This window comes from Epinephelus fuscoguttatus, linkage group LG19 (assembly GCF_011397635.1).
Source record: "Epinephelus fuscoguttatus linkage group LG19, E.fuscoguttatus.final_Chr_v1".
NCBI lineage: Eukaryota > Metazoa > Chordata > Actinopteri > Perciformes > Serranidae > Epinephelus > Epinephelus fuscoguttatus.
Genome location: NC_064770.1, coordinates 32,524,828 through 33,649,712, shown reverse-complemented (window position 1 = coordinate 33,649,712; position 1,124,885 = coordinate 32,524,828). Strand labels below are relative to the sequence as shown.

Genomic DNA, 1,124,885 nt, shown 5'->3' with positions numbered 1-1,124,885 from the left:
GCAGTGATATACTGACATTTGAACATCCATTGGATGCACATGAGTCTGTTTTGATTGATCAAAGTCTGCAGTGGTGCTATAAAAATCACTTAAGTCATCATCGTCTGTGTCAACAGTGTCAAACTCTACAACAGGCTTTGAATGGGTCACCTCATCACTATCCTGTCTTACAGGAATATATCTGGCTCTGTAGTCTAACATCATCAACCTCTGAAGAAAAGTATGAGCGAGTTCTTTCTCAGATGTTTCATGGTCCTGTTTCACAGGTGGACCTACTTTAAGAAAATGTGCTGGTGACAACTTCTGTTGATGTTTATCTTGAAGGTGAAGTCTGCCAAGCAGTGTTTCGGTTTCTCTTTGATATTGTTCCTTCCTGTTGATCTCTTCAGAACTCTTCAGTGACTGCTGTAAATAAGTAAATAAATATGTCCTGTATTTAGAAAATTGTAATGCCATATGAGATATAAATTAGATTGTCCTGAACATGTAAAGAATTAAATATGGACTTTTTTTTTTTTTTTTTTTTTTTACCTTATTCTTGTTTCCACTCATATCCATATCTAAGGGACCTGCAGAAGAATAATTACATGAAGGTCAGCATTATACTTTTATACCGATGCGCGCGCGCGCACACACGCACAAACACACACACACACACACATATATATAAAAATATAAAATGCTAATTGTAATCTGTATTGAATATTAAAATTTAATGAGCTGTATTTCTGACCTTTGCATGTCATTATAGAATTCATGAAAATGTTACCTTTCTCAGTGGTTACAGGCTTGATTTCACATTCTCCTACTGATGTGTGGTCATGATTCTTTGAGTGTTTATCATCACCAAGTTCTTTCATTGGATCACACTAAGGAAACAAGTGATTTTATTAAACATCAGTTAACCAAATGAAAACCACTGAAAATAAGAACAAGCACAGCTAAACTCAAGCAGGTTTATATTTTAGTGAGAAGAAAGTAAACTTTTCTGCAAGCATTTCAACTCATCTATGTGTCCAAACAGGAGGTTCATGGATTCAAACTCTTATCTAAACGTAAAAGGTCTCCAGCTTAAACTTAACCTAGGTAGTATTAAAAGAGTAACACTGGTTTGTAGCAATTACTACTGAGGACCAAAAAAAATCTCACCTTTACCTCTGTTTTAGCTGCACTCTCCTCCTGCTCCACTACTGCAGAGTAATGTGACAACAAGCAGATTGTATGATCAAACAAAAGAAATTGTTTCGGTCGTTTGACCATTCCAGGTTAATAAGATTTATTTGCAAAGTTTGTTTGCATCTTTGAAAAGTGCATTCTTAAAATGATGTATGTCCTCTACACCAAATATACATATTGTTATTTGATCATAATTAAGCAGATTTTGTAAAAATGAAATAAAAAAAAAGGAAGAAAATTCAGTAAGTCCTACCTTCTTTGGTCTCTGCTGAAACAGTCTGAGATGATGGACTTGTGTCCTTCACTGCATCACTCTCCTTCATAGAATGCTCAGTCATGTTACTGCTGCTTTCATTGGTGACCTCTTTAACTTCATCAGTCTCTCCTGTTGAAGGGTCGAAGCCAAAAAATATTACAAATTAATAAGTTCCCTACTTTATTTATACCAATAAAATTGAAATATCATTTTACAGTTGAAATCTATGTTGCCATACAATGAAAGTTTTCTTTAAAATGCACCTTTCTTGTTGTCTGCAGATGATATTACAGGAGTGGTTTCAGATTCTCCTCCCACTCTTGTGCTGTCATCGTCCTTGTCTGAGTGTTTAGCACCACTCACTGAATCACACTAAGAAAATAGGTGATTTTAGAAAACCTTTAGCTTATCTGGTCATGAACCATTGAGATGAAGAATGTGAAGGTCAACCACACACTGTGGTAGTCCAATTCAGAGTACAACAAAACAAAAAAAAGTAAGGGTAGATAATATACACAACTAGATGCAAACATGTTTGTGTTTTAGTGAGTAGATATTAAACTTCTCTGCAAAAGTGTTACCAATTCATCCAAGTGTCCAACCAGGAGGTTCAAATCAAATCAAAAATCAAATCAAGTTTATTTATATAGCACATTTATAAACAACTACAGTTGACCAAAGTGCTGTACAAAATAAAAGAATGACACACAAATACATAGCAATATAAAATGCACACAAAGATGCAACAGAATAAAACTGGTAACAACAATTACAAATGTGAAACAACCAAAGGCCATTGACAACATGTATGTTTTCAGATTTGTCTGAAAAGTGTCAATGGAGGGGGAGCATTTGATTGAGAGTGGAAGGCTATTTCAGAGCTTTGCAAAGGCACGATCTACCTTACCCACCAGCCTCGATGGCAGGACAGTTATAGAGACAATGTTCGGAGGACCACATGAGAATGGGTGTAATTCGGGACCGGGGGGGTGCTTGACTGTCATGACATGTCAGCTTCATTAAAAGCATAGCTGCAAATTAAAGCAACAATAGATGTAAAAGCACAGAGACAATACATCTGTGATCAGTTCCCAAATTTAATTTTAACAATTTTTTCAATCTTTTCCTTCTCCAATTTCTCATTTTATTTTATGGAAGTGATCAGTGTGAGTGCACTTGTCCTTTAAACTCAATAAAAAATAAGTTTGTAGAACAGTTTTGAACAGTTACAACAAGAGGCTGCACTGCAACGTGCAAATCACTCCAAGTGGTTGCCTGCGCTTTCCCTGTCCTCGCGGCTGCAGCTTGCGCTCTCTTCATCTACTTCATCGCCACTGCTGTATACAATTTAAAAACTACAACACCCATAATTCATGTAGGAACTGCTGCAGCCAATGTGCAGTCGGTGGGAGCTGCAGGACGACTCAACCATCATGATCAGTTTTTAATGTTTTATCAGGCAATAACTACTCCAGACTCTGCTCCAGTGTCATTTTTGGGACAATTAGGGCAGATTAGGGATTCAGGACAACTGCTTAGATTTCGGGACTGTTCTGAATTTTTTGGGACGTCTGGTCAGCCTATTTGCACCTAATATAAGCCAATAAATTGACCAAACACAGAGGAAAAGGATTGGATTTAGGAGGCAGAGTGGTATGAGTACATGGAATTAAACTCTGTTCCAAGTCTGAACTAAAAAGGCCAAAAGCTCTAATCTTACGCTGAAGGTTCAGGTGTTAGTGCTGAACTCTGACTTACCTTAAGAAAAAAAACATAGTTAGCATTGAAATAAGAAATTCTTCTGCATGACCATGACAACTGAGGGCCAAAGAATCTCACCTTCATCTCTGATTTAGTTGTACTCTCCTCCTGCTGCAATACTGCAAGATAATGAAACAACAAGCAGATTGCATGATCAAACATAAAAGAAATTGTTTCGGTCATTTGACCATTCCAGGTAATAAGATTTATTTGCAAAGGTTGTTTGAATATTTAAAAAGTGTATTGTTTAACATGATGTATGTCCTCTACACTAAATATGCATATGTTTTATTTTAATCATAATTAAACAGATTTTGCTAAAATGAAATAAAAGAAAGAAAATTCAGTAATTCTTACCTTCTTTGGTCTCTGCTGAAACAGTCTGAGATGATGGACTTGTGTCCTTCACTGCATCACTCTCCTCCATAGAACGTTCAGTCATGTTACTGCTGCTTTCATTGTTGACCTCTTTAACTTCATCAGTCTCTCCTGTTGAAGGGTCAAAGCCAACAAATAATATAAATTAATAAGTTCCCTACTTTATTTATACCAATAAAATTGAAATATCATTTTACATTTTGAAATCTATGTTGCCGTACAATGAAAGTTTTCTTTAAAATGCACCTTTCTTGTTGTTTGCAGATGATATTACAGGAGTGGTTTCAGAGTCTCCTCCCACTCTTGTGCTGTCATCGTCCTTGTCTGAGTGTTTAGCACCACTCACTGGATCACACTAAGAAAACAGGTGATTATAGAAAACCTTTAGCTTATCTGGTTATGACCATTGAGATGAAGAATGTGAAGATCAATAACGCATAGTGGTATACCAATTACCAATTCACAGTACCCCCCCCCCCCCCCCCCCCCCCTTCCCTTCATGCACAAAGTAAATGCAAGAGCTTTGTATTTTTGTGTTTATTTTTGTGTGTTGTCAACTTATTCATTTTCAAACCAGGAGCTTAATTGGATCAAACTCACTAAAAAGGCATAAAGCTCTGATCTTCAGCTAAAGGTTCGGGTGTTAGTGCTGAAAAGTTGACATAATTTCAGAAACTATAGGTAGCATTTAACAAAGATGTGCTTGTATTTCTCAATAACCACTAAGGTTCAAAGATCTCACCTTTATCTCTGTGTTAGCTGCAGTCTCCTCCTCGTCTGTAGCAGCATAATGTGACAACAAGCAGATTGCACATTCAACAAAAAAGAAAGAGTTTTGGTGAGTTTACCATTCCAGGTAACCGTTCCAGACAAAAGTTCATTACTACATCACTCTTCTCCGTGGACTGCTCACTCATGTTACTGCTGCTTTCATTGTTGACTTCTCTAACTTCATCAGATTGAAATACTCAAGTAGAGTACAAGTACCTCAAAATTTTACTCAAGAACAGTACTTGAGCAAATAAACTTTCCACCACTTACTGGCTGATTGTAAGTTTTTGAGGATACATTTTGACTAAGTTAAAGGCTACAGCTACAGCTTTGACTTATCAGTTATTTAGACCTGCAATAATTGATTTATTTGGCCACTTGGGGGCAGTGGAAACAAGTTGTGAATACAATACTGACTTATATAGCTATATTTTGGTCTCTGCCAGCTCCAGGGGGAAATATTTGACTCTACAACTGCTAAATGCTCCATGAAGTGTACCAGCTAGTCACTAAATATGTCTCTCTGCTGTTTGGTGATGAATAGGTGGTATACAGTGGGTTCTTAGAACTCTTTTGCTGAACAAGCAGGGAAACAGAACAAAACTAAATTTACAGACCAGACAGCTAAACTATGACCTGAAACTCACCATAAAGCTTCGTAAATAATTTCTCTAACCGTGATAATTCTTTGTAGGTTCACCACTACGAGAAACCCCTGTTTACACTGCAAAATTGTTTTTACATTGACGTTACATTGTTATTGCAAAATACTGATTCTAAGTGCTTCAACTTTTGTCCACTTTATGAAGCACTGAATGCCAACATTAAAATGTCACCTATTTGATTTTGCTGAAACACGGAGGTGTTGATCCTTCCTTCTGTTTGGGATTTGTGGTCCAGGGGTTCGTTCTGCTCTTTATCTTCATCACACAGACCACTGTAGCAGTGGTACTCATTTTCAGAGACCATGATGTCTATTTTTTTCAGCAGAGCTATTATCTCTTTTACATCTGTCATACTTCTTGTACATGTGTGGTATCTTTTTTCAACAAAACTGCTGTTGGCTTTCAGATCTTTCAATGCACGTTCACATTTTTCGTCTGACTCGTGAGTCACAACTGTGATTAAATAAGCAAGTGATCGTTTCCCGAAAGCCTTTTCTAACCACTGCACTCCTGAACTGTAATGGCTTGTATGCAGACCATTTGGTAACAGTAAGAGAAAGGCGTGAATTCCCTGATTTAATGGGAATTTGTCAATGTTTTGTTGCCCAAGCATGTTAATGACAGAAATGTGCCGACCACACAGATCATACAGTTTGTGTGAAAACAGACTTGTATGCCAGTCATGGTCAAGCAAGATGTTTTTTGATCCAATCTCAGTGGAGTTTGTATCACCAATTAACACCAGTGTGAGTTCAGGTATCACTGAAACAAAGATAAACAGAGAATAACATCATTATGCAACAATGCAGTAATCACTGAACCAGCATTGTCAAAGTTTTACAGTGTTGGCAGAGATGTGATGAGGAATCAAGGTTATAAACTAATTCTTACATTCACACGATTAGTTGGATTTTAACAATTTGTCATTGTCTTCTGAACTCACCTGAAATAAAATCTACAACGTTAATAAATGAACAGCACAATCAATGCCTGTTTAAAATATTACCTTTCTCATCAAAAAATTGAACAGACTTGATTTCAGACTGTCTTCCTGTGCTTTCATCGTTCTTCTCTGAGTGTTGAGCTTCACCAGGTTCATTCACTGGATCACACTGAGAAAATATGTGATTTTATTCAACAATTGCTTCTCCAAGTTAGAATCACTGAGATTATGATGCTTTCTTTTTAACTGGGAACCCAAAATCAAGAAAAAAGAATCAAGATAAATATGACAGTCTAATATGAATAAAATACAGTGTTACAATAGTACTATAACATATAAATTAAGAGTGAATCAAAATATACACTAGCAAATGCAAGTCAGAATTGTGTTAAAGTGAAAAGGGAAAAAACACTCTAAAAGGGTTCTCAGCTTAGTCATTTAATATCAAACCTGGAGGGTCATGAATGTGAATGTGTGTTTTACCATCGATTTCGAATTGTATAAAGAAATTCACAACTTAATGCCAAAACTGTGACACAACTTCAGAAAAAAGGGTAATGTTAAAAATAAATAAAAGCAGCTGTAAATGTACCTGGGCTTTGGCTGCACCCTCATCCGTCTCATAGACTGCAGGGGCATGGAGGAAAAAGCAGAATGCATGGAATCAGCATAAAAAATTGTGTTTGGTTTTGGACCTATAATTATTGTTGCAGAGTACAGTAACTACTTACATCTAATAGCGTCTTTATATATTATTAGTAGAAAGCTAATATCATTAATTCTGTTGCTTTTCATCTTTTTGCTGTGTAGGAATGCCTTCTTTTGGCCTATGTTTGGGCGACAACGGTCATCAAAGATGTCGGGACAAATTTCAGTGCAACTATGCACTTGACTTTACTAACTTTAAAACATTTCTTAGAAAAGTTATCAAATTTTGTAAGTTACATTACTTTAATGAAGCAATTATAAAAATAGCTACATTACTTATTACATTTTAAACAGGGTAACGAGAAATTTGACACCTAATACATTTCAAAAGTATCCATCCCAACGCTGCCTATAGTGCTATTTATCAATCTAGATTGTTTCGGTGTGAGTTACTGAGTGTTGGAGATATCGGCTGTCGAGTTGTCTGTCCTCTCTCCAATACAATGGAACAAGATGGCACTTAGCTTGAGTGGGAAAAAAAAGAAAAACAGCAATGCCTTTTCCAGAAATCATGACCCAGGTAGTCAAGATAATCCATAGTTTCATGTGGGAACTATTTTCTTTGGCCCAAACTCCACCCGCCAACAGTATCACCGCACAGATGAAAGCAAAAGAGGCTCGCGTTGATGACAGCGCGAGATGTTAACATTATTGGCAGCTGAGCTGTTACATTAGCTAGCTCAGTGGAGCTGAGTGAGCTAGCAGTAGATGCACGCTTCCCTCCGCACAGTGATTCAGTTTGCAGACCAGGTCCTGGCTGCTGGAAAGAGACATTGCTGTTGAGTTTGCCATCGAGTTCCATTATGTTGGAGAGAAGCTGATACAGCTGATATCTCTGCAACTCACACCACAACAATTTTTATTTATAGCACTACAGGTAAGAACAACAATATGTATTTATAATAGGGGGTGACCTGTCCCTTTAAAAATTCTTAAGTGTTTGAACCTCAACTGACATATAAATGTAATATTATAATAGAATCATTTCTTGTGTAAATATATTACCTTTCTCATTGGCTGCAGATGGTACAGACTTGGTTTCAAGCTCTCCTCCTCCTCCAGCTGTTGTGTTATCATCGTTGTCTTCCTCCATCGTATCTGCTCTTCGTCTTTTCGGAGTCAAACCGTATGACAAAGCTATTCACAAATACAGCAATAAATGATCACTGCAAAAAAGCATTACCTCTCAAGCTGATAATGCAAATTATATGATAAAATAAACAAAAGCACTACATCTTACACATAAAACAATTTGGGGAACATCCTCATGATTTTACCGAAGGTGAAATGTTGCAGACATTGCAATTTTACTGTGTTATTCAGGATGAACCAAGCAAAATCATACTTCCATCTGAAACATGCACAGTACATTTGGTTTTTTGTTGTTGCATAAAATACAAGAGAAGATTATATAAATTCGTGTTTTTATGTAATTTTATGATGTGCAAACATGGAAAATGTTTAAAATGGCCCTTAGTGGTAATGGTTAGGGTTAGGTGCTAGAGAATGCACCAGGTCAATGAGGGTCCTCATAAGCATACAAAGAAAGGTGTGTGTGTGTGTGTGTGTGTGTGTGTGTGTGTGTGTGTGTGTGTGTGTGTGTGTCAAAAGAAAAATTGTCTGCCCCTCAAGTCAGAGCAGGAAAAACTTATAGAGAAAATTCACAACATCAAAGTGAAGTTCAAGTTCTATTATAAAACTAAACATACTCAGATCTGAAAGCTTGTACACAAAAATGGTGTAAAATTAAAACTCACCACTTGTTCTGCGTCTCTTTAGCTCTGCCTGGTCTGAGTACATATGGCTGCCTTGTCAGAAATCCTTTTTGTCCCCACCCCACATGGAGAGATCAGACGCCTGGAGCTTTTTAAGTCTGCCCCTCACAAACCCCTCCCACCTGCTCTTAACAAATCTGATGTGATGTGACAGGTTTAAGGAGCTGAGAAGCTCTGCAGGCACATTACTTGTAAATCAGTAATGACAAAAGTGAAAGTGAAGGGACGACAGCTAAATCAGTAATAACAGAACTAAAAGTGAAAGGAAGAGAGCTCTTTTTCCCAGAAATCTCATGATCTAGAGGATTAAATAATGATGAGGCTAAAAGGTCATGATACTCAAACACTGCCAAGTACATACTGCTGTCAACACTGAACATTTGTTACTTGCAAAGCAACAGCTGCTACAAGAGGTCATGTTTATTTACGAAGCAGTATCTATGAGGAGATCCACTAATATTGAACACATCTAAGAAGAGGTTAGTCCAAAGGAGATAGGCCTTCATGATATCAAGTCACTAACTTATTACTTTCAAATGAAGACAACTTGTAATATGTAATGCATTACATTTTGAAAGTAATTGCCCAACACTGATCCTGGCAAGTACAGAAAGACAAATGTGTCTGTGTATGAGAGTGAGCACAAGTCAGAGCAGCAAAGACATGAATGAGACAAGACTTCAGTACTGAAACAAAGCTTAGCAGCGGAAGTCCTAATTTCATGCTTCCTCTATTTATTTACATTCTTTCTCAATCTTCCCTTTCCTGCTTCCAAATCAATGAGTTAACTGAGGGCGTTCACTCGTTCACTTGAACCAATCAGATTTTGCCACAACCTCTGTGAGCCATCTGGTTGCTGTCAAACCTTAAAACTGTTTATTTCCCTGCTGCTGTGAGCTGTTGTTTCCTTGTCAGATCGATGCAACCCTCCTCCACCCCTTTCACCTCCAGGTTTCATCACAACCAGCACCCATGGGTCCTTCCACTGAACTCATCAGAGGTCTTGCTCCACATCACATCAGTCCTTATCTTTAGCCATCACTCTTCACCCCACCAGCACCACCATTACCACTGTCTCCACACTTCACCTCTGCCCCTCACAAACCCCTCCCACCTGCTCTTAATAAATCTGATATGGTGTGATAGGTTTAAGCAGCTGAGAAACTCTGCTTGTGTACTCGTAAATCAGTGATGACAAACGAGAAAGGGAGATAAGACAGCTAAATCAGTAATATCAACTGAAAGTGAAAGTAAGAGAGCTCTACTTCCCAGAAACCTTGTGACTTAGCGGAAAACAAGGACGAGGCTAAAAGGTCACACTACTCAAACACTGCCAAGCACATACTGCTGTCGTGTAACTCTGGTAGCTACAGCCACTACAATAGTCCATATTTAGAAAGCATTAAGTAGACACTGATCCATAACACATATAAGAAGAGGTTAGTCCGAAAAACAACAGAGGCATTGATTCAGTCTCATGCTTTCAGTTTTAATTCAAACTGCTCCTGATGATAGTTTTTAATTAAAACCAAAAGCTTGAGACTGGATCAATTTGTCCTTTTTGGAGTGACCTTACTGTTAAATAACCAAGTGCTCTGATAGTGCAGTACCAAGTAGTGTAAGGGTGATGATTCAGGGCCTCTAAACCTTTCCCCAAATATTTCTGTTATTTGCGTTGCTGCTGCAGATTGGATTTCAGACTCTCCTCCTCCTGCTGCTGTGTTGTCATAGCTGTCTGGGACATTTAAAGGAGTGGAGGGGCAAAGAAAAGCTCTGACAAATCATGCAATGCCAATGACAGACAATGGTATTCTGTATGTATGCTTATGTAGGAATACTTTATGTTGAGTAGCATAGGCATTTCTAGCTGAAGCACCCCTAAATAGAATCCCAGCACCCCTAAAATTTGAGAGATTTTTTTAAAAAAAATTTTTTTACTGTATGTCCTTTTTTAACAAGCTAGAAAAGTGTCAAAACCATACAGTACTTGGTTGAAACGTAATATTTTAACAATAAAAATACAGCCACCACCCCCATACTAGACTCTATAATGATTTTTTTTTCTTTCTTTGTTTACAGAGGACAGCTCTATCTCTTGATATTCTGCATAAATGTTTTAAATTAGCAACAACAAAATTAAAAGTGAAAATAATAGAGCTCTTTTTCCTTTTTTCCTTATCCGCTGTAAGGGTCCAAAGGACAGAGGGATGCCGTATGCTGTAAAGCCCTCTGAGGCAAATTGTTATTTGTGATATTGGGCTTTATAAATAAAATTGATTGATTGATTTTCCCCCTTGCTTGCTTATAAAACCGGCAAGTATGTTACAGGAGATCCACTGATATTTAACACATACAAGAATTTATTAGTCCAAAACAGCCTCCCAAAGCCTACAGAGGCAATTGCAAGCACTGCAGTGCAGACTAAAAATGGGCAATTTGCAATCATAACTATTTCATGAATGTTCCTCATCTGTTCTAAATGATGAGTGAAAGTACAGCTGATTCATTTATAGAGTTTAAACAATTCATCACACGTAAATGTGTGACACATCATTGGTAGATCTGCCTTACCTGTTACAAATGATCTGCATATGTTTACAAGTCATTTCCAAAGCTTTCTACAACCCCATAATTTAAAGTGTGGACTGTTCATTATGTACCACTGTCTCTCATGGCATTTGTAATGGGCCTTACCTGTTATGAGGGGAATTTAAATGCATACTCTTTTACTAATCATGTGCAAAGCTCTAGAACTGTTAATACAAGTTATGAAACCATTTTCTGTAGCTGGTTTTGTGAAAAAGATGTTAAAAGCTGTGGTAGTGATAACTAAAAGCAAAACACATTTTGTACTTTCTCCATTTTCTTTTGTCACTCTTAAAGCTCCTCTTATATATCAGTATACCATCTGAACTTTATAATATGTGAGTGTTGTTGATACAGTCTGATATCTGCTGCCCCCCAAGTGGCCAAAGAGTCAGTTCTTTAAGGTTTCAAACCTGCTGAGTCTACAACCTTTTAGTATACTCAAAGGCCTTCGCAGTCTGAACATCGTTTGAATTGAGATGGTTACATACTATCTGAGAGAATGGCAGCTTATTATACTAAAAGAGCCTTTCATTTGTCAACATGCTCACCACAGGGCTCACTGCGCAAAAAGTGACACAACAACCACATTTCATCAAGACCTTTTTTTATTGTCCAGTAGACACTCTGCTGAGTAAATAACACAGTGTCAGCCTGTGATTGGCTATCAACAGTCATGCAGTAAACCACAAACAAGTTTATTTGGAAACAATCCACACATATTTTTGTAGGCTTTTATTTTCTTCTTCAATGCTTCTTTTTCCCTGTCCCTCTAAACGCTTTCCACCTAAGTACCCTTCAAAGTAAAAGCCTTCAATACCTTTGAGGCAGATTTTGTACTGGGCTGAATAAAGGTTAATTCTTACCAACACTGTCATCCAAAATATGTTGTAGAAGTTTTGAAGTTCTTTATTTGATTGATAAAAATCTTCAGCCATAATGCATAATGGTACTTAATTTGACCATCTGTGCATTTTCTTCACACCAGTGAGTTGATCCGTACACATGCCGAGTTGATATAGTCAGATCATTTGCATCAAGCAAATCTTCAAAGCTCATTTTCTGGATGATTCAAATCAATTATATGATGTCAGCAAGATTTTTATTCAGTTCAATTTATGTTTCATGTAAGCAGCCAGACCACACACACTGTTTACAGTAAAGGCAGTATTGACACAGCATGTAAATATAGCCAGATTAAACAAACTGAATGCAACAACTTCATAATTTTATTTAAAAAAAAAAAAAAGACATACTTGACCCCTCCCTTAGTAAACCACACCAACCAATGATTTCTTTCTCTCTTTTTGTGTGTTTGTTTAAACCTGCTGTATTATTATTTCTTTTTTCATTTCTGTCTTATTGTCTAATAGTTATTTGAACAATAACCTGCATATTCCCTTTAAAGAGGAACTATACCCATTTACAAAATTCATACATGTCATTCATAAGATCTGAAACAGTCCAAAAGATTTAAGTACAAGAACAACTCTCTCACAAATTCAAATACTACAATGCTAAAACTCAAATTCATGATGTCATAGTGTTTAAAGTCTGGAGCTGCTCCATAGACAATGCATAGGGAAAGATGTTATGACACTAAGCACCCAGGGGAATGTTCTGAGTACATGGGTACATTTTCTGTTTCAGAACTGAGGACGCTACTATAGAGTAAAGCTCATTAGGATATAAAAATAAAAACAATCATTCTGTGTGTCCACAAAATCAGGCTCATATTTATTGTGTATGGAGCAGCTCTAGACTTTATACTGATGACATCACAGGTTTGAGACTAACTTCTCTGGTTTCTGGTCTTAAGATTGAAGATTGAACTGTCTTAGGCCATGGAAATAACATATTGGAATTATCTATCTAGGTGTTGTTCCTCTTTATTTTACAGTAATACACCAAGCTGTTTTCTTTTCGCGTTGTTTTTCATTTTGCTCACAGTATGTTGTAGAATAATGTGATTATGTTGATTTATATCAATAGTTTTGACCACAACACCATTTGCTGATCTTTACATTTACTTTACAAAGAGAGAATTGGAGAATAATAAAATAACATATTCAACCTTTCTAAACCTGTTGTAGTACATTTAGATGTTCTTTTCTTTTTTACAATAGATGTTCAGTAGATTGAGCGATTCGACATTTAAAAAGTTGAAGTTCTTCCTTTTCTTTTGTTTTAAATTTCCTCTTTTTTTGTGTTGCAAAATTGGGTGACACCCATGTTAGCTGAGGTTCTGCAGGTTTTTGGCAGATGTTCAGTATACAATAGGCTATTAAAAATGACCAGTGTGCTAGGGCACATACACTAATGCAGAAAACAGTTTCAACATACACATGAAGGATCTATGGACAGAGGGGTATGTATGCTGTACAGATAATCTTAAAAACTTTAAAGGTAATTACATTAAAGAAAATTGTGACAAAAATGCATATGGAGGTTAAGAAAACTCAGTAGCCCATGGGCGGATCTACTGGGGTGGCATAGGGTGGCAAATGCCACCCTAAAAGAAAGCTATGCCACCCCTGCTGCCACCCCAGTTGGCTGCAAAGAATTCAAAGAAAAGTTAAGGCAAATTTGACATTTACGAGCGCAAATTTCCAATGTCCAACTGCTGTGAATGCAGCACGAGATAACTCCACAGCGGCAAGAGACTGCTTTGTTTGGAAAACTGAGTGGAGCCAGAGGGCTAGCCTATTCCAGAAAGCGGGTTTAGTGAAAGTGTTAGTGTTAACCCTGAAATGAGGGAAACTCTGGGTTTTCAGTTCCAGAAAGAGAGGTAAATCAAACTCTGAGTCAATCACCATGGCAACTGAGTCTGTGAACCTAACCTGCTCGCTGGTTAGGTTTTTCTCTGTCTCCTCCCTCTTACACGCTGTTTCATTTCCTCATTCATTCAGTCCGTGTCAAAGCTTGTATCGAAGCGCATTCATTAGCGGAGATTTACCATCTGTCACAGTCTAAATCCTGCTGGATATTAGTTTGTTACTCAGGACTGTCTGAAGTTACTGAATTTATGCACATCAATCATTTCTTTGGACCTCAGTTTTTGTCTTTACATTCAAATGTTACACAGCGAGAATTCACCCTCAGCTCAGAATCAAACCTCTGTCCTTTTTATATATATATATATATTTTTTTATAACCCTGTGCACAAGGATCAGACTGTCAGACTGTTAGAGCAGCTCCCAAATGTTTATTGCACATAATGTGTAGGTCTAATTATTTAAATTTTAAAAATGGGTATGAAGCTTTAGACACGTAGTATCAATGACTAATGATCTCTATCACTGATGTCACTGGTCGCACTGATGGAACATAATTCCTATAGCCTAATATTGGGGATTATATGTTCATATTTCTGAGTGAACAATGGTGCAGCACTTCAGTGTCTTTAAATTTACTACATTTGTAGCTGAAATAAAGTCACTGAATGCTGTTGAGTCAAGATACAAATAGATGTGCAACATTTTAAAATCTACTGTATTTTAACCTCAACGTCTTTTCAAGTGCAAATCACCAAACATATTATTACTGGGTCAGACTGTGAGTTTACAGTCATGTGTTTATGTCTTTGATCTATAGCCTAGCCTATATGTTTTAAATCTTCCTATTTTTCAGTTGCTGCCTCCTGTGTTTTTCCCCATCACATTAAATCTGAACAAATGTATTATTATATATTATTAATATAATGTAATGTATCGACAGCCTGATACACAGTCAGATTCCACCACTTTATCTTCATTAAGGAAATTTAAGTCTGATAAATGATGAATAAATGGATAACACTGAATAAAACTTTTTTTGATTAACTTTATGGTTAACTTATTGACACTTTCCTCGCTCTGAGTCAGGCTGTTCTTTTAAAGATAAACGTGCACCGTCTGCTACACATGCATTAATATCTCTACATCCACTGGATTAAAATGGAGGCGCAGTCTTTTATTTACCTGTTGCCATGGTGAATTTTGGAGTCGGAGCTCCATTGATGATGGCTTTTTATTGTCGGCTTAACTCAGAGTGAACATACTCAGAGTTGACTGAACTTACTGAAATCAGCTGTCCTGGAACCGGTAACTCAGAGTTTCCCATCTCAGGGTAATCAACTCAGAGTTTGTTGTACCTCCTTCAACACTTACTCCTAATATGAACTGTTTCACATGAAACCTCAAATGCAAGACATTGATTGCATGAGATTAAGTTTGTCTGTATGAGTTTGTAAATGTCAGCTTGTGCCCTTATGTAGTGTGAACATACTATTTCTCATCAAACTGTGATAACTGTGATTAAATTCAGTATATATACGTCAGCCATATGTTGCCACCCCTCAAAAATTCCTGCCCCCTTCTTGCCACCCCATAAATATTTTTCTAGATCCGCCCCTGTCAGTAGCCTCACTAAACTGGAAGATCTCTTTTTTAAGAAAAGTTTGTTTACTTTGGAGTGTTAGTGATGTATATCCGTACTGAAGCATGGACAATATTTAATATACACACATTTGAAGTCAGGTATTATCGACATTGTTGCTCCATATTTTCTGGACAGTAGCTAGCTGCCTTTTTAGCTTTGTGTTATGTGCAAAAACATTTTAAATATATTCTTTAAGAAGTTATGATAGGTAGCATACAGACTATGATAACACTTATGAATATAACTTTTTGTAACGCAATCAGGCACAATATTATCACTAAGGCCTGAAAATGATAGATCTGGTCGTTGTTGTTGACTTTTAGAATAAGTGGTGTCTGTTGCCAAGTCATCCTATGGCCTGCTGAGTCATGTTTGCTCAACGATAAATATGCAAATCATAACACGTTTAGATTAATAGCATCAGACCAGACACCGTCTCTGCAAAGCTGCATCCTTAAGCATGTAGTCTGTCATTTAGTCTTCTTCTTTTAGCCTGAAATGAGAAGTTTGATTAAAATGCTCACTCTTGGTCTTTACTAAAACTACAGTTTTAAATGCTAGATGTAAAACAATTTTGCCAATAAATCTTTTGATTACTTAAATGTCAAGTCTTTTTATTGACTTAAACTACACTAAAAATGTTCATTCTTTGATAAAGATGAGATTAAAATGTCAAAAATCAAAACTAAATCTAAAAGTATTTGACAACTTTGATACCATTTGGGGTTATTAAAATGGAATGTACTTGAGTTAATATGTGGCAGGTCCAAGGCATATTTTAAAACTGTGTCAAAATTAATCGGGCCATCATGAAGCTAATTATTAATTAGCTTTTTGAAAAGACCAGGTTCAACAGACCAGATATTAACAAAAGAGGCTTGAACTCAAATGATTGTGTGAATGGTCTATTTATTACAGAAAAAAAAAACATTCCAATTTTGTTTTCACAAAGGATGATCTCTATTAGTAATTATGGATATCAATATCAATGACAGGAGCCACATTAAACAAACAACAAAAGTAAATATAAAAAATAAACAAAAATAACAACAAAAAAAAGAAAGATAAATCAAAAGTGTAGAACTGTGTACTCCGAATACTTGAAAAAGCACAAAGCATCATTTATCAGATTCTTTAAAAAACAAACAAACATATGACTTAAAGGAAAAGTACAAAATTAAAAATATATGAAGATGAAAATGTTTGTGTAAAGATTATTTTCAGATGGGCAACAGATAGAGAAAGGTAAACAAAATAATGTAAAAATAGTTCTTTTTCTTTTGCACAATATGTCAACTTCTAAAAAGTGTTTCCTTTTTTTCCGTTTTGACAAGTCTTAAATACATGTTTCATGCCTTTTTCATAATCAACAGCACTTCATTACTATAGCTATAGCTTACTATAGCTTTAAAATAAGCAACATGTTAAATGCATCTTAATCATCATTAAAAATAAGAAGAAAAAACATTTTTGATGGAAAAAAACCTATGACTAATTCTGATCTGTCTCATACTTTTTACAATCATCATTTAATTGTAAATAAACATACAGTACAGGCCAAAAGTTTGGACACACCTTCTCATTGAATGCGTTTTCTTTATTTTCATGACTATTTACATTGTAGATTCTCACTGAAGGCATCAAAACTATGAATGAACACATGTGGAGTTATGTACTTAACAAAAAAAGGTGAAATAACTGAAAACATGTTTTATATTCTAGTTTCTTCAAAATAGCCACCCTTTGCTCTGATTACTGCTTTGCACACTCTTGGCATTCTCTCCATGAGCTTCAAGAGGTAGTCACCTGAAATGGTTTTCCAACAGTCTTGAAGGAGTTCCCAGAGGTGTTTAGCACTTGTTGGCCCCTTTGCCTTCACTCTGCGGTCCAGCTCACCCCAAACCATCTCGATTGGGTTCAGGTCCGGTGACTGTGGAGGCCAGGTCATCTGCCGCAGCACTCCATCACTCTCCTTCTTGGTCAAATAGCCCTTACACAGCCTGGAGGTGTGTTTGGGGTCATTGTCCTGTTGAAAAATAAATGATCGTCCAACTAAACGCAAACCGGATGGGATGGCATGTCGCTGCAGGATGCTGTGGTAGCCATGCTGGTTCAGTGTGCCTTCAATTTTGAATAAATCCCCAACAGTGTCACCAGCAAAACACCCCCACACCATCACACCTCCTCCTCCATGCTTCACAGTGGGAACCAGGCATGTGGAATCCATCCGTTCACCTTTTCTGCGTCTCACAAAGACACGGCGGTTGGAACCAAAGATCTCAAATTTGGACTCATCAGACCAAAGCACAGATTTCCACTGGTCTAATGTCCATTCCTTGTGTTTCTTGGCCCAAACAAATCTCTTCTGCTTGTTGCCTCTCCTTAGCAGTGGTTTCCTAGCAGCTATTTGACCATGAAGGCCTGATTCGCGCAGTCTCCTCTTAACAGTTGTTCTAGAGATGGGTCTGCTGCTAGAACTCTGTGTGGCATTCATCTGGTCTCTGATCTGAGCTGCTGTTAACTTGCGATTTCTGAGGCTGGTGACTCGGATGAACTTATCCTCAGAAGCAGAGGTGACTCTTGGTCTTCCTTTCCTGGGTCGGTCCTCATGTGTGCCAGTTTCGTTGTAGCGCTTGATGGTTTTTGCGACTCCACTTGGGGACACATTTAGTTTTTGCAATTTTCCGGACTGACTGACCTTCATTTCTTAAAGTAATGATGGCCACTCGTTTTTCTTTAGTTAGCTGATTGGTTCTTGCCATAATATGAATTTTAACAGTTGTCCAATAGGGCTGTCGGCTGTGTATTAACCTGACTTCTGCACAACACAACTGATGGTCCCAACCCCATTGATAAAGCAAGAAATTCCACTAATTAACCCTGATAAGGCACACCTGTGAAGTGGAAACCATTTCAGGTGACTACCTCTTGAAGCTCATGGAGAGAATGCCAAGAGTGTGCAAAGCAGTAATCAGAGCAAAGGGTGGCTATTTTGAAGAAACTAGAATATAAAACATGTTTTCAGTTATTTCACCTTTTTTGTTAAGTACATAACTCCACATGTGTTCATTCATAGTTTTGATGCCTTCAGTGAGAATCTACAATGTAAATAGTCATGAAAATAAAGAAAACGCATTCAATGAGAAGGTGTGTCCAAACTTTTGGCCTGTACTGTACATTGTGTTCTCATTTGCTTCAAGATATTTTCAGGCATCCTTTCAACTGTTCTACATTAAAAAGCATGAAGATACATATTGATCAGATCATGAACATGTGCTGTTTTGATCCTTTTGGAAAAGACTTCATTGTCATTATTGCAATTGTTGTCACTCCTTTAATGAAAATAAAAGCTCCTATTTCTGTTGAAAAGTTAAAGACACTGTGGCCTTCTGTTATTCTGAGCAGAGTTTGGTTGTTTGTGGCTCAGTCACAGATTGTACATGTCATCCAGACTTTCAATAGCTTCTTGTTTACTGTGGTCTCTCCACTCAGGAGGAATTTCTCCCCTGCCCTGGAATTTTAAGTTATAGTGGTCTTCCAGTTGCTGTTGAAATCGACATACAAACCATTTCCAGTATGTCATCTTAGACCCATCAGGAGTAATTTGCCATGTTGCATACTTCTTCCCAGCACGCTGATACTGTTTGTAAGGAATACTCTCATCTGAATCAGAATGGCGGTAGAAGCATTTGTCACTTGCAACTAATGTTGTGCAGAAATCAATGACCAGATCTACTTTGCCTCGAGTATGCCATCCTTCAATCCCAGAGGGCCGATGAAAAGGCACACTATGTTTGTCAGGACTGTGATTTTCTAGCGTGTTGGTACAAACAGCTGCACAGAATGGACACTTTGCCCAGCAGCAGTTACACAGCTGATCGATGAGGATTTGATCAGGCTTCATCCTGAATTCCTCCATCTTATCCAGTGAAATGCTGCTCGCTTCCTTCATGACAGATTCAAGACCTTTCTCTATCTCTTCTTTAAGGAAGTCAAAATTGTTAATGTCACTTAAGTTTTGACAACAAAAGGTGTTGAATGTCAGCTCATCTTTTAGCAAACTGGAAAACTCCTTTACCCACATGTCTGAGTCTCCTCTCTGAGTTTTGACTTTATCTGTTGCAGTAAATAAAGCTTGACTCACAAGCTTATTGATGTCTGCAACATTTTTCTTGAGTATATTTCGTGCTTTATCTTTGTTGTCTGTGAAGATGTATTTCTGTACTTGCTCTCTTATGAAAGTCTCTGCTTGGTTCCTTGGGTGTTGGATGTAGGTGATAAAACCACCAAAGTCCTCTTTCTCAGCCAGTGACTTCAGCAAGTGTTTCTCCAAGTTCAACCTGTTCCCACTGAATGCTGGGAAACTGCACTTCATCTCTCCAGCAAGATCAATAGCAGTCTTGTTACAGACGGCCTCAACAGTGGAACTCTTCAGTTTCTCACAGATCAGTTCACCCAACACAACAGCAGATGAGCTTCCTCTGCAGAAGCTGCTGAAAATGTTGTAATATTGCTCTTTCTTGCTTTCTACATAAGTGACTGCATCGTTGTTCATTTTGAATTTCTTATGTGACTCTGAAAGCCTCCTTCTTCACAGCATATTTACTTTTTGATTCAAACTCTTTCACCTTTTCTTTGACATTTTTGGCAACTTCTTGCAAGTAAATTGATCTGTAGCCTCTGGTAGCGACAGGTTTGCTCTTGATTGCATCAAGGGACTGTTTTTCAGTATTGTCAATGAAGGATCTGATCAGTTTCTGTTCTTCACATACGAAAGAACTTCTTGATGTAAGAACTCCTTGAAGTTCTCCTTGATGTTCTTCATTTTGTTCTGTTGACCCCCAAAGTGTGAATATTTTTTTAAATGATGCCCACATTGTTGAAAGTCTTCCTTGTCCTTCAGTGCTTTTGTTTTCCCTTTCATCTTGGGATTGTTGGCCTGTGTTGCACTGATCTCGGTCCTTGGTGAGACACACGTGTGTAATCACCCACCTCTGATATTTTCTTGTATCTGCCACTGCTTTCAGATTCAGTTATAAGAGACCATTCAAAACCAAGCTCCTGAAGGATAGTTGCCTGATCCTTTTTATAGTTGATGTCCTCAATAGGTTTTGTACCTGCAGTTAGTTCACTAACCCAGCCACTCCAAACAGAGTTGAACTGTTTTTTAAGTTCCTCTTCATCTTTAGCCTTGTCCTTTAACTGATGAGCGAGTTCTTTGCTCTTTTGTAGCAGCTTGTTCTCAAACTCTGTCTTCTTATCATCAAGCTTTTTACAAGCATTTTTCTGCTCAATCACTTCATCCAGTTTTCTTTTGACTCATCTCACTTGGTCATCATGAAACTCCTTGATTTTGCTTTCAAATCGTCCTTGCCACTGAACCAGTATTTCTTTGTCCCTGTCATCTTCAAAGTATGTTGTCATTGCTTTTTTGATTTCTCCATATGTTGTGTTCATTTCCTTATTAAGATAGCTGAGCTCAACCTTGTCAAGTTTTCCATTTTCAATTCTGGTGTGAAGCCCATTCTCAATGTTTAACATGTTACTCCTCAGGGCCCAGGTCCAAGTCCCATACTGGACCTCAAGTTTTCTGTACACTGCAATTTCAAGTGTGTTTTTGAAACTAAAAACAAAGTTTTCATTCATCAGGGCATTCCAAAGGTCCTGAATTTTGCTTTTGAACTGTGAGAGAGTAATTCCAGCTGACTGTGAAGCGTTGGAGAGGATGAACTTCTTCAGCTCTTGGACACTCTCACTGTAACCTGGATTTGGAGGAGCCATAGGTGGACTTCCCTCCCATAGTTGGGCAAAGTATTTCACGTCTTTCTGCACATCAAATGCAATGACATCACGAAAGCACTCAGCATTACAAACCTCCTCTTTGGCTGCTAGTTGAGCCATCTTGTCCAGTTTTTCTTGCAGCTGTCTTTTTCCATGCATGTTTTTCTCTGCAGCTGCAATATCTGTAACATTCTGGTGAACAAACACAACAATTACCATTATGTATTTTCCCTTTTTTTTCTCAAAAGCACCACATTCCCTATCAGCAGTGAGACATATGAGAGGCTTTGGTGACTTGAAAAGGTCTGAGATAACTGCAGAACTTTTGTCACCTTTTCCCAGAGTTGGTACAAGAACCACATTGATTGAAGATTTTTCAGTCAGTATGTCACGCTGTTTTTCAATTGACAGAGCATCACCATGAAGATTACAGAAGGCAATGCAGTCAGTAAAGGCATCATTGGGTTTTCCAGCAGGGCAGTACCAGGCAATCTCTGCCACACCATCCATCAGATGGCGAGACTTGGTGCTACCTGGGCAGTTTCTGTGGAAGAAGGTGCTGTGACGGTCGTTGATCAAAGTGTTAATCAGCTGTGACTTAGACAGAGATAGTGAACCCAGGCGGAGAAATGACACCATGGGTGTCTCAGCTTTGCAGATGGGCATGCTCTTCATGGTGACAGTGTTTGAATTATCTTTGATTTCAGTTACCTTCCATGTTTTACTTATTTGTCTGAAAGTCCACAGAGGACATTCAATGTCCATTGTGACTGGGTCAGGAACAAGCAAAGGTAAGGCATACTGACATTGTGATAGCTTTGTAATCATGTTCTGCTTCAAAAAGCTGTCTGAGCAGTGAAATACTGCCATTTGAACATCCATTGGATGCACATGAGTCTAGAAAAGTATGTGCGAGTTCCTTCTCAGATGTTTCATGGTCCTGTTTCACAGGTGGACCTACTTTAAGAAAATCTGCTGGTGACAACTTCTGTTGATGTTTATCTTGAAGGTGAAGTCTGCCAAGCAGTGTTTCGGTTTCTCTTTGATATTGTTCCTTCCTGTTGATCTCTTCAGAACTCTTCACTGACTGCTGTAAATAAGTAAATAAATATGTACTGTATGTATAACATTGTAACACCATATGAGATATAAATTAGATTGTCCTGAACATCTAATAAAATAAATATGGACTTTTTTTCATTTTTTTTTTTACCTTATTCTTGTTTCCACTCATATCCATATCTAAGGGACCTGCAGAAGAATAATGAACATATTACATGGAGGTCAGAGCAATATACTTTTATACCGATACACACACACACACACACACACACACACATATATATATGTATATATCATGCTAATTTTAATCTGTATTGAATATTAAAACTCAATGAGCTGTATTTCTGACCTTTGCATGTCATTATAGAATTCATGAAAATGTTATCTTTCTCAGTGGTTGCCGATCGTACAGGCTTGATTTCACATTCTCCTACTAATGCGTGGTCATGATTCTTTGAGTGTTTATTATCGTCAGGTTCATTCTCTGGATCACACTAAGAAAATAAGTTATTTTATTTTACATCAGTCGACCAAAATATATATTATATTTTAGTGAGAAGAAATGACTATTTTCTGCAAGCTTTTTCAACTCATCTATGTGTCCAAACAGGAGGTTCATGGATTCAAACTCTTATCTAAACGTAAAAGGTCACCAGCTAAAACCTTGACCCAGAAAAAAGGTAACATTAAAAAAAGAGACACTGGTGTACGGCAATTACTACTGAGGACTGAAAAGATCTCACCTTTACTTCTGATTTAGCTGTACTCTCCTCCTGCTGGTCTGCTGCAGGGTAATGTGACAACAATCAGATTGCATGATCAAACATAAAAGAAATTGTTTTGGTCATTTGACCATTCCAGGTTAATAAGATTTATTTGCAAAGGTTGTTTGAATATTTAAAAAGTGTATCGTTTAACATGATGTATCTCCTCCACACTAAATATACATATGTTTTATTTTAATCGTAATTAAACAGATTTTGCAAAAATGAAATAAGAAAAGAAAGAAAATTCTATAAGTCCTACCTTCTTTGGTCTCTGCTGAAACAGTCTGAGATGATGCACTTGTGTCCTTCACTGCATCACTCTCCTTCATAGAACGCTCAGTCGTGTTACTGCTGCTTTCATTGGTGACCTCATTAACTTCATCAGTCTCTCCTGTTGAAGGGTCAAAGCCAAAAATATTACAAATTAATAATTTCCCTACTTTATTTATGCCAATGAAATTGAAATATCATTTTACAGTTGAAATCTATGTTGCCATACAATGAAAGTTTTCTTTACAATGCACCTTTCTCGTTGTTTGCAGATGGTATTACAGACGTGATTTCAGAGTCTCCTCCCACTCTTGTGCTGTCATCGTCCTTGTCTGAGTGTTTAGCACCACTCAGTGGATCACACTAAGAAAACAGGTGATTTTAGAAAACCTTTAGCTTATCTGGTGATGAACCATTGAGATCAAGAATGTGAAGGTCAACCACACACTGTGGTAGTCCAATTCAGAGTACAATAAAACCAAAAAAAAAGTAAGGGTAGATAATATACACAACTAGATGCAAACATGTTTGTGTTTTAGTGAGTAGATATTAAACTTCTCTGCAAAAGTGTTACCAATTCATCCAAGTGTCCAACCAGGAGGTTCAAATCAAATCAAAAATCAAATCAAGTTTATTTATATAGCACATTTATAAACAACTACAGTTGACCAAAGTGCTGTACAAAATAAAAGAATGACACACAAATACATAGCAATATAAAATGCACACAAAGATGCAACAGAATAAAACTGGTAAGAACAATTACAAATGTGAAAGATTATAAAATATTAAAATCACTACAGACAACCAAAGGCCATTGACAACATGTATGTTTTCAGATTTGTCTGAAAAGTGTCAATGGAGGGGGAGCATTTGATTGAGAGTGGAAGGCTATTTCAGAGCTTTGCAAAGGCACGATCTACCTTACCCACCAGCCTCGATGGCAGGACAGTTATAGAGACAATGTTCGGAGGACCACATGAGAATGGGTGTAATTCGGGACCGGGGGGGTGCTTGACTGTCATGACATGTCAGCTTCATTAAAAGCATAGCTGCAAATTAAAGCAACAATAGATGTAAAAGCACAGAGACAATACATCTGTGATCAGTTCCCAAATTTAATTTTAACAATTTTTTCAATCTTTTCCTTTTCCAATTTCTCGTTTTATTTTATGGAAGTGATCAATGTGAGTGCACTTGTCCTTTAAACTCAATAAAAAATAAAAGTTTGTAGAACAGTTTTGAACAGTTACAACAAGAGGCTGCACTGCAACGTGCAAATCACTCCGTCAAGTGGCTGCCTGAGCTTTCCCTGTCCTCGCAGCTGCAGCTTGCGCTCTCTTCATCTACTTCATCGCCACTGCTGTATACAATTTAAAAACTACAACACCCATAATTCATGTAGGAACTGCTGCAGCCAATGTGCAGCCGGTGGGAGCTGCAGGACGACTCAACCATCATGATCAGTTTTTAATGTTTTATCATCAGGCAATAACTACTCCAGACTCTGCTCTAGTGTCATTTTTGGGACAATTAGGGCAGGATTCAGGATTCGGGACAGCTGCTTGGATTTCGGGGCTGTTCTGAATTTTTCGGGACATCTGGTCAGCCTACTTGCACCTAATATAAGCCAATAAATTGACCAAACACAAACAAAAAAAGGATTGGATTTAGGAGGCGGAGTGGTATGAGTACATGGAATTAAACTCTGTTCCAAGTCTGAACTAAAAAGGCCAAAAGCTCTAATCTTAAGATGAAGGTTCAGGTGTTAGTGCTGAACTCTGACTTACCTTAAGAAAAAAAATAGTTAGCACTGAAATAAGAAATTCTTCTGCATGACCATGACAACTGAGGGCCAAAGAATCTCACCTTCATCTCTGATTTAGTTGTACTCTCCTCCTGCTGCACCACTGCAAGATAATGAAACAACAAGCAGATTGCATGATCAAACATAAAAGAAATTGTTTTGGTCATTTGACCATTCCAGGTTAATAAGATTTATTTGCAAAGGTTGTTTGAATATTTAAAAAGTGTATTGTTTAACATGATGTATGTCCTCTACACTAAATATACATATGTTTTATTTGAATCATAATTAAACAGATTTTACTAAAATGAAATTAAAAAGAAAGAAAATTCAGTAATTCTTACCTTCTTTGGTCTCTGCTGAAACAGTCTGAGATGATGGACTTGTGTCCTTCACTGCATCACTCTCCTTCATAGAACGCTCAGTCGTGTTACTGCTGCTTTCATGGTTGACCTCTTTAACTTCATCAGTCTCTCCTGTTGAAGGGTCAAAGCCAACAAATAATATAAATGAATAATTTCCCTACTTTATTTATACCAATAAAATTGAAATAGAATTTTACATTTGAAATCTATGTTGCCATACAATGAAAGTTTTCATTAAAATGCACCTTTCTTGTTGTTTGTAGATGATATTACAGGAGTGGTTTCAGATTCTCCTCCCACTCTTGTGCTGTCATCGTCCTTGTCTGAGTGTTTAGCACCACTCACTGGATCACACTAAGAAAATAGGTGATTTTAGAAAACCTTTAGCTTATCTGGTCATAACCATTGATGATATGGTATACCAATACAGAGTAGCTATATTTTGGTCTCTGCCAGCTCCAGGGGGAAATATTTGGCTCTACAACTACTAAATGCTCCATGAAGTGTACCAGCTAGTTACTAAATATGTCTGTCTGCTGTTTGGTGATGAATAGGTGGTATACAGTGGGTTTTTAGAACTCTTTTGCTGAACAAGCAGGGAAACCAGAACAAAACCGTAAATTTACAGACCAGACAGCTAAACTATGACCTGAAACTCACCATAAAGCTCTGTAAATAATTCCTCTAACCGTGATAATTCTTTGTAGGTTCACCACTACGAGAGACCCCTGTTTACACTGCAAAATTGTTTTTACGTTGACGTTACATTGTTATTGCAAAATACTGATTCTAAGTGCTTCAACTTTTGTCCACTTTATGAAGCACTGAATGCCAACATTAAAATCTCACCTATTTGATTTTGCTGAAACACGGAGGTGTTGATCCTTCCTTCTGTTTGGGATTTGTGGTCCATGGGTTCGTTCTGCTCTTTATCTTCATCACACAGACCACTGTAGCAGTGGTACTCATTTTCAGAGACCATGATGTCTATTTTTTCCAGCAAAGCTATTATCTCTTTTACATCTGTCATACTTCTTGTACATGTGTGGTATCTTTTTTCAACAAAACTGCTGTTGGCTTTCAGATCTTTCAATGCACGTTCACATTTTTCGTCTGACTCGTGAGTCACAACTGTGATTAAATAAGCAAGTGATCGTTTCCCGAAAGCCTTTTCTAACCACTGCACTCCTGAACTGTAATGGCTTGTATGCAGACCATTTGGTAACAGTAAGAGAAAGGCGTGAATTTCCTGACTTAATGGGAAGCACCAAAAAAAATAATACATTTGTATAACTCAACAGCACTGTCTCTTTCTAGGAATCATGACCTGGTTACTCAAGATACTTAGTCTCGCTCACCAGACCTTTCTCAAGAAAAGAAAGGTCTGGCTGCGCAGATTCTCACTTTAAGATTGGAAAAAAAAATGCCCCGGCTGCTTGTATTCCTTTCAACCAATCACAATCGTTCTTGGCGGTGCCACAGCAACAGTGCGCTTGCAAAAATATTGCCGGGGGGAAACAGGTTTTGGTGTAACACGGCCACAAAAATATCGCCTACAGGACGCGAACCATGGCAGAAATGGCTACATCCCCACAAGGTCAAACACCGCAAAAATTAGTAAAGGACGTGTTGAAAACTGCAACCAGAGGTGGTAGGGCGGGACTTCAGCGGGTGGCTCGTTCCACCCAATGAGAGGCTGATCTCTGCAGCGAACTTCCACCCACTCAGACTACAAGATAATTAACAGACCTTGTTGTGAGAAGTTTCATGTAGGAACTATTTTCTTGACTTACTACTTCTTGGATGAGAGGCTTGTGCACTTGACAGTGTGAGATGTCAACATTGATGCTGTCCTCGGCTGAGCTGTAACGTTAGCTAGCTCAGTGGAGCTAGGTGAGCTAGCAGTAGATGCACGCTTCCCCCTGCACAGTGATACAGTTGACAGATGTAGTTTGGTAGAAAGAAAATAATTCCGACATGAAACTGCTCACAACAAGGTCTGTGGATTATCTTGAGTAACCAGGTCCTGATTTCTGGAAAGAGACATTGCTGTATTTTTTTGGTGCTTTGAGCACCACATGCCCAGAGCCATCTAGTCCCATGATGCTGAAGAGAAGGCATAGTAGCTAAATGTGGCAAAATGTTGATGTTATTTTCAGCATATTAGTTAAATATTTAGTTTCACCAAGAACATTTAGATTTAACATTTATATTTATATTTAGCATTTAGATTTAACATTTAGATTTAGATTTAACATTTAGATTTAGATTTAGATTTAGCATTTAGATTTAACATTTAGGTGCCACATTTAATATTTAGATTTAACTATTTAATATATTTTTAAGTTAACAAATATTGCTGTAAATGTGGTAAAAGGTGACGTTAAAAAATTCACAATACTTTTTTAAACATTGTTTGAAGCTAAATGTGGCAAAATGTTGATGTTATTTTCAGCGTGAGACACTTTACAAATGGCACCCCATAATAATGAAGGAGATCAGGTCACACAATAAGGTACACAAAATCAGAGTAGTTACTGAGGAACTAATGAGGAACTAATGAGTAGTTACTGAGGAACTAAGGTACACAAAATTAGAGTAGCTACTGAGGAACGAATGAGTAGTTACTGAGGAACTAAGCTACACAAAATTAGATTAGTTATGGAGGAACTATTCTCGGAACCCATTGGCTGTATTCGGCGTCTGACTTCCGGCAGACTGCGATACAGCCTCTGGGGGCAGACACCCGATTTTTTGGCATTCCGGTTTGATTTGGGCGGAGGAGGCGAATTTACGTTTCTGACTTCCATTTATATATAAGTAAATAGGCTGAACCATTGCGACGGATTCAGAGTTTGCAGTGACGCCAATTACGTTCCGCCTCATTAGTTCACCTTACGGACAGTTTAACCTGGCAACAACTGCAGCCGGCTCAAACGTCATTGGTCAATATCACGTGGATTTCAAACAGCCTACAACCGGAAACCAGGGCTCTTCCGCTCTTCTTCCAGAGGCAAGATCTCTGGGGTTTGCCTACACACTCTATATTCACTGAATGTAGAGTCTGTATATAGAGACTACGGAGGAACTAATGAGGAACTAATGAGAAACGAATGAGGAACTAACGAGTAGTTAGAAAGATTATAAAATTTATAAAAAAGTAGAGTAGTACTCTAAACTCACATTTGTTCAGTGCCTCATTAGCTCCGGCTGGTCTGTGTCAATATGGCTGCTTTGACAGAAATTCTTCTAGTCCCCTCCCTATTAAGATAGAGATCAGACGCCTGTGTAATTCTCAGTCCACCCCTTACAGACCCCTCCTGCTCCTCGCAAATCTGATGTGGTGCAATATTAAAAAAAGTGACAGTAAGAAAGCTCTACTTCCCAGAAACCATGTGACTTAGTCAAAAACAACAATGAGGCTAAAAGGTCACACTACTCACTGCCATGCACATACTGCTGTCAACACTGCAGTGTAGCTCTGGTAGCTCTAGCTGCAACAATAGTTCATGTTTAAAAAGACATGAAGCATCATACCAGGAGATCCACTGATACTTGACACATGTAAGAGCACTGATTCAGTCTCACGCTTTCATTTTTAACTAAAACTGCTTCTGACTTTCCTCAGTCAATCTACCATCATGGACTGAAATTGAGGACCACAATGGAAATAAGCCTTTGGCTTTCTTGTATACTTAATCCTCGACAATTTCTAAAAATCGTATATGGAGTCTGTCTTATTGATCAGTCTATCATGTATATTTTACATTTTTGTCAAATAAATATCTATCTATGATCATTTTAAAGTAAAACCAAAAGCTTAAGACTGGATCTCTTCCTTTGTCCTTTTTTGGAGTAACCTTACTGTGAAATCACGGTGCCAGATTCAGTGCAGTAGAAGCACTTGTGAGGCTGATGATTCAGACCTTTTAAGCCTTTCCTCAAATATTTCTTTTATGTTGTTGATGGTACTGGTTAAAGAAAGAGTTTTACCTGAGTAAACAGTAAATGGGCCGTTTACTGTTTCAGGTCATTTTGGAGACACATTGTAACATAAAGTTATGCAACGTGAGGTTTTTAAAATAAATTAAAACGGCACCTACCACTACTATGAAGAGAAACAAAGCCTAGGGCTGCTTCATATTATAGATCATACCCACCCCAAACTCACACACACACACACACACACACACACACACACACACACAAACAGAGGGGCGGAGAGAGTTTAGAGACCCACTGTTGTTTTTGACAGTTTGTTAAGACACTCACACACATTATGGGTTTTGATGAGCTTCGCAGGCTTTTGTGCCTGATGCCAGATGGTCACTCCAGCCCTGGATGTGGTGGATGAGTGGGTCAAGCACAAGACTTTGACTCAGGAGACTGGGGTTTGAATCCTGTGTGAGTCCATCCATTTTCTAACTGATTATCCTCTTGAGGGTCGCAGGGGGGCTGGAGCCTATCCCAGCTGACATCAGGTGAGAGGCAGAGTATACCCTGGACAGGTCACCTGCTTACGGGCAATTTAGAGTCACCGATTAATCTGCATGTCTTTGGATTGTGGGAGGAAGATGGAGCACCCAGAGAAAACCCACGCTGACACAGGGAGGACATGCAAACTCTGCAGGAACCCTCTTGCTGTGAGGCGACAGTGCTAACCACCATACCACTGTGCCGCCCTCCTGTGTGAGTCAACAGTGGGATATTATTTTAGACATAGTTGACATATTGTCTTAAGTTTTTAGGACGTATAAAGCTGCTGTATGCACACTTGGTACAGAAACTTTAGCAAAATAGCTGAATAGACCCGTTCTTATTAATGTCATATTTTAACGATGCCAGGACGCCCAGTTTTTTGTTTAACCTCATTAAAGCCTTTTTAATGCGTTTTTTTTTTTTGAAAACAAAACGTAACTTTTCTTTAAACACTTATTTCTGTTTGTCTAGACCTCCAGTATAATTTTATTGTTACACCCCTCATCCCTTAGTGTAATCAGGGAATGTAACAACAAAAGCTATTTGATCCTTCCCTTAGTCCACACCAACCTGTTTTTCTGTTTTATCATACTGTGTAGCAGGAAGGAAAAAGGAAGTGATGTCACAGCCTTGTCCACCTGAGCAGGAGAGGAAGGAGGAGGGGAAGGTGATAAATTAAGGGACACCTGTGAGCTGAACAGAGAGAGGGAAAATCTAACAAAGGAGACTTGAAGGAGGATGGAAAGGAGAAGTGAGAAAGGGGAAAAAAGAGGAAATAAGTGAAAGGATGAACCCAGCACTGGATTAAATGAAAAGACAACAGTGAATTAAACCTAGTGACAAAGTGTTACAAGGACTGGCTGGAAATGAACGGTGAGGAAACAACGACCTCAAAAGAAAAGCTGATCTCTGGAGCAAGTGGAAACAGACTGGGTCTGCTGTGCTTTACCTGCTTGGATTCAGTGGCTGAGCTGAGGTGGATGACTCACTACCAGCAGATGAGTTTGTTCTTTCCCCACAATCTCCTGGCTTCTCCAAACTCAAGCTTCAAGCTAACCTGGGTCCTTCCCTCCCCCCTCACTCACACTCCCCACACACTCTTCCACCTGAACTGATTTGAACTGAATTACATTCATATATCCATCTGAACTGAACTGGCCTGAATTTTATTCATACATTTTGGCAGATTGCTGTGATGTATTATTTGTGAAAAATGACCATACAACACACACTACATTTGGATATAGTAGATACATTTAGAGTGCTAGATATATATCTATACTAAAGCATGGACAGTATAAAAGCTATACACATTTGACAGTCAGGTATTATTATCATAGTTGCTCCATATATTAGACAGAAGCTAGCTGTCTAGTATTTAACTTGTGCTGTATGCAAAATGTCACAATTGTGTTCTTTTAAAAGTTATGATAGGTAGTGTACAATCTACTATAAACACATGAATATACCAGTTTGTAACTGGGCCTAAGGGCTAAAAAAAGGACAGCAATGTCTTTTGCTGTTGTTGTTGTTTACTGTCTTCATAATAATTCATAATCATGTCTGTACAAAGATAAATATGTAAATCACAACAACATCAGCCCAGACACCCCCTCTGCAAAGCTGCAGTCTTAATCATACAGCCTGTCATTTTATGGCTAATTTTTCTTTAGCCTTAAATGAATCGGATGAAATCATATTTAAAGGCAGTTTTTTAAGTTTGGTTAAGATGTTCACTCTTGGTCTTCACTTAAACTAGACTAAAATGTTGCATGTAAAACAATCATCTGTCCAGTCTTTCAGTGACTAAAATGTCATGTGTTTTTACCGACTTACATAAAGATTAAACATACTTGAATTAGTATGTGGCAGGACTTAGCCATATTTTTGAGAGTGTGGCAAAAGAAAATCAGGTCTTCTTCAAATGCTTATCAATAACAAAGGAGACGGACACTCCAATGACTGTATGAAGGGCTTATTTATTGCACTAAAATGAAACATTCATTTTTTTCACAAGACTGACATTTCTTTTTCAAAAGTGTAAAATTGTTGAATACTCCAAATTCTTGAGAAAGACAAACCATCATTCACCATTTTCATAAAAAAACAGACTTTGAGAAAACATCCTAAAATAAAAACTGTTTACCTGTATTTTGATCTTGATTTTAAAATCCTGTTACTTGTATACAAAGCTCTAAATGGTCCTGCGCTTCAGTACATGAGGTCATCCAACCATTGCTCGTACTAATTCTAAAGCAGGAGAGGCTGTCTTTTGCATATATGTCCCAGCAGATGAAACACCCAGCCTGTGGACCTGTGAGAGGCACACACTGAATACTTTTAAAAGCAAGTCAAAAACACTTCTCTTCATAACAGTCTATGGCTGACTTCTTCAGTGTGTGTGTGTGTGTGTGTGTGTGTGTCTTTTATGTTTTGGCACTGATTCTTTCTCTTCTTGTCATTTGCACTTGTTTTATTATTATATGTCATTTCGAAGTGGTAGCACATTGTGTTGCATTTTCTTGTGTATAAAATGCACCATATAAATAAAGATGACTTTACTTGAATAAAAACAAAACATATTTTTAATTAAACAACTTGGTTTGTCATCTTGTAGTTGTATGAACATGTCAGTTTGCAGTTACAGTTTATACCCACGTCTGTCCAAAGTCATTTGTAGCCCTGACAGCTGACAATGCTTCTAATGTTGCTGCAAAGAAGGTGCATATTCTAAAACATGGATGCTTCACACACATCTTAAACTCAGCAGCACAGAATATCTATACAATCAGCACAGAAAATCTACTATATATAATCAGCACAGTTTCAAGATGGGCACCCAAGATTAGTGTCACCAGTTCAGTATCTGACCAGATACTGATCAAACCTTTTGTTTCTGACTAATGATGTTGAATAATGGCCAGAAAAGTGTTTCAGCAGAAAATTATGTCACAGTGAAGCTGACCTTTGACCTTTTTGATATGAAATTTCATCACTTCATCATCTTGTTCTGTTAGAGATTTGTGTAGATTTGGTCATAGTTATCATATGAATTCTTAAGTGATTGTCAAAAACTTGTTTTGTGAGTGAGGTCACATGGATCTTGAACTTTGACCACAAAATTTTAATCAGCTCATCCTTGCATCCAAGTTGATGTTTGTGCCAAATTTGAAGTTGTTGTTGTTGTTGTTGTTTTACCCTTTAACTTTCAGCTAAACTTTTCGGTAGAGCACATTTTGAGTCACTATATCGGAATAAAAAATGTTCACCCAACCTCATTAACCTATCTTTACCATTTGGTTAAAGTATGTCATGCAAAACAAGTCCATTAGATGTCACTGTGTCTTTAAATATTCTGCCTTTTTAGTTCACCTGCTACAGGAAGTCAGTAACAAAAGACTCATTGCAGACATTGGGGCTCTGTGTGGTAGGATTGTCAAAGGTGGACATGTGGTTTTTTGACGTTCTAGTTTCAGAGGTCTTACTGAACAGATTTATGTAACTTTATACAAGAAATAAAGGTCTAATAATAATAATAATAATAATATTCTTTTTTAAACATGCTCTACCAAACAGTTCATTTGTCCTTTCAGAGTAAAGGGAGTGATGCCAAGCTAATGTAATTGAAATTAAGTAATTACTACAAAATAAAAGTACTTCATTGTTGTTAAACAATTTATGCAGAATAACTGTAAGTCTGATTTTTTTTTTTTTTTTTTTTGCATTCTAAAGCCATGCTAAACCAAACAGTTAAATTGTCCATTCATGGTAAAGGTAGGGATGCTAAGATAATACATTTACAATTTTTACCCCCCCCCAACAAAAAAAGGTTAAATTTTCACTGTTTAGATAACATATATTTAATGTTATTTGACTGTATAGAAATTATATCAGTATGATTTTTCACCATTTATCAGATGTTTTGAAAATACTACAATGTTAAATATCTGGAATAAATACATGGAAATAATACTAGTACTAGTGAGAAATTGATATATGCTGGTATACTAACCTGGCGGCACAGTGTTTGTTTATGCCAAATTTAAAGAAATTCCCTACCATCAAAGTGTACGTTTGTGCCAGATTTGAGGAAATTCCCCTAAGACCTTCTTAAGATACCGCATACACGAGAATGATTCAGACGCAAGGTAATTTTGACCTGAACTGTTGACCACCAAAATCTAGTCAGTTCATTGTTACGTCCAAGTGGACATTTGAAGCAAATTTGAAGAAATTCCCTCAAGGTGTTCTTGAGATATCTCATTCACAATAATGGGACAAAGGGATGGACAGACGGACAACCTGAAAACATAATCCCTCCAGCTACAGCTTTTGCCCATGCGGAGGCATAAAAACCTATGACTGATTCTGATCTGTCTCGTTTTACAATCATCCTGTAATGGCTAACAAACATGCCATTTATAATTACACATTTGTTGTGTTTGCCTTTGCTTCATGGCATTTTCAGGAATCCTGACTAAATAATGTTATCCTGCAAAACAAATTGAGATACATATTGATCACATTATAAATAGGTGCTGTTTCTTTCAGTCATCTTGGGGAAGGCCTCATCCTGAATATTGCTACTGTCGTGCTCCTTCAATCAAATCAAAAACTCCTATTTCTTTTCAACAGTTAAAGACAGTTTCTGTTATACTGAGTAGAGATTGGTTGTTTCTGGCTCAGTCACAGATTGTACATTTCATCCAGACTTTCAACAGCTTCTTGTTTACTGTGGTCTCTCCACTCAGGAGGAATTTCTCCCCTGCCCTGGAATTTTAAGTCATAGTGATCTTCCAGTTGCTGTTGAAATCGACATACAAACCATTTCCAGTATGTCAGCTTAGACTCATCAGGAGTAATTTGCCATGTGGCATACTCCTCCCCAGCACGTTGATACTGTTTGTAAGGAATACTCTCATCTGAATCGGGATGGGGGTAGAAACGTTGATTACTTGCAACTAATGTTGTGCAGAAGTTGATGTCCAGTTCCACTGTGTTTTTAAAATGCCATCCTTTAATCCCAGAGGGCCGATGAAAAGGCACACTGTGTTTGTCAGGACTGTGATTTTCTAGCGTGTTGGTACAAACAGCTGCACAGAATGGACACTTTGCCCAGCAGCAGTTACACAGCTGATCGATGAGGATTTGATCAGGCTTCATCCTGAATTCCTCCATCTTATCCAGTGAGAGGCTGCTCACATCCTTCATAACTGATCCAAGACCTTTCTCTATCTCTTCTGTAAGAAAGTCAAAATTGTTAATGTCACTGAAGTTTTGACAACAAAAGGTGTTGAATGTCAGCTCATCTTTTAGCAAACTGGAAAACTCCTTTACCCACATGTCTGAGTCTCCTCTCTGGGTTTTGACTTTCTCTGTTGCAGTAAATAAAGCTTGACTCACAAGCTTATTGATGTCTTCAACATTTTTCTTGAGTATATTCCGTGCTTTATCTTTGTTGTCTGTGAGGATGTATTTCTGTACTTGCTCTTCTATAAAAGTCTCTGCTTGGCTCCTTGGGTGGCAGATGTAGGTGATAAAACCACCAAAGTCCTCTTTCTCAGCCAGTGACTTCAGCAAGTGTTTCTCCAAGTTCAACCTGTTCCCACTGAATGCTGGGAAACTGCACTTCATCTCTCCAGCAAGATCAATAGCAGTCTTGTTACAGACGGCCTCAACAGTGGAACTCTTCAGTTTCTCACAGATCAGTTCTCCAAACACAACAGCAGATGAGCTTCCTCTGCAGAAGCTGCTGAAAATGTTGTAATATTGCTTTTTCTTGCTTTCTACACAAGTGACTGCATCATTGTTCATTTTGTATTTTTTATGGGACTCTGAAAGCCATCTCTCTGCTTTGTCAAACACATACAGTAAAATATTAACTGTGAACTCCTTCTTCACGGCGTATCTGCTGTTTGATTCAAACTCTTTCACCTTTTCTTTGACATTCTTGGCCACTTCTTGCAAGTAAATTGATCTGTAGCCTCTTCTAGCAACAGGTTTGCCCTTGATTGCATCAAGGGACTGCTTTTCAATGCTGTCAATGAAGGATCTGATAAGTTGCTGTTCTTCAAATGCTAAAGATCTCCTTGATGTATGTTCTTTGTTTTGTTCTGCTGTTGATTGTATGAATGTTTTTTCTAAATTCTTAATTCTTCCTTGCCCCTCCTCATCTTGGGATTGTTGGCCTGTGTTACACAGGTCTCGGTCCTTGCAGAGAGCTACATAGCAACTGTAATCACCAACCTCTGACATTTTTTTGTAGCTGCCACTGCTTTCACATTCAGCTATAAGAGACCATTCAAAACCAAGCTCCTGAAGGATAGTTGCCTGATCTTCTTCATAGTTAAAGTCCTCAATAGGTTTTGTACCTGCAGTTAGTTCACTAACCCAGCCACTCCAAACAGAGTTGAACTGTTTTTTAAGTTCCTCTTCATCTTTAGCCTTGTCCTTTAACTGATGAGCGAGCTCTTTGCTCTTTTGTAGCAGCTTGTTCTCAAACTCTGTCTTCTTATCATCAAGCTTTTTACAAGCATTTTTCTGCTCAATCACTTCATCCAGTTTTCTTTTGACTCCTCTCACTTGGTCGTCATGAAACTCCTTGATTTTGCTTTCAAATCGTCCTCGCCACTGAACCAGTATTTCTTTGTCCCTGTCATCATCAAAGTATTTTGTCATTGCTTTTTTGATTTCTTCATATGTTTTATTCATTTCCTCATTAAGATAGCTGAGCTCAACCTTGTCAAGTTTTCCATTTTCAATTCTGGTATGTAACCTGTTCTCAATGTTTAACATGTTACTCCTCAGGGCCCAGGTCCAGTTCATATACTGCTCCTCAAGTTTTCTGTACACTGCAATTTCAAGTGTGTTTTTGAAACTGAAAACAAAGTTTTCATTCAACAGGGCATTCCAAAGGTCCTGAGTTTTGCTTTTGAACTGTGAGAGAAAAAATTCAGCTGACTGTGAAGCTTTGGAGAGGATGAACTTCATCAGCTCTTGGACACTCTCACTGTAACCTGGATTTGGAGGAGCCATAGGTGGATTTCCCTCCCATAGTTGGGCAAAGTATTTCACATCTTTCTGCACATCAAATGCAATGATGTCACTGAAGCACTCAGCATTACAAACCTCCTCTTTGGCTGCTAGTTGGGCCATCTTGTCCAGTTTTTCTTGCAGCCATCTCTTTCCGTCCATGTTTTTCTCTGCAGCTGTAATATCTGTAACATTCTGGTGAACAAACAAAAAACTTGGAGAAAGTTGAACTTTCTTCATCCTCATGAAAGCCTGAACAACAATCTGCAGAACATCTTGCATCTCAGCTGGATTTTCTCCAAAGATGTTGATTAGTGTCATGTTTCCCAGACCAACAACAAATGTTGCCAATTCATTGTCGTGGAGAAGAGTGGCGTTACCCTCTAATTCAAGAGCGCGCAGTCCTTCAGTGTCCACCACTAGAATGTAGTCAAACTCAAAGTCTTTCTTGATCTCATCTGAAACTTTGACCAGCTGCATGAAGGCACCCTTGGTGCACCTGCCAGCACTCACTGCAAACTGTAACCCAAACATAGCATTCAGCATTGTTGATTTTCCACTGCTTTGTACACCCAGCACTGACAAAACAAAAACTCTCTTGTCGCCCAGTTTCTTGATGACCTCATCTAAAAGACTAGAGATCCACATTAAAGGCACATGACCTGCATCACCATCCATCAGCTCCATTGGGTGTCCTGATATCATCAGCTCTGCAGCCAGCTCAGGGTATTTAGACCAGTCAGTTTGTCCCCTCGTTGTTTGTTTCTGCAGAGATGCATGGGCTTCATAGATCTGTCCCATTTCTCTAAAGATGTGCTCCAAACCGAAAGTGGCAGACTGTAGTTTTGTTGATATTTGTTCAAGCTCAGTTTGCTTGCTTTTTAACTGATCAGATTTGTCGCGTTTCTTTTTCAAAGCCAAGACCTCAGACCACTTTTCACCATAGCTCTGTATAATTAAAGACAGATCATCTGTGGAGAGGGCATCAATCAAAATCTGAGTCCACTTCAGGAAATACTCTCTATCTGTTGATGGCAACGACGAGAGGGTTTCAGTGAACAACTTCATTACTTCACTACAGGAAGCAGTGCGTTGAGCTTGTCGTATTCGCATCAGTTCCTTTTGCTTTTTACATTTCTCCTTCTCAATGTGTCCTTTGAGGTGATACAGTTCTTTGTTTATTCTGCACCACTTGTGCCACAGTTGGCCTTGACAAGGGAGAAATGTATCTTTGATCTTTGAAACATCCATCCCCTGAAGCAATTTCACAATTTTAATTGCAGCAGATTTTCCTTTTTGGCAAACTTCATCATCTTCATCCACACTGATTCCAGAGACCTCAGCCATGGTTTCAAGCTGGAAGGATGCATGTGGTCCTGACAAAATTCTTCCAATGATTCTTTTCAGTTCCTCAGAAACATCGGACTGATTTCTGTCTCGAAGACCCATTATGTATTTTCCCTTTTTTTTCTCAAAAGCACCACATTCCCTATCAGCAGTGAGACATATGAGAGGCTTTGGAGACTTGAGAAGGGCTGAGATAACTGTGGTACTTCTGTCCCCTTTTCCCAGAGTTGGTACAAGAACCACATTTACTGAAGATTTCTCAGTCAGTATGTCACGCTGTTTTTCAATTGACAGAGCATCACCATGAAGATTACAGAAGGCAATGCAGTCAGTGAAGGCATCATTGGGTTTTCCTGCAGGGCAGTACCAGGCAATCTCTGCCACACCATCCATCAGATGGCGAGACTTGGTGCTACCTGGGCAGTTTCTGTGGAAGAAGGTGCTGTGACGGTCATTGATCAAAGTGTTAATCAGCTGTGACTTAGACAGAGATAGTGAACCCAGGCGGAGAAATGACACCATGGGTGTCTCAGCTTTGCAGATGGGCATGCTCTTCATGGTGACAATGTTTGAATTATCTTTGATTTCAGTTACCTTCCATGTTTTTCTTATTTGTCTGAATGTCCACAGAGGACATTCAATATCCATTGTGACTGGGTCAGGAACAAGCAAAGGTAAGGCATACTGACATTGTGATAGCTTTGTTGTCATGTTCTGCTTCAAAAAGCTGTCTGAGCAGTGAAATACTGCCATTTGAACATCCATTGGATGCACATGAGTCTGTTTTGATTGATCAAAGTCTGCAGTGGTGCTATAAAAATCACTTAAGTCATCATCGTCTGTGTCAACAGTGTCAAACTCTACAACAGGCTTTGAATGGGTCACCTCATCACTATCCTGTCTTACAGGAATATATCTGGCTCTGTAGTCTAACATCATCAACCTCTGAAGAAAAGTATGAGCGAGTTCTTTCTCAGATGTTTCATGGTCCTGTTTCACAGGTGGACCTACTTTAAGAAAATCTGCTGGTGACAACTTCTGTTGATGTTTGTCTTGAAGGTGAAGTCTGCCAAGCAGTGTTTTGGTTTCTCTTTGATATTGTTCCTTCCTGTTGATCTCTTCAGAACTCTTCACTGACTGCTGTAAATAAGTAAATAAATATGTCCTGTATGTAAAGCATTGTAACACCATACAATGAGGTATAAAGTAAATCATCCTTAACATTTAATGAATTAAATATGGAGTTTCTTACCTTATCCTTGTTTCCACTCTTATCCATATTTAAGGTACCTGCAATAGAATAAGTGTATTATATGAGGGATGGAGCAATGTACTTTGAAAGTGATATCTTGTTTTTCTATTTAAAATGACAACTGTAATCTATTTTGAACATTAAAGGCACTATGTGTAACAATTTCAGTTGTTCTTTGAGACAAACAAATTTTGCAGTCAAAAGTGTGTCCTAGCACATGTGTATTTGCCTCCATCAGCATATCTAAGTATGTCCGTAAGCTCCGAAATTCTCATTTACATATACATTGTGACCGGTATCTCATCATGTACATGCACCATCTTGAAAATACAGGTACGTACAAGGACACACTTGAGAAATACGGAATCGCCTTTTGCGTTTTCACTTGCGTTTCCGGTTTCCGTCTGCAGGTAGAGTGATGAAAAGCAGCAGCAAGCAGGCTAGTCACAAGTGCCGGTGAAAAAAGGCAAAAAGGCAAAGTGACCGGCGATTGAAAAAAAACCGAGGTTCAACATTGGGGTAGCCTTTCCCAGGTGGAGAGAGCTGCTGAAGGAAAATCACAGCTAACAGTGCTAACAGCTGTTAGCGCTGTTAGTGCTGTTAGCGATGCAGTGTTTCGAGGAGAGAGATGAGGTATGTGAGGTTGAGCCACTTGTCAGTTGTCAAAAGACAAGACGTGATTGGTTTGTTTTCGATTTACACCCGCCCCAACAGTCCTACATTGTAAACACAGCCAGCATGGTGAGGAGGGGGTTTGTCAACTTGCGTCGCGTGCGTCTGTGTAGCAGCCTGAATGAATACTCCATGAAATATCGGATGACATGGTTTCATCAATGTTATCATAGCTTTTTGGTACACAGCAGCTACCGTTGTTGCAATACGCGCTTGAAACAGTGAGGCGTTAGAGTGCGCTATCCGTTTGAATGCAATAAACGATCTCAACACTAGGTGGGAGAAATTCCTACACAGTGCCCGTATAAAAGCTTCATTAGCTCTATTCTTGACTTTTTCATATTATTGCAGTATTCATGAAAATTTCACCTGTCCCAGGGTCTGCCGATCGTACAGGCTTGATTACAGATTCTCCTCCTTTTGTTGTAATGTCTTCATTCTTTGTGTGTTCAGCATCACTGGGTTCATTCACTGGATTACACTAAGAAAACATTATTTTATTTAACATACGTTAACCAGGTTATAACTTTTGACATTAGGTACATGTTCGACTAAATGCAACCAGGTTTATATTTTAGTGAGACAAAAGGAAGCTCTTCTGCAAGTGTTGTTTCAGTTCATCCATGCGTTCAACCAGGAAGTTGAAGGACTCAAACTCACTGTAAACTAACAAGGCAAAAGGCTCCAATCTTCAGCTGAAGGTTCAGGTATTAGTGCTGAACTTTGACATAACTTCAGAAAAATAGCATTTAAAAAAGAAATGCTTCTGTATGAACAATGACAACTGAGGACCATAAGATGTCATCCTTACCTCTGTTTTAGCTGCTCTCTTCTCCTCGTCTACAGCAGGGTGATGTAACAACAAGCAGATTGCACGATCAGACATAAAAGAATTTGTTTCAGTTAGTTAAACATTCCAGGTTAATAAGATTTACACATATAGTTTGAATTATTTGAAAAAAATATCCACATTCAAAAACCCCAACATAGCTGACATGTGTGCGCTTGCGCGAGACTGTGAGACATGGGCACCGCCTTCATGTGTGTTGACATGCTTTTGCTGGTCTCGCGCGCAAGTGCGCACACGTGAGCACAGTCCACAGAGAGGCCGTTAGAGCTACAGGTTACACTGAGGCTAAAAACAGAGTTCAAATGACGTTTTTCCAAACAACTTTTTATGTCGGGGCCTCAGGACACTTGAATCAATACGGACGAGCAGTATGGAGATATTTTATGGTTTCAATTCTGTGTTCTTGGACGTATTAATCTGGGTCGCCGTCAGCCATTAGGTGAGCAGTTGTGCTGCTACCCACTTCTCCCTCTGATCTCCGTAAGTGATGTGAGGACTCTAAAACTTCACCAGAGCCTCCCTCGGCATATGGGTGAGTAGATAATGGCTGAATTTTCATTTTTGGTGCACTATCCCTTTAAGGGGGTGTTACAAACTTTACATGACTTTCTGTGTATGCCGTCATAAATATAATTCATGATGAGCAAACATGACAAACAATTGAAAAAAGCTAATAGAGGGAAAACACGGGACTATCTTTACCAACCAGCACTGAAACCCATTTAGCCATCCCATTTAGACAATCAGAACTCAAAAAGCATCACTTATATTTCTTTAGTTTTGGGTTAAACTCCAGCTGGAAGGGAAAGTTCATTTGACCCAAATAAGAGTCCAGTTCAGAAAGTGACTCCTCATCATCCTTCCCAAGTAACTCATATTGTGAGGACATTTTGACCATCCCTCAATGCTTAAAAAAATGAGTTTGAAGGTTAAAACTTGGCATTAAAATTAAGGTTAGAATTAGGTTTAGGTTAGGATTCTGGTTAGGGCTGGGGTTAGACAGTTAGTTGGGATGGTTATGATTAGGGTAAGGGGCCAGGGCATGCTTTATGTTAATGACAATGTTCACAAGAATAGAAAGACAAACTGTATTGGTCTGTATTTGTGCCAACGCTCTGAAAAAATGTCAAGTCAGATCACAATATAAAATTAAAGTTGTTTGAAAAGTTCAGTGTCTGTTGTAAAAAAAAACGCGTATGCTAAGATTGAAGTGTTCAACAAAACAGTATGTAATTTAAACTCACAGTTCTGTGTCTCCTTCCCTCTGCCTGGTCAGTGGGGATATGGCTGCTGTATCCTCCAGCCCCACTCTATATATAGATAGATCAGAGGCCTGTGTCCTGTGTGACGCTACGTCTGCCCCTCACAAATCCCTCCCACCTGCCCCTGTCAAATCTGATGTGGTGTTATTATAGGTGGAAGGAGCTGGGAAATTCTGCAGGCACATTACTTGAAAATCAGTGATGACAAAAGGACACGTGAAAGTCGCACAGCTAAGTCAGTAATAACAAAACTAAAAGTGAAAGTAAGGGAGCTCCATTTCCTGGAAACCTTGTGACTTAGTTATAGGCTAAAAGGTCACACTACTCAAACACTGCCAAGCACATACTGCTGTCAACACTGAATATCTGTGACTTGCAGAGCCACAGCTGCTACAAGAGTTCATGTTTGTTTAGAAAGACATTAATTATGAGACCAGGAGATCCACTGATATTTAACACATACAAGAAGAGGTTAGTCCTAAAACAGGACAGAGGCACTGATTCAGTCTCAAGCTTTCAGTTTTAATTAAAACTGCTCCAGATGATAGTTTTAAAGTAAAACTGAAAGCTTAGATCAAATCCCATTTCCTTTTATGGGTGAGCGACTTTACTCTTAAAGCCTCTCTCTCCAGTGTGTTTTGGTATTTTTATGATATTTAATATTTTTCTGAGTCATGTCCTGACAGTGTCATTGAGCCACACTGTTCGCCTAATTTTTTTTATTTTTTTTTATTTTTACAAATGACTTAATTTCATGCTCAAAGTTTAAAATAAGAAGGTGGTTGCTAATATGGAAAGGTGACATGTTGTTGTAGTTGTGTCCTCCACCTAAGTTTAGTGTGTTGATTATTTTCATAATGGCATTTATAATCTTACTATATAATGACGAAAACTCTGTCTGTCTGTGTGTCTGTCCACGTTTTTCTCCTCACTGACTTGGTCAATCCATGTGAAATTTGGCACAGTGGTAGAGGGTCATGGGAGGATGCCAATGAAGCAATATTACATCAATTGGCCAAAGGGGGGCGCTATAGCAACCGATTGAAATGGCAAACTTTGAATGGGCATATCTCATGCCCCATGTGTCATAGAGACATGAAACTTTGCACAGAGATGCCTCTCCTCATGAGGAACACATTTGCCTCAAGAACCCATAACTTCCACTTATATAGATTTTCCGCCATTTTGAATTTTTTGAAAAACACTTCAAATGGATCTCTTCCTAGGAAGTTTGAGCGATCTGCATGAAACTGGGTGAACATAATCTAGGGACCAATATCTAAAGTTCCCTCTTGGCAAAAGTTGGAAAACTTCCTAAAACTGAGCTTCTATAAGGCAATGAATATTGCGGAGGGCGTGGCTCATCACATAAAGGTGTAGAACATCTCAAGGGTTTCACCCATCACCACGCAACTTTGTAGGCATATGACCACACATAATCTGAGGGGACCCCTCCATTATTGACCCCATCAAACAAAATGGGGGCGCTAGAGAGCTCATTTCTTATCTAGGCCTAACCGCCATATGGATTTTTACTAAACTTGGTAGATATGTAGAACAGGACGCCTCAAGGTGACTGGAGAAATTTAACTCTAATTGGCAACTGGGTGGCGCTATAACAACAGAAAAATGCTTAAAAATGCCTAAAATGCAACCAATCGCTGTGGCTCCCCCTGTGGACCAATGTTTTGTTTTGTTTTCTAATTTTTGGTAGGAGGATTGGCATAGGTAGAAGGTGACAAAGCTACCAATGGTTATGGACTAGTAGTGATAATTATAATAACATGGACACAAATGAATGAATTAATGACTTAATTTCAAACCCAAAATGAAAAACAAACAAGACAAAGATAACAGTGTACGCAAAGGAGTAGGTAGATGTAAAACCTTTATGTCCTACTCCCTACCCCTTTCTTACATTTCTTTTTTTAACTTGTATATTATTTCAACAAATTCCCAAATTGATTTACAACTAATATACAACTATCCCCAGTCTATTTACCACCCAATTAAATCAATGAGTAATAAACCCAGTCTACTTACAGTCCAAGTACCAACCAGTGTTACAAAATAAATATGCACTCCCCTAACAAAACCTTTCCTCATCTATATATCTGCCAAAAATATCTTTTTGAATAGTTTTTTAAATTGATTTATATTTGGGCTTTGTTTCAGCTCATCACGTTGCCCATTCACAAGTCCACCCCAAACACTGAAATACACAGACTCTTCTTAGTTGTATGAATACATTGTTTTTTGAAATTAAATTCTCCTAAATTTTAACCCTCCTATTATACATTATTGCAGTCAAAAAATTTCAATGGATGTGACTTTAAAACAGTGTGTTGGTGTGTTCCCTGTACCCCACACTGTGAGCTGTCCTGATTGCTCTCTTTTGAAAGATGTATAATGGTTGTAAGTTACTTTTGTAAGTGTTGCCCCAAACTTCTACACAGTAAGTCAAATAGTACAAGTGATGAACACAGAAAGTGCAGTGATTTATGGTCCAGTACGTGTTTTGTTTTCCCCAGAACTGCAATACTCTTTGCCAACTTTGTTCTTACAATTTCTGTAAACGTTGAAACATAAAACAGACAATTCAATATACAAGGACATTAAAAAACTGTTTAAAATGAGGATTAACCATAAATCTTAAAATCATGAAAAATGAAAAAAGTCATAAGATGAAATAGATTATAAAGTCATAAAATCATGACATCATAAAATCATAGAATTTTAAAAGTTAAGGCTAGTTACAGGCTAAAGTGAACAGATTTAAAAGTGAATTTGAAAATATTTAGCGAGGTAGCTTCCCTGATATCTGTAGGTAGTGTGTTCCATAGCTTTGGGGCGTAACTGACAAAGGATGCATCCCTGATCTTCTAATGACTGTTGCTGGGAACCTCCAATGTTCCTGGAGGCAAAAGAGTTTGCAATGTAGCTCGGTCCAAGCCCATGTAGGGCTTTGAAAACAAGGAGGAGGAGCTTAAAATCAATTGTAAATGTAACAGGAAGTCAGTGTAGAGCAGCTCAGACTGGCCTGATGTGCTCTCTCCTCTTGGTTCTGGTTCATAGCCGAGCTGCAGAGTTTTGAACGAGCTGAAGTCTTTCAGTGGTGTTTTTTGGGAGGCCAGTAAAAAGTGTGTCACTGTAGTCGAGTCGGCTTGAAATAAAGGCATGAATCAATTTCTCTGTATCTTTTTTATTTATAGCCTATGTGTGGTGAACGGCTGCCGTTAACACACTGAATTACACAAAATCCCACTGGCAAACATAGCTCAACACACTGACACACTCAACACACTCTCTCTCGTTGGCTCTCTATCATCTCTTGTGACAGAGTCGGTGTGCTCTGCAAATTATCTCATTACTGCTCTGATGAACAGTAAATTAATCAATGCAAATGCCATATTGCTGTTTTCCAATACTGTAACTGCAATATTAAGCATTAACCATTTGAACAGAAAGTAAAACTGGCTGGAGGGGGGCTTTAAATAACCAGGTGCTACAGCAATGCAGTGTAAGCACCAAGTGCCATTCTCAGGCTGATGATTCAGAGCTTTTAAGCCTCCCCCCAAGTATTGCTTTTATTTTCATTTTCATTAAGACCCCTTTAGGCTATCAACAGTGTGCTGCAAGACTCTTATGTCATACAGTTAACTATGTAAAGCAATCCTTATTTTTAATTTGCTGTACTTCTATAAGTATTACACTCAATCATCACAAATAACTTAAAATGCTGTTTGCTTCTTTTATGACTTTTGTTTTCAGGAATACTCCCCACTCTTCCAGAAGCTTTGATAAGGCCTCCTCTCCAAACAGCAGCTGGAAGTCTTATAGGACCAATCCCTTTGTGTCAAGGAATCTTGGGAAGACTGTGAGCACTGTGCTGGATTTCTCGGGATCATGAATCACTTCTGTCTGTACTGAAAGGTTTGTCTCGTTTTTATGAAAATCTGTTCAGTGTCTGTGCTGTGCCTCTGTAGAGATATGGCCTCCCTACACTGATCTCCTCCTCCTTTTTCTGAACAGTTAATGCAACAGTATTACACAGCATTTCTGGTGGTGGTGTGTTCTATATTAGCAGAGTTCAAATAGACAATGTGTGCCTTGTTTGGGGAGAAATATTCAAGGGTGGGTGGTGCTGGTTACAAATCGTTTGTTGTAATCTGATAAAGTAGTTACTGGGTCACCCCTCTTTAAGTTTTTATGGCTATTCATTCATTCATATGAATTCATATTTACTCAAATTACTCACTGCAAGAGAAACAATCCCGTCATGGACTGACAACATTAAGGTCATTGGGTCAGAAAGTAACAAATTCAAACGTTGGATCAAGGAGGCCATAGAAATCAGGAAGCGGGCCAGGGACACCATCAACCGGGATGAGGGGGCCTTTATGATGTTGCACACCTGGAACTCTCTCTTTCAGAGACCACGGCGGGGGGTGTGACCTGCCTGGCAGATCGGTCACGTCTTCAAGGAAACACCAGCTGATAAAGACACGTCACGACGCACGTCAGATGACGCTTCTGAAGAGGACACAAACCTAACCAATTCTGTCTCATCTCAAACAAGCCTTATGCCAGCAGTTTGCCTCTGTATGCAGGGGAACATAGTGGGGCTCCTGACTGACTGCTTCTCAGACAGCCATTCAATCTGAGTCTACTGAGTTTGTCTTTCTTCACAGTCTTCCCAGAAGTCATACTGGGTATGCATGGCTGGCAAGGGCATTAGTCTCTCCCACACAGATCTCTCTGTCTTGATGGCTGTTGGTTTCAAGTGGTTTCATGCCATTTTTGATGTGGAGAGTTTTTTTAGGGAATAGTTACCAAGGTCAGACCTCAGTGACCTCATAGCTGGCTACAGCCATGGTTATACAGAGTAATTACTATAAAACCCCCATTTTTTATTAGTTATGGTTCTTAAACTGATTGTGTTCAAGATTCTTGGCACCTTGGTTCTATCTAGTGAACCAGTCCATATTTTCACCAGTCTAGAAATGTTCAAGGATGTGTCCTTAACGGAAGCCATTGCACAATGCACAACAGAAGTAAACAGTAGTAATACAATCATGGATTACACTGAGTACCTGCAAACTTTTGTTCTGTTATTACAGATATTTGTTTTTACCCCAAAAAACAGCATGGACCAACTATTCATGAGACCACTGACCGCACGCTGTTTTATTCTGACTATTTCTCACTTGACTTCTCCATCCTCTCTTTCCAACCTGTAGAATATGACAGTGATGTCATCACAATTCGCACTTCAGGTCAAGACAAACCTGCTATTTTTTGGTTCCAGTTGAGAACAAACTTTTCAGGTTCTTGTGTAAGTTCTTTTTTGGTTGAAGTGCTCTAAATGCTTCAAAATTAGGTGCAGGAACCAGAATGGAACCGGGTATCAGTGTACCCAATCTTTACCTCATGAGCATTACTTACCTCGTGCCCCCTCAAGTGGTACATGGTGCCACAGCTGTTGAGGGAATTAGATGTAAGTTCACAATGTTTAAAAAAGAGAGCAGACATTTTGAATCAAGCATTTATTACATCAGCCATATCATTTTAGAAAAACGTAAACTAATACTGATAAAAGCTTGATAAACAATCCTATATAGATGTTACAGGTGCAGTCATCTCATAGACACTGGGGGGAATATCAGCTGTAATTGTACAACTAACTGAGTTTTAACACCATTATTCCTGATAACAGTTAATTTATTCACAATATACAGAGGTTTTATCACAGTTGTTATAAAACTCTGTTCCTCAGATTCAGCTTGACGCCTCAGACCTTTGACCCTGAACAACCTTATTTATGTAAAGACATTGAACATCATGATTATGGAGTAAGTGATTATGTATACTGTGAATAAAAAATAGAAAAAGTCCATTCAAAATGTATGGGGCTCCACTGTAGTCTCCAGTCACAAGTATAGTTAATGCAGGTTTTAATCTTTGTTACTAATAAAACTAAAAGTCATTATTACATTATCAAGAGTTTGTCCTGACAGGAATCCATTTTGTGATGTCAGAGTCATTCAGTGACTTATATGTTTAGATTAGTTTAGATAGTAGTGCACAGAAAGGGGAAGGTCCAGAGTCAAGATCATCATCAAACATCCATCCAGGATATTTCTATGGACAAGTTCAGCCTCTGTGACCAGAAATGAATCCAGAACTCAGGTGAAGCACATGAAGTTTTTGTTTATTTGTTTTATTTCATCGATGCAGTCCTTACTCGTTTTCCAAGTTTCAACATCTAGACTTTGATCTCTTCCTCCTCTTCAGAAAAGGCATATGGTGTTTTGCGGCTCTGGGAAAAAGCAGGAGAGGTGGTGTTGATGCTCGTCCTAGATCCCCTTGTGAAGGATCCTCCACCATAATGACGAGACAGCACGTCAGCCGCCCTCTGAAACCTCTCTGCCTCCATGGCAGGCTCCGCTCTCTGAGGAGACCCAGCACATGCGTCTGGTGTCCTCTGTGACCTCCTCTCCTCCTCTTGCTCTGTCCAGTTAGAGCTACAAGAGTGCCCCCTGTTGTTCATGTTACTGCTGAATGACCCGCTTCCCATGGAAGGGTTGGGAGAAGTCATCAAAGGGCTCTGCACAGGCGTCTCTGCCAGAGAGCCGTCGTCCTCTTCTTCCTCTTCCTCATCTGCTGCCTGGCTGTCAATGGACATCTGAAGGCAGCTGGGGTTGTCAATCAAGCTCAGTACCTCAGTCATAAGGGAAGGGCCGAGGTCTACAGTGAACGAGGTGAGGGAGTCTGAGCGTGTCAGTGTGATGCCTCCACTGTCGGTTAAAGACCCTTTCCGGACGTCTCCATCTTGAAACTGTCTGTCAAGGCGAGAGAAGCGGGGCAGAGTGACAAATCCAGACTGCAGACCTGCAAACAGACAGAAGAAGGAAACACACTGCATTCACTGAAATGATCTGAACCTATGACATAACATAATGTGAACATACAAGGCAAAAAACAGCCTGGAGCAGCCTTTAACTGTGCAAACAAACTAACATTTAAACACCACTGTGTTGTCATCAGAATCAAAATGGACAAAGACAAAAGGCAAATATATGTAGTCACAACCCAATTATCTGAAGGCATTGTTTGTTTCTGTAAACCCCAGATACATTTGTACATTATTTTGATGTGAAGCAGTGATTAGGTTTACAGACAAAACCACTTGGTTATGGTTAAGAAACGATAATTTTCTGTGACATATAGCACAGAAGCTGCTGGAAAGGCAGGGACAGGTGAAACGCCCAGAATTGCTGTCACAAACACCTTTGGGAAACACTACAATGTGCTGCTTTTAACACCCAGGTTTGCTGCAGAACACCCACCACTTGGTTATGATAAGGAAAAGATCATGTTTTGGCTTAACACCCACATTCAGTGACACAAAATCCACTTGAAAAGCAGGGACAGGTCGTTGATAAACACCCAGTGGCTCAAATGCCTCCATATGTGAGAGAAAATGCTCAGCTTTGCTCGCTGAAACGCCTCTGGGAAATGACACAATGTGTCAGTGAAAAACACCCGGGTTTGGTGCCACAAACGCCACTGGGAAAACTGTGATGCTGCAACAAGATGCTGTGATGTGTCAGTAAAAAAGACCCAGGTTTGGTGCCACATATGTGGCTGGGAATCACAATGATGCGCTGTTAAAAACACCCTGAATTTAGTGCAACAAACCCCGATGGGAAATGCTATTAAGCACTGCTAAAAACACTTTGATTCATTGCAACAAACACTGATAGGAAACTCTGTAATGTGCAGCTAAAAACACCCAAGTTTGGTGCCTCAAACACCGATGAAAATGCTGCAAAGGGCTGCCAAGTGCTTTGTTGGTCTTGAACAGTGGTCTGCAGCTTGGCAGCTGTCTCTCCTAGATGTCATGCCATCATCCATCCCCTCCACCTCCAAAAGTCAAAATGAACTCATACTAACATACTATGTCTGCTTAGAAACGTCGACATACTACATTTTCTTCTGGCTGCTGGGCTGGTAGTCAACCTGCAACACTGAATAAAACGTCAAGCAGGATTTACAACTCTATTACATAGTGGATCCAAGGGTGGGAATTGCCATTGTCAGTGTCCAAGTGCAACAGGCGATGCAATACCATCACATCTGAGTTGTAAAAAAGTGCAAGTAGTGCATCCATCACATGTAACAAATTTAAATAAATATGAAAAATTGGTTCTTCATTCAGGCCAAAGGGCTCAATTGTGTTAATGCAATAAGTTGATAACGTCACATCTAGGAGACGTTGAAATATTCTCCAGAACTTAAACGATGCTGCAGATATGTGACTCTTAAAGGTACCTCTGGGTTGTCCAACAAATTTGAAACCACAGGGACATGTAGGTTGATTAGACAGCCAGGGGACAGTGTTAGGTTTGTCGTGTTGTGTGTGTATGTTACGACTAATGTTTAATGGGTTTATGCTGTTGGATTTAAAGTGAGGTTTTTACTACATTTTTAGCTGGAAGCCGCTTTGCAAAGTACAAACTTCTGAAGGGAACTCCAACCTAAACAGAACTGACATTGTGCTTTTTTAGGGATGTTGACAGTAAAGTAGACACTGAAGACTGTAAGCATTCATAAAGTTTCTCTTTGAGATATGAGCTACATGCAAAATAATTTTATTTGATGTCCCCATATCCCAGTAAACTTTCTTTATTGTCTCTGATTAATTCTTCAATTCTTTACTGTTACACAGAGATACTTGAAAGTTATTCATTGACCTGGACAGCATCACTGAAACCAATTATGTTGACTGAATTGACTTGAGAGTCCTCAAAATGTAAATCTACAACCTTTGCTCATGTTTGGAGCTGCATATTCTGAAGCTTTGACTGTAAATATCACACGATTCAAAATAGGGATTTTGACAGCATGTTAACTGAATCAGATTGTTTCAGCCAGAGACATTATTATCAACTGATTAAGAGGCCTTCAGTACAAACTGAGCTACTGTAAGTCTAGCATTTAAATTCCTTCACCACAGGATGGCAGTATCTCACAGTGAGTAACCCACAGCTGTCTCTGTCTCATGAACAAACTTAATGTTCCAGCTGACAGACAGTAGGAATCAGAGGGAGATGTAGCGTGGTCTGATGTCACTGAGAGGGGATAGAAATGGTGAATAACACGCCAGATGACAAACAAATGTGAAGTGACTGGAAACTATAAATCGCAATGGTATCTCATGCGCCCAGTAAAGACTCAAGCTGAATGTGTTGGTCTGATAACACTGTTTTACCTCTTGAATTGCAGGTTAAATTGTGACGACTAAGACCTGAATAGGACGCTGTGAGATATTACATGTTTTTTAAATTTGTTTTTCTATGCAGTATGATTTATTTTGTTTTTTAGTTTTGGCGATATGACAAGATTATCATTCAACACAATATTGATTGGCCACAATAATGGTCCTGACATGTCCCAGACAACAGAACGATATTCAGTTATGCAACGCCTGAATTTTGCACTATATCTCTTTCTCTTGCTTTCTCTACACTTCATCCCATTGTTGAAGCATATCAAAAAAATAAGTAACAACATGCTAGTATATGTCTGACACTGTACATAATTACCCATGTACTGTGTTCACATTGCCAGTGACACTAGCTCCTTTTACACTGCCTGTTGAAGGCAGGATTATCGCACTGCTATGCTGCCTGGATGTTCTGTATATATGATGCGATCACGGAATGGCAGGAACAGTGGTAGTACCAGCGCCTAACAATGTCTGTATAAATGGGACAGCCAGCTAGACGGGATCATGGGCGGCACGAGTGTGAAGTTTTGACGACGAGATCAGTAGCCATGTAACAGAGACAGTAAATGATTGTTATTGGCAGGTAATGGACGTAGCTACTGTGACATCACCTATTGGTTTGTGGGCTCCTGTTCTGAAGCCTCAAGTTCAGCATTTCGGCCGTCGCCATCTTGTTTTTTTGGAGCCAGCAGTGATTATATCTAAGTGAGAGGCTGGCGCCATGAGGACACAAGGGGTAGAACTAACTCAAAGCGGCTCACCCTGCATAACTTTCAGTCTTAATAAAATTTAAAGGGGTTGAATTATATAACAATTCACCCCCAATGCAGTTGTCATGGAGGGGGAAATAAGCTATAGCGATATAGCAGTGTACGGAGACTGACTAGCTTCTGGGGCCAGCCTCAACAAGATCTGCCGTTTTTGGCACTTCCGTGTTGGCCTTATTTTACAGCCGCATAAACCATTTGAAAAAGGAGAGCCAGAGAATGTGACTGAAGTGATCTGTAAGATGTGCAATAAACAAGTCAGGGCCAAAGATGGAAACACCACAAATCTCTGCTCCCACCACCATCCAACAGTATACGTCTGCCACAGACTCCTTTGACAGTGATCAACCCTCAATCATCGCGATTTCATAAAGGCAGTAGACATATATCACTGTTTTCCTCGTTCCATACATTAGTGTTGATAAATGTGTTATTGGATACCTCACCAGCTGATTGATCTGATCTCTCTGGAAAATAGCGCTTACTGCCTATACATTATGGCCTTTTTGTGGACAATTCACTTTCTATGTGCATCTCTCTCTTTAGCTTTTTTTTTTGGAGAGGGATGATAATTTCGTATACCATTGTTTTTGTTAAAGCAGTATCGTCAGCAGGGGAATTTTAATATTGCCCAACCCTCCACTATAATAATCTCAATTGTAAGCATTGCAAAAAAGTTGTAAAGCAGTGGATGATGACAACATTTTAAACAGAATAATGTAAATGAGAGCTGAGAGAATATGAAAAGATGGATGGAAATAATGACATGAACTAACAGAGAAACCCACTGATGACAAAAAGCCCCAATCATCCTTCAGATCACTAACTCTCTATGCCGGCTCCACATCACTCAGTTTGGGCAAATTCCTTCTGAATTGGGTAAGGAATCTGGAGAAGGAGAGGGGATTTCCAGTCCAGGCTCTGCACACTGCTGCCTGATAAGCTCTGATTGGTTAGCAGATATAATGAATGGTGTGTGTATGCTGTGCACTCAGGCAGTGACACATGCACATAGAGATGACAGGAAAATGTCTGTTTCTCTATTTCTCCCAAACCAGCTGTGTGTGTGTGTGTTTGTGTTTATGGACCTAATTGTGTACAGGTGTTGCCTAGGTGATTCCAGATGACTCAGAAGAAGTCAGTCTTTTTTGCCGGAGGAATGTGAGAGTGATGTTGAAAAGAGGGCAACCTCACCCTCTCTGTTTGTGTGTTCACTGACATTTATCGTGCTGTTTGCACCCAGTCAGCTCAGCAGCTCTTTATGCTGTTTGGTCTGCTGGAGAGTGAATAGTGAGAACTGTAACTGTAATAATATATCCTAGTGCACTGCCAGTTTGGGGATTTTTTTTCCTAATTTAGGGTGACTAATGCAGTGCTCATCTACCACTATCCCACTATCATTATGTATATTGCCTCCAAGTTTCCTGTAACCTAAAGACAACAGAAAATAAAATATTCTGACCATGTGCCTTCACCAGGATCTTGACATTTCACATTAGACACAGATGCAGAGACACCTTTTGCAACAAAATGATACGCAACGGGCAGCAGCTATTTCTGACACCATCGTCAACAACCAAACTCCTCAACGGGTGTCTACCGATATAACCAAATTAAATTTAAGACTTTTTAAGACCTTTTTAATACCACCTTATACGAAGTTTAAAAACCAAATCTGCAATGGAAATACACACGTGTAAGTACACTTTCCAAGTTCACTTATGTCAGTTCAAAGTGAACAGTGAGAAAAAATTACAATACACAATAAACAATTGGGAGAGTTTAAGTTTGATGTGTTTAATGTAAAAAGAAAACAAAATCTCATGGCTGTCATAAATGCTATTTATTATTACAATTCTTCATCATTGGGTCTGTCAGGCTGGAGAAATATTCACAGTAATGTGACCGAAAATATTTAAGACTCATCGAATCTGAATTTAAGACAATTTAAGACTTTTTAAGGCTTTATGAATCCGCTTTTACATCTGGAGCCACCCATCTACGACGGGATTGAGACGCGCCCTCGTTGAGGACTTGGCTCAGATTAATCTGATCCCGTTTGATTCGGCGGTAGGAATCGCTTGCGAACACATGCCTTTGCTGACATCGACCCCAGTGGGATTCGAACCCTGGACCTTCCGACTTTTTAAGGCTTATATTAAGAAAAATTAATTCAACTGACCTGTAGACACCCTGGTTAAATACCGCTGCTTTGTGAGTGGATGTTGGCGTCAGACTCCGACTCACAGAGACACCCAGAGACACTCTTTGCAGTGGTATGATACGCACCAGGCAGTGGCTATTTCGCACGCCACTGGCAACTACCGTAGTATTAAAAGCAAGAAAGTCTGGGGTGGGCAAAAGGTGGATGAGTGTTTTACTAATCCTAACCATGTACTTTGTTGTCTAAACCTAAGGAAAAAAATTAAATACGTGTTTTAGCCATTTGTTTGCAACCACAAACAAATGTCATAGAACAAAACATGAAAGTCTCTTTAGCTTGTGTTAACCACAGATCTTATTTTAGGCATCTAATCAAAAAACATTCAAAAAAACCCACTGACTTTGAGACGAGGGAAACGGAAGTCTAAAAATGATAACTAATTCTGGGGGGTTTTAGGACTCATTCTTGCAGCAGTCTATCATCCACTCAATAGACATTACTTTCCGAGACCATAATCGTCCAGTTTAGATGAGTTATGTAAACCATGTCCCATGCAGTAATTATCTGTGTTATCTCACCATATGAGCAGAGGGAGTCATCTGTCGTGCTGATGGAGCTGGAGAACAGCACCCTCTGTAGGCACCCATTGGGGGAGTCTATGTTCAGCTGGGGAAGGGAGATAGCGTTCTTGATGATGGGTGAAATGTCAGGTGGCGGGGATGACAGGTCACGGGAGCCCCCTCGCGGTCGAGGCCCAGAGTTCTTCCGCACATGCCGAAAGGTGCGGGTGAAGAACCCGGTTGTCTTGGAGCTGTTTGACGAGTCCGGACTTCCTGGCTCCCTGATGCCCCCATAGTTGCTAAGGAAGGAAGTATCACCAAACACGTCTCCGCCACGGCCCACATGCATAGTATGTCTGAAGTCACCCAGCGGCGGGCTGATCATGTCCACAGAGAGTTCACTCTTGAAACGACGTTTCCCTTGAGAGCCCGATACAAGGCCCTTAATCCCTGGCAGTTTTCCCAGACTCATGGCGGCAGAAAAGTTGTATAATTTCCCTTTAATGTGAATGACAGCGTGTGAGCTCTGATTACATGTCAGTCAAGTTTAAATCCCAGTTCAGGGTCCACTGTAAAAAAACAGAGAGAGAAAAAAACACTTAAATACCAAGACAGTGAGAACAGGAAACACAAATATGTGGTTGTTCAGTCAGCAGAGAATGTGTGTATAATCCATTCTCCACACGGTCAGAGCCAACTATTCATCTACCGTCGGCCTACGGTTTCCCTACACTGAGAGATGCCAGTATGGATATTGAGTCAATTTCTCTTCTCTCTCTCTCCTCGTCTCATACACAGTATGCAGTAGTGATCCTTGACTCCCGCCCTCCTCATCGGCCCACACCCTTTAGGCTCATAAAAACGCATTCTGATCACATAAAATGACCAGAAATTAAAGAAAGGTTTTTTGAATTCTAAATCTGGACTTTAATTTAAATTTCCGCCGTTGCCTTTTTGTGACCCATCCACCACCCCAACCTGCCTCCTTACAAAACTGTTCAGGACTGCTTCCTTGTTTACTCCCGTCATAGCGTTGGTTATGTGATCGTAGCCTTTCAAAATATGGGGATATGTACAAATCTGGGTGCATTACTTTTCATCTGAAAATGTGCAAACAGTTTCTGACTTCTGCGCCTGTGACAGAGTCACACTGTGACAGGGACAACTGTATAATGTTGCTCATTCATGGGTTTAATGACAGAGTCAAGCTGTTTCGGCATCAGCGTTGACGCTGGAATTGCACTGGATGCGTGTCTGTTGCGGAATGGCAGCGCTGGTTATCTGCTGAGTGCTCCACCGTCTGTCAACACCCACCGGCTGCGTTTGCTGTGCGGAGCGGTGCAGCTCTGCCGGACAGGGGGAGTCACGAGGACCCGCGAGATCTCGCAAATTCACGCATAATCGCGTGATATAACAAGATGTAGTTTCTATAAACAGAACCACAAAACCAGAGGAGTAGTAGGAAGACATCTCGGTGCACCTCCATGATTAACATCTCCTCGTCCATGGTGTCAACGGGGTGAAATGACATCTGAAAACCTCTGACCTATTGACTTCAGGCCTGCCTCCGCCCATTATGATTTTTCAAGGTGTAGTGCAGGGAAATATGATCCATCGTGAACACTGTGTATTTTATTTTGAAAATTAACCGGATGTTTTATTTTGTTTCTGTGCACAACTTCCTGCCCCGCACAATTTGCTCTGTGCTGAATTGCAGCGTTGTCCTCCGGCGTCCGGCAAATATAGAAGTCCTGTGTATCTGTTGCGGAGTGCCGCCGCTGTGACGGAACCGGAACGCAGCACAGCCACAGCATCAAAACATTGTTTTCTAGTTGGAGCCGCGCCTCGTTTTCAAACTGTATGGTTTGACTAAAATGAACAATGACAGCAATATAGTCCACGATGAGCAGCGCTAAAATCAACCTGCGTAGTTGTCCCTCCATTGTGACATTAGAAAGTGTCACATTTATCTTGCAAGTGTACTCTTCTTCAACGTTTGCTTTACTTCCTGGATTTTTCCCACATGGAAATTCTGACCAATCAAGAGCAGCTTTCTCACACAAGGCATTTGATCTGGTCTGCTTGTAAATGCTCGCCCTAACTCAGAAGAGACTCAGCAGCCAGGTATTTCTCCATTTGTCTTGTCTTGGGTCACCTTCATAGTCTCTGCTACAGTCACCACAGCCTCACTGTCATGTCACCAGGGGTTTATAGATGTCACTGAAAATGTACCAATAAGAGTGGTCATCTGGGACCCCTTTATCCCAATTTTTTTGGAGGGGGCCACAAACATTTGCCTGGTTCACCTCCCCTGCCCTGCTTGTACTGCACATGACCAAACACTCAGCTCACTACTCCTGCACAACAACAGCTTTCAGTTATGACAAAATAACAAAGACGATGAATTACAAGGCCGCACTTTGTTTCCTCTGCTTACCACAGCTTATGTGGTCGGAGAGTTTGGACTCTTGTTCAGATCTGGTTCAGCGAATGACAGTTAAGAAAAACAAGGTCCGGCCGCAACTGCAAATATACAGAGACGTGATTTCAGCCAAACAACTCAGCTGGTTTGTGTGAGAAAAGTAAAGAAATAGACTGATGTTTACTTCATTTTAAATCTTTTTAGATTTGGAGAACTGTCCTGTAGTCAGTCTAAACATACATTTTGCCCGCAACACTAAGAGGATCACCTCACCAGGAATTCGCTGTAAAACCAAAGTATTCTAAATGTGTCTTTTACTTGGTGAACCTAGTAAAATAAGTTTTTAAGAAGCAGATGGAAATTTCAAAAACAAAACTAAACTGGACTGTATGTTACACCGACACACAAATTTATAAATAACTCTTAATAGGCCAGACTGTGTCTTCACTTCTCACCATTATTAAGGTTTCAGGTTAGCCTTCAAGGATTAGTCCCTGGGTTTACGTATTTACTGCAGCATCCCACCCAAGCAGTGAATAAAACCCAAGCACATTAATTGGAAAATTAACTGATTAGTGATAATGATCTACATCCTCCCGCCCTCTTTTTTTACCCACAGAAACCTTCAGTCATTTTCTGTAATCTTGCACTTTTAAAGAAAAAAACACAGCAGTATTTCCAATCTGAATCTTACAGGCAGCGACTCCTTTTTCCATCTTCAGTAGAGCTCAACTTTTCAGAAGACCTTGTGCGTCTCATGCAGTTGTCTTCGTCAAAGTCAAAGCAGAGAGACTGGCGGGGGGGTCCACTGCCATGCACCGTCTCCCACTAAAGAGGTTTATCCATGTGTAGCACCACGCTGTCCATGGGACATCCTGTCGCCCCGCTGCTTTGTCCTCTGTCCTCCTGGCCCCTCTGCACCCAAGATGTCAGACCTTTGAGCAGCACAATCAGAGCTGAGGCAAAAAAGAGGCTTTCTCAAAAGGGGCAATAAAGTAAAGTGCCGTAATCCAGCGACTGTTTTGTTTGCATCATCCTGGAAGAAAAAATACGGCTCATCCAGGATTGTCCATGCGCTGGATTAGCTGCTAATCCCTTCTGTCTCCCCTCCCTCTCTGACTCCCTCACTCGCTCTCTGCCTTCTTCAATCCACTTAGTTCCCCGGTGGTTTCCAGGTGGGGGGGCTTCTGTGTTTTCATTCAGTTCACTTTAGGCCAGCTAGGAGAACGGACAGAGAGAAAAAGGAGAGAGATGTGAGTTACACACTAGACCAAAGACTGGAGACGGAGCATTCAAGTGCACATAAATGTGTCAGGAAAATAAAACTTTGGATTGAGGGATGCTGCGAATGTTATTCTCTCCCTGTCTCTCTCGTTGCCTGAGGAGTCAGCAAGTCCTCAAGAATTTCTTCAGGGGCTGAACTTGATAAATAAAACCTGAGTACAACGGGAGCTTTGAAGAGTCTTTAGTGTGTTTTCTAAGGCTGACTCATATGATTATTTATTTTAAGGTCCCGTGTGGAAAATTTAGGGGGATATACTGGCAGAAATGGAATATAATATAATATTTTCTTCAGTGTATAATCACCTGAAAATAAGAATTGTGTTTTCATTACCTTAGAATAAGCCATTCATATCTATATAGGGAGCTCTTTATGTTAAAGAGTAAGATCCTGTTTGTTTGACCCTGAAATCGCCACCACAAAACCCATAAGACTCCATTTAAATAGACAGTAATTTAATTATGTATAGAGTCAGAATATTTTCACATCTAACTTAGTGTGTTAAGGGTTTATTTAAACCAAACCAAAGTCAGTGATTGTTGAAAGACTGGAAAGACATTCCAAGATCCAAGATGGCTTTTGTAAGATTTTTTTAGTTTTTGTCGACTTTAAATTAAGTGTGTTTTATGATGATAAAATTGCTGTTTATTTAAATGGAGTCTGCTGGGTTTGGTGTTGACGATGTTGGGCCTGTTTCTGGTTAAACAAAAAGGATCTTACCCTTTAACAAAAAGGTCTACCTCTGTAGGGATCATTTCCATAATGTTGTCAGACACTTATAATAACAATCTGAGCCTGTCACAACAACAAGCACTTCTAGTGGACGTACATTGATGATGCACAGTTGCCCCAACTGGTTACATTGCAGCCTGTTTCACTACTGCCAGCTGCAGCAGTCTCGCTCAATATTGGACCAATTTCAAAAACTGTTGTAGCCATCAGTCACTTAGACACAAAAACATGAAAAAAAAGGGGTCCAGGTTGAAAAATACCAAAGTAGCCCTTTAAGTTATAAGTGAAAAAAATGTGCACAGATTAGCAGGTGCTAGGCTAGAAGACCATCTGTGACAGTGTAAGAGAAATGTTGATTTGTAATGTGAAACTGCTTTATTCAGTGGTTTTACCATCTTAAATCACCTGGTCTGTTTGTTTTGGAGAGAAAGAGACCTCTGTGGATAATTCGGCTCCTGGTAAAAACCTTCTAAACAATGAACACTGAAGGAACTCTAACTGGGAGAAGTCTCAGCTGGTTGCAGTCTGCAGTCTTTAAATCCCCCTAAAATCTTTGACACTGCTCCTTTAACTACAGGCACTTCCATGATTATCTCCTGAGCAAAAAAGATTTTTCTACAGTTATACAGTTTACAATTATTAATATTTTAGTACTACAGTGATTAAGAGATTAGTCGGTCTTCAGAAAATCTGTATTTTTTAAATCAATTTCAGTAAAATTTATGGAGCACAAATGCCAAACTTTTTCGAATTTTTACAGCCTCTTACGTTCTGAAAGGTGATATTTTTCAGTTTGTGTGCAGCACAAGATAATAATTTGTATCTTATTTTAGGACTTTAGGGGCTCCGTAACTTTTCTCTGATTTTTATCATCTGGTTTTGGACCACTGGTTTGACAGAAAATATTATTTGAAGACGTCACCTTGTAATAACAAACATTTATTCAGTGTTTTTTGACATTTTATAGACTATATATTCTAATCAATTAATTGAAAGAATGATTCACAGACATTTATTTGCAGTATATTTTAAAGTATGGTTGGGTAGATGTTCCAAATGTGTTATTTTCGTTAGAGGTAATCCTTGCAATTTTTTTACGTTCAATTTTTAAATTCATTGTGACATAAAAACAAGTGCCCCTGTCTGCACATGTTAAACCACACTAAGCTGCAGAGAAGCCAGGTCTATCTAACAGATTTACACACAACATTTATACCATAAGTCAACTTCTCCAGAGATAGAAAAGTTTCCTCTAAAGGCCCTGTGTGTCTGTTTTTCCTGGATACACCCCGAGAGCCTGATTCCTGTCTACTGAAGGCATGACTCCAGGGCAAAGTGAGCACCGGTAAGCTCCAAACACGTGACCTCGCCAGTGCTGGATTAGTGTCGCAGGAGTTACTCTCCGAGGCTCCTGCCAGGCCAATCTGGACCTGTGACATAAGAACTTGAGCCAGGTGATGGTGCCACTCTTACTGGGCACTGGCCGGGGCTCAGATTACCATCCTTAAATCTTTAACTAATCCCGGTTTTTCGACAGGACAAGTGTTCAGGGGTGGCCATCACAGGGAGCATGAACTGTCTGTAACCTAGAAATAAGTAAGGATGGAGGATATGATCAAACCGTGGGTGTGACAGAAACAATAATTTAATTTAGTGGGCAATCATAAAGAGGAGGAAGGGGAGGTAGGATGGATTTTAGCTGCTGCCTGACCGCTTCTGATCCTTCAGCTCAGTAACATTCATCTTAAGGGAGTGATTAGGGTGTGTGGGGCACGAGAAGGTGAGAGACAGATAAACATTAGCAAGAGAGACAAATCCACTCTCAGCGTCAACACCATAAAAAAATCAAATCATATCATATCAGAAATAATAGTTCACAGACTGATGAATGCCTTTGTATGCAGTTTCCACCCCTAAATCCCCAAGGAGACTCTTTTTTCCTTCTGTCCTTTTTGCATTTCTGTCATCTGATGCTTAAAGATCCCATATTTGTATTTGTGATTTCTACTAGACCATGACATGCCTCTCTCATACTGTGGGCCTGAATATACCTGTGTTCACCCTCTGCCTGAAGCACTCCATTGTACTGCCTGTTTCTTTAAGCCCCCCTCCCACAAAAGCCAAGTCTCCTCTGGCCCCTTTTAAGGCCCACACCGCAAACCAACTTCAGAGAACTAGGAGCGACAAAAGCAATCTGCTGCGTCACCTCACACCGCTGTGTCTTGGCCAGAAAAGTTGCACATGAACACTCTGCAAAGACTTCATCCAACGGCCAACCAGTATGTACGTTCTGCACGTTCTTGTTTTGTCTGTATGAAAAAGCAAAGGCGGCGTAATGACGGGACTTTGTAACAGCCCTATTGCGCGATCTTGTGTGTGTGAAAAGGGCTTCTGATTGGTCAGTGTTTCCGAGTCCTCCACATCCACGCTCCTGGCTTCTCTGCACCATATTTGCAGCCGGAAAAAGCCCGTAAAGACACTGAAGTGGCAGTTTCTGTCTTTAAATAGCACTGTTGTGACATCACAACTTCACTGAAATCCTGACAGCTCATTTAAAGGCACAGTTTCTGAATACAGACTGTGTACATTGAGCGTTTTGTTACTTTCACAATATTTATATAGCATCTACGCTGGCTTCTTAATAAAAAAAAGACATATAATCGGACTTTTTACAATATGGTACCTTTAATTAGCAGCTTTACGTGATGTAATTAACATGTTCTCTCCTGCTTTTATAGCTGCCAATTTCTTGTAGCCTCATATCAGCATTGTATATGGTTTTCCTCCTCCTTTATGACTTTGTGAGCAATAAATGCAGCTCAGCTAAGATCTCTTCATGTAAAGTGTTACACCAGCACAGAAATTCACTTTGGGAACTTTATTCAGGAACTTGGCCTCATTAGAAACACACAGAAAGCGATTTAGATCTGCTAAACATGTTATTTGTCTGCAAACTGTACCTGCAGACGTCCATAAACAAGCCTGTTTTTTGCGTAAGCCGCCTGACTGATTGCAGAGACAGACGAAGGGGTTGGTAACTGCAACGGGAACAGCTTGCAATGGGGAGAGCAGACCGGACGCCATCTATTACGGCCATCAAATAAAGGATCCGAGGAAGCTGATGAGAAACACATTTTTACCTCATGTCTTTATATGATTTTTTTTTTTTTTTTACCAGACTTCTATTTTCAGCTCTTCCTTCAATCCATCTTGCTGTCTTTTATCTCTCTGTTTTTCACACACACACACACACACACACACACACATGCTCTGTCAAACATGTCTCTGACACTCTCCTCATTGCAAGCAGATTTAATGTGTTCGTCAAACATCTGGTACCACAGAGCCACAAATTGCAGAACTGGGCTCTGATGACATTTAAGGGAGCGTTCAATCATAGTGGCTCAGAGAGAAATACATCTGTGTGATTGTACATGGACTCACACTCACTCACACACACACACACACACACACACGGGGCTATGTCGCAGTGGGTCAGCTCTGAGGTTACTTCCTCCACTGGACCGGAGGCCATGGTCCTTTTACAGCACTGAACCAGCAAACTGTGGTTGAGGTCAGAACAGCCTGACCATTACGCATGGCTCAAAAATACAACATGCACTCAGTTTACAAGGATCTACTGCTGCAACGTGGCAATACACTCCCAAAACTGCCAAGTCCTTATTGTGTGTGTGTGTGTGTGTGTGTGTGTGTGTGTGTGTGTGTGTGTGTGTGTGTGTCTATGCACAGCAGTCAAGTTTCTTTCTCTGTATGTTATCTGACTGCACAGTCGCCAGAAGAAAATGTTGTCATTGTACGTTTCTGCAAACCATGGATACATTACATTTGTATGTTTCATACATATTATATCCATGTTTGTAAAGTGATGTAGTTCAGATTACATTTATATGAGATGAGTTCCCCATCATGATGGGGATGGGATGGTGGATGGCGTGAGACCTAGGCAAGTTCTTAAACCACTTTTTAAGACCAGCCATTTTGTTTAGTAACGTGACATTTCCAGTTGTGTCTGTGATGACACACGCAAGTATTTTTGACAACACGTCATGACATTTCCAGCAGTGTTTGTGGCAATATAAGCGGATATTTTTTAATGACACATTATCACATTTCCAATGGTGTTTGTGGCGACAGAATTAAGTTTATTTTTAGCAATGCATCATGACATTTCCAGCAGTGTAGGTGGCGACAAAGTGGCTATGATTTAATAACACACTGTGACATTTCCAGCAGTGTTTGTGATGTCAGAAGTTGGTATTTTAGGCCAAAACATGATCATAACCAAGTGGTTTTTGTGCCTAAACCTAACCACACGTTAACCACAACAATGTCACAACACAAGATTGAAAATTAAAACCTAAGAAACATCAAGTTTCAACATATCCACTACATGTGAAATGTACAAATGTGACATATCAATGGTTTGCAGGAACGTACCATGCCAATATTTTTTCTGGCGTCTGGGCTGGACTGCAATAATGATTCCTGATTGAGATGCATGATATCTGGATGTGATGACATGGGTTCATGACGTTGTCTGGTGACTAAACACGGATACTGTGACTTATACATGAACTTCCTGTTCACTCCCTCTCACACTGTCCTTAATGCACTACTGAGAAAACAAAATAATTCACATTATGAAGCATTTGATAAAGAATTCATGCACATTTGACCTCTCCAGCTAGTTTTATGACTTCTTTTACAGCGCACAGAAAACATACAAAACAACAGTAGGCTAAGCAACCAAATCAGTCTTCATGGTCAAATCTAACCCTTGCCATCATTCACTAGTTTCGTGAATTCTTGTTTTTATGTATGGGGCTTTTGTCAACAGAACACAGGGGAAATTAGGCCAAACGACAGTGAAGTGCAAACACATCTCGTTGCATTTCAATAGCCATGCTGAACAAAGTGTATAAGGAAATGTTGCCTCTCCAAACTTCCACCTAGCAAACATAAACAGAGAGGTGCAGCTAAAGTGGCTGTTTACAGGAATGCTCAATCTAAGTCTTGTTTTAAAAGTCTGTGTAAGTGACGCGCAGCAGGGTGGACTCCATGGCAACCAAATAAATGAATAATTACTTTTGTACATTATAATATAACAGATACTTTGGAATTTTCCATTTTATACATTTTAACAAAAAGGTGTGGTGAGGTTTAAACACAAAGACACTTGGTTATAATTAGGAAAATATCACGTTTCAGCTTTCAATACCTGCTTTTGTGGCACAATCCTGGCAGGAAACACAGCCTTGTCTCTGTAAAGAACAACCCCGCAGGAAACGCAGCAATGTCTCTTTTAAAAACAATTGCTTTTTTTTTGCCACTATTCCAGCAGAAAACGCAGTGATGTCTCCATAAAAAACAACCACTTTTCGTGGCACTATTCCGGCAGCAAATAGCGATGTCTCCCTAAAAAACAACCACTTTTCACTGCGTTTTTCTGGCAGGTAGCGCAGTGATATCTCTGTTGAAACAACCACTTTTTGTGGCACTATTCCAGCAGGAAATGTAGCAATGTCTACATAAAAAACAAAAACTTTCCATGGCACTGTCCTTGTTGGAAACACTCTATCGGCTAACTAAAACAGCAACCAATTTTGTTATTTGTTTGTCTGCAGTGGTCTGCAACTTTGCAGGTGTCTCGCTTAGGTGTCACACCTTTCACCATCCCCTCCACATCCCAATGACAAAGACAGCTCATATACTGTGTCACTTAAGAGATGCTGAGATGGTTTATATGTGCAAACGTAGCCGTGGTTTGCAGAAATGTACAAAGCCAACATTTCTCCTGGCACTTGGGTTGACTGACCCAACGCTGCTGCAGGGACAGACAGAGGGAGTGTCCAGATGTTTGGATGGTTGAATGTCTCTCTAACCATGACGCCACCTCCCTGACAGGCTGCCAGTGCACTGATCTGAGATCTGGCACAACCCTGAGACAGTTGCTCTGTGGTTCCACTAGTGGAGCCGTGACCAATTGATTCTGATTGTTTTCATCAAACACAGTCTCGCCACCTTCATCAGAGCCAAGCCACAGGTCATGTTACTGACAGTTTGAAGGCATTTGACATATAATACAGGGCGTACAGTTCATATTATTAAAATATGAAAACAAATTGCCACTGAACTAATGGGAAGTAATGCTGCAAAAGAGGATGTACAGAGGGTAGAGTGTGACATAGTGTAAGCACTCATGAAAGTAACTTGTCTCATGATTGCAAACACTGACACAAGGGTGGATTGTATTGAATGCCACATGGCAGCATTTGGGAAAATTAATTGTATTGTTTGTTTCCTATATACTGTTTTTAATGAGCATTTTTACATTTTTACTGAATAATGATGCACTGCAATCTACACATAGGTTATTTGGCCCCTCTGGAGCTCTGATAGCTGTCTGTAGTTATTTTAAATTGACAAGTGCTGCTAACTTGCACTCAGGCAAGTTTTTCAGTGATTATAGTTGTGATGACGTCCTTCCTTGCGTTGATTATTTTGTCTGAATCATTAAAATGCCCAAGAGAAACATGATCTCGCTTGTTAACCAACTAACTGCACTGTGATGTGCCCACGTGGGGATAAGTGTGCAAACGTTTATAGTGTCTTTTTATGAGAGATCTAAGGTGAAGTAACATTTGCGCCCGTGGCTGCTCCCACTGCGCTTTTCTTTTACGCACAGAAAATGCGCTCGAGAGTTATTTTATAGAAAGCCAAGGAGACTGGGTTAAATGCTGGCAGTGTAGTAATTTACTATAAATAGATCCTGGTGTTTATTTCACATGCCCATTCGCTGTTACAAGTACACGTTGCGCGATATACGTCAAAGTGATTTACAAACTCATCTTTTCAGAAAACTCTTACCTTTAAATAAAGTTAGAGCGCAGTCCCTTCACAATGACACGACTTCACCACGTCTTTTCTCTGTCATCCTCCTCGGTTTGCGGTCTGCACCGTATGTTTCCGCTTGGACGTGAACTTTGCATCAGTGCAGCGCAGCGGTGCAGCGGCTCTGTGCTGCTGCTGTCAAGTGGAGTGGAAAGAGATGGAGAAGAGGAGGAGGTAGAGGAGGAGGTGGGTGGGCTCCAGAAAGACTGAATAATAACGGATGCTGAATGAAGCCCTAACCCAATCACTCAAAGAGAATGGGTGAAGAGGCTGCCTTCAGTGTGTAGGCTACTGTATGTGTGGCGCATCTTTTACTGGACAGAACTGACTGTCGACTGAAGTTAAAGCTGCAGTAGGCAATTTCATTTTGGCGTCACTCGGCAAAAACACCATTGAATGTATTGTAATTCAAGTGGACTGATAAAAATGCACATCCCTTTATGAAAGCCTGATTCAGTGGCAGATAATCCTGCAGAGAGAGTTACTATTTCAGCATTGACAGCAACAGAGCAACCCAAAAAAGCAAGACAGACTTATCAGAAAGAGATTCTAAGGGTGCTTTCAGACCTAGAGTTGTCTTGCTTTGGTCTGAATCAGGGACTCATTTTTTCACAGAGTTGTATAATTGCCTAGAGTTGGTTTGTGTTCTAATGACAGCATTTACAAGTGGACCAGATCAAATGCCTTGTGTGAGAAAGCTGCTCTTGATTGGTCAGAATTTCCATGTGGGAAAAATCCAGGAAGTAAAGCAAACGTTGAAGAAGAGTACACTTGCAAGATAAATGTGACACCTTCTAATGTCACAATGGAGGGACAACTACACAGGTTGATTTTAGCGCTGCTCATCGTGGACTATATTGCTGTCATTGTTAATTTTAGTCAAACCATACAGTTTGAAAACGAGGCGCGGCTCCAACTAGAAAACAATGTTTTGATGCATTGGATGTGCTGAATGTGCATATTAAGGCAGTACAGGAGGAGGTGCACATTAATAATCCTCCAGGACTGGAACATGCTCATGTTTAACCCAAACAATGTGTCATGTGACTGCAGTTGCATCTTCTCACCACAAACCAACTGCACCAGAGTTTGTTTGTGACCGGAGACCACCTCTTCAAGAGGGTCTCAGTCTGGTTGTTTTGGTGCGCACCCGAGTGCAATTGCTGTGTTCACACCTGCCCAAACGAACTGCATTTAGGGGGCGAGTGAACTTGAGTTCAGTTGAACCATACCGAACAGGGCAGATGTGAAAGCACCCTAAAAGAGAGTAGTTTCAGTATCAGCAAAGCATTTTAGAGATAGAGAGACAATATTGCCTTCTGCTGACTGGAGCTAAAGGCTCACAGCTGTAGCTTAAAGTTCATGTTTATGTAGCTAACGTTAGCCAGAGCTTCGAATCACAGTGTATCCCCAAACTCACTCCCCACCGTGACAGCTCCCTCGTTGAGAGGAGAGCAGGCAGCAGCTCTGGCAACTAATCCCCAGCTCCAGGAGACCGGACAGCCCTGACTCCCCGCCAGATCAAAAAACTTTCTGTTGCTGCCATTACACAGGTTTGACCCAGTTTGCCTCTGGTTACCAGCCCACTGTGACACCAGGCACTGGGGGGTTTGTGCTGGCCAAATTTGAGCCGCTTCAGCCACTGACCAAAGGCCTGTCTCCCGAGCTGCTGCCCGCTCTCCTCCTGGGGAAGCGGTGGGGAGTGAGGCGGAGGGACCGTGGTGTGGCTAGCAGCTAATTCTTGTCTCATTTGTAGTCTGATGAATTCAGATTTCTGCTAACCCTAGCTCTAGTTTGTGCAACATACGGGGCTATAACTCTTAAAAGGCATATAGCAGATCATATAAACTTTCAGTTTGAGCCAAACTATGCAAAATACACTAATTTAAAAAGCACAAGAGAAAAAAGAACAACAAAAGTACAACATGTTAGTTTGGGGCCATCAAAGGAGCCAATGTGATGAGGAAAGACACTGAGCACATTCTCATCGTAGGCTGAAGGCTGCAATAATAAACCACTGTGACTCTTCCCACACTGCTCTGTCAGTGTGTGCTTGTGCTGCGGGCTAAATATGGATATACGTGCATGATTTTTCAACATCTTCAACTTGTTTGTGGTGTGTGTGTGTGTGTGTGTGTGTGTGTGTGTGTGTGAATGTGTGAAGAGCCTCCCGATGCTTGAACTCATCAGGTCTTAACCTCAGATCCTCTCTGTCTGTCACTGCCCGAGATAAATGCTTGACATGAGAACCTACTTTAATTTAACTTGGGCTCATTGACTTGGATATTTAATCAAAAACACGAGCACCAAAAACAATGAAACACAATGAAACACACATACACACACACACACACACACACACACACACATCTCATCCTTGACCTTTACTCAGCTCTGTAAACATGATCTCTTAAGAGTTCCCATGGGTGTCATCAACCTTTCTTCTCTCTGTGACCCCTCTTCACCTCACTCTTAACAAAAATAGACTCATCACCAACTTTCAGTTGGGCATGCAACAATAGTGTGCATGTGTGTACAACAGCATAACTCTAGCAGTTTCTTCAAAGGGTATTTTCAAACATTCGAGGTCATTTTCAGAGGCATTTTCACAGTTTGACATGCACAGTGTCAGCGTATACCTCTGCCTCAATGTATACTTAAAGCACAGTCAGGCTGGTGAGTGTGTGCCATCTGTGCATCACCACATATATTCAGTACATTTATCAGGACATCAGACAAGACTTGTAACACCATAAAACCTAGATAATGTAGTGACTTGTCCAAACTGTAATAAAAACATCCTCAGTCGAGTGAAAAGTCAAAATGAAATCATAATGAACATGCAGCACTTCTGTTTATCTTGAACTTCATGGCATTTTATGTTCTAATAATTTCATCATGGCTTTGCAGTTTGATTCCTCTGGAAAAAAACAGAAACACAAATGTCCAAGCTGAGGGGCGATGATGCAGATTTGACAAACAGAAATCAATTTGCTTCCTAAAACTGAAAATCTTATGGCAGGATGGAGACAGGAGAGAAGGCCGCAGAGAAGGCAGAAGAGAAAAGACTGTCAGCTCTGAGCAAGGAGACAGAAGAGGTGAGTGAAGAGAAGGAGATGTGAAGGGAGGTGGGCCGTGTGAACAGACATGAGAAATGGAGGGATCATCATCGCTGTGAATATGGGAGGGCGAGCAGCTCTTGTTGACAACATCTGCAAAGTATCAGACCCTCTGTCAGTGAATGTGAGGGCGAGGAAAAGAAAACCAGAAGACAGAGACAGAAATCTGACACCATAAACTTATAAAATCATGTTGAAAAATGTCTCTGTCAAGAATTTAGTGATGGGCAAAAATGAAGGAACAAATCTTTTTGAACAACTCTTTTTAGTGTACGATATGTACCTGGTCAGACGATCAAACATCTGAGTGCTAATGAAGCCCCGTCTCGATTTGAGACCTCCGCCAGCCAAGGCCAGTGATGCATTTAAGTGCCCCTTGGTTGGTCATTCCTCCAACCTGGGTTTATTCATGAGCTTTAAGTTGTAATGTGGAAATAATATGGATGCTACAATAACCTGGTCTCACTCCGAAGTCATTGAAATCCGGCGCTTAGGCAGTGACTTGCGGCATCAGACTGACAAAAAATCTGTCTTTTGACATCGGCACAATATGCAGCCGGTCGCCATTATACTTTAATGGCACTTGGTGTCATCGGGGGAAATATGGCTTGACACCAACGAAAAACAAGACATCGAAAGTCTGAGTTGGGTGGGCAGGAGTTGTGGTGCATGTGTCCAACAAACACTGACCTTCACCCTGGAGAGCGGCATTCGAGTCCCATAAGTTTGGAAAGCCAAACCCTGTTCTTTTTTCCTAAACCCAACCATGTGCGTTAGTTGTTGAAGGTGAAAAAACATCAATTCACTGTGTTTTACTAACATAGTGCATTTATTTTGTAAGAAACAGTATGCAAAGCGTACATTTCCAGTGAAAATGGAAGTGTATTTTGAAAGAAGACAATGCATGTAACAGGCAGAACATGGCACGGTGTCCCAGAACGTCATAAACCAACGCACCCAGGGTACCTTTCATGTTGTATCTGTATCTGTGGAAAGTCCATGACCAAATGTCAATATATGACGAGATCGGAGGGAGAATGTGTTAGATACAAAGATGTGTTGTATTTTATTGCTCAGAGCATTTAAACAATGCTTTGCTAACGAAGAGCAAAGGAAACGAACCAGGTGAACCTTGAAACATTATCAGGAACTATTTTTCAGATTATTCCAACACATAATTGCAGCACAAGACTGTGGAGGTAACTGGGGCATCTTCTGCTTGCCCCTAAAAGAATGAAGATTGTTGGTTGGTGACATTTTGTAGCATCATATTGAGCTTACATGGCCCACAGACATACATCTGCAACACGTTCTCATCCCCTGTCATCACTTATCGCCACTTTATCAATGGACTTTTACGTCTACACATTATGTGCGGGGTATCGTCCTGCTTCTGGTGGTGACATTCCAGGACACCACTACCAACGCTTGGACGTCAACCAAAAGCATGTGGTTAGGTTGAGAAAAAAAACATCACAGTTTGGCTCTTCATCCAGACGGAAAGCGAACACTGGCCTCCTGATGAAATTCAGGGGTGTGTTGGACCCATCCACCACCCCTTCCACCTGCCCCTCAGGGCCTTTCTAGCTCCTCATATTATGTCATTATCGGAAGTGTTTCAAACTGATGCTGTACTGTGGCATATTATACCCCTGTGACAAATGCCATCTGGCCAACTGGCAGCGTATCATGACACTGCGAAAGGTGGCTTTTGGCGTTGGTGTCTGAAGCCGTAATCACTGACAGTGTGGTGGTATTTGATGTCTTTGGAATGAGAACAGTCTGGCATGTATTGTGTTTGAGTGTCACAGAGAAACTGATACCATATTTTGCAAAAGGCATCAAAACTTGAAAGGTTTGATACATTTACATGTACCAACGCGAAGGACTCAATACTGTGGAAAGAATCATACCACCCATCACTACAGGAAATGAGACTGGTGACTGTATTTTAATCATAATGGTACTTTTATATAATGATGTGACTGCAGAGACACAGAAACAGAGATCCAACATGGCTTAAAGAGGCCAAAACATGAAGCTCATGGTATGAAAGGAGGAAAGAGGAGGTGGAGAGGAAGGAGTGCTATTAAAACAGGATGAGAAGCTTCTGAGACAGAAAAAGTTTTTCTTCACAGGAAATGGCTTTCTCACAAATCAGAGACACTGCCAAGAAGCTTCAACTCTTTGCAGACACTGAAACTATTTTAGTATTCAGCAGCTCACCATCATTACTGTCACTCAGACCAAATAGGTTCATCCAGTAAAAACACATATGAACATATCAGGTATGAATGAGTGTAAAGGTGATTCCATTTCACCAGCATTATTGTTCGTTGTGGGTGTTTTACAAACTGATCCAGACTACAATCCCACTCTCATGAAAGCCAGATGTGGTTTTAGAGAACATTGTTCGGGAAGAGGGACAGTTCAGCCGGAGTGGGGGGAGAGTGTTGTGTGAAGAGGCTGATATATGGAGGGTTGGTCAAAGGCGTACATGAAAGAAGTCGACCTCCTGTGTGTCTCTGTTTGGACTGTGCTCCTGTTTCCGTGGATTCTGACCAGCCAGGAAGCTGAGTGTTGGCCCAGAGACAATAGAGCATTGTAATGTCAGTCCTCAGTGCTTTCTAGGCTACAATAATAAAAACTGGCATGAACACACAGACACATGCTGAAACATTTAATTGTGACTGGTCACTGAACATTAACTGTTCACCTTTGTTGTTAGAAACCTGGTCCAAATTTAGGAGTCAGATGTTTTCAGAAAAGATCCAGAGAAGAACACACAACTCAACAGCCCTGCACAGTGTTTTATTTACTACCTCTGTAGGGAAATTAAATGAAGAACATGCCAACAAAAATCAAATACTCACCATCTGTATCCAGGTAACCTTGCCACAGAACACATGTCAAACCAGCCTTGCAGCATAATCCGCTTCTCAGCTATTTATGTTAAGTAAATGTTAACATTTTTAGGCCCTGTATATACGACAACGGTTTCTCTAAAAACGGAAAAGTCTGTCCTTTGCGTTTTAAAAAACTTCTGCGTTTATATGACTACGTTATTGAAACGATCCCCGTTCACACAGAGCCGCAAAATCTACTGGAAACACTGTAGTATGCATGCCAGGCCAATGGGTGGCAGTGTAAATTTGCAAAGCAACACCACGGCATGACGCCACGCGCCTGCGCTGAAGCGCCTTCCTCTACAACGCGGTGATTACAAACCAAAACAAAGAAGACACAATGGCGAAAGCATGCACAGATAACTTTGTCTGGATGGACGACAAGGTGGAGTTGCTACAGTAACAGATCTGCACTTCACTTCAAATCAACAGGGTGAGCAGCACAAACAGAGCTCGGCATTGTTGTTGTGACGGTCGGCGTGCCTATGGCGCATGTGCGACAAGTCTCTGTTTTCAGAGGAATTGGATATTGCAAGTTTACATGACAACGGAGACGCTGCTGTTTCCAAAAAGTTGCACTCTGGAACCCGTTTTCAAAACATTGCGTTTTCAGGCACCCAAAACGCCGCTGTCGTGTAAACGATCGGCCAAAACGCAACTAAAGTTTACCGTTTTCAGTTGAAATTGTTGTCGTATAAACGGGGCCTCAGTGGCATGAAAAGGTTTGGGTACCCCTGGTCAAAAGTTGGTTTACTGTGAACAGCTAAGCAAGTAAAAGATGCACATTTCTTTTATATTTTAAGCAAGATTCCTTGTTTTATTTCAATTAAAAAGACCTGAAGCAAAAGTTTGGGCACCCCCCTTTGACAAGTATCACAGCTTTTTGTAACCAGCTGTCAGTTCTTGATTCAGGAATTATTGCCCATTCTTCCTGCAAAAGGCTTCTATCTCTGACATTCTTGGGCCATCTTCATGCACTGCTCTCTGAGGTCTATCCACAGATTTTCAATGATGATTAGGTTGGGGGACTGTGAGGGCCATGGCTAAACCTTCAGCTTGCACCTCTTGAGGTAGACAATTGTGGATTTCAAGGTGTGTTTAGGATCATTGTCCTGTTGTAGAAGCCATCCTCTCTTCATCTTCAGCTTTTCTACAGATGCTGTGATGTTTGCTTCCAGAATTTGCTGGAATTTAACTGAATCCATTCTTCCCTCTACCTGTGAAATGTTCCCCATGCCACTGGCTGCATCATAAGCCCAAAGCATGATCGATCCAGCCATTCATTGCGACCAAAAAGTTCTATTTTACCTTCATCAGTCCACAGGACTTGTTTCCGAAAACCATCAGGCTTGTTCAGATGTTCCTTTGCAAACGCCTGACGCTGAATTTTGTGGTGAGGACACGGGACAGGTTTTCTTCTGATGACTCTTCCATGAAGGTCATATTTGTACAGGTGCAGCTGCACAGTAGAACAGTGCACCACCACTCCAGAGTCTGATAAATCTTCCTGCAGGTCTTTTGCAGTCAAACAGGGGTTTTGATTTGCCTTTGATTTTTGATTTTTCTAACAATCCTACGAGGAGCTCTCTCGGAAAGTTTTCTTGGTCTTCCAGACTTCAACTTGACCTCCACAGTTCCTGTTAACTGCCATTTCTTAATGACATGACAGCAACCTGAAACAGCTACCTGAAAACACCTTGCTATCTTCTTATAGTCTTCTCCTGCTTTGAGTGCAGCTGTTTAGAGGAGCCCATGGCTGCTGATAGTTGGGACAAGGTTTCAAGAGGTATTCATAAATCTCTGAAATTTGCATTTTCTGGCCTAAAACTGTACAAAACAAAAAATAATACTGTAATCTTGCTTAAAAAGCTTAAAAGCGTATTTAATCTGTAACTTCAGGCCTTTTGAAGGTCAGTTCTTCTTCTACTTAATTATCTATTCACCATAAAAGTTTGACAAGGGGTATCTAAACTTTTGAATGCCACTGTATGTGGTAATATTGTTCATTGACATGCCAGCAGAGTCCTTTGCAGTGATCATGTATGATTTCTTTAAAAGCAGACCACAGTGATTATGAAGCAGCAAACTGAGAAGCAGGGAGACTTAGCAAGGGTTAATCTGTTGTTCCTGTATGTCTGCCTGATGGGGAGACACATGATAATGTCTGGGAGAGCTGGTGAGCATTGAAACCCGCCATTGTACCTCAGTCCATGGTACAATGGCAGGTTTCATGGTTAGAGCATGCACGCAGACCAAATATTGTCAAGGGTTTATTAGGAAACTAAGCAGCTTCCTGTAAATCACATCTCCAAGTTCCTGTAATATAAACTACTATTGTTAGCATCTTTGTCTCTTGGATGACCCTGAAAATATTCTGTTTGTGAGATTACAGGCACCAATATTATTGTGCAGAGCTTTAAATATAGTCCTACCGCACTGCCACTCTTTTACTTTATTGTTATCATTCCCAAGACGAATGGTTTTCCTCCTGGTGTTTGTTTTGTTGATGCCAGTTGAGACGGGAAGTCAGGGAAATGTGTGGCAAACATGCAATCCCTGCCTAAAAACAGTGATCCCTGGACATCACATCCAAGTTTGTCCATTTAGACATTATGCAAAAGTGCAAACAGAGGCAGCAGCATTACATCCACAGTGCATGGACTGAAATATACACACACAAATACTCAGACAGACGTGGACTGTTGATGCCAAACATCTTGTGCTCATTGTGACTGCTCTATTACTATATGTAACCCTGCTCCTGTTCTGAGGCAGCTTTTAGCATGTGGTTAGCACTCATTGCATTTTTAAAACTGTTTGTGTATGTGGAAATTGATGTGCAGTGGTTGGTAAAGCTGTCTATGTCTGCAGTTCAAATGTGTGGTGGAGCTCAGATTTAGACAGCTATGTAACACCCTGTAATTCAAACGTCGACTCAAACCTCACCGTTCTGGAAGGAGAGTGACAGGAAGGGGAGCAGGCCAGGGCGTCAGTTTTCACTGGCACCACAAAGTCATGTATGTGGGCACACTCGTCTGCGAGTATTTAGAAAAAGACGCATAAAAAGTTGATCAACAGGCCATTCGGACTTCATGCTCTGGGTGTCATAGTGTAGCCAAACAGGTAATTATTTTCCAGCTTCTGTTTATGGTGTGTATTTTTATTTCACTCTCAAAGGAGCAGTGTTAGAGCTATTTCTAGCAAGCCCTTCTAATTTCCTATCATTTTTGAGTCACTTTAATGCACCACCGGACCTGGCATCTCAGGAACCTTTTAATTCAAGGCAGGTGTGCTGAAGTGAGTGAGAAGCATGGAGGACACCACAGGGTTAACCACAATTTGTTTGGTTAATGTTAGTTTACTGCTTGATGGAATCGTTTGATACCCCATTGATTTGAACTTTGTGTTGTTTGGGGATTTTCAGTTTTCATTTTAACACGACAGTCAAGACAATCAGTTTTTAGCATCACCCTGCAAACCAGTCAACTCTTAAACCAACAGAAGCACCCTGGATCATCAAACAGTGAGTACTACTAAATCAAAGACAGTGAGTTGATCATATATCACGTTATGGTGTCTGTGCACGGCTATTTTTTAACTTAACTTTAACTTAATTTTGGAGGCCACAATAAGCAGTGTGTAAGATTTAGGGTGATTTAGTGACATCTAGTGGTGAGGACTGCAGCTTGCAACCAGCTGAAACCTCAGGAAGTTTTTACTGGGAGCTAACTTATCCTCAGAGGTCTCTTCATCTCCAAAACAAATGAATCAGGTGATTTAAACTGGTTAAAACACTGAATAAAGCAGTTTCACGTTACAAATCAGTGCTGTTCGGCAAGAAAAAAAGTGTTTTTATGCTCTCATTGCTTAGGGACTGCCAGCTACAGTGGCCGACATGGAAACACAAAAATGCAAATGGTCCTGTCCACAACCTGTGTTTGATTTGTCTGCTTTAGGCTACTGTAGGAATATGATAGTGCAACATGGTGATCTCTATAGAATCCTCCTCTCACTCCTTTCTCTTAGCCTCGGTAAGGGTTTGGGTGCAGTATTTGTACTGTACTTGTATTGGAATATTTAACAGTGTGATATCAGTACTTTTACTTTAGTAAAGGATCAGGCAAATCTCCACCATATGAGGTTTCTTTGTGAGGGAAAACAAAAACTCTTCCTGCATGGCTTCGAAAAATATTTTGCAAAGTCTTAGGACTGCTGTGAAACTACTTGAGGCAACAAAGACGTTTCAGTACAAAAGACAAACAAGAGAGGATGACAGAGGAGATGCCCGCACACCAATGTGACTGGGCTAGAAAGCCACAAAAAAGTCCACAGGCTGAGATCAATGCAAAAAATAGTCCATTTATTTAGGACATCTGTGCACAAACAAAAGATGCTCAAAGAGCAAAGAAATGATGTAGATTGAGTACAAACAGCAGCAAATGTTAAATTTATTTAGTTTAATTTAATTTGGTTTGATTTAGTTTAGTTTAGTTTAGTTTAGTATACTTTAGCTTAACTAAGCTTATCTTAGCTTAGTTTAGTTCAGTTTAATTTAGTGTAGTTTAGCTTAGTTGTTTGGTTTATTCAGTTTAGATGTTTAGTTTAGCTTAGCTTAGCTTAGTTTAGTTTAGTTATTTAGTTTAATTTAGATGTTTAGTTTAGCTTAGCTTAGTTTAGTTTAGTTATTTAGTTTAATTTAGATGTTTAGTTTAGCTTAGCTTAGTTTAGTTTAGTTAAGTTTAGTGTGGTTATTTAGTTTGGCTTAGCTTAGTTTAGCTTAGCTTAGTTGTTTAGTTTTAATTCGGTTTAATTTGGTTTAGTTTAGTTTAGTCAATTTGCAACTTATAAAACTCAAATATACTCTTAGATAGATCTGTGGACCTTTTTGTGGCTTTCTAGCCCGGTTGCATTGGTGTGCGGGTATCTACTCTGCCGCTCTTCAGAAAAATATTTCACACAGCAGATCATGAAAATGAAGTTAATTAGATGATAAATAAAAGTGGCCTCTGGTTTAAATGTTGTCATATTTTCGTCCCACTCATTGTTTGTCCAAGCGTCTTGTTTGCTTCGATAAGAATTCTTTCCTTCACTCTGACCCTCTGGTGTTATTGATGTTGATTCCTTGTTAAACAGGAAATTGCATGGAATTACTCTGGGATATTTACAAGATCTCATTAAGCTGCTGCTGCCATATATGACATATAGTTGCAGAGCGGAGAATGAGGGGACATATCAGCACAGCACCCTTAGAAATATGTCTTCCTCTGTACAAGTAAACATCTCTTCCATAATTGATATTAATTTCTCAGTTATGGTCTCCACTATGTCATAAAGCATCCAGGGTATCTTGAGTTCCAGCAGCCTGATCAATAGTGAAAGCTGCTGTCATAGTATCCTGCCTACAAAGGAGGCATAAATCACATGGCAAGATTTAAATCTGTCTCAATTACTCATGCTCCCATCCCTCTCTTTCTCTGCCTCTGTTTTCCAAAATAGAGCCAGAAAAGACACATTCTTCACCGACACAAAGGGGCGATTCTGTGCAGCCGCCAGGCTTGAGTCATAGATGGAGCTACGGGGGGTCAGCTGCTGGCTGAAGAGCCGGGCCTGTTGTGTGCCGGGCAGAACCAGAGTGGAACAAACATAGAAATAAAACCCACAGACGCTGGTGCTGTTAAAGCTGTACATTGTTGAATAGTTACATATGAAGGCGTATTTAAATTAATTCTGATTGTGTGCTGATAACTCTTGCATTTGGGGAAGCCTTCAAAACTTTTTTTCCAGCACTGTCGAACATGCACACAACTAATCACACGGATATGAAAAGAAAATGCAACTTGCTTATTCCACAAGGTACAGCAGTGATGGTTATCAGTCCCACTAAGTTCCTGTTGCCTTGAAGCTGCAAGTCAAACAAATAAACTGCTGAATCCAAACTGTCCTCTAGTGTCGCTAAAGACAAATCATTCTACACACAAGCTACAGCTTGTGGCCACGGTGGTCAACTGGTTTGAGAAGCTGTCTTTTACAACAGCCTTGTCTCGTCTTTTCAAAAAGACACTGAACAGCTGCTCACTCACTTGTTGTCTGGAGAAAAAAATATCAACTTTAAGAGCTACAAATTAAAGTGTTCAGGGCTCTTAAAGGGACAGTTCACTGCAAAGTGAAAAATACACATTTTTACTCTTACCTGTAGTTCTATTAATCAGTCTAGATTGTTTCGGTGTGAGTTGCCGAGTGTTGGAGATATCTGCCATAGCGATGTCTTCTTTCTCTAAATATAATGTAACTGGATGACACTAGTTGTGGTGCTCAATACGCTGACAAAACTCAGCAGCAGCAATGTCTCTTTCCAGAAGTCATGACCCGGTTACTCAAGATAATCCACAGACCTTGTTGTGAGCAGTTTCATGTCGGATCTATTTTCTTCCTACCAAAATACACACGCCAACCGTTTAACTGTGCAGAAGGAAGCACGCATCTACTGCTAGCTCACCTAGCACCACTGAGTTAGCTAACAGCTCAGCCGAGGAGGACGCTGTTAATGTTTCCATTTTGCGATGTCACGAGCCTCTCATCCATGAGTCGATGTGTGCTTCCTTTTGCAAAGTGATGCAGTTGGTGGTTATAGTTAGGTAGAAGGAAAATAGTATACACAGCGGCAACTTCAAGGACTGAAAAACGAAGCCAACAAAAAATACTGGTAGAGCCCCTATGTGAAAGTGGATATAAACACATTTAAAGCTGGTGCAAACAGTTTTGGTCTCTATAGCTAATTTCCCCGTTCATGACAACTATACAAGGAGTGAATTTTTTAACTAAGCCGTTTACATTTTATCATGACCTAAAGTTACGCCTAATAGACCTCTTTCATGTGAGACATGTCAAAGTAGGAAAATCATAGGTGTATGTATTAACAGTAATGATGGCTGTATTCCATTTAGGTTAGGTCCAGGTATTGTGCATGCTGACTCACTGGAATAGCTCACTGGCACACTTAATGGAGCTGAGCCATCGTTCATGTTATTAGTTTCACCTGAGCTTTTCCTACTATGACAAGGCAAACTGTCTGTTGTGAAAAAGGTCCATTAAGGGCGGGCTGCTTTGAGTGACAGACTGTCTGCCAATAATGTCCTTGGCTTCTTAGGGGCCGTACACATGCCACGTCTTTAACCATCTGGAAAACGTAAGGTCAGGCTCCGGGTGCTACTCTTTTGCCTTGTCCTTTCAAGAGCACGGCAGCAGGTTGAGTCTGAGGTTGCTAAGCAGATCCACCCCTCGCTCCTCCACGACTCCAGACTATCAACCAAATATGGACACCTCTGGCTCCAAAAACAAGATGGCGATGACTGAAATGCCGAACTTGAGGCTTTAAAATGGGAGTCCACAAACCAATGGGTGAGGTCATGATAGCTATTTGTACAGTCTATAGTTCCTACATGAAGATCTGTGGATTAACTTGATAAGCGGGCATTTTTTTGGGCCATCTAGTTTCATTATACTGGAGAGAAGGCAGACATCTCTACGGTCGATATCTCCAACACTCAGTAACTCACACCAAAACAATCTAGACTGATTAATAGCTCTACAGGTAAGAGGAAATATATGTGTGTTTGATTTGGGCTGAACTGTCCCTTTAAGGAATTCTGCACTGTCTGTTTCTGTGTGACCGAACCGTCACGATATCACACATTCCAGCATGAGCAAACTGTGGGGGTCCAGTGCTGCTGTCAATGGCTCCTCTGTGCCGCCGTCACCTCAGAAACAACAGGAATGCTCATCCACTGCAGACCTCCCTCCCTACCCACAACAAGGCCTGGACTGGGCTGCTGGAGGATGGACTGGGTAAAGAGCGAAAGAGGGAATGAAAGACGAACAAAGAGGGAGCAATAAAAGAGGTGCAGAGAGAAAGACAGAGAGGAGGTGTGAATTTGTGAGTCATATCCAGAGATGGAGCCAAAAGGGAGGCAATCATTGATGACACAGCATGAGATAAGATCAGAACACAGAGAGGAAATAGTCATTATAACCTGCTCTATTTCCTGTCTGTTTACACTCTCATATTTAAAATCAATTACCAGATTAACAGATAAAAGTTCATAACTAACTTTGTAGGTCCCTGTGATATGTATACATCTACAGTATAAAATGTCCTCAGTGCAGCTTACCAACCACACACAAAGTGTAGCCAACGCCTGATGCAAATTCTGTCTTTATTTCTGCACTAGCATCTACCCACTGTAGCCAGTTTATTCAGAGGACATCCTCACCTAACCACACTTCCTGTAGATATGAGTGCTTCATCTTCATCTACATTAACCCATGCTATGTCTAAGCAGCTGTACTAAGACCCCAAACAGGAGGCCTGTTTATTCAGGGGAGGCCCAGAGACGGAGGGCAGTCTGACATTTCCTGTCCACATGCCAAGAAAAAGACACATTCTTCTGCCAGACACCCTGTATTTCCTGTCTGCCGTTATACTGTGACTGCAAGACACATTTCACACAACATACTCCATCCACCATCTTAAAGTCAAGAGTTAAATGACTCAGAAGAGGAGGAGGAGAAATTAATCTCTGAAATGAGGAAAGGATTTATTTTATTTAGGGTTTGGTTTTTACAAAAGGATGGTTGTCACAGCATCACTTTCTGGGCAGATTACGAGACAGTTGGCAGGGTACAGACACAAAAGACTTCACCACCTCTCCTACATAGAAGCAAGACACAATAGATCACACTATAAGGCCGCTATGAGGTCCCTTCTTGATATCAGCTTTGCATTTTTACACAGAACCAAATGATGGTGGCATCAGGCCGCTCCAGTGTGTGATTTTAGACACCATTTTGATAAGCAAAAGAGGCATGACAGGCGTCAACAACAGCGTCAGCCTCCAGGGCAACATATAACATACGAGTCAGCACTTTATAGACTAACAACAGCATCATCAATCATTTACCGTCTCTGTTATAGGGTGGCTGATTTCGTCCTCTGTTCGGAGGATAAGGAGCTCCTTAACTTCATTGTTTTCCTAGTTAGCGAAGATTTTCGGCTGCTGTTCTTCTTCTTTGAGTTAGCCGCTAGCTGCTACAAGCTATTTTTTAAATTTCTCGCAGTGGGTTGCTCACACAACACATCGTCAACACATCACACCCATGCTGCCCAAGAGCCGTCCCACCGGCTGTCCTGTTTATACAGACATCATTTTGGCCCTGTTACTACCTCAATTTCCATCTCAGAGGCGAGTCTTTTACACAGCACTTGCACAAAACACACCGGCGGTGAACGCAACGCATCACAAAATACGCTTCTATTATTTTTCTCTGCTCCTATGGCAGCTCGACTCCTCTCCTCACCGCTGATGTATAAAGAGAATGCCAAGCCTGAATCTGGCGCTTGGGCAGTGACTTGCAGCGTCAGAAACCAATGAAAAAAAGTCATCCTTTAACGTCAGCATGATACATGGCCGGTTGCCGTTATAATTTAACGGTGTCCAGCGGCATAAGGGGGAAATGCAGTGGGAAAGAACAAAAGTTAAGGCGGCGAATGCATGCAAGGAGTGAATAAAAACATACACAAAAATTCAGCGAGTTGTAAGTGCTAGGACAAAAAGTGTTGGAGCCAAACTCGATCTCCCCTACCTCTTAACTGTACATAACTCAAATTGTGACACAAACACAAAGGCACTTTTTCCTTCTCATTTAATCCTCATTTTAAGTCTGTTACCTGCTGTTAAATGACTCTGACCTATGACCTACATTCATCACACTAATCTGCATAATGTTTCTTTGGCAAGATGCACTTGCCTCTACTTGTCAAAACCTTTACATCACTTCCTGGTTTAATTTCCAAGCTAAACCTATGATTAAATACTGCCGAGTTATGTGGTAGTAACCTAGATCAAACATTGTGACTCAGCTGTTCCATGTACTTAACACTGCATTAGTGACAGTCATTCTGTGTGGCACAACCACAGGTCTGCAAGCATTAAAACAACAGTGAGGATGAAACTCTTTTTTTTCTTTTATCAACATATTGACAATATAAAAAACATCAGGTAAATAATAGCAGCGTATAAGTCAAATATGTATGACACAAATTTATTTGAAGAATATAAAATTAGAATATTGAAATACATTTACATTAAAATAACAAGGGTACATAGGCTGTATACGGAGATATAGAGATGGAGATATTTTCTTTTTTTTTAAGGTTTTTGGTCTTTGGTTTAAGGTCCAGTTAGTAGACTTATATTGACAGAAATTTGAATATTGGAATATAATATTGATCACTATGTTTTCATTAGTGTATAATCACCTAAAACTAAGAACCATTGTGTTTTCACTTCAGAGTGAGCAATTTATATCTACTTACGGAACGGGTCCTCTTCCACATAGTCTGCTATGTAGGGGTAGACAATATGGCCCTAAAATAATGTCACGATATTTGTGAGTATTTTTGCGATGAAGATATTCTTGACCATATGACAGATTAGTAAAAAATAATATTCTATTATTATTTTTAGTTAACCATGGTTAAATGTGATAAGACGAAAGGACTGGACAGAGCAGATCATCAAAAATGCTCACATGTGCAGCGCACACTTCATATCAGGTTAGGGAAAAAGTACTTCCTGTTGTAGGGATGAGTAACATTATGTGTATTAAGGGTAATTGTGTCCACCTCATCAGAAACTGGGGAGGTATTAAGAGGAATATTGGATGCTATTTTTTTTAGGTTTTTTTTTTTTTTTTTAGTATGGTGGTCAAGGACCCCGGTCTCACTCCGAAGTCGTCAAAATCCGGTGCTTGGGCAGTGACTTGCAGTGTCAGAAACCAACAAAAAAAGGTGTCCTTTAAAATCAGCATGATACACAGCCAGTTGTTATAGTTTAACAGCACCCAGCAGCGTCAGTGGGATAAAACGAAAGTTAAGGTGGCAAAAGTCTGACTGGGGCAAGTGGGAGTGGTGGTGGATGGGTCCAACAAACAACGACTTTCACCCGAGAGAGCGGTGTTCATGTCCCGTAAGATTCTAAAGCCAAACCCTGGTCTTTTTTCCTAAACTTAACCACATGTTTTTGTTGCCTAAACCCAACTACATGTTTGTTGTTGAAGGAGAACGTGAATCTGCGGTGTTGTACCTATGTAAATGGCGTTCAGCAAGTTAGATTAATCCAACTGGAATAGCATGAGTTAAGTATTTTACTTCTCTTCAAGTAGTGCCTGTCACCAAATGAATCCAAAGGATTAAGAAAATGATTTGCATATCTTTGGACCTTTAAGGAGGATGAAACTCTGTGTCATTGTGTTTTGGTTTATCAGATCATCCAGGTTTCCCTTGGCAGCGCCGGTGACTAACCTGCTCTCCTCCAGGGCACCAAGTCCTCCAACACAAAGCTGTCTCTGCTGTTACAGGGTGAGGAGCTATTCTTTGCTCCTCACTGCAGTGGAGCACCTGTGACTACTGAGTGACTCACACTGTTAATGACTCACCCTCTCTTGAAGTCTCAAAGATATTTCTGTGACAAGTCCTCATGGCAAAACTCACAATTCAAAAAGCAGTGCTGAGAATAACATATATATATTATATATATATTAACAGTAATATTGGTGAAGTTTAATGTGTTTATAGGCAGCTATAGTGCAGCTTTAAATGGACAATCATTGGTTGAAAGCGCCATCTAGTGTTGAAGGAGTCAACCACACAGACATGATCACTTTCTGTCCAAACTTTCCGAACCAGTAAAAAGTGTTGATAGAGGAAATCCGCTGTGATGTGCTGATCAGAGAGACTTTTTCTCCCCGGTCCTCTTGGCTGCTGATTGGCTGGTTGTGGTTGACCGTGGGTGGAGGAGCTGAAGGTGTGCGTAAAGGAGGACCTGCAGTCAAGTGGCGCCTCCACACTCTGACCTCACCGCTCAGTTTCACTCCTGACTCGGCTCTGGAGCTGGTTGACATGTGGAGGACCTGATTACACTGAGATTTTCTCATCTTTAAAACAGAGTCGAGGAGGTTAAAGACATGAGCGGTGAGTAACATTTCAGATTTCAGCTGTTAGCGCGCTGTGTGCTGCTTTTCTTTATGTTTATAATCGATATGCGCCTCTGGGAAATGATTGACAGACTCTCAGCTGCTCTGGTGGTCAGTCAGTGGTTGAAATAAGGCGTTAAATGGCAGCAAGGCTGTGTCATAGCTTGCATATTATCAGTGATAAGGTTCTCAGGTCCGGTTTGGCCTTGGTTTGTGTCAACAAAATTAAATAGACCTTTTTCCCTGTAGCAACTGCCCCACAATGGGAGCAGTGTGAGAGACCTGCACATGTCTGAGGGTTGGACATTATATGGTAGACTGTTGTTTGAAATGTGGGGATTTAAAATGCAGTTTTATGCGTGTGCTTCAAAGAGTGTCTCATCATGTAATAATTTAAATTTAATAAAAGCTCATATACATGTTTGTTTGAACATAACAGATTTGTGCATAGTGTTATAAGTTGAAAATAATATAATAAATAAATTAAATAAATAGAATTATTACATTACAAATTAAGCGAAGAAAATGGTTAATTAATGTAATAAAAAGTGGGGTCCTTAATTTGAAGCAGCTGGATTTTGCCCAGGCTTCATTATTTGACAATAATGTCCTGAATTGTGTCACACATCCAAGCGGCTTCATCAGTTTGGAAAATGTCTTCTGGACCAAACAGGCAAAGACCAGTTGCTTTAAATTAAGGACTCCACTTGTGTCATGGAAAAAGGATTTCTATGCTTTCAGAAAACAAGGAGAGTGAATTATTATTATTACACTATGCACTGAATTTTGCTTAGTTTATAATGCAATAATCAGATATGTGCTTATACCTGTGCCTGAGGGAGTGTAGCTAATAATAATATTAATAATAACAACAACAACAATAACAGCTAGTAATTACTATGCAAGGTGTATTTCAATATAAAAAAACCTCATGACATCATAATCGGAACAAAATCTAACTGAAATTATAAGAGAGCTACCAGAGGTGAGGCCAAGTCATTGTTTAGCAAGTTTCAAGACTTTGCACTCAAGTCCCAAGTCAGATCCCAAGTCCTAAACTTTGAGTTTTGAGTCCCAAACAAGTCTCTTTACCAAATGTAGTACAATTTCAACAAGAGAGTAATATATTTAATTTAAACAAATCATGAATATTTTTAGAAAAATGTATTTATTTGTTAAAACTTTTTTTTTTTTAAAGCTACTTAGCTGTTAAGCTAGCGTGGGCTATATTAGCTATGTTAGCCTCGACACGTTTCCTTCTAATTATTTACTTAAACATTTTGCATCAAGCAATTTTATTTGTTTGGTTTTCCTCCTTTTTTTGGTTATTTTTAGTCTCTTCTCGGTAAATGTCTCTTTGAGTGATATTTTGCTATTGACCACTCGATTTTTGTGTCTCTTAAAAAGCTTCTTTTTTGCAGAACTAACAGCATATTTTACAAAAAAAAAACTTTACAAAAACAAAATTAATAAGGCCCAGTCCCATTTCTACCCCTTGAGTCTTCCACTTGGTTTTCAGTCCCCTCGTTTGCGAGATAACCCTTGATGAGGGAAGTGAGAAATATCAGGGTAGAGATCTTTCCCTAAGAAATGGGGCACCACTTCATGCAAGTTGGCGTGGCCACGTGCAGGCTTACATCATGTGTAGTAGCGTTCTCTAGTTCTGATCGATTTTGTTCGGGTAAGTTGATTTGTTTAAATATTTTGACGCTATGTACAACCAAGTTGCTGATAAGTTTATGCTAGTCCAACCATCCGTTGTTTGTATGGCCTACATTCCAATAGTACAGTGACAAATTGTTTTCCAAAACTTGCCGAAGTTGCTGACTTCGCAAGGTGTTCTGGGAAATTTCGTCTTCCACTACGTTGAAAGTGTGGGTCGGGGATCTCTTGGAATCTAGAGTGGGTTGTAAGTGTTGGAAACCACTTCCACTACCTCAATTCTGTTTTGGAACACCACTAGCCTAAACGTGAATGTGCACAACCGAGTGCAAGTGGGTGTTTCTAGGGGAAGTGTGGGTATTGGGACAGGCCCTTTAAGACTCAGCCTCGTAGAGATTTTTTAAAGACAAAAAAATCTGACACTGAAAAATGACAGATGATTGTATTTCTAAATGTTTAACAAGGATGATGGGTGTAATTACATAAAAATCAATTGCAGACCATGTGATGACGGTTTTATCATTTGTCCTGTTGTTGGAATATATCTGAATATATCAGCTGATAACACTCGTGTAGTTTTGGGTCATTATTTGTTTTTAATAATTGGAAAGCAAGTCTTTATTTTGCAGTACAGATTAATTATAGCTTACAGGTTAAACTGGGATGTATCAGTTATTTTTGCTAATAGAAGATGATGGTAGATCCAGGATAGTACGTCCAATTTGTTTTCTACTACTTTGAGTGTGAGGAGGAGGCGTTCAGTGGTAATCACATGAGAACAATGTCTCGGCAGACGTGTTTGTGGGTAATGACCGAGATTCCAGAGCATCCAGACCTGCCTCGACCTGCCTGTTGGCTCACATGATCAGCTGCACAGAGCAGCAGATGCCTCGCTCTCATCAGTGGTAAATAACACTGGGGGTAAATACCTTTACAGCAGGTCATGATTGATGAATCTGTAGGTTGTTTCCACAGTTTAATTTGTGCAACAAAAGCCCATCACAGGTTATCAGAGAATAGAAGGACGTCTTTACATTTCTTTCTTGACCTGCAGCCAGGAAACCCCAAACCATAGCACAGACTGGATTTCAGTGAGCTGAGAAGGAAACCTGTGAGCTGGTCCTCTCGCTGATTATCACCATGTTCATTAAACCAACAGTCGTGAGGCTCTGGGTTCGGCCTGTAGAATCAACACAGCTTTGAGAGGCCTGTGTTTTTATAGTGCGCCTTATTCAGCAGTTTCTCACCGGACTGGAGGGCTGGTAAAGGTTTTCCCCTCTTGCATCACTGACATGGGCGCATTATGAGACAATGGGCCCCTGGGTGCAGATAGGTAAAAGGCCCCACCATCTCTCTGACACAGGGGCAAGGCACACAGACTTCATGGTGGTTTTGCTCCTTTGTTGTTGTTGTTGTTGTTGTTGTTGTTGTTGTACTGTGTCAATTTGTAGTTAGTGGTGTCTCCTTGAGGTCATTTTGTGTTTCTTTGTAGTGATTTTGTCTTTTTTCAGTTGTTTTGTGTCTCTCTTAGGTAATGTTATGTGTTTTTGGATGTTTTGTTGCTCTTTGTTGTGGTTTTATGTCTCTTTGGAGTCATTTTGTGTCTATTTTGGTCTTTTTTTTGTAGTCGTTTTGTGTGTCCTTGAGGTCATTTTGTCTTCCTTTGATTGCTTTGTGCATCTTTGAGGTCACTTTGTCTGTTTTCTGGTCAATTTATAGTCATTTTGTGTCTCTTTGGGGTAATTTTGTGAGTTTTATGGTCATTTTGTTTCTGTTTGTAGCTGTTTTGTGTGTCTTTGAGGTAATTCTATGTTTCTTTGAGGTAATTTTGTCTTCTTTTGGTTGTTTTGTGTCTCTGTGGGCATTTTCTTTCTTTCTTGGTCAATTTTTGTGTCGTATAGTCATTTTGTGTCTCTTTGAGGTAACTTTGTGTCTATTTTGGTCTTTTTGGAGATGTTTTGTGTCTCTTTGAGGTAACTTTGTGTCTATTTTGGTCTTTTTGGAGATGTTTTGTGTCTCTTTGAGGTGTATATGTGTCATTTTTGGTTAGTTTTTTTGTTTCTTTGAGGCGAGTTTATCTTTTTTTTGGACGTTTTGTTTCTCTTTGTAGTAATTTTCTGTCTCTTTGAAGTCATTTTGTGTTTCTGAGGTAATTTTGTCTTCTTTCGGTTGCTTTTTGTGTCTTTGAGGATTTTGTTTCTTTTTTTGCTCATTTTGTTTCTATTTGGAGTTGTTTTGTGTCTCTTTGAGGTCATTTTGTCTTTTTTGTCATTTTGTGTCTCTCTAAGGTAATTCTGTGTGTTTTGGGAATGTTTTTTGCTCTTTTTAGTTTTTTCTTTATGTTTCCTGGTTGTTTGGTTTGGTTTGGTTTTTCCCCTTTTTTGTTATTATTTTGAGTCTCCTCTCGGTCAGTAAAATGTCTCTTTGAGTGACATTTTGCAGGTGAAGGCTGAGGGGCCCTGACACTTTGGGCAGTCAGTGTGAGAAGTCGTTTTGTAGTGTAGTGGCAGAGTTATTCACTTTCTCTCATTGTCTCCTCCACAGTGTAAAGTGAATGGAACTGAGACAGCTTTTGTCTGCAGACCCCTGGTGTGTTTTTAGGTGTGCAATATGAGTCATGCCAGTATTTTCATTCCAGCGCTCTGAGACACAGACCCACAGACCCACAGAGTGTCCTCCCCGCTATAGTTTATGACCCTCGTAACAGCAGACTCTTTGCTCTACAGAAATTAAACTGCTGCTGACATATTAACTCCCACCAGGTGTAAAATAAAAGTTCATCTTCATTCATACAGACACTTATAGGCTTTCGGCTGGTCAATGTGTCCTCGTTATGTGAGATTTAACACCATATCTGCTCTCCAAAGGGCAAATGGTATTTTGTAGGGAGTAAATCCCCCCGCTGCATTCCTTGGAAGATTTCCAGTAAGGGGCTCCACCTCATTCCTTCACGCATCCTTAAGTACCATATGACTTCGATTAAATAGCCCGTCAGTGTTGGACAAAGATTGTCATGTTACAAATTTTACTTTAGTGGTTTTTAAAAGATGTCACAAAGTGCCTCATTTGCTCCTGGTGTCTTATCTTAGCGTCAAGAAGCAGACAGGTTGTGATTGTTTAGAGACCATAGTAGCAACATGCTGAAGCGAAACACTGTTGATAAGCCTTGTTAGACAAAACCAAATTCCAGTGGAATTCACCTCCTATTTAGTCTCCTTCTGGACATCAGATACATGTATCTGTAAATCTGAGCAGTGAAGTAAAGTAGCAAAACAAAGAAGCAAAACATTTCCGGAGTCACTTTGCTATTGCAACATTTTTTCTCTCTCTTCTTACTCGTGCCAGTGCACAGTCCTTTTTACTGTACTACAACCTCCTGACCTGCTTGTAAATGTCCGGTCTCTTGTAGGTGTCACAGTTTGGGCAGAGGACGGGGACATCGCTCAGGAGGAGGCGCGATCTTCTCCCCCCTGGTCAGAGGAGCGCTGTGAGGAGCTCTGGGATCGGGTGGAGGGGGTACGGCACAAGCTCACACGCATCCTCAACCCGGCCAAAATCACCCCCTATCTGCGGCAGTGCAAGGTCATCGACGAGCAGGATGAGGACGAGGTGCTCAACTCCACACAGTACCCACTGCGCATCAGCAAGGCCGGTGAGAGGAGGATAAAGTCGTTTGAAAACATCAATTTATGTATTTGTTCCCTTATGTCCCTCATTGTAAATTGTTACCAAGCAGCCATCAGGTTTAACCATTTTTATTTGACATGACATAAAAGACCATGCAGTCGGTTGTGCATATGTTACCCATCGGCTACAAAACTAATATGCTTTTTTCAACAGTTCCAGATCATAAAACTACAGTTTGAGAATCAACTTTAAGAGATTTGGAATTTGCTAGTAATACATACTCCATGACAGTGGGGGGAAATATACTCTGAGGTATGACATGAAAGGGACAGGTCAACAGGAAGTTGATTATTGTAGTTTTACCCGTTGATTTGGCTCCTTCCAGGATTTCCCACACATTAATGTATTTGTGTTTTGTGCCATTTCCTGGTAATGGCCGTTTAAGACATCCCATGTGTTAGGTATTGCATGTCCCAATATTTGAATCCCTTTCTTCAACTGCAAATTGTGTCCCCAACGGAAAACCTTGTCCTTTGTTTGATCTAATAAGGTTTCAGTCTGTTTGTCTAATGTCAGCCATTTTTATTGCAGCAAAATGTATCTAGTGGGCTGAAAAAGCAGCTCATTTTGTTATTGTAGTGCTCTGCCACATTAGTCATAATCTTAATATATAATGACGAAAACTCTGTCTGTCTGTGTGTCTGTTCCATGTTTTCCTCCTCACTGACTTGGTCAATCCATGTGAAATTTGGCACAGTGGTAGAGGGTCATGGGAGGATGTGCATGAAGCAATATTACATCAATTGGCCAAAGGGAGGCGCTATAGCAACCGATTGAAATGGCAAACTTTGAATGGGCATATCTCATGCCCCGTATGTCGTAGAGACATGAAACTTTGCACAGAGATGCCTCTCCTCATGAGGAACACATTTGCCTCAAGAACCCATAACTTCCGCTTATATAGATTTCGATCTCTTCCTAGGAAGTTTGAGCGATCTGCATGAAACTGGGTGAACATAATCTAGGGACCAATATCTAAAGTTCCCTCTTGGCAAAAGTTGGAAAACTTCCTAAAACTGAGCTTCTATAAGGCAATGAATATTGCGGAGGGCGTGGCTCATCACATAAAGGTGTATAACATCTCAAGGGTTTCACCCATCACCATGCAACTTTGTAGGCATATGACCACACATAATCTGAGGGGACCCCTCCATTATTGACCCCATCAAACAAAATGGGGGCGCTAGAGAGCTCATTTCTTATCTAGGCCTAACCGCCATATGGATTTTTACTAAACTTGGTAGATATGTAGAACAGGACGCCTCAAGGTGACTGGAGAAATTTAACTCTAATTGGCAACTGGGTGGCGCTATAACAACAGAAAAATGCTTCAAAATGGCTAAAATGCGACCGATCGCTGTGGCTCCCCCTGTGGACCAATGTTGGTGTTTTCTAATTTTTGGTATGACTAAGTCATGGTATGGTATGCTGTACATAATCACGGAAACTCTCAGTGTGTCATTCTGTCAGTCAGTCATTCTGTCTGTCCCACGTTTTTCTACTCACTGACGTGGTCAATCTATGTGAAACTGCACATAGGCATTGAGGATTGGCATAGGTAGAAGGTGACAAAGCTACCAATGGGTATGGACTGGTATTAATAAAAGAATCGATACTTGGCTTTCTTGTATTGGTACAATATTGCCACACAAAATATCGACACTAGAATATCAAATTGAGAAGACAAAAAATGAACAAACGTGGGCACTATCATGATGAAGAATAAGGTGGATTTCTTGCATGACACACTTAATGAGATAAAATGTTTGAAAACAAGGGAAGACAGACAGTGGGACAACATGCAATATGGGCTTTACAGAGATACACTGATACAAATGGCTGCCTGGATGACAAGAAACTGATCTACAGTTGTATGAGATGCTTTGAAAATGGGGAGCAGTGCCGTAAAACTCCCGAAGAAGAAACATTCAGTGTGTGATTGTGCAGCATGTTGTCAGAGAAGAGCAGGTGGATGAAGATAAATGTTGCAGTGAGAGAAACAGGCAAGAACTGAGGGGAGAGTAACATGAAAGACGTGGCTAAGTAAAGGGGAGTGTATGGGGAGTGAAAGAAGATAAAAGATGAAGGGGGGATGTTGCAAGTAAAGACGGGATGAAGACAAACACCTGTGCTCAGTGCTCGTATCACTGCTGTTTCGTTGCCAGTGAGTTAGCTCATGCTAGAGCTGCTCATTCATCATGCTCACGTTTGACATACTTGTGTAACTACGGTGTAAATGACACTCACATCAAAGAGGGAGGATTTTTGTGGTTAGACAGTTTCAGCTTTGATGGTTTACTGCACCAAAATGCTGACACAAGTTTACATTAGTTTGATTTCATACACTTTCTTTAACCCGTTTTCATTGAACAGGTCGTCTGCTGGACATTCTACGTGGTCAGGGGCCGCGAGGGCTTCAAGCCTTCATGGAGTCACTGGAGTTTTACCACCCAGACCAGTACACACAGTTGACCGGAGAGAAGCCCACACAGCGGTGCTCCCTCATACTGGGTAAGCAGGGCTATCTAGTTTGACTCGGTCTTTAAACGTAAACTTCTTTATTTTTCAACCTGGACCCTATTTTCCCATGTTTTTACATCTAAGGGACTAATGGAGAAAAAAACTTTCAAAATCGGTCAGGATTGAGAGAGACCGCCGTCGCCACAGTGGCGAAATCAGCTGCAATATAATCCCCAACGGCAATTGTGCACCGTCAGTGTACGTCTGCTATAAGAGCAGACTTACTGTAGGGGTGTGCCGTATTATCTTATTCACGATAATACCACAATACCAGTATAATTTTTTGATATATAAAATTCATGCCATTTGCATTATTTCAACTTGTTGACATTTTGACATCATACTGTTACCCAGGGCAACAACAAGCATGGCTGAAAGCAAATTTATTACAGACTCCATGGTGGTTCCAAAAAGAGGAGCAGCTTCAGTAGTGTGGAATAAACTGTGGCGTCCTGAATGTTTTATGAACAGCCCCGGACTTCTCAGACTCTTTTAGTGACTTACCGCTCAGAGTGAACTCATTCAGCGGCTCCTCTGGCAGCAGCACAGCGTCTCTCCCTCTCCTCTCTCACCGTGCGCACATAGCAGGCAGCAGCTCTGCAGCAGTGGCAGAGCATAAAGGTCCAGGTGGAAAAAAAACAACAACTCAGTCATTTAGGATTTTACTAAAAGAAGGAAATCACCTGTTGATTTATATATATATAGATCCCAGGGGATATTTTTTGTATTTGGGAGCTGTTTAAATGTGTAATTTGTGGTAGATTTTGTTTTGTTGTATTTGTATTGTAACAGAATCTGAATCTCACTCTGAGTTACTGCTGTTATTCATAAACTAAAGAAATGAGAGATCATTTTAGTTTAGTTTTTACTGAATATTTGAAAATAAACTGTAAAAGAATATTTGTTGCAATTCTGCATTCTTGAATTAATAATAATTTTTTACTAATTTTTCATCTCGTCATATTTTAGAGTCATATCGCCCACCCCTACTTTGCTGGTCTGTTTGTTACCGAGGCCAAGTCTCGCTCAAGGAGACGTCTCACTCTTGAAATATTGTGAGAGGAGACTTGTTGCAAGAAAACAACAAGGACAAGCATAGCTTAGTGTTATCTAAAAGGTTTTAAGTGTGGCATGGCTGAATATTAAGCTGATTTCGACAATGTGGAAAAGTCTGCAAGATTTTAGAACAAGACTTCTCCTTGAGTGAAACTTGGTTACACACACTAATAAACAGAGCAGATTAGTGAAAGGTAAGGGAGAACGTTTCAGCTCTCTATAGCCTGTTTTGCCACTGCAGCTGCAGCAGTCTTTCTCAATACTGGACCAGTTTCAAAAATTGTTGTCTCCATTATTCAGTTAGCCATAAAAACATGGGGAAAAGGGGTCCAGCTTCAAAAACACATAAGTTTTCCTTTAAACTGACTTCAGGCTTAAAAAAGCAAATCAACAAAATACTTACATGGCATGTGAAAATGTCCTGGGAATAAAGCCTGTTAAACTGTTGGCCCACTGGAAGTACAGTTGCATAGTTTTAATGTGCTTTTGAGTAAATAACCTAAAATTTTTGGCAGGGATTCTTTGGAGTTCTTGATAATATGTGCTAACAGGGATACAAAGAGAAGTGAAGGAGATATCTTGCTGTGGTGTGAGAATTTGCATGGGTTTCTCTTGGAAACAGACTATATAAAACAAACTATAACTTATCAGCGGTTTCATTTTTTAGACACTTAATTGAATTTGTGAATACTTATGTTTAAAACACAAAGTTAAGAACTTCAGACTTTCGAAAAAGGCCTCAGCCCCGTTCCTGTTGGTGCAGGAGGTTGTGTAGTAATGTTTGCTGCTGGCACATAGCAAACACACAAAGAGCTGAGATATTTACACTGAAAAGAGCTCACTGAGGTTTAGATTTGATTGTTTCGTGGCCAGCAAACAGATACAAGCACTTAAAAAGTGGTTAACAACTCACTTTTAGAGCCAGAAACTCAGTGTTCAATGTTATCTAAGTTCTGTCCGCAAAGCTGAGCGCACTGTTCTTTGTTACTACGATGCTCGAGAGTATTGAAAGGATGAAGGGCACGTTAAACAAACAGAATATAGTGAAAGGCTTTCAACAACAATGGTAGAGCCAGTCTGGGAACTTGAAGGAATATGCTATGACAAAAGGTCTCTTGGTAGATTTCACAAAGTATACACAAGATTTCAGAGCAAAACAAGCCCCTCTTACTGTCTCCATGCAGTACATTAAGCATCTATAACCTCCACCTGTCTTTACTCCCCAGATGAAGAAGGTCCAGAGGGTCTGACCCAGTTTCTGCTCCTGGAGGTGCGTAAACTGAGGGAGCAGCTTCGAAACAGCCGCATGTGTGAGCGGCGCCTGTCTCAGCGCTGCCGCATGGCTGAGGAGGAACGCAGCCGCGCCGAACGTAAAGCTCAGGATTTACGTCAGGACAAACTGCAGCTTGAGAGGTTCGTCTCACTTTTGTAATTCCTTCTTTCTTTTTCCTCGTTTGCATCCTGCTGTTATCAGGCGATGAAACTCTTGTCCCAGAATGATATTCACTAATTCATGATAAGAGATGAGACGACTCTCGTTGATGGTATCAGGAGGGCAGTGAGAGGTCGCTTTGTGTCTATAGAGGGCTTATCAGCTGGTCTTTGAGATTTAATATTTTCAGCTCTTCACTTTCTTTGGGCAAAGATCTCCTGCAAGTCAGAGAAGTTAAGTATGATGTTAAGGTGCACAACTGATGATGTGTCAGGGGGTGGCATCTATGCTCTGGCACGAAGCGTGCTGAAACTCCAGGGATAGTAACGCCAAGTCCTAACTGATGAATCTGTGATCTCAAGGCTGCGTCAGGATTGGGAGTCTGCCAGTCGAGAGCTGGGAAAGCTGAAGGACAGGCACCTGGAGCAGGCTGTGAAGTACTCCCGGGCCCTGGAGGAACAGGGCATGGCCTCCACCCGTGAGAGAGAGCTGCTGAGGCAGGTGGGTCGGCTGGGAGCAGCACATGTAAAAAATTCCATCATGTTTTTATATCATGCTTGAACTTAATTCACCTTAGACAGGTTTCGTTCACCACAGCCATGTTTTAAAATCACTGAGCTCACTGGTCTAACACAACAAGTCCTTCACTGGGAAAAGGCCCCTTTAGAGGATGAGTCATTCCCTCTCTACCACCACATTCCTCAGCCTGTCCTGACTCTAAAAACAGCTGTATACCTGCTGCAGAAAAGGTGAATTTGCTGATAATAGTGTTCCTCTCATTACAGCTACTTGTTTTCCCCTGTTTCTCTAAACTTGAAGGTGCTGTTTAAGGTGTATTGTGTGGCCCAGGAAGTTCCCTTTGTTGCAAAACCATGTCTATTAATAATAATAAGTTTTTGGAGATGGGTATGAAAATAATACATGTTTTCTTTGATGGCACGATAAGGCAGCAGAAAATAGCACCCAAGGCAGTCAAAGTTAAAGTGCTGAAGCTGGCACGCAGCTGAAACTGAAGAGCTGAAGTGAGCAATTCAAAACAACTGTAGATATTATCAGCCTGCCCCTTACTTAGCTTGTGTGCTGTCACAACTTGTCCACCATACCGCTGAGGTGTCAATCACTTTGCTGTGAATACCCGGAAATATTTGTGGCTATTTTTCCCTTAAGCGATGGTGATACTGCATTATGTTCACTATGGCCTTGTTTTGTACAGTTGGCCTGCAAATATAGGAATGTAGTGGGTATAATAAACACATTGGTTTCCCTTTTATTTACCCTTATCTTCCTGACTCCTGGGATAGAGGGTTGGAAAGGAGACATGTGTTTGTACCACGTCTTTTGGAATAGTCCTGCACTGACAGCTTAACGTTTGCTATAGTGTATGAGCCAATATAATTGCATCCTGAAGGGACAGTTCAACCCAAAATCAGAAGTACATGTCTTTACTGTCCCTTTAAATGTGGTACCGTCGCTGCTACGAACCATCCGGCCCAAAGTGAGAGCTGCATCCGCATACTCAGCGTAAAGTCAAACACGTTCTCAGTGGGTGTTGGCCTCCACCAGGTTTGCCCCTTGTCACCGATCCTGTTTGTGATATTCGTGGACAGGATCTCGAGGCGCAGCTGGGTGGAGGAAGGGGTCCAGTTTGGTGACCTCAGAATTGCATCTCTGCTTTTTGCAGATGATGTGGTTCTGTTGGCTTCATGACGCCGTGACTTCCAGCATGCACTGGGGCGGTTTGCAGCTGAGTGTGAAGCGGTTGGGATGAGTCAGCACCTCCAAATCTGAGGCCGTGGTTCTCTGCCGGAAACTGGTGGTTTGCCCCCTCCGGGTTGGGAGAGAGTTACTGCCCCAAGCAAAGGAGGTCTTGATCATGAGTTAGGGTAGAATGGAGCGTCAGATGCTGCCCCCACGACCCTGCTTTGGATAAGCAGATGAAAATGGATGGATGGATGGATGTCCCTTTAAACATGCTTAACAACAGCATAATAAATACCTAGGGTGGAAAATTAAAAGGCTACATGTTAAAATATTATGTCGCCTTGCTTTTTCTCCATACAGGTAGAGGAGCTGAAGTCCAGGTTGGCAGAGGCGGAGAACAAAGAAGTCGTTACACAGGGGAATTCAACGCCAGCAAAATGCAACAGTTTGCTCTCCAATGGCGTACATGGTTCTCCACCTCCTTTACCGGAAAAGCCGCTGCACCGCATTGATATTCAGAAAGCTGAGAATACAACAGCTCAGATGAGGGGCTCAGGTCCTGCCTCTGGAGCCATAGTATGTTTTTATCATCTACAATGTTTATCACTGAGAAGCACAAGTTCACTCATTTTGTGTCTGAATCGGCCATCAGTCTTTTCCTCATGGTTTGTCCCTCAGAACAATGATGACGTCTCTAAAGGTGCAGTGTTTTATGCTCTTGAAACGTGGTTTCTGTTGTTTACCCTCAGGCTCTGTTGGATATCCTGCAGCAGGACCGCAGGGAGGCCGCAGAGCAGAGGCAGGAACTCTGTGATATCATTACCAGACTACAGGGGGAGCTACAGAGCACAGAGGAGCACTGGGAGAAGGTGAACAGCTGTCACCAATAAGCTTTACATTTCTAACCTGTTGTTTAAATGGTTTGATTTACAGCCAAAGCCAGTGTTTTTTATTGGGATGGAGGTTGTGATGGTGAACTGTATTTGCAGCTGGAGTCGCAGTGCGAGCAGCTGCAGCTGAAGGTGAGAACTCTCCAGCTGGACTGGGAGACTGAGCAGAAGAGGAGTGTGTCCTATTTCAACCAGATCATGGAACTGGAAAAGGAGCGAGACCAGGTCAGTGTGAGCAGAGGCCCAACTAGGTGAATCCAATTACGTTATTTGGCAAGGCACAAATAATGCTAATGGAAACTGATATTTTACCCAAAATAGGACTTTAGTTTCACAGTTGATTAATTTCCTAAATCATTTAAAAAAGTGTTTGTTGTATTCTGATCGCCTCCATCAAGAGGAGGAGGAGGCATCACGTGCAGGAGCAGCGAGACAAAGCCTGGTGTGGCAGCTGGATTTCTTTCAGATTGTCATGATCCTGGGTTTTTGTTTATATTCTGTTATCCTTTGGAGTTTTCTGTTTGTGTTCTTCGTTGTTTCATGTTATTCGTTCATGTGTAATCAGCTTCCTGTTTTATTTTGTACAGTCTCTCCTCATGTGTCATGTCTAGTTTTACTTCCTGTCTTTGTGTGTTTTCCCGCCTATTTTTTTTTTGTCACACCTGCCTCGTTAGTCGTTCCCTGTTCCCAGAGTCTTCCCTTCACTCCTGTTCTGTATTAGTCTTGTTTGCTCCACCCTAGTGTTCCCCTCCACACCCTTGTTGTTAGCCAATCCCCATTTCCGTGCTTTTGCCTGTGTCCACCTACTCATTCTTGTGATTAGTTTTCTGTGTATATATACCTGTCTGTTCCTTATCAGTTCGTCTGCGTTCAATCCTTGCTCCAGTTCCTGCCTGATGTCTTGTGTTCTGTTTGGAATCATTACCTGAGTTCATCGTACTGTCCCGGTTGGTTTTCTGTTAGTTTTAATTCCTCTGTCATTTTGACTTTCTGTTACCTGCCTGTTCTGGATGTTTTTCCATCACTTTAATTAAAGTTCATTTTTTGTTTAACCTCAAACCTGCCTGCTGCTCTGCATTTGGGTCCTTCCTGACACAGATCCTGCAAACTGCACATCAAAATGAAACTGGTAACCTGTAGGTTTAAATTCCTCCATTTAAGAAAAACATATTTTACCTTGTATCCATGTAAGATGTATGCTGTAGGTATCAGCCAAGGGTTTCATAGACTTTGGATTTATCGTCCACTCACACCCTACCAAAAACTTCAGGATTATTTTTCAAAAAAAAAAAAAAAAGGAAATAAAAGGAGCCAGGAAATAAATGTGGCAATTGGAAATAAAAGTCCCCTGAAATACAATAAAGTAGTCCCTCGAAAAAAAATTTTTTCCAATAAACCTATTTTTTATTGACTCATCTATATTTATATTTACATTTATTTATAAATTTATTTCATATTTTTACATATTTATTTCAAAGGCATTAATTATATGTCATTATTAAATCAATTTGATGCTTTGAAGCCACAACAATTGCATTGCCAATGAATAATAGGTTAGAAAATACAGTCGTTGTATTCTTATTTATTGCAACTCTCTGTATAAACCATGCCCACTTCTGGTCTTATATCCAAATACAGAGCTGAGTAATGACGTCTCTGTACACCTTTAGGCCCAACACAGTCTCCAATCAACACAAAGAGTGCATCAAGGCGCCATGGATGGGTGGATTACTAAACAGGCACTCAAATTATCCCGTACAGACTAGAAAGGGACTCAAAATGTCCACAAAGAGACACAAAGCAACCACAAAGAAATACAAAATGAGCACAGAGAGACAGAACCACAAAAGGATGACGTAAAACCAACAAATCTGTGTGTCTTGCTTCTGCATATTAAAGGTGGTGGGGCCTTTTGCCGAGGGGCCCACTGTCTCATAATCCACCCATGCAAAGCACACGTGTAGTTAGTTTCGTTGCAGTTTAATCCCCCCCATATTAGCATCCCTGACTAACAGTTTCTACACCAAGCAAACTTCTCCTCTCCGTCTGTCTCCATCTTCTCACCAGGCTCTGCGCAGTCGAGACAGCCTGCAGCTGGAGTACACCGACTGCCTGCTGGATAAGAACCGTCTGCGTAAGCGCATCGCGGAGCTGCAGGCCAACCTGGAGCAGCAGGAGAGGGAGCTGGAGAGAGAAAGGGAGAGGAGCCGGGAGCAAATCGAGCAGAACAGCCCCTGTCCACACTGTGTGAGTTAACACAAGCAAGTTATCAGTACAGCGCTGTCTTTCCCTCTGCAACCACAGAACGGTTTATATGAATCCCTGCGTCTGCTCCCCAGTCCCACCTGTCCCTGTGCAGCGAGGACCAGTGCTACGGCCCCTGCTGTTCCCTCGGCCTGGCCAATGGCACCCGCCCGCTGCTACGAAAGGTCAGAGCTGGCTACCACAGCCATTATTTCACATATCACCACCACCCCAGTCATGATTTAAATCACAATTAGTAAAAGAGGGTGTTGTTTAGGTAATGTAATAACTGCTTTCTGCACTGTAAGGGATCATTTCCATGGGAAACAACTGTTACGGACATGTTTTCTCATGTAGTTATTATGGTATGCAAGGGATGTAGCTTTTGGACCGCTAAGAACATTTCTACAGCTAGGCTAGGATCTTATTATTGATTCAAGCCTGAGACATTGTAGTAGATTCTTATGCAACTCTTAGCGTGTTAGTACATGCACAATACCTCTCACTAGGTCACACTGCATTTACTCATCTTCTCTGTGCCACAGACGCCCTCTAGTGGCCCAGCCAATGAAAACTCAGGGGGTAAGTTAAGTTCGGCACAGAATACTCATACTTGAGTACCTTATTTACTTCTTATGCCGCAGATATACTTTATTCATTCAAATATTCTTTTTGCGTCTTCACAGATTCCCACTCCAACTCAGAGGAGAATCTCCTATTGTCAGTGAGTATCACAGGACTGACAGAACAAATGGCAGAAAGAATAAAAGAGTCAGAGTCAGTGTTTTTATTTACCTCTCTACCAACAGACAGAAGACAATGAAAAAGAAATAAATCGTCTCTCCACATTCCCCTTTCCTCCGTGTATGAACTCCATCAACCGACGGTGCAACACAGAGTGAGTTCATCAGCCCCACATGTCAACACACGTCTTCAGCCTGTTCTAGTTTCTTCACCTTTATTTCATTCTTATTTACATCCCTCTTTTATGCTTTGAACAGGTTTGACTTGGAATCCTGGGGCAGTGATGAGAACGATAACATTACAGGTATATTTGGGTCTTCACATTCTTATTTGCAAACAAAATAAGGGCCTGCCCAAGTCAAGATAATTCACTACTGGTAGTTGAGTCGTGTACAAAAAAATGAAATTAACATCTTAAAGCTGCAGTTGTTAGCTTTTAATGAAAATAACTTTGTCATATTTGCTGAAACTGTCACTACATCCACAAAATATCATCCTATAAATACATCCTCCTCCTAGTCTCTATTGGCATTTGCTAGAATCTACTGCAACACACTGAAAACAACCAATCAGAGCTGAGGAGTCTGTAAGGCAGCTGTCAGTCATGTCAGGCACTGCTCAAATGGTACGCTTTCTTCCATCTCCACTGTGAAAAGTTGTGGATGGTACCAATGGAACTGTTCTGTACCGTCCCCATGTTTGGTCCCCCCTCTGTTGGGGTACCTAGCACACAGATCTGGTACTAAAAGGTGGAGCTGTGAACACTGCAGTCTGATTGGTCAGTAGAGGACGGTCACTCTGCTCAGGGCTGAGTTGTGTCTGGTTTTGAGGCTCATTAGTAAACTGCAACTATAAAATGAAAGGATGTTTTGCTGCCTCTCACAGCAGCTGTAGACTGAGAAAAAAATAACTTCATTCACTGGGCCGACTGCCGGCAACTTTTAAGGTGGAATGTTAACTTGTAATGTTACTTAATGCATGAGGGGACTGTGTGAATCCATCAACACACCTTAAATTTCACTGTGACAACTTTGACCATTAGTTTAGTTTTTATACACTTTTAGTAATGAGTGGATCTTCAAGCGTTATGTGAGCTGCATATATCCCAAGCCTCACTCGGAATAAAAGGCGTTACAGCGTGTTGTTCCTGTGAGCTACAGCAACACTAAACCCCTGAGCTTGCCTGAGAAGGACTAAATGCACAAAGCTGCTATTTTTAAATATCCCATGGAGAGAGACTCTCACTGCAGCCTGATCTGCTTTGTTCTGAAAATGTGGGCGTGCAGTCTCGTTCTGTGGACGATAAACGAGGTGCAGACTGATAAAGGAGGAAATACAGTGAGTGCTGGACGGAGCAGTGAGTGACAACAACCCCGCCCACATTTAAGAGCACTGTTTGCAATGGAAACACTAGGGTCTACGACCATGTCTGAAGGGTTACTTTTGGTTCCAAAGGTACCATACTGAAAGTGTTTGGAAACGGAGCTAAACAACCCGGTCTCACTCTGTAGTCGTCGAAATCCAGCACTTGGGCAGTGACTTGTGGCATCAGACACTAACGAAAAAGCGGTCCTGATATGTGGCCGGTCGCTGTTTAACGGTGCTCTGAGGCACCAAGGGGAAACGCCTGCTGCCTCGACCTAACCACGTGTCAATTTGCATTGTTGTACAAACGAAGTGCGTTTATTTTGAAAGAGACTGTATGTTAACGTTAAATTTTCTGTGTGTATTTTGAAAGAAGACAATGCATATAACAGGCCGAACTTGACACGGTGTCCCAGAACGTCAACAGCCAACACACCCAGGGTACCTTTCATGTCGTACTTCAACATGAAAGGTCCATGACCAAACGTCGATATGTGACAAGGTTGGAGTGAGAATGTGTTGGGCTAAACTGTCAAACTAGGCAGCACTGATGAAATGTGAATCAAGATTCTGTTACTGCATTGCCTTTTTTCACCTCAAATGTTTTCAGAAACATATTTTAGTGTACTGTTTGGCTGTAAAATGAGAGAGTTTGTGACCCAGCAGCCATGTAAGATACGGTCAAACAAAGGACTGCTGTGTGGATATAGTGACACTTTCAGCAAATAGTTCGCTTTATAAAAGTTACCAACTGCAGCTTTAATGACTGCCTGTGATTTCATTTGGCATCAGCGTACAATAAAACAAACCAGAGAAGGTCCTGGCTCCCGCTCTGGGTGTGCTTCCCTTTAAATGAAGTGTATGGTGAGCTTAAGTTATGAGGCTCTCTTGTGTTTTCAGGTGAGCAGAGTGAACTTTCTTTGTGGGATTCCTGGAACTCTTTACACTCTCATCTCTTCCCTCCTGACCTGGTCAACCTGCCCGCAGTCTCCTCACACCAGCCCAGGCCTCGAGTTCCCAGGTACGAGCATCAACGAAAACCTCTAAAAAATACTGTCATTTGTGATAGCTAACCATGTCACTGATACACTGCTCACAGCAACATCTAACTTTCATAGATAGTTTGCCCTTTGTATGTACATGTCCTACATCCTTAACTATTCCTGCCCTCTCTCAGGATACCCTCCCGCTCCCCGTCCTCAAGTCCGCCCATCTCACCAAAGCACGGGAGAGCCAGTCTGGCTGACGACATCACGATAGTCGGAGGAAATCAAACAGGGATCTTTGTCAGCCATGTGAGAGCCGGTTCTCCAGCTGAACAGTGTGGACTGAAGGAGGGCAGCGAGCTGTTGGAGGTGTGTGTCAGTGTGGTGAATAAATCATGTGTGAGAATTCTGTGTACGTACATGAGTCATAGAGAGAATGAGTGCTTCAGCTAATGCTAACAGATGTGATTTTTGGACTAGCGCACATCACAGTTCTGCCTACAGATGTGTGAATTTTGAATCTCCATTACAAAAAAGTGAAAATGATTAAGATCATAAGGCAGGAACATAACATGCCCTCCTCTCTTTATGTTGCTCAGCTGGAGGGCGTTCTGTTCGGAGGGGGCAGTGTGCTGCTGGGCCAGTGTACTGCTGAGGTGGCCCACTTTTCTCTGCAGTGGTGGGCCGAGCCTTCCGCACTCAAACACCGGAGCAACCCAGAGGGTGAGGCTGTTCTCTCACTGTTCTAAAACATTAATACAAAACAATGTATTCTTGAAAAATCTCCCCATGATGCACATAAAGTTATATTCATATCTCAGAGCGGTGAGACTAAGCCGTCCTCTCCTCTGCTCCCTGTCCTCAGCATACGCCAAGCTGTGCTCCCAGCTCTCCTCGCCTTCTTTCATGGGTGCTGACTCCTTCTACGTGCGCGTCAACCTCAACATGGAGCCTCACGGTGACCCGCCGTCTCTGGCTGTGTCTTGTGACGACATTGTAAATGTGACAGACACACGGTACAATGGAAAATACCACTGGCACTGTTCCCTGGTGGATCCACTCACAGCCAAGCCCCAGCAGAGAGGAACCATGCCCAACTACAACAGGTACGCCCGTCACACCTCGACTTTACTGCTATATTATTTTAGGGTCACATTCTGATTCTGTCTATCAGGGATTTTGTCATATGGTAAAGGGGGGTCAGTTAGTGGAGACACCACAGATGACTAGGGTAACATTTTTAACTAATAGATATCACCATAAAACTTCTCGAGTTGATTACTTAATTTAAGTAATTAATTTTTTGTGTTACAATTTTCCAAAAGTGTAATGGCTAAATATGCAAATAAGTCATTATCTAAGCACAAGGAGAGGGTTTTATACATTTCATTTTATCATACCATCAGAAAATACCGTCAACAGCCATAAAAATTGAATAAATAAATAAAAATGTTGCCATGTTTTTGGGATTATTTAAAATGTTTTACAAATCCGGCTATGAAAAATACAAGGACAAAAAATAAGAAATAAAAAAACTGATTAAAAAAAAAAAAAAGAAATGTTTGGTGTATGTAAGCGTTACTGTCGTGGGGGTTTCTTGCTCAGAGTACGAGAGGAAAACTCATTTTGAGAAAACAGCCTTTAAAGATATATGTTTTGTATAATTTCATACATTTTAAGATTAAAAAAATACACAACAGGGTAAAAACTGTAACTGATATTATCATGAAACCCCATCTGATTATTGACATGAAGTTTTTTTTGTGTGTGACAAGTTTTCTGAAATTTTAAGCCTAAAATTTGAAAACTGACCAGGGCTGACTTGTAGTGTCTCACCTTAATAATGCAGAATTAGGAGTGTAAATAACAAATAAATATTTTCCATCTCAGGGCACAGCAGATGCTGCTTGTAAGGCTACGAAAAATGGCCCTGGAGCAAAAGGACTTCAAGAAGAAGGTGAGTCTGGTATGTTAAAATGAACGGCAGGCTCAGTTTGTGCTTAAAACTACAACAGAACTTGTGACACAACGAATGTAAGATGTTTATTTTTCTCCATTTTCCTACATGAAGTTCTTGAAGAAAGCGTCCGGACGTGTGCGACTGGTCAAAGCAGTGGACCCCAGCTGCCGTGGGATTGGTTCCACACATCAGGTCCTTTACACACTCAGCAAACGTAAGATTCCCGTTATAGTGCTCCCAGAGTGCAACACATAAATCATGTTTTAGTTATCTTTGACAGTCACGAGTGCACTTTGTATTGAAGTGACATTCATGTGTCCCCTTAGGTCATGAGGAGCACCTGATCCCGTACAGTTTAGTGCAGCCGGTGCAGGTTCAGACTAAGCGGCCGGTCATCTTCGCCCCCTCTCTTCTCTCCCGGGGTCTCATAGAGAGGCTGCTGCAGCCAGCAGAGTCCGGTTTGAAGTTTGACACCTGCCCAGCAGGTACACACTTATTCACACACGATGCCCCAGACACTGATGAACTCAGTGAACAAAGACTTTAATGATTTATTTTACCGTCATCATGACACACCTCTTCTCTTTGTTTCCTGTGGCTTGCAGAGCCAATCCAGGCCTCGGAGAGACGAGACAAGAGAGTGTTCCTGTTGGATTCCTGCAGTCCAGAGCAGGCTCTGGGGATACGGCTGCAGTCAATACAGGATGTCATCAGCCAGGTGAGGCAAAACACATCATGAATTAAATCATCTCAAGGCAAAAGCATCCAACGTCTCCTTCAAGGAAAAGTGAGAGGATGTTTGTTGGTGAATTATTACCTGTATCACCTATTCATGTTATGGAAAAAGAATATTGTGATAATAATGAATGCACATTGTCACACATTATCCAAATCTCACTCTTTGTGTCTGTCTCAGGACAAACATTGTCTGCTGGAGCTGGGGCTGCACAGTGTAGAGGGCTTACTGAGACAGGGGATTTACCCTATCGTCATCTATATCCGCCCAAAGAACAAAAAGCACAAGAAGCTGAGGCAAGTGTGTGTTCGTTTAGTGCCAAAATAAACTCCGTAGCAAGGAGGAAAACTCTCTAAGATTTCAATTAATAGGATCTCTCACAGACACTTTAAAATGAAAATTGTTGCATCACTTAATTTTTGTTTTAACCTCCAGCTTTTGTTTGGTGTTCATTTTTAATTTCTCTGAGCTATTTGGGATCAGTAGAACCTGGTAAGTATAAAAAACTAAGCATCGTCTTTGAACAGGAAGTAGTTTTTTGTAAAAAAAAAAAACAAAACAAAACAAAACCCATGTCCTCCTATGGGGAGGATGGGTTTATTTTTAATAGTCACAAGCATGTAATAAATTACATAAGTGTTTATTTCAATACCTGAACACTGTTACAAACAATGCAACAATTGTTTAATATGTTGTAGCTGTGCGGGTTAGAGGTCACTGTTCAAGTCGAAAACTGTTCAAAACTGTTCATTTCAATGCCCGGACATGGATGTGCAAAAACAAAATTGCAAATAATGCAACATATCGAAAAGCCTTGTAATTTGCCATATCAAACTACGGACATTATGTAGCACGTATAAACAAGTTTCAACCATATGATTTGATCAGGTTTTGTACCTTGTGCACTTTGTGACGTGATCAGCTGCAGACTGAGCATAAAAGCGTCCACGAACGAGGACAGAACAGGTCCAAGTTAAGCAGAATAAAGTGTAAGGTGCCCTCATATGAGGACGCAGGGTGTCAGGACGATATAAAAGGACATCTAAAAACAGTTTAACTGCCTGAGACCCTGTGCTTTCATACAAGAACATCACATTTTGGGTTTACTTGACCTTATGCTTCATTCTGCTGAACGCAGACCTGTTGTCCTCGTTCCTGGACACTTTTTGTGCCATCTAGTGGCAGTAAGAGCACAATACACTAATCCAAAAAAAACCAAGATGGCAGCCATCTCTGCCAAGTCAGTCTGCAGCCGACCCAAACACAAAAGTGGACAAGGTCCAAAACCTGATCACATTTTATGGTTGAAACTTGTTTATTTATGGTTAATAATGTTTGTTGTTTGATATGGAAACAAGTTTGACCAGTTTTAGCAGCAGGAACAAGACAAGACGTTATTCATTAGGAAATATTCATTTGAAGACACAACACATTTTTCATCAGCTTGTTGAAGGACGCTGGGACGTTATCTTTGACAGTGTTTAGTTTTTTTATACTCATCAGGTCTTACTGATCCCAGATAGCTAGGAGAAATGAAAAATGCGAAACAAACAAAAGTTCAGGTCTCAGGAGAATACCTGCAATGCTTGAGTAAGATACAGATGATTTGTCCAAATATCAGTCTTAAATTTTATCTAAAATTATCTTGTGAAGGTCTTAAAAAGCATTAAATTTAGGTGTCTGATGGTACTTCATTCAGCTTCACCATACACTTAACACCACTCACACTGTATGCCAAATAAGCATTTTACTGCACTTTTACCTCTAATTTGCTGCGTATGACCCTCAAATACCTGAAACAGGAAGTTTTTTCCACGGTGTGGAGAGGACAGCGTGATGGAGGAGGTGTGCCAGGCCGAGGAGCTGCAGCTGGAGACTCTGCCCCTGCTCTACTACACCCTGGAGCCCAGCACCTGGAGCTGCACTGATGAGCTGCTGGCAGCCATAAGCAGCACCATCCACAGCCAGCAGAGGGCGGTAGCATGGATCGAACTGGACAGGCTGCAGTAGAAGAGCTATATACAGAGTGTGTACGTTCACAATGCAAACTATATTCTGCTGTGTTTGAATAAAGATCTACAAAGGATTAATATTTAAGGTTAGATCATCCTACTGTTCTAAGTGAGAGGACTGGGATCAAACTTAGATTTATGTGTAATCTCTCTGTGTATGTGCATGAAAAGAGGAATTTCATAACTCTCATCTATAGCCAAGCTGGACTGGCGACAATGAGAGAAGAGTGAAAGCATTTTAAAACTAAAGCAGATGTGACCCACACGAGAAAGGTCAGTGTATGTCAGCACAGAGTTGCATTTAGTTAGCTGTTTTATCAACAAGATTTATATTCTTGTACTACTTTTTATCATATAACTGTACTTTAAAGATATCTGTCAAGGGATCACACATGTTTAAGGCATCTGGGTCAATGGTCATGGTTGTGAGAACACAGAGATTAAAGGTACAGGTGAAGGGGATCACAGGATGTTGTAAGCAAGTTGTAGCAGAGGGCACAAATCTGTTCATCCGCAGTTTGTATTTGCTGTAAAGACTGCGTCCTTTGTGGGCTGACATAATCTTTAAGATGTAAACCAAATACACATCATACCTAAAGTATCAAACTGATGTAACTGTAGTTAAATGAACACAGCTTTTTTTCAGACACAAACTACATTATTAGATATTATTTGAGGTGAGCTGTGTATGACTGAAAGTCAGCAAGTGCTGCGTTTGTATTTACACTACACTGGACAACAGCATGGAGGACAAAATATGATTTAAGTATCAATAAATACACAAATAGATGCAGGAATAAATAAGTGAATATGGAGATAAATACATTTATAAAAATACAGGGATAAAGAAATAAATAGGCCTACAAAAAAATGAATAAATAGATGTATGAATAAATACAGGAATAAATAAATAGACACTGAAAAAAAGAATAGTTGATGATTAAACAGGACAAATTATTTCTACATTTTTTTTACAGCTACATTTTTCATTTATATAATTCTTTACTTGTATGTTACTAAGGTAGGAGGTCCTAACCTCTGTGTTTATTTATTTATGCATTTATTTATTATTTCCGTGTTTATTCTGGCATTAATTTCTTCTATCTTGTATGTATTTATTTATTTATCTCTATATTTGCTACATTTATTTACTGATTGATACTGAAGTAATTTTTTGTCCTCCATACAACAGAAGCTGTCACCACTATGACAAAATGATCTTGTTTTTTACTGCAATTTCTTTACTTTCATAACCTGTTTAAAAAATAAATGTATACAACAGACTTGATCTAATTGTTGATAATTTTATGTATTGAAATACTACATCAGTTTACATTTAGACATCAATGAGGAAACTATCGAAGTAATCTGAAGCACAAATGTAATATAGACAAAGTGATGGAAAACAAGACAGTAATTTTAAATTTATTCGGCAGACCCACTGTATATTTTTTATTAATTCCCACTATAACAAGTACATGTGACAAAAATGCTTTGTTTCTCGAGGGCAAATTACCCAATCTGCCTGGAAGTGTTGACATCATTCCTGTTCACAGGAAGAGGAAGAAAATTCAGCATCTTGATCAATCAAATCTTGTAATAATTCACTGAATGAAGTCTTTAAAAACTCTTAAAAACCTGGTTTGGGGAGAAAATTTATGTTTAACTGCTCACATCACAGTACAAAAAATCGAAATGAATACATTGTGTAGTTACTATAATTTTTCAGATATTAAAAGACCAGCTAAAACATGTAAAAAGAGTGATCAATATGCAGCATTAAAATTGCAGCTCAGGGAAGCAATCAGTTACAGACAGGTAATGCCTCAGAGCATAGAAATGGAATGCATAGAAAGTGTTGGGGGGGTTGGTGCCTTGCTCAGGGGCACTTCAGCACCTCTTCAGCTACCAGTCCAGAATCCATATTTGGTGCAGACAGGGACTTGAACTGGCAACCCTCTGGCTCCCAACACAAGTCCCTATGAACTGAAAGGTCTCATAGTTTAATAAAAGGCCACTACTATCAAATACATCAGTAACAGAAGATATGTGACGTCAAATATAACACCACAACACAACAATACATGAAAGCTGAAAACATGAGTTGCAATGAAAGATAAGTGCCATTCTACAAGAGCAGATCGCACTTTTCATACAAACAGAATGCAGCACTGTACACATGAAGTAAAGACTGTAATGGCTAAGAGTAACTGAGGAACTGATTACAACGCTATCATGAGTGAGGAAACACCAGAGGCAGGATAAAATATAGAAGTAGAAAACAATTTTATATCATGAATAAATAAGTAAGTAAATAAGTTTAAATAAAAAAATAAAAAATAGAAGAATATGCCAGCAAGAAAATAAAAAGATAAATACACAATACACAAGTTGAATTAAAAGCCAGGCTAAAAGGCATGTCTTGAGTTTGTATTTAAAAACATAATATCAATACACATACGTTTAGAATTCTTATAATAAATAAAGTTAGAACAGGCAACAACAACAGAACAAACAAACAAAAACACAAACATTTTATTTCACATCAGGGCGGTTTCATTGATTTTTTTTTTTTGTAATATTCTAAAAACCTGTTACCTTTTTTTGTTGATCTAAAGAGCGTGAGAGTTCAACATTGAGTAAAATTTAAACAAGACAAGATGGAAAGGGGATAATCAATGTACAAAAATTCGATATGATAAATACTTAACATAGATATTTCTAAAAAAAAAAAAAAAAAAAAAAAAAAAGACAAGAAATACCCAACACTACATTATACAATATAATAAATAAATATATAGAATTGAGAATGAACCCAATAAAATAAAGAAACTAACAACTTGTGTCAGCACAGTAACAGATTATATATCTTTAAGATTAAATGAATGAGTGACATTGGTGGTGTATGTGATCATTTGTTTACTTATTTGCGCCCCCGCGTGTATGACGTCATGTTTCCAGTGCTGAGACGCCCCCTGGTGGACGGTGCCGGCACGCGCCCCGCTCCTCCTCCCCTCTCTGATCAACAACCAGCCCTGGTGATATCATATGCTGGCTAAAGCTCCACACAGAAGCAAAATGGCCGACAGTAAACTAACCGATCATACAGCGTCTGACAGTCATCAAGGGGTTATGCATGTTTTGTTTACAGCTTGAGAACTACAGTCGCTCACAAAGGACACTCGCCTTTCCTCGTTTTTTTCTACGATTAACATTTCGCCTTTCGGTGATGTCATTTCTTATTCAATTTAGCCTTGAAAGCCTCGAAGAACTAGCTCGCTAGGCTAGCTGCCTTGCTAGCCTGCTAGCGGTGGGTCTGCAAGAATTTTTGCACAGAAGCACTTTATGTCCTATGTGATTCCCGAGGTGAGTATTCAACCTTAACGCTGTTAGCTTCGTTAGCCTTCATGGTGTGTGTGAATGTCGGTAACGTTGGTTATTTCCGCCTTTACACAGCAAACATTTGGGTTTCTTAGTTTTAAGTAGAGCTTCGCTTGTTACGCGTTGCAATGCCGAAGAAACGTCACTGAAGTTCGTCGTTTAATTTGGCCCTGTCGACCGTTAGTACTGATGAACCAGCTTGTTAGCACTGTGTTCATTGACTCGTCGCTGTGGGGGGGTTTATACCGACTGTAAAGTTGCGTATAATAACCGTAAAGCGTGTAAATTATGTGCTAAGAGCGTATCGTTAGCTAACACGACGTCCCTGTTGTCTGCAGCTAACTGCGTAGAGGTTAGAGTCGTCGCGCGGAGCGGCAGAGGCATCTAGCGCTGGGACAGACAACCGCCGTTAGCCCCCGGTTCTCCGGGTCACGGCACGGTGCTCACCAGCTGCTTCAAAGTCTATTAGCATTAGCTAGCTGCTCACCCGAGTCAAGCTGGAGTGGTCTCCTGTAGCTGCACTGCTATCCCTCAGTGGCCTGTTATTTACATGGAGTCCAGACTGTTTGCTCCCTGTGCGGCTACACACACTTGCTTTGTTGGGGTCATAATACACTGCATAAACATATAGCCAATGATCCCGTCAGCTGGTGCATTTATACAGAATACACTGAAGGGTTAAAGCCACAAGTTGTCCAGTTAGCTTCCATTAGCGATGTGTGTCATGATGCTAATTACGAGCAGCTTAGCTAACAGAAACACAGGGCCCAGCCGTATTTACAGCTCACTGATATGTGAGATCTCCTTACATTTACACTTTGAAACATTTCGTTTCTTCATCTCTCTGTGCCATATGTTGCTCTCCACATAGATAGGCTCACATGACCTGGATATGAATTGCATATTGCATAGGTTTACTGTCAGGATGCAGGTGTGAAGTCTGTGTCTTTCAACACATTGGACAGACCATGTCATGTACTCCACGTAAAGCTGGTGTCCTGTGAATCATGCTGCCATTGCTGTCTCTAGTGTAAAGCAGATGAGCTCCAGAGATGTTGGAGAGTTTGGAGTCAGTTGTTTGTTTGGCTGCTGCCTGTGTTGTCTGCTGGTTGGAATTGCAATCGTTTGCTGGATAATGAATTATGCAATGAGACGCTAGGCTACCGAGGGCTGTTGTCAAGCTGTCTGCCCCTGGTTAACATTACAGTCCTTATAACACTGACTGTGTAGGAGCACATTTGGCAGCGATCTGAGTGAAGTACATGTTATTCATTTTGAGTCAAAGTCTGCATACTTGTGTGAAAGGGTATGCTTCTGTAAGCATTGAATTACTTACTGTGTGCCATGAGGTGCAACATAAATAATTGAATGTGTACATTTCTCTTTGCAGACAGGAGAATCAGGAAAGGGAACAGTAGTTCATGGAAGACAAGAAAAAGAAGAAAGAAGATAAAAAGAAAAGGGAAACCTCTCAGAAGGTAGTATATTTTGCAGATAATCTGTGTGCTATTTCAGCTTCTAGGATTGACTTTGTAAAACTGGAATACTTTATTAGGTAACTGACATTTAAAGGCTTAGACCTTATATTTGTAAAATGATCCAGTGTCATAGTTAATGTTTTCTTTAGTAGTGCCTTGTTAGTTTATTTCTCAGTTGCAGAATCAAGACCAAAGCCTCTTAAGGTAGTAGTAAATCATTTTCTGCCTAATATCTGACTCACGTATTCTCTCTGTTTTAGGTGCCAGAACAGAAAATCAAAGGTATGTTTATTTCCTTTCGTTTTTCTCATCATCAACTCATCTGCCTTCCTTTTATCGCTTACGTTCTATATGATCATGTCAGTGGTATGACCTGTCTGTCTTGCTGTTATATGTGCTTTAATCAGCAGTACCGTGTTTTCTAATAACTTAATGTATTGTGATGAGCATGGTGATTATTGTGTAGACGTACATGCTCACATTTTAGACACATTTTCTTGAACTTTTCTTAAGGGAAGGCACAACAAACCGATGTCAAAGAACTAGTGGTAATGAAGTCAGACTGCTGCATCGCCTCACATTGCTTGTGTCTTGGCCGAAAAGTTGCACCTGAACACAATGCAAAGACTACAGCCAGCGGCAAACTAGCGCACATGTTCTGTGCCCGCATAAGAGGAACTAAGTCCTTAGCAGCAGGCGGCAGTAGTCTGTATTCGTCATTCAAATTGGAAAACTGGAAAACCAACAGGACGGATTTAAGATACTAATTAGCCAGTTAGCACATTAAGAACACAACCCAATGTTGAAAGGACAAAGGTTACTTATGGTGGGCTAGTGAACAATAACACAAACAATCATGAACTGCTCAGTGGCTAAAAATATAATCTTACTTAGTATAATATGTTTGCTTTGATCTCATGCCATCTTGACTCTAGTCATTTATTTGCTTTCCGCACTTCCGTTTCTCTTCTCGTGAACTGATCTTAAGTGCCAGTCGGAGTGACTTCATTCACTGACAGGCTCCACCGTCTCTGGCGACAATTCAGCATGCTTAGTCAACCAACAAAAAGCCGATAAGGGCTTGCAAGTGCTAATGAAGCCCACGTCAGATGTTTACAGACAGCTCAACATTGACAGGCAGCCGTCCATTGGCTTGGTGTGTCAGGGCCCTTATACCGTCAGCTGTTGACTAGCTTACCCTGCTTGCAGCTCAGTAACCTTTTCTGGCTTTATCTTGTTACCATATCTTAGTCTCACGGTGGTTCACATATTTCCCATTTGTGTATTTCAGTGCCAGAATCAGCCAAGCCCTCCTGTTCCCAGCCACTCGCCACCCCAGGCTCAGTGTCCCCCAGCCCTGGCCCTGTCGCCCCCTCATCCCCCAGTCCTGGTGCAGCCGGGGTTTCTGCACAAGTTCCTCCTGGTGGTGGGAACAATGCAAAGCAGCGGACTGCTGTGGCCAACGGACAGCCCTCCACCTCCTCTTCCCCCTCTGGAAGCCAGGCCTCCCAGCAGCAGCGATACATGTCCAGAGAGGTTCCACCGAGATTTCGCTGCCAGCAGGACCATAAAGTGCTACTAAAGAGGGGCCAGCCACCGCTGTCCTCCATGCTGCTGGGGGGAGGCGGAGGGGAAGGGGGTGCAGGAGGGGTTGGAGGAGGCAGTGGCTGGGCAGCCGCCCCATCTCTTTCCTCACAGGGAGCAGATAGCCCCAATGCAAACACAGCTGGAGGCACAGGTGGGTTGATGTCTCAAAGCGAAGAAAGGTCATCAAGTTTGATATGTAGTCTACTCAGTATCACATTTTACCATGTTTAGAAACAGCACTGCATTTAGCAGTTTATCCAACGTCCATGAAAACACACTCTGCAAGTTATTAGTTAGTAATGTTAATGCTTGAATTGTCAATTAAATGAATGCTTTCCTTTTTTTCCATATAGATTCCAACCTGGGTTCATCCTCCGCTTCACCCCCCAACTCCTCTTCATCCTCATTATGTGTCGCTGCTCTGTCGTCTTCTTCTACTACTACTACTTCAACTTATGCAAATTCCACATGGGGGGCAGGCTCTGGCAGCCAGTCCTCTTCTCAGGGCTGCGGGAAGGTGATTGTGGATGGGACTGACCTGGGGGATTGGCCTAGCATCCTAGGAGGGGCCAAATTGAGCTCTGAAGGGGCTGGAGGAGGAGGAACACAGGAGCAAGACTGCCCTGGTAACAACAACAGTAGTGCCTCATGGAGTGAGAGAAACATCCAGCAGAAAGGAGGAGCAGTAGGAGGAGGAACAGGGAACATGGACAATCCTTCCTCACCTCGTTCTTCTCCTCTTTCCTCCTCTTCCTCGCTTAATGAATGTGTTCAGTCAAGTGGCGGTGTGTGGGGCTCTTCCACCTCCTCTCAGGTGGAGGCTGGGCTAGGATCAGCAGCATTTTACAATTCCAAAGTCTCCCATCTTCTTCCTGGGCCTCAGGAGAGCCCTGTGGGTGGCAGCAGCAGTAGTGTCTCTGGTGCCAACTTCAACCCCAACGTGAACCCCTCCGCGTGGCCTGCCCTGGTGCAGGGTGGGACGTCAACTTCGGCCAGCGACGGCCTTCCACTACACTCGTCCATCACTTCAGCTTCCTCGTTCCCTGCCAGCACCACCCTCGTCACCACTCACTCTCTTTCATCTGTGAATCAAACTGGTCTCCATCAGCAGCACACTGAGACAGCTGTGGGAGAACAGCAGCAGCACTTAGGAAACCTAGGGCCAGAGTTGGGTTCAGGTGGGGCAGCAAGAGGAGCAGGACCAAATCAAGAAGGCGGCGATGAGAGGGACTGTGGGGTTGCTAGTGTCGAAGGAGAAGGGAGTGGCAATCTATCTGGCTCATCGTCTTCCTCCTCTGCCGCCTCTTCTTGGAGATCCATGCCTCCAGTGTCCTCCGACCTGTGTGCAGGTGCCTCACAGGCAGATGGGTGGGGTGGGGGGGAGACTGGAGCTCAGGGGCAGGAAGGGAATGTGTGGGGCTTTGGAAGCCAGGGTGACAAGGCTGGGTGGGGTAGGGGAAATGATGGTAGCTCAAATACCCCAGTGGTATCTCAGGGAGCGTGGGAAGGAGGCAGTACAGAAGCAGAGTGGGGTGGCACAGCGGGAGGTGTAAGTTCGAGTAACTTAGCAATAGGAAGTGGAAGAGGAGGAGACGAGAGCAGCAACAGCAGCAGTAGTGGAGGCAGTGGAGGTGTTGGTGGCAGCGTTTTGCAGGACTCTGCCTCACCAAAGTTTGCAACTATGACAAAAGCATGGGACAATCAGAAAGGGATGGAAAGTGGAGATGGGGCAGTTGGGGAGTGGGGTGGAGGAGGAGGAGGGCAGGGTGGAGGCACTGGAGGTGGAGCTCCTTCATTCTCTAGCGGAGGAGGATCCATAGCTGGAAGTGGCGAGGGAGGGAGTGATAGTGGACAGAAGTCGAAGCGAGCATTGTCTTTACAACAACGTTCCAACCAGACCTCCAATGCTGATGTGGCCTTACTCAGCATGCTCAGTCGATCCGACCTGGACCCCAGGGTTCTGTCTAACACAGGCTGGGGGCAGACCCAGATTCGACAGAACGTGGCCTGGGATCTGGACACAACAGGAGTAAGAAACAGAAATGAAAGAAGCACTTCATCTTCCTCTGCATTCTCATCAGCAACCATGAACACTACCACTAGTCGTGGCCCTGGGTACCCGTCTAACACCAGTTCAATAAGTAATGATCCATCTGCTGGCAGTCACACGACCAGCCTGAACTCTGGCCCTGTTACAGCGAGGGATGGCTGGGATGGTGGTGCTACAAAGTCCACCTGTGGCCCTCACATGCCTGGAAGCACTGTAAGGAAGCCAGGAACGCCAGAAGAAGATATGGAGGGTAACCAGGGGAAGGCAGCTGGAGGCTGGGGTGATCTCCCACCTGAAAACCAGGGCAAAGGATGGGGGAGTGAAGAAAAAAAATGGGGTGATCACAGAGGAGGAGGGAACTGGAGAAACTTTGGAGAACAGGGTAGTGGATGGACTGATGGTCCAGATGATAAAGGGACAGGGGGATGGAAGGGGACTGGAAGAGGGGAGGCAGGAGGTTGGGGCGGAGACTGGGGGCAGAGGGACTCTATACCTGGAGATGGGCGAGGCAGAGGTGGAGGCAACTCTGATGAGAAGGGATCTTCCTGGGGTAATTTGGATGAAGGGGGATCTCAGCGAGGAGGGTGGGGAGGGGGAGATGTGGGTGGTGGCAAATCCCACCAGGACTGGGGGAGTTCCAAGCCCCACACAGCAGCAGCACAGATACCAAACAGCCAAGTGGCACCAATGAAAGCCCCAAATCAACAGCAGCACCAATCACAGGGCCAGCAGCCACAAGGAGGTCCCATTCAAGGAGGGTGGAACAGCCGGTCCAACGTTGGAGGTGGAGGTCCACCATCCAAGAATCAGAACCAAAGTTCGGGCTGGACCTCCGGCCCGATCCCCCAAATCTCGGGGGTTGGGGGTGACTCCCTGGAGCCCAGTGGCTGGGAGGAACCCTCCCCTCAGTCCATTAGTCGCAAAATGGAAATCGATGATGGCACATCAGCGTGGGGAGACCCGACCCGCCACAAAAGCAAGAATGTGAATTTGTGGGACAAAAACAGTGTTACGCCTGGCCAAAGCCACGGTCAGCAGGCCCCACCAACATCTATCCAACAGCCGCCCAGAAGGCAGCAGGGGATGCAACACAGCAGGGACACAAACCCTGGCAATGCTGCCGTGGGTAAGGAGGAGTTGTAGCATTACAACGTGTGCATTTGGCAGTCCACAACCAAGAGTAGATAGTGTTGCTAAAAGTATTTCAGATTTTCTTTACTCTGCCAACAGTTTATGAGTAGAAGCAATGTCTGCCTCGTTTAACAACTCTTTTCATCAGAATCACACATTTAAAATGCCATTTTTCTTTTGCACTTTCTAACTGTGTGTTCATTTTCATCAATCTCCAGGTCCAGGCATGTGGGGAGGAGGCGCACAATCTGTGGATAATGGTACAGCTGCTTGGGGCCAGTCGCAAGATGCAGCAACAGGTTGGGGTGATCAAGATGAACCCGGCAAAGCTTCTGGCTGGGGGAACCCTTCACCTAACCCTGGTAAAACTGGTAAGAAGAGAAAAATGTGTGTCATTCAAAATGTTATGATATCTGAGTTCAGATTTCTGCTCATTATTATTTTGAGACATGATGCTCACTGTTTGAAAGGGCTTCAGCATTTTCACGTCCAGAGCCCACATCGCTATAACCATCCTCCTTTGTTTTGCTGCAGGCACTAAGTCAATGGAGAGCTGGGGCGGAAAGGGAGAGGGCTCTGTCGCAGCCTCTCGCCACCCCAGCTGGGACGAGGAAGATGATGGTGGCGGAGGAGTGTGGAACAGTACTGGCTCCCAGGGAAGCAGCTCATCCTTCAACTCTGGAGGCTGGGGTCAGACTCATGGAGGAAAGAGAGGCAACATCAAGGTGAGGAAAGACGTTTACGTGGCCTCTCTTGGTTCGTTGTATTAAGACAAAGCAGCTTTTTTATTTGTCCTTTTTGACTGAGCGTAATCTTTGAATTTCTTTCCTGAAGAGTGGAGGAGGGGACAGCTGGATGAACCCAGTGTCACGCCAGTTTTCAAACATGGGTCTCCTGGTAAGATATTAATTCACTAAAACCATAATCTTGATATTTCTAGCTATTGCACACAGCAACTGTAACATGTTATGGATGTTTTACTTTAACTTCTCATCTGTCATGTTGCTGCTTTTTTCATGACTTTGTTGTTCCTTAGGGTGATGACCCAAGTCTTGACAAAAAGATGGAAGGAGACAAGAGAGGAATAACTGACTATAACGGAGAGATGCGGAGGGGAGGAAGAGGTGGAGGAGGTTACCGTATGCCTAGTTCCAAAGACATGGGTCCTGTTGACATGGGGCCCTACGGTGAAAAGGTACGAGTCTGTTTGTAGTTTACAGACCTTCCATTTTCACAGTCGGCTACCATTTTATATTATTTAAACTGTAATATCAACAATACCTGCTACATCAGTGAGTTGTGCTAACTTGACGACTTAAGTGAAGACCTTACAATAGTATGAGAAATGTTATTACTAGTAATATTTGATAAACATTGGTGTTTTTGTCTGGTTTCCATGGTACTCCAGATGGGTGGCCATGGGGTGTTTGTTGGAAGCGGCGGAGGGATGCCTCAGCCTCGAGGGATGCACCAACCTGGCATGCATCCAATGAACCCCTCCCAGGGGTTACGTGCTCAAGTGCCTCATCAGTTCCTGTCTGCTCAGGTCTGTTGTTTTCTGTCTCTGATGTCAGTAGTTATGATGAATGTTGCATTTAGGAGAGACAGAGGGTCTCCTGAATCCTGTCACTGTTGACTTCATAAAACAAATGTTTGGATTGGTTGCATGAGGTGAGACAGTAGCTTTTAAGCAGCCATTAACACAGTGTTTAGACATTTTGAAGTAATTTTATTTATTGCACGTTCAAGTTTAAACTTAAGTGTTTTATTTCCCAGCATTCCTCAGTTTTATTTTTATCAGACATGCTGTTGCCAAACAGGAGATGACACATTAGTCGTCTAATTCATCCGGCCTTAGACAGTAATGCAGCTTTCACCAAGCAAAGCTTATATAGACACACAGCACCATACATACAGTATATAGGCTGTAAGCTCTCACTTGGGATAAGGCTGCCAATAAGAGGAAACCGGCAACACTTTCTGGTATGAATGCAAATGAAGGTCAGTGAGCTCTGTGGATATAAAAACAAACACGATACTGAGCTCCGTCACTTGTAAACACGCATAGTGAATTCACCAATATCATAGAAAGTAGGTTCACATCACCATGAGGCCGTCAAGGGGCATTAGATAGGAATCAGTCCCATATTAGGCTCTGATCAGACAAAGCGCTTTTTGCAGGTTGCAGCATCTTTTTTTAAATTGTTGCTAAGCAACCACCGAATCACCCACCCTTAGCTTTACAGCAATTTTGCTGTGAAGTAAACTCACAGATCCGTACCTTTTTAAAATTTGCATAAAAATGGACAGGCGGAGGGCACTTGGTCTAATTCTGATTGATGGTGAGAGGCTGTTCCCAAGTAGTATGTTGGTCACAAGGAAACGGAGATCAGTGGGCTTATATAAAACCCTCAGAAAGAGGAGAAATCACAGGAAGTAGTACCAGCTGGTCCATGAGTTTTGCCTGGATGATGGTCATAGGGACAGTTTGGCAATCTGCTGTCAACTACCAGGCCTAATTACAGTTGGTAAATATAAAGTACCTGAAGCGACAGTTTGTCCAAATACGTTTGTCTTGCAGCTTGCCTTGGGTGCGCTAACGTTAGCTTTACACAAACTATGTACACTACTTGCTGTCATTGCCTCAACAGAAGGCCCGCCTTTCAGTTCATCTCATTGGACAATGGGAAAATGCCAATGACGTTCGCTGCTTTTTTCCCACTCTGAGTGGAATTTTTTTCAACTTGAGCAACAATGTGAGGCACTCAGCAACACAAAAGCAGTAGCAAAACACTTAACTCTCATTGAAAACCATTACAAAAAGCCGCCCAGACTGCTAAAGCATGCTCTGGTTAATCAGGGCCTTAAATGATAGTAGAAAGACTATATGTTTGTAACAACAGCAACTTAAATGTAAGAACTCTTGTTTCAACTAAGACTGGACAGTGTGCGGGATTTTTTCTTCTTCACCTTACGACCTTATGAGTGCAAGAACATTTTTAAATTGTCAACTGAATTTTAACCTGTTAAGTTATTCATGTATTTGGACTGAATGTACATGCAGGTGCCGGGTCCTATGCTGAAGCAGATGCCCTCTCCTGGTGGCAGCGTGGGTGGAGTGGTCGGAGGAGTAGGAGGTGTTGGTGGCGTTGGAAGTGTGGGAGGGGTCGGTGGTGTTGGCGGAGGAGTGTTCCCACCTCAGATTTCCCCACAGCAGCTTGCCATGCTCAGCAACATTTACCCCCACATGCAGCAGTTCCATCTGGTGCGTGACTAAATGTTGGATTTGTGGATCGATAGATTGATTCATCACACTGAAATAAATCATTCATTTTCTGTTTTGTACAACCCTCTGCCTTTGTTAATCTCTTTGCTGGATTAGATTAAAATACATGGTGACCTGTAATAAACCCCTAATGACATACTGAGTGTCTGTATGTGAGCACAAGCCTGTGTGTTCTTTGTTTACCTCCATCTCTGACCCTTTGTGCTCACCATCCCACAGGCTTGTCAGCTCCTGCTCCAACAGCAGCAACAGCAGCAGCAACAACAGCAGCTCCTGCAGAACCAGAGGAAGTTTCCTCAGCCTCAGCCTCTCAGACAGCAGCCAGACCCACAGCAGGTGAGCATGATCATATTCTGTAACATACCGTGGACTGTCAGCAGGACTTCAACCATCACTGTTGTATTTCTCTGCAGCAAACACTATACTTTGCAGTTATTCTGATAGTGAGTCATTCTTTTGAATCTTTTCCTTCTCAGCTGGCAAGGATTATGGCTATTCTGCAGCAGCAGAGACAGCATCAGCAGGGTGGAATTGGAGGAGCAGCAGCAGGAGGAGGGAGCTCCAAACTGTCCCCCTCTCACCTGGGAGGAGGCCTGTCCAAACAGCCTATGGTAGACCCCCTTCCACATCCTGGAATGGGGGGGCCCTTATCAGACCTTCATGCCAAAACCCAAGGGATGTACTCTGGTGAGTCCAACAGGCAAATTGTTTTTGGGTTAGACTCTACTGGTTAGATGTGGTGCATTCAGCTGCATAGATCACTATTAATAAAACCAGTATGAGGTTTGAAGTTTCATGTTTTTCCGTGGTGTTTGTTAGGCTGACAGATGAGGCAGACACATGAGGTCGGCAAATCAACAGAGTAGATTAATATCCTACAACCCTGCCCACCTGCATGGGAGTTATACTTATGCGTCAGCTCCATGCAGAGCCCACGCACGTCGCCTACGCCATTGTGAGCATTTATACTTGTGCGGTGGTGTCTGTGTCACGCTGCAGTTACACCTCCAAAACACTAGTTGGCAACAGGATGTCTGAAGTGCTGTAATGTTTAGTTGTTTCAAAACACATGTTAAACACACATTACACATGGCTTAATAGAGACAATTTCAAACGCAAGTACACAAATCAGCTTCACTATAACTCGCAGCATTCACAAACACTTGTCTTTATCTGGACACATTTTCCCCACAAATACAACATGTTAATGTTTTAGCACAAACCTATGGCATTTTACATTGTATAAATTAGCCTAGTGGCTAGTGATCTTTTCCTCCTCTCATATAAAGCCAGGGACAACAGCAACATTTAACAAATGTAAAGTTACAAATTTTGGCTCCATTACAACTCACAAGGTTCACTGACAAAACAACTGTCTTATACTAAACACGTTTTCCAAACAAGTATAACATGCTAACCTTATTAGCACAAGCCTATGTCATTTTACATTGTATAAATTAGCCTAGCAATGAGCAGAGATTTCCTCTGCTCATATGAAGCAAGGATGAATCCTGAAGTATGAATCCCTGAAGGATAAATCACACAAGACTTAAAATGTTATTTTTGTGGAGGCATTGTCTTCACAATTTATTGTTTCTTAGCTTTGAAATTAAAGTAAGTAAAAGTATAGATCCCACATTGGAGTGCCAGTAGTAGGTAGGACAACAATAACCTTCCACTTATATCTATTAGTGCTGCATGACCAATTGTATTTTCATTGTCATGGTATGAACATTCAGGACCTGCCGGAAATGCGATAAATATCCCCACTCTCTCTCCCCACTTTCCTGTCACTCTCCAGCTGCTCTGTCATGAAGGCAATAAAAAAAGCCCCCCAAAAAATAACAAAATAGTTTCACGTACATTTAATGTCAGCATTCAAAATGAACAGCCACCAAGTGCAAAATGTGGCAGATTTTGGCAGTTTGGCAAGTTAATCTCAACGGACAGAGTCTGATACTCGCATAGCAACAGGTGCTTCAGGGTGCACCTCGTGAACTCTACATTGCTTTGAATGGCAAAGCGTTGGGCGCTGACAGGGACTTACAAAGGTTGTTAAAAACTGGAAAGGTTGTATTTTTTTCTTATTTTCCTTTGTTGAAATACATAGGCCTGCCACTGTCATTATTTTCTTGTTCCTTCACCACAGGTTTTTTAATAATTAGATGCTGAAATCATGACAATATACCATTCATCTCTCAGATTTTAAAAATACTGTTTAAAAAATCTAATCAAATTGTTATCGATCACTCCACAATATTTTTGTACAACAGGTCCCAAAGTCCCTCTGTGATCATTTTCAACTTGTTAACCCCAGCATTTTTTAATATGCACACATTTTGGGAAGTAAAAATATGCATGCTAGAAATCTATTATTTTGTTTATTTAATTAGTGGATATAGGCTATTCAATGTTTGGGGGCTGTGTTAGCAGTTTTGGACAAGAGTATTTCAAATTGCAGATTTTCCTCCTTTGGTGTAGGCCCTTACCTTTTTTATCATTGTTGCTTTAACAATGATCCTCCATTTTAAACACCCCCAGTCTTTAGGACTCGCTGTAATCCCAGTGATACCGAACACAAACTTAAACCAGCTCAGCCACATGCTGTAATGAACTGAACATTAGCTGGATGTAATGTGCTCATGAGCATTTATGTTCTTCTGCTTTCCAGGGCTCGCTCCTGGTGGTAACCTGTCAGGACTAGAGCTCAGTCCCATGATGGGAGGGATGAAGGACACAGGAGGACAGCAATCCCGCTTCAAATGGATGATGGAGGGACACTCCCCAGCTCCTTCTCCCCCTGACACAACCCTTCACAAGAATGGTAGGTCAACAGATGGTTCGTGACATTATTTTTGCACAGGCAAAATTCCCACTTGGGAAAGCACACCTCCCAATCTGTTGTCAATCAGGTCTGTTAATCACCTTTGTTCACACTGTATCTGAATGAACCACTGTGAATAAAAGTGATCAGAGACATATTCACCCCAATCTGTTTGACCTTATTTCTCTCTTGTGTACTCTTCCTAAGGCCCTTTACCCAGTGCTATAAAGGTAAGAGGAGGATCCCCTTACTCCCAGTATGAAATGCTGGGCAGTGATGGTTTGGGCATTCCCCCTCAAGGCTCTGCAGACAACTGGCACCGGACCCCTGGAAGTAAAATGGGGAACAAACCTGCCACATCCAGCTGGCCTCCAGGTGAGTTTGTCTTTCTCTGCTGCATGTTACCAACGGACAGTGAATTAGGAGACTGTAGAAAATGTAATGTCAAGTCAGACTCAAATATGCAGGAAGCTGTTTATAAAACAGGTGTCAACCTGTCTAGTGTTTGTGTGTGTGTGTGCGTTAGGCATGTCAGGACACCAGGATTTTAGTAGCTGATACCAATGGCAGTAAAATTCCAAGATTCTGAATAACAAAATAAAATAATAATACACAAAGCATAGATCACAACGTGACATGACGATATGGTCTCACAAAGAAAAACAAAACAAAGAGTTAGTTTTTAAATAGAAATATTTTGCCCAACAGAATAATTGTATTTATTATCTGGAGACAGTTTTCATCCAGCACCCCCATTAAAATAAAGGTGTTAGTTCAAAGAAAATGTTGAGAGGCTCCAGCCAACCTTGGATATCAATCCAGAAACCTGCAACATAAGGGCAGTAGAAGGACAAATGCAGCTGCTATTCGTCTTCCTCATTGCACAATCTCTGTTAGGTTAAAGATAAGTGAAGTCAAACTGTCCCTAAATAAACAGACACAACCAAAGGATTTTGGTGATGTTACTGCAAAGTAAAGCATATCCTTTCAATCTCTAATGACAGAGTTCCAGCCCGGTGTGCCCTGGAAGGGAATCCAGAGCAGTGGAGACCCAGAGTCTGACCCCTACATGACCCCTGGTAGTGTTCTTGGCTCCCCAGGACCCCCGAGCCTCAGCGACTCTGACCACCAGTTACTGCGAGACAACATAGGTATTTGACTGAATGTGCCACATAGTTTGATGAGCGTATCTGTTGGTTTTACATGAAAACATGCTCCAGTGCCAGATGTTGACAGAAAGTCTGAGGGCAAAGGTTCGACAGTACCCCTCACAGGCTGTATCTGCAGTCCAGCTGCACTGAGGTCGCCTTGTCTTGTTTATCATGGGATGTGTTACCTTTGATGACTTTGTTATATTTTGTAGGGCCAAACCCCTCCCTCAACACCTCGCTGCCTTCACCTGGTGCCTGGCCCTACAGTGCCTCAGACAGCCCCCTCAGCAATGCACACAGCACAGGTATACGTTTTCATTTGATTGTTAAAAAGTTTTTATTTCCTTTTGACTTTTAAACCTCCTTCATCTCAGCAGCTCACTTGTTATTTGCTTTTCAATTTCTTTGTTTATGCTGCTATAATTGTGTTTGCTCTGTCTTCTGCTGCTGTGCAAATTCTGCCTGCTCCACTAAGATGCCAGAGGAGTTAGCTGTACCGCGTTCTCCCCACTCCCTTTTCTGCGGTCTGTTTGTCAAAACTAATTTTCCCCCCTCATTCTCCCACCTCCCCATTTCCTCTTCAGGAAAGTACTCGGAGTACAAGCCCAGCTGGCCCCCAGAGCCCATCGGACAAAACAAGTTGTGGAAGACCAATCGCAACAGCTCACAGCTGCCGCGCCCCCCTCCTGGCTTAACCAATCAGAAGCAGGCCTCGCCCTCCCCTTGGGGTAGCGGAGGCCCACGGTTGGCTCGGAGCTGGGGAGGGGGCGGGATTAATCAAGAGTCAAGATTTGGGCCAGGTACTGTTTAAAGGGAAAATATGTGGATCATTTCACAACCATTTGACAACATATGACCTAACATAAAGCATACTGATGAAGCTCTTCTCGACAGTGACTCAGGTGTTACTACAGTATCATGAAGCCTAGCATAAAATTAGTCTTTTCTAATTAAGATAATCTTTATTGTTTTAGTCAGCTATGACTTCAATAATTATTTTGTCCTTGTTTTCTCTTCTTTTCTTTTTATATAGGCTCAGCTTGGAGCGATGGCGTTGCCTCTAGAGGCAGCTGCTGGCTGCTGCTGAGCAACCTGACCCCTCAGGTAAGGAGCTGGGAGAGCCTGAAAGACATAGCAATCCCTCTAAGTAAATTATAAACTAAATTGACTGGGGTTTTTTTTAGGGTCACAAAAGTGACTAATTTAAAATATTAACCGTGTCAGAATCTATAAACTGAGATAGTGTAGATGAGGGAAAGATGTAGCAGGAGGGTGCTGTGCAAGCAGTCTAGGATTAAAACTTTCTTACAACCCTTCAACACAGCAGAATTGATTATGGCTGTAAAGTAAGAAACAGCTACCCAGACAGATCGGTCAGGGTTTGAATTCAAAACCATGAAATCGCTGCTCTCATTCATCTGCATTCCCCTTCAGTCTGTCTTATGCAAATTAGGCAGAATGATGCGTGACCCAGCTGTAATTGGATTGTGAAGTTGGATGAGCCATTTAATCAATTAGGGCTTACACAAATGACACTTGCATGACACAGCTCAGGGAAAAGTACAGAAATGAGAATGTTAAAGTCTAGACAGTTTTTCTTTCAGTTGTATAGATTTTTTCCCCCTAATTCGTGTCCACAGGGTTGCACAACTTGTTTATCTCACTGTAAGTGTGACAGAATTACAGAGGGATAAAGCCACAGTGTACAGTCTCACTTCATCATTTATTAATACACAGTTCTTCATGGACATAACCAGTGTTGTGCAACCTCCTGGTTCCCTGACCTTTCTCTGTCCCTGTGATTGACGACTCAGGACAGTTACTGTAGCGTTTTCACATCTAGTGGTTTTTTCTTTTTTCCCTTCTAGATTGACGGCTCCACGCTGAGGACTATCTGCATGCAGCATGGACCCCTGCTGACCTTCCACCTTGGCCTGACCCAGGGCAGCGCTCTGATTCGCTACAGCAGCCGGCAGGAAGCAGCCAAGGCCCAGGGTGCACTGCACATGTAGGTTAACCTGTAAACTCACTAATATGCAAACAACGATTGGCCAAAACATTAAAATAACTTTGATCATCTTGTTACAAAGCAATGTTCTGCTGGTAAACCTTGGGTCCTGACATTCATGTGGATGGCATTTGACAGGATAATGTGCCATACGACACTGCAAAAACTGCTCAGGAATAACCCGAGGAACATGACAAAGAGATCAAGGCGTCAACCTGGCCTCTAAATTCCCCAGATTCCAAACCGCTAGAGCATCTGTGGGACGTGCCAGTAACCTACCTGTCAACCTACAGGGCTTAAATAATCTGCTGGCAACGCCCTGGTGCCAGAGACTGTAGCACACTCCCAGAGGTCCTGTGTCCATGCCTCAACAGGTCAAAGCCTAGTCCGATCCACTGTGGGGTTGTTGGTCTGTTGAGGCGCGAACACAGGACTTCTGGGGTACTGCTACATCACATGGATGCTCAATCGGATTGGCATCTGGGAAATTTGGAGGCCAGGTTGACGCCTTGACCTCTTTGCCATGTTCCTCAGTTCATACCTGAGCAGTTTCTATGGCGTGGCATGGTGCATTGTCCTAGTGGGGGGACCACTGCCATTGGTGATTACCATTGCCATTGGGTACTTCATGAGCAAGGGTGTTTGGGTGAATGATGTGTGTCAAGTGGCCTCCACACGAATGCCAGGACCCAAGATTTCCCTCCATTGTGACAGGATGATCAATAATTATTCACTTCGGCTGTCAGTGGCAGTGTCAGTTCAAGTCTTTTGGCCGATGGGTATGTACTGAACATTAAACATGCTCCTGTTGATCTAATGTGTCTTTTAAATTCCTCTCAGGTGTGTTCTGGGCAACACCACAATCCTGGCGGAGTTTGTGAGTGAGGACGAAGTTGCTCGCTATTTTGCACATTCCCAGGCCGGAGGAGCAGAGGGGGCCAGCTCAGGAGGGTCAGCAGCCGGTGGGACGCAGGGTTCATCTGGAACAGGCACAGCTGTGGCCAGCAGTGGAGGTAGCTCCCCGGGGAATGAGCGGGCAGCGGCGGGCACAACTTCAGGTGGAAACGGAAATGGCGGCAGCGGTGCAGGAGGGGAAGGTGGATCAGCGGTCCTAGGTAGTGTGAGGTCCTCCGGCTCTGCCTGGCAGAGCCTCGATGGTACAGGCAGTTCTTCAGAAACGTCTACAGCCCAAGGACCCGGGCTGGGGATGTTTTCCCAGTGGAGCACCAACGGGGCAGGAGAGGGAGCAGGTGTCGGTGGAGTGGACTCTGGGAGGTCGGGGCTCTGGGGGGGCATGACTGCGGGATACCCCAGCAGCAGCCTGTGGGGAGCACCGCAAGTGGAGGAAAGGCACCAAATGGACAGCCCTGCCGCGTTGTTGCCTGGCGACCTGCTGGGGGGAGGCGCTGATTCCATCTGATGAGCCCCCTCCATTTGTACGTGTAGATTTGGACACACTGATACAAAATACACTGGGATACATATGTACTTACTATAGCACACACACACACACACACACACACACACACACACACACACACAAACACAAACACATTTACATGGTATGCATATTAATGTAATACACATATACAACACATGTGCATACATGGCATATTAATGTGCACACACATCAAGCAGAAATGTGAGACATGCTTACACACATTCTTGTGGCCAGACTTAAGCTATTATATAAACAAATGCAGGGACTGTTAGATGTGTATACAGCCTTTTTCCACAGATGAAGATTTCAACTGCTTAGACTTGAAACCTGAAAAAGAATGAAAAGTCAGTTGGTCTCAAAGACTTGACTGGATTGCAATGTGCTTAGTAAATAGGGGACTTTTCAACAGATTTACATACACATGCACACACCAAATACAGACAAGCCTTCAGACAGATGGGCACTGTAAACAGCATTACCTTCATCGTATAAGAGAACTTAAAACTACTACATGATGTGAGGTTAAAGTGCAGTTTGTATTCACGTCCCCTTAAAAAACGGAGACCGAATCCAAACACATGCAAACAGCTCTGATTGAAAACAGAACTGTATCTTACTGTGTATGTTAAGTTTGTTTGTTTTTTTTTCTGTTTGTTTGTATGTATGGTTTTAATTTTTTGAACAGTGAAAATATTGAAAATTGTCATTGTTCTGTTTTCAAAATGCTGACCTCCTACTGTTGTATCTCACGCACTCTTTCTCTGTTATTCTCTCTTGAACATGTTTGTTACTGTTGCAGTGATAAATGTTAAATTGCTGGCAGTTTGAGGCTATGTTGCATTTCTCCATGTGTCGACACTGCGCACGGTGTCACACACACTATATGGACATGAGTATGAGTGAGACTGAGACCAAGTAAGTGGATTAAACCACCACCGTTGTTGTGCGTGTGTGTGAGTGTGAGGATAATGTGTGTGTGTGCATGTTACTGCCTGTCATAATGTGGGCAAGGCTGCTTACTATACAGAAGGTCTATACAAAAATGTTTTGAGTGCATTCGGTATACTGCTGACTGTGTGTTAAGAAATATTGGCACTAATGCTTTTTTCTCTCATTTGAAGTTGTTTTTTTTTTTTTAGCAGACTTGTCTTTTTTATTGTCCGACCTGCAATAATAAAAAAAAACATTTTAATGACACAAAGAGCTGAAGGCATATGCGTTGAGAAAATGGACATGCCAAATCTTATCAAACTGTGTGGAGCGGGAGGGAGGGGTGGGATGGGTTGTTTACAGATGCAGAGTAAGAGTTACCGTACGTTTTTAATGTTCTGTTGTTGTGTATTCGTTTTAAATTAAGACAGGCTTTAACACTCCTGTTCAGTGTTTTCGTTATGAGATTTTACAAAGGAAAAATTTATTTAAACAAATGAGAACAAGATTAATAAAGATGAAAGTATTGGCTTCTAAAATTGTCCTTGTGGTCATTTTTGTGTGTGAAGTTAAAATATGGAGATTTGTGGTATTTATTTGTATGAGCAGTTTGATCATCCGTGTGTAAATGTGTAATGTGTAAATATGAAGCAACGTCCACTAATACAAAAAATAATTGTAAACTCACAAAAATGAAACAGATCATCTAATACACAAATTTCTAAAATTAAAAAGAAAAATAATGCACAAGCATAGAATTGAGATTTTTTTTTTAAATTGCAACTATACAATACCAGCATTTACAATTCTAGAAATTGGGGGAAAAAAATTACAAATCTTTTTAATTTATATAAAATGTATTGATATAATTGTTTCAGTATTATTTATGTGAGCAGTTTGACAATCTGTGTGTAAATTTGTAAGATGTAAATATTAAACAACTTCCACAAATACAAAAATAATTGTAAACTCAAAAATATTTTTGAAAAAATAGAAAAATATCATCTAATACAAAAAAATTATTTTTTTTTTAAATCCACAAGCATAAAGTAAAATAAGAAAATAAATTTAAAAAATTAATTGCAAAAATGCTATTCACAATTCTATAAATTGTAAATATTGGAAAAGATATTAGAATTTTTTTTTGGTAAAACACAAACACATTTTTAAAAAGTGCGAAAAATGCAAATTCACAAGTGTATAATTGACATTCACAAGAAAGGATTATTTAAAAATATATATTTGAAATTTGGAAAATGTGTGTAAGATATTCACAAATGTTTTTAATCTATTTAAAATATGGAAATATACATGTTTCAATATTATTTAGATGAGGAGTTTGACAATCCCTGTGTAAATGTGTAATCTGTAAATATATATAAAAAATATAAACTAAAAATCACAAAAATAATTTGCAAATATAAAACGTGCTAATACAAAAATTCCAAAAATTAAAAAAAACCTTGGTGTTTGTAAATTGCAAATCTGCAAGAGTAGAATAAAGTTTCAAAAATAAAAACTGGATTCACTTTATTTCATTTATTTGTAAATTAATTAAATGTATTCACAGATATTTTTTTTTATTTATGGAATTTATTTATTTGCAGCTGTGTTTTATATTTGCACAAATCTTTTTTTTTTTTTTTTGTATTTGTGGAAGGTGTTTTATATGTACAGATTACACATTAACACACGGATTGTCTATCTGTTCACACACATAATATTGACACAAATCTATCTCCATACAAAAAGAAGTAGTATTTTGTGTTAAGCACCTTCTATGTTAAACTAATCCCAGTTTGAAACTCCCTTTTATCTGTTCTTCTGTTGAAGTCTCTGCTGATTCAACAGCTGCAACACTCTGCTATAATGTATATGTGGACACTAAGCACTGCTCAGTATGTTGACAGTGCATAATAATGCTTTGTGCATGTCACAGTTATAAGTAAGACTTTACATGAAGGGAAAGGCGTCAGCGCCGTTCATAGGCAGGGCCACAGGACAACAAGCCAGTGTGTCCATCTGTCACCCTCTCATTACATCTGCACACCAATCCTATTTAACACCCACGTCATCCTACAGTAAGCCACTGCGTGCTGTATGAAATCATTTACCTTCTCTGATGCAGGGTTTTGTTGTGTCCAGTGGACAAACCGTTACCAACAAAACATCTATTATAGACCACATGTTTGTTCCATAGATCCAAGCCCAAGTTTAAAGGATTTCCTAACATATGACAGGTCCATTCTCACGTGTGAGCAGATAACCAGGCTGAGCTCTTTCAACATAACCACAATTTGTTGGACACATGAAGCCCCCAGATGTCTTTGGCTTCAGAGGACGTAGGTGTGTACATCCAGCCATATGAGTGATACCGAGTGAGATTTCAGGCTTACCAAGACTTCAGTTGGGAGATGGCTGGTATGTGCCAACTGATAAATAATCTTTCTTGATCACAGGCAGTGGTGCCCCCAGAAATCTTTCATAGGGGTGGCCAGATGGGGGTAATCTTGGGGTAGCACACCAAAACCAAAAGCCATAACATGAGAGTTCAGAATGTGCAGATATATATATTTTTTCTCTTTGTACAGTATATGTTACGACTTATCCGTTGCACACAGGCCAATACCAGTGCAGATAATGGTTTTACAACAACTCTATTTAAAGGAGCAGTGTGTAAGATTTAGGGGGATTTAGTGGCATCTAGTGGTGAGGATTGCAGATTGCAACCAGCTGAAACTTCTCCCGGTTAGAATTCCTTTAGTGTTAATTGTTCAGGAGGTTTTTATCGGGAGCTGAATTATCCACAGAGGCGTCCTCCTCTCCGAAACAAACGAACCATGGCGGTGCAATTGACCCTTAGCTAAGTTCTGCCCCCGGCCACAGCCTTACGAATCATAACGTAGCATTGGGCCCGCTATACGTTTCTTCCCTGTTCCAGAACCAAAATCAAACCCTGAAAAGTGTAGGGTTAGCTAGTTAGCTACTGAAGATGTAGCCTACTGGATGTATACACATGCTGCTTTTGCTTGTTAATGATTATAACAGTGAAACAAAGACCGACCCTGCTGTACAGGAACCAGTGAAGGGAAGCAGGGAAACGCTGATCTGTGATCTGTAGCCTATAGTTCGGTTTTAGCTTCGAAACTATCTTTGTCTTTTTATGTTTTTTTGCATATACATGTGTTAAGTGATTCAAATAGGATTGTTTTTATTTCCTTAAAATGACAAAAATGCTTTAATTCAAGGGTTGATTGTAAAGAATAAGACATTTACCAGGCCTCTTATTATTTTCAGTTATTTTCAAGGGGGGGTAAACAACTGTATCAGGGTGGCTGTGGCCCCCTCTGGCCACCCCTGGGCAGTGTCACTGATCACAGGAAAAATATATTTCCGTTAACATAAGGTAATTGTGATATTGCTAGCATAATAAACACAAAAAGTGTGATTCAATTTTATTTTTTTTTTATTCTTTACTTGTTTATTTGAAAGTAGATACAATACATACAGGTTTCTAGCCATGGCTAATGTTTAACCGTCGTCCCTGGTTGGGCTTTTTTGAATTAAAATGGAGCATGGAGCGATTCCATACAATAATACATGTGGAATTTACAGAAATATGTTAATCTTTGGGTCCAACTCTCTGTACATTGTATTTTTCCTCTTTATTCTCAATACTGCAAGGCTTTCTACCTCCCCAGGAATATATTTTGCACATTCCTGCCTCACTCCAAAAACACCAATATGAACACTGTATTTTAAACGGTATTTTTTAATATATATATTTTTTTGTTCTGTGTATTAGTATTTATTTTCTGTGCACCAAAAACCTTTTATGTGGAAACCTACTTGGCATAAACAGGATTGCAAACTGTATCATGACTCAAAATGAGTAACGGGAAAAAAGCGGGATAATCATTGAATGATCAGTTTTCTAGAGGAAGCAGCGGATCTGTGTGACGTTCTCCTTTAATGACTGTGCCCTGACATCCAGAGGATGACATCATCGACGCCGTGAACGGGCGCGTTGTTAAGTAACGAGAGGGGGAGACAGACTCGAGTGGAGAACGGCCGCCCGTGCTGCTGGAGCTTCTCAGGGACTATCAACAGGGAGTGCAACCGACGACAGAGCTACGAGCTGGGGGTATGAGAGCCGCCAGAATCCGCTCCCATCCTCCTCTGCCCAGGCCCCTGTCCGACTGACAACCATCGGATCAGAACCTCCACGGAACCAGCTCTCCGACGAACCCAATATCGGGTGAGTAGTGGGTCCAGGAACCGGAGAAACCGAGGGGGAAAAGGGGCTCGATTCGGCCGAATCAGAGTCTCGTATTCACGGCTTACAGGCGAAGGGGGGAGGGGGCGCGTAGTAGGGAAGGCTATCTTACACAGGCTAGTCTACAGCATAAATGGGTGCGGTTTTAACTATAACACAAATATGGAGAAGTGTGATAACGCTTTAACGTACACATTTACAGCTTTATTTAATTTGGAAAATAACTGGTGCAGTAACGTACGTATCACGGCTCGGTTAACGTATCTCTACTAGCTTACTCTAAGCTAACAGGGAACTAACGTAAATGCCTTCGGCTGGTGTTTCAGCTAACGTTAGCTAACGTCTTTTTAAACACAATAGCTTTTACAGCATTTTATCAAACGTAGCAAATATTAGCTGTAGCAAATATTGTAACGTGAAATCGTATCTGACTCACTGGAATTAAATTAAAACCAGGAAAGAGCAACGTAGTTAGATGTCTGCCGTTGCCGTGAAAGACAATATTGAAGTGTAAGTTAATTTTGTGAGTTAGGTTTGTGTGAATGCGTGAATTTAACGTCGAGTTTGTAACACACGGGCTGGTTGCAGAGTGACAGCTGCCTGAGTGTGAGAGGCGTAGCACTGTTTTTCATGTGATTGTGAAATCCTCTGGTTTTGGGTCTTTGACACTTGTTTTCTTGTAAAGAGGACTTATTTTGACACTTCCCATGTTTTGCACTTCCTGAACAAATGGGTCTGATTACATACAATGAAATATAACACAGAAAGAAATACTGAATTACGTCTCATTTGGGAATTTAGTTGATTGTATTAATGAAGAGGTGTTACACCACCTCCTTGGGACATCCTCCTCCAAGCCTCCCCCTTAACCAGCACATATGGACTATAGCATGTTAACCACTGGTCTGTGGACCTTACTATCATAATGGCACACAATGTTACTCTAGGTGCAACGTGCTTATTCGACATATTCGACTTGCTTCACATCACTCATGCTATCTTCTAGAAATCAAATGCATTCCTCACATTGCTGCTAAGTTTTCCCCATACATGTCTGTGCAATTCACCCTCGCTAAGCTCTTTAGTATGACCACATGAGGGTGCATGCAAATGGAAACCACATGGACACACTGTTAAATATGCAGCGAAATACTGTGCGGGTTTAAAATTGTGTGTCACCGTTCCCGTACCGAGCAATTAATCAATGGCACTTAACGGTGTAGCCTTGTGATTAATGTTGCTCCCTGAATCGGGTCCCCTGGCTGCAGCACATGAGACACCCTCCTGGTGTAATGAAACCTAACCCTTTGTTAACCCAAATCCATCTGCCTCCATCACGTCCGCCGTGGCAGGTTGTCCTCATCAGGGCAGGGGCAGGAATACTCGGCTTGCTTTGTCTGGGGGGCACTCTTGCAAAATGACAGGAGGCTAGGGGCCAGTTGATAAGCAAACATTAATAATATATAGCAGTATATAATAAAGAAATTGCCTGTTTTAAACCATAGGAAATTTGCTGTTACACAGGGATGTTCCTAGTATTCGAGGACATTCAGGGCTTAGCCCAAACCTCTGTTGGGGAGTCTTGAAAATCCTCCCTTGGCCCTTTTATATTCACATAATCAAGCTTTATTTTGATGTTTTTGTCTTGCACAAGTACAGAAAAAATCCAATTATGAATCAATCTGTTTTCATTATGAATTTAAAACTAGTCAATGAGCCACCAGGCACTGTATCGCAAGCTATACTAAGAGAGTATCCCTACTCTAGGGACTACTTTTTACAATATTTTCATTCAGCTGGTGTTTTTATTGTAAATTAGGGCCATGCAATGCAAGTTGTTCTGAGTTTGAAGGTTTTAACGAGGCTCCTGTGGTCTGAAATGATAGTATGTGAGCCATCCTCACTGTTTGAGTAGTTTCAAAACAGAGCTGGTGTCTGTCTGCAGCTCTTTATTTAATCCCAACTGCATACAATCAAGCAAAGTAACCTCTGGGATAATTTATGTTTAATTCTGGATGAAAGTGGACTGAATGCAGAGGACTGGTTCTGCAGAATCAGTGACTCTTCTGCAAGCTTGAATTAGCATGTCAACAAAAGTGAGGTTTCTGAGAATGTGTTGTTTTGCAATTTCTGAGTTGTCATGAGACTTTCTATAGAGGGTGGGGATTGAGGCAGCAGTCAGTAACAATGATACGGTCTATTTCATATATCGCCTTGTTGATATGTCAATAGGTCACATGACTGGGAGTGTTATTTGAAAATGCAGCAGTGCTATATTTCGATGATGCTATAAAGAGCACACTGTTTACACGGTGTTCCCAGATTGGTTGCGAGGAAGCAAATCTCGTTGATAAATGATGCTCTGCATTGATTCGTTCTCTGCAGCACTTTCTTGTCTGAAGTTCATCGCACACAACTGTCTCAGGGCCTTGACACAGATAAAACTAGCCAGCGCTCCACGGCCGCTCATGCTTTCCCTCCCCTGGCAGCGCTCGTACAGAACAGCGGAGAGCTTAGTCTTGCTTTTGCAGTGGCTGCACAATGTGGCGTGGCAGAGAGAGTACTAAATAAATGATGATCCTGCTCCAGCATCACGTGCAGTTCAGCTCAGATGATGCACTGTGCCAAGTCTTAGTACTCATGCAGCAGTTGTGATTCTGTTCCTCTCGTGCTCCAAGTGGCTACTGGCATTTCTGTGCAGCCCTTATTTTGCTGTATTTCTCTTTCCTCCCTTCCCTGCTTTTGCTGATCTCACTGCAACCACCTTCCCCTCCCAGCTACCCTACAGATCTAATCGTGTGTTTCTGGAGGCCAGACAGCTGTTTGCAGATCAGCGAGCCCTGCTCAGGCTACATTCTCACACAAACACGTGGTTACTTTAGTGCGTCTGGGATTGACGGATCATCATGTGAGCAGCTGACTGACTCTTGATGATGCCTTCTCTCATTCCACTGCTCTGGGAAAGTCGAGGAAATAATCCTATGTTATATTGAGTTGAGTTGTACAGGAGCTCAACCTATAATGTTTCTGAGTATGTGGTGAGAGAGGCACAGCCCACATGAGCTAGCCTGGTGTCATGTGTTCTTTGCCTTGTTATAATCATCTCTGTTTGTCTGTTGGTGACAGTGACAACTCGCAAACATGGAGCTGAGAGTGGGGAACAAGTACCGGCTCGGGCGAAAGATAGGGAGTGGTTCCTTTGGCGACATTTATCTTGGTAAGTGTTAACAGACACTGTTCTTTTTTTGTTTGTTTTTGCATGACTTACACAACTTTCCACGTGTCTCCTCTATTAAGGGTCTTTCCACAAAAGTTTCTGGACAGTCTCTCTTTTCATACTGTACCATTATTTTTTTTTCCCCCTATGCCTGGGCACCAAGCGTGATTTTCCTTTATACCCGTCTGCCATTTGCTGTGGCTCTTTACAGCTTTTGTTATACCTCTGTGTGTCTCCTCAGGTGCCAACATTGCCACTGGTGAGGAGGTAGCCATCAAGCTGGAATGTGTGAAGACCAAACACCCACAGTTGCACATTGAAAGCAAGTTCTACAAGATGATGCAAGGAGGAGGTAAGGAGCGGATGTTGCTTTGACAGGCTTGGCGAGATTTTTTTAAGCATTACTTATCATATTTTATGTCCCTGGCAGTATTGCAGATGCGTATACCCTACTAAGCCTGCTGGAAAGATGTAGAATAAATTATGTTAATAAGATTTGACAGAGCGACAGTCATCTTTTCTACATAGTTGTGATGTAAATCCATTCTAGGTGAACATATAGATGAATAAAGGCATTTTCAAGAAATCGATTATCTTGTGTAAAATGTACAAGGTTAAAAAAAATGGATTTGTGTTTGTTGCAAAATTTGTTACACGGCAAATAATATAAACAAGAGTGTCTGTTTGTGCCTAGGTAAGGATAGTCACGTTGCAGCTGTTCAGCTATTTACACAAATCTCTAGAACAAGTTATCATAGATCGGGGTGTCAAACATTTTGACACCCCTGTTATAAATCTCACTGCATGCTTTGATTGACTAGTACTCATCATTTTTGACTCATCAACGTCAGAAGAGGTTAGGATTAGGGCATATAGGTCATGGTTAGGGCTAGTACTAGCCAGTGTTAGGTATTCTCTGATATTAAAGTGGTAAATTTATAAGAAAGTAATCACAAATGTATCACCAGAAAGTCAGGTGACGTGGCATAAAGTGTGACACAGTCTATAGAGGTAGTAAGACGTGATGGGTGAAAAGGTAAAGCACAGGACTGTGACACAGGAGTCTGGGGTTCGACCCTGAGTGAGTCAGTATTTAGACTTAGCTGACTTCTTATTTTCAGTTTTTAGGATGTATAAAGCTGCTGTAAACTTAAGTAGAATAGCTGAATAGACCCATTTATGTTAATGTAATGTTTCAGCATTGCAAGGATGCCGAGGAATATACACCCAGGGTGTAAATAGCCACATTGGCTGTTTACACCCTGGGTGTAAATAGCATTGTTGGCTATGGACACCTGGGTGCTTGCATCTGCCAAAATGCCGTATACACCAGGGTTTAAATAGCCACACTGGCTATTTCACCCCAGGTGCACATAGCATTGTTGGCTATAGACACCCTGGTGCAAATTGCATCTGCCTGGTATGAATTGTAGGTGCCAGTAATAACTTGAACAAACTGTATCCTGACTGTGTGTGTGTGTGTGTGTGTGTGTGTGTGTATGTGTGTATTCTAGTGGGTATTCCATCGATAAAGTGGTGTGGTGCAGAGGGAGACTACAACGTAATGGTCATGGAGCTGCTCGGTCCCAGTCTGGAGGACCTTTTCAACTTTTGCTCCCGGAAGTTCAGCCTAAAGACTGTCCTGCTTTTGGCAGACCAGATGGTATGATACAAACCCTCGTGTAAAGTCACGTGCAGTAGAATTAGGACAGAGCCACAATCCCCTCAGTTAAGATCCTATTTTGAAAAACAGTTCTGTTTACAAGTAGACGTAATATTTATGATCCCATTCGGTCATGTGCGTGACCTACTTGATTATCATTTATTTGTGCATGCTCTCGATATATATATATAAACATTGCATATGATTCCCTTCAGGCTTCTTAAAAGATTGTAGATGTTTTAGTCTCCTCTGCTCTCGTGCATCCAGTGCACTTTATAATTCTGGCCTCCTCTCAGACTGTGCTGGCCTGGATATTTCATGCATAGCTCTCTGAAGCACAACTTATCTCACCTTTTTGTTCTAACTGCAGCCAAGTTGCTGTGTCAGTCCTCTATACGGGCGTCTGACTCTCCACTTATAGCCTGGGGGTCATCACCTTCCCTTGTCCTGTCTTCATATATCCTGCTGTCCTCCCTTGCCCTCCTCTGTGCCTTAGTTTACTCAAGATATTGATGTATTGAGTGCACCTACTGCTGCCCAGTGACTGAAACTTTATTAGAAAACACAAGGACAGTGCTGCTTTGACAGCTTATAAAATGTGATAATGTGACTTTGTGGTCACCATGACATTCCCCAATGTATCCCTCCTGTGTACCCAAGTATTTTATGTTGGGTCCTGCAGAAACTGACAGTTTCAACACCCTTTGTCTCAACTTTCTTCTTTTAGATCAGTCGCATTGAGTACATCCACTCCAAGAATTTCATCCATCGGGATGTTAAGCCTGACAACTTCCTGATGGGGCTTGGCAAGAAGGGCAACCTGGTGTACATCATCGACTTTGGCCTGGCCAAAAAGTACCGCGACGCCCGCACACACCAGCACATCCCTTACAGGGAGAACAAGAACCTGACTGGCACAGCGCGCTACGCCTCCATCAACACACATCTTGGAATCGGTAAGATACACTTCAAGCATATACACAAACTTTATTTACTTTAGGGTTGGGTTGATGTAATATTTTCATACTGGTTTGATATTAAGTCAAACCCTGGACTGGTAAACTGAATTTTACCTCCAGGTTTCGCATTTGACTCAGCAGCCGCTCCCTCATAAAACAGTGACATTGTGTCCCAAGAGCAAACGGGTGTTTGACTATTACATCACATTGTGTAACTTTGAAGCTCTCTGTCAACATAACATATACACCGCTGTTACACCATTTAAACAAACCAGGCACCTATCAGCTGTGCCCTCGAGATCCAACAGGAGACATAACCACTTAAACTCTGTGTTTGAGTACGTGCTATCTTCCTGTGTTTGTAGTTTTCAAACAGAAAACTCACAACAGCACAAAGGTTACTAATAGCAATGGTTATTTACCAGAAACTTTGAGCTATCTGATCTCACTCCGGCCAGCTGCCACTTTATTTATTTATTCATTCATTTATTGTGGTGAAATAAGGTATCATATAGATCAGCTATCATTAACTGGCCACATCCAGTCCCACCAAAGCTTTCCACCTGGCCTGCAGCCTATTAGATTATTTGGAAAATGTGAGGAGGAAAAGAATTGCATCACAATATTTTGGACATCTAGTATTTTTTTCCTTACGTATTTAAACAACCCTCAAAACAATTGAGATGGAAATAATCTTATTAGGAATTATTTACCAACCCCAAATTATGTCCGTTTGACCCGCTGATACTAAAGACATTATAAATCCATCTGTTAGCTCATTATTGGCAGCAGTGATGCAGTGGCTTCAGGAAGGCCTACTTGAAAAACATCAAAATATCAAATGTCCAAAAGTGAAAAAGCATTAACCTGAGTGAGAGATTAAAAACTGACATACATATTGTTTGCAGAAAAGATTCCCTTCTTTTATAAATAAGACGCTGCTGGGGCCATATCATGCTGGGGACAAACTCAACTCCTATTTAACATATTGTTTTATTTCCTCACATTTATATAATTTAACATTTATATCATAAAAATAATTTTATAATCGTTGACCAAGTATTAATTAAATTATTAAACAATGATTGGCTTAGGCCTCTCTGTCTCTATTCAGGTATACATACACACACTTTGAAAAGTCCTTCCCCCACAGTGTCTGCTGAGAAAAGTTCTGGCCCTTGGATAGGTCGAGTTGATGACCCACAGTATAGATAATTCCTCATTTAAGATTCATGAATCAGCGATTCGTCATCCACTGCAGCACTTTGAAAGCAAGCAACAGGAATAAGAAGAAACAGCAGCGACACCCCTTTTGTCGGCTTTAAATTTAAAATGTTGTCATATTGGCAGAGTTTTCTTGAGAGACTAACTCTACCTATGTCTCTCTGTCTCCTCTCTTCACCCCAAAAACCACATGCAGTAACTTGTTTACGGCCTGTCAGATACTTATGGCTCCAGTTATTAGCAAACACAATATTATGTTAATCACGTTGTCATATTGCTGATTGCTAATGCAATGCAAGTTGGATTTAGCGCCATGAGGCCGTTGTCGCAGGTTGCAAATGTAGGTTACTTCTTTATTTGTGTCGTAATAACAAATGCAGGTTCAGTGAGTTTACATTAACTCCACCAGACCGAACCGGCAAAACCTGAAATCAACCCAACTTTAATTTGCTCACTTTGTTTTGCTGAAAGCTAGTGTGTGTGTGTGTGTGTGTGTGTGTGTGTGTGTTGGGTATCAAGAACTGGTGCTACATTAGTTACTTGTTATGCACAACATTGAATTAGACCCTCAGAAAACAGTACTGCTGTTGGTTCTTCACCTCCTGGCCCTGTTATTCACACACATCATGTCAGGCAGTTCTGTTGTTAACCCATGTGATGAAGCTCTCTGAGATATCCCCTGATAGAGTTGATGTGATTCATGCTTGTTTACACTCTGTGTACTGCTAGAATGGCGGAGAGGTTCAAGTGTTAAGAAGTATAGATAATCCTGACTAGAGCAAAGACAAATACAGCAAGATACAGCGTCAGTCAAAATGGAAAGTACATATGAATTTTGTGCTGCTCCATCAGGGTCACACCCTCACTCCCCTTTGAGAATCGCTTCTGAACACCATGTTAAATGTGATTAATTGGAGCGGTCTTATGATATCTCCCTTTACACGACTTTCATCCCAAGTCTGGAGGTGTAATGCACTTTACTGCAGGCCTGATTTTTTCCATTGTCTAAGTCAGTTTTCCTTTTTCAACATACTTTAGTGTCTGTGTCAGAACATAATATTGGTCTCTGAACATTTTAGTGGTTTTTAAATCTGGTCTTTAAATCTTATGACTGCTTAACTTTTTTGTACCATTTCTAGCTCTACATTCCTTAAACGGTTGCTCCTCATTGACACCCCCACCTCCCCTCTCCTCCTCCCACTGTTTCATTTTGGACTTGCTTCATCTCTGCATCGTCTTTGTTTGTACACACCCTGTCAGGTCATACAGAGGATGTGAGGGAAGAAGGGCTCAAGAGAGAGCACAAGAAGGAAATGCCAGTGGGAAAATGTCTCTGCTGTGGTGTTGTCATCACAGTGTAGTGCTCTCTGAGACATTCTGCAGAGCACTTTTATTTGGCTAACTATTTAAACACATCGACGATCACACTGAAGTGTTTTAGCAAGCCCCTCCAGTTAATGCAAATTTAGACTTTGCATGTTTTTTAACAGGATTACACAATGCTTAATAGCAACAGGTATCAAACTTACAGCACATATATGACGGGAACAAGGCATGAAACCCTATCACAATCCTCCCCATTCCACTAACCCCTAACAGCCAAAATAATATCAATAGAACGGTCCTCCATCTCCTGAATAGTACAAAAAATGACAGATGAAGTAAAAGTCAGGCTCAATATTTAAAGAGAGGGGGAACAACTTTGCAATTTTGTCCAATCACTGCAACTTTACTGCAAATTTGACTACTTAAAATGGGTCAAATCTGATTTCATTGTAGAGTTGTGTGCAGCATATTGTTTTGCTCAACCCCCCTTCCACCTCTCTGTCTCTCTCTGTCATAACCTAACGTTTATTAGCAGGTTTCATGTCAAAGGCAAGCAGTTTCAGTGTCAGTGTAAGGTCGGTGCAGTTTAAAGGCTCAGTGTCAGATGTTAGCCGCTACTGCTGTGTTAGCTTGTGCTAACCGGGCAGAGAGAGCAGGAGAAGAGCGGCTTACAGAGACGATCCATCAGTGCTGCGTCGAACGGCAGCAACAGCTGATCACCGACGATCAGCTGTTGCTGCCCTTTGACCCAACCCTTCACTCCATCGCCACAAATAGATTCTAATTCTGTGGTTAACACTGAATGCTCATAATAATGGGCTCCAAATCTGGGACACCATGGCAGCCATTTTTGCGAAAAAACACTTAGAAACACAGCGACATACACTGCATTTTTTTCTGTTTTAGAAAAGCTGCTGTGCAATCAGGCATTTTAAGGCAGCAACAATCCCAAAAACTGCCTGTGAAATCCTGAAGGGACTGGTGAGCTCAACAGTTGCAGCCCCAGCAAGTTTATATCTGTTTTTGGTTAGATATTGACTTTGTGCTAGATATCTACTGGATGGACGAACATGTTAGTGAGAGTGTGCGTGATATTTCTGTCATAGCAAATCACCTTACTTGTGCCTTGAAGGAGGAATTGTAGTTTTAACTGTTGTTAAATGCGGTAGGCAAGTGCTGTGGTGTCCATACCTTGCTTCTGCCTTTAAAAAGTATATATAAACATACAGTTAAGGAAGGGATTCTGTTGACTATTAGTAAACATAAGAACTGCACTGTCGAGTGTTGTCCGACTAAAAGGCTGCACATATTTCTCAGTAAGAGGTGCCACATGACTGTCAGGGAAATCAGCAATCTATGACTATTATTTGTGTCGATTACAGGCCACTCTAAGCTGAGACTTGTTTCTTAAAGATCAGAGATGATTAAGGAAGATGGTAGTTAATTTGAAAACTGTAAAAAGGACCTTAGTAAATAATCCTTTGTCGTAGCACTTAGCAGCCATTCCTCAGTTTCTCACTCTTGTACGCACTCTTGTGTTTTCTGTTCACAGAGCAGTCCAGACGTGACGACCTGGAGTCCCTCGGCTACGTCCTCATGTACTTCAACCTGGGCTCCCTCCCCTGGCAGGGCCTCAAGGCCGCTACCAAGAGACAGAAGTACGAACGAATCAGTGAGAAGAAAATGTCCACACCCATTGAGGTTCTGTGCAAAGGATACCCTTGTAAGTGATGTTTCTGTGGGGCCTCTGTGTGTTTGGGCAGCAGGCTTACCTGTAGCTCTGCAATTATCTACAGCTGCAGTATTGGGTTTTCTCAGTATTGAATCGAACACTAAAAATGCAAATGTTATCTAATCACTGTCGTCAAAGCTCAGCACTAACTCAGTGATTTTGTGTTTGGCTTGCTGTTTTCGTTGTCTGCATTCTTGAGTGTCTCCTCACTGCTGTTTTGCTTGTTATTCTTCTGCAGCTGAGTTCTCCACATACCTGAATTTCTGCCGTTCACTTCGTTTTGACGACAAGCCAGACTACTCTTACCTACGACAGCTCTTCAGGAATCTGTTCCACCGCCAGGGTTTCTCCTATGATTATGTCTTCGACTGGAACATGCTCAAATTTGTAAGTTAAAGTGTTTTTAACTGAAGTATTGCAATTCTAAATAACTTACACAATATAATACAGCTAATTCAAAGATATATTTTATTAATGAGAATGCTTTAATATGGCTGATCTCATTTAACAGGGTGCCAGCCGAACAGCTGAGGATGGGGATCGGGAGAGGAGGACGGGGGATGAGAGGGATGAGCGGATTGGAGGAGCCCCCAGGGGGTCTGCATCGCGGGGCCTCCCCCCAGGTCCCAACCCAGCAGCTGCCAACAGAGTCAGGAACGGTCCAGAGCAGGCCATCTCTAACCCTGCCTCACGGGTCCAGCAGTCCGGTGAGTATTCTGCTCAGAGGTCTCAAACTGCTGCCACTCGTCTCAACAGAATAATGTTACACTGACACGTTTTTATACATCATTTCAGGGAACACGTCGCCTCGTGCAATTTCTCGTGCAGAGAGGGAGAGGAAGGTGAGCATGCGGCTTCACCGCGGAGCTCCTGCCAATGTATCGTCCTCTGACCTCACAGCCCGTCATGACCAATCCAGAATTTCCACATCACAGGTGAGAGAACACTCTCAGCTCCTTCAGTCAGCCGTGTGACGCACACTGCATTAGCAGACAAAAAATATTTTATGAGAAAGCCTTGTGTGTTCAAGTGGACAGTGAAAAGAATGACTCACCAGTGTAACATTTTATAAACAGCACGACATCCAGAAGTAAATCACAGCTCCTCAAGCCCATAGCAAGCTAGACTCCACCTAGGCATGGTTAGTATGGACTGAATTAACACTCTGACAGCTATCACAGCGCTGCCTTTTTCAATTTATCCCAATATTCAGTAAAATATTTGATTTGAAGTAGACCTAATTATGTATGGGACAATATATGATTGGATTGGACAAAGATCACACAATAAGTTGATCGTGGTGAATTTCCATCATCAGGATAATCCTGAATATTGTTTCAAGTAACAACTAGAGAGACTGCTAGAAAACCAACAAAAAGAGACTCTGCAAAACCAGTCTGTGTACACACCAACCTCACAAAAGGCAAAAAAGTTTAATCAAGCATCAGTATATTTCATATAGAATGATATTATGCCATTTCAAGTAGTTGTAAAGCCTGATTTCTTGGAAAATTATTTGATCCTTTTTCACTAAAGAAAAATGTTGACTAACAAGACGTGTCCTCCCTCAAGTCTCCACATTCTGTGTTCGTTCCACATCCTCCTCTTCATCTTCATCCACCTGAATATCACTATCTGACCTATTGAAAGTGAGCTGTCTGACTTATGAAATGATTCTGTTCGCTTCATTCCTCTGTCTTGTCATGGCTGTGTCCCGTCGCCACATTTTCTTCACTTCTTGGTCAAACATCTCTACAGGCTCTGATGGATGCGAAAAACACAGAAAACGAACCTGTTCTGAAAATGTTAATGATGGACAAAAGTTTGGGACTCGCTGTGCAAACATAATTGTCACAATGTGAATTCCTATTTATTTTAAGATGCACAACAATTTCAGACGAGAAAAACAGACTCGTGTGCAAAGGCCTTAAGGCCTCAAAATTACCCTAGGTTTAGGTCAGCACTTCTTTGACATGGTTTCAAAAAGTGTGTAATACACGCTTAACAAATGTAGTGTTTGTTGCAGGCTTTTAGACTGTTCGTACAGTTTTTTTTAAGAAACAAATTGTTGTTTCCTCCAATTAATGGCTTTTGAAACCAGAATCAACTTTGCAGGTTTAATGGACAACCTTAAACTTGGATAACACTGTTTTCAATCCATGTAGTAGTTACAGTTATGTACTAAAGCGGCCTTATGAAATCAATTAGCACAGCTGTCTGAACAGTTTTGTTGTTATTATCCTCTGAGTCTTTATTCTGTGTCGTCTGCAGGTCAGCGTGCCATTCGAGCACATGGGGAAGTAGAAGTCTTTGGCTCTGCATGCACATGACTCTGACAGGTGAGGTGTTAATTTCACTCCTTTTTTCACATGCTGACTGCAGAAATACACCACCTACCAATATATCGCCCTCTCTAATAACTGTCCCTCCACTTGTTGTTGCAGGGCTGCAAGGTTCATTCATCGCTCCGATTTATTTTCCTTTATTTTTACCTTGTCTTATGAAAAGATGATTGCCAATGGACACATGGATCTTTGGAAAAGGACAATAAACTTTTTAAAGGATCCAGGGGAAGAACATGACAGTATCCAACATGCACTCTTTCATGAACCCTTTGGGTTTGTTTTTTTTTTGCTGAACCGTGGACCACCACAAATACGAAAAGCAAATGAATGACGGTCCTACACCATTTTCACTCCGTGGTTGCTCAAACCTGCTCCACTCCTCAGAACATTTCCCTCAGTACCTTCTGTCTGACAAATGTGAAGAACTGATGGCGTCACAGAAGCAAAAAGGTATCAGGGACATGCGCATGTTTCTCGTCAGAGGTCAACTTAGTGACTGATGTAGGCTTAGTAAAGATTTATCTTCTTTGAGTTCAACACCGCAAACACAACTCTTCAGTGTCATCTTTTGTCTTTCATGAGGATATCCTAAATTGGAGCTTGTCATGAGTTTCCTTTCTTTTGCTTTTTTGAGAGTAATAACAGCTAAAAGATGAGATGAGGAGAGGTAGGTGAGAGGGTAGTGGACACATAGAAAGGTAACTTTAAAAAGGAAAAGTAAGTGATGTTTTAGCTGTTGTAGAGTAAATGTTTTTTCCTGGTGAAGTAGCAATTGGTGCTTGCTTGCCCTCCATCCATGTCGTGATGATTTACTGTCCCTCAAAACTCAGCCACCAAAACCTCCACACCAACCCCTTATTTTGCCTGTTTTCAACCGGCGTGTTTTTCTTTTGGTTTTAATGTGAGCGGGTAAGGTGAGGAACGACCATAGATATTGCAAAGACACACTCCAAGTCTTGAGGGAAGCTCCTCAGGAAACTCTATTTGACCAGAGACCATCGCTGCCCATTTTGGCTAACAAATAGTGGCTGCAATTTTTATGATACTTCTAAATGTTACCTTTCTTTTTAAAATTCATTTTGTTATTGGAGGTCATATGGGAGTGGGCAGGCTCTGTTAGGGATGACTTTTATGGGGACGGGACATCCAATGATTTTTTTTTTAATGTTTACTTCACTGTAAATATTTTTTATTTCGATGTAAAGCCAAAATGTGGTTATTTGTTTTAAGGCGTAAAGTAGAAAAATGCATACTAATGACATAATTGGGGCTGGGTTCAGAATTTTAGTATTTAAAGTACTAAATTGTGGGATGGGCTGCTGTTACATTGCCAGCTGGGTCATTCAACATTTTGTGTGTGTGTGTGTGTGTGTATGTGTATGAGAGGGAAAGTGTGATACAGTGAATCCCTGCTAAGAATACAATATTCATTTTGTCTCTGTATGCAGTTTGTTTTTAATCTTCTTTCTCTGCTATTTATGTTAAACTATTTTTATGTCTGAAATAATTAGTGTCCTTGTTCTCTTAAACGTGTTTCATTTCATTTCATTCTCCTGTAACTTATTAGAAGTAGCTTGTTTGTTCAGGTTTTTCGTTGCCTGTCTCTTCTGTTCTTTACATGCTTCAAAGGTTGTCCACCTCACATGATACATAGGGCTTTTTAATATTCCTTCTGCAAAAACGATATGCGAATAGTTTGATGTCACCTTTTTGGATTTTAACCTCCAGCAACCTTGATGATGTCATTCAAAAAGAAAACATAACTGATGCAATTGCAGGGATGTGTAAATAGCAGTGTACTGTGTGTGTAATTACCTTTGTACAGGCCACAGCGACCCAGTGGCATCGTAACTGTCGGGTTGGGAGTGGCGTAGAAGAGGTTGAGGTGACGGGGATTTCACTTTATGTATTGTGTACTGATATCTTGTACAGTTCTTTAACACACTTTATTTACAACAGTATTTGTGTATATTTTATGAAGTAATAAAAATGAATAACGTTGCTCACAAGTTTTCGCAGATCTTTTCTTGCTCTTCTTATGCTCACTGCAGCTTATATAAGTTTTTAAAGTGGTGTGTTTGCACATGCAGTGCAGTCCACCTTGTGCAAAGTTACATCATGGTCAATGGCAGAGACCCAAGGAAATGTCATGATGTCGGTGACAGCGATCGAATTTTGGATTGTTGCCAGAATGTGGTGCCACTTCTAATGGCAGAGCACACTTTAACCCATCATATTATGTACTTTTTTATATCAAATCTGTATTGCCGATACATAACATATACAAACTAGGAGTCATTAATACAGACGAAACAACATCAGAGCCACAGAAATCAAGAAAACAAGAACACTTTAACAGTTTTATGCAGCTTTTTTATTCTTTGAGTCAAAAATGGTGTTTATGTGCTGTTTAGTTTTATTTTCAAAAGCTAAAAATGGAAGTTAAGTGGCTAAATTTGGATTTAAGAATATGATACTTTGCTAGATTGATTATCAAAGTGATTATGTGTAATTCTTTGAATATATATACCTCTTGAATATATATATATATAAATATATATATATATATATATATATATATATATATATTACAGTACAGGCCAAAAGTTTGGACACACCTTCTCATTCAATGCATTTTCTTTATTTTCATGACTATTTACATTGTAGATTCTCACTGAAGGCATCAAAACTATGAATGAACACGTGGAGTTATGTACTTAACAAAAAAAGGTGAAATAACTGAAAACATGTTTTATATTCTAGTTTCTTCAAAATAGCCACCCTTTGCTCTGATTACTGCTTTGCACACTCTTGGCATTCTCTCCATGAGCTTCAAGAGGTAGTCACCTGAAATGGTTTTCCAACAGTCTTGAAGGAGTTCCCAGAGGTGTTTAGCACTTGTTGGCCCCTTTGCCTTCACTCTGCGGTCCAGTTCACCCCAAACCATCTCGATTGGGTTCAGGTCCGGTGACTGTGGAGGCCAGGTCATCTGCCGCAGCACTCCATCACTCTCCTTCTTGGTCAAATAGCCCTTACACAGCCTGGAGGTGTGTTTGGGGTCATTGTCCTGTTGAAAAATAAATGATGGTCCAACTAAACGCAAACCGGATGGGATGGCATGTCGCTGCAGGATGCTGTGGTAGCCATGCTGGTTCAGTGTGCCTTCAATTTTGAATAAATCCCCAACAGTGTCACCAGCAAAACACCCCCACACCATCACACCTCCTCCTCCATGCTTCACAGTGGGAACCAGGCATGTGGAATCCATCCGTTCACCTTTTCTGTGTCTCACAAAGACACGGCGGTTGGAACCCAAGATCTCAAATTTGGACTCATCAGACCAAAGCACAGAGTTCCACTGGTCTAATGTCCATTCCTTGTGTTTCTTGGCCCAAACAAATCTCTTCTGCTTGTTGCCTCTCCTTAGCAGTGGTTTCCTAGCAGCTATTTGACCATGAAGGCCTGATTCGCGCAGTCTCCTCTTAACAGTTGTTCTAGAGATGGGTCTGCTGCTAGAACTCTGTGTGGCATTCATCTGCTCTCTGATCTGAGCTGCTGTTAACTTGCGATTTCTGAGGCTGGTGACTCGGATGAACTTATCCTCAGAAGCAGAGGTGACTCTTGGTCTTCCTTTCCTGGGTCGGTCCTCATGTGTGCCAGTTTGGTTGTAGCGCTTGATGGTTTTTGCGACTCCACTTGGGGACACATTTCAAGTTTTTGCAATTTTCCAGACTGACTGACCTTCATTTCTTAAAGTAATGATGGCCACTCGTTTTTCTTTAGATAGCTGATTGGTTCTTGCCATAATATGAATTTTAACAGTTGTCCAATAGGGCTGTCGGCTGTGTATTAACCTGACTTCTGCACAACACAACTGATGGTCCCAACCCCATTGATAAAGCAAGAAATTCCACTAATTAACCCTGATAAGGCACACCTGTGAAGTGGAAACCATTTCAGGTGACTACCTCTTGAAGCTCATGGAGAGAATGCCAAGAGTGTGCAAAGCAGTAATCAGAGCAAAGGGTGGCTATTTTGAAGAAACTAGAATATAAAACATGTTTTCAGTTATTTCACCTTTTTTTGTTAAGTACATAACTCCACATGTGTTCATTCATAGTTTTGATGCCTTCAGTGAGAATCTACAATGTAAATAGTCATGAAAATAAAGAAAACGCATTGAATGAGAAGGTGTGTCCAAACTTTTGGCCTGTACTGTATATATTCAACATAGAATGCACATATGTTTATTGTTATTTGATTGATTGATTGATTGATTGATTGATTATTTTTATTTACATGTCATGCACAAAGTGCCCAACCCTCATGGGTTTATAAGACACCAAAAAAAAAGTACAGTTGCAGTGTACATTATTATTATTATTATTATTATTATTATTATTATTATTATTTTTCATTTCATACATAATTACAGCCCCTTTTACGGCTCAGACTTTAAACAGAATATTCTGCCTTCTCTCCCAAGCTTTACAAATAAAATCTGCAACAAAAAAGATTCCCTTTCTAAAACACAACTCAAGTTTCTCATACTCGTCCAGCCAAAAGAAATCAGCATAAATAGAGGACATTTTAATAAAAAGTACATCCCTCAAGTCCTCATAAACAAGACAGTAAAACAGAAAATGGACCTCACTCTCAATTTTACCGAGCTCACACACCTGACAAAGTCTGTCCTCCTCTGGAATGGCATTAAACCTGCCGGTCTCTAAAGCCAAGGGTAATGTTCCTGAACGTAACTGTGCACATAATGATCTTTGTCTTTTGTTTTAATTATACTTCACATACATTTCAACATCATAACAGTTTTTTATGAGACAGTAAGTTCGTAATTTGGGTTTATACCATATGTCGACATACATTCTTGTCATTATTCTACTGATATTGTAGTAACAATTATAGCCATTATATATATTTTTTTTTACGTAAGTCTTGTTTTTCCATATAAAGTTGCACTTGGTGTGATGTAAATGTGTGTGTTTGATTCCTTGGTATTGGTCTTCACAGTTTCCTTGGAAGACGCTTGGAAAAACAGAAGTCGTGACTGCGCATGCGCCAACAGCAGCAGAGTTTTCACAGGCAGCTGCTGTTGGTACAGTGAACTGCTGATGGTGATGTGGACGGAATAACGGTGCTAGGCTCATCAGCGCTGGGTGGGAAGTGGCAACATAAAACCGGCTGTTTTTTTTTTTATCATTTTAATAGCGTAATTTAATATTTCGCTTCTTAAAGGCGTGTTATATCTCTTTGCTGTGTTTTGACTCTACGACGAGCAGCGACAACAAGCTAGCGCCGGGCTAAAGGCTAGCTAACGTTAGCTAGCAGCGCTCGCGGATTGATAACGCTCAGCTGCCGACACTTGCCAGCTTTATAAAAAGAGGCAAGTTTCCTGGGCGTCAGACAATAATGCAGCGGTTAGATTAGAGGCTGGGTTTCGTCTGAATGTTAGCGCCTGGCCTGTTAACTTTGTCTACTCCGAAGGGTTTGCAGTCGACTTGAGATGATGAGCTAAATTGATGCTTTGATTCAGAGCAGCGCAGATCAAACAACTGCAGAGGAGGTGAGTGAAGCAGGAGGATGGAGTCATTACTGAACATCAGCTGCCATTTTATTCAGTTTAGCGTGTTTTCTTAACTCACAGACTGTTTCTGTGTAATTAAAATAAACAGAGCTGGAGTCAATATTGTCCCTGGTGGGTTTTTCATAAACTATGATGTCACCCTTTTCTAAAATGCAGCACTGAAGGCTGAAAGCTGGGAAACCTGCCCCCTCATTGTTTGTGGGGTTTGTTCTCGCTTCACTCAATTGAAATGAGTTGTGGTCACTGTTAAGTAGCCCTGTGGTCTCTACTGACCCTGATTGAACACAGCCTCAACGGCCGGATGCTTTGCAGTATGTGTCAGGCAGCTGTCCTCGCCTTTGCCTCAGGACATACAGTATGTTGGTGTGTCACAAAGGCTGCTGATTCGATTCAGGTCAAAGTACAATGCATGTTTTGAAACCGACCCACGGGTGCAGTCAGCAGGACTGATGAGTTCCCTCTGTGGCCCACTGGGAAGCACCCAGCTTTGTTGTTGTAAGATGCGAGCTGGTGCTTGTATGAGCTCAGACCTGACCCTGAATTCTGATTTTCTTTGGATGATATGTACATGGATATATGTTTTTAATAAGACAACCTGCTCTGTTTGTTTACATGATTCCAGCTATGGGTGGTAAACAAGTAGAATCCATTTTCAGGCTCTAATCTCATCCATCAGGATAGGCAATAAGACCAAAAATATAGTATGATAAATGGTAAGACCTTCCCCAAATAAAAGTATATTGTACAGTACATCTGTTTGGACACAGCTGCCAAATAGTCTGCTTGATATTAATCACATTAAAATGGATTATTATTATTATTATTAGTATTACAGTGAGTCAAACTGGAGCTGTTTGCTATATCAGAAATCATTGTGCGAGAAATTTCAAATTTATATAATTATACATTTTTATAATTTATTGATTAATGTGTTTTATAATTTTTTTGTATATTTTTATTATTTAATGTATATATATATATATATATATATATATATAATACCCCTTTTTTCTCTTTTTTTTCTCTGCACTGTGTTCTGTGTATTTCTTCGTTTTTATTGGATTATTTTTCACTGACTGATCAGTGAACATTCTGCTGTCATTTATCTTTTGTTGATTTTTTTCTGTATAATGTTAGTTTAATCCTTTTGTCTACTTTTTACCTATTTTTTTTGTAATTCTCTGTTTTTCTCAAGTTGAGGGAAGGTCTGTGTATAAGCCTGTTGACTCTTGACCTCTCCTGACACATTTCTCTTTTTTTTTTTTTTTTTTTTTACTATTTGGATTTTATACGGTTTAATGTGTGTAATGTGCTTTCAATTTAAAAAAAAAAAAAAGATAAAATATTAAATGATTTTACATTGATACACTGCCCAGCCCTAATTACGCCAATTTAAAAGATACTGAAACACAGTAAATTCATAATCTGGCAGATATTTCTCTCATAAAACAATCCAGGTATACAGAAAAACATGTTGTTGAAGTTCCTTTGCCGAAGTACTTAAACATACTCTGATGATGTGTTCCTGGTTACTGCATTGCCACAAGCTGATTGAAGCTTTGGCAGGCAGCGTGAGTCATCCATAACCACATTGAGCGCCATCCTATATTTAGCTGGTACACAGGGGGGTTTGAAAGTCATTGTGAAATAAGTTTTCACTGTGAATGATTAGATTATCGCCTTCCTGGAATCCACACCAAGACACTGGGTTAGTCGGAGAGATGACAGATCTGCTATGATTTGATCATGCAGGTGGTGGTGGTGGCACATGGAGCGTCTTTTTGGATGCTTTGATGTTGCAAGATCCAGTTTGGCCAGTCTTGTTCTTGTAAGTCTACATAGGTACTGACTAATTATGTGGTTCACATCACTTGTTTTATTTTCACTTCCTATAAATCATTTTTTGGATATTTTCCAGTTGAAGTGGAAGTATCAACACTAATGTGCAATGCGACATTAGTGTTGATACAGTGCAAGTGGTGTAGTGGTAGTTGATGAGGTGGGTGTTGATGAGGAGGAAGTGGGTATGTTCTATATATATACCTATGGCTTTTTGGCTGATAAAGTAAACGCACAGAAAAAGAGGTATATCTGCATGTACCCTCCACTACACCACTAGTTACAAACCCAATATAGACAGTTCAGCTGGTTTTGGACTGTGCAGTGCTGCACAGTTGCCTTAGTTGTATGAATGTTGAACAACTGAAGCACAAATATGATACTTTAAGCCACTCAACACTGGAAAAAGTTATCAGACGGATTGTCCCGTCTTTACCAGCTACAGCTCAGGGGCCGTATTCACAAACATTCTGAGAAAACTCTTAATATCCCCTTTCCACCAACACAAAATGGGTTCTCGTTCCCGTTCACAAACCTAATTTGGAATCTTTCGGAGCATTTCGTCTTAAAGTAAATTGGTCTGGAACCCGAAAACTTGGTTTCAAGCTGGAACCAAAAAACAGCAGGTGTCTCTTGACCTGAAGTTCAAACTGTGAATACATTAGTGGGTGTGTCATATTCAACAGGTTGGAAAGAGAGGATGCACGTAATAGTCTTGCAAGTCTTATTATCACACATAACATAGATGTAGAACCGAAAGGTAGCTCAAGTTCTGGCACAGCTTGTATTAATGCGACCATTGTTCATTAAATTCATCCATTCTCAACTGTAATCTTTCTGTGGTCTTAAGAACAGTATCCTTAGTAAATTAAATCCTCCCCTGTCTGTCATATTTCCTGGAGCGATACCTTGTATGAACAGTTCTGGGTCTAAGATGAAGTCAGTACCCAAAATCTTTCTGATCTCTCTTTGAGTCATCTTCCAGAAGTCTAGGATCTTCAGATAATCCCAAAAATATGTGTGTAAAATCCCCTACCAGTCCACAGCCCCTCCAACATAGCTCAGACATGCTACTGTACTTTGAAGTGACTAATGGAGTTTTAAAATATGGCATTTTCACCTTCCAGTCAAATTCCCTCCTTACAGGACTATTCTATCTGTTATGATAATGTTCATCACCAACTCCCATTTTTTTTTTGACATCCGAGTTATTATCAATACCTTCATGCTGTTGTGCTTTATAAATTTTTGTTAAAATCCCTTGTGTTTGCCCCCGTGTCTGTAGACAACAATAGCAGCTCCTTTTAGTTTGGTTGGTATCTTACAAATATTCTCTCACTCTTTATGTTTCTGACGATTATGTCTAAGCTGTAGATGCTTATGAAAATCATGTGAAGATAGATTGAACTCCTTTTTATGTCCATGCTTTTTTTTGTGGATAGAAACATATATTTGGGACTAATTTTGGTCACTGTAGTTAAGCGCTGTAGTTGTCTGTGTGATCACTCTGCTGATGTAAGGTTGAGACAGACCCAAGTCATCACGGCTGCACTTAGTCATTTTCCCAGTTGCAAATATCTTAGTGTTGCGATCACTTCATTTCTGGTGTTGTAGTTTATTGCTTTGGGCAGGGAAAATGTGCACATCTCTAATGAGATCGACCACAGACATTATCCCTGCATAATCTAATCTGTGGCATTTCATTAACTCACTGCCATTCAGCTTTTAGAGAATATTTCTTATGCCTCTTTGTCTTTCCACCATTTTCTCTGTAAAGTCCTCCTCTCTACTCCTAATAGTCTTTCACCTCAGGAGCTCCCTTAAGATGCTTTGTGAATTTTTTTTTTATCTTTACCAGGATTTAGTCTGAACTATGAGGGGAATTCTTAGAAAACATCATAGGAGCTTTGTACTTGGAAGCTTTGCGAATACAGCCCTGGTTTAATCACTCCTCCCTTTTCATAAAACAGATTTGTGGAGTAGAAAAGAAACTGGTAAGAGCAAGTTTATCCATTTTAGAGAGTGTGCATTTGGATGAGGTTACATAATCTTTTTACAGTTGTTTTACTCTTTCAGTTTTTGTCAATAACCTGTCGTATTGCAGCGTCGACCTCGGGCCACACTCCTAGGTCTCTGGAGCCTGAACTTTGGTGCTGATTTGTGTAAAGGTGTTTCATTATTCTGAAGAAAAATGTCCATGTTTAGTGCCATTTTTTAGGCTACATTACACTTCCTACTTCCACAGCAAAGCACAGAGAAAAAGAAGGGGAGAAATTGGGTCAGCAGCCCTCAGCTCATTGCTGTCACACTGATTTGCTGTGTTTGAGTGATCCCCCGCCCCCCCATGTGTTGGTGTGTGAGCTTTTTTACGCTTTTTTATCAGCCTCTCCTCACCCACCTACGTTATGCCTCCTCACTCCTTCTGTTTTGATCTCGCTTCATTTGTCTATCCACACATTCTCTTTTGCACCGTGATCTGTGCAGCGTCCTACTTTGCTCTGTATCTTTTTTTGTTTTCTCATTCTAACATGAGCCGATGTTGGCTGGAGATTTAGGTCTTAGACTGTGCAGGCCTGTCGAGATGCATTTACACATCGCAGTGATTCATTCAGGCTGTATATCCCCGAGCATCAGGTTGTGCAGCAGCTTGATATTGATCACAGGCTGATCACAGGATAAATTAGTTTGCATAACCTAAGGGGCATCGTCTTTGATTAAGTCTCATGTTTTACCCTTTTGTCATACAGATGGGTCAGCTTTGGCGGAGAGACATCGCCCTCTCAGAGAGGCTGGGGAATGACTCTCCTGTCGGCTTCGCCCCCGGGCCTCCAGCCACGGTGGCCCCACAACAAGCCAACTCCTCCTGGGTACCAGAAACCCCAGTGGCCACACCAGAAGAGCCATTTTTCCTCATGACCTCCACTGCCCAAACTATATCGGGCTTTTTCGTTTGGACAGCTCTTCTGATCACATGTCACCAGGTAAGGACAACATGACAGTTTGATGATGTAGTGGTCACTAAACTTAACTTACAACTTTAAGATTTCAGTTTCTGTCTCCGCAACTATTTATTCTGTCCAACAACAGCTGTGTGTACTGTTTAAGTGCCTATGAGAAGGTGAAATATGATCTTGGAAGTCAAGTTAGAATAATAGATTTGTGAGTTTAAAAGATTTTCGGCTGCACTATTACCCGTCTGAACACAGTCTACTTATCGTAAAGCAAGAAACTAAAGCCCTATCTCATCATGTGTCCTTCTGAATAAGAGTAGCAGCTCAATAGAAAGTATGAATAACTGGTTGCATCAGTTTTCTTGCCTTTGCTCACAGCCTTTAGGCAAAGGGTTACAGGAACACAGGAATAAAACCTGAATCTTGCTCATGAGCCTTTGGGTTGATCCACTGTTCTCCCTCTTTTTCTTAAACCCTCATGTACTGAAGGTGGGTTTGTTGAGTGCAAGTAGTTCCTTTTCAGCAAAAGAAAAAGAAAAACAGTGGACATATTCACACCCAGGAGCATTTTTCCACGAGCCCCTGTTCATCTAAGTCTCTCTCTATGTGTGTTCACACACTAAACACATGCGTGCACTCACACAGTTTCACATCCTGTTGGAAGAAGGCTTCTTTTTCCGTGTTGCTGGTCCACACTATTTGTTGCATACTGGCTTAAAGCTGAGCCCAGGATTTTATGCTTCATACATATTTAGTGTTTGTATCAATGGGATGAAAAAAATGTTTTTATCAACCAAATTCTTATGAATGACAAAAGCTGGATTAACTAGACTGTTTTGGGGAAGTGTACCATCAGAATCAGTAGTTCCTCTTATGCCTGGTTTCCACATAGCTCTGTGTACATAAGCGAGTCAACTGGAAGGCTGTTCATTCCTGTGGAAACCTTTTGTGATCTCTAGTTTGCCAAATTCCTTCTACATTTTTTTTATTTAAAATTTGCCCTGAAATTTGAACCTCTGAGGCAGATTTCAGACAGACTGTGTGCACTGTGTGCCACAGGAAGTCAGCATAAAAACATATCAGCTTACAGGCTGTTCAGTTTAGTTCAGTTGGTTTTGACTATGTGTAAGTGTAAAGTTTAACAGCATATTTAGCTGACATTTGTGGCATGTTAGTTGTGTAACATATAGAGTGCATGCATAGTGGTTGATACCGCTTTTAACAAAATATTTCACGAACTGGCTACAAACGTGGCAGGCCAACCTCCTCACCTATTTGTCACTATGCATTATTGGTCCTGTTTTTGTCTTAATAAAATGCCTCATGCACATATTCCACAAGATTTGATGATGAAAAGAAAGACAAAATCAACTTTCCCCCGTCTTCTGTGGTGGTGTTTTTATCCATCTGTAAAGAGATGCATGTTTTGTGTCGAACACTAGGGTGCCTACTCCTTGTACTATACGGAAATATGGACACAAAACAAAACTTCGTAGAAACAAGTTGTTAAGCATTAAAGGGACAGTTCACTCCAGAATCCCAAGTACATATTTTTGCTGTTACTTGTAGTTCTGTTTATCAGTCTAGATAGTTTTGGTGTGAGCTGTCGAGCATTGGAGATATCGGCTGTAGAGATGTCTGCCTTCTCTCCAATATAATGGAACGAGTTGGCACACAGCTTGTGGTGCTCATGATTTCAACTGGGAAATCATGACCTGGTTACTCAAGATAATCAACAGACCTTGTTGTGAGCAGCTTCATGTAGGAACTGTTTTCTTTCCACTGAGCTACCTACATTTGCCAACTGAATCATTGCACAGAAGGAAATGTACATCTACTGCTAGTTTACCTAGCACCAATGAGCTAGCTAACGTTACAGCTCAGCCAAGGAAGAGGGCAAGTAGATGAGCACTTCCTTTCTGTGGTGATACTGTGTCTGTGGATTATCTTGAGTAAGCGGGTCATGATTTCTGGAAAGAGGCATTGCTGCTTTTAAAATGTATTTATTGGCGCTTTAAGCACCACAACCCGAGAGCCATCTAGTTCCATTACAATGGAGAGAAGGCAGACATCTCTACAGCTGATATCCCCAACACTTACCCCAACTCACACCAAAACTATCTAGACTGATAAACAGCACTGAAGATAAGAGGAAATATATTTATTTGGGATTTTATAGTGAACTGTCTCCTTAAGCATTTGACACAAATGATAGGACTGCCTCTCAAACTATGTGTCTAGTTTTTTGTTTGTTTTCGAGAGTCACGAGTATGTCACTACTTGATTGCCAGCAGTAGAGAGATGGCAAGAAATGGGGGGAGAGAAAGATAAGGAATAACATGTTACAAAATGTCCCTGGCTGGATCAAACCAGAGATGTTGCAGTTCCCAGTGACACCAGTGGGCCACCACATGCCAAGATTGATCACCTGAGGTTGAATATGCCCCCGAAACACACCCAGTATGCGCCAAATACCTCAGGTAGCCTATGGCAAGACTCCAGAAAATCAACTCGGCATGGAAAAAAAATGAAGTTGTATAGGGACATAATTTATTCTCCTGTGATTTGATGGTTCAGAATAGTGTTATAAACCTCTGGAGAATGGAGATGTTAAGTGGTAGTGGTGCAGATAAGTGCAGTATAGTGCATAAGTGCCGTTTGCCTTGTTTGGATCAGTTTATCCGCCCTCATGTTACAGTAAAGCATTTAGTAAGCATCCCTTTTATTTAAGGCGGATCTCTTGTACCCCGAGGCTTAGGTAATTGATTTGTCCTCCATTGTTCATCACATACCAGCTTAAAGACGAGCCCTCTGTCACTCTGGCAACAGGTGCTCCTGGCTTGACTTCAACATAAAAGAGCAGAGGATGTGTGTGTGTGTATGTGTGTGTGTGCCGAGGAGGGAGGAGGGTCACCTAGCAACAAGCCCTGTGAGCGGAGTGCACCGTCTCGCTTGGTGTATTGTCAGCCACTGTTTGTTATTTTACCAAAGGTGTGTGTCTGTTTACAGACCAGGAAAGGTGATAGGTGGGGACATTGTGTAAGTGGAAAGGAGCCGGATGGAGCAGACAGAGGTGCTGGTGACAAAGGCCCACCCCGTTCCTCCTGCTGTCTGCTGCTCTCAATAGGAGTGATAAAAAGCCTAGTATCAATTACCCACAACAACCCTATGTGTCGGTGCACGCACACAACACACCTTTCCGACACACAGGACTCCAATATCCAAATGCATACTCACTGTACTCTGACCTGTACAGACAGATGAGACCCTGATGAGAGTACATATACAGGTTTAATGGGGCAGCAATTAGCATCGGCTAATCCACTCTGAGCCATGTTTGGAGCTGCGGTTTCACAGGGAGGAAGCTGACTAATATTTCCATCACAGTATCTTTTTTCTATTGTTTTTTAATGTGGCACGAATGTGTTTCAAATATTTTAAAAAACATCTGCAGCACAACAGGTTTGTGTGCACAAGGCTTGAGTTTTGAGGATATTTTGCTCATTTCAATTGTTCTGCTTTGCAACCTGCCAATCTGCTGCTCTTTAGTCCGACTCACCTGATGTAGACTTTAGCTTTAGGCCGGCACCCCCACTCCATTATGTTTGTGTAATTGTTCTCAGAACAACAAACAACAATGACCTCCAAGCTAACAACCTACATGCTTAAATAACCAGTTTTGACAAAGATTTGGATTGTGCAATAAAGCATGCCTGCTTTGTTCTTTCTGTGAATTGTAAAGATCTATAACAAATGAAAAAGCTTGTGAATCAGAAAAACCCAGACTCCGTCTCGCAGGACTCACATGCCTGATGTTGATCCATTTTCTGCTATGGCCAGTTGGAGTTCATTTGCCAAATCTTTTTACCCTGCTAGCGACATGCACCAGTGACAATGACTACACCAATGTTCTAGGGGTATGCCATATCATCTTGTTCACGATAATACAGGTATAATCTTTAATTTAACTGTGGCATCCTGAATGTTTTATGAACAGCCCGGACTTCTCAGACTTTTTTAGTGACTTAGTGCTCAGAGGGAACTCATTCAGGAGCTCCTCTGGCAGCAGCACAGTGTCTCTCCCTCTCCTCCCTTGCCGTGCGCACGCGGGAGTCGGTGTCGTCATGTGATTTTGTCATAAACCTTTGGTAATGTAAGCCTACGTGATGCTCACAACTCAAAAAAAACTCCATATATGTGAATGTGTGATAGTTGTGGTATCATAACAGCCTGTCACAGGTTACAGCGTGATGATTAGAGGAGAAATGGCAGAGCATAAAGGTCCAGGTGGAAAAATAAAAACAACTCAATCATTTAGGATTTTAATAAAAGAGGAAATCACCTGTTGATTTATATATATATATAGATCCCAGGGTACTATTTTGTTGCAATTCTGTGTTGGTAAATTAATACGTTTTTTTAAAACTACTTTGTCATATTGTCAGGAATATCTTTTTGTCAGGAATTTAATGAAACACGTTTCCTCCTTTACACATATAACCCACATAGAGTATAATAACTGGATGATTTATGTTTGTTTGTGTATATACATATGTTCACATGTGCATGTTTATATGAACATTATGTCTTTGTTCCAGTGTGTGTCCTTCTTTATCTAATTTCACTTTTAGCTTATACGGTATTTCTAGAGTGAGGAGCTCTGTTGCAAAGTCAAGTGATTCAATATGATGTCATCAAGAAAAAAACATTCCAGCTGCTCCCATAGAAACTTGTGAAAGATTGATGTCCTAGACAAGTTAAAAAGGGTTCACACGGGTCCTTGAAATCCTTAAAAGGTTGTGAATTTGAGGGGGACAGAACCAAGGCCTTGAAAGTTTCTGAAAATAGACATAAAGTACTTGAATTTATATATTTTTTATGCAATAATAGAAATTAAAGTTCTTCTGATATATTTTTTTTATTTACGATTAGTAGATGGTGTCTCAAACTATGTTGGGGCCTTGAATTTGAATGAATTGGGGCTGGAAGGTCCTTGAATCTAATGTTTAATAGGGTATGGGGATGCTGGTTAAAAGTAAAAACCTGCTGGTTTTGTCACACTGACCCAAAAAAATATGGTCTTGCTCCCAACGACCCTGCTGCATTCAGTCACGTTCCACACATTATTACTAACTGGGGCAGAGTGTGATGTCTGATGACATCAGATGTCAGATTCACTTCAGTTTCAGGCTCTGGGAGTGACTCAACTGTGCACCAAATTTGTGACAGAATCATAAAATATTAACATCACATAGATATTTGCTATTCACTTGCTGAAGCGCCTAAGTTCCAGTTACTTGTGTTTTTTACTCATTGCATATTCCTTATTAAATAACAGCGTCTTTCAGTGCAGCATTATTCAAAGATCTCTAACCTTTTTTCAACCTCTTATCTTTCTCTTAGATCTACATGCACCTACGTTACTACAGCTCTCCAAATGAGCAGAGGCACATAGTCAGGATCCTCTTCATAGTCCCCATCTATGCCTTCGACTCCTGGCTCAGCCTTCTTTTCTTCACCAATGAGGAGTATTACGTGTACTTTGACACAGTCCGAGACTGCTACGAAGGTGAGCAATGAGCCAAAACATCAGCGTTTTGTGTTGTAGGCTGGAGTATACGCTGCCATATTTGGCATGCAAACAGCAGCATATTCACCACAGCACTGGGAGCGAGTGTTATGTGTTCCAGTGTGTCTTTTGACTCCCAGTAGAAATAAAGGGTGTGAGAATTTATGTGCCGTGATACCCCAGTGGCAGATGGCCTTTGTAGTGTCTTCGTTTCCAAAGGTTGCCATCTTTGTCCTCATGTCTCCGTGGCCTCTTGGGATTGCAGGGGAGGGGAAACCTGTTTCCTAGCAACTGTATGAAAACGAACAAATCCTTGAGAAGACTTTTAAAAGGCATCTCACATGTGAGCAGATAAATCGTAAGCTTGTTCTCTCTATCACCAGACTGTAAGGCATCTACTATCACTGGAATTTCTCAGTATTAATACAGATTTTGAGAATAATTAAGAATGAATAAAGCATTTCTATAACATCCTGTGATTATGATTATGGCAATTTCCTGTTTTATTAGGGTAATTGCCTGAACAGGCTTGTAGTGCTGAAACTATTAGTTACTCTGCAGGAAGATCCCAAACATCAGCTGGTTCTCATTATGAGGATTTGCTTGAACTTCTGGTTAGATAATCCCTTTGAAGGCCTCAGATTTAGAGCTTGTAGGGGGCTTTTGACACTATTTTCTGACATCTTATGGGCTAAACAATAAAGTAATTCAATAAGAACATACTTGACAGATTGATTAAAAAACAAAAACAGTGTTTAGTTGCTCCCCTGCATGCATTAATAATATCAAGGTATGGGCAAAGCTGCTGTGAGCAGTGGAAGCTAATGGTTTTGTCAGTCTGCTGTATTCTGTAGTGTACACCTGCCTTGTAGAAGGTGTACAATGGCTGAGAGATGGCATGGTACAGCAGCGCCTGTGGCCTTGATGTATTGTTAAATGTAGAGACAAACACATTTAATACTGCTGCTGTTCATATAGACAACAATTAGTGCCATCTGCTGCAAGTAAGGCTGCTTTCAGACCTAGAGTTGTCTTACTTTGGTCTGAATCAGGGACTGATTTTGTTACAAAGTTGTATAATTGCCTAGAGTTGGTTCATGTTCTCACAGCAGCATTTACAAGCGGACCAGATCAAATGCCTTGTGTGAGAAAGCTGCTCTTGATTGGTCAGAATTTCCATGTGGGAAAAATCCAAGAACTAAAGCAAACGTTGAAGAAGAGTACACTTGCAAGATAAATGTGACACTTTCTAATGTCACAATGGAGGGACAACTACGCAGGTTGATTTTAGCGCTGCTCATCGTGGACTATATTGCTGTCATTGTTCATTTTAGTCAAACCATACAGTTTGAAAACGAGGCGCGGCTCCAACTAGAAAACAATGTTTTGATGCATTGGATGTGCTGAATGTGCATATTAAGGCAGTACAGGAGGAGGTGCACATTAATAATCCTCCAGGACTGTAACATGCTCATGTTTAACCCAAACAATGTGTCATGTGACTGCAGTTGCTTCAGATCCAGGTCGGAACACCTTCTCACCACAAACGAACCACACCAGAGTTCCTTTGTAACCGGACCGAGACCACCTCTTCAAGAAGGTCCTGGTCTGGTTGTTTTGGTGCACACCCGAGTGTGATTGCGATGCTCACACCTGCCCAAATGAACTGCAGGGGGCAAATTAACTTGAGTTCAATTGAACCGAACCAAACAGGGCAGGTGTGAAAGCACCCTTAAAGGTAGTCAAGGTTCCCACAGTCCTGAAATTCCTGGAAAAGTTATGAAATTAGACACACTGTTTTCCAGGCCTGGAAACAGTTTGGAATTCACAAAATGTTTTGGAAATGTTTAGAGCGTAATTGTTCCGGCCCTTGTTTAAAATGTGTTTATAAAAATACGTTCCTTGTATCAGTATTTAAAATCTAGTGCTGCTCTGTGTGACCGTTGAAACATCGCTAGTATCATGTGAAACACAGAGATCAGACCCCTCACAATCCTCCCCTCACCTCACAATTTAGTCCATATTATAGAATAACTAAATGGTAGAATAGCATATGGAAGTAGAGGTTAGTGTGTATGCCGATAGATATGATCGAAGTGACAGACAACTAGCTTTATTAAGACACAGAATTGACATGGTAAAGATCTAGATTAATGACTAAGACATTTATATGTTGTTGCTCTTATTAGTAACACCTTATATTTATGCTCTCAAAATGCTTGTCTAAATTATTTTCATCTGCTAGCGCTGCTCAAGCTAAAAGCAGTGAAAGCACACTTAACAGTAAAAAAAATTACTGTATGTGTAGTTATGCAACATTAACAAAGCCGGCACTGTGCTGCTGACTGTGTTCTGGCAGGGGTTGTCAGTGTGCTACAATCACAGGCTCACTTTTAAACCCAGCCACTCTAAACAGCAAAGAGAGCCGAGGCAGTGGGGAGCTGGTATCTGTGGGTTACCCTTAAATTAGCCTGAGAACACCTGGGGTAGCAGATGCAAAAACATTCTGCTCTCTCAGGGACACCAATTACTGGGATCAGTATGGAGTCCAGTCAGGTTTATTTAAATCATATGTTACTTCTTATTAGTGTGTGCAGAATAGCCAATAAATTATTGACAACCACACAGGATATGACATCCTGTACACATTTTTGAGAATACCTATCTAAATGTATAAGAAGGACAGATTTTAAAGGTAAGAGCAGGTTGTCAGTGTCAAAACATGAAAGAGGACCTATTATGCTCATTTCCAGGTTCATACTAATATATTGGGTTTCTCTTAGAACATGTTTACATGCTTTAATAGTCAACAACAACGACACCTCCTACCATGTAAAGTAACCAATAAATGCTTCCAAACACAACCGGGCATGTTCTAGCAGGAATATAATCGGGAATAAGGGTGAAATTAACAACAACAACGGCAAACGTTAGCATGCTGCTACAGTAGCGGTAAGCTTGCTGCCGGAGAATAACTGTGTATAGCAGCACTTTCCTATAAAAGAATCACAATTACAAGCTTCTTAACACAATCAGACGTGTTCCAGCAGGAATCTGATCCAAAACTGGGGAGAAATTAACGACATATGCAACCAAAGCCTCTTTTACACTCCCTGTTCAAGGCGGGATTGTCGCGCCATTATTGCACCTAGCCCCTCTGCATAACAGGTACGTTCGCAGAATGGGGGGAGGCAGAATTGTCTCGCGACTGAGCTGGTACGGAGGTAGTAACAGCCGAAATTATGTCTGTATAAATGGGACAGCCAGCAGGATGGGATCATGGGTGGCACAGGTGTGATGTTTTGATGATGTGTTTAGCGTGTGACCCACTGCGGGAGATTTAAAACGTAGCTGATTGCAGTTAGTGGCTAACTCAAAAAAGAACAGCAGCCAAAAATGTCTGCCAATTGGGAAAACAGTGAGGTCCAGAAGTTCCTTACCATTTGAGCAGAGGACTGTTTTTAAACGATGGCTATTACCATGTTAATGCCATTGTTGTTTAGAGAGAGCTGCCGACACGTGTGCTATGTGTCATACTAGAGGTGGACGCTGTTGTGTTTCATGTCAAACAGGTCAAGCCTCTTTTGAATCCGCAATGCCAGCATGCTGTCTATTGTCATGCGGAATGATGCTGCTGTGTTTGATTCTGTGTAAAATGCAAAGGCGCCACAAAGAAGGGACTTTATAGTGGCCCTATTGCGTGTTTCCTGGACATTAGCATGTAGCAACATGTACATCAGCAGTGTATTTGCAGCCAGGGTAGAGCTGCACTTTCTCCCATTAGAAATTACCAATAAAAAATTCTAAACCCAACCAGAATTATGATCTGAAATCAGGAAGAAATTAACATTAGCAACAGAGATTACATTTCCCTGACATTAGCATGTAGCTACATGTAGCATTGTAGGCTACATTATGTAACTACTTGTAGTAACTTGGCTTGAGCAGATGACCATACAAAGAAAGCTTGTAGCCAAATGAAAAACCCTTGAAAACAGAGAATTGGGAACAGTCTGAAGCCGGAGGTTTATGCTCACAGGGATTACTTTTACTTATATTTACCTCATTTGACAATGTGGCAATGTTTAATATAAACACCCAACATTATAACGTTACATATGCAACAGAAAAAGCATAATAGGTCCCCTTAAATGAGCACCATCCATGACAGTTGTGTCAGTGTAGCTGTCTGCATTGATTACATGTCAGGTGTGACCAGTGGATAGAACATCAGTGCTTAGACACAGATCTGGTGTAGCTGATGCTGTGGAAGGATAACATAAAGAATCCCATGCTAGAGTGTGATTTTTATCTTTATTAGCAGTAGTTATGTAACACATTACATGAGTGAATATCAGCCTTGAAGATGTGCCACTCACTTGTGTAAGATCTCCATTGTTTATCTGAACAGTTTGTATTGTCACATTGCTGTGTGGCAGTGTCACATGAACATGGCCTTTCTTAAGCGTTCTGCTTTCTTCAGCAGTGTTTCCACAGACGTCCCATTATCACACCACTTCACTTCTGCTCCCAGCACTACAGAACTATACTTTACAATTATGCCTAAGCTTATAGCTCACTCACAACATTACCCAATCATTTCTGAGCCTGTTGATGGGGGTGAATCACCTCTCGGGGCTTGAAATGGCAGGCTCAGCAGCTCTGGAACAAAATCAACAGAACAAAACTGTAATTATGACAGTTACATCAATTGTTGACAACACTGTAAAACTAACCGACTGCCACTTTAACTATCACGCATCAGTATATTTTTTGGAGAATAGAAATATCCAGTCTTTCCAAACCCACATCAGCAATGTTGACATGATATTTTAGTAAAAACCTTAGTATAAATGCAGTTAGGTTTTGGGGCTCTGCTCAGGTTAGAATTATCTTCAGATTTTCACCAGCTAGAAAATAAGAAGAAGAAGAAGAGAAAGAAGAAGAAAAACTTGAGTGTTAAACACCTACAAGTCGTGCAGCTCAAAGTGCTTTAAAATAAGGAACAGAAGCAAGATAATAAAAACAAGATTAGCACAAGGGCAAATACTGTGAGATAAAACCAAGCAATCACATGTATAACAAACAAAAGACGCAGCACATAGCAAGAACAGGTGTGTCGGACATAAAATCAAAAACAAAGAAGACATATAATTGACAAAACATGTATAGCCTTGGGAGCCTTAGCCTTTGGTGCTTAGTTTAAAAAGGCTAAGCTGGCGATTTTCTTACTCGTGTCAGAGTTTGTGTTTTTTTTTAAATCACAACAGAGGACCTAAGAGTCAGTAAAAGATTACAAGAAGACAAGGAATTAATAATATACAGGGTTCCCACAGTTATGGAAAAATTGGAAAGGATATGGAATGTCACAATCACATTTTCCAGGCCTGGAAAAGTCATGGAATTATGTTGTATGTAGTGGAACTGTTGCAGTAATCTTACATGGATAACCCTCCTTTTTAGGAGCAGAATATGCCTGAAGGAAAAACAGTTTTTGACCGCTGGAGGAGCTTGTTGCTGTGGGAGTTAGACATGCGCATGTTTTTGAGTTATGGTTGGAAACATGTTCGAGTTAAATGGACACCGACAAGTTTGTAATGGAAAATAAATGAACGGAGCCTTCGACTGGCAAGTTTGACTTTGATTCATCAGACACAGAAACAATCAGAGCATCAATTAAGTCATCCTGGTGCAGCATCTCAGTGGCTTAAAGTGTTGGCGTAGCCTCTACATCCTTGTAACGGCAAATTTATTTTCTGTAGCGACATAAAGTAAGTCTAATATGCATTGATGTGTGCCAGTGTTTTTTTCTTCCCGTGTTCCCTCTCTCTGTTCATATATGCCAGCTAGCTGAAGTTATGTTTGTGTATGATATGTTTGAAAAACACCAAGCAAGTGGGACAGGAAAAAAATATTATGGTTTCTTAAGAAGTCATGGAAAAGTGAAATTTTGTCAATGAAAATGTGTGGAAACCCTGAATATAAGTCATCCTCAAACCATTAACAGCCTTGTAAACAGGTAAAAGAACTATACAAGTCTTAAAAGACATTGGGAGCCATTTTAATTCTGGGTGAAGCCTGGCAGCAGAGTTCTGAATTAGTTGTAGTGTATCAATGGATTGTTTTGGAAGACTATGAAAGAGAGCTTTACAGTTGTCTAATCTACTGGAAATAAATGCATAGACAAGTTTTTCAGCATCTTGTTGGGATAGGGACGGCTGTACCTTTGCAGTATTCCTTAAACGAAAGAAAGCTGTTTCGGTCACCTTCTCCATAGAGCTTCTTTATATACATGATAAGGCCAAGATATGTCATTTTGTGATAGGGTGGTGCTTAGGGATGCACGATGATATCGGCACATCATCAGTATCAACGTGCTTTTTCTTAAAGGGGCAGTAAGCGAAATTCATCATTTCTAGACTGAAGGAATTAAAAAATTGCTATGTGAAGAACTAGAGGTGTAATTTCATCTGGAGTATAGCATGACATCACACACCCTCTCTCTGTGTTCATCTCCAGCCCATTGTGTACAAGCCGGTCCGGCTGCGCGTTCATGTACGTTCATGTGAATCGCCCCCCTCCCGGAGCCCTTGGCCCTCCCTCCCCATAAAAGCCTACAGCCAGTGAGCAATGGCAGCCATATTTTCGAAGTGAAATGGCAGAGTCAAATGTCTGCTTTAATTAGTGTTCCGGTGACGTTAGGCACATGTCGCTATGTCGATTCAGTTAAACTTAATTTTACAATCGTAGCATGGGTTAATGTGCGGAGCTTGAGTTATTAGCGGCTCTGTCCCAGCAATGGGTCAGGCGTTATGGTTGTGTTAGGTGTGTAGCCCGGCAGCCCAGTGAACATTTGCAATTAGCATTGTAAAATGTAGCCCGGCGGGCCACCTGGTGGGCTGTGTTTAGCTATTCCCCTGCCTACTTCAATGATGATGGTACCTGTAATAAATGCAATATATTTACTGAGATGGAGGCGAGGCTCAGTGACTAGAAGAGCTGGTAGAAGCGCTCCATAGTTGTAAGTTATTCCAGTAGCCGTAGTAGCTCTAGTGCTAGGGTGGAGAGCAGAGGTAGAGGGAGGTGTGGCTCATGACACACTTTGTTTTGGTCTACAGGCAGTGCACAACAGCAAACCTAGTGGTGAAACGATTTCGCTTTTTGCCCCTTTAATATGCACAATGAATGAAGATTACATACATTGAAAAGTATTGTATTTCATGTCTCCATCTGCTGGTGGGCTGTCATAATAACAATATACATGCATAATATGATGTTAATTCCACGACAGAAGAGACCTGATGATTACTAAAATTTGGTGGGGAAAAAGTGGAGATATTGATATCAGTATCGGTTATTTGGTCAAATGAGTTGTTACGTATCGGCATATCGGATATGGGCAAAAAAAACAATATCATGCCTCCCTTGTGGTGCCATTTTCTTTCTATTTTCCTGACGAATTGGACATTCTAATCTAATGCATCAAGCCTCTTACTCCAGTCACAACATGTACATTTAGTGATTTTACAGACACTAACGGTCACCCCAAAAAAACAATAACCTTTATTTTTTCTGTGTGACAGCCTTTGTCATCTACAACTTCCTGAGTCTGTGTTATGAGTATCTGGGAGGAGAGAGCGCCATCATGGCTGAGATCAGAGGGAAACCTATCGAGTAAGTCTTGATTGTGCTTTCTTTTTGGCTTAAACGTTCATGTTAATAACAGCCCGCCTTTCAGACAGTTTCAACCTGTATGAACCTGTGCTTTGTTTTAGGTCAAGCTGTGTGTATGGGACCTGCTGTCTGTGGGGAAAGACGTACTCCATTGGTTTCCTCAGGTTTTGCAAACAGGTACCAATCACCATCTTAGCTCATATACGGTACATTGTTTGGTATTACTCAAATGGTGTAACAGTGCTGCTTTTTACTGACGTGGTACTTCTCCTGACATAGTTGTTCCCCCCTTTTACTTCCTCTCACTCTCGCTGTCTCACTCTTGCTTCCTCAGGCAACTCTGCAGTTCTGTGTGGTGAAACCTCTGATGGCAGTGATCACTGTCATTCTTCAGGCCTTCGGGAAATACAGAGATGGAGACTTTAAGTATGTTTCCACAGCAACTTACCCACTGTCACTCACCGCAGGAACGTCTCCCTGAGCAGAGATTTGCGGTGTTCTGACTTCTTGTCATCACAGATGTGACTTCACCCAAACATGTTTTGTCAGACCAGTGTTAGTTGAACCTGCCTTCTGAATGCAGAGAATCTGTGATGAGTTAACATTTTGAAAATATATCAGATCTCTAGTTGTCTCTCTGTTTTGCATCTCTCATGTTATTACGCTACAATCCCTAATGAGGGCGGAGTGCATCCAAATCTCCACTTCTTTATGAACTTCATGACTTAAAGCTGCATATTTATGTAAAGTTATGCTCATCACAATTTGCCCAAATGAAAAATTACCATCATGAACTTGCCTTGTGTGGGTTCAAGCTGATTGTAAATCAGGTTTAAATGATTCTAGTTTCTTTGTTTCCTCACTGAGACATTGCTGTGTCATTGCTAAAGCACATTGTTTTTTCTGCATCCCTCTCCTCCAGCGTGGCAAGCGGCTATCTGTATGTGACCATTATCTACAACATCTCCGTCAGCCTGTCGCTCTACGCTCTCTTCCTCTTCTACTTCGCCACTCGTGAGCTGCTTGTCCCGTACAACCCTGTGCTCAAGTTCTTCATGGTCAAGTCAGTCATCTTCCTCTCCTTCTGGCAAGGTAAGAAGACCTTCTGAAATTGATAACACATAAACGTGCGCAGCAGCACCCTTTTTTGTGAACAGAAGAACATTTTTCCAAGAGGTTAACAAAAGAAAATGGAGACCCCTGATTGTTTCCAACAAAATTATGCAATACAATTACTGTTATTAAAAGAGAGCTTTGTGTCAGCTTTGTGAATTCTAGAGATGTAATCACAAGATTGGAATCAGGTCCTTTCACCAGTTTAAATGTGCCTCCATCAACCTGTTGTGGCTCATATCTGTTTATATCCGAACACTTTGACTGTTTGTAACAAGTGATTGTTCAGTTTTTATGTCTCCAGTCATGTTGTCTCATGCACAGATTTAGATTATTGTGCCTTTTTCCTCTGTTTATGATTTCTGTTTTCTCACCCTGTGTCTCTGCGTGCGATTCAGGGATGCTGCTGGCCATCCTGGAGAAGTGCGGAGCCATCCCTGAGATCAGCTCGGCTGACTTCTCTGTGGGCGAGGGAACGGTTGCCGCTGGTTACCAGAACTTCATCATCTGCATTGAGATGTTCTTTGCTGCTGTTGCTTTGCGTCATGCCTTCACTTACAAGGTCTACATGGACAAAAGACTGGACTCATATGGTGAGGGGAGTGTGTGTGTGTGTGTGGATAATGAGACAGAAAGCATGTATGTTATAGTGTGCATTATAACCTGGTTCTCCATACAGACTGATCTCTGCAGTCTGATCTTACGCTTTGTGTCCGAACCTTTGTACTTTGATTCCTATCTTTGACACACTCTGTTAGGGTTGTACCAAACACCTCGAAGCGTCATTCATAATACTGATATTTGAATTCTAAATCAACACTCGAATGTTGTGCATGTTTTTTTGCATGTCTGTTAATTCTGCTTAAACCTAATATTTCTGCATAGTTGCAGATCAAGATTAGGCTACACTAATATTATTAGTATAATACTATTTGTAGAATTAGATTCCAGTGGTGGTTGTGTGGAATAGTTTCCAACAAACACATGACAAACATTTCCCATAACTCCAGAGCGTTGTAAAATCCAAAAGTCAACATTCATTGGAAAAAAAGCACACACATTTATTGCAATGAATCACTGTATTCAAATTGAGAATTTTGTTTTTAGGATTTTATTTATTTCATTACAATATATGACAACATCCATTTAAACTTTCATTTTAATACCTTAGAAGCCTAAAACAAAAAACGATTCCGTACAGCCCATTTCTTCTGCTTTTCCTTCATTTTCACCCTGACTTTCTCCTTCTTCTTCCTTGTCTCTCTTTGTCTCCCCTTTCTCCTTTTTCTCTCTTCTTTACTGTGCTGCACTGAAAGGCTCGTTTCCTATCTACGGACAGTACGGTAGGTCTGATGTTGGCTGTGTTTTGCCCGTATCTATCTCAGTTCTGTATGTCTGCCCCCATTACAGTGCTTCGTGTTTGCTTTTTTTGTGTGTTTGGTCATTGTTGAATTTAAATTACTTTTTCATTGTTTTCACTTCGGCATAAATTCAGTTGATTCATGTAAAATTGTGGGTGTGTGACTGTCTGGTTTTGTTTCATGTTCACTTTTTGCAGTCAGTGAATTCAGGCTTTGAACATTTCGCTTTTTCATTTCTCCTGGTTCACAATTTGGTTTTGGCTGCTTTCAGACCTATAGTTGTCTTGCTTTGGTCTGAATCAGGGACTAATTTTGTCACAAAGTTGTATAATTGCCTAGAGTTGGTTCATGTTCTCACAGCAGCATTTACAAGCAGACCAGATCACATGCCTTGTGTGAGAAAGCTGCTCTTGATTGGTCAGAATTTCCATGTGGGAAAAATCCAGGAAGTAAAGCAAACGTTGAAGAAGAGTACACTTGCAAGATAAATGTGACACTTTCTAATGTCACAATGGAGGGACAACTACGCAGGTTGATTTTAGCGCTGCTCATCGTGGACTATATTGCTGTCATTGTTCATTTTAGTCAAACCATCAGTTTGAAAACGAGGCGCGGCTCCAACTAGAAAACAATGTTTTGATGCATTGGATGTGCTGAATGTGCATATTAAGGCAGTACAGGAGGAGGTGCACATTAATAATCCTCCAGGACTGGAACATGCTCATGTTTAACCCAAACAATGTGTCATGTGACTGCAGTTGGTTCAGATACAGGTCGGAACACCTTCTCACCACAAACCAGCCGCACCAGAGTTTGTTTGTAACCGGATCAAGACCACCTCTTCAAGAAGGTCTCAGTCTGGTTGTTTTGGTGTGCACCTGATTGTGATTGCTGTGTTCACACCTGCCCAAATGAACCGCACTTAGGGGGCAAATGAACTTGAGTTCGATTGAACCGAACCAGTCTACGTTGCTACCCTTCTCACGGCCAAAATACATGGGACACAGTGGTCCAAGAACACAATGTGGGATGTTGTTCCAGGAACATGTCCTACTTGGTAAAATCACATTGTGCCTTCTAATACTCCCCCCTGTTGCTTTATTATGTATGTATGTAATATGCATGTCTACGACATTCAGGGAACAGATTGTTTATTTCATCCTGATGAATGAACTTTGCTAAATTTTCATTTTTTGTCAACATTTCAAAGATTTATTTGGAAAATTCACTTGTCAGTCGGATAGTTTCTGTATTTTTCTCACTCATCTGTCACTTTCATACGTCCCTCCCTGTCCATCCAGTTCTGTGTCTCTTTACTGACAACATCTCGACCCTTCCTCCAGGTCGCTGTGCCCCAATGAAGAGCATCTCCAGCAGCCTGAAGGAGACCATGAACCCAGGAGACATGGTCCAGGATGCCATCCATAACTTCTCCCCAGCTTATCAGCAGTACACCCAGCAGTCCACGCTGGAGCGGAGCGGGGGGCCACCTCTCTCCCGCAGCCACAGTAACCTCAGCACCCGCGGGGACAACGAAAAGACCCTGCTGCTCAGCTCTGACGACGAGTTCTGAGGCTCAGACACACGCTCACTTTACTCCTGTAGCCCATATTGAATTTGTATCAGCTGTGTGTGAGACAAATCAGATCTTTTGTTGCTACTTTAACATGGAAGATCAGGTTCTGTTTTCGTTTTTTGTTTTTACATTTAGACAACAATGGAAAGATCAGATTCATGTCAGACTTATGAAACTGTGAGAAGAGTGTTTTTACAAGGACAGAGAGGTAATAATTGGTAGAGTAGGAACAGAGGTGAAGACGATGGAGACGTTGTCACACGTGTAGTTTGGGAGAGGAGAAGTCAAGATGTTTAGACGTTAGGTTTGTTAACCGGTCAAGTTGTCATTTGTGTTGATGTCATAGAGGCTGTTACTGACAGAACTACCATATCACATGGATACAAATAACTGTGCCTGCATATAGAGTCCTTATGCTGCACTTTAAACACTACAGCAAAAAAGTATAAGACAGATATAAGATGTATGCTAGAGCAAATAAGTGCCATCTTCACCTGCAACACATGGCCTCCGTCATCTTTTAGTTTTTATACTGATTCTCAGTCCAAACTCCACCTCACCCCTCTGCCAATTCTGCCTCTTGCCGAAACATTGCCAAATAGAGGGAGTACCCTGTGCTCCTGTTGATGAGACACACTGTCTTAAGATTTAGAATCGATTTATAGTCAAGCAAAACTGCGGAGCCTTTGAATTGCCAGGCTTCATTTTAATATATAAGACTTTAATCTTTTTTATTTAAATGTCGTATGACCTTGAAGGTATAACTCAGTTAAAGAGTAGTTTGTTGGAAAATTGTTATTCCAGAAATGTTATAAATATTCTGTTTTCATTTTGTTGTGATGAAGAAGTGACTCAGAAGTGTAATCGTACGACTCCAGCTGCTGGCCTGACTCGGGCTCCTCGCGTTTTGTTTGTGGAGCAGTGAGGGAACAGCTGTGGGAGGGATTTTAGCGTGGGCAGGGGGAGACTGACGGAAGGACAACACCCACACAGATTACAGATTACTGAAGAAGCAACACTTCCCTGCAGAGCCGGCCCAGCTGTGATGTGCTGCAGATTGTAATCCCATAATTAAAGGCATTACATGTACCACAGATCAGGCCTGCCTCTGCTGGTGGTGTTTATAATGGCATCACTGCTGTAGTAGTGGTGAGTTAGTCACGATGTTGCAGATATATATGGCCGAGCAAAGATGTGTCAGTGCAAACAAGGCTTTAAGGGTCCCATATTCTGCTTATTTTCAGGGCCATACTTTCATTTGTGGTTTTTACTAAATGTTTACATGTTTAAATGTTCAAACACAAATCTGTGTTTATCCTCTGTCTGAAACGCACGCTTTTAGCGTCTGTCTCTTATAGCTACCCCTCTTGAAAAAGCCCAGTCTGCTCTGATTGGTCAGCGTTTCCGGGTCTTCCACATGAGCACCAAGTCCCTAGAAACAGTGCCAGGCTTTTTAGACAATTTTACATAGTGGAAAAAAACATGGATGTATAAAGAGATTCAGATACAGTGTTTGAGGCAGCCCCCCATTTATTTCTAATAAAGCTGCTCAGCGCTCTGTTTCTGTGGTATGAAATTACCCGGAAGCGCACTGGAGACTTTAGGTAGCCAAGCACAGCTGAGCTATCTAGAATGGAGATGAAAATGATTTTGAGATGTTTTTGGACCAAATGGATGAAATCCCAATAGTGAAACGAGCCATTATGCGGGGGTTGTGATGCTCAAAAGCATTTATCCTCTAAATTACAGATGGCTCTTTCCCAATGTAAGTCTGTGAGAAAACTTCTTTTTGGGCACAATGGCATCACGTGACAGACCCAGACGGTGTAGTTTCACTTTTGACCGCTATGTAGAATTGGCTCCAAAGCACAGCACTGTTCCTCTGGGCTTGGACCATATGTGGAGTTACGACTTCTAGGTCCATCGTGTGATGCTGCTGGACCCAAAAAGACTTCTTCCATAAACTTACATTGGGAAAAAGACATCTGTAAATCCACTGATACATTTTTTGGGGTGTCACAGCCCCGTGAAATGACTTGTTTCACTATCAGGATTTGATCCATTCAGTTTGATAACATTTCAAAAAACATACAAGAGCCACACAGTTACGTCATTTTTACCCCCATTTAAGTAAGTAGAGGGCTAAACCGGAAGTTAGCTGCTCAACCTTTGAGACTGAGCAACTTAAATAGGAATGAACGAGTGCCTGCCTTCAACGCTGTATCCAGTTCTCTTTATACTATCATGATATGTGCTCTCGGCCTTTCTGCAGTGTAAGTGCAGCTAGGGAATGACTGTTAATGACACTGTGGCCCAAGCGTCAGCAAAATTTACTACTTGAAGAGCCATTTTTGGTCCAAAAAAATGAGTTAGATCTGTCTTGAGCTGCAAAATATATATTTGAGCCTTTTAAGAAAAGGTGACACAGCCTTATTTAGTCTAAATTAGCTTATCAACATTACTAATAGGTCTTATTATTAAAATAATGTACCATTTGGTGGCTACTCTACACGAGAGATATTTATGAAAGTAAACAAGTCTGTCTATGCACTATTAAATTCAATATTTTCCTCCAAGACTTTTACTTTCTGGAACTGGAATCCACGTCTAGCTTTGCTAAGTAGACAAAAGACAAGCCGCCGCTCTTGATGTCGGGCAAAATTTATAAAAGGCCATAGCCTTGACGGATCATTTAAAGGCTCAGTGAAAACAGACTGTGCATTTCTCTGTGGCTTGAGCGCTTTGATACTTTCACAGTATTTGTATAGCACCTATACTTGCTTTATTATAAAAACTGACACGTAAATCTGACCTTTCACAATATGGGACCTTTAAGTCAAACTGGACTCACATCTGGAAAAGAATACACAGGCATTAAAAGCTGGTATGCAAGATTCAGGGACACACTGTAGCAGTGATGCACGGTAGAAGAAAATCCTCAAGTGAGTCAGAACCTTCAGGCCTGCCTGTCATCCTGTTTACGAGAGTTAATCGTTCATACGTTATCAACTGATGTTCAATATGTGTTTTAGCAGGGGCCAGTATAGAAGCTGCTTGTGGTCGTGATCGTAAATGTTTGATGGCAGAGCACAGCGACATAAAAGCTGAGTAGGTCCTTTTGACAGGTGACATTAGGCCCGATGCTGCCTCTAAATGTGCGATCATTGTTTTTTCTTATGATGAGTCCAAACAGAGTACGGACTGCAGCAAAGCAAGTCCTTGTGAGTAATGAATGTAGGCCGGGTGAAAAATTGACAGCCAAATTAATGTGAATCTTAAGAGGACAACTTCAACATTCAACGGATTATTAAAAGTGTTGAAAAGTTGGTTTCCTGCTGTGACTGCTGATCCCTACTGATCAGCTCCTGCACTCAAATATTAACGCATCATCTTTGTATCCGACGTTCCACTGAACCTGTAGAGCTTCAGTTAAAGGGAAGGCTGAGTGAATTTGTTCTGTTATCACTGCCTTTTACTCTGCCCCAAGTTAACAACATATCAGACTCAAGCATCTTGATTCTAAACACGATCAAGTGATAGTTTTGATACTGCGTGATTGACGAGCTGGACGTTAATCACGAAGCTGAATATATTAAAGAAGGAAATATTCTCCCAGAGAGGAAGGAATGCTGTAAATAAAGTTAAACTGAGCACTGCGAAACATCCATGATGAAGACTGTAATGGCATTGCTTGGTATAGTGCTTTAGTTTACAATGTTTTAATTTTCATACATTCTCTTGTTTTATTTCTGTTGTACACCTTTTAATTTGTATATTGGTAATATTATCTTGCTTTGATGCTATATTGGTTCCTGTTGGTGTTGAAAAGGAAATTAAATACAAGTGCAAGCAAAATGTTCCTGCCAGGTTTTTGTTCACACTAACGTGTCGGCACAGTCACTATCAATGCAACAACATTTAATATTTTGTGACATTTTCACAACGATTCTACTCATAAAATAAACTCTAGAAATACAGTGAGGAGCCTCTGCGGAACATATACTTCATGGTATCTTACAGGGCGCCTTTAGGTCCTTAAAAAGTCTTGAATTCAGTTTATAAATATGAGGCCTCAGAAGTCTTTAAATGGACGTTTTTGAAACATTAGACATTTTGACTTGTCCTTGTAGGAAAGGCACAGGGGAAAATAACCCATTAACGATGGCTGAGCTCCAGTAAATGTCCGATGTTATAATTCTTTAAAGCTACGACTGAACTTGCTCTCACCTGATGGCAAAATGTAGATAACATAACTCACTGCAATAACCATAAACCTACATTAAATTAAAAAAAACTTAATTTATCTCAAAGGACATTTTTGTGCCAGAGAAATGCTTCAATTACAGTAACACAAAATACAGCAACAACAATTAACATTAAAAAAAAAAAAATCTAATGTTTCATTCAATTGTTCATGTTGTTTGTGTTTTTTTTATTATTTTATTTTTTTTATCGAATGTTAATTACCATTACTGTAATTCTGTAATTGAAGCATTCTCTGGCCCGAGACTTTCCTTCAGAATAAATAAGGTTTCATTGAATTTAATTTAAGGCATGGTTATGACAGTGAGTTATATCAGTCTTAATTTTGCCACCAGGTACGTGCAAGTATAAAGTGGTAGTATTAGGAGTATTAGGAGAAGTATTAGGTCCAGGTTTAAAGATTTGTATCATTAGAAATGTGGACTTTCACCACAGACTGTTTAAAAAACAAAAACTTTCACACAGAAGAGCTTGACTCATTTTGTCAAAATAAAAAGTAAAAGATGGATAAATTATATCAAATGTTTGAGGCATATAAGACCTCACATTTAAATTTTGCCGTGTCATAATCAAAAGCGCGTGTTTTCTGCATGTGCATGTTTTTTTTTTGTTTGTTTGTTTTTGCATGGTACCTCAAAAATTTTATTAACCCGCAGTAGTTTAACAAGAAAACGATCATTGTGGTTAATTTTTAAAAAAAAAACTTTTTAAAAATTTAAAAAGGTCTTAAAATGATTAAATGTAAGTATCTCATACTTGTTGACAACCTGTACTCAAAGAATACAGAACTAGAGGGTGCCATCTTGAAACAAAAAAATACAAAATATTTATTTCTTTCCTTTCTTTTCTATTGAACAGATATTCAGTCTGTGCTAAAGCGGACAATAAATAAATAAATAAATAAATAAATAAATAAATAAATATTAAAGAAAAAGCACTGACAACATGAGGATGTCAATCATACTTGAGGGGGCGGGGCCTCCAAAACAGCCAGCCAATCAGATTAGCTTCTGCTCGCCACTCGTGCGCTCGCTGCGCTATGCTAACAACAACATAGCTTACTGCACCTTTTTCGTGTCAGTTGAGCTTAACTTAAGGTTAAACTTACACTCTAACGCATTATTTGGTATGATATTTCACTTTTCAACAAGCCTTGGAGAAAGCGTTTAAAAATAACGTCAACGTTAGCATTAGTTAGCTAACAATCCGGTGGTTTGTTTTCGAGCTAGGCCTGAGTCGGTACCGTTAGCGAACCTGTCCGTAAAAAGGCTTTACTGACCGAAAGGCAACATTAAGTAACTGCTTCACCTGTCAGAAAAAAGAGTGTCTTCAAAATGAGAGGTTCATACGGAGACAGAGATCGAGACCGTGGCCGTGACAGAGGGTAAGTAACTAGGTAATCAACACAGTCGAGTAAGCTAACAGTTAGCATGCGAGCTAGCGCAAATAGGTAGATGTCATTACATAAGGCTTTCGTTCCATGGCTGGGGTTAACAGTGATACTGACAATATTATACACCTTTAATGTGTCGTAAAGTTGGCTAACGTTACACAACATGTGTCTGTCCATGTTGCAGAAGCCCTCGTTTCGGGTCCAGCAGAGGCGGCCCCCCACCGGGTAGAAAGTTTGGAAACCCCGGGGATCGTTTACGAAAGAAGAGATGGGATCTGGATGAGCTTCCCAAGTTTGAGAAGAACTTTTATAATGAACACCTGGAAGTGCAGCGAATGAGCCAGGTATTCCCAAAATATCTCAGCCTGATCTTTGATGCACGTACATTATGTAAGACACGAGCAGAGTGACAGTAGATTAAGCCAGAGAGCTGTTCAGTTGGTTCTAAACACTTGTTGTTGTCTTGTGCTTTCAGTATGATGTTGAGGAGTATTGCAGGAAGAAAGAAATCACTGTTCGAGGTTCAGGCTGCCCAAAGCCTATCACCAACTTCCACCAGGCACAGTTTCCCCGTAAGCACATGCAGACATGGATTCCTACACATGCACAGCAGCTACATCTGTTGCTATAGAAACAAGTAGAATAACTCCTGATCTGCCTCTTCATCTAGAATATGTAATGGACGTCCTGATGCAGCAGAATTTCAAGGAGCCCACAGCCATCCAGGCTCAAGGTTTCCCTCTGGCCCTGAGTGGGAGAGACCTTGTGGGCATTGCTCAGACTGGCTCTGGGAAGACCTTATCGGTGAGACACACGTCTTCCTGTGACTGCACTTGCAAAGACTAATACACAACATAACACAGCAGCATAACCCACCAATCTCTTTTACAGTACCTCCTGCCTGCCATTGTGCATATCAATCATCAGCCCTACTTGGAGCGTGGAGATGGACCCATTGTACGTAAAGAGAAAAGAATCGCACACATTTTAGAGTTCACATGAATGATTTTTAAAGCCGTGATAGCATTATAAAAAATATCTAATACACTAAATAGTGGCTTGTTAAAGTGTTATATGTGTGCTCTGCAGTGCTTGGTTCTGGCCCCCACAAGAGAACTGGCGCAGCAGGTCCAGCAGGTGGCATACGACTACGGAAAATCCTCTCGCATCAAAAGCACTTGTGTGTATGGAGGTGCTCCCAAGGGACCTCAGATCAGAGACTTGGAGAGAGGTTAGTGTATTTACTGTTAGGATTTGTGTCCCATTTGATTTTTCTTTTCATTTTAATTGTCTGAGTCAGCTGAAACAGTTTATTTTCCATTGAAATCCACATTTAGTTAGTCTGTAACATATTGAGTTTGTCTCCTAGGTGTTGAGATCTGCATCGCTACTCCGGGCCGTCTGATTGATTTCCTTGAGGCTGGAAAGACCAACCTGCGACGCTGCACATACTTGGTTCTGGATGAAGCTGACCGCATGCTGGACATGGGTTTTGAGCCACAGATTCGCAAGATTGTGGACCAAATCAGGGTATCCTTTTTCTAGAATATTAGTGTTTGTGTTTTTACCAACAAAGACACAGCTTATGTATTGAAAGATGCAGCAGTCATTTTAGTATCTTTGTGTCATCGCTTGTTTTTGTGTATGTAATGTGTGCTCTTTGCTCTCAGCCCGACAGACAGACCCTGATGTGGAGCGCCACCTGGCCGAAAGAGGTTCGCCAGCTGGCCGAGGACTTTTTAAAAGACTATGTCCAAATCAATGTCGGAGCACTGGAACTCAGCGCCAACCACAACATCCTTCAGATAGTTGATGTCTGTATGGAGAGTGAAAAGGACCACAAGTAAGTGCTTTGGTTTATTCGGGGCCGTACACATGCTGCATTTTTGTGGCTCAAATTCATTGTTTCCGCCGCGGCGTGCAGATGTTCCTGAGCGCCCATTTGTCAGGGCACAACAGCTGTGCTTTGAGATAAACCAAGTTAAACTTTTGAAACGTAGCAACGCACACAGCATGTCATGTGACGAGGAACAACCAATCACAACTGATAGATATCCTTTCCTTCTTCCGTAAATATCAGTCGGTACCCAGAGCTTTACATCTGTCCCACGGACGCTACACGGTGCTTAGTGACACAAAAAAGGCAGAAGAGTAGCGCCCAGCACCCGAACCTCGTGTTTTCCAGGTGTCTAAAGGCACGGCATGTGTACGATCCCTTGCAGTTTGTTTGGGGTTTACTCTCTTTCCTGTTGAATGTATGTCTTTCCTGTCATTTTTAATTCTTAATTTAATGATCGTGGTGTCTGTTTTTAAGCACGATATATACATGCACAACTTCTAAATGTTATGATAATGTTTTTTTTCTTTCCTCAGGTTGATCCAACTGATGGAGGAAATCATGGCTGAGAAGGAGAACAAGACCATTATCTTTGTGGAGACCAAGAAACGATGTGACGATCTCACACGCAGAATGAGACGTGATGGGTGAGTGATGATGGGATTCTATACAGTTTGAACGTGGTCATCATGTGCTGCATCCGACCCAAAAGTTTGTGGCAACAGGAAGGAATGCGGTTCCTTTCAGGGATTAAGAACGGATCATTTAAAATAATATAATATCATAGTGATAATAACTGGTTAAATCTACATTTATGTGACAGCTTGCTTGTCTCTCTTCCAGGTGGCCAGCGATGTGCATTCATGGTGACAAGAGCCAACCAGAGAGAGACTGGGTGTTAACGGGTACAATGCACTGGCACTTGTACAAGTCTGTGTTCTGTCTTTCAAGATAATGTTCAGCTGCTGATCTTCTTTTCTTTGTCTGGTGTTGCAGAGTTCCGTAGCGGCAAAGCTCCCATCCTCATCGCTACTGACGTGGCCTCACGTGGTCTGGGTATGTCCTGTGTGCTCAAGTGCAGTGCAAATGATTTCCTCAGTATAACCACACACTGATAGGGTACACATACAAGATATTTGACCTCTTAATATTTATAATAATAATGATGGTCTCATTATATAATGATCAGAAGCCTCACTGCATGTTTATTTAGAGTAGATTTATGATCAGAAGTCAACTACAAACACATACATTTCTTCCAAAGAACATATGATGCTTCTCAGATAAACTGTGTATCTCAGAAGTTTATCATATTTGAAGGTTTCCTGTGAAGATTTAAGCCACTTTGTTCTATTGAATAACACAGAAAAACACTGAACATAGGAATGATGTTGAATAAAGTGTGAAGATGTAAGGGGTGAGGCTAGTGCAGCAGCCCCTTACAGGATGGCAATCAAACTTTAACCTAATTCTATGTTCATTTGTTTTCTTTTCATTTTGTTTTTCTTTGTTTTGTTTTGTTTTTTTGTTTCCAAGTCTCTCCTCCGGCAACTAGAAGCACACAGGCCCTCGGGAGCCTGCAGCCGGACCTAGGCATGACAAATCGAAAGCTGACTTGGGGAGAGAGACGGCCTGATTAATCAGTCCCAGACACAGCCATCTCCGCTGAAAACCTAGAACAGAGCCCACAAACAAAACTCTCCCCCCTTCCAGGACACTGGCTGCCTGGGCGACGAAGGGGGGGGTTGGCGAGCGAGCGCGGGGTGCTGCTGGGCTTCCAAATTTGATCCTAGGGTCGGGGGCGGCTGTCAGGTGAGAGGGCGAAGAGGGGGGTATGGAGGAGGGTGGGCTCCCTTCAGCCATGCCATCATCACAGTGACGCACCCCAACATTTGCTGATTAAATTAACTCAAGAGACTTTTTAACAAAGTTTTAAATATCCTTGTATTCACCCTGAGGGGATATGGATTAAGAAAACTTTTTGCACAGCCCTTGAGGAGATTTCCATTCCCAGTTACAAACTTTGGACAGCAAAATTTCCATCTAAATTGGTCCCACAGATATCTATCAGATATAGTCTGATAGATGATATTAAAGTTTTTGAAGCTGAGATACAGTGGTGCGTCACAAGAAGACAGAGACAACTGCCAGGAAGTGAGGGCGGAAAGCAGCCAAAGCCGAGGCATGGACGGCTATGCTGGAGGCTCCCCTCTGAACTGCCCCCTGATGCCAGCCCCTGACACCCCCCACCACTGGCTGTGCCGGCCGGCCTCTCCCTCTGCGGACGTCATGTCTGGTCCTGGCTGGCAGGAGTCCTGGCCTGGAGGAGCCACCTCTCTATAATCGATTTCCCTCCCTTTCGCTCCTCTTCCTCCCTTTCTCTCTGTCCTTTCTGTCTCTCAGCCTCTCACACATCATCTTTCCTTTTCCTGCTGTCGTTCTCTGTCATCTCTCTTTTGCTAATTTCCTAAATGTTTCCATCTTTCTCTCTTTCATCTCTTCTCTCTACCTCTTTGTACCACCTTTACCCTTTAACCCCCTCTCTCGGTCCTCTGTTATCTTCTTGTTGTTTTCTTTGAACCATTGCTGACCCCTGTCCTTTTTGTCCCCCTACCCCCTTTCCCCAAATCTACTGTGCGTCCTTCTTTCAGCCCCCCTTTTGTCTCTAACACTTAGGACATTTTTTCTTTGTACACATCATACCAGACCACCAGTCCAGTGTGTAAATAACTTACGAGCTCTTCATGACTCACTAAATTCCTCCATGAGGACTAGCACAAACTGTCAGGACTCCCTGGCAGAGCCCACTCTCAGGTCCCTCTTAGAGAAAACCACACACGGCTTCTCCTTAGTGTCTGTTTCTTGTTACTGAACTTGAAAAGGTGGGCTCGTTGATATCACTGCCATTGGAAGTGAACCTGGAAGGCATTTGGAACAATCAGCACCAATCAAAGACCAACAAAGCCCTTAAGAAAACCTCCCACAGCTCTACATCACAATAAGAAGTTATTTGTCACTGCCAGAATAAGTCGTTTATACAAGGGCTTTAAGGAGAACTCCGGTGTTTTTCAACCTGGGTACTTTTTTAGTGACTCAAAAGCAGTTTTAACTTTTCAAATCGGTCCAGTAGTGACAGAAAAAGGTTGCATCCAGGAGGAGCAAAACAGGCTGCAATGTAAACACTTCAGGCATGTTCGCCCCGTCAATTCACGTCCGCTATAAGTGTTCATTTTTGCCACAAACAGGCTCAGATTGTTGCCGTGAGTGTCTGACAGCGTTACAGAAAAGACCCCACAGAGAAATGAAATGTTTTTCTGTACTTTGTGCTTATTTTGGTGTCTCGCTGAAGCAGAATTCTCATTTAGCAGGAAGAAACAGTGAAAACGAAAGAACGGGGACATGGAACACAACAGCGTCGGCCTCGAATGGGACATAGAGCATATGCCTCAGCAGAGTCTCTGTTATATTGCGGTTAAACTTGTCCACTGCTCAGAGGGTAAAGAGTTCCTGGACCTCTTTGTTTTAGCAATTTGCACACGTTTTCGGTCGCTGTTCTTCTCCTTAGGGTGCTACTAACTCCTTTTTAAATCTCCTTGTGGTGGGTCGCACACGTAGTAAGTCGTCAAATCGTCTCACTTGTCCCATCCTGCCGGCTGTCCTTTTTATGCAGATGTTGATTTGGCTTAAATGCATTTAATTGTCCTTCTTGAGGCGGAATAACAGCATGACATTACCACCTTGAACAGGCTGTGTAAAGGGGGCTTTTCACAAAAACATGAGAAAATAATGTCCGAGTTGAAAATACCTCCGTTCTCCTTTAAGGTCCTTAAACGTTACATGAAAGAGTCCAGTAAAGACTTGTCCGCACATGTAGAAGCAGCATAAACTCGGCAGTAATAACACCAGATCAAAGAGGCTGGATGACCTGATGAGGCACATGTAAGACCAATAGCATAGGACTGCACCCCAGCACAGTCCAGCTGGAGCTGTGGCCCAGACAGTTTCCAGCCTTGGGAGTGTTGTGGAGGAGTGGCAAGGCGGGAGAAGGGACTGCTTTTGTCCTGTGCGCTCTCCTCCTACCCCTGCAGACCTCCCAGGACTGGTGATGGGTAGGGGGACAGAGAGGTAACTTTGTAAGCCATCACTAAATCTCTGATTCAGGGTAAGTACTGTACCTCGGCCCCCCCTTCCCTGTTTTCTCCTCTGCCAGCCTTCATCATTATGCTTCCAAAACAAGGCTTGTTTTTCCTCTAATCAGCAGTGTTTTTGGAGCCTTTGTCAATCGTAATGAGAAACAGACCTCTAATTTGTTTGGAGATTTGAAAGATTTTATTCTTAAACCATTAATCAGCAACCCCCCTTTAGCCCACTGAATCTGTCTCTTACACAAGGGTCACCAATTTCAGGGTCAGTTGCCTCTTAAAATTTGCTTTTCGCTTACTATTGACCAAATTCTTTGGCAAACCACTGCAATTTCTCTCATCACTTATGTCAGTTGATCTTATTTGCATGTATGCAAGTACTTTATTACTAAATAACTGAGCCCTGTTGTGTAATTGGCATGGTAAGTAAATACATTTTCTAATTCTGTATTGCACAAATAGTTGGTCATGACCAGGTAAGTGAGGATGGTGGGTGCCCTGCAGGTATTGTCTGTCTAAATGTTCCCAGTTCCTAAAGCACTAAAATTGAAATTCATCAATGGAGTAAATTAATTGATTTATTAACCAGTGTTATTTTTATTCTGACTTTTGTTTTTGTCTTTTCCACCCCTGTAACTGATCCTATCACACCACTTCTTCTCTACTACAAGATGTGGAGGATGTCAAGTTTGTCATCAATTATGACTATCCCAACTCATCGGAGGACTACATCCATCGCATCGGCCGCACGGCCCGCAGCACCAACAAAGGCACAGCTTACACCTTCTTCACTCCGGGGAACCTCCGCCAGGCCCGCGAGCTGATCCGGGTGCTGGAGGAGGCCCGACAGGCCATCAATCCCAAACTGCTGCAGCTGGTTGACACTGGACGTGGAGGAGGGGGAGGAGGTGAGGCACACTTCCTGCTGGTTTACTGAATAATGTAGCTGCTGAGCAAACCTGAAACTCTATTAGGAGCTGCACCTTGTCAAAATAAATCCAAACCTATATGACTGGACCATGTGGGAATTTAATTTGAAAGGACAGACACAGGAAGTGTCCACGCTCAGCAGTCAGACAGCAGTCAGGTTCATTTCCAGGGCTGGTACCTGTGGTTATTCCACAGGCTAGTTAATAACATGTCGGGCAGGAAATCCAAAGTGTGGGATCATTTTGAGAAGGTGAAGGACGAACCCAAGGTGATATGTAAACTCATCTTCATTGGTCGACTACAAACATGACGTATCATCTGAAACATGGAAGTAGCTACATGCCCATTAGCCCACAGCGTCATTAACAGGCGGCTCGCTCAGTGTGTGACGTGCACTTGGAGATAAAATATAGGCCTATATTAATGAAGGTTCATTAGTACGGTTTTGTATTTCTCTGTAATGTAGCACAGTGTTAACAATGTTACTGATACTATTCTTTCTCACACCTTCAACTCAAACCACCAAAATATATCATTTAATCATTACATTAATATCGTAAACATGCAGGCGACAAATGGCCCTAAATGAAGAGTATTTGTCGACTAGGAAAATTCTTAATTGGGGACAGCCTGACCAAAATCACACAATAACACAAACTAACTAACTAATGAAGGCAGCAGTCGACCAAATTCTTTCTTGTTAAGTGAGCTAAAATCTAAATGTAATGTATCTGGTGTACATTTGAACCAATATTGATTCTAATGGTGGCTAAAATATGTTTTGCTGCTGCCCTGCCCACAGCAGTGTATTGCTTTGCCTCTGTGGTGACAGTCCTGCATGCTTCCCCAAACGGGGGGCATGCTGACAGCTATCTACTGTAGGTATAACCTGAATATGGAAAAGCACCTCACACAACCCTTCAAAAGATCCGGACTATCTCTTGAATCTAATATAAAATACAGCTGATGATGTTTGAGAAACATTAGTGCCTCATCCCTTAAACCAATATTGACGGCCTCTGTTTGTCTTCCCTCTCTTATCTCATCCTTTTCTGCCTCCAGGTGGCCGTCCCCGTTTCCGTGGCAACTCCAATTCTAACAACCCCAACCTCATGTACCAGGACGAGTGTGACAGGCGGATGCGCTCTGTGGGTGGGGGTGGCAGCTCCAAGGACAGCCGCGGCAGCAGCAGCTATGGCCGCGACAGCCGAGACAGCCGCGGAGGAAGCAGCCGGGATGGGGACCGCTCCTCCTCCTCGTCCTCCTCATCTTACAGAGATCGCAGCAGCAGGGATGGAGGACGCAGCTACGGCTCCAGCTCCAACTCATACGACCAGTACCAGAATAACAACAGCAGCAGCAGCCAGTACAGCAGCTCCAGGGGCAGCTCTGGGTCGGGGGGTGGAGGAGTGGGGCAGGCCCCGCCTTCTTCATCGGGTCCTCAGCCTTTAATGGCTCAGCAGTTCAACCCACCCCAGCCCATGATGGGCCTGATGGGGCACTCGCCGTTCCAGTTTGCTCCTCCACCGCCACCGCCTTCAGCAGGCAGAAAGTGATGTGAGCAGTGCGTCAGTCACACACAACACAAACACTACACCCACTCCCACAGACGGTCTCAAAATCAGTGATGTATGAGTCTTGATTTTGATTTTGGCTTTAACCCTCGGCACTTGACCACTGTAACAACATTTCAGTTATGAGCTTTGTTCTTTTTAGAAATTCTTCATCTCTTAAACATCAGATGATCTAGCCTGGTTCAGTTAGTTTATTAAGTGGTTGTCGCCTTTTGACTTTTTCTTCAAAGTCACATTAATCATTAATTATTTAGTTTGACAGAAGCTTGTCTGTGTTGTTTGACTAAGTTTGATGTTCTTGAAAAAAGATCTTTTGTACAAACATGTTTTGTATCGTGAGCTGCTACATAGGATTTGTAGAGTAACTTTTTTTCTCCCCTTTAGGTTTATCACAGGTAGATGCTGAAGTAAGTTATCGTATATCGGCTTGTTTCTGTTTGAGGTTTATTATCTTTGTGTTTAAAGTCTGTGAACCACAACATCAGTTTGACTTGATCTGCAGCAAAACTAGGGTTAAAAACATTTTTCCATGATGAGATTTTCCTTCATTTTTTGATATTATTTAGGCTGTATAAGGGTAACTGTGCAGAGGCTTTGTGTGGCCATAGCAGCAGTTAAAGTCACATGCATATAAATAAGCTTTTCTTTCACATGTCCAAGTTTGTGTGGATTGAAATTTCCTGCGACCCGCCACAGATTACTTTACTCAGTTATTTACCAGTGTGGGCAAGACTGTGCAGCAGTGACAGTTGAAATTTTCCTAGAAAATAGTTCCTTTTTACAGTTTAATAAAGTTCTTCAGTGTATCACTGTGTGGTCTGTGAATTATTGATGCTAAAACCCTGCAGGCTGGCAGCAGCTTTAGGTATTGTGTGGTGGAGTTTTAGGCTGAATCCAAATGTCCGGACTTAATCGCACTTGCAAAGTGCTGTCCAAATCTATAAGGTGAAATTTATACTTCTGCACTGAATTGACACCGTACCCAACGCCGTAGCCTGACCTGCCTCCCCAGAAATGAAACTACATGTTGCAGTGACGCAGACCTCCTGTCTATATCTGTAAGCTGACACCATTTCCCTCAGTGGAAACAAAGCTTTTACTTACTTTAATTTCACAGATAAGAAACAGTAAATTGTGAAGACAATAAAGCCTCCACAAAAATAGCATTTTAAGCCTTGTGTGTGATTTATCCTGGCTTCATATGAGCAGAGGAAATCTCCGCTTGTCGCTAGGCTAATTTATACAATGTAAAATGCCATAGGCTTGTGTGTGCTTGTGTTTGAAATTGTCTCTATTAAGTCATGTTTTGTTTGTTTTGAATCAACTAAACTTTACAGCACTTAGCAGAAACCTCTGCCGCCAACTAGTGTTTTGGAGGTGTAACTGCAGATTGACACAGACAGCAATGCACAAGCATAAGCGCTCACGACGACATAGGGTCTGCGGCACAAGTCCAGAGAGTCTGCTTGGGGTGCAGACTTCACTGATTTAATAATCCACAGTACGTACACGAAGTCTGCAAGGGTGGACATTTGGATTCAGCCATAATGTGTTGAGAGGAGAAACACAAATAAACAGGCCTTAATCTCACCAAGAAAAAAACTTTATTACCCAGTTGGAATATTTTACCAGTGTTATGCTCTTGCACATTGCACAACTCAAATGTACATATCAGGACTGCCGTCATTGGTATTTACAAAGCAGTCGTATTGGAGATTAGTGCAGCGGAATGTGATTGAGAGCCTGTGGGGAGGAGGAGGTGTTCAGCGTGGCTGACATGCATCGCAGACTGTAGAAACAAGTTGAACATGTTTGAGACGAACACTGTGCTCAGAGCACTCGGGGGTCATCTCAGTTTGCATGTGCTCAAGTTTTTGATACTCAGTTTTTCCCCAATAAACGCTGAAATATTAACTTAAATCACAAGCTAAAGAAAAGATTAGTCAAAATTCAACTCATATTCTACTGAAAATGCTTTGAATATATTAAGAATTTAAGGTTATAATGTAGCTGATCTGTATCTCAGACAAACTGCAGACCTAGTGTGTAACAGATGAGAAAAACAAATCCATTCAAACACGCTCAAAATTAAATGTCAGAACTGCAAAATAGGCACATATGGCAGATGATACACAACTCTGATGTTACAGTATTTTTTTTTACACAAGATGGAGAAAAGACAGGAAAACAGTACAATCAAAAAAATCATTCTGTGCAAATCAAAAAGTGGAATCTTGTCGTTCCAAAAGAAATCATGAGCAATATTCACCCGTCACAAAATACACACCACACAACGTTGATTAAGTATAGGTTTGTTTTGCAAACTAAGATGAGCTGAGTCTGTGTGATGCCTACGTCCTTTCTCTCGTGGCGTGCAGGATTTTGCAAACATTGTGTCCCATGTTGGAAGTGCATGCAGAGGTGAGGGTAAACGCAACAGATAATTGATCCTAACTGACACCAGGCGCACCAAATGAGCAAGTACACACACATTTGGTGTTTAACTGTCTGTTAAAAACAATGTGACAAGTCTGCAACAGCTCTGAGGGAAGCAGTCACAGGTTTGTGTCGAAGCAGCCACACACAGCAGACTAGACCTAGACGCACATTTAGAGCAAAGCATACACACGTGACACTGACCGAGCATGAGCGTAATCCGAGGAAAGTAATCGATACCAATCAAAGAAAGTACAATGTGTTTACCAAGGAAAAACGGGCGTATGCAGAGTGTTGAGTTTGACAGTTGGTGAAGGAAGTCTGAAAGCAGAGAGTCCGTCAGGTTGTGGTTATATTTAAATGCTATAGGTTCCCCCACGTCTCTGGAGGAGGAAACTGTTCTAGACTGCCGCTCTCGCTGTGCTCCTGCTCGCCCATGGTGAAGGTTAATCTGTACTGCAGCTGCACTTTCTCCTGAAGCACACACACACACACACACACGGGATGAGAGAGGTGGATTGAATTATAGTTAAACATCCAGAGAGCCTCTGTGCTAATCTCAATGTTATGAGTCAGAAGAACTACGCAGAGATACAGCAAGGATAACTGACGAGTCATCACACCCATTACAGCCCGTGTGCCTTTCACAGTTCACTTTACTAGTAGCATTAACAATTTAAGTGTCATTTTGTCCGTCCCCCAGTCATTTCAACATTAAAGTTGAATGTTATTTGAGTTCTTTTACTTGTTTTTGTCACTTTAATAGAATGCAACTTACTGTGAAATGTAGTTGTAGCTTATAACACTGTCACAACTGGTGAAGAAGGCAGTTTAGTCAGGGTAGGATGTTTTTCAAGGAGTTACTTTCATTCAGAGATTTTCTATTTTTTGCTGTGGATGTCAGCTGAGTGTCACGTTAGGCCCCGATCACACAGAAAGCCTTAAAGCAGCTGGAGGCAGCCTTTTGTAATTGTTTTATATGAGAATTAAGCTTTTTCCTCGCTGTTCTTGCGTTGCAATGCACCTTGTGTTTCTGCCAGAGTGCTCTGAATTCCTCGAATTAAAAAAACCCCTCAAACTTAGAGCAGAAAAGAGCCCTACATCATCTCTTTTTTTCCCCATTGTTCAATCAGATGATTTGAGAGGCAGGCCTTCTGTGGTGGTCACGACAACAAGTTTAGAGTTGTTAACGATGGAGGAGAAACTAGTGCCCCTGAGTCATCCTAAAATATGCCTGGAAACAGCCATCATGGAGGAGAAGCTCCTGAACCAGCTGGTGGTTCTCCCTCTTTTTTAGGGTCTCATGTACCCACACAGATGTGTTTATCTGCTGACAGACTCTCATCCTCAACCAGAGCTACAGACAGCACCCTCTGCCTCAACATGTCAGGAACTAGATGCTAATTACTGTGAAAAAAGGACAGATTGAGCACGTTTTTTTTTTTTTTTTTTTTTTACTAGTGGCATTCAATTTAGGAAAAAAAAAAAAAAAAGCAGTGTGGTGCGCCTTGCGTTTTGCAACCTGCAAAATGCTTTGTGTGATCGGTGCCTAATGCTGCACTGGTGCTAATATACTGATCTAACAGTGAGAGAGAAGTTTCAACTGACACTTAACAAAACCAGAGAAAGACTTTGTGGTTACTATCATGGACTGTCCTGTCCATTTAAATCGAGTGGAGGTGATTTTCATACAGTTGCTCACATTGTTGAGGTAGGAAAGGTACTTATATCTGTCTGTGCAGCCATGGGGTGTGTAAATGTGAAAATGAAGTGTGGTCAGGCCAACACAATAGACCAACAAAAACCTGATCTAATGTCACAATGGCGCAGTATTTCCCTGCATTATTAGACTGTAAGATGCGCCCACATAGGCAGGTTCACAATGAGTTTTGGGTGGGTGAAATAATCCATCATCAATGAGGAAAATATTAACTACAATGTGTAAAATGTGAACACAGAGAGCAGAGCTATTGTCCTCTGCGGAGACACTGTGTGCATTTACACACAAGCAGCAGTGTAACATTATTGATTATTTTAGAAGCTAAATGTTTAGTTCTGTTTCCTCTGTCAAGTTGGTAACTATGGTATTTAGTTTTGGAGCTTTAATGCCCCACAATATCTGCTGCAGTGACATTACTGCTCTTCCTGCATTACTCTCTGTATTAAACCACTCGCTCCTCCAATTTGCCAAATCCACCATGTAAATAGCAGGTGCACCTGGCTTTCAAAGGGAATAGCAGATGACACAGACTGAAGGGACTAAATACAACCCCTTTGCCCCTTGTGCTTTACTTTGTGCCCATATTATGTGCCGTTTAACTAGCCAAGTGGTTGGACACGCCTTAAATGCACTTTGTGGTGTCTGGATAAAAATCTTACCTTGTTTGGGTTTGCCAGCAGCAGGATCTGTGTGACAGCAGCAGGAGGAAGGATGGGGTTGAATGCTGGGAGCTCTGTTCCTGATGGCGGCTGCAGCTTCACTGCCATAGACTACAATTGATAGAAAACAAACATTCTGTCTTTACTAAGACAATAAAAACTGCTGCAGTGGTTTAGTGACGATGTATTTACAAGGTGAGCAATCTAGCCGACTGGATCTAACGGGAGACAACGGCCTTGAACTTTTATTACTGCTGACCTTTGGAGCCGTGGTCTGGAAGTCTATGTCTTTGACGGGGACAGGGGCGGACGACAGCATGGAGATGATCACCACCAGCACATCAGGACGAGACGGAGGCGAGTCGCGAGCAAAGTGAAACAGAACTCGCAGACTGTGTCCATCAAACACAGTGACAGGTAACAGACTACCTGGAGAGAGTGAGACAGGAGGAGGAGAGCGTGTAATAAATCTGCACTTCCAGGTGCGCAGAAGCGTAAAGCCATTAAGTTCACTTACTGGGCTTAATGGATTCTAGCGGTACAAAAACATCAGTCAGGGTGACTTCTGCAGGCGGAGTCTCAGTGTGAGTTGGGGACATATCCAGCAACGTCGCTGCAAGGCTGGGCTGAGAGTTGAGAGGTGCAGGCTGTTCAGCAGCAAAGGCTGGGATGGGGTTTGGGGTGATGCTGGCCCCAGACTTGCTCTGGAGGTCTCTCAGAGTTGGTTTGCACTGCTGCTTGTCCCTGAAAAGAGATAATTAAAGAATGCATCTGTTGAGTGGTTAAATTTAAGGATACACCAGTTTTAAAAATCCCAATGTAGTAACTCCAGGGAGAACTGAGGAACATTTTTGAGCCAGCCACAATAAAAAAGTGAAGCGTAAGAGGTCGTAAAGTGGGGCGGGGTCTGGGGTGACAACTGTAACTCACCAATTATACATTCTAGTAAGGCCTAAAGTTGTACATAATTAAGGGGCCTTAAAGATGACGCATTTTTTGTGGCATCAAATTCAACACGCAGCGAGCACATATGATATACTCATACACACATATGATACATATGATCACATCTGGCTCCAAAAAAACAAGATGGCGACAGCTGAAAGGCTTTGAAAAGGGAGTCTTCACACTAATGGGTGGCATCATGGAAGCTACGTCCATTATTTTTATAGTCTATGATGCAGAGTCAACACATGTCAGCATGATTTATTCTTCTGTCCTCTTTTGTGTCTTCTGTCTGGTGCCACCTCTTTGAATGTGGCACCTATTCATGTCAATTTGATTCAATATTTAACCCATATCTGACACATAACCATGTTCAGAACTCTCTCTGGATGACAACAGTTAAGGAAAGCAGCATAAAAGAGGAGTCGACTGTAACAATTCCTTGGCCGTAGTGAGTTAGCCAGCTTAGGACAGCTGGGTCTTTCATATCACTAAACAATCAACACGTTTAAATTGATACCGGCATCATAACGTTATGATCACAGAAGGCATAGCACCTGGGACAACACAGCCTCAGGCTCTATCCTCTGACTGAGCCCGCTGCGCTGTTTCTTCAGCCAAAATGCGCTGCAGAGATCATATCACTGCATGTAGAGGAGGAGAGAACAAGCCGAAAAAACACCAGCATAAACTACTTCTTGTCCAGTGGGAACATGAGGAAGTTAACCCTTATAAATCCGATGGAAACTGATTTGATTTTGTAGTAGAGAGGAGCAAAACAAGGAAAAAGGACAGAACAGCCCTTTCCACTCCTGACAGGAGAGGAAGGTGGAGACAGAGAGCAGATGAATTAGGTACACCTGTGAGGTGGGGGAAATCAATCAACAAGCTGCGGACGGAGAACAAAAAGGACTGAGAGTGGTTCAAGGAGAAAAAAATCAAAGTTTACTTCAGTTATGGGCATTCTCTGCTCAAAAACCTTAAAGGGAGAAACAAGGTTAAAAGTAAAGTGAGCAGTAGTTAAAACAAGGATCGTCTGGACAGCGTAAATTGTCGTCGTCGTCGTCGTCGTCGTCGTCATCCTCCGCTTATCCGGGTCCGGGTCGCGGGACAGCGTAAATGTTGAAGATAACTCCTGGAAGAAGTGTGCTGATCCCTGGAGCAGGTGGGATGAAAGCACTCTTCACTGAATTCTGCAACCTGTTCGGATGCACCGGTGGACTTCTTTGCAGTGGCCTTCAAGTAAGTTCTCTTACACTGCCCTCGCCTAACTTATCCTTCAACACAGTAGTCCTCCTCAGCCATACCTCACACACTCACACACTCCCCACATGCTGAACTGAACTGCAGTAGGGCTGGGTGATAGAACGACTATGTACGATATATCAATATACTTTAAGGCAAGATATAAATGTAGACAACACCGTTAATATCGATATAGGGTCAACTTGCGTTACATGACGCGCATCAGTATGCATCTCTCCTCTCACACTCTCCTCACAGCTCCGCCCCACTCACTCATTCACAAGTTCTCCAGCAACACTGTTTTGAGCTTTAGCCTGACGTGCACCTCCCCAAAAATCTAACGACACGTCTGTCTTTGTAAGTTGAAACCATTTCCCTCAGTGGAAACGAAGCTTTTATTTACTTTAATTTCACAGATAAGAAACAATAAATTGTGAAGACAATAAAGCCTCCACAAAAATAACATTTTAAGGCTTGTGTGTGATTTATCCTGGCTTCATATGAGCAGAGGAAATCTCCGCTCGTTGCTAGGCTAATTTATACAATGTAAAATGCCATAGGCTTGTGCTAATAACGTTAGCATGTTATATTTGTTTGGAAAACATGTTTAGTATAAGACAGTTGTTTTGTCGGTGAATCTTGTGAGTTGTAATGGAACCGAACTTTGCAACGTTATCTTTGTTACATGTTGCTGTTGTCCCTGGTTTTATATAAATTGAGGAAAAGTCTGCTAGCCGCTAGGCTAATTTATACAATGTAAAATGCCATAGGCTTGTGCTAATAACATTACCATGTTGTATTTGTGGGGAAAATGTGACCAGATAAAGACAAGTGTTTATCTGCGACTGCTGCGAGTTATAGTGAAGCTGATTTGTGTACTTGTGTTTGTAATTGTCTCTATTAAGCCATGTTTAATGTGTGTTTAATGTGTGTTTTGAATCAACTAAACTTTACAGCACTTCACAGAAAGCCTGGCGCCAACGAGTATTTTATAATTGTTATGCAGCTGCATGTTTTCAAACAGGGGAATAAAATCTGTCTTTGCATTTTCTCTTGATCACAGCGGCAAATATATGCATTGTATTGTTTAATTAGGGATAAATCAACACTACAATTTAAAGGCATACACAGTATATGAAATTGGTGGGGACGATTTTAGGAAATTAGAAAAGTGACAGTGGTTATTTTCTAGGAGTGTCTGATGTTTGAAAACTAGACCGAAATCCTACCAACAGTGGCTGCTACTGCACTAATCTACTTACTACAGATCTACAGTACAGGCCAAAAGTTTGGACACACCTTCTCATTCAATGCGTTTTCTTTATTTTCATGACTATTTACATTGTAGATTCTCACTGAAGGCATCAAAACTATGAATGAACACATGTGGAGTTATGTACTTAACAAAAAAAGGTGAAATAACTGAAAACATGTTTTATATTCTAGTTTCTTCAAAATAGCCACCCTTTGCTCTGATTACTGCTTTGCACACTCTTGGCATTCTCTCCATGAGCTTCAAGAGGTAGTCACCTGAAATGGTTTTCCAACAGTCTTGAAGGAGTTCCCAGAGGTGTTTAGCACTTGTTGGCCCCTTTGCCTTCACTCTGCGGTCCAGCTCACCCCAAACCATCTCGATTGGGTTCAGGTCCGGTGACTGTGGAGGCCAGGTCATCTGCCGCAGCACTCCATCACTCTCCTTCTTGGTCAAATAGCCCTTACACAGCCTGGAGGTGTGTTTGGGGTCATTGTCCTGTTGAAAAATAAATGATGGTCCAACTAAACGCAAACCGGATGGGATGGCATGTCGCTGCAGGATGCTGTGGTAGCCATGCTGGTTCAGTGTGCCTTCAATTTTGAATAAATCCCCAACAGTGTCACCAGCAAAACACCCCCACACCATCACACCTCCTCCTCCATGCTTCACAGTGGGAACCAGGCATGTGGAATCCATCCGTTCACCTTTTCTGCGTCTCATAAAGACACGGCGGTTGGAACCAAAGATCTCAAATTTGGACTCATCAGACCAAAGCACAGATTTCCACTGGTCTAATGTCCATTCCTTGTGTTTCTTGGCCCAAACAAATCTCTCCTGCTTGTTGCCTCTCCTTAGCAGTGGTTTCCTAGCAGCCATTTGACCATGAAGGCCTGATTCGCGCAGTCTCCTCTTAACAGTTGTTCTAGAGATGGGTCTGCTGCTAGAACTCTGTGTGGCATTCATCTGCTCTCTGATCTGAGCTGCTGTTAACTTGCAATTTCTGAGGCTGGTGACTCGGATGAACTTATCCTCAGAAGCAGAGTTGACTCTTGGTCTTCCTTTCCTGGGTCGGTCCTCATGTGTGCCAGTTTCGTTGTAGCGCTTGATGGTTTTTGCGACTCCACTTGGGGACACATTTAAAGTTTTTGCAATTTTCCGGACTGACTGACCTTCATTTCTTAAAGTAATGATGGCCACTCGTTTTTCTTTAGTTAGCTGATTGGTTCTTGCCATAATATGAATTTTAACAGTTGTCCAATAGGGCTGTCGGCTGTGTATTAACCTGACTTCTGCACAACACAACTGATGGTCCCAACCCCATTGATAAAGCAAGAAATTGCACTAATTAACCCTGATAAGGCACACCTGTGAAGTGGAAACCATTTCAGGTGACTACCTCTTGAAGCTCATGGAGAGGATGCCAAGAGTGTGCAAAGCAGTAATCAGAGCAAAGGGTGGCTATTTTGAAGAAACTAGAATATAAAACATGTTTTCAGTTATTTCACCTTTTTTTGTTAAGTACATAACTCCACATGTGTTCATTCATAGTTTTGATGCCTTCAGTGAGAATCTACAATGTAAATAGTCATGAAAATAAAGAAAACGCATTGAATGAGAAGGTGTGTCCAAACTTTTGGCCTGTACTGTATACCAAGTAGACAACCGTACCTGGCTTAATCTTACAAAATATTTGAGCTTACGTAAGGCAGATTCCCACAGTGATGTGACGGTGTTAATAGTGTTATAAATACCATTTGACTTGCAGGCCCTCTGGAGGCAGGGACTGCTGCATCAGCGTCTTCCCCAGCAGGTCCAGCTCGTCCAGGGCAGAGTTTCCAGGGGTGGAGCCAGACGAGAGGGGCTGAGAGCTGGAGGCTGGGTCTGGACTCAGGAGGAGGCTGGGTGCTGCTGGGACGTCTGCGTCTATGCTGTCAGAGGACTGGAAGTAGAAAGTGAATGAGAAAATTAACGGCACAGATGTCTGGTCGATTATAGTGGAGCTGTTTTAAGAGTGACGAATTTTTAAGAAGAAGCAATTTTAGACAAATGACGTCAGTAACAGTAATAATCCCTCCCCTCACCTGGAAGGAGTCCCAGGCTGTGGAGTCTTCAGGCTGTGACGGAGGGTTTGAAGTGTGTGTTCCTTCACTTAAACCTGCCGGTACACAAAGCGGTGGCACTATTTAGGACTGTGTTTCAACTAGAGAGCTCCACACCATCACAATCGATATCCTGCAAACATCTTTTATGTAGTGACACACTGTTACCGAGTGACATGAGCTCGTCGTCAAGGAGACTGATCCCCATCTCTTGCGAGGGGGCGTTGAGGCTGTCTGTTGGAGTGGGGAACTCTGGGAATGACGGAGGCGACTGTGGTGATGTGTCAAGTCCTGTCAGATCTAGCAGCGCCGTCCCTCCTCCTGTTCATATCAAACAGACGAAAACAAAAAACAGGAACATCTGACTCTATAAACGTTTCTGCATTAAACATTTTTATAGATCGACTCTAAAAAAAAATCTACTGAGCACTCTGTTTGTATGTCTGTGCTCAGAGCTTCACCCACCTGTTTGTTTCTGTGTGTTTAATGTGTTGTTGCCGTTTACGATCTCCCCCTTCACCTGCTGTTTGTACTGGTTGATGACCTGAGTCAGGCTGTCGTTGGCCTGCAGGATCTCAGCTGTGGAAAGACGTGCGAAACATTACGACAACATTCATAAGTGATGCCTCTCCTTCTGGGCAGCAGTGTGGACGAGAGCCTAAAAAGACTGTTTATAAACTGGTGGATCAGAGCACGTATCTATTTATCTATCTATCTAGACACTTAATGTGTTTGTAAGAGCAGTGTGTTGTGTGGTAATAATACGTTCACACTGACTGGCATCAGCTTTCAACGATCAGCTCCTATTATTCTATATTTGTATTGCGGGCGTGTCTCTGGTGCTCTTATCAGGCACAACTTTGGGAGAACAAGGAAGCCTGACTTCAGTGTCCTGTTGGAGGCCTCTCAGATAGAAAACACCAAGGGCCATGCAGAAACTGTGCATGCACAAAAAAACATGTGTACGCCTTTTCCCCACACATAAACCGGTTTTTATAAAGGAAGAATGTCCGGTAAGGACATGTGCACCTGTCGCATTCTTCAGACCAGGCACAGATAATTCTACCTGAGATAGCTGTGGGTGATTTGATATGGATGAGATTAAATACAAGTTGACAGATGGATAATATTGTTTTTAGGTTGCCTGCCAAGTTCACTAATTGTGTTATTTTTACAAGCTACACAGTGCTCTGTAAAATGTAAATCAAAGCTACATTTATGAAGTTAATATTAAATTATTCATGAGTGATGACTGCCATCACATCATAACATTTATCTTCCTGTAAGTGATCGTTTAATTTTATCATGTGAAGCACTTTGTGAAGTCATTTTCAACATGAGCGCGATGAATGACTCATTGATCACCTTCGCGACGTTTAACAGTAATGATGACTGAGATTTTCTTGCGATGATGGTTTGCAGAAATGATGAATGAGTTGCTCAGATGCTACAAATTGCCACAGCCGTGCATATGATAGCTGCTCTGACACTGTTGCGATGCAGTTGGTAAAACTGCACCTTTTTTTTTTTTTTTTTTACCATATTCCTTATTGACAGGATTATTAAGTGATGAAGGGGAACAAGTATTGTAATGCAAATGTACGTTTAATGGCATTTCTACTCAGGCTGCCCCCTAATAGCTGACCAAATGTTAATCAAGCTGAAAGGTTATTAGTCAGCAAGATTTCATTGGTTGCTTCGTTGCAGAAATAAACACAACACGTGAAAACTTGAAACTCTATTCGGAGCTGCACCTTGTCAAAATATATCAAAACCTTAATTTGAAAGGACAGACACAGGAAGTGGCCATACTCAGCAGTCAGACAGGAGTCAGGTTACAAACCAATCACAGCCGACAGATATCTTTCCCTTCTTCTGTAAATATTCAGTCTGATAAATACGGATCATCTTAGTGCAGGGCTACCCAGAGCTTGTCCCACAGACAGTAAATAGGCTATATGGTGCTTGTTAAGGTTGTTTAGCAACTTCAGACACAACCTGCCACCATGGTCTTGAAAGCTAGCACAAAAAAGGCACAAGACGAGCGGCCAGTTTCCAGTAGTGATGTTACGCTCGAGCCAGTTTGCTCGACACAGTGTCGATCTATTGAAGCGCAAGTGTTCCGAGGCAGTGTTTCGATCCCTGCTTCGGCACGCCCACAATCACGTGACTACCGGGAGCGAGGCCTCGTTACAGGCAGTCCCAATGGTCTTTCACTTAGATGCAGTTCTGACACACAGCCAGCAGATGTCACTCTTCTGACTGTATGAAATGCTTCGAAGCAGTGTGTCATTCTTGAAGCAGGTGTGTCAAAGTGGTTCAATGCTTCATGAAGCTTCGATTTCACCATCACTAGTTTCCAGGTGGTTAAAGATGCAGGATGTACACGGCCCCTAAAAAAAATGAACCTGAAACTCTAGTAGTAGCTGCGCCTTGTCAAAATAAATCCAAACCTATATGACTGGACCATGTGTGACTTTAATTTGAAAGGACAGACACAGGAAGTGTCCACGCTCAGCAGTCAGACAGGAGTCAGGTTCATTTCCAGGGCTGGTACCTGCGGTTATTCCACAGGCTAGTTAATAACATGTCGGGCAGGAAATCCAAAGTGTGGGATCATTTTGAGAAGGTGAAGGACAAACCCAAGGTGATATGTAAACTCATCTTCATTGGTCGACTACAAACATGACGTATCATCTGAAACATGGAAGTAGCTACATGCCCATTAGCCCACAGCGTCATTAACAGGCGGCTCGCTCAGTGTGTGACGTGCACTTGTAGATAAAATATAGGCCTATATTAATGAAGGTTCATTAGTACGGTTTTGTATTTCTCTGTAATGTAGCACAGTGTTAACAATGTTACTGATACTATTCTTTCTCACACCTTCAACTCAAACCACCAAAATATATCATTAAATAATTACAGTAATATCGTAAACATGCAGGCAAATGGTCGGCCCTAAATGACGACTATTGGTCGACTGCGAACATTCTTAGTCAGGGGCAGCCATAGTTTCTACATTTATTTATGGCGAACTCTGGGTGTGGAAATAAGACTCATGCACATGCACTCAGCTCCACAATGATCAAGATTTATAGAACAGAATCAAGTGTGCACATGGCTTTATAAATCTGAAGAAAAGAATGCATACGCATATTTCTATGTACACATTTGTAGTCACAAATCTTCTGGCTCCTAGACAGTTGAATGATGCAACACATTAACCTTGTGAGATTGTCTTTTGCTCTGCCTGGCGAGGACTAATAGAGCTAAAAACATTTCTGCAGCAAATAAACAAGGAGAGATCATTCCTTTTATTGTGATATTTAACGGCAGATGAAGGAACAATACTACTCACCCAGAGCTTCGTCATTGTCCTCCGTATCACTTGCCAGTCTGAACAGTGTAGGTCTCATTTTCTCACAGCGCTGGTACAGGTCCTGACAGCACAAAACACACATTATACTAAATATCTGATATCAAGTTTCCTTTCCACTACAGTTACCATTGTGTATACACTGAACACTTTCCCTGTGATTAAAAGCATCTCTCGGCTCACCTGAATGAGCTCAGCATTGCTCTGATTGTTGGTGCTGCTGTCATAGTCCTGCAGGAGCTGAGTCAGCAGACTGACGCTCTCCTTCACCTCCTGAATGGCGTTCACACGCTTCGACACCTTCTCTGCTCGCTTTTGATCCTGCAACATGAATGGTGTGGCCATAAACACGTGCACATGTAAGTTAATGATGTTACATGAAGCAAGCTGCAGGTACAAATAATGGAAATACAAAAATATAGCATGAATGGGGAAGTACAGCAAGGTCAGGCAGAGGCCATTATAAAAGTCTGGGGAGAGCAAAGAGCAGTTCCTATAACCCCTGAAATCAGGACAATTTTACTCTGCACTCCTGCTGAATCACTCTGCCAGTGACACACAAACCCCCCGAGGGCAACCAACCCATTTCCTCATTCAGTTAATGTTTCTTTCAGGAGTGCAGCACTCTGGTATTTTACTCCTTTCCTTACAAATCTCACACAAGACCATATATCTGCAGCGCTAAAAAGTGGAGGTGCAGTTAATGTATAACAGGAAAGTGTGATTTATAAAAGGAGCAGGAAGGAGAAGGAAACAGGTTTACCTCTTGGACCATTTCCTTGATGAGTTTGTTCGCAGCTTTCAGGTCCTCAGGGTGCGAGCTATTCAACAGGCGAGACAACATCTGACAAAGCAGAGTTCACATGGCGAGGCATGAGTGAACAGGTTTCACAAATCCCAAACGGGAGACGAGAATAATGATGATCAAAAGACAGCATGCACAGTGACTCAGGTCATATTTGTCCTTACTTTTGACTTCTCCTCATCCTCAAAAATGGCATTCTTGGGTCTGGGTGGGGGAAGGTTCAGTAGTTTGTCAGGTGGCAGCTCTGGGTCTTGTTTAATAATACCTGATTTAAAAATGCAGAATATCAACAAGATGGCATTTGTTAATATGTAAAGAATTTTATCCAATTTAATCTTAAAAACAGACTTAAGCTGCAACCCTAAGAAGTTATAATATTACAATTAATCAAATGGCCTCTTGCCTTGTTTCTTCAGCATCTGATAGGCATCTGAGATCTTGGCTTCATCAGGTAACCCCAGCGTCCAGCTATATATCAACTCCAAAACCTTCTTTTTTACTGGCTCTGGTGAGCGTGAGCCTAGGTACTGAGTGGGGGAATGAGAGCAACAAATAAGTGATTCACATACAACAGAAAAAAAGCAGTCTGTAAAACACAGATGCACTCAGACAATCTTACCTTTGGAGAAACTACTTTGATGAGTTCATTGAGAAAACGGAACTTGCCCACTTCGCTGTGAAACCTTTTTCCACAGCTTTTCATACACGTCTCCAGGACCTAGAGAATAAATACAAGTAAAAATGAAACAGAAACTGAACACCATGCTCTAAAAAGTATGCTTCTTCTAACTATATATTACATATTTAGACAAACAGTCGAGGTAAATTTAGGTCAGTTTCTGTTGCGTTACTATATATTCTTGAGAACATAAGTGGGAACACAGATTCATTTAAAAATCTAACATCCTCTACTGCAGTGGTTCCCAACTGGTCTAGCCACAGTGTCCAGATTTATTCTTAGTCATTAGTTCCAAGTCCAAACACTTTAATCTATTCAGTGTCACACTTGCATTTGGCCATGCTGGCGAGCTAGTTTGCTGTCTCTGTTGAGTAGCTGTCCGAAAGTCACAAAGTCTACAGCAGGAAATGGCACTCCAAAAAAAAGAAAGCTCTGTGCTGGGAATTCACTGTACTCCAAAGTAAAATTTGTTTTTTACAAACTTGACACATTCTTGAGTCACTTGCGGCTCATCCAAAATGGACCCGGGGCCCACTTTTGGACCACGACCCACCACTTGGGAACCAATGCTCTACTACATTTGTCTGATTAAGGGTTTGATGTGTATGGATTTCTGGGAGCCCCTAGAAAATGTGTGGATGAAATCTGCCAAAAGTTATCTTTAGTCTCTTGTGATTTTCTACCTCACTTTTTAGATAGAGTCTGAGGGTGCTTTCACACCTGTCCTGTTTGATTCACTTCAATCGAACGCAAGTTTGTTTGCCCCCTCAGTGTGGTTCGTTTGGGCAGGTGTGAACACAGCAATCACACTCAGGTGCGCACCAAAACAACCAGAGTTTGTCGGACAGTTCTATAGAGTAAATCCAAATATTTACAAGTTTCAAAAGTTAATGTCGTCTCAAAAAGTAAAGGTTTTGTCAAATTTGTTGAAACTTTTAAAGAAAATCCTGAGTAGTTTCTCGATTTGTTTTTCTTCTCTTCAAAGACTTGTATGTATGTTCACTAATTCTGTTATTTATTTTGTTGTACATTGGTTGCCGCCTGCTTTGATTTGTTATTGCTATTTTTGTTTGTCCCTTATACCCCGGGGAGGGGTCAAAAGGAAATAAATAAATGAATAAATGAAGACCCAGACCTTCTTGACGAGGTGGTCTCGGTCCGGTTACAAACGACAAACGTGCTGTTCGCTTGTGGTGAAAACGTGTTCCGACCTGGATCTGAACCAACTGCAGTCACATGACACATTGTTTGGGTTAAACATGAGCATGTTGCATAGAACTTACTGAGGATATATGGGACTCCACATTAGATAGGATACACTCATCTTCAATTTGCTTAAGACATAAGGTAGTACAGTTCAAGACTGTACATAGGTTACATTGGTCTAAAGCGAGATTGGCAAAGATAACACCAAATACTGACCCTAACTGTGACCGCTGTGGAACAGCAACAGCTACTTTATCACACATGTTCTGGTTCTGCCCAAAATTAACAGAGTTTTGGCAAACTACATTCAAATTCTTTTCTGACCTGCTTGGAATACCCATATAATCTCTTGCCATAATAGCAATATTTGGTGAAGCACCGCAGGATTTCTGCCCCACTCGACATGGCAAAAACATGATGGCCTTTGCTATGCTACTGGCTAGAAGACTCATTGCTTAAATTGAAAGACAAATCTCCTCCAACCTTCAATCAATAGATCAGGGATCTTCTGCACCATCTAACTTTAGAAAAAATCCACTATGCCACAAGAGGCTGTGCCCTCAACTTCTATGCTATATGGCAACCAGTGCTAGATCATGTTGAAAAGATAGATGCCTCAGACATTTTAAATGTATTGATATAACCCCTTCTTCTCTTTCCTTTACTTTTATTTTTATTTGTGTATATTTTTGTTTGTTTTGTTAACTTAATTTGCGGATTTTTGTGTGTATGTGTTGTTGTTTTTTTTAAAATCACATACATTTATTATTGAACCTGTGCTTTAATGTGGACTCGTGGTGGTGCAGTGGGGTGGGACTGTATTGAAATGTATATCAAACTGTATCTTTTATAACTAAAAAAAACTAATAAAAAGATTTTGGGAAAAAAAAAACAAACCATGAGCATGTTACAGTCCTGGAGGATTATTAATGTGCACCTCCTCCTGTACTGCCTTAATATGCACATTCAGCACATCCAATGCATCAAAACATTGTTTTCTAGTTGGAGCCGCGCCTCGTTTTCAAACTGTATGGTTTGACTAAAATGAACAATCACAGCAATATAGTCCACGATGAGCAGCGCTAAAATCAACCTGCGTAGTTGTCCCTCCATTGTGACATTAGAAAGTGTCACATTTATCTTGCAAGTGTACTCTTCTTCAACGTTTGCTTTACTTCCTGGATTTTTCCCACATGGAAATTCTGACCAATCAAGAGCAGCTTTCTCACACAAGGCATTTGATCTGGTCCTCTTGTAAATGCTGCCGTGAGAACACGAACCAACTCTAGGCAATTATACAACTTTGTAACCAAATTATTCCCTGTGGACCAAAGGAGACGACTCTAGGTCTGAAAGCTCCCTAAGAATAGAAAAACTGAGACACGAAAGAATGCTTTAAAACCCAGTGTAACAGTTACTACTGAGGAGGGTAATTATGACGGATCTTGGCTCAGATCTAAACTCACCAGCAGGGCCTGCATGGCCTCCCACTCCTGTGGAGACTGGATCTTATGAGCCAGGAGTCTGGTGGCCAGCTGAGGTCTGCAACACAAGTCATAAACAATACTCAATGTCCAGAGCTGTGCCCACAGCAAGTGAGCAAGTGCAAGTGTTGTAAAGTGTGCTGCAATTAGTGCTGAGCAAGATATCCATTCCTATTTTTTTCCCTTATTACTGTAATTATATTGTGGGATTTTTAAAAGTGTTTTCAGTGTTTAAATGTTAACGTTAACACTGATATCAACCACATAATAATTTTTAAAACAATTGAGAGTGGCTGCTGAAAATCCCAACATGATAAACACCAAACAGGCAACTTGTAATGTAATTTTCCCCACCTACAAAGAAACTGTGGCTTTGGTGTGTGTGTTTTTTATAATTATTATCTTTACAGGTAGCATGGTGGTGCAGTGGTTAGCATTGTATAACCACAGCAAGAGAGTTCCTGTTTCGAACCCCTCTGTGTGGAGTTTGCATGTTCTCCCTGTGTCAGCGTGGGTTTTCTCCAGGTACTCCAGCTTCCTCCCACAGTCCAAAGACAAGCAGGTAACTGGTGACTCTAAATTGTCCGTAGGTGTGAATGTGAGTGTGAATGGTTGTCTGTCTCTATGTGTCAGCCCTGTGATAGTCTGGTGACCTGTCCAGGGTGAACCCTGCCTCCCTTACAGGATAAGCAGTTAAAAAGAATGAATGAATTGTCTTTACATGCCTAGTGTGCAGAGTTAAGTAAGACCTGTAGTAGCCCTAAAGGTCTACTGTTTTAACATGCAGGTTGCAAATTAAATACATGTTAATTTGCATCAAAGTTCAGCTAAGTTAACAAAGATGAAAGATTTGAATGATTTTAATTTCAACTGAGAAAACTTAGAAAACATGTCCAATATCACAGCTGGGGTCTCCAGGATTTATACCCTTGGATCTGCATTAACCAGACCATAATTAAGGTATGAAGCATGGCCTCCTCTTACCCCTCCAAATCATTGTTGAGCTGGTCACAGAAGGCATGGATGCTGCTCCAGTCTGTGTCTCTGTTGAGTGGGTTTGTGGCTCTGTCTGAAATGTCAGTAAACGAGATGTCAGACAACAGCGGTGAAAGATGTTACTCCAGCCTGACTGCGTTACATCACTATTGTTGTTCTGAGATTAGATTACAGCTGACTGAGGTTTTCATCACAGTAACTGTTGTGATATTAAATAACACACTGTCCCAGTGGTAAAGATTGAATTACCATGAAAGCATTTATCTTTCTGGACTGAACTTTTTCTCCTGTGTGAAATTAATAGTGTTCAGTTTCTACACCCAGCTGCCACTTTATTAGGCACACCTATCTTATGCAGCCTTTTCTGAATCATTGAGGGTAACAAAATATTTGAAACACTTCACTACAGTGCAACAGAATCACAGCAAAAACATAACAAATAAGTAGACGCACGGCACACAAGGGCTGCTTCTTAATTTAATCTATGAAACTATAACACATTTCCCTGCTGCCTCTCTGAAATTTACTAGTATAAAGATGATTCCTCCTAACCCAAGGCGAGGAAACCTGGTCCAAAAGTTGCTGCAAAGGAAAGCATATTGGATTTTGGACAGCCTCAACGAGACACTGGATTTAAGCTCTTTCTGGTCATAATTGCAGATCTGCATGTTTTTGCTGACTTCAGGTGATTGTACCTGAGTGAGGGAGAGAAACGGCAGGACGCTCCCTCCTTATTTCCCCTCCTCTCCCTCTGTATGTAGGGATTTTGTGCTCTTGGATTCTATTTAAGTGAACTGATGGTTGTTCTTGTGAACTTGTTTGACAATATATCTTTATCTTGACAGGTATTTTGTAAAGTGGTGTTGTGTCGGGTGCCGTGAAACGAGTGTTATAACACATCATTAATATGTTACTGGCAGCCTAATTTGTATACAAGTAATAATCATACTGGTTCAAATAAACAGTTTGATCCTATTTCCCATCTTGCTGAACTTCTCTGCCCCTACTCCAACTCCCGACTTCTTAGATCCTCAGAACAATGCCCTTTTACCACCCCACGATCAAGGCTGGTGGGTAAAGGAGATCATTGCGGTAGCTGCTCCAAAGCTCTGGAACAGCCTTTCACTCTCAATCAAATGTTCCCCTCCAGTGACACTTAAGACAAATCTTAAGACATACAGGTTTTCAACGGCCTTTGGTTGTTCGTAGTGGTTTCAATATTTTAGTATTTTATCATCTTTTTATGTGTGTAATTGCTCTTACCAGTGTTATCCTGTTTTATATTTGTGTACATGTTCTGAGACCTGAACTTTTGTTTGGTACGCATTTTTAATTAATGTGTGATTGGTAGAACCCAATAAGTATAAAAAACTAAAACATTGTCAACGATAATAAAGTCCCAATGTCTTCAAATGAGTACTTGTTCCTGTTGCTAAAATCGGTCAAGTGTGTTGCCATATCAAACTACAAACATTATTAATCATAAATAAACAAGTTTCAACCATAAAACGTGATCAGGTTTTGGACCTTGTCCACTTTGTTTCAGGATCAGCTGCAGACTGACTTGGCAGACATGGCTGCCACCTTGTTTTTACATGGATTACTGTATTGAGCTCTTACTGCCACTAGATGACACAAAAAAGTGTCCACAAATGAGGACAACAGGTCTAAGTTATAGAATCGAGTGTAAGGTCGAGTAAACCCAATATGTGATGTCCTCATGAGGACACAGGGTCTCAGGAGGATATATTCGTGTGTCACTCTTTCAATTTCTAGTGCACTTTGGTCAACTGTAGCTGTTTATATAAACTTGATTTGATTTTTGCTGAGCAACAGTGTTATGTGAAAGGAATCAAAGGCCTGTCTCAAATATAAGCCTGTCGAGTTCAGTGATTTAACCAAATAATAGCAGTGTGTCATGAGCTATGTCTAACTGTTTATATGACAATATTCTCAAATGATACGCATGTAGATGTGACCATATATGAAGTCTACTCAGCCAATTATTACCTTGCTGCTGATGTGATTCAGTGCAGCTGCAGCCATGTTAAAAACACCTGTGTATTTTGTTGTATAAAGCCATGGGTGAAGTGCAGTATTTGCAGCATTTCAAATGAAGATCAAATTAAAAGAAGACGCAATTCAGCCCTTTGTGTGCAGTGCATTTACTTGTTTACTATCAGTCTAGTGTTTCCTGCCATCACCTGCACCATGCTATGAGGACTGACAGTGCTGTGCACGGGGCATGTGCTTTTGAATAAAAACATAACCATCATGAAGGTAGGGTCAGGGTTTACTACATTTGTGTACTATATTTTGTATTATAGTCTGTGTTACGTCAGCTAGCAGTGGCTAAACTGGCAACTCAGAATATGTTAACGTCTGTCTTCAATGAATGAGAGCATCAACATTCATACCCAGAATATCTTCACCTTGTACAGATGTTACATCAAATGTTTAAGCTTTTAACATGCATAAAAACTTTAGCTGACCACCCAAGAAGGCCTCCAGGCTGCCCGAGTGCCTCCATGATTTAAAATTCATTAAGTCTCTGCCACATAACCCCAGCATGCCACCGTGCACAGGGATACACAGGGCAGGTGCTAACACAGTGTCACGTTAGCTAGCTAGCTGTCGGTAGTCGCACTGTCACACTGCTTCGTCTAGAACTTTCCTCCGAGGCCATAGCTTTGCCGTAATCACACTGTAGCCTCTATGACTATAAACGGGGTCCCTACGGTCTTGTCAGCCGCCTCCTAGCTGAGCTATGGAGCCGCAAAGCTAACGCTACGCCTGGCTGTGTTGTGTGTTGACAGCTGGCAGCAGCAGCAGCTCCGGAGCTAGGTTAGCATCCTGGATGTGGCGGCAGGGTCCGAGTCCCCTCTGCTGGGGCACGAGCGGCTGTGGTGAGCTGTCATCTCATCCACAACAGCTCACAGGTGATAATTAGAAGGTGTCAGGGTCTCTAGGCAACACCTGCTCGGTTAAATAAGTTTAAAATACTCACTGATACGAGACTCCAAACTCTCCGTGTCGGGCGGTGCAGCCATCACTGCGAGATTTATGTGGGGCTTCGGTCTCGCGAGGGACGCACGGACACGTAGAAGCAGGAGAGACATAGAACTAGAGCGCATAGAAGAGTCCGGTATGTAACAGCAACCTGGAATAAGCTGTCTCTTCCTAGTAGATATCTACTTGTTAACAAAGTTAAAGAGATTTCTTTTAAGCTGGCCAAGTTTTATATCCATAAATATAAGGTATTAAAAACCAAACCCTCTTTCTGTGCTTTTGAAAATGAAGCAGAATCCTACATCAGGACTTTATATGCCTCAACCAATACAAAAGCTGTGAAAACCCCTAATTTGTGGACCAAGTTTACAATTCTGTTATAATGTTATTATAATTTAATTGCATGTCTTTCATTTATCTGCATCAGAATTTGTTTGTAACCCCAGGCATTGTCTGTCTGTCTCTTTGTTGTTCCCTTGTGTTCCCTCGTACTATTGTCTCTATGCTCACAAGGAAATGTGAAATAAAGAATATTTTTTAAACAAGAAGAGTGAATAGAAGAGACATCTGAAAATGAAAAACATTAATCTATATTATATCAAGCTACAGTATGTAAACAGTTCCCTGTAATTGTTTCTAACATGCACATGTTAATTGAAGCTAAGAACAATTTTGCTGTGCATTAACTGATATTATTATTATTAATGTAATAAAAAAAGTTGTCTTTTAAACTAAAATCTTCCACAGAGTTGTCATATTTACCCTAATACTTTTGTGTATCATATGCCAAATCAAAGCCAATGTCCATGACCAAATAGCTACAGATAATTATAAATGATAAACGGACCTGCACGCACTCATTCACGTACACAAAGATGCACAAAGACACACATACTCAAATGTACATACATATTTCATACACATCTCATATTGTTGTTGTTGTGACATATATTTGTTTTTATTTTTCTTATTCATTTGAATCCCAGTTAGTCACTGCCAAGGTAGCAACCACTATTTCTAGGGTCCACTCAAGCAAAAATTATTTCACGGAGTATAACAAATATGTGATTAAAAATCCAAGGCAAAAAGAAACAAAATACAACCAAAAAACAGGAAACTACAAAACAAAAATTAAATACAAACAACTAATAGATTAACCAATAGATAACATTTATGTTGTCATAACATTTTCTGTATGTTAATTTTTGTGTTCTTTATAGCCTTAGAAAATGTTAACTTTTTTTTTAGGTGGAGGCACTCAGTTTGCTGCCTCTGAAGCAGGGGCTTCATCACTGAATACAATTTGCTATTTTGTCATTTTGTGTATGTTCAAAAATAAAATTAAATTAAATTAAATAAAAACTTAAATGGGAATAACCATTCTAGCAACTTAATATCTATTATCATAGAGCTGCGTCAAGCGAGAAACCAGAAACATACCGGAGTAAAACTCCTTTCAAAATAAAAGCAGTCCATTTGGTTTGTGCGGCCACCAACACTTATCTATTAATAAAATTAAATGTGAAACAAGGCACGTTTACTTTATTTTTATTCTTAAACTTGTTAAGATCCGTCGCTTAGGTTTTTTTGTTTTAAGAATGGAAAAGTTGATGCTGCTGTAGTTTTATTTAAATTATTTTACCGGAAGTTACCGGAAGTACTGTTTTAAACTTTACGACTGACAAAATCTTCATGAAATGACAAGCGGCTGTGTTGTCCAAACATCACAAAACACCATTGCAGTCTAAAACCTTAATATGCTCACAGAAAGCAATATTTGTACGTGAGAAAATCTGACCTAACAGTTTAAACTGTTTAACCGGAAGTACTGTTTTAAACTTTATGACCGACAAAATCTTCCTGAAATGACAAGTGGATGTTTTCTAGAAATAAACAAAACAAAATAACATTGTAGACTTAAAGCGTAATATGCTCACAAAAACATCTTTTTTTTTTTTTAAATTAAATTTTTTTTTTTTTTTTTTAAAAAGGCAAAAACTGAGAGGAAGCATGCGGAAATGGCCTGTAATGCACCTAAGTTTTGATTATTAAATAAAATCCATATATTATCTCTAGCTGTCATACAGTTAAGAGACAAAAGAGGAAAAATTCACTTGTAACCAAAACATCTCCTTAATTATAGAGGAGCAGCAGCTCTGTGTCGCCCTCCAGTGGCAGCTATTGTGCACTTCGCTGAATATGGAGCACAACCACCACAACATGGACTACACAGCAAGTAACGGGATTTGATTTAAAGTTTACACCCATTATATTAAATCGACCAGGAGCCATCGGATCTCTGCAGATGTCTGTGTTTGACGACACGTCGCCTCATTCAGAAGCTCTCTTGTGCACTTCACTGAATATGGAGCACAACCACCACAACATGGACTACACAGCAAGTAACGGGATTTGATTTAAAGTTTACACCCATTATATTAAATCGACCAGGAGCCATCGGATCTCTGCAGATGTCTGTGTTTGACGACACGTCGCCTCATTCAGAAGCTCTCTGCTGGTTTGTGCTGGGAAGTGTCATTGTGTAGTGAGTGAGGGAAACCATTGACACTTATGTTGTGGCTGGGAACACTGGAGCAATGTGAAGTCGCTTTACACGCGCGGGCACCTTGGTTATTATTTGGTAGAGCAACCTCACAGGGAGAAATACAACTTCCTTCCTGCTGTTTCACCCAATCGACAATGCACGAGTCTGGCCGCAGGTTTCTGAGAAAAAAAGTAGTTGCATGGGTGGTAGGTGCTCGTTTCCTGTTTCCTCCTCAAAGCAAAACCTGCCCAGCTTTATTTGATCTCCTTTACTCAAAGTGAATTAAGTGCCATGTTCAGCCAGTCTATATCTCAAATCTCACACAAGATATGGCATCTCCGAAGACTGTGCTGGAGTGGTGCCGCGTCACATGCGCCAATTACCCCAACGTGGAGATAAAGAACATGTCAACCTCCTTCAGGGATGGACTTGCATTCTGTGCCATCATCCACAAACACCGACCTGACCTGATGTAAGTAGACCAGTGGTTTCATAGAGCTTTACTGGATGTGCAAACTCGTGCTCAGTGAGGTGGATAAATACAGTGAGGTGCATTATTTCCTGCAGGTCTTCTGCATGAATAGGACTCATTGTAAACACATTGTTTGTCCTTGTCTGTCTCTCCAGTCCTGTCCTGATTTATTTGTCTTCCTACTGGGGCTGCACCAGATTGACTAATGTGCTGTCTAATCTGGAGCAGAGCAGGACCTGCACACTGTGCCCAGGACTAATCTGCTCTCCTCTGCTTAATCTCTCTCTGTCTCTTTGCTAAACCTTTTCTTGTCCAGTTTAATGGGATTAGTTGGTTTGTTTTGCCTTTTACAAACAATGATTGAACTAGAGTGATCTAATTTAATCTGATCTTGGTGTGCATTTTATGTCTGTGGAGTCTGGAACTATCATTCACCAATAGTCAACAGTTTTGTTTGTTGCTGATTAGGGTTGCAACGGTATGCCGGTTTCATACCGTGATACTGAAACTTTATATCTCAACTTTATTCTAGTTATTTATAAAAAGAGGGTACTCTTTTTTTTACACATACTTTAATTACAAATGGTTTCTTTTTCAAATATCCTCCTGAGACCCTGTGTCCTCATATGAGGACAAAACATTTTGGATTTACTCGACTTTATACTTCATTCTACTCAATTTAGACCAGTTGTCCTCGTTCATGGACACTTTTGTGCCATCTAGTGGCAGTAAGAGCACAGTACACTAATCCATGTAAAAACAAGATGGCAGCCATCTCTGCCAAGTCAGTCTGCAGCTGATCCCAACACAAAAGTGGACAAGGTCCAAAACCTGATCACATTTATGGTTGAAACTTGTTTATTTATGATTAATAATGTTTGTCATTTGATATGGCAACAAATTTGACCAATTTTAGCAACAGGAACAAGACAAGATGCTGATAATTAGGGAGTACTTGTTTGAAGACATTGGGGCTTTAGTATCGTCTCATTTGAGGACCCTAGGACTTTATAGTTGTCTCATTTGAGGACACTGGGACTCAATTATCTCTTTTAAGGACAATGGGACTTTATTATCATCTCGTTTGAGGACATTAGGACTTTCTGATAGTCTCATTTGAGGATATTGGGACTTTAGACCTGTTTGAGGACATTTAGACTTTATTGTTGTCCCATTTGCGGACATTGGGACTTTATTATTGTCTTGTTTGAGGACAGTAGGACTTTTGGTTGTCTCATTTGAGGACATTGGGAACTGTTAACTTAACTGTTGTCCCATTTGAGGATATTAGGACTTTATTATCGTTTCATCTGAGGACACTGGGACTTAACTGTTGTCCTGTTTAAGGACATGAAGACTTTATTATTGTCTCGTTTGAGGACATTGGGCCTTTATTGTTGTCCCGTTTTAGGATACTGGGACTTAAGTCTTGTTTGAGGACACTGGGACTTTATTATCACCTCGTTTGAGGACACTGGGACTTAATTATCATCTCGCTTGAGGACATTGGGACTTTATGGTAGTCTCATTTGAGGATATTGGGACTTTAGACCTGTTTGGGGACATTTAGACTTTATTGTCTCATTTGAGGATATTGGGACTTTAGACCTGTTTGGGGACATTTAGACTTTATTGTCTCATTTGAGGATATTGGGACTTTATTATCGTCTCATCTGAGGACACTGGGACTTAACTGTTGTCCTGTTTAAGGACATGAAGACTTTATTATTGTCTCGTTTGAGGACATTGAGACTTATTATTGTCTCATTTGAGGACACTAGGACTTTGTGGTCATCTCATTTGAGGACATTGGGACTTTATTATTGTCTCGTTTGAGGACATTAGAACTTTATTATCATTGACAATGCTTAGTGTTTTATACTTATTGGGTCCTACTGATCCCAAATTAAATTAAAAATGCATGCCAAACAATAGTTCAGGTCTCAGGAGGAAATAGTAATAAAACATTTGTTTAACCAAAAATAACCTTTCCATTTTAATTCCTGTGAGGGTCGTTCTGACTGATGAAACCACAATATTTTCAGAGACGGTTATTGTACTGCAAAAATCTCATACCGTTGCAACCCTATTTGTGATTTAGTCTTTTCATCATCACTTAATCCCAATCTCTCTGTTTCCTCACCTTGATCCAGAGATTTCAGCTCCTTGTCCAAAGATAATGTTTATCAGAATAACAAACTGGTGAGTCGTTTCCATCGAGCATGTTTCTCTCAACTCTGTGTTTGGTGTTACTGACCATTACTAACGCTGTAAAACAGAAATAAAAAATTGTGGTAATTTTTATTCATGTAAGTACCTTCCTACAATCATCAACATTCTCTGTTTATCTTTCCTGGTTTCCTGAAGGCATTTGATACAGCAGCGAGGGAGCTGGGCATCCCCCCGCTGCTGGACCCAAAGGACATGGTGTCCGCCAAGGTGCCTGATTGCTTGAGCGTCATCACCTACCTTTCCCAGTACTACTACTACTTCAACAGGAAGTCTTATGGTGTACTAGGTAAAGCCTTTTCTGTTTTTGTAGCAAGTGGGGGTTCATTGTCTTTACCAAGCACTTTACCAAGGCACATGATTATTTAAGGATACTAACAGGTTCTTAGGAATTTATCTGTGATGTTTGGGCTCCCTAAGGTACACACATTCATGCCCCTCGATGAATTAGCTCTTAAAGGGAGAGCTCACCCCAGAATCAAAAGTATGTTTTTCCTAGAGTGCCCTCTAGTTACATTATATTGGAGAGAAGGCAGACATCTCTACGGCTGATATCTGCAACTCACACCTAAACAATGTACACTGAGAAATAGCAGAGGTAAGAGGAAAAGCATGTATTTTTGATTTTGGGGTGAAGTTTTTGGGTGAAGTAGTGACTGCTTTATTACCAGTCTTTTACTCCTCATCGACTCACATCATGGGAATATCACATTCAGACAGCCGACACCCCTCCAGTTCTCAAAACAACTAAGCACATGTTCATCTTCATCTTATTGTTTACCAAACTTTGCTCCTTTTGCATGTTTTTTCTTGACTTTGCAGCCGGTCTCGCCAGTTTGAAGTCATCACATGTCGCTTTTCTAAACAACCTCACAAAGACTAAAAGTCCGGATAGTCTCAAACCCCTGAAGGTAATTTTAACGTACATATAATCCCAGTGTTTTCTCATGCTCCTGTCATCTCTGCTGCAGGGTTATCAGTCTTAGTCACTGGTTTCTCTTCCCTGTTCAGAGTCTGACTCATCTGGAAACCAGTAGAGAAGATCGTTTGTCCAACGCGAGGCCACGGACGGTGTGTAGTTTGTGTTTTAGGCCTGTTCACCTGATCCAGAGACATCTGATTGACGGGAAGGTCTACCATCGCAGCTGTTTCAGGTAACAGCACAGTTCACAAGGTAACAGCAGCTTTTTTATTGCTTTGTCAGTGTTTAGATTCAGGTTCATCTAGACTGTGTACGTCTTGAGACAAGCTACAGTTCACACATAAGAATGTGTTTCAAATGTGTTTCAAGTGACCACTGTGATCACCATTACTCACGACGATAGCTGAAGCAGCAGGAGAGGAGAGCTGGGTTTGTTTGTTTCAAATTGTTAAAGGATTTCCTTCAATGCATTTGGTTTATAACACGTGTGAGTTATTTAGACATCAGTGCAGGTAAATTATAGGATTAACTTTTTTTCTGTTAATGTCTTAAGGATGCTTTCACAGCAACACATTTCATCTTTGTTTTATAGGTGCAAAGTATGCTGCAGCACTCTGCTACCAGGCTCTTACACACAGGGAAGTGATGCTGGCTCCTTGATCTGCACTCACCACTTAACAGACAGTGAAAGTACCCGCGTTGACCTCAGTCAGCCAGTCAGATCTGCTGAGAGTCGACCCAAACGTGATTATCAGTCAGGTTATTTTTCTCTGGGTGGATCGGCTATTAGCAGCGTCCCTCATTACACTAAGAAAACAGAGTCACAGGATAGACTGGTTTGTAAAACAATAGAGACCGAGGGGAAAGAGAGGCAGGAGAGGATCAAAGAGGTGAAAGAGGAAGGAAACAGAGACTCACCTGTTGGACCGAAGAAGCCAGCGCGTCCTCGTCTTCCTGGAAAAGCTGGATCGGCACCCATTCCGACAGATAGCGAGTCACAACAGGAAGGGGCAAAGACTCAAGAGACATCTGAGCTCTCTTCACAGTGTGAACGAGCGACAGAAGGAAGGAGTCGGCCGGTTCCAGCGCCCAGGCGACTGTTGGACTCTTCTGTAGCCCCTGTTCCTACACCCAGGAACAAAACGGCCCAGCCCATGTACAGCTCCCGCTCTGCAGGTAAATAGACACTATAGGAGTTTACTTAGTATGTTTATGTGCTGCTCTGTTTCATGACTGAGTGGGGAAAAATGAAACAATTTTTTCTCTGTGCAGGTTGGCCACCCAGCCAAGATGGATGTTCACCCGTCTCATCTCGTGTGTGAGTGAACATAAAGAGTCTGTATCCCTCTTGATCGTGTTATATTTTTAAACATCTCAGTGTACCTTTGGAATTTACAGCTACAAATTGATTAAAGGAACACTTCAAACCCCTAATGAGCATTTATATATCAGTTACTCACCCTGTTTTTCTCACATTCCTCCACGATGAATGAAAAATCCAGTAACGCAGAAAATTCTTGATGATTTGAAGTCATAGGTGTTGACGTACAACAATAGCAGTTTACAAACTCTCACACAACTAGTGCAGTATAATCAAAGTCTCATTTATCGATTCGTACTCTCAGTACTTATCTATGCTCTGTTCAAAGCCAGACTCCATTGAAAAAAACAGTAATTTTACCTCACTGAACACAGGAGCTGCTGGTCTACCACTTTCTCCATCAGTTAGTTTTTGGTGTGTTATTGTGTGACTTCTGTGTTTCAAAGAGTTGGCTCATATTTACCAATGTCACACAATAACACAAACAAACTAACTGATCGAGGCAGTGGTGGATCAGCAGCTCCCATGTTCAGTGAGGTAAAATTACTGTTTTTGTCAGTGGAGTCTGGCTCTGAAGAGAGCATAGAAGTTTGACTTTCCGTTCAGTTTTAAATACTGAACTTTTAGGAAAAAAATGCTTAGTTAGGAATGCTTAGTTAGGAAGTACTGAGCATACGTCTGGATAAATGAGACTTGGATTATACTGCACAAGTTGTGAGAGTTTCTAAACAGATGTTTTGATACAGTTTTGTTGTTAAACTTGAACTCTCAGTATCTTGATTCTTCATTCACCGCAGAGGTGTGTGAGAAAACCAAAGTTTTCTTCACAAATTCAAGGCAACACGGATGATTATCGATAAACAAATGGTAATTTGGAGGGTGAACTATTGCTTTAAGTACTGCCAATAATTAGCGCAGTTATATTAAGATTTTAATCTTGTAAAAGGGAAAACAAATTATGAGAAAAAATTTAAAGATAAAGTTGTGGCAACATAAAATCTAAATCTTCGTAAAATCTTAAGCATCACATAAAAGGAGTTTTTGTATTTACCATAATGATAATAAGCACTGATTTCCCCAGAAGTTCTTCCTCACTTGTGGAGTCATGTCTTAAAACACGTCTTGTCTTTCCTCTTGCAGCACCAGCCCGACCAGGGATAGCCCCAGGGTGCAAACCAACCATCCTTGGTTATCCATCGTCCATCCTGGACCCTGGACACAACTGCCTCCAATTGAATCTCCTCTACTCATTCCTCGATACAAATCTATCCCTAAGCAGCGAAGCTCATGCCCTCGACCCAGAGTTCGTCCTCCCAATCCATTTGCAGAGGTGGTGAATGAGGAGGCTCTGGAGAAGATCACTGAACCTGAACCTGAACCTGAACCTGCAGCTGTCAGTGAAGGGATTGGGGACACAGTTGCTGTAGTTTGTGCTGGATATGCTGCCATTGAATGTACACCTGAAGAGACTGTTGGAGCTTCAAGTGAACCAGCGAAAGAAACTTGTGTTGTATCAGATTTGGATAAAACTGAAAACAAAGCAGGTTCACTCCCAGATGTGACAGACACAGCAGCAGCAGCAGCAGCAGGGCTGCATGCCAATTTAGATACAGAGGAGGCAGCACGGCTGTGTGCCACTTCAGGTACAGAAGCAGCAGCAGGGCTGTGTGCCACTTTAGGTACAGAAGAAGCAGCAGGGCTGCATGCCACTTTAGATACAGAGGAGGCAGCACGGCTGTGTGCCACTTCAGGTACAGAGGAAGCAGCGGCAATTCTGTGTGCCACTGTATATACAGAAGAGGCAGCAGGGCTGTGTGCCATTTCAGATAGAGAAGAAGCAGCAGCAGGGCCGTGTGCCACTTCAGGTACAGAGGAAGCAGCAGCAATTCTGTGTGCCACTGTAGATACAGAAGCAGCAGCAGCAGCAGCAGCAGCGGCAGGGCTGTGTGCCATTTCAAATACAGAAGAAGCAGCAGCAGGGCTGTGTGCCATTTCAGATAGAGAAGAAGCAGCAGCAGGGCCGTGTGCCACTTTAGGTACAGAAGAAGCAGCAGGGCTGCATGCCACTTTAGATACAGAGGAGGCAGCACGGCTGTGTGCCACTTCAGGTACAGAGGAAGCAGCGGCAATTCTGTGTGCCACTGTATATACAGAAGAGGCAGCAGGGCTGTGTGCCATTTCAGATAGAGAAGAAGCAGCAGCAGGGCCGTGTGCCACTTCAGGTACAGAGGAAGCAGCAGCAATTCTGTGTGCCACTGTAGATACAGAAGCAGCAGCAGCAGCAGCAGCAGCGGCAGGGCTGTGTGCCATTTCAAATACAGAAGAAGCAGCAGCAGGGCTGTGTGCCATTTCACATACAGAGAGAGAGCCACAGAGCCACATTTTACCCAGGAGTGTTTCTGTGCCTGCTATCACATCTGCTCCCTTGACGGAGGCAAATGAATATGGTCAGTTCACTTCATCTCTAAGTAAGGTATGAAGAGAGGTATTGATGACTATCAAATCTAATGTGAACATTTTCTCCTGCAAGAGGATCATATTTGGTTTTAACTGCCCCACAATTCTTCATTTTCTCTCCATGTCTAGCTGGCCTGCAGAGAGAATCCCTTTGATCGGAAACCTGCGATGCTCAAATCAAAGAGCTGTCAGGTCCTCCCATCGACACGGGGCCCTGCCCCCGGACATGGCTTTCCACTCATCAAGAGGAAGGTACAATGTCTGGATTTAGAGCTCAAGAAAATTACTCACCCTGGTTAGACTGAATTCGTAAAGAAAACTTTGCTTTTCTCACATGCCTCCACGGTGAACATGAATCTGAAAACAGACAAAATTCTTGATGAACTGAAGACATAGGGGTCGGCATTTGACACGGCAAAACACACAACTCATGCAGTATAATCAAAGTCTCATTTAACCAGTTGTATGTTCAGTACTTCCCAAGCAGACAGCCCTTTCTGACAGGGGACTGAACAGGAAGTGAAACTTACCTATTCTCTCTTCAAAGTCAGACTCCATTGACAAAAACAGTCATTTAACTTTACTGAACACAGGAGCTGCTGGTCTACCACTGCCTCCATCAGTTAGTTTGTTTGAGTTGTTGTGTAAGTTTTGTGTTTTAAAGGGTTACTTTAGAGTCACCAAAGTCACACGGTAACACAAACAAACAACAGATCGAGGCAGCAGTAGATCAGCAGCTCCTGTGTTCAGCAAGGTAAAATTACGCTTTTTGTCAATGGTGTCTGGCTTTGAAGAGAGCATAGGATAGTTTAACTTCCTGTTCAGCTTCCCGTCAGAAAGGGCTGTCTGTCTGGGAATTAATCAGCAGACGACTGGATAAATGAGACTTATATACTGATTAGATTATACTGCAGGAGTTGTGTGGGAGTTTGTGAAAGGATGTTGATATAGTTTTGCTGTCGCCTATGACTTTGTTCGTTTTGGATTCTTCATTCACAGTCGAGGCATGCAAAGAAAATGGTTTTCTTGAATTCAACGTAACATGGGATAGGTAACTGATATATAAATGGTAATTTTCAGGGGGTGAAGTATTCTTTTAAGCTGATCCTTTAAAACACACGTAGTGTTTGTTTATCCCTCATCACAAGATTCAGTCATGAGGGATTACATAAATAACTCTGGTGTAAACTAACACTTGGTTTGCAGAAAGTTTTAGCCTTATGTGTCGCTCGACAGGTGCAGACAGACCAGAATGTGTCCACAGAAGACCTGCAGGTAGAGATCAGAGAGCTGGATAAACATCTGGAGGCACTGGAACAAAGGGGAGTCGAATTGGAGGGGAATCTAAGAGACACCAAGAATGGTTCAGCAAAGTGTTCCTTTTTATTCAAGACAACATTATTTACTGGCACAAAACCACTGTTTATGTGAATGCAGTGTGCGTAAATACTGTGTAATAATGATGTTTATATAATGACTTGTCCTTTTAATTTTAGGTAAAGAGGAGGAACAGATGCTGATGGAGTGGTTCTCTCTCATCCATGAGAAACATGTTATGATGCGCAAAGAAACAGAGCTGGTTTACCTGTAAGTAGGCCGGGACACCTACAGTTTTCTCTGCATCCAAAAGATTCCTGTGAGAGTTGCGATGGAGGGTTTTGAATCTTACAGACATTTTGTGTTTGTGTCTTTTGTCAGGAAAAAGCAGCAGCAGTTAGAGGAGAGACAGGCGGATGTGGAGTATGAGCTCAGATGTCTCCTCAATAAACCAGGTCAGTGTGTTACTGTGTGTGTCACGTGTCACTTTTTCTAGCAAGCATATCTGACAATACTATCAGTTATTTATCACAATAAGGTTTCAGAGCTCACCACGGTACTGAGGCCACACTGGCTCGTCTCTCAGGATTGGTCCTAAGGTGGTTCAGATCGTACCTGACGTGATTGTACTTTTTTTTGCTTGTGTTTATTTGTTTTTTTAATGCTATTTATTTAAAATATTTTATTGCTTTTTATTGTAATGTCTATCCATTCACTTGTTACTTTTCTGTGCTGTTTTTCTCCTGCTCTGTGACGCACTTTGGGCTGCATGATTGTATGAAAGGTGCGATATAAATGAAGTTCGATTTGATAAGCAGGGGAATCGATTTAGAGATCAATAACCCTTAAACGAGGGGCCCGTATAATCAAAAGACCCAATATTTTTTCTTTCACTCCTCACCATACCACTTTTCTGATGCTTGCTGGCCCTTAAATGGTCACTTTGGTGTATTTACAAACCAAACTCTATTCTCCTGTATATTTGTGTGCAAGTGACAAATGGGAACAACATGTTTTGGCCTAGTAATGAGCAGGAACAGCGGCAGAACCGGTTGTAGTGTAATCCCTGTCGGCAATAGAGCACCTTCAATGTATATCCACTAAACAAGCACTTTTATTGGACGTAAATATATGGTGCTCACTTGTCCACAGGGATTAAATTGCAGATTATTGCAGCCTTTCATTGCTGCCGGCTGCAGCAGTCTCTCTCAATATTGCACCCATTTAGGAAACGGTCCAGGTTGGAAAAAACAGAAGTTACCCTTTAACAGACAGATGGATACAAATAACCATATTTCTAACTGTCTTTGTGTCAGGAGGAGTAACACATAAATGCACAACCTCACGTAATGTGGTGAATGTGATTCGGTGTTAAGTTTTGTGAAATGTTAAACGCCGTCGTCTTCACATTCAGAGACTGACTGGAGTCAGGAGGATCGAGTTCGGGAGCAGCAGCTGATGAATGAGCTGGTCGCCATCATCGAACAGAGGAACGAGATCGTCAGCAGCTTGGATCAGGACAGGCAGAGGTGCGCAGAAAAACAAACAGTACATGGTGCTCTCACATCAAAGTATTTTTTATGTTAAAGTATAACGCAGCTTTGTTTGTCTGATCAGGGAAAGAGAAGAAGATGATCTTATGGAGGCTATGATGAAAAACAAAGGTGAGGAAAAAAAATATAGAAATAAGTCCCCCTTAAAAACTGCTATGTTTATACTGTTGTGCATTTTCATGTTTTCCATCCCTTACCCTCCTCTCTGCTTGTGAAGAATACAGATCCAATGTATCCTTGGATTCTCTAAAACACATTCACGCTCTATAAAACACTCATGCACACTTATGAAAACTTTAGAAAATGATGACCCGTGTCTTCCTGCACTTAACTGCAATATCTCTGCACAGAGTTCCAGAAAGAGGGACTAAAAGAGCTAAAGAAGTCAAAAGGAAAGTTCAAGGCCACAAAAATGTTTAAGCTGCTGAACCAGAGAGCAGAGAGCACCAAAGACTCTGTGGACCAGAAGAGCTGAAGCACTGTCAAGACTGCCGAAACACATACTTTGAAATGATGAAGATGATAGAAGCAAAAAAGTGGAATATGATCACAACATGTAATAGTTTATAAATGTTATGTTGAAGAGCTGTATAGACAAAAGGAAATATCATTCTCAGTGCAAATGTTTTATTGTTTTCTCTTCCATGTTTCTTTACTTTCCCTATCTCCTACATATCAATATTTATGCTTTTATTTTATTCCATTATATACTTTTATCAGTGAAAGTATGCAATATTGTATTTGGAAGTTTTTTGTCTTGTTTGTGTCAAAGAATTGTATATTTAATGATTAAACAGGTCTCATCTCAAACTGTTTTCTGAGATCCTAATTATCCCGTGCTGAAAAAGTGCATTTGAATTCAGTCAGAACTGTCAGGCAAAAGCCAGCTAGTCTTGAGATTCATGAATAAGACATAACACTGTAGAACGGAGGTTTGAGCTTGAAAAAAAGGGATGCAGCTTTGTGATGCAGTAACTTTATCCTCCCTCCCGAGTCTCATCTTGTGCTCAGAGTTAGTTCAATGCACAATTACTGCAGGATTTTCTGAGAAGAAAGTAATTTTAGGGTCAATTGATCAATTTTCTGTGAAACCCTGACAAGCTCTGCGGGAGTCTTTTGACTAATATGTCACCAAAAGATGAATAATTAAGGCCAGGAGTGTCAAACATTCAGCATGTGGGCCAAAACTGATCCGCCAAACCACTGAATGACTTTGCACATGTCATATTGATGCACTCATGAAGTCTAAAATGTGTCAGGTTTCAGGAGCAGGTTAAAAGGTGAGTAACCTGCTTCATGTTAAATGCTCCTAAAGAGGCTTTTTCACCCAGACCACAATACAGCGCTTTAAAAAACAATGAATCCTTATTGTTGGTTATATTTTAAGATATTATACATGTGCAAAATATTAATTAGCAGCTTCTGTATCAGATTTCTATCTTAAAACAGTATTGGTGGAACCCTCTCACTAAGGCACTGTCAAAACTTATTGGAAATAGTTTGTAAGGCAGGGGATAACTTCACCTGATTCCTCAACAGCTTCCACTTTAGTTTGGTGTGGTGATGCCAGCATTATTACACAGGAGTGAAATATATAGAAATATGCACATGTAAGACAGTGAGTAGTAGACTGAATGTGGAAACACTGAGACACACTGTTGAAATTGCACTTATTTTTCCCAAGACATCTCAGGCTTAGGTACTTCATTACACTAAAAGAAAGGGAACATTTGGAAGTGTTTTTACTGGTGAGATCAAGTTGGGCTGTACAGTATGTGGCCCATGAACCAAAATGAGTTTGACACCCCTGGTCTAGGCAAACCAAACACATTAAAAGCATCAGCTATACTGCTCTCAAGGGCTGAATTCTTACGTGAACTTCTTCATCAGTATATTTAACAACAATAAAGAAGCTGTGTCCTTATTTTGTAAGTGTGTAAGACACATATAAGATCCCTCTCCAACCTACCCAAACATAGTAACCCCAGTGTCTAGACAAGGTTAAATAAACAGGTCACAATAAAGTCTTCCAATCCTGCAAACCTGATTCACATTTCCTGTAGACCTGTTTTAACCCTGCACAGACTGTTACAGTAAATATGGCGAGTTTTAGCCAACCAAGGTGGTGGCCTTGTTACTGTCTTCAAGAGACATTACAAATGTTCAAATTTCCCCCATTACTCTGCCAGAGCTCCCAGAAATCATGTCAGGTAAGAAAGTTTCCACCACCCCTTTTTATTTTAGGAGTTTATTTGCAAACTGCCTTTTATTTCAAATACTCTATAAGAATTTTTCTCAAAGCATCATTATTATGCAGTCTTAGTGATTTAATTTCCATTTGTTATCTTGATTTTAGTGTTTGCCTTCTTTATTGTAGCTATCTTTTACTTTGGTGACATTTTATGACATGTTATTTGTTTTATTCTCCTTGTGTTTTAAATGTGTTTAGTTCTATAGTACAGCACTTTGTAACTATGTTTTAAAAGATACTATATAAATACAGTTTGTTATTATTATTATTATTATTATTATTATTATTATTGAAAGTAAAACAAATTCTAGACGTAAGTTTTTCTTAACACTCTTTTATTAAACGGCAGAACGAGCGGAACGATAAACAAACGTTCCTCCGGGGCATCCGGAAGACTTCCCAACGGACCAGGCTACCGGAAGTTGAAAGCTGTTTGCGTTCATGTGGGTTCATGTTGACAACAGAAACTGTCGCTGAACATTTATAATTTAAGGATTTACATAGACAAGCTTCAAATTAAAACATGTCCGACAACGAAGATAAGTAAGTAACGACACACGGCGTCAACATTCTGTGTTTAAATGCGTATTTATTTTAATACAACACAACGTGGGCTAACGTCGTAGCTAACTAACCTTTAGCCTGCTAGCTAGCTGAAGTATTCATAGTGAATTTATTATGAAGCTGTGGTCTTTGTGATAACTGCTTTGATGTTAAATTGTAGCTTCGACGACGGAGATTTTGATGATGCCGAAGAGGATGAAGGATTAGATGACCTGGAAAACGTGGAAGATGTAAGTTCGCCGTTGTCTTCTCAAACCCTCATTTAGTATCTAACATTTACTCTAAGGATAAGCTATCAAGCCATTTGCTTCCTAATGTATTTTTTCTTCGCCGCTCCTCTGTTATAATAAAAGTTGGTCCCTATTTGCTGAGTCCAACTTTTATGTTTTGGATACCCTAAAGGTTTTGCTCTTATGTGCAGGAGGACCAGGAGAACGTGCAGATCCTGCCCGCAGGAGAGGGCCAGCAGGCCAACCAGAAGAGGATCACAACACCTTACATGACTAAATATGAGAGAGCCAGAGTGCTTGGGACACGAGCTCTCCAGATAGCGTGAGTGTTTTTTTATGTGTTGACCTACATGACTTATGTCCATGTGGTATGACTACTGTGTCCTGGGTTCAGATCTTGCTTTTGACCTCACACTCACACACACTTTGGGGCTTTCTAAAACGAGTGGAGTGTAACTCTGATTGTAATCACCTTCACAGCTGACTGAAGGTTCCTACGTCAAGGTGTAGGGTACAGACACAGTGGCAAGCTTTGGGACAAACTTCCCTCTCTGCAGCGGAAAGAGAAACTGTCGTAACTTTCCAGAACCATTTTCTTTTGGCTTTGAACTCTGACATTTTTAAGTTGCTTGGTTCGTAAATATACATCACTACAATCAAATGAGCACAACTGTTTTTTTAGAGACTTGAAAATAATATATTTTATCCAAAATACAATGAAACCTTTAAGATGTTAGCGTCTGTGTGAAAGTTGGCCCATAAATGTATATCTTAGCATGAACAGTTTATATTTGTAAGGGTAGTTGCAGAGCTTTGTTTGTACGGAGCATCTTTCATGTCGAACTCAATACGGTGTCACACGTGGTCAGTTAGTCGGCATCGATACAGACTTGCTTTTGGAGGGTTTTGTATCTCACCTCCACTCCTCAGTAGTTGGTTTTAGACGGCACTTAATGTGGCTGACCCTCCAAGTGAATGTGGAAATGAAGTGAATGTGGGAGGGTGTAGGGGTTGGTTTAGGAAAGGCAATTTTACACTCTTGTCCTCTACTCTTCTTATTTCTCAGTTTGTACATCCTGGATTTCCCTTCCTCGCCTTTTTTCCTGGCGTCTTATTCCCTCCCACCTCAAATGTTATTTAAATATGACGTGTGACTCAGCTGAATCATCAGCTATGTGTCACACCTCTTTTACACATCACGCTTGCCAAAAAGACTTCCTGAAAGAACACGCCAGTGCATCCTTGCTCATAGCTCCTTCAGCAAGCCTCCTCTCTCCTCGAGATGCATTGAAGGAATTGAGACATCCTTCGAGATGGTGCACTGAGATCAATTTCTGTGTCACAGGCAGGAGGACAGAGGAGAAAGGAGACAAGGAGGCTCAAAATTAGAAGAGCTCTTTCCGTGGTTGTTCTGTTTTGCCATATATTAAGGAGGTTAATGTGCTCATTGTCAGGACAGAAGCCGGTCAATCGCAACGCTTTTTCCTCTGCCTGCATTTTTGCATGCTACTGTTTGGAATTGTCAGTCTACCTGAAGTACACCTGAAAGAAATGATTTATTTATTTCCCCCCGGTTAGTCTTCTTATTCACATACTATTATTGTTTCTCTAACATGTCTTGTGTATATAGATGTATATTGATGCTGAGATATTCAAACTAAACAGAAAGGAAAGAATAGACTTCAAAACTGTGACAAAGGTAACGAAAAGGAAACAATGAGGTTTCCCTCTGTTAGATGACCAGTAAGAGCAGAAACAATGGATTTAAATAAAACTCTTTATTAATCTAGCTTTATTTGTATAGCAGCACATTGACAGCCAGTTTTGTAATTTGTAGGAGCTAGGTGATTTGTCTGGGTTCACTGGTCAATACCTTTTAAATGTAACAAGTACAAGCCCTAAATGTATTACGGGAGAGTTTGGATTTTGGCAGGCAATTTGATTATTTAGATGCCAATTTTGTAGTGATTGTACCATCTGCTGACTTGTTTCCCATAGGATGTGCGCTCCAGTCATGGTGGAGCTGGAAGGAGAAACAGACCCCTTGCAAATAGCTATGAAAGAGCTCAAGTAAGTGATAATTGTATGGTTTAAGTTATCAGTAATATTTTAAAAGATTAAATCATGACTGCAAAGAGGTCAGTATTCTGTGATGCAGAGCTTCTCTGTACTGCCCAATGTCTTACTGTGAATTTTGTTTAATCCCCTCCAACAGGAGCAGAAAGATCCCCATCATCATCCGCAGGTACCTTCCTGATGGGAGTTATGAGGACTGGGGCTGTGACGAGCTCATCATAACTGATTAAACAATTCATCCACTGATAAAACAATATATGCTGGGTCACACCCTCCATCGTATCAGGTCAGTCAGCAACACAAACCCAGAAGATTCCTAACGCTGGTGCAAGAATCACCCACCTGTTCATGATGCAATGTGATCCACAAACATCCATCACATCGCGTGACTCTGTGAGCGGGTGGAATATGAATCCATGAAATCTGCCGAACAGACATGAGGACTTATTGAAATGAAAGAGTGTGTTGCCTGCAGGTGTATGAACCTGTGATCCGACTACACTCCAGTTAAATTCAAAGTCAGAATCTACAGTTGCATTATAACTCAGAGCCACAAGGGGGAGATGTAACTTAAGTGAAACATTTACTTTGTTTTACAAAATACTCCTGTGTTGTAATTATTCCATTAGTTGTTTTGAAGGAGAGAGGTGCTTAGTGTGAAAGAACTGTTTTTTATTGTTATTAATAAACTCTTTTGTATAAATGACCACGTGTCATTCCTCCATGCATCCTTTATCTTCCGCTTATTCAGGGTTGGGTCGTGGGGCTTGTAGGCTAAGCAAGGCATTCCAAATGCCCCTCTCCCCAGCAACGCTTTCCAGCTCCTCCTGGGGGATCCCGAGGCGTTCCCAGGCCACATGAGTGTGTGACCCAGTGTTCTGGGTCTGCCCCAGGGCCTTCTACTAGCTGGATGTGCCTGGAAAATAGGAAGCATCCTGATCACATGCCTGAACCACCTCAGTTGGCCCCTTTCAGCTGCTCTACTCCAAGCTCCCTCCAGATGTCAGAGCTCCTCAGCTTATCTCTAAGGCTGAGCCCAGACACCCTACAGAGGAAACTCATTTCTGCAGCTTGTATTTGCGACTTTGTTCTTTCAGTCGCTACCCAAAGCTGATGACCGAAGGTGAGGGTTGGAACGTAGATGAACAGGCTCAGCTGCCTCTTCACCACGCGGACCAGCCCAACACCTGCCTCACTGCTGACAACGCACTGATCTGCCTGTCCATCTCATGCTTTATCTTACCCTTGCTCATGAACAACATCCTGAGACACTTGAACTCCTTCACTTGGGGGCAGCAACTCTCTCCCAACCCAGAGAGAGCAATCCACTTTTTTCTGGCTGAGAACCATGGCCTCAGACTTGACTCCTATCCTGACTGCTTCATCCTCAGCTGCAAACTGTCTCAGTGTGTGCTGGAACTCCGATGAAGCCATGTTGATAGTATTTCAGGCTTAAAAGTAATAAGGCAAGAAAAAGTAACAACCAAAAAGATACCAGAAACAGTCAGACAGACATTCAGACAAACAACTGAACAAACACATTAACAGAAAAGGAGATGGGGGAGTATAGAGTATGACAGAGATTCAATTATACAGTCTGTTTAAGTTTTCTCAAAACAGGATCAAATAAAGTTCCAGGGGCTGTCAAGTTCATCAGGCATAGCATCATCTTGAAGAGTTAAAGCAGCCTGTTCCATTGATAACAGATCCGGGAAGTCCTTACGCCAGTTCTCCACACTGAAACAGTTCGGTTTGCGTTGTTTCCAGGTCATTAATATTATCCGCTTGGCTGATAGGAAGGCCAGTCTCATGATGGTATGTACAGTTTTTGATTGTTCAATTGGCATTTTCACACCTAATATACAGGTTACTGAGCAAGGTTTGATATCTTTATTAAGAAGGTATGACAAATTGATAGTAACATCCAACCAGAACTGCTTGACAAGAGGACAGTACCACAACAAGTACATCAGCGTACCCTCTACTTCACAACCATGCCAACACAATTTGGATAATGACTTTTGCTTTTTTGAATTTGGAAGCAGTAGCGAGCCTTACTAAGGAGACTCAAGACTAGCCGTCGCGATTGAGATTTGTTAAATTTTAGTGAAAGGTGCCAGGTTGTTGACGTGCATCACACACAGTTCATGAGATTTTAAACTTTTTTTTTTTTTTTTTTTTTAATTCAGTGTATAGGCTACACATTTATACAAGTGGAAAATGAAAGCATTGCTTTAGGGCTTCAACAATGATAATTGAAAATGTTAAAAATAACTTTCCATACATTTTTTGTCAGAGCCACAGGGAGCCACTGGAGAAAGGCTGAGGAGCTGCATGTGGCTCCTGAACTGCAGGTTGTCTACCCCAGAGTTAGCATGTTAGCATGTTTCTGCTCAAAATCAACTTTTATTTACATTTCTTGAAAAATATGGCAGATTTCTCTTACATTCATCACACCAAACACTGCTTTAAAAGTATCATTTAAGCTAAATACTCAATTCTGAAAGTGTCAATAAAAGCTTTGTCAAACACGTGTAACATGTTATTTCTTAATCCTGTCGTTTATAACTGGAACATGGAAGCCTGACAGGTTCTGGCTCGATGTTGAGGAGCTGTGTCACAGAGATGAGGCAGGTTTACTCCTGCAGCTGATGGAGAAGTGCTGTAACCGCCATGATGCTCTCTGTGTCTTCCCCTGCCTCTTCCCCCCATACAAACACACGCACAAATCAGCCAAACAGTCACTGTATTGTTTAGTGAAAATGGGTTGTTGCCCAGGCTGAAAGAGGGCCACTGCATGCAAGATTGAGGGGCTGAAAGTTTGTCAGAATGAGAGGATTAACAGCTTTGTTGTAGAAGAAGCTGTGTGATGAAGATACTCCAGCCTCTGGTAGATAGGCATATGAGTGGATGATATATCCAGCATGTGTGTGTTTATACAAAATGCATTACATGAATTTAAGGATCAAAACGCAGCTGGGGAACAAAATAGCCGAGCTGATGAAGTAGCGTGTCATCCCGTGGTGAAAGCAAAGCCAAGAGGCATGTGTCATCTTCATCAGGGAGAAACCAGTTTGGACTGGTATTTATAATTGAATGTAGCCGCAGTCATGCTGTTAATTTTTAAAAATGTGCTTTAATCTGTGAGTCTTTTGATTGGTGGAGACGGCGCCTCGGGGTGACGACGCACTCCTTCCATGGGGCGGAGGGGGTAGCCCATGTGACACTCAGCAGCACCAACCACAATGAGGCCACCGTCAGGTCGTCCTCAATCCAGTTTAGGTAACAGCTATCTGCTTTTGCACATTACTCCCTGTACCTTCCACTTTATTTGCTTGACATTATGTCTTTATTTCTCTTTTCTGTTCCGTACATTATGTCTTTTTTGTGGTTCTCTTATAACTAACTCTTTAACTACATCACTTGTTCCTGCTCCTGGACTAAATAGGTATATCATTCCCAGCATTTGTTTACTGGATTTGTAGACTGGATTATTGGATTAGGGGGTCAGATAGTGTCTTACTTGAATTCTTCAGGTCTTGTCTGTTATTTTTACAAGTCCTCTTTCCAAATAGCGACACATCTTTGTGGCTACTCTGCTTTACATTTAAAGTCAAAAATACATATTTTTCCTCTCAGCTGTAGTGCTGTTTATCAGTCTAGATTGTTTTGGTGTGAGTTGCCGAGTGCTGGAGATATGATGGCACTGGGCTTGTGGTGCTCAATTCGCCAAAAAAATACCATATCATGACCCCGAGGTCCGTACTACAAAGCCAGCTCAACTAACCCAGGATATGTTTTGGTCATCCAGCTTCACTAACTGTAACACTGGTCATCTGGATAACCAGCATCACAAAGCTGATTATAAATTCACTCAGTCAACTCTGTTTTTTTTTTATCCAGCCATGAGCGCATTCATGTGAAAGAGGCAGGTTTGTTGATTACGAGCGACATCATCAGAACCATCAGTCAAGTACATCACATGATACAAGATGAGATGGTGATGATGGGGGGCGGCAGTAGCTCAGTCCATAGGGACGTGGGTTGGGAACTGGAGGGTCGCCGGTTCAAGTCCCCGTCCAGACCAAATGCGGAGCGTGGACTGGTGGCTGGAGAGGTGCCAGTTCACCTCCTGGGCACTCCCGGGGTGCCCTTGAGCAAGGCATTGAACTCCCCCACTGCTCAGGGTGCCTGGTAAATAAAGTTTAAAATATAAAAGAGAAATATACAGGAATGAAATAAAAATATAAAAATTGCAGGAGTAAAGAAAGTGAGGTAGAGGTTGTAGAAAATGTGGGGTGCTCAGGGTTATCCATGATGGATAAGTTGATAAGTTTATTCAGTCCGATGCTGCTCCCCCAAAAGACTACAGCAAAGTAAAGTGCACTGGCTACAACAGACTGGTAGAAGATCTCCAACTTCTTGCTGCACACATTGAAAGATCTCCTTCTTGTACACAGCGTCAGTGTTGGCCTTCCAGTTCAGTCTGTTGTCTATGTGGATGCCGAGGTACATGTAGTCCTCGACCATGCTGATGTCCTCCCCCTGTATGCTCAGGGGTTGAGAAGCTGTTCTCATCCTTCTGAAGTCAATCACCATCTCCCTGGTCTTGGCCACGTTCAGTATCAGGTGATTTCTCCCAACCCACTCCACAAAATCATTCACCAGTGCTTTGTAGTCCTGCTGTCCATCACTTATACACCCAACCACTGCAGAGCCGTCAGAGAACTTCTACAGCTGGCATGACCCAGAGTCACACTGAAGGTCTGTGGTGTATAAGGTGAAAAGGAAAGGAGACAGAAACGGCCGCTGTGGAGCTCCTGTGCTTCTAAGCACCATGTCAGACAGGACACTGCCCAATCACCTGCAGCTTCTCCCTCAGTAGCAGTGGCTGGATGGTGCTGAGTGCACTGGAGAGATCAAAGAATGTGATTCTCACAGCACGGCAGGATCCATCCAGGTGTGAGTGAGTGAGCTGAAGCAGGTAGATGATGGCGTCATCCACTCCCAGATGAGGCTGGTAGGCAAACTGCAGAGGGTCGAGGGACGATTTCACCTGCGGTCTCTGTGGTCTCAGGTGGGCCAAGACCAGCCTCTCCAGCACCATCGTTGAGGCCAGATGGATGATGAAACTACTCTGAGTATTCCAAATAAAAATAATTAAAAGTAATGCCAGACTGCTTCTGCAAAGAGTGGAAAACTAATGACTGTTGACGTCTATCTGACCAAAATGTAGCATTTATAATCACAGGAGCTGATTAACAGTGTGTGGATTGTTCTCTGTCTTTTTATTCCAAAAGTTGTCACATAGGCGTGTCATATTATTCTGAGTGACAGTGATGGAGTTAGTGTAAAATCTGCCACACTGTCAGCTATCACTCCGGGCACAAAATAAACTTTGTACAATTAAAATGCTGCTTAAATCATCATCATGTGTTTAGTGTTGGAAACAATCTCTCTGTTTGTTAGAGGCTCTGTTTTAAAAACCAGAGTGGAAATACAGAGCCTGACATGGAATTATTCTGCTCACCTATAAATAGACTGTATATAATCTTTTTACCTGTAACTCTGGATTTTTGTCTTTGGATACTTTTTTTTCCAGTGCTCTGATTGGTCAGAGGTCAGGATGTTGACAGGTTGTGATCTGATACTCTGAAGTAACCTGCTCTGCAGCAGGTTAGTTGTTCAGCATAAGTTACCACAGTGATTTATCTTGGTAAAAAGTGAACTAGCTTCATAGCTAACCTTAAAGTTACCCCACTAACCCCAAATCCTGCTTCGTAGTACAGGCCTCTGGTCACTCAGGATAAGGCCCGTTTCCACTGAAGAAGTTCCTGGTACTATTTGGGGGGCAGGAACTACTACAGGAATGTCCTCTCGCTCGGCCCTCTCAACCGCCGTGTCTCCACTGAGAGAGCGGAGTAGGAGTAAGGTTCCTGTAAAGTTACCGGGCTCTGTATGTGACATAATCGTTTCGCGACCATTTTGACCGGGGCGACATAGGGGCGTAGGGACACTGTTAGCCGTTAGCGGTATCTGTAATAACTCTGGTCATGGTCCGTGAAAAAAATATTTTTTCCAGCGGATGTCTTAGTTACAACATGATTGAGCTAACTGGAGTAGTTTCATGTTGTATCCGACAATGGGAGGCTTTTAAGAGATGACGTCCTGATGTTAGCTTTGCTGCTGCTGTTAGCTGTCCCTGTCAGCTGATGCTTTCTAGACATCGTGACTTCCCGTAACTGAATAAATACCACACATAGCAACACAAAACTGCTTTGCTAGCTCAATCATGTTGTAACTAAGATATCCGCTGGAAAAATATTTTTTTCACGGACCGTGACCAGAGTTATTACAGACACCACTAACAGCTAACGGTTAGCCTAGCTAAACTACGATAACCATGTTGTTAATTACAAAACGTCACATCCCGCCTTGAGTATATCCAATCAGCACCAAGTAATCCCCAAGCCCCAGCCAGAAGTTTCTCGGGACTGTTCTGAGTACCTACTCCGAGGCAGGGACTTGTTTAGCCCCTGTAAAAGTCCTGGAACTCTGTCCTTTGGGGGTGGTTCCTGCGGTGGAGACACGCACCAACGGCCCAGGCCCCGTAAATTTACCCCGAAGTTCCTGCGGTGGAAACGGGCCTATAATCCACAAACCTTATTGTGAGCAGATTCATGTAGGAACTATTTTCTCTCTACCGAACTACACTCGCCAACTGCACTCTGCAGAAGGAAGTGTGCATCTACTCATGGACGAGAGGCTCGTGCTCGTGACAGCGCAAGATGTAAACATTAATGGCGTCCTCCTTGGCTGAGCTGTAACATTTGTTAGCTCAGTGATGCTAGCTGAGGTAACAGATGCACCCTTCCTTCAGTGTAATGACACAGTTGGTGGGTGTAGTTCAGTGGAGCGAAAGTAGTTCCTACATAAAACTGCACACAACATGGTCTGTGGATTATCTTGAATAACTGGGTCATGATTTTTAGAAAAAGACATGCTGTTGAGGTTTTTTTTAAATTTTTTTTTTTTAAATGTTTTTAGTGCCATCTTGTTCCATAATATTGGACAGAAGGCAGACATCTTTACAGCCGAAATAGGGTGAACTGTCCCTTTTAGATCAGACCCAACTAATGTGGCCAGCTTTAGCTTTTTTCTCTTCATGCTTTCATATTTTAAGATTGTTGTCCATACCCACGCTATATACTTCATGTGATTACTTAGTGTCTCATCATGAAGGTGAATGAGAACCTTAAATCAGCTCTGCAATACTTGAGTTACATTTTACCAAAACTTCAATGTGTCTCTATGACTTGGAGAAACCCTTCTACTTAACGAACTATGCTTTTGATCCATTCTTCCTCTGCACCGTATGGTGGTGGGGTGACCTCATGGCTCCATCGACCGTCTGTTCCCAGTCCTTCTGCTCCTGAACGACACCTGCTTTGACAGTTTGCTGCTCAAAATTCACGTAATGAAATATCTCTACCTACATCTTCCTTCTGGTTAACTCTCTTAACTTTTGGAATGTTTTAATCCCATTACAACCTGAAACAAGAGGGGGTTTTTTAGTGGATGGGGTGAGTGTGGGGGATGAGAGGAGGAGGTTGGGTAGTGGGTAGTGGGGGTTGCAGGGTCTATGTGCAGAGCAAGTATGAGAGTCCCTTTGTATCCCGGTGAAGCTACAGGCCAGGCAGTTATGGGTAAGGCTCCCTCAATGCCCCTGTTTCCCTCCTCCCCTAGCTCCCCTTCAATGGCCCTCTTTGTCTTTCCAAAGTATCACACAGCCGATTAAAGAGAGGGAATTAGGAGTCAGGCTTAACCCGCGACACAGAGAAACACACACACATACATGCACACTGAAATATGCATATAGGCACGCATAACCAATCTTACCCTCATCTGGGGCTGGATTAGTTCAAGTTCAGTCTGAGGAAACTTGCAGTTACAGTAGACGGCTACATGAATGTACATCTGATGCGTGCTGCTTTTGAAACATACCGTCCCCACTCATACACCACCTGCATCATCACTCATATTCACCTCACCTTTGCGAACGGTTGTAGATTGCTGTAGCTGTGAGTCCCAACCAGGGAAAGTGAATTATCCTTTAGTTATGCAGAGACACTAGATGCCATAAAGACATGTTTTTGTTGATGAGTTTTTATCAGCCTCATAAAACAGGAGCATTTTGTTGATGACTGAGATGAGCTGTTTATTAGTTTCATCATTTGTTTCCTCATAAAAATATTCCAAGAGCCGGACTTGTATCAAAGCAGAAATAATAGAGCTTTATTTCAAGTGAGCGCAAAAGGTCATTAGTCATCATCACATGTTTAGGCTTTCGCTCCTGCTGTTATTAAGAAGTCGTGTTGCCGTGCTGTGCTGGCAACAGTTATACAAGAAAGAAAAACAAAAAATGAAATACTAAAATGGCAGTAACAGTCAACAGTTGTCCTCATAATGGAGAGAAACAATTCAACAGCGCACACAAACATGAAACAAATATAAATAGGAGATGTAAAATTCATAGCAACGTTACACATAATTCACACATAGCAACAAAGATGTAACGTGGCCTCTTGTGCTCGAGGTCAATGGTTAAATACAAACAGACATTAAGCTTCCATGGACTGTGAATTAAAACAAGCAGTGATGCATGCATATTGTCTGGATCTGTGTCCAGTAGTGATAAAGAATATTTGAGTGATACACACATATATATATATATATATATATATATATATATATATATAAAAACAAAGCATGTGGAGAATAAGATATTCAAAATACAGTTCTGTTTTGGAGACGAGGAAACGCAGTAGACTACGGATACCAAACAGAGATAAACATAATGTGTAAAACAGTTTAACTAATAGTCCACAACGCTGGGAAAGGCACAAACATAACAGATAAAATGCTTCTCTGTTTCATGCATGAATAGCAGGTATTGTTAAGGACCAGGCACATTTTGAGTTTAATATAAGGCTGTGTTAAAACATATTATCTCCAGGAAGCTTTGCTCGCTCAATCTCTGGCAACTGTTTCTCAGTATTGGCATCTCCCACATTAAAACTGTCCCCAAAATGCTTCTTTTTTAAAAGTTACACAACTACAATCAAAAGATCTGACATTTCACGTTGAATACTGTTCTATATACACATTTTGAATGATATTAAAAAGGAAAAGAAAAGGCAGTGGTGCAGATTTTTAGTGGAGAAAGTAACGGCAAAAAGCATTAATACAGTCAATGGTTAAAACAATGAAAAAGCTTCTATATGTATTCTATGACATGTTGCAACCATGGAAAGCAAAAATGGATTATGCAAGTACGCTGAGCAAAAATATAAACCCAACACTTTTGTTTTTGATCCCATTTTTCGAGTTTCTATTTCTTTTCCCATGCACACAAAAGGCTAAGGCTTTCTTAAATTTTGCTCACAAATTCTGTGTCAGTGAGCAGTTTGCCAACAAAGTCCATCCACCTGACAGGTGTGGCATATTAACATACTGATTAAACAGCATCATTAGCACACAGGTGTGCCTTGTGAGGCTCACAATAACACTCTAAACACTCTAGAACGTGTACATTTATCACATAACACAATGCCACAGATGTTGCAAGTTTTGAGGGAGAGTGCTGTTGGCATGCCGACTGCAGGAACGTCCACCACAGCTGTTGCCTGCGAGTTGAATGTTAATTTTACCACCATAAACCGTCTTCATTGTCATGTGCGAGAATTTGGCAGTACATCCAATCAGCCTCACAACTGCAGATCATGTGTAACCCAACCCGGCAACACATTGTCACCCCGACCTCGTAACATATCTGCTTGGTTGTGGACTTTTCTTTTCAGATATGGGTGTATCTGTTGTTGATGTTGTGGGACGCCGTGTCAACTTTAGCCTGTTATATGCATTGTGTCTTTTCAAAATACACTTCCATTTTCGCAGGAAATATTCCATTTGCATACAGTCTCTTTCAAAATAAATGTACTATGTCAGTGCAGCATTGAGATTTAACGTTTTTTTTTTTTTTTTTTTTTTCCTTTCAAATTTCACGTGGTTATATTTTGCCAACACACATACACATGGTTAGGTTTAGAAAAAATATAACAGGGATTGGCTTTACATTCATACGGGAAGCAAACTCTGGGCAACCAGGTGAAAGTCAGTGACTGTTGGACCCATCCACCACCCCTTCCGCCTGCCCTGTTCGAACTTTTCTTCCCCTTAACTTTAATTGTCGTCCCACTGCATTTCCTCCTGATGCCATCAGGTGCCATTACACACTGATGGTACTCAGTGGCATGTCATGCCGACATGACAGGACGGCTTTTTCTATTGGTATCTGATGCAGAAGTCACTACCCAAATGCCAGTATTCGACAATTGCTACAAATTGCTACACAAACCGTCAGAAGCTGTCTCAGGGAAGCTCATCTCAGTGGCTGTGCTGAAATGATCTTGATGTGAAGGTCCTGGACTGGCTCACTGGGCCGGTTGGATGTACTGCCAAATTCTTGGAAACAACATTGGAGACTGCTTATGTTCGGCTTATTGTTTCATCCGTGCAGTCAGCGTGTGATCAAACTGCACATTTTAGAGTGGCTTTTTATTGTGAGCAGCTCAAGACAACAGCTGTGTAATAACCATCCTGTTTAATCAGCACTTTGATATGCCACGCTTGTCTCGTGGGTGGATTAAGTTGGCGAAATGCTCACTAAAATAGATTTAAGGAGAGCCTTTTAGAGAACTAAACCTTTTGTGTGTGTAGCAAAAAGTATAAGATTTTTTATTGTAACTCGTGAAAAATGGAAGCAAAAACAAAAGTGCTGCATTTATATTTGTTCAGCATTGTCTTTTGTCATGAATGTTCTTCATGAATGCGTCAGATATTAATGAAACTCATCACACTCATCAGTGCCATTGTGGAAAAAAATAAGGCGAAAGTAGCTTTTGACACCAGTATGTTTCAGTCACATTGGAAAAATGTTGACAGCTAAGAGAAAACTATTTAGCTACAAAATGTAAGGTAGTTTTGAGTGTCACGTTGGGAGAAACATCAGTTTCTGTTCTGCAAGTTTTGGTCTCAAAACTTTGGTCATTTTACAAATCTTCATCAATAAATGTACATTTGTAATTTCAAGTACATCGTTCAAACTATCCTGATAATAGTCAGTCATCATGAAAATAATATTTTTTTTTGACTTAATATACAATTAACAAAACTTCAGCAGAGTTTTATGGCATTTTTCTTCCATGCACGTTAATTGTGTGTACAAAAGGCATGTTAAATGAACACAGCATAATCATTTGAATAGGGTCAAATGTACCAACAGAATGACATCAGTAATTGTTGCATTGATTTCCAAAAGCAATACAAAACTAACATCTGTTTGATAAAAGGTCAATCTTGCCTGAGAAGTGAATGGGCCACAGCCAAATAGTTTGGCACTCCGTTCTTCTATTACAGTACTCCCCATTTCATATATAATGAATTTGGCTCCGTCTCAGTCACACCCTTCACAATACAGATCAAAGTCTTGCTAATTATCAGTGTGTACCATGTTCTCTGGTGCCACTGACCCCTTGTGGATTCTTGGGGAGGACTGTGGACTACAAGGTGTCTCCTCTGATATACATGGAGTCACCAAACTGACAGGGATATGATCCTTTTCCACTTATGAACACTGCCAATTATGCTGTTTAGAGCGCCAGAGGCTTGGCTGCTGTGAATCTAACCTGAACTCTGTGATGGTGGGTGCAATGTAATACATTCTCTCACTACTACACTGAGTGCCCCAAATAATCAACCACGCTTCAAAAGCACCACGCTCCAAGCTCATCCTTGGGCTGTGACAGCGCTTCTGCATCTGGGCGAGAGCAGTACGGGGTTTCTCCCCTCCTGTCTCCCCTGCCGACTCTCCCAGTGCCTGCCCAATCCCCCCAGCCCAGACCACTTTCACCACTGATACCACCAACACTGCTGTTGTAGCTGCTGCTCCTCGGGTCTGACATGGGGGCTGAACCTGCACCAGTGCCCTCTGGTCTCGTTGTCTGTCATGGCCGCGACAGTGTCGTGTAGATGGGTTGTTCCCAGTGTGTGGGGCTGTGTGACTGCGGTACGCTGGCTGGGTCAGTGATGGCAGTGTACAGGGGCCTCTGGGAGGGCCCCATGTAAGAGAAGGCAGAGTACAGCCCCGAGGCCTGACTGGAGTGGGCGTAGTATGACCCTGAGGCCTGGTGGTCAGCATATTCAGCAAACTGAGCCCTGGAGGCTAGTGAGGGGAAGGCAGAGCTGTAGTGAGGGAGGCTGAGGGGAGCGTAGGTGACATGGGAACCTACTGAGGCTCCCTCTGTGAAGTGACCCCCAGCACCTCCAGCCTCACTCTTGATCTGGGCCTTGGAAGGGTCTGAGCCCAGAGGGGGGCCGTGATGTTGCAGCGGCTGCTGCTGCTTAGAGAGCCAGGCTGCGGAGTGTCCACTGGCTGCTGCCAGAGCTGAGGATATGCCGTAGGTGTACGGAGAGACAGGCGAAGTCGTTGCAGCTGCTCCTGCCCCAGCACTCTGCCCAACCCCTGGGTGTCCATTAGGTGGAAGGTACTGGTCAAACTCATTGACATCAAAAGACTCCATGTTTGCCATCACCTCGTGGCTCATCTCACCAATGTCCACATTACCAAAGTCGATGTGAGGTTTGCCAGATCCCGGAGCACCTGAGCTCCCCTCTGCTCCCATTGCACCACGGGAGCCCCCATTCCCAACACCCTCTCGCTTTCCATCCCCTGCCTTCCCAGACTGAGGCTCGGTCTTGGGAGTGGTAGGAGGTGTAGGAGGACTGTGACTCTGACCTGTAAAGACACAAGAAAACATGTGGTTACAGTAATTTTCTTGGCACACTCAAGCAATTCTCTGTGTGCCACACTGTCTAGTTTTATCTACACTGGTCTAACAGTGCGACAGGGATGCTATCAGTAACGTCGTGGCAGGGAGCCTGCAGCCCACCTGCAGCAAGAGGGTGGTGCCCATCTGCCAGAGGTGACCCGGCTCCCCCACTCAGGGCCACATCCAGCTGGAGGCCCTTGTAGTGAGGTTGGCTGTGGGTGACCTCACCCTCCGAATGGCCATCGGCCTCACTTCCTGATCCAGAACCCGGCTTTCCACTCTTGCGGCGTCTTGGCTGGTATTTGTAGTCAGGGTAGTCCTTCTTGTGCTGCTTCCGCAGCCTCTCTGCCTCCTCGATGAAGGGTCGCTTGTCACTCTCATTAAGAAGCCTTAGATAAAAAGGGAAGATGGAAGGTAGATTGGGTTGTTTAAAGTATGAAGAAGAGAAGTCCCAGCACTCAATAAGAATTAAGCCACAATGTTGGCTTTTAGCTGCGATATATATTCTACAAGGTCATCCAAAAGTGAGGAAATGTTGGGAACTTTTCTTTTGGTGTAGGGAATCTGAAAACATTTAAAGTATATGTAAATGGTAACATGAAATGCACCTTAAGACGATTTCTTTAAGAGTTCTGGAGGAAGTGAAGGATCTGGAATAACAGGCTTTAAAGAATATCAACATACAGTATATGGGTCAAAATTATTTTCACAGATATGCTTGGCAACACGTTTTCCACAAATAAGTTTAGTCCATTTTAGCGCATATTGATACATAGTGCTTTATTTTGTGTATGTGCATTCATTGTAATGCCTGCCAGGGGCATTTGACTGCTGCTAGACAGTAATGAAATAAAACAGGCCAAAGATGCATCCTGTCTGCAAACATGAAACCGAGCTCCTTATTACTACTGCTGGCAGGAATGGCATGAGAAACCCCTGACCTTCCTCAACCTCCCTGTTCTTCATGTTTCTGGGCCAATTAACCAATCATGCCTGAGCCCAGGGTCAAGTCTTTATCTAATAAATGCTCAGTCCACACAACGTTAATGAATTTAACTTTTCTGACCTTCTTTTCAGCAAGTAGCGAGTGTTTTGTGTGAGAACACGGACACTGGATGTGTAGTCTGGCAGAACTATGACCGTAAAGAACTGCAGGTGATCGTGAGGCAGCGGTGTTGACGCTCGAGCACTCAGACACAGTTAAAAAGAATCTTGCAAAGCCATACGTTTAAAGGTTAAAAACCTGCATTTCAAACGTGAGCCGAAAGCTTGTGAAAACACCCTCCGTTTCCCTCAGGAGCCATTTACTCCAGGTACATGGCCAGTCTATAAAATTAGCCTGGATTCAGGAACATGTGATCGTGACAAGCTCACAGTAAACACATATATACACTTCTCAGCTGGTGAGCTGTGCGGAAAAATGTCTACTGAGGTACTGTGGCAGTGTCTTAGGGCAACGATGTCTACTAAAAATCATGTTCATATACAGTAAAACTCAATTACAGCAAATAGTTTTAGCAGAAAATATAATACCACACATCAGCTCAGGTGGGGGCATGTTGTCTTGCTTTATTTTCTCAACTGTGCCTTTTGTTCATAAGAAAATAAAGCACATGACTTAAACTAAATGGTCCAGAGAAAAGGGGCAAAGGCTTGTTGCATAATTATCCTAATTTTATAATAAGAAAAAATATCATTGATTAAAAAGAATAATAAAGAAGTAGTGTTTACACAATAACCTACAGTGAGCTTTCACAGTTTTATCTGTAAAAGTACGCAGCATCTTACACCACTTGTCTATCGGCAGCTACGTGAGTGTGCTTGTTCAAGTTGGCCTGAAGCAAGGGCGTAGGTTTTGTGTCAACACTTGGAAGGAAGGTACATTTGAAACGGGGGTTTGCAGTCCTCCCCCAGGATATTTTGAACATCAAACTCTTAATTTCCTGCATTTGGGGAAAATTTTCCTGCATAATTTTTTGCCTTGCATCGATTTATGGTGGAAGTGTCTTTAATTCAAATAAAAATCTTCTGCTACTTGTATGTTTTTATTAGCAGGGACAAATGCACATGTTCTAAATATTGAGAAGGACTTGTCCCCCATGTCCTCCCCAAAATCTACTCCTATTGCCTTAGGTAAAAGATTGATGGTGCACAAAAATGTAAAATTAATAGAAGATTACAGGAGATTGAAATTGAAATTGAGATTGCTTTACCCAGTTGCATTTATTCTTGAAACCCTCAGGCTTGACCATGACACTGACCTTTGCCCTGTGCTAATCTGGAGCTATTTCCCCAAACCCCCACCCTGAAAACAAACCCTGTCCCTTATCTGCAGATTTAGCCTCAACCTTTTTATTTAGTAAAAACAAAGAGCAGTAGGTAGTTACTTCTTTTACTGTCTACACATTTTTGTGTTAGCATGATGACAGTGATCTGACAGCGCTGAACTATCCACATGAAATGGCCTCCTCACCTCCAGAGCTTCCCCAGGGTCTTGCTGAGCTCCGCGTTGTGCAGGTGCGGGTGTTGGTCGGCCAGTTTCCTCCGCGCCGCCTGCGCCCACACCATGAAGGCGTTCATGGGCCTCTTCACGTGCGGCTTGTTCTTGTTTCCGGTGTTCACGCGCACGGGCATGGGCACGAGGGTCCAGTCGTAGCAGTTGAGCACCTGGCTGACTGCATCACGGATTCCTGCCGGGAAGCGGTCGTCCTCATCGTCGGATTTGATGGACGAGCAGCCCGCCGTCGAGTCGTCCAGACTCGTCAGCTGCGGCAGCTGCGGCTGCTGCTGCCCGTGGAGAGGCGAGTCCCCCCCGCCAGTCGCACCGGAGGAATGACCCGGCGACAGAGAGCGACTGTCGTCCGACATCCCCGGGCTGAGCTCAACCTCCGACAAGCTCTGCTCCTCTCTGGACATCCTCCTCCTACACACACACAAGCCACTAGGTGCGCAGAAGATGCAAGGTCTGTTCCTAAACGCTCAGCTCTACCTGTCGGGTCCTTGATGCTGTTAATCCCTACAGTGATGCACGGAGTGTCGGCTGTCTGATCTGTCCCTCTGGGCTCCTTCAAGTTATAATATGAACTGCCAGTCTGTCTCTACTCTCAGCCTCCGTTGCAAAACTCTGTGAGGGTTCCACATTAAAGTTCTTTCCATCCGTGTTGTTGGTATCATAGGCGGCTCAGCGCGCACCTTGGACCCCAGTTTACCTGCTAATGCACAGCTGTCAGCACCAAACTCACCCAGTCTCACTTCCCTCCTGACTTCCCCTTCACTCTCTCCTCCGTTTGTCCCGCGGTTGATATCCAACAGACACGACCTGGAACAGCAGAATGATCAGGAGCGTCAGATCAGCAATGCCTAATCAGGCAACAGATACTTCACCAACACCTGTAGGTGTATTCACTCTATGTCTCAGGTGGAGGAGCTGTTGTCTGTGAGTGTTTTCAATACATGAGGCGAAGTAAAGACCTCACTGTGTGGATCATTCGGGCTTGATTTTGCACAGTGATTTTCTCTCCATCACAGTTATAAAGGCTAAAAGACTGGCCCTGAAGCGATTGTCCCACCCCAGTTTTTCTCAATAAAGTAGTCCCTTTGTGGGGCCATGTCCTCACATTGCCTCCACCTTTAACTACACTATAGCAACCCGTATAAAGATATAAAAAAAGAGAGTCTCCTGTGATTGCTTCAATCTCCAGGAGGGACACATATAAAAATATCACAACGGGAATCCCGTTATGATATTATCACGATACTTAAGTCATGATAAAATATTATTGCGATTTTAAATATATTGCGATGTATTACTTTTTTTCAACTGTAAATTATGTCCCCAAAGGAGAACATCTATTTCATCAAATAAGATAAGTAAGAGGAGTTTTCAGCTCACTTCAGCTATTTTATTTTTTTGCCGCAAAATGTATAGTGGGCTGGAAAAGCATTTGATTTTATTATTCTAGGCTACCTAAAGTTTAATTTGTATTTGTAATATTAATAATTTATATAATTAAAAAATTGATACTTGGCACTGTGTGATGATACGATATTGCCACACACAACAAAGGAATACTAAACACATTTATTTCCAAACAGGTGCGTATAAGAAGGAGGAGAAGAACAAAACTTGTGGAAAAGACTCCTGCACACTCTCTAACTTGCAAAAATAATGACTTTAATTCAACTGCAATGTTCCGGTGACTAGACCTTCATCAGGCAAAAACCTGTTAGACAAAAGTTACAGTGTGCACAGACGAGTATGAGTACGACGAGAAGTTTCATTTCGTGCGTTCATGTGAATTTATTTCTGCGAATTTGTGCGCAAGTTTGCATCAAATTTATGGTGTAAATGTCTCAAATTTCGCCAGAATAAAAATCCTCTGCTTCTTTTATCTGAAATCTACATTTATGTTGAAACTTCACGTGAGTATTGGAGACATTTTCATGTAGGACAACATATAAAGGACTTAATATTCGCTGAAAACTATGTGAGAAACAAAGGTGCATGGGCTAAAATAGTCTCACATGTGTTCATTGCTTCTATTCAATTTTTATTTTCACATACCTGGAACATTAAATCAGTTTTATCAAATGGGTCAAGACTGGGTATAACAGTTCGGATTTTTTTTTCAGAATTAAAATTCACAGAGGTTTCTTTTATTCCTAAAGTGTATAAAGTTCAGTCTTAAAATAAGTCTAGGCTATACATGTTTGCAGAGGTCCAGCTCCATAGCGCCGCGCCTCTGCAGGCCTGCACCCCCACCCCTCCACCCCTTTCCTACTGTTAAAGGTTTAGCAGTTATTCCAAGCTCCCCGGAGAGAGAGTGTTGGAATGATACGAGGCCGCAGCAGCACAGACGTTGGATTTATACCCCGCACTTCTTGGATAAACACGGCCTGGCGCTGGAAATATAAACCTCGTGTGTGCGTGCGCGTCGGTACGGTCCGCGTGTGTGAATTAGACACAGTCTGTTTGTCAAACAGGGGCAGGTCTATCGGCGGGAGCAAAATGTGTCCTTGTTTTGTCTATTAAATCAACACGCCCGCCTCGAACTTTACGTCCGAAATCAGCGAACTTCCTGTGAACCAGCAACGCACAGCGCGTTGGTTTGTTTTCTGCCCCGGTGTCGTGTTGCAGGAAAATTAGCGATCTCGCTCACGTCCAGTGACATTATGAAACAGCATGTCAGTTTTACAGTCTGTGTGTTCATGTGTGGGTTAAGTAGGGGGGGATATACCCACTTAACACTCAGGTTACCTCACCTTTATATTTGGGGAAAATGTTCCGCGCTGTTTTAACGTTTAGCCTAGAAACAAACTATGCATATAGGCTGCTGTAAGTGAGTTTATATAATGATTCTGACAATATATAGGCCTACCAGAGGTAAATTACACATGGTGTCGTGTGACTCTTAATAAACGTTTGACGTATTCTGACAATGTTTAATTAACGTCAGACTGAATGTCAAGAATCGGATCCAGTTCCAGCAGAGGTGCGTAAAGCTTCACCATCTGTCCGAGGCGCATTGATAATGATATTCGCCTGCCACCTGGTCTGCAAGGCCACTTCACAGACTGTCTCCACAGTGTCCCTGCTGCACAGACACAATGCGTAAACATCGTGCGTAAAGACACCAGACGCGCCATTGCGCACACGTTGCCAATGTTTGCTTATCATGTCGATCTTATCAAAGAAAGACAAGAGCAATGATCTTAAAGTGCTTTTAATTCCCTTTAGTCACTGACCACACTGATTATAAAGTATGTTATTTATTTAACAGATTGCACCTCAAATTAGGAACAAACAAGCGAATCACGGACTCAACAGAGAGTCGTCTATCCGCTGGGCACGCTCATCAGTTGTCATTTGATTTTATTATCTGATAATATGTTACATATAAATTGTTTTTGAAACACCCCTCAAATCACGCTTGTTGTTAATTTACATCACTGAGCACATTTACTGTGCGTAATGAATTCCGGCTATGTGAGCTCATTATCGCCGCTTGAGTTGCCAGAGAGTTGGCCTTAATTTGCTTGTTTCTGCGATTAGATTAACAATAGCTCATATATCTGGTAGCATCCAGTCCGCACAGCCCCCAAGAACAACAGTAAATATAGAACAAACCAGCCAAAGATGCACAAAATATGTAAATAAATAGTCCAGACACTGCTTTTTTTTCCATCTGAACCAAAGTCCGTGTCGAGGATAAGGCTTATTTGTTTCTCAGTCTCTTACAACTTCTCAAAACTTTCCCCTTCTTTAAAAAAATGTTTGAGCATTATGCTTTTCTTAGTGCGAAAAGGGTTGTTAATGTCTCCAAGTTAAAAAGAAAAAGCTTGACTTTTAAAATTCTTGTCAAGAAAAACTGTCCAAACAAATGATGGATAACTGAAAACAGGAGCACTTGTAACACTGACACAGTAACAAGGCTATCATTACAAGAATTATCACGATATGGAAAATTATTTTTTATGATAATCATCGCCAAAAAATGTCGGACATTGTGCGTAAAATATGAAAAAACATCTTTTAACGACACGTTTCTCGTGTGGTTCTACAGAAGGACCCGAGTGACTGAAATAACTTGCTAAATTATTAAAGAACGAACAAGTCATCAGTCATTTTGGATCAGTCTGAAACCAACGCCAGAGCTCGCAAACAGTTGTTAATAATCATCAATGCAATGTTAAGATTATTTGATTCTAAAATCACATCTGTAATTCAGAGTCTGGGGTTCTCCTCTCCGATTCCGACTAGAAGAAACAATCAAACCGCAGAGTCAGAGCAGCCCCCAGCAGCAGCAGCAGAGAGGAAAAGAGTTGGAAATGCTAAGCGCCTTACTTCAGTAATGAGAAAAGGAGGTCGCCGGTTTAGCACGAGAATCCGTGAGTTTCCAAAGTGACGCTCGCTCCCGAGCCCCCTCGCTCGCGCTGCCCGAGTATGAATGCCTGCTCTGTGTGTCGGTGCCGGGGCTTAAAGAGCTCCTTGTATGAGGCAGATAGAAAAAAAAGATGCTGGGGAGGACGAGTCTTAAAGGAGCAGTGCGGACGCTGGAGAAGAGAGCTCTGATTGGTTGAAGCAATAATTCTTTCTTTGCAGCGCTCTCGCTCTTTCTTAATATCAAAATGAGAGGAAATTTTAAGTTTGGTGTCCTTAAAATAAGTGGAAGTTAATATATAAGCGTGCGTAATTGTGCGCACCAAATTTTACGCACAGCAAAGTACAAAAGCGTTTCATTTTGTACATGATCTGTTCTGACGATTTCATGTGAAGATGACCATCATTCATACGTAATTGCACACCTGAGAAATTATGCAGGTCTTGTTTTGGTGTTAACTTGAAGTCCAGTTAATTAAAAGGACCATTTCTCTTACGGGTGCCAACATTTACATTTCAAACACGCTTACTTAAATCGAAGCTACACGAATCTAAAACATATATGGACTCAATTAAATTAAGTGTTTCGCCTGCAGGAGTTTCGAGGACAATCCATCGGCTGAGAAACTGGTGTTCTCACGTGTCGAAGATGACGCAGTTTAATTTTAGATTTCAGAACACGCTCGGAGGCAATTTCATATATCCACAGATTTAAATTAAAGCTTTATCAGAGGCCTGATCGCTTCTTGCGTTAAACTGAGACAAACAGAGGCTGGAGTTCATCAAACATGTTCAGTGCTGTTCAAGTCTAAGATGCAGCCAGTGGAGAGTGTTGCATTTTGACAACAAAGATTTTACGCACCTTTGCGCACATAAACACGATCAAATAGACAGTTTGTTTTGACTGAATATTTATTAAGGTCAGTGTTACTGGATGTGCATCGTGTGATGGAAATTTTTCTACTTTTCTAGGAAGAAATTTGGGCCACAGAATGATTGCATTTCACGATGTTGCGAAGCGGGTGTAAGATTTAAAGTGGTAAAATGTGTCTGATTTAATTTTAGTGAGGAATTTAAAAGCACAACGACTCCAAGGAGCATCATGGCACAAAAAATGTCAGAGGATATCAGAGGCCTGAACCGTTTTTGAGGAAGATGGGGACAAACAGACAGAGGGTGGAGTTCATCAAACATGTTTACTGCTGTTCAAGTCTTAAATAAGATGCAGAGGAGAGAGTGTTACATTTTGCCAGCATAAGTGCTCAGATTTTACGCACCTTTGCGCACATAAACACGATCAGATAGTTTGTTTTGACTGAATATTTATAATGTTCATTGTGCAACATAATGTTCAATATTTATATTGCACATCGTAATGTCGCGAAGCCAATGTAAGATTTAAAGTGGTAAAATGTGTCTGATTTGGTTATTGTGAGGAATTTAAAAGCACAACAGCAGAGAATGTTGCATTTTGACAACACAGGTGCTCAGATTTTACGCACCGTTGCGCACATAAACACGATCACATAGACAGTTTGTTTTGACTGAACATTTATAAAGGTCTGTCAATGGATTTGCATCAGAAATGGCTCGTGTGAAGGAGGTTTCCACCATTTCTAGGCAGAAACAAACATTTGAGCCACAGAATGATTGCACATCATGATACTGCGAAGCCGATGCTGGATTTAGAGTGGTAAAATGTGTCTGATTTGATTTTTTTTATTAGGAATTTAAAAGCACACCGTCTCAAAGGTGTGGCGAGACACAAACATCCCAGAGGAAAGCACTTTAAAAACACATATTTCCAAAGTGATCCCGAGATAAAAGCATACATTCTGAGGGTGTAATTGAGACTGATATGAATGTTTATCCATTTGCACTCAGCGCCACATCGCAGGTGTAGATAACATTCAAAGGCCCTTAAAAAGATTACGTGGTGGCATCCGACAGTGCGCCCCTTTATGTCCACGCGTGACTGTTATAATTGCATCAGCGCCTCTGTCTGAGCGCAACAGAGCGCGCGTTAGAGACCAAACAGTCTAACGCAGAAAGGAGAGAGGAGAGGGGACATCATGGGCCGCACGGATACAAACACCAGCGCTGTTCTTCCCCAACAATGACCCCTTGTATCCCCGCCATGCGACACACTGGCACCCAATCCAAAAATCACCACTTTTTTTTTTTTTTTTAAATGTTGACCGTGATAAGGGAATCCTAACCATGAGAGCATCTCTCTGTCTGATTCTCTGCCTCTCTCCCTCCTTTCTTTGCGTCCTTTGTTTTATCTCAGGTGAATTGGAATCATGTGATCAAAAACGAGCACCCCCTTCTCCCTTTAATGAAAAAAAGCGGGGGGAACAAAAAGCAGTTCTGTGCATATGAAAAAAGAAAAGAAAAGAAGGAAAAAGCTTGTGTCTTCCCCTCCACCGCCACTCTTTGTCCGCCTCTCAACAAACTCTCACATATAAAGAGTAAAATGCTCCAGGAGCGCGGCGACTCCGGCCCCCGGGAGGCTGCGGTGGGACCGTCCGGCTCCTGGAGCTTTAAACCCGGGGATCTTCACAGAGACACTCCGGGGATTTCTCTCCCGCTGTGCAGCGGAGGATTTGCGGCCCGGCCTCGGTTTGACGTGAGTGCTTGTTTTGGCGTGTGTGTGTTTGTGCGCAAATAACGGAGGTGAGGGGAAGTGAACAGGCCCAACAAATACATCGCTCCATGAGTGAGTGACATTTAGGTGAGACCGAAAAATGCAGATTAATCTTACACGGTTCTGTGGCCACAAGATGTTGTGGAGTAATGTGCTGGTTGCTCAAATAATGATTTGAGTTTTATGTTTTAGTAAACTTTTTATTTATTTTAAGTATCAGTGAGAAAGCTTCCAAATTATCTGCCTGGAGAAAAGCGACATCATTTATTCTTGTTTAATAAAATACTAACCTAGAGACCTCTGTCCGAAAACGTTGCCCTCGGGATGATGATGGATGACCTCTGTAGTCTGCAGACTAGAAATTTAATTATGCCAAAAATAGATAGATGAAACGTTCGGAAAAATAACTGCGTAATGTAGGCTTTATGTATATAGCCTAAGATAATTCTGCTGCTTTAATACCTCATCGCTGCAAATATTGACAGTTTTTATCTATATATAAAAAAATAATTTATGAGCCAAAACATTATAAATGCACCTGTTATTTAAGATCGGATTATTTTTTTCCAGCCTACATTTTTTTCTATTAGGCCTATAAATAATATAAATAATACATTTATTCCAGGGAAATAAAGAATTGAAAAGTCTTGTCTTGCTTATTATAAAATGTATAATTGTGCCTCAATAATTACAGTTGTTTTTTTCTTGAGTAGCTTTACAGTTTTTAAAAGAAAAAAACATAATTTTCCAATTATATATAAAACATTAAATGATATGGTTTTAGTGAAATGATGCGGGACTTCCAGCCTTTTGGTAGATTTGAGAAATAATAATCAATACAAGTTTACAATTTTTATTAATTCATCTTAATTACTTTATTAAATTATTTTTATGCTGATTAAAAAAACATTTGCCCATTCAAATCTGTGCAAAAATCTAAATTATTTGATTAGATTATTTGCATGGATAAACTTTGATTGAAATAGTTACTTGTGATGTCATGAGAAATTTACAGTGAATATAAAAGTAATAAAATCACTTGAAAAAGGAAAACTCCTAGCAATAATGGATCTGCTTTGATTCTTACTGAATTGGTGATTTGACTTCACTGTCTAAACACAATGTGTGCAACCTTTGAGGCTCAGTCTGCAAATTAAAACTGTTTTAGTTCCAGTAAATACATTGCAGCACTGACAAAATTCAAAGATTATAAAGGACTGAGGTTTTAAACCTAGAGAAGAAACACACACAGATGGCACTAAAAAACTTGTCCTGTCATGGCTGAGATGATGTAGTTTGTTGTGAAGCACACACACATGCAGGGGTGACAGTTAAAGGTCAGCGGGCTCTGGGTCGACAGCATCAAAATAGAAGCCACACAGTCCTGTGACTGTTAGGCCCATCATCATCGCCCTCTCTTAACCTGACATTTCTACTAAATATGAGGCACTCCTATGTTTCTCAGGATGTGGTTTCCAAGTGCCTGTCGTGTCATTATACTCACATGATAACGCAGTTTTTGAGAGGATTAAACAAAAATAAAGCAATAAATATGGAGCTTTGGATTTAAACAAAATCTGTGTAAAAGCTGGTATTGGCTGATCTTTGGTGCCAGATGATGTCACTCTCTGTAAACACATTTGTACAAACTTGTAATAATTTAACAGAAATTGTAGGGCACACTGGATTCAGAGAATATAATACCAGCCAGACAGAAACACATTTGGTTCATGTGCTGCAATTTATTAACATTAAAATGTAAGCTTGACCCCAACTAATTTCAAAACCATGTTTAAAGAGCCTTAATTTTACATGTACGTTACTTGGTGCATGTGTCCTGTAAACTACATGAAGTTGTTGTGTATATTGTATCTAGTTACGTGGCTGATGGTGTGATTTAAGTTTAAGTAGGAGGAAAAAGTATCTCCACTGCAGGGAATCTAGAATCCATATTTAAGTGTTTTACATTGTGTGTTATGGAGCAAGAGATGAGCATTCTTCTGCAAAGTAGCAAAGATGCAAAAATTGATCGTTTTGTTTCAGCAGTCCAGTTGTCAGAGGAAAATGTTGTAATATGTTCCATACATATCAAATCAACATTTCTCCAGTGACATATTTGAGCTGACTTTGTCATCAGTGGGTGGAAGGAATGATGAATGGCATGACACATTCGCAAGACGCCTGTGTTTCTTGGGACTCATCGCTGTGTTTCCACCAGCTTTATAGTCCCCAAACGTGGGTGTTTTTAGTGGCTCATTGCTGTTTTTCCACCAGCTTTATAGTCCCCAAACGTGGGTGTTTTTTGTGACTCATTGCTGTTTTTCCACCAGCTTTATAGTCCCCAAACGTGGATGTTTTTAGTGGCTCATTGCTGTTTTTCCACCAGCTTTATAGTCCCCAAACGTGGGTGTTTTTTGTGACTCATTGCTGTTTTTCCACCAGCTTTATAGTCCCCAAACGTGGGTGTTTTTTGTGACTCATTGCTGTTTTTCCACCAGCTTTATAGTCCCCAAACGTGGATGTTTTTAGTGACTCATTGCTGTTTTTCCACCAGCTTTATAGTCCCCAAACGTGGGTGTTTTTAGTGACTCATTGCTGTTTTTCCACCAGCTTTATAGTCCCCAAACGTGGATGTTTTTAGTGACTCATTGCTGTTTTTCCACCAGCTTTATAGTCCCCAAACGTGGGTGTTTTTTGTGACTCATTGCTGTTTTTCCACCAGCTTTATAGTCCCCAAACGTGGATGTTTTTAGTGACTCATTGCTGTTTTTCCACCAGCTTTATAGTCCCCAAACGTGGGTGTTTTTTGTGACTCATCGCTGTTTTTCCACCAGCTTTATAGTCCCCAAACGTGGGTGTTTTTAGTGGCTCATTGCTGTTTTTCCACCAGCTTTATAGTCCCCAAACGTGGGTTTTTTGTGACTCATCACTGTTTTTCCACCAGCTTTATAGTCCCCAAACGTGGGTGTTTTTTGTGACTCATTGCTGTTTTTCCACCAGCTTTATAGTCCCCAAACGTGGGTGTTTTTTGTGACTCATTGCTGTTTTTCCACCAGCTTTATAGTCCCCAAACGTGGGTGTTTTTTAGGAATCCATCCCTGTGTTAGCTGCAGCTTTTCGGTCTTAAATGTGGGTGTTTTTAGTGCCACGTCACTGTTTTTTCCACCAACTTTATAGCCCCCAGATGTGGGTGTTTTTTAAGGAATTCATCGCTGTGTTACCTGCAGCTTTTTAGCCCCCAAACGTGGGTGTTTTTTGTGACTCATCGCTGTTTTTCCACCAGCTTTATAGCCCCCAAACGTGGGTGTTTTTTGTGACTCATTGCTGTTTTTCCACCAGCTTTATAGTCCCCAAACGTGGATGTTTTTAGTGACTCATTGCTGTTTTTCCACCAGCTTTATAGTCCCCAAACGTGGGTGTTTTTTGTGACTCATTGCTGTTTTTCCACCAGCTTTATAGCCCCCAAACGTAGGTGTTTTTTGTGACTCATTGCTGTTTTTCCACCAGCTTTATAGCCCCCAAACGTAGGTGTTTTTTGTGACTCATTGCTGTTTTTCCACCAGCTTTATAGTCCCAAAACGTGGGTTTTTTGTGACTCATTGCTGTTTTTCCACCAGCTTTATAGCCCCCAAACGTGGGTGTTTTTTGTGACTCATTGCTGTTTTTCCACCAGCTTTATAGTCCCCAAACGTGGATGTTTTTAGTGACTCATTGCTGTTTTTCCACCAGCTTTATAGTCCCCAAACGTGGATGTTTTTAGTGACTCATTGCTGTTTTTCCACCAGCTTTATAGTCCCCAAACGTGGGTGTTTTTTGTGACTCATTGCTGTTTTTCCACCAGCTTTATAGCCCCCAAACGTAGGTGTTTTTTGTGACTCATCACTGTTTTTCCACCAGCTTTATAGCCCCCAAACGTAGGTGTTTTTTGTGACTCATCACTGTTTTTCCACCAGCTTTATAGCCCCCAAACGTAGGTGTTTTTTGTGACTCATCACTGTTTTTCCACCAGCTTTATAGCCCCCAAACGTAGGTGTTTTTTGTGACTCATCACTGTTTTTCCACCAGCTTTATAGTCCCCAAACGTGGATGTTTTTAGTGACTCATTGCTGTTTTTCCACCAGCTTTATAGTCCCCAAACGTGGATGTTTTTAGTGACTCATTGCTGTTTTTCCACCAGCTTTATAGTCCCCAAACGTGGGTGTTTTTAGTGGCTCATCGCTGTTTTTCCACCAGCTTTATAGTCCCAAAACGTGGGTGTTTTTAGTGGCTCATTGCTGTTTTTCCACCAGCTTTATAGTCCCCAAATGTGGGTGTTTTTTAGGAATCCATCCCTGTGTTACCTGCAGCTTTTCGGTCTTAAATTTGGGTGTTTTTAGTGGCACGTCACTGTTATTCCACCAGCTTTATAGTCCCCAAACATGGAGGTTTTTTGTGAATTCACCGCTGTGTTACCTGCAACTTTTTAGCCCCCAAATTAGGATGTTTTTTGTGACCCAACGCTGTGCTACCTGCAGCTTTTTAGCCCCCAAACGTGGGTATTTTTTGTGACTCATTGCTGTTTTTCCACCAGCTTTATAGTCCCCAAACGTGGGTGTTTTTTGTGACTGATCGCTGTTTTTCCACCAGCTTTATAGTCCCCAAACATGGGTGTTTTTTGTGACCCAACGCTGTGTTACCTGCAGCTTTATAGTCCCCAAACGTGGGTGTTTTTTGTGACTGATTGCTGTTTTTCCACCAGCTTTATAGTCCCCAAACGTGGGTGTTTTGTGATCCATCCCTGCTGTTTTTCCACCAGCTTTATAGTCCCCAAAACGTGGGTTTTTTGTGACTCATTGCTGTTTTTCCACCAGCTTTATAGCCCCCAAACGTGGGTGTTTTTTGTGACTCATTGCTGTTTTTCCACCAGCTTTATAGTCCCCAAACGTGGGTGTTTTTTAGGAATCCATCCCTGTGTTAGCTGCAGCTTTTCGGTCTTAAATGTGGGTGTTTTTAGTGCCACGTCACTGTTTTTCCACCAGCTTTATAGCCCCCAAACGTGGGTGTTTTTTGTGACTCATTGCTGTTTTTCCACCAGCTTTATAGTCCCAAAACGTGGGTGTTTTTTGTGACTCATCGCTGTTTTTCCACCAGCTTTATAGCCCCCAAACGTGGGTGTTTTTTGTGACTCATTGCTGTTTTTCCACCAGCTTTATAGTCCCCAAACGTGGGTGTTTTTTAGGAATCCATCCCTGTTTTCCACCAGCTTTATAGTCTTAAATGTGGGTGTTTTTAGTGCCACGTCACTGTTTTTTCCACCAACTTTATAGCCCCCAGATGTGGGTGTTTTTTAAGGAATTCATCGCTGTTTTTCCACCAGCTTTTTAGCCCCCAAACGTGGGTGTTTTTAGTGGCTCATTGCTGTTTTTCCACCAGCTTTATAGTCCCCAAACGTGGGTGTTTTTAGTGGCTCATTGCTGTTTTTCCACCAGCTTTATAGTCCCCAAACGTGGGTGTTTTTTGTGACTCATTGCTGTTTTTCCACCAGCTTTATAGTCCCCAAACGTGGGTGTTTTTTGTGACTCATTGCTGTTTTTCCACCAGCTTTATAGTCCCCAAACGTGGGTGTTTTTTGTGACTCATTGCTGTTTTTCCACCAGCTTTATAGCCCCCAAACGTGGGTGTTTTTTGTGACTCATCACTGTTTTTACACCAGCTTTCTAGCCCCCAAACGTGGATGTTTTTAGTGGCTCATCGCTGTTTTTCCACCAGCTTTATAGCCCCCAAACGTGGGTGTTTTTAGTGGCTCATTGCTGTTTTTCCACCAGCTTTATAGTCCCCAAACGTGGGTTTTTTGTGACTCATCACTGTTTTTCCACCAGCTTTATAGCCCCCAAACGTGGGTTTTTTTTATGACTCATCGCTGTTTTTCCACCAGCTTTATAGCCCCCAAACGTGGGTGTTTTTTGTGACTCATCACTGTTTTTCCACCAGCTTTATAGTCCCCAAACGTGGGTGTTTTTTGTGACTCATTGCTGTTTTTCCACCAGCTTTATAGTCCCAAAACGTGGGTGTTTTTAGTGGCTCATTGCTGTTTTTCCACCAGCTTTATAGTCCCAAAACGTGGGTGTTTTTTGTGACTCATTCCTGTTTTTCCACCAGCTTTTTAGCCCCCAAATGTGGGTGTTTTTTCTGACTCATTGCTGTTTTTCCACCAGCTTTATAGTCCCCAAACGTGGGTGTTTTTTGTGAGCCATCGCTGTTTTTCCACCCCCTTTATAGTCCCCAAACGTGGGTGTTTTTTAGGATTCCATCCCTGTCTTATCTGTAGCGTGTCAGCCTTAAACATAGGTGATTTTAGTGGCACGTCACTGTTTTTCCACCAGCTTTATAGTCCCCAAACGTGGGTGTTTTTTGTGACTCATTGCTGTTTTTCCACCAGCTTTATAGTCCCAAAACGTGGGTTTTTTGTGACTCATTGCTGTTTTTCCACCAGCTTTATAGCCCCCAAACGTAGGTGTTTTTTGTGACTCATTGCTGTTTTTCCACCAGCTTTATAGTCCCAAAACGTGGGTTTTTTGTGACTCATTGCTGTTTTTCCACCAGCTTTATAGCCCCCAAACGTAGGTGTTTTTTGTGACTCATTGCTGTTTTTCCACCAGCTTTATAGTCCCCAAACGTAGGTGTTTTTTGTGACTCATTGCTGTTTTTCCACCAGCTTTATAGCCCCCAAACGTAGGTGTTTTTTGTGACTCATTGCTGTTTTTCCACCAGCTTTATAGTCCCAAAACGTGGGTTTTTTGTGACTCATTGCTGTTTTTCCACCAGCTTTATAGTCCCCAAACGTGGGTGTTTTTTGTGACTCATTGCTGTTTTTCCACCAGCTTTATAGTCCCAAAACGTGGGTTTTTTGTGACTCATCACTGTTTTTCCACCAGCTTTATAGTCCCCAAACGTGGGTGTTTTTTGTGACTCATCACTGTTTTTCCACCAGCTTTATAGCCCCCAAACGTGGGTGTTTTTTGTGACTCATCGCTGTTTTTCCACCAGCTTTATAGCCCCCAAACGTGGGTGTTTTTTGTGACTCATTGCTGTTTTTCCACCAGCTTTATAGTCCCAAACGTGGGTTTTTTGTGACCCATTCCTGTTTTTCCACCAGCTTTATAGCCCCCAAACGTGGGTGTTTTTAGTGGCTCATTGCTGTTTTTCCACCAGCTATTTGCCCCCAAACATGGGTGTTTTTTGTGACTCATTGCTGTTTTTCCACCAGCTTTATAGTCCCAAAACGTGGGTTTTTTGTGACTCATTGCTGTTTTTCCACCAGCTTTATAGTCCCCAAACGTGGGTTTTTTGTGACTCATTGCTGTTTTTCCACCAGCTTTATAGTCCCAAAACGTGGGTGTTTTTTGTGACTCATCGCTGTTTTTCCACCAGCTTTATAGTCCCCAAACGTGGGTGTTTTTTGTGACTCATCGCTGTTTTTCCACCAGCTTTATAGTCCCCAAACGTGGGTGTTTTTTGTGACTCATCGCTGTTTTTCCACCAGCTTTATAGTCCCCAAACGTGGGTGTTTTTTGTGACTCATTGCCGTTTTTCCACCAGCTTTATAGTCCCCAAACGTGGGTTTTTTTTATGACTCATCACTGTTTTTCCACCAGCTTTATAGCCCCCAAACATGGGGTTTTTTTATGACTCATCGCTGTTTTTCCACCAGCTTTATAGCCCCCAAACGTGGGTGTTTTTTGTGACTCATCGCTGTTTTTCCACCAGCTTTATAGCCCCCAAACGTGGGTGTTTTTTGTGACTCATCGCTGTTTTTCCACCAGCTTTATAGTCCCCAAACGTGGGTGTTTTTAGTGGCTCATTGCTGTTTTTCCACCAGCTTTATAGTCCCCAAACGTGGGTGTTTTTTGTGACTCATCGCTGTTTTTCCACCAGCTTTATAGTCCCCAAACGTGGGTGTTTTTTGTGACTCATTGCTGTTTTTCCACCAGCTTTATAGCCCCCAAACGTGGGTGTTTTTTGTGACTCATCGCTGTTTTTCCACCAGCTTTATAGTCCCCAAACGTGGGTGTTTTTTGTGACTCATCGCTGTTTTTCCACCAGCTTTATAGTCCCCAAACGTGGGTGTTTTTTGTGACTCATTGCTGTTTTTCCACCAGCTTTATAGTCCCCAAACGTGGGTGTTTTTTGTGACTCATCGCTGTTTTTCCACCAGCTTTATAGTCCCCAAACGTGGGTGTTTTTTGTGACTCATCGCTGTTTTTCCACCAGTTTTATAGTCCCCAAACGTGGGTGTTTTTTGTGACTCATTGCTGTTTTTCCACCAGCTTTATAGTCCCCAAACGTGGGTTTTTTGTGACTCATCACTGTTTTTCCACCAGCTTTGTAGTCCCCAAACGTGGGTGTTTTTTGTGACTCATTGCTGTTTTTCCACCAGCTTTATAGCCCCCAAACATGTGTGTTTTTAGTGGCTCATTGCTGTTTTTCCACCAGCTTTATAGTCCCAAAACGTGGGTGTTTTTTGTGACTCATTCCTGTTTTTCCACCAGCTTTTTAGCCCCCAAATGTGGGTGTTTTTTCTGACTCATTGCTGTTTTTCCACCAGCTTTATAGTCCCCAAACGTGGGTGTTTTTTAGGATTCCATCCCTGTCTTATCTGTAGCGTGTCAGCCTTAAACATAGGTGATTTTAGTGGCACGTCACTGTTTTTCCACCAGCTTTATAGTCCCCAAACGTGGGTGTTTTTTGTGACTCATTGCTGTTTTTCCACCAGCTTTATAGTCCCAAAACGTGGGTTTTTTGTGACTCATCACTGTTTTTCCACCAGCTTTATAGCCCCCAAACGTGGGTGTTTTTAGTGGCTCATTGCTGTTTTTCCACCAGCTATTTGCCCCCAAACATGGGTGTTTTTTGTGACCCATTCCTGTTTTTCCACCAGCTTTATAGTCCCAAAACGTGGGTTTTTTGTGACCCATTCCTGTTTTTCCACCAGCTTTATAGTCCCAAAACGTGGGTGTTTTTTGTGACTCATTGCTGTTTTTCCACCAGCTTTTTAGCCCCCAAACGTTGATGTTTTTTGTGACCCATCGCTGTGTTACCTGCAGCTTTTTAGCCCCCAAACGTGGGTGTTTTTTAGTGACCCATTGCTGTGTTAGCTGCAGCTTTTTAGCCCCCAAACATGGATGTTTTTTAGTGACACATCGCTGTGTTACCTGATGCTTTTTAGCCCCCAAATGTGGGTTTTTCTTAGTGACCCTTCACTGTGTTTCCAGCAGGAATGGTGGTGCAAAAAGTTTTGTTTTTTTAATTGAGACATTGCTGCTTTTTCTGTCTGGATTATGCCTTCCAAAAAACTGGTATTTTCAGCCAAAAATTCTCTTTTTTTAACCATAACCAAATGATTTTTGTGCCCTAACCTTCCCACACATTAACCAAAGTTTTAATCTACCTGCTATATGATAACTTGATTTGCAGAAACAATGCTAACATTTTTCCTGGAGATGCATTTGTTTTTTAGACAAACATATTTCTGCTGACTCTGATAGGTAAGAATCTCAAAAGTCTGAATCGTTTGAAAGCAGTTTACATCCCTCTCTTACTCACAAACTCGCTCTGCCCTCTGTGTGTCTCTGCGTGCACCTGTGCAGGACAGAGCTGCAGGTGTGTCAGTATTTGCCCGTTGAAGTGGATCAGTCAGCCTTGAAGAGGGATCCGGTGGGCCACAGTTATTAAGTTATTATAAACGTAATCAACTCTGTCTTATAATAATGAGATACTGATGGATTCCCATTTATTTTCCTACCCTACAGCGAGGTCAAAGGTCAGCCATAGACTCACACAACTAGAACTGCTAAGGATTCGTGCTGAAGAACACCATCAAACCACCCCGCCAATTTAAAAGCAGCCTAACGTAATGAAAGGCAATAATAACTGTATGTAAGTGAGCTTCTATTATTTATAGGTTATCCCCTAATAATGATAAATGTGAGTTACATCCCCAATTAAAATGTCAAGGAATCTTTAAAGTGGACACTCCTGATCTTTTCGCTCTGTCCGTCTGACTTAATAAATTCATGCAGCTGTGTTACATTTAAATAGGTCCCCCATTTGAACGTCTGTGAATCCTGCCTTTGTGCTCATACCACCGAAGTTCCTATCCTTTTGTGTTTGTCGCCTTGTCTCTGAGTTACTGGTCAGGGAGGAGGGGTGTGTGTGTGTGTGTGTGTGTGTGTGTGTGTGTGAGGGGTTGGCAAGAACTTGGAAGGGCTTTCACTGCAGCTGGGCAGTGAGTTGGGATGTGTGTGTCTATTATATTGTGTGTGTGTGTGTGTGTGTGTGTGTGTGTGTGTGCGTGTGTGCACAGTCTGTGTTGTATGCCTGCATGTATGTTACAGAAGGACATGGTTGATAAATACATGTGTCATGGATGGTGCTGTTGTTGGTTGAATGGGGATGAATGGGGGTGAGACGTGTGTGTGTGTGTGTGTGTGTGTGTGTGTGTGTGTGTGTGTGTGTGTGTTGCTACCTTAATGAATAGCCCATTGTGCATCCTGCTCCATATCTCCACCGGCCAGCCAAAGGAAAGAATCTAGTTACTTCAATTGTGTGAGGGGGAACATCTAAAGGAAATTGATACATGGGGGTTGAGGTGGGGTGTGTGGGGAAAGGTGGAGGTGGTGGTAGTTGGAGGGAGCAGGGGTACTGGGGTAAGGGTCCCAGGTGAAACAGAGAGAGAGTTTAGTTACCTGTGGCTGATCGCGGCTGGTATTCCATAATCATCCTTCTCCTTCTTGGAAGAGCTTTGCTCATATTTCCTGTTTTCAGTTGAGTCAGTTGATTGTTCATCATACTGTGTTCAGAGTTACAGTGTTGCATGTTTGTGTTACTTCAGTAAGTTTATGGAAAGTTACATTTTTTTTTCTTGGCTTAAAACACATTATTGCAACTTGGTTAAATGTAAGAGCCTGTTTATACCTGGTATTAACGTGCATCTTGGGTCATTCTTGTCCACAAGTGGACAGCACTAAATACAAGTGTACATCCATCAAGACGTAGAGCCCAAGCTCTACTTTTCTGGTCAGAAGGCTTATCCTGGAAGGACTCTTCACCTCCAACATGTGGATATTTGATTAAGAATGTTATGTGTTATTTACAGTTGAAGAAGATCTGTTGTTTTATTAAAGAATCAACTGCACGCTTCTTTGCCACCTGGCAACTGTTTATAACTTGTGGCAAATATGGAAGCTGAAAAATTTTAATGAAACGCGCTATATTCCCCTACTTATGTCACACAAGTAAGTGCATTGCTGCATTTCAGGCAGCTTTTTAGGCACTGAATCATGTTCTTTAGGCACCAGTGGCTATATTTCCTTCGGCTTTTAAGCCCTCAAACAAAGGTGTTTTTTAGCAAACGCTGGCTTTCTTTCCAGCAGCTTTTCACCTCCCCGAATGAGGGTGTTTTTTAGTGACCCATAGCTGTTTTTCCAGCAGGGATAGTGCTATGAAAATTGGTTGTTTTCAGTCATTACTGTTTTTCCTGTTGGGATGGTAGCTGGGATAGTGGCATGAAAAGCGCTTGTTTGTTACAGAGCTGTTGCTGTGTTTCCTGTTGGGATAGTGGCATGAAAAGCGGTTGTTCTTTAGCGTGCAGTTGTTGAGTTTCCTGCTGGGATAGTGGCATGAAAAGCGGTTGTTTGTTACAGAGCCATTGCTGTGTTTCCTGCTGGGATAGTGGCATGAAAAGCGGTTGTTTTTTATAACAACATTGCTGTTTTTTTCAGCAGGGATTATGCCCCCAAAGTAGGGTATTTTAAGCCAAAACATGCTCTTTTCCTAACCGTAACAAATTATTTTTTGTGCCTAAACCTCACCTAACATTAACCACAGTGTTGTTGAAACATAACGTTTCAACGTATTCGCGACATAATAACATTTTAATGGAACATACAGTATTCAGGGTTTGCAGAAACGTACAATGCCAACATTTTATCTGGCAACTGGGTTGGCTACAGAAGCACTGAGCAGCCAATAGCAAACTGATAAGCAACACACACATTTGCATCAACCAAGCCCTAAAAGCTGTGGGTTGCTGAGCCCTGCTGCAGCTGTGACTGCAACAAGAGGCAAAAGGGGGAAAAAGGGACGATTCAGGAAGAATAAGAGAAAGAGAATCCTCAATGCTGCCTTGTATCCTTCTCAACTGTCTCCTGTCTCCCTCGCAGAGCAAAATCAGTCACATTATTCTTTTATATCCACTTCTTTTCATCTACCGTGCAGTTTGAATGTGTGTATAGTATGTGTGTGTTTTTTGACTGTGAAACCCGTCACACATCCATCCATACACATATATGCAGATTTCATGGCAAGATTTGGAAACTCCCCAAACAGTGTGTCTCTGTGGGTCGAGGGGACATGCTTGAAAAATGATAATTGGGCGGAATGAGAAGCGAGGGACGTGGAGATTGAGTCATTTGCAGGAAAATGCAGAAAATGATGTTCAAGAATTCAGCTGGGAACAAGAGGGTCCTTTGTTAGGATGTTTCTGCTGCATGTCTGGCTGGCTGCTGTTTGGGACATCATCACATAGCACTGATGCGCCTCTCTAAAAATGTTCAGTTTTAATGATTGTCTCAGACTGTTTTTGCCCCCTAGACACAAAAACAAAATTCTTATCAAATGTCTAATTTAGCGTGACATCCTGGGAGCTGAGAGCAACAACTGGCATTTCAGATACTTGCAAACAGTGTAACTAAGTACATTTACTCAAGTTCTTTGAGTTTTCTGCTTCAGGTGAGTATTTGCATTCCATACATTTAATGGGGCTTCATGCTAAATTCAAAGCATATGAGTTGTCTGCACATGGTTCCAAACATAGAGGTGGCTGAGCTAATGGCTAGCAGCTAACAGTGGTAACTCCATAAATAACACTGAACAAGGGCAACAGTACTGACAGAGCTAACAATGTTTAGCAAAGGGTAACTGGGTGATACGTTTTCGCAACACTGTGATACGCAGGCGTGGCTGGACTGGCTTACTACAACATCGAACAGAGAAGCTCGGAACACAAAATGCACATAAGCAGCATGGCTTCATTCTCTGCTTAGGACGCCATAACCCCACTATATCTTTACGTAGCAAATAGGTGTTTACTGCTATATTAATGTTCTGAATGTCGCATAGAAGACAACCAAGCAAAGACGTCTCTTTTTCTCCAAACATGCAAGACATCATCTACTGTACGTCCCAACCCTCACATATGGTCATGAGCTCTGGGTAGTGCCTGAAAGAATGAGATTGTGGATACAAGCGGCTGAAATGAGTTATTGTGGGGTGGCTGGGCTCAGCCTTAGAGATAGGGTAAGGACCTCGGACATCTGGAGGGAGTTTGGGGTAGAGCCGCTGCTCCTTTGTGTCGAAAGGGGTCAGTTGAGGTGGTTCGGGCATCTGATCAGGATCCTCCTGGATGCCTCCTGTTAGAGGTGTTCCGGGCACGTCTCACTGGTAGGAGGCCCCGGGGCAGACCCAGAACACAGTGGAGGGATTACGTATCTCATCTGGCCTGGGAACACCTTGGGGTCCCTCAGGAGGAACTGGAAAATGTTGCTGGGGAGGGGGACGTCTGGGGTGCTTTGCTTGGTCTACTGCCCCCGTGACCCGGCCCTGGATAAACAAATGAAAATGGATGGATGGATGTCACATACAGAATCTTTAAGAAGAAAATATTGTGGTTTAAACTCCACTTTTTATTTGACAGTTGTCCCTCCATCCTCATAAATAAATGCATTAGTAATAATAACCCATGTAATATCACCCAGCGCTCACTGGGGCTTTTTTTTTTTTTGCTTAAAACTGAATACCTCTTCAATATAAAATATGAGGCATTCCTGTAAATTAACTGATTGTAATTAGAAGTGGCTTGAAAGTGACCCAGGTTATGTGCTGCTTGCACCATGCATCATGCATCAGTGATAATAAACCAGCAATACGACAGTAAGAAAACATTCTGAAAGGTGACTACTTTTACTTTTGATTTTATACAATATTTATGTAAAATCTTGAATGCAAGTCTTTATTTTCACAAAGTTGACTTATCTGATTATGCAAATTCAGATACAGGGAATGGTGAACTTGTGCTGTATTCATCATGCAATGTACTTCCGGATCTCCCACTCTCCAAAGAAAAAGAATAGGATTCATCATTGTCACAAAAGTCAGTAGATGCAGTGTATCGTCACCATTAGCTTTCAAACTACTTGCTTAGGATTAGGAAAACATTGTGGCTGACATTAGGCACTCAGTCGAGTCATGCGAGTAATGACTAATGTCACAAAATCACTAAAATTTGACTTTTAGTTTCACAAGGGACACAAACGCCAGTTTCCTGGGTCAAAGTTATGTGCAGTCGCTACAGAAAGTAATTCTCTAGGGTGCATTGTATGTCCATATCTGACACCGTGGGCTACTGACCAAGCTGGGAGTGAGACAGGGACTTGGACAGCATTGTAACTTTGTCTACATATTACTGAAGTTCATTGTACTGATGTAATCATTGTTTTAAGACAGCCAATCTGATGAGTCATGCAAGTGGATTAGAAACATCCTATTGAGATAGTTTGGTTGGGCATATCTCGTTGGCATCGTTATTTACAGTTGAAGAGAAATTAATTCACTTCAAGTTAATTTTGCACTAAAGGACATGAAGACGGTAATTTGTGTTGCTCAATTAAGTCGTGCACATAAAAAGCTGATCTGAGTCATTCACATCTTTGTCGCTCAATGGATAGATGAGTTGACCCTCAATTTATGAAAGACTGCTTTAATTTCTTGTGTTAGTATGAGTGAATGTTGGTCCTTCAAGAGATGAAAGTTGCATTCAAATTACTACAGAAAGCATTGTTACATCATATTAATGCCAGTAGTGTAATGTTCTGGCATCTGTCACTGTGCAGTCGACCTCTGAGAGTGAATCGAACTGCGTTCTACTTCCTCTGTGTTCACAGGACTGAAGCTATTTTGATGTGAGAGGGGAAAAACAGAGTCAGGGAGAACAGGAAGAAGGGTGATGCTTCTCAGGAGGAGATATGGAAAAGGAGGAGGATAAAAAAAGTCACTTTCCAATCATGAGTTTTTCTCGGAACATTGAATTAAGCAGCGTGAACGGGTGGGGGCCTCGAGGGTCTGGGGGCGGCTGGCCGCAAAGATGCCTGAATCAAAGAGTTTGTTGTTCGATGCTGGGAGAGGGAGATGAAAGGGGAGAGGGAGATGGCAAGTTTGTCAGACATCAGTTCCCTCTCCCATCGCTTTCTCACCCTGCGGCCCTCCCTCGCTCTGCCCATGTGAGCGAGAGTTCAAACACAGGGCCCACAGCTGCTCATGTAGACTCACACACACACATACAGAGGTACATACATGGATGAAAACATTGGTGTCTACATGCAAACACACACACTTAACTAAAATATACAGACAGAAATGCAAACTACTTGCAGAGATACATCTGCATTTATGTTCTCCATACTCAGCTGTATACAGGTAAACAAGCACACACACACACACACACACACATGCACGCACACACACAGTTACACAAACAAACAGAGTCACATGCACTTGCAGTGCCTTTAAGGTGTGTGTGATCAACTGATCAACATCAGTTGATCACACACAAAGAGATCATGCATATTGTGAATAACAAATTGAGACACAAGGCTCAAGGATTCAGAAAGATTTATCGCCCAGTAAACCTGTCAATGATGAACATCAGTCTCTGGTAGACAGTTGTGGTCAAGACCACCTAAGCTGAGACCGAGTGAAGGCCAGACAAGTGCCGATCCCACACTGTTTGACAAAGTGCCAACCTCCGGGGCTAAAAAATGAAGCCAATACAGAAGTTACTGCAGTTTCTTGAACAGCCACTTGAGGCTGACTCTAGAAGCAAGTCGATCCAAGTACAGGAAGTGTGCCGGGCTTTGTAGCCAACTTTCGTAGTGGCCAAACAGTGGAATTACAACTTTGAGGTCCGTCACGTAATGCCATTGAGCCCAAAAAGACTTCCCATAGATATACATTGTGAAAGAGACATATGTAAATCAGTAGTTTGTTTGTTTGTTTTTTTGAGCATGCAACCCCTGTGAAATGTCTCGATTCACTATTGAGATTTGATCCATTCAGTCCGATAACATTTCAAAAGTGTAGAAAAGCTGCATGATTAAATCATTTTGTCACCATTCAGCTTAGTGGAGAGCTAAACCAGAAGTTAGCTGCTCACTTGTTTAAATTTTATAGGGCTTAAAGTTATGCATATTTAAGGGCAGAACCGCTTTGACTCACTGTCTGCCAGGTGTCACCACAGTCTACGAGTCAGATCCACCCCTGTCATCCAAATATACTCACTGCTGGCTCAAAACATCCAAGATGGCGATGGCTAAAATGCTTAACTTGAGGCTTCAGAATGTAAGTCCATAAACCAATGGTTGAAGTCACCGTGAATATGTCGAACATGCAAACCATATGCACTCTTCAAACTGATCCGAAAGATTCACAATTCAATAAAAAACACCTACAGAAAACAACTGAGGATTCCTCTTCATTTACCTCTTTTACTGTATATCTACACACAACCACAGCACTGCTGCAGGGAGTATATTTAAGGACAACAAAAACAGACTAACAAACTCCTAGAGTTTAAGAAAAATGCATAGTGTGTTAATCAGTTCAATGAAAATACTCGTAATAAACATGACAAATCATCTTGTACCCATTACCACAAGATGATTACAGCGATCAAATTCAAAAGCCATTAATTTCATAAAGCATGATTAGACAAGTCCGCTGCGGTTAAGCTGTGGAAAGTTACCATGTTGACAAATCTTCAGATCTTTTTAGTTAAAGGGAAATTTCGGTTTATTTCAACCTGTCTCCTATCGTCCTAAATTTGTTTCAAGTGACTAGTGACATAAAAATAATAGTTAGCATGTTAGCCGTTAGCCTAGATACAGCCGGGGCGCATAGTAGCGTCAGACCTGTTGAAACGTAAGTGAACGGGCAACCTTCAAGTGCAAAGTTAGTCCACTAAACAAGCTTTTTTTCCACAAAGACCGCCTCATATCGTTAGGATAAATGTCAGAGAACATATAGAAAACGACATGTAAACGTGTTGTCTTACCTTACTGGTGTGGTGCCATGTTTGTTTACCATTTAGCTCTGCTTTCCAAAGCACGGCCGAAATATCGCAAGAACAAGCAGCGATCTCATACTGTGCCTGAAATCTTGAAGGTTGCCCGTTCACTTACGTTTTAACAGGTCTGACACCGCCCTCCACAGCTGAGGACATGGGCTGGCAGTTCCCACACAAGCACCTATCATACAAAAAATTGTCAGGAAATCTTCGTATCTCTCTCTCTCTCTCTCTCCCTCTCTCCCCTGCGGACGTCAATACACTATAATGCAGAGTTATAACACACATAGCAAGATACGGCTGATACAAGCTGATATTTGCGCATTAGTTTCTATTATGGGTAAGTAGCATTAGTTATCTAATAGTACTGGCAGAACTACTGGTAGCTTTGTTATAACCTAATATGTGATGGCAAACTTAATGTTGTGATGTGAACACAGCGTTGGACATCGTTAGCTGTTGTTAGCTAACGCTGGTCGCTCACCAAGACACCTGCCCAGTTCTCCACTGGTTCTCCTCACACCACAGCTCTATTTCTCTCCTGTGGCCGTTATTTCTCCTAACCCTGATCTGCTCCTGGTCTCTTGGACGCCTAGCAGGCTCATAATTATAAGCCTGTGGGCCATCATATGCATATGAATGTACATTTTCAACCTCTTCAGTCTCAAAACTAGTACTGGGATCCATGTTTATTAATGTTACACTCAGTCAAACTCAGCCAGACTCCCTGACGCTACATCACTTCCGGTTAGTGGGTTTTTAGATGCGGAAGCAAAATCCTCTCACAAAAACGACCCCAAAAGTCACTGTAGTGTGTATATGTTTTTGTTTTTTGTTTTAATCGAGTTTCCACATCATTTTCCTACACATTTATTCACCATGGTCTCCAACCTGCAAGTTGCACTCCAAGGGCATATTTTGATGCCCTTGGAGTGCAACCAGGCTGGTTTTAGCAGCAGGTACAGAGAGGGTAGACAGAGACCCCTTCCACTGTTTCTTCTGGTTTAACAGCAAAATGTTTGACAGGTTTTTAGGTTGTTGTGTCGTCCTCTTTAAAAGCAGGTTGCCAGCTCCATTTCTTTCCCTTTCCCTTTCAGGATGATTCTCTTTGGACAGAAAGTATTTTTGGAATCCGTAACTGTACACCCCTAATACAGCAACAGGTGACATCGAAGCACAGGCTCAAGATGGCTGAAAAGTTTTCCGGGGGAGTTGTCACTTATGAAAGGGGGGCATGTCTGAAATGTTTTTTTTTTCCACCGCTAAATGTGAGGATAATGTCCTGCACTGACTGTGAGAAAGAGGCTTAATGTTTAAACATCAGAGTGAGAGCGAAACGGATCCGAGCATGGCAGAATCAGAAGCAGCTGATTAATTTAAAAGAATAAAAAACACACATTGGGATCACACAGAATTTGAAATGAAGACAGAAGTGATGGTATCAAAGGGAAGAACTTTGAAAAGGGGCAGCAACAGAGATCAGTGGTGCATTATTGCCTCGGGGATAGATAGTAAAGAGGTGACATGGGAAGAAGAATTGGAGGAGTGTAAATCCCAGGAGAGAGATAGAGGAATGGAAAGGTCGAGAGGATGATGGACACACACACAGACACACACACATCCCATAATTAGCATGCTAACAACCATTTAAATGTCCCACACAAAGGCTCACTGTTGAGCCTCGGTTGTTCACTTCTGGTACAATGCACAATAGGAGTCAGTGGGAGCCCCCAAATCACCCTAATAAGCGACATGGCCCAGCATGGCTTCTCCGATTTTACCATTCCACCGATCACACTCATTCACTCACTCACTCACTGACTAATGAAAAGCTGATAGCCTCCAGGCCTGCGGTCACCGAGCAGCTTGCCCCTTCCTCCTCATTTCCCTCTTTTCATCTTTTCCTCCACCGGCAGAAATGCCTCTGCAGTTCTCCTGAGGTTCAGAGGTCCGATGTGTGGGCTGTTTTTTGGCTGTCTGGGGTTTCTTGTGCCTGGGAACAGCGACAGGCTGACAGACAGAGATGGAGGATATGTAATTAAAGGAAGATCAAGACTTTGGAGGCTGAAAGGGGAAGTTTCTTATTAGCCTGACACCGGATGATTTTTAACTTGATTAAAATCTGGACAGAAATGATTTGATTATGGGACAGGAGCTAATAATGACCGAACACTGGAGATACTTTACATATTGATGTAAGGGAAGTTCCCCCCAGAAACACAGCTGTAACTTTACAACATTTGTGCTTCTTTACAGAACTTCTAAGAGGTTTTTGGAAATACCTCTGAGCATTAGCAGGAAGTGCATAGCAGTGACGTGGAAGTCTGGTTCCCATCTTCACATAGCCAGGTGGCTTTTGGAAATGCTGCATTCCACTTGAAAAGATCTCATATCAGGGAGGGGGATTTGAAGCCAGGTTTATGTGTGTGTTCTGTACGTTTTGAAATATTAAAATAAAATATTCAAAAAAACAACACATACCCACTCCCAGCTCATCAAGTAGCGATGCTTGGTCAGTGGCCTGTCACTTCAAAATGTGAAAGGCTCAGTACCCCTCCTGCACCACTTTCGGATGTTCAGGGAAGGCATGTTGATTTGCTCTGATAACATGCATCATCTCATTTTAAAGATACATTTCTGCTTTCACAGGAAATGATCTGTTTCTGCTTGTTAAATACATACAGCCTTTTTCATAATAAACTTACAACATACATTAAAAATGTTTTTAGGTTTACTTCCTTAGTTTTAGAGAACAAAAACACATGGCTCAGGTTAGAAAAAAAAATCACAGTTTGGCTTAAAATAAGTATGCTTGTTTCTAATGTAATGTATTTCACGTGACATACGTAGCACATTATGTCATTATTAAAACAACTCAGTGCTGAGGTCCAACATTGTGTTTTTATGACAATTTATTAAACAAACAACTGAACAGCTAAAGCAAAATGAGATGAAATATTATGTCTTCTGATTACGTGATTGCGGTAACGTTATGTGATAACGGTCAACAGAAAATATTGGAGCTAACACTCACCCTCTTTGTCTAAAAGGCCACCACACTAGTGAATAAATATAGTGAATAGTAACAGCTAAAATAATGTGAAACCACATCCACAGCTGTGCCAAGTGCTACTGGAAGTGAAAGTGACCAAGAGAACGTGTGCAGTATGAACAAATAATAAACAATAAGGGTTAAATACACATTCTGGCACCTATAGTACATTCAGAATGGATCCGCAACCTATTTTTGAACTGCGACCCACCAGTTGGGAACCACTGTGTTTGACCTATGCAGAGACATGTCTTATGAGTGGCCAGCAGGGGGCACTGGCCTCCACTGCATGACTAGTTTGCTACATTCAGGCCTTGGTGCCCACTTCATCATGAAGTCATCAGATCTGGACAGTTTGGAACCCTTAAGACAAGAGCCCAAAATAATATGTGTTGTACACCCCTGGCATGGACACTTCCTATCTGTCTTGACCACCGGTACCATGTAAGCACTTGTTAAAGAACAGAGTTAAACAAGTAAAGGTGTCAGTCTGAACTTGGCCACCTGAGCAATTTGTGCATGTGTGCAACTGTGGCTGTGTTGCATACAATCAGCCAGAAGTGCTCTGTTAAATTAGTTTGAATAGAGAAGTGATGTGACAAGTGACTTCTTCCAGGATAGGGGTTCTTATAAAAACCTTAAATACCATAAAATGGGGAACGCAGCACCTCACCAGAATCAAAGGTATATCTAAAACCAAGCTTAATGTGTTTTCACCTGATGTGTTTGTCAAAAGCTTGCGTAGTACGCACCTGCTCTACCTATACATGATTATTAGCTGATCGGCTAATTGGCACCAGGTGTGTTTTTTTTCTCATTAAAACCTTGATTTTAGATTCGAGATTTTCTCAGTAGCATTACAATTTGTGAAATCTCCCTTTATGGTTATGGTAGGAGTGTCAAACATACGGCCCTGGGGCCAGAACCTGCTCACCAAAAGGATCTCCTTGCACACCTGATAGTGATGCACTTGTGAAGGCTGAGCAACTTAAAAAGTGAGTAGCTTTCTTGATGTAAAATGCTGCTTCAGAGGCTTTTCTACCCTGACCAGAATACAGTTCTTGTCTTTCACTTTAGTTCTGTGTGGTGATGTCAGGTTTACAACACAGGAGTGGAAATGTATAGAAAAATGCACATGTAATGACAGCAAGTAGTCGACTGACTGAATGTGGAAACACTGAGAAATATTGTTGAAATTGCATTTGTTCTTCTGATGACATCACAGGCTGTTTGTCATCTGTTTTGTTAATGGATACGCGTTTTTAAAATGTACTTTTTCAAACCAAAAAAAAAAGAGAAATATTTGGAGGTGTTTGTTATTTATAGGATATTATGCAGTGGTTTTACCTGCGATCAAATCGGACTGTATGTGGCCCCTGAACTAAAATGAGTTTGATGCCCCTGCTTTATGGCCATAAAATGTAAACCACACACCACTGGCATTTTTAGGTCATATAGCCTATAGCAACCATTTTGAATTTAATGTGAGCTCCTCTTTGATCACAGGTGTAGTTTGAGGTGGCAATCTGAGTCATCTGCAAGGGCCCCCAGTCCACTGGCCTCAGTGCAACCACACTGCCTACACTGTGTATATTTATGCCCCTGCACTGCACTGCCCCCCAGTGTAAGAGCTCGGCCCTTTGGCTGTCCTACCCACACTCACAACTAGTATGGATGCACACTAATTAGATTTTTGTTCTGTGGGGTATTAATTGTCATCTAATTGTCTTTTTCTCCAAACATTCTTGCACTTAAGAGTTTATGGTTTGAACTTCTCTGCTGTTTCACCACTAGAGGGAACACACGGTTCAGTGTTTTGTGCTGAAGCTGTCTGTGGTAGAAATGGCTGCAGAGGCATCTAGTGGCTCCAAAGCTTTATAGCTGAATTAGAAGAGACTCAAAGGTCCAGTCTGTGAACTGGCATCTTTTAACCAGGTTTCCAAAAAGAGAAACAACCAGAATTATATAAATATTTATTTGCAACATCAAAATTTATACAAGGAAGAATAAAGTGCTTTGAGATTTTTTTTCCTTCTCATCTTATTTCAATTAGGACAATAGTTTGCTTAGTGCATGTTTATCGTTATACAAAGCAGGAAACAAAATACTATGTCTGTTACACAAAATGGTATTTACAGTGGGTGTTTTACTGCACTCAAGTTGGCTCCCCTTCTATGCTTCTGTGCTTGAAATATGAATAACTCATGTGATCCAAAAGCAACCTGACAGAAAGGCTTTTATACACTGCCAGTCAAAACATGTCCAACATTGTAGTTTTTCACCATTTGGATTGATGTTAAACAGTTTATTAGTGATCCCATCATGATCCCAAATCATTAATCACCAGAAAAATGACTGCCCTGTAGACTTGTGACTTGTAATAGTAACACAGTCTACATGTTTAAACACCTGCATCTGATAAAGCACTAACTGGGATCTGAAAGCCCACCCACAGGTCCTTGTCACAGCAGAAAATGCACATTGTAGGAAAAGTCAGAGGTGGAACTGATGACCTTAACCATGGCTCACTTCCATTTAGGTGTCTCAGTAAAACATTTACCAGCACACACAAAGCCAGGGTTCAGGGCATGCAGACATTTCAAGAAAAGTTTCAGGACTCTAAAAATAAACATTAAAGTGTATCAAGCTATCAAGACACTCAGCGCAAAGACGTGTCTGAGAAACCTTAATCATCTTTGAAAAGATCTGAAAACTGGATAGAGCTGTGCTTGAAAATGTTCTGGCAGTCCAGCAGTGTTGTTAAATCAAAATCTAAAACAAATGTATTGTGTTGTACAAGCTCAGTCACTGGAATAAAATGTTAGCATTGTAGGTCTTTGCAACATGGATATGTTACATTTGTTTGTTCCATACGTATTATATCAATATTTCTAAAGTGATGCGGTGCAGATTACATGTATGTGCCATGCAGCAGACCACTGAGACCAACAAACAAAAACGTAGTATTTTTAGCCGACATGTCAGGACATTTCTAATCATGTTTGTTGCAACAAAACCAGGTATTTTTTAATGACATGTCAAGACATTTCCAGCTGTGTTTGTTCTGAAAAATCAGGTATTTAACGACATGATCAGACATTTCCAACCACATAAGCTGTGACTAAACTGGATAATTTTTATTTACACATCAGGACATTTCTAGCCATGTTTGTTGTGACACAACCAAGAATATTTTAATGAAATGTCGAGACATTTCTAGCCATACTTTTGGCAACAAAACCTGTGTTTGTTGTGAAAAATCAGGTATTTTAAACAACATGTTAGGACATTTCCAACCACGTTTGCCTCGACTAAACCGGATAATTTTTAATTACACGTCGGGACATTTCCAGCCATGTTTGTTGTGACAAAACTGGGTGCTTTTTAACAACATGTTGGGACATTTCTAGCAACATTTGCTTGCTTGTGGCAATAAAACCAAGTATTTGTTGGTGTCATGTTCAGACATTTCCAGCCATGTTTGTTGCAACAAAACCAGGTACTTCTAAATGACATGTCAGGACATTTTAAGCCATGTTTGTTGTGACACAACCGAGAATATTTTAACGACATGTCAGAACATTTCTAGTCATGTTTGTTGCAACAAACATGATGTAAAACGGGTATCATTTAATGACATGTAGGGACGTTTCTAGCAACATTTCTTACATAAAATAGAGTATTTTTTAACGGCATGTCGGGACATTTCTAGCCATGCTTGTGGCAATAAAACCAAGTATTTGTTAGTGTCATGTTGGGACAGTTCCAGCCATGTTTGTTGCGACAAAACCAGGTATTTTTTAATCACGTGTCATGACATTTCTAGCCAAGTGTGTTGCGACATAACAGGGTGTTTGTAATGACACAATTTCGTCTGTGTTTGTTGCAACAAAACCAGGTAATTTTTAACAAAACATTTCAATCTGTGTTTTAACCCAAACTGGGTATTTCACGCATGATCTATTTCTAACCCTAACCAAGTATTTTTTGTGCTTAAACTTAAACACATGTCAACAACAATGTTAGCACAACTTTAAACTGAAACGTAAACTTTTAACCCTATATGGAATGTACAAATTTACCAAATGAAACATGCAAATTTCACATATCCATGGTTTGCAAAAATGTACAATGCCAACCTTTATTCTAGCGATTAGTTTAGTCATACAGTACAATACAGCTGTCTGTCACAGTGGCCTAACAGAGTCAATTAGGTTACTAACAGGTAATATGTACCTATACTTATAGCAGTTATTTCTAACACATTTATGAATGCATAGCTTTAGAGCAAACTTTAAATGAAGTATAATATTTTTCTTTTGGCTGGCAGTGTATGCTTGTCAATAAAACTAACACTTAATTCCTGCAGACCATCTCTCACAGCCATTTTGATAGAAAAACACACACCTGCTCAAGCAATATAACCAGCAGTAAAAATAAAATAAAATAAAAGTCAAGAATAAGAGTTGCAGTATTATCAGGAACAGCGGGTAGACCGTTCTAACAGCTTTGTAACTACCTAAAGGTGACAGGGAGAAATACATTCACATCCTAATGGTTGCTGGCCACATCACGGCCAAATGGTATTTTAACAGTTGTTGGTTTCAGTTCGCTTGAAACAACAGATGGGAGAAAGGTGCCACATTTGATAATCTGGTCAGTAAAGTGAAGTCTGATAACAGAAATTCTGTAATCAGTAAGATGAATTTTCTCAAAAAATGATTGTTTTAATTTGTATCATGTATTCTCCAGGTGTTCTGAACCTGCTGTTTTGCAGCCCCTGCAAAGAGGAGGTCAGCTGTTTTTTTTGTCATGTGTTTTACAACCATCATAACAACTGTAATTTACCTGACGTACAGTTACACTTGACTTTATCCTCACTGTCCCAGTCCAGTGACTTATTGCACATTTCCAGATACTGTACTCCTCAGCCTTCATCCCTTTGTTTCCTGCTGTGCTTTAAAGTAGCTTCACATCTCTCTGCTATCACAGACAATGAGTACACTTAGGCTGCATGCACCCTAGTTTCCATTTCATACATCTGAGGTGCTCTGCGTTTTACTTTCCATCTCCAGAACCTTTGGCGAACAATAACAGCACAAATATAATTTAAAGCCACCTCTCAGTATTGTTTCTGTTATCACTGGCTGCAGCCTCCGCGAGAAACAAACTAAGAAAAATGTCTTAAATTAATCTATAAAGTAAAAAAAAAAAAAAGACTATTTTGCTTTATACTGATAAATTAATGTCAGACTTTCTTTAGTGTCTAATTTAATGGCTCCTACAAAGGTAATTATTCTATTGTTTTCAATATTCTTTTAAAATGCAACTTAGTTTTCTGACCAAAAAATTGTTTTAACATAAGATTTATAACGCTGTCTTCCTAAATTGCTATAAATCAAGACATTTGTCTGAAGTTATTGAACTAAGGATCCTTTCACAAATTCAGAAAAATTCTTGATTGCACTTGGAATGATCCTAGGAGTGTGCTGCACAGCAAGACGAGCAACAGTAGTTGCTCATCACTAAAGTAAAATAAAAGAGGGTTTTTAATGATTTACAGGAAAAGACTTAAAGGTCCAGTGTGAAGGATTTAGGGGGATATACTGGCAGAAATGAAATCAAATAAATGTATTTTCTTTAGTGTAGTGCAGTGTATCGATGTGTTTTCGTAACCTTAGAATGAGCCATTTATATCCACCATGTCTGCCATGTTGAACCGCCATGGACAAACTAAACACTGGCTCTGGATAGGGCCATTCGCCTTTTCACGTCGGCCATCATAGTTAGCAGCCCCTCCATGATTTGCTGTATTCAGTATTTTTACCAGTTTAAATCATCGGGTTCGTTTGTTTTAGAGAGGAGGAGATGGCTGCAGATAATTTGGCTCCCAGATAAAAACCTCCTGAACATCTGGGGCCCATTGCACAAAATACCTTTAGTTAAGATTAGTCCAGGTTGAGGCTTTCTTGAAATAAAATTAGTTGCACAAAATATGTCATATCCTTCAGGTTTTCTTGAAAATTTCACTTATTTAAAGTTTTCTCCTTATCTTGGTCTCATACTTAAGAAATCCCTCTAAGATAGTTAGACCATTGCACAGAAGACTTTGAGAAGCTTTGAGCGCAAGCAAACAAATCATGGAAACTCTTGGAAACTCATGGAAATCTCTTTAACTGCAGTAAATGCTTTAACATTTTTTTCTTAACTAAGGAAACTTTTCTAAGGGATTCTGTGCAACACCCTTAAGTAAGTCCCATAGCTAAGGAAAAATAAAGTCTTAAGTGTCATACTTTTAAGGTGTTTTGTGCAACAGGGTCCTGGATCTTAAGTTATCGGAGAAAAAAGGTGAGCTCACATTAGCATGTGGTGGGCAAGTAGCCCAACTCTGACAAGCCAAAGAGCGACACACTGATTTGTAATATAAATCTGCTTTTTTATACTGGATCTTACTGGAGAGTAAAAAACCTCTACAGATAATTCGACTCCTGGTAAAAACCTCCTAAGCAATTAACGCTGAAGGAATTTTAAGCAGGAGAAGTTTTAGCTGGTTGCACTCTGCAATCCTCACCACTAGATGCCACCAAATCCCCCTAAATTTTACATTCTGGACCTTTAACAAAACAGGTAGTCTCACAAAAGTGCAAATAGAAGAATTTGGGAACTAATACAGGCAAGATGCCCACTGAAACCAATGAACAACATGGAGATAATCAAGCATAAACTGACTGCTTTTTGAAAACAGTGCATCTTAAAAATTGACCATTTAACTCTTGAGCTCAGTCCTCTTCAAGAAGGAAGAGAATTACATCGTAATGGCTATTGCTTTCATAAAATCTCTTGTTTAAATTCACAGAAAAAAAAATACCTATACAAATTGTCCATACAGTCTAAAACATGACTCAAGTATGTCCTTTTACTGCCACTGTGCTTTCCTTTGGTTGTCATAATAAAAGCCCATCAGGTTTTGTCTTTGTCCTCCTGCAAAATCAGTCAGGTTGATCGTTATGGCTCTTCAAACAGTGCAGTTGCATGTCCCAGAAGTTATTCAGGAATGTGCAATCTGTTTTGTGATTTCTAATCCCCATGAGAAGAAATAACAAACAAATATAAATGTAAAACAACACCGGCAAGGCAAAAGGGGTTTACATTTCTGTACATGCAATCCAAAGTCAAACACAAGCAATCTGTCTTCAGGTCCAGCTCACTGTAGATAAAGTTGAAAGGATTTATAGGTAAAAAACAGACAATCTTTAGCTCTCTTGCTCGCTCTTATAGGTCACTGGATCGAGAGGGATGGCAGTCTGTAGGATGTCAAACTCCATCTGGTTATTGTCCATGTCCAGAACACACATGACGTTGTGATTGCCTGACGATATGGTCGCACTGTCCTGGAACATATTTTGGAAGTCTACAGACACCGAAGTCCTCCTCTCCTCTGCCTTCTCCTTCTTTACAGTCTGGGAGTCAAAAATGTCATCCTCTTCCTCCCCACAACTCAACGCCACCTCGTTCTCATAGCAAAAGGCGCTCAGTGACCTGGGGATCAAATCTTGTGTGGTCCTACATGCAGAGACAGGTGAAGCAACAGAAGATGCCTGGCTCGCGGCCTCGTCCAGCTCTTTGGCGCTGAGGTGGGGAGTCGATGGCACCTCGTAGGTCTTGTGGAAGCGAGCGTAGTCGACCTTGTAGCAGTCCCGATCCTCATAGATCACAGGCTCAAACCTGTGACCCCAGAAGACCTCTCTGGCAAGGTAGGAGCTACGGAACTGGGTGGTCATGGCCGTGGCCTCCACCATTCCCTCCAAGATTACGACGATCTCGAAGTCATCTGCCTCCAGATCAGCTCGGCTTAAAGTATACAAGGGACTATCTTTGTCTATCTCGTGGATTATAACCAGAGGGGATACCAGAAACAGCCGGTCTGTGCCCTCGTCATAGCCCACATTCAAGTCCATCTGCTCCAAGGGGATGAACTCGCCCTCAGCTGTGACGTATGAACGTATGAGCTGGGCACGGACATGAGCCTCCACGATGTGACTCTTCCGCAGGTTGCCCACTCGCCACATGAGGCACAGCTTTCCGTCACGCAGGGCGATGACAGCATTTTTCGAGAATATGAGGGTCTGGTTCCTCTTCTTTGGCCGAGCCATCTTGGCCATGATGGTGCCAATCATGAAAGAGTCAATGATGCAGCCGACAATGGACTGGATGACAACTGTTAATACAGCGACAGGGCACTCCTCGGTAACGCAGCGCCAGCCATAACCAATGGTGGTCTGGGTCTCCATGGAGAACAGGAGTGCCCCAACAAAGCCGCGAACGTGAAGTATGCAGGGCATCCTCTGTGTCTGCCCTCCATATGTGTGTCCAGAGGTGGGTCCATGCAGTCCAGGTGCCGCCATCCCATCACCTTTAACTGCCGGCTGCTCCTCAAAATCCCCATGAGCCAGGGAGACACTGTAAAAGATAATGCCAAAGAAAAGCCAAGAGACCATGAAGCTGGTGCAGAATATAAGCAGCAGGTATCTCCAGCGGATGTCCACGCAGGTGGTGAAAATGTCAGCTAGGTAGCGCTGCCTCTTGTCATCCATGTTGGTGAACAGAACATTACATTGTCCATTTTTCTTCACAAACCGGCTCCGTACTTGGTTGGAGCCCCTTGTCAGAACCTTCCCGTTGTAGTTGTTCATACCTCCTTGTTCACTTGTGCCAGGCACGGCAGCAGAGGCTCCCGACCTCCTCCTACTATCTTCTGCGTCACAGGTCGAGTGCAGACGGAGGTTGGGGGAACTGTGGCCGTTGTAGAGTCCTAAGCTAGAGATCTTCTGGCGTGTCTCCTCCGGTAAAATGTCTGACACAAAGCCGTACCTGTCAGGCCAACAGAGAGGGGGAGATTAGGATTCAGAAAGTGACATTAAATTGACAGAATTACAATCAGGTAACAGCATGAGATTTAAAACTTTAAAAGTTGAGAAATTAATCGTGTTATGAAAATGTGGACCAGTTTCAAGCTGATTTAGTACAGCAATATTGGCCTTTTCTTAGACATGTGCGGCCCATTCGCCAGAAGAAAATATTCAGATTATACGTTTTTGCAATCCACCACGAATATGTTATATTTACACATAACATATCATATCAACCCTCCTAAAGCAACGTAATATATAAGGTGACTTTTGTCATCAGACGGTGGAGGGGATGGATGGTCAAACCTAGATGCTTTCAGCAGTACATGTACCATTTCCCAGCAGCATTAGAGCCACTGAAACTGGATGCTTGCAGTGTTTCCCAGTGTGTGAGTCATTGAATCTGGGTGTGTGTTTTAAGCCAAGACATGATCTTTTCTCAACCCTAACCAAATGATTTTTGTGCCCAAATCTATCCTCACGTTCATCAAAGCCTTATTGAGAAAAGTTTCAATGTATCCACTACAAAGTAATGTACATATGTAACATATCTGTGGTTTACAGAAAGTACAAAACTATTTTTCTAGTTATTGGGTTGACATTTGCGAGCTTTGAGATTCCCGTCTGGCTTCAGAACATACAAACTGGTGATCAATATAGTGTTGGAAACCAATGCCTCATTTTAGGGGAGAAATCTGTCAGTGTCCCATCAAAATGTTTTTTAGTTAATGATAGTCCAAGTGCTGATTTGAGGGCTCCCATCCTCCCATTACTTAAGGTTTTGGGAAATCCTTAATATTAATGAGTAAAAAGTGTGTAATAGACAGGTGCTGGATCCATTTCATTCAAACTGCAGTGTGCACAATATGGGAAAGAGGAACAAAGAGCAGGAAGACAGCTTACAGAGCCGGTAATCTTATTGATCCTCATGTACTTTCCAGTGTACCATTTAGAGCACACTGTGCTCCCTCTCATAGACAGCGACAGGAAGATGATACCTGAATCATTAGTGATACAAAGGATGCAAGCAAATAGGATCAAATAGGAAACGGACAGCCACACAGTTTAAGGGGAACTTGCCTGTGAATAAAAAAAAAAAGATTAATTTAATTCCCAAACATCTACTCAAATTGACCAAAGTCCCAGACACCTGAGTGTATCGATCTGCCTCACCTGTCTCTCTCCTTTACCTGGAGGATTAGCAGCTGGGAAGGTGAGTTCAGTTTAGCTATGTGAGAAGGATTGCTGTCATCACACATTATAGGATTATATCTGAGTCAGTGTCAGTCAGACAACCCATTTTGAGGCTGGTCGGTATAGATATATAGATGGATGTTATCGCTGCCTTTTAATAAATGTTTGAGAGTATAATTATGCTCCTTTAACAACAAATCAATGTTATTTCATTTGTGGGGGAGGGGAGATTTTGTTTTACTACAGCCAGTGCCCAAGTTTTGTGCATGAAGTCAACTTTTACTGTGGCATAAAATGAGTTTTATGTGGGCTTGAAAACAGCACACTAAGAAAGAAGATAATAAGACAGTTGGTACACATGTACAAAACTGTAAGACAAATGGAAACTCATATAAACTATGAGACATTATCCCCTAACAAGAAGAGATGGTATGAAATAAAATACTGTATCAACATGCGTACAGAGCAGCTATTCCATCTTCAGCGTCTTGATGCCTGTTAATACAGTCAGTCAGCATTCAGTCTTCATATTTTCATACTGTAGCAGGTGATCTGTTGCAGCTGCCTGGAGGCAAGAGCTCTTCATGTACTGCTGTTCAGGACAGTGTAGGATGGCCTTGGCCTTTCTAAGGATGTGCTTGCTGTAAATATCTCTGAGCCGGTCCTGACTCACCCTGACCAGTTATTAACAAGCCCATTCTTACCGGCCGTGTTAAGACTTCCGGACAAGACTATGTTACAAAAAGATTAAATTATTTCTGTAAAGTCAGAGTCTTCATAAAGCTTTTGTGGTGCACTTTTGTAACTCAGTACAAAACACATGCATGTAACAAAATAAGGATTTCAAAGGCTACACACAACCATTGTTTAAGACAATCACAGTTTCCAGGATATGTCTTATAAATCAAATGTGAGTAGTAACACCAAAATGTAGGGAGTTGCATCAGGTGTGCCAGCCCCGAAATTTCTCAAAAGCTCCCTGTGTGTGCTTAAAGAAATCTCATACAATTGAGTAAATGTTCTCCAGTTGGCCTCATATTTATTTCAGAGTATTAAAGAGCACATTTACTTGGCATTGTTGCATCCCTGATTTGCAGTTAGAGCAACCCATATTAATATTAAATGTATATAAATGTAGGAAATTGGTCAGAAAAACACTTAAAATGTGAACGGTACTCTGCCACTTGCTGCATTTACACCAAACACTTCAGGTATACTACACTATGGGTGCTTTCAGACCTAGAGTTGTCTTGCTTTGGTCTGAATCAAGGACTAATTTTGTCACAAAGTTGTATAATTGCCTAGAGTTGGTTGGTGTTCTCACGGCAGCATTTACAAGCGGACCAGATCAAATGCCTTGTGTGAGAAAGCTGCTCTTGATTGGTCAGAATTTCCATGTGGGAAAAATCCAGGAAGTAAAGCAAACGTTGAAGAAGAGTACACTTGCAAGATAAATGTGACACTTTCTAATGTCACAATGGAGGGACAACTACGCAGGTTGATTTTAGCTCTGCTCATCGTGGACTATATTGCTGTGATTGTTCATTTTAGTCAAACCATACAGTTTGAAAACGAGGCGCGGCTCCAACTAGAAAACAATGTTTTGATGCATTGGATGTGCTGAATGTGCATATTAAGGCCACAAACCAACCTCACCAGAGTTCATTTGTAACCGGACCAAGACCACCGCTGCAAGAAGGTCTGAAGGTTGTTTTGGTGTGCACCCATTTTCTGGATAAAAAAGAACAACCTGGAGTGTTTACAATCTATTTCACAATCGCGGCGGGACGTAATGGAACGGTTATTTCGGTACCATCCTCAACTTTTTACAATGGAAACGCAAAAATAACAGTGTTGGAACCAGACTGCTTGGTGGAAACAAAGCTATAGTATAACAGTTCTCAAGATTAGTAATGCTGTTTATCTCAAAATGTATGTCACTTAAAAATACAGTAGTAACACCAGTACATTTTTGTCTCTTCATAGGTGGAAGGAGTGAAATTGAGTAATCCGCAACTCTTGTTGTTGCTGCGTTTTCAGCATGATGAAGACAGCTGGAGAACAATTAGACTGTGAGCTCGACAGTAACTCTCATATTTTTCCCAAATGATGATTTTCTCGCAAAATCACACCAAGCAGCGGCCATTTGATTCTGTGGTTGGTGCAGCCAAACTAAAAGTTGAGGATAGTTTACTTAAAGCAACAAACTGCAGCCAGAGAATACCCACAGCCAGTCAGTAAACAGAGTCACCTGACTCCTATGATATGTTAACCCATGTTATAAAGAATTTCTCCCTGCCTGTAACAGGTGAAAACACCTCTCAGATGCAGCAAAATTTAATTATTGCAGTGAACCGCGCTACCGCTACTTGGTGTGTTTTCAGCTTTAGGCATTCTCTTACCTGAAATGGCTTGAAAATTGTGCATATAGCTGCAAACCTACATGGTTTCAGCTGAGCCCTCAACACTTGGCACCACCCTTGAACATATGGTACGGTGAGGATGGCAAAATCATGGTGTGAAGTGGCACTTTGACACCTTTATTTCTCATTTCTTTACCTAGCACAAAATTATTTAGGTGGCAAAGGAACAGTCCAATAACAGAGACGCTGAAATTCAATTCAGACCTTAATAAAAACTCAAAATGACAAGGTAATTGCATGATTACAATCCAAGTATAATTCTAGACAGGCAGCTGATGATTAAGTCCCTCACCTGTTGGCCCGACTTGTTCCCATGGCACCAAGGATCTTGGGTATGGGGGCCTGGGTGGGAGGCCAGACTCTGCCACCATGGAGGTGGTGCTTGGGTCACTGAGAAGACCGCTGCAGGAGAAACAGAGAATTAATAAGAAAAAATTAATAATGAACTGTATCAGTTCATGTAAAATCCCCATCAAATTCAGTAAGTGCACCAAAGCTTCTGGATTGAGAGCCGTTGATTTGGGGTAGGTACACTTTAAAAAAAATCCCATTTCATCTCTTCATATGTATAAACATTATAACCTGGGCCTGTGTTTCTAGTGTGTTTTAGTGTACTAAAGATATGGACTGAGACTTGATCTTGATTTGATTCTGCAGACTGTCTTGAGGAACAGCGACCCTGTCTCACCCTGCTCTTTAGAACAGAGTTGTAATGTTGCATGTGGGAGTAAGTGGCGGTTGTACATTTCATCTACATGATGGAGACATCTTGTACGCGTAATTATAGACAAAGCAATGCAGTGTTTGCTTGGTTATACAACGTGTTTTAAATCAGCCCGTCTATTATGTTTCAACCTAAAGCTTAAGCATAGTGGTGTGCGCCCAACTCCTCACCTCTCAAACACTCACACCGTAAACAGTATACTCCACTATAGCAGGATTTATTTAAATCTAGGTTTTAAAATATGGAAATATGTTCAAATATAATTTGCTCGATGTCTGGCAACAATGTCCCACTGTACACCAGCACTAATCTGCTTTTCTGTGAAAAAAAAAGTCAACATTTCTGTCTCCAGGAGGATCTCCAGGAAGTCTTAAATGACATCAGCGCAGCTTCAGGGGTTTTTCTCCTGATTACGTAAAACTGTCCTGAAATACAAAGAAAATCCTGTCATATAATCTTTCCTTCATAATACTTGTGCTACAGAGCAGAGGGCTGCAGAAGTCCCTGTTTGTTTGTTTGTTTTTGTTTTTACAATTCTGTACACTATAAGCCTGGTCACAAGGAGAAATGTTGGTGTGGAGCCACGATGGCGTGTCACCTAAACTACAGACTAATGTTCCAGACCAACAAACAACAAACCATTTTGTGATTTAGGCAGTCATCCCTGATTTTCCAGAGGCTTTTCTTGGCACAAAACTTGCTATTTTTTGCTGTTTTGCAGTTTTTTCCAGAGACATTGCTGCCTTTGCTCCAGGGATCATGCCCCCAAAAGTGGGTACTGCAGGCGAAAACATGATATTTTCCTACTATAACCAAGTAGGTTTTGTGCCTAAACCTAACCACATCAGCTACATAATAACGTGCAAATGTAATGGATGGCGGTACAGAGATGCCGTGGTTGGCGTTGTCACCTCACAGCAAGAGCAACCACTGGATGGGGGAGCCCCTCTGTGTAGAGTCTGCATGTTCTCCCTGTGTCAGCGTGGGTTTCCTCCAGGTGCTCCAGCTTCCTCCCACAGTCCAAAGACATGCAGGTTAATTGGTGACTCTAAATTGTCCGTAGGTGTGAATGTGAGTGTGAATGGCTGTCTGTCTCTATGTGTCAGCCCTGTGATAGTCTGGTGACCTGTCCAGGGTGTACCCCACCTCTTGCCCAATGGCAGCTGGGATAGGCTCCGGCCCCCCTGCGATCCCCAACAGGATAAGCGGTGACGGCAAAAGAATGAATAAATGTCATGGAGCCCTCAACCCGTTTTCATTCCAATGTCATTTGGTCGGCGATTTCTGCATCAGACACCAACGAGAAAAGCCATCCTTTTGCAGCGGAATGATACAAGCTCCGTACTTGAGCCAACCATGACATTTTTCACCTAACCATGTGCCTTTGTTGCCTAAACCAGATGATACGTGTCTGTTGCACAAGGAAATAAACGTAGATACAAGGTGTTTAAGCAATGTAAGTTTATTTTAAAAGGACTGTATGCATCTAACGAGCAGAAACTGTACATTTCCTGCGCAGACAGAAGTGTATATTGAAAAGACACATAGCATGTAATAAGCGTAAACTGACATGGCATCCCAGCACATCAACAATTGATGCACCCAGGATACCTAGTGCGTCATATATAGACGCTAAAAATTCACTGAACAAGCCTCAATATGTGACCAGTTGGGAGTGAGAATACGTTGGATCTGTGGTTTGCAGAAACACACACCCAGCATTTTATCTGATGATTAGGTTGGTACAAGAAATGCACATTAAGGAAATTAAGGCACTCAGCTGTTTCACTGTAGTGACACTCACACAGGCATATCTCTGTATCTACGTGAGGATTGTATTTTCATGTTTCTATGTGGTCTGTCTCCACACAGGTGTCTCTGGCTTCCAACCAACATCGCAGCTGTGAAATAAGTTCTTCTACCTCTGAGCTGTATCTATAAAAAGAAGATGCAACCAGCTAACAATCCATCATCAATGGCGTCTCCCTTTCAGTGCGAAGATTTGATAAACTGTAATGAACAAGAGGCCAGGAGAAGCAGGGCGCAGGTACCATGAGAGAGATGAAACACACACAATACAAACCAGCTAATGGTCACCAGGTAAAACTGGCAACTTTCACTGAAGCCAGTTTCCATAGGAACGTGTCTCCTGTGGCATTTGGGGGATGGAGCGAAGTGGAGAGAGTCACCGGAGACATGGTGATGAAGGGGGGCTGGTATACTCTATTAAGTGCTCTTATAATATGAGTCAGAGGGGTAGGGAGAGATGGGAGGAGAGGCAGGGCGTGAGGGCGGCAGTGCGACATCTACATTTGATTTTAAGTAAATAAGGTGGGAGAGGTGACTCTTAGTGGAGACTTTTCTGAGCCGTGTTACTGACTGGGGACGTAAGTGAGGACAAGAGAAGTCTGTAGTCTAAGACTTGGGTCAAAAAGCATTTTCAAAAAGCTTTTATGTTTTGCTTTATCTTACTTATCCTCCTGATGGTTTGCCCTAATGACACTCTAAGGGCAGTAAGAGGAGTCCATTAATTCCAGGAACTCATTTAAGTGATCACAGATTATTACACATGCAGGTAATTCTTTTTTTACAATCTTTATTTTTGGTTTTTATCTCGTATAGATTTTATTTACTTTTATTATTTTTGTTTTGGATTGTGGATAAAAGCAGAAGTAGAAAATAATAGTAGAAGAGCACATTGAGGCTGCAAATATTTACGCATTATTAGTCAGTTGATCCACAGTATTAGATGATTAACAAAAACATTCACCAAAAACTGTTTTGAGAGTAAACTAATCATTTAAAGGAACAGTGTGGAAGATTTAGTAAGATTTAGTGACATCTAGTGGTGAGGATTGCAGATTGCGATCAGCTGAAACTTCTCCCAGTTAGAATTCCTTTAGTGTTCATTGTTTAGGAGGTTTTTACCGGGAGTGGAATTATCCACAGAGGTGTCTTCCTCTCCAAAACAAACGGACCAAGTGATTAAAACCAGGAAAAACACTGAATAAAGCTGCTTCATGTGACAAATCATTGTTTCTCTGGTGCAGTTCAGCTCATCAGGGACCGGCCACCATCCAAGCACCTGCTAATGTCCGCTCACCTTTTTTTTCTTATAACTTAAGATCCTCCAAAACAAACAGACAAGGAGTCTAATTTTTAAACAGTGTGTAGGATCCATACTTAAACTGTACATACGGACAAAAGCCGAAAATGGCATGCACTGATAAAACATTTGACAATATCTACAATAAGGCTTCCACCTCACCATCTGCGTCGACAATTTTCTGTCTCCCGAATGTTCGTAATCATGGGTCAAAGTTTCTCCCATTTAGTCTGTATTTATAGATCACAACTGTTGCATCGGACGTGGCGAACGACTCTTTCAGGCCTCGCTTTGTGCATATGCAATGTTAATAAATGAGACCCTTGGTGATTAACACTGGTAAAAACACTGAATAAAGCAGTTTCACGTTAAAAAAATAGGTGTTTTTCCGACATTGCTCATCACAGGGGGGCTGCAAACTATGGTGGCTGACATGGAAATTCAAAATACAAATTGCCCTGTCTATAGCTGTTATTTGGTTTGTCTGTTCTGGGCTACTGTAGGAGCACCGCAGTGCAACATGGTGATCTCCACAGACGAGGACCTGCTCCCTATGTAGATATAAACAGCTCATTCTAAGGTAACGGAAACACACCACTCTTAGTTTTAGGTGATTATCACTAAGACAGCTAGGTTGGGAGTCACCAGAGGCACCACGATAAGATATTAACGTGATTCTTAAGTCACAATACAATATTATTGCGATCTTAAATGCGTTGTGAAACATATGTTGTGATATATTGTGATTCATTACCTTTTTTCAACCACAAATTATGTATTCAAAGGAAAATTTTGTCAGCATCAGTTTTATCTTATAAGACAAAAAATTTCAGTCTATTTGTCTCACTTTAATCATTTTTACTGTAGCAAAATTCATGTAGCGGACTGAAAAAGCAATTGATTTTTATCATTGTCGTAAGCTACCAAAAGTATAATTTGTATATTGATAATTTATATAATAAAATAATTGATACTTGTTAATATTTATATGATATTGTCCTGTAAAAATACTGTGATACTATGCTGTATCGATTTTTCCCTCCCTACACACTGGACCTTTTCAGTGACTGTTGGTTTAATAAAACACATTTTACAGACAAATCAATGTTTCAGTGTTTTTACTGATTAATTATTTCTGTGTCTGCGTATAAATTTAATGTGCGCATACCATATGTGCTCATGTCCTGTATTTATATACACTGGAGGGCACACTTGTGTGAGACTTTGCAGTGTCGTGGTCGTCTCATACCGTATCTCTGCATCACTAACTCCTCCTTAATCTCACAAATGCACAGATTAATAGTCTGTCATAATCTGACGCACTGAAATAAGCAAGGTAGAGTCACTTCCTGGAGATTTCATGACTGTTAATCCCAAACAAGGCGTAGAGAGAAAGACGGAGACGAGCAGGTTGGGTGGGGGGGGATTAAGATGCAGTGTCTACTTTCCCTAAAGCCTTCAGTAATCACTCCTCATGGGAAACACGATTATATCTGCCATAAAAGGAAACGATACATCCAGTGAATACCAGAACTTTCTGCCCTGTCAGGTTTGGCAGCTTGTGAAGCATTTATGCAAAGTGGTCCGAGTCATTTTCCATGATTCCATGACTAAATTATAGCTTTACGGTTTATGAAAGGTCTGTATGAAATTACCAAATGCACTCAGAGGTAAATTATGTTGCCTTAACATGTTTTTTCTGAATCTGATTGTTAAGATTGTTTAAAACTGGCAAAATAACCTTGTTACATAAATTCAGCCTATTAATGGCAGCACGTTTGCGAAATATCTGTGATGTAATTCACCCAAGTGAAGTGCCTGCTGCTGACTGAGTGTCTCTTTGAAGCGATTCATGCTTTGGGCCTTTGTGTTGGGATCCTGGGACTGTGGTGGGTGACTGTTTGGACTCAGTCAGTCGGGACTTTTGAGTCAGCCATTGCACTGAGCAGGTTTGCTTCACTTCCGTCTTGTTTTCCTTTGTGATACCAGCTCGTACAATGTAAAAACAAATCAATACGTGCCCCCGGCTTTACCTCTGCTCGTCACGAGCCAACCCACAGAGAAGCCAGAGCAAAGAACGATTCCCACGCTGCCATCGCATCCCAGACAACCTCCGTGTTGGCCTCATTTCAGACTTCTTTTTCCATGCTGTCCAAGTTGAATCTTTGCAAAACATATTATTGTTCCCAGTTCAGGCGATAGATCAACTGTAAATGATCCACTGATGGTTTTTAAAGGTCCAGTGTGTCGGATTTAGGGAGATATATATTGGCAGAAATAGAATGTTTTATAATAAGTATATTTTCTTTAGTATATAATCACCTGAAAATAAAAAATGTTGTGTTTTCATTACCTTTAGAATGGGCTGTTTATATCTACATAGGGGTCCTTGTCCACAGAGTCCATCATGATTTACCGCCATGTTTCTATAGCAGCCCAGAATGGACAAACCAAGCACAGGCTCCACACAGGTGGTTTTGAGCCGGCCACTGTAGTTAGCAGTAACAGCATGAGAAAATCAACCTGATCCCACGCCGAAGTTGGCAAAGTTGGCAGTGACTTGCTGCGTCAGACACTGACAAAAAAAAGACGTCCTTTAATGTCGACATGATACGCTGCCAGTCGCTGTTTTACTTTAACAGCACTCAATGGCATCAGGGGAAAACACAGCGGGACAAGAATGAAAGTTCAGGCAAAGAAAGTCTGAGCAGAGTGGGTAGTAGGGATGGTGGATAAGTCCAACAAACACTGACTTTCACCGGGGCAAGCAGTGTTCATCGTACTCACGTAGTGCTTTTATTTTGAAAGAGACTGTATGTAAACGTTAAATTTCCTGTGAAAATGTAAGTGAAATTCAAAAGAAGACAATGCATGTAACAGGCAGGACTGTCTCAGAACGTCAACAGCCAACACACCCAGGGTACCTTACACGTCATATCTGCACGTGGAAAGTCCATGACCAAACGTTGATATGTGAAACTGCTTTATTGAGTGTTCACCTCCTTAACGTCTTGATCTTAAGTTATCAGAGAAAACAGGTGAGCACACATTTGCAGGTGATGGGCTAGTGGCCCATCTCCGACATGCCAAAAAGTGTTCGAGAAACACTGATTTGTAACATGACACTGCTTTTTCAGTGTTTTTACCATTGTAAATCACTGGTCCATTTGTTTTGGAGAGGATGGGACCTCTTTCTTTGGCTCTCGGTAAAAACCTCTTGGACAATAAATACTTAAGGAATTCTAACAAGGAGAAATTTCAGCTGGTTAGAATCTGCAGTCCTGCTAGAAGTTTAAAAATGTAAACAGGGTACGTTTGCACATTGGGAAAGATTATATTTTAAATGAAAATATTGAGTAACATTTTCGTGCAGAAGACTTTTCTGAGAGGTTCTTTTTTTATCATTTTATTTTAAATGAAAGTAGGTTGGATTTAACCCTCACCCTACCCCTTACCCTAATTCTCCCTTTAATCATACACACTGCTCCTGTAAGCTAAATTTATGAACATCAACATTCATTTACATTTTAAGGTGAAAGACTTCAGCTACTTTCCTCCTCAGTAATTTCAGTGTCTGTTTATGTCTGCAGACCTAAATGATCTGACTGTGACCCAGACAGAGAGCTTGTCACTACCATTGGTCAGCTAATACCATGTCTATAGCACATAGGTATGCAGTATACCTAATGGGTTTTTAGCGTTTGGGGTAAAATGTCTTAGTGTAAGTATTTATCTTAACAGCCCTGGTTGCTGCTGGTCCAGAAAAGGACATTATGGCAGTTTGAATAAAAGACAAGATCAGGTCTGAGTGACATAAACAAGGCAACATAGATAAATGACGTTGTTCTCAAAAACAGAAAATTGTACCTTCAAACTTCTTTTTTTTTTTTTTTCCAAACTAAACTTAACAGTCAAGCTCCCCTCTGGTAGACTTATGGGTGACACTTTCTATGACATATTAAGCACACTTATAATATGGTATAACTTCAATATAGCACTGTATAATTATCATAAATATTCCTTATTATTTCAAGTAATAATCATAACCCATTGTAAAGCACTTAGTAATGACTTTTAAGGTCAAGTATCATATGAGGCCTACTTCATTACTGCTGGTCACTCACTGACATTTTTTGCGGGTATCATAGTGTATTATAATTCTCATAGTTGTAATATATTATAATGCATTATAATCACTGTCATAATGCATTATAGTGTGGTGATATAAGGTATTCTAAGTGGTCATTGGCTGCTTTAAGTTAAGTGGAAGCTGAACACTACATTAAAAGTTTTATTAAGGTTTTCATTGTGAAAACTTTTTCATTTTTTTGTTGATCTAAGCCTCAAGCTCATAACTTATATAATTTGTGTTCCTTCTCTCCCTGTACTCCTCCAAGGCATCAGGTATCATGAGACCTTTCCTCTCTCTTCTAAAGGCAGAAGCAGACTCTGCTTTCTGATTTGATTTTAAGATGCACAAAAAAAACTTACAAAATAGTTTAAAAGTTGAAAATGAAGAGGAGATTTGTAGGCATTTCACAGCATTTGTTTGAAGTTGCTCAACAGGTGCACAACAGCATTATCTCCTCAAGGTATGTTTAATACCTGCTGATATGTTTCCAGGTGATGCCTTTGAGCCTCACCAGTGCCGTAGAGATTTACACTTTATGACGGAGAAGTGTGACTGTTCACTTGATCGTACACGACACAGCAGTTTCCATGATGCCTGAGCTTTAGTCTGTCTGACGCAGTGCTTATTGTGCTTAGCTGTGAAGGAGCTGCAAAGTTGTGTAATGAACAAATTAAAAGCTGTATCTATCAAGTTGAATAGTGTACATCTCCTGATATTAAAATGCTGTTTGAACATAAATCATACTCACCCTGCAAGTGTACCTCGGTTGTAATTTGAGTTCCTCTAACTTCACTTCTCAAAATCCCACTTTTACTGTCCAGGGTAAAAGTCCCACATCCTTGGATTCATGTGGTCCCTTGTGTCACTCTTCCTCTTGTTGAGTTTCTTCTTTTAGTTTCTTCTTCATCGCTTATTCATTCTTGTATCCCTGTTGTTTCTGTCTTTTAATCCGTTATTGTCCTCCGCTGCCTCCTTGGCTGACTATAATCCCGTCTGTGCCGCGCTCTCCTGTGCGTACTCATTCACCTCAGGCTGAAAATGCTGTGTCAATCTCCCCTCTGCAAAGCATGGGTTCGCAAGGGGGGGAGGGAGGAATGGGAGAGGAGAGAAGAGGAGAGGAGAGGAGAGAGGAGAGACAAAAAGGGAGGTGATAAAAGACAGGCAAAGAGAAGACATGAGACTACAGTAGGGCTGCCAGTGTGTCTGTGCACTCTAAGCATGTGTAGGTGTTGAATAATGTTTGATGTGTTCATGTAAGCAAGCGAGAGCTTGTTTGAGTCATGGTTTCTAGGCTAACTCTCTTCGAGGAACAACAGAGATGATACTGCAACAGGTGGGAGACAAAGAAAGTATGGGGGCTCGGGAATAAAAGTGGTTGAGTTGCCGTCATAGTTAAAAACTGTGAATCACCACCGTGATTACAATGGCACGCAGGCCTGTTACTCTAAAAGAGCCTGTGAACATAATCTCTGTTACATTCACTCCAACGCAGTCAAAACTCCACAGCTCTGTTAACACATGTTAAATGCCACATCAACACAGAGTTACGCAGCAGTTATTCTGCCCTGCGTCGTACTGTGGTGAATTGCACTTCAACTGCCAGCACTGGAGTCTTGATCAAATTTCCCCTAGGAGACAATGAAGTGTATAGCATCGCATCGCATTGTATCGTATCGCATCATATCCTAACTTGAAGTGCTATGGTGTTGTTGGGCGACCTTTCATTAAATTACATTACAATTTTAATACAACTTAATGATGGAGGACTGAGCCTGTAGACTAGAACTGTATTAGCTGTTGCGATGAATACTTGTTGAGCAGAGAGATGACAGGAAGTAGAAGGAGACGGAGATGGAAGTGACAGGCAACAAGAGGTCATACGCAAGCCAGGGCCATAGAGTGCCGAAGTCACGCCCCTTCCGGTAGAGCTCATGGGACCTTAGATCGGAAAAAATATGAATGGCAGTGAATGAGGAGAGCAATATTATCTTTTGGTCCCGTTTGAGTTGCGACATGAAATCTAAATATGTTGTTAATGAATTTAAAACATACATTTTAAGGTCAAGAAAGTCATACTTTGTGGTAAAACTGTTGAGATATAAGCTTTTTAATTAGAAAGACTCAAAAGTACACAGGAGAAGGTCGCGTATGTGACGTCATAGCTTTCGCTCGCTTCCTGCAGCTTGGCCTCCCCGCTGAAATTCCACTGTTTTATGATTAATCAAGTTATGATTGAAGATGTCTGTGTGTTTTGTGCCAGGTTGCAGTCACTCCAAGCTGCAGGAAGCGAGCGAAAGCTATGACGTCACATACGCGACCGCCTCCTGTGTAGTTTTTCTAATTATGTTCTTTTCAAAAGCTTATATCTCAACAGTTTTACCACAAAGTATGACTTTCTTGATTCATTAACAACATATTTGGATTTCATGTCACAACTCAAACGGGACCAAAAGATAATATTTCTCTCCTCATTCACTGCCATTCATATTTTTTCCGATATAAGGTCCCATGAGTTTCACCGGAAGGGGTGTGACTTTGGCACTCTATTGTGGTTAAGGGTCAACACCTTAACCTCCTATAGGCCACCTGGGCATCTCATCATCTCTAAATTCTGCCCAGTTGCCAGAAAAAAAATGTTGGCATTGTATGTTTCTGCAAACCATGAATATGTGACATTTGTATGTATCATGGGCTACATTGTTTATATGACAGCTCAGATTATATGTCCATGTGCTGACTTTCTCATCAGGAAGAGGGGACAGTGGATAGCGTGACACCTAGGAGAGATGGCTGCCAAACAGCAAACGGCAGCAGACCGCTCTTAGGGATCAAAGAAAGGTGGGTATTTTTAACAAGAGCTGGGGACATTTCCAGCCGTGAATGTACGAAGTGAGCAGTTTTTGTTAACAAGAGGTTGGGATATTTCAAGCAGGATCTGCACCTACAAAAGCAGGTATTTTTAAGGAGAAGTTGGGACATTTCTCGCTGTGTTTGTAGCGACAAAAATGGGTATTTCTTTAAACAAGAGGTCAGGACATTTTGAGCCATTTGTAGCATCAAAAACAGCTTTTATTGACTAAAGATTAGGGCGTTTCTAGCCAGTACTGTAACTAAAAAAGCAGGTAGTTTTAACAAGAGTTTGGGGCATATTCAGACGATTTTGTAGCAACTAAAGTGGTTATTTCATTTGACAAGAGGTCGTGACAGTTCCAGCCATTTGTAGCATCAAAAGGTGGTATTATTAATATGAGGTTGGGATATTTCCGGCCATTTTTGTAACCAAAACATGAAGTATTTTTAATGAGAGTTTGGAGCATTTCCAGCCATGTTTTAAGTGGCAAAAGCAGATATTTTTAACAAAGGTTTGGGGCATTTTTTAGCCATGTCTGTAGCAACAAAAAGCAGGATATTCTTAACTAGATTTTGGGATTTTTCCAGCTGTATTTGTGGCAACAAAAGAAGGTATTTTCGGACATTTCCAGCTGCAGTTCTAGTGACCAAACTGCATATTTTTCAACAAAACATGATGTTTTCCTAACCCTGACCAAGTGGTTTTTGTGCTTAACCTAACCACACTTTATCCACAGCGTTGTCACAACAGAAACAAAACATTTCAACATAACTGCTACGTACAATGCCAAAATTTATTCTGGCTATTGGGTTGCAGTAAATGAACCTTAAAATGTTTGTCATTCACAGCCATATCATTAATACTAGGTGGGAGGATTATTGGCATTATTCTGCTGGTTGTAAAAGACAAAGTCCCATTCAATAATATTAGATGTCAAATCACAGGCAGTAAAATGAAGCAAATGAAAGTATAAAAATGAAAAAGTATGACTGCATTTTTTTTAATAAATGCCTCTGTTGGAGTGTTTGAATGTAATGCTGCGCCAGGTGCCTATAAGTCTATTTTGTTGTACATCCTTTTTTTGTAGTTGCAATATTACTCTGCAAAAGGAATTACAGCAAAATGGAGAAATAGTACCTCAAGACTGTACTTAAGCTACAGAGAGGGAGTAAATGTACTTTGCACTTGTCTTTATTTCAAAGCTCATACAGTTCCCCTGTTCTTTATGCACGCAGCTGCACCAGGTTCATAACATCAGTTGGAGTATTGGCTTTAAAACTAAAATGTATGAATTCTTAATCATCTGTTTGCATATAGTATCTGAAAAACAGCAGACCTCAGTAATCTGAGCTTTAGTTATGGTGCTGTTACAGTCATTCTGCTGCCTAATGAAGATTGACACAGTCTCATTATGCTCAATAGAACAAAAAAACAAGAGACATTTTCTAGTTTAATTTAGGATTCCTTCATCCAGACTTCACATGGCTATAGGAAATATGAATTGAGCCAAACAGTTTCTATGGAAACGGCCCTCCCTCCCCTCCTGCCCTCACCCACAGCTCCCCTTTAGCCCCCTCATGGTTCCCTCCCTCTTCCTACCTCTAGCTCTCCCTCCTTCCCTCTCCTTCTCTAAATTACAGAGCGGAGGGTTACCTCTTTTCAAAATCTCTCTCTCTGAATAGGAATGTGGGTGTGCATCTGCCCATATGACAAATACACAGAGGAGGAACGAGGGGGCGGATGGAGACACAGCAATGAAAGTAGCGGCAACAGTGAGGCAAACAGAAACTTCGAGGACAGACGGGGGGAACTTCCGGGGGGTAACATGTACACAATGAAGGGAATGACACTTGTGAATGAAGTCTGTTTGAGTTCTGCTGCCGTGGATGGCATGATGAGAACTGTTCAAGGGTCAATTAAACATGACAAGGACTGTGTGGTAGAAAATACTGGAGCCTAGTTTAGTACAGTTTTAGTAATACAAAAGCTTCAAAAGAGAGTATGAAGCAAGAGTTACACTCAAGGACTGCACCTACACATCAGCAGTGGCACCCTCGGAATTTTTTTATAGGGGATGGCAAAACTATGTCAGTATGAGAGTGAAGGAATCACATACCGACATACTTTAGTTTATTATTTTACAGTTAATATGACTATTGGTACATTTTGAGTTCCACAACAATCCTGTTTTAACGTGTTATGTATCTGTACATGTACATTAGGCAATTCATTGTTCTTCAGATAGACTGGTTGTCATTTTCCTTAAAAAGACAAATATACAGCTTTAATTTAAAGGAATATATTGATAGTAGGGAACGAAACATCTACGGGGAATAACACAGAAGAAAGGAAAATTCCAAAGTCAGTATGTCATTAGTATGAGAGATTTGAAGAATGATTTTGACAATTTTCTCAAATTTCTTAGATTCAGCTCCTGAGAAATAGCCTTCCTCTTGTCCCAGCCCAACTAGGTATCACCCCGAAGCCGTCGAAATCCCGTGCTTGGGCAGTGACTTGCCGTCTGACGAAAGTAGCTGTCCTTTAACATCGGCATGATACATGGCCAGTCGCCATTATAGTTTAACTACGTTTGGTGGCGGGACATGAGCATAAGTTTAAGGCAGTGAAGTTTGTGCAGGGTAGGAGGGAGGGATGGTGATCCAACAAACACTGACTTTCATCTGGAGAGTGGTGTTTGCATTCTGTAAGGTTATAAAGCCAAACCTAACCACGTGTTTGTATTGCCAAAACCCGACCATGTGCGTTAGTTGTTGGAGGAAACAAAACGTCAGTTTGCATTGTCGTGCTGACGTAGTAGCCTGGAAATCCAGACTCAAATCTAGAAAGAGTCTGGCCCTCAGCGATACACCCTTCCTACCCAAGGGGCGGCACTAACTGAGGCATTTCACATGCCGCCGCACGCAATTGAATAGCACGATGGCCAATCAGAGCAAAAAACAAGGTGACGTGTCATTGCACGTATGCATCGGTTTGCCGACCAGTGGGGCTAGCTGATATATTATGCTTTTGCTGTATCCCGCTGGCAAAACAGCAAAAACATCCTTCCTGGAAACGAAGGCTTCTAGGGCAGTCTTCTGTTCCTCTCTCAAGGAAAAAGATAAGTGTAGTTGGCTTAGCGTTTCTTCCAAAGCTAAATTGAATGGACGCGGTCCTTCGGCAGCTGCCATCTTGGCTGTTTACTTTTCGAGTCCTACAGCGCAGCGCTGTCCTCATCATGTTACGCCCGCCCAGAGCATGTTAACAGTAAATTTCCTGTGAAAATGGAAGCGTATTTTGAAAGAAGACAATGCATGTAACAGGCAGAACTTGACACAGCGTCTCAGAACGTCAACAACCAACACACCCAGGGTACCTTGCACGTCGTATGTGGACGTGGAAAGTCTATGACCAAACGTCAATATGTGACGAGGTCGGAGTGAGAATGTGTTGGCAGGTTAAAGGTCCACCAATCCTAACTGTAAATCCAGAACAGAGAAATACATTGATGTTTATAAGCATTTCTCTGAATTATTTCTTAAATTATTGAACATGTAGAGTTGGGAAAACAGAGGCAATGCTATGTTAGGAGCTTTTCTTTACCCTGACTTTGAAAACTGGATTGGAGGAGACTCTTAAACTATGTTAAAGTCGAACAAAGATGTTTTAAAGTCTTAAATATGACTTAAATCGTAGAGAGTATATTGGCTTAGAAAACTGTGATAATGCGCAAGCTTTAAAAAAAACCCTCCAGGTGGTTAATTTAAACTCTGCATGACTATACCTTAAGTCTCATTTTAACAGTAATCACAGCCTTTACCAGCTGTAGTGTCAGCTCTCACAGCTGAGTGGAGCCTTTGCCACGCAGCGTTGGTGGTTTTCAGACACTAAATGACTGGGTGCTATAACAGTTAAAAAAGATGGGCTGTGTGTGATGGGAGAAAAGGTGGAGAGGGAGGGCGGGTTGCAGACAGACAGATCAGTCTAGCATCTGAGGAGGAGATGACAAGGCAGACAAGACGGACTCCTCGGGGCAGACCGTACTGTGTGTATGTATAAATAGCTGCTAATCAGGCCTGGGTGTCAGATTAGTTCCCATAACCTTGTGTTCAGCACACACCCACTGTGGTAGCCGATGTATGGGTCAGCTCTGTCTAGAAGATGTCCTCTATAGTGCATTTGTCTGGAATAAATCACCCATAGTAGGATAGAGAAGCATAATTGACTGCATGTTTTGTATATAACTGTTTGTTTCTTCTTCTTGCCTCCATCTTCATTGCTCATTCATCACTCTTACTGTCTGCTGTATCAGATTTGACACAATATAAACACTTTTGCTTGAGAATAACACTCAACTTGAACAACCCGGTGACATAAATAAGAGTCCAGGCTCTGTGCTGGATGTTTCAGGGGTGTATAAAGAAGCTGTGTACTCCTCATCGGTGTGCGGCGCCTCCTCACTTCTCTGCACCACCACGGATGCAGTCTAAGTAGGCTGAAAGCATTTCCTCTGTAATCTCAGGTGCCCTGTGCTGATTTTACTGCATCAAACATAAGAGTAGGATGCCGGGGAGCAGAACGTGTGTGATGCCAGAATTCAGATGCAATTTGTGGATTAAGAGGGAGGACGGAGGAGGAGGTGGAGACGGTGGGATTGGGGGGGGTGAGAAATGTAGGGCGAGTGGACTGTGATTCAGATATAGGAGGGAAGGGAGGCAGGTGGAGCTGACGTGCCAGAAGACGGTGAAGACAGAGAGGGTGGAGAGTATTTTGAAACACTGAGAACTATGAATACATACAGTACAAGCCTTTGGGTGGATAAAAAAAAGATTTGGGTGAGATTATTTTAGCATCACAAATTCAAGTTTGGATGCTGTCTGACTGTGGCATTTACCTTAAGAGATAGTCCTCCATTTGCACACATCAAAAAAAAATTATATTCATTCTGACTCATCTCAGTCTCATTTAAATGAGAATAACACAAATAGAAACAGTTCATCAGACAGCCGGAGGAGACTAAAATCATCTTTGCCTGTGTGGGATGAGATATTTTCAAATTACAATCTGTCACAGATAATTATTCATCGTCTGCTGTGAAACACGATTGCTAATGAAATCCACTAATATAATCCGTTCGAATCATTTCAATATGATCTGATAAGTACATTTTTTTCATCTAATTACATTTAATTAAACTTATTAACGTCTCAGCCTGAAGACAGGTACATATTGGTGTGTGATTCATGCAGACCATCTGCCAAAGATGATAAAGGAGGAAGGTAAGATAAGGCAATTTATTTGTAAAGCACTTTTCACAGACAAAGGAAATTCAAAGTGTTCGACGTGATGTATTAAAGCCATTGAACAGGAAATACAAATTTAAATACAAATGAAGGATAAGAATAAATAAAAGATGGCTTAATAAATGCAATATGGATAATCATGAATGTTTAAGGTTAAGATATTGGCAGAGGGGAATATTGATATTTTTAATCAGGATTTAATAGATATTGATTGATCTTTCTGAAAAGATAGATCACACCCTTTGGCTCTGGGGATAAGATGCTGACTATGGACTGCAGTGTCCACAGTTTAAAACTGGCTCAGGACCTTTGTTGCACTTCTCCCTCCCTTGTTTCTGTTATCGCTCCACTATAAAGGAATAAATGTCCCCTAGGATTATAATAGGTCTAATAAATTTGACTACTTTTAGACCAACTAAATGCGTAACCAAAAAAGTTATTCTGCATTTCCCCCATTGGGGAAGATCGTGCATTGGGTACTGTGTACCTCTATGTATTTTTATCATCCGGTATTGCCGGTATTGATTACTTTTTTTTTTTTTTTTTTAATGAACATATTTATTGGTATTTTCTTCACATTTTAATGTAATTCATCATGGCGACTAATGTAAAATTGTCCTTTAGGGGATTAATAAAGTTGTCTTGAGTCTTGAGTCTTGAGAAGTCTGAAGCTCCTTTTACACTGCCTCTTCAAGGCATGCCGTTATGCTGCCTTGGCATTCTTTATAAAAGGTACAATTGTGTAATGGGTTGACAGAGTTGTCTTATCTGTCAGCTGGTAGTGGAGGTAGTAACAACGCCTAAACCATGTCTATGGAAAAGGGACAGCCAGCAGGACAGCATCATGCGTGGCACATGTGTGATGTTATGAAAACGTGTTTTGCGTGCAACCCAGGGAGATTTGAAAAGCAGCTACTAGCAGTTAGCAGCTAACTTAAAGAAGAAGAACAGCAGCTTAAAATGTCCACAAATTGGAAACAAAGAGGTCTGGGAGCTCTTTATCCTTTGAGCAGAGAATGAGCTCAGCTCCCATGAACTAGGGACGGTAAATGATTGTTATTGCCATTTTAACGCCATTGTTATTGTGTATAAAGCACTGCCGACGAGTATGTTATATGTCACACCAGTGGTAGACGCTGTTGAGTTACAAATCACGCTTGTCACCCCTCTTTTGCCTCTGCGATGCCGGCATGCTGTGTTACATCTTACACTGGAGCCGCATTAGCACAACTTCTAATATGGCGGATAGCGAACTCCAACCCACAGAGATTCAGTGAGAAGTTATAAAAGTGCTGAGAGCTGAACACACACAGACTTTTAAAAACACCTTTCTCTTTGGTCTCCTGCAGACAAAGGTAAGTAGAGTCTCGCCACATGCACGGCTTGTTTAGGAGGGAGAAGGGGGGTTTGCTGCAGTTGGCGAGACGATACTGCTACCTTCTTGACGGTGGGCGGCCTGGCTTTTGGACCTACTCCTGAGAAGGTCTATCTCCGGCCTGGCTTGGCATGGCACGGTGCTTTTAAACTGACAATGGAAACACAAATCAGAGCAGCATGGCTTTAGAAGTTTACGTGGGTAAGACTGACAATGGAAAAAGGGTACAACTGTTCCTTGGTACATAGGTCACAGTCTTGCAGTAGTAGTCTCATGATAAACAGAGAGAGTGACAGCAGGGCAAGGAGTGGCTGAGCAAAGCAATACACGCCACGCTGCTCTACAATTAAATGAGATTTTGCCCATTTCAAATAGTGAAAAAATATATAAGTCATGTTCATGCTGAGCGAATACTGACATCCCTACAGTTACTTGAGTGCTTGAATACTCATGCCCATTCCTAGTTCCTACCTATACTGACAGATACCAATGACACAACAGTGAACCCTACAGGACTAATTAGCATCCCACATACATTTTACACCAGGAATAGCTCCTACAGGCATGATACCACTGTTGTTTGGTTCTGTGTTAAAATGCAAAAAGAAAGAAGAAGCATGATCTCTGTGCATGATCTCTGTGTATGAAGGGTTTGTGTGTCTTGCTTCCATAAGAGAGGTGCTGGGGCCTTTTGCAAATTTGTGCCCAGGGACCCATTGTTTTGTAATCCGCCCATGGATCAAGTGACAGTGATCTTAAACTGGAAAACAGAGACACAATTCTCAGTTTTTCTCAGAAGAATGGAAATCCAATAAAAATCTATTTTAATTATTTCCTCATATTGAACAAAATGATAATTCATTATTGCCTGCAGTCTGTCGCCATCTTCTGTTTAATCAGGGCTTTGCTTCTTGATGGCCCACAAACAGCCTTACAGCCAGTTAAACCATTAGCATCAAGTTAGCCAGAGACAGTCAGGCTACACCGGAAATATAGAGTTTTGCTTTCAAAATAAAAGAATGTAATCTTTTAAAGTAACACATTGCCCGGAAATATTTATCAGAGTTGAATAATTGATAAATATAACCACAAAATGCGTAGTTTTCATAATATTTTCGTGGTTTATTGGTGGTTTACTGTCAACAGAAGGCCGAGTGTTGCCTAATGAGACTTTTACTCTGAAATAAGTGAACCGGAAAAGGATACATTTGTTTGACGCAGGCTAGCTTGACGCTAGTTGCCGTTGTCCGAGCTGTCAGCCACGTCACCTCCTCTTCAACAACTTTCCTCCCGGACCTCTGCGGACACAGTTGAGTTTATGAGTGGACTCAGTGGTCATTTTAATTGTTTTACTACATGTGTGTCGATAACGCGCCGACAAGCTACCGCACAGACTCGGAATTCGCTGTGTAGCTGTTAGCTTTTTAGCTTTTTATCCGCTCGTCATTTGTTTGCAGTCGCAGAGCTTATTGTGGCTGTGACCAGTGTCCAGAGGACGTGTAAGGCCTGTCAGGAGTTTTACAGAGGTTTTGCTAACTAAGCGGAACACAATGAACATCTTTCGTCTGGCCGGTGACGTGTCACATTTGGTGGCTATCCTTATCCTGTTACTGAAGATATGGAAGTCCAGATCCTGTGCTGGTACGTTGACTCTGACATCACTGCACTTTAACCTACAGCTATGCAGCCTCACGGCAGCAGTATGCATGCAGCTATACAGTATATATAGTAGAGGTACAGCAGAAGTGTTATTGTAGATGTCAGTTAAGTTCATTATGGAGGGTGTGTGCATCATACTGGGGGTTCTGCTGGAGTGGAAGCGACGTGGCAATGTTAACAAAGCAATCAGCTGCCTGCTCCACCTATAATACAGCAGCCCCAATCTTTATGACAAGTCACATCTGCAGTATAGTTGTCTTCTTTTGTTGTTTAAGCATACAATTAGATGAATCATGACATTTACTTCTTGTATCTGTGAGCTGGCCTGCACCTGAGTGTGGTCATCTGCTTTTAATTGCACATTAGACAGTGGTTAAACTCGTTTTCTCTCTCTGTCTCTCTCTGTAGGCATCTCTGGGAAGTCTCAGGTGCTGTTTGCGCTTGTGTTCACCACCAGGTACCTTGACTTGTTCACTGTCTTCATCTCTGCGTACAACTCGGTCATGAAGGTAAGTGTAGATCACACACAGTTTCAACTTTGACCCCAGTTAAAACACTCTTTTTACTCAAGACCTGCTGGGACACTGATCTAGTTTGAAATCCAGAGTTCGTGTCCAAATGCTGCGGATATGACACACAGGTAGAGGCACACCAGCTCAATCCAGGTTCACCCACACACTGTATGTAGTAACTGCAAAACAAGTAGTACTCAGTCTGTCTCACTCACTAACAGTGCAACACAGTGTTTACACAGACTTTCATTGCCGATGTATAATTAATATTCTACTGTGCTCTCAGGTGGTGTTCCTGTCTCTCTCCTATGCCACTGTGTACCTGATCTACATGCGCTTCAGGAACACGTACGACTCTGAAAATGACACCTTCCGTGTGGAGTTCCTGTTGGTACCAGTTGTCGGGCTGTCCTTCCTGGAAAACTATGCTTTCACCCCAATGGAGGTAAACAAGCACTCAGACAGCATCGTCAATAAGTTTGGGTCCTGGTAGAAAAGTTTGAATACTATGAGATCACACGGGGCTTATAAACACGCAGTTTGGGGGATTTATGTTCAGTTTAAAGGAGCAGTGTGTAAGAGTCGGGGGGATTTTGTGGCATCTCAGTGAAAACTTCTCCTGCTTAGAATTTTATTAGTGTTCATTGCCCAGGAGGTTTCTACTGTAAGCTGAATTATCCACAAAGGCCTCTTCCTCTCCAAAACAAATAGCTCAGGTAAATAAAACTGGTAAAGCAGACTAAAGCAGTTTCACATCACCAATGTGTGTTTCTCTGACACTTTGGCTCATCGCAGATTGGCCGTCAGCCCAGCACCTGCTAATTCGTGCTTGCCTTTTTTCTTTGATGACTTAAGATCCAGATGCTCTGGAGGTTTTTAACATGAGCCAATTGATCCACAGAGGTCTATTCCTCTGCAAAACAAATGGACCTGGTGATTTAAAGTGGTGAAAGCAGTTTAAATTTAAAAAAAAATCTGCATGACAAGTTCTCTCTTCTGGAGAGAATTTAGTTGGAAGAACATGTCTTGATTCTTCTCTACTCCAACGCAAAAGACTGGCTATTCCAATCAGACAGCTTGCTGGAGATCATGTGGCAATGTAGTAGCTAACCACTTTCATATTTTCTGGAATTGCCCCTCTGTGGCTCCATTTTGGAGAGCTGTCCACGGTGTGCCAGAAGCAGCCTTTAAGAAGAAGGTCAAACTCAATTTCAAAACCATGTACCTTGGTGATCTAGAAGAGCTTCGCTGGGCAAAGCCAGATAACTATCTGATTTGAGTGTTATTGGTTGCTTGTAAAAAAGCCTTGACTAAAAAGTGGCTGAAAACGGAAATTCATTTTAATTCCATTTTGCTGTTCCTCTCCTCTCTCTCTCTCTCTCTCTCTCTCTCTCTCTCTCCTGAATGTAGACTTGAGAATGTAAAATGTAATTCTAAGAAACAAAAGATATAAGTGCACACGACTGTTCAAGTACGATGCCAGATATACAAAACACAGATCCTCCAGATCCTCCCCAGGATGTCTGTTTTCTCCCCCTCCTTGTTAGGGTGTGTCTCTTTTCATTTGTATGATTACCTTAAATGAAAACTCAATAAAAAGTAAATGACCAAAAAAAAAAAAAAATCTTTGCTTGTTGCTGCTCGTTATGGAGGGTCTTAACTACGGCAACCGACACGAAAGCGCGAATGCCCATGTCTAGTACCAGTGTTTGGTCTGTTTACTCTGGGCTACTGTAGAAACATGCTGGTGTAACATGGCAGACTCCAAGGATGAGGACCTGCTCCTTATGTGTCTCATTGTAAAGTAACAAAGCACAGTGATTCTTATTCTCAGGTGATTATACATTAAAAAAACATATTTATTTTATTATATTCCATTTCTGCCAGTATAGCCCCCTAAATCCTACACACTGGACCTTTAAGTTCAGGTTCTGGGTTAGGTGTTAGGTGTTGTATATACCTCCCAAACAATACAGCGTCAGCAGAAGTCATGTATCTCCCTTTCACTGATTCCATCCAGATCCTGTGGACCTTCTCCATCTTCCTGGAGGCGGTGGCCATAATGCCGCAGCTCTTCATGATCACCAAGACCGGCGAGGCAGAGTCCATCACCACACACTACCTGTTCTTCCTCGGCCTCTACCGAGCCCTCTACATAGCCAACTGGGTGTGGCGTTACCACACCGAGGGCTTCTTCGACCAAATCGCCGTGGTGTCCGGCGTCGTGCAGACCATCTTCTACTGCGATTTCTTCTACCTTTACTTCACAAGGGGTGAGTAAAGACTAATGCAAAGGGGATGATTTATTGTGGAGACCTGTGTCTGATTTCAGCTCTGTTGTCTTAAAAACAGGGGGATAGTCCTATTCCACAGAGCCCCAGCTTTTATTTTGACTTATCTTGAGTAGTCAATCAGTCACCTCATTTATGAAATAACAAAAATAATGACAGAAGCTCATCATAATTTAAGTTGTCAAAGCCCAAGATACACAAAATAGCATTTTCTTCTGACATAAAACAGAGCAAATATGCATTAATTAGACAACTAGGCTGTGTGTTGTGCTGTGTTATTAATTTTTATTTCAGCTTCACCACTTGAAGATGATGACTATCCTTCTTTGCAGCTGTTAAAGCAAAAATCTGGTTAAGAGACTGGGAATAGTGTTTGTTGTTAGCTCACCTGGTGAAAAGAGGAGTGGGAAAAGTTTAATTTTGGAGGTTTCAAAAGCAAACTCTCGTCTCATGCCTCCTTTGTTCTCCATCTTGGTCCTCTGCCTGTCCGCAGTGCTGAAAGGAAGAGGAAACATGAGCCTGCCGATGCCCATTTAAAACCGACGTCTGTGTCGTTCATCCACCCGCCTGTGCCTGCTACAGCTCAGCGTCTGAACACAGACCTCGCCCTACAACTGTACATGTATTTAGCAAAGGGACTAATGGTCTGACACCATTCTGTAGACCAAACTGTGTGCACCTCTAGAGATTGACTTTCTGTGTGATTGGTACTTTGTGTGTGTGTGTGTGTATGTGTACGCGTGCATACATACACTGTTGTTGTAAGAAGTTTGCAATGTATGTTTGAGTATTTTTTTCTTCATAAGATGCAAATGTGACACTGGAAAGGTGTCCCCTGATGATGTGCATGTGGAACTTAAATCCAGGCAAGTGAGTAACACTATGGAAACTGTGTATTTGTCTTTACTTTCCCTTTGAGACTTTGGAGACTGTTAGAATGTTGAATCCACAAAATTGTAAAACATTTAGATTGTATGGAGTTTTAGATCCAGTCTCTCTTGAGTTTAAGGAATACTTATTTTCCTATGTTTTTGTGTCTAAGTGACTAATGGGAATGTTTTTTAAATTGATCCAGTATTGAGAGACAGCGATGCAGTCAGCAGCTACAAAACAGGCTGCAAATGACCACTTGAGGCATTTGTGCACCCTAACTTTACGTCCAGTGTTTGTTTTGGCCACTGACAGGCTCAGATTGTTTTTATAGGTGTCTGACAACATTATGGAAAGGATCCCTACAGAGACAGACAGATTTTTGAAGAGTAAGATCCTTTTTGTTTAGCCAGAAACAGGCGCGCAATTGGCATCGCCACACCAACCAAACTCCATTTAAATACACAGCGATTTTAGCTAGTAGAGAGCCAGCATAACTTCACATCTGACTGGGTGAATTAAGGGTTTATTTTAACCAGACCAGAGCTGGTGATTGTTTGAACGGTGGATTGAACAACCAAGACGGCTTTTTAAGTCAGATTTTGTTTCTGTCAACTTTGAATAAAGTGTGTTTTAAGATGATAAAATCACTGTTTTTTTAAATGGAGTCTGGTTGGTTTGGTGATAGGGATTTGGGGCTGTTTCCAGTCAAACAAAAAGGATGTTACTCCTCATCAAAAAAGTCTATCTCTGTAGGATCCCTTCCATAATGCTGTCAAACACTTGGAATAATAATCTGAGCCTGCTGGTGGCAAAAAAGGACTTGTGAATTAAAGATGTGCAATTGCCTAGTAACGTTACATTGCATCCTGTTTCGCCACTGCTTGCTGCAGCAGTGTTGCTCAATACTGGGAGTTTCAAAAATTGTTGTCTCCATTTGTCACTTCATCACAAAAACATATGTAAATAGGATCCAGGTTGAAACGTCCCAATGTTGCCCTTAAAAGCTGAAAAGTGCCCAGAGTTTCATGTCAAAGCCTCCCACACGTTATCCAAGTTTGACAAACTCAGTCTTGCCTCATGATTTACAGCAATGACAAATATTGTAGTTTCTATTTTTAAATCGTACACTGCACTCTTCCAGTCAAGTCAGTTTTATTTATATAACCCAACATCATAAATTTGCCTCAAGGGGCTTTAAAGCTGAACAGCTTCCACAAAGTGTCTTCTTCTTTGGATCTGTAATGTAAAGACACTCCCTGAATAGCTTACTGTATATGCAAATGATAAGTCCTTTCATGATTTGCCAGGTATGTTACTTTTTATCTTTTTATATTTCTTCTTAATTGTTGTCTTTTTATATTTCAGTGTATTTCTTTAAGGGAGAAAAAAGGGCTAAACATGTTGTCACGTGTTAAATGAAGCCAAAGATGGAACAGATAACTGCTGCAATGTTTTAGTCAGACAAATGTTTTTGTTCTTTCTGGGTTGGTACTGCGACCAAACTGTCTTCTTGTACTGCGGATAAAAATGGAAAAATGGCCGGAGAGCGTGATGAATTTCTGTAAAAGATGACACAAATGTTTTAGTTGCAGTAAGTTGAATTGGACACCATTTTTATGACATTACATTTATTATAACGTGAATTCTCTCAGCTGAAAGGTGTTGCTGTGGTTTTTGTGAACAATCCACATGGAGAGCAACGCACCAGGATGTTTGCCTTTCTGTGGAGTGCACACACATGCACACACACGCACATGCAGTCTTATTTTACAGGATGTTTTTAAAGTAGCAGTGCATCGTGTTGACGGTAAACAAAGCTTGTTAGCATTAGATGCACAATGAAAACAAAGCTCTGACTTTTTCTTTCACACATCATCAACTCTGTGTTGATCTTAGGCGTCATGGCGGTGAGGGATACTTGACCTCGTTCAGTGAGGTGTTTTCAGGAAAGTTTTTCTGTGCTTATATAACACCTTGCCTCCTTCCCTCACAGCTCCTCCCACCGCTTTCGCAGCTGAAGTGATGGAGAGTGGCGACGCCGCCAGAGCTGCCGCCCTCTCTACCACCTTCACCTTCTTCACAGCCTTCCCTTTCCCTTCGTCCTTGTCCATGATCCCCGCCCCCTCTGCTGCACCTTTCCCCACTGCAGTCAACAGCTCGCACCAGAAAAGCCTCTCCGCTCTTTTCCTGGCCTCTTCTTCCTCCTTCCTCTTCTCCTCCTCCTCCCTCCTCCTCTCTAACTCTGGTCCCTGCTCCTCTTTGCCTGTAGCCACCTTGATCGGAGACTCCATCCTTAGTCCTCTTTGTCCCCGAACCCTCTCTTGCGCCTCCTTGATGACCCTCTCGGCCTCCGTGAACATGTCGTTGCTATAGCAACCGCCTCCATTGTTCTCCACAGCCTTGTTTATCTTCTCCAGAAGCTGTGCAACCTGCTGTGAGCGCGCTGTCTTGTCATGTTCATGATTATTAAAGACGTGATACCCCCCGTGGCAGCTGCTGACGAATTCTGACAGCTCCTCGCTCTCTCCCAGGAAGTCCTTGATGCTCTTGCCCTGCAGCTGGTCCCCACAGGTGAACAACACCATGGTAAACTTGGTGGCTCCGGGCCCAAATGTAGCCTTGATCCACTCTAAGGCGTCCTTCTCCTCCTGGGTGAATCTGCCAAGTTGCAGGGTCACTAAGAAAGCGTGGGGTCCCGGAGAGGACAGGGCGACGCACCGTCCCACCTCTGCTATGACCTCCTCAGTGGACAGGTGTGTGTGGAAGAAGCCTGGAGTGTCAATCACAGAGATACTGCGCCCGTCCACTGTCCCAGTCTGTCTCGTGCTCTGCGTGGTGACAGAACAGGGGGAGACGGTGACCCAGAAAGCCGGCCTGCCCAGGATTGTGTTGCCTGAGGAGCTTCTGCCTGTTCCTGTCCTCCCCAACAGGACGACCCTCAGGGGTTCAGCCTCTGATGGAGCGAGTGATGCTTCACAGGCTGTAGCAAGATTCAAGCATAGTACATGTATATAATTATCACTTTATAATATTAGTATTATCCAGCACAGTGGTCCCCGACTGGCAATGGTCCAGTGTATAGGATTTGGGGGCATCTTTTGGCAGAACTGGTGTATGTTTTACTCCTCATGCCTAGGGCTGAATCCAAATATCCCCCTTCTGGACTTGTGGACTGAGTCCTTGAGGACTTCACTTGTACATAGTGTGACGCATTTACTGTCATCACGTAAAGTCAGTGAAGGCAGAGACTGCAAGCAGCTGACAGACAGCCCTCAAGACTGTTTTACTTGTTGCCGTGGAAACATTCAACTATCACTGCTGTCATATTCATATATATGTCATATAAGTTGATGAATAGTGCTGAACTCATCTGTTCCTGCAGATAACAAGATAGGCTATTAATACATCTCTATATAACAGGATACTAAATAAGGACAGGACTGTAACTCGTTAAATTGGGTATTACTGACATTAGAAGACCTTTTTTTGCTGTTTTCTGGACAATTTATGTATTTATTTTAAGCCTATTTCACTGTGCTGCCTGATAGGCTTCAATGATAACATGCATTTTCAGTCCCTCTACAGCCTGTATTTCTACATATTTCTGTATCAGGATGTGGCTGAATATTATTTCTGGCCTATACAATTCAAGTAGCATTTAATAGGCCTAAATATCAATAATTATTTTACACATTCATAGGGTTTTTGTGGCAGTTGATAAAACTACAACGTCACGTCCGTAGGGCAATGAATTGTGAGTTATTAAATCAGTGAGGTCTGCTGAAGTCTGCGTCCCAAGCGGACTCTCGGCAGACGTCCAGAGAGTGCACTTGGGGCGCAGACTTCAGCAGACCTCACTGATTTAATAACCCACATGTCTGCACCCGAAGGAGACTCTCTGGAAGTCTGCAGAGAGTCCACCTTAGGCCCCTTGTGGACTGGATGAATTGTAGACTTGGACAGTCCTCAGCACTCCCAGATTTCCCAAGAAGGTGCCCGCAAGGTCTGCCAGTCCGCAAGTGCGATGAAGTCCAGACATTCAGCCAAAGGCAAGCGGTCCACTTCCACTGAGTCAGCCTTGTTGTTTCTACAATTTAAACACCGGCTCTAGATAGGGCCTTTCACATTTTCACATCAGCCATCATAGCTCTCCTACATGCCTGGCACACAAGAGTTTAAGTTCTGCAACCTCACCGCCAGATGCCACTAAATCCTTTACACAGGACCTTTAAAACAGATTTATGTATATATGAAAAAATAATTATATACAATTTAAGATCATATTTGGGCTGATTTATAAAGCATGGATAGATTGTTTGATTTTAAATATGTTAAAAATGTTTTAAATGACTTCTATTAGTTAGATAAAGGAGATTAAGGGGGAAGATTAGCATGGGACGTTATTGTTCCTAGACTGCCTTATTCAAAGTCACATTTCTTTATTATCATTGTACAAACACAGCGAAATTCAGGTGCACTTAAAGACTGGTCTAATTTATAAAAATAACTGATAAATAGAAATAAAATAGCAATAAAAATAAATAAATAAATGCCTCCATTCCACTCACATTCTACACATTTGCAGATACACTCACTCTTTGCCAACGTATGCAGTTAAAGTGGGATTTAAAAAAGGGCTCATGCATATTATTGCACATTAAATGAGTTATTGCACTTTAGAAAAAGAACTGTAATTCACATTGATGTGAAGTTAATATTCCTAGACTGGTTTATCAGAGTTGTATTCCTATTCTTAGATTAGATTTATATTATGTTCTCTTTAATTTGATACACACATTTATTTTATCTCTGTCAATTTAAATTTAATTTAATCATTTATTTATTTTATTTTAAAAAGTTCCTTTCTCTTTTCATTATTTTTGACGCTGTTCCAATCTTAAAACACAAGCCAACATCTCATGTACTATGTTTTACATCTGAATTTGCACAAATTTAATTATATGATTCTTAAATATTTATGGAGATAAGAAATATGTATAATCTCTGGCTCAATACAAATAGTTATAATAAATGATTTTTTTTTTGTTTGGATATCCTGCCCTGATCACCAACCTGGTTTGATAACAGTTATCGACATACCTTTATGTGACTCAGCATTTTCGGATGACGACATCCTCCCAGAGAGACAACAGCAAAGCCTGGGGCCTGTCGGTGGGCCTAAAATACAGGTAACCGAAAATACAGGAGACGGATTCCGTAGGTTTCCTCTGCGTCTGAGATTCTTTCTGGCTGTTAAACTGTCATTTAATCAGCATCAGGAGCATCAGAGCAGCTGCAGTCCGAGGAAGAGCACAGATGCTCCACACTGCCACCACCACGCTGTAAACCCCTGAAATGATGTCAGCATGCAGTGAAGACCACCACATCAGACCACTGTTATTTAATATAAATAACTCATAAAACGATCAAGAACACTGATGTTAGTGTTGTTACTCAGGATAATCACACAATTAATGAGTTAAAGTCGATATTATAACGATTCAGTGTTGTAGTTCCTCATTGTGGCCACTGGAGGGCAGTGAAATCTCACAAATAGTCTCAGGTCAACATTTACTACTCACTTCACATAAATACAGTATATTTAAAATAAAACAAATAAAAGAGACAGCTGTGTTCTTAACATCAGCTACACAGAGGCAAATTGCAATTTTACAGGTTACAGATCACCAGTTACCCAGTTAAAAATGTAGTAAAATTCAGTCCATCGTGCACAATGCATTTATAAATCTCCAAATTGTATTAAATGCTGACAAAACAAAATATATGCTGTTCTCCAGAACCCAAAACATTAACCACAGGACTCTCCAAATGTGCACTCTACATGGTACAATCATTAAACATACTTAGCCGTCTGGATTGATGATGAATTCACCTACAAACCACATGTTGATGCACTAACAAGGAAACTATGAATTACGCTTTATACAGAAACTGTCCTGTTTTATTTTATCATGTAGAAAGAAGACTGCGGAAGCAAAATTTCTGCCAGTGTTAGACTATGGTGATGTAATTTATTGCCATGCAGCAGCCTCCACTGTTATGCCCCTATATGCTGTTGTCTACAATTCAGCCCTTAGATTTATAACCGGACACAGCTATGGCACTCATCACTGTTTGCTTTATCAACAAGTGGGTTGGCCTTCTCTTTCTATTAGAAGGGACCAGCATTTGTTTTTATTTATTTATGAGGGACTTCCTCAAAAATTGCCCTCATATTTGATGTCACTTATTGGCTGGAGAGCTGACTGGTTAGTGCTGCAGGTTCCTAGAACTAATGCTGATTTAGGAAAGATTGCTTTTAGATTCTTTGCACCACACACCTGGAAGGAATTGCAGTGTACTTTGAAGCTTGATACTCTGATTCCCATCGGTCCATTCAGAAATCCCAGTCAGAAACCTGACTAATATATATATACTAGTCCATACCCATTGGTAGCTTTGTCACCTTCTACCTATGCCAATCCTCAGTGCCTATGTGCAGTTTCACATAGATTGACCACGTCAGTGAGTAGAAAAACGTGGGACAGACAGAATGACTGACTGACAGAATGACACACTGACAGTTTCCATGATTATGTACAGCATACCATACCATGACTTAGTCATACCAAAAATTAGAAAAACAAAACAAAACATTGGGCCACAGGGGGAGCCACAGCGATCGGTCACATTTTAGCCATTTGTAAGCATTTTTCTGTTGTTATAGCGCCACCCAGTTGCCAATTAGAGTTAAATTTCTCCAGTCACCTTGAGGCGTCCTGTTCTACATATCTACCAAGTTTAGTAAAAATCCATATGGCGGTTAGGCCTAGATAAGAAATGAGCTCTCTAGCGCCCCCATTTTGTTTGATGGGGTCAATAATGGAGGGGTCCCCTCAGATTATGTGTGCTCATATGCCTACAAAGTTGCATGGTGATGGGTGAAACCCTTGAGATGTTATACACCTTTATGTGATGAGCCACGCCCTCCACAATATTCATTGCCTTATAGAAGCTCAGTTTTAGGAAGTTTTCCAACTTTTGCCAAGAGGGAACTTTAGATATTGGTCCCTAGATTATGTTCACCCAGTTTCATGCAGATCGCTCAAACTTCATAGGAAGAGATTGATTTTAAGTGTTTTTCAGAAAATTCAAGTTATGGGTTCTTGAGGCAAATGTGTTCCTCATGAGGAGAGGCATCTCTGTGCAAAGTTTCATGTCTCTACGACATACGGGGCATGAGATATGCCCATTCAAAGTTTGCAATTTCAATCGGTTGCCATAGCGCCCCCCTTTGGCCAATTGATCAGCGTGGTTCGGAAATATACCAAAAGAAGGAATTCCTACACAGCATAAGGACATAATGATTGTTATATTCTGCATATAAGCTTTACACTGAAAAAAATACATTTGGATTTATCCCTTTGTATTCACCAACATATTGATTAATAACTGTACTTCTGATTTTTTTCTCAATACCTGTTGTAAAGACTTCCTTTCCTCTCCTCTCCTCCTGACTGGTTCCTTTCCCCCTTTGTTCACTCATTAACCTGACTGACTTCACCTGAGTGCACCATTGCACTCATTCTTTCGTCACCACATGGTGTGGCATTGCTGGTGAGCAGCTTCCTTCTCTTTAGTTTATCCAGTGTGTGATCATTTATCCTTATTAAGATGGACATTTGTTTAATTTGACTAAAGTTCTAATTTTGTGTTTGTGTCTTTCAGATTCGAACCCAAGCGTGTTTGCTCCCCCTTTATGTTAAACTGCAATTTGAGTTTGGAAATAAATGTTTGTGTGCAAAAGGAAAGTTTCAGTGGCTAATGCATTCTAACAGATGTCCATGATAGTAGACCTCTCCCTCTGAACGATTACAGTTACATTTAGTTTGTAATTTAAAGGTCCAGTGTGTAGGATTTAGTGCCATCTAGTGGTGAGGTTCCAGAACTGAAACGACTCCTATGTGCTTGGTGTGTAGGAGAACCGCAGCCAGTTTGTCCATTCTGGGATACTGTACTACAACATGGCTGACTCCCCAGAAGAGGACCTGCTCCGTATATGGATAGAAACTGCTCATTCTCAGGTAATAAAAACAATGTTTCTTATTTTCAGGTAATTATAAACGAATTAAAGCAGTTATGAATATATTCTGCCAGAAGATGCCCCTAAACTTCATGTAGTAAGTTCCCAGCCCTGCCAGTACTTACGGGGAAACTGAAACTGTGGCTGTTAAGTTCAGGAAGAAAAAACTGATGACGCTCTGCTTTGATTTCCTAATTGGTGACTATTTGATGTTGGGAAGAGTTGGCACTAAGTTAATTAGAAATTTAATATTTAATATATCACTTTGTAGCTGCCCCCTTATCATATAAATGTCATTACAAAGTACATCTACTCAGTTTAGGCTACTAATTGCTCACACAGCAGGGAAGAAAACCCTCCACAGATTATTCAACTAGATTTTTTTTAATACCTCATATTCTCCAAAAATGGTTTCCAAGCAGCAATAAGAATATAAGACATTCAAGTTGTCTGGCATTAATGAGTGCAACTGGGGAGTGAGAGGACGTCAATCTCATTGTGTGCAGCCCACACAGTCCTGAGAAGAGGTCTAATTAGGCAGAATAAGTGAAAGCACCTGTGGAAGTGAACCGTGTGCCTGCAGGGCCTTAAAATGTTGAGCTGCAGACATTTACTTTGTTCCTCTTTTTACAGATTTCTTTTTTTAGAAATGGTAGAAAATGAGGAAAAACAGATCACCTCATAAATGAAAAATGGAATGCTGAAGTAGTTTGTGAAAGCAGACAGTGTTTAATAGGATTTTAACAACAACATGTTGGGCAGTTTCAACCTCTTAACAGTTTAATACATAACCTTATGAAAATGTGATTAACATGTGCATTATGTTTAAATGTATGAATCATTTAACTATTTATAATATTCCTACTAAAGATAATAGCTCATAATAAAAAAAGAGAGTCCTGGTGCAAATAGCCATATATATGGACTTTTATTGAAAGGCACTAAGCTGCAAGGAAAAGCTGTTTCATTCAACTGTATTCTGTTCTTGTATTTTCAGTATGCCTCCAATACAGTGCTTTATTTCTCCGCTCTGTTGGAAAGAAACAACAGCAGAGGTTCAGCTGGAAAACCCACCTCACTCTGCTGCTTTTTACACATGCCTAAAATTTCAGTCTGCAATATTAATGTGGTAATGGTCCTTTTTAAAGGGACAGTTCACCCATAAAAATTAAAAATACACATTGTTCCTCTTATCTGTAGCACAATTTATCAGTCTAGATTGTTTCGGTGTGAGCTACTGAGTGTTGGAGATATGTACTGTAGAGATGTCTGCCTTCTCTCCAGTGTATATATATGGGCTGTCAAAATAACACTTTTATTTTGATTAATTAATAACAGAAAAAATAACAGGTTTAAAAAAAATAACGCTGATCATTCGTGCTCTGTGGTGCACTTTGACCTGGTGCGTTATTGAAGGCCACAGTGGCTTTGTCACATGATGGACCTTTTCACTGCAATTTCTGCAGTAAGGAATTTTTGTACCATCGGAGAACTTAAATCCTGAACGCAAAGCGTCATAGAATGTATAAAAATATGGACGTAGTCACCGTGACGTCACCCACTGGTTTCTGAGGAGCGGGTTTGAAGCTCAAAGTAGCCGGCTCTGGCCGTTGCCATCTTGGCAGTGCCTGACTCCGCCCAACTCCCGGCCAATCAAAAATGGTCAAAGAGGCAGGCCAAATTAAGCCTGGTTGCTTAAACACGCCCACCTCGCTCGACGCTGCTAAGTTAGCTAAGGTTAACAAGCTAGGCTAAAAAACTACGCTACTTTGGTTAGCCCTGTGGTGTTGGCTGCTCCCGCTTGGTGCCAGCTCCTTCACGAAACTTATTAATTTAATTTTGGTACATTCATTTGCAACACTTGATTTTGTCGAGACTTGCAGTAATTTGGCCAGGGTTACAGTGAATCATCGTAACGTTTATTTAATACATATATAACGAATAATTTGAAGCAAATCAATTGACCTGAATTTAGATTTTCACGTTACTTTAGTAACGAGTTGTTTATTTGGATGTCACTTGATTATACTTTGAATAAGATAATGTTAATAAGCTAAGTCACATGGGTTCAGATGCAACTGAGTAAGTCTTCCTGTGACCGACTAACTCCCTTGCAAAATGGACTGCAGACCAGTGTGAGTGGTAGAGGACAGGGGAACAACTGTCTGCAAAATCCAGCAGCTTTACTACGACACATCTGCCAAAATTAATTTGAATTGAAATTCTTTAAATACTTTCACAACAAAGGTTGATGTATGCGATTAATTTAGATGAATTTATCACGGAGCATGTAATTACTTTCATTAATTTTTTTTAATCGCTCGACAGCCCTTGTGTATATATAGAACCAGATGGCACTCAGCTTGTGGTGCTCAAAGCCCCCCAAAAAATGACATCAAAAAACTCAACAGCAGTGTCTCTCTCCAGAAATCTTTTTCTTTTATCTTTTATTTTTTTTAACCAAACTACACCCACCAACTGTATCAACGTGCAGAAGGAAGCGTGCATCTACTCATGGATGAGACTCTCATGACACCACAAGACGTGAACATTAATGGCGTCCTCCCTGGCTAAGCTTTAATGTTAGCAAGCTCAGTGGTGCTAGGTGAAATGGCAGTACATGCATGCTTCCTTTTGCTCTATGATGCAGTTCCCCTGGGTCATGATTTCTGGAAAGAGACATTGCTTTGAGCACCACAAGCTGAGTGCCATCTAGTTCTATTATACTCGGGAGAAGGCAGACATCTCTATGGCTGATATCTCCAACACTCTGCAGCTCACACCAAAACAATCTAGACTGATAAATAGCACTACAGGTAAGAGGAAAAATATGTAAATGATTTTGGGATGAACTGTCAGCACAATTCTCTCCCTCTCTGGATACTCCCAAAACATTTAACATTTCAAGTTTCCTTGGCTGTAGTTATACCTCTAGTTGACTGGATGCTAAGCAGAATGAGATAAAGAAAGCAAATACAGATGCAACGAGGCCAAATCTCCTTCAAAGCAAACAAAGAACTGACATGACTGGCTTGCATGTTCCTTAACATATTGAGACCTACAAAACATTTGTTGTTTTGTGTTATGTACATGCTACATAGTAGACAAATGCAAGCAAATAACGGAAACTTTAAAGATGTGATTTTTGAATATGTCTTTGTAGTGAAGGACTGAAGAAACTGAAAAAGAAATCATCCTCTACATCCTTCTCACAACCTAAAATTGACATCTTAGGTTTGGGTTTCTTGCAGCACCCACATTTTGTCTTTAGACTTTCCTTGTCTGAATTTTCATTCCTTTATTAGATATCAAAGTTTCAGCCAAAGCAAAACTTGGATATCGATATTGTTAATGAAGGTACACACAGGTAAACCAAAAAGAAACAATTCAATTACACATACAGTATAACAGCTTTTTATGGACTGCAAAGCAAACACTTCCATTTTATTGAGTTGTATGCATTTCATGAGTTTGATTACTAGCTCCATCAAGCAGCAATGCTGCTTTGTGCTGTAGTGAGTGATGAAGGCATAAGTGATAAAAAACTGCTACAGTAGCTTAGGGTTTTTCACACAACAAGCTGTAATGGACTGAACATTAAAAAAGAAACTACAGGCACAGAAATGTGCAAATGACATAAATCATGTGTTAGATGAAGTTGTAGATGTCACTTGAATTTTCCCTCACAGCAGTTAAAGAGATACTTCACCCACCAAATGATCTTTTGTATATCAATTACTCTGTGTTGCGTTAAAATGGTGGTGAACGGGGTGCTGGTGGCTTAGTGGTAGAGCAGGTGCCCCATGTACAAGGCTGTTGCCGCAGCGGCCCGGGTTCGACTCCAGCCTGTGGCCCTTTGCTGCATGTCACTCCCTCTTTCTCCCCCTTTCACGCTTGTCTGTCCTATACATTAAAAGCTAAAAAGCCCCAAAAAAATATCTTAAAAAAAAAAAAAATGGTGGGGAACACTTTTCCCCCCTGTCTCTTTGGCAATCAAAGAATCCCAATATTTCTTCCAGAAAATTATTAATGAATTGAGGTAAAAAGGGTCCACGTTTAATAACAGAAAAACAATATCAAGATGTCTGTTTACAAACTCTCACACAACTTGCACAGTATAATCTCTAGTCTCGTATATCCAGTCATGTGATCAGTATTTCCTAATGACATGCATTTAAAACTGAACTGAGAGTGAAACTTATCTGCGCTCTCAACCTCACAAAAAACGCAATTTTACCTCTCTGAACACAGGAGCAGCTGGTCTACTACTGCCCCTATGAGTTAGCTTGTTTGTGGTGAACTAACCCTTTAAAACCCAAAACTGAGCATAGTGTTAGTCCAGGCAGGACATGATGTGAAGCCCAGCTCACATCCCAGCTACATCAGCTGATCTCAGTCCAATCAACTGATGGAGCAGCTGATTGATGGAAGGGAGTCAGCTGATAGATCACGATTCCTCATCTCATTCAGGGCGCCCTATTTAAACTGCTCTGGCCTGCCTACTGTTGCTGCTTCCTCTGCAAGTCACTTTGCAACCCGCCTCCACCCCAGCTCCTCCTTTTCATGCTGTGTCTGGCTTATCAGTGTCATTTCTGTTTGTCATTGATGCTGCTCTGTTCTTTTCCTGGGGGGTCTTTGCTGCTGCTCTCCCTGCCTTAGGCTTTCCATGTAGGCACATGGAAGGGCAGGGAGGTGTGCTATCTCTGCCTCAGGCTTTCCACGTAGGCATGCAGAAGGGTGGAGAGGTGTGCAGTTTCCACCTTAAGCTTTCCAAATATGTGTGTGAGGCAGAGAGGCCTCAGAACAGAGTCATACCGCCAAATATAATTCTGCAAACGGAAATAAAGATTTATTTGACTCAAGTGTTCCTTTGTCAATAGACTCTGGCCTTGAAGGGGCATAGATATGTTTTACTTTCTGTTTAGTTTTAAACATTAAGGTTTAAGCAAAATGCATCTGACTAGGAAGTACATTTATTGAATGGATAAATGAGTGACAGTTTTCAAAAAGAAGTTTTGATAAAGTTTTGCTGTTAAACAGGGACTTTTCCTCCAAATCATCAAGAATTTTCTCCGTTTTTGGATTCTTCGTTCACTGGGGGCGTGTGAGAAAAATAAAGGTTTCTTCATGAATTCAAGTTAACACAGTGAGTAGTTGATATACAAATGGTAATGGGGGGGGGGGTGAAGTACTACTTTAATAATAATATTAACATTAATATATTAATGTTGGGCAGTTTGACACTGGAAAAATAGTCATTTCCAAACCCAAAAAGTCTAACTAGGATTTTCTGTCTGTGCTGAAACCCTATAATTTGGTTTTAAAGTGATACAAGTTCAAAAGTAGGCTGGCGTTTGAGTCGATATCAGGATGAACCGTTAGCTGGTTTGTCCCACTCCACCTGGTTTCTCAGTGGAAGACACGCTCCCTTGATGGGAACCTGCAGAGTCTCTGTAATCTCTGGAGGAAAATCCCAGCTGATAACGGGCACGTCACCAGCTGTGGCATTCAACGCTGCATGAGAGGCCGATGTGTCTGTAATTTCACACTGTGTCTCCCTCACACTGCTGCTGCGGCTATAGTGCAGGTTGGGCTGTGACAGAGACTCCGCCCCGTTGATCAAGTTTGAATGCTCTAAATCAAAGAAGGTGTTGCTTTCACCAATCCCCAGTCCGAAGCTCTCCAGCATATCCATTACTGATGGTGTGGACGGGCCACTGGGGGTCTCCTCCTCGATAAGACTCAGCGTGGGCAAGATGTCCACCAACTCTGCCATCTCCATCGGCTGGATTACCTCAGTGATGCTGGAAGGAAAGTCCTGCTCACTGCTGTAGGACTCCTGTGTGTCCAAACCTGTGTACCCTCCTTCAAGCTGTGCGACAGCCCCAGGCTCCAATCCAGCTTCGATTAAAGCGCTTGCACATCCTAATTCTGACTGGCCAAGGCTTGTCAAGTCAAGAGTTGATTGGGCGGTGATGTCTACAGGGTATCCTCCCTTCGCGACACCCTCCAATAACAGTGTGGCCTCTTCAGGGACAGCCATGATTCCTGACGGAGCAGAGATCTCGGCAGAGATGACATCTGGTGGATTTGCGGTGACTAAACACTCTGAAAGGGAAACAGGAAGAAATTAAAATCTTAATCCTCAAATTCAGCGACACCCCCAGAAAATTTTCATACGGGAAGCCAGATGGGGCCAATGAAAATGTAGGGGTGGGACCCCAAAACCAAAAGCCGTAATTTACTTTCAGGAATTCGATTATTGTGTTAAAATACAGAGGTGAGTAGTAACCTATGCCAATATGAGACATAATGAATCGCAAACTGATATTCTTTGGTTTTTATTTTACAGTTAATGTTACTAATTATGTGATATGCTTAGACTAATACAATACTAACATTGTGAGGCCCACAACAGCCCTGTTTAAATGTTCATAGTTCTTCAAATAGGCTTGTCGTACTTTTCCGTAAAAAGACATGTATACAGCTTTAATGAAGGACTACTTAAGGTAAGGAACAAAACATTTCCTGGGACCAAGCCCTCTCAAGTTTCGGGAAGACTTGTGGATACCTATAGAACCCATTTTCCTTCAAATATCTTGAGATGAGAGTTCAGTGATAGTTGACTATGTTGAAACATGGTAACTGAGCACACACACTGTATGTATAATTTAACTACAATGACAGCCTTCACTGTCTCAGTCCTGAAAATGGTACTGGAATATAGTCCAATACATGCGTATCTGCACCCACATCATTGTACCTGCAATTGCTCTCTGTGCCTGTATCCGATGGGGCCACGTCAGTCTGGCGGTCAAACTACTCTCCTCCTCCTCGCCATCGGGACGTGGCGGCGGGTCTCCTCCCATCACCAGGCCTAGAGGCACAGCCCCAACCCACTGCTTGGACCGAACGCACTGCAGACAGTCCATGATCCAGCGGGCATCCCTCCACACCACATCCAGACGCTGAAGAGACAGGAAAATAATGAGCAAGACAGAAACTGAAGCAGCCGAATTAATTTCAGTCTGGCAGAAGTCATTTAATCATGCCTTTTTCGAGTCACAGATAATGTCATAAAGTCGACAAACATCTGCCTAGGGACTGGTCTGTCAGTGAAATGGTCAAAATACAAAATATCTGTGCTGCTATTCTTAATCAGATACACTGATGTGTCCTTCATTTCCCTCATTAAACCCAAATTAATCACAGAAGAAAAGATGTATAAAAAGAAAAGCAGACAAAAACAGTCCTGTACTGCATGATTTACAAGTAGTTCTTTAAAGTATTGAGCTGTCTTACGTTTCTGCTTTCATGATCTTACCTGGGAAAGCTCTGTGATGTGGTTCAGGCGCTCTCGGGCCTCCTGCACCTCCTTGGTGTCCAGAGCCTCCCGCAGAGCCTGCTGGGCCAGATGAGTGTCCAGCTCCAGCCTCACCCAGGCCTGGCAGTACTGGGACAGGAAGTCCCGTTCATACGTCCAGAAGTGAACTGGTGATGAGGCAGAGTCAAAGAGGAAAAAGGAAATCACTACATCTAAGCCAAAATCAGTAACTTTAATAAAAATAATTCTTGGTCATGTTTGCTGAAATATTAATCCTCCTTTTCATCCACGCCTCTGGGTTTGTTTTGACTCTAATTTAATACCATTTTTCCTTTTGACAGTTCTTGGATATTTCCACGCTAAAGGTTTGATGAAGTGCAGTAATGAGTTCTGAGGCTTCCTCTCTCAGGTTTAAAGCTAGTGTTGGTAACTTTTATGTAAAAAATGACTTTGAAACTGTCACTATATGTCACACAGTGGTGCATGAGATGGATAATCTGTGGAAAAAAAAAATCTGTGCCTGATGGCATTTTCAAGAATCCATCACGCTTTAACAAAAACAACCAGGCAGAGCTGAGGAGTCTCTAAGGCAGCTGTCAATCATGTCAATCACTGCTGGTGTACGGTCAAACTTGGTGGCGCTAATTAAATATGAATCAACATTCGGTTACTGCGTTGCCTGTTTCTCACCTCAAATGTTTCAAAAACAAAAAAGGCGGCATGGTGTTGCCATGGTTAGCATTACTGCCTCATAGCAAGAGGGTTCTCGGTTTGAACCCGGGGTGGGGGAGCCCTTTGCAAGTTTGCATATTCCGTGTGTCAGCGTCGGTTTTCTCTGGGTGCTCCAGCTTCCTCCCACAGTCCAAAGACACGCAGTTTAGATTAACAGGTGACTCTAAATCAGCCGTAGGTGTAAATGTGAGCGTGAATGGTTGTCTGCGAGCTGTCCAGGGTGTAGCCCGCCTCTTGCTCAATTGCAGCTGGGATAGGCTGAGATAGGCAGGATAAGCTGTTACGGAATGAATGACTAAATGTTTTCGAAACATATTTTAGTGTATGGAGAGTTTGTGACCCAGCTGCCATGTTGAAAACAGTTGAGCCAAAACAAAACACAGCAAACGGAGCAAACTTTCTCATTTTGCAGCTAAGCAGGACACTAAAATATGTTTCTGAAAACATCTGAGGTGAGAAATAAAAATGTCATCAGCGCTGCCTAGTTTGACCGTTTGACCGCAAGTCATGTGCAGTGATTGACAGATGCATTTGAGGCTGATTAGTTGTTTTCATTCAGGCGCAGTGGATTCTTGAAAATGCCTTTAGAAGCACTAAGAGGACAGAGACATGATCTTTTTTCCACACTTTATCTGTCTTATGCACAACTGTCACGATGTAGTAACAATTTCAGCAAATATGACATTGTTATTTTCTCTTAAAATTACCACCCGTAGCTTTAAAGCCGAGAGAAAAAGCCTCAGAACTCATTAGTGCAGTTTACCAAACCTTTAGCGTGGGAATTTTCAAGAAGGGTCAAAAGGAAAGATGGATTTAAATTAGAGTCAAAACAAACTCTAAAGAGTGCATGGACAGGAGGATCAAAGGACTAATTAGAGAAGGAAAAACAATGAAAGTGACTCATCTTCAAAAGACCCAAACTGTACCTCAGTGTGCTTTATACTTTTCAACCTAACTGCAATTGTTGAAATGCATTTCATGGGTTATTTTTGGGGGGTTATTTTAAATTCTGTACTTGAGTCCCTTTGAAGATGAGACACATTTATTGATCTTAGTCAGATGAAATGAAATGACTTCTGTCATTTTGTTCTTATGTGATGCAGCTATTTTTCTTCACTTAAAAGAGCCGCGGGACATCATGCTGTTATTACCAAAAGCAAACCAGGCATTTTAGTGTATCCTCGAGGGCAAAAGGTGGTCTCAGTTAGATGAATCTTTTTCTTTTTCACTCTTATTGTGGGCCCTTTCTATCAGCCTGCTTGAAAAACACTGATGTGAGACAGATCCCATATCTGTGGACTATAGTTCTCCACCTACCCAGCTCAAAGATCTGCAGGGGCATGGTGAGCCCAGGCTCCTTGGTCCCCACCAGAGGCCAGTAGCTGGAGCTAAAGTCCTCACTGGGAGGCAGCAGCAGCACCATGGATACCTTGTCTCCAAACTGCAGCAGCTCCCGGGTGTACACACCATACTGATACGCCTGTCACACACACAAAAACACATCCAAATGTTATTAAAATCTGTTAACATGGAGAATAAATACAGAATAATCTTATCATTTCTAAACATAATGGTGTTGTTCAGATGGGAGAATATCAAGGTGGCTGTTTGAATCCATCTTTACCCTGTAGAGGGGGATGTTGAGCTTCGTCAGGAGATGTGTGACTGCTGCTCTCAGAGACCTGACGAACTCCACCAGCCCGCTGCTCTCCATCACGCTCTCGTCCTCGCTGCTCAACAGGTTCGGAACGCTGTCATTGGCTGTGGTGTAAACATGACTTTGAAGCCATGCCCACTCCTCTCTGTCAAACAAAGGTGATGCAGTTAACAAAACAGTGCTGTAAAAGGCTTATGTGAGGGCAGATGCATGCTGTGCCCCATTAGGATCTGATTACATGTACTTTATGTTCAAAAAGGTCGAAACTAAAGCAACGCTTGTAATATTTAGAACAATTTTATTGCATTGCAGTGGTCTTGCACTACCCTGATGAAGGCCACAAGACAAAATGTGTTGGTCTTGCACTAGTGTTGCTAGAGTTTTTGACCTCTTTAGACTTCATTCTCTTCTTCGTGCACCTTAGATGTAGGTGAAGCTGTGCCAGGAACTCCTGCCCAGCTTGTACTTACTGTTAAGGCAGATCATTTTTCTAAAGCTTTTTTCACATTTTCAGATTGATTTAGCATGATATCATATTGCTGTAAGGTAATGCAATTGCAAACGGGGTGAAGACTAATGTGGAAGTCCAACATCCAAGAAACAAGAGTTGGCTGCCAAACCACATTCGTTCTTATGCCAGGAACAACCACATTTGAAATATTGTTTGCAAAGCATTTGGATTTTTCAACACCTGAAAGCTTCAACTGCAATATAGCATGCTTTGGAAAATGCTCAACAAAACTAAAGTGTTATTTGTTGTTATGATGAGCCTGGCACAGTATGTCACATGTTCAGACTGTGTTACCTGGTCACGTGGGCGTTGTGTCGGACCCGTGTGTGGCAGAGCAGATTGGGCAGCCTCTGGGGCACCAGGACTCTGATCTGTTCCACTGAGCTGCACAGTTTCAGGATGCCCACGTACAGACCAGGCTGGGCCCACTGAATGCTGTGCCTGTGGAGAGATAGTTTCTCCTGGAGAAAAGAGAGAAACAGGTGCGGCATTAGGGATTAAGAGATGTAGTGTTTGGATACCAGTGATTTGGAGTGTCTAATTTTGCTTTTAAGGAATACTTAACCCCCCAAAATTAATATTTATATATCAATTAGTTATTTAGTGTTGCATTGAATTCATGAAGAAAACTTTGCTTTTCTCGCATGTCTTCATGGTGAACAATGAATCCAAAAGAGGACAAAATTCTTGATGAATGAAAGTCACAGGGGACCATGTTTTAAGAATAGCAGAACTATAACAAAACATCCGTTTGCAAATTTTCACACAGTTTTTTCCAAGTGGTGACTACCAGGGCTGAAAAACTGAAACACGGAGGTGCCAAAAACTGCAGTTCCTCTCATGGCCACTTGAGTGTGGCTCTAAAAGCGAGTCAATCCCCAAAGACCCCCATGTTAAAATGCCTGACTTTAAAGCAGAAATAAATATGTTTACAGCCTGTCACAGAAATTATTTTTTTCCAGTGTGTAATTTTTGCTAAAACCTTACAATTTAAAACCAGAGAAAAATGCTACTTGTCTGTGTGAGACTTGAATTATACTGCACGAGTTGTGTGAGAGTTTGTAAATGGATGTTTTGATGTAGTTTTGCTGCTGTTAAACACGGACCCCTATGACTTCATTTCATCAATAATTTTCTCCATTTTTGGATTCTTCTTTCACTGTGGAGTCCAGCTGCCCCCTGATAGTTGACCAAACATTAGTCGGCAAGATTCATTGGTCGCTTAGTCACAGAAAACAAACAAAACTCTATTAGGAGCCTTGTCAAAATAAATCAAACCCTATATGACTGGACAATGTGGGAATTTAATTTGAAAGGACAGACACAGGAAGTGTCCACGCTCAGCAGTCAGACAGGAGTCAGGTTAATCTCCAGGGCTGGTACCTGCGGTTATTCCACAGGCTAGTTAATAACATGTCGGGCAGGAAATCCAAAGTGTGGGATCATTTTGAGAAGGTGAAGGACGAACCCAAGGTGATATGTAAACTCATCTTCATTGGTCGACTACAAACATGACGTATCATCTGAAACATGGAAGTAGCTACATGCCCATTAGCCCACAGCGTCATTAACAGGCGGCTCGCTCAGTGTGTGACGTGCACTTGGAGATAAAATATAGGCCTATATTAATGAAGGTTCATTAGTACGGTTTTGTATTTCTCTGTAATGTAGCACAGTGTTAACAATGTTACTGATACTATTCTTTCTCACACCTTCAACTCAAACCATTGTGTTGCCCCGCCCAAAATATGTCATTTAAATATTTAATTAATATTGTGAACATGCAGGCGACTAGTCGACTAATGGCCCTAAATGATGGACTATTGGTCGACTAGGAAAATTCTTAGTTGGGGGCAGCCCTACTGTGCAAGAAGAACAACATTTTAAAGGTAACTCAGGGTGAGTCATTGATATTCAAACAGTCATTTGGGGGTTAAAGTATTCCTTTAATTTGTTTTGGACTTGCTGAACTAATTCCATTGCACTTTTGAGGTTATTTGAGCTGCACAAGAGAGAAAAACACGGCTCAATGATCAAGTCTGGAAAGTCAATAAACTCAATCACTTTATGCACTCTATGCACTCAGTGCTCAATACATTCTGTTGCACGTAGCTGCTGCCCCATGATGTTTGACTTCTACTCCGTGTCTCTCTCTTTTACACAAACACAAACCCAGGTTCACCTTGAGCTGCTCATAGAGCATGTCCATGGCAGTGGGCTCGGGCAGCAAAGGCGTTCTGCTGCGGTTCTTTTCGAGGCGGGCCAGGGGCATCCAGTGGAGCGGAGGGTCAGGGGGGCTTGGAGTGGCGCAGACAAGAAAGGGTAAATAAAATGAAATGCAACTACATGGAACAACAAATTAAAAACTCAGTTTGATTAATTCATTTTAATACAACAAAGCCTATAACACCAACAACCAACAGACAGATGGATGGATATCCTAAAAACATCACTCTGCATATCTGCTAAGCAAACCCTGCCTTCTGCTTGATTAGGGTATTATCTCCCTCGGGCAAATGATTAAGCATATATTATTTGGGTGATTGGAAATTCACTGTGGTAGATTTTAAAAATGTTTGCTTCATTGAAAATGATTGGGACATGACTGTGGACAGCTGTGTGGTGAGTTGGCGACTGTCCTTCAAACAGGAGACAGAGGTTAGCCTCCTGTGATACTGTGTGCTCTCTGGAAAGAAGATTTGTCCAACAGGGATTAACAGAATGTACCAAAAACCTCTTTCACACCTGGGAGGGTTTGAGAACTCCTTCAAAGTCACCAGCAAGACATTGCCCTGCCTGTCTTTCAGAGGTTCATAGTACACCTGGCCCAGGTCCACTGTTCCCAGGGAAGACTGAAGGCAGAGAGAGGTTGAGATGTAAAACAGAAACATGCGGATGAATAAATATGAGGATATTAGGGATTAATGCTGTGAAACACAAGTTCTGGGGGTTCAGCTTTGTAGCCAGAGATAGGGAAGCGAGGCACCAGTAAAAAGACTGGGAGGAAGAGAAGATATTAAGAGGTAATTAAACTAGCAGTTAACCCATTTTGATGCCTCCCATCATGCTGAGTATGCTGCTTAACTTCCTACCTGCAGCTGGGAGACAGCTCTTAAAATGTTGTGCCTGTTCTGGAGGAGAGACGACGGAGATGAATGAGCCGAGGACAGGGCCTGCTGGAGCCAGGGCACTTGTTGCCATGCACAGGACAACTATAAGAAAAAAATTGCATTAAATTTTTAAGTGCAATTCACACAGAAAAATCTATTATTCTGAATAATTAAAGGTGCTGTATGTAACTCTGGAGGAAGACAGTTAATTGTTGAAATATTAATGTTTTGGACCATCAACCCATCGTGCCAGTATTTGACGATCTGGAAATGAGAATCAACAATTAACTATGTCTCTATCTCTTTATCTCTATGTCTCCAGAGTTATACACAGCACAGTGAAAACAATGCACTGACTACACGTGTATTAACTGTGTTCCAAATGGATTTAAAAGTCAGCAACAGTGTTTATGTGAGTGTGTGCTGAATTAGCACATGTCCTACTGACAGTTTACCTTGGCAAACCAAAGAAAGTCGTGGGTGATGGAGGTGGAGCAGCACTGGATCTCCACCAGTGGGATCTGATCTTCAGCTGTCACCAGGATGTTTTCCTTGTGGTAGAACACAGTTGCCAAGTACACGCCCCTAATGAGATTGAGCCAAGACATGACCAAATGAAATTAATTTTGACAGACTGTCCAGTTGTAAACATATTTTTATAAAGATATTAATATTCAGATGATGATGTCATAATTGTAAATAACACTTAAAGTCCCCCTCAAGACATGTTTTGAAGTTTGTCAAGATACATTGCTACAATTCATATTTTTGTTTTTGTCCAGAACCACATCTACTTTTTACGCCTAATTGTGAAATTCTGGGTATGGCCTACCCCCTGCCCACCATCACTGCTTGCACTAGGTTGACTGGTGAAAGAGTGGCGGGCATCAATATGACTAATGTTACCATTACCTCAGTCAGAACACAGACTGTAAAGGTAACAGATGTAGATACTGTGACATCACCCACTGGTTTGTGGATTCCCGCTTTGAAGTCTGGAGTTCGGCATTTTGGCCGTCAACCATCTTGGTTTATTGGAGCCAGAAGTGACCATTTTTTGGAGAGAGGGTGGATCTGACTGAGAAGCCAAGGACACTATTGGTGGACAGCCCGTCACTCAAATTAATAAATATTAACGGTGAGTAGGGCTGCCACTAACAATTATTTTCATTGTCGACTAATCTGTTGATTATTTCTTCGATTAGTCGACAAATCATTTCATCAAAAAATGTGTTAAAATGTTGAAAAATGTTGGTCTGTCTCGCCCAAACCCCAAATTGCGTCATCTAATGTCTTGTTTCATACTCACACCAAAGGGTTTTAGTTCACCGTCATGGCAGAGTGTGTAAAGCTGCCAATATCTGAACGTAAGAAGCTGCAGTAAGAGTATTTTGGGGTACTTTTATAGTTCTTTTCTGTGAAAAATGACTCAAACCGATTAGTCGACTACTAAAATAGTCACTGATTATTTTAGTAGTCGATTAGTCATCGATTAGTCGACTAATCGTGGCAGCCCTAACGGTGAGTTACGTAAAAATTCACCCCCTTAGATTTGTCATGAATGGGGAAATTAGCTATGGAGACCAAAACTGTTAATTGTAGCAGGCTGTAAACATGTTTATTTCTGCTGTGAAGTTGGGCATTTTAACATGGGTACCTATGGGAATGGATCCAGCCTGAAGTGGCCATTCAAGAAATTGCAGTTTTTAGCACTTCATGTTGGCTTCATTTTTCAGTCGTAGAAGTTGCTGCTTGAGTCAGACCCACCCTGCGTTCCAAATCGCATACTTCTACTATATACTTTTAGTATGTACTGCAGCTGCCCTTAAAAAGTATGTAGTGTAGTATGCAGTATGCATGCTACTGGGACACACTACATCCGCCATCACATTGCCCCCTGAACTCCAACCCTCTTGCTCACTTCCGCCGCCGTCCATAGCGCCACATTTGAATATTCTGTGTTGTTGTACTTCGGAGATGCAGCAAATCTCCTCTCGTCAAGCTCGCCAGAGTCGTGCATACCGTCGGAGGTGTCAGAGAGCTCTGTTGCTGTTATGTCGTAATGTATGTTGTTGTTTCTAATAAACTGACGTGTTCACGTAAACAGTTCCAAGCCTATTATTAGTGACCTGTCTATTGAACTAGTCACCAGTAGGCATATTAACCCCCTTCACACACAGCTCTCTGTTGCTGGCAGATATTTGTTGTTAAATATATTCACAGCTATGCAGCTGCTGGCACTATATTCTGTCTGCACGTGAAGCAGCCTTACATTCACATTACTTTTATTTGTAGTGTAACACATTTGCACATTCTTACTACATTACTTAATATGTATTTGACTTTTAGTATTTATATATTTACTAGTCTATACTGCTCACACCTGTCCCATAGTGTATTCATATTTAGTCATATTCATTCATTCATTATTTATACCACACTTACAACACTGCCTATACTGGTAGTCATAGTTGAACCCTAACACTGATTATACTATAATCACAATAAAGTTGAATGTTGTAACTGTGTTCTTGCAAAACTGTATGATACGTGACAGTATATAATCAGATCATTGCAGCCCTAATATGTAGTGTCTTAGAATCTAAAATTAAATAAACCATGTATGAAAGGAAGTGTGGGCGTTGGTTGTACACGCAGCTCAGTCAGTGTGACGTAACTTCCGCTGCGCAAAGGATTGTGGGTCAGAATGGCCAAAGAAGCATGCTGACATGCATACTGCGAAATATGACCGGATGTAGTAGAACATCCTGGTACTTTTGGCATACTGCATCTGACATACTATGTATTGGGACACACTAATTCTTTTTCTGGCAAATAGTATGGTAGTATGGGTATTGGAACGCAGGGCCAGACTCAGATGATTAGTCTGTTGTGCACTAAACATACAATAATAACTGCTACGATGGTGTTTTTGGTTGATAGTGAAAGGAAGCTCCAGGGTCAGGTTTACATCAACATACTACAAACTCTACCCTGTTTGTTGTCACAACTTTCTTTGTGAAAAACACATTTTTGTGAGGTGGGGGACTTTAACCTTACTTATGCAAATGATGTTTATGTGTTAGTGCCGTTTCTATCAAGCCCCATTGATTTCCTATTTTTGTTTTGGGTCACTTTAATGTAAATAGTTTGGCAGCACCTAGTGGAAGTTTTTGGTGCTAACCAAAGTGCTCAGCGTCACCTGACCTGGCATCACAGGAGCCTCTTATTGAAGGCAGGTGTGCTGAAATTAGTGGACTGAGAAAGATGGCACGTGGATACAGACTTCAACCACCTTGTGTTTGGTTTGATCTTAGTATTTTATGTTTGATGAATTGTTTCCCCACTGATATGAACTTTATGTTAAAGCCTGTTTATTTTGGGGAGTGTTCGTTTGGGTTGTTTTGATGCGATAGTCAGACAGCTAATCAAGCCACTCTCTACGAATCATGGAAGTCAAACAACTCTTGAACCACCTGAACCATCCTGCACCATCAAACAGTGAGTAACTAACCAAAGACAATTATGATCATGTCTAACTTTATGGTATCTGTTGTATTCTGAACCTGTGATTTAGCTCAGAAGCATGTGGCTTCAAACCACAATGTTTTGAGTAAGCTATGCTGTGTTCAGCCACTTTTTTAAAGCAATGCTGGGGTTCTTACTCATGCATTTACACCATTTCCAACTTAGAAGCTCTGTTATTCATCCACTGTAGCTACTGCGGTGAGTAAGATCCAGCAGTAATGTGCCACTTCCCACAGTTCACTGATTTCAAACATCATCCCGTTCAAAAGACCTCATCACTAATCTTGACGCTACAGAAGCTTCAGTGTAACTGCTGTTCTTTTTAATAACCGTAACAGGTAAGGGTTTAGACTTTGAGGTCTACACTGTTGTAATCGCATCCCATTTAATCCGTTACTCCCCATACCCTCAAGACACACTGGGGCAGGTAAGACAGATGGAGCGCTACCTCTGTAGGAGACGAACAAACTTGGTGGCGGACTGGAACAGTTGTTTGATGCCTCGGGACACAGACAGACGCTTGCTGGGACTCTGGGGCTTAGAGCTCTCTGTGGAGCGAGGGAGAGGAGGATCAGACAGGATGAGAATCACTTTATCTGCCAAAGTACATTCACCACGTATGCATGATATATTTAAACGGGTGAAAGTGGTGAAACAATTTCCCCTGTAATCAAAAGAGCTGACACAGTGCATGCTGCTGATATGAAATGGTGTCATATTGGAATAGAAATCTATAAAATGAGCATATCAGGTCCTTATGAAACATCATAACAGTTTGTTTTGATGTCCTCCATATTCATTATGTTTTCTGGCACTTCAGTATCTCTTAATTAATACAAGTACAACAGAACACAAGGTCAAAACTATTAAACACCTACAGCACTTGAGAGATAAAAGCAATTCTGATTGCAGATGTGATGCTGGAATAAAAAACGCACATTGGATGCATTATGCAGAGAGGAAGGTAGATTGTTTATAGCTTTTTTTAGTACTTGATGAAATAACACCCAAAACTACAGTGTATTCCCAGGAGTTAAAAGCAGTAGATTTTAAAGTAGCAGTGTGTAAGATTTAGGAGGATTAAGTGGCATCTAGCGGTGAGGACCGCAGACTAAAACTTCACTTGGTTAAGATTCCTTCAGAGGTCATTATTCAGGAAGTTTTTACCCTGAGATGAATTATCCTCAGAGGCCTCTTCCTCTCCAAAACAAACAGACCTGCTGATTAGAGCCGGTAAAAACACAGAATAAAGCAGTTTGACTTTACAAATCAGTGTTTCTCCAACACTGTTGATTCTGTCTGCAACAAGCACCTGATAATGTGTGTTCGCCTTTTTTCTGATTCCAGGTGTTCAGGAGATTTTTAAGGTGAGCCAAACTGCCTGCAAAGATCTCCTCTTCACAACAAATGGACCCAATGCCTTAAACCGGCAAACACACTAAATAAAGCAGTGTCACTTAAAAAGGTGAGGTGGTTCAGGCAGCTGATCAGGATAACTCCCAGGCGCCTCCCGTCAGAGGTGCCTGGAGCACGTCCCACTGGTGGGAGGCCCCGGGGCAGACCCAGAACACCCTGAAGGGATTACATATCTCATCTGGCCTGGGAACGCCTCGGGGTCCCCCAGGAGGAGCTGGAAAGTGTTGCTGGGGAGAAGAGTGTCTGGGGTGCTTTGATGGGCCTGCTCTCACCGCGACCCGGCCCCGGATAAGCGGAAGAACAGGGATAGATGGATGGATGTTTTCCAATGCTGTTTGGCTCATGCAGATGGGCCACTAGCCCAGCACCTGCTAAGGTGAGCTCACCTTTGGTCTCTGATAAACTAAGATTGAGGCATTTGGGAGGTTTTTACCAGGAGCCGAATTATTCGCTACAGTCTCTTCTCTCCAAGACAAGCAGATCCAGTAGTTTAAACCACTGAATAAAACAGTTTCACATTAAAAAATTTATGTTTTTCTGATATTGCTTGTCGCACAGGTGGCGCAAAAACGTGAATGTCCCTATCTAGAGCCAGTGTTTGGTTTTCGTTTTGGGCTACTGGGTTTTACTGCGTTTTGGGTTACTGCCAGAAACATGGCGGTGCACCACAGTGATCTCAGTGGACGAGGACCTGCTCCCTATGTAGATATAAACGACTCATTCTAAGTTAACGAAGACGTGCCTGTATATATTTTCAGGTGATTATACACTAAAAAAAGCATACTTCTTGTATTATATTCCATTTTAGCCAATATATCCTCCTAAATCCTACACACTGAAGCTTTTCTTGCCAAATATGGAGTATAATTAGAAATAGTAAATATGTAAATATTAAGACATCAAAATTGGCAAAGAAGCTTAATATATTTTTCCTTTTTAATATGACAGAAAACACAGTGTTTCTATGGTGATAAATACACCTCATACATTTCACGGACCCATTATCCTCACTTCACAGCAGCTAGATATGCAATTGTTGCATCACCAAGTGTTACCTATACAGAATCCTCTGTAATGTGGTTCTCTGGCGTCTTCCAGCAGTTTCATTACAAGGCCCTCGTGATTCCTGAACTGTGACTTCACTCCGCTGCACTCTCTCCAACCTGCACAGGAAGGAAGAGAGAAACAAATCATCGCTTTCATTTTTTTGCAATTAGGGAAAATCATTCAAGACATCAAGAACTCATTTGCAGGCGAGTCCTGAGTGCTACTCTCTTTCTGTCTTGGTGATTAGGAAGCAGGAGCAATTGCCTGCGAGACCATCTGTGTGCTGCGACTTGTTTCAGTGCTGAATCACTCTGAGCTGCTGATGTCTCCTTTTAAGTTAGATACGATGTTAAATGGTGTTATGATGCGTTTAAATGGAACTGGTGAGCTGGTGTTTACGAAATGGGAAGTTGTGAACAGGGACTCATGGACCCAGAGCTCTCAAAAAATATCCACCTACATGTACAAGGTCGTGAATACTACAGCAAGGGGGCGTTCATATGGACTCTTCTCATTAATAAGGTACACACGACCCCATTTGAATGCAGCTTCACTTAAAGGTCCAGTGTGTAGGATTTAGGGGGAGAAATCAACAAAAAATGAATATAAGCAGCATGATTTCTTTAGTGTATAATCCTGAAAACAGAATAATTGTCTTTCATTACCTTAGAATGAGCTGTTTCTAATAATATTAATAATACATTGGATTTATATAGTGCTCTTCTGCATACTCAGAGAAGCAATACAATGATACAAGAATACAATGATGAAATAATCCATAAGAAGGGAAACAATGCAGAGAGGGAGAAGGAGCTCACTTTTTTTTTTTTTTTTTTGAGGTTATAGGTAAGTATATCTACATAAGCAGCGGGTCCTTTGCTGTGTCTCAAATTGCGTACTTCTGTACTTTTACTTAATATTTTGAGTGCATAAGTGTGTTCACACTGAGAAGTATGGAAAAATGCAGTGCACTATGAGTACCCGGATGGTGCACTCAAAACGGTCAAGCAGTTGAGTGTGGAACTATGGACACTTCTCGCCCTCAATGGTTGCCATCTTGGCTACGTAGCGGAAGGGGAGGAGCCACTTTTCAAACTGGAAATGGCGCTGCATTGTACAAATACATTTTTTTGCACTGAGCACCACTATACTGTTGTCAGGTATAAGCCAGCAGTATGTTTGTTGGGTCAATTTAGCAGTCTGTAATGATTTGGTACCGTGAACGATAACGCAAATGCTAATGCTAGTTTGCTAACTAGCTAATTTGCAGTCGTCATTTCCGCTGAGTGCACAACTACTGTGTTTGGTTCGAGACAACACTACCCTGTCGAAATTCACGCACTACGCCAATAAGTACATAGTGCACATAGTACATGGAAGTATGTGATTTGAGACACAGCACTTGTCTATGGATTCTGCCATGTTGCACCACCATGTTTCTATGGTAGCCCAGAATGGACAAACCAAACACTGGCTCTAGATAGGGCCACTCGTGTTTTTGCGTCAGCCATCATAGTTAGCAGCTCCCCCGCTACAAGATGAATGGGAAAAACGCAGATTTTTTTTTTAATGTTAAACTGCTTCATTCAACTCTTTATTTAAAGTATTTCTAAATATTTAAACAAAACATAAACACCACAGAGAACACTGTGTGGGGGCACGGCAGTTAAGTATTCATAAGTCCACGTGTCCTTTTATTGTCCAGACAGTCACGGTGAAGCTGCGTAAGAGGGCATTTCTCGCATTTTTGAGGAATATTTCTCCTCCTGACCTCAGAGAAAAAGCAATCTTTTCCATTATAAAGATATCCTTGATTTTGTCCATCCATCCTTTAAGGCTTGGAGGCTCAGATTTGTACTTCATTGTAATTGCTTTCTTGCTGGCAATAAACAGTATTTTACACAGATGCCAATCTTTTTCATCTCTCACATCTTCCCTCATTGCACCGAAATACAGGACCTTGACATCAATAGGTATTTCATATTCCAAAATCTTTTTCATAATTGAACATATTTTACTTGAATACTATTTGAATTTTTGGACACGGAAAAATCATTCTTTTTTTTTTTTTTACTGGTTTAAATCACTGGGTCCATTTGGTTTGGAGAGGAAGAGCCCTTTGTGGACAATTTGGCTCCTCGTGAACACACACATTAGCAGGTGCTGGGCTAGCGACCCGTCTGCAACTAGCCAAACAGTGCTGGAGAAACACTTTGATTTGTAATGTGAAACTGCTTTCAGTGTTTTTACTGTTTTAAATCACCTGGTCTGTTTGTTTTGGAGAGGAAGAGACCTCTGGGGAGCTCTTGGTAAAAACCTCCTTCACAGTGAACACTGAAGATATCCTAACTGGGAGTTCACGCTTGGCACAGCTGATTGCACTCTGTAATCCTTACCAAAAGATGCCACTAAATCCTTCACACTGCTCCTTAACTGAGACTGCAACATGCTGAATATCACTCATATCGCTATTTTTGTTGTATTCTGACTTATATTTGGATTTATATGAATATATTTGATGTTTATTCTCTATTTCAGAAACATCGTGTGGCGTTTCTTGCATCATTGCACAGTTTAAAGTGAAAAGTAACAGCAGTGAGAGAAAGAGGACGGCATGCAAGAGAGATTATAAGACCAATTCAAACTCAAAGCACGGGCACAAGGCCCATTGACTCGCAGTGACATCCTTAATTCTCCACGTTTTAATAATTCATTAATCTACCAGCCATGAGTGGATTCCACTTTTTCACATCAAGCTTGATGTCAGCCAAGTAATTTCATTACACAGGCACAGAGAGAGCGAGAGGGGAAAAAAATGGAGCCCCTTTCAAAGCTGCAAGTCCACATTCATCAAAGTTTGCAGTTCGGTATACTCACTGGAGGGGGCAGCGCTGACTGGCGTGGAGCACTGAGGCGGGCCCCATCCTTTCACATTGTAGGCACTCACTCTTACAAAGTAATGCGCTCCCTGCATTTGGAGAAGCACCAGACCGCCAAATTATCACCATGCATTAACCTTATGAATCGTTCACTCCGGGACAAAGAAATCACATACCGCTGTCATTATTAATTCATCTGGTTAAGTAAGGCAGTTGAGTGCGATAAGTGTTCTCTTATGGGAAGTGGTTCGGCACAGTAGATGATGATTGGGGCGCAATAAATACAGTCTGTGTGTAGGTCTGGAGGTAATGTGTGTGAATTCTGTGTGTGTGGATGACTGCATTTCCCAAAACCATTTAGCTTTGAATGCGCGCGTGTATATAACTACACTATGTGTGCGCAGTTAGAATCTGATTGGTGCTCGCCTCTATGTGTGTGTGTGTGCTTCCTACTATACGACTTACCGCTGTGAGCCCGTTGATAACATAGGATGGGTTCTTGGTCTCTGTGACTTGGGCTGAGCCAAGGATGCGTTTGAAGCTGGCTGAGGTGCTCCATTCCACTGTGAACACAAAACAATCTCAGTGACAGATTATTCTCTGGCTTTGCTCAAAGCCCCCATAGGGGAGAACTAAGGATTTGAGTGTTTACAGTCTCAGGAACTTGCTGTACCTGGGCTTAATCCACCCTTGGCTGCAACCTATGACATTTATGCAGCTGTAAAACTAAGTAGCAAAAAAGGAGAAGCCAAACGACATCCATAAATATGAAGCTTTTATAGCTGTCAGGCTGAATGATGTATGAGTCCTTGATTATATTATACCTTTATTTAGCCATAATGTCTCTCTTCATGTTTCAATCAAGACTCCTATATTATTTAACAGTAACCTTGGTATTTCTCAACCTTGGACCCTATTCTCACATGTTTTTGTCACTAATGGGAACAACAATTTTTGAAACTGGTCCAGAATTAAAAGAGAATGCTTCAGCAACCATGAAACAGGCTGCAGTAACACTTCTTGGGGCATATGTGCATCATGAATGTACGTTCACTCAATGTGCCGGCGACTTTTAAGGTGGAATGTTACCTTGAACCCTAACTTAACTTAATGTTACTCAATGCAGTTGACATGAATCTCATTAGTCACTTAGAATAAAAAAAAAAACCCTGGGAAAATAGGGTCTACATGGATAAACACTGAGGATACTCTATCCATCCTTCCATCTGAAGTGTAGTTTCCCACCACCTACCTCTGTAGCGGGTAATGAGCCCCATGGTGTCGCCCTCTGGCTCCTTAATCGCCACAAACAGAGAGGATGTGCTGGTCACCAGTATGGACACATGACTGGGAGGTCCAGGCAGCTCTGTGGGAAACATTTCGACAGAACATCAGCTTAGCTCTGAGACTAAATTATGCAGAATACAACAACAAAAGAGAATAGGTTTTATAAGTATTTTAAGTACTGTACATATTTTATTTAAATCAACTTCATTTGATGAATAAACATTTAATTTATGATGCTGTTAGATTGCTGCTACATCGCCCTGTTAATATAAATGTGTGTCTCCTTTTGTGTGCAGCAAGCGGGAGAGCAAGCTGTGTTTTGACTGCAGTAAAATTGTTTTTGAAAGGATAATGCCAACAAATATGGATTGAAGCAGATTTTCTTGATGTAAACATGCTGTAAATTGTGGGATAGATTACATCCATCTTTTTTGAATACATTTTTAAATTTTGGACTCAACGCTCTTGAGTTATTGGAAACTTCTTAATACTATAATACTAATAATGTTAGTGTAACCTAATCTTTATGTGCAACGGTGCAGAAATACTGGTTTAAATAGAATGAGCAGACATTAAAAAAAAAAGCATTTGAATGTTAATTTCAAATATAAATGTCAACGTTATGAATGAGGTTTCAAACTATTCGGTAAAGCTCTATTCATTAAATTTATCTTTTTAAAACTTACTGTATCTTTTTATTTCTTATATATCATAAGTAATAACACACACATTTTTAAAATATTTTTTATGAGTATTTCTGCTCTATTTGATAGTGAGGAAATGGCCCAGGCTTGACTAAAACCTGGGCTCCGGCAGAAAAGACTCAGGTTTAAAGGAACAGTGTGTAAGATTTTATGGGGTGTAGTGGCATCTAGTGGTGAGGACTGCACATTGCAGCCAGCTGAAACTTCTCCCGTTAGAATTCCCTCAGTGTTCATTGTTCAGGAGGTTTTTACCAGGAGCCAAATTATCCTAAAAAAACAAACAGGCCCAGTGATTTAAACCAGTAAAAACACTGAATAACATGTTTCTATTGTCTGTACGAAGAGTTTGGCAAGCAAGCATTTATATATGCAGCTCCATATATGTGGAATCTTCTGCAGAGGGACTTAAAGTTGTACTCATTGGTTCCTCTCGACTGTTTCAAAACACTGTTGCAGGATTTTTGTACACAGTCTTCTATATGCCGATTTGTGCCTCGTCTTTGTAGTTATGTATAGTTGCCGGGGGTTTTTTTGCGTTTTTATGGTTCATTTCTGGTATATATTAACATATGTTTTAGCTTTTCTTTGTAGTACTCTTATTTTGTGTTTTATACTGCTTGTTTTAGAGCTTTACATTTTTATTTATTTTTGTTCTGTGTTGTCTAACTTGTGTTGCTGCCTGTCTTGGCCAGGACACTCTTGGAAAAGAGATTTTAAATCTTAACAGTTTTTTTTCTGAGTAAATTATGGTTAAATAAATAAAAACAAAATTGTTTCTCTGATGCTGCTCATTGCAGAGGAGCTGCTAATTATCTAACTCTCGCTAACTGGCACGAAAACACAAGTGTTCCTGTCTAGAGACACTGTTTGGTTTGTCCATTCTGGGCTACTGTATAAACATAGCAGTGCAACCCGGAGGACTCCATACAGGTGGAAGTGTTCCTTATGTAGATATAAACAGCTCATTCTTAAATAACAGAAACATGATTCTTCTTTTCAGGTGACTACACACTGAAGAAAACATACTTATATCATATTCAATTTCTACCCATGTACCCCCTAGATCTGACACACTGGACCTTTAATGGTACCCAACCAAGGCACACACTTTTGACACCTTTCGGTTTCATGTATGCCATTACAGTGTAAATATTGCACAACAAACCACTAAATCCTGCTAAGCCAACTCTCAATGGACAACCACAGATAAATTATTTATTTTCTTATGTCGACCTGAATCTTGTTATCCTGGCCCTCAGCCTAACCAACCAGGGTTACTACTAAAAGTCTGAGGTTTTCCCGTTGGAGCTCTGTGTTGCCCCTAGACACTGACTCTCTACCAGCTCTGTATGGAGATGAACCTGCACTCTGACCTGCTTGCCCATGAATAGACTCAGTGAATGGAGTTTCCGTTCAGGAATCAGCAAGCATGCACAATATTACTATTTAAACCGTAACCTGAGCACCAGCCCAGTTAAAGATGAATTTTTTGAGTTTTATCAAATGTAATTGGGACCTCAGCCATGACCCAGAGCGAATAGATGGAGTCACAGGCCTCAGACAAAAACACATTTATATTTTACATTTAGCCGCCACTCTTATCCAGAGAGAATTGTAACAAGAGCATGCTTAATTTCCCTGCACCAAGAATGAGAGCCGCTGCCTTATTGCCCTTAAAATAACGCTGTGATCATAAAACAGACAGGGGAGAGAGCTGGAAGTGCTTGAAAGAGAAATTAAATGTGAGCTAAGGAGACACATTTATACAGAGCAATTGGAGGGGATACAGTGGGGAAATCATCACATCATTCAAAAAAAAAAAAAAAAAAAATGAGATCTTGAACCAATGGAGAGCCAGGAGGAAGAGGACTTGAAAAGGCTGGTGCACGGAAAGGAAAACTAAGAGTCCTGATATAGCACAACACAGGTTGCACCAAAGCCTTGGGTGTGGATTTCCAGGCAGCACCAGGGTTTTGAATTCGATACAAGCAGCCACTGGCAGCCGGTGGAGAGAGAACAGGGCATGGGAGAATTTGGAAAGGTTGATGGTGAGGCAGTCTGTTGAATTTTGGATGAGTTGAAAGGGGTTGAAGAGAAACTTTCAAGAAGCTGGCTAGGAGTTACAAGAGTCCAGACAGGAAATCAGTAAACTTAAGCATGAGGTTGGGCTGGGAATACCTGATTACTGTTTTCTTGTCGGCACTGTTACAGGAATTTGAAGAGGAGAGTTAAGAAAAAAGGAGTTGTACCTTGTTGAGAGTTTGAAGAAAACAGAAAAAATTCAAGAGTACCAGTATTTCGAGCAAGAGAGGACTGAAAAGAGACATGCCTGTGACCTAGCCAGTGTCCCAAGATGCACTTCGAGAAAATGCCACAAGTTGACCCTACACCACTGACCTGTCTTTTGGAAGTTCTGTCTCATCCGGCAGTACAGTTGCAGCCTGAGGCTCCAGAGGCGGATGTGTCTCTGGACATCAGCCTGCGCCTGAGGTCCTGCCACTGCCTTCCTCAATAACTCCTTCTTCCTCTCCTCCACCCGTTTGCTCGCCAGTGCCACCAGAGCATCCAGCTTCAGCGCCCACTCTGCAGGTCGGCACACTGAGAGGAAACACAGACAGATTCTGAATATGACTTGAATGAAATCAAACCCAATAGAATTCTAATGTTACTTTAGGGCTATGGAGAAAATCAAATATAATGATATTTTTGACAAATAGGTCAATATCGATATTGTGATAATGTTGTAGGGTTGACCATTGGTGCTTTCACAGATAGTTACACAATAAGATTCTTGATAATCATCAGTAACGTGGATATAATAACTAATTGGGTAAAGACCAATAATAGAACAGCTACAACAGTCTGGTAAGTTCAGAAAATTACATTTCTTGGGCCGTATTCACAAACATTCTGAGGTGAAGCAGGGAGTCCTACTTTAGGAGTGATTTAGGAAAGTTCTCAGGTCAACTCCGAGCAACAAACGGACAGAAACTTTTACCTTAGTGAGCAGGTGTGGTTGAGCCTGTTGCTAGGTATGATGCATTCTTTTAACAGATGTGATTGGTTGTCACAGACGCCCTTTTGCGAGCCTGTAAGGTGTGGACACCCAGCGGAAATGAAATAACTACTGACTATGAAACCATCACTGAAATATCTCAGTGTTGTGATCATTTTATTTCTGGTGTTATAGCGTTATTGTGTTAGGTGTGAAATGTGTGTGTATCCCTAATGACATCAACCACACACATTATTCTTGTGCAATCTAATCTGTAGCATTTCATTTAATCACTGTCATCCATCGTTTGGAGAATATTTCTCCAACCTCTTTGTGCTTCCACCATTTTCTCCTCTGATTAAGAAACTCTTAAGACTCTTAAAAGTCCTCCTCTCTACCCCTAACAGTTTTTCACCTTCGGAGCTGTAACTGTTTAGGAGAAATTTTGTACTGAAGTGTAGTTAAAATGCTTTTTATATTTTCTGTCCTAATTTTATTAACATTCAAATTAATTGTCATTAAAAACTGATTTAAGAAAAAGGTAGTTAAAAATGTAACTTTAACTTTTTAAAACATACCACTTTTAAAAATATTGTTAAGTTATAGAAAAATGTATTGTTTGTTATGTATTTTTATTCTGATCTACAGTAATAGGTCACATGACTAGAGTTCAGGAGTCACATGAGTGGCATTATGGGCTGAGGCAGTACGGCGGCAGAGAGCACCAACGTGGCTACAGAGCAGAGAGCTGACATGGTTGCATAGAAGATACATAAAGATAATTTTTTGCACCTTTATTTGGGTTTGTATCTGATTATAATATTCATTTAAGTGACCTGTGTGGACATTTGTTGAGAAACTGTAAAAGTAATTAAGAGATTTATATTTCAAACCTTGTTTTCATGTTTTTTATTTTTTGTAGTTTTCACAGTGTCTGGGTGCCTGCGGAGGAGGGAAGGATGGAAATAAAACTTAAAAGACATTTGTTTGATGCATGGCCATTATTTCCTTAAACCGGTGCAGTTACAGGAGCTCTTTTAAGGTCTAATATGCTCTGTGAATAACTTATCTTTACAAAATTTAGTCTTAACTTTAAGGGGAAATTCTGAGAAAACGTCACAATTGCCTCTTTGAGTCTTTGTACTATGAAGTTTTGTGAATACGGCCCCAGGAAAAGACAACACTTACAATATTAAGATATCCAAAATCTAAGACGATACCTGGTATCATATCACAATATCTATAAAATATGGATATATATAGTGCCCAGCCCTATGTTACTCCTATATTTAAAAAAATAAGACTTACAAACAGGGTTATGTCGTGCTCCCGCCTTTGTCAACACATGGAGCAGGGGGGAATTGTGGGTAAGGGCAGCCACGTCCAGGGGGACCAGGCCCTGCTCGCTCACCCTGTTCACCCCCTTCTCCCTTTCTCGCTCCCAGTCCTTCTCCTTCTTCTCCCCTCGCTCCCACATGCTTCCTCCTCCTCCTCCTCCTCCTCCTCCTCCACAGTTGGTATGGTCTCTGGACAGCAGGCTTTGCACGGCCAAAGTGTCCTCATTTTCCACTGCTTCCCACAGGGTCTTGTACTAACGGGGAGCAGGGGGAGAGGGCAAAGGGCCAATAGGGGGAGGGCGGGCAAGCGTGAAAGACAGAGGAAGAGAATTCATACTCATAAGAGAGATTTATTTTATGGGGGAGAGGGAAGGGAGTTGCTGTGCAAAGAAAGAGACAGTAGATGAGACGATAATACGGCGACACATAAATCAAGTCATAAATCAGAGCAGCAATCTTGGCTGGAATAATGTATTCATAGTGACACACAGTTAACATGTAATGGCTTAATAAGATCTTGTAATTCAAAAAAACAAAAAGACACTCTGCCAGACAGGATAGCATTTTAACCAAAGCAGAAGTCAGCAAACTTTACTATCAAAATAGCCATTTTTACCCAAAAATGTTAGAAAATATAGCCACAAGCAGCAATCCCAGTTTCAAGATCTCCCTCGGCCAATAGAGCGAAGCAGCTTAGTTACCCGAAATCAAAGCCATAAGCTGCAGCAAGTGGGTTTTGGGCTCCACAAGGCTGAGCAAAATTACTTTACTTTGTGTAATTCAGTCTAAATAAGTGAGACAATCACACACTTGTCCCACCATTACAATGTATGCAGCATTTTTTTAACTGAACGAAACTTGGTCTGAGCGTTCAGATGTTAGTTTCAGATGTGTCCACTGCGCTCAGTCAGGATTGCTCAATAAAATTTGAGTCATGGCCCATTTCCTTTTAAGCCCCACCCTTTGTGAAGCATTTTGGTGGTGGAGTTAATACCAGGGATGATGTTTTCTTATAGGCTGACGTGGAAGTAGCTGATGAGGTGGACGGTATGCCAGAGTCTGAGATCCATAGTGGCTCACAAGAATTTCCATAGACTTGGAATGATAATAAAAATAATTAGCCAATATGTTACATAAACGTTAGCTAACGTCACCTCACTGGTGTGGATAAGTGCAGCATGGTGATTTTGTGTATTTTCAGACATGAGACAACTTAAATGTCCAGTGTGTAGGATTTAAAGGAATCTGTTGACAGAAATTAAATATAAAAAGTATGTTTTCTTTGGTGTAAAATCACCTGAAAATAAGAATCACTGTCTTTTCGTTATCCTAGAATGAGCTGTTTATATCTACGTAGTGAGCCAGTTCTCAACTACGGAGTCTGTCATATTGCACTGTTTCTACAGTAGCCCAGAACAGACAAACCAAACACTCAGTAAGTTTAAATGCACAGTTAAGTGGAGCTACTGTTACATCTCAACTCGGCCATTTAATTGGACTACTGTCCTTGTGCCAGTATACGAGCAAGAGAGGGGAATCGAATCATTGACCGAAGTATGTCCGACTCCGTTACAACAGGTGGCGATAGATAGCTTTCAGCTTGTTAGTACTGGACCTTTTTCTGGTTGACCTATTACATCACAGACCAAACAATCGAGCATCGTCCAGCTGTTCTGCCACTTTTTTGAACAGGTCGTCATCCTGTTTTTTCCCCCCATCCATATGTTTTAAAATATTAAACTCTTTCATCTGACACAGCATGAACTGTGTCTCCTCATCCTTCTACAACTGCACGGCTCTGGATGTAGATTTTGACATGTTGTCACTGGCTTCTTCCTCTGTTCTGCATTTAATGCTATTCGACGTCCAGGTCAAAGCCCGGGATGGAAACTGGGGAGCATACAGATCGCCTTGGCCAGTTTGGGTCCGATACGTACCAGAGTAATTTGACTCCCATTCGCATTATCTGGGTACACTGGAAATCCAGAGTTCTCGCGAGAGCACAATTTGAATTTGCTCAGCGAGTCACTCTGGCAATCAGTAATGATGCTTATTACCCATGCCGTTGGAGCCGAGCTGCACCAATCACATCGGTGTATCTGATATAGGCGGGCCAGAGGCGAGCTAAACAGATGACGACAGCGCTGCGATGATGAAGTCCGGAATCAGTCAGTAAACACTGCAAGATGGCTACGGATGAACACCAGCTGTTTGAAACGGCTTTGGCCGCTACAGTGAACGAGTTAGACTTGGCTTTTTCTCTAAAAGAGGAACAGAAGACGGCGCTCGAATCTTTCCTTTGCAAGAAGGACGTTTTTGCTGTTTTGCCGACCGGATACGGCAAGAGTCTAATCTACCTGTTAGCTCCACTGGTAGCTAAGCTCTGGATAGGTCACCCTGTGTATTGTTCTGATTGGTCGTAGTGTTATCCAATTGCGTGCAGTGATATTTTCAAATGCATGCTTGGTGCCGCCCCTCGAGTTGGGCCATTTGCATTACTCATAGCCAGACCCTAAATCTTTCTAGATTTGGGTCTGGATTTCCAGGCTGTTATCTGGGTGCGTTAGTCTGACTTTAATAAACTCGTTTGTTCAAATGTATTTTACATGGTTTTAGTCAGGCTGACACAATAAATCGATTTTCTCTAACGTCATGTTAACATCCTGGCTCTATACGGAGCTTTTCATGCTTTCACATTGGCCACTGTAGTTAGCAGCCCCTCTGCGACGAGCCGAATAGCATTGGAAAAACACTCATTTGTAATGTTCTTTATTCAGTTACCAGTTTTAATCACTTGTCTGTTTGTTTTGAAGAGCAGGAGACCTCTTTGGATGAATCGGCTTCTGGTAAAAAACCTCCTGAACAATGAACACTGAAGGAATACGAACCGCGAATTCATGCTTGGCACACAGAAGATTCAGCTGGTTGTAATTTGTAGTCCTCACCACTAGATGGCATTAAATCCCACACACTGCTCTTTTAAACCTTAAATTATCAAACGATAATTTGGTGATCCCAGTTGAAGACCCAAGACTTACAGCATCTGCAGACTTGCTGAGGTGTTTGGGTGCGTCCGTTTCCGAAGCAACAGATGACTCTCCTCCCCTCAGTCTGACGGACAGGTTTCTGTAGATGCGTTTGGGGGAGACAGGACCCAGAGAGCGCCGGCGCTGGGGTGGGTTCCTCATGGACATGACAGGAGAGGAGAGGAAGACAGGGGATAGCTGAAGAGAACGAAGAAGAAGAAGTAGTGAGTGGTGTGAGGGATTGGTTAGTTCATGGACAGAAAGATTAGGAGCTCCAACCTAGGAGCCATAGAGGGGGAAGACGGGATGAAAAAAGTGGCATTTGAAACCATAAAAATTGACAACATGGGGAGAATGAGGAGGGTGTGAGAAAGGTGAAAGTCATTAGAAACCTGGAGGAGTTGATAGCGGAGAATGAAGTGAGAAATAAATAAAAAAAACAACAGAATATACAGTCAGGCTCACACAGATTCTTCTACAGTAAAGGCAATTTTCTGCCGACTTGACGGGTGAGTATAGGCTGAGCTGAGTAGTGCTGTTGTGTGGGTGGATAAATGGATAAAAGTTACAATGCCTGTACACAGTAGATGAAAAATGCCTTGAGGCATTTATTTTTTGTGCCTCTTACTATTCTGCCTTTTGTTCTTCCTTTTTCTCGCTATTATGTGACGCCGGTTTTATTCGCTCTGAATGGAGTCTCTCAGCACACAAAGCGACCGACCCATCAATCTAATTAACTAAAGAAAAGCAATCTCATGCAGAAGAGCCAAAATTCTCTCCTCATAATAAATACGAATCTCCGCATATCATCAGCTCGACGATAGAAAATCCATCATCGCCACTACAGTAATGATGGTTCATTATCAATTCCATCGCCTTTTCATCATCACAATCAGTCACATTTGAGCCTGAAAATCTGTCTTACAGTTTTTTTCCCCCCAACACTCGGAGCAAGACGCAGTTCTCCCCCTCCCTCTCGCTCTTCAGTCAGCAACTCTTCTCTTTCATTTGTCACTGTCTTTCTTCTCATTCCCCCTTTTCTCTCCGCTTTCTCTCCACAACCCTGTAGTTTGGAGTGATTTTAACGTCGCCTCGGTTTACGTCATGCCCCGAGCATTCAGATCTGAAGAGCATCTTTGGGAAAGGGGGGATACTCAAACTCTATCCTCTGTGTCATTTCTCTCTCTCATCACCATGTTCCCGTCTAAAGGAAAGCTTCAGATTTCAGCGTTTTATGGAGTTGAATTTCAAGTCAAATCCACTGCCCTTGCGTGAAAGTGAATACTCCCCTAGTTGGTGCCAGCTGAGGACAGAATATGAGGGCTCTGGCCACAACGACGCCACATGACACAATACCATGCTTCCTCACCATCAAACTCACAGGCTTGCACAGTAGCTACACTGTCTATATGTGGGGATGCGGGTGTATTGTGTAATATACCAGCCACTGTTATTGGTGCAGTTTTCCCTTGTTTGTTTATTATGTCTTACATCAGTTGCGGAAAGTGCTGATGGAACAGTTGAGGGAGAAGATAAGCTTTAGTGTTTGTCTTTTTTTTTTGAGCAGCACAAAGATAAGACACCTGGGAGGAAAAGAAAAACATATTTGCAAACTGTGCTGGTATTGCAGCAGAGGGAATATGTGAGTGGGGTCTTGTTAGGCGCTTAAAAAGAACCTACGCTGGCCCCCAAACAGACATACACAATAGATTCATTGTGGTTTTGTTGCATGTCAGTTCCTCAGGTTGTGGGGATGTTGGTTTTTATCTCAGTGCTGTGGCCCACACGCTGAGAGTAAGGTCTGCTGCAGCATATTTGCAAATAGGCTTTCAGTTTTTGTCATGCTGCTAGATGCTGTGGCTCACAAGTTCAGATGTGGATGGAAACATCTGATGACTAATATTTCTCAGCCCAAAGGAAGTGACGCAGGATATTAATTTGTGCAAACAAACTGCAGAGGACATCACATTCAAAGGTTATCAGACTGAATCTAACTTTACTTACAAAAATGCATTTTGTCCACTGCAGTTGTGTCTTTCAGCTTATTTAGGGACACACAGGCATTGTGGAAAGGCAACAGTCAAATGAACAACAGCAGAACATTAGGTAATGAATACTTACAGTAAGCACGCCGTGTCAATAGTGACAGATTACAGCCTAACATGTCACAAAAAGATGGAACGATTATTAAAATTTCTACAAACTAAAACATTTCCCTCGCTATTTCATTTTTATTTTGTATACTATAAGTGTTGGGAAATAGTGAACTATGTAATTAAACTAATAGTTTAACTACATTTTGCAGTCGCTTGCTGGTAGTTTAACTTCAGTTTATACTTCGGATTAATCTTCCAATCTCAATCAAACGCTCCCCTCCATTGACACTTTACACATACATATTTTCAAGACTGCTTGTAGTGGTGTTAATATTTTAGTATCGTATAATCTTTTTACGTATGTAATTGTTCTTACCAGTGTTATTCTGTTTTATAGTTGTGTGCATGTTATACTGCTATACATTTGTATGTCATTCTTTCCATTTATGCAGTTGTTTTTAAATGTTCTATCAAAATAAACTTGATTTGATTCAAGCAGTTAAATCTTTTTTTTTTTTTTTTTTGCAATTTTTGTGTAGTTAACTACTGAAACTACAAACAATAATGTGACATAAAAGGACAGGAATGATTTTTTTTTTGCTACTCTAATGTTATTTAAGCCCCTCTGACCACAGTTTATCATGTCTTGATCATGGCAATTTATTAACAAATTGACAGAGAAGTTGTTGCATGCCATTTTACAAGTTGCATGACTAACTCCTACTTGGTGTAATACCCCCACCTGGACTCTAGTGTCTAGAAGGCAGGTGTGGCGAGTGACTCTTTATATTATATTTCATGATAATTTCATGGATTAAACTAATAGTTTAACTACATTTTGCAGTAGCATGCTCATAGTTCAACATTAATCATACTAGTACTACTACTAGAATAGTGATTCATGTAGTTAAATTACTTTTTTGGTTACTATTTTTGTGTAGTTAACAACTGAAACTACAAACAATAATGAGACATCAAAGGAATCATCTCATCTTTTGCCATTGCTTCTCCACTGTAACTGAACCCCCCTGACCACAGTTCATCAAGTGTTGATTATTGCAATTTACTAACAAATGTCCAGAGAAGTTGTTGCATGCTGTTTTAGAAGTTGCATGACTAACTCCTGCTTGGTGCAATACCCCCACCTGGACTCCAGTGACTTTTTGTATTATATTTTGTTGACATTTCAAGCATTAAATTCATTGTTTAACTACATTTTGCAGTAGTTGTTTCTGGTAATTCAACATAACCCATACTTGAATAGCCATTAAAGTAGTTAAATCACTTTCTTTTGCCATTTTTGTGTCATTAACGACTGAAACTACAAACAATTATGGAACATAAAAGGGATGATATTGTCTTGATTGATGCAGTTTACTAACAAACTGACAGAGAAGTTGTTGCATGCTATTTTAGACTAACTCCTGCTTGGTGTAATACCCCCACCTGGACTCTAGTGTCTGGAAGGCAGGTGTCTGACTGAGGGGCGCTACATACAGAACCAAAGCTGATATTCCTTTGCACTTTTTGAATAGTTGATTTTTTTTTTTATCTGACTTATGTAGGCTATGCAGTTAACTGAGTTTAGAGGCATTTTTGCTGGCATGTCACTCTGTATTATATTTTCTTTTAATTTCATGCATGTACTTTGTCGACATGAAGTCTTTACAAAGTAGTTTGAACTTTTAATGCAGCTTTAGTTAACCAAACCAGATCACTCGCCTGGGAAGCTTTGCCGTAGTTCAACTTCTTTTAGTGTGAAGTAATTGGCAGCTTGCAAAGCTATGATTTCAAAGTAGCTTCCCCAACAGTGTGATCCCATAGCAGCACCATCACAGCCTTTTCAGACAGCTTATAAACTATACACACATCTGCAGACAAACGCCACGCAGGAAAAGTGCCAGACAGAAAGCTATCATACGCCCACAGGTAAAAGTGTGAAACGCAATGGGGCAATAAAGTCGATGCATTTGGACAACAGGTTAAAAACTATGCCCAGTATGAGCATTAACAACTGTTAAAAGTTTAATTTCTTACCGTTAAGTCTTTACTTTCACTTTAATCGGCCTTTTCTCCAACGCTGCACCGGTGCTTCTACATGTTTTACACACCCGTTAGTCAGATATAATCCATTTTACCGGCTTCAGGAGTTTTCACCTCTGAGGGTGAAGCGCACCTGAACTTAACACCCGACTGAGAGACTGCCGCTGCTCTGCATACACACAGACACACACACACGCGCGCGCACACACACACGTCTTCCTTGTTCCGCCCTCTTCCTACTTTATCTCATCTCATTTCTGTGAAACTTTTGTTTCAAAACTAACTACAAACAAGTGTTGTTTCATATAAATAACCTGATAGGCTTTATCTTTGTAGACTCACAGGTGGGAGCTAGTCATTGTTTTGCAAGTCACAAGTAAGTCAAATTTATGCACTCATGTCAAGACAGACAAGTCCCAAATCAAGTCCCAGGTCCTTGTGCCTTAATTTTTGAGTCCTGCACAAATCACTATGCACTTTTCACCAAATTTAATGCCATTTTAACAACAGAGTAATAATATATTACATATGCAAAATGAATGAATGATTTTCAAAAGTTGTATTTGTTAAAATAAGTTAGTTAAAACAACTAAATATAATCATAAAAAGTAGTGTTGGCATTGCACTTTCATTGCGTATCATCATGAGACCCGAACTCTTGTTTAGTATGCATTTTTAATTTCTCCTAGCTATTTGGGATCAGTAGGACCTGATAAGTATAAAAACCTAAGACCCAATGTCTTCAAACAAGTACTTACTAATTAGCAGTGTCTTAGCTTGTTAGTGTTTACTACTAAAATTGGTCAAATTTGTTGCCATATCAAACTACAAACATAAATGAATAAGTTTCAACCATAAAATGTGATCAGGTTTTGGACCTTCTTTACTTTTGTGTCAGCTGCAGACTGACTCAGCAGAGGTGGCTGCCATCTTGTTTTTACATAGACTGTGCTCTTACTACCACAGTATGGCACATGAAAGTGTCCACAAATGAGGACAACAGGTTTAAGTTGAGGTCAAGTAAACATACAAGGATGCAGAGTCTCAGGAGGATCATATAGCACTATCAACTTGTACCACAACTGAATTAATCTTAGTTAGTTAATCGCAGTTGTATTTAACTCATCTCAGGGTGGAAAAAATGTCTAGTACTTCATTCATTCATTATCTGCTTACGTATCTTGTTGGTGGCTGCAGGGGGGCTGGAGCCTATCTCAGCTGTCATTGGACAAGAGGTGGACCATCACAGATCTGACACAAAGAGACAGATAACCATTCACACTCACGCCTACGGGCATTTAGAGTCACCAGTTAACCTAACCTGCATGACTTTGGGCTGTGGGAGGAAGAATAAACCCACGTTGACACAAGGAGAACATGTAAACTCAACACAGAAGGGCCCCAGCTGGCCAGTGGGATCGAACCTGGAGCAGGTGGCAGTGCTAACCACTGCACTGTAACCATCTTTTACTTTTTAAAACTAGAACTAGAAAATGCATCAAAATAGAGAGCCAAGAGCCGCTGCACAGGCGTGTGCTGCCATCTTGATCGCCATCTCCTGCTCTCTTAACAAACTGGCGTGGGGGAAGGTATTAAGTCAAGTCAAAAGGTTCAAGTCCAAATGAAGTCACAAGTCACTGGTGTTCAAGTCCAAGTCAAGTTAAAAGCCTTTTTTGATTTTGTCAAGTCTAATGTCATCAAATTTGTGACTTGAGTCTGATTCAAGTCCAAGTCATGTGATTCACATCCACATATTTCTGTCGACTATATTGTTCACTAATAATCCAGAATCTTTATAGCTACAGTAAAGTTAAAAGATTTTATGCGCCCTTTTAAAATGCATGATAGGATAGCTAGTCTTTGAAAAACCAGATTGAGCAGTGTAAGGCTTGTACTAACAGTGAATGTGGTATTGTTTCTGAGCAGTGAAGCATCTTAATGTCACCAGGCAGACACAGCCCTGCAATACTTCTGTCAGTCTTTACCACAGTTAAATATATACAGGCTTGTCACTGAGTCATAATTACATAGATATAAATGTAATAATTACCTTAACAAATAAAGCGGTGGCTACATGACCTGTGAATGTCGTTGTCACTGGAAACAGTATGTTGTGATAATGCAAGCAGAGTGGTGAAGTGTGGGTTGGTGACTGGAAACAGGTATATAGCTATATTTAGGGTATAGCTCAACGCCCCCAGTGATGACTGTTGTATATAACTGGGTGGGGGAATTAAATCTGCACAAAGTGTTTCTTAATCTATTACTGCATGATTGTTTTACACTATAGAGTCATTTTTGTGCGTGTGTGTGTGTGTGTGTGTGTGTGTGTGTGTGTGTGTGTGTGTGTGTGTGGAGGGGTTGTACACAGGAAGTGGTTGGAGATATATCAAGCCAAATGAGAGAGAAAAGCAAAGGCCAAGCAATGAGGGGAAAAAATGCTTGCATGTTAAGTCTCCACTTATGCTTGGTCAGAAGCTGAATCCATTTGTCTCCGAGCTTTATTGGCCCCCGAAGAATTGTCTATGTGAAATAATTGTCAAATAAAGTTGACAGATGTGCGTCGGCTCGAACCTGAGCGATGAGCGAGGCTCTCTGTCTCTTTCTCTGTTGGTTTATCTCCCTCACAGGGGCCAATAAAACTCAGAGACGGATGGATTTAGCTCCTGTCCAAGCACAAATGGAGACTTTGGAAACAAATATTTTCCACCTGCTTGTCAGAGGTCTGCTACTCTTTTCAGTCAGCCAAACAAGGCTTTGACCACTTCCTGCACACAAAGTACTACAACGCAGTACACTAACTGCCTCCAATTTGTCAGAGGCAACACATATTGCACACTGAGAAACTGTGCCATTACCCTACACCTGTACACACTCGTGCACACTGTCACACAGAAACTCACACTGTGGCAGAGCTGAACTGGCTGCACTTCATGTCATGCACTACTTTGATGTGCTGTGAACTCTGTTTAAGGAGTAGTAGAGAGAGCTTATAAACTGACATGTTGGTAGTGGCTGATAATCGCCCCCACACTCCTATCATCAGATAGTTGCTCTGCTGCCGAGAGGCTTTTGTTGTCATGGCGATAACCAAATTGTGGCCTTCACTGCTAAATGATACTGCAAACAAACTCATGCATCCCACCATATACTCACAGCATATTATTCAGCAATGACATTCCTGGGAGGATGAATTGATGCCGATGCATCATTTTAAAGATAATGTATGCCTCATGCTCAGATGGTAAGATATCAGCCTAACCTTGAACTTCAGAGACTTTTGATACACTTACACTTTTGATAGCACCACTGCATAAAAAAACAATGGAGCAACAAACCCTTGAGAAAAATATGTATGACCTAAATAGGCATTCTGGCAATTCAGCTAAGAAACAGTGTAAATATGATAGTAAGGCAAATTAAGTATTTCCATGAAGAAGTTTAAAAGGTCATGCAAAGTTAGTACAGTCTGTGCACCAACCAGTCATTAACATAATATATGAAGTAACACCTATTTGAACAAATTATTTTGAGTGATTTAGAATCAAAACATTTAACCAGAACAGCCCCACACACTGATAAAATGTCAGATCAAATTTAAATGGTTATAAGCCCCATGCTTCTCTGACTTTTATTATGGAGTAATAACCTGGAATAGTTATACATGATTGCTCACCACACAGAACGGTCTTATTGAATGACAATGAAATAAGTATGGGGAAAGTTATGTTGTTCATTTTCATATTTTCAGTGTTGGGGAGTACGATAGTTACATGTAACTAGTAGTACATGTAGTCCATTCGTCCATTTTCATAACCGCTAATCCTCTTAAGGGTCACGGGGGAGTGAGAGGGTGAGAGATGGGGTACACCCTGGACAAGTAGCCAGACTATCACAGGGCTGACACATAGAGACAGACAGCCATTCACACACACATTTACATCTATGGACAATTTAGAGTCACCAATTAACCTGCATGTCTTTGGACTTTAGGAGGAAGCCACAGTACCCGCAGAAAACCCACTCTGGACAGAAGGGCTCCCTCCTGGGATTGAACCAGGTGACAGTGCTAACCACTACACCACCGTGCCACCCCTAGTTACGTAGTCAAATTACAAAAAATTAACTTAATTGCAATCCATGACAGTTATTGAGAAAAAAATATGTAATTAAAATACAGTTACTAATCAAAATTCTGGTGATTACAGAGGGGTTGCATCTAAATATATTACTTTCAGTAAACTGTCTATATGTGAAATATGGCATTTATTCTCTTGCTTTGCATCTCTTTGTTGTACAGGAATTGGGCACTGCGAGTGCTGTAGTGGTAGTTGATGAGGTAGGTGTATTACTGGGTGGATGAGTAGGTCACTGAGGCGGAAGTGGGTTTACTTTCCTGTATATCCCAATGGCCTTGTGGCTGAAAATTGGGTATACAGGCAGAAAAATGGCAACAAATTTGACTGCAACACTAGTGCGCTCATGTTTTTAAGACTTTTTTTTATTTTATTGCCCAGTTAAAACATGTGCTAGAAAAGTAATCAAAACTTAATCAAATGTAATAACTTGCTGTGATGACCCCGACATTTATCACAACAAGGTCATATTTTGACACATCTGGCAATTCTGTTTGGTCCCCCATAAAGCAAAGCCTTGGTGATGTAGGTACCATTGTAACTAGCCACTTCCCTATATGATCCACAACTTTTCCCAAAAATGGGTTAACCAGTTTACATTCCCAGATTGCATGTAGAAATGTTCCTGTTTCTGACATTTCCAACATAAATTATTAGCCAGTCGATCCCTCCCGTGAAGCTTAGAAGGAGTAAAGTAAAACCTATGAATTAATTTACAGTGAAAAAATCCCCCTTGCCTCCTTTATATTTATGAATTTCATCCTTTTATTGGTTTCAAAACATCTTGCCAAAGGGCTGCAGTTGAAAAACAGGCAGCTAGCTAACACTGGCACATTCACAGAAATGCTGATGTGCATTGTAAAATAATAAATAAAATAAATGAAATGAAATATACATTTCTGCATTTGCATTTTTAACTAATATCTATTTGACTTTTACTTTAGCTATTTATCTTGTGAATGAAATGTTTTTTGTTTAATAAAGTTTTGATTGAAAAGAGGGGGCGTTAAAAAAAAACACTACCGCCTTTCTTCCTCGAGCTTAAACGACGTCGCTACATCACTTTCAAGTTTAACGGTTAGTTAACGGATTTGAATATATGTATTTTATTTGATAGCGTTGTTGGTGCTTTTTATTTTGGCGTTTTAAAGGAAAACTTTAAAAAGAAATTGTTTACTGCAGCTTACATTTGTTTATGAGAAGCCTGTCCAAGTTACTATTTAGCAAGCTTAATGTTACAAGGGCTACAAGCTGTGTTAACTAACATGTATGCTAGCTCAACGCATCATATTGTGAAAACCAAGCAACCAAGAGCTGAAATGCTAGCAAACTGCCAGTAGCTAGCTAAAAATTACTAAAAAAAAAAAAAAAAAGAAAAGAAAGAAAAAGAAACTGTATACTGCAACTCAGGTTTGTGTTTGAGGAACTTGACATTTTATTATTCAGCTAATGTTAGCTTAATGTTAGAATGGCTACAGCTGTGTTGCTAACATCTATGCTAGCTCAAGGCATCTTAAAACAACCAAGCAACCAAGGGCTGAAACGCTAACAAACTGCCTGTAGCTGGCCTCAAATTACTTTAAAAAAGAAAATATATACTGCAACTTGGTTTTGTGTTTGAGGAGCTTGACATGTTATTATTTAGCTAGCTTAATGTTACAATGGTTATAAGCTGTGCTAGCTAACGTCTATGCTAGCACTCAATTATGTTGGTCTAGCTTAGTGTCCCTTCTTCTTACCTTGCTTATCTAGGAGAAATGATCCCTCTGGCTTGAACAGGAGTACTCTGATATTTACAACTATTTGATCAAATCACCAGGTAAGATCATTATTTAACCTAACAAACATCAAAACCAGGTCTTACACAGCTTAATTAGCTTCAATTTGTACAATTAGTCTCCACAAATTGGCAACTGTAACTATATTCAATAGCCTCAGTTATATTAAAGCTAGCTACATCCCCAATACGACATCCAGTTTTGTGTTATCAAGGCACAGTTTTGTGGTTTGGCAGCTTATAAAAACCTGTTTGCTATAAGTTAAAAGGAGGCACTTTGATGCAGTACACACAGTCAATGGAGAGCGTTGAATTGTTTTCCTCTGGTGTGAGCTGTACTTAGTTGCAGTATCTCTTTTTGCTCACCTGCCTCACTTATAAAATGATTTGTTAAACATTTTGTACTTTGGCAGGTGGAACGACCAACATGACGTGTGCGGATATTGTTTATGATAAGATCCACTTCAGACATGACCCAAAATGGAGCGGCCGCCTGGGGCCTGCAGAGGGAGGTGGGCTGCTGCTCTGTGTGGCCTGTGTCATGGAGATGATAGAGAGTGACGATATAGCGGTGAGGAATATGTGATTAATCTGTCTTATGTGAATAAGAAGCTTTCTTTCTACCAATATTAATCCCTCCACTATTTGGCTGGATGGTGTATGTTAAGTTATAGGTATGTGTATGTGTGTTTCCCCCTGCATCTTTTTAAGCTGGACTAGAAAATATTTATGGAAAATAGATTATACTTTTAATTTCCCCTGATGCACAAGCTTTATTTACATTCCCATATCTCTCTCTCTCCCTCTGTCTCTGCTGTATAGTCAGTGCGGAAGTCCTTTGCCTTGTCTGGTATCAGTGAGGTGCTGAAGTGTTCTCCAGGGTACTTGAGAGAGCTGCTCGGACAGGACCACACAGTCTCTCTGCGTTTTACAGCTTCTCTACTGGGTGAGAAATAGTGGCACATACAGCATGAGATTAGGATGTTGACGAAGGACTAGCAACAATGATTAAGACGACTTGTATTTCTCACCTGTTCTGTGCTGGGACAACTTACAGGCTGATAAGTCATAATGAAGGTGTTAAGAAGGTCACTTAATAAGAAGCACCAACAGGAAATATGGCAGAGCATTGCACATAAATCGAACCTCCTTGGAACTAATCTCCACTGGGTCAGTCCACAGTCGTGCTAGTGCTGCAGTTACATCACTGCTTCTCTGCAAGGTCACACTGAACAGTCGACACAATAGATTTTATCACACTACCTGAGCAGTGAGGCACAGATATTTTCACAGTGTTCAACACAATACAGTAATATTGAAAAAAACAGATCCACATAGATAATAGAGCTGACCTGCTGTTCACTGCTTTTCTTTCAGCTTAATCGGAGTACACACTCTTGCCATCTGTGGTAGGATTAAACCAGTACATTACATTTATTGATGAAGTGGGCAGAGATTTGTGCCTTAATTAAGGGCTGGGTGTTGCTTTTTGTACCCAATGGTGTAATAAATGTTCCTTTTTTGTGACAGCTAGGTTAAATCTAATGTGTAATTGTATTATCAGGGCATAGTTTAATTATTTAACCGACACTCTAAAAAAATAAAAATCATTGATCTAGTTTATATTTAAGTAGACAGATTGATTCTATGTCTAAGTTTTTTTCAGATGCTTTTCAACTCAATCAAAAATCAATGTCTGGGGTCTTACTTTTTTGTAAACTGTGCAGAATTTGTCAGCTACTGTTTGTAAACCACATTGCCAGTGAAAGTGAATCCACACCCCATTTGCCATATTTGCATTTTCCAATGCTTAGTCTACCGTTTTCGTAGCTTCCTCTGGGGTGCATGCTGCTTACTGTCTGGCAAGTCCTGACGTCACCTGTGCCCAGGAATGTCCCGAGCACGGCAGAATAAGAGGAAAATACAGGCATAGGGCAGGGTCTCCACAGATAAATACACTGCCACACACTTCTAGTTGGGCATAAGTGATGATTAAGAAGAATTACTTTTGTAAATCCTGCATAATATATCTTTAAGTTAAAGCCATAGAACATCAGGTATTGGCACCTTTCTTCTGTTTTAAAAATACAACAATCAGCCTGAAAAACTGAAATGCAGGAAACAATCTGAAAACATTTTGTAACTTGTAAAACAGCATTATTTGGCATGCGGTTTTATACTTTGCTGATAGCTCAGACAAATCATCTAGTGAAAAGAATAGTCAACAACACATCAGATATTGGGGCGTCGGTAGTGTAGTGGATAGTGCCAGCGCCCCATGTACAGAGGCGATGCCTCAACGCAGTGGTCGCGGGTTTGAGTCCGGCTTGCAACCATTTGCTGCATGTCACCCTCCCGCTCTCTCTCTCACCCCTTTTCACTCTGTCCTATACATGGCAAATACAGATACAAATACAAGGCAAAAAAGCTCGAAAAAATAATCACATCAGATATTGTAACAAAATATGATGAATTGATGAATGAAGATGATCTTTGAGTGGGGGGATGAATTGGTACAGTACTTGTCTCTATGTTGACTGTACATAAAGTCGTCAATATTATGACAACCACTTAGCAAAGCCAGTGACCTTGTGAGATAATGCTGATGCACAGGAAGAGTAGCTTTCCAAGCCTTGTGTTGTGGTTAATTCTTTACTGCCAGGGCCAGTATATTGTCCTCACTACAATGAACTGCTAAGTGTCCTATAGGAGATGTTATTAGGGTGGCAGTAGCACTAGTGTGTTAGTTTATAAAATCCTTACACTCACTCTGTTATAAGTATACCGTAGTGTGTTTAATGGTACCATCAGCATCAGAGGAAATTACTACAGTTATGATACTTACTTTCTCACTGGACAAATTTTACTAGGTTATTGCAGCATAACGTATTATGCCATATGAGCCCTAATCAAATTAGTGCAATGAGAGGATATGTGGCAAAGTGGTAAGCCGGTAAAAGCTATGTTCAGTGTGACAAGACATTAAAAGAGCCATTACAGGGCTTGTGTGATGGTCTGCTGAACTGAGCTTCACCATGTGTCAATGAGAACATAATCCAATATAAAATATGCCTTTCATCTCTCCCACTACATGTTGTCCTTTTTTTAAACATGCTTATATGGTAGTATTTACAGATGCAGCCATAGAAATGGTATCATTTCTTACACACTTGCTTCGTGACATGGCTTTTTCCTGCTACATGTTTTGGATATCAAGCAAAACTAAACCTATTTACAGCAGATGTGACAGTCACACGGGTTCCATTTCTGTAGAAACTAGCGATCGACTGATACTGGATTTTTTAAAGGCCCATGTAATAGCAACAGTTTAAAAAAAGATAGAAAGATGATCATTCAATTCTTTTAGTCTTGACTGTGTTAGAAACTCAGGTAGAACTGAACATTTGAGTCCAAGTAATAAATCTGGATCACTGAATATCAAACTCATAAATACCTAAACAGATATATAAATCTTGAACTGAACATCAAACCAATGACAGTAAATGTTGGTGGGAGTGATTTTTATTTTGTGAGCTATTAATTTTCCTCCAAGTCAGCCTGAGATTCTCAGGTACACAGTGGCATCACCTTGACTTTGTGTATGGAGCCTCCATGCAAAACAGTGATCAGAGATGGGCAGTACTTCTATTACTTGTATTTAAATTACGTATTTCAATTATTTTTGAGCATTTCATAATTACTATTTGACAGGGCTGGAACAAAATATCACAGTAAGCTGTAACAAGATTCTTAAGAATGGAGTAATTTGTGTTTTCAAAATACTCAAAATACTTTCCCCCTGATTCATAAAACATAAAAAAGCAAGAGTAGGTCAAGACCTAGTTTAAAGCTGTGTGTGAAACACGAGAGGGATTTTGATTTGGAACAGGAAGTGACAGCACTTCACTCAGTCACAGACTTTCGCTCTAGTGCAATAGTGGGCTGCAGGAATGAGTCCTAAACCCTGAAATGAGCTAGCATTTTTGCACTCCTGGTTGCCTTGTCTGAAAGTCAATGGGGCTTTTTGAATGGGTTTTTGGTTGGATGCCTGAAGTAAGGTCTGTGGTTAACACAAGAGGCTTTCACATTGCGTTCTATGACATGAAGTATGACAGTAAATACCCCACTTGAATTTTGAAGCCTTCATGGTTTCTTAAAAAACATTGTTACTATGCAGTGGCTAAATGAGACTACAGAACGTCATCACAGGGAACACGACTTAACCGCCTTGTTGTGGTGGCAATGTTAAGTCATGCCACTGTGGAGTAGTTCCTTTATATCCCAACTTTACCTTTTTACTTCTGGGGATTGCATTCATGGGAGTGCTGTTTATTGTTAAGATTATCTTGCTGAACAAAATGTGCAAGTGTTGTAAACTTTAGTTTTCGGCAATAATCTGAAATCCAGTGTAAGAATCCCATTGGCTTTTTGCTGAGGGAACCAGGGGGGTGTTACAAATAAATATCAGCCCTGTAGCACTCTACAGCCCGCCAGAAGATCAATGTCAGTGTGCTAAAATGAAGAACAATATACTTTGACACACTCACATAGCAGAGGGGACTGTGCTTTATCTGGAGCTGCACCCACTGATCAAGCTCCTTTTTGCTCGATTTAACACATTCCTCTCGTTTTCAGCTCCAATTGGTGATACACAGCCCATTCGGCCAATAACGATAGCTTGTGACACACCCTATCTGCGCCAATTAATCAGCAAAACCGATAAATTGGGTGACCTCTAGCACAAACTGTACAGTCTGAACAGTTAGACCTTTATTTTTGTAATTGTATAGTCTATTTTGTCAAGCTACCATACTTCTTAACCTAGTTGGTTTCTTTAATGTAGTATGAGTATTCATTATGTAGCTTCCTTTTTTTATAACACCTCTGTGAGATCTCTGTACGTTGCAGTGGGATTGTGCTGTTTAAACCTAGCCTTTCATTACTGTTCTGTCCCTAGGGATGCTTCACACTGTGGAGGACCCAGCCACTCTGGAAAAGGTTGACCAAGGTGAAAAGATGCCTCTTTGTGTTTTGGATACTGTGTGTGTGTGTGTGTGTGTGTGTGTGTGTGTGTGTGTGTGCGTATATACATACACCCCTACTCACATTACACTCACATAAACATACACACTTGACATTTTATCTAAGTGTTATAATGCAGATAGTGTGAGAGTGCACACACACACTCGCACGCATAGGCTGTGAGTCACTTTTTATTTCAAAGACACTTACACAAGAACTCCTTGTGACTGTGATAATGGTTACTAAGGTGATCCTACAATGACTCCACATACGAGTTTCTAAACTTAACATTTTTTGAAGGCTTTGACCTCATTTCACATGTTGATATTCTCTCCATGCTGCACTCTGCAGTACCTTTTCTCTTTGTATTTAATGATCAGTGTAAGCTGCCATATGCAGAATTTGTCAGACGTTGGCCTCTCAGCGAACTAGCTGTTTTTAGCGCACAGTCAGATTTGTCTCACTGCGGCAAAGTCTTTCAAAATGCAAAAATGTTTTGCTAAGTGCAAATGACAGAATGATTTTATGGTAGCTGTCTTAAAATGCCCAAGGGACCACTTTGCTGTAATAGTTAGTAGAGTGCTTAAATTTTGACACTGCTTTTGCTCTTTGCACAGGGAATGTGTGAAGAACACATTATGAAACTCATCTGAGCCCTATAAATAATGCAGTCTTAATGTATGTATGAGGAGAAACAAAGAAGGGGAAAACAAGCCAGGGATTGGAACCTTTCTAACATCAGTCAAGCAATCAATTCAGAGAGCCTTGGTTTTAGCTGAGAGGTATACCTGCATATTGTCCTTAGGGCTGTGACATCAGAAACAATGTGGACTGTTGGTAGAATATAAAAACATCAGAGCGAGTCTCATGAGCCCTAAGGCACAACATGTATTATCACAGTTGCTTACAAAATAAACACAGATTAGGCTACTCATTGATGTTGAATTTATAAATACCTTGAACTGATATTTAGTTTTCCTCTTTCTCATAATTGCAGAGATTTTCCTAGAAAAGTGGCAAGCTGTACCGAACTGTGATGTTTATTTAATGAACGCGTCTCTGTGTTTGTTGTTTGATGTTTTTTTTTTTGTCTGTGTAAATGCATGCATTTGTGTGTGTTTGTGTGTGTCAGTGCTGGTTCAGCTGCTTTCGGAGCTCCAGAGTGAGCTGTCATATCGCTTTGTTTTGGATGAGATACAAAAACAGGTGAGGCAAACACATTTACAGACATATATAGAAACACACCTGCTCATTTACACGTGCAGGCACAGAACATGGATCAACATCGTAAAATGTTTAACAGCACTTGTGAAATCGACAACATATCCTCCCAGGGTTGTTTAGTAAACAGACAGTGTGCTTGTCTCCCTCTTGCTACTGTTGTGTCACCTCTGGGAGAGGCAGTAGTGGAAAAGCCTCATTCAGCAGCCGCTGCTGCAGGTGGAAAACGGAGAAGCTGTGTAAACTGATGATGACAGAGAGGTATAGCGCAAGGTAGAGGTGTAGACATGTGTGATTAGTCTGATAAGAACGTTTTAAAGAAAATGTATTTTTAGAGCACTCTGTTGAGAATTCAGATTTTTAGAGCAAACTGACTACTGGAAGAAGAAGCAGGTTTGTTTCCAGAGTTATAAAAAATGAATTACAGGGATGTGTCCCTGAATAAAATATACAGTGATCTGAGTATATGTTGGGGTGTTGTAGTACGTGTAGTTGCGTTTGTTTTAATGTAACGTAAATTAAAAGAATAATTAATACACGGTTCCCAAGGTCATGAAACTCCTTAAAAAGTAAAGTGTTTCGAAAAAGTGATTTATGGGCCTGGAAATAGTTTGGAAATAACAGAATGGCTTGGAAGACGTTTGAATGTACATCGTTTTTGTTTAAAACATGTTCCTATAAATCCCAAAACATGTCTAACGTTTTGCAAAATATGTTCCTTGTATTACTAATTTTAAATCTAGTGCTGTGCTACTGTTAAAGTGTCATAACGTTAGCCAGAGTGGGAGGCTGCTGTAGTATCGCACTCATCACACTGTTGTCTCCAACTAAATCTCAGCCTGTAGGTCAAACAGTTGGCTATTAATGGGGGTTATTTATAGACAACACTAAGCATAACAACACCTGTTTATTTAATCAAATATACATTTTTAATGGTTGAATCACCAGCTATTGTGATCAGGATCTCTGTACATGTATAGATATTTGGACAAGCAATATTCAGCCATTGTGTTGGGTCGTTGACTTTCCTCACCCCGTCATTGACAGGGGAAGACCTTGTTCACACAAGGTCGCCAAACAGTTACTAGTCATGTCTGCAGGCCAACTACAGGATCTTTGGCTTTCGATCCCTCAAAAAGGGGTGTGTCCTTGACATATGTGAAGTCACGTATGTGCTGGTCTGGATTATTGTCATGCGACAGCGGTGGAAAAGTTAGCAAGCGTTAGCAACTTGCTTTTCTGCAAATGTTTGGAAAGCGTGTTAGCACTGTCGCCTCGCAGCAATAGGGTTACTGGTTAACCGGTCCCAAGGAGATACTTCTTTCTCCTGATCACCATTTATTAGACCAAGCATACATTCGTAAGATGCTATTTCCACCATTTCATTAACCCATTCTTTCATTTTAAACTCATTTTAAACTACTTAAATACAGTCATTGAAATGGGGTAAAATATAATAGACAAGTTATCGAAATTTTTGGTGGAAGTTTGTTTGTAAATATAAGTGTTAACACTGTAATATCATAGTAAAAGTCACATTTTTTTATGCCTGTTGTGCTGACCCAAAAAGGTGATTTTGAAAACCCTACATAATACATCATAAGTAAATGTGCACCGACCACCACTGTTTTTCTCATCAGCATTATGTTTTGTCATTTGTCTTAGTTATCTTTTGTAATACTTGCTCATTTCTGCTTGCAATATTGTAGACTCTGTGTACCGGATATCTTGGCCAACGAATTAACGTGCATGAGGACAGCCTGGCCATGTTTATCCAGACAAGTTCCTATTCATTGTTGTATATCTATTGTTGATTTTTCATTTTCCCTGTGCAGCTGAATGACCAGCCCAATGTGAAGGGTTTTCAGCACACCTTCAACTTCCTGGGGAGGCTAGTGGAAGCAGTCCCCAGCGTGGCTTACAGACTGGTGACTCAGTACGGTGAGACACTTCAACACACACACACTCTGATCTCTCAGCTAAATGAGCACTGGTGTACAAAGGGAAACAGCACTATGTTTTCATGTGTATTGCTATGCTCTCATAAAGTAGCACTTATAGTCTATATCAGTCTGCAAAAAGCACCAAAAATATGAGTCCACTTTGGTGTTGACATTGCTTTGTTTGAGGGCAGGTGATAAACAGCCATTGTATTAGGAAATGTCAGCAATTCATATCATTCTGCCCAGTTAAGTATTAATACCTGACAAAAGGGTGATGTATTTGCTTATTTAGTAACTGACAGAATGACATTTAGAGAGTTACATATTCGTTTGAGGGAATAGAGAATCCATTATAAAAGAAGTACTTGGGACAGCTTTAAAAATGCAAGTGAGTTAGGATGAGGTCAAATCTCAGATAGCTCATCATGCTGTCACATCTCTCATGTGTATCTTCACTGTGCCGCCTAAAAAAAATTGGCAAGAAAAATAATGAGATGCAGGGGCAATTCACCTTGAAAGCCGAGATCCGGAAATATATTAGAAATATTACAGTTCACCTCCAACGGAAGAATGTGATATGAAAGAATATTTAATTTGCAGCATCCCTTGTTCCCTCTGCGCACGGATATCCACAATTCTATCATGACAGCCTATTTTGACCTTTTCAATAATATCACTAATGCATAGAAATAGTTGTGCTGTGTCCACTTTAGAAATAGTCCTCCCTGTGCTGTGCCCAATTCCACTCCCTCTGCCTCTGAGAAATGGGGAAAAAAGTCACAAAACTGTATTTTTCATATCCTTTCCCATGCACTTTCTCAATTCAATCTCTCTAGCTGCTATGACCTTTTCAATTACGCTCCAGCTGCATTGAGATAACCGTGCAGTGTTCATACTTAAAATTCTATCTGCATTGCCAATCCCAGGCCAGCTCTTGCTGAAAATAAAAAAAGCTGCAAAAGTTACGAATACATGCTTATCCAACCTTTCTCCTGAAATCCCCAATATACAGTATATGGATATATTTGTATCTTTATATCTGTGTACACTTCTGCAGTGTAGAGGCAGAACAACAACAACTCACCACACCTCCCACACGCACAAATTTAATCTCCGCTACAACCACCTGTATGATGTCTGTCTACTTACTGAACCATTACGGCACTCTGTTTAAAGGGCCTCGTTAATCAACTTGTGTGTGTGTGTATGTGTGTTGTAGTGTGTTTGTATTACCCCTGAGTGCTTGTTTTTACAGGCAATGCGAGCCTTGTGCCAAATAAGCAGGCAGCATTTTGCTATGCTACGTGTGTCCACCTCCCTATGTATTTTCATGAGTTTTACAAGCTCCCCTGAATAGCCAAAGGTAGCAGTGGGTTGTTGCGATGCTGATGCAAGATGGGGGCTGCCACTATTGACTGTGTGTGCCTGTCTGTGGCCTGTCACTCAACAAGTCTCTGTGGAGCTGTTTGGACTAATGACAGCAGTGCGGCAATGACAACACGAGCCCAGAGCACCCGACACATTTCGCTCTCTCTGTGACTCGCTGTCTGCCTGTCTATCTCACTGATTTACCTCTCGGTTTTCTCACCCCTTTGCTTTTCTTTTTCTGAATCTGTCTTTTATTCACTCTCTCCTTCCACCTCCCTCTCTCATTTCTGCATTACTGGTGTCTTACTCCCTTAGGTCCTGACTGAGGAGTGGATACAGACAAAATGAGAGAGCAGGGCGGAGGGATGAAGCATTAATGAGATAAGGAAAGAGGAGGCAAGGATGATAAGGGAGGGAAAGCATAATGGTGCAGGCTGCAGTGTTTCTGACAGGTCGGGATGGTCAGAGCCCCCAAATCCGACAGTTAAGTTGTTAAGGACATAGTATCTCTAATAAGGGAGGGTGGGTGTTTGGTTTGGCCAAAGAAACGCATTTTATATGTGGGAAACGCTACAAGCTGAAAGGGTAAAAAGCCACAGAGCAAGCCAGAGAAAGGTTTAGTTAAGCAGGCTGAAGCAAAGAGTGCAGAACAACAGAGGAATACTGTAGAAAGCAGATCACAAGCTAAACAGAGAGTGGTGGTTCACAGCGTCACAGTGGGGCTAAGAAACAGTAAACAAGGCAAACGGAAGTGAACCTCTGGTTTTCTCTGTTCAAGAAAGCAAAGAGAAACGTTTCATCTTTTTTCTTTCCATCCTTTGTGCGTCTGTCTCCGTGTTGGTTTGCACACGTCATAAAATGTGGTGTTAAACAGCAGTAAAGCTTTTTTATTTTCCACCCATCCATTCACCACTCTTAAATTGTGTTCCTTCCATTTCCATCCGCTGTTTGAGGAGGTCTTATCTCCCTCCTCCCCCTCTTCCTTCTTCACTCTCTCCTTCTCTCTCTATATGCCTGGCTCTCATCTTGGCCGCCTCATATATTTTGGTTTAATCAAACATGTCTGGGAGCCTCTCCTGCCTCACATGGGTTTTGATCTGCTTCACAGAGCAGCTGGGCTTGGGCTTGGCTCTCCTCCTCTGTCATCTCTTTCTCTCTCTGTTGTACACTCGCTGACTCTCTGTTCCTCTGTCTCCTTTCACCTCCAGCACTGCCCCGCACTTAAACATTGTTTATTCCTCTCTTCTCAAAGACGCTCTTCATACTTGTTTCCTATCTTTCCTCACTCTTGCCACTTCTTTCTCCCTCTGTCTGTGCCTGACCTTCCATTGTGTGTACCCTTATTTAGTCCCAGCTTTTGCACTCTTATAATTTGATAATAGCCACATAAATATAGTACTTATTATAGCTGTCATGTAAACGCCCAAGGTTATGGTATCCTTGATTAACAAAGCTGGGTTCTTAATTTATTTTTCTCCACTGTGCCAGCACATTTCGTCCTTTTATACAGTACTGTGCTGCTGTAGGCCTATACTTTGACCTCTGTCCCTACTGTTGGGGATGTGGTCATTGGCAGAAAGTTGCCATTTGTTCACTGAGCTACGGTAGATGGATGGTGTTTGAGAATCAGCCCGCAGTTTGCTCTGTGTCCTGCTGTCATTCTTGGAGTACACACCAAGCCGCAACTTCAGAGGCTGAGAGATGGAGCTAATGTGGAAGTGCCAAAAACTGCAGTTTATTGAATGGCCTCTTGAGGCTGGCTCCAAAAACAGAGCCCCATGGACCCCAAAGTTAAAATGACAGCAGAAATAACTATGTTGACAGCCTGGTACAAATAACAGCTTTGGTCTCTTTAGCTTATTTCAATGTTCATGACAACTGCACAGGACTGAAAGCTCAAGGTTAAGCATATTTAAGGGCGGGGCTACTTGATTGACAGGCTGTCTGTGAGGCGTCAATACCTGGTAGCTGCAGTCTGTGAGTCAGATTCACCCCTCGCTCTTACAGATTTCTCCCCTCATCTCCAAATATGGTCACTTCTGGCTCCAAAAAACATGATGGCTACAGCCGAAACGCTGAACTCGAGGTTCACAAACCAATCGGTGACATCACGGTAGCTATGCCCATTATTTATAGAGTCTATGGTACACAAACACACATTGTTTTACTACTTCTGTCTTCATTTAAAGTATATTTGTTTTGTTATTCTTTTTTTGCTGTTCAAAACAGGCACACAAAACAGAGACATCATAAATACTAATTAAGCATGACCATCCCTCACATGTACAGTACTGATAACACCTTATTGGACAAAGCTTTTTATCATAGTTATTATTCATATGTAATGTAAGTAACATATCAGGCAAGGATCACCACTTCCTGTTACACTTCTGTTACTCACATATATATAGTAGCAACATCTGTCCCACGTAGTCTACCGCCACCATCATGACGTCATTCATCATGTCACTATCAAACACAGTAACACTGTCAACCTCACACTAATGAGCCGTTCAATATTGTATTCATGTAGGGGCCCCATATGTTCAGAAATACCTCCTGCCTGTTGTCTATTAAAAGGGATGATTTTTAGCAATTCTCTACAATACTCTATGAAATTGGTGGTTGTTAATAGGGGTTGAAACAGTACACACACCCTGGTTTAAGAGTGTGGTACAATGGCAAAAAAAAGCAAAATAATATGTTTCTTTTAACTTTCTTTTTTTAACAAACAGTAGTGCAAGTGTCAACGACAGACAAAGCCCCTTATCCATTGCAGGAACTTTTATCAGTTACCCGGGATTTTGGAACACCTCTGCGCGTTTCCACTGAAATTACCCGCGTAATGCAGCGTTCCGCACTTCCTGGTACGGGCAGCTGCTTCAAACTTTATTTCATTTCTACAACCTTCACTTCGTTTGTGTCTTGATTAAGGATGGGTACTAAATTAGCCCTGGGACGAAACTATCAAAGACCGTTGTATTGATAAGTGCTAATGGTATCAGGTCTTTTGTGCCGGCGCTGAACTCCTCCACATACATGCACAATAATAAGCTCAAATGACAGCTGTCTGTATGTAGACTAACTGAGTTTGTCACTTCTCTTAAAATACTTTTAAAGTTAGCTGCTGGCTGAGAGAAACAGCCGCTCCAGTCTCTACCAGCACTAATGTTACCATGTTACCAGCCAACAAGGTGGCGTAGCTAAATATAGGGCACACGCCGAATGATCTACGTCATCAGCCTGATCTGAATATATTTCCCAGACCTTTGAGGTGTGGTGGAAATGCAAACCACACAGATTACCAGGAATTCTTTTACCCAGGTAAATAAATTCCTGGTAATAAAAGTTCCTGGAAATGTTGGTGTAAAAGGGGTAACATTTTGTACTCTGGCAACTTTGGTGAACTATTTTCATAATAGTTTTTTCCTCAGCTCAGGAATCTGGTTGAGCCTTTGAATGTTCGTTAGCATAGTGGTTGTGTTTCCAATTACAAACCTTGCAACTACAGAGCAACGTCGACGCATCATCCTCGTCTTACACGCAATTCGCTCTCCATTGCTCTCGTAGCTTCTTAGGAACCTGCAGGCAGGTCGAGCTTCAGCGTTTCATTTGACTGACTTCACGCCAATCAGCTTGTTGTTTTAACCTCAGCACAATCATAAGTGCTGTATCGTAGGCAACGGGACTTGCTTGAGTTTCTTGAAGACTCTCATCATTCAATCAAGTCCAGTTGCCTATGTATGCTGTTAGCGTACATATAAGTTTCTGGGTGAAACTAGAGCGTGTGAACTTTGGTTCTGCATTATGTGCATCAGCCTATATACCGTGTATTCTGCGTGCGGCTACATGCACTGAACCATAACTCCTGTTTTGTGACAGCTTGGCACGAATACACAAACCACCACAGCCCCAGTAGTTAATGTCACTTCTTTCAGTTCATGTTTTCACAGAGATTGTAATTACCTCAGCCCACAAGGTTATGTGATTTGGTTGGTTTGTCTGACTGTTGGTTTGTCCTGTGTCTGTCTATCAGCAAGATTATGGAAAAACCATTTACCGATTATCATGAAACTAGGTGGAAGGGTACAGCATGAGCAAGTAAGAATCCATTAAATTTGAAGCAGATCTGAATTGTTAACATTGCTAAATAGGGCATTAGGCCTTAGCAGAGGTCTGTGCTCTGTGAATGCCCTTCTAGTTATTTAGAAGATACTGTGGCCTTAAGGGCTGTATGATTGGATCTGTGTTTTCTGTCAGCCTGAACTTAAATATCTTCATTTGATAGGCACAGCTTCTTCGGACATTTCAGTGCAAAAACAGTAGTAATATTAAAGATGCTAACTCTGTTATTCTAAGGTCAAGGACTGTACATGCACACAAATGCTGTTGCCCATTAGCAGCAACTTATTCATCACGCTGTTTATGTATTTGTAAATTCTGTCTCTCTACATCTTACATCTGTGTCTCTCTTTACTCCTCTTTTTGTGGCTGAATGTGTGTATGGCTCTCCCTCCTTGCATCTGTTTCATACTCTCTCATCCTCCGGCTTCCTCTCTTTCACTAACTCAGCCTTTCTACCTCCACCTGTCTCTTCTTATCTTCTCTTTCGCACCATCAGTCTCTCCATAAGTGTCTCTCTGTCTTTCTCTTTTCCCTTCTTGTGAATCTAAATCATGCTGTCTCTGTCAGAGAGCCAACCTGGGAGTCTCTGGCTCAGAGAAGAGACTCCTATCCCACCACTTTGTATTTTTTTTTAAATCTCCTTTTCTTCCACCTGCCATTTTACTGTGCCGTCTCCTCAGTAGCCAATCTTCAATCCTTTCATCTTCATGGCAACTTTCCCTCCATTGTTGGCTCTGCCATTGTCTGTCATAGCTAAAGAGGTTGTTCAGGTGAAACTCACAAACACACTTTGTTCCCAGTGGTTTGCACCATTTCCATGTTGTTGTCTCACTGCTCTCATTGTTGTCTGTTAATCTGCGCTTCCCTCACAATATATTTCCTTTAACACTCCTCTGGGAATCTTTGTCTGCTCCCTCTAATCTTACGATATGGGTATCTGTGAGACACACAGGTAGATTAAACACACTTTACTTGATTTGTTGTATTTATATGTAAGATATTTGTTGTGGTTGCACCAACCCAGTTTCCCCACTTGATCATGTATTTATCCTCGTCTTTTATTCCTTACTAGTCCCTTTGTTTGTGTTTACTCATCTGTCTCCCATTTCTGTTCACCAGTGTCCTTGCTGGCACACCTGTGCTTGGCCTGGAATCACCCAGATGAAGTGTTGAAGGCTTCGGTCCTGTATGTGTGGCTCAAACTGTTTGAGACAGCTGGGGGCTCAGCAACCCAGTCCTTGCCCGTTGCCATCAGGGACAGAGTGTGTTTCCTGTTGCTGCAGACCTTAACCAATGGCAGTTCCCCCCAGCTCATCAACAACTGCGTTGGTGAGAAAAAAAAATCATCTTTTATTGAGTTTATTCAGCTGTCTGGAGCAAAGCTAGAATATATTTTAAATTAAAATATTCATCATGAGCTGAAAGTTTTCATGACCATAAGTTTTGTGACTTTTGAGCCAGTTTTTTTCCACTTTGTAGAAATGTACTTTTTCAAAATAACTGTATGAGAGCATCATTAGCTGCCTGGATGAAAAATTATTGGCCTCATTTAGATTTATTAGGCACTAGTGAGATTGAGTTTCTGTCATCTAAAGGTTTGAAGTTGTTGAGATCAGTACAGCATGCTTAGCATGAAAAATACAATTTGCGAGATAGAGGAAAGATGTTATTAAAAATGGATGAAATTTTGGCGCTGAGCACAACAGCAACTAGTTTGGTGACAGTCTGAAGGAAAGGCTATTATGTCATTTGAAATGTATGAAACACAACTTCACGCCCAGCTGCCTGGGAGAGAGTAAGGATGACGGCTAATAGGGGTGAGGACTAAAAAGAAAAGTAAAAGATGTAATAGCGTTGGTGGCATTTATGTTGTTTCACGTCAGGTTTTTATGCAAAAATAGTCACTTTTAAGAAATTTGTCAGAACCAAAGTGAATCAGTCAACTAATGTCTTATCATAAGATGTTTCCACTCCTTTGTAGGGGTCATTGATAATATTATAAAGCTGTTTTTTAATTAGAAAAAGCTAACAGGTCATAAAGTAACACATTTATCATCATCTTTCTCAGTGAAGATCCAGAATCTACTTAAGAGTGAGGCAAGATGGACATAGACGAGGGATTATACTGAGATGAAAGAGTTATTATCTTGTAGAAATTTTGAGTTATAAGGATAATAAGCTTGCCAGCATGTGCAGTGGGTGATAACCACAGTGGAGTTATTGAAAAGGAAATAGAGTCATTATCCCCTAGAAATTTGGAGTTGTTTTATCACCATATTAACTTTGGAGAAAGGTGGGATCCACTGTGTGCTTGGAGTAGAGGTGCGAGGTTGGTTTGCTCTGGCTTTTAGTGTAGCTGCAGTTGAGCTTTTACTGTTGTTGTTTGTGTTATTTTGAATTGATGTAATCTTAATAAGCTTACCCTCACCAGCCCCGGTGAGAACAACAACATGGAGGAATTTAACAGGATTATTCTTCTTCTTCTTCACTGCTGTATTATAAACAGAGTGTTAACGGCATTTCCATGAAAAGAAATATGCTTTTTATAATGTTTAAAAATTATTTTTTTGTGTTGTGTTTTATTACTTTGTGTCCAGATGGCTGGAAAGGAAAAGAAAAGCTGTGCAGCTGGGCAACATTTAATTGCTAATTATATTACTTTTTATTGCATTGTGCATTTGGGTTTGGATTTGTGTACAGTATGTTCTGGTCCTAATATCCTTTTGTGAAACTTAAATCAGTTTTGTGCTATTACAACAGGGTAATGAAGGGCCTCAGTGGACTTACATGCCTCTGTGCTCGTCAGTGTGGTAGTATGACGCTTGAATGGACTTTGGGCTCGGCCTTATGGTTGATGTTTATCATTATTAGCTGTATATTCATCTGCTTTTTGTCATGCTGATCTTTCACAAGGTCTCTTCCTTTTTTTCTACCAGATGAGGACTTAATGTTACCTGACTTCTTAAACTCTGATTAACAAGTGGCCACGGTATGTAAGTGAAAATGATCAGATTTTATTCATGCCATGCTTTGGTAAGATGCATTCTGCATTTTCATGATCACAGATACAAACAGATTGTGACGAATCTCCCCACCTGCAGTATCTACGGCTGAAATCTGTATTGCAGAATCTCATATCTCGAGGCGCTACTGTATACTGGCCTCAAATAAAGAAACAGATAATAAACTGGAAAAGATTGTAATAAATAGAGGCACAGTATCTGAACTTTACAGACTTATATTTCTCTGCATGGATAAATTTAAATTACAATGGGATCATGATCTGAGAAAACACCCACCACTGGAATAAAAGGACACTATAATGTGACGTACAGCACAAATTACTTTTCAAAAGGTGTTTGAGTCTTATACAGATAAAGATTTTATACCATATATATAACTCCATAAAAGCTGAATAAACGGAATTCTAATATGTCAGACCTATTTTGACATGGCGGTGGAGAGAGGATCTTTAATACATATGTTATGGCATTGCACAGAAATAAGACAGTTTCAGGAAGGAATCAAAAATATGTTTAATATTATATGCGGATATATCACTTTGCTCAAAAGTGTGACTATGGCATTCCTTTCAGTGAAAAAGATCATCCTTATGAACCGAAAAGTAAGGCAATCATTTTTTTGTTTGAATTACTGCCTAAAGGACTTCATAGGACTGATAATGATGGGATGTGCAGCCTCAGCCCTGCAGGGGCTTTGCAGAGATTAAGGGCCCTATTTAGATGGTCTAAAACGCAAAGCGCCAGGCATGCGGCGCATGGGCGTGTCCCAGTCACTTCCTAGTTAGACAGCGCGTTTTCAGACTCTGCGCCATGGCGGAGAGTCTAAAAGGGTTGGACTTACTCTGTGAATTAGTCATGGGTGTGTTTTGGGTGTATCATTCAATAAGCCAATCAGAGTGTCACCTCTCATTCCCTTTAAAAGAGGTGCGATTGGAGCGCATGGCGGAGAGCTAGTTAGATGGCGGACCTACCAACTGGAAAGAGTGAGCGTTTTACAGCTGAGGAGACGATAAATGTATCTCTATATCGACTGTCCCGTCACATCTGATGTCAGATCAAAGGGGACTGGCACCGTTTGGCACGTGTAATGGAAACCCAACCTCATTTGATTACAGTAACACAGCTGCAAACTAATGAGTTCACATCCCTCTCAGCCAGCCACAAACAGCCACAGCATCAGATAGGGAGTATATATTCAGCATCTGTCATCTTAGAAAAGCCAAAAGAAAAGAAACAGAGTGAGACTGCGAGAGAGAAAGAGAGAGCGCACGCGCACGAGAGAAACGCTGTCAACAAATTGTAAGTTATTCAATTTATTTTATTTTAACCTGGGAGGTTAGAGAGCCCAGCTCCTTCTCCAGCATCCTGAACCCCCCTGCCTGAAGGTGCAGGAAGGGCTGGTCCCGTGGCTGCACCCGGGCCCGTCTGGTCTGGCTGCGTGCTGGCTGCGGAGCTGGGGTCATCCTCCTCCTCCTCCTCCTCCTCCTGACAAGATGATCTTCAGTTTTATGTTCTAAAAGCTTTTTTTTTTACATATACAGTACAGGCCAAAAGTTTGGACACACCTTCTAATTCAATGCGTTTTCTTTATTTTCATGACTATTTACATTGTAGATTCTCACTGAAGGCATCAAAACTATGAATGAACACATGTGGAGTTATGTACTTAACAAAAAAAGGTGAAATAACTGAAAACATGTTTTATATTCTAGTTTCTTCAAAATAGCCACCCTTTGCTCTGATTACTGCTTTGCACACTCTTGGCATTCTCTCCATGAGCTTCAAGAGGTAGTCACCTGAAATGGTTTTCCAACAGTCTTGAAGGAGTTCCCAGAGGTGTTTAGCACTTGTTGGCCCCTTTGCCTTCACTCTGCGGTCCAGCTCACCCCAAACCATCTCGATTGGGTTCAGTTCCGGTGACTGTGGAGGCCAGGTCATCTGCCGCAGCACTCCATCACTCTCCTTCTTGGTCAAATAGCCCTTACACAGCCTGGAGGTGTGTTTGGGGTCATTGTCCTGTTGAAAAATAAATGATGGTCCAACTAAACGCAAACTGGATGGGATGGCATGTCGCTGCAGGATGCTGTGGTAGCTATGCTGGTTCAGTGTGCCTTCAATTTTGAATAAATCCCCAACAGTGTCACCAGCAAAACACCCCCACACCATCACACCTCCTCCTCCATGCTTCACAGTGGGAACCAGGCATGTGGAATCCATCCGTTCACCTTTTCTGCGTCTCACAAAGACACGGCAGTTGGAACCAAAGATCTCAAATTTGGACTCATCAGACCAAAGCACAGAGTTCCACTGGTCTAATGTCCATTCCTTGTGTTTCTTGGCGCAAACAAATCTCTTCTGCTTGTTGCCTCTCCTTAGCAGTGGTTTCCTAGCAGCTATTTGACCATGAAGGCCTGATTTGCGCAGTCTCCTCTTAACAGTTGTTCTAGAGATGGGTCTGCTGCTAGAACTCTGTGTGGCATTCATCTGGTCTCTGATCTGAGCTGCTGTTAACTTGCGATTTCTGAGGCTGGTGACTCAGATGAACTTATCCTCAGAAGCAGAGTTGACTCTTGGTCTTCCTTTCCTGGGTCGGTCCTCATGTGTGCCAGTTTCGTTGTAGCGCTTGATGGTTTTTGCGACTCCACTTGAGGACACATTTAAAGTTTTTGCAATTTTCCGGACTGACTGACGTTCATTTCTTAAAGTAATGATGGCCACTTGTTTTTCTTTAGTTAGCTGATTGGTTCTTGCCATAATATGAATTTTAACAGTTGTCCAATAGGGCTGTCGGCTGTGTATTAACCTGACTTCTGCACAACACAACTGATGGTCCCAACCCCATTGATAAAGCAAGAAATTCCACTAATTAACCCTGATAAGGCACACCTGTGAAGTGGAAACCATTTCAGGTGACTACTTCTTGAAGCTCATCGAGAGAATGCCAAGAGTGTGCAAAGCAGTAATCAGAGCAAAGGGTGGCTATTTTGAAGAAACTAGAATATAAAACATGTTTTCAGTTATTTCACCTTTTTTTGTTAAGTACATAACTCCACATGTGTTCATTCATAGTTTTGATGCCTTCAGTGAGAATCTACAATGTAAATAGTCATGAAAATAAAGAAAACGCATTGAATTAGAAGGTGTGTCCAAACTTTTGGCCTGTACTGTACATTTGTACTTGTAGGGCTATAAGTTTACGTTTTTAGTTCACAGAAGCTGGTTATTGTGTTTATGTCAAAATAAAGTTTATCAAACGTTTTCACATCTTTGATTTTGTGATTTACATGCCAAAATGATCACAGCTCACTTGGGAAAGACAAGTTGATTTTACAGGCTATGCATCATCAGCCAGTGGAGGTCTGCTCGCAGTTCCGTATACTGCGAGCTTGGACCTCCCGGATTATGATGATCATTATTACTGCGATTAGATCATTCTGATTAATGACTGATCATTAAGACGTGTTTCTGATAAATATTTTAATATGCACAATAATAACCTTTCACATTGTAATCATATTTTTATTTGTTATCTTTTGTATTTGTGTGGCTGCTCCGTGTGTGTCTGAGCAGAGTGCACGCGCATTGTGCACCCGCCTAGAGACGCATATTACTAACTTGTTTAACAGCGAAATACTGCGCCGTTGACTTTAGACCAGGTTTTTATTGGTCACTGGCGCATTTGCTTTTTACGTCATCTAACTAGCAACGCGCCAGGACTGCGCCTGACCACTCCTCATTTTTAGACCAACACACCCAGAGCAGCGCAAGTTCATTTGCTAGTTAGACGACGAGGGCGCAGGGCGTGAAATGACAACTGCGCCGGCATCTAAATAGCAATGACACTTGTGACATGGATTATGCGCCCTCCACCATCTGCTTTAGACCATCTAAATAGGGCCCAATGACTTAGATCAGGTGTGTCAGACTTCATGGGCCACATGCAGTCCAAATTGATGTGGCCTCGACCAGTAATAATGTTGCAAAATAACCCATAAATAACAACACATCCAAATTTTCCCCTTTTTCTTATGTAAAGAAGTACATTTTGATAACATTCAACCGTTTACAAAACAAATAGTGAAAAACCTGAGATGTCTTAAGAAAAATAAGTGCAATTTTAACAATAGGTCTCAGTTTTTCACGGAACTCAAGTGGAAGCTTTAAAGGAAGCAGGTTAAGTTAACCCTCCTTCTTTACAAACCATTTACAAATGCATATCTTTACATATGCATTGCATTACATGAAGCAGGCGGCTCACTGTTAAACTTGGTCCTGAAACCTGGCAGCTCAGCTCTTAAACTGCTTTCACACCACTGCATGGTAACTGCCCTGACAACCACCCACCTGTAAGAGTGTTCCCGCAAAAAGCAAAGCATTTCTAAAAGTGTCTGCTGCTGCTGTAGTTCACGGCTGCAGTGACAGGCAGGTGAGCACTGGCAGAATCACAAGCTTGCTTGCAGCTGCATGTTGTAGGAAGAAAACATTTCTACATATTTGGACAATTTACCAGTCATCTGAAGTTTGGTGGAAATTTTTATCCCAGGCTCAGTTTTTCTTCTGGTTGTCCTTCTACGTTTGTAGCACCATAACTCTTTGGTATTCAGACACCAACATTATCAGCTCCTCCATCTTGTCTTTCTGCTTCTGTGATGCCTACTGTGTGAGTGGCCAAAGCCAGGGTCAATTTCCAGAAGCTCAACACATGGCAAAGCAGAATCTGTGTGTGTTCACATGGGCAGTGAACTGCTTCTTACCCCTATGGCCATGTTACAAACCTCTTCCCCTCTGCCGCTTTGCCCTCATTGAAATGATTGGCGGCGGCAAGTTACCGTGTGGCTGTGTGAAAGCCCCATTAGCAGGTCAAACAGAAATGGGAGAGGGCATCAGGTCTGGAGATACCTGAGGATGATTGGAATGATATTTGGAAGAGTCAAACTAGGACCACCAATTCAAGATCCTGGTGGGAGTTCTGCTGGAAAAACATAATATGATATTTTGTGACTCCAAAATCTAAATTTATCCCCCGGGGCTGGGATGAATGTTGGAGGCTATGTGGTAAATCAATGGCAGACCACTGACATATTTTTTGGGGATGCCCACTTATTTATCCATATTGGCAAGATTTTGCCAGATAAGGATCATCTTCGGAATAGAAGTTGATTGTTGTTTTGTCATATTGTACTTGGGCAAAATCCCAGACAATCTCTTAATAGATAAAAACACCTTTACAAAGTACTTTTGGCTGCAAGCAAGAAAGCCATCGCACGGAGGTGGCTACAGGCAAGCCTCCAAAGGACGACTGGATTGCAATTATTAACGAAATTCACTGGATGGAGAAACTTTTTTTTTCTCCTTCTTTTCCTTTAACCTGAAAACACTGATAAAATAAAGTTGTAAAAATAAAGAAAGACCCATTGGCCTTCACAAGTGCATCAATATTAGGAGTGCAAAGCCATCCAGTGAGCCAGATTGGACCCTTTGGCAAGTCAATTCTGGTTTGCGAACTGTATGTTTGACACCCTTGGCTTAGCTGGACCGTGTACACTCATAAAAGACTATAAAAGTAAGAGACATTTTGTTTAAGGAGTGTTTGACTATTCAAGATGTAAAGCCAGAACAAAGTAAAGGAACCTTGAACCAACGGAGAAGTCTGGTCAAGAAAGATTGATCTCTGAAGCAAGTATATCTATATCATCTTGTCTGTAACCTCTGACATACTGTTCTTGTGTTGTGGCTTTGTCTTGTTTGTATTTTCTTTCTTCTTCATAATCAAAATGTAAGAAAAATCTCTTCACCACAGTGTTTTATCTTTGTAGAAGTTGTCTGATGTTTATAAGTGCAAATCATCATGAAAGAATTTATCCCCCTGTCTTGTCTAGGACCTTGTGATTAGTCTGTTAGGATTTGTATATATTAGATTTGCAGAATGTTGAGCTTTGTCTTCATTAATTGCTTTCTGGACCTTGTCTTTTATCTGTTAGGCCTGCTGTGGCGGCTGGTGCAGCAGGGAGAGGCGGTGTCAGTTCTGATGAACTGCCCCGGAGAGCAGATCGTGTGCCATGAGAACCAGAACAACTACACCAACAACAGCCAGACCCTCAGCCAAAACCAAGAGCAACAGTCCCCTGACCAATGCCCTCTGCCTCTCATACTGAAAAAGGTCTCTGTCCAAACATCCTGCTCCCACCCCCAAGACCAGCATTCTGACGCTGACGATAATCATAACAAGAAGTTCTAATCCTGGATTAATGTGCCTTTGAATAGGGGTTCAGGGAGGCTTTGCCCCTGGACAAATATTTGTGCTTCGTGTCTGGGAAATCAATGTGTAGATTACATCTAGTTAGATTTTCTCAGTTATGACTCACATTACAGCACAGCTCATGATGTCAGAGGGGTTTTTCCTTTTTTCCTTTTTTGTAGCTTACTGTTGTGTGTTGAGTTGTTATAAAATCTAACTCATAACTAAATAAGCATTCACTTAAATCTAAATGACCTCCCAGAACATAATCATTGTTGTTTTAGGATCCAATCTACTAAATAAATTTACTGTTTTTAATCATACACAACTCCAGGAAATCCACAGGGATCTTGGAAGGGAAAAAGAACAAAAAAAAACCTTAAGTGTTGTTGCACTTATGAAGACAAACTTCAGTAAATATGTTGCACTAAAACTAAACAAGTAAAAAAAATCATGCAAACTCTAACAGCAGAGTCCCTAGCCACTTTTCTTCAATTTTCCACATGGTGGATTGTTTAGTTGCTGCTGTTGGTACTAAATGACTTCATGTACAGCACACTAAGTCTCAGGTTTTATGCAAAGAGTTTATAAGTGAGTAATCCATCCATATTCATCTCAGGGATCACTGTGGCTTCAGTGTACCTTCGTAATTTCCAATATATAGACCTCATTTATGAAGACAAAATGGATCAGTTATGTTATATAATGACTTCAAATTGTGAAGTTGATATTTTTGCCTCACCCAGTGCTGGACTTGCATAATCATAGAAGAACAATAAATCATATCTTTGTGGCTTAGACATTTCTTAAAGGAGTTTACCAAGATCAGAAATCTTAAGAATTGACAGGTGTACACAAGGATACTCATTCTGATAATTTTTCAGATTTCATTTTCAAGCTACTAATTGACCCTTCGTATATTATCAGCCAACTCTGATGCAGGGTCCGAGAACTTTTTGGCTGTGCTGGATAGACTCATGCAGTCACTTAAGATTTTCTTCATTTTCAGGCAGGTTTTGTGGATTTTGAGTTATCCATCCATCCATCCATCCATCCATCCTTTTTAAATTGCTTATCTGAAGATGGGTCATGGGGGCAGCAGGCTGAGCAAAGTATTCCAGACGCTCCTCTCCCCAGCTTTCCAGCTCCTCCTGGGGAATCCAGAGGATTTCCCACACCGGACGAGATATGTAATCTCTCTAGCCTGTTCTGGGTCCACCCTGGTGCCTCCTATCGGTTGGATGGGCCTGGAACACCTCTAACGTAAGGTGCCCAAGTGGCATCCTGATCAGATGCCCGAACCACCTTAACTGACCCCTTTCAACAGGAGCAGCGGTTCTACTCTGAGCTCCCTCCAGATGTCTGAGCTCCTTAATCTGTCTCTAAGGCTGAACCCAACATCCCTTCAATGGAAACTCATTTTGGCTGCTTGTATCTGCGACCTGATTCTTTTGGTCATTACCCATAGCACATAACTGTAGGTGTGGGTTGGGATGTAGATCGACCAGTAAATCGAAAGCTTAATCGAATGCCTTCTGGCTCAGCTTTCTCTTCACTACAGTGGTCTGGCACAGTAGGCGCTGCACCAAACGGCCAATCCATTGCAAGCTTCATTCTACCCTCACTCGAGGTGCTGACCCTCATACTGACCACTTACCACTTGGCTGCTAACTGCCCCAGTGCATGCTGGAGGTCACGATGTGATGAAGCCAACAGAACCACATGATCTGCAAATAGCAGAGATGCAATTCTGAGGTCACCAAACCGGACCCCTTCCTCCACCTAGCTGTGCCTTGAGATAGTCGTGGTTAAACGTTGTGTCTCGGGCATATGCAAAGCACTTCTATGCTACGCTAGCCACTGAAGGTATACTGAATGTATACACATTCTACTTTTTATTTTTTTATTTTTTAAGATATTTTTTGGGGCATTTTTCCTTTAATGGACAGGACAGATAAGCATGAAGGGGGGAGAGAGAGCAGGGGGGATGACATGCAGCAAAGGGCCACAGGCTGGATTCGAACCCGGGCTGCTGCGGCAGCAGCCTTGTACATGGGGCGCCTGCTGTACCACTAAGCCACCGATGCCCCTACACATGCTACTTTTGCTAAGATTTGCTCCCACAGTTATTAGTTCCTCTTTTATTTCACTGTCTTCTGTCCTGTCTGTAATCTGTAGGCTTTAGCATTTTATCCTGTTTACGCTGCTGAGTCAGATTAACATCCTGGATATATTCTTCAAGCACATATTGTAGACCCTTCTGCCTGCTTCTCTCAGAAATCGCCTTTTCTTTTTTCCAAAAAATTATGTAATGTTTCTTCAGGGAGTGCAGTCAGTGTCAGTGGTCTGTATGCTAACTGACAGCTTCATGGACCATCAAAAAGGGGTGGGGCTTAGCAAAGGCTCAATTGCATGTACAGTTTGCCCTGGATATACATTACATGCAGAACCATGCTGCAGATATTTGACAGCTTTTGGCACATTCATAAACTAACATAACATGAAAGCTCAGAGCACAGTGCCCTGAAGATGGGAACCAGACAGTTGACAAGATATTTCTTTATCTCTGATGTCAGCAGCAGTCTAGCATTGTTAGAGAAACCATATGTTATGTCTATAAACACTGTGGAAGCCCTGCACACTACTTGAATGCTATGTCTTCAATGATTGGTGGATTCCAATAAATATAGAGTTGTTTTTTGTTCCAGTTGCTGCTGAGTGGTGATGAGACGTTGCAGGTGTCTAGTGCGAAGTGTATTGCATTCATCCTAGTTCATTCTGCCACTCAGTGCAGTGCTCCCTTCATCAAAGCTGACATAGCTGGTAATGTGCACACACAGACACACAAACAGTAGCTGGGATATGTGAGCTAAACAAGCTGTTGCACTCTTTGATTTGTCTTCTACAAATAATTTCCTTTGCCTTCTCTTTTTACTCTCTCGCTTTGTTTACGTTTTGTTATTTCTCTTGCTGTCTCTCTGTGTATCCCTCTTTCTTTTTCTCTGTCTTTGTTGTTTTCTCCTCTGCTTTTATACCTATTCCTTCATCACTGTAGGGATGCTATTTGTGTTTCTCTCTTGCCCCAGAATTTCAGAATACGATGGGGCTTTCTAAAAGAATATTACCATATTTTTTTGTCATCATAGGCTAGATTTGCATGAAAACTTTACACAGATTTGTTTTTGGAGGTGGTATGATGATGCAGAGTATTAAAGTGTTGCAGCATTGTTCCCTGTTCTCTCTTTCTGTTGTTTTTTTCAGCCCTTCACACAAGTTTTTCTCTCCATCCGTCTTTTCCCACACAGAGTTTCTGTTCGACCGTCTGGCCAGTAGTAGTAATGAGGTGCTGCTGTGGTCTGTCTACAGCTGTTTGGTGTTACTTGCTGAGGACCCACTCTTCTTCTCTCAGTGTCACTCTGTCTATGGTGAGAGAGCTGAGACAGATGAAAACATTCCTGAGGCGTGATCATGTTATCCCTGTGCTTTTGTGTGTGTGTGTGTTAGGTCTGTTTGTGATTGTGTCTCTTCTAGACTTTGGGGTTTTGTGGTACATCGCTCAAAATCTGAAAATAATTGCTGATGGACAGTTGGTGGGAAGACCGGTTTTTCCGACCAATTGTGAAACTTCTGGGGCTGAAAAATGAAGCCACTGTGGAAGTGCCAAAAACTGCAGTTCCTCTAATGGCCATTTGAGGCTGGCCCCGAGAAAGAGTCAATCCCCATAGACCCCCATGTTAAAATGCCCAACTTTACAGCAGGAATAAACATGTTACCAACCTGGTACAAAAACAGTTTTGGTCTTTGGTGAAGCTAATCCCAATCAATGACAGCTGCACAGAAGGTAAATGTGTATGTGACTCATCTGTTTAAATTTTATTAAAGCTTAGAGTTATGGATATTAAAGGATGTGGCCCCTTTAAGTGACAGTTGGGTGCCACAGTCACTGCCACAGCAAAAAACATTGGTTAGGTAATGTAACCACGAAAGTTAATTATAACGTTTTAGTTGCCTAAAAAGTCTCCAGCGTTCAGCTGTACACTTGGACTTGAGTCTCTTGAGGTGAAAATACTTGATATCTTCCCCCCCAAAGTGTGCCACACATCAATGCATTACATTTCATTCCCTGAGTCAGCTAACAGTAACACTATTCATTCCCAGGAAGTCGACACTTTATGGGATACTTAGGTGATTTTTAACCAGGTCTGTGCTACTGCGGCATGGGGAGTGTTTGCAGATGAGTGGTGTTAAGGCACCCTCCGGCTCCTGGAGTTCCCGATCTGTCTGGCAGCCAAAATCTGCTGGATGACTCTAAACGCGACGCATATTGATCATGACACAGGGGGTGGGGGCACCCGGTGTGTCTAAGCACTTTTCATCTGCACACACTCCCCACACTGAAGCAATACAGCCCTTGTTGACCAGGCGGATTGCAATCATGCGGGTTGACAATTACAGATGAACTCAAGACAACTTCTAACAAACTTAATTCATGATTCTTGTAAATTTGATATCTTACTCTGGTAAAATGGCATCACATTTGTTGATGACTTTTAGGACTCAAATCTTGAGATTTAGGACTTGGGTCTTGACCTGGGACTTGAGTGCAAAGACTTGAGATTTACTTGTGACTTGCAAAACAATGACTTAGCCCCACTTCTGCTACCAGAACAGAGGTAGCTACTGTACACTTTTATTAATTACACAGATGGTGCTATTGTAATCTAACAAAATATGAATGCCTGACTAATGGACCACAAAACCTAGTAGTAATCCAATAATGGCAAAAAAATGTCAATATTTTACATCCCCAGTGCATGATAATAAATACTGTCCTGACACACAGATGTGTGTGTGTGTGTGTGTGTGTGTGTGCCATAACAGTAAATGCTTTATCTGTGGTTCTACTTATTACACCATGGAAGCAGTTATATGATAAGACGATATGTCATGTGTCATGTGTGCAGCATATGAGTCCAAGACAAATTTCCCTACGGGCACAATAAAATATAATGTATCATATTGTACTGTCTGTGGCTTTCTTTAATCCTGTGGCACTTTAACTCCACCCCAGAGATAAACTCAATTTACCAGTACACAGGATATCTACTGTAACTATTCCTTGTGCTGTGAAGGTCTAGCGCTAGTTCAGTATAAACATGAGATCATTACAGCAGATTCTGTGTATCAGAAAATTAGGAAGATGCACCATTCTCCACTGTTGGTTTGACATGCAGGATTTTGTGTGTTCGTGTGCTTTGTGCGTGTATTCCATTTATGAACATGTCACTTGTTGTAGTGCAGGAAATTGTTGTACCCTGTACTTTAATAGACATCAGTCAAAGCACTCTCGTAACGTTGGCAGTGAACAAGATTAGAAAAATGTGTCTCTGTCTGTCGAGTCAATTATTTCTTTTCCACAGCGAGTGTTTGTGTTTCAGGTATTGAGTCCCTGGTGCGCAGTCTGAAGGAGGCTCTGCGGCTGACCAACCTGGAGGTGCCGAAACAAGGTCTGCTGCTCCTGACTGAGATCCTGGAAAGGTAAGACTGCACTGTAATGTATATTTTTTCCCACTTTTTTGAGCTGTCCCAATGCCAGAATTATTTCCACTGCACCACCTTTGAAAAAGCATCTTTGCTTACTGACTGAAAAAGATTTCACCACATCTCAGCCTCTCTGTGCTTCCAACAGAGCACTGTCACATCACAGGGGGTAGGCACAGCTGCAGCAAATAAAAATAATTATGTTTTAATTAAGGCGTCCCGGTTTGCTGCAGCAGTTTTCCATGCTGACATTTTTGTTTAAAGGTCCCCCTTCGATTACTTGCAAATTCAGGTATTGTTACGCCTATGTATGTTAAAAGGTCAGTTCAGCAAAATCACAAAAACACAGTTGAAAGTTTACTCACTGAGGTTTTGAGTTATCTGCTGCTGTACTGAAAAAGGACAGAAAAATGACAAAAACAACATGTTTCTGAGCAACAACATACTCAAGATGATCCACAGACCTCACAGTACTGTATATAGCTATATTATATTTTCAGCTGAAGAAACAGTTTACAGTTCATCCATGTATCATCAGTTTATACTAGGGCCTACTGAACTCTGATGAAAGAGTTTATTTAACATAATTAGAATGCAATGAGATCAGGTTTGTTGACACAGTGACTTAGGGGAAACCCTTTTTTCCAATGTTTTTGTGTGTAAATGTCTAATAGAGACAGCACTTTTTTAAATTGGTCCAGTAGTGAGAGAGAGCCCAGCAGCTGACGGCAGTGAAACAGGCTGCAGTGTAATCCCCACAGGCAATTGTGCACAGTCAATTTATATCCATTAAGAGTGCTTGTTTTTGCCACTGACAGGCTCAAATTGTCATTGTAAGTGTCTGACAACATTATGGAAAGGACCCTATTGAGAAGTGAAATGTTTTTCTGTACCTTTCGCTGAATCTGCTTTGTTTGTTAGTGTGAATAACCAAGTCTTGTTCAAGGAGAAGTCTCGTTCTGAAATCTTGCAGACTTTTCCATATTGTTGATATCAGCTGAATATTCAGCCATGACACCAAAAATCTTTTAGGTTGCAATCACACTGGCGCTATTTGGTCTGCTTTAAATGAACCCTGGTCTGCTTCCATGAATAGTTCAGTTCGTTTGGAGTGGTGTGAACGCTCATTTGAACTCTGGTGCGGACCAAACGAGCGAACCCGGGTCTGCTTGAAAACTGGGGGTCTCGGTTCACTTGCAAGTGAATCCTGGTGCGGTTCGCTTACAGCGGGAAATGCTAATGGACTACCCAGCGAATCAAAGAGAGGAAGTGAACCAAAGAGAGGAAGTGATGGAGCGCAGTGCATTTTGGGTAGAAGAAAAACCCCAAAGCCAACAGTGCAAACCGGGAGAAGCAGAGGTTAAAAAAAAAAAAAAGTTGGAAAACATCATGTCATGTAGTGAGGAAGTGCATAAATGCATAAATTTGGTGTTGCTCCAGGGGGAGGGGAGGGGATGGATTTCCGTTTTCCATCCTGGCCAATTGGTGAGCCAGGTTTTCTTCCACCTCATGCTTTTTTTCATCCTGGTCAGTGGTCGTTTCGGGCAATACCGCCCCCGAACGAGCAGCTGTTGTAACTGTGTGACGTTGTCCAGGCGGTTTGGTCCGCTTTAAAAAGTGTAGTGTGAAGGTGAACCGAACCAAATCAAAGTGAAATTTTTCAGCATTCCCTGCCCAATCGAACCGAATCCCCCGGACTATCCTGATGTGAATGCGCCCTTAGTTAACGCTAACTCTTTTCAGTATTACACCAAATTTTGTGACCTGTCAGAATTCGTGGCCCAGCCCCTAAACCCTAACCCTAACCACTCAGCAACTCGCAAAATTCAATGATTTTTTAAGAGAGTCTGGCACTGGGTTACAGAATTTCGGTGATACACTTACACTTCTCTCCCCAAATCTCATAAACATTTTTATTATTGTTTTTCCTACTACATGTCACCATTTGAGAGATTTCAGAATGAGTGAATCAGTGAAAGATAAAGAAAAATATTTGATTTCTCTGTGGGGATCCTTTACATAATGTGGTCAGACACTTAAATTAAAAATCTGAGCCTGTCAGTGGCAAAAACACGCACTTTTAGTGGACCCAAATTGTGGCTGTAGCTGTCTCTCTCATTATTTATGATCTATGACATTCCTCCTCTTTGTATTATCCGTTTTGTGACAATTGACATGTAAATACATTAATACTGCAGTTAAAATGAAGCTAGTAGTTGTGAGGCTCATGCAGGTTAACATCACCAAAACAGCACACAGTTATGCTCATGATTCTTTACACCACTGTTCTGTTTGTTTGTACACAAAGTCAGCAGCATGAACAACTTCAGCTACGCTGACAGTGAAAAGCGACCTCCTGTAATACATGTTAAATATGGTGCACTTGGAAGTTTAATTATATTTGAATTAACTGTCTGCCGGTTCGCAGATGAGAATATATCGTGAGCCAGTAAAACACTGTCATAATTCTGCAAGGTTGACATAATTTTAATGGAATGTTCCCCTCCGTCACATGGCAATGATACACGGGATAAGAGATTTCAAATGGCAAGGGAAATTTGTCCTTCATGCTGAGTGGAACAGTAAGAAAAAGTAGCTCGACCACAGCTCTTAAATGCTGAACAAGCTTAAGTGTGTACGTGTGTAATAGTGAGCCTTATCCAATTTGTCAATTAACATGTCTCTTTACAGTGTGTGTGTGGGTCTGTATCGATAGATACGCATCACTGTGTGTGTTTGTGTGCACCTTTATGTTCATGCGTGTGTTATTTAGGATGCTCTATGTGACTACTGTTATGGCAACAGGGAGCCAGTCCACAGCTGTTGTGGTGCTGCGTCATAGACCAGAGACACACTCTGGTGATCTTTCTAACAGCAATAGGTCAGCACTATTTGTTTATTATGTGTCCCCGCCTGGAAAGAGAGAAAATAAGTGTCTGTGTAGGTGAGTGAGACAGAGGGAGGGTGCGTTCATTGCGACTCAGCAAACAGTCACTGCTGTTATTGGCACAGCACCCCGAAGAATGATAGATAGATCAGGCAGAAGAACAAACTGTCTTGTTTGATGGGTCTTTATTGACATCTATGTCAAAAACCCATATCAGCAAAAATTCCTGAAATGCTGCCCTCTTTCTCTGCGCTATTGGCATAATTCTCACTGACTCATCCAGGACCCACAGTGTCGTACCATTTTTAACTGTCTTGGTATTTGATTATTTGCTTACAACAGTGATTCCTGTAGAATTAATCATAGATGCCTGTCTCTTTGCCTAGTCTAGGATCTGTTTCTGTGGCTGCTAGGCTACAGCTAAATAATACAGTGTTTCCCCTATATGCAGTTAGCCGCTGCTAAATGATTAGCACCACTGCTATATAAAAGTCTCATCATACACAGGTAACTTGATATGTCTACTTTAAACAGCCAGAGTTGAGGACAAGTAAGTATTCTGAGCTGAACACCTCCAGATAAGGGTGCTTCGATCAATCGTTTGTTGCCGATATTGATTTAAATTAGTTTGAGGGCCAGATGACACAAAACATGTCAGACAATGTCTCAGAGGGCCACTAAAATAGCTTTACTGGTCTGGCAGTTCTGACAAACTGTAACTCGCACATGGGTTACTGCTAACTTGATGTCTAGCTCACCTGCCTGTTGTGTGTATGAACACATCATCTTCCTCCTCGCTCACCACACTAAGACGCCACGCTGAATGCTTCTGTAGAGGCTGCGATACACTCTGCTGTTTTCTGACAGTGTTTACATTTAGCTCTGTTCGTCCCGTGTTGTGCCCACACGACCGACATGGCATCTTTATGCAGGGTATACTAACTCCTTCTGATCTGCATTTCTCCAGGATTTGACTCGTTATGTCTGTACGACTAGAAACACAGGGTTGATTAGATGAGACTGGGGGATAATTGTGATTTGGTTTTGATGTCATTACTGGAAGCAAATTTTATGCAGGTAACTTGTATCTATGTTCTATTTGTTGACAGTCATCAATTGTTTTTACAAGCTATGTATGAGTCATGATATTGATTGAAACAAAAACCCAGGCACAAAATCCTAGGGGAAACACTGTAATGACACCTATTTATCTGTGGAAAAAAACGCACTGTTGTTGGATAGTGCTGTTTATATGTGTGTGTGTGTGTGTGTGTGTGTGTGTGTGTGTGTATACAGGCAGCCCCCAAACATGCGTCTGTTCCCCAGTGGTTCAGGTTTTGTTGCAGTATCAGAGGCTGTTATTGGTGGAGTCATGTCCTCCTGCCTGCTGGTAGCCACACAGGCTGCCACCACTGCCGCCGCCCTGTGCAGGTATACACAAACACACATTCTTGAGATGCGTAGACACACAGACACACAGAGACCTGCAGGTTTACAAGGTAGATATACTGATATAGGTGCTTGTTCAAGGACACTTTGCCTCTGGCAAACCCTATACTGTGAGTTGCACTCATTGAGACACATGCACACACAGACACTCTTACTCACAAATGTGCGTTATAGCCTTGTTTTCACTAAGCAGCCCAATTCAGTTTTGTTCAGTTTGTTATACATACAGAATACTGTATATATAGTTGTAGATGGTACCAATAGAATCGTTCCATTCAGTCCTCTTTTTGTTACTCCCCTGTTGAGGTACCTAGCACACTGATCCGATAATAAAAGGTGGTGCTAGAAACATTGCAGTCCGTTGATTGGTCAAGAGAATTGCCACTCTTGCTTGACAAGAACTCAATGCACAAACCCGATACTTATAAATATCCTGTTGATTGAGAGGGAGACTGTAAACACACCAGTCTTTTCTTTTTGTTCTGAAAATGTTGGGGTGCCCTGATCGATAGATGATTAAGGTGCAGATGTTCCTCTGCATTGTCAGTAAAGAAATACAGAAATAGAGCAGGGATGATAGCAACAACCCCACCTACATGAGTACTGTCTGCGGTGGAAATGCAAAGCAGATCTAGGTACATACTGGTACGGGTAATGGTACGTACGTTACCTACTATATCAAAAGTGTTTGGTGGAAATGCAACTTGTGTCCCACTCTGTAACAGCCAGCTTCTTTCCATTACCATCGTCCTCCCTTCCAAGCTACCTAAAATAATCATACAGTGTTGTGTAAATTTTTTCTGTCCAGTGTTTGCTTTGTATAAACTGCTGCCACTCTCTGAATTATTCAGACTGAACCACCAGTCCATACCAGTCCAGTACGGGAAGATAGAGGAATTAATTGAGGCTATCACTAAGAGATTCTTTGAGCTGTCCCTACCCTCCCCTGCTCATCGTCGAAACACTGTGAGTTAGTTTTTCTTTATGTCTGATCCACAAATATAATATAGAGATGCTAAATTCAGGAACTGGTAGTGAAGAGAACTGTCTGTGCAGTCTGTCTGAGTCGTTGTCTTATGGTGATTCTCCAGAGAATTTTTTTTCCCCTGTCTTTGATGCTATCTAGCACATGTCACACAGTACATACAGTGTGTGATTGACATGTCCGATCCCTTGAAGGTCTTTTTCTGTTCTATTTTTCATAGCTGTCCCTCACTGCTGCCTCTGTTTCAGACAGGAATACTGATTCCTGTCTGAACGCTGGAGTGTCGCACCTGTAACAAGGACACTGATGTTGGTGTCAGCAAGAGATGTCTGGTTGGCATAGATTCACGTTTCAGTTGAGAGAATAAATGTATTTCACTTTAATCACTAGGGTTGGGTACCAAACTCTGTACTAAAGGTACTGAACAAATTACCTCGATACTAACATGTACCGATTGACGTTAAATCCATCTGTGCCAGATGTTGTTATCTGAGATCAATCAATCAATCAATCATTCGTCACATGGAATTGTACAATGTACAACTGTGAACTTGTGCGCTGTAATGTAGTCCTTTTTTTGTGTCTTCCTACATTGATGGCTGCCACTTTATAATTGTCCACCTTTCTGGATGGTTCTGGTAATCCATGGTTTCCGGTTGTGAACAAGATGGCTGTATGGTTGCTTCTCCTGAACACGTCACCGCTCTGTAGCCACAGAGTGATTCACAGCTGGAACGGGACAGCATCTCACAATCCCACTCCTTCTCTCACCAGAGGCCTCTGCTCTGTCAGATTGGCATATAGATGAAAAGCCTCCTGGTTGAATGGCACTGTCCAGGATTTTGTCAGTGAATCATTACAGTGAATATTACAGTTCCTGATATCCCGTTGGAAACTGATGCAGCACAGAGGTCGTCCAGTTTATTTTCCAGCACCTGTACAATGGCTTTAAGGATGCAAGTTCAGCTGATGCTCATTCTTCTCCATCTTTCCTCAATGTTTACTGGTTTTACATTTGAATACCTTGGCCTGGCTAGCTAGCAAAGAATTCACAGACTGGTGAGTTGATTTTCACATCCCAATGAGTGATTCGCAGCCATGTTCAAAGCCAACCACAAAAAAGCACCACCAACACTTGCAAAAGAGACAGAAGAGACAAAATTAAGCACAAATTTAGCAGTGTTGATAGATGGGTGACTAGAAGCATCCCCCTCTACGTCATGATATGTGCATTTGGGTGAGAACGCTGAGTCAAAGTCGATAGGCAGAAATGCTGGAAGAACCATGAAACCTGGAAGCCAGCCATGAAACTCCATTGCCGCTGTCAGAGCCGCCGGGTTCAACTTCATGCAGGAGACAGAAGTGCTCCAAAACTGGGAACCCGGCCACAGAGCTCTGTGGCTGCTCCGTCAGCTTCCCAGTGAGCCATTACTTTCACTGCAGCACCTATTTTCTTTTCTATATTATTTTAGTAATGGCTAGTATCACTGCTAGATGAGCAGACACACACACACACACACATACACAGAAGCAGACAGACACAGAAGATTAGCTCTATGTGTGATGAGAAAAGAGCAGAGGAGCAGAATTGCGTTCAAGTCTGCAATGTCACCTCTGCAGCTTGTTCAAAAATTACATTTTTGTTATTACAGAGAAAGTAAAGTACTGAGAAAATGTTCCGTTGGGTCCAAGTATCAGTTCAAATGTGAATGAAACTCAACCCTGTTAATCACAGTGTCTGTCTTTATGGAGAGGTTTCATTGTTTTAATGATTCCCATAAGGAAGTCCGTTTGGTGCTATGATAAGATGATCATTTCCTTTTGGATGTGGTTTAAATTGGCTTGTCTTTTCCTCCACTCTTTTCTCACGTTCCGGTTTCCTTTATTTTTCCCATTTTTATCTCTGCTATCCCCCAGGGGAGTCTGAGGAGGTCAGACCCCAACAGCCAGGGTTCCAGGTCTGAAGGATTTCTGCTCCAGGCTCTGGTTTGTTTTCAGGCTGCCTGCAGGTCAGCACATTGTACGATCATGTTCAGGGAGTTTAATGGGATCACTGGGACAGCGAGAGTGAATAATCAGACTCACTAATGGACAGACAGAGTCTTTGGTTGTTGTTTGTTGTTTGATGATTAATTCTAAATTTAAATCCATCTCAACAAGTTCTTCCTTATGTCTTAAAGATTTTTTTTGCATATTAGTTTTTTTTTTTTTTTTTTAAAAATCAATGTGTTGCATTAAATCAAGTGTTAATCTGTGATATGCCAAATGTGAATGTTATTAATTATTAATGAAGCCATTGGAATTAATATTTTCAGCCCACCAGCAGAATGTTTCAGTTCAATTTTAGATGAGGGTATTAAGTGAAATCCTTAGTATGCACATGTACCAGTATTTCTTGACATTTTTATGTAATTTTTGTATGTATGTAAGTGGGGGTGTTTGTGTTTATGTATGTGTGTGTGTGTCCAAGGTTGACCGAGGACTGTGCATCAGAGCCTGTTTTGAAGGAGAACATGTTCACAGCTCCATTTAAACACAGCCATGCTCAGGACTCACTGGAGTCCCTGTATTATTGTCTGCTGCGCTGCTGCGACTCCGTCTGGATACCCACGGTCATCGTGAGAGCTGCAAGCACAACACACACACAGATGCACACATCCAATTCATTATCTTCTCATCTTAACCGTCTATCTCTGTCACAAACACTTGTAACCGAACACTCGAGAAAATACTCTTGTGATTTGTCACGTCTCTTTTCTGAGAAATTGATGACAATGATTACCTCGTTCTGTCTGGCTGTTTCTCTAAATAACTATTTTGATAAGCACAGCCACACACACTCTGTCTCCATTAGTTTTGTGTACACATGGATATTTGAGCATATCGATCAGTACCTCTGCTGTAGTGCCAGTAATTGTTTTATTATGTTGGTTTTTCTAAAGTTGGTTCTATTCAGGCTTAAAATCAGACAAGAAGAAATGGTTCACAGTTTGTGTTTTGGTCATTCGTCTGTAATTTCCTCTGTGTATGTGTGTGTGTGTGTAGAGGATGTGTGAGCATGCACCCAATGCCCTGATCCTGCAGTACTTCTACTCCATCCTTTCCTTCCAGTTCACCCTGCTTCCATCATTCATGCCTGTCTTTGCAAATAAGCTCGGTAAGTTGTGTAAAACTATAACCTCAAATCAGCAAATACTTTGTTTTGTTTTACTTTGTTTTATTTTATTTCAGTATTGTGCATTCTGTCTTCTAGTTTCATGGCAGGAAACTGCACTGTGTGTGTTCTCCCCTTAGCACTGGAACATTGACAAATGGGGTGTAGCAATCCTAATGTTGGTATCTTCATGAATATTCTGCCCAAAATGGCCAGCTTTGACTAGTGCAGTCGCAGACAAATCTCTTCTCCATTATCCAGAGGGCCAGGCTGTCAGTCCCTGTAATATTATAGTGATGGCACATGATGAAAATATTATGAACTGACTGTTGACTAGCTTCAAAGAAAATAATGTAAAGTTGGATAAAGTCATGAAATACAATGTTGATAATAGAAAAATAGAAGTTATTTCAGGATTATTACATTTATATTATAATACACGTTTCATAATATAAAGTACATTAAAATTGGACAATGCAGGATTTTCCTAAAAACAACATACAAACTCATTCAAAAGTAATTCCTCATAATCATCACTTAAAGAAGTATTTCACTGTTGGAAAGATGGTCTTTCATGAAACTGGGGTGTTTGTGCCGTAGAAAAACACAGTTACTTAGAAAATAGTGCTACATGAGCAAAGAGAGACAGCAATGCACTGCGCCACACCGGACCAGTTAACATTAAAATATGTTTCTGAAAGAATTTGAGGTGAAAAATGGGCAATGCAGTAACAGAATCTAGGTTCATATTTTATCAGCACCACTCAGTTTTACTGTTTGATCTCTGATTGATTTCAGACTGAAAAACTGGCATTTTCACAATACAGAAAATAGAAGGGTGTCCACTTTCTGTTCTCAAAATCTCATATTACTGCCAAACAGTGCTTTAAAATATGTTTCTGAAGACATCTTGGGCAAGAAATGTGCCGTCCATTAACAACATCTTGGTTTATATTTGATCAGTATGGCCCACTTGTACAGTTTGATCAGAGTTTGCTGGAGAGAGGCAGGGGTGGCCCTTTCTCTCAATCCACTTTTTTACCCTTTGTGTCGGTAGTAGTGTTGGGCACACAAAAATGAGGAAGTACAGTCTGCTGTTTGAGCAACAGCCCTAGAGCCAGCAAATGTCCGCAGGATTGTGGGTTTTGTCAGGCAAATGAGCAGGTAGATCTGGCTGCTGGCAAGATGGAAGGATGTTTAAAGTAGTTCATTTACACGTGCTACCCACATTGTTATGATACAAAGCTGGGTGAAAATCAGCAAAGCATTCAAAAGTGTGAGACCGCCCTCTGCCTGTATTTTCTTATTCTTATTTTGCTGTGTTCTGCACGTTCCTTGGCAAACCATACAGTTTTGTAGGCAGAACGCATCCAAGAAGAAGATATGAAAATTTTGGACACAGTGCTAAAAAAAATCACATATATAGCAAGGAGAAAGCAAACAAAAGCTGAGGTTGGCTTTCATTTATGCTGCTGATACCATTTACAGACAGTGAATCATTAAATTCTATGAGATTTGTTTTAAGGTCAGTCATCGATATTGTGGGAATATACAAGTCTTGAAATGATAAAGTTTGAGTCGCTTTTGTTTTTATACAGTCCTGTTGAATAATGTTACACATCTCCTGCTGCCCTCATGAAATATATTTGACATAATCAGTGACGAGTTTTACATTTAGACTTGTTTTTTTTTCTGCACACAGAATTTGGTGAATGAAATGAGATAAGACTTTAAGGTGGACACATTTCCATACTTTAAGATGATGGACCACGTGTTTCTCCTCAGATTTCTGACCTGAGCTGAAGGTTAATATTTGTTTGTCAGATGGGCGTCAGTGGTTAAATCAAAAAATCAAAGAAGCTCTGCGATGATATTTGTGATATTAGTAACTGAGCTGGCCTGTACAGGGACAGCCAGTGTGACTGGCAACATATAGCACCAGCCTATACAATGTAAAACTAGAGTGTCGAGTTCACATGGTGGGATTACAAAACCTAATACTAACCAAACATATTTCTAATAAGCTCACTGTTTTATTGCCATTTGCCAGTTAAGTACCCTGCTTATAGTACATTTAGTCTAAAGCCCTAAATGTCTAACATAATTAAATAAGCACAAACAGAAGCAATTACACTGTTAAGTTCAGTTACCAGCTAATCATACAACGTGCAGTACACTTCATATTTCATTTCATTATCACATAACAGTTTCTGTCAGGAAGTGTTCACAAACTAAAATCAATATTTTATGCAGTTTATAGAAACAGCAGCAGTTGATTCTGCCCTCATCAAAGACAGGGCTAAACGCCTCAACATTTGCTTGATGGAATTTTATATCACTGTAGGGGAAAACTGAGCAATCTGTCCAAATCTGGCAGTCCACATGATGAGCCTCAATTATTGACAGGAAACGCGTTGCCTTGGGCATCTAGACAAGCCAGTGTGGTGGCGTTAAAAAGAAAGTTAAGCTTTATATTTATGCTGCAAGCGGTTAACAAAGCAGAGCAGTTTTCTGCTGATATGGCTATACCTTGGCATAGATCCACCAGAGAGTGTTAGTAGCTTTATGAAATTGAAACTTCCCTCAAATAAGTAAGGGGTGCTCTCTCTCTCTCTCCCTCTCCTGCTGCACCATTTAAACAGCCAAGACATTAAGTACAGCTTTACGATATAGCTTTCCCCCCATAGAATTAAAATAGGACTGCTGTCCCATTACCTCCAACGTTGCCAAATGATGAGTTTTCCCTCCCTGATCCTTCAGAGTATTTTTAGAATATAGTGTCTGTGTGTAAGCTTGAAAACAAATGTGAGATTAAAATGTGAAGCAGGGTTCCCACAAGTCCTTGAAATCCTTTAAAGTTTGTGTATTTGAGGGGAAAAAATGAGGCCTTGAAAGGTTTAAAAATAGATATAAATAGATATGGGTCGTTGAAAGTGCTTAAATTTATGTATTTTGGGCAAGAATCATAAATCTTAGTCTCTGTCACTCAGTTTACAGGACACATCATTTTGCTGTGCTGTGTTAAAGACGGCAAAAGACCACATATTCTGCAAACACTGCTACACAGCACAATTGAGAAGCGTTCACACAAGCATCTTTTTTATGTCTCTGCGCCCGTCACAGCTGTGGTTGGAGGCTATACGTTTTCTATTTGTCCGTATGTCTGTATATGCATACACTCGTATGTTCAGCCACTTCTTGGGAACATAATATCTCATGAACGCCGTGAGTGAATTTATTCAAATTTGGCACAAATGTCCATTTGGACTCAGTAATGAACTTATTAGATTTTGATGGTCATAGGTAAAAGATCAAGGTCAGTTTGACCTTGCATCTGTCTCATTCTAATGAACTGATTATCTCAAGAACACATTAAGGGAATTTATATAACAATTGGCACAAAGGTCCACTTGGACTCACCAATGAATTAAATTCGATTTTGGTGGTCATTGGTCAAAGGTCAAGGTCTCCCTGACCTCATCGGTCTCATTCTTGTGAACTGTGAACATGATCTCTTTAGAACACCCTGCATGAATTTCTTCTAATTTGGCACAAACGTCCACTTGGATTCAACAATGAACTGGTTAGAATTTGGTGGTCAAGGTTACTGTGACCTTGTGTGTGTCTTATTCTACTGAATGTGATATCTCAAGAATGCTTTGAGGGAAATTACTAATTAGATTTTAGTGGTCAAAGGTCAAGGTCACCATGACCTTGCACCCGTCTTGTTATTGTGAACATGATAACTCAAGAACACCTTGAGGGAATGTCTTCAGATTTGGCACAATTGTCCCCTTGGACTCAGTGATAAACTGGTTAGAATTTGGTGGTCAAAGGTCAAGGTTACTGTGTCCTTGTCCTTGTGTATGTCTTATTATCATGAATGTGATATCTAGAGAATGCCTTGAAATTTTTTGTTTTTTCAAATTTGGCACAAACCTCCACTTGGACTAAATGATGAACTAATTAGATATTAGTGGTCATTAGTCAAAGGTCAAGGTCACTGCGACCTCATCTGTCTCATTCTTGTGAACATGATATCTTAAGAACACCTTAAGGGAGTGCCTTCAAAATTTTGCACAATCATCCACTTAGACTAGTGATGAAGTGGTGAGAATTTGGTGGTCAAAGGTCAAGGTTACTGTGCCCTTGTGTAATGATGTAATATCTCAATACCAGCAAGTTTTGCAGAATCGTCCACTTGCACTCCAGCTGAACTGATCTGAATTTGATGGTTGAAAGTCAAAGGTGAAGGTCACTATGACCTCATGTTTTTATCCATAACTCAAAATTAATTCTTTTATTATGACAAAACTTCACACAATTTTCTAATAGGATAAAATGATGAAGTGATGACATCATATATCCAAATTGTCAAAGGTCAACTTAACTGTAACATCATAATGTTTTTCAAAAACACTTTATTTCTCAGGAACAGAGGGGTAGTGATTCAGACAAATACTGAATTAGTGACACTAATCTTGGGTGTCCACCTTGACACTGGGTTTATTGTATAGATCTATGTGCTGCTGGGGGGGTGTGTGTGTGTGTGTGTGTGTGTGAAGCATCCATGTTTTCACAGACAGGAAGTGCAACCTGACTGGTTTGCGGGGGCATACAGTACAACAGCAAGGCAGTAATTGCAGTTTCTGAGAGAAAGGCTTTGAGCTTCTGTTAAGCCTCCTAGCTCTCATTATAAAAATGCTTAGTGTTATACCAGTGTTTAACCATGACCTGTGTCTCAAACTGTGCTTTGTGGGTCCTTGAATTTGTGGGAATTGGGCCTGGAAAGTCTGTGAAATGTCATTGAATTTGATATTTTAAGAAAGTGTGGGAACCCTGAAGAAGGTTTAGGGATTGTGGACTCAGACTGAATCATGATTTCTGGCACAATGATGACAGGCTTCTCTCTTCTTTGTAACTTTTGTTTTAAAAAGTGTTATATAAATAGTATTTTTATCACCATCTTTCTCTTCTTCCTCATCTCTCACTGTTTCATCCATCCTTTATTCCCCTCTTCACCTCCTCTTCCCTGCAGCGTCCTCGGGTTTCTACAGGCTGGCTCTGGAACACAAAGGGCTCCTCTGTGCGGGGAACAGGTACAGTGTAACAGGATAACCCGAGGACACACACATACACGGCAATTAACAAAGCACTGCTGTCTACAAAGTGTAGCTGTGTGTGTATCTGTGTGTTAAACCGCGGTGGCTCAGAAAGTTGAGTTCTTATTATCATTCCCTGTCGGAGCACATTGAACAATGAGACAGATAATTCGACTGAGGCATCTGTCATTTCTGAGTCACTCTGTCTACTTTTTTTCCAATAAGCGAGTCGTCTCAGCAGTGTGTCGTCTCAGAGCAACAGATCTGCAGCTTCAAAGACTGCTGTGTGTGTGTTTAGAATCAGTATGTGTAAGCATATGTGCTTTTGTGAGTGGAAGTGTGTGTGTGTGTGTGTGTGTGTGTGTGTTGGTGCGGTCATAAACGTGGTTGACTCAGTAAGCTTTAGGCCCCCCTGCTCTGAGCTGTAATGAAACTGAACCATGCCGTGCTTGTGTTTCATATTTGAAAGGACTTAGTCAAGGCACATCCTGTCCTATGTTTCCGTTCCCTCTTGACTGTTTTGACCGTGCTGTGTGGAGGATTTGTGCTGTGTTCGTCTCAGATGCCCTCCAACTTTCTTTGTTTCCTGCTGTCTTTCTGTCTTTTCTATATATTCATGTGCATTTTCTCTGACTCTGTATGTCTCCTTCTTACCGATTCTTCCAGGCATCCAAACCTGAATACAGCTTGCTGTGGTTTTCTACAGAAACTCAGCGTGTGTCTGCTCTCCCAGTCAGACCCTCCTTCTGGCTTCTGCCAGTATGGTATGCAAATACACACACACACACACACACACCCAGACACTTGCGCTACTCACAGAGCTACCTGACACACCAGTAAAACCCTGTTGTTCCTGTCAGTTTCCGAGCAATGATGTCAGTTGAAGTGTTGAACTGAACTGTTGCTACTGATTGTACGTTGTGCTTGTTATGTCTAAAGATGGTCAGGTCTGGTTAGTTGTAAGTTGCCCAAATCATTTCTTTTCAACAGCTAAAATATACCGTGAGTGAGCTAATTTCACCATGACTTTAATTGTCCGCTGAAAAGTGCCTATCTTAATCCCTATGAGACTTTTGTCTAATCATTTGTCAATGATGATTTTCTCTTTGATAATGAATGAATGAATGGATTTTTTTTATTGTGGCATGCAAGCCCACATGGGCTTACAAGACACCATAAATTCAGAGTAAGCCAGGATCAGAGTCCAGCAAACATACATTTGGACAGCATTAAAAGGAAAGAAAATGGAACAAAGCAGCAGAACTATCATATATAATCAGACCAAGTTTGTGGATCACTGACAGTCATATAACGTGTAAAACTGAAAAAAGAACTCAAATTCTAATTAAACAGACTTTCCTGCCTTCTCTTCTAGGCTTTTGCAAGAACATTGGCAAACTTAAACACATCAACATTAATCAGCTTTTCCAACTTTTGGTCATCTGAGCACCAGAAAATGTCAAGATTTAGACAAGCCGTTTCCTAGAATATATGCTCTATTAAGTCAGAATAGTTTGTACAATATAAAAGAAAATGGGACTCACTTTCCACTTCACCCAAAACACACAGCTCACATATTCTGTTTTGATATTTAAACTTTAGGTCTGGTGATATGTACAATTGTGTAATGAAACATATATATAATGTTCCAATGTCGGATGTTCATATTAAACACGGCCAAAGTTTCACGTAATGAGTTAAACGTATGTAAAAGTAATCCCTTTGAGCAAATATGTCAGGCTTCGGACCATTCTGAATGCTCTGCTTCCAAAAAAATTCTGCTTTACTTATAAGCTGATGTCAGATTGTGGTGGATTTCTTTTTGCATGAGACAGCAAGTTTTCACATAACTTGTACTGCTACATTTAGCTACATACTAACATCACAAAATATGTAATCTTGGTCGCCAATATTGTTAATTTCACCTTGATTTCAGATCGTATTCCTACTGGAACACATCCAGTTGTGTTTAGAAGCATTTAGTGGGGGCGTTGGTGGATTAGTGGTTAAAACAGGTGCCCTATCTGCAAAGCCTCAGTCCTTGTTGCAGCGGCCACAGGTTTGCTGCAGGTCATTCCCTGTCTCTCCCCTTTCACACTACACTGTTCTATCATTAAAGGCACAAAAAATAATCTTTAAAAAAAAAGAAGCATTTCGTGGTGATTTTTCACAGCAGAAAGAGCAGCCATACTCCGTCACTATTTTTTTCTCTGAGTATGTTGACGGTGCAAAGACGCCAAGATGCGGAAGACCCAGAAACGCTGACCAATCAGAGCAGACTGGGTTTTTTGGCACGGAGGCTTAAAGAAACACACTTAGGGTGCTTTCACACCTGCTCTGTTTGGTTTGGTTCAATCAAACTCAAATTCGTTTGCCCCCTAAGTGCAGTTTGTTTGGGCAGGTGTGACCACATCAATCACACGCACCAAAACAACCGGACCGAGACCTTCTTGAAGAGGTGGTCTCGGTCTGGGTTCCGACCTGGATGTGAAGCAACTGCAGTCACATGACACATTGTTTGGGTTAAACATGAGCATGTTCCAGTCCTGGAGGATTATTAATGTGCACCTCCTCCTGTACTGCCTTAATATGCACATTCAGCACATCCAATGCATCAAAACATTGTTTTCTAGTTGGAGCCGCGCCTCGTTTTCAAACTGTATGGTTTGACTAAAATGAACAATGACAGCAATATAGTCCACGATGAGCAACGCTAAAATCAACCTGCGTAGTTGTCCCTCCATTGTGACATTAGAAAGTGTCACATTTATCTTGCAAGTGTAGTCTTCTTCGTTTGCTTTACTTCCTGGATTTTTCACACATGGAAATTCTGACCAATCAAGAGCAGCTTTCTCACGCAAGGCATTTTATCTGGTCCGCTTGTAAATGCTGTCGTGAGACCATGAACCAACTCTAGGCAATTATACAACTTTGTGACAAAATTAGTCCCTGATTCAGACCAAAGCAAGACAACTCTAGGTCTGAAAGCATCCTAAGACTGCGTTTCAGACAGAGGGTGATTAAGCTATATCAGGGAAACAGTATGGGAAAGATTAAGTGTCTTTTGAATGCCAAAGGATTTAAACAGGTTGTAGTTGAAACCCAAAATACAAATACAGTATAAACCTGAAAATGAGCATGATAGGTTCCCTTTAATGAATCTAACAAACTTGCAATTACCACATTGCATGCTCTCTCTCTCCTTTACCTGCACATGCTCACCCTGTCTCCCTCCGTTTTCACTTTACTGTGTTGACTTTAAACATCAATAACTTTAACCAAGAATCTCATCCCTAATAGAGATGCCTTTTCTCTTGAGTTAAGTTAACCTTGTTCAGAGGGGGGTCTCAGAAACAGCTTTGCTTATATAAGCCGATGATTCCATTTTAGAAACGTGTTTGCAAAGGCACTAAAGAAAAGCTTGAGCAGATGTGTTTACTGTAAACATGTTTAATGTGTGAAATGGCCTTGAATTGAACACTGAACAGCTTGCTGATTTTTAGTTGCTGTGTGAAAGAGCTGATGCAAAAGATAATGAAAGAGTCTCTTAAATGCCAACGCATTTAGTGACAACACAGTTGGTGCCTTCAATTAAAGGGGCTGTGCTTCTGATTATGTGAGACTGAAGTAAATGAAATAAAAGAAAGGTAAGTGAAGTTGTAAGTGAGTTAACAAAAATGTTACGATCCAGGTTGTTTCCCTTCTAATCTCTTTCCACATCCCTGTAACATCTAAAATGAAATGAAAGAAATGTTTCACTGGAAACTGCACTTGTTCCATGGAGACATGATGTGACATTGAGACCAGAGTTGAGTAAAATATTTCTTTTAGGTAATGAGATGTGAGAGTTGTGTGAGCAAGGGTGTAGGTGTATGTGTGTGTTTGTATGCATGCCTTGTGTGTGTGTGTTTGTGTGTTTGAGGCTTTGAATAATGGCTTCTGTGGAGCTAGACTCCTGTTTGTTCCTTTTTCTGTCTGCCTCCCCCCCTTTCATCACCCTTATCTGTTTCAGTTTCATTTTCAGCCTCTTGTTTTCTCTCATTTTTCTTCGTCTAGAATTTTACCATCTACATTATATGTTAGGTATTTTTCTTATTTGAAACTTTGTTAAACTGATTTGATCATATTTTATATTTACTGTTTCTGGTTTGTCTTCCTGTTCTGCACCTCTCTCTGTCAGTGTTTTATAGTTGTGTATTTTGTTAATTGAATAACTCTATGATATTGCCGACTAATTGTTGTGAATCATTTTGAGAGGAAGTTCACCCAGAGACAGTCTTGGTGTGAGTTGTCGACTGTTAGAGGTGTCTGCCTTTTCTTGAATATATTGGAACTAGATGACACTCAGCTTGTGTTGCACCAAGTAAACCCGGTCTCAATCCCAACTTGTCAAATATCAACATTTGGTCAATGGCCCTTGGTTTCAGACACCATCGCAGAGAGGCACCCTTTTGTGGCGGTATGAGATGCACCAGGTAGCAGCATTTTTGATGCTCCTGGAAACTACCGTAGTATTAAGAGTGAGAAAGTATGCATAGAAACCAAAAGTCAACCATAGTAAGTGGTAAGACTAATGCTAGTAAGTCTGTCACGTTATATTAGGTTAGTAACAAATGTACATTTTTTAAGCCAAACCATCATGTTTTATTCTAAACATGATCGCATGCTTTTGTTGCCTAAATGCAAGGGAGTAAACCTAAAAACTAACTTTTCTTTTTAACCAAGGTTCTAAGTTTATTTTGAAAAAGACTGAATACATTTAACAAGCAGAAACTGTGCATGTCCTGTGAAAAAAAAAAAAAAAAAGTTTGTTTTAAAAAGAGATGATGCATTTAATGAGTGTAAATTCACACGCGGTCCCTGAATGTCCAAAACTGATGCAGGAGGGGTACGTAGCGCATAATATTATGATGGGTAGGGCCACTGACCAAGCATTGGTATTGAGTTGGGAGTGTACTGTCAAAGCACTAAAAAAATTACATTTGAAAAACACAACAGCAATATTGCACGTCTGTCCGTCCTGGAAGAGGGATCCCTCCTCAGTTCTTCTTCCCGAGGTTTCTGCCATTTTTTTCCCCCGTTAAAGGGGTTTTTGGGGAGTTTTTCCTTACGAGGGTCCAAAGGACAGAGGGATGTCGTGTGCTGTAAAGCCCTGTGAGGCAAATTGTGATTTGTGATATTGGGCTTATGAATAAAATTGATTGATCGATTGAATGTCCAGAAATCATGACCTGGTTACTCAAGATAACCAACAAACCTTGTTGTGAGCAGTTTTATGTAGGAATTATTTTCTTTCTATGGAACTACACCCGCCAACTGTATCACTGCGCAGAGCGAAGTGTGCATCTACTGTTAGCTCACCTAGCACCACTGAGCTAGCAGCTCAGCAGAGGAGGATGCCGTTCATTTCAAGCTGTAATGAGCATGAGCTTCTCGTCCATGAGTAGATCCACACTTTCTTCGGAGCAGCGACTTGGTGCAATTTTAGTTTTAAAGAAAGCAAATAGTTCCTACATGAAACTGCTCACAACAAGGTCTGTGGATTATCTTGAGTAACCAGATTATGATTTCTGGAAAGAGACACTGCTGCTGAGTTTTTCAAATGTATATTATTTGGCACTTTGAGCACCACAAACTGAGTGCCATCTAGTTCCATTATATTGGAGAGCGGCTCTATAGCCGATATGCAACTCACACCAAAACAATCTAGACTGATAAACAGAACTACAGCTAAGATGAAAACTATGTATTTTTGATTTGGGGGTGTACTGTCCCTTTAACGTATATCATGGCTACCTTTGTATAGTTGTCTTATAACTGTATAATAGCTGAAAATGTTTTTCCTCTTCTTTATCCTCTATTATTTAATGTTGATAAAAACCTGAGCAGGAGGCGACATGTCACTGCAGCCTGCTTTGTAGGTCTGTTGTCTTTCTCCCATCTGTTGTTTCCCTTCTCATCTCCTTCATGTGTCTGTCCTTAGCTGTGTTCCTCTCCCTCCCAGTCCTCCCTCTGAGACATCCTTTTATTCTCCTCTCTGCCTCTCTTCTCTTTCCCCCCAGTTCCCTAGAGATGACGGCTTTATTGGTGCCTGGTGCCCTTCTTCTCATTTTTCTGTGCTTTCTAAACGCTGCCATTTATTTCTTACTCTTTCTCTGCAGTGGTCCCTCCAGACCACAGTGCTCTCTGTCTTGCCATGGGTCTGCAACCTTGGCCACTTTCCCCTTTTCTCATTCCTGGTTATATTTATCTCTCCTCCTTTTTCTGTATTTCTTCAACTCCTGTTCCTTTTTTTACTTTGTTTTCCTCTTTGGCTGATTGGTAGTCTCTCTCCCTGCAGACCTTGCGGTGGCTTTATAGCCTCTGTGTAGTCATGCATCAGTGACCCCTATCCCTGTCTGACATCTCCCTGTTTCTTCTTTGTCATCCTTTTCTTTGCTGTGCCACTGCTTTCCTCCTCTTCCCTTATATACTGCATGTGGTGTCGTTACCTTCCCCACTCCTCGGCTCTCTTTTTCTCCACACCTGCAAGAGGCTACATTGCACAGCACCATTTTCTCTATACAGTGCCAAGTTTCAATGGTCCTCTTTTCGGGTTCCCTGTCTCTTTCTGTGTTGTTCTCTTTCAGTTCTTTAAAAGCTGCACCTCATTTTCTTCTCCCTCTCCCTATCGTTTCTTCCCTCACCGCTCTCTCCAGCTCCCTAAAGACCACCCAGAGATGGAGGCAACGGCTCGGTGCAGATAGTCCTACTCTTTTAGCTGCTACAGAAAATAATTCCCCGCTGTGCTTCACATCTTCCCTTCCCTTTGTCTCTTCATTGTCTTTTTTCTCTCTTACCATTTTATACAGTATTGTTTATTTACATGTATCATCTTCTTTTGCCACATGTCCCTGTCTGTCAGTCCTCCAGTCCTTCAAGAGGTGAAAGTCCTGCGCAGCACTCTCACACTGGTCCTGTTGTGTTTTGTCTCCGTGCACCTCTCGCATGCAGTTTCACTTTCCTTCTTACTGTTTCCTTTTGTACTACACCCGTCATTCCGCCTGCCCTTTTCATCTCGTCTTCCTATTCTTTAGGGACCTCATTTATGAAATAACATTCTTTAACTTTTACATAATATGGCTTTTCAAAGAAAGTTATAAAAATTGAATTTAAGCGTGCACCACATCCATAGCTTGGTTAATGATGGATATTGGCTTTGTGTTTGAATAAAACATAGATAATTGGAAAAGTGTGAAATCACTGAAACCCGTTCATTTTCAACCCCAGATGATTTTTTTCTGAACCTCAGTTTTGGCTTGGTTTTAGGCCCAATCCCAGTTCATTAGATTATAAGACAGTCGGCCCCCACACCTCTCCTACATAGGTGCAAGACACACACACTTTGCAGTTGTAATTCATCTTTTTGTGCGTGTTGTTGTTTTCTTTTTTGTCTCTTTGTCATCGTTTTGCGTCTCTTTGAGGGACTTTTGTCCCTTTTTGTAGTTATTTTGTCTCTCTTTGCTGTTCCTTTGCATTTCTATCTGGTCATTTTAAATCTCTTTGTGGTCACTATGGGCCTGTGTCTTGAAGGCCTATTCAGTTATCGATCCGTGTCCTTCCCCCTGTCACTCAGCCCTTACCCCTCAGTTTTACATCTTCATGTCAAGGGGCAGGGGGTTTCACGATTCTGGTTGTGATTGAGGAGTAGAGCGAATTATTTGGGCCATATGGCCCTCCAAATGGCGGTTTATCAGAGGCACTGTCCAAACCACGTGTTATGAGAAATCATCGGCAAGATGGCTGGACAAGCAACAGTGGTCCTTTTCTTTATAATAAGCATGACAAAAAAATGTTGCGGGCGGCACGGTGGTGTGGTGGTTAGCACTCTCGCCTCACAGCAAGAGGGTTGCCGGTTCGATCCCGGGCGTGGGAGCCCTTCTGTGCGGAGTTTGCATGTTCTCCCCGTGTCAGCGTGGGTTCTCTCCGGGCACTCCGGCTTCCTCCCACAGTCCAAAGACATGCAGATTGGGGACTAGGTTAATTGATAACTCTAAATTGTCCGTAGGTGTGAATGTGAGCGTGAATGGTTGTTTGTCTCTATGTGTCAGCCCTGCGATAGTCTGGCGACCTGTCCAGGGTGTACCCTGCCTCCCATCCCATGTAGCTGGGATAGGCTCCAGCCCCCCCGCGACCCTCAAGAGGATGAAGCGGTTAGAAGATGAATGAATGAATGAAAAAAATGTTGTATCCCCACCTTTGATGGCACATTACACTCAAAATTCAACTAAAGTCCAGCAACTGAGTTCCTGCACTTGTTACCGCTTTTCTTATTTCAGTACACACAGTCCAGGTGGGAGCATCTAACTTTAGCCTACAGACCACGGCTGGTGGCCTGGTAATGAGGCACTGTTCTTTTTTATTTGATAACTTGTTTGGTTGATTGGTAGCGTGAAACATAAGTTGTGAATCCATTTTTTTTTCTGTCTCCATCAGATAAATGGCAAATAACATTCTGATAATGCCGTTATAACCATAGTTGGGTCTGTTTACATAAACGCCATCAATGACTATTGATGACATATCAGAATCTTGGAGGGTTATATGATTCATAGGGGAAGATTTTAACCACTGCCCCTTGTAACTCTGTTGCAAGGGCTAAGAGGCACTTAAAAATGAGGGGTAGAGGTAAAAATAAGACATAGGATTGGGCTGTAGTCGTAAGCACAAAATTGATGAGTAATGTTCCTTTGAACATGAGGCCTCAGGGTCTCTTTTGCTGTGTTTTACGTCTGTCCTCTCACTCTCTCACCCTCCCGTTATAACTTTCTCCAGTTCCTGTTTCTGTTATTAAACCCTTAGTCTTTTTTGTTCTTATTTTATTTCCTTGCTCTTCCCCCAGATGTTGAGGAGGTGGAAAAGCTGCTGCTGCACAACCTTCCCTCTCTGTGCTGTCGTCTGTCAGACTGGCCTGCTCTGCTGTGTGAGGCCCCGGGGCTCCAGCTGTGTGAATATAAAGGACCAAAGGCCACCCAGTACTGTCTGGTGATAATGCTACACCTTGCCCTGCAGCGAGGAGATAGGTAATGCAGTGCATGCACACAACGTAGAAAACATGAATAAGCACAAGAATAAAACACCCTCACCTGCTTTGCTCATATTGTAGACATGCATGATTCTCTCCGGGGATTTATGATGTTGCACTGTTTCAAAGCACTGCAAAAAAAGTGAAAAGTATTTGGTTTTGCAAACATTTTGCTTATTAGCAAGGGAACTGGTTCAATTTAAAAATGAGAGCTCAAAAAATATGATGTTCTGAGCTGGTGTTTTTGTGGTAATGGAATGAACCAATAAATATTTCAGCATTAGTAAAAAGCATTTTGCTGATACAAATTCTAACCACTTGTGCCTGGTGCTGCAGCGGAGTGGTTTTCTGAGAATCAAGAGCATAGTTTGATGTGCTTAGAGAATCAATATAAAGAGTGAAATGTCACCAAATCTCTCTGTACTCCATACCAGAGCTGGCAGCTGGCTGGCTGCACCACTTCTCTGTGCTCCAGTTTCGTATAAAGTTATAAGTATGTCTTGACAACACTGAGAGAAGTAAATACTTCTTATGAGTATGGCTTCATGATGTTGAGAGAATCTAATATTACACCTCCTCAATATTAAAAACCTGAAAATATTTTGGAGATTAAAGTAACCCTGGAGATTAAAGTCTTATTAATGTGGATCTAATGACCAAAGACAGACACATCTTGAAGTTTAATAACTTGAGAAAATTTCTTTGCAAAGTACAACTTTGCTGGAATGCAGCCCCCGAGAGCAGAAAAGGACATTTGAGCTATTTCAAAGTTATGAAATAACCAAAATGCCAGATGATATCTAGTGTCATATCACAGAGAGCCAGAGTTTTATCAATATATTACCCAGCTCTATCGGGAAACCAGCTGGTTTTGCATGTTGCTCTCTTCCTGCTCCAGCGGCACTTCTGCGGCCCATCGAGGGTGTTCTTAAGTACATATTTTATGACCTCAGAGATGCGTCGGCCTCTTTGGAAAGTTTAATCTGTCCTTCTGTGGAACCTCAGCTATGTATTACCCCCCCCCCAGGGAAGGGGATGAAAGCCTCTCCCCACCACTGTGTGGTCTCATCAAGATTAATGGGAGCTGTGGCCAGAGATTTACATAGCGTGGGAGGGCTGAGTGCGTGCAGTGTATGTGTGCACAGGGAGAAGGACTGTGAATGTGCGTACGTGTCTGTGCGTTGGTATACATTCTGTGTGTGTTTGTGTATGTGTGTACGTTTGCGTGAGAAACAGAGATAGCAAGTTTGTGACATCAACATGCCCCTGGAGCACTTGCTGCTCACATAGTTTGTGTTTGTTCACTTTATTCCTCTCACACTCGATGTGTCTGCTGAGGTGTGTTTGACATTCAAGTATGTGTGCTCCTGTGTGTTTGTATACATTCAAATGTAAATATTTGCCCTCATATATGTGTACTTGTAATATTTGAAGTTAATGTCATCATTATTGCGTGTGTGTGTGTGAGCCAGACTCCTCCCAGACCAGACGGTGTTCTCCAGTGTGGTGTGGCTGTTGCAGTCAGTGCAGGCAGAGGGTAGCTGTGTCCTGCCTCGCTCTGTGCTCCGCTCTGCCCTCTACCTGCTGGCAGTGACACAGGACAAGAGCCCCAACCTCGACGGGGTAACTCTGAGCAGTTCACAGCACAGAAATCAACACACACTCTGTAATTTATGAAAGTATGACAGTAGATAAACAGCTTCAGCAGCAACATATAATTTATAAACGTTTATGAAACTTTGTTTTATGCTTTTCAGTAAAGGCTTCAAGTTTTCTGGCACTGTGTCATAATTTCAGTGCAGGGCTGTTTTAGATTCGACAATAGATAATTAAATGTAGATAATTAACATTTAATGTCGATGGAAAATACTGCATTTTTTATTAACTGCCATTAGCAAGAATACGGCTGTATATGTATGTTTACAGCCACAAGGAACCCTATAGACCAAATCACATTTATGTACAATAACTTGCGTTTTTAGCCACCTTAGAAAAGGCCTACCAAAAAAGGTCAATATTAGTTTAAGTGTGTTCTATTTTGAAAATATTTTCTCCACTTTACCTTGCCTTCAGACAGCCTTTTCCAACAGGGAACTGAAGAGGTTATATCAAAGCTACCAGACTCCATTAACTGGTTAGTTATTGGTTAGCATGTACTGTAAGGTAAAGCTGAGCATATATTCAAATATAGCGTACACTTACACTGATACTGTTTTAAATACATTTTACTACGGCCCTCTCCACAGCAGTACATTAAGTTTCTGTGACAGTTGATTCGGTTTATGAAAGACGCTAGCAAAACAACACAGTACATGAAATTAGAACAGCAGAAACATCAGATTACGTAATGCTACAGTTACGGCTGAAAAGGACATCAGAAATAAAAAGTTGGATGATTTCACATATCGCCGCACTTGAAATTAATTGCCAGTTGTCTACCTGGAAGAGCTGTTGTTAGCAGGATGTCATGGGGACTCGGTCTATGTGTTTTATTAATGAAGTAAACCTATAACAAAATAGGCCCATAATAAAAGCTTTGTGCAAACTGTAGCTCCGCAAAATGTTAGCACAGTAATGCACGTCACCGCACTGTGTTAAAAAAGCACTGCACTGAATATTTGTTTTGTTTTCATGTCATCATTATGATTTTTTGAACCATTTTGGCAACCCTCTAACTTTTTGACAGCAATATAATGCTGCATACACTGTTTAGAGATCGATGTAGAACGGAGAGACAAGTATGGAAAAGCTTAAAAAGATATTGATTAGTCTTTATGGCTTTGAAAATTGGTTTGGATACAGTTACCAGACTACGGTTCCTGACTGATGAAATGGTGAGGAACTTTAGATAAGAAGGCATCTTTCTTCTAATTGGACCTTTCATGTTCAGATTCACATTTAGTAACAATTACATTTGGTGTTCATGTCTTTCTGAAACGGGTTGCATTCTATGTGAGATAGCCTTCATACGATTCCATCTGGCTTAGGGAGGTTATGTTGTTAACATCTTATATGTGCTACACAGACGTTTATCGGCTCAATGAATCAAAGAATGAATAAATTTTCTTTATTTGCCATTACAGATATTTTCATCATAGGTTTATTTTCTAAGTAGTTTAATTTAAAATCAAATAGTAGGCTGTAAAAGACATGAAAATAAAAAGATGTTCCCCTTTAAAATAACCTTGATTATTTTCATTGAATAAGAATGCATTCATCTTTCTAGAATAACATTAACCATCATTGTGGCATGTCTTGATAAAGACAAAGTCTCAGTAATTAAATGAAAAATAATAAATGATTCCTACTTACAAAAGTAATTCTCCTTTACAGTGATTCACTACATGTTTCCAGTCGGGTAGGCATGAAAATATGCAGTGATTAAAGGAGAAATGCGAAAGCTTCAGGGAGATTTAATGGCATCTAGCAGTTAGGATTGTAGTATGCAATTAGCTTAAACCTCTTCCAACCAGAGCATGTGAGCGGAGCGGAGCGGGTGAAACTTTCCGTTCCTCACTCGCAGACCTGTCACTTTGTGCCGCTCGTCCACTCCGCTTGGTTTTGCGCATTCTTCGCTCCGCTCCGCTCCATCATAAATTTTATCCTGCTCCACTCGCTCACCACTCCACTCAAAAAAACTGCGTCGTACTACCCTAACCTGTAATCTTCTATTCACAAATAAAACATGAGCTTGGTAGATTCTCCGGGGAAGCCCTCTCCCGGCATTTAGGGACTGTTCTACATGGTACCGCTGTCAGCAGGGTGGAAATAAGTCAAAGTGTAGAGGAGACGGACCGGGTTAAGCGGCCGACCTCCGGGGAAGCCCTCTTGCCTCTCCCCGCAGTTAGGAACCGTTCTCCAAGGTACCGCTGCTTCTCTTTCAGTTTCTTTTCTGAAGTACACAGTAAACTCCATAGTTTTGAAAGAAAATAGTGTGGGTGTGCGCAGGTGCAAAGATGCATTCTAGGTGGGGCATGAGCGACTGGAGCGAAATTGGAGCGAGAGATAAGGCTCCGCTCCACCTTTTAAAAAAAATAGCCGCTCCTCGCTCAACACAAAATCCTCCCGCTCCCCGCTCAGCTCCGCTCCACTCACATGCTCTGCTTCCAACTAAACTTCCTTCAGTGTTTACTGTTCAGGAGGTTTTTACCAGGAGCTCATTTATCCACAGAGCGCTCCTCCTCTCCAAAACAAACAGACCCAGTGATTAAAACCAGTAAAAACACTGAATAAAGCAGTTTTATGTTACAAATCAGAGTTTCTCTGACGCTGTTTGGCATGGCTCTCCCTCCACATGCTAATGTGTGTCCAGCTTTTTTCTCTGATTAGTTCAGATCCAGACATTCAAGAGGTTTTTACCAGGAGCTGAATTATCTGCAGAGGTCTCTTCTCCAGAACATACAGACCCGGTGAATAAAACCTGTCAAAACACTGTTACGAATTGATTTCTGGACACCGCTTGTTTGGCTGTGATGGGCTTCTAACCCACTGAACCTTTAAGACCAGTGTATGTGATGGAATAGTGGCATTAGCCAAAATGCCCTCCGTTTGTGTTGTTGATGCACATAAATATTAATTTTGTTCCCCCCCCCCCTTAATTCTTTCTCTTCCAAACAAATTTCAGGCACTAAGGTTTTCCTCGTGCTAAGCCTTGACATTCATACTTTGCACAATCATTTTGTAGATTTGCCTTGTTTCAATATTTTTAACAGTGTTGCCTTTTACCCGTTTGCAGTGCTTGCCAAAATACACTTTGACAGCTGAAGCAAGTAGTCTGCCTCAGTTTTAAATATCCTATTATAGTTTCTGTTCAGCGAGTTAATCCAACAATGTGAGGAAAAAACCTCAAGACATATTCAGTGAGACAGGTTTACCTACAAGCACTTGCAACATTAAGGTGTCAAGATTCCGTCAAGATGAAGGTGTTGAACGTGTTGTTTTTCTTGTGCAGAGAAATGGAACAGCATGTACTGGAGTTCTGTGCAGTTTAATATGGAAGCCATTAATGTGGAGGCCACGGTATACTTAGGATCAAAGCTTGACAGCTCATATTCATCTTTTGATGCAAAATCCATATTGTGCTGTACATGATTCAGCCGCAAAGAATTATTATAGCTCACTCTTAATTCTAAAGAAGAGAAAATAATGTTTTCTCAAGATAATGTTCGTCTATTTAGACGAACATTACATGGCAAAACTTTGTGCTGCAGTTTCTCTTAATGATATTTACTTTATGTTAACAATGAATATGTATAAGCAATAGATTGCAGGAGGCATTCTGCTGGGACTGAGGGCTCTGCCTCAGTGGGGTTTAAAAGCAGTCTCACATTTTGGTTGTAAAATAACTGTTTTCAATAGTGCAAACTTTTTAACTTGTGTTTGTTTGCTCGTCTCAAAGAAAATACTTTAGTGTTTTCATTTTTTTTCTTTACCAACCTACTCCAGGCTCCTTTGAACTGCATCAGCAAGGCGCTCTCCTCCTGCCAAAGCTTCTCTTCCCTCTACATTCACCATCCTGCACTCCTCCACTTCATCTGTCGATATTCAGAGCTTGCAGAGAAATTTGGGCCCCTGGTCTTAGAACTTTGGTTGACCAAGAAAGCACAGCACACAGATGCAGAGCAGACCACGGTGAGGGGACAATTGTTTCAGTTCTATCTCAGACTCGCATATGTTTGTCAATTATAATTTTACTTCTTGGAATTGAACACACTTTGCTTGTTCCTCTCATTAATTTCACTCTAACAGAGTAACTATTACAGATGCATTAGACAGGTTTTTTAATTCCCTTTGAACTCTTACAAACTGAAATTGATGAAAATGTTGGTTGGATTTCATTCCTGGGTACAGGCAGGCATACCGGAGACGGGAGAGAAGAGAGAAGCAGACAAGAGGCAGGATCAGGAGCCAGACACAGAAACTAAGGAGCTGCTGGCTCTGATCGAGAAGTACCCGGCTGTCGTAATGACGCTCCTGGTGAGAAGCAGAGACCCCAAACAGGAGCTTGGATTTAAGTTTTTCACATTTAATTGGAGATACTTGTAAATGCTGCATGATGTGCTGCAGTGTTTCACACTCCGTAGAACAATTAGTCAAGTCTGAAGCAGTAACAAGACTTAGTGGAAAACACATATTTGTCTTTAAGGGCCCTGACACATCAAGACAACAGTTTATGCCCGTATCGTTGGCCCTTGTTGGGTGTTTTTTAGCCGATTCAGCATGTTGAAGTGGCGTGAACTCTGTCAGTTCAGCTCAATGGACAAGAAGAGAAATGAAAGGTTGGTCGTTGGGTGTAGTCTTTGTGTTTTGTTCAAGTGCAAGTTATTGACTGATACACAGGCGACGTGAGGTGACGTAACAATCAGCCTTTATTGCTGCTAGTTTTTTAATGTCGGTTTGGTGTGTCTGGGCCTTAACTTCCACTGAGTACCTGGTTGGTGTTGCTGTGTTTGGACAACACTGATACACAAAGATTTTCTACATAAATCTGTCTCAAAGCTGGTGTCTATCCATCTGTTTGTCTTGGCATATGACTTCAGGACATGGTTTGCACCAGGGAGACCCCCCTGGCAGGACGAGCCCTGGCAGTGCTGGAAGTTCTTTTGCGTGCTCAAAGAGATTATGAGGCTGACTTGTGTACCAATCTCAGGCCAGCCGTAATGCAGGCATTGCAGAGGCTCAGTGTGGAGAACATGGGCCATGGGCTTGGACAAGGACACACTGCACAAGGTAAGAGCCACAGATTATATAGCATTATAGAAGTATTATAGAAATACCTGTTGTATCTCTGAGGAAAAACTATTTTGAGACAAAAATGTGTGTAGAGTTCAGTACAACTATCCTGTGGCTCAAGTTTATTGAAATGGATGAGATGAGATGTAAGGCAAGGCAAGTTCAGTTATATAGCACATTTTAGCAACAAGATAAATTCAAAGTGCTCTCCATAAAGCATTTAAAAGTTGTGCATCCAGAAGTGCAAAAGACATGCATTATAAAAGGACATTGAACTAGTAAAACACTCATTTTTGAGCAAGAAAATAGAAAGTCAAAAGCTAAAAATACAAGAATAACAGTCACAGTGTGGTGTAAGAAATAAATAATCATTTGTTTCAACAAAGGCAGCAGCAAACAGAAAAGTCTTTAGCCTTGATTTAAAAGAACTGAGTTTAAGTGGACCTGCAGTTTTCTGGGAAAAATGCACTGTAATAGAAGATACTAGGAAAAAAGGTATGCCGTAAAGTTACAATTTAAGAATTTGTTGAACTTCAAAATCAGTCAGTCCTACTCACAGTGGACCTTTCGCTAAAACCCACCCCTTTGTGATAGTCAAACAAGCTGTCACAGTAAGCATGGAGCCCACACTGTTACTAACTGCACTCCCTGAAGAAATATATTCATATTTTTGGACAAATGAAAGAGTGATTCCAGAGAGAAGCAGACAGAGGGGTCTACAGTCTGTGTTTGAAGGATATATCCAGGATGTCAAACTGACTCAGCAGCAACAACAGGTTAAAAAGACAAAGATAGTTAGAAGCTAAAGCCGAACTATAGGCTACAGATCACAGTGTAAAAGTGAACCACCACATCACTGCTGATCGCCACACAAGACAATGAATATAAAGGGAAACTTTGCTGATATTGAACCAGCTGTGTGGCATCACAGTGTGTGCAGATGAACAGTGTTTGGCTTCGCCCCCAGATGGGCAGGGATCTCCGGGAGATGTCAAACAATGTTCATCTCATCTGTGATGACACAGAGCTGGTTGAATATGAGCAAAGTTTCCCTGCTTCCCTTCACTGGTTCCTGTACAGCAGGGTCGGTCTTTGTTTCACTGTTATAATCATCAAAAAGCAAAAGCAGCATGTGCATACATTCAGTAGACTATATCTTCAGTAGCTAGCTAGCTAACCCTACACTTTTCAGGGTTTGATTTTGTTTTTGGAACAGGGAAGAAACGTATATCTTTTTCCAACCTCTCCAGGTAATGAGTATCATTAATACACGACGTGCCCCAGGCACAACATTTAGCTCTGAAAATGAAGGAAATCTGAAACGATCGCATCAGAGTCAATGGAGCACAGCTGTGTTGTTGTCGGCCCTGGTCTGAGCCGGCCTGATGCTACGTTATGATTGGCCAGTCTGTGTCCAGGGACGGTACTTGGTGAATGGTCATTTAATAGAAAATGCTGAGATAAAACACACAACACAAAACATTTATGACAGTTTCATGCACCTGCAGTGCAGTGATGGATTCTTTTATTTGACATTAATAGTCCGTAGTCAGTGAGTTTTGAATAAGTTCTGTGTGATCCTAACTTCTGGCAACAGAGTGCCCTTTAACTAAACTGCACTATTGTAGGAGCTGATTTAATCTGTGTACAATCAAATATCACATTACCCATTCATGCATGCATAAATGCATGATCACACAGTCACACACAGACACTGTTTTTTGAAATTTAAATTATTATTTTTTTTTTGGTCTATTTGATGTTAATTGGCCTCTGATGTGCTGACACTTGACGCCCTTTAAAGAGTCAACTTTACTTATTCTCCATAAAATATATAATCACTCAGTTTCTCAAACCTCTCAGCTTCGCAATTTCACCCTTGCAGACCAATTTTCAGTGTTAGTGTACAATCATGAGCGTTTTACCTCCACAGCACTGACTGTTCACAATCATGTATCAAAATTAATGCCAGCTGAATTGGTTTGATGCCCAGTTATATTGCTTAAAAGCAAAGATGCAGTTAATTACAGTTGATAGATTGAGGTAAATGTGTTTGTTTACTCCCCTGGGTTTACTTTTTATGATTTGGCAGACGCACAAACACACACACACACACACACACACACACACACACACACACGTACAGTATACATACACTCACAGGTTTACAGGTTTACCCAGTGGACTCCCGCACTGTGAGATGGAATAGAGCAAATGCATCATGACAGTCTTTTTTTCTCCTCATACAGTGAACACTGAAAGAGATACTTAATTAAATCTAGCTTCATAAAAAGCCAACACCAGCCGCTACACCTGGGCTATTTGGTCTCAGATGCCCATCTCTTCATATTGACTGAAAAGTTAGTTTTGATTAAGAGAAGTTTCTTGTGTAATGTTTCTCCACAGAATTCCCACTACACAGTTTACCTCACACGCTGTACAACGAAAATTAGATGAGACCAAAACGTTACAAGAAAATTTATACCTCAACTCACAATAATACTTTGGAGACTGTAAATACATTGGGTTCATTGTTGAAACTTTTTATACCAACCAATTTTTATATAACTAAATAATGCAAACCTGTCAGTTTTTCATGTTGTCTTACCACAAATGCCTGCCTGCCTAAAAAAATACAGTATAAATGTAAAAAAAAGGTCCCAAAAACATCGTGGCAGATGAAAAGAAGAGGCAGAGGAGACTTGACTCTTGCATGTCTGCACCCTTCCTAGTAGAAAATGCTGGCAATAAATTAAATATGAGTGACTCTAGGATTGAATATTGCCACTGAAACTTCCTGAACTTGTTTCCTTGGCATACCAAAAGTATATATGTAAAATGCTTGAAGCAAACAAACGTTTTAGCATACTTGAAGCAAATTTCTCATTTGTATATTGAAATTAAGATCATAGGTATTCTTAAAAATCTTTAAAAAATCTTAAAAATCATCCAGCTATCATATAAAGATTAATTAATCCTTAACTCCACAACCTTGATCTCAGTAGGCAGACGAATTAAACAGAGAATTTGCATAATGATATGAAAATAACAATGGCTAGACACCGCAGTAAAACATCTATAACCCAATGTGCATGGATTAATATGTCCATTTGGCACGATGTTCTTTTGCAACATAATGGAAAGCACTTAGTTTAATTATTCTCACATACTGAATCATTTGAAAGAATACCTATGTCGATTTATGTTTGTTGGGCCAGCATTTTATTTCTGATGGCTCTAACAAGTGTTCAAACTGCAATGCATCATAAAGACAGAATTAAAGGTGGGCTGATTATGGTCACATTAAGAAACAGTAAAAATCTGCACATAGTGTAGCTGTTCAGCCACTACAAAGGTTTTTGTTTTGTTTGTTTCTCTAGGTCAATAATCAAATTATGCAAAATCCTGCCTAGAACAAAACTATTGATTGTCTTAGTCAAGGACACTTTTCGCTGGGCAAGAAAAGTCATGTTGGACTGAGCTCATACTTGAGCAAAAGGACAGTCCAAAGTAAGAATACTTGACACATCCTTATTTATTACCATATTATAGTTGTGAACGAGGTAAACGTATGTAAAAGTAATCCCTGTGAGCAAGAAACTCCGTCTGAATACTCCCTCACGATGGATTTCTGAAGGTGGTCATATGCTCCAGGCACGCTACTTCAAGTGTTTACATTATGTAGCAGCTTATCTTGGTTGTTGATCTTGTTAATTTATCCCTGATTCTGGATCATAGTCCTGCTGGACCTGGACCTGGCATTGCTGGAACTTGTTGTTGTGTTTAGAAGATTTAATTGCTGATTTTTTTAAGATTGAAAGTACAGCTATTCTCCGTTAAACTCATTCCCCGGCTGCAGTGATGGTGCATAGATGCCAAGATGCGAAAGCATGGATGTATAAAGAGAACCGGATACAGTGGAGTGGCTGGGGCCTTGTTCATTCCCATGAAAGTTGCTGAGTGGCATATGAAGCCAAAATGTTAAACTTCCCGGATGTAAAATTACCCAGATCTGCCTCATCATTGTGCCCATAAAGTTAGCACACTATAGAATTTCACTGTCCATGTCATATTGGCTTCAAAGCCTAGCACTGCTCCTGGGGGCTTGTGTGGAAGACCTGGAATGCTGACCAATCAGAGCAGACTGGGCTTTTTCAGGAGTGGCGCTTGAAGAGACCGGTGCTAAAATGCAGTGTCTCAGGGTGCTTTGACACCTGCTCTGTTTGGTTCAGTTCAACCGTACCCAAGTTCACTTGCCCCCTGCAGTTCGTTTGGGCAGGTGTGAACACAGCAATCACACTCGGGTGCGCACCAAAACAACTGGACTGAGACTTTCTGGAAGAGGTGGTCTCAGTCTGGTTACAAACAAGCTCTGGTGCGGTTGGTTTGTGAAGGTGTTCCGACCTGGATGTGAACCAACTGCAGTCACATGACACATTGTTTGGGTCAAACATGAGCATGTTACAGTCCTGGAGGATTATTAATGTGCACCTCCTCCTGTACTGCCTTAATATGCACATTCAGCACATCCAATGCATCAAAACATTGTTTTCTAGTTGGAGCCGCGCCTCGTTTTCAAACTGTATGGTTTGACTAAAATGAACAATGACAGCAATATAGTCCACGATGAGCAGCGCTAAAATCAACCTGCGTAGTTGTCCCTCCATTGTGACATTAGAAGGTGTCACATTTATCTTGCAAGTGTACTCTTCTTCAACGTTTGCTTTACTTCCTGGATTTTTCCCACATGGAAATGCTGACTTGTCAAGAGGGTCTTTCTTGCGCAAGGCATTTGATCTGGTCCGCTTGTAAATGCTACCGTGAGAACACGAACCAACTCTAGGCAATTATACAGCCTTTAACAAAATGAGTCCCTCATTCAGCCCAAAGCAAGACAACTCTAGGTCTGAGGGTAAAAACAGGTGTTCCAACACAGACAGTATGAGAAAAATAAAGTATTTTTTTAACCATTAAAGCATGTAAACATGTTCAAGTAGAAACCTTAAATACAAGTATGAACCTTTAAAGTAAGCATCATGGGTCCCCTTGAACTGTTCTGCCAGGAAAACTGGGTTTAACTGAGGTGTAATCACAAAGTCCCTCTTAAAACTTGGTTGTGTTTAAATTGAATTGAACTGGCAAAACAACTCCTGGAATGCTTGTCTCTTCTGATTAATGTTTGGAGGGGAGAACCATTAATCCTCTGTTAGGACGAATCCTCACAGCATCCGTCAGCAGTGAGATACTTGTTTATCTAGTTGACTCTCCTGAATGAAGTGTATAGTATTGATTTAGTTTCAACAGGCAGTGGCACTGGTGTCCATGAGGTTGCAATCACACAAAGGTTGTGTATTCTTGTATATCTGAGAGAGGAATATGTTTCTTTCTATAGTATTAGTCCTAAATTACAGTATTCAGATATAAACTAAGCAAAGGGGACCAGTGGAAGTGCAGCTTTTTGAGGACACTGCTGTTTTGTCAGCTGTTTTTGACCTTGTACAACCAAACCCCTCAGAATTGAAAACATGCACACACCACACACTAAAAGTTTTTTTTAATAACAACTAACAATACAAACAGCAATACTGTAGAATAACAGAATCTTTAAAACAAATGTCTTTAATGAAAATGAAACTGAAAGGCACGTTGCAGTGCTTTGCCGTCCATCTCAGTTGAAACCTGAGTATGTCTGGCTGAGTCCTTTGCTACTGATTACCACCAATTATCTGTACCCCCAAAGAAATGGTATTTGGGACAGCCATAATGATCATGTCATTACAATGCAAGCTTATTTAAAGTTAATGAATGTCAGTGTTACAAAGAAGATGAGGATTAAACTTTCACAAATTTAACATTTCTTAAAAAATATTGACAAATTTCATGGGTAATGTTTCAGTGTTCGGTGTTTCACTTTCGTGAAACTGCTATCTTGTTCAAATAAGATCAATCATGAGCACTCCCTAAGGGTTCGATTCCCAGATGCATTGCGCGTTTCATGCATGCATATCTGGTGCTTTTGGCAGAGGTGTCTGCCAGATGGTGTTATTATGTCTGTATACTTGACCAGGTTAATGAGCACAGCTGAAGGGCACAACACCCGTGCGCCAGCTGGGGATTCAGAAACTGTTGCTGTGGTTAGCCTCTGCCTGCTTTCTGCTCATCTCAAGCCCTGTGGGGATTACAGACCGTTATCCAGGCACACGTTCTACTTCAGCCCACTGTAATTTGCATTAATATATACTTTATATTAGCTGCTAATGCAGCAGCATCCCGAGGGGAGACATTTTAATGTTATGCACTACAGGGGTGAAAGAAGTATGTAGATGACTGTTCTGCCTGATCTCAGTCTATTTCCTGTTCGAGAACTCCTGCACTTTATCTCCTTTCACCTCGTCTCCGTCTCCACGCTCCCTGTCTCCTTTCTCTCTGCCTGTTTCTTTCGCCCTTAACCCGTTCTACATTCAGAATCAGAATATTGTTATTTAACGTTTGCTTGGTATTTTTTATTCTGATTAAGATGTGCTCACTTCTTCTTTCTCTTGCCTCCTCTTGATGATCACTATGTGCTCCAGCCAGTGTCTACGTTTACAGGCACAAACCATTTCATTTTTTGCCCTCATTCTGAAAAAGACAATACTCATATTATAGCTGTTCACACGGCTGATGAAATTGGATGTTCCACTAATATTCCTGTTTAAATGCAGCTGTCAAAATATGACTTTTACACAGTTTTCCAGTGGTGGTATAATTGTTCGACCATACAAACACAGCCTCCTTCTTTCATTCTTTTAACCACCTTCTTGATAAGATAGACGTTGCGATATTTTCGCACATCCAGAAACCTGCTATTATTCGAGTTTTATAATGTTTAAAAATAGTTGTGTTTTTTCTTCTGACCAGATGTGTGGTTATTACTTTTGGGCCTGCATCTGTACCCCAGCCTTGCAAACTGTTGGCTGGTTGATTTGTTTACAACGCACAGAGCTGACCATAAACAAGTAAGAGGCTGTGTGATGCAAACTGCATAAATAACCTGAAGCTGAAACGCATATTCTGAATGTGCTGTATACATGTCCACAAAATCCATCTGAATAGTTTCAACATACTCCACGTCTTAATCAGAAAATGCTACATTTGGAAACAGCCCTATTTCAAAATATTCAAATGGAATATGCAGTTTACATGACCCGTATTAAATTCAGAGTATTTTCTTCTGAATGGTAAGTGGAATATTAGTGTGCATGTAAACGTAGTCCCTGTCCTCTTTTGGCGATGCTGAAAACTCCTCTGGAACATCAGGTTTCAGACTGAGTAATGTGGCGAGGTGAAATGCTAATTCAGGCTTGTCAGTGCTGTTTCTTACCTTCACAATTCCCTCATCCTCCTCTCTCTCTCACACATACACACTGTTGTCTCTCTTCATTCTCCTCACTGTCTTATAAAGTTTACCTTCTCTCTCCCTCACAGCACTTTCACTCTGTTCATATTTACTTAAATATATCGGTCTTGTCTGTCTCTCTCGCCTCTTCTCCACATTTTGTGTTTACAGTTGTGCTGCGTTCCTTTCTCACTTTGTGCAGCAGTGAACTCACTCCCTCTGGTGCTGAAGCTGCTTTGTGTGACGCAGGCCAGTGACCCACCTTCATCTTCCTCCTACAGTAAGATGGATGGAGTGCACTTCAAGCTGCTCTACCACGGTGAGGTCAAAAGCTGCTGCTGGCAGGTCACGCTTAGCATAACTCCTCACAGCCCTTATTTATTAACCAGTCCCTCCATGTTGTTGCGATGTTGTTATTGCAGCAGTTAGCAGATTCAGCCCATGCCTGTGAATTCTCACCACAACAACTTGACAGTCCTGGCACAGTGGCACTGGACTCACTTCCCTGTTTCCTGTACTGAAAATGCAAACATGCGACATGAATGTAACTGCTGAAGGCCGTGCAAGCCAAGTCCCTGATGTTCTATATCAAAAGCAGGGGTAAACTGTTCAGCACTGCGTGTCAGACAAAAATCATCAATTCATCAAACACTTTTATACGACAAAACACACAAGACAAGACAAATGACCATGACGGAAGCTGTTAAATCCACTTCTATTGCACACGCTGAAAGAATCTAGGTGAGTTAGATTGAATGTGCAAGGACAGTGGTAATATACAGTAAGTGTAGTATAAATCACAAACTTCTATTCTCACTGGAACAAGATGCCTTTGATATTTAATGAATTTTACAAAAAATAGAATGGTTAATCATGGTTGTATTCCTTCGTGAACCAGTCAAGTTGCAGTTACAGTTTACATCCATATTCTAAAATGTGTATGCTTCACACACATCTTTAAACCACCAGCACAGAAGGTCTGTACAGTCGCCACAGCTTCAAGAATAATGTCCTCAATTTAGTGTCTGACCAAATGTCTCCCCTTCTGTCCCTGAGTTACGTTCAAGTCAAGTCAACTTTATTTATATAGCGCACATAGTGCTCCACAGCATACACAGAGGAGAAACAAAATGAAGGAAAGAAACACAAAACTTTGAGTGATAATGGCAATAAAATAATAGTAACAGTCACCACATTGTGACAGTGATAATGAAAATCACATTATGCACAGTTAAAGGCTAGTGAGTAAAAGTGTGTTTTAAGATGACTCATGAAAATCTCAATGGTGGGGGAGAAACAGATGGTGGGAGGAGGAGACTTCAAGAGTTTTGGGCCAGCGATAGAGATGGCCCTGTCCCCATAAAAATAAGTTGTAGATTTAGGGACAGACAGAAGTCTTTAGTCAGTTCTCTCACAGTGTGATATAGTGAGGTTTTATCCAATTAGAATTTGAATGAAATGTTGTATGAATTCTTGAGTTAAGGCCAAAAACATATTGGTGAGGTCACAGTGACTTTGACCATTGACTTCCACATTTTATCAGTTCATCCTTGAGTTCAAGAGGAAGTTTGTGCCAAATTTAAAGAAATTTCCTCAAGGTCTTCTCTCAAGAGAATGGGACTGACAGACAATGGGACAACCCAAAAACATAATCCCACAGGCCACGGCTATCGCTGATGCACAGGCGTACAAATGCCTAAAAACAATGTGACATACGTTGCAATTAGTTGGAAAAGCTGTGGTGAAATCAGGCATTTTAGGTGGCGACAATCCCAAAACAAGCCCGCAAAATCTGACAGGGACTGACAAGCACACACAAATACACACACAGTTCCTATACATTTTGTTACATTACACTATATTAGGGGTGTGCCATATCATCTTGTTCACAATAATAGCGGTATCATTTTTAATGTGATATCAAAAACTCATATCATGATACTTACAATATTTCGACTTGTTGACAGATTGACGTCATGCTGTTACCCACAGCAACAACAAGCATGGCTGAAAGCAAATTTAGTACAGACTCTGCGGTGGCTCCAAAAAGAGGAGCAGCTTCAGTAGTGTGGAATAAACTGGTGTCCTGAATGTTTCAAGAACAGCCCCGGACTTCTCAGACTCTTTTTGTGACTTACCGCTCAGAGGGAACTCAGTCAGCAGCTCCTCTGGCAGCAGCACAGCGTCTCTCCCTCTCCTCTCTCACCGTGCGCACACTGGAGTCGGTGTTGTCAAGTGATTTTGTCATAAACCTTTGGTAATGTAATCCTACGTGACGCTTGCAGCTCAACGAAAAACTACATATATGTGACTATGATAGTTCTGGTATCATAACAGCCTGTCACAGGTCACAGGTTTTTTACTAATTTGTCATATCGTCAAGAATAAAGTAATCACAAAAAATACTGTGATATTATTTTAGGGCCATATCGCCCACCCCTACTCTACATCACCAAACACCTGCTGTTATTTAAAGGCCTATTCAATAAGATGCTTGCCACATTACAGGCACACACAAACATTGTCTCTCACACACACATACCCTCAGAAATGCTGTAACATGACAAACAATACATCCAGTTCTTTGCAGTCATGCATACAGACTACTTAAACACTCCTCAGTATGCTCATCACTCACACAGGCTCTTACATGCTACACCACAGACACATAATCATCTGGTAATGGCTCCAAGGCATATCTCTCTATTCAACACATGGTCTGTTGTGCTGCCGGGTTTATCTCACCCCTCTCCATATTCACCTGTATTCTTTCCTAAGTGGAGGCATCACTCATCTTTGATTTAATATCCTCATCAACAGGGGAGTGCTCGCTGCTGATCTGCAAATGAAAATGCTGTTCGGAAATTTACTAGACGGATCTGGCAAATTATAACTCTGAGCGTATTATGTTTAGAGTCACATTCGTTTTGATTTTTTCCTCCTTGATGTTAACACCCCTCGTCCCTCTATGATTTAGCACTTGTCCTTTTATTGCAGCTCAGATTAATTCCGTCTTTATTGACAGGTGGGAGACATGACGTGAAGCTCATTGTGTTTCATTTATCTGCCTGTAACATCGTGTCTCAATGTCTCACTAACGCGTTTGAGAGCACTGCAGATAAAATATTAAGTGAGCCATCAGACCTGAGTGTTTGTGTGTGTGTGTGTGTTTCAGTGAGCAATATAGCAGGGAGGTTGAAGCCTACTGACACAGGAAGCCTGCTCCCTGCCCTCAACTACCTGTACTGCTGTCTGAGCCTGTCCCCTGCACACTACACTGACACAGGTTAGATGCACTTTCCTCCTGCCTCTCTCGCTTTCTATCTCCTTGTGTTTTTCACTCTCTCCTCCTGACGTCGCATCCTTCACACATTCTGCCTCTTCACCCTCTGCCTGTTTCTATCTCTCACACTCCGTCCCTCTGTCTCAATTTGTCTCTTCTTCCGCCCTGTTCTGACACAGGCTGTGAGGCTGACCTTGACAAGCATGCAGCATTGGTACACAGGGGAAATAATAAGCATACATGCTGACATGCACTGTACATCTTAGCATAATGGTACACAGATATGCGGCTCAGACTTGCACATTGTTTTGTACACTTTAAGTTATGCTGTCAAGTTGGAGAGCTCCTCACACATTTGCACAAAAGCACGACAACTTCTCAGGGTTGTGTTGTCACCTTGCTGAAACTTAGTAACGCATAGACGAAACCACACATGCAAACACAGGCATGCACACACCCACATAGTAACAGAGTAAGGAGCCTAAAGTTCAGAGATCTCAAACACACAGCAACACACCCACACACACACACACACACACACACACACACACACACACACACACACACACACAATGTCAGAAAGGTGAATTCAATCTTTTTTTTTCTTTTTTTGCACATAATAGAAAAAACAGATCCAACAGAGTGGGTTAAAGGTTTTATTAAATATCTGGTTTCTAAAGAGAAAACAAAAAGTCACTCAGGAATCCTACGTCTTGGTTGCAACTAACTTTTATTTTCATTGTTGATTAATCTGTCGGCTATTTTCCTGATTTATCGATTAGCTGTTTGGGCTATAAAATGTCAGAAAATGGTGAAAAATGTCAGTCAGCGTTTCTAAATGCCCAAGATGACGTCCTCAAATGTCTTGTTTTGTCCACAACCCAAATATATTCAGTTTACTGTCATAGAGGAGGAAAGAAACCAGAAAATATTCATATTTCAGTTGCTGGAATCAGATAATTTTGACATTATTTCTTTAAAAAAATACTCAGACTCATTAATCAATTAGCAAATTAGTAAGCAAATAATTCAATAGTTAACACCTAATCAAATAATCATAACAGCTCTAAAGATGTTGATGCATAATAAGAAAAACGAGCCAAAATTAGAAGAAATAACTCCATTATGGAATTTAATAAATATGATGTATGATCTTATAATTTACTGTGACCTGCCATCAACAGGAGAAATGAAGACATCAGTTATTTGACGTGACATGTTGATTGCCATTGATTTAATTACATGGTTTGTAGTTAATAAGGTGATGCTAGAGCCAGTGGCCAGAAAGCAGGGATGCCATTGGGAGACAAAGCTAATTATGGCCTTAGTGTTGCTTTAGTGCTTCTGCTGTGGGCTGCCTAATTTCACCATTTACTTCTTCATGACTAGTGATGACTTTATAGATGCAACATACTTCAGCCTTGGGTTAAATGGTGTTTCAAGTGATGATGAACAGGAAAAGAAAAGTAACACATTCCTCTATCTCAAGGCAAAAAGTAGCACTTTATAACTTTAAATAATATGTAATCATAAATTTTCTAGTATTTACAGTTGTCCTGGTTGACTGCCAACGTAGTGCGCATAACCCCAAAGTTATGGAAATGATTTCCCCTTGCATTTTGTTCATTTTTGCTGATGCAACAACCTAGTTTCCACATTGCACAAAATGTCTGTGGGTCCTTTAAAAAAGTCTTAAAATGTCATAAATTATATTTTATAAATATTAGGCTTTAACTTCTTCCACTTCTGCCAGCGTTCCCAGCCAACATTGCTGCCTTTTGGAGGCTGTGGCAGGCTGAGTTTTAAAGCTAGAGTATTTTATGAAACTAGAAATCCTCAGGGATTTATTAGTACCAACCATCGTATGCTATCTTCTGCAGAAGGGGGTATATAAAGCTCCAAAGTTTGAACTCCAACATTTTGGCGAAGGAAAAACTGGCATGGCCATTTTCACAGGGGTGCCTCGACCTTTTACCTCAAAATATCTAAATGAAAATGGGTTCTGTGGGTACCCACAAGTCTCCCCTATACAGACATTCCCAACTAATGCTAGTGCCATGCAGTTTATTTGCATATTTGTGCATACTAGGGTCCCTAAACAGTCTTGTTTGGGTCTGACTGGGAGCAGAGTCTCTTGCTGATTCAGTGAGCCCAATTTTATTAATATGTGATGATGTTAGTCCCCACAGTAGCCATTTAATTGTACTGAGACTATTTATTTAAACTTGACCTCACTGTATAAAATGACCTAGAGTAACTGGTAGGATAATCACAACCTCATGACACTTTACAACCACAAACTAGAGACCTCAGGCATTCAGAGGATGTATGGCTTTTATGGGTATTTGAACAATAAGGAGATTTCTCAGCAGATTCCAGAACAGAAATGCTCTCCATCCAGTTGCAGAAAAAATGCAATTCTTAAAGAAATCTTCAAATGTCCAAAGTTTTGATTTTCCTGTGGTGTTCCTCAGGGTCGCGATGCTTTAACCTGATATTTTGGAGGCATTTTAACCATTTTTATAAATTCTCAAGTCATAAAAAATGTTTAAATTTAACATCCAATCTGTGTAACAAATGGTATTATGAGACATTGAACATGGGAATGTCCATCAAATTACTTCCACCATAATGATCTATACACTCTAAACTTTCAAAACACATATTTATGACTAGAGAAACTTGACACGCAGTGCTGAGCTGCATCTCAAATTTATCTTCAGGTTCCCAGCTTACAGATGATGCATACCACATGTATGTGGCATCTACTGTTTACCTGCTATATCCCCCTAAAGATCCCCTGCTCACCTTAAAAAAGACAAAATGGGTCTGTTGTAGAAGAGATTAAATGTCACTGAATAGTCTTATATTTGAATTTGTGAGGTCTTAATTGCCAAAGACAATTTATCTAATTTCCTTGTGGCAAAATGAGTCAAGCTCCTCTGCATGAAAGTCCACATTTCTGACATTACAAACCTTTAAAACGGCTACTGAACCGAATACTGTCTTAATTTTATACTTGTACTGATCTGTTGTCAAAATGTAGATTAAACTAACTCACTCTGATAACCATGTTCCCACATAAGACCTACTTACTTACTGCCACAAAAGGATGATCTTTCCAAAAAAAAAAAAAAAAAAAACCAGTCTCAAATTTGGTTGAAAATGATTTTGAAAAAGCGCTCAATTTAAGTGTTATTTATTAGGTCAGATCAGAAGATAATTGCACCATGCACTTGGTCAGGGCTGTTATGACAAACTTCATCACAGTAGGAGCAGGATGTGAGAGTGAGTGGGTGATTAAGTATGTCTGAGCACTTCAATGTGAGCCTGTCTTTGATTGTGTGCTATTGTGCCTGAGTGTGTTTTAACAAGTTTATCAATTAGTAATGTTCCAAAGTCTTCACAAGTGTGTGTGTGTGCATGATTGTGGGTGGTTGCCTGTAGCCCGTCACCATGCAGTCATCCAGACCAACTGCTATTCCCTCTCGTGCACACACACTGACATAAAAGCCCATCAAAGTGTGATGACACAGTGCCTTCTCCTCTCCAGCTGTCTCCATGCTGCTCTCCAACAGTGGACTGATGGACCAGCTGCAGACAGTCCTCTCCTCCTCCTCCTCCTCCTCCTCCTCCTCCTCTGCTCCATCCCTCTCTCCATCAGCCTGTCCTCCCTCAGCCCTGCTGTGCTGCAGCCATCTACTCCTGTCCTCCCTCATTACCTTGCAGCGCGTTCACTCTGCCCAGGTACACACTAAAGCTTGGCTTTGCTCTTATCACAAGTTCCCTATAGAAGTTAACAGTCAAGGCGCAGTCAAGGGTAAGACATAGTACATACACTAAGGTAGAGCATAGAGTCAGGCGTGAATCTGGAATACAAAACACCAATTGGATTCATTCGATACATATCACATAAGGCTGTGGTATAAAACAGTGCACTTTCTTGTCTGCTTTGTGCTGGCTCTGTTGAGATAGTACATTCTTATTTGCAATGAGACGTTTGGTGGTAATCTTGTTATTATTCTGATACTCCCCTCTCTCCCTTGTTCTTTCTGTCTCTTTTTCTCCATTATTTAAGGTCCAAAAGAGCGTCAGTTGGAGTCTGGACGCAGCTGTGCAGCGACTTCTTGTTCAGAAAAGAAACACAGACAGTCTCTTGCTGGGTAACAAAGTCAGAGTTTTATTTGATCATTATTTTTGCCCTTGCAGACAGAATATGTTCATCAGCAGTGCAAGTGTTCACCTAGATAAGTTTGTGTAACCTGAGAACACTGATGTGATTTTTCAGTTATTTTTATGTTTTCTCTTCCCTCATTTTGTTTATGTCCTCCCAGTTTTGTCTATTCTCTTACAGGGGACCTATTATGCTTTACCATAGTTTGCTGTAGTGTTACAATGAAGGATGTCCTTGTTAAATGTGCCCAAAGTTTCTGAACAGTTTATTTCTACTCTGACTACACAATAATGTCATAGTGTGCTGTATTTCTTTATATAGTCATATGCTGCAGGCATGCTACTGCAAGTGTTTACGTAATATAGCCCCCGCTGCTACATGTAACTACATGCCAATGTCAGGGAAACACATAATCCTGGTCGCCAGTCTGAGCGGCAGCAGGATAAATCCCCCCATGGAGTCCAGATACTGATGGTGGTGGTGGCTGATGACTCTGAGGCGTATGAGGCTGATGAATCCGCAAAGTTTAGGTGGTGATGGGGAGGTGGAGGGTTCGCATGATAGCAGCAAGAAAGAACTACGCCAGAGATTGAAATGAGGAGCAGTAAGATGATAGGCTGACAGAGAAGGTGTGTCGCTGTGCCATTGGTTGATTGTGGATCAGCTCATGACTCAGTTGACCTACCCAGACAATGACACCTAGAGATAGTGAGTGAGCATACGTGCAAGGAGTGAATGGCAGTGTGAGAAAGCCTGAGCGTGAAAAGTATTGTCTATATTTAGTGCTCATACATATGTTCGCCAGCGAAAGTGTAAGTAAAAGCCAACCCTAGATTTACTCTCACTTGGTGTTTCACCTCGCTATGTTTTTGTTTGTTTCAGCACTGTGTCCTCTGGATGTCTGCTTCTTACAGTCTTTCACCTGATCTCTGCCTTTTTGTAAAGCCCCGACCTCACCTGTGGGCTGTGGGGGTACGTGCTTATAAATGTCCCGAGCACAGAGAATAGGAAGAAAGTAAGAAAATACAAGCAGAGTGTCTGCAGAAATATATATACACCGTTGTGTACTACTAGTGGGTCATAAGTGATGGTTGGGAGGTATTACTCCTGTGTGAGTATGTTCATTGTGAATCCTGCATAGTATACTTGTAATTTCTCCCTGATTTTGGATCATATCCCTGCTGAAACTTGATTGATTGATCGATTGTGTTTAGAAGGTTTTATAGGTGATTTTTCATGGCAGAAAGTGCTAGTGTTACAGTCATTCCCCAGCTGCAAGTACACAGCTAGCATACATGTTTTACGTACTAATCAGGGACACGTGTAATCTTGTTTGCCGATGTTGTTAATTTCTCCCTGATTTTGACTCACATTGCTGCTGGAACATGACCAGTTGTGTTTAGAGGCTTTTATTGGTGATTTTTCACTATAAAAACTGCCAGTATTCTCCGTTACAGTCATTCGCTGGCTGCAATGATAGTACAGAGATGCCAAAATACAGAGGACTAGGAAACGTTGACCAATCAGAGCAGACTGGGCTTTTTCGGGAAGTGAATTTGCATTTCCTAGGATAGCACCTGTCCTAATTTTCCTCTGATTGGCTAGTAGTCATTGGCTTTGTTGGCTGGGTCAGTTAGGTTTCGGCAAGAGGAGCAGGAGTGGTTTGGGAGGGTAAGAATGCCTTCTCTATAGTTGGAAATGCAAATTTGCTTTTGGAAGGGGGGCTTAAAAAGGCAGGCGCTAAACAGCTTTCTCAGACAGAGGATGAACACAGCTGTTCAGCACAGATAGTATGCAGAAAATAAAGTATATTTTGACCATTAAGGCATGTAAACATGTTCTGGTGGAAACCTTAAATACAAGTATGAGCCTAAAAATGAGCACAATAGGTCCCCTTTAGTCTTCTACTCCAGTTCACACTGTCCAGTGCAATTACACACACAGTAGAGGGTGTGTAAAACCAAGATACCTCAGTGCATGTCAGTGAAGTTTGGTTCAGATTTGGAGAGTGTCAGCAATTATCCATTTACTGTGTAAACCCCAGGATAGACTAATGAGGTTCAGCTCCTTTTGGTTTCCATGTACTCCCGCACAGGTAAAGTGGCTGTTTGTCAATGTTTTATCCTGAGTGGAGTTAACCAAACCCTGGGCATGAATTTCACACACTTTCATTATATTAAGTGGCCCACATCCCGCTGCACCACTCGGAGACAGATCATCCCTGCTGCTCCTGTGTCTGTGTCTGTCAGCTGGATAAGTGGCCTGTCAGGGTTGCTGTGATGTATCGGCTCCCTCCCTCAGCCCGCCTATCTCTCTTTCTTCCCCTTTCTCTCTCTTTACTCCTTCACTCACTCAGCCTCCAACCGTCCCTCCCTCTCCCACTATCTCTGTGCTGCGTCTCTCCTCCCTCTCTTCTGCTGCTACTAATTGAGTCCTCCCTCCCTCAGAGAGTTCTAATCTCAGTGTACATGGCATAAGTGCAATTCAGATGGCTGGCAGCTCTCAGTTTGGATCCCTCTGTGTTTTAGCAATCATTTTGGCCGTGCTTCTCTCTTTATCTCCATCACTTTGGTCCCTCAGTCTTGCTGACCTTCTTTCAACCCTGTCTCTCACTGTCTCACAACTCCCTCTCTTTCTGTCACATATCAATTCAAAAAACTGCCCTCAATTGCTTTCAGCTGTTATACTGCCTCTCCTCTGTGCCTCCATTCCCTCTGCTACCTGCTTTCAACATCTTTTTCTATTTCAAACTTTCACTTCCCACTCCGTACGCTCACTCACTCCTCTGTGTTCCACCATGCACCTGTTTCTCTTGTGGCCCTGCTCGCCACATTTGTTTGCTTTCTCCTCTTCCTCTTGTTCTCCTGTGTGTTCAGGCGTTCCATCTCCCCTTAATTCCCTTTGGTTTTCCAGCCATTTACCAGTCCTCGTCTGTACCCCCCTCTCTCTTACTTTCTCTTTTCAGTCAGCTACCTGAGGTTGCTGCAGGTTCTACTTGATGCTGACCTGGTATCACCAGTGGTGTGTCTGAGCACTAGTCCTGGCATGGTCGGGCCCAGACCCCTGGAGGTCGAAGACGGTGCTTTGTACCCGCTCGGCTGCAGAGGAGCTCAGTGCCTCTCAACTGCTCTCAGTGGACTTCTTTTGCAGGTAGTATTTGGGAGGGATTGATCTGTGTGTGTGTGTGTGTGTGTGTGTGTGTGTGTGTGTGTGCGCGCGTGACCGTATGTTCAAGCACATGTAGGTGTTGTGAAAAGAAGACTGAAAATGAGATTTTGAGAACAGACAAGATGTTCCTGGTTCTGTTAACCACTAAAGGGAACATACAGTACGTGCTTTTTAAGATTTTCTCTCAACTTAAAACCACAGTGCAAGGGGTATAAAGTGGGAGTGATAATGGCCCCTTCGCTTCTTCCTTCCCCCCTACATTCGGCGCCCTTGCTTGGACCACACCCATCTTTGATCTCTGCTTTCATTGTGATCTCAACTACACACTTTGAAAGTTTTGTGAATGCGTCTTGCACAGTTGTGATGCTATCATGTTGACAAAATCTGTCCACAGACAGACATATTAACACCTGGTAAACCACTCAAAACTGCTTCTGTGGAAATTCATGCTGCAGTAGATGTTTCCAGGACCACATTTTACCATGACATGCACACACACAGACTCATAAAATGAATGAAGCTTAATAAATGTAGTGGAACAGAAGTATAAAGTAGTAGAAAATAAATTACAGTAAAGTACAAGTACCTTGAAATTGCACTGAAGTACAGTACTTGAATAAATGTGCTTAGCTAGACTAATGTATTTTCCTGATGAGCTGTTGATGTCCATAACTAGATCTTTACTTCATCAATTGACAGTATCAGAAACATTTTCTAGTATAGCTCCAAAATATACATATGAACCTGAAAATAAACATACTATACACCGTCTTTAAGCCAACAGTTATACAGTCAAATAAATATTGTGACAGATAGCTGTGTTGTTTTTTGCTGTTGAATCGTCTATGGATTTTACATCAAGAGCAGAATTTGAGTCTGCTCCAGGGACTGCCATTGCAACATTTTCATTTCTCACATTTCTTTTTTGTGGAAGGCAGAAATAACAGAAAACACCTACTGTAAAATCTGTACTGTAATGAAAGGTGGAGTGCTACCAAATATATTGTTGCTTTAGCAAGTGATGGTTGGAAAGTAAGCAGTTCTAAGTGTTAAAGGAAGTTTTGCATTTCACATAATTTGCTTAAATTGTATTAAATCTTTGTCAGTTTCTGGCATTTATTTAAACATGTCATAGTAAAGCAGTTTATGTAATGGTGAACCGAGGTATATAAGGAAAACCTGAAGGGAAATGCAGTTATTGTACTGAGGTGCTGGCCCACAAGTAAACATCAGAGAATGGAGAAAAGAGTTGCACACTCATAACTCCAAAACAGTCTTTTTATTCTTAATTCTGTAAATCAGTACATATTGACTTATTTAGGATAATAAAGAATCCATCCATCCATTTTCATCTGCTTATCCGGGACCGGGTTGCAGGGGCAGCAGGCCGAGCAAAGCACCCCAGACATCTCTCTCCCCCAGCAACGCTTTCCAGCTCCTCCTGGAGGACCCCAAGGTGAGATATGTAATCCCTCCAGTGTGTTCTGGGTCTGCCCCGGGGCCTCCTACCAGTGGGACATGCCCAGGACACCTCCAGTGGGAGGCACCCACAAGGATCCTGGTCAGATGCTTGTACCACCTCAACTGACCCCTTTTGACGTAAAAGGAGTAGCGGCTCTCCTCCGAGCTCCCTCTGGATGTCCGTGCTCCTCACCCTATCTCTAAGGCTGAGCCCAGCCACCCTACGGAGAAACTTAATTCCGCCGCTTATATCTGCAATCTCATTCTTTCGGTCACTACCCAGAGCTCATGACCATAGGTGAGGGTTGGGACGTAGATGGACCAGACCATCTCACGCTCCATTCTACCCTCACTCATGAACAAGACCCCGACATACTTGAACTCCCTCGCTTGAGGCAGTAACTGAATGTGAATTTTATGTAAGAGATCCTGATTTAAAGATTGAAAACCAAAAATATTCCCTCAGAGTTAACAGTGTGCACATCTGTCCTCCTCACAGAGATAGATAACCATGTGCTCACACAGCAGTGAGCTTAAACGCAGATATGATGATGCCTTCCCTCTCTTGCTTTACTTTCACTCCACCTTTCACTCTGCAGCAGAGATAACGCAAAGGTAATCTTTTAGATCTTTACAGCATGACACAGAACCTGCTTTTCGCCAACAAGGTTGTGTAGCAAAACGAGATTTCAATTGATTTACCAGTTAGCATAATGGAATGGCACACACATCCAGAGCAATCTCAGGTGTCTCCAGAATGTTATTACATATAGCTGGTGTATTGACTTTGGTCGCTTATTACAAAAGAGGCAGACTGGTGTCCAACCAGCATTCAGTTAACGACAAATACCTGAAGCACTACTTCTCCTGGGTGGCAGCCAGCTCAGAGCAAGAACCAATATCCAAAATATGATCCAGTGCACAAAATAAAGCAGTAAACAGACCCTTTATCAAAAAGATCATAAAGAATCTTCTCTATAAATGTCTCCTGTGCACTGAACTCCTACATACTGTATGTTAATACTTACACACACCTTTGATTTCACATCTGTTTCAACCTGGTAGTTCTTTATGATCAACGCATTGCTCCAGCATAACAATACACAGAGGCACTACTGTACATAAATATCAAGCACTAAAATGCTCTGTCACACAATGAGGTATATTGACTCCTACCTTTACTGCCATCACTTAATGGCCAAGTCTCAGCAGTCACGCAATAAAGGATGCATTTTTTTCCCGTATGACTGAAGCTAAGATATTGTGAATCGATGAATCACAAGGCTTGCAGGAATTATAATAGAGTAGCTTCAGTATGAATGGTGGTAATGCATTTTTACTATGTCCATAAAATAGCAGGAAGATGCATCTTGAATACAGCATTGTTCATTGTTCATTAAATAGGCATGAGTTCAAATTACTTTTAAGACCCTGACATACAGCAGCACATAATGAGGAAAGTGTGATACAAGATTCACTGAAATTTGTTTATTCAGGACCTTAAAGAGTGCTGGATGGTTTGTAGTGAAACATGTAAACTGAAGTTTAAGCAGTGAGAGTACAAGCAGTGCAGGAAGATATCAAACTTGCTTTCCCATGTTGTAAAAGAGCCAAGTACATTTTTTCTTACAATGTCAAGATCACCTTATCCTTGTGTTGGCCAGTCGACTTTTTCTTTTGATGTGTGGATGTATTCAAGATGTTCAAGTGTTCCTACACATTGATGTCTACAACTATCAGCTGTATTTGTGTGGTGCTTTATTCTACTAGTGCTGGTCATTTTGTCTCAAAAGCAACTTGAAAAGCCACCACTTTTCACATTGATATATAATTTAGAGTTTAGATGAACAAGACATTCTTGAATCAACAGTAAGGATGTCGGGATTAACTGGTTTTGCCATAACTGCGGTTACACAACATCACGGTCTCATAACTATAAGAAACGTAGAATCTATGATGTCCTTATTCCTGCAGTTACCCTTTGAAAATGAATTTCGGGAGTCACATTTTTTGTGTGTGGCGACATCTCCTCTTGCGAGTCACGGAATTCGTGTGTACAACGATTTGTTATGTATGTGGAGAGTTGTGCCACTCATCTAAAGTGTTGAGAGGAGCTGAAACATGTCAAAGGGAGGTGACACTCAAGCCTTATATCTGACAGTAAATCGGCAGTGTGGGAGCATTTTTGATATCTAAAAAATAACCGGGGAGATGATGTCAAAAATGGATAACAAATCTGTGAAGCGTGCCATCGAAAAGTGAAGGCAAAGGGGTTCAACACTTTGAATATGTTCAATCATATATGAGATATTATTTTGAAAACAATGAAAAAATAGGCAGTATTTTCCGCTCTGAAAGGCTGGGAATGCTGCAGGCTCTTTTAATTGTAGCACAACAATTGATGCTCCATTTAGCAGTTTCACTGGAATTGTCCGGTCCAGGGTTCCCCACACATTCATTTATATGTGGAAGCGCGCCACAATCAAAACATCTGCTGCCACAAATAGATTTTCTATTTTTGGAGCTGGACTGTACATTAGGAATGCTGTTTCAATACATATACTGTTCAGCAGTGGCACTGGCAGGATTATATTTAATATAGTATGCACAGGAACTACCAACCCACTTGTAGGGTACCTTTAACATGTAGGTTCCCACGCACGGACATAAGTAGTCTACTCAGTGAGCGAGCAAGAGAATAACATTAACGTTACTTAGCCTACCACATGCATTTTAAAGACAAGACCTGACAACAACAGTCAACAAAATAATAGCTATAAATAACTGAATGGCATTCACTTATTTATAGCACCACACTGCTGGAGCACAGAGTACCCTCTTGAGCAGCAGAACGTCAGGCACAGTAAGGCTCAATCCCAATTCCACCCCTTAGCCCTCCCCCTTAGCCCTACCCCTTAGTTTTGCGTGTTCACGTGAGGGGAAGGGGTATCCCAATTCTCCTGTGGATCGAGGGCGAGTGCCAAGGGCTAGGGCCAAATAGCCCTTAAAACGAAGATTTTCCCGGACCACACTAGCAACCAAGGGGTACGTGGAATTTTCCCACAATTAAGCGCGAACACCGTCAAAATGGCGTAACGAGCAGCCAAAGCGAGCTATAAATGTATACACGAATGTTTACACATGTTTAGGTAAGCTCGTTAGCTAACGTTAAAGTTGATTAGCTCGGTTAATCCATACATACCAAAAACTGGTCCATCAGCACTTATATGCGTCGAAGATATCTTCTCCTCCTTTGATTTCTGCGACTTGTGGACAGCCACAGAAATAACGCTAAAACCCATGCAATGGACATTACAATGTTTGCAGACAGCATTTTGAATGCTAGCGACGTTTGATGACGTAGCGGTAATCGAGTGCTGTCCCATTTCTTAGGGGAATATCTTCACCCCTAGCCCTTCGCTCTCCGTTTTGAGGGGCAAGGGCTAGACGAAGGGGAAGGGGTAAAAATGAGAATTGGGATGAGCCTAAAAGTAAAACTAAACTATTCATTCTACTGGGTCAGTACGTGGTCTAACTTGCCTCTGCAGCAGCTGCTCCTCTCTGTTGATCTGATCTGATTAGCTCTGAACAGATCAACAGTTCAGTTATTTACCCCGTGACTCACAAAATTCTGCTTCGCCTGTGTCAGCGCATAGACCCACAAAGACTAAAAACGAATTTAGAGATGAGACATAGAATGATATAAAGGGACACACAGGCATTTAAAAGAAAGAAACTAATGATTCTAGTAGTCTAACTCCACAATTTAAGCTGGCATGGTGGTGTAGTGGTTAGCATTGTTGCCTCACAGCAAGAGGGTTCAGGGTGAGGGAGCCCCTCTGTGTTTGCATGTTCTCCCCATGTCAGCGTGGGTTTCCTCCAGGTGCTCCAGCTTCCTTCCACAGTCCAAAGACATGCAGGTTAATTGGTGGCTCTAAATTGTCCACAGGTGTGAATGTGAGTGTGAATGGTTGTCTGTCTCTATGTGTCAGCCCTGTGATAGTCTGGTGACCTGTCCAGGGTGAACCCTGCCTCTCACCCAGTGTCAGCTGGGATAGGCTTCAGGCTCCCCATGACCTCTAACAGAATGAGCAGTTACAGGAAAAAAAAATTAAGAATGACTCCACATTTTAGTACTATAGATTTCCTAGTCTTTTAACTTTTTCAATAAGTGTTTTCTAACAGGTATAATGTGTTTAGATGTAAATCTCAGATTTAACTTTACCCTGACATTAAGTCTGCTATTAGTGTCAATAATTTGTGATATTACCTCTGAAAATAACTGTGATATTGTAATCTCATATTGTGACATCCCCAATAAACAGATTCTCATCCAGATAGAGCTGAGTTATAGCAAAATGATTTGTTTTGCCTCAGTATCGCAGTGGCAGATCATTAAAACTTGACAGCCAACACAGACACAAACATGTTGAAACTATCAGCATGCTGCAGCTCTTTGCCAGCGGTGAGAGGTCATCAAAATGATGTTTGAACTAGAGAAAAGGTATCAGAGTTGTCGAGGGAGGTCGTGTAGAAGCCTGCAATGTATTTGTAATCAAATAACCTGGAAAAAAGCTCCAGCTAATGAAGTGTAATACCACTGGGCTCATTCTGACACTCATTTGCATGCAGAACGCAACCATCACGATGTGAAACCCAGCTCCTCCAGCACACCAGCCAATACCACACCATCTGGTTCTAATAATGATATAATGAATTAGAAACGTTACACACACCAGCTTTAAAGTTAATTAGCAGCGCTTCAATCGTGGCGAGGAAACAAAAACATATATATTTGCAAAAGATACAGATATTTGAGTTTGACAGTGAAGATAATGTGGGTGAAATAAGGAAACTGTGGGATAATTGGGTATTATGCCTGGTGTATTTCTTTTTTATCCAGTGCCTATACTGCAGCATGGTTCCACACCAGTGGTATTTCTTCTCTGTGTAAAAGACTGTAGTGCTGAACTGAGCTTTGGCTCTATGGTTCAGTGCTCTGTAGTCTGCTGTTCAGCTGCTGATATGAGTAACAGTTCCCTACTCCCCTCCTCTCTCTGTTTCGCTCTCTTTTCCTCTCCGTATTCTGGTTTGGTGGCAGTAGGAAACGCTGCAGCTTCAGAGTTCCTCTCCTCTCCTTGCTTTGCTTCCTCTTCACTCTCCCCTCTACTTTCCTGACTCCTCTCCTCACTTTCTATCCCTCACTGTTCCTAGCTCTCATTTTAACCTCTCCTTTCATCTCATCCTCTCCTCATCTGCCATCTTCTCATCTCTCTCTTACCCCTACTCACTTCACCTCCCTCGCGCTCTCATCCCCTCCCACTCATCCTCTTGACTCCTTTCTTCTCCTATCTCCTCCTCTCTGCCTCAGGATTAGGGTGTAACTCTCCACTGTCATCTATATATCCGCCTGGCCTACTTCAGTATTTTTGGACACTACATAGTGCTCACTGCCAGCACTGCCACTGTGGGAGAGACATGCATTATTAAAACCTCACTCAGTAGCTCTCTCCGGTGTTCCCTTGTTCTCCCTTTTGTTTCTGGTTTGCGTCTCTGTCCGTTGGTGAGCATGTGTCTGTGGGTGTGTTGCTCGTGTCTGCTTCCAGTGCATCTGTCTCCTTGTTTGCATCCATTTCTGCCAAGTCAGAGAACACAGGCAGACGTCACATTCGTGTGGCTCCCATGACTTGCAATGATTTGGCATTTTTGAGCTTGGAGATGTTCCTTTCTTGTTCCCCTTTTATTGCAAACTTGACTTCTCTCTCATGTTTCACCCCACCGTGTCTCATCAGAAGCAGGAGCTGTTGCTGAGAGCTTCAGTCAACTGTCTAAGCTCCCTGCTGGGCTTCCTTCAGAGACAGAGTCCTAATACAGGTACCAGATAGAGAGACAGCTTGGGAATGAGCTAATGACCATTATCAGTACATGTGCGCATGTAGAGAGAGACATGAAAGAGAGTGTGCATGTGTGCAGGTATTCTTAGCTGTTATTCCTTCTCCTAATATCTTCACTGCATGTTTGTTTTGTGTTTAACGTGCTTCCTGTATATCATTAGTTTTCAGTAATTGCGCCAGGAGAAACAGAGCGAAATTAAACAGAATTGATTTGAATTAGGCATCCTGACTTGTAATTTTTCTCCCCTTGGGTTTGTTTTTTGTGTCTGTGTGTTAGCAAAGTTCGTGGTGTGTCAGCCATGGACTCGATTCCTCCTCTACTGCCTGCTCAGCTCAGAGGAGAGCTGCCGTCTGCACCCTGCCATTCTCAGACTCAACACAATTGTAAGAGGCTTTACACACTCACACACTATCAACTCAAATCAAGTATAATTTCTTGGGCATGGTCCTGAGCAGTGATAAATATTTCATTTTAAATTCATAAAAAGTTAATGAAGGTAATAAAAACATTAAAGTGGTAGAAGTATTTGAATCACAGGAGTAATGAGAGTGAATATTTACAGTGTTAGCATGCTGACACGGTACAGCACATGGAAATTAAAGAAACATTATTACTGTATTTCGTGTTGTGTGAACTGAGGCTCTCAACACTTTTCATTTATTATTCAGTGGAATCGGGAGGAAGTGCTGGTCAGCAACATTGAACCGCCTGTCACATTCAGACACCACTTTGGGGATTTTGTCTTACGGGGAGACACCCCAGGTGAAAGCAGTATTTCATGCACTGGTGAATTTTAAGAGTATGTCCTATTGTGCTTCCATAACACATCATTTTCAGACTAGTGGACAGAAAACGTCCAAAATACACATTTATGTCTGTATTTCAGCTCAGATTTCTGTTTTTGAAATGTATTCAAAAAGCATATGTTGAGTTAGTTGTTGGCACATACTTTCAGAAAACTTGAAATACAAAAAATTATTGTTTTAATGTAAAAAATCGACTGGGGAAGTCTCGTGGTGATATCTATTTGTTGAAGGTTTAACCCTATTCACCTAGGGTGTCTCCCCTTATATTTGGGGATTGATGTGCACCTTTGCCACATTTATTTTCCAATTATTTATGTATTTGTTTTGAATGTTTTAGAAACACCCTCAAACAAGTACATAGACAGTTAAGACAAAGTAAAATCACAATAGTAATACTTAATGGGGTGAAAATAACACGTAAGCCAGCTAGGTGGATGGTCAGAGATCCATAAGGGGTTCCCATGTTCTCAGAAAGACCTACCCCTTATTTTTTAAAATGTAAGTGCGTTGTTCAAGTTGCACTTCTTTGCTATGTATGATAAAATGCCAATCCTCTTAACAGACACAGGGTCTAGCGTCCTGCTCAGTTCCATACCAAAGAGGTATTGTACTGGCGAAATGTCAGATGGAATCCTCAAGACCTTAACAGCCAGATTGTACACCTCTTTTCAAAAATGAGTTTCTGCATTCCCAGAAAACACGAATGACTGACCCTGTACGTGTTTCATGTCTATGACATTTAGAGGATGAGCTAGGATATATCTTACTCAGACGTAGTGGGGTAAGATACATTCTGTGCATACATTTATAGTTCTGTTCAATTATTTTGTAACAAGACAATGAAGAGAAGACATTCTGATGTATACTTTCCCACTGATCATCAGTAAACTCACAACCCAAATCTTTCTGCCAAACAGTCTTCAGGGGAATCAAAGAGGAACTATGATGTTCTATCAGAGCACTATAGATTAGAGATTTTTTCTTTTTAATGATGTGGAGCTCATAGAATTTCCTCCATTCTTGGCAGCCCCCAAGGAGAGCCATCCTGCTCATTTGAGACTAATAATGAAGTTACAAATTTGTAGGTATTCATAACCTTTGCCACATTTTAAAATCTTTAATATCACATTACTACACGATGCCCCGTAGCTCGGTGTGTAGAGCAGGTGTCCCATGTACTAAGGCAATGTCCTTGCCACAGCAGGCTCAGGTTCAGTTCCAGTCTGTGGCCCCTTGTGGCATGTCTCCCCCTCTCTGTCTCCCCCCTTCACACTTTCATACTGTCCTATCCAATGTAGGCAAAAAGCCAAAAAATAATCTTAAAATATCACATCACTTCAAAAGGATAACAGCTTTATTGCTGCATTAATCTTCTACTGTACTTCCCATGACCATTTTTATGTCAAGGTCTCACCCTGTGTTACGTTTGATTTGGGAAGCAAGTTTTGTTTTCACGCATGCCTCTGCTGAACAACGAATCTGAAAACAGATTTGGAGTGGGGGGGGGGGCGTATTTTGCAACAGCAAACTGTATCAAACATCCATTTACAAACTCTCACACAACTCGTGCAGTATAATTCAAGTCTCATTTATCCAGTCGTGTGCTCAGTACTTCTCAAACACATGCACATTTCCCTAAATGTTTCTGTATACAGTCTCAGGAAAGGATGAGTAGTGCACCTGTGCTGTTTATTCAGAAGTGTTTTTAATTCTAAGGTTGCGCACTGAGCATACGACCGGATAAATGGGACTTGGAATACACTGCCCAAGCTGTGTGAGAGTTTGTAAACAGATGGTTTGATATAGTGTTGCTGTTGTGAAAGGCAGACCCCTATGACTTTAATTCATCAAAAATGTTCTGTTTTTGGATTCTTTGTTCACAGAGGAGGCAACACAGGATTAGTATTGATATACACATGATCATTTGTAGGATGAAGTATTCCTTAATGATTGCATTTGTGCATGACTGTGCATATGTATCTGTACATCTCTGTGTTGTGTCCTCTGCAGCTCCTGCAGCACGGCAGTACAGCGATGATGTGGGAGCCTGACCTGCTCCAGGTGATGGAGGCAGTGGAGAGGAGGGGGGTGAAGGAGCTCAGCAAGGAAGCAGCACAGGCCCTCGGGCTGCTCCTCACACAGGTACACCAGTTCATAGTGTGCACACACATGCACACTGACACACGCACAGATCAAATAATGTAGGACACACTTTGAAACCATTTTGTGGATTCTCACAGCAATAGGGTTTTAGCACACTTACTCGTGAATATCTAAATTCCTTGAATGAATTAATTAGAAAAGAAATCAAGTTCATAGAAAGTTCAGTATCAGTCGGGTTCACAGTGTTTGTACTACTTTGAATATTTTTATTTATTTACTGTGAAGAACAGCGCAGGCAGAAAAACAGATACAGCAGGGGAAATGTGGACGAGGAAGATCAGTTTGTTTATGCAAATAAAGTAGCAACATTTCGCATCAGTAGCCACAGTGTGGGACTCTATCATACCTCACATAGCAGTGAGAGGGAAATGTTCGACTGAGCGCTCTAGTCTAATGATGCAGTCGGAAAGAGCGGTCCAAAGTGTAAAGGAAGAGGTCACCAATTAGGTTTGAGAGGTAGTGGAGCTCAGGTGTAGCTCTGGGAGCCTCGGTCTGCTCTAAGCCTGTTATCTGGGACTCTGCACCTGCCTCGAACTCATCTCACATGAGCAGCCTTGCACTTTGCCCTTTCCAAACCACTCGTCTATAGGGATGGGAACTGTAACTTGGATCCAAATTGGAACTGAACACAAAATGTCAAGTACTGGGTGCCTGTTAGAAAATAAAATCGGTGCTCCTTATCGGTTCCTGGTGCTCCTTATCGGTTCCTGGTGCTCCTTCTAGACCAGTGGTTCTCAACCTACAGTTCCAGGGACTGTTAGGGGTCATTTTGGGATTTCAAAGGAAGTTTATTTCCCTTATTAAATTCACCAGAGAAGTGAGCTCAGTGTGAGAAAAGCCCCGTTTCCACCGAGCAGTACGGTACAGTTCAGTTCTGTACGCTATTTTCTGTTTCATTCATTCATTCATCTTCTAACCGCTTCATCCTCTTGAGGGTCACGGGGGGGCTGGAGCCTATCCCAGCTACATCGGGCGAGAGGCAGGGTACACCCTGGACAGGTCGCCAGACTATCGCAGGGCTGACACATAGAGACAAACAACCATTCACACTCACATTCACACCTACGGACAATTTAGAGTCACCAATTAACCTAGTCCCCAATCTGCATGTCTTTGGACTGTGGGAGGAAGCCGGAGTGCCCGGAGAGAACCCACGCTGACACGGGGATAACATGCAAACTCCGCACAGAAGGGCTCCCACGCCCGGGATCGAGCCGGCAACCCTCTTGCTGTGAGGCGAGAGTGCTAACCACCACACCACCGTGCCGCCCCTATTTTCTGTTTCCACTGTGAAAAGTTGTGGATGGTACCAATGGAACCATTCTGTGCCGTCCCCATGTTTGGTCCCCCCCCTGTTGGGGTACCTAGCACACAGATCTGGTACTAAAAGGTGGAGTTGTGAACACTGCAGTCTGATTGGTCAACCAGTTGTGTCTGGTTTTGAGGCTCATGTAACCACTGTTCATACTGTGGAGAGTTTTATTAGTAAACTGTAACTATAAAATGAAAGGATGTTTTGCTGCCTCTCACAGCAGCTGAAAAAATAACTTAATTCACTGGGCCGACTGCCGGGCGACTTTTACAGTGGAACGTTAACTTGTAATGTTACTCAATGCATGAGGTGACGACGTGAATCCATCATCACACCTTAAATTTCACTGTGACAACTTTGACCATTACTTTAGTTTTCATTGTCTCTCTTGGATGACATACACTTTTAGTAATGAGTGGATCTTCAAGCTTTTAAGAATATATATTAATTTCGACTGGCTTTTGTGAACTGCATATATCCCAAACCTCACTCGGAGGAAAGAAAGTTAATGAAATTTTAAAAATAAAATGTAAATGCACCCAATTGTAGCCAAAAGGCTTATTTCCATTGGCCAGAAGGAACACGGCTAAGTGACCTGGTAAAAAAAAACAAGCAGTTTTTGAGTATTGTGCAATGATGAAAGGATGGTGATATTTTTATCCAGAACTTTGAGAGCTTGTTTATATAAGGATATGACTGGATTTAGAGTAGTGGAGTTCGCAGTGGCCCAGGTTGGTAAACAGTAATTAATATGAGATATTATGAGACAGAACATGTACATGTTTGCAGCTTCTGTAGACATATGATTTCTGAGATGTGTGTAAATTTGAGAATTTTGCTGACTTACTGACTGACTGAAGTTTAAAGGTGAGATTACTGTCCAACATAATACCAAGGTATTTGTATTCATTTACAATTTGAATTCTCTGTCCTGAAATAAAAACGTCAGGTTCTGTGTGTGATTTGTTTGTTTTGGCAAAAAACATAGCAACAGTTTTAATATAAGCGATTATTCAGATCATAGGTTTCACTTCTTCCACAGTTATGTCTTCAACTGTAGCTGACAACTATAGAATTCTACTCTTAATCATAGCAACCAAAATCTTTTCAGATGGAGGCCCCTGAAATGAAATCTTTTCAAATGGAGGTCTGTGACCACGCTGCACATTTTGTTTTCATTTAAAGTAGTGAGCACACAAGTCTGGGTAATGGAGTGTGCCATGGGCCACAGATTTTCTTGTTTTGCTCAGTTACTACGGCACACAGAAGACCAGTCATCTTTCTCAGCCCAGTTGTATGTTTTTCTCAGAGGTTCAGTGATTAATCTTTTGAGTTTCAACTGGCATGTTTTAGGATTCACCCCGATTTAATCTATGAAATAAAAAGCCTGCCTGTATGTCTTTGCGTGCCACTCTGGAGTCACATTCCTGGGACTGTGAAACAGACACAGTGGTGATACTAGACTCTGGAGGGCCCCAGGCAAAGAAGTCCATCAGTGGAATGAAAGAAAAAAGAATAAATAGATTATTATTTAATCATAATATTAATAAAAGGAACCCAATTAAACTGTGTGAAACTGTTAGAATCCAAACGATACCCAGCCCTGCTCTTCCACTCCTGTTATTGTATCATTAAATGTCTGGCACCCTGATATACACAAAGCAAAGAGTTACTGCTGTGTAGTAGTGCTCGCCATTGGCATTACAGTAACTCAGTAACCCCAGCTATTAGTCGTACATATCCTCTGGCATCTGGAATTATTGGTTGTGTCGGCACTAATGACTCTTCATCTGTGTTGTCACAGAAACTGGAGACTGAATTTAAAATCCTCATTTACACTTCTACTGACACAGACATGCATCGTTATTGTGTCTGGACACTACACAATGTTGGATTGTATCTATTAATCACGTGTCTGGCAGAGGGGATACTGTTCAGCAACTGGGAAACATACACAGGTGGAGATGTACTTGCCTGAGAAAACATTAGCTGTTAACTCGGTCCAGCTTGTTTATGACCATAAATGGAAAATTTAAAAGATTAAAGGCAACCCTGTGATAGAAATGATAACATAAAAGCTTCTGGTATATTTGACTCTGGACTTTGGATCATTGATAAATAGTTATCCTGGGAAGTACAAAATTTGACAACTGATTTTGATACTTTTATGTGTTCATATAGCCTTAGCTCGTGTCTTAATGTCCATTCTTTCTTTTTCCATTCTTTTTCTCTTTCCTGTCTTTCTTTTTAAATCAATTATTTCAAACACAGCCCTTGGTCTTCTCCTGACTTGGCAGTGTAAGGCGAGGAATAGAACCTGTGTGCGGACCAAGATGCACATGGGACCCAAATGGCTACTTTGCATTTAGGCACTCAAGGAATAATTGCATAACTGCGGTGAGAGCTGCCAAGTCAGGATGCTATTTGAACTTACCGTCCAAAATCTGGATGCCAGTCAAATCTAAGAATAAAGTCCCCACCCCTTCTCCTCCTCATATTGAATCTGATGACTGTAAAGCTTTAAGACAGAACAATATCTGTTCAGCTCTCTGTAGACATTTTTGTTGCTGCTGGCCATTTGTTTGAAGATGATTGCACACAGTCTCCTCCTGCAAATACAAAGCGTGTGCATCCTGTCTCTGTAGTCTATCCAGCCTTTCACTGCTGATGTTGGCTGTAAACCCTACTGCCTATAGATATTAAATGTATTTGTCAGTCTAAAGACCTCTACAGGTTGGTGAATAATTTATTAAAAGGGTGTATATACTGTAGGTTATTCTGCACTGTTCTGTAGTCACTGTGCATACCCATCAAAGATTAACTTTGATCTTACTCAGCAAAACAAAAAAGTTTAAAAAAGTGACACTGAAACTTGGATCCTTGCACTAAAAGGTCAGGCAAACTGCATTTTGAGATTAGAAAAATACCATCATGTGGTTGTGACGCTTGGGCTTACGTTGTTTAGGGATAATGGATGCAACATACAGCCGATGTAGTCAGGCGAGCACTGCTGTTTATTATTTAGTGAGCTGCCAAATAATAAAAGTTAAACAGATACAAGCTCTCTGCTTAAAGGGTAAATACAAAATGTCCTAGTCTTAGTCCTACATAGTCAATATATCTACATGTGGTGCAAGAGATAACGAATGAATGAAAAAATAACAGCCCTCATACGAGTTCACATTATCTATTCACACCAAAATTCTCCAACAGCAAAGTTAACCATCACACAAATTAACATTTCACAGAGAGACACAGAGGCGGACTGCTCAGATTAAATCACAGCCCCCTCTGGCATTTTCACGAGGCAGCTTTTATCAGCTGGAGTGATAGATCCGACAGTCTTGTGATTGGTGGCTAGAACCCACGCAGGAAAAGGCGAGGATCAACTGGAGAACACTGGGGCACAAACACAAGTGGGAGGTCTGGAGGCAGCGCCCAGTGGGAAATCCCTCCAGAGGAGGTGGTGACAAATTCGCCCAGAATGAAGCATAATACAAAGCAGTCACCAGAAGAATGTAACAGTGTTTTTACAGCCATGACAACAGAGTCTCAAGGTTCACACGTTCTCAGTGGTGTATTCAGAAATGAGTATTGTGCAGTGAAGTTTATTTGAGTAGCACAAAAATGATAAAATACCTGCGGTTTGTTGTAGATAACACTGCTGATAAAGATTCACAACACGTCTCCAGTTCCTCGATCTCCTCTGTACAAAAATAAAGCCAAAATGTCCCTAGCTACTCTTCACAGTAGAGATCTTTGCGGTATTGAGTCCCTGCCGTCTGACCGATCGCGACCACACCGATTGGCACACACATCTGTTAATCATGACGTTAAACCCCCTTTTTATACCATCAAATAAAAAAATTATTTGACATATACTTTCAGGTTTTAGTTGGCCCATTTCCCATCCGCTAACATGGAGGGACAGAGTTTATGATCTATACTGAAGCCAGTCACCAGGGGGCGACAGAGATGTGTTGGCTTCACTTTTGGGTCGCTGTCATGTTGTCTATCTGTATTATACAGTCTATGACCTTAAACACGTATATGATCATTTTGGTAACACTTTCTATGAAGACCATATCTATAATGTACTATGAGGGCATTTATAGTGAATCATTATGCATTTATAGTGCTCTACAACTCCACCCATAAACACGCATAATGCGTCCTGATGCACTGTATCAACAGTCATAAAACATTATAGATGCGACTAATAATGAATTTTAAGTGTCAAGTGTCTAACCACTGTAGGGGCTACTTGCAAGCTTATGTTAGCTACTGGAATGTTTTCTAGTAGCCTATGAGCTAACTGTACATTTCAGCTGAAGCCTGCTAGCTTCAAAAGTCAGATTATGTAACCGTTTATAAGCTTGAAATCTTCAGCCGAAATGCACGTTTAGCTTCTGGCTATTGCGGTCATTCCAATAGCTAAAGTTAGCTTACAAGCTGCCTTGTTTGAAATGGGGAAAGTGGTTAGCTAGCTAGCTGGCTAGCTAGCTGTAGCGTATAGCATACTCACTGGGGATTTCGAGGACTGCAATAGTTTCTGTGACAAAAAACTCTCTGACTCCATGTCACATGTCTTTAGATGTCAGAGGGTGTCAGACTTCAAAGTATTCTTGTGTTTAGTAGGCATTAATTACTTACAATGCAGTACAGAACACCAACACTGAAATATTATGATGAAGCATGAATTATAATAGATGCATCAACATGTACGTCACTTTACTTAACACATACAGTGATCATAATGCATTATCAGCCCGATTGGCGATCAGTCAACATCTAGTTTATAACTAGTCAAGAGCATCCATAAGACACTTGACATTTCTAATTTATTATAAGTCACATCCATAATGTTTTATGACTGTTGACATAGTGCATCAGGAAGCATTGTGTGTGTTTGAGTGTAGTCGTAGAGCATTATAAATGCATTATAATTAACTATGAATACCCTCTTAACACAATATAGATACGGTCTTCATAGAGTGTTACCATGATTTTTAGTTTCCATTTGTGACAGTGGAATATTGTTGCACTGTTAATATGCAAATACTAGCTTTAGAAATGTAGGACACCCACCAAAAGTGCAAACAAAAAAGATGTTGATGAGAGAAAATGTAAATGAGTGTTCATGAATCGTAAAGGTGAATTGAGCAGATCGACTGATGAAAACAACTTTGATTTTTGCTCCACTCAGTTGTGATCACAGTGCTCACGTGGCACAAGCTTCTGACATAGTATCGTTCATCAAATCACACAGATTATTCCCAGGAGAAATATGGCATTGTATGAACCAGCTTCAAATGCATGATGCATTCCCTGGGAACATTTACTTTCAGCATAAGTTGAACATGATGAACTATGTCCTTGTCGTTACCCTTGTTAGCTTTGCAGTGATTGCATAAAGCCCATCTGGGTTTTCTTTCAGACACTATAAAACACAGAAGGAGTAGCAGCCACATCAGATTGCTTAGCTTGAATTTGGCATCATATATAGGACCAGAAATGCATTTAGTATTCTGAAAGTAGCTCAGAATCAGAGGAGTGACAGAATGATGGCACAAACTCCAGTTCCCAGTGCAGCGTGTGCCAGGGAATCATAAACTGTGTGAATGTGTGCGCAAGTGTCTGTTTGAGCGCGCGTGTATGTGTGTGTGTGTGTGTGTGTGTGTGTGTGTGTGTGTGGAGACATCGAGGCAGTTTAGGGGAGGTAGGGTTCAATGTGACAGACACACTTTTCTTAACAGTCTCAAGACACTGCGTTTTCTCCCCTGTCATCTCCTCCGCTCCAATCTGTCACACTACACACACTAACATTTGCACACATTGAACTTTGTTCATAGGTTCTGTTGATCTGCCTGTGGACTGAAGTAAAATCTCAGTTTGTGAGGAAGCTCTCTGTGCACATTTGTCAGTGATCTGGTATCATATTACTGTCTTGCTTCCTCCCCATGAGTCGTGACATAACTGTCAACTGAGTGTGTGTTAATAAATTCTGTGTGCAGACACTATTAGCATGTATGCACACAGCATAAGTAAGCGTGTATGTGTATCAGTGTATCCTCATGCAACAGTTTGATATTTGTATGATATGTGCTGAATTAGCGTACTCCAAATGGCATCGTCATGTTACATACTTAAAGTTATCCGATTAAGCTAAAGTTACATACGATTTATGCAAGTAAAGTTACTTAGATTAGATTTAAGAAAAGAAGCAAAGCGGGGCGCAGCGTACACAACGTAAAGTTACGTCGGTAAGGTTTAGGCAAATAAGGTTACGTAGATCTGGTTTAGAAAAAAGGAATATGGATGGGCAGCGTCATATTTCATACTTAACATAAAGTTGCAATCTTAACGTGAAGTTACGTAGGTTAGGTTTAGTAAAAGAAATATGGTTGGGAGTTGTCACATTACGTACACTTAACGTAAAGTCATTTAGATTGGGTTTAGCAAAAGAAACATGGTTGGACGTCATCGAGTTATGTACTTAATACAAAATTATGTACTCAACATAAAGTTCAGTAGGTTAGGCAACTTAAGTTATGTAGATAAGTTTTAGCAAAAGAAGCATAGTTGGTTGTCATCACATTACGTACACAATGTAAAGTTTCACAGGTTAGATTTAGGCAAGTAAAGTCACGTAGGTTAGGTGTAGGAAAAGACATGGTTGGGCGTCATCACATTACATACTTAACATAAAAATTCCGTACTTCAGGTTAAATTAAGTAGGTTAGGTTAGGCAGTAAGGTTACGTAGATAAGGTTAAGTTAAAGAAACATGGTTGTTTGACATTACGCTATGTACTGAATGTAAATTTACGTAGGTTAGGTTTAGACTTTTAAAGTTACATAGGTAAGTTTTAGGAAAAGAAACATGGTTGGGCGTCAATACGTTAAATACTTAATGTAAAGTTACATACATAATGGAAATTTACCTAGGTTAAGCTTAGGCAAATAAAGCTAAGTAGATAAGGTTTAGCCAAAGAAACATGGTTGTTGTCGTCACATTACGTACTCAACGTAAAGGTTAGATCTAGGCAAGTAACATTACGTAGGTTAGGGTTAGAAAAAGAAACATGGTTTGGCATCATCACATTGAGTACTTAACATAAAATTACGTACTTAACACTGAGTTAAATAAGTTAGGCTAGGCAGTAAATTTACGTAGATAGGGTTTAGCAAAAGAAACATGGTTGGTTGTCGTTACGTTATTTACTTTAAGTTAGTTAGGTTTAGACATGTAAAGTTACATAGGTTAGGTTTAGGGAATGAAACATGGTTTGGCTTGTCATGTTAAATGCTCAACGGAAAGTTACATACTTTACAGAAAGTTATGTAGGTTAGGCTAAGGCAAGTAAAGTTACACAGAAACATGGTACATGGTGACTACCTAACAAAACCCCAACCTGACTCTTTTCATGGACTTTCGCTTGTTAAACCACTTCCTTATTTATTCCCATCAGCACATTGGTCACATGATCACAGCCTTCAATATGACATGGATTATATTCAGATTGTGGTTTATTGCTTTTTATAGATATGCATACTAGCAGTGCATGAGAACTTCCTGATGTGTTTATATGCATCATTTTACTTTTGCAGCTTTGGCCCGTGGCTATTTTAAGTTCTGACTCAGACTACTTCTCCATTTGCTTTTCTTCCTGTCTCTAACTGTATGTCTATATGATCCAGTGGCCAGTGCTAAGGGTTAGCAGAGGTGAGGCTGCAGCTTGTGCTGCATACTGAGTTGGCTTGTCAGATCAGAGCCAGTCTTTGGGGAGAGTCCCTTTTCATAATTTCTGATGCTTGCAGACTTCCAGTAAGTTCCCCCAGACTGGAGGGACTCTGTTACCCATCACTCTTTCCATCTCTCTCATTTTTTCATACCCAGCCTGACCTTTCACTTGTTAGCCTTTTCTGTTTCTCCCCCTACTCCTTTGCCTCCTCTCTTCTCTTCATTGCTCTCCAAAGTCTCACCCTACTAACTCCATTCATCTCTGATCCCCTTTTTGCCTTTTTTTTTAAATTACTGAATAGTGTTGAAACAAGTTTTTTATTCTGCCCTTTCCTTCACCTGCGTATTGCTCAAAATACCATCCTCTAGAGTTACTTAATGGGAACTGCTGTCAAATAAAACAGCTCTAAGTTTGATGACATTATTCACTTGTGTATGAAGATCCATCAGTTCCTCTCTCTTGAAACTTCTCAAAGTTCCAGATCTTTATGCCTTTGCGCTGCCAACAGCCACGAGCAGAGGCATTATGTTTTCCAGTCATACGTCTGTGTGTCCCCTTCTCGTGAACGCAATATCTCATGATCACCTTGAGGAACTGTTTTCAAATTTGGCACAAACGTCCACTTGGACTCCAGGATAAACTGATTAGATTTTAGTGTTCAGAAGTCAGGGGCACTGTGACTGAAAGCCCATCCTATTCTCGTGAACTTGATATATCAAGAACGCGGGAATTTCATGAGTCGAAGATTCGTATTATCAGTCAGACCCCTCAGTCAACTGAGATTCTTTAAATCAAGCGATTGTGTTTTTTTTGTTTGTTAGTTTGTTTGTTTTCTTCAGTTAGTATGCAGTGTACTTCTGGAAGGATTAGGTACCCAGATTTAGAAGCAGAGTGAGTGCTCTTCGCTTTTATACTGCTCTTTGGGCGCAGGCAGCTGCAGACCCAGGGTGAGTTTGAGTGAGACGGCGGCAGCAGCTTGGAGCTCTGAGATAATGTTATCTTCTGCCATGTTATGAGTGGTGAATTTACAGCTCACACACAACTTAATACTGTACAATCTATGGCTTTTGTTTGGTATCTAGTGTCTGCAAAAAATTTTGATGCAAACTTCCAATCCCGTGTTAGCATAGCTAGCATGCATTACCTCAGAGGGCTAACCTGGCTCATTTAATATAACGTAAACATCTCTACTCAACAGTTACAACTAACACTCAAACTTCATATGGAAAACAAGGAACAGATCGTCAGATAATTATATTGAACAGCCACATTGGATTCAACTGACATCATTCTGAGTTGGGTACAGCTGTAGAATGTCATTACGTCCGACACAATCGTTCACTTGGACTCAAGGATGAATTGATTAGAATTCGGTGGTCAAAGGTCAAGGTTACTGTGACCCCACAAAACACTTTGTTGGCCATTACTCAAGATTTCATATGCTTATTGATAATAAAAAAGTAAAGATGAAGATTAAAAGTGAGACATTTTATATCCAAAAGGACAAAGGTCAGGTTAACTGTGACATCATAATTACCTGCAAAAACATTTCTTCTGACCATTATTCAACATCATTACCCCAGTGTAGAGAGATGTGGTAGGATACTGAGATGAGTGCTGCAGAGATGAGGTTTTTTTTGTAGTCCGACACAGAAGTTAGCATCACCTTGGTCCCTTTTACAAAAAGCCAGTGGGTGGTGGAGGCATAAAAATGCAAGGCGGTAATTCTAGCTTTCTTCCTTCCCTGGTGCTGAGAATGATGATTATGGCGCTCATGAAGGAGAAGATGATCATTTGATGACAATATAAGGGATCTTGGTGCTTTAATGGCAATACTTGGGCTGCTCTAGCTCACAACTATGTTCTGCTAATATGGTTGTAACTCTGCCGTGTTGCCTGTCACAGCTGAAATAAATAGTTTTGTTTTTGCAGTAGAAGCTTCCTGTCATGCTTATTTATTTAGCACTCTGCAAATCCCAGGTGTGTGCGTTTGAGAGTGTCTGTGTGAACCTCCCTCTGAAGAATTTGCCTTTTGTCAGCTTGCCTATGTATTTCATTTTTTAAGTGGTATAGTTTTCAGAAAATGTCATCAGCCAGGTAGGAATAAAGGCCTGAATAAAGGCTTGTTTCCTCTGATTCAGACATTTTACTTTGTTTTTTCCTACTTTATGTTTTTCTTCTCATCTCCCTCTTCACTGCCTATTAACCTTTAGTCCCAATATTGGCATTATGTCCTGTGCTATTTCTCTTAATTTCTCCATTCTCTTTTATGTTGTCATCCCTCCCACATTATGCTGCTTGTCTGTCCTGCTCCGTCTCTCCTCTTGGGCTGGGTATCATTTAAAAAGCCCTTAAAGTGATACCAATACCACTAGAGTACTTCATTTGATACCCTTAATGTGAATTAAGTGGCGTGTAATATAGCTCTACTTCGGAGCGCTTTGGTGGCATCTTGGCACGCTGAACTCTCAACGCTCTGTCAATATAGCACCTGACTTCACCTCACTACAGACTGTATGGGTTGTAGCTCCAGCTGCGGAAGTCTGAACTTCACGCCTTAGACAGTTATGAGATCTACTCTACTGCACACACACACAATGACAGTATTGAGTCGTTTCAGTGTCAGTGTTAGATTGTTGGGACCGTTTAACAGCTTGTGTTGGATGATAGTCATTGCTGCTGTGTTAGCTTGCACTAATCTGGCAGAGGTAGAACTGACCGTTAGCTGGGAGGCTAGTGGCTCCAGAGATGGCAGCAACAGAAAGTCTGCTGATCTGGTGGGGGGTCAGGACAGTCCGGGATTAGACCCACACCACAAAAAGGATTGAATGCGAGTTTGACTGGAGACCGTAGACTGTATGTAAAGATAGATGACATGTCTCTACTTCCTCATATTGTACAAAAATGAAGCCAAAATATCCTGGATACGGCTGCTGCCATCTTGTGCTGGTGACATCATTTGGAGCCAGAGTCTGCACAGTAGCAGTCTCTGGCAGTATCCTATCCAACCAATCATGAGCAACACCATCAATAGCAAGAATACTGATTGGTGCAGCTGTCAGTTATGACAGTAGTTCCCCTCTTTTTAACGTCATGTTATCTTACAACCAGGGTTCATGACTTGTACTGCAGCCAGCCACCAGGGGGCGATCACAATGTTTTGGCTTCAGTTTTGGGTAGCTGTAATGTCACCCATCTTTATATACAATCTGTGCTGGAGACAATTTGATACTACCTGGCACTGGGTTATTTCGGTCAATACCCAAAACGTATCCGGTACCGATACCTTAAAATACTCAACCTTCTTTTGCTTGTCCAGATCCAGAGCAGTGTCCTGCAACTCACAGGGGAGCACAAGCAGAGAGTGAGGAGTATGCTGGAGTCCCTCAGCCTGCAGACGCCAGCCGAGAGCTGCAGCCCCAGTCTGCCTAGCAACGTCTTGTATCCCTCACCTGAAGTGAAACGCGCTCATCAACACCTGACACCTGCACGAAACACGCGCAGGCTGATGGTGTATTTAAAATCGCACCAATTTCACACCCTACAAAAACTTCAAACATGCCTCTGTGTGAATCTGACAAGCTGCAACACATACACACACTCTCTTAGCACACTATGAAGGATACCTGTACTGTATTTCAGACATCAGCAGAGCATCTTCATTGATTTTCTCCAGCAAGTTATTTCACTTAATCTCTTTGAAAGTGTGTTGTACAACACAGGGTTGTTACTGTATTTCAGTCAGAAGTACTTAAAGGCTCATACACACACATACACACCCACCCATTCTTCCTTTCACTCTCCCACACACTCTCATTGACTCGTCTGCTAAGCTTGATATTAGCTTTAGCAGCTACTGTCTTATAATGCAATACTGTCAGATTACATTAATAGTTAAGGAATATTCCATTAACAAGAGACACTGTTAACTGTGATTGAAGCAGGAGCTTGATAGAAAATACACATATTTTATGTTTACAGTTCCGTAGTGGTGACGTACATCGGTTTTATGAGCCTCAGGTCACCTCTGCCTCTGGCCTTAGTGATCAAAGTGCTTTTTAATCCTCACATTGCTTCACTTTTCAGTTATTTTGTGCATATTGTGATGACTGTTCATGTTTGTATATAGTGTCATTGATCATTTTGATAATCATCTCAGTCTTTAAATAGCAAGATTAGACAGTCAGCTACCCTAGCTGGCTAATAAAATCAAGAAAAGCACTGTCAAGTTTATGAGAAGGGCAGTCTGCTCTGCAGTACTTACTGCTCGCCATTGCAAGACGGTGTATGTCAGCCAATTTAATATTTTTGTCAGCTTTTCCAAGCACCAATTTAAAAAAGAACCACAGCGACCTAAAGTAAGCTAAGCTCTGAAAATCAGCCTAACACTGGTGTTACACTGAGTGACTAACATTAGCTAACAGATGTCTTCTAAGACCACTACATACAAAAATTAACGCTAAATAGTGTTGACATCATGTAGGTTACAAAGCTAACTGTGAAAAGTGTTGTCTGTTTACTTCCCGTCAGCACTGTGTGTCAAGTTTTTCTAGTCATAAATATGTAATTAACAATAAGCATTACATTTTGGTCAGGTACCTATTGCAATTTTTAAAGTTTAGAGGATTTAGGAGTTCAGAAGATTATGATTGAAGTGTATGATGAGCATTCCCATAAGCAATTATGCCTCAGTTATTGTTATCGCAGCATTGTTTGGGTTGATACCATTTGTTACACAGCTGTGTTGCTGAATTTAAGCATTTTTTACCACGTGATAATTGATAAAAATGGTCAAAAACCCCTCTAAAATACCACATTAAGACACCAAGACCTCAAGGACGACCACAGAAAAATCCATGCTGTAATTCGGAGTCAAAATCTTTTGAAATTTTCAGTATATATTGTCAGTACAGCTATGAAAGCCATCTGTCCTCTGGATGCTCAGGAGCACTAGTTTGTGGCTGTAAAGCTTCATGAGGCTGCGAGTATCCTAGAGGTCACTATAGGTCACTTGATACAGTGATGCTCATTTCAAAGAAATGGTCTCACCACAAAGAAATGGCTGCTTTGGGAGCTAACATCATTACACTTCAATAAAATCCATAAGGGTCTCAGCATTCCAGTCATACCCAGTACTGCTTCCTGACTTACTAGCATGACGTTCCTGGTACCATTGGATTCCTTTGGTCACTCAGTGTAGCACCAGCATTAGCCTGATTTTCAGAGTTTTGCTAACATTAGATCACTATGGCTCTTTTTTTTACATGTGGTGCTTCAAAAAGCTCCCAAAAATATTAAATTGACTGACGCACACTGTCTTGCAAAAGCGAGCAGCAAAGCTCCGGTAAGCTGATCGCCCTCCTCATAAACTTGATAATGCTTTTCTTCATTTTAGTAGGTAGTTTGGCTAGCTGATCAGCTAACCTCACAGTTAAAATGATCCAAAACACTATTTACAACAATCGACAATAAATACTATTAACAGTACGTACTAAGCTATCTGTAAAGAAGCGAAGGTAAGATTTCTGTAGTGTTGACAGGAGGTAAACAAACATGAAATTTGTAAAATGACATACGTCACACTACACTGTGCAAGTAGAGGATACATACATTCAAGTGACACCCTATAGTTTCTGTTAAGATTGTTCACTTTCAGATATAAACTCTCGTAGACACTTAACACACTTTATGCTTCATTCCTCCTTAACTTTTGTCCTCAGGTGTGTTGGAGACGTCCTCATCTGTCTGTCTGACTTTACACTGAAAGCCGGCTGATGCGAACTGATATTATTACACCATTGATTGGGCTGTTTGTTCTATTGTTCATTTATTGTTGCACATCTTTAATTCCTTTATGTGTAGTGTGTTTTCTGTTCTGCTCTTAAAGCAGCGCTGCAGACATTCGACAGTGTCAATTCACTAAAAAAAATGTACTGAATAGAGTTTAAAAGTAATTTATTTTTACAAGCTTTGTTAAAAAAAAAGTTTGATTAAAAGTTATCTTTACTCATTGAAATATCAAAAACTCATTTGTGTCTTTATTATAAGCCCACATCTGTACTTAAGCTACTTTTTGTAGAATATAATACAATTAAATGCAGGATATCAGGGATGTCTCTACTTTAGGATTTTGTACACCACTTAAAGGACACAATTATGCATAAAACCTCACATGGCCTTTTTTATGTTCTATTAGAATTTTACAACTGCAGAGTCACAGAAGTGGTCAAGGTGAAACCTGCCATTACTGTAGCCATTTATTATTTGGAGAGTGTCGTCTTTGCTGTGAAGTCACTAACAGGGAAGAGCACAAAAGTGAAAAGGACACGTTTGACTTTATAGAAATGATTCATGAGACACATGAAAATGAAAAACGATCCACAGGAGTAATTGACCTGGTCATAGCAGCTATTATCTTCATCACACAGCTCTGCTCTTTTTTTTCTTTGATATGCCCAGGCAAAAAGTTTTGTCCCTGTGAGGGTCGCAGTTGGAAATGACCCAGGACTGGAAGGACTGGTTTCCCATGAAGACCCTCACGAAGCTGCTGTGTCACAGATTGTGACCACGCCTACAGGCCGCTGGTGTTTGACAGTGAATGTGAGGTGGGCAAAGGCTTGCTGCTCAGGGGTGCAGCTGCTCGGAGATGTCAACATTGGGCAGAAACTTTTTGATTAACTTTTCAGTGGAGGATATTTTTTCAAACCTTAATTTAATTAGGTAAGTCCCTCTGAGAGCTCATTTTCAAGCGAAACCACAGTACATAAATCAAGAAGACATAAAACAATTTAAAATGTACAATATCAATCATAATAAATACAAGTATAGAAAAAAATTATTTAAAAAAAAGTCAAAAATCAAAGTAAAAAATTTCTGAATCTATCCATTGGTCCCATAGTATCAAGCCTCATTGTGCACTGCAGTTCATTCAGGTGTGAATAAGTTAACATGAGTCTCTCCCAGATTAATGACAGTTCCAGAAACCCGCAGCACTAACAAGTCCTGTGAGCGTGTGTTATGTGATCTAACTCTTCAGTCATTAAATGACGACAGACACGAGGGCAATTTCTGAACAAGACCTTTATTGATAGAGAATGCTCTCTTCTAATGAAAAGAGAAGGCCAACCCACTTTTGGATAAAGAATAAAGTGATAAGTGCCATTGATGTCTCCAGTTTAAGGGCTGAATGGCAGACAGCAGTTACAGAGTGGATGTTGCGACATGTCTGTAAATAACGTCACTATAATCCAGCACTGAGAGACAGACTGCCTCCACATGTTTTCTCAAAGAAGAAAGTAAATGTAAATGTACTACTACACCTATTTATTTCTCTGATGGTGACTCAGACAGGAGAAGTGATAAGGGGTTCCTTTCTGACCATGTGCACAGCTAATACACAGATCATTCAAAAAGTAAGCATTAAAAATGATTAAGTCACTACTAGGAGTTAAACTGGAATTTTACAAATGTTGCCAAAAGCAGCAGTAAAATGCTGTGGTTAAAAACTGATCCCTCAACATATAATATAAGGACGTAAAAGGTATGGGAAATCTACCAGATGGAGCAAATGTCATTCTCCTTGAGAATATTAAAGGTCCAGTGTGTAGGATTTAGAGGCATTTATTGGCAGAAATTGTATGTTTGTTTTCATTAGTTTCTAATCACATGAATGTAAGTATCCTGTTTTCTTAACCTTAGAATAAGCTGTTATATCTACATAGATACATCTGTCCTGTTGTTCTACAGTAGCCCAGAATGGACAAACCAAACACTGGCTCTAGATAGGTCCATTTGCATTTTCGCATCGGTCATTGTAATTCTCTTACACACTTGGCACACAGGAGAAGTTACAGTTCTGCAGCCTCACTGCTAGATGCCACTAAATCCTACACACCAGACCTTTAAAAGACAGAGCCGTGCCATGGTTATATATTAATACAGACATTTACTGTAATTACTTCAACACACTCCAAATCATATGTGAATTTTATCTTCCCACCTCATCTTATCTCCTGAACACACTCATACTGCAACACACATTCACACACAACTGCCTCTCTAACCGTTACAATCAATACTTCAAGCTAAAGTTTTTTGTATCTAAGTTTTTTTTGTAATTATTTATTATCCATTCATTTTCAGTAACCACTTATCCTGTTGGGGGTCGCAGGCAAGCTGGACGTTGGATGAGAGGCAGGGTACACCCTGGACAGGTCACCAGACTATCACAGGGCTGACACATAGAGACAGACAACCATTCACACTCACATTCACACCTACGGACAATTTAGAGTCACCAATTAACCTGCATGTCTTTGGACCCACACTGACACTTATTCTGTTTTTGTACAGCTGTACATATACAATGTTAGATACAGCTAAAAATATTTAAAAATTAAAGTGAAAAAAACTTACATTAAAGTTACATAGAAATGATCAAACACAACAACTGTTATATATGTAGTGGTTTGTTACAGTCGCTCCGGTGCATTATGGGAGTAGAAATAATCATAATAATAAACTAACGTGCTGAGTATGCGTAGTGTGTACACTGCAAAAACTCAAAATCTTACCAAGAATATTTGTCTTATTTCTAGTCAAAATGTCTCATTTCTAGTCAAAAAAATCTCATTACACTTAAAATAAGACTCATCACCTAAAAAGTTACTTGTTTTTAGGCAATTTTCACTTGAAATAAGTAGAAAAATCTGTCAGTGGAGCAAGTTTTTTTTGCTTGTAATAAGAAAAGTTACTTGTTTTTAGGCAATTTTCACTTGTTTCAAGTAAATTTTCACTTGAAATAAGTAGAAAAATCTGTCAGTGGAGCAAGTTTTTTTTGCTTGTAATAAGAAAAAAAAACTTGCTCCACTGACAGATTTTTCTACGTATTTCAAGTGAAAATTTACTTGAAACAAGTGAAAATTGCCTAAAAACAAGTAACTTTTTAGGTGATGAGTCTTATTTTAAGTGTAATGAGATTTTTTTGACTAGAAATGAGACATTTTGACTAGAAATAAGACAAATATTCTTGGTAAGATTTTGAGTTTTTGCAGTGTAAAAAACATTTTTTAAAAAAAGTCCTACAATACAATATATAAAACTAGTATGTGAAGTTAGAAATATAAAAATATGTGTATAATGCTACAATGTACAACACAGTATAAGTAGGAGGAATAAAAATATATATGTGCAAGATGAAGAATATTGCACTATACACATTATTATATATATTCGTAAAAAATGTATATTAATACGTTTTATTAGCCTACATTTTATTTATTCATTATTATTTATTTATTTATTTATTTATGTACGTATGTATCTATTCAAAAATGTATCTTGCCAAGTGTCAGCTTATCATCTCTGAGGAAACACATTGAGGGAAACGGAACGCACCCCCACGCTCTGACGGTGTCTCCCTTTAACTCCTCCGTGCAGAAACAACATCCTCCTCCTCGGTTAGCGCCCGCTGGCTGTCATTCGTCCAAAGCGAGCCAGCCGGTGCGATCGTGGCGCTGGCGGAGTGGAGCAGCGCGAGCCGCATGTAAATGAACAACTCCACCTCCGTGTTGCCGTCACCTGAGGATCCAGAGGGGAACGCCGACTGTCCCGTCCCTGTCATCGGCGAGCTGACCTCAACCGTGTGGAGAGATTACGCAAAAAAAGGTTAAACTGCACTACTTTGGAGCAGACGCTGCCCGCTAATCGCTGCCGTGTGGCGCCGCCGTTTCTCGCTACAACACGGTGAGTGATCCGCGAGTTTTGTGTCTGTAACGTCCAGCGCTTTATCGGCTGGATCACCTGAGCTGGCCGCTGCCTGATGGATCCTGGCGGGGCATACAGCTGTAATGACAGGCGGGATCCATTTGTCGAGGAGCGACTTCTAGTACTTGGTTAATTCTCCAAAGCGCACCCCTGGAGGAAGTCTTATATAAATAATTGTGATGTAGTATTGCGGAGTTGATGTGTACCACCAGTAGATACGGTTTTACATCAGAGGCTTCACACTGAACGCGGGTTGAAATTAAGTGAATTAACTCATCATTGCCTGCAGACAGTTGCGCGTTTGAGCAGGACAGCCAGGTCAGGCAGGGTGCATGCAAATCAATTAAGCAATTCTGTAAGTGATGGTCCACATGACAGTCTTTATCCAGGCTCTGTCATCACCATCACCATTACGCATGTCCGTGGCAGTGCCTCTGCATGAATGATAACAGGGAGAAAGCCCCGCAGATGCACGCAGAGAGAGAGATGATGTGTCAGTCCTTGAACCTCAAACCTCCCACAGCAGGCGGGCAGCCTGAGGGGAATCTGGATCCACTCCTGCTGCACATCCAGCTGTCTGATAAGCATCTTGCTTGTTCCATCCTCTCAGGAGTCGCCTTTGCCTCAAGGGTTAGTTTTGCCTCTTGAAATTAATGTCACAGAGTTGGTTAACAGTTTCCCACTCTTGATTGAAGATTCTCAGATTTTTTTCCCCTCCTTCCTGTCCTGTGGGATTAGGAGAAATTACAGACCGGCATTGCATCGTAGAATTCATGTTCTTAACGCCACAGGGAAACTCAGAGTGGAGCTATCTTCACGGGTGTGTAGTATGATTAGACATGCTAGCCTACTTATCTGACAAAGCTGGAACCTGGATCTCCCACACAGGAAATCAAACTTCAGCCTCTCTGCCGCAGGAGATTGTTGTTGGCAGAGAAGAAAATCTCCTCCGGCCAAGAGATTTACGTGGGTTTACACGGCTTCGGCAAGAAGTACACTGCCCGACTTGAGTGCCACATTGACAGACCAAAGCCGAACCAGGCCCTCCCACCTTGGATGCTGACCATCAGTGGGTCATGCTGAGGGAAATCCATCCAATGCACTCATATTGCAGAGCAGCTGTGATGTATTAATGGTCCTATAATGTGAGCACTTGGCTGCTGTGTGTGCAGTATTTGCTGCTGTCCACCTAAAGTAAGAAAGGTGGTGGAAGACGGGATGTTACTGCCACGACCATGAGTGGAAATCATGTTATCTTAGTGGTTTATCTGTCAAAGGTCTCCTTTCCCCTCAGGGAGCACTTGAAATTTTCTCTGCAGTGTGTCCAAGTCGCTCCCAGTCGGTCAGGCTAAAGCCAAGTGTAATATGATCTGAGAGCTTTACCAGTCCTGTGACTTAGATTTTCTTAAATGATCATCCTGTGTAATTAGGGTTGCAAGCTTACAGTTAATGGATGCATTTAGACTCTCATTTCTGTGCTGCCCGTGCCACATTAGAGATGATTGATCCGCTCCTAATGTCCTTCCTACGCTACTTCTTAAACTCTCAGCACTTTGCCCTATTGCACGGAAACACCAGCAGCTGCAGGATACACAGTATGTGTTGACTGCTTGAAATTGTGCCGCTGGCGATAACCCTTTTTTGCCCATAAATATCTGTCAGGGAGCTACATGGCTGACTGCATGGAAGCACACAGTAACATCAAATAACCCGACGAGCTGCTGCCACAGGAGAGACGAGCCCCCCTCCTTTTCCTTGGCTGTTATCTAGAAATATTGAGGCTTTCGACCAGCACTTAAGGATATTTAGTGCTGCATTTCTCAGAAAGCTGGGAAGCTACCCAAAAGATGTTCTCAGAACACACAAATTGGCCTTAATCGAACATTGTCTTCACTCAGCTGTCTTTAGGAACACTTGTTTTTGCTGACTCTGTAAGGAAAAGAAGTTTTATTTTTAAATAAGAGACTTAGGTGACCACAGAGACCACCACTTATTAAAGTATTTCACTGCTTGAAACGATGCTCTTTTCATAAAACTGGGCCGCCTATCTAAAAGAAAGAGGCAAATACTTTTGAAGTTAGTGCTACACAACCAGAGAAAACAGAGAAAAAGGACTGTGGCATTCGCTTTTGCTTAAGAAATAGAAAACCTACTACTGCATGGATGTACAAAGAACTGGTTACAGCATTTGAGGCTGGGCACTGTTAATTCCTGTATAAGTTGCACAGTGGCACATGGAGCCAAAGAAGTTTGACTTCCCAGGTATAAGATTACCTGGATCTTCCAACAGCCAAGCGGCTAACTTCCGGTTTTGCCCGCCGCCAACTTGAATGGGGATTAAATGCTTAAATTGTACGGCTCTTTAAGACATTCGAAATTCTTTTTGGGGCCAATGGTATCACATGACGGACCTGGAAGTTGTAATGCTACTGTTTGGCCATTACAAAAATTGACTTCAAAGCCCGCTGCACTTCCAGGGGGGCCTGAAATGCAACCGCAGGGGGATGATGTACTGTGAGCTTGCCCATTTTGAGACAGGAAACAGTATGACGACCAGCTGGTAACATCTCTCAAATTTCTTAAAGACATATTTAACTGCTGGAAAGGTGGTCTTTTTGTAAAACGGGGCTATCTGTGCAGTAGAAAGGTGCAAATACAATTGAAATTGTTGCTGACCAGAGAAAAGGGCTGTGGCATTTACTTTTGCTCAAGAGGTAGAAAACCTACAACTACCAGGTTGCACTGCACCGCACTAGACCAATAAACCCTCCTGTTGATGGGCGACATAATGCAACCTTGTCCGTTTTGACACAGGATACAACATGGCAGTCGGCTTGTAACAAACAGTTTCAAATTACAGTTAAACGATGAGCTAATATATGTTTCCGAAAACATATTTAGATGAGAAATAGGCATCACAGTAACAAAATCTTGGTTCATATTTGATCAGCGCTGCCGAGTTTTACCATTTGTATAGCACCATATAGCGCCCACTTCCTGTTCACAAATTCCCATTTGTTCAAGGTCCACACAGTTTAATACATTCAGCGTCATACTTGCGTTTGGCAATGTTGTCGAGTTAGTTTGCTGTCTCTGTTAAGTAGCTCTCGGTTAGTCACTCACTCTACAGCAGGAAACGGTACTTCAAAACGAAAGCTCTGTGCTGGATATTCACTGTACTTCAAAATAAGGTGTGTGTTTTTGCAAACTTGAGACATTCGCAAGTCACTTGTGGTCCATTCAGAATGGACCTGTGACCCATCAGTTGGGAACCACTGCTCTAAAATATGTTCCTGAACGCATTTTAGACGAGAAATAGACGATACAATAACAACAAGTCTTGGTTTATATTTGATCACGACTTCCTTGTTTTACCATTTGGTCTGAGTTTAAGGAAGAGACAGAGAGAGGGGCATCTCTCTCCTGATCCACTTCTATGCCTTTTGTGTCCGTGGTGGTGGCCATATGAAAATGCGGAAGTACAATCTGTAGTTCGAGCAACAGCCCTAGACCCAGAGAAAATCTGTCACCCAGGTGCTTTGGGTTGAGAGACGAGCAGGGAGATCTGGTAAGATGGAGGGAAGTTTATTAAAGCATACTGCCCACATTGTTATGATACAAAGCTGGTTTAAAATTGGCAGAGTTTCCCTTTAAAGCCAGAGTAGCTGCAACAGAAGGGAGTTTGTCGGCTCTTTTTCAGCACAGTCTCTCATGTCACATTGGCAGAATAATATCCTGAGATCTACTGTTAGATTCCAGTCTTTGCACAGTTGTCAGGATGTGCTGCAAAAGCAAAGAAGCAGGAGGAAGATTTAGTATAAAATGATCGCTGTTGGTCCGCGTTATCAGCGCTCTGAAGAGTGGTAGCGTGTGTCTACAAGCATATGCTTTTCTCCTCTGATTTGAGTGAGATTCTTAAGGGGGGCTCATTCAGTCTAAATTAACATTCACACCCGAGACGTTTGCTCACTTCCTAGTCCTTCAGACTCAAGAATTGGCAGCCAGGCTTGCAAAAGATTAATTCTGTCAGTGCAAAATCAAGTCCCTGGTGCTCATTATCCTCTTGCACAGGCTCGCTCTCCTCCTCTATCTTGCGCTCGCTTTCCTATCTGTGCATCTCCAAGTTTTGCCGCTGTGTCTCAGCAAAGGTATGAATGAATGAAATATTCACCAGGAAAAGCTGTTATTTCCTGCAGGGTCTCGCCTTCACACTCCTCTACCTCCCCCCTCCCCTCCAAAAGCCTCGACGCCCCTGCGCTCATCTCTCTCCTCCCGTCTTCCTCCTGTTTCTCACAATCTGGCTCTCCTTGCGTGCCCTCCACCCCCACCCAAGCCCCATACCCCTCCACATCCTTCTGATTGTATCAGTGATGGAGCCCTTGCTAAATTATGCATGAATTATGTGAATTATATCTTGTAGCTTTTCATTAACATTATCTTCCCGCTCCCTCCCTCCAGTTACTTCTGTTTTCTGCTAATGTTTTCTTAAAATTTGTGGCTTTCATCAAATTTTCATTTGATGAGGTCCTATTTTTAGCTGTTGTATTTATCTTCTCGCTTTCATCCCTTCCTTTCTAACGTAAAAAAAAAAAATCCTCTGAGGGAAAAGGAAGTTGCAACTGGATGAAAATGTCTAAGACGACCACTGCTTTCGGATAGAGAGACCAGGGGGACGGGGGGGGGGGGAGGCAAGAGCAGGGGGAGGGAGTCTGGTACAGAGATTGTAAATGCTCCTCTGGGGATTATGCAAGTGCCAGACATCAGATGTGTCTTTTAAAAGGAACATAAGGAGCCCCACTTCAGATGCCGGCTCCCCTCTAGTGTTCCATATTGACCACTTATCCCTAGCATGTCTCTCTATTTCACGTACTCCACAAGTATCACAAGAGAGGGAGCCTTTCTGGCGGCTTTTGGAAGACGAAAAATGGCTTCATGAATAAGAAAACTATTTCAGTGAAAGCCTACTGTTTTCAGATGAAAGCAGGATGTCAGTATCAAAAGAAAATGTGTTCAGTGCGGAAGTCGTAGTCAGAGAATTCTGTTTTGAGATGGACACTCTTCTCTCTGTAGCCTTAAATAAGGGAAATCACGTGACTGTGTGCCAATATTTTGATGTTTAACAATCTCACGGCCTGTCATTTTTATTCTTCAGAAGAGTGCCTCTAGGCCAACCTCTGCTGACCATGCGGAGTCTGTGTGCGGTGGTCCTGGCGATTGCCACCGCCGCCCTCAGCTCGGCAGACTCGGACACGCACAGACTGAGGCATGACTCCAATCTGGAGATCTGTATCCTTCTGCTGTCGGTGCGGCCAAATGCACAGTGTGGACGTGAACGTGTCTGCCTGTGTGTGTGAACGTTTCTGTGCCTGTTTAATGTGACAGATGGGTGCATGAAAGAGCATTTATGTGTGTGATGCCCATGTGGAGAGCGTGTGTCTTCTTGACCTCCTCTTATTAGACAAGCGGCTGTTTGAGACCAAGAGGAAAGATCAGCTCAACGCCCTCAAGAATCTGGTAGAGCTGAATGACATCAACCAGCAGTACAAGATCATAGACATCATGCTCAAAGGACTCTTCAAGGTAGGCTGTGTGTGTGCACTCTCACGTCAAATGCTCACATAGTCTGTGGGCAGCAGCTAAATCAAGAACAGACAAGGCCACTAGTATTAAAAAAGATTGCAAGAGTTACTTCTGAGAGCTCGACCGTCTTGTGCTCTCAGCAGACTGAAGGATCAGAAGGTCCGCAGCCCGACACAGAATCAAAAGCCTCAAATCCAACGATTACATTCATCAGCATGTTTCCACGCATTCATTTGAATGTTAATTCAGACTCAGCTGCTTGGAGTGCCATTCACTCACACTGAGCTGTGAGCTTTGCTTTTACAGTATGCCTCATTTTCCCAGAGGACAGTTATCTATGCATCTGTGTGCCTCTCAAGGACAACTAGCACAGCCAACCTTCAGTAGCTGGAGAGCATTGTCAGCATTTCTATACCAGTGTATGTGTGTGTTCGTATGTGTGTGTCAGATAGAGTGCTTAACAGTGATCCTGCTTTTATCTCTTTTATATACTATCCCCAAAGACGCTGCGCTGACTCTGATCTCAGTCGATGTCTTGTTGTGTTCAGTCTGTGTTTCAACCACAGTATGACACAAAGTGTTTTCTGTCCAAAGACATGTTGTGTTGTGTGTGGACACATTGATTCGTCTTGACACAACTTCAGAAGCAACAGTTAGACAGGTTTCACACTGTTTAAAGGGACAGTTCATCTCCTAATCAAAAATACATGTGATTCCTCTCACCTGTAGTATTATTTATCAGTCTAGATTGTTTTGGTGTGAGTTGCGTTGGAGATTTTGGACGTACAGATGTCTGCCTTCTCTGCAGTATAATGAAACTTTGTTGTGAGCAGTGCAGAAGGGAGCATGCATCTGCTGCTAGCCCACCTAGCACCAGTGGGCTAGCTGACATGACAGCTTAGCAAAGGAAGATGCTATTAAAGGGATAGTTCGGATCCTTATAAGTGGGGTTGTGTGAGGTACTTATCCATAGTCAGTGTGTTATGTACAGTAGATATTAGTCAGCATGCCCCCAGTTTGGAGAGGCAGGCTGGAGTCTGACATAGAAGCTATGCAATGTACTGTAGTCCACGGGAACAGCAGATAAACAAATTTTTACCACCTAAAAAATTGGTTAAGGGTAAGTACATTTATTTCATCCGTTTCATCTAAGAAAAAATAATTTAACATCACGACGCAGGAGATCAATCTGTTATTTCATTTGTGTCATTGTGTGTGACTTTGGCATTCAGAAGGGTTAGTTTGGATTCACCAAAGTCACACCATAACACAAAATAATGTACCAATGGAGGAAATGGTAGACCAGTAGCTCCTGAGATGGGGAGCGGAGGCTTTTAATGGCTTCCCCGTCTGAACGTGCTGTCTAACGGAAGGGTAAGCGGTAAAAATATTGACAATATCGTGTACACCTAAACTGATATAGATTCTTTTAGGTTGCTGCGCCCTCTCTAACAGGAAATTTCTTAGGTTCTGTGTGATTATTAGGTAATCCTGCCACTTCTTCAAACTGGGGTTTGCATACCACAATCTACTGTAGGTTTACACTGTCTATGGATAAGTACGTCATACAACCCCACTTCAAAAAATCAGAACTATCCCTTTAATGCTTTCAATGCTCCTCGAACATGAGTAGATGCACGCTTCCCTCTGTGTGGTGATACAGTTGGCGAGTGTTGTCCAGTAGACAGAAAATAGTTCCTGCATGAAACTGCACACAACAAGGTCTGTGGATTATTATGTGGAGTAACCAAGTCAGGATTTCTGAAAAGAGACATTGCTGTTGAGTTTTTAAAAGGTTTTTTCTTTGTTTTGTTTTGGGGTTTTTTGGAGAGTTGAACTCCAAGTGCCATCTAGTTCCATTATAGTGGAGAGAAGGCAGACGTCTCTATGGACGATATCGCCAACTTTCGACAGCAATCTACACTGATGAGTAGCACTGTAGATAGGAGGAAGAATTGGTGTTTTTGATTTTGGTGTGAACTGTCCCTTTAACGTTATTCTCTCAGTTACTTATTATTTGTTTCTTTATTCAAAGCCTGATCTCAGCAGGCAAAGTGTTGTTTAAATATCATCATATCAGCGCATTTTCCTATGAACTTTTACCTGTATTTTTCACCTGCTTTACCACAGCAACCTTAATCCATAGCACACACTGTTAAGTAAAGAAATCTGGATATTGAGCAGTTTATCATCATTCTTAAGGTGTTGGAGGACTCCAGACAAATCCTGGTTGCAGCCAACATGCAGCCTGATGACCCTTTCCCAATGGACGACAAGATCAAAGAAGGTCTGATTCACTTTTACACCTCAGCTGCTTCATCCTTTTTTTTTTGCAATGTCTTTGGCTCTACTTACATAAGCCTATAAATCTTTATTTAGTAGCATCTCTAGTGTGTCTTTCACACTCTGTTTCTGTTTCCTCCACCTCTGCTCAGACTGGTTTGTCTAGTGTTACCTGTTTCCAAACACTCCACCTCTGACACTCTGTCTTTCTTTCATCCTTGCCCTCTTTTGGTGCCAGCAGGTGCCAACAATATCAACTGTAACGTCTGTCTGAATGTCACGAATACCATCATCCCCTATTTTTCATTTTTATTTCTATTTGAGTGAACAAAATCAACCATCATTTTATTAGCATTCTTTTCTTTTTTCCTATTCATCAGCATGTCATATGTATTTCATCTGTGCAAAAAGTATCGCCAGAATTCTCCTCAGTCTTCTTTCTTTTGTTTCTTTCTTTTTTCTTTCTATAAATCTCTGCAGCGTATTCCCACGTGGTGGAGAACACAGCATTTTTTGGTGATGTGGCACTGCGTTTCCCACGTATTGTCCACCACTACTACGACCGGAACACCGACTGGGGCGGTCTGCTGCGCTGGGGGCTTAATTTCTGTAACCAGACGGGGGTTTTCACAGGAGGAGCCCACCAACATGTCCTCACACTAGTAAGACTAAATTCCTGTTCTTATATTACCTAATGCTACCTGTCGATTACAGTGTTGTCACAGTCCACCGATGTCCTCTGCAGTAAGGGTGTAAAAAATGGATTTGCACTTTGGGTGCCAACTGCGAAAGCGTTGCTTTTGACTGGCTGAATTTATAAAATATTTGTGAGATCGCCTGCAGTGCTGAACAGAAAGAGAGTGTTGTTGCTTCGATGAAGCTGCTGAAAATGTGGACTTACACCACATTTAGGGGCGAAAGGTAAAAGTATTGAACATATGAAAATTATTCATTCTTTCGATTTGTGCCTGTTTAAAGTGGAAACAGTCATTTTTTAATTTTCCCCTCTGCATTACGAAATGGTATTATAGTTGGTGCTATGCTTGGGCGCTATCACTTTATTATTGCATTACAATAAACCAGGGAATTTAGAAATCCCAACTGTATCATTTCCAATATCTTCAAAATAGGGCTGGTCGATATGGACAAAAATTCATATCTCTGTATTTACAGGCTGACTGCCGATACATGATATATATATGTATATATATATATATATATATATATATATATATCGGTATTGTCTAGGAAATTAGCTACATGTATTCAGTTGCAAGTCAAAGCCACAATTGAGCCACAAGCAGTTTTATAAAAACAGACTGTGACCAAAATAAAATGCAAAGACAGGGATTTTATTACCCTGTACCTCCACTCACATGAAGCCAGGGACAACAGCAACACTGAACAAAGGTAACGTTACAAAGTTCGGCTCCATTACAGCTGACTAGTTTGACTGACAAAACAAAAAACACGTTTTCCAAACAAATATAACATGCTAGGAGCGGAGATTTCCTCTGCTCATATGAAGCCAGGATAAATCACACTTAAAATACTATTTTGTAGAGGCTTTATTGTCTTCACAATTTATTGTTTCTTATCTGTGATATTAAAGTAAAAGCTCCGTTTCCAATGAGGGAAATGGTTTCAGCTACAAACATAAACAGGAGTTCTGTGTCACTGTGACGTGTAGTTACATATCTGGGGAGGTGCACGTTAGGCTACGGCTCTATAAAGTGTTGCTGGAGAACTTGTGAGTGAGTGAGTGGAGTGGAGCTGTGTGGAGAGTTAAAGATGCACACTGGTATGCATCATGTAACACAACTTGACTCTATATCAGTGTTGTCTAAATTTATAGCTTGAAAATATCTATTGATCGTACATAGCTGTTATATTGCCCAGCCCTACGTCAAAAATACAGACACTCCTCTTTCTATTAAACTCATATGGATATGCTGTATTTAGGATGCAGCGTATGTAGTGCACAGCACATGCCACCAGAGGTCAGCCTCTACTGTTGGAACAGGCAGCGGAAGCTAACAGACGTGGCATCTTTAAGAGGTGGGGATAAAGTTACAGGACTGTAGGCAGCGGGCTAACAATGGCAGAGAGAGACCCAGGGGATAAACAGCATATTTTAATCTCTAACTCTGTGAATCAAGGGTTTATTTCAATGAAACCAAAGTTGGTTATTGTTGGAATTAGAGATGCTGCAATCCGGATCGCGGATCGAAAATATGCTGCGATCCAGCCAAAAAATGTGGATCAGATCACACTGCAGGGGAAAAGTACAATACTAGCACTGCAATACTAACACTCCAGTCCACAAATCCGCTCCAGCTTTTCCATCCAGCACTTCATTGTAACACGCGAAGAAGAGAGGAGAGCGGGAGGGGGAGGTCACGTGATAACAACAACCGGGTGAAAAACAGCGTGGATAGTTGAAAAAAATGTCAGCGGTGTGGCAGTACTTCCTTCTGAAAAGCGAAAAAGACGGAACAGCCGAAAGCAAAACGTGTATCAAATGTATAAACGTTTAAAAGTTTTGTCATAATAACCTACTGTTGTGGACTATTCATCTCGGGAAGTATGTTATTCTCATTTTGAGTAATAGCACTTGATCAAGCCTTTTGTTATTCCACATTACAAAATAAGTACTAAAAAAAGTGAACCTATTGGTCAGAACAGAGAGATAGAAATATGCGCTGGTATCGAAAGTGAAAAAGTTGAATCGCAGCACCCCTAGTTGGAATGAAGTGTTATAGGATAAGTTAACATGACAGTTAAGCTAGTCTGAGTTCTTAGTGCCACACACAAATACTGTCGTATACCAAATACCCTGGTAATACGCTTTCCTTTTTCATCATAGCCCAGCAACTACCAACAACATTGTCACACTCTATTTTGTTTTCCACAGTTACTTTGGTTGTTCCACCGTCCACAGTTTCCACTAGTTGGGACAGTAACTGCCAAGAATTTCATTTCTGGTAACTGGGGACGGCTGTCGATAGCTACTGGGAACACAAAAGTGCTGTTCTCTTTCTGTTTTGGTTGCGCAATGGTTAATGCACTTCATTTGTACCGTAAATTAAGCAATCATTTTCCCAGGAGATCGTACCCGATGGCAGACAGAATTGCATAGTGAAAGCAAGGCTCAGAGGCAACCAGTCTAAACGCAGATGGTGTCATTATTCTATAGCCATTAGATTGTGCAATCAACATTTACTTCATAATGAGAAGTTAAAGCAAAAAAAAAAAACTTGTTTATTTCCACTTTAAATTGGCTTTAATATTGAGGACTGATTTAGTTTAGTTTCTTGTTGCAATCTTCTGTACGTTTGAATCTGAGCAAAATGTTATGTGAAGCTTCCTTATTGTGAGGTCTACTCGCAGAATTTGATATGAAAGCGTGACGAAATGAGTGCTTTAGTCTGCAGGATGGTATAGTGAGACATGTACACCATGTCAATACAATACACAGTGCAACAGTGGTGTTAATGTGGCTGGTGAACAGACGTGACAGAGCACACAGCACATCCTCAATGTCAGCTAATGCTGCTCTGCCATCACTGCAAAACGTGTCATTTGTCATCAAATTAGTGCATGATGTATTGTGGCCTTTGAAACTCAAAAGAGCAAAGCAGATAAAACGGTATTCCCTGTTTAATGTGTGGGTTAATGAACTAAACTCTTGCAGGATTAATCTGTGACCTTAGCAATGTGCCAAGAGGATTATATTGTGGATTAATTCTGAGACTCCAAGCAGTGGCAGTTAGCGCCCTGAAATTGTGCATCCAGCCCTCACTTGTGCCTCAATAACCCCACTATTAGTGTCTGATCGCCAACTATCTATTTCGGGTAACTCATGGGGTCTAAAGCTGAAATCATTAAATGATAAAATAAGTTATAGTAGTCAGAGGAAATATCGATTGTGTCTGCAGCTGCTTGCCTCATATATTGCTTTTTATCTGCAGAATAAGGGATGCGACAGTGTTTCATTTGCATTCCTTATCTCTTTTTTAAAAAATGATAATGTGCCCCTTCTTCTCTTCTCCTCTGTCATCTGTCTTTTCTGCTCATCTCTCAGATGTCACAGGAGTTGGGAATAACAGAGAAATCCCCAGACTTTACAAACCCGTACCGCACAGAGAGAGACGATGTGAGTAAGATGCATGTATGTTGTTTGCCTCTTGGTGTCTCTTAAAGGTTCTGTATGTAACTTTAATGAAATCCTCATTATTAATGACATTGTTGGCCGTTAACTCAGCTGCAGTCAGCATCATGTTGCTCATGCTTGCACCACGTAGGTGCAAGCGAGCACCTGGGCACCAGCCAAAACAGTGAGAAGACATACACAAGGATAAACATGATTGATTGGCATCATGTTGATAGAATGCTGGAAAATAAATTACAGTCACATTTAGAGTAATGTTACTGTCAGGCTCGGTTAGCAGGAGTCTAATGTTCTTGCGCTGTGGGCCCAATGATGCAGAAGCAGTTCCGATCATCCAGGTAATTCTAAATGCAGAAAATAAAAGTTTTTGTCTTCCTGCACCACTGAGCAACTTTTATAGGAATAAATGGGGCCCAGCCTCCTTTGCTGTATCCAGTTCTCTTTGGTTATTATCTGTAATACTTCACATTTATTTAGACCATTGGCTCCCTGACACTAACAAGCTTGCCATTTACTAATAACTATATTAGCTAATGTTACGAAGCAACCAACAGCAGATCCATGCAGTGTAGCTTTACATCTCGCTGGCTAACCTTATCTTAAGTTATGGTTAGCTAGTAGGTTGCCCCTGCATTGCATCGCTCTTGGCCAGTAGAAAGCATTTGTTGGTAATACACCTTTGCTTTGTACCGTTACATAATTTATTTATGGTTAAATCAACACATTTGTCCTAATACATAAGTTGGTATCATGGATAACGCTAGCTGGTGAAGTAATTTGGCAAACTAGCCAACTAATAGTCATAACGTTAGCTAACAGGTTAGCTTATCTAGCTAGTTATAACTTAGCTACACTGCATCTGGCGTTGTTTGCTTCGTAACGGCTGATGAAGTAATTTGCAAACCAGTCCCAGGAGCCTGGATTGATAGCTGACATTAGCCACTCAAGACGATATTTAGCTATGTTTGCTAGCTAGCAATTCATCTGCTTTAGCAAGTAAGCTAATGTTAGCTAACATTAGCTGGCTAAAACTACAATAAATTTCATGTCTTTGTTACTCTAGGATGTTTTTCCAGCACTGGGAGTATTGAATTTATGATATGGGGCACTTAATTGATGAATTTACTGTGACAAATGAGACACTTAGCTAGCTAGCGCAAACCCCTGGTCCCTTCTTCTCACTACCTGCCTCTAGGACAGGAGGAGAGTGGATGGTGGCTCCAGAGACAGACTAGCCACCATTGAATTTGAGTTGCTATAGCCCAAAGTAAAAGTCTGTCTCTACGCTACTGCTGCAAAACGTAAAGATCTGAAACAAATCTTTTCAGGACTCTGGCATGATGGCTGCCAGTTGTTTGTTGACGTAAGCGGACTCCATTTCTAAACCAAGGTTAGCTAGTGTTGCACACCGCTGGCGTTGTGGCAGAGCTGAGCAGAAGCAAATCACTCATGAGCACGCATAAATGTTGCATCCTTTGGATTTTCCCAGAAAATTCGTCTTGAGTCCTTTCCAGAGAAATCAGTCCACTGGCTGTTAAAGGCAACCGAGAAAGTTGGGGAAGGTGACACTTTTAAGCTGAATTGCAATCTGTTCACCCAAATTACAAGTGAAAGGTTTCATACACTATCACCCTTTAATATATCCATCTTTCCAACCAGTAACAACAGTAACACAGGCAGAACTTTGCTTTATCATTCTGTTCTTTAAAACAAGCCCCAAAAATAACATCTCCCACATAGCCTCAGTAACAGTCTGTCTCTCTAACCTTTACTCATCTGCGTCAGGTGCTCCACACTGCCGAGGCTTTCCAGAAGATCCTGAGGGAGGAGGAGAAGAGGAGGAGGAAAGAAGAGAAGAGGAAAGAAATCAGGAAAGGCCCTCGCATCTCCCGCTCCCGCACCGAGCTATAGCGCCGCACCTCAGTGCTTGCGGAGAGCAGAGTACGAAGAAGGAAGGAGCATACGCACAGTCCACAAGGGGTGGCTTGACTTGTAGACTCCGACGACAGTGGAGGAAATAAAAGCTGTCATGACTTGTACAAAAGCCAGGTGCTCTGTTGAAAACAAGAGAGGGACCTTCAAGGTGACACAAAAAACTAAACTGGAAGTGGAGGTTGAGTCGCTGTGCATCTACAGTGATGTATAATTGGAAAATGTAACGTTGTATAGGAGGTAAAAGAGGTCTCTGGAGTAGGAGGTGATAAGGGAAACTCATTTTTGATAACTTGAGGATTACATAACTGTACTTTGGAATATAATTAATTTTAGTATAATCTTAAAAAAAAAAACAACTTTGCAAAACCCCACTGTATTGTGTCTGGTCTAGATTTAATGTGTCTCAAATCCATATGCTTCAAATACACATTCGCCAAATATAAATTTGTCCTTCCCTATTAAATTCATTTTTTTCTGGTTAGTTTGTATTGATGATGGAAGACAATTTTTTTCCTTAAAGTGTAGTTTGTTGAAGAGATTTCTAGAGGTATGTTTATGAATCTTGGTTTTGCTGCTCAAGTTTTTGAGAATGCATCGTATGTTTGTTTGCCTCAAGGACAATATTCCGTCATTTGTTTATTTTTTTTAATGTCATTTTTTCATACTTTTTATTTCATCACCATCAAATGGGATCATCGGTGAGTGTTTGCCCCTACATATTTCGCTTTCTTTTATACTCCAATCTTGCTTCAGTTTAATGACCCTGAGATAATAAACATTATTTTATCCTGATGGGGAAAATCTGTCAGCCAGATACACATCTTACCCTTCATCTTACAGCCCTGCGTCTGTACCTGTGTTCATTTTTTGTTTGTTTTAGTCTTTATTTTGTTCATCTTTGCTGGAAATCAACATATTTTAATGGTTTAGATCTATGGAATTCAGATTGATGTAATTTTGAAATAGTATTACGACTGTTATAAAACTATATGTATATTCAGAGAAAGAATATCATTGCTGCAGAATGAACAAGCCATTTTGTTATCAAAATTTAATGAAATAAAGTGACTGATACGTACAAAAAATACATGTATTTTGCACTGATTTCAAGGCAAAGCGTTCTGACAAATTTATGTTTGGTATTTTTATATCTGCTTGCAAGAAAGCCCTCACAAGGCGCTGGCTGCTTCCTGAACCCCCGCAACAGAGGAGTGGATAGATACTTTTGCACCTTTTCTCTTCATCTTCAGAAAAATGTGTTTAAATCCTTGGCTAAGTGGGTGAAATGCTTAAGATGCTTACAGCCTGATTTTGTGGAGGTAAAATAAAGAAGACCTGATGATGTTTATTTTAGCAAATCTAATTGACTGCTATTTTCTTTCCCTCTCTCTCAAGTCTCCCCCTGACAGTCATGGTGCTTATATGTCACTTTATCTTTATCAAGATGTACAAAGTTCTTAAGTTTAAAAAAAAAAAAATTCTAAACAGCAGAGGAAATTCTTCTGCTTTATCAAGACTTGTGTTATGTTATATAAACTGCTGCTGAAAAAAAATCACAATTTATTTTCGACAGTTTATATTCCAACATAACACAAGTATATCAATATCTGTATTTATATCTATATATCTATCTATGTGTATATACCGGTATATACGTACATACACAAACTTGTGTTATGTTATATAAAATGCTGTCGGAAAATTAAAATATATATATATATATATATATATATATATATAAAATATTTAATTATATTTAATTTAATAATATATATAATATATATATATATAATATATAGTTGCATGATAACATATATTATAATTTTAATTTATATTTTTTCGGCAGCAGTTTCTATAACATAAGTATATCTATATCTGTATCTATAGATCTATCTATATATACACACACACACACACTTGTGTTACGTTATATAATCTGCTGTCGAAAAAATGTATATATAGATTTTTTGACAGTTTATATGACAAGATAACACAAATATATCTATATCTACTGATCTATTGATCGATATATATACACACACACACACGTTATATAAACTGCTGTTGAAAAAGATATATATATATTTTTTCAACATTTTATATAACAACATAAGTATCTCTGTCTGTCTGTCTCTCTCTCTCTCTCTCTCTCTCTCTCTATATATATATATATAGTGTCATGTATGAATATATACTGTTGTCCAATATATGTATATATATATGTTGTTGTTTTATAAACTGCTGTCCAAAAAAATTATACACACACACACACACACACACACACACACACACACACACACATAAATATATATATATATATATATATATATATATATATATATATATATATATATATTTTTTTTTTTTTTGACACCAGTCTATGTAACAACATGAGACAAGTTTATCTTTATCTGTATCTATATCTAACTATCTATCCATCTTTTATTTATTAATTTATTCCCAGTGTCTGTCTGTGTGTCAGTCAGAGCCAGTTGTAGAGATCAGCCAACAGAGGGCAGGCCGTCACCAAACTGACTTTCTACAACTAAAAGTCCAGTGTTTTTGTTTTGGTTGAACTGAGCTGAACACAACATGTAACTGTAGCTTCAAGATAACGGGAGCTTGAATGCACAGAAGACTCGACATCTTTGACCGAGAGGTGTCAAATAACACGAAGTCTGGTGAGATAATCTCCTCATGTCATGATTGTTGCTATATCCGTCATAAATCAGCAACCTGCTAACGTTAGCTTGCTAATGTTGAATTAGCTGTTAGCTGTCAATGCAGGTTAAAATTAGCTAGCGTCGTCATGCTAACAGATAGCAGCGGTTACAGCGTGACATTTGAGATTAAAACGTGATCTCTGCGTTGATGTTTGAGTTTAGTTGCAATGTAGTTATCGTTTGGTAGTATCTGAGCTATTAATAGCAATGCCAGTGGGTAACGGTAGCTATGTTAGCTCACTTGTACATTATGTAACGTTGGCTAACCTTCATAACATTAGCACAACTATTCAGTTGAGATGTTTTGACTGTCCAGAAACTTCCTGACACACACTGACTTTTCTGGGCTTGTGACATGTCACCAGTGGTGGAAGAAGTATTCTTATACTACTATATTTAAGTTTACTTAAGTAAAAAAGGCAATCCTACATTGCAAAAGTAATCTGTTACAAGTAAATGTCCTGCATTCAAAGTCGTGCTGAAGTCACAGCATCATAATATGCTACCAGTTTTAAAGCTGCAGCTGATAACAGTGGAGCTAATCTTAATAAGTTCTGCTGGGTAGCTTAATCCATAATCATAACCTTATATCATGATTTTATTGGTTTATTATATTGTATACTAATAGGCATAGGCAAATTAATTATACTAATAGGCACTAATATACTACAATCCAGAAATACTGCCTTAATAGTGAAAGTCCTGCATTCACAATCATACTTGTGTAATTGTACAAAAGTATTAGCATCAAAATTTACCTACAATAATGAAAGTAAAAGTACATTTTGTGCAGAATGTCTCCTTACAGATTCATAGATATTATGTTACTGCATTATAATTATAATGCATTAATGTGTACATCACTTTAATGTTGTGGCTGGCAACAATGGAGCTACATTTTGTCTTTACTGCTGGGTAGCTTAATCCATAATTATAACTTTATATCATAATTGTAGTGCTAATTTAATTAGTTGATTATATTTTTTATTAATAGGCCTAATCTAAATCTTGAGAGTATGTAGTAATAAATGCTATCAAATAAATGCAGCAGAGCAAATAGTACAATATTGGCCTTCAGAATGTAGTGAAGCAGAAGTTAAAAGTAGCATAAAAAGGAAATGAAAAGAAGAAGTAAGTAGTTTCCACTGACCCTTAAAAAGTTGACGCTGAATTCATTAAAAATTCACTAAAAATAAGGCCTTAATTGGTCTGAAAATGTCACCTATGCAGCTGTGACTGTCCTGGGCTTGTGACATGTAACCAGTGGTGGAAGAAGTGTTAAGATATTTTACTCAAGTAAAAGTATGATAATACAGTGTAATAATACTGTTGTAGCTGGCAACAGTGGAGCTACTTTACTGCTGGGTAGCTTAATCCATATATCATAATTTATTAGTTCATTACATTTTGTATTAGCAATCTCAATCTGCAATGTAATTAAAGCTGTCAAATATATTTAGTGGGGTATAAAGTACAATATTTGCCTCTAAGCAGGGGACTAGCAGTTAAAAGTTGCATAAAATGGAAAAACAAAAGTACAGTTTACGTACTTCAGTTTTGTTTTTAAAGGGGAACTACACCCGTACGGGCTGGTAATTTTCCTATGGTCTAAGACAGCCCAAATATATTAGTAAACACAAGCAACTACATCCAAAAAACAGAAACTAGCGTGCTAAACTCAAATTTGTTATGTCATAGGGTAAAAAGTCTGGAGCGGCTGCATAGATAATGAATGGTGAAAGATGTAATAGATGGAACTGAGAGCACCCAGAGGAATGTCCAGAGTATATGGGTACGCTTTCTGTTTCACAACTGAGAACACTGCAGTAGAATAAAGGTCATTTGGGTATAAAAAAGAAAACAAACATTCTGTTTGTCCATAAAATTCGGCTCCCATCTGTTGTCTACGGAGAAGCTCCAGACTTTATACTTGATGACATCACAAGTTTGAGACTTCCTTCTGTTGTTTCTGGCTTTGAGAGAGAGCAGCTCATGCTCACAAATATTAATTAAGCTTTCCTTGGCCATGGGAATAACATATTAGAATTCTTAATTTAGGTGGTGTTCCCCTTTACTTGGTATTAAAATGTCTTCAATCATTCTTTCAGGAGTCTCAAAAAATGCAAAGACATTGGGAGTAGGATTTTATGAACCTTTTTTTCTCTAATGTTACATCGTGAAATCTCAAAATTATTGGCAATATGGGCAAAATTGTCCCTAACCCTAAGGACTCAGCTCATGTTTTTGTTCTGTCAGTTTTTGTTATTGTGAAATTGGTCTAAAATTACATTCAGAGTGGCATAAAAGAAGTCTTAAAAATTCTTCAGTCTAACTTGCCTTAAGATGTAGGAACCCAGTTTAGTAAAGGTAGTTGGTTACGTTCCAACACTGCATGTAAATTAATTAAATAAATGGTGTATATTAGCCAGTCTGTATTATTTTTGTGAACCTATCAAAATGAAACATCAAAAGTCCCAGTAATTTACAGACACTTTATGTTGTACAGTTTTTCCACCAGGGGATTAGGAAGAGGACAAAAAGAGCCGGTTGAAATGGGGGGCGAGAAAGATGAAGACGACTCTGAACCCAGATGGAATGAAGAACTCAGGCTGGTCCTCATTGGAAAGACTGGATCTGGCAAGAGCGCGTCTGGAAACACCATCCTGGGCCGGAGGCAGTTCCTGTCACAGATCAGCGCTAGCTCTGTCACCCAGATTTGCCAGCTTGGGAGCACTGAGCTCGCACAGGAAGAGGATGCTAAGAAGGAGGGCCAAACTGTCACACAGAGGAGGATGAGGAGAATCACAGTGGTTGACATGCCAGGGTTTGGGGACACTCACCTCAGCGAGGAGCAGATTCATTCAGAGATAGCTAAATGTGTGTCTCTCTCTGCCCCTGGGCCACACGCTTTCCTCCTGGTGGTGCCGATAGGACGATACACAGCTCATGAGAACCAGGCTGCCTGCGAGTTGGCCAAGATATTCGGAGAGGATGCAATCCGTCACCACACAGTGGTTCTTTTTACCAGGGGTGATGAGCTAGAGGGCATGGGGTTTGAAGATTACCTGAGAGAGACTGCACCTGCTGGGCTTAAGGCACTGATTGACAGGTGTGGGGGCAGGTACCATGTACTCAACAACAAGGACCCCAGTAACTCAGTGCAGGTTAAAGAGCTCCTAATGAAGGTGGAAAAGATGGCAAAGCAAACTAAACATGGGTTTTATACTAATGCCATGTATTTAGAAGCAGAGGCTGCCATCAGGGAGGAGCAGAAAAGGATGTTGAGGGAGCGAGGGGAAGCAGAGGGGGAAGAACAGGGGGGGAACAATAACAGTAGCGGCATGGGAGAACAGGCTAAACTTGCAAAGCGAAGGAAGTGTGACTTGGAGTCTAATGGAGCAGAAAGCACCAATGGTGGATCACAGGGGGTCAGGAGGAGGGAGTTGGAGAGAGGAAATGATGAGGATTTTAGGATGGAGAGGTGGACAGAGGAAAGCAGAGGGAACGCCTTCAGCTTCCTGAGAGACAGAGTTGATCAGTGTAGGGACCACTTCAGAGGCAGGCGCAGAGACGGCAGCAGGGCCTTGAGCAGGCGACAGTCTCTCCATTCATCCTTTATTCGCACAAGGAGGGAGGCTGCACTCTCTGCTCAGGTGCTGGAGAGAATTAAGATCCTGGTGGCTGCTGGAGCCACAGGCATGGCCGTGGGGGCAGTGTTTGGGGCAGCTGCTCCTTTAGCAGCTGCAGCCGGGGCATCTTTTGTGGGGAACTCAGTTGGTTTTGCAGCAGGTCAGTTAGCTGGGATGTCTGTAGCGGGAGGCACAGGTGTTGGGAAGGCTGTGGGGGCCATAGTGGCAGCAGCCACAGGTAAAACCGCAGTTGCTCTGGGGGCAGCAACAGGTGGAGTACTGGGTGGCTCTGTTGGAGCCATCGCTGGTGCTGAAGCTTCCAGTCCTAAGGAGGGTGCTCTGGATGCTCTGGGGCAGGTTAGTGCCATAGGCGCCTCTGCTGTGGGAGTGGCAGCAGGTGTGGGAGGCGCCATGGGAGCTGGAGCTGCTTTAGGTGCAGCTCTGGAGGGAGCGGCTTTCAGCACAGGAGCCGTCTGTGGAGCTGCATCAGTAGGGGCAGCAGGTGTAGCCAATGCTACTGTGGCTCAGAGTAGTTTAGCCTCAGCAGCAGGGCAGCACGCAGTGGCCACTGTAGGGAGTGTGGCTGCAGGTGCTGGGGCGCCTCAGTGTGCTGCAACCGGAGCCGCCTTGGCTCAGGAGGTGGTTGCGAATGTCCCAGTGGCTGCAGGGTCCTCTGGTGCTGTATGTGGCTTAACAGGGCCCAGTGGGGCGTCAGTGGCCAGCAGGGTTGTGTCAGACCCCTGGGGCACTGTGACAGCAACGACACGCATCCTGACTGCAGTGGCTGAGATAGGAAAGGCTGCAGCAGGCATTGTCCTAGCTGGAGGTCTTGTTGTGAAGATAGTAAAGGAAAAAGTCAGATGTGGCACAGGGACAACAGAAGCCAGTTACACAGAGAAGAAGTCATATGAGGTCTACTGGAATAAATAAAAATAGACCAAGATTTTTTCCTTCACTCCACATTAGCTTCTTTCAGTGAGAGATATTGCTTTGCCACAGAAATGCAAACATCTCAAAGATACAATCACAAGTTATAACAGATAAGAGTGCAGAAATTGTAATTGCAAATATTGGTTGTAACTGTTTGAGTCTGGTGAATGAGTTCAGTGACATTTGCAGTGCTGTGGGGGATGGCTAATAAAGACAAACACGTTTTTATCTCTCTCAATTTTTTATAAGGTTGTAACTCATCTCCCGACTGGTTGGTTGTGAAGCAGACCTGATGTCTTCATACACATTTAAAAAAAAAAAGAGTAAATAAAAAGAGATATTTGCTTCAGGAAACCGGGCTGTCAGATGCTGTCAGAAATGTCGGTCACACAGTTCAGCTGTGAGAGCTCAGCTGAATGAATGAATTTCACAAGGGTTTAAAATTTGACTTTTTCCTTTTGGTATTTTTACAAAAGAATCGCAGAACTGTACTTAGAAAGTAAGATATTTTCTTAAGCATTTTATTACAGGGTTTGCTTGGTGAGATTAATCTGATAAAGTAATTTATCTTATTACACTAGTAGGTGTTGAAAATGAAAAGAAATTAAGTTCTCATTTAAATCCTAAACTGTTTGCACTTACAGATGACAGTGGGTGGTTTTATTGCAGTGTGTCACATCCTGTCATATGCGAACCAGACAGTTGCAGTCATGTATTAACACTGTATTTAGCAACCACCAGCACTTGTTTCCAACTTCTGGAAATGTAACAACAATTCTTTAGTGTGTTATCTTTGTTGCAGTGAAATAAACAAAACCGAAGCATTCTCCCATGACTGAATACTCTGGCCTCATTTCCTGTCCTCTGTTGTTGTTAGACATGTTTTCTGCAAGTACCTCAACTGTGTCACTTCATTTTATTAGATTATTACCACAAGAACATAAAGTCTGAAGTTGGAGTGGCTTGTGCTTGAGTATATTTTGTTTTTGAGACTTTCAAATCAATTATACCTTATGCTGCATTTCTTTTATTTTTATCTGTGTTTATTAAACCGTAAGCATATTCAGCTAATTCAGCTAATATTGCACTGTTGCTGCGTTTGCATAAAAGACCTGATAACTTTGAAGTGTATTATTTGTACACATGAAAGCGGTGAAACTAATTAAATCTTTGAATTGACAGCAAGTGTAATTTATTTATTACATTTTTATTTCACACAAAACACTGAAACAAACTTATGTTAGTGTCAAGGGCATTGCGTAATAGCAGGGCAAGTTTATTTCTATATCACATTTCAGCAACAGGGCAATTCACTGCACTTTACATAAAACATTAAACGTATCCAGAAAAAGTGCAAAGGAAATATACTATTAAAGGACATTTAAGTACAATTTAAAAGTGTATTTGAATAAGAGTTAAGAATATAGAGAATAAAAACAAGATAAAAAAAGGATGAAAAATAAAATAAGTACAAGAATACACACTACAATGCTGTGAAAGAAATTAATAAACGATTCAGTAGTTATTTAAGTATTATTTGAATCAACATGTCCGCACTATTTACTGAGTTTCACTAATTTAATCTCCTCATTGTGTATTTCTGAGGTGCTGAATTTGTCCACTTCTTTTCATGAAGCTAGGGGGCGCGGTTTATTCAAATGACACAGAAGCTTCTGATGGTTGACGTACTATCAGACCACGGCGAATACGCGCCTGTCATTGGTCGATGATGACTGGTCTCATGACAACAACAGCTGGGCCTCGGCCAATCAGAGCCTGCTTTGCGCTCCGGAGTCTGTTTGTGAATGACGTAATGAGCGTAAAACAAGATGGCGGCGACTTAAGCATATATCGGTGTTAACCTGTTTATCGACAGAGAAGTCCGCCTCTCCGGAGGCTCCAGTGTTGTCTCACCGTCGTCCCGGAAAAAGAATAATCTTCTCGGTTAGATAACAGTGTCGAAGGCGTCGCTGAACGCCGCAGAATAGCCCACGGGTCGTGTTTCTTTCCTCCCCCTGCGACCCTCCGGTGACAGCAGGGGAGGCGAGGTGCTAACAGACAGGATGGACAGCGGAGAGTACATCTCCACCATGGAGAACATGGACCCGACTTTAGCGGAATTAGGAGACGAATTCACCCTGGGAGACATCGACGGTGAGTCGTTGTGCTAATGCTAACAGTTAGCTTAACGTTAAGTGTTGTTTGTAAGTTAGCGTTAGCTTGTTTCCGCTCAGTTTGACAGCTCTGAGAGATGCTCATCCTCCTGAGCGGAAAGACCTGAGGAGGTCTGTTTATTTATGACGGTGCGAAGCTACAAAGTTAGCCATTCAAATTATTCACAGTACAGCTGACATTAAAAGGAAAGTTAAGAATTATTATCCCTGAGAGTCCCTATTATTTCAGCTAAATTCAGAATAATGTATCTGTTATTTTACTTGAGTCAGATTTATTCCACGCAATAATCACAGTGCAAATACACACATCTCTTTTGCTAATTCTGATTTATTGAAGCTGCCATGCTATGTGACATCGCTTCATAACTACGTGAAGTTGTAGGCAGAGTGTTATTTTCCATGAAGCAGAGGTGGGTATCAGTTATCAGAGGTGTCATTCATCTCAGGCTGTGCATGTGGGCAGTAAACTTGCTCATCAAGCTTGACTGTGTTTTTTTTCTTTACTGTGTGTTGAGGGTCATAAGATGAGCCATTTAGATCTTCAATTATTTAGACTCCATGAATTGCATGTCAGGATTTAAGCCTTGTCTTTCCCCTATTTTTTTTTTATTTTTTATTTTTTTTTAAAGATTTTCAAACCTCTCTTCTGCATCTTTTCTGAGCTTATTCTGCAGATTTATTACACTGAGTTTGTTGGACCACATGTCTGTAGACATCCTGTCCTGGCTGAACAAACAGCATCCCTGATCCAATCTCTCTGTCTCTATCAAAACAAGTTTCACCCTTTGGCACGCATTGAAAGGACAGGGCTTTTGGTGAAATGCCGGCCAGCGCAGAGTCACCAGATTTCTACTAGGGTGGAATTTTACTGAATGCCAAGTCACCAGACTGGACTGATGGACTGGTGTGTGTGTGTGTGTGTGTGGGGCCAGACAGTGTGAAATGAGCTGGGTTTTAGATAGAGGTATAGAAATGAAATTAATCGATTTCTATGGGTAGAAACAGATCTTTTTGTCTGCTGCTCATGGTGGACAATGGGGTAATGAGTCATTGTTTTACAAGTTATTAATAATCCTCAAGTCTCTGGTAAAGAACAACAAGATTCAAGTCAAGTTTGAAGTCCTAACCTTTGAGTTTCGTGTCCTAAACAAGCAATAATGCACTCTTCATCAAATGTAATGCCATTTTAACAAAGCGTACTAAAATCAGGGATGGTTTTTTTTTTCATTTGTATTAATTTGTTAAAAGAAGTTTGTTGGATGTTGTTGTAACTTCGTTTGTAATTTTTAACCCGCAAATTTTGCATGCTGCAAATTGTTTTTTGTTGGTTAATATTTGTATGCAAATGAAATGACATCGGTGTCGTTTTTTTCTTGCTGCTTAGTAACGTCAAGTTAGTTGCTCTTAGTTCTCTCCTGCAACTTAATTGGATGCTGTTGGATTGGTTCAAACAAAGTGGATCTGGAAAGTTAATAGTTGACTTGCTGTGAATGAATTGTGTTAAAATTAGTTCATTCAGGAAACAAAAGAAAATGAATTAATTCATGGCACACTTTTTAGATAACATACTTAATCTCTTGGCTTGTGTGAAGGTATCAAGTGTTTTCATGTCAAAAGACTCAAGTCCAACTGAAGTCACGAGTGATTTGTGTTAAAGTTCAAGTCCAGTTGCACGTCTTTTTTGATCTTGTCAAGTCTAAAGTCATTACATTTGTGGCTTGAGACCAAATCATGTGACTTACATCTACACCTCTGGTTTATAACACTACTTAACAAGATGATGTGAGCAGAAATATAATGACAAACTCTGCACAGAAACTCATGAAACATTTCAGAATCTCTACCTGCCTTTGGTGCCTGGTGTTAATTCTCTTTTCAAAGGGGGCCCTTGGGCAGAGTGAGCAGACAAAACACCCCCCACAGCCGCAGTTATGTAATCCCTCTTAATCATTGTGTGAAAAGACAGGAATGTACAGATTGTGAGCGAGGTATGACAACTGAGAGTTGACTGATGAATTCACAGGCAAGCTGCAACAAAGACAGCCCACACTTGAGGTTTTTTTCTTCACTCAGTCTCTGTTTGGCCTGCGGCTAATCGATAAATTAAATTTTCCCACCAGCCAGAGCTGCAGGAAAATTGACCCGTGTTGCAGAAATTGTAGACACCGTCTCCCTAATGATGTGCGAGAGAATTTTTTTGCTTTGATCCATCTATTTAAAATCATCACAGCATCTTTCAAATCTCAAGCTACGCAGTGATAGGTCTCATCGCTCTCTGTGCGGCAGCTGGTTTATTGTAGCTCTCGAAACTTATTAACTTTGTTCTTCAGTGGAGCCATGTGCGTTTCATAGAGTGAGAGGTCCTAGAGGCCCCTGTAAGGGCTCAGGCAATTGACCCTATATTCATCTAGAACATTCTTCCTCTCCCAATTATTCTCTTAGCAACCCTGGTTATGTAACCTATTTTCTTTGCGCCTAGCAGCCTAGGAAACTGTCCTCCTTTGATGGATTTACCCTTTGTGTCAGCTTGTCTGAAGCTCTGGGGGCTCAGAGCTGCTTTGTCCTGTCTGTCATCATCAGTCTGCCCCCTGTGGAGGTGCAAAAGTGCACGCTCTGGTGTGTTAGCCTGCGTAATGTGTGCATGTATGTGACATGTGATGGACTGGTTGGTAAAAGCTCCTGAGTAGAAAGGCTCAGGCAAGTAATGTTTGTGTGACTGGAAACGTGTCCTACACTCAATTAAGGCTGTTGATTGAAGGATGATTCTGCATGCTTTTTAGCTTCAATCTTTACTACTCTAGTTTTACCATCATCAGGGTGCCTGCCGGTCCTTAAAAAGTCTTGAAATTTCTTAAATTCAATTTTGTAAATATTAGGATGGGGCTGTAGAAGTCATTAAACAGTCTTAAATTTGAATTTGTGAGGTCCCAATTGCCACAAACATTTGATTTAATTTAATTTACTCATCTTTTAATGTATTTTGTTAAAATGGGTCAAGCTCTTCTGCATGAAAGTCCACATGTCTGATGCTGCAAATAAGTGACAACCTCTTGGGCTAAAGAATGAAGCCAATGCAATAGGGCAGAGAACTGCAGTTCTTTGAATGACCACTTGAAGCTCTCTCCAGGACCCAGTCAATTTCCATAGACCCCCACGTTAAACAGTCTATAATTTACAGCGTGGTACAAAAAAAACGATTTTGGTCTCTATAGCTGATTTCCCCCTTAAATGACAACCAACAAACACATATAAATTATGTGTTTTCATGTTATTCAGGCTTACAGTTACGCATATTGAAGTGTGAGCCACTTTAAGTGACAGGTTCTCGGCTTCTTAATCAGATCCATCCCTCACTCCAACACAGTGCAAGCCTCTCGCTCAAATATGGACACTTCTAGCTCCAAAAAACCAAGATGGTGACAGCCAAAATGCCATACTCGAGGCTTTAAGATGTCAGTCCACAAACCAATGGTGACGTCATGGTAGCTATGTGCATTATTTTTACAGTCGATGGTTACAGATCTTTTAACCTACCATTGAACCTAATACTGTTGTTTTACATATTTGCACTTACCTGTTGGCAAAATGTAGATTAATCTAACTCACTCTGATAACCTTATTCCTACATAAAACCTACCTCTGATTACAAATGTACAACTTACCTTTATACTCACTTGCAATGCTTGAATAAGATAATTTGTCCAAAAATCAGTCTTAAATTTGGTTTAAAAGCTGGAACTGCCAGTTGTTTTCAATAATGATGAATCTGTCAATTATTATTACGATTAATCAACTCATTATTTGGTCTATAAAATGTCAGAAAATGGTGAATAATAATAATTCTATCCTTGTTTTCCAAAGCCCAAGATGACATCTCAAATGTCTTTTTTTGTCTACAAAAAAATTTCACATTTAAGAAGCACCAGCCACCAGCCAAATGCTGGTACAGTATGCAAGTGGCTGCAAGATAAGCATCGCTAACCAGCCATAAAACAATGGTTATCTATTAGGTGGCTGGTCGATTTTGAAATCCACCAACCACAGTGGCAGATTGACAAAAATGTTCATGGCCAACCATGATTACCGAATTAGTTGGCGATTAATTTAATATTTCACAACCTACCAAAATATTGTCGCAGCTCTAGTCTGCAAAAGCATTAAATGTAAGTGTCTGATACCTGTAGGCACCCTGATATTGAATAACGGATATGTTCAGGAGGACGTACTGTCACTGTTTATAACCCTCTAGAACTGCTAACTTCTCTGTGTCAGCAGAACTCACATACACAGTCATTACTGTCTTTGCTTTGCCAGTTGGTATTTTGTGAGCCTCAATCAAATCCCTTTTTATAGTCATGCAACTGTATGGCAACAGAAAACGAATGCTATGCAACACCTGTACTGTTTTATACACTCTATTGAAATGCAACAAGTGATGATGGACAGTCAGAGTTGACAGGAAGTTTGCTGCTGTGGCTGACAATAATGAGAAACCTTGGTGTTGTAATGGTTTGAGTTTTATTTCTCTATTGTCTCAACTTTCCAGTGTCATTCATCTATTCCTGTATCTTAGCTCTTTGTGTTATAATTCCATTTCACAATGAGACAAAGAGATAAGAGAGGAGACAATTATTTTTTCAGTCTCAGCTTTTTGAAAGCATGTGTCACTGCACCAGGATTTATACTGTGTAGACACGTTGTTAAAATACTGCAGAGTGACACTCCGCAACACTAATGGCTCAAATGACAGATGCAATCAGTCGTTATGATGCCACAGTAATCACTGGACTTAATATCGACATGTAAAGAAGGACAGACTTAATGTTTACTTGCACTGTAATGTCATTGGTAATAGACAGGGCTGTTAAGATCTATTGGCTGTGATATACTCATTGTCTCTGACTCTCATTTTATTATGAACGCTCTCATCTGTTGGGATGTGCTCAGTCGATGGATGTGGTCTGAGGTCTGCTGGGTCGTCTTGTCTCTCTCTGCTGTACAGTAAGGCTAAGTTCAAGGTCTCAGCCTCTGTTTATTGACACTTCATTGACCCTGATGGCTGAAGCTGTATGCATTATCAGTGATATAGATCAGAGAGAGCAGCCTCCACCACATGGCCCCTGTAAAGCAGTTGTCAAAAGTCTTGAAGTTCCAAAGTCCATTTGGAACCATGAAAGACGTGGTGTTTTTCAAAGTAATTGACCACAGGCTTGTGTTCTTCTGGCAAATTGCTTCCTTCTCATAGCTGTCAAGACAAATATGTTAACATGAATGGGTGATTCTGGAAAGACATAAATCTTCTTTCATAGTATATATGGTTGTACATTGTGAGAATGATGTATTTCATTATGTTGTTTCTTTTTAAATCAAATTTAAAAACTATACACTCTGTACCATGAAAATTAAGCATCACATTGGTGCAAAAAACCAATAGACTAAATATTAATTTTCTTGTAAACTAACAAAAGTTATATTTACATTCAGTGTAAATCACCAAAATGCATTTTGTGTATTTCAAATCGCAGACGCTGCGATGTTTGATAAATGTAAAATCTATCACAACTTGCCATGATAAAAGAAGCATTTTGCGCTACAAAGATGACCCAATCTACAAATCACTTTCAAGTCATAAGGGAACATGTTTCTTTAGTTCACCCCAGCAAAAATCACATCATTACCTTTTTTTCCAGTGAAAATTCAGCAAAAATTACCATTCCCACTAAAATTGTGACTCATTTCACAATATCTATCAAAATAATTACAATACAATTGTTTTTGCATATCGTGCAGCCCTGTTTTCTACGTGTTTTAAATCCAGCTTTGTTCACATCCATTGTTAATTGCTATCAGTCTTCTTCTTCCCAGCCTTGTTGCATATCATTTATGATATTATTCTGTCCTCTAGACTGCGACCAAAATGGTTGCATCTGTGTGCAAGTGCATGATGTTCATTATCCTTGGTCCCCTCACCAGCACTTGATGCCTTACACACAGTGCATGTTGCGTGTGTATATAGCAGCGTAGAACTTTACAAAGCTATCCATTTATCTGGTGCTGAACTCCCAGAGTGAAATGTTGTATAGCTGATTATTTTTAAAAGTAAAATAAGGAGAGAGAGCAGGATGATGGGGAATGAGAGACAACAAGAGGTTCAGGCAGCACTGACGATCAAAGTGAAGGCAAGGAGAGACCAACAGAGCCAGTGAAGAAGAAGAAGTGCTTCTTTCAATCACAGTGGCTAACACAGCACTAGAGTTGCTCCAATACCGATATCAGTATAGTGCCTAAAATGCTGGATCGGGTATCAACAAGTACACAAGTCTATGCACCAATCCAGTGCCACATAATTGATTAATAAACTTTAAAGAGGTTTCACACCCAGATAAAACGGCGAGAGCGTTTGCTGTCAGGGCCCCCAAGCTCTGGAACAATCTGCCCGAGGAAATCAGGTCAGCCGAGTCAGTGATCGCTTTTAAGTCTCTTCTTAAAACATACTTTTATCGGAGAGCCTTTCCTGATTTTACTTGAGTTTTAAGTTCATTTAAACTGTCCTTTATTTCCTCAGTTTTTATATATTTAAGTGCTTTCACTCTGGATAAAAAGTTAAATGCCATCACTTCTCTGGAGGTATTTGTTCATAATTTACAAAGAGTTTAATCTGAGCTGTGCTATATAACAATACCAATTATTTTTAATCCATACAGGGTAAGTAGTATTCAGCTGTTAATGTTTTTTTTTTTTTTTTAAATGGCAATCGTGTTTGATTGGTGCTCCGATCGAGTACTTGGTCGGGTGATACACAAGTTCAGAAACTGGCATCAGTATTGGGAATGAAAAAATGGTACCAATGGTTGCGGTGCGAGGAAAAAGCCGTACTGTGTGTGTTGTGTATGCAATGTGGTGCGTTTGTTGCAAGCAACTCTAAACTTGTCAAAACAGTTTAAGCTTGAAACTTTGAAGTTGCGCAACAAGAGTAGTAAACAAAACCTGCAGGGACCGACGCAGCCCCTCCCAAATGCTTTTCAGCAGTAAGATGAGTAATTGCAAAAACTTGGGTGCGACCAAATCATGTGCTGGTGCGCCTAACTGAGAAAGTTGGTAGCACCAATTCTGCCAGTGGGAAAGTCAGTCTGGAGCCCTGTAATTGTACTGCCAAACCCTAACACCCAGTGCAGCATGACTTTGACATTGAGGCGACGTCGTTGATAAGGAACATCAGTTTTGTGTCTCTTCTGTATGTAAGGAACCATTTATTGAGTGACCTCAGGTGTTTAACAAGAGAAGCACAGTGCACATTCATCATCATTACCGTGCCATTCATCCATCCATCAGGCACTCAGCGCTGCCGTACTCTTTATCTAAGTGCTTTTTTACCACACTGCCGTTGTCTTTCGGGGCCATCAGTAACATTACTACACACCATCTAAAGGCTATCTGTTTGAAGGCCTTGTGCTTTCAGTACGATCTGTTCACAGCCTTATCACCATAACAGTAGCTTCTTTCTGTGTGTGCATGTGCCAATTCAAGGCCAGTCCTTGAATTTCTCGGTCTTTACTAGTCTTATCTGCCAGCAGTAAACAACATTCACGCATCTATAGTGGGCAACCTTACCACCCTATGTTAAGTTTTTATTGAACAGTCCTCTCTCAAGGTCACTGCAGAAAGCAATACTTAGGTTATTACCTCCTGGTACTGTAATACTGTGTGCAGCTGAAGCCTGAGCTTAAAGGTAGTCAAGCAAGAGTCATTTATGGAATTTAGGTTGTGTTGCAGTATGTTGATCTACAGGTGTCACCACATTCTGCTTTTATCTACACAACACTCCTGCTGAGTGATACTGTAAATTCACTGTTTTATTATTTTAATTATATTTATGAGTATTTAACCATTTTAAGTTGTAGAATTGTTAAGGTATTAACTAGGGCAAGGAGATATGGATTGAAATAATCGTTTTAGGCTGTAACGTGATACATGATATATATATCTCCATGTTTTTTAAATCTGGGTGACTTGGTGTAGTGGTTAACATTGTCACCTCACAGCAAGAGGGTTCTGGGTTCGAATCTGCCAGCCTGGCTGGGCCCTTCTGTGTGGAGTTTGCATGTTCTCCACGTGTCAGCCTGGGTTTTCTCCACATACTCTGGTATCCTCCCACAGTCCAAAGACATGCAGGTTAATTGGTGACTCTAAATTGCCCATGAATCTGAGCTAAATAGTTGTCTGTCTCTGTGATAGTCTGGCGAGATGTCTAGAGTGTACCACACCTCTCGCCCAGTGTCCGCTGGGATAGGCTCCAGCCACCTGCAACCCTGTACCAGGATAAGCCATCACGGATAATGATAATGATTTTGAAATCTCCTTTAAACTACTGTGAACTACTAAAATACAAGATTATATAATGAACTGCAGTTACAGTAAGGTTACATAAAGTGCCTTATGTCATATAATAAAGTTAAATAATGTGTATTTAAATAAATCAAAGCAGAACCACTTGTGCTTTTATTTTTAAGCACCTTGCTTGGCTCAGGCTGGAAGTGTTGATCTTTTTGCTGTGAACTTGAAGCTTCCAATCAACAGTTAGATGTCAGCTGTTAGCAAGAAGCTACCACAGCTCCTTAAAACGTGAGGATTTATTCACTGTGAGCTGGAAACACACTAACAGCTCCCTAGTTTATATTAATAGTATTTGCAAGTTGCACAGGTGCTCCATGGTCGCAAAATCTGACTGAACAGTCACAGTCTGGAGCCCTGCAGATACAAAACACATGCCTCATCTGCTCATACATTATCGCTCAGGAGAAAATGTTCTAGATGGGTGAAGGAATGTGTGTGAGGTTGTGAGACTTCCCTTATGTGTGCATGTCTGTGAGAGGGAGAGAGCTGAATGCTAAAAGAAGTCTCATGCTGATGACTTCAGAAAATTACATGACAATTCAAACTCGATGTTCATGATATAGTCATTTTGTACATCCCACATGGAACAAGCTGAGATACATTGAGTGTCATCAATATATGGCCCACCCCTAGTGTTAATATATTTTTGCTTTTTTTACATTTTGCTTTATTACTATTTTCTATTTTCGTGTGTTACAGTATGTCACTGAATGAGTTGCAGAGCTGTCCCAAAACCTTACTTTGATTTCTTAATCAAATCCAGGCTTGTTGTAATGTCCATTCTGTCTCTCCACCTCCTCAGAGATGCTCCAGTTTGTCAGCAACCAGGTGGGGGACTTTCCAGACCTGTTCGAGGATCAGATGGCCTCAGCAGGCTCTGCGCAGAGTGCCGTCAGCACCACTCCACGACCTGCCATTCAAACCCCTCAAGCTCCCCAAACTCCCCAAGCACCAGCCCCCGCTGTCTACCAGAGCACCACCGCTAGCCTCGCCCCCTCCCAGACACTGTCTCCCCAGTCTGTACCCCTCACCCCTCCCCTCACTCCTGCACAGACCCCCTCCCCTATCACCGTCCCCTCGGTGCAGCAGCAGGTGACCCGCAGCCCTCCGCTTCTCCAGCCACGGCCTCAGGTGGTCCAGCCCATCCAGCCTCAGCCCCAGCAGACGGCCCAGCCTACCATCCAGGTATCCAACATCACCTTCACACTCCAATCCTGTCACATTTTACTCATTACTACGACTAGTAAATTAATACTACTAATTCTATGAGGGTTTTTGTGCACTGTTTTTTAGCGTATTGAAAGCTATATCCAAGGTAACATTGTTTGGGTTCAGCTCTCCGCATCGCTCTGAATGTGCTGCAGTGATGGACTAGCGCTGTTTTGAGTCAGGCTGTTTTCATGCTGCCTGCTTCTCCAGCTGTGATTTCATTGTCTGTTGTGGAGATGGTGCAGATCCATTTTCTGTTATTGTGCCATCCATACTAAAAAAGCATCTGCTGACAGGAGAAAAAATTTCACGGTACTGACAGACTGTAAAATATAATATCCAGAGCTCAGCATCCCCACAAACGGCAGTGCACATCTCAGCAAAACCAGTCAGCCTGCCAGATATAGTTTATTGTCCTGAGTGTAATACCTTCTTCCTAAAATAGTACATCAGTAAAGACAGATGAAGTGTCTCATGTTGCATCAAACTTTAGTATCTCTGAGGGCAAAAATGAGATGAAACTGAATTCATTTTTTTTTTATTTCAATACAGATGCACACCCAGGGGATCACGATGCAGACACAGAGCTTCCCAGTCCACACCCTGGTTCAGACCCACAGCCAGACGCCCCTGCCCATCCAGACCCAGGCTCAAACTGTGATGATTGCCTCCAATGGCGGGCAGTCACGTTTTATTCAGAGCCCTGTCATCTGTCACCAGAGCCCTGCTCCGAGTTTCCAAGGTGAGCAGAGAGAGGCATAGGAGGGTGTTTTGCTCAGGGTTAGGGGTGTAAATCTCTAGATATTATATCAACTCCTCGGACAGTAGTGTGATATTTACTGATATCAGAAAGTCTGCCATGATACCATTTCGATTTGATGCAATTCAGGGGCCTGCTATCGACATATGAGATGACATCGTGTGCCCATTTAACATAATGGCTCACAGAAGAAGCTGCCTCCCCTTTCCTTGGTGCACAAACACATAATTGTAAATATTGTGACTGGTTTAGTGCAGTAAAGTTTCCTCTACTAACACACAAAACATGGCTTGACAACAAGAATGTATAACAGAGGTATAGAATTTAGCTTAGTAATCACTGTCAAGTTGTATAGACAAAACAATTGCTTTTTGTTTTTGTCACCATTAGTAGCCTTAGAACTTTTACGAGGGCTGAACCCGCCTTAAAATTATGTCAATCGGATCAGATTTGGCTTTTTAACACGAATATTCAACTCTTTAATTCTTTTTGTTTCATATGAAGTTTGAGAGTTTGAACTGGGCTCAGCAGGACATTCAGGGTGATGCCAGCATTCATGTAATATAGTAAACAAACCAAATTAGCCCTCCAAGCTAGTGCGTGCTAATTAAGCTAACGACAGATTGGAAATGTGCATCATTTTTAGCCGACACTAGATCAAACAAAAGTCAGGGACTATATCGTATTAAGTTTCTATGAGCTGTAAATTCACCACTTCGAAGCAGAAGGCAGAAGATGACATTATTTCGGAGCCTGACTGGGCAACTGCCTCCATCTCACCCTGGGTCTGCAGCTGCCTGTACCTCAGAGCAGCATGAAAACAAGGAGCACTCACTCTGCAGCTAAATCTAAGGACTTAAACATCCCCAAAAGTACACTGCACACTGACAAAAACAAAACAAAAGACTTTTACAGCCTCACATTGTTGAAACAGAGCAGCACTGTTACCACAGTGGGAGCAAGAAGTTACAGAGTGAGATGCCAGGCAAGGTTCATCATGTTTCCAGAGTATTTTATCTCGTATGTGCTTTGTCTGTTGAACTGTCTTTTCTCTGAAATCCAAAATATTTCCGCACTGCAGATTTATTTTCTGAGAGGAGAGTTTAAATGATTATCATCTTTTTCTTGCCTGCTTGCCAATATCTGACAGCCACTGTTTGACAATGACACGGATGTGCCATGTGAATTTTAAGAATAAAGGCATATCTTTTAGTTGCATTGATAAATTTGAATTGTTGATTATTAAATTGATACATTGATCCAGCTTAATTGATCATTGTACCACTATTAACGTATGAGTTAGTGTGTCATAAAGCGGACGATCTGATGATCCATTATTTTGTCTCCCATTCCCAGTCCTCCAACCACAGATGCAGAGCATTATGACGTCACCACAGCTCCAACCAATGACCATTCAGCACCAGCGGGTTCTGACCCCGACCTGTCAGACCATCCAAACTCTTTCTCCAGCACCCACAGTTCACACTATGCAACAGCCGATGCAGCAAGTCCCTGTAAGTAACCTCACTGTTGTAATTGCAGTCTTTACTGTCAGAAAAAGAGTTAAAATGGCAGTGGACATGACGATTAGGTGATAGGTCAATATTTCAACAAACCTGACTTAACAATAGTACCGTAATTACTGCAAAACATAAACTGCTTGTAAGCAAATATAAAATCCTCCACTGACCTTTGAACGTGTCTTCATCAGGTTCTGGTCCAGCAGCCTCAGATTCTGAAGACAGATTCACTTGTTCTGACAACACTCAAACCAGACGGCACACAGGTGCTGTCTACCATGCAGAGCCCCACAGGGATCACCACCTTGACTACGCCCATCCAGAACACAGCTCTGCAAGTCCCGGTAAACGGCTAGCATAAAAGATTTTTATTTTATTATGTGGTTGTTAATGTTTATCACAATTTCGGTCCCACAGTGAAAATTAACTTACTGCTACTGATTTCCTTCCCAGACGCTGATGAGCAGCAATATCCTGACCACCGTCCCTGTTATGATGGGAGGAGGAGACAAGCTTCCAATCAAGCAGCTCCAGCCAGGCACCTCCCAATGCACAAACGGAGCTAGAACAAGCATGGACCAGGGCCAGGTGATGGGAGGAGTGGTAGGCCCGGGGGGAGTTGTGAAGGAGGGCGAGAGGAGAACGACCCACAACATCATTGAGAAGAGGTATCGGTCCTCTATCAACGACAAGATCGTGGAGCTCAGAGACCTGGTCATGGGCAATGACGCGAAGGTTAGTGATTTTAATGCTGGGAAAATGTTTCAGTGTTTAATTTGTAAAGAAATCCACTGATTTCACTCATGAGCTTGATCACATCCTCCTTAATGTCTGTCTTCCCAGATGCACAAGTCAGGCGTGCTGAGGAAAGCCATTGACTACATCAAGTACCTGCAACAGGTCAACCACAAACTACGACAAGAGAACTTGGCCCTGAAGATGGGCAACCAGAAGAACAGTAAGTCTTTTTACATTATTGAATGCTATAAGCAGAGCAGGATCTGTTGCAGCTTCAGATTTCATTGAGTTTCTCTCTGTTCATCTCAGAGCAAGTGGTCCTGTCTGAAGATGTGGAGCTCAAAGAGGAAATAGTGATGATGTCACCTCCAGCCTCGGACTCTGGATCAGGTTCCCCTCACCAGTTCTCTCCTTACTGCGTGGACTCTGAGCCTGGCAGCCCCCTGCTGGAACACGATCAGGTAACACACCTTCATCTTTAGAGTTACTAGTTCACTGATAGGAGCCCTACTGCTCCTTACTTATTATTATATATTATGAAGATTGCTCAGGAGGTGCTGACATTTGTTTTATCACTAAAGCTTGACTTATAGTAGGACACTCGACACACTGAAGCGCCACGCAGAATTTTTGATTCATGCTTCAGTGAAAGGTTTGAGTCGTCTCCATGTTAACTCGACACCATCCCTCTTATCATCCTGATCTCGAGAAAAGGAGGTGGTCAGTGCATCCCTTGAATCAAACACGGGGCCTACAGGGTGAATATGTTTTGGTCCAACAAATGCAGGACATGGACGTAGACATGCACTTTCAGTATTTTGCCAACAGTTTTGATAGTCCTCAATCAAATTGTTTTAATTGATTGCTTGCTCCGGGACACACTAAACCCCAGCAGGTGGTTACAGAGGCTCACTGTGATGCTGAGGATTAGAGGATGAGAGAGTTGCTGCAAGTTAAATAAAAATGGCTGTAAGTTATCTAAAGTTACGGTTACAGACCAAACTGTGGTGAAATGTCTCCATGTCACTACCCAGTCACATTGCATGACAAAATATGAGCAAAATTTTCCAGGTGCAACGATACGAAAAGGAGAGGAAAGTTTTGATTTACATTTTTTTTCTGTTGAAAGTATGTGATTTCTGTCAAGCGACACCATTGATGTATAATAAAAACTAGATACCAGACCCCAAGATGGGACCTATTCAGTCCACTTTAATTGCTTGCCTGGTACATAAGCCAGAAAAGTTTCTAGCTTCTGGGTTTTCTTCTGTTGTATGCAACCCACTGAATATGGGCAGCAGTGTTTCTCCCACTGGCCCTGCTTGTGAGTTCCCGCTCGGCTCGTAGACTTAACATTGTGATGATGTCACATCGCTTATACATCGCTTTTCTCGGCTTGAGGAAAGTTTTATAAATATAAAACCTCTGTGCATCAAAAATTCATAATAGAAGGAGTCATAATTGAACTTGTTTGCAGTTTGAGGCTCTATTGAGAACATGCTTTTTGGGCTGCAGTGGATTTTTTCACTGCATTACTGCAAGTGGCTGCTGGGAAAAATTGGGGGCAAGGCTTAGTGGCATTCCTGGGAGCCTGAGTGACACTCATCAAACGTTTTGAGCACCCTACTGTGAATCAGGCTTTGGGGTAGAGAAATTCTTGTTAGATACAAGTTCATCGACACCTAAATTTAAAAATAATCTGATCTTGTTTATTTGGAATTATTCCAGGGAGGAAGTATTTAAAAATGCAGATGTTCTTGTTTGTAAATAATAAATGTTTGTCTATGGCTCTCTACGCTCAAATTAAGATTAAAATTTAACTGGACTCATATAGCATAATCATAATTATGTGACTCTCCTTAAATACAGTGTTGCCAAAGCATGCTGTACAAGGTTTATGATTTAAGTTTAATAACGGACATGATTGCGAATAATTCAACAGACAGTTATTGTGAGCCTGTTCTCTACCTCTCTTTCTCACAGATGAAGAGTGAGCCAGATTCTCCCTCCTCCGTCGGCGTGATGGATGGTTCTCGACTGCTTCTCTGCGTCCTGACCTTCTTCTGCCTGTCACTGAACCCGCTGCCATCTCTGTTGGGCTCTGAGGCCTCAGGGAGCGCCAGCCTGTCCACAGGCCACGGGCCATCTAGAACGCTTGTCTGGTTCCCAACTCACACTCAGGACTTTGGTGAGGAGCGGGGCTGAGTCCTCTGTTTATCAGGGTTCACATCACGAGTCAAGAGTAGCCATGAGTAATGACGTTATCTTATGTTTCATCTCTCCTCATCCTCCAGCGTCCTGGCTGCGGTGCCTGTTGCCGTGGGTGATGGTGTGGGTGCTGAGCGGAGTGGGTGCGGTGTGGGGCTGTGTCAGGGTGCTCTACCTGTGGGAACCTATCACACCCCTTCACTCGCCAAAGTCTGTGTCGTTCTGGAGGCATCGCAAACAAGCCGACCTGCATCTCAACAGGGTGAGATGCTATTTATATTGTTTTCCCTTACATAAGAAGTGTGTGTGTGTGTGTGTGTGTGTGTGTGTGTGTGAACAGGAAACTTCTCAAGAAGGAGTGAGGTAGCGTTTCCAAAAATAGGAAAGAAATGATCACACTACTTCCATTTCATGTGACTGTGTGAATATTTGATCCCGTTATTCTTTCCTCCAGTGTTTGGATGTGCTCAGAGATCTGCTTTGATTTACACTGTTTTGATGTGTCAGTTTAGCCTGCCTTTTCCCTGCATGCATTTATTTTTAGCGTTCGTTCAAATCGTGCTCAGATCTAATGACCTTCATCGCCCCCTCTCTCCAGTCAGTCTCCACTGAATACTGATTAGCTTACTATTTCTCCTGTCTCTTTCTCTCCTGCAGGGAGATTACACAGCAGCAATGGCCAGCTTAGAGACATGCCTGTCCGTCTTGACGAGAGCTCTTCCATCAACCAATCTGGACCTGGTCTGCTCGCTGTCCTGGAATCTAATTCGCTACTGCTTGCATCGTCCAACTCCTTTGGGTTGGCTGGTTCATCAAGTCGGGGGAAAGCATGAGGGGGAGGAGGCTAGGACGAGTGCGAAGGACGCGGCGCTGGTTTACCACCGGCTGAGCCAGCTGCAGCTCACAGGTGAGTGTTGGCACCAAAGTGGGCTGATGTGTACACAGGCAGGACAGATACACACAGGTTGAACAAGTTATGCCACAACCCTTGTTTTTGTATTTTTTTGTCCAAGTGACTAATGGGAACAAGATTTTTTGAAAGTGGTCCAGTATTGAGCAAAACATCTCCAACTGGCTGCAGTGAAACAGGCTGCAACGTGCGATCCATCAGTGTATGTCCAATAAAAGTGCTAGTTTTTGTCACTGACAGGCTCAGATTGTGGTTACAAGCGTCTGACAACATATGGAAAGGATTCCTACAGAGATAGACCTTTTTATTAAAGAGTAACATCCTTTGCCAGATTCCATTTTAAATAAACAATGAACTTAGTGTATACAGATCCAGCATATTTTCACATCTAAATGGGAACGGTTTATTTTAACCAATCCAGAGTTTCACAAAAGCAAGAAGAGAAAATACCGGCTGCTCGTGGTTGTGAAGTGGTGAACTTCAGGCGAATGCGAGGTCAACTATAACTGGTCAACTATAGGAAAAATGGGAAGCCACTGGGATTACGTTAAGCACACTAGCATCTAGCCAAGGATGTATAGTTAAGATGCCTTCATTTGTTTGGGGCATATCAGAGTTAAAAGTTATAAAAGGATGACACCGACTGGGATAGACACAGAGTGGGACAAGGAAAAGGGAGACAAGTGTGTGAGAGGAAATCGTGATTCCTTATATAGACAACTAGTGGCCAGGAGGCTAATTTACAACAGCAAATCATACAGTAAATATACCACAAGTATGCTATGTGGAAAAAAAATACTCTTAGTATTCAAGTAAATGACCTCAAATACTTACTTACTTTTTCTTTTATTTTTTTTTATCAGGGACCATGTACAGACAACATTGGACTCAACAAAATGTACCAACAACAATAAAAAGTTTTTTAGATTATTTGAATATTTATTTGTCTGCAAAGAAAATATCAAAGCAATGAAAGGACCAAGCTGGTTTACAAAAAAGGTTTAAAATCTATTTTATCATGAACGCCAGGACACACCAAAGCATCAAATTTAAGATGAGAGATATAAGAATTTTTGGAGCAGTGGAGAGATGAAAGAAAGCGCCCTTTTGTGAGCTTTTGTTCCTGTCAACCGTTTTACAAAGATAAAATTACTGGTTATTAAAACAGAGTGGTTTAGGTTTGGCGATGGTGACTGGGGGGCTGTTTGTCGCAAACAAAAAGGATCTTACTCTTTAACAAAAAGGTTTATATCTGTAGGGGTCCTTTCCATAATCTTGTCAGACACCTTTCACAATCTGAGCCTGTCAGTGGCAAAAACAAGCGCTTTTAGTGGGCGTATATTGACAGCAAAAACATGCCAGAGTGTTTGCATGGTAGCCTGTTTCTCAACTGATGGCTGCAGCACTCTCAATCAACACCGGACACGTTTCAAAAACTGTTGCTCCCATAAGTCTCTTAGACACAAAAACATGGGAATAGTTATATTTTAATTACAACAAATCAATATTGCACCTTACTTTCACTTTGACATGCAGTCATACAGTTTCTTCTCTGGCTCTCTGTAGGAAAGCTGCCTCAGCGTAGCAGTCTGTGGGCTTTGTCTGTGTCTCTGAGTGCTGTCAACCTCAGCGAGAGCGCCCAAGGCAAGATGGCTCCTGCGCAGCTTACCCAGATCTATGTTACTGCAGCAACAGCCCTGCGCACAGTGCTGGGCCACCACCTTTCTTGTCTGCCTGTAAGTCTCTTACATGTTCTGTCTCCTGTCTGTGGTTACATTGTGTTTGAATACTTATCCACTTTATCTTAATGATATTTACTTTGGATGAGGTTTCTTTCCATAATCCGCATCCTTACTTCTGTGTGAATCTCCCAGGGTTATCTGTTGAGCTGTGCAGAGAGCGTGGCCAACCAATCAGAGACCAAGACGATCCCTGACTGCCTGCGCTGGCTCTTCACCCCATTGGGTCGGCAGTTCTTCCTGAGTTGTGACTGGTCGGTGAAGTCAGAGAGCAGCGATGGGTTGTACACTTCTCAGCGAGACCCAGGTATGACATTAAAAACAAGAGTTGGCTCATAATCTGTTGTACTCTTTATAGTCTTTCTCTGTTTCATTTTCTCTTTCCATTTTAACTCCGAAACAAACAGTCCAAATAGTTTAAGGTGTTTCCTCATTAGATATTTTCTCATAACAGAAGATAAACTATAATAGACATTATGCTTTTTAAGGGTACTTTTAGCTCCCTTTAAAGAAGTTGTAATCATTGCTAGATGAAATTTCTATTAAAGGAAATACAGTTTAAACAAGACGATCATAACCAATATTTGACTTTTGTATATTTATTACACAAATATAAAGCAGGCCTAATGGAATGGACAGCTTCACCATTATTTACTAAATTTTATTGACTATTTTGACACACAGCTGTTTCATTATGTGGACATTATTAGTTCACTTCAAGAGGCCTTCAACCACAGGTGCTTTCCCCATTCTCGTTTTCTGTCTCCATCAATAGCAGCCATGGCTACTCCTCGTTGTTTGAGCAGACTACACAAGGTAGCCAGAGGAGCACCAAGTTTCGCTGCTTTCACTCTAGCTATTTATTTCTATTAATAATACCAAAATCAGAGCTGGCCCTGGGTCAGCATCGGAAAATGGATGGATGGATATAACACTGAATTATGTTGGCTAAATTGGCTTGTTGGGTCAAGGTCTTTGTTGCATTGTGTTGAGCTTCAGAGTTCTTTTTTGTGCTGGGCAATGCAGATGCTTAAAAAAGTGATCTTTACAAACATTTCTCCACATGTAGAAGAATCTGGAGGCAACAGGACATGATTTTGGTGCTGGTTTCCTTTTGTTGTCCGAGTAGTTTTGACCATTCACATTTGAGCGGCAGATCAACAGTCCATGTGGAGAGATGGAGCGCATCGGCTGGAACCCATCCGTTTCCCTTTTTGTCCCATTTTATGTCCCATTTTGTAAATTTATCTGCATTCATATAAGGATATCTGTTATTAAAGGTTAGCTGAAATGACCGGCACGTGGAAGAGGAAGTGTTTGCCCAAATATCCTCTTGCTTAACCGAATCTCCTGAAATATTGGTCATTGGCTTTAGGGGCTTATTGTCATGAAACGATCGCCAGTGGGTTCCAAGGTTGCTTAAAAACTGATTAACTTGTAAATGTTTAATAGCGATAAGATAAGATAAGATAAGATAAGATAAGATAGAAGCATCATTAGAAAAGCAAGCAACATGATAAGTAAAAGCTGAAAAGAGGAAAGTATAGTCAATAGAACAAAGGTTTGTATTGATTATTTTAGATATTATTTGGCTTTCTCTTATCTATAAATGCAAACATGTTCTTTTTTTTTTTAAGTATTGAAGGACGAATATGTAAATTTGAAATGCTGTGCACTATAATGTGACTGTGCTTCCCCTTCTGATCTTCCTCCAGCTGACCCCATCGCCCAGCTGCACCGCTGTTTCTGCAGGAAGCTTTTGGAGAGAGCCGTCCACACCCTCATCCAGCCGCAGAGCGACTCTGAAGTGGGCAAACACAAGAACGAATCTGGGTGAGGCAGAAAGGCACCAGCAATGCTTTTGACAGTTTGATGTGAGTAAATGACTTGACCCTGGATGTCTGTCTCTATTTCAGGGAGTTCTACAGTGCCCTGGAGTTCCTCAAGTTGCTAAACAGCTGCACAGAGGACTCTCCTTCCCCTCCTCCTCTCTTCTCGACTCCACCCAATCACACCACCACGCCAGGTATGAATAGTGTGATGAGAACAACCCTGCCCAATGACAATCAAGCATGAATCACATCGGATGTTGGCGTGGGAGAAGAGATTTCAATATTTTTTTTTTCCTCTTCATTTAAGATTAACCAGATAGCCATCACAGTTATTACTGTCAACATGAATAGATTTTCTTTGCTCCATTTGCCGTACACTGACAGACAATTTAGCTTTTGGGATTAACTTTTTATTGGATTAGCACAGATAACACTTGCAGTCATTGATTTGTGGTAATAAATGACTTGCAATGGATATGAACACATTGACAATCTGTTCAGAGGATGTTAATTAGCTACGGCCTTAATCAATTCTTGTTTTCACTCTGAGACATTCAGCACACAAAGCGCTCTGTATCCTCGCACTCATACAGCGTTTGTTACTGCAGGAGACACAGAGCAGAGACAAAAAAGTCAAGGTCTTAACTGTCAAATCATGTCTCATTTGACAATTGAAGCTTGGCAAGAAAAATGTTTTCAGGGCCAAAAAAAGTCCATTCAGGCTCTTCGACTGGAGCCAATTGTCTTGTTTTTAAAATTTATTTCAACATAATTTCCCTCTCTTCTTCCTGCTAGTGGGAGACCCAGTGAGTCGTTGGTGGGCTTTGGTCCTGAAGGCCGCTGTGCATTGGCTGCAGGGCGATGATGTCGCAGTGAGGTCACTGTTGGCAGAAGCCGAGCGGATGCCGAGGGCTCTGCACACTCTTGAGTAAGTGGAGTAAAACGTTAGGTGTAAATATGACAAAACACAAGCTCCCTACGACAGAACCAAAACTAGAATAAATGTGGTGAAGGTGAAGCATTCATTCTCCATTTACATTTAAATAGTCAAACACTGCAGGAAGCTTTTGAGCTGTGAATAGCAGAAAAGACGATCGCACATTATCCATCTCTAAACACCAGCTGTGTCATGAAGGAGACTATACTCTCTGCAGTGCCTTTAGAAATATGGAATGTCCACACACCATGGAGTGCAGCCTTACTGGTAGCTCACTGGTGCTGTTTGGCAGCCTGACTGAACTTTAACAACTGAGAAAGACAGTAAAAACAGCTTCATAAATCATAGGAACATCACTGCCACAGATTCAGGACATCTACACTTCCCGCAGCAGAGCGAAGTCCTAAGTGTAATGGAGGACACCACCCAGCATTTGGTCTGTTCTTATTCCTTCCGTCATGTAAACACCTGCAGAGCATCAGAGCTCGGAGTAGCGGCCTTATTCCCAGGTGGTTAAATTACTGAACAGCAGGCACTTTAAATAACTCACTGTGTTGTTGGACACATGGGACACACAACAAGCACTTAAAATGTTTAGCATGTTGTGGAACAGCAAGCACTTCAGACGTGCAATATGTAAACTTTTGTCACGAGAGCTCAAGCAAAAAAATATCAAAAGACAAGGTGACGCCATCATTGCAGTCAGTTTCTCCCAGTGTTCTGTGTTCAAGAAGTTTTTTACCAGGAGCCACAAAGGTCTCTTCCTCTCCAAAACAAACAGACCAGGTGATTAAAACCAGTGAAAACACCAAGCAACACACTTTCATGTTGTAAATTAGTGTTGTTTTGACGCTGTTAAGCTCATTGCAGAGCGGCTGCTACCCCAGCTCCTGCTAATGTGTGCTCACCTTTTTTCTCTGATAACTTAAGACTCAGATGTTCAGGAGGTTTTTATCGTCAGAATTATATGCAGAGGTCTCTTCTCCAAAACAAATGGTTCTGGTAATTTAAACCAATAAAAACACAGAATAAAGCAGTTTGAAGTTAAAAATCAGTGTTTCTCTGACACAGTGTGGCATAGCAGGGGCTGGAGCTGCACAGTTTGTTCATTTGCTCCGCTTGTTTCTCTGATAACTTGAGATCCAGACGTCTGATGACAAAAATCCTTCATCCAGTTAAAGCATATCATTTAAGATGACCAAGATCTAAAAGGTGTTTTGTAAAAATGTGGCTTAAAACCAGATAAAAGTTATTTGTTTGAAGGGGATATGACGCCACTGACAGGGGATGGCGACTGTGTCTTTGATTAAAATTGCGGTTTTCTCTGTGATTGAAGATTGTTAGAAATGTTTAGAATTTTGGAATTTTTAGCATTTTAATGCAGAAAATTTACACATTATATTTTGAAATATTTAAAATGTGACACACAGAACAAAGGAATACTTCGCACATCCATTTCCAAACAGGTGTGTAGGAGAGGGACGAGCAGAACACCACTTGTAGAAAAAACTCCAGCACACTGTCTAGCTTGCAAAAAAAACTGCAACGTTTGGGTGACTAGACCTTCATTAGGCAAACCTGATACCTAATGAAGGTCTAGTCACTGAAGCGCTGCAGTCTTTTCTGCAAGTTAGACAGTGTGCAGGAGTTTTGTCTGCAAAATGTGACACACAGAAAGCACTTTTAATGTTTTAAAATGTTGTAGGATTTCTTATTATTGTTGTCTTTTATGTACTCACATTGATATGTAGTTTTAAGGGCTGAGAGAGCCACGGCAGATGCATTGTGTTACATTTGAAAATACATTACACCTTTTAATGAGTATGACAATAAACTAAACTTGAACTTTAACTCGAAGAAACCAAAGTAACTGTCCTCACTGTCCTTCTCTCGCCTCTCTGCCTCAGCCACCATCTGCCCAAGTCTGTGCTGCTGCTTTGCAAGGCAGTTCAGATGAGTCTGTCCCCTTTGAAGGGAGAAGGAGCGATAACCTGCCTGTCTCACTGCGACAGAGCCAGCAGCTATCTGCGCTCCAGCATCTCAGTGCCCCTCGCCCAGACTGGGGACCTGCTGAACAAGGTAGTGGACAAAGAATCCATCACGACACTCCAAACACTTATTTCCTTAAGATCTGCTCTGGGTTTGTGATTAGAGCAGTTATTATGTAATCACGTTTGCTGCCTTACACACACACACACACACACACACACACACACACATACACACATACATGTATATAGAGCACAAACACCTGTCTGATGCTGTATGTTTAACATTAAATTATCTGCACTCACTGAAGTCGATGCATTCAGGGGTTCATCATGCGTACACACACACACACACACACACACACACACACACACACACACACACACACACACACACACTGCATGCTCAGTTGGGGTCAGGCTGACGTGGGGCTGTGTGTGTGTGCGCAGTGTGGGTGGCAGGAGGTGGCTGTGGTGCATTGTAGTTGCATTGCATGATCCTGAAGCCGAGTGCAATGTGTCTGCAGTGCAGTACAGAGGCCTCCCCAGTCTGCACGCACCCGCTACACACGCCACCACTTCACATTAAACAGCATTCAAGATCACGTCGCTGCTTTTAATTTTTGGCATGCATGTCGGGCGAGATGCTCTGGTATTGATGGTGGCTGGTCGTCGTTGGTGGGTTGTGGTTGTAATTTTTTAGGTATTTGAGTCACACTTTGGGCCTCAAAGGCATTCCCTAAAAATCTGTTTTTAATTTAAGAAATTGCATCATATGTAAACGCACCAAATAGCACTTTGTCCTCTTTCTCTTCCAAGGGAGTGGAGCTCCTGATCTGTGACCTTCTGCTCACCTTGAGGACCAGTTTATGGCAGCGGGGAGGCAGCAGCAATGGAGAGCCTGGCCTGGCTCCTGGATCCCAGTTGGCTGGTTTCCAGAGGGACCTCAGCGCGCTCAGAAAGCTCACACAGTGCTACAGACAGGCGCAACACAAGGTACGTTCAAGTCAGATGCGCTCAGGAATCAGTAACAGGAATTCAGAGCAGTGTTTAGTGCTGTATGATGTACTGGTTCATCTTTTATACTGATTTCATTTCCCCTTACAATATGAATTTTTCATATACCTCCATACCAGAGCAGAGCTGAAGCAATTGCTGTGGCTCTTTAATAGGCAGTCACAAAGATTGCCGCACTCCAGGCTGGCTGTGAAGAGTGGGAGAGGGCATCCCTTTTAACTGCGCACTCCTCTTACTAACAGTTATAACCTGTAAAATAATTAATACCACAAATAAAGTTCTCTTTTACAAGGAAAAAAAAAACATGGCACACAACAATTTGCGACACACTTGAGCTTCATCGCTACAGTACAAGAACAGAAAAGAGAGATGGAGGATGAAGTTATGCACTGGAAGACCTTTGGAAATTATTATGATTTTTTTGTTTGTTTTTAGTCCAACATGACGTTAGTTTGTTGAGCCACCGTTGTTGCTGGTGGTGCAAACAACAGGGACTTCCTCCATCACTTCAGCAGAAACATGTGGTGGAATACAGAGAGATATGATCATGGTCCTCAGATTTAAGACCATCAGCCAGTGAAACAGTGAAGCCATAAGGTCAGACAATGGTTGAATTTACTGAAGGCACTGCATATGTTAGGAATAAAAAGCAGTGGAGCGCCATTAAGAAACACATTAACAATCCACCTATGCAAGGACACGGTCCCACTACAGACAGTCGAGATTTAAAACACTGGATTTGTCTAAGTGGAGTGAAAATACTTCAGTACTACAGCTAAACTGCCATCACAACCTCATACATTAGCAGTCGTCCCCTTTTTGCGTTCTTTTTTTATTAAAGCGTTGTTAGGCCCTGATCACACAGAAAGAGTTTTGCAGGTTTCAAAATGCGAGGCACACCACGCTGCCTTCTTCTTAATTGAATGCTACTAGTTAAAAAAAAAACCACACAAAAAAACCCAACTTGCTGTGCCGTTTTTTCCGGAGTAGTTGGTATCTAGTTCCTAAAATGTTGAGGCAGAGGGTACTGTCTGTAGCTCTGGTTGAGGGTGAGAGGCTGTCAGCAGGTAAACGGAGATCTGTGTGGTTACCCTGTGTGAGACCCTAAAAAATAGGGTGGATCACAGGGAGTACCACCAGTTAGTCCAGGCATATTTTAGGACAACTCGAGGGCAGTTTGACAACCTGCTGTCTATCGTCAGGCTGGTGACTAATTTCCCTGTCGACTAAACAAAAATTTTAATTAAGACTAGTCAACTAGTCAGCCACTCAGAAAACAGTCAAAATTTAGCACAATTTATTGTTAAGTAGCCCTTTGAAACCTTTAATCACAATCTTCAACAACTGTATCAGATTTTAAATGCTGCTGAAGTACGAGACACTTTGTGCTGTGCGGTATTAACATGAACATGACAGCAACACAGTCAAAGGTTAACCACTAAAATAACATCTAAAATAAATAAATTGCCTCTGAAATGTGGGGCACATTGAACCTTGCAGATTATCTGACAGAAATTATAGTGATTCACTTTAAAGTTGATAAAACAACATCTAAATTATAATTAAGGCATTTTGCTCCATGCAGTATGAATGTAAACCCTGCACATTATCTGACAACAACTCTCTTAAAGTTAACAAATAATATAACGTCTCAAAAAAGATTCATTGCTGCTGAATTCATTTTCTAGATGAAAGTACTGCCAAACCACGCTGGTTTTGTGAGAGGACGTCTCTCCAATTTCCCACCGTGCTGTTTTAAAACTCCAGTCTACTTGAGCATTACCGCAGTGAGGTGGACTGCTGTCTGACGGCTCTGTAGCCCCCACTAGTGGCTGGCAGCTGCATGACAGTTAAGCAGCCTTGTACATGAATAAAACACTAACTGGTTTAACCGACTAATATTTCTGCTGCTGACCAGCAAGGCGACGGACGATTAATCGTTTAGACGACTAAACGTGCACCACCAGTTTCTCCTCCATTGTTTACCAGCTGTAAGAAAAGAGATGACATGGGGCTTCTTTCTGCTCTGAGTTGAATTTTTTTCAACTCGAGGAGTTCAGGGCATCCCAGCAAAAACACCAGGTGCTTTGAGCGCAGAAACATCAGGCGCATTACAACGCAAAAAACAAGAGCAAAACGCTTCATTCTCATTAAAAACAATTAGAAAATGCTGCCTCCAGCTGCTAAAGCACTTTCTGTGTTCATATCTATTTTTGTTTTCACTACGTTGCAGTTTGCACAACAAAAATTGTTGACATCCTGCAACTGATTGATATATTCGGATATATGGTATCATTGTGGGAACAGGCAAGCCCTATACAAAGCCTTCATAAGCTACTATAATCCTGTATAAAGGCCCAGCCATGCAAGAAGGAGACAACTTTTGGTCACACTGCCTAGCACTAGTTACATCATATTTTTTTATGTCTAATAAGGTGTCAAAAGCTGCACAAAGAAATTTTTATTGTTTTATCATTCTGACCTTGAACACATTGTATTTCCTGTGGCAGCCTGGCAGCTTAACCAGTTTATTGATCTTGTAGCTCTTTAATCCTCAAAAACATGGAGAAATTGCCAGAACAAGATGTTACATTAGTCACTAAACCAGCTTTCATTGTCTTGCTTTCAGCTAAATAAAGCAATTTATCAGTTTATAATGACATTACATTGAAAAGCAGGCAACTCTCCAGATCTGTAAATCTGTAACAAGCGATACACAAAAAGTAATAATACCCTCAATATGTTGTTGGCTCGTCATGTTAACAAAACTCTGCGCTGCGCTGATGATAAGCCCAGAGATCAGCTGGGACCTGCTAATCTTGTTTTTGATAATACTACATTGGAAATCAAGTTCTCTCCCACTCTCACCAGCTGCAGAAATCTCACCGCAGTTTAATACATCATCAATCATACTTGTAAGATTTACTGGAGTTGTCATTACTGTAGCTAGAGGGTCTTTAACAACTACTGCTTTCACAGCGGTTGGTGATCATTCGTTATGTTTTGACTTGTGAAAGATTCTTAAGAACCACATGGCTGCATCATTTTATGAGGCTCTGTTGTGAGACCACTGACTGAGAGGTATTCACTCGTGGTGCTGCGAGAGGCTTCGCATGAAAGGCAGAGTGTTTCTTACATATCGTATGCTGTGTGTGGGGTGAAATGATGTGGAGGATCAAAGTTTTTCTGCTCCAGCATCACTCAGACAAACACCTATAAATACTTGATGATGACAATCACTGCGGCTCTGATGTGAGCGTGTTTCTCCCCGCAGGTGTTTCTTCATGAGACCACAGTGAGGCTGATGGCTGGAGCCAGTCCTACAAGGACACACCAGCTGCTGGAGCACAACCTCCGACGCAGGACAAACAACTCCTTCACAGCCGGTAAGGGAGACTCAAACTCGCCTTGACACACACAATATTTTTATTCAGTTTTAACAAGTACACACAATATATATTCACACCAGGTATCAAACTGAGAGTATGAATTTCCTCCTGATAACCTGTGTCTTCATATGAGGACATCAATATTTGGGTTTACTTGATCATTCTACTCAACTTAGACCTGTTGTCCTCGTTCATGGACACTTTTTGTGCCATCTAGTGGCAGTAAGAGCACAGTACACTAATCCATGTAAAAACAAGATGGCCGCCATCTCTGCCAAGTCAGTCTGCAGCCGATCCCGACACAAAAGCGGACAAGGTCCAAAACCTGATCACATTTTATGGTTGAAACCTGTTTATTCATGATTAATAATGTTTGTAGTTTGATATGGCAACAAATTTGACCAATTTTAGCAAAAAATAACAAGCTGAGACACTGTTAATTAGGAAGTACTCGTTTGAGGACACTGGGACTTCATTATCGTTGACAGTGTTTAGTTTTTTATTCTTATCAGGTCCTGTTGATCCCAAATAGCTTGAAGAAATTAAAAATGCATACCAAACTAAAGTTCAGGTCTCAGGAGGATATGACAAGGAACAAAGCATGAAATCCAAATACAAACCTCCTCATTCCACTAACCTCAAATATCAGCCGCAATATCGTCAGTGGAACGATTCTCCATCTCCAGCTCTGGAAGTATTTCAGAAAGCAGCTCCCAAACCTTTTGAATGTTTTTATCTGAGTTACAAATTGAGTGGCCTATCTTTTAAAGATTAAGGCAGAACATAATGTCCCTCAGCCACTGGGCATGTGTGGGCGGGGCAGCATCCCTTCATCAGATAAGAACTGCCCGTCTGTCCACCAGAGTGGCAAAAGACAGTGTGCTGCGTTGGCTCTGAGTCAGTCATACATCATCCTCTCCGGTGGTGCCACAGAGGGCGATCAGAGGGCTGGGTTGTAGATCACAGCTGAGGATCGAGGATAAAGTTTGGAAAATGTCCTTGCAGTATTTTTCGAGGCTCAGACACGTCCAGTACATGTGAATCGGAGAAGCCTCGCCTCTTGAGCATTTGTCACAACTGGTGTTCACATCTGGGTCAATACATAAAAGTCTGACTTCAGACAAATGGGCTCTGTGCATGACTTTTTACTGTAATAGACAGTGGCGAGCACAGAGAGATGATGAGTCAACCAGCTTGAAGATAGAGTCCCACGCACAATGAAGCGTTTAAATCTTGTTCCCAGGCAAGATTCATGAAGAAAACTGTTTTTGTCATAAGACCTCACGGTTAACAGTGAATCCAAAATAGGCGAACATACTCGATGAATCGATGCAAATGGCGTCAGCGTTTAACAGTTAGGAAGCAAAACTTTAAGATCCTTTTTCAAACTCTCACACACCTCATGGAGTAAAATCCATGTCTCATTTGTCCAGTTTTATGCTCAGTGCTTCCCAAACACATGCATTTTCACAAAGCACGTCAGTACAAACAGTCTCATGCGCGGCCAAGCAGCAGCTTCCATCTGGCCACAGAGTTAGGATGCCAGCTTGCAGGACAAATAGGCAGAAACACTCATTTGTCCCAAAAGCCACTGGCTTCTTAAATCTCACTTGAACCTTTCATGTGTTTTTTTGTTGTTGTTGTTTTTTTAACTAACTCAGTGTGCCATCTTTTTTGTATTTATTTATGTATTTATTGCTTTTTTCCCATTTCTGTGTGATACTGCTGACAGCACAACAAATTGCCCCTCGGCGATAATAAAAATATTCTATATCCTGTTAAAAGAACCTATGTGCTCAGGCATGCTCAGGGGGCGCTTTTGGTAGGTGAAAGTGTTTTTAAATCCCGTGTGTTTGGGAAGTACTGAGCACACAACTGTATGAAGGAGACTTAGATTATGCTGTAGGAGTTGTTTGAGAGTTTATAAACGAATGTTGTGATGTAGTTTTGCTGTTGTTACATGCAGTCCTTGTTTACTTCAATACATGAAAAAAGTTTTTTGGATTTCACCGTGGAGGCGTGCGAGAAAAACAACATGTTCTTCACAAAGTCAAGGTAACACGTGGTCAGTAATTGATATACAAATGATCATTTTGGGGGGTTAAGTATTCCTTAAAAACAAAATTAGATGCCCCAAATCATTGTTATCCAAACTCTACGCCTCTTAAAATCTCAAATTGCCGGTTCGAGTACTTGAATACTTTAATCAGGGCGTCCTTATAATAGAGAGCTTCCTCTTAAAGGCCTTCCCTAATTTAAGTATTCTTTTAAGTACAGACATCATTTTCATCGTCACAGAATCGTATCCACAAGTGATGCATGGATCGGATGTCATCCAAATCTACGTGGACACATAAACCATCCACCCACCTGAATAAATTATTTTCTAGATTTATAGATCTGCAATCACCTGGACATTTCACTCCCTACTACAGTACTAGTCCCTGGAGGCTATGTTGCTTTTAAATTATGTATTTTATTGATGTATGAGTGTTAATTTAAACAGTTTACCTAAACAATTAGACAGGCTGCTTTCAGTTATTGTAAATGTTTCCATGCACACAGTAATGTCACTTTGGGACATAAAAACTGTAGTTATAAACTTGAGAAAGGAGACAGACTTGTATTTTCTGAATTAATAATTGAAATTGTGCTTCTGTTCTTCATGTGAAAATATGCACAGCGTCTCTCTTAATGTGGACGCGCTTACATTTTGTGTTCCAGTGGTCGCTGCAATTATTTGATAAACTCAGTATGATTAAAGGGACTCTGCTGATTTTCATGCAGCTTTGTATCATAACAGTATGGGTAGTATGTGAAGCTTTTACTCCACCTACAGCTTGTACCTCCTCATTTTTGTACACCTGCCACCGTGGACACAAAAGATTATAGAGAGAGAGAGAGAGAGAGAGAGAGAGAGAGAGAGCCACCACCCATTTTCTCTCAGATCAAATGGTAGAGGAGCTAATCAAATATAATCCGCCTAAAATGTTTTCAGAAACATATTTTAGTGCACTGTTTAACTGTAATTCGAGAGCATTTGTAAACAACCAGCTGCCATATTGTTTTCAGATGGGTATCTTGCATGTCGTCACCCACCAGTGGGTTTATAGGTCCGGGGCGAGTCCGAATGTTCTGTTAGTTGTGGGTTTTCTACCTCTTGGGCAAAAACAAATGCCCCATCCCCTTTTTCTCTGTTTCTTCTGATCATGTAGCACTGATGTCAAAAGTTTGTGTGTCTTTCTGCTGCATAGACGTCCTGGCTTTATATTAAAAAAAGCATTTTTCCACCCATGAAATACATTTTAATTCAAATGTTAATTTTTATTACCCAACCCGTCCGATCCAGGGATTAACCAGCTCTAACTACAAACCACGCATCACCAGTATCCACACACACAAACTCAGAGTGTAAGTTCACCTTGACTGCTGGCTCAGGATCAGCTCCCCTGTGGTTGTTCTTAATCTTAACTATTAATGGTGAAATAGAAAAACTGACTCCAAACAGTCCCTGGAGGGCCACATGACCCTCAACAAGATACACACACATATATCAGACAGCACTGGACACTAACTTGCACTTTTCTTCCTCTCCTCCTCCCCCCTGCTGCTGTCAGAAGGTGACTGCGTACTGGGTGAGAGGGAGAGGGCTCACGCCATCCTGCTAGCCTGCCGCCACCTGCCCATGCCCCTGCTAACCCCGCCTGGACACCGCGCCCGCCTGCTGGCCGAAGCCAAGCGCACCTTGGAGAGGGTGGGAGACCGACGGTCCCTGCAGGACTGTCAGCAGATCCTGCTGCGCCTCAGCGGAGGCACGACCATCGCTGCCTCCTGAACACACACACACACACACACACACACACACACACTAGGGCTACTCACAATTCAATGAACTCTGTAATTTGCTGTTATACATTCAAAGACGTAAACAGGCTCATCCGCCAATGTAACTGTCACTCACTGACACACTCATCCTGAGTGAGGGCCATGAATACAAAGACTTTTCCTCAAACCGCCGCACACAGACAGCTACATATGTCAGCCCTGCATCCACACAAACACTTCAGGCTACACATTTGCTCCTTTGATGCTTAGCTTCATTGTTGCAGCACAATCTCGCCACCTTCTGGTCATAGATGGTACCACGCGGGCTCACTGCCTCATTCCTAACAAAGCTACACAACAAGGAAAATCAGGTTAAATAGGCCCCAAAGGGAAAAGGGACCATTATCTAATAGCTGTTTAAATTAATGCAATGCGGCAGTGCATTGATTAGCTGTAGGATACCGAGCTGTACAATCATTATTGGCACACGGCAATGTGAGTGCTACAATAACTGTGTAATGTCTCATTAAACTTGCAGGCTTCAATTAAGGGGCGTCGGGGTGTTCAAGAGCAGACAGCCGAGGTCTGTTAGGCATGGCTGTGCTGGAGGATGCAGACAGATGGACTGGCTTGCTTTTAACCATACAGTGCTGAGTAGTGTCTCTTCTTATCTACCTCATACACTTTACAATGCTAGCGTTGTACTGTGGAGCAAAATAGGATACTTAAGCACCACGTCAGTCATCTTGAATTTGAATGACAATTTGAAGTGATGCGTCATTCGAATACAACCTCGCCGGGCTGCTGTATTTAGACGTAAGGGTGCAGCATCACAGTAATTTAGGAACTGTAAGAATGACGGACATCTACAGCTGATATGCTCCTTACATCAAACCAGGAACAGTTAACGAATGACTGCATTTGCAGAATATCTAAAGAGCAAAGAGGAGCAGCCAGTCGTGGGCCAATACGTTTAAAAAATGCCTACCTACACTCACACAGACGCATATACATTTTAAATTAATTACATACAAACTTGCAATGTGATTGTATATAGGTTGTACATAGGCAGATAAACCGAAGTAGATTAAGTAGTACTTACTTCTGCTTGAGACGCACATCAGAGAAAGTGATGCAACATGTAAGATGGCTTCCTGTCAGAGTGTGGACCTGAAATGGTCACCCTTAGATCAACTCCACCCAAAACATTTTTCATTATCGAACACTCACCTGCTGTGGCTTTGCAATGCGGCTTCAGAAATTCACTCAAGGCAAGTTTATGTATGTAGCATGTTTGAGCAACAGCGCAGTTTGAAAAGCATCGATATATAGATAGAGATAGAACAGCTTTATCATGTCTGACATTGAGGTAAATCAGTGAAAATATTCTTAATACAGCGTACTCTTACACTAATAATGATTTTTATAGGTGGCTAAAATACGTTTTGTTGCTGTCACTGCCAAAGCAGTAGTTTGCTGAGCTTACATCTTGGACTCCAGCCTTCTTCTCCAAACTGAGGGCATCCTGACAGACATCTACTGTACGTAACATACTGTCTTTGGATGACCTCATACAACCCCACTTCTAAAGGAAGTCTGAACCTTTAAATCACTTAGGCATGAAGAATAAATAATAATAATAATAATAATAAAGAATGCTGGCATTCAATATCCTCAAAAAAGATTTACATGCATGACAAATTCGATTGGGTGTACGATTTACACTGGAGCTTTCAGAAGTCAAAGGGTGCTGTACACATGCACACCTATGTGCAAAAAATACGCAGCCCTATCAGTACATTTGAACTCATACAGAGAATATTTAGCTTGGGCCAGCAACGAAACCGCAAAATATTCACCGTTGCAGTGTTTTCAAATGTGTAGCTCCATCCAATCATACGCTAACTGTACTGAGTGTTGTGCGTTTTCTGTCTGACACAGTGTGCTGATGATTTTGCGTGCCACCGCCGACAGTTTACCTATATTTGATGGGTGGCAGGTGCTAATTTCAGACCCTTAGTACAAATAAAAGCAGTCATTGAAGAGCCAAGAGAGCAGGAAACAATAAGAAAGGTGTAAAATACAAGAATAAAGGTTACATTGCAGTGTAAGAAATGAGCAAATATTTGATTTAATAAAAGGCAGCACAAACAGAAAAGTCTTCAGCCTTGATTTAAAAGAACTGAAAGTTGCTCCAGATACATCGTGCATAAAAACTGAATGCTCCTTCTCCATGCTTAAGCAGAACAGCAGCTTGATTTGTATTCATGAAGGTTTTCACAGCAGAAAAAAAAGCATCAAAACATCCATTAAAGTGCCTGCTGTCCATCCTTGGAAGCCAGCTTCTCAGCCTACAGGCAGAGAGTGTCAGATACTGAAAAGATGTCGGGGTGGTGTTTCATTCTAAGACGAGAAAACTGGGCTGAACGCAGTGATTTAGCGCAAATTTCTTGACAGTTATGTGCACCTTTGATGTGAAGCTCTCAAGCAAAATGGCCTTGATGTAATGTAAAGAATTATTTTATTATGTTTCATCATATTTGGAATGATGGAGGAGTTGTGTCCAGTTCACTTTTTATTTCTAATTGTTGACTCACACATGAGACGGCACTTCTGTCATTCCTGTTTCTGTGCTCTGGTTTTTCTTATTTAATGGTTATGTAATGTTAATATAAATGCTTTTTTCGGGAGAGGAGGGCGGTGGCAGTTTTGCAGATATGTCATTGTTATTGTTTTATATTGACAAAAGCAGCCTGGAGTCAGAAGCTGTCACAGAGAGAATCTCTTAATAGGAAGATGTGTATTTTATTCATGGCTGCATTTAAACGATTAGCCTGATGTGCTAGACTCACTTTTTATTTGCTGTTTTTAAATACAAACACATTTTATTAGAAATGTCCAGGTCAACCCAAGATGAAGTTAGCAACTTAAATATTCCTGAATACTTTTATGAGTTTAGATTATCGTTTCCGACTGTGCAGAAGAAGAAAGTAATGCTCTGCTGCTGTCAGCAGTCTGGAGTTTCAGCTATCATTATAATCATGTTACAATTTTATTTTGTCTTTCCCCTTGTGTTTTATTGTCTGACTTTCTTTGTTCATTTTGATGTTTGTTTTGTAATAAAACAACACATGACAGTGGCTGGTGTGTCGAGTCTTTTAGCGGTGAAACTATCACGCTGTCTTTTGATGTGTAATAATGTGGGACGCACAAACACACACTGAAAGGAAAGAAAAATGAGATCTGAATGTGGGTGTTGGATGGAAGTTTATTGGCATCTCTATCGCACTCTCTGTGTGGCCGAGTTAGAAGAACTGAACACCTCAGTGTAAATGAAACACACCCAGCAGTTCACAGAGAGAGGCGGCATGCCTGGATACATACTGAGCTCCTGCCACTTGGAGGAAGTGTAAAACAGCTGATCGTCACAGAGGTGTTTGAAGAGTCAGTGCAGTGCAAGTACCAAATTAGAAAATATCAAATGTAGGAGTGAAGGGAGGCTACAGGCAGTCATCATATCGTACAGATCATCTGACCTCATTTGAGTGGTATCATATTCATCCCTAGTCAATTTATCTGTCACATTGAATTTAATAATGAATGTATAATGAATATATCATTCATATCTCAAGCTTGTAACAGGCTGAGAGGCATACTCGGCTTTTAATCTTTGCCTTCTCGAGATGTCAAAATACTTTGAAATCATTTTTTTACAGAACAATCTTAGTGCCACTATTTGCCATGATTCAATTTAGCCCCTGATTCTTGTATGTCAGGGATACTCAAATATATTGGCCACTTTTACAAATGAGGCAAAGCCAGGAGCCATTTGTCCAGCAAACAATAATATTTATCTGATAAAATGAATAAAGGAGGCAAATCCAGTCACAGCACCCCACACAGGTCCGGTGTACGCAGAGGTGTTTCTAGGATTTGAGGACATTCAGGGCTCAGATCTGACCTCTGTAGGGGACTCTTGGGGATCCTCATGTAGCGCTTTTAAAACAAGGTGTATTTTTACGATCTTTAAAATGAAATCTGACACCTTATTTACAGTCAAGGTACCAAAAAAAATCCTAGTGTGAATCTTTTTATTTTCAGTGTGAATTAGGAAATGGTGGGTGGGCAGGTGCATCCTCACCTCACCTGGTGGAGTGGTGCATCCCATCTGGGCTGAGTCCTTTGCAGCGGGTTTGATTCCAACTCGTGGCTCTTGACTGCATGTCAACCCCCTGCTCCCACCTTTCCTGTCAATCATAGGCTGTCCTATCAAAGGCAGAAACACACAAAAATAATATAATAATGTAATGTGTGAATGTTTTGTATCTGTTGTTTTGCTTTTGTGATGTTATTTGTCCTCATTTGTACTTGCATCTGAAACTTTTTATTGTGCTGCCAACAATGTGAAGGATCCATACTAAATAGTGCAAATGAACAAAAGCCAAAAATGATGTGTGCCAAAAAATACTGGACAATTTTTCAATCAGGCTTCCACCTCACCATCTGGGTCACCAATTACGCGTTTCCAAAATGTTCGTAAGCATGGGTCAAAGTTTCTCTCATCAAGTCTGTTTTTGTAGACCACAACTTGCGTGGGAAGTGGTGTACGCCTCTTTCAGGCCTCATTTTGTGTGTAGTAATGTTTATAAATGAGACCCCAGAACTCCCCGGCAGAAGAGATATTGTATCTCAGTTGGATGTGTAATAAAAGATAAGGAATAAATTGAAAATAAAAAAGATAGGGTCACCTGTCTACATCTAAATACATCACACTATCAACAGATAATGCAGTTTAAATTTACATAGCCACAACAAAAGCATCTCTTCAAACAAGAGTATTTATTTTCAACATAGGGGAGTAACTAGTTACATGTAATTAAATTACAAAATAAATGTACCTGTAATTTGTTGCAGTTACTGAGAAAAAATATGTAATTAAATTACAGTTACTAATCAAAATGTTTGTGATTATAAAGGAGTTACATCCGAATATATTATTTTCAGTAAAAAGTTTATATGTAGAATAATATGTTGCTCTACATCTTTCACCTCCTTTTGGCACAGCCTGTCTCCAGACATTTTTTTAGCTTTATTGCCAAGTTTACAGCATTCATAAGAAAAGTAATCAAATGTAATAATTTACATAACTCTGATAAAGTAATTAAAATCATTCCGTTACTTATTACATTTATAACAGGGAAACTAGTAATATACAACCATGTAACCATTATTTTACGCAAAATGTCATGTAAGGTCTGAAGCGACATAATCATCCTATTGTTCTGTAGTGTTTATGGCGTGCGGAACCGTTTCAGGCTTTTTTGTACGTGTTTCTAGCCGGACATATTTAAATAACGGCTCGTCTACACCAGAAGCCGGAAGTAGTGTGTGGTAAACTCACGTGTACAACATGAAAAATACAAAAAAGCACAACAACATGTCCAAAAAGGGTAAATTCAAGCCGGGGTCCAAGAAGAGAGAAAACAAATGCATCGTCATGTTTGACGACAAAGACAGACAGTAAGTTTATCCGCTCATATCAGGGTTTTATCGTATCGTAGGTGTTAGCTAGCATGTTAGCGTTAGCCGTCAGAACTTTGCATCAGGTTAGCGTTAGCTTTCTATTAACTGTTTTTTCTCCTTTTGGAAAACACTGTAACGTTATTCACAATATGTTTTACGTAAACATTTTAGGACATAATTAATTCAAGCAAGTGTAGATATTGTGTAAATCTCACCATGTTTAAAAGTATAAAAAATATGCTTTTTCCAAACTTCACAACACTTAAACCATCAGAAATTCAAGTGAATCACATTCTTATGACTCTGCACGGTGTAAAAATATTAACCTTTGAAGCAATGTGATGATGTCATGAGCTATGTTATTATTTCACTCATGAATGATGTTTATTTTTTGATATTTAACTGACTTTAACAGAAGCCTCACAGTCTCACTGACCAGGAATTGTAAATAGGAGTTTTCAACCAAACCAAGCTTGATTTTATTATGAGCCACTTTATTAAGCAGGGTGTCTACAGGTCCCTAAAAGGTTTAAAATGACTTAAACTCAAGTTTATAAACATTAGGCTTTAAAGTAGTCTTAAATTTGAATTTCAATCAACTAATCAATCATTGTTTATTCAGGCAAAACTGACTGAGCATTAAGCTCTTTTACAGCAATGCCCTGAGTTCACATTCAGTGCACTAGAAGTGATACAAATATATAATAGAAATCACAATAAAATGATGAAAAAGTTCATAAAAACAAATAAGTAGAACAATAAACGGCAATAATAAAAAAAAACAGTAAAAAGACGAAAAACCTAAATAACAAGAATGAAGTCTGCCATAAAGGACAAATACGTAACAACACTTTGTGAGGTCTTGATTGCCACAAACATTTTATCTAATTTCAGTCACCCATAATTTAATTTCATTTTGTTAAAATGATTCAAGCTCTTGTGCGTGAAAGTTCACAATTCTGATGTTACAAATACCACGGAACCTAATACTGTCTATTTACTTTATACTTGAACTTACCTGTTGTAGGGCTGGGCGATATGTCATAAAAATTATATCCCAGTATTTTTAGGCTATATCTCGTTACACAATATATGTCTCAATATCTATAAATCTCCTCAAAAGCACTTCATTATTGTCAGGACTGGGAGACAAAATTGTACATAACAATATTTCTGACCAAATACCTCTGATGCAGAACAGTTGTTCAGATGACTTTTGTTTTGTTTTGTTTTGTTTTCAGAAAATATTAACACAATAACAACTAACTGGGTTAAGGTGGATAAACTGACATCACTTTACTGTTACCCAGACTTTAAAACAAGGGGGAAAAAACACCATTTATGCCATACCATGATACATTGATATCCAAAATGTAAGACGATATATAGTCCTATATCTCGATAATGTTATAATATCTTCATAATGCCCTGCCCTAACCTGTTGGCAAAATGTAGATTAACCAAACTCACTGTAATAACCATGTTCCTACAGAAAACCTACCTCTGCATAGGACCGTATTTCTACTTACCTTTATACTTACCTGCAATGCTTGAATAAGAAAAAAGATGTTTTGTCCAGAAATAAGTCTTAAATATGGTCAAAAATTGACTTGAAAAGTTTTAAAGAAGTGTTAAATTTAAGTGTCTGATAGCTGCCGAAACCCTGATTAGATACACCTGCACAATCTAGTACAATCCAAGACAACTTTTATGCTATAAAGTTCACTTTTACAATGCCTAGGATGTTTCATTTTTTTCTGACATTGTCAGAGAAGTGTTGGTTCAATTTTCTGTTTAGCACTGGGGTCATAGTTAGTAGGGATGCATGATAATATCAGCACGTCGTCGGTATTGGCCGATAGTGGCTTTAAAATAAACTCAATCGGTCAACATGCCTTTCCTTACCTTGCAGAAGGAATGAATATTACATACACTGAAAAGTATTGTATTTCATGTCTCCATCTGCTGGTGGGTCATCACGATAAGAGTATGCACGCATGATATGATGTTAATTCCACTACAGAAGAGACTTGATGATCACTAAAATTAGGTGGGGAAAAAAGTGGATATATCGAAATCGGTTAACGGTTATTGACCAAATAAGGTGTTAAACATCAGCATTATGTTTAGAGGTATTTCTAATATTCTGCCCTCCTCATGTGTATAAATAGGGAGGAATTCTAAAACACCTCTCAAAATGATGTAGTACAGGACAACACCTCTGCAAACTGCAACCTCAGTAATAAATATTACATTTGCACATTTTTGACAATGTCAACAAAAACTGGACATTATAAACTTCATCAGCAGAGCTGTTGCATTAGATTGCACAGGTGTACCTAATAAAGTGGCCACTGGATGCATGTATCTTTTATGCTACACAAACAGGCTGAGACTTCAAAACGCTGCTGGTTTCTAAAGTTTCTTCCTCTTCTGCCCTGTCAGGGAATATTTAACTGGTTTCCATAAACGTAAGGTGGAGAGGAGGAAAGCAGCGGTGGCAGAAATACGGAAGAAAATCAAAGAAGAGCAGATCAGAGTCCGAGAGGAAGTAAGTGTGAAGTAGAAGTGGTGCAGAGACTTTGTGAGCACGTAAGTAAAGGATGTGCCAATGGTGTGTTTTGTCATCTGCTTTCAGAGGCATAAGGAATACATCAAGATGCTGAAGGAGAGGGAGGACGCTCTCGGTGGGTTGAAAGCCAAATTTTACTGCTGGTTATTTGCAGCACTTGAGAATCTGTGCTTATTTTTTTCCCTCACTTGATCCCATCTCACAGAGGAGGCTGAAGATGATCTGGAGAATGTGATAACCAGTACAACAGAGTCTGTGCAGTTCGATCACCCCAATCACACTGTCACCGTGACAACCATCAGTGATCTCGACCTCACAGGGGCTCACCTGCTCGGACCCGCAGCACATCAGGTAAACAGGAAAACCTTGATTCATCTTAACGACCTACAGGTGTGTTTTTCATCAGGCTAAATAATGTCAGTTTTACTGCTGTTTATATAAACCCAATTGCCAGTTTATTAGGTACACCAAGTGCGAACTAATAAAACAGTCCTGCATGATTGTTGTAATATTCAGTTTATGTTGAAGCTGTCGAAGAAAGGTGGCGAATTAACTGTATGATCGTTTTGGAGGATGCAGTATGTGTTGCTTTCAAACTGTATTAAACACAAAAGGATTTCTGTTATTTAGCTGAGCCTCACCAAGGAAATTTTGTGGTCAAAATATCAGAAAAACCAGTCAGTACAATGCAAGTATTAGTTTTAACAAATGCTGCATATTATAACCCTCATGAATCTAAGATTTACTGCAGGACTCGGGTATTAGACTGCATTAGTTTAAGCTCAGTGTCCCTAATAAACTGGCAACTGAGTGTATAGCCCTGTATGTTCACTCTGAAAGTAATCAGTACTTCAATATTGAAGAAGTATGATACTGATGGCAATACACCTCCATTAACACTGAGAATCTTTGCTTTTAAGGTGAATGGGGACGGTGAGGATGAAGAAGAGGGAGAGGAGGCGGAGGAGAAAACAAAAGCAATGCCAAGAAAAGCTGGGGATCCAATCATAAACAAAAAGTAAGTCATTAATCATACAGGACAACATGAGCGTTAAGGGTGTGTATCCCCACAGCGCTTAGGTGAGGTCGGGGACTTTATAAAAAGGTAGTGACCAGGGGTCTCATTTATAAACACGCACAAAACGAGGCCAGAAGGAGGCGTTTGCCGCTTCACACACAAAAGTTATGATCTATTAAAACACATATGATGGGAGAAACTCTGACCCATGCTTATGAACATTTTGGAGAAGAGAAATTAGTAACGGAGATGGTGTGGTGGAAGCCTGACCCATGCTTATGAACATTTTGGAGAAGAGAAATTAGTAACGGAGATGGTGTGGTGGAAGCCTGATTGTAGATACTGTAAAATATCTTAGTATGAATCCTAAGCATTGTTTTATAAATGAGACCCCAGGTGCCAGACCCGAAGCAGCAGGCGTCCAAGAGACACAGTGCCGAAAAAACACAAAGATAGGGAGAAGCGAAACGCCGAACAAGAGGGAATCAGGACTTTTACTTTCACTCTCTCTGGTGAGCGTGTTTACGAACAGTAACCAACGATCCTGCATAGTATACCTTAACATGACGCAGATCAAGATAGCCAAACCAACAACATTTATTTAGTTTGTCAGAATCAGAGTCAGAATCAGAAATACTTTATTGATCCCCGAGGGGAAATTGTTTATGTTACATAATGGTCACTACCAAGGTAGCAGCTACTTGTCCTGGGGTTCACACAAGCAAAAAACAAATGTAAAATTAAAAATTCAAGGCAAAAAGAAACAAAATACAACAAGAAAACAGGAAAACTACAAAACAGTAATAAAAAAAACAAGCAAAAATAATCCGAAAACTTGCTTGGATGTTCAGAGCAGAGGATCAACTGTCTGCTGGCCGGCTGTCACTGTACCCAGGGCGACATGGGGAAGTGCAAATTCAACAAACACTGTCTATTTAACCAAAGATTTTGTGGCATGGTTGAAACTGGTACAAGGCCTGACATACGAGGCTCTCTGGATTTTATGCAAAGTGTTTTTCAAAGTCAGCACAATGCAAATCAAGGCAGTGGCGACATAACAACTGTCTGTTTCGACGTGTCTTCAGTTTGTCTGCCAGTCATCCTCCAGCCCTTCTCAGCCCAGCTGCATTTCTTTTTGTCCTCTCCCCCACTGCTACAGGATCCGCGCCCTAACTGCGTCGCTCAACACTGTCACCAGCAAGCAGCAGAGGAAATGGAAGCAGAAAGGCCGAGGTGGACGAGGTCGTCACACAGACAAGAGACAGAGTGCCTCAGAGGGTAAAAACAGAGCCGGGAGGACCAGCAAGTGGCAGAGACGTCGACATACCGGGAAAAAGGTGCATCATAAGGAGTGAAAGAGCGTGTAGGAAAATAGAGACTTGACTGAAGAGACTGTGAGAGTCCCACACTCCAACAGATTGGACTTTGGAGTGTTTGTGCTCCTGTGTTTGAGCAGGAACACAAGCTGTTGGACTGTCTATCATGACATCGCTCAATATTTCCACTCTGCCTGCCTCTTGAAATCTTGTGTCAGACTGTTTTTGTAGTGTTGTATACAAACTGAACTGTAAGTTTTCATTGAATAAAAGATTCATCTTGCTCATAAGTGACGCTGTGATGCCGCCACCTCTGTCAGCGTGCTCTGTGTGGAATGTTTTCTCGCTATTGTTTAATAGGAAACCTGACGCTGTTGTCAACATCCTCTCTAGAACATCAGGAAATCAGCCCTTGGCTCTGCGTTTCCTCACAGCTCAGTGTTACCTGTGTGTCTGTGAGCTAAAGGAGAACCAGCCGCTGTGTGTCCTGCAGCTGATTCCTTATTCGAGAACCTTATACCACAATGCTCTGAATGTATGTTAAACCCCCACCTCACCAGTGTTTATTTATTTACGTTAACCTGAGCCAGCGTGTGCCAGCTGTCACTACCTGCATGAGCGTTTCATTTCGCTTTCTAAAGCCCATGATATTTAATACAACCGCTCAATAGAGGAACCGGCAGGCCACTGGCTCCATGTTGGCTCCAGGTCCACGTGTGCTTCAGGGTCTTTCGCTGTGTTAACCGAGAGCCGTCATGGCCGTCACGGATGCTTCAGTTTCAGTCATTGTCAGAGCAGCCAATCAGATGATTTTGAGGGTTTGGCAGCTCAGGAGGATAGAGAGCATGGGGGAAGAGGAGGCATGTGCCTGATGGGGGTCTGATGGGCAGTTTGTCCTCAGACTCTTGATGACAAAGTGGAGCTGACAGCAGGAGCATCTTATCAGGTAATGCTCATTATCATATTTACATCAAAATAATATTTCCATTTTTCATTAGCCTACTTTTTACAGCCTCAGTAGCTTCACTTGCATTTATTTCTAGAGGCTTTGATGCTTGTAAATGCTGTTAGGTTACAGTGCATGTGTCTTGTGGTTGGTAGTAACGCTACTCTGCAGGGCGCTTTGACAGTGCTCTGACAGGATTGTGTTTCACTGTCCTCCAGTGTGATTAGTTATCACCTGCCTTAACAGTTCCGCTTTAGATCTTCCATGAACCATGAAATAAAAGATCCTCTTTAGTATTCAGTCAGAGCCACTGCTCTGTGCTTACACCTGTCTCCAGTAATGCAGCGTCACAGCATGACTCAACACCATACAGGTTATTTGTTCTTAAAAACTATGCTAGTCTGGCTTTTTCTTATTTAATCTTTGTTGTGGATGATGCTCGTAAAATATTAAATTTGAACATAACACTACACTTTTAAAGTAAAGTGAGGTGCAAGACAAATTTCTAGCAGAAGTCCTTCATTTATACTCATGTTACTATTTGCTTTATACTCCATTGTGGCACTGCTCTTTGACCTTTTGCTTCCCAGGTTTCTCTGAGGGATGCGATGATTGGACGGGCTCCCCCTCCGGACTCACCATGCCAGTCTCCGGCGATGAGCCCATCTGCCCCAAGTTCCAGCCCAACATCTTCGACCCCTCCCGCTGCCACGACTGCCTGCGCCAGAGGCACCTGCACGCTGGCGCAGGGGAGAGCTCGGCCGAGGGAGCGCCACAGCAGAAATCCACTGGGGAGACAACAATTGGGACTAAAACTGGGACTGAAGCTGGTATCGGATCAGGAAAGGGAGTGCTGTTAACACCGATCCCATCCCAGGCGGAGGAACGAGACACCAGCAGCAAGGTGAGAAAGAAGAGAGGGCCAGAGAGGAAGAGGGAGGGGGATGAACAGGGTGGGTAGGTACAAAATGTGTTGAGTGATGGGAGTAGCTGTACCTGAAGATGGACAGGAGGGTGAGAGCATGACAGGTCATAGGTGAAGTCAGCAGCATGCTGAGGTTAAGGGGATACAAACTACCGCATGGCTTGACTTAGACTGAACCGTCTTGAAGATCAAACATAATGTGAAAAGTTTCATTATATCATCTAGAATAGAAAACAATCTGTTGGAGTAGAACAAACTTCACTTGACTCCAAAGCCAGTGTTTTTCTTGGTTTGTATAGGAATCACTTCTCCTTGCACACAGTTCAGAGGTCATGTATGAGTCTTTCTTGCTTGTAGGAAAAGGTCAGAGAGTGAGAACGAGAGGTGACGAGGAGGAGCAGGGTGGAAGCAGTGGCTCCCATTATAAATTAACGAAGCTGGATCACTTACCACCCTCTTGGGAATCACTTGTAATATTAGACAAAGGTGCAACATACAGATACATACAGGCACATTTCTGTACAGTATAAAAACTGTGCCTACTTTATTCTATTTATCTGGCTGTCATGACATAACCACAGCTGTCTGGATATAATCTAGTACACAGTGGATCATGAGTTGTACCTACCTAGTTCCACTTGTAGTTTTCTGGAAGTTGCAGAGGTAAATGCCAATCACTGACATATACAGACAGTGAAGTCACAGTTTTATGTCTTTTTTAAGACGTCTTAAGGCGCAGAGAAGGCTTTATAAAAATGTGGTGAAATATTAATGAGGAAAGCCGCGAGCCAGGTCGAGTTACAGAGGTGTAACCCTAATCGAACAGCAGACTGAACATGTGACTGTGTGTCAGAGAGGACAGAGGGGACAAACACTCTTCGGCTAACCCTCAGTTTAAGGAGATGGAGCCGGACAGACGGATCTAGCATATGTATTTTTAGTGAACCTGTATGCTGAGAAAGCTGATATCTGGTAAGGTCTTTGGTGTCTTTGTTTAGAGATACAGTCCCCGTCACATCAGTGCCTCTTCCTCTGTGACTCGGAGAGAGTTGGAGTTTTTTGCAACGTTGTGATTGGCCAGTGTCTTACCTTGTTATCCTATCAGGAGGATTCTGACGCTCTGTCAGTGGTGAGCAGCTACTGTGATGTCAATGGAGGCCGTCTGGGTTATGGGGAGAGCTCTTTGTGCATCCTGAGCCCCGACTGTGAGCTTTATATCTGTGACGGAGACGACGACGACAGCACTGACAGGTAGGGGTACGAGAAGGTGAAAATAAGTCTTTAGAAGAGCTAGAATTGTAGAATTTAATGTAAATGTCAATGTTTTAGTGAGATTGATTGTCACCACAGAACTGTAAGTATCATTTGTTCTGTCCACCATGTTCTCCAACCTAAAACTTTTGTGTTGCCTAATGCACTTAAATTGTTACTAAGGCTGGGTATCAGTTCTCGATACCTTTAGGGTATAAACCAAAATATACCAAGTAATATCGAAACTTCTTCTGTCAAAAGTGCCTGCATTTGATCCTTTTTGTACCCAGATCTAGGAAAAAAGAATATTTGTATGGTTTTGCTTGCAGCCCGTCACTGCAAGCATTCTTCGATTTAATGCGACATGTGATTGGCCCACTACTACAGTGTCACACCCTGTACAGTCTGTAGCATGGTGACGGAGATGGCCAAGATATGCCACCAATACGTTAAGAAGTATGGCTACATTACTTTACGAAGTTTTCAAAGAGGTATCCAACAAAGTACTCCGTTGGTATTGGTATCACTTTAAGGGTACTGGTATTATTGACGGTATTTTATTTTTTAAACAACACCCAGCGCTAATAGCTACTCTATGAAATCATTCTCCGTCTTCCCTCTTTTGCCTCTCACCTTTCTCCCCTCCTCCCTCGCCCTCCACATTCTCCATCTCTCACCTTTCCATCTCTACTCTCATCATTCTTCTCCCATCTCCTCTTCCACGAAGCTGTCGTGACCAGAGCGACTACCAAGAGTTCAGCGGCTCCGTCAGTGCAGAGGACGAATACCTGCCGATCCGTCGCCACTCGACCAAACTCGGCATGACCCGACTCGACCCTCCGCCCCACCGGCCCAACCCTCGGGCCTGGATGGATGAAGCTCGAAGCAGAGACAGTTTCGGTAGACAATCAGGTACCTGAAAGCTGACCTCGTATATTGTTTGTCAAGTGCTTCATTAATTTCTTGGCAGATAGGGAGAGAGAGTTGGAAGAAATGTAGCAGCACAACCCGATCTCTCTTTTGGACACATGTCTTATGAGTCCTGCACACCAGTCTTCAGTAAACCTATGACTTACTGCACTTGACCAATCCATATCCAGTTACAGCCAAAGGTGTTCTTTACTTGGCAATACTGTTTGATGTCACCAGCTGAGGTGTCCCAGAGCAATTATCAGTAATACAATATAGCTCGGTTTGTGTCAGGAAACCTCAAGTAGTTGCTCTGTAGTTGATCTTTGATGTGTGCATCTCTTATTTCTGCTACTCCTCCTTCTTTCTATTTCTGTCACACTGTGTAACTTCTCTTTGTATTCCAGGGTTAAAAGAAGACAGGCAGAAGCGGGAAAGTGGGTACTTCTCCCTGGGGAGGGCAGCGGGTGCCCGTTCACTGCGTGACACCAGCCCGCCTACTCCTTTCCGCCATTTTGAGAGAGGACATCCCATCTTTAACAGCAGAAATGTAGAGCCCAAAGACACCATTCCCTTCAGAAACCCTAATCTTGGTGTGGCCTCTGAAAGGCCATTGCCGGAGGCTCTAATTGAGGACTTGGATGCTGAAATCCCACCTCCTGACCCCTATGAAGTTGCCGTTGAGGTTGAGGCACAAGTCGGCCCCCGCTCTCCGAGTCCTACTCCTTTTAAGATAGCGGAGTCACTGGCCTCGAGTGGGCGAAAAGGTTTTGGCAGTTCATCTGGCCGGAGAAACCCTTCTTACTCCTCTTCCTATCAACAGTCAGGACGTTTTGAGTCCTCAAGGCAAGGCTCGGCTCTGCAATCTCGCTCTTCTTCTCCCTCACGTGGAAACTTACCATTCAGACGCAGCGAGTCCACTGCTTCCCTCAGCAGGCATAACTGTGACGGTGGAGGGTGGTCTCAAGGGACAGAGCCAGGATCCAGAAGCTCTTTACAAGGTACACATGGGCGCCGTGTTGAGTCAGGAACTCTGCCAAGAAACTTTAAATCATTTGCAAGTTCATTCAAATCCCAGTCCAGCAGTGTTTCTGATTTTAGGAGTGCTTTGAGGAAAACCGAAGTTAGTGGTTCTTTGAGTGGTCGGGGGCGTGACAGCAGAAACTCATCTCCCTCAAGGAGGGACTACAATCCTTCAGGCCAAGTGTCTCATCGCAAAACTGAAACTACCAGCAGTTTGCCACGCAGACATGGGAGCGACAGTCGTACGTCATCTCCATCTAGAAGAACTTCTGACAGTCAGAAAAACTCACCCCCAAGGAGAAATTACAGCTCGTCTAGCCAATCCCCCCTTCGTAAGTCTGAATCAATTATGTCTCTCAGTGGACGTAGTCATTATGGACGCTGTGGCTCCCCCATAAGAGAAGGTTATGACATTGAAAGCCAGACTCTAATACGTAACCAAATAGCTAAGAACGGACTGAATGATCAAGAAGATGAAAGCCCCACAGTGTCTCCATCCAGACGAGGTTACGACACAAGTCAGTCCGTGCTCCGAAAGACTGAATCAAGTCCTGTCAGTGGCAGTCAAAATCGCGACAGCCGATGTTCGTCTCCTGGAAGGAGAGGCTATGAAACCTCTACTCAGTATCAACTTAGGAAAACAGACACCAGTAGTTCCTTACATGGTCGTCGTGAAAGTCGCAACTGCTCCCCTTCCAGGAGAAGCTATGAAGCTCCTTCTCAGTCTCTGCTGCGCAAGTCTGAAGTAAACAGTTCTGTCAGGATTCGTGATAGCCATAGTTTGCTGCCCTCAAGGAGAAGCTATGACGCACCTGAACAGCGCTCTCTGCGGAAAACAGAGACAAGCAGCTCCATCAACAGCAAGAATCACAATAGCCGTAACCCCTCTCCTGTTAGAAACAGTGATCCGCCAGGCTACTCAATCCTCAGAAATGCCACTAATGGAGAGTCCAGCCATTCCTTTCAGAGAAAAAACACTTACCATGACTCCAAATCTGACTCCAATCGCTCACAGCGCTCATGGCGGGAGTCAACTCATTCCCTCCGTAGTTCCTCATTATCTCGTGCTGCTTCGCCCTCCAGACAAACCGCAAATGGCAGCAGAACAGCTTTTGTCACTTTGGATACACCCAGGAGCCCTGGCAGCGTCAGATCTGGGGTTGGTAGACATGGCCATGAGGATCGCTGCCCCTCCCCTAATGAGAAGAGGCAATCCCACCGCACACGGAGCCCTTCTCCTTCACCTCAGATTTGGCTGAGGAGGGAAACCTCCTCTCAGAGCTCCATGGAGTCGTCAGAGTCTGGCCAGATGTCGGTGGGAACCACAGGACGTAACAGGGAGGAGTATGCCATGATGGCTGATGTTCCAAAGGTCAAAATCATCCATCAGAGAGAAGTGCCAGGCCATGTGGGGCCGCCTCAGAGTCAGCAGCCCTCTCGAAGACAGGAGCTCTTTAAACCAGCCAGGTCAGACTCATATTACGCCACAAAGAATGGGAGGAGTGGTGTTGGCAGCATATTAAAACATATTGTAAAACAGGCCAGTTACTGTATGTTATATGGTACTGAAAGGTCCAATATTATAAAAACTCAGATTTCCATGTCTTTTTTATTATAAAGTAGACAAAGGTGCTCTGTAAATACTCTGAAAGTGTTAAAACTAGGGATGTCAGTTTCAGTTAATTTTGCTTTCAATAGTTTGACACTCATAACGAGCAACCAACTGGTAATTTTTAAGAAAAAACCCCAAAACAAACCCCCTCCCCCCAAGAATTATCTGAAATACAGAAATACAAGACACCTTACCTTTTAGTCCAGCGCTCCATTGACTCATAGTGCTGTAGCACCACATTTCAAAGTGCTATCCATCCAAAGGGTGGTAAATTTTAATGTTTTGTGATATAACGCCTTTAACTTTTTTTTCCGTTGGCTCTGTTGACAGATTGCGTGCTGCGCTAACGTTCATTGTGGCCACTGCACACCCTCTGGTCCCACCGGTTAGCTAAAATAAGCTTAGGCTGCTCTGCACTGCGCACCACCCATGTGGGTTGGTAGCTAGCTAGTGGTGCTGCTCAATTGCCGATTGCCACTGGTAACATCATCCTAGTGGTGGGGCAGCGCTGTTGCGGAAACCCTCTGGTCTCCCCCCAGGTATCCCCAGTGAGTAAGTGGCTTGATTTTGAGCCGCAAAACCCATTTAGCATTGTTAGCAACATTAGCACCACTAGCCCTGCAGACACTGCTAACGGTGCTAACAGAGCTATCAGTGGTAACATAGCAAATAAATCAACCCGCATACTCAGCAGGGTGACTTGGAAGAAGACCAGAGGGTGGGCAACATGTACCCACAACAATGCTGGTGGGTTGTAATGGCATTACTACAGCTAATTGCCAAATGAGCAGCGCATCTAGTTGATGTTAGCTCCCACCAGACCCAGGTGAAGGGCAACACAGTAAACTCAAGAGTAGCAAAATTAACCCACAGACTGACTGGTGTAGCCGGTCAAAGATATTCTCAAGTAACAGCCGGTTAACAGTTAACCACTGACATAACTAATCAGAATTCTCAGTCCAACGAGAAATGCGCACAACTCTGCCTTTAAAGAAGGATGTCCGTGAACGCTGTGATGTCACAACTATACTATGTAGGGATGGAAACTGCTGCAACAGTGCTGTTACAGTTATTCCCCCGGCAATGATAAGAGTGCAGAGACAGCGAGAGTGACGATGTAAAATACCTTGAAACCCTGAGCAATCATAGCAGACTAGGTTTTTCAGGAGGGGAGCTTAAAGAGACAGGTGCTAAAATGGAGCGTTTTAGATAGAGGGTGAATACAGGTATGTCAAGGCAGACAGTAAGAGAAAAAATGTATTTTTTGAACGGAAGAGCTTGTAAGCATGCTCTAATGGAAACCCCCCCAAAACAACTATGAACTTAAAAATGAGCATAATATGGGACCTTTAAAGGTGTAGAACTCCTTGTGGTACCCCTAGATGGCTTTGCTTCTTCCACACCATCAGACTGAATGAATGTGACCAAATTAGACACACTGGTGACCTGTTTGTACGGTTTCAGCCACTCCCTGAGCAAGCATCCCTCCAGAGAGTGGGAGGATACAGGGGACACTGAGAGAGACTGGCACTACAGTGGCAGTGGGTATCTATCCCGAGCTCACTCCACCACCTCATTGCAGGTAGGCCGGGTGGGACGAATGAGAGTTTTATTAAAGAATAAAAAGAGCTCAGTAAGCTGTGTTTTTTTTAAACTTTTGATTTAGCTGTCAAAACCCATGTGTTATGAGGGTGTCCTTGATCAAACTAAACATGACTGTCAGAATATTACATTTAGTACAACTCACTGACTCAGACACATATTGGATTTTTGAGATTTCAAAGCACAGAGAGTGGGAGCAGAACAGAAGGGGCTGGGAATTAAGCATTGAAACGCTCTAGTGGTGTGTGCACTGCATTAAGGGGAGACACTGCAGGTGAATAGGGTCAAACTTTTAACTAATATACATCAACATTAAACTTTCTCAGTTTTTGTTTATTAAAAATCTTCAGAAATGTAATGGGTTTTTTTTTTTAAATATGTTTTTGGGCATTTTTGCCTTTAATGGATAGGACAGCTAAGTGTGAAAGGGGGAGAGAGAGGGGGATGACATGCAGCAAAGGGCCACAGGCTGGACTCGAACCCGGGCCGCTGCAGCATATACAGCCTTGTATATGGGGCGCCTGCTCTACCACTAAGCCACCGACGCCCCAGAAATGTAATGTTTAAATATGCAAATGAGGTTGTATCCAATTAAATTAAATTTGACAGTTTTTACAGAGGTAATTTTGGATCCCATTTTATTTATCCATTTTTCGTACCACTTATCCTGTTGGGGATTGTGCTTATCCCAGCTGACACTGGGCAAGAGGCAGGGTACACCCTGGACAGACTGGGAGACTATCACAGGGCAGACACCCATCACACTCACATTCACACCTACGGGCATTTTAATTTAATTTAGAGTCGCCAATTAACCTGCATGTCTTTGGACTGTGGGAGGAAGCTGGAGTCCCCCACCCTGGGTTTTGGACCCTCCACCCCAGGATTGAGCCAGGAACCCTCTCGCTGTGAGACAACAGTGCTAACCACTGCACCACCGTGTCAACCTGATTTTTAATCTCATTTATCTCTCTGTTAATGAGAAAATACTGTCAATGGCTATAAAAAAAAGTCTAAAAAGTTTTCACCATGTTTTTAATCATAAAAACTAAGAACTATACAACATGTTTTATAAATCAGGCTATGAATAATATATGAACAAACTCCTCTGTAAAAACCTTCCGAATATAGATAAGAATAAAACTAGAAAGTTTTGTGTATGTAATTTATACTGAGGTCGAGATTCCTGGCACAGGATATAGGAAAAAACTCAGTTGGAGAAAATGGCCTTTACATGTACAAGATATATATTGTAAAACCACATACATATGTAGAATTTGTTTCATCACAAAACTTTCCTCACTCTAAAGGTTCTGAAACGTTATATTTAAAATACACAAATGATATATTTTATCTAGTTATATATGCACTACTTTTAATAAATTTCCAGAACAGAAATTTTCCATATTGGATGAAGCCAGCTTTTTGATTTTGTCAACATATTTTAGTCAAAGACAGAATTTTAGTTTGGGGCTATAAGAAATAACATGTTGTATAAATCAGTCTACGAATGACATATTCACATGGAAACCACCTGATGGTCGGACCATCAGCCAAATAGACCACATTATCATTAATGCTAAGTGGCGTAGGTCACTACAAGATGTTAGAGCATACTGGGGTGCAGATGCCCACAGTGACCGCTACCTAATCGCTGCCACCATCAAGCTGAAGTTAAAGAAGTTGATCCCACAAGGCCAGAGACAGAAGAAGATGGACATTGCTAAAGGAAAACAAGGAGTTTGTGTTGGAACTTTGAAACCGCTTTAGCACACTAGATGCTGCCTCTAAAATGGGAGAAGAATCCACCATAAACAGTAAATCTAAAACAGCATTAAAACAGGCTTCAAACAAAAAGGGGCCAAGGAATGGATAGCAGCTAACACACGATATATGAACAAACCCCTCTGTGAAAACCTTCAGACTATAAATGGCCTTTAAAGGATATGAACTGTAAAATTCCATATATTTATAGACCAAAAGTTTCACCATGAATCTTCCCAGTCTGATTACTTACATAAGTCTATGTTTGTCTTTTTTTTGTTTTCTGAAATGTTATGTTTAAACATGCAAATGATGCATTATCAAGTCAAATATGCACTTTTGCACACATTTCCAGAATAGGAATCTGACATAAAAAAGCACCTAAATGTGTATTTGGACATTTTCTTTCGACAAGTATAAAAGAAGACATGTTATGGAAGCAAAATAGACCAAAGTCTCAGCTGTAGTGTCTCCCTTTAAGCACCTTTTCTCCCTGACGCAATATAATCCATTGCAGTTGAATAGCAGCCCTGTGGTTTCTACCTGCATAATATGTTAATGCATAACCACATCTTCCACATACCATACACCAGATCTGAAATAGTCTGTGGATGTGAAACTCTGGAGGTTTCTATTTGTACTCAGCCAGACGTTGATTATCTCCATAACTGCAAACTGGTCCTTTCCAGAGGTCTGGCAGTCCCACGGCAGATGAGGGCAGTTCATGGAAAGGTAACCACCACAGATCAGAGCAAATGCAGGTATGTGATAAAGCGTGTTTACTGTAAATGTTCTCTTACTGTACGTATATGCGAATGACCTCCCTTCCACTGTGGAGGGTGAAGGTACAGTTCATTTTCCCAACACTAATATTTGCAGTGAGCACAATAAACCTGTTGCACACATGTTTCAAAACAAGTTTACTGCCCTTCAGTCTATTTAAATATCTCTCTGTTACATATTTACTAGACATGCTGGAAGCTTGTCCAGCATTCACACAGATCTTGTCTATAATTGTAAAACTTTTACACACTTGGCACCCTAACCTGCCGGAGTATCTGCAGCATATCTGCAGTTAAACTGTTAAAGGCTGCTTGCTGTGTGTCTATACACTTCACCTACACCCTACAGGCATTTCATAAGACTGACTGAGCTTTGTCAATTGTGGTCTGCTGGGGCATGTGTTGAAATTCCTGAACTGAAACCAATAGCTACCAAGAGAAGATTTTGGAGGGGGGAGTGCCACTTTGTTTGCAAGCCCTAAAGATTTTCAGTCAGGGAAATATAGCAAGGGAATTTGTGTTTAGGAAGTTGGGGTGCACCAAAGTTTTCCAGGACCCACAAGATTTTAAAGAGGTTTCGTCCCTGAGAAAAGGGAGGGAGTGGGACCTCATCTAAAACAGCCACTTTTATATGTTTTCTTGTGGTTGTGGGTGCAGTTATCTGGAGTTGTATTGTTCCTGGTGTTACCGGGGACGCCTCAGGATCCCCCTCAGCCCCTGGAGGTCCCCGGACACCGGTTTTTAGAGCCAAGCACCGTGTGGTTGTTTTCTCAAACGATCTTCGCGGATCCGCCCAGGAAGTGGCAGACAGAGCAGCAGAGAGAGCACCGAGCAGGCAAAGACACAACCCGAGGCAAAAGTGTAACGTCATCGTCTCACAACTTATCAGAAAAGTTGTGAAATTACAACTTTTAACCACCAAGAGTTTCTCCGTGTTTCATTTGAGTGAACGCACTTCCCCCTTAAGACTGGACAGACTATCTGCGGTGGACGTTGGCGGTTCGCTTGATTAAGTTAACATGGGGGATGAATGGCGGGGTTTTATCTAATTTCGTCAGTGCCCTGTGAGAAAATTTGGATTTTCCCGAGAGTTTTAGCTAAACTGAGACGTTAACTTGAGCGGAAGGAGGGTTTTAGCTTCGTGAGCTAACAGTACTTTTCTTTTGTCTTTATTTTACCCTCTCTGGATCCGGTTATCATGACGGTAAGTTGAACGCTGTTTTGTTTTTCCTGTCACTCCTTCCTGACTGTATTATCACACAAATACATATTTATGTCAATTTTTTATTAACTCTGGCTCAGAAGCTAGCCATTCACGCATTTCATCTTGGTTTAAATGTGTTTTAATAAAGGCTAATGCTAATAGCCTAGCTTGTTTTAACGGACTTTTCTGGTTAACGTTAGTTTGGCTCGAGGGGTGTGCACGTTCCAGCCAAGTGGGCAGACATGCCTCCAACTTCACCGCTAGCTTAAACCTGACATATTTGATCGTTTCTATGTGTTTCCAAACACCCAGTTAAGTTAATAATTGTATTTTTCTGTTCCTGTGACAAACATAATGCTGGTTTGCATGTGTGGTGCACTCTCATCTGTTTACCCTGTGTTGTTTACAGTAGCAGGAAGTGTCATTAGCCAGCAGCTTGTACCGTATGTGTCAGTTTTTACAGCCAGCTGTGACACACGTCCTCTATTTGCACAGCTAAGACAACCTTACACATGTTTTTGTAACACAGCTAGTGGTGGGTAGGGTATATAAAACGTCTATACCTAAGTAAAGGTACAATTAGTCCAATAAAAATGAGTCAAAGGTGAAAATTACAATTTGAAAATCCAACTCAAGTAACATTTAAAAAACCACCATGTTACTAAAATTCTCATTTATCTTATGTAACATTCATTTACTCCTTTTCAAGAGTGTTCTGGCCAAGACAGGCAGCAACATAAAGTTACAGACAGACGACATAGGACAACCATACAAAAAGGAATATACAGCTCCAACACAAACAATTTAGAACACCTAAAGCGATCACTACAATAAAAACCCCATTAGTACGATATTATATGCTACAAGTGAACCATAAAACCACATAATTACAAAGACCATCTAAAATAATATGGAAGTTACCGTCCATTTTAATAGTTTTTTAAGGTGTGCAGGCCAGTGCGAAATAATGAAAACCAAAACTGCACTCGTTGATACACTTTTTAGGGGCTGTTCTTTATTCATCAGAGGAAGTGGTAGCTTGGGTGTGACTTCATTTTTTTACTGTTTTGACCTTCCCTGAGGCTACAAATATTTTTCCTTGAGCCTCCCTGAGTGACTGGCGAAAAATGCATGAGCCTTCCTCCATCATACATGAGTCATTAGATTTTTAAAGGTTACCCTGTGGTGTTTGGAAGTTAAAAGTTGAAGACGAAATCTTTGAGATGTTAGTTTGTTTGTGCAAACAGTACATTTTTGGCCAAATTTGATATGAGACATGTAGAATAAAGTGTTTTTGATGAACTGTCACTATTTTAAGGCTGAGATTTGGTTTGGCTTTTTCAGACTGAGGCATTCGTCGCACATGATGCGTCCAAAGACTTGCAGATATTTAAAAGCCCAAATATAATTTTTGTTTCAGAAATCAGAATCAGAAATACTTTATTGATCCCCGAGGGGAAATTATTTGTGTTTATGGTTTCTTGCTGTGATAAATGGTGCAATTTTGGGGATTTTTAAAGATTTTTTTATTTAATAATCTGCATCAAAATAACTATAAAATACAGCAATTTAAAGCCGAACTAAGAAAAGTCTCCTCCCAGTGCTTGAAAAAATATTTGACATGACTCCACCTTTTTTGCACCACCTCCTTAATAATCATAATACAAATACAGTGACCAACAGGTCCCTTAATGAAGCAGAGCAGGTAGGCTAATCAAACAGTTAAGGAAAGCCTATACAGCTGAGATAGAAACAATTTCCCATTCTCCCTCTCCATCTCACCATCTCTACCCCTCTCTTCCTTATTCTAACATCAAAAATGAATGTAACACATATACAAATTAACATAGCTAGCATGAGCTCATCAAATACATTTTTACCTTGAGTGCATGCAAGTTATTTTGCTTTGTGCTTGTAGAGTAGGGCTGCAATTGACGATTATTTTCATTGTTGACTAATCTGTCGATTATTTCTTCGATTAATCGACTAATCATTTTATCGAAAAATGTGTTAAATGTTGAAAAATGTCGGTCTGTCTCTCCCAAACCCAAAAACTATGTCATCTAATGTCTTGTTTCGTACTCACGCCAAAGGGTTTTAGTTCACCGTCATGGGAGAGTGTGTAAAGCTGCCAATATCTGAACGTAAGAAGCTGCAGTAAGAGTATTTTGGGGTGCTTTATGGTACTTTTCTATGAAAAAAACTCAAACTAATTAGTCGACTACGAAAATAGTCACCGATTATTTTGATAGTCGATTAGTCATCGATTAGTCGACTAATCGTTGCAGCCCTATTGTAGAGGTTAAAGGGGAGTTTTTGAAAGCAAAGATCTCAGTATTTTTGGAAAGGACAGCGAACACTTCGTTATTTAACTGTTGTCTTTAGCCATGTGTAATCAGCGAGTGTCACTTGTGTTCTGGGTTTTGCCCTGTCATTGCATCATGGTCAGAAGACATGTGGTGCTTCTCTTTTTTCAGGTAGCTGACAACTTGGCATCTGCAGTAGTGGTCAATCCCCACATTTAGAGCAGACTTGAAGTCACGAAGGCATAAATGGCAAATTTAGTGAAGTAAAAAGTAGATTACTGGCTCAAAATTATATTTTAGTGAAGGGTAAAAGTACAATTTTAAAAAAGGAACATGTACTTGTTCCTTTAAAAAACTACTTGTTTACTCATGTGTTACTTGTAATGTGTGACTGCCCACCCCTGAAAACAAATAGGAGATATTGATTCTTCAAACAATTGTCATGCAGGACCTGTCATCACAATGAGAGTACACAGGCGCCATTAAGCACACTCCTCTCTTCACACTGTTCAGAGAGGTAATCTATTCAACTCAAGAGCAGCAAGTACAGAGAAGAGGCATACATGCTGTAATAAGCCTAAAGGCTCACCAAACAATGCTCTTCTATAGTGGTGGGAGACGGGCGTCCGGAAGAATAGACGTTGTCTCAAACTGTCACCAGTGTTTGACCCTCTCTTGCTGACCTTTCAAGCAAGGTCGCTGATCTGAGAGCACATGACAAGGAGAAGCACTGTCGCATCACGGTTATTCGTAACAGACGATGCCCTTTTTACTGGGTTCTCCCGTGGCTGCTCCCTGACCTCATATACGGGCATGTATTGACTGGATAACCTGGAACTTTCGATGAAGTCTGACACATCATAGCTTGCTCACAGTAGTATGAGTGTAGATCCTAAAAGATGCAGTTGCACCCTTAAAAACAAGCTTCCTGTTGTATTTATAACCAGCACCTGATGATCCAGCCATTATTTGTAATCATGATGTGTGCATATATATTCTATTAAAATGTTTTGAGACATTGCCACATCATTTATCAATAATAAAAGGACTTTTAAAGGGCCAGTTTGTAAGATTTAGTGGGAAATAGTTGTATTTAGTGGTGAGGATTGCCGACTGTAACCAGCTGAAACTTTTCCTGGTTATAATTCCTTCACTGTTCGGGAGGTTTTTACCGGGAGCCGAATTATCTGCAGAGGTCTCTTCCTCTCCAAAACAAATGGACCAGGTGATTAAACCGGTAAAAACGCTGAATGAAGCAGTTTCACATCACAAATAAATATTTGTCTGACGCTGTTTGGCACGTCTGCGAATGTGTGCTCTTTTTTTTTTCTGACCTAGACATTCAGGAGACATTCACAGAGGTCTCCTCCTCTCCAAAGCATGATTGATCCCTTTATTTTGACACAGCTCAATGCAGAGGAGCTGCTAGTTACGGTGGCCGAAGCAAAAACGCGAATGGCCCTAGAGCCAGTATTTGGTTTGACTGTTTAAGCCACTGTAGAAACATGGCGGTGCAACATGGCAGACTCCATAGACAAGGACCTGCTCCCTATGTAGACATAAACTGCTCATTCTAAGGTAACGAAAACACAATGATTCTTATTTTCAGATGATAATACACTAAAGAAAACATACTTTTTATATTAAGTTTTATTTCTTCCAGTATAGCCTCATCAATCCTATACACTGGACCTTTAAATAAAGCACAAGGCTTATCAAACACATCTTATTACATCTTAGCATGGTGCTGCTAACTTACACAGTGTATTTAAAGTTAATAGACCTTAACATTTGTTAGATTAAAGAGATGAACTAGCTTATACAGGGGAAAACTGGGCGGTACTGTCTTAAAGGCACAAAGCTAATGTCAGGAAGGGAGTATAAGTACAGAAAAAAGGGTGGTTAGAGATGACAGAACTGAGGAATTATATTAGAGTTCAAACAGAGAGGGAGCTGGGCAAGATTATGTAGCAAGAGAATAAAAATGAACAGTAAGTAACTGCAGTGGGGAAAAAATGATGGGAATGAGATGCCAGTGGGAGCTAAGATGACGGACGCAGAAAGAGATTTAAAGTGAGGCATGTACGTGGTAGTGAGACAGAGATAAGGAAAGTGAGGAATGTATGGTGGAAAAAAGTTGCCTAATCTTAATCTGGGATCACCACATCTTGAGGTACATAGCGCGTGTTTTTCCTCTTCCTGTCATCGTGTCAAAAGCGAGAACAGGTCTGTTCTTGGAAATGTTTTAGAGTAGCTAAAGCACGTTTAAGGCATGTTCTGCTACCGCCCAGCTGCAGAAAGAAATGTGAAATATTTCAGAGTTTGCAGCAGGGTTGAGTTATGACCGGAAAAGTTACTGTAGACACTCGTGTTCCTACTGCAAATTACTTGAGTTTCCAGATCTTTCCTCCCATCAGTAATGATTTGCTGCTCCAGTTCCAAATCTTTCTGCCTGTCTGTTGTCTTCACATATTTGTGTCCTCATCTTTTGCACACATGCTTGTTATATTTCACTCTCCATACTGTATGTGTCTTTCTATGAAACCGTTGCCTATACGTATCCTATATGCTGCAGTGCTATAGAGCAGCATCCTGTCATGTAAACATCATGTTGTTGATTATTATATTAACAATATACAGCTTTGTTGAATGATTGAAAAGCATACAATTTGGTCATCATGTGAAATGTCAAGTGCTAAGGCAGTAGATAATTGAGTGATCTAAACTTAGTTATGTTTTTTTATCCCTCGTCAAGGGGTGACCAAGACAGAAATTGAAACCAGTCCCCATCTTCCCTAAGTCCCAAACAGCCACAAAGACAACTGAATGTACATACAGTCTAGAATATTTGCAAACCTGGATGAACATACTGGGATCCTGGTATTCAGGATGAATTCAGGATGCACCAAGGCCAACAAAACAAAACACCTTTAAACTTTAGAAGCAAGAAACCAGTCTAACCTGAAGAAAGTTAAAGAAACCAAAACACAATCACTAACCTCCCTAATTTGAGTAGGAGGAGGAGGAGGAGAAAACAAGGTTAACCAAATAGGCTGTCCACCCCTACTACCTTCAGCAGCACAAAACCATCAGTATGGCAAGTGCTACATAAGATCTGTGTGCATGTTATTGTGGCCAGTTGGAAGCGAGCCCCCAGGAACAGCAACAGGCTTTGAAGCCTGTTTGACATAGTGGCTAAACCGTGGACTTACAAATACTGTCTGTCTGTCACGTTAGTCCATGTGGCCCAAAAATACTTTTTCCCACAGACTTACATGTGAAAGAGACATCTGTAAATCTGTGGATACATCTTCTTGAGCATCACAACCCAGCAGAATTACTTGTTTCACTATCGGGAATTGATCCGTTTGGCTTCAGCCGGGGGTGTCTCTGATGTGCGTGCTCTATGGGCCCATGTAGGCGGAAGATCTGTGTAATTTCATGCCTGCAAATCGCACTTTTGTTTGCTCCATGCATTCTCTTTATACATATACAGTTGGAAGATATGCCTTTCCACTGCTCCCAATCCGACGTCATCTTGGCTCTTTATAAAGGGTGCCATCATCGTCACGCGCCAATCCAGGGTTCCTGTGGATCCTTAAAGTCTATGATAATTTCATTAATTCAACGATAATGCCTTAATCTGGATTAAAATATTTTAAGTAAATCTTTCAAACATTTTCAAACTGCTGAAACATTGGGATAGGACTTTATGAATCAGAATCTTTCTGTAAAAGCTCAAAATTATTGGAAACATCTTTGTTTTTTGTTTTTTTATATCTATATCAGGATTGTGAACCATTGACACTCATTTACAAAACAGAGGATCCATTGTTTGGTAGCTACTTGTCTTTGTACCCTTGACGACATGGGAAAGTGCAAATTCAAGTACATTTGCTATTTAACCAAGATTTTGTGGAATGATAAAAACTGGTTTGAGGCAGGGCATACAAGGCTTGGCATATTTTATGCAAAAAGCTTTTAAAACTTCGCATGGTGGGAAGGCAGTGGAATCCCACATGCAGAGTGAGAAACACAAAAATTACCAAGTAAACTGCCCCTAGGTTTATTTCTACCCGCATCTCTGCAGCACCTTCACCCCTTATCTCCGACACCCACACCAGAGTCAGTAGCAACAGATCTCAGAACAACATTTGGGTGTACGCCTACACAGAACGCAGATGTATTGCAGTGTCTGAACACGGTGGCAAACAGCAGTTACACAAGTCAAATAAGGAATTAGGAAACCTGTGTGCAATGTTACTAGATTAAATTATGTTTTTGATGTCATAAATGTTTTAAAACTGGTCTTAAATCTAATTCCGAGAGGCATTACAACAGTCTTAAAGTCTTAAACCTAACTTGCCTGACTGTAGGAACCTTGCAATCACCTGCCAGAGCTGTAGACCAATGATCTTCCCGTCTTGGCACACACTTGTTTGCATACATAGACACCTTGCACACATTCACAGAAGACACAAAAATACAAAATATGGTCACAATTGTAGCAGTTTTTCAGAAATAGTTTTAATATTTCCTGGTACCAGTTCCAGTTTTAACATGCGTTTTTAAGAAAAGCAAGTTTCTGCACAACAGAAACTGGTTTATGTTCTTTGTGGCAAAAAAGCCAGCAGCATTGTATCGGTTGCCTTCATGTGCGATGACAGAAAAAACCTGCGGTGGTGTGGTAGCTGCTAATTTCTTGTATAGAGATGTAATTATATTGCCCCACCCTTTGATATAACTCAAAGCGTCCTTTGTCTTGCTTTTTTTACTTTTCTTTCTGTTCCTCTTCACTGTCTCTGGTTCTTTTTCACTGTCACATCCTCGGAGACTTGCTTGTGATAAACGGATATACAAAAAAAATGACCTTGACTGAGACAGACAGTAGAGTCTCTTTCTTCCTTTTTTTGTATTTGTGGCATTTCTGTCAGTCATTTAGATAAACTTCAGTGAACCTGACACTGTGTACTCTTTGCCTCACAGCCTGACCTCCTGAACTTCAAGAAGGGATGGATGTCCAAACTGGACGACAGTGGAGAGGTAAGGCACATAAACTGCATGTCATTGTCAGATGTCATATCTTCCTCTCCCTCCATCGTCACCACCCTCTTCCTTCCATCCCTCGATCCTAATTAGAAAGGTTGTGTGTAAGGTGATAGCGGCGGATTATCCACATTATCACAGTAATATCTGGAGGCACAGCAGGTGTCTCCTGTCTCTGAATGATACGCTTGAATGAATGAGCTTCTCATTTCACACATCACATGCTGTATGTTTGCTGTTTAATATGGGGCCTTCCTGTTGTCATGGCTCTCTCAAGTGAAAATAATGCGTTATTTGGTGTTACTGTGCCAGAAATTGTCATTGTATTGTTTTGATATTTGACATATTTGAACCTAAATACCTTGGATTAATTGATATCTGCTTTGTTTGTTTTAGTGGAAGAAGCATTGGTTTGTCTTGACTGATGCTGGACTGAAGTACTACAGAGACTCGAGTGCAGAGGAGGTATATTTTTTCATTAAAAAGCTTGGTTAAGCTCCTTAAGCATGAGCAAACATATTGTGTTAATCATTGCAGTAAAGTATTAAAGAAATGTTCCTGTGTTGTCTGTTTAGAAAGATGACTTGGACGGGGAGATTGACCTTAAATCGTGCGTGAAGGTGTGTGAGTTTGATGTGGAGAAGAACTATGGGTTTCAGGTACAGGTGAGTATCTGTGTTACGGGTCGATAGACTGATTTTCTTCTTCCCTTCTTGTCCTCCTTATCAGCGTCCTTATCACCACACCCGCTCTCAATTTCTCCCTGCTGCCTTTTTCTTGTTATTCTGTTATCATAACTCACATCTCTGTCTGTATCTCCTCCACCTGTCTCTCCACATCTCCCTTTCTCTCAGTTTTCCTTTATCGTTTCCATCTCACCCCAGTTCTGTCACATCTTTGTGTCTCCTTGACCTGTTTTCTCTTTTGTCCTCCAGACGCGGGACGCCGCATTCACACTGTCTGCCATGACAGCTGGGATCAGGCGGAATTGGATAGAGGTTTTAAAGAAGTGTATACGGCCCAGCAGCTCTCCAGACCTCACACAGTAAGAACCAGTTCAATTTTAAAAAATGAAAGTTAAGATTTTGCTCAGGCTGAAATTAAATATAGTTTTTTAAACCTTGCACACTTGAGTTAGAAGGCAGTTTGTAGTGATCTCTCGTACTCCTACAGTTATGTAAGCAAAAATGTTTGTTTATTGACAGTAAATGAACTAATTTAATTTTGTAACTGGTTAATTTATCCTGTAAGAATTAACATTTCCTTATCACACCTTAATGAAGTCAGGGACTTACTTGGTTTCTCTGCCTGTTTCATGTAACTGTTAATTTGATATTTTAGGTTTCTTAATGTGAGCAATGGTGGCAAAAAGTAACGCCTGAACATTTTATCCATACCACAAAAGCTTAATCGAGACAACATTTCGATCTCACCTAGATCTTTGTCAGGTCAAAATGTTTGAAAAGTTGAAACCACACCTATATTTATAGAGAGCACACTAACAGGCCGACAAGATCTACATTGGCAGGTGTGGTTAACCATCTAAACCACTCAGGGTGGCACACCAACTGACAATAAACAGTAACATAGGACAAAAACAGTGGTGCAAAGGCCATACCACAAATTAACAAACGTATATCTTCATTTTTAAAGCCTTATATCAACTTCATCATCCCATATATCAGTGTACATCCCCTACGTGTAAAAATATATTCTATTAAGTTGAGACAAAACAATTGAAATCTAAATACATGTACAGAAATTGCTTTGAAAACACCCCTCTAAAAATTAGGGCAAAGCTCAAAAAGATCCCAATAAGGGGAAAAAACACATCTGCTCTACTAATAAACAAATTTTTATTTTTTACAAATATGTGTATCAGAGTCTAGATAAATATCTATATACACAGAGGGATTATCCTACTGCAATGTTTGTAATCCAAAGTAGGCAAAATTGGATGTTGCAAAGTTTAGGAGCTTTGCTTCACAGCTTAAGTGTGTTATTTTTATAGTGTAGCACAGTGTCTTGTGTAATCACAGAGAGGGGAGTTTCAGCAAGTGTGAAACTGTTGTGGACAGAAGATTCTCACATCTGCAGCATGAACAAAACAGCCACGTGTAATGCAGCGATTTAGAGGTGGGTGCATCTGCAAAAAGATGTTTCATACCCAGAGTAGCTCCCCTCACAATACCCACAACATTTTAAAACATCTCTTTAGCTTAGGTGGTATGTGAGGGCCTTTGTCACTAAATTTAAGCAGCATCTAAGGAGGTTTTATGCTTCATTCTGCAAGTTTTGCCTTTACACTCCTGTTATTTTAAAATTGGTTGCCTCAGCATTCTTGGATTGCTCATGTAGGTCTCAGCCCTGGCTAAATACAGTCAGATAAGAGGCTCTGTTACTCACATGTACCAGTAACTCTGCCCCGGAAGAGTTTCAGTCACTGTATACTTTGGCTGTTGAAGATGAATCAAAGTTTCATTAGTTACATGGAATACCAACGCGTGTTGTGTTTTCTTAATGACTCACTGCCAGCGGAGCCTCGGGTGTTGATTTTGAGGCTTTGTATGAGGCTGGTTTTCTTATTCCATAAACCTTGATGAATTTGCGATCCCTCAATTATCTATTTATTTTATTAAAGTACAATTTATGGAGACAGGAGAAGAAGAAAATGCCTTGATTTTTGATTTATTTATTTGTCTCTTCTCTCCTCTAGATTACCTGACAGCAGCAGCGACAAGGAAAACTCCCACTCTCGCTTTCAGCTGTCGTCCCGTCGCCCATCATCACGTCATGCTGACATTCAGTCAGATGCTCCAACCTCAGCTCCTCCCACTCATCGTAGATTTGACTATGTCGAACTGTCCCCTGTACCTGCCTCATCTGGCCCCCTTCCAGCCACCCAGAGAGAAGCAGCAGAGGGACAAGGGAGAGAGCACAGCCAGTGGCAGGAGGAGAGGAACACAAGCAGCCAGTGGGAGGCTGTGCTGTCCAGGAAGGGCACGGGCGTGGGATCGAACCAAAGGCTACGCACGGAGGACGAAATAGAGAAAAAGTGGGCTGAGTTTGAGCGCATGCCGTTAAAGGAGATGAGCTCCTTACCACCAATGGGATCACGGTCTTCCAGCCAGTCAGCCAATGAGGCGCTGCAGAGGGAGGTAGTGCGTGGAGATGATTTTCCAATTTGCAAATTAAATAAAATGCAAATTAACTCATCTGTACGGATGATGTTAACATTTCCTGTTTCTGCCTGTTAACACTTGGCTCACTATTTTTCCTACCTGCTCTTCAGCAGTGTTTTCCATCTAAAATATGCAGTGGAAAAATTAAAAGTAGAAATTCATGATTGGCCATTGATATGGGAAATACTGCTGACACTGCTGTCTGTTCTGTCTCTGCGTGTTGTGATGTGCAGTTTGGTTTGAACCTGTTTGCAGTGAGTCTCTACACATGATTCACACACAGCTGCACCACAAATGCTAGGTGAAGAGCTCTGCTAATTGCTAGTATTTCATCTTACTGGTCATTTCCAGTATAAACAAGAGCTGTCATTTTCATGCCACAGAGAAGCCTATGTGCATTTATTCTTTAAGGTTCTGTATACAACTTTCAGAGCATTAATCTAGCAGCAAACCACTTTGCTATGAAAAGATATAACGGAGTAATGACGTTCTGAGTCATGCTCACTCTGTGTGTGTTGTAATACGGTAAGGTAAGGTAAACTTTAATGTCCCCAAAGGGCAATTTGAGATGCAGACAGTAGTCATGAGTACAACAAAACAGACATTACAGTACAAACACACAGAATCCAGTATTGCAACAGCCTAAAACCCAAAGACTCAAAGAAAGAAAAATGACAAAGAAAGCAACAGATTATTACATTCAAGTACCACTGTCGGCCACTGTCTGGTTCCCCTTCCTGATTAACACCTTAAGCTCCTTCAGCTTTTGCCATTGTTAGCGCTGTTCATGCTGTTAGCACTGTTGGCTGCTAGCTACTGGCTCAGCCACCTCCATAGTGCAGACAACCTCTGAGTTAAAGATCTGCTTTGAATGTCGTATACAGCTCCTTTAATCACACTATGATTTGTATATAAATAAAGCTGAATGCTTCCTTTGTGTTAAATCTTCTTCTGTACCTTGAATCTAATCAGGCTTTGAAAGGTCAGCGGTGTTTGGGTTCAAAGTTCAAGTCATTTGAACTTTGAGCACCAACAACCATGAAATCCAAGTGGTGCAGAATGCCCAAGCTATAGCAGTGGAGCGAGCGTTGGCATCATTAGTCCTATTCATAGGAACACAACGAATCAATATGGTGCACAGTTGGGATCATGTGTAGATTGCGTGCTGGCAGTGGGACCCTGCAACAAAGGTATTGATTTGGTTAAAATTTTCATGAGGTTTATTCTGAAGTCAGTGAGAATGAATGAATGAATGAACCTGCTGTTGGTTGGGAACATTCAGACCCGACTTCTGGCAGTCCAAAAGTATCCCGTTCATATCCTCGTCCTTATTGCTGCTCATGTATTTCACTGCCAGCACCAGCCTTTGTGCCACCTAAGTCAACATGCTACATTGATAGGCTTCTGTCCCTGTTTCCCATGACTCAGTGGGCTTTACCTCCGTCTCTGCCTTTTCTCAGGTGGCGTCACTGAGGCAGCAGCTGGAGCAACTTCAAGGAGGAGGAGGGGGAGGGAAATGGGGAGGAGGTGTGAGGGGTGGCTGTGGCCCTGAGGCCCCCTGTGGCCGCAGCCTGGCGGCCATGGACCGTGCTCATCGACAGGCGCTGGAGGAGCTGCAGAGGCAGCACGACCGCCAAATCAAGGAGCTGGAGGCCGAGAAGGACAGGCTGCTGCTGGAGGAGACCCAGGACACCGCACGAGGTCAGCAGACTAGGCAGGGTGGAGAAGAATAGCATTATGTTATTGTCATAATAATAATTATGTTCACTAATCATTAATTTCACTTATAAAATATGAGAAAACGTTAAAGGAATAAGTGTTGTGTGATGTAGTTATCAAGACAGTAACTTTTCTGCAAAAGAAAATTTTAATGGCTGCCTTCATCGTCATTTCCATCATCGTTCTTCAACCAATTTTTGTGCTTACTAGAAGACTAAAAATATGGGGGAAACAATAATAACGATATTATTAAATCAATATGTTCAGGGAAAATAATACAGTATTGGTAGCACTGGTTACTTTCAGTGTGGGCAGAGAAGATGTTTGATAGTAGAACGCTGTCTGACTTTCTGCATATGTGGACTGAAAGCCCACAGTGTGTAAATGCAGTTTTCCCAGGGCTGGCTTGACAGTGCCTAATATAATATACATTATATGCTATAAACATCTTACCATTTGTACTAAGGTGTTAAATATGGCCTGAAAAATCTACTGATAAGTATGGAAATTTGAAATGAAAAATGTGTAGGAACACTGTTAATTGATTGTCATATCTAAGTATTCTGTACAGATCCAGTCTTTGCTTGTGTGAGTTGAGACTGTTAACATTTTTTGGATTCACATCATCTTTTTTTCTGAGCAAATTGTCTCAGTTGGTTTTCTCATTTCTTTTACCTCTGAGCGTCCCCAGTCAGAAAAAGCCTTGATGTGCAGTTACCAGCTACCAGGAGGAGATCATGTAGAAGCTGAGTCACGCTTGTGTGTTTGTGTTTCAGTAATGGAGGCTTTGAAGAAGAAACACAAAGAGGAGCTGGAGAGAGAGGTGGAGAGAGTCAAAAGGCTAAGCAGTGGGGTGCTCGATTCACAGAGTCTGCGGGCCCAACAACAGTAAGTAACTTCAAATCCAGTTTTGCGAGCGTGGTGTGGATGTACACTTTAACTGGCTAATAACACATTTATCTAGTCTTATTGAATGTTATGACATGGAAAAGAAAATATGTTTGATTTGTTCAGGTGACAATCTGAATATAAATTGTTCACATGCATGCAGAAATACAGGAATATAAAGTTGGTAAACTGCTTTGTTAAAGCACCCCTGTCTCTGTGTAAGCCTTCACTTCATATTGCCTTGAAAATAAACTCTGGGTTGCAGCTCAGCCTTCAGTCTCCGTCATCGCAGGCCAGCATTGGTAATTTATGTGAATAGCTCTCTTGTGCTTTTAAGTGGGAGTTAGCCGGCCACAAAAAGGGTTTTCTGTGAAATAAAAGGTAGAATTTGCCGACTCCACAACAATCCAGGGTTCCTTGTCTAAGCGAGGCCATTACCGCAGAGGCCACTGGGTCCTGTTAGGCACTTAAGGAATGCAAAAGAATTTGGTCATGGATTAGTTTGCCTTTGTAAGCCTCACAAGGCCTTTGACACAACGCTGTCTCCGTGGCTGCTACTGGAACCTGCATTTAGGGGCTTATCTGTGTTGCCTACGCTGCGTTTTTTCGCTTTTTGCATGCTCTTCCTTATTTTTGTGGTTACTGGTCATGAGCAGTGAAGATGTTTGAAAACCACAGTCGGAAATACTTGCCTCATGAAAATGGAACAAAAACACTCTCATAGTTTGTCGCAGCGTGTTTCTGTTATTAAATGAAATCAGTGCTATAAAATAATATTGTGCAGAGCAGAAAAAAGGAGCAACCACTTTATGGGAAGATTTCTCGCAAGATTAAATTTGGTTGTCTGTGCATGACATGTAAGAATAGGTCATCCCACTGGAGCAGTGCTGTGCTCTTTGTTTGTTAATTATTGATTTCTGTAATTATTTCTTTGTATTTTTTGCTGCTCTTACAGTAAAAAGAAAGCATGTAGTGCAGCATGGTTGTTATTACTTATTCCTGCAGTTTGGTTCACTAAGGACGCAACATGAACACATCTGTCCATTTCTGCAGGGCAGAGACTCAGGCTTTGCAGAGAGAGCTGGCCGGACTGTCTGAGCGCTACTCTCAGAAGTGTCTGGAGCTAAACCGAGCCGAGCAGAACAACGCTGGGAGGGAGCGGGAGATCAGCCGCAAGGAGAGAGACATGGAGCAGCTGAGGAAAGACAACCAGGTGAGTTATAAAGAGATTACACATCAGAACAGGACAAGTGATGGAGAAATCTTTTCATATTTAAGCCAAAACTATCTCAAAATGAAAGAAGGTTTTCCCTCCTTTATGCTGCACTGGCAGATGTAATTCTGAAATATAGCATGTCATTTTTATGGACTGTGTAAGCATACTGTATTTGTTATCGTGTAGCACTATCCAAGCTCCAGCAAAAGTTGCTGACATGCTGCATTTCTTTTGTTGGTACAATAAAAAATAGTGTGCAATCTGTTAATCTGGCCATAAAAATCTACTGATCCATTGCCTGCAAATGTATGCCAACACATTTGGTATGCCAACCAACACGCGTCATTTAGAAAGACAAAATATTTTCCCTCTGCAGGACTTAAAGGCCCGTTTGGCGGAGGAGATCAGTCGCGCACGATCTGCCATCACAGATGACAACAAAGGCTCGCCCTGTGAACTAGAGGTAACTGCTCTCATACTGTGTACTTGAAACTGAAAGTAGGTGACGGGTCTGTCAGCATGTGTTTTTTGTAACTTCCTGAACTGACTGCAACTCTCAGCAGTTGTGCACAAGTGTGAAACGATCAGCCACTGCATTACAAGTCTTACAGATATATATATATATATATATATAGCAAGTCAGCAATAACTAACTGTGATACCGGGAGAGTTGCCTTAAAGACGTAGCCACCTCTCTAACTGCCTCTAATTAATCTAAGAGCAGCTAATAATTTTAGTTCCACTAAATTAAATCATAAAATAAAATGTGTTGTTAATGGATTAGATTACTCAGTGATTGTAGAGAGGTACCTGTGTGTAGCTGTGCACATTTAGGCCCTAGTCAACAGGTCCACGGTGTTTTTGAAAACAGGGTTTTTCCTTCCTTCGTCATCAACAAAGTCCCGCCCAAACTCTGACCAAATGAAAACCAAAAACACAAGAAGTGTCTTGGTTTCTTGGAAGAAGAAGATGTTGGCCAATTAGACGCATGGGAGAAAAGCTATTAGCAGAAGGCCACTTCCAGTAGACAAATTAAAATGATAAGACAGCAAACAGCCACTGAAACCACACACACACACACACACACACACACACACATACAACCAGTACAGTCACTTACCCTCAGGCTGCAGATAAAGGTCACTCCCACTTAGGAACAAGCAGGCCATGTCAAGCTCTGTGCCTACTTCTATCTCACTCGTTAATGCTTGAGCTGTCTTGGGTGCTTGACCCATATTTATTTATGGACAGTTTTAACCATTTTTATGTTGGATATATTGGTTATGTGCTGCATGTGCACTGACATTTTTGCACAAATTAGGTTTTGAATGGATAAATAGTACTTCGAAATAGTTATTTTGATTGACTGGAGTAGTGACCTTAGTGCACTGTGACGCCTCATTTCCTCAGTAGAGTGGAAGAGTAACTGTAAATTTACAGACAATGAAATGTTACCTCATTTGTAATGTCTAGGGGTGGGTGCATTGACACCAGAATACCCTGAGCTCAGTTTTAAAGCGTTGTGAGAGAGCTTTTGATAAGCTGTTGGCACCCTCCCTGAACTACCTTCCAAATAGCACAGCAGACTTAGTACCCAAGGGGGGATATGGCACTATAGATTGGCGCCCTTCGAGTGCCCCTGTGAATGTCTAAAGCTCTCCTGTGTATGTTGGTTCTCTGATTTATTTGTGTTTCCCCTGAACTGTGATTCTATCGAGGCTCTGATATTTATACAATGATTTTCCATGTAATGTGTCTTTATACAATGTTAAATGAATGTGTGTAAATTGTAAATAGCAGCTACTGTGGATTACCCAGCGCAACAGAGACGTCTTTTGTGGAAAAGCACATTGCTCTCGAGTTTTTCAAATGTAATTGTTTAGTGCTCTCTTAACTAAAACAAAAATTTACCTTTTGCCTTCACTGTGTTGGTGTGTGGGAAAAGTTCCTGCAGGAAATACTGCAAAACCTGGGCAAAATTAACCAGAAGAGAAGAGAAGTGACCTTTAAGTCTTTGGATGAGAGCAAATTAAGAAACTCACTCACAGCCACTCAGTTTCAATAAGCTTCAAGTCATAGATTAGGTAATATTTCAGGTTGTATCATGTAGACGTGCAAAACGTGAGTCACCGTGTTGGTGTTACAGTGGAGTGTTTGCAGAAATGTTCAGGAATACTTTCAAAAGTACTGCGCTGATTAAGTCAAGTTACACTTTTTTCTCGACGGCATTTAATCAGAGAGACACTAGTGACTCGGAGAGGAGCATCAGTCTCAGAAATAAGCCTCCCTGCTGTCCAAACAAATGATACCGACGTGTCACCCAGCCTCTGAGAGTCGTTACAAAGCAAAACCTAAAGTAGCAACAATACAGCAGTTTATTTTTACACTTTGTGCTTACCAAACTAGTGTTGCAGTTTTCTGAATACAAACAGACTGTCATGATAAACAGTAATTGGCCAAAAGCCCTAAGTTACGTACGCTGTAAATTACAGAGGACGCCCACTGTGTTTGTCGTAAATCAGCCAGAACACAATTGCTTTTTTGGCGAGCTCAAGTGATAATTAGAAGGATTTAGGGTAATAAAAAGACGTTCTGTGTGTGTTTTTCTTTCTTTCTTTTTGGCAGCAAATAACAACCACACTGTTGTTTTGTTGTTTTTCTGCCAGGTTCTTCTCAGGGTGAAAGACAACGAGATAGAGTACTTACACAAGGAGATCAGCTGTCTAAGGAACGAGCTGCAGTTTCTTAACACGGTACTTTGTTTCTCTCTCTGTGTGTTTCTGTTTGTGCAAGTATTTGTATTTTCTTTCTGTAACCCCGACACTATTAGATGAATAACGTGGAATGTTAATCCTCATGTCCATGGACAAAGTAGTTAAGTGTCTTACAGCCCTGAAGCTCTCAGGAAATGTAGTGCAACAAATTTCCAGGATTTTCTGGCTCATGTTGAGAACAGTGAAACAATGAACACAAAGTTTGTTAAAAAGACAGTGGGATAAATCTATATAATTGGCTTAGGTGGTCTAAAAAACACAGAGGTGGCCATGCTGAGATGTGGATAGGCTGGGAACACCCTGCACCACAGAGGTTATAATAACTTACAACATTATTGTAACCTCTTTGCTCTGGGCATCCTCACCAGTGATTTCTATACTGTAAACAAATTTAACAAAGTCCAGCACTGTAAGGATGCTCCTGTTGGTCTCATTGGTATATTTTACCTTCCCTGCCTCTGTTATTGCTGCTCCTGGGGTGGTTTTACAATACAAATAGTGTAATTTTAAAAACATAAATATAGCATGTTTATACAGAAAGTACAAGTGTATGTGATGTCACACGAAAATGGTCCCAGAGCTGGTTGGTGTACAACCTCAATGCCCAAAAATTTGGACGCTGTGTAAAACGTAAATAAACACAGAACTGCAAATCCTTATCGAGATATATTTAATACAGCAAACGACAAGAAGTTTAATGTTCAAACTGATAGACTTGATTGTTTTTTTCATTCTGAATTTGATGCCTGCAACATCTTCTGAAAAAGTTGGAACAGGGGTGTGTTTACTACTGCGTCATCACGTCTTTTTTAAGGCCATGTGTCCACCACAGCGTTTTATCTCCCATTGTGACCCGCAGGTCAGTGTGGGTTTATGAGAGGTAACATAACATATATATACAGTATATAAAAAGATTTCTCCTCCATCGTTGTCAGCGCTTGTACAAGTTCCGGTGTGTCTGCAGTATTTGTCCCTCCTACACTGTAATTGAAGGGCCAAAGGGGCAGAAATGAGCGTGGTTGAAAATTTTTCAAGTCCGTGCTCAGACCAACAAAAAAAAAAAAAAGCCCAACCAGCAGCGCTCAGCGCAGAATTCATTCGCAGTGCTCTCATTGTGAAGAATTTAAAAAATACGCTGACCTCATAGGAAAAAAACCCACTTTGGATACGTTCCCCAAAGCGTTCGGGAACTGAGGACTTTACGTATTGAGGTTCTAAAGTGAAATTCTTTCCCATTCTTGCTTGATATACGACTTCATCTGCTCAACAGTCCACGGCCTCCATTATTGTATTTTGTGCTTGATAATGCACCACACATTTTCAGTGGAAGATAACTCTAGAGTCTGGACTGCAGATAGGCACCTCTAGTGCCCGCACTCTTTAATGACAAAGCCAAAGCCAAAGCCAAGACATTACAAAGCCATTGTAATGTCTTGCTGGAATAAGCAGGGACGTCCCTGAAAAGACATCGTCTGGATGGCAGTGTATGTCGCTCCAAAACCTGTATGTACCTGTCAGCATTCATGGGTAACTTTCACAGATGTGCAGGTTACCCACTAACACACCTCCATACCATCACAGATCCTGGCTTTTGAACTTTTAGCTGGAAACAATCTGATTGGTCCTTTTCCAATGTGAAATATGGAGTCGTCAGACCACAGCACACTTTTCCACTTTGTGTCAGTCCATCTCAGACGAACTCTTTCTGGATGTTGTTGATATCTGGCTTTCACTTTGCATTGTAGAGGCTTAACTTGCATTTGTAGATTCAAGGATGAACTGTGTTTACTGACATTGGTTTTTCAAGGTGTTCCTGAGTCCATGTATTAATATTCTTTATAGAATCATGTTGGGTTTTAATACAGTGCCGCGTGAGAGATCAAAGGCCAGGGGCATTCAGTGTTGGTTTTCAGCCTCGCCTCTTTTCTTGGAGAGATTTCTCTGAGTCTTTTGATGACGTCATGGACTGTAGATGTTGAAATCTCTGAATCCCTTGCAACTGTGCATTTAGAAAAGTTGTTCCTAGACTGTTGGACTATTTGGCCATGCAGTTTTTCACAAAGTGGTGAACCTTGTGCTGTCCTTGCTTGTGAATAGCTGACCCTTTTAAGGATGCCCCTACACAGTAAAATAATCTGTTACCCTGTGAGGTGTTTTTTGAGCATCCAGCAACTTCCCCTGTCTTCTGTTGCCCCTGTCCTAACTGTTTTGGAAGATGCTGCAGGCATCAAATTCAGAATGAGTGTATATTTACAAAAAAAAAACAAAAAAACGTTAATCGGTTTGAACACTTAACACTTTTTCTGTGTGCTGTATTTAATTTAATATAGGTTGAACAGGATTATCAGATCATTTCATTCTGCTTTTATCACAGTGCACAAAATTTTGAAATCATGATTGTAATAGTAGATGAGGCAGACTTTGGAACTGAAGCTTGTCTACTCCTCACCCCGCAGGAGAAACGGCTGGCCTGTGAACGATACACGGAGGTGCACGAGGAGCTAAGTGGGATGAAGGGCCGGAGCGAGCGAGAGATCCAGAGTCTAAAGGAGCACTTGAGACTGGCCATGGCTGCTCTGCAGGAAGGGCAGAAGCTGGGAAACAGCCTGGACCACTGAGAGTCTGCTGCTGGTACTAACGCTCAGGCAGACACAGTGACAGGTACGGACTGATGAAGAACAGGCAGAGAAATGCTCTGCAGATTTTAAGAGTATAAATGTGTGTAGTTACAGTTTATTTCATTGTGTTGCAGGTGTGTCTGCTCCACCGTGACTGAATCAAAGAGGATTACAGGAGAGCAGAGGAGATGACTGTTGGACTTGTACAGTTCCGGCTGTGTGGGGACCATGATAGTGCCTTAGTTTTCAATCATTCTGCCAACGAGCAGCATAGAGTAGCTATTAGCCGGGGTTTATTACACTGGGCCACACGTTATATAAAACTGCACTTTTTATTTTTTATTTTGGCTTTGCTTTGAGTGCAAGCATGTATGAGTGCGCATTTGGTCTGAAAACTGGAATATTTGTCGAGTGGCATGTTTTCTTTTTTTATCAGGTTTGTAGATACAGACTGTATCAGCTTTTTTTTTTTTTTTTTTTTTTTAATATTCTAGTCATTGACTCCGTTTCCTCTGCCTGAGACAGCAGGGGTCAACACAGTTACATAAGAGCTACTGTCATCTCGGTTTTGTACAGCTTTTGAGTCATGTTTACTCTGTGAAAATGGCGCGCCTTTCTTTAGAAATGGGAGCTCATCATTTGCTGTAATTATTTTTTTACCTGTGGTATTGTTTGTGAATATAACATTCTGAAAAATATATTGGGATTAATACAGGACAAGACAGCAAACGTTCATAATTCCTGGCAGGCTGAATTAGAAGTTGATCTGTGATTTTACAGAAGCAAATTCAGGCTCAGCTTTCTTTGGGGATGCTTGTAGAAGCTGTTGAATGAATGTTGTCCCAAATCACAGATGTCTTTTATTTTGAAACCACGGCTGAGAAGCTGGAACTCTCCCCTTATCATTGCTGGCATTCACACGCCACCACATGACAAATGACAGTTGTTGCATCGATGAGCCAATTTCTTTTTTTTATTGACAGTATGAATTGTGATAAAGTGACTTATCTACCTGCCTTTTGAAAATATTTTCATATTTAAAGTACTGTAGAGCCCGTATCGTCTTTGTAAATTATACACAATTTTTGCAATCAATAAAATAAGTTCAACAGAAACACTCCTGTGCTGTGCGTTTCATTTCAGTGATGCTTTACGCCTGCTTCTCCAGACTAGATGCACACTAGGGATGTACAGGTTTCAAAGTATACCGTAATATATAAGTTAATGGTTACCATACTCTATATATGTTTTTATATATATATATATATTTATATATATATATACATATGTATATATATAATTTCCTTATCTATGACACTGGAAATGGAGAGTGACTTCCGACCTCCATTGACAAAATGGTTTCAAGTTTCAATTACAAAAAATAAAATGTTTGTTTAACCAGCAATAACACTTCTGTTTTCATTCCTTTAAGAATCATCCTGACTGATAATAAGATTTTTAATACTGGGAAATATTTTCTGAGATGTTTGTTGTACAGTGAAAATCTCACACTGTTGCACCACTTATCCACACTAATGCTTTCTCATACCAGCAGACTATTGCCACACGCGTTGCAGCTCCAGTGTTTCAACAGAAACACTCCTGTGTTGTACACTTCATTTCAGTGATATTGTACACCTTATGCAAACTAGGTGCTCACTGGGGTTACAGTGATATACAGGGTTCAAGGTATACCCTGATACATAAATTGACAGTTATCGTACTGTGTGCATTTGCTTATTTACGATATTGAAAAGTAAATGTAACTGGACGGATAATGACCCCTTTATTTTATTTTCTATAGGGAGAATTAAACATACCCCCAGATTTACAGAATGGTTTCAAGTTTAAGTTTTAGTAATAAAATACTTGTTTAACCAACAATAACCTTTCTATTTTAATTTCTTTAAGGGTCATTCTGACTGGTAACAATTTTTTTAATACTGTAATGCCAGGAAACTGTAATATTTCCTGAGACGGTTATTGTACTGTGAAAATCTCACACTGCTGCAACCCTAAAATAAAAGTGTGAACCAGCTTTTAAGAGTCTGACTGAGACAAGAAGCATCAAGTGACAAATGGTAGTTAGAGATGTGCCTCTTCAAGTTAAGATCAGCGTCTGAAATCACACCCACATTTTTTACATGCTCACATGGTTTAACAGACAGGGGAGTAAAAAAAATAAGGTTGAATTTTATTCCTCAAAGCCTTTGGTCCTACTAACAAAATCTCTGTTTTGTCATGATTAATCTGAATCACCATCCAAAGTCTGATATCTGCGATGCACTTGATGAGGTCATTTACAAAGACAAAGCAAAAATATTAGAACCACCTCAAAGTATAATACAGTTCATTATAACAGCTTTAATTAATTTAGAGCAGAATCTATCACCATCAATGAAACGTGATTCTTCTATGTGACTGTCAGTCTCTTGTCTTGAACCAGTCGTCCCACTAGGTGGCGCCCCCGTGTTTGTCAATAGGACACCACCGAAGAAGAAAAGCCGGAAGCGTCAGAACGACAGCAGTGATGGCGTCCACAGCGGCGACCCGAGCGGCAGCTGGTGCTGCTAAAGTTGTCAAACCAATTCTTAGCCGGGACCTGGATGAAGCAAAGCGCAGAGTCCGGGAGCTGTACCGAGCCTGGTACCGTGAGGTCCCTAACACAGGTGGGTCGGTCCGCTGGGGACGTTAGAAAGGTATTTAGAGAGCAGCGCGAGCGTCAAGGTCGTGTCAAAATAACGTTAGCCGCTAGCTAACAGCAAGTAAACCATAACAGAAGACTGATTTTTACTGAAGACGTTTTCAGTTGTCACAGTGGGGAAAAGCACAGGTGTAAATAATTAAAGTAATTATGGCTGGGTTCCATTTAGCTGCATCAGGTCCTTCGTATTGTGCACATACTCTGTAGCACACTGACAGTGGAGCACCTGGATACAACTTGGACTTAGTTAGTGTCAACACCTGAGCTTTTTCTGCAAATGGCTAATATTGTTTTTAACATTTGTATATTTGTATTTATCATTATTGAAGGCCTAAATAAATTATTACAGTCTCCAGTTGCAAAACATCACAAAAAAATGTTATAACCTTTCATCAGCTGAAATAAGCGTCATTCCTGTAGCTACAGCCTGGCACCTTCCCCTTTACATTTTGCTGACCCTCAGTAGTGTTGGCTAGTCTTTAGTCTCCCAGCTAGGCTACCTATAAATTCTAAATCCCAAAAAAGTCTATGAGGGAATTAGAGAATGTCCTAGTGTCAGGACAGATTTGTTTACTTTAACCACCAAGGCTGCTTTGTTTAAGTACCAAAAATCATAAATTGCTCTCTGCAAAGTCACCACCTTGTAGTAAAACATATTGATGAATGCTCAGACTTATTAGTAATAATAAGGCTCAAATACAAAAACTATAGAAACATTGTGAAATGCATGTGCTTAACTTTATTATTTTTCAGATAGATAGAAAGATAGATACAGTGGTGTAATGTAATGAAGTAATAATATGTTGTCTTGAGTACTTTTGTGAGTATCTGTCAGGGTTGGAAATTAACACCAGCCACCAGCCAAAATATGCAACTGGTTGCTATATTTTCTTAACTCACCAGCCACAGTGTCAGGTGGACAAAACATTAATATCCAACCCTGGTATCTGCGCTCAACTCGAGTATTTACATTTCTGTTAACTTCCACTTTTATCCCACTATATTTCCTGAATAAAATGTATGCATTTACACCAATACACTTCCCCTCAGCATCAGAGTTACTTAATACAAAATAAGGAAGGAAGGGAGGAAAGAAGGAGGGAGGAAGGAAGGAACAGATGGATGAATGAAGGAATGGGGCTGGATTTTGTTTTTAGATCCTTAAAGTTTAAGAGAATTGTTATGAAATGTGCCTTTTTCTTGTTGTTCATGGCTCTGATCATCTTGTGTAGAATGTTTATGTACATTTAGCTCCAGTTAGTAGGCTGTTTGAGAGGCCCACAGGGGCTACATTGTGCTGACTAGGGCTACAAAAAAACAATTTTTTTTATTGTCAATTAGGCTGTCGAATAATAGAGTCGTTCTTTGGTCTATAAAATGTCGTAAAATGGTGAAAAATGTTCATGATGACATCCTCAAATGTCTTGTTTTGTCCACAACCAGAAGATGTTCAGTTAACTGTCATAGAGGAGGAAAGAAACCTGAAAATATTCATGTTTGAGAAGCTCAAATCAAATAATTCAGACTTTCTCAAACAGATTGGCAATTAATTTAATAGTTGACAAGTAACAAATTAATCATGAGAAGCTGTCCACCTTATCTGTCCATAATAACTCAGGACAAGGTTGGAGATATTCTTTATTTCTTTATTCTCAGTAAATCCAAGTACCAAAACCAATGTTTAAATTATCCCTATGTTGAACACTGCATGTGTTGTCAAAGCCTCTCGCATTGCTCTCGTTGCTAAAGACTGACATTGTTATCCAAAAATATTAGAAACATGTAAAAGAGCAAATGCCCTGTTGGGTTTTGTGGACAGGAGATAACCAGAATAACACCAGCCCCGTCCTTAAAAATAAAAGGGAATTCAATTTCAAGAATTATAAATGAGTCCCTCCCTGTTTAAGTTGATGTGGTGGCCACAGATTGACTTTTTGTTTGTATCTCTTTCTCCACAGTGGCGATGTTTCAGCTCGACATCACAGTGCGTCAGGGACGAGACAAAGTGAGGGAGATGTTCGACAAAAACAAGCACATCAACGACCCTCGTGTGATTGACATGTTGGTCATTAAGGTAAAACAGCCTTACACTGGACCACAGCTACTAGTTACTGGTCCTTGGATTCTACTTTTTTAGGCTGATTCATAGCCTGCTCTGAACCTCATCTCAGTGTTGGTAGATCCAAAACCCCATCACAGTTGGGTGACCAGATGTAGGCTGTTACTTTACTGTGTCTTCAAGGGTGTTGTGACATTTTCTGTATGTTATTTAATCTCCAGGGGAAAATGGAGCTCCAGGAGACAATCCACATCTGGAAGCAGAAGACCCATGTAATGCGCTATTTTCAAGAGACTCAGGAACCTCGTCCCACTGACTTCCTGTCCAAATTCTACGGGGGTCATGACCCCTGAACTGTGTTGCTGTCTGCTGACCTCTGACCCCTCTTTGCTTGTGTCCAGTGTGACAGATGTTCCCCTTGACTGTAAATACACACTTAACACTTACATACCCACGCTCCTGTCTTTTCTTCACAATCAGAGTTTTATTGGGGTGATCTTAAAGGGACAGTTCGTGCAAAAATAACTAAAACTTAACTTGCAGACAGTGTTGTGAACAGAACTTCATATTCTGCCAGGAGATAGAACAGTTTGTGGACATACTTAAATAGAAAATAGGTCATATTAAAGCAACAATTTATTCAGGTTATTGTGAGTATCAGTGATGTTGTGTTAAAAAGAGATGTTGCTTTTGACATCTGCAAACTATTTGGACGTATAGACTGGACACTTGTAAAATAAAGATAAGATTTATTGAGTTTAGGACGCACTGTCCCTTTAGGATGGTATGGAAAACCTTTAGTTTTGGTATTTTATAAACCTGCAAATCCTGTTCTGATGGCAGACGGCCTTTCCAACAAACTTATTGCATATTTTTCTGTCCTACAAAGAAACTCAATTCAGTGTTTTTGAGGCTCACTTATTATACATATATAATATGTGTATATATTTATAATTTAATATGCATTTTGACTGTTCATTTTTTATTAGAATGATGCTTTTATTGGTGGTTTATCCAAATGTTTATGACAACTTTGCTTCATACACAAAGCTTATTATCGCTCTGAAGTGATGTAGAGAGACATCAATGACCGTGTGCTCAAACACCACCAACCTCCACCAAAGTACACTGAGCACCCTTCATGCAGACTTTAGCCGTGCAGTATGATGCGATCAAGAATAGCCCTATCTCAGTGTTGATCCCAAAAAAAACTGTGTTCATTTCATAAGAGGTGCTAAAACAGCAGCGCAAAGTCAGGAAAACATTTATGTGCTTGTCCCAGTGGTAGTGACCTGACAAGATCATGTGGAGGACGAAGAAAGTCTGAGCGTGATGCATTTTTCTTTCTCATTTGATGTCACTATCCTATATGAACTAATGTATGCAATTGTACACTCCAAAAACTATTTTTAACTATTTGTAAGGAGCTGCAAAAATCATAAATAATCAGGCTTACATGGGGCAAAACAGTAAGTCGTTCTTTCCTTCCACATGTGATGGTGCATTCAAGCTATAGAGGCTTCCTAAAGGAATACTGTAACCCACCCCAAATGGCCATTTGTGTATCAATTACTCACCCTGTGTTATGTTAAATTCATGAAGAAAACTTTCTTTCTCACATGGTCTCCACGGTGAATGAAGAATCCATAAACTGAGAAAACTCTTGCTGCATTTAAGTGAAAGGGAACCGCCGTTGACAGCAAAACTATGTCAAAATATCGGTTTATAAACTCTCACAACCTGTGCAGTAAAATCCAAGTCTCATTTATTCAGTCGTTGCTCAGCCCTTTCTGACGAAGAACTGAACAGCAAGTGAAACTTTGTAATCTGTATTCTTTTTCAAAGCCAGACTCCATTGACGAAAGCAGTAATTTTACCTCACTGAACCCAGGAGCTGCTGGTCTACCACTGCCTAGCTTATTTTGTTTGTGTCATTGTGTGATGTTTGTGTTTCAATACATAGGACATGAATGTTTGCCATATTTTATTAAAGGTTACAGAGCTGAGGGGAACACTGTATCTAACTCTCTTTATGTGTAACAAGTTGGTAATTTCTGCCAGCCAGGTCTTAAAAGAAGGCACATCCTCAGTTTTTCAAAGGGTTAAAATATTCCTTTTTGCCACAGTCATGCCATACTTCATTGAATTTTGTTGCAAGTGGGATAGAGCTAATAGATGTCGGGTTCTGCCCAGGATGGCAGTGTGTGGGTCTGGTGTAATATAACAGTTGTATACTTCTGAAAACCACTCAAAAATATCTTTTTTTGCATACCCCTATGACTTAAATTTATCAAGATTTTTCTCCTGTATTGGATTCTCCATTTGCAGCAAAGGTGTGTGAGAAAACCAAAGTTTTCCTCACTAATTCAACATAACATGGGATGAGTAACTGATACACAGATGGTCATTTAGAGGGTGAAGTGGTCTTTTAATGATGTACTTCATATCTTTAAACCAAACTTGGACGGTGGTGGTAATAATAATATTTTGACAAACCATATTTACCTTTGACAAAGTAGGCAATCATACTGATTTGAAAAGTTACGAATTGGAGTTTGAGAAAAAAGGAACCCTAACTCATAACAATGACCTCTAAATTAAAAGGCTGGTATACAGTATGTGTCCTGGTTCATCGCTCTAGAGGCAGCAAAGTTCTCGCTGATCTGAGTCCCCACATACACGATATGGACAAAGGTATTTGGCCACACCTGTTCATTACTGAATTCAGGTGTTTGAATCAGACCCCTTGCCACAGGTGTATAAGATCAAGCTCCTAGTCATGCAGTCTGCATTAGCAAACATTTTGGATACAAAATGGGTCACTCTGAAGAGCTCAGTGACTTCAAGGATGCCACCTTTGCAATAAGGTGATTCGTGAAATTTCATCCCTGCCGGATATTCCACGGTCAACTGTAAGTGATATTATTAGAAAGTGGAAGCGTTTATGAACGACAGCAACTCAGCCACGAAGCGGAAGACCAAGACCTAAGGTGCATGGTGTGTAAAAGTTGCCAGTGCTCTGCTGATTACATCGCTGAAGAGTTCCAAGCTTCCACTGGCATTACTCTAAGCACAAAAACTGTGCGGTGGGAGCATCATGGAACGCGTTTCCGTGGCTGGGCAGCTGCATGCAAGCCTCACATCACAAAGTCCAATGCCAGACATTGGATGGAGTGGTGTAAAGCACACCGACACTGGACTGGAGCAGTGGAAATGTGTTCTGTGGAGTGACGAATCACGCTTCTGTTTGGCAGTCAGATGGGCAAGTCTGGGTTTGGAGGATGCCGGGAGAGTGTTACCAGCCTGACTGCATTGTGCCAGCTTTAGTTTGGTTGAGGAGGGATAATGGTATGGGGCTGTTTTGTAGGATTTGGGCTTGGCCCCTTACATCAAGACAATTTGGGCGATGCTATGCTGCCAACTTTGTGGCAACAGTTTGGGGAAGGTGCTTTTCTATTCCAACATGACTGTGCCCCAGTGCACAAAGACACGGTTTGATGAGTTCGGTGTGGAAGAACCTGCCTCGACCTCAACTCCATGGAGCACCCTGGGGATGAACTGGAATGGAGACTGCGAGCCAGGCCAGTCCAACGTCAGTCTAATCAGTGTAAGGTCAAAGAGGGTCTTATTGGGGTCACACGTTCAATAGAACAACTTGTCAAGCAGCCTGTCCAAGGTTGACTTCTACTAGATCTATGAGAAAGTCAATGATTTGAAAGTCTTCACAGATCAGCGAGGCTCAGAAGTTAAACCCCCACGGCAGCACTCACCTTCTTGGGTTTGGGCAGAACAGCATTGGATGAAATGCACAAGCTGATCGGCCCACTGGAGGGGGTCAGCTGGATGGCGGGGGTAGTTCTGAGGCCAGGTGACCAAAGGCCAAGACCATGTTGGGAACATTTGATGCAGTTTCAATTCATACAAAATCTTGAGATGGTGAAATAAAGGACATGACACAGTAAGACTTGATTTTCATACTGTCTCTTGCGATATGTGAAGTTGTAGCTTACATTTAAATGCCATAACCTTTAGCAGCCACATATTCCAAGAAAAACATGGTTGGTTATAATAAGACCATAAAAAATCTGACAACATAAACCAACAAAATGTTAAAAGCAATTCAATAAATACTGTACAGCATTAAATATTTACAGACTCAATACTTATACTAAGGTGGTGATGAGCAGAAAGAACACTATTAGTGGTTTTATGACAACAAAATGCATGTGACTGTGGGATGACACCACGTGAATATACTGGCCTTGGAAGAGTTAAATGAGTGCTGCTTACTGTAAACGCATTTACATGTTCTTTCGTTGGGATCATTGTGCTTCACTGTCAGTAAAAAAACCGCAGTAAAAACAATCGTAAACATTCAATAAAATCTTAAAGACTTCCCCAAAAAACGCAGTTAAATAATATAAATAGGCATTTTTCATTGTACAAACATAATGTAAACCAAAATATTACAAATAAAACCTACTGAAAAATGATCTTTTTACAGAAAAGAAATCTCAGGAAACAGAAAATAAATTCATACTTAGTGAACCAAATGAAACAGCTCCAAATGAAATCTCAGTGTCTCCTTAGTGCAGAACTGTCCACAAACTTTTGTCCCTTTCCTCCTCACACGAGTCCTTGCCAGTTGTTCCTTGTGACGCAGGGTTGGTAGCAGTGGTGGCTCATCACTGAACAAAGCAACACGAGAGATTAATCATCGACTGTCATCAGTCAAGCTGACCCTCAAATGAGAATCTCACACTTGTGTCTTTCTCACCTGGTGTTTGAAAGACAAACGCCTGAAGAACTTGTTGAGGTCAAACACGCTGGGTTTTACAGGTCCCCCGTTCTTGTTGCCTTCCTCTAGTCTGACAATTTGTCCTTTGGCGATGGCGGCTCTGAGGCTCATGCTCTTGACTATCCGGGCGCCGGGCTGTGAGTCAGGTGTGGGTCGGGAGGATACAGTGATGTAGGTGGCGTCTTTCTGGCGCTCCTGGTAACTCACTGTCAGGCGCAAAGTAGGAGGAAACAGGAGTTAAAACATTTGTGATGCTTCAACATGAGTGTTACTGTGTAATTACTACGTCTTCTACCAGACAGCTTGGTGACCAGACTTTTGGATAGTGAACGATAAAGAATATGATACAAAAATCAATGCATTAAAGTAGATTTGAACCTTTACCTGCCGAGGTGACTGCGGTGTCCGTGGTACTGGTGAGCTCCAGCAGGATTTTGGGATGTGCAGGATGCAACAGGAAAAGTTTTCTAATGAGTGGCTCCACTGCAGCAACACCTGGTGCCACCTACACAGCCAGCGTGGACAGGTGAGTATTTCAGTTATTCAGTTATTACTCAGTTTAAGGCAGTAGCTGAAATGCACAGCTCTCCCCCCAAATCAAAAAATCATATTTTGTCTTTGTCTGAAAAACACCAATGTCTCTCTCCAGACATCATGACCCGGTTACTCAAGATAATCCACAGACCTTGTTGTGAGTTGTTTCCTGTAGGAACTATTTTCTTTCTACTGAACTACACCTGCCAACCGTACCACCGCGCAGAATGATGGATGCACCTACTGCTTGTTCACCTAGCACCACTGAGCTAGCTAACATTTCACACTGCCAAGGAGGACGCCATTTAGTGTTTGAGTTACACGGAAGCCAGTGGGAGCTGAGCACCAGTGAAAGCATACTTTTTTTTTTTTATCACAAGTGGAGCCGTTAAGGTTCATATAGTCATAGCAAACTGTCACGTTACAGGGGTCACACGCAGAACACAAGGTATGTGGACTGATCTTAGACAGTATATGAAAAGACTGACTCACATAACATGGAAGCAAAGTTCACAAGCATGAGTTCCGCCCAGAAACGTTTAGCGTATGCCACCAGCAGCACAGGTTAGCACAACAAGTGCACTGGCATGTGAGTTAGTCACACTATGGCAAGCATATATGAAAAGCTGGAGTTCAAAGAACCGCCTTCGACCTGGTCAGTAATGGAGAGAGAGTTGTGACGAGGATGTCATGTCAGCGCTGCTTTGCCATTGTAGGGAATGTGAATGGAAACAACATGCTAACGCACATTCAAACAAGGTTTATTTTATATTACTCTATGTATTAAGGTATTTTCAATTTCATACTACACAAAATGTCCTACATGAAACTGCACACAACAAGGTCTGTGGATTATCTTGAGTAACCTAGTTATGGTTTCTGGAAAGAGACATTGCTGTATGAAAAATATGTAGCTTTTTGGCCGCTTTGAGCACCACAAACTGAGTGCCATCTTGTTCTATTATGTTGGAGAGAAGGCAGATATCTCTACAGCTGATATCTCCAAGACTCTGCAACTCACACCAAAACAATCTAGACTGATAAACAGCACTACAGGTAAAAGCAAAAATATGTCTTTTTTTATTTTGGGGTGAACTGTCCCTTTAAATAAACTGTGCTCATGATTCATACACAGCAGATTTCATTTGTGTTTCATACATATTTTTGTATTAACAGACGACATATTTGCCTCTATAATCTTATTGTTCTCTACAGCAGACTCACAGTTGCCTTGGTAACATTCTTCACCATTCTGATTGGATCGCTGGCCCAGAAGAGGAAAGCTGATTGGCCGGTTGAGGTGGAGATTGCTGAAGGTTCCAAAACAAGGTGAGGACACACAAACTCTTCGGACCAGAGTGTGTGCCCATTCGACCCATTGACAATCTCAGCCTGGAGGAGAGACCCGGTACAGTTAGAGCAAACACAGAGGTCAGGGTAGATACATCCTTAAAAAGTCTAAATATTTTTCTTTTTTAATATTCCCAAACACAAAAAAGCAGTGTAACCTTGAATTAACTTGAGCCTTGATGTATGAAAGGACTGTTTGTTTTACCTTCATGATGCCGTTTGCTGAATGCTGAATGAAAAGATCAAGGATTCCGTCATCGTTGAAGTGTCCTGGGGCTGGTTGGCTGAGACAGGCGAATAAATATTTTAGGGAAATTTAGCAAAATTCTGACACACAACTTTCTTTGATTCCAGCAGTTCAGAAAGCTTCAGCCATGTTGTCATGTTGGGATCTATGGTGGAACTCTGGTAACCTCAGATTAAAGGAATACAAGTGATAAGTGTCTATCAGTTACTCACCATGTGTTACCTTGAATTTGTGAAGAAAACTTTTTTTTCTCGCATGCAGCCACGGTGAACAAAGAATCCAAAAACAGAGATACTTCTTGATGGAACTGAAGTCAGAGGAGTCTGATGAAAGCATCCGCTCACAAACTTTTGCACAACTCGTGCAGTGTAATCCAAGACTCATTTATGCAATCGTATGCACAGTACTTCCCAAACAGACAGCCCTTTCTGACAGAAAACCGAACTGAAAGCTAAACTCATCTATGCTGTCTCCTTGGCCAGACTCCACTGACAAAAACAGTAATTTTACCTTGCTGAACACAAAAGCTGCTGGTCTATTGCTGCCTCGATCTGTATTTTGTTTGTGTTATTGTGTGACTTTGGTGACTCCAAACTAACCCTGTTAAAACACCAAAGTCACACAATAACACAAACAAACTAACTGATTGAGGCAGCAGAAGCCCAGCAGCTCCTGTGTTCAGTGAGGTAATATTACTGCTTTTTTCAATAGAGCCTGGCATTAAGAGTTAAGCTCAGTTCCTCGTAGGAAAGGGCTGTCTGTTTGGAAAGTACTGAGCGTATGACTGGATAAATGAGACTTGGAATATACTGCACGAGTTGTGTGCAGTTTTGTAAATGCATATTTTGATATGGTTTGCTTTTGGATTCTTCGTTCACTGCAGAGGCAAGCCAGACAAACACAGGTTTCTTCCATAATTTAACACAGCACAGAGGGAGTAAGTGATATACAAATAGTCATTTGGGGGGTGACGTATTCCTTTAAGTCAATTTGTGTAAAACAAAGCAGTGGTACTGTTGGCAGTAGCACATATGTCATGTAGCAGGCTTTACCTGTGAATGGGAGCGGAGTTGTGGGTCCATTCTTTACGTATGTCCTTCTGTCTGAGCACTGACAGTTTGCTGGAGCCGTACACCAGCACCCAGTCGCTCTTGGTGAAGTTGAGATTAGAAACAGTGTCCAGGCTGTTGTGGTTGTTGCCAAAACCAGCCACAAGAGGGAGCAGGAACCCCACGTGCTCTGATCCCCTTAAGAGAAGATACCAAAGGTGTGATTTTTGGCTTCTACAAGTCTGAAACTGTCTCATAAATCAGTCATTACCATATTTTTTCACTGTGTATACAACCCAGAAAACTGAACACTATGTTTCCCCAGTAAGTTAAAAAATCAATCCCCTTTCCAAAAGTGAAAATGCTGGTAAGAGTTGAGATGCTCGAGTCATCTGGAAATTTTATTCTTTCTTGGGTGACTTTGGTGTTTTTCAAACCTGGGACATATTTCCTACCTTTTTGTGTCTAAGTAACTAATGAGAGCAACAGTTTTTGTAGTTGGTCCAGTATTGAGCAGCCGGCACTTGCCAAACTGGCTGCAACATAACCACTCCAGGCATTACGTCCACCAAAAAGCTTGTCTTTGCCACAGACAGACTCAGATTGTTGTTCTTTTCTGACAACTTAGGGAGAGGATCCCTACAGAGATGAACGTTATGTTGAAGAGCAAGATCTTTGCCTTTTTGTTTAGCCAGAAACAGGCCCAACATTGCCATCACCAAACCCACCAGACTCCATTTAAATAAACAGTAATTTTAGCATTGTAAAACACACTTCATTTAAAGTTGACAGAGGCAAAATAAAACTCACAAAAAACATCGTAGTTAATCTCTCCATCATTTTAACAATCACCAACTCTGGTTTTGTTGAAACCCTTAATTCACCCATTTAGATGTGAAAACATGCTGCCTCTATAGACGCTAAAGTGACAGTTTATCTAAATGGAGTCTGGTGGGTTTGGTGATGGTGATTTCAGGGCTGTTTCTGGTTAAACAAAAAGGATCTTACCCTTTAACAAAAAGGTCTGTCTCTGTAGGGATCCTTTCCATAATGTTGTCAGACACTTAAAAAAGTTATCTGAGCCTGTCAGTGGCACTTTTAGTGATTGATGGTGCGAACTTGCCCCAAATGGTTACACTTAATTCTTTCTCAATGCTGCACCGATTTCATAAAGTGTTGTTCCCATTAGTCACTTAGAAACAAAAACAAGGAAAAATAGGATCCAGGTTGAAAAATACCGAACTTACCCTTTAACATGTTTGCAAGTAAACTATAGTTTAAAGATTCTTCTAGATTTCAGAGATCAGTCTTCAAAGTAAATTGTAAAAAATGTTTGAATCTACAAGATAATGTTAATAAAGACAATGAGGAATACAGTTTTTCAAATAATATGACAATAACAATAATGTTTAAGATTCAATTTGGGATTTACAAGTCTAAGCAAGTCAGAGTTGTGTGCCAGTCACTGAGGCATACCTGTAAATGTGTATGAAGGAGGAATTTGTTGTCTTGAGCCCCTCCCACCCTGGATCCTTCCTTTTCAGTGCCTGAGTTAGGGGCATTTTGCCAGTGGCGCGAATGTAGATATCACGCAGAGAGATGGCCTCTACATTACCTGAGAGCAAAAGACATCGAGACAAAGTCTTGTAAACCTGCAGTTACAATGACTCTGAACACACATGGTGACTGTTGATCTTTACGTTCATATTGCTGTTTTATTTCTTTACCTAGTCCAAAGAGGATGTAGTATGCCCCTTGTTGTGTCTCATGCAGTAAAGGACCTATCAGCTTTCCCTGCCCAGTGAGGCTGAACGGCACAGGATGTCCCAGCTGTGCCCCCGTCTGCCCAGAGATCAGTGTCACAGAGAGATCCAGAGCCTGACAAAGAAAAGTTATGCAGTCACTGAATGCAAAAGTTTGGAAACACGATCTGTAAACTTTACGCTCATATTCACATAAAGAGGGAGGCGGCTGTCATAGCTATACCTCGTCTGCAGGCAGGGTGGCTATCAGCAGATCTGGGACTGAGTCACCCTGGAGGTCTGGGAGTAACACCGCCTGGGATTCAATGTCCTTGAGCTGGACCAACCACAAATTCTTCCCTAGAGAGTGAAAGGTAATCTCTTTGACTCTGTTTGAAATGGTTTGAATACCACAGGGGGATTGGGTTTATAGAATTACCTCACTTGTCCAGTTTGGGAGAGAAACTGAGCTCAGGTGTGTGCATTTTTTGCATATAGGCTTTAGAATAAGCAGACAACAGACTGAGACAATATACAAACAGACAAAGGGTTTGTGGAGGTGTTTAGGAGAAACTTTTTGAGCATGCTTGCTACCTCAGCACACAGCACTTCTTAGCTATTTATTCAACCTTTATTCAGTCCTCAACATCTAGTACCTGGTGCTCCTTTTAAGGTAGCTTGTGTTTTTCTGTAAGCGTGTTTTAAAGCTCTAGTGTGTAGGATTTAGGGGGATATATTGGCAGACATAGAATATAATGAAATAAGTATGTTTTTTTTAGAGTACAATCACCTGAAAATAAGAATTGTTTTGTTTTATGTTCCCTTAAAATGAGTCCTTGTCTATGGAGTCTGCCATGTTGCACTGCCATGTTTCTACAGTAGCCCATAATGGACAAACCAAACACTGGCTCTAGTTAGGGCCATTCGTGTTTTCAGGTCAGCCAACTCTGCGATGAGCAGCATAGGAAAAACACTTATTTTTAACGTGAAACTGCTTTATTCAGTGTTTTTATCGTTTTTTATGTCAGGGCCCATTACTTTGGAGAGAAATAGACCACTACAGATAATTCAGATCAAGCCAAAGACTGCTTGAATATCTGTATCAGAAATAAGGTGAGCACACATCTAGTGGCCCCACTGAAACAAGCTGAACATTGTGGGAAAAACTCTGATATGTAACATCAGACTGCTTTATTTAGTGATTTTACCAGTTTTAATCACCTGGTCTGTTTATTTTGGAGAGGAACAGACCTCAGCAGATAATTCGGCTCCTGGTTAAAACCTCCTGAACAATGCACATTGAAGGAAATCTAACCAGGAGAAGTTTCAGCTGGTTGCAATCTGCAATCCTCACCACTAGATGTCGCTAAATCCTACACACCCCTCCTTCAGTGTGTCCTATCTGGATGTGATGTGATGTGATGTGATGTGATGTGTGTTACTGTCTTTTTAAATAGCAGTTTTTACACATGCAAACTAAAGACAAATTTCTGTCATTTGCATCCAAAAAGTAGACAATAAATTATACAGTCTGATTCTATTATTCTAATGGCTAAGTCCTGTGACACATTAAACAGCAAGCTGCGCGTCCTCTAACCTGTGGTGCCGTTGACTGCCGTGACGGTGGATTTGCCGATGAGGAGGACCACAGGTGACGGCTGGGTGTTGTACTGCAGACCACACTGGATGTACGTCACAGAGTCCCGCGTGGTTTTCCTCCATAGCTCCTGACCGCTGACTGCATTCAGGGCCACAACACTGAAAACTGGTAGGAAGAAAGAGAATGATTAATGAACAAAGAGGGAAAACATTGCATTTTCAATACTCATAGGTTAAAGGAACAGTCTGAAAGATATAGGGGGATTTAGTGGCATCTAGTGGTGAGGATTGGAGATTACAGCCAGCTGAAACTTCTCCTGGTTAGAATTCCTTCAGTGTTCGTTGTTCAGGAGGTTTTTATCTGGGGAGTCTCTTCTTCTCCAAAACAAACAGACTGCGTGATAACAACTGGTAAAAGCAGCGAATAAAGCAGTTCTATGTTACGTATCAGTGTTTCTTCTATGCTGTCAGGCATGACACAGACGGGCTGCTCATCCAGCACCTGCTAATCTGTGCTCATCTCTTTTCTCTGGTAACTCAAGATCCAGACGTTCAGAAGGTTTTCACCAGGAGCTGAATTATATGCAGAGGTCTCTTCCTCTCCAAAACAAACACTTTGACTGAAAAAAAGCAGTTTAATGTTAAAAAACATGTGTTTTTCTGATACTGCTCATCGCGGAGGGCATCTAACTATGGTGGCCAATGCCAAAATGTGGATGGGCCCTCTCTAGAGCCAATGTTTGATTTGTCCATTCTGGGCTTCTGTAGTAACCAACCTGGTCTCACTCTGAAGTCATCGAAATACTGTACTTGGGGCAGTGACTTGCGGCTGCAGACACTGACAAAAAAAAGGCTTTCTTTAACATCGGCATGATACGCGGACGGTCGCAGTTATGGTTTAAAACCAGTAACTTTAGTGATTTAAACCAGTAAAAACACTGAATACAGCAGTTACACATCACAAATCAGTGTTTCTCTGCTGTTTGACATGTCGGAGACAGGCCGCTAGCCAAGCACCTGCTAATGTGTGCTCACCTTTTTTCTCTGATAACCTAAGATCCAGATGTTTAGAAAGTTTTTAGTGTGTGCCGGATTATCCGCAGAAGTCCTTTCCTTTCCAAAACAACCAGATCAGGTGATTCAAACCAGTAAAAACACTGTTTTTCAGATGCTCTCATTGCGGAGGGACTGCAAATAGCCCTATCTAGAGCCAGTGTTTGGTTCGTCTGTTCTGGGCCACTGTAGAAACACGACAGTGCAACATGCCCAATTTCTATTTTCAGGTGATTATACACTAAAGAAAACATACTTATTATTTCATGTTCAACTTCTGCCTGTACATCCCCCTACATCCTACACACTGGACCTTTAAAGAAAGGGAAGGAAAATGAGATATACATACTTTTGTTCTCTGGCAGATGGGTGTCATTGGTCAGTTCAGTAACACCCAGAAACACATCCTCCACTGAGTCACCATCGACATCCCACAACGCCAGCGCAGGTGGAGTGACACCTAGACAGAGAAACCACAACGAGGTGAACACCACCCACCTGTAGAATGCTTGTCAGTGTTCGACTGAAGCTTATAAGCCTGCCAGTGGGGAGAAATGTGTGAATCATAAAAAGGAATAAGAGTAATTAAGTATCAAAGCACTAATGATTACATTTCATGGCTAAGGTGTCTGCGTTTGATTTCTAAAATACTGGTTAAATTACTTATGTGTTTTTAGAGACACAATCTGGCTAAGTTTGTATTTGTTTTCACTCTGCGATGCTTTCATAGAGCATGCTGAAACAAGACAGACAGATGCTCACAATCCTGTATAATTATGTCGACTAATTAATGGGTGAGCCAGCATTGTCTCGCCACAGAGACTCCTAAGTATGTTCTTATAAAGAGAGCATTGTAAGTGGCCAGTTGAGAATCTCAAACTCTTCAGTCATTCTGTCTCTGACAATGTGGCTACCGTAAAACTCTGACATTATTCTCTTTACCTCCTGCATCTCCCAGTGCTCTCTCCCACTGCAGCCTCTTTTCCAGATCTCCCTTCTGGCACGGGATCAGAAATGCACACAGCAGCACGAGCAAGGCCGCACACACCAGAGGCACCAGGAAAAACGCACTTCGGACAGCATTCCTCATCCTTATCCTCTTCTCTTCCGCATCAGCACTATGACCCCCCAGCCCTGCACCCCCCAGTGGCCCGGACCCCCCTCTGTCCTCACCGCCCCTGTCCCTGCCAGTGTCCCTGTGGCTCCAGTACTGCATGCCTTTCATATCGTCTCTGTCCTGCCTGCATTTGTTGGGGAGTCGTTCTCTCCATTCGTCCTCCTCCTCCTCCTCGTCCTCCTGCGCCTCGTCTTCGGCCCCCACGAGTCTTCCAGATCTGCCGCCCCGCAGCTTGGAGGAGCCCGTGCCGAGGCAGCTGTCCCTGCCAAGGCCATTTCGGGGGTAGTTGAGCACGAGGTCATCCTCTTCGCTCTCATCCTCGCTGTCTGCTTGGGTGAGGGGGTCGTACTCCCCGAGCTCCGAGCCCTTCTTCCCTGCAGAGGCACATATTAGTCATACACAATTCTCTTACAATACTGATCCTTCCTTTACTCTGGCTACATGAAATTATAAAAAATAAAAACAAGTATTGCAAAAATCAAGAGACATAAATATAAGATAGAATAAAGTATTTGATACACATGTTGATCTGTTAAAACTAACAGCATGCTTTATATACGTTACCCCATTAGAAGGGTAAGAATAAGAATAAAATTACTGTTTCTATTATTTCATCTGTAACATCTTAATACCACCACCACTACCACAATAAAGAAAGGGAATACTTATTGTAATAATTAGTATTAAAATAATTACATGAAGGTTATCTTGAGGTTTTAAAATGTTGAAATACATATATGTATTGCAGCCTGCTCATATTTGGAGATCTAAGACTATAAACAAAGCAAAAGAAAATATTAAAAAAAAAACAAATACTACAACAACTACTAATTGTAATAAAAGGTTTTATCTTATGGTTTAAAAATATAAATAAATAAACAAATAAATAAATAAATATTGTAGCCTGCTCATATTTGGAGACCTAATTCTATAAATAAAGCAAAAGAAAAGATTTTTAAAAATTATACAACTTCTAAAGATGTTTTATGTTACTGTTTTCAAAATAATGAATAAATAAATAAATAAATAAATAAACATTGTAGCCAGCTCATAATTGGAGACCTAAGACTATAAATAAGCAAAGGAAAATATTAAAAACTAAACAGTAATAATGTTTTATTTTAAGGTTTAAAAGAATATATAAATAAATAAATATTGTAGCCTGCTCATATTTGGGGCCTAAATAAATAAATAAATAAATAAATATTGTAGCCTGCTCATAACAGGAGACCTAAGACTGCACATAAAGCAAAATAAATTATTAAAAACCAAATACTACAACCACCAATCGAAATAATGTTTTATCTCAAGGTTTAAAAAAATATATAATAAAATAAATAAATAAACATTGTAACCTGCTCATATTTGGAGACCTAAATAAATAAATATTGTAGCCTGCTCATAATTGGAGACCTAAGACTGTTAATAAAGCAAAAGAAAATATTAAAAACTAAATACTACAACTACTGATAGTATTAATGTTGTATCTTATGGTTTAAAACAAATTATGAATAAATAAATATTGTAGCCTGCTTATATTTGGAGACCTAAGACTGTTAATAAAGCAAAAGAAAATATTAAAAACTAAATACTGCAAATACTAATAGTATTAAGTATTTAGTAATAAAATCGTGGTTTAGTTATAAGTAAATAAATATTGTTGCCTGCTCATAATTGGAGACATAAATAAATAAATAAATAAATAAAGCAAAAAATCGAAATAAAAAATAAATACAACTACTAATTGTAATATTAAGTATTATAATGATTTAATAAATGTTATCTTGTGATTGAAACAATTATAAATAAATACTGTAGCCTCATAGTTGTACACTAAGACTAAAAAATAGCTAAAGAAAATAATACATACTACAACACGTATTATTACAATAACACAAGTAATAATGCACATCACTAGTAATTACATAATAACAGTTTATATACAGTAAAATATTCTTCCTGGCGTCACATGTAATATTTATGTTGATACTTGTCTTGTTTACCCTCCAGGGGCCGGTCAGTTTATGTTGTGTTACCGTTAGCTAGCAGCTAGCTTACAGCCTTTGATGGAGAGATGTCAACATGCTGCTCCACACACACAGAAACCCTCCTCCATGTTTAATTACATCATGTGGGCAACATGTCCATTAAACCTGAGCCGATATGGGACACATAATAAGTGTGTGTGTGTGACGAAGCGGCGCATTAAATGAATCAACTGCATGAGGGCTGAGTACCGATACAGATTCCTCAGAGACCACCAACGGTTGAACCTGACTGATAATGGCTTCTTCTGTGAATTATCATCTGATGTAAGTCTGTTTCGGCTCTTTAAATGTCTGGTTGAAATGTGTGTGGCGCATCTTACCGGGTAATTTGAGGGCACGGGACAGAGCTGCAGCCATTTCTCCTCTAACGGATCCGAGAGACAGCGACGTGATGAAGCGGTGATGAAGAGCTCGAGGGCACCGACCCAGCTGGTTGGATCTGCGCCTGTCCAACTGCATCCTGGGAGTTGGAGTTTTTACTACAACCAGTGTTTTATGGCTGGATTCTTACACCTAACACCACAAAATTAGTATTAAAAAGAAGTTATGTGTTTAGCTGGGCTTATTAGATTGTTTTCAGGAAATTCACATTACATTTATTTACACAAACGTTACATATTAAATTAAATAAATTCAAGTAATGCCTCTGTCCTCGACCATGTGATCTCACAAAGTGTTTTATCATTTCCCAACTGGCACTTTCAGCCCTATGATGCAACATTACACTCCTGTAAATGACATATATTTAAACTGATGTGTACCCTGCATCAGAGGCATGGGCGGATAGTGAGGCAATGGGCTCCTGGGCACAGACGAGCAAAAGACCCAATTGCGCTATAGGGCTGTTACAAAGTCCCTTCTTCATGCTGCCTTTGCATTTTTACACAGGACCAAACAATGACTGCATCATTCTGCTCTAGTGTATGACTTTAAAGAGTTCAAAAGAGGCACGACAGGCACGACATGTAACACAACAGCGTTGGCCTTTAGTGTGACATATACGTGTCGGCGGCGCTTTTTGAGCAGTAACATGGACATTAACATGGCATTAACAATAATTTACTGTCTTTGTTATACAGGGTCTGATCTCGTTTACTACTTGGAGGGTAAGGAGCTCCTGGACCTTTTGTTTTCCAAATTTACGGACATTTTTGGCTGCTGTTCTTCCTCTTTCAGTTAGCTGCTAACTGCTAACAGCTTCTTTTAAATCTCCCATGGAGGACTGCATGCATAACACTTCATGAAAACATAACACCTGTGCCACCCTGTCTTCCCGACTGTCCTGTTAATACAGACGTATAGTTTCTCAAAGTCAAAGTGAGAATCCTTAAACTGCTGAATCTCAAGGAGGCTACGTCATTGAATCCCGCCGAAGGACTGTTCCAGTGTCAAGGATCCTTCGAATGCTACCAAGGACCGAGTCTTTCCTTCAGAAAATTTTCATGGATGCATGCAGGCAGGCATGAAGTGCCCACAATTCTTTTCCCACGTTTGCCTGAACTGTAGGTGGGGCCTCTTCAATGACGCACACCTGGAGACACTTGTTAGCCTGTTCCAATGTGTGTTAACTGAATGCTAGTAGGGAGTCCTGCCATCCTCTGTGGGGACCGACTTGGAGGGACCCATCCTACCAAGGAAGCATCCTTGGCTTTGAGAAGCAGTGATTGTTTCTGTGCTGTCACTATTACCGATGCCGACTTAAAAGTGAGACAACTCTGGCGTCGAGGCGGCGTCACTGTGTGATATTCCTGCTTTGAAGTGGCAGTAGTCACTTCGTAGTCTTTCATAGTCCTTTTGCGTCTCTGCGGTAATTTTGGGTCTTTTTTGGTTGTTTTGTGTTGCTTTGTAGTCATTTTATGTCTCTTTGTGGTTGTTTTGCCCCTGTTTTTGGTTATTTTGTGTCTCTCTGTAGTTCCTTTGCGTCACTTTGTGGTCATTTTGGACGCTGTGTTAATTTGAGTGACACTTCAATGGGCCTGTGGATGGTGGGCCTGTTCAGTAATCCATCCATGATCAGAGGGGTATCACGGCAGCTCAACTGTGTGTTATTTTTAAGGACGAAATTTGTGTTTTCATTGTATTTTATTTCATTATAATACCTGTAGCAAAGACTTTTTTTCTTCTATATGTGTGAATACAATTAATTGAACATACTGTTGGATTTGTCCTGTCTCAATGTTACAGATAGTATCCACACAGCTCTGTTTTTAAGTTCATATTCTGTTTGTTGTTAACAGTTTTGGGGGTCGGGGAAGGTCCTAGATCCACGAGGCATCTCGCAAAGTAGGCGAGTCACCTCAGCAGACAGACCTGTGCCCTTTCAAAAATTCATCTCGAAATGTTATCGAGGATACGGGCGTCACCCCGCATCGTTATTTTCCTTACTCATCAGTTTAAGGCATGACGAGTAGATTGTCGAAGACCGGCATAGAGGCTGTGCCCAGATGTACTCTGTTAGGGTGCCAAATGTGCTCGCTGGCAGCACTTTATTTTACTCTCTACAACTAGCTACACATGTATGTGATAATAGATTTTGAAAATCAAACCTCAAATAGTGTTTTAAATCTCGTTAACTACATTTATTTGGACACTTTTTGTGATTATTTCGCGCAAAGGCTCATGGGTACCGAAGCACGTACAGTGTAAGCATTTTGGTCAAGAGTAATCGATCGCAGAGTATTAATTTCTAATGAGACCGTGGTTACCCGATGTGTAGACTGTGTGTTTAAAGATTACATTGACATTTCTATTTCATTCCAAAGCGCAAGATTAACAAATATTAATTTTCAAACACCGAAACATGTCGTCGGTTCCCCACATAAAATTTGCATTTTGGCCCTGACCGTCTTCCGTAGCGCTAGGTGAAAACTTCTCCTGCACGCATGCGCTGTGAGGCATAGTGAGAAAATGGCAGACATCTCTTTGGATGAAGTGATACGACAGCGCGGTATTAACGCCAAGGCACCCATTAAACGGTATTTAAACTATCAGTGCACGGATAGATGTTTGCTTGTCGAGGAAGGGACAGTTTGTAGTAACATTTCAAAACGCATAACGTGAATTTAGAGGTGTTGGTAGCTAGTTGGCTAACGTTAGCTAACGTTAGCTAAGGCTAGCCCATTTCAGCAAGCAGCGAGTACATCGCAAACGATCGGCTAAACTGTATTAGCTGTAGGCCTTTGGGTTTAAAGCAATTCGTCGTTAAACTTGGAAGATACGTTGTAATTATTCAACCAAACTAGTATTCAGTAGTTGTGATAAAGCTTAAACTTGAAAAGCCCCGACCAATTTGCGTAGGTTTGTAGTTTCATTTTACGACTTAGCTGCCGTAGCTAGTTAGCAAGCTAATATTTATGTTGGCAGCAAAGAAGGTTGTTGCACCCACTTACTAAACAAATGTAGTTGCTGTAACCATTTGGTTAAACGAGAGCGGTGGCGTGTTTAAGTGAATGTTTTAAACTTATTACCATCCACAGGTGTGTGAGAAAATACAGGCCAAATTATATTTTCATAATGTCCGTGCAACTAGCAGGGCCCAGCACGACAGCAGTCAAATGCGTTTTCTTTGTACTGCGTGAAAAATAACACTTTCAATACATTTTTCCTGTTATATTATTGTTGTTGTTATTTTAAGCCTCCCCCCTAAAAGTCAACATCTATGTATATTTATCAATCAATCAATCAATCAATCAATTTTATTTATAAAGCCCAATATCACAAATTGCAATTTGACTCACAGGGCTTTACAGCATACGACATCCCTCTGTTCTTAGGACCCTCGCAGCAGATAAAGAAAAATTTATGAACTTTATGGTTTGGAATGAAGCAATGTCTAATCCTAATGGGTGTTGCAGTATGTGGTGGGAATTCCGTATCTACTGCTTATTTATATATCTTATATTTTATGTATACACAATGTTGAAGTCATGACCATATTCTCATCTCAAGCTCAGTCAAGCTTCTTCTCCTTAATAAGAAAACTCTGTGTCTGGGGGAAAGATAAGATAAGACAGCCAAGTATAAGTTGTTATGAATGCCTGTACTGTTAGACAGACAGGATTTCTGTTTATTTTTTTCTGTCACTGAATGTAGGAGAATTTTTGCATAACATTTGGAAGTAACTTATTCGACTTCTGTTCTTCTTTCTTACAGGCCCATGTTTGGACGGGGTGCAGGAGGGGTTGGCAAAAGTTTTGATGCCCGGCAGAAGATTGGGGCTAATGATATCAGACAGCGGCTTGGAGGAGGAGCAGGAGGAGGAGGAGGAGCAGGTAAGGGCCAACATTACTGCCTTGACAAAAAAAAAAAAGTTCCCTAAACTAATACTTACATTTAGTGAAAAAACTGACTATGAGTGTTTATGTTTTGGAGATTAACATGAAGTTTGCCTCAATATTTTTCCCGTCTCCCCTCAGGCTTTCAAGTGAAAGACGCCAGAGAAAAGCTGGGTCAGAAAGATGCTCGCTTCAAAATCCGCGGCAGGGGAGGAGGAGGAGCAGCAGGAGGAGTGCAGGATGCTCGTCAGATGATCAACTCACGCAAACAGGGGCAGAATCAGTTCGGCGTCCCTGCACAGACCACACAAAACACGGCGGTAACGCACCATCTGCAGAGCCAGACACTTGTGCCGCAGATACAGATACACACGAACAACAACCTCGCCGGCGTGAACACGAGGCAGTTTGCCCCCAATGTACAAGGACTGAATGCGAGGGGCACAACGCTACAGCTGAACAATAATAAGAGAATGATGGATGCTCGTGATAGACTGAGCCTCAAGAGGAGCATTGGAGGGACACCGACACAGGCAGCTGCTGCACCACCACCCCTAAAAATAACCAAGACCATCCAGGTGAGGTTAAAATAAGTTACTTTTTTTTATAGCAGATCAGTGACATTGCCTGCATGTATGTATACTTGTTGAAGCCTAAAAGCACATTGCCATGCTTTCTGTATTTTAATGTTTCATGCTTGTCTTTACAGCAACGTCCAGTAGGAGCAGGGATGTTGGGTGGAATACGCGCAGCTACACAGGTAAAGCTGTTTTTCCTGACATGGTTAAACAAGACGGATTGAGAGTAATGAAAATATTCTCCTTAAAGTGAGCACAATGTGTCCCTTGTATTATGCCTTAGATTGTAAAACATGGTATTAAAATCATATATTTTGTCTCCCACAGCCTCTCTCAAATGAACATGAAGGCACCCACAGTAAACAAATAAAAATCACTACAGCTAATAATATGCTACAGTCACGGGTAAGAGCTGCTTCATGACAGCTGACTTATCTAATCCTGAATCCACACAGAAACTCAAACATATAATTAAATTATTGTTAATCCAGTGACTGATTCCCACATGGACTTTGCATTTTTTTTGTTACATACAGCCTGGTGCAGTGGGCTCCACATTCTCCATGTCGGCTCCAATCACCAAGGTGGTTAAAAATGATGCTTACACAGCCCCACGTCCTCCTGTCCCTGTGGCTCCCACCCGGCCTAACCCCAGCATGGCTTCCACCCGGCCCTCAGCTGCAGCCTTACAACCAGTCTCCAGGACTCTCCAGCAGAGCACAGCGGAAACCAGCACAGCAGCTCCTGCTCCCCCTCAGGTAAACATTCCTGCGTGCATCTCAGTGTGCACACATTCTCTGCCTTAGTAGCTTGTGTATTTTGCATTGGTGTTGCCAACATTGTGTGGAAAAGCTCTTAAAGGGAAACGTTTGTATTTTTCAACCTGGACCCTACTTTGCCTAGACAGGCTAGTCTAGTACTGAGAGAGCCACTGCAGCAAAACAGGCTGCAATGTAATCCGTACGGGCAACTTTAGATTGTTATTTTAAGTGTCTTCTGCTGATCCGATCTGTTTGTTAGTGTGTGTGTGTGTGTGTGTGTGTGTGTGTGTGTGTAACCGAGTCTTGTTCAAGAGGAACTCTTGTCTGAAATCTCTTGGACTCTTTCACAAAATCTGCTAAATATAGAGTCCGCCAGGAATGAGTCCAGGAACAGGTTTTCGTTTACTCCCATCATGCTTTCCTCCTCCCTTACCCTCTTTCAGTAAAATAGCTGACCTGGATCTGCTGATCTCCTGTCAGTATTTGGGGTTTACCCCAGTAATTGAATGTAGGATTTAATGCGATTAGCCTGACATCTGTTCGGTAAAAATGTTGGTGCTTCCAAGGCTTTCCGACACACAGTCACTGCAGTGACTTGAAATGAAAATAAACAAAATGATTTCATGAGCTGACCGCTTCATTGTGGCGTCAGTACTTAAATAGCTGTAACTGTTACGATGGGAAAACTGAATACAAGCTGAGACATTTGGCACGTTAGCATAACCATCATGCTTGGTTATGTTAGCCGTTTTGATTGCATATGCTTGATCATGTGGCATTGTCCTATTTTTTTCTAGCCTGCTTTCAGTCCGTTGGAGGGGACAAAAATAACAGTGAACAACCTGCACCCCCGGGTCACAGAGGAAGACATAGTTGTGAGTAAATCACACTGACGCCAATAACCTTCTGTAATGTTTGCTCTTCAGTGATGTGCTGCCTGCTGTAGCGCCATGATGACTCATCCTGTGTGTTTGTACTTTACATCTGTTTGTCCATAGGAACTGTTCTGTGTGTGCGGGGCCTTGAAGCGAGCACGACTGGTGAAGGTGGGTGTGGCTGAAGTGGTGTTTGTGCGTAAAGAGGACGCCGTGAGCGCATACAGGAAGTACAACAACCGCTGCCTGGACGGTAAGTCCCAGTGGCAAGGACACACACATCAAATGGTTCTCTGTTTTTTAGGGACTAGCTTCAGTTTTGCAAGCAGGACAATGACTACAGTACTGAGTTTGCTGGTTAGGAACATCACTGTAGATGTCTGTTAAAACAAAGTGCTGTTGTTGAACTAAAGGATAGCCAAGTTAGATGAATTTAACATCACTTAAACTGTCAATAGCCAGATTGAAAGACTTTCATTCAGTGTGTTTATTTATTTTTTAAAATCCTTTCCTCTTTTCCTCCTCCAGGCCAACCCATGAAGTGTAACCTTCATATTCAGGGAAATGTCATCACTTCCGATCAGCCCATTCTATTGTAAGTGAGCCTGCAGGGCTTCATTCCTTCTTTACTTCCATCAAGGAGGTCATGTTTGTTTGTTTGTTTGCTGGTTTGTCTGTCTGTCAGCAGGATTATGGGGAAAACTACTGGCACAGTTTTCATAAAACTTGGTGGAAAGGTGTAGCCAAGTGGGGGGTCTCACAGTCATGAAATTCCTGGAAAAAAAATACAAAATTAGAAAAGCCATTTCCCAGATGGGACTGTCTAACATTCCCGCCATCAAGAAAACTACTAAAGCCGTTTGCTTATCCACAAATGCCTTATGCTAAAGGCCAAAAAAACATCAAGACAACCAAAACGTCGCTCAACATATTGCCAGCATCAGCGCATTTTCTACGCATGCCATAGCCAGGCCAGATAACGCTACCGCTCTGTGTTGACTGTATGTGCAGTCACAAAGGCATTGAATTCCATATCCCATGCTACATTTTTGCTGCAGCGTGTCTCTTTGCTCACTGGTTAGGAGCCACATTATTGCACCCTATGATCGCTATACAGGCCTTACCCATTTTAAACTACTTGTATAAAGTCACGGACATTTGTTGAAAAATTGTGAAAAGTCGTGGAGAGGTTTTGAACACAGTTTTTATACACTAATCACTTTTTGATTTTTGTTAACATTGTGAGAAAACACATTAGGCCTTGGCAGAGGTCTGCGCTTTCCAAGTGCCCTTCTTGTCTCTAATTAATCTGTTGACTGTTTATAGCCACACATTTTGCTTATGTCCTCTGAGCTGTAATTTGGCACCACACAGAGCTGAAGTTCGTGTCAACCTTTTTATTTCCTTTCAGTATAAAGAATAGAGACATTACATCTATTCAATTAGCTATCCAGGATTCCTTTTGTTAACTGCCTTATTTGAATAAGCATTTGTATGTTTGGTCCGCTGTTAAGTGGTACATTGAGCTGCCTTTGATGAAGCAGTTACTCAGATAACACATTTTGTGGATGGATTATTCAGTCTACGTCACTGGTTCTACAAGTATGGTACGTGTACCACCTGTGTTGCGCAAGCTCCCTGTAGTGGTATGGGGAAGAATATTCAAAAATATTTACAAAAAATGAATTGATTAAAGTTAATAAATGCGGTCAGAGTCTCAAACTTGGAACGAGATCCAATCAAACAGTGAAAATAGGCAATGCGATCGAATATATCAAGATTATGTCACTGTATTACCTGTTTCTCAACTGCAGTGTTTTTAGAGACATTTTAGTGCCATGTTTAGCTGTAATAGTGAGAGTTTGTGAACAGGAAGTGGGCGCCATACTGTTTCCTGCTCAGTGACAATGGAGGATGTAAAACTAGGCAGCGCTGATCAAATATAAACCAGTATTCTGAAACTGAGTTGTCCATTTCCTACCTCAAATAATTACAGAAAAATATTTTAGCTTACTGTTTAACTGTAATATGACATCATTTGTTACCAGATGGCTGTTGTTGTTTCAAATGAAGCGTTAACATCGAGTCACCCACCAGCATGAGCACATATTGGTCTGGTGCAGTGCAGTGCATTCTGGTAGTTGTAGGTTTTCTCCCGCTTGAGCAAAAGTATCCTTTTTCTCTGATCATATAGCACCAATTTCAAAAGTATTTGCCTCTTTGTACAGAATAAACAGCCTCGTTTTATTAAAGGCCATCTTTCCAGCAGTGAAATACTTCTTAAAGGAAGTGTATGCCATTGGCTGTTGCTGTGTTTGTTGCTTGCTCTATCCACTAGAGTCTAAAGAATGTGTGACAACTATAATTCAGAATATAATGTGCAGAAGTTATGTTTTTTTGGACTAAGACAGGTTGGACCCTGTTAATTGTTTTATGCCTATTGTGATCTCGTGTCATTCTCTTCCTGACTCCTGCAGGAGGCTCAGTGACACTCCCGGCGCAGGCAGCAGTACAAAGAAAGACGGTCTGCCTCCCTCCTTGTCACGCCCCGTCGGTCAGAGAGCTTCCTCTCAGCCCACTCCAGAGGTGGACCCCCAGACCATCCTCAAAGCTCTGTTCAAGTCCACCGCACAGTCCACCTCCACCACTGAGCCCCCCAGCTCACAGGCCACCGCCTTCCGCATCAAGATATAGCTCATGTCTCATGTGAATACACTGTCTCTGTTCATAAACATATTACTGCATTCTCAGTGTTCCTCATTCTCTCATATGAAACTGATTTTTACACATTTGATATACCTGACTTCTCCGAACGGGAAATTCATGGACACGCAAAATCTTGTTTTTGGTTTTGTGCTGTCCAAATGTCACCCGTTTGTCTCTGAGATGGACCAGTGGAGGGAAGTGTGAGGTGATAAGTTGTTTTAATCCAATGTGGTGGGGGATGCCAAATCAAACTGGATGTGTAGGGATTTTTTTTAATTTTTCATTAATTCAACACCAGCCCATTTGAATATGTTGTTTTTTTAATACTCACCCTTGAGTCCCACAAAAGAAGAGAAACTAGAAAAAAGGAGATTAAAAAAATCAAATTATCAGACACTGAGCAGCATTGTCACGATGGAGAGAATTATTTTGTTTAATACCCATACATCCACACATTTGTATTCAGTTTTATTGTCCGTACCTCTTGTTAGATTTTCTCTGGTGCAAACAGACCATAGAAATGAAACAGAATACAGTAGAAGAACAGTAGATACCATATCTATCTGATTAGGCAGGACAACGAAACTATGTTCAGTAAATCATTGCCACAGCTCGACCTTTCACATGTAAAATGACTGAAACACTTGTGAGTAAATCAGGGATGTTCAGACAAACTATAACCATCATTTCAGTAAACCAGTTTTCAGATGGTCATATGTTGTGTTTTTGTTTTCACCATCCTTGTGGCATCCAGATTCTTCTGTGCTCTACTTGGGACTGGTTTTACTCAGTTTTGAAGCAGTGTATGTTTAATTCTTCCTAGTATACATTATATTTGATTTTTGTTCAAAGACTGTAAATTACTTTCTGTTGCTTTCTTGGTATGTCAGTCAAGAGACTAGAGAGGTCAGATCTGTCTGTGAATTGTCGCCATTAAATATTTAGCTTTGTAGTCTGAGACTCGTCTTTCCTGCCTGCCATGTGATGATGCATTTTAACAGAGATCTGCCTAAATGCTGTACTGACATACAGCTTGACAGTCTTTATAAAAACTTAAGACCAGTAATGAAATTACATATTTTCTTAAGTGCTGTCAGTGATTCCAATTTTCAGAAGCCTGAGGTTGGTAATTAACATTACCTTACCTTACTGTTTCAAATTTAGATTGTGAGCTACAGAGGAATGCCCTTTTCTCCTGGACATGAAACTCCACATATATTACACAGTTACAACTAAAATCCAACAGCAAAAAGTCTTAGAAATTTGTTTAAAGCTGGAATATTAAATGATTTTAATATTTATTTTATCGTTCTAACCACTTTTTTAATTGGGTTCTCAAGTACAAAGTGTACAGGATCATTGCACTTGTAAATTGTTTGGCAAAAATATAAAAATATCACATTAGGATCAACAATACAACATGTTTTTATATAAACCATATATGTACATACACGATAAATAAAAACCAACTAAACCAGCCTGACAGCACAAAAAAAACGAACCAAGAAAAAGAAAAAACAACACAATACCTTTAAACAATGAACAAAGTTGTTCATCAAGTAATTTTAGATGCAGTTTTTTGGTACAAATTTTATTTTGTTATGCTGAAAATGATTACATATTACTAATGTGTTTGGACTCTATGTTGGATAAACTAAAATTAATATTATAAGAAAACACTAGTATTTGAAATGTGTGGGGAAATGGCTAAATTTTTTGATTTGGAATTTCTTGAAATCTATCAGTGGTTACTGTTACATTTAATTACATTACAAAATAAAATAAATGTGATCAGTTACTGACAAAAAATATGTTATTAAATTACAGTCACTAATTAAAATGCTTGTGATTACCAGAGGGTAATACATCCAAACATATTTTCAGTTAAAAGAAATTAATGCAGAATTTAACATTTAATTTGTTCCTTTGCATTTGCTCACCGTGCTGGAATACCAACTTTTGGCATAGCCTCATTTTCGGACATTTTTCAGTTTTATTGCCACGTTTGTTAGTAAAGTAATCCAAAATTAATCAAATGTAATAAGTTACGTTAGTTTAATATAAGTATTTTAAACAATCAAATTATTTATTAAATTTAACAGGGTACATAGTGATTGCGTTTAAATTTTGATGTTAATTTATATATTTTAAAAAATCAAAATATATTTCCTTACTGTGGTTTTAGTTCTACTTCCGGTGTGATAGGTCACTTCAAAATGGCGCCGTCCAAGAAGAAACATGCCAGTAACAAGGCTTGTATTATTCCTGGAGGATTCGCAGGTATTTATTTACAAAATTAATATGATTCATCTCAATTTTTTGCTAGTTTATTGATATATCCAAGAACAGAACTTTACGTTGTTATTTTGGTTATTTATTGAACGGTACAGCTCTTATGTCTGTCTGCTGTACAGAGTGATGTGGTGGCTTTAGGTTTATTCGTCTTCTCCTGTCTCTCTCCGCAGTGCTGTCCTTACAGTTCAGTCCCGACAGTGCTGCTCAGCACCAGCTGTTTGTGAAGGAGCACAAAGTCCGAGCAGAGAAGAGTTCACACAGACCACTGGACCGGACTTTATTCGTGCTCAACATCCCCCCGTACTGCTCACAGGTTAGGGTCAGATGGGGTGACATGCCACCTACCCCTTAATTCCTCTCTTACCGCGTATATGGTGCTAAGTCTACTGTCAACACATGTATTTAATGGCTCTGTGGTGAATGGTGACATTTCATCTGAATTGCTGCACTCTTGAGATTTATTCCGCCAAAACTGTTTTAGGGTAAAGGTATCTAATGTTTTTGTCACTGGTAAATAGTGATCTGTATATTTATATGAAGTTGTACATAAAAAACGAAAACCTCTGGGGGCATTCTTATTTAGTTAGATTAACTAGTATGGAGTCAGATGTGACTTTATATAGGTCATATCTACATATAGTCGTAGTATAGTATTGTAGTTTTAAGCTAAAACTTTAAAAAGCTTGTTAGTGTGATTAGTTAGTTAGCCAGATATCAAAAGCATCATTATCTATAAAACATTATTATCGTGTCATGCACTCAGTTATGCCCGGCTTGTAATCAGAGCAGCCAGATACAGAGTCCAGCAAACATAAATTCATTTAAAGGAAAGAAAATGAAACAAAGCAGTAAAACAATTAAAGCATCACATACAATCAGATCATCAATTTGGAAGACCAAGATCATGAATCATTCCCAAAGGCTTTTGTCCCGTAACATTAAAGGGAAGAGTTCAAAAATAAAATCTAATTAAACAAACATTGTTGCCTTCTCTTCCAGGCCGTAGCAACAAAACTGGCAAACTTATCAAAATAAATCAACCATTCTAGCTTTTGGTTGTCTGAGCACCAGAAAATGTCAGGGTTTAGATGAGCCATTTAATGGAAGCGCTCTTAAGTCATCATAGTGTGGGCAATACATACGTCTTCCACTTCACCCAAATCACACAGCTCACATATTCTGTTTTCCTCCTGAATATTGTGGAATCGCCCGGTCTCAATGGCCAGAAGAAGAATTCCAGCTCTCTGCTGTGCAACCAAAGACCTTTGTCCTCTAGATGAATTGGATGTTACATATGGTTCCGCACCAAACTTCTGTTTTAAATACACACATGTCCTTAATTTGGGCATTGACAGAATGTTTTAGAAACCATTTCTCTTTCAATTTCTGTAACAGCCTTTTCTTAATTGCTGGGACAGGAGCAAACCCATTAACCCCCGGAAAATATTGTTTAGCTCTATTCTGTGTAGTGTCAGCAATTTTAGGTTCTAGCATTGCTAGCTATCTAGAATTAGCCAACATTTTAGCAAGCTTTTACAGATTTATCGATTATGTGTGTGCTTATATGACAATGTAAAGGGGGGCTGAACATGATAAGCTTTGCTTCCTTCAACCCTTTCTCGAACTTGCACGTTATCACAGTATGCCATTTTTTTTCCTATTACATATACTGCCTGTTTTTATGCTTGTGCTTGTTTGAGACAAATAAAAATCAAATCAAATCAAGCTTACTGGAGGAAGACATCTTGAAATGATAACAGTTAACCTGAAGGAAAGTCTACAAGGCCTCTAGATAATCTATTAATGGGTCAGTGTTGAGAGATTAGTTTGTTTTATTTTGTTAGATAGTATTTTGTTAGATAGTTTATGCATCATCATCTGGCACATGTTAAAATTATATCCAAATATTTTTTAATTATACGGTAAATTGACTTTGTTGTTAAGGGGACATCTTCCCCCATCTTAGCCTACACTACACAGTGGTGGAAAAAAGTTTTCGGACACCCCATGCATTTGTGAAATATTGCATTAAGAATCACTCTTAGGTCTTCAAGTGCAATTTCTTTTAGTACAGTCACAGCCAAAATACTAAATAAATCCTAAAAAAGCCATTAAAAACTTAAAATTGATTGGTTCCATAAAAATACATTAGAAATTTTGAGTATTGGGTCATTTTGGTACCAGTGATGAAGGTCGTTCTTTTTATTAAAAGACATAATTTTTGTTGCCAAGCTTCGTGTCTACATAAAGCCAGCACATTTGAAAGCTCTTCAGACACAAAAATGGCTAAAACAAGGAACCTAACGCAGGAAACACGCCTGAAGATAAAGATTCTCAGCCAGGAAGGGTACAGCTGCCGCCAGATAGCCAGGAAGTGCAGATGCAGTCCTTCAGCAGTTGGATACACTCTGCAGAAATACAGACGAACCAACAGCTTGGAAGACAAACCAAGATCTGGGTGTCCAAGGGTTTCTTCAGCAAGAAATGACCGCATCCTGATCAGCATGTGCAGGCAAAACCGCCGAATTACATCACAGGAGCTTCAGCAGCAGTGGTCAAACCAAACTGGTGTCCAGTGTTCCACCCGCACTGTACGTGGCCGACTTTTAGATCATGGCTTAAGGTCCTACAAGGCTATCAAGAAGCCCCTGATCAATGAGAGACAGAGGTTAGCCCGGCGTCGTTGGGCCCAGGCACACAAGAACTGGACAGCCAGGAATTGGAAGAAGATTTTGTGGTCAGATGAGTCCAGTTTCCAGCTTTATCTTCCTCCTACTAATGTGAGGGTACGCAGAAGGCCAGGCGAAGCATTATCTCCAGCATGTACAGTACCTACTGTCAAGCATGGTGGAGGCAGTATCATGGTTTGGGGATGCATGAGTGCTGCTGGTGTTGGTCATCTCACTGTCTGTGATGGCACATTGAACTCTACCAAGTATTGTACCATTCTCTAAACCCACATGCTCCCTTCTGCGTGTGCACTGTTCCAAAAACTGGATGTTTCAACAAGATAATGCCCCTTGCCACACATCCAAGACCAGTAGAGCTTGGCTGCAGGAGCACAGTATCCAGGTCTCAGAGTGGCCAGCTCAATCCCCGGACATGAGCCCCATTGAAAATCTGTGGTGGATTATCAAAAGGTCTGTTTCAAAGCATAAACCAAAGAATTTAGAAGAATTAAAAGCAGTAATTCAAGAAGAATGGGACAAGATTACCCCTCAACAGTGTGAAAGGCTCGTGGGGGGAAGATGCCAGCCAGGATTAGAGCTCTACTACGTGCCAATGGCAGGACTACTAAATATTAATTTGATGATGTGATGGTTTATTTATTTTTTGTTCAGTTTTGAACACATTCTCTGTTATTTGTTGACTCTGATACCGACAATGTTGAGAACTGACATATTGAAACTGTCAAGAATTTAGTTTTGTTAGTTTTTCTTGTAAACAATAAACAAAAAAATATAATTTGTATTTGTTTGTATCTGTCTAATGCAGCCACACCTTTTCAAACACAAAAAAGATTTTTCCACAAATATTTCATGATAATATTTGAGATTGTGTAAAATTTTAAGGGTGTCCGAAAACTTTTTTCCACCACCGTATGTATCTGTTACTCAATCAGTTGCTAACGCAGTGAGTTGTTATCTTTTATTATAGAAATACAGACAACTGTCATTTCCTCTCTGCTGTTTGTGTTGCAGGCTGTTGTCAAAGAGCTGTTTTCACAGTTCGGCTATGTTGAGTCTGTGGAGCTCCGAGACCACCCGGGTTCATCTCAGGAGTCTGGACCCAAGCTGTCCAGGTTCTTTAAACCAGTCGAAAAACAGGTTGGCCTGTGCTGCTGCTGATTTCTCTCTACTGTAATACCATACTATACTTATTATGTGCAGTATATTTCTGGTTTTACATCTTGTGTTTCTGTCTGTATCTTCCAGTGTTTCAAAGTTGGCTACATCGTGTTCCAAAACTCCTCCAGTGTAGCAGCAGTTAAATCACACCCATATGATGTGCCGTTGGTGGTCTGCACAGAGGAGCATCCAGTGAGGACAGGCTCGCAGAGTGAGTGATGCTACAGTGATGCATTCATTTCTATTAATGCAAGGTTGAATATTTCTCATTTCATTCGGTGGTTGTTTCGTGTTGGTTTGATTTCAAATATAATTGTAGTTAGAGATGCACCGATCCAGCTTTTTTAGTTTAGATACCGATCCCAATGCTGTGGCTTTGAGTGTCAGCCGATACCCGATAGCGATCCATGGTTGACCTAAAAAGCTATACACCTTTACATGTAGAACAGAAAAGACTAGAGGCATCAGGCATTGATGACTACACAGTTCTTTCCTAAGATAAAATGAAACAAGATGAGACAGATTAATGCAATGATGAACTATTTATTTTTAACAAAAATAAACAATTGTGCAATAGCAGTTGAAATAGTGCGACATACCTCCACACAGCAGATTCTCTCCTTCGCTCCATGACGTATGACGTAGCTCGTGTCACAATAGATTTAAAGGGAAAGGATCGCCTCAGGTATAGGTTGCATTTTCCGATACCCGATTCATCTGTTTTGATGATATCAGGGCCGATATTCGATCCAGATATCGGTTCGGTGCGTCCCTAATTCTAGTATTACAGTTTGAGTTGAGTCAGGTCCTTGTTGATCACACACGTTATCAAGTTCTTCATTCTTTTCATATGCCCAACAGTTACAGAGAAGCTGATCAATAGGGATATTTATGCTGCCCTCTTGGCCAGGGTGCTCTTGAAAATGAGATTTTAAATCTCAATGACATTTTTCCCTGGTTTAATAAAGATACTGTATATAAAAGCAGTCCTTGGCAATGAAAATCTGAGGCCTCAACGCACACTAAATGTCTAACATAAAAAAGGGAAAATCACACCACTAATGAGGAAAGTAAAAACAAACATTAATAGAATATAAATCGAAATTTGTGTACAGTATTGCAATTGCAGAATGGAATACAGTATTAGTATGTTTTCTTTAGTGTATAGTCACCTGAAGATAAGAATCATTGTGGGCCATTTGCATTTCAGCATCAGCCACCATAGTTAGCAACCCCTCTGTGATGAAAGTGTTGGAAAAACACAGATTTTTAATCATGAAACTGCTTTATTTAGTGTTTTAGCGGGTTTAAATCACCGGGTACATTTGATTTGGAGATGACAAAACCTCCTGGCTGAAAACCTCCTTAACAATGAACCGTGAAGGAATTCTAACCACTTTCAGCTTGTTGCAATCTGCAGTTCTCACCACTAGATGCCACTAAACCCCCCTAAATCTTACACACTGTTCCTTTAAGTAAAGTACATCAGTGTAAAGTGACAGCATGATGGTATTTACTTTACCTACTCTTTTACAAACTGTTACATACTCAGAACAAATCAGCCTTATGACCCACTCATGTTATTTGCTGCACTTTCTTATGCCAGAATGGATTCAGCAGTACACCAGCTCTTTCATTCAAACGGACAAACTGCAACAAATCGTCGACTCCTTTATGGAAGACTACGACAAGCGAAAAGAGGAGGTGAGAATTCTGCAGCTCTTCCTTCAGCATCACACGCTCCTTTTTAGTCCATGCGACTTCAGCATGTTTTCTTTGTCGCAGGAAGCGGAGAGGCAGAGGAAGGAGGCCGAGCAGCAACAAGAGGACGAAGAGGGCTGGGTGAAAGTCACAAGAGGACCCAAGGGCACCAAGGCCCGGCCTCACAGTGAGGCAGCCAACAAGAGGACTCTACAGAAGGAGATGAGGAAGAAGAAGAGGAAGGAGCTCATGAACTTCTACACCTGGCAGCACAGGAACACACAGAAAGAACGTAAGCTGCTGATTTAGTTTGTGCTTCATCTGCAGGATAGATTTGTTCTTGATGTAGTGTGAAAGAGACAGAGACACTAAGCTTTGTTATTGCTAACTATGCTCTGTTTCTTTCTTTTCAGATATTGCTGAACTAAGGAAAAAGTTTGAAGAGGATAAACAGAGAATAGCTCTGCTGAGAGCACAAAGAAAGTTCAAACCTTACTGAGTCAACCACCCTGATTTTTCTCTCCCCATTTAACTGCTTTTGTAAGTCTTAACTACATTGTAACCCTGAGCTTTTTTGTGTTAATAAACTATTATTCTGACAGACCTATTATCACAATTATTGAATTTCAAGCGCATCCCGACATCTGGAAATCATTGATGTTTGTAGAAGAAAGTTTAATTAAAGGGGTCATACAGGATCAAGTACAAGTGCCGGTTTTAATAAAATTAGAATTAAAGTATTATGTAAAAACTAGCTTTGGAAACCTGTGTGTGCGGGTTGTTAACAAAAATGAAAGCAGCCAGAGTGAATGACTACAGCTTTGAATTTTATGAAATTAATGTTTTATTGAGATTGTTCATTGTCAACTTTAACTTGCTGTGCTTCCGGCTTCTGCCGCTTTCTGATGCGTGACCACACCATGATCACCAGGATGAGCAGCAGGGCAGCACCAACGCCAGACAGAATATACACCGTCACCTGAAACACTGACGAACAGAGAAAATAATTTAAAAGCAGGGGTAGGCAAAAATCTGGAAAGGCAGAAAAACACACCCTCCCCCTGCAGCTCTCTCCTCTCTGACCTAAGCCCCTTTCACTAGTCGGCCACAGGCATATGTGCAACATTCATACAGTTCCCCAGCATTTCCCATACATTGATTTATTTAACCTTATTTCATTGTGGATCCCTTCTTTGCATCTCGCCGTTCATTAGACCACAAATGAGACAACAGATAGCTAACTAGCCACCCCTCTGTCCCTCCGCCTCACTCACTGCCACTGTGGACTGCTTCGCTGGGAGGAGAGCAGGCAGCAGCTCTGGAGATGGACCTTTGGTTGCAGTCTGTAGTGGCTCATTCAGCCAGCGCAAATCCCCCAGAGCTGGGTGGCACAGCGGGCTGGTGGCCAGTGGCAGCGCTGGGTCTAATCTTTGTAATGGCAGCAACATAAAGTTCCAGATCCAATGAGCTGGGACTGTCAGGTCTCCTGGAGCTGGGGTTTGTGCTGGCTGGATTTGAGTTGCTGCAGTTACTCTGGAGCTGCTGCCTGCTCTCCTCCCTGCAAGGTGGTCTCTAACGGCCGGGGGTGAAATGGAGGACTCACTGTGATTCGAGGCTCTAGCTAATGTTAGCTACATAAACATGAGCTTGATGCTGCAGCCATGAGCCTTTGGCTCAAGTTAGCAGAAGGCTGAACTATAAAGGACATTTTCTCTCCATCTCTGAAGTACTTTACCTGTATTGACAGGTGTCTTGTCTTATTTACTGTCAGATTCTCTTTTTGATAAGTTTGTTTCCCTTTTTGGGGTTGCTTTGCAGTGCAGGCAGTTGTTGCCAATGCTGGAATAGCAATATTTCTGTTAGATTCTCTGCCACTGAATCAGATTTTCACTGAAGGGGTGTGCATGTGTATTTGTAGAACAGCCTCTAAAAATTGGCCAAAGTCTGCCACCCCGGGCTAGGTTTTCTAAAGCCTGAAAACAGAGCCAAGAGGAGGTGCAGAGGTCTAGTTTTCCACTTGAATTACACTATCCTCAAAGTTCATCATGAGATTTTTGCCATTGGTCCATCACATCATACAGTCTTGTGCTGAGCAGGACTTACTCATTTTCTGTTTCACACATGGATTGTCCTCCTGTTCAGTGCTGTTCTGTCCCAGAAGCAGTGGTCCTAAAGAGACCAGCTGGCCCTGGTCAGACTCCGACATCGTCTGTCTTCTCTGTCTCTCACCCTCAGATGCTGTAGTAAGGGAGGCAAGAGTTTACCACATATTCACAGTGCATACAGTAGAAGAAAAACATGCTGTAATATACTCACAAATGATGGCACAACGCTGTGTGCAGTCAATGTCATCTGTGCAAATTTCCACCCAACAGTAGAAGTACATCTAAGTGAGAGATGTTTGCACATGTTTGCTTAGATACACATTTTTACATTATTGAAATATGTGGACGTGATAACCTTACCTCCTCCACACTTGGTTGGCCTGTTTGAGGGTCCAGGAAGGCAAAGGTCTTGACATCAAACCTCCTGACTTGGGAGTGGGAGGATGTCTTCATCTTGTTGCTCACAGGGACAGAGCTCCTCATGTTATCCACAGGGTTAGGACATCTATCCATGAGGAGAAACAAATATCAGCTGCACTTACAATCAACATCTCATCTCGGACTGTTGCTGTAATTGCCTCGACCTTACCCGTCATAGAGAAGCGTCCACACAGAGTGTCTAGACGCAGGGTAGGCAAAGCAATCCCGTACACGCAGGGAAAGTGTTGGGTCTAGGGACGGCTGAGCGATGGAAATCTCAACATATGCAGCTTTGCGTAGGGGCAATTTCACCGGAAGCTCGTCCTCAGGAAAGAAGGATGTGAAGGATGCATCTAGGGGAACAAATAATCACAAACGCAGTCACTAAGGTTTAGTTCTGAGGACTTCTCTATGCAGTGAGTAATTCCAAACTGCAAAACACAGTCATACTGCTCTCCATTGTTAATACCTCTGGCTATTCTCATCTGCACTCTGATGGTTCCCAGTGCAACCACAGGCGGTGGGTTGGTCACTGCGTACAAGGACCAAAAGTCTGCTGCACGCTTCAAATCCGATGCTGCATATTCACACTGGACCTGGAGACTAAAAGCTCATACTATCAGTAGGCTATATTTGTCACCACCAGAATACTTACATTGTGACATAAATCCTATTTTTGTTAAAGCCATCAGCTCACCTAAATGGAGAATGTTTGGTTATACTTTTAGTGTACAGCTCCTCCACTTCCACCTCATAGATCTTCATATCTCCATCTACCTAAAAGCCGAGTAGAGAGGAAAGGATTGCATATCAAGCAAATATATATGAATTACATCATATGCAATTTAGAAAGCTTTGATGATGTGTGACATAATTTGAAGTGGAACAGAGGAACAGCATCTGGCCTTGCTCCCTGCCACTAAAGGCAGCTTTTGTGGGAGGAGAGTGGGCAGCAGCTCAGGAGATGAACTGTTGGTCGATGGCTGTTACAGCTTGAATTCGTCCATGGCAAACCCCTATGCCGGGTTTCATGGTGGGCTGGTTACCACTGGCAGCGCTGGGTCTAACCTGTGTAACAGCAGCAACAGAAAGTTTGCTGATCTGGCTAGGTGTTGGGGCTGCCTTGTCCCGCTGACTGAGTTCAGGTTGCTGCAACTGCTGACTTGGGGTCAGTTTTCAGAGCTGCTGCCCGCTCTCCTCCCAGCAATGTGGTCTGTAGTGTTGGGGATCGAGTCAGAGGACACACTGTGATTCAAGAGTCTAGCTAAAGTTAGCAACGTAAACACAACTTGAAGCTGCGGTCGCGAACCTTTGGCTACGGTTAGCAGAAGGCTAAACTGTAAGCGCCATTATCTCTGTCACTGATGCTGAAACATGTTTTACTTTGTTTATTGACAGACTTTGATAAGTCCATCTTCCTTTATTGGGTTGCTAAGCAGTGTCGGCAGTTGTTGCCAATGCTGTATGCCAAATTGAAACTGTCTACCCCAGCTTATAACTGATTATGTTTTTATCCAAGTACTAGATGTCTTTTGTTGGAATCAAACTCTTGTCAAGCAGCATTACCTTCACTTTTGCACCACAGTCCGTGACTCCAATCTTGAAGACAGCCGTGTCTGCGGTGGTGACCACAGGAAAACACTGTGGTTGGTCCTTGACAGTGAGGCTGCTGGGTTCAATGGGTGTGTCAGTGTCTGTGGTCTTTACTGAGAACACAAAGTGTCCATCCAGAGAGCACGCTGGGAGGATAGTCAACACAGGAACATGTAGGCTTTGTTACACTTAAACACCATATGTTCTTATTTGGAGGAAATGTTGGAGATAAATAATTGAAAGTGAAATAAACAGTACTTTACATGCTAAGACATATGCCAGTCTTACCATTGAGTCTGTAGTAGCAGGTTAAATCATGAGCATCATAGCAGCATCCCAGTTTGTAGCAGGCATCTCTAGAAATGCTTTGGTGGCCACAGTCCACTCGTAGAGCTTTTTCTGTGTCACAGTTTCCAGGTAATGCTGGAGAAGAGCTGTGATTTTAGTGTCATAAACTTGACCAGTAAATTGTGTCATGCCAAAACCCTCTCTGTAGTGTAAACGTCATTTACCGTGGCATTATTTCTGTGTATGAAGATTATTCAGTTTAACCCTTTAACAAGCTCATTGACACAGTTATGTTTTTAATATCTGAGGTCAGCGCTAACTTTCATCAGTTTCCATCAACTGAAAAGCTCATCGGCTGTTTCCACTCACGTGTGGGGATAACACGGGTCCTCTTGCTGTGCCTCTTTATCAGAGGACAGCTGATGTTTACCCTGAACCATCGATCCTCTCCTGTCAGCTGTACGTGCAGAGGGATGATCACTTTGCTGCCCTGAGGATCAAAGGTCATTGCAATGGAGACGTTAAGAAGCCATACACACCTTACATGTGTATATTCACCTTCTGTATACTTCAAGAAAACGGGGTGCATTTTCGCATTGAGTTTGGGGCTGAAAACTCCCTTCTCTTTCCATAAAGGTTTCACTTTTTGTACCAATCAATAATGTTGCATGATTTGCAGGTATTGTGGTGAAGGTGTTACAATTTTTCTCTTGGTCAAGGACAGTGGTGCCCACATAGAAAATAATCAGAGGCCAATATTACTTCAAGAGGCTGAGGTGCACTCATTTTGTAAGCTTGCACCAAGACAGTGATGTCTTCCGAAACTAGAAAAGATACAACATCCATTGGTACCAATTATGTTATACTGGCTTGCCAAGAGGGGGGCTAAATAACACTCCAGTGAAGGAACAACCGGTATGGGCATTTCCAGAGGGGTCCCTTAAACTCTGACCTCAAGATATCTGAATAAAAATGGATTCCACGGGTCCCTGAGTCTCCTCTAAACTTGAGAAGGCTTGTTCCCAGTAAATGTTTTAGTTCTTACAATCAGGGTTTTCCTTCAAATTAAAGCTGTATGTTTGTCTTTTTATGGAAAAGACAACCAGCATGTAAGAATAATGCATCATCTAACATACAGATATATAACACATTAAATTAAAACAGGACTATTAGTCTATGCACATCAGATAATTAGTCATGTTATTGTTATACTGATATACTAAAGTATATCAGTATAACTTTAACACTCATATTGACATAATTTTTAAGTGGTCTATGTACTTCCACAGCCTGAGTGAAATCCTAAAAATAAGTTATGGCCTTTGGTTTTGGTGTGCAACCCAAACATTTTCCGTGGCCCCATCTGGCCACCTCGTTGAAAAATTGCCAGGGGTGCCAATGGTCAGGGAGAGCTCCCTCTGCCCTCCAGTAACTTTCACACAGTTCCTTATTTTTACCTCAATCTGTGCATAGCAGCTGTCATATCTGCTGAAGAGGGAGAGGCTCTGGTTTTTCTCTCTGCCCAGCCTCACTCCACAGGACTCCTCAGACTGAGGCACAGGGATGATGGCCCCTGATGTATCTAAAAAACACAGGGAAGCATGCATACTCATTTCACGCAAATATTGAGAGCTTATTTTAAAATCAAACGACTGAGAGAACTCTTTTTACTGAAACCATTTCCAACCATATTTGCCATCTCATCTCAGAAGTTGGAAATATTATTATCTCACCTTTAACGTGAATATTGCTTTTGACCAGCGGACCAAAAACAGCTTTCAGTCTTCGAGCAGAGCAGGTGACTCTCGGCAGGACGAGCTGCTCAGGTGTTTTCCACACCTGGACGGTCGAGAAGCTCCAGCTGTGTTGAACCATGACGACAAAAATGACAGAAATCACACAAAGTTTTGCACATTTATAATCCATCTTTTGATTGAGATGTTTATACGGTTTTGGTCTAGAAATACCAGGTGCTTTCTTTGACGCTAGGGATGGGGTCACGTGACTCCTGTTAATTAGTGCTAATCAGTCTGAAGCTTGCTGCTGTCTCCACCAGAGCTCAGGAGCCTCACTACACGCAGGTATGTGCTTGTTATTGTCATTCATATATTTAAAAAGTTGAAATGATGTCAGAGCACTCCACCTGTGCCTCATATAAGAGCAGTCGGGTTGAAGCTGCTGTAAAAAGTAGGGCAGAATAAGCGGTTAATTAATAAAAAGGTCAGAGTTTTTAATAATACATAACATGCTGAGCACATGCGTGGTATCCTCAGGGAGCCATTAAATGACATCATTGCGTAACTCAAAGGCCCTCACCCCCCTCTGCCTCTCCCCCTGTGGCGATGCTTGTACCCATCTAATTGTTACATAAGCAATTTTAAAATTTTAATCAGTGCTGCATCCTGTCAAGGTTTCAAATGAGTGTCTAAATACTGTCCTGATACATCTGTGGTTACTGTTTACAGTCCATTGTTCTTCAAGTAAGGGACTGTTCGTTACTTATTAGGGTGGAGGAAGAGGTGCAAAAAGGAGGAGGCATGTCAAATAATTTTTTTAAGCATCGGGGAGAGACTTATGTGTTTTATTTTGGCTAAGGGGAGGGGCATACTAATTAAAATGGTTGTATTTTATATTTATTTTGCTACCAATTAAAAAAATCCCTTTTATTTCTTCAAAAATTGCCAAAATTACACAAATTACCATAGCCAGTAACTGTAAAAACAGAAATTATTGAGACATCATGTGCAATGAATACTTATGTCAGACTTATGTCTCATTTAAAATTTGTCCAAAAATAAACCATTTGCACTAACTAATGCACGACAAGAGTGAAAAAATATATTAATTTTTTTTATTCCAGGATTTTGTCTGCAATTTTCAACTTTTTCCTTTCAAGCATCAAAGATATATGTTTTAAAAATCTAATAACTGATTTTTGGTGGAGGGAGGGTCATGCGTTTTCAGCTGGTCAAAGAGTCTGCTCCATTTCAGTGCAGGGAAAAGCTGTTTTAATGGAGTGTTATTGTCAGCCAGGGGCAGCAACCATATAATTGCCAGCTGACAAAACAAACAATGTCAACCAAGAGGGCAAAATCCATGGTAGCTTTCCTCGTTGACAAATAATTGCCTACATGGACAGTAATGTTCACAGTAAGTCGTACCAATCTTCCTTAATTTGTTTGGGTTTGTATGAGCCATGTGGTTGTAGTGACGTATATGCTGCTGCCAGTGACGATACTGGACTACTACAAGATGGCGCACCTACAATATACTCCCATTGTATGAAATGGTATACATTTCCGGTCTCCTAAGTAGGCGTTGTCCCCCGTACCCCAATCAAAGATGAGTATCCCCAACCTCGCTTCTGTCAATATGTGTGTACCCTTACTGGCTGTGAGCTAAATAAATAATGGTTTGTGAAAATAATATTTTTTCCAGCAGATGTCTTAGTTACAACATGATTGAGCTAACTGGAGTAGCTTCATGTTGTATCCAACAACGGGAGGCTTTTAACAGATGACGTCCTGATGTTAGCTTTGCTGCTGCTGTTAGCTGTCCCTGTCAGCTGCAGCCACTGATGCTTTCTAGACAAAACTGAATAAATACCACACATAGCAACACAAAACTGCTTTGCTAGCTCAATCATGTTGAAACTAAGATATCCGCTGGAAAAAATATTTTTTTAATCCAGTATCTTTGGTGAAACTGCACTGATTTCAGCAGAGGAGATATCTGTTGCCAGATCTCGCGAGAGTGTGTTGTTGAGACAGAGACAGGTCTTGAACAAAGTAAATTTTCTCCTGATTTGTCCGTCTGAAATTTGCCATTTTGGTGTCGGAATATTCTGAAGATATGTGGCTTATGATAAATGGGTCCAGTATTTGCTTCCGTGACTACGGGGCGAAAGAATCGGCCATAATCTGTAATCACGTTCATTTCTCCCACTGAAGTCAATGGACTCAGGATGGTTTATCCACCCTCTTTGACGATACTGTCACATAGTCTACAGGTTCCACCTACTTGGTGCACCGCATGCATACGCCAGTGTGGTAATGCTACAAACCCACTCAGGGAAGCTCAAGAAAAAATACTTGTAGCTTCCAGGAGGATTAAAAAAATTATGTCACACTCAGCCACCCCTGTCCTCTGACAAGTAGAGAACAGTCCCTTAATTCTTCAAGTGACTGCTTGGAACCTGTTAAAAAATAGCTGCCTGAAAGCTATCAGTTAAATTCCTTTTGGACAGGCTTTCATTTACTTTATATCAAAATTATATGAATACATTTTAATTGTGACTGAGTTGGTTTCAATCACATGAGGATTAGCTGCCTATATTCCAGAACATAGGCGAATAGGACACAGAGAATTCACAAAACTTTTATTGGATCAAACCTGTAGTTATTTACATCCTATCAGATGTCAAACAGTGATTTAAATGTGCAGGACTCAGCTGTTTGTATGCTAATAATGTTGACTGTCTCACGGTAATCCAAATCACGAGTTGACGTGACGTAACGCCGGTGACGTTTCTGGGGCATCCCGGGGCTGACGGTCAGACTCCAGTACGGGAAGCAGGAGAGCAGAAGACTTCTCCCAAACATGGCTTTGAATCGGAATCACTCGCAAAATGGTGGCGTTTTGGTTAACAACGGAGAAAGGTATGTGTATTATAATACTCCCCTGACGATTGTTTTATTTACCAGCCGGCTGTCGCCTCTGTTTTAAGGCTTGTTTACTTTCTAGTTTCCAGTGCGTAGTCAACATAATGCTAACAAACCGCTAGCCTCCCGCTGGCTGGCCTGGCTACCGTTAGCATAGCTAGCAAAAGTACATCTGCGCTACTGTTAACGTTTCGTTAGCTGTGGACTTCATATTGGGGGAATTAAAATATTGTAGTGTTGTTTAAACGTTGGTTATATAATATTATTAATGGCCGACTTTTTAGCTTTCCCATATCTTGACATTTGGTTTAAGCAAAATGGCTAACCTGTAACGTTAGCCAACAATCAAAACAGGAAGTAGCGGTGGCTTTCGTGTCAATGTTGACATATTTGATATTATGTAAAATGGGTTAGTACCTCAGTGTAGACATACTCTGTAACAAGTAAATGTCCGGTATCTAAAATTTACTTGAGTGAAAGTGCATCATTATCTTAGTCACCATTAAACAATTGTTTATTCAGGGATAATCGACTGAGCATTACGCTCTTTTACAGCAATGTCCTGAGTTCATATTTAATGGGCTGAAATTGTACAGATAAATAATAGCAACCGCAATAAAATGATGAAAAAAGTCCATAAAAGCAACTAACTAGCAGCAGTGTCTATCAAGAATTATAAACAGCAATAAAGAACCAGGAAAAGGTAAATAACAAGAATAAAGTCTACCCCAAATAATGGATACAAAACAAGAATAAAAACAGCAAAATGCAGAGAAATAAACATTTGATTAATGTCAGTTAACCAGAGCAGGAACACTGTAAAACAACCATATCATCTAGCATACACTTGAAATGATGGAACGACCTGTCTAATTGAAATCACTCATGTAACTTGTTCCAAAAACTAAAAGTATTAGCATCAAAATATACTTAAGTAATCAAAAGTAAATGTGCTTGTTGTTATGCAGAATGGCTCATTCCAGAATAATATATCTATGTTGTTGGATTATGATCATTGCTGCATTAATGTATTTATCACTTTAATGTTGTAGCTGGTAAAAGTGGAGCTCATTTTTATAACCTTATATACCACGGGGTAGTTTAACCTGCCATTATACATCATTATTCACTTGCAGATGTATATTTCGTATGAGTGAAATGACTATGTAAAATATAGAGTTATGAAATATATGTGGTGGAGTAAAAGTATAAAGTATAGAAAATGTAAATGCTCAACTAAAGTACAAGTACCTCAAAATAATACTTAAGTACAGTACTTTAGTAAATGTCCAGTAGTGCACATGGGCGGCTGTGGCATCAGAGATAGAGTGGGTCGTCCACTAATTGGTAGATTGGCTGAATGGAGCGGGGATCGATCCCCGGCTCCTCCATTCCGCATGTCGAAGTATCATTGGGCAAGATACTAAACCACAAATTGCTCGCGCTGGCTGCCCCATTTGTGTGTGGATGGAGTGTAAAAAGCTCTTTGAGTGGTTGGAAGATTAGAAAAGCACAATACAAGCACAGTCGATTAACATTAATACTCTGTGACATAATTGAATCAGTAGATATCTTGTAGCGGCTGTATGTTAACAGGTTACTTTATCATCACCTGCTTCTTCTTTTCCCAGCATTTTAAGAGAATGTAAGAATGTGGAGCTGACATTCAGCGATGTCAGCTGCAAGACAGACCTCCTGCGGGGGACCAAGAAGGGCACCATTTACCTCACACCATACAGGGTACCACCAAAGTTACATAAAATATATTTAACATGCTATTGCTGCTGCTGTCTTCTTGACTGTACTCATACATCCTGTTGTAACTCTCCCCACACTCTTGTCTCTTTCATTCACTGGCGTAGCTGATGTTTGTGTCCAGTAATACCAAGGACTGCCTGGGTTCAGCCATGTTCCCCTATTATCTGATGAAAGGTTGCAGCATTGAGCAGCCCGTCTTTGCAGCCAACTACATTAAAGGGACAGTGTCAGCTGAGCCTGGTGGTAGGTGGCCTTTTGTTATTACTCTTAACCTCTAAGGTGTGGTTCTACAAATTGTCATATTCATATTGTAAAATACAATAGATAATGAAATAAAACAAAGGGACTGCACAATAAAACACAAGTGTAGCTCTCTGTATTTGTTCTAAATATAGCTGACTCTCTCATCAGGCGGCTGGGAGGGCCAGGCCCATTTCAAGATGTCATTCCCCAGCGGAGGAGCCATTGAGGTGGGGCAGCATCTCTTCAAACTGGCCACAAATGGTACGTATGCTATTTTTTTTTCATCACTGTGTTTTACAATGCTAAATATTCATCAAACACTCCTGAAAGGGGAACTCTGGTATTTTTCAACCTGTAACAAGTCAGCTCTTGTGAGATTTCAGAATGAGACTTCCTGTTAGCGTAACTTGAACACAGAACAGACCAGAAGAAGTAAAAAAGTACAGAAAAATGTTTAATCCTCTGTAGCGTCTTTTCCGTAATGTTGTAAGACACTTAACATAATAATCTGAGCCTGTCAGTGGCAAAAACAAGCACTTACGGTTGACATAAATTGACAGGGCGCACCTGCCCTGAGTGGTTACACTGCAGCCTCAATTGCTTAAGCCAGCTGAACTTCCTTTTTTTACTAGATCAATTTCAAAAACTGTTGTTCCCACAAATTATTTAGACACAAAAACATGGTAAAATAGGATCCAGGTTGAAAAATACCAGCGTTCCCCTTTAATATGGGTTGAGAAAGGTAATAAAAACCTGTTTCAAGGTGGTCAAAATCTTAACTGTAAATAAATATCAGTTTATTTACAGTTAAAATTTTAAATATCAATCAATAAATGAACTGAAGGTCTGCCCCAAAAGAGTCTTTTAAAGAGCAACCCAAGTACTATAGATATACTTACTGTATGTAAGAGAGACAATTGCGGCAATACAGTGAGTAAACACGCATTTAACCTCTGGAAAGTCCGGTGTATTCATTGTGAGAGACCCTTTCCTCCTGCTGTGTTCCAGCTTCTCGCGCTGCTCCGGCACAGAACGGTGCTGCATCATACGGCTACCCTTCACCTGGAATGATGAACGGCTACGGCCCAGCTCCACCTGCTCCTCAAGGCTATCCTTACGCACCCCCTCCCCAGCAGAACGGATTCTACCAGGGCCCTCCTCCTCCTGCTGCTGCTAACATGGGCTACCCAAATCCAACAGCTCCTGCAGGTACAGGACTCAGTCATTTGTTATATCAGAATCAGAAATACTTTATTGATCCCTGGCAGGAAATTGGGGTTTGTTACAGTTGCTCTGATGCAAAGCATAGGGAATTAAAGTATAGGTGTGAAGTATGTAAAAGTATAAAGATAAAATATGTGCGAGATGCTACAATTTTAACACTAGTATGTTAAATATTTAAACTACAGACCATACAGGGGTAGGAGTAATAACAAGATAGTTTTTAGCCTGCCTGTGTATGCAGAGCACACACACATTTTTATATCTTGTATACACGTTTTACCTCAAATGTCCTAATGCGTGTAAGGAAAAAAAACCCTTGAGGCACAAATAATGCTGCCGTTTCTCTCCCTCCCTGTTTGCGTTTAGTTTTTTCCCTCTTGTTTGTCTTGTTGTTTTTTTTGTCTGTGCTGTGTAACTAATTGCCCACACAGACTGTAACCTCATTTGACCTTGAAACTCCATCTCTCTCTCTCTGCCTCTCTCGTCTGTTGTCTTCTGTGTTCCAGGAATGTACCCATCTGGTTTTGACTACATGGCCCCGCCTCCTCCCTACCCTGGGCCACCCCCAAATTGGGCTGCACCCCCCCAGAACTGGGCAGCAGCACCACCACCACCTCCAGGTCTGTTTCTCTCCCTCTCTTTATTTTTTCCTCTCTGTATGTCTGTGTCACTGCACCCGTCAGATCTGATCCGTCTGCCTCAAAGTGAATCACTTCCAAGCACGCCACCCAAAAAGGGGTGCTGATGTCTCATCGGCTACACGTCAAAATTACAAAGGATAAACAATCTCCTGTCTCCCTCCCCATACTCTCTCCCTTGCACCTTGTGGATTCAGTGAAAACAGTCTCACCCTGCACATGGGGTTGAGCTTGGTACACTGTGCTGAAATGTCACTTTGGCATATCTCTATTTTAGGACGAGCCTGAGTAGGACGTTTGCCTCTGTGCATCCCCAGGGTGTGCCGGTAGATTTTGTCTCAAGGATTCCTGGAGCTGTCAGTTGTTGTGCCTCAAATGACTAATACTCTTCGCATCAGTTCTCCTTACAGTGGGCTGGAGCTTTAGCGTCTGTTCCTAAATATGTTCAGCGGTCGTCACTGTCTGTCTTTATCTCCATGTCTTTGTCATATCTCATTTTATGCACAGGTAACTCCAAGGCGGCTGAAGCAGCAGGCAGCGCGTATTACAATCCCAGCAATCCACACAATGTCTACATGCCCATGGTAAGCTGCTTTGCTTGTCTTCTCCTCAGTTAAAGTTGTTTGAAAGTGACATCTCTAATGACACTTTTTTTTTTCTTGATTCCCACGCAGGAGCGGCCTCCACCATATGCACCTTATCCCAACTCTCCTGACAAGAAAAGTAACTGAAGCTCAGGCAACATCACTTCAATGACACTCCTCTCTTCCTCTGTATCTTAAATAAATTCTAAAGCAAGGAGTGACGTTGAAGGATACCTACTCGAATGTAGAAAACAGAAGAAAATGCAAGTAGCAGAGGGTTTAAAGATGTCAGTGATAAATCACCAATGAATCAGTGATGTTTTTGAATACTGGAATCACATCTTTTAAATACTGTTTTACATTTTACTTCGTTTAAACTGAACTCTAGCTAGACTCATCATTATTAACATTCTCAGTGATTGGGTTAATTTCTAATTCTCTAGCACGTAGGTAAAGTAAGGGCACGTAAACTGTCCTTGTGAAGAGGTGAAAGGAGGAGGAAGTATGGGGAATGTAATTTTGTAAGACAGATTTATTACCAAAACATTTTGTAGCAATTCTTGATTGCAGTTCCTGTAGTAATTAACAATAGCATCTCCTATTATAAAAGGTATTTTTGCAGTATCATTGAAAGTACCGTGTGTGTTTCCTATACCGTTATGCGTTCAGTAGTTGTCCATATACAAAACCGGACTGGGTTGCACAGTGTTTAGTGATTCAGTATGTGACTGATTGTCATACCATGACTAGAAACAATAGCAAGTTGAAGTTTCCCTAACACATGACCAACATGATCCGGCGTTACATCAGTGACAAGTAATTCCATTCATTGTATGACCCAAATCTCACGCTCTCCATCATGATTTAATATATATAAGAAAGGTTTTTGTTATGAAAAGGAGCAGTGCATCATTTGGAAAAAGGGGATCAGATAAATTTCTTACATAACACGTCTATGTATGTGCAATATTTCAACCTGACATAACAAGGTTAAAGGTGACGAGCTGGGGTTACCAGAGTGACCCCGTGCTCTGCTCCTAGCTTCTATTGTATTCATGTATGCAAAGCCAAGCTGAAACCAGAACTCTACTCTTTGTGTAATTACACTAGTGTGGGGTTACAGGGCCATGGCGCTATATTAAGGGCCCGTCAGTGTTCTGCCTGCTGTTGAAACTTCTGAATGCAAACCATTTATTCCTGATTTAGAGTGGGGCGAGGCGCCAACAGGCCGTGTAATCGCAGGCCCCTCTTATTGCTCATCAATTAACACCTGTTTGAAGGACTATTTGCTCACAGTTGAAGCGGTGAAAGGATTTTTTGCGGGGGGCGTTGGGTTTTAGTTTGCTTGAATTAATCAAATGTATGTATATTAATATCTCTTTTGCAGTTCTTATTCCTTTTGCTGAAATTTGTCTGTTCATTAAAATCTAATAAATATATCATTTATTGAATTTGGCATTTTGATATTTTTGTCATTTATCTTCAATTTTAAAGTAAATGTCTTAAAAAGTAACATTTATTTATTCCTCATTTTTAAACTGTTAAAATGGGTTAAATACTTAATTGACAAACTGAAGTGTTGCTGCATTTGGTATACTTGTGTTCTTAACATTTAATCTATTAATCTTCATATATATATACAGTCCATTTACCACAATGCGTAATTTTATTGTTGACAACTGTGCTCAGTATATTAGACTTGCTTCTTATTGCTTTATTTCTTTTGCACCATTAAGGACATAGGTATATAATATAGGTTATAATACATTTTCAAATTAAAAGCTCCACGTAGAGTAATTCAGATTTCAAGTCAATTCAGATACAAGTTAGGTGAATATTGGTGGGGCCACATCACCAACCACCATAAATACACTTAACTAAATGCTAATATTAATACTATCAGTTCTAGTATTATAGTGTACGCTCGGTTTGCATGTGAAGTAGTGTTGCCATACTCCAACAGAAGCCTTAACTGTATGTTAAAGGCTAGGTACAATCAGGTCCCCAGGAATGCTGCTTAGCCTTGCAGCTAATTTTCCCCAGTGGCCACTTGCGGTATTGCAGCAAAAAATACTCTGCTGTAGCCCAAAAAACATTTTTCCCATCAGCCACCACTGTAAAAGAGACGGCTGTAAAACTGTTGACAGGACACTTTGAACCAGGGGTGTAAATATAGACCATGCAGGCAGTGTGATTGCACCGGGGCCCCTGTCGCAACTGATTTGTATTTTCCCTAACTGCCTGGACTGATTCTGTCCCTGACAGCGTTCAACAAATAAAGAAATAAAACAACTAGAATTACCCACACTCTTACTGAATAACTTATTTATTATATTATGAAACACTGTTAAGCCTGAACATAATATTCACCCATCACAGATAACCACAAAGTGCAGGAGTATCGCATAACACAGTTTTTAAGACTCGGAATAAATAAAGATGGCATTGTCATGCACTAAAACACAAACTACTCACTACACACAAAGGCTTCCTGCATTGACACATAACCACAGAGTTTATAACGACACCTACAGCTAGCTATAGCTAATGTCCACTCAGCTGTACAGCCATTAATTCGTAAAGACTAATTCTACTTTATGGCTCAACTCCTGTTTTTATCCAGTTCCTGACTCAGGAAAAGGAAGTGTGCTTTTATCTACCATGTATCTACTGTTAATTCTGTACATTTCTCTGTAGTCGTCACTAAAGTGTAAACTAAATAAAAGATGTGCAAAGCCCTACAGTGTGTTCTTTAGGGAGAAGAGAGCTCTACAGGGGTTTGATCGACCCTTTAGGACAAACATTTAATTCTAAAAGGGGTGAAAAAAATCAAATCAGATTATTCACTGAGTTAGACAGCTTTCTGTTTCAAACCTCTAAGACAGAGGCAGTAGCATACAAGTTTATCTAAAGGTAGTTTTTTAAGATCTATTTTCCCTTGCCTTTAACAGCTGAAAACTGAATCAAAATTTTGTAAAAAACATATTACATGGGAGAAAAAGGTTCACTTCTTAACACTTCATTTGTCTAGAAGCCTTGAATCAGTCTCATCACGCATTGTTTCAGAGTTGTTTCTTTTAGAGAAATAAAAGAATAAAGGAAACGTGATAGAGAAAGCAGGTGATCAGATGGGTAAAGGCAACATGGGTAATCTCTATCTGTCCATTTAGGTTCGAAGGTCTATTAAGTCACCATATTGCTCTTAGCAACTGAATACTGTTAGAGCTACAGGATTGTCGGCAGTGAAAGGGTATTTAAGGTTGAATAAAGGATTCAGCATGAGATTTGACTCAGATCGGATAGAATGGCTTCTATGGCTCTTCCTGTAGAAACCACACCTCGTTGCGGCGTCCGTAAGGCTTCAGTGGCGGGTCGTAGCTACAGCAGAAGTACTGCTTGCGCTGGAAGGGGGCCGTCTCACCCAGGGTGCGGGTCAAACGCAAGGCCTCTGCTCGGTACTCACTCTCACCCGCGAAGCCTCCAAACTGCCTGCGAACAAATAAAAACAGAGATGAGGAAAAGTTTAATTAGGTGGATAGTTTAAGTTAGCTTGATTGGGGGATTTATGGGACTTTTTAAAGGATGTGCCGTCTCACTGAGGTGGTACAGGGACCCCAAAAGACACACGTGCACATGTGTATTTAATGCAAACGTGAGGTCAAGAAAACCTGCCTTCGGACCTTGTCTACCACAAACACTCTGCAGGAGAAAGAAAAAAGTCAGTGACTCTAATCCAATACATTTTTTTCAAATTAAAGTCCACTAGCTGTCTGTGCTGTGTGTGCACTGCAAATAAGATCGGATATTCACTGAAAGCTCTGGCTCTCTAAATGGGAAACAAACTAAGCGCATAACTAAAACGTGCCGCACATGCTTTTCCAGTCAATCAGCAACAGGGGGCGTTCGTGCTTGTGCACAGGGCAGGGGAAAAGCCATGGATGTGTTAAGAGAAAGTCAATGAGAGGCCTTTGCACACTTAGTCCATTTTTTTTCGTTGGAAATTGTCACACGTCTAAAAATAAATACGACTTCACGTTGTCTGAAACTTGAAATCTCAGAAGAGGTTTGATTTTCTGTGATCTTCGCATCCGTCAGAGCCTTTAGAGATGTTTGACCGAGAATCATTGAGGAATATGTGGCGGTAGGACACAGCCACAACAAGACAGAGCAACGGGGCGAACAGAATCATTTCATTACTCAGACAGCTCACTTTCAACAGGTCAGATAGTAATATTCAGGTGGATGATGGTGAAGAGGAGGAGGATGTGGACCGCACACAGAATGTGGAGGACAGCTCCGCCCCTTTCATGCAGCTGTGGTGCCAAATAAAAGACAAGTAGGGAGCGGTGACAGCCAGATAGGTAACTCCAGAGAAGAGAGGCAAATGAGGAAATGTGTCCTTTAATTTTGTCACATATTGCAAATTTTTACAACGAATAGAACAATAAACCGTATTGGAATCAGGTGCATAACAGTTTTTTTAAGATGACAGATCCAAAAAAACAGACTGTGTGCAAAGGTCGGGAGAGGAATGGTAACGTGAGACTGTACTCCTCCAAAATATGGGCATTTATACAAGCATAAAAGCTGAAATTATGATGGTTATTTACGTCTTTTGTTGGGTGGCGGCCCCTGGTGGCCGTGGTAATTATTATGGGTGCAGGCAATCTAGTATACTGTAAAGAGCAAGAAAGTCCGCTAAGGGTGAGAGGGAGGAAGTGGAGGACAAGCACCAGACTTTCATCCAAGAGAAGTGTCTGTGTCCTGTGTCAAACCAGAAGTCAGCGCAGATTTATTTCAACAAGTATGTCACGAGAGATACGTTACATTACCCTTTTAACAAATGTATTAATTTGAAGGCAAACCATGCTGTTTTTTCAAAACCTAACCATAGAGTTTTAATGAGAATCAGCACCTCCAAGTCTGAGGCCACGGTCCTCAGCCGGAAAAGGGTGGATTGCCCGCTCCAGGTCAGGGGGGAGGTCCTGCCTCAGGTGGAGGAGTTTAAGTATCTCGGGATCTTGTTCACGAGTGAGTGTAGGATGGAGCGGGAGATTGACAGGTGGATTGGGGCGACATCAGTAGTGATGCAGGCGCTTAACCGGTCCATTGTGGTGAAGAGGGAGCTTAGCCAGAAAGCAAGGCTCTCGATTTACCGGTCGATCTACGTTCCAACCCTCACCTATGGTCACGAGCTCTGGGTAGTGACCGAAAGAAGGAGATCATGAGTACAAGCGGCCAAAATGAGTTTCCTCTGCAGGGTGGCTGGGCTCAGCCTTAGGGACAGGGTGAGGAGCTCGGACATCCGGGAGGGACTCGGAGTAGAGCCACTGCTCCTCCACATTGAGAGGAGCCAGTTGAGGTGGTTCGGGCATCTGGTAAGGATGCCTTTTGGACGCCTCCCTTGGGAGGTGTTTCGGGCATGTCCAACCGGGAGAAGACCTCGGGGCCGCCCCAGGACACGCTGGAGGGATTACATCACCCGGCTGGCCTGGGAACGCCTCGGGGTTCCCTCGGAAGAGCTGACGGAAGTGGCTGGGGAGAGGGCTGTCTGGGCTTCTTTGCTGAGGCTGCTGCCCCCGCGACCCGGACCCGGATAAGCGGAGGACGACGAGTACGAGTACGAGTATGAACCACAGAGTTTTAATGCAACTGTGATTATTTCATAATGTTAACCACATATTTATAACTGCAACCGTTAAGTCATTTGAGCTGTTCTGCCATGCACTGGTAGGTGCACAAATTTAGGAAACGCTCCTGTGGGTTGTATTTACATGTAAGAAAATACAACTTATGTGGTCGTATAGGTTGCTGGACTTTTCAGGTAAATCTGGTGTATTTGTTTGGGCGTTTAGTTCAAATATCAACAATCTTTCTCCAGAATCGCTGACTCCCTCTGCAACTAAGGCCACCAAAAATGAAATAGCTACTGGGTCAGGTGGGGTAACTGTGCTACAAGTCGGCTGTAATTGGTTTCAAAATTCGGACGAAATAATGACAGTGGGAAAATCATGGAAAGACTTTAACATACCACAATTCAGTTTTACATTTTAGTCATATGTAGGTTAACATGAGGTTAATGGGGTAATTAAATGTGTTGGACGACAAAACAGGTCAGCCTGACAGTAAAACCACAATAAGATCTAAGATAAGATATGTAGAATAAGATGAAATTACATAAATAACATATAAAATATAGCACTATATACATGCATGAAAATGAGGATTGTGTGTTAAAGTAAGTAAAAAATGTGTCCAACAGTATTGCACTGTAATGAGAAAAAGGAATGAGATATTAGAGAATGGAACAAGCACTACTGACTTCACGAAGGATAGGAAAACACTTTAAATGACACGTACAGAGTGTAGACAGTCATGCCGGGCCGCTCCTCAATCCTGATGGCACTGTCAGTGGGAGTCGGGGGCTCTTGCTGGTAGTTGGTGGGGATACGGATGGCGACCACCAAGCGGCGAGACAGAACACCGTCGTTGCGTGGGTACACTGTGATGATGATGGGAGCTGCTGTGCCCATGGCCTCCTCTTAGAGGATGAAGTGTGAGATAGAAATTTAGTTTAACAAGAGGAGAAACGCAGAGGAGAGAAACTCCACTATCTTCCCTGAAGCATACTACCCAAATTTAAAGGTCAGGATTTGTGCGAGTGTGTGTAGAGGACATAATATCATTATGCAAATAACAAAAAAACAGACCATGTAAATTACATCTCTATGGATGATGCACTGGGGCCTAGTTTTCAGACTCCACCTTTAGTTGGCTGAGGTTAGATTTTAGATTAGTCTGCTGACCTAAAGCGGGGAAACATGACCTCAAAGGACATTAGTGTCTGACTATTATTCAAATGCATCCTCCGTTAAGCTGAGTCATGTAATAATAGATTGTTAATTCAAAATGAGAATGGAGACATGATGTATGTTGATCTTGTCTTTGATTAATTCAGCCTCAGGGCATCCTGAGACTGACCTCTGTTTAAATTAACGTCAGAAACTAAACTATGATTTTTAACTATGATTATGAACTATGATTTTTAAAATGTTCACGCAGCCTAAATACTCTACGGAAGGCAAGTTAAAAAAAATTGATCTGATCTAAATTAATTCCTCTCGACTTAAGAATTTGTGAAAAGGAACTTTTGGCTTTTTTTGTCAGGATCATTTGCTGTTGTTGTAATTGCATCTTTTTAAGGACCCTAAAATGATTATCCTGGCAAAATCTTCATTTCTCCTGCTACTAAGTTATAAACACACTTGTCTTCGGGGCTTCCTAAGACTGGCCACTGTGTAAATTAACATCAAAAACTAAACTAGGAATATGATTTTTCACTCAGCATAAATAACAACACATATTCCATAAACTAATTTATAAAACTGAGAGGAGATTGTAATATTTTTTATCCTTTAATAAACTGCAGAACTTGCTATTCACCCAGTAAGAGTTATGATTAGTCATGTAAAAAAGATCTCTACCTTTTTATTATTAGTCAGTGTTTTCTTTCTCTGTGGCTTTCATCAGATTATAAAAATCTTTCCATTACATAACAAGAATCAGTACTCTTGGTTCATCCTTTTATTATGTGTGTGATTTAAAGGGGCAGTTCACATCAAAAGCATACATATTTTTCCTCTTACCTGTAATTCTATGAATCACTGTAGATTGTTTTAGTGTGAGTTGCCAAGTGTTGGAGATATTGGCCGTAGAGATGTCTGTCTTCTCTCCAATATATTTATAAACTTTAAAGATGAAATCATGACTAACATCAACCCAATCATGTACCAGTCACACATGAACTAAAACACTTTATCTAACATCATGACATCTTGTTATATCTTAATGTTGTAGTTGTATTGTTGTTGCTGTTATTGCGATGATGTGGTGTCTTGCTATCATTATTGCTAAAGCCTTTGTGTCTATTTTGTAATTGTGTTTTTTATATAACAGTGTCTTTTACCAGATAAATTATTCTGTTTCCTGCCCGGGGACTACAGATTAAAATTAGCGTATAGCTACCTCTGGTACAGCTAAGTAGCGGTGTACTGTCCCTGTTAAATAAATGAAATAAATAAATAAAGTAAATAAGATGGCACTCAGCTTGTGGTGCTCAAAGTGCCAGAAAGTGCATTTGTAAAACTAAACACCAGTGTCTCCTTCCAAAAATAAAATCATTATCCAGTTACTCAAGATAATCCACAGACCTTGTTGTGAGCAGTTCCATGTAGGAACTATTTTCTTTCGACCGAACTGCACCCACCAACCATCTCACTGTATAATATGTGTTTTTAATTTTGGGGTGAACTGACCCTTTTAAAAACATCAACACATAATAACAGACTAGGTCCTGCACTGTTAGTGAACATATCTTAGCAAACTGATCCAACAGGAAGTTGGCTTACCTTGTTCATTGCTCCCACCGATGTACATGAGCAGCTTCCTCACCAGCTCCCCAGTCACTTGGTCAAAAGTTCGTCCCTCAGAGGAAACAACAGCATATTTGGCACCATCATATCGCCGCACCTCAAAGCTAACTCCATCCTGGGGGTGAAAAAAGAAATCCGGGGGCGGTTTAGGCATCAGAAGGCCAACTGTAGCTGCACACAAATGCAGAAATTGCTTTAATGCATATGTACACCCACACAAACAAACCCAGTCCTGGGGGTTGCTGTATGGGAGAGGTTAAGCTCAGAGATGATTCACCTCTGACACACTGATGTTGACAATCTGCTCCCGAGGACGAAAGCTTTGAACTGGCGAGGGGGGTTAACACTTGGAGGGCTCAGTGTGTGTGTGCGTTCGTGTGCGTGTGACTGCACATGTGGGTGTGTGAAACCAATGTGGGCAGCCAAATAATGAGATGCAGATGAAACGTATTTACACTGATTTGATTTAGTTTCTTCTTCTGCTCTGCAGGGTTCAGTCAGCCTACAGAGAATAATGGGCAAGAGATGTCTTGTTACATAACCGCACACAGGCAAACACACGGCGCTCGGCCCCCATCCCCAGACACACAGCGTCAATATGATGCAACAGTTTTGCATTAAATATGATTAAGTGGGGCTAATGTGGAGCACGGCCACTCAGCTATGCTGCTGAGCAATAACTTTAATAGGTTTTGAAGGAATCTGGCCACTGTAGATTTGAATACAGCCGCTCGTTCTGCTAATGTGATTATACTGTGTGTAGCCTTTAGCCCTGTGTTTGTTTGTGTGATGTTTTGAGCATTGGACTTTAATGTCAATGTGATTTATTCTCCTTGCAGTGTTCACTGTCTATCTGCAAGAAGCTGCTGCAAAATATACAACTGGGCCGGTCATGATAATCACGGTATTGACTTATCGAGGTCAGCAGAAATTATTGAGGTCATGCCCCTATATTGTTTTGCCTTTGTGTTTACATGTGGGTTTGTTCACCAACATTTGAGCCAGAATTAACATCAGTGTTCGGCAGTATGTTGCCTGTTACGAAATGACTGCCTATACCCCTGTGCCAAATGCATTTTTTTGTTGACAGAGCCCAAGAGTCCATTTTATTTATTGTTTTGGTTGTGTGGCTTTATTTTATATTGTTGTTTCTACTGTCTGAATATTCTTAAAAAAAATAAAAATTAACTTAAAAAAATAGGGTAACAATTTGAATGCATCTTTTTAAGTAGTTCCAACTCTGGCGCTATAGAGTAAATTCTACGAGTCTTTTATAATCGGACAAACTCAATTAGTTTAGTACGACCGAAATGATTTGCTTTGACCATTAAAAACTTAATTAGTTGAATTAACTTCACATTTATACAAAAGCTGTGTTAATATTTAGTGGTCAAACTATTTTTAGATAAGGTATTCTAACTTGGTTGTCAACTGAATAAAATGCATTAATGAAACAAAGCTTTTTCTACGCTGAAAAACTAATTTATTTTAAGCGTTATCCACCAACCCATGAATCATTTAAGGCTGCATTATATCAGCAGCATATAATGGTCTTAAAATGAGAATAACATCATTTATGAGTTGTTTCAGGGACGATAAATCATCCACCAAAAGTCATTATCGTGACAGGCCTATTAGAATATTTTACAGATAACATAATGACACCAACAGCACAAAGACACAATGAAAATACACTCTGGGTGGGCATCATTCCCACTGCATATGCTCAGTTGTGTGGCCTCCTGAAGTATGTTCCCTCTTCTCTGATGGAAAACTCACTTCACAAAATATCATAAAAATGTTTTAGTCTCCATTTCAATTTCTGACCTTTCGTCTGTTGTCCAATCATAGTGTACTTAAGTGTCTTCCAGTTGCTATATTTGTGTTGCTAGCAATCACAGCTGAACTGGAAATATTCTCGCTTCAAAGCCAGACTCCAGTACTAAGGTTTAAGTGAAACTGCGTGTGTTAAGGAAGTGCTGCACACACGACTGGATAAATAAGGCTCGGATTATACTGCACGATGATTTGATATTGTTTTGCTGTTGTTTAACTTGGTTCCCAATCAGTCGCTAAGTCACTAAGTTTGCTGTTTTCCATGGATGCATGTGAGAAAAAGTTTTCGTCATGAAAAAGGTAACACAGCATGGGTAATTGATTCGCAGTTGCAGGTGAAATATTCCCTTAAGGCAACTTTTCCATTCGATTATTATGCAGATCAAGTACAACAAGTGTTTGTAGACACTGCTAAGTAAAACAGAAATTTGCAAGTGAAGGCAATTTAATTTTAATACGGAGATCTAGCATTTGCAATTATTTCTGAAAGTGTAGCTAATTGAGAAGATAATTATCTCAAACTGAACATTTTGATACTTGATTGCATCTCCAGTGTCTATTGGCATCTTTCATTACATCCATTACAGGGCAATTACCAAAACAGCTTTCTGCAATTTAAAAAACATTTCCAATCTTTAGAGCTTCCTGTCCCAATCTGACCCTGAAAATTTGGTCCATGCATTCATCTCCTGCAGACTAGATTACTGCAATGACCTTTTTGATGGACTTCCCAAAAAGACAATAGGTAGGCTCCAGCTAATTCAGAATGCTAAGAAAACAGAACATACTGCATCTGTACTAAAAACACTCCACTGGCTGCCGGTACAGTACGGAACTGATTTCAAATTATTAATGCTTGGTCTTAAATGGTTTGGCCCCTAAATATATTTCTAACCTGCTAACCAGAACCCTCAGATCTTCAAGCACGTGTCTCCTGAATGCATCTAGCATTAAAGCTAAATCAGGCGAAGGTGCATTTAGTCACTGTGGTGCTGCTCTGTGGAACAAACTAGCTGATAACCTGAGATCGGTTACAACTGTATCATCCTGCGTATACGTGTGCCTTTGTGAGCGTCATTTGTGAGTGCTAACTGTATTCTGTGTGCAAGTGCGTGCATTGTTTGGTTGGCTGAATGGTTATTTTAGTTATATGGAGGATTTTATCGCTCTGTCTCATTGTTTAATGTTTCTTTACAGTCACTTCCAGCACCCTTGAACTTTACTCAAGGACGAGGGCTGATGCGGTCCAGCATGACCCACTTCACTCATTGTTCCCGATCACAGTTTTTGGAGTGGAGATTTAGTGATTTTGGACCATTTAGAAGCAACTGCCACAACATCACCCTGTAGCATTGTGTATTTATCGAGGAGTCTCATTTGATTCTGTGTGCAATGTTATGTCATTAAAAGTAAAATTTAAGGGCCGTCAGTGGCTTTGTGGATAGAGCATGCGCCCCACGTACAAGGCTGTTGCCGCAGCGGCCCGGGTTCGAGTCCATGTCATCCCCTCTCTCTCTCTCCCCCCCTTTCACACTTGGCTATCCTGTCCATTAAAGGCAAAATGCCCCCAAAATAGCTTTAAAAAAAAAAAAAAAAAAAAAAAAAAGTGGGGAATTACAACAAGGAAAATATTCTTGAACAAGTGGCTCCTCCCACTTTGCAATTACATTGGAAAAGAATAGATAAAACAAAATATTAGTTTGTTGTATGGGTGTACCTAAAAATTGGCAGAGATTACATAAATACATCTTGTTACAGTAAAAAAAAAAAATCCATTGTCTTTGGATAAATGCAAATCAACTTCAAAACCACCCTGCCAAAAAAGTACAGATACAAACTTAATATTTTATTGTTAATATTACAGATTTAATAATGCTACAGTTACATCTGCTCAGATTTATTTTTTCACTGACTCACAGAGGTAAAGTGGTCTTGTGATTTAACAACACTTCTGCATTCATCCCTCAGCACATACAAGATAACACCACGTTATCATGCAGCTCTAACTTGTGACAGGTACCCAGGCTCCTGCATGGTAATTACACGGGCTCCTCTCTGTATGACTTGTCAGCAGGACCACCATTAACATTGTGTACAGGATGGCATAGCGAGAAAGCAGAGCCTGAGTTCAGTTAAGCAGTACAATTAACGTGTCTGAGGTTGTGTGTGTTTAGCTGCTGTCTTCTGCCAGCTTATAGGCTACAGTGATAATTACTTCGTGCCTGAGGAGCGAGCACAAACGATTATCAACACTGTGAGTGTTAAATTGCCGTGTCATTTCACTTGGGTTAAAATAATCTTTTACATTCATTAGCAAACTTGGAGCTGAGCTCCACCTATATGTTGCTGTTATTCTGGTGTGAATGTGTGCGCATAGGTACGTGTGTATGACCTGCCAACTCCTCTGTATTCTGTGTCAGTTTTAATTAAGAGTGTTGGGTGTCAGAGTCAGGTGGGTGCTCCACCGATCAGATGACAAGCTCTGATTTCAATACCTGCTGTTTAAACGAGTCAGTCAGGTCCAGAGATTTGATGAGCTTTGAGCTCTGGCAATTCAAGCCTGTTTAATGATGCTTAGAGGAAGTGTGGAGACTGTGGTGGCCTTTGACATCATCCTGCATTTCATCCTCTCTCAAATTTTCAGCAATAAAATGTTGAAATTTACTCACAGAGCTGCGCAGTAACATTCATTCTTTTCAAGTTCAAATGTGAGTATTTGCACGCAGTTATTTTACTGCTGGCTTAAACTGACTTTTCTGAATTCTAGCTCCAGACAATAGATGTTAGTATGCAATGTCAGAACAGATCTGCCTTCCAGTTTGTGTGTGTGCGGGTAAATGTGTCAGTTTAGGTCATGTGGCTCCCTGCCTGTCTGGTCATTTGGGCTCAAAGTCCTCTTTGTCTCAGCCCGTGTGCCTTTTGTGTCCCTGTCAAAAGTTAACAAGCTATTCAGAGATAAACACACACAATGCAGATTGCAAAACCCATGCCGACCGCGACGTTACATGCCTAACTGCACATTTACAGTAGTGCACTGTGGGTCAGCGGAGAGAAGAACCTCGAAATGGCTGTTGGGCATTGCCTCGGTTAATAACACACATCACTGAGTTTGCTGGAATCCATCCAATGTGTGCATACATTAAATATAGGCAAACACAATATGTACGTAAACATACACTGGATGGTGGTGGTGGGGGTGGGGGTGCTGACATGTAAAGGGCATGCCCTTCCTTCTCTCTGACGTCAGTTTTCAATGGTCAGTGTATCAGTGTACACACCAGATCCATATCCTAGCTCAAGGGTTAACCACAGACACCTCTGCTCTGCATCCAGGGCAGGGTCAGTTGGCTCGGACTCACGTGGCACACACATGTATAATGTCATGATGGAAAATACAGTGGCCCACAGCACCTTAAACCCTTCCTGATTTTAGTCCAGTGTGTTGTTGTTTTAAGGTTACACAAACACCCAGCATCATCATCTTTATTCATCCCTGTCTTGCTGATTGGCAGAGGACCCCTGGCTGCTGTGCCCCTTTGCCCCACACTGCGGCTCAGCGGGCATCCTTATAGGTCACAAGCAATTAACTGCCAGGCTGTCAGTCAAGGTTACAGGGGCTGTGATGCACTCTGCAAAGTCCAGGATCATTTTTAAAAAAACAATTGCAATAATATAACCTAGTTAGGGTTAAGTGCTGGATGAAATATTCATGCAAACAGGAGAAACCTCGCACCTCAGGATTACTGCGCGCATGTAGCCACACAGAGAAGCGCGCAGGGCAGAATTTGCAGAAGCTTTACAGATATCAGTGATGATGACGTTGTGTCTGACATCTGACAGGTGCCCGCGCGCGCTGCTTACCTTCGTCTCGCTGCTGAGCAATTTATATTCCGTCTCCTCGGTGTTTCCGAAGAGCGAATTCTTGATCATGCCAAACATGTCGCGTCTTCGGCCAGGTCACCTCTCCTCTCTCCGCTCCTTTTTGGTTTCCTGTGTCCTTCCCTTTTCGTCCTCGTGCGTGATAACTTTCTTTCTCGACTGACCCTTATGTGCTCGTCCGACTCCTTAAAAAACCAAACACCTTGATAAATAACAGCTAACAGTACCCAGATGCTCCAAAGCGCAGAGAGTGCGCGCCTTGTTCCAGTGAGCACAGACCTCTCAACAGATGCTTGTTTCCCTCTCGGAGACAGAAGTTGGGAGATGCTGTCTCCTCGCCCTTTGCCGAACCTAGGAATGAACAAATCAGCCTCCACCGTGACGGCTGGGGTGTCTCCGCCCTCCTCCGCTCTTAGTTTCTCCTTTTACCAGCTTGACGCTCACTTATGTCACCACCTTTCACTCACAGGCGTTTAAATTCACTTAAAGTGGGGCATCAAGCTGGCAGCACAGGGGCTAATTTCCCCTGACTTAATCACCCCCCAGATGAGTTCAGGTTGTGCTGACATTACAAATACATGCATAACTGACTCCCTGGTATGAGATGCAGCATCTCTAGGGAGTCACCTCTTCCAAATTCCCCCCTCCCCAAAAATAGAGTAACCTTCAGTGCCACTCAGCTTTTGTTAGGGTTTCTCTCTCATTCCGTTTGTCATGGCTGTCTGCTCCGGGATGCGTAAAACAGCGGGGGGTGGAGAAGCACTTTTACATCCTGCTTTTGGTGCAATATAATTTTTGACACAAGCTGTTGGTTTGTCAGGATGCATTGGAGTTTCTTTCCAGGGTTCAGCCTGTGTGTGTGTGTGTGTGTGTGTTAGTTTGCGGCAGCGCATGGGTGCACGTCTTACTCCCTGTGTCACTGTGCGTTGCTTTGCTTTAGGGTTAGTCTATTTAGATTCGCACTGAAGGCAATGTTAGTCACCACTGGGGAGTAAGAGGAAACAGGAAGGGCAGATTTAATGAAAAAAAAAAAAAGTGGGATGGATATCACAGGGCCAGAAAAGATGAGGTACTGTAGTTGACTTGATATGCATTTCATTATATATATATATATATATATATTTGTAAACATTCCTCAGAGATGTTGGTCCATATTGCCATGATGACATCACACAGTTGCTGCAGATGTGTCGGCTGCACATCCATGATGAGAATCTCCCGTTCCACCACATCCCAAAGGTGCTCTATTGGACTGAGATCTGGTGACTGTGGAGGCCATTGGAGTACAGTGAACTCATTGTCATGTTTGAGATGATGTGAGCTTTGTGACATGGTGCGTTATCCTGCTGGAAGTAGCCATCAGAAGATGGGTACACTGTGGTCATAAAGGGATGGACACGCTCAGCAACAATACTCAGGTAGGCTGTGGTGTTTAAACCATGCTCAGTTGGTACTAAGAAAATCTCCCCCACACCATTACACCACCAGCAGCAGCCTGAACCGTTGATACAAGGCAGGATAGATCCATGACGCCAAATTCTGACCCTACCATCTGAATGTGGCAGCAGAAATCCAGACTCATCAGACCAGGCAACATTTTTCCAATCTTCTATTGTCTGGCACCAACAACCATGCCACATCCAAAGTCACTTAAATCACCTTTCTTCCTCATTCTGATGCTCAGTTTGAACTTTAGCAGCTCGTCTTCACCATGTCTACATGACTAAATGCATTGAGTTGCTGCCACGAGAAAAAACATTAACCGACATCAATTATTTAGAGTTGTAATATTTGTTGTAACATAAAACATGACTTGGCAATGTTGGAATCTACTGCCTCAATTCCCATTGTGCTGAGTTTGAAAAACTTTTTGCATGACGTACACCAAGCCTTGTACACACTGCCTAGAGCAGTGGTGTCAAACATACAGCCTGGGGGCCACAGCCAGCCTGCCACAGGGTCTAATCTGGCCCACTGGGTCACCTTGCACACCTAAAAGTGATGCACTTGTGAGGGCTGAGAGGTGCCAGGTTTCAGGAGCAAGTTAAACACTGAGTAGCTGTCGTCGTGTAAAATGCTGCTTCAGGGGATTTTCCACTCCAATCAGAATATAGTTCTTTTCTTTCACTTTAGTTCGGTGTGGTGATGTCAAGGTTACTGGTCCGGCCCACCTGTGATCAAATCGGACTGTATGTGGCCTGTAAACTAATTAGAATTTGACACCTCTGGTCTCGAAGCAGTTTCAGCCAGCCAAAATCTTTGTTAAACAGCCAATTTTCATTGAATTTGTACTTTTCCACGTCGTCCACAGTACAGTAACAGCTGACCAGCAGACAGTGGATCCTCTGCTCTGACAAATCTCAGCCGGAAACAAAATCCGAGTGTGTTTGGTTTCACTATCCAGATCTGTGTGACATTAAAGCTGCAGTAGGTAACTTCTGTAAAAATTACCTTTAGTCATATGTGCTGAAACTATCACTACATCCCGATGGTAGTAGATATATATATAATAGATAATCCATGAAAAACACCAGGCTCCTCTGACGCAGTGTAATCACTACTTGGGACTGGGTTAGAGACTCTGCCTGGCTTTATTTATTGATCTATCTTTTGTTGAGGTGCAGGAGATTCGTTCAAAAGCCATTAGGAGAACTGAGTAGCCATGGGAACCAGATTATTTTCACAGACAGTCTGTCTTGCGTACCACTGACAGGATAGAATGACAATTTAAGCAAATATGAGTTATTTTTCTGATAAAAATTACCTATTGTAGCTTTCATACAAGAGACAATTTAAAAAATATTTTAAAAAAAATTGCTGTTACAAATTATTCTGGGATTTTACAATGCAACGTCAGAACAAGTTTCATAATCCTACTTAGCATCTTTAAACATTTTAAAGATTTTTGAATTTTGCTCTAAGACATTTTAAAACCAATTAAGGCCTTATTTTTAGATGAATGATTTCACTGTCTTTTAAAAGCTTTTTAAGGATCCATGGTAACCCTGTTTGTCGTCCACCGAAATGCACACTCATGCAAAAGCACAAGAGTAGAAGGCAACCGTGAGAAAAGCAGTATATGCCTCAGTGGACGAGTCTAATCGGACAAATTGACAATACATCGATCTGAATCAATTCAATGATTAATGATCTGATATTAATGATGCAAAGTGAAAACACTGCTGCATATCATCATCTTGAATATACGCCTTTATTTTGAAATTACCATGGCACGTCTGTCACCGTTTTCCGTCCAGGCACACCTTCCTAAACATTCAACCAGTGCTAGCGGAATGGCACCAGATGGATAATGGTAAGCAGTCAAGATGCCCATGATGACATCTTCAAATGTCTTGTTATGTCCACAACTTAAAGATATTCAGTTTGCCGTCATAGAGAAGTAAAGAAACCAGCAAATATTCACACTGCAGAAGCTGGAATGAGAGAATTTTGACTCTTCAAAATCTTGAAACTGACTAATTGCCTATCAAATTAGTTGGTGATTATTTAACAGTTGACGACTAATTGATTAATTGTTGCAGCTCTAATGTGTAACCGCTTTTAACAAAAACTCAAAGTGTGACAGTGACTAATATTTTAATGGGACAAATGAAGCAAAATGAAAATGTACTTACAGTCCATTTAAATAGTTGCTTTTGCCTTTATACAGTTAGGAAAAATGCCGAAACACAAACAAAAGCGTGTGTGGACAAGCTGCAGGTACAGTTTATTTACAGCTCAACAACAGCTTTTTAATTATGGCATTTATTTTCACAGTTGCTTCCCATACTCTCAAATCAGCTTATCCTCATATTGACCATTGACAGAACAAAACAACAGAAATAAGTTGAGTTCTCTCAAAGCTGTCCATGATGGCACAATCCTCCATCTGCCAGACAAACAAGTATTCCTCTGGAGTTTACTTATCATGTGGTGGATTATATGAGACCAGATAATCAGCCACAGACAAGTCGTTTGTGAAGAGTTTTTGAGATTTTCTTCAAATGTTGCACCCTCCCATGTCCTCACTTCTCCCAGCCTTTACCTCCAGGCTGAGTGGGCAACCTGAGCCCCACCAGGCCGGCCACTTCTTCTGGACTGCGCTCTCCCTTGCTGTGGTAGAGGTTGTGCAGAGCCAAGTGGGTCCTGGTGGACGCCAGCAAACACAGGTATGTGTGTGAGTCGTGGTGTGCCTCCTGCTGGGCACGGCAGTACCTTTCTCCTGTTACCTGTCAGAGGGGAAAAGAGAGAAAATGTGAATGAAGATCAAACTATAAAAGGGAAGAGTGATATAGGTAAGACAGCATGCACAATTTATTTTATTTATTTTATCAGTAAGTAAAGAAAAAATGAAATCAAGTAAAGAAAATATGAATAAATGCCTTCAGGTCTAGCTGGTGAACAACATGGAGCTCACAATGACAATAACAGACAATGTAAAGTAAACACATGTCCCTATATCACACGCTTTCTCCTCCATCGACCGTAACAGCTACATGGATAGTAAGCATTTAGTCCAGACCCTATAGAGATTCACGTATACATTACAATGCCTCCAAGGCTTTTCAGAGCTGGGACAAATACACAGTCAGGCAAGAGTTGCTCCCAGCTATTTTGCTTCACTGACTGCACATGCATTCAACCAGCCTGGTGAACCAGGTTCTTCCAAGCATAAATAATAAAAGCTTTAAGCCTATATGCTTTAAAAAAAAAACAAACCTTCAATGGAGCAAGCAGCTCTACTGTGTTCTGTTTGGAAACAATTACAAGCAGTCAGATTGACATGATGACAGACTGTTAAATGCTGCATGTTTAATATAAGAATAGCTATACGCATTAATTAAAATAAATACAATAAAGGCAAAGTTAAATTAGGGCTGCCCCTGGAGATGAATGTGGTCATACAGACGCAATCACAAACAGATCTAAAGTTTATTAGAGGCTTTAAAACAAAGTTTAAACACAGTTACAAGTATCTATCTAATCCCGCGGAAGCATACAAATTCTTTGGTAACGTAAAAACGGTAAGCTATTATAGTTTTTATATTGCATTATTTTAAGCCTGATCCTGTTAATCTGGGTTCACGTTAACGCAAAGGCCAATTAACGACGATTATTTGAACATATTAAATTACGAAATCTTGTGCAGCAGCCTGCACGTCGATGGGTAGGAACTTAAACAGTTTATTCATTATCACACGGAGCACTCACCTGCGCCTTAACACTAAGCTATGCTAGGCTAACGTTAGCATGTCCTTCTGCTTCACCTTGCGTGTAACCGTTACGCTACTTCAACATCTTACAAAGTTGGCAATAACAACCCCACATTGTCATGTTGGGCATTCACTCTTTTCCTACGTTTCTGAACAGCTAAAGGGCGAGACTAGTTTGAACTTGACTAGCAGCACGGTAAAGTTATCATTCAAGTTATCAGGTTAGCTAACGTTAGCCACCACGCTCATTCCCTGTAGTTCGTAACGGTAGTTAGCAAACTTAGCAAACGTTAGCTTAAACGCAGCTGCTGGGAAACTCACCTTATTCTTCCGAAACTGGTCCATAACATAGCTGTAGGCCAGTGACCGTTTATAAGTTGGTCCATGAATGGCACGTAGTTCTTTGAGTATTCCTCGGCAGACTCGGAGGGGTGATGACAGCGCCGCCATCTCTGTACTGTGTTGTGAATGTGCGGCGCTTGAAGCCAGGCAGCCTCAATCCAACACCGCACAGTCGATCAAAGACATTACTCTGTGTAGACCACAGGGGGGCGATGCACCCCACTAATATGTGCACGACATGTGACGCTTCCTCCCGTCAAACATTTATCTGCAACTGTGAAGGTAACGTGGATTCAGTTAAAAGTGTACACACAGTCAGTCTTTAATGGACATGTAGATAAATAAATATGCAAGGTAATGCATATAAAGGATGCAGGCTTTGGGCTCTTGTTGGTTGTGTTGCTGCTCCAGGAGCACAGGGTTAGAGCATGCTAACAGTCACTGGTTCACATGTAAAACAGTTGAAGAAGCAAGCAGTTGTTGTTTTCCATCTTTTAAACTACTGTAAAATTGTTAGAAGTGCTGGAACAGTTGCTCAACTGAAGCAGATAGCTGTGGCTCAGAGCTCACAGGTGCAAAAATATGCAATTGGGAACAAAGCATCAACTTTCCTGGATAAATACAGTCTGGAAATAATGGAAACTGTGACATTTAACACCATATTTGCGCAGTGATTATTGTTTTTATTCACTGACTGTTTATTGTATTCTCAAATTCAGGTTCAGAGATGTTGTCTGAGACGTGGGGAAACATCAAGCAAAGACGGTTACATTCAAAGCCTTATTCACATGGACTCCACCTTCAACTTCACTGTAAGGTAATTTTCTAATGTGCTTACGTTTCGCTCTTTGACTCAGCCTTACACACTTCACCTGCCATTGAGTTAAAGGAACAGTGTGTAAGATGTAGGGGGATTTAGTGGCCTCTAGTGGTGAGGATTGCACATTGCAACTAGCTGAAACTTCTCCCAGTTAGAATTCCTTCAGTATTTATTGTTCAGGAGTTATCTGCAGAGGTCTCTTCCTCTCCAGAACAAACGGGTCAGGCGATTTAAACTGATAAAAACACTGAATAAAACAGTTTCACGTTACTAATCAATGTTTCTCCGACACTGTTTGGCATGTTGGAGATAGGCCACTAGCCCAGCACCTGCAAATGTGTGCTCACCTTTTTCCTCGGTTAATTTAAGACTGGGACGTTCAGGAGGTTTTAACCAGGAGCCGAATTATCAACAGAGGTTTTTTTCCTCTCCAAAACAAACACACTTGGTGATTTAAACCGGTAAAACACTGATTAAAGTAATTTTTCTGACATGCTCATCTTGGAGAGGCTGCTTACTACGGTGGCTGGTATGAAAATATGAATGGCACTGTCTCGAACAAGTGTAACGAAAACACAACAATTCCTATTTTTAAGAAAACATACCTGTGATATTATATTAAATTTCCGCCAATATATCTCCCTAAATCCTACACACTGGACCTTTAAGTAATTACCACCTGATAAACGGGTCAGCAGAGGAGACAGAGGGGACTGTGGAGATTTGTAATCGTATTTTCTTTCAGGATCTGTCAGCATCTCTGTCTCTTCCCTCCCTTTACTATAAATAACAACTCAAACATAGAATGGAGCCAAACTACACATGCACTGTCGTCGTGGCTGTGGGAATAACTTGAAAACAACTCACTCCCTGAAGAGAATAAAACAAAAGAGTTACCTCACTCTCTTGTGAATGTAAGCCTCTACTAGTCCTAGTGTACACAGTGCAGTGTCATTTGGTCCACAGTGTTCCTGATGGTAGAAACACGGTAGAATATTTCGACTAGTGCAGAGATACAGTGCAGTCTTTACCTTTGTGAAGGGTGCTTTTGAGCACATATCTTTGTGTGCTACTAGCTTTTGATTTGGACACTTGAGAGCGGTCATCTGTCACCATAGCAACACTGAGTTTAGCCGAGGGCAAAATGCAGAGGAAAGGATCAGTCTGTTTTTCGCAGACGTGAAGCGAAATTCTTTTAATGCTTTGTTTGATTTTCAGGGAGTCGGTGTGTGTGGTGTGAAAGGTGCCGGTGCTTCGTCACGCAGAGACAAAGCTCTTTACATTTGACTTATTATATTGAACATTGAATTAGTCTGTAAGTGGATTATAATGATAATACGGCGCAGGTGGCGTTACACTGCAGAACTGAGGCTGTGAATTTGACCTAAGAGGCTGAAATGTGAGGTGTTCACACTTGACTCAGGTCACAGGTCACCACACTGGTTGTCTCAACACTACATTCCCAGTGTTTCCAGTTATTTGAGCCTGTATATTGATGATTGACTCTAGGGGGAGCCAGTCTCTTATCAGTTTCACACACCGGTTTGGTTCCTCGACATTTGTTGGTAGGCACCCCTCTCCCCCTCCTCCTCTTCTCCTCCTCTCTCTCTCTCTCTATCTCTCTCACACTCTTTCAATGAATACTAATGCAGCGAGTGGGCCCACCTCCCTTCCTCCCATCTTTTTCGCAGGGATGGGCGGGAGAGGGGAGACAGAGCAATTCCAGCTCAGTATCCTTCCTCATGAGGCAGGCAGTGCTTGACTAGCAGCAGCCCCAATGCCTTTTTTTTCCTCCCACTGAGCAATACTGGTGATACTGTGCTGTGCGTTGCTGCTGCAACAATGTCTAACCTGTGTGAGTGGCACCAGATATTAGACCAGAGTTGAGAGAAAGGACATCTGTGCCTGCTTTTTTTGTCATCTGGATGGGAAGTCTTTTTTGGGAGGAGAGACAGAAGAAAGCAGAAGGCAGCCGGGGAAGGGGAACAACTGGCAACAGCCAATCCCCCCTTCCACACATAGACTGGAGACAACGGAGGCCACTGGAGTATTTGCTTTTATCTTTCGTTTTTTGTTCTTTTTTTTCCTCATCGCGCTGCTGGGAGGTGCTTTACCTTTTCATTTGCTTGCTCTCTCGGTCCTCTGTCTTCTCATCTATTTCGCCATTTACCTGGTCAACAATTTCTTCTATTTATGAGCCAGACAAGGAGGGACAGAGAGAGGCAGAGAGACAGAGAAAAAGAGAAAGAGAAAGAGGAGGGGGATATTTTTTTTGCCCCCTTTTATTCTCTTTTTTTGTCCCCCTTCATTCATTCTTGCTTCCCTCTCCATTGCTATCACTTCCAGCCTTTTCTATCCCTGTGCAGCCCACGCTCCCTCCTCCCTTCACCGCCTCCCTCCTCCTCCTCTTCCTCCTCCTCCTCCTCCCCCTCCTCCCCCCACCACTCCACTCACTGTCCACCCGTAACTTTGGCTACTTTTTTGACTCCACCAGTGTTTTAATTTCCTTACTTTAAAAACCTCTCATAGAGACATTTTAATTGGCTTGCTTGTATTTTCTATTTATGCCTTTTTCACTTTTGTACCTTTTCCTATTTCCTACCCCCCTTCTCTTTTTTCCTCCTACCATCCTATGCATCTTTTTTGGGCGATTCTTAATTCTAACCATAGGTAGGTCTATTTAGTGTTTAGTGTCTGTCTCAAAGTCTTTGTTCCTTTTCTGTGTATGCAAGGTGTTTTGTGTGGGGTGCACATACATCACACATACACACACACACACACGCACACACACACACACACACACACACACATACATTGGCCTACAATCTAACATTGGTATACCATGTCTCCCCTCCCATCCGGCTCTCAGCTGATTGTTGCCTCATGCCATGTCATCCTCACCTCACTCTCCCCTTGCATACTATAATCTGTGTTATCTTACTTTTTTCTTGTGTTCTCCTCAAACCAAAACCACAGTGACTCATCAAGCAAGCACATTCTCCAGCTGTCATCACGGAAACCACATTTTTTGACTGCATCGTCTCTGTGTTGTTGCACAAAAAGTCTGTCCTTCCATTAAAAAACGTCTGAAACGCCCCTTTATCACACGCCCTCACATGTCCTTTTTCTGTTTGCCTCCATGCACATTGAGAATCCGAATTCCACTTTCATCCCGTAGAGGAAACGTACAGTGTTGTCAAGCCGAGGTGCGTCTAAGTTTCCTCGCCTCATGTTTATCAGGTGAAGGTCAAACTGAGCGGAGGCCTAATTCATGAGCGACAATGCGCTGTTGTTGCAAAGCGCATTTGTAAGCCAGTGCTCGTCCGTTCTGTCGGGGTGTCATCTGTGTTTATACACTCCTCTGCCTCCTTTTTCCTCTGCCCTCTTTTCCTCTCTCTCTCTCGTCTCCCTCTCTCTCTGTCCCCTATCTTTCTGAACTGACTCTCATTCTCGCAGACAGACACACACAAGCACTCAAAGAGAATGGACTAGGAAAATACTGGCTTTTATCATCCAGAGGAATTTTTCCCCCTCTTTTTTTCCTCCACCATAATTTTCACTTTCTTCCACTCACTTTGCTTCAAGCTTTAATCTCTTTAATCACCTTTTTCTCCCCCTCATGCATCTCTTTTTCTCCATCATTTCCACCCTCCCGCCCCTCTGAATTGATCCACTCATTGATTTATTTGTTGTTCCATTTTGTCTTTTCATTCGCCGTCCAAAAAGTGTCATGTCCTACCACTCACACGTCATTGACTTGCTTGCATCAGAGAGGAGTCGCTGTTTATTTTGCATTTTGGTGACGTAATTTTTGCAATTCATCACCTCGGTTACTTCCATTTTATTGAAACACAAGGGGCAGATTATTCATGAATAATCGTTTTGCATTTTGGAAAAAACAGAAGATAGGATGGCTCGAAAGAATTAAGCCGACTGCAAAGTAACTGAATAATTTGGTGTGTGTGTGTGTGTGTGTGTGTGCCTGTGTGTGTGCCTGTGTGAGCTACAGGGAGGCACAGCAATAGACAGATGCATAGCAAAGTGAAGCAAACCACACAACTCATTTCCTTGTCCATCTCCTTTTTTTGTTATATTTCCACTTTTTTCCTGAAGGAGATTTAACGCCTCTCCTCTACATTACATGAAGATTATGGGAAGTGGGACTCTTGAGCAGCCGTCACCATGATAAAGGCACTCTGGATATAGCTGTTTTCCTGTGGAATTACCCTTTAAATCCTGGATTTGATTCCAAATGAAAAAAATAATTAACAGTTATTAAAACTGTCCTAAATTCTGGACTCTTTTTTTTTTTAAACTTTTTTTTTGTAATGGACTGAAGCTGATTTCAATATTTCTTTTTCGACTATTGAATCTTAATGGGATTTCACTAACGCGGATTAAAGACTCAAGCAACATCTTTGTCTATTAGTCGATGTAATAGCCATGATTCTTGCCATTTCTCCAGCCTACAAAATCCATTAGGTTTAATAATTCTTAATGTTAAGGGTTAAATAGGTGAGTACGGTGCTTTGAATCCACACCTGCTATTGCTGTTGCATGTTTCGGATGATGATTAATGGATGTAGATACTCATTTTAATATTTTTTTGCATGTGTGTGTGCATACGCGTGTGTACTGTATGAGGGTTAGGTAGAATTTAAATGGATTTATTGGCGGATTATCAGAGATCAGTAATTTCCCCTCACACTTCATTTATCCTTTGTAGTTTTCTCCCCATGAGCCTTTGATTGTCCTCAGATTCAGGTGAAATAAAACCACATGTGCACACTCAGATCTGATCATGTAAGAATGTACTTAACATGTCGAAATCAATCTCCATACTCCGCACTTGGTTTTGTACTTATTAGCTACACTCCAGCTGATGGAGTGGCCACTTCTGCCTATCAAATAATCTGCTCAGTGCTGCTCTGCACTCTTATTTAAAGCCGAGGAGCGTGTGTGTGTTTGCACGAGAGGAATATAAAGGCAGATCAATAAAGTAATCTACATGGAGAGATAGACTACTTTGCCCTTTTCTCAACGCAATTATTTTTATCTGCTGTTATTTCAAAGAAACACAAAGTGCTCCACAGCGGGAGAATGACAGTACATCACCTAGTGGAGTGTGTTGGAATGAAATCTTGAGTCTGCAGCAAAATGCAATTCACACCCACTCTGTCTCTTTCTCTCTCTCACACACACACACACATGCAGACACTTTTTCCATCTATCCATCATAGGTGCATTGACGATTGACCCCTTTTCTCTGATTAACTTTCCCATCATTTGGCTGACAGCGGTTTGGATTTACACAGCATGTGTGTGTGCACGCTGCACAGTCAAGGTTAGGGCTGCGTACCAGTGGAACCCATCTGGGACCTGCTCTCATAACCCGGGACCATTACCCATTCTGCTCCATGCTCTTGGCACACATGTGACCCCCGTAGCCTATCTACAGATGGGCACTTAAGCCCAGGTAGTGTGTCAAAGCTGTCACAGCTGCCGCGCTGCAAAATGGACGTGTCGGGTGCAAACTCAGCCTTTGACATGTGGCTCGCTGTCGCCTTTTTTACTGTAATGATCATAAGAATAGGGTTTTTATGAACAGGTGAAACTCGCTTTTGCTGTAATGTTCCTGGACAATGTGGAAGCGGGGGGCAGGAGCAAAATGGGCGGTGATGTGAGCGTTATGTCCCACTTAGCGGGAAAATTGTAGTTGATCTCAGCCGATCTGATTATTGTTATGCAAAGGATTAAGTTTGAACTGATCCTTTGGAGCCTAGCTTGGTGGTAGAGTGAGCAATTTCCATCCAAATGAATAGTTTGGAAGATGGTTGCACATCACTGCCATGCAAATGTAAGGGGGATTTGTTGGCGGGACACGCGGCTTTTTGTCAAGGTCTGGGTTTTATTTGGGATCATGAGCCCTCTTGTCACAAAGACGAGAATGTATTTTTCAGCTTTTTCCCAGTGGCGTTATATCTTGCTAAATTAACGTTCCTGCCAAAAGTCACATCGTAGTCGGTGTTTTACACAGTTTGTTCTTTAGTTTAAAAGTGTACCCTAATCCTAAATGAATAATGTTTGTGTAAATATGGCCACCAAATTTTTATTGAACAATAAATCAGCTGTATTTGGTAACCGGGGCCCCCATATTTCAAGCTTCCTGTCAATTTTTAGTGTTTGAAAACAGCTTGATGCCAGAAGCTTACGTGGAAAAAAGAAGTCTGCCAAAAGTCTCCAAACAGAGCTTAAGAGATTTCATAGGCACCGTGTTTGCAGTCGTCATTGATAAACAGGCCAGGAGGAGACAGCAGGGGCTAAGGAGATTCATAATCCTATCCCCTCTTCCTACTGATTCTCTCTCTGTCTCTCCTTCTCCCCATGTGCTACCTAATGAGACGACAATACAGCTCCTGTGTCTGGCTCTGAGCGCTGCATCTACCTTAATGAAACCAGCAATAACCCTCTATTAGATATCTTATCTTCAAAATAGCTTCCACTCTTGTGCCATCCAGGGATTGCTGTGTTCTGGAGCAGCGCTGCGTGTTCATCAGAAGCCTAAAGTGTGTAAAGGGTGGTAGTTAGTTAAAACTCGGATTTGTGTGCCGCTGCATGATGACCTCGTCCATCATCTCGTTAAACGAGCGGATCAGTCTGAGCTCCGTCTAACTTTGAGCAGTGTGTGTCAGACTCCCGTTCAGCCATTAAGAGTGCGAGCGGGGGAGCCTATGTGGGGCGACTTAAAAAGTACGATTTTTATTGGCGGCATATTCACTTCAAGCGAGCGGAATATGGGTCATGATCTGATATAAAAAGGCTATTCAATAATTCATCGGAGCTGATTAAGAGGACTTGTATCGACGCAGACACTGTCCATGAGAAGGGATGGGAGTACACAGAGAGGCAACACCGAGGCCCCTGTTTGTGGGATTAGTGGAAGCTAAGAAACAAGCTGAAACATGGGCGTTTCGACTGAGCAGCGTAGGCCTCCTTTGATGGTTTAATCTACTGTATGTTCGCCCCTTCTGTTTCATGTGTCGCATGTACATGTGACGTCTGTGATTACACGTTGCTGCAAGTGTGTCCATGTTGTGTGTTTGTGTGAGGGCCCATCAATCTATTAAATATGGAGAGTACAATCTGTTACCCCGCAGAGACTGGTTTATTATTCATCGACATATTTCAATTAATCATTAATTTACCTAAAGTATGGCCCCACACTCTGCCCTTCAGTTTGGGGTGTGCTCATGGTATATGAGTTGTGTATAATCTGGATTAATAGGAGCTATTTATTATTCTTCTGATCTGCTGTAGTTGGGCGGTTGTTGGGGGATGAAGGCAGAGACAATTTAGTACTACAGTACATTTGGAGGGGATGTATTATTTATCATACTGGGCTGGATTCTCCTAAAATCAGACTGTTTCATCCCCTGCACAAACACACACATGCATGCACCCACACACAGTTCACTAAAGGGAGTTGTGAGATGCATTCAAACAAATTAAGGAGAGAGACGCATTGTTTTTATAGAGCAGAAATAGCCTTCACAGTGGATTTGGAAACAGTAATACAGAGAGCCGTATTCAGATCGAGCAGCGCATTTGAAATTCCTCTCATTTAATCGTCACTTATTAACTCTAAGGGGAGCAGGTCAGAGGTTGCATGCCGTGCCAGAGCGCAGCATGGCGTTATTAGAGTCTAACTCACTGTGACCTGCCTCTAACCCTCTGTCCTCCCTGTTCCCTTTGCAATAACAGACTGGCGGACGTCAGAAAAACAAGCGACGCCAAACATCTCTTTGGAGGAGCGAAGGAGAAAACAGAAGTGAAGCTGCTCCTGTGGAGTACAATTACCTCGAAATTGCTGCTTTACCCTCTTGACCTGTCGAGGATTTTACCTAAAACTGCTGTGAGTCCCCCCTGCCCGGCCGCCTTGTTCGCAATCAACACTGGGAGGATTATGATGTGGAGGGGAGATAAATGCTCTGCAACGTCGCCTCATTTTTAAAACCTCACCTCTCTATTCATGAACATCTGTATTTGCTTCAACAAACCCCACACAGCTAATGAGGTGTCCTGGTAGAGAGGTGTAATTTAATTAATCATGAAGACTAAAACCCATTTATTTTATAAAGTGCAGCTGGTTAAAGCAAATAAACCTGCTGGTGGAGTGACACCTGAAATGATAAATTTCAGGGAGCGCTTTACTTGTTTTGTTGTGTTTAGAGCCTTTTTAAAACAGTTTTTTTTAATAATATTTGTGCTCTCTTTTCTGCATTAACAGTCAGAAATGAAAATGATGCTGATTTCATCTCCTGTGATCGCTGATTGCACAGTCAGAGAGACAAACTGTTATAACAGAAACTCAAACTAAGAATGTTTTTAAGAGACAGTACACCCCCAAATCAAAAATGCATATTTTTCCTCTTACCTGTATAAGTGTTGGAGATATCAGCCATAGAGATGCCTTCTCTCCAATGCAATGGAACTAGATGGCACTCAACTTGTGGTGCTCAAAGCGCCCAAAAAAAAAAAAATTTAAAAACTTAACAGCAATGTCTTTTTGCAGAAATCATGACGGTTACTGAAGATAATCCACAGAACTATTTTCTTTCTACCAAACTACATCCGCCAAATGTAACACCACACAGAAGGAAGTATGCGTCTACCGGCTCTTCCAGGATTTTGTGGCCTGAAAGGCCTGATTTCACAGCAGCATTTTTAAAATATTGTGATGCATGTTGCATTGTTTATAGCTGTGGTTCCCAGTTGGTCCAGTCATAGGGTCCAGATTGCCCTTAGTCATCAGTTCAAAGTCCACAAAGTTGAATTTATTCAGCGTCACACTTGCATTTGGCCATGTTGTCGAGCTAGTTTGCTGTCTCTGTAAAGTAGCTGTCTGTCTGTTTTTTTTTACAAACTGGACTCATTAGCAAGTCACTTGCGGTCGGGTCAGAATGGACCTGCGACCCACCTTTGAACTGCGACCCACCAGTTGGGAACCACAGGTTTATAGGGTTGTATTGCATAGAAATTATGAGCAAAAATAGTTGTGATGCTGTCTCGGATTTGGAGCCTGTTATTATGAATATTTCCCACAGAATTAAAATCTATTTGTAATGATGGTGTTGCGATGGCAGCAACAGATGATTGCCTGTTGCTGATGTCAGTGCAGCGCAAAAGGACCATCTTCGTGAGCTGCTCTCCTCCTGCTCTCTGTGCTTAGCACGAGCAAACACAGCAGCAGCGGTTAACATCCGACATTGAGCAGTTAAACGGTCCCACCAAAGTTATACCAACACTGAAACAGCCCTACTCTGTCATTTAATCTGTTAATAACTGTTCGGCAAAGTTAGCTGTGTGCTGCTAACAGTTAGCCCTGTCACTGTGTGGCTAACTTTGTCCCAGGCACGAAGCTCACACTTCTGCAGCAGTAGTCTCATAAACAGAGACAGAGAGCAAGAGCAGGACAAGAAGGAGCTGAACGAATTAATACGCTGCAAACAGCTCTACAGTGAAATGAGATTTTATCTGTTTTAAATAGTCACGTTTGTGGTAAAGTTGCGATGACTGGATGAAATTGCAAGGTCGTGCAGAATTCACATTAATTGGCTGAGTTTGTGTCAGTTGTCTGGAGGAGCTGATCTACTGCAAGCTCACCACTGAGCTAGCTAACGTCACAGCTCAGATGGCATTCATGCATGCTTCCTTCTGTATGGTGATACGGTTGGCGGATATAGTTCGGTAGAAAGAAAACAGTCCCTACATAAAAGGTCTGTGGATTATCTTGAGTTACCAGGTTGGTATTTCTGGAAAGAGACATTGCTGTTGAGTTTTTAACATGTATTCTTTTGGCGCTTTGAGCACCACAAGCAAAGTACCATCTAGTTCCATTATATTGGAGAGAAGGCAGACATCTGTGCAGCATACACATACACATGCACATATCTCTAACACTCAGCAACTCACACCGAAACAGTCTAGACTGATAAATAGCACCACAGGTAAGAAAAAAAAAATGTATTTTAGATTTTGGGATGAACTGTTCCTTTAAGAAACAATAGCAGCTCCCAATCAATAATCATGTTGTCTTGTCTCTTGTTTTTGATTGTAGTTCAGCCTCCCTCAGTCTGAGGCTATGAGAGGGAGAGAGGAGTCCCAGGCCGCACCATCATGCTACTTCTGAGACGCCGGGATGAGACTTTGGCTGGCAAAACACAAGGTAAGACAATATTGATGCATGAGGCATCTCTACAACTCGAGCTGTTCTCGGTTTTCTCGCCTTGTCCCTGAAGGGAACCGCCGAAACACCCCGTCTTATCTCACCTGTGTGTGTGTGTGTTTGTTTGTGCGTCTGCAGCTTCCCTTAGCGTGCGCCTCTCCTGCAGCTCCGTGATGGATGGTCTGAAACTTCTAAAGGCCTTTTTCGCTTTGTATCTCACACCAGGTTTGCTTGAGGGTCAGGATAATGGTTCAAGGTGGAGCCTACAGATGAATGGTTTAATCCCGGGTTTTTAGCACAGTGTGCACTTTGATCAGTGGCATGCGTCAGCGTGTGGACGTTCAACCCCGACCCAGCCCCTATCGACTATCGGCTTAATTTGCATGGCTCTACAGGCATTGATCAGGCAATTAAAGGATTTGTTGAGTGGGATTTTGTGTCAGGGGCGTGTGACCATTTAGACATGTTTCTGTTCACACTCCGTATGAAGGAGGGAGGAAGACTGTTTACTGTGATAAGATAAAAGAACACATAATTCTCTCTCCGTCCCAGGACCAAGTTACACAGAGCAAATTTATTTGCCACAGGGGCCTGTGAGAGGCCATTATCATATCAGCACATTCCATCGTTTTCTCATACATTCATCTCCTCGTTCCTCACTGCTAAGCTTTTTTTTCCTTTTAATTGCTCTTAAGTTCTCTCACCTTTCTCCCTCCCGTCCTCTCTTTTCTTCCCGTGCACTATTAATCAGCCGTGACGTTTAAGAGGCTGAGCCTCGGTGCAGAGGGGCAAGGTTGAGGAGCTAAATTTCTTCCTGTTTCTTTTTTGATGGGAGGCACTGGTTGTTGTGGTATGTGGGGGCGATTGACTGTGTGTGAGCACACTACAAATGCTGCCATTACACACTCACTCCTATTACTTTAAGCTGCCGCCTTAGCCAGCAGCAGAGCGACAGTGCAGCCTCGTAATGAAGTGCCTCGGCCTTCCGTCGTTAGCTGAAAGTCACACGGCTGCCTCGGCTAACGCTGACGCTGCACATTGCCTACTATTGCCTGACGTCATAAACCATTACCATATAGATGAATTAACTACGGTGGTGAATCTCGTTAACAGCGCCGCCCCACCTTCTTTGAACAGAATTCATACTTACAGTTACAGATTATCAGTCCGTTCGGCTTATTATTCAAGTCCAGCACACTTCTTGCTCTTACATAAACTGTTTAGAAAAAGCAGCGGTTGGAATAATGGTTAAAATGAGCACATATTAGAATAATAATGCCTCATGAGTTTTTTAAAAGCTTTATCTCTAATCCTTGTGTACCTAACCTAAATGGGATTTTGGCCCCTCATTATGTCCCCACCACTCAGTGCCATTAATTAAGTGCAGCTTGGCTCATTTTTCAGTCAAATCCAATTAACAGCAGACTTTTATTTAGACTCTGAAAGCCCATGTCATCACTCACATCCAGTGCACACACACACTATATCGAGGCTACAATCTTTGATGTGTGAAATAAAGTATGAAATATTTTCGGATCACCTTTCTCCTACCCTACAGAATGTAATTAACGGCAGATTTCTGTATCGGAGCGTAACAGTGAGATAAATGAGCACCTCCTGGGTATATCTGTCTTCCTCCTATAGTGTTTTTTGTGAGTCTGGTGTTGCATTCTTCTGCTGAATAGGCCAGTATGTTTATGTGCTTATTTTGGGAGAATATTTATAACTGACATCATTCTTCTTTTCATGCCTTTTGTTCATGGAAAGGGTGTGGAGAGAGGAAGCTTTTTTTTCTTTCTTCGACTGTGTATTTCTAAATTAGAGCAAATTCAAGAGCCGGGGAGTTAGGAGGCTTTTGATGAAGAGAAGGACAGAAGAAAATAAACAAGTAGAGGAAGACAAGAGAGGAAGTGTTTTTTGGTAGTTGTTTCTAGGGAGAGGATAGGAGGAGTGCAGCTGTGGGTTTTCTCAGGAAGACAATGGCTTGTGATGTTCCTGTGCTGCTGTCTATTCTGTTTTGTCGCCATGTGCAAAAATTACACAACGCTGTGTGGGCATATCTCATTTATTCAATAACTCGGTCCTATTCAAAGAAACTTTTCAGGCACGGCAAACTCGCTCCGTCACGTTTCTCTTTGTAATGAATTCCAATCACACTGTTACACCTAGGCTTCACTGATGTTCAATTATCTTGTAATTGAATAAACTTGTGAGGTACAGCAGCGAGGTGAGTGTAAGTCTCTGGTGGGTTATTTATCTCAGAGTAATGCCATCATTTAATATTAATTGTATTTGGTCCGTAAGATCACGTATTTCAGCTTGACCTGAAAACAAAGCTAAGATCTGTGCGGTGGCATCGATTGGGTTGCAAAACAGCAGATCAATACAGCTTCACTCATCCTTGTCTCACAGCAGCGGAGCAGTAACATAAGTCACCTGGAAAATGGCCTGCAGATCCAGTCATTAGCTGAGCGCTGCACTTCCAACATTTGCTTTGGTGGCATCTGTTATTTTCTGGCACCACCTCTGACGCTGCTGTGAGGAGGCTTCAGGTGGCGTCGGTGTTAGTGCTCCAGTTGTTGGGTAGATCTAACGCTGGAACCGTCAGGCATTTAATTGACAATCATTTTTTAATGTCGATTGATTGTTTAAGTCATTTACTATGGAAAAATGTCAACATATGATGGTTCCAGCTGTTCAGATCTGAATCTTTGCTGCTTTTTTTCCTTATTTATATCATTGCTGAGTGGATTTAGACTGTTGGTTGATGGCTGTATTTCTATGTTGTCTACTTTTATTTAAAAAACCAGGGGTTAAAAATCAAGACAACTGTCCCCACCCCTCATCCCCCCCATCCTCATCCTCCTTTCAGTCTTTTTTGTGCTTGTGTTCTTCTATATTTTGGCTAATTGGCAGCATGAAAAGTATGCAGAATTAGATATTAGCACTTCCTGCCAACAGGAAGTGCTAATATCTAATTCTGCATACTTGGATGGATGTAGAGACAACTATTACTGCATTATTTTGAGACTGATGATAACATGAAAACATGATGATTCTCAGGCGCATTATGGAGTTATAAGAAGCATCTTTTTTTCTATGTTTTTTTGATTGAGTTTATGGATGTTTTATTTGCGTTTTTAAAACCCGGTCTCACTCACAACTCAGATGCCAGGTCAGTGGCCTTCTGCTGCAGATAGTGATGCACAGAGGCATCCTTTAGTGGCATATGTGTATGAGATGCACCGGGTGAAGGCATTTTTTGTTGCTCTGTGCAACTGCTGCGCAACAAAGTCTGCATAGGGAGGTCGGCGATGGATGGGTCAAACAAACTCAGGATTTTGACCCTGGACACTGCTGTTTGTGTCGTGTGTGAACCCAAAAGTAATCAAAACATAGTGTGCTAGTATGTGTAGCATATTACACTAGTGACATATGTTACATGACGTTACTTTACGTTACATTACTTTTTTTCTGAACCAAGCCATGTGCTTTTGTTGCCTAAACCTCCGGAAATTAGCCGAAAAGCAGTGGGTTTTTTTTTTTTTTTTACCTACGTTCTAAGTTTATTTTGAAAGAGACTGAATGCATTTTACGGGCAGAAACTGCGCATTTCCTGTGACAACATAAGTTTATTTTAAAAAGACACAGTGCATGTAAAGAGTGTAAATTGGCATGTCATCCCTCAACATCTAAAACTGACACAGGAGTTACCTAGAGCGTCATAGTTTGACGTGCAGGGCCACTGACCAAGCGTTGGTATTTGATGAGTTGGAAGTGAGAATGTGTTGATTTTTATGGATTGACATAATGGTATCCTTGCAAAGTGTTGGTCACACTGAATCTAAAATATGTGTTTTGTGTTTGGGTGTTCAGATTTATATGATTAATGATTCCAAGACAAGTAGATTTTTTTTTAATGCAAATTGTGGGCCAAACTCCTACCATCCTTCTCTTTCATCTCACGCAGTATGTTTGACTCACATCTCTTCCTCCACACCTCCCCTTCAACTCTCCTAGTTTGAAAATCTCTGGAATAAGCAAATAATGGCTTCCTTATGAAAATACAGATTAATCAATCACGAAAATTACTTTTAGCTGCAGCCTTTGATAGATTTATGTGTGTTTTTGTCTGTGTCTATATATAGTGTGTGTGTTTTAGTGTGTTATTTTATATGTTTGTACTTTGTATGTGTGTGCATTTCACTGTTGTTTCTGTAGATATATATGTATTCACATATCTGCCCAACTCTTGAGGCAAAGCTAGCGCAGGTATGTGAGCAGCTGTCTGGAAGAGCAGCTCTGCGCCCGGCTTCAGCTGACTTGTTGTTTTCTGGCCTCACCTAGAGGTTGTGTTGTTGAAGCGGGTGAATGATTTGTTTTGGTGTGTGTGTGTTTGTGTGTACGCCACAGGTCAGCATCTTTACGCAGCCATGATCGACAGGAAACACTTGTGCTCATGCCTAGAGGACTAACAATGCAGTGAGTGTCAGAGGGTTTCGCTGTATAGTCGACAGAAGGGATGATTGCACCTGAATGATAAACCAAACACATTCTTTATTAGTATACTGTAGCAGTACAGTTTGAAGGGCAGGGAGACAGTGAAGTTCACACAATGCTGGGGCTCACAACAAAACAGGAAACTTTTGTTTCACTTTAAAAACTTGTAATATTGTGTTCGGTTGTAGCACACATTGATGTAGGTTTTACATAATGCTCTACAACTTAGAGCAGCTTGGAGTTGTCATCATTGATTTAAGGGCAACTCCTCTGATCCAGCTTTAATTTGGAATAATAACACCTGTGTCATAGTATGTGATTAATGCTATACTTACAGAATTTGATCAATGTCTTGTTGTGCAGAAGCTGCAACTAAGTAATGCCGTTTAAACTTCTTTTTCTTCATCTCCGCTCCATAAGCTACGTTTTTCTTTCCCATTATGAAAGCTGTGCCGGACAATAAATCAGTCTATACCAGAGAAGGGATTACTTTTCCCCGATACGGCCTTCTACCAGGAGTGAGCTACGCCCTCCCCTTGCTGTAAAATTGGATGGCGGTGCATCATCAGCGTAGCTACACACACACACACACACATAAAAGAATCTCTAAAAGCCTGTTTGTGATGTTGCAAAGATGAAATGGTCAAGCATGGACAGTGACCCTCGACCATACCTGAGTGCACTCCAGAGTTGGAGATCACCTGGACACGAGGCAGCGTCTCCTGTTGAAATGTCATAACTAATGCTCATCTTGCTTCAGTTGCCTCAGCAAAGCAAGGCCTGCTCTGCCCTGGCTGCCGCCTCGCAGGCTCTCAGCCTCAGTCTGTCCTAAAGCCTCCCGCAGCCTTTTACTGTGACTCTGTTTGCCAGTAGATAATATTAAGAGTTATTGATTGCGCTGTGTTAAGGAAAAATGCCCGCCAGGAGTTTAGCAGAAGAACTCCCAATGGGGAGCTAATGCCTCTCTGAGGGACCTCATCCACGTACTGTCAAAATCTGTGATAGGTGGCAACCAGGCTGCAGAGGGAGAGAGAAACAGAGAAAGAGGGGGCTGGATGAGGGAGAGAAAAGGTTGTATGTGCTAGCGTGTCTTGTATAGAACAGGAAGATGCTGTAATACTTCCAACCAGGCAGACAGACAAAAGGAAACGAGGGGGAGATTGCGATGTGAGCTATTGTAAGGGATACAAACATAATAGGTTTGTCAAAGTCTGGCTGATTAAACTCGATGCACCTGGAGACGATGCAGCTCTCATGCAGCCGTTTAACCTCTTCTGTGTGCTCAGTCGATTGTTCCCGTTTGCATCTCAGATTGATTCCCGAAAGCGAGACCCGGAGTTTGAGAAGTATTGAAAACGCTGTAAGTGCTCCGACTGTTCAATTGTGAAAACTCCCGACAAACATCGACAAGAGATTTCGTCCTCATGGATTAATTATGGATTGATTTCCACACACTGTCACTTGTGTTGCTGATGAAGAAAGTATAGATTGGTCTTATGGCCCAAGTGTGGCACTGCGTCAGATGTTTTTCATGATATCTCAGTCTTGGCCAGTAGGATTTTGATAAAACTTGGCCCAAAGATACAGCTCAGTCACGTTAAGATGTAGTGTGACAGTTGCAGGTCATGTTAATATGACACGTGTTCCACATTTGGATATGGGACTGTATGATTTCAGGCTACAGCACGTTCATTGTTGCCTTGTTTTGTTGATTTTCAACTATTTCCAGTATTTTCAGTATTGCAGACTTGTGTCAGAGAAACAAAAACATCACATTTTTGGGACACGATTATGACTTCTGCTAAGGGCTGGGTATGGGCATTCGACATCTTTGAAGGTATCGACCAAAGCCATATAGTATGGAAACTCCTCCAGTCAAACAATACCTGCTTTTCGATCCTTTTTGTACCCAGATCCAGAAACAGTGACTAGTTGTATGGTTTTGCTTGCAGCCAACCACCAATTAAGCCAATTACCAATCAAGCCTTTTTCAATTTAGGCTATGATACCAATGCCTTTATTGGTATTAAAATGTCTTGAAACAATCTTTCGTAAGTCCTAAAAATGCTCAAATTGGTAACATCTGTTTTTAAAAAGTAATTTACCGAATACCTCTTGCATAACTAGATGACACAGAGAAGTGCAAGTTCAATAAAAATTATCTATTTAGCCAAGATTTTGCAGCATAGAAACCCTGTACAAAGCGATGCATACAAGGCTTGGTGTATTTTATGCAAAAAGTTTAAAAAGCTTGGCACGATGGAAATCAAGGCCATTGAATCCTCCATGCAGAGTGAGAAACAAAAATCATCAAGAACACCTGCCAGCCAAGCACCATGTAATTCCTTGTCTTGTTCTACCCTTGTCCCCGCCACGCAACATTTGGGCAAAATTTGTCCCCAACCCTAATAATTAAATTTTTAAGTTGGTCTTAAATTTTATTCTGATCGGCATTTAAAAAGTCTGAAAAGTGTTATATCTTACTGGCCTTAAGCTGTAGGAATCCCAGACTGGCCCACAATTGCAGCAGCTACAACTCGTACAGTCTGTGGTGTGGTGAAATCCTGTGTGGTGTATTTGATGGAATTGGCAGTTCAACATGCTGAGATGCCACCCAGATGTTTGAAAGTATGGCTATATACTACACGCATGTAGCGTCTGAGACATTTTCCACAACCTATTGCTTCCATTCACATGATGGGTATCGAATTAAGTAGAATAAAAAGGTATTACATGAAGTACTCTCCTGGTATCGTTATCACTTAAAGGGTACTGGTCAGGGGTCGCGTTAACCGGATATTCTCGGTCATTGACCGTTTTTTTTACAACAGTGACCGCAAAATCTGAAGGCTGCCGGTCATTTTGACAGATTGCAATTACCACCCCTGCCCACTTGGCGGCAGAGTGCACAGTCAGTGGTTTAAGTGGCTGCTGTTTTCACACTGCAGAGAAAAAGTCATTCATCTGCTTCATGTAACATTGTTGACATAACGCCCCTGACACACCGGACGCGGAACCGAAGCGCAGCGCCCAGCAGCAGAGGCAGTTTTCAATCAGCGCCCATGTTAACCTATCTGACTGTCCACACAGGCCGCTGAGCAGAGCGGAGCGCCCGCGGAGGCAGCGCTTCAGCTCGGCGTCTGGTCTATTTTTCACGCAAGCCGCGAGTGCTTCTGTCAAGCTGGATAGAGCGGATCGTACCAAATAGGAAGTCGGACACAGAAAAGATGAGAGAATCCGGCCAATTTTCAAAATAAAATAACAACACACACTGAGGAACGTGAGGAGAAAATACCGTGTGTATAATTTACACATTTTTCAATACCCTATTCACTTCATTACAATTTTAATTTTGTGTCACCGAGCCTACAGGCATAACTATGCTACATAACACCCTGGACACACTGGATGCGTTAGTGCCGTCCGGTGTGTCCAGGGCGAAGCCTAATGGTTGTGTGGATGTCTATTCATCTTTTCATTCATGTCCTTATTAATACACACTTTATAACTTGCTTGTTGGATTTATTATAAACGAACAAATGAAAACTAAATGTCTTTGAATATCTTTATTATCATTTAAAAACGAAAATTAAAATGACCGGTAAAAATAGATTATGACTGGATTTTTATGACCCTGTCGGTCAAAATGACTGGCGACGAAAAAGTCTAGCACAACGTCTGGTACTGGTAATTAATTTTTTTAAACAAAGCCTTACACCTGGTCTCGTGTCAGAATAGAGAGCCTATCCAACTTGTGCTTTCTGTTTGAGGTACAGCAGAGGAAAGCCGCCTGGCTAGCCGAGACATCTTTGTTTTCTAACCTTTTAAAGGTGCTAAACACTTTGGACTCTTGTTTCTGCAGTGCTGTCAGAGGCGTGCTCTTTGTGGTAGCGTACACAAACAGAATAACAAGCGAATCAGTGCATGCTTGTTTCTAATACTGTTGGTATCTCATGACAACAGCTTGCCAATTAATTTACCATGAGCGGAGATGGGGTGTTGGTGGGTGACGAGTGCAGTAAGGGAAAAGATGAGAACAGAGAGGGCATTGACATGGGTGTGCGAGAGGGGTACTTTTGGGGGGGTTGAGCCCCGGGTGTAAATGACTTGTGTGTGTGGGAGGGTGATGGGGTGGAGTGTAAATAACGCCAGTGCTTTGAGGAGGACCTGATGTTAAATTAAGCCTCAGCCCGCGAATGTGCCACCTCGAAAGATAAGACAATTAGAACACGCTCACACAGCCAGACCCTGATGGCACCCTCATTAAGGATGTGTGTGTTTGTGTGTGTGTGTGTGTGTGTGTGTGTGAGAGAGAGATTGGAGGTGAGTACTTTCAAACTCTCTTATTGAATACTTGTTGATCAATGACTTACTAGGCTTGCCAGCAGGGGCGGAGCCAGCCATTGTAACCATTGAATGCTCAGCCCAAACCTATGGGGGCCTCACCTGCTCTCCTGTGGAGATTTTTTTCCTATCTACAGCAGCTACATGCACTTCTTTAAGCCATTTTAGATAATAGATTACATAAAATCTGCACATCATCTGTGAAAAGCCATACATTGGATTACCGTAAATTTATTATGTAGATGTGTTCTGTACACACAACATCTATTGCATGTCTGTCCGTCCTGGAAGAGGGGAGTTGGTGAGTTTTTCCTTGTGAGGGACCAAGGACAGAGGGTTGTCGTTTGCTGTAAAGCCCTCTGAGGCAAATTGTGATTTGTGATAGTGGGCTTTATAAATAAAATTGAATTGAATTGAATAATAGTCGCCTAAAAAATTCATCCTGTAGAGTAGTTTTGTATGTAATCGTTCTCCAACTGTCTTCATCGTTCTGAAACCAAAACACAACAAATGTTGAGGATGACTAATTTCACTCCTGCCACATAAAAGAGGCAAAAATGATCTGATGTTACCAAGGTACATAAAATAGGTCGTTAGAAATTTGGTGTAAACAGCATTACTAATCGTGAAACTTATTTTTGTTAGATTGAATGTTTAGCTGAAAAATATGGTACATTTGAATCTATGCTGTAATAATCCGGGCTACACTAATCGCAAATCAAGAATCCCCAACAATGTAAAGTATATGTGGTCTTCAATACTGTTTTAAATGTTAGACTATAACTATAGACTGTATACAAAGATGGACAACATGTCTCCAGTTACACCCACTGTACTAAAATGAAGCCAAAATATACCGGATACGGCTGCTGCCATCTTGCGCTGGTGACGTCATTTGGAGCCAGAGTCTGTGCAGTAGCGATCTCCGCCAGTATCAAGTTACCGCTCATAAGCCCGTCTGACTAATTGCAAGCAGTGCTACTGATAGCAGGCATATTGATTGGCACATGCAGCTGTCAATCATGATTTCAAGACCCCTTTTTTTTTAAACATCAAATTACTAGTGATAACCAAACTTATCAGAAACACTTTGGCGTGATAAGAACTACCTAAAAATGACAGAAACCATCTTTGGGAAAAATTAGTTGATGTGTACTTTGAGTTTTTAGATTGGCCCATGTCCCATCTGCTAACATGGACCTGTACTGCAGCCAGCCACCAGGGGGCGATCGAGATGTTTTGGCTTCATTTTTGTCATGTTGTCCATCTTAAGCCCTGTTTCCACCGAGCAGTACGATACGGTACAGTTCAGTTCAGTTCGCTTTTTTTTTTTTTGTTTTCACTGTGAAAAGTTGTGGATGGTAGCAATGGAACTGTTCCGTACCGTCCCCATGTTTGGTCCCCCCTCTGTTGGGGTACCTAGCACACAGATCTAGTACTAAAAGGTGGAGCTGTGAACACTGCAGTCTGATTGGTCAGTAGAGGACGGTCACTCTGCTCAGGGCTGAGTTGTGACTGGTTTTGAGGCTCATGTAACCACTGTTCATACTGTGGAGAGATTTATTAGTAAACTGTAACTATAAAATGAGATTTGCTGCCTCTAGGTACCCTGTCTGAAGGGTTATTTTTGGTTCCAAAGGTTCCATACTGATAGTGTTTGGTGGAAACGGGGCTTTAGACAAAAGACCATGACTCAGTTGTATTAGATTTCTTTAGGGAATAGCCTATTAGGACAAACAACATGGGCATTTAAATTGCTGGAGGTATTTTAAAAACCTAAACAATTTGGGACTTTTGAGAAAACATTCAGGGCTGAAGCAACCCTCACGTTCCGCCTCTGCTGGCCACCGTCTTGAAACCAAAGTAATTTGGCCAAACCAGGAAGTGCTTTATGGCTCTTTTAAACCGAATCCACACAAAAAACAGATTTTATTTCCTCATTACACAGAGACAACAAACACAGCAGACCTAAGAGAGACCTGTAAAATGCTGCAAATACATAATATGCACGTTGGCCTGCCGGGTCACCGAGATGCTCCATTAAACATATAGCTAGGAGTATAATAAGAGTCAGCAGAGGGTAGAGAGGCAATCAGCCTTAAAATGTCCCAGCCTAGTGGGTCTATAGGACATCTACAGTCCATATTAATTCTCAGAACTGAGCAGTCAGCGGAAGATTCAAGCTGTTTGGGCTCGTAAGGCTCTCACACGTTGTAATTGTAACTATAAATCCTTCAAGGGATTTATCTTAGCTGTACAGCTAGTGTTATGTGGCACAGTTTGGATCATGATGTGGATAGTGGTTGCAGGTACGGGGGTGATGATTGGCAGGTCCCATCCTTAAACTATGTATGGAGGAAGGTACATTAGGCAAACACTTGAGGCAACAGATATATGTGGCTAAAAATAGGCTAAAAACATGCAACAACCACCTCCACATTCTCACTGAATGTAAATCTAAATTTTTTTTTTAGAGTCGTGTGCATTTTAAGAGGTGAAATTCTCAGTGGTGAATCACCTCTTTGCATTTAACATGAATCATGTATGTGTAGATGTGCCACTTATTAATAGCAGCTGTAAAGTCTAATATTTGATTCAGTGTTCACAAATGGTAAAACAGCCCTTTTCTACTGGTAAAGGGCGAGCTCTGTTTCGACACCAGGATGATAATATATTTCATTTTAAGTCCACTGGAATTATATTATCTGTCACGACAAAATTGCCCCCTGACATTATCTGTAACTGCTGCCCAAGTGTCTGATATCTATTATGAAGCAGGGAAACCCTCAGGGTGACATAAGATACTGTCTCCTCGGTTGCACAGTGCGGCGTTAACCCTCATCTACGTACTGTGTTCTCCAGTCAGTGTGTGTGTGTGTGTGTGTGTGTGTGCATACTGTAATGGAGGAAGAGTGAGAAAAGGGAAAGACAACATGCAATGAGCAGCACATGCATGTGTGTGCAGAGAGAAGGGAAGACTTTAGGATGCTAACGGCACACTGCTAAGGTTGCAAGTAATGATAATTTTAATTTTAGGTTATATCTGCTGATTATTTTCACAATTAATTGAAAAATCATAAAATATTTAACCTATGAAATGCAAAAAAATAGGAAAAATGCTGACCAGAATTTCCCAAAGCCCAAAGTGACGTCTTCAAATTGTAACTTTTGTCCAAAAGGCTCCTCATTCATTCATTCATGATGAAGAAAAGCAGCACATTCTCTCCCTGAAGAAGCTGCAACCAGCTAGTGTTTGACATTTTTGTTTGACTGAAACAATTACTTAGTGATTGATTTTCTTTCAATCGGCCAATCAATTAATCAACTAATCACTGCGGCTCGACACACTGCTGATGATGTGGTGTGGGTAGTGACCATGGTAGGGCTGTACCGCATGCCATTTTTTTAACATTCGAAGCTTCATTTGAGGTTTTTGAATGAAGCTTTAAATGTCTGTCATCATATTTTATGATGTCATAACCCGAAAGAAATATCGTAAAAGTCCTTGAACGAAGTCCTTAATTTGAATAATATGATTCATGAGATTCAACGAGTTAGTCTTTTTTTTTTTTTTTAAATCCTTTTTCTTTAATGAATAAATGTAATTTATGGTGCTGTGACATTGCTGCTAGACCGCCCCAGTTGGGGTGGTGCAAGTGGATCTGCTGCTAGTGTAACCCAGCAGATAATATTGACACTGTTTTGCGTTATCACCACCAACACAATCAACCAGGAGGAAACCACGGCTACCTAACCTACTACCTAACCTGTTGATCCCTCACAGCGGGACCACTCTTTGGGCCTTTGTCGATAAAGCCTCTTTTTTACCAAGGATTCCAGATCAGTTTAGCTCAGTTCATTACACATTAGCTCGTCTTCATTGTCAGAAGTTGTGGATGATACTGTACCAATAACACCGCTCCATTCTGTACCGTTTTTTCGTCACCCCTCTGTTGCTGTGCCAAGCACACTAACCCGATAGGAAAAGTGGAGCTAGAAACACAGAAGCCTGTTGATTTGTCTAGAGAGAATTGTCACGCTTGTTCTACAAGGACTCAGTGCAGAAACCCGGTATTTTTGAAGATCTCATCGGTTACGACAGAGACTCACAGGACCTGTCCCAATACCCACGCTTCCCCTAGAAACACCCACTTGCACTTGGTTGTGCACGTTCACGTTTAGGCTAGTGGTGTCCCAAAACAGAATTGAGGTAGTTGAAGTGGTTTCCAACACTTAAAATCCGCACTATATTCCAAGGGAGCCCCGACCCACACTTTCAACGTAGTGGAAGATGAAATTTCCCAGAACACCTTGCAAAGTCAGCAACTTCGGCAACTCTTGGTTCCATACGATCGTAATGTAGGCTATACACACAACAGATGGTTGGACTAGCATAAACTCATCGGCAACTTGGTTGAACACAGTTACAATATTTAAACAAATCGACTTACCCAAACAAAATTGATCAGAACTAGAAGACGTCATAGGCGCCTCCTGTTTTCAGCATTTCTTCTCCGTTGATTCATCAGATGGAGAAGAATAAACAGCACACGTCACAACACAAGCACTGGAGCCGGCATTTTCAAACCTGAATGACTACCAGTATCTTGCGTTGCTACTACGTGTGACGTATGCCTAATATTTCTGACTTCCCTCATCAAGAGTTATCTCACAAACGAGGGCGTTCAATACCAAGTGGAAGGTTTTAGGGGTAGAAATGGGACAGGTCCATAACACTCCAGCCTGCGACATGGATGATCAACAAGGGGCAGATGTTTCTCTGCATTACCGGCTATTACCTACTATTATTATCCCGCAACAACCCTGCCTACATTTAAGGATATTGTCTGCGGTGGAAACCCTACACAGACCTAGGGGTTAGGTACATGTCCGTACAGGTTATGTACTGGTTCAGTGGAGGGCCTCATGTGAGTAACCCTACAAGTCTACTTTCCATTGTGGGTTCCCTTCTGCCCTGTCTGCATCTGTGCAGAATAGACATGCAAAAGGGCATCATAAAGAACATGGTGACGGAGACATGTGCTTCTCTAGAGATCACTGTGTTTAAATAGTTGTTGTTTTATTGTGGATTTTTGTATTATATGTTGTATTTGTTGCATTTTAAATGTGTTGTGATTGGCTGCTACCTCGACCAGGTCTCTCTTGTAAAAGAGATTTTGAATCTTAATGGGACTTCCTGGTTAAATAAAGGTTAAATGAAATAAAAAATAAATAAAAAATTTGAATGTGTATTTAGAATTCGAGTCTCAGCGTTATAAACAAAGCTTCAGATTATTTGGAACAACCCTAGACTGTGGAAGCCTTTTTTGATTCTTATAACTTTATAGTCTGCTGACAGCGGAAGGAGCCACTTTTAAAATGATAAATAAATAAATTAAAAAGATTCTGTTTTATTATATATCCACATGATTGTCACATACTCGCTCTTCCGGCCCTGTTTGGCTGCGCCTTTCTGTAAGTGTGTGTCTTTTGTGATAAATCAGTTGTGTAATTGAAGAGGCGGTATGGATATGCTTGAATGGTTAATGTTGAGAGACAGTGTCTGCATGTTCATTACTTAACACTGAGGCCTTGTGCGCCTTATACGTAAATGGATTATTTCATAGTATGTGCATGCATCATTCAAATTGATGCAGCCTTCTCCCGTGTGAGAGAGTACGAGGTGGCTCAGTGCGCATGTCAGTGCATGTGCTCGTGTGTTTGTGTGCGTGAGTGTGTATGTACTCCCACTGTTGTTTCTGTCGTGATTGCGAGCGAGCCAGACCTTAAAAAATCAATCATCGAGAGTGACGAAGAACGGGAGAGCACAGAAGGAAGCGAAAACACATGCACAGATGCACACGCAGAAACACACACACACACAGAGCGAAGTCCTAGAACACTGCAGTGGGCCATTGAAAATAAACGCAGGCGCGAGGAAAGTAGAGACACACTGTGCTTTTCTGTTTTCACTTCGATGCAGAATGAGCTCTTACTTTCCACTTATCTCACCCCTGTAATCACTCCTTTTCTGTTTCTTCTTCCTGTTCTCCACTATTTCACTCTCTGCATCATCTTTCTCATCTAATGCACCCTCTCTCTTTCTTTCTTTCTTTCTCTCCTCTCTCTTTCTCTCTTTCTCTCACGCAGTTTTTTAATTAAAATCTCTCTGTATCAAGGGATTCTGTTATGGTGGTGATTTAAATTAAGGGGCTGACATAAACTTAACATTACTGTCAGACCAAAGCAAATTCCATCAGCCATGGTTAAATTTGCAGCGCTGGCCATTTTCCAAAGGCCTTTTTACTCTAGAGCCAATATCTATACCGCCACCTATCTATCATCTTTTTTTTCCACTGATATTGCCCTGTGCTATATGATTTTATTTATAGAGCACCAGGTCAGACGCATGCATATGCAGACTGGACCAATACTGGATTTTTGATACTGACATGTGAGAACAGGAGTGTCGTAGTGAGGAAATACTGGGACTAGACACTCAAAAACCCTAGAACGCAGTATGACAGTATATCTTCAACCTGATTGATATAATTCTGATGACATATTCCAACTTAAGTGCTTACACAGACGCTAAATGGATAAATCTGATAAGATGTTAATCAGAGTACCACCCGCTGTGAAGCATCTAATGTGTAACACATACTATTTTCTGTAGCTACAGATCACAGATGCCCCCTTATACACCTCACATGCAGACTAGACGTCTCGCCCTTTACCAGTAGATGTTTCCTAAACCAGTGGTTCCCAACACATCCAGCCACAGGGTCCAGATTTCTCCTTAACCATTCGTTCAAGGTCCACACAGTTTAAAACTTTAAGCGTCATGCTTGCCTGTGGACATGTCGTCAAGCTAGTTTGCTGTCACTGTCAAGTAGCTGTCCCTTGGTCAATGGGGAAGGGCAATTCAAAATTAAATCTCTGTGCTGGAAATTCACTGTTCTTACAAGTAAAGTGTGTTCTCTACAAACTTGACACGTTTGCGAGTCACTTATGGTCCATTCAGAATGGACTCGCGACCCACTGTCGGACCACGACCCAGCAGTTGGGAACCATGTCTCATATGTAGGCTACTGCTACTGGTAGTGATAGACAATTGTTATGTCCAGCAACTTCACAATTTAGCCTGTGGAAACAAAATTGTGTGCTCACATAAGAACGCAGCACTAGCAGAGTGCTAAATATATATTTTTATGTCTTTATTTAAAGTATTTTAAATGTTTGGACAAAATAAAACACGATAGAGAACATTGCGTCAAGTAAATGTACTTTTATTGTCCAGATATTCACGGTGAAGCTGCGTCCATGTCTTCTGAAATGAAGACAGTCCGCTTCTCCCATTTTCTTTTTTTTTTTTTTTTTAAGATATTTTTTGGGCATTTTTAGCCTTTATTTGACAGGACAGACAAGCGTGAAGAGGGGAGAGAGAGAGGGAGTGACATGCAGCAAAGGGCCACAGGCTGGCGTCGAACCCGGGCCACTGCGGCAACAGCCTTGTACATGGGGCGGCTGCTCTACCACTAAGCCACTGACGCCCCCTTCTCCCATTTTCTTGGGAATATTTCTCCTCTAGACCTCAGGGAAAAAGTCATCTTTACCATTATAAAGATCTCCTTGATTATGTCCATCTGTTGTTTAAAGCTTGGAGGCTCAGATTTGTACCAGATACCAATCTTTTTTATTTATTACATCTTTCCTTATTGAGCCGAAATATAGGACCTTAACATCGCTAGATGTTTTTTGAATTTATGAAAGGCTTTCTGATGTTTAGTCAGGATTTTAGAGACCCTCCAATATTTCATGAAACATATTTTCAGGGGAGCTCATGTTTAATTAAGAAGAGCCAAGCTCCCCCCGTCTCCCCGTCTCCCTTGTGGTTCACACCCTGCCCCATATATCACCTAATGTTGCCCTCACATTGGGCAAACATGCGCAGAAAGAATATATTTATTCCAAACAGAGAAATGATTGCATTAAGTGTTCAACATTCAAGTGTGAATGGATTATCAAACCATAGACTGTAAAAAATAATGGATGTAGCCACCGTGACGTCACCCACTGGTTTGTGGACTGCCGTTTTGAAGCCTTGAGTTTGGCATTTTGGCCGTCACCATCTTGGAGTTTTGCAATCAGACATACCAATCTTTGGACGAAAAGGTGGAGGCGTGAAGGAGTCAGGGGTGGATCTGAATGAGGGAGCCAGAGGAATGCGTACGCCTGCTGCTCTCAACCCAATTGAAAATTCCTTCTGTCCGGGCCCGTCTCTTCTGATTGAGGTGGTTACGTGAGACATTTTTATTTTGATTGGGCATTTATTCTGATTATTTGTGGAATATGAGGGTCCGTTTAAACGAACCTGTTGTAAGTCCGGAATTTGTTTGACCGATTTACCTCTTCTGTCCCCTGCCCTATGCAGACTTTCTTGCTCTTTATACTATGACAAGTGCTTAGAGTGTCAAACAAAAGACGCAATCTGGTCTGTCTCACGCCACCGCTAAAGGGTGCCTCCATCCCTTGGTGTCTGACGCCGAAGGCCGCTGACCAAGCATCGATATTGGACGAGATGTGGAGTTTTTTTTATTTTATTTTTACGCTGATACTGGAATCAACCTACAACATTGGCCATGGCGATGTTTATCGGTCGTACTCGAGCGCAGACAGACCTGCACATATGCTTGTCACGCGCACACACCCCGACACACTCGCTCTGAGTTTTATGCCCACAGTGCCAACCACCTTGCTGTGAGAAACGAGACACTTCCCCTCCTCATGAGTGTTAGCATCCCCTCTGTGCCTCCTCCTCCACGGCGGACTCACTCTCTCTGGTGGATGGGAGCCTGTGGTCGGGTCTTCATAAATCAAGATGTTACCACCGGCGCTATAAGGCTACTTTTTAATTAAAACTGTGAATCAGTCGGCCCTGATTATGAATTGTGCTCCGCTGCCACTGAATAAAATATACAGGGCTCACTTCTTCTCCCCCTCTGACTCTTTCTCTCTCTGTCTCTTTCTGTCTCGCTCTGTCTGCCCCCCCTCCACCTCCTCCTCCTCTCTCTCTTGTTGCTTGCTGCTCAATTTTCCACCCGAAATTGAGAATGTCCACAGCAGGCCTTGGCCATGCACAGCGACTGAAGGCTGACATCACTGTGAAATAGTTGAGGAGCTTAGCGGTTGCATAAATTTAATAACTCAGTATGTAGGGTCTGGCGCCACTGGGGTCAACACCATTATATCACACAAAACAGCCAGCAGGACAGAAACACACCACCAAAGCTAGTAGGCCAGTGGGCCCTGTTTACCACACACTACCACTCCTTTAATTATATCACAACATGTGAAAGAGGCTGTTGTTGGGTTGGATGATCTTATCAAAGCAGAGAAGAGAGAGCAGTCGGTATTCAGCGGTAGCACGAGGAAGCTTTTGTCCACTGGTCACATTGAATTCACTGGAGATAAACAATGAACATGGCTCCTGTTTTTATGTTATTCATTAAGACTCCAAGAAGAGCGGCTTGGGCAGGAGAACTCAGCTTCACTGTCGAAGGGCAGCGACAATGGCAGCGCTATACTGTCAAATGAAATAAATAAACCCCACATCTATGAATATATTTATATGCAAAACAGTGAGTCTTAAAAGCTCCTCTTAGGAGTAGCTCCAGGTTGAAGCTTAACAGCATGTCTCCTTCAAGGGGCCTTATTGCTAATTTATGACCTTTGCGTGTTCTGCAAGAACAACTGACACCATCCTAGGGAGATACGGGAATGAGCCAGGCCTCGACGGAGCCCAAATTAGCCCAACGGAGCGCGGCAGTGGAGCTGGAACGGCGCACGGGGCTGCCGCTGTCGTGCTGCCGCCTCTGCTTCCCTTTACATTATATCAGCAGGGCAAGAGCAGGGAGGAAGGACTAACTGGAATTCAATCTTACAGCTTTGCACAAACAAACTCATGAATGATAATGGGCTGCTAATTGAAGGTACTGGAGCGATTCCCTCCGCTGAGTGTGGCGCTGCAAATGGAGTCCTCCGGGTAGCCATGGCGACAGGCGCAGCGAGGCTCTGGAGGTCTCCTGACCTGAGCTGGAGTCAGATCATCTTTTACACATGCTCCCTGTAGTCAGTGCCACCATTTGGTTATATATGCACCCATGAATATTTATAAGGGAACTGTTTGCAGTTGGTGCATCAGTGAACTGTTTGAAAAGTTAGTTTAAAGTGCAGGGTTGTATTTATATGACTGCATTTTACATGCAGATATTCTGATGATTTTATCCGCTATCCATGTCATTGACATTAAAAATTCAATTTTATTTACTTAATCTCGGACAGTAAATCAATATTAAAAAGGTAAAACAAATATTAATAACAATAAAAGAATCTCAGAGCATCTTCCAGGCACAGTTAGACATTTATTGTGGCTGTATATCTGCTGTGTTTCAGACGGTCTCTGCCTGTTTTTCACTCTGTCTCACCTTTAGTTTATCTGTACCGACGTCTGTATTGATGTGTACACTGTGTATCTTCAGTACGCACTTGATAGATATAAGAGCAGCCTTGGCAGAGACAACTTGTTCTAAATGCAGAAAAAAACAAAATGCATGTTTTTTTAAAAGTTCACTAACAGTAAGATCAGCACTATCTGAGAAAACGGTTCCCAGAAATGGTCAACAAATTGAGCTTGTATGTACTTTTAAAGACCTAGGGTTTTAGATTAATGGACTCTTGTCTTTGCAGGCACATATGCTCTCTAAGTCTTGCTTTTCTTTTTGTGTCAAAAGGAAATTGCTGGAGTCTACCGTTTTACCCGTCATTGATTATGATGATGTGTTGAATAGGGTTGCAGTGGTATACTGGTTTAAAGGTTTGTCGTGGTATGAAAATTGATGGTTATTGTGCTGTGTACATTTGCTTATCTACGGTATTGAAAAACATGCCCAGATGAAGACTTTTGGGTTGAAACATTTTGGCGCTAAGCCCATTTTTTAAAGGCTTTTTAATTTTTGCACAGCAGTGTGCTTTGGTATTTTTTGGTTATGACTTATTGATCACAAAGCAAAGTAAACGTCTAACCTCTCCCCCTATTTTGGTCTGATTTGAATCCAAACAGCACCTGTTTTTTAAAACCTGCACATGTGAAGTAGCACTCCTCATCTACTTTATAGATGAAAAAAATGCAGCTGGGCGGAGAATCTCACCTTTATTTTTATTTATTTTTATAGAGAGACTTTTTAACACATCCTTTTTTTGTTTAACTAAAAGAAACCATTCTGTTTTCACTCCTCGAAGGCTCATAATAACTGATTATAATTCTGTAATACGGTCTCATATTCTGAGACTGCAACCCTAGTGTGGATTTCTTCACATGCTGGATAGTGTGTGTTGTGGGGCTCTGAGATTAATTTCACACCGTGGAACTTTTACTCACCATCGTTTTATATTCAAAAGCAAATTGGCTGCTTTTTGTGCACGCCGCCTCAGTACAAAGTCACTGGTATGTTTTTATTTATAAAACTATTCTAAGTAAAATTCCTACCTACTTATCTTGTCTTCTAAATTTTAAAATATGGAAATTATGATCAATTACGATTTCATTTTGTTGGACCTCAAAGTCAGAACTGAACCGGGAAAGAAAGCGTTAGGTTCTCTGCACCTGCTGGAACAATCTGCAGATTGATCTTAAGCTTCAAGACAAGCCTGACCCTGAATGAATTTAAAACCACGGTGAAATCTTTTGAGGCCAGGCTGTGTGTGTGCACGAGTGCTTTATCTGATTATTGTGATGTTACTTAAGTCTGTGTGCTTTTATGTTAATTGTTGAAAGTCTTGCTGCTATTCTTGTCCAGGTCTTTCTTGTAAAAGAGATATTTGGTTTCAGTGGGACAGACCTGGTTAAAAAAGGAAAAAACCAAACTATATCTCACCACAGACTGGCATCCTAAAGTCACATGACGTAGCAGAAGGCTGGCACAGTGGGAACTACGATGCAGGTCCTTAAAGAAGTCCCTTACTGAGTGTCTGACCTGTGGCGCTGTCCTTGAGCAAGACATTGAATTTCTACCAGCTGCAAGCTTGTCATTGAGCAGCTGACCACTCGCGCTGACCTTGTTGTGGACAAGAGCGAGAGAAAAGGAGCTTCTTTAACAGATGCTTTAAAAAGCAGCTTTTATCCAGGGGTTGGCGTATTATCGGCTCAAAGAGGACATACAGTCTGGAGACACCAAGGCATTTTTTATTAGTAGTATGTCTGCAGCAGACATCTTGTCATACTGTTCTCGGATTAGAAAAGCTGTCACAGCTTTGTGGAGACCAGTTTTACTCTGGTGCCACCCACTATGCTTAGGTGTTCACCTGTGGCAGTGTGTTTGTTCCTGTCTGCTTCTATTCCTGCCGGTGAGCTGGCCAGTCTGACTAACTGTCTCTTTGTGTTTCTCATTGGCTGCTGCCTGTCGAACTGGCAAACCTGGCCCGTCTGTCCGTGTTTGCATGTAGCGCTGCTGCCGTGGGCGCGCGCCTCTCTCAGGCTGAGCACTGGGTGGGATTAAATCCGGGGGACATCCGTTGGAGGAGACGCTCGTAGATGCCATTATCCCTGTGGGGAGTCTCATCATCATCCCGCAGCGGAGAGGCGCTCGGCACGCCAGCCTGAGAAGACTGCAAGAGAGACAGCCGTGACAGCCTTACGTCTGCAAGAAAATTGTGATGATCATGCGAAAAAACAACACCCGAAAAAAGGGGCTGGAGATGTGCACAGCCTCTGTCTGTGTGTGTGTATTACGGGCTCCCAGTGAAAATGGCAGTGTAGTGAAATCCATCGTCCAGCAGCTTCTAATCATAGCAGATCCCGTGCAAGAATACCTGGAATTAATTGAAATGTGTAAAATTAGCAACAGAATTGAAAGCCGAAAATGAAAGTCATCAGTCAATATTCAGCCTAAGGGGAGAGGGAGGAGATAGCTCTCCTACAGTGTGTTTGCAGAGGTGGTGTGAATTAGTGGGGCTATAAGAGATTATGGGTGGAGGATTTTATGGAACGTTATCACGGAATTTACAGAACTGTGTGTAGGCAATAGCTTCTTTGCATTAAGACGTCATGCATTTGTATGCAGTCCAGATGGAGGGAAGGCAACTGGAGGCAAAGACCACCAGCACTGCACTACTGCCTGATCTGCGTTGTTTGCAGCTGTTCCAACTGATTGAATTGGGAGAAAACAAAGTCCACTTTTAAATCCTGAAAGTAGAAAAGCAGAGAAGTAAAACAACAACAACCAAAAAAACCTCAGACAAACAGTGGTTGATGTGGATCAAAAACCTCCATCTTCAGTCTGTAGGAGAGGAGTCAACTTATGTCAAAACGTTGCTGCGAGATTGATGCAATCACAATATGCTGTGACAACTTCCACATTTCTTTCAGCCTTGAACCAGATTTGTAACAGTGTCTCACCAGACCTCTGGGAACGGTTGGAAATGGCAGCTAAATTTAGCATGAACGTGTGCGTTACGTTGTAACTATAAATGCATAATATTTATCGGGCTGATAAATTATTGGCCAATAACAGGACGTTTTTGTAATTATATACGTTCTGATAGTGAAGTTAAAGAACACAAAATAGTTATAAATGGTAAATGGACTGCACTTGTATAGTGCCTTTATAGTCTTCCGACCACTCAAAGTGCTTTACACTACATGTCACATTCACCCACTCACACATGTTCACACACTGGTGGCCGAGGCTAACATACATGGTGCCAACTGCCACTCAGTAAGCATTCATATGCTCTCACACACCGATGGAACTGCCATCAGGAGCAATTTGGGGTTCAGTATATTGCCCAAGGATACTTGTGGACATGTGGACTGGAGGTGCTGGGATCAAACCACCAATCTTCTGATTAGTGGACGATTTGATCTACATTCTACCTACCTTTGAGCCACAGCTGACCTCTAGACCTCTAGACTCTTGTAGGCTTTCATCGGCTTGCCTTGTAATGATAGTACCATTAGGAGCTCTTTAGCCCAACAAATCGGTCAAGCTGTGGGTAAAACTCACTTTTCTACATTTTGTGTGGATCACATTCAACATGAATTTCAGTTTTCTGACAATACCTGCTGCCTGCATTTTTAATTATTTGACCTAGCTATTTGGGATCAGTAGGACCCGATAATTATAAAAAACTCAACATTGTGAGCAATTATAAAGTCCCAATGTCTTCAGACGAGTGCTTCCTGATTAACAGTCTTAGCTTGTTGCTGTAATTAGTCAAATTTGTTGCCATATCAAACTACAAACATTATTAATCACAAATAAAAAAAAGCTTCAACCATATAATGTGATCCGGTTTTAGACCTTGTCCACTTTTGTGTCGGACTGGCTGCAGACTGACTTGGCAGAGATGGCTGCCATCTTGTTTTTACATGCAGTAGTGTATTATGCTTTCACTACCACTAGTTGGCACAAAAAAGTGTCCACAAACAACAGGTCAAGTTAAGTCGAATGATGTACAGTGTCAAGTAAACCTGAAATATGATGTCCTCACGTGGAGACACACGGTCTCTGGAGGATATATGGATCTGAATATTGCGCGTCATGATAGTCACGTGACTAACCCAGCAAGCACTCAAACTACAGTCAATTGTGAGAGGAGTAAAAACATTTTTACTTAAATTGTAGAAAGTGTAAAAAAAAAATCTGCTTTTTTTGCATGAAGGTAGTTTAGTTTTCCTGAACACACTTTTTCCTCATTGTCCTCTTCCATTTGCAGTGTTAGTGATGTGTGTATTGTAGTGGCAGACACGGCAGACACAGTACAGTTGCGGATTAGGCCATGTTCTTGCTTAAGCATATTTCAGGGCTTGGGTTTTGATGTATCCAAGCGTACCCATGAAATGTTGATTTCCACTTGAGGAGGCAGACTTTGAGCACGCAGCCTCACCGTATTTCAGTATCTTCTTTTAAGAAAGCGATCCAGCACAACATCCACTCGCGATTGTTCTCCCCCTCCACAATGGAGCGGTGCAGATACCTTGCTTCACAACCTTGTTGTTTCTCACTAGTACACACACATAAACACTCAGCCCCACAAAGAGAGAAAAAAAAACACTTCCACACCTACTAATCCAAAAAGGCAGAATCCTGGTGCCAAAAATAACAGCTTGAAATGAGATGGATAGAGGAGGACAGATTATTGTGGCTCTAATCTGTGAAAAGCTGACAATAAAACACATTTAAAGTGATTACAGCGCGGTTATTGGCATGGGGGTCACTCAATGCACCGTGCTCTTCCTATCCCTAGCTTTACCTTTCAAAAGACAATGCAGTCTGCTGCATAACTCCACGCGTATAAACACTCCTGCAAAGGTCTTTCACAATGACACATGGACTGAAGCACTAATGCTGATGCAAGGCAGATGAGGAGAGGGAAGGCGAGCTGATAAAACAAGGCAGAAGGGAAGCAGGAGAACAGAAAGAGAAGTGCGGATGGAAGAGAACAGAGTGGAGAGAGGGATTTCGGAGCTGAAGCCACAAATCATGGAGAAGATTAAGCGTCTCTTCTGCGAGGCGGAGTAGGTGTAAATAGAAACGTGTCCCTGGGAGAGATCCTAGAGACCAAGTGCTTATCTCCCTGAGTGTTGTCAAAACACATTTGTCAATCTGAAGTGTGTAAGTGTCTTTGTGTCTATAGGAGACCTGATATGCAAAAATAAACAGCTGATGGTAGATAGAAAGGGGTTTGCAACAAACGTGAATGCCTGTAAAGACGCATAACCTGGAAAACCTCACATACACACCCCACCTGAGACTAGACAAAACTGTTTTCGCTCTGGTATGACCCCCTGGCTCGATGAAAGTGTGCGGACGAGCAGGCTGATCATGCATTATCCCCACGTCTGACATCCTCAGCTGCAGGACCAGCGCATCATCAAACAGCTGCAGGCGGTTTTACCCGTTCAACAGCTGCCACATCTCAGTGAACGATGAGAAAATGCTTCACATTGTGACTGCGTCTGCTCAGTAAATTAGCCAAGTGAGTCCGAGGCTCTGGCGATGCCTTACTCTTCCCCTTGCACTCTGATGTGTCCTGTGGGAGCTCATTGGGCAGCTCTGAGGCTCGGACACTGCCAGGAACAGCTGCTGGGAGCTTGGGCAGCAGGTCTGCATTGTGGTGCAATATTTGGTATTTTAAACACGGTGTTGGGAAGATGGGACATCAAGTGTTGCCCCTTAACTTCAGCCTGACCAGTGCTGTTTTTAATTTGGGTTTAGCACTTACATGGTTTTTGCCCTCTTTCTTGTATGCAGTCACACAGAACTTTGGCTGGAGGCCAGCTGGAGTTTTATGATCCCCATAATTTTATTAATTCATTAAGGAGTGACACTTCATACTGTCTTATAATTGGAGAAAGCAGCATGATTTGTCTAACGGCGTACCTTACATTGCATCCGACACAAGATCTACACACTGTTAAGACTTGGGCTGTGTGCCAAAGAGTATGGATCCAATTCAGCCCGTCACATTAGGTCCATTCCTAACCAATTTATTGTAATTTTTAGGAATTATGATGCATTTAATAATAGTTTTATAAATGCACCCACTGCCTGCCCCCTGCCTTCTGGTCTCTTGGCATCCTCCTTCACGCCGCCTTTAATGAAAAGTATACCTTTATTACCTTTTATTAATCTTTGCTTGCTGTTTTAAAAACATGATAGCCTACTACATGCTCACATAATGACTAATTTATGAATTTAATCAATTGCATCACTTTATTAAATACAGGTCTGCTTAATAGGAATTTAGGGTGACCACAAAGTTGCAAAAACAATATTGTAATAGCAGGAGTAGTCCCCAGTGCTACCCCCTTAAGCTTATTCAGTTATCTGACTTCATCTAAAACCCTGGGACCATATTGAAAGAAAACTCGCAGTAAAACAGCTGTGACATGGTAACAACATGTCACATATCTGAAGTGTGTCATGTGCAGCTTTCTGCTGCTGCTATACTGTTCTCTACTTTATCCTCTCCCCCATCACTGCCTGACATTTGGGTACATTAAAGCTGATGAACTGGCAGCAGCAAAACAGGCTGCTGTGTAATCACTCAATTATATGCTGTCAATTTATGTCCTCTGAAAGCGCTTGTTTTTGCCACTGACAGGCTCAGACTGTTATTATAAGTGTCTGTCAACATTATGTAAAGGTTCCCCACAGAGATAGAATGAAGAAGAAGATTTTTGTTGTTTTGCAAAAAGCAGAACTGAAATCGCCATCGCCAAACCCACCAGACTCCATTTAAAAAAGCAGTAATTTTAGCGTGTATAGAGGCAGCATATTTTCACATCTATCTGGGTAAAATAAGGGTTTATTATATAACAAAACGAGAGTTGCTGATTGTTGGAACAGTGGAAAGACAAACCAAGATGGCTTCTGTCAGTTTAATTTAATTTCTGTCAACTTTGAATGGAGTGTGTTTTATGCTGTTAAAATTACTGTTTATTAAAATGAAGTCTGGTTGGTTTGGCAGTAGCAACTTTTGGGATGTTTCTGGTTAAACAAAAAGGATCTTTCTCTTTAATAAAGAGGTGTATTTCTGTTGGGTCCTTCTCATATTGTTGTCAGACACTTGGAACAACAATCTGATTCTGTCAGCGGCAAAAAAAGCACTGTTAGCAGACATAAATTGACATTGCCCAATTGCCCCAATTGATTACATGGCAGTCTGTTTTGCGGCTGCCAGTTGTAGCCCTGACGCTCAATACTGGACCAGTTAAAAAAATTGTTGTTCCATTAGTCACTTAGACATAATTGCAAAAATAGGGTCCAGGTTGAAAAATACCGGAGTTAACCTTTAAGCAAATTCATATACCTACATACCCCTACACCCTTGTAAAATTTGACGAATTAAAACATTCAAATTGATATAGAAATTGGTTACCTACTATATATATGTGCATAATTTAAAAAAGTGGAAACAAATAGTTTTGAATCAATAATTTGTTCCAGATGAGGACTGAAGCGCGTTTTGTTCTCCTGCCAGACTGAGTTGGAAAATAAAGTATAGACCTGTGGATAGTATTGATGAGTGTTTGAGCAGGACTCTCTCACCGGAGCAGCAGCAGCTGTAGAGAAAGGTCGACAGAGTTAAACTTTTAATATCAAACACATCTTGTCCGACGCAAAAATGGCCTAACGTAACATGGACTGGCTCTCAGCAGATTGTCGGTGACTGCAAAGTTCATCATGGCTGCTGCAGACCAGGAGTAGAGACACATACAAGAGCTGCAAGGGACTGGAAGATATAACATTGTGCATCCGGTTACACACACACACTCGACTTCTAAATAAAGTAGGAAAAGTGCGCAGAGGCGTAATCATAGACCTTATGCACAGGCCGTGACTGTGCCCCCCGCTGCTTGCCTCCTGCCATAATTATTCCATATATACGAAACATCTGTACGTGTAATTATCCATAGCCCGCAGTCCACATACTCATTTTAGGAAAATGAATTACACTAAATATTTTCTGTCCTCTACTCCAAATCTGTCTGGGGACATTTCTGCTTCGATCTGCTTTCAGCTTTTTTTTGCATTTCAACAACAGCCAAATTTTCAAACTAAAAAAAGAGAAATAACCCCACAAACAATTTTTTGATGCCAGACTTGAAAAGCAACAACAAGTGTTTCAGTTTTAGGCCCTGGGTAGTCTGTTCCCTCGGTTGTGAGCGTGTGATCAGCCGCCTCCACGTCTCGCTGCCACGCGGTCAAAGAGGTTGTCCAGGTAACGTTTTCTTTCATCACCTGTCAGCACTTGTTCTGGGTCAGGGCAAAGTGCCACCTGAGGGTTTAGCCTTGAAACACAAAGAAACACACAACGTGGAGCCAAACAAGTCAACAGCATCAGAATAGAGCTGTCAAAAATAGTCCTAAAAGGCACACGTGAAGCTTCTCCTCATGTGTTCACTTCTTGTAATGGAATAACAAGCTTGCACTGACTGAGGAATTAGACATGTAAGTAGCCTCAAGTGTGCACGCCTTTGACGTAACAGGCCATTTTTCAACCTCCTCTTCTGCTGCTGCTGCTGCTTCTGATACATGAGGCTCTCATCATGACATTCTCATTTCAATTAAAAGAAGAGCACTGCAGCACGCCCGACTTAGCGGTTAAGATAATGTACTCGCACCATGGACTGTTTGAAGTCATCCAGAGAGATATGGAGAGATCGTCCTTCCATGCCATCTTCTGCTGTCCTCCTAAATATCAAACCAGGCAATAAATGTGAAAAATTGCCAGTAGCCTTTGTCCTCCAGTTTTCATGCAAATAACACCATCGACAAACCTGACACTTACCACATAATGAGAAGAGGGCGATGAGAGAGTGCGAGCGCAAGAGAGAGATAAGTGGGAGAATTGAGAGGAGGCATTGTTCGAAGGGACAAAATGATAAAACAGAGAGAGAAAGAGATAAATAGCGTTAAAATGAAAAGAAGAAAAAGAGGGGGAATCTGGGAGGAAGAGAGCGATGGGTGCTCCAACGTCCCCTCTTTCTGGAAATAGACACCATTATGCCAATAGATTGGTCCCGGAGCCTCGGTGAACATGTGATTGCAAAGCCTGGCTGGTCTGCTTTGGTGAGGGGGCTGGTGAGTGGCTGCTTCAGAACATCATGTACAGACACAGGTCCAAACACATAATCACACACTCACACACACTCACACACACACACACCACCTTCCACCTCCACAGCAGGCTGCACAGACAGGCTGCATGAATATGTATCAGAGCAGTTTATAATGAGTTCACACATTAGACCAGCATTTCTTTCCTATTCTCACGTATCGAAGGTTTGGCAGCGACTCCAGCATCCAGCTGATTTCTCCTCTCATCAGTATGCCGCGCGGTGACCCGCTCCTTGGCCTGGGCACATCCCCGGGGCAGCAGGGGCTCGCCTTCTCAAAACGCTACCACAGACTGAAAAATGTTTTTAATATTGTCAGGTGCTGTCCTCCGTCGAATCAATTTCAAATCAAAGACATCTCGCCGGCGAAGATTTGCGCTAAGGTTCCATTTTTCTGCAGGCTTTTGTTTGAACAAAAAAAAAATAAATGTCACATCTAAAAATGCATTAGGGAGAGCACGGCACTGCTAGCGCTGTTCACAACCTTTCAAACCAAATTCATCAACTGCACACACACATTCCTGCTGCCCACGAGCGCACAGACCATTCTCGGCAGTAATGCTTCCTGTCCTGTGTGGATTTATTACTGCCAGAGCAGAATATGTTGCGATAGGAGCAGAATGCATTTCAGTCACGTATGTTAAAGGGGCAGTTCATCCTTAAAATCAAAAACATATTTTCTTACCTGTGGTGTTATTTATCAGTCTAAATTGTTTTGGTGTGAGTTGGAGATATTGGCTGTAGAGATGTCTGCCTTCAAACATAGTGGAACTACATGGCACTCAGCTTGTGGTGCTCAAAGGGCTGAAAAAATACAAAACAAAATTCAACAGCAGTGTCCCTTTCCAGAAATTGGATCAGAACAGCTTGTGTTTGTGATAATTCTGTGTATTCCTCATCATTCTGTGTCCCCGGTTCTGAATGTGGAGGGTTTTTCAGGTCTGTGAACGCAGCCCAGGTGGAGCTCTTAATGAGTCGCCATCATTGTAACATTTTTCACCTTTTATTCTTTTACTCCAACGTTAAATCCGAGAGAGATCACAGAGAGAGATTTTTTGCCCACATGTGTAGTATTTTCAGGCAAACAGCCAACATGTCTGCTATTAAAAACAATTTTAAGTTTTTTTGATAGATATTAACCCGAAAGTTGACGCTGTCCGATGTTACAAATGAATTACATGTGAGTCAGTGTGAGTTATGGTTGTAACACAGTTAAAAAACGGCATTAAACAGATAATTTTCACGGCAAATCAACAATATTTTAGCCAAGCAGCTGTTTTTACGTTGATTTAATACCAAGGATGTGACTAGATAATCTGTAAAAGATAATGATATTATTAAAACTTACTGAACGGGTTTCATCCCTAATAGGCATATTTATTTTAATTTAAGGCGTCTATTTAACATACTGTATACTAAGCATAATACAGAAACAGTTGTGATATCAGTTGATGCTCAAAAGGCCTTTGACCAGGTCGAGTGGCTGTACATGTATGAGACCTTAAATGCATTTGGCTTTGGGAAGGTATTTATAGACTGGATACGGATTTTGTATGCTCATCCTACTGCAAGCGTTATTACAAACCAGGATGTCTCCTCTGAATTCCCACTACTTCGTGGAACTAGACAGGGAGATCCCACCTCCCCCTACCTTTTCGATTTAGTTGTAGAGACGCTAGCTACGAAAATACGTCAGCACCCCAGGATATCGCCTGTCTCTATTAAAGGGCAAAAACATCACCTGTCGCTTTACGCGGATGACATATTATTGTATGTGTCCAACCCAAAAGAGTCAATCTCTTCAATCATTGAGGTATTTGACCATTTCGGCTCCCTTTCAGGTTTCCAAATTAACTGGGAAAAAAGTTAATTAATGCCAATACATCTAAATCATAACAGTACCACGCTGAACTCTGTTCCCTTTAAAATCGCCACGGACAGGTTCACGTACCTAGGGGTGTCTGTCACCAGGAAACCTGGCCTGCTACTCGAGGAAAATTGGAATTTAAAGATGAAACAACTGAAGCAGAATATTGAATTCTGGAAGACCCTCCCACTATCACTGGTAGGGAGAATAAACGCCATTAAAATGGTGGTTCTCCCACGTTTCTTATATGTTTTTCAATCAATTCCATCCTTTATTCCACAAGCATACTTCAGGAGGCTGGACTCTATAGTGACTCCTTTTCTTTGGCAAAACAAAGTAGCACGTATAAACAAAAAACACCTCTGTAAATTAAAACAGGAGGGAGGCTTCGGCCTACCAAACTTCAAATGTTTCTATTGGGCAGCACATCTGAATATTTTGGCTTTCTGGAGGAACTCGAACCTCACTGAGGATACAACCAGTCCACCCCCTGCCTGGCTTTCTTTAGAGAAAGCAGCATGTGAAGGGACTTCTCTCCTAGCCCTATTGAACAGCCCCATCAAAATTAACAAATCATTGTACAAAGGTAACTTTATAATACACAACTCGGTAAGAATTTGGAACCAGATTAAATCACATTTAACGGCCCCAGACATGTACAGAGATACACCGATTTGTAACAATCACGCTTTCAAGCCCTCTGCTGGAGACCCAGTGTTTGCTCGATGGAGGGAGAAGGGAGTGGGGTCCCTGAGCGATTTATATCAGAGGGGGCACCTGATGTCTTTTGAGCAACTGAAAGCTAAGTATAACCTGCCAGCCTCGCATTTCTTCCGCTATCTGCAGATCAGAAATTTTATAAAGGCCCATGTATCAACATTATCAGACATCCCACGACACCATGCACTTGAAAGAATAATTAAAATCACGCCAGGTAAAAAAGGAGCAGTATCAGGTTTTTACCAGATACTCTTCAACCAGATTGAAACTAGCACAGAAAAGCAAAGGTCTGAGTGGGAATCGGAACTGGGAATGCCTCTTTCCATAGAATACTGGGATACATGTCTTTCAAATATTCATCGATGCTCAATTAATGTTAGGCATAAACTAATTCAGTTTAAAATAATACAGATTACACTATTCAAAGATAAAAGTTAACAAGATGTATCCTAATGTATCAACCTTGTGTGACAAGTGCAAGAATCAGGTTGGAACACTCACTCATCAGCTCTGGACGTGTCCCAGTCTCCACTCATTCTGGTCTTCAATATTTGATTTTTACTCAAAGGCATTTAAAAGGCTGTGTGAACCCTGCCCCTTAGTGGCCATTCTGGGATCAGCGGGTGATTCAACTCATTATTTTAACAGTACAAAGTCTTTACAACAGTCTGTATGTTTTGGTGCCATTTTGGCTAAAAGACTTATCTTAAGACACTGGAAATCAGATAATGTACCTTCAATTGAAATGTGGCTGAGGGAGCTCAGCGAGACCCTGTGCATGGAGAAACTTAGATTTAAAAATGCAGGCAGGCAGACGAGCAATTTTTGATAAAGTATGGGAACCTGTATTAAAGTACCTGAAGGACTCGAGTGTGGTCAATATTACACTATGAACGTCTTCTCAAGATAACTCTGTGATAACGCTGACTGTAAAAAGGTCCTTTTCCCTGTCAAATAGTATTGATTTCATTTGTTGTCAGACGCATAGTTTCTGCTTAGTTTCTGCTGCCATCGTTGTTTTATAAACTTCCAGCTCAGGCTTACACTTTTTTCTTGTTGTTTTGCCACAGAACCCAAGCTGTGTAGAAATCCGCCATATTGTCATATCCAATCTATGTATGTTTGATGTTGCTGCTGTGTTTTTTCTTTTTGCGTTTTTTTTTTTTTGTTTTTTTGTTTTTTTTTTGTATATTACAAAACATATAAAACTATGATTGCTTTGTAAGAGACATGTATTCTATCCAATGTGCACTTGGCAATAAAAAGAATATTAAAAAAAAAAAAAAAAAAAAAAAAAAACTTACTGAACGCAGCAGCTGGCACATTAGTGTCTTAACTTGTTGGAAAATACTTACCACACGTACACACCTTATTACACCTACACAGTTAGCAAATTGAGGGGAGTTGTAGAAACACTATGAAACCCAAATCTGATTTAGAATAGAATAGAACACAGAGAGGTGCAGTATGGGGACACCTGTGTGTAACTGCGCGCTGACCACTGGAGGGTTCATGTAGCAACACCCCAAGTCACTAAGCTTTACAGTCCATGTGTGGCCACACAGTCCAGTTTTATTTTCAAAATAGATGAACAAAAAACAGACATAGTAATCAAGTTAAATAATCGAGCTGTACTAGCAAATGTAAGCAGTTAAAAATGTAGCACGTGCTAAGCCGCAAGATGCACCCATGCTTTGGTGTTCCTTACAGATCAAAACAAGTATGCATGTCATGTGAAAACTATGTTAACTCGTGAAGAACAGACACATGCAGACTTTTAGCACGGTATTATACAAGTATAAATTTATATTCGAAAAATACCCCATGATCTTAATTTTAAAGGTGCTGTATGTAAGAATGTGGCCAAAACGGTTACTGCACTCAAATTCAAAATACTGCCGCGAGTCATTTCCGCCCCCCCTCCGGCTGCTAATGCTATGTACTGGGACACTGCTAATGCTGCTTGCCGTGCTGCTGTAGCTCAGTCGTAACTGTAACTGATGCTGAGACTCTACTGACAGCGGTGGGTGGCGCAACAGTCCAAAACACAAATTTACAACATAAACATGACTTGCAGACTGCAAAAATTTTTTTTAGATGCAAATATTCTGGTTGTACTATTGTTGTCGGTGAGATCAGTATGTTATAAGAACATTATTCGTCTCTGTGACATATTAGGAGGATTTTATGACTATTTGCTTTAGATTTCTTACATATAGCTCCTTTAATTTAGTTTGTGTAGCAGTTTCAGCTGCCATTGGCTCTGAAATGTCCACATCCCTGCATGATGACGTCATGCTGAAATTTACATCACAAGAGAAAACGTGGGTGTTACAAGTGTTACAGTTTTTGGTTAGATCGATCAAAGCTGATTAGATCAGATCGATGAATTGCATTAGAGGAGCAGCTGCTGCAGAGGCGAGTGAGTGCAGACTTTCAGACCCAGAGCTGGACCGCAGGCTTTGGGCTTTCGTGAGAACACAGCTAGACAACCGTTGGACAATACTAGAATAAAAATGCTGCTGTTTTAAGGAATAGAGCGCTCTATTTCTATGTGAATTAACAAACAGTTAAGTTTTACTTTTGCTGCACCTTCTACGTCCTGCTGCTCCATCTGTGCTGCCACAAATGAATGTGTGGGAAACCCTGGTCTGTGGATTATCTTGGGATGGGGGTCGTGATTTCTGTAAAGAGACATTGCTGTTGAGCTTCTTCAAATGTATTTTATGGTTCTTTGATCAACCCCAAGCTGAGTGCCATCTAGTTCCATTATATTAGAGAGAAGGCAGACATCTCTATGACTGATATCTCCAACATTAGGTGTTTTGACTGACTGGAAAGCCAATTTCCCTGATTGTGTGTGTGTGTGTGTGTGTGTGTGTGCGTGCAGCTAGTGTTCATACACTACAGGACCACATCATAACCTGCCCTCTAATAGTTGGTCTACATTTGACACATGCAGAGATCCGCTGTGGACTCCCTGCTAGTTGTAATTGTTTGATTTATAGCTGACAAAAAGGAAAGAAAAAAAAGAGAGGGGAGCCAATTACAGAGCTGTAATATCTGCGTCATGCCTCATATCCCCTGCTCTGTCAACTTTGCACTACGGCAATATGAGCCATGTTAGCCTTGACGTTCGTTAATGACCGTTAACCCGTTTATTGTCCATTTGGGCCCACTTAGTACCTGGTTTTGTTTGGTTGGGGTGGGTAACTACCTGAAACTGTGTTCTTACCTAATTGACTGAAGCCTTGTTGCATCTGTACATTAACAAAGGCTGGAGCAGTCATAACCAGTCAATAAAATGTACAAAATGAAATGCATGTCCTTAATCCTGCTGTATAAGTAAGAAGTTTCTGCATTTGAATGTAAATGTAGCTTTGTATTCTTTAAGAGAAAACAGGTAAAGTGTGTTCAGCTTTAAGAATTTTCAGTTTCAGTAAGACGCAAAACATTCCCATCACAGGTTCCCAAAGCTCATGGTGACATCTTAAAGGGGCAAGTATTTTTCAACCTGGGGCCTATTTTCTCATGTTTTTGTGTCTAAGTGACTAATGACAACAACAATTTTCAAAACTGGTTCAGTGTTTAGCGAGGGAGCTGCAGCCATAGATGCAAAACACAAGCTGCAGTGCACTCTGGGCATGTTAGTACCAATTTATGCCTAGTAAAAGAAGAAAAAACATTATGGAAAGATTCCACATAGAGACAGACGTTTTTGTTAAAGAGCAATACCCTTTTTGTTCAACCAGAAACAGCCCCAAAATCGCTACTGCACAACCTACCAAACCTCCATTTAAATAAACACTAATTTATCATTGTAAAGCTCACTTAATTAAAAGATGACTGAAACAAAATAAAGCTAACAAAAGCCGCCATAGTTCGTCTTTTCACTGTTCCAACAATATCCAACTCTGGTTTGGTTGAATTTAACCCTTATTTCACCCAGTTAGATGTGAAAACATGCTGCCTCTATACACACTAAAATTGCTGTTTATTTGAATGGAGTCTGGTGGGTTTGATGATAGCGATTTCAGGGCTGTTTCTGGTTAAACAAAATGATTTTACTCTTAAGTAAGAAGGTCTGTCTCTGTTGGGATCCTTTCCATCAGGTTGTCAGACACTAACAGCAACAATCTGAGCCTGTCAGTGGCAAAACAAGCACTGTTTGTAGACTTACATTGATGGTGCATATTGACCCAAGTGCTTACATTGCAGCCTGTGAGGCAGCTGCAGCGCTCTCACTCAATACTGGACCAATTTCAACAACTAGTTCCCATTAGTCTCTTAGATGCAAAAACATATATAATAGAGAATGGGGTCCAGGTTGAAAAGGTCCTGACACTTCAGTTTACTCAGCCTCACAACGTGTGATAGGGTCCAACATGAAGACACAGTTTTCTACCAAAAAACACTTGGTTATTTCAGATTAGAGATGTCCCTACTTGTGTTTTTCTCTGAGCTCTTCTCACCAGTTTAAGGTGGGCAGGGCTCAGCTGCAGAAAGGTGATGTCCTGTACTTCCACGCACTAATCGTGATTTAGTAATATTTGAATCTGATGACACTCGGTGGGCTGTTTTGCTTATGTTGCCAGGCCACTACTGTCAATCAAACCTGGTCACACCACACCCACACAGTCCTGATGAGGCACATTAGCTCAGTGTTTGAATGTAAACTCTTAATAAATATTTCTTAAGGATGCTTTTTTTCAACAGTATCTTGAATTGTTGTTTATTTAGTCATTAATTAAAAAGATGATTCGGGAGAATTTGAAACCAAGTTTTAAGAGGTGTTAAAATGTCTTGTTTTATCTCACCAACAGTCCAAAACCCAAAGATGCTCACTTTATATCTCTTTTCGATCATAGAAAAGCAAGAAAAACAGGAAATAGAACCAATGAATTTTTGCCATTTTGCCTGGAAAACATTATATAAATGATCAGTCAGTCAATAGTTGATTCATTTTCACACAAGATCATTTTATTCTTTCTTGATAACACACTCCTGGGTTCTGCACGGGTCTGATTTTCAACACCCGCTTCCGAACCAGAGCTAAGACGTGGAATACCACACCTGTCCCGCCATCTGTGCCTATGGCCGAACCCAACCTGCCGTCCCGAAACCGCACATCCTATAATAACCATGCGCTTTTTCAAATAATTTGATTTGGCAACACGTTTTCATTTCGAGCCATTTCCAACATGTGAAACTGACATATTTTAAAACAAAGGTAATTCAGGAAATACAATTTAAATGACTATTTTTCGCTTATTCTCATAAGATTGAGCAGCATGTCTCTACAGTTAACATGCCTGTTAGTAACGCACCTGATTGAAGCACCTTTCATATCCAGGTGGCACAGAAGACAGCCGTCACACAAGGTTGGCAGAAAGAGGACTAAAACTTTAAAACATTAAATTATTATTATTCTCATTTTATTTTATGATATATGTCACCCAACATCTGTGATTTCTTTTTTCCACCCAAAACTGAACCCAGAAATAAAATAAAGAAAGGGTATGAGATCACTGAGAAGTGCCGACAAATTCCTTTAAATGAACCACTTTCCTGCAAATGACTTTTTAATTAAATGTGCACACACACCATTAAATAAACGCACAAATTTTCCCATTGTTAAATTTGTTTGTGCATGTGCATTCACAAAACGGCTCCCATTAAAAAAAAAAAGGTTTTAGGAAAAGCCAAGAAGTGTGCACGTGGGGGTTTGGACCTCAGGGGTCTTGGGCGGGTAGAGGCTATCTGCGGTCCACCCATGTGTAACTGATGCGGCTGCTGTGTGCGCTGGTGTGGCTAATAGAGCAAATGGTGGGTGAGACGTGTGGGCTGGCTGATGGGGAAATGGGGTCATTTAGTGTCATAACCTCGCTCGTGTAATCTACGGTTTAATACGCGCCTTTTGTGTTTCTTTATGAGACATGCTTTGACTCACTGTGGGACTTTTTAATGGCCTCATCTCTCTGAATGATCATTGGAGTTACACAGTGCGTTGGCTAATATAATCTGTACCCCGGGAGTGTGTGTGCACGGCTGCAGGCGAGTGTGTGTAGCAGGGAGAGATGGGCAGAGGGAGTTTGGTGCGAGTGCATGAAAGAGTGTGTGTGTGTGTGTGTGTGTTCACGTTTAGAATGTGCCAGAGGTCCCTATGCTAATGTGTGCGTGAGAGGACTCTGTGTGTAAAATCCACCCTCTTTAAGGATGCACAGCAGAGCGAGCGGCACCGTGGACAACATCCATGCATTTACATGATCAATGCTTATTGCAAAATGTGTGTGTGTGTGTGTGAATGCTTGTGTATCTCTGTGTCCATCAACTGCGTCTGTATGTGTGCGCATGTAGGCCTATTTTAATTGTTGCCATGGAAACAGAGTGCTGCCAGAGAAGTCCAGATTTCAAAGAGGGCATCTTTCTCTGTCTCACTCTGTGACTCTCTCTCCTGCTCTCTGTCTTTCTTCCCGTTCCTCCTCTTCTCTTCCATCCCTCTCTCTCATCTTTCTGGCATCTCACCAAGGTCCTCCATGGTTTACACTCTCTGTCTCTCTACGGTTTCCTCCTACTCCCCCCCCCCCTTCTCTGTCTCCTCGTGCCTCTTATCATCCCTCCCTCATTCCCTTCCCTCCCACCTCTCCATCCTTCCTGGAGAGTGGTGTGCAATCGACTATTAACACAGGGACCTGTAATTAGAGCTGACGAACCTCCAGCAATTAGTTTTCCCTAAAGAAGTTGTTCTGTCATCTCTGCATACATCCCTTTATCCCTCTCTCAATCTCCCTCTCGCTTTTTCTTCCTCTCTGTCATTTCCTGTCTTATTAGCTGTCAGCTACGCGGGGCGGTTATTGTTTCAGTGTTTTTGTTCTTCTTTGTTGTACCTTCCATCTGCCTTGTTAAAGGCAGTCATCGATGAGATATACACACAATACACCGCTCAGAACAACTTTATGAGCAACTACACCCCCAGCGTCCTGGGTATCTCTGCCCACAAAATCAGAGTGAACATCTATTCCCACCGACTGTACACCTACACTGACTATATGCTGATAGACTTGAGAGGACACATGCCCTCCTACACACTCAGATGTAAACATACAGAGAACACACACACACACACACACACACACACACACACACACACACACACACACACACACACACACACATCTTTCTCAGAAAGCCTCTTTGATGTCTGTGCTCAGCCCAGTTGACAGAAGAAAATGTTGGCATTGTACGTTTCTGCAAACCAGCAGTGTGTTAAATACATTATATTGCTGTTTCACAGATGACTTAATATATGAGCTGACTTTGTCATGGGGAGATGGAGGGGATGGTGGATGGTGTGACACTTAGGTGAGACGTCTGCTATGCTGCAGACCGCAACAGACCACTGTCTGAGACCAGCAAACAACAACACTGGTTGTTTCTTTCAGCTATTTAGCCCCTAAAAGTGGGTGTTTTTTAGTAATCCATGGCTGTATTTACAATGGCTGTTTAGCCCCCAAATGGGGGTGTTTTTTAATGATCAATCAATGTGTTTCCAGCAGATTTTTAGCCCCCAGATGTAGCATTTTTTTAGTAACCTGTGGCTGTTTTTCCAGCAGCTCTTACCCCCCAATCGGAGGTGTTTATTAGTGACCCATGGCTCTTTTTTCCAGCAGCTGTTTAGCCCCCATATGTGGGTGTTTTCTAGTGATAGATGACTGTTTTTCCAGTGGCTATTACTCCACAGTCAGGGGTCTTTATTAAGCAACCCATGACTGTTTCCAGCAGCTGTTTAGCTCCTAAATGTAGGTATTATTTAGTGACACATGGCTGTATTTACAGCAGCTATTTAGCCCCCAAACTGGGATTTCTGTGGCTGCTTCTCTAGCAGCTATTTAGCTCCAAAATGTGGGTGTTTTTTAGCAACCTGTGGCTGTATTTCTAGTAGCTATTTAGCCCCCAATCCTAGGTATCTTTTAGTATCCCAGGGCTCTTTTTCTAGCAGCTATTTAGCCTTGAAATTTGGGCGTTTTTTAGCTGCCTATAGCTGTATTTATAGTTGCTATTTAGCCCCCAAATTTGGATGTTTGTTAGTGACCTGTGGCTGTATTTTCAGCAGATATTTAGCCCCCAAACATGGGTGTTTTTTTTAGCTTCAGGTCACATGTTTTTCCTGCAGCTTTTTAGTACCTTTATGTGGATGGTTTTTAGCAACCCATGGCTGTTTTTCATGTGGGTGTTTTAAGTGACCCATCACTGTTTTTCCTTCCAGGCTAGTGCCATGAAAAGTGGTAGTTTTTTTACAGAGGCATTGTTTCCAGCAGGGATTGTGTCCCCCCAAACCATGTATTTTAAGCTAAAACATGATCTTTTCCTAACCATAACCCACTGGTTTTTGTGCCTAACCCTAACCCAACCACATGTGAACCTTAGTGTTTTTGAAACGCAAAGTTTCAATAAATCATAATACATACATACATACATACATACATACATACATACATACATACATAATGATGTGCAAATGTAACATATCCATGTTTTGCAGAAATGTACAATGTCAACTTTTTTTTCTGGCAATTTGGTTGCAGTTTTTTGTCTCCAGCTGTGTTGTTGCTGTCCCACCTTGCTGTTGTCATCTCTCTCCTCCTGTTGTCTTCTCTGGATCTTGCTCATTTCCCTCTCCCTCTTTCACCGGCCCACATGGCCCTTCCTCTCCTCTGCATCCCCATTAATGAAAAGCTCTATAAATAAGCACAGTGAAGAGGGAGTCGGAGGAAGAGAGAGAGATATGGTCAAGTAGAACGTGGGAGGGAGGTGGAAGGATGGACAGCAAACTGCTGTGAGCGGTAAACTAGGCCAATAGGGGTGAAGGGAGGAGGGCGGGTATCATATCAAAGTCTTGCGAGTTGCTCCGAGCGCCTCCGCCGTCAATCATGTAATCAATTTCAGCGTCAGTCAGTTTGTCTGCATCTCGGGTTGGTGTGTCACTCATTTCGCCCCAGACAGTTTGTCAGTCAGTCAGAGTTGGCGTGGAGCCGTCTTTTTCCTCCATCTGCCCTTTCTCTCGTTTGCATTCTTGATACGACTGGCTTCGTCCTTCCCTCCTTCCTTCCCTCCTCCCTCCTCTCCCAGTCCTCTCCCTGTCAAGAAGCCAGAATCTCATCTGGAGGGAGAGTTTATATCCTCCATAATATATACCATAATGCTGCTTCAGAACATTCCACATGAATTATTGATCCTTGTGAGATTATGTGTAAACTAAACGCCATCATATCTGTGTATCTGTGTGTGTGTTTATGCACTATTTATGTGTGTCAAGTGTGACCTGTTCTCTCATCCCTCTGTGTCTTTAAAGCTCTGTTTTCCACAAGGTTTCCCCCTCCTTCGTTCTCTCCCCTCTGTGCCCCATTTCTGTGGACTGACACTGATATGCACTGATTCATATGATGCATGTAGCCTCTTGGCAATTCACTTTATTCAATCAATGTTGTATGGTGCTATGTTAACCTCTGTCTCCTTCTCTCCATCTCCCGCCTCCATCTTTTTTCCCTTTGTTTTCTCTCTTGCTATCTTGCTTTATCAAATCTCTGCCTACCCCTACTTTCTCGCTATCTCCGTCTCTTTCTGTTCCTCTCCTCATCTTCCTTCCTCCATCTCTCCAGGTATTACTCTCCCACTCCTCCACCATGCCTGGCTGCAGCTGTCGCAGCCCCTCCTCACCTCGCGGCCAAGCCGGGGCCTCCTCCTCCGCCCCCTCAGTCGCCCAGGAGCGAGAGAGGCGAGTCCGACCCTTACATCCACCCCCACCTCCATCACTCCACCGCCACACCAACGCCTCTCACTGCCTCTCCCTCCTCCTCCTGCTGCTCTGCCTTCTCCACCTGCCCCCGGCCTGCCACTCACGGAGAGAGAAGGGCGGGGGAGGCGGAGGAGGTGGGGGAGGCGGTGGCGGCCACTACGTCCCCATCCCCCAGCCACCTCCCCACCACATGGCGCTGCCCAACATCCTGCGTGGCCTCAGCATTGCTGTCGTCCTAGTGGGCAACTCCAGCGAGGTGGCGCTGGCTGGGGCTCGGGAAAAGGAAGACTTCCTCCACATGGCGCCCAATGTGGAGGTGCTGACCATGAATGAGACGGACCCTAAAAGCATCATCAAGAGCATCTGTGACCTCATGACGGAGCATTGGCTGCAGGGCGTGGTGTTTGGGGATGACACCGACCAGGAGGCCATCGCCCAGATCCTCGACTTCATCTCAGCACAGACACACATCCCCATCCTCGGAGTCCGTGGGGGCTCCTCCATGATCATGGCTGCCAAGGTAGGACACTCAGAGATGCACTCACAAAACAAAAAGTTGTCCCTGTTTACAGTGATCGTGCAAAGAAGTGTGTGTGGGTGGTTTTGAGTGTTAAAATATAAAGAGGGGACTCAACTTGGAAACAGTAAATGGAAAGTTTTGCCCAGCACCTACCTGTGACTGCTGCCACTGCAAAAAATGTTTAATTCAATAAAAACAAACTCTTACAAAATGATGCCAGACTACACTTAAAAACCTCCATTTTAAATGTTTAGTTCTGTTATTGGGAGTGCAGCATAGACAACAGACCTGCTCATTAAATGGCTGCCGTAGCATCAGATGCAATGTTGTTTCGTTCTTACAAGGCCGCTCTGTGAACTTGGATCTCTGCAGGATTTCATTTCGATTGGCTGCACTTTGCTGTCAATTTTCGCTGTGTGTCTGTCACTCTCTGTGAAAGCTTGTCACAGATAGATTACGTCACCATACAGAGGTCTTTTCATCAAAGAAAGATATTTTTAAAGCTGTGGCTGCAGAGTTTAAACTCCTGCTGTTTGTTTTTCTGGCATCTCTGCCATATGCTCTTTTGTGATTTGTACTCGTTTATGTTCTCCCTAGTTTTGTCTGAAATTATTTAAGTTAAACACTTGTTGAAATCAGTGGGGCTCTACTTAGTGCTGACTAGAGCTGCAACAATTAGATGATTAATCAGTCGATCGTCAGAAAATTAGTCACCAATTAGTTAATATTTTGATAATCGATTGATTGTTTCAGTCATTTTTCAAACGAAAATGTCAAACATTTGCTGCCTCCAGCTTCTTTAATGTGAGAATTTGCTGATTTTTGTCATTTATGATAGTAAATGAAGAGTCTTTGGACTTTGGCCTGTTGGTTGGACAAAAGAGGCAATTTAAGGATGTCACTTTGGACTCCTTGAAAAATTGTGATGAGCATCTTTCAACTTTTTTGATATTTTATAGACTAAACAATTAATTGATTAATCAAAAAAGAAAAAAATCATTAGCTGCTTGAGAGCAAGACAATGTGCCAGCATAACCTGAGCCCACTGCACTGTCCTCTTCAAGTTTATCCAAAACAGTGACGCCATTTTGACTGACTTGGCTGCAGCACAGGATTTCTCATCTCATCCGCGACCGCCATTACTGCCTTAGTATTAACACTGGGTTCAGACAGACACACAGACAGACAGACACACACACAGGCAGGGTAAGCTGGGGTGTCTGACTTGAAAGACAAACTGCCAACAGTGCTGATGCCAGTGACAGGATCAGCTGGAGATTTCACCAGAACAGAGAGCTAGATCTCTGCCTATTTACTAGGCCTTGCCTAATGGGATAAAGCAATCTGCTGCTGCTTTATCTGCGCCCGCCTGGGATCTGGGCTTGGACCCTATTCCACAAAATCAGCTCATTCATTTGGTACTTTGTGCATAAATACAGCTGTATTAAATAATAAGGAAAGAAATTAATGTGGCTTTCATTCAGGGAAACCTTTATTAAATTACTGACATTGGCTTCGGCGATCAAGAGCTATCAAGATCCATAAAATCTCAGTCCTATCTCGTCTTCCATCACCCTCCAGTTTGTCCGCTGACCCTCTGGTGTCAACAGGTTTTTGTACCAGTGGAGACACGAGTCGCAGTGACACGTCAAGGCCAGCGGCCACCACTGTAGCTCTTCTCTCTGTTACTTCTCATTAGAGCACTAAGGAGAGAAATGGCAGGGAAGCGTCCACTTCCATTTAAAACAGCGCTCCGCCAAGCACTCATGCAAAAACTGCTGTACAGTACGCACATGTTCTCACAGCCTCATGCACACACTTTCTTAAAATATCTAAATATCTGTCCCTGAACTGTGGCTGCAGGTGTCTTTAACCTCCAACCCCACTAACGACGTGACGTGAAAATGTACGTCTGTGTTTTACTGCATGGAAAAATGCAGTGAGGTGAGAGGACGTGCAAACTGATACTTTGCATTTGTATCTTTCATACATATTATATAGGCATTTCTAAAGTGACGTAGTATGAGGCTGACTGTGTCATAGGGAGTTGGAGGGGATGGTGGATGGTGGATCGTGTGACACCAAGGCAAGACACCTGCCAAGCTGAAGACCACTTGAGCGACTCATTGGTGTGTTTCCACTGAGGATAATATCACAAAAAATGCTTGACATTTCTGCATTTCCTACCACGGAAAGCAATTGTTTTTAACGGAGACGTTGCTGCTTTTCCAGCGAGGGTAGCGCCATCAAAAGTGGGTATTTTAAGCCACAACATGAACTTTTCCTAACCATAACCAAATGGTTTTTGTGCCCAAACCTAAACACATTTTAACCACAGCGTTGTTGAGATGTAAAGTTTCAACGCATCCGCTACACAACGTACAAATAAAAGGTATCCATGGGTTGCGGAAATTTGTTTTTATTCTGGTGATTTGGTTGGAGGAGGAGGTAAACAGGAAGCAGTGGGCATGAGCCTGAGTGCGTGTGTGTGTGTGTGTGTGTGTGTGTGTGTGTGCAGGGACAGTATCATTCATTAAGCACACGTGCCCTAAGTGCACCAGGCAGCAGGAAAGAGCAGTGTTTTGTGGCAGAGGTTTAAATGGATTTCCCCGGCCACAAGCCAGAGTCTGCCTCTCCTGAGAGCTTCCTCCTGGCTGCACGGGGGCCCTGGAGAGCGAGGACGGGGCTGCGCTAAGGCTCAGTCTCCAAACGGATTTGTGTCTGCCTAATGGGCTGAGACAATGGAGTGGCAAAAATACGATAGAGAGGGATCAGAGGGAGGGGAGAGAGAGAGAGGGACATGGGGAAAGTGGAGGAATTGAGATAGTGAGGGTGAGATTGGGTGGAAGAAATTCTACTTTAAGTGAAAGCAGGTCGGGGAGCAGAAGGGTTTTTGCCAGATCAGGTGGGGTTCAGATGGGGCTGCCTGTAGAGGTGATGGACAGATAAGGGTAGAGGACAAGGGCAGAGTCAACAGCACAAGAGGAGACAGAGTCTGACACGGAGTGAAGGGGGAGGGAGGGAAAATGTCTCTGAAAGTGAGCAGTACATTCAGAGAGAGATAAAGAGAAATGAGGGAAAGAAAGAGTAGGGAGAGAAAACTTTTCTTCTGTATGGACCGCAGAGATGGAGAAAAAGTGATAGAGAGTAATTGTGAAAGATAGAGTGAAAGGTTGAGTTATAGGGCTTAAGAAAAATTGTGCTGTATATGTTTTTTTTTTTCTTCTTGTGAGCGAGCATCTCAAGAAAATGGACTGACAAAGACTGGGAAATAGGAATTGCAATATGAGGTGTTTATCTTACGGACCCGCTCCATCACACACACAAACACATACACACCGTCAAAACCGAAGGCCAAACTCTGCTATTACAGTTGGCAAGACACCCCCTCCTTTTTCATTACACATCCAAGGAAGGATGATAACAGGGAATGACACAGAAGGCGGAGAATACAGCATTTAGATTTTTTTAGTGCGGGCTGAATATGGAAAGAATTTGAAGGAACGGTACAAGATAATTCCATAAAGTGTACCCTCTGGAGTGGACTGCTGTTGTGCCGTGTGAAGAGTCAGGCTGAATCAGAATCAGAATGACATTGTTCTGCTCACATATGCATCTACAAGGAGTGTTACTTGGTATTTGTGGTGATGAAACACAAAGCTAAGCGCAGCATTATGCGCCAGTGGGAGATACAGTCCCCCAATCCAGTCCAGCGTCATACCCAGGACTTGGCGTTAAAAAAATTAGAGCCTAGAAATTAGAGTATTGCAGCACAAGTGTCTCCCAATCAGCCTTACAAGTCTCTCTGAGTTTTCTGACATCTTTAACAAGAGCAAAACTGGATTTTTTTAGTACTATTCCTCATGGGGACAGAGCCAAACTGCAGCAGTAGCTCAGCAATAAAAAGTGGGACTACAGCTACCACAGTGGCTGCATCTGTGCATACAGCTTGCCAGTGGGAAGCGGCTGTGGACTGTCTGTAGTTACTGCTAGTGCAGAGAAAAAGTGAACTTGTGCATGAGCCTGAAAGTAAGAGAGTTAAATAGATGAGGGGACGGGAAGAGGAAGCCAGGCGGCTCCGGTATTAACAAGGAATGAAGAAGAAGGCGGAGGAGGAAGGGAAAGGAGGGAGATGGATGGAGGCAAAGGGCACTCACATCTATATCAATGAATAAGATCAGTGAGGGAGGGTTGGGGCGGTAAGTAAGAGGATGAGTGCACTGAGTGCATGGCCGCGCGGCTGAGAAAGAGGGAAGGAGAGACGGAAAGGCAGAGTGACACAGAGCGTGTGTTTTGCAGGGAGTGCAGCAGCAGGTGTATCGCCATCCATCCAACATTACAAGAATAAGAGAAGCTGCCTCTTTGCTCAGGAAATCGCGGCCTAAATGGAGGAGGAATGAAGGGGGAGAGAAAGATGGATAGAGCGCAGCTGTACTCACATCTGTGAAAGACAGGACAAGATCGAGGAGGAGGAGGAGATGGAGAAAGGATAGGGAAAGCATCCAACAGTTTAAGGGTGTGTGTGTCCTTGTGCATCTGCGTGTGTGTTGTTACCTAGCCAACATGGCTGTGGTTGCCAGTCTTTTGTCTGTAGTGGTTTCCAGCACCACCCTGCTCGCTGTCCCTCTACAGTGTCTGTTGGACTGCAGCAATCAGTGTGATCTAAAGCTTTGGCTAATGCTCATATTATCAAGACATGGTGAGCCATTTTCCTCAGCTTGTCTAGAAGGTATGGCTTTGTAGTGGTACAAATAGCTGTAGTTGTCGCCGATCACCCCCAGGGCCACCGCATAATACGAACAGCGGGCTAATCTACGAGTGGAGGCTGCTTGTGCTGCAGATTAGGGGAGAGATAGCATCCACTTGTGTGCGGGATTTAAATGTAGGATCGTCAGCAATTAATGAAAAAAGGGAAAGCAGCCAACCCTGATGACCCGAGGGAAAATATAATAACATTTGCACACATGCAGACACATAAAAACACGCACACGCCCACACACATGTGTTTTCATAAATATATGGTAAGACATGTGTTACAAGGGGCAATTAATGCATGAATATTAAATACATAATGGAAGAAATGCTGAACGGGATCCGCGATAAAGTGCTGCTGCAACATCATCATCACACATCAACATGGGGACGCAGGCGCTCCCACACAAACAAATCTGTTCCCTGCCATCTTTTGTGTAACTGGCAGCCGTCTCCAGGAACAAAACAGCAGGATGCGATCAATTAACTTTTGCCCAAATAATTCAGGCTTTTCATCCTTTCCAATGTGGTCGTTTTACCCGTGGGTGTTCGAGCCTTTTGTAAGACGAGAGAGAGCGATTTTGTGTCTGAGCACAAGCGTCCCTGTGTGTGCGTGTCGGTGTGGGCAAATGTGTGCTAATTCTTCAGAGGAAACAGGCTCGATGATAGTGTGGAATTGGTGTTGAACTGTGTCCAGGGATAATTGTTGTGGAGGATGTGTGTGCGCGCGTTTGTGTGAAGTGAGCCAGTTGAACCATTTAATCACCGCACAGGGGTGAATCCAGTGAAGCAATTAATGTCCATACCTCATTTTCCAAAGAAACATGTCCCCCTTGTCCTCTGTGTTTATGTTTATGCTACATTTGTAGCATGTCCTTTTTTAATTTTTTAGTCACAAAGAAATCGACTTGAATCGGCGTCATTTCCTGTTTTCCGCATCCTCATGAGGGTTTTAGTCTAGTGAGTTGAGCATAAATGTTCCTGCATTTATATTCCCAATTAATGTCCTACAATAGCACCTATTCTTGTAGTAATCACTGAGGTCCTGTACTCTATTAATGTAATGTGCTGTTCGGCTTGGCAGCGCCGCGTCCTTGCTAAAACATAGACGCAATTAGGAGCATTTGTAAACGATAAGAGAATTAAAAAGCGAGTGTTCCTGTGCCTGACGTCTCTCTCAGTGTCTGTCCCTCTCTGTTCCTGTCTCTTTCTCATCTCTCTCCCCTAATTGTTCGGTTCATTCATGGATTTTGTTGTGTCCAGTAAAGCGCAGTAAACCCCCTGTAACAGCTTTCTGATTTATCCTTTTATCCCGGATATGTTCTTTGCTTTTCTTTCTTGTTTTTTTTTTCCTCTGCTCCCTTTGTCAAGTTTTATTCCCTGGTGTTTCTCGGTTATTTTTTTTTTCCCTGTCTGTGTGTGTGTCTCTGGCACCTTCTCATAGGGTTATTTTCAATTGCAAAAACGTTACCTGGAAATTTACCTCAAAAAACATCCTAAAAAATAAAACAATTGTAACATTTTAGCAAAGATGCATATGTTTGAGAGGTACTGAGCACATGACCAGATAAATGAGACTTGGATTACACCATGAGTGGTGGGAAAGTTATTAAATGGATGAAATCTCCATTCACCACGGAGGCATGCAAAGTTTTCCTCACAAATTTGGGGTATACAAATGGTCGTTTTGTGGCTGAAGTCTTTCTTTAAGTACCCATGATTTCATGGGCATGAGCAGCAAAACAACCCCAAGTTGCTTTGGTAAAGAAGTCAGTCAGTAATTTGCCTTTTTGTTATCATCATGCTATGACCAACACCAATCAAATTTTGTGCCGTGCATGGCGTGAATTGTCTTCCAAACAACAGCGCTGTAGTGGGAGTCCACGTATGATCTGTGCAGCCTGTCGTCTGCAGCTCTCCATCTAACATCTACACCCTGCTGACAGAGGATGACTGTCTTGTTTTGCACATCCATTCTGTTGCATGACAGCGATTAGCGCTAACCTCTGTGACAAACACAGTGCATTTCCTGGGGCTTTTTCACAATAAAATCCACCCTGTAATTTGCCCTTTGAAAGCTTATAATGTGTAGCAGCAGCAGTAGGAACTGTTCTGTTTGCTTTAGATCTAACAAAATACAGATCTGATACAGTGTAAAGAGATTGAACAGAAAACAATGAGGCTGTTATCAGTTAATAGAATTTTGCTCGAGTACATGCATGTATAGTTTCCTGTGAATTCCTTGTGTGTGTGAAGTCAAGTTGAATCCAGTGCATCCGCCACTGACACCCCTAACTGTTATACTAAGAGGTGGTTATAGAATAAAAATACACTGAATGGTTCTTTATAGAAAACTTATAAACAGCAACAAAACTAGGGAGAAATGTTTACATCATGGACTGATTTGATTTTGTGTTGTAATAGTGTGTACTTGTAGGTGTTTTGTGTCTCATTGTAGTTGTTTTGGGTCTTATTGAGGTAATTTTGTGTCTTATTTTGTTGTTTTATTTCTGTTTGTAGTCATTTTGCCCATTTCTGTAGGGTGCTGGCACTTTGGGCCCCTGGGCTTGTGTCTAGTAGGCCAGTTTAGTAATTCATCCATAGTCCACTTCTATAGAGATTCAGAACCTGTGAACTGCATTTCTTGGTGCATCATGGCTCAGTAATGTCTGACTTTCTATGGTGGATATGTCCCACTACTAGCCTCTTTTTACCGTCTTATTGTCCTGGTTTAGAAAATGTGACAACCCACTGTGTGTGTTCCCCCTCTCTGGAGAAAGAAAGATCGAGAGAGAGAGAGAGAGAGAGAGGGAGAGGAAGAGGTAGTGAAAAATATCGAGAGCCCTAAATTTATGTGTCCTATTTTCCAACCCCGTTGGTCTCAATTTACTCCGGCCATTTAGAATGTGGCCATTTTTAAACTCGCTCCATAACTTTCTCTCTATACCTCACCTGCCCTGAACCGTCTCGTTTTCACTCTTTCCATCTCCAAATTCTGTCTCCCTCCTCCGTTCTATTGCTTTACATTGTAGACAGATTGCTCCCATACACGAGATTAACGCCGACAGTTACAATGGTTATGTGTACTTAGAGGGGCTTAGTGAAATCATTGGAAATGAGATGAGATAGCTGTGATTTAAAGAGCTGACCCCACCTGCCCCCTTTTTACTCTCGCACCCTCCATGTTTTTAATGCTCTCTTTTATTTGCCGTCATGTCTCCCTCTCTCTCTTTATGAATGTGGCTTGCGAGGCCGAGGTCTGGTTCATCCCGAGGCAGCTAACAGGAGGCACACGTACAGATTTACACCAGATGTCGAGGTGTGAATCCACCCTCCTGCTCCCCTTTCTGTCGTACCTGCTCCTGCTCCCCCACCTACCTGCTCCACTTCCTCTCTGTGTTTCTCCCTGTGATCAGATGCCCGCAGTAGGGATGCACTGATTGTGAAATTCTGGGCCAGTGTTGATGTTTAACGTAACAATTTGGCCAATGGCGAAACCAATACTGCTGTTTGTGTGTGTGTGTGTGTGTGTGTGTGTGTGTGTGTGTGTGTGTGTGTTTTTGGATGTTTATCTTGTTTTTGTTGTTCCTTAATCCCCGTTTTGTGCTGGGGAACCAAAGAAATCTCCATTATATATTATAAAAAAAAGAACTGATCTGTTTTAAAAGCCATTCAGTCTGTCCTTCATTACACTATTGAATGAGCACACATTTAATCATATGAAATCATATGAAACAACCTTCAATATAGCCATCCTTCACATGAAAAATGTCTTTTAAAAAGATAAAAAGCCTTTTTTCTATATATAATATATTATCAATCCCTTTCTGATATCTATTTTATGTTGCTGTGAAAACTTCAACACATTTATCCTTCAAACAACTGTATTTATTCAAGCTTCTCACTAAAAACTACATTATACAAGATAACATTATATTATGAGAACATTATGACAAAGACCATTTATAAACTGAGACGGCTCACTTCTTTCTTTTTAATCCAATGGGAAAAGTGAACGTGAGCATAGATTATGATCGATTCTTTGGCTCCACAGTCACCAAAGTAAATTTCGGACCTTGTTTTCACAAGCCACATATCCCCCTAACGCCCTGACACTAAAATTGCATTTTTCAGATCCAGAGAAGATTAACTTTGTTCGAGACCTGTCTCTGTCTCAGCAACACACTTGCGAAATCTGGCAATACAGAGTCACATCTCTCTGTTGGTGCTGAACAGACGGTCCATTTTCACTGCAGTGCTGCTGACTTCACTTCCAACCAGATAAACAGAAATTTAAATAGACTTAAACTTAAAACCATGAACTGAAAGTTAAAACCAAAATAAAAGTTATTTGCTGTATCTGCTTAATAATGCTATTGTTATTGAACTGTTTTTTTTTAGGGGATAAGAGAGTTATCAGACTGATATGATCTTGTACCGGGTTCACATCAGATATTAGGCTAGCAGATAAAAACGTGCGGCAAAATAAGCAGACAACATAAACTTGTCGTGTGTATATTGTAAAGTCTTAGGGCTGCTGTGAAGCTGCGCCTACTTGGGGCAACAAAAAAGTTTATCTTGAGCGTGTCGGTATAACAGACAACCAAGAAAGGATGAAAGTAGAAATACCCGCACATCAAGTCAACTGAGCTGGAGTTGCAACAAAGAAAAAAAAAAGTCAGTTTATTCAGAACATCCATGCACAAAAAGAAGGGTGCTCAAAGTGCAAAACATTCTACTAAAAAAAATAATAAAAATGATAAAAAATATAAAAATAACAAAAAGATGAAAAACAGCAGCAAATGTTTCAGTCCTTGACTATCACCACTTTTTATTATTTTTTGCACTTTGAGCACCCTCCTTTTTGTGCACGGATCTGAATAAATTGTCTTTTTCTTTTGACATTGATCTCAGCCTGTGAAGCTTTTTTGTGTCTGTCCAGCTCAGTTGACTTGGTGTGCGGGTATTTCTCCTGCCATCCTTTCTTAGTTTATATAGTGTTGCATTCTTTTGAATCAGCTTTTATCCATCCACTTGACATTTTACAACTCTTCCAGACGAAGAGAAACTTTGCCAAAAACTAATTTTTACTGAACAGAGCCTGAATGCATCATAATGTAACTCACGGGGCGCCGGTGGTAGAGCAGGCGCCCCATGTGGCGCCATGCGGCCCGGGTTCAACTCCAGCCTGTGGCCCTTTGCTGCATGTCACTCCCCCTCTCTCTCCCCCTTTCATGCTTATCAGTCCTATCCATTAAAGGCTAAAAAGCCCCAAAAAATATCTTTAAAAAAAAAAAAACCACCTGCTAACAGGTAACCTTAACTAGCTCTCCCCCTGCTGATTGCAACATGGATTTGTTGATCACAATGTGGTTTTATCAAGGAAGAAATAGGGTGCGTCCTCTGACGAAAGTGAGTTTACTGCGTCCTTTTGTCCCAGGAGTGTCCCGGGAAGATCTCTGTTCGTCCCAAACATATTTTCTATTGATGAGGGGACGCCATTAGTCTCAAGCCCTGCTTCTTAGCCTGTGAAAAATTGATGTGACACAACAGAAAAACATCAGTGAATGTCATCTTATTTTCCGATAGGGCGATAGCTGTCAACAAGGCAAATATCAACTGATACCAATGTTCGGCAGATAAATTGGTGCATCCCTTGGTAGGATCCAGTAGAACAGACAAGAATTTGTCAGTGCATGCTAAACAGCAACAACAGTTCATCCCTCCCTCCACCCATGTATCCTCACCTCCCTCCTCTCTGGTTCAGACGTCTTCTCACTCCCACCCCTCCCTCCTCGTTCCTTCTGCTTGGCCTCCTTTTCCTTCATTCTCACTCCGTGTCCCCCTGGTACAGGACCAGCCACACCTTCCCCTACATCCCAGCCCTCCACTCACGTCTCCTCACTCCCTCTGGACATGCCCTTACACCCCTCACAGCCTCCTCCTCCCTCCCTCCTCCTCATTGCAACATCCTCATCTCTGCTCTCCTTTCCTCTCTCTTTTACCTCTAGACATAAATAGTCTCGCCCTCCCTTTTCCCACTTCTCCCTACATCACCACCACCATCACGAGACCTACAAGCAGCTCCTCCGCCTTTTCCTCCCCGTCTCCAACATCCATCCTCCCCAGTTATCCCCTCGTGAACCTTACACCAGCCCTTTGCTGGGACCCTTATTAGCCTTATCTCCGCCAGCCCCCGCCCTGATTCAGAGGTGGAGAGGGAATGGACCTCTATCTATTCATAGGCTGAGATGAGTCAGTGCTTTTCCATAGTATAGTATATACAGAGAGAGGAGGAGATATGGATGGAAAAAAGTACACGTTTAGGACTGGTTAATTGCTGCCTCACGGCCCTAAACCATGAAAGGATCAAAGGCATGTTGCTCCACCTTGCCTAATCTGGAGACCCACCTCTTTAACCTTTAACACAACCATTTCCCCTTCACACCATTTACATCTGTCCAGTTCTGAACCTCCATCTCTCTGGTGATGGGTGGTGAGACATGTCCTGTAAACAAACAGTCACGGCCCTTACAACACCCAGTGTGTTCCCGTGAGAATATAATTGAGTGAGACTTCACTCTGTCTTCGCTGTAAGTCATTCAAAGGTTATACAAGTAGTATTTCCACGTCCATAAATCAGAACAGCATTCATTCTATTTCATTAGTATAATCACTGTAAACAAATGAGACCATCGCTGGAAAGCTTGGCAGCCTCTGCATTGGGTTGTATAGTTTGTGCTACTGGGTCAGATTTGGCTCAGTTTTATAGCACAACCCAGAAGGAGGGTGCTGTTGTTCCAATGCAAATGGACGTGAAATGCCACGTTTTCCACAAGAGAAGATTGAGGAAGAGATCGTGTTTCTTCATCATACCTCTCATTTGTTTGATTATACCAGCTTATCACAATAATTCATTTCGTGATATTTTGATTTTAAAATGCCATTGCACATTACATGTAGCACCTTTAAATGCCAGCAATATAAATATCTGATTAGAAGGCTCCACGCATTTCCTTAGAGTGCCTTGCGACTACGGGTGTCGATGGTTGATTTTGCTTTTGATAGCCCGACACCCATTAATCAGAAACTAACTGGTTAATTTTAAACAGAAAAATGTAAAATAACCTGAAACACTAGCCTCTCCTTTTGGTCTGGGGCTCCATTTACTAGTTTCAAAGCACTATCCATTTAGAGGTGGTGAATGTGAATGTCTTGCCTTTTTATTTTCAGTTGGCTTTGCTGAGTGTTGGTTATTGTTAGCGTTAGCTTTGCCCGCTCTGCACCACAGATTTATAATAATAACTAGATAATATGTGTTTAACTTACAATAATGTGCTATATAAATGAACCTGCCTTGCCTCGATACCGACTGCCAAGATGGTGCCTATATATTCCAGTGGAGTTGCTTCCGCGATATGTGGCCTGGTGAATATGTGCTGTAGTGTATCTCTCGCTGGAGTTTTGTTCGGCTCGTAGACTTTACATTGTGACGACATCACAGATTTTTAAAACAAATTTTTCCGCTTGAGGAAAGTTTTACAAATATAAAACCTCCATGGATCAAAAATTCATGATAGAAAGAATCATAATTAAGGCTGTGCAACATTCCTAGGGCCTGCTCCACACGCACCACCACCCAGGTCGGGTGATAGCTTTGTTAGCTAGTGGTCCCACTCATTTAGCTCTTACTGCTGGTAACACCATCCTGTTGGCGGGTGGGCATTGTTGCAGAAACATGGCAGCCACCCTCCTGTCTCCCCTGTGTATAGCCTTGGTCTGTAAGCGGCTTCATTTTGAGCCGCAAAACCCTTTAGCATTGTTAACTGTGTTAGCAGCACTAGCTGTGCTGACACTGCTGATGGTGCTAACAGAGCTAACAGTGATGCTAAATGGGGTTTGCAGCTTAAAATGGAGTTGCCAACTCACTGGGGTGACTTCAGGGGAGACTACAGGGTGGACATGGCATTTCTAGCACGAATCACTGAATGAACAGCACCACTAGCTGGCTCCCACCTGACCTGACTGGTTCGTGCACAGCGGCCAAGGCCAGCTAACCAGGAGAGACCAGAGGATAGGCATTGGGCTCTATGTTTCTGCATATTAAAGCAGGTAGCTTACTATCTGTCTCCCATCAGTCCTGAATGGTGCACAGTGCAGTAAACTATAGAACAGCGGAAGTAACCTCTCGACTGACGTGCATAAATGGTCAAAAATATTCTCTGTAGTTAACTGATCAATGGCTGTAATTCCTACTTGCAACACAATTATTATTATCTGTTCATTTTAACTGTTAAGAAACACCTAGACAATACATTTCAGTTTAGAAACTATGGAATATTCATAGTTACTCTACTGTGATACTCTTAAATATTCATGAGCATGGTCGTGAATAATAATATAATATATCCACTATTAAACTGTGCATCCGTTTCAAGCCTCCTTTTATCATAAGGGTCATGACAATACAAGAACAAACTCAAACTGCTTGTGAATATGGCTCCGAGGGGAGATACCTGTATACTCACTGAGACTTGAAGTCTGTCTGTTCAGCGTCACTCGGCCCAGAGCGTGCAAATGGAGAAGTAGAGTTTGAGGAAAGAGGATCAGACTGTGTGAGTCAGCCGCTTGTCTGGTCATATCAGTGCATAAATCCTCCAGCAAGTCTATCCTCAGAGTGATTTGGAAATGAGCAAATGAAAAAATACAGTGCAATGTAAATAAAGGAAATAAACTGGAAGATAATGGGCCAAAAGGACACATCTAAAGAATCCCAGTGATCATGTCAATTTCTTGACCAGTAGCAGGTGGAGTGAGCTGTGGGACCGTGTATAAAGCTGTGCAAAACTCTAAACTAGTGAGTAGTGTTGTCATGATACTGGAACTTCCAACACTGATACAATACCTACAAAAATTTCAATGTCAAATATCAAATTCTCCGCAGATAAAAATGGACAAGTGAACAAGAACTGAGGGATCGGGCAGAACCTTGGTGCCTTATCCTCATCTTCCAGGTCTAGTTTGCTTAATCTTGAGCTGTTTTCTAAAATTAATTCCAGACAAGGTCCAAAGATTCAGATCTGGATATGGTGCAGAGTTTCCCTTTCACACATGTAGCACTCAACAGGAGATTGTCTATGTCAGAAGTGTTCTCACATATTGGAAATAGTCCGTTTGGTTTTGGCGAAGGGCGGCACCTGGGTAGAGTGTGCAGAAGGCAAGACGTAACATGGATGACGCCGCAGTCATGAACGTGGTTTCTAATTTGGTCATAAACCACAGTGTCTCTTGCTGTTGCTTGAATTGTCTGACCATTTTGGCTTCAGCCCTTATATACAGAAGTTCCAGAATCTTGTCATCTCATTTTTTGTTGCCACGTCTGTGTCAGTGACCCTTCCTCCTCACCTTTCATTCATTGTATTTTTCTGGTTTCATGCAAGCCACATGATGTAAACACCATCAATACACCCACAGGCTCAGTCGGACAATACACTGTCTTTGTGCTTGGGAGCTGGCAGAACAAAGTCCATTTAATGTCTGATCCAACTGATTGAGACATTTGCGTTCTCACATACAGCTCCTCTAGGTAATATCTAGATAATTTCAGGTTTGCATGTATGAAAGGGGCTTTGTTGTGATGAGTTTTGATGCCCACAGTAGGACCCTGACTCGATCATGTTTCCTTCATGTAAGAAACACAGCCAAACTTAGATCTGTTGTGTCAAGAAATTAAATGGAGATGCCAATGCATGCTGTTATCTCATCACATTTGGACGACTGTAATTCTCTTCTTACCTGCCTTAATAAATCTTCCTTACACCATTCAAATCATCCAAATAGCTGCTGCTTGGCTCTTAACATGATCCAAAAGACAGTCCCATATCACAACAATGTCTGCCCTACATGGCAGACACTATATCATGGACCTCCTGTGCCTTCACACCACGAGCCGAGCTCTTAGGTCCTCTACTCAGGGATTTCTAAGTGTACCTCAGACACGTTTTAAGACTTGGGTAGATCAGTTGGCAGCACCTAAGCTTTGGGGTACTCTTCCAATAGGCTTGAGGTCTTTAAACTCTGTGGACCCTTTTAAAAGACGGCTAAAACCTGCCTGTTCAGACATGCTTTTAGCTAGAATTTGTTTTTGACTGCGAAGCACTTTGCAACTGGTGTCTGTGAAAGCTGCTGTATAAATGAACTTTGCTTGCTTGCTATTTGAATTTTATTTCATTATACACTCCCCCTGCTCTCTAATGCTTTATTTAGTTAACATTTCCTTTTCCCTCTCTTCTTCAGACCTCTTTTTTGATTTAATCCTGTTTTTTTTCTTCTTGCTGTCTCCCCGTTTGCCCTTGATTTGTCCATGTTCTGCCTCACCCGTGGCCTCCTGCGTCTGTTGCAACTGTTACAAGCCCTGTATCTACGGAAGAAGAGAGCAAAGGAGGGGGAGACTGGGAGAGAATAAAGAAAATGAGGATAACAGAGGGGAGAAAGAGAGGGGTAAAAAAAGACAGAGAGAGAGAGAGGGATAGAAGGAGAAGAAGTGAAGAATAGAGAGTGTGAGATAAGGAAGAGGCAAGGATGTGGAAGAAGAAAGGCGTGAGCGAAGACTACAATGTGATTGCTCAATTAATCACCAGTGCTGTGCCAAGCTGGCCCTCGTCAGAGCCACATGCTGAGACACACACACACACACACACACACACACACACACACACAGAAGCCTATACATCAGACCAATATGTTCAGATGTGTTCCTGCTGACCTACAGTAGAAAAATTATTCAACCTAGACACTCAGTGCTGAGTATGGACGCACACACACATACAGGTGCTTACATAAGCTCCACTGCCCTTTCTTGTGTGTTCACAGCACAGGCTGTGTAAAATAATGGACGGGGCCACCATGATGTCCCCTACTGGTTTGTGGACTCCTGTTTTGAAGCCTTGAGTTTGGCAGTTTGGCCATCTCCAACAAATTTTTGTGACAATATTTGGATGAAGGGTGGAGATTACCCTGACCGGAGCTGCTAGCTTGTCAGCACAGTTACAGCTATGGTTAACCATGATAATGCTAATGCTAATTTTCACTAGCAAAAAAACAGGCTTAAAACCATTTAAACAAAATATACTGGAAACACAACATCCAACTTCTTAAGGCTCATTTGTACTCCCGTTACGCACTAAAATAGATACATTCATTTTAAACGTTTTGAATGTTAGTGGCCACATACTTCCATGTGTCCTTCATGTTGGCACAGATACATCCGATAGATGGCATTTTCAGGTGACCAAAATTTAGCGACTATGCTTATACTCTGTGAATCTAGGGTTATGGCATGGTTATGTTACCCAGAGATGGGACCAAGTCACACATGTGCAAGTCTCAAGTTAGTCTCAAGTCTTAACCTTCAAGTCTCAAGTAAGTCCCAAGTCATTTTTTCTTGGGCAAGTCAAGTCAAGTCAAGTCAAGTCCTGTAATAGGTCAAGTCAAGTCCAAGTCAAGTCACCTTATTATTGTAATTTTACCTGCAGAATCTGATCTTAATAAAGTGAAAAGACAAGATATAAGTAACTGTCAGTAAACATTGACTTCATCGCTGCATTGTTTACTTTGCAGGGACGACCCCCATGTGCGCGCACACACACACACACACACACACACACACACACACACACACTAACCAAGGCAGCGGCCAAAATCACACATTCAGCTCATTTAACCCTGTGTTGCTCGTTCATAAAACGTACAGCCGGTCTTGTGACGAACCGGTCGGAATGTTTGCTCACATTTTCTGGGGTTAATGTTAGCAAATAAATTAAAAAACAAGTTCCACCAAACCGACCCACCCGCCCACCCCACCCCCGTATGGTATAAGCTAACATTAGCTAACCACCAACTAACCAGATAATATTAGCTAATTGACAAGCACTTACTGGGCAGAATGGTTCTTCAAATGACCAACAAAGTTTGAAGTTGTCGTCTGGCTGTCTGAGATGTTTATGCTGCATGTCTTGCACTGTGCTGTTCGTCTTTTGCTGTAATAATGGTAATTCCGAAAGCTGAAGACGATGACTCTCGGTACCCCTCCTGCTGACATGTTGATGCCTATCTGATATAAGAGGGCCTGTTTCTCCAATAAACACGTAAGGTACGTAGAGAGGGCATGCCTGATTGACAGGGTAGTGATCCAATCATGACAACGCCATTACTCCTACTGGGTAATCGACATTATTCATTCATTCATTCATCTTCTAACCGCTTCATCCTCTTGAGGGTCGCGGGGGGGCTGGAGCCTATCACAGTTGACATCGGGCGAGAGGCAGGGTACACCCTGGACAGGTCGCCAGACTATCACAGGGCTGACACATAGAGACAGACAACCATTCACGCTCACATTCACACCTACGGACAATTTAGAGTTATCAATTAACCTAGTCCCCAATCTGCATGTCTTTGGACTGTGGGAGGAAGCCGGAGTGCCCGGAGAGAACCCACGCTGACACGGGGAGAACATGCAAACTGCCGCCTGACATTATTGTTTAAATTAATTTATTAATTTTATATTCTAACCGAAAACATGATGTGAATAACACTCAAGTCATTCAAGTCAAGTCCCGAGTCTTTAACTTCCAAGTCCGAGTCAAGTGTCAAGTCTTTTATTTTTGTCAAGTCAAGTCACAAGTCATCAAAACAGCGACTCGAGTTGACTCGAGTCCAAGTCACAATGACTCGAGTCCCCATCTCTGACGCCACCTAACCAACATTGTCATCATGGTAGTGACTTTCTTATGAATCACACCCATCGATCACTCAAAGCAGCTATGCTCTTAGTTGTAAATTATAAAAATGTGTAACTTTAAACCTTAATAACTTTTAAACGGGTGAGTTACATAAAAAATTGCCCCCTGTACCATTGCCGTGAGGGGGGAAATCAACTTTGGAGACCAAAACCGTTTTTTGAACCAGGCTGTAAACATGTTTATTTCTGCTGTAAGGTTGGGCTTTGTAACATGGGGATCTATGGGGATTGACTCACTCTTGGAGCCAGCCTCAAGTAGCCATTAGACAAACTGCAGTTTTTGACACTTCCACGCTGGCTTCATTTTTCAGCCCTGGAGGTTGCCCCTTGGTTTACACTCACCCAAACACTCTTATAGAAAAATATATCTCGAACGTAAGGGCAGCTGCAAACCCAAACACTCACACAAACACACACAATAATTCGTATTCCAGGTGACGATCCAGTTTATTTAGGTGTCAGAGGCTGTTTCCATCTGAGCTGACCCTCGTTAGCGCACAAGGTTTTTCACCCTGAGCAGCTGCCAGGTGGGAAAACAGGACAGCGGTCCGCCAGTAACACCCCTGATAACCTGTGTGAAGCGACCACACACAGGTGGATTTTCATCTGAAATGTATTTGTTGTAGTAAATAGACGGACGCTTGTGCACAGATGTAAATGAGCATGTTTTCCCACTTTACCCTCCTTATTGAAGACACAGGAGCAAACTCATTTTCCCCGCGGTCTTTGTTCTTTTTGTGTCGTTTGCTTTAGAAGTGCATTATTTTGAAATGCATAATTTGTCTATACTTTTTAGTTGCAAATAAAAGTGCCCTTTCATGTTGTTGCAGCTCGTAGATGAGATCATTTGAAACAGATCCCAGGAATATTCTATTTGCTTGCTTTTGAAAATCCAGCGCCTTGCGTTTTCATCGCCACAAAAGCATTCCTGGGGTTGCATTAAAAAAAACGGAAAACAAGAAACACAGAAAAGATCTTTTTGCTCAACCCCATTCTGTCTCGTTGTATCTCTCCCTCTCTATTTTTTATCTCAACCGCTCTGGCGCTCTTCTTCTCCTCTCCCTCTCCCTCTCCCTCTCTTTCTCACGTCATGTGAGTTGAGGCAAGGCGAGCTCCTGTGATGAATGTAAATGTTGCCCCGCCCCTCCCTTGTTCTCCTAAATTACAGCAAACACCACCTCCTCTTTAGACTCCACTCCCTCTGTCTGTCTGCATTTACCCACAACGCTGCAGTTCGTCCTCACACGTCGACCGGCGGGCAATCTGCCCAGCCTTCAGCATCCGTACAAACACATTTAGAGATACAGTACACAGACGCATGAGTCAGACATGACAAATAGACAATACTGCGAGACGGATAATACACCTCCAGCATGTATGATGCTTACTCTGCGCGGATACTTGCAGTACAGTATGAAGGCCGAAGCTGCCAACACAGCCTGAATACACTTGGCTCATTATCTCCATCCTTGCCATGGTCACCATCTGAAAACAGGCTGGAGTTTATATTTATGTGTTTCAATATAAACTCTACATATTTTGTTGTGGATTTCACATTTTGGCAGGACACAAATTGCAAATGTGATTTACTGCGCTTTAGGGGACACACAGGATTTTTCTGAGATGTTGAAATGCTGTGCAGACTCACAGATGTGGTAGCAAATAGCCATTTAGTGAAAAGTATTTACACTTGTAAAACTGTGCACTGAAGTCACACTCAAGATGAGTCAATTAAAAAAGACAAACTAGTCCCATGCATTAGCTAATTTTTGAATATGAAAGTCGAGCTGGCACCAACCATCTCTGTTTCCCTCCGCTAACAGAGCACCCTATTGCTTTACTCTTTGCTGGACACATTCTGACATATGCGTGCATGAGCTGACAACTTTCAGCAATTCATTCAGTGCTGTAAAATCGACTCAGAAAAAAACCCAAGTACATGATGTTGTCTGCAGTGGGCAGCGCACAACACAGCTTTTAAGAGTTTGAGTGCATTGGCAGCGCTGTGTTTGTCTGGTTATCTTATGCTTGGAGCTACTGAATGAACCTTGAGCCTCATACAGTGAATGTACCGGGTGCAGCATCACCGTGTTAACCACTGAAGAGTCACATAATAAACCAGGAGGAAAAGGAGAGGAATGCAGAGGATTGAAAGAATTTAAATGTGTTACCACGGCCAGTTCTTGGACTTCATCATTGTCGAAGTATTTAAATTCCACTGCAAAAGTCTATGAAATAATGTTTAAAGCAGGTACATTAGACATAAATAAAGATCTGAGTTATACGTCACAAACCAAGACTAAGGCTGTATTCAAAACCGCCCATGACAAACTACTGACAAAGGCAGTATGTAGTATGTACTACATGCATATTGCATTCTTCTGTAATATACAGCATGAAACTGTTATGCCAATTTATTTTGCAATGTGCTAGGCCAAGCTGAGCCGGCTAATAGCAAACCATGTCTACTGTATAGCACCCTTTATGCTTAAAAATGAAGAGCTAGACAGAAAATGAGAGTACAATAGAATATATAATACCTGTCTGTGGTTAATCCTTTAATATGGTACAAAGAGGGCGAAGGATGGATGCCAACAGAACAAATATTTTGGCTATCATATGCGAATATGTTTTATTTTAGTACCTTTAGAGCACAAATTCAGGTACATGTAAAGCTCACTTTAAGGGCTGTCTAGGGTTAAGTAAAGCAGTTAACTGAGGCTCCTCACCTCACATATGTATATACTGTATATACATATATTTGCAGGGAGTTGTTGCTGTCTGCCATTTCAACAGTGAAGTGGCTGTTTTGATCTGTACAGCATATTGCATTGTGAGACACAGAAGACGAGCTACACTGCTCCGATGCAGACTGGTGTTTTTTTCATCACAATCCATATAATAGGCAGTGACAGCCATGAAATATTTCACTCAAAACCCCAATGAGTGTCAGAGTCATGAGATAACAAAACTTTTACCTGCTGGTACGATATGATGGGATACGATGCGATGCGATGCGATACGATACGATATGATACCATTGTTAGGATATACTTTATTGTCCCTGTAGTGAAATTTGTCTTGAACTCAGGAGCTGCACAAGTATTGCTGCCTTACAGTAGTAGTCTTAAAGAAATGTTACAAGCTCTCCTCCTCACTCCCTACTTGTCGAGTCCGACACGTAATGCTATTATACTACGTGCTGACAAATAGTAGCATTTATTTTAGTAGTTTACGTGTCCAGTAGAAAACATGCCACTTCAGCGTCGGATTGAAGCCCTTTGTCCTTTATGAACCCCCTCCATTGCTGAAAAACATCACCGATGTTTATTCTCTGCCGCTGCTTGTCCTGTTTTCTTTGCCCCTCTTTACGTCTTCTTTTCCTCACAGATGACAGTTCGGGTTCATTCTCTCCTGTTGCGTGGTAAGTGTGGTCCATTCGCAAACTTTATAACTAAAAAAACTTTTCACTACTCTCTGTCGACGAATTACTAACACTCTCTGCTGTTTCCTCCTCCTTCTTCTTCCTTCCGCTGTCTTCTTCGTTGGTTTATTTATACACGCGAAACGCGTTCTCTGGCTGGCTGGATTTTCCGCTGCTGTACATACATGGCGGCGCAAGATGGCAACCTCTCTAAAGCAAGGCCCTTGCTATATATATATATATATATATATATATGTATAAAAGCATATTTGTAAGGCTACGAAAACCAAACAAATTTTATTTTATAGCGATTATACACTTATATAAACATATTAATGGGTAGAATATTCAGAGTCAGATTCATATTTGACAATAAACCATGCCAAATATTACACACTGGCCCTTTAAGTAGTATGTGTCCGTAGAAATCATTACGTTTGCTTTTTGCTGTGCGCACTCTTGCGAGGTGCATACAGATCTCAGCAGTCGGGCACAATAACTGCAGCTGCAAAAAACAGCTTATGTCTCCTGATCCTAATGTGACGCCCCGAATTCGAAAGGTTGGTTGGAGAAGGGGCGTCAAAGCAGTTTGACGTGCCTTACGACCTTATTGGTGCGTGTTCAATAGGTGTACTTTAAGATGTGTGCTTCAGACGCTTCAGTGTGTTTGGGCTTTTAATCGTCAGAGTCTCAACATACTAAAATATTCTCATGTAACAGCTCCACATTTTGATAAGGTCATAAAGTTCGTCATCACCATTATTACCAAGCCTCTGGGCATTTTATTATTGTCATCCCATTATCTTTATCACCATTACCATGCTCTGTATCATCAGTCGTCATCACCAGTATTATTGTATATTATCAATTAAACAACCCCCACTGGGCATTTAGTTATTTGCATTAGTTCCTGTATTTGTTCCCTGTCACATCAGGCACTTGTTTGGTAGACCGGAGCTTTGGCCGGCCTGTTCTCCGCCAAAGACTGATTTGCATTAGCAAAGTCAAACAGGCTTAATAGACTTTTATTGGCATGAGGCGGCTGGGCTCTGAGGGGGGCTTTTAGACAATGCAATATGCTAATAAACAGAACGCTGTGTACTAGGACAACAACTAGTACAACAACAATGAAAAAAATCCCATCTCATACACATGCAAGCAGCCAATCCGTAAGCCTGCATCAGTAGTAATCCTTTTGCCTTTTTTAAAATATAGTTTTATACATATTAAACATCATCTAATGGTAACAGGAAAGATGGTGTGTAACTCCATTAACCTCATCTAAAATTCATGACATTGTAATATTTGCATCTTAGTGTCACAGAGACACAGCTGATACTGCCTCAGCACAGTCTTTGTATAGTTCCTCCAACTTATGCCAAGGTTATTTTGTTAGATAAGAACGTGGAAGTAATAGACCAGACCTGTGTTGTGTTCTGGATAAGAGCCAGTTGATAGTAGCATCTACCTACAGCGCGTTGGGCATCACTTTCGATCAAGTAGATTCTGCAACACACTGTAGCTGAACTTTCATCTTGGTAAGTGATGCCAGCAGCAAAGATAAGTGTCCAAAAAAACCAGAGAACCAAATTTGTATCCGCTTGTACGATTAGATCTTGCTCTGTGTTCAGAGTGATTTATGTGGCCGCACGAAACAAAATACTGAATATATAGTGTGCGGGGTTGACTAAGCTAAAAAAAACAAGAAAAAAAAACATCCAGCAAGATTGGCAAGATACACAGAAAGTAACAGAGGGTAAGATTCATATTTTGCTCTCAGAATAGTTTCAGTCGTCCTTGGATTGCTGCAGTTCAGCTCCTGAATTGTGTGCAGTGGATTTTTAGGGAGATTTTAGTTCTTTGGGGAGTGAAGACGGTGGAAATCGACACAGGTGTAGAGACGATAGAGAGTGTCTGATTCAATCCTCTGTTCATGAAGTCAGGCAGCAACATGAAAGAACATGTGTTACACCTTGGGGCACAGTGCAACAGCCATATAGCATATACTTTGGTTGTTATGTGACCATGCCGAGCAATCATTGGACCAAATAACTCCCTCAAGATGGCTGCCTGTACATTAGAGATCCAGCATGAAGTTACACAACTGGCAGTAAAACCTAAGTCTTGTTACAAGGAAGGAGGCCAGTATCATATTGCACTGTAAAAATTACATCTCCATTATCCAGCAGACTTCCTGTTGTGAAGTGCAGTATGTACTGTACTGTGTAACTGTGGAAAAAGATAATTGATTTGAATCTTATTCCCTGGCTGTCAGTTACTGATACTCAGGGTTAGTGGTTTGGTCCAACTACCAACCCAAAGCATCAGTCTTTGACGACTTGGGAATTAGACTCAATATCAACTGTCTTTCTCCGGAGTTGCATATGACACCTTTTAGATTGTAGAGGTTGGTGTGGTGGACAGGAGGAGAGTGTCTGACTTCCCGACTTAAGTTTCACACAGCTTAGTTAACATGAATTTTTAGATGCAGGGTTTTTTTTGAACATGGTGAAACCTGCTAAAAATAGGTTGCTAGTAGACAGGTAGGCCTTTTTTTCCCTTTTGTGTCGCGCTCAACTTCACGAACACGATGGAAAACAGGTTAGCAAACAGTAGAAAGCAGCAGGAAGGCCAGTGAAAATGTTATGGTGGTTGCTTCTTTTTTCATATCTGTTACGTATTCAGTCTCTCTTTCAAACTTGGTGCCTACTAGTTTGGAACAGTATTCTGCTTGGATGAAAATGGACTGAATTTGTGACTGAGATGACAGAAAGTTGCAGAAGTTACAGATGGTTGCACTGAAAAAGGGGCTAAAGTTAGAATGTCCACCTGAGTGTTATGTTTCTCTAACATGAGGGTTCAACATGTGGTGGTTGGGCGACTCAGCAGGATGAAGACGGATATTCTCTTAAGCAGCACTTTACTATTCTCCACACTTCAGCAGCTTCACAACAACCACATCTCCTGATTACACTTCCTTGTTATGGGTCACATGTCTCTTAACTAACCAATGAGAAGCTAGGAGGACTGTTTTAACAATGCTGCTGCAAATATTTTAACATGTAAATATGTAAATAATAATTGTGAACATAAATGTGGAAATAGTTAGTTGTACGAACACCGTAAATGTATTTACATGAATTAACTTGTAAACCTTACATTTCCATCACTGCTGATCAGAGCTGGTGCTGATAACTACTGCAGTCATTTGTCCCGGGAATGAATGCAGATTTTAACCTTTCCATCGAAAGGCAAAAGCCAGATGTTAGCGGGTGTTAGTGGGGTTTTTTTTTTGGTCCAGACAAAAAGGGGGCATGTTGTGGTAAAGGGGCGTATTATGGTGTGTGTACTTTAGTGTGTGTATTGTGGTATGAGTATAGTGGTATGTCTATTGTAATAGATGTGTTGTTGGGATATGTTGTGATGTATGTATTATAGTATGTGGATTGTGGTTTATGTATTTTATTGTGCCTTCCATATTTATATTGTATTGCAGTTTTATGATGATTTAAACTGTATATTTTTAATAACATTTTAGGCTTTGTTGGGAAGAGGAGGAGCTAAATATGATCACTGGCAATAATTCACAATTATTAATATTAATTATGGATTATTAAAATATTTGATTAATTAATTAATAATTAATTAATTATTACATAAGCATAATAATCAAATTAGCTTACAGCGGGGCACCACCGGGAAAACCGGACCAATGATCAGGCGTAAATTCAGTCTCAAGAGTGTTCACTTAGGAAGCTAATTCTAGGGAGATATCAGCAACTATAAGATGAACAGGAAGGAGTGGAGCTCAGGCACTGACTTTGTCAACCAGCTTCATCACAGTATACAATGGAAAACCAAAGCAACTTCTCTTTGCAGTATAACAGGGTTTATTCACACTGATGACATTAATTTACAACCAACATCAACATTGCTCTATAAACCCTATCAACTATAAAACATTACCGAATCAACCAGCAAGCATCAAGAAGGGTGTGTGTGTGTGTGCGTGCGTGTGTGTGTGTGTGAGAAAGTGGGTGAGTGAGCGAGGATGTGTGTGTGTGTGTGTGTGTGTGTGTGTGTGTGAGGGAGAGAGAGGCGTGTGAGCGTAGCAAGATGGCGGCTGTGACGCAGCAAGCTACGTCACGCTATGGCGGCTCGCCAAGAAAGCACGCGACTCAGAAAAAGGAGGGGAGCCGGTAGAGAGGGAAGTTCGAATTGCTCGGCTCCAAGTGTAGGTTAGTGGGAGAGAGGAAGAGAGAAAGGGAAGCACTCAGCAGTGTGGTCACGCAGGCGGTATTGAGATGCAGTAACCCGTCTGTGTTATGCAGAGACGCGCTCGGCTCAGCTGGTGAGCGGCGTGAATCTGGACATTGAACCAACACAGCCGAAGTACTGATCAATCCCGCGTGCGGGGCTCACAGCGGCTAACGGGTCCTCGGCGAGGGGGCAAGTCTCTGGCGAGGCGAGTTAATTCCGGCTCGTAGCGGGGAATCACTCGGGGAAAGAAGGGGGTCCTTGTCCTTCTTCTTGAAGCAGGCAGTCCTTGTTATCTACCAAACTTCGCATCCGCGGGCATCCGGGTGAGAGGGTCAATCCGTGGTCTCGTACCGGGCTGCTCTGTGTTCCTCGGCGCACAGAGTGAGGGAGAGGAGAGGAGATCAGCTCGACCAGCGAGGGAAATCCGTAGGCCTAAAACGCGTCTAACTGTGCACAGTAATAACTCTTTCTAAAGCGTTCGCCACGTGGGACGAGTTGCTAAGCTTTAGGAACAGTTGTGGGTACTTCTATTGGCTATGAGGATAACAGCCAGAAGCGTTTCCCTCAGGTACGCTCTGTGATGATATACCCCGGCGTGACGTCACCGGTGCGGGGTTGGCCGTGGTGGATTTCACCCAATGGGAGCTGTGTACTTCAGGGGACCTCTGCTGGTCAGCTGGGGTGCTGTGTTGGGGTTGAATCAGCTGATTCACACAGAGAAAGGGGGTTGACTGATTCCTTTGTTCTTTTGGGCGCCAACATGTGGTCTCAGGCTTTGATTGTTACATGTAGGCCCAAAAGTTTATGGATAAAGTGTAGGCCTTTGTTATAAATCCTTGTACGGCACAACAGCTTACATATAAAAGCCCAACTGGGGACATGAGTTGAAATTTAGCAATAGCTAAAAACTCTCTGTACAACATATCAGTCCCATACTCTGTAGTGGAACTATGTTAAATTGCAACGTCCCTATTAAAAAAAAACTTTAACGGCCTTCCCTAAGCTTGACCAAGTGATTTGCTGACCAGTCCTAACTGTACTTAAACCATAGTTTATTTAATATAACTACGATCTGTCCCTAACCTTAACCATTTGGGGGGCGGCAGCAGCTCAATCCATTAGGACTTGGCTTGGGAACCGAATTGGTCCCCGCACCACATATGGAGCATAGACTGGTAGCTGGAGAGATGCCAGCTCACCTCTGGGCACCTCCACCCTGAGCAAAGCACCGAATCCCCAACTGTTTGGGGTTCCTGCTCATGGGCCGGCTGCTCGCGCTGACATCTCTCCTTGTAATGCATGTATAGGTCCCGTTTGTGCGTGTGTGTGTGTGTGTCGGGCCAGTGTGTATATGACAACAGAGTGAAAAAAACATGAATTTCCCCTCGGGGATTAATAAAGTCTATCATCTTCTTCCTACTATACCATGATGTAGAGAGAATTTTAAAACTTTGTTGACAGTGTTGCTGCGTGCTCAACCTCCTCTGCTGTTAACACCATTTAGGAGCCATTTTCTCCAGTGAAATCCCCACCCCCAATACAATAAGCTTTATGAGGAAAATGTTTAAAAATGAAAGATGTGATTCTTATGAATGGTTCACTAACACCTCTAGTATGTTTTAGTCAGCTTTAAATGTGGGGAAAAAAACATTATGTCTTAATATGGATGGAAGTTGCACAATCCAATGTGTCTGCCAACTGCTGAGCAGACGGCTGATGGCCAAACAGCTGAAGGCTGATGGTGGTCTGTTACTGTCCATCAGTTAACCTCCATTTGAATAACTGTCTTATGGTCTCACTCTGTTAATTTGCATCAAGGTAACACTGGTGTCAGCTCTGAAGCTATTTTTGCAGCTGTAATTTTGGAATCTTATTAGATAAATCATGTCGCTTTGAAACTCGTAAATTAAAATGTTGACTGTCAGATGTCTTTATAGGCTGGCACAGCTGATTAGAATGCGCATTTTACTGATTGCCCTTCAATTTGATGTGTGTCTCCTGTGTAGCTCTGGTCGCCTTTCTGTTTGTGATGTAGTCACTTCAGAGGTCTTTTTTAATGTGGTGTTTCTGTCATGTTCACCCCCTGCATATTGAGATTTACTTTAAATGCTAATTAACACCTGAATAGCATCTGAAAATCACAGTCATTATGTGAGGCTTCTTAACGTGCCGTGTTTCCGAGTTACACAGAGAAAGTTGTGGCAGCATTTGATCCAAGGTCATTAGGGGGACACACGAGGCTTCAGGGGTGGCCGACTTAACTCAGCTATCTCTGGGCACAAGCATCACTTTTCTCTGTGTTGCACCCTGCAGGAGTTTCTGTTATCAAGAAGGCTATTCACCCGTATCCGTTTTAGCACCGCACTATTTTCAACATAATTTCTCCTCCATGTCTTCCTGCTGACTTACACGCAAGCATCAACAGCGTCGACAGAATTGTTTGTGCTGATGATGGATGGAGTCACGAAACATGCAGTTCACACAGAAACACGCCTCCAACCCCGACCTCACCCCTTATCATACATCAGTAACAGCAGCAGCTCACCTATCTTTGTACACACACAAGGTTACACCTCATATGAACAGCTTTGCAGCTCTGCAGTTCTGTATGTGAGTAACAGTCTGTTCCTGTATGGAGAGGAACAACATCTCCCGTGCCCCCGAGCAATGCCGAGGGTTGGGAATGTGCTGCCTGCTTCACATTTTGGTATCAACATCATGACTCTCAGTATCACAGGCCTGATAACATTAGACCCTCCGCGGATGACCTCACAGTATCAACCTGCAAGTGAGTCACTGTGTGTTCTGGCCGTTGAGTTCAAGCACATTCTCACAAGAAATCCAGGCACTGGCGAGTGTAACCTCAACCACTTTTCTATTACAGGGTTCTGGGGCCGCATGATTAAATGTAAATGTAATAGCAAGATTTACAGTGCAGGGATTTCATTTCCGTATGCTTTAGTAACCTGCAGTAACCCCAGATATGTTTTGTTTTCATACCATTACTTTAAAAGGCTGTGTTTTTCACTTTCATTTTGGAATTGGAATTTGTTTGTTTGATGCCTTTCGGCAATAAGGAACAAAACAAATCACATTTTATTCTGAGATGAAATTTCAGTGACGTGCGGCAGGTTTATGAACAAGCTCTGTTTGGCTATTCGGCCCTGCAGTGGAAACTAGGTTATTGTCTCTGATGCCCTGGAGCCAAGCAGAGAGTGAGCAACATGCCTGCTGCCTATAGTAATATCAACATGCTGTCTAGTAACGGGAATTAGAGAGTGTAATTGTGCACATTTTAGCAGCTCATCTTACCGTACAGCGTTACACCACATACAGCAGATTCCTCCCCCCCAGACACATTTTTAAGTATGTAGACATGCTTATGCTAATGCTAATATAATATTTGACATGGTTTTCCCACACAATAGTTAAAGGAGGAGTTTGTAGGATTTAGCAGCATTTAGCAGTTATTGAAACCAGCTCAAACTTCTCCTGTGTGCCGAGCTTGAACTCCTGGTTAGGATTCCTTCTGTGTCCATTAATCAGAAGGTTTTTCCTGGGTGCTTAATTATCCGCTGAGGTTTCTTCCACTCCAAAACAAACCAATCAGGCGATTTAAACCAGTAAAAACACTGCCAGTGTTTTTCTGACACTGTTCGGCCCATTGTGGAGGAGCTGCTAAGGTAGAAACATGAACGTCCAAGTCTAGAGCCTGTGTTTGGTTTGTCCGTTAGAAACATGTCGATGCAACATGGTGATCTCCATAAACGAAGCCCCACTCCCTACGTAGAAATAAACGGCTCATTTTAAGGTGACGGTTTTTCTTTCAGGTTTATTTTGGTGGTCCAGTGGTTGGCACTGTCGCCTCACAACAAGAGGGTTCCTGGTTCGAACCCAGGGTGGGGGAGCCCTTCTGTGTGGAGTCTGCATGTTCTCGCCGTGTCACTGTGGGTTTTCTCCAGGTACTCCAGCTTCCTCCCACAGTACAAAGACATGTAGGTTAATTGGTGACTCTAAATTGTCCGTAGGTGTGAATATCAGTGTGAATGGTTGTCTGTCTCTATGTGTCAGCCCTGTGGCGACCTGTCCAGGGTGTACACCGCCTCTTGCAATGTCAGCTGGGAGAGGCTCTAGCTCCCCGGCGACCCCCAGTGTGTAGATAGCATCTTTTATTTGTATTGCTTGTTAGCTTGTTAGCTTGTAACTGGCAGTAGCTGACACAGTGTTGGTGGTTGTGAAACATACAGTCGTATCTGCTATGATGGGTTTTTTGGTAGGGTCCAGTCTACATCCAAAAACTGAACAGTCTACCATGTGTGCTGTCAAAATTTTCACAATGCTAATGCAAACTGCTCTATGTGCTCTTGTGTTATGTTAAAAAGTGTGTTCCCTCGTTGATATGTTTCTGGTATTAGACTGCGATTGGGTCTTGTTACAGTGACGTACCAAATCTAGCTTGCTTGGCGTGTTAAATCTCAGATTTTGGGGAAGTACGCAGACATCGCCCCACTTAGAAGAGGAATGTGAAAACACCTTTCTAGTGATAAACCGCAGATTTTATCATAAAGATGGACGACATGACAGCTCCCCAAAAGGTAAGCTAAAACATCTCGATTGTCGCCTGGTGGCTGGCTTCAGTATAGGTCATAAACCCCGCCCCCTCAATGTTAGTGGTAGACACGGGCCAAACGAAAAGATCACAGTACATGCCAAAAAATAATTTCATTGTCATTTTATGTAGCTCTTATCACGCTGATGTATTTAATGCTGTAAAAATGGGGTGTTACGTCATGAGTGACACCAATCGGTGTTGCTGGTGATCCATGGTGCTACTTGCAATTTGTCGGATGGGTGTATGGGCTGGAACACTGCGCAGACTGCGGCTCCAAATGAAGTCAGCAGCACAAGATGGCAACGGTCACATCCGGGATATTTAGGCTTCATTTTTGTACAGTGGGAGTAAGTGAGGACACGTTGTCCTTCTTTAAATACAGTCTATATGACAAACTTTGCACAGATACAAATCAGTATAGTCAAGGTCAGACAATTTAGAGGACATAAACAAAAACAAAAACATAAAAGAACATATTTTTGACTGGAGGGTGACTTAAACTGCTTCAAGCTGGACTTCTCTGAGCCAGACAGAGAGCATCTGCAATCATCTCCACCCTGCCCCAGTTTAGATGAGGTCGTAATATGACTTCCTGACTTATAAATTAACAATTAATACTTTCTGCCCCTTTGTCCTGCCAAACCTATCAGGATGCTGTTGAGCATCACTGAGGGGTGATGCAGAGGGTCTGCAGCATGCCTCCTGTATAATGAACTATCTACGTGTCCTCTGAATACTAAAGAATAACATTTTCTGCCCGACTCTTATTCATCCACTTAGCCTCTCTCTACTGCACATGAATATTGTCAGAAGGGATACTTCTGCAGTCTTGGTGTTGCTGCCTTGACCTTCACGCTCCTTAACTGTTGTCTGCTCTATACGCTGGCGATTTACAAATTTAATCTCTCCCTCTTGTGGACGTCTTTTTTTTTGTGTGTTTCCTTTGATAAGAGAGACCCGCCCGAGTCCTTAAATGCAAATGCGAGTATACGTTCAGCAATACAAAAATGTGCATCAAAGTATTAACATCCCGTCAGCGCATTGGAAGAATATGGACGCGGCTCCTCGGAGCCTGCGTGCCCCGCGGCGTGATGAAGCCTCGCTGCTCTCAGCTCAAAGCGTGGAATGATTTTCGTTTCACATTATATAGGAGCTGCGGCAGGATTGATCGCAGGTGTGAGACAGATTAGTACATGTCTGTATTAGTTTGAGTTCCTGTGTGGGCAGTGGGGAAGTGGCAGCAGGACGTGTGCTGAGTTGTTAGTTGATCGGGGGGGGGGGGTTGAAGCGCTGTGTGGGTGGATGCGTGTGTGTGTGTGTGGTTTGTCTTGAGTGCTTGTGTGTGTTCGTTAGTGTAGTAGGACGTATAAATGCATCTAGGTGACTGTTTTGTGCGTGCGTGCTCCATACCAGCGGTGAGTGGCATTCTCTTTTTGTTCCCTACTAATGGCATCCTTAGCAGGGCTGTTACGATGGAAACCACGTTGCCACGGAAACGCAGCCTGTCTCTGTGAATTAGAAGTATTTCACTCCCTCTCTTAGCCTCCCTCAACCTCTCTCTCTCACTCTCTCTTTAACCCCCCCCCCGTCACCCTCTCTGTCCTCTTTCCCCGTTCGTCTCTCCCTCTGTCTCTTCATCTCTGTTTCTCGTCTCCACCTGTCTCCCCCTAAACCTGACGGGGCAGCAGCTGACGCCTGGAGAGAGGTGTGCATGAACATGAAAGAGCGAGGGACAGACTGACAAGGGGAAAAGAGGGAGAGAGGGAGAGCGAAAAGAGAAGTGGGAGTGGAATTTTTGTTGTGAGGTAAAAACTCTCTCTGAGCGTGAAGGAAAGGTTGGTGGAGGGACAAATGGAGGGATGTGACGGAAGGGTTTTGGGGATGGGAAAGAGGAGAACTTAAGTGGGGCAAATGTTCATGTAACTGAGCACGAAGCAATAAGGCAGACTCATACACCAAAAATGGCCAAAAGTATGTGGACATTTCATTCCAAAGCCATGGGCTTTGACAAGTAAAGGATGATATCTGACAGGTGTAGCATCAGGTGTTTCTAAGGTGGGATTTATACTTCTGCGTTGAACTGACACTGTACCTATGGCGTAGGCTCTGCTGTACGCTGTAACCTACACAGTAGCCTGACGTGCACCTCCCCAGAAATTTAACCACACATTGCGGCGATGCAGAATTCACTTTTATGATTATTGAAGTGTAAATGTAATCACCTGAAATAAAAAGCTTATGAAAGGCTGCAAATGAACTACACAACTACCGTTTTTGAAGCGTATAGATAAACGCAACTAAACTGTACAGGCAGACAAGTGAGTAGGTGAGCTTGCGTGTGCAGTGTGATGGTGTTTAATGTCCCAAACAACCTCTGTAATCTTATTTAGCCACTTGTTAGCAACCGCCTTTTATAAGACACAAAGTGCATGACTGAGGTATTTACCAATGTATTTTATGTTGTTGAACTAATCCTAAAAATCTCTTGTGTTAACCACAGACCGTATTTCAGGTATTTAAACATTAAACCCATTAAAAAAATCTACTGACTTCGAGACGAGGGAACCGAAACTGCAAAAACTAACTCATTTTGGGGGTTGCAGCACCCTATAATCATTATAAAACAGGAAAGCCTTCCTAAACTGTTACCACACGTTTGAAACACACATCTGCCTAAAATATACTGTAGCATTAACCTCCTGTGACCCTGCGTCCTCATATGAGGAAATTTACTTTTGGGTTTGCTGCACCTTATACTTAATTCTGCTTAACTTAGACCTGTTGTCCTCGTCAGTGGACACTTTTTGTACCATTCAGTTGTAGCAAAAGCACAACACACTAATCCATGTAAAAACAAGATGGCAGCCAGTTCTGCCAAGTCAGTCTGCAGCCGATCCCGACGTGAGATTGGACAAGGTACAAAACCTGATCACATTTTATGATTGAAACTTGTTCATTCATGCTAGATAAAGTGTGTAGTTCAATATGGCAGACAAACTTGACCAGTTTTAGCAACAGTAACAAGCTAAGACACTGTTAATTTGGAAGTACTTGTTTGAGGACACTAAGAGTTAATTGTCATCTCGTTTTAGGACTTAATTATCGCATTATTACAGCGTTTCACTTCATTTCAGTTAGATGTGACGGACCGTTCATACAGGCATAAAGGACATTTCTAGCTAGGAGTATGGGACAAATTTTTAGATATGTTGCATTCTTCGCAATTTTGTTTTGCATAGCCATGTGCAGGCGATGAAATAAACAGTTTTGAAAAGTGTTAGACTTGAGCAGTGACCCTTAACCCACAGTTACAAAACATATCTGTAATTTTGTTTTTGCACAACAATGTTTAGGCATTAAAAAAATCAATTTATTACACACTTACAATTAAACCTGTTGTCCCCATATTTTTTCAAAATCTACTCACAGTTCAAAGGCAATGCTTAGTTTTTATACTTAAATCGGCCCTTCTCCTCCCAGATAGCTAAGAGAAATTAAAAATGCATACCAAACAAAAGCTGGGGTCTCATTAAAGGTGCCCTGTGGAGCTTTCTTGTAAACAAAAGTTACCTTCAGTGTGTATTGTTGGGGTCTAACAAACATGTTGAGTGCATTTCCTTTGTCATAAGACATGAACAAAACTGTTATCTTAAATATTTTAAACCCTACATTGTCTACATCCATGTTTACTAGCATTAGTGCAGTGCTATGTCGGCTACTGTCGATCAGTAGAAAATGTGGAACCAGCAGCAGGAATGTGTCGCCTGCATCCTCGTGTGCATGCATGATATAAACAAAACTGTAAACCTATGCATAAAAACATTGCTTTATCGTGCTACCAGTAGTAAACTCCGCAGGGTACCTTAAAAATTCCCTTAGTTGGAATAAAGGGGCCGAGCCCAAACCATGACAAACCAGACCATGTAGTGTGTAATGTCATGCTCAAGTTAAAAGAAGACAGACATTTAGAGAGCAGGGATAAAATATTCAAACGTTAAAAAAGGCTCGATTAGAACAGAGTGCAGAGATAGAGAGGGAATTAAAGCAGACAGAGAGTTTGAGTCCTGTTCCACATATGGAGGGAATATAAAATAGGGTGAGAAAATGGAGAGAAAGAGAAGGAGGGGAGAAACAGAGAGAGGGAGAGATTGATGATGTTCTCCTAAGTGCTTTCGGCATTATTGGAACTGTACTGTCCTCCCAAACCAGGCAATTTGAATTAACATTGCAGGGAGAGTGATTGGGGGGTGGCGTGGGGGGAGTGGAGAAGCGGGACAAGGCAGAGATAGCGGGAAAGAGTGAGAGGAGGAGATGGAAGGAGGGCGAGGGGACGAAGGGGTGGGTTGGCAGGGAGACAGAGAGGGAGAGCGAGGGGTCTGGAGGGAGGACAGAGAGATAGATAGAATAACTGGGTTCAAAAGTAGGACAGAGAGAGAGATGGCAAGAGACAAAGGGGAAAAAACCGTGAGAGAGGGAAAAGAGCATTCAGGGTTGAGAAGACTCGCAAGACTCGCCAAATTGAAAAAATCAACACGCTAAACTCTACTTTATAAATTCCAGCTGGGTGCTGTGCATAATAATCCATTTGGAGGATAATAACTTTAGAAATTCCACTTTAAATATTCATTCTAAATGCTGAATCGTCAGAACAAAAAAATCCATTTGGGGAATAATAATAGTCCAATCAGGAACAGGAGGAAAAGATAACACAGGGGAGTGAGAGACAGAGACGTAACTTGAAAGAGAATGGACAGATGGGGTTAGGATAAAGTTCAGATAAAAAGGGGGAAAGATGTCGGGTGTAACACCAGCGGAGACGGAGGGAAAGGATATTTAAGGACACATGAGCAGAGAAGGTTGAGCGTGGGAAAAGAGGAAGTGTGTGTGTGTGCCGGGCATAACAACGTACAAAGAGGATAGAGGCTGATAGAAAGTGAGGGATGCGAGTGACGCATGTGCAGGACAAGTGCAGATGGGAGGAAGGGAGACGGATGTGAAGCGACAAAGCTGGAGGAACAAAATGTGTGATGAGAGAGAAAAAAAAAAAAAGTCATGCAAACTTAAACAAGGTTTGGAGCATTTGTCTGATGTCTGTCCTGCCTTCACTCCCCGGTCCCTGTGGCATTTGACTTCTCCTTTCCTTTTCTACTCTTCAGTCTGCCTCCCTTCTTGTCCCTCTTCCCCTCTGTTCCCTTTATACCCGCTTCCTGATTGAAAAGTAGTGACCCCTGCCCTATTGACTGCGCAGGCCAGACAAATAAAGCAAACATTAAGTCACGCTTTACGCTGCACGCAGAGCGCATTACTCTGAGGAGGACAGGGCGGCAGCCTGATGGAAACGAAATGCCAGTGATGGAGCACCTGCCTCTTTAGTCTAATGAGAATCCTGGCCAGGTAATAATTTAATATCGCTGAGAAGAAAGAGGCAGAGGTGGAGCCAGGATGCTTTGCATCAGGCTGGGGATTATAGGTTTTCTGTGGAAACGAGAATTCCATTGATTTCTATATAATCCCTGTTTGCCTTACTGCACCTTTTACCCTTTTTTACGTCCCTCGATCGTATATCATATATGAGAGGTATCCCAACATATTGGCATCTACTGCTTTAAGATTGGCGGTGGAAGAAGAAGTATTCAGATCCTTTATTTAAAGGTCCAGTGTGTCAGATATATTGGCAGAAGCAGAATGCAAGATTATAATTATGTTTTCTGTGTATGTGTAAGTAAGAACTGTGTTTTTGTTATCTTTAAATGAGCTGTTAATAATTATATAGGGAGCAGGTACTCTCCCATGTAGATCTTCATGTTACACTGCCATGTTGCTACAGTAGCCAAGAATGGACAAACAAAAAATTGGCTCTAGATAGGGGCGTTCACGTTTTCGCATCGGCTACTGTAGTTAGCAGCCTCTCCGCAACAAGCAGTGTCAGAGAGATGCTGATTTTTTATTTAGACTGTATGCCAGTTGAAATCAAAAGGTCCATTTGTTTTGGAGAGGAAGAGACCTCTGCAGATAATGTGGCTCCCGGTAAAAACCTCCTGAACATCTGGCTTTTAAATTATCCGAATAGAGCCGAACGTCATTGGAAAAACACTGATTTGTAACGTGGAGCTGCTTTATTCAGTATTTTTAACGGTTTTAATCACCTTGTCCGTTTGTTTTGGAGTAGTCTCGCTCACCAGACCTTTCTCAAGAAAAGAAAGGTCTGGCTGCGCCGACTCTAAGATTGGAGAAAAAAATGCCCCGGCTTTTTTATTTCTTTCAACCAATCACAATCGTTCTTGCAGCAGCAACGGTGCGCTTGCAGAAATATTGCCAGGGGGAAACAGGTTTTGGTGTAACGCGCCCACAAAAATATCTGCGAACCATGGCAGAAAAATGGCTACATCCCCGCAAGATCAAACACTGCAAAAGTTAGTAAAGGACGTTTGTCGACTATGACAACCGGAGGCGGTAGGGCGGGACTTCCACGGGTGGCTCGTTCCGCCCAATGACAGGCTGATCTATGCAGCAAACTTCCACCCACTCAGACTAGTTTTGGAGAAGAAGAGACCTCTGTGGATAAATCGGCTGCTGGTAAGACCAGAGGAATTCTAACCGGGAGCATTTTCAAGTGGTTGTAATTTGCAATCTTCACCACTAGACACCGCTAAATCTCCTAAATCTAGTATCAATAATACAAGCACAAATTCGCAATAGCTACAACCATGTACTTGCATGCATCCACGCGTTCGCGCATTCACACACAACCTCACAAACACTTGTAGCGAGTACAATGATGCCTCTCCATGACAACCAGTCCATGATTTATGAAAGGGGACGTGTCAAAATAGTGTGTGTGTATTTGTGTCTGTCTATTTGTGCATGTGTTTCTTCATGTTACATTAATCCATTTGGAAGTCATAGACTTTTTTGTGAAAGGGTTAGGGTTAGGTAAGCTAAATGGCATGATCACAAACACACAACTTCACACACATACACAAACACCTGACGTCCATGCCAAATTTCAGCCCATGAGGGCAGAAATTGTGGCTGTAAAGGAGTGGGGGGATTTTATGGACTGAGAAAGCGAGCTGAGGTGCTGCTGGTCGCAGCTAACAGTGTAGAGATACGTCATTTCAAGTGAAAGTCCTGCACTCAAATCAGACTTAAGTGAAAGTACTGGAGCATACTTAAAGAATCAAAATAAAACTTAAATGGTAATACTGACTGTAATATTTGACGATAGAAAGAGACTGGATTACTTGGGTGTCTTCCAGTCTGATTGCGTGATGCTGAGTTGCGTTTCTCCAAAAGTTAATCTTATCACAACCTTTCACCGCAGTCAACTGCTGTTTTTTTTTTTTTTGCATCCCCTGCAGCCCTCACTGCAGCCTAGACGTCATACCCACATTCAAACTAATGGGAAGACTTGTAATTTTGCCGCCAACGCCTGATTGGGTTTGAAATAGCCTGAGGTAGTTTGGCCTCTTGTGCCAGGCAGAAGTTTGTGTCCCATGTGTGTCATACAGCATTTGTCAGTCCTTCTGTCCTGTGTGTGTCCGTCACGTCCCAGCTGGTTAGTTTCAGCTGTGTAAAAGCCCTAAATAGACTCGCAGTATTTTGGCCGGTGCACCTGCAGTTTGGACACACGTGTTTTTGGGCTCTTTGAAGCTCCGTGAGTCGTCTCCTGTTGCTTTGAAAACACTCGTCATAGCTGAAAAATCCTGCTAATTGGCATCAAAGGTAATGTGCCTAACTTTGTAGCAGTGTAAAGGGTGATTATTTTAGTTTCCCGACTATATGTCTTTCTTTTTTTCTTTTTTAGGAGATATTGAATTGTATAATTAAAAAAAAAATCATGTCAGTTTTATTTTGGAAAAAGTACATTTACTTGTGTTGCTCTTTCTGCCATAACTTCTTAATAATGAATTTTTTAGCATACATTTAGTATGTGAGGAGAAGTATGTGTGACATAGAGTAATTTGCTAATTAAGACACTCATTAACTTATTTAATGACCCTGTTAGCGCACTGCAACGGTTATGTTTAATAAAACATTGACTATAATTAGACAACGAGTGTTACTGCTTGTTGGTTCCAACTATGTTCTCCACAGACTGTATGCAGTATATGTGCATGCACATGTATGTTATTGTTTTTATGTCACCTCATTTCCTGGACTTAAGCCCAGCTTACCTGCTCAGTATGTGCTGTTACTCCACTCGCCCTCAGCCACTGATTGTGCAATACATCACGCCTGCTTTCACAGTTCATACCCTTAAAGAGCTCTCCGAGGCAAGGGTAACTCGTCACGCAAACTCACTATCATGCAAAGCACACACGGCCTTACAGTGCAGCACTGTACCTCCATTACCTGCTGTGGGATTTGTCAGGTGAATGTAGCCCGCCTGCCTGCCTCTGTCTAAATCATGTTGTCGAAGGCGCTGTTTGGGTTTACAGTTCACGTGTCGTACCGGTTTTTCAATTATATGTGTTATCTTGGTCGTCTGACGCTTTAGGTGAGAAATATGGCACAACATATCTCAGAGTGTGGTGTTTAGTTTACTGTAGGTAATGTGTTTTCCATGTTTGGTAGCTTTATTCTTTCTAGGGTTGTAAAACAAACCCAGCGGCTAAGTTGCAACTATGTGTGTGTGTGTGTGTGTGTGTGTGTGTGTGTGTGTGTTAATGCACCAAAGTGATGCTATGCTCTGGCAGATATTTTTAGCATCTTTTCAAAATTAATACATTTTAAGAATTCAGATTCTTCAACCTGAGGAAGATGCACAAGAGAGATGTGATGAGGCAAACAGAGAGGTATGAGAACAGGAGGAGAGTGATTTTGACAAGCCGGGAAGGTGATAACAACACGCAGATAGTGTAGTATGGATGTTTCACTCTCTGGCATGACGGCTGGATGATACTGCAGTGTTTCTTTCTCCAATTATTACTTGTCATTACGCACAAATGCTTTGCTATTCATAGGATCTTTGAGTGTATTAGTGTGAGGTACATACGTGTGTGTGTGAGTCACAAGGACCCTCTCCAGATGCAGGATTCAACTTCTGTTCAGTGACACAGTGCGCAGAGAGGCGAGCAGAGTGCGGATGTGACTGCCAAAAGCTGGGTTTAGTGCCACAGCTGGTGTTTGTGTGTGTGTCTGTATGTACACAGGTGCACATCATGTGTATGTGCACTTGCTGTCAGTTGTGCATGTTTGCGCACATTGCAGCACAGAAGTGCATCGATGCATGTGTGCACCGTGAGGGAGAGGAAGAATAGCTCGCACCTCCACAGTGTGTATTCTGTGGCTGATGTTGCAGCCGACTGACAGGCGGAGAGGAGGAGAAGGCGGAGACACGGAGGGGGATGGGAGCAGGCTGACTAGGTGTGAAATCATAACCAGTGCTCATGGATGTAGAAAGCCATACATCAGAGGTGGTTATGCGAATGAAATCACAGCCAAAGGGTTAATCGGCCAGTAAAGGGTTTATAGGCGGCTCCCATTCGTCATAAACCCAGCTGTGAATCAGTGGCTGGAAAGAGGATTGATTTTTTTTTTTTTTTTTAACCATCATCATTCAGGATGATCAAACCCTCCTCATCAAAATGTTTGATTCAGTGCCCAGAACCTGTGGTTAATATTCTGATCCGTGGTGCTTTATGTGCCTCTGCAGGCCTGGGTTCAAACGTCACCAGCATGTCTGTAGTACACGCTGCTTTCCAACAGATTTCCAACTGTTTTCATAAATAAAATGAAAATATTTTTGACTGTGAACTCTTGAGTAGCTTCATATTTCCACCAAAGTGGACCTGAAAGGCTGAAGGCAGGTCAGGCTGAATATTTGTACAGAGAAAGGTGCTACGCCGGACCATCGTGGTGAAGAGGGAGCTGAGCCGGAAGGTGAAGCTTTGAATTTACTGGTCCATCTACGTCCCAACTCTCACCTATGGTCATGAGCTCTGGGTAGTGACCGAAAGAACGAGATCGCGGACATAAGCGGCCGAAATGAGTTTCCTCCGTGGGGTGTCTGGGCTCAGCCTTAGAGATAGGGTGAGGAGCTCTTACATCCGGAGGGAGCTCGGAGTAGAACCGCTGCTCCTTCGCGTCGAAAGGGGTCAGTTGAAGTGGTTCAAGCATCTGATCATGATGCCTCCTGGCAGGTAGGAGGCCCCGGGGTAGACCCAGAACACGCTGGAGGGATTACGTATCTCATCTGGCCTGGAAACACCTTGGGGTCCCTCAGGAGGAGCTGGAAAGCGTTGCTGGGGAGAGGGGCGTCTGGGGTGCTTTGCTCGGCCTGCTGCCCCCACGACCCGGCCTCGGATAAGCAGATGAAAATGGATGGACAGAGAAAGTGTCCTTTCATTAGCTGAGTTTAGGCCCCGAAAAATCTATACATTTGAACACAAGTGTCTTGATTACAGATAGCGAAGAGACAACAGGAAGTTAGGTAAAGACAGATGCTGCAGACGTCCCCATTTGGACTCAAAGTGCGTTTCACCATAAGCCCCACAACGTAGAGCGTTTTTAAGTAAGTGCACAGCAGAGTTATTTTGTATATTTCATTAGTATTATTTCAATTTCAATTTTGGTTATCAACTCACTTTGTGTCCGTTAGTTTCCAGAGTGTGTTTGCTCGTGTCAGTGTAGTTTTTGTTGTTTAAACATCTGTAGTTTTAACAAAAATAACTTATTAATGATTTTTAATCATTGCTACACTACTTTGGTTATATACCATCTGGCTGGTCCACGTGTGAAAGGCTTTCTCTACATAGACTGTACAAAAAGACGTCTGAGGGATCACCTTGCTGAGCATAAATATGCCATCAGAACAAAAAATCGTGACTCCCCCATGGCTAGACATTTCAGCGAACTTCATCATGCTAATGATTCCTTATTACCCATAGAGGACACTGAGCACATTAAACCTTTGATCATGGGGGTGTAACAGAATACAGAAGCTGTTTGGATCCATCAACTGGATGCTTTAAAGTATTCTGGTCTCAATGAGGATATAGACTTCATGTGTTTTTGTGATTTGGTGTTTGTCATTGCTCTTCACAAGCTTCACCATTCACTCAACCTATATGTTAGAATAGGTGTGTGTATATTTATTTTTTATTTTTTTCTGGGTAGAAAATATCGTGATAGTAGATTGTCTCTGTTTCACCCAGCCCTAACAAACACTAAAGACATTCCCTTTATATCTTTATTTTATTTGGTTATTTTTGTAAGTACGTAATATCGTTTCAGTTAGTTTTTGTTATGTTAGGCTAGTTTTTTTTAATCTAAATTGATGAATTTGTCCTTTTCACACCTGTTTTTAGTTTTTAGTTTAGATTTAGTTCACTATAATAACATTTGTGCACAGTTGTCAACAACTGCTCAAAAACTCTCTATAGAAACTGTCTCAGTACTTTATTTTTCCCTGTAACAGTACAAAATAATAAAGCTCCCTTCTTGAGTCTTTCCAGGAAATCATTAGGAAATTGCAGACCTGATAAAATAATTATAAAAATTACAAAAAGCCTTTGAAATGTAGTGGAATAAAGAAGCATAAAAAGGAAACACCCAAGTAAAAAAGACAGTCTGAGTTCATAGAAAATCCCAAATTATTAAAACAGTCTTTTCTCCACTATGCTTATTATACAAGAGAGAGAAAATGAACCTCAGCAGTTTTTCAGCCAGTCTTTCCTGCGTCCTACTGTCACCCTCCCTTTTCTTTTCACCCTCAGTTCAAAGGTGAGCTTTATTGGCGTGACAGACGGGCGTCGTTGCCAAATCCGTTCCACTGTTGGATCGGTGCATGCCACCACAGAGCGGCCTCTCCTTTATATCCGAACATGTTTCCAGTCCCTCCCATTCATGTTCCACTGTACCACTACAGGTCTGATGTGCTTACAGTATGCGGCTACTGTATCCACTTACTATTGACACAGCACACACTAAACCTTTTCCCTCTGCTCTCCTTATTATCTCGGCCCGCTCCTTCTTTTCATTTCATCTGGTTCTCTGTAAATGCCGTGTCCAGCGGTGTGAAATCTGTTAATCGATCGTGACACTGATTGCGGGCCGCTGTTGTAGGGCGACTGTGGCGACAGCGAGAGGGAGAGACAGAAAGGCCAGGGGGATAGAGAAAGAGAGTGGATTGGTGTGAGGTGTAGTGCACGTGTGTGAGAGTGTGCACGTGCAAATGAGAGGGTGAGAGGACGGGTGAAACAGAAGGAGGGGAAGAGATGAAACAGAGAGAGGGAGCACGTGGATGAGAGACTGGAAGAGAATAATGGATGGGTGGAGTGTGTGTGTGTGTGTGTGTGTGTGTGTAGGGGTGTGTGGGGGGGTGTGTGAATGAAATATTCCTAATTGCCAGGCTGAAGGTTGCTGGTTGCTGGTTTAACGGCTTGATGACTCTAATGGGCCATTGTGTGCCATTTAGATATTGTTGTGGTTAAAAGGCTTTGGCAGCCACAGAGGACGCCTGTCACGGCAGCCCGCAGAGGGAGAGGGAAGACGGGCCACAAGTGCGTCTGTGTGTGTGTGTGAGTGTGTGTGTAAGGGAGAGCAAGCCAGAAAGCAGCGAAGAGACAGAAGTAGTAAATGCGAGAAGAAGAAAGTCGTTATCATGTTTTTTTAATTATTACTTTATTGACGTTTTGCATGAGTATATCCGCAGGTAGATGCGTAACAGCTCACTCACATATAAGCATGCTGAAGGACTGTATTACATCATGCTGTGACGACAATGCGGAATCTTTCTCTTCTCCAAAACCCTCCCTGTAACCCCACCACCCCCACACAAGGCCCTAAACTAAAAGAAAAAGCAACAAAAACAACAACAGTAATTATAATACTTATAAACAGATGTATCTATCTCCCAGTTTCTACAGTTCCACCCCCACACAGACTTATATATGCAAACAGCTGTGCATGCACCAAAGCACTTACAGTATTCTACACACTCACACACATGCTGTATACTGTACATCTATTCACTCACAGTGTCTGCAGACAGAAAAGAACACCCAGAAGTAACCCCTTTTTGCATATGTGCATGCATGCATACACACACATCAAGGCATGCGGGTGCTTAACAGAAAGCCACTGTATAAAACATACATCTGCAGTGTCGACATGCACAATAGAGCACATTACATAAAAAGAAAAAGGAAAAGTAGTCATGTTTCATTTTGCCAGCTGAATGCTTTTTGCTGTGATACAGCATTAGGAGAGTGAGAGTGATGAACAGAATTATAAAGAGTAAGATGACATGCTGCATGCTTTCCAGTGAATCTGTCGTATGTGTGAAGTAAATTTTAGTCCTGTGCGAGAATGGCGGACTCCGCCACTGACAATGAAAACTATGATACCCCAAAACACAGTGTTTGTTTAAATAATTTCCAGGTAGAAAAAAAGCACCTCATCACGTACATAAAATAAAAAAACGCTGAGCAGACGCTGCCTCAATTAGTTCGTTTTTAGCCACCGAAAAAAAGTCCTACCTGAAAAAATCTATATCAGTTGAAGTTGACAGGTGATGCTGTTATCTCAGAGCACTTAGTTTCAAAACAGGGAGCAACCTTACTAGCGTGGAACCAGTGGCGTTGTTAGGCCTGGGCATCCAACGCTACATCTCTGAATGTTTTATAAACAGATCCAAACTCCATTGACAAAATCATTTTACTTCACAGAACATGGGAGTTGCTGGTCCACCACAGCTGCCATCAGTTAGTGTAGCGGGTAGAGCGTAGAAAATATTACCAGTGTAGGGGACACTTGAACTGATATTGATTTTTTTTAGGTGGCTAAAATACATTTTGCTGCGGCCTCCATGCACAGCAGTACATTACGTAGCTTCCGTGATGGTAGATTTGGTTCAGCAAAGATGTTAGCAAAGCAAAAGGTACATAGAATAAGGACAGATAGGTCAGACCCCTGTGTTTAACTATATTTCCTTAATTTACGGCTGATAGTGACAACAGAAATAATCAAGTTTGCTGAGTTCACACGTCTTCGCAGTTGAAATCAGTTACCACTTGTCTACCTGGAAGTGATTGCTGTAGCACAACATCAGCGATTCAGTTTACACAGTAGAGATTAACAAAATATAAATACATTGAATGGGTATATGCTGAAAAAATATCGACCATAAAAGCAAAAGAACATCTTCAGTCTTCAATTACACATCTTCAGAAAACTACCAGGATCCTGCTGCAACTGCCATCATCAGTAACACCCAGGCATCGTCTGGCCGACACACTCGCACAATCAGCTTTTATTGTGTCCCGCACGTTACAGTTAAAGTCATCATGTCCTGCCAGAAGAAGACGGCCACTCTTTGAGAGACAGAGACTGAACAATGCAGAGGAAGTGAATAAATCCTAGAATTCTGAATGATACAGTCCAGTGGCAAGTTTTGACTCCATCTGCCCTCAAGCTAAACAACCTGTCACATCTCTGCTACGTGTAGCTCTCTGCTCTCGTCTTTCTTTAAAGCTTCACTGGCTCCACGTTCTTTTAATGAGGACAAACACACACATGGACAGGTAACCACAAGTGCACACTAAGGAGTGATCTGATGGTGACATACTGAGGGAGTGTCTCTGTGCGTAAGCATCTTAAGAGACTGAAAAGGAGGGAGGGCGGCGTGCGGAGGAGATGAGGGTTTTAAGTGCTGGTGTTCGGCTTTACGCAGCAGAAACAGGGTTAGTTAGTCAAAGAGGGAAGACTGGAACAAGCGAGGTAGGAGAAGAGGAGCATACAGATTGGCTTATTGTCTTAGCCCGTCTTCTAACATGTTCTGTTGTGGAGACAACCCCCCACCACTGTCACGCCAATAAAGCAGATTTGAATTTTAATTTTCATCACAGCGAATGAAAGGAGTCCTCGGTGGGGGAGCCTTACAAGTGAGGGATGGGGTAGAGACAGACGGGGTGGTCTGTGTGAATCGGAGATGAGAGAGCACCGGGGAGATTGTGAGAGAAGGAGCATAAACCTTTCTCAGTTTTCTCTTTAGCACGTGCCTCCCAGTGATTTCATTCTTTCATCATTCCAGTTACACAGAACATTTGTTCCATCTGTCATCGAGCCGCCGCGGCCTTGACCTCTGCACCCCTGCTTCTCGAGGTGCCGGAGACGGAGGACCAGAGGCACATTCCGCAGTTGCACTTGTTAAGTCAGAGTGGATGAAGAGCGCCAGCTAAATGCCTGAAATGTAAATGTAAAATGCAGAGGATGGGGAGAGCGGTGGAGATAAAAGAGGAGGGAGATAGAGAGGGTAGTCTTTGCTTTGGGAGGGATGGGAATGGAGAGGCGAGGAGGAGGGGGGGCGTAGGACGAGGGAGATAGAGAGGGTGGTCTCGCCACTGACAGTGACTGAGAGCGAGCCTTTATCGTGTTGCCAGGAAAAGAACACAGAAGCACATATCAACCGTACTCTCACTCTATTTCCCTTTGCTCTCTACTCGCCTCTTGCACTCTCCTCCTCCTCATCCTCCTCCGTACTCTGTCTCTTTCCTCTGAAGAATGGGCAGTTTCATGTTTCGCTCGCCTCTATAGGCTGAGGACAGTTTAAGGGTAAGCGTTGACCTCGGGCCCCTGGCTTTGCTGTGTGTTCCGAGGTATCGCAGATGAAGTGTAAAATTGGGGGTGAGGTGAGGTGAAGAAGCGCTGATAGCGGGCTCATGTGGGATGAGAATGTACAGTATGTGTTTTGTGAGAGGATTCGGTTTTCATAGTGTGAAGTGGTGAGAAACAGCCTCAGCATGATGATGGCTCTGGGCCTACAACTGACAGCACAGCCCAGGTGCACCCTGGGATGCATGATAGATGGAGAGGGGGGGGAAGGAAGGGAGGGAAGGAGGATGAGCGCAACAGAAGGGGAAAGCAGGGAGAGACTTAGCAGGGGAGGCTGAGAGGAGAGGGAAGGAAAAAGTTGCAGAGGTTGTCAAAGAAAGGAGAGAAAGAAGAAGGAGAGACAGGAGCGAAGGAGGTGGAGAGGGGGGATAATAGGGGGGAGAGATGGAGAGATGGAGAGCCGAGAGTTGAGGGCAAGCCAGAGCAGGAGATTGAAATCAGCAGATATGACAAGAGTGGAAGAGATAGCAGAGGACAGACGGAGAGAGTGGAGGGGGAATAAATGGATTAATAACATCCCTCATCTGGACCTCACTGTCCCCACCTCGCACCCTCCCTCCCGCCCTCGCCGCCACTTCTCTCTGTCTTTCCTCCCTCCCGCTCAACCCGCCGTCACCTTTCCCCTCCTCCCCTCCACTCGGAGCAAGGGACAGGAAGAAAGATGTCTGACTACAGAAGCGTGCTCACCTCCCTGACTCCCTAAACCACTTTACAGCCGCCCTGGGACACTCTGCGGTCCTCCGGAACCTTGGTGTCTTCACTGTCCCCGCTTTCACTCCCCACCGCATGACTTATCCTCCCTTTTTACTGAGGGACATTTTAAAACTCTCTCTGTGAGAGTTGCGAAGTTGAAACTTTGGGGTCTTGAAGGTTAAATCTGTACATCTGTGTCCTGCATTAGCACCGTGGGTGTTTTTGCTTTGAGAAAAATCACTTAAATCGTTGCTTTGGTCACTTTACTGTAGTATTACTGTGGATGAATTGGCGAACAGGTTTCAAACAAGATGTTTGATGTTTCTCTACTTAATTAAAATAGAAATATTAGCCTGTTCTACACCTGTTGCTTCATTCTGCCATCTAAATAAGTATGTTTAATGGCTGACAAGGTTTCAGAGCTAATAGAGGCAGTCCGTCTACTTTTTGGCTGAGCAAGGTACGAGCGAGAAGAACAAATTACCCGTTTGCTAAGCCGTTTGCTTAAACAACAGGTCATTGATTTCTAGTTGACCACTATTGATTTTGTCAGCCGAAATAACACCTAACAGGCAGATTTCATCAGCAGTAGCTAGCTATCTTATTAAACCAATGCCTCATGACGTATTTGACAGCCTTGTTTCCCACTGACAGTCGTAAAGATGATTTTAAAGGTACACTGTGCAGGATTTTCCTTAAAAAAACATCATACAAAAATAATCCTCTAATCCCCTAATAATCTCACTCATCACTTATGACCCTCTATAAGTGTGTGCTGGTGTATTTATCTGCACAGACTTTGCCTTTCGCCTGTGTTTTCTTATATTTTGCTGTGTTCAGGACGTTACTGGGCACAGCACAAAGATGAGGTCGGGACTTTATAAAAAGGTAGCAGCCAGGTGCCAAGCAGTAACAGCACACATCCAAGAGGAAGCTGCAAAAACTGCAGACACAGCGCCAAAAAACGCCCACAACTATAGCAAAGCCAAATGCAAGGCTTTCACTTTTGATGGCAATAGAGTCTACAACAAAAGCTGACAATTCCTGCGTAGTATATCTTTAAATATACACTTGATGGATATATACGTGATCTCATGCAAAAGCTGCAAAGTCAGTAGATATAGAAGACATGGAAATAAAGATGCAGCTTTGTTCTTATATCACAGCGGAGAGCTGGTGTAGTTAGTTGCAGTGTTACGAGTATGGTAAGGAAGATGTAAGATCAAACTGTTTTTAATTCAAACATAATCTTGTTTTGCTGCTTATCTCACACTTGGATAAGCAAGACAGAGATTAGATTTATGTTCTGTTGTTCGTATTTTCTACATTAAAGACCAGGAGTCCCATTGAGATTAAAAATCTGTTTTTCAAGGGAGACCTGGCCGAGACAGGCGGCAGCACAAATAAAAGCACATAGTTACAAGAAACACAAAGAGAGACCAAATAAAAAGGAAGTAAAAAAAACAGGGACTTACAGCACAAAAGAGAATATAAAAGAGTTATTTTTGGAACCAGGTTAATGAAATGCTTATTGGATGATGTGTCTGTTCGGTGTTACACTATCATGGATAACGTCTTTGTTTGAGGTTGCAAAACTAATGAAGAGCAGAACAGAGCTCGAAACGTTTAAAACGGATTAGGGAAGTCTGTTTTGGTTAATTTTGCTTTTGATTTCCCAACATCCATTAGCCGATAACTAACCGGTTGTTGTTAAAAAGAAGCAGCAAAATGACGTAAGTACAGGACGCCTTTCCTTTTAGTGTGGCACTCCATTGACTCAGTGAGCTTTAGCACCATATTTCAAAAAGCTATCCATTTAGAGGTGGTGACATTTTAATGTTTTGTAATGTAAATGTGCCTTTTACTGTATTTTCTGTAGGCTTTGCTAACAGACAGCTGGCTCGCTGTGTTAATATGCAGAAACATGGTTCCCATTGCCCCCGTCCAGTCCCATTAGCCTTCGCCAAAGATAATCCATAACAGAAGATAACGCACTACAAGCTGCGTCAATGGTACGAAATGGTGTACACTACTGGTCTCCTAAAGCCCTATTTCCACCAAACACTTTCGGTATGGTACCTTTGGAACCAAAATTAATTCTTCAGACATGGTACCTAGATCATAGGTTCACTTAGTGTTTCCACAGCACACACAGTACCCATTATGTTGGCAGAGTTGTTGTCACTCACTGCTCCGTCCAGCACCTGCTGTATTTCCTGTATTTTCACCAGTGACACAGTGGGAAGTCTGCACCTCATTTATTGTCGACAGAACAAGTCTGCACGCCGCCATTTTCAGAACAAAATAAAAGGGGCTGCAATGAGAGTCTCTCTCCATGGGATATTAAAAAATTGTGCATTTAGTCCTTCTCAGGGGGTTTAGTGTTATGAGATGCTTTTATTTTTCTTAGAGTGAGGATTGCGATATGTGCATTTCACAGTTTCACTCATTACTTAAAGTGTATGTCATTCAAGACAGACAGTAAAAACTAGATTAATGGTCAAAGTTGTCACAGTGAAATTTAAGGTGTGCTGATGGATTCTAGTCGTCAACTCACGTTTTGAGAAACATTACAAGTTAACGTTCCACCTTAAAAGTCACCAGCAATCGGCCCAGTGAATTAAGTCATTTTCCTTTGGTCTGTAGCGTATTGCAAAGACCCAGACACACCAAACTGACATCAAAGAACTAGGGGCAATAAAAGCTGTGTTGTAACACTCAGTGTTCAGTGTTGTCTGTGTCCCGGCCAAATAGTTGCACATGAACACACCAGCCGACATCCTACACAGTGGATGTGTTATCATGAACAGGGCTTTTTTCTTTTACATAACATGTAAAGATCAGAAAAGATGTACTCAGCTAATGAATGCTTGGTAACTTCTGCAGGAAGGAGGGTTGGCCGAATGCACTGCAACGTCCATGGTTCGACTCTCAGTGAGAGGACGTGTGTTGCGTGTCGTATCGCTCCCTTTCTCCTCTCATTTCCTTTTGCTTTCTGCACAGACTGCCTGAATAAAGGCAAAACGCCAAAAAAATCTTTATAAAGAAGAAAAATAACATTTGCAGCCCAAGTTAGAGCAGATAAACACACATTTTAATCCATTACTTACACTTAAGCCCTTGTTTCTTTACTTTTTAAAATGCTAAAAAAAGACACCATCCTCCAAACACTTAAAATGTCGAGCATTTCCACAGAGACTTCTGTCTGGGGATGAAAAGAAGGAGGCTGCTTAGCCAGTCTATGTCACTGCTTATCCATAATGTTCGACAAAATTCAGTCATACATATGTTAAAAAACCAACTCTCCATCTTATGATTTATCACGCAGCCATATTCCCAGAGACGAATACGCACATCTAAAAGCCACACCGCCGCCATATATTTTGTAGACTTCACCCTTCCCTCCAGCCACCCTATTTAGTCTCCTCAGCCTAACTCTACGAGACAAACTCACAGACACACACTCAGAGAAAGAACTATTACCGTTCTACAAGGACCAGGGGACAAACAAGAGCAGCAGCAGGAAAAGCATCAGACTGCAGAGGCCCCTCGGTGGGTCGTCTGCTAAACTTAGAGCAGAAATGGGCCAGAGAGAAGCGATCTGTGCATTCCTGTGTCTGTGCCCGTGTGTGTGTGTGTGTGTGTGTGTGTGTGTGTGTGTGTGTGTGTGTGTGTGTGTGTGTGAGCGTTAAGTGGCATTAACTTCCATTCAGTCTGATTGTGTCAAGATGTGAAGCAAAACACCCTCACTCGGTTTAATTTGCCCATTCCTGTTTCCCTTTTGGATTTTTGTTTCTTTCTTTTCATCCTTTAAACCTGGTGACGGGAACGTAGGCTGCGAGAAGGTTGCCACATTGCAATCAAAACTACGTCAAGGCAAAATTAGTCAAATACTCTGATGAAGACCTGTGCTTTTTTGTTTTAATTAAGGTTCAAAAAGTACTTAAAATAAGGTCACTGTTAATTAGATGATGGTCTGACAAATGTGCCAGCTAATTAAGCTTGTATGTGTTTGATTAAAGATAAGTAGGCTTCCATGATAAGAAATGTGATGATGAGGCACGAGAAGAGCGAAGAAGAGGGAAAAAGAGATAGGGGAGGTTTAATTGAGGTAGTGATGATAAGTGTGTGTGTGTGTGTGTGTGAAGCAAGAGACAGGGAGTGTGAGGGACAGAGAGGAATGACAGGGGAGCAGAGAGGATGGCTTGTCATCAATACGTAATTTCAGTGCACGTGGTGATGGCGGCTTGTGCTCGCAGGCTTTATCTGAAATGAACGCAGTTGAGCACTTGTGTGTGTGTGCGAGTGTGTGGATGCCTGTGGCTGTGCTGACTTTATATCTCCTGCCCACTGTCTTTTAAATTCACTCTATTCAAGTGAAGGCCAGCTGTTCCCCCCTTTCCTCCCGCCTCACCTCCCAGTCTAGCTCTCTTTTTCTGCATCCCTCCATCCCGTTTTCTCTCAGTCTTGCTCTCACACTCTTCCACTCTATCTGGCTGGCTCCTCTCTCCATCAGGCAGTGCGGCAGCAGTCAATAGCACCCCCCCCACCCCACCCCCTCTCCCGCTCAAGTTCAAAGGAGCCTTTATAGGCAGGATAGAAATATGCATTGCCAAAAACCTCCCAGCAACAGACACCATCATCTCTCTCTGGCTTGCTCTACCTTTCTATCTCGGTCTTTGTCTCTCTTCCACTCACGCTGTTTCTGTCTGCCTCATCGTTTCGTCCTCACAAAGAGAAAAAATACCTATATGGTATGTAGAGGTTTATTAACAATGCCTTTAAATCAGTGCCGTTGCTGAGAGCATGACAGGTGAAGTTGAGGGTTCACCACATTCTTTAAGAAGGGACAATGTACGTTAATTAACATGAGCACTGGGGTGCATCAGTGCATTGTATTTCTATTTTATTGAATTGTTGCTTTATATTAACATACTCTTACTTCATTTTTTAGACAAGTGTGTTTATTGGCTTTTTAACATACTGCAAATTTTACGTCAAAAACAAGTAACGTACAAAATAGAATATTAACAGTGAGGCATCATTGTGAGTACTTTTCCTAGGATTAAAATAAATAATCAGAAATGCTGCCTATACAAATATTGACATACAAAGGAGCAAAAGAAGGAAAATGCACATGACTATGTTGAATTCAAGAGATTAAGACAGGTAGACTTCTGTAGCCTTCTCCCCCTCTGGTCATGTAGTCAACGTAAGTTTTTCTAGGGCAACAGAGTGTCACAGTCCAGTAAACGTGGTCTCATAGTGGATTTCCAGAATCTGGCTGTGGTGTGTTTTGCTTGTGGTAAGCAGTAGAGTTTCATTTTCTCATCTGCCTTGCATAGTTAGTTTACAATTTACAGGAAAACTTATTCTTACTTCTTATACTTCTCTAATCTTTACATTAAAGTGACCGTTATGAAACACAGTTTACCCGCTGGGATTAATAAGATATTTCTGATTCTGTAAATGTACAAGATTTTGCCATACAGGCTAATTTTCATGTCTAGTCCATATCAGGTTGACAGATTATTTAGAAAAAAAAACCTTAAGAAAACATACAAGAACACATAAGCTCAGGTCTTTATTTCCTTTCGCACAGAATTCTTGCTCAGCAAACATCGGTCTTCACGGGCCCAAAAAGTTGTATCCGATCCAAAACTGACCTAACTTAACCCAATGTGCGTAAATTAGTTCAGTCAGGAGAGACAGAGAATAAGTAAATAAGTAAAGATAATATTTAATACAGAAGAAGAAGAAGAAGTCTTTGGTGTTTGGACACCAGGGGGAGATATTTTGTGATCGAGGGACATCTGAGCGGCAGCAGGATAAATCCCCCCATGGAGTCCAGACACTGGTGGTGGTGGTGGTGGCTGATGACTCTGAGGCTGATGACTGCTGAGGCGGATGAGGCTGATGAATCCGTAAAGGTTAGGTGGTGATGGGGAGATGGAGGGTGCACACAACTAAAGCAAGAAAGAACTATGGCAGAGAAGGAACCATATTTAAAATGAGGAGCAGTAAGATGATAGGCTGACAGAGAAGGTATGTTGCTGCGCTATTGGTTGATTGTGAATCAGCTGATGACTCAATTGACCTACCCAGACAATGACACCTAGAGACAGTGAGTGAGCATACATGCAAGGAGTGAATGGCAGGGTGAGAATGAAATTTTCTCTTCATCGCTAGAGCTTCATTACACACCACGTGATCAGGATGTGTATGCATGGAGACATATTGACACACAGAACTGAGACCCATAGCAATAAAATCTGATTTCTAAATCTAAATTTGATGAAATTTGGACCCATGAAGACCTCTAGTATTTAGTCTTGTACTAAACACTTTGAATCCAAGGAATAACGCCCCTAAATCATTGGTGTGAGTCGCTGAATGCTGGAGATATTGGCCGTACAGTCTACCTTCTACCTTCTCTCAAATATAGTGGAGCTAGATGGCACTCAGCTTGTGGTGCTCAAAGCGCCAAAAAACACATTTGAAAAACTCAACAGCAATGTCTCTTTCCAGAAATCATGACCTGGTTACTCAAGATAATCCACAGTGAGCAGTTTCATGTAGGAACTATTTTCTTCCTACCAAACTACACCCACCAACCGTATCACCACGCAGAAGGAAGAGTGCATCTACTCATGGACGAGACAACATGAGATGTAAACATTGATGGCATCCTCCTTAGCTGAGCTGTAAAATAAGCTAGCAGTGCTAGGTGAGCGAGCACCTAGATGTTTCCCTTTATGTGGTGATACAGTTGGTGGGTGGAAAGTAAATAGTTCCTTCATGAAACTGCTCATAACAAGGTCTGTGGATTTTCCTGCGTAATCAGGTCATGATTTCTGCTGCCTTTATTTTTTTGGAGCACCACGAGCTGAGTGCCATCTAGTTCCATTATATTGGAGAGAGGGCAGACATCTCTATGACCAATATCTCCAACACTCTGCAGCTCACATTAAATCAATCTAGACTGATTAATAGCACTACAGGTAAGAGGAAAAATATGTATTAATGATTTTAGGGTGAACTGTCCCTTTAAAGCGAGAACACTTACAGCCATGACAGACAAGTATAAACAATAAGATCTTCAAAATCCAAATCACGTCAGTTACCTTGTAATAAATATTTAAATCAGAATGCTCAAATACAACAGAAACAAACACCTAACTGACATGAGCAGTGTGTTACCTGAACATAATTATTGACCGGGCCTTTAAACATTTGCAGCACCGTATCAGCTGTCAGTCAGACGGAGAAAAATGGTCTCTGCAGTTCGAGCGATAGCACAGTGTGTTACAGATATTATTACAGTGTTCCCTGTGGTTACATTACAGCGCAGTATGTACAGAACGCAGTGCATGTAAGTGCAAATGTGTGCATGCACCTGACCTGTGAAAGCCTGTTTCCTTGTTCCCTGTTTGTTTTGCTTCATGTGATCAGTGTACAATCCGCTTTAGCAGTGTGAGTCGTCGTGTTGTCTCATCGTGCTGTTTCGTGTATGTGTGTGTGTGTGAAGTGTGTACGAGTGCTTCTGTGTGTCCAACGCAACACCCCAGTATTAGTCTGTGATTGCAGTCGTGATTTGTCATTTGGTGTTCTGTATTGTGTGTGTTCGAGTGTGCCCTTCTATTCGAGGGTGGCTTTTAAATCCAGCTGCGTGTGTGTACATTCGTGTCTGCATACAAATGTGTGTATGTGTGTGAAGATGTCAGTGTCTGTTTTTAAAGCCATTCAAATTTGTGTGTATATGTGTGTGTGAGAGTGTGTGTGCATATTCCAGAGCAAGATTGGAAGTGGGTCTATTTCTTTTGCAGTCACTGATGTGCCCCTGTGTGTGTAATTGAAATACCTGAGTTATTGACTCTCTCTCCCCCTCCAAGTCAAATAACTGCTTCAGGAGTGTGTGAGTGCACTCATTTAGAGGCTCTGGGGCAGAGCAGGCAACTCCGGCAGACCAAGGCCCGTCAACCATGGAATACACACACACACACACAAACAACACAAAGAAACACACACGTATGTAACAAAGAGAGAGCCCTACTGAGGCCAAACTAACACAAATACAGACGTGCAGGAACACACGGGCAAAATGAGAGACACAGATACACACATACAAGGTTAGGGAGTAACTGAATACAAGTAACTTAACAACAAGTAAGTTATAGGGCTGCCCTCAACTAAGAATTTTCCTAGTCAACCAATAGTCGTCATTTAGGGCCATTAGTTGACTAGTCGTCTGCATGTTCATGATATTAACTTATTATTAAATGATATATTTTGGGCAGGGCAACACAAGCAACCATCCTAATGAACCTTCATTAATATAGGCCTATATTTTATCTCCAAGTGCACGTCACACACTGAGCGAGCCGCCTGTTAATGACACTGTGGGCTAATGGGCATGTAGCTACTTCCATGTTTCAGATGATACGTCATTTTTGTAGTCGACCAATGAAGATGAGTTTACATATCACCTTGGGTTCGTCCTTCACCTTCTCAAAATGATCCCACACTTTGGATTTCCTGCCCGACATGTTATTAACTAGCCTGTGGAATAACCGCAGGTACCAGCCCTGGAAATTAACCTGACCAATGAAGTCCTGCTGACTAATGTTTGGTCGACTATTAGGAGGCAGTTCTACTAAGTTCCAAATATGAAAGTATGAGCGGCTGTGTTCAGTTACAGTTTAAATTGGTGGTATTGTGAATAAAGTTGCTGTCTTTAAAAATAGATTACTTGAAAGGATTACTTTGTTTGTTTTGTTTTATTTAGTCTAACACCATGTCCTACATGAATGTAACATCGGCAAGCGTCAGTTGGATTGCATTGTTATCTGTTGAAAAGTTCCAAATGGCCATGAGCATGACACTCTTTTTATTGCTGTTGCTAAGTTTAAAGGTGCCACACTGGACAAAGAACGGCTGATTGGTGAAGTTGAAATGAGGAGTTATCACACAGCACCTCCCAATTTAACTACCAAACCTAGATTATGTTGGATAGAGATCACCAGGGAGCTTGCTTGAGCGTCTTGCAGACCTCTCATCCAAGAGGCTTTTTCAGTTCAGAAGAAGAACAGAACTGAAGAAGCCTCTTGGATGAGGATTCCCAGAACTTGTTTCACCATCCCAATGTTTGCCAGGTCAATCTGCTCTTAGACTTCACCCAAGAGTGAGACCATTCAGGATTATTCAATTTTAGTAAAGTTAGTAAGTAGTAGTAGTAGTAAGTAAGTTTTGCTTCTACCTTTATCATTACTGTCAGACATTTCTTGGCCTTTTCGCTACCACACCAGCGGGCTACCGTATTGTTTTTGGACGAGACAAAACCAACTTGCATTACGTCAGCGAGAGCGTTTATTGTTCCGGTGTGGCACTGTGCATTCTGGTAGTTGTAGGGTTTCCTCCTCTTGAGCAAAAGCAAATGCCACAGCGCCTTTTTCTCAATTTTCTCTGGTTATGTAGAACACATTTCAAAAGTATTTGCATTTTATACTGTATAGACAGCCCACTTTATGTTAAGACCATCTTTCCAGCAGTGAATAACCATGTGCATGCACGCAAGCAGGTGCGTCACAGGCACACTGCCGTACTTAAACAAACAGCACTACACCCTTGATGATACAGTAATTGTTTTGCATATTCAAGAAGGAAGTGCTTCAAAATAACCTTCATCACATTTTATTTGGAACTGCTATACAAACAAAAAAACAACAACACCTGTGTTAAAAACTAGAGACACAATAGTAACAGACTCAGAACATGATGACTAAAATTCTTTCAAAATGGAAGCTTGAAGATTTCTGAGAACAGTAATTTCAAGTGTTACATGTGTCTGTATTTAGGGCTTCACTTCCCTTCTGCAATTCTGCCCACATCATGTTACTTTGCGAGGCAGCTGGATTCATGAGATCACGCGAGAATCACAAAGATCACGTGAGAATTCAGGCCTGATCTGCTACATAGCCTGCCTCAAACAGCTCCCACAGTAGACAAAGTATTGCGAAATCTCTGTGGACACATTCCTGCCGTCACATGCTATATACCGTCAGGGCGCCCATTGATACAGACATATTAACTGCACAAACTGGCACCTACACACACACACAGAAACACACATTGATACGGAAATGTCTCTATCCCCCACCCACATGCACATGCCTCCTGTAGACGAGGGCACACATGTGTCCCTTCCCTCCATCCCTCTTCTTCCTCTCTCTGACAGCAGCAGTCCTCTGTGGTTGAGCAACTCAGGCTTAGCCTCCTCCTGCCTAAATGGCTGGCTGACTGCCTGACACACACACACACACACACACACAGAGACACACACATGGACACATACACACACCTCCGTTTCCCTGCTCCTTCACCGACTCCTGGCTTCCTGCCCCTTCACTGCTCACTCGCTCCACACAGGATCACAGCCGTCTGCCAGGCCTGCCCTCTTCCTCTCCATTCATCCTATTGTCACCACATTGTCCTCTGCCTGTGTCCCTCTGGAGCCTTCAAATCTCAGCTACATCCTCGCTGCTTTTTGTACATCTCTATCTTTTTATTCTCGCTTGCTTATGTCCTTTCTCTCCCTTTTAGTTTCTCTCTGTTTTCCTCTTTTTCTCTTATCCGTCCTCTCCTCTACGCTTTTATCTCTCGCCGTATCTCTCCATCTCTCCCTCTCCCCTGTCTCCACCGGCCATTCATCCCGCTGCATTGTGTGGTGTGGTGTATTGTTGTCTGTGTACAGTAGCCAACGCTGACGTCAGCCGTAGATCCACAGAGAAGACAGTGACCGGCTCAGAAGCGCATTCAAAGCCTCGCTGGCTGGCTTCCTGCGTCTGGCTGACTGACTCTCTGGCCTCGCTACCCCCTCTGGGAATTTTAATACTCACTAATCGATCACCTTGTGCCAACAGAGGTGATAATGTGGCCAGACCCTAATTATTGTTGCTGTAAATGAAGAGAGGTGTTTTGCAGCACTTAATTTTACCCAAGGTTTCTTATCATTCCGTCCGCTCCCACCAGTAATTTTTTTTTTTTTGCTACCATATCTCTCATCCTTTCCCTGCTTCTGCTTCTGTCTTGCTCTTCTTTTAGCATGCATTTTTTTTTCTCAAAGGCTAATGAAAATTCTGCAGACCTCTGGCACTCTGAATGAGTGTGTTGGACAGTACATTAATACTGCTCTTAAGAAGAGAAAGATAGAGAGAGGAAGCCAGAGGAAATGGGGGGAAACAGGGTGGCGGGGTGCTGTGTAGAGGATAAAGGGGGGAGCGGGAGTGCGCGAATCTGGAAATTCAATTATAACTGTGCCCTGGCAGTAATTCCACTGGTATAAATGGGACGGCAGAGCGAGAGAAGAGATGGATAGAGATGGATGAAGGCTGAGAGAGAAGGAGGCAGAGAAGAGATGGAAAGTTGAGGAACAAATGGATTCAAGTTAGCTGAGGAACATGGAGTCCAACAGCCGTGTGTGCATCATTATTTCATCATTTCGAAAACGCGTTTCGCACAGCACGAGACGATAATGACATGTCTCAAACCTCACGGACGCAGCACATTTGCAAGCGCATTCGGCGAGTGTTTTTACATACGCGTTGAAGCTCTCAACATGCCACCTCAATGGTATAGCCCTGATCTCATTAATGCAGAAACAAGGTAACGGATCAGCCCATGTGCGTCCTCTGGGAGGAGCAGGTTAGCCTTTGATGTTGAGTGAAGCACAGAGAGTCCTGAGGAGCCAGAGAGACTTCAACACCCTGCCTGCATGTCCTGACTGTCAGCTGCAACTGACTGTACTCATATACAGTCCACAACCGAAACACGCACAGGGAGTCTGCAGATTTCAATTTCATTATTACAAGGCCTTAAAGGTCCAGTCGGTAACTTTTATGAAAACAACTTTGTGTCATATTTGCTGGACCTGTCACTATATCCTGAAAGAAGTATATCACACAGATAGCCTGTGAGAGCCAAGGAGTCTCTAAAGCAGCTCTCGATCATGTCAATGGCTCCATCAGCTGCAGTCAAACTGTCATTCAAGGCAGCGCTGATCAAATATGAATTAAGATTCTGTTACTGCGTTGCCTGTTTCAGATTTGCTGTAAAATGAGAAAGTCTAGTTGGTGGACAGGGGTTGGTACTCTGATTAACTGTATCCAACATGGCGGCTAGGTCACAAGCTCTCTCATGTTACAGCTAAACAATGCACTAAAAGGTGTTTCTGAAAACATTTGATTACAGAGCGACTGACATGATTGACAGCTGCTTTAGAGACTCCTCGACTCTGATTGGTTGTTGTTGTTCACATGTAGTAAGACCATAAGTAATACTGCAATGCAATAGAGTAGGCAGAGGAGTATGATTTTTTTTCACAGATTATCTTTCTCATTTAGTGCTGTGTAAATATAGTAACAGTTTCAGCTCATATGAAAAAAGTTATTTACCAACTGAAGCTTTAAAAGTCATTAAATAGTCTTAAACTTGAAGTTGTGTGTTCATAATTACCACAAACATTTGATCTGATTTCATTTCTTCATTTTTTAATTCCTTGTTGTCAAAATGATTCAAGCCTTTCTGCGTGAAGGTCCACATTTCTGATGTTACAAATCTTAAAACTGAATCTAATACTGTCTTATTACTTTACAGACAGGGTCGAAGTGTATTACCTGTTGGAATGTTTGTTAATGTAGCAGCTGACAGGAAGTAAACAGAGACCAAAGCTGGTGCCCTAGCAGTAGAATAGCACTGAAACGATCCATAGACCAACTCACAATGTTGTTAACAGTAACTAGCTTGTAGAGATCCCTGTGTCATCTACATAGAATGAAACGGCGCTGAGGAAACGCTGCTTCAATTGGTCAGTTTTTAGCCACCTAAAAAAAAGACTCATCTAAAAAAGTCAATTTCAATTTAAAGCCGCTACAAGGAACTTTTAACTGGATATGCAAAAGTCTCTCGTTTCTGCTGATGTCTGTGCGTGACCTACAACAGCAAATGAGACCATCAGTGTGAAGATAAGCTATTTCTATATAGTGTATATCCATACCTTTAGGAAACTGTCTCCGGGTCCACCCCAGGTCGCTTCCAGGACGAAACAATTTACGGCACTCAGACGCCACATGTCATCTTACCCAGCTGCTTACACACAGAGAAAATCCAATCCTCGGGAAGTCAGGAAATCCTTCAGGATAAACGTTTTATTCTCTAGTGATTTAGCATTTACCAGCCCAATCCTGGCAGGAGCCAGCGGGTCCACGGCGTTAGCTGTCCGGGGAGCCACACACAGAGGCCGCAGGTTGTGCAGATTCACCCCGCGCCAGCAGGGATGAGGAGAGCAGGGGCCGCGGGGCTGGAACACCTCATCCGGGCCGACGATAGGTACCAGCCAGGCATCGACAGGGTCCAGCGAGTGCCGAGAAATAAAGAGGCGAGGCACCGCTCCATACTCAGTCCAAGAAGCCGTGGAAGTGCTCGCCAAACAGGCCTTCAGCCTTACCAGCCAACCGCTGTGTTTACCCCGGTGGCGGCGCTTACGTCGGAGAGGTGGAGCTGGGGCGCGGCAGAGGTGAGCTGGGATCCCTGATAGGAGCGGGGGCAAAGTTTTCTCTTCTTGTTGTTTCATTCATCCCCAAAACAAACACATGCACGAGCCAGGTAAGCGTCTTTACGACAATACGCGCTAGAGCTCATGGGAAATGTAGGCTTCATTCCGGCAAAACACTACCGCTTTTGTCCACAGGGTCGCCAAAATCAACTCAAAATGAAAGTTCCTTGTAGGGGCTTTAAGTGTGCACTATATTTAGAATATTTTTACTGCTTTACCTTGCCATCAGACAGCTCTTTTTGACGGGAAACTGAAGCCGTTACCTCAAAGTCACCAGACTCCATTGAGAAAAACAGTAATTTAACTTGGCAGAACACGGGAGTTGCTGGTCTACTGCTGACTTGATTGGTTAGTGTGTCAGGTAAAATGGGAACTGATACTGATTTCTTTAGGTGGCTAGAATAGGTTCTGCTGCAGCCCCATCCACAGCAGTACATGGTTTAGCTACGGTGCGGATAGGTTTGGTTTATCAAAGATGCTAGTGAAGCAAAACAGCACATAAAATAAGCACAGCAAAAACATCAGATAAGTCAGACTGCTGTATTTAACTGTACATCTTTGAACGTCTGTAAATGAGAAGAAATGTGACGCGAACAAGTTTTCTCATTTCACATGTCTCTGCAGCTCAAATCAGTTGCTGGTTGTCTACCTGGGAGTGACTGTTGTTGTGAGCTGATGTCACAGTAATTTGGTCTATACCTGCGCTTACCTGTTGGGAAAGTATAGATTAACCTAACTCCTTCTATTAACCATATACCTGCATAAAACCTTCCTCTGTGTTGGACCACACTGATGATTTGTCCGTAGACCTGTAGACACCCTGACACAACAAAATCACTGTCACTCATGTAATATGTCACATTGGAAGCATGAATATCAAAGACCATGAACATGCTACTGTGCATGAAGTAGCTGGATTCACAGATCCGACTCACCCATGCACAATAACGAGCTTGTGTCGCAGAACTGCAGAGTCTTGTCTAGACTAGCATTTGTCACCTCCTCCTCTTCTGTCCAGCTCAATATTCCATTTCAGCACTGGTGGCTCGGATATCAGTCTGTGAGCGATGTTTATTGGAGTGTCTCTGACTGTACTGCTGTTTGGACCTGCTGTACATTCTGTATCTCTCATATTTAGATTCAGCCTCTCCAAGGCAAGGGACTTAGAGAATGTTGTATGTACAGCGTGACCGGGCTGTGTATGCCGTTTTCGAGTATATTCATCGTCTTAATATGTGGCACCTTGCAGGTTACATTGAAATTGCATTGTTCCAACACGGCTGTAATAAAACAAATTGATGAAAATGATCAATGAGATTAAGGACAGCAGCTTCGAGTCCCCAGAATTTGCTCCAGCCACCCCCGTGTACAAACTCATTAAAGGAGTCATAAAGGCAACTAATGAAAATCATGACCGGTATCATTACAAGCCCACTGGTGTCCTCTCGCCTTTCTCCTCTGTGAGCGAGAGAATAAAGGCGGCTAAATTAATGTTCCCACCAATAATGTTACAAAACCACCGCCGTCCTTTAAGTAGTATCTGTTCTCCTCTGTGTGTAAAGCCAACTAAATTAAAGTTCAGGCCAATATTGTTATGTAACCGTTTACACTCTGCCTCTGTGTGTGTGTCTCTTGTCATTTTCCAGGATGACAACTCCATGTTCTTTCAGTTTGGCCCCTCCATCGAGCAGCAGGCTTCAGTCATGCTAAATATCATGGAGGAATACGACTGGTACATCTTCTCCATCGTCACCACGTACTACCCTGGTTACCAGGACTTTGTCACCAAGGTAACCGCACTCAGCTGAGACAGACATGTAATCAGAAAGTAAAAATGACACAGAACAGAAGATGAATGAGCTTACCTGATCACTTCAGTGTCACATTAAATATGTTGCAGCTCTGAACGGGAAAATTTACTGTTCAAATCAATATATAGAATTTTAATATTGATGTTGATTAGCGACAGGTTTACTCAGCATTCAGTGGTTGGTATGAACTCTGCAATTGTCCTTTTGTAATAACCCCCCATTTAGAGGATTTTTTCCTGCCCCATTTCCACCAAACACTTCTGGTATGGTACCTTTGGAATCAAAAGTAAACCTTCAGACATGGTACCTAGACCCTAGGCCGCTTAGAGCGTTTCCACCGCAAACAGCACCCTTAAATGTGGGCGGAGTTGTTGTTGTCAAGCACCGGCTGTATTTCCTTATTACTAGTGACACAGATGGAAGTCTGCACCTTGTATATCGTCCACAGAACAAGGCTGCACGCCAACATTTTCAGAACAAAACAGATCAGGCTGGAGTGAGAGTCTCTCTTCATGAGACATTAGTCCTCCCCAGGCAAGCTCAGGGGTTTAGTGTTGCTGGAGCCCACAGGAACAACGCTCCACAGCGCTTTCTTTTCTCCAAGAGAGGATTAGAATATATGCAGTTCATATAATCCAGTCGGTCGCTTGAAGATCTGTCTGTGTTATCCAAGAGAGACAATAAAAACTACAGTAATGGTCAAAGTTGTCACATTTAAGGTGTGTTGATGGATTCACATCGTCAACTCATGCATTGAGTAACAATACAAGTTAGCATTCCACCTTAAAAGTAAGTCTCAAAACCAGCCATAACTCAGTCCTGAGCAGAGTGACGAGCAAAAATACTAATTCCTTTTAATATGAAACTGCTTTATTTAATGTTTGACTTCTGTGGATAATTTGGCTTCCTGTAAAAACCTCCTAGACAGTGAATATTGAAGGAATTCTGACCTGAAGAAGTTTCAGCTGGTGGCAGTCTGTAATCCTCACCACTAGATGCCGCTAAATCCTATGAATCCTACACACTGTTCCTTTAAAATAAAATCTCCTTTGTCTTCTGATCAGCTTCCTCTTCCTCTGTCCCATCCAGATCCGTAGCACCATCGAGAACAGCTTTGTGGGCTGGGAACTGGAGGAAGTTTTACTACTTGACATGTCCGTAGACGACGGAGATTCAAAGATCCAAAACCAGCTGAAGAAGCTCCAGAGCCCTGTCATTCTCCTCTACTGCACAAAAGAAGAGGCCAACACCATCTTCGAGGTGGCCCACTCTGTCGGGATCACCGGCTACGGCTACACGTGGATAGTGCCCTCACTGGTAGCTGGAGACACTGTCACAGTGCCTGCAGAGTTCCCCACAGGTAGGAAATCTGCTGTAGCAGGGGTACTTCAATACAAGTCATAGAGGTCCACTTGCATGCACAATATATTTCTGCATCAACTTTTGTTGTGTAATCAAGTCCCCACACTTGTGTGATGTCCAGGCAGACACACTGATGTAAGTGCTCATTGGTGAGTTTGCTGTACTTGACTTTTTCACTGTATTCATGATTGAAAACACTGACTCACTGCCCAGTCTTGTTGCCCAACTCATTTTACAGTTATTCTGCTGGAAGCTTGATTTGAGGTTTTCAGATACTTCAGTTTTGTGGTTCTTATTTTCTGTACTCTGAGAACAGTTTGGTTCAAAATGTTTGGTGTTGTAGTGGCATTCCACCACTCTTCACATTGGCCAGCTGTCTCGTTGAGAATTCTGCACACTGTTCTCTGGCTTTTCTCAGATACAATGAGCAAGTATTTCTTAGACGACTGATTCTTATGTGCATATTGTCAACATTGACCTTCCTTTCTTTGCATGGCTAGTAGATGCCATTCCACTTTATCAACCCACCTCTGACAGCAAGCTTCTAAAATACAACCACTAGCCCAAAAGAATGACAAGTGAGGTGTCGTGATACCGATGTGTCACTCGCAAACAATCCCATCAGGCTGTACTGAAACTTTTGGGTCTTTGGACCAGAGTCTGCCTATAGAGTCTGTGGGTGCTCATGAAACTGAGTCAGAATGAGGAATTATAATTAGATCCCATTTCTATCTAACATAATCTCAGTGTGGTAAGATGTTTGCTTGTGTTTCATTGTTTAATAATGCAGCTTTTCATTTGTAAGAAGAAGAATGTGATCTCTCTTCTTTCATTGTCTCATTGTCTCGCTTAAAGAAGGCAAAAACTTTAATCTCTCTCAGCAGCTAATGAAGACTGAGATGCAATTAAAATTTCTGGAGAAAGTTACTAGGTGGACCTTATGTTGTGAAATTACAATCCCAAGGTCAAAATGAGCTTTTACACTCAAGAAAGTTTGTAATCTGTAATTGAGGATGGAGTCAATGCTAACATTAGGAAGCAACAATGCCATGTTGCTGTTGTCGTGATTGTTTCCTGACTTCAATCACTCGTGGTGGTGTAATGGCCGAAATACATGGGACATGGACAGGATGCACCAATTAGGCGGAGGTGGAGCTTTACTGTGTGCATATTGAGTTCTGCCGTGTGACACTGTAGTTGTATATACAGGGTTTGAAGGTGTCGGCTATATTAAGTGGTACTTAATTAATTGACTGGATTGTTTGACCAACAGGATGCATAGATTTTATTGATTTATTTTGACACAAGGTTTGCTCTGCTCTTGTACAATAAGATATTTGTACGGGCTTTGTGCAGAGAATCAGTCGCTTCCAATACACAATTAATAGGAGCGAATTTCTGAGTGTATAGTGGGTCTGCACTGTAGGGCTTGCACCCTCATCCAAGAGGTGGCAGTCCATCTGCTGAGAAGTCAAGGGCCGTGTCCACCAAATCATCTGTCCCTTGCAAAATGCAAGGTACTTTTCTGAAAATACTAAGTTAGGAGCGCTCGAGAGCAGTTTGGAGGTGAGGCACTTTGGTTGCATCTGGTTGCTATGAGTGTGAGTGAGTGCCTAGGGTGAGAGGAAGGACCCACTGGTTTACGTGGGTTCATCAGAATTTATTGGCAAGGAAATATATATTTATATGTATTAGGGCTGCCGCCATCAAAGAATTTTCCTAGTCGACCAATAGTCATCATTTAGGGCCATTAGTCGAGTAGTCACCTGCATGTTTACGATTTTAACTTAATTATTAAATGATATATTTTGGGCGGGGCAACACAATGGTTTGAGTTGAAGGTGTGAGAAAGAATAGTGTCAGTAACATTGTTAACACTGTGCTACATTACAGAGAAATACAAACCGTACTAATGAACCTTCATTAATATAGGCCTATATTTTATCTCCAAGTGCACGTCACACACTGAGCGAGCCGCCTGTTAATGACGCTGTGGGCTAATGGGCATGTAGCTACTTCCATGTTTCAGATGATACGTCATGTTTGTAGTCGACCAATGAAGATGAGTTTACATATCACCTTGGGTTCGTCCTTCACCTTCTCAAAATGATCCCACACTTTGGATTTCCTGCCCGACATGTTATTAACTAGCCTGTGGAATAACCGCAGGTACCAGCCCTGGAAATTAGCAACCAATGGCTGGTCTTTGTGGAACTTGCTCTTTCTCCACTGTTATTGGACAGCTGGGTAAAAAGTAACAGTGACGAGTGCAGCGTTTTACCCAAAGAAAAAAAGCAGTGCTCAGAGCAGAATGGTCATCATTTGCAACACGGTGTAAATACACTGCGCTTCTGTTACAAAGATTTAAAAAAAAATAAGCTTACCTTAGGAAAACCAAAACTTTTAGTGCACGCAGGCCCTCATTCTGTTGTAATACACATTTTATTTTCAGTTTTCCATTTGGATTTTTCATGCAAGACAAAAACAAACTGACCTTTCCTAACAAGAAGTGAGGGAGCGTCTCTCCCCGCCATCTCCCCCCACAACTCCACTGGAGGTCATTCTAACCTTTGAAGGTCAAATGCAGACCCAAAGTGACATCTAAGTTGGGTTGCATTAACCACTGAACCTGCTCACGCAGTGTGACAGGGACACCTGTCAGACCGCCTCATGTAACTCTACTTTCAGTACTTGGGGGTGGACAGACTCTTTCAGAAAGGCCAACTCTCAGTGGGGATCTATTAGTGACGGCGCCGCCATCAGAACTACTGGAACTTTCCATGACTTCAGTCTGTTTTACTCTCTGTAGGACAGAAAAACCTTAGCGCAGGCAGTATATTTACGCCAGACATATGAGCCTGATAATTTGTTGGTGTTTGGCTTGTTGATTTACAGTGAAGGGGAGATATTACACCGCTGCCTGTCCTCAGCAGTTTCTGGGAGATCGTTGTGCCATACAGGCACCGTAACTCAAACTTTTTTACCTCTGCTCCCTTATTGACATCCATGGATGATTTACTCTAAATGGGAGCGAGGAGTGTGTTTTGCGAGTCTGTTTGTGTGCCTAGGAGTGTGTTTTGTGTAATGTCTGTGTGCATTTGGTGATTGGCGATGGTGATTGGTTCATGGTTTAATCTGTGTGAGAAAATAATGGTTGCGTGTAATCAAATGGCTTGTGTGTTTGTGCTTTAGTGTGTACTGCAAACTCTGGAGAGTGTTTACCTGAAGGCCACGGTGAACAAAACTGTGTGTGTGTATGTGTGTGTCAGTTTGTCTGTTCCAAATTGAGGTTACACTCTATAAAGTTTGATATATCACCATATCAGTTATGTAAATCACACAGCAACTTCGCTCTTGATTTATGTTGCCAGGGAGATCATCGTGACTAGCTCATGCACTGCCTCGGTGATTACAAAGTGGAGCTGGCAGAGTGGCTGCGTTGATGGACACAAACAAATCTCTTTCAGTTAACATTGAATTATCATGGGATTAATCATATGGGACATGATGACAGATAGTAGGCTAAATGTCATTCACTCATTTAGTGTGTGATGAATAGGACACTGAATGCCTTTAGTGTAATGTAAACAACAAAATGACAGATATTAAGTCATTTATATTTGCCTTCATATGATTGGCATCTTGTGTATTTATGGAAATATATGTGCTCTTAAACAAGATGCTGTATAGTGATATGCATAGTAATCTTATGGTAGTTTGCGTGTTGACTTTAAGTCAGCGTGCAGATGGCTGAGCTTCTGCTCACATAACTGCTGCTGCAAGATCTGTGTTTGTCAATGCTGCCCTCTGCCAATAATGACTTTGAAATGACTCAGAGAAATACCTTTTAAAGTCTAGAGTCTGACACCCTCTCACATCTTAAGACAATGTGAGTTTTTGGTCACAAACTGTTAGATTATTTCAAAGACTGCAGATCTTGTGGGGCCACTGGTTGCAAGACTACATCTAGATTTCTTATAAGATTATTTCCCAACCTTCTCATGGTGGAAATTATTACACCAAACTCCCTTTAAGAAATATGACATTTTAAGAATACCTTACGTGTCTATCAAAAACACTTAACTAAAGAAACGCAAGATAAAAGGTGTCATATGTCAAAGTATTCTTGTCAATTCGGCATTAATATAATCTATGAAAATAATATGTATTGGCGTACAAACTTGACATTTTGGATTTTGTCACCTCACCTTGCTACCAGCCTCCGTTGGTTCACTGTGCTATTTTAGTGGGAGGACATTGTTGGAATGGCCATTTCAGAAATTAGGATTTCTCACTGAAATTAGTGCTGGTGAGTGGATCAGATACACGCCAAATTAAACATGCACATTTGTTCACTCTACCAGTTTCTCCTCCTTTTCTACAGTACAAGAGAACTGAGACTTCACGTTCTCCCTCTAGTTCCCTCCATGTTTACTGTCTACCTAGTTTTCTGTTTTCTGTTTGGTGCTGGAGAAAGCGGTGCTATTGGTTGTTGACAATATTCACGTCCTTAAATTTCACTATGTGCATGAGCCAACATGGAAAAGTTGCGATAGTATTAAACAGCCAACTTAACTGAGTTTTATGACCACTTACAAACACTCGAGATCACGATAGCGCACACCAACTGCATTACAACTCTCATGATTTTATTCTGACAGTGGAAGTTTGTCTGCAACAGTGAAACCACTTGAAAAGCTGCTCAGTGGAAGGCTGGCATAAAATAAACATGATGGTAGGATGTTACTTAACAGCTTCAGCAGTGACATTCAATATCAGTCTGCACAGAGAGAAGCCTTACCTTCATAATGAGTTGCTAAAGCACCAGAAAGAATACTAATGTGGTGTTTTTAAGTTGTGGTACTGCAAATGCATTGACATTAGAAAACTGCCAGTAGAAACCCTGAATGCATTTTTATGCCTTAGAGCTGACAATAGCCGACGTCTGAGTCATTATGTTTTTCTGATTGTCTGTACATATGCCCCAATATTGTGAATGCAGTATCTCAAGAACACCTTGAGGGAATTTCTTCAAATCACAGATCACAGTCACAAGTCTAAGGTTGAGGTCACTGTGACCTTGTCCATCTCATTCTCGTGAACGCTATATCATAAGAACACTTTAAGGGAATTTCTTCTTGGCAAAAATGTTCACTTTTACTCAAGGCCTTGAGGAAATCTCCTCAAATTTGGCACAAACATCCTCTTGGACTCATGGATGAACTGATTACAGTTTGGTGGTCAAAGGTCAAGGTCACTGTGAGCTCAAGTTTGTCTTATTCTTGTGAATCCGATATCTTAAGAACGCCTTGAGGGAATTTCTTCAAATTTGGCACAAACATCCATTTCAACTCAACAATGAAATGATATGAATTTGGTGGTCAAAGGTCAAGGTCACTGTGACCTTGAGTTTGTCTCATTCTCATAAACACTATATCTCAAGAACACCTTGAGGGAATTTCTTTAAATTTGGCTACTACTATTTACTTTGACTCACACGAACTGATTGTTAAAGAAGTTCACTGTGACCTCGAATTTGTCTTATTCTCATATACTCGATTTCTCAAGAAGGCCTTGAGGAAATCTCCTCAAATTTGGCACAAACGTCCTCTTGGACTCAAGGATGAACTAATAACAGTTTGGCGGTCAAAGGTCAAGGTCACTGGGACCTCAAGTTTGTCTTATTCTTGTGAACATGATATCTCAAGAAGACCTTGAGGGAACTTCTTCAAATCTGGCACAAACGTCCACTTCAACTTAAAGATGAACTGATTATATTTTAGCAGTCACAGGTCTAAGGTCACTGTGACCTTGTCTGTCTCATTCTCATAAACGTCAAACCTCAAGAACACTTTAGGGGAAGTTCTTCAAATTTTGCAAAAACATCCACTTTAACTCCACAGTGAACTAATTCGAATTTGGTGGTCAAAGGTCAAGGTCACTGCGACCTTGAGTTTGTCTTATTCTGGTGAACTTGTTATCGCAGTAAGACCCTGAAGAAATCTCAGATATGGCACAAATGTCCTCTTAGACTCAAGAATGAACTGTGACCTGATAAATCATATTTTTGGCCATAACTCAAGCATTTATAAGCTGGTTATGACAAATTTCTGCATTATTGTCTAATAGAATAAACTGATAAAGTGATGATATTTTATACCAAAAGGTTAAAGGTCAACTTTACTGCGACATCATAAAGTTTTCAGGCCATTTGTCAACACCATAACTCGGGAACAGAAGGGGAGACATTTGGTCAGATACTGAATTAGTGACTTAAATCTTGGGTGAAATTTTCCTGATTGTATAGATCTTCTGTGCGACTAGACTGAAAACTTGTTACGCATCCATTTTTTAGAATATGTAGCTTCTTTGCAGCAACAGCCATATTTTAAGCATTGTTGGCTGTCACGGCTACACATGGCTCTAGACAGACATGGACGGAAGCTGTAATTGCAGCTTGACTGGTTCACAGAGGCATACAATTGTGAGGTGGTAATTCTAGATTGCTAAGAGAAAGGATAGATGGTGACAGAATACTGGCCTGAATTAATCAGGAGAAGATTCTGTTCAAAAGCAAGATACTGGCATGATATTACTAGACATCAAATATTCAACTGCAGCACTCAGGCATTCAACCAACACTTATTTCTTAGTTTCAACCTCAACATCATAAAAGCCCCTTGAAGCCTGTGGTGGCCGTCAACTTCCCCAACTTCTGAACTAACACCGTGGCATAGCATGCGCCTGATGATGTGGCAGTGTTTGCTCTGGGTGAATCTAGCAGTTCAGGGTTCAGTTGAAGGTGCACACTCGCTGTGGGGCGAATCTGCTTACTAGGCACACTTAATAACTCGCACCATGTGTGATGAAGAGCCTCCAATTCTCATGGGTAATTCCACTGATGCCTCCCTTAAGTGGCGCTCTGGGGAACCATCTCTCCTCCCACTGTCTTACTTCCTTTCCTTACCTCCTTATTTCATGCTGCTGTTCCCTCGCTTCTCCGTGGTTTCTGTCTCACTATTTCAGCCTCCTCTGACTCTCTCCTAACTCTCTGCTCACCTCGGGTTTTTTTCCTTCTGCTTCTTTATCTTTGTGTCTCTGCTGCTGTCTGACTTTTTCTCTCAGCTCACTCTGTCCTTCTTTTTCCTCCCCATCCCTCTCAGCTCTCTCTCGCTCTCTTACTAACAGCTTTTCTGTCTCTATTCTTCCTGATCAGTTGCACACTACTTGCTGCACAGACTGTGCTAACGTAACCACCCAATCTGACATCACTGACAATAATAAGCTGTTTCCAAAAATACCCAGTGTTACGGTGGTTCTGCTATTACGTTCTCCTACTCAATTTGCCTGTGTGTAGATACTCTGTCTGCAGCCTTTGTGATTTGTCTTGTATATGTGCGTGTGTGTGACAGGGGGACTGCATTTGCCTTCAAACGGAGGCAGGAGCCAGTTTACCGGCCAGAAAAAGGCTTTACAGCTGCCACAGCGCTGTTCAGCTATAACACAGCCAGTGACATGTCTGTGTTGTGACATTTAAAACATGTCCTGAGAGATGTTTGAACATATGCATGTCATGCAGCAGTTCCCAAGATGTAGAAAATAACACACCACACGGTGCATGCCTATGCGCAGCACTCACACGCTGCCAACACACACACACGCATCCTCCTATGAAAGAATCTTTACCATAAAATAATAAAATTGAAGTGTGCAAAAAGGAACAAGCGACGGGAGTGAGTGAGTGAGTGTTGGAAAAAGTGTCAACAGTGTGTGACATTAGATGTGGTCCTGGAGGGCCGGAGCTGTCAGTGCTGAGGCCCCGCGAGGAAGGCAGGTTGCCAGGCCGCCTGTCTATTTCTGCCCACTGACATGGTAGTGGACCGGCTGACATGTGGTCATACTCTGTCAGATAGAAGCAGACCGACTGATGGACAAAGAGAGGGACACATAACCAGATAAATTGACTTGAAGGCAGTCCGTGCTTCACTGAGAACTGTGTGACCTGAACCCAGAGGCGTCCAATGTGTCCCAAACAGAAAGATCAGTTATTGGCCACTTCCAGAAGTCACAAGGGCACTTGGTGCTGAGAGTTTAGATAAGGCCAGACATTTGATATGGAAGGTTTCCTTGTTAAAGGGCCTTTACACAGCAGATGCTTTTTTAAGAATTTCGTGCAAGTAATTTGCACATCAGTATTTTATTTCAAAGTGTTTCAGTCATGAGTACTTAAGATTTTTCTGAGCTTACATACTGCAAATAAAGTAGGGCTGGACCAAATATTCAGCAACTCAGATGTCCATTCGCTGGGTGTTATTCGATATTCAGTTTGGAGATTTGAATACCCTTTTTTTTTTTTTTTTCAAATCTCAACTTTGTTGGAGCTATACTGTTTCTGTGCTTCAGTTCATAGTTATTTCAGTTTCAGATTCACAGCGTTTTATTATAAGCATTCATAAAGGAATATATTTGTGATGGTGGCTGTGGTGAGGGGCAGCAACAGCTGATCCCTGACCTGTCATTCAGGGTCTGCCAGATTAGGGCAAACCAACACCGATCCAACTGTCCCACCTCTTCAAGAAGGTCTCGGCCTGGTTGTTTTAGTGCACACCCAAGTGTGATTGCTGTGTTCACACCTGCCCAAACGAACCCCATTTAGGGGGCAAATTAACCTTAGTTCGACTGAACCAAACCAAAAAGGGCAGGTGTGAAAGCACCCTAAAATTAGTCCAGGGTGAATCTAATCAGACCTTTTTTTGAGTGTTGCAGCTGTTGCTCATTGCATCGCTGGCAGTATGGTAAATTGGTCCTAAGTTAGTTAGCCAGGTATGCTAACATTTGCAGCTAACAGTGGAATAAATAAACACACAATTTAACCCATTCCTTACATTATTGCTCTCATGTGTTTGGAGAGGTGATAAAAATAGAAACAGATATTCAAGCACCCCCGAGTTTTACTACAGCCCCATACACACTGCGTTAACATGAAGAAAAGCTTGGCAGTCCTAGTATGGTTGCTATGATTGGCAATCGCTGTTCAGGGGAGGGGTCTAGCAAGCAGTCGATAGTCATGCTGGGTATATCAGGCAGAGGAAAGTAATTGAGCAACTCTCCCTTGATGTGAACCTTGGGAATGGTGCTGAGCTTCCAGCCGCTCTACTGGCTGTGCTAATTTTCCAGTAGTGCAATTCCGTGGTTGATGTGTGGTCACAACCCTTGCATGTCCAAAATGTTAGACCCTGTCCTATAAAGACACGTGACCTCAACCCAACATATGTTAAAGATTTGGCGGAAAGAAAAAAAAAGATCCTTAAATGGATCCACAGAAATCAGACCCCTTAAGCAAAAAGACAGTCTCACCTGTTAGCTCCAACCTGATGAAATCCTGACAGCCGTGAACTAGAGAGCTAAATGATTGGTCATTAAAAAGAGATAAACACTGCACACAGTGTGCTGGGCAGCATACACTGTGTGTCATCAATTAATGGTGACTATTTGTCATGAGTTAATCATATTATCAATAACGGTGGTTTAATATAAATGAAACTCATTATCAAAATGTCAGCCGTGTTTGAATAGATGCATAATAGTTTCATAGTGAATCAAATCTTCTCGTGGCAGGTCTCTGTGCTTTTCTTTCTTTATTTTAGATTAATTATAGAGCAAGAATAGATTAAGAAACAAGTCAGGCATTCAGGAGCCCATACAGGTGATGTCTACCATACAGGAGAAGACTTTGAAAAGACTGACAGCCTCTCACATGTGAAGGCAACGTGAGTTTTTAGTCACATAATATGAGATTTTGCAAAGACTGGGGATCTAGTAAGGTCACTGTTAGCAAGACTAGAACCAGATTCTTTTTGAGATTATTTCCTATCGTGCTCCTTGTGGAATATATGACACCATTTCACTTTAAGACATATGACATTTTAACAATTGCTTATTTGTTCTCAAAAACACATAACTTCATTTCACTTCAGTTATTTATACAAGAAGGAAATTTAAGGTAACCTTGTGTGTTGCAGTTAAAACTGGCCTGACAGCAAGTTCCTGTTATGCAACAAAAACACTTTACAATACAGAATAAAAACAGAAACAGTCAACAGAAGCAAAACAACAAAATGTAGGCAGCTACAGAGACAATGCAGAGTAGCGGACTGAAGTGGAGTGAGCAAGATGGGCTATGGGATTTAAATCAGTGGTTGCAGGTATGGCCTTCCATCACATAGTGTTTCTATGCGTGTTTGAATAAAGGTTATTGCTCTAATGTAGTGTGGGATCGTTCAAGATCTTTATGTAAGTGTGACAAAATTATACATTGGTTAGCTGCGCTATTTTAGTGAGAGGAGATCGTGTGAATGAGATGCTAACGCTAACATTTCTAAAATAAGTGCTGGTTGGTGGATCAGATACACGCCGAAATAAATTCAGACCCTTTCTCATTCCACCAGTTTCTCCTGCTTTTCCACAGTGCTAGAGACCGAGACTTGTTAACGTTTCTGCTTCTCCCCGGAGTACCGTCCATGTTTACTTCCTACCTGGTTTGCTGCTTCCTGTTTGGTGCTATTGGTTGCTGACAATGTTCAGGTCATTGAACTTCAGGATTTGCATGAGCCAAGACTAAAAACGTACCCTAATACTGAACGTGTTTGATTTTGTCGGAACATTAAGACAAGTTAAAGACAGACTTAAGACAGCTCGGGTTTAGTTTTATGACTCCCTTAACACGAAACAATCTAGTCCTTTGGTGTACAGCCGACATAAGTCGTGACTTTCACTTGGCTGCTCCAATGTGTGAGTTTGAGTCGTTGTCAGCCAGCCTTTCCTTGGGAAATAAAGGTAAAAAAAATGCCAGAATTTATGCATCGTCTTTCTCCTTACTCCATGGTAATCTACAGCAGAGAGTGATGTTGGGGCAGAGGAAGGACAGGCACATCCTAGCAGTCGAATGGGCTGATGGATGGTTGGAAGGGCACCGGGAGAGATGGGTAGGGAGACAGAGGGAGACAGAGACCTGCAAATTATTGTTCATAAACAGACAGATTGTCAAAAGAGAACAGGACTCAGGCAGACAGAAGGACAGATAAACAGGCGTACAGACAGTGCAAAGGCCAACAAACAGAGACAGACAGAGCTTTAGACAGACAGATGGACAAACACAGCAAGGTGATAGACGCTTAGTCAGGCAGGATGGGAGCGCTATTCATCTGTTCTCTGAGTCATCACGTAGTGTGTGCTCTGTCTCTTGGAGTGTGTTCAAAACATGTACACTCTGTATACCCTAACAGAATTATCCACCTCTCCCTGCTTTAGTGTTCTCCATCTGTCTGTTTCTCTGTCTCTTCACTTTTTGCCAGTTCATCTCTCGTTTTCCTGAGTTTAACTTCTCTTCTACTTACCTCGCTATTGTTACTATTTCCTCTGTCCCCCCTCCATTTTCTCATCTTCCTTCGCTGTCTTACATCTTACCGTACCTCCTCTGATTCTTCTGTCTCCTCTTCTTGCTTCGTCCATCCAGGTCTGCTCTCCGTGTCCTACGACGAGTGGGACTACGGCCTAGAGGCCCGCGTTCGCGATGGTGTGGCCATCATCACGATGGCAACCTCCACCATGATGATGGACCGTGGACCTCACACCCTGCTAAAGTCTGAGTGCCACGGAGCTCCTGACAAGAAGACCCCCATCTCAGGCAACCCCAATGAAGTGCTCAGGTGAGTGACGATGGAAGCTGGATTATAACTTTTACTGTTTCCTGTCACGAGGAAGTGGTGAACTCTTACATTTTATGATACATTACGAGTTGTCGTTTTCTTATGACGTGATGGACAGCGGGTAAACAGTGTACCAAGTCAGCTGTTTATCCATATAACTTCCATTTACTTGTAGCACTGCTCATCCATGGGTTGCAGTGGCTTTTTATTTAGTTGAATTAATTGGTTAAAGGAACAGTTTGACATTTTGAGAAACAAGCTTCGAGAGTTCGATGAGAAGATTTATAACACTCATATCTGTAATATCAGGCTACAGCTATTGATATAATTGATTGGATAACAGCTAGCCTGGCTCTGTCCAGAGGTAGCAAAATCTGCCTAGCAGCACCTCTAAAGCTCACTAATTAACACGTTATATCCAGTTGCTAGGCAACCAGAGAGTCTCCAGAAGTTACTGCTCCCAGCCAATAACTAGTACGACACATAATCCCCTCTGGAAAATGGCAAACTGTTGCTGTTACACTTTGGTTTTTGTACAAATTAAACAAAGGGGATATAGCATGTTATTCAGTGAGCTTTAGAGGGGCTGCCAGGCGGATTTTGTTATATTCAGATGTAGCCAGGCTAACTCAGTTCCAGTTTCCAGTCTTTGTTGTGGGAGTTCACCCCAAAATCAGACATACGTATTTCCTCTTTTACCCGTTGAGCTATTTAACAATCTAGATTTGAGTGTTGGCGATATGGGCTATGGATTTGTCTGTCTTCTTTCGAATAAAATGAGACTAGATGTCACTCGGTTTGTGGTGCTCAAAGTGCCAATAAAAAACATTTGAAAAACTCAACATCAATGTCTCTTTCCAGAAATCATGACCTGGTTACTCAAGATAATCCACAGACCTTGTTGTGAGCAGTTTCATGTAGGAACTGTTTCCTTTCTACCGAACTACACCCGCTAACAGTATCACTGTGTAGAAGGAAGAGTGCATCTACTCATGGATGAGAGGCTCATGCTTGTGACAGCATGAAACATTAATGGCGCCTTCCGTGGTTGAGCTCTAACGTTAGCTAGCTCAGTGGTGCCAGGTGAGCTAGCAGTAGATGCACACTTCCTTCTGCACATTGATGCGGTTGGTGAGTATAGTTAGGTTGAAAGAAAACGGTTCCTACATTAAGTTGCTCACAACAAGGTCTGTGGATTATCATGAGTAACCAGGTCATGATTTCTGGAAAGAGACATTGCTGTTCAGTGTTTCAATTTTCTTTTTTGCCACTTTGAGCACCACAAGCTGAGTGCCATCTAGTTCCATTATAATGGAGAGAAGGCTGACATCGCCACGGACGATATCTCCAACCCTCGGCAACTCACACCAAAACAATCCAGACTGATAAATAGCACTACAGGTAAAAGGAAAAATATGCATTTTCGAATTTGAGGTGTACTGTTCCTTTAACCATTACATCACTGGGGCACCCTGAACCTTTAATGTGATATAATTATCAGTGATTGTTGACCACCTGAACACATACTTACACTTAAATGGCACTTGAAACCTTTAACATTCCACGATCACTTGACAATTTCCGAGCATATATATCTTTTGAAGGTTGCCGGAATGTGCCTGTTAAAAAGTAAGTAGGTGCAGTGGATTTGGGGATACGTAGGCTAATGACATCACAGGAGACATCACTTTTGTTCTGTTAATTGGAGGAAGAGGGAGTTCATGAAAAAGGCTGCATTTTTAGGAGCCTTTTAAATGTAACTTTAAATAAGTTATGGCATCTTCGTGTATTTCACATATCATGCAGACGTGTCTAACACTGGAGTCTAAACAGCTACAAGGTCTTGATCTTATGTATCTTAACCTCCAGACCAGCATGCAGACAGTGAAGGACTGTGAGGCCTTTCAAAATATCTAACCATGACCATGGATGAGTCATACATTCATAGTTATTATTCATGATGACATTCACACTCTCTCATATGTGATAATTTTCCATGACAGTCTACTGACTCTTAGTTGTGCAATGAATGGCATTCAAAAGTCAATTTATCTATCTCAGGTTAGTTGGTATCTTTGCGAAATTTAAACATTAATCAATTGTTAGTATCGTTTGTGCATTTCAGTGCTCAGCTTCCTGTTGAATGTTGCCACTTTGTCCGCACTCTCCCTCTACTGGATTTTAAATCATTACAGTATCCGTTATTGTGAGAAACTCTGAGTGCGCTGCAGGAATAATGTTGTTTTTCCTGCTTTGTGTGCAGCAAAACAAGCTCACTCTTTGCCCTAAAGCAACCTGCACACATCCCATGAAAGCTCACTCTGTGACGCACAACGTATAACAAAGTATAGAGGCCACGTGCCTCAGCTGTGCTCTCATTTGTTTACAGTCATTTATTCACAATTACACTAATGCCTCCAAATTAATGTGGCAATGATTTATGGACTACAATGCCACACACAGCAGCTTTAAGAGGTGCACAGGTTCAGGTGGTGGAACATCAATGCAAGCAGCCTGGCATAGATCAGCATAGCCATGGATGCAGCAGATGCTGGCACACACACACACACACACACACACACACACACAGAACACACACACACACGCATGCACCTTCATCCCTTGCATACTGTGATCATCCTCTCTCCCCATGTAATAATACCCTACACACACAAACACCCCCTTCACATGCCCCCTCCTCAGGAAAATCCGACCCCACCCCCTCAGCTGTCCGTCTCAGCAGCAGGCCTTTTGAACTGGTTGTGAAGCGTAGCGTTCGGCGGCGCTTTGCTCTGCGCGCTGCCTAATTGGTCCCAATGGCGTTTGAGTCGACGAACACTAGCCCCTGTCGTGCTGTGCTCCAGCGCTCAGCACAGTATTATATTCAGGGGCAGTTTCACCCCTCTGCCACTCTGTGTGTGTCGGCTGTAGCTGCATGTGTGTGGGTATGTGTGTTTTAGTGCACTAAAGAGAGACAGTGGCTGCAAGATGTGTGTCTGTGTGTGTGTGTGTAAAGTAGGGATGTCAGTTTCACTTAGTTTTGCTTTTGATAGCCTGACACCTATTAACCAGTAACTAACTGGTGGATCTGAAAATAGACAAAAAGAAAAGACAAAGCAACATAAAATACAAGACGACTTTGCTTTTGGTCTGGCGTTCATTTGACTCAGTGAGCTTTAGCACTGCATTTCAAAGCACTATCCATTTAGAGGTGGTGGAATTTAATGTTTTGTGATGTAAATGTCTTGTCTTTTGTTATATTTGCTGTTGGCCTTGCTGTCAGACAGCCAGCTAGCTGCATTAACACAGAGAAACATTAGATCCTTTTCTTCAAGGATCTGTCTCACAGTGCTGTGAAACAGGTACTACTGCAGAATGGGGGGGCAGAGTTGTTTCGCCTTTAACGGGGCATCAGAGGTAGCAACAGTGCCAAATGATGTCCGTACAGACGGCAGGATGGGATCATGGGCGTCACAGGTGTAAGGTTTTGACGACGTGTTGCATGTGACCCACCGTGGGAGATTTAAAAAGTAGCTTTTAGCAGTTAGCAGCTAACTTAAAGTAGAAGTGGCCAAAAATATCTGCAAATTGAGAAATCAATGAGGTGTGGAAGCTCCTTAAGCCCTGAGCAGAAGATGAGATCAGGTGCAATGTTACAGGGATGGTAAATGAGTGTTATTGCCATATTATGTAGTGGTTATTGTTTATAAAGCGCTGGCAATGCGTATTTTATATGTCACACTAGAGGCTGGCACTGTTGTGTCACATGTAACACACGTCATGGCTCTTTTGCTTTCGCAGTATGCTGTCTAAAATCTCCCAATGAAGTGGCGTGATGCCATTGTATTGTGTAAAAATGCAAAGGCAGCATAAAGGAGGGACTTTGTAGCGGCGACCTCTGTGAAAAAAGGGCTATAGTGCCTGCTGCCCACCCTCTGGTGTCCACTGGGTAGCTAATGTCGGCTAGGAACTAGCTAGCAGCGCCGCTTATTCAGCAATTACTACTGGTAACATGGTGGCCATCCTCCGGTCTCCCCTCAGGTCACTCGGGTGAGTAAGCTGCTTCATTTTAAGCATTGTTAATTATGTTAGGACCACTAGCCATGCTAAAACTGTTAACACTTAGTCACTAACTGTGCTAACAGAACTAACAATGCTTAAGGGGGTTTGCAGCTTAAAATGAGGCTGCTTGCTCCCTGAGGAGACCTGGGCGAAGACCAGACGCTGCTCGGTAAAGATGCCGTTGCTAGTGGCGGTGCTAGATAGCTTGCATCAGACCGGGGTGGTGTGCACTGCAGTAAACTGAAGAGTAGCAACATTATTTTACAGATGGACATATGTGACCAGTCAAAAATATTCTCAGGTGTTAACTGATTAATAGTTAACCACTGACGTCTGTAGTGTATCGGTATTGTAAAGGGAGATTGTCAGCGGCCCTCTGAGACACCAGTCTGGTTGCTGCTGTACAACAATCCTGTTTCCTACATGCGGTTTCAGGGGGTTTGAAAAGCAGCTCTCACACTCACAAACTGAACCCTCTCACACTGACTCACACGTGTATGCAGACGGAGCAGGACAGACGCCTACTGTAGCAACACACCTTCTTTCGATTGCGTGTGAAAGCTGTGGATAATTTTCCCGCTCTTGCAATGAGCTTAACTGCGTCCTGCACTAAGGCAGCAAGGCTTTGTTGTCCGTTCCAGTAAACTCTTTAGATGTCATTTCAACCCCTGTCTGCTTGTTCACTCCTCTCTGAAGCTTTGCATTTGTTTTACCGCTGCATTGCTTTGAGATAACAGAGGAGTTTATGGCAGCTGCTGTTGCCCCAAAATACATTGTCATTGTTCTGTTGCTGTGGTCCGCCGTGCACCGCTCTGTTCTCCTCAACTCTTCTGTGGTCTCTTCTGTGCTTCTCTCTGCTCTGCTCTGCTCTGCTCTGCTACCTCTTCAATCCGTCGTGTTCTTCCCTGTCCTCTCTTGCCCTGTAGTCTTCTCCTTTGTTCTGCCCTGGTCTGCTTTTATACATCTGCTCTCCGCTCTGCTTTGTTCCACTTTATTCTCCTCTGTCGGGCTCTGCTCTGTTTTATCTGCTCACACCTTCTTCTTTTCCTCTCCTCTCCTCTCCTCTCCTCTCCTCTCCTCTCCTCTCCTCTCCTCTCCTCTCCTCTCCTCTCCCCTCCTCCTCAGCCATTGTCTGCGCCCCAGACCTGCAGTTTTATAATCAACTTAGCTGTGTTGATGATTAGATCAGTTGCAAGCGCTGCTAAGATCCTTCGCCCCTCGCTGCCTTAACTAAATTTGTTTGGTGATAACCTTTGTCTTCAAGTGTTCAATCAAGAGATTAGCATTTGGCCTACAGTCTATATACTACAAGCTGAATGGACGGCTGGTTGCCTGGTCTTGCTGGCTGCTTGGTTGGCGGGATGGATGTCCCGCCGCCTGGTTGGTTCACTCCTAAGTGAATCAATGAATGGGTAGATGAAAGATGGATGGAAAGGGAAGGGAAGTAACTCAATCAAAAGGCTCTTTTGTAATAAATCAGGTCACAATTAATTCTTAGGAGTCGAGAATGGCGTGTAATAGCCGTGCTAAGCTGGAAAACAAAGCCTCGACCTCTAAAGCTCGGTTTTTGCTGTGAGATATTTCTCCATGAAAATCAATTGAGCCCACGAACTGGAACTGGTCACACTAATCTTGGTTTAGAGCACAACCTTGCTTGTAAGATGTACCCCTCACAGGCCTCACGTACCCCCTCATCAACACCACCAGCCAGGGTCCAAATATGTTCATTTGAATTAATTTTAAACAGTATATTATTTAACTTTACATAATATAGAAGTGGTTAAAAAGTGGATTTTACAATATTATTATACAATTGAGTGGTCCTCTTGTTGCTTGCTGAAAATGCAAATGCAGTTTAATACTCCAGGTAACAGAGTTCTGGGGGCAACGAAAAAACTATTGTCGTTTTAATAAAGAATTCAGGCAATAATCTGCCCTTTTTTTTCAGTCTGTGAGCAACCGTGATCTGATTTTACACTGCGCACAGCATCAGTCTGTGGCCAGCAGGGCATAGTGAAAGTGAACCTGAGTTGGAGGTGTACAGCCCATTGCCTGCAACTCTTCATCCCACAGCACATTGTGGCTGCTGACTGTTTCATTACTTCCTGCAATTTTTCTAATGGATCCGCTGTCAAGAAATACAGAAAAATGATCATTGTCTTGTTCTGATGACTCATTTTTGATTAACGATGGCAGTAAGTGCTAAGCTCACTGAAAAACACATTGCATTTCCTTTGACCCCTTCATGATAAAAGGCAACTTGTGATTCACCAGGTAAATGCTTTCCATGTGAATCTGCACCAGTAGGAAATGTTGGGTTTGCATGAGCTGTAAGTTACTACGACATTCTTTTCATGAGTATCACTCTCGACACCCAGTTCATAACATTGCAGATATATAAATATTGCAGTAATTAAATCAGTGGGCCAGGAATGAGGCCTAAAACCCTGAAATGAGGTAGCATTTTTGCACTCTCGGTTTCCTCGTCTCAAAGTCAATGGGTTTTTGGTTAGATGCCTGAAATAAGGCCCATGGTCAGCACAAGCTTAAGAAACTTTAGAGTTTTGTTCTAGGACAAAAACTATGTCAGTAAATACCCCACTCATGAATTTTGAAGCTTTGATGTGTCTTAAAAAAGGCTGTTGCTAACATGTTTCTAAATGAGACTACAGAAATGTCATTACTTCGAACGTGTCTTTACAGCCTTGTTGTGTTAGAGATCTTAAGTCATGCGCCCGTGGTATAGTTCATTGATAGGCTTTAGATTTTTTTTCTGGTAATTGCATTTACACTTCAAAAATTCTACAAGTGGTGTTCATTTGTAAAGATTATCTTGCTGAACAAATGGTGTAAGCATCATCATCGTTTGTTTGTCTAAGCTTACTTTCTGCAAAAATCCAAAATCCAATGGAAAAATCCAACAAACCTTTTGACGAGAAACCCAGGGCGACGCCAGCCTACAGAAAAACGTCATTCCCAGAGCACTCTATAGACTCCTGTGTTAAAATGCCTAACTTTACAATGGAAATAAACATGTTTACAGCCTGGTACAAAAGCAGTTTTGGTCTCTATAGCTATGTTTCAACATTCTTGACAAATGTATGGTGGGTGAATTTTTATATAACTCCCGTTAACATTTAATTAAGGCTTAAAATTAGACACATTTAATACTGTCTGCAAGGCATCATCACAGTCTGTGAGTCAGATCCAAACTGCGCTCCTCCACAGCTCCATCCTCTCGTCCAAATATGGCCAATGGTTCCAAAAAACCAAGAGGTTAACAGCAAACATGCTGAACTCAAGGCTTTAAAATGGCAGTCCACAAACCAGTGAATGACATCATGGTCGCTATGTGCATTATTTTATACAGGCTGTGCTTATTTACATGAAAATCAAGATTATTTAGTATGTGTCTACAGTTTCTCACTGCAGAGGTACCCCCAAGGGAACCAGTTCCCCTGGTTGGGAATCACTGATAAAGGATGACGTGACTTTTTCCTCTCCAAAAGAAAAAAAAAAAAAACCCAACTCATGAAGAACAATTATTTAACTGTTGAGTCAGCGTGACGCAGGAGCTGCTTGGCCTATTTTCTCGCTTCAGATTTAATCCGAGACAGACAGGAGATCTTTTTCCAGAGCAGCTGCCATATTTGAAAACTTGAAGTTGACAATTCAGATTGAAAATCTAAAGCAGCACAGCAGGTGGTGAAGGAAGGAGGACGGCACTTGTCGATTTTACAGCCTGGCGAAAATGCTGCCTGTTATGAGCGAGCACACACATGCCAAACCACAGTGAATGAAGCTAAATTTGTGAGACAGCTTTGGGACTCTGCAGCTGTGTATGCCCAGTCTGATACTTAATTCTGGATGGGATTGTGACTAATGGAGATGATCACACTTGACTTTGTAGTTTTCGATCGCGCATCACATGTCTTTCAAGCTTGTAGATTACAAACGGGTTAGGCCAGTAAAGACTGCATGGAAATATGTAAATCATATCTAGTTTACATTTCATTCTGCCGTTGACTGATGAAGAATTGCTGTATGGTCACGGTCATCTACTTGACTTTACAAGCCACACATTATGCCGATCCCTCTCTGCTTAGCATTTCCTTGTCCGGCCCTTAGAGCTTCGTAGAGCACCACAAGAGAAGGACACGTCACTCCACTAAGTAAATTAAGTCCACTGTAGCCAGCACTGTGACATTCCAGCTAATGCTACAGTACGAGCCTGACAAATGAAGATAGCAGAAAGAAGAAGAAGAGAGCAAAGCACAGAGAGCAAAAAGACACACAGTGAGGGAGCGATGGAACGGGAGACCGCTGCTGAGCAATACACAACAGTGTGGGAATCATGAGTTTGACAACAGTGGCCCTGACCTTGCCAGGCGTGGACAGGTTCCAAATGAGCTTAGAGTTGGAAAGGTGTCAAGTGCTTTTAAGCTCTGTGGACATTTTTGAACTTCTGTGGCCCCAGTGAGGCTTTCAATGGAGTGTTTGTGTGTTTGTGTGTTTGTATGTGTGTGTGTGTGTGTGTGTGTGTGTGTGTGTGTGTGTGTGCATTCTGCTGTGTTGCATGCGGTACACTCCAAAGCAGCATTTCGACCCCATTGAGCTGAGGGATGAGTGTGTGCCAGCTCGATGGACAGCGCATCCACCTGGGTGTTTGTGCGGTTGTGTGTGTGTACAGCTTGCTATTTCAGACTGAGTCTATAAAGGCCAGTTGAGTGTGTGTTTATGGGGCAGGCCAGTGGGAGGTGTTAAAAAGGTACCTGGCTGTGATTAGGCTTGATTGGAACTAGGTCAGGACGCTCCTGCCCTCTTTCTCCTCTGTCTTCCCTCTTCCTTCTCTTTATTTTTATCACCGTCTCCGTCTCAGTCTCATTTTCCTCTGCCAGGTTTATTCAGTTCTCTACTTTTATGTCGTTTTATTTTATCACAAATAATCCTTGCCTCTCCTTCTCTTTCTATTACATTCATTCCTGTCTTTTTCTGCCCTTTACTGCCTCCTTGTTGTCACTCATTTTGATGTTATCACTCTGTTAAATGGGTGTTCAAAATCGTTATCAGCGTAATAGATATAGGTTAGACTCCTGCTATTAAACAGCCTTTGGCAAAGCTTTATGATTCTTTGTGTTTCCACATCACTGTGAGTAACACGTGCTTATGTATAGGCACAAAAACCACTTGGTTATGGTCAGGAAAAGATCATGTTTTGGCTTGAAATACCCGCTGCTGGTGCCACGATCATCACTGGTAACGTTGTTAAAAACCACCCACGTTTGATGGCACAATATCTCCTGGAAATGCAGCAATGGCTGGGTAAAACACCCGATTTTGGTGCCAGCAGTGATGTCTCTGTAAAAAAAACCATTTGTTTCAATGGCATAATCTCTGCTAGAACGTAGAAATGGCTCAATAAAAATCCTACATTTAGTGGCACAATCCTTGCTTGAAACACAGCGATAGGTTGCTAATACCACCCATGTTTGGTAGCACAGTAACCACTAGAAATGCACCAATGGCTGGGTAAAGAACACTAGCTTGTGGTGAAACAATTCCCACTGGCAGTGCATTGATGGCTTGGTAAAAGTCTCACTTTTGGTGCCACAACCGCTGCTGAGAATCAGCAATAGCCATGTTTCCATCAGCCTGTTTAGATGCGCATCTAGAAGTATCGCATCGGAATTATGACGGAAACGCCAAAATTCAAATTCAAATCCCGATTTGCGCAAACTAAAATACGCTCGCTTTAGCCGGGTTTTGGTCGATTCGAAAAAATGTTGATTCGCAAAACGGGAGATGGAAACCATTATGTTCGAATTAAGTCTGACGTAGCGCACCATTCTCCATGGTGATAGCCACACTCTGGGTCGGGAACGCGGTACTACATTTACAAACTGGTTGCCAATTGCCAGAAAACATAGAAGAAGAAGAATGCGAGACTTGTTTTGTTTCCGGTTCTGCGGAAAACTTGCACGAGTTCGTAGTTTTCACCAAAGTTTGTACATTTAATGGAAACACACAGGATTTGTATTTCTTTTAATGCGCATTTCCCAATGATTCAAATCACTTTTGGATGGAAACATAGCTAGTGTCTCTGTAAAAAAAAACAACCACTCAGTTTTGATGACATAATCCCTGCTGGAAACACAGCGATGGCTCAGTAAAAAACACCCACTTTTGATGGTGTAATCTCAGCTAGAAACACAGTTATGGCTTGGTAAAAAACCTGTTTTTGGTGCAAGAATCGCCGCTGGAAAAGCAGTAATGTCTCTAAAAAACACCCACTTTCAATGGTGTAATTTCAGCTAGAAACACAGCTATGACTCAGTAAAAAACAAAACAAAACCATCTGTTTTCAATTGGCATAATTCCTGTTAAAAATGCTGTGATGGCTTGGTAAAAAAACGCACTTTTGGTGGCACAGTCTCCACTGGAAATGCAGCAAGAGGTTGCTAAAAAACACCCATGTTTGGTGCTACAGTTGGTGCTGGAAATGCAGCGATGGCTCGATAAAGAACATCCACTTGTAATGGCACGATTCCCGTTGGAAATGCAGTGAAGGGTTGCTTAATAGACCCACGTTTGTTGGCAGAAATGCAGCTGGAAATGCAGCGATGTCTCAGTAAAGACCACCTGCTTTTGATGGCACCATTCCCACTGAAAATGCAGCGTTGGGTTGCCAAGAAATACCCATAATTGGGCGTAGGAATGCTGCTGGAAACACAGATGTCTCTTTAACAAGCAACCAGTTTTGTTGTTTGTTGGTTTCAGACAGTGGTCTGCAGCTTGGCAGCCACCTCATCTAGGTGTCACAACATCCACCATCCCCTCTGTCTTCGGATATGGAAGTCAGCTCATTTGCATGTCGCCGCATAACACAAAACACAGTCATTTAATAGCTTTTCACAGCATTGTAATCATGCTAGTTGGTTTAGCAGGGGCCTCTAACCTACATCTTTAACGCTGATAACCACTACTAATGCCTGTTTTATAGTGATAACATTTGAACCACATGTCCTTGTTCCCTGCAATTCCTCCCTCTGCAGGCTATTATAACTCTTGATTCTTTTAAGTTAAGTTTGCCCTTTAAGGCTTTTGAAGTTTTACTGCAAAATGCTCCGAAATTAGAAAAACAAGAGAAGAAGAATTTTGCCTTGAGTGTTTTAAGAAATCTCTCTGAAATGTAGAATCTGCTCTGTTCTAGGGCTACCATTTAAAATTAATTTCATCATGATTACTTTTAATTAAGTGCTGTCCATCACATGTCAAAAATAAATCAGATGTTCTGAGCCGTCCCCTCCTCTCCGTACCTCTGTTCCTGTCTTGTCATCTCCCTGCTCTCTTCCCATTAGCACAATTTATTAGACTGTTTACACATTCAGCTCCCGTGTCTGAATACACACATGGTTACCACTTACTGTAGATGCATATGTGTGCAAACACACGCACATGCAGCAAATTCACACCTCCCCTCACATTCACACCGTATACTCAAATGTGCATGCAGGAAAGCTACCGTGGTTTTTTTTTCTTCCATATGGAGCATGTTATCATTCTCCATATAGATTCCTCCTCTACAAACCCAATAAGTACATTGCACCACAGTAATTGCTAAGGAGTGTAATTCATGACTAATTCATGTCAGGGTTAATTTATTAAAACTGACTTATCAATATTTCACACAACTCCTCCATTATTCACACCAGAACATGCGCTAAAACGTATCTGTGTCAGGCCATGTGGAGTTAGCATGGCAAGTGTTTTTCTGTGTGTATGTGTGTGTGTGTGTGTGTGTGTGTGTGTGTGTGTGTCTGACACTGACTTGCTCTGATTTACAATGGCATGAATTCTCCTTCAGATAAAAAAATAAAAAGCTAAGATTCATTGAAACGTCTGCAAAAGTGCGAGGCAGTTAATGAAGGGGATATTGTGACTGCAGAGTCCGGCCAGTGTCACTCGCTTTCGTTCGGCAGGTGGAGACATCTGCTGCTGCCGCTGTCTGAATTTCAATTCACCTTCTGTACAGTACAGCTGAGGTACTCTGCTCTAGCTTCAGCTGGAAGCTGACGGGTTCAACAGGATATCAAAACAAGGGGGTTAGTGGGTGGATGTGCATGTGTGTGTTGATTCTTGGGGTGTCTGTTAAAGTGTAGGTACAGTATTTTCCAATCTGGACCCTATTTTCACGTTGTTTTGTGTCTAAGTGCCTTAAGGGAACAACCTTTTTTTTTTTCTTTTTTTTTTAAATTGGTCCATTATTGAGTCAGGCTGCAGTGTAACCACTGGGGCAATATGAACTGTCAATTTACATGCACTAAAAGTGCTTGTTTTTGTCCTTTGTGTTTAACCAGAAACAGCCCTGAAATTGCCATCACCAAACCCACCAGACTCCATTTAAATAAACAGTAATTTTAGCGTGTATAGAGCCAGCATATTTCACATGTAACTGGGTAAATTAAAGGTCCAGTGTGTTGGATTGAGGAGGATATTTTGGCAGAAATGGAATATAATATAATATCAATATTTTCTTGAATGTATTATCAATTGAAAATAAGATCCATTGTGTTTCTGTTACCTTAGAATTAGCTGTTTATATCTACATAGGGAGCAGGTCCTTGTCCACAGAGATCACCATGTACATAGCCATGTTTTTACAGTAGCCCAGAATGGACAAACCAAGTGCTGGCTGTAGATAGGACTGTTTGTGTTTCCTTGCTTATGCATCAGCCACCATAGTTCAACACAGATTTTTATCATGAAACTACCTTATTCACTGTTTTACTGGTTTAAATCACCTGGTTTGTTTGTTTTGGAAAGCAAGAGACCTCTGTAGATAATTTGGCATCTAATAAAAACCTCCTGAAAGTATTGAACTTAAATGATCAGAGAAAAAAGGTAAGCACGTATTTGCCTGTGGTGGGCAAGCCACCTGTCCCCAACATGCCAAACAGTGCCACAGAAACACTGATTTTTAATATGAAACTGCTTTATTGAGTGATTTTACTGGTTTAAATCACCCAGGGTCTCATTAATAACCATTGCACAAGCACAAAACGAGGCCTGAAAGAGGCGAACGCCACTACCCATGCAAAAGTTGTGATCTTGTAAAAGGACTTGATGGGAGAAACTTTGACCCATGCTTATGTCCATTTTGGAGACGGGTTGGAAGCCTGATTGTAAATCTGTAAAAAAAAAAAAAAAAATCTGTATTTTTTTAGTATGGATCCTATGCATTGTTTCACAAATGAGACCCCTGTTCCATTTGTTTTGGAGAGGAAGAGACCTCTGCGGAAAATTCAACTCCTCCTAAAAACCTCCTGAACAATGACCACTAAAGAAATTGTAACTGGGAGAAGTTTCAGCTGGTTACAATCTGCAATCCCCACTGCTAGACTCCACTAAATCTTCCACACTGTCCCTTAAAGGGTTTGTTTCAGCCAACCCAGAGTTGATGACAAATTTTGTGGGTTTTATTTTGTTACTGTCGACTTTGAGTGAAGTGTTTTATGATGATAAAGTTACCATTTAAAATTACTGGAGTCTGGTGGTTTGGCGACAGCAATTTCAGGGCTGTTCCTGGTTTAACACAAAGAATCTTACTCTTTAACCAAAAGGCCTATCTCTGTCTGGATCCTGTCCGTAATGTTGTCAGACACTTGGAATAACAATCTGAACCTGTCAGTGGCAAAAACAAGCACTTTGAGTTGACCTACACAGACATGGTGAACATGCTCTAAACAGTGGCGTAGTGGTAGTGGATGAGGTGGGTGTACTGCTAGGAAGATGGGTAGGTTAGCGAGGAGTGTACTCTCACTCTCAGGCAGGTGTACTGTAAGCAGCCAGAAAAAGAGGTGGGTGCATCCTGTATACATGCATATACACTGCATTACACCACTAGCTCTGAATTGTTACATTGCAGCCTGTTTTTGCCGCTGCTGTCTGCAGCAGTCGCTCAATACTAGACCAATTTCAAAAGTAGTTCTTCCCATTAGTCACTTTGACGCAAAAACATTGAAAAATAGAGTCCAGGTTGAAATATACCAAACTTACCCTTCAATGCCGTCTCATGGCACATAGAAGAAAGATGGAGGGGGAGTTCGTTTGTGCTCACATGTTTGTTTGTTCCTCTGGCATGATGAGGAAGGCAGTGAATCCAGCTTTGAGCAATGTACTTAACACCCAGCTGCCCCAGTAGCCCTGCTCAGTGGCCCATAAGAGGAGCGACTGGGCAGCTTCCAGATGTAGACGTGCAGCATATACAGCTTGTGAACGTAGAAAAAAGAGCGGCAACCCAGCTGTGTTGAGTGTGTGCGGGCACATGTGTGTTCAGTTTTACTGGTAGCGATACAGAAAGTTCAGAGGAGGTGACAGAGAAGCAGATGTGGTCACATGGATGGAGGGGGAAAAAAAGCCCTTCCTGTAAACACAGCAGTCACAGTGTGATGGGCGATGAGGAGAGAGGAGAGCGTCGCAGTCTAGTAGTAATATGTCCCATCCCCTCCCTCTTTTTCTTTGAATCCCACCTCTCTCTGTCTCTCTCTCTTCCCCTCCCACCCTCTGCGAGATTACCGTTACCATAGTAACACAGCAGATTGGCTTGGAAGTCACAGTGGTTGTGGGCGCCATGGCAACACACATATGCTTGTGTTTCGCTCCGTTACTGCCGTCAACGTGTGTAGGGCGCACTCAAACACGTAGACGCATACACAAGAAGGGCCCCACATTGTTGCACGTAACAATGGCTTGCTCGGTAAAGATTAAAGAGGGCGCAGCGTCGTGTCATTTTGTAAATGGCTTATGATTTATGCAGCAGATTCGGTGCACTTTGTATCACTGCCAAGGCTCTACAGGATGGGGCGGTTAGCTGGACACATGGGGCTGCATGAGACGCTATGATGCTCATCATGGCCCATTGAAAGTATCAATATTTAATACAGGAAATAGAATAAGAAAGCCGGCATTAGAGTAATTGTTGGATTATTGCATTACATTATGGAGCACATATGACTCACATAGAAGATACACAGGAACAAAGAAACAACATTTAAATGAGAGTGTGATATTTCTGCACGACTTCCTGATCTGATCTGTGAACTGCTCCAGCTAAAAGGTTAGACATGGTTCAGGGTAGAACAACTTGAACTCTGAGCAGGGGAGTTGTGTGTAATGTTAAAGGGATAGTTCAGATTTTTTTAAGCAGGGTTGTGTGAGGTATAGTCAGTGTATTACCTGCAGCAGATGTCAGTCAGCATGCCCCCAGTTTGGAGAAGCAGGCTGGAGTCTGACATGGAAGCAATCTACAGGGGTCAGCAACTAAATGTTTTTTAGCCAATTAAAAAAAAGCACCACCCAAAAAAATCAGTGTCAGTCTAAGTGTATGCTATATTTAGAATATTTTGACTGTGTTACCTTAATGTCAGACAGTGGTGTCCAGCTGGAACATAGAGCCTTTACATCACTCTCCTCAAAGCCAGACTCCATTGAAAAAAATCAGTGATTTAACCATTGCTTAACACAGGAGCTGCTGGTCTGCTGCTGCCTCGATTAGTTAGTTTGTTTGTGTTATTGTGTGACTCTGGTGTTTAAAAGGGTTAGGTCAGAGTCGCCAAAGTCACACAAGAAAACTAACTAACTAAATGATCAAGGCAGCAGTAGACCAGCAGCCCCTGTGATTAGCGAGCTAAAATGACTGTTTAGTCAATGGAGTCTGGTGGAAGTGAAGAGAGCATAGATGGCAAACTGAAGCCATTAACAGCTTCTCTGTTGGAACGGGCTGGCTGATGGAAAGGTAAAGCAGTGACAACACTCTTTAGGTGGCTAAAATATATTTTGCTGTTGCCCCCTCCACAGCAGTACGTTGCTTAGTTTCCGTGTCAGACTCCAGCCTGCTTCCCCAAACTAGTAGACTATGCATTGGTACTTCATACAACCCCACTTTTAAAAAAATCCGAACTATCCCTTTAAGGAGGAGCTGCAGTGAGGCAGAGCGTCATCACTCTCTACTGAGGGGAAATGATGGTTCAAGACAAACTGGTTCTGCTGGTGATCACTTGATGCACGACCCAGTCCGCTGTTTGCAGACCTCATCAGCACACCGGCACTGAGCCAAGTCTTTAGACACACACACACACACACACACCTTTTTTTGTTATTTATATATTCATCTTCATATATATGGTCTGCACGGTTTTGAGGCAGTGTTTCCATGGAAACAGTCAGAGAGAGGGAAGAAGAGAGAGTAAAGGGTGAGGGAGTGAAAGAGTTAAGAGATTGTGTGTGTGTGTGTGTGTGTGTGTGTGTGTGTGTGTGTGTGTGTGTGTGTGTGTGTGTGTGTGTGTGTGTGGGATGACAGTGAAGAGATTTGAGTTCACCTGACATAAACATTCCTGTTCTCATATACACACTTACACACTCCCACGCACATTCACCATAATCACTGCAAGAGAATACAGTGTTGAGTGTTGCCGTGTGTGTATGCTGTGTGTGTGTGTGTGTGTGTGTGTGCGCTGTGTTTAGTTGAAGGGAGGTGAAATGATTTCACCTGACAGAAACAATGCTGCTTTCTCTCGGTTTCTCTTTCTCCGCCACACAAACACACAGACTGTAGGAGACACACAGATCCAGACACACACACACACACACACACACACACAAACACAAACACACAGTGATCTAAAAAGCTGCTGTTGGTGTATTACACAGTACTTTTTTAACGTTAAATTTAAGGCCAGACATAAACTGCATTGCATTTTTTTGCCTCCTCATCACCCTCCTCTCTCCTAGAGCTGCTTTATGATTTGTCAAACAGACACAAAAACACTTAGTGTAAGAATTGGTCAGTTTATCTCTAAGGTGGTGTAGCCAAATTTTCATCTGTTTCAATGATTGTTTTTTAATGTAGTCATCCACGTGTCCAGCTAGATATAACAAAAATACATTTATAATATGAAATACATTTTCAGTTCTGACAGATTTTATTTGCATTTGCAAGTGCAGTTTCAGTGACTTCAAAATGACATATTTGACAATATACAAATTCAAATACTGCTCAAGTTAAGTCCAAACAGTGATTTCAAATTCAACATTCAGGTGACACTTGAGTTTCTATAAATAACATCTAATTGTAGACTACAGATTTTTTATGTTTTAAGATTATTTTTTTTGGGCATTTTGCATTTATCAGACAGGACAGATCCAGAGTGAAGGGAGAAGACAGAGAGGGGATGACATGTGACATGATGACAGCAAGGGGCTGCAGGTTGGCCAGGTCAAAGACTATGTACGTGGGGCGTCTGCTCTACTGGCTGAGCTAGTGGGCGCTCCAGCTGTAGGTTTTTTTTGCTGACATGTCGATGCAGTGATGATGATATCCAGATTATATCTGAGCAGTCTATTTATTGCTTTCTTATTGATCTACTCATTTATTATCTTAATTTTAGTTTTCGCCTTCTTTTATTTTGTCTTTTACTTTGGTCATATTTTATGACATTTTAGTTTGTTTCATTCTCCTTGTTTTTTAAATGTTTAGTTTTATTGTTAAGCACTTTGTAACTGTTTTACAAGGTGTTATATGAATTAAGTTTATTATGATGGATGCGTTTAGATTGTAGGATAATGTTTAATATCACAATAATGATATTACTTATAATAAACAGATATTAAAGTGTACTCAGTTCTGCCTCTCTGCTGTTTTTTTCTGGTAAAACATTCAACAAATTGCTTGTTGAAACAAAATTGAACATTGAAGTGAACACAAAAGGCACCAGTAAAAGAAAAAGAATAATAGCTACATTTTAATGTGCTGTTTTCTACTCATACTCTCTTTCAACTAACTTGAAAAATCCTTTAGTGCAACATCACAGTCTTTCTGTGTGTGTGTGTGTGTGTGTGTGTGTGTGTGTGTGAGTGTGTGTCACCACGATGATTTAAAAAAAACAAAAAACAAAAAAACAATACATTGTGCAGCCCTAGTTTAGTGTTTATTCTGTTTGTATCACTTCCTTTATAAGTCAGTCATGCAGAAATCTCCAGCCAGCCAAGTAAAGACTGGGCCGTTAGCTTAGCTTAGCACAAAAACTGGAAATAAGGGGAAGCTGTCAGCCTGCCTTTGTTGAAAGGTAACAAAATCCACCAACCAGCACATCTCAGGGCCCTGACACATCGAGCCGACGGTCAGCTTTTGGTCAAATTCAGGCTGTCTTCGAGATACTGTTGCCCTAGTTTTGGCGGTGTGTCCCGCACTGTTGGCACTAGTCAGCTCTTGTCGGCTCTTTTCCTCATCTTTTTTTCCGGCTGATTCAGCATGTTGAATCAACGTCAGAGGAGGTGGTGATTAAAATCTTTCTGATTGGCAGTTCAACTCAGAGCACGAGAAGAGAAACAGAAGTGAGGAAAGTAAACAAATGACTAAAGTCAAGCAGTCAAGATTATGTTTTTAGCCATTGAGCTCATTCACAGAAACAGTTCGTGACTTGTTGCGTTATTTTTCGCTGATACACAGGAAATACAATTTGTTCCAGAGACATTAGGTGTTGGATCCATCCTGTCGGCTTTCCAATTTCCCTTTTTAAAAGATTAACACAGACTACCATCGTGTGCTGGTGTGGACAGTTATTTGTTCTCACCCAGGCAAAAAACGTATGTGTAGTTGGACGTTGGCTGTAGTCTTTGTGGTGTGTTCAGGTGCAACTTTTTGGCCAAGACACAGACGACAGTTGGCCTTCGCTGCCAGTAGTTCTTTGAAGTCTGGGCCTCAAAGCTCACTAATGTACATGTTTACACATAATTTGTTTAATCTGTACAAAAACCAAGTGTAAAAACAGCAAAGGTTTATATATTACAGTATTTCTTGGTCATAAATAAATTCCTCCAATCTCAGCTGGTTGCCTGGAAACTGCTTCCAGCCAAAAAAAAGTTAAGCACATCACTCCCAGTAGAAATGCCAATTGGCGTTTTTACTCTTGGACAAATTAAACAAACAAGGTATAACGTGTTAGCTGTAGAGGTGCTGGCAGGTGGATTTTGTTATAGTCTGACGGAGCCAAACTAGCTTTTTATCCTGTTTTCAGTCTCTGTGCTAAGCTAAGCTAACTGGCTGCTGACTGTGGATTCATATTTGATGGACAGATATGAGAGAAAAATCTTCTCATCCTACTGTCTCCAGCAGATAACTGTATTTCCCCAAATTATGGAACTGTTCCTTTAATTCACATCAGTAAGGGGTGAACACATTGAACCTGGGATGATTGCAGAGATAATTTTCTCAAATTAATTTCCCTCAGTCCCGTCTTAAAATCATCGCTTCTGTTTTGTTCAAGTGTCTGTCTGCAGCTGATGACTAATGTATGTTCAGCTATTTATGAAAACCCTGCTCAGACATTGGCTGATCGCTGTTTCCTAGCAGATGATGAATTTATGTAATGTCAGTGTCTGAAGAGATAAATGCTCGAGAGATAAACTGACATTCCATGAAAGTTTAATGTTTGCAAAATTGAGTCTTCGAACAAGGAATGATAGAGACGCACAGAGCAAATAAAACATTTGAGAGACGCCACTGACAGAGATATTTTTCAGGAAGTGATATATGTCTCAATGAGCCTCTTTTTTTTTCTGATGTTTCTCTCTACAGGTACCTGATGAATGTGACGTTTGAGGGGCGTAATCTGTCGTTCAGTGAGGACGGATACCAGATGCACCCCAAGCTGGTCATCATTCTGCTCAACAAGGAGAGACAGTGGGAGAGGGTGAGAGAAAAGGAACAAGTGTGTGCTTGTGTGTGTGTGTGTGCACGTGTCTATATTCAGCCGTATCCTGTAAGTGCAGTACCTGATTGGTCCACAGGTATCTGTCTGCTATCTGCATCTCATCTCTTATCATCTGATTTTCACTTTTTAAGCATTTTAAGCCTAAAGCTTTACAGGCGCTACTCTGATTAGATTCTATCAACTCAGCAAAGGTGCCTTTGAGCAATACACTGCAGCACAGGCTCCGTGTGAGTGGGGATGTAGTAAAAATGCTTGTCTGATCATTTTAAAAGTTCGGAAAGCTATTGCATACTACCAATCATTTCTGTAGTATTTTTTATGGAGTCATCCTTTAGTGTGTCTGTGCTGCATTCAGTCTGCCAAAAAAAGTGTAGAAAAATCACAGACTTTTTAAAGCCTTGAGTTTGGCATTTTGATCCTCACCATCGTGAATTTTTGGAGCCAGAAGTGGCCCTATTTGGGTGAGAGGGTGTAGCTAAGCCCAATGCTAGCTGCTAGCTTATTAGCACAATGGTCTAATTTTGTTTTTCCTAGGATGGTAAAGGCATGACCCGCCCAACTCTCCCTCTGATGGTGCTCATTGCTTTTGTTGGTTACGTTGGTGAGGTTTAGGCAAGAGGAGTTAGGTTAATGTTGGAGTAAGAATGTCAGAGTAAAGGCCTTTGCACACTGAGTCCATGTTTTTTTTCGGATGTGTTTTTTATAGTCCATCAGCAGAAAATAAGAAACCTTGCACACTGAGCCTAATGTGTTTTATTGTTCTAGTGAAAAACCATTAAAACAAAATGTTCTTACTGGAAAAACTGAACATCCAACGCCTGAGAGGATCTTTAGTACAACCAAACGCTGAACAAGACTTTATTAGGCGACCAAAATATCACAAGTACTTTTCATGAACCCAGTGAAATAGCAATAGCTAAGGCTACATCTATATCAGTGGTTCCCAAGTGGTCCAGCCACAGGATCCAGATTTCTCCGTAGTCATCAGTTCAAGGTCCACACAATTCAATATATTTAGCATCACACTTGCGTTTGGCCATGTAGTCGAGCTAGTTTGCTATCTCAGTCAAGTAGCTGTCTGGTTTTCACTCAGTCTACAGCAGGAAATGGCACTTCTAAATAAAAACTGTGCTGGAAATTCACTGTACTTAAAAATAAAGCGTGTTTTTTACAAACTTGAGCCCGCGACCCACTTTTGGATGGTGACCCACCAGTTGGGAACCACTGATCTATACTCTGTGAATCTGGGGTTAAGCCATGGTTGTGTTACCTAACCAGCATCACCATGGTAGTGGTTTGTCAACAGACAGCACCAACCCTGGCCTGAATTTTGTGTAACTTTAAAGATAAACTCAGCAGGATTGGCAATTAGTTTGTAAACACGCTCATCAGTGAAAGTTAAAGTAAAAGCCAACCCAAGATTCTCTCTTGTTTGGCGTTTTGCCTCACTATATTTGCATTTTTTCGACACTGTGTCTCTTGGATGCTTGCTGCTTATGGTCTGGCACCTGGTCACGGCCTTTTTATAAAGCCTTGACTTCACCTGTGCGCTATGGGGGGTGAACAGTTATAAACATCCGAGAACAGAAATTCAGGGGAAAAAAATTAGAAAACACACGCAGAGGGCAGAGTGTCTGCAGATAGTATACCTTTAATTCTTAATAACTTTTAATATTTAAGTTACATAAAAATTCACCCCCCCTTAAAATTGTCATGAATGTTGAAATTGTCTATAAAGACAGATACAATATTTTTGTACCAGGCTGTAAACATGTTTATTTCTGCTGTAAAGTTGGGCATTTTAACATCGGAGGTCGATGAGGATGGACTCGCTCTTGAAACCAGCCTCAAGTGGACATTCGTGGAACTGCAGATTTTGGCACTTCCTGTTAGCTTTATTTTTTCAGCCCCCCAGGTTGCTGCTTGTTTTTATTTTTCACTAGTTTTTATGACATAAAAGTATCATCAGTTGTTATGTCATACTGTGGACATATAAGTGTGCATCTTAATGTAACTGCAACAAAGGTAACTCAGGATCATGCTGTGCGCAGTTAGTAGGAGCAAAAAGACATGCTCTATAAGACATGATTTTTAGAAAGTAAAAATTAATTATGCATGTTTTGCTGCACATTTCTGGTACAGTACTGCATGTCCCTCGGTTGCACACTGAGGCTTCCTCTTAAAATGATCTCTGTAACAGTCAGACCTGCAGCTACTCAGACACTGAGAGGAAGACAGAACTTGTAGCTGGATTTGCTTAAAGCTCCCCTCCAGCCAGAGTTACTTCCTGTTTAACGGTTAACGTTCTTCCTCAAACAGAAAATGGGGGTGTGTTTAATAGTTGGACATAATCCATAACCATGGCAACCAGATTGCAGCTACATTAGCTTGGAAAACAGCGATATGGCCCTGAATTTGATGAATTTAGGTGAGGCGGCATTTGGCAGCTGCTGCACCGAGGAGCTGCACCGCTGCACACCGGCCACAGTGTACTGCAGGAGGGATAGATGTGTTGCTCAGGTCTGCTGTTTGAAATGCAGTTATGGGACATTTTGGAGGTGCATCGTTCACCAGTACCATCTGCTCTCACCTCAACTCCCAGCACCGACACCACCCCAGGCAGCACTTTGATTCTTTTTATTTTATTGTTTCTCTCATGGAACTTTTCTCTTGTTGATGTATGGGGATGTCCTTCATGTCTGGGCTGAAAGATGCGCTATTCCCAGTGTCTGTACCTGTTAGAGGCCGGTGCTGGTGGACGATCCAAGCCTTAAAACAACCCAAAACTGCATTTCAAATGTTGTACCTCTGCAACATGTTCTACCATCCTGTGATGCTCTGTGGACAGGAGACGGTAAAGAAGAGAGGGAGGGAGGGAGACAGTCGGTGTGTTGTGCTAATTCTGCCAGTGGGATTTTGTGTAATCCACACCATTAATTACACCTGTTCACCGCGCACACGGATGCCATACTGAAAATAAACAACAGACTAAACTAAGATAGAGGTAACTAAAAATAAAGTGAACACCCTCAGATAGCTAATGTAATAAGTTAGGAAGGTAACTTATGTTCCACCTAACTAAGCAAGCGTTTCTTAGAGATGCTGAAAAACTGATTTACGTCTTTATTTCAAGCCAACTTGACCATTGTAACGCACTTTCTACTGGCATCCTGAAAGAAAATACTGAAAGACTTCAGCTCATTCAAAACTCTGCAGCTCAGCTATTAACCAGAACCAAGAGGAGAGAGCATATCAGGCCAGTCCGAGCTGCTCTGCGCTGACTTCCTCTTTCATTTACAATTGATTTTAAGATCCTCCTCCTTTTATCCAGCCCCTACATGAGCTGGGACCAAGCTACATAGCTAAGTCCCTGGTTAACTTTCCCTTCAAGTACACTGAGATCACCTGCTGCTGGTTTATTAGAGGTTTCCAGCAACAACTGAAAGGAAATCTGGGATGCAGCTTTTGTCAGTCACACCCCAAAGCTGATCATCCCTTAATTCTAGCTTTTAACTAGGGTCTGACTTCCCTAATACAGGTCTGAAACTCTGTTTTACACTTCTCACTGCTGTAATCTGTAGTTAGCAAAGTCATTTTTATTTTGGCTTAGGGGCAAGCTATAAACTGTAAAAACAGAAATTATTGTTCAATTTTTTTAAATTTCCAATGATCCTTTTTTCGGTCACGAAAAAAAAACCCATAACCAAATATGACTTTAAAATAATATCTCATCAGAAATCACTTCTTTCTATGTCTAATTTAAAATTTGGCCCAAAATAAACGGTTTGCACAAACTAACCAGCATGCAAAACAAGAGTGAAAAAAACTGAGTCTTTTTCCAGCTCCAGGATTTCATCTTCAAATTTTAACTTTCAAATATTAAAGGCTACGTTTTGAAAATCTAATAACTAATTTATGGTGGAGGGAAGGTCATGCATTTTCCGTCAGCCACTCAGGGAGGCTCAAGGAAAAATATTTATAGCTTAGGGAAGGGTCAAAATATAAAGAATAAAAAGTCACACTTCAGCCACCGTCCTCATCAGATAAGTAAAGAACAGTCCCTAAAATACAAGATAAGTTGACTGGGTAGCTCACAATTATGTTTATAAGGTTTATGACGGTGCACCTGTGTTTGGAGGATGACATGTGACCTGCAGCTTCTGTTATAGTCATACGTCATCCTCCCGTTATAGCAACAACTTTGTAAACTTTGAGCACATTATTTGTCCTAAAATATTAAAGGGAGAGTGTAGGTAATCAACCTTGTCAAATGACATACTTTAAAAATGCTAAAATAGACTGCAGGTGGCTTTAAACTGACACCATGTAACATTTAGGTAACTTTTTGGGTCCAGTGAGACTGTGGTGAATTACTCTTGTCGGATCCCAGGTGGAGATGGTAGCTGAGCCGTGATGCTGTTGACCTCAGAGACCTTGTTTATCACAGCATGTGAAGAACAGTGAATGTTTCCTCAGAAACTTTATGTAAAAAACAGAACATTAGTAGTGTAAGTTGTGCCAAACATGCGTACTCACACCTTCATTCAAACAACACTGACAAATCTCACCTATTCTATATTCATCTGCTTGTGCACGTACAGGCTCTTTACCATACCGAAATGCACCCAGAATGCCAAGTATGGTCAGCCCCGTCCCTTTGAGTCTCAGTCCCCTTAATGTTGAGATACATGTTATGGACAAAAGGAGCAACTGAGAAAGATGAAGACGAAAAACATCACAGACAGTGAAGTTCAGATACTGAAGTGTCCTGGGAGTAAATGTGTGGGAACGCTTCCCAGACTTAGGGAAACAAGCCTAATTTATGTGTGTTCCTGTATTAATACTAATTTTGTTATATTTTGCACAGTGTTCTTTGGACTGAGTTTAAATATTGTTAACTAGCACAAGTTAAAATATTTGTTCTTTGAAATCCTGACAAACCAGACCTTTGTGACACCTTCACAAATAGCACGTCCAAAGATAAATAAATAATTAAAGGCCTACAGCATGTCACCCTACATGATGGTCAAATAAAGAATTGCAGTACACAAAATAAACACAAGGCAAAGTACCATTTTAGTGTAAAAGTGACCACATTTGGATGACTGGGTGGAACTAACCCTAACGCTAGCTGGTAGCTTGGTTAGCACTGTTCATTTACAGCTACTGTGATAATGCTAACGCTAATTTTTACTGGCGAAAAACAGGCTTAAAACCATGAAAGCAAAATGTATCGCGATGTGTTCACACTACAAACAACAACGCAACAACAGTGTGACCAGTTCCAGTATCGCCGAGTTGCCATTTAAGTGTTGTTTAAGCGCTTGTTAACATAGTTACATCATTATGGGCTTGTGTGTGTCTGCTACGGGCCACAAAGCACCAAGACTATTCATCATTTAAAGTTTGTACTTGGTCAAAAAAACATATCCACGCTTTTGAGCAATGTCTGAGCCCATTTTAACACCACATTTCACCACCTCATTGCCTCCCTGTATGCACCACAATGCACAGAAAGCTAGCTTAGTGTTAGCTAACTGAGCTAAATACAGCTTGAGACAAAACATATGATTGGTTGACATGTCACTGTGTCATTGGAGCGCTGAAAAAAGTTGAGGCCAGCTCAGTGTTGATTTGTAGTTTGTCACACCCGCACACAGCAACATGTTTTAGCATCAGTTTGTAGCTTCATGTCACCGGCTTCCACTGAAGATTACCTGTAGCCTGATGCTGTGTCGCTCTTAGTCTGAACACAACATAAAGGGTCTTTTAGTACAACCAAATGTTGAACAAGACTTTTTAAGATGACCAAAACTTTACAGTTAACTTTCATGAACTGAAAACAGACTGAAATAGCAACAGCTATGCCTATACTCTTGTGAATCTGTGATTATGTTACATTAGGTTACATTATCCAACCAATGTTGCCCTTAGTTGCCAACTGTGAGTTATATATAAAAATGACCCCTCTGTGCAGCTTCCATGAACAGGAACTGTATCTGTAGAGACCAAAACAGTTTTTCATGCCAGGCTTTATTTCTGCTGTTAAGTCTTTTAACATGGGGGTCTATGGAGATTACACTCTTGGAGCCAGCCTCAAGTGGCCATTAGAGGAACTGCAGCTTTTGACACTTCAACGTTGGCTTCATTTTCAGCCCCAGAGGTTGCAGCTTGGATTAAAATCTATGCGTACAATAGGCCTTTGAACTTGGGAGGATGAACGTTCAGCTCATAGACTGTGTGAATAGTGGATGCAGGCATTTTGGTCGTCGCCATCTTGTTTTTTTGGAGCCAGAAGTGACCATATTTGAGGATGGAGCTGTTAATTAGCAAGGGGTGGATTTGACTCATGGGCTGTAGCTACACCTGGCAGACAGGGGGTCAGTAGTTAGCAGTGTCATCTCACAGCAGGTTATTGACTCTGAATTGTCCGTAGGTGTGAATGTGAGTATGAATGATTGCCTGTCTCTGTGTGTCAGCCCTGTGATAGTCTGGTGACCTGGTCAAGGAGTACCCCGCCTCTCGCTCAATGACAGCTGGGATAGGCTCCAGCCCCTGTGCCAGGATAAGTGATTACAGATGATTGAAGGAACGAAAAATTAACATTTAAACTGGTGCCGCCCCCCACCCCCTTGTAGCTGTGATGAATGTTGAAATTAGAGACCAAAACCATTTTTTACAAGGTTGTAAACATGTTATTTCTGCTTTAAAGTTGGGCATTTCTGACACTTCTGCGTTGGCTTCATTTTTCGTCCCCAGAGGTTGCCAGTTGGTTTAGTTATAAAAGACTGTGGTGTTACCGGGCAGCAGTTTGACTCGGTGAATAACAACCAAACTTCAGTGCAACTTTCTATGTGCTCTGTCAGCTTTCTCTAAACAGGCGAAGGTTAAAAACTATTGTGCAGATGGAGAAATAGATAGATTGTCTAAGTATGAGTGGGAGACGAGGTGGTGGTGCAGACGGGGCAACAACAGCCCTGAGTCATACTCCGAACCAACAACCTTATGCAAACTTGATGCTCCGCGCCACCTGCAAAGTCACCAGCCTGCGTCTGTGTTTCCGTATGCTCACCCTCCATTATGTCTGTGTCCTGCAGTCTGACTCCTTTGACTCTCCCTATTCTTTATTCTCAGTGTTTCTCTCTTTCTTCTGCCTCTCTAATCTATATTCTGTCCTCTGATCAGAGAACAAGGTGAATCGCTCCCCTCCTGTCTCCCCTCTCTCTCTTTCTTTCTTTCTTTCTCCCCTTGCAGTCTGCACCACCCCTTCTCTTTCCTTCCCCCTCCTCCTCCTCCTCCCGCTCCCTCACTCATGTTTAATTCTTAGCTTGACTTCCAGCTGAACCACTTTTCTTGGATCCTAATGAGTTCCAGCTCCTACAACCACGCTTCCACTGCACCTTTGAAGTAGTGTGAAGACTCTGTAGTGTCCAGTCCAGTTTACTCCCCTCCGGGCTGATTTTTAACCCCTTTCTCTCCACCTCCCTCCCCTGTTCTCTCCTTCTCTCCATCCCCGTCTGGCTCTATCGCGTCCTCCCGCTCAGTCTGTCTTTGTCCAGATAAAAGAGGGCTGCATTGTGCCCCAGAGATACACAGCCGTAGCTTGCCCACTCCATGCAGCCTTGGCAAGTTTGTGTTCCCTGGAGTGCAATATGTGTGTGTACATTTCCATATTTAACAAGCGTGCGAACCTTTACACACTGGCGCCGCGGCTCCCTGTCCTGCCCTCTCTCCCATTACAGTGTGTCCAATTAGCTGATGATCCATATCCATATCCACCCACATCTTTCTCTCGATGAAAGTGGCCGAGTGGGCACTTCTAGACGAAAGGGCACAGGCAGGTATGGTTTCACGTGACCAGCATCCGGGGGAAATTTACTAATTGACGACGCTCTTTCAGTGAAGTAGAGCCACAAGGGCTGGAGGGCCCTCCAGACGTACAGCTGGACACTCCTCTACAGAAGAGCCAGCATTTTGCATGTGAAAGAGCTCCATCTCTGACTTTCCCTCCCCGTCACGCAGACACTCACCCGACCCTTTCTTTCTCTACAGTCGCAGCCATTTCTCATATCTCTCTGTCTCCTCGTTTAGTCTCTCCATCCGATTCTGTCCCCACCCTCTCCTCTTGATCTGAATTCTGCTCTTTCCTCTGTTTCAGTCTCGTCCTTCCCGTTAACCTTGTTCTCATTCTCCACTCTGGGTCCCAATCCTCTCCTCGCCTCGCCTCGCCTCGCCTGTCTCTTCTCCTCCTCCTCTCACTAACTTCCCACGTCACAGTGTTCACTTGTATATTTTATTACCAGCCATAAAATTCTTCTGTTCATTTGCTACCTTATTGTCGTTTTATTGACAGATGGACTAATCACAGTTAAACCCAGAAACACAGAAAATGAGGCAATAAAAGCTGAATCGGAGTGAGATGTTTTTGCGTAACAAGTATTCAAAGTCTACAGTGTGTTATTGGTGATGTGTTTCAACAGTTTGTAAGAGCAGATCTGTGGTTAGTTTTGAGGGACCGGAGTAATTGCAGCATGAAGTTTAATCTGAGTTCATGTTTTTATATTATTTATAGGAGATCTTCTCTACCTGTGGCTATCGAATAGTATAACTCCTCCCCTTCTGTACAGAGATGGAGCGCGTAAAAATGTCCAGATATACTACTAGTGAGGAAAACATTCAGGGAGCCTATTGAGCCCTGATCGAGCCTAAGGAAGGTCTTGCTTTTGCTCTGAAAATATGTTGGAAGTGCACAAAAAATAGAGCCCAGGCGAGCAATACCTCACTTTGGTGTCAGGTTAGGACAGTTTCTTTGGGAAGAACTGAATCTGAAGTTCTCTCATTTGCATCCCGTCCAGTTAGGAAGAGGTGTGAAGTTTGTCACAAAAAACCTACTGACACTGATATTTTTAAGGCAATCTGAATCACTTTTGTTTGCCGTGTGTCTCTGCAGGTGGGTAAATGGGAGAACGGTTCCCTGTCCATGAAGTACCACGTGTGGCCTCGCTATGAACTATATGGGGGGGCAGCAACCAGGGAGGATGACCACCTGTCCATCGTGACGTTGGAGGAGGCTCCGTTCGTCATCGTGGAAGACGTGGATCCGCTCAGCGGGACCTGCATGAGAAACACTGTGCCCTGTCGGAAACAGATCAAAACACTGTAAGAGTTACAGCTCAGATGTTCCAACTCAGAGTCAGAATCAGTAATAGTAAGTAAGAATCAACAGTAATCAGTGTGTAGTTGCTAAAACGTTGAGGCAGAGGGTGCTGTCTGTAGCTCTGGTTGAGGGTGAGAGGCTGTCAGCAGGTAAACAGAGATCTGTGTGGGTACATGAGACCCTAAAAAAGAGGGTGGGTCATGGGGAGTACCACCAGTTGGTCCAGGAGCTTCTCCTCCATCATGGACGTTTCCAGGCATATTTTAGGATGACTCGGGGGCAGTTTGACAACCTGCTGTCTATCATCAGGCTGTATGAGTAACCAGCAACAGCTACCACCAGTTTCTCCTCCATTGTTCACCAACTGTAATCTTGTTGTCGTGACCACCACAGAAGGCCTGCCTCTCAAATCATCTGATTGAACGATGGGGAAAAAGAGATGACGTGGGGCGCTTTTTTCTGCTTTTTTCAGCTCGAGGGGTTCAGAGCGCTCCAGCAAAAACACCAGGCGCCTAGGACCGGAAATGCGAGGCAGTGCAAAACAAAAAGCTGTCTCCAGCTGCTAAAACACTTTCTGTGTGATCAGGACCTTAATCCTCACTACGGCTGTCCCTGGCTAAGAATTTACATCGTCAGATCTGATACGTCAGGTGTTGCCTACGGTCAACTGATAGTCAAATCGTGTTTTTTATTTTCCTCAGTGATCCATATTCTCCTTTGTGACATTAGTTTCCTTTTTTTCCACCCCAGAAAAAGAGCTGAAACACCCAATTAAACAATTTGGCATAAGAACTTATTTTATCGTACTACGCACTCCATCCAGCACTGTTTATTGTGTTTCAGGGCTGCATGTGTAGGTGCGGCGCTGTCTGTAGTGCTGAGAGGGAGCGTGAAAGATCGATAGCAAACTGACAGAACCCGTTATTTAGTTCAGTTCCTGCTTGCTCTGTGTGGTTGTAAACAATGTTTAGCTTTCTGTGAGCACCATGTTCTTGTGTGAGTGCTCTGATTAATACATGTATACCAGAATAGGTTATATATTATGATTTTTTGGGAGAAACCAAGCAGTTCTATGTAAAATCAGACATTCAGCAGCGCCACATAGCCCGAAATGATCGATCTTTTGTCTCATAACCACATTTTCCTGCAACTGTAACCAGGCCACTTGGATCTAATCATCAAAGAGGCAACTATCCGGGTCGCCGCTGACATTCGAAATCCAAATCAACATATAAGCGCTTTTTTGCATGCCTATTCATTCTGTTTAAACCCGGTATTTCTGCACAGTTGCAGATAGAGATTAGGTTGCACTAATATTATTAGTATTATACTGTTTATAGGATTAGATGCCAGTGGTGGCTGTGTAGGAGTGTTCCTGACTCATGTGATACAAACATTACTAATAACTCCAGAGAGTTGTGAAGTCCAAAAGTCAACATTTACGATACAAAATAGAATCATTTAAAAAATTCCCAACATGTTTTTTATCTGTATATCTGTATCTTATCTTTATTTGTCAGCATTAAGCTTTTCAGTAACAACACTTTGACTGCGATCCAAAAACTGTTTGCTTTCCCGTTTGCTGCACGCACTTGTATTGACAGGGCAGTCTGACAGCAATCTGACAGAACCATAAATTACATTTATTCATTAAAGACAGTTGATTGAATAAAAAGGGACAAACTCATTTAGCCCAGTAAATCAGTTTAATCAAATTGAGGATTCCCTCTGAGGATTTTTTGTTCTTTCAGGGTGATGACGTCATAAAATATGATGACAGACATTCAGAGCCTCATTTGAAAACCTCAATGGAAGCTCCAAAAATATAGCCTTAGAATCGAGGTTAAAATGTCTGAGAAACAAGAATAAGGATGCATGTCAAGAAGAAAAATACATCAGATTATTGTGAAAATGTAATTCAGCACACATCAACAGTGACTCACAGATCTGCCCACTGCAGGACTGACCAGAGCAGAAATGAAAAGGAAAAAAACTGCCCAAATTTTGCCTGTGAATGATGTTAATTTCCCACGACAGCTTTGCAGAGCCAGAGGTAGAATCAGTTCACACTTCATCGGTGTGAGAGTGACAGTGCCAGATACACCAAATCACGACCACAATTAACAATTCATGCCAGTTTCGGACAGAAGTACATATCTGATTAAATAACTATCTGTCTGTCTACCTGTGTATCCACCTATGCAGCAATCAGACGAAGGATTCAGGGATCTACATAAAGCGCTGCTGTAAAGGATTCTGCATCGACATCCTCAAGAAGATCGCCAAGTCTGTGAAGTTCACCTACGACCTTTACCTTGTCACGAACGGCAAACACGGCAAGAAGATCAACGGGACGTGGAATGGCATGGTGGGAGAGGTGAGGCGATACCTCAGCGTCTCTGTCACTTTTATTTTGGCAGCCTGTCCTGTCAGTGATAGTGTGTAATGTATTAGACAGATACACACCAGCACACAACTCTGAAAGCTGTTCAGTCTGTGGAAAGCTGCCAGATTTTGCAGGTCATCAAGTACAGCCTCTTTGTGCTCGTCGTGGTCATGCATGTGTAAATGACACGATGGTCTCATTAGAAGTTTGTTGGCAAAGTGTGCAAATGAAGATTGCACCTAATTCACACTTTGCAGCACCATCTTATTATTACTTCTGTTTAAAAGGTGTCGTTGAGACATTTGGGCCGTCAGAGTGGTGGAGCACTGTACACTGCGGAAAGACATATTTGGCAGTGAGTCAGGCAAGAAAAGTAGAATGACTTCTTTCCCTTCATTTGAGGCAGAAAATGCTCCAATTACAGAGCAGGCTTTGGTGCACCAAGCAGCCAGCTTTGGCGCAGAAGTGAAAATTGAAATGTATTCAACAAGTTCTGAAAATAGAAAAAAAAACAAACAATAAAACTTTGACTCCCAGCGAAACAGTTTAGTAGAAAACAATGTGAAAAACAGAGACTTGTTGTCCTACTCACTGAAGAGGTGTCAGCTGAAGCTTATTGTGCGTGCCCATTTTACACCTACCCTACGCTACGACTGCCAACAAGCCACTCTGAGCAGGCAGCTTTATATTTGTCTTTAAATCATTAAAACAGGAAAAAGACTCCTCAGGATTTTAGATGCCTTAATGTTCAGTTGGTTCTTGAAAAGTTGTTTTTGTCATAATTCATATAGCTCTCTTTTGAAGTATAGAAAGTGGTTTTGGAATTGAATGTTTCCCCATACTCGCACACATTAGGTATCTTGTGTGCGTTAAGTCCTTAATTTTGTACAGTAATTCAATAGATTGTCACATTTTTGCTTTGATATAATTTCTATATGGTTGCCAACATAATTTGTTGTCTATAATCCCTCCCAAAAAATTACATTTCAGCGTCACTTATTAGAAGTTTGTTTTGTAAATTTATTCACAGTTGCTAAAGATGGTGAATTTGGTCTTGCTTAAATTCAGAAATGGTTTGGTAAAATCTAACACTCTAGGGCTCATACACATTCCACGTGTTTCACCACCTGGAAAATGAAGATGCTACTTGGGTGCTACTTTAATGACAACTTTCAAGGGGCGGAGGCAGGTTGCGCCTGAATTTGCTAAGCGAACATAACTAGCAACATGTCATAGCCTACTTACTTGAAAAGTTTGTAGCTGATCTTCCAGACGTTTTTTAAGTGTCTGTGAGACTGACCGTGAAGCTGTGGGTATCTCTGCACTAAAATAATCAGCATCTCCCCCACTTTTACCTCAGACTGATATTTATGGAAGAAAGGAAAGATATCTGCCGACACATGATATGTGATGTGCAGTGGGGCAGCTGTGGCGCAGGGGTAGAGCAGGTCATTCACTCATCTGAGAGCCCAGTCTCACTTCGAAGTCGTCAAAATCCAGTGCTTGGGCAGTGACTTGCAGCGTCAGACACCAACCAAACAAGGTGTCCTTTAACATCAGTATGATGCGCAATCGGTTGCCGTTATAGTTTAATGGCACCCCGCGGCATCAGAGGGAAATGCAGCAGGACAAAGATGAAAGTTAAGACGGTGAAAGTCTGAGTGGTACAGGCCTGAGGGGTAATGGATGGGTCCAACAAACACCGACTTTCACCCAAGAGAGCGGTGTTCGCGTCCCGTAAGATTCTAAAGCCAGACAATGTTCTTTTCTCTTTTCTCCTAAACCTAACCACGTGTGTTTGTTGTTGAAGGAAAAAAACGTCAGTTCGTAGTGTCGTACCGACGTAGTGCGTTTATTTTGAAAGAGACTGTGTGTAAATGTTAAATTTCCTGTGAAAACAGAAGTGTAGTTTGAAAGAAGACAACTTGACATGGCATCTCGTCAACAAGACAACCAACAACCAACATACCCAGGGTACCTTGCACATTGGCATGTTGAAGTATCCTTGGGCAAGATACTGAAGCCCAAATTGCTCTTGGTGGCTGCTCCACCAGCGTGTGAGTGTGTGTGAATGGTTACTGAGTAGCAGGTGGCACCTTATATGGTAACCTCGGCCACCAGTGAGAGTGTATGTGTGAATGGGTGAATGTGACTTGTAGTGTAAAAAGCGCTTTGAGTGGAGTTTTGAGTATGGGGGTGAGTAATTGATCCGTTGATCCGATCAGAGCTGATCAGATCATCACTGGATGAGAGGAGCAACTGTTTGTGTGTGAGAGCAAACTTTAGGCGCAGCGCACTGAAGGTACGTGTCACTTTCACTGCACCTGCTGTTCTGCTGCTCCGTCTGTGCACTCCATCTGTGGAGCAAATAATAACCAAGCGGTATAATATATATATATATATATATATATATATATATATTCCTAAGGCACCCCTAATGAACGGTCCAGCTCCAGAAATAGAAAATCTTAACATGGTGGCAGATATTTTAATCGTGCCAGTCTGCCACACATAAATGAATTTGTAGGAAACCCTGGATGTGCGCTGTTGTGTTCCAAAAGTTGAACTTTGTTTATCTAATGACGCAGTTTGGGAACACTTGCACGCCGCATCACTCTCACTTTTGGGGGCAGCTTCCACACGTCTACATCAACAATGATGGATTTACAGGCCCTTAGAAGTTCCAACAAAATTGTTTCGATGTTTTACCACTACAATTTAAATTTGTTTTAAATGCAAATAAAAGAAAGTCTCGCAGCTTAAGTGCATATTTTATATACCTATACTGTGTGCTTGGACATTGCAGATAAGGCAAACGCATGTGCTCATAGCCACAAATTAATGTGTACAGTTTATCACCGTACAGTCGCTGTGATTCTTGGTTCTGGTTGTCGAGGTGGAGGTGAAGTAATGTCACAGTGCAGACAGAGTTACAGTTCACTTCTGGACCCAATGAACTGTGCTATATTTAGCTTCCATAGGAAGCTACCTGCAGGGTTCATTTCCTCTCCGAAGTGTGTTTTCATACCTTGAATTATGAGCTTTCCTTTCCAGGTCAACCCTCTGCCCAACGGGCCTAACACTTATGTCAGATGGGCTAAGCACCTCGCCCAAGGGTGCACACAGTTCAGTCAGCTGCAACAATTCACTTTGGGGCTCTAAACATTCCCTAATCGACATTGGTCCCGAGGTAAGGTCGTTGTCAGTTCTCATACTTCAACCTATAAGCGCGAAGCTGCACTCGTGCCGTCTGACTTTGGCGATTGAAGGAAAAGGCAAACAGATCGATGGGAGCCCAAAGGTCACAGGTTGGAAACGAGCTCCGTGTGCTTCTTGGTGTGGACGCTGAAGTTTGAACAACCTTCAGAAGTCACAGACAAGTGTCTTTTTTTTTTTTTTTTAGCGGTAAAACTTTTGCTATTCAATTTACATTAAACTGACCCATTTAATCTATTATATAAAGCCATTTAAGTCATGCTGCCAGTGTCTTTAGTGGGCACTGAGCTGTAAGTGTGGTCACCTGTAATAAACTCCATCGCCCAGACTAAAAGCGCCGTAATGTGCCGTCTCCCTCTCACCTCCACAGATGAATGGTCATGGGGGGGGCATTCATCTCAGCAGCTCGCTCTCTCTCTCTCTCACACAGACACACACACACACACACGCAGACAAGGGACATTTATGCATGAACGATCACAAAAATAAAAGAATACATGCATGAATGCCAACACGTGGACACAGACAGACACACACACCCAGACTGTGTCCATATGTGCACAGAGAGGACACACTGGTAATGTCAATTCATCTCCATCTCTCTCTCTCTCTCTCTCTCACACACACACACACACACACACACACACACACACACACACACACTTCCTCATATATCTGCTGTATCAAACAAAACCATCCCGTGTCCTTCTCCAGTTGGAGCAAAGCCAGAGCTACAGTATATCTCACACCATTAATGGACAGAGATCTGGACTGGCGCTGACACACACTCTCACACACACACACACACACACACACACACACACTTGGGCGTGCCTATGCACACTCCTGAACACTCACAGAGATCACTGAGGGCCTTTACACAATTTGCCACAGCTTGGAAAGACAAAAGATCAAAAAAAAAGAGAGGAAAATCAATGAACGCTTTAAGAAGGCCGACATTTTGTCATAACTCGATTCTGGCAGTGAGTGTCAAATTTCATGGGCTGCATTGACTCGTGCCGCCCCTAATACCCTTAATCTAAAATATTAGAGGCAATACACTTGATTACATGAGTTTGGCCTCGCTAGCGGAGTCGCATAAAGACACCGGCACACACACACCAGCTGAGACACATACACAAATCCTCGCTCACTCATTCTCAATAACACCCACATGGGTCACTTTCATAACACAGAGAGAACAAGTCGTAGGAGGGAGATGGAGAGAGCGAGCGGAGAGGGAGAGGAAGTGAGTACACTGCTGGATGGACTCGCTCTCTTCCCCGGGGAGACATTCGCACATTCAAGCACTAACACACACACACACACACACACACACACACACACACACACACAGAAGCGAACATGCACACCCGTACTTACATGCTGACAGAACAAACAAGACTGGAAAGTTACAAATGCACACAGACACACACAGATACACACACACACACACAAAGCGCACGCTGGCAGACACAAACACTTTGAAAACTGCAGATAATGTGCAGAGTAGATGTGTAATATTCTCCCTGCCTGTAAAGGTCCACTTCACAGGTAGAGAACAAAGGTTCGCTCCCTTCTCTTTCTCTCTGTCTTTCTCCCTTTATGACTCACTCATATGCACACACACACACACACACACACACTAATGCTGAAGCACATACTGGAGCTTTGACTCACAGCACCACAAACGCCTTTATTAACTCAGTAAGACAGTCTCGTCCCACTTTACCCCCGTGCTGTAGGGCTGTAAAATTCGGGGCTAAATATACTACCTGTGCAGAGGTACTGACGGGAGCGAGGCAGGTAGAGGGAGGAGAGGCATTGGGGCGGCTATTTCAAGCAGCCATGACCCACTGTGGTAACCCACTTTCTTCCTCCCTCTTTCTGTCTTTCGCCCTCCCTCCCTCGGCGCGCATCACGAGTGTCCACTCCGAGCTGTGTGTGGAAAGTGTGTTGTCCTCCCGCGCCATCTTTGTCTCTAACGTCTCCATTCTCAGGCTCTTTGCCTCACTTCATCCGCTCTTCGTCAGACCTTTCCCATCTGCTGTTACGTCATGTTTGATTTCCTTCATTTCCCAGAATTCCTTTTGACAGTTAACAGAGAGAGTGCCTGAATCTGCTGCATGCTTTATACATGTTAACCCATTAACGCTCTGCTCGACCGTTTGGAGCTTCACTTTGAGCTACTTTATCTAAATAAAAATGTGTCGAGAGAACTCTACCTGATTGAGCTATCTCTACCGCTCGGTTTACGTATGTTAGCCTTAAATAAACCCACTAGCTGTCGCTGTGAGTGGCATGGTGGTGCAGTGATTAGCTTTGTCGCCTCACAGCAAGAGGGTTCCTGGTTTAAACTCTGGGGCGGGGGACCCTCTCTGTGTATCTTCTCCCTGTGTCAGCGTGGGTTTTCTCCAGGTACTCCAGCTTCCTCCCACAGTCCAAAGACATGCAGGTTAATTGGTGACTCTAAATTGTCCGTAGGTGTGAATGTGAGTGTGAATGGTTGTCTGTCTCTATGTGTCAGCCCTGTGATAGACTGGTGACCTGTCCAGGGTGTACCCTGCCTCTCGCGCAATGTCAGGTGGGATCAGCTCCAGCCCCCCGCGACCTTCAAGAGGATAAGCGGTTATGGAAAATGAATGAATGAATGTCGCCATGTCTTTAAACAGTATGCCTTTTCATTTCGCCTCCTACAGGAAGTTAATAACACAAAAAGCCACACAATAGACACGTTATAATTTTGGATGAACAGAATTATGTAACTTTATACAAAAAAATAAAAGTCTAATTAGGGTTAGTTAATTTAAAAAGAAACAAACAAAAAAAAGCTCTACCAAATGATTCATGTGTCCCTTTATGTTAAAGGTAATGAAGCTTTGCTAATGTCATTAAAACAGACAATTAATTACTAAGTTAACAGTAACTTCTGATCACTCATTGTTGTTAAATGATGCATTTAATATATATATATATATATATATATATATATATATATATATATATATATATATATACTAAAAATAATTTTGTAAGTTTGATTTTTTTTTATGCCTCTACGCCGGCGATCCCTGTAGCCGCAGGCATTACAGTATGTTCTTGTGTTGTCTGTCCATCCGTCTGCCTCATTCACAACGCCATATCTCAAAAATGCAAATTTGGCACAAACATCCACTTGGACTGAAGACTAAAGTGATTACAATTTGGTTGTCGGAGGTCAAAGGTGACCTCACAAAACTTGTCTTTGGCCATTAATCAAGAATTTATAGGCTAATTATGACAAAACGTCACACACACGTCTATAAAATAGGATAAAATGATCAAATGATGACATTTTATATTCAAAAGGTTGAAGGTAAACTAAACTGTGACATCATAATGTTTTGCAAAAACACTTTTGTGGCCATTGCTTAAAGTCATATCTCAGGAACAGAAAGGGAGACATTTGGTCAGGTGCTGGATTGGTGACACTAATCTCGGTGCCCATTTCGAAATGTGTTGATTGTATGACTCTTCTGTGCTGCCCGGGGGGTAGATATGTGTGGCAGCCATGTTTTTTCAGACATGGATGTATAAATTGAAAGAGAAACTTGACTGGTGCACGAAGGCATGCAACCACGGGGCGGTAACTCTATTGTCTAAAGCCGTACTCGACCAGATAATTGAGTTGTCATTTTATGGTCAAGGTACTAAAGCTAAGAAAATAAACTCTCTACCATGAAGTGACGTCTCAATGGTTTGGTAGAGGCTGTATATGAAAAACTATGGGCTCTCTACAAAAAAAGAAAAGATTCTCTGTTGTGTGTTATTGCCCCAGGAAAATAAAAAATGTAAAGAAATGTTTTATCCTTTGCCTTTTTTTAAGAGTGGACATTAAAGGGTATTCCTCAGACTCAACTTGTTGCTGTATTGCACAGCGGCCGGTTGACAAATAGCTTTTAGGACCTCTTCCACAACGGACTGTGTCTGCATGACTGTTGAACATCAGTGCAAAGTGATGCATCTAGACAGAAGATATTGCTCTTGGATAAGGACTGACACTAAAATCTAATATTTACTCCTGATATATTAGATTGCTGAAGAGGCTCAGTCACATTTATTCATTCATCCAGTGAAATAAGAGCAGAGCCAACAACAAAATGGTCAAAGAAACGTACAGGACGTCGTAAAAAGCTATTTTTCAGCGATGTTGAAATGAACTTGGGGGCTGCTACAGGATAACAACGTCCACCTTTGTCCAGATTACATTTCTTAAAAATCACCCAGGAGAACACTCACCTTCAGGTGAACTGGTGCCTGTGAAAAACTATTTTTGTGCTGCCTTTTTTTTTTTTTTTTTTTTTACAATAAGCTATTCTTATCTGTCTTGATTGAATTTGTTTTTGCATGTTCTTGTTGCAGCAGCACCAAACAAGACGTTCCCCCTCAGGGAGAAGTTTTAGAACAGATTTTTCCTTTACTCTGCACTCCATTCATTACTGGAAGGATGAGAGACGTTTAGATAATTGATGCTATTTCTGTTTCCTCTGTCTCTACTAGGTGGTGTTGAAGAACGCCCACATGGCCGTCGGCTCCTTGACCATCAACGAGGAGAGGTCAGAGGTCATCGACTTCTCCGTCCCCTTCATCGAGACGGGCATCAGCGTCATGGTCTCACGGAGCAACGGCACTGTTTCACCCTCAGCCTTCTTAGGTGAGGAGCACAGCAGAGACGTCAGAGACGGACTGACGGCCATTTTCCTTACATTTTCTGATATTGTAATTATGCGACTATCAAAGCATAAATGCTCAGTCTCTTGGGATTTTGATCTTTTCCACAGGCTGCTCAGAAAAAATGTCTTAGTTGTTACACCTCCTGGTTAACCATATTTATTAGTGGCACCCTCTAGCTGCACCAGCTTTACACCTCAAGGTGTAAAGGAGGAATTTGCAGGACAGGTAGCACAGGTGGAGATCCAGTCTCAAATATGAAACAATGATCCATGTTCACCATGAGGGCTGCTATAATACAGGCAGATGCACTCTGGTTTAATAGTCGACCATATTAGAGCGTACATAGGCCACGCCAGAGTCCTGCACCAGGTCGGATGACCCGTATAAATGGTGATTCACAGGTGGTATTCGTCTTAAACCCTATCCAAACAGGACAAGTGTTCATTTAATTACTAATAACTGCAGAGGTCGACTGTGATCTAAATCCCATTCGAATCTGCCATGTCCACAATTTGTCAAGTAAAAATTCCACCCCAAATTACCCCATATTTCCCCATATTTCACCAAACACAGAGGTCATGAGATCGTATTAGTCCTTCGCAAACTGGCATCTCTGTGATCTGGGGTTGTATTTCTGCCTCTTTGTTGATCGAAAGAATTAGCATTTATAAATGAAAGTTTAGGCAGCATTTTGGGTGCAGGAGGCTCATCTCACAGCACAACATGGAGACCCATTCACAGAAAACGTGTAGTCCAATCATTTAGAAGAGCGAAATCTCACAAGATGATGAGAAGGATGACATGTGACAATGGGTGGCAGATTCAGTTCTGTTTGTTTAACTCGCATTAAAAGAAAAAAAAGGAGGTTTACACTGCACATCACCACTGACCGGGCGCATCATATCCAGGAAGTAATTTACATACATTTAAGTAAAATACAAACTTTGTTCACCCATGCAAATTTAATTTAATTAATTTAATTTCTGGGTAAAACAAAGAACATACAGGTCACATCCTCAGTGTTGGATAATAAATATATTAAAATCAAATCAAAATAATTTAGTTAAATAAATAAATAAATTTAGTTTTTTGATCTTCTGACTGCTGGTTTTAAGTTTCAGCTCCGTCTTTTACACCAGCTGGAATATTAGAGCCACTTCAATCAGTTGTGTTACTAACATGTTAACTGTGGAGATGTGCTGCTCGATATTATCAGAATAAGCAAAAAATATTCTTTTTCCTGAAGTACCTTCGTTTTTAAATGGTTTATTTTACATTTACATGTATGAAATGATCCCAAAAGATCACTTAAATGTGCTGCCTAACCAAAATATATGAACGGGCATGGATATTTTTGGATTTGCGGTTTTGGGTTAGGCTGCTGATCTTGTGTCGGCGGGTCTAATTGGTCTTTTTTGCAGGTGCAGTATTGTGAAAATCAGACTTGTGCAGGACTCGAGGCCTCGCCACAATACACAAATTTTTATTTATTTTGCAAACATTTTGTGGAAGTTAAACTATACATTTGGACAGAGGCAGCAGATTGGTTTCAAAGACTCTTTATGATTGTTTGACTTTAATGTAACTTTCTTTTCGCCCGTACGTCTGCCACATTGAGAGCGCTGTATGGATCTTAGTCAGGTCACTTTAAGTTGACATCCATTTTCACACCTTTAGAAGTTGAACTCAAAGTGATTTAGTGGACACAAGTGATTAGAGCCAAGTCCTAATGCGTTTGTGTGATGATGAGGAGGCAGACAGGAGAGCGTGATAATGTGGCTAACTGTTTATTTATTCTCTCTTTCGCTTCCTGTCTCTTTGCCCTCTTGTATTTCCCACTCCTACTCCAATTCTCTGACTCTCCCTTCCTCTTCTCAATCTGGCGCTCTACATTTGCATATCTCTCTTGCCCTCTCCCTCTTTCGCTTCGTTTTCTTTCCCTCTGTCTCTGCCGCCCTCGCTCTTTTCTCCCTCTTCCTCCCTCCCCTGACGTCCCTCGCCTATTCTCCGTCATCTTACACTCCTCTTTTCCCCCCTCTTTTCTCTTTTCCTAATCTCTGTCCGTACACGGTTCCTCCCTCAATCCCTCGTCTCCCTGGTCTCCCTTCTTCATATCTCCCTCTCTCCTCTCTTCCCTCTTTCGCCCTCCAGAGCCCTTCAGTGCGGATGTGTGGGTGATGATGTTCGTGATGCTGCTGCTGGTGTCAGCAATAGCTGTGTTTATATTCGAGTACTTCAGCCCTGTGGGCTACAACCGCTGTCTGGCTGACGGCAAAGGTGAGAGGCCTCAGCTCAACACACTCCCAGACACACACACGTGCACACACACACACACAGAGGCAGTGTACCTGTTGGGGGGTGGGCTGCACAGTGGTGGAGGATATAGATGTAAATGGATGCAGACATTTTCTCTTCTTTTCACCGTGCCGCCTCCCTCGTCTCTCACTCCTTTTGCTCAGAACACACCAGATGGGAGGGCGCGCTTAGGTTGAATTTACCAGAGAAATTATACCGTTGCAACATGTGTTAAAAGTAATGTTTTACTTTGCAATTAAAGTTAGACTTTTCGGCACTCTGCAGCAAATCTGTTTTGTAGGAAATATAACTGTCCAGATTACATTTATCTACATGACAGCAAAGTGTGTACAGAGCCAACAAATATTAAGTCTCATTCATGAAATGTGAGCACAAGGAATTTGTGTGTTAACTGTTTGCAGAAGGAAATTTACTTGTATTTCCACATTCATCAATATGTTAGTTGCTCCGATCTTTTCGTAGGTCGTAAATAATGATTGCACATCATTATTGCTTGAACTCCACGAATGTATCTCTTGTTTGAGTAGTGAAACTGTGAGAGTCACCTACTGACCAAACACTATCAGTGATGGCTGTCAGAATGTACAACACTTTAACACTTAACACAACACATACATCACCTCACCTTCTGAGTTTGCTGTTGACTGCTCCAGTGGAGGCATGTCGCTGTCTCGGTCACGAATACTTTCTGAGAGAGACTGGGAAGAGCCTCCTCCTGTAGCTGTTGGGGTTTTTTTGCATCAAGTGTCATATCGAACCGTTTTCGTTTAACTTCTTGGATAGTTCCCTCTAGGGGTCGACAGATAATCGGCCTGGTCGATTATCGGGCCAATATTATGAATTTTTAGGGTTATCAGAATCAGCCGATACGCCGATATACAGTTTTGTTTTCCTTAGCTGCACTGATTTGCCCCAGGCGTGCTTCTCACTACCTGCACGTACCACTGTAGGATCTTTAAAGTTAACTCAAGCCCTACCTTTTTAGCCTGGTTTTTAATTGAGCTCTCCTTTATTTTATTTTATTATTATTTTTATTGTTTTTCAATTTTATTTTTGAAATTTTGTGTTTATGATTATTGTGTATTTATTTTTATTAATCTGTTTTTTATTTAGCTGGCATATTCTTCAATTTTTTCTTATTTATTTATTTTTAACTTATTTATTTTCCTATTTATTGAAAGATCTAAAATTTCGTTCTTTATTCTGAGTTGGTGTTTTCTTTGTCAGTGTTTTTTTTATTCTGTGACAACTATGATTTTTACAGCGGTATAGAGCGGTACATATATCGGTTGTAAATATTGGTTATCGGTATCTCTGTTTCATAATAATTGGTATCGGCATCGGCTCTGAAAAAACCATATCGGTCAATCCCTACTTCCTTCAGCAGAGGACATGGAGTTAACGGCATCTGTTACCTCCTTTCAAGCCTTTGATTCACCTGTCCCTGTCACACCACTAATAATGAAATTATATATATGACAAAATATTTTTCTCTCAACCCCACTTCACCTAAAATACCTCTAATCTCAGTGTTGGAAAGGTTTTTCTCTCTTTCTCTTTCTTTGTTTACTCCACATATTTAATGAATGAAACCCATTGTTCATACTTAACATAGGCTAATCCAGGCACTAGGTTCATGGTCATTAGATCAAGGTGTTGTGTAAATACTAAAACTAAATACTCTAACTAATATACAGCGTAGCTCACACATTTCACCAGTGTTGTCTAATCTAGTTTGGTTGCCCACAGTATGCAGAATTGATTTTAGATCTTTTAATCACCTATAAAGCGCTGCGTGGGCTGGCTACACTTTATATCTCTGAATGCCACAATGACATCACTGAGGTCTTCTGACCAAGGCCTTATGGCTGTCCCAAAATCAAGGCTTAAAACCAAAACCACTAATGTGTAGATGTACATAATGTAGTGTGAGAGAGTGTGTGCAGAAATGTTAAAGCGTCTCTTAGCAACAGTTGAGTCCCAGTCCAGCTGCTGAACTGCTGTTGTGTAGGTGGAGACAAATAAATGATTGAATAAACAAAAGAAAATCAGAAATCTGGTGTTGCTTTTTACTTTTAACTAACAAATGGTGCTTGTAGGACTCTTCTATATTCATTCATTCATTCATTCATTCATTTAACTTTAGGATCACATGACAAGACACTGTTACTTTATAACCATTTTCCCATCTTGCATGTACAAAACAAATCAAAACGTGGAAAAGAAAAGAAACAAAAGACACAAATGGCTGCTCACACAAGAAAATACCAAACATGGCTAATTTGTAGGTTTGTTTGTATTTACAAAATACATATAAACAAAGTACCATGCAGTTCACAATAAAAAAGGAGAGTAGAAATAAAATGGAATGATTTAAACAGCACATTTGGCAGATTTGCTTTTCTGCCTCTAGATTATAACAAACCGTCTGATTTCAACAGTTTCAACAGTCAAAGGTCAAATATCAGATCTCAGCTGAGCACAGAGATCTTTGCTCTTTAGACAAATTGTATGTAACATAATTTGCAGCTGTACCATATTTAGTTTTTATCATTGTAAAAGGACACAGATTTGGGGAAAGCTTTTATACATAGTTTCCTACAATGGAATCACAGCTGTGGTTATATTCAGTACAACAGTGCTCCCTGTCATGTGATATTTCTTAAACATACAGCACAGTAAAGCCTAGTTCACATTACACGATTTTCACCCCAATTTTGCGTCGTGGAGACTATCGTAATCTTTTGAGTGTTCATACCTGGCGACTTGTGTTTCTGTCATCGGGAGTCTCGCCAACTGCGTTACGACCTGTGTGTGCACACCACAAGATTTCTCCACCGAGTCCTCGCCGACAGAGCCCCACATAATGTGGTGACGTCACCACACTAAGGTTTTTAACTTGGAGACGACACATCGTAAAGGCATGGATATTCTTCCCAGTGTTGAATCAGATCTGCCTCCAGGGCCTGGGTCCAAACACAACGCACTCCCTGTGATCCTGTGGACGTCGCCATTGTTGTTGTTGCTTGCCGGCTTGTCAGTGTTGCCAGATCTTGGGAGAGAAACAAGCAACCAGGGCTATGGAAACAAGCCCAAAAGAAGCGACTAGACCTGGCAAACCTGCGGCTTGTCCTCCTCACATTTCTTCCGTCCTCCTGCGTGCTGACGTGGGACGTATCCTGCCTCTCATTGGCTGATGCTCCAGTTTTCTAGCATGCCAGATATCCAGTCCCAGTCACAGACGACGGGACGACTTGTAGGCTTGTTCACACATGAGGACTCGTCGTGGCAGACTATCTGCCGACTCACCTCCGACCCAAGGTGGCTCTCAAGATCCTCTGCGACATCAAAATCATGGTGAAAATCATGTAATGTGAACTAGGCTTTAGATGGTGTAGTTTAGTGGTTCATTACTGACTGATTAGGACACGTCAAAGGATTGTAAGAAAACTCTGAAAGGTTGTGAGATCAATAATTAGGTAGAATGAGTGAATCAGATTCATCACATTCCCTGGACTGGAAATGAGAGTTTAACCAAAGCAGCAATTAGGTTTAATCAGACATGTTTGGTGAAGGAAACTACTTGTATAGAAGCACATTTTGTAGGTGACTAGTCTTTGTTAAGCAGTGATGATGTTTAGTGGATCTGAAAATCACACGTCTGCTCACCACAGCTGATGCCTCTAGTTTTACTTTTCTTGTGGCGTCACCTTTTCACAGGCTGCTCTCCACCGTTTGCACTGTTAATTGATAAATCAAAAGAAAAAATCTGAATGTTGTTTGCTCCTACACACTCCAGTGCCAGAGCTGTCATGTTTTTAGTCGCCCCTTTGGTTTAAATTCCTGGCATTTTCTAGCTTTCTGATTTTCTGAATAGCGTCTGAATGGGAGAATTTTTAGCAGCCAACTTGAAAGTCCTGAATGTGAGACTAGCACCAACAGCACATGAAAGCAGTATAATAGCTATGGCAATGAAAACAATCTGACGGTGGAATTTAAATCAAGCACTATCTGTCCACAAAATTTCAACATTCAAAGAGGGATAAAAACAGGAAATACTTTCATCTTCCACAAGTATGCAGAGAACATGGCGGCGGGCAATTTGGGCCTCCGCAGAAAGAGTGTCGGATGAGTAATTCTCCAACTAGTAATTTGCACCCAACGAGCAGGCATGGGTACAGCTTCGCAGGTTAATGCTTCCTCTCTGTAACATCATCGCTGCACGACGTCTTTACAAATTGTCTTACTGTGCACAAAGACTGACGGAGACACAGACGCGCAAACACACAGCGAGCGCCGCCTCCACATATAGACCAGCCGTCCTCACTGACCCAATGACTTCATTCTCCTCTCCTCCTCGTCCTCGTCCTCCTCCATGCTGCTCTCTTTTTATCATTTACAGGTGTGTCTCACCGCCTGGGTTTCAACACACCTCCAGCGCTGCTTCTTTCACACTGGACGAGTCATTTGCATTCATTTCCATATTTCCCAAAATCACGTGTCAGCTCTGACAGCGAGGGGCTAGTTTTGTGTCAGATCTCCCCCCAGCCAAAAAGATAAGACACGGGGAAAAAAAATAAAAATCAATGTCTTCCCACAACTCTATCTCTGATGTGGCTATATATAGACACTCTTTTTTTCATTCCTCTCATCCTTCATCATGTTCTGGAGAAGATGTACTCCTCCCTAAAGCGCTGTTCTCTTCTGTGTGCCTTTTGTTTTATCTGCTTGTAGCGCTGTGGGAGTTTGGTATCATGAAGAGTGCAGATCGAAGTTTGGACTCAAAGGCTTCGACGCAATAATGTATCAATGGCCTGACTGCAGATTTGTAAAGTCTCTGCCCGATTCATTTAACCAACTTTCTTGCAAACTTCACAAAGGAGATATTTGGCACGATGAAGTCAGTTTGTCCGTGAACAAAAGCCCCATGCAACAATACACACCCACGTGCGTGCACACACACTCGCTCTCGTTCTGTCTCTCTCACACGCTCACACATACCCACACAAACATTATGAACCAACTGCTTATCGCAGCATAATGGCTGGAACGAACCAGGCTGCTGCCAGCTCATAGATGAATTGGACAGTTTATAGTGTATCCTAAAAAATAAAATAATATATGAATTACTTTTACATGTGTGATATGTGTGTATATAGGTGAGATACACTGAACAGGAATGAAATGCAACACTTTAGTTTTTGCTCCCATTTTTCACAGGTTTGAGTTAAAGAGCAAAATAATATCTCTCAAATTTTGGCCGCATTTTTTTTTTTTAAATCCGTGTTAGCGAGCACTTCTCTTCTCTCTTCACTTCTCTCTTAAATAATCCATCCATCTGACAGGCGTGGAACAAGATGCTGATTAAGCATCATTACTGCACAGGTGTGCCTCGGGCTGGTCACAATAAAAGACCACTCCAAACATTTTAAAATAACATTGCATTTTATTTTAAAGTCAACACATTTTTAACCCATTAAGATCAGCTCTCTTGACATTTTGTGCACCTATTACAAAATATATGCCAAACAAATGACAAAAAATCCATTCCTTTGTGTTCTTTTTTCCTGTAAAGCGAAATATGACGTGTGCATGCAATCAGCTTTAATTTTACCAGCTATCTTTGATTTAATCTCAGTTTTATTCTTTAGACAAAAGCTTGTATTAGTTTAGGTCACATTTTAGTAATTTTTACCCTTCATAGTTTTTATCAGCGACAACTCAAAACATTTACGTCAACGAAAAGTCATGACCTTATAGTCAAAATTTTTCCCTTCAAACTAATCTAATTAGGCTGACACAGGTATCAGAAATTAGAATCAGAATCATTAGAAGACAGGTGGTATAAAAATTTCATTTAGACAAGACAAATTGTCTATTTAAACCAATATGAATATAACTTGTATAAAAATTAGGCTTTTGAATATATGTTAAATATGAATCATCCATTCTAACTCCAACAGACAGCACAGCAGAGAGAGAGTGAGTTACGGCACTTGAGGATTACGGCGCCCAGCATACCGACACAACACCACTTTATCCTGTTAAACCAATCCTGACAACTTGGATTCATTTTTATAAAAAAAAAAAAAAACCTTTGGATCACTTTGACCTGAGGACCCTTACAGACTAAAGGAATATGAATAACTTACTGGGTAATCGAGGAATGGACACATAATTTCAGGAAACTTACAACCTGGTTTTATACATCTGAAGAACTGCTTAGCTGCTTAGCAACCAGACCAGGCTTCTAATTGAGACAGACCTTTATTTGTCAAAATGTGTTGCCACACTGGGCTAGTAAAAGGGTACAGGTGTTCATTGGGACTAGGCTTTAAATCGTAAGTGCTATAACGTAGGCAACTGGATTTGACACTGGTTTAGACCCTAGCTGATCTGTCTTTAATCATGTCTGTGTTTCTTTCAGAGCCTCACGGTCCATCCTTCACCATCGGTAAGGCCATCTGGCTGCTCTGGGGTCTGGTCTTCAATAACTCTGTGCCAGTGCAGAACCCCAAAGGCACCACCAGTAAGATCATGGTATCAGTGTGGGCCTTCTTCGCTGTCATCTTCCTGGCCTCCTACACTGCCAACCTGGCTGCTTTCATGATCCAGGAGGAGTACGTGGACCAGGTCACCGGTCTCTCAGACAAGAAGGTAAGATGGAAGGTTTCTTTTTGATGCTGTGCTGTTTCTTTTTGTCTTCTTTCATATAAGTAAGTCAATGCTTTAAATGCCTCTCTCTCCATGCTTCGTCTTCCATATTTAGTTCCAGAGTCCCAACGACTTCTCGCCTCCGTTTCGGTTCGGCACCGTCCCAAACGGAAGTACAGAGAGAAACATTAGGAACAACTACCCAGAGATGCATGGCTACATGACAAAGTTCCATCAGAGAAACGTCAACGAGGCTTTGCAGAGTCTGAAGGCCGGGTAAGAAACAGTTTCACTGTTAAACCGAATTTACAAAAAGATTTTCGTTATAAAATAAATGAATGAATGAATTTAAGTCGGGTTTTAAGAAAACACTGATACACTTGAGTATACACTGTAGGAATTTTAGGAGAAAAGATAGAAAGATATAGAAGACAGACTTTATTAATCCCAGAGGGAAAATTCAATTGTTTTCACTCTGTTGTCATACACACACAGGCCCATGTGCACAAACAGGACCTGTACATGCATTAAATGGAGAGATGTCAGAGCGAGGGGACTACCTCAGACAGGTGCCCTGAGCAGCTGGGGGTCAGTGTCTTGTTCAAGGGCACCTCTGCAGTGCCCAAGCGGAGAGCTGGCACCTCTCCAGCTACCAGTCCACGCTCTGCTTGGTCTGTGCGGGTGATTGAGCCAGCGACCTTCTGGTTCCCAAGCCAGGTCCCTATGGACTGAGCTACTGCGACTAGCTAATTTGAAACCTGCTCATTTTTAGCGTTTCCTAACCATGTTTTCATGGTTGAATTTGAAATCTCAGTAGCTCTTTCAGTAGTTAACTTCTCAGGGTCATGTAGTTTATGTAGTTCATTACAAACTACATATTCATAGTATTTTCACAATGTTTTTTCACACAATATGGCACCATTGGCCAGAGTTGTCCTTTAATGGCAATCACCTGCCATTTGACTACAGTTACCCTGTTTTCCAACCAAGATGTCTGCAATTGAATGCTATGGATTTCCTAAAAGTTTCCATTTGCCTGATTCCACCCCAATAATTTCTCCCCATCCTCTCCTTGAAACACATCCTCAGGCTGCCTAGGTGAGGACTGACCTGCCCTAGTCCCCAGTTCAAACACATGTACACTTTATTTCGTGTCAGTTCAATTGTAGCTCCATGCAAGAACTAGTAGGCCTAGTTAACGACTTCCCAACGCTGCATATTACAGCAGAAATTGTGAATAGTTTTAATAAAAAGAATCAATGCTTCAGTCCCCTGTTTTTCTCGTTCCTACTGGTCTTCATGTAAACATATTGTAGCTGAACAAGTCCAACAATACTTCCACTCCCCCTCTTCACTTCTCATCAAGTGTGCCTTTTCACCAGTCTGTGTGCCAGCTCCAGCCTTTGGCAAACCAAGTGGAAGTCTATTACACTTATCAGCAGCTTAGTGCTATTTAGCAGGTTAATTGGAATGTTGTAGCTGTGATGTCTGACTCCAAAGTGCTAATTAATTGTAACCTATCTCTCTCTCTCTCTCCCTCCCTCTCTTTTTCATTAGCAAACTAGACGCTTTCATTTACGACGCGGCCGTACTGAACTACATGGCTGGCAGGGACGAGGGCTGCAAGCTGGTGACCATTGGCAGCGGCTACATCTTTGCCACCACGGGGTACGGCATCGCCATCCAGAAGGAGTCGCTCTGGAAGAGACATGTGGACCTGGCCATCCTGCAGCTCTTTGGAGACGGTGAGACGGCGTGCTGTTTCCTCCGCTGTTTTATTCATAGATGGTGCGCAGTTTAATGCACTCAGCAAGCAGAGACCCTGTCATGCATGCAGCTGTGCTGATGTGATGAGTTGTATAAATAATGACTCAAAGATGCACGAGTTAGTCACTGAGATAATGCAGTATGTTCCTGGGGAAGAAACAGAACTTGTTATTGACAGATTTGAAGCAAACGTTTAAGGACAAGTCCGCCTTATTTCAACTGGGGTCTTATTTTATTGACTTGAGCCATTGTTTCTGTCAGTTAGAATAACGCTGTACTCAACAAGTAATGCCTACCTTACACTAGAAGACTCTCAACAGACTTTAAAAAGACTTAAGTCTGACAATTGAGTTTTGAGTCACACACTATAAGACTTTACAAAGACTGGGGACCTTGCAGGGTCACTGTTTTCAAGACTACAGCTAGATTTCTTTTGAGATTATTTCCCATTCTGCTCCTGGTGTAAAATATTACACCAAACTCCCTTTAAGAAATCTGTCAGCAAAAATACATGACACTAGAAACACGAGATAAAAGATGTCATATGTCGACAGTATTCTTATCAATTCGGCATCAAATATAATCTATAAAGATAAACCCTATTTTGCAAAAGCTCCAGCCTCCATTGGTTAGCTACTCTATTTTAGTGGGTGGAGTCCGTGGGAATGAGACGTGCTGGTTGGTGGATTAGGCACATGCTGAATTAAACACAGACTCTTCAACTCCACCAGTTTCTCCCTCTTTTCCATAGTACAAGAGAACCAAAACTTGTACACGTTCTTGCGCCTACCCGGAGTCCTCTCCATGTTTACTGTCTCCCTGGTGTCCTACTTCCTGTTAGGTGCTGGAGAGAGGGCAGCTATTGGTTGTTGACAATGTTTGTATGAGCCGGGACTTGAAACTTATGATTATATGAAACATGTTTGATTGTTTCGGAATATCAAGATGAGAAAAAGATTGACACCGTTTTATGACCACCTTACACAAAACGATAGAGATCATGGGAGCACGCGAGGTAAAACTCTTATGATTCCATTCAGACACAGGATAAGACAAGACGAGATGAGAGAAGACGAGATAAGATTAATTTGGCAAATTAATTCCACTCAGAAGCAGAGTGTAGGGAGGTGGAGACAGAGTCTGTACCCATAATTGTGCAAAAATGTACAAAAAGAGCAATTACACGTAAAGGCCCTGGCACACCAAAAAGACACCAAAGAACTAGAGGCAACAAAGCCGACTGTTGCGTGACCTCACGTTCCCTGTGCCACGGCCGTAAAGCCTACAGCCGATGGCCGACCAGCCTGTACGTTGTGCACCTTAGTGAGAGGAAATAATTCTCCACATAAACAGATGCTGGTAGTCTGTAATGGTCATTCAAAAAGGGAAACTGGAAGACCGTCATGATGCTAGTTAGCCAGTTAGCACATTGACAACACAATGTTGAAAGAATAGATCACCCTGTGCCAGTGAACAATAACACAAAACATCAACAAAAGTTACTCCTAAGAAAAATAACCTTACCTTATGCAGCAAGTTTGTTTTAATCTCACTCCCTCTTGACTGTAGCTGTTTGTTTACTTTCCTCACTTCTGTTTCTCTTCTCATGCGCTGAGCAGAACCACCAATCACGGTGATTTCATTCACTGACGAGCCACGCTGTCTCCAACCCAGATTCAACAAACTGAATAGGCCGAAAAAAGGCAGACACAGGCCAACAGTGCAGAACACACCGACTGGGGTGCTCACCAACGGCCCAGAGCCTTAATGGATAGTGAAAAGGCCAACAGAAGCATTGATGTGGGACACAAAGCAAAAACGTATAGAAACGAAATTGATTAAGGAGGCATTGGTACATTTACACAATATTATGACGTGTTTTATTAACATAATGTCAGTATTTTATTCTTAAATATCACTTTTCTTGTCAAAACAGGTATTTTGCAACACCCCCAAACTGAACTGCTTACTTTGCAGGCAAAACTGAAAGTGAATGAAATATTCAGGCTAAACCGTCATTGCACAGTGAGACTGTGTGTGTTCACAGCTAAAGCAAGTACTGTATGGTAGGTAGGTCAAAGTTGAACCAGGACATAAGCGTGTTAACTGTTATAGAGTCAATATTGGTCAGATTTCAACCAGTGACCTTCATTATTCCCTCCAGACAAGTTTGCCTAACCTGCTTTGTTTAAAACCGATGATGTCACCAAATCCCAGATCACAGCAGTTGACCTGGTGAGTACAGTGTTACAATAACCAGAATAAACGATGGCCAAACCGAAAGAAAAAAGATCCAAGTTGTGATAAACATGAATTATCCTTGAAGAGCTAATTCGAGGCGCTTGATTTACCCACCAATATGCTCTGAACAAATCTTGCCTCAGGCACTGCTGCAGGGACAAATAACAGTGGCTAAGTTTATTTCTCATGTGTAAAATACAACATTTTCAAGAACTCTAAACTCAGGCAAAAACAGACGTCTCAGTCAGAAAGATTTTAGGGTTTAACCCACTCCCAGCTGAGCAGCATACGAACTGGTCGAGGGAGGAGAGAATCATAGTTCTTAATTAATTTCTGTGTCTGTGACCACAATTTTGGTGATTAATTGGCTCTGTAAGTCAAATGTACATGTAATTTCACTCTCATTATATCAAGAACAGACGGAAAAGGTAAGACGGCGCTGCTAGGAATATAACTTGAGATTTAGCTCCACCGTGGGGGCCCGGTGCTTTATGATCACGCTTGCCTTTTATGGGAGACTGTCCAAGCTCTCCAGGGCTTGTTCTTTTGAAACACTTCATTCCTGTCAGCTCGAGCTGGAGCATTAATGAGTCTCAGAACGAGCAGGGAATGAAATGAAATGTGCTCAAAATGTCCATTCCTAACCCGCACAGAACATGCTTTACGGTTTTCAAGAGAAAACTCCTGGTCATAAACAAGTCAAAATGTCACAAGGAGCAGCTGCTCGCTCAGTTTATCGACTCTAACAGTCTAATTTCACAATGTCCCGTTTTGATATACAGCTCAATGCAGAATGGGCAGTGTAATGGAAGTTTGGTGTGTGTGTGTGTGTGTGTGCGTGCTTGTGTGAGTTTGCGTGTGTGTTGTTGCTAGTTTATTTGGGCACGGTCCAGCGTGTTGTGAGCATCCTGAACCAAGGGCCCTCCGGGGCCCACTATAGTGCGTCCCAGTTAGGGGTGCCAGCATAGCTCCTGGTGTATTTCAACGCCGTGTGTGCATGAGTGCGCGGGTTTGTGTGTGTGTGTGTGCGCGTGCACATGTGAATATAGGTCAGGCCTTTAAAAATGAGCGAGCCTATGTGTGTAAGCGAGGGTGTGTGCGTGTTAGCGAGATAAAGAGAGAGCCGTGTAGAGATTCTGACTATTTATGACACAGGTTTATTTTTATCAACCTACATACAGTTCAATAAGACTGCTGTGTTTCTGATTTATTGATTATAAGTTTGATTATTACGTGTTAGTTTAGTGTACGTGTCTGTTTTTCTATGAGCACATGTGTGTTTGAATATGGGTCGGCTCGCAGTAACACTCCCACTGTGCTGCTGCGAAAGCATTCATACAGGAACCAAGCGGCCCTGTCTCGCCACCTCTCAGGATTTCAATGTCACTTTGCCACGCCTCGCCATCCACTCCCCTCCTGGTGGCCTAGAAAGCGATGAGACTCACGTGGAGAGCCCAGTGGCCTGGTACGAGGGCTGGAAGGGAGTCTGGGCAGTCTGACGCAGGCCCGGGCAAAAAATACATCACAGCTGTCGTGAAAAAGAAACAGTAGTTTTGATCGGTGGTTTTCTGATTGGCTGTTGGACGGAAAGTTTTGGAGTCATTTGCAGAGCATGTTGAGTTCAATGATCTTTTGCCCTTGACACCAGTGTTGGACCTGTTGCATCATTTCAGAGATGCCAGGCATCAGTGATGAAAGTTTTGGGTTTCGATTCGGCTTTTGAATCCAACTGGCAATAAAGATTATGAGCTGATGGAGAAACAAACTGAAAGCATGATGTTCTTACTAAACAGACAGTCCACTGTCAGGCTGTCCTTTTACATTTTGTCATTCAAGTCAGCTCAGTCGTTATTCTTTCAGTTGAATCATCCAGTGTCCTTTATTTTATTCCCCTTGCTTTATTGTCAGCATCTGAAATAACTTTTTTCACTCTCTGCCACTGTGGCGGTCAAGTTTTTTTGTTTTTTTTTGTCTGCCACTCAGAATTTTTATCTGCCACTTCTGAAATCCATGAACTAAATGGAGGAATCACAATAAGTTTATTTAGATATCATGTAATGTAAAGAATGATGTTTCATTCACTCATAACGCCCGGAGCTATTCCTTCAGACAAAATTAACACGTGGGTAGTGAGGTGATAGAGCAACAAGTGGGCGTGTGTATTATGTGTGTGCACATCTTTTTATTAATGGTTATTGGTTAGAGTTTGACTGTCAATCAAAATGAATAAGGTTCTGTGGCCAACAGCGTTGCTTTTATAGCATTTCCGATGTGCCTTTCTGTTGTGTAAAAGCTTAAGAGCATAAAAGTTAAAGGAATAGTTTTTGGAAAATATGTTTATGTATTTTCTGCAAAGGAATTGGATAAGAAGATTGATACTGGGGCGACCTCTAGCTCAAGTGGGAGAGTGTGCGCCACATATATGCTGAGTCCTTTGCAGCAGCCGGGTTCACTTCCGACTCACGGCTTCCCGCTCTCTCGCCTTTCCTATCTGTCTTCAGCTGTCCTATCAATAAAGGCAAAACGCCATTAAAGAAAAAAAATAAATAAATAGAATTAAAAAAATTAAGTGAGGTTGATACCACTGTCATGTCTGTAAGGTAATTATGAAGCTACCGTCAACAGCTGGTTAGCTTAGCTTAGCTTAGCATAAAGAAATGGTTTGCACACATCCCTATTTTAAAGTAGTAAAAAGTTTTTACACTTACAACATGTTCATTAGAGAATTTAGAAACACTGGTACAGTTGTCATCTTTTGTTAGCCATGCCAGCTGTTCCTCCTCTGTTTCCAAGCTAAGCGAACTGGCTGCTGGCTTTACGTCCATACACATGCTGCGTCTTTAATTGCCTAGAAAATATGAGGTATGGTGCTGGGTGCTACTCTTGTGCCTTTTTTGTGCCAGCTTTCAAAAGCACGGTGGCAGGTTGCGTCTGCAAAGCAACCTTAACAAGCATCGTATCATAGCAGAGCTGATCTTCATCCAGACTCTGTTTGTGTGTAGGCCTATTGCCCATGGGGCAGATGTAAAGCACTGGTAGTCATGCACTAAAATGAACAACTTCTCCATATTTACCACAGACTGATATTTCCAAAAGAAGGGAAAGATGTCTGCCAGCTGTGATTGGTTTATCCTCGTCACCTGATTTTTGGTGCACACTGCTGCATTTCAAAAGTTGAACACAGTTCAGGGCACAGCTGTTGTGCCATGAAAAAGAGGCGCTCGGGAATGCGTGCGCACCACATCTGTGTCGCTCTGCCACATCTATACTGAAAATAATGAATTTGAGGGCGCAAAAAATGAAGCATGTGTACGGCCCCTTTAGCTTCACATTCAACACACAAAGATAAAATGGATATTGATGTTCTCATCTAACTCTTTGCTAGAAAAATGTGTTTCCCAAAATGCTGAACTACTGCTTTTAAGTTACAAAATAAAAGTCTAGGATTGACTCTTAAATAGCGGTTGAATGCCTCAACAGTCTAAATAAACACAGAAAAATCAACTTGCCGAGACCTCAGGCTTGCTAAAGATGAGTACAGAAAACATCCCAAAGTCAAATCAGCAGGCGGGTAGGCTCCGCCTTCTCATTTGCACTCATCATAGTGTGACTGGCTTGTACGCCAATCAGCTCCTTGTACTAACCTCAGCACATGTTGCTTATGGCATATGGCTTAACGTGTTCAGGCGGAACTTGCGCTTGGTTCCACATTACGTTCATCAGTCTACAGAATATACCGAGTATTCTGCGTGTGGTTGCATGCATCACACTGTGACCCTCGTACTGGGACAGTTCAACACATGAACCGTTACAGCTCTGATTTTTTGTGATAGAATAATGGTTGGCTGTGATGTATTAGCAACCCCCACAGATGGAGGATTTTACTGCTTTCATGGGAGCTCAGCCTCCACTTGCTCTCAATAACTCGAACCCTGGTTTAGAACTTCAGAGGATGAAGAATCAGGAGAATCAATCAATCAGGAGAAACAGAAGAATGAAGTAAAGATAAAGTGTAATACAGAGTATGAGTGTAGATTCAGCAAAAGTCCTCGGTGCTTAGACACCAGAGGGGGACTTTTGTGACTGAGGGACATCTAAGCGGCAGCCAGATAAATCCCTCCATGTGTCTAGACACTGGTGGTGGTGGCTGATGACTGATGAGGTGAATGAGGCTGAATCTGAGAAGACTAGGCAGTGATGGGGAGGTGGAGAGTACACGCAGCTGAAGCATGAACGAACTGCGGGTAGAAAAAGGACCATATTTAAATGAGGAGCAGTGAGATGATAGGCTGACAGAAAAGGCGTGTCGCTGTGCTATTGGTTGATTGTAGATCAGCTGTGGAACACTGACAGCCAGAGAATGAAACATGAAAAGATATTGTCTTCCTGACTGAACTTCCACAAGCGCTTCATTTGTGTTTGAAAGCTCTGGAAAAGCTAATAAGTTGCCCTTTGGTAAAAAAATGATTTTGTCAATCCTCTGTTTCCTTCTGAAGGTCAAGCATAAACATTCATGTTCATTCACTGTATTATTTTGGTTGTAATATTGCTTTTTGAAAGCAGACATTCTGACATGTCACAGTAGGAAATGCCCGGGTGTAAAAAATATAATTAACGATGTTTCATGGTTGGAGTGGAGAGCGGAGCCATCGTTAATGTCATTAGTCACATCTGGGCTTTTTCTACGGTGACATGTCAAAATGTCGGCTGTGAAACAGGCCTGTCGGCACGGTAATATAGTCAAGACTAGATTTTTTGTTTGTGAAAAGGGTATTTCAGGTCTTAGTGTGTGCTGTGTAAAAACACACTCACCAGTTTACAATACTGTTATAGTTTCTCTGGAAAAATGATTAGTTTAATAGTCCTATTGCCTAACTTCATCAAGCTGCTGAAGTGGACTCTTTATTAAAGGTCATTTTTTACAGTGTTGGAGTTGCTCGCAGTCATGAGCACACAGCGGAAGTGTGATGACCTGGATTCAAATCCAGTCTGGGACAATTGTTGCTCTCCCTCCATGTTTGCTCTTACTTTCCACTCTGTCCAAAAACCATAAAAAAAGCCTTCGATATTTTAGCATTTTTTCAGGTTGTTCCAAAAGTTCCTCTTTTTTTTTGTAAACATATGTTTATTGATTTTAAACATTTAAAAGGTTGCACAAACATATACAAACCCCCCCCAAGATAGAACATAATCAAGCATTACGTTTTCAAGGCGTCTTCAGTGTCACCATTTTTTACAAATTCCCAAAACATTTCCCAAATATTAATAAGCTCTGAAGCCCTATTTCTCACTATATATGTGAGTCTTTCAAGAGCCAAACTCACTGTAAAATCCTTCCACCTACAACCAAGAGGGGCAACTCACAATCTTCCAGCAGAGTGCAATTGAACACCTCGCCTGTTGCAAACAGAATTCAACCACTGTTTTCTCTTTCCTAGGCAGGATGAAAGTGTATGGAAACATGTGTAACAAGCAGAGCCTAGGACTTAAAGGTCATGGGGATGAGGTCATCCAGGACACAAACTGTAGCACCGATCTCCAAAATGTTTTCATCTCAACACTCAAATTTGCTGTGATGTTTGTTCTCATTAACCAGTTATATTGTGGTAATCAGTCGAGTGTTGATGGTTTGAGTTTGAGTCTTTGCACATATTGTAGGCCAGTCACTCTCTAAAATGTCCTGTTATAAGTCTTGAATCTATTCCGTTCTCTTACTATCCACGTTGTCCTTATGGTTATCAAACAACTGACGATATAAATTAGACATCAGACCTTTCCTAAAGCAGTTCCTTACAGAAAATGCTTCTAATGTGGACAATGATGTTTTTTGCCGTAGCAAGACAAAACAAAACTTCCAAGGCCATGTTTACATGAACATTTTCGTTTTGAAAAAAGTTCAGCTTTCAGACGACAACATTTTGAAAATAATCACCGTGCACACAGATTCGCAAAAATGACCAAAAAATGCTGTAGTATACCTGCCAGGCCAGTAGTTGGCGGTGTGACTTTGTAAAAGTGATGTGATGTATAAACAAACAAAATGGCAACCGCACAAATGTTTGCCTGGACGGACGAGGAGGTGGAGTGACTACAGTAAGTCTTTACTTTGCTGGAGAAGCGTTGATAAATTCAACAGGGTGAGCAGCACAAACAGAGCTCGGGAGTCCGCCATTGTTGTTGTGATGGTCGACTTTCTCGCACACGCCTAGTGACTGGTACCGTAATGCGCATGTGCGAAAAGTCTCTGTTTTCAGAGGAACTGCATATTCAAAGTTTGGTGCTGTTTCCAAAAAAAAAAAAAAATGCACTGTGGAACCCGTTTTAAAAACATTGCGTTATCAGGCACCCAAAGTGCCGATGTTGTGTCAACTAAATTTTGCCATTTTCGGTTGAAATTGTCGTATAAGCAGGACCTAAGTTGTTAAAACTTGAAAAAATGTTTCTGTGGCAAGTCATATCTCAACTTCAACTCATCAAATGACATTAGATTGTTGTCCCTATAGATAGAGATCCTGTACAGTACAGAAGCCCTTGTTTAAATTTTCCTCTTTTATTGAAAAGAGTTTGCTAAATAAGAACAAATGACATCACGAACATAAACATAATAATGTCCTTGTAACATTCACAAACAACCGCCCAAAAAGTGTGGCCCAGAACTTCTCAAGAGCATCTTTACAAAAATAAACTGAAGTCATTGTGTTGATTCACTCCTGCCATACAAATGCCGGTGTTATCGCCCAGTGTCGCGTCAAAACGACTGCATAATGCTCGCACTTTAGTCCATTTCTCAGCAGATATAAAGTAATGGCTGCTGCGTGATTGTGTCTGTAATTTTGCCTGCGTGCATGTGAGTGTGTAAGTGTGTGTGTGTGTTGCCTCTCCTCTGAGTTGGTATGCTGTGGAGCTTCTCGTCGATGCTCAGAGGCCAGCCAGTGCTCCGGTGCAAGAGTCATGCTGACGTGCAGCGACAACGGCTGAATGTATGATTAATTAAGCGACGCCTGTCCTGCCACGGTCGGCTTTGATAGAGAACAGCTCGTGATGAAACAGAAGGTGACCCACAAAAGAGACCAGAAGCTCAGGGACCAGCATCAGATGCACGGACACACAAACACACATACGTGCACATGCATGCATATGCAAGCACTTGTTTTTTGTACAATTTGCATAGATACAGGCACATGACGACGCTGAAGCTTTTATATATTGTGTGATAAACACTTAGAGACACGGTTATTTGCAGAAATGAATACAAAAAAGATCAATGTAATTAACATGTGACCAATGGCGCGTGTTTGTCTCTTCCTGTGTGCAATGAAGCTGACTGTGAAATTCAAGGCTGTGTTTCACTTCTAACTCCCCTGACCCCCTCTTCCCACCGCCTGCCCGCCGTCTTCCCTCCTCTCCTCCTCTGTTGCATCATCTCTCCATCCCTCGTGCCCTCCAATACCCATCCTGTTATTACATCATATCCCTCTTCTCTCCTTTATATTTTACATTCCTTCCCACTTTTTTCAAACTCTATTCTTTATTTCAATTCCCGTACGAATCATAAAAACACTTCTCCACATGTCATCATCATGCCCCATCCTCTGTCTCGTCTCCATTCCTTCTTCTGTCCCACTACTTCTTTGTTGTTGCTCCATCAACTACCATCCCTCCTTTCCTTTGTCCTTCCTCTCGTCTGCCCATCCTCCCCCCCCCGTGTCATCACATTCCCTCCATCCAGGTGAGATGGAGGAGCTGGAGTCCCTGTGGCTGACGGGAATCTGCCACCACGAGAAGAACGAGGTGATGTCCAGCCAGCTGGATGTGGACAACATGGCCGGTGTCTTCTACATGCTGGGCGCCGCCATGGCTCTGTCGCTCATCACCTTCATCTGCGAGCACTGGTTCTACTGGCAGCTGCGCTTCTGCTTCATGGGCGTCTGCTCCGGCCAGCCCGGCTTCGTCTTCTCCATCAGCAGGGTGAGACAGGGAGGGGAAGGGAAGGAGGGAACATCGAGAAAATGTGCTCAGACTTTAAATGTTGTCAAGATGAATAAATCATAAATGTATTTTTCTGTATGGCAAAACACAAAAAGTGGAATATTCCCCACTGAGAGACGTCCATGAGCTTTTCATGGGTTGTGCTTCTTAACAAATATTCTGACTGACAGATTCTGATTGGCAGCCATTTCTGTTCAAGTCCAGCACACAGGAGCTGATGCATTTCACACCATGCTTGTGTCTTCGAGCATCAAATCAAGCGTAAGCCCAGTAGTATCACACTTGACTACCTGCAGCACTCTCCAAATTTTGCAATGATATAAATTTAAGGGTGACGTAAATGTTTAAAATGTAACTCCTGAGATAAGATCACATTATTCCTCTCATAAAGGAAAAGTTGCACCTTTAATCAGTTCTGTACACTCAGTTAGTCTGTTGTGACCAGTGGCTAATTTAAGATAACGTTAGCAAACTTTAGATCAGACTGCTCTCAAATCAGCTCTTGAAGCACTGGTATTTGCAAGATTTCAGATCAGATTTGTGTGTCCAGACATCCACAATCTATCTGCATGGGTTGCTGTGGTAACAACATAGGCATCAGTAGCTACGTAGCAACGATGATGACACAGCTTTCCAACATGGAAGCATGAGAATTCTCCATCTACAAACAACTAATTTTGGCGTCTGTCCACGAACTGTTGTCCTTTATAGCTTTCGCTGGTAGCAGCATGGACCTGGTCAGCACTTTGTCACTCTGGATTTGACGTTGTTGTCTCGTATTGTGTTAAAAGATACTTTGGAATCCGATTTGAGTGTCTGGACTGAGATGCATCTGTAGAAATTGGATGTGAATTGCATTTCAGACCACTTCCAAATGTGGTTTGGATCACTTCTTTTCTGTCCAGACTTCCTAAAATTAATCTGGATACAATCTGGACATGCCAGAAAAACTATTTGGGCTGACAGTCTCAACAAGGTCCGTGACTTTTCTGTACTTGAGCTACTGTACCCTTTTTTTTCACATACCAATAATGGTAAACCACACACCTGATAGCACAAGATAAACCCTGATTAATATTGTCAGCACTCTGTAGCATTCTTGCTTTAAGATATAATCTTTGCTTATATCATGAAGTATGCCAGAGGCAGAGCCAGATGTTTTAGACATTTGGGGCTCAGCTCAAACCTTAGGGGGCCCAGGGTCCTGCTTCTTTAGGGCATCTTTTTTTCCCATTTACAGCAGCTATATGCACTATTCTTCAACCCATCTGAGATAATAGACTGACTAAAAATCTGTACATCATCTGGGAAAAACATGATAATAGCCAAGGAAAAAAAATCTGTAGAGCTTACATTCTATTTTGTACAGAACATAAGTAGTGTAGGAATTTAATCAGCATTACTAATCTTGAAACCTGTTTTCATTATACTGTGCTGGAGTGGAGTTCACAGAATGAATGCTAAATCTGCTGCAGTTGAATCCATGCCACAATAATCAGGGCCGCTTTAATAGCAAATCAGAGCTCCCCAACAATGCCAAGTAAATGTGGTCCTCAATACTGTGAAGTGAATAAGAGGGTGCCTTCACACCTGTGGTTTGGTTCATTCGGTCCGAAGCAAGTGGAAAACAATGATAAATTAATGTATGTCGCTCTGGTCTGGTTCCTGTTCACACTGACTTCTTATAAACAAATCAAGAGGAGTAAACATGAAGTTATACAGACTGACAGGTGACCTGTTGATTAGACAGTTTTGGCATTTGTCATCCTGCATCATCAGGACCCATGCAGGGAAATCAAATTCCACTGACTGACAGACGTTTACGCCGCACTTTGATATTGTTGATGCTTATATTTATGTTCTTTGGTCACAGTGAGCTCACACCCACACACAAAAAACCCTCATTATAAGCATTGTTTGTATTATTAGACTGCAAACAGATCTCACGTTATGAATAATGAATGACGTGGAGACAGGACGAAAAGGAGGCGTCGTGTACCGTAATGATTCGGAGCTTATTACTGTCACACACATTGTAATGGACATAATAAACTGAAAATACAATCACTGCAGTTTTTAACAGCTTTTTAATCAGGAATAAACCTGCACTGACATGCATATGTGTTACCATGGTTACCAAATGACAAGCATAAATAGGTTATAGCCTATACATGACCTCCTGAGGTATAAAGGGGAAATAAAGGGGGTAAATAGGACAGAATGGGGTGAGGATGTAGAGAAAGGTTTGAGGAATTAAAAGGTAGATAGAGGCTGATAATCAGCGATGAAAAACCCCTTTAACACAGAGACCACGCTATAGGCACGCGACAAAGGCCCCTCTTTATGCCTCCTTTGCATTTTTACACAAAACCAAACAACAGCGGCATCAAGACGCTCCAGTGTGTGATTATAGACAGCATGCTGGCATCACGAATTCAAAAGAGGCGTGATGGGCGTGACATGTAACACAACAGCGTCAGCCTCTAGAATGACATATAACATATGCGTTGGTAGCACTTTATAAACAATAACAATGGCATAACATGCCAATAACACTCATTTACCCCCTCTGTTATATGGCAGCTGATCCTGCCCTCTGCTCGGAGGGGAAGGAGCTCACAAATCTCGTTGTTTTTCCAATTTGTGGAAGTTTTTGACCACTGTTCTTTTCTGAGGTTGCCGCTAACACATCTTTGAAGTGTCACAGCCATCCAGCCTATGGTCCTCTCCTGTCAGCTGTCCTGTTTATACAGACACTGTTTCGATGCTGTTACTATCTCCTATGATGGCTTGAGCGGGATTTATACTTGTGCGTCAGCCCTATACAGAGTCTACACCGTAGCCTACACATGTGGCCTATGTCGTTGTGAGCATTTCTACTTGTGCAATGGTGTGTCTGTGTCACTTTGTAGTCACACCATCAAAACACTAGTCGGTGGCGGGGTTTCTGTGAAGTGCTGCAAAGTTTAGTTGATTCAAAACACACATTAAACACACATTTCCCCACAAATACAACATGCTAACAATATTAGCATAAGCCTTTGGTATTTTACATTGTATAAATTAGCCCAGTGGCTAGCAGAGTTTTCCGTCTTCTCAAATGAAGTCAGGGACAACAGCAACATTAAACAAAGGTAACGTTACAAAATTTGGCTCCATTACAACTCACAAGATTCACTGACAAAACAACATATAAAAACAACATATTAAACACATTTTCCAAACAAATACAACATGCTAATATTATTAGCACAAGCCTATAGCATTTTACATGGTATAAATTAGCATAGCAAATAGCGGAGATTATGAAGCCTGAATAAATCACACACAAGGCTTAAAATGCTATTTTTGTGGTGGCTTTATTGTCTTCACAGTTTAATGTTTCTTATCTGTGAAATAAAATTGAATAAAATCTTTGTTTCCACTGAGGGAAATGGTTTCAGCTTACAAAAATAGACAGGAGGTCTGCGTCGCTGTAACGTGTAGTTACATTTCTGGGGAGGTGCACGTCAGGCTACAACGTTGGGTATGGTGTAGGCTCTGTGTTGATGCAGAAGTATAAATCCTGCTATAAAGATAAGACAACTCTGTCTCCCCATTCTGCGATCGTACCTTATTCACAGCACGGCGACATTACGGCATAATATTCCCACCTTGAACAGGCAGTGTAAAAGGGGCTAAAGAGCAATGCTAGCATGAGCCAAAGTCAACAACTAACAAGCACACTTTCTCAGTAGAATTGTCTGTCGTTAACAATAAATCCAAATAGTTTATATCTCTCCAATTTATTCCTGTGTCACCGACTCGTCCTCGTCTGTAAAGTGACCTTCATTACTTGTTTATTCAGAGGTGTTACTGGCTGTAATGTCACTGCTATATTCTGCTCTGGAGATGCTAAAATTGCAAATGAGCATGTCACCAACACAAACAGATATTGGAGCGCTTTCCTTTTTGTTTCGATGGTGAGGCCTCTCTGTCGTCCATGGGGTAAATATTTACAAAATGTTGAGCCAAAATCAATATTTCACTCAACAAAAATCAGCCACAGAACCGGTGAGGGTAGATTACTGGATCCCAGGAGACCAAAGTCACCCCCGAGGTATTTGATTTGCATTCCAATTGTTTTGACATGGCTTCGGTGTAATTCACTGTGTGCCTCTGAAGGTGAACCGCTGCAGGCTAAACCACGTGGCTAATTTACAGCAGAGAGCCACACACTGCGGCCCCCCCCCCCCCCCCCATTTGATATGCTGCTGTGGCGCCGGGGCTGCTTGTACCAAGAAAGCAAGGCAACGGGGAAAAAACCCAACATAACATTTTCCCCTCTCTGCTCTAATATTACGCTCCAGTGCTCAACTTTGATTATTTTGTATGGTGTTAATTTCACGTGGTTGCTGTCGCCTTGTTTACGGTCGTGCGTGCTTGTCGGCGCCTGTTTGTGTAGAAGGAGCATGAAATATCAGTTGCTGAAATGTCAGCTGACTTCTCATTTCCAAAGACAGGCTGTGTTGTTTTTGATTATTACATCATTATAATTTGTATGGGGGCTGGATCTGAAAGCAATTATGCTTTGTATAACATCCAGTGATTGCTCTCATTTGCAGAAATTACCTCTGTCTTTGCTACAATGTGACAACGTAAATGAACGCTGAGTGTCCACAAATACAGCCCAATGATTCAGTATGTTAAAATATTCAGGGGAAATATTCATTCAGAGTGCTCATTTGCATATGTAGCACAGACATCGCCAAACAACAACAGTGGAAATTACGGTTTATTATCTTTCCACAATCCGCAGCTTCACATTGTCTCCTTCTCATTTACTCGAGTGTTTTCTCTCTCCAGCCTCGGCCGTTTCTTCGTCTCTTTTTTTCGTTCTTCTTCTTGCTCTGCCACTCAGATTGATTCCGCTTTTTTAATTTCACAGCATAATCCAATAAACTTTATTGTTATTGCCGCAATTAACATTTAAGCTCGGCAGTGTAAAAAATGAGACATCTGTCACGGTTGGCGTGAGTCACGTGGCGTCGGTCATGGCGTCATGGTCGGTTAGCGTTCCCTCCCTGCAAGGGCTTTCTGAGCGTCTCTCCCCTGGCTACCTGCTCCTCCAGGTCCCACCTGCAACACTGAAACAAATTAATTATATCGATTTAAAAAGCCTCTAATGACTTTAGAACAGTAAATGTATTAGAGCTTTAATCACTCCTCTTTTCACAGCTGTCACATCACGTCATGGCTACGTTCATTTGCATTCAGCACCATATACTTACACCACATGCAGGTTGTATTAAATTATGAGCCACAGCATGTACAATAGGCACTCTATATGCAATCGTACATAGGGGGCAGCTAGTTATTTGTTGATTGTCTGCCTCTCTGTACCAGTGTAATCACTTATAGATTTTGCAGCGATCCCCTGGTGGATTGAAAATTCTTAGGAACCCTCAGGCCACAGTTATTGCTATTCACACATCCTGCCCAAATAATCAGCTACTGTAGCGTTGGGCTGGCAGCAATCTGCCAACTGTTACATTATGTGGGCATGTGGAGTAGACAAAATCTGCTGTTGAATACGAAGCAGCAATCACTTTGTCAAATGTCCAAGATTTGATGCACTACAGTATTAACTTCTTGTTCCCAGTCCTGGCTGTTGTTTATATGTGCACGCGTGTGTGTGCCTCAAAGAAAAAAAGCCTAAAAGCCACACAAATATGCATCCTGAGCTGCTCTCACACACCATCATTGCTTAATAAAACACAACCTCACCATCTATAAAGGTTAAAAACCTAAAGGGGAAGATCCACCTAAGATTAAAGGGATAGTTTGGATTTTTTGAAGTGGGGTTGTATGAGGTCCTGATCCATATTACATGCAGCAGATGTCTGTCAGTGCGCCCCCAGCTTGGAGAAGCAGGCGTGTACTGCTGTGGACGGGGGGCAGCAACAAAATGTATATCAGCCACTTAAAAAAATCAATAGCAGTTTAAGCATACCTTTCCATTAAAGAGCCTGTTGCTACAGAGAAGCGATAAATGGCTTCATTTCCCCAACAATGCTCTCATCAAAGCCACCAGACTCCATTGAGAAAATCAGTCATTTTAGCTCCCTGAACACAGGAGCTGCTGGTCTACTGCTGCCTTGATCAGTTAGTTAGTTTGTGTTATTGTGTGACTTTGGTGAATCCAAACTAACCCTTTAAAACACCAAAGTCACACAAAAACACAAACTAACTGACTAATCGAGGCAGTGGTAGACCAGCAGCTCCTGTGTTCAGAGATGTTAAATCACTGTTTTTCTCAATGGAGTCTGACTTTGAAGAGAGCAACATTACACTTCGTTTTCCAGTTGGAAATCGTGGCTTTACGTTAAGGTAAAGCAGTGAAAATATTCTAAATATAGCATACACTTAAATTGATATTGATTGTCTTTTGTTGGGACTTTTTTAGGTTGTTAAAATACATTTTGTTGCTGATCCCGTCCACAGCAGTAGCCTTCATTGCTCAGCTTCCATGTTGGACTTCAGCCTGCGTCTCCCAACTGGGGGCATGCTGACTGACATGGATTAGGGCGGACATGAGTTGAAAAGTTCATGTTCGAGCTGTAATTACCTGTTCGAAATGTCGGCTGGAGTCTCTATAGGTGCATCAGACAATTTGATGTAGTTTGCCTTGTGATCCAACAGAGGGCGCTCTAAGAATTCACTGTCATGTTGACCTATTGCATGCCCTACTGACCTATCACTAAACGAAGCTAATGTTAATGTGTTGTTTTGCTACAAAAATGGAGGACAATAGCGAGCAAAGCCGTCCTGAGCGGACAATCACGATAACATGTGAGAAGCAGCGTGTGGAAGTATTTTGGGCTCGAATGAATTACTTGTCATTTTAAATTAGTTAGACCTTGATTTTTTTGAAAAAGTGACAGCCCTAACATGGATAAGTACCTCATACAACCTTACTTCAAAAATCTAAACTATCCCTTTAAAGCGATAGTTGCAATTTTTTTAAAGCTATAGTGCGTAACTTCTGTCGCCCCCCAGTGGATAATGCGTTATTACAACAAATAAGCCGGCACTTCCATGTACACAGAGTAACACTTGCTTCACACCGTGTACACAACGCTACACAACGTGGCGAACACCAGGCTGCTAACATTACATTACGTTCATAGCACCATTTCCAAGAAAATAATAAAGTACTAGGTCCAGTGCATGTAACAGCAACACATACTACTCATAATATAATTATAAATCAAGTCACTTACTCATCCAACAGCAGCAAGGCAACATCCGTGTCTGCCCTCAGCCCAATTTCTTCCTTCAGGGCTCTCCACCGAGGAAAAGCGACGCCAATACAAATCCTTGTTTGCCTTCTCCGTCGGTCACTTTCCTTCTTTGCTAACAGACCTTCAGCTGAACGTCCAGGCTTTTTCTTTGGGGTAGGATCCACTTCTGAACCGTGTCTCGGCCGCTTCTCCACCATGTTGCTTTCTCTTTCTACCTGCGCTCTACCTCTTGCTATGAGACTCTCCGCTCTTCCTCCCCCTCCCTTCTTGTTGTGAGGTAAAACGTGGCATTTCCTGTGCGCCAGCGCGGCTTAATCGGCATTGTGTCATCTCCTCTAGTAGTGGCTTGGGTGAAACGGACGTTTACGGCCATGCAGAAGTTACGCACTATAGCTTTAAGTGGGGTTGTATAAGGTACCTACAGTAGTTGGCCTTTGTCCAGACCTTTAAATGTGCCTACTCCATCGAGTTTGAGTTAACTGATTCGCCTGGCATTGTGACACCAAACAGCGGTTTCATGTTGAAAATAGAAAGCAACCAATCAGTGCTGCAGGGGGACTTGATTAGCCAATTAGACTCACTGGTGGAACTTATGTCCTTATTTAAGTTGTTGTCAAGCAGTGTTCAGGAACCAATGAAAAGAAATTACAACAATTGCGAGTGCTACAGGCAAGATAGGCGCTGCTATGGCAGCTGCTCCAATTTTACATGTCTTCTCAATATTGGCCAACATCCTAGTTTGTTTTACTTCATCCGCTCCACTCTCAAAACCTCGGCAAAACGGATAAGTTGGCATGGTTCCACATCAGTGTGGACCTAAAATGATGTTAGATGTAGGTAGATACATTGGTCTCTAGTGAGTGGTTAGTGAATGTCAGACTGAAGATGGAAATGGAGTGTAACAAGTTGACAATTACACCTGACATCAGGCAAGTACTTATCTATATCCAGTGTTTTGCCTACAGCAGGACCCCAGTTTAGAGAAGCAGAAGCTATGTGCTGCTGTGGATGGTGGTCAGCAGCAAAACGTGTTTTAGCTACTTAAAAAAAGGCCTACCCAAAAAAATCAATATCAGTTTAAGTGGAGGCTATATCAAGAATATTTTCACAGCTTTACTTTGCCGTCAGGCAGCCCTTTCCTTTGGCACAGCATTTTCTCAACCGTAGAACTTCCATATTCCTACGCATCTCTGTCTTTGTTCAGTCTCCCTCTGCAGAAGTTCTTCAGTGCACTCTGGTTTAGTGGATGTTAGTGTATCTGTTTTTTTACTTGGAAAAAGAAGATACAAATTAGAACATGAACAACAGAAATGTAAGGCACTCAACAGACTATACCTCAGTCCATTAGTTAAAATATATTTCAATGATGGAAAAGAGAGACAGACACAAGATAAGGTGGCACAGAGTAGCAGAAAAAGCCATATATGCAAGACCACACGGTAATAAAATAAAATTATTAGGGGGCAGTTTACACAGATACTGGATAAGGATAACATTAGGAAGATGAAAACAGACCTTTCACTGTGTTCCTGAGTTGTGCAGGTGCTAATTTGAAAATATGAAATGGCAGAGCACTCCGTATCAGTGAACCTCTGTAAATTAAACAAAGCTGTAACTGAGATGTTTGACAGATAGGAGGCCTGAGCTTATGGTTTTTCCAGGTAGATAAAGTTTAATTAAGGTCATAAATAAAGGTAAGAGGTAATACACTGACTACGGGTAAGTAAGAGAGAATGGGGTTGGTTATCACATTCATTAGATTTTTCTCCCCAGAGGGCGCTGTTAAAAAATGTTGGCACTGAAATTTTCAGAATTGGGGTCAGAGGCCAGGAATTTAAAGCCCCGTTTCCACCGAGCAGTACGGTACAGTTCAGTTCGGTACGCTTTTTTTCTGTTTCCACTGTGAAAAGTTGTGGATGGTACCAATGGAACTGTTCTGTGCCGTCCCCATGTTTGGTCCCCCCTCTGTTGGGGTACCTAGCACACAGATCTGGTACTAAAAGGTGGAGCTGGTTGTGTCTGGTTTTGAGGCTCATGTAACCACTGTTCATACTGTGGAGAGTTTTATTAGTTAGCTGTAACTATAAAATGAAAGGATGTTTTGCTGCCTCTCACAGCAGCTGGAGTCTGAGAAAAAATTTATTTAATTTACCACGCTGACTGCTGGCAACTTTTAATTTGGAACGTTAACTTGTAATGTTACTCAATGCATGAGTTGACAATGTGAATTCATCAACACACCTTAAATTTCACTGTGACAACTTTGACCATTACTTTAGTGTGAATTTTCTTTCTTTGATGGCAGACACTTTTAGTAATGAGTGGATCTTCAAGTGTTTAAAAATTAATTTCAACCGGGTTATGTGAACTGCATTTATTCTAATACTCAGAGAAAAAAAAAGCGTCACAGAGCATCGTTCTTGTGGGCTCTGGCAACACTAAACCCCTGAGCTTGCCTGGGAAGGACTAAATGCACAAACATGCTATTTTTAAATATCCAATGGAGAGAGACTCTCACTGCAGCCTGTTTTATTTTGTTCTGAAAATGTCGGCGTGCAGCCTCGTTCTGTGGACGATAAACAAAATGCAGACTGATAAAGGAGGAAATACAGTGAGTGCTGGACGGAGCAGTGAGTGACAACAACCCCGCCCTCGTGAAAGAGCACTGTTTGTGGTGGAAACGCGAAGCGGTCCTAGGGTCTAGGTACTTGACTGAAGGGTTACTCTTGGTTCCAAAGGTACAGTACCAAAAGTGTTTGGTGGAGACGGGGTGAAATGTAAATATCCAGTTCTTCTGTTTTCTTCTTCTACTTCAACGTTGGGCTCACAATAAAATAATTATTACCATTAAAAAGTATAAAGGGATAGCTATAGCTTAAATTTTACTTTTCTTAGCTAGGCTACAACATGTGGTTATTAGCTTAGTCGCTGGCAAAAAATCCAAATTGGTGATGCTCGTCACATTTTCCTTGAGGCTGGTTGTCTTCAGTGGAGGGTATACGCAGGTATACAGGGTTTACCACCTCTTTATGTGGCTGTTGACAGTATACCCACCTATCACCTGCCTCATCAACTACCATTACACCACTGGATGTCACATACTGTTCTTTGTGTTGTTCTTTGTAGATACATAAGGATTAAAAATACATTTACAGGATTGATTTTCAGCTTATGTTCTATATTTTTTTATTTTTCCCCATTAAAGTAACATTGGGACAACCAACCCCCAGTGGGCATGGTCCACAAAGATATTTGACAAGAGTAGACAAGAGTAACGTCACTCCGTTCCTCCCGGACACTTCAGGCTTCCATTCCACATTGAAAGGAAATCTGTAAAGGTTATTGAGTGGTTCAAATGAAAGTACAAAGTGTGACGACCAACCCCATTCTCCCCTACCTCATACAACCCCACTAGGAAAAAAAAAATTCGAACTATCCCTTTAAGACGGATGCTTCTGGAAAAATCAGCCCAAAATGGGACGTTGTCATGGACGTCATGGGAGGGAAGACATGACAGATTTGGCAGCAGGTGGGGTGTAATCAAGACAATAAAAGAAGAAAAACAAAAGATATGAAGTGATGACAAATTATATAAACAGGCAGATGGAAAAAAGAAACACAGATGAGACAGAGAAGGACCAGATAAACATTGAAAGATGGTTCTAGGTGGGAAAAAAATATCCTGAAATATCTCACAGGTGGGTGTATACATTTGTCCTCCACTTCAAGATTCCCATCCAAATCCCGTATTTCTCAAATATGAGTCCTTTTGTGTCTATGTTAAACCTCTCTTGGTTTTAGCCATTGTCAAGCTTTACATACTTGGCTGTTAACAGACTGTGAAATTGAAAGAAGTAATAACATTATCTATAAAAGCGGAATGAGGGATGAAGCCTTTTTGCTGCAATGCAGGCACTGTCCATGTAGCTAATTAACTAGCAGAAACGAGTGGCGAGGGAGAGGAGAGCTGAGGGTCAACGAGTGGATAAAAAGAGGAGGTTAGGAGGAGTCATAGCTTAACAGCAGAGATGATTTGACTCCCAGCTGACCCCCTCACCTCGCGTCCTGACCTCTGCAGTGGCGAGCAGGACGGAGGTCAGCTGATCTCTGATCTCTAACAATGGCTAAAGCATTCCTTTATGTCCAGTCATTTTTGTGCGTCCAGAAAAAAACTGAGCAAAATCATTGTTTGGAATTGATCTGATCTTTTACCGTCCCCATCTGTCATGCCTGGTTTGCTCTCCTCCGTACATCCATTTTTATCTGAATATTGTATCGTACATCACTGAATGCAAATGGAGCAGTTTATCTTTCTGTCACTGTAACGCTCAGCCGCCGTCTCCTTGGCTTGGCCTTTCTCTTCGGATGGGGATTGTGTTGCAGCGTTGAGCGGTAGTGGAACTGAGGTGTTTAATAACTGCCGGAGGATATTGTTCAGCTGAATTCTAATCACATTGATTAAAGGTATTGACCAGTGGGACCCAGGGGTTTTTACTGCCCCTTTGCCTTTATCAATCATCCACCATGCAGCTACACTATCCTCTCTGAAGCTCCACTGCACTGTCTCACTTTAGCTCACACCAGCTAATATACTCCACGTTAAAGGTCCGATATTATACTAATTTTCAGGTTATTACGTATTTGGGGTTTCTACTAGAACACGTTGGCATGCTTTAATGTTTAAAAAAAACATTGTTTTTCTTACACTGTCTGCCAGAATACAGCATAGCACCTGTCTCTTTAAGACCCCTTCCTGAAAAAGCCCAGTCTGCTCTGATTGGTTAGTGTTTCTGCTTCGTTCCGCTGTCATTGCAGCCAAAGAATGACTGTAACGGCCCTGTAGTGGCAGTTTCTACCTTTTATAAGCTTTGTCTCAAATCGGGAGGACCAATTGCGTCACGTCGGCGTGACCAAGGCTGTCCCATTTCGAAGGCTTCTTCAAATGCAGCCGAGAAATGCAGCCTTCTTTCCCAGAATTAGGAGGATGCAACGGATGAATCCTTCGTGGCCCAGCCTATCCCAAGATGCATTGCGCACTGGTGACGATTATATATTAAGTTAACTAACAGGTGTTAACTAGCTAACAGTTAACTGTTGTTAACATTAATATTAGCTAAAAGCACACAGCTTAAACAATCTTAATTTAATAAGTTTCCCTGAAAATGTTCCCCCATTAGCCTGACATATATCCAACAGCGGTGTCTCCAGCGGTCAAGTATCAAATAAAATATATGTATACACATAATAATAATCTCTGGGTCCAGGATTTAGGGCTAACTAACTTATTAGCTCACTCCTTCTTTCGTCAAGTGTAGCTGGTTGCTAGGTTACAGGAATGCCAACGGGTCAGGGCGAGAACAGCTGGAGAAGCAACCACGAAGTCCTCCGCAGACCAGACCGTCCCATTTCGGAAGCCATTCGGTTTGGCTGATGAGGTCTTCTGATGTAGACCACAAATGCCGCGTTCTTCAAAGGCTGCAGCACCTGAATTGAGACACAGCTTTAGAGTATAGTTGTGACATCACAACTTTAAAGAAGACTAAACTGCTCATTTAAAGGCACATTTTCTGAATACGGAAACATTTTTTTTTTGCTTTCAGTCTTTCAAAATCTGCACACACTGCGATGCCACACAGCTGGTTCAATATCAGCAAAGTTTCCCTTTATATTCATTGTCTTGTGTGGCGATCAGCAGTGATGTGGTGGTTCACTTTTACACTGTGATCTGTAGCCTATAGTTCGGCTTTAGCTTCTAACTATCTTTGTCTTTTTAACCTGTTGTTGCTGCTGAGTCAGTTTGACATCCTGGATATATCCTTCAAACACAGACTGTAGACCCCTCTGTCTGCTTCTCTCTGGAATCACTCTTTCATTTCTCCAAACATATTTCTTCAGGGAGTGCAGTTAGTTAGAGTGTGGTCTCCGTGCTTACTGCGACAGCTTGTCGGAGCATCACAAAGGGGCGGGGCTTAGTGAGTTTGTGAGAGAGACCAAATAAGTAACAGATAAAGAAAAAGTTAAAAAAAAAAAAAAAAAATTAACCACTGTAACATTTTCAGTGACCTCCGGCTTTCTGGAAGCTTTCCTCTGTTTACTGGTGCTTTCATGACTTCAAACACACACTCACACACACACACACACACACACACACACACACACACACACACACACACACACACAAAAACTATACTACTGGCAATGGGAAGGGAAACTGTCGCCTGTTTTTTTGCAGGTGTTCCTGCGTTTATAAATCTGCATATACACACTAATTTTGATGGGTAAGAGGATTTTAAATACTGTATTTATCATCAGCGGAAAGAGCTGTTGTCACTTTAAATCATCTAGGTTGTAAAAAGTGTGGTGATCAGGATGTAGTGCAGCTGAGGTCTCATGTTTTTGCCAACTTAGATAACATCAGTAAATAACGATGTTGAATTGACCAAATGTTCACTCTTTAACGCTTGTATTTCTCCCACAGGGCATCTACAGCTGTATCCACGGGGTGCAGATTGAGGAGAAGAGCAGCTCGGCACTGAACTCCCCATCAGCCACCATGAACAACACCCATTCCAACATCATGCGCCTCTTACGCACCGCCAAGAACATGGCCTCCCTGTCAGGGGTGAACGGCTCACCCCACAGCGCTCTGGACTTCATCCGCCGTGAATCCTCCGTTTACGACATCTCAGAACACCGGCGCAGCTTGGCGGGCCACTCAGACTGCAAGCCACCTTACATGCCAGAGGACAACATGTTCAGCGACTACATCAGTGAGGTGGAGAGGACGTTTGGTAACCTCCACCTGAAGGACAGTAATCTGTATCAGGACCACTACCTGCACCACCACGGCTCAACGCTCGGGCTCAGCGGACCTCCTGCCAACAGACCCCACAGTATAGGCAGTGCTAGTTCTCTGGAGGGCGGCATGTTCGACTGTGACAGCCTGGGCGGAGGGGTGGCCCCAATCTTCACCACCCAACCCTGCTCAGCGCTGACCCACAGGAACATGAGCAAGTTTGACCTGCTGTCCGGACAGACTCCTCCCTCAGGACAGAGCTTCAAGGGAGGTCTGCCGGACCTGTACGGGAAGTTCTCCTTCAAGGGAGGCGCCTCAAGTTCCACATACATCCCTGGGCACGGCTACTGTGGAGGTAGAGGGGACGATGATGGGAATATACGGTCAGATGTGTCGGACATTTCCACGCACACAGTAACTTACGGAAACCTGGAGGGTAATGCCAAGAAGCGCAAACAATACCGTGATAGCCTGAAAAAGAGGCCGGCCTCTGCCAAGTCCAGACGGGAGCTGGACGAGATCGAGCTGGGCTACAGAAGGAAACCCTACCACATCAGCCACCACCACTACCACGGCCACCGCTCTTCCTCCCCACCACTTTTTCCCTCTGAACGGAAGAGAGGAGGAGGAGGAGGTGGTGGAGTAGTAGGAGGAGGAGGAGGAGGAGGAGGAGGTGGAAACAACGACGGGAACTCCTATCTCTTCAGAGAAAAGGAGAGCGTTAGGGATTTTTATTTGGACCAGTTTCGGCCCAAAGAGGGCGTCCCTCAGTGGGAGCATGTGGACCTGACGGAGGGCCCTGGGAGTAGAGATGGAGGAGTGGGGGCCTGCACCAGTCTGGTCCCAGTGGATGACTTTCTGAAGAGCAAACCCAAAAAGCAGGATTCAAAGAGTGGGGGAGGATCTGGGCTGGCAGGGGGAGACTGGGAGTGCAGGAACTGTCGCGCTAGCGGGGGAGGAGTGGGCAAGCAGATGTCCATACATGGAGGGAGCAGTGGTGGGTACGGTGGCATGAGCTGTGGGTCCTCGGGAGGCGGCAACAGCCGCCCCAGCTCTGCGACCTGCATGCGCTGCGAGGGCTGTAAAAAAACAGGAAACCTCTACGATATCAGCGAGGACAACAACCACCTCTTGGAACAGATGGGGGGAGGGAAAGGTGGGGGTGGAGGAGGGGGTATGGGCGCAGGCCCTCAGTCGCAATCTCAGGGCCAGCAGAGGAGGAAGGGTGGATTTGGGAAACCACTGAGGCGGCAGCATTCGTATGACGCATTTGTCGACCTTCAGAAAGAGGATTCAAGTGGGATGGGAAGTTTGATGTCTGGCCTGGGAGGTGGTGGAGGGATGGGTGGTGCAGGTATGGGAGGGATGTTGCCTCCACCCAGGAGTGTTAGCTTGAAGGAGAAAGAACGCTACATGGAGGGCACCAGCCCCTTCGCACACATATTTGAGCGTCACGGCGGCTCGGAGAGAGAAAGGGAAAGAGACAGGGACCCATTGTTTTACGGAGGTGAAGGCCGGAAAGGACCCGGCTCACCGTTTGGCCTGTTCAGAGGCGGCGACGGCCTCCACCGCCGTTCCATCGGAGAGAGAGACATGAGAGACAGGGATAGGTCTTTGATGGAAGGTGGCGGTGGGGGAGGGTTCTCTTTATCCAAATCTCTTTACCCTGACAGGGTAAACCAAAACCCCTTTATACCCACCTTTGGCGACGACCAGTGTCTGATGCACGGAGCCAAACAATATTACATGAAAAAGCAACAGCAGCAGCAACAAGTTGCCAAAAACAGCCGAAGTGACTTCAGGAGCCAGATGAGCACGACGTCATATCTGCCGGCGTCCGCCACAGCCGGGGTGATGTCCAATGTGGCCCCCCGGTTCCCGAAAGAGCTCAGCCTGGGTGGAATGAACCACCACGGCTCCATGCTGGGGGTCGGCCCCCCGCGTCCCTTCAATGGAAGCAATGGCCATGTGTACGAGAAACTCTCCAGCATTGAGTCTGACGTGTAAGAGCAAAAAGGGGGAGGAGGAGGAGCGGACGATGGTGAGGGAGGAGGAGGAGGGGAGGAATAGATGCATGTAGTGTTAGGAGATCAGGGATGATTTTAAAGACACTGTCCACACACTGCAACCCTAGCCCATATTGGGACAGCACGATGAGGTAAGAGAGGAGAGAGCTAGAGACTGTGAAATAAAATCTTGATTTTGCAAAAAAACTAATCTGGGTAAAAATAAAAAAAATCAGGACACCCTGAGGAGGTGTGGGATGTTAACCCTCTCTCAGAAACGGCCAAAGCTACTCTACTTTTATGTCCAAACACAGTCAATCAACATCCCCCTCAACATGCACTCAACTCCAAGTCCATCATTTCATCCACCAGTGAGGCAGAAGTCAATGTACTTGGTTATTATCGCAAAGAGGCGACACCTCATCTTAGTTTGATATTGGACGTGTGAGGCTGGTGCGATGTGACGGCTGTCTGAGAGCTCCCGCTGAGCGCTTCTGAGGAAAAAGACTGCGAGAGTGAACTGCCCATCTGCCCCTGTGTCACCGCAGAAACAGAGACATTGTCACGTTTACCAGAGCCGCGACACAGGACGTGACTAGTGCTTCTCTTCTCTATGGAAGGAGACAGCCCGGCCTGTCCATCTCCTCTCTGTCCCACTCTTCTCTTCTCTCCTCTCCCCTCTCTCCCCTCTTCCTCTCAGCCCTCCTCCTCCTCCTCCTCATCCCCGACGCCAAAAGAGCTGATCTTGTTTGCTATGAGAAATACAATCATGAATGATAATAAGATATTCTTATAGAAAAAAACAGGGTATAAGAACAACAATAATATTGATAACATTGTGAATAACAAAGATGTTAGTGCTGATTATGATAACACTGCTTATGATATCACTAAGTTTTTCTTGTTTTATGTTCTGTTGGTATAATATTTCACTACTGTTTTAGTATCTGTAGTTGTATCCTGTGTGCCCCGGGTGGCAGCAGGAAGGTTGTTCTAAGTTCAACCAACAAGCCAGAAAGACTGAACTCCTTTTCTTTTCTGTTTTCTGTAGAATATTTTACTCCATGCTCATACGTTTATTTGCTCCTCGTGGAAAAACAGGATCTGTGAGACGACGTTTAGAGCTGACAGATCCTTCTTTGATGTTAAAAATCAAGTGCACACACACACACACTTAAACACATGCAGATTTTTGTCAGTCTGAACTTGTGTTAACTGTGAACGACGCGTTTCGTCCGAAGCTGAAGATACTGAGAGGAAGGACGTGCCTTAATGGTCTCCAGTGGATGTGTCGGCATGCTTTTAGGCTGTTTCTCCTCACGTTTATGAGCCAAAACTGCAGTGAAAATTTACAGCAGGCCCGAGACGCTGCGGCTGATGGTTTAGATACAAGAGGAGATGTTTTATACCTTCGTAAAAATGATTTCATACGTCGGCAAAACCGGGATGTATTCAGGATGTCTCGACGCGTCTCACTCCACAACACGGCAGCCTTTAGACCACCTCTTTTATTCAGGTTACACGACAACAGTCACCAGGCACTTATTTTTTCCCGGCCTCTTACCAGTATCTCGTAGAAGGCGTTGCTTTCCACTCACGCGGTCGGCGCACACAGAAAGCTTTGTACATTGTGTATGATTAATATATGCACTGTTGTTTATGTTGGCAAAAAGTGTGTAGGAGACGTGTTGTTGCCCCGTGACAATGATGCCGATTAAAGCTTGAGCCGTGGAGGATGTCTATTGGAGAGAAGCCTCTTGTAACACTGACCGGAGGCGGCCAGATGGCGGCCATCTTGCGAAAGCTTTCCAGCTTTTTACCAATGTAGATAGTCTTTTTAGCTGGAGAGGCCTCATTTATTGCACAGGACCTTTTACTCAGTGTAGGTTCAGGCACTCAGTAGACATGCCTTATCATCCCATCACCCCCCCAGCCCGTGCTGTCTGATGACTCATCATATTACTGTACAGAATAAAGAAGCCTCTATTAGTTATTTAAAGGTTTGATCTTCGATTAGCTGGCGGTGTGAGAAGTTCAAGGGCTGCGGGAGATTGCGCAGGAGTGCTGGCCTGAGATTGGAGCTGCTGGAGTGTGTAGAGTGTGATCTTTGTCATTGCGGACTTCTATCTTATACCCTAATCTAAATGCACCAATGTAATAGCTTGTGTGTGTGTGTGTGTGGAGGGAAGCAATTCACAATTGAATGATAACAGCTGTTTTTTTTTTCCTTCCCACTAACCTGCTGAAAAACATAAGTTCAACAGCCTTTCCTCCTCCCTCGCTCCACTGACAACACCGTCAACGTGAGACTGATCGAGTTAGCCTTAAATCAAACAGATCCATCCATCCCCCGCGCGCCCCTTCCCCCCCCATGCCTCTCCTAATAAATAGATTGGGATCTCTGGAATTTTTATACGCACACATTTTTGAAAGTTCAGGTCAACCATTATCAGCGAGACGGTATAAGAAGGAGAACAGGAAATGACGAGGAAATAAGAACGAGCGGAACGAGCGACTTGGGAGTGGGCATCAATCAGTGTCAGCATTTGTACGTTCAATCTTTTCCTTGTAAATAATCTATTTAAAACTCTTTTCACTTTGTACAGTAAACAGACAGACAGGATGTAACTTTCAATATGTTTTACAGCAATTTAAGAAATAAACAAAACAACAATAAAAACTCATAAAAACAAAAAAAATCCATGAACAAAAAATATGCAAAAATATAGTTAAGACACAAATATTACTAATCATAAGTGATATAATTGAACCTCTTTTTCTTTCAATCTCATGTTTACTTAATTATAATAGTTTACCAATCAGTATACTGATTATGTTAAGAATTATGCTTTTTCATATTTTCACTAAAGTGTTGGAAATCGAGGATAATTTACTGTAGGTGTAGACGTTTGGTGATAAAAAGGGGAAAGTTTAGTTTTAGGAGTCTTTGCTAAGTTTCCCTTGAATTGTGTTAGATTCTCTCTTTTTAAGGTAAGCTCTTCTTCATGCTTTTTGAGATGAATTCAATTATCTACACATTTATGTAATACAATATTACATGTATACATAGATGATATTTGCATATAGAGGCAGTATATTGTGATCCTTCATTTTTAAGCAGCGATCCTTGTTAAAGACTTACGAGATCTTTGTGTTTTTGTTGCCCGTTTTTTTTGACCTGGGCTCTAATGGTGATTGCACACAGAATTCAGAGCCATCGTCGGCCCGGCCTATCCTGCTCCCTCTCTATGTTTGGGATAGACATCACTGTGGTAACGGAAGATACACACACACACACATATATAAACACATGCACACAGACAAATGCACGCTGGACGTTCACCTGGCGTTGTTAATACTGCTGAGGAATTCAGCACAATATCGTGGTAAAAAAAACCAAGACCGAGTGTAGTTTTATCTTATTCTTTATCTTATCTTAAGATCTGGAGCTGAAATGCATTTGTGCAACCCCTTATTAAAAGGTGCAACATTTGTTCTGTCATGTCTCATTTAAAGTAGCTTCAGGGGAACTTGTTGTTGCTATCTTTTAGCTCACATATTACTAAACTTTGTTATTTGACAGCTGAAAAACACTTAAATGCTTTGGATCCTAATTTATATTTGTGCATCTTTGTGCACCGCTCGTCTCTCTGTGTGAGACGGGAAATATGATTTGTAATTCATTGTGTACATATGCAATTTTGTCCCCATGCAGTCAGAAATTATTTCCCCCCCGCTCTTCTTCTTCTGTGGTACTGATTCCAATAAGTCTCTATAATCTTCTCCCCAGCCCTGAGAGAAGAAATTCATCTCTCTTCTGTTTTTCTCCTCAACTGCTTTCATGTCTAGAGGGTTGATTGAAAAGTGAAAAATGTATCCGTGTGCACGTAAACTCTGTTAGGCTTGCATATTTTTCACACAAGCCACCACGTTCCTGCTCCTCATTTGCAATAAACAGGATGACCGAACAGAAAAAGCTCCTACTGTACACTGTATGTGCCAATTCTTCACTTCCTGTTTTTTTCTCATGCATTGAAAGGGCCAGTTTCCAGCTGCTGGTCGGGAAGTCAAGGTGCACCTGACACTGTGGTAAACATGCTATCATCAGGCCTCTACCACCTCCAGCTGCTCTGCTCTGCAGCCGGCGTGTGCAGGTCGAGCGGTGATGCAGAGTAAGCATGGCTCTTCAGAAGTCTTTATTTCCCTCGCGGCCAAATTGGTCCTGGGCTCACTTCTCTGCACACGAGCATGCCACAACACATTTGTTCAAATGGGTCATGTAGAGCAAAACACTGTGTCACATTTTTACAACGCAAGAAAACGGCAGTGGCGAGTAAGTGGAGCTGGAACATCCTGGAGGTGGAGGATGTAAATATCACCTCAGCTGACGTGTGTTTTTCTGTCAGGATTAACTGACACATGGGACCAAATAAGAGCGTGACGTGGTCAGCTACAGGGATTGATGTACCGGTTAAACTGACTCGTGAAAATGTATTTTTTTGTGTTTGGAGGAAAGGCACTGACATCAATATTTCTCACACACTGAGTTGCTAATCATTTGTTTTTTTAATCAAGAAGTCACATGCAGATACGAAGAATTATACTGTGATATTATATGATTGACTTGTTGTGAAGGTCCATGTAATTTAGCTGCTTATGATTTTCCTAATTCATTGAAAAACTTGTTTACTCATATTTTAAAGTTCTCTCTGTGTGTACGTGTATTAACATGTATTGATATTGCTTTATATTGATGCATACAAAATTTTTCTATTAAATTGTGTACAGTTTTGTTTGTTAATAATGCTACTTTACATCGTCATCATTCACACAGTCAAGAATGGTTTGCTTCACCTGAGTGGTAATGACATAAGGGGTTGCTACTAAATGTATTTCACAAGGTGAACACTTCACTGAATTAAATTTACTGTGGGGGTTTGACAAAAATGTAACATATGAATAGTATCAATTGTATACATAATGATATACATAATATTATTCTTGGCCATTTTTTTCTCTTTTTGTGGCCCTTTTTCTTTGGAATAACTCCCCCAAATTTTTACACCATATGAACAGAAAACGACACAAAAACAAATAATTGTACAGGTTGTGTAAATACTGAATATCGGGGGAAACATTTACCTTGTTTTTTTTTTTTTTTTTGTAAGGAAACGATCAAAGTAATCTCAATAACAAAATTAACCACGTCATGACAAAATTGCAAAAAAACATCATTAAGGTACTTCTAATAAGGATAATACTGATATCTACAATTATAAGTGCTCAAATAAGACTATTCTTTCTCTTTGTACATGATGAACAAAATGAAGTGTTGAGTATTAATAATAAAAAACTATAAGTTTCACGCATATGGCACTGAGTCTTTTTAAGCTTTCTTTGTGTCTACATTGGAGTTTTGACACTTCATCTTCACACACACACACACACACACACACACACACACACACACACACACACCTACATACTGTTGATTTATTTCATTCAGCTTGTGCACGGCCGTAGCCATGGAGTCACCACTGGGGGGGACCAAATCTGTCAGGGGGGTCTTGGGATTTTTCGGAAATATTATTTATTTCCACAATTACAGTTCCAGTGCAAAGTGATGTGGGCCTGTTGATGTTAACTTTACCTTTTCATGCCCTGTCTGGAGTCTTGTTATTGGTAAGAAAAGTAAGGGTGCTTTCACACCTGCCCTGTTTGGTTCGGTTCAGTCAAACTCAAGTTCCTTTCCCCCTCAGTGCGGTTCGTTTGGGCAGGTGTGAACACAGCAATCACACTCGGGTGTGCACTAAAACAACCAGACTGAGACCTTCTTGAAGAGGTGGTCTCAGTCTGGTTACAAACAAACATCTGGTGCGGTTGGTTTGTGGTGAGAACGTGTTCCGACCTGGATGTGAACCAACTGCAGTCACATGACACATTGTTTGTGTTAAACATGAGCATGTTACAGTCCTGGAGGATTATTAATGTGCACCTCCTCCTGTACTGCCTTAATATGCACATTCAGCACATCCAATGCATCAAAACATTGTTTTCTAGTTGGAGTCGCGCCTCGTTTTCAAACTGTATGGTTTGACTAAAATGAACAATGACAGCAATATAGTCCACGATGAGCAGCGCTAAAATCAACCTGCGTAGTTGTCCCTCCATTGTGACATTAGAAAGTGTCACATTTATCTTGCAAGTGTACTCTTCTTCAACGTTTGCGTTACTTCCTGGATTTTTCCCACATGGAAATTCTGACCAATCAAGAGCCGCTTTCTCACACAAGGCATTTGATCTGGTCCGCTTGTAAATGCTGCCGTGAGAACATGAACCAACTCTAGGCAATTATACAACTTTGTGACAAAATAAGTCCCTGATTCAGACCAAAGGAGACAACTCTAGGTCTGAAAGCACCCTAAGTTTACCATAACAACCAATGGGCACATGAACAGATCCTAACTATATGCAAAGCTAGCTAGTGGGATATGCTCAGAATGTATGCTAGCTAGCATTCTGACAAGAATTTAGCATAAGAGAAGGGAAGCCGTAGCTATTCATTCGATACCTAGTCGAAAATTATATTACAACACTACTATCAGTTTTTGACATTTACTGTATCTACACACAACAGTCAAGGAACAGCTTCTGCTGGGGCACGGCAATGGCAGCACACTCGGGCTGCCCCCTACACTGGCCCCTATGGCAAAAATAATTGGAGGCTGACATTACTCTTTTTAAGAGGCTATGGGGCGCTCATTTTTTTAAGCTTGCGCAAAGGTAGTGGTATCCAGGGAAACTACACAACCTGAGGCATCCGTTGGTACCACCCATGTGGGCAGTGCTTGTCGGGAAGCAGGCGTATCTCTTGTGCATGGCTCTCATGTCCCCCTGCCCACTGTAGTGGACACTCTTTTTGGCTCTTTACCTCTTCTTCCTCACCAAACACACACGCTTGCATAATCTAAAACCCTTCGTTGAGTCCTCTCTCTTTCGTGCTTCCTTTCACAGACTCAAATACATGATCTTTCTGTCACACACACAAGCTGGCTCTCTCTCGGGCAGGAATTCCTGGGAGAGGGTTGCGGGGGAGAGTAGAGGCCGGCCTGAGAAAGGAGGGCCATATGGTGACTGTATGGTGGAGTGGTTGGGTCTGGGTCTGCCCTCTCAACAACCCACACTGCTGCTGGCGCTTCACACAGCCTCGTCTGATGCCGTCCAGCCCCCTCAGGGTTCTCTCAGGCTGCTCTCTCAGGCTGCTCTCTCAGGCTGCTCTCTCCTCTCTCCCCCAACACCATCGCTGCTCCTGCTGGACTGTACAGCAGTACATTAGACCTGCCGGAGACCTGTTGTGTGCTGGCACCCATTTCAGTTCACACTATAATGGCTGTGCGTGTATTTATCCAGGAGGGATCAACAGTGAGGGTGAGGTTGTCTTTCACAATGCAAAAAAATTATCTGAGGTCAGGCAAGCGGGACAGATTGAAAAATCTGGATGATGGAAGTAAATGAAGAAAACCCTCCCCTGTCTCGGCAGTTGCCATCAAACTGACATTGAGAAGGGCATTTATCTTCCAGCAGCAGTCTCCAACGCTGTTCAGTTGCCAGTAGCGTAATATTGTGCTTGTACTGAGCAGGTCCCCTGTGTAAATGTATTTAAATGTATGAATAATAAGCAGGAGGATGCAGGCAAAACATCCCGGAGAAAATCAAAGCTGAAATCATGTGCGTTTAGCTCGGTTACTGATGTCTGGAGATGTATAAGCTCATTTTCAGTGTGTGCATTAAAAGTATTTCTTGTTGACGCTGTGTACACTCATAAACACCAGCTTCCAGCCAAGTTTGAATTACGATGCTTCGTGGAAATGGAAAGCTGTCTTCAATAAGGAGGTGTGTGTAATTAGCTGCTCTCATGACCTCACACATTACAAAAACTGTTTTTTAACTGTCGCGCAGAGCTCGGCTGTGAAGTCTGTAAATTTTATGACATTTTAACAAGCAGATCTCATCCAGAGATTTTTACTGTCCCACAGTACAAACTGACCATGATATATACGCCAGGGTTTGATAGGGCTGTTCATCAATACCAATGACTTGACGATTGCTTTGCCAGGTCCAGAGACTTGCAGCGCTCCCTACCTCTTGCATTCTCAGCTGCTCAAGCCCAAAAAGCAAAGCAGTGTTGTTTTGCTTCGTGACACGTCATCTCTGCACCCAAATAGTCGTTGGCATCTCTGCTCTCATTAGATGACTCTCTGTCTTTCAAGTGTAAGAATGAGATTAGTTCAGTTCTGTCACTTGGCATCTAAGCTCCTCCACACACCTGCCAACATTTACGCAATTCCCCGGACACCAGTCAGAAGTTACAAAGTGGCCTTTGAAGAAAAGTCCGCTGCTGAGGCCACTTGGAGTGACGTGACAGTGAGTGAGAATATAGAAATTCAACACATCAAGATGACAGTGTACAGCCATGCTAACAGCTCTGTGAGGCTGCACTGAAGCGCAGTGATGCTTTGAGCTAAATGCTAACATCATGTGCAGATGAGGATGCTTTCATTATGGTGTTTAGAGGGTGTTTCACATGTTCACCGTCTTAGTTTGGTGTGTTACATTTACTTATTGGCACCAAACACAAAGTACAGCCCAGCTTGATTGGAATATCATTTAGTTTTGGTCATGAATCAAAGTGTTAGACTAATTGAAATTTTGACGTCTGGAAATTTCTGAAGTTATTACAGTTCATTCTGGGGGCTGGGGGACATGAATTTGTGTACCAAATTTCCAACACATTCTCACTCCAACCTCGTCACACATTGACATGCTTCGTGGACTTTCCACATCCACATACAACGTGCAAGGTACCCTGGATGTGTTGGTAGTTAGTGTGTCACATTGTCTTCTTATAAGATACACTTCTGTCTTCACAGGAAATTTAACGTTTTCAGACAATCTCTTTCAAAATAAATACATTACGTTGGTACAAAATGGTGAATTGACTTTTTTTCTCCTTCAACAACAAACACGTGGTTAGGTTTAGGCAACAAAAGAACAGGGGTTTGGCTTTAGAATCTTACAGGACGCAAACACCGCTCTCTCTGGTGTAAGTCGGTGTTTGTTGGACCCATCCACCACCACTCCGGCCTGCCCCACACGGACTTTCATTGCCTTAACTTTCATCCTTGTTCTGCCGCATTTCCCCCTGATGCCGCTGGATGGCGTTAAACTATAATGGCAACTGGTCGTGTATCATGCTGACGTGAAAGGACGTCTTTTTTTCTTGGTTTCTGGTGTCGCAAGTCACCGCCCAAGCACTGGATTTCGATGACTTTGGAGAGAGACCAGGCTCAAATTTTATAGCAATCCTTCCAATACTTGCTGAGCTATTTGACTCAAATCCACAAATGTCCACTTCATGCTGACACTAGATTAGTCGTTCCCAACTGGTGGGTTGCCGCAAGTGACTCACAAATGTGTCAAATTTGTAAAGCACTTTATTTTTAAGTGCAGTTTAAGTGAATTTCCAGCACAGAGCTTTTATTTTGAAGTGTTTCCCGCTGTAGAGTGAGTGACTAACGGACATTACTTGACAGAGGTAGTAAGCTAGCTAAACGACATGGCCAAATGCAAGTATGATGCTGAATATATTAAACTGTGTGGACCTTGAACTAATGACTAAGGAGAAATCTGGACCCTGTGTCTGGACCAGTTGGGAGCCAATGCACTCGAGGAAAAGTCAGGGGATCACCAAAGTCATTAGGATAATCAACATCATCTGTCATCAGACTCTACATCCAAATTGACATTGGCATCGGACATTTTCCTGACATTGAATTTACTCTACATCAAGCATGTCATAAGTCCAGCCCAGGGGCCAGTTATGGCCTGCGAACTGGTTTTAAATGGTCCGTGGCTTGTCATTCAAAATATGTGGCCTAGCACACAATATTGGTTCATCAAGCAAGTTCACTTTGCAATTTTTCCATTCACTTTTTTCATGTTTTTCATAAATAGACAATAAACAAGCAAACAAACGGTTACCCAGCAGCAGACATATCCTGCCACGCAGCAGACACGACCAGAGCAAAGAACTGTAAAGGTGACATTGACAGCCACCGCTGTCAGGAGCGTTGGAGAGTTGAATACTTTTTCACTGTAAGATGAAACAGCTGCGTTTGTGTTTAAAAAAATTTTTTGTTTGTAAATAACCCATATGATGCAAGACTCTTACATGTTCATTTCTCCTGTGGGCAGTTTAAAACCAGTATATCCCTAAACCAGTCACATGGGTTTATCCTCTGGGGAACATGAATGCCTGTAACAAAATTTTAGGGCAATCCATCCAATAGTTGTTGAGATATTTCAGTCTGGACTAAAGTGATGGACCGACTTCTCCACTGACGCTACCAAGAACCATGCTGCTAGCATTGCTAAAACAGTATAGGGGCTGCTGGGAGGAGTATAGACTGAGGGGTATCTGGGAAGAGAAAGGCTTTTTAGTAAGAGAACAAGAGCATGAGAGAGAGTTGCATTTAGGAACTCAGACTCATCATTTCAGCTATACTTCCCAAAATAGTGAAGATGAGATGAAGTGGCTGGACTGTCTCCCCGAGCAGACTCTCACCTGCGCTCCCCACAGACCGCAGCTAGGAAATATGCGTCTGGCAGGGAACCTGGAAGTTCAGAGACATGATGTTAAACTTGCTGACAAGAGCAAACTAGGCAGTCAGGCTCTGCAGTGTCGAACAGTGCGAAGCATGCGGGTAGTGAGGCTACCTGCTGGACAACCCTCCAACTAACTAACTCCCACTCTGTATGCTAAACACCTGACCTACTCTCACCTCTATACCTGCGCGCAGCAGCCCGCCTGTCCCCCACCTAGCTATGATGACACCCACCTCCTCATCCATCATCCCTGGAACCGCACACCCCCCCCTCACTCACTCCTAGCTCACATTAATTTTTCAGTCACACTGGCGAGTAAGACTTATTAAATTATTGATGGAGGGAGTGAGGTGTGAGGGAAAAAGGATGAGATGTATTAGTAAGATACAGATTCACATGTGAGGTTGCACGCCGCCTTAAATGTGAAATATCCCTAACTGTGGTGTTTTTGCTAATGTGAATGATTAGTTCTTTTTATCTGGTTTGGAGAGCTGGACAGTCTGACCGTCTGAACACAAGGCTGACACGGATGTATCTCAAGGCCGAAACCTTCGACAGCTTTAAATCAGCTGCCAGTCAGAGGCGAGACCTTTCTCTCTATCTCCCTCTTTGCCATGTCATTCCTTCCTGTCTCCCACCTGATACCCTCTTTACTTCCTCCTGTCCTTTTTCAGCCCTACTTCTCTATCTCTCCCCTCCACTCTTACACCCTCCCTCTCCAGTGCCCCCTTATATTGTGCGTCAGCTTGAATTATTAGGACGGAGGGAGAGGTGGCGGTGGCGGTGGCGGGGGGGGGCATCGCGGTAATAAAAGAAAGAGGGGCCCGTGAGTTATGGATGAGAGTTCACTGGATTATGGAGAATGAGAGGGGGAGCAGGATGGAGGGGTAAAAAGGACAGATGACAGAGGGGCTACAGTACCTCCATAAGTCCAATAAAGCAAGCTTCCACTCCAGTGATACAACTCACTTTATCCTTGAAACTTGTGACCTTAGAAGACTCATTTGTTTGCAGAATATTGCTCAGCTTTTTGTGCAGCGCTGCTCTGTCATTCTCTCTCTCCATTCGCTCCCTCTTACCTTTTCCTTCCATCGCTGTCCCTTCTCTTTCTACCGTTTATGAAGCACTTGCATTTTAACAATTAACAGTTACCTAGCAACAGGATATATTATGTCAAAAAAACAAGAGGAGAAGTGTGTGAGGCAGTGGTGTAGAAATGTAAAGTGTGTTATGTTTTGTAATACCGTTACATGCCCATGATGCATTTTGACTTGATTACCACATTTGGTAAAAATGGAAGGCAGATGCACGTGAGTGACACGTGCTGATTACACTCACCTCCGCACACTGCGAACACACTGTTCCTTGAGATTTAATTTGGCTGGACACACTGTGATTGTTCTGTGTGTGTGTGTGTGTGTGTGTGTCTGTGTCTGTGTGTGTAGGCATCGAGCTCCTCGTGGAACATCAGCCGCTGATTTCACACAGCAGCTGGACAGCACATCAGCATTCCTGATGTATGCAGTGTAAGGAGAGCGCGTGTGATCAATACACACACACTAGTGTGTAGAATCGTGGCTGATTGGGGTGGCAGCTTTTTTTTTCATGATGCAGCATTCGAAGGGCGACAGAGTAAATACTGGAGATTGGCAAGAGTTGAGGTTGGCACTGTGTTTTTTATCCTGACCTCTAAGTGTCCTATTTTGCACTGGCAGACGTCCATCATATCAAATTGTTACACTGGAGTCAACTTTAATTCATTTGAGAATTTTAGCTGGATTTGATTTTGGCTGTAGTTTGCAAATTTGGGATCAGGACTGGGTGGCATTAAGGGCAGTGCATACTTTAACAGAGGAGTTTGACATTTAGGAAAATACACTCCTTCCCTGTCTTGCCTCGAGTTAGATGAGAAGATTGATTTAGAGGACTGCGTTGGGACTGGGATCCCACGGGTCCTGCGGGACCAAAACCAGATCTCCCAGGGAAAACTCTGCTGCGGGTAAGAGCTGCAAAGTTGTCAAAATCTGGAAATAGTTTAATGGCGCTTGGGGGTGTCACGTAAAAACACGGCAGCACAAGAACAAGTTTAGGCTAAGGAAGTTAAGGCAGCGGAGAGGAGGTGCATGGGCCCAACAAACACCAGCTTTCACCTGGGAGAGTGGTGTTCGTGACCTGTAAGATTATGAAGCCAAATCCTGCTCTTTTTTTCCTAAACCTAACTATGTGTGTTTGTTATTGGAGGGGGAAAAAAAGTCAATTTGTAGTGTTGTACTGAAGCGGTGCATTTATTTTGAAAGAGACTATATGTAAACGGTCAATTTCCTGTGAAAACAGAAGTGTATTTTGAAACAAGACAATGCATGTAACAGGCAGAACTTGATACGGTGTCCCAAAATGTCAACAACTGATGCTCCCAGGGTACCTTGCACGTCGTATGTAGACGCCATAGCTGCACCTCTTGCAGTGCTGGAGTAAGCGCGTCATTTAGGTGCAAAAGCTCAAAAATGTTATGGCTTTAAATTAAGTCAAAGCCAAGGAGTTTATCAGTGTAACAGGTAATAGGGGTCCCCTCCAAATACACTACACAAGATCTACATAATGCACTACTAATAAATATTTCCCGTAGACCTCAAGACCTCACAATCAACACTACACTTCTCTGGGGTTCTCAGCAATACACTTGCCAAGTATGACGTCGATCAGATGAACGGCTGTCGAGAACATTGAAGGAGACACAAACTGAAAGTCATTCCATTTTGGTTAGATCACAATATTCTACATGTGCATGTGTAATTTTACATTCAAATTCTGTAAGAAAACACTTTTTACCGTAAAATATTAGGCTACTGTGGGATTTTTTTTTAGCTGCAAAACCCACAAATTACTGTTCTACCATGTGGTGTGTTGGTTGTTGACGTTCTGGGACACCGTGTCAAGTTCTGCCTGTTACATGCATTGTCTTCTTCCAAACATACACTTCTGTTTTCACAAGAAATTTAATGTTTAAATACAGTGTCTTTAAAATTAAGCACTATGTCGGTACAACACTGCGAACTGAGGAGCCCAAGGTTAGGTTTAGGAAAAAAGAACAAGGTTTTACTTTAGAATCTTATGGGACATGAACACCGCTCTCTTGAGTGAAAGTTGGTGTTTGTTGGACTCATCCACCACCCCTCACACCCACCCCACTTGGACTTTCGTCGCCTTAACTTTCGTCCTTGTCCTGCCGTGTTTCCCCCTGGTGCTGCCAGGGGCCATCAGTATCAGCCCAACGTCAAAGGGCACCTTTTTTTGTTGGTTTCTGATGCCGGGAGTCACGGCCCATGCGCCAGATTTCAATGACTTCTGAGACTGGGCTCTACAGACAATGAGAGTGGCTTCTTCTATCTAACTGTCAGCAGGAAAGCAAATACACAGACTGTTTTTTTAACAATTCAATTTCCTGCTTGTTTTTCTTTTAACTTATTTCTGGCCATGTGACGCCAGCACCATCTTAACACACAGGAAATGAGTCACTTAAGGTTAAATATTTGCTCAATATTTCAAATATACATTATATTATATTCAAATAGATTTCAGGGGGGAGGCAGGAGATATTTGCCTCCCTCTGATAGAAACATTATTTTGTCACAATTTACCTAATAAATTGATGCAGAAGAGGCAGAGTTTGGTGCAACATCGTTCACCAGAATGCAGGAAAATAAGTGTTTGATTCTTAAACTTTTCTGGCAGAGGACCTTTCATGTGTAAACCCCCAATGTTAAAACAAAACCTAAGCTGTTCCACATATACAGACATTCACATCCTTCAAAATGACCACACTGCATTGTCAGCATTTATCCCTTCAGGGCACTTCATCCCTTCCCTGCATGCCAGCAGTCATGTTTCTGCCTCGTGTGTTAAAGTTTTGAATCCCTCTGTAAAACCTGCAGTGGAACAATAACGTCCTGACACTCCACACAGTTTAGCACAAATTGTTACTGTTCTCAAGCACAGACTGATTCAGTGTTAACAAAGCACATGTGTGCGGACAAAATGACAGGTGTGCCGACACGAGGATGAATAATCAAGATGAAGATGAGAGCGAGGAGCCCACGAATGGAGACTTGGTGCTGTGGAGGGAGAAGCAGGCATGGGGAGATGGAGAGCAGAGAGCCACACGGAGATAAAGACAGGGACAGATGGAGTGATAGGACATCAACAAGTGAGAGATCGCCGCGATGGTAAAAGACAGAAGGTGAAAAGGAAGTGCTGAGGAGAAAGGGTTAAAAGAGGAGAGGGGAGAGGGAGATGGTTGCCTCGGCAACAGCAGCCAGCGTTTTCTCTCTTTCTTTATCAATCCCTCCACCACACACACACACACACACACACACGTACATACACATGTTCTCCCCCTCCCACCCTCCTTCATCTCTTCAGAGTTAAAGTTTTGCAGGCGTATATCAACCCGCTGCTCTTCCTGGAACAGATTTCTTCAAAGGACGATGTGTTTGTCTGAAGCTGTGGCAGAACTCACAAGCACAGGATGTACTTTGAAATGAATGGTGTTGTACAACGAGGTTCAACCAATGGGTTTAATCACATCATAGCATATATCATACCCTACATCCTTATTAAGATGTATAGCATGTCAGCAGCAGAAATTAATTGTAGTAGTAGCCAAAATGTGATAGATAGATAGATAGATAGATAGATAGATAGATAGATAATTATTGTTTTACAAGGAGATTTGGGCCTCACATAAAAGTAGATACAGTAAATACATTATACACCACAACATAACAACATCCACTCATAACACTCATACTGATACACATACAGAGCTGGAACAGTGACAGTATGCTTTGGCATTGAAAATAAATTTTGGCATTTATAAATTAAACATTAGCACTGAAAAAAGTTCCACTGAAAAATAAAGTACAGGCGTTAAAAATTACTTCATTTTATTACATTTTTTTTATTTTGCATTTTGATGTGTTTTTCAATGACAAACTGTTTCATATTTTTTTACATATAACTCAAGAAAAGCCGTTCTCTCCATAGTATACGGTTTATATGAAACTCACACTTTCCATGCCAAAACAGAGTCCAAAGTTGAAACTGAAAATTAAAAAATTTAAAAAAAGAAAAGTGTCAGCTTAAAAAGAATACTGACACTGAAAATAATGAGCAAAAAAAAAAAAAAAAAAAAAAATCAGGATAAAATAATTTTTAATGTCTTTCTTTTATTATTCAGAGGAGCTTTTATCACTGCAAGTGTTTCCTTTCTCAATGCCAAATTTTATTTTCAATGCCAAAACTTAGGTCACTATTCTAGCTCCATATAGGGCCAATACATGGCACCCACACACGACAGTTTCCAGTGTGTTTTGTTAAATCATCATAAAAGATGGTCTTTTCATAATACCAGGCTGTCTACACTGAAGAAAGAGGCAAGCGCTTTTAAAATCGGTGCTACATGACCGTAGAAAAACAGAGAAAAATGGCTGTGGCACTTTTTTATATAAGAGGTAGAAAACCTACAACTACCAGAATGCACTGTTCCTAGTTCACATTGTTCCGGGGACCGCTTTGAGTGCGACACAGTGTAAGAGCAGTGTGATAGCTAAGTGTTTTGGCTGCTGGAATTAAATAAAGTCCCAGGCTGCTTTGAACAGGTTAAAATGTCGTCCATTTTGTATAGTTTATAAAGAACAGAGCAGAATGAAGCACACTGGACCAATGAACGCTCCCGCCGGTGTGTGACGTAATACAAGCTTGTTCCTTCTTGGCTGTTACCAGTGGAGACAATATGGCGGCCAGCTGGTACAAAAACAACAAGCGACTTCGAATCACAGTTGAAAGGTAAGTTAAAATATGTTTCTGGAAACATTTTAGGCGAGAAATAACGACGCAGTAACAGAATCTTGGTTTATATTTGATCAGCACTGCTTAGATTTACTGTTTGATCTCTGTTTGTAAGCCTCCCTTTATACTGTACAGGAAACAGAATGGCGCCCACTTCTTGTTCACAAATGTCCTTATAGCCAAAAAGTGTGTTATAATATGTTTCTGAAAACATTTTAGGTGAGAAACAGGAAATACAGTAACAGAATATTGGTTTATATTTGATCAGCACCGCCAAGTTTTACTGTTGGATCTCAGTTTTATTTTCAATCTTCATTTTCACAATACAGGAAACAGTATGGCGCCCGCTTTGTGTTCACAAACACTCATGTTACAGCCAAAGCAGTGTGATAAATATGTTTCTAGGTGAGAAACAGGAAATGCAGTAACTGAATCTTGGTTTATTTTTGATCAACACAGCTAAGTTTAACCAGTTTTTCAGAGTTTGAACTGAATATGAGAAAGAGAGGGGTGGGTTTCTCTCTCAGTCCACTTTTGTATTCTTTCTGTGCTTTCCAATTAGGGTTGCAACGGTATGAAATTGTCATGCTAGTAAATCTGAATTACCATAAAACTTAAATTAAATGCCCAGTTCCTTTTTACTAGCCCGATGTGGCTACACATTTTGACAAATAAACACCTGTCTCAGGCACGCCGGATTCATTTCAGAAGTGGGGGGGCCAAAAAGTGCTGTGCGTCTCTGGGGCTTGTCACCGTGTGGGTGTGGCTACCTGTGTAATGTCCAGTTAATAATAGGGACTAGTTAAAAGTGCATAGTTGCACCACCTCTCACTAAGTGTTTACTAACCTTAGTAAAAGTGTAAGTGTTTACTAAATCAAGATTTAGTCATTACTAAATTAAAATGGGTTGCACCAATTTTACTAGGAATCATGTAGAGCTAGTAATTACTAAGTGTTTACTAAATATTTACACCTACCCTAAGGGTTGTGTAACTGTTACCTAGTTACCTAGTTTGCCGACACAGGATCAAAACCAACTGAAGAAAACAGCAACTATGGCTCGTTTAGAGAGGCTTGCTCTACAAAACAGAGAACCTGCCATTAGGAAAAGGGTTTTGAGAGACCAAATCCACCATTTGGATGTGTACAATGACTTCGATATTTACTGTCGGTATCGGTTCAGGCACGACCAGATAATGCGGATCACGGACATGCTGGCTCCGGCAATTGAGCACGGGTCTGAGTCAAACGGGGCTCTACCTCCGTCGCTACAAGTGACAATCGCGTTGCGATACTTCGCTACGGGGTCGATGCAGAATGTGGTTGGGGACACGATCCAAGTCCACAAAAGTACTGTGTGCCAGGCAGTGCGTCGGGTGGCGCTGGCGTTGTGTGGGCACCTCAACGACTACGTTAGCGTAATGTTTATCATTTTAATATACACTGGATTAGCTGCAATAGTAGTCTTAACAACCTGTGCCACTAACGTAACAGAGCAGCCAAAAGTTAACGGTTGTTTTCCGTTATTACCCTAACTTACCTAACGTTAGGCTCCCAGATAGAAACTGACTTAACTTTTAACCCATTTGACACTAATTCAGCGTTGAATCAAAATGCTATCTGGGCGAATGTTATGCATCCCAAAACGACAACGCTACACAGTTTGTATGATACATATCGTTTACGGTTGGCTACTTACCGACTGAAGAGACTGTGGAGTATCTTGCCCGGCTGCGCCCAGCTGTTCCTGTGTACATTCTGCTCTGCACGCTGATTGGGTAGCCAAGTTGTTGTCGTCACGTCATGCGACTAGTAACCACTTACGCATCTACTAGATACGGGATTGCATAAACTGGTCTGGTGCAACCGAAATTAGTGAACAACTAGTTGCAAACTAGCTAGTAATTCCTAAGGGTTTAGTAGTGGTTTAGTAATTACTAAATCCTGAATTTAGTAGAGAGATACGCCAAACTGGTGCAACCCCACCCAGGGATTGAAGTACAGCCTGAGTTGAGTGTGAGCTTGCGCAACAGCGGCAACAGTGTGTTTTACGAAAGCAGCAGTATCTTGCAGCAAGTTACACGCTCGTCCTCTCTCATTAAAAAGATGGTGAAGAAAGACAAAGTGTCAGATAATGTATTTAATCACGAACTTTATCTTGGGAGGAAAAAAGCAAACAGTTTATTTCTTAACAGTGTTTGCATGAAACCTGAACACTTTGAACTCTTTATGGATAGGGCTGTACCCAAATATTTGGATATTCTAATATTCGTTTCTATGGGTAGGTATTCGTTATGAAAATTTGGAATTCGATATTCTTTTCTTTTTCTTTTTTTTAAACATATTTTTATATAGGCCTAGCTGTTTTTTCGTTATCTTTTGAATTTAATATGAATTATGGAACCGTTTTTGTCAACGTTTGTTTCCCCTGTTTTGTACGATTAATTATCGTTTAAAGTTTCTGGAGTGCGTGACACAAGTGTGTTTTGAAAATGACCGCGGACTGTCACCTGCTCAACGCATCATTACCTTCGGATGCTGTGACAGTAATAGCCCAGTGATTATAATAACAATAATGTCAAAATATCATTTACAGACCGATTTAACAGACGATCACTGCTGCCCGACCCGCAGGTCCGTTTGCGGGTCCCGCAGGTTACGGGTCGACCCCGCGCATCACTACTCAGCTCAGTCTATAAGGCTGTACACACAACAGTAAGGCTATAGACATTATATTCTATTCAGGCCGGCAGAACCAGCGGCGCATCGGCTCTACAGTGCACGACACTGCTGATTAACCATTTTATTGCAGCACAGAGTGTCTGCCAGCAACCAATTACTTGCAGAGGCTTCCTACAACTTGTTTCAGCGGTTCCGATTTAATCAGAAGACAAATGAAACAGGATGACTAGCCAATGTGAAAATCAAAAGATAGCATAGAATAATGTACTGAAGGAGACTGTTGTGCCATCACATTTTTTTGTGGTTTGAGAGCAAAGATCGTGCAAAGAGCTGTGCAAAACTCCGCAATACCATTCTCAAACTTGACTGAAAATTAATTTCGGAGTGGGGCTGGTTCGGAATGGCGGTGTTTCGGAATGGAGCGCTGTTCCCTGTTGGAACATTGTGCACGCACAGCCCTTCACCACCTGGATCCTAAAATAAACACCTGTTTATTACATAATCATGCTTCCATGTTGCGCCATTCATAAAGATCCTATTTCTGTCATTCAAATAACAAGAATTGTGGTTTAATACTCTTAATCATGACAGCCAACTTATTGAAAAATGACGGGTTTAAATCATAATTAAAATCCCGTCATAATTTAAATCCTGTCCCGGACATAATGTGCATGGGCTTGGGCCGGGTCGGGCTGGATTTTTTTGGGCCCGATCTTCGCTCTCTTAGCCGCTCTCGTTTCCCCCGAGCCGCCTCAAGAAGTGCCTGCTCTCGCCCTGCAGCTACGCGGAGTCCCTCCTGATCAAAACGCCGCTCCACCTCTGAGCGCAGCAGGTCCAGGGCCTCTGTAGCCTGTGTTGTCAGGCACGCTGCATATCACATCAGAAGCACAGATTTATGCATTCATTATATGAAAGAGATAAATGTAAGTCAGACAAATTGAGTTTAAATTCAGATTCTTTATTTTTTGTTTTATGTTTGTGTACTACAGAGCCGCGGAGGGGCACTGAGAAAAAAATAAAACACACCAGCGCTAGAAATGTTTGATTGCGAACCAGATAGGCCTACAATTTGGCTCGATTTTTGATTTATTTCTATTTTTTAAATTGGGGAGTTCTTACAATACGGTGCCAGGGTTAGTGGGGATTACTGCTAGGTGCTGTTGGATAGAGCCAGATGGCTGAGAGTCTACCCAGAGTCTGCCGAGGATGCTCAAGGCTTTACCGGGCTGGTGAGGCAGTAACAGGTGCGCACAATTGAGTGCATGCTGGAGGCTGTATCTTTCTCTCTATGGCGTAAGTAATGTAATATAGGGACCTCTGATTTGGCTTAAAAATAATGTGGCAGGAGGGTAAAAGTGGGGGGGGCAATGGCCCCCTGGCCCCCGCTTCCAGTGCCGTTGACCTGTCTCCAATAGAGGCCTGGTCTAGTTGCCAAGCAACTCTTTTTTTTTTTTTTTTTATAAAATTTCTTCAGATGTATAAAAGCAGGTTGTTGGCTACATTAAATAATGTGTCCATTCCTTGATTACCCTGTTAGTTACTCATATTCCTTTAGTCTGTAAGGGTCCAGGGTTGTGAGCATTGTTTTAACAGGATCAAGTGGTGTTGTGTCGGCATGCCGGGTGCTGCGAAACAAGTGTCATAACATAACACATAGTTGATATGTTATTTGAAGCCTAATTTTTTATAATATTCATGCTGGTTCAAATAAACAATTTGTGCACAGTTTTGTGTAAAAGGAATTAAAGCCTGTCCCAGTTATAAGCCTGTTGAATTCAGTGATTTAAGCAAATAATAGCCTGGGCTACTAATTAAAGTTTTACAGTACATGTGAAATTAAATGTACAGTAATCTCAAGGTGCAATGAAAATGAAGACAAAAATAACTGGCAGTAATATGCTGAGAACTCTTCTCTCCTGTGCAGCATCCAACAGGCTGTTAGTGTTAAATATTCCCACTTTAAAAACGTACACTGCAACACACATCGTCAGAAATAACTCCCATGCGCACTCATATTACAGGATGTAGGATTATATAGTCTGTTTATATTCACGGTCTCATGTCAGTTTGTTTCTTCAGTATCAGATTACAGTTCTCTCTGCTGTCGTGTCACTGGAGTTAAACGTGGCTCAGTCTTCCTGACTAAACACTGCGTGTATCTGTGTGGCGCATCCAAACAGGACAGCCTCCACAGGAGGGAGGAGATCCAGTGTCTAAGGTCACTGTCGCATCACAGGAGGGGTGTGTGAAAGCCTGTGTGTTGTGACTGTGAGTGACGAGCATGTGTAGGTGTGCGTGTGAAGTGTGTTTTCTTTGTGTTCTGCGTGCACGACGTATGCACAGAATGTTCCACGGGCTTGATATGTGACATGCAAGTATGTGGCGTCTCTAGCACACTGGTATGACTCCACGTGTGATGCAATGTAGGATAGCGTTACATGTATTTGTCTCTGTATGTGTCTGTGTGCAGATGCGTGCATGCACACCCCACATGTGCGAGAGAGACATAGATCACCGGAGAGAAAAGGACGGACCCCCCAAGGAAGAGTGGAGTGATGAAGCACGGAGGCCCGCCACGAGTCGCAAGGACAGAGCACGTATGATGATGGCACCATCAAATTTAATGGGCTACATGAGAAGGTGGGTGAGAGTAGAAGAAAAGAGGACAGAAGGAGCGGCTGGGGGAGGAGGAGGAGGGACGTTGAGCTGTGGAGGCTAAGCAAAGGGGACCCTCAAGACAAACAGGCTTAATTGGGGCAATCACTCTCCTCCACTTCACATTCTGTAATATGCCTGATTTGAATTATGATCTCAATATGCCCCTGAGAACCTTGGCTCCGTGATTCACCGCTCCCACTCAGACCCGCCACGACATGATCCACCTCTGAAACCTTTGCATCAACTTTTTTTTTTTTTTTTTTTTTTACCTTAGCACACTTTTAGTTTTGTAGCTCGGGATGCTGATTCCTAGCAAACCTCACCTCCTCCTCCTCGTCTTCCCCCTCTGCCTCTTTCACACACTCCCACCCTCCCTCCATCCCTCCCGGTATCCGTAGTGATTGGAGGCAGGGTTCTGTGGTTGCTAGGAGACGGGGAGAGTGTGGCAGCCGGCCTCAGTGTGAAAGAGAGTTATGTGAGAGCGGTGAGGGATATTAGGAGAGGGCGCCCCCTGCTGGTATCTGCTGGCCACTGATTACCTACAGTACTATGAATCAATACAGTCCTCTTATCTTTGGTGAGCAAGCAAAGGGCTCACACAGGAGTGAGTTTGAATGTGTTTGTGTGTTTTATGGGATGGCTTTTCATGCTATTTGATCACTGGATTTGGTAAACATCTCTTGTTTGATGAGAACAATCATTCTAATTTGGTGGACGGAGGGGATGCTGATTATGTCCCACTCGTCTTTGCATCATCAGACTCTGCTAAGGTCACAGATTTAGAGTTGGAGCTGTTGCAAGTATATTTCAGCTGGGCTGCATCATGCTCTTTGATCTGGGAGAGTTTCAGTGAGATTGTAAAAGGGGCACCACACGAGTAGCAATCAAAGTTCAAGATCTCATCTCTCTGTGTCCACACAATTATGTTTTCAACCATGTATTATCAAAGCTGTGCCTTTCTCCTGATATAATACTTAATGTCCGTGGGACACTAATTGTGATATTGTAGGACAGTCCAGATGGAGAAGGATCAAAGACTGTGAAATTGTACCAAAGCATAACTTTAGAAGCATACACTTCAAAGGGACTGATGAACTGGGATTTCAGACAAAATAATGTGAGGGCTATTTTTCATCTTATTCAGCCTGCTGCTGTAATGCAAGGCCAGCTCCTGAGCTTCTGAGCATTAGAGCCCAGCTGTATGTTTGTTGTATGACTCTGACTCCATGTGGTCATCAAGGAAACTGCAAATCACTGCTGCTCTGGGCATGTCATTGATTGTTGCTGCATGAAATGGGTATGCAGCAGTATGCTAATGTCGCTCAGGTTCATATTCTGTTTTATTTAGAATACGGTAAGTGAAAGCTTTGACCTGCTGGTGGTGCCAGATGAAAACTTAAGGTATCATCAAAGTCATTAGGAGTCATCCTCTGGGAATAATGAATATTTGTGCACACATTAGTTGTTGAAACACTTCACTAAAAAACAAAAATGCAGACCTGCTGATGGCACTGGAGGAAACGTCAGGGGATCATCAAAGTCACAAGGGTTCATCCTCGGTTCACATTGTATGTTTCTGTAAACCATGCCTACGTTAAATTTGTATGTTTCAGACGTATCATCGGTGTTTGTGAAGTGACTTATTATATGAGCTGATTTTCTCATCAGGAGGTGGAGGGGATGGTGGATGGCGTGACACTTGGGTGAAAAAGTTGCAAAGCTGCAGACCACTTTCCAAGACCAAGAAACAACAACATACCTCCACCTTGTTTGGAGGTGTAGTAAATGTTGTGTGGATGAATAAATCCGATTCAAATCAGTACAATACTATATACAGTACTGCTAGCTTAATGTCTGATATCAACCAAGAGTTAGATCGCGTCAGCAGTTGCCAGATATCGCGAGAATATGTTGCTAAAACGGAGACATGTTGCAAACAAAGTTAATTTTCTTCTAATTTGTCCATCTGAAAAATTTCATTTCAGTGTCACAATGTCTAGAAGAGTTTGGGCTTGTGAAAAATGGGTCCAATATTTATTTTAGTGACTATGGGGCGAAGAGACGATAATCTGTACTCACGTTCACTTTTCCCATTGAAATGAATGGATTTAGGGCCACTGTTAGTCTCCTAAAGGGGCGAGGCAGTGGTGAAACCCACGTGACACAGATACATACAATTAAGCGATTAGGTTGGGCAATCAATCCCGTAGTTGTTGACATATTTTAGTCTGGACTATAGAGGTGGGCCGATGCCTAGAAATAAAAAAAAAATCTATATACGTGTATATATATATATATATATATATGTAACTATGTGAACTATTGCATAGAATATTTGTTATTCATGTACATTTAAAACCAACGCTTCAAATAATATACAGTATATTTTAAGGGCCGTTCACCAGTTGTGACTGTTCTGCTGTAGGAACAAGTGATTCTTAAATATGTTGATCATCAGCTCTCAAAATGGAGTCATTATTGGCTATTATATCCACGGGCATTGTTCAGTCACAGAAAGAACCTTCCAACTAGCTGCAAACCTACACATAGAGAGGACACTTGGATTGTGGATTGTATTCACCAGTGAGCACACAGTGCAGCACTTATCCACTGTTCCTTTCTCCATGCACTCAGGTTATAGAAGTGCGTTCCAGCTGTGTTTGATTGCGTTCACTTGCTTGAGTAACATCCATCTTGCCTGCGTCGCAGCCCTGTGGACATTTTAGACCTTCTGTGGAAAACCACATTGACACATTCAACATGTTGAAATTGATTCTGTGTAAATGTTTGCACTGATACAAAATGTCCTCATTTAGTTTTGACGTGTCAAGGGCAATGTTTTTCATTTTTGTGTGAGGGCTTTGCTTTGCTTTAGCAACTCATTGCAGATGTTAGCTCAGATTTGCAGAAGGTCCGGTGTGTAAGATTTAGGGGGATTTAGTGGCATCTAGTAAGCTGAAACTTCTTCTGGTTACAATTCCTTCAGTGTTGATTGTTCAGGAGGGTTTACCGTCATCTGAATTATTTGCAGAGGTCTCTTCCTCTCAAAACAACAACAACAAGCAAACAAACAAAAAAGGCGCCACTGATTAAAACCAGTACAAATACTGAATAAAGCTATTTCACATTACAAATCAGTTGTTCTCCAACACTGTTTGGCATGTCAGAAACAGACTTTGAGTCTAGCATCTGCTAATGTCTGTTCACCTGTTTGCTCTGATAAGATCCAGACGTTCAGGAGGTTTTTACTGGGAGCTGAATTATCCACAGAGGTCTCTTCCTCTCCAAAACAAACAGCCCCTGTGATTTCAACTGATAAAAACACTAAATAATGTAGTGTCTCAGAGATAGAGCAGGTCGTCCACTAATTGGTAAATCGGCTGTTCGATCCCTGGCTCCTCCAGTCTGCATGTTAAAGTATCAATGGGCAAGATACTGAACCCCAAATTGCTCTTGTTGGCTGTTCCATCAGTGTGTTAGTGCGTGTGAATGGTTACTGAGTGGCAGGTGTCACCTTCTATGGTAACCACGGCCACCACTGTGTGACTGTGTAAGTGGGTGAATGTGACTTGTAGTGTAAAAGTGCTTTGAGTGGTCAGAAGACTAGAAAAGCGCTGTCCAAGTGCAGTCCATTTACTAGGTTCACGTTTAAAATTCTGTTAAAATCTCCCGGGGTGGCTGGCACATAAACATGAATGGTCCTATCTGGAGCCAGCATTTTGTTTGTCTGCTCTGGGCTACTGTAGAAACATGGTGGCGTAACATGGTGATGTCCATAGACGAGGACCCGCCTCCTATTGTATGTAGATATAAACGGTTCAAGCTAAGGTAACAATAATGCGATTTTTATTTCTAGGTGATTATACACTAAAGAAAACATACTTATTACATTATATTCCATTTCTGCCAATATATCCCCCTAAATCTGACACACTTGACCTTTAAAAGTTGATGGTGTCAAAATAGAAATGCAGTCCAATGTAGTGTCTCTTGTGTGGTGTATTTTCAAGTTTCAACACAGTCTCAGAGAAATACCTGAAATGGACACGAACTCTTAGCACATTACGTGGTGGTAGGCACGAAATGTGTGAAAATGATGTGTTGGCAATACAAAAACAATGCTAATAGAAAGTCTATTACAAACTCAGAATTTGGTTTGGTTCAAGGAAAGAAAAAACAGTTGGTTAGGTTTAGAGAACAAACAGTAACTCCTGGTTGAAAGTCCAGTTTAGGAAAAGATCCTGGTTTCATTTTATTCTTAAATTGTACAGGAAATAAGAGCCTCATTGACTAAGCATTGGCATTGTTTTCATGTGCCAGTCAATTTTAATAGAAGTACTTTGTGTAGTTACGTAAAGGCCAGACTTTGTGTTGGACTTTGTAAATACGGAGGTCTTGTACATAATGTTAGTGAAGACATCGTCTAGTGCTTATACTCGATGAAGTTTCTGTAAGAATACAGCCATTAGGGTGAGCAGATATGGTGCTGGAGGGAGGGCACAGGTTGGGGCAGTATCAGCTATTAGCTACATGGTGCATTTAAGCCTTTTATATGTTCCCTGTAATGCAAATGCAGCAAAGTTCTCATATTTGTATCATCATTTTAAATTGACATTTATTTGTTGTCCAACACAGAAATTAGCGTCGCCCTGCTTCCCTTGTCAAAAAGCCAATGTTAGTGTTCCACTGAAATTTGGATATTTGCAGATAATAAGCTCTGTGGCAAACAAAAAAGTTTATGAATCATCCATTTTGTTCAGCAAGATAAGCGTTACAGATGAACACCTCTTTTATGATTTGTGAAGCGTAAATGCAATCGCCAGAAGTAAAAATTGGCCGTAGGTGTGAATGTGAGTGTGAATGGTTGTCTGTCTCTATGTGTCAGCTCGACCTGTCCAGGCTGTACTCTGCCTCCCACCCACTGTCAGCTGGGATGGGCTCCAGACCCCCCCGTAACCCCCAACAAGATAAGGGGTTATGGAAAATGCATGAATGAATTTTATGTTGTAGAACAAAAAGTCTCTTCAGCTTGTGTTAACCACAGACCTTGTGTCGGGCATCTCGCCAAAACACAGCGGCAGATCTTCCCAAAGGCAACACAAGCAGCAGGAATTCCCCCCCAAAAGGTTTTTATTTATTTATTGACATTCAGAAAATTTGAACGTTAGGTGTATGGGGAGGGAAAATGAAAAGACAAAAGCCACACACTTTATTGCACATACTGTTCTTTTATTATTTATGTAATATTGTTGTTTGTTAGCTAAGTAGTTTATCTGTGTTGTTTTGTCATCAGCTCTTGTCCTTGTTATTAATAAATACAATAAATATACAAGATACTAATAATAATTAGAAGAAGAAGAAGAAGAAGATAAACTTGATTAATCCCCAGAGGGGAAATTCAGTTGTTTTCACTCTGTTGTCATATACACACAGGCCTGAGATACACACACACATGCACAAACAGGACCTATACATGCATTAATGGAGGGATATCAGAGCGAGGAGGCTGCCTTGGACAGGCTCTCTGAGCAGCTGGGGGTTCTGTGCCTTGCTCAAGGGCACCTTAGCAGTGCCCTGGAGGCAAACTGGCACCTCTCCAGCCACCAGTCCACGCTCCATACTTGGTTCGTACGGGGACTTGAGCTGGCAACGCACTGCTTCCCAATCCAAGTCCCTATGGACTGAGCTACTGCTGCCCCGATTAATAATAATAATAATAATAATAATAATGATAATAAAATGAAATGTAAATTCAAAATGGCCGATTTTTTGTTGGGTTTAGGGTGTGGCTCCAAGAGACTTTTTTTTTTAAGTCTAGGGATGTTTTATGTGTCTCCAAATTTTCGTACCTCTAGGTGACATGTACATGTACACATGGCTGCTTCGTTGAAATTTTATTGGGGGCGCTGTCGAGTTTTCACACCCCTGAAATATCAAATTTGTCACCATTTGTGATCAGCTTGCAAAGTTTCATGAGTTTTTTGAGCATGTTAAGGCCAGTGGTTTCCAACTGGTGGGTCACAGTCCAAAAGTGGGGCGCAGGACCATTCTGAATGGACTGCACGTGACTTGTGAACATGTCAAAGGACTGAGGAGAAATCTGGACCCTGTGGCTGGAACAGTTGAGAACCACTGGTGAAGGCCTTAAAATGTGATTAATTTGCTGTAATAATAATGATGATAATATTAATAAATGGAGCAAGTACAATAGGGTCCTTGCACAGCTTGGTGCTCAGGCCCTTAAGATAAATATATGTATTTTATTTTCCAGGGGTGGGGGTGGTTGGGCGGTGGCAGGAGAAGCTTGCCTAGGGCACTGGATGCACTCGGTCTGGCACTGCCAAAAACATATTGACTTCCAGACAAGGGTACCAGGAGTGCTAAAATGCTACTGCATATCCGGGCGATAGGACTCATTCGTGCACCACTCTATTACCAATGGATATAAGATAACAAAACCAACGTGGGCACTATTAAACTTGTCTGGACACAGACTATTGATCCATAGAGGAAGCTTGAGTCCTTTTGAGGCATTAAACATTTCTATTTTTTTCCACTGTCAGCTGATATTTTATGAATAAATATATTAATGATTTAAAAGAAACTGTCTGGTGTCAACACAGGCTCTCTTATTTTTAGTTTTCAAATCTGTATCAATTTGTGCCAACATCAAAACAAAACATGTCAGCAAATTGAAGGACAGATGTTCTGCAGGACTGAGTGTGTGTGTGTGTGCGTAAGAGAGACGTGTAGGACATGAGGTGTGCTCAAAACCGGTTGCTTTTCTTTACAACCGTGTGCTTTGAGCCTCCTCTGTAGAAGATTTTGTGACCTTGTCGGTGATGGAGAGAGTCTGTGTGTATCCCAGCAGGCGTTCCTGTTGATTGGATAGGCCTGGCTGGCTGACTTGCTGGCCCAGAGTATCAGTGCCCTTTATCTCGCCTCTCAGCCCTTACGCTTTCGACTTAGTGGCAATACAAGCACACAACAGCTTGCAAGTGGTTCGTGGCTGAAGATTTGTACCGGCAAACAAGAGTGTCTGCATGAAATCGCACATGTAAAAAGCAAGTGTAGATACGTAGCCTAAAAATTATCCACAGTTAAGGCTCTGTGATGCAGTTGCTATGGCAACTATGATAGAAATAGACGTGTATCTGCAAGGGAATGAAATGTATTGAACTGTTGTTTGGAAACTGAGAGATTTTACTCTGGTGATTGACAGGTTAAGTGAGAGACTGCATACGGATGTGTGAGCTAACTGTTTGTGTTTGTGCAATTTAAGTCTGCATTATTTTGTGATTGTGCAAGTGTTGTCCTTGGACATTGATGTGTGGCTTCTTTGTATGTCGTGGTGAATGTGTGTGTGTGTGTGTGTGTGTGTGTGTGTGTGTGTGTGTGTGTGAGCGTGTGCGTGACACACTGCAGTACATTAAAAGTGCAGCACCATGGATGGAGGGCATAGGGCACATCATTATGATGGTAGGAGAGTGTGAGTGGGTCTGCACTGCACTCACTGGCCCTGTGTGAGAGCAGATAAGCTCAGGCAGAGACAACACAATAAATTTAATGGGAAAAGAATTCTGTTTGTAGCACCTCCATTGTTGTTCCGGCCATGATGATGTTCTGAGCGTGTCGTGTCAAACATTAACCAACGGCTGGATATTATGGTAATGATTTAAGTGGCTTTTCTTTGTGGGAAAAAAAACAATATAGCTGCATTGTGTGTAAAATGGGTCTGCGTCTCAGCGTTAGGAGACCACAATAAACTGAACAAGCTTTATCCATTGCGCTGCAATCTTCCCCTAATGCAGGCATACCTATTTGCTCACAAATTGTCTTTTATCTGTTATTGACTTATTCATTTCAGACATAACCTACCATTCCACTCAGCCCTGTCTCCTCTCCATATTGCCTTTGTACCCTGGTGCCTTCATTAGGCTACCCTAATTCATTTTCACAGGAGATGAAATAAGAACAAAGGAGCTGTGATAAAGCCCTGAGCCCAGACATGCAAAAATTGCATTTGCAATATTACTATAATCTTAGATTTTATGGTAGAAATGGGTGAAAAGCAGTGGAATAGCAAGAGCTTCAGAGAGGGAGGGGAGTTGGAGGGATGTGATGGAGAGAGATGAGGGAGGGGGTGCAGGAATATGAGTGTGTATGCATTTTCAAGGCGGTCTTTCTGTTGCAAGAAAAAAACAGTAGTCTAACAGGAAAACGAATAGGTCGAGCTGCTGATGAAGGCATGCAAATGCAATTTACAGACGGAAACTGACGTTTGAGATCTTTATGTGCTAGTGGAGGCTTGTGAGATGGCAGTGTGTTTAATTTTAGTTGGAGATAGGTGGAATCACCTCAGCGGTGTGTGAAAGAGGGAGCGAGAGGCGAGGGAACAAGAGGGGAGGGGGCGGGGGTGTATGGACCTCACTGGCTACGGGACCTACAGGCACCCCGATTGTGCTCTGCTCTCATCATTTTTGGAGGTGAGGACAAAAGAAAAAAGGGGAAATCGGAAGAAAGGCCCGGGATCGGAGTGTCGTGACGGGCCCCCCGACTTCGCCGCCGCTGGTCGGGGTTGTCTGGACTCAAAAGGGTGAGGGGAAAGCGGCGGAGCAGTCGACTCGAGACTGGGGTTTCCTGCCACAGCAGCGGGATTGTCACAAAACAGCCTTTCACTCTTCGAGGGGCCTTGTATTGCTACGTTTTCAGGTATGCATTTAGAGTCTGTTAGCTAGCCTGCCGTTAGCTCTGTTTATTCAAGCAAAATGTCAGGCTGCGTGATGATAATTTTCTGATGCAGTACCCCACACCAGGTCTCTGCCAGCAGACGTTATTTATGCTAGCTAACCCATTTACTCTGAGCCCCAGTGAATTTGTGAGGGGGGAAACATCTGCACCTAATCACCTCTCTTTTGTAGCTAAACGCTGCTTGGCTGCCTCGTACCTTTAGCCTGCTAGAACTATCGTCTTCTGCTCCTTCTCAAATGCTTGTGTGTAATAATGCAATAAACGCAAATTAGCTGGCTTGCTAGGATGCTAGCTGGTAGCTTAGCTAGCTTCCAGCATATGCGGCTACATATTTAATTTGCAGTATGTGAGGTGGCTAACGCTAACCTCACAGAGCTAAGAGAGGCAGCACTACAAAGCTAATTGTAATGCGTATACCTTGCTGTTGGCTAATGTGGCTACTGAGGCTATGGTACAAAAGCTCAGTGTTGTGTTGATGACAACGTGACACGACAAACCATCAGAATATAGCAGAGCTGGGGTTTAGTGGTTATCTGCACAGAAAACATTGCGTATGCTCTTATCAATTAGGCAGCTGTGCAATTGATTGACTTGCTGACAGACTGCATTGAGCCAGTTTTTATTAATGCTGCACCGTTGTGTGTATTGTGAATGCTGCTGCCTGCTCGTGCACAGTGAGCTGCTGTGATTAATTAGTAATCAAGGTAGGGGCTAATAGACGGATGGAGATCAATAGTGTCCTTCTAACTTTTCCAATTGTGCACTGCATCACCCACTGGCTTTGACCCTTTGGATGTGACACCTGAGTGTAGACCTCAGCCAGATCCACAAGGTATAACCAGTTTGTTTTGCAGCCCTCCTGGTCCTGTTTTTCTCCATTCAGCTGCTAGTCACTTTTCCTGTTTCGGAAAAAGCAAGACATTACACTGGTGAAGATAGTTTCACACTAATGATGAGATTGACAGATGTATAACATCACTTGCCCATACACTTATAGTTGTAATCATACACAGTGAGGGCTTGTTATTGCGTGTCTCAGTGTAAGTCGACAGCACTATAACAAAAGTCGCCCCAAAGTTGTGTTAGGGCTATTAACTGTTTTACAGTGTATCAGAGGGAGACAATAGAGGCTTGTGTCACACATGGCAATTACGGGTACTGACCTCATAAAGATGGCGTCATGCCTTTTAATTATCACCCATAATCATTAAAGCCCATTAAAACAGGTTAAATACACTAACATTAACAGTCTTTAGTCTCATTTTAAAGAGGTGAGAGATGGACTGCTCCTGTCGCGGCTCCACAGGGTTGTTTGTTTACATGTGAAGTAGTGTTTGTGACCTTGTCTATGTTACTTTGTTGCCTTAATTGCATGCTGCTGCTCACAGACTTTTTTCTCCAGCAGCTTTGTTTGTTATCAGTCAGAAGAGACAGCTCAGGCGTGTGTTGTTAAGGCTTCAACCACAGTAAAGGCAGTGTATATTAAAATAGAAGTGTTTATATGAGCCTTTTTAAGATGATTGGATGGTGTAATGTTAACATTAGAGGTGGTTTGGTGAATATATTTGTGTTGGATCTGTGTGATTTTAGGGGTGAAAATTAGTTGACTTATGGGAGATGCTGATGCAATCTGTAATATATGATCCCAGATCAGCACCTCTTTTCAATAAACAGCCTCAATAATTTGGAGATAAGATTATCTAAATTGGAGAATGCCAAAACAAAGGCTAAAAACAAATTTCATTAAAGTTGATTGTAGTTGCACTGATAAATATGCCGTAATACCTATTTAATTTCATAAATCAAACAGTAACACAAGGTATAGTAAATAAATAGTACCTTTTCATTTGTGCTTGCTAACTTTTTTTGATTCATCTTTTGTATTTGCAGAGTTGTGAAGGCCAGCGGCTTCTGGAAAATGAACTTATCTGCATGGAAATACTGAAGAGAGAACAGGAGCTTGAATTGACTGAACTTGAAGTGGAATAAATGGATTACCCTCCTTTTGGAAAATTGTTGCCATGGAACTAGGTAGAATTAAATGATGGTTGGCAGAAAGAAACAAAGGTAAGACAGCTACATGCTGAAGATACAGGAGAGCACCAAGAAGAATCTGAACACAGAATCGAGGAGAGAACAGTTACTAAATAGGGACCAAAGACTTCTACAGTCCGAATGAATGCATGCCGTAGCAAAAAAAAAACAGTATTTGAAAGGGAATGACCAAGAAAAAGAACATCTCAAAAAGTATTACACTCTGCATCCAAGAGCTGATGAGAATATCAATGGAGTGTTTGCCTCTGGGAGTGTTTAGTGAGGGTCTGTTTTCAGACGTCTTGATCCGAGTTACTGCAGCTTCGGTCTCACACAGGTGTGAGTCAGGTCCTGGCAAACATATTGAGAAACTGAAGGATTGTTATGACAGAAAACATTCTCAATGGTTTTATTGAGGGGTTTTTTTTTTTGTTGTTTTTTTTTTGGTTTTGTTTTTTTTTTTTTTGCACAAGATGCTCTTGGACCACAACACAGTTTAATCCTAACATAGCTCTGTTTGCTTGAGCTGTTATTATAGTGGAGCGTGTACATGTAAAGACATTTGAGGTTAAACATCTCACATGGTGGCGCGTCAGATGTCCATGATATCATTGCCTGCTCAGTGCCAAACTGCTTCAGCTTCATGGGAATGACTGCACTGTTTTAGTCTTGTATTTTTCTGCAGTAGAAACCTGCTTCTTCTTTTATTTTATTTTTCTTTTTTCTTTAAATTCCATTTTGAGGACCCAGCTGTAAACTGAACTTTTTTCCAAAAAAAAGAAAAGAAAGTGAAAACAACCACACCGCCATCAGATTGAAGACTTTTACCATTTGGCCTTTTCATATATTGATAAAATCATTGTTCGAACTCCCTGCCCACTTTCTACTACAAAAAAGTTATTATAACATCTGCGGTATATGTATTCCTCAGCTTGAACTCTTTGGTTTTTCAAAGCATTTCCTTGTTTTACTGCCAGGCCATAGACTCTCTCTTTGTCATTTATGGTTACTGCCGTAAGCCTTCCAGTTTCTGATCAGAAGCATTCCCTGGTATAGTCACTGACAGATATTTCCGTTTTTAATCCAAACTTGGAAAAACAATGCAGAATTTTTCAAACAGCCCGGCTCCCCCTTCTCTCCCCCCGGGGTTCAGTGGAAGGGGTGGAGGGGGAACTCCATATCCCCCTCAGCCAGCAGATCCCCAGATCTCCCCAAGGATGACGGATGATTACGCAGGGATGCAACAGCAGAGCCTGCACAGAGGCCACCACCACCCCAGTCAAGCCAGCCACATGCTTGCTTACAGTGCTAGAAACAGAGGGGCTGTTGAGGCAGCGCCAACACAGGGTAACATTCACAGCGCCAGCGCTAACAACCCTTACAGGAAGGAGGCCATGGATTATTATTTTTCAATGGGTGGAAAGGACAGGCACAGAAGAGGGGGCATGGCTTACGGGGCAGGATTTGGGTACCCTAATATTGATGGACACATACCTCACCAGTACCGACATGCTGGATCTGGCTCTGCACCATCGTCTGGCCTGATGTCACCATATCCAGTAGACTATGGCTCCAGTGCTGGTTCAGGTGGAGGTGCTGGTGCTGGAGCGTTCTCTCCTTCTCATCAGTATAATATGAGTCAGAACGCTGCAATGCAGTCAGTGCCGGGATCCCAGATGCAGCACCGCCAGCTTGGACAAACCTTCCCAGCTGTCCACCATGCACAGCAGCATAGAAGCTATCCGCACTCTGGGCACAGAATGACCCCTCAGTACCCACACTACTCCCCACAGGGTGGAGCATCCACAGGGTCATCAGGAATGTACAGCCCCCCTCCACAGAGATATCTCGATGGGGCTGCTAGCACGGGGTTCGATCCCAAAGTCAACAGTTCTCCCAGCGTCAACTCCAGTTCAAACTCAGTCTCCAGTTCAGTTGCTGCTAACAATGTGGGGCCAATGGAGAATGTTCAACAGAGTTACCATGCTTCAAATTATCCCGGATATTCCCCACAGACACTTTCACTTCACAAGCAAGCCACACTACAGCACCGCAACTCGCAGCACAATTTAGGGGTAGGTTATGACAACTCTCTCAAGATGCAGCACCAGGGCCCGTCTCCAGGCTCTGTATATGCTAAACATCATCAAGCCTCCAATCCTAGTATACCTCAAGCAGCATCTCAAGAAATAGCCAAATCCCCAATGCACCCCAATGCTCAACAAACCCAAATTAACCAAAACTTCAGCCCGATTTCCAACCCTTCACCAGCTGCGTCTGCAGTGCATTCCCCTAGTTGTAGCTCGTCTCCTTCCCCTTTGATGGGTGTCTCCGAGGTACACGGAAACCCCTCAGGTCATGGTCCTTCACACCCTCCTACATCAAACCCCCGTAGCAGCCATGGTCAAGGTAGATTACTGCAGACCATGCCACAGTTGAGTCCCACACCCAATTCAAACAGCAGCATCAGTAGTTGTGGTAGCAGTGGCAGTCATAAAGCTCACAACATGAGTGCAGTTGGAGGGAGTAGTCTTCCTCCAACAGGCCGCAACAAAGTAGGTCTAGGCACAGGAATCGCATCTCGAGAGGAAGGCTCCTCTATTTATTCATCCTCTTCCCTTGACAAAATGCAAGATGCTGGCCTGAATAGTCTTAATGCCTTGAGCTCACAAGTAGCCAATTTACCAAACACAGTTCAGCATATGCTCCTCACCGACTCAGTGCTTTCACAGAAGAAGGGGAAAGATGCGGGGCAGATGCAACAGGCAACACATGGTGTGCCGCCATCGCAACCAAGGAGTCGAAATGCAAGTGCAGCCTCAAGCACTAGCACGGTTAAAGATGGAAGTGCGCTGGGGATTGGGGATGGCGCCAACTTAGATGCTGGTGCTGATGAAGACTCCTCATTGATGTCAGTTGGAGGCTCATCCGGGACCAAGGTGGAGCGCGAGGAGCAGTATTCTGAGGGGGAACATGGGAGAATGAGGCAAATGAGTGGTGCAAGCAGTGGATCTGAACCAACTAGCTATCATCCTCCCTCTCAGAGTCAAACTCAGACTGGGCAAGCATCAGCTGTTAAAACAGTCATATCTGATTCACCGTTAAAAGAACCGATTGTTTCCGAAACAAAAGCAAACGAAGCTCACGTTCCCTCTTCATCATCATCTCCATCCTTTGGATGTCAGTCATCAGAGACTGGCCCAACTTCACATTCGACACCTCCAGTTTCTTCATCCCCTTCCTCCACCTCCTCCAGTATTCCTCCTCCACAGCCAAATTGTGTCTCAGAGCCTGGTCTGACATATAATGACCACAGAGGTGGCCATAGGAGGACAACAGAAATAAAAAATGAAGTTATCAAAAATGAAAGTGAAGGCACGGTTGACAAAACAGAGAAAGGCAGTGGCCAAATGCAGCGAGATGGCGAAGCCAATTCACAAAATTGTCAGGACAAAGAAAACAGGTTGCACACTGCATCCAGATTACACAATAATGAGAGGGAAGAAAAGCACACATCTGAGGAACAGCAGAGTGCCAGCAGTGTCGGTGTGATTGTTTCAGCTCGGTCTGAGGGAAGTCACGCTGAAAAAAGCAAGCATCCCCAAGACAACTGTATAGAAGATAAACACTCTTTCTTAAGAGAGCCGAGCAGCCACAACGGGGACGAAGGTGTAGATCTGAGTATATATTCCTCTCTTCACCAGAAATCAAATTTTGGACGGCCTCAAAATCCTCCCCAGTCCGGACCACATAAATATAGCTACCCAGAATCAACATATGGCTCAGATTTGTCAATGAAAAACAGAGGGAGAGCCGGCCAAGGGGGTGTAATGGAATCAAATTCCAGATACTTGGGGTACCAGCAGTCACAAACCAGTTATGGCTCTGTGCATCCAAAAGATGCTGGTTCTGTAGCAGAGGCTTTGGTGAAGAGAGGGCAAGGAGCAGGGGCTAAAGGTCATGAGGATAACTCACAAATGCAGCAATTTCCAAGCCTTTTACAAGAAGTTCTTCAAGGTTACAATTTAGATAGACGTTATGGCAGACCAGAGCAGGCATTTCCTGCTCATCTCCAGGTTCAACAGCAGTTTCAAACCAGACACCCATATGGCATGAGTGAAAGTATAAGGATGCAAAGTGGAGGGACTGAGGCCTCGGCTCATTTTGGACAAATGGGGAGCTCTGGAAAGACCCCACATTCAAGCCAGAGGCATGGAAGTGAGCCTGATTTTACCCCAGATGCTCAGGCCTCAGTGAAGTCAGAAGTGTCAAGTACTAAGATAATGCAAAATGCTGAAAAACCTGAAGCGGGTGTGTCCCAGAGCCATTTACAGCAGGCTACAGAGTCTCAGCTACCCCCAACAAAACATATAAACTTAGCTGACTATTCTCTACCACAGAGAAAAGCATTATCTAATGTGCCCGCTCCATCCTCTGCTGTGCAGGAGCTCCTTTTGCAAGAGCCAGAGCCGCTAACAGGCAGCATTGGTCAAACTGAGTCTCAAAAATCATCAGGCTCCATATTAGCCCCATCAGAGCGGCGCTCTGTCATCTGTGATGTGTCGCCAAACCGACGCAGCACACCAGAGAGGGATAGGGAAAGTGACAGAGAGAGGGAGCGGGAGAAAAGTCAGAGTGGAGCCTCTGTGATTCAACAGCCATTTTCCTCTCTAGCAGCAGCCAGTGATCTGAGTAAAAAGGATATTGGAGAGAAACAAGTGGTGAAAATGGAATCGGCATCAAAAGAGGCTGGCCCAGACGCAGCAAATTTACAAACTGATCATCATGGCAGTGGTGGAGCTAATGAGGCTGATATTGAGTATCATTCCAAGTCTGTTCATTCATCTGTTGTCATGAATGCTGACCCCTATAGGCGAGGTAGTGTTGACATTACGCCCCTGCCTTCACATCCTTTGAGTACTAACCCTTTATCTTCACCTTCAAGGCATCAGTCCTATCTCCATGGTGTTGATTTGTCAACTGGAAGTGGCAGCAGTTTTCCTGGATATCGATTTGGTGATGCAAGAGAAGGGAATGTGATGCCACGCAGTAACCCCCATTTTCCCTCCCACCATCCATTCCACAATTTATCCCCCCAGACTCAATCCACAAATAAGCTTCAAATGTATCCTCACCCTCGTGCCCCGCCTCATCACCCCCATGACATGAATGACTGGGTGAAAGCAATGAACAGGCCATCAAAGGAAATGATGATGCAGCCCGGTTCTTCTCCAGGAAGACACAAGGTCAGCCAATCAGAGCAGAGACAGAGGATGGTCTCACAAACTGACATACCCAGCGAACAGCACCCAATCAAACCTTCCCTCCATCATCAAAGCGCTTTCTTTGATTTGAAAATGTGGGAGTCGTCACACTCTGGAAGAGAAGGTGCTAGAATGATAGAGGGAGACTCCTTCTTCAGAACACAGCCGCCTCCTCCTCCACCTCCTCCTCTCCCTCCTGCCCCTGTAGCTTCACATGTCCCTGTTCCTCCACAAATGACTCACAGCCAAAATGCTGCTGAACCTGAGGTCTCCAGAGGAGCCATAGAGGAAGTCAAACACCCCATCCCACTTCCTCCACCTAGCTCCACTAAGCCTTCTGCTGACATGAACTCCATTCAGCCACAGGTGCAGCGTCAGACCAAAGCTGGGGGTTCTGGAGACACAAATCCGCTAATATTGCGAAGGAGAGTTCGTTCTTTTATCTCTCCCATTCCCGCCAAAAGGCAACTCCAAGATGCGCCTCAGCAGAGGGCTGCCACAAATTCACATCACTCCCCTGGAGCTCAGTCAGAGTCGAGCCATCACAATGAAGATGACTCATCCAGTTCTGATATCCCATGTCCCAGGCTCTCTTCCCCTCTGCCCGGAGAGAACACCTATTTACAACCTCTGTCTCCATCGAGTGGTAATACCAAGGCTTTGCCTCCCAGGAAAGGACGAGGTTTGAAACTAGAGGCAATAGTGCAGAAAATCACGCCAAATATTAAAAAGCCAGCAGGCCATGTTGATGATGAGTCAAATCATTACCCGGGCTTCTCTCACTCAGAAATACCACCGTTTAATGATTCACAGGACCAAGACTTGGCACATTTCCCCAGGGTCGCAGGAGGGGATGATAGTTACATGGATGAAAGTCACTCATTAAACGACATGATTCCCTTCAGAGGAGTTGATGAGACAGGGCCTCTGCCTCCCTCTGCCTATCCGTGTGACCCTCATCAGACTTCCCAAACTCTAAAACAAGACTTTGACTTTGGATTAGGAGCTGGTGTGGCCTCTGCATCTGGTGACAAGGAGGATTTTGCTTTGCTTGGACCTTTACCCCCTCCTCCTCCTCTGCCTCGCCCGGTCCAGGGCTCTCCACCTCCATCCTCATCTGCCCTGTCAGACATTCAGCATTTCACCAACACTTACCAGCAGCTTGAGACAAGAAGAGGAGAGCAGTCTGCTGCTAACCTTCTTCGACAGAAACTTCAAGAATCTGGCATGGGATTTGATGATTATCCTGGCAGTGACTACTATGGAGCCACCCCACCCCACCATAGTCAGGCTCAAGGACACATGCTAAATAGGCAACATCAGATGTCCTCTGGTCGGTCCAGTTTGTCGCCACAAGATTCTAAGCCACCAGAGAGTCTGGTGCCTAAAGGCTATTTCCCATCTGGCAAGAAGAAGGGCAGGCCCGTAGGGAGCGTGAATAAACAAAAACGGGCCCAGAACCAAGCCCAAACACAAGGGCAGAGCCAGCCTCAAGCTCAGGCTCAGAGCACAACTCAGAGTGCTCCTCCAGCCCCACCCACTCCAACTATAGCTGCTGCCATAACCCCTCCGTTGGTGCAGACCGCCAGCAGCACACCGCCCCCTGCTGCACCCCCTCTGACAGACAATAAAAGCACTCCCCCGCTGACCCCACCTATTTTAACCCAGGTAGTGAAAGTGGATGTTGAGAGTGAGGACACACAGCCAGAGATCGAGGTCAAACCTGTGCGAAGGAGACGCAGAGGTGTGAAAGATGAAAATGAGCCCCTAGAAGCCAGAGGACGACAGAGGAGGAGAAGGAGGGGAGCAGCACCGACGGCGCCACCGGTGGCCAAAGACGACCCAGATACACCTTTAGGTGCAGGAGGGAGCCCTGGCACAAATAAAGTATTCATGGACCCAAATAGAAAGGGCCCGTTTGTTCCACACATACATGTGGAGAACAAAATACCAGAGATTGGGGCAGTGTGCACCATTGTAAATGCTGAGGAGGAGAAGATGAAAGGAGAGCGGAGTGCAGTCGGAGGGAAAGCAGGCGGGAGTGGAATTGATTCTCTCCTGACCTCAGCTCTTTCCTCCCAGTTATCTAGGAGAGACAGAGAATCAGAGAAAAGGGAGACAGACGAGGTGGAAACTACACTTCAGTCAGGAAAAGCGCTTCCTTCATCTGGCTATGTTGTTTCAGGCCCCGTGATTACAGAGACCAATCACTCTGGCCGCCTGCTCTGCTGCCTCTGTCAGAAATGGGCAAATTACAAACACCTTGGAGATCTCTATGGACCTTTCTATCCAGCTGAATATGCTGCAAAGCTCCCCAAGAACCAGCCCCAGGTCCGACAATGCCAGCCGACCACAGGCACAAACAAAACAGGACCAAATGCAGACATAAGCTCAAATGCTTCGAACACCATCCAAGACTCACAAACACAAGATGCTCAGTTTACAAAGCCCCCAACTGAGAGTGAGTATGCCGTCAGCTTAGATTCAAACCCAATATCTCTCACCACTACAGTCAGACCTGCCCCCACGGCCGATAGAGAGGAAATGATGATGCACATGACTGGCAAGTTCAGTAACACTGCCTCCTCTTCCTCCTCTTCTTCGTCCTCTTCATACGCCAGTAAAACAAAATCTCTAACCTGGGACATGAATCTAGATATCCGGCCTATCCCCGAGCTGAAGAGAGAGCCAGACCTTGAGATCGACCAGCAACAGCCGCAAATCCAGCAACAGCTGCAGCAGCCAACAGATGAAGCTCAACAACGACCTCAACACAGAAAGCTGACCTCACATCCCCGCTTTAAAAGGAGGCACAAATCTAGTGAGGAATCCCCCAGAATGGTGCCATCCAACAGTAAGGCGTCGCTGCCCTTCCAGCCCCCTCCGCCCGCCTTGGATTCCCTGGGACCCTTGGCACAACTTGCCCAGCTGCCTCAGATGCCCATGGACCCAGAGGAGCTGTGGGTCCACGAAGGATGTATAGTGTGGACCAGTGGAGTGTATCTTGTCAATGGCAGACTGTATGGCCTGCAGGAGGCACTAGATGGCACCAGAGAAACAGTGAGTGTCACTTGTATCTGTTTGACCTGTTTTTATTTTGGGATATTTCAGATTTATTTCTGATGTTGACTGTAACTGTTTGAAAAACATAACAAATGCTGTACAGTATATTAATTTCTTCTTTGCCATTCTGTCTGTCTCTGCTCAGTGCTGCTCATACTGTGAGATGGTGGGCTCAACCCTGGGCTGCTACAGTAAAGGCTGTACACTCCGCTACCACTACCTGTGTGCTATTGAAGCTGGTGAGTGGACGCATTACTCACAAGCACGCTGTAGAAAGCAAGATAAAACAAAATCTGGGTCCTAGAATTTAAGATTCTGTAATTTTGCATTTCAAAACAATTTTGAAGTCCACATTAACAAGGTGAAGCAATTCTTACCAGGGTTTTGACTGGAAATCAAATGAATGCAGAGAAATTTACTTTATGATCTTGACATACAGATTTATTTCTTTCGAATCAGTGCGGCACTGCTACAACAGTGTGGTTGAAGAGACAAAATACCAGCATGCAATTAATTAACTCTGAGACCCACATACTGTGGACCATTTGTCTTTTTTGGGGAGGGACAGGGGATCTTTTTGCAGGTCAGCAGTGTATGCCACAAAGAAGTGGTACATATCACCTGAAAGCTGGAAACCAGAAGATTAATTTGAGATGCAGCTCAGTTTTTCTAGTCTTAAATCTGTAATCAACAGTGCATAGTTTGTTCCCAAAAGTGTATGGGATTAACATAAAATGGACATGTTTGTAAAGGGGAGACTCATGGGTACCCACAGAACCATATTCATTCAAATATGTTGAGGTGAGAGGTCAAGGGACCTCTGTGAAAATGGCCATGCTGTTTTTCTCTCGGAGCATTATTTAGCCACCTTCATAAGGAGCTAGATCACTGGGTAGTACCTTTTTTCTTCTGTGAAAAAAAGTTTCACATATTGGCCTAGCAGATGTTTTTTTTTACCGGTATGTCAAGTGTAAGGACATTCTTGTAAAGCCACAATGGATGGTTTTGTTAGTATTTGAGCAAGAGGATCTAACATACCATCCGCCTTAGAAAATACCATCGAAAATTTTCAGAGAATTCTTGGTAGTTCAGCCCATATTCATACAGTAGACACAGAAGGGGTCCCTGCTCCATCTCTCTTTTAGCAAAGTGTCCTTGGACTGAAAAATGTTAAAGATCCCTGATGTAAAATACTGCTTCCCAGTGATAGATGTTTGTGCCCGTTTAAAACACAAATGTTCTTTTTCACTGTAAGAGCTCTGTAATGCAATATCTCTACCATCTCTTCTCTGTCTCTCTTCAGATTGCTCTCTGAATGAAGATAACTTCTCTCTGCGGTGTCCGAAGCACAAGGTAAAGAAGGAGAGGTTGGTCTTAGTTTTTTGTGATTCAGTGAAAATCCCTTCTTTTTCATTTGCCACTCTAGTTCCTCACTGCACAATCACTGCTCTTTCATCGATTCTTTCAATCTCTGTCTCTAACCCCCGACAATTTTCCCGCTGTCTGTCTGTCTCTCTCTTTTTCACTCAGTTTACCCAGAGCATCCGGCCAGCCAAGTCAGTGTACCTGGAGCAGTCAGAGAGAGGCTGAGAGAAATGCAGAAGAAGAAGAGACGCAGGAGTCTGGGAGCTGTAAGTTCAGACTCTGCTGTATTTGTTTGTATTTGCAGCATGTGTCATAGAACATTCTGGGTAGCCTCATAAACACCTTATTTGTTCATAGAATTGTTGAGTGGTGCAGAAGGACAAAAATCATTTGCCCCATCCATAAATATAATTATTAATATTGAATGCACCCATTTATTGGCCAAACATCAGCATCAGCCAATATTCGCCTCGTTGACTGATCGGCAAATAAGATGACATTCACTGACGACATTGGCTGATGCTTTGCTGTTGTGTGCCGTTTTACGCAGGCTCCAAAGCAGGGTTGAGACGAACAGCATCCCAGAGACAATAGAAAACGTGTTTTAAACAAACATAGGTCTTCCCTTGACTGTAGGCGGCCGCAGTGAACTCTCAATCGACACGTCAGAGGATGCTCCCTGTTGTTTACCTAATAATTCTATATTCTCAACAACAAATCCGTGTTTAAATCATCAGGAGGAGAGCTAGTTAACGTTAGCTGCCAGCAGCTGGTGGCTAGAACTAACTGCTGGCAGACAATGCATTGAGTTACATTACGATGCGTTCAAGCTCTAGTCAGTAAAAACAAGTATTGGGTGAAGGTAAATTATAACATTTTCATGATGTGTTCAAATGTGATCTTGTAAAATGTCATTTTTGGTGGCAAACTTGGATGAATACAGCTGTTTGAAGGATAAAATAGATTTTAGGGAGGGAATGATTTTTTATATATATATAGATATATATATATATAGATAGATATAGATATATATCACAACAGCATCTGCGAGCGATTAAGTAGTGGACAGTTTTCTTTCTGCTACTGCGGCTGAGGACAAACCCCAGCCCCCCACGCCCCCAGAAGCGCCAGTATCAGGCCCGTAATCTGCAGCAATAGTTTTGCTATTGTATCTGATGCCGCAAGCTAATCTGTCAAGAACACACACTAATAATCTTTTATATACAATATAAAGGATATATTATATATGATATAAAGAATCTGGTTATGACAAATAATAAAATAGATGTTGATTGCTTGCTAACTCTTGATTTTCCTGCCCCTCTCCCTGCTACTCTCCTGGAGTTTAAATTCCTCTGATTTTACCGCTTCACGTGATGAAATTTTAAAATTTGCCCATTCATTATAATTTTCACAAATAGCCAAGTGTCACTGCTGTTTGATTGTTTTGTTTTATTTTTTTAATTTAAGTAGGCCCACTTATTTGTCAGTTGTGTCTAAACAGAGAGTGAGAGATACATGCACACACAAGTAGAGAGACAGACAGAGAAATGATAAGAATTATCTTTGTGTGATTAGATAAGGACATGATGATGATGTAATGTATACAAAATTAATTAATGGAAATAAATTCATATATTATGTTAAAGGTCACACATATTAGTTGTTTATCACATGTAGTAGACCATTTCTGTGGTGGCAGGTAATGCCAGAGCTTTCCATCAGCCATCACCACAGGTATATTCTAGACCTGCTGGAAACACTGGTAATTGTGCTCTGCAGCCAGCTCCCCAGTACAAAACCCACCTCACCACCCAACAGGTTTAATCACCACAAATACATTTTCATCTGGCAAACATCATTTGGTAGAAGCACGGTTTCTCATTAATGGACCTTCAGTGAATGGGCACTAATTTGTTGCCTCGGGGCTGTTTACACCTTTTCTATTCAGACAATTTAATTTCACATAGCAATATAATAGCTGCTCTACTCTTTGTTGGCTGGTCCTTGGAAAAAAAAAAATCCTGCTCTCACTCTCCTTGCGCCACCTCAGTGGCTGTGCCGCTGCCTGTCACTCCCTTTCTCTACCTCCCCCTCACTTTCAGTCCAGCCTGTCCTCATGGAAACTAAAGACACACCAAATCTCTCCTATTCTTTCTCTTTGAGTAAGATTACAGCAGAATGTGGACGATATGTTGCCTGATCCCAGACAGCTGTCAACTCGTTACACCCCGTTTCCATCTTCATTCTGACATTGCGTCCACTCCAACAGATTTTTGTAGGAGGAAGGAGGATTCAATTTTCCCTATCCAGTCACCAGAGACCAACCTGTCCGCCTCAGTCTAACACCATTTTAAGTCCACACTGCTGCATAGTGATGCCAACGTACCTGTTTTGCCAGGGCTTTAAGAGTAGAGTGGAGCAAAATAAAAACAAGCTACGATGTCAGGTGATATTGAGAAGACATTTCGATTCAGAACAGCCTCAGTAGCAGCGTCTATCTTATCCATAAAATGTATACGACGCGTCTCCACTTCCTCCCACTGTACAAAATCAAGCCAGAATTTCCCCGATACAGCTGCTGCGATTTTGTGTTGATGTCATTTGGCGCAGAGTCTGCACAGTAGCGATCTCTGTTGGCTCTGTGGCCTGTCCGACCAATCAAGAGCACACCAATTGGCGCACACAGCCATCAGTCATGATGTCAGACCCCCATTTTATAGCATCAAATAACCATTTCCAGCAAACTTACCGGGAACATGATCACTTGAACTTAAATCTGCTTGGTAAGAACTGCCTGAAATGACAGAAACCATCTTTGATTTTTAAGTTCAACCCATGTACCATCTGCTGACATGGAGGAACTGGGGTCGATGACCTATTCTGCAGCGAGCCACCAGGAGGCGATCGAAATGTTTTGGCTTCACTTTTGGGGAGCTGTCATGTCGTCGTTCTTTATATACAACAGGGGTACAAACATACCACGTTCCGTTTTGCATCGACTCTGCATGCTGTGTGACGATATGCAACTCATGTCCGTCAATAATTGTATCACATTTCTTTATTTGACCTCTGCTGTCCACTGTCACCACAATCAAGCTTGCTCTATCTAACTGCTGCTTGGCGCGATTATCAGTGGCACTTGTTAGATGCTACAGAGGAGAATTTCACACTTACTGCAGAGAGAGTCTGCAAGAATGTGGCAGCACAATGCTGAAGCAGATCGGTGCAGCGGAAGTTTCGTTGAAAGTAAATTTACTCAGTTAAGGAATGAGGAGAGATTGAGATAAGCATTAGTACAATGAGCCGCAGGTAGGCTGCTCGACAAATAGGCAGTGGTGGAGGAAGTCTTCAGATTCTTTACTGCTCTAGGGGCAGGCTACTAATAACACCACACTGTGAAAACACTCCAGTAAAAGTCCTGAATTTAGAATAATAATTAAGTAAAAATAGCCTCTAATTATGTACGTTTTATCAGCAAAATGCAATCACCTTGAATACTGAGTGTAAAAGTACTCACCGTACAGCGAAATGGTCTCTATTAGTGTTTTCCTTTTCTATTTGATGTTATTGGTTTAATATTACAGCTGCATTAATGTGTATGTGTCATTTTACTACTGTAGATGAACTCCTTTATATACTAATGGGTAGTTTAGTCCACAGCACTGGATCATATTCTATAAGATCACCATATGTTTGCAGCGTGGCTGTCCTGTGAGAGCCACGAGTCTCTTAAAAATTTGACCAGTGTTTTTCAAATGTTTTTTGCCCAAGTCACACCAAAGGGCGAGCCAAAATCTCAAGGCACACCTTTATTTATATCTGTGCACAACAGCTTCTGTAACGTGTGTTATCACTCTTACCAAGAAGACGTTAATAAGACGTTAGATTAAATCACATTGTTTAGCCAAAGTTCGCCTCTTTATTAGGAAATGTGTGCCCACAACGTACTGATACAGTTGATTAAAAATTCATTCATAAGTTTTTGTAAAGGCCCAGTTAAATATTGCAGTAATAATATGTGGTTATTACAGAACCCCACAGCACACCTGGATTGGCATCACTGCACACCATTTGAGAACCACTGAGTTTGACAAACAGCCTGTTTTCAGCTGTGTGGCAACACATTTTCCAGCTGAGTTTATTTAGCAACACATGCGGGAACACTTTATCCTGCAGTTTATCACAAACATGCAACATCAACACATCTGGAGATACATGGCTTACACTGGACAGGAAGGGGATGAAAAGCTGGAATCTGAAAAGCAACTAAAGCTGTCAGACTAGTGAAGTGCAGTTAATAGTGTAGTATTTACAAGGGCTGGGCGACGTGGACAAAAATTCATATCTCGGTATTTACAGGCTAACTGGTGATACATCAACATCAGAGAGAGAGGCCGAGGGAGGGAAGGAGTGAGAGACTCTGTCTGCGTTATATACATCTTGTATATGAAACGTCTGTTTTGTCGCTGCATTTTTTTAACACATCTGTTGCCTGCATCCAGGCGCTGTCTCAGTGTCACACAATAGACTACAACTACCAAGAAGATCAGACGCGCTATGATCCACCTCACACATAAACTAGCAAACAAACGCTCAACTGACACAATCAAGCAGCTCTGTCTCCCACACATGCGGTGCAGCACTGTACCGCACGTGTGCCGTGGTAATTTCGTCTCACAGACTGATATAGTGTAACACGTGCAACACATAGACCGATGTCACACTGTAGGCTAATGAACAGACAGATTAAACAGAGTAGCAGCTCTGTGTCTCTGTGTTGATGGACAACTTGTGAGTGAGTGAGTGAGTGGGGCGGAGCTGTGCGTTGGTATGCCTTTTGTAATGCACCTTGACCCTATATTGATATAAATGGTGTTGTCTAAATTTAGATCTTGCTTGAAAATATAATGATGTATCGTACATAGTCGCTACATGACCCAGCTCTAATATTCACCTCTGAAATTTAGTAGATTTGAACTGAGAAACTGCAGTTTTGTGCACATATTTCTTCCCCAAGCAATCACATAGCTGTAGATGCCTGATCTGAGTGAAGTTGGACTAGTTACAGCTGTTAGATTTGTTAGAAAATTTGATTATTGCATTTAAAATGACTGCAAAGAACTGTTTGCCAACAGTAAGAGAACATGTGATTGTCTGCGTATGGGTCCAATCCCAAAGACTCCTCACAGTGGTCGTCTCCTTTAAAGAAATTGTGCTATGTGTGAAAGCAGTAATGCGTGGGTCCTTAACGATGCTAACGTCAATTTGTTTGTGTTCCCTCTGCCAGGTCAGTTTGGACAATAGAAGACTGAGACACGAGACTTTGTGAAGCAGCCCCAAATGTGAAAGGACAGGACTGGCATCTGTGACAGTGAACAACAAAAGGGAATGTACAATTTCTCAACAGGAATCAGCATTATTTACATTTAAGACAATGGAAAAAAAGAAACCTTTTTTTTTCTAAGAGAATTGTTGCTCTTTACTTAAAAGCAGAAAAAGAAAAAAAACAAGGACATGCAACATAGAGGAACGGAGCTTGAAGTGAAACAAAAAAAGAAAAACTACAAAGATCGAAGCGGAATAAAATGAGACGTCAAGACTGACAGAGGAACTAAAGGAACTTTTTTGTGGAGAACAAAAGAAACAAACTTCCTCTCTAGGCTTACTTTGATTTTCCTCAGACACCCTCAATGTGTAAAACTCTTGTTTATCATCATCTGTATTATCATTTACCTGTTGTTTTTTTAGGTGTTCTTTTGCTTTGAAGAGACATATTGGGAGCAAGTTGGGTGATAAACCCAAAGAAGAAAACGAGAGAATTCTGTATCCTCTCACAAGTAGTATTTTATCTTACGATATTAGGATGACCACAATTATTATTTTAGTCCTCATTATTATTTTGTATCCTCATCAGTATTTACTCATGAAAATGAAATGGATGTATCTCACTTTATATTCAGTCAACACATGAATTGGATTTATTTTTTTCTCATTCCTGGAGAGGGAGGAGCCAGAGTGATGTTGTCTGGAATGTCAGGGTCGAGTTTGCCACAAAGACATTATTGCCTTGGAGAACGGACATCTGTTGCCTTTCAAAAGTCACGTGTATGACTGAGGAGTGTGTGTGTTGGTGTGTGTGTGCGCGAGAGAGTGAGAAACTGAAAAAAAAAATGCCGATATCTGGGTCTTTGATTCCATTTTTGGTCCTTTTGAAAAGTGTTCTTATTTTTCATCACTGGGGTTTTTACGGTACAGATAGTATTCATGAAAAATCTGATGGACTCAATCTTATTTTTCAAGTACAAATGTTCGTAATGTGCAAAGAGAAGGACAGAGCCTTGTAAGAGGAGGAGGTAACACTATGGACTAATGCGTGTCTGCCATCTTTAACTGACAGGAAAATGATGAACAGGATACTGAAGAGTTTTCATCGGTGTGGAACTGTGTGCTGGGTGCACAAGTGCTATGTTCTGCATAGGAAGTTACGTTTGACTGACGGGTGTCAGTGCCTCGCACAGTGATGAAAACATTTTTGGAACTGGAAAACTTTGGAGAAGGTGTCATATAAGCGGCTGTGATTGGCCAACCGTACTGGCCGATGTGGAGTAAGCCTTACCAAGTACTTCTGAATGGTTTCATTCTTTAGTGACACAGCAGCGATTTGATCGGGAGATGCAAAATACATTCAAAAGAAGCATTGCCATAAAATTTAAAAGTGAGTCGTACATGGTGTTGTCTTTATCATTTTTTATTGTTATTCTTGTAAAAAAAAAAAAAAAAAAGTCAAACTGAGAAGACAGTTACACTATCAAAACCATGCTGTATTAGAAACCTGTCAATATGTATATGAATTATGAATACACTTAAAAATGCTTCAAGTATGCTCCTCTTCTTATTTCTTCAACTTATTTTTGTCACTTTTGTTGCTCTGATAAAAAAACACCTGCTTGAGTTACTTCCTGCATTTTTCTGTCCTAATTTCTTTCCCACTTTTAGCGATCTCTGCCTTCCCCCTTTTTTTTTTTTTTGCACATATATTCTCAGTCATCTCTCTGTAGTACATATTCACACAAGCTATCTCTGTCTCTATTTCTGTCTCCCCCCCTCATTTCTTCTTCCTGCCTTTTCAGTTTGAGGCGAGTGCATAACCCCATTCTGACTCCTCCAGACTGCCTTTAGAAGACGAGTTGTGAACGCGCTCTCTCGAGTCGAGAAACTGTTGTACCAGGTCAATTCTGTGTTTCCGTCAATCTGTGTCAGGGGGAAAGTGTCACACTGAAGAATTTGACTGAAAGAAAGCAGAGCAGCTTCAATGTAGAAAAAAATAGAGAACCAAAGTGTCTGGCAAAAGTTCAAACATTTGGTAAAAGGCAGTGGTTATGAAAAATGGAATTTAAAAAAAGATTAAGCATAATGCCATTTATATGACCGGGTATAAGTTTGTGGATTAGCTCAGGTTTTCCTTTGTCACAAATGAAACTGCTGTTGGCTCCATTATGAACCAAGATTTAATATGTTCTGCTGTAATGGCCTCACCCAGGGGTGCTTCTGCAGTTGTAATGTTCCTGCAGGTCAGGTGATTAAAGTGAAGAAGCCTTCCATAGCTTAGCTTAGATCAAAATAAATTTACAATTGGAATTTTCTTTTAAATTGAAATGGCTAGCTAGGGAAAAGTAATGGCTAAGTTAAACTGATGAAATAGCTTAAAATAATGGACATAGAATTGAAATCTTACTAGAAGTAAATGATAAACAATTGAATTCTCTTGCTAAAGGTAATGGATAAACAATTGAAATATGGTAGTTATCTTAAAGTAATGGGTCAACAATTGAAATAGCTTGTGAAAAGTAGCCTAATGGATGGATGGTACAATAGCTAAATCTATTCGATCAGTGGTGACATTTCCAAAGCCAGACAGTTGAAATAGCTAAAAATATAAAAATTAAATGGTAAGTTAGCAAAAAAAAGGATAGCTATTGTTGATTTAAATAGCCAAGAGTAATTTCTAAATGGCAGAATACCTGAAAGTAAAACCATTTACAGAAAAAAGATTAATAATTGAACTATTTGGCTAAAGGTAATGGATTGAAATAGTTTACTAAAAATACTTTTAAAAAAGGGTTGAAATAGCTAAAAGTATAAAATTAAATGGTAAAAATAAGCTATCAAAAATAATGGATAGCTAACGTTAGCTGTTGTTGAATTACATAGCCAAAAGTAATGGCTAAATGGTGGAATACCTGAAAGTAAAACAATTTGTAGATTACTAAAAATGATAAATAACTGAACTCTTTTGCTAAAGGTAATGGATAACAGTTGAAATGGTTAGCTTAAAGTGATGGATAAAATAGCTTGCTAAAAGTAAATAATTGAAATAGCTTGTGAAAAGTAGCCTAATGGATAAATGGTGCGGGAGCTAAAACTGTTGAAAAATGGAAAAATTCCCAAAACTAAACACTTGAAATGGTTACCTTAATGATGGAAAAATTGTTGAAATTAGCTAAAAGCATGCTAGCTAACGTTAGCTATTGTTGAATCATATAGCCAAAAGTAATGGCTAAATGGTGGAATAGAGTGCCAAAGTCACGCCCCTTCCGGTGAAGCTCACGGGACCTTAGATCGGAAAAAATATGAACGGCAGTGAATGAGGAGAGAAATATTATCTTTTGGTCCTGTTTGAGTTGTGACATGAAATCCAAATATGTCGTTAATGAATTTAAAACATACATTTTAAGGTCAAGAAAGTCATACTTTGTGGTAAAACTGTTGAGATTTAAGCTTTAGAAAAAAAACATAATTAGAAAAACTACACAGGAGACGGTCGCGTATGTGACATCATAGCTTTCGCTCGCTTCCTGCAGCTTGGAGTGACTGCAACCTGGCACAAAACACACAGACATCTTCAATCATAACTCGATTAATCATAAAACAGTGGAATTTCAGCGGGGAGGCCAAGCTGCAGGAAGCGAGCGAAAGCTATGACATCACATACGCGACCTTCTCCTGTGTACTTTTGAGTCTTTCTAATTAAAAAGCTTATATCTCAACAGTCTTACCACAAAGTATGACTTTCTTGACCTTAAAATGTATGTTTTAAATTCATTAACAACATATTTAGATTTCATGTCACAACTCAAACGGGACCAAAAGATAATATTTCTCTCCTCATTCACTGCCATTCATATTTTTTCCGATCTAAGGTCCCATGAGCTCTACCGGAAGGGGCGTGACTTCGGCACTCTATACCTGAAAGTAAAACCATTTATAGATTGCTAAAAACGATGAATAATTTAACTATCCTGCTAAAGGTAATGGATAAACAGCTGAAACAGTTAGCTTACAGTGATAGCTCAACAATTGACATAGCTTGCTAAAAGTAATGGGTCAACAATTGAAATAGCTTGTGAAAAGTAGCCTAATGGATAAATGGTGCACTAGCTAAATGGTGGAATTCCTAAAAGTAATACAATTTATATATTACTAAAAATGATGAATAATTTAATTATTTTACTACAGGTAATGGATAAACAGTTGAATAGCTTACAGTGATGGCAAAACAATTGACATAGCTTGCTAATGTAAGTAATGAATAACAGTTGAAATGGTTAGCTCAAAGTGTTGGATAAGATATCTTACTAAAAGTAATGGACAATTAGAATAGCTTGCCAAAGGTAATGTATTAACAATTGAAATAGCTTGTGAAAAGTAGCCCAATGGTTAAATGGTACATTACCCTAATTTTTGGGGAAAGTGGTGAAATTCCCACAAGTAAACAATTGAATTAGTTACCTAAATGATGGGAAAACAGTTGAAATAGCTTACAGTATAAAGTTAACTGTAAAAATAGTGAGCTAATGGTAGCTATTGTTGAATTATATAGCCAAAAGTAATGGCTAAATGGTGGAATACCTAAAAAGTAAAACCATTTATAGATTGCTAAAAATTACAAATAATTGAACTCTTTTGCTAAACGTAATGGTTGAACAGTTGACATATACTAGTTACCTTAAAGTAATGGATAAACAATTGAAGTAGCTTATGAAGAGTAAGTAGTGCAGTAGCTAAAACCATTGGGAAAATGCTAAAATTCCCCACAGTAAACAGTTGAAATAGTTAAACAATGGAAAAACAGTTGAAATAGCAAAAAGCATAAAACTTAATGGTAGAAAATAATGGATAGCTAACATTAGCTATTTTTGTATAATATAGCTAAAAGGAATGACTAAATGGAATATCTGAAAGTAAAACAGGGCTCGACAGTGCGAGCGTTTCACTCGCATTTGCGACTAAAAATAGGTGTGTGTGAACTAAAGAATATTTAGGGGCACATGTGCGCGTAAAAAAAATCAGCCGAAGCAGCCTATATTTTTGTCAATAAAAAAATATGATAATCTAACCGCAAATGTTGGAGGAACTCCAGCCGCCTTCCCTCTTCCCTCTTCCCTGTGTGACACGGTTAAGCCTCTTTCACACAGAGCGCGATTTTCGCGGCACCCACCGCAGGGTAGGGCGCAGAGCAAGCGGAGAGCAAGGCATGCAAGACAGGATTTGGGGGAGTACAGGCTCGTTCAGGAGCTACAGCTCCATGGTGACTGCTTCCGGGTCTACTTCAGATTCTTCTCTGCTACTGGACGCGCCGAGGTGTCGTCACAGCGCGTTTCGGTGAAATTAAAAAATGTTCAATTCGAGCGCAGGCTGGCGGGGCGCAGACGCCGCGGTATGCGCCCTCTCGCACGCCGCTCAGCTCGGCGGCAGAGCGGTGCGCTCTTGCGCTGTGGTAGCACATACACAATGAATGGGTTCGTCGGCGGAGGTCTGCACTTTGCGCGCTCTGTGTGAAAAGGGCTTTAAGAGCCACACCGCTCGCGGAAGCACCACAAATAGCCTCGAAGCGCTGAGAAGTGAAGCCAGTTTCCTTTTGGCGCCAATGTTAACCGATCGTATCATCCACATTGGCGGTGCCTCTCCACCGCCGGCCCTGCAACGATCATTTCGACGTCTGGTCTATTTTCTGCACAAGCCGCGAGTGAATGTGTCAAGCTGGGTAGTTACCCATGACGGAAAAACAGCCCCAGATGTGACGGAGACAACAGCTGGGAGCAGAACCGCTCGTCAGCCAGCGTGAACGGAAGTGCTCTGGCTCGCTGGAGAATTTCTTTGCCTTGCGCTTCGCAGGCAGGGCAGGCCCTGGCGTTATGGGCGGTTTTCCAAGCCACTGTTGGCACAATGAATATAACGGCTGGGCTCCACCGGGCACGTCAGCGGCACGACACGTCTGCAGCGCGAGTCCCATAGCAGCTCGCCCCCCTGTTAATCAATTACAGCGGCTCCACCAGCAACGGGAGCGGCGCGACAACTCTCTATTTTACGCAGCTCTTCTATTTTTGTCACGCTACGCTCCCCTACGCGACCCTCCAGCAGATAAAAATTACATGAAATAGTGTGCTAAACGAGCACAATGTGTTTTTAAATGAATCAACCATTATCAGAGGTGATATGTGGTGATTTTTTTTCATGCATTTACCCATGTTTATCCGTGACATTGTGTAAATGTCCGTGGTGGACATTTGAAAGCGTGTAGATGACAAACAGTACAGTAAAGTTGTAGATAACACAAATATATGTAATAACTTAGGTGGAAAATGCTTTAACATTTCTTTCAGCCTACATGCAGCCTCTCGGCTCGGCGGTAAACAACCCAGCTGGCTTCTTTACGTGTCACTTCCATACGCAGTCAGTGGAGCCCCAGTGAATACACCGTGACGCTACGCTGACGTGACACTTACGTTTGCAGCCGGTGGAGCCCGACCGTTAAGTCCCACTGTTGGCAGCGTGGAAATAAGTCAAAGTGTGGAGGAGACGGACCGGAAAAAGCGGCGGACCTCTGGGGAGGCCTGCTCCGTTCTCCCCGCAGTTACGCACCGTCGCCACGGTACCGCTGCTGGGCAGGGTGGAAATAATCCTGCAGAGTTTCAGAGGACCTGGAGAATGTTTTAGGATAGTAATAACATTATATATGATAATCATATTGCAAAGATAATATATATAAGATAATAACATTAAAGACAAATTGCAATAATTTTTCAAAACTTGATGATTTTACCTTTCTGTACATTTTGTATACAAATTCATTAAATAATTTTGCTTGTAAATGTCTATTTGCATCACGTTTATTCCGGAAAACACATTATTTGATCAATTTACATTGTGCCCCTAAAGTTCTTTGTGCGCTCCTTACTTTTTCAACGTAGGCGCACATATGCTCCTTGGGAAAAAAGTTAGCGTCAAGCCCTGTAAAACCATTTATAGATTGCTAAAAAATAATGGAAAAAAATGAAATAGCTTAAAGTATAAAGATAAATGGTAAAAATTGTAAGCTGTCAACAATAATGGAAAGCTAACGTTAGCTATTGTTGAATTTATGGCCAAAAGTAATGGCTAAGTGGATTGCTTTAAATAAAAAATATGGATAAAGTATTGAAATAGCTTTAAGTATAAATGGTTGACATATCTAAAAGTAATCGATAAACACTTTTTAAAATACAAAACAGCAGAATTATAGTGTAAAAGGTTGAACGTTAGCTAAAAGTAGGCTAATGGATAAATGATGAAATAACTTAGATTGTTGAACAACAGTTTAAATAGTAATGTTAAGTGGTCAAAACTCAAACCGACCTAAAAATCTTTAATGTGTGGAAAAAATATTTTAAGATTATACAGTTTAATATAATTAACAGTGTTAAGCAGCATCCCTTTTTAGGATATTTAAAAGTGACACATTATCCTCTGGCAGCAACACAAAACCATTGCAGTGAAGTTATTGCGGTTGACTAGCCTCCCCTCAGAGCCCCCTCATGTGAAATCACCACCTCTCAGAGTCAGATAGTTGTCACTGAAAATTGGTATACACATATGGTGTTGCAAAGCAATATTGCCCAAGTAATCGTGTGTATCTGACATATTTATTCACCATTTCAAGGTCATGTTGATTTTCACATCAACACAGTGAGCGCTGCATGCTTTTACAGGCTGGATGGTGTTGGGAGAGGGGGGGCAGATAAGAGGAGGAGAGATGAATGAAATAGATCAAAATGAGTCTAGGAATCATAATGAAAACAGATGGAACAGAGTTGTCTGGTTTGGATTTATATGGATGGATTAAAGAAGAGGAGTGTGTGTGAGTGTATGTGCGCTATGCTCACAGTTGTGTTTGCCCGCTGAGGTCGGATCATAAAGACTGACAGTCACTCTGCTTGCAGAGGTCAGTGTGACGGCCAAAATCCTCCATCACTCTCACTATCTGATGAAGAGTGAAAGGGAGCGCAGACGGGCAGAGGAGCAGGGCCACATGTTTCTTTCACCTTCTCTGCTTAACTCGATGAAGACAAAATACGAAGTAAGAGAGGCTGTAGGAGGTGAGTGCTTTCTTTTTTTTTTTTCCTCCTTCGTTCAAATTTAATTCACTGCTTGACGTCAAGTGCTCAGAGGTATTGGTTTGAGCATCTGTCTCCAGGAGAGGTTCCATGGTGACAGCAATTTTCACCTATTTTCCTCTGATTCAGCTGTCTGTCTTCCTACCAATTACCAGTAGTGTGCTGATTTTCTGTCACGGTCTTTTTATTCTTTAAATGTGATTAGTCATGTAAAACCGCTGGCTCCCCCGCACCTTCTCTTTCAAACACCTCGCTAATCATCTCAGGCAATTGGCCAGAGTTGCTTCTCCTTGGAAACTAATAACATGCTGGTGATATTTTTAGTGACGTGCAGGAGTGGAGGTGTACCTGAAGTCAAGTAGATTAACAATGAAAAACTTCTACTCCGCTGTCAGACGTATAACATTTAGTGCTGACATGATACTTTTTGAATATGTTTTGGATATTATTATAACATACATTTCTCAATATGCACTTCTGTCTCTCCACTCTTCCTCCACCAGCCCAGGTCCTCATTTAACTCCTTCATGATGGCGTTCCTGCAGCAGATGCGCTCCCCACGTTTGTCCTTCCTCCAGACAGTTGTGTCTCTCTTCATGGGCGGCATGGCCCTCATGTCCTCCTACTGGTGCGTGGGTAAACAGAAGGTGCCAAAGCCACTGTGTTCAGCCACCAAGCAGAGCAACTGCATCCCCGTCCCCGGCCTCTCCAACTCCAACATCCAGTTCTCCTGGGAGACGGGGGATGACCGCTTTGTCTTCCCCAGCTTTCATACTGGCCTGTTCGTCATGTGCCAGGAGAACATCTACACAGACGCATGGGGTAAGAGAGGAAACACAAAATATGAGACCGATTTGAAATGTTTAGGTTTCATTTCAACATGTGGAGGGACACCAGAAAATACTGAGCTTGAAACATTTCATTTTCTGCAACAATTTGTGCATTTTCTATGTCAGTTTATGGTAAAAATGTAGTTTATTTTGTCAAAGTCCTCTGCTACTTCCATATTTTTATTGGGGAATACAAATGCACTTGTTCTAAATATTGACGGGGATGTGACCCCCACATCCCCCCTGAAATCTATACCCATGTGTTTTAGGATGCAATGGTGTTTGATTGTGAAAAAAACAAAACACACATAATAAGTTGGTCGTGGTGAATTTCCGCTCGGAATAATCGAGAATAATATGTGCAGCAGCACCCAAAGACACAGCTGTTACAAAAAATAAAAGAGACTCTGCTCTCTACAATGATAATAATCCTTATTTATAAAGTGCTTTTCAAAACAGATTACAAAGTGCTTTACATGTTAATAATTAAAATGGACAAGACATGAAAACAACAATTTTTAAAATGTACTGATAAAAACACTAGTTTGTAGAAACAGGAAACAAAAGTTTAAATGAACTTAAAACTCAGTAAAATCTCCGATAAAATTATGTTTTAAGAGAGGACTTGAAAGAGATTACTGACTCGGCCGACCTGATATCCTCGGGCCGACTGCGTACGCAACAACCTAAAAAAAATGCAAAAGATCTTTAATAAGCATCGGCATATTTCATATCAGTAGATACGATGATTTCAAATAGGTGAAAAGATTGTTTCTCAGTAAAAATGACTTTCATTAAAAAAATCATCCCTATCTCCTAGAAATTAAGTTTATATACAACTAACTGAAACAGCTGAGTATTTTTAGGGAAACATAATGCCAAGCAAATTATCTTTTCTCTTAACATAATGAGGAAATGTTGCTAATCGAGTGCTGTAGGAAAGTTTATTTGTGGGCCAGTGTGGGAGTTTGAATCACCCAGGTTTCCTCGTCAAAAAGCCTGTGGGATTTTTCCATTGGATTTAAGATAATTGCAGAAAATAAGCTCTGTGGCAAACAAAAGTTTATTATACTCATATGTTTTGTTCAGCAAGATAATCCTCACAAATGGACACCAGTTTTATGAGTTTTGAAGCCTGAATGCAGTCGCCAGAAGTAAAAAGCTAATGTTAGGCTGTAAACAAAACACACCACAGTCATTTGACTTAAATGTCGTCACCACAACGAGGCTGTAAAGCTGTGTTTGGTGGGTCATCTGATTTAGCCACTTGTTAGCAACCGCCTTTTTTAAGACACATAAAAGCAATAATATTTACAAGTAGGGTATTTACTGTAATGTAAAGTAATGGATAAACAAATTAAACAATTAAAAGTGATAGATAATTGAAAAAGCTAAAAGTAATGGATAAATAACTGGGGTAATTTGCTTAAAGTGATAGATAAACAATTGATCTATTTTGCTAAAGTACAGGATATTTGGAATAGCTAAAAGTAATGAATAAAAGCTGAAATAGTTAGCTTAAAGTAATGGTAAACTGAAATAGCTAAAAGTTGATTTACAAGTGGGGGTATTTACTGACGTATTTTATGTCGTAGAACTAAAACATGAAAGTCTCTTAAGCTTGTGTTAAACACAGACCTTATTTCAGGCATCTAACCAAAAATCCATTATAAAAAACCCACTGTCTTCCAGACGAAGGAACCTCGAGTGCTAAAATGCTAACTCATTTCTGTGTTTTAGGACTCATTCCTGCACCACTCTGTTAACTTATCTGAGAAGTTGCAAAAACGTTGATACTGAAACCTTTTTTATGAACACTTAACCTGTGAGATGGGTGGGGCAGTTTCTGTTTAAGCTCAGTGTTGGAAATAATGGTGTTGAACACTCTTGACAAAGGTTTAGGAGGACTGAAAAGTTAGGGTTACTAATATATTGTGAAGCTGAGCAGGAGCAGTGTGCAGGATTTTCTGTTCAACGCTTCACCGAAATCACGATCTTAACCTGACCTTAACCAAAGTGCTTCTGTTGCCTAAACTTAATGCAGGAGTCTGGACAAGAACCCGAGGTTCATGTGTCAAAGTCCTGTACTTTGTACTCCCCGACCCCATCCTTGTGAAGCCTCTGTGGTACAGTTGATGAATGTAGTGTTTCCTTACCTGAAAGAAAAGTTGTCTCTCATGATCATGTAATTAAAAAAAAGCAGTTCACTAACGTACAAATGTAAATTTTAGGAGACAAAGTTGAAAAAAAGATGTGTGTCATATCTGTTATGCAGTATAAATATTTGTCTCTTAACAAAATCCGAGCTAAATTGATTCCAGGATTTATAATGCCATTTTAAGAGTTTTAGGCTTATGATGATGATTGTCAGGATAACGTCATGAATAGCAATTATTTAGGTCAGGATCATTGTGACATGAAATTGTCCCATGTTTAGTCGTACCTAAAAAGAGAAAATGGGTCGAAAAAGGTGTTAATGTGAAATAAATCCCCTGTCCAGCCAGCTGAAATAAAACACCTAACTGATCACAAAGGAAGGTCAAAAGCCGAAGTTGCTCAGGTTCTTTCAAACATAAATAACGTCCAGATGTGACCCTGAGAAGGATTATCAGGTAGAGGAAATTAATAAAAGAGAGAACACATGATTTGTACAAAGAAATTTATACCGAAGCACAGACGGACCTCAGTTCTAACTGAGTTTATGGTAAACAATCAGTATCATCGTAAGGGATTTCATCAGCCTGCCCCTGGCCATATGTGCCCATCAGGCTGTGCGTAGTAGAGGATATTCCCAAGGTGAGATAAGGACTGGCACAGATACAGGAAGTGAAGCGAGCTAAGTGTGGCACTAGTGTGACAGACAATGAAGTAGGTCACAGGAGGAGAGGCGATCCAAGGTGATGCTACGAATTGAGGCCTCGGGTGTGTTAATTTGTATTTGTATATGTGTGTGTCTGAGCAAGTGTGTGTTTGGGTACGTGCTCAGCCCAAAGAGGATTATCATCAGTGTGTGTTCTGCTCGCAGAGATTTAGACTTCAACAGCATGACTCAATTATGGATTAGAAACCCAGAGAGAGAAAGGTTAATAAGATTCACAAACATCGGCTGGGTTTTTAACCGTCTCATTTGTGGCTGATCTGCAACTGATTTTAAGGATTGAGTTTGAATGATACTGAAGCTCAGCCAAAAGTTTCAGCTGATGCATGTTGTCAATTATATAAATCAGTCTGCAGTGTGTAATTAATAGTTTGGTAATAGTTGGCAGTGGTGAACGCAAACACCAGTCCTCTTAATCTGCCCCTGCTACAGGAGCTATAAGGCGGAATTTATACTTTACTTTAATTTCACAGATAAGAAACAATAAATTGCGAAGACAATAAAGCTTCCAGAAAAACAGCATTTAAGTCTTGTGTGTGATTTATCCTGGCTTCAGATGGAAAATGTAAAGTGCCATAGACTTGTGCTAATAATGTTAGCATGTTATATTTGTTTGGAAAGGGTGTTAAGTATAAGACAGTTGTTTTGTCTGTGAACCTTGTGAGTTGTAATGGAGCTAAATTTTGTTACCTTTGTTAAATGTTGCTGTTGTCCCTGGCTTCATACAAGAAGAGAGAAGTCCGCTAGCTACTAGGCTAGTTTATACTAGGGCCCGACCGATATGGATTTTTTGGGGCCGATGCTGATTCCGATATTATGGAATTAAAAAATATGATAACTGAATTTTTACGTTTTTCAATTTAAAAAACCCCAAAATACCTGCTTTTGATGGCTTACATATAGTTCAAACACTCGTTACAAAGATATAAATTGAAGGAGGAACATTTTACTATTTTCAAATGCTTTTATTATCATAAATTGTGTGGAACAAGCAGCATATGAACAATTTGAACACAAAATAAATCAAAAATATGATGTGCAAAAAGGCAGTAAACCTCTGGGAAATAAAATAATCATGCAAAATCTATATAAATTAAGACTTTCACATGTATGTTCGCAGTACCAGAGTTCTTCTTATTATTGCCAGTTTAACAGAGGTAGGTTATAGTGCAAAAACTAACACAAGGACATCATTTCTAAGTAAAACACCATATTCCCTGCATTTTATTAGTGATGAAAATACAAGTGTTAACATCCGCATCAATACGCCAACTTTTGGTCGATTGCCGATTATTTTCTAATGGCTATAATCGGCCGATTAAATCGGCCGGCCGATAAATCGGTCGGGCCCTAGTTTATACAATGTAAAATGCCATAGGCTTGTGCTAATAACATTAGCATGTTGTATTTGTTTGGAAAACGTGTTTAGTATAAGAGTTGTTTTGTCAGTGAACCTTGTGAGTTGTAATGGAGCCGAATTTTGTAACATTACCTTTGTTAAATGTTGCATTGTTCATGGCTTCATTTAGTAGAGGAAATGTACGCTAGCTGCTAGGCTAATTTATTCAATGTATAATACCATAGGCTTGTGCTAATAGCATTAGCATGTTGTAAGACAAGTGTTTGTCTGTGAATGCTGCGAGTTATAGTGAAGCTGATTTGTGTACTTGTGTTTGTAATTGTCTCTATTAAGCCATGTTTAATGTGTGTTTAATGTGTGTTTTGAATCAACTAAACTTTACAGCACTTAACAGACATCCTGACACCTACCAGTGTTTTGGAGGTGTAACTGCAGGGTGACACAGACACACCACCGCACAAGTATAAATACTCACAACGGCGTAGAGTCTGCCGCACAAGTATAAATTCCCCTTAAATGTCCCACTTAATGTAGTAACGACGGTATGTTGTTATGGAGAGTTTCAAATATTGTTGAACTAATTTGTGTGACGTTGTTGTTATGGATGTACCCAAATCTGAAATCAGAATTCAAATGCCTTTATTGTTATTGCATTGTTAAAAAACACAACAAAATTAGGAGTGCTATTCCTGTAAGACGCTGACACTTAAAAACCACATCCTCCATACATTCAACCACCCACACAATAATAAATAATAAACAATAAATATGTTTAATAAGTTAAAAACTACACAGTACATCTGTTAATATTGCACATTTAGTGTAGTAATTATAACCATAAAAAAAGATTCATCCTGTGTATAGGAATTTGTTTAAAGACCTTATTGCTGTGGGGGAAAAAGCTGTGTTTGAATGCATTATTCGGGAAAGCACAAGCGATGGAAACAGATATTTTCCAGATATTCTATCCCAAGTTGCTCGTTGTTATTCAAGGGAAAAAAGCCATCACTGACTGTTTCTTTAAAATGAGTCTTATCATGGCCACTCTGATTGCAACGTATGACTTTGATTTCACTAACTCGTGGTTAATTTACTACACATTATTGAAAAGTGATCACTTTACTCTGTAATCGCCCCCACGGAGTCAGCGCACAGCAGGCAGCGAGCTCAGCGCTGACCGATCCGACTATCACTCTTCCATTAGGAGGAGGAGGTGTCATGTGCCTGAGTAGTACACAAAAGCCTGGTGTGGCAGCTGGATTTCTTTAAACCCTGCAAATTATACATCAAACTGAAGTGTAGGACCTGGGGTTTTAGCTCTGTGTTAATTTCCTCCATTTGAAAAAACACAGATAAGTATTTTACTTTGTATTTCCATCAATATTCATCCGTGTAAGCTGTAACATGCTGAATGTATCGGCCATATGTTTCATGGAATTTTGACACACTCTACCAATATTTTAATGGTTATTTAAACAGATGGAAATAAATGGAGCTGGGAAACAATTGTAGCATTAGGAAATGAAAGTCCTCTCAAATAAATAAAAGCAGTCCTTTGAAAACTTAGGGTGCTTTCACACCTGCCCTGTTTGGTTCAGTCCCTAACTAAATTAAATTTGGCTGAATAAATAGGTTGAAAGACTGACTTTGAAAAAAAAGCATCTCTCACCCCCTAAAGGCACAAAAATGGTTTAGTCCATCATGCTGCAAAACATTAAAACACAACCAGATATAATACAAACAGACAAAACACCAGCAAATAAAGATAATGTTTTCTCTTCCTTTTGTCTCTCCGCTTTGCCTGTTTGCATCTGTTTTTAAGTCACACTATGCTGAGCTCATGGGCCATTGTAAATTAGAGCCAAATACGGTACACTGATCATTGCAGCTGTCATGTGAACACATTGAAAAACAAGTCACAAAGAAGCTTAACCGACCGCACAAACAGGTTGTTTTGATTTTCTTTTAATTGCATCGCTAGCAATGGAGAAAAAAAAAACTATTTTGCAGATGAAAACCATCATTAACAATCTCCCATCAGTTTACTTCAAACCATTTAAACACTATGCATCACTGTTACCTCAATCTGACCATTTTGGCGACACACACATTTGCAAAAAAAAAAACTCTGCAAAGTGCAAAAACAGAAAAAACAACCCAGTGTAATTTGGCACAGCACAAGCACATGAGGACCAACACTTGACACTGGTTGTGTTTTCTCATTTTTTTTTGCTTTGCATGCTTCACATATGTTGTCAAGTTTAGTCCCTTTACATCTGTTTTCTTGTGTGTTGTCGTAGTTCAGAGCCAAATACGGTACACTGATTATTGCAGCTGTCATGTAAGCACACTGGTAAACAAGCCACAAAGAAGCTTAACTGACTGCAGAAACAGGTTGCTTCTATTTTTACTTTCTCTCTTAATAGCATCACCAACAGTGGTGGTGAAAAAAAAAAAAAAACTACACTCAGAGGTGAAAACAAAATGTTTAAATTAAACCACAAATGACAGACAAGACACACTGAGTGTTACTTTGTGACGCTAGATTTTCCCCATCCTTCCAGATTTATACCAAATAAATCCCATAATCTCTCATCAGGTTACTTCAGGCCATGTCGACACTTTTACCTCAGTCTGGTTAATCACACAGTAATTAGACTGCAGTGTTAATTTAACTGCACAATATAGTATTATATGCACAGGCTGGAGGATTTTGGACTCAGTTCCTTTTGGAAACAAGGGAGACTACATGGTGAAATATCACCGCTGTGGTGGTTTCTTAACAGACCACCATCCAGAGGTGTGGAGTTCAGTCGCATGACTTGGACTTGAGTCAGACTCGAGTCACATATTTGATTACTTTAGACTCGACAAAATCAAAAAAGACATGCAACTTGACTCGTGACTTCACTTGGACTTGAACCCTTTTGAGTTAAAGCTGCTTGATACCTTCTCCTAGGCCCAAAGATTAAAAAGTATGCTGTTTAAAAAGTGTGCCACAAATCATTGAATTTCCCTCCATTTCCTGAATCAACTTATTCCCAGAAAGTCGACATGAGTTCCCCAGATGATCCACTTTGTTTAAACCAGTCAGGGGCGTCATAGTTGGGGAAGGTGGGACTGATTAACCAGGGCCACAGTGGGAGGGGGACTGTTGAGACTTACTTGTGACTCTGCCACTCGCTCAGTGCAAACACCCACTTTGCTTGTTGGCATAAAGCTAACTGATTAAAACTGTTTTGAGTTTCTTTCTACATTTACATGTTATCTTTTGTTTCCCAGAGGAGAAGTGTCGAGGCTTTTATACTTTGACTCCAGGATCTGAAAAAGGTAAAGGCAGTCATCATGTTCTCCTGCAGCTCGGCTGACAGTTTAAAATCCAAACCTTCATGTCTTTGTGCTCAGCTTCTTCTCCTCCTTCCTCCACAGCGATGATGTGGCTGTCACTGTCAATGGAGATCATGTATGTCGGTCTGCTGGTAATCAGCTGCACACTGCTGTCTGTGCAGTTGTGTATCAGGGCCTGGTGCCCCTCCACGCAGCGCTGGGGCCAGCTGCTCAACGCTTTCGCTGCTGTCTTCACCGTCCTGGGAGGTACGGCTGTTTTTAGAGTCAGACTGGTGCCGACATATAATGACCAGTATTACGAGTTTACTTCATTCAACCAGTTTGGTATGTTTACTGCTGTGTTCACAGGTCTGCTTGGGATGGTGGGTCACATGATGTTCATGCAGGTGTTTCAGACCACTGCTTCAAATGGACCAGAGGACTTCAAGCCTCACAGCTATGGCTACTCCTGGGCGTTCTAGTGAGTTCATTAAAAGGGATCTATTTACCTTTCCTTGTTCTCTGTCATATATATAATGTGACAATGTTGGATGTTCTTTTCATTTGAAATAATAAGGGCCATTTTTTGACGCTCTGAGCAACTGCCATAATATAAGGAGTGAGAAAGTCTGCATCAGGCAGGTGGGAAACAAAGTCCAAACTTTCACTCGGTAGAGCGCTGTTTGTTTCCTGTGTGACACAAAAGTCAGTCGAGTTATTTTAATAACATTGTGGTGTGCTAGTATGTGTAGCATACTACGGTAGTTATGTATGTGACTTGGCGTATGTCACGTGACGTTACATTAAGTTGATAACAAACGTACTTATGGTCTGCCAAACCATGGTGTTTTTTTTTCTAAATCCAAGGACGTGCTTTTGTTGCCTGAACCCAAGAAAGTAAACATAAAAACAGTTTTTTTTTACTCCCGTTCTGAGTTAATTCAATGAGCAGAAATGTTTATTTTGAAACGACACAATGCATGTAACGAGTGTAAATTGACACGCTGTCCCTGAGTGTCCAAAACAGATGCAGAAGGGTACCTACAGCGTCATAGTTTGACATGTACAGTCACTGACTGGGCGTTGGTATTTGACAAGTTGGGATGAGATGCTGAAAAGTAATCCCTGTGAGCCGTAACCTCAGGCTTCAGACGGCTCTGAATATTCTGTTTCCAGTGTTTTTTTCTACTTTTGCTACAAGATGATATCAGCTTGGGATGGATTTCTTTATATGGTCATCTGCTCCATGCATGCTTTGCAAGTTTTTACATTATGTAGCCTCCACTGCTACATGTAGCTACATGCTAACATCAGGGAAACTTGTAAACTTGGTTCCACGTGTTGTTACTTACCGTCCTACTTCGGATCCTATTCCTGCTGGAACTTGTCCTTTTGGGAAGATTTAGGTTCAGATGGGTCAAGACTTTATTAGTAATTTTCCATGGTAGAAAGTGCCGATATACTCTGTCACATAGAGGAATACAGGTGCAGGAATAATTCCTAAAACCTGGAAGTATTTTGCCACTTCTAGTTTCTTCGTCTCGAAGTCAGTGCGTTTTTTAAATGTTTTTTTAGTTAGATGCCTGAAATAAGATGTTCAATGTCATAAAATATGTCAGGAAATACACCATTCATTTATTCTGAAGTTTTTACATGTCTTCAGAAGGGCAGTTGCTAACAAGTGGCTAAATGAGACTACGGAAATTGTCGGGGACGTAAGTGTCATCATGCCAAATGTGGCTTTACAGCCTTGTTGTGTGTAACATTGAAATCAGACGACTGTGGTGTAGTTGGTTTATATCAAAACATTAGCTTTTTACTTCTGTCGTTTTCATTTCCGCTGCAAAAATCATAAAAGTGGTGCTCATTTGTAAAGAATATTTTGTTGAACAAACATGTAAATATCATAAATGTTTGTTTAACACAGAGCTTATTTTCGGCAGTAATCCAAATCCAATGGAAAAATCCCACAGGCTTTTAGTTAATGGAACCAGGATGATGCGAACTTCAAGGTTGTCATCCCTGCAACACTCTATGATGGTGCAGAGATGCTAAGATATATTAGACTGGGAAACGCTGACCAATCAGAGCTGGAGGGAGACTTAAAGAGACGCAAGGAGTGTTTCAGTCAGGGTGAATACAGTTGTACAGACAATATGAGGAAAATAATGTTTTTTTGCACATATAAAGGATGTAAATATGTTTTAGTAGAAACCCAAACTACAAGTATAAACCTGAAAGTGAGCGTCATAGGTCTCCTTTAAATGAAACTGCACTGAGTCACAAGGATCCAAGCATACAGAGATCCTCCGTCAACTTAGCTGTTCCCTTTCAGACTTAGTGTACCGAGAGTTTTGGCTGTGCATCTACTTGCAAAGCAAACATTAAAAACTCTTTTGTTGTTCCCAGTGGTGTGGTGGAAAATGTTCTGACTAGCTGAAATTCATGCTATGAAAATAAGTTTTTCTCTTCTTGCTGCTCTTTTGGTTCAGACTCTGCACTGACAAACCTTTTCCACACCTGATTCCTTCAACTCTTCATGTGGGACAGCTTCACTTTCCCACTGGGTGTTGTAGTCCCTCCAGCGTGTCCTGCGTTGGGCTAATCACGCCACACACGCTGTCCATTCTTTGTAGCAGCACAGTCAATTTAAAATCCCAATTTGGCCACCACAGCTTCTGCTGAGTTTTTGTGGAAAATGGAGCCCTGAATGCCGAACAGCCCTAAAGGCATCATTCTGATATTTGACAGCCTCTTCTGTCGACAGTGTCACAAGCGTGTGGCCTCAGGCGTGATTAAACAACTTCAAAGCTAATGGTCAGATCAGCCTGAGCTGCTCTTTCACCACAAACACTTAAAGTCCTCTTTGTGTTAGAACATGTTTACTCAAAGGAGGATGGTCCATTTGAGTGTGGACACTTATGTCTAATACAGAAGTTAACACTCTGCTTTCACTCTCAGTTCAGGGGGACAACTCAGAAAATCATGCTCTCAAAAAGATCAGAACTGCTGCCTTGTAAATAGTCTAAATATGTCCCATAATTCTGGGCTACAGTGAACATCTCGCCTCCTTTTTTCCATTACAGAGGAACTCTTGTCTTTAAGAGAAGTGTTCCACCTTTTTGATAGAGGCATATTTCTGTCTTGAAAAAATTAGCACCATCCAAGCTTCTCAAATTGACCCTTCGCTAAGTCCCGCCCCAGGATGCAGACTGGCTAGTCATAACGTAGCATCGGGCCAGCCTCCATTAACTCTGATGTAGTCGTTTCAGATTTCCTTCATTTTCCGGCTGGTTTTGTGGATTTGGAGCTAAATGTTGTGCCTGGGGCACGTCGTGTATTAATGATACTCGTTACCTGGAGAGGTTGGGAAAAGATATACGTTTCTTCCCTGTTCCAAAACCAAAATCAAACCCTGAAAAGTGTAGGGTTAGCTAGCTAGCTACTGAAGATATAGTCTACTGAATGTATACACATGCTGCTTTTGCTTTTTAATGATTATAACAGTGAAACAAAAGGCCCGTTTCCACCGCAGGAACTTCGGGGTAATTTTACGACCCCTCTGTCTGCTTCTCTCTGGAATCACTCTTTCATTTGTCCAAAAATATGATAATATTTCTTCAGGGAGTGCAGTTAGTTACAGTGTGGGCTCCATGCTTACTGCGACAGCTTGATAGCTGATCACAAAGGGGTGGGGCTTAGCGAAGGGTTAACTGATTAAATTCAGATATATTTAACGGTGACAACAAACTACTGAACGTTATCTCTAAGTCATATAAAATCTACAGGAGGGTCTAACAGCACGTCTTGTGTTGACAGCGTAAAAAGCAGAGGGGTAACTTCTGTATTACTGTATAATTTTTTTGGAACTCATTGTTCCGTTATCATCTCGCATGTGTCTGCTTGGCACAAGAAAAACAGGTTCCTGGGACAAGTTGTGTTGGTGCTGTAAAAAAAAAAAGCAGAAGAGCGACTTCTGTATTACAGCTGTTTCAGAAATCTGGAACTCTTTGTTCTATTATGAGCTCGCCTGAGTGTGTTTGGCACGAGCAAATCAGATTCTTGGGACAAGTTCAAGTACTCTGTGTGACAGTAAAATTGTTCTATATACTGCAAGTATTGCTGGACTTCTTTTACTTTCCCATGTGGCTTCGAAGTTGGTGAAGTTGTGCCAGAGAAGAAGTATCGCAGTTAATTGGAAATCTGAATGTCCAACTTTAATATCTCACAGGCTAAATCAAATGTAGTTATCCCACTTGACAAAATATATTCAGTCACTGAATGAAAAAAAATCTTTTTTGACCTTTCTCCAGTCAAATACAATACAAAGACAACATATTTAATGTTCAGACTCATAAACTTTATTGTTTTTTGTAAATATAAGCACATTCTGAATTTGTTGCCCGCAACACGTTCCAAAAAAGTTGGGACAGGGGCAACAAAAGACCAGGGAAGATGAGGGATGCTCAAAAAACACCAGTGTGAAACATTTCACAGGTGAACAGGTTAATTGGTAACAGATTTAAGTATCATTATTGGGTATGAAAGGACATCCTCGCAAGGCTGAGCTGTTCACAACCAAGGACGGTCCCTTTGCGTGGGCTAGTAGTCCAACTGTTGAAGAACATGTCTCAAAGCACAAGAAATGTAGAGTTTTTACAATTTGCAAACCCTATCGTGAGAAGATGCAGAGAATCCACAGAAATCTCTGCAAGTAAGGGACAAGGCTGAAAACCAACACTGAATTCCCGTGACCTTTGACCCCTTAGAGGGCACTGCATTGAAAACTAACATGGCTGCATAAAGGGTACTCGGAAATGGGCTCAGGAACAGTCTACAAATGACAGTCAAGACTCTACCATGCAAAGTTAAAGCCAGATATCAGCAACATCCTGAAGCGCTGCCGACTTCTCTGAGCCCGAGCTCATCTGAGATGGACTGACACAAAGTGGAAAAGTGTGCTGTGGTGTGACGAGACTTTAATGGACGTCGTGTTCTCTGGGCTAAAGAGGAAAAGGGCCATCCAGACTGTTACCAGCTCAGAGTTCAAAGCCAGCATCTGTGATGGTATGGATGTGTTAAGGCCCATTTATGCTCAACGTTAAATACGGATCCAGATACGGACAGAGCCTTCTGTCCGTGCTCTGCGTTCATTTCGTCTGTATTTCTGCACGTTTCCATAAAGCTTACGGATACGGGCCAAACGGAGCAGTACCACCAGGAACCATTGGGGCAGTGTTGTTGTCACTACCCGATACGTAGCTCTAGTGAGACACAAAGAAGAAAGAACAATTCAATTTCTCTCATCGGCAGTACTAGAGAAAAGAATTCTCCGTCCTCCATTTGCGATGTATTTAACAGCCTCACCAACCACCGCCTCCTACAACGCTGCCTCTGTTTTTGTCTTTTATGCAAGAGGTACATTATCAGTATCTCCTCCACAGTCGCCATGTTTGTTTTTGAGTTTGTTGTGGTCATAAACTTTTGACGCTGGGCTGCCTCCTGGTGGATATATTGGTTAACATCCATGCCAACGTAAAGGACGCATGGAAATATGTGGGCAGTGACGGTAGCATTGTTTGAAATGGACGTATACATTTTCGTACATAAAGGGAGCATAAATGAGCCTTCAGTGCCCATGACATCATGGGTAACCATGAATGCTGAAAGGTACATACAGGTTCTGGAGCAACATATGCTGCCATCCAGACAACGTCTTTTACAGGGACATCCCTGCTTCTTCAAGCAAGACAATGCCAAGACACACTCTACACGTGTTACAACAGTGTGGCTTCGAAGTTTAAGAGTGCAGGTACCGGACTGGTCTACCTGCAGTTCAGACCTGTCTCCCACTGAAAATGTGTCGCGCATTATGAAACCCAAAATACGATACTGGAGACCCCAGACTGTTGAGCAGCTGACGTCGTATATCAAGCAAGAATGGGAAAGAATTTTAATTTCAAAACTTCAACAATTAGTGTCCTCAGTTCCCAAACTCCTAGATAAGGTGATGTAACAGTGGTAAACGTGCTTCTGGCCCAAATTTTTTGGAACGTGTTGCAGGCATCAAACTCAGAATTAGCGTATATTTTCAAAAAGCAATAAAGTTTAGCAGTTTGAACATTTAATATCTTGTCCTTGGCCTGCATTCAATTGAATATAGATCAAAAAAGGATTTGCGAATCATTTCATTCTGTTTTTATTTATGTTTTAAAAAGAGTCCCAGCATTTTTGGAACTGGGGTTGTATGTTTATATACATATACCATCGACAGCGTCCAATGCCACATCTTGAGAATGGCTCAGGAATGGCGCACCTAGCCTCCAGATTCCCGAGATCCAAATCCTATCAAGCCTTCATGGGAGGTGCCAGTACCCCAGAGGGACCCCAGAGGGACTCCAGTCCACGGTGGGACGTTCCGTGGATTGTTCACATTTCTCGCACCAGTTCTGAGGAGTGTTTGCCGTGTGGTATGGTGCTGTCTGTGGGGAGGGACAGGCGAAGGGAAGGGGGGAAGTTTTAGGATGTTTTTGCTTTCTGAAGAAGAAGACAATCGTGCTCTTCCGGTTTTTCAGGTTGTAGTCTTTTCCCTAAAGTCAAAGTCTAAGTGGACGCATTATACACTTGGTTACACACCTTCTGCACATGTTTGTCAACACACAAACACAAACCACATGTTCCCCTTCCTGTTTCTGTCTCCATCAGTGTGGCCTGGTTCGCCTTCACCGTCTGCATGTCCGCCGGCGTCTCCACTCTCAACAACTACACCAAGAAGGTCCTGATGGTGGGGCCCAGACACAGCTCCAGCCTCAACGCCTGCAGCTTTAACTTTGTGGGGCTCCTGCCACCTTATTACACCCCTGGGAACCCACCCATGACCCTGGCCTGCCCCCCGTCTCCTCCCCGGATCTCCCACTTGTCTCCCTACTATAAGCCTCTGCCAGCAGAGGTGCCAGCTTCCACTCCGAGGCTCACGCACTCCCACTCCCTGCCTCTACCCCACTCTGACTCCTTCCCTCCTCCCCCCTCGCACCCTGCGCCTGCATCACCGTTCCACCGCCTGTCCCTCCCCTCTCCATCTCAATCACCTCCTCCGTCCGTCTCTGTCCACCTGACCCTCCCTGCACACCAGGAGAGCCAGTATGGACCAGAGGAGGACTACAGCCCACTTTGAATATCCAGACTGGAGTCTTTCTGTGACTAGACGACAGATGCCAGCCCTGGCATCGCAGTTTAATGTTTCTTATTGTCTGACTTTACATAGTCAGCAGTCCAGTGACCTGATGAATCAGCTTTGATCAAAATCAGTTCAGCCCAGTCGCCAGAAGAAAATATTGGTACTGTACGTTTCTGCAAACCACAAAGGCATTTGCACTTTTAATACGTATCACATCACAGTTTCTAAAGTGACGTAGTACATGAGCTGACTTTGTTTTCGGGAGGTGGAGGGGATGGAGGATGGAGTGTCACCTTGGCAAGATGCTTGCCTCATGCCGGACCAAAAACTAGACGATTTTTAGTGCCCGTTGTTTTGGTTTTTTTCAGCAGCTTTTCAGCCCCCAAACTTGAGTGTTCTTTTGCAACCTGTCGCTGTTTTCCAGTGGGGAAAATGGCATAAAAAGCATACAGAAGGCTATATATGAACAGATTTTCTCTCTCTAGCGAGGGTAGACTCGAGGATCTCAGGTCAGGACCTGGAGCATACGTAGTCAGAGGCTCAACTGTATAACGAGGCTAAACCATGCTGAGAATACAAAAGTATGAATAAGCTTTTGTAGGTCAGGAAAAGACACAGCTGATTTGATTTTGGTAATATTTCTCAGGTGGAAGTAACAGGATTTAATTAGATTATTGACACATGGATCAAAGTTCAACTGAGAATCTAAAGTGATGCCTGAATTTCTCTTTCTTGGTCCGCTGATCCTAATTACTGTAATTTCAGTTACTGTGTGTCCCTCTGCTGACCAGTGCTGGATGTAATTATGTACATTTACTGAAGTACTGTACTTAAGTACTTTTATTTTACTTTAGTATTTTAATCTCATGCCACTTCCTACTTCTACTCCACTAAATTTAAGAAGGAAACATTGTACTTTTAATCCACTACAATTATTTGATAACTTTAGTTACTTTACAAATTAAGAATTTTACAGCTCAAACAATTAGTTAGTTGATAAGAAAATTAATTGGCATCTATTTTGATAAATGTAATTTTTTACTCAAAAGCATTTCATGGTTTCAGCTTCTAAAATATGAAGATTTACTGCTTTTCCTTTTAATTATTATAATTTATTAAATCAATCAAAGTTATTCTGCACTGATTAGCCTGTGTTTTTTTATTTTTAGAAACATTTTTATGATTGTACTTACAGATTTTTGCTTAAGTGACACATTAAAGGGGCAAAAAGCGAAATCGTTTCACCGCTAGGTTTGCTGTTGTGCACTGCCTGTAGACCAAAACAAAGTGTGTCATGAGCCACTCCTCCCTCTAACTCTGCTCTCCACCCCCCACTCGCTTCATCTAAACTTAGTTTAGCAGTTAGCATGTCTTTCACTCACTCTCAGTCTGCTGTGTTTAGCTATTCCCCTGCCTACTTCAATGATGATGGTACCTGTAATAAATGTAATATATTTACTGAGATGGAGGCGAGGCTCAGTGACTAGAAGAGCTGGTAGAAGCGCTTCATAGCTGTAAGTTACTCCAGTAGCCGGTGGCAGCCGACTCAGCTAGAGCCATCGCCGGATCCCGGCTAGTGCTAACACCGGGAGCTAATGCTAACGTTCCTACTCTTCTCCATGAGTGAGAGCGATGTTTTAGCCGGGCTACATTTTACAATGCTAATTGCAAATGTTAGCTGGGCTGCCGGGCTACTCACCTAACACAACTGTAACGCCTGACCCATTGCTGGGACCGAGCCGCTAATAACTCAAGCTCCGGACATTAACCCATGCTACGATTGTAACAGTAAATTTAATTGAATCGGCATAGCGACATGTGCCTAACGTTACTGTAACACTAATTAAAACAGACATTTGACTATGTTGTGCCTGTCCAGGAGAAGAAGAGCTAGCTCTGAGTCAAATTGTAGCCCCTTTAGCTCTCGCAGAGCTCTCCACCTTGGAAATGCAAGGCCAATGTTAATCCAGGTTCTGTCCCTTTCTTTATCCGACAACTTCTTTGCCAACAACTGTTGTTTCTTTAGAGGTAATGTCGGATCCTGGTCTTCATGTGGACGTTCCGCTCTCTGCCATTTCATTTCGAAAATGCACGCTGCCATTGCTCACTGGCTGTAGCCTTTTATAGGGAGGGAGGGCCAAGGGCTCCGAGAGGAGGGAGGAGGCGGCGATTCACGTGAACGTATATGAACGCGCAGCCGGACCGGCTTGTAAACAAGGGGCTGGAGATGAACACAGAGAGAGGGTGTGTGAGGTCATGCTATACTCCAGATGAAATTACACCTCTAGTTCTTCACATAGCAATTTTTTAATTCCTTCAATCTAGAAATGATGAATTTCCGGTTATTGCCCCTTTAAGTGCAGGACTTTTATTAGTAACAGAGTATTTTTACTTAAGTAGAAGATCTAAATACTTCCCTCATCACTGTTTTGCCATTGCTGGGCTTTTGATTTTCCTGTAATGCGGAAAATCATGTTTACTTTGTTTAGATTACTTTAACAGTACGTCAGTATCACTGCTGCAGAAGTTTTTCTTCTTACAGCCTTGTATGGTGGCGTTACTTACTACTTAATCAGCTCACCTGGGTACGTGCTGATTTGGATGGTTAAGATCGTTTGGTGCATCTTTAGTTGACATTGCATTTTTTCTCCTTTCACAAGAAGTAAAAGAAAATATGAAAGAAATTTAAGAGAATGTTGCTGCATGTGTCCTATCACTGCTTTTTCTGCGGGGAATGTGCCCTCAAACCAGGTATTTTAAGATAAAACATAAATTAAAATAATCCCTTCTTCATCCCACAGTGGGGACGTTTACAACATAGGAAAAAAAGCACAAAGTGTATCGGTAAAAAAACGCACAGATCAGTATAAGTTAACTGTACAAAACAAAGAGCGACATAATAAGCAAACAGTATAAAAACACAAAGTGATATAATAAGTGTCAAAAAGAAGCAAAATATAATAAAGAGACAGGCTGAATGTCTGATTTCAGATTACTGACTGATGTTTTTGACACCATAACCCGGTGCTTTTTGCATGAACCTAACCACAACTTTGTATATATATATAAATTTTCAATGTATCTGCTACACCACAGGGTCCAGATTTCACCTGCGTCATTAGCTCAAGGTCCACACAGTTTAATACATTCAGTATCATCATGCATGTTTGGCCATGTTGCTGAGATAGTTTGCTGTCTCTGTCAAGCAGCTGTCTGTTATTCACTCACTCTACAGCAGTAAACAGCACTTCAAAATAAAAGCTCAGTGCTGAAAATTCATTGTACTGAAAAATAAAGTGTGTTTTACAAACTTGACATGTTTGGGATTCACTTGTGGTCCATTCAGGATGGACCTGTGACCCACCAGTTGGGAACCACTGTGCTACATAATATTGTGCAAAAGTAACATATCCATCTGTGGTTTGCAAAAACGTACGATGCCAACATTTGTTCCAGTGATTGGGTTGCTCAGTTCTGATATAGTGTATAGTGTCTGTTTCATGAACTGCACACAGCACAGTGACGCTTCATATGCTGTATTATTCAGAAAAATCTTGCTAAAGCTATTTCAGTTTTCATAGTTAAACAGTAAATATCTTGTTTTGGACATTGCAAATATTTAAATAAATTTAATCATCAGACTGCAGACTGCCTTTTTTTTGCAAGCCTCAAATGACAAACACTCATGCAACTCTTTACTCCTAATCATGACACATGGAGAGAAAAACAAAAGAAAAAGCATCAGTTGTTGGTTGTAAATCAAGTTTTAATGTTGTAAAAATCATTGTCATCCATAATGAGAAATAACGGTAGCAAAAATAAAACAGCATCAAACATACAGAGCATCATGGGAAACATATTTACACATTATATCTCACGCTGTCAGAGTCGAGGCAGGCGCCTGTCTGTCGCGCTGGCTGGAAATAGAGCAGATATGATCGGTAATACGGTCGGATTTACAGATAGTTGATTAGTGAATTCAGGTAAGATGTTATGTTTCAACATACAGGCTCGGTGTAACTGAGAGTCTATAAAATATTGTGTTTGCTGCGTTTAGAAATGATTGAAGTCCTGCAACTTTAGGGTTCATTACTCGGACCAAAGCAGTTAATATAATAATGTAGTGTCAGAGTTTGTTTATGATTTGACATTGCACATCCACATTTAATCCAGTTTGATGTTTTCCCAATCACAAATAATTACAAAACTCGGCTGTATTGTTTTACTGATTTTACAGGTTATGTCATCACACCATTAGATCACACACAAACCCACAACAGGTGACATGAATGGATTCTTTATGACAGGCACAGCTTTGCCGTCACGTTGTAGTTACACTCTGTTTAATTAGTGGCACGATATATAAAGTAAGACCAGAGCAGATAAATGAAATAAAATTGATGAACTAACAATAAAATAACAGGAGAAAAAAAAAAAACTAAAATCATAAACTCATCCCGTTTCATCCAACACTCATATCCATATGTAAATGTACATAAAAAAGACCACAGATTTAACTCTTCAACTCGCTCTTGCTATAATCCAGACATCTCCATAGATCTTAATTTATCATAGCATTTTATATCTTAAGGCAAAATTTGTTCCGTTAACAACAAAAATATTCTTAATCCTTAGATGCCTTAGAAATCCAGCCCAAACTGTGGGTTGAAAATACACTCAAATACACCTGGGATTGACTGAGTCTATCTGACAGCAGGCTCAATCAAACACGAGCGTGTATTTGAGAGGCTCAACAGGTCTGCTGTAGCTGAATTTACACTAGCAGCTCAAATCTGACGTCCAAAAACAAGCAACTATAAACACTGTTTACACCATCTGAGACTAACACCAGATTTCAGTTGAGAGAGTAGATCCAGCTAGAAGGTTTGGGGCTGGGTGGAGCTAGCTTTAGTGTCCTTCTCACGCAGTTTTCTTGCGTAAGACAAAGTAAGTGATGGAGGAGATGAACGTGAGAGCGAAGGAGATCCATGCCAGGATGTAGCAGTGGCCATACCAGCCGAACTTCTCGTTGATGTTGAAGCGGTCTGTGTAGATGGAGGCTGCGATCATGATGCACAGGCCTGAAGGGAGGGAAGGAAGGAAGGAAGGAAGGAAGGAGACATCAGTGAGGTTTAGAGGACACAGAGGGAGGAAGGATTTTAAAAAGGAAACTGAGATAGACACTCACAGGCGAGGAGCTGGAAGACGCCGGAGATGGTGAACCTCTCTCCTTTCGGGAGGGTGAAGAGCTGAGCCACAAACACAAAGATGCCCAGGATGGAGAATATACAAGCGAGCACTGAGCTGGCCTGCACCGCCTGGAGGTAGTCTGCAGGGGGAGCCAGAGAGAGCAACACAATGAAGGTGCTGTGTTTCTGACACACCCAGGAAACAGTAACACTGCAGTGACACTGAGATTATGACATTCAGACAGTTGCTGAAAGGCAGGAATGTTACGTTCAGACACCCAAAATATTTTAGGATTTTAAAACATGCTGATGATGCTGCCATGTAAAGACAAACGACGACTTTGTCTGCTCTGAGGGTCCAAAGCTGTAATTAATGTATGACCCAAACCAGTGTTTCTCAAACAAGACGATTCAGTGACAGCTGGGACCCAGTGAGAGCTATGGGGTATTGCACATGTGCAATGCCTCTGCAGATGCCATGTTACAGCAAGAAATACAGGGACAGTGTCCGCTCAGGTGCTTCTGGGTGCGCCTACAGAACCTTTGGGTGGGCTCAGCCTGACCGAACTTTTGCCTCGAGTAGATGGTGGCCGATGTACGATAGAAAGCATTTGTTTATGGTTTTTTATCAAGGACCTTTTCAATAACTGCAGAATTATCTCACCCATATCTTTATTTTTCATATAAAATATGTTCTGACTGAACCGACTGCCGACGCCTCAGTGCGACGAATCACTCCCCATGTTCTGAGATAAAGTGCCAGCTATTGAGCCTTTCAGCACGTGCAGACCAGATCTCTCTGCGCATGTGTTGTACCCCAATAATTTGACATGACATGGCGCTGTGCCGTTTTCTCTTTTTAACCTCCTTGTTTTCTAATAGGGGCACGACGCCCCTAGGGGTACTCTGGAGTACTGCAGGAGGTACATTCGATTTTTTTGAAATGCTATTTTAAAAAATAACAGTCATGCATGATCCCTAAAGTAATTATACAACAATAACGTCAATAAAAAATGTAAAAGTAGTTTGATAAAGCACATTTTATATTCAGTTTTCCTGTTTTCAGTGCAGTTTTTAACCATCGTTTATGTTTGTTCTCTGCGCATTTTCCACCAAAAATGTTTTGCACTGAAGGGGTACTTGGCTACACGTGACCATATTGGAGGTAGGCAAATGTTTTACTGTCAATTTCACTGCACAGTTTGATTTCTGTTCTGACACATGGCAGCATCATTTTGAGCTACATTAGTCCTAATTTGCAGTGCAAAATAATATTTGGATAACTGCAAACTAAAAATGTGTTTGCAGCTATTTACGTGCAAATGTTTCGGGAGGAAACACAGTTCTGTTTCTTATCATTTAAAGTTTCGTATTTGATGTGTAGAAAACGGTGATGTGACGAACTTCATTAGACAGCTGTCAATCAGTTCTGGCCGGATTAGCTGGGTTTTTGAGTGTTAAACTCTAAATGAAACCAAAAGATGTCTATTGTGATCATTTAGGCATGAATAATGTTCAGGAAAGAAACATTTCGGTCTCTGGTGAAGAATAAAGGCAGCGCAGGGCTGGCAGGAAATCAATTAAACATTGTCGGCAAACTTTGGCTTTTATTATAAAGTAAATACAACTTTAAGTGTTCAAGTGCTGTGTTCATGGAAACAGGTTCTCCTCACTCTGCTTCTCTGCAGCATGGGCGGTGTGTGCGTGTGTGTGTGTGTGGCTTACCCTGAGGGTAGTGTGAATCAGTGGGAAGATCAGTGTAGTTCCACACTCCGCCAATGTATTCCCACCGGGCCCACACATCAGTGGAAATGGTGTCGGTCATCCACCAGGCCTGAAGGTAAAGACAGAGTGTCAAAGTTTTTTAAATTGCAGTTGCATAGATGTGTACAACATTCCTGCATGCTGAGGTAAAGTTAATGAACAGGGGAGGAAGGAAAAATGGGGAGAATTCAAAGCAGGAGTGTGTGTGTGTAAACATCACTGCAGAGCCAGAGTGTGTGTTCACCCTGTGTTCTGACATGTACTTGGGGGCAGCTGCAGGCAAAGGGACGACAATCAGAGGGAGGAATGCACATCCGCCTGTCACTGTGGCATTCCACAGGTCTCACTCACGGTATGCAACGCTCGCTGCAACACAAGCAAGCATCTGACATATTTACGCGTCTAAGTGCATCGCGCCGTCTGACTGACACTTTGCCTGTAGTTTAAATGCACACACACAGATGCACTTAGTGGCCTCGGCCCGTCTGTCACCCAGAAATGTCAGATATGTGGCCCTGAGAAGAACAGCGGACCTTTGACAGAGCAGGAATGAGTGTGCCTCGAGTGCAGCCAATCACTCACAAGTCTTGACTCTTTGCTGTCTGTCAGCGTGCACATAACTCGTCAGCTCTGTCATCTTAACACTCAAACACGGGAGGAAGTCGGGGATTATGCAGGGACAATTACGCCTTCAGGTTGTGAGGTGTCTGTGTGGAGTGGGGGTGTGCGGTGTGACACTGAACAGGTGGCTGCGAATAAAACTCCAGCATTTAAAAACACGACAAAATGCACTCACATTGTCGATGGTGGCCACCAGGAGGAGGATGATGCCGATGATGTGAACGACAAAGATGGCAGCGAGGAGGATCAGCATGATGACAGTGCTGGGGAAACAGAGAGAGGCACAAAAGGAAACTTGTTACACCACTTTGCTGTTTTTATTATGCAGGGTGGATATAACTGGAGGGCTCACTCAGCCTAATAAAACAAACGACACACACACACACACACACACACACACACACTGAACAGATTGGCAGCTACTGTGAGCAGAAAGAATCAAACATGCCTAATAACAAAGGCTCCACACTTCCTGCCTGGTTGCACAGAGGCAGCCATTAATGACAGCTCCAAGCACACACACGCACACACATCTTCATAAACACACTCAGAGCAGCAAAGCAAGGCCAAACCCTGGCACCCACTCAGGGTGTGGCTTCACAACTTCTAATTACTCTGAGCTGCAGCTAACGCGCTCACACTGAAACGTCGAGATAAAGTTTCTTTTCGACATGTGCAGAGGTGCTGATGTGTTTCTGTGCAGACAGGAATCAGTAAACTAAATCAGTTGGGTGAACAGGTAGTGTTGGTGAAGACAGAGGGTGTCTGTGTGTGTGAAGGAGGGAAGTTCATGGCGGGCAGATGAGTTTGGGCTTGTCTTGTGCTTCCAAGAAGCCCGCCACTCCTTAAAATAACTGTAGAGAATACCTGCTACCCTTGCAGCCCGGCTGACCCACGCCCGATCCCCCTGGTTTGAATTACGGCACATTATCACACACCGTAACCCCCAAAACAATTAAAACCCTCTCCTCTGTGCCTCTTTAAAGCCTCTTTAGTGTAACTGCGATGGCTCTACCTCACTGGTGCCTCCACAGGTGGCTCTGCTCTGAGATTTCACACATTTAATCTCTCTTTTTGACGCATTTAAACTCGTGTTTGAACAATCTGCATCCAGCACCGAGGCCGCACTGGGTGTGAACAGAGGAAGAGGCACATCTGGAATGTGCTGGTCTTTCCACCGTAAAGGAGTGGTCAAGGGCTGGGTCCTCTCTCTCACACACACACACACACACGCCAGCTCACTCACACGCAACCAAACACAGACGCAGAGGGGCACGCTGGTACATATGTGATCACGCCTGACACATCCGTACAAACATTCCACCAGCTTCAAATAACAAAGTGAGAGATTGAGTTTTTAAATATTTGTATAGTTTCTCCCTGAAGCGCTGAGAGAGCTCAGCCTTCTGCCAGATGACCAAAACTTTAATGAACAACTTCTGGATGGAAAGAAAAAATCCAAGCAGTGAAATGCTCAGCAGTTTCTTTAATGTAAAACACACTTGTGGAACACTTTGATCTTCCAAATTCTTGCCTGAAAACAAGACGTGTCAGCTGGTGCTGCTGGGATTTTGAGACCAGGCCTGGATGTGGCATATTTTCCATTACGCCAAATGGAATACATGTGGCTGAGGCGAGGTTTGAGAATGCTAAGAAATCCAGAAAGCACGCAGGAAAGTCGTCCTGTGCCTTTTAAAACACTATTTCCACTCACTTTAGCAGTGGACACATCTGGAGAGCAGCCTCACCTGATGAGGGAGTTGCCTTTATCAATAGCAAAGTTGCCTGTGGGGGTGAACAGGTATGCTGAAGGTACACACCTGCCTTTACTGCTCCACAGTTGCTTTTCTGACATAAAAACTGACGCAGAGCTCAATTTCAAAACCTCAGTGTTATCAGTCTGAAGCAGCTACAGAGAACAAGACAAACAGAAGGATCAAAAAGCACAAGAAGAATTTCTGACTTACTGTTTGGCAGCTGTGTGTCTCTTCAAGTCTAATTCCTTCTGCACTCAAGGATACTAATGTCAGACTGTGAGTCTAAATGCACAAACACTAGCTACCCATCCGCCCACTTTTACCCAGCCCTCTTTTTAAGTCCACACCCCAGACAGCCTCTGGCTTGCTTGATCACATAATCTCTTCCCTCCTCCTACTCTGTGCTCCCTGTCCCACCCTCTCCTTCTCTCTGTCTACTTTACACACACTCACACTATTTCCACAACTTCTGTGGGTTAGGCAACATATATATATCTTTTTCCTTTTGTGCTTGGTGTCTCATGTCTTTGTCACTCGGCTGCTGCTGGTGGTGATTTTCTCCGGTGAGGGCAGCTGATGACTCACTGATGTTTGAGGGGGGAACTCCCATAACATTATTGACAATGATTGTCCGCGTGCTGCCATGGAGACAGACTGCAGCTCGGGCCCTAATCACACTCACATCGTTGCTGGTGTATATATAAACAAAAAAAGTCAAACTCGGGCGCGTAAACACAGGCAGGCACAAGTGTAGAGTTTCTTCCTGATTGCCGCCCTCCTTCTTTTCCCGCTTTTGTTACAGAGGAAGGAGTTTCAGGATGAAGGAATGTTGTTGGTTGCGAGGGAGAAAGAGGTGGGGGCAAATGAGTGCAAGTCATAGCATGAGGGAAAGAGAGGGAGGCGATGAGAATGGAGGGAGGAAGACGTGAGGGCAATGAGAGAGGAATTTAAAGGGAGGAATAAGGGGGGTTGTTGAAGACATTTCACATTGCTGAAAGTTCATTAAATGCTACACACCCTCATTATGACCTGTCGATTGATATGGTCCCAGTGATCCCAGTGAGTCATCTGCCTCTTGAACAGATCACATGTTTAGTTTGAGGGAGGATCTTTTTAACAGCCTTGAGAGTTCATCTGCAAATGTCCCATCGCATAATAACACATAATAACGTAACTCGTTCGTCATTGAGCTCGCTGATTACTAATTGTGGCCGCTGTGGCAAATCACTGACATCAGCGAGGCAGAGAGCAAATGTCAGAGCCTCATCGCTAACCATATCTAATAAGCCTAAATGTCCACAAGTATCAGACATGCCAAGTGAAGACACTGTTGTCCTCAGAGGACTGGGTCAAAGAGCAGTGTCTCACATCAGGCTCAGATAAGAGGATCTCTGTATGTTGTACACATTCAGAATTTGAACATCTAATTCACAACGCAGCATTTAAATGGATTTTATGGAAGGAAACACCCTAAAAAACACCCACAAAATTACCATTTCTATATTAAAGCAGCATTTCACCACTGGAAAGATGGTCTTTACATAAAACTGAGCTGTCAATGCAGCAGAAAGACACAAAAAACTCTGTGACATTTGCTTTCCTCAAGAGGTAGAAAACCTACAACTACCAGAATGCACTGCACCGCACCGGACCAATAAACACTCCTGCTGGTTGGTGATGTAATGCCAGCTCGGCCATTTTTTCACAGGAAACAATATGGCAGCCAGCAGGTAAGAAACAATTGGATTACAGCTGAACGGTAAACTAAATTATGTTTCTCAGAACATTTTAGGAGAGAGATATGCAGCACAGAAGCAGAATTTTGTTCATATTTGATCAGTGCTGCTTAGTTTTACTGTTTGGGTTGGATCTCTTTCTTTCTAACTCCTTGTAAAGACTTTGTGTGTGTGGTGGCAGGCATACGAAAATGCAGAGGTGCTATCTATAATTTGAGCAGCAGCCCTTGAGCCGGCGAAAATCTGGATTTGAGCTGAGAGATCTGAGCGTGTTTACCACAGCTCATAGTTCTGATACAAAGCTGGTTGAAAATCAGCAAAATACCCCTTAAAGGACAACTTCGGTATTTTTCAACCTGGGCTCTATTTCCCCATGTGTATGTGTGTGTATGATTCATGGGTACCACTCGTTCTAAAATTGGTTCAGTATTGAGGCGCGAAACGAGCTAAAACGGTAATGGGGGCAAATGCGTTCCGTATAAAAGTGCTTTTTTTTGCCACTGACCGGTTCAGATCACCAGTGTTATTTCTGTAGATATTGTAGCGGCCCTGGGGCAGTGGTGAGTGTGAATGAGTGGAGTCAGCTGTCAGTCAGTGTTGGAGCAGAGAGGGAGAGGGCGGCCCCGCTGGGTACTGTACTGTAAGTGAGTATGTGTGTACGAAGTGTGTGTGTTACGCTAGAAGAGCCAGAGTTTGGGACGGAGTCTTTTCCGTGCTACCCCCTGGAGTGTTACCGGAGTTTTTGGAGTGCTCAAATAAACGGGCCTTTTTCCCGAACGCAAGAACAGGATGTCGCGCAACACCCCGTACAGCTTTCATAGGCTGCCTTTGTCGGACGGCGAGATGCTGAAGTTGTGGCTAGTGGATGCTAACACTCCTGCACATGGGGAAATAGAACCCAGGTTGAAAAATACCGAAGTTGTCCTTTAAATACTTGCCCCATGTTACCTTGAATTCATGCCAGAAACGTTGTTTTTCTCACACGCCTCCACAGTGAACGGAGAATCCAAAAAAGGCACACCGTCTTTATGAACTGAAGTAAACAGGCGCTGCATTTAACAACAGCAAAACTATATCAGAACATCTGTTTACAAACTTTGACACAACTGCAGCACAATCCAAGTCTCAGTTACCATATATAAACACTTCTGCCTGTGTAGTGCACCCTGAGCGTGCTTACATACGTGTGTTTGAGCTTAAACACACATGTGTGCTCAGGGACATTTTGTTTTTGATGTGTCTTAAATTGTTATGTTTTAGTGAAAGTGTGTGTGTTAGTGAGTGTATGACTGGATAAATGAGACTTGGATTGTACTGCACGAGTTGTGTGTGAGTGTATAAATGGATGTTTTGATATAGCTTTGCTGCTGTTAAAAGTCTAGTGTGGAGGATTTAGCTGCATCCAGAACTGAAACTTGTGCTGTGTGTCAAGTGTGTTCTGAGCTACTGTAGAAACAACATGGAGGAGTCCGTGGGAGAGGATGTAGATATAAAGGGCTCATTTTAAGGTAAGAAAATCTCTGATTCTTATTTTTTTAGGTGATTAAAAAATAATGAAACATAATTCTGAATATTATATACCATCTCTGCCAACAGGTGCCCCTGAATACCTTTAAGTGTGGACCCTGATTACTTCAATTCATGAAGAACGTTCACGGTTTTTGGATTCTTCGTTCACCGTGGAAGCATGTGAGAAAAATAAAATTTTCTTCATGAAGTCAACACAACACGTGGTGAGTAATTCATATATAAATGGTCGTTATGCAGATGAAGTCTTCCTTTAAGCCTCCGCAAATTGGCTTGATTTCTTTTAAAAACACGGGAAGACGGCAGTGAGCAACAGAAGAAGAAATGACCCCAAAAATGAGCAAGAAACTTGTAAAAGACAATATTAAAAACAAAAAAAAAGTTTGAAAAATTAAATATTATAATAATAATTCTTCTCATTATAAATAAACTGTAGTTATTCCTAGCTTTTGTCTTTCTAAATACTTTTCTATTTTTTTATTTTTAACTTTTTGCAATTTGTGGGGCATTTCTCACCAGGTTGCTCATTGCCTTTTTACCCATGTTTTTAAAAGAAATCACACCAACTAGCTCCTCATGGTTCAGAGGTTTAAACACTTGCGACGGGTGTCTGAAAGCAACACAAGAAAAGTGATGTCACTCCAGGTTTTAAAGGGTTATGCAACCACCCACTCCCACTGAATATTTTTACGATAAGGATTGTGTAAGAAAAAAAAATCATGTCACATAAACTTCAAATTCGTACCATTGGACAAGTCAGGAAAATAATACTCTGGATATAAAAAATAAAAGCAAAACTCCATATAAAGATGAGCATGTTTTTAAAAGGCCGAGGTCCTTTAACTCTATATTTCTTAATAACACTGTGATAAGGTGCTCATTTAATTGTGAATTTGATGAAAATTAACACTGCTAATTTTAACAGTTTTTATTTTAATATATTTATTATTTATTTACTTACTAATGCAAACTAATTTATACTTTTTCAAATATTATTTTTTAATTTCCTGACAAAGCAGATGTGTATGAAGTATGAATAAACAGTTTGTTTAAATGCCCCTAAAGGAATAGATTTTATAGTTTTACCATGTGGTTTGTTTGTTTTTTAAACTGTTGTAAAGGTTGTGTGTGGGGACGTCTGTTGAGTAAAGACCATATGTAACTAAAAAACAACAACTCTTGTTCAGTATTAAGATTATTTACTTGAAAAACTAGAAACGCTGCAAGAAAATGTAGGAGTGCAGCCGAAACATTCAAAATGCTAAAACACTGAAATAGTTTAAATTAAAGTGTCAGTCAAAACACAATTACTAAAAGAGAGTCAAATGGTTGGTTACGTCCCATACAAACAGATTGAGCTGCAGAAACTTTAAAATCTCCATTTTACTTGATGGCTTTAAAAGTTTTTTCCACATGTGGTTGCTTTTCTTAATGTGAAACGTGTGTGTGAGTTCTCCGCGTGTCTCCCCATACTTACACTGTAATGTTTATTAGATCTTTAAGAGGCGAGCTGTTTAAATAAAAATAACAATAAAGGTCTAAATATGAGAATCTGAAAGTGAGCGCGCTAATAAAAGTCAGGCAGCAAAGTCAGATACACAGACAGAAATACTCTGGGTGTGGACTGGCAGTCTGAGGTTACTTGTTTGCTTCTGGTGCGTATAAAAATATGCAGATACACCATTAGTGTGAGTCAAAGGCTCAGCAGAGTACCTGGTCAGTATCATGTCAGGCTGCCTCAGCCTCAGGTATGAGCCGGCAGGATAATAACAGGCTTCAGAAATAATTTACCTGCCAGTACAGTGACCCTGAGAGGCAGCAGAGCCTGCTGAGTTTATAGCGACGCTGCTTGTGTGGCTGCATTCTGCTAGGGTCATGAGGTTACACACACGCACATAAAAAAAAGAAATCACTATCGCCTTACTTCTCTCTTAGAAATGAAACCAAGGCTCTTCTGCTTTTGTGACGGATAAAGGCCGTGTTTTTTTAATTGGTTGTCATGGAAAATAACCTTTTTCATATGTCGACAGAGAGACTCAGAAAGTTGGAATGCTAAACATAGCTGGCGCTGAATCGTTGAAGTGAATGATGCCTTTGCCATGGTAACACCTCGGGTTCCTGCGCCCTTTGCACATCACCCATTTCCATGACAACATTATCACACTGCATAGCAGCTGCAGTAAATATGTTACTATTTAAGAACACTGAATGAGATTTCATCCATTCATGTGCAACAGTGGGAATAGCTGCCACCACACCTTGATCATACTACTTACAGCGTCCCACCCAAATCCTGGTGGGAAAGAATGTCAGTCCGCTGATGTTTGGCAATTCAGGTTTGGAGCACAGTTGCTTAATCTCATCAAACTACACTACGTCTACTACGATACAAACAGCTCCGCCCAAGCTGCAGACAACTCCCTCCACTCATGCCAGGATGCAGATTCATACAGTTTGACTTTAAGCTTTTTTTTTAATTTCACATCTTCTGCTTGTGAGACACGACCTGAGGATGATATCTATGAGCAGGCAACTGGCTCTGTCAGGACGACAGGCCAACAAACATTAATATTTATTAGATTAAAAAAATAAACAAGGCAAATCCAGTCATAGCAGCCCCACGCAGGTCATGGGTGGATTATCAGACAACAGGCCCCTGGGCACAGACACTGCAAAGGCCCCCCCACCTCCCCGACATAGGAGCAAGATGCACAGACTCTGTGCTGGATTTGCTTCTTGTTGTTGTTTGTCGTCATCAGCATCTGTTTGTGGTTTTGTGTCTCTTTGTGATAATCTTGTGTCCTTGTTGGTTGTTTTGTGTCTCTTCATCATCGTTTTGTGTCTCTTGTCTTTGTTGTCATTTTGTGTCTCTTTAAATTTATATTTGTCTTTTTGTTTTTTTATTTCTCATTGTAGTTGTTTTGTTTGTCTCTTTCTCTCTGTAGTCATTTTGTATTGTTTTATAGCTGTTTTGTGTCTCTTTGAGGTATATTTGTGTCTGTAGTTGTTTTGTAGTTGTTTTGCGTCTCTTGTAGCCGTACTGTGTCTCTCTGTTTGCATGCCTTTGTTGTTGTTTTGTGTCTCTTGAAAGGCATATTTGTGTCTGTTTTGGTTGTTTTGTTTATCTTTGTATTCATTTTGTGTCTCTTTGTAGATGTTTTGTGTCTCTATATAGTGCCCTTGCATGTCCTTGTTTTAATTTTGTCTCTTTATAATTGTTTTGTGCCTCTTGTAGGTCCTTTTGTGTATCTTTGAAGTATGGTTGTGTATTATTTGGTCTCTTTGCAGCTCCTTTGCATGTCTTTGTTGTCATTTTGTGTCTTATTAAGTTATATTTGTGTCTTGAGTATTTTTTTTTTTTGATCAATTCATGTCTCATTGTAGTTGTTTGGTCTCTTTATAGTTGTTTTGTGTCTCTTGGAGGTCCTTTTGTGTATCTTTGAGGTATGTCTGTGTATTTTTTTGGTTGTTTTGTTTGTCATTGAAGTTGTTCTGTGACTCCTTGTGGTGGTTTTTGTGTCTATTTGTAGTTCCTTTGCATTGCTTCATGGTCATTTTGAGTCTCTTCCTGGTTAGCACATGTTAATGTCAGTGACATTTTTCAGGTCAAGGCCATTTTGCCCTCGACACTTTTGACCCCATGCACACAGGTCAATTCAGTCCTGACAGAACATCGCTAATCTTTATTCAGACAAAACAAATGGTGTCTTGAACACACTGTTGTGTTAAGCAAGCACACTGCCTTTAAGTAATGTGGGGTTGAATTAATCTGCATGGAATATATATGCTTCCATTGTTAAAGCAAATGTGAAATAAAAAAAAACTGAGTACAGTAAGTAAAGATCCGCTTGATATTTTTTCATATGCACGTTGCTGCTGTTCAGATAACACCTCTGACACACCCACCAAAGCTGGGAAATGTGCCTCAGAGTCTGTTGCACTCAGTTTGAAAAGGAAAAGCGTCATTCAAACCAGAAACTGTGACAAAAAGGTGCACACCCTTGTTAGACTGAACATGCCCCAGATGAATGCAGGGGTGTTTCTAGGATTCGAGGACATTTGGGGAGGGATCCTCCCCTTGCAGTTTTTTTGTTTGATAAACAGGCCCTATTTAGCTTATTTTTGTGCAATTTTGCATCTTATTTGCATCGAAAGTACAAAACCCAAAACCAGTGAAGTTGGCACGTTGTGTAAATCGTAAATAAAAACAGAATACAATGATTTGCAAATCCTTTTCAACCTATATTCAATTGAATACACTGCAAAGACAAGTTACTTAATGTTCGAACAGGTAAACTTTGTAATTTTTTGCAAATATTAGCTCATTTGGAATTTGATGCCTGCAACATGTTTCAAAAAAGCTGGCACAAGTGGCAAAAAAAGACTGAGAAAGTTGAGGAATGCTCATCAAACACTTATCTGGAACATCCCACAGGTGAACGGGCTAATTGGGAACAGGTGGGTGCCATGATTGGGTATAAAAGCAGCTTCCCTGAAATGCTCAGTCATTCACAAACAAGGATGGGGCGAGGGTCACCACTTAGTGAACAAATGCGTGAGCTGATTGTCGAACAGTTTAAGAACAACATTCCTCAACGAGCTATTGCAAGAAATTTAGGGATTTCATCATCTACGGTCCGTAATATCGTCAAAAGGTTCAGAGAATCTGGAGAAATCACTGCACGTAAGCGACAAGGCCGAAAACCAACATTGAATGCCCGTGACCTTTGATCCCTCAGGCGGTACTGCATCAAAAACCGACATCAGTGTGTAAAGGACATCACCACATGGGCTCAGGAACACTTCAGAAAACCACTGTCAGTAACTACAGTTCGTCGCTACATCTGCAAGTGCAAGTTAAAACTCTACAATGCAAAGCGAAAGCCATTTATCAACAGCACCCAGAAGCGCCGCCCGGCTTGCTGGGCCCGAGCTCATCTAAGATGGACTGATGCAAAGTGGAAAAGTGTTCTGTGGTCTGACGAGTCCACATTTCAAATTGTTTTTGGAAACTGTGGGCGTCGTGTCCTCGGACCAAAGAAGAAAAGAACCATCCGGACTGTTATAGGCGCAAAGTTCAAAAGCCAGCATCTGTGATGGTATGGGGTGTATTAGTGCCCAAGGCATGGGCAACTTACACATATGTGAAGGCACCATTAATGCTGAAAGGTACATACAGGTTTTGGAGCAACATATGTTGCCATCCAAGCAACGTCTTTTCATGGACGCCTGCTTATTTCAGCAAGACAATGCCAAGCCACATTCTGCACGTGTTACAACAGCATGGCTCCATAGTAAAAGAGTGCGGGTACTAGACTGGCCTGCCTGTAGTCCAGACCTGTCTCCCATTGAAAATGTGTGGCGCATTATGAAGCGTAAAATACGACAACGGAGACCCCGGACTGTTGAACAACTTAAGCTGTACATCAAGCAAGAATGGGAAAGAGTTCCACCTGAAAAGCTTCAAAAATTGGTCTCCTCAGTTCCCAAACGTTTACTGAGTGTCGTTAAAAGGAAAGGCGATGTAACACAGTGGTAAAAAGGCCCCTGTGCCAACTTTTTTGCAATGTGTTGCTGCCTTTAAATTCTAAGTTAATGATTATTTGCAAAAAAAAAATAAAGTTTCTCAGTTTGAACATTAAATATCTTGTCTTTGCAGTGTATTCAATTGAATATGAGTTGAAAAGGATTTGCAAATCATTGTATTCTGTTTTTATCTACAATTTACTTAACGTGTCAACTTCACTGGTTTTGGGTTTTGTACAAAAAAAATCCTGATGTGAATTCATTTATTTTCATTGTGCATTAGAAAATGGTCGGGGGGCCACCCTGCACCTCATCTCGGGCCAGATCGGGCCAAGCCGCAAGTTGAGTGTCACTGCCATAGAGCATAGAAAATACAAGAGATACAGGCTGAAAAAGACAGAAGTGAGAATAGAGAATGTGGTCGGACCTGATCCTGCTCTGGGCGTGTCAACCCCACCTTGCAGGTGAGGTAAGCCAAAGTTTGTATTGTATGGTACAGTCTGATACGGCACTCCCTCCCACCCGTCCCTCAAAGCATTGCTTGAGAGTTTCTGTGTGAAACCAACACACACATGCCTGTGGAGTAAAGAAAACGACTTTTTTCACCACTTGAGTTATGCAAGTTCTTGGTATATTTTCGCGAGAGGAAATGCAATGAGTCATGCATCAGTCAGCTATTGTTTTTGGGTTTTTTTTCAGAGTGAAAACTTGAGCGAGGGCTTGACAACGCCACCGTCTACTTATGTATCAGAGGGGCGGGGCGGGAGCTTAGCCGCAACACGTTTTTTAGATCCAAACACAAGTTGACAAATCACATGCCTGTGTATCTACTGGAGAGGACCAATGGGGTGGCTCTCTCAACAATCAGCCCTTTGTCGTGCTGCCATTGCTGATCAGTACTGGAAAAACCAGAGTTGTAAAAGATCACTTGGAACAGTTGTGATATTGTCTGATCTGCGAAGTGTTGTGTGCACAAGTGTTAATGCTGATTATATTAAAGACTTTCTCAGGGTTTGCTGGTTCAGGGTGGTTCTGTTAGTTCATGTGCACAGATAACTACACACAGGGGTCATTAAAGAGCTGAATGCAGCGCCGCTTTTCAAAAATGACTGAAAACATGCCCTGATAGAGACTGTGAGTTGAAACGCGTAGGCGCTAAGCCCATTTATTCAAGGCTTTTTTAATATTTGCAAAGCAGTGTGCCTTGGTATTATCTGGTACGAGTCTAACCGCTCTCTTCTTTTTGGCCTCACGCGGCCTTGGATCCACAGAGCACCTGCTTTTTGATACCTGCATTCATGAAGCAGCTCTCCGAACTCTCTCTCTCTGTGACTGAAACACACTTTGACATTTTACATTGTGCAAAATGACTTATGTGGCCTGCCAAGAGGACAATTACTGACACTTTTCCAACATCCCCAACAAGCACGTCTCTATCAGAGTATCAAAGCTGTGCCACTGAGTCTTCCATTCCTAATTATGTTAGACATTTATCTCTTTGACACGTGTTTAATTGGCCTGAAAAAGAGCTTCAGCTAAACGGCAAACATATGAACTTGTTGTGAGCAGACGAGCTACATAAGACAGATTGCTATTGTCAGTTGAGTAATATCAGAATCCTTTGATTAGGTGTTTGTGAGGAGTCTCAGTGCGGGAGGATTTCAACACAACTGTGTGAAACAAATCCAGCAGAGTGGTGCCTACATGCCAGGGGAGTGAGCCTGACCACAGCCAAGTCACTGCTGCTTTACACAATAGTAAAGCTCTCTGTCTGTGGTTGACTGTCTCACTCTGCTCATTCCTCCTCTGTCTTACACAACGTCGCACCCTGCCCTAAGATTTCTAAACTCCGATTATAAAAACAGCTCCAGTGTATATTTACAGGTGTTTGTGAGGAGTCTCAGTGCGGGAGGATTTCAACACAACTGTGTGAAACAAATCCAGCAGAGTGGTGCCTACATGCCAGGGGAGTGAGCCTGACCACAGCCAAGTCACTGCTGCTTTACACAATAGTAAAGCTCTCTGTCTGTGGTTGACTGTCTCACTCTGCTCATTCCTCCTCTGTCTTACACAACGTCGCACCCTGCCCTAAGATTTCTAAACTCCGATTATAAAAACAGCTCCAGTGTATATTTACAGGATTTGCAGGGGTAATTTCAAAGACTTTGGCTGTGAGTTGTTCTTCTGAATGGAGCGGAGCAAACACAAGAGCTAGTGTCAGGAGATCTTTGTGTTGTAACTCTCACCTCGCCCCAGGGCTGTTGACTAATTGGAAAAAGTCTACCATCGCCCTTGTCCCTTCCTACAGTGTCGCCCGGCTGGTTTTGATGATTGGCTACTTCACAGGCACGTCTGTCACACACATTCTCAAAGCAAATACTCACACTGATATGCATACATGTAAACATCCTCATCTAGCTTAAAAATCAGTGACACATGGCCTCAGTTATTAGAAGGAAAAAAAGCACACATATTGTACATACATACTGCATACTCATCATTCTCTGAGGGAGTGACACATTGCCACAGGCAGTGGAGAAACAACAACACACACAGAGCTTCCCCTCTCACCGCCCTCTCTCTCAGGAGTGAGATGATCATCAGTTTTATTTTCCAGTAATTGTCCCCTTCCCAGTGTGGGTCCACGCTCTGGCATTCTGCTCAACAATTAGGGCTGGGTTTCATTTAAAAAAATATGATACCAGTACCAAAACCAGCCCCGCCCCCTGGCCTTCAAAATGTCATTCAAATTAACATGTGCTGACCAGGAAGAGACACAAAACAACCACAAGCAGACACGAAACCTCAAGGTGACACAAAACAACTCCAGGGTAACACAAAACAACTACAGGGTGACACAAAATGACTGCAGAGAGAGAGGCAAAATAACCAAAAACATTACCTCAAGGTGACACAAAATAACCAAAAACATTACCTCAAGGTGACACAAAATGACCAAAAAAAGACAAAATAATTACCTCACAATTACAAAATGATCTTAACTGAAGACAAAACAATCACAAAGAGGCCCAGTTTCACTACAGGCAGATTCACGCGCCACAGGGGCGAGGGAATAAAACCTGAACAGCAAACTTAGTTTGGCTTAGTTTAACAGTTAGTGATGTCTTTCACTCACTCTTGGTCTCTGCTGCGTTTAGCTATTTCCCTGCTTTCCTGTTAGCGTTAGCACTAGTTGGCTGCCACGCTAACGTTCCTACTCTACTCTGTGAGCCCGTGAGCCCGCCACGGCTCCAGATCATGGAGAAGAGTAGGGACGTTAGCATTAGCTCCTGGAGTTAGCACTAGAGCTACTACGGCTACTGGAGTAACTTACAGCTATAGAGCGCTTCTACCAGCTCTTCTAGTCACTGAGCCTCGCCTCAGTCTCAGCAAATACATTACATTTATTACAGGTACCATCATCATTGAAGTAGGCAGGGGAATAGCTAAACACAGCCGCCAGGCTGCCCGCCGGGCTACATTTTACAATGCTAATTGCAAATGTTAGCTGGGCTGCTGGGCTACACACCTAACACAACCGTAACGCCTGACCCATTGCTGGGACAGAGCCGCTGATAACTCAAGCTCCGGACAGTAACCCATGCTACGATTGTAACATTAAATTTATAAATTTAACTGAATCGACATAGCGACATGTGCCCAACATTACTGTAACACTAATTAAACATTTGACTTTATGTTGTACCTGTACAGGAGAAGAAGAGCTAGCTCCGAGTCAAATTGTAGCCCCTTTAGCTCTCACAGTGCTCTCCACCTTGGAAATGCAAGGCCAATGTTAATCCTGGTTCTGTCCCCTTCTTTATCCGACAACTTCTTTGCCAACAACTGTTGTTTCTTAAGAGGTAATGTCGGATCCTGGTCGTCTTCAGGTGGACGTTTTGTTCCGCTCTCTGCCATTTCACTTCGAAAATACGCGCTGCCATTGCTCACTGGCTGTAGCCTTTTATAGGGAGGGAGGGCCAAGGGCTCCGAGAGGGGTGGGAGGATTCACATGAACGTACATGAACGCACAGCCGGACCGGCTTGTAAACAATGGGCTGCAGATCAACACAGAGAGAGGGTGTGTGATGTCATGCTATACTCTAGATGAAATTACACCTCTAGTTCTTCACATAGCAATTTTTTAATTCCTTCAATCTAGAAATGGTGAATTTTGCTTATTGCTCCTTTAAAGGACCACAAAATGACCCACAAAGATGCAAATTTGCCTCAGTGGGACACTAAATTATTTCAGTAAGATACAAAATAACTTCAAGGAGACACAAAATTACTTCAAGAGACACAAAACGGCCAAAGAGAGATGCAAAATTGCTTAAGAGAGACACAAAATGACCTCAAAGAGACAAAAAAGACAACAAGCAGACACAAAACCACAAAAAGATTTTTAATGATTTCAAAGACACACAAAAACACCACAAAGTCTATATCTTGCTGCTGTGTAGCTAAGGTGGTGGGGCCCTTTGCATATCTGTGCCCAGGGGCCCATTGTCTCATACTCCGCCCATGTTAATACAGTGACACAGTGATACCAATAGAGAACTTCATTTGATACCTTTGCTTTTTACATCATTCCATACCCATCCTGTCAACGGAAGCACTCAGTTGCATAACATGCCACCAACACTCGTCCCCATCCAAATAATTTCAACATGAATACATTTTGAAAGTGTTCAGAGCAGATGCCATGGGCATGTAGTAAAGCCATACTTTGAATGTTTTAGTGGATTCTCAGCACGCTAAACTGCAAACTCTGTCAAATACACCATGCTCAACCTCACCAGATCAGACTGTATTGGTCATACCTGCTGCAGTAGTCGGACAATCACATGTTGCGTTATATCAAAGAATGTTTGCAGTGATTGGCTGCAGGAAAACCAAACAGTTGGTTTTTTTTCTGCAGGTATCATTTGACTGGAGAAGTGTCAGTGCTACTTGGTACTGGGTTATTACCTTTACCTTAAAGGTATTGAGTACCGATAACCTTGTCTACTGATAATTACTCGTTATTTAAAGGCAACCTCAGCGTCAGTCTGTACGTTTTTAAAACATGCATTATCAAAACGTTTAAGTGTTTAGTTGTGGGGAAAAAAGAAGCAATGCTAATCACTGGGTGGGCAAGAAGTTCTTTCAAATTTAGGATTGTAATAACCTACAGTTTTTGTAAGTTTAAATAAGCATGTGTCAAATACCAATTACATTCCATATGGTGTTCCACAGGGTTCAATACTTGGCCCACTCAGCCAAATTATACAACACAGAGGGTTGTACGCCAAAACACCCCGACACCAAAAGGCTCATCGCTATGATAAACAAACAGACCCGGGATTTAAACAGGTAAAAACACTTAATAAAGCAGTTTCATGTTGACACTGTTTGGCTAACCCAGCACCTGCCTATGTGTTTCCCGCGTTTTTTTCTCTGATATTTTATGATCCAGACGTTCAGTAGTTGTAGTATCAGGAGCTGAATTATCCATAGAGGTCTCCTCCATTTCCAAAACAAACAGATCTCGTAATTTAAACCATTAAAAGATGAGGTGAATGACAGTGATCATCTTGTTACAATGCAGTGTTCTATTGGGAATCCTTGGGCTCTGACATTCATGGGGTTGCCACCTGACACGCTTCACCCACCTAAGCACCAGTGCAGACCAGGTATTCCCCCTAATGGCAACGCCATTCCTCAGTAACGGCTCATTTATGCTCCCTTTACGTACGAAAATGTATACGTCCATTTCAAACGATGTTACCGTCACTGCCCACATACTTCCATGCGTCCTTTACGTTGGCATGGATGTTAACTAATATATCCACCAGGAGGCAGCCCAGCGTCAAAAGTTTATGACAACAACAAACTCAAAAACAAACATGGCGACTGTGGAGGAGATATTGATAATGTAACTCTTGCATAAAAGACAAAAACAGAGGCAGCGTTGTAGGGAGCGGTGGTCGGTGAGGCTGTTAAATACATCGCGACTGGAGGATGGAGAATTCATTTCTCTAGTACTGCCGATGAGAGAAATTGAATTTTTCTTTCTTCTTCGTGTCTCACTAGAGCTACATATCGGGTAGTGACAGCAACACTGCCCCCACAGTTCCCAGTGGTACTGCTCCGTTTGGCCCGTATCCGTAATACGGACGAAATGAACGCAGAGCACGGACAGAAGGCTCCATCCATATCCGGATCCGTATTTAACATTGAGCATAAATGAGCCCTAATAGTGGCCACCCAACAGGACAATATGCCATGCCGCACCACAAAAACGGCACAGGAATGATCCGGGGAACGAGACAAACAAGACAAAAAGCTAAAGGCATGGACCTGGCCTCCAAATTCCTTGGATCCCGATCTGATCAAACATCTATAAGACGTGTTGGTACCCCACCTCACAACCCACGGGACTCAAAAGATCTGAAGCCAACGCCCTGATGCCAGGCACCAAAGGACACCCTCCAGAGGTCCTGTGTCCATGCTTCCACAGATCAGAGCCAAGACCAGTTCAAGGAGGACCCACCATGGATCAGGGATACCTCTTGGGTACCAGCATGTCCCTCAAATGTTCAATCAGATTGGGATCTGGGGTATTTGGGGGCAAAGCTGACACCCTGAGCTCTTTGTCCTGTTCCTCGGATCCTTCCTGAGCAGTTTTTGTGGTGTGGCACTGCCATCGATATGTGCCGCTGCATGACAGGGTTAACTTGGTGTGCATCGGTGTTCCGGTGGGTGGAGTATGTTAAGTAGCATCCTCATGAATGCCAGGACCAAAGGTTTCCCAGCAGAATATTGCACTGTAACAAGATGATCGATGTTATTCACTTCACCTGTCAGTGGTTTTAATGTTTTGGTTGGTCGGTGTAAGTTTAATTTGATGTCGAGCACAATTATCATCATTATTATTAAAATAATATCTAGTTTTTATTCAACTCTTTACCATGAATCTTATTTTCTTGAGCATATTCTGTGCATTAAGGCAAAACATGTAAAAAATAAGTGTTGTATAAAACTCCACCTGTCTGTTTTTCCTGAGGGTAAAATATTGGACTCGGAGAAGAAAAGAAAAGCTCTATAATGTGGTGGCCTGCAGGGCACAGACCCATGTAGGAGGGAGACAGAGCGAGGTAAACTTTGAGTGAAGGGGCAATCAAAATCAAATTAAGACTTCAAAGAATATGCTAAACATGTAGCTAAGAGAATTTCTCTCTGAGCATTTGCATGTGCCCTGTTGGCTGCCTGCCTGTGGTTTGAATGAGAATCAGCCTGCAGCAGCTCGGGGAGTCTATTATGAAGCAGACATGGTGGATAACATACAGTAGGTGCGAGCCACTGTACTCGCTCTGAAGGCTGCAGCATTGTGTGTCAGCTGTGGTGCCCCAGCCACCGTTTACATTCAATAAAAAAAGAATTCCTCATATTTAGTCGAGCCGGCCCGTTGCCATGGTTACTGGCCAGGGGTTTTCATTCTTGATTCACTTCCTCACCCTGAGCGTTCCTCCTTTTTTCCTCGTAGACCTCACTCTTGTTTCTCCTTCCCCTCCCTCGCTGACATTGCTACATTTAACTCCAGTTTCTCCTCACGTGATTTTTCGTCTCCTCTTTGGGAACATTTCTGCTCCTCCTCTTTCCTGCTCAGGGCCACCCCTGCGTTTATGTCGCCCCCACAAAAGCCTTGCTCTCTCTCTCTCAATGAAATCCAGACATACGCACTGTACTCTAGCTGCTAGTCTAAAGAAAACAACTCCTGGCTGTAGCTAGGCAACTCCAAATATGAGTCATCTCACTGCCGCGCCCATCATCAACTGATCACCACCCCCACCCCTCCACCCCCACCCCAGTGACACACACACAAACAGCTCCGGAGCCTCTTTATGAAGTGTAGTTGTTGGAAGAATTCAGACTGTGCGGTCCTGTGGTTCGTCCAATTCATCACCGCTCTCCTCTGACCCAGAGTTGAGGTAGAGGTGGAGAGACTCATATAAGTGATAAACTGTGAGAACATTACCAGTGTGCCCTCGGTAGATAACATCATGACCACAATGTGATGACTGATCACAGCTTGGCAGAGCCACCGATTGTCAGATGGTGGATCTGGCAGCAAACTAACAGAGCTCTTGTTTTCTTGGCCGTTTGCTTATGTACAGTAGTTCAGTCGGTTTTTATGAATAGATGGAGAGCATCTCGAATTTATTAAACTTTATTATTTATTTTCAGGCCAGATGGCAGCCGGGATGAACACCGGCAATGGAGATTTTATCTCAGTAATGTATATTAAAACTGAACAATGAAATGCAAATGAATGTAAATGACACACAGGAGCTGGTGGTGAGTGAATATTACAACGTGACTTGTTTCTATCAGTTTAACAAAACAGAGAGGAGGTTATTTAAAAAGAGGGCAAAGGTCAAATGAGCTGAAAGTGAAGGTGGCATGACATCTGTGAGGATGTGTAGGATGTATAGGTCAACATAAATGGGACATACGCGTATGTGTATGTCTATATATGTAAAAAAGGAATGTTTTTAGCTTTGATTTAAAAGCATTCAGAGTCGGGGCTGCGAAACATCTGGGAGGTTATTCCAGGTTTGTGCTGCATGATAACAAAACGCTGCTTCACCATGTTTTGTCCTGACTCCTGGGACGCTCAGTAGGCCAGCGCCAGGTGTCCTCAGGGTCCTAAAAGGGTCAGTGTCCTTTTTATTATTCTACTTTGTTCACTAATTTAATGACTTATTTTCCTGTTGACTTATACTGTTATTCATGTAATCAGCTGTTTAATTGTTTTTGTACGCTGGCAACACATGTCAGATGTCATGCCAGCAAAGCCTATAAATGCAGAAATGAAGAATAATTAAAAGTATGTTCAGTAGTATTTAACAGATGGAGAGGGAGTTTTTTTTATGATAATTATTTTTTTAATAATGTGTGTTTGTGTTGACAGGTCTGCATAAATCTGTCAGTGGAAATGTTTCTCTGTAGTTGTTGACTGAGTGCAATGTAGTACCGCCCTCTAGTGGACAGAGAGGGAATTGTTTTCAATAGCCCATAAAAGTAGGAAGGCTCAACATGCTGCTGAAATTAAAGTAGTAATTATGCAGTAAAATGACCCTTGTGACTTTTATTGGGTATTTTATTCTTTTATTTGTGTATATTTTAATTAATTATATTTAATTATATTTAACTCTGTGCAGTTCTCAGGACAGTTTGGCACCAATGTCACCTGTTTGTTTTATACTGGTATTTATCTTTATTGTTGCATTTAAAAAAATACTTTTTGTATTACTTTATTTGTTACATATAAGTTTATTCATTTATATTACATTGTTAGATTGTTAATACTGATGGATCAAAGTGTATGTAACATTTAACTGTTGTAGCTGGTCTTGGTGAAGCCAGTTCGGCCCCCCTTCCAAAAGGTCTTAAAATAAATTGTAGGTATCAAAAAATTAAATTTATTTTTCTTTAAATTTTTATTGTAAAAAAAAAAAAAAGAAGAAAAGGATAATTTCAGCAGCTATATAAATGACTAACTGCTTACAGCTTTCTGACATCTGAAACAAGACATCTTTTGAAGTGCCTCAGAGTTGTAAGGTAAGATGTAGGAACATGCACCCACTCCCTTAACTCCTCTCCTAACCTATAGACAGCACTGGTTGCAGTGGTATACCTGTTTCAAGGTATATAAAAAGATAGTAAAATTGACGGTTATCATAGTATGTACATTTGCTTATTTATGATATTGAAAAAAAAATGCAACTGGACGAAGAATCTCAGCTTTATTTTAGTTATTTTCCAAAGGGGCGACTTCTGACAAAAACTTTCATTTTTAAAAAATACCTTCAAGTTGAAATCATAGTAATAAAACATTTGTTAAACCAAAAATAACCCCTCTGTTTTCATTCCTTTAAGGGTGATTTTGACTTCTAATAATAATAATAATAATAATGATAATAATAATATTGATAATTCTGTAATACCGTGATACCAACACATTCTCACTCCGACCTCGTCACATATCGATGTTCGGTCATGGACTTTCCGCGTCCAGATACAACCAGCAAGGTACCCTGGGTGTGTTGGTTGTTGACGTGCTTGGACGCTGTGTCAAGTTCTGCCTGTTACATGCATTGTCTTCTTTCAAAATACACTTCCTTTTTAACAGGAAATTTAATGTTAGCATACAGTCTCTTTCAAAATAAAAGCACTACATCAGTACAACACGGTGAAGTGATGTTTTTTTCCTTCAACAACAAAAACACATGGTTAGGATTTGGAAAAAAGAACAGGGTTTGGCTTTAGTATCTTAAGGGACACAAACACTACTCTCTCGGGTGAAAGTCCATTTTTGTTGGACCCATCCGTCCCACCTCCCGGCCCGCCCCAGTAGGACTTTTGCCACCTTAACTTTTGTCCTCTTCCTGCCACGTTTCCCCCTGACACCGCCGGGCACCATTAAACTATAATGACAACTGTCTGTGTATCATGCCGACATTAAAGGACGCCTTTTTTAGTTGTTTTCTGACGCCGCAAGTCACTGCCCAAGCACTGGATTTCGACGACCTTAAAGTGAGCCCGGGCTCCTGATACTGTGATACCGTGAAACCGCGATATTTTCTCAGACAGTTATTGTACTGTGAAAATCCCATACTGTTGCAACCCTAACCAGAACCATTTAAGGGTTAACTGAACTGATAACTGCTTTTTGTCAATGGAAAATAGTGATCTACGTACTTATATTAAGTTGTGCATACAAATCTTATATAAATATAAATAAAATATAAAATAAAAAATAAATATACATATGATTGGGGATTTATGGGGAGAGTCACTGAATTTATTTACTTTCCTTTCCTCAAAATATTTAGTTTGATTATCAATGCACCATCATCACCCTGCACATGCTGAAATCAAATCCAAATATTTGTTTAAATTTATTTTTTTATTTAATCTTCTCAACCTATTCGTAAGTAGGCCTACAGAGTAAATGTAGGCTTCTTAAACCACTTTCCACAGCTGATCATTTGAAACCTCCAACAGGAGTAATACGTCTGAAAGTGTGCGCATGCGCACGTCTGATTAAGGCTAATTAGTGCACAGGTGTGTTGACAGGAAGTCTATTTAAACCCTGCAGGTGTGTCCTCTGTCCCAGTGTTTTGGTGCTCAGACAGAAACTCTTATTTGAAATGAATTTGAAACAAAGAGGATACAGCTTCTGTGACCTTCTCATTTACACCATCACAATAATATCTTGTCAGCCCTCTTTATCACAACCTGACGCCCGTTTGATTCTTCATAATGACCGGAGCAGCGTTTTAACGGCTGTAGGCATCACCCACCCCGGTAACCGAGAGAACACAGAGCGGATACACCGTCACTCAAGGCCGGGAGAAGAGGCGACGACCCTCCGGGACTTCAACAACAGGGACACACAGGTAGAAACCACCGGAGGGCCTCAACACACACTCAAACTCAAAATGGCGTCAACTTTAACTGATAAAAGCCTCAAAACCAGAAACAAACTGAAGAGAAGCGAGCAGAAGTGGATGTATACGTCATTTAATCCTCCAAATAAAGACTGCACTGAAGGGAAGATCCAACATGTCGTCCCTGGAGAGTTTTACATCTCAGGTCAACTTGAAGAAAATCCTAATGTGGGATATCAGTCTGATTCTGCTGCTCAAGGTAAGCTGAGATAACATCACTTTGTTTCTCCTCACAGTAAACTTTACTCCCTCTTCTTCTTTGTGTTTTTGCTGGTAAATAGTGCATTAACACCGAGTGTGGTATGGAGGCAGGTAAGGGACATAAGGGACTGCTCTTAATTTCTCAGAGGAGGGGTGGCTGGGGTGAAACTTTTTTTTTTTTTTACCCTCCCCAAAGCTACAAATATTTTTCCTTGAGCCTCTGAGTGAAGGCAAAGTACTTTGACATTCAAATTACAGAATAGATACGATAAAAATGTGGCAGATACTTTTTTAAAGGTACTATAACATAACAATTGTGCACAGTGTAGCAGTTTAGGAATACAAGCTGTGCAGTTTTGCGTAGCAAGTGCAAAATACTGTTGAATTCAGCTTTTGAAATTGCTAACTGAGAAATTTTAGTTTATTTTCACAAACAAATTCAGAAACATGGTTTTTTAAAGTAAAATATTTCAATGTTTAAACTTCAGAATTTGGGGATCAGTTGCTTAAATTCAAATGCTTATGTCTCATATTTGCTTTCATAGTGTGGACTCAAAATTTAAGCTGTTACGGCTAAGTGATAAATAAAATAAAATGATAACCCAGAACACAAAACTATCATGTCCTCTGAATCCAGTTTGTTCAGTTATTCAGTGGCGGAGCAAGTATGCAAATAATTTAATGATGTAAAAAGTTAAAGTAGCAATACCACAGTGTAGAAATACTGTTACAAATAAGTTGTATATTCAGATTTTATTTGCGTAAAAGTACAAAAGTATTAGCACCTTACCATGCGTAAATGCCACGAGTAGAAGTAGGCATTATGCAGATAATGTATTTTATAGTAGATATTATTGGATCATAATAATCAATATAACTGTAACAGTGGGGCTAATTTTACTTTGTATACTTATCTGTGTAATGCATAAATTTAGCATATCTCCTTTGTTGATCTCATGTTGTGATACTGGGAATCTGTAAAGTAACCTCAATTTGCCAAATAAATGGAGTAGAAAATGGAATTACTTAAGTAAAGTAAAAAAAAACAACTTAAAATTGTACTCAAGAGCAGTACTTGAGTAAATTTACTTCCACCACTTCTGGATATTCTTGTCTCCTTGTTTCTGCTTCCTCCTGTACTTCTCATTTATCTTACTTTTCTTTTTCGTGGCCTCTTTTGCAAATGTCCAATATGTGCTCGTATTTGTTGAAATATCCCACTCAGTCCCATCATTTGAATTCAGTATAATGTGTGTTGTGTCTGTCAAAACATCTGCTCTGCTTGTTGAATGGTTGTATCTCAGTCTAAAATCTGAACAAACAGCTGCTCTCGATGATCTTCACTCCACTGTAATGCTAACGAGATCTCTAACAACGAGCGTCTCTCTGCTGTAAAAGGACCCGAAATCATCACTGATGCTTTTCGTCAGCTTATCATTAAACTCTGGGACAAGGAATGCAATTAAGATTTTATCGACTTAACTATTTGAAGGACAAGATCTGAATGTAACTGTAGGCCCTTTTTGTCTGTGATTATTTCGATCAGGGAACATTCATGGTTGTATTGCTGCTGACACACAGGTACAGTTGGCGTGTGTTGCATGTTTTGCTTCCAAAGCTTTTTGTTTCCCTCCTCTCATTTTCCCAGCAAGGCTTTTATATGCGTCTTGTGTCGGATGATCCCAAATATAATCCTGTAATATTCATATTTAGCAGCATGTTTAGCACATTAAATTATTCATTCATTTATTTTCCGTAACCGCTTATCCTGTTAGGGGTCATGGGGGGGCTGAAGCCTATCCCAGCTGACACTGGCTGACACTGGCAATCATTCACACTCACATTCACACCTATGGACAATTTAGAGTCACCAGTTAACCTGCATGTCTTTGGACTGTGGGAGGAAGCTGGAGTACCTGGAGAAAACCCGCACTGACACAGGGAGAACATGCAGACTCCACACTGGAGCGCAGTGTGCTGAAATTAATAGGAGTAATTTAAAAGATGTCACAGATTCAGCAGCCTCAGATCCTCAGGCAGGGAGCTCCAGATCTGAGGGGCCTTCACTGCAAAAGCCTGGTCACCTTTAGTTTTGAGCTGAGACTGAAGAGCAGCCAACAGAGCCCTGCCTGAGGATCTGAGGCTGCAACCTGGCTCATAGGGGGGCAGCATCTCAGCACTGTAACTGGAGGCTGAGCCATGAAGTGCTTTATTAGCGATCAGTAAAATCTTAAAATCAGTTCTAAAACACTTCAATTCAGTTGCACAGAATCCCTTAAAATGTGCACTTTGCTACAGAAAAACTCATTTACTGCATTGAAAGGGATTTTACAGTGGTGATAGTTTCCTTGGAGATCACTTGTTTGCTTGGACTGACCCTTGTGACGCCTGTTATCGTCTCACATAGTTGTCCCATAGTTAAATAGTAAAAAAGTTTTAGAAGAAAAGAAGACATGAAAACCACATTAGTCAGAGGAGGAAAAGATTAACCTTCTGGAGGAATACAATCACAGAAAGCACAAGTGTGAAATCAAAAGCGTATCGGAACAGTCCTCTCAGGGTGTGTTCGTTTTTTCCATTTATCACTATAAACTCGGTCGTGTTGCAGTTAAGACGGAGTCAGAGGTACCTTAAGTGCTTTTTTGTTTACCTTGCTTTGGTTGCTAAGGTCTTGTGCAACGGTCAAGGGTTCCTTAAGTATAAGACCAAGACAAGGAGAAAACCATAAATACACAAGTGAACATTGTACGAAAACTTTAAGTAGGAGTTCAGGGTGTTTTGTGCAACCAATTTGACGAGGAAACCTTAACTTAAGACTTCTAAGACTTCTAAGACTTTTTGTACAAATTCATTAATTCAAAGATTTAAAAATTATATTTTCGTTGTGATGATTTTGTTATTTTCTGAATCTGAAATCAGAGTTGCAGTCAGTGCTTCCTTTACTGGGAGAGCCAGCTATTGCTTCATGTTAATTTGTGCTGTATTCTCACCTGTGAACTCTGAGGTGGTTTGTTTTCATTCACCAGTCCAGGCTGAGGGAGGCCAGGAGACCAGCACAGGTCAGCGGCTCAGCGGCTCAGCCGAGAGCTGGCAGAGGCTGCAGCCTGTGGTGGAGTGTGGAGACGACGCCATGACCCTCACTGTCAGGAGGAGACGAGCTGTGCAACTACAGCTGGACCGAGGTGAGCCCTCCGCTTTCACAGATACTCCAGCTTTATCTCTCAATAGTGATGTTGTTATACATAACAGCTGGTGCTGACTTGATTTAGACATGCATCTGTTTTCCCTTTTTACTTGTCATGAGTGAATTTAAGGTTTTGTTTTGGTGTCTTTTGTGTCTCAGTGAATGAGTCATCCGTGCCCCTGTCCAGGCTGCCACCTCAGTGTGGTTACTTTGTTCAGACCACATGGAGAGACCTCAGTCTGATGGCTCAATATGACGCCTGCCACATCACAGTGGAGGTATGAAATCCTTACATTACATTTTGTAGATCAGATACCAACGCACAGATTAGTTCATCACTCCAGACTAAGGGTTGGCGATATGGCCCTAAAATAATATCACTTTATGCTCTGCCATTTCTCCTCTAATCATCACGCTGTAACCTGTGACAGGCTGTTATGATACCACAACTATCACACATTCACATATATGGAGTTTTTGTCGAGCAGTGAGTGTCAGGTAGGTTTACATTACCAAAGGTTTATGACAAAATATTTGATGACACCGACTCCAGTGTGCGCACGGCGAGAGAGGAGAGGGAGAGAGGCTTTGCTGCTGCCAGAGGAGCCGCTGAATGAGTTCCCTCTGAGCACTAAGTCAATAAAAGAGTGCGAGAAGTCCGGGGCTGTTCTTGAAACATACAGGACGCCACAGTTTATTCCACACTACTGAAGCTGCTCCTCTTTTTGGAACCACTGCTGAGTCGCTAATCATTTAGCTTTCAGCCATGCTTGTTGTTGCAGTAGGTAACAGTATGATGTCAATGTGTCAACAAGTCGAAATATTGTAAGAATCACAACATGAATTTTCATATGATTTTAAAAATTATACCGGTGTTATCGCGAACAAGATGATGTGGCACACCCCTACTCCAGACTTCAACCAACCAGGTGATACTGGTGAGTTTTTGCACCAAACAGTCTTTTTTTCTAACAGGAACCAGAACGAATCTGCACACTTTATACTCGACGTGGCTCAGGTTGGGCCAGTTACAACCTATTATCAGATACGGGGCAGGTTTGATACGATGACTGAAGCCAGACTTCCTGTAGGGCGCTCAACAACTTTGATGAGGGTTGCTCGACAGAAATTAAAGAGCAGCATGACATCCCTCTTGTTTAGTTACGTTATATCGCAGTAGGTATATTTATCCTTCTGACAGCTGATTTTCTTTTGTCTCTGTATGTGTGCTGATTTGGAGCCGGTAAGATAATGGAGGGTGAAATTAGTGAGTTAATTTGAATTAAAGTTATTTTAGATTTACTTAAAATGAGACAATGGGAGGGCAAGAAAAAGAGGTGGTCCATTGAACCAAACCAGGGAGCTGCAGGGTGAATGTGTGATGGACTGTCACTACATAACCACTTTGTTGTTGTGTATACCGTCATATTTTGTCACACAAAATTCTCCAGGTGCTTGACATAAAAGGAAATAGCTGACTGACACTTTTCTGTCCGAAATACGTTTCATCTGTCGAGCAGCACTCATCAAAAGCGTTGCGCTCCCTGCCATAAATCAGGCTTTACACCTTGCCTTCACGCTCAAGGCAAAATACATGATGACTTCATTCTTGGCTCATGCACCCTCACGCTGAGGACATAACAAGCATGAAAGAGATGTGCCGCTGAGGCATTTTCAAAAACAGAATGACCCCTGTTCAAGGATGTGGGGGGGGCATAAAAAGGTCTATGGTTGACCCTTAAATTGGATCAAGTACGACAGTTTACTCATCGACTTAAATCACTGGCAGTCCAAATTATATGTATTTCCACGATAATTAATTATTTTTATCATTAAAACACATTTCAGCATGCCATCTGATACTCCCAAAAACCTAAGGTGGGCTGCAGCCTGACTAGCTGAGTCAGAATGCCTCACCAAAAATCACAAGCTTCCAAAAGAAAAGCCAGGGCACAGAGAGAACAAGAAAATAACGTGTCTGACAAGAAAAAGTGAAGAATCAGCAGGTATGACAGGCGGAGCTGAGGGTAAGAAGTGAGGTTAACAGATTTCTAGTAAAAAAAAAAACAACAACTGCATTATCGGTTCATTTTTAAAGCTACAGTGAAAACACAGATGTCTATTAAAGTAGAGGACCTGAGGAATTCATTAGTACCAACTATCCTCCCCTTTCCATCGTGTCAGAAAGGGGGCGACATTACGCTCCAAAGTAGTGTCTAGCCCTATACTTAAGCTGCTGCTGGTTGCTAATTGGCTGAGTTGTTTGGACATGTACTCAGAAAATTACTCACAATCTTTACCAGTGCTGTATATCATCATTTATTTTGTTTCTCACCATTGTCCATAAGGTCCATATAACTTCCAGTAACGTTCAACACAAACTTTCAATAAATACAGCCATGGAAATTTTACTCCGAACACAGTCAAAAACTGTTTGCCTCCTGACAACAGCAACACTTGTGCTTACTGGGATGACTCAGCCAATGACATAAGCCACCTAGTGGCGTGGTGGGGTACTTTTTTGTTATTATTTTCTACTTTATACCTGGTCCCGCCTTACTTATTATTATTTATTTCACACATATCAAACATGTGGCTTTAACAAAAGTTGTGCAAAATTTTGGCAAGAGAAAAAGGAACGTTGCCATTTTTTAAAAAAAATGTTGTATTTAATATTTCTGCATACTGGGGTCCCTAAACAGTCGTTGAATTGCATAAAGTAGGTTTGACTGGAAAACTGAGAGTTGACGGCCATATACTCTTTATACTGTTCCAGCTCTGCACACAATTTGAACAATATTTGATTAAAGTAGCCTAAATGAAGACAAAAAAAAAAGTTCACTCATGATTCGATGTTAAGATGTGGTTTCTTCAAATAATAGTTAATTTACTTTTCTCCTAATTGTTCATTGGAGGACATCTCTCAGCCTCGGACAAACATGTGACTGCCTCTGCTTTCCAAAATATGAAAATAAGGTCTAAACACAGAGTAGATAAAATACATGTGGAAATATGATTAATTGGATTATATTTGCCCCGAAGTATGGTGTGGATGAGGGGCCCACTTTTGAAAATGTTGTCCCCCTGCTCATATTTCCTAACAGCTGGCCTCAGCTGATGTGGAACTTTCTGAAATTTTGTTGTCAAAAATATCAAAAAATCAATGCATATTGATTCTGAATATTCAAAATGGTTTTCTGCACTATCAGTACACCAGTACAGGCTGCACTCTCTCTTATTGTTAATGTTACCTACTTACCAAGAAAAGATAAGTCGTCATTGTCATGTTATAGCCTTGTTGTTTTTATTGTTTAATAGAAATTAAAAATGTTATGCCCTCAATGTCAGTTTTCCCCCTGGTATCAAAAATGGTATCAAATATAAAAAAATGTTTTCAAGGAATTGATCAAAGTTATAAATTCCAGTATCGTGACAATATGTGAAGTAATATTTTCCAATTCTGATGATAAAACCAGCAACACTATGTCAGACATATTGACGCTGCACCATCACAGCTCATCTCTGCACGCTGTGCTCTGTTTATATTTGTCTGTCTCTCGGCACAATGTCATGTTTTGATGCTCTGATAGGTTGTTACTGTCTAATTGCATCCAGACACATTTTTGTCTGTGTCTGTTGATAACGCCCCGCGGAAATCCAAAATAAACTGAGAGGTTCCAGATTAAGATGAATCATACATTTCAACTGAAATGACTCACTACACTCTTACGTCACCTCGACAGGACAGTTGGGGACTTTCATGGATTGTTGACTCATGTTTGTGATGTTTATTTAATGGGAAAAGCTTGTTTGTTAATTATAGTCACCAGCAGTAAAAGTTTAAATTAATCCTGTTGAAAATATGTGTTCAGGATGACAGCTATGTGTTGCCTCTGCTGTGGAGAGGGACTCCAGTCAAGATGTCCTGCCCAGTGTCTCAGATCCAGCTTCAGGCTGCGGGCCCGCCCTCCCTCTGCTGCTCCCTGTATGGTATGACTGTCAGAGTGCAGGGAGACTCTGCTACAGAGGAGCTGAGGGTGAACGGTAACCTCAAAAATTGAATTTCTCCTTCCATTCTGTTAGCACTCAGTTCACTCTGATTTTCTTCCTCTCTGTGGTTTTGTAGACATTTTAAAATAAATTTGACAGTAGTTTTTGTCCTTCTCACAACAGTCAGAGGAGAGTGGACCCCTCTAGTGGTGTTGGCTGAGCAGTGTGGCTACACTTTGGACAGACGAGACGCAGAGATCATAATCGCTGCACCATTCGTGACATGTGGCATCATAGTAAAGGTGAATTTTAGAAAAGTCACTATTCATTCAGACACTGAAATTACATTTTCAATATGTGAAATAGCACAGTGTGTTTCTGTTTATGATGCCCCAAAGCACATTTATCCTATTAATGATGCTAATTATAATATCCTGTGTATGAAGACATAAGGAATGTACTTTTAAGTAAAATGACTTCTCTCCATGTTGATTTGTTTTGGTTAGATCATGATAAATTTGAGTTTTGTTTCAGAAGGGGCCGAGTTTCTTTGCCAGGCCTGAGACAGAAGGCAGTGTATTCAGTTTCTGGACTGAGTAGTTAAATAACATGTACTTGGCTTGTTACTGCAACGTCGATGTAATGGTGTCTTGTAAACCTATGGGGGTTTGGCAATTAAAAAAAAAAATCTGTCAATCAACCCTAATATCTGTAGGTAGAAAGTTTTTTTTGATCAATACTAAAACAAATTTCATAGAAAAAAAGTCAAACTCCTGATTACAGCTTTTTAGATGTCAATATTTTCTAGTTTCTTTCCTCCTCCGTGACACGAAACTGAATATCTTTGGGTTGTGGACCAAACGAGTCATTTGAGGACACCATTTTGGGCTTTGGAAAACACTGATAAACACTTTGTACCATTTTCTGGCATTTTATAGATCACACAACTGATCGAGTTATTGAAAAAACAGTCAACAGATACTGATATTTTGATATTTATTTTGAAAGTGTAAAAAAACAAACAAAACAGCAAAAAAACAAGCAGACAGATAAAAGTAATATTTACAAATACTAAGAAGCAGTTGTCAGTGTATAAATCATCCCTTCAGACACCTTCCTCATATAGATAAACCTGTACCTAATAATTGTTCAAAATAACCCATGTATATGTGTGTAATAAGTACCAAATATCTAACAAAAACCTGTCTTAGTATAAATATAGATTACTATTATTAGATTAATCGGCAATAAAAAATAATTATTCGTTGCAGCCGTAGAAATCTTGTTTGTATTTATGTAAAATGTAAAAGTTTTTAGCATTTGTGGGAATCAAAAAAATCTGCAACAATCAAAATGATCATCTGCAATAAATACAAGTGTGAAATACCATATGTTAAATAAATCCATAGGTCAATCACAAAAATTAAATGTTCACAAAATAATGAATAAAACACCCACTGTCTCAAACCAGCCTCATTGGACAGAGGTTCCCAAAACAATCGTCGTATTTGCATCTGAACATGTCCTGCAGCATGTCGAAACACTGACTTCAGACATTTACTATCCTAAACTGTGTGTGTGTGTGTGTGTACCGTCTCTCACAGAAAACCACTGATCTTTTTTCAGGATGGAAAACACACACTTTCTCTTCAGATAGGAGAGAACACATTCACACTGGCCTGTCCCATCTCTCTGCCTGAAGAACTCCCACTGACCCATCAGCCTCTGGCCAACAGCCATCATCATCTAACCACACGGCACATGCCAGAATCCCTGGAGTCTTTTCCCTGGGCTCCACCTTTCTACCTGGCCCCGCCTTACTACCCCCACCCTACATATCACCACAAGTATGCAAGTCCTGATGGACACGATGCGTTTAACCCTCCTTCTCCCTCACCTGTGACTCCTGAGCCTACATCTGGTCCCCAGCCTCTCCATCCTTATGAAATTCCTGTGAGGGAGTCTTATAAACATTTTGATGTCCACAGTTCTCTGTCACGTACAGATGAGGAGGAGGATTCAGGTGGTTTGTATCCAGATCTGCAACAAAAGCAAGAAACTCCAGTCCTAGGTGTGTCTGACGGCCACGGTGCTGCTCATGCCCCCTCCTCGGACACAGGCCTTCCTACTCAAGCTGAACCACCTCCTCTCCAGCCCCCCAGCCATGCCTTCAATCCATACTATCACTACTACCATCACCCTAAAATCCCTTTTCCTGGTCCAACTCCAGATCCTGATCCAAAGTCTTTAACGAATGCGCACAACCCTGAACAGCCAGTGTTGCCTGCTGACGTGCAGCAGTCTGAGGCTCTCCGCAGAGTCAACTCACAGCAGCTCCTTCAGCCGGTGCCTGAGGCCGCCTCTCATCCTTACACTGCTCCTCCCAAAGCCTCTGCACCTCAGACACCTCATCCTCCACAGCCCTATCCATACCACTACTATTACTTTCCACATGTTGCTAAAGGCGAGGCTAAAAGAGTGGCTCCTCTCAGCTCTGACAAAGCTGCAGAAACAAAATTATCGTCGAGCACCTTGGTTCATCCGCAGCCTCGCTCATCACAAGTGCACGACCAATACTACTTCAATCCTGGCATAGATCAGCCAGATGAGGTGAGTGATTATCCTAAAAATATCCGCCCACTTTTATCTGAAGAAGAGCTGCATGAAAAGAAGAGACACTCTGCTCCTGTGACTCCTGCAGTCCAAGCTCCCCTCCCTATCAGTAGTAATCCTCCTGGAGCAGACACTGTTAGACCTCTACCTCCTAAACAACCCTCGTTCCCCACTCCATCACCCATCCATAATCTCCCTGCTAACCCGTACTACCACCACCCTTATTATCACTACTATCAGATGTATTATGGACCTGAGAGTTTACCCAGCGCTGACAGTCGTGTGTCTCCACCTCCACCTCCACCTAAAGAAGCTTTGGACCCTTTGCTTGAAGCATCTCCCTCCCCACCACCGCCCCATCACAAACATCAAACCACTGCTCCACCCACAAAATCAATGTATGATGTTCACAACGGCCACATTCATCCATACTACTATTATTACCACCACTACTTCCAGCCTGAAGCATCCGTCCGGGAACTACACCCTGCAGGCAGTATGAACCCTGAGAAAGCATCAACATCAGAATCTCCGCCTCCATCTGACTACAGGGGGATGGATTGGCAGGTTCATGCTGCTGAGGCAGGATATCCCAGCATCCCTCAGCTGCTGCACAGCCCCGTTTATAGCCTCGATTCCCATTATGTCACTCAGCAACATCCACATGTTCCCTTTGGGCATCCTGGTGGAGAAGAAGCAGAAGACAGGCAGGATAATAAAATGAAAGGTGAGTAGTGAGAGAGAAATTCCAGCAGCTGTAAAATCATGTGATGCTTTAGTTGTTGCAGTGGTGCTCAAATGTTGTGCTGTGATGCCAATCTAGGTGTGCCATGGGATTTTCTGATAACCACACTATTACTATTGCAATATAATGAATCAGTATGTTGTGTGCACCCATTTCCTGATAAAGACGCAAACTGTAGCTAAAAAAATATATTTTAATTTTAAAAAAACCTTTTCAGGGAACCTATTCATGTATGGAAATTATGTGTGTGTCATTGCTTATGTCTGATAAGAGTGATAACACATGCTATAGAAGCTGTTGTGCACAGTTATAAATATAGGTGTGCCCTGGTAACAAAAAGTTTGAAAACCACTGGTCCAGGGTTCTCACGGTCATGAAATTCCTTGAGTATTTTGGAAAAAATTTCAGCTATTGTTTAAAATTCGTTCATAAAAATGACATGTCTGACATTATTAAAATACGTTCCTTGTATTACTAATTTATAATCTAGTACTATACTGCAAGACCGTTTAAACCAGTGGTTCCCAACTGATCCAGTCACAGGGTCCAGGTTTCTCCTTAGTCATCAGTTCAAGGTCCACACAGTTTAATATTCAGCATCAGACTTGTGTTTGGCCATGTCGTCCAGCTAGTTTGCTGTCTCTGTCAAGTAGCTGTCAGTTATTCACTCACTGTACAGCAGGAAATGACACTTCTAAATAAAAACTGTGCTGGAAACTCACCGCACTTATAAATAAATTGTGTCTTTTACAAACTTGACAAGTTTGTGAGTCACTCCATTCAGAATGGACCTACGACCCACTTTTGGACCACTGATTTAAACATCACAAGTATCACGTGATACACATTGCTGTATGGAGCTAGTTGGCGGTGGAAATGTAATGTGTGAATGATCTTGGTAAGGATTTGCCAAGATGTGTTTAATGTAGCTTGGGTGCATTCTGAATCGCAGCTGCCCTTAAAACGTCTGTACTGTTGTATGCAGTATGCACACCATCAGGACATACTACTGTCTCATAGTGTTGTCACAATACAAAATCTTTGTTTCGGTACCAATACCAATATGAATTTCGATACTTTTCGATACTCTTCGGTACTTTTCCTAAGGAAAAGTCCTTTTGGATACAAACCTTTAGAACAATAAATAGTAGGGGTGTAACGGTACCAAAAAAAAATAATGGTTTGGTCAGTACCTCGGTACAGACGTCACGGTTTGGTAACTCAAATGTTCCACCAAGTTTGTGTTGTCTCGTGTTCCCTCCCTTTGCGAGGCAGACTTTCGCTTGTCTTTTTTCAAGTGCGCCAGCTGTGGATGTTGATACAGGTGTTGTCATACACACCACTTTTGCAATCTGTGCTCCAATAGGAAGGCGTTTGTGTGCATAAATGAGTAAAATAACTAAATTAATGAATTGAATCAGTTTCAAAGTACCGGTATTTTCCAAATGCAGCGCAGTACTGTTTGGAATACTCTAGTACAGTGGTACTATTTTAGTACCGGTATACCATGCAACACTACTGTCTCAAAACATTATGCCCTGAACTTTGACCCTCTTGCTTTTATATCTGTTACCTTGGACATAAAACAAACGCCACTTGTCAAGTTAGCCAGAGATGGAGATCAATCAAGAGAGCTCTGCTGTTGTTACTTTGCGATGTGTGTAGTTTAACTTTACAGTTTATTTGCAACAGTGAAATTACAGCTGCAGTTCTCTGTCAGTATTTTCATAATTACGTCCTTTTGTTTTTGGCAATAGTTTTGATCATTCTGCAGATCTCTCTAAGTTGACCAACATCTCTGGAGAGCCTAGTGACAGGCGTTTTGTTTCACCTCCAAGGTCACAAATATATGTGCACGAGAGTCAAAGTTCAGGGCGTTATCTTAGTAGTATGTCCCGATTGTGTGCATACTGTATGCAGCGGTACGTACTTTTAAGGGCAGCTGCAGTACGTACTAAAAGTAAAAAGAAAAGTATGTGATTAAAGTGTGTGTTCTCCCCACATTTAGAAATGATCCCTTCTTCAAACCACCTGCTGTCAGAGAGGCTTGGAGGCAGGCGGTCTGAAATTACTCAGTCATGTCAATGAAAATATAGTAAAATATTATGGAAAAGATCTGAAAATTCATCGGTAAAAATGTGTGGGAACCCTGAGTGTCTGATTTGATTCTGTTTTGGAGAGATATCTTTACTGTTAGTGTCTTGACTTCACCACAAGGGGGCAGAACGTTATTCAGTCCTGAGCATCTGGCCCTGGCTGTAACCAGACACCTGAATCTGGATTTATGAATCCATCATTTCTCATGCTGCTGAATAGAAGCATTCTAGTAAAACTGGCTTTCTTCTCTTTGTTTACCCTGCTCTCAGATCAGCTCCAGTCCGGTCCGTACACTCCCTCTGCTGCCTCACCCTGTGGACTTGGCCCTGTGTCAGACTCTGACTGCAGCGTGTCTTTAGGCTGCTGCTCGTACCCTGTGAACGGTGAGTCTCTCCCAGACCAGATCCTGTCAACACACGCCTGACTACAAATTAATTGACAATGAAGACAACATAAAGATTTGATGATTGATGTGAGGATTTTCAGGCTGGAAGCCTACGCCCAAACCACCACACTGAACGAATGACATAGTTTGGTTAAAATATTATAGATATTCAAATGTAGACACAAAAGGCATTTTTTTTGTTGTGGTCAAGATGAATTTACAAGATTGTTTCTGGTACACTTTTTCACCAACACTGAACACGTTTGTTCTGGTTCCTGCACCTAGTTTTGAGCCGTTCAGAACATTTCAACCAAACAAAAAATTGTTTTGGATCGTGAAAAGTTGAGTTCCTTGACATGGAGTGTGATCCACGACATCAGTGGGTGAGTCATATTCTCCAGGTTTAAAACAGAGGATGGAGAAGTCAAGTGAGAAATCACTGGAAAAAGAGAGTGCTGTGGTGTCTGCAATGTGAATGAATGATTTTTTTTATTATTGTGTCATACAAACAGTTGTGCCCAGCCTGCATGGTCTTACAAGACACCATAAAATCAAAAACAAGCCAGGACCAGATTCCAGTGTGCATATTTTCAGAGCTTTATAAAAAGGCAGCGATCAGGTGCCAGACTACAAGCAGCAGGCGTCCAAGAGAGAGAGCACAGAAAGAAACGCAAATATAGTGAGCCGAAATGCAAATGAGCATGACTCTGGGGTTGGTTGTTAATTTCGCTTTCCACTGGTGAGCGTGTTTACAAGAGCACCCGACCATTCTGCAGAGTATACCTTTAAGTCTGTTATTTGTTCCTTTATGTGACGCTTTTTATGCTGCCGTCTTGCCGTGGACTTCCTTCTCAGTCAAAATATTCCCGTTAAAACAAAGGTTAAATATAAACCAGCGCAGCTCAGGAGTGACTTTGTGTGTGTGTGTGCCAACAGACTGTACAGTGGGACAGCATTTAGTCTTTGCGGTGCCTGACTCTGTGGTGGAGCCCACAGTGGCCCTGCCTGCTCATCCCTCTGAGGCCAGTAATGTGTCCTGCACGCTGCAGAAGCTGACCTCTGACCCGCACATCTACACTGTCCCGCTGGACGGCTGTGGAGTAAACAAACAAGTGAGGCAGACTGTTATGTGTACCATGTGATGCAGAGCAGCTGTGATGATGCTTTGTGATAACCATCTTTAATGTGGCTGAATAGAGCGATGCTTTACATGCTGACTGACATGCATCACACTGTTGCTTTGGGAGAGCACGACATAATTTTTCCAACGTTGTTTACTTGTCAGGTGTTTGGTCAGACAGTGGTTCATCTGTTGGAGGTCCATGGTGTCCACGCTCTGCAGGACAACTCTCCTGTCAGGTACGGCAGCAGCATGCAGACACATGTGATTCAAAGTGCTCCACAGGGACATTTTTTTTTTTTTTTTTTTTTTTTTTAAATTAAACCATATTGATTGTCTTTTACAGGAGGGCATTTTTTCTGCTGTTGGTTGTGAGGTACAAATGATGGTCAAAGGTCAAGGTCACTGTGACCTTGTCTGTCTCAATTATCTTGAACACGGTATCTAAAGAACGTGAGGAAATTTCTTTAAATTTGGCACTCAACAATGAGCTGATGGTTTTTGATGGTCAAAGGTCAGGGTCATTGTGACCTTGCATCCATCTTATTCTCATGAGCACAGTATCTCACAAACAGCTTGACGGAGTTTCCTTCAAATTTGGCACAAATGTCCACTTGGATTCAACTGATTAGATTTTAGTGGTCAAAGGTCAAGGTCTGTGTGACCTCATCTGTTTCATTCTTGTGAGCTTGTTATCTCACAAACAGCTTGAGTAAGTTTTCTTCAAATTTGGCACAAACGTTCACATTGACTGGACAATTAACCGAGATTTTGGTGGTCATAGGGTTCGTAGTTCACTGTGACCATGTCTGTCCCATTTTTGTGAACGTGATATCTCAAGAATACCTTGAGGGAATTTCTTCAAATTTGGCTCAAACATTCACGTTGACTGAACAATGAACTGAGATTTTGGTGGTCAAAGGTCACTGTGACCTCGTCTGTCTCATTTTTGTAAATGTGATATCTCAAGAATACCTTGAGGGCGTTTTCTTCAAATTTGGCTCAAACATTCACTTTGACTGGACAATGGTCACTGTGACCTCGCCTGTCTCATTCTTGTAAATCCGATAGCTTTTCAGTTTCAATTTATTTGAAGAGGACAGTGCATATTAATGAACAATCGGTACAAATACATGACTCATCTCAAGAATGCCTTAATGGAATTTCTTTAAATTTGACACAAACATCCACTTGGACTGAAGAATAAACTGATGAGATTTTGGTGGTCAAAGGCCACAGGTCACGGTCACTGTGACCTTGTCTGTCTCAATTATCGTGAACACGATATCTCAACAACAACATGAGGAAATTTCTTCAAATTTGGCACTTAACAATGAGCTGATTACTTTTTGATGGTCAAAGGTCAGGGTTGTTGTGACCTTGCGTCCATCTTTTTCTCATGAACGCAGTATCTCACGAATAGCTTGAGGGACTTTTCTTCAAATTTGGCACAAACTTTCACTTGGACTCAACAGTTAATTACTTAGCTCTTAGTGGTCAAAGGTCAAGGTCTGTGTGACCCCATCTGTTTCATTCTTGTGAACTCGTTATCTCACAAACAGCTTGAGGGAGTTTTCTTCAAGTTTCACTTGGACTCATTGAACTGATTAGATTTTGGTGGTCAAGGTTACTGTGACCTTCTGTCCATCTTATTCTTGTGAATATCCCAAGAACGCCAAGTTGGAATTGCTTTAAATTTGACACAAGCATCCACTTAAAGAATAAACTGATTAAAAAAAAATGTTGTCAAAGGTCAAATGTATGTTTTTGGCCACAACTCAAGAATTCATACGCTAATTATGACAAAACTTCATACAAATGTCTAACAGGATTAATGAAATGATGACAATTTGTATCCAAAAGGTCAAAGGTCACCTTCACTGTGACATCATACTGCTCTGTAAAAACACTTTTCTAGCCATTACTCAACGTCATAAATCGGGATCAGAAGGAGAATAATTTGGTCAGATACTGAATTGGTGACTCTAATCTTGAAACTGTGCTGATTGTGTAGATCTTCTGTGTGGGAATCATTCATGTGTTCACAGACATGGATGGAAACTGTAAGAGAAACTTGACTGGTGGGCAGAGGCATATGACCTCAGGGCGGTAAATCTAGTATTACATTTATGTCCTGTAAATAGGGGAGCACAAACTACCTATACATACAAGTTACTAAATTGGCAGCATGTTTGAAACAGAGCTGTTGATTTGTTTGTGGTGAGGCGAAAGGCCCAGATGATCATGGTCTGATTTTACGTCACTGTCATCAGTCAGGAAACACCCACCAGATACACACAGACACATCTCCACCCTCTGGGCCAGTGACAGAGAAAAGATCCAAGATAAATATTGTCTTAAAATACACAAGATGACACTAATTATTCCATGTGTCACAAGATGCTCAGCTTAGTTTGGAATGTTGACACGCTCTGCATCTACTTTGTCGTTAGATTTGTTTCCATCTCATCAGCTGTCTGTGTTGATCTTCAGGTTGATGGTGGAATGTAGTTCCTCTCTAGGTTCTCCAGGTGAAGTGAGGCTCCATGTGTTGGATCAACCTCCTCCACCTCCCCTTCAGTCTCCACCAGCCACTGTCACTGTGCAGCTGAGAATTGCCACAGGTGAATCTCTTCTGTCTTCTCTTTAAATTGCTCATCATCTTTTGACGTTTTCACCTGGTGTTTAAAATCAGCAGGTTGATGTCTGAGCGACCGGCTTTTAATGTGACAATATTGTTGTCCTTGTAGACTATTCCTTCACCAGCTTCCACCCTGAGGCTCACCTTCCTCTCAGCTTCCTGCGAGGCAGACCTGTTTATGTGGAGGTGAGCCTGCTGGACGCCCCAGAGCCCGGACTGGTGCTGCTGGTTCACTCCTGCGTGGCTTACACTCAGGCTCCATACACCAGCTGGATGCTGGTTTATGACGGGTATGTTACACACAGATAAACTGAATATTGTCTGTTGTGGCAGCTTCAGATGTGAGTGTTTAACAGACTGAGCAGGATGATTGACTACAGCTCGCTTTTATCTTTTCATGGGATTTAGGATTTAGTCAAAGACCAATATGCCTGCTGACTTTAAAATACATCCTGTGCTGATTTCCCCTGATTGTTGCTTTTTACTCACAAAGCTCAGGTGTTTAAAGAACAACCAATTAATTTATCCCCTTCGGCTGGTTGAATATGAAGCGCCTTGTGCCTACAAATTACTTTGCTTTGTTGAGTGAGTGTGTTATTGTTCTACACCAAGCTTTTCACTTTCTGTTGGTAGGAGCTTATCTTATTTATAAAGTTTGTTTAATTATGTGACTGTTTTAGTCTTACATGCAGCTGCAGGAGTCAACAGGATATGTCAGCATGTTACAATCTGTTCTAATTTATATGCAGCACCACTAACGCGATAATGACCTAATGGGACAGATGCTGAGTGTAAACCAGATTGTTTACAACTATTGGTCACTTTACCATGACATTTAGTGATCATAATGCTGAGGAGATGATTCATTTATGTATTTGGGAATTCACCTCTCATTCATCACCATCTTCAAGTCAGCGTCTTTAAAGAAATACCTCACCCGATTTATATATCTACCTACTCCCCCTTGGTTCCATCATCCGTCGTCATGGTCTCCATTTCCACTGCTACGCTGACGACATCCAAATCTACATCTCCACAAAATCCATCACCCCGGCCACCCGCTCTACCCTCACCAACTGTCTGACTGAACTCCAATCATGGCTGCAAGCCAACTTCCTCAAACTCAACTGTGACAAATCTGAAATAATACTCATCGGTCCAAAATCCTTCTCTACAGCAACAGAAAACTTCACCCTCAGCATTGACAACAACACCCTCTCTCCCTACCCATTAATCCACAACCTTGGTATCATCTTCGACAATAACCTCTCATTTGAACATCACATTAGCTGCCTCCCCTAACCTGCCTTCTTTCACCTTAGAAATATTGCCCGTCTCCGTCCATTACTCTCCTTCTCTGCCGCTGAAACTCTCATCCATGCTTTCATCACCTCAAGAGTGGACTACTGGAACAGCATCCTCTACGGCTCATCATCCAAAGTCCTCAACATCCAAAGTCCTCAACAAACTTCAGTACATCCAAAACTCTGCCGCCCGCCTCCTCACCCACACCAGCTCCCGTGAACATATAACCCCTGTCCTGCAAAACCTACACTGGCTCCCTCTTCCGTGCAGAATCAGTTTCAAGATCCTCCTCCACAGCCAGGCCCCCTCCTACCTCACGGACATGCTCCACCACCACACTCCCTCCCGCAACCTTCGATCATCTGACAAAAACCTCCTCTCACCTCCACGCAGGACCAAGCACTGAGAGCCTTCTCCATAGCCGCCCCCTCCCTCTGGAACACCCTCCCTGTACACATCCGTGACTGTCCAAATCCATCCACCTTCAAATCACTCCTCAAAACTCACCTTTTCAAATCCGCTTTTAACCTTTTAACATTAGCTTTTCGTTCTCGGTTCCTCATGTGCCCTCCTTTTCTTTGTTTTGCACTATGCTTTTGCACCTTGTTGTTTTATATTGTCCTTATCTTCTGTTTATCTCTTTGCACTTACATGTATGTACTTCTTTTCTTTAGTTTTAAATGTAAAGCGTCTGAGAGCTGTAAAAGCGCTATATAAATAAAATGTATTATTATTATTATTATTATTTATTAAATACTTACCATGTGTTACACTGAAATCATTAAGAAAACTTAATTGTTCTTGCATGCCTCCACAGTAAACGAAGAATCCAAGAAATTATGAAATTCTTGATTTAATGAAATTTAATGAAAATACATCTGATACAGGATATAAATCCTCTACATCAGACTCAAAATACTATCAGCCATACAAGAAAAACAAAACACAATATACAGTTCAAAACCTCAATAATACATACATATCACTTAAATACATATAACAATATATCCAAGATAATCTCACTTTATCTCAAAAATAATCCAGATCCACAAAAATCATATCCTTGCTTTATAATTATAAAAAAAATCCTTATTTGACCAGAATTTATCTAGTCTAATTTTAAAAGAATTCACTGATGGAGCCTGCACTACATCCTCTGGAAGCTCATTCCATACTCTTACAGCCCTAAGTGTAAAAAAGTTTTTTTCTTTTGTCAGAGTGACACATTTTTGGGAGGAGTTTTAAGGAATTTCCTCTTAATTCATACCTATTATTCCAAAAACTGACAACAGGCTCAACTGTGGAGTCATATACTTTGTGGGCAAGTTTGTAAACCTCAATCACGTCGCCTCTATACCTCCTATAGACAAGAGTTGGTAATTCTAAGTGCCTTAATCTCTCTTCATATGGCATCTCTTTCAGACCTGGGATTCATTTGGTTGCTCTTCTCTGAACCGCTTCAATTTTTTCTATATATTTTGCTTTATAAGGACACCAGACAGAACTACTGAAGTCACAGGGTTCACGTTTAACAGCAGCAAAACTAAAAGAAAACATCCATTTATAGACTCTCAACACAACCCATCCTGTATAATCCAAGTCTCATTTATCCAGTCGTATGCTCAGTATTTACTAGTTAAAGGTCCAGTGTGTAGGATTTAGGCGGATATATTAGCAGAAATTAAATATGTTTTCTTTAATGTATAATCCGCTAAAAATAAGAATTGCTGTGTTTTCATGACCTTAGAATGAGCCGTTTTGTGGCCCCTGGTCTGGTTGTCTTGGAGAGGAAGAGACCCCACATCAGTGGTCTCTGAGAATAAATCTTAATGTTTTGGAGATATCGATAAAAATCTGACTGGCAGATGACCCTCAAAGTGTCAGGCTACATCTCTGCTCATCTTCTACTTAACTTTTGTTAAACTTCCACCTCTTAGATTTTATTTTGTCCAGCACTTTTGTATTTTTGGGTGCAAGTAATCCTGCAGCTGTAAATCCAAAAGAACACATTTGGCTTTTTGCCTGGTTTTATTTCTTGTGCAGAGTTTTACAGTTGTAACTGTAAATCCCTCACTGTGTGTTGTTCAGCTGTCCCAGCCGGAGTGATTCACAGCTGCTTCCTTCCCCACACTCTGATCCCCATCACATCCGGAGGATCTTAATCTCTGGCTTCCTGTCCCTGCCCTCAGAAAGTCCCTCCTATATGACTGGAGGAGGACAGCCTCACCTGGAGGACCCTGAGGTACCTCCCTGAACCAACACGTCCATACAAACATCTATGTTGTCTTTGAAGTGACCCAAAATGTTTTATGTTCAAGCTGCCTTAAATCTCTACATGTACACTAGGATCACTGTAACCATGTATTAAAACTATTTCAATGTTTTCCTGTTGTATTTTTTTTCTCCCCTCAGATCTACTTCCTGTGTTTGACAGAAGTGTGCTCTGCTGCAGATGGGGACTGCACCGTCGGCTGCATCAACAGTAAGTTTAATACGATGGTAACACATCATAGGGTGCAGGGGAGAAAAAAAGAAAACAGGGTGTCGAAAAATATTAGTTTTGCACCTAAAATTCAGAATCGCTGAATATAATAAGCAAAGTGTTTCAATGGTGTTTGGAGCAGGCGGTGCAGACAAAATGTTTACCAGTGTGTGAGTGCAGACCAGAGTGAGTTTGATGTTGTCGAAAGCAGGGCGAGTATGATGTGCGGCTGAACACACACTCCTAAGCAGAGCTGCTGTATGCCTGTACATGACAGCTCCTCCCTAAAACAGTTCTAGTATGAGGCACTTTGGAGCAGAGTTAAAATGCGGACATCCAGAACCAAAAAAGTTTGAAGGGAAAAACATATTTGAATTGCATATATACACAGCATCACAAATAACCAAAGCTTGTCTAAACATTAATGAATAATGCTGTGATGTAGTTATCAAAAAGGTAAACAAACTTTAGGTTACTTACGTAACCCCGGTTCTCAGAGTGGCACGAGTGAGATGTCTCACCGGGCAGCCCTTTTTGCTCGGGCAAAACAACAAAAGTGTGCTTATTTTAAGGGCCTGTTTATACGGTTCTGTATATTTCTGAAAACGGGTACTTACCTTTGCGTTTGCATCTATCATTTACACGTAGCCGGTGTTTTTTTTTTCTCAACGAAAACCAAGATTTTAAAAAACAGCTTCAAAAGTGAAAGTTTTTAAAAAATATCCGTTTCTGTGGAGACGTGTAAACAGGATAGATGGATTTTGGAAAACGATGATGTTGCAACCCACTGCTGCAGCAACATCACCGCTACATCAGCGAACAAAGATGTCTGCTGTGCCCAATATTAGTAAGTGCATAGCAGCTAACTATGCTACATAAGGTTAAAATGTAGTTTATCATTGTTTTTATCACTAGCACCAAGAGGAAAACAAATCACTACATGCACAGAATGTTCTTCTATGGTGTTTGACATATGGCGTATCGCCACCTACTGGCCTGGCATGCTAATTGCAGCAAACAGCTGCCGTTTTTGCGTTTAAACAGGGATATCGTTTTCACAGCTGATCGTGTAAACACGGAATTTTTTTTATACAAGATAAATAAAACTTTGTTTTTATTTGTATCGGTATCCGTGTAAACAAGGCCTAAATGATGATGATGGATCCACCTGATGCTGATGTCTCAATCACCAGCCAATCAGGATTGGTGTAATGAGATAAATGCTTCTGAGGTACATCCAGGGAGGCGTATCCCATAGTGAGACATTGGAACAAATGCTGTGAATGAGAACTATCTTCACCATGTCAGGAAACCACAGGCTACATTCATGGCAGCGTTCATTGTTGTTTCCATGGACACAGTGAATAATTCAACTAATTTTCAGTTCTTATTCGTAAAAAAGACAAAAACATGGGGGATAATGACACAGTATGACTTATTCAGTATGTCAAGGAAGGCATGATCAAGGCCGATGTTTAACAACCTGCAGCTTGTCTGTTGTAATATATGTGGTCTGCCCAGTTTATCAAGTAAGGTCACTTTGCATTTTTTCTATTCACCTTATGATCAGTCACAGTTTGTTGACATGCACCAAGCAGGAACTACGCAGGTGACACTGTTCATAAACAGACAGTAAACAAGCAAAAGAACTGTTTGCTCATAGCAGTCATTTCCTGCTACGTAGCAGACATGACCACAACAAGAAGTCAACAGGGATGGCTGCGGTTTAATGTTTAACACGTTTGCACAAGATGAATCAGTTGTGTTTGTCTGATTTGCATTTGATTTTTTTTTGATTTTTTTTTTTTTCAAATAACCCATATGATGAGAGAAGCAGATGGTCCCTGGGTATTTGATTGGTGTATTAATTAGAGTTTGAAGGCTTTGGCACCCATTAGCTGACCTGGTAGAGCAGGCAGCCCATGTACAAAGGCACTTTTTATGTTTGACAAATTGTATTTTTAACTGCTATTCCGAGAGTCAGTGCAACAAAATTTCATTCTAGCGCACTGGTTTTTACATGTGTCCTTGAATGACAATAAAGTATTCTATCTATCTACATTTTACCTTTGAGTGATTCCACAGTGCCTTACAATTAGCCAAAAGCCACTGACACAATAACGGTGTCTACAGATATCTGACAGTTAATTTTAATGCGTTTTAAGACCTGTTCAAGACACATTTTTAACCTAATTTAGGACATATTTTTGGACAAATCATGTTTAAAGGGGAACTAATGTTTTTTTCAACCTGGGCCCTATTTTCCAATCTACTTTTGTCTAAATGAGTGATAGGATGTTCAGTATGTGACATTTCTCCAGTACGAAGCTAGGGCTGACCTGCCTGCAGCCCGTGAGCGCGCGCTATATTAAATAATAGGGCACTCAGACAGCGTCAAACAATGTCAAATAACATCCACTAAAAGTGCATTTTTTTCACACAGATAGGCTCGGATTGTTAGTGTAAGTATCTGACAACATAACGGAAAGGAGAAATGAACGTCTGTGTTTACCTTTAGCTGGATTCAGACATGTTCCTCTGCCTGTTGCTGCTCCCTCTCTCTCCTCGTCCGCTCTTCAGTTTCAGTGAGCTCTGCGTCCGTGTACGTCCATGTACTCCGTGTTCAAATAAATACGGGCAGTCATCAAATTCAAATGGCTCATCCAGATCCAGTTGGTCAAAATCAGGTAAAAATTCAGCCATGACTACTCCAAACAGAGTAATTCCTCGCGTTTGTAAGGTCAGTCCAGCAGTTAACTTCCTGCAACAACTCAAATCTCGTGAGACGTGAGATTTCAGAGCCAGACTTTCACTCTCTGAGTGAGTGTTTTGACTTGCCACAACAAAAATATCCGAATTTTCACCCGATTTTGACCAACTGGATCTGGATGAGCCATTTGAATTTGATGACTGCCCGTATTTATTTGAACACGGAGTACATGGATGTACATGGAGGAAGAGCTCATTGAAACTGAAGAGCAGACTAGGACAGAGAGGGAGCAGCAACAGGCAGAGGAACATGTCCGAATCCAGCTAAAGGTTAACACAGACGTTCATTTCTCCTTTCCGTTATGTTGTCAGATAATTATACTAACAATCCGAGCATACAGTACAGGCCAAAAGTTTGGACACACCTTCTCATTCAATGCGTTTTCTTTATTTTCATGACTATTTACATTGTAGATTCTCACTGAAGGCATCAAAACTATGAATGAACACATGTGGAGTTATGTACTTAACAAAAAAAGGTGAAATAACTGAAAACATGTTTTATATTCTAGTTTCTTCAAAATAGCCACCCTTTGCTCTGATTACTGCTTTGCACACTCTTGGCATTCTCTCCATGAGCTTCAAGAAGTAGTCACCTGAAATGGTTTTCCAACAGTCTTGAAGGAGTTCCCAGAGGTGTTTAGCACTTGTTGGCCCCTTTGCCTTCACTCTGCGGTCCAGCTCACCCCAAACCATCTCGATTGGGTTCAGGTCCGGTAACTGTGGAGGCCAGGTCATCTGCCGCAGCACTCCATCACTCTCCTTCTTGGTCAAATAGCCCTTACACAGCCTGGAGGTGTGTTTGGGGTCATTGTCCTGTTGAAAAATAAATGATCGCCCAACTAAACGCAAACCGGATGGGATGGCATGTCATGCTGTGGTAGCTGTCATGCAGGATGCTGTGGTAGCCATGCTGGTTCAGTGTGCCTTCAATTTTGAATAAATCCCCAACAGTGTCACCAGCAAAACACCCCCACACCATCACACCTCCTCCTCCATGCTTCACAGTGGGAACCAGGCATGTGGAATCCATCCGTTCACCTTTTCTGCGTCTCACAAAGACAGGTTGGAACCAAAGATCTCAAATTTGGACTCATCAGACCAAAGCACAGATTTCCACTGGTCTAATGTCCATTCCTTGTGTTTCTTGGCCCAAACAAATCTCTTCTGCTTGTTGCCTCTCCTTAGCAGTGGTTTCCTAGCAGCTATTTGACCATGAAGGCCTGATTCGCGCAGTCTCCTCTTAACAGTTGTTCTAGAGATGGGTCTGCTGCTAGAACTCTGTGTGGCATTCATCTGGTCTCTGATCTGAGCTGCTGTTAACTTGCGATTTCTGAGGCTGGTGACTCGGATGAACTTATCCTCAGAAGCAGAGTTGACTCTTGGTCTTCCTTTCCTGGGTCGGTCCTCATGTGTGCCAGTTTCGTTGTAGCGCTTGATGGTTTTTGCGACTCCACATGGGGACACATTTAAAGTTTTTGCAATTTTCCGGACTGACTGACCTTCATTTCTTAAAGTAATGATGGCCACTCGTTTTTCTTTAGTTAGCTGATTGGTTCTTGCCATAATATGAATTTTAACAGTTGTCCAATAGGGCTGTCGGCTGTGTATTAACCTGACTTCTGCACAACACAACTGATGGTCCCAACCCCATTGATAAAGCAAGAAATTCCACTAATTAACCCTGATAAGGCACACCTGTGAAGTGGAAACCATTTCAGGTGACTACCTCTTGAAGCTCATGGAGAGAATGCCAAGAGTGTGCAAAGCAGTAATCAGAGCAAAGGGTGGCTATTTTGAAGAAACTAGAATATAAAACATGTTTTCAGTTATTTCACCTTTTTTTGTTAAGTACATAACTCCACATGTGTTCATTCATAGTTTTGATGCCTTCAGTGAGAATCTACAATGTAAATAGTCATGAAAATAAAGAAAACGTATTGAATGAGAAGGTGTGTCCAAACTTTTGGCCTGTACTGTATCTGTGTGAAAAATTGCACTTTTAGTGGATGTATTTTGTAGGGATGCACCGAAATGAAAATTTGTGGCTGAAGCCGAATAAATTAAACGAATGCGAGTGCCGTGAGGGACGGATTGCCACACTGCCGACATTTTACTCCGCCCATCACGGCATGCTGTTTGATTGCGTTATCAAAACACACAGCTATTATTCGGCCTTGCTTTTAACTTATTCCACCGAATACCGAATGTGTGTTTTTTTGCAATATTCGGCCGAATATATTCGGTTACCGAATATTCGGTGCATCCCTAGTATTTTGATGTTGAGAGCTTGAGGGAGCTGAGGGAGCAGCAACAGGCAGAGGAACATGTCCGAATCCAGCTAAAGGTAAACACAGACGTTCATTTCTCCTTTCCGTTATGTTGTCGGATACTTACACTAACAATCCGAGCCTACATGTGTGAAAAAAATGCACTTTTAGTGGACGTATTTTGACGTTGTCTGACGCTGTCTGAGTGCCCTATTATTTAATACAGCACACGCTCACGGGCTGCACGCAGGTCAGCCCTAGTTTCGTACTGGAGAAATGTCACATGTTGAACATCCTATCACTCATTTAGACAAAAGTAGATCGGAAAATAGGGCCCAGGTTGAAAAAAACATTAGTTCCTGTTTAAGAACCACGGTTAAGCATTGCAGGCAGATAGTTTGTATGTGGTCTTGTGCAGAGCTATTATGTAGGAATATGGTGATTAGGATGAGTTGAGTCAATCTACATTTTGCTAACAGGTAAGTGCAAGTATGAAGTAAAATGACATTATTATAGTTTTTTCAAAGATTTGTAACATTAACATAGAAAGGCTTTATTAACTTTCACAAAAAGAAATTAAGAAAGGATAAATGAAATCAGATAAAATGTTTGTAGTAGCTGAGACCTCACAAATTAAAATTTAAGACTCTTAAATTACTTTTAAGGCCTTTTTGTTGTGACATAAATTTAAGACATTTTAATACCTTAAGGACCTGTAGACACCCTGAATATGTGGCAAATGCAGCACAAATAAGGCTACAGAAGAATCATAAAATTCATGAAATTTGTCAGCTTTTATCTTTGTCTTGAGGACTCGTACATCATAACATTATTTTTATTTTTTCCTCACAGGTCCCAGCAGTGACGTGTGAGCAATCAAATAAACACTTTTACACAACTGCAGTGTTGTTTTGTTTTATGTAAATAACAAGTACACAAGTCTCTCTGAAGAACAGGGAGAAACCCTCCATAAAATATTTATTTAAAAACAAAACAGTGCAATGCAACAGTTAGTACTACAAGGTACAGAGAAAGAAAACAAGCAATCCTCTCTAAATAGAGGATTTATCGTACAACTATTTGGTCACAAGCTTTTGGCAGGAACATGAGGGAATGAAAACGTTTAACAGAAATGACCGTTAATGGCAATGTGTTTCCCTTTTGTGTCAAACCAGCATTAACAGGAAGGCAGCACTTTAATGAGTCACAGCTCTGAAGCATGCCGCTTGGCAATGTTTGTACAGTCAGTTTAACAGCTTCAAACAGTACCTGCTGCCTGTGGAGAGCCTGCAGAATATTTCTGTCACACCCAAGAATGTCCTCTGGACGTATAATCATGAATAAAAAAAATAAAAAGGAATGCAAAGTTACGGTAACAGATACATTACTTGTACTAATATATCATTACACCTCTAAAGAATTAAAGAGAAATGGCAAGAAAGTGAAGCTAACTGTCCTGACATCCTAAATAGCTGGTGTGACGATGCTACTGTTTCAAGTGGTAAACCCTATCGTTTAACGTAGCCTGAAATGAACACTTGAAGTAGATTTGAAAGAAAATGATCCCTTGTGCATTTATACACACATTTCTAACACAGAGATATTTGCTGATGGCTCAGTGAGTCTTTAACTCAACAGACAAAGGCACGACACATCAGCAGCAGTGTCATTAAGGTGCTTATTAACAGAACCGCTGAAATGTGTAACAGACGTGTAGAAGTTTAAACAAAAAGTCTCTCACTCTCATCCTCATGAGTTTGGTATCGAACGGATGTGTTTTCATCTTCAGATTACTTATCATATGCAATGATGTAGAGGCCTGTCAGGCTGCGACGCGCCTGCTGTCGAGCGGTGACAGTTTCCAGCTCGATGAATGATAGCTAATTATAAGCAACATCCATTTCACCAAGAGTTACTGCGTGGTTATTTAAAAATATAAAATCAAATATTGATGGTTGTCAGCAGCTCTGAACAAAGCAGGTCTTTTTCCTGCTCACAATGAATGAAATTATAATCACAGTGTGATGTTTTGGGATACAATATAAAAGTCTAGCTCAGCTCTAAAGTCGGTGTGATCAGTAGCTCACATAGAGAGAGAAATCCGTACACATTTATTCACTGGTTGAGCTTGAATTCCAGCGATGGTCTCCGTTGATGAGTCGGGGGAGGTTAAGGGTTGAAACCCGGGTTCTCTTGTTAGTACACGGCGGAATAGTATGCAGTCGTCTCCCGCTGCTCTCTCTTGGTCTGTTTCAGGAGGACACTGGCGCAGACCAGGGCAACAATCTGTCGTGCAGACACAGAGGGAGGAGGGGAAGTAAAGTGCAGAGATGCAACAAAGAGCGGTGTGGTGACCAACGTGCTTTCTGCTCCTTCATCACCTCCAGGATCAAACCAGCCACAGGATGAGTTAGTGTGAGACAGATACCAGCCCACGCTACCAATTTGCATGCAGCTACACAAAGAAACTCGTGTGGAACTAAAAAGGCAAAATGGTTAATGAGGAACAAGTTGAAGGAAAAATCCAACCCTGAATATGAAGTCTTTAACTGTAGATATACAGATTTAAGGAATACTTCACCCTCCAAATGACCATTCATTCATTTATTTGCACTGCATTACTACCCTGGAAATCCAGAGTTCTCGCGAGAGCACAATTTGAATTTGCTCAGCGAGTCACTCTGGCAATCAGTAATGATGCTCATTACCCATGCCGTTGGAGCCGAGCTGCACCAATCACATCGGTGTATCTGATATAGGCGGGCCAGAGGCGAGCTAAACAGATGACGACAGCGCTGCAACGGCGAAGTCCGGAATCAGTCAGTAAACATTGCAAGATGGCTACGGATGAACACCAGCTGTTTGAAACGGCTTTGGCCGCTACAATGAACGAGTTAGACTTGGCTTTTTCTCTAAAAGAGGAACAGAAGACGGCGCTCGAATCTTTCCTTTGCAAGAAGGATGTTTTTGCTGTTTTGCTGACCGGATATGGCAAGAGTCTAATCTACCAGTTAGCTCCGTTGGTAGCTAAGCTCTGGATACGTCACCCCGTGTATTGTTCTGATTGGTCGTAGTGTTATCCAATTGCTGCAGTGATATTTTCAAATGCATGCTTGGTGCCGCCCCTCAAGTTGGGCCATTTGCATTACTCATAGCCAGACCCTAAGTCTTTCTAGATTTGGGTCTAGATTTCTAGGATACCTCATTACCATGCCACCCTCCAAATGACTATTTGTATATCAATGCATCACCTCATGTTATCTGTAAGTGCTGTATCATAGGCAACTGGACTTGCTTGAGTTTCTTGAGGACATTTCGTGCCTTTGGTGTGGCATCGTTAGAACTGAAGAAGCCTCTTGGATGAGAGGCGAAATGTCTTCAAGAATCTCAGTTAAGTCCAGCTGCCTACAATACAGCACTTATGATTTCCATGACCTGGATGACTGAGAATCTTCACTAACACCTCATGTTACGTTGAATTTGAATGCCGGCATGATAGGGTTGCAGCGGTATACAAATTCCACTGTATACAGTAGTATGAAATTTGACAATTACCATATAGTATACATTGGCTTATCTACAGTATTGAAAAAATGCAAGAGGACTGAGAATCTCACCTTTAGTTATTTTGAAAAGGGAGGCTTTTCACACACAATTACATTAAAAAAAAATGTGTCAGGTTTCAATTACAGTAATATGATATTTAGAAACCGCAATATTTTCTGAGACTCATACTGAAAAATTCTCACACCGTTCTCACACTGTTGCAACCTCACTCCACTGTGAAAGACGAATCCAAAAACTGAAAACTCTTGATGGAATTGAAGTCAAAGGGGTCCACATTTTCACAGCAGCAAAACTATATCAAAACATCTGTTTGAAACTGTCACACGACTCGTGCAGTGTGATCCAGGTCTCATTTTTACTAGTCTGAGTGGGCGGAAGTTCACTGCAAAGATCAGCCTCTCATTGGGTGGAACGAGCCACCCGCTGAAGTCCCGCCATACCACCTCCGGTTGTGTAGCAGTTTTCAACACGTCCTTTACTAACTTTTGCGGTGTTTGATCTTGCGGGGATGTAGCCTTTTTTCTGCCATGGTTCGCGTCCTGTATGGGCGATATTTTTGTGGGCGTGTTACACCAAAACCTGTTTCCCCCCGGCAATATTTTTGCAAGCGCACCATTGCTGTGGCACCGCCCAGAACGATTGTGATTGGTTGAAAGAAATACAAGCAGTCGGGGTGTTTTTTTTTCTCCAGTCTTAAAGTGAGAGTCAGCCCAGCCAGACCTTTCTTTTCTTGAGAAAGGTCTGGTGAGCGAGACTACATTTTTACAGTCTATGCTCAGTACTTCCCAAGCAGACAGCTCTTTTTGTCAGGGGACTGACCTGAAAGTGCTCTCTTCATACCCAGAGTCCATTGACAAAAACTGTATTTGTACATCACCGAACACAAGAGCTGCTGGTCTACTGCTGCCTCTTTCACTTAGTTTGTTTGTGTTATTGTGTGACTTTGGTGTTAGTTGAAATTTACCAAAGTCACACAATAACACAAACAAACTAACTGATCAGTGCGGTGGTTGATCAGCAGCTCCTGTGTTCAGCTGTGTAAAATTACTGTTTTGTCAATGGAGTCTGGCTGAGACGAGAGCATAGATGAATTAAACTTTCAATGCAGTTTCCGGTCAGAAAGCTCCGTCTGTTTGGGGAGTACTGAGCATACAACTGGATAAATGAGACTTCGATTATGCTACATGAGTTTTCGGAGTTTGTAAATGGATATTTGGACACAATGTTTTGATTATTCGTTCACAGGAAGCATGCAAGAAACCAATCCTTTTCACAAATTTGACAAAACACGGGATGGGTAATTGATACACAAATGATCATTTGAGGGTGAAGTATTTCTTTAAATATTAAAATAAATTAGGCTGCAAGAAAGCTGCTTTCTTCACTGGTGGGAAATCAAAAACAAACATTGCTTTCCAGCTAATGGGGGAGAAGCTGTTACAAACATGGCCGAAAATCTGTGTGAATATATGTAATTACTTCAAAAACAACGGCTCCAGTAGATATGGTGGTGTTGTGATAGCGCTGTAGGTTTTAGGGTGGATTTTTCCTTTTAAAGGGAGCTGAAGACACGCTGCAGTGACCATGCAGCTAATGTTCAGCATGTGAAGAGAATGGATAAAAACTAAATGACAGTGCGTCGTGGAATAAAATCAAGAGCAGCATGAAAGTGAGAGTGAAAACCAGCAGGAGCGCACTAAGACTGAGCCACAGGGATGTTGGCCACAGGAAGAGGGGTGAAGACGACCGGGTCCTGGTTGGGGTAGGGGTAGGGGTAGGAGGTGGAGACAAATCCGTCAACCTGCGATGGTTGAGGATTGGCCAGGTTCGGAGTGGAGTGAGTCAGGATGATGTACTGAGGTGATGAGTTGGCCTGATGGATCTTTTTGCTCAGAGTTGTGCTGCAAATCAGAGCTATGAACTTTAGGAACCAAAGCCGGGGAGAATGAAATAAAATTAAAGCAAGACAGGGGGAGGAGTGTTGATTGAGAGAAGGGGGGGGGGAGGGTAGAGTGATTAGGACACGGTTCTTCACTTCATCAACAACAAAAGCAAAAGACAAAATAAGGCTTGTCTGTTTGCAAGAAACCCAACTGAGCTGTTTTTGATACTCATTGGATGCTGGATAGTTTAACATTGTGAACTGTGTTGTATGCAGTATAGATTAATGTCCACAGTACAGTTTAAATAAGCCTAATTGTTTGGGTTTTTGGGGATGATCATTTTCAAGGCACAATGAACAGGAAGGGTTGTGGTGATGGTGGCTGGGAATGTGCTTTCATTTATAACAAAACTTAACAGTGTACAGCTACATTAGCAGCTATGTGAGACTGAACTTTGAGGAGTACCTTACCCACAAAATGACCATTTGTTTATCAGTTACTCAGTGTGTGTTACCTTGAATTTGTTTTTCTCGCATGCCTCCACGGTGAACGGAGAATCCAAAAAAAAAACAACAAAAAAAAAACATTCTTTGTGAACTGCAGTAATCGGGGTCCACTTTTAACAACAGCAAAACTTCCAAGACTCCAAGGTGTTACCAGGCCAGATGAGATATGTAATCCCTGCAGCGTGTTCTGGGTCTGCCCCGGATTCTCCTACCTATGGGACATGCCCGAAACACCTCTAACAGGAGGCGCCCAGGAGGCAACACCCACCGGCTGCGTTTGCTGTGCGGAGCGCTGCAGCTCCACCAGAAGACATCTCAGTGCACCTCCATGATTAATATCTCCTCGTCCATGGTGTCAACGGGGTGAAATGACGTCTGAAAACCTCTGACCTGTTGACTTCAGGCCTGCCTCAGCCCATTATGATGTTTTCAAGGTGTAGTGCAGGGAAATATGATCCGCCGTGAACACTGTGTATTTTATTTTGAAAATTAACCGGATGTTTTATTTTGTTTCTGTGCACGACTTCCTGCCCCACACGATCTGCTCTGTGCTGAATTGCTGCGTTGTGCTCCGGCGTCTGGCAAAAATAGAAGTCCTGCATATCTGTTGCGGGGGGCTCCGGAGTGCCGCAGCTGAGATGGAGCCGGAACACATCACAGCCGCAGCCGGTGGAAACACACACATTGACTAGAATTGAATCCTATAGGCTCCGCTGCCGTGCCGGAGCACAGACGCAACCAACACGCATCTGGTGGAAATTGGGGGTAAGACTGAGCCCAGCCACCCCACGGAGGAAACTCATTTCAGCCAGTTGTATCCACGATCTCCTTCTTTCCAGAGCTCATGACCACAGGTGAGGGTTGGGACGTAGGTGGACCAATAGCCTACGGGCTCAGCTCCCTTTTATCCCCGACGGTCCAGCCGTTCCATCTCACGCTCCATTCTGCCCTCACTTGTGAACAAGACCCCGAGATACTTAAACTCCCTCGCTTGAGGCAGTAACTCTCTTCCAAGCCGGAGGGGGCCACCGTAACATGGTGGAGGGGTTTGCGTGTCCCTGTGAACCTGGAAGCTGTGCCTCTAATAGGGTCTCCCAAGGCAAAGTGGTCCCAGGGGAGGGACCAGACTAAGTGATTCAAGAAGACCTTGATGACACAGCATATTTGGACTTTGAGCACCTCATCTGGTATAAAAAACGAGGTCTTCTTCACAACTTGTATTTGCTTACTTGAGTACTTTCCTTAATGAGTTGTGAGAGTTTGTAATGTTGGATGTTTTGGTATAGTTTTGCTGCTGTTCACATTTTTTGGATTTTCCGTTCACAGTGGTGGCAAGAAAAGTTTTCTTCACAGATCCAAGGTAACACACACACAGTGAGTAATTTATATACCAATGGTCATTGTGCAGGTGAAGTATTCCTTTGAGACAACAGTCTTTAAGCAGGGACAATGTTTACCATGGTCACTAACTTAGCCTGCGGATTACATGAAATATGGTACAGACCTCGTCCGACATTGTCACATGTCTAAAGATTCTACGACCTCATGTTGTGTCAGTCACCTTTGCACACTGACTCAGAAACCTTCGTGTGTCAAATTTTTCAAAACAGGTTAAATTTTTTCAGCAACCTTCAAAGTTCAAAAAATGTGGCGGCGGTACACATCCACAACAAGAGGAGGGAACGAGTCGCACCATTTCCTTTCATAACTCAGATAGCCTGCTTTCAACAGGTTAGAGGAGGACGTGGACTGCACAGAGAGAGAGAGACAGCAGGAGCAACGGTGTGGAGACAGAGAGGGAGGACAGCTCAGACCCTTCAGCTGTGGTGCCAAGTGCAAGACGGGGAGAGAGCACCAACAGAGAGTAAGGACATGTGTCTTTTCATTTTGTCTCATGCTGCAAATTTTCGCAACGAGTCCAAAAATGTAACGCATCTGGGTCAGGGTGCACGGTTTCTGTGCTGAACGTTTCTGTGCATATGAAAAGACTGTCAGTGTGCAAAGGTCTTAAGTCTTGGTGTGAAACGTTTGAATGTAGAATCAGCCAATCAAAGCACAACAAGGCAAATGATCTGTATCTGGCCTCTACACAGTTCAGTAGCATCTTAGGTACATCTCTGCTCTCATCGATGTTCTGTTGCACTTGACGATGAACTGCACCGAGTGATTCTTAATTTATACATGTGATTCTAAAGGCCAAACAGCAAAAAAAAAAAAAATGCAAATTAATGTTTTTGTTTGATAAATAATCTTTTTTTTATTAGCCTATTTCACCTAAAACCTTAACTTTATTTATGGCATCCAAGTATAGACACGCAACACATTTCCTTACCAGAAGAGCTCCAGTTCCAACAAAGAGGCCCATCACCAGTGACGCTTTGCTGTCTAAGACCGTTGCGATGGTCACAGGACAGCTCTGTGGGGAAAACCAAGGAGAAACTGTTAGTGCCCTCTGTAATGTAGCTGACCCACAGTCTACAGAGCACAGCTGTTCAGTTTCCAGTAGTGGGAACAAGAAGGGTTCATTTATTCAGTCACTATACATTATACTAGTGTACTAAGAACACTTCACATATATTCCAGCTTCATTTCTTGGCACTAACTTACGTCCATCTTGAAGTGCTCAATGAACCCTGCTGGGTCAGGACAGGTCTTTTGAACCACCTCAACCATCTTGACTCCAGTCAGTCCACAGCAGTGAAGCTACAGAGGAGAGAGATGAAGGGAAGATTAATTACACATCATATTTAATGCTTTACTTTATTTCATCAATATGGAGCTCTAATGTGAGGGCACACAGCCTCACAGCAAGAGGGTTGCTGGTTCAATCCCAGGGTGGGGGAGCCCTTCTGTGTGGAGTTTGCATGTTCTCCCCGTGTCAGTGTGGGTTTCCTCCAGGTGCTCCAGCTTCCTCCCACAGTCCAAAGACATGCAGGTTAACTGGTGACTCTAAATTGCCCGTAGGTGTGAATGTGAGTGTGAATGGTTGTCTGTCTCTATGTGTCAGCCCTGTGATAGTCTGGTGACCTGTCCAGGGTGAACCCTGCCTCTCACCCAGTGTCAGCTGGGATAGGCTCCAGCCCCCCATGACCTTTAACAGGATAAGTGGATTACGGAAAATGAATGAATGAGGAGCTCTAACATGTTAAAGAAGTGTCTACCATATGTAAATTATTGCAGAGAATAAGCAACAAACATTTATGTTACTTTTGTTCAGAAAGATAGTCTTCACAAGTAAACACCACTTTTAGGATTTTTGAGGCCTAAATGCAGCAACCAGAACTACAAAACTAACGTTGGGCTATTAATGAACTACACCACAGTTGCATTCAACATTACAAGGTTCTAAAGCTGCCTTCCGCATGATGACGTTCTGTAGTCTCATTGAGCCACTTGTTAGCAAACGTCTTTTTAAGACATGTAAAAGCTTTGTTCACATTTTTTTGGCGTAGAACAAACTGTGAAAGTCTCTTCAGCTTAGTTTAACCACAGACCTTTTTTCATCTAACCAAAAACCCATTGACTTTGAGACGAGATAACAGAGAGGGCTAAAATGCTACCTCAGGTTTTTGGACTCTGTTATTTTATTCTTATTTTTGCTAAGTTTTGATTCGTTTTGTAGAACTTCACCCTTATTTTACAACAGATGTTATTTTACTACTACTACTTTATCCAAGTATTCATGCCACTTTTTGTTTCATAATGTCACTTTTCACTTTCATGTTGTCACTCGTTACACAGCCCCTGCATTTTAAATGACTAAGATCAACAACTGCTACCAGATGTGGACAGTTGGCACCTGTTAGCTAGAGCAACAACGATGTCAGAGTTACTCTGAATCAACTAACGAGCAGCTGACTCAAAAACAAAACAAAAAAAGAAGCAGCAGCGGAACATTTCTGCAAACTGGGGGGACAGTGAGCTCCAGGAGCACCTTGGAGGAGAGGGCGAGCTTAGCCGCCATATTACAGGGGTGGTAAATTAGTGTCATCACCATTGGTATTGTTTAGAAGATGCTGCTGACATGTATGTTATGTGTCACACCAGAAGCAGATGCTGTTGTGTTACACGACACGCCTCTTTGGCTTCTGGGATGCAGACTTGCTTTCTAAAATCACACACTTAGTGTTTGGTTCTGTGTAAAAATGCAAAGGCAGCATCAAGAACCATTTTACCATTAACGGCCCTATAGAGTGATCTCTGTGTAAAAAGGGTTGAAGTTTTGATTAAGGTGGGAATGTCGCGCCATTATCCTGCCTCTCCACGGAGGCCTTAAGTTTGGCTTTTTGACTGTTGCCATCTTGGATTTTTGATGCTAGAAGCAACCATATTTGGACACATAATTGGTAAATTATATGATCAACCCACCCTCACAGTTTACATGAAAAACTGTTTTGTACTAGACTGTAAACATGTTCATTTCTGCTGTAAATTTGGCCATTTTAACATGGGGGTCTATGGGGATTGACTTGCTTCTGAAGATGGCCTCAAGTGGCCATTAGAGGAACTGCAGTTTTTGACACTGAAGGCCCATTTATGCTCAACGTTAAATATGGATCCGGATACGGACAGAGCCTTCTGTCCGTGCTCCACGTTCATTTCGTCCGTATTTCTGCACGTTTCCATAAAGCTTACGGAAATGAGCCAAACGGAGCAGTACCACCGGGAATCGTGGGGGCAGTGTTGTTGTCACTACCCGATATGTAGCTCTAGTGAGACACGAAGAAGAAAGAACAATTCAAGTTCTCTCATCGGCAGTACTAGAGAAAAGAATTCTCCGTCCTCCAGTCGCCATGTATTTGACGGCCTCACCGACCACCGCCTCCTACAACGCTGCCTCTGTTTTTGTCTTTTATGCAAGAGGTACATTATCAGTATCTCCTCCACAGTCGCCATGTTTGTTTTTGAGTTTGTTGCTGTCATAAACTTTTGACGCTGGGCTGCCCCCTGGTGGATATATTGGTTAAAGGGAAATTTCGGTTTATTTCAACCTGTCTCCTATCGTCCTAAATTTGTTTAAAGTGACTAGTGACATAAAAATAATAGTTAGCATGTTAGCCGTTAGCCTAGATACAGCCGGGGTGCATAGTAGCGTCAGACCTGTTAAAACGTAAGTGAACGGGCAACCTTCAAGTGCAAAGTTAGTCCACTAAACAAGCTTTTTTTTCCACAAAGACCGCCTTGTATCGTTAGGATAAATGTTAGAGAACATATAGAAAACGACATGTAAACGTGTTGTCTTACCTTACCGGTGTGCTGCCATGTTTGTTTACCTAGCTCTGCTTTCCAAAGTGCGAAAAGAGACAGGTTGAAATAAACTGAAATTTCCCTTTAACATCCATGCCAACGTAAAGGGCGCATGGATGTATGTGGGCAGTGACGGTAACATCGTTTGAAACAGACGTATACATTTTCGTACGTAAAGGGAGCATAAATGGGCCTTTGCACACATTTTAATACAATATCCATATGATTATCTGTTTTATAGTTAGTATAGATTGATACAGATATATAGTCTTTTTTGTAATTTAATATTGAACACCTCAGAGTTCCATATCACTAAAACTTTGGTACACAAGTTGAAAAACATAAACTTCAGAACACATTAAGTCAAACTGTGGATTTTATAAAATAGGAAACAAGGAAATAGTTTGCTCTTACCGTGTTGTGAAAGAATGTGAGAGCGGCACCAATGAATGGGTCTCCTCCGCTGGTCACATACAGACCGTACAGACTGGTGTAGAACTCGGCGATCGTCGAGCCAAACTTAATAATAAAAATCGAAGCACAATATCGTGATGATAATTTAAGTACATTTAGAGATTAATTATTTTATTTTTGACTATTTTTTTTATCCTATTTTTGTGTTCCTTTCTTACCTCATCCCTGTTGGAGTAGGCAAGCACTCCAACAACAACTTCAGTTAACGCTAGAATGGACAGAAGGGCCGAAAACTGAAAGAAGAAGAGGTAAATAAAGCTAATTATAACATCTTAAAGGTACAGGTTAAAAAACTGATAATTACAAAGGAACAAATAAACAACAAAACTCAAAACATTTTTTCCATCTAATATGCATGATGGGCATCAAAACACAGATATGCTAATGTATCCTTATATGTTTTTATTTAAACCCATAGGAAGAAAGCTATGTTACATTAAATAGCTATGTTCCTCCTATTTTGTTACGTCCTGGTAACCAGGAAGTGCTTTTATTTTGAAGAGACTGAAGACAAAGAGGTTGCAGACGGAAACTGACAAAGGTAAACGGTGTAGTAACATTAGTAGGACAGAAAATAAAGAAGTAACAAGGATGAACAGGGAGAGTTTAACAGACTTTAGCGCCAGTCGAGAGGGCAACAAGGTATTATCTGTATTAAACTGTTGCTAATCTATGTTTAATTTCTGTTCAGCTCTTACATTAGTCGATCAAGTTAATTGGAAACGGTATAAACTGCCTTCGACCATCAGTCCAGACTTGTGTTGTAGACTTGTAAACAAATGTAATAATTATGTTTAGTTTATGATCACCTACTGTTGTCAGTATCTTAAAATAAGGCGTGTATATCTACATAGGGAGCAGTTCCTTGATTATGGAAATCACCATGTTGTACCGCCATGTTTCTACTGTAGCCCAGAATGGACAAACCAAACACTGGCTCTAGATAGGGCCATTTGCATTTTTGTGTTGGCCTCAGTAGTCAGCAGGCCCTCTGCAATGAGCCGAACATTGATTTTTAATGTGCATTAGAGAAACACTGACTTGTAAAGTGAAACTGGTTTTTTTCAGTGTTTTTACTGGTTTAAATCATCAGGTCTGTTTGTTTGTTGAGGAAGAGACCTCTGGATAATTCGGTTCCCAGTAAAAATCTCCTATAGTGGCCGTTTCAACACACCAAAGTTCCTTGATTGAAAAAAGTTCAACCAAGTTTACTGAGAATTTTAAAAAAAAAAATTCAAAAATGCAGGCAAAGTCCTCCCAGAAATTGAGCATAGTGTTAGTTCAGGCAGAAAACGATGTCAAGCTCAGTTCAGCTCACATCCCAGCTACATCAGCTGATCTCAAGCAGCCCAATCAACTGATGGAGCAGCTGATTGATGAAAGGGAGTCAGCTGATAGATCACATGATTCCTTTCTATGCAACCAATTGGCAAATCTCATTCAGGGTGCCTTATTTAAACTGCTCTGGCCTGCCTACTCTGCTCTGCAAGCCGCTTTGCAACCCACCTCCACCCCAGCTCCTCCTTTTCATGCTGTGTCTGACTTGGGGGGGGGGTCTTTGCTGCTGCTCTTTCTGCCTTAGGCTTTCCATGTAGGCACATGGAAGGGCAGAGAGGTGTGCTCTCTCTGCCTTTACTTTCCATGTAGGTGCATGGAAGGCGTCTTCCATCTTAGGCATTCTGCGTAGGCCTAGGAAAGGCAGAGAGGCCCCAGAACAGAGCCATGCCACCATATGTAATACTGCAAATGGAAATAAAGTTTTCTTTGACTAAAGTGGTCCTGACTGAATAACATCTCGTATGGTCCCCTACCAACTTCTACAAATTTTCTCACCATATTACCTGTTATTATAAACTTTACCACTGCATAAAATGGTCAAAAACTTATTACGATCCAAACCAACAACAACGTTGTCAACAATCTCCTTTTGTCATGGACACTTAACTGTCTTACGGCACCATACCTGCCGTAAATAACTTATGCCTGTTTTCTAACACATAAGTAAATATAAACATAACCATAGCATAATCCACTACTATACACTATTCAAAGTACGCAGAATCAGTTGAGCAAACTTAAATAATCGCAGAACCTGCATGGTATTTCATATCAGACATTTTTGTGGCTCTTGCACCTCCTGAACATTGAACACTGAAGGAATCCTAACCAGGAGTGTGAGCTGGTTGCAATCTGCAGCCCTCACTGCTAGATGCCACTAAATCCTACACAATGCTCCTTCAAGTAAATTCACGACAAGTTTTACCATGTTTGTTGACCTGTTTCTGTAAAGAGACCCAGCTACAACAGTTGCAGCATCAATCCGAAGAACATAAATGACTCTAAGAAGCTGTTTCCTCAATCAAAGGGGCCTCAGTGATGATCTTCCTCTATAAAAGCTTTTTATCTGAGTTGCTTCTGATCTGAGGATAATTCAGCTTCAGGTTAAAACCTCCAGAACAATGAACACTGAAGGAATTCTAACAGGGAGAAGTTTCAGCTGGTTGCAGTCTAATGCGCCTAAATCTTACACACTGGACCTTTTTGTTGCTGTTCAAATGTCCTTGCTGTGTTACATTTCTATGTTGCAAATGGGTCAGAGCTTCTTTCTTCTGACAGCACACAAACCAGCTCAGTCTCCTGTCGCTGTGCTATGTAACAGTTTAGGAATGCACTGAACTTTCACACAAGGACACTGGGATCAGGCCATGAGATAAAACTGGAAATTACCACTAAACAGGAAATCAAAGGGAAAAGACTGAGGAGGAGATTGTAGATATTTTAGCTCATTTGTGCGTGTTTGATTTTGCAGCATATTTTAACCCCGCAGCTTGATAGTTAATTATAACCACAATGACAGGAAATGAGTGACAAATGGAGACAAAGATCCAGAGAGCTCACCCGAGACAGAGCTGTGAGTAACTTCAGGATCTTTTTACATTACCCGTCCCTCCCTCGTATCCATCAGTTTATAGCCGGTGTGCTGTGGGGGTTTCACAACAACATGCAACCAAGAACAGTTTCGATATTCTGTGTTTACGAATCTTGTCTAGTCTAATCTATGTCAGCAGGTTTCAGGAAGTGAAGTTAGATGATATTGAAGCACAGTAATTAAATCAATTTGGGGGGTAATTTGGGGGCGGCAGTAGCTCAGTCCATAGGGACTTGGGTTGGGAACCGGAGGGTCTCCTGTTCAAGTCCCCGTCCGGACCAAAAATATGGAGCGTGGACTGGTAGCTGGAGAGGTGGCAGTTCACCTCCTGGGCACTGCCGAGGTGCCCCTGAGCAAGGCACTGAACCCCCCAACCGCTCAGAGCGCCTGTCATGGGCAGCCCACTCTGACATCTCTCCACTTAGTGCATGTATAGGTCCAGTTTGTGCATGTGTGTGTTCGGACCTGTGTGTAATTGACAACAGAGTGAAAACTTGAATTTCCCCTCGGGGATTAATAAAGTGTATATATATATATATATATATATATATATATATATATATATATATATATATATATATATATATATATATAATATATATATATATATATATATATATATATATATATATATATATATATATATATATATAATAATATATATAAAAAAATCATTTAAGCAGAAATTGAAGAGATACAGTGGTACCAAGAGACAACAGACACTAAGACTCAAAGCTCCTTCATATTACTTTGACCATTTGCACTTGAAAAGCATAAGCACTGAACCTTAGGGAGTGACTTATTTACAGTTAAGTTCATATTTAAGTTGCAAAAGCGAACAAGTGATCTCAGCACAACTACGAAAAACAAAAAGGTCCCTGGAAAGTACAGAAATGTGAGTTCAGCTGTGCAGTTGGTCTTATCTGTTAGATAATTCTTAACACTTGGCCTTGAATGGAGAACTGGCAGAAAGCAGTTCACCAGTCTTTTAGGATGCTTTCAGACCTATAGTTGTCTTGCTTTGGTCTGAATCAGGGACTAATTTTGTCACAAAGTTGTATAATTGCCTAGAGTTGGTTCATGTTCTCGCGGCAGCATTTACAAGCGGACCAGATCAAATGCCTTGCGTGAGAAAGCTGCTCTTGATTGGTCAGAATTTCCATGTGGGAAAAATCCAGGAAGTAAAGCAAACGTTGAAGAAGAGTACACTTGCAAGATAAATGTGACACCTTCTAATGTCACAATGGAGGGACAACTACGCAGGTTGATTTTAGCGCTGCTCATCGTGGACTATACTGACCACCTCTTCAAGAAGGTCTCGGTCCGGTTGTTTTGGTGCACAACAGAGTGCGATTGCTTTGCTCACATCTGCCCAAAACGAGCTGCACTTAGGAAGCAGATGAACTTGAGTTCAACTGAACCTGCCAAACAGGGCAGGTGTGAAAGCACCAGTAAAACAGCCCCACCTCAATTATTTATGGTCTACTTTCTGATCCTTTGAAAAAGTCATAATCTGTTTGGAAAAAGATCCATAAAACTTTATTTAAGACCTGTTAACTCAATGAACTTGTGTCTGTTGTGTGTAAGATTGGCCCATTTTTACACCTGGTATATTTACTTGCATTTTGAGTGGTGGGATCACAAATGGACGGCTCTAAGTAGCAGTGTGATGGCAGCAAAAGCGTCCTCAATGTGTCTTGAGATCTAATCATTCAGACCACATTCAGAGGTGGTCTGGCTGCATATGGCCACATTCCCTCAGCAGTGTGTTTGCTAATTGGTTGGCAGTGTTTGCTTTTGCCTCCCTGGCACTGGGAGAGATGTGCGTGGCCTGCAGCACAGAGCAGTGATCATCGTCTGTGCGCTACATCGCCATGGACTGCCATGCATACTACATGCTCACGCCTGTTAATGACGCTGTTGGCAAAGCAGTAATGATTGTGCTAAGTGGCTAATGAGCATGTAGCTACTTCCATGTTTCAGATGATACGTCATGTTTGTAGTCGACCAATGAAGATGAGTTTACATATCACCTTGGGTTCGTCCTTCACCTTCTCAAAATGATCCCACGCTTTAGATTTCCTGCCCGACATGTTATTAACTAGCCTGTGGAATAACAGCAGGTACCAGCCCTGGAAATTAGGGGCTGTGCAGAGCTGATCTTCTTCCAGGCGCTGTTTATAAGAGTGTCGGCCTATCGTCTGTGGGACAGGTGTAAAGCTCTGGGTAGCCCTGCACTAACATGATCAACCTTTCTGTATTTATCAGACTGAATATTTACAGAAGAAGGGAAAGATATCTGTCGGCTGTGATTGGTTTGTAACCTGAATCCTGTCTGACTGCTGCCACTTCCTGTGTCTGTCCTTTCAAATTAAATTCCCACATGGTCCAGTCATATAGGTTTTGATTTATTTTGACGAGGCGCAGCTCCTGATAGAGTTTCATGTTGTTTTTTTTTCCTGGTTCTTGATCTTAAAAGACAAAAACAGACACATTGGTTCATACTGTTGTTCTGCTTTCAGTCAAGTTTGATGTTTCAGACTGTTGCGCTGTTCTGAAACATCACATCTGCGTAACTCACCCACGTCACCTTAGCATGTCTGTCTGTTGATGAGGAGGCAGGGTGAGCACAGCAGTGTCTTTATTATTATGTGAGGCCTCCTATCAATGCTAGTTTGGGGAACTGAAGTTATTTGGCTCTTGTCCAGAGAAACTTTTGTAAGCCTCTTTGATACCGCATGTGTGGCATTGCAAGCGTGCAGGCAGACACGCTGCCTTCACAGTAACTCGGTGACCACAGAACTGAGAGAGTGCTGGCACACTTTATTTCCAGACATTGTGAAACTTATCAAATCAAAGATTTTCCAGATAAACCCAGAGTTAGCTGTACACTTCACCGCTAGTGACAGTCCGTCCATTGTGCAAGGCTGGCTGTTGTAATCACACAGCAGATAAAAAAATATTTACAAGGAAGTTACTGTGTGAGGACGCCTTACCACTTGCAGAGCACATCTCTTCTCGTTGCAGGCGCCGTAGTCTCCGAACACCACGACAATCAGCATCACTGCGCCCAGAGCTATCAGTATCGTCACAACTGATAGATTAAAAAACAAAAGAGACACAAACAGATCTGTGAGTGAAAATGTTTCAGCGGCAAAAGATCTTTATGCATTTATTTTAGAGAAATGACACAAATGTTTTGTAGCATGTACTGACTAATGACAAATGCACTTGAGTTGAGTTCCTGCACTTCGAAGATGGGTCGGGTGTTGTCGCTGAACCTCAGCCACAAGCCGAGGCCCAGGAAGATGAACCCCACCACCTGCCAGACAACAGAAAGAAAGAATAACACCACAGCTCAATGTGCAGACCAACAACATTTCTTGTTACCTGGTTTCACATCTTCAAATTGGTCACTTTCTACACAGTTGAGTCAGATGTGATATTTTCAGCGAATACGTGAGGATGAACCTTTACTTATATTGTGTAAGAAAACAGGTGGCATGTAGCCGACCCACAAAATAATCTATCAGAGAACAAAGTCCAGAGTGAGACCAGTGCAGACAGCTAGGTAAACACGTCAAACCAGAATACACAGACAAACACAGTGCAACAAGACAGTGCACCAACAGCACAAAAGAGCAGGTTAAAATGAGGAGTGTGTAAATAGGTGCCATCTCTCCTCCTGTTTCCTTCATGCTGTTGGGTCGCAGCCAGAGCTGGTATTCAGCAGAAATGAAACCTAACAGGCGCCAACTGAAATGACAAGACAACTCCTAGTCTGACCTACAAACAGAGGAGAGATGGATGACAGCCACGCTCGGGTTTAATTAACGATCTCTTGCCAAAAAATGTCTTCAGCGGAAGTTAAAGTCATTTATTAGAATATTACTTGAGTAAATGTCTTCAATATAAATTAATAAATATTTAATATTTACTGTACTTAAGCACAGGGTGTCTACAGGTCCTTAAAAAGTCTCAAAGTGTTTCAAGTTTTCTTAATATAAGGCTTTAAATTGTCTAAAATTCAGATTTGATGGGTCTTAAATATTTCCTGTCTCATAACTGCCACAATTTCTCCAGCCTGACAGACCCACTGACAGTTTACGATCATTGGACAGAACTGCAATATAAAAAAATAAATAAATAATAAAAAGCATTCAGATTGATATGATTTTGTTTTTACATTAAACACATCAAACTTAAACTCACCCAAATGTTGTCATTTTTCCGTACTGTTCAATTTGAACTGACATCAGTGTGTTTACTTGGAACTTACACATATATATGATGTGTATTTCCATTGCAAGTTTGGTCTTTTAAAGAGGCAACAGATAGCATCTTTTCCTAACTATATCATTATGACAATAATGTGGGCTGCACAGGGTAGTGGCCACAGTAAAATCAGACTATCAGCATTTACATAGGGTGGCTGTGCAATAAGCTTCTGCCACCGGTGCTGAAATATCACGGAAAAAATCTGCTTTACGGCAGAAAACGCATCATGTATTGCGAAACTGGTCGGTCAGCCAATCAGGGACTGGAGAGGGTCCTTATGAGGAGCTGGGCATGAGATAGTTGAGTCACAAGCACAATGGCAGACGGACAAAGTTTGGAAACAAGGGGAAAATGGCCTAGCGAAAGAAAACGAAATCCTCTGTCTGAGGAGGCGAAGAAAAGCAAAAAAGAGAGTGATAAAAGAAGAGGAAAAAACAAGAGTAAACCTCAGTCAGGCGTTCAAGAGATGGAGGGAGCTCCGTGACCAAAGAGGCTTCAAAACCGATGTCCAGCTAGCTTTCTTTCTAATGGATCAGTAAGTAACACGGCTAAATGTTAGCTAGACCAGAGAGGACTGTACTGTACTGGCTGCTAGTTCATTCCTAGCTGGCCAGCGTCGCAAATCACCGCAACCAGGGAGCGGGTAGCAAGTGTTGGTCGGCTGACATCCTCGTTGCCATTCTACGGCTGCCCTCGGACAGTGATTTATGAATTATGAATAATGGAGCCTACATCACAGACGAAGAAAACAATTTCTTTTAACAGTTTAATAATTAATAATAAATGTATTTATATAGCACTTTTAAAAACAGACGTTACAAAGACAATAAAAACAGTTAAAAGAAGTATAAGCACTGAGGTATCTGCAAATATTTAAATGTGTATAAATATGTAGATGCATCAACACAAACAGGCACATTCATAAAAACACCCACACCTATGCCCGTGTAGACGACAGTATCTCATCAGGAAGTGCATTCCACAGTTTCAGAACCCTGATGGCAAAAGCCTGATCCCCTCTCGTAATAACATGTCCTACAAACAGCTACAGCTACAATAGCTGGTGTTAGGTGCAGGTGTTAAGAGATCCAGTGAGCTAGTCCAAGTCGTGCAATGATGCTCGGACAGTTTAAAGGATTTAAAGAACGAAATTCATTTTGTAGTTCCCTGTTTGGAAGTAAGTAACTAAAATGCTGAGGGGGGAGAAAAATGGAAGTGAAAGTATTTGTTTTTTTTAATAAATGTAGTCAGGGGTGGACAAAATACCTGAAAAACCTGAGTAAAAGTGCAGATATCTTAATGCACACCTTAAACATGGAGCATACATTACACTTGACGGGATGAGGGAGCCTTTTTCCACAGTTTAAAGGATTTAAATAACAAAACCAAGTTTGTTTGTCCTTCCCTCCCTCCTGTTGGGAATAGAATGATTTTATGCATTTTACTATCAGTTGTGTTTCACTATATAAGTTTTAGATGTGTGAACAATGAGAATACTAAGATGATTTCAGCTGATCTGAATGTGTTTGCTTTGCAGAAGCGGAGAAGTACAGGAGAGGAAGAGACATGAAATCTGAGGAGCACATACCGCAATGCTTAGATAATTAGTTTCATATATGGTAAAAATAATAGAAAGTGATGTACAGATAGTAAGGTACAGCACGTGTAGGGAGTTGTGTTGTTCTCTTGTCTTTCAAAACAGGAACCACGCCCCCACTGTCAGCGGGAAGGAGTCAGATTAACACGAGGCAGGGGCGTGGTGTGGTGAAGGAGGAAGTGGAACTGCCAATGAGAAGAGGACAACGCCTTGCGTGCACAATGACACTCTGTTACGCTCAAATATACTGGGTCAGGGAAAGGACAGGAGGTCAGACTTCGTGAACTGACACACCTTTGTTGTTCGTCAGGGACTTGAAGTTGAGACCCAGAGCTCTGTAATTTTATTCCTTTACTGCTTAATAAACTACATTAACTGAGACCGAATATCTTCTCCTATTGCTTCATTAAAGAACATGCAGGACTGAGCTCACACATAGCACATTGGAGAGTAGGATGAGCCCCCAGTCCATCACTCCCTCCTCCCTTACTTCCTTCCCTATTTTATAATAAGTAACTAAGACATTTTGCAGTGCAGTAAAGGTGAAAGTTGAGAAATATAAATACTCAAATAAAGCACATGTGAAGGGATGTTTCTTCACCTTCTCTGGAAGTGTCGTATATGAATCTAATAAAAAACATCCCCCGGACTAACTTTGAGTTCTGCCAGAGGCTGTGTGTTCAGTGACCCCATAATGGCGTCCCACACCAGTATAATGGTGGGAAAATATTATAATGAGAAACTGGAGGAACCAGGTGAGTGATCTTTAAGGGATGGATCACAGAGCTGGCAAAAGTTGCATCATATGAACAAGTCTCTTTCAGTTGTGAATCAAGACGCCATGTGCTTGGTGCTCTGTTGCACATCTGTTTGTAGATCAGAGTAGTGTATGTGCATGTAGCTATTTGATTTATTTACACTTGGTGAAACTGTTTATATTAGAAAAAAGCAAAAAAAGTTCAATAAAATATTAAGAATTTAGAAAGAACTCAAATAAAGTACAGATACTTCAAAAAATACTTCAGTAGCCTCCTGTAACAGAGTATTATTACTTTGTTACTTTACACTACTGCCTATAAATAAACTATTTGGCTTTTCCTCTCATATCTTAGAAAAACTTTGCTATATCCTACATTTGAATTTGAATAAACTGCGTGTTTTTCCCGCAGATTCAGCAGTTTCACTTTTGACACTTACCGCAAAGATGATGTTGAAGATAACGAGGGTGTATTTGCAGAAGAGGCCACATCCATCCAGTGCCATGATGATCACCGAGTTGTTGTGCTGCGTGTGTTTGTGAGGTCTGTAAATGTGTACACAATAAACAAATGACATCATCACTTGTGCAGACCGTCTGCGGCACGCGACATCAAAACATTCACACATGCTCAAACCTGTGAAGGTTTTATTTGACATGTAAATGTCGTATTAAGCAGTTAGTAACGCATTAAAAAATCTTAATGGCGCACTTCGTTTTAAAAATATATCATTAATTCATATTGCAGCCGAGCTACAGACACTAACCACAAACTACATAAATACCTGGTTGATCAAAGGCTCTCGCGTTCTGTGTCCTCGTGCAGTTTCAGTGGTGAACCATCCACAGATTTCACATTGAGCTGCTGGTTATACAGTCCCGACATGCGTCATGCCCCGCCTCTCTGACCGCTCTCTGTCATTCCATTGGCTGAGAGCTGTGACAGACACGAGGTGGAACCAATGAGCAGGCGGCGGCGTGCAGCTGCGAAGGGGCCACAGAACATACAGTAATAATGAAACCTAAGGAAATGAGAGTTGAGAATGATAAAGGATGAGTTATTTATGAGGTAGATGGCAGGAAACGGACCAGCTTTGGAGATTAGTCCGGTTTTTTTTTTATTATTCTACCAGATTTGAGTTGAAATAAAAATCACAGGAACTCATAAATAAACATGGGGCCAAACAGGAGCCCACACTGGAGCCAACAGTTTTACGTGAACAGATTTATCATGCAGGAAATACATTAAAAGAGCACTGAACAGTTTTGATTTGGCAAATGTGAAACTTAAAACTTGGGCTGAAAACAAAGAAAGGAAACAAAGGACAGGAAGTGTGATGTGCTATCCCTCCCTCCCCCTCTTCTTACCTCACTCATGCGTAGGCTACACCGCACACACACACACACACACACACACACACACACACACACACAAACACACATTAACTACATACACAATTCAACAGGATGCATTGCACCCTTGTAAAGCAGACAACAACGTTCTCTAGCTCTGGTTGTATCTCTGAGGCAGTACCTTTGTACAAAGCCTGTACTCCTGGTTTTGTTTGTTGGTTTGTATCAGGGGTGTCCAGACTGTTTTTGAACAGGGGCCAGAACAGATAATGTGAAAATGCCTGGGGGCCAGATGCTTAAAAAATCCCTTTCAACTGACACAAACACAACTGTTTAATCTTTTAGTATAGAGCTTTGTTTTTAATATATATATATCACGATATACACTCACTGGACCCCTTCTGCCTTCAGAGCTGCCTTAATCCTTGGTGTCACAGATCCAACAAGGTGCTGGAAACATTCCTCAGAGATTTTGGTCCATATTGACATGATGACATCACACAGTTGCTGCAGATTTGTCAGCTGCACATCCATGATGAGAATCTCCCGTTGCACCACATCCCAAAGGTGCTCTATTGGACTGAGATCTGGTGACTGTGGAGGCCATTGGAGTACAGTGAACTCATTGTCATGTTTGAGATGATGTGAGCTTTGTGACATGGTGCGTTATCCTGCTGGAAGTAGCCATCAGAAGATGGGTACACTGTGGTCATAAAGGGATGGACACGCTCAGCAACAATACTCAGGTAGGCTGTGGTGTTTAAACCATGCTCAGTTGGTACTAAGAAACTCTCCCCCACACCATTACACCACCAGCAGCAGCCTGAACCGTTGATACAAGGCAGGATGGATCCATGACGCCAAATTCTGACCCTACCATCTGAATGTGGCAGCAGAAATCCAGACTCATCACACCAGGCAACGTTTTTCCAATCTTCTATCGTCCAGTTTTGGTGAGCTTGTGTGAACTGTAGCCTCAGTTTCCTGTTGTTAGCTGACAGGAGTGGCACCTGGTGTGGTCTTCTGCTGCTGTAGCCCATCTGCTTCAAGGTTGGACAAGGTGTTGTTGGCTCAGAGATGGTCTTCTGCACACCTTGGTTGGAACCAGTGGTTATTTGACTTCCTGTTGCCTTTCTATCATCTTGAACCAGTCTGGCCATTCTCCTCTGACCTCTGGCATCAACAAGGCATTTTGGCTCACTGGATATTTTCTCTTTTTGGGACCATCCTCTGTAAACCCTAGAGATGGCTGTGTGTGAAAATCCCAGTAGATCAGCAGTTTCTAAAATACTCCGCAGCTCCTAAGGGAGGCTGAACTTCCTGAGCAGGCACAGGAAGTACTCTGCTGGGCCTTTTTTCCTGATGGTGTCGATGTTGGACCACTTTACCTACAGGATTCCACATCACAGTGTTGTTCAGCATTGTGAGGGAGCAGTGATGGAGGGCTCATCCTGAAGTCCACTGTCATCTCCATAGTTTAGTGCCTGTTCAGCTCCAGGTCTGTCTGGAAGTTGTGTGTGATCCACTGACAGGTAGAGGCTGGGACAGTGAGCTGGCTGAGTTGGGCATGGATGTGATGTCTGAATCAGAGCGGGTGAGGGGTGTGAAGATGGGGTCATTAAACCTGCAGATAAACACATTCAGGTCGTCGGCCAGTTGTTGGGTCTCCACAGTGGGGGGGGGGATGGTCTCCTGTAGTTAGTGATGTCCTGACACTTCACACTGACGCTGGGTCGTTGGCTGAAAACCTGTTTTTTCAGCAGATCTCCCTCAGCAGTGTGATTCAGGCCTGTACAGGAGTCTGTGCCCACTGCTGTCAGCCTCCTCCCTAACCCTGACAAAGCTGTCAGAGACTGCCGGAAACCTGTGGAAGTTCAAGTATCTCGGAGTCTTGTTCATGAGTGAGGGTTGAATGGAGCGTGAGGTGGATCTGCACATCACTGCAAACGCTGCGCTGGACTGCTGTAGTGAGGAGGGAGCTGAGCCAGAAGGCGAAGCTTTTGATTTACTGGTCCATCTACGTCCCAACCCTCACCTATGGTCATGAGCTCTGGGTAGTGACCGAAAGAATGAAATCGCAGATACAAGCGGCCGAAATGAGTTTCCTCAGAAGGGTGTCTGGGCTCAGCCTTAGAGATAGGTTAAGAGGTTTGGACATCCGGAGGGAGCTCGGAGTAGAGCCGCTGCTCCTTCGCATCGAAAGGGGTCAGTTGAGGTGGTTCGGCCATCTGATCAGGATCCTTCTGGGCGCCTCCTGTTAGAAGTATTCTGGGCACGTCCCACTGGTAGGAGGCTCGGGGCAGACCCAGAACACGCTGGAGGGATTACATATCTTGTCTGGCCTGGGAACACCTCGGGGTCCCCCAGAAGGAGCTGGAAAGTGTTGCTGGGGAGAGGGACGTCTGGGGTGCTTTGCTCGGCCTGCTGCCCCCGCGACCCGGCCCTGGATTAGTGGATGAAAATGGATGGATGGATTGCTACCTTTGCTAAGGAGACTCAAGGCAAGCCCACACTCTTGATGTTCGAGAGAAAAGGCACCGGGCTGTAGACACACTGGGACTCACATTTTAGTTGACGAAATGTGAAAACATTTTCAAAATTTCATGTAGGCCTAAAGTGATTTTTACATTTTCTAATTGTAAAAATCACTTTAGGCCTACAACAATGGTAAATGAAAATTAAAATGTTCAAAAATAACCATGATGCCATTTCCATGTAGCCTCATTTTTGGTCAAAGCCACAGGGAGCCACTGGAGAGGGGCTAAGGAGCCGCATGTGGCTCTAGAGTCGCAGGTTACCTACCCCTGTCCTATGATGTGTCATCTGTAGGATGTAACCAGTCAAAGATGTCATAGGCTGCTTTTTTTCCACCAATGTTTATGCACAACAACACAAGGCTGAGCCCACACCTTATTAAGGTTAATGATCACGGTCATTACTTATTACATTTCAGCTTTAAGGTCAGCATCTGGGGGCTGTCTGACATTTCTCTTGTTGGTGAAAGTGGAGGTGTTAAACTGACGTGTGTGACAAATGAACTTATTCTTTCTTACCACACAGAGGAGCCTAGTGATGTGCACAAATGCACACTCATTAGTTGTGAAGAAGACACAACGCGACTTAACTGATCAACAAATCCTCCAGAGAGCCACACGTATTCTAGCTTCTTGTGGACATGTGCTTGCAGGCCAATGTTCTCTGTTGTCATCAGGTTACATTTTACCTGCATATAAAACCAACAGGTATTCAAAATCTTTTATTCCCTCTGCTAGTCGTCTTTTAAATTCACTGTAAATATTTTTTATCTGTTTTTTAAAATCTCTTTTAGTCTATTAACTTTTTAAAAAATATTTCTAGCTTCCTTTATTCCAATGAACTCCTTTAATCATTTATGTATGCGTCTACATGTTGCTGTATGTTATAGTATGTGTGAAAGGCAAGCTGCTCCAACAATGGGATTACTAAAGCTGTCTGAATCTAATTCAAAATCAGAGAGCACTACAGAAAGTAAAATATGTAAACCGATAGAGCCGTAAACCTGAATTTTATTTCTTTTATGTTAATTTGTCCCAGACCTTACATAAAATGTAAAAGAAAAAGAAAACATTTTGACACAAGTGTTATGTCGTTTTATCAATCAAAAAGAAAAACATGGGATGTACAAATTTTCAAATAGGCTTGATCAGTTTGTTAAATAAATTCATTTTAAATCAAATACATTTTCAATATTTGATTTAAAGGTAACTTAAAGGTCCAATGTGTAAGATTCAGGGAGATTTAGTGACATCTAGTGGTGAAGATTGCACATTGCAACCGGCTGGAATTTCTTCTGATTGTAATTCCCTCAGTGTTCACTGTGTAGGAGTCAAATTATCCGCAGAGGTCTCTTTCTCTCAAAAAAAAAAAAAACCAGACCAGGCAACTTAACCTTATGGGCCCCAACGAAGCATAGTGTGCCCAAATTCACACCTGTTCTTCTCTATGGTTTTTCTCTGCAACCGTTCATCATAGCGTGAAGCCACACATATCATGTGAAACAGCAGAATCGTAGCTTTCCGACGAGAAGAAGCACTTGTCGGTAGTCCAATGTTTTCCCAAGAAAAAAAAAAGTTACACTAAAATTATGTATAACAGAGCTTTCATACAGCTTTGCACACACATTACTCTTGGATGGATTACTTGCGAATGCAGGGTCGGACAGAAATGCCACACATATCACATGAAAGCACAGGAGCAGAGCTTTCCACTGATACCACACATCATTGTGCTGTCATCCCATCACGCTATAAATCCAGATCTTTGCAATCCATTTTACAGATCTTGTTATTAGTCACTTCATATAGTGAGGAATAATATTATTACTATTTTTCTATTTTTCTATCTTTTTCTATTACTATTTTCTAGATGCAAATATTGCATGTTTCTTTCAGATAAAACACATTTTTGACTTGTGAATGAGTCAATGGAATTTCTTGCAATTATGAAAAAGTACTGGCAATCATGTCCGCCTGGCACAAACCACATGTTTTGGACAGCTGTGAAGTGACAGCATGTCCCAGCATCATGGTTCTTATATTGCCAGATTCCAGAGAGTCTCCCCTCTTCAGATATGGCAGAATATGTCAACTTCCAACTTTCTATGGTGAGATACATGTAAAAATGTAAGAATTTAGTAACACAGATTTGGGTTTTCCATTGATATAAATATTAATATAAAATACATTCACATAGAAGGACATGCAGTGATGGCAAATCTGGATAGCCCAGATTGTCCTGAAAAAAAACCCAAGATATAGCATGTGTGTGTAGCCTTTATAATGACTGTGATATGAGCTTAAAAGTAAAGGCAGTAAAAATACCCCAAAAAAACCCCTAGGGCCCATAGGGTTAATATATGGTATAACGAGCTCAGTAAAGAAATACTTTAAAGTATCAAAATTATTTTTTTAATTCCAGGAAACAGGAAAAAGTGGGTAAATCAGCTTTAATTTAGTCCCAAATAACCAGTTAGCCACCAGCTTGATGACCACTGTTGTTTCAGATCACTGTATTTGGTGCCCCCCCCCCCCATTGTTGAGTATCTATATTCTTATGTGTTCTCTCGTGTATTTTTACTTGCTGTGCAGCTAATTGCCCTCTAGGGACAATTCTTGTGCCAGAGAAGGCTTCAGTAACACAAGTACAGTAACCACAATTTTAACGATTCACAACCCGTAACAACCATTGGGTTCCTGAGGTCAGGGTCACTCACTGTGCCCAGTATTAAATATCTGGCAGAATATACAAATTTGAATAATTTAAAATAATCCCCATGGTAATATGTGACGTCAAAAGTCAGATTCAGCTTTGACCTAATATACAGGGGCTGCGTTTTGCCTTTGCAGGGCAGATATGCTCCCTGCAGCCTATTAAAGTGTGCAGTGTGAGGCCTGCAGGAGCTGTAGAGGAGATACACAGTGAAATACAGATGTTCCTGCAGATACCGTGGTGTATTTTTCACAACCGATATCTTTTCATGACCTGTGAGGTCTGCGTCTGTATGAGAGAGAGTAATGGCTCCAGCGGGGCTCTGTCAGTGAAACAGGCAGCTGTGTGGAGTGATGTGACCCCGCTGCCCGTCCATCATTGCAGGTTCAGTGGGTGGCGGAGGGACAGGTAGCAGGAGAGAGACAGAGGTTGATAGAGTGTGTGACTCAGACGGAGGGAAACAAACGCACACAATACACTGCACACTCAGCCGCTCACATAAACACACATGTTCACACGTCGGCAGTCGGCCTAAAGTGACAGCAATCATCATCTGTTCAGAGGCAGGCAGGTGAAGTGAGGATTGGGTGCAGATTTTATCACAGAGGTGTGTGTGAGTGTGTATATGACAGCTGTATTTCTCTCCTTGATGGATCCCCCTGCTCTCAGTTATTGCAGCTTTGCCACTATAAAGCTTTCGGTGCGACAGCAGCCGGATTTGATTAGTGTTGCCTTTGTATGAATAATATGAGAACAATTCCACAAGAGAGCAGTGATTTTTGATGGAAGATGGAAATGCCTTTCCCTCCAGACGCTGTGTTGTGTATGACCCAGCAGGGGGCGCAAAAACATTAAAAACATGATCTAACTGCAGCTGCTCCTTTTATGATTTATGATTTTGATTTGTATTTTATTTCAGTCCGTGGAACTCTTGGTTATTTATGCACCAATAAATAACCAAGAGTTGCTTCAAAAATACACACACACACTATAAATATGAATTTATAAACTGAATATGTTTAGAGATGTCTGAAGAGTTGAATAATTTACACTCTCTTGCAAATGCATTCAATAATTTTCAAATCTGAGATGTGTTCTTGTGAATGCAAAGTAAGGCTAGGTACGTATTGTGTCAAGGGATTTGTTTCAACATTGAAGAGGACACACGTGAAGGTTTGGGGGTCCTCCAGCAGAAAATTTCCTTATCAAACACTTAATATATTGCATTCTGGTGAATATTTATGCACCAGTTTGTGCCTTTCCTGCATCAATGTATGATGTCTCTAATTTTGTCAGATATACATGCTCTGAATATTTAGGAGGATGTGTCCCCCCCTTGGATCTAAAACAAAAAGTATAATACATTATAAACCAAGGGCGTAAGCTTCGTTTCAACACATATATGAAATGGGTGCTCTGGGAGTCCTCCACCAGAAAATTTTGAGCATCACACACTTCATATCCTGCATTCAAGTGATTTTTATGCACCAATTTCCACCTTTTCTGCATCAGTGCTGGATGTATATGTCTTTAATTTTGTGAAAATAAAAGTCTTCCGCTACTTTACGTTGTTCAGCAGGGACAAATGCACATATTTTGAATATTTAGGCAGACCTGTCCCCTGCGTCTGCCCCTGTTTTGATGCTGTGTTGCAGACCTTGGATGTTAAAAATACTGTATAACTCCTCTGCTTATGTATGTAACATATAAACCAAGGGCGTAGGCTTTGTTTCAACACTGGGACACACACATGAAATGGGGCTCTGGGGATCCTCCATAAGAAAAGTTTGAGCACCACACGCTTATGGTGTAAATGTCTTTAATTTTGTCAAAATAAAAGTCCTCTGCTACTTGAATGTACTTACTTGGGGGACAATTGCACATGTTGTGAATATTGAGGGGGGCGTGTCCCCTGTGTCCTCCGTGAGATCTCCACCTGTGTTTTGTGTTGTTTTGCAGACCTTGTATGTAAAAAATAAATGCATAACTCCTCTGTATGTAACAAACATCATATATAGGCTGCCCATGTGAAAAATTTTGTTTCATTGTTTTGAAATATCTAGTCTTTACTATTTTAGTAGCACAGCTTTTGTCAGTGTTAGGGGCTGTTTGTTATTTGTTAGGGGGAGGGGTGGTGCAAAAAGGAGGAGGCATGTAGAATAATTTTTCAAGCACTGGGGAGGGACTTGTTTTACCACAGTTTTTAAAAGAAAACTTCCAGATTTGGAAGACAAAAAGAATCATTGGATTTTCCAATTTCTGACGGTCCTTGGAAACAACATGTGCAGCACATCTGTCAGGAAACACAAAAACAAATAACAAATCTGAGCTTTTCTTAGAATAGTTTTTCCATTTTATTGTACAGACTGAACAGCCCTCTAAAATCATCTTCTAAATTATTGTCATTCAGAAAACATCTGACGAGGACTCTTATTTGCAAAGACTCTTAACACTTCATGTTGCTTTGTTGTTGTTGTAAATCGTACATCTTTAATAATACTTCTCAGTCTGGAATTTTTATTCAGTTATGCAGTCTTCGTTTTTATTCTCTTCTTTTTATGTATGATTGTTGTTATTTAATAGGGGAGGTATCTTCATACGCCATTTTTGGATTCTAACCACTCCTGCACAATGTTTTAACTTTTAATTTCTTTTTCCTGTATTTTCTATACATGTTTGTGCAAATAACCTAAACCAGAGAGAGTCCACTGTGTTTGAGTAGTTGTTGTTTTATTGCGGATTTTTGTATTATATGTTGTATTTGTTGCATTTTAAATGTGTTTTGATTGGCTGCTATCTTGGCAAGCTTGCTCTTGTGAAGATATTTTCAATCTCAGTGGGACTTTCTGGTTAAATAAATAAAATTGAATCAAAATTATTTTATTCTGCATCTCATTTAAAATTTAAATTTAATTTTAAAAACACGACAAGAGTTAAAAACCAAGGCTTATTTCAACTCCAGGATTTCATTTTCAACTTTTATTTTTCAAACATCAAAGGGTAAGTTTTAAAAATCTCCTCCAGTCACCCAGGGAGACACAAGGAAAAATATTTGTAGCCCAAGGGAGTTGGTGAAGGCATAAATAGAAGCTGTTCTCTCCTTTAAATCAGACAATACTTGAAATTCATCCTGGAGCCAAATCTTGGTTTAGAATAGTGATATTTAATCAAAGTCACTTTATTTTACATCTCACTTAATAGTTGGCCAAAAATAAACCATTTGCACGAACTAACCAGCATGCACACAAGTGTAAAAAAAATAAAATAAAGAATAAAGAATAAAAAATCCAGGATTTACCCTTCAACTTTTAAATTTCAAACATCCATCAAATGGTAAGTTTTAAAAATGTCCACCAGGCACAAGGAAAATATTTGTAGCTTAAGGGAGTCGGGGGAGGCATAAATAAAAGCTGTTACTTTTTTATTCTTGTTTCCTCCTTTAAATCAAACAATACTTTAAATGCATCTTCCAAATCTGAGCTTAAATTAGTTCACTTGATTCTATGCCTCATTTTAAATTTGGCCAAAAATAAACCGTTTGCACGAACTAACCAGCATGTACGACAAGAGTAAAAAAAAAAAAATCTAAAAAAAAATTACTCTTTAACTTTTAATTTTCAAAAATCAAAGGGAAAGTTTAAAAAAAAAAAAAAATCTCCACCAGGCACTCAGAGAGGCCAAATGAAAAGTATTTGTATCCTAGGGGAGGGTCAAAATAATAATAAAAAAATAAAAAAGTCACACCCCCGCCACCCCTCCCTGATAAATAAAGAACAGTCCCTTAATGAAATAAAAATAGTAGCATCTTTATTTTAATCCGGCCGTATTAAATAAGTGAGGATAAAGGAGGAGGGGAGCTGTGGAGGAGGTGGAGGGGATCGGGGGGGAGAAGCAGGAGAAGGAGACAGAGACAGAGGAAACGCAGACCTCAGACCAGCCCGCCTCACCTCACTGTCCTCTCCCTCCGCTCCCGGCGTCCACACACAAATCTGACCGCGGATCAGCTCACTCGGGCTCCCTCCACACTACGAGTCACACCAACTGGGACTCAGACCAGAGGAAATCGTGTTCGTCGGCAGCCAAGTCCGCACGCCAAGACACATCCATAGCAGAGCACGGCGAGGGAACGGACGGTGTGATAAGACGGGGACTGAGATCCAGGGAAAAGGCTGCTGGTAGGAACAACAGCGGGGGTTTAACGCACATTTAGCGGCGACAAGAGAGAGGACTGCCCGGCCCCGCAGAAGGAGAAGTATCACACGAAGCTAATTTCCAACGTTTTCTATTATTGGCAGCAGAGTGAGCTCCTCGAGCCACATTTATAAAGAGAGCTAGCGGAATGTAATGCTAGCAAGCTAGCTAATGTTAGCTAGCTAATTAGCTTGTCAGGCATCCAAGAGTCGGACGTGTGGTCTTTATTAAAATAGGTCACTGTTTGGCGTCGTTTGACTTTTGTTTTTTGGGAAAAGGCTGTACTTAATGTGCTTTGTCCTGAAGCCTGGCATAATGCTCTGCCTCGAATAGCTAACGCCAAGTTAAGACAATAAACAGCACAAGCTGAATGTATTGATGAAAAGCAGCTCAATATTATCCGTCTACGCTTTTTTGGGAAACCCATTGTGAATATCGAGCCGTGGGCAAATCAAACGGAGCGGGGTAGAGAAACAGACTTTTGACTGGTGACTGTCTGCCGTCCAATGTTAATGTCGACCGACGTTGCATCTATAATGCTACCCGTTAGTCGGGGAATAATGGAAAGAGACATTGATACAGCAGCCGGACCGCTCGCGAACGCGGCCGGGGGTCCAGCAGCTGTCCGCGGGATGAAGCGAGGAGACCCGGAGCCCGACGCTCAGACAGCCGCTGCCCTGAGTGACTTAGCCGGGGCGGAGTGCAAAAGACCAAGGATAGACGGCACCGGGAGTGTTGTTGGTGACATTGGGCAGGTAAGAAAGCAATGCAAACACATCTCTCTGTGTGTGTGTCTCCATCTCCGCTTCATGTGTGCAGCAGTGGAACAAAGTATCATCTGCCCTCCCCTTTCTTCTCCTCCAGCAAAAGCTTTTGTTCCCAAGCATCAGCAGGGAGTGATGATAATGTTTTGACAGGCCCCTTTTCCCCTCATCTACAACGTAATCATGCATCATTGCAGCAAATAGAAAATGCTTTAATTGATGAATGAATCAGGCCTGAAGTAAAGTAATGATGGTGTAAATGCTGTGTAGCTGTGCTCCTGGAGCTGCTCAGTGAGGCAGCATGACCAAGCCAGACAAAGGTAATATGATACAGGCTCCATTGCTATGACAGGCAGCAGCACAGCAAAGATCAGACCCATTCATCATGCCTGTCTTATATACGGAAAGTAAACCGGTGCCTTCTCACACTGTATTTTTCCTTTTATCCACATGGATGAAATTACTCAGACTTGTGATGATAATACACAGTGAGTCATGGCATCAAATCCTGATACACACCGCATGTGCCATTTATGGCTCCATGCCCCCCCTGATTGTCGCTAGGTGTTAAAAGAGAGAGGCAGACAGGGATTGGGGGAGGGGTCACCACAGTGAAAGACAAAGAACAGAGCCTTTTGGTGTCGGCTGAAGGAGCATGGGGGCTCAAGGGGGGCGCTCCTTAACGGGGTCTTCCCTGCTTTCATGACTCTACTGCTGAGACAGCATCAGTAGCCGGACTAATCTGTGTATATTACAGTAAAGCAGGGGGCTGCCGAGGCACCGGGTGCACCCCTCTCGCCTCCTCTCCCTGGATCTATTACTATTTGTTTCTCTCCCTCTTTTCCTCTCACATAATCACATGCACTGCACATCAGTCTTACACCTACACATGCTTTGAAGTGCCCATGATCCAGCAGCACAAGGGAGATTTTTAGCTGACGTCTGGTGTTTGAGTCCAAGGAAACAGCCCTAACAGTAGTCGAAGGGCGGGCGGACATGGTGTTGAGGTCATGTGCAGGTAATTGAATCCAGGGGAACTGGTAAAATGCTTTAATTGGCTGACCTGCTGCAGTGACAAATAGATCCCGCGTAAAGCTCGGCGAGCCTCATAGAGGACGGCTGCTGCTGCTGCTGATGATGATGGGGAAAGGTTATAGCCCTCCAGCGAAGATGATGTGACAATGAGCAGTGTGGCATGGGGAGGATTCTCGCTGCCCATCGGTTGTATTGATCGCTGGGCACTGGAGAGAGGGGGGCAGACTGGGAATAGGAGGCTGGGAGGGGAGGGAGAGTTGATGGATGGAAAGTGATCTGTGGATGCACATAGGAAGAAAGGAAGAGGGGGGCGAGGAGGTGGAGGACAAAGAGCAGTAAAGAGTGGGGTTTGAGTGGACATGATATTTGGGAGCAGCACAGCAGAGAGAGGAGAGTCAGACACATGTGGCCTTGATGGATAGATGTAGGGAGGAATAAAGGATGGACGCAAGGAGAGAGCGGACAGAGAGGAAATCAGAGCCATTAGTTTGCATCCATCAGGGACCGTGATAAAGGATGAGAGGAGCGTGATGGATGGCGGGAATGACACGATCAGTTGGGGGGAGAGATAAGCAGGCTCTAAATGATTAATGGGGAATACCACTTTATGCAAAGGGTAAATAAAAAAGAAAAATGACATTGAGGGCTAATGCAGTCATGGTAGTTGCATGGCAGTCTCTCTGTGGTTGTGTGCAAGCGTGCTCGGGATGAGGAGGATGAGTTCAGCTCATAGCTAAATGCACCCAACAATTACCATAGTATTCCCATTGAAGCTGGAGGTAGAAGATTGCTGACCTTCCGGGCCAACTGTAAATCAGGACTGTAATAATAAATGAGAGTGCAGCCTCCTCTCTTTTGTTGCTCCTGCTCTCCTCCCCCGCTCTGCCTTATACAAACCCCCCACCCACACACACACACACACACACACACACACACACACACACACACCCCTGCTCCCCTCTAGCTGTCCTCTGAATTCTCCCCCAAGCATATTTCCAGATTGCTAATTGACTCCTGGTTCACAGGCTTTCAGTGTGCCAGCGAGGTGAAGCACCCCACCCCCTCCACTCCTCTACTGTCCCGTCTCCCCCTGCCATCCCTCCCTGTCTCCATCACTCAAATCTATGCAACACCTATCTCTTTTTCCCCAAGCTCCACCTCTGTCTCCTCTCTTGTTTTCCTCCCTCTTGCCTCGTCCCTCCCTTTTTTTTATTTTTATTTTTATCCCACTGTCTCTCTGTAGTATTGATGCTTCCCCTTGAGGCAGTGCTGTGGTCCACTCAGATGCAGTGGGAGTACAGTCCTCTCGCAGCCCGTCTCTCTCTCTCTCTCTCTCTCTCTGTTTTCGGAGAGCCGATTTGTCCTATCGTTGGCAGTAAAGAGGCTTTGTGTCGCGCTAACGAGATCAAAGCTCATTTAGGAGAGGGCATTAACCAGACTGATCGCTTTAACAGGCCAGAACAGAGGGAGGGGGGGCCAGACGAGGGGTGGGTTGATATGAACGGACAGATCACTGAGATAGGTTGTTATTACCAGTCGGGAGTTTAGGTTTCACAATCTTCACCACAAGCAGTTTTCACTGAGCGCTCCTTATTTCTGTATAACACTTAGGTAAACTTTTTAGCCTGCCGAGGAGCCCAGTGAGAAATTTATTCTGTCATATTGGTCGCTAATGAAAATGTATTGCTGCCGCCAGTCAGCTCCCGAGCCGACTACTTGCCTCAGAAACAGGCATTAAAGGATCCTCTGGAGATGTGTCTTTATTTTTTTCCTCGGTGCTGCAAGTAAATTGCACCCAAAATATAAAATAGTTTTGCTATGAAGTGTAAAAACTCCACTCTCTGGGATATCTCATTTAAATTTTAAGCTCAAACAGTTATTTTTTTCCACCTGTTAGTCAACAGAAACAAATCAGTGACTTTTTTTAATGAATTACTTAAAAAAAATTAGTAACTGAATTCAGCTCTATGAATGTGATAATTCGCTTTTATCTGCATTTTTTTTGTGTTCGAATGGTTTAGTTTAATATAAAAGGGTTAAATGTAAAAATAAACTTGATAATTACCAGCATGCATTCTTTTTTTGAGGACATTGTCTGGTTAAAATCAATTTTGAGACAATAGTTGGATGATGACGAGAAAAATGTCTGTGTTGTGTAACTGTAGAAACTTTGTGCAAAATTAAACTTCACAACATTACTAGTTTGGCATAATGTCTCATTAGAATATTTTAATAGTTAATAAAAGTGATGGAACACCGTGTTCTAAAAGTTGTATTTGTGCAAGAAGACCATGTGACAGGAAATGACATCACAGAAATGGACCCCGATCATGCTAACTGCTGCATGCCTTAGTTGTTTTCTTTCTGAGGGGTGTAAATCACTATTTCCTTATGATACGACATCATATCGATTGTTTGGACAATGATACGATATTTGCTAATATCACAAAGGCTGCCACAACATGGTTTCGTTTCGATTCAATTCTGGGGCCACGATCGATATGAGACAATAACACCTGCTTATTTAACACAGTCAGTTACAGAAGAAGCTGACACCCCTTTCTGTTTTGCTTTTTTGGCCATAAAAGACAAAAACAGTGCATAAATAACTGTAAATAATTGTTAAATGCAGTTAAGTTTACTTTAAACTGACTCCACAAAGCACATGGGATAAGTTTGCGTAAGAAATCTTTTCGTTTAGTCCCAAACTATGATCTTTTGTCACTGGTATCCACAGATAAATACTTTAAAGTAAAATATCAGTACCAGCCTGAAAAGAACATTTCTGCAGATAAGATGACGCTTCATGCCATTTTAATTACTGGAAATAGGTCAGATTTGCCCTGGTTGTGACTACTGTCAGGATTGTCTCTATTATAGCATCATCCAAGCCTGTTGAAGTAGGAACAGTTATACAGTTTCTATTTAAAATAGTAAATATGGCATGTTTAACATGTGATTTGAGTGAAAGTAGTTTTCTTATTTTGCTCAGTGTACAATTTGAAAACCATTGTGTCTGCGTCCCAGGGGCATATGGTAGTTAGGATGTGTCAGATTATGCATTGAAACAGCTACTGTATGTTTTACAGTATCATCACATGACCAAATGCAGACTTGATGCTGGACAACATCAACAACATACATATTACCAGTCATCACTGCAAATCTGGATAAGACAAAAATACAGAATAAAATAAGATATTATTCATTAAATGGATTTTTCTCAGCCACCCACCTCATGGGCCCCGGTGCAACCTCACTGCCTGCACTGTCTATATTTACGCCCCTGCTGCGTCTGCAGGTGGCCCGTCACGCTAAGAGTTGGCATCATAATGTAATAAATCCACCACAGGAGGGACTTGATGTTCTCTGTATTAAGGTGGAATAAAAATCAGTATTGGCATCTGCAACCACTCAAAAGGAGTTGGAAATTTTCAGCATATCAAATAACAAAAATCCAATATTGTGCCTCCCTAAATTGTACAACATAAGACATGAGTTTGGTTTTCAAAGAAAAAGAAAAGAGACAAAATAATGAATGTAATCATAGCATAGTGTCCCTAATCAGTCACTGTATGGCAACAAGATAAAATGCTATAGCTGGCTTTACTCATTTGCAGATAAGCTCAGTAGCTGCACAGCTAAAGTAGTAACCCTGCGTGTACCCAGAGAGCCTACAGTATCTATAACTGTAGCCTGAAAGTCTAAGTGTCCTTTGGAAATCAGCTGCCTGAATTATTCACAGGAAATGTGAAAAATCCGGAGAAGGGGAGCAGTGTTACAGAGAGGCAGGGCGGGTGGTTCAGGTTGTGTGTTAACATTTGTTACAGAGGGTCGCACACGATCCTAGTTAGTCTCACGTTATGCTCTCTACTGCTGTTTAATGATTGCTGTTAAACTTTGAGCCGCGGCACAGTGGGGGAGTCACCCTTGACTTTTGAACCGGCAACGATAAGCTAAAAATTCCGCAGACTGAGTTGCTCAACTCATATTTTCCCTCACTCTCTTTCTCTCTCCGTCTCTCCCCTTGTGTGTGTTCAATTCAATTCACCGTGCTTTATCGTGCAGCCGCTGCATCGCTGGAGCATAAAGGAATAATCAGATTGGAAGAAGAGAGGAAAGGCACCATTCATAAAAAAAGAGCAGAGAATAGAATAGAGTTCTCTCTGTTGTGTAACGCACACTGCTTTCAGCTCCTTAACATGACACTCGCATGTTAGCGCTCCCTTTATGGTCATCATGTCACCACTACCCCCCAGCCTACATGCCTCCTCCCCAAGGCTGCCCCCAAACTGTCACATGTGCTCCCATCTCCACCCACACACAGACTGAAATGTCAATTCAGTGTTTCCCTTACATGGGGTCATCTGTGATGCAGTGCCACAGTGTTGTCACAGCTGCCACAGTGTCATGAATAATGAAAACTCAGTTATTTTGTTGAAACAGACCTGGATCCATGAAGATGTGTGTGTGATGTTTTGTCCTCCATAAGGTCAGCCATCAGCCATGTCTTAATACTGAGTCCAAATCTGACTACAAAGCACTGCGTTACTGATGGGACGCATTATCAACTAAGTAAACCACTGAGGATCTGTTAGAGCTTGAAATGAAACCCTCACATAGACATGTGTTCTAGTTTCATGTATGAGGCACTGTAACATAATGCACGCCCTTGGTGCTCTACAGGCTTTGCCACGACAAACTGAAATAATTAGATCTGACAGAAAACAATGAAGCAGCCTGTGCAGCATATTGATGCCAGTTACAGGACAAAAAAGGACGGGCAGCTTCTCACTTTTTTAATGAAGTAAAAACTTTGATGTACAATAAAATAATGAAATTAAACACAGTGCCAGAATTTTAGATAAGGATTTAATTATTAATTTGCAAACTTGTTTGACAGGGACCACGTACAACAAACATAAATGTCAATAGTCAAAAGCTAATTTTGATCCCCAGTTTCCAGGCAGGTAAACAGCAAAACAGCCAGTGTATACATGACACACAACAACTACTTACTCTCCTACTTACTTACTCGTATGCCTCCACAGTGAATGAAGAATCTAAAAAATGTGTACAGTGATCTTTAATTGACATAATCAGGGTCCACATTTAACGACAGCAAAATAATATCAAAACACCTGTTTACAAACTCTGACACAATTCGTGCAGTGTAATCCTGGTCTCATTTATCCAGTCGTATGCCCAGCACTTCTCAAACACATTCATTTTCATTTAATGTTACAATAGACCCCTGTACACATCTTGTTCAAGGTGGAAATGTGTCGCCATTATTCGGCCTCACTGTTCTTCATAAAAAGTAAGATTACAGAATGGAGGGACGGAGTTGTCTCGCCTAGTAACAGCGCAGAATAGATGTCTGTGTAAAAGGTACGGCTGGTAGCATGGGACGGGTTTGATGTTTTGACGACGTGTTATGTGAGCAACCTGCCCACGGGCGATTTAAAAGGCAGCTAGCAGCAGTTAGCAGCTAACTCAAAAACATGAACAGCAGCTTAAAATGTCCACAAATTGGAAAAACCACTGAGGTCTGAGAGGTCCTCACCCTGCGAGCAGAGGACGAGATCATCCGCCATTTAACAGGGACAGTAAATTATTGTAATTTACATGTTATTCCATTGTTATGGTTTATAAAGTGCTGTTGATGTGTATTTTATATGTCACAGTAGAGGCTGATGCTGTTGTGTTAAACGCCACTCTTGCAGTTTCTTTCGCTCCTGGGATGCCGGTATGCTACCTAAAATCCCACACTGGAGTGGCATGATGCCTGCGTTGTTTGGTTCTAGATTTAAAAAAAAAAGCCAGCTTAATGAAGGGAACTTGTAGCGGGCCTGTAGCGACTACTATCAATGAAAAAAGCCCCCTAGAGGCTGAGTAGACCCCTAGCTGTGACTCGCTCAAATTAAGTCCATGCTGAAGTCCAAAGATGCGTTTATGGTGTTTTACACAAACAAGTGGATAACTAAAGCAAAGTGAGATGAAATACAATTTTACGTGATGTGATTATGTCATGTGATAACGGTCGGAACCTAAAACTCACCCTCTTTGTCTTAAAGATCGCCATGCCAGTGAATGAACAGGTGAAATAATGTGAAACCACACCCACACCTGTGCCAATTACCACAGGAAGTGAAAGTGGACAAAAGAATGTGTGCGGCCTGAACAAACAATAACAGAGGTTAAATACATATTCTGGCTTCTACAGGGCCTGTAGCATGATCTCTGTGTAAAAAGGGCTACTGTCAACACTTGCACCTAAGAGAAGCACGCCGTGAATGGTCTAAGCATTCACGTGCGCATTAGCTCCACTTGAGCAGAGTTCAAACGCACTACATGCTTAGGCACGCTGCTCTGCCATGCGTAACACTGTCTGTACTGACTGTTTTAAATTGTGAGTTTGGACCTATCATATGACTGGATAAATGAGACTTGTATTATACTACACAAGCTGTGTGTGAGTTTGTAAACCGACGTTTTAATAGGCCACACAGTCGGAGGAGAGGAGGTAGTCATCAATAAATGCATCCAGCAAATGCCCTCACAGCCACATTATTTTTTGTTACTGCCGGATTGGAAAGAAATTGCTTTCATCCAGTTCATATCAGACATGTCTAACACTCCTACTCTTTTAGAAAGTACATAAACTAAAAAAGAAAATGGGTTGCTGCAACTTTCCCATTCTGTGGGCACATTTCGGTCTGAAAGTGGTTCTGTCGTTTAAGAAATAAGCCCTCAGTCTGAGGGGGAACACTGCAATTTATCTTGGCTTTCTCCCTTTTCTCTTGGTTGTCTTTGTCTGTCTTTATGTCCTTGTATATCGCCCATCTCCATTGCATTTGTCATTTTCAACCTCATCATTTGGCTTTGATACCTTCTGGAGCATATCACATTGACAAATCGCATCCATCACCTTGTGTCCTGTGCCCTTAGGTCTGTTCTCTTCATTCCCCTACCTTCAGTTTCTGCATTTTATAGCGGCTCCGTTTGATCCTCTCAAACAGTGTTAGGCGTTTTTTTCCACTCAGCCGTGAGTTGTTAAATTCATGGAGTTTCGACCCGACCAACCTAATTAAAGACCCACCACTAACACACCAAATTCTGCTTTCAAATTTTAAACTTCAGAGTTTCTTTAAGGTTTCTTTTAATATTTATCAGTTATTTTTTCAGATTTTTAAAAGTTACTTTTTGAAAAAGCCATGTGGACAAAACTTTCATCTGCATAAATCTGATCCACTGCACTGCACGTAAAAGAAAATATGTCCGGTTTAAAGCTGGTTCACATGTTACTTCTGTTATTTTGTTTTTCCTCAACAGTGGTGAAGAACACCTGAAGCAGTTGCATGCCAAATTAATTTGAGCACACTTGGCCAAACTGCCTCAGAAGTTAACATATGACCAGTTGCTGACAATGTAGCATTTAAATGGCTATTTTTTAAAGAGAGTCTGGCGCAGTGCTTATTTTCAGCAAACTCCATGATGAACAATAAGGTAAAAGATGGTGCACTGTTACGGTGCTTATTGTTAGCATGTGTGTTAGTTTAGAGTGTGCGAGTGCCTACAATCAGGCGAAACGCGTTTACAGCCAGATGGCTTCGATTATTTATTTGCGATTTTATGAATAATTATGTTGTCTGTTTTTTACTTGCTTGTTCTCGTTGTATACTCTTCGTGCAAGGCTAACTATTCTGTTTTCTTTCTCAAAACAGCATCACTAGTTAGCTAAAAACACCAAATCCATTGGCACATTAGTCGTTCACTACCGAGTCAGTTTGTCAAAGGCATTGTTGGGCTCAATACTCAAAAAATGTTATGTGCTTAACACGTCACTATTTTCAAAAGTAACGTTATTACTGTACTTATTACTCCCTACCAACAATAATTCATAACGATACTCCTCAAATTTCCTTTGCATGAGCGTCTCTGAGTGAATGTCACGGTAATCACCTACAGTATAAGCGCAGCTAAGGCTAGATAGCTTGCTAATGTTTTTTTACTTGTGGGTCTTTTGACCGATATTTTCCCAAGGATCTACCCGAAACACGGAGAGTCAGTCGTGGAGATAGGCAACATATTATCCACAACATACCCAGCAGCGAGTTTCATTAGTTCTTTGTCGCTTGTAGCCTGCAGCTGTCAATGATTAAAATCCAGTTTTAGTTGTTCAGCCAGTGTGGGGCTACGGTCAACCTCTGGTGAGGTGAGGTGTACTACTTCTTTTTCTTTATCTGTTAAAGGGCAGGTGGCAATTGGTGTTGAAGGTGCACTACCGCCCCCATCTATGGGCGTATGGGTGGTTTGATTATGTTGAAGATTTATTGAACATTTATTATATCTCTATTAAGGAAAACTATATCGAGTTGAATGTCGTTTTATTTTCCAGCCCTACTTTACACAAATAGTTACAGGGAAACAAAACATTACTACAGCAACTCTTTACTTTGAATGAGTTACTGCCCATCACTGGTAACTGGCACCGATGTTATCTTCACCTCTCTCCTCTGCTCCACTCCTCGAAGTGAAACACAGCAGCAGAAGATACTAATGGCTGTGTGAGATTTTAGCAGCAGCGTCATAACTGAATACTGGGGAAACACTGCATCTTGTGATGTTAGTGAGGCTGTTAAAAGTCATTTGACCTGATTCTGGCTCCAAGATCTCCATCACACCTTCTGTTTGGGTGAGAGGCTGGCTCCAAGCCACAGTCCTCCGCAGTTACATGTGTCGTGTTTTTGTCAAACATGTCAGGATTTGGGTCTTTTGGGTAATGATTTGTTGGTGGTAGCAGGTGGGATTTTTCTTACATTTGGTGATGATTGAGGCCGCGATAAAGCCAAGTCCACCTCCTCGGGCTGTTCTGTTCGGGACAACTGGATGCCTGCAGCAGCCCCCTTAATTATCCCGCTCCCCTCCTCCCTCTGTCTCCCCTCCCCTCTTACCATCTGTTGACCTCATGTCATTTTGCCTTCCTCCACCACTGCTGCTCCTTTTTCTTCCCTTGCTCCTACCCGTTAGCTCCAGCAACTCCCCAACTTCTTTCCTTCTCCTAAAATAGCAAGTTGGAGAGAGTGAAAATAAACAAGAGAGACGCCCTTTAGTTTTGCCCTCCGTGGAGTCAGAGAGGGGGACAGACAGAGAGAAGGAGAGAGGGTGTTTATGTGTGTGTGACTGGTTTTCTGTGCTTTTGCTGATCCCTGCCAGTGCAGCCTGAAGCCCTCACAGTCAGCCAGCCGGCGCCTTCAAAGGCTCCTCCTCGCTCACAAACTATATGGAATTAACTTAATGGAAACTTGCAGAAGTGCAGTACGAAAGCCCGGCTTTCAACCCGGACAGGCTTAGTGCAGCATGACGTGTTCGTTCTTTATTTATTTATTTAAAAAAGTATGGCAGGCATCAATGAGGGTGCCTTTTGTGTACTTATCAAGACACGCAGACATGTCATTTACTTAAAAGCATTGGCGTATGGCAAAGGGAGTGTGTGTGTGTGCTTTAGTGTGAGTAAACAAGAGTCTCTAAAAACGAGGTATCAAGTTCAGACCCCCGGTCCCTTCCCCCACCCCTTAAGAAAATATAAATCACATGGCATTCCTCACTTATGACTCATTGTCTCCATTTCGCAAATGTTTTACTGCTTTATATTTCTCTCCCCTTTCTTGGCTTTGGCCGTCTTATTCCCCACATTCCTCCACCTCCTGTGTGTCTGTCTCTGCCCTTATTTTCATTCTGTTCTCTCTGTTCTTTTCTTTCCTTTCGTTCTCCTCTGTCCTACCCCCATCCATCCACCCCTCTCCTCTCCGCTCCCTCCCTCTCCTCTTGCAGACAGATTGATTCCAGATGTTGCTAAACTCTACCCTGCTCTCCCTCCTCCCGCTCTTCTACGTAAACTCCTCCTCCTCTTTCTTCTTTCCTCTCTGTCCACTGCAGAACAAACAGTGACTCTATAATTTGATGGTTGGGTATAATTTTGGTTTAGATTTCACTGGCGTTCCAGTTTTCCTCACAGTTTTTATAGCTAGTGCAGCGCCTTCAGCCTCACAGCACTGATTCTCAACACTTCAATCACCTGTAATTGTGTGTGTTTTGAAGTAATACAGTTAAATTATCACATTTCCTCTACTGCTTCGTCCCAGCAGTGCTCAGCTCCAGTTTTTGGTGCACTGAAACCAGAGCGTCAGTGCAGTCCTATTTGAAATGCAGCACAGAGTTGGTAACTCCCAACATACATCTTTTTTTGCTTAGAATAGGAAGAGTTTCCTCTTTCCCGTTGACATTGCCCAAGGCTTTGTAGACTTGAGATTCAGCTGTGAACAGCTTCCTTATACTGCCTTTCCATGTGTGCCGTGGTGAGCACCAGCAGCTTTATACACAGTCAGTACTTTGCTGAATCTAAGCCCGTCCATTCCCTCTGTAATTGTGGCGCACCAAGGAGAGTGTTCCCCCTGGGGACGAGGCACGAGGGGGAAATTGGTTCCAGATGAAACAGGAAGTGGAGAGTGGAGACAAAGAAAGGGTTGTTTCAGACGGGGGAAAAGGGAGGACGGCCCCCGACTCTGGACGCACACACACGGAGTCGCAGTTTATTGCATCAGAAGAAAACGCTTTCTTTTCTCATTCTTACCTGTTCCTCACATCTGGGACGTTTTTTTAACCTCACGCTCTCGTTCCCCCTCTGCTTCCCTCTATCCAGCCCCGTCTAGACACTCCTTCATTCATCCGTACATCATCACCACATCTGTTTTTGGTCTTAAGCAGGGTTTATACTTATGCATTGAGTCAGTGCTGTACCTACAGTGCAGGCTCTGCGTAGACGTGTACCCTACACTGTAGTCTGTGGTAGCGTATGCCATAGCCTAAACAGTAGCCTTACGTGCTACATGCTATTTGTAAACTGATAACCATTTCCCTCAGTGGAAACAAAGCTTTTATTTACTTTTATTTCACAGATAATTAACAATAAATTGTGAAGACAATAAAGCCTCCACAAAATAGCATTTTAAGTCTTTTGTGTGATCTATCGTGGCTTCGTATGAGTAGAGGAAAAATCCGCTAGTCGCGAGACTAATTTTTGCAATGGGAAATGTCATAGCTTATTCTTAAGTTAGCATGCTGTAGCTGCTAGGCTAATTTATGCAATTTAAAATGACAAAGGCTTTTGCAAATAATGTTAGCATGTTGTATTTGTTGGCAAAATGTGTCTTGTATAAGACAGTTGTTTTGTCGGTGAACCTTGTGAGTGATAATGGAGCTAAATTTTTTAACGTTACCTTTGTTTAATGTTTCTGTTGTTCATGGCTTCATCAGAGTAGAGGAAAAGTCTGCTAGCTGCTAGGTGAATTTATGCAATGTAAAATGTAATTTATACGAATGACGTTAGCATGTTGTATTTGTGGGGAAAACGTGTCGAGCAAATCGGGTCGTACCTGACTCAAAATGATGTCAAATGAATCAAATTCGGCTGTTTAATACGAATATTTGACAAGTTTTAAAATTTGAATGAGGTTCAGCGAGATCTTCAGTGTGACAGCAGCATGCATATGATACAGTAAACAAGCTCATAATGCTAATAATGCTATTTGCCAACTGGTGTAAATTCACCACATCCAAGCAGAAGAGAGAAGATGATGTTATCTCGGAGCTTTACGGCAGTGGTTCCCAACTGGTGGGTAGCAGTCCAAAAGTGGGTTGTGGGTCCGAAGTTTATTAAAAAAACACACTTTATTTTGAAGTACAGGGAATTCCCGACACAGAGCTTTTATTTTTAAGTGCAGTGTCCTGCTGTAGAGTGAGTGACTAACAGACAGCTTCTTGACAGAGACAACAAACTACCTCGACCACATGGCCAAACACAAGTATGACGCTAAATATATCAAACTTTGTGGACCTTGAACTGATGACTAAGGAGAAATCTGGACCTCGTTGCTGGAACAGTTGGGAACCACTGCTTTGCGGTGTAAAGTTTCTCCTCCTCTGTGCCGCTACAACTGTCGCCCTCTGTACCGAAGAGTAGCATGAGTCCTCACTCCTCAGCAAAACCTGCTCTACTTGAAGCAGTCTCAGTCGACTGTGGGGTCTCCGATTAAGGATTCGAATCTCCGATTTTCAGGGTACTGCCCTACAAGCAAAAGACTTGTTTTTTCTGTGAACATAAACTTTGTACTTGAGTTTTATGTGGTTGCTATTTGGCCACTTTTTTGTGTGTTTAAGCTGTGTTGATTTATTTAAACTTTACTGCACTTCACAGAAACTCAGACTCTGCGTAGAGCCGATGCACAACTTTAAGTCATCCTTAAACCAGCATATCTCCAAGTCCCAGTCTTACACTGCAGGATCAGCTTTGATAGCTTTTTGTCTGTATGTTTAGACAGACAGTGTGTCACTCTGATGTCACCGTGGCCCTCTGTCTCAGACTCTCGCCCTCGATTGGCTGGATGAATGTTATCAGGAAGTGATTTCCGCAGGAGGCAGCTCGAGGTCAGGGCCAGGAGGTTAACTCTGTTGACGCTCCTCAGAAGCCAAGTCTGCCCTGCTCAATGCTGTGGCATCACACGGCCCACACTCAAGCTGTTTGCTGAATGGACAAGTGCATTTAGGCCGAGGGGCAGCACAGGGATTTGAGACATTTTTGTCTGCTCCTTAGTCCTGCAGATTAAATGTAATGAAAACATCAGCAGTTCTGTGAGACTGCCCCATCCCCCAGCACACACACATATATATATATATATATATATATATATATATATATATATATATATGTACACACACACACACACACATCTCTCTTTCTTTCTTTCACCCCTCAGACCTTCTCCCATCGTCTTCTCTCTCTCTCTCCTCCTCCCCTCCCCCCTCCTCGCCTTGTGAGACTCATGCCTCAAGGAGAGCAGAGGCATGAGTCTCACTAAGCGGTCATGTTTTCTCTGCGAGGCATGCCAGCAGGCTAGACTGTGCCGGTGTCATCTCCCCCTCTCTCTGCTGTCAAACTATCATCGTTTGGTTAACTTTCCCCATTGTTCCAGTTCTCCCCCTCTTTTGTCTTTTCTTTTGCCGCCTCCTCCTCCTCCTCCTCCTCACCTAACTCCGCAGCAAACAATGGCTGCTCTCGCCGGGGCAAAAAAATGACACGCTGGAGAAAATGGTAGTTGGAGAGAAAAGAGTAGGAGAGACCGAAATAATCTAATTAAAAGTAATTACTGAGCAATTAACCACAACACTGGTTTCTGGGGCAGGGTCGATGAGGGATGGGGGGCTCACTCTCTGCTTGTGGATTTTGATTGGTTAGCACGGCTGGATATGTAAGCTCTGCAGTAGTGGTTCACCAGTCAAGGCATCCACACGGCTGTTAACTGTTAACTTAATTTAACCAGTCTTTTATCTTCAGGGAACTGTCTTCTGTCCTCGCTTGAACTTTGTTCTGTTACTGAGCATCATGTTTGTCATTTCATAATCTCGCACACTGAAAAACAAAAGCACTGTAATGTTTAGAGGTTGTTTTTTTTATTTGTTTGGATCGTGCTTTTAGTTTATAGAGGCCTTGTTCCAATAATACCTTTGGCGTATTCTCTCGTTAGTCTGAAAACAAGCCAAGTGGAGCTTTTTCTGTCGGTGTATTTCACCCGAAATGTAAAAGTTTCTGCCTGTCATGCTGCATCCACTCATTTTTCAAAAGCCCAGCCACTCACGCCGCTCTCTTCCCTCCTGTTGTCTCTTGCAGAACAATGAGCCTTTAAACCCCGGTTTCCATGGATACCCACCTCACAGTCAGGTAAGAGATTAGTGACGGCTTGCACAACCTCTGTAACAATAAATTAAAAACTAACATAATACAGAATCCTTGAGTCACTTGAGATATGCTAGTTTTCATCCACACAGTCCCCCTTTGAAGGGCCATTAATCAAATGCTCATTGAGGTTTTTTCTCAAAGGATGTAAAAGGAGAATTCGGTGCTGTGTCAGAAAACTGAGACAAGAATAAAACAGCACAAGGATAAATTCACTCTTGGTAGTGCCTAATATTTGACACAGAAGTGCGATATTTTCTGAATAACATTCATATTAGGGATGTTAACGATGAACCACTGGAATATTTTTGACCTGTTACGCATTTTGGTTGATTGGTTAATTGCACACACACACACACACAGCACCATGATCTTACATCTGGTAGGGGACTCCCATTGTGTGTAGAAGAGCACAGGACATTAATTAACATGAGATCCTCACTGATCCTGTTGGCATGTCTGGAGAGTTAAATAATCAATGGAGTGTGTCTCATGCGTGAATGCACAGAGTCTCTCTTAATGGGGAGATGCACATATCATTTCTGCTGTGGTGGGAACGCCACAGTGAATATAGCTGCATTCTGCGCATTACTAATAAACAGTTAACAATATGATGCACCTCGCTAGCTGGCTCCTTAGTACGTTGTGTGCTGTGTGTATACAGGTTCAATGAAAGGAGAGAAGTTAAATGAGCCAATGTTGGACCCAGGCCCAGTCAATTAAAAAAAATGTCTTGAGTCCATCGTGTTTTGACTCTGTTGTTTGGACCCATTGGGACCCAGTGGGTCTTGCAGACCTCTGTAGCCTTGTTTCCACCAAACAGTTCGGTTCAGTTCACTCCAGTTGAACGCTTATTTTTGTGTTTCCATTGTCATAAATTTTGGGTGGTACTAACAGAACCACTCCATTCCATCTAAGGATGCAAATTATAAGCACTAAATTTAATTGATTTTATTAGTAACATTAAAGATCACGTGATTGATAAATCGTGATTTAAAATACAAACATAAAAACTTTGCTAGTAACGAGTAATACTCAATGCTCACAGCAACATATTATATAATCTCTGACAGCACTGTGTAGCCTATTAAACATATAAAGAGTTGGGATGCACGATAATATCGACCTCAAGTTGGGTGGTTCTGGATAACCGGTTGTTCCCAGATTAACAACCAAACATGGCAACGCTGCTTTAGATTCTATGCCGCTCAGATGTGGTACAAATTGCCCGAAGAGCAAAGACTCGAGACAATGCAGACTAGGGATGCACGATAATACTGACATGTTTGTACCGTTGGTATATTGGCTTAAAGATAAAATCATAATCGGCCAAGATTTTTTTTCTTATTTTGCATAATGAAAAAATATTACATACACCGAAAAGTGTCGTAATTCATGTCTTCATCTGCGGTGGGCCATCACGATAAGAGTATGCATGCACGATATGATGTTAATTCCACTACAGAAGAGACTTGATGATCACTAAAATTGTGTAGGGAAAAAAGTGGATACATCGATATTGGTTATCGGTCAAATTAGTTGTTACATATCAGCATGTTGGATATCGGCAAAAAATCCAATATGGTGCATCCCTAATGTAGAGGCCTAGACATGTGAAACACATATAACTAGTATTGCTTTGATTTGGTAGCTTAATTTTCAAGTGTCGCCATGTTCTTTTTCCAGACCCCAAGATGGCGGCCTTGTCTCAAAATTGATAATAGTCATTAGCCATGTTTCCATCAGCCATCAAATCTACTGGCCACTAGTGATTATTTCCAACCCTGCCATGGACTATCAACAAGGTGCAGATGTTCAATGAGACTATCCAGTAACAACCCCGCCCACATTTAAGAGTACTGTCTTTGGTGGAATTGCTAAGCACGTCAAGGGTCTAGGTACATGTCCATACGGCTTGCGTACTGGTTCTAAAGGCCCGTTTTCACCGCAGGAACTTCGGGGTAAATTTACGGGGCCGGGGCCGTTGGTGCGTGTCTCCACCGCAGGAACCACCCCCGAAGGACAGAGTTCCGGAACTTTTACAGGGGCTAAGCAAGTCCCTGCCTCGGAGTAGGTACTCAGAACGGCCCCGAGAAACTTCTGGCTGGGGCTTGGGGGTTACTTGGTGCTGATTGGATATACTCAAGGCGGAATGTGACGTCAACTGAAAGCAACAAAGTAGCCGGCATTTTTAAAACTCAGCAGACGAGGGTTAGCTTGTTCATAGCTTCCACCACCACGTAAACAAACTCAATAACCGGTCCGTGAAAAACATATTTTTTCCGGTGGATATCTTAGTTACAACATGATTGAGCTAGCAAAGCAGTTTTGTGTTGCTATGTGTGGTATTTATTCAGTTTTGGGAAATCACGATGTCTAGGAAGCATCAGCTGACAGGGACAGCTAACAGTGGCAGCAAAGCTAACATCAGGACGCCATCTGTTAAAAGCCTCCCATTGTCGGAAACGACATGAAACTACTCCAGTTAGCTCAATCATGTTGTAACTAAGACATGCGCTGGAAGAAATATTTTTTTCACAGGCCACTTTGTGAGTTTAGTGAGTTATTACAGACACTGCTATTGGCGAACAGCGTCCCTACGCCACTACGTCACCCCGGTCAAAATGGTCGCGCAACGGTTACATCACGTCCAGAGCCCGGTAACTTTACAGGAACCTTCCTCCTACTCCACTCTCTCAGTGGAGACACGGCGGTTGAGAGGGCCAAGGAAGAGGACGTTCCTGTAGTAGTTCCTGCCCCGCAATTAGTACCAGGAACTTCTTCAGTGGAAACGGGCCTTAAGGGTACTGCAGGGAAAGTGTTTGGTGGGAACGCGGCTTATACCACAACCTTGCCCATGAGGGAGAGGCTTAGAGTGAGGTGAAATGGTGCTTGAGGGAAATCATCCAATCTTTGATGACACATTCTCTTCTGCAACAATGACGCAATCAAAATGCAGCAATATACTAAAGAAGAGGCATTAGAAAATAAAATAAAGGGCAAGACATTACAACACAAAGCATTAACATTTCAGCACCTCTAAGTGGGTAGCGCTTCAAAATACAGAGCCAGAGCTCATTTGGATGGTGGAGCACCAACGGTAAAGGAACGTGCTTCTTGTATTTCAAGTCATTCTGCAGTTTTTGTTAGAACATTAATCAGTTAATTATCTTACTGAGCTATGGAAAGCAAAATGAACCATAACTGACATCCCTAGGTTACATTATGGTGGCTGACTCTTAACTCTCGGTCAGGGGAAGATGGTGTCGTCCATCTTGTCCTGTAGCAGGCTCTGTTGCACTACAACATCATTATGGAGACAGTTATGAAGTTCTGCGGAGGCTCTTGATATTTCCTCAGCTCCAGCCTTTGGTAGCATATAAATGATGGCTGTTAGAAGAATTGATGAAAGGGGAACTGGTGGTAATTGAGCTTCTGTTTCAAAGGCTTGACCCTCAGAAAGAGAAACTACGCTATCACCTTCTTTAAACTAAGCTCTGCACACTCTGTTCCACAGCCCCGTTTCACAATACCGTTTCTCTCCCCTCACACTTTCTCTCTTTTTATGCTTCTCTCTCAGCCTCTCTGTCGCTTTCTCATTCTAAGTGTCTCTCCATGCATATTGCTCTCAGTAATGAGTGCCTTATGTGTGCAGCGTAGCGGCAGGGTAGCTGACTATTTTCTTATCTACCTCCAAGCAGCAGAGCACATTGAGCGGCTCAAACCAGCTTGATGCTCGTGTGTGTGCAAGTGTGTGTAGGCACGTGCGAGCCCCGGTGTGTTTATGCGAAAGGCCTCTGTATCTGAGCGCTTGCGTGCATGAGCCTTTGTCTCCGTTTGTGTGCGTGTGTGCGTGTGTGCGTGCATCTCTAGCTGGTGTTTGGGATGTGCAGCTCTCTGGCAGTGCCACAGGAGGGGAGTGTTGGTCTGCGTGCCTGTTCCCCACAACCTCCCTCTCCAAATCACAATATGGGAGATTCTCACAGTCCTCATCGTCTTCTCCTGTATCCTTTTTTTCCTATCTTCACTCCTTCAATCCTCGGTATCTCCTTTCTTGGGAATACAGTGCTCCGACAGTGCAAGAGAGAGGCTTGACTGTTAGAGCTTGGCTTCAGGTTTAAATTAGATTGTATTTAGACTTCCCTAGATTTCCTTTCCCTTGTGTCCGGTGTTTTGTCTGGGTGTTGATCTGACATCAAAAAATTTGATTGTGAGAGAGACAACAGGCGAAACAAGAAACGAGAGGACGAGGCAGAGAAGTAGAGCAGAGGTAAAACAGAAATGGAAGCAAGTTATTTAAGATGGCTTGCCTGCAGGGCACAAAATCATACAATAGTCAGCTGCACAGTAAGAGCAGTCTTATATTCTGGTCTTGGCCCTGTCTGGGTTCATGTGCTTGTAAGACAAACACCTGGGCTTGTGATGTGTGACACTTGTGATCCGCAGTACGTCTTAACTCTTGTCATCTGTTCGAGTCAAAGCCAGCGCACACTGCCGCATTTGTTTAATAAATGATTTAAAAGTCGTCCCTGCTAATGCATTCTGCCCTTGAGCACACATATTAGGAGACTCCTGCACACTAGCTGCTGGTTATCATGCAAATGGGGCTAGCCTGGCCTAGCTTAGCCGGATCGGCTCGCTCATTGCTGCAGTACATTTGTCTTGGTAATGCTCCTGTCTAGTGTTATGCATGCATGTTTGAACTGCCTGTAGGTCTGCCTGTGTCAATATGAGTGTGTTAAGTGGTGACAAGCTCTTGTGGGCTCCTGCTGCTGCACACAGTGAGTAGTAAATATATACATGTGTGTGTGTGTGTGTGTGTGTGTGTGTGTGTGTGTGTGTGTGTGTGTGTGTTAGTGTTTGAGTGTGGGTGTGCAAATGGCCATTCAAACCCCTGGGGCTATACATGTCTCCTGCTGTTTAGGTCAAAGAGATGATCAGGGCTAACAACAAACACACACAAACACATACACAAACAGGTCATAGAGGCTCCACACCCGAGCATTTTTTAGCAATAATCACAAGCCCCTTTCGCACCGAAAAACCCACTAACATCCTGCTTTTGTATTCCATGGGTGAGATTGCAATCGTTATTCACCCCCAGCTCAAATGACTCGACAGTAGTCACAGCTATTTATCGGCTCCAGCTCCAATCGGCTTAGATCGACAGTGATGAATACAACACCCGAGTGGATGTGCTAATTTTAGCCCCTTTGCAGGCGCAATGGAGGAAAGTGCTGCTACAAACTACCGTCTGTCTCCATCAAAGCAGTGCTCAAACATTGTTTAAAATTAGTCAGTACCAAGTTTAAACTCCAGGCAAATAATGGACATAAAAAAGAAGTAACCAGTGTAACATTTTCGCAGGCCTCCATGCTGCTTTCTACTGTTTACTAACATCAAAAGTGACACATCCAAAAAAAAACAACAACATAAACGACACAAAAAAAAATTAGAAAGCCCTACTCTCTGCTGCAGAGCCATGTAGCTGAGCTGCTGGCAGGGTGTAAAATCAACTTTTTTACCTCATCTGCCATTGGCCAGTGACTTCCAAAAATTTACCGGCCATACATATTTTTCACCAGCCAAATAAAAAAATCATACCTTGTTTGACTACAAATAATTAGCTCACATTTTTAGTATGAAAATCCAACCCTGTCCTCTGTGTTTCTCTGGTGTGCTTGTGGCAAAGGCTGCAGCTCATTGTGTTGGTGTGGGGGTTGTAAGTCAGCCATGACCGTGGCTGGCCAGCCTTGTCGTAGTTTCCATTTTTCAATAAAACGCTGTGCGACATTTGTACTCTGTTTAACTGTCTGTTCTTCTTGTCCAAGTTCAACATGTTCATCTTCGTTTCCCCCCTTTTCTGGCGGTTGTTTCACACCAGGAATGTGTTGCCACATCTTGCTCAGAAGTTACCATAGAATGCTCAGGAAGCAGGTTCCGGTAGCTGACGTCATACGTTCCCAGCACACGTACAATAAGCTGCGAGGGTCAAAGTAGTCTGACACAGCTGGCAGAAATGGTCGAAGCACATAAAAAACCCACATGCAATTCAGAATTTTCCATCAGCCACTGGCGGGTGTGTGTTTTTATTTTACACGCCATATTTATTTTTTACTGGGCGGGTAATGAGAGAGCATTCTATCGCTTATTTTTCTTGTGTTTTAAAAACCTTTAAGACATTTCAGAATGGTACCGGTCAGGACTGTTATCCATTGTCGGAGGAAGCCACGGAAATGGGGAAAAAAGGACCGTTGTAATTGGTTTTCCCACGTTTTAAAAACACACATACACATGCTAATTTGGGTGGAAAAGGTAATACAGTATCTAAGGCCACATCCGTACAATTACTCCGTACACATGAGCATTTTAGCACCGTTCCAGAAGTAATCTCCTTACATATTAATTATGTGAAAACGCATATCACATGACCATTAGCATACACTTAGGCATGCATGTACTGGTGTGAGGAGGAAAGAGATTGTTGACTTTGTAGTTGGCTGCTTGATTACAGAAAATACAAAGATGGTGAAAAGTAAGAGCAGAGATTTCTTTGCATGGACCGACAAAGAGCCGCAACTGTTACTGAAAGTAACCCGTTGTTACAGAGCTAATATGGCGACATATAAGACCGGTACTAGCCTGGACCATTAGCCGTTGCCGGACGGAGCAATGAAAACAGCAAGGAGGTAACATTACCCACACAAAAAGGGTGAAATCACAAAAAATATAATGTTTTAACTTGAAATGTTGTGACTGATAAGAGCCAATTGGGAAGAGAACGTGAATGTCTTTGTCTTCATTTCTGCTCAGCCAGACTAAAACACAACTTGAGGGTTTTCAAACTAAAACAGTGTCAGCAGCGTTTTCAGAGGTCTCAGGTGTTCCAAAATGCCGTTGTAGTGTGGGTGTGTGGATTAGGGGTGTAAAAATACATCAACCCAGATCTACACATCTATACAATGATCCAGTATCATTGATGTAAAGTGAAAACATTGATACATATTATCATCTTTAAGAGAAATGCCTTTATTTTGAAATTCCCATGGCGCGTGTCACCATTTCTGTCCAAGCACACCTCCTTCCTAAACATTCAAACAAAGACAATAAGGATATTTACTGATATCGTCTCATATTGATGGCAGGCCCCTAAATGGAATCAAATCGAAATCGTGTCATGGCAGACTTTGTGATATCAGCAAGTATTGTATCATGCTGAAACCTGTGATTTACACCCCTAGTTCAGATGAAGCCTGAGTGTAATTGCCGGTCAGAACCTTCACATGGTTAATTAGAATTCTCCTGAACATCTTGTGGATGATTCCTATAGATAAGTTAAGACTGAGCGATTGATTATCTTTAGATGCTGTGTTTGAAGGAGCGGGCCTTTGTTTAAATTAGCTGATGAGTGTGTGTGTCTGTGTGTCAGCCAAAGTGCAGCAGCATGAATATGATCACAGCACATCTTTGTGTACACTATGTGTTTGTGTGTGTGACTGCGTGTGTTTATCGCAGTGTTCGGTCTGTGTGCTTAATCCTCAGATCATCCCCTATTCATCCTCTCATCCTCCTCACTTACAGCCCTAATCCTGTCATCCCTGGCTCTTATTTTCACCCAGCCTTTTATCCATTTATCCCTCTATCCTGTTATCTCTCGCTTGCATCCACTGCCCCTCTGTCCCTGCCCCCCCCATTCCAGCCCGGCTCCCTTCTTTTGCCCCTTTCCCCCCATCACCACCACCTCCAATCACTTACCCTGCCCTCCCTCCATCCCTCCATCCCTCTGGACCCAGTTCTAGCCAGCCTCAGCAGATGTCTGAAAGCTTGGCATCATGGCTTTTTTCCCCGCAGAGTTCAGTCCCTCCCATATGAAAATGCGGTGCAAGGAACTGCACTCTCATCTCTGCAAATTAAGCGCCTCCTAACAATACAGTGGTGGGAAGCGAGGGATCTGAGCCCGAGCCAGAAGGAAACGGCGCAATGCAGCGAAGTACAGATTCATGTGCAGGTTGAGGTTTAGACACTGGGGCTGGCGCTCCCTCAGTTTTGTGAGACTTCCATCTGTGTGATGAAGGCAGCTACAGCAGAGAGATGGTGATCTAGGAGCCTACCCACGCAGCTAGCTACCTAGCTGTCTACCGACTGGCCTACCTACCGCTGCTTTTTGGAGCTGACAGGCTGCCACGCAATAAATAAATCATCAAAAAAAAGCTGCAATGCAGTGGGGGTCGCCTTCGTGTTCTGTGCTCTCAGGCAGCCAGTGCGTGGATAGAAGACAGCATCTCCTTCCTGTTCCTTTTCTCTCTCCAGGGGTTTAAGGAGACAGCAACAACAGCTTTCTGACTCCATCCAGAAACAGGGTTAGATGGCTACATGGAGGGATGGATGCTTTGATGGATAGGAGGGACTGAGGCCGAGAGAGGGAGGGAAAGTTTTAAAAGAGGGGCGGGAACAAGAGGAAGCAGGGGGAGCAGCAGCAGCAGGACGTGTAACGCGAGCGTGTGAATGACAGACGCAGAGCAAAGAGAAGAGAGAGACAGGAGAGAAGAGACTCAGGCTGTCAGGAGGAGAGAGACAGAAAGGCCCGAGGGGGATCAGAGCAGCAGGGCCGGGGAGACGGAGGAAAAAGCGAGGCAGAGAGTGACAGGCAGACGAGGCTTGCGTGCCGGAGAAGTGGAAGAAGGGACACCGGCGAAGGGAAGGAGGAGGAAGAGGGGAGTGAACGAGGGAGAATTTGAATGTGTGAGACAGACGTGGACTGAAGCCACCGTCAGCTCATGGTCTTAGAGCACAGACAGGGGAGAGGAGGAACAGGAGGAGGAATAGACACACACAGGGAAGGGGAGAGGAGAAGGAAAGTGGAGAGCTGGTCAGCAGTTGTTCCTCTAGATCAGACAATGATGGGGCTGTACTACCAAGCAATGCTGCCGGTAAGTTTACAGCTTCTTTCTCTAAACAACTTCTGTGCACATGTTGAGAGCTGCGAGACCAGGACGAGGACATCACCAGATAATTAACGATTTAGTTTCATCAGTTTACTTTGGCGTGATCAAACAGTGAGAGGTGCTGTATATGGTACGGCCTGTTTTTGGTTTACTGTGTCTTGGCCCAGGTGAGGCCTTTGTCAGATAGTTGGCAGGGCATCAGGGTAACAGCAGGGCTTGTCCCTGCAGCTCTGCTCCTTTCACTTTTTAACCCTTTGCGCTCAAATATCTTTAATTGTTTGGAAGAAATCATGCTAATGGGTCATAACCACACTGATGCAACATTTCCTGCTTGTTTAACTGGAGTGGAGACAGCACTCAGAGAGGCATCAGTCGAGCTGGATGCTGCAGACCGACAGTGTTTTTGTGACTTTATTAAAACAGTTACTGCAGCATGTTATGTTTACAGAGTTGATGTGTGCTAGGCTGCTCTTAGCATATGGTGGGTGTGTCTGTGCTACTTTAGCTGAGAGACAGCCTGAGGATGAGAGCTGTTCTCTGGCTCTGTTCTAGCATGTCCCGCTCTCTGGTCTCGGGTTCCTTTGGGCCTTGAGGGGGGCGCTGGGATTCAGGGAGCTGGAGACATGAGGTAGCAACCACTGCCGCGTTGACATGCATGTACAGTTGCCATTGCATGCTCTCGCCACGCTGACTGCACACAGTGTCATGTTATATTTCATATGTATGTGTCTTGTCATGTCGCAGGCACAGAGGGTGGAGGGTGAGATTTTGTCGAGCGATTCAACGTTGTCATCCAAGCTGTCCGTGCAGTTTAAACTTCATCTGTGTCTGGATTGAGGGAGACAGGTGCCAAGGCACAGTTGTTACTGCGCACACACACACACACCAGTTGTTGCCAGGAGTACTTTACTACCCCCCTCTCTTGTGGCACAACAAACTCAGACACACAGAGATACTATTAATGAAAACACAGCAACAGCAGTCTTTTGGTAACGGACCCTCTGCCTGCGTTTGACTTATCGTAGGATTTCAGAGTCATCAGCGCGGACACATGACCTGCAGCCTCATCACAGAACGACAGCAAAGAGATATTGACATTCTCAATAACAGTAATCACTGCAGTGTTTATACTCAGGATCCAAAGGACAGACAGTTGTGTAACTTTGTAGAGTATTTTTCTTTTATTTGTGACACCATCCTACATGTGTACTTTAGCATGGTGAAGTAGAGGTGTAGGTTGTTGTTTTCTTTTCCCTCTCCCTCTGTTTTCCTCCCCTCCCTCTGTTTTCCTCCCCCTGCAGGCTGGAGCAGCTGTAAACTAAACACATTATTCCTCTTCAAAGAGAATGACGCCAAATGGAGGATGGCGGCAGTAACTAGAAGGGTGTTAGTGGGTGGGGGCGTTAGTTCCATGTGGGAATGCACTTTAAAGGTGACACACCAGCAGTCACACTGTCCTCCATAAGCCTTTATGGTGCAGTTCTCTATTTTGGGTGAAACATAGCTATACTATAGGAGTTCTCTCTCTCTATAAGAGTTCCTGTTGAATAGAGCTGGACGATATGCTTATCTCCTGATTTGATACTATCACGATTTTGGGTGCCAATTTGACATGTCTTGCAATTTTCAGTATTGCAAAGTCAGTATTCGAGTTCTTGTTTACTTTTTTTAACACTAAACCATGCGAACTATTGACTCATGCACTTCTGCAGACTGTATATATTATAAGGCATATTTCCAAAAACAGTGCACATCTCATGTCAGTCCATCTGCACAGATTTATGGCCTAGTTTATGGCACAGATTTGTGACCTTGCCCTGTGAAAGGGGCTATATTAAATACATCTTCTTAAAGGCTTCCTTAAAATGTACATGTTTTTTTTTTTTTGAAGTAAACTTAGAGGCACACATGCCGCGTCTTTAACCACCTGGAAAATGTGAGGTCGGGCGCAGGGCGCTACTTTTGTGCCTTTTTTTGAGCCAGCTTTCACTACTGCGGCGATGACTCACGTCTGAGGTTGCTAAGCAACCTTAACAAGTATCGTATAGCCTATTTACCTGAAATCCTGAGTGCAGAGCTGATCTTCTTCAAGGCGCTTTTTATAAGTGTGTAGGCCTATCGTCTATGGGACAGATGTAAAGCTCTGGGTAACCCTGCACTAACATGATCAACTTTTCCGTTTTTATCAGACTGAATATTTACAGAAGAAGGGAACGGTATCTGTCGGCTGTGATTGGTTGTTCCTTGTCACATGACATGTGGTGCGCACTGCTGCGTTCAAAAAGCTGAACTCGTTTTATCTCAGAGTGCAGCTGTCACGCCCTGAAAAATGGGGCTTGGGAGCGTGTGTGCACCGCAATGGCGTCGCTCTGGTGTTTGAGTGCTCCTGCTGTGCATCTACATTGAAAACAATGAATCTGATGGTTCAAAACACGCGGCATTTGTACAGCCTCTTACACTGGTACATTTCGCTCTCCCTGCAGTGTTTCCCACACATGATTATCTGGATTATTAGTATTTAAAATGGGTATTCCACTGTAGAGCTGCAGGCAGTGAATTGTTTGATCCAGCCCCTCCTCACCCACTCCCTCTTTGTTTCTCTCTGATTATCAGACCACAAATGAGACAAGAATTAGCTACCTTATGCACCCCAAATTCCCTCCACCACTTCCTTCTACCAGGAAACTATTCACAGCAAGGACAGGAAGCTCTGTAGACGTACTCGGTAAGGCCAGTGCGAGCCCTAGCGCTGGGGGTTCACAGCAGACTGGGTATAATCTGTGTACCGGCAGCAACAGAAAGTTTGCTAGTCCGATGAGGAGTGGCTGAATTCCAGGTTGCTGTGGGAGTAGCTGAAAGTCCGTCCTGAGACTGTTAGCCGTTTTCTGCTTTCTCGCTTCAGCTTTGTGTTTCTTGAAACAGATATGATGTCCAGTTATTTGTAGATTACCACCATAAAAGCCTCAATTTCTTTCCACCTCCACATTTCAGTTATCAGTTTCAAGATTCAAATATTGTTAAAAGAGAAATCACAATGCAGGAGTGCATTTATTTGTTTCCCACCATGATTGCTAAATCTGTAGTGTGACTTGTGCAGGACACCTCACCTTACTCTACCTTGAATTCAGAGCTGATTGATCTATTAGATGAATTTAATTAGATGTGTAAGATGTGTTTTGTTGTCATGAAAAGCGACAATGTGCAAAGAAGTTTATTGTAGTTAAAAAAAACTTGACTGATAGTGACTTCAGCTGTCTTGACTTAACAATGTTTGATAAGGCTGAGAGGTTCCAGATAGGATGTGATCTTTGGACTGTGTGGACCCTTTCACACTGGGTTGGGGTTGGATGCTCCGTAATGAAGCTGCTGATTCCGAAAACTTTTTGTTTGATTTTCTAGTCTTTCAGCGTCATCACTGCGGCAGGATGCCACATCAGCACAGAGCCGGCCTATTTTCATTTCTTTCTTTCTTCATTTCACAGTTCAACAGAAACATGTCAGCGTTACTTGTGGTCTGAAAACACTGGTGCACATTCCGCGCACAGGCATCTTATCCCCGCGTCCGCCTGTGTGTGAGTATTTGTAGACGTCCGGAGGTGTTGCATCATCCCTATCCCCCACCTGCTTAGTGCTGAGCCCATGATGAGGGGTGTCAAGCCGAGCCGCTGTTTGCAAGGCGGCGAGTGGCATCTGAGTATTTAGGCTGCCTAACTTTTCCACCTCCCATATTATCTGCACAAGACTGCTCGGTTAGCCAGTGAACAGCAACAGGCCTTCAAGGAATTTGCAAGGGATCCACACCCAAGCCTGCTGGCCTCAGGGTGCTGTGTGCACGTCTGTTTGTAGGAGTGTAGCTGCACGCACATGGACAGAGTTGTAAAGCTGCAACAAATTGACAGGTACCTGTGTGTTTCACTGCGAATGTCATGTTAGAACAACACAAACTACACTCAGTGCACCCAGCAGCTTGTTTATCTTATTCATTATAATTACCCTGTGGGATTATGGGTATTTTCGCATTCTCCCACAGTAGAAAGTAGAAAGTGACAGGTAACACTGACTTCCCATTGAACAAAAACAGTCTCACCTGTTACCACAATTTACACACTGAACCCAAGTGCACACTCCTCAGTAGTGGTGGCCTAATGCACTGTGTGACACCACTCTACCTCAGGGTTAACTGTTCTCCCTCTGTCCATACAGCCATGATGATATTGTCCAACACTAATGCTGCTCTAACCGCCACCGCCCGGGGCTGTACGCAGTGGGTCGAGGTGTGAAAACATGTTACCTCACACACCTCACGCGCTTACACACACACAGAGGCACACTGCAAGTGATGTGATGCACAGTCGTGGTGCAGTAGAGCCCTAAATGTATGCAGTATCTCTAAGGATACCTACTCCTGCATGACAAGCAGCACTGTAACATCGCACCTGTGCACACACTGTAGCCTAGCTTACACTACAGCGCCGACGGGCTTTTGAATTTAAACTTCTCCTGCAGAAGTCGTGACAGCAGTATACAAATTCCTCCACCTTGCCGCATCAATCCAGAATTAGCAATGCAGGATTTTACAATTCCTCTAGCAGGACTGGCAGTGCAGCAAGCCAAGGGAAACATTTAATGTCTGTCTGTGTTATCTTTAGTTCTTGTTTTATGGACTGTTGGTGGTGAAGGGTGAAAAGCTCATCCTACTGTTGCGCTCTCTGGTCGGGTAAATTCCTTAAGTGTAAATGTCAGTCAGTGATTTGATATGAGTGATTTGAAAGATAGTGATCTCATTAGTGTTAAAAAGATAGTCACACCCTGCCACATGAAACACACCTCCGAACAAGGTGAAGCTGAGAACTAGAGCAACATTAAGTGGCTTTGAACTGAGTTTGCCCTTTGTTATCTTTTAGCAGAAACATTCAGATCATGTTTAAGCAGAGGGTTGTCTGCATCCAGTCAGGAATATTTACCAGCTTCTCTAACAGCTGTGAGAGGCTGGCACTCAGCCTCACTAGAATATATTAATAACTGACTAAATTAAAGGTTCAATGTGTAAGATTCAGGGGGATTTAGTGGCATCTAGTGGTGAGGATTGCACATTGCAACCAGCTGAAACGTCACCGGGTTAGAATTTCTTCAGTGTTCATTGTTTAAGAGGTTTTTATGGGGAGTTGAATTATTCACAGAGGTCTCTTCCTCTCCAAAATAAACAGACCAGGTGAGTAAACCTGTAGAAAAACTGGATTAAGTAGTTTCACGTTACAAATCAGTGCTTCTTTGACGCTGTTTGGCATGGTGGAGACAGCTGGCTCGCCCACCCATTGCTAATGTGTGCTCACCCTTTTCTCTGATAATTCAAAATCCAGATGTTGAGGAGGTTTTCTCTGGGAGCCAAATTATCCACAGAGGTCTCCTCCTGTCAAAAACAAGGGAACCCTGTGATTTAAACTGGTAAAAACACAAAATGAAGCAGTTTCATGTTACAAATCAGGGTTTCTCTGTAGCTGTTTGGCATGTTGGAGACAGGTGGCCTTTAATTCTCTGTTTCTTTGCATATGTTTTGAAGAGTGTATCTGCCTGAACATGTCAGAAAGGTTTAACATCATTAGTTATTGCACTTTATCAAGGATTGTGCAAGTGACATGCTTCAGTTGTCAGTTAAATGAAGAGAAATAGATATAAACGGCTCCTTCTAAGGTAACGAAAACCCAATGATTCTTATTTTCTGGTTATTTTACACTAAAGAAAACAAAGTTATTACACTATATTCCATTTCTGCCAATATGTCCCCCTGAATCACACTGGACCTTTAAGCCTAATATTCAGTTGTAGTCCTTTATAATTGTATTTCTGTTAGTTGTTTTTTATATTGTGATTTAGATGCACTTCTCTTTGTATTTACATTGCCCCTTTCCAAAGACAGTTTTTACCCTGCGTTTTATAATCTATAACAGTGAGGGCTACAGCCAAAGATTATTTTTAGAATCAATTAACCAGCGGATTATTTTCTCAGTTAATCGTGTTGCCTGTAAAATTTGCAGTAAACAGTGAAATTACCTGATATCCCAAAGCCCGTGGGAGCTTCTTCAGATATGTTGTTGTGCCCAATAACAGTCCAAAAGCCCCCAAATATTCTGTTCACTATAATTTACGACAAAAAACATCAACAATCACATTTAAAAAGTTGGAAATGTTTGGCATTTTTGCTTAGGAAAATAACAAAAGCAATGATTTGATTATCAAAATAATTGCAGGCTAATTTTCTCTGTCGACCAATTGATTTGACTGATCATTGCAACTCTAACAACCATCATCTTTATGCAAAGTTATAACACAAAGTTCCCCAAAACATCTGGCACGGTCGAGTGTCTTCTTCCCCCTGTTGCTCTTTTATTAGCAGCTGTCTGGCAGAACAATAAAATGATGACAGCCTTGCAAGCGTTGCTGTTCTTTTATTCTGTTGCTTCGCAGGGAAGCCACGTTTCTGCTGGAAACACAACCTACTATTAGCTTTATTTTTTAATGATTACCTTTCAAAATATGTTTTGCTCTGTTGTGATTTGTCAGAAGAAAGAAAAAAAGAATTGAGCAAAGATTTTTTTATTTTTAGGTCCTATTGTCCTGCCCAAGGTGAGTCAGAGTGTAGACAGAGCTGTCAGTGTGATTATGATAACGATCTTGATGGTGATGATGATCTGAACTGTCAAAAACAGACCAGCTGTGTGTCACAGACCTCAGCACAGCCACAGAGCTGCTGACACTGACAGACAGCATCACGTCTGTCTCCAGTTTAAATGGAAATTAAAACGTTTAGGATCCCTGTTTTCACATTATGACACTTTTTGGTTTTAGGGAAATTTTACGCCTGTCTATGTTGCTTTCATTGACTGCAGCCTTTAAAAAGTTACTAAATCCCCTGTCGGCCACCAAATGCGATCATGCCTCTCTTGAGAATGAGACTGTAGCCCTTTTTAGATAGGAGTTTGCAGGAAAGCCCAATCAGTCTTTTTTCAGCATTGGCAGTATAAAAACAAAATCGGGGAGTGCGGCAAAATGCCGCCTACCTACTTTTGTTTATACAGAATGTGCCTTTTTCGGGGCACTGGGGGGCGTGAGCAAGTAACAAAATGTGTAGCTCAGCGTGTGACGTAAACAGTGACGTGGGAGGGAAGCCGCGGCTGGTCAGTCCTTCGGCGAAACTCTCGTAAGTTGGCCCGTTCTTCACCGTTCCTGTCATCTTACGGTTAATGGCCTCTTCGTTTGCGAGGACAAGGAGGTTGCTCATCTTTACAGTGTCTGTCAGGTTTACGTTTCCCTCTTGCTACTAGCTGCTCATTCCTGCTATCAGCTGTTTCCTGTTTTTCCACCGCCAGTGGGTCGCACGTGCGGCATCATCAACAGCCCCTCCCGTGGCGGAACGCCTCTTTGTTCTGTTTAAACCACAAAGGTTCTGCTAATATGACTACCCCACAGGGCGGAAAATTGGGCACCTTGGATCAACTCGCCAATCCGGCTCTGTGTCTAAACGCTCACAGTTTGCCGGCAAAGCGGCCCAACATTCGTGGAAAATCTGTCAGTGTAAAAGTGGCTTGTGTTGACGAAATTACCTGTCTAAATAAAGGTTTAAAAAAAAAAAATCACCTGCAAGCCTTCGCTAACCCAACGTTACAGTTCCAAAAACATCCTGATTGTGTCTTTTAGTTCAACATTCTACAAAAGCGGCAAACAGTAGACGCTGTTGGCTAGCTACTGATATGTCGGGGCTACTGAAGTAAACTGCTAACGTGCCTTAGAGATGAACCAGAAACACATGAGGTGGATTATGAAAAAACAAAACAACGGAAATGTAGGAATTAATGGAAGTGGGAATTAAATGGTTAGAAGGACACAATGTCTGTATGTTTTTATTGCAAACATGACTGACTCAGACACAGTGCTGCGAGGGAGGGAGGGTCACACTGATTTTAAAATGAGAAAAAAATATAGCCTTAAGTGCGGTAATAGAATACCATTGGTACTGCGCATAGCAGAGCTGAAGGTTAACGGTGATGAGATGATTTCGTCTGACTTCTGAATGATTAAGCATAGCGTTTTCTTTACTCAAGAAACATTTTATGAAGGTTTATATTACAAGTTGCCACCAGCTCACTGTGACCCCTGGTGCTGGGGTTTGCACTGGCTGAATTTGGCTACAGCCGCTATTGATGTTTCACCACTGGAGCTTCTGCCCAATTTCCTCCCGGTAAATAGTCTCCTAGCGGCGGGGAGTGAGGCGAAGGTATCATGGGGTGCGCTAGCTAGCCAATTGTCGTATTTGTGGTCTTAGAAACAGACAGTCACCGGCAGTAGGCCCAGTGACTTAAATTATTTTTCTCAGACCACAGCTGCTTTAAAAGTGGATGAGACACAGCTCAGCCCTGAGCAGAGTGACCATCCTCTATTGACCAATCAGACTGCAGTGTCCACAGCTCCACTTTTTAGTACTAGATCTGTGTGCTAGGTACCCTAACAGAGGGGGGACCAAACATGGGGACAATACGGAATGGTTCCATTGGTACCATCCACAACTTTTCACCATGGAAATGGGAGAAAAAAAAAGCGTACTGGACTGCTCGGTGGAAACGGGGCTTTACTGCCTCAGATGTGGCCTCTCTAATAAGGGACTGAAAAAAACTTGTCTAGGCATGCGCTGGTCACAAACCTTGTAGGTATCAGCCCATATATAAAGACACAATGCCAACTTTGACGTCACTGTGTTTATTTTCCATTTCCTGAAAAGTATGAATTTTGCACATGCGTTTTGGACGATCTTGTGACATGAGTTTTCTATTTTTATGCTGTATGTCTTCATTCCTTTAATGTCTTTGCAGTTATTGAAGTGTCACAGGGAAGGAAGGCTGTGTTACGTTGCCTTGTCTGTATTGCTCTTACTTCAGGTTGCATCTGGACCACCAAGAATGTACTCCGGCCACCAAATTTCAGGCCTTGGTGATGTGTGGGGCCGTGCTTAAAAATACTAGCGTGTCTCCCTGCAGTGTGTTGAGAGCTTCAACATAACATTTTCCTGCCAAATAAGCATCCATGTGTCCTCTGGTCCTGAGTTATTGATGCATCTCTAAGGAACAGCGTTTCTGTAATCTGATTGGCCCGCAGTCAGGAAGGAGAGACAGGAGCTTTTACATGGAGTCGACCGTATAAGGATATGGGCTGCGGCCTACGCTCTGATGGACATGACAGTGCAGTAGAGGCTTTGAGTGACTTGAGGGGCGGGTGTCGGTGATTTTAAAAGGGGAAAAAAAAAAATCTCTCCCTCTGGCTTTCATCAAGCGTGGCAGGCAAGTATGAAGAGGGGGAAAAAGGAGGTGGGGGGGGGGGTTGAACGCAGGCATACTTAGCTCTCCAACCACAGGAAAAGAAAAGAGACGGATTGCAGAGGGAGAAGAAGCCGTAAAGAGTATTTTTGTCCTCAGCCAGGCAACTTTACGGGCGCTGGATACTTCCAGTAGATAAATTGTTATGAATTTGCATGATTGATGAGTGTCAGTAGCATCACCACTTGGCTGTCACTCTGTGTCTCTGTGGCTGCTGTGTGCTTCACTTGGGTGGTTAGAGTCAGACAGACATAGACGCACGCTTGAAAGGTTTGCCGTGAAAAAAAGGGCCTCTCCTCCCCCTCATCCTCTCCGTGTATGGAAAAACATATGGTGTCTCAGGTAACACAACTGCTGCTGCCCGTGTTTGTGTGTGTGCATGTGTGAGGTGAGACAGTATGGATGAGTAGGTCCTTCTCCGGGTGGTCCTTTTTACAGTCGTGTTTGCAGCTTCGCTCAGATCGCCGTTCACGTCATTTAAAGCCTTTAAATGTATCACTGATTCAGCCCGTTCTGCTTCTTATCTCACAATGTCAGAATTCAGTCTGGAAAGTTTGGACCAGATATAACTGTAATAGACTGTGTCATAATTTCCTTTAATCCCCCTCCCGTTAAGCCCCCTGTTTCTTTTTCCATTATTTCTTCTTTCCCTTCTGCCTCTCTCCTTTGACTATATGATGCCGCCATGTAGGGCAGTGCTGCTCTTTAGTGAGCGGGTCAGGAATGCCTCTGCAGACTTAAGGGGGGACTGTTCTCATGTCTTCATCCCCTGACAGCTTCCATTTGTCTCCCTGTTTATTATCAGTTTGTCAGTTAATCAAATTCATTGTGATTTATATTTGGTTAGCCAAAACAAACCTTAAAATGAGAATGACACACACGGTCACAGGCTCTGTCAGTGTTCTTTAAACCTCAGTGGGAGGAGCCTTCATGGTTTCTCACATGACTAATCATGTGGGAGCGTGGTTTTGTGACACGTCGTCCAGGTGGCTCAGACTTGGCAGCGCTTCATTCAGCGAGGAACAATGTGGTAGAATAAACAAACATGCCTTTATTAGCCGTGAGCGTCACTGGTGCCCTCATCAGTGTCTGAAAAACACTAGATGATCAGTGTTTGATATGTGGTTTGGTGATTGGACGAATGTATCGGCTGTCAGTGACTGACTGTTTTTTGGGGGGGGAAATATTGTTATTTTACTTTGCTAATTTAATGGTTTGAGAGCTACTACTCAGCAGGCAACAGAGAGAGTAAAGCTTTGGTATTTAGCTACGTGCATAAACAAGGGCGTTGCAATGCAGTGCTCGTTGCAACATAGCTGAAAAGCTAGGGGCCACACAAACTAAATATTGCGCAGTGAAGTGTTAGCCTTCCATCGAGTGTTAGCTGAAGAACATTAGGCTGAAAAGTAGGCTGCCTAGTAGCCTAACAGTAGTAAACACCAATGTATTGCCAAACATTACATTTGTTTACTGCAAATATAACCATTGATAACTTCCAAGTTGGAAATTGATACTGCTGGGACGCTGACTAGCCCACCTAGTAGAGCAGGCGTCCCATGTAAAAAGGCTACGTCCTTGTCACAGCAGCCGCAGGTCTGATTCTAACCATTGAATGTCATCCCCTTTCTCTCCCCCTTTTACCCTAACGCTGTCCTATCAAAAAAAAGGCCAAAAAAAGGAAATTAATGCTGCTTTCTGGTTGTGCCAGGGACACCACGCTGAACATTAACTTAGCACAAGTGGGGAATCAGAGCTCGACATTAACTCTTGCGGAATTCGTCATGCAGCTGTCCGATCACACAAGTGAAAAATAAATGTGACGTCTGACTTTAATGTAGCGTTAGCTGCAAATAAATTGTGTACTGTATCGCTGAAGCAGAGCTTTTCCAGCTGAGGTGCCAGTGACAGTCTGTCTCACCACCAGGCATTGAACAGGACTGCTGAGCAGGCCCGAATAGTATACGCAAATTTTTTTTTACAGTTTTTGGATGTGATCCAAAGATAATCTGAATGGTTTTTTTATTTGCCTGTAATATGGTAGACAATAGTCATTCTAAAGTCTACGGATATGTTGTAGGAATTCCGCAGGCGCAGATTCCGTCCAGACTTGATGATGGAAAATATCTTACAGACTGGACGCTATAAGAGTTGGGTCAAAGGTGTTTATACAACATAACGTTACTAACGTTAAACATCTCTAAAATGCTGCATGTGAGAGACATACTTTACTTTGTTTTGCCCAGAAGCAAACAGTTGTTCCAGCAAGGGCTCCGGTGTGATCGTATTCCTTTCAGGAGCTTTGTAAAGCTTAAGCTTAAACTGCGGCGTCTTCTTTGAGACTTCGAAAGCCTGGTATACACTTCACGATTTTGGACTGTCCCAGACAAAACATGACCAACGTGAAAGGAACATGGTGATATCTTCGGTAGTGGCTCTAAAAATGGTGGTCCCTTGTCACGGTCTTGCAACCCAGCAAGCATTTTTTGGTTTAAAAAACATCTAATAGCTGTCTACATGAAGACCTGACGTCTAGGCTAAATCACGGCTGAATTTGGGCTGTCAGTGAAAATTTGGTAGACGTCTAACCATAGCCAAAGTGTAGACGTCATCAATTACACAGCTATGTAGAGACCATGTCCAAAAAATGGAGATGAACATATTTTAATTACTGTTGACTCTCCATACGTGATTGAATATCATACTGCACGCCATCTGCAATGGCGAAAATTACATTTAATCAATTTCAAAATTAAATCGTCTAGATTTGGGTTAGATGTAGCTAGACTAAATCGGAGCTAAATATAGTCAGTACATTTAAATCACGACTATTGCTTGCTGGGAATCAAAGACAGCCTGGGATAAAATTCTGACAGTGTCAAAAATTTGGGATGATGTTCTCACTGCGTGACTGCTGTTGAGACCTACGTCCACTAACCAACCAATAGGCATGCAGCATGACATGACGCATTGATCAGTGCGACAATGCTAAAAGCTAGTAGATGCTAATAAATACACTTCCAGCTGTCGTCATAAAGTTAGCATATGAAGTTGGCCTTTCTTCCCCAGCCACGACTGCTTCCACATTCTCCTCCTTCTCGTCGTCTTCAGATTTTGTTCGACACACATAAATGCCTCCATAGAAGGGCTCGATTTATGTGTGTTTTCGTTTTTCTCTTACAGCTACAGTGATGTAGATGAATGACGCACACTGATGATGTTTTGTTCTTGTATATTGACGACGATGGACTCAGTATCTTCTGTGATAATTTATCGATTGTCCTGGACAGCTATTATTTGTCGGAGGGTGTCTTTGTGACTGTGTGGCAGGAATATCTGAATTAAAATATTGTAGCACTTCCCGTCAGTGAGCAGCTCTGACTCTCATTCATTGAGACTTTAAACATAGATGAGCACTCATGTTCATACATGATTCAGTTCTGTCTTTGTCTAATCATAAGCTTTAACCTCCTTGTTCTGTTGTCACCCTTTTCTTTAATACTGTTACTCTCTTCTCTCCCTCTGCCCAGCAGTATGTGTGTGTGTGACTCAGCCCTGGGCCAGGATATGCCTATAGGACACACCCTTTAGTGGCTGAATACAGGCCACTGCATGTTTATGAGCTCACATGCCCTAACAAGTGCACTTAGGCTTTGATATATCCTAGCCTGGGTTAGCTAAGGCCTAACCAATGAATTTTAATAGTGTATCCTCTCTTTTTGAACATGTTTTTGATGGTTCCTCTTTTATCACTTGCTGGCAGAAACCCGAGCAGATGCAGAAACACAATCACACATTCTACCCCAACGTACACATTGAGCCTTACCACAGTGAGAGCTGCAGTGGACGAGTTTCCCAGATTTTTCCATCCTGTTTTTGGATTGTGCAGCCCTCGCTGATGCCTCCTCTATCTTTTGGGCCAGACCCCAGAAGCTGTCTGTCTTGCAGATGGGCATTTTAGCCTCAGCTGGCTGTTTACAGCCAATGCGGTAGGCACTGCAGAAGAACAGCAGGCTATAGGATTAGAGGAAGGGAGAGGGAGAGAGATCGTTTGCTTTGCGGCATCTTAGTTACTCTGTCTAATTAAAAAGGCTGTCTGGAGACCGAGTGTCTACAGGCGTCGCCCAGCCCAGATCCAGCCCACGGCATACACCAGACCAGTGGATAATGGTATTGGACGCTGTGTGTCATGCTGCCTGGCCTGGCCTGGTGTGGAGCGAGCAGCCTTGACCCCAAACCCACTCGCTATTCTTTCTTTTTTCTCCTAGATGTAACGGCTCATTCTGTATCTCCCCGTCTGTCCGCTGCGTCTCCATTTCTTTTACTCTTTGCTATAAAAGGATTTTGTGAAACTTAGTCCAAGATGCCCTTGAGCGTGTGAAATGATTGAAGCAAGCAACATTGTAGAGTCACCACACGCACAAACACATACAAGATAAGGTTTGTGTGTGTGTGTGTGTTGGAGCAGCTGCAGCAGCAGCATAAAGAATCTGTAGATGATCCTGATACAGTTGTAACAGTGTGCAGAGGAAAAGAACCTGAGGCTGGAGTCCCAGCTCATACACAGATCATCTGAATTATAGATGGGCTCTAAAAGAAATCCAGAAAATGCAGGAACAAGCGTTCACACAATGCAGCTGTAAACATGTCACGGTTAACATGGCACAGTTAGTGTTTATCTCCCCGCGTGTCCATCCATCCCATAAGCATCTTTGTATCTCAAACCGTGTATCGAATTTTCGGACTCTTAATAATAGATGTGTTTGCTGTAAATATTTCATGGTCGGCTGACTGAAAACTCATGCCTGTCAGAGATATGGAGGTAGAGGGGGAGGGTGGAGGAGAGCAGGGAGGGGATGGGGGAGTGACTGAGCGCTGAGAGAGAGTGAAATCTAATCGGCAGGATTTTAACCCCCTCATTCTGCCTTCATCAGGACGCTGCACGCATTGCGAGTACATATGTTAAGTTGTCTCCCTCTCTCCTCCCCCTCCCTTCCCCGCTCCCACAGGGCTCTCAGGATTCGACAGGAGGACAGGAGGGATTGGTGGCCCCACCCTTTTCAGCGTTCCCCCCTCCACCCCCTCCTCAAAACGGGCTTCCAGGGACGGAGTTTGGCCCCGGGGCCATGTTTGGTGCTGGGGGCCAAGGCACAGCAGAGGTAGGGGCTGGTGCTAACGGAGCCACCACCACTACCACCACCAACAACAATGTAAGCAGCACTGTCTTTGTAAAGCCTTAAATACTAGTTGTGTGTCAGATGTGTAGAATGTTGAGGCATAGTGCATTATAGTTTGTTGTGGAGGTGTTCAGCATGTTGAAGATGTGTTGTCTTTTTTTTCTTATGAAGGAACTCTTAGATTTTAATTATTTTGTTCAGTAAAATTGCAGTTGTGTTGCAACAATAGTGACAGTAATAAACACTATCCGCTTATGACTGCCATTGGCTCTAGTGATGGCAGTTTCATGCAGGATTTATATTTCTGTGTCAAATCAACGCCATACCTACAGCATACGACATAGAGCCTATGCCATACCCTAAGCCATAGCTTGACGTGCACCTCCCCAGAAATGTAACTACAAGTTGAGGCGACGCAGACCTCCTGTCTGTTTGTAAGCTGAACCCATTTCTCTCAGTGGAAACAAAGCTTTTATTTACTTTAATTTCACAGATGAGAAACAAGAACAAGAAGACAATAAAGCCTCCACTAAAATAGCATTTTAAGCCTTGTGTGTGATTTATCCTGCCTTCATATGAGCAGAGGAAATCTCCGCTTGTTGCTAGGCTAATTTATACAATGTAAAATGCCATAGGCTTGTGCTAATAACGTTAGCATATTATATTTGTTTGGAAAACGTGTTTAGTATAAGACAGTTGTTTTGTCAGTGAACCTTGTGAGTTGTAATGGAGCCTATTTTGTTATGTTACCTTTGTTAAATGTTTCTGTTGTCCCTGGCTTCATATGAGTAGAGGAAAAGTCCGCTAGCCACGAGGCTAATTTATACAATGTGAAATGCCATAGGCTTGTGCTAATAACATTACCATGTTGTATTTGTGGGGAAAATGTGTCCAGATAAAGACAAGTGTTTGTCTGTGAATGCTGCGAGTTATAGTGAAGCTAATTTGTGTACTTGTGTTTGAAATTGTCTCTATTAAGCCATGTTTAATGTGTGTTTAATGTGTGTTTTGAATCAGCTAAACACTTAACAGAAACCCGCCGCGGACTAGTGTTTTAGGTGTAACTGCAGAGTGTCACAGACACACCATCGCACAAGAATAAATGCTCACAACGACGTAGGCCACGTGCGTAGTGTCTGCTGCACAAGTATAAATCTCCCTTCAGTCAGTCACTTCCCCCACTTTAATCCAGACTGAAATATACTGGATGGATATTCATGATCCCCAGAGGATGAATTCTAATGACTTTGGCGATCCCTCTGACTTAACATGCAGCACCTCCAGCAGCATGACACTTTTATTTTTTAGCTGATATATGTGAACTGCTGTAAGATGGATTGCCATGAGATCTCGCACAGACATTCATGGTGCCCAGAGGGTGACTCATAATGACTTTGGTGATCCTCTGATTTTCCTCTAGTGCCAGCAGCAGGTGGAGATTTAATTTTGGTGAAATATCTCAAATACCTTTGAATGGATTGCCTTGGACTTTTGTCCATTAATGTTTATGACCAAACATCTGCAAAACTAATGATCCCTTCAGCCCCAACTGGATTAGTGTTAAGTGTTTATTAGTAACTGTTTGGGACTGTATCTGAGTTAGGATTATATCAGTTGAATCAGATTCAGCCGTTTAATATGAATATTCGACAATTATTATTATTTTTTTTTTACACGTTTCAAAGTTTGAATAGGGCGGTGTATCAGCGGCATTCATTTAATATAGTAAACAAGCTAACGACGGCGACGACAGATCGGAAATGTGCAATAAAGTATTTTTTCAACACTAGATATTGAACAAAAGCCAGAGTGTGTCTATTAAGTGTCTGTGAGTTGTAAATTCACCAAGAGAAGAGAGAAGATGATGCTGTCTCTGAACCCTGTGGTGGGAAGTTTCTCCTCCTCTGTGCTGCTGCATCATGTCTGCAGCTGTCTGTACCAAAGAGTAGCGTCAAGTCAAGAACGCCCACTCCAAAGCAAAATCTGGGGACCAAAAAAAAAAAAAAGGAAAACACTGCTCGACTTGAAGCAATCTCAGTTGACCGAGGGGTCTCCGACTGACTTTCAAGGCGCAGCCCTAGAACTGTTAGCATGCTAACTAGCTATGCTAAGATGGTGAACATGGTTAACATTGCAGCATCTCCGTAATTATTTTGGTTACATTAAAATAAGAAATTGGACTGAGTGGCAAAAGTACAGACTAGTTTTATATTTAAAGCTTGGAAAATTAGGCAAAGCAGACTGAATAACCAAATGAGATCAGCTTATTCTATGTATTCTATGAAGGATTATCAAATATACTGTTCATGTCTTCCTGTAATTTGTATATTTGGTCTCACACCGATGAACATGGCAATTGATTGTTTGCCCTGTAAACTCATATTGCATATATTGATTTAAGATACTACACTGATATCAAAATGCAGAACCGATGCAGAAGTCGATTTTTGGTCTTGGACATGATTTAATCCATCCAAATGTCAATACATATTATCGCTATCTGGCTGTATATACTTTCCAATGTAACGTTATGATGGATGAATTTATCAGCAGTCAGGTAAAAGTCATTTAAAATCTGCAGGAAAATTTAATCACAGTTACAGCTGTACCAGCAGTACAAGGACCAAAAATCCAAGTGTTTCTCTGTAAATCTGCAATCACAAAAATTTAAAAAATAATCTCTGTTTAAAGTTAGTAAGGTGTGAGGTGTTGTGTAGATTTAATCCTGCAGTCAATGCAAAGTTTAAGTTAATGAAAAACTCTTCAGGCTACTGTTTTGCGAACTAATCCAAAAAGTAACAAAACAGCTCCATGTGAGCCGACGAGAACACGCTTCAGGCAGACATCACTCAGTGAGACCCAGGACATCAGGCACTCCCCCACCCCAGGGTGAAATTCCAAGTTTTTAGGGAGTCCCTCGTGAGTGTAAGCACCACAGAGTACAGCCTCCCAGAGCTGCAAGCATGGCTGTAGACTTGCAGTTTTATTATTAGACATAAATACAATAATTATGTCTAATTTAAGACGCAGCTGATGAGATTAAGACTGTTCTCACCGTGTACTCAAACTCTGCATTGTTTCTGTTTGGGTTGAATTTAAATGAAGAGGTTTAGCAGAGTGTCACTGTGCTAAAATAATCGTCATAAGCCATTTGATCACCTTTAACACCTCCTCTTACTGTTCTCACCACTTCTTCTTTTCTGCCCCCCCCCACAGGGAAAGACAGAGGAGGCGTCCCAGGGTGAGGCGGGTGTACAGTGCGGCACAGGAGGCACAGGAGCAGGAGGCTCTGTGGGAGACCCGTCTGAAGCCAAAGGGACCCCAAAACGCCTCCACGTCTCAAACATCCCCTTCCGCTTCCGGGACCCTGACCTCAGGCAGATGTTTGGGGTAAGACGCTGGGAATGTTGTGGGCCTCAATTTTAATGGGATCAATAAATCAGTCTAGACACACAGGGTGCTTCACTGAGGGGCTGGCTCAGGAGGAGTGGTTTAGAGAGAGACTGAAGAGTCATACCACCACAAAGGAAAGACACTCATGGGTGATCTTGTGGTGCTTGAGGGGACAACTGGCTGCGATATGTGTCAGTGTGTTAGCGTGAGTGACGGAGTGAGAGGAGAGAGGGGACAGAGCAGAGTTCAATGCAGAGGGCTGGAAGGAAACAGTGAAATGTGGGGAGTTGTCTTTTGTGTAACAGTGACACCTAGTGTAGAGCAGCTGTAACTCGCACAGTGTCAGAAGCTTCCCACTTTGCAGATGTAAGGATCCTGACATGACTCAAATATGTCACTGACTGCTTTCTTTGCTTTTATATGTTCGCTAATATCTTCCCTCTTATTTATTTACAGCAATATGGGAAGATTCTGGATGTGGAGATTATTTTCAACGAGAGGGGCTCAAAGGTAAGAGCACCAGGAGGCATTTTATTCTCTCAAACTATGACACAAATTCTTCTGACTGTTGACAGTGATTTCCACTTTGCATGTTTTTTCTCTGTAAATGTGACACTTGGTGATGTGTTAGCAGGGCCGCACAATTAATGGAATATTAATCTCACTTACGAATTTGGCTTCCCACAATTACGAGAACATAATCAAATGCAATTCTGCTGCATATGAAATCAAGCACTTTGTAAACTAACAGCCAGCCTCCACTTTAGGAGAGCTGTCATGATGCTACACGAGCACCCTGCAGCAGCAGCCTCTGAAAAACTCTCCTGAATGTTGTGACTGCAGAAAATCACCTGTCCATCATCATCTTTTGTTTGGAAATATTTTTGATTTAGGGGAGAATAAAATTATATGCAAAGACTACATGAGAAAAATGTTAAGAGCTGAGAAAAATAGCATACAGAGAGGCAAAACAGAACAAAAGGAAATAAAACACAAAAATTACAAACCAAAAAGTACAAATCAGGCATTAAAAGTGAAGGGAATAATTTAGCTAACGTCATCTTAATGAATCCCTGTCCTTGTCTGGCATCAACTAGGGCTGCAACTAACAATCATTTTAATTGTCGATTAATCTGGCGATTATTTTCTCGATTAGTTTGTCAGTTGTTAGTTTATAAAATGTCTTCCCCTTTTGTATTGTTGTACATCCCCTCTCTAAATTCAGAGGTTTTTTCAGGTCTGTGAACGCAGCCTGAACTCTCAGTGAGTTTTTTTTCCTCCCTCAGCAGCAGTTTGTGGAGTTGGAGTTGCAGGCTTGATAATTGATCAGTCGATTTGATCAGATTGGAGCTGCTGTAGCGCCTGAAAGTAAATTACCCACTGCGCGGGTGTTCTGCTGCTCCGTCTGTGCCCAGAGCGTGTGGTGCTCTAAATAACCGTACAGTATAAATATTCCAGAATATAAATATTCCAGTGCTCCTGGTGAACGGTCCAGCTCCAAAAATAGGAAATCAATATGTGGCGGCAGATGTTGATTTATGTGTGGGAAACCCTGCAGTGTTTTGCAGAGTCCAAGATGACGTCCTCAAGTGCCAAATTTTGTCCACGACCCAAAAATGTTGCGTTCACTGTCAGGGAGGATTAAAAAAACCAGAAAATATTCATATTTAAGAAGTATTTTGAGTTTTTTTCCCTTAAAAACTCAAAACTGATTAATTGATTGTCAGATTAGATGGTGTTTATTTTATTAGTTGACAACTAATAGCTCAATTGTTGCAGCTTTAGCGTCTAGCGGGGATTGGGGGATTTTACGGGAAGTGAATGCTGGCGCAGTTAGCTGCTGCTACTCTCCAGTCCTTGCTACGTTGCTCCCCGATTTTTAACTGATCTTCACTGACTCCTGAAATCACCGGACATTCGTAGCATCAAATCTCCACTTTAAAATCCCGCCTCAAAACTCATCTCTTTGAACTAACCTATTCAGTCTGACTTCCGTCTGTGTAGCCACACATATCCACTATTTACACATAATTTTATTCACTGCAAAGTTGTTTTGCTGGATATTTACTTGTTATTATTATTTTATTATTTATTTCATTATGTTACTGTATTTATTATCTTATCGACTCTTTGAATCTGCTATTATTTTCTCTATCTTTGCCTGTAAGGTGACCTTGAGCGTTGTGAAAGGCGCCTTTAAATAACATGAATTATTTTTATTATACCAGCAATGCTGTATAAAACGCTAGATAAGTAAACGTTAAGATAAAACCCTGGATAGGTATCTTGCGAGCTCTCAAAGACAGACTGAAATAATCAATCACATTCCATGTGGCCAAAAATATGTGTTCAGTAAACACTGTGTTCATTTGGTTGAGTTCTGTAATGGTGCATTTATTTTTAGTTAGCCTATATATTCACTAGAATTGTATTTATTTTTTGCTTTTAGGAGATGCACCAAGAATAAGAACCGGTCTTATTTTGATGCACAGATTGTACATTAGCAAGAACATAGCACAACATGGAAGTGAAAGCAGTGCTCTGTTTATTTAAAGCCCAGTTCAGACCAAATATTTGTGAGGAGACAAAACCGTTTTAGAACGTTGCAGAGGTGTGAACTGGCAGTCTCAAACTTGCTAATGGCGTCACCTGCAACTCCGCTGGTCAAATCACCAGCGGCTGGTTTTAGAACGTAAGGCTGGTCACCTGTTTCTACAGCCGACTGGTATGTAGTGAAGTCCCCGCCAAGCCATCTGTTTCCGTCCCCTTGTGTACCAGTGTCGGACGGTGGGTCACCGCTGCTGCTCGCGATGTGTGCTCATACCACACACACACACACACACACACACACACACACACACTGTCATTGGCTGATTAATTGGTGCTGCTTACTTACAGAGAGTTGTTGCATAGAGATGATACACTGTCTTCTCTAGTTGCATTGGTGTGAACCGGCAGTAGTTGCTTGTTTCAACTCATCTCGTCGCAAATCTTTGGTCTGAACTGGGCTTTAATGTTAAAGTGCAGTCTAAATACTTTGTCGCTTAAATCAACAAATAACCATGATAATTAATTGTGATGTCAGTATCATTTTGGCCATAATTGTGCAGCCATGTGTGATATCAACACGCCACATGGGGAGGCCCTGTTATGAATCTGCAGTTATCTTTTAAACAGTGTCAGAGCGACCCCAAGGTCTCCAGATTGACAGATTCTCCTCTCTCCTTCTCCAAAATGTCTTATTCTGTGCCCCTCGCTCACCACCAACCTCTTTAACCTCTGCTGTGTACCACAGGGTTTTGGCTTTGTGACATTTGAGACCAGCGCAGACGCAGAGAAAGCCAGGGAAAAGCTCCACGGCACACTGGTGGAAGGTCGTAAGATTGAGGTAATTTTCCTCTCTCCCTCTCTCCTTTCTTCTCTTCTGTCTTCTCTCTGTACTCCCATCGTAATTCTGCTTGATCACTGACTGCTAGCTAGCTCCCATGCTCCCTTTAGTGATATGCTCTGATGCAGCCCACTGGTATCCCACTCCCTGGTCCTCTGCAGTATGTTCATTTTTTAAATTTCAAAAGACTTGTTTCCTCCTTTTTTTGTTGTTTCTGTGGTGGGAATGATTGGGGGTGCAAGAACACTACATAAGGCATGCTGGGTACTTTTTTCCTCTGCAGCATTTTTTTTTTTTTTTTCGCATTAAGCTGTTGCCTCTTCACCTTTTTTTTTCCACTGATGCGCAACTTGTAGCCACACTGATGTTACAACTTTTTTCCGCAACATTGGAATGATGTTTGTGTAGTTGGCACCGGAGGGCACGAGAGGAACGCAGTGAAAGGATGATGCATGGCAGATTGCTGTCAGATGCTCTTATTTTCTTCCCTAGTGTAGAAATCCTTCTGTGTTCCCCTCACCCGGTGCTGCGGCTAAGTGGTTGTGACAAGCTTATGGCTCCTGGTGCAACAGCAGCATGCTGGGAATCACAGCAACACTGACGCATGTTCACTTTATGGAAGTCTGGATTCTTACCAAAGATCTGTTCACTTGAGTTTTTCTGTGTAAAGTCTGTGTGTGTTCAGGTTGTTTTGAATTTCATTACGTATTGTTTTAACTGAAGCATGTGAGTTTTTGAAAGCAGTTTATTTTTATTGGGGCGTCAATCAGCCAGTTGTCCGTATTGGATCTTTGACCTCGCTGTAAGCCAGGATTTCTGCATGGGCTTACTGTGGTGATTTCCTTGTGGTGTGTATGTGTGTGTGGGGGTGTGTGCGAGTCAGTTCCTGCATGATGGATGAGGCCGGCTGGACCCTTTTTAGTTCTGTACTCTCAGTTCTGCTGCAGTCTGGTCGAGAATGAAAGACAGCCACCTGCATCCACTGGTACAACATACTCCCTCCGCCACCTCCACCTTCAGTCAATCAGCAAGCTGAATGGATACTGATGGAGCCAGTTTACCCTGCATCAGTCTTGCCCTTGTGTTCAGCCAAAAACCTGTGTTGTCCCTGGCATTGCCTTAACCTGACTCTCTGTTTCTCTCTTCTGCATGATACCAGTCACTGAATTGTGAACTGTATTAATGAGCGAGCAGTTTGTTTTCAGTCCTCACTTTGCATGAACCCTGTTGTACTCCAGTAGTGGTGTCGGGCTGTAGCGAGTCATGCATTGGCTGCATGGTGGGCCAGCAGCAGGAGTCTGTAGAGTGCGTGTCTTTCTGTCTGTTTATGGTTGCATGGGTTTGTAGAGACAAAAGGCTGGCGCAGGACAAATCGTGGATTTGTGTTTATACATTCTTTCAACGGAGGAGAAAGGGCTGGCCACTTTTATCTGAGGCAAAGCCATCTGGCAGTTCTCCTTTCTTGCAGATGTTGCTGCGTTATTCTCGCTTTAACCGGTCATATCATTTCAGAGTTTGTTGAACTATGTTTTTAGAGATGGCAGAAAAACAACTACAGTCATCATATATTTGTGTAATAATTCAGAAACTCTGAAATATAGGCCTATCGTATATCATGGTGATGCACAAATACTTAACTGTTGTTGTGTGTGACTCTGCAGTTCACTGGCATGAGCTTAGCTGATGTAGGCTGCATGGTTGGTATTTTAGTATGGATAGCGTAACTGAAGCGTTACTGAAGACAGCTGGATGTATTTTTTCTTGCATGTTTATTCTCTTCGGTTACTTGTTGAATTAGTTTTGGTGATGGGACTGTTAAAAGAATACTCCACCCACAAAGTGAGCATTTGTTTAACAATTACCCTCCGCAGGTTACCTTGAATATGTGAAGAACACTTGGTTTTTCTTGCGTGCCTCCACAGTGAACTGAGAATCCAAAAAAAGGTGAACAATAATAAGTATTTCCCACAGAATTAGAACCAAAAGCTGTGTCACAATTTGGAGGCTGCAGCCTTCGAAAGGTGCATTTGAAGACAAATTGCGCCACAGCAACCAGGGTTGTCCCATTTTGAAGGATTCCTCAAAATCAGTCGAGAAATGAGTCCTTCTTTCCCCGAATTTGGAGGAAGCAATGGGAGACTCATTCACAGCCCAACCTATCCCAAGATTTATTGCACCCTAGTGACGACTAGGTTATTTTCAAAGAATATGGCGTCCCTAAACACAACACCATTTTCTTTTAGCTGAAAGTACACAGCTTACACCCTTGGTCCCCAACTGGTCCAGACACGGGGTCCATATTTCTTCGTTGTCCAGATTTCTCGCTGTCCCACAGTTTAATGTATTCGGCATCACACTTGTGATTGGCCATGTCGTTTAACTAGTTTGCTACCTCTGTCAAGTAGCTGTCCGTCAGTCACTCACTCTACAGCTAGAAACGGCACTTCAAAATAAAGTGTGTTTTTTTTTTAAAACAAACTTGGCAGGTTTGGGATTCACTTGCGGTTCATTCAGAATGGGCCTGTGCCCCATTATTGGACCGTGACCCACCAGTTGAGAACCACTGATTTAAACTATCTTGACTTAATAAGTTTAATTTACCTGAAAATGTTCAGAAAACTTGCACATTTTTTCAACTTAGTCTGTTCTATCATTCTTTGTTGCCTTTCTAAATTTGGAGATTTTTTTCTGGTCTCTGAACACAACTCTTCATGAGTTCTTATTTTACCTGTGAAGCAGTTTCTGGAGTCAGTTGCGGGTTGGATAATTGATCAGTCGATCCAATTAAAAGTATTAGACCAGATAAATGGATGAGATGAGCAGCTGCTGCGAGTGAAAGCAAACTTTTAGACCCAGCGCAATAAACATTTAGGTTTCACTTTCACTGTGCCTGGCGTTCTGCTGCTCTGTCTGTGCTCTGAAAGTGTCGTGCAAAGACTAATCGATAAGTATATGTTCAAACAGCGCTCCTATTAAACGGTCCGGCTCCAAAAATAAGAAATAAATACCAGGCAAGAGATGTTGTTATCATGGTCGACTGCCAAAAATAAATGAATGTGTGGAGAACCCAAAAAAAGTCTTCATTTTGTGTAATCAGGGTCCAGGTGTGACATCAGCAAAACATCAGTTTACAAAGTGTGACACTACAGTGTAATCTAAGTCTAATTTATCCAATCGAATGTTTAATACTTCCCAAACACATACATTTTTGCTTAAACCTTACTATGTAACACACATCTGCTCACAGGTAGTGTGCCTGAACACGTGTATACATATGAGCTCTGCTTGAGCAGAGTTCAAAGGCTTGCACATGTCCAGGCACACCACTCAACCATATATATGAGACTGTTTGTACTGACATGCTTTAAATCATAATGTTTTAGTGAAGATGCATGTGTTTGGGAAGCATTAAGAGTACGACTGGATAAATGAGACTTGGATTACACTGCATGAATCTTGAAAGAGTTTATAAAAGGATGTTTTGATAAGTTTTGCTTCAGTTCATAAAGATTGTTTGCCTTCTTTGGATTCACCGTTCACCGTGGAGGCATCCAAGAAAATTAAGTTTCCTTCATGAATTCAAGGTAACACACCGTGTGTAATTGATATACAAATGGTTATTTAGCGGGTGAATTATTCTTTTAACTTACTTGTTCAGTTAGCATGAAATCAGTTGCACCTCGGTGCCTCATAGTTTTGCTCCACTCACTAAGAAAAAGGCTGAATAGTTGAATTTATGATTGAATTAACTTGAGTGCTGCTGACATCTCTTACTCTGTGTGCATGCCAAAGGGAGTCGGTTAGTAGTCATTCTCGTAGCTTAAAGTAGTGTGCATGTGAGCCGCGTATATGAAATAGAATTGTTGTGCTTAAAGTTATACTGTACTTCTCTTTGTCTGGAATAAAAACTCTGCGCTTTGAAGAAGTCAGTTTCCTGTGTGCTTCCAATGTATCCATGTAAGTGGCCCAACTACAATTCACTTTGTCTCTACCTGCTTCTCTGTGATCTCATCTCATCACCATTCATTCTATATATAGACAATAGAGCCCTCTAGGCCTATATATAGGTGTAACAGTGTGTATCTAAGTATGCACTCACCAACCTCAGTGCATCTCCACCCACTCATGGCTGTTTCTGTGACTGTGTGTGTGCTCTAACATAAATGGTTAAGCAGTTCTCACTCATAACATCTCTCTGCCTCAGGCGGTAACATTTTGGCTGTCATTGACTCGTTACTTTGACTGTAGGACACCCTACACTTGCTAATGATGGGGAGACATTGGAGAGGTTCCAAACCATTCAGTCACATACTGTGTGTGTGTCACATATTTCATTCTTAAGCTGCAATCACTGGCTGTACAGGAAGTGTATCAGGGTCCCTGCGTGGACTCATTTGCACAGCTGCAATCTCGATCAGGAAATTATTAAGTTAATGCTGGTGTGCATTATAAACTTAATGAAATACAAATAATGCAGTCTGTGATTGTGCCAGCTGAGCTTCTTGCTGATGATTGAGTTCAGCTCGGATCATCTGACGGTCACACAGAACTCTTGACTAGTTCAAACACCTTAAATATTTCTTTGCATTTCTCAGTAGGTGACAATTTGAAGGTCAAGATGTGTACCAGTTATTATAATTCACCAATCCTAAGTCCCGTCCTTGTTAGTTACTGTTGCTAAGGTGGACAAGCTTGACATTAAGAATCAACAGGCAATGCCAATATTAGTTCTTACTTTGCTTTGTCCAACTCGGCAAGTTGTGTACTAAAATTTTTGTCAACTTGTTCCGACTTGAGGGGGCTTTTAATGTGAATTTTCCCAATGGAAAACTTATTTTCCCAAGTTAGCATTGATCTTTTCCAGCTAACGATAATTCATCTCATCTTAAAAAATTATGTCAGACACCAACCTACCCAACTGTCTTTCTCCAAATCCCTTTAACGTTACCACGGACATAAGGAGGAAGCAAAGCTGGCTGACATAAGGCTAACTACTCCTGATGTGGCTATACGTTAGCTAGCTCGTTAGCCAGTGTATTGCTAACATTAGCTACCTAAAGATGTGACTATATGCACTGAGATATCCGTGAAGACGGACAGATCTTAAACTTGGTTTTCTGTTCAACATAGAGGAGTGTAGCATCCCAACATAGCTTAAGTAAAACAGGAAAGGGAAAAGTTGACCGAGGTTGTGCCGTGTTGCTCAAGAGCACAGAGTGAAAAGGGGTGGGACTTAGGACGGGCTAATTCAAATTAATTATGACACTCCCATCTCTGGGAATGCAAGGCAAAATAAAAAGACTGCAGCGAACCTTTTTTTCTCATTTAATCGGCACCAAACAAGCAGCATTGTACAAGAGAGAGTGCAGGTGTACCTTGTTTTACACTGACCCTGTGTGTAGCTTTCTGGTCTGCTTGCTGTAGATCAGTCCACAGTGAGAGCTACACTGTGGGAGAGCTAACAAGGACAAAACACAGCACTTTGTACACGTCAGTGATTCCAGCCACAGAGGAGATGGTGCTTGGGTGGGCACAGAGGCCATGCTAAACCCTACAGACTCCCATCACTAACTCCTGCTCTAAGGTTGTGTGTTTGCTGTTGATCTGTGCGGCTTGAGTGCTACGGGAAGTGACTGCTCCTCCGCAGCGCAGAGTTTTAGTCAGACTTTGAACACAATAGAGCAGAATAGCTAAAGGTTTGTGTGTATGTGTGTGTGTGTGTGTTGCAAGCGGTACAGCTCTGCATGCAAAGAGGGGGGAACTGTTGAGTAAAGAGTGTCATCATCAGTGCATGGATGTGTGTGGTGAAAAGGATGAGAAGGTGTCGTGCCTGTGGTTCTGCATGCCTGACCATGCACATCCTCACCAAGCGGTGCTGCCACCACACACTGCTCAACGGGACACAGTTGGCCTTCAGCTCACTTCAGCCTGGGCCTTAAACCAGTCATTTCCATAAACACTTTGAACCGTTTGGATGGTTGTATTCAGTAGCGCTATGTTTGAATTAAGATTGTGCGGATGGGCGATGGCCTGAGGTGAAGGCTTACCGGCTCCTTGTGTCCCAGTCCCATAGATGACCCTCCCCCCCCCCCCCCCTCAGCTTTGGATTTGACCCGTCCTGTTTTGTTATCAGAGCTTTCTGTTACTGCATGATTTGACAGATTAACGAATGAAACGTGTGAGTATCCGTGTGCGCTTGCTTTGTACATGAGTGAAAATGTAGACAGAAAAGGGGAAAGAGAGTTTTCACTTTGCCCTTTCCGACCCTCTGTCTTTCTTTGTGTCGACTCCACTCTTTCTCTCTTCCTCATCCCTTCATTCTCCTGTTGCCAGTCGACTTCCTGTCATTTAATTTAAAAATAATCTCCAGCTGTTTTTCTAACTTCTTTATTTGCCGTCATCTCTGTCTGCCTTATTTTGTTTCCATTTGTTGTCTCCTGTTTTGTTTTTCTGTCTTATTTTTATTGTTTGACTATCAAACAAAACTTCAGTATGTTATTTTGTGGTGACTGGAAAAAACAAACTGGAAATTACAGCCACTCTACCCAATTTCCAAACACACACTCTTCTCTTGTGGCCCTAACCTTACCACACAAGAATGAGTCATTGAGTCTTTGCTAACCAAAATACATCAACTTGTCCTTTTGACTGTAACAGACCCAGACAGCGTTAAAGCGTTTTTACATTCTGCTCCTATGAAGGAGGGTGGTGTGCATTTGTATCTGCTCTTCTTACTTTGCCTTGGAAGTTTTCCAATTCGCTGCATCTCAGTACAGGCTAGTTTTTGGGGTGAAGGCAAGGTTGCCCCATATTTCCATTCTCCCCTTAGAGCACCAACACCTCCCTGTCACTGGTCTGATCGCTGTAATGATGCTCTGAGCTCCATTAAGCACCGAGAGCTAGCATCCTCTCTCCCTTTTCCTCCTCTTTCTTCTTTCTCTTGTATTCTGTTCTGAGCTGTAACACTGCTGCTATCAGGTTTTGATTTCACATGGGGCGAGGAGGAGGAGGAGGAAGAAGAGGAGGAAGGGGGGGCATTTAGGTTTCTTTTGTTTCTAGGATTATTTGTTCCTTTATTTATTATATTTTTTCTGTTTCCCTGACGACTTCTGTGTGTTGTTGTCAGTCTCCACGGTAACCACTCGCTGTTTCTACGGCAACGGTAAGTTGTGTACAAACATCTATCACTGAACTGATCCCCCCCCCCATTCCCACCCCACCCCTGAAAATGGGCATTTGATACAGTAGTATCTGTGACGTTATATTATTAGACTTTGCATTTGTATTTATCAGCTGATGTTAATGTGACAGGCCCACGCAGCCCTACTGAGCTGTTATGTAATCTCTACAGTGCACAACACGGTATCACAGGCACACAGACAGACAGACAGACAGACACAGCATCTCTCAACTGATTGGAAGCTTTAAGCAGTAATGTTTTCTCCACATGCCCGTCCCCACCCCCTTCCACCATGTCATTAACACCTCACTGGGAATGACCGAATGTAATCACCCTCCTCTATGCAATGACACGGCTATCCACAATCCATCTGATTAATTCTCTCCATTTGGACTCAATGTATGTAGCACTCATTTTCTTGATTAATAAGAAATAAAAGAAATCAACAGAAATGAGATGAAGCTTTGCTCCCTGTTGCTGCCTTCGATTGCTTTGAGTGAATGCAGGCCCCCTGAGCTGCAGGGCAAATAACACCGCTCTGGGTTTGAACTTCTTTATTTTATCGACCTGCCTGCTTTTAGCCGAGTGTACATCTGTCAGATATTAGCCAATTGGGCTCAATGTGCATTTGGAAAAATGTGAGCTAAGACAACAGAGGCTGAGGCAAGGAGTTTATTCAGGCTTTGAGCTAATGTAGAAACATTCAACATGTGGCACAGCATATTGCAGACAGTTCAAAAATGCCATGACCATAGAAGCAGAATGAGAGTAGAACGGACATTCCCATTCAAATCAGTAAACCGAATCACAATGGTTTTTTTCCGGTAACTTTAGGGTAGAAAACCTCTGTGACATGTACGTACAATATGATATCAAGAGAAAATGGTTACGTCTTGTTGTTTTTGGGGGTGTGGGTAACAATAAAGAGTGGAGAAGGGTTCAAGTTTTTTAGATTTCCATCTGTGAAGAGCAAACATGCTCAAAAACTGCTCTGGACTCAGTGTCTGAAAAGGGAGGAGATCTGGGACAGAAATAAAGAGCCGAAAAGACGAGTCTTACAGCTTGAGCTACCCAAAGTAGCAGTTAGTGTTGATGTCGAGATGTCGATGTTGGGTAACACTGGATTTTGTTTCTCAAACATGCTAGCAAAGCAACACAGTATGTAAAATAAACACAGCAGAAACGTGTCCATGATGGACGTTTACAGGCAAATTTTAGGAAGACTCAGGAGCAGTTTGACAACCTGCTGTCTATCGTCGGGCCAGCAACCAGTTTCTCCTCCATTGATTACCAACTGTAAACTTGTTGTCGTGACCGCCACAGAAGGCCCGCCTCTCGAATCATCTGATTGGACAATGAGAAAAAAGATATGTCATGGCGCATTGTTACAACGAAAAAAAAACGTGAGCAAAAAGTGTCATTCTCATTAAAAACAATCACAAAAAGGCGCCTCCAGCTGCTTAAACACTTTCTGTGTGATCAGGGCCTAAATGTGTGTATATATATATATATAAACACTTACAGCTTGCCCGCAAAACCGCCCAACATTCGCCGAAAATCTGGCAGTGTAAAAGGGGCTTAAAATGCATTTTCCTTCCGTCCCCATCCACTCCAGTACATTGCTTAGCTTCCAACAAGCTTCCTTAGCTTGACGGTTTATCAAAGATGCTAGCAAAGCAACAGGGTAAATAAATAAGCACAGCAGAAATGTCAGCTAGGTGGGACCGCCGTCAGGAAAGCAATCCAGGCACTCCAAAAAAACACGGACGGAAATATTAAAAAGACTTTATTGTAGTGACTACATGTCTCGACCACTGCAGGTCTTCATCAGGGCTTTCAAAAAACCTCCACCGTGTTTAAGTATAAATCTTTAAATGTTACCGTTTCGGCTGAAAATGAAAACAGAAATAAACAAGTTTGATTTTACGTAACTACGCAGTTGAAATCAGTTGCCAGTTTGTTATTGAGAGTGTGACGAATGAGTTAAATGACCACAGCAAAATGGTTCAATGTCCGTTCTACTCACATTCTGTGTCTATGGCCATGATGCTCTTGTCTAAACAAAGACTTTCCAAATGTACATACAAAGACTAGCAAAGAAAATTTTTTACAGTACCATTAAAAATCAAACTGTAACTGTTCATATTTTGATTTATGTAAAACTAAAAGAGATCATGCTGCTCCAGATGTGGTCACTTACCAAACGAGTGTTGCCGCTGCTGTGTAACCATATGCATTTCTAAACCGATATGGGGTTTACCTTACTGTGTTTTGGGTCTCTATTATGCTGCCATTTTGTTTTTCTCTTTTTGTTTTGGTTTTCTTGTAGTGGATTGTCTGTGTTACCAGTAGTCGTAGTAGTAGTCGTAGTCGTAGTGTACTGGTCTCAGTTTGTGACACACAGTTCTAATGCCTGGCATAGTGTCTCATGTTTATTTGATTTTTTTTTTCTCCTTTTTTGGGAATGAGGATTGCTCTCTCTCTATCTCTCTCTTCCTCTCCCTCCTTCTCTCTCGTGCTCTCTCTGTTCCCTCCATCCTTTGGTGCTCTGTTTCTCAACCCACCACATATAATGAGATTTTTCAGGAGAATGGTCACCAAATCTAATTGCTTTATTTGAATGATGCACCTTGGGATATATGTTTTGTTTTAAACAGTAATTGTTATTAGTTTATTTTTTGTGTTGCTCATGTAAACTTTCTCCCTTGTTTTCTCTTTCTCTTCACTCCATCTTTACGTTCTCCTGTTGATTTTTTTTTGTATATGGACTGGCTCTGTCTCTTTACTTCTCACCTGCATCCCGTCCTCTTAACTTATCTGTCCCATCTTCGTCTCGTACGTGTTCGATGTGGGAGTGCTGCGATTGTTTTTGATTGGTCTCTATGCTGCATCCGACGCTTGCTGATTGGCTGAATTTTTTACTTTTTTTGGTTTGTTACTCACTCTTGGTCATGTGTTGCGCCCATATTTGGCTGCGTGTAATTTCTGTGTTATATGATTATTAATTTTGTCAAACAAATGTTTTTGCACCCCCTCTTTCTCTCCCTTGTATTATTTATTTTTTTAATATTTCTTTTTAGGTATGTAAACCCCACAAGTTTGGTTTCATATGGAAATGTGACTTGATTTTGTCCTGGTTTATTGTTCAGGCTGAACTGGGAGGGCAAAAGTGGGACGAGAAAGGCTGAATGTTTTATTAATTATTAACACTTTTGAGATTTGCCTTCCATATTCTGTTGATTTGCATGTGTTCCTGTCAACCGTTTACCCAAGTTCATTGACTGCACATGACACACACACAGGTGTATATATAATGCACACACACACAAATCAACCATGAACATACGCTTAACTAGTGTGACCATATTTTCCCCCCAAACTGAGACCCTGTAAGATAAAATCTGTAACTTTTCTGCATTAAATGTCTAAAAATGTCTAAAATGCGTATTATCTCAAATGGTTCCAACAATGTTTAAAGCCAGAAAAACCTTAAATCTAAATCAAGGACACGTCATTTGGTTGCCATTGCCTGTCACTGGCGTCATATCCCCCTTGTGCATGCGTCACAGTTGAAGCTGTCTGCCAGAAGCTGCCATAAATTGACTTTCTATCAAATTTTAAGCTACCTTTTTACAGCACATATTTTAGATCTTGGTCATTTTTAACTATATGTTTTACCAGATGAAGCATTTTAGTCATTGGGCATCTGGATCTGAAGTTATAAGAGAAACTAGCTAAGAAATGTTAGCGGCGTCTCTGCTCCAGCTCCCACCATGCCAAACAGCATTGAAGAAACACACATTTTTAACATGACACTGCTTTATTCAGTGTTTTTACCAGTTTAAATCACTGGGTCTGTTTGTTTTGGAGAGGGAGAGACCTCTGAGGATAATTCGGCTCCAAGTAAAAACCTTCCAAACATCTGGTTCTAAAGTTGTCCGAAAAAAAGACAAGCACACGTTAGCATAATGCTAGCAGTCCCTCTCTGAGACAAGCCAAACAGCATTGGAGAAACAGTGATGTTGAACGTGAAATGCCTTATTCAGTGCTTTTTTACCAGTTTAAATCACCTGATGTGTTTGTCTTGGAGAGGAACAGACCTCTGCAGATAATTCGGCTCCCTGTAAAAACCTTCTAAACATCTGGATCTTAAGTTGTCAGAGAAAAAAGACGAGTACACGTTAACAAAAGGCTAGCAGCCCCTCCGTGATAAGCTAAAGAGCATTGGAGAAACAGTGATTTTCAACGTGAAATGCTTTATTTTGGGGGGTTTTCCACCTTAAATCACCTGGTCTGTTTGTTTTAGAGAGTAAGATACATCTGTGGATAATTCGGCACCGTCTTTTGGTTTTGTTTTGATAGAGGGACCGCTGGCCACAGTAAATGACATAATGTACATCTAAGTGTATCGCACGCGCTCATGTATGGACCCCTGCACACACCATAGCTGTTTTCATTAGACTGGGGGACAGTTAATTCAGCACATAGCCCACCTACCGTGCACACCTTTCAACACCATGTCATCCACCAAAACATAGTTTATGTGAAAACTGTATAATAACACCAGAAACCCAAAACCAGCTGTGAAGTTCATGGACCGAAAGCTCTGGTTGTGTTTCACCAGATGGCAAAGATCTCCTCTTAAGCCACTCATTTCAGAAGGCTGTCACCAACATTTGCCTCGCTCAAGTGACATTAATGTTAAGATGCAACATAGCTACTTCCTGTTTTCACCACCACTTATGTTTGGCAATCATTAAATGATCCTTTAAATAGCATTTCCACCCTGCACTTCCAGAAGTGTGTTCTCGTAGTGTGGGCAAAGGGCAGCGTTTTTGTTGCTGGGTACTGTACGAAAACCGAGTTTATATTCTGCATTACAGCTAACCGTTAGCGTAACAGACAACACTTTGACAACACATTGATTGATTGACACACATACAAACAAATCATTGTTAATAAGTGCTGAAAACAAGTATAATTTTTACTATTATTTCAATCGTGGTGAAAACTGGGGACATGATTTACAGTTATTTGTCAGGACCCGAATACCCAAATTGAAACTGGGACAAACCCGGATGCTACTTCGTTTTTTCAAGGATAGCAAAGGCATGACTCATCCCTCTCTCCCTCTGATTGGCTAGCACTCTTTGCCATCTTTGGTTGGTTAGGTTTAGGCAAGAGGAGGTGGAGTGAGGCAGAATAGGGCGGGTCATGCCTTAGGAAAAGCAAATTTGCCCCCCAGACAAACAGGAAGCTTTGGTCACTGTACGCTGAACTTTTCATTTTCATTTTCATTTTCAACAGTTACTAGTCAACATGAAACTTCCTACAGAATTCCACTGTGACACATAGAAATGTCGATATTAATTTGATTCATTAACTCCATTTACATTTCAAAACATCCCCACTCAGACACCCGCGGACAGTCACGTCAGATAGCTAGCCAGGCTAGGCTAATTGAATCATTTGCCACTGACCTTGTCATTTACGATGAGGGAAAAATGAGGTAAACTTCATTTCCATTTGAATGAAGCTCTGCAGATAAAGAACATGACTCACTGAGAGAGGCAATGCGGATGGCAGTGGAGGCCTTAATGGTCCCCTAAATGGGAGTGCGGCGTGTGTGCGCACATACAGAAGCACTCTCATTCCTCAGTCACTCTCCTTCTTTGTCTCACACACTCTCGCCTCATCCAGCCAAAAGGTCATTAATCTTTAGCTCCCCACACAGTCAGACGCTGAGCTTCAACATCACTCTGGGACAGTATGGGTTATTACAGAGAACTACAATCTCCTTCTCTTAAAACCCATCAAAGGAAGATGAGGATAGATCAAGGGACTGGAGTGTGAGCCTTTGAAGCTCAGAGAGGAGATTATCAGCCATCTTGGATTGAAAGCCGAAGCATTAGACTGAAATGTCAGCCAGCATGCGCAGAACATGCACACACACACCTAAAAAAAAATATCCACTATACTTTCATCTGTGCATGCCAAAAAAACAGTACAGCTTGGTTTCTTCTTGCTGTGCCCCCTCCTCCCTTTATGTGCAGCCACAGCCGCAACATAACCAATGTCACCCGTGGCAGCCCTTGTGTCTCTCTCCACAATGAGTCACCAAATCTCTACTGGCCAACTCACTTTTAATTGCATGATGACTAAAAATCCCCCTAACAGCCCTCACCCGCTCTGACACACCAACACTGAAAGAGTTAGCAGTCATGTCGGGAGTGAAATTATTCCACACTGACTACATTTACATGCACACTTACGTTCCACTTTTATTCTGAATTTGACACAGATCATTAAACAGTGTACTCTGTTTGTGTATTTCAAAATAGATCTTACTCCTAATGTAGCGTTTTCCAGTTAAGACGTGGGATATGCTGTTATTGTTCAGGTTTTAAACCCAGGTCAGACCAAAGATTCGCGACGAGACGAGTTGAAACAGGCAGCTACTTGCAATGTGCCGTTCTGCAACGTTCTAAAAACCTGCCAGTTCACACAAATGCAACTAGATGAGATGGCGTATCATCTCTATGCAACAACTCTGTACTTCCATTCCAATTTGCAGCTTTTCGGGCTTATTCTGTGGCTGAATATAATTTTGTAGCTTCTTAAAATATGAATGAGGAGCTGGGCTTTAGGGCATGTCAGTCTGAGTATGCCCGGCTGCATGGAAACCGGAATGTTAAGGTGCTTTCACTCCTGCCCTGTTTGGTTCCGTTTAATCTCACTCAAGTTCGCTTGCCCGCTACGTGCGGTTCGTTTGGGCAGGTGTGAACACAGCAATCACATTCAAGTGTGCACCAAAACAACCAGACTGAGACCTTCCTGAAGAGGTGGTCTCGGTCCGGTTACAAATGAACTCTGGTGCAGTTGGTTTGTGGTGAGAAGGTGTTCCGACCTGGATGTGAACCAACTGCAGTCACATGACACATTGTTTGGGTTAAACATGAGCATGTTCCAGTCCTGGAGGATTATTAATGTGCACCTCCTCCTGTACTGCCTTAATATGCACATTCAGCACATCCAATGCATCAAAACATTGTTTTCTAGTTGGAGCCGCGCCTCGTTTTCAAACTGTATGGTTTGACTAAAATGAACAATGACAGCAATATAGTCCACGATGAGCAGCGCTAAAATCAACCTGTGTAGTTGTCCCTCCATTGTGACATTGGAAAGTGTCACATTTATCTTGCAAGTGTACTCTTCTTCAACGTTTGCGTTACTTCCTGGATTTTTCCCACTTGGAAATTCTGACCAATCAAGAGCAGCTTTCTCACACAAGGCATTTGATCTGGTTCGAACCAACTCTAGGCAATTATACAACTCTGTAACAAAATTAGTCCCTGATTCGGACCAAAGCAAGACGACTCTAGGTCTGAAGCACCCTTAGTGAAATATTCATTTTCAATTGTCGTGTAAACAGCGTAGTAGGAATATTGTCGTTTTTGGAATAAGGGCAAAAAATGGAATAGTTTTTGCATGTATACGTCGTCACACTGTTTAATTTTAGCCGATTTATTTGGTTTCATTTTATTATCTTTGTTCCCACTGCAAAAGTGTGTGCAGTATAATGACACTTTAATGCCATCAAGTGTGCATTGTAACAATAAAAACAAGCTCAGTAGTTATGTAGGGCAGGAAAATTCAGGGAAGATATAAACTACATGTTGACACAAGTAAATGGACCAGAACTCCAAAAGGCACCAGCATCCACATCTAATGACCCAGCAACAGCAAATATACTCCGATAATAACACTGTCAACTTCAGAGATGCACAAAACAAATGGAGGCAAACATAATAACAGCACACAACAGCAGATATATCGAATGTTTCTACTGTAAAAACAACATTTCAGCCTTGTGATCTGCGTTTGTGTTATACTTCAGTTCCCTTTGTGGAGTTGTTGTGTCTGTGTCTCTGACCGTCTGCTCCTCCGTCCCCAGGTGAATAATGCCACCGCCAGGGTGATGACCAACAAGAAAATGGTCAGCCCCTACCCTAACGGAGAGGCTCTCAGCACACTGCCTTATGGTAATAACCACACCGACACGCACACACTAACAGTGCAGCGTAGCCCGCCTAATAATCCAAACAGCACAGGTACACACAGGGAGAGGCATGTAGGCAGCGTAAAACACACACAACCAACCCAGCCACAGTGTTTCCTCCCTGCAGGCTCTGCTGCAGAGTGCAGACCACATTATGTAAGGCTGTCAGCACACCAATTTCATGCAGTTTATTTTAGCTTTACACCACCTACCAGCCACGACGTCAGCTGACTCTAAAATCTCAGATTCTGAACATCACCTCAGACGAAGCATGTAACAAAGTCAACTTAAATTTAATATAAAGAATGTGGGTAAAAGGGGTGTGGCTTTTTAGCTGGGGTTTATTTATTTGTTTGTTGAGGTTGTTGACCTGGGCTTTACTTGAATGTGTCGAATATTTGCATTAGGGCTGCATTTTTTTTTTTCCGTTAAAGGGTTTTTTGGGGAAGTATTTCCTTATCCGCTGTGAGGGTCCAAGGACAGAGGGATGTCTTAAGCCCTATTCGGACGGGATTAGTTTTACATAGGTACGTGGGGTAAAATAATAATTACCAGAGATTTTAGTCCCGTCTGAATGCCATGTCAGTAATCATTACCGCACGATGTCAGTAAAGATTACTGCGGCTTTTACCTTCTGTAAAAGGGTCCTGGAAAATAACCTCAGGTAATACTAACCCTGTGCGAATAGACCAGCAGTAAATATGTGTGTAGATATTTCGTCATATCCTGTTTACAAGTGGTTTTTCGCGGATTTTCAAGCGTGGAGGCTCTTGAAGAAGCACTCAGTTTTGCACTTCACAGTCGGACAAGTCCGTGTGAACCCTCAGGTACCTCAGGGCCTACGATGAACACGATTCATTGTGTTTTGCCTGGAGGGAGTGTGGTACGCACAGGAAGCAACGTCATATGCACATGACGACAGGAGGGGATGGCGGTGCGTGAATGGATTTACCCCTCCTACTTATGGTAGTTTTACTGATATTTCTTATCCCGTGCGAATTGGCCATTAATATTACCGATGTCCTGTGGTAAAGTGACATTACCCCTCGTGCCCATGTAAAACTAATCCCGTCTGAATAGTGCTTTATGCTGTAAAGCCCTGAGGCAAATTGTGATTTTTTTATATTGGACTTCATAAATAAAATTGAATTGAATTGAATGAGGAAAATTCAGCGAATGTCTTGTTAAATTTTTTTTAAAAAATGAAATGAAGTTATTTCCAACATTCTTTCCTAAACAAGTTGAACATTGACCTGAGCACTGAAGGCACTAATAATAAAAAACAGAATGATAGGTACATTTTAAAGAACAGTTCTTCTCCTGATACTCTTTTTCTTTTTAGCTCACACGGAAAATCAGATTCAGATATCTTTCATAATATGTTTATTGTGCAAGTTGTAAAAAAACATGTTTTTGCAGCCCAAATGTGCAATTTCTTATCACTGCCTTAAATGTTAGAATTTACTTTAACATTTAAGGCATGTAAGAGTTTACTTTAAGTCACCCATTTAGCATTTCTTTGCAAAATATAAAACATTCAATGGTTTATAACACACTTTAATGTATTTGCTTGAAACTGTGTAGTGTTTGTCAGAAATTTTAACATATATAAAGACTTGCGCTGCTTGATTAATCGAATTTTATTTTAATTATGATTTTGTCTTCCGCTGATACAACAGAAACATATACTGTACCACATTCTGTTTCGCAGTGATGCTCTTGTTTTGTCTTGTGAAGCAAATCCAGCACACCCTCGTCATTTACAGTGGTGCACAGCTCAGTGTCGCCAACAGGGTTTGAACTTAGCATCAGCCAAATGTTGGTGAAATATGCAAGTGTTCGCTAGATTGACTTCACTCACAAGCCAAAGAACAATTATAATCTAATGAGTAGCTGATAGAATTTGGAATCTACCAGCTACAGTGGCAAAGATCATTTCTAACCCTGGTTGCCAACTTGGTGAACTTTCTTGTGAGATAAAGCAACTTTTCAGACCCTTTAGTGACTTCATTTTTTTGGTGAGCTCTCATTACATTACCAGGTGGAGCTTTTAGGATGGCTGCTAAAATTTAATTTACACCGGCAACATCCGAATGTGTTGAACAACATAGAAACAGAGTGGAAGGCGAACTTTTTTCTACCGGCGTTCAGGCAGCTTCACACGGCAGATTCAGACAGTCCCAAACTGATAATTAATGCTATATTAATGCCCAGCTAACATTACAGTGTAGCGTCACGTGTGCATTTTAATCAGTCAGTTGTGCCTTCTCTGTATAAACAATGGCAAGCCCCGCCTCTTTGTGATGCTCCGACAAGCTGTCGCAGAAAGCATGGAGCCCACACTGTAACTAACTGCACTGCCTGAAGAAATATGTTTGGAGAAATGAAAGAGTGATTCCAGAGAGAAGCAGACAGAGGGGTCTACAGTCTGTGTTTGAAGGATATATCCAGGATGTCAAACTGACTCAGCAGCAACAACAGGTTAAAAAGACAAAGACATAGTTAGAAGCGAAAGCCGAACTATAGGCTACAGATCACAGTGTAAAAGTGAACCACCACATCACTGCTGATCGCCACACCAGACAATGAATATAAAGGGAAACTTTGCTGATATTGAACCAGCTGTGCACAGTTAAGCAGCACTAATCACAACTGTTTTCTATATTGTTTGCAACTGCATTATAGTGTGTTTTAAGCCCTTTATTAAACGTGAACCATCTGTAGGACGAGGCTGTGCAGCTCTGCCAGTGTAGTTCAGAGTCAGCCTTGCAGAGGCAATCTGTCTTATGAAAACAAGGTAGCGCTCTGTTGGGCAGCCTTGGAAACAGAAGCAGTTATTACAATCAATTTTTAAAGAAACGCTGCCGTGCTGCTCGACTGTTGTCCCATTGCTCCTGTTCTGTTGCTGTGATTAAACTGCTCTGTAAATACTGAACTGTGAATGCCAGAAATAAAGGTGAACAACAGGAGTAGAGGTGTGTCTGTATATTAATACACCATGTAAGTGCAGCAGGCACACAGGATCCTACGCTCTCTGTGAGCCGCCCATATTAATGAAGTGCCCTTTCCTCTCTGTGTGACGATCAGCGGGGTGGAAACTGAGTCCGATGGTGGGGGCCGTGTACGGACCGGAGCTCTACGCAGGTGAGGCCGCGCTCCATCTCCCACACCCACACTAAAATCTGTCTCCGCAGCCTACTTTACATTTTAATCACATTCCAATCTTTAATTTATATTAATGCACTGCTTGCCTAGCATTTCTCCTCACTGACACTTTTATTGATATCAAGCCCGCAGGGCGAGTTGGTATTATTCCCCTCCTCTCTTTGCTCTTTCTTTCTCCTTAATTCATCATGGTTCTCCTTTTTTTCCTTTTACATTGTCCTTTTCACCGTTACATTTCCTCCTTAAATCACCTGCTCTCCCTCCATCTTCCTCACCTCTCAGTCCCAGGGTTTCCCTACCCTTCAGCAGCAGCAGCAGCCACTACAGCGGCAGCAGCGTTCCGCGGCGCCCACCTCAGGGGTCGAGGCCGGCCCGTCTACAGCGCCGTGCGGGCTGCCGTGCCTCAGCCCGCCATCCCCGCCTACCCCGGGTAAGAAAATGCACGCTGTGTATAAACAAGAGCTGTTGACTAGCTGTCCCACATCTGCAGCGTGCGCTTTACACAACACATTTGAGATATAAAACAAGCCGAGATCAATTGTTTTGTTTAGCGGCGAGTAAATCCATCGAGGAACACCTCATGAATACCATTTCCAGAGTAATTTTCCAGATCCTATTTGACCAGCGCTCTGTTTAATGCAGCTGTGCTCATACACTCCTCACATTATTCACACTTCACTCTCTTCAGCGGTCCAACTGGCACATTGTCAATCAGTTCACAAGCTATTCAGCCGAGTATGACACAGTGATGGGATTGCACCATCGAAGGCTCATTTGAATAAACTCGCAGATACCACCAGCAGCAGATTTGCATAGACACACACACACAAACACACGTTCAGTCATTATGCAGACGCAGTCACCCCGCTCACAGATTTGCTACGAATTATTCACGTTTACTCTGATCTGTTATTTGTCCCCTCAGTATGTGTACTGTGCATGTCGTTGCTGTGCTGTGATGATTGGCTAATGGGGTTGCGACTGCTGCGATACTCAGATCAAAGCAGAATTGATTGGTTAATGGCCTTGCGGCTGCTTATTATGTTGGTATTCAAATGAAGCTAAACAAGATGATATTGGGGGGCTGTAGGAAATACCCTCTCCATATCTGCTCCACTGAAACCCCACACCATAAAACCATCCATTCAGAGCACCCTGTACCGCCTTGATTTTCTTGAAGCTGGGGAACAATAGCACTTTACGGTTCCATTTCAGCTCAATGAGCTTAATCTATTTGCCCCACGAGTCTTTTGTTTAATGTTTTTAGTTTGGGTTTTGGAGCTTAAATGGAAGTTGTATTTCCTCTGCATGCTGCATGGGTGTGAAATAACTACTTTTCTCTTTCTCTCTCTTTCTTCCCATCTCTGTCTGTACCATCTTTTCTCTTTGCTGTGTTGTGACCTTCATCCACTCTGGTTTTGGGACTGTGCACCACTCCGTTTGCACCCCCTCCACCACACCATCCCCTCCCGTTTTTCTTCCTCTCTCTCTCAGTGTGGTGTATCAGGATGGGTTTTACGGAGCCGCAGACTTATATGTAAGTAAACTCACCTCCCACCGACACACCCTCTCTGACCCTCCCCTCACGGCTTTCTCCTGCTCTTTTTTCCCTCTGGGGGTGATTCTGCATGTGCGTTCGTCCAGTCATGCGCTGCACAGAGCTGCCTGCATAAAGGTGAATGAGCCCACGATGAAGACCTGTTCAGAAACACCCCTCGTAACACCAGATCCTTCATCATAGAAGCTGTTTCTTGCCTCAGGGTTATTTTTCGTTGTTGGGTCAAAATAGGTCGCATTGATTTAAAAATAGCTGGGAAGTCTTAATGATAGGAAAGAGGGTGTCAAACACCACTATAAAGGCTGCTCTGTGGGCGGATGTGGCAGCGTGCGTCAGTGTACGGGTGTGCGAGAGTATGAACAAGAGTGTGCGTGCGTGTGTGTGTATCCAGGTTGACAACGGTTGTTTCTGTTCTCTCTATAGACTAGTGTTTCAGGACTCAGTCCTTAGTCCCAGATTGCCTCAGGTAGGGTCAACTCAACACCAAACCCACAGTGTGCATTGTTTTTTTACTGTACTACCTCCTCTGATCTTATGAATCATCTTCTGATCTGATCTGGAACATGTTGTCTTTTAGTTGTTTTTCAAAACCAAAATTACCACTGCTTTGAGTTTTTCTTTATTTTTCTACTAACTCACTGAAATGTGCACTCTTTTCGATTGTTGGGACGGGCTTTGTTTGTTTGTTTGTTTTACTAAACTACTAAAGTGTAATGAGTGTGTATTTTTTTTCTGCCAGTTTGTTCAAAAGAGAACCTGGTCTCTTTTGTCTGGTCGGCTAGTTTTGGAGAAACTCTTTATTTTGTTCTCTTGTCAGCCAAAATGACGACACGTACATTTCACAAACATGAAAATGGAAACACACAAATTGGATGCAGCCATGATGGAAACTTAACTATAGGTTTCTTGCATCAATCCTTAAAAATGATGGCCTTTCACGCTGTGCTTTCCGAGAGCTGAAGTCAGCAAAGGCAGCAGAGACTTGTTGCTGTCTACATGCCAGTCAGTGAAAACAAACAGCAGAGGGTTTAAATGATTTTCACAACTCTCCCCACAGCCTGTCAAAGACGACAGTGACTGATGTCAACAGCTACCTGAACACGAATTTAGCCCACACAGTCAAGTGTTCATTGTTACCTAATAACAGGTATTTAGATTGTAGTATATTGCGGAGTGTGCCAGGCTGGTGGCCCCTGGTCCTTGTCGACTGTTTCTCGGCCAAAAAAGTATGTTGAATTGTTGCCCGTCAGTGCCTGAAATCAGTTCAGCTCAGTGCACAAGAAGAGAAACAGGAGTGCGGAAAGTAAACTAACGACTAGCTGGCTAACTAGCGTCTTTAAATCTGTCATGTCTGTCTTCCGGTTTCCCTTTTTGAATGATAAATTCAGACTACTTCCACCTTCTGCACTGGAGAGTTATTTTCTCTCGCGCAGGCGCAAAACATACATGCTAGTTGGACATTGGCTTCAAGTAGGGCTGCAACTAAAGATTATATTCATTGTCGACTAATCTGTCGATTATTTCTTTGATTAGTCGACTAATCATTTTATCGAAAAATGTGTTAAAATGTTGAAAGATGTCGGTCTGTCTCTCCCAAACGCCCCAAAAATGTCATCTAATGTCTTGTTCATTCTCACGCCAAAGGGTTTTAGCTCACTGTCATGGGAGAGTGTGTAAAGCTGCCAATATTTGAACGTAAGAAGCTGCAATAAGAGTATTTTGGAGTACTTTTGATTATTTTAATAGTCGATTAGTCGACTGATTGTTGCAGCCCTAGCTTCAAGTGCAACAAAGGCAACATGAGGCGACACAACAGTCAGCCTTTATCGTCACTTAATGCCTTTGAGTCCGTTTCTTTCGTCTGAAATTGTTGCACGTCTACAAATAAATACCTCACGTTGTGTCAATCACGTTTCCACACTGAGTCCGCATCCATCCGAGTCGTTAGCGACGTTTGACCAAGTATCAGTGAAGAAAATGTGGCGGTGGGACACAGCTGAGACAAGACAGAGGAACAGGGCGCACAGAATCATTTGATAACTCAGACAGCTCACATTCAACAGGTTGGATAGTAATACTGAGGTGGATGAGGATGAAGAGGAGGAGGATGCGAACCGCACAGATCTGCCCTTCATGCAGCTGCAGTGCCAAATGAAAGACAGGGAGGGAGTGGTGACAGTCAGATAGGTAACTCCAGAGGAGAGAGGCAAAGAGAGTCTTTTAATTTTGTCACATTTTGCGAATTTTCACAATGAACGGAGCAACAAAACAAATCGGTTTCTGTGCGTGATGATTTTTTCCGCATGAGGGATTAAAAAAATGCATCCCAAAAAAAACGGCCTCAGCGTGCAAAGGCCTTCACTCTTTAACGTTCTGGTGTGTCTGGGCCTTTGAACTTACCAGGCTGAGGATGTGAAGCATATGGTCAGGGTGAGGGGCGGTAGCTTCACCTGCTGTGGTAACAGCCTGACTCTGACATCACCAAGTTGCTCTGCGGCCGTCTTTTATACGCCGACTGGCTTCTTTCCAAGGCCTGAACCGAACCCCATTTTTTAAGATGTCCTTGGACTTTGAGGTTGAAAAGTTATCCTCCTTATTATGTGGAAGACTGCAGACATAACTTTGGCCCTCTTGTCTCATCTGATCGTGAGCATTATCCGATGGACAGTCATGGAAACTTAAATAATGCTTGTGGTTGTAACAGCACGAGACACAGCAGTGACTTTTGCAACTCAATTACACCATGGTTGAGCTGAACTTCTCAATGGTAGCAGTAGAGAGCTGGAAGTAAGTCCCCGCTGCCTTTGCCTACTTTCGCTCTTGTAACGCACAGCGTGAAAAGCCCCAGTTGGACCCCTTTGCAGCAAAGGTCCAGTCAGTGTTAGCATGGGATGTTGAAGCGGAGAACATGGTCTCTTCCTGAATTAACCTCCCCGACTCCTTCCAGGATGATTACTGAAGCATGTGCTGATCAGCTGCTGCATGCGGACATACTGTACTACTGCTCCATGTCCTCCTCTCCCTCCACTCACCCACAAGGCCTTGCTCTCGCTCCCTAATAACCCTGTTTTCTCTGCCCCGCCCCCTCCGCCTGCGCTCCGTGTCCTGCAGGCGTCTCGGAGAATGCCGGGTGTTTCTGTTGTGCTTTGCTGTGCTCTGTTCTGATCAGGTCCAAATGCAGTGGTGTTGTGTTTTGTTTGTTTTTGTTTCTGAGTAGGTTTGGATTTTAATTTGGGTCATGCATGCAGTCTCAGCGTGAGGAGATGATTTTTAGTCAGCATAGGCTTGTGTGGGTGTGTTTGTGTGTGTGACCTTTTTATTTCCATCTTCCTCTCTTTGTTTCTGTCTCCTGAATTCATGTTGAAGAAACACAAATAATAATAATAATAACAACAACAAATGCAGTTTTGTCATAATGTGTCTCCACTAGAACCTCTGACTCCTGTAGTGTCCTCATACTGTACTCACAGGCGTTCTCCTGACACATCCGATCATTATCTTTCTGTCCTGACGAGACAATGAGTTTCTATATGGCCTGAACATTTTGTCTTCCACTGTTTTACCTCCCCCTCTCCCGTAGTGGTAATAATACAATCTAACTCAACCTCGACAGTCCAATTTTCTCTCTCTGTCTCACTGATAAAGCACTCCTGTCCCACATCCAGCACCACACCACCACCTCTCCCCATACAGAAATGCAATATACTGACGCACACTGTATTTCAGCTCAGGTTTGGGAATACAAAGAGTATATGTAAGGAAATGTTATCAGTAGGCCTGTCACGATAATTACAATATCGACTTATCATATGACATATGGACACTTTGTTGTCTTTGAAGCGTGTTAATTTACATAAGGATGTTGCCAACATGATGCCATAATAAACAGCAGGGATTTTCCCAACCATCATAAGACTCTGGTGCAGCGTTCTCCCTTTTTTTTCTTTCCACCTCGAGAAAAATCAAACCACACTCCAACACTCCAAAGATGCCACAGCGTAGCTCACAGGTAGCCTGCAGCTGCACTTTTGGAGTGGAAGAGGCACAATCCTGGTAGTCGTTATCTTGCCAACCCCTGGCAACAAACCAAAACGTCAGTGGTTCATAGTTATACCCTCCAAAAACTTCACCCTCCACTTTGTAAATCCACCAGCAAATCCCCTGACTCATAGGCTGGCCTTCGCCGGGAGCCGACTGCAGCACACTGGCTGAATTAAGAAGGTCACTGCGTTGTTCCAAAGCTTGGCTGAACTTGCCACTTAAGGCTCAGACACACCAAACCAACATCAAAGAACTAGTGTAGTGCTGCACGATTTGATAAAAATGTGCAATTGCGATCTGAGTGGACAATATCATGATTTGCGATTGCGATTACAATATAACACATAAATGGTATCATTAGTCTTCTTGCTTGATTCAGTGTTTCCCCTACATTATATTAGGGGGCACTGACCTGACCTGACATGTAAATGACCATCAACAGACTTAGCGCAGTCAAACACGCTGCTCACACAGCAGCCCAGCACGGCACTGTACCAACAGCGGAACGAGCCTGTGTTGCACACACCAGGATAGCTTGTGGGCGTGATGTCAACACACTCCACACTCTACAGGAGTGGCAGTCACGTTCACAGGCACACACGTTAACGTTGATTTACATTAAATCGCAAATTGCAGCCTTTTACGCGGTTATGTAATCGCACAGCCTGACATCGCGACTGCGATTAGATTAATCGTGCAGCACTAAACTAGTGACATCAAAAGTGCAGCGTTATCGAAATAGGAGACTACATATCATTTTTTTTGGCTATCGTTGGATCGTCGTATGAAATAAATGATGTTTTTTCCTTCATTCTAAAGGTTATAGTAAAGTGATGTACATTTATCAACTTACCAGAATTTTTATTTGTTTAAATGCTGGCTTTGACCCACATTATTGTTGATTATTGATCAAAATCTCTCTGCGAGAATATTTTTTTGGGGGGAAAAAAAAAATCTTCCCTACTTTTTTTTTTTTTGCATCAGAGAGGGTGATTTGGTCAGAAATATTAATAATTTTCTCCCCCAGTCCTGGCATTAATGAAGTGCTCTTGAGGAGATTTAAAAAATATCAAGATATTTACCATGTATCGAGATACAGCCTAAAAATACCGTGATATAATTTTCAGGACATATCGCCCAGCCCCACAAAGGCGGAGTGTTGCGTTGCCATATATGGAACTTGAACACATCGCAAAGACAACAGCTAACGGCCGGCTAGCACGTATGTTCTGCACCTGTGTGAGAGGACATAATTCTCCATACCAGCAGGCGTCAGACACTAGTTAGCCAGTTAGCACATTAACAACACAACCCGATGTAAGAGCAAAGAATATTTACGAGGGCTGGCGACCAATGAAACAAACAATTACAAACTGTTTCTGATAAATGTCTCCGCCTCCAATTCAACATGCTGAACTGGCCGAAAAATAAAAAACCATGAAGGCCGACTGGGGCCAATGGTGCAGCACACAGCGCAAAAACTAGGGCAATAGACGCCCTAGGTCACACGAGGCATCACTTGGTTTTAGTTTTTGTCTGACAAATTTTTCTCAAACTGAGCAATTTCTGGGTTACTCCATAAAGGTACTAAAATTTTATACATACTTTCTTGTATATATTAATAGGTGTTAATTACTTTTTTACAAATTTGATAAATATTTTTTCAGATTTTTATTCCAGTGTGTAGAATTAAAATTATTAATTAATTAAAAGTTCGGGGCGCCCAGTAGCTCAGTGGGTAGAGCGGGCGTCCAGTGACTAAGGGCAGTGTCCTTGCAGCAGCGGCTGAGGGTTTGATTTGATGTGGTCCCCTCTGTCTCCACCCTTCATGCTTCAAACTATCCTGTTATTAAAGGGGAAAAAAAAAAAAAATAATAATAATCAAAAGTTACCTCTTGGTGTTGTATTGGGTTTTTTTTATTAGTATTGGTTTAAAAGTAATTATGGTGACAGGCCAAGTTATTATAAGTTATTTTTTTACTGAAAACTGGGAAATAAAATATCTCTGAATTTATTGTACAATTTATTTGCTATATTTTCTCATTTTACCTTAAAATTCTGTGTTAAATATCACATAATCAAAAAGAAAATAGTAATCATTGTGCAGTATTCACAAAATGGAGATAATCACGTAAAGTAATCACAAATATTTATGCGTATATTTAAGTATTTATTAAAATGAAATGTCAGTATATTCTGTCTCTATATGGCGCTCCCCTCCCCCACTCATTCACACACCTTAGTCCAGGTGTTGTCCTCCTCAGAGACATATGAATGAGATCTGTTGTGTGTGTGTATGTGTGTGTCTTTAGGGAGGCTACCCTGCTGCTGCTGCCGCCGCCGCTGCTTATCGCTACGCCCAGCCCGCGGCCGTAACCGGAGCAACCGCCGCAGCTGCTGCCTACAGTGACAGGTGAGTTCATCCCAGGACACACACACACACACACACACACACACACACACACACACACACCTGAGAGTGAAGATGCTCTGTAGAGTCAGAGATGAGTTTCAGATAGGAGGAATAATGAGGAATCCAAAGGGTTAATACTTGATACCAAGGTTCTTTGATAACAGACAATACTGGTAATGGGATTATGAGATGTATGAGGACATTTATGTTCAGTAACACAGCACTAATGGATGGAAAAGATAAGAGTGAAAGCCAGTAAGACTTTAACCGTGAAATGTAATCTTGTGTGTTAGGAGGAGATTAGATTCAGTGTAACGCTCACCTGAATGGCTGCACGCTGAAGGAGCCAAATCAGCATTATTGATTATACATTCATAATATCCTGAATATGTTGAACCATATCAACTGATGATTTATTGAAACAGTGTTTTCTTCAGACTTTCATATGTGTTTTATATTTGTGTACATCTTATATCGCTATATATTTGTGTGTCACTCTTTTATTTTGTACAGCTGCGGTTGTTTTTAATTGTGCCATATAAATAAACGTGATTTGATTTTGACTTGATTCTAGTTATGGCCGCGTGTACACTACAGATCCCTACCACGCTTTAACTCCAGCTGCTGCTGCTTACGGAGTCGGAGCCATGGTGAGAACACTGACACAAGCTCTGAAACACAACCAGCGTGCAACAGAAATGAGTCGTATGTTTAAAGATGGCAGGTTTAAGACATGGTTTGCACGTGGTAAGCGGGATATATACTTGTGCGTCAGCTCTATGCAGACCCTACGCCGTAGCCTGTTAAGTAGCCTAAGTTGTTGTGAGCATTTATACTTGTGCAGTGGTGTGTCTGTGTCGCTATGCAGTTACACCTCCAAAACACTAGTCGGCGGCAGGGTTTCTGTCGTGTGCTGTAATCTTTAATTGATTAAAAACACACATTAAACACACATTAAACATGGCTTAATAGAGACAATTTCAAACACAAGTACATAAATCAGCTTCACTATAACTCGCAGCATTCACAGACACATGTCTTTACAGGGCTGCCAAGTTTCAGAAAATGACAAGAGTGAGACTTTAGTGTCATGATGCGTTCGGAAAAAATTTGGCCTTTTTAACATCGATTTGGCCTGTTTTAACGTCGATTTATACCTTAAGACTGATGTCCTCACCTCCATGCCAGCGGCTCTCCGTGCACTGTGGCCTCCTAATGCTAGTTTTACAGTGGTTCTCAAAGTGGATTCCAGGGACTCTGTGGGTTCCTTTAGGGGGGTCTAAATTGACCCTTACAAGGTCTGTAACTCTGACAGTGTACAAATGGTTCCATTTGTACACTGTCAGAGTTAAGGATAGACCTTGAAATTTAGAATTTTGAGAAACACTGCTTTAGGGGGGTCTAAATTGATATTTACAAGTCTGTAACTCTGACACACACACACACACACACACACACACACATTGAGACTAACGTTAGAGTCTCTTTTTCAAGTGTGAACTGGCCAAGAGAAGAGGCAAATAAATGTTAAACAGCTCTGCAACAAATACAGGACAATGATAGACTTATAGCAGCCTTAAAACAGTAGCCTACATATTAACTAGGAAACTCAAGGAGAAACAGCGAATCAACAGTGAACAAAATTGGGTAGTTACCTACTGTCCGTCTTCTAGCAAGCAGAAGAACATCGAGTGGGTTTTAAATGTCGGCGCTGTTGTGTGTGAAAGATAGTTAGAGACACCAAGACCCGCCTTACGTTGCTTCTGATTGGTTTATATTGCGTGGTGGCTTCCGTGGTTGGTTAGATTTAGGCACAAAGGACTGATGGATTGGTCTGGGATTGATTATCTTGGTCAGTCAATCAGAGTTACTCGAACTACGGCAAGCCGCGAGGACCAAAGTTTATTATCATAAAAAAATAAATATAGAGTATTGAATGGGGAAATATAAGCGTGAGAAATGTCAAGTGTGGCGTGTGGTGTGAGAATGGGTCAAATTGCGTGACTGTCACACTCAAAGCGTGATGCTTGGCAGCTCTGTCTTTATCTGGACACATTTTCCCCACATGCTACCGTTATATGCTAACGTTATTAGCACAAGCCTACGACATTTTACATTGTATAAATTAGCCTAGCAGCTAGCGGACGTTTCCTCTTCTCATATGAAGCCAGGGACAACAGCAACACTTAACAAAAGTAACATTACAGATTTTGGCTCCATTACAACTCACAAGGTTCACTGACAAAACAACTGTCTTATACTAAATACGTTTTCCAAACAAATACAACATGCTAACGTTATTAGCGCCAGCCTATGGCATTTTACATTGTGTAAATTAGCCTAGCGACAAACAGAGATTTCCTCTGCTCCCATGAAGCCAGGATAAATCACACACAAGACTTGTCTTCACAATTTGTTGTTTCTTATCTGTGAAATTAAAGTAAATAAAAGCTCAGTTTCCTCTAAGGGAAATGGTTTCAGCTTACAGAAACAGACAGGAGGTCTGTGTTGCTGTGACATGTAGTTACATTTCTGGGGAGGTGCATGTCAGGCTACGGCGTAGGCTCTCTATAGACGCAGAGCAGATGTATAAATCCTGCTTTAAGCTCTTAATTTTCTCCAAATCATGTGCAATACTACTTCTCATTTTTACATCATATCCAAAATAACATTGATTATCAGGTGCAGTCTGCTTTTATCCACCATTTTAGTTCATTTTTAGTAACTCATGGTACTTATCTTACTCCTATTGTTACTCTAGTAGGCACTGCTTTTTGCTTTTGCTCCTTGAAAACACTTCTTATCTTGTATATTTTGCCAGATAGTTAATATTCTTTTGTTCTAAAACTGGGTCCAGTGAGTGACTCTGACCTGGGGAACCCACTGGTTGATCTGGTTGTGAATGTTAAATTGTTGTTACCATAATTCGAAGCATGAAATATGTACACATTACAGTCATTTACCTCCTTCTACTTAACTCAGACCTGTTGTCCTCGTTCATGGACACTTTTGTGCCATCTAGTGGCAGTAAGAGCACAGTACACTAATCCATGTAAAAACAAGATGGCAGCCATCTCTGCCAAGTCAGTCTGCAGCTGATCCCGACACAAAAGGGGACAAGCTCCAAAACCTGATCACATTTTATGGTTGAAACATATTTATTTATGATTAATAATGTTTGTAGTTTGATGTGGCAACAAATTTGAGGACATTGGGACTTTATTATCGCTCACGATGTTGAGTGTTTTTATGATCATCGGATCCTACTGATTTCAAATAGCTAGGAGGAATTAAAAATGCATACCAAACAGAAGTTCGGGTCTCAGGAGGTTAAATGTATTGTTTATGGATTTGTGTAGACCAGAATGTTTCACAACAGTAGCTGTAACTCCATGTTTCCACGTGATGACTGTTTTGTCCCTTCTGTCTCTTTCAGGCCAGTTTATACCGGGCAGGATACAGTAGGTTCGCTCCTTACTAAAACCACAAATCACACCCGAGGAATTTCACATCGCTCCAAAACCCTTTTTCAAGCTCTTTGTTTGGCAGCAGCTCCCCTCCATTTTTCTGCAGGCGGACTCTAGTGACAACTCATGTGTTTTGTTTTTTCCTTTTTCTCTTTTCTTTTTTCGTCCGTGGCGAGAGAGGTCATTCGCCACATCATCAACTCAAACTCTGTTTCTGTACTCTTCTGTCTGTCGCTGACACGGAAACAATGACTAAACTGCCAGGAGTGTCTCCCACATGAAAAAGCCGGAGCCTGCTACTTTGAACCACGGGGCACAATTTAGGACGGTTTTTAAAACACTACGGGACCTGGAGGGAGAGCGACTGCTGTTCCTGTGTGACACCTTTTTTTTTCTCCTTCTGAACTTACAGTATATCCACTGCCCTGTAAAACCTAATCAGACATGTACACACACTTTCAACATCAAGTATACGGCTTCCTCTACGTTCTCCTCTAGTGACGGCCTGCACAGATTGATGCCACAGCACAGCGTTACTATAAAAGGTACTCAAGTTTTTAAACACTACATTGCCGTGAAGCTGCAGCAGAGACGTCCCTCTGGTTCAGCGTCACGGTGTAATAATGAAACTCGGACTGCTCGACACAGAAGATGTAGGAATTATTATGTTGTTTTGTAAAGCTGGAACGTTCAGCCTCTGACTGACAGAAACCACTGTTGTCCTGGCAACATGAACCACAGCATGGGAAAACTCTCTTTTTGTCATTTTTCCAACATTTCACTCCCCCTCCCCCCCCCCAAATAAAAGGAAACACACACAAAAAAAAAAGAATTAAAAAAAAATGACAAGGAAAAAAAATAAGTGACTTTTTTTCTGCATTACCTCAGTTTTTCTCTCACGTATTTAGTTTTACTGCCATTGATAAGAAGTTGCATAGAACTGTCGTCATATATAACGTGGACGCGTTCGGCGACGGAGCCATTCTTTTGTCCTTATTGCTGGTCGACACATTTATTACTGTAACTGCAAACACTAAGACGGGACGTGGATTCAGTTTGACCCTGTGTCCATTTTGAGAATCCAGCGCACCTCCCCTCCCCTCTCATCCTCGATCTGCTCTCGGCACTTCTTCCAAAAAAGGACTCGGCCCATTTCTCTCTGTCTCCCTTAAAACCATCAGACATTCCAGCTGCAGCGGCGACGCGGCGAGCGAACGGGTCAGATGGACAAAAGAACCCATCGAACACAAATGAACTAGATTTGAAGCGGGAACACCCACACGGGAAGCTAATCATCTGCCAGTCAGCCAAATGGGAATCCCTCCTGGCCAATTGAGATATATATTCTGCCTCCAGGCTTCGGGCTGCTCTGTGCGTGGAAACGTTGTCTGATCTCAGCTCAGCTCAACGGAGCGGCAGATCCCAGCAGAACAGCCCAGATTAGAACACATTTGAAACAGAGATCGTAATGGTGAAGTAATGAGAGTTTATCTATTTATATTCAATCATTTTTAACGTGTCTGCATCATTTTGTAATTTTAAATCCTTCATTATTCTCTCTGGGATTGAATAGTTTTAAAGTTCTCCATATCAGTCCGTGTGGAGGCGTCATCAAATAACTTACACACCAAGTCTCTGTCCTGTATGTATCACGTCTCCATATACTCTCACTATGTTGTTATTGCTATTATTTGCCTTTTTGGTTCCAAAGATTTTCTGAAGAAAGCCCTTTGTTTTTTTGGTCCTGATGTATTTCTTACTTTTGTGACTTTTTTGTTGCCTTTACTTTGTTGTGTTTTTTTTTTGTTGTTGTTTTTTTTTAATCTGTGGGTTGTGTTTTTCAGTGCAGTGTTGAAACAGCGCCCTGGGATATGTCATTAAAGCAGCGTCTACAAAAAAAAAAAAAGAGAAAGAACAGAGAAAAGAGAACACATTTTAAAGGTTGCAGCAATTTTGGGACAAACACAAAAACAACCCTGTAAAATTCACACACTAATTTATTGGATTTTTTTTTTTTTTTTTATAACACGTGAAAGTGTGGACGTGGAGGTGTTTGCTGCACACGGGGGGAATCAGAGCAGATGGAGTCATGAGGGATATGCAGAAAGACAGAGCGGATATTTTGAATTACATTTGCCATTAGGGCCAAATTACAGGCGAAGACAAGGGAGGGGAAGCGTCCACACAATGTCGAAGGCGCCCTGTGGCCCAGCAGCGGCCAGCTTGTGAACAATGAAACAGTGTGTGGGTGGTTAGTGGGGGGACATTGTGGCGGTGATGGTGAAGGTGAGGAGCTGAGCCATTAATCATGAGCTGACAGGATAACAACGTCCCCTGCTGTCTTTTCTTCTTCTTTTTTAATTTTTCAGGGGGTACAGTGCGCTCAGGGCGGAGCGGACAGTGCGAGGCGGGTGATGTTGTTTTTGTATGATTGTGAAAAATGTGTGCAGTAGGTCCAATGAGTATTTTTGACGCGCGTTACCTCTTTTTTTTTTTCTTCTTCTTTTTTTGTTTTTGTCTTATTATTCCTTACAAGTATTATCAGAAGTGTTGCTATGCATGCTTTTGTGAGAGAGGAAGGGCGTCAGTCAGATTTCATTTGTGCATGAATTCAAATCATAGTGCTGGAGGAGGAAGATCAGGATGGACGGGGGTGTTTACAAAGCAGGAGAAAGAAAGAGACGCGGATGTTATGTGATGCGAGGCGACAGGAGTGACGAGGAATCTCAGCGAAGGTCCGGTAGAGTCTCAGTGTGGGGAGGGGGAGAAGCAAGTGGCCCGCAGTCGCTTTATGGAAGCCGATTCGGTCTGCTTCAATAATCTGGGTTATCACTGCTCTGTGCCTCTGCGGTTGCCGTGGTAATCACCAGCCATATCAGATGCGTAAAGTTTAATTTGGTATGTCTACACCCGTGGTTTGCTTTTATAATGAAAATAAATCTCAGAAACGATAACATTAACGACACAGGCCCACCTAATGATGAGTCAACTTTAAAGGGACACTTCACCCACAGGATGATCATTTGTAGATCAGTTACTCACACCGTGTTGCGTTGAATTTGGGAAGAAAACTTTGTTTTTCTTGCATGCCTCCACAGTAGAGCTGCAACGATTTATGGATTAGTTGTCGACTAATAAAATTAACAAAGTCGATTAATCACCTTGAGTAATTTTTTAAAGAATAAATAAGCAAAATTCTCAGATTCCGTCGTCTTAAATGTGAATATTTCTTGTTTATCTTTGGATTTTGGACAAAACTAATCAGTTGAGGACGTCATCTTGGGCTTTGAGAAACACCGACAGACATTTTATAGCCCAAACAACTAATTTCGATAGTGAATTAACTGCTTTGAGTAATTTTTTAGGGACAAAAAAATAAAAATTCTCTGATTCCAGCTTCTTAAATACGAATATTTTCTGGTTTCTTTGCTAATCTGTGGCAGTAAACTGAGTATCTTTTGGGTTTTGGACAAAACGAATCATTTGAGGTCGTCATCTTGGGCTTTGTTAAACACTAATGGACATTTTTCACTGTTCTCTGCCATTTTATAGACCAAACAACTAATTGAATAATTGCTTAAATAATAAACTAATAAATCAAACAATGAAAATTATCACTACTTGAAGCCTTAGTATGTGGTGAAGGAAGAATCCAAAAACTGAGAAGGTGATTGATGATAGAGGTCATGGGGTCCATGTTTAACAACAGTAAAACTATATCAAATATCAGTTCAGAAACTCTCACAGAACTTGTGAAGTATAATCCAAGTCTCATTTATCCAGTCGTACGCTCAGCACTTCCCAAACCGACAACCCTGATCTGACAGGGAGCTGACGGAAAAGTGAAACTCATCTATGCTCTCTTCAAAGCCAGACTCCATTGACAAAATCAGTAATTTTACCTCACTGAACACAGGAGCAGCTGGTCTACCACTGCCTTGATTGATTTGTTTGTTTGTGTTATTGTGACTTTGATGAATCAGAACTAACTCTGCAAAGCACCGGATTCACACAGTAACACAGACAAATCAGCGATCGAGGCAGTGGTACACCAGCAGCTCCCTTATTTTAGCAAGGTTAAATTAGTGATTTTGTCAGTGGAGTCTGGCTTTGAAGAGTTCAGTTCAGTTCGTCATAGGAAAGGGCTCTCTGTTTTGGCTTTCTCAAGTACTGAGTGTACGACTGGATAGATGAGACGTGGATTATACTGCAGGAGTTCTGTGAGAGTTTGTAAATGGATGTTTTGATGTAGTTTTGCTGTTGTTAAACGCGGCCCCCTATGACTTCAATTCATCACAAAATGTCTTTGTTTGTTCACTGCGGGGACAAGCGAGAAAAACAGTGTTTTCTTCCCAAATTCAACACAACACATGGTGAGTAATTGATCTACAAATAATTACTCGGTGGGTGAAGTGTTCCTTTAAGATGTTGTAAGGCTGGTGATGTGGCAGCAGCTGCTACGGTGTATTGTACTATGTACCTGCCCACAGAGATGCTCATTCAGCTTGTATTGAGGTGGTGTAAATGTTATTGAGCAGCCACCGTGGTGCAGCTGCAGTGACTCCTGCGGGTCGCCTCTGCTTGTTTTTGTCTCTTCTAATTGGAGTAAATCTCATTTGGAAGGCTGCAGAAATGAGCGCAGAGCCGCGCTGGAGCAGACACACAAGTTCTCCTCAGCCGCTGACCCCGACTCCCCTGCACTGTGCTCGAGTCAACCCAGTGGGAGGTTTTTTTTTCCTTTGTACAGGGATTTCATAAATGAGTTTGAATTGCATGTGGATTTTTTTTAATGTCACATGCTCTTAAAAGCTCATTTATCCAAGTGATTTTTTTTTTTCAATAAGTGACATGTATTTTCTCACAATGTTTTATTTTGCCATCCTTGTGTCTGCCTTCTGTTTATTCTCTTCATTATTATTGAATGTATATAATAAATAAACTGTTTGGTTTTTATACTGGTCTGTCAATACTTACTACCACAGGTGGGACCAAGTCGTCACAAATAAGTCTCAAGTCTTTGCACTCAAGTCCCAAGTCCTGAACTTTGACAACACATTCTCACTCCGACCTCATCACATATTGACGTTTGGTCATGGACTTTACATGTCCAGGTACGATGTGCAAGGTACCCTGGGTGCGTTGGTTGTTGACGTTAAACTGTAACATGACTGGCTGCGTATCATGCTGACATTAAAGGGCAGCTTTGGTTTTTTACGGTGTCTGATGCCGAAAGTCACAACCCAAACAATGAATTTCAGCGACTTCAGAGTGAGACCGTGTTGACTTTGAGTTTCGAGTCTTAAAGAAGTCACAATGCGCTTCTTACCAAAAGTAATGCCATTTTAATAACAGAGTGAAAATATATTCAATTTCCAGAAATGATGGATGATTTTTAAAATTTATATTTATTTGTCAAAATAACTTTGATAAGTTACTCAACTTTTAAGCTAACATTAGCTAAGCATTAGCTTATTATGTTAATATTAGCCTCGATTTACCGTTGTTGGTGCAACTTCAAATTTTTGATCCTTGGTTCTGCAGTTTGTTTTTTGTTTTTTTTACACTGCCTCTTCTAGGCAGGAATTTCACACCGTCAGGCCACCTAAATGTGTTGTGTATAAAAGGTACAGTCATGGAATGGTGGGAAAGAGTTTTCTCACCGTTAAGCCGGCATCGGAGGTAGTAACAGCGCCAAAACAACGTCCAAATAAATGGGAGACCAGCAGGATGGGGTCGTGGGTCGCACGGGTGTTAAGTTATGATGATGTGTGTGCAACTTTCTGGGGGAGATTTAAAAAGTAGCTGCTAGCAGTTAGCGACTAACTCGAAGAGGAAGAACAGCAAAATTGGGAAAACACTAAGGTCCTGGAGCTCCTTACTGTCTGAGCAGAGAATGAGATCAGCTACCATATATCAATGTTGTTATTGTTTAGAAAGAGCTGCTGACGTGTATGTTGTATGTAGGGTTGCAACGGTACAATACGATAATGGCCTCAGAAAATATTGCAGTATCACGGGATCACAGACTTTATCTTGCTATCAGTCAAAGGAATGAAAACAGAAGGGTTATTTTTATTTTGGTTTTTGGTTGAACAAACTTTTTATTACTATAATTGAAACTTGAAACCATTTCTTAATAGAAGTATGTGTAAAAAGATTTTTAAGTCCAGTTGAATTTTTTTCAATATTGTAGATAAGCAAATGTTCATAGTATGATAACAGTCAACATTTATATTACAGTATATCTTGCAACTGGTATATCACTGCAGCCCTATATGTCACACTAGAGATAACGCTGTTGTGTTTCATGTCAGGCTATTCACGCCCCTTTTTCTTCCATGAATCCGGCATGCCGTCTTAAAATCGCACACTGGGGTGGCATGATGCCACTGTCATTTGGTTCTGTGCAAAAATACAAAGGTGGTATAAAGAAGGGGCTTTGTAGCCGCTCTATAATGTGATCTCTGTGTAAAAAGGTCTTTTGTATGCGACCAGACTTTTCTTTGGTATTATTTTTTCTAACTGTGGCTTAATAACGTGGCATTAATTCGTCATGATTCTCTCCTGCGACTTGATTGGATGCTGTCAGATTGGCTCTGTTGAAGTGGATCATCGGGGAAATTAAGTGTCAACTTGCAAGAAATGAAGAGCTGTAACGCTAGTTGATTAAAAAAACTAATTGATTCGTGGTATACTCTTTAAATAACATACTTTTCCATCTTTGGGCTTGGAGGAAGGTATCAAGGGTTTACAAGTCAAAATACTCAAGTTCAAAGTCACAAGTCCATGGTGTTAAAGTCAAATTTGAGTTGCAGACTGAGACCTTCTTGAAGAGGTGGTCTCAGTCCGGTTACAAACGAACTCTGGTGCGGTTGGTTTGTAGTGAGAATGTGTTCCGACCTGGATCTGAATCAACTGCAGTCACATGACACATTGTTTGGGTTAAACATGAGCATGTTACAGTCCTGGAGGATTATTAATGTGCACCTCCTCCTGTACTGCCTTAATATGCACATTCAGCACATCCAATGCATCAAAACATTGTTTTCTAGTTGGAGCCGCGCCTCGTTTTCAAACTGTATGCTTTGACTAAAATGAACAATGACAGCAATATAGTCCACGATGAGCAGCGCTAAAATCAACCTGCGTAGTTGTCCCTCCATTGTGACATTAGAAAGTGTCACATTTATCTTGCAAGTGTACTCTTCTTCAACGTTTGCTTTACTTCCTGGATTTTTCCCACATGGAAATTCTGACCGATCAAGAGCAGCTTTCTCACACAAGGTATTTGATCTGGTCCGCTTGTAAATGCTGCTGCTTGTAAAACCACTGGTCTAAAGTCATTAAATTAGTGACTCCAGTCCACACCTCAGGTTTAACACTGAGCACCACAGGACTCATACACTGGTTATCAGGAGTTGATAGAGCACACTCCCAGATCCGTGCCTTGATCCTGGAGCTGGTAACCATTATGGCATTTCCTTCCCACGATTGTGTAACGCTTATCATTTTCTTTCCAGTGTTTGTCTGGAACAAGGTTATCCAATCAGGAGAGAGACGGCGCTGGATAGACACCAAACGGAGATAAAGCTGTTTCTGATTAAATGTGTTACAGGAGGTGAGAGGACTGTTGCAACCTTTTGATTAACAAAGAATCTCTTCTCACACTGTGCACAAACTTTTCCTCCTGAACAGCAGCTCTGAGTCAGATGATCGATGGAGGCAACAGCGATTAATGGCGCTCGGCTGGATCGCATCTACTGCACGATAAGCTCTTTTGCCACCTCAAACTTTCTCATTGCTGCCAAGGGGGGGAACAATCTGGAGCAATCTTTAATTGCATCTGGAGTTAATGGCCATAAATGGGTTGGTTGTGGCGGGAAACTTCGTCCCTGCTAATTGCTCTAATGCACAGGAGGCCAATTGCCAATTTGATGGCATGCTCTCTCTGAGTAATTGAAGTTGGGCTAATTGGAAGAATAGATTGAAGGCTGTCTGATAAGAGAGTGTGTGTGGGTGTGTGTGTGCGTTTGTGTGTGTGAAGATTGCATCTATTGAAGTGAGGAATTGACCTTTGTGGGTGGCAGAGTCACCAAAGGCCACTGTGGGAGAAAAATAAGCGCAGAGCAGAGTGAAACTTCCTGTCCTTGGATTTAAATAATATAATGTGAGTCACTGGTTCCCAACCTGATGGTCTCTGCCCCTACAAGGGGTCATCAAGCCTTTACAGGGGGTCAGGAGGTCTTCTTGATTTTAATAAATTTAGTGCAGGATTTATACTTCTGCGGCAACTGAATTGATGTCATACCTACTGTGAAGCCTCTGCATCAATGTAGAGCCTATGTCGTACCCTACTGTACACCGTAGCCTGACGTGCTCCTCCCCAGAAATGTAACCACAATTCGCACCATTTCCTTCAGTGGAAACAAAGCTTTTATTTACTTTAATTTCACAGGTTAGAAACAATAAATTGTGAAGACAATAAAGCCTCCACTAAAATAGCATTTTAAGTTTTGTGTGTGATTTATCCTGGCTTCTTATGAGCAGAGGAAATCTCCGCTCATCGCTAGGCTAATTTATACAATGTAAAATGCCATAGGCTTGTGCTAATAACGTTAGCATGTTATATTTGTTTGGAAAACGTGTCTAGTATAAGACAGTTGTTTTGTCAGTGAACCTTGTGAGTTGTAATGGAGCCGAATTTTGTAACGTTACCTTTGTTAAATGTTGCTGTTGTCCCTGGTTTTATATGAGAAGAGGAAAAGTGTGCTAGCTGCTAGGCTAATTTATACAATGTTTAATGCCATAGGCTTGTGCTAATAACGTTAGCATGTTGTATTTGTGGGGAAAATGAGTCCAGATAAAGACAAGTGTTTGTCTGTGAATGCTGCGAGTTATAGTGAAGCTGATTTGTGTACTTGTGTTTGAAATTGTCTCTATTAAGCCATGTTTAATGTGTGTTTAATGTGTGTTTTGAATCAACTAAGCTTTACAGCACTTCACAGACACCTCCACCGCCGACTAGTGTAACTGCAGAGTGACACAGACACACCACCACACAGGTATAAATGCTCACAACAGTGTAGGCTACGGCGTAGGGTCTGCATATAGCTGATGCACAAGTATAAATCTCACTTAAAAGTCCAGTGAGTAAGATTAACAGAGTTTTAATTATCCGCAAACTTCTCCAACTCTCCAAAACAAACAAACCAGGTGGATTAAACGGGTTAAAACACCGAATAAAGCAGTTTCATGCTACAAATAAGTGTTTCTCATGTGTTGTTCAGCTTGTCACAGACGTCCCACTCGCAGAGCACCTGCTAAAGTACTCTCACTTTTTTTCCGATAACCGAATGTGTGCTCACATTATATCTGATCCAGATGTTCAGAAGATTTTTACCACAAGCTGAGTTATCGGCAGATGTCTCCTCCTCGCCGCAACAAACAGACCTGGGCAATTAATCAGGTAAAAACACTGAATAAAACAGCGTCACGTTCCAAATCAGTGTTTCTTCAACACAGTTTGGCTTGTCGCACATGGGCCACAAGCCCAGCACCTGCTGATGTGTGCTCACCTATTTCTCTGCTAACTTCAGATCCAGACGCTTAGGCAGTTTGTACCAAGAGCCAAATTATCCACAGAGGTCTCTTCCTCTCCAAAACAAACAGACCAGATGATTACAACTGGTAAAAACACTGGATAAAGCAGTTTCATGCTACAAATGAGTGTTTCTCATACAATGTTCGGCTCATTGCAGATGGCCCATTTGCAAAGCACCTGCTGATGTGTGCTCACCTTTTTTTTTTATAATAACTTAAGGTGTTTTTACGCATTTTTACCTTAAGCTGAATTATTGGCAGATGTCTCTTCCTCTCCAAAAAAACAGACCTGGTCATTTAAACTGAGTAAAGCAGGTTCACATTATAAATCAGTTTCTTGGATGCTGTTTGACATGTCAGAGACGGGCTGCTAGCCCAGCACCTGCTACTGTCAGCTCATCTTTTTTCTCTAATCACTTAAGATCCGGGTGTCACGGAGGTGCAGAGTTTGCATGTTCTCCCCATGTCAGTGTGGGTTTACTCCAGGTACTCCGGCTTCCTCCCACAGTCCAAAGACATGCAGGTTAATTGGTGACTCTAAATTACCCGTAGGCGTGAATGTGAGTGTGAATGGTTGTATCTGAAAATCCCAGTAAATACTCAGTCCAGCCCGTCTGGCACCAACAACCATGCCACGTTCAGAGTCACTTAAATCACCTTTCTTCCTCATTCTGATGCTCAGATTGAACTTCAGCAGGTCGTCTTCGCCATGTCTACATGCCTAAATGCGTTGAGCTGCTGCCGTGTGATTGGCTGATTAGCAGTTTGTGGTGTACCTTACACAGTGGCCAGTGAGACTACGTGTATATAATACTGACAATCTTATAAAAAGTTCGTAAAAATATCAGCAACTTTTAGCAGCTTTTGCTTTGAAGTGCTGTTTCCTGCTGTAGAGTGAGTGACTAATGGACAGCTACTTGACAGAGACAGCAAACTAGCTTGATGACATGGCCAAAGGTAAATATGAGGCTGAGTGTATTAACCTGCGTGCACCTTGAAGTAATGACTTAAGAGAAATCTGGACTCTGTGACGGACCAGTTGGGAACCACTGGTGTAAAATATATATGCAAGGGGTTATAATGTGGTGTTACACTGCTACTTGTGCTCAAACGCTCCTCTCCTCTCAGGCTGTGTGAGTTTGATAGTCACTCCTGATTAGTCTTGGTGTGCCTAAACACTGCCCCCTGGTGGTTTAACAGCAGTACTCCATCTGCCCTCCCTGTGTGGCTCCAGCAGGCGCCTGCAGGCATGGCACTGAATCTGGTTGGGAGAGTAATTGGCTTTTTGGTGTGCCATCTGTGCAGATTGTGAGTGGGAGAAGCAAAAGGTTTGAGAGTACGACAAACAACTCTTTTATAGACAAACCTTTTTATTGATAACACCAGCATGTGGAGAAAGTCAGAGTGCATCGCTGGGGAGAGACATGCCTTGTGAAGCTCTTATCTCTCCACGCACGCAGAACACATCCATTGTTTCCAGCGCGCCAACAGAGCCCAGGCGACTGTAATGCAACTTTGAATATGAAGATGTTAATCAGTGATGGCACGAGCCTCCCACGGTGCTGACAGGTCTCCTGTCCTATCCTCCTCCTGTCTTGTCTCATCTCATCTAATCTCCCTTCCTCTCTCCTCTTCCTCCTCCCTGCCGCTCACAGATGCCTCTGCTCCGCTCAGCAGTTTGGCACCTTCAGAGTGACAGTTTCACGCCTCCTCTATCGCCTCAGGGCTATTATATACCATCTTAGAGCAGCACACACACACACACCATCAAGACTCACTTCCACTAAGCATTTGTGATGTAGATTTCCCGCCAGAAGAAAGCTGGACTATCTGAACCCATCCAGCCTCCATGATGAAACTCGAGCAGATGAGTCACTCTGCTGAGTCCTTTCTTCTTTTTGGGACAGAGGATGGTGCCACATTTGAAAATAACACACAAATATTTACATTTGAAAACAGAAAAACACATGTTTGTGCCAAGTACAAATTAGTGCATGAGCCGGGTCTCCCCCAGCTCTGGTTTTTGGTGTATGTCAGTTCTTGTGTTTGTGTTGGAGCAAGTTATTTCAATCATTATTCGTCATAAGGTTCCAGGAAGTTGGTGGTCTGTGGGCGAGGGATGGTGTAATCCTTGTCAGGGTCGATTTCCTGAAACACACAGAAACATTAGAATCACACATTCATCATGTCAGTGCAGTTAATAGCCGTGATAAATTGTGCTTTCATTAACCTTACAGTATGACTTGGCTATAATTGCCTGCAGTAGCGAAAGGCCACGGTCCTTAATTGTGAAGTGGGATTGTTAATCCAAATGGTTTATTACTCACTGTCACAGAGAATCCGGACTCGTAGGGCGATCGCAGCGACTGCTCAGTCCTCCTGCCTGAAGGGAGACACATGATACAGTTAGCTAATTATCGGTTCATTATATACTGTTCATCATAAAGGCTCACAGCAAGCACTGAGCTGACTGATAGTGGAATTCATTTTCTCATGTTGGACATCGGCTCCATATTCATTCTGGCTCGTAGTTATAATTCAGTATAAAGGATTTCTTTCAGGGAATCTTAAATAGCTGCCAGACTCATGTAGAGTGAAATAGCTTCTATACACTTTAGTCTCATTGTTATTTTTACAGGAGTTGGACAAAAACGCGCCTAAAGCAAAACTTTGTTTTAAGAAAATTACACATTTTAAAGGTCCAGTGTAGGAATGAGGGGTGAAACTAAGGGTGGCAGAAATGGAGTATAATATGTTTTCTTTAGTGTATAATCACCTGAAACTAAGGGTGCTTTCACACCTGCCCTGTTCGTTTTGGTTCAACCGAACTCAAGTTCATTTGGGCAGGTGTGAACACAGCAATCGCACTCGGGTGCACACCAAAACAACCAGCTTTTCAGGAAGGTCTCGTTCTCTGGTGCAGTTTGTTTGTGGTGAGAAGGTGTTCCGACCTGGATCTGAACCAACTGCAGTCACATGACACATTGTTTGGGTTAAACATGAGCATGTTACAGTCCTGGAGGATTATTAATGTGCACCTCCTCCTGTACTGCCTTAATATGCACATTCAGCACATCCAATGCATCAAAACATTGTTTTCTAGTTGGAGTTGTGACAACATTAGTCCCTGATTCAGACTAAAGGAGACAACTCTAGGTCTGAAAGCACCCTGAGAATCTTTGTGGTTTTTGTTACCATAGAATGAGCCATGTATCTCTACATATGGAGCAGGTCCTCTTCCACAAAGTCCGCCCAGTTGTTCTTACAGTAGCCCAGAAGAGACAAATTGAACACTGGCTCTAGGTAGGGAAATTTGTATTTGCATCGGCCACCGTAGTTCTATATTCTTGGCACATGGGAGAAGTTTTAGTTCTGCAACCTCACTGCTAGATGTCACTAACTCCTACACACTTGACCTTTAAGATTCGGACATACTTTCTACAATGAACATCTGTGGAGAGCTGTGGTCATGCAGACAGGCATGTAGACTTGGTTTGTTTCAGAGTACAACTGATGGTCCGCTTAGGAGATGGGAGGTGAGCTTACCATGCTACTGCTGACATTCTGTGAATATGACAACAAATGATGCTGCGAGGTCTGTAGTGAATGTCTGTCCAATATCCAACTCAAAACTACAGACGTTCAATGTGGAAAATGTGTGCGAGCCTTTAGAGGTTTTACTGCTACAGCAGTACTTGGTCTGACCACTAGCTACTGGTGGCTAATGTAAGGTAATGTTAGCAAACTTCAGACAGATGGTAGATTGCTGTGTAACCACGGTACGGTCCATTAGGGGTCAGCAGGGGGCAGTGTTCCCCGACTGCATGACTTTCTGATGACTTTCTCCGTCATCAGACCTTCGCTCGAAAATCTAAGAAACAGTCCCTTGGAAAATGCAGTTCTTTTTTATTTAAAATTCAGTCCACATATATGAATATAGTGACCTCGTTGTGTTGAACCTTCCGAGTGTTTTGAGTTTAACATTTCAGCCAGTGTAAAATGTCCTTGCATCTATACACACCTAAGTGATATTTCCTCGTGTTGTCAGTCAGATTATTAGGAAAGTGACGCTATTTTTGTGATTTTTCGTCTTAATTTTTTTTCCCTGGGGAGCGTGCCGTTGAATGGTTTAATTTTCACTATGTATAATTATGTTGCCACTTGCCAGTAGTTTGGTGCCCTCCTGCTGTAAGCTTCATGCCTTCCTTTGGGTATTAGCTCCAGCGCTGACACTGTGTAACGGACATTAGAGTCAGTTCATGGCTTTTCTTTAGTTGTACCACTCTTTCATCATTTGCTATATAGTTCAGAAAAACTTACATTGTCTCGCTTTAAAGTCATTAACTCCACAAGATGGGTTCTGTTCCTGTTAGGTTACACACCATTTTGCTGGTGTGTTTCGCCCCGAGCGGTTGGGGGTTTGGTGCCTCACTCAAGGGCACCTTGGCTGTGCCCAAGAGGTGAACCGGCATCTCTCCAGCTACCGGTCCACGCTACATATTTGGACTTGAACCAAATATATGAACCGAAGTCGTTGTTGACTGAGCTACTACAGCGCCATGTTTAAATGTTAGGTAAACAGTTCGTGCAAAGAGGCAGAACGCATCAGCCGTGATACAATCTGGAAACGTATCGGCTATCACCTTTGTGTTAGCTTTTTGTCTAATTCATCTCCATTCATACACAGGTATCTGTTTATAAAGATTAGTTGAAGTGACCAAAGGACGTCTTGGCTCGCGCATCTGCTGGCTACACTGAGTCTCCCGAAATATTGGTCGTCGTCCCCAGGGACTTATTGTCGTCAGACCGATAGTGGATGGGCTCTACGACTGGTTCGGACCAAACAAACGATGTGAAGATGTAACTTTGTGACGGGGTTTTGTCTTATTTTCTGACATTTATAGACCAAATCAAAATTATTTGATTAATCGATTAAGCAAATAATTGTTAGTTGCAGCTTTACTTGTGCTCTCACCATCATTCTCAAAGCTTCCATTTTCCCTGCCTTCCTTGGGGCTTGCCAGTCCTGGGATATCAGCACTGGGGCTCGTCCAGCCTGCGAAGCTCAGAGGGATGTCCTTGGACTTGGCCTCCCCCCGGCAGAAGAAGGCGATCTGGGACAAACCGAATCCCATCAGTAACACCCAGCCGTTGGCCACCAGGGCGATGCAAATCACCGGGTCGTCCCATTGAGGCCGACGGTCCACCTCTGGGTTCCCCCTGATGAGCATGGTGATCCACACCACCCAGATGCAGGCGGAGAGCAGCAGTGTGAAGAAGAGCAGCGTGGCCTGTGCTTGGCTCTGCTGGCGGACGGCGCCGGTGTAGCTGTAGCTGTATGTGAAGCAGGAGCGGCACAGGAAGTGCAGGGAGAGGATCAAACTGACAGCCAGGAGGCACAGCACGTAGATCTGCAGCATGACAAATTCCTTCTGGCTGTACTCGCATGGCTTTCTGTCCCGCACCAACACGACGATCATCCACTGGGTAGAGATGATAACCTGCACAGTGAAGAGCCCCAGGGCCAGAGCAGGCTCCCCCCAGCCACGTGCCGCCGCGAAGCCCAGCAAAGCCAGACAGCGAGCCAGCAGGCAGGAGAAGGCCAGGGAGAAGAGCACGCTGAAGAGGAAGAGCCTGGTGGGGCAGGTCTGAGGGGTGAGGCGAATGATGAAGGAGAAGGTGATGGCAAAGATCCCCGCTGTGGCCAACAAGAACATGGTCATGCAGGCCACCGTGCTTCCAATGCTGCTGCGCTGGTTCCTGGACGACATACAGATCCACAGGGACCAGATCAGCATGCCCAGGAGGAGAGCAATGGTGAACAGGAAGCCTGAAGAGGCCAGGGTCTCCAGGACGATGCCCCATGCTGCCCTGCGGTCACACAGGTACCTATAGATGGGGTTCAGTCGTCTGCCGCAGCCCGGCACGCCCTTCAGGAACGTATCATTTGAGGAAGAGGTTGTTGCATTGCTTGAGCTGCTGTTGGCTGACTGACACAGACAGGTGAGGGGGACATAAAAGAGCAGGAGGAGGGGGAAAAGGGATTTGTGCTTCACGGATAAAAAGGCCATATTCATAATCCACCTGAGGATTCAGTCCTTCCTTTGATACAGACGATCTTTTTATCCTGAAAACAAAAAGCACAAAATATTTCAATAACCTCAAATCGGAGTACAAGATTCCCTGAGTGCGCTGACGCCGCTTTGACTGACAAGCGGGATGAAATGGAAGACAGGATAAAGAGGTCACAGCGTGGAAAAGTAAACGGAGGGAGAGCGGTTTGACAGCCAGAGTGAAGAGTGCAGGAGGAGGGAGTGCGTAAACATGCCAGAACAAGGCAGAGCAGTGTGTTAGCCAGGGATAAGAATGGAGGAAAAAAAACTACTGCAACATGGAGGTGAGGCTGGGACAGAGCAGCAGACATGAAAGGTAACTATTCTGCTGCATCAGCCCATAAGACAGAGATTCACACACACACACACACTAGGGAGGGGTTGTGGTTTATATGCAGTGCAGATTGGAGGTGAGAGATATTCACTCCTGATAGCTGATTGCCTCTTCCTCCAGACTGTAACAGAGCCTTTGTTTCAGCGTCAGAGATTTAAATATGACCTTTAGTAGGATCATTACTCAGTAAATATGACCCTCAACTTCGCCCTGACACTGGCCTTTATTTGGGTTGTCAGGAGATCACACAGTGGGAGAAGGATTTGGGAAACAATGGCAGGAAACACACCACTTAAGGAGATTATCTCCACCCCATTATGAGGGCTGATCAGCCAGTTAGAATAGCTATTATTAGACAAAGCTGAAAGCATAGACTGCACATGATTTCCAGAAGTTTCACCCAGTGCTATAAGGAAAATAGCTGCACATGATCGCTGACTGTGACTCAAACTGTTAAAGCTACACCTCATAACTCCAAAGCTTGACCAAACCTTAAGAAGAACAGTCGAACTTACCTTTTATCCCTTGTGATGTGAGTAAACTTCTAAATCCTGCTCCAAAGTTTGTCTAGAAGCCTTACAATAACACCCACTTGATGCGCCTCCCTATCCTGATGATGTTTCCATATCTCTGCCAGGTAACAGGAAGAGCACGAGATGACGAAGAGTGGGGAAGCACGGAGGTTTGAAGCCACCTGGAGACAGGACTCTCTCCACCTTGTGTCAAGAGAAACCTGCACCCCGACTCATACCTTCCTGTCAGACCCCTCCTGTCTCCCAGTGTCCCTCCCTCAGAGAAATAGGTGGGGCTCACACACCTGGAGGTGATGATGCACACAAACACCCACAGGGAGGGAGAGCTCACTCTTCCCTGGCTATGAATCAATTTCCTGAGAATTTGCATTGCCTTTCTCGATAACACGTGGACTTTATGTGGCGTAAATGTGGAGTGTGTTGGGATAGTCATGTAAAACACATGCTCAGGAGAGGTGAGGGGTGAGAAGCTCGTTGTTGTTACTGATTTAAGGTGAGAGCATAACTGACTCATTCCAGTCTCATCGGGATCCAGAACAGGACCGTCCGTCACCCTTAGTTACTGGGAAATCACAGCAACAACATTTGGTATTGGTGATTTAGCCTCAGGGGGAGTTGAGTCAAGACTGGAGAGAGTTCTTTTAACTGTTGTCTTTAACAAGTCCACACGTAACGCCTCAACTCATGCCTGTACAAGTAGAGTCTACAGGGCGTGTTCGGTCTTCAACTGTAAAGTCACTGTTGTGCTGCAAAAAACAGCTTTATCTTTCTTATCATCAGCATTGTTTCCTGCAGCAGCAGAAAATATCCACATATCTGTGTGTGTGTTATGTAACAATATTAATGTCTATCTACTCAATATTTCAAACCTAAAGTCTCCCTGATGTGTGACCCTGATACCAGGGGAATTCAAACATGACATCATTTATTTGAAGCATCCCACACAGTTCCCTGATACTGTCAGGTTGGGCTGAGATGAAAAGACATGAAACATTTGTGTACAGATTCTCAGACACTCTGTAATGTTAGCAGCTCATTATTTTGAAAACCATAGAGAAGCCAAGTGTCTGGGAACAGCTGCTGATGGATTGGATGTTGACAGAAGCCATATGGTAGTGTTTCTGTGGTGAATTTTAGAGCTTAAGGTCTTTATTTTCCTTTCTCTTTTGTGTCTTTTGAAGGGGTCGTCACCATGTTCTCAGGGTCCTACTGTATGTTCCCAGGGTGGTGAGGGCTGTCTTCACGGTTCAAATTTGCAAAAGAACAAAAGGACATGGATGTTTCGAATGCAGTTTGAATGGTAAAATCCAAATCTATGGAGACATCAGTGTCTAAAGTCAAGAAAACTGTCTGAGGCGTAGGTTTCAAGCAGTGTGGTATCAGTGGGCTTTAAGCCGTAGGTGGGTGATTTCAAGATAACTCACCCAGGAGACTTAAACTGAACATTTAACCCAGATGAATCTAGGGATTTAATATCTAAACAACTATTGGGCGAATTTTGTACAAACATTCATGGTCCACAGACGAATGTTTGTACACATATTAAGTGGAAATGAGGCGTAAAGGCTTTTGACGGATGCAAAATACACAAAAAACAAACCTGTTGCGAAAATTTTAACGATGGACAAAAGGTGATTGACACAGTGTGACAAGTCATATTTATTTTTAGACGTGGGACCATTTTGGACGAAAAAAGAGGGACTCGTGTGCGAAGGCCTTATGCCTCATCTCCACTAATGTACGGACACAAGGCATCCGGAAGTCCATTCATCCATCCTCTGGGAATCTCTGTGATATCCGACATGCCTGCAAAACTCCTCCCCTCTGTAATTTTGCAGTCCGGGTTGGCCTTGAGTACGTTAAAATAAATTGAACTTTTGTGGTGGATTTCAGAGAGACCGTATGACAGTGTGCTAGCTTAGCTAACAGGCTGTTTTCTTCAATTCAGTTGCCTGGTTGATTGCCAAGTGAGTTTGTTTGATTAAAAAGAACTTGTTTATCTGGTTTTAACACATTGTGAATGTAGGTAATGTTATTCTGTTAATACTAGTCCATACCCATTGGTAGCTTTGTCACCTTCTACCTATGCCAATCCTCAATGCCTATGTGCAGTTTCACATAGATTGACCACGTCAGTGAGTAGAAAAACGTGGGACAGACAGAATGACTGACTGCCAGAATGACACACTGACAGTCTCCGTGATTATGTACAGCATACCATACCATGACTTAGTCATACCAAAAATTAGAAAAAAAAACAAACAACATTGGTCCACAGGGGGAGCCACAGCGATCAGTCGCATTTTAGCCATGTTTAAGCATTCTTCTGTTGTTATAGCGCCACCCAGTTGCCAATTAGAGTTAAATTTCTCCAGTCACCTTGAGGCGTCCTGTTCTACATATCTACCAAGTTTAGTAAAAATCCATATGGCGGTTAGGCCTAGATAAGAAATGAGCTCTCTAGCGCCCCCATTTTGTTTGATGGGGTCAATAATGGAGGGTCCCCTCAGATTATGTGTGGTCATATGCCTACAAAGTTGCGTGGTGATGGGTGAAACCCTTGAGATGTTATACACCTTTATGTGATGAGCCACGCCCTCCACAATATTCATTGCCTTATAGAAGCTCAGTTTTAGTAAGTTTTCCAACTTTTGCCAAGAGAGAACTTTAGATATTGGTCCCTAGATTATGTTCACCCAGTTTCATGCAGATCGCTCAAACTTCCTAGGAAGAGATCGATTTGAAGTGTTTTTCAAAAAATTCAAAATGGTGGAAAATCTATATAAGTGGAAGTTATGGGTTCTTGAGGCAAATGTGTTCCTCATGAGGAGAGGCATCTCTGTGCAAAGTTTCATGTCTCTACGACATACGGGGCATGAGATATGCCCATTCAAAGTTTGCAATTTCAGTCGGTTGCTATAGCGCCCCCCTTTGGCCAATTGATGTAATATTGCTTCATTGGCATCCTCCCATGACCCTCTACCACTGTGCCAAATTTCACATGGATTGACCAAGTCAGTGAGGAGAAAAACGTGGAACAGACACACAGACAGAGTTTTCGTCATTATATAGTAAAATATGGTTAAAAATGATGTCAGACTATCATTATGACTTGTTCAGCTGCTCGTACGTCTTTTTAATTAGATATTTCACAAAACATGCCTCGTACCTGGCAGGCCAACATATTCATTTATTTGTTGCCATGCAGTATTGGTCCTGTTTTTGCCCTGATAATGTTCCTAGAGCATATTCCAAACTACTAGATGGTGAAAAACTGACAGAATTAGCCTCTCTGTCATGCTACAGGTAGTTTCTATCAGATTTCTATCCATCCATAAAGAAATGCACCTCCTTGCGTTGGACAGTAGAGGCATCATCCGTATATTTACGATGTACAGACACTGGTCATATATGTAAGTGGAAACGAGGCGTTAACCATTTTTTTGGTCGACTGAGCCTTTACAGTTTGAATATGGTCAGGGGTTTGATTTGTAAGCTACATATTATACTTATTACCAGATGATTTATTTTCTTTGTGAGATGTGAAAGAACAGTTTCTTGTTATCACCGTGATTTGTTTTCCTTTCCTTTCTAAGAGCCTCTCAGGAAGCCTTAAAATGAGCGTTAATTATTATTAGATGTACTCAAACAGCACTGTAGTTCAGACACAGAAGGAAATGTAACAATTAGGAGACAGCTGGGAATTGTTGGAGAGCCTTGTCATTTTATTTCTCATCCAAAATACCAAGTTATGATTGTTTCCCTTTGCTTGTTCATTTCAACCCTACCGTGTTCTTTTCATCTTTTATTTGGGTGATAGAGAGAAAAAAAAGACACGGACAACATGAGTACTAAAAATATACACATTTTACTGCAGCTATCAGGACATACCAGCTCACAGTACATTTTCTGTGGTATTGCGCTCGCGAAACATACAGTATACGCTTTTTGTTTTCTCTAAGGAGGGACGTGGGTTGAGATAGCAGCAAGGAGAGAGACAGGGGATAAAAAGGGAGTTCATCCTCACGTGAAGGTGCATTGTTGTTTTCATCATTACAGCATGTTGCACGCTCTCCTTGCATCCCTAGGTGTTTACAGTGACCTTTTGCAGTAAAAAATAACAATGCAAAATAAAAGCGGGAGGAAGTACAAAAGGTGGGAAGACAAGGTCAAAAGGTTGTGACGCTGAGAACAAAATATTTACATTTTTTTTAAGACAGCTAGAAGCAAATACATGCTAGTATTAACTAGTGTTTTGCTTGCGTCCATTGCCGTGGGTTTGGAGTGGTGGACGGAAAGAGGGGAGTCTGAATGAGGAGGGAGGAGAAGTCGGGAGAAGACTATCATAGATGGATGAGGGAACAGGGAATAAGGTATGTGGAGTCTTTTTCTCGTCATCCATTTCAAGTATATATATATAATATAAACAGTATCATATAATAACATAAAAAGAAGAGCATTATTATGCTTTCCATCCACTTAGTGGAGTGAAGCTTGAGGTAGGTAGACGAGAGGGCATTAGGGGGTTTGCTGGCAGCCTTATCATGGCGTGCCAAGCCAGGATGGAGAGAAGGCAGGGCGGAGAGGATTAGGCAGAGGAGAGGTACAGGCAGGCAAGGAAGGCAGGAGGCAGCAGGTTTAGATGATGCCGTATTTGGCCAAGTCGCTGAGTTCCATGTCGCCGAAGGCTTCCCATGGGCACACCACTGTGATGTCTGTGCCAAGACCCTCCATGCCGGGGATATCGTCACCAAAGCTGGAGGACACAAAACAAACAAGTGAGTGACCTGGTTTGGTTGTTTGGGTTTAACATGTCCAAATGTATAATTTTCTTTACCCCTTCTGGCCTGGCTTGGGGGCCTTGCTCTTGAATGTACGGGTCTGCCTCTGCTTGAACTTGGGTGGCCCCTTCTTGGGTGTGGTGGGGCCTGTTGCTCCACCGGGAGCCAGGGCACTTCCTGCAGGGGGGCTGGCGTTCATTGCTACTGAGGGTCTCTGGAAGACAAAAGGTGTTTTTGAGAATGCGTCACCACACTGCGATCACAGTTTCCTCTGACTTATCCTCTCCTGTCCTCTCTGTCTGCTGCCCTCTGCTAATCCTGTTTCCTTCCAGCTCTCAATGCCAATCAGAGGAGATTATGCAGATTAGTTTAAACAGACAGATTAGCTCTAATCCCACTCTGATCCACAGCGGGCTAATTGCCCTTCTTGAACAACAGGGATGCCATGTGCAATGGGACATCGGATTTTTCCATTAGCTTCAACTTAGACACCAGTTCAGCGGCTCATGTTTGGTACTTAAGATATCAAACTTTAAGATCACATTCACATCACTGCATCAAAACATAAGTCAAGACCTCTCGAAACGTCCCTGTCTGTCCCTCTTGTCCTCATCTCCCACCTGATCTCACACAGTATCCTGCCTCAGCTCAAGCTCTCACCCCCCTGCCTCTGACTCCTGACACTGGTAATCCTGTTAAAACAGTTTGACGAAAGTGGAAACCAACCTGCTCTGTCACTCTGTGTAAGTCAAAAAACATGCACCACCTGCATCAGCACATCTAGACTGCCTGTGGACAGAGTAACAGAGGCTCCCCTGAGCTGACTGTCATCCTGTTCTCATGTGTAGAGATCACCGAAGCTGCACCAGAGCTGCCCGACATGTTATCAGCCATCTGTTGTTGTGACTGTTGCCCCTGAAGTCAATCCGCTTTATGCTGGGTTCACACCTGTTCTCCCCTTCAGGTTTCTACTAATGCGTTTTAGGATTATCATCTGTGCTTCAACCCACAATTTGTGAATTTTTTTACCCACTTTTACCCATTTAAATTGCAACGTCGAACTATGTTGCTAGCACAGACTTAGTAGAACTAGTCAAACTTCTTGCATCCAAACTGTTTGCTATATCACTTACGTTTTAGCTAGCCATCGTTCTCATCAAAGTTCCCCTCATCTAAATTCCTGCCTTGTCTGCTAGTTCAGTGCTGACATGACTCATTTAATCTATAACCAGTCAACGAGTACTTACTATCGCCACGGAAACAGCATAAAAGCTTCTTTAATTAAGGTCAACTTCAAGTTAAGTCAGTGATGCTGTTGCATCAGTAGAGTTTGTTCTCACCTGTTGTCACAGATATCCCAAGAGGACACTGCCGTTCTCTGCTCTGACAGTAGTTCTTTCTTCTTCTTGCTTCTTCTTCTTTAGTTTGTGAGGTGCGTTGTCCGTGTTGTGCTTTTATATGTTCATCCCTAATCCCCTCGTCGTCCTCTTTCCAGTCACATGGGCACCGGAAAAGGTCAAACTTCTCCGCCAAAGCTAGCATCCTCCCCCCTCCTCCCCTCCCCGACTCTAATTGTCCTTGTTCCCATCACAACCCCACCCGCCGCTGTCCTCCCTACCTGCAGTGCAGCTTTACTGGGTAGACAGTGTCAAAGATCAATCTGGGAGGATTTGATTGAGCTTATCCCTCTAAACCTCAGCAGGCCTGCTTTGCCGTGAGGAGACGACTTGATGGTCGCGTTACAGGTCCATGTGAGATGCTGTTTACATGTGTGAGATGTTGTCAGTGAACAAGGAACTGTTGTCACATTATTTTTAGATACTGTGTTGTGATTTTGAATTTGAAAAACAGAAAGAATTGCAACATGGGTAGATTGTTCTCTCTGGGATAGGAGTTGCGTGTTTGGATTGGGATTTACAGGATATTTTAAGTAATTAATACTTCACTGTCTTAATCAGATTCGGGCGCTGAGCCAAGCTTCTCGACATCTCTAGATGTGAAAGTGTTGTTATTGTTTGACAGCCCAGTCAGCAGAAGAAAATGTTGGCACTGTACATTTCTACAAACCACAGATACGTTACATTTGTATGTTTCATACATAAATAAATTTTTCTGAAGTGACGTAGTATATGAGCTCACTTTGTCATTGGGAGGTGGAGGGGATGGTGGATGGCGTGACACCTTGGCAAGACAGCTGCAGACCACTGTTCAAGATCAGCAAACAACACATCCAATTGTTATTTAGTGATTCATCGCTGTGTTTCCAGCTGATGTTACGCCACCAAACGTGAGTGTTCTTTAGCAACCTGTGGCTGCATTTCTAGCTGCGTTTATGACACCAAACATGGGTGTTTTTATGGACTCGTGGCTTTGCTTCCAGCAGCATTTGTGCCACTCAACGTGAGTGTTTTTTAGCGCACCACGGCTGCGTTTGTGCCACCAAAAGTGGGTAGTTTTTATCAAAGCCTGGTTGCCTTTCCAGCTGTGTTTGTGCCATCAAGCATGAATGTTCTTTAGTGCCCCATGGCTGCGTTTCCAGCTGTGTTTGTGCAACCAAACATGGGTATTCTTAAGCGACTTGTAGCTGAATTTCCATTGGCGTTTGTTTCACCTAACATGTTTGTTTTTATTAGCAAACTGTGGCTGCCTTTCCTGCTGCATTTGTGCCATGAAACACGGGTGTTCTTTAGCGACTCGTGGCTGCATTTCTATCTGTGTTTTTACCATTTTGTCTTGGTGGTTTTTAGCAATTTTTGCAACCAAACATGGGTGCTGTTCAGCGACTTGTAGCTGAATTTCCAGCGGCATTTGCGCCGCCAAACATGGGTGATTTTTAGCAACCTGTGGCTGCTTTTCCAGCAGAATTTGGGCCACCAAACATGGGTGTTCTTTAGCAACCCATGGCTGTGCTTCCATCTGTGTTTGTGCCACAGAACATGGGTTGTTCTTTTTCAAACCGTGGCTGCCTCTCCAGCTGAATTCATGCCACCAAACGTGTGTGTTCTTTAGTGAACTGTGGCTGCATTTCTAGCAGCGTTTGTGCCACTGAGTGTAGGTGTATTTAGCAATTTGTGCCAGCAGACGTTGGTGTTCTTTAGTGACCTGTAGCTGAACTTCCAGTAGCATTTGCGCCACCAAACATGGGTATTTTTTAGCAACCTGTGGCTGCGTTTACAGCTAAATCTGCACCACCAAATGTGGGTGTTATTTAGTGACCTGTGGCTGCATTTTTAGTGGCTCTGGTGCCATGAAAGGAGAATGTTTTTTAGCAACCAGTCACTACATTTGCCACCAAAGTTGAGTGATTTAAGCCAAAACATGATCTTGTCGAAACCATAACCACATGTTTTTTTGCCTTAGCCTAACCACCTTAACCACAGTGCTGCTGAAACATAAAGAAATTTAGTATTCATTGTATAGTGTATGGATGAGTTTTGTTGAGCCAGAAGTTGTAAGTGACCTTCCTCTCCCTCCAGCAGCAACTACATGTTGGCAAACAATGCTGGACAATGTCAAACATCACATTTTCCTTTTCACTTTCAGCTTCAAGCACACCTCATTTTCTAAGTATTTCTGCCTAATTAGAGTTAATTACAGGCCTATTTGTGTCTGAGCCTAACAGCATGGGTTTGGCACCCTCGCTGAGAGAGCTGTGGCCAATGTGGGAGGGCCAGTGGTGCAGTGATTAAACTGATTAACACCAGTCACACAGCCAGAAGTCAAGAAGAAATCAAACAGAACTGGACCTGGAGTTTGGTCACATTCAGACTGAACAAATAACAGAGCCGGCTGTCTTTGGCTTCATGCCTTGTTCCTACCTTTATTTTACCAGGAATGTTCCCATTGAGATTTAAAATCTCTTTTTCAAGGGATTCCTGGCCAAGACCACAGAATAAAGAATTTCACATGAGAGATTCTTTGTTTAAAAAGTTACTTACTTCTTCCCTGATGAGGTGAATGAAAATACTTATAGATAAGAGAGTATTTTTAACTTCACTGACAGTATTTAAGGAGAGGTGAAATGAAAAAGCTTGAGGATTTAGGACAGTGTTTAATGCCTCTCAACTGATCAACAGGCCTGCCTGTTATTATTTTCATAATTCAGATGATTTCCTACAAGAGGAAAAAGGTCGATGAAAGTTCAAGATTCAACATCTGGTGTAAAATAATGATAGAAAGTTTTTACTAAACGACTTAGCGTGTGGAAAATGTTGATCTAAAGGGCGGATCCAGGATTAGCTTGTTTGGAATCAGGACAAGTGCTGAGAAAAAGCCATGACACAGCCGCAGAGTGCTGATGGGAAGTTATATAAGCAGACACTGTAGTCCAAATTCTTCAAACTATCCAAACAGGCATTTTTTGAAACTTGAGAGACATTTACTTTAATACCACCTCACACAGAGACACAGGGGAAACTCCACACAGAGGGTGGAATTTCTCTTTGCTTAACTTCCATTTTCTACCTTGAATTCAAATCTTATATATATTTTTAGATATATTTTTTAGTTCTTCAAGAACAAAAACAGAGATAAAGTCAAGATGGCAGGGTCAAATAAAGCTACAGACGTACAAAAAGTACTTGAGCTAAAAGACAAATAGATGGATCTACAGACACACTAGCAGCTCTGTGGGCCTTACATTGGCATGCTAACATGCTGTTGTTAAGCAGGTATAATGTACACGGTGTTTGTTCTGCATTAGCATGCTAACATTTGCTTACTGGCACCAAATTAATGTATTTACAAAATTTCATGGCAATCAAATAGACGACAATATTTCAAGGTCTGACCTGAATGCTGTGAAACTTCGAATCTTAGATCGTTGCCATGATAACCAACATCCAAATACCTACTTTAATGCTTCGGGATTTTATACCATACCATTTTATACCATATATATGGGTGGGGGGAAAACATTGATTCAGCATTGTGTTGCGATATTTTCATGTGGCAATATTGTCACACAGTGCTGGGTACAGATTTTTTTTATTATATCAATACTTAATATTACAAATAAGAAATTAAAACTTAAATTAAACTGAAAACTTCATGTTATTAGATAACACAGATGTTGACAAAGTTTTCCTTAGGGGACAAACTTTATAGTTGAAAAAAGTAATATATCACAATATATTTAATCGTAATACTCAGCATATCGGAACACATTTAAAATTGCAATAATATTGTATTGTGACTTTAGTATTATGATGATATCGTGCCGTGGATCCTCTGGTGATACCTTTCCTTAATATACATTACCCTAAAAATCCCCAAAATCCCATAAATTAAAAAAAAAAAAATCAACATGATTCATTATTATTAGTTATTCTCAAACAAGGTCATATAAACTTAGTGATTCTGTGACTCCGACTTTTTCTCATCTAACGTTAGTCATGAACGGTCCTGAAGCTGAGACAGGTTGACTACAAGTGACAGGCGAACAGATACACTAACAAGATGTTGGAAAACTGAAGTGTCTGGAATAGTTTCCAAATCTGTGAAGCTGACCCCCAAAATGTCAAGTGCAAGACAAGTAAAAAGAAACTGGCATATCCCAAATATAGAACTGTTAGTGATGGGATTTCTCGTTCACTTTGAAGAGCCGGTTCAAAGATGCGGTTCGTTCGTTCGTTTTTTGTTGTTGTTGTTGTTTTTTGCTGTGTGTGTGTGTGGAGGGCGGGTGTTAGTGGGTTCAACGACGAATCACATCGCTGATTTATCGCATCACTTGATCTGGATATTGTAACGTGGACCCAGAATAAACCCCGCACATATAAAGTTTGGTGTAGCCATAGCAACGCCCTTTATAAACAACAAGCCTGTCAATACAAGCAAGTGCTGGCGGATAGTGGGTTAGCTTCCTACCGCTCATTTCTAACTGAGGGGGGTCATCAACACAACGTGAATTAGGAACTGGCTCATTCACTCTGAAGAGCCGGTTCACTTGTTCACTTCAAAGAGCTGGTTCAAAGACTCGGCTCGTTCGCGAATGTCACATCACTAACTGACATCTTCAGCCCAGTTCAGACCAAAGATTTGGCTTTAGAACATTGCAGAGAAAAGTTGCAGCGGTGTGAACTGGCAGTCTGAGCTACCGCGGCTACCTGCTGTTTCATCACGACTACAAATGCGGCTGCAGCCAGCATCTCACTATCACTATCCTCATTCATATTTCAAGAAACAGCTGCAAATCTGAGCAGAAGTACAGAAAGTTGTTGCATAGAAATGATACACCATCTCATCTTGTTGCATTGGTGTGAACCGGCAGGTTTTTAGAATGATGCACAACCGCACGTTGAGAGCAGCTGCCTGTTTCAACTCGTCTCATCGCGAATCTTTGGGCTGAACAAGGCTTCATCCGTCTTGTGAATCATTCTTTTTCTAGCTATTATGGCTAATGTGCGACCTGCATGCTAACAAGGCGGCTAACTGGGGCGTTATTTTGCACACTGATTATCGAAGATGTCCAATTTTTGCTAAAATCCTGCATTAATTTCACAAAAAATTGGAGTCGATCATATGCTTCACATTGATGAGCTGTGGTTTTGAGGGCAACGTGGGCGCCTGGCCCTAAAGGAGGACGGGACAATGGCTAAGCCTCTTTAACAGTATGTAGGCTGCAGATAGGAAGGAGCTGGCCTCGTTAAGGACACCGACTGTTCTGCACAATGTAATGTAAACTCTGGATTATCAGTCTATGAACCACACAGTGAGCACCAGGCCTGTTTCACCGATGTAATCACACCACAAATGTACTGCACAGTGTGCTGAACATGTTTCTGGACACGTTCTAGATTTGCTGCTGTAAGTGCAGTTAACTCACCTAAGCTTGTTTATCTGTGTTAATGAGCGATAACAATGAACTGGATCGAACTGTACAGGAACCCCATGCTGTGTTGACATCTCTGATTGTAGGTCAATATGTCAATCTTGGAGCCCACCCTTCTTATGTCTGCGGAGAACACGCTAATACTGAGTCGACTAATTAGATTAACGAAAGGACTCGGTCTGGAAAACTAGCATTAGGGCAGCAATATGATGCAAAGGGCACTGCATGTGCGTGTGTGTGTGTGACGTGTCGAGCTCCACAGGCAGCACTTTACAGCATGTCAAACTTATATAAACATCAACTGACAAATCTGTTCTTTCATGAAGCTCATGAATTCCCGGTGTGTGTGTGTGTGTGTGTGTGTGTGTGTTCGTTCAGAGGAAACCAGGCTCCTTTTACGTCCCGGGCCGTATACAGTGCAGGCATACAGTACATACGATCTGTGTGATGTGTGGGGGTTTGCTTCCCACGCCACAGAAAGCTCAAAGAGACCATGAGTTACTATCCTCGGCACATAAGTGCACCTTTTTTTAATCAGAAAGGGTCCAGACAGGCCTGAACCACAGTCTCTAGTGTCACATGGACTCAGATGATGAACTCAAGCTTTGTTTCTGAAACTTATTTATGTGTTTGAACGCCGAGCTGTCGCCCCAAAAATAAGAAAACGTGACCGTTAGCACAAAATGTTTGACGTGTATTTTTTAACATAGAATTTAAGTTGTAGGTAGGAGCCAGCAAACACATCCACTCAGCTTCCAGTCGACCCTTTACTGTGCTTCTCTGCAGTCGCCAAGGTTGAAATATAAACTGTACTGTCAGCAGCTTTTTAGGGTTAAATAATGACCTATCTACTTATCTGTGTTACTGTAGGATAGAGGACATAGTCTGTATAAAGATAACTAAATTATGGGTGTGATACGATCCAAACACTTCTGCAAAAATACAACTTATGGTTATGGCGCAGGAAAGGTAGATTGTGCTGGATTCAGGAGGTTTTAATGGACGTTTGATACTTTTCCAAACTTTTTTTTCTAAGGACAGAAACTACCAAGCTTTGACAGCCACCTTTCAAGTGTGAGAAGTGAGTGTTAAAATATCCGTTTAAATTTGTCTATAATGTAGCACCCAGGCTAATAATAGTCGTGTGCATAAACCATGTCATAACATGTCTGCCTCATATGAAAAGGGGCAAAGAGCTCAGACTGTCTGCTCTGCTGCTGGTGTATGTGGGGTCATATGGTGGTGGGCCAGTATTAGTGTTGACAGTTGTAGAGCACGTTCAGAGAGCGATGTACTGCAGATCACATACGGCCTGCTTTAAACACGGAACACTTAATCCAATTTGAACACTTGTGACGGGGCACTGGCAGCAATATTGACCTCGTTATTATGTCAACTGCACACACATACACCAAGGCAGTGCTTCCCAACCCTTTGTTCAAATATAAAATGTCTGACTGTAAACCAAGGCTGCTGAGCTCCACCACCATCAAAGGTGTATTCACAAATTGTCATAGTACAGTACTTAGAAGTATTTAAAAGAAAAATATGCTTTGTATGCTAAAGATATTGAAAGCGGTGTTGGAATGAAAGTTTTGCATGAATTATTGCCATGACTGTGATCTGATTTGTTGCTAGCTGGATTTCCAAGTGTTGCACTCTCCTTGGCGATAGTTTGGCATCAGTAAACTCCAGACTTTAGCCCCTTTTACACCAACATTTCCAGGAACTTTTATTACCAGGAATTTATTTACCTGGGTAAAAGAATTCCTGGTAATCTGTGTGGTTTGCGTTTCCATTGCACCTCAAAGTTCCGGAATATGTATTCAAATTAGCGTGACGACGTAGATGATTCGGCGTGTGCCCTGTATTTGGCTCCGCCTGCTTGGCTGGTTACATGCTGGTGTAAAGAGTTGGGGCTGTTTGTCTCAGCCAGCAGCTCAGTTTTAAAGTATTTTAAGTTAAGTGTCAAACATAGTCTCTATATACAGACTGTACATTCAGTGAATGTAGAGTCTGTAGGCAAACCCCGGAGATCTTGCCTCTGGAAGAAGAGCGGAAGAGCCCTGGTTTCCGGTGCTAGGCTGTTTGTAGTCCGCGTGATATTGACCAATCACGTTTGAGCCAGCTGCAGTTGTTGCCAGGTTAAACAGTCTGTACGGTGAACTAATGAGTCCAATCCATCGCAATGGTTCAGCATATTTACTTATATATAAACGGAAGTTGGAAACGGAAATTCGCCTCCTCCGCCCAAATCAAACCGGAATGCCAAAAAATCTGGGGTCTGTCCCCAGAGGCTGTATCGCCGTCTGCCGGAAGTCAGACGTCGAGTACAGCCGATGGGTTCCGAGAATGGTGTCAAATGAAGTTAGTCTACGTACAGACAGCTGTCATTTGAGCTTATTAGTAACAATTCGCTATCAGCTGAACTAGCGTGCTGTCCTTGTGTCGTTAGTGTCTGTGGGTGAGAGACTGTGGGCGGAGCATATTGAATATCACTGTCTGCATGTTGACATGTTCATGCTGCTGAACACATGTATTGATTAAGTACTGGCTTCTCACTACGGTTTAATTGCACTTACAGTAACGAGTGTAGCTGCCGTCAACTCAAGTCATTTTTGAATTATCTTCACTTTGTTTCCACTGCGGCTGCTCGCTGGTTACCGTGTCGCATCTGTGTGTGTGTGTGTGTGTGTATGTGTGTGTATGTAGCACCAGCACAAAAGAACCGATACCGTTAGCGCTTCTCAATACTATAGTCTTTGATAATTTATCCCCGGGGCTAATTTAGTACCAGGTTTTGGTACCCATCCTTAATCAAAACACAAACGAAGTGAAGCTTGTAGAAATGAAATAAAGTTTGCAGACACACTGACACGGACGTGCGGAACGCTGCGTGTGTGTTCCACTGATCAGCGTTCTTCAGCACACAGCCCCGCCCCTCAAGAATTCCGGGTAATCTGAAAAGTCCTACCCCACTACTAGGTACTTTTTCAGGGAAAGTTTGGGGTTGAGGGAAAGTTTTTTTACCCAGGTAATTTAGGTGGAAACGTGCAGAGGTTTTTCAAAATCCCGGGTAAATGATAAAAGTTCCTGCGGTGGCAAATGGGCTTTTGTGGAATTCATAAAACTTCAATTAGTAGCCGGGGCTATTATTTGCTTGAATGACTGAAATCAACAAGCCTATATTTGGGTCAGGCATTTAACTCCCTTTAGACGAAAGAGAAATACAAAATACAATTAAATCATTTATTTGTTTGAAATTAGGCTGTAGATAATATATCAGTTATGAGTCATTCATTTGATCTAGCGCCGACAGATATCACACCAGAGAGCGTTACGGCATAAGGATCACAGCACCCGGCACACCGACACGACCCCACTTTATCCTGTTAAAACAATCCTCACAACTTGGATTAATTCCTATGAAAAACTCTTTTGATTCTTTTAATCTGAGGATCCTTATGGACTAAAGGAATGTGAATAACTTACAGGGTAATTGAGGAATGGACACATCTGAAGAGCTTGTATAAAAGAAATGAACCAGACCAGGCCTCTAATTGAGACAGGCCTTTATTTGTCAAAGTGTGTAGCTACACCAGGCCAGTAAAAGGGACTGGCCGTTTAAGTGGGAAACGGCTTTTAATTTAAGTTTATACAGAACTGAACAACAGAAAAACTGTATGAAATGTCATTCAGTTGAAATGTCAGTGTTTAGGTTGTGTTGGTCATACAATTGAGAGAGGCTTAACTGTTCATTTTGTAAAAAAAAAAAAAAAAAAAAAATCCCACACAATGTCTAACTTATAAAAATAATGATTTTAATGCTGCAACGTTTCAGTAACTAGACCGTCATCTGGCAAACCTGTTTTCTAGCTAAGGCTAATGTGCTACTCCTCTCCTTCTCTGTGCTCTTGGCACCAGGCTTGTGCAGCACCAAACCACATTTCAGATTTATTCAAATCAGTTATCAGAGCCATGGCATGGGGGATCTAAACATTATTTTGAGTTGAGTTTTGTTTTTAAGACATGTGACAGTGGGAAAGCAATTCTGTCTCCGCTCGCACTGGGCAGTAGGCGAACCAGAATCAGCCAGAGAGTTGGAGGGAGACGGTGTGACTTTACACCAGACGTATTGTTAAGCTTAATGATGGGTTATTGGGTAACGCTTTACTTGAAGGTATCTACATAAGGGCATTCTCAGAACCCATCGGCTGTATTTGGCATCTGACTTCCGGCAGACAGCGATATAGCCTCTGGGGGCAGACCCCCGATTTTTTGGCATTCCGGTTTGATTTGGGTGGAGGAGGCGAATTTCTGTTTCCGACTTCCGTTTATATATAAGTAAATATGCTGAACTGTTGCGATGGATTCAGAGTTTGCAGTGACGCCAATTATGTTCCGCCTCGTTAGTTCACCGCATGGACCGTTTAACCTGGCAACAACTGCAGCCGGCTCAAACGTGATTGGTCAATATCACGCGGACTACAAACAGCCTACAACCAGAAACCAGGGCTCTTCCGCTCTTCTTCCGGAGGCAAGATGTCTGGGGTTTGCCTACAGACTCTACATTCACTGAATGTAGAGTCTAGAGACTAACATCAGGGTGACATGACACTGTCATGAACTTGTCATAAACATATGTACATGCCATAAATGTTTATGACTGCTGTCATTAAGTGTCATTCGTTTTTGACATTGTTTGGGTTGTCTTGATTATGACAAGTTGACATTAAATTTGTTTGGGATGTCCTTATGACAACTTGACATTAAAATAAAGACATCTTCTGGTAATGTCATCTTGGTTAATGTCAAGTTGTCATTATGAGAACATCCCAAACAAATTTAATGTCAACTTGTCATGACAAAGACAACTTCTGGTAAAGTCACGTTAATTAATGTCACAACAGTAACAATACCAAGGCTGAGGGCAAACACTATGGATACCTGGCTGTCCATGAAGACAGGTCACAGGGAGACGTTGATGCTGCTCTGCAGGGCGTTTGATTTAAGTGTGTTAACTGTGGTGACTGTGACGAGGGATGTTGATGAAGGAGGGCAGGGGCTCTTGTGGTCCAGCAGTATCTTAAATGCGTTTGTTAGGCATTACACCACGCTTTTAATGGAGAACTGATGTCATGGGCCAAATTTGAAAATCAAAGTATTAAATCAGAAAAAATAAATAAATAAAATGTGACACTTAAGGGGCAGGTGCTTGAGCAACACTGGGGTCTATCTGTGCACGTGTATGCTTTAAGCTAACAATTCCAAGTGTTAAAATGTATTTGTAGCTATAACATTTTAACCATTTGACTATCATATTTTTAGCTGTTAGAACTTCTCTGCTGGCTTTCTAATTTACACACAGTCTCAAATTAGTTGAGCTACTTATATAATCTTCCCACATACCCCTTGGCAACAGCAGAAGTACCCTCTGGAGTACAAGTACCCCTGGGTGGGAATCACTGAGCTCAATGACACACTTTGAAAGCAAATCAGACAAAGTGCAGAGTTACATATGGTCACATCACATCTATGCACAGTCACATGTCACAGATGCATACTCTTTGCTTACTCCAGCGAGTTCAAAAAACTACGACAGGGCTTTTAGCCACAGCTATGAGATGGGAGCGTGTCTCCTCTGACTGGCTCTGGTTATCTGTGTGAACATTCGACTCACGATATGCTGATCTTCTGAACTGAAACTGAAGCTCATCAAGTTTTGTTTTGTCAGAGATCTTTTAAATTATTCTGTATTTGTTTTGATGCATCGCTCTGTTTCCATGTCTCTTACTCTATTTGATCTGCCTGATCTGTGATGTGTTTTGTTTAATCTGTTACGGCCTTGATCTTCTATTTATTCTATTTTATATTTTATGTACTGTGTACCTTGTTATTTCCTAATCTTAGTCGTCTGCCACCTCTTTACATCTCTTGATTAAGACGCACTTTGTAACAGCTTTCAGACGTGCTACATAAATATATTATTCATAAAGAGATCACAGCTGTTTTTGTTTTTGCATTAATATTGGATATTTAATTTTTAACAACCCTGCTTTGTATTTCACACAAGTCATTTTAATTCCAGTTCAGTCAGTATTCACGGGCCGCTTCTCTTCCTCTTTTGATTGAAATTCCACGGCATGGCTTACAGAAATTCACTTCAAATGCAACTAATGACTTTACTCATTCATGCAAACACATTATGCATTTCCATTTCCTATCTGCTTTGCTTCTTTAAGCTTTGAAGTGCAAAATCCCCTCAGTTTTAGCCTAAATCTTTTACTTTCATGGCAACTGGCAAATTTCTTTTATATATGGATTTGCCTGTAGTAATCATATTCATTTTCTATTTGGTTAATAGGATTTCTTTATAAACTTTATATTTCCTGTTAAAAGCATCTCAGTTTCTCAGTATTTCCGTGTTGAATAAGCATTAAAGGAACATGATGGTGTTCCTTGCAAGTCATCATGTCATATTTTGACTTGTTAGCATGCTGGCTGCTTCACTTTACCTTGCAAAATCAACACATTTGCTTTTGCAGTGATAAATGGACGATCTGTGCTTTTCATTGTTGCTGCGAGGGTCTATTTTTGTTTTTGGTGTCTTTCCAGGGATGCTGGGAATGTTGCTTTGTGTGTCATTGTTATGTAAGACTTTAAGAAGCCAGCGTGCTTAACTAATTGGACACAGGGAAGAATTCTCTGAAGGGCAGATTGACCTGAATCTCATTCCATAGGCTTACGTCGTTTGTCGTCGCGAGGCATCTCTGAAAACATTCTCATGTTCCTCCTTTGCAGAGTGAAGATTGTACTTTTGTTTCTTCCTTTATCTTGTTTCTCTCAGGTGAAAATCGCATAGAAGGCATTTTAAAAGTTGTCGAAGTGAAAATTGTGTGTGCGCTGTGTTTTTGTATCACATTAAGACACAAACGTCTCATCCATCAGCAGACTGAATTTGCCTTTAAGAATTTGCTGCAGTCTTATCCTCCTGGGGAGGAAAAAAAAATCAATCTTACCTGGTGCACTTTTGTTCGTACAGCAACAGTGTTCCTCTCTGGCTGGCACTTGGCCAAACTATCCCCTTTTCTTCTGAAATTCCTCAGCGAGTCTCTAAAAATTGGGATTACGCTGCAGAAATGCATAACTTCTCACAGAAGAGTCACAGCGAGGGCCTCTCTGCCATAAAATCCTGTTATTTTTCGCCTCGCAGACCGAGGCGAGCTGTGAGCTACATGTGCGGCAGAAAGTATGTGGGTGTGCAATTATTAATATGCCATATTTCATCTGAAGCAGGAATGAAAACATTGTGCAAAAGGAAAGGAAGGGAACGAGGCAGCGGACAGCTTTGCTATCCTGCAGCCATTACAGCAAAGTGAGAATATAAAACAGGAGAATAAACATTGAGATTCAAGTTGCACAATATATGCTGAACACTATTTGTCGGACCCCGACCTTGGCTTTGATGTTGCAGTGTATGAATCAAAAAGCAAGGACGAAATGATAGTTTCTTCATAGAAAAACTTGTACAACGTTGTATCAAAACCCACCCTCATAATGACTGTTTGCAAAAAGATGTAAAGATCTCTTGTGTGCGTGGGCTGAACTGATGTGACGTCTCTGACACAAAGGATGATTGGTTTCAATCTCTTGAAAGGAAAGAATATTATTGTCTGAAATTGAACACAGAGAATCACACAAACTTCAAGAAGTAAAGAGACACGGGGGGTACAGCAGAGAAAACGCGTGCAGATGTGACCTTGGCTTTGATGTAAGAGACATCAGAGATGGTAGAGAGGAGAAACAGCAGTTTTTTGATCTTGCATTTGAAAATATTTATGAATGAGTGTTTTTATAAATCAGAGCCACATTCCAGATTACATGCATGGCTGTGTTGTACTGAGAACTGGGAAGTTCTGAAAATTCTACGGCTGCTCCTGAACAAAAATATTCCTAGTCCACCAATAGTCAGTTAGGGCAGTTGGATGTGATGTGCCAGGAAACCTCTAATGGGAGGAGACCAGGACGCATCCTGATCAGATGCCAGCACCTCAACTGGATCCTTTGGACATGAAGTGGCAGTGGCTCTACTCTGAGCTTCCTTGGGATGTCTGAGCTCCTGACCCCACCCCTGCAACACTGCAGACGCCACACTGATTGGCCTGTCCTTCTCACACTCGTGAACAAGACCCCCGAGAAACGGAACTCCTTTGCTTGGGGCAGTAACTCTCTCCCACTCCAGAGGAAGAGGTGCACCGTTTTCCAGCAGAGAACCATGACAAGACCAGACAGACAAAGACCAACAGAACTGCATCATCTGCAAAAAGCAGAGATGCAATTCTGAGGTCACCAAACCGGACCCCGTCCTCCCCTTCGGCTGCACCTCAAGACCCTATCCATGAATATCACAAACAGGATCAGTGACAAGGGACAACCCTGGCGGAGGCTAACAGCCACCGAGAACATGTTTGACTTTAAGCCGAGTAGGTGGATGCAGCTCTCACTTTGGTCATACAGGGATTGGATGACTCAGAGCAACGACCCCGGTAGCCCCTATTCCTGCAGTGACCCCCATAAGACCCCCTGAGGGATGCTGTTGTAAGCCCTCTCCAAGTCCATAAAACACATGTAGACTGGATGGGCAAACTCCCATGACCCTTCCAGCAGCCTCGCAAGGTTAAAGAGCTGGTCCACTTTTCCAGGACGGAATCCGCATTGCTCCTCCTGAATCTGAGGTTCGACAATCAGTCAGAGTCTCCTTTCCAGCACCCTGGAGTAGACGTTTCCCAGGAGGCTGAACGGTGTGATACCCCAATAGTTGGAGCACACCCTCCAGTCCCATGCCACTCCGCAGGCACAGTACCCGACCTCCATGCAACACTAAAAAAGGCATGTCAGCCAAGAAAGCCCATTAATGTCCAGAACCTTCAGCATCTCAGGACGAATCTCGTCAACTCTTACCTCCTTGATGCCCAGCAGCAAGGATCTGTTATATATTGTCATATTGTACTACAGACAAATCCATATATTGTGGGAGAGAATCGCACCGGCTGAGGGGGGGAGCACAGAAAATCCCAGAAAGTTCCAGAGAGATGAACTAACAGAGAGTCAGAGAGGAGCTTACCTTGCCTTCCTCTATGTTTAAAGATGAAATAATTTACAGAGCAGAGCTGGAGATAGTCAGAGGAGTGCATATATTTCTTATACAGGCTTAACAATTACCAGAATCATTACGGGAGTAAAAGCTGTCTCATCGGTCTTCGTCTGAATCTTTTCTGTGCCTTATGCATTTTCACGACTTTAACCCCATAAGGAATGACTGATATTTCATCTGCTTTCCTCATTACTTACATTTGAATGGATTACTCCAGGAGGGCACAGCAGATTGAAGCTGCAGTGCAAAACACAAAAACCCATTTATACATAATGCATCTGCATCATACGCACGAGGTGTGAGACTCAAAAAAAAGGGCCAGAATGTGTTCAGAGGTATGAGAGATAATCACTGAGAATAAACTTGACCCGACAAGGGAAACGTTTCATCCTCCTGAAAAGCAAAAAAACTCTTTCACACTTTGGGATGCCCACGTTGTGATAGTAGTCGAGCCAACTGCTCAGAGTGGGTGTAGAGCAGCGGAGAGAGGTTCAGGAGAGAGGAGGGCAAAACAGTGAAAGTGAAGAACAGTAGATATGGAAAGAGAGCAGCGGGTAGGTTGAGTAAGGCTGTAATCTGGGCTTTAAGGCTTCCAGCTGTATTAAGAGAGGACACTTATTAGATTGGAGCAGCGAGCGGAGAGACTAATTGGATATCACCAAATCAGAGAGGCTGACGTTGTCATGACAGGACAGGATGGGATTGCACGGGCTGGGAAGCAATGGAAATGGCACTGAACAGCAATTAATGGAGGCAGAGGCAACCTAGAAACAGAGACACACACGAACATGCATGTACATATAAAACACACCGGTGTACATGCTACTGTACATGATATCATCAAGCTCACATACACATATTCTGTTTTATGTCAACACACACACATGCAACAAAGGGAGGAGAAATAGGTTTTTCAACATTTCTGCAAACCATAGATACATTACATTTATACGTTATTATATAGGGGATACGTTAAAACATGTTTTTTCAACATATCATGCTTAACATGTGGTAAGGTTTAGGTGCAATGTACACTGGGTTATGGTTAAGAAATGATTGTGTTTTGGATGAAATTTCCCACATTGGAGGGCCCAATACCAGCTGGAAAAGCAGCAGTGTCTCAGTAAAAAACAACCACTTTTCATGCCACTATCCTGGCAGGAAATGCAGTGATGTCTTGGTATAAAACAGCTGCATTTCATGGCATTATCCCTGCAGGAAATGAGGCAATGTCTTGGTAAAAAACAACCGCTTTTTGTGCCACTATCCCGGCAGAAACGCAGCAATGTCTTTGTGAAAAACAATCGCTGCGTGTGGCATTAACCTGGCAGGAAATGCAGCGATGTGTCTGTATAAAACAATTGCACTATACTAGCGCAGCGAAGTCTCGGTGTAAAACAGTCGCTTGTGTGGTATCATCCTGGGCAGGAAATGCAGCAATGTCTCGATTAACAACTGCTTTTTGTAGCACTATCCCAGCAGGAAGTGCAGTGATGTCCTGATAAGACAACCGCTTTTTGTGGCATTATCGTGGCAGGAAATACAGCGATGTCTCAATTAAAGACAACCGCTGTTCACGGCACTATCCCAACTGGGAACACAGTGATGTCTCTGTATAAAACAGCTGCTTTTGTGGTATTATTCTGGCAGGAAATGCAGCAATGTCATGGTGAAAAACAATTGCTTTGTGAGGCATTATCCCCAGTTGAAAAACAGCAACAGGTTGCAAAAACACAACCAGCTTTGTTGTGTGTTGGTCTCGAATAGTGTTCTGCAGGCGTCTCGCCTACGTGACACACCATCCACCATCACCTCCACCTCCTGTTGACAACATCAGCTCATACACTACAGCACTTTAGAAACATTGATATGATGCATATGAAATGTATAAATGTAATGAATTCATGGTTTGCAGAAACATACATTGCCAACATTTTCCTCTAGCAACTGAGCTGAGGAGGAACATCCTCAGGGAATAATGTCCGCTTCCTTGTTGGCATGTGCAACACATCAGGAGAATGAATGCTTTTGCTTTAATTAGATTCCTCACTGCCTTCATATCACACAAATCTCAAGCACCGCCTGCATATCAGTCCACTATACTGCGGCACAAGCTGCAAAAGGGCAGAACAGATAGAGAGAGAGGATTTTGCGTGTCTGAATGCAGAAAGGAGCAATAAAAGATTAAAGAGAGCAGGTTGAATTGAGGAGAAATAAGGACGCCAAAGGTTATTCACTGTAGCAAGTGCTGGGAGGCGTCCCTCACAGGCTTTGCACACTGAGGGGAAATTAGTCCTTTGAGTTGATGTGATGTGATTTTACATTCTGCGGTGTCACGCGGTCATGTTTCAGTCTTATAAAACACACAGGGAGAGCGGAGCAGCTCTCAGCATCTCTGCTGCCTTTAATTTTACATTGTGCACATGTTTCCTGCGTCTGCCTGCGGACTTAATAAATGCTGCATTCATCTCTGCAATGAAAAAGAATGACACATGAAAAGGAAAAGCTTATTTAGGACTCTCTTTTTAATAACAGCCCCATATTTACTGTATTAAAAAAGATAAAAATGAATGAGCTGATGTTTCCATCTGTTTCATTACTGAGCTGTCAACGCCATATATATTTAATATTAACAATAAATGCAATAATTAAGTAATAACTTTTTTTTTTTTTTTTTCTTTACTGCTGAACATCCTGCGAGCTTTGAGCAGCAACATTTGTTCAAAGAACTAATATAATGTATAACAGGTTTTTTGAAAAACACTCCTGTTTCAGTGCACAGTGTTCCTCACACACACAACAACACACACACTTGGATGGCTCACAGCGCCTGTTTTTGCCGCATAACTCAATATACAAGACTAATGCTTATTTATATGTTTATGTCTTCGGTCGCAGCCCATAAATTCACAATCTGTTCAGCTTCATTATTCAGTCCCATGTGTGTACAAGGGAGGATACGCCCTTGGCTAGCTAAACACCCCATTTCCAGCCCACAGTGTAGTAATGTACTCATTAATACTTAACAGAGTCTATAACAATGTGAAGCTCTGATTGCTGCTTTTAGGCAGTCGTTAGAACCCAGGGAGTCGAGGAACACGCATTATAGATCTTATATGTTGTGAGAGGCTGTGAGATAATAAAATCGACACCATGCAGAGAATTTTAAACTGCTGGTACGGAGAGCAAATGAATTGCACTCCCGCTAGTAACAAGCGTTCCAGAACACAAAGAAATTGTATAAGTACGTGCGCTTGTCCACACTTGTGTATTGATTCAACATGGAAGAAGACACTTGTCATTTGTGCTGCTGTGTGGTAGGCTACCTGCGTGGATGTAGCCGCCGTCGGGTCTGGGTTCACGATATCCTCTGGGGCCGTGAACAGCACGGTGGAATATCATCAGCTGGTGCAGGAGCTGCAGCTGGATGGGGAGAGGTTCCAGCGCAACTTCAGGCTGACACAAAGCGACTACAAAGAGACACAAAACAACCACAAAGAGACACAAAACGACTACAAAGAGACAAAATTACTACAAAGAGACACAAAATGACTACGAAGAGACACAAAACAACTACAAAGAGACACAAAACAACCACAAAGAGCAGAGGTGGGTAGAGTAGCCAAATATTGCACTCAAGTAAGAGTACTGATACTTTAGAACAATATTACTCAAGTAAAAGTAAAAAGTAGTCATCCAAATAATTACTTGAGTAAGAGTAAAAGAGTATTTGGTGGAAAAACTACTCAAGTACTGAGTAACTGTTGAGTAACGTCTGATTTATTTGTAAAATAAGAACATGAACGTAATCAATCAATCAAAAAATAATAATCTGCAAATTCATGTATTTTAAACGATACCCCTTTAACTAAACCAAAAATAAATTAAATCTTTACAAACATAACATAAATCAAGGCACAAGAAACACAAATATATTCTTATATATACTGTACATATATATATGTATGTAATTATGTACTCAGAGGTGGGTAGAGTAGCCAAATATTGTACTCAAGTAAGAGTATTGTTGCTTTAAAACAATATAACTCAAGTAAAATTAAAAAGTATTTTGCATTAAAACTACTCTGAAAAGTACAATTTATCCAAAAAGTAAGTAAATGTAACTAGTTACTACCCACCTCTGACAAAGAGACACAAAACAACTATCAAGAGACACAAAACGACTACAAAGAGACACAAAACAACCACAAAAAGACACAAAACAACTACAAAGAGACACAAAACAACCACAGAGACACAAAACAACTACAAAGAGACACAAAACAACCACAAAGAGAGACAAAACGACTACAAAGAGACACAAAACAACCACAAAGAGACACGAAACAACCACAAGGAGACACAAAATGACTACAAAGAGACACAAAACAACTACAAAGAGACACAAAACAACCACAAAGAGAGACAAAACGACTACAAAGAGACACAAAACAACCACAAAGAGACACAAAACAACCACAAGGAGACACAAAATGACTACAAAGAGACACAAAACAACCACAAAGAGACTCAAAATGACTACAGAGACACAAAACAACCACAAAGAGACACAAAACGACTACAAAGAGACACAAAACAACCAAAAGGAGACACAAAATGACTACAGAGACACAAAACAACCACAAAGAGACACAAAACAACCACAAGGAGACACAAAATGACTACAAAGAGACACAAAACAACCACAAGGAGACACAAAACGACTACAGAGACACAAAACAACCACAAAGAGACACAAAATGACTACAAAGAGACACAAAACAACCACAAAGAGACACAAAACAACCACAAGGAGACACAAAATGACTACAAAGAGACACAAAACAACCACAAAGAGACACAAAATGACTATAAAGAGACACAAAACAACCACAAGGAGACACAAAATGACTACAGAGACACAAAACAACCACAAGGAGACACAAAACAACTACAAAGAGACACAAAACAACCACAAAGAGACACAAAATGACTACAAAGAGGCACAAAACAACCACAAGGAGACACAAAATGACTACAGAGACACAAAACAACCACAAAGAGACACAAAACAACCACAAGGAGACACAAAATGACTACAAAGAGACACAAAACAACCACAAAGAGACACGAAATGACTTAAGTTAGAAACAAAATGACCAGGAAGAGTCACAAAACGACAAAAGAGACATAAAACAACTAGAAAGAGATACAGAACAGGTGGAAAGAGAAGCAATGACAACAAAGAAACAGACACAAAGGAACTATTACCTCACCAAGCTGGAATATATAGCTCCAAATTCCTGATGTTAAAATACTTCTATGCTTAAACCTTTAACAGCAGGCCACCCATTCTGTGCTATGTCTTTTTATTAAAACAGCAACAAGAATCCAGCATGAATGTGTCCATGGGGACGTTTACAGTAGCTGTATATTTGTACAGTTTGGTTAAATGTCTCAGAAACAGCTCTGCTACAGTACATTTTGTTTCCTGTGCACTACAGTGAACTTCGCCTCCTCTGCAGCCAGATCCCAGCTGTAGGCATGTGGAGCCAAGGTGGAAGTTTCACTTTAGTCCCTCACCCACTCACACTGTTGTTCTGTGCAGACAGCAGCAAAGAAAGACGGTGTGAGAAAGAGGTCCTGCAGAAAACCAGAGAGAGTGGAGACCAGTTAGGAGGGAAAGACAGAGGAAGAAGAAGAAAGAGGAGGAACCAGTGAGGGGAATAAAGCAGAGTTGCTGCAGCTCCCTGCCAGAGTGAAGGGAGGTAAATCTTTAGATGCTGCTTGGAGAGAGGAGAGAAAAGAGAAGAAGAGATAAAGGAGTAGCACTCCCTCCACCTCTCCCCTGTTACCACTGTCAGGGCTAATATCTCATTACCAGTCTTAGCTGGCGGCTCTCAGGCAGTCAGGAAGAGGTCAGGAAAGCTCCAGAGAGAAAGACTAACAGTGGAGCTCTCATTGAGCTTAATAGCATAAAAGTCCAGAGACATGGAAAGACTCGGAGGAGCTGGTCTCAAAAGAGGATTCATGAGGAGATGCTTTCATATAGCTAATTGTGGGAACCAAAGTATATGAACCACTGGCATGAATATACCTTTTATATGTTGTTTTACAGCAAGCGGAGACGCCAAGCTACGTCAAAAACCCCTCATGCTTTAATGTCTAACTTACTTTAGAGGAAATGTTTGGAGAGGAGAGGAGAGGAGAGGAGAGGAGAGGAATATGAGAGCGGTTGGAGGAGGAGAGAAATGTAGAGGAGGTAGGAAAGGAACAAAAGGTAGAGGAGATGAAATAGGAAAGGAAAGAATGGGACAGGAGAGAAAGAGAGAGGCAAGAAATTAGAGGAAAGGAGAGAAAGTAAGATGAGAGAAAGGAACAGGAGAAAGAAGGAGAGGAGAGGAGATAGGAAAGGAGATAAACAGTGGAGGAAGGTAGATAGGTAACAAGAGAAGAGGAGAGGTGAGGATTTAGGAAAGGAAAAAAAACAAGAGGTGAGGACAGGAAAGAAGAGAAAGGGAGAGGTGAGCAGATAGGAAAGAAGCATATGAAAGGAGAGATAGGGAGAGGAGAGAAAAGGATAGAAGAGGACACAGGAAAGGAAAGAGGGAGAGGAGAGGAGACAGGAAAGGAGAGAAAGGGACAAAAGTTTAGATAGGAAGGAAGCGAGGGAGAGGAAAGTACATAGGAAAGGAGAGAAAGAGGATGAGGAGGAAATAGGAAAGGAGAGGAAGGGAGAAAAGTGTAGATAGGAAAGGAGAGAGAGGAGAGAAGAGGGGTTAGGAAAGAAGAGAAAGGGGAGGAGAGGAGATAGGGAAAGTGAAAAGAGAAAGAGGAAGAAATTGGAAAGGAGAGAAAGGAAAATGAAAGGGAAAGAGGAGAGGAGAGGAGAGGAGAGAGGGTGTAAGTGTGCAGGAAACGAAGCTTTTAAATGAAGAATTACAGCACTGGCAGCCGCTCTGATACCACAAGCTGGAGAAGGAGACAAACAGAGGAGCCAAGAAATCAAAATAAAGGAGTCACGCTCATAAAGTATGAACTCAGTCATCAGGATAAGGCCCATATCTTCTAAATATATTACTTTCATACTTTATTGTGTACATTTTATACACATCTCAGTCTATGAATAACATTTATATTCCATACAGCAGGTCATTAGTGGTAATCACTCTTCTCCACCTGCAGGGGGCAGATGAGTCTCACTCAGCAGAGCTGCAGCCTCCTGCAGGTGAAACCTCTGCATCAGACAGTTATTGTGGTGAAGAGGGTGAAAGAGTACAGATTACTATGGTTTCACACTGCTGTATATCTGACCACAGCTCAGCATCACACACACTTCATGCATACCAGAGGCAGCTATGAATAAAGTATGTGGTTCTGTGGGCAGCGCTCTGTGTGTGTGAGGACTTCTAATCCTCTGCACAATATTATCTGGGCTTTAGCTGCGGTGGTTCAAGGCTCCTCTGCTGAGGCCTGAGCTTATGCATAATTACTTCACTTATAATATATCAATGCACGTTGGGACAGACCGTGACATGTTATATTCCACTGTGCAAACCTCTAATGGATTTGTTTTATGACATACAGTCTGTGATTTAAGCTACATCAAGCACAAGGGGGCAGAACTTTAAAATAAACAAACCTTGACATACAATGAGAAACATCCCCATGCAGAGCTGGAGAGCCACCATTTTAGACTTGTACCAGACTCTCAGTTGTATGTTTTACAGATGGAGATTACCAAATACACATATGAGATCGTTGTTGTAAAAATAACGTTAGCCTTGTGTTCACAATTGCTTGTTTGAAGCAGAAATAGACAACTTTTCTACTACCTAGCGCACTAGCTCGCTAGCTAACGCTGTTTCATCAGCTCCTTAATCATGGATCAAGAGAGAATATCAGCTTCACCACAGTTCATTTTAGGAGGACCACTCCAAGGAAACATGTTTTTTGTTTAGATTATCAAACATACAATGGATCATAGATACTTGTTTCTGGCTGCCAGCGTAAGCTAGCTGAAAAGTTGTCTATTTCCACTATTTCCAGCTAAATTAGCTAGCATGCTAGCTGCGCTACCTAATGCTGGCAGCCAGAAACAAACAAATATGATTCATTGTTCGCTAATAGAGTGTGCCAGGGCTGACATCAAAACCCGTAAGTTTAGCATCGTGCTGGTTCCCGGAAGAGAAAGTGAATGTGATTTTTGCATTGCGTTTTGGATTATGTCAGAAAATAAGCTCTGTGGCTAACACTAGTTTATGATACTTACAGGTTTTGTTCAGCGAGATAATCTTCACATATGAACACCTTTCATACCGCATTTGAAGCTTAAATGCGATCACCAGAAGTAAAAAGCTAACGTTAGGCTTTAACGGACTACATGACTACTCCATGGTCGCATGACTCTTGACGTCACCGCCACTAAGCTTTCAACTGATTTCAGCCGCTTTATTTTAAAAACATTGTGTAATGGGGAAATCGGACTGTTTAAGCTAAATAAGAAGCTGTAATGGCGGACTGCCAGCACTCTCGCCTGTTCGGGGGTGATGACGTTTAATGTCCCCGACAGGGTTTGTAGTTGTATTGAGCAACTTGTTAGCCGCCTTTTTTACGACACGTAAAAGCTTCAAAATTCACAAGTAGGGTATTTACTGACATGTTTTATGTCGTAGAACAACACCTGAAACTCGCTTAAGCTTTTGTTAACCACAGACCTTATTTGAGGCATTTTACCAAAATCCCATTCAAAAAACATATTGACTTTTAGACGAGAGAACCCGAAGTGCTAAAAGCGCTAATGGAGTTCCGGGTTTACTGGCACACTCTATTGTGCTATAATTTAGACAAAGACCACATTTTCTCGTGATGGTCCTTCTAAAATAAGCAGTGGTTCAAGTTACTATATTCCATTATGATCGAGGAGTTGATAAGCAGATGCTAGCTAGCGCTAAGTATTCTAGATGTCCCTCTTCCCAGCAACGCTTTCTAGTTCCTCCCAGGGTATCCCAAGGCCTTCCCAGGTCCAACAACATATATAATCACTAGAGTATGTTCTGGGTCTGGCCCGGGGACTCCCACCAGTTGGACATGCCCAGAACACGTCTAACGGGAAACGTTGTTAGCGGCAGCTTGGCTGCAGCCCCTGCCATGTAGAACAGCATCAGAAAAACACTGATTTTAACATGAAACTACTTTATTCCGCTTTTTTACAGGTTTAAATCATCTTGTCTGTTTGTTTTGGAGAGGAAGAGATCTCTGTGGATAATTCGGCCACCAGTAAAAAACCTCCTGAACGCCTGGATCTTAAGTTATGAGAGAAAAAAGGTGAGCACACATTAGCTAGTGCTGGGCTAGCAGCCCCTCTGCGACTAGCCAAACAGCATTGGAGAAATTCTGATTTTTAATGTGAAACTGTTTTATTCCGTGTTTTAACCGGTTTTAATCATCTGGTTTGTTTGTTTTGGAGGAGGAGACTTCTGTGGATAATTCGCCTCCCAGTAAAAAACCCCTGAACAATGAACACTGAAGGAATTTTAACGGGGAGAAACTGCAATTACGGCATTATACTGTGTTTTGTTGTTGTTTTGATTCAGACATCTAGAGTGACAGAAAATTACATATTGAACATTTATGTGATTTTTCGTACCAAAGCTTGTGCAAAAACAACATATGAAGCTGCTCTCATAAACGTAATTACTTCACAAGTGTATGAAAGGTTGGACAGAAGTGGATCATCATCATGGCTGGCATTGTTTTCATTATCATCAAGCAAAAGCAACTGTAAGTTAGTTAAATGTATCAAAATACACACAGCAAATCTCGAATATGTATGTTGTTTTCAAACTACACAATATGAAGGGTCTGTTTCTTTATATAATGACTTTGGGGAAGACTCTTCATTCAAATCACAAGTTTTTTAGTCCGAAGAACTCGTGTTACAAGTTCCAAAATGGGTCTGAAAATGAAAAGTAGAAACATAAAGCTTTAACTTGAAATTGTTAAAACTTGTTTTTGGTGCCTGATCTCATATCTAACTTACTGGGAAGAAACTAACTCCTCAGCACTCAAGATTATGGAACTTTATCAGCGGTCATCCGAGACTACAGCTCTTGTACATTTTTCTCTCAGAGACAGTGCTCCCCTAAAATAAGATGACAGCTGAGAGAATTTGAGTCTGAAAGAAGCTGAAGGGGTTGTTGGGTGCAACCGCCGGGCCCCGTGGCTCCCTGTCACTCTGTACCACTGACTGCCTGCGTGTCAGCACTGAGCTGCAGACGATGTGTTGGTTCACTGCTTGGCCTGTTGTGTTAGTGGCTGCATACATGTGATTATGCTGACCGCTTTTGACAACCACAAAAGGAGAGAAAAGATAGAGTGCTGGGGAAAGAGAGAGATGGGAAAGAAAGACAGATAAAGAGAAGGCGACAAACACAGAGATAAGAAGCAAGATATTGTCACATCAAAACTGAGAGGGAAGGGGGAGACCAGTATGGAAAGGCAGTAAGAAATGAAGGAATGAGCAAAATAGAACAGGCTGTGAAAAGTGGATGACAACCTAAAATTTCAGTAGCAGAAGAGGAAAAATAAAAATGCCAAGCAGACTGCTACAGTAGAATACACTTTTTCTAAAATGACGTAATATATAAGTTCACTTTGTCATCTGAAGTTGGAGGGGGCGGTGGATGGCGTGTCACTTAGGAAAGACACCTGCCAAGCTGCGGACCATCGCAGACCACTGTTTGAGACTAACAACATAACTGGTTGTGTTTTTCCAGTGGCTTTTTAGCTAAACGTTTTTAGTGACCTGTAGCTTTTTTCGGACAGCTTTTTTGGCACCAAATATGGATGCTGTGTAGTGACCCGTCACTGTGTTTTTAGCGGCTTTTTAGCCTTAAAAACTAGTGATGTGACGTTCGCAAACGAGCCAAGTTTTTGAACCGGCTCTTTGAAGTGAAGGAGTGAACTGGCTCTTTAGAATGAACAAGCCAGTTCCTAATTTCTTTGTTTTTTGCTTTAATTTACTCTGTATCCATTAATTTCAGATTATTTGAACAAGTTGAGAGAGACTAGTTTGTGAGGGAGAAAGACAGTGCAGCCGCTCAGTCGTTCAATTCAAAGAGCCGGTTCAAAGACTCGGCTCGTTTGTGAACGTCACATCACTACAATATCCAGATCACGTGACGCGATAAATGAGCAATGGGATTTGTCGTTGAACCCACTAACACCTCCCCCCCGTTTTTGTTTTTTCACAACCTGCCACTGTTTTTCCAGCAGCTTGTTACACACCAAACATGGCTGCTTTGTATTGACCTGTCACTGTCTTTTCAGCTGCAGTTTAGACCCCAAGCATGGTGTTTTGTGGTAAAAGCTTATTTTCTAATGGATTTTTAGCCTTCAAATCATGGTATTTTGTAGTAACCTGTCACTGTCTTTCCAGCAGCTTTTTAGGTCCCAAATGTGAGTGTTTTGTAGCAAACTATCACTGCTTTCAAGGAGCTTTTTAGGCAGCAAATGTGGGTGTTTTGCAGAAAGTTGCCACTGTCTTTCTAGCAGCCTTTCGGCCCCTAAATGTGGGTGTGTCCAGTGGCTTTTCAGGCTCCAGACGTGGGTGTTTTACAGCAATTCATTGCTGTTTCTCCAGTGGGTATGACCCATTGGTGTCTTTCTTGTGGCTTTTCAGGCCCCAGACGTGGGTGTGTTTAAGCAACCTGTTCCTGTTTTTAAGCAGCTTTTTAGGCACCAAACAAAAGTGTTTTTGATGTGCCTTTTAAGCAGCAATGTGGCTGGTTTTTTTTAGCAATTTGTCACTGTCTTTCCAGCGGATTTTTAGGCAGCAAATGTGGCTGGGTGGTAGCAAACCATTTCCAATTTTCCAGCGACTTTTTAATCCTCAAATGTGAGTGTTTTTGGGCAATCCAACACTGTTTTTCCAGCAGCTATTTAGGCACCAAAGTGGGTGTTTTTTAGCAGCCTGTAGCTGTTTCTCCAGTGGCTTTTTAGGCACCAAACTGGGTTATTGTTTGGAAACCCATCGCTGTTTTTCAAGCGGCTTTTTTCAGGCAGCAAGCATGGGTGTTTTTTAGTGACCCGTAGCTGTTTTTCCAGTGGGGATAGTGTCAGGAAGAGTGTTTGTTTTTTACTGAGACATCTCTGTATTCTCTCCAGGGATAATTCCATGAAGTTAAGAACAGAAGCCAGAACATGATATTTTATGCCTAAGCCTAACCACACATTAATGACAGTGTTGAAACATAAAGAAATGTAAAGTTTCAATTTATCTGCAACATAATAACATACAGATGTAAGGTATCCGTGGTTTTCAGAAAAAAACAATGCCAACATTTTATGTAGCGATTAGGTTGAGTTACAGAAGCTTTCTTAGTGTCTCTCTGTTCTATTGGTTGGCTGTTCTCTTGCATTTGTTCAACATTATACGCTATTTTGTTTAAGTTATTGTAGAGGTAATGAAAGAAGAAAATAGAGCTATTCGAGCTTGTTAGCTTGATAGCTCAGCTTGGTTGCCAGTGGGACAATACATATACAGTTTCTTTAAAGAATATTTTTACGTGTGATTGGGGTTAGGGTAACTGTCTATAAGGTATTCCTGTTTCGTGGAGCAGTTGAAACTCTAGAGGCAATTTAATAAAAAAGGATAATGCACAGCTGCTGATGCACAGCTAAGAAACTACGATAGCTTCTTCCATTTTGAGCTTATGGGTTCTCCATTTCCTCAAAGGTCAGAAGTGTCAGGACCACGTGTTTTTGGTCAATGGTTCAAATACCAAGTCCAAGTTCACCAAAGTTGAAAAAATTCATTCAATTTTAAATGCTGGTCTGACTACAAGGCCTTCAAACTAAAGCTCCCAGAATAGCCATATCCATATAGTTTACAGCCACATACATTTACATACTTTGTCTGGCTGTCCACAGGCAACTTGAATTCCAGCTGTCACGTTTTAAGTTTAGTATCCCGAAAAAATCGTCCAAGTTTTGTACTTTGTATAATTAGCAGGAATACATAGCCAAGAGGAAATGGTGCAGAACAATGGAGAATGGCAACGTTTTGTTTTGTTTCTTTTAAAAGGAGTGATGGAGAGAGGAGGGGAAAGTTGATAAGATGATAAGAAAGATAGAGGGGAAAGGGAATGACAGAGTTTGCTAAAAATGCAGGAGGAAGGGTTGAGGGACAGAAGAAGAGAGAGCTGATTCTTATTTACAGATGAACAGATTGCTGCAGTTCACATGTTCGTGGTCGGGCATAACAATCACTGTTGGGATCTTGATTCGAGGGAATTCCTCCAAAGCAGATTACAAAGAGCGGAGCAATCTGCTGCACTTTCATATTACTGCTCTCGTCTGCCTCTCGTAAATGAGCCCACCACCAGTGATTGCTTGTTTGTGCTGTCTGTTTGTGATTGCTATTTGATGCAGTGCATTTATGGGTGTGAAAGTGTATGTGTGTGTGAGATTCCTGACAGGAGTAGGTGGGTGCTGGTCATATGCCCTGCAGGTCAGTTTGTTAGAGTTGGCACCACAGAAGAGCAGTGGGGCACCGAGGTAAACAGCACATAAAACGAAAAAGTTGGATAGTGCTCTTATGAGAAATAGAGGCAGATTATATTGAGCTACGCAGCAAGAGACACATGTACACACACACCCATGCACTTACTCTCACACACACATGCAACGTCTCCTGAATTGACCCTATTTATTGACACATGAAGACATACTTAAATAATTTAGACTGTGTTTAGAATTTAACAGCTCACATGCCAAAGCCAATCACAAGGTCATGGCAGGTTTATATCAAGACTTTAAGGTGAACATAAAATAAAGTTTAAAGAAAACATTTTCAAGATACACAAAGACAAAACTATGCATCAGAGTTTGTGTTTTATACCTGTGTGGGCTACAGACGAACTCAGAATGATCTTGTGAAACCTCTCACTGAAGATTAAACCCCAAATTATACAGGACTCAACCTGATGCCATTTTCCTCGTTCTGAGGCAAACTCTATTTCCTAATTGGAATTATACGTACTTATGTGATCTTTCTGTAATAACAGGTTGGCTGCATCAGTTAGAGATTACAGGAGATGGAAGGAAAGAGGTGAGACATACGAAGCGTTCAGCCAGCTCTCCTTCTCGCTTATCCCCACCACCAATCAGCTTGACAGTTATAGGATTTGTTTGGAGAGACGGATACTCTGGATGATGAGTGTGAATAAATATTGTGCATCATTTGTGGTTCAAGATCCAAAATCCACCTCTAAACATTGATTCAGCGGGAGGAATTAGCAATCCAAATATATTTCTACTCAGTCATGTAACAGCAGGAATTACATTAGTTAAATGATCGCCAGGATAGCAGCTGTTTTTTATCATTAGCATGATTAGCGTTGCAAACTTTGAGTGGTTAGCATTGCATTATGTTTAAAGAATGTAGGAAATATGAGAATGTCCTCCAAAGTACGACCCATATTTACGTTAAATGTTAGGAGGTGACCTCTAGTGGCTGTAGTAATATGACGGGAGCAAAGAACGTAGTCAGGTGACTTGATACAAAGAGCGACAGAGTACACATAGGGCTGGAGAAAGGGAAGGTGAATGGGTCAAACACGGGACTTTCATCCAGGAGTGTCTGTTTCCTATCCAAAACCAAAATTCAACATAGGAATCACAGTATGGGTACAAAATTTTCTAAATACGGCTCCTCATCCACACGTCATAGACACAGACCTTTGCACAGCCCCCTGGATCTTTGGACAAGCTCTTCTGTACCCTTTCACCCAGGCTAATGGTAGGCTTGGTCAACATTAAGTTTTATTTACCAACATACAACCCAATCATCAGAATAAATGTTGAGATTGTACGTTTCTGCAAACCACAGATCGGTTTAATTTTATGTTATTATGTGGCGAATACATTGAAACTTAATCTTTCAAACACTGTGGCTAACCTGTGGTTACATTTTGGCACAAAGGCCACTTGGTCATATTTAGAAAAAGATTACATGTTAGCTTAAAATGCCCGTTTTTGGTGGCACAATCCTGGCTGGAAACACAGCAATAATTGGCAGGTATCTTACAAAGGTGTCATGCCATCCACCATCCCTTCCACCTCCTGATGATTAGGTCAGCTCATATACTACGTGACTGTGTAGTATATAACTACGAACTTTAAGGCTTGAGGTTGGGGTGGTGGTTGGGTCACAAAACACAGGACTTTACTCCAGAACATCCCCCCAGGAGACTGCTGTTCAGAACCGTGTGAAGTTTGAGTCATTTTACGGTATGTCCTCCTCAAGAAAACTGTGGCACATCCAATCATTGATTTGTTCAACGCACTCAGTCAGAGCTTTTATTGGACTATAGTCCTCTGCTGTAAATTTGTGTGTCATCTGCATAATTATGGCAACATATTTTGTTGTCTTCCATAAACTGAGCCAGTGGGAGCATATAGTTAAACAGAAGAGGTCCCAGAATGGACCCTTGGAGAACTTCGCATGTATTTTTTGTATGCTCACATGTATAATTACCAATATGCACAAAGCAGTCCCTGTGCTTTAAGTATTAAGTAATGTGCCAGAAAGTCCCACCCAATGTTCCTGTTGGTCTGGTAATATGTTGTGGTAAACTGTGTCAAATGCAGCACTCAGTAATACAGAGACTGAAATTCTGCCACTGCCTGTGTTTAAGTTAACCACATGTTTATAACTGTGACCGTTAACTGTCATATATGTGCTATTCTGTCGTCCATTGGTAGTGGCATTCATTTAGAAAATGCTCTTGTGGGATCGTATTAGGAGATAGGAACATACGACCTATGTGGTTGTATGGGTTGGAGGACTTGTTGGATAATTTTAGGTTAAGTTAATTTTAGGACTGGTGGGCAAGTTGCAAAGATGTATGAATAAAAAGAAAAGATAGAAATTTAAAGAAGTAGTTTTGGGAGATATGCTTGTTCAGTTCTTTGCAGAGAGTTTCAATTTAGTACAGCAGGCTGTTCTCACGCAATGTTTGTGTGTTTTTCTTTAAATAAAGTCATGCACCAAAATTCGTTGATATGCCATGTAATGTTGAACCAGTAATTTGCATAAGCCAAATGCGGTCCAGTTACAAGACTGGTTGGGACAGTGGATGGGTTAGAAAACAAAAGACTTTTCCTTTGTTTTCTAACTTTTTTATGCCTTTACTTTTGACTTTTTTGTGCATTGGGTTTCCTCAAGTCTAAAACAAACTCTATGCCAAATTAATGTGTTTTATTAATGACTTTTTTTTATCCTCCATATTTCATTTCAGTACAGATTATGTAGGCTTAGAGGTGGAGCTGAGAGCTGGTGGAGAAGTGAGTTTGGGCTTGATAAAACAGGTGGCACATAATCCTTACTCACCACATACGTACACTGTGTGTGTGTGTCCTGGATTTTGTTAATGGGCGATGAAGCCTGGGAGGGACAACCAGAAGATTTTGCACAATTTATCTTTGTGTCTTCCTGTACACGTGCTAATCCCACAGATTTAGATCAAATCAGTCAGATTAAGTCTATAACAAAAAATCAGACGTGAAGATCCATGTGTCCTGGACGATGCCAGTGTTATGCAACACCCATAAATCTGCACCATGACATGTTGACGTTCATATGGCAAAATTCACAACCACCGGACGACAGGGTCATCAGAGGCTGAGAGAAGGAGGACAGTCCTGAGTAATGTCTGTCCCTCATCCTACAGACTGAGCCAGGGAACGAGCTTACCTCACATGATGTTTTTGTTTTGAGTCACTTACTCCTTTATGTGTCCACTGTTTTCAAATAGAATGTTAAGTTGAATCACAGCGATGACCATTAAGAAAATAAGACGTAAAAATAGCAAGACAAACATGTGGGCTTGCCAGTAAACTTTATTTGGGAGTTGTTGTTGAATTGTTTGTCTGTGTTCTGACCAGCAGCCACAGAGCAGCCACAGTTACACCTGCTCAACCATTGAGGGAAATACGAACCTGCCCAGACAGGTTAGAGTATGTGTTTTCGCAGACATTATTTGGATAGTTTACACATTTGTGGTCATGGCCTTGTTAGAAAATTCTTGCGCTTTTCTTCACTTGTTTCACATCCGCATTAATTCTCCCGCCAAATGCTCATTCTTTCCTTCCATTCCTCTGTCTTCCTTCCACATCCTGCTCCTCTTCCAAAGGCTCTTGCTATCATGATGTTCAACTTTAATAGAGTCTGATCCATTTCCCCTCCAGGGCACACTGTGTCTGTCGCCTCCTCCAACCTGCCTCACTTGAATTGGCCTTTTATCACCTCCTGCTCCTGTAATGACCTCTCACTTCAGTCCAAGCCCAGATGTGCAGGTATGGTCTGTTAGTCATAACCATCATGCTCAGCTCCGCCGGGCGTATCCCATCCTGTTTTTCCACTTCCCTCTGTTTTTCATTCATCATTTATCTGGGCCGCTGGCACTCTCCACTGCTTCCAAAAAACAACCGATACTGGCCCTCTGACGTGCATTCAAAACATTTCTCAAGATATTTTGTTGCACCGCGAAGACACGCAAAGGCTGAGGGGGTGGCTGGTCAGAGCAGGATATTAAGAGGGGGTGAGAAAAGGGAAAAGTACTGAAGTAGCTCAGAGGTAAAGAGAGGGGGATGCACATGAGGAGAACAGCAGAAGCACGACTGTAGAGAGGACATAAATAAGAGAGAACATTGGGAGGAGAAGGGTGAAAATCTCTATTTGACTATTTCTTTCCATGCAATCACCAACTCCACCTTTTCTCATTCGCCTCTCCACTTCCCTGTCTCTAAGTATAGGAACAAATTTAACCTACTTAACTAAAGTCTTTAAAGGGGAACTATTAAGCTCATTTTTAGATTCATATCTTAAGGTTTTTACTAGCATTAACATTAAAATGTTGCACCGGTTATTTGTCAGTCGACACAATTTTCCAGGCAATTGGCAGTTGAAGAGTGTTGTTGCAAATTGTTGTTGTTGAGTGTTGCAAATCCTCTGTACACACGCAACAAAGGGGTAGCACAGGGGTCAGCCATGGATGGCACCCCTGTAGCACTTTGGGGGTTGGTGCCTTGCTCAAGGGCACCTTGACAGTACCCAGAAGGTGACATGGCACCTCTCCAGCTGCCAGTCCACACTCCATAATTAGTTGTTACAGGGATTTGAACCAGCAACCCTCTGGTTCCCATGTCAAGACCCCAGGGACTGAGCTATTAGTTGAGTTACTGAGTTATTTTCATTATACTGAACACCTGTATTCAACCTCTGCCTGAAATGCTTTATTTTAGCACCTGTTTCTTTCCTGGTCGCATCTTAGCAATTCCGCGCCGTCATTGCAGCCGGGGAATGATCATGTATAGCGGCGCTTTCTTTCGTTAAAAATAACCAATTTCACACATAATTCACGACCAGCAGAATTCCAGTGACACCTTTGCTAATTTTCTGCAGATTTAAAAAAAAGAAAAAAATTAAAAATTAATAAATACATTAAATGAACGTTCACTAAAAAAGAAAAAAAAAAAAGAAATCACTAAATTCTGCAGATTTTCATTCTTCATTGCCATTGAGAACTGGCCAGAAAATCTGCAAATTCCATTTGGGTCTGAAAATTACCCGTAAAGGCCTTTAAACACAACCAGCAACCAATATGTTTTAGCATTTAGCTACATGTATGTTAGCAGTACAGCTGGAGAATGACCCCTAATGGAGAATGGCAGAACTTTCTGCCATGAAAAATCATAAAAGCTTGTAAGCAGGGGCGCTGGTGGCTTAGTGGTAGAGCAGGCGCCCCATGTACAAGGCTGTTGCTGCTGCATGTCACTCCCTCTCTCTCTCCCCCCTTCAGGCTTGTCTGTCCTATACATTAAAGGCTAAAAAGCCCCAAAAAATATCTTTAAAAGAAAAAAAAACAAAGAAAAAAAAAGCTTGTAAGCAAAGTCAGACATGGTCTAGCAGGAATGTGTTCCGAAATCGGGGCAAAATTGCGACAAAAGCCTTGTCCAAATACCCGCGCTTGCGCCCTGAGGTCTTCCCTTAAGTGTACTTGCCGGAAGTGCAGTTAGGGGCGTAAGTGCGCAAGGGACTGACGTTGTTTAAAAAGGAGAATTGGGACAGTTGTGTACATGTCACTTCTGTTTGAGTCCAGCTGGTCTGTCTCCTAGGAGACAAAACATGGCATTAGAGGAAATAACGTTGTTCGCAGCACTTCTGCTGCAAATGATAAATAGATACAATCCAGAAAGAATGATGAGGAGGTTTAGGAGCTGCGGGAGAAGGCGGCATCTACATCAGATCCAAGCATTGATGCTGATGCCCAACCAACAGGTAAATTAAATTAAATTTTACTCTTGAATTTACCTGTTAATAATGTGTATATTAGCTGTAACGTCTTTTTTTACTCTACCGTTAACGTAGCCTAGATTACTGGTATTCCTAACAAAACGTTTTTTGCTTGGATAAATTGTGGTAAATTGTGATATAAAATAAACTATAACGTCATACGGTAATAAAATAATAATAATTAAAGACACAATCAAAATTGTAAAGTGATGTGGACTGTATTGAAAGCTGTTCCTAATTTGTCAGTTAAGTCAGTTGGTGTATATAATATTAGGAATCAGTATAACCCAGTACAGTTCATCACTACCACAAATAAGTCCCCAAAATTACCATTATAAAATATCAACCCTCTCTCTAGCAGCTTTCCATTGGTTGGCGGTTCGAAATGTCACGACACTACGGAGGATTCTGGGAAAAATCTTTCAGCGAAGTGAGGTCTGATGCGCACTTTTGGAAGGGGTGCATTAAGGGCGCAGGTTTGCACCCCTTGATAACAACAGAAGACAATTGGGACACCCTACACACTTGCACCCCTTAGTGGGAGCGCGCAATTAAGGGGCACAAGGGCGCAAGTGCGGGTATTTGGACAGGGCCAAAGATTAGCCTACATTTTTACCTGACATTAGCAATGCTGCTACATGTATGCTAGCAGTGTACTTGCAGCGGATAAATGACTGTAATGGAGAATGGAGAAACTTTCTACAGTGAAATATCACCACTGAAAGCTTCTTAAATCACGGGACATGTTCAAGGAAGAATTTGTTCCAAAATCAAGGAGAAATTAACCACATTGGCAATTACATGTTACATGTTACCCTGACATTATCAGTGTACATGCAGCCAGGAATGACAGTAACAAAGAATAGTGGCAATTTTTACCATAAAAAAAAATCACCAATAAAAGCTTTTAAAATCAACCGGTCATGTTCCAGCTGGAATATGTTCCAAAATCAAGAAGAAATTGACAAAATCAGCAGTCAAGATTGATTGTTTCCCTGACGTTAGCACGTAGCTACATGCAGCAGAAGACTTGCAGCCTGGGAATGACTGTGTTTTGGGTACTTTCTCCCATGATAATCACTAATAAAAACTTCTTAAAACACAACTGCACATTCCAGCAGCAATTTGTTCCAAAATCAGGGAGAAATGAACCACAGTGGCAACCAAGATTACATATTTCCCTGACGTTAGCATACAGTTACATGTACATTAGCAGTGTACTTGCAGCCAGAAGTGACTGTAACAAAGAATAGTGGCACTTTTTACGATGAAAAATCACCAATAAAAGCACTAAACACAACTGGATATGTTCCAGCATCAATATTTTCTGGAATCGGGGAGGAATTAACATCATGGGCAGCCATGAATAATTGTTTCCCCGACGTTAGCATGTAGCTACATGCAGCGGAAGACTTGCAGCCAGGGAGTGACTGTATTAGGGCACTTTCTCCCTTTAAAATAATCACTAATAAAGGCTTCTAAATATAACCTGGACATGTTCCAGCAGGACTATGTTCTGAAATCAAGGAGAAACCCGTCCTGAGCTGACATCATCTTGTAGCCAAAGTAGAAAAACAATTGGAAACAGTAATGAGAGCCGGCTGAAGCCTGAGGTTTTTGCTCACAGGTATTACTTTTACATATGTTTACCTCATTATTTGAAACTTTGGCCATGTTTAATATGAACATCTGACATAAAATAAGAAAAAGCATGATAGGTCCCCTTTAAATTCTAAAGTAAAACAGTCCCTCTCATTTGTCTTTGTTTCCCTCTGTTTTGTCGGTATCTGCCTGTGGATATTTGACATTTAATATCTGCACTCAAACCGCTGCTCGGTGGCCCAGAGCCAAAAACATCCAAGACTGCAACGACATGTGCTTTCTCTCTGCTCCACCCCCCGCCACCCCCAACCCCCATCCTCTCTTATCTGCCGGTGAGGTTTATCTCCATCTTTATGTCTGCCTTAATGTTTATCTGTCTGTCTGAGTCTCGCTGATTCCTGGTACAGTCCGTCCTCCTATTCTGGTTTGTTTACAGTTGGCGAGGGTCTGCTTTCACACAGCTATTCACAGCTGTTTTAGCCGAGCCAAATGTAATGTGGTGTTATGTAACGCTCAGATGTACACTGCAGGGATGTTGCTCTATGTGACTGCTGGGCCTACATTGACTTAAAGGTATAAAGACTTGCTGAGTCATGAAAGGGTTAAAACATGTCTGAAAGTAAAGTGCCCAAAATGGTGCCGTTATGTATCTGGAATACCAGCAGTAGTACAGCAGACTGACATGTTTTTATACTCACAAACACTGAGTTCATGGCCTACATGAGATCACAGCTTCCATTTATGAACGTTAAAGGGATAGTTCCCCCCAAATCTCCGTTTAAACAGTGACTACATTTATGCACAAAATGTTTTGGTTTTTGCCGTTATTCCAAAAGAGACAGAATTCCTACTGAGCTGTTAACATGGCCAATGAAAGGAATATTCCAATAACATTCCTGTTGACATGCTGCTGTGTCTACTCCAATTAACATGCCCTAACATTTCATTTATCATGTCAAAATATGGAAAAAGTGGAGAGGCAGCTACTTGTGCCGGGATTCTTTTAAAGAAATCGATTGTGCCTCCCTCTTTCATTTCTTCACCACCTTCTTGAAAAGGCCAGCGTTGCGATATTTGTTTACATCCAAACACCTGCTGATATCCAAGTCTTTCATAATGCTTAAAAGTAAGTGTGTTTCTGCTTAAGACCAAAACATTTGTATGTGGGGCCCATATGGGTGGTAAATGGACAGGTAGATATTCCCAATGGGGTTAACCAAAAGTGGCACCAGATGAGATGCACATTTTGGGCCCATACCCTCTTTGTACCCAGGTAACCCTAGCATATTCTATGTGGGGCACACTTGATTAAACCCAACCATGTTGGCAACTGGTATGGGGCCATTATGGAACCCATGGACAATCCCATATAGAGCTAATTTTTTAGCCCATTTACCACCCACATGGGCCCCACATACAAATGTTGACTGGGCCGCATCATTTGGCCCACAGAGTAGGCGCACTAGAGACTTCTACCGGCCGAGCCGACTACTTCCTGTTTAGCACTCTGCTAACTTAAATGGGGATAAAATGATTTAATCTTGTGGCTCTTCTAGACTTTCCAAATGACCAATTAATTAAATCCTGATGGTGAAACAAGTCATTTCATGGAGGTTGTGATGCTCAAAAAAATGTATCCGCTGATTTAAAGACATCTCTTTCCCAGTGTCAGTCTATGAGAGGAAGTTTTTTTGGGGCCCAATGGCATTTTGTGACAGATCCCAGAATACAGTACCACTATTTGGCCCATACGAAAACTGGCTTTAAAGTCCGGCTCACCGCCTGGGGGCCTCCTGGGGACAACACACAGAGCTAACTGTAGACATGCATAGGCCATGTGGTAAAAACCCCTGTTGGCATATCCCACGTCTTAATCGGAAAATGCTACGTTCTGAAAAAGACCTATTTTAGAAATTTCAAGTGTAATAAGCTGTTCACATGGTGCCATGCCATTGTTCCAACAGCCCCAAAATTCCCAAGCCCCATTTGTCCAGAAAATGTCCCACTGGACTGA

General features: G+C 41.8%; 42 protein-coding genes, 1 long non-coding RNA gene and 1 other non-coding gene across 90 annotated transcripts in view; 25 read left to right on the top strand and 19 right to left on the bottom strand.

Moving 5' to 3' along the window:
* LOC125879887 (interferon-induced very large GTPase 1-like) overlaps positions 1-26,790 on the bottom strand; it is an 82,540-nt gene extending 55,750 nt beyond the window's left edge. For 2 of the 13 annotated variants that reach the window (XM_049562006.1, XM_049562008.1), the window contains exons 1-6: positions 5,179-5,995; positions 4,314-4,348; positions 3,818-3,926; positions 3,551-3,682; positions 3,272-3,312; positions 1,696-1,804 (exon numbers count right to left, since the gene is read on the bottom strand). In XM_049562006.1, the coding sequence (XP_049417963.1) occupies positions 1,696-1,804; positions 3,272-3,312; positions 3,551-3,682; positions 3,818-3,926; positions 4,314-4,348; positions 5,179-5,620 (868 nt within the window). In that variant the 5' untranslated portion in view covers positions 5,621-5,995. The other 11 variants (XM_049562015.1, XM_049562009.1, XM_049562019.1 and 8 more) reach the window with 11 other exon arrangements.
* Positions 1-42,425, bottom strand: part of LOC125879893 (interferon-induced very large GTPase 1-like) — an 83,197-nt gene extending 40,772 nt beyond the window's left edge. The window contains exons 1-6 of one of the 3 annotated variants that reach the window (XM_049562034.1): positions 42,367-42,425; positions 41,084-41,112; positions 40,642-40,753; positions 39,601-39,638; positions 37,098-39,488; positions 20,923-21,312 (exon numbers count right to left, since the gene is read on the bottom strand). In XM_049562034.1, the coding sequence (XP_049417991.1) occupies positions 20,923-21,312; positions 37,098-39,488; positions 39,601-39,627 (2,808 nt within the window). In that variant the 5' untranslated portion in view covers positions 39,628-39,638; positions 40,642-40,753; positions 41,084-41,112; positions 42,367-42,425. Of the gene's footprint in view, positions 1-20,922; positions 21,313-33,823; positions 36,086-36,184; positions 39,489-39,600; positions 39,639-40,641; positions 40,754-41,083; positions 41,113-42,366 lie in introns of those variants that run through there. The other 2 variants (XM_049562035.1, XM_049562033.1) reach the window with 2 other exon arrangements.
* LOC125879940 (uncharacterized) overlaps positions 1-46,312 on the top strand; it is a 105,873-nt gene extending 59,561 nt beyond the window's left edge. Inside the window, exon 4 of the long non-coding RNA XR_007447991.1 lies at positions 46,156-46,312. This is a non-coding gene — a long non-coding RNA (uncharacterized LOC125879940). The remainder of the gene's footprint in view (positions 1-46,155) is intronic.
* Positions 18,573-20,171, bottom strand: LOC125879917 (interferon-induced very large GTPase 1-like). Its single transcript, XM_049562083.1, has one exon. It carries the CDS (start codon positions 19,991-19,993, stop codon positions 18,866-18,868), a length of 1,128 nt encoding a protein of 375 aa, XP_049418040.1. The 5' UTR covers positions 19,994-20,171; the 3' UTR covers positions 18,573-18,865.
* On the bottom strand, positions 21,990-28,781 carry LOC125879930 (replication stress response regulator SDE2-like). 4 transcript variants are annotated; one of them, XM_049562101.1, is made up of 9 exons: positions 28,674-28,781; positions 25,736-25,844; positions 25,470-25,601; positions 25,188-25,228; positions 23,573-23,681; positions 23,308-23,439; positions 23,025-23,065; positions 22,433-22,470; positions 21,990-22,309 (listed from the first exon to the last, which is right to left on the bottom strand). In XM_049562101.1, exons 3-8 carry the CDS (start codon positions 25,537-25,539, stop codon positions 22,462-22,464), a joined length of 402 nt encoding a protein of 133 aa, XP_049418058.1. In that variant the 5' UTR covers positions 25,540-25,601; positions 25,736-25,844; positions 28,674-28,781; the 3' UTR covers positions 21,990-22,309; positions 22,433-22,461. The 4 variants fall into 4 exon arrangements, with proteins under 4 accessions (XP_049418058.1, XP_049418059.1, XP_049418060.1 ...); XM_049562102.1 differs by having other exon boundaries at positions 21,990-22,306; XM_049562103.1 differs by having other exon boundaries at positions 23,025-23,062.
* Positions 46,313-48,002: 1,690 nt separating the features above from the next.
* On the bottom strand, positions 48,003-66,817 carry cdc42ep1b (CDC42 effector protein (Rho GTPase binding) 1b). Its single transcript, XM_049562085.1, has 4 exons — positions 66,492-66,817; positions 58,284-58,807; positions 55,186-55,736; positions 48,003-49,275 (listed from the first exon to the last, which is right to left on the bottom strand). Exons 3-4 carry the CDS (start codon positions 55,637-55,639, stop codon positions 48,650-48,652), a joined length of 1,080 nt encoding a protein of 359 aa, XP_049418042.1. The 5' UTR covers positions 55,640-55,736; positions 58,284-58,807; positions 66,492-66,817; the 3' UTR covers positions 48,003-48,649.
* A 17,460-nt stretch (positions 66,818-84,277) lies between these two features.
* On the top strand, positions 84,278-108,853 carry zmp:0000000896 (caspase recruitment domain-containing protein 10). 3 transcript variants are annotated; one of them, XM_049562054.1, is made up of 24 exons: positions 84,278-84,568; positions 89,642-89,884; positions 92,293-92,430; positions 94,722-94,908; positions 95,290-95,428; positions 96,989-97,204; positions 97,378-97,497; positions 97,618-97,743; positions 99,586-99,765; positions 99,858-99,947; positions 100,308-100,344; positions 100,449-100,486; positions 100,572-100,660; positions 100,764-100,810; positions 102,772-102,892; positions 103,049-103,226; positions 103,457-103,580; positions 103,723-103,963; positions 104,748-104,823; positions 104,929-105,031; positions 105,144-105,302; positions 105,423-105,535; positions 105,734-105,853; positions 107,360-108,853. In XM_049562054.1, exons 1-24 carry the CDS (start codon positions 84,562-84,564, stop codon positions 107,561-107,563), a joined length of 3,096 nt encoding a protein of 1,031 aa, XP_049418011.1. In that variant the 5' UTR covers positions 84,278-84,561; the 3' UTR covers positions 107,564-108,853. The 3 variants fall into 3 exon arrangements, with proteins under 3 accessions (XP_049418011.1, XP_049418012.1, XP_049418010.1); XM_049562055.1 differs by having other exon boundaries at positions 84,279-84,568; positions 104,748-104,814; XM_049562053.1 differs by having other exon boundaries at positions 84,279-84,568; positions 105,734-105,849; positions 107,356-108,853.
* A 1,741-nt stretch (positions 108,854-110,594) lies between these two features.
* Positions 110,595-129,371, top strand: LOC125879889 (trinucleotide repeat-containing gene 6B protein-like). Of its 2 annotated transcripts, XM_049562028.1 has the most exons (22): positions 110,595-110,931; positions 112,337-112,424; positions 112,685-112,706; positions 113,716-114,010; positions 114,089-114,162; positions 114,365-117,187; positions 117,411-117,563; positions 117,727-117,917; positions 118,027-118,089; positions 118,229-118,387; positions 118,601-118,738; positions 120,257-120,457; positions 120,698-120,814; positions 120,955-121,165; positions 123,150-123,302; positions 123,510-123,677; positions 124,307-124,453; positions 124,666-124,758; positions 125,038-125,253; positions 125,487-125,557; positions 126,322-126,461; positions 127,302-129,371. In XM_049562028.1, the coding sequence occupies exons 2-22, from the start codon at positions 112,368-112,370 to the stop codon at positions 127,879-127,881; spliced, it is 6,072 nt and encodes a 2,023-aa protein (XP_049417985.1). In that variant the 5' UTR covers positions 110,595-110,931; positions 112,337-112,367; the 3' UTR covers positions 127,882-129,371. The 2 variants fall into 2 exon arrangements, with proteins under 2 accessions (XP_049417985.1, XP_049417984.1); XM_049562027.1 differs by having other exon boundaries at positions 113,716-114,162.
* A 3,487-nt stretch (positions 129,372-132,858) lies between these two features.
* Positions 132,859-147,583, top strand: LOC125879914 (casein kinase I). Its single transcript, XM_049562078.1, has 11 exons — positions 132,859-133,090; positions 136,235-136,325; positions 136,567-136,677; positions 137,840-137,988; positions 138,716-138,944; positions 143,050-143,220; positions 143,468-143,616; positions 143,741-143,936; positions 144,025-144,164; positions 145,501-145,568; positions 145,674-147,583. The coding sequence occupies exons 2-10, from the start codon at positions 136,250-136,252 to the stop codon at positions 145,531-145,533; spliced, it is 1,254 nt and encodes a 417-aa protein (XP_049418035.1). The 5' UTR covers positions 132,859-133,090; positions 136,235-136,249; the 3' UTR covers positions 145,534-145,568; positions 145,674-147,583.
* Positions 147,584-150,662: 3,079 nt separating this feature from the next.
* LOC125879912 (transmembrane protein 184B-like) lies at positions 150,663-177,110 on the top strand. 2 transcript variants are annotated; one of them, XM_049562076.1, is made up of 10 exons: positions 150,663-151,152; positions 155,760-155,993; positions 161,367-161,532; positions 169,116-169,206; positions 169,308-169,383; positions 169,541-169,632; positions 170,129-170,298; positions 170,718-170,912; positions 171,636-171,662; positions 173,024-177,110. In XM_049562076.1, exons 2-10 carry the CDS (start codon positions 155,760-155,762, stop codon positions 173,251-173,253), a joined length of 1,281 nt encoding a protein of 426 aa, XP_049418033.1. In that variant the 5' UTR covers positions 150,663-151,152; the 3' UTR covers positions 173,254-177,110. The 2 variants fall into 2 exon arrangements, with proteins under 2 accessions (XP_049418033.1, XP_049418034.1); XM_049562077.1 differs by lacking the exon at positions 171,636-171,662.
* A 1,404-nt stretch (positions 177,111-178,514) lies between these two features.
* On the top strand, positions 178,515-188,201 carry LOC125879905 (probable ATP-dependent RNA helicase DDX17). The gene is made up of 13 exons (XM_049562063.1): positions 178,515-178,903; positions 179,097-179,256; positions 179,388-179,484; positions 179,583-179,716; positions 179,804-179,869; positions 180,002-180,143; positions 180,282-180,442; positions 180,583-180,755; positions 181,286-181,396; positions 181,593-181,654; positions 181,746-181,805; positions 185,563-185,799; positions 186,884-188,201. Exons 1-13 carry the CDS (start codon positions 178,854-178,856, stop codon positions 187,375-187,377), a joined length of 1,947 nt encoding a protein of 648 aa, XP_049418020.1. The 5' UTR covers positions 178,515-178,853; the 3' UTR covers positions 187,378-188,201.
* A 788-nt stretch (positions 188,202-188,989) lies between these two features.
* Positions 188,990-209,372, bottom strand: LOC125879904 (ADP-ribosylation factor-binding protein GGA1-like). Its single transcript, XM_049562062.1, has 17 exons — positions 209,311-209,372; positions 206,292-206,376; positions 205,290-205,365; positions 202,558-202,656; positions 202,342-202,465; positions 202,103-202,203; positions 201,897-201,977; positions 201,317-201,454; positions 201,116-201,197; positions 198,220-198,333; positions 197,923-198,075; positions 197,737-197,810; positions 197,407-197,594; positions 192,728-192,954; positions 192,470-192,639; positions 192,211-192,321; positions 188,990-190,305 (listed from the first exon to the last, which is right to left on the bottom strand). The coding sequence occupies exons 1-17, from the start codon at positions 209,351-209,353 to the stop codon at positions 190,195-190,197; spliced, it is 1,977 nt and encodes a 658-aa protein (XP_049418019.1). The 5' UTR covers positions 209,354-209,372; the 3' UTR covers positions 188,990-190,194.
* A 2,306-nt stretch (positions 209,373-211,678) lies between these two features.
* On the top strand, positions 211,679-222,932 carry LOC125879899 (MICAL-like protein 1). Of its 4 annotated transcripts, none has more exons than XM_049562052.1 (16): positions 211,679-212,329; positions 214,483-214,531; positions 214,697-214,847; positions 215,381-215,469; positions 215,570-215,712; positions 216,073-216,656; positions 216,753-216,798; positions 217,942-218,641; positions 218,960-219,274; positions 219,388-219,510; positions 220,495-220,621; positions 220,755-220,845; positions 220,957-221,030; positions 221,990-222,104; positions 222,193-222,239; positions 222,479-222,932. In XM_049562052.1, exons 1-16 carry the CDS (start codon positions 212,187-212,189, stop codon positions 222,601-222,603), a joined length of 2,922 nt encoding a protein of 973 aa, XP_049418009.1. In that variant the 5' UTR covers positions 211,679-212,186; the 3' UTR covers positions 222,604-222,932. The 4 variants fall into 4 exon arrangements, with proteins under 4 accessions (XP_049418009.1, XP_049418006.1, XP_049418005.1 ...); XM_049562049.1 differs by having other exon boundaries at positions 217,942-218,837; positions 219,024-219,274; XM_049562048.1 differs by having other exon boundaries at positions 217,942-219,274.
* Positions 222,933-224,773: 1,841 nt separating this feature from the next.
* On the top strand, positions 224,774-227,955 carry polr2f (RNA polymerase II, I and III subunit F). The gene is made up of 5 exons (XM_049562107.1): positions 224,774-224,922; positions 225,104-225,173; positions 225,365-225,495; positions 227,172-227,243; positions 227,389-227,955. Exons 1-5 carry the CDS (start codon positions 224,903-224,905, stop codon positions 227,477-227,479), a joined length of 384 nt encoding a protein of 127 aa, XP_049418064.1. The 5' UTR covers positions 224,774-224,902; the 3' UTR covers positions 227,480-227,955.
* Positions 227,956-235,517: 7,562 nt separating this feature from the next.
* Positions 235,518-247,128, bottom strand: sox10 (SRY-box transcription factor 10). 2 transcript variants are annotated; one of them, XM_049562070.1, is made up of 4 exons: positions 246,984-247,128; positions 242,613-243,458; positions 240,260-240,528; positions 235,518-240,105 (listed from the first exon to the last, which is right to left on the bottom strand). In XM_049562070.1, exons 2-4 carry the CDS (start codon positions 243,053-243,055, stop codon positions 239,315-239,317), a joined length of 1,503 nt encoding a protein of 500 aa, XP_049418027.1. In that variant the 5' UTR covers positions 243,056-243,458; positions 246,984-247,128; the 3' UTR covers positions 235,518-239,314. The 2 variants fall into 2 exon arrangements, with proteins under 2 accessions (XP_049418027.1, XP_049418028.1); XM_049562071.1 differs by having other exon boundaries at positions 240,368-240,528.
* A 29,673-nt stretch (positions 247,129-276,801) lies between these two features.
* Positions 276,802-291,392, bottom strand: LOC125879906 (ATP-sensitive inward rectifier potassium channel 12-like). The gene is made up of 3 exons (XM_049562064.1): positions 291,110-291,392; positions 282,692-282,801; positions 276,802-278,744 (listed from the first exon to the last, which is right to left on the bottom strand). The coding sequence occupies exons 2-3, from the start codon at positions 282,712-282,714 to the stop codon at positions 277,127-277,129; spliced, it is 1,641 nt and encodes a 546-aa protein (XP_049418021.1). The 5' UTR covers positions 282,715-282,801; positions 291,110-291,392; the 3' UTR covers positions 276,802-277,126.
* A 9,724-nt stretch (positions 291,393-301,116) lies between these two features.
* Positions 301,117-306,386, top strand: kdelr3 (KDEL endoplasmic reticulum protein retention receptor 3). The gene is made up of 5 exons (XM_049562093.1): positions 301,117-301,528; positions 301,955-302,055; positions 302,345-302,503; positions 304,079-304,331; positions 304,843-306,386. The coding sequence occupies exons 1-5, from the start codon at positions 301,438-301,440 to the stop codon at positions 304,884-304,886; spliced, it is 648 nt and encodes a 215-aa protein (XP_049418050.1). The 5' UTR covers positions 301,117-301,437; the 3' UTR covers positions 304,887-306,386.
* Positions 306,387-306,638: 252 nt separating this feature from the next.
* Positions 306,639-310,668, bottom strand: LOC125879918 (GTPase IMAP family member 7-like). Its single transcript, XM_049562084.1, has 2 exons — positions 310,323-310,668; positions 306,639-308,202 (listed from the first exon to the last, which is right to left on the bottom strand). Exons 1-2 carry the CDS (start codon positions 310,354-310,356, stop codon positions 307,151-307,153), a joined length of 1,086 nt encoding a protein of 361 aa, XP_049418041.1. The 5' UTR covers positions 310,357-310,668; the 3' UTR covers positions 306,639-307,150.
* Positions 310,669-314,019: 3,351 nt separating this feature from the next.
* Positions 314,020-349,147, bottom strand: LOC125879897 (ankyrin repeat and fibronectin type-III domain-containing protein 1-like). Of its 2 annotated transcripts, none has more exons than XM_049562047.1 (19): positions 348,992-349,147; positions 344,871-345,250; positions 341,804-342,086; positions 339,898-340,098; positions 336,762-336,875; positions 335,975-336,072; positions 335,508-335,598; positions 332,639-332,746; positions 330,616-330,715; positions 327,095-327,224; positions 326,622-326,741; positions 326,275-326,381; positions 325,712-325,826; positions 323,824-323,990; positions 322,986-323,163; positions 322,679-322,841; positions 320,630-320,796; positions 320,069-320,273; positions 314,020-319,413 (listed from the first exon to the last, which is right to left on the bottom strand). In XM_049562047.1, exons 2-19 carry the CDS (start codon positions 345,024-345,026, stop codon positions 318,671-318,673), a joined length of 3,246 nt encoding a protein of 1,081 aa, XP_049418004.1. In that variant the 5' UTR covers positions 345,027-345,250; positions 348,992-349,147; the 3' UTR covers positions 314,020-318,670. The 2 variants fall into 2 exon arrangements, with proteins under 2 accessions (XP_049418004.1, XP_049418003.1); XM_049562046.1 differs by having other exon boundaries at positions 344,871-345,056.
* zgc:65811 (uncharacterized protein LOC393524 homolog) lies at positions 343,936-978,976 on the bottom strand. Of its 3 annotated transcripts, XR_007447990.1 has the most exons (10): positions 978,818-978,976; positions 978,473-978,578; positions 974,617-974,722; positions 974,397-974,494; positions 968,630-968,704; positions 968,412-968,516; positions 965,358-965,453; positions 965,083-965,166; positions 959,803-962,282; positions 343,936-344,189 (listed from the first exon to the last, which is right to left on the bottom strand). XR_007447990.1 is itself a non-coding variant. In XM_049562087.1 (9 exons), exons 2-9 carry the CDS (start codon positions 978,536-978,538, stop codon positions 962,058-962,060), a joined length of 855 nt encoding a protein of 284 aa, XP_049418044.1. In that variant the 5' UTR covers positions 978,539-978,578; positions 978,818-978,976; the 3' UTR covers positions 957,737-962,057. The 3 variants fall into 3 exon arrangements, 2 of the variants coding, with proteins under 2 accessions (XP_049418044.1, XP_049418046.1); XM_049562087.1 differs by lacking the exon at positions 343,936-344,189 and having other exon boundaries at positions 957,737-962,282; XM_049562089.1 differs by lacking the exons at positions 343,936-344,189; positions 959,803-962,282 and adding an exon at positions 957,737-959,080 and having other exon boundaries at positions 978,818-978,975.
* Positions 353,015-456,055, top strand: LOC125879894 (meiosis inhibitor protein 1). 5 transcript variants are annotated; one of them, XM_049562039.1, is made up of 35 exons: positions 353,015-353,057; positions 353,298-353,336; positions 354,886-354,952; positions 355,324-355,481; positions 355,733-355,856; positions 359,868-359,918; positions 361,065-361,138; positions 362,989-363,094; positions 369,709-369,918; positions 377,594-377,772; positions 380,559-380,673; positions 381,156-381,275; positions 383,289-383,388; positions 387,575-387,709; positions 388,579-388,693; positions 390,630-390,721; positions 391,183-391,330; positions 391,758-391,869; positions 396,905-396,965; positions 397,635-397,732; positions 405,850-406,030; positions 407,505-407,655; positions 411,478-411,663; positions 411,883-412,008; positions 412,572-412,761; positions 420,345-420,461; positions 423,318-423,428; positions 426,979-427,172; positions 427,504-427,588; positions 430,565-430,749; positions 438,021-438,102; positions 438,400-438,506; positions 440,940-441,071; positions 453,468-453,589; positions 455,869-456,055. In XM_049562039.1, the coding sequence occupies exons 4-35, from the start codon at positions 355,338-355,340 to the stop codon at positions 455,921-455,923; spliced, it is 4,008 nt and encodes a 1,335-aa protein (XP_049417996.1). In that variant the 5' UTR covers positions 353,015-353,057; positions 353,298-353,336; positions 354,886-354,952; positions 355,324-355,337; the 3' UTR covers positions 455,924-456,055. The 5 variants fall into 5 exon arrangements, with proteins under 5 accessions (XP_049417996.1, XP_049417993.1, XP_049417998.1 ...); XM_049562036.1 differs by lacking the exons at positions 353,015-353,057; positions 353,298-353,336 and adding an exon at positions 354,173-354,210; XM_049562038.1 differs by lacking the exons at positions 353,015-353,057; positions 353,298-353,336 and adding an exon at positions 354,375-354,543.
* Positions 459,616-474,296, top strand: LOC125879924 (coiled-coil domain-containing protein 134-like). The gene is made up of 7 exons (XM_049562092.1): positions 459,616-459,892; positions 465,066-465,199; positions 465,372-465,493; positions 467,696-467,780; positions 468,257-468,438; positions 471,861-471,932; positions 473,733-474,296. The coding sequence occupies exons 2-7, from the start codon at positions 465,097-465,099 to the stop codon at positions 473,856-473,858; spliced, it is 690 nt and encodes a 229-aa protein (XP_049418049.1). The 5' UTR covers positions 459,616-459,892; positions 465,066-465,096; the 3' UTR covers positions 473,859-474,296.
* On the top strand, positions 476,392-481,996 carry LOC125879903 (uncharacterized). Its single transcript, XM_049562061.1, has 2 exons — positions 476,392-476,563; positions 479,112-481,996. Exon 2 carries the CDS (start codon positions 479,158-479,160, stop codon positions 481,162-481,164), a length of 2,007 nt encoding a protein of 668 aa, XP_049418018.1. The 5' UTR covers positions 476,392-476,563; positions 479,112-479,157; the 3' UTR covers positions 481,165-481,996.
* On the top strand, positions 482,953-1,080,654 carry srebf2 (sterol regulatory element binding transcription factor 2). 3 transcript variants are annotated; one of them, XM_049562044.1, is made up of 21 exons: positions 482,954-483,318; positions 492,535-492,917; positions 493,494-493,683; positions 495,058-495,215; positions 495,413-495,565; positions 495,675-495,956; positions 496,065-496,179; positions 496,269-496,420; positions 497,943-498,147; positions 498,254-498,429; positions 498,825-499,074; positions 500,644-500,813; positions 500,952-501,123; positions 502,532-502,649; positions 502,733-502,842; positions 503,444-503,576; positions 505,493-505,664; positions 506,393-506,569; positions 509,865-509,976; positions 513,597-513,848; positions 1,080,642-1,080,654. In XM_049562044.1, exons 1-20 carry the CDS (start codon positions 483,228-483,230, stop codon positions 513,812-513,814), a joined length of 3,537 nt encoding a protein of 1,178 aa, XP_049418001.1. In that variant the 5' UTR covers positions 482,954-483,227; the 3' UTR covers positions 513,815-513,848; positions 1,080,642-1,080,654. The 3 variants fall into 3 exon arrangements, with proteins under 3 accessions (XP_049418002.1, XP_049418001.1, XP_049418000.1); XM_049562045.1 differs by lacking the exon at positions 1,080,642-1,080,654 and having other exon boundaries at positions 482,953-483,318; positions 513,600-516,944; XM_049562043.1 differs by lacking the exon at positions 1,080,642-1,080,654 and having other exon boundaries at positions 513,597-516,944.
* On the top strand, positions 519,169-524,523 carry nol12 (nucleolar protein 12). Its single transcript, XM_049562091.1, has 6 exons — positions 519,169-519,324; positions 521,773-521,878; positions 521,966-522,014; positions 522,105-522,250; positions 522,820-522,917; positions 524,077-524,523. The coding sequence occupies exons 1-6, from the start codon at positions 519,215-519,217 to the stop codon at positions 524,270-524,272; spliced, it is 705 nt and encodes a 234-aa protein (XP_049418048.1). The 5' UTR covers positions 519,169-519,214; the 3' UTR covers positions 524,273-524,523.
* Positions 524,989-531,293, top strand: LOC125880181 (serine/arginine repetitive matrix protein 2). Its single transcript, XM_049562494.1, has 6 exons — positions 524,989-525,097; positions 525,770-526,083; positions 527,210-527,355; positions 528,083-528,267; positions 528,672-530,754; positions 531,230-531,293. Exons 1-6 carry the CDS (start codon positions 524,989-524,991, stop codon positions 531,291-531,293), a joined length of 2,901 nt encoding a protein of 966 aa, XP_049418451.1.
* triobpb (TRIO and F-actin binding protein b) lies at positions 530,685-556,488 on the top strand. 3 transcript variants are annotated; one of them, XM_049562067.1, is made up of 15 exons: positions 530,685-530,754; positions 532,364-532,481; positions 534,955-535,026; positions 543,544-543,600; positions 544,000-544,068; positions 544,179-544,268; positions 544,539-544,648; positions 546,320-546,764; positions 548,246-548,486; positions 549,281-549,392; positions 550,446-550,605; positions 550,985-551,071; positions 553,275-553,361; positions 555,839-556,043; positions 556,135-556,488. In XM_049562067.1, exons 3-14 carry the CDS (start codon positions 535,021-535,023, stop codon positions 555,998-556,000), a joined length of 1,626 nt encoding a protein of 541 aa, XP_049418024.1. In that variant the 5' UTR covers positions 530,685-530,754; positions 532,364-532,481; positions 534,955-535,020; the 3' UTR covers positions 556,001-556,043; positions 556,135-556,488. The 3 variants fall into 3 exon arrangements, with proteins under 3 accessions (XP_049418024.1, XP_049418023.1, XP_049418025.1); XM_049562066.1 differs by lacking the exons at positions 530,685-530,754; positions 532,364-532,481; positions 534,955-535,026 and adding an exon at positions 535,543-536,251; XM_049562068.1 differs by lacking the exons at positions 530,685-530,754; positions 532,364-532,481; positions 534,955-535,026 and adding an exon at positions 535,544-536,251 and having other exon boundaries at positions 546,320-546,761.
* ndufa6 (NADH:ubiquinone oxidoreductase subunit A6) lies at positions 558,513-561,209 on the top strand. Its single transcript, XM_049562106.1, has 3 exons — positions 558,513-558,669; positions 560,663-560,778; positions 560,985-561,209. The coding sequence occupies exons 1-3, from the start codon at positions 558,531-558,533 to the stop codon at positions 561,114-561,116; spliced, it is 387 nt and encodes a 128-aa protein (XP_049418063.1). The 5' UTR covers positions 558,513-558,530; the 3' UTR covers positions 561,117-561,209.
* Positions 563,953-576,874, bottom strand: fam234b (family with sequence similarity 234 member B). Its single transcript, XM_049562056.1, has 13 exons — positions 576,621-576,874; positions 574,078-574,626; positions 573,485-573,595; positions 572,081-572,248; positions 570,728-570,843; positions 570,469-570,619; positions 570,218-570,356; positions 568,745-568,939; positions 567,651-567,729; positions 567,320-567,487; positions 565,946-566,066; positions 565,541-565,767; positions 563,953-565,451 (listed from the first exon to the last, which is right to left on the bottom strand). The coding sequence occupies exons 1-13, from the start codon at positions 576,757-576,759 to the stop codon at positions 565,449-565,451; spliced, it is 2,166 nt and encodes a 721-aa protein (XP_049418013.1). The 5' UTR covers positions 576,760-576,874; the 3' UTR covers positions 563,953-565,448.
* Positions 578,549-578,702, bottom strand: LOC125880218 (U12 minor spliceosomal RNA). The gene has a single exon (XR_007448031.1). It is a non-coding gene; the product is annotated as a U12 minor spliceosomal RNA (small nuclear RNA).
* poldip3 (polymerase (DNA-directed), delta interacting protein 3) lies at positions 579,170-586,446 on the top strand. Its single transcript, XM_049562072.1, has 10 exons — positions 579,170-579,275; positions 580,453-580,571; positions 580,716-581,152; positions 581,284-581,334; positions 581,480-581,557; positions 581,689-581,910; positions 582,711-582,788; positions 582,912-583,041; positions 583,317-583,383; positions 585,266-586,446. Exons 1-10 carry the CDS (start codon positions 579,208-579,210, stop codon positions 585,480-585,482), a joined length of 1,467 nt encoding a protein of 488 aa, XP_049418029.1. The 5' UTR covers positions 579,170-579,207; the 3' UTR covers positions 585,483-586,446.
* rrp7a (ribosomal RNA processing 7 homolog A) lies at positions 587,678-593,941 on the top strand. Its single transcript, XM_049562112.1, has 7 exons — positions 587,678-587,774; positions 587,960-588,102; positions 591,491-591,616; positions 591,725-591,848; positions 593,244-593,341; positions 593,423-593,630; positions 593,752-593,941. The coding sequence occupies exons 1-7, from the start codon at positions 587,711-587,713 to the stop codon at positions 593,835-593,837; spliced, it is 849 nt and encodes a 282-aa protein (XP_049418069.1). The 5' UTR covers positions 587,678-587,710; the 3' UTR covers positions 593,838-593,941.
* LOC125879907 (zona pellucida sperm-binding protein 4-like) lies at positions 594,029-602,111 on the bottom strand. Its single transcript, XM_049562065.1, has 12 exons — positions 599,478-602,111; positions 599,202-599,326; positions 598,114-598,234; positions 597,745-597,879; positions 597,430-597,602; positions 596,561-596,640; positions 596,333-596,466; positions 596,033-596,216; positions 595,804-595,948; positions 595,655-595,724; positions 595,442-595,576; positions 594,029-594,325 (listed from the first exon to the last, which is right to left on the bottom strand). Exons 1-12 carry the CDS (start codon positions 599,668-599,670, stop codon positions 594,183-594,185), a joined length of 1,638 nt encoding a protein of 545 aa, XP_049418022.1. The 5' UTR covers positions 599,671-602,111; the 3' UTR covers positions 594,029-594,182.
* On the top strand, positions 602,251-608,303 carry wbp2nl (WBP2 N-terminal like). The gene is made up of 8 exons (XM_049562090.1): positions 602,251-602,402; positions 604,037-604,145; positions 604,268-604,406; positions 604,575-604,667; positions 605,415-605,615; positions 606,137-606,250; positions 606,776-606,852; positions 606,943-608,303. Exons 1-8 carry the CDS (start codon positions 602,344-602,346, stop codon positions 606,997-606,999), a joined length of 849 nt encoding a protein of 282 aa, XP_049418047.1. The 5' UTR covers positions 602,251-602,343; the 3' UTR covers positions 607,000-608,303.
* On the bottom strand, positions 609,009-621,344 carry LOC125879926 (heme-binding protein 1-like). The gene is made up of 5 exons (XM_049562094.1): positions 621,279-621,344; positions 620,982-621,184; positions 615,261-615,399; positions 613,213-613,393; positions 609,009-610,341 (listed from the first exon to the last, which is right to left on the bottom strand). The coding sequence occupies exons 2-5, from the start codon at positions 621,057-621,059 to the stop codon at positions 610,164-610,166; spliced, it is 576 nt and encodes a 191-aa protein (XP_049418051.1). The 5' UTR covers positions 621,060-621,184; positions 621,279-621,344; the 3' UTR covers positions 609,009-610,163.
* Positions 624,189-626,711, bottom strand: fmc1 (formation of mitochondrial complex V assembly factor 1 homolog). Its single transcript, XM_049562110.1, has 2 exons — positions 626,534-626,711; positions 624,189-625,228 (listed from the first exon to the last, which is right to left on the bottom strand). The coding sequence occupies exons 1-2, from the start codon at positions 626,660-626,662 to the stop codon at positions 625,025-625,027; spliced, it is 333 nt and encodes a 110-aa protein (XP_049418067.1). The 5' UTR covers positions 626,663-626,711; the 3' UTR covers positions 624,189-625,024.
* On the top strand, positions 629,125-835,319 carry LOC125879891 (glutamate receptor ionotropic, NMDA 2B-like). 4 transcript variants are annotated; one of them, XM_049562032.1, is made up of 17 exons: positions 629,125-629,421; positions 635,136-635,286; positions 637,492-637,599; positions 678,374-679,030; positions 740,447-740,590; positions 741,701-741,971; positions 753,489-753,681; positions 773,378-773,492; positions 782,464-782,672; positions 784,876-785,047; positions 792,812-792,965; positions 795,137-795,262; positions 801,729-801,958; positions 802,071-802,231; positions 803,513-803,700; positions 813,693-813,931; positions 827,714-835,319. In XM_049562032.1, exons 3-17 carry the CDS (start codon positions 637,573-637,575, stop codon positions 830,036-830,038), a joined length of 5,211 nt encoding a protein of 1,736 aa, XP_049417989.1. In that variant the 5' UTR covers positions 629,125-629,421; positions 635,136-635,286; positions 637,492-637,572; the 3' UTR covers positions 830,039-835,319. The 4 variants fall into 4 exon arrangements, with proteins under 4 accessions (XP_049417989.1, XP_049417988.1, XP_049417986.1 ...); XM_049562031.1 differs by having other exon boundaries at positions 629,125-629,479; XM_049562029.1 differs by having other exon boundaries at positions 629,125-630,044.
* On the top strand, positions 846,424-902,342 carry LOC125879939 (germ cell-specific gene 1-like protein). Its single transcript, XM_049562113.1, has 8 exons — positions 846,424-846,546; positions 851,702-851,871; positions 885,592-885,784; positions 886,306-886,624; positions 894,153-894,200; positions 894,300-894,464; positions 894,567-894,678; positions 900,903-902,342. Exons 4-8 carry the CDS (start codon positions 886,330-886,332, stop codon positions 901,369-901,371), a joined length of 1,089 nt encoding a protein of 362 aa, XP_049418070.1. The 5' UTR covers positions 846,424-846,546; positions 851,702-851,871; positions 885,592-885,784; positions 886,306-886,329; the 3' UTR covers positions 901,372-902,342.
* On the top strand, positions 860,041-879,322 carry tcf20 (transcription factor 20). Of its 2 annotated transcripts, none has more exons than XM_049562005.1 (6): positions 860,041-860,601; positions 862,531-870,998; positions 871,147-871,240; positions 872,305-872,354; positions 872,532-872,632; positions 877,657-879,322. In XM_049562005.1, exons 2-5 carry the CDS (start codon positions 863,775-863,777, stop codon positions 872,589-872,591), a joined length of 7,428 nt encoding a protein of 2,475 aa, XP_049417962.1. In that variant the 5' UTR covers positions 860,041-860,601; positions 862,531-863,774; the 3' UTR covers positions 872,592-872,632; positions 877,657-879,322. The 2 variants fall into 2 exon arrangements, with proteins under 2 accessions (XP_049417962.1, XP_049417961.1); XM_049562004.1 differs by having other exon boundaries at positions 872,305-872,368.
* On the bottom strand, positions 905,120-911,058 carry LOC125879927 (epithelial membrane protein 2-like). Its single transcript, XM_049562095.1, has 5 exons — positions 910,916-911,058; positions 909,124-909,211; positions 908,289-908,397; positions 906,563-906,703; positions 905,120-906,455 (listed from the first exon to the last, which is right to left on the bottom strand). Exons 2-5 carry the CDS (start codon positions 909,199-909,201, stop codon positions 906,295-906,297), a joined length of 489 nt encoding a protein of 162 aa, XP_049418052.1. The 5' UTR covers positions 909,202-909,211; positions 910,916-911,058; the 3' UTR covers positions 905,120-906,294.
* Positions 930,628-957,688, top strand: LOC125879895 (uncharacterized). The gene is made up of 14 exons (XM_049562042.1): positions 930,628-931,191; positions 934,220-934,375; positions 934,537-934,655; positions 938,250-938,421; positions 938,551-938,669; positions 939,994-941,707; positions 944,092-944,205; positions 945,144-945,319; positions 945,493-945,566; positions 947,821-947,951; positions 948,078-948,258; positions 951,362-951,515; positions 951,686-951,755; positions 957,647-957,688. Exons 1-14 carry the CDS (start codon positions 930,693-930,695, stop codon positions 957,664-957,666), a joined length of 3,699 nt encoding a protein of 1,232 aa, XP_049417999.1. The 5' UTR covers positions 930,628-930,692; the 3' UTR covers positions 957,667-957,688.
* LOC125879911 (RNA binding protein fox-1 homolog 2-like) lies at positions 988,544-1,069,518 on the top strand. 5 transcript variants are annotated; one of them, XR_007447988.1, is made up of 13 exons: positions 988,544-989,578; positions 1,004,352-1,004,402; positions 1,027,734-1,027,934; positions 1,031,118-1,031,291; positions 1,031,751-1,031,804; positions 1,034,590-1,034,682; positions 1,049,817-1,049,904; positions 1,053,009-1,053,065; positions 1,053,369-1,053,516; positions 1,054,581-1,054,623; positions 1,055,068-1,055,110; positions 1,060,998-1,061,098; positions 1,061,673-1,061,710. XR_007447988.1 is itself a non-coding variant. In XM_049562074.1 (13 exons), the coding sequence occupies exons 1-13, from the start codon at positions 989,330-989,332 to the stop codon at positions 1,064,577-1,064,579; spliced, it is 1,380 nt and encodes a 459-aa protein (XP_049418031.1). In that variant the 5' UTR covers positions 988,544-989,329; the 3' UTR covers positions 1,064,580-1,069,518. The 5 variants fall into 5 exon arrangements, 3 of the variants coding, with proteins under 3 accessions (XP_049418031.1, XP_049418030.1, XP_049418032.1); XM_049562074.1 differs by lacking the exon at positions 1,054,581-1,054,623 and adding an exon at positions 1,064,535-1,069,518 and having other exon boundaries at positions 1,061,673-1,061,748; XM_049562073.1 differs by lacking the exon at positions 1,055,068-1,055,110 and adding an exon at positions 1,064,535-1,069,518 and having other exon boundaries at positions 1,061,673-1,061,748.
* Positions 1,075,518-1,081,342, bottom strand: LOC125879916 (G-protein coupled receptor family C group 5 member D). 2 transcript variants are annotated; one of them, XM_049562082.1, is made up of 5 exons: positions 1,081,128-1,081,342; positions 1,079,141-1,080,292; positions 1,078,327-1,078,397; positions 1,076,493-1,076,544; positions 1,076,216-1,076,313 (listed from the first exon to the last, which is right to left on the bottom strand). In XM_049562082.1, the coding sequence occupies exons 2-4, from the start codon at positions 1,080,240-1,080,242 to the stop codon at positions 1,076,536-1,076,538; spliced, it is 1,182 nt and encodes a 393-aa protein (XP_049418039.1). In that variant the 5' UTR covers positions 1,080,243-1,080,292; positions 1,081,128-1,081,342; the 3' UTR covers positions 1,076,216-1,076,313; positions 1,076,493-1,076,535. The 2 variants fall into 2 exon arrangements, with proteins under 2 accessions (XP_049418038.1, XP_049418039.1); XM_049562081.1 differs by lacking the exon at positions 1,078,327-1,078,397 and having other exon boundaries at positions 1,075,518-1,076,313; positions 1,076,493-1,076,548; positions 1,081,128-1,081,336.
* Positions 1,081,343-1,084,994: 3,652 nt separating this feature from the next.
* LOC125879929 (retinal cone rhodopsin-sensitive cGMP 3',5'-cyclic phosphodiesterase subunit gamma-like) lies at positions 1,084,995-1,099,966 on the bottom strand. Of its 2 annotated transcripts, none has more exons than XM_049562099.1 (3): positions 1,099,775-1,099,966; positions 1,085,983-1,086,140; positions 1,084,995-1,085,901 (listed from the first exon to the last, which is right to left on the bottom strand). In XM_049562099.1, exons 1-3 carry the CDS (start codon positions 1,099,898-1,099,900, stop codon positions 1,085,784-1,085,786), a joined length of 402 nt encoding a protein of 133 aa, XP_049418056.1. In that variant the 5' UTR covers positions 1,099,901-1,099,966; the 3' UTR covers positions 1,084,995-1,085,783. The 2 variants fall into 2 exon arrangements, with proteins under 2 accessions (XP_049418056.1, XP_049418057.1); XM_049562100.1 differs by lacking the exon at positions 1,099,775-1,099,966 and adding an exon at positions 1,087,267-1,087,483.
* Between the last annotated feature and the right edge of the window lie 24,919 nt (positions 1,099,967-1,124,885).

Excerpts from the sequence above, each read along its gene's own strand:
- LOC125879917 (XM_049562083.1), bottom strand. The coding sequence starts at position 19,993 with ATGAACAACGATGCAGTCACTTATGTAGAAAGCAAGAAAGAGCAATAT.
- LOC125879930 (XM_049562101.1), bottom strand. The coding sequence starts at position 25,539 with ATGAAGGAGAGTGATGCAGTGAAGGACACAAGTCCATCATCTCAGACT. Across the intron at positions 23,682-25,187 it reads CAACTAAATCAGAGATGAAG|TGTGATCCACTGAGTGGTGC; the intron begins GTGAGATTCTTT and ends CTGTTTTCTTAG. Across the intron at positions 23,066-23,307 it reads TTCAGCAGAGACCAAAGAAG|CAGACCAGCAGGAGGAGAGT; the intron begins GTAGGACTTATA and ends ATTACCCTGCAG.
- cdc42ep1b (XM_049562085.1), bottom strand. The coding sequence starts at position 55,639 with ATGAGTCTGGGAAAACTGCCAGGGATTAAGGGCCTTGTATCGGGCTCT. Across the intron at positions 49,276-55,185 it reads TGACTCCCTCTGCTCATATG|GTCTGCAGTCTGGATTTGTC; the intron begins GTGAGATAACAC and ends GTCTGTTTGCAG.
- zmp:0000000896 (XM_049562054.1), top strand. Across the intron at positions 89,885-92,292 it reads ACTGCGCATCAGCAAGGCCG|GTCGTCTGCTGGACATTCTA; the intron begins GTGAGAGGAGGA and ends TTCATTGAACAG. Across the intron at positions 92,431-94,721 it reads GCGGTGCTCCCTCATACTGG|ATGAAGAAGGTCCAGAGGGT; the intron begins GTAAGCAGGGCT and ends TTTACTCCCCAG.
- LOC125879889 (XM_049562027.1), top strand. The coding sequence starts at position 112,368 with ATGGAAGACAAGAAAAAGAAGAAAGAAGATAAAAAGAAAAGGGAAACC. Across the intron at positions 114,163-114,364 it reads AAACACAGCTGGAGGCACAG|ATTCCAACCTGGGTTCATCC; the intron begins GTGGGTTGATGT and ends TTTTCCATATAG. Across the intron at positions 118,090-118,228 it reads TTTCAAACATGGGTCTCCTG|GGTGATGACCCAAGTCTTGA; the intron begins GTAAGATATTAA and ends GTTGTTCCTTAG.
- LOC125879914 (XM_049562078.1), top strand. The coding sequence starts at position 136,250 with ATGGAGCTGAGAGTGGGGAACAAGTACCGGCTCGGGCGAAAGATAGGG. Across the intron at positions 143,221-143,467 it reads TCTGTGCAAAGGATACCCTT|CTGAGTTCTCCACATACCTG; the intron begins GTAAGTGATGTT and ends ATTCTTCTGCAG. Across the intron at positions 143,937-144,024 it reads CTCACGGGTCCAGCAGTCCG|GGAACACGTCGCCTCGTGCA; the intron begins GTGAGTATTCTG and ends ACATCATTTCAG.
- LOC125879912 (XM_049562076.1), top strand. The coding sequence starts at position 155,760 with ATGGGTCAGCTTTGGCGGAGAGACATCGCCCTCTCAGAGAGGCTGGGG. Across the intron at positions 169,384-169,540 it reads TCCTCAGGTTTTGCAAACAG|GCAACTCTGCAGTTCTGTGT; the intron begins GTACCAATCACC and ends TTGCTTCCTCAG. Across the intron at positions 170,913-171,635 it reads CAAAAGACTGGACTCATATG|GCTCGTTTCCTATCTACGGA; the intron begins GTGAGGGGAGTG and ends CTGCACTGAAAG.
- LOC125879905 (XM_049562063.1), top strand. The coding sequence starts at position 178,854 with ATGAGAGGTTCATACGGAGACAGAGATCGAGACCGTGGCCGTGACAGA. Across the intron at positions 179,485-179,582 it reads CCACCAGGCACAGTTTCCCC|AATATGTAATGGACGTCCTG; the intron begins GTAAGCACATGC and ends CTCTTCATCTAG. Across the intron at positions 181,397-181,592 it reads CGCAGAATGAGACGTGATGG|GTGGCCAGCGATGTGCATTC; the intron begins GTGAGTGATGAT and ends TCTCTCTTCCAG.
- LOC125879904 (XM_049562062.1), bottom strand. The coding sequence starts at position 209,353 with ATGGCTGCACCGCCCGACACGGAGAGTTTGGAGTCTCGTATCA. Across the intron at positions 201,978-202,102 it reads AGGATGAGGAGAAGTCAAAA|ATGTTGTCTCGCCTGTTGAA; the intron begins GTAAGGACAAAT and ends CTGCTTTGTCAG. Across the intron at positions 201,455-201,896 it reads TCAAGGAAATGGTCCAAGAG|GATCAAAAGCGAGCAGAGAA; the intron begins GTAAACCTGTTT and ends TTCATGTTGCAG.
- LOC125879899 (XM_049562048.1), top strand. The coding sequence starts at position 212,187 with ATGGCATCTCCGAAGACTGTGCTGGAGTGGTGCCGCGTCACATGCGCC. Across the intron at positions 215,470-215,569 it reads ATAGTCTCAAACCCCTGAAG|AGTCTGACTCATCTGGAAAC; the intron begins GTAATTTTAACG and ends TTCCCTGTTCAG. Across the intron at positions 219,275-219,387 it reads TCACTTCATCTCTAAGTAAG|CTGGCCTGCAGAGAGAATCC; the intron begins GTATGAAGAGAG and ends CTCCATGTCTAG.
- polr2f (XM_049562107.1), top strand. The coding sequence starts at position 224,903 with ATGTCCGACAACGAAGATAA. Across the intron at positions 225,174-225,364 it reads ACCTGGAAAACGTGGAAGAT|GAGGACCAGGAGAACGTGCA; the intron begins GTAAGTTCGCCG and ends TCTTATGTGCAG. Across the intron at positions 227,244-227,388 it reads ATAGCTATGAAAGAGCTCAA|GAGCAGAAAGATCCCCATCA; the intron begins GTAAGTGATAAT and ends CCCCTCCAACAG.
- sox10 (XM_049562070.1), bottom strand. The coding sequence starts at position 243,055 with ATGTCCAGAGAGGAGCAGAGCTTGTCGGAGGTTGAGCTCAGCCCGGGG. Across the intron at positions 240,529-242,612 it reads ACCCTGGGGAAGCTCTGGAG|GCTTCTTAATGAGAGTGACA; the intron begins GTGAGGAGGCCA and ends TTTTTATCTAAG. Across the intron at positions 240,106-240,259 it reads GCACCACCCTCTTGCTGCAG|GTCAGAGTCACAGTCCTCCT; the intron begins GTGGGCTGCAGG and ends GTGTCTTTACAG.
- LOC125879906 (XM_049562064.1), bottom strand. The coding sequence starts at position 282,714 with ATGGGAACAAGTCGGGCCAACAG. Across the intron at positions 278,745-282,691 it reads GGAACAAGTCGGGCCAACAG|GTACGGCTTTGTGTCAGACA; the intron begins GTGAGGGACTTA and ends TTGGCCTGACAG.
- kdelr3 (XM_049562093.1), top strand. The coding sequence starts at position 301,438 with ATGAACATCTTTCGTCTGGCCGGTGACGTGTCACATTTGGTGGCTATC. Across the intron at positions 302,056-302,344 it reads CGTACAACTCGGTCATGAAG|GTGGTGTTCCTGTCTCTCTC; the intron begins GTAAGTGTAGAT and ends CTGTGCTCTCAG. Across the intron at positions 304,332-304,842 it reads CTACCTTTACTTCACAAGGG|TGCTGAAAGGAAGAGGAAAC; the intron begins GTGAGTAAAGAC and ends GCCTGTCCGCAG.
- LOC125879918 (XM_049562084.1), bottom strand. The coding sequence starts at position 310,356 with ATGTCGTCATCCGAAAATGCTGAGTCACATAAAG. Across the intron at positions 308,203-310,322 it reads AAATGCTGAGTCACATAAAG|CCTGTGAAGCATCACTCGCT; the intron begins GTATGTCGATAA and ends ATCTTGCTACAG.
- LOC125879897 (XM_049562047.1), bottom strand. The coding sequence starts at position 345,026 with ATGTCCATGAGGAACCCACCCCAGCGCCGGCGCTCTCTGGGTCCTGTC. Across the intron at positions 336,073-336,761 it reads GCTCATTACCCGCTACAGAG|TGGAATGGAGCACCTCAGCC; the intron begins GTAGGTGGTGGG and ends TTGTGTTCACAG. Across the intron at positions 320,274-320,629 it reads ACATCACAGAGCTTTCCCAG|CGTCTGGATGTGGTGTGGAG; the intron begins GTAAGATCATGA and ends CTGTCTCTTCAG.
- LOC125879894 (XM_049562039.1), top strand. The coding sequence starts at position 355,338 with ATGACGTGTGCGGATATTGTTTATGATAAGATCCACTTCAGACATGAC. Across the intron at positions 380,674-381,155 it reads CATCAAAGCTGACATAGCTG|AGTTTCTGTTCGACCGTCTG; the intron begins GTAATGTGCACA and ends TTTCCCACACAG. Across the intron at positions 387,710-388,578 it reads ACTGCCGCCGCCCTGTGCAG|ACTGAACCACCAGTCCATAC; the intron begins GTATACACAAAC and ends TGAATTATTCAG.
- LOC125879924 (XM_049562092.1), top strand. The coding sequence starts at position 465,097 with ATGCGGAGTCTGTGTGCGGTGGTCCTGGCGATTGCCACCGCCGCCCTC. Across the intron at positions 465,200-465,371 it reads TGACTCCAATCTGGAGATCT|ACAAGCGGCTGTTTGAGACC; the intron begins GTATCCTTCTGC and ends TCCTCTTATTAG. Across the intron at positions 471,933-473,732 it reads ACCGCACAGAGAGAGACGAT|GTGCTCCACACTGCCGAGGC; the intron begins GTGAGTAAGATG and ends CATCTGCGTCAG.
- LOC125879903 (XM_049562061.1), top strand. The coding sequence starts at position 479,158 with ATGGGGGGCGAGAAAGATGAAGACGACTCTGAACCCAGATGGAATGAA.
- srebf2 (XM_049562044.1), top strand. The coding sequence starts at position 483,228 with ATGGACAGCGGAGAGTACATCTCCACCATGGAGAACATGGACCCGACT. Across the intron at positions 492,918-493,493 it reads CGGCCCAGCCTACCATCCAG|ATGCACACCCAGGGGATCAC; the intron begins GTATCCAACATC and ends ATTTCAATACAG. Across the intron at positions 496,421-497,942 it reads CCCTGCTGGAACACGATCAG|ATGAAGAGTGAGCCAGATTC; the intron begins GTAACACACCTT and ends TCTTTCTCACAG.
- nol12 (XM_049562091.1), top strand. The coding sequence starts at position 519,215 with ATGAAAAATACAAAAAAGCACAACAACATGTCCAAAAAGGGTAAATTC. Across the intron at positions 522,015-522,104 it reads GGAGAGGGAGGACGCTCTCG|AGGAGGCTGAAGATGATCTG; the intron begins GTGGGTTGAAAG and ends CCCATCTCACAG. Across the intron at positions 522,251-522,819 it reads TCGGACCCGCAGCACATCAG|GTGAATGGGGACGGTGAGGA; the intron begins GTAAACAGGAAA and ends TTTGCTTTTAAG.
- LOC125880181 (XM_049562494.1), top strand. The coding sequence starts at position 524,989 with ATGGCCGTCACGGATGCTTCAGTTTCAGTCATTGTCAGAGCAGCCAAT. Across the intron at positions 526,084-527,209 it reads AACGAGACACCAGCAGCAAG|GAGGATTCTGACGCTCTGTC; the intron begins GTGAGAAAGAAG and ends TTATCCTATCAG. Across the intron at positions 527,356-528,082 it reads GACGACGACAGCACTGACAG|CTGTCGTGACCAGAGCGACT; the intron begins GTAGGGGTACGA and ends TCTTCCACGAAG.
- triobpb (XM_049562067.1), top strand. Across the intron at positions 544,069-544,178 it reads GAGACTCGAGTGCAGAGGAG|AAAGATGACTTGGACGGGGA; the intron begins GTATATTTTTTC and ends TTGTCTGTTTAG. Across the intron at positions 546,765-548,245 it reads AGGCGCTGCAGAGGGAGGTA|GTGGCGTCACTGAGGCAGCA; the intron begins GTGCGTGGAGAT and ends GCCTTTTCTCAG.
- ndufa6 (XM_049562106.1), top strand. The coding sequence starts at position 558,531 with ATGGCGTCCACAGCGGCGACCCGAGCGGCAGCTGGTGCTGCTAAAGTT. Across the intron at positions 558,670-560,662 it reads CCGTGAGGTCCCTAACACAG|TGGCGATGTTTCAGCTCGAC; the intron begins GTGGGTCGGTCC and ends CTTTCTCCACAG. Across the intron at positions 560,779-560,984 it reads TTGACATGTTGGTCATTAAG|GGGAAAATGGAGCTCCAGGA; the intron begins GTAAAACAGCCT and ends TTTAATCTCCAG.
- fam234b (XM_049562056.1), bottom strand. The coding sequence starts at position 576,759 with ATGCAGTTGGACAGGCGCAGATCCAACCAGCTGGGTCGGTGCCCTCGA. Across the intron at positions 574,627-576,620 it reads CCGTGCCCTCAAATTACCCG|GGAAGAAGGGCTCGGAGCTC; the intron begins GTAAGATGCGCC and ends GTGCCTCTGCAG. Across the intron at positions 567,730-568,744 it reads AACTCCGCTCCCATTCACAG|CCAACCAGCCCCAGGACACT; the intron begins GTAAAGCCTGCT and ends CGCCTGTCTCAG.
- poldip3 (XM_049562072.1), top strand. The coding sequence starts at position 579,208 with ATGGCAGACATCTCTTTGGATGAAGTGATACGACAGCGCGGTATTAAC. Across the intron at positions 581,558-581,688 it reads ATAATATGCTACAGTCACGG|CCTGGTGCAGTGGGCTCCAC; the intron begins GTAAGAGCTGCT and ends TGTTACATACAG. Across the intron at positions 583,384-585,265 it reads TCCGATCAGCCCATTCTATT|GAGGCTCAGTGACACTCCCG; the intron begins GTAAGTGAGCCT and ends TGACTCCTGCAG.
- rrp7a (XM_049562112.1), top strand. The coding sequence starts at position 587,711 with ATGGCGCCGTCCAAGAAGAAACATGCCAGTAACAAGGCTTGTATTATT. Across the intron at positions 593,342-593,422 it reads ACGACAAGCGAAAAGAGGAG|GAAGCGGAGAGGCAGAGGAA; the intron begins GTGAGAATTCTG and ends TCTTTGTCGCAG. Across the intron at positions 593,631-593,751 it reads CAGGAACACACAGAAAGAAC|ATATTGCTGAACTAAGGAAA; the intron begins GTAAGCTGCTGA and ends CTTTCTTTTCAG.
- LOC125879907 (XM_049562065.1), bottom strand. The coding sequence starts at position 599,670 with ATGGATTATAAATGTGCAAAACTTTGTGTGATTTCTGTCATTTTTGTC. Across the intron at positions 596,641-597,429 it reads ACTGTGGTGCAAAAGTGAAG|GTAGATGGAGATATGAAGAT; the intron begins GTAATGCTGCTT and ends CTCGGCTTTTAG. Across the intron at positions 595,577-595,654 it reads ACAGCGTTGTGCCATCATTT|CATCTGAGGGTGAGAGACAG; the intron begins GTGAGTATATTA and ends CCCTTACTACAG.
- wbp2nl (XM_049562090.1), top strand. The coding sequence starts at position 602,344 with ATGGCTTTGAATCGGAATCACTCGCAAAATGGTGGCGTTTTGGTTAAC. Across the intron at positions 602,403-604,036 it reads TTGGTTAACAACGGAGAAAG|CATTTTAAGAGAATGTAAGA; the intron begins GTATGTGTATTA and ends TTCTTTTCCCAG. Across the intron at positions 604,668-605,414 it reads CTTCAAACTGGCCACAAATG|CTTCTCGCGCTGCTCCGGCA; the intron begins GTACGTATGCTA and ends GCTGTGTTCCAG.
- LOC125879926 (XM_049562094.1), bottom strand. The coding sequence starts at position 621,059 with ATGTTTGGCATGATCAAGAATTCGCTCTTCGGAAACACCGAGGAGACG. Across the intron at positions 615,400-620,981 it reads TGCTCAGCAGCGAGACGAAG|GATGGAGTTAGCTTTGAGGT; the intron begins GTAAGCAGCGCG and ends TTTCACCCCCAG. Across the intron at positions 610,342-613,212 it reads GGCATGACTGTCTACACTCT|GCAGTTTGGAGGCTTCGCGG; the intron begins GTACGTGTCATT and ends ATTTGTTCGCAG.
- fmc1 (XM_049562110.1), bottom strand. The coding sequence starts at position 626,662 with ATGGCGGCGCTGTCATCACCCCTCCGAGTCTGCCGAGGAATACTCAAA. Across the intron at positions 625,229-626,533 it reads ACCAGTTTCGGAAGAATAAG|GTAACAGGAGAAAGGTACTG; the intron begins GTGAGTTTCCCA and ends CCCCTCTGACAG.
- LOC125879891 (XM_049562032.1), top strand. The coding sequence starts at position 637,573 with ATGAGACTTTGGCTGGCAAAACACAAG. Across the intron at positions 801,959-802,070 it reads CCGGTCTCTCAGACAAGAAG|TTCCAGAGTCCCAACGACTT; the intron begins GTAAGATGGAAG and ends TTCCATATTTAG. Across the intron at positions 803,701-813,692 it reads CCTGCAGCTCTTTGGAGACG|GTGAGATGGAGGAGCTGGAG; the intron begins GTGAGACGGCGT and ends CCCTCCATCCAG.
- tcf20 (XM_049562004.1), top strand. The coding sequence starts at position 863,775 with ATGCAGAATTTTTCAAACAGCCCGGCTCCCCCTTCTCTCCCCCCGGGG. Across the intron at positions 870,999-871,146 it reads TAGATGGCACCAGAGAAACA|TGCTGCTCATACTGTGAGAT; the intron begins GTGAGTGTCACT and ends GTCTCTGCTCAG. Across the intron at positions 871,241-872,304 it reads CCTGTGTGCTATTGAAGCTG|ATTGCTCTCTGAATGAAGAT; the intron begins GTGAGTGGACGC and ends GTCTCTCTTCAG.
- LOC125879939 (XM_049562113.1), top strand. The coding sequence starts at position 886,330 with ATGATGGCGTTCCTGCAGCAGATGCGCTCCCCACGTTTGTCCTTCCTC. Across the intron at positions 894,201-894,299 it reads GACTCCAGGATCTGAAAAAG|CGATGATGTGGCTGTCACTG; the intron begins GTAAAGGCAGTC and ends CTTCCTCCACAG. Across the intron at positions 894,465-894,566 it reads TGTCTTCACCGTCCTGGGAG|GTCTGCTTGGGATGGTGGGT; the intron begins GTACGGCTGTTT and ends CTGTGTTCACAG.
- LOC125879927 (XM_049562095.1), bottom strand. The coding sequence starts at position 909,201 with ATGCTGATCCTCCTCGCTGCCATCTTTGTCGTTCACATCATCGGCATC. Across the intron at positions 908,398-909,123 it reads TGGTGGCCACCATCGACAAT|GCCTGGTGGATGACCGACAC; the intron begins GTGAGTGCATTT and ends CTTTACCTTCAG. Across the intron at positions 906,704-908,288 it reads TGATTCACACTACCCTCAGG|ACTACCTCCAGGCGGTGCAG; the intron begins GTAAGCCACACA and ends CTCCCCCTGCAG.
- LOC125879895 (XM_049562042.1), top strand. The coding sequence starts at position 930,693 with ATGAATTTGAAACAAAGAGGATACAGCTTCTGTGACCTTCTCATTTAC. Across the intron at positions 938,670-939,993 it reads CATGTGGCATCATAGTAAAG|GATGGAAAACACACACTTTC; the intron begins GTGAATTTTAGA and ends ATCTTTTTTCAG. Across the intron at positions 948,259-951,361 it reads TGGATGCTGGTTTATGACGG|CTGTCCCAGCCGGAGTGATT; the intron begins GTATGTTACACA and ends TGTGTTGTTCAG.
- zgc:65811 (XM_049562087.1), bottom strand. The coding sequence starts at position 978,538 with ATGGCACTGGATGGATGTGGCCTCTTCTGCAAATACACCCTCGTTATC. Across the intron at positions 968,517-968,629 it reads CCTACTCCAACAGGGATGAG|TTTGGCTCGACGATCGCCGA; the intron begins GTAAGAAAGGAA and ends TTTATTATTAAG. Across the intron at positions 962,283-965,082 it reads TTGGAACTGGAGCTCTTCTG|TTCATAGCTCTGATTTGCAG; the intron begins GTAAGGAAATGT and ends TGGTTCCTAAAG.
- LOC125879911 (XM_049562074.1), top strand. The coding sequence starts at position 989,330 with ATGTTAATGTCGACCGACGTTGCATCTATAATGCTACCCGTTAGTCGG. Across the intron at positions 1,053,066-1,053,368 it reads CGGACCGGAGCTCTACGCAG|TCCCAGGGTTTCCCTACCCT; the intron begins GTGAGGCCGCGC and ends CTCACCTCTCAG. Across the intron at positions 1,061,749-1,064,534 it reads CTTACGGAGTCGGAGCCATG|GCCAGTTTATACCGGGCAGG; the intron begins GTGAGAACACTG and ends TGTCTCTTTCAG.
- LOC125879916 (XM_049562081.1), bottom strand. The coding sequence starts at position 1,080,242 with ATGAATATGGCCTTTTTATCCGTGAAGCACAAATCCCTTTTCCCCCTC. Across the intron at positions 1,076,549-1,079,140 it reads TGGAAGCTTTGAGAATGATG|GCAGGAGGACTGAGCAGTCG; the intron begins GTGAGAGCACAA and ends GTCTCCCTTCAG. Across the intron at positions 1,076,314-1,076,492 it reads AGTCCGGATTCTCTGTGACA|GAAATCGACCCTGACAAGGA; the intron begins GTGAGTAATAAA and ends TGTGTGTTTCAG.
- LOC125879929 (XM_049562099.1), bottom strand. The coding sequence starts at position 1,099,900 with ATGCATTTCTGCAGCGTAATCCCAATTTTTAGAGACTCGCTGAGGAAT. Across the intron at positions 1,086,141-1,099,774 it reads TACGAACAAAAGTGCACCAG|AGACCCTCAGTAGCAATGAA; the intron begins GTAAGATTGATT and ends TTTGTCTTCCAG. Across the intron at positions 1,085,902-1,085,982 it reads CCCAAGCCAGGCCAGAAGGG|CTTTGGTGACGATATCCCCG; the intron begins GTAAAGAAAATT and ends TGTGTCCTCCAG.